At 39.6% G+C, this 929,909-nt stretch overlaps 5 protein-coding genes and 1 long non-coding RNA gene across 12 annotated transcripts; 4 read left to right on the top strand and 2 right to left on the bottom strand.

The window, feature by feature from the left end:
- Nucleotides 1–60,812: 60,812 nt before the first annotated feature.
- Nucleotides 60,813–62,248, bottom strand: LOC106482443 (uncharacterized). Its single transcript, XR_001292157.2, has 2 exons — nt 62,146–62,248; nt 60,813–61,644 (listed from the first exon to the last, which is right to left on the bottom strand). It is a non-coding gene; the product is annotated as an uncharacterized lncRNA (long non-coding RNA).
- Nucleotides 62,249–62,633: 385 nt separating this feature from the next.
- ID4 (inhibitor of DNA binding 4) lies at nt 62,634–65,743 on the top strand. Its single transcript, XM_067292385.1, has 3 exons — nt 62,634–63,277; nt 63,836–63,894; nt 64,280–65,743. The coding sequence occupies exons 1-2, from the start codon at nt 62,879–62,881 to the stop codon at nt 63,878–63,880; spliced, it is 444 nt and encodes a 147-aa protein (XP_067148486.1). The 5' UTR covers nt 62,634–62,878; the 3' UTR covers nt 63,881–63,894; nt 64,280–65,743.
- Nucleotides 65,744–180,220: 114,477 nt separating this feature from the next.
- MBOAT1 (membrane bound O-acyltransferase domain containing 1) lies at nt 180,221–238,177 on the bottom strand. The gene is made up of 13 exons (XM_067292386.1): nt 238,064–238,177; nt 214,324–214,469; nt 213,699–213,776; nt 209,928–210,023; nt 200,358–200,413; nt 198,052–198,106; nt 195,178–195,361; nt 193,347–193,539; nt 190,012–190,115; nt 187,061–187,125; nt 185,542–185,674; nt 184,162–184,313; nt 180,221–182,079 (listed from the first exon to the last, which is right to left on the bottom strand). The coding sequence occupies exons 1-13, from the start codon at nt 238,151–238,153 to the stop codon at nt 181,947–181,949; spliced, it is 1,485 nt and encodes a 494-aa protein (XP_067148487.1). The 5' UTR covers nt 238,154–238,177; the 3' UTR covers nt 180,221–181,946.
- A 30,114-nt stretch (nt 238,178–268,291) lies between these two features.
- On the top strand, nt 268,292–311,796 carry E2F3 (E2F transcription factor 3). 3 transcript variants are annotated; one of them, XM_067292387.1, is made up of 7 exons: nt 268,292–268,639; nt 300,410–300,521; nt 302,327–302,546; nt 303,138–303,296; nt 305,795–305,909; nt 308,750–308,888; nt 309,543–311,796. In XM_067292387.1, the coding sequence occupies exons 1-7, from the start codon at nt 268,292–268,294 to the stop codon at nt 309,806–309,808; spliced, it is 1,359 nt and encodes a 452-aa protein (XP_067148488.1). In that variant the 3' UTR covers nt 309,809–311,796. The 3 variants fall into 3 exon arrangements, with proteins under 3 accessions (XP_067148488.1, XP_067148489.1, XP_067148490.1); XM_067292388.1 differs by lacking the exon at nt 268,292–268,639 and adding an exon at nt 269,190–269,240; XM_067292389.1 differs by lacking the exon at nt 268,292–268,639 and adding an exon at nt 269,190–269,240 and having other exon boundaries at nt 308,753–308,888.
- A 4,764-nt stretch (nt 311,797–316,560) lies between these two features.
- Nucleotides 316,561–763,796, top strand: CDKAL1 (CDK5 regulatory subunit associated protein 1 like 1). Of its 5 annotated transcripts, XM_067290903.1 has the most exons (17): nt 316,561–316,615; nt 317,985–318,022; nt 327,759–327,925; nt 330,138–330,250; nt 401,841–401,925; nt 466,575–466,671; nt 478,017–478,065; nt 491,505–491,625; nt 521,783–521,886; nt 568,729–568,818; nt 595,930–596,096; nt 612,294–612,439; nt 650,607–650,787; nt 667,461–667,523; nt 733,835–733,918; nt 736,311–736,475; nt 763,096–763,796. In XM_067290903.1, exons 3-17 carry the CDS (start codon nt 327,759–327,761, stop codon nt 763,282–763,284), a joined length of 1,821 nt encoding a protein of 606 aa, XP_067147004.1. In that variant the 5' UTR covers nt 316,561–316,615; nt 317,985–318,022; the 3' UTR covers nt 763,285–763,796. The 5 variants fall into 5 exon arrangements, with proteins under 5 accessions (XP_067147004.1, XP_067147005.1, XP_067147006.1 ...); XM_067290904.1 differs by lacking the exon at nt 568,729–568,818; XM_067290905.1 differs by lacking the exons at nt 733,835–733,918; nt 736,311–736,475; nt 763,096–763,796 and adding an exon at nt 683,501–683,804.
- Nucleotides 763,797–904,403: 140,607 nt separating this feature from the next.
- SOX4 (SRY-box transcription factor 4) lies at nt 904,404–905,870 on the top strand. The gene has a single exon (XM_067290908.1). It carries the CDS (start codon nt 904,480–904,482, stop codon nt 905,788–905,790), a length of 1,311 nt encoding a protein of 436 aa, XP_067147009.1. The 5' UTR covers nt 904,404–904,479; the 3' UTR covers nt 905,791–905,870.
- The last annotated feature ends 24,039 nt before the right edge of the window (nt 905,871–929,909 follow it).

Raw genomic sequence — 929,909 nt, forward strand, 5'->3', positions numbered from 1 at the left:
GAAGAGACATAAAGGAGATCATTGAAACCTGCTGATGATAATAAGGAAGAGCAGGAGTAGAGATTAAAAGTAGAGAATAGAGATGTAGTATATTATCATGATATCACAGGACAAACGTTCTTGTCTGCTGGGACACCAGTTGTCTGGTGATGGCTGCCTACTTCTCCAGCAATTTCTGGGGAAGAAGAGAGAGTGAACACCACTCACCAGTCCTCACACACTGTTGAATAAACAAAAAAAGAAATGGTGAGCAGAGGCAGCTGGCCCCATCTCAAAGAAATCTGCAAGGAAATTTGGGGGAATAAAACAACATCCCAGTGGGGAGGCTCATAACCACTTCCGGTCAAAATAGCTCAGGAGAAAGATGCTGTATGCCAATACCCTTCTTACCCAATGATACAAGAGGGGAAAGTGAAGGAGAGACTGGCGCATCACAAGGTTAAAAACACCTGGAAGAGGGGAGGCAGGCCAGTGTCATGCCAGAAATCGCACAATTGCTTTTGGTGGGAGATAAGTCACTAAGACCTAACAGCAAATACACACATAATCAGACACACTGCATGGCTTATTTTATGCTATCAGGCACCAGATATGTCCAACACCAATAGACACAAGGGACAAGATAAGGCTTGGAATGGATACCCTAGACTGGAAATAGGTCACAGATAAGTATCCATCTATACAGTCTATCAATGCATAAATTCCCCTGAAGTCATTAAATTGAGATTGGATGTTTCTGAAAGATGTACTGTAGTTATTCTACAGTTGTAGGCTTTGAACTGGAATTACCAGGAGAGAGTCAATAGCCTTTATTGCAGAGGTAGTAGGACTAAGTGGTCCAAATAGTCCATTCCTACCTTAAAATCTACCATACGTTATTCCCTGTGGTCAGCCTCACCTTTTGGTCACACAAACAATATCAGAGGAAAAACACTTTTCATATTGCAGGAACAAGCCTAAATCCACTCAAGATTTTCTGAGGCCTGTTAAAAAGCACTGAGTTGGGAAGCACATATAATGCACTTGAGAAATGAGGAAGGATTTGGCAGTACTTCACATTTGGAGGAGGTAAAAGATTTGGAGGTAAAAAGTGGGGGAGGGGGAGAAAACCCAAATCTCTCCTGCGATATGGCAAATCCTCAGATTACTAGGTGTGGGGGTGGGGAAAGGTTTAAAGAGCAGGCTGACAGAACAGCCCTTCCACCCCCTCAAAAGTGCAATTCTCTGTGAGGATACTCAGCTTCAGTTTACATTTGTTATCAGGTTGGCTTTATATGCAGCCTAAACAATAAAATACAGGCAGGAGAGGGGGAGAAGGGCAGACTGAATGCATTCTAATTTATCACATAAAGCAGGGACAGACTCATTCATGTACTATTCCTACCCTCATTCACACAGGTAAGAAAGAGGAATAGGGAGGAAAAACTCCTGAGAGAAAAAAAAACCTTTTTATTTTGCTAAAGGACCCCAGGGAAGGGCCCCTGATGCAGAGGCCCTGCTTTTACAAATGCTTCCCTTTCCTTACACGGTTCCTTTAATACAAGTAAAAATTCCAAATTCCTCATTTGTTTAGCCTGAAATCCCTTGCACATTTCCCACAAACTACTTCCTTTTCTCTCTTTTTAGCTGGACTCCCTCTCTTTTTAATGAAGAGAAGTTCAGAGAGTTTTTCCCATGAATAGATGGCAGGCACCTGGGAGTTATGAATTTTAAAGTGATCATTTTCTTTCAGCCCTGCCGGACAATGGGGATCTCCTTTTGACTCACTTTCACAGCTTTGAGAGGCTCTCAGATCAGCCACATTCCAATCAGACTGGAGTCAGATCAGAGCCTGGCTGGACTGCATCAAGGTCTCTAGCACAGAAAGACAAGGAGCAGATGGCCAACACTGAGCTCTCCTCCCCTTTTCAGAGTGCAATGGAAGGCAATGTGGGAAAGCGTTCTCCCAGCATTGCCTATTGATTTCTGAATAGGACCACCACATGCCACCAGCCTGTAGGTATGAACCTCTGTTAACAGATGGTGAGATCATTATGAGCAATTAATTCCTTTAATGTATCAGTGGGAACATGTTGGAAAGGGTGATGCAAGCACAGAGTGAATAGTGAACTTCTCATTCCTCAGGGAGAGCCGCAGCTACATCACTGAAGGATGGGAACAGTCTTTCAAGTGGCTCCGTACATACTGAGAACCAGAGTTAGCCATTTGGTCCACAGAAATAAGGCATGGTTTTTATTAACTAATCATCCCTCCCTTGTTGATATGTGATTAACAACAGATTTCTTTCTAGGCCATTTTTAGAGAGACAAACAATTCAAAACAATGGGAAAAAAATTCCCAAACTATCAACATGATAGGAACACAGAGAATTGGGTCCTAAAGATGATGAGGGAATACTGCTATAAAACTTTGTTACATAAAATTTAATTTAAAGTGGCAGTAAATTAATAAGAAAACAGACTATTCTGAACACAAGTATGTGTATATAAATAAGTGAGAGGAATTCATAATAGATCTTAGCTCTGAAAATAGAAGCATGCAAAATAAGTCTTTAGCAGTCTTGTCAGAAAGTTAGTACCCATGGATTTTATACAGAAATCATAGATGGTACAATTTAAATATAGATATCATATTGAAATGCAGAGAAATCCACAGAAAAATACTGCATATTTACTGCTATTCATTGTGATTCGGGTGAATTAAAATTCAGTGTGCTAATAACCACTGTAAGACAGGGACATTCCCACATCACCTGCTTTACATGTATTTCTATGACGGTTTTTTTTTTTTTTTTTCTTTTAGAGACAGAAGGAAAAACTAAGAGCACAATATAGATGGCTAGTTAGCTCCTGGTCTTAAAGATGACAGCAGAATGTGAACAGGAAATACAGGCAACTATTCACTTATTCATATTTAAATGACACTTTTTGCTTGTAATTAAGACACTCAAGTCATGTCTCTGTTCATGAAATTTACATAACTGTACAATAGCTTGCCTAAGTGAACAGCAAATGGTAGTTAACCTTGAAGTGTATTATCTTAATTGAATAAATCTGGCTATAGTTCAATAAATTAAAACAGAAAGATATCTTTAAACTACCAAAATCATTTTTAAAAACACATTTGCTTTAGCGTGTTAAGATGGCTCACTGTTTTTCTTCTAGATTTTTATTTCTGCTGTAACACTGGTCCTTTAAAAAAGAAATCATTGCAGAACAGGGAAGACATCAATACGTTTGCTGTTTTCTCCTTATTGTTTGCAGTTTGTGTCAGCGTCACACTCTGGAAAGCCTTGATAAGAATATCAGAATATTGAATCAAAATGTATAACTTGCCTGTTTGAGATAGTCCCTTACATACTTTCTGTGTCCTTATTGGACTTCTGTCCTTCCCCTCCCCCACAGCGCACCAGCTGAGTATCCCATCACACAGTGAGAAACCTAGGTGGGACAATATAGATTTTTGCATAGGTTAAATAGGAAAGCCACATTCCACCACTCTCCCATTTAAATCAGATTTACATGGGGTGTAAATCCCCTCAGAATAGAGCCATTCACAAATGGCTCAGAATGTTCCCCTCACAACACTGATTACATTAAATCAGTAACAATCATGTTTCTTGGATTATATAGTTACAGCAAGGGAACTGTGCAGCATATTTATATTTGAGTGAAATAAGTTAATGAAAAGCCACCTGTGCTTTATATCACTTTACAAGATAAAACAGGGAACACAGGTGTTTCAGCAGTATAGCTATATATTTTTGCATGAATTTGCAAACACTAAAAATGAACATATTGTTACTAAGTCCAGCCACACACACACACACACACACACTTTGAAGGACAATACTTTGGATTTTGTTTGGGCTGTCTTCGTCTTTAAAAAAAATACAAAAGACTAGTTTCTTGGCCATCAGCAACAGCTATAATTTGGGCTTTTCTCCCTCTCACAATGTTCACCATTGTACCTTATGCAACATACACTGTACATGCTCAGTTCTAACCCACATTGCTGGGAGAGAAGCATTCACACTGTGAATTACCATTTTTCCCAGCATCTAGCGCCAGTCAAAAGACAGCACAATAATACACTAGAAGTGCCTTTGTCTGTTAAAACATTGTTCTTCATTACTACATGAAAAGCAAATTGTCTTTGTATAGAGGAAGAGTGGCACGCAGTAGTTCTGGGAGTAGGGGGAAGGAATTTGTGTCACCAGCTGACCACCTCACAGATAGACATGCCAGTTTCTCCCTCAGTAGCCATTCCATTGATGTTTTGGGTAAGATTTTGGCCATACCTTCTCTAATTTAGTTTTATTAGAACATTAGCCTGCAGGGATCATTTGCTTGTGCCCTCAGGGAAAACATCCATGCTTCTTTCATAGAGGTGTGGGGGGGGGATGGGGTGGAAAAGGGGAAAGAGATGTTACTAAGAACTTAATCTCTTGACATGATGCACATCTGAAATGAAAGCAAATCAGAAAACTTCATCCCTTCACTGGGACCAATTCAGAAAGCATTTCATCAAACGAATTATGCACATTCAAGAACAACATTTATTTTTGCAATGAGATTGAACAACTATATTCCAAATTGCTGTGTTCTATGAGGGTTTTGCAAAACACATTGCTGTGGTCTTGAAACCAAGCAAGTTATGGGAAAGATATCCTTCAGAGGCTATTCAGGATTCCCCAATGTATTTTTTTTTCTTCAATTGAAAAATAATCGGTATGTACAAAAAAAAAAAAAAGACTCTAGTCAACAGGTCTATAAACAAATACTTAAAGGATTAGAGAGGGATGTAGCCTAATACAATAGTTCCAGATGCTGATGGATTACAAGAGGAATAGGCACCAGAAAGTGGCACCAGGTTCACATGCTCTCACTAATCAGCATCCCTTTTTGTTGCTGTCAGAGATGAAATACTGGACTAGACAGACCACTGCTATGACCCATAGAAATTTGCTACATTCTCATGTTCTCCACATGAAGAAGTTTCTTCCCTTTGGAACAACCTACAAATCACACAGGTCAGAGGATCTGTGAAATCTCATGTCATCTACTACCTGGGAACTTGCTGTGTGTGACTGATTCTTTACTTCAGCCTCCTAGTCACAGCAGCCCACCACTTCCATCCACCCCTGCTCTCCAGGGCATCCCTCCACAGTGCAGAAAGCATGATTAAAAGGAGGGGCTGACGCCCCAGGCTACCTTGGCTCACCTCCTCTCCATTGAGGGACCCCAAATTCCACAGTGTTCATACAGGATAAAGAAACCTGGCCAGTAATTACTCACTCTAAGGTGAGAATCTACTGATTTCCTCTGTTCTCCAGCTCCAAAAATGCAGCTAATCTACTCATTTTGCTCCTGACAAAGATTGTAACTGTAGCTTGTAAGACAGCTGAAAACATTAGGTTTCCCCTAGCAAACTTAAGTGAATCTGCCTGTCTTTGTACAACCAAATATTTAGTATAAATAAATAATCTTTTAGAAGCCTATGAAATCTAGTTACATCTATCACATCTGCATTCTCACTGTGCTTGTTTGCCAGCAAAAGTAGAACTGCATAACAGTGGGGGAGAGACTGACTAGGAGAACCCCACTGGACATGTGCCCATTGCCTTTCCAATTAAACACAGTAGAACCTGCATTCCTCAGCCTTCAGGGATGGATTCACATCTGATCCTACAGGGTTTGGGATTTTTTCCAAAGGTTGGTGGTTTACAGTACAGTACTTACCTACATGGATGGCATTCCAAAATTAGCATGCATGTATGAGGTCCCAATAAAGTCACAGCTACACGTGCCAATGCTCAACCCAGTTTAGGCAGGAAGTTCTTGCCCATACATTTTTCATACAAAAAGTAATTTGACCATTTATGAGTCTTATTTACTTATTTTTAGGGAAGCAAAAAAATGTATCTTGGACCTCTTTAAAATATATATATTTAGTATACATTAATAGTTTCCAAAGGGTTTTAATTACCTTTCTTAATTGATTGTTTCTGTTCTCTATTAATTGGGGGTGGGGGTATTAACATGGCTGTAACAGCACTTTCCCATTACATGGACATATATATGACGTACAGTTAGAAATATGAATTACTTTTAATTAAGAAAAGTGAATCAGTTTGAATCTGGAAGCAGAGAACATTTTGGCAGCGGCAGTTGTGCAGCTGGGGAGACATTCAGCAAGTTCCAGGCTGTCTGTGCACTCGATTCTGGAGACAAACCACCTCCAGTGCCAAGAGCTGAGCTCTGATTCAGGCACAAAGCTATGCCACACCACCAGAATATGACACAAAGCCACTCTGATATGCCTCTCTGCAATTTAACTCATTCTGGAAGTGCTGGACCCTACCTAGCACAATAGAAGAAATGAAAACTGAGGTTTTCTGCTGTCCAATTAGAATAACTAACTTTAAATTACACATAGGTCCTTCTAGGAGAATAGTTACCACTTCCACCAGTAGTTTCAAATGGAAAATAAATGGGAGAGTGAAGTTATGCTTCAAGTTCACATCGCTTGCTTTCACAAAAAGCTTGCAAGATCAGGCAGCTATTCTAACCAGAATATACCAAAATACAGTCTTCAACTTGAACAGTTCCATATAAATCAAGTCATAACAGCATTCAGCACCAAAATCCCTGGCAACAGAATGAGCTGTTGCTTTCATACCACACACATTAAGTACTTGCAAGCACTTTTTAACAGCATGTAAGTGTATTCTATATAGACACTAGCAACAGCCAGTTCTCAGCAGTTCCACTTAATTGAAACTAGTCTGCAGAAGATGAGGAGGCTAAGAAATACCAGCACAAAAATATGAGCACAAATCAAATTGTTCAAGTTCTAAACACAAGATGAGAGTTTGAGGATTAAACTTTCTCTAGAAGCAGCTGAAACATGCAGACTGTAAATTCTAGGAAAGAGGAATCTCAAACCTGGGACATCCAGTGCTCAGGTTCAGGAATATTTGCACAGGTATTCTAGATAGGCCCATTCCAGAGTTCAGGGCTGGACTGTTGACACAGAATTTCTGTTTAATCTTCTCTCTCAGAAATACAGAGGTCAAAGTGGAAAGCAGCCTTTCATATCAGGTTACACAGCTAAGATTGACTTACCAAAACCCTAGTAAATTCTCCCTGTGTACCTACTGACTGAAAAATCTATCACCTATAACAGGGCCTACAAGAAGGCTCTGAAAAACTTAAAGCATTCAATCACCATTCAAGAGGCACAAAGAGGATACAACAGGCATATGTGTAAGAATGATAACCTAAAACGAATGAGGTTCTCCAAGAACCACAGGCAAAAGCCAAATCACACATACTTACGTGAGATTAAAGGGTGGGGCTTTGGGGGGGGGGGGCAGATATAAGATTTGAGGGTTTTATTCTTAAAGTTTGCTTGAGCAGGACACTGGCAAACCTGTCCCCTTAAAATTAGCTTTTTTTTTAACCAGTGTGAATGTCTACGGTCACAGACCCAGGCAAGTTCCCCAGCCAAAAATGCAAGATGCCTTCAGCAAGAACACAGGCAATTTGTAAGCTTCCCTGCATCTCAGTATGTTCCTGTCTTTGACTTCATACCAGACAGGTATGTTTCCTGGATCCAGATTCTCCTGGTCCCATAACCTTCCCAAAAGGAAACAGGACTATGGGACTCCATGACTGAACCAGTTTTACCTGGGTTATCGACTTCCAACTTTTCTATCAGCAAGGTGAATTCACAGTCTGGTTAGCAACCCATTGGGCAAAACCAGTTTAGTAACTTCCTTTGGTGCACGCATTTACCTGCAGGACTACCTGAAGGCCAAAGGGTCTTGATAGCTCTCCAATCAATCTCAGCAATTTTTCTTAACCACACACTAGTCATTTAAGTAGCTATTTGCTACCCTCACAAAGCATCCCTGCAAAGCAACTGGAGTTTTCTCACACTACTTGAACAGGTACATTCAGCACTGAAACAACCTGAAGTAGACAGGGAGAAATGGAAACCAAAAGCCAAATCACAGCATGCTGCAGCCTGCCACCACTGCCTCATCACTCAGCAAACTGAGTAGCAGTAACAATTCCAAAATAAATTTTTCTCTCTTCCAGCCTGTTCTGCCTGGATAACAAGCAGCAAGCAAAATTTGTCTTACCTTTCTCACAGAAGAAGCAGCCTGCATGCAGCACACCTGAACAAGCTTTCTTTTAAGCTACTTGCTTTCAGAGCCCCTGAAGATGTTCATTTCATTTTTATCTTGTGTCACTGTGCATATACATATTTGTGTTCAAAGGTAACAATTCTTAAAAAAAAAAAAATTGACAGCTACTAAGTTTACTAAAATTCAAAATTTACAAACATTTCTCTAAGAAATTCACTAAAGGTAAAAACAATAGTCCTGTTAGAGCTGGTGACCCAGAACACTAGTAATTAAAATATATTTGAAGTCTTAAGTTGAATTTAGGAGCTTCCAACCCCCCCCCCCCAACACACACACACACACATAAAGAAAGCATATATCTTCATGTCTTTCTGCTCTAAAATTGCCATTGCTGATACTGAGTTATGATAGAAACAGAGGTAGTTACAAAAATAGCTGTGTTACACTAGCAAAGTGCCCTGTGAGCTCAATGCCCAGGTTTCAACAGGGCATTATCTGTCATCCCCTGGAAGACAATAAAAGTTTGGATTTGCTTAGCTGCATCTTCCCCTGGCTCGCATGAAATGATGCCAAACAACTACTGATGATACTCTTAAAGAAGTGGAATCATAGCGAAAGTTTAAAACCAGGCTCTCATGCCCTGAGCCTGTTGCAACTTCATTTTTTTGTCTGACAAGTCTTGGATAAGTCACAGCTCCACCTAAATCAATAGATGTTTTAATATCAACTTGAGAGTCCAGAATGCCACCTGTAAGAAATGGCTAGTGTTTTGGGGTGGTTTTTTTTCTCTCTTTTAGAAAGCTACTGAATTCAGTTTCTGAAAAGACTGCAGGGCATCTCAATTAAAATCACAGGTGTAAAAATAACTAACATGCCCTTGGATGACTGTCTGCACATCCACATTGTCACTCCACTTTCATGCCTCATGCCTGATACAGGTGCAGCCAAAAAGAATAAACCAAATTATTCTGTGAGGATTAACCTAATAGCTTTGATATTAATAGGAGCTTGACCCAGCTAGAAAACAATGGGTGTGATGAAAGTAGTATTCCTCAAAGCCTTTCAATAAAGTGTTGGTTATTTGCCAACTCTTCTTCAGAAGCAAGTCAGTGTCATCCATTTCTTCTTCAGCAAAAGTATGGATGGTTAAAATAAAGAATGGAGATTTTGTCTGACCTCTTCCAATTGGTAGTGCTCATGCACCTTGTTTCATATTCCAGCAAAAGAAAACATTGCAAAGAAAAATCTCTACAAGTGCCTTTCACATATTGCCATGGTTTCAAACCAGCCTGCATTGCACTAGATTCCCAAGAACCCACAAGACAGTCTTGTTTTGTCACATGGATAAGGCTCAGAGTAAAGAAGCAAGAAAGTCAGGTGCAAGCCTTGCAAAGAGATTCTTGACAGAGTTACGGACACATGAATCTGAACTGCTGAAGCTACAGTCTGCTCCTCTGGAAAGTAAGATTTTCACAACATGGATGAGGATTCAAGACTGCAATCTTTTGTTTTCTTTGTATGGTAACCTTAGAATTTTAAGTGCCCACTTTTTGTAGGGATATTGGGAGCCATTCTGATTTCTAAATTCAGTGCAGACTGTCAGAAAAGACATGTCACATGTTCTCACAGGAATACAAAATTCTCTACCTCTGAAATAAAATTTTCCAACTGAGAGTGTCAGATAGCAAAGGCTTCTTTATCTCCATTAGCCATGAGTACCTTTTGCACATCTGAATTTGTGCAGTGTCAGCTGTTACCTACTTGCTTGTTATGTTTCACACCATAATTCCATAATCCATTTAATCTGTCATTGCTCAATGCTGCTGATTAAAGCGGTCAATCTCATCTTCCTCCTCCATATTCTGTCCATTCATTCCCACTATCTCTGTTGCATCAGCACTATCATTTCTGTGAGTAACTAAATCAAGAAGCTGATTAAGCTGAAAATGAAGTCACTTTTGTTTTCTGCCAGTTAGGAAATTCATCTGGCAGAAAACTATCTCAGTTTCACCCAGGACACACAAGCACAAATAACAGAGCTGGCACAAGGGAGAGGCAGAAATAAGCAAATAGGTGAGACTGGCAATGCCCCTTTCAGCAGCCACACTAAATTATGCCACATAAAACAGATCAAGGAGCTATGGCACTAGTCTGCTAAATTAATCACTGCAACACCTCACTTAAGGATGTAGAGGATTGATTGAAGACTAAATCAAGACGAGGTCTCCAAAACCATATGATTAGCTCCTCCCAAAGATATACGTTCACTGAAGAAACATCTAGGTAAAACTTTATATCTTCGGTTATACAGCAGTGATAGGATCCTAATGGTCTCTTCCGATTTTAAAGTCTGTGCTACTCACATGAGAATAGCCTTGCTCCTCTTCCAATACACTAGCGTATTAGGAATTTATCAAACAAATGATCTACATTTCTTAAGAAAGAATTCACACCTTTTATCCATTGGTGTGACCCCTGCCATGAATACCTTGAAGACAGATGTTAGCCTTCTGCATTTACCGATGGCCCATCCTCCTCCTCCTTTCCCAGAGGAAAAAAAAAATGGTATCTGCAATTATAGCATTGTTCTTACCGTCCCCAGTGCATACAACATCCTAATTGAAACCACAAATCCATGTTTTTCTGCTTTGGAACATGATGAACTTTTCACTTCTCAAAAGACTCCCTCAATACATGAGGTGTGGGGTCTGCATAAACACTGATATGCCGATGCACACTTGCATAACCAGTATATAGGTGAAAATATATGAATGGGCTGCTTCATGGCAAAATCACACAATATTTCTAGTCAAAAAGGTGCTTAAGTGTCTTTGGAAATCTAAGGATTTTTTTTAATACTGAACTTTGCTATTCTTCCTGTGCTTAGCCTTATAAAATTCTGTAACACGTTATTGTGAAAAGCCAATTAAAAGGACAAGATTTACTGACATCTTGTCCTTGAGGAGAAAAAGAGATCAACAACAATGAAGAGATGATCTACAGGTTTTCACTGCCTCCTGCTGGCCTTGAAGTCAATGTTTTTGCAAGCATATGGTGCCAGGGTATCTGTCATTAGTTTACCCAATTTGCCACCAAAACAGATTCACACAGATCAGCCCATAGAGCATGAAAGATTCACACAGTGGGCTTTCCAGCTCATGCTCTCAGCAGTGAGAAATATGCATCATGTTGCAGTGCTGTCTGTTGATCTTATTTCCTAAGCACATGACTGGATGATCAAGCAGATCTTTGATCCAGTTACTTTTGGCATGTCAGGTTTGGAAGCAGCATAAAGGCTGCAGAGCTACTCCACAGCTCAACACCAGTTATTGAGCAGTACTTCAGGTTTAAAGAACTCCTGTGCCTTCTGCTCTGGTGCAACCTACCAGCTTGGCCTCCCTTGGCAGCCACAGGCCCTCTCTCATCAGGTGACTTGAAGTGCCACTGACTGAGAAACTGGCACAACGGTGACATTATTTGAGCTGCCTATTCTTAGGCGGGCTAATCAGCCTGGGCACAACACTGTAATAATGCAGCTTTAAAGCTTCCAGTGCTCAAGCTCTCTTTTCCAAAGTTAGCTCAGACCCCTCTGCACAACGCTGCATTATTTTGGGCTGGCATAATAAATAAATAAATAAATAAATAAATTGGGAAAAACAGATTCTTAGCACTCTCTCTCTCACACACACCCATCATTTCAGCAGGTGGCTTACAGACACTGTTGCAGTACAAGAAGATTCAGGTTCCTAAATTCCATTCACAGCCCCTGTTCAGCACACATCATCACAGAGTTGGTCCTCAGTGTCTCATTTCAAAGGTCTTAAATGTCAAATGCTGCTAGAAACCATCCTCTCTGGCAAACTTCAAAAGTCATTTGACTCCTCAAAAGCATCTGGTTAGGTTGTGGGGAAAGTAGGAAGTTTTCTTCAAACCACAGAGGCCTACAAGAAAAGGAGAATCAAATAAACCCCTTAATTGATTAGCTTTGCTCCCTGTGTATAGTTCTTAAGGAGTTCAGCAGGAATCCCCTGCAGTTCCTCAAAAAACATATTCAGGATTGTAGTTCCAGACAGTTTGAAAGCTGATGATGCCAATGCCATTTGGAGGCAGGTTTTAAGTGTTTAGCTCATTTAGTTTTCGACCCTGCTACTATTAATTTGAAGCTCAAGACACTTATGAAAATCCCTAAGGAACCTGAAAGGAAGAAGATTTGTTGCTCTATTAAACATCCTAAGTCACATGATGCTCCTACAGGTCACAAAGAAAGCTGCAAAAACAAGAAGGTTCTTCCCCATTCTGCAACTTCCCACTATAATGCAGTTCTCCAACCAACTATCTTTCTCTTTCATAGAAACCAACACCTTCCGGAAGATCTCAGAAATGCAAGTTCAACCTTTAAGTTCCTGAAAAGTCAGTAAGAGCAGAGGAGGTCTGCCATTTCCCTTTTTGATGCTGTAAGATAAAAGACCTAACTCTGAGGACTTCAATGTTTCTGGCAAAAGCAGGACACCTGTGTTCCACAGCTGCAGAGTGCTAGGACTGCTCTCCCCAAGATGGCAAGCCAGGACTTCAGTGAAAAGACTATCACAGCCAGAAGACCATTGGGATGTTTTTCTCATCTTGGAAACTTTCTTTTTTTTTCAGATCCTGCTTTCTCAAGTTGCAATATAATCAAGGAATACTTGAAACAAACCCTAGAGGAATTCTCACAGGTATGGAAGAACAAGTTTTGCTATGGCAAAGTTGTTGTTTTATGTACAATTCAGAGAAATCACAAATTAGAAACTTATGAAACAAAATGTTACATTCTCATTTCTCAAACTACCACATCTGAGGCTGGTGGGAAAAAATAGGAAGGTACGCAAACATTTCACATATAAGAATACATATGCATATATTTCAATGTGTAAGTTTGTGCATTACATGATTAATTCTAGGGGTCTGAGTGGACTCCAGTTATCAAAGTGTGAGACATAGTTTAACAGGTTTCCCTGCAGTATCCCAATATGTCACAGTCATGTATTACTTGAAAACATTCAATACCTGCATGGCTTTGAATCATGGCAGTTATACTGGGAGGTACACACATAGCAAACATCAAAACATAATCAAATCTTGCAGTGCTCACACACTATTATATATACAACAAAGGGAAGATGGTAGACTGCCATTTCCACAGAGAACAAGAAACTTCAAAAGTTGTGCTTGGCAAAAGCAATCTTGCAACTGCATTTTCAGGGCTTCTAATATTTGTCGATGTTTGATCAGTGTGCATTTTATTTTTAAGCTCTGATATTCTGGATAGATAATCTGTTCTCAAAATGCTGATCAGAATTCTGCTCTAATTACACTTTTTTTCCCCCAAGGAATTAATACAGTTCTTAAATTTAAAACTTTTTTATCATGTGTGGTGAATCATAAGGCAAATCATTCCAGTTTCTAATCAAGCAAAACTCAAAGTTAGGTTTGAGACTGTAGCAAGTGTTTGTTCTTTCCAAGAACACCTAAGCAAATACGTAAGATGGAGACCACAAGAACTCTTGCACATCAGCCAGGGCATATATTCTTTCAGTGCAACTTACTTGAACTCAGTAAACTTGACTTCAGGACCAGAAGTTACATACATTGTGATTATTTGCAGATTACAGTGTTGCTCTGTTCATGCAAAGCAGGTATCTCTGAGGTATATCCCTGCTAGTTCCAAGTGTGCAAAGGCTTCTTCTAAACCATAACAAATATATCTCTCTCCTTTTTTTTAACATTTGGGAAAAAAAACTCTCAACGTGTTAGATAAAATGTGGAGACTTTGCTACAAAAGACTAAGTCAGGCAGGCTGAATACTACGCAATCTATCTGCGGTACCTCTACAACTATCCAACTGCAAGCACATGATCCCTTCCCAACACTAAGGCAAAGATTTGGAACCAAACATGGAAGCTTGCTGTAGAAGAAAGGATTACATATGCAGGATTTTTTCACCTTGATTTAGGGTTTTATCCAGAACAGCTAGACCAGTCCCTCATTTTTTATTTATCACAATCCTGCAGGAACAAGTACATCCCCTATAGTGTGCAGGTAAATGCTCTCTAAGCACAGGAAATAGGCCAGAGAATTTCATTCATCTCAATATCTTTAGCTGTGTAAAAGTCAGGCATCTAATCTAAACTAGACATCTAAACTGCCTCAACAAAGAGACAGGAATCTCCAGACAGTGATTCATCTCACCCCAAAATTACCATTTCAGATAAGGGGAGGGGGACCTACATAGGTACCTATAGAGTATGATCACTTTTCCCTGACTAGAAGAAGGGCCTGCATGATGAGCATTTACTAACTCTTAAACAGCTGAAGTCAGGGAAGAATTGCCACATCTACAGGTGACTCTACATCACAGCACAAAACAATTACATCCAAGCAAGCTTAAAACTAGATAGCTGAGGGTCTGCCAAGAACCCTATGGCAGCAGAGCACCACATACTGGAACTATAAAACCAGCCCTAAGAACTCGTATTGTCGGTGGACATGGTGCTCTACCAATAGCTGCCTTGCTCTTTCATTATAAAATAGCTTAGGATTGTCTCCTAAGAGTTTAGGATTGTCCACCACTGTCCCTGCCACATCTAATGCAGGCTTACCAGAGCCTAAGATTACAAAACCTTGTTCACAGAGCTTTGTAAAACAGCAAAGTTCTGTAGTTATTCAATTATTTGGCTTTCCCGCTGCAAAAGAACATGTACACAACAAGCTACTGGCCTGCAGCAGTAGCTGACTGATAAGCAAGCTCAACTGCTGTTTGTGGGCTGGTTTTAAGGGGAGTTGAGAACCCGCATCTACCACAGTAGTTCTGCCTGACTTCTCTTGGACTTCCTCCAAACATCTAGTTGCAAAGAGACCTCCTGTTTAAGGCACACTATTCTGGTAGGTTCATTTTGCCACACCATGTTCAGTTACTTAGAGCCTGAACTCAAGGCTTTTCTCATTTCATACAAAGAACAGGAATTTTATTTCAGGTCACAGATTGCAATTATAGGAACATCTTTTTCCTCCTACAAAGAAGTATTTGATATGCTTACCATTTAGCAAAAGGGAGAGTATCTCCAAATATCACCTTCTCAACCAAAAACCCAATTACTAAAACAGCAGCTAAGATTTGTAATTAGTAAATCCCTGTATCTGCCAAGGGACTGGTAACAGAAACTGTCACAAATCCAGACAGAAGGAGTGTTCTTAAAGAAGTTTAAATAAATCCATAATCATCAGGAAAACTGAATCTCTCAGAAGAAAAGCACTGGAATATGAAAATTTTCACCATAGGTCACGAATTCAAATTTGACACAGCTCAACAGCAACTGAAAAGCATTGCCTAAACTTAAGCTTTCAGTTTTACCTACAGAAGCACACTGACTCTCTGCAGTGCAGAATTGCCTTTTTTACCACAGAATCCAATAGCTGCTTGATAGTTCAGCAAGAGATTCAGCACCTTAAAGGCACCTTAAACACCAAGAATCCCCATCACCTAATAGGACTTGATGCAGCAAAAGCTCTGATTTCACCCAAGGAGGGAAGCCTTGGGTCTGAGGCACATCACTGGTGAAAAATGGAACTGCTTGTGCTGTTGCTATTGCTGAAAAGTCATCTTCCAACACTGTGAAGATTACATGTTTCACAAGCACAATGTTCAGATTTACAAAATGTGGAAAAAGAAACAAATAAAAATATGAATTTTTAAATATGCAGATAATGTTTCTGAGGAATCCTTGAAGATCAAAGGTAAAAGTCAGCTGGACCAGTTGTGCAGCACACTGAGTGCAGGCTTCAAAGATCAGAAAGCCAGAAGTTGCACAACTAGAAGTTAAATTTGATTTATTCAGCAGCATTGGGCTGGGAGGGGCACGGCAGCTTCTCAGTATTTCACAATGGGGACTCTTCTTTATTCATCCTGCCTAATTATACAGTGACACTGGGAAATTACATTATGAGGGCAGTAACTTCTCTAAATAATTGTCACTCAAAGACATTCTGCAATGCTTTTTGATGATTTCCAAAGCAAGCTATTCAAAGAGGGGAAACAGAATTTCATGTCAGAACAATTGTTTCATATACAATTGTCTATGGTAATTTGTTTCCTTCAGGTTTGCTTTATACGAGCAGCTGCAACACCTGTTGGCCTAAGAGATCTCATATGTGTTTCATTTATCTTTTTGGATCAGACACTGCAAACCTGGCCCTGGCACTAAAATGGAGATTATGAAAACCGGCTGGAGTTTGTATTTGGCTTGGTTGGAGTTAACAGAACCTTTTATTTGTGCAAGAAACCAGATGAAAGTTTTGTTTTAAGTCTCAAACACAATAAGCTTATGTTATGGCTCTTGAACAGGATTAATCCAGACTCAGTGTACTGCTGGGAATATTGGGGACTGGACTTAAAGAGCTGGCCACATGATGCTAGTAATTCACTCGTCAGATAGAAGAGCAGAAGGTTGAGTGGGTTTGGGCATCTGAGAAAATGCAGGATTGGGGGTGAATGGACACGGTGAGTCACTGAGGTCCCAGAGTCCATTAGCAGTACAGCAGTTAAATGATTTAACTAAGAAACTTCAAACTTTACATTTTAGAGAGATACTCTGATCTACCCAAACTTTTCAAGATTCACCTGTGTTTAGAATATTCTAATCTTTAGTATGAACAAAGGAATGAACACAAACTGAAGATCCGGAAAGCTCACCTGTATGTCTGAATACTTTGATTTTTCAAAATCAGTCTTTAATATTAGAAAGTATCAGGTGAAAATTTCAAGCAATACAAGAGTCAACCATCCACAATCTACCAAACCAGTGAAAGAAAACTTCCACAGAATTACATCAAACAGGCCTTGCAGGCCTGATTATAGTGACATGCAGAGTCATCCACTCTAACATTTCTATGATATCAAACAGTGGATTATCTAGACATGCATTAGTACATATAGCAACCACACTGTCAAGGCTGCTTTGAAACGTGCACTTCAAAATTTAGTATAGCATCACAGAATATAATTTTTTAAAACAAGAGCACCTGAAAGTTTTGTGGACAAAACATAAGCACAACTATTTAAAGACGAACAACCAACCAATTGCCCTGACTTACTTTTTTTTTTTGTGCTTGTTAGCTATTCAGTTATAAATTCTTCCAAAAGAACATTGCACATGTCAATACTGATAACCTCTTTGACAAAGACAGCAGGAGAGAAAAGGAGTACTGAGAATGAACAAATTACAGCCTCATACTGATAGGACAAGATGTCTTTAAGGCACAACCAAACAACCTATTCTGGCTGGGGTTACCACACTACAAATCTCTGTAGCTCATTCCCCCCCTCCCCCATTTTCACTTCCCTGTCATCTTGCTCTTTCAAGCTATCACGCTGAAATGCCTTAGCAGGGCTTGTGATTATATATATATATATATATATATATAAAATCAGTCTGGGCTTATTAAAAGTGTGTGTGCCTATACACAAACTTTATTTATTTATTTATATTTATATATTTATATATATATAAAAGTCCAGACTGATTTTAGAGTAACATTTCCAGGTCCTAATTATTGCCTCAAACATTAAAATAAGCAAGCGCATTAACTTGGGTAAGAATGTAATTTCTCAGTTTTTCCTCATTAAAACACTCTTCAAGTTTGCTTGTAATCAGCAGGTTAAGATTAGTTAATGAAACAAAACCATTTTACCACATCCTTCACAGCACGCATGTAAAATTCTGCTTGGTCCCTACCACACAGTGATGCTCCAGCAATGCTCTGGGGACGATATGACAATATATGGGCATATGTCATTAAAAGAAAGAAAGAAGAGAAAAGTGGGAGTAAGTGTACTTTCTTCAGTGTGAACATTCAGCCCAGCCAAAAGATGTAGTACTGAGCTACTAAAAGTGGTTTGCTCATCTTTGTAGATCAGCTGATGAAATACATAGTATTCACTATAGATTGGAACTGCTTAACACCAAACATCAACTGACAGATCATTCCAGTTTGTTGCTTGATCCCATAGGATCTCCTTCAGATTAAACTCCTAGTGACTTCAAGTAGAAGTTTACCTTCATGTAGTACTAGATTTAATTCTGGCCAATGCTTGTGCTTAAACATGACTGTAGAGCACAGCAAAAATTAAGCTGCCAAGGACAGGCTAAAGAAGAAAAAAACCTCTATCCGACTTTATTTGGTAACATTTTTTTTTTTTTGAAAAAGATGCTTCCACAGATAAGAGGGAGGGAGGGAGATCAAACCCACAGAATAAAATACTCCTGTACACATCCCATATTGAAGACAACTTACTGATAGTCATTTCATCCATTGCCTTCTCCTTGTACTATTCCCTGGTTTAATGACTGAAAATAAAAAACTTCTGAGTACTCTGCTTTTGGGGAATCACACCAAAATGCAGCTGCTTTATGGTCATTTTTCCATTTCTATCATCCCTCTGAGCATCTCTGCACAATGCTAGTGATTTCAAGTTATACTATTCATTCCCCAGCAGAAGAAACAGTGCCAGAAATTCTGCTGTTTTGCTTGGCAAAAAAATAGAAGTCCCCATAGCGGAAGTGGAAAGTGAAGAGAAAAGCAGGTACCTGAGTCTGTTATATTGTTTGCCCTTGTCCAGAACAAATTCCCATGGGCAAGCAGTTGAAAACAAGTCCTATACAGTTCTAACCTTAAGACAGGATTTAACTTTGGCCATATACTGTGTTTTGGCATAACTATACCAACTTAATACACAACATTTCTGTGTAATTTTATTTTTCCTCAATCTCTAAAAAAGTTGAATATTACAGTAGAAATCAAAGAAAATGTGGGCTTTTCTTTTAATCAGACTTAAAGGTTTTTGAAATATATGAAGATTTTTAAATATATAAAGATTAATTTTTAAATTTTTGTCAGAGAATTTCAAACAGAGAAAACATACTTGGACCAGAATGCCTAGCAATAAAACTACCTAGCAGCAGATAATGGAAATATCTTTTTTTTTGTTTGAAGTAAGGCAGCAATCATGTAACAGTTACCTAAGTTACTTCCAATTTTAACTTCAAAGATCTTTCTGTAAAAATATAAGAAATTACAGAATATTTTGTCAAAACCCAAATTTTCAAAAGATTTTGTGGAAGGAAAATTTTCCAGAGACTCTGTGCTGTCATTTGTGAGTTGACAAGTGCCCTCTACTACCTTCCTAAAGCCAATCACATTCTTTCAACTTAAACATATATTAAGATCCCTAAAGTGACATGTCACATACAGAGATAGACAGAGCTGATTTTTCCGTTATTCCATATGAAAGAATTCCCAGTGAAAATTAAAGCTCCCTGTGAATAGCTCTGGTGAAATATCCCTACCCAAGGAACCTTCTTCCAGCCAACAGCAATTTTAGATGACCTTATAGCGTATTATCCTTCTTAAATGTCCCAGACTTCTGTTTTTATGCTTCCATTCAAACACATGGTATCAATGGGAAAACAAATTCAAACCTGCACACTTCTGACAATCTGGTCTGTCCTCACGGGATCTTGCTGGTAAAAAGCTAATCCATTAAAAACTGTGTTCATCAGTGTCCTGTTGTCTACCTCTACTGCTGCACAAGGAGAATAAGGCCCCCAGGGAGTGGCCAGGCCACAGATTCCACAGGTATGAAGGTACACAGGGAACCATCGCAGCCCTGAAGCTGCTCTGACTTGTACTTGGATCCAAAGCAGCATTCATACTGGTTCAGAAAAGGGGAGCTGAAATGACAGTGTAAACACATAATTGATGTCTGGCCTCCCCACTGGAAAAAAGCTTCGACAGACTAAAGAATCGGAAGACTTCATGCTTTTTTTAATTATCTGTTTTCCTCAGTACCCTTCTAATTAATTTTAGATAGCACCTGCTAGGGAGACTGCATTGAATTCATTTTTCTTTAGGGAAGAGAGATCTTGGGGCCCAGAAAGACTGGCAACGTCCTTTTAATTTGTGTTCTCTGAGACTGGGCTCTTCACTGGCAGAATCAGGCATGACCGTGGGAGTTAATAAGAGGTTGGCCAGATGGTGCCTGTCCAAAGGTGTCGGCTTTGTAGTCAACTGGAACTTCTCTTTGGGAATAAATCAGTGGTACAGGAGAGCCAAGCTGCATTTCAATCAAGCACAAGCAGACAGACTATTAACAGAGATAATTATCTTTACTTTTTTTTTCCTTCCCATTTCTTTCTCAAAACCAGTAGATGGAGACGCAGGGAGAGAGAGAAACAAAAGGTCCCCAGGGGTGAAAAGGATATTCTTCCAAACATTATAAACAGAAAACAGAAAGCTAAGTATTATTTATTCAGATGCTATCAGCATATATAGCCTCATTGCTGATTAAACACCTAGGTAACAAAGAAACAGCATGAAATAATGAAAGCAGTTGATAGTGAAGCTTAAAGACATCCTATGGGTCCTGCATTCATGAGACCACTCTTGTGGCCTTGTGACCACTATTACGAAGTACTTCAAGAGCTAATGATTTAGTCTTGGACCATAACAGCAACCGTGTTACAACCAGCTATCTCAACTAACTTCATGTTCCAACACAGAAAACATTTCAGTGCAGGCCAGGCCTAAAGGAGGGGTCTACTGAGCACATACAAATATACCATGTAACTAATGAGTCTAATTTAACATCAGAAAAGAAAAATATCCACATAGTCACCAAAGTACATTTATTTCTGCCAACTGAATAGTAAGTAAATAGGATGAGATTGGACATTATAAGTTTAAGGAAGATCTTCTCGGACAACATGATGGTTAGGACAGTAACTAAGAGTCCAAGTCCGTTTTCCTGTTCTACCACAGACTTTGCACTACAATGAAGTAGTCACTTTTCCTTCTAGAGCCCCTAATTGCAGGTTAACTTAGAGTGGTGTCTTCAGGCTACAGACCTCAAGGATCCTCAGGAGCAATAGTAATTGGAGCCACCAAAGAACTCAAAACTACAGTGCTGATAAACAGAGCAGAGAGAGTCAAAATAAGGACTGGCATGAACTTTACTCATTCCTGCAAAAAAACTGGAACCATTTTTTTTTCCCAGAAAGTTTCCTCTGACTGCAAAGACATGCTTTCTTCAGAAAACTCCCTTTCTAGGCAACACTTCAGGATGCCCTCCAGCCATCCCAATTACACCACTCCACAAAAGGTGCTAGCACTTGAAGAGGTGATGGGTGAGTTCCAGCAGATCTATGGCCATTGAATTCCACAGTATGTAAGATCCCTTCCCACAGTCCCATAGCACGTTCATGGAAGCCTACTATACTTTTATTGTGGTTAAGAAAACAGTTCATCAAAATAGTCACAAGTGCAGCATAGTTGTTCTTCCCAAGAAGTGGGAAATGATTAACTGCTCTTAAGCATCTGAAACAACTTATGGAGTGACAGGCTCCTGTGTAAGAAAAGGTTCTTTGAAAACAGCCTGCTTTCTGAGAATATTGAAGCTTCTAGCAGATTACAGTGGCTCTGGCTCTCATGCATTCCAAATTCATATTGTTCCCTGCTGCATCATATATTTAGGCTCCCACATGCAGAACCTAACTGCAGCACACACATCTTTCCAGAAAAAAAAGAAAAAAGAAAAAACCCAGTCTCTATCTCTCCAAGTAACTTGGCAAACAGCTTCATTCCTCAGAGTCAGTGCAAGGACTGACTCCAGATTTTTTATAAGTCCTAATTTAAAACGAATCTTTTTTGCTCAGTATTGGGCTAATACAAATAGCCTTTTCAGAATCTTCACCAAGAAGTGCAAACTGAAAGCTGCTTTGTAGTTTCCACATTTATACTTCTTAAAAAGCATTTCTCTCATCTAGGAAACTAGAGTGACTATTTTCAGGTCAGCTTGCCTTTACTTGAGTTTCTCATGCAAGAAGGGGTAAACAATTTAACTAGGTAAACAATTTAATTATTACTGTTGCATTATGTCCAAAACTGTTATTAGCTGTGAGTGTTACAGAGAATGTCCTTACACTGAATGCAGAAAATGTTTCCTGTCATGTCAAGTAAATCGTCTCTGTGCGGACGACCTATGAATAGTACCATTTGTGAAAAGCACAAAACCAGAAAAACCACTAGCATACTTTTCTATGCTTTCATGCTTTGACACTTCTCTCATCACATTATCCCCTTTTCCCATCTGTGTAATGCCAATCACAGTTATAAAAATTCAAAGAGATATATAGATCCTAGGAGTCCACCTAACAGAAATTTTGCATGACTGCATTAACTCCTAAGCTGCAAAGCTGTGATTTGTCTTCTTCCTTCCCAGCTCTGACAAATGAACGTCATATGTTCATTAATGCTATTTGCACCACTTAAAATCCCATATAAATTCATCTGCTGCCTTCCTGTTTGCAAGTATACACCTAATACAGCAAGGGTCATGGCCTTTAAAAAGGAAAATTCAAGCATTAGAAAAAATTTACATGGAGAATAGTATTAAATGAAAGACCCTAAAACAAGGGTCTTTCTCTCTGTTGAGCTGTATTCCTCAGCTTTTTGTCACCTGCATTTTTCTTTTCCCAACAGCACTTGAGTAACTCCCTGACTTAAAAAGCAGTTTGGATGTAGACAATCAGGTGTACATCTTCTTGTAGTTAAAGTAATGCCTCCACTCTGTTTACTCATTCTACCAAACCATACATACAAGTAACACAGCAACAGGGTCAATTTACACACCTCTGACATCTTGCAAATTATAGAATCATCAAATCACAGAATCATTCATGTTGGAAGGGACCTCAGGAGGTCTTTAGTATGAGATCAGATCAGCCTACTCAGGGTTTTATCCAGGTGGGTCTTCCCACCTGGAACCTCCAAGGATGGAGACTGGAAAACCTCTCAGGGCAACCTATTCCACTTCCTGACTGTCCTCCTGCAGAAGAAGATTTTCCTTATATCCAGTCAGAAATTGCTATTTCAACTTATGCCCTCCATCTCTTGTCCTCCCACCATGTACCACTGTGAAGAGCCTGGCTCCGTCTTCTCAATAACCTCTCCGTAGGCACTTGGGGGCTGCCGTTAGGTCTTCTGAAGCTCTCTCTTCTCCAGGCTGAACAAGCCCTGGTCCCTCAGCCTCTCCTCACAGGGCAAGAGTGCTCCAGCCCCTAACAATCCTGATGGACCTCTGCTGAACTCACTCTGTTTTTTAATGCCTTGCCTGTATGGTGGACCCAAACCTGACGAAATGAAGATGCAGTCTAACAAGTCCCAAGAGGAAAAGGATAATCACTTCCCTTGATCTACTGACTGTGCTCCTGCTAATACAGCCCAGGATGCTGTGGCCTTCTTTGCTGAGATGGCACACTGCTGGCTCATATTCAGATTGCTGCCCACTAGGATCCCCCAGGGCCCTTCCCACAAGGCTTCTCCCCAGCTCATCAGTCCCTAGCCTGTATCACTGCAAGGGGATCTTCCTTCCCAGGTGCAGGGCTTGCATTTGCCATTGTTGAATTTTATGAGGTTCCAGCTGGTCTGCTCCTCCAGCCAGTCTAGGTTCCTCTGGATGGTAGCCCTGTTCTCAAGTGTATCGACAGGCCCCCTTCCCTCACCCCCTCCCACCCACACCCAATTTGAGGTCACCGGCAAACTTGATGAGAGTGCACTCTGCCACTTCCTTCAGGTTACTAATAAAGATGTCAAACAAGACAGGTCCCAGGATAGACCTCTGCGATATTCCGTATGTTATTTGCCTCCAGAGCATGACCATTAACCACAACCCTCTGTACTTGACCATCCAACCAATTTTTAGTCATCTAGCTGTCCACCCATCTACACTGTAACATCATAGCCTGGATACATGAATATCATGGGAGACAGTGTCAAAGTCATGCTAAACTGCAGGTAAATGATATCCACTACTCTACTCTCCTTTTGTCCACAAATCCAGACGTTTCATCACAGAAGGCACAGAATCAGGTTGGTCAGGCAGGATTTACCCTTGGTCAATCCATGCTGACTGTTCCTATTCTCCTTCATGTGCTCAGAAGTGTGTTCCAAGAGGACTCCCTCCATGATTTTCCCACAGAGCAAAGTGAGGCAGATCAGCCTACAATTACCTGGATTACCTTTTTGGTCTTTTCTGAAGATGGGTGCAACTTTTGCCTTTCTCCAGTCATTGGGGCTCTCCCCCAATCTCCATGACACTTCAAAGATGATAAAGAGTGGCCTTTTGTTCAAAAAGGAAAGATGCTCTTGCCTCACTTAGTCATCTTTTCTCAGCAGTCTTCAGTCTTCAGAGGTTTCCACGATTGCAAAAGCCAAATCCTTGTCAATGACACAAGCTGCACAACCAAGTGTTGACCAACAAGATCCATCTACTCCTCCCCAAACCTTTCCCCTTCACTGGCAGAAACACCTGGGCCTCCCACTCTTGCCCCCAGAGCCCTGTAGTCACCCTTGATATGCTCAGGGTCTCCCTGGCAAGTGGTGCCAACATGGATGAGCAGCAGGGGGTAGTACTCTCAGGGCCAGACAAGCCTCAGCAGTCTCTCCACAACATCCCAAGTCTGAGTGCCCAGTAAGCCCCAAACCTCCAGAGACTTCAGGTCAGTTCAACAGATGGGTACCTTCATCTCACACAGGAGAGTCTCCAAAAACTCTTAACTTTTTTTTTTTTCTTTGTGCAGACACTTACTTGAAGCTCACTGGGCTCTGACGTCTCCCAACAAGGGAGGTCACGTTCCTCCCATATCCAGGGCACTGTACCTGTTATAAAACTGCAGCACAAGCCAGTTTTGGGTGCATAGTTACAGGTTTTTGGGAGAGAATTCCAGAATAGTGCAGAAAACTTTATAAGCAACCAATTAAATGACAGAACTACTTCCATCAGAGTATTTTTGTTCTTTTTTTCAAAAAAAACCCACAAATTGACATACATATCTGAAGCACTTAAAGGATAAAAATATTTACTCAATTAGACGACAGAACATTTCCCACTTCCAAGATTGTGTATAAATGTCATCTGAAGAGTGACTCTGCAAGAATCATAATATGAGATTCCCAGATCTGAATTTTGGTTATTGCTGTTTGAAACATAAGCTTTGTCCCAACACCTACTTAGGGAAAACTCCCCCTCTTACAAAAAGTCATAAGAATGTAGACAAAAGCAGGCTTGTTGCACCTCTGCTGATCTATTATCTTCAAAGCATTTTCTGGGTAACACCAGTATAATCATTTTGTCTGTAATGAATTTCCATGGGTAAAACAGCCTGGGACAGAGCAACCTGTGTTCTGATGTAAACATGGAGTGAACCCCACAGCTCACTTCCCCTTGGTCACATTTAGTACTGAAGCTGCAGTGGAACAGCAGACAACACCTTACACTAACACCACTAACCAAGATCAAAAGTACATAGAAGGAGATGATCTAAACTGTGCTATTTTATATAGTCACATTTCAGACCAGAACTAATTTCCAAAAGTCTAGGAATGAAGCCTTCCACAGAACTCTATTTATACTGCCTTAGTTCAGACAATAATATTTACTACATTACCTCCCAGTGATATTCAAGTGATCCTTATGCTTTCTGACTAGTCATGGTGATCCGATAATGATCTGTGAAGACCAGGTTTCATTACAAGTTCCTCCATCGGACTGTGAAACCGTTAACAAGCTCAGCTAGATAAGCAATGCAATTTTAGTGCACTTCTTGGCTGCGTGTTATCCAAGGTACAGATGACATTTTTAGTGCAAAACGGTCATGGGCAACTGAGCCTATATACATCTATCCTTGAGATCATTTAGTAGACAACACTTAATGTAGACGGCATCACTTTCATAGTTTGCTATTCTGCTTACATGACTAAAAATTACATAGGTTCAGGGCTTTTAGAACGGTCCAGGTAAACCAGCAAAATGGTCCAAGAAGCCAAAGATCTGATCTGACACAATCATTGGCATGGCTTTTTGCAGCTAGAGCACAGAACAGAAGCATTCTGCTTATCTGTTTGTATATCAGTTTCAACCTGTACAGGAATATCAATTACTTCCCAAGGATAGCCCTCACTTCATTGTTTCAAAACTGAGGAGTGATAACAGTGTATGTTGATGTTCTTATCTTTCCCACGCACAAAAAAAAAATCACAATTTAAAATAAACATTAACCTTGCATCTCATAGAGAAAAGGGCATTTATTTACCAGAATATTTTGAAGGTGTAAAATTCAATTTAATAATAACAGGTATATTAAATAACAAGGCTTTAGAAAATACATGCAATTAGATGACAACATAGTAATTTATGCATATACTTCTATTGAATCTTTGCTAGACTCTATGCTTGTCACCAAATTAGATGTTGTCCCATGGTATGCATTATAAACTAGGTGCTTCATTTCATGAGGTTTATAACCAGTGACTGGAATTATAATCAAAATACATTAATGTCTTCTAATATTTACAACATTTTGGATCTCGTTTTGATCTCATGCTAGTTTCACATGATAGTAACTCCCCTGACTTCCACAGACTCTGGATTTATGCTGGGATAGCTTAGAACAGAGCCTCTAATTTTTCAAGAAGTATCATGGGACAAATATGTTTTTAAGGTACAAACTAATGTCAGGTTAGTTGCATACTATAAGGCAGTCTCCAAAAACAGAAGAGTCACTTTTGGACTAGTTACCATCATTACCAAATAACAGTTCTTCCACTTAGATATAGCTGCTTAACTCCCTTAGCGCCCAGAAACAGCAAACGAATGAGACTATTTCTTTTTTCTTTTTGAAGCTACATGCTGCAATGCATGCAGCAATCCTGGTTCTCTCCTGTATGTTTGTTTTATACATATACATTTCTTACGTCTACCACTGAATCCTACAAAGAAGTTTCCCCATTGCTACCAGCAGGAAATGGCTCCATCTCCAGCACCCATAACTTTAATTAAAATATATCACAGCAAACTTATCCCATATGTATCTACAGAAATTTTCTACCATACACATCAGATGCACCTTCTGTTTACTTCTCCAGGAGGCAGGAAAACTCTATCTAGAGCTCCATAAATGTAACAAGAAACAGTTTTTCCAAAGTCATATCCCTACTGAAACTTGGGGAAAAAATTCTCTCATGTGCACCACATTGTCATTGAGTTACATCTAGAGTAGCTGAAAAGCAGGGTTTCTGATTCACAGTAAATACTGGATTTCAGCCTGAGTGAGACTAAAATCTGGAAGTACTAGCCTTTCTACAGACCGGAAGTGTAAAGAAAATTTCAGTCACATTACCCAATGAACACACATTGCAATCTACAGAGTCGCAATAAAACTGTCTTGTTAATTTTCCTTTCCCTATTGAAACATTTGTTCTTGCCAGTTTTCATGATCAGATACATAAGCTCCCAAGATCTCCCCAAGGCTTTCAGTCAGTCCCACTAGGCATACTGCCCCAGAAATATAGACCTTGGGAACACGTCCCAGGTTTGCCAGATCCAAATCCTCCCTCCAGATCTTGCCTCTGAGAGCATTGGCTCCAGCCAGGCTTCTCAGGGCCTCCAGGCTCCCTTCTACAGAGACAAGGCCAAGCCCATGTGAGAACCAATCTCATTTGGTATTTAAGCAAGACACGAGAGCAGGCATTTGGTATTTAGGTAGGGCATAAGAGCAGAAAGTATGGAACTTCTACTATAGCTATCCAACCCCAGAGCTTTGCAAAGGTTTGCTATCCTTAAGGCAGTCTGCTTAGCAGGTTTGCTACGCAGTGATAAACTTTGGAGTCATAACAAGCAGACTGTTACAGGACCGACAACACAAGGCTTTCACTATCCTTAGCTCAAAAACAGAGCTGAGAGGTGGACACTTCTGGCCCTAAAAGCAGAGCAGTTCATGTAGACCTGTCTTGGATCCTGCTGAACTGAAGTCCCACTGAACTGCAAAGAAAACACTCTGGGCTTGACAAGGTAACTTTTCTGACCACATCCAGTTTCATTTGTTTATCTCTATATTTTAGGCCACACTCAGTAGTATTTCATCTCAGCCTGTGATTTTCTGCATGCTGATTTTCTATGCTGACCAGAACAGAAAAGTACATAAACCTCTGCAAACAGAAAAAAGTTTTCTTATGAAGAATCACCCAATGAGCTGAGTTACATACATGCTGTTCAACTCAGTTCTGGTCAGCACTATCAAGTACAAGACTGATTATTACACACAGCTGGGAGTCCAGGAAAACCAGCAATATTCAAATGTTATTTGGGGATTATAATAAAGCCAAGGTATGTTACCCATTAAACTAATTGATAGTGAATCATATAGTTTTAAGATTGCCAACAGAATTCAGAATTGTGGAAACTGGGGGTGGAAGGAAGCATTCTAACCTCTGAAGAGTTCTTCGACTTGATGGAATAAAAAGTAGCATCACAAGTACTGAAAAGGAAGTATAGGAGAACCATATGTACTCCAATAAACTTGAAATACATTTATACTACAACATGCAGTGAGATTTAAGCTTGTCTGGGGCACTGAAATATCATGTTGAAGCATTTAGCTAGACAAAAACATATTGGTTCCGTTTCCCTCCTTGTTCATATAAGCATAAATCTAGAGTATTTCCACTGAAGTCAGAGTTTCTGGATAGCAGTGCCAAGATAGCACAAGAAAACGGTGAGTACCACTGTCTTAACAAAATTCTTCACCTCTTCCTGACTTGAAAGCTACAACTGAAGGGGAAAAAAAACACACAAGGCAGAAATCCATAATGACATCAATGTTTTATAATCAGAACATGAAGAGCAAGAATGTGACTCAGCATGAAGACACAAAGGCGGAAAAAGCATACTTATGATTACTATAAAGGAAGAGATAACAAGACAGAAAAAGTAGAGGATGATAAGCCATAAGCCAACTCAGAACATGTGTTTCATACTTGGGGCCAGGGTGGAGAAAGTATAAGTATTTCTACTTTTAAAGAAGGCTTTGAGCAAACCCATGGCCAGTCAGCAACAGGATGAATATTAAAAAAAAAATAAAAAAAAGCATCATACTTAAAATAAATACAGAAAAAAAGGTCACTTGATCAGAAAAAAAAAAAAAAAAAAAACACAGAAGCTGTTAAGCCATAAACCAAGTAAAACACCCCCTGCTTCAAGCCAAAGATTTAGGGTGAAGAGGAAAAAAAATCATGACTTGGTGGCTAGCCATTGTAAAACTGAACAGCAACACAAAACATAAGAGGTCTTGTCTTAAAAAGAAGACTTTTACAGAAGAAGCACAGGCATTCAGCAGAGGTATAATGAAAAAGAAAGAACATTTCAAGCTGCAAAGGTAATAAACAAATTGCTGAGAGATCAACTAAGATGAAGGCCTTTTGAAGGATACGAAAGAGGCTGAAGGGTATGATATAGCCACATCAAAATAAAGATAAAATGAAAATGAATTTCTCAGAATAGGGACCAATGAATGGTAAGTGAAGCAAAGGCCATGGAGAGGTGAACTGGTACCTTTCATAGGACTTGCAAACATGGACAGGGATGCTGAAGGACTCCTTAAAGGAAAGGGAGGGTTTAATTCCTTTTTGGCCAGTATGCTTTGAAAACCATGACGTTTCCTTGTTTGTTTTCTCCTTTAACTCCCTCCCTCCCCCTCCTCTAAATTTGTATTATTTACCTTAACTCACATTGACATCTGTCAGTTGGATTCTCAGGACAAATTAAGTTAACTGGTATAACCTCAGTGGGTATTCATGCTCAGAAGGACACTACTGTTTTCCACATGCCTCAGCTATTCCCTATGCACAAACACAGCCTTTCACTTATCACACACACATGCCACTTCCACTGTGCTTGAGTCTCTGCTACAGCTTCCCAGGAAGCAATGCTACAAGTGAGCAGTCCAAAATCCCAGGGAATAGAGGGCCATGCTCTGCTCCCTTCAACAGTTAGTGACTTCTCTACAGCACTGGTGGGCCCAACCACACCTAGCAAACAAGTAAAGATGCTCTTTATATAAAATATGCATAAAGGGGACTGGACCATCACTACATGCCGCAGAAACTGACATTTTTGAAACTTAATTAAGGGTCCTTAAAAAAGGAAAAAACAGAAGAGTATTTAAAAGCAGCTGAAACAGAAAAAGAAGTGGATTTTATAAGCTATGTGGAACTCAGGGAAATGCAGAGATTTTGCGTTACACAGCATGCAGGTTGGTGTGAAAAGAGCTACAGGATTAAGTTAGTCTCAAAATGTACACTTGAAGCAAGTCTGCTGGTTTTGGTAAATGGCAGACACTATAAATGGGATTCTGCTGCAGATATCTAGAACTGAAAACGCAAGCCACCATAAGACTTACAGTCAACAAAGGATAGGAGAGAGGAGGATGTTCCTGCAGAACAAAATTACCTGATATGCAACCTCAAACATTAGTAAAGGAGTCTGAGCTATGCCACACAGTAAAATAGCATTTGGAAGCCTCCCATAAGCAAAACTGCAGAGTGAACTACCGCTGACTGCACAAGAAGTGAGCTTCATTTTAAATTGCTTAAAGAAAAAAAAAACACTTCTGAAATTTCTTTTTAAATACTCTTGCACTGGTTAAGAATCCTCCTCAAATCCCAGATGGAGAGAGTTAATATAGGAGACTTGCCCTTCAGCCACTATGATACAGTATATCAGGGTTTAGGTAACATTTTCAAGCGGCTGAAACATCTTTTGATGGAACATATCTCACTATCATTTCAATGTGATGATTCTGCAGATGTTTCTGTGAATGTCTACCTTCACCCACATGAATAGTTTCAGTGAAGTCCTGCAGAACATGAAAGTATGAATTTTTTTTAAGCATGCAAAGGAAAATAGTACAGTAACCATATTTATTTCTGAAGAGAAGACAAGGCTGAACTGATACATTGCTTTCATAATTACATTCAAAGAACTGCTACTCCAATCAAACTCTCTCCCATACAGTTTCCGCTACTTTCATACGCAAGTTTGTTGCACACCAGTGTCCTTGTGATGCATGGAAATAGCACTGCCTCCCTTTTTACACAGCAGACTCAAATGAGCTTGTCAAGGTGGCAGATCACAGAAGCATTCTTCATCAAACACTCGGTCTCTGCATAAGAGCCAAAATAGGTCTTGCTTTTGTTTTCTACAGCAGCAGTAAAGGGTTAAATACAAACGGCATTTCTTAAGGTAGTGTGTCCCATGTCTTTCCCATTTGAATCATTCAGACCTCTCTTCTCTTGTATATTGTTATAGCTCCATATTTTACTACAGTAACCAGAGTTTGGAATAACCAGAAGTAATGGAATATCTACAAAATTATTATATGCTAAATACCATGCTGACAGTTCTACAGTCTCCCTAGCATTTGGTTAACTTTCTTTGAAATATCTAGCATAACACAGAATGATACGCATTTCAAAACCAAAATAAGCCTCACATTAGTTACGAAAGGTATCTATTCTTAATGCTCATCAGCTAACATCTCTGTTATGAGGAAAGGCTGAGAGAGCTGGGCCTGTTTAGCTTGGAGAAGAGAAGACTGAGAGGGGATCTTATTAATGTATACAAACATCTTAAGGGAGGATGTCAAGAGGATGGAGCCAGACTCTTTTCAGTGGTGCCCACTGACAGGACGTGAGGCAACGGGCACAAACTGAAACACAGGCAGTTCCATCTGAACATGAGAAAAAACTTCTTCACTGTGAGGGTGACAGAGCACTGGAACAGGTTGCCCAGAGAGGTTGTGGAGTCTCCTTCTCTGGAGATATTCAAAACCTGCCTGGACGTGATCCTGTACAACGTGTTCTAGGTGACCCTGCATGAGCAGGGGGGTTGGACTAGACAATCTCCTGAGGTCCCTTCCAACCTCAATCATTCTGTGATTCTGTAATATGGAACAAATATTTGCAATACTTGTCTTTTTAAGTCCACGCATATGACTTGCAGAATTAGGAGGTGTTTCATGTATCAGATACTACCATTGGAAAAAAACAATTTTTAGAACCACAATAAAAGAAAATTTAATAGCTTCAAAACTGGAAGAACAAGAGGCCCTCCCCTTAAAAATTTTCCAGACAGCAACAGACAACATTGTAGTTCATTATTAAAAAGCAAACTCAAGTTTTACAAATCAGTATTTTGTGAAGTTTGTTGCTTAGCCCCTTTTTCATTTAATACAATGCTGGAATAATGAAGATGCTGTATTTTTCATTCTTTAAAATGCCTGTTAGCCTGCTGCTACAGTACTGCAGACTCCCATTAGTACATAAAGGTCTAAACTCCACGGTTTTTACACAGCTACCGCTCAGCTAAATCTCTTGATTGAACAGAACTTCTGCTGGGATAAGAAAAGTAAAATCTATCCCAAAAAGTAACATAAATTAAAACAGAACTCATTTAAAGAAACAAGCAGAGAGGGGAAATGACAAAGGTGCTTAAAACGTCGGTTTGTCCTTTGTTGTGTTTGGTGAACTGAGTTGCACAGATTTTTAATGAGGATTAATGACCAGCTGGGGTTAATGGCCCTCGGCTGCACCTCAGGCCATTAACTCCTCCCTAACGGTTATTAATCCCCAGGAAATACCCTTTATCTCTCTCTTTATTGCTTAATCATAAGTAGCAAGGGATGATCAACCAGTGAAGATCCTGGCATGGTGTGAATATTCTGATTCCTGCCTCTTCACACAGCATGTCTTTATGCTATCGATCAAACTATTTAGATATTGCCATGTCAAGGTCACAAAACAATTAAGAAATATATGTAAATAGAAAGAAAATAAACATTTGTCTTGTGACTGCATTTCATATTTTTCCTTTATAATAAATATGTAATATTTATAGCTTGTATACTTTGTGGAATTATACCAATGTTTGTAATCCCACTGTTATTAGACTCCTGGGGGCTCTTTTCTTTGTAGTTCTGGAACATATAATGGGGCTGGCATTCTTATTAATACTGTTTTTAACACGAGAAAGTACCAAGCAGATGTCTGAGAAGGATAAGAACCATAGTGATCCTAATACACTGTGCCCAAGTTTCAGAGGCACAGCAAATCATAGAAACACATGGCTAGAACCAACTACATGCTTTTCACTGGTAAGAGCAGAGCTCAAAGGAGAGTCAGTCCACCCCTAGCCCTCAGTTTTCCCACCTAGTGAAACAGCTGGTTCAGTCCAGTCTCAAACCCGTATGTTAGCAGGGGATGATCAGAGAGTTTGTGCATTGGGTTAACATTACAGTAAGGACACAACCTTGACGCTTAATTTTGTTGCAGTGAAAGACTGCAGCAGATCAGAACATACCTAACTACAAGTAATATTCTTTGGTTCGTATCTACTGTGAGTTCACCTGCTTTGAAACATGACATACAAGTACATTAAGCACTCTGAAGATTATCTGGCTTGGCTGTATCTTCAGCGAGAAACTCTACCTTCTCCTGCAGTGTCATTTTTTATCATGGTCTCACAGCAGTAGCAAAAAAGGATTACTTTTCTATTTCATTCTCTCTCTTTCCAGTATATTAGGAGTGCTCAGGTCATGAGGCTTGTGGGGCACTGACATTTTTTTTAAGTGCATCAATAAATTATGTCCTCATGTCCTTGTGAAAACTCTTACAGGTAAGAGAGATCCTAACTTACATCCCATGAACAATCCCATTTATTTCAGTGGAAACTTCTTTGTGAATAAATGCTAACAGAACTGCAGTCATTAGGAGACAGTACCTCACTCCCCAAAGGCTATGAGAGGTTCTCTTCAAGGAGAATGAGAGAATACTTCAAACTTCAAATACTTCAAATATAGACCCTTTCAGGTCACGTTTATCAATGATGCATGGTGACATAAATTAAATCAATTACATCTTTAATTTGTATACAAATTATAAGTTAAATGGATGTTCTCCTGTCCTACTTAAATGTAATTATCTATAAACATACACAACACTTTCTGTGCTCCTTCCTCTAACAATGTTGTATTTTTCCCAGTTATAGGCTGGATACATTTTTAACATTCAGGGGAATAACTCACCCATTTAGAAGTTTAGATTTAAAATCAACATTTGCTCAATAAAAGTTCTCCAAAGAGCTGGGTGCTGTCAAAATTATCAGAAGAATCAAGAAAAGGGTTTTAAACAGAGGTAGAATATTTAATTTCAGAACAGCTTGTTTAGGTTCTACACCATCTCAGCTGTAACAGTATTTTCATCAACTTCCAATGGGCTTTGGATCAGGCTCTGAGTCAGAATGGAAGCTGATGATAATAATAGGAGTGTACTGACTGATGCTGATAGGCTTTGAACTGGCCATTATGAAAGCTGTTTACAAAGAATGAATAAATAATCCATACTTCGCTATATACACTACCTCAATACACAGAATAATAAGGCTAGAGTGGCTTGTTGACTCACTAGACTCTGAGAAAGAAACCTGTTTTACCATTTGTGCGGCCACCCGATGTCTTGGTGAACATTTTCTAAAACAAAGTAAAACTCTTTTTAAATTTGAAAATCCACCAAAGATTTTCACGGTTTTTATTTCAAAAAAAAAATCTGGGACCACTCTTCCTCCTACGCTAGCTTCTTTTAACCTGACACCCAAGCTAATCCTGATAAAACATCTTTACATCAACTACTCATGTTTTATAGAACTTTTTTCCCTAATTAACTGAATCACATACATTATGGTTGCATTTATTAAACTTTGTTAATTATTAGGTGCATTCTCGCACATAAGATTTTAAAGATTTGTTTAATGTCACATCTATATATAGTAAACAATAAAATCATTATATTTGTTAAAGTTACTCATTTAACTCCTTTTCCTGACAGTAGGAGATGGAAGTATGAATAGATGTTTTAGTTCACTTGAATACTAAAAGCATACATTACAAGCAGCAACAAGTGTATGTTTTTAAAGATCTCTTCTGAAATACGTTGGACTTATAATGCCAGATTCTGAATCTTTCTGTTTCTACAGAAGAGATTTACAGAGTATAGGAAATTGCTGCCTGTGCTTGCCTCTTAGAATGGGGACTTTACAAGCAGTTATATCCACCATAACTTTCATATTTCATTTTTTTGTAAAACTTATGCTTCAACTGAACAGGTCATCAGAATGGCTTCTGTATAGATTGATAGCCTTCCTTGGTTTGTGTTATGTAACAGTGACTCACAATGGTCTCTTCTGTCCTTAAAAGCTATAAATGTATTACTAAATGTATTACTAAAACAGTGTTACTTAGTGAAAACTACAATATAAGCAAACTCGTTTTCATGTTATTATAATGATTATACATTGAGTGAATTGTTCATGAAGACATCTACAAAATACATAATAGATGGAAATCACAAAGCCACTGCACAGAGTCTTTCAAAAACCTTTTTGAGGGTTTTTTGATCACTAGCATACATAATTCATAAACTAGCCAACCTAAGAATTCAAGCTAGCAGCTAAGAGAGAACAAGTGCTAGGGGATCATAAGACCTTTTAGTTCACAGAAAATGATGGACATAAGGGGCAATTCAGCTCGCTGAAAATCTTTGGATGATGCTATGTTTATGGGAGAATGTTTTTTAACTCCCAGTTTCATCCCATGTTCCAGCTCCCTACTGGGTTAAAATCAGGCACGCACCATCTCTTCTTCCCTCTCTGCCCTGATTACCACAAAAAAGAAACCCAACCTTGTTGGCCAGAGGAGTCACATTATGCTCCAACTGAATCCCTAATCTGGACAAATCAATCGTATGACTCAGACACTTGCCACACAGTGTCCACACAGAGGTCAGTTATATGCAGCATTTCCCCTAAAAGGGGAGCCTATAGATAATGCATTTCTAAATTGTATCTCACATCTAAATGCTTACAATTGGCTGGGATTAAACCAGTCCTAAATAGCTACTTTATTAATATAGTTGCTTATTAATAGAAAAGGAAAAGACATATCCATCATCAATTCTCTGAAATACACAACTTTGGTATAGTCTAATGTTTTTCAGTCATTATACAGATGATAGTGACAAAACCAAACAAAATACATCAATAATATAAAGCAGCACTACAAAACTCACATGCATTTTTAACACTATAAATATGGATCTATATTCAATTCTTTAGAACCCAACTTGCATTTTGAACATAAATCTTCTTTGCCTTACTCACGGGGAGAAGGAAGAATAATCAAATTCTACTGAGTGTTTTCTCTGCTATAATTTAGTGGTAAAACTGGCAGGCTGCCTAACCACGTCAAAAAGGGATACATTTGAAATGCTATAACTATAAAATAACAAGGAAGCTTTTAGCCACATTCATGTAGTGGAGACTATGAAAATGTTTACTTGTAATGTTGTTAGCATACGAAAAGATTAATCTAACAGGAAAATACATTTTAAAGTTGTGAAATTGTCTTGCTTGATGTATAAATATTTCATGTAAATAAAGGCGGATTTGAGATTCATATAACATTTATATATTTCTAAAACTAAAGGCATAACTACTGGCTCTGCATAACATTTTTCAGTAATATTTTTACCGTGCTATCTACACCAATGCCTTTATTTGTTTATATTAGCTTTTACCCTAATGAAGATGGCGCCGGTGGTTCTGTCTGGATAAGCCGCTGACAGGACGCCATCAGCCTCGATGGAAGGCATTGCTGAGAGAGAGTAGGCGGTTTTTCAGCTCAGTGGCTCTGATTGCAGGCTACAGTAAAAGAAAATTGATGCCAATAGCTGGAATAAGGAAAGGTGACTTTCCTTGAGACTGTGACTGGGAAAGTTTGAGAAAATTGGGGTGACTTATATAGGGATGCTAAGCAGTTTGAACATCTGAGCTCATTTCCTCGAGCTGTTTTCTCTTCTGCCACTTTCTTCATTAAGTGTGTCACTGGAACATAAAAGTCTGCTTATATTCTTGAAGATTTGGAGCCTGCTTGTAAATTACATGCCAGAGAGGGGCAAAGGGGTCTTAATATAAATGAAATGTCAGAGCTTCTTTTTCAGTTCGGATCCAAGTTAATTGGAGCTTGTTTTTATTATTTTTATTATTTGGGACATCAGTCCCATTTAAGAAAAAAAAAAAAACAGAACCGCCTTGCAAAGGCCAACTAACAATACCAAGTCATTTTCTTAGAGGCAGACAGCTGCTACTACAAACATTATTTCTTCTGCAACTTGAGGGTGCTCCCCTTTGGGGTTACCTTTGTGGAAAAACTGACACTTTCTACCAAGTTTCAAAGGATTTTCAAAAGTTGTGGCAAACAATGAATGTCTTTCAGTGAAGACTCAAGGCAAAGACTAATGCATTTACTACTTCAGTGGCTCAAATTCACAAGTTCATAGGGAACTGAACTCTGTTTGTGAAAGAATCTGTAAGAGGACACCTATCTTTGAAAGCCAGATAGCACTAGAATTCAACTGAAGAACAAAATAGTTTATATCCAGGCATAAGGGAATGTGATGAGTTACTGCATAATTATAGCACTGGAAACTTTTTTCCTATGTGTTTTTAAAATGAAGGAAAACTGTAGTGATCCATATATCTGTTTGGCATACTTGTGTATTTCAAAAAGACTCACTCTAAATTAGTTTCAGAGTACAAATTATTTCTCTGTTGTTAAATAGATCTGAATAAAATTGAAAGTGATAAATACTGTGAAATCTATGGGTACATATGGATTTTGTCACCAAATTAATCAAATCAAAGGCTTTACATTCAAATCAAAATATACTTTTTTGCATGGCAACATAGCCAAGCTTACATAGTGCAAATATGTGGATCATTCTGCCATTTTTACAGCATTTTTTTTCAACTGATGCTAACACACATAAGGAACTGGATGATTCAAACACATCTATAAACCTAGCCTGTGTTTATAATTAAGGCTTGACCTCACTCCAAAGGCACAATCAGAAGCATTCTGCATCAGATACCCTATTTCTTAAAGCATATATGCAAGCCAGTACTGAACTCCGATAGGATGCCTTTGAAATTTAGGCAATGACCTGCCATATATGCCTCTGAAAATCTCTCTTAAGCAATGAGGAGAGCAATGGTTCCATCTAGGATACAAAAAGTGTACTCTGTGAAAGATTCAGCAGATGGCATCAATTAGAAAACCTAAAAAACCCTTTAAGGTTCCCACAATAGTTTTACAAAAATACGTAGTGTACACAATATACATGCTCATGGGACGGAGCATAACACTTTAAGCAGCACTTTCACCCATTATATATAATCTGAAGTGGGGAGCAAGGGGAGAAACAACCACCCAAACAAAATATCCCAGTTCTCAAGTACAGATTTGCATCAGTCAAAACAAAGATTGTTTTGTTATTAAACACAAAGTAAGAGAATCTAAAATGAAGTAGATTTCTTTTAGATATCAAAAGCAGTCATTTATTTTTATGTCATTATTTCTTTTGATACTATGCAGAATACCGCCATTTCTAAATGCCGGTTTTCTAAAAACATAACCATTAGGATAGTTGTTACATATTTAATTTCATGCTCCACGCAGCATAAAGCAGTTGAGAGGCTGCCAGCCAGAGCAAATTAAGTAACCGGTTAGATAATTTCCTGCTTAATTGAAAGCAGGTAGTTTTTAAAAGTAATAATTGATTTTATTTCTAATGAGTGTGCAGCTATTTCTTGCTTTGCCTACTCCTGTTATTAAACAAGATTGCACTAAAACTCTGTACATAGTTAATAACAGGCACAAAAGGAAAAGAACTAGAAAACATTGTTTATTTAGTATTTTAGGTTCCAGTTGCAATAAAATTCCTTTGCTATATTTCTTATAAAGATCAGGGGAATGGTATCTCAATATACATCCTCCACTTCAAGATCATTGCTTCAAGATCTCATCCAGGTCAAAAGTTCTTACCTTCATGCTCTTCAGGGACAAGAAATGAGCTGGCAATCTCAACTTAGTTCAAAGCAAAGAAACATCAATCATCCTACCAGACAATAACTGACCTCAGCAGAAAAACTGGTCCGGAACCACTACTGTCCTTTTACTTTTAGAAACGGTCACTCCACAAGAAAGCTGTAATGCCTAAGGAGAATAGATAGAAAAATCTTTGACTGACAGTTTTATATGATTGGGTAAAAAAAAGGACTTCATTCGCCAGGACTGTCAAAACAGCACCTGTCACAAGCAGTTAATTCACTTGAAAATTATATTTAAAAACAAAAGAATAATTGTTCTATTAAATTGCTAAAACAAACTATTACATTTTCTGATCTAAAGAAAAAACTGGGATGACTCTGTCCATTTTTTTTTCCACTTCTTTGAAAATTAATAAAAAAGAAAAGCACATTCTACACATTTAGAAAGTATTCTTGCAAGCTTTGTATTACAATCCAATGTTTTGACAAGTGAATATAAGAACTAGTCAAATTCCAGTCTGACTCATTTTAGACTCTATGCTCAGAACTGCTGAACACCCAAGCCTGCTTCACTTCCACAGGTGCATATATATATAAGCAGCAATTCCCTGAAGTAAGTGGTGCAAAACAACCATGAGTCCAAAATCAGTATTACCTCTTTATAAAAATCAGAAGCTATAGCATCATATATATATGGTAGATTTATAACCACAACTTGCTGAGCTAAATCTCCCACTGAAAAATCTGAAAAAAAATCATTGATGAGTTCAGGCTGGTAGGCATTTCCCATACTGCTGTTATTTACTAGTGCTCTGAGACAATTAGGGTTTGCACCAGGTAGACTAAGCGAAAGAGTTGTGCTGCCTGTCAGTAGCTTCATCTACGCATTATTGAAAGTATTATGAACAGTTCTAAGTGTTTAAATCTTGTATTTAGTATACAAATCCTTCTGAATTTGCAGTTTTGCATGCAAGGATTTGAATAAAAACCCTCTATCTTCACAAAACAGAAAAATGAGGTATGCAAAGGAATCATTAGATTTGGGGATACCTTCTTTAGTTTGTGCTAAGAAGGTACAGTCACTGGCATTTGCTGGTATGCCAGATGACAAAAGAATTTTTTGTTTATGTATTCTGACAAAGTAAATCTCTACAGCATTTGGTAACTGTAACAGAAATAGCATTTTTTTTTCTGAAAATCATGGTAGCTAACCATAATGAATTCTCCTTTTATTTAAAGGTCATCGGTACAGTCCTTAATGTTTGCCTATTCATTTACAATAACGATAAATGATGCCTGTATTCTTGACAATACTGCTCCCTTTTTCACATAAGTGTATACATGTACAAATACAGCTTAAGCTTACATACTTGTAGACACCTATGTATGTACCTCAAACTGTAATAGTGTGCTATAGAATAGTTGGGAAGCAGGAGGTTAATGTGTTTGAAAAAGGCATTTTTTTCAAAGAAGAAAAAAAAAGTGAGTAAGCCATGACATTCACCCCAAGCAAGTACCTGGAGAACACCATGTCATCATGTACTGCTTCTGTATTATAATCATTATGGGGGGGGGGGGGGAAATAGCTCTAAAACTTCTTGAGCTTTTCAACACTGTATTAGGAGTACTTCTCGTATCTCAGCATTCGTGAAGCTAGATGCTGCGGTCACTATCAGTTCAACTTTTCAGATCTCAGAGTACAAGAAATGAAATCCAAAACACAAAAATATTGCAAAACCTGGGATTAAGTAGCATCTCTCTCATGCAACAATGTCACACATTTCATGTTTACTGTACTAGTCCCTTTTAGTTTGGCAACAGGATACGGGCTGATTTGTAATTTCCCTTTCCAATATCTATAGCATGTCAAAGTTCTCCTTCTGTCTCCTCAGAAGAGAGAAATGACCATTAAAACTGGAGGCTCAAGGAGAATGACTTAAAACTGCAAATGGTGAAGCTCCCCTTCACAGATTTTAAGTTAGAGCCATTTCCAGTTCAAATCTGTACAGAGTTGTGGGAAAGAAGACATGAAAAGAGGAAAGAGTAGAAATATGATGTGGATATGTGAAAATTCTAGGGGGTGGGGGGTAGAGGGGGAGAAGTGCTTTACTTAGTGATATCCAAATGGATACTTTATGAATGGACACTCTAGTAAAAAACTGGATGTTCTGACAGACACTTGCATATGATGCTTTTTTAAGAATTACATTAAGAATCTAGATTAAGTGATTTGGGCTTGTTGGACCAGTGGACAAAAGCCAGCCGATGCTAAATAAGATCAAAAATAGATGATAAATACTTTCACACATGACTGCGCTTTTACTATTCTATACATACACATGTACACATATATATGACATGTAAATACACTCTATTTATGTTTAGACTCTGCAAACTGAAAGAATGAAAACAGAGCATAAGTGCATGCTTTACTTCTGATATCTTTACCGGTCCTTCCATTGTTGAAGACAATGGAAGCTTTGTTATTGAATTCAGTTACAGCATGAGGAAGGACTTTACTGCACTATGTTGAAGAAAGTACTACCCAGAACATCACAACCACTTCTGACCACAACAACTAGGTCAGCTGCTTTTAAAACAACCCCCAACTGACCCCACCTTACAGGTTCTCAGGAGTTTACCACTAAACTTGAGCTAAGAGTTCATAGCTAATAAATCTGTAAATGTCATCTTCTGAGAAAATTTAACTTTTGAATGACTTTTTGCCAGTGCTTAACTGCAGCTATTTTCCCCACAAGATTTAGAAAGAAAATAAGTCATTAAAGATGACAAATTTTAACTACAGATTAAGATCTAATAAATCATAATCATGCAGAGTACAAACTGGTATGCAAAACATTCATAATTACTAAGAAAAGGTCAGCTGATAAAAATTACATGGATGAGTACAACATGATCTGCTCTACGGAACAGAGACAACAGTGCATAACCAAAGAGGTAAAAAGTTTTGGGGGAAATCAGAGAGAAATAGCATAAACTGGTGTCCTTCAGAAGGATGTTTATGTATGCGCAGACACACACTAATTCTAAGTTATACCTTCTTTGCAATTTCAGACTGCAGTTAATTTGGTACTAAGAAGGCTGGACTATAACAGGAAGAGTTTCTAGAAAACAGCGTAGTTCTAAGCCTATCCTAACCCAATGACCTCAACTAGAATTTTACCACTGACTTAAGTAAGAATGTTGTTAAGTTCTTATGAAATATAAAGTCCTAGCAGCAAAGAAAGATCTCTCCTTTATCAAATACAGTGTGTGAAGAGGCAGCCTGGTCACATGGATAAAAGTCTTTAACAGACCAACATTAATTACAGGTCCTAGGCAAGAGAAGCATCTTCTGCTCTTGCTCTAGTTTTAAGGACAAACTAGTTTGGAGACGTCTGCACAAAAGCTGGAGTACAAGTTGAGATGCCACAAAGTGCTTAGTTAAAGTTTTATCTTCTTCTGGAGTTCATAGTTCTTATCCGGTGACACTAGGGGTCCTCTAGACTTACCTGTCAGTCAACCTGGAATCACAGCTCCACTTGTGAAAGGAAGATGGAGAAGGACAGTACTGCTGATTTTCTGTAGAAACTGTGGGCAAATCAAACAAACAAACCAGTTCAAAATGTTAAATACAATTTCTAGTCTAATAGCTAGAAAGTTTAAATGAGCTCAACTTTAACTTTAGAATTTAACTCTAGAAAGCTAAAAGCTTTCTGAAAACCAAAAGCAAGCTCCACATGAAGGCTCTGATCCTACAAGTTGACTGTCGCCTGAGGTCATATTTAAGGATAAATCAATTTAAAATTAAGCGCTATAAGTAGACCTAGCTGCTGAATGGTCATTAATCTCAAACCATTTGCTCTAACCTCCCTTACAAATGTATTCTCCACAGATAAAGAGAAAAGTCTCAGGGCAGGTGTCAGGGCCAGTTGAAGTGTAGATTGGAGCAGACATCAACTCCAGCACAGTATTTATCAGACAATAAGGTATCCAGCTACATAGTTTTCACTTTACTACTTTAAACCTGCACTGGAAAGGGTGATTCCCAGAAAAAAAGTGCCATATAGCTTGGTCAAACAACAAGGCTAAAAAATTCTGAATATATGATATTAGATCCCTCAGGGTTTAAAGAGAAGTACAACAGAAGTTCTTTTCTTCCCTGACAGAGTAGCAAAAATGTTTACAAAAATATGAACAAACAAAAAAATCCCTAGTGAATAAAATATACTGTGAAAAATTTATCTATTCTCCCCACCCCCTCCCAAACAGCAACACTGTCAGTCATCTTAGCATTGTGAGGGCTGAATGGCTTTGCTCCCTTCATCCTGTGTCCAAAATTGAGATCCTCATGGGTAGTTTGGTACAGGAAATCTAATGCTGTTGGTGCCTGTGCTGTCTATTTTCTATGGAACATTAAAAGTTTCTAGCACTGTTAAGATAAAACTTCTCATATACACCATTTATTCAGATACAAAGAGACATAAACAAGATGACATCTCATTACCATCTGAACAAGATAACTACAAGTTATTTATCCAGTACCAGAGACAAATAAGTTTTCCACCTCCCCATAGCAGCCAAACAGCCACAAATTGATCATGTCACACATGAGCACACATGGTACCACACATTCTGAATGGGACAGGTGGGACGTCCACCCCATAAATCCATGTATAGCAACACAAAGTCCCACTTTGACACCTTCTGCATTTTGATCTTCACATCCACTTCGCTTTCAGAAGCAGTTTTCAGATATAGATTGAAATATGATTAGGTTTAAAATAAGATTTCAGGGTTTCTGATAGAATCACATTTAAGATTCACACAAAGAAGAGCCAGTCTATAAGAGATTCAGCCTAGAACGGTAGGTCTCCTTCAAGATATCATGATCCTTTCAAGAATAAAGCTGTGTGTGAAGAATGGACCCAAATTATAGTGAAAGATTAGGACACACACTCTTATCTCATGCTCCCGAGTTCCTCCAGAATTCAGAGCCACATAATTCTAGATTTAACGTCTGCAGATTTCAACAGTCTAGCACGTAAGGCTGCATTACTGAACACTGAATTACTGCATTTTAAGTGGATTAATCTTTACCTCACAGACACACTACATTTTCACTGCAGTGCAAATAACCCAGGTGTAAAAGCCGTCCTTCCTCTCCCACAAGAAAAAACTGCACTGGCAGTGTAAGTCAACAGACTTTCCAGTGCAAGCACACAGCTGAAGCCATGAGGCAGCCAGAAGTACAGTTGAATTTACCATAGCTAACAGCCTGACTGATCGAAAACATGAACCTCCCATTTGACAATATGAGTAAGATGAATAGTGATAATTAACAAAACATGTTACAATCAATGCAAATACTTTTTTACTTTATTAATTATGAAAATATAAAGGGCAACTGTCAGGTCAAATTTGGTTAACAACTTACTTGTTCTTTTGCCTTAAACCAATAGAAACTTTTTTTTTTAATTCTCTTGGAAATAGCTTTACATAAATAGAACGTTGCCATCCAACTACTGTTAACACTGTTATGGTGGACAGTAACTTTAAGGATCTAATGCTTAGTGTCCTTTGGCTGATCATTCTGGGAATAATTACATTATTAAATAATGGGATTTTTCTACAAATTAATTCAATTTTAGCATATTATTAGTAACAATTTATATATATATATATACACATATATAGAGATATATACACACACATGCACACACGCCACAAAAAATATTTCAGCATGGAGGCATTCCTTTCCAATTATATAGTTAATATAGTTCATAAAGGTAGTGTGAACTTTCTCCTCATCACTCAGCCTGCTCATGGGGCAGTTCAAGGGCTGCAAAAACATGTAACAAAAATGTGCTGTTTTTCATTTCTTATTTCAGTCTAAAGCCAGGAATATACTTCTCAGCCCTGGGCCTCCTTTCATATCCTTACCTTTAAACAACAGTGGAAAGGGACCTAAAATCCAGCCTATTCACAGATTCTCCCCAGCATTACCTTCTCTCTACCCCTAAGATAACCTCACAAAACAGTGTTCATATAGACTATGTGGAGCCAAATACGAGAGCTGTGTGATTGTTGCAGTGTTTACAACAGTCCCAAAGTACTAAGCGCATAATTTCTTTTGCATCCTGAAAAATCTGAAATGAACACATTTTGAGTAAACAATGGTAGAAAACTCCACCAGGGTCCAGATAAGATCCTTATGGGTGAGGAATAATGTTAAACAATCTCTAGCCAAATATTCCAGAGAATGTTTCAGGCTTTACTTTTTGGAAGAACTGACAGTGGCTCTGATCCAGCAAAGCTCTAAAGAATATACTTCAAATGCTTTGCTAGATCGGAACTGTGGCATGCAATGAAAGAGAACACGAATACCTGACTTACAAACACTGAAAGAGGGAATATACAAGCATAGTTAAAGTACTATACTCAGTTTTTACCATTAGTAAATCCCGTATCCCCATGGATCTGCTCCCTTACCCATGAGGAAAATTAATGGCAAAGCGTCAGGGTACAGACCTCATCTTAAACACAATCCCTTTGTGTTGCTGGGTCTCAGAGCTATAAACTTTCCTCCTACTGCTTTTATTAATATTTTATGCCTGTTTGCCACTTTAGCTTATGCAACTACATGGACAATACTAGATAAAGTGAAACTGCAGTTATACCATGGGCGATTCATCTGAGTTGTACACCAAGAATGCAGAAGAGACAGACACACCAGGGTAAGCTCCACGCAGAGCCAGTTCAGGTCTGGCTTAGCTCATTAGCTCAGGTGCAGCTCTGCTGCATCCCAGGACACTTTCCACTCACAGCCATACAAGCTGCTTTCATGTAGCATGGAATATGAATGCATCACATAGGGCTTGCCCAGCTATCCCTATGCTGTGCTCCCAGGACAGCTGGGCAACACAGCACGGATTCATCCAAGCGGCTCTGGGATGGAGTCGGTGCCACCAAGTCCAGACTGAACTGAACCAGTCTGATCCCTGGACAACTGCTGTGCCTTTCTGTACCACCATCCCCAGCACTCCAGGCTTCAGACTGAATCACTTGGTTGCGCACAGCACAAAGCCAACCTGGACCCAGGACTGTACTATGCTCTTGCTAATAATTCTCAGAATGAGGTCAGCCTCCACTGCTGCAAGGGTGCACGGCCGACTCATGTTCAGCTCAACTTGCTGTCTGCCAGCACCCTCCCCTTTTCTGCAAAGCTACTCCCTAGCCACTCTGTACCCCACCTTGGGCTTGTGCTTTGATGATGTTACCTTGGATGATCAACTAGCTATTCTAGGCACCTTTTCCCTTCAGGGAAGCCTCCCACAGGATCCTGTTTCCTAAATCCCTGAAAAAACACAATCCTGTTCTACTCAAGTCCACCTAGACTCTTCATTCTGCTATTTGCCTTCACTTTCCTCAGCATCTTAAACTCTAACATCTCAAGGCTGTCACTGACACCCCTGACCAGTTCTTCCTCACTCATGAACAACAGGTCCAGCACAGCACTTTCTCTAGTCAGCCTGTCAAGCACTTGTGTCAAAAAGTTGTCCCCAACACCCTCCAGAAGTCTGGATTGCTTATATCCTGCCATGTTACCCTTCCAGTATGGGTTGGAGAGCCAAGGCTTGCAACTGTGATGCTTCTTCCAGCATCAGAAGGGTTTTGCCTTTGCTCCTCAAAAAGTATCCAGGGCTTAAAGAAACCAAAGCCCTACTGGTGACACCAGCCATGTGGCCAGGTGTTGATTCATGGGATGCATTTACTCCTCTCCCAGCCTTCTCCCTAGACATCAAGATTGAGGAGAACACCATTTGGGTGCCCATCCCCTTTAACTTAGCTCTCAGAGTTTTGCAGTCACCTTCAATCCTTTAAGATATAAAAGCTTTTTATTTCCTACTAAATTTCAGTTCTCAAGTCAAAACACTCAAAATATTCAGAACCAATTCCCAGTTCTATTAATACTACATGAATTTCTTTGTTTCATTTGAGAAAGTACTAAAAGGTTTCAAATGATATATCATTTTAGCAGTCCTTTAATCTAAAAACACATAATAGACCTATGGATTGATTCCTCTCCAGAAGCGTTTACCTCGTTTACTGCACACATCCAGGCAATAGACCCAATGTTATTGGTGATGGTGACCAGTATGGCTCTTGCCAGGTCTTCTTTACTCACAGACTCTCTCTTCTCTTTGTAGATCATATTCCCAAAACTGGATGCTACTGCCCATGTCTTCTCTCCCCCATCCCCCAAGAGAGGATTGACAAAGTGGAACAAGTCTAGCAGAGGGCTACCGAGAAAGGGGCCTGGAGCCCCTGACCTAACAAGCAGGCACTGAGGGATCTGGGTTAAGCCCAGACAAGAGGCTGTGGTGGTTTTCTTCAGCTGTCTAGTGGGGGTTATAGGGAAGATGGAGCCAGGCTTTTAACAGCCAGCCAGCCACAGCTGGAGAACAGGAGGCAACAAACACAATTTGCAGCAAAGGGAATTCCAACTAAGTTTAAGGAAGAAAAGTGCCTACAATGAGAGTGGTTAAGCACTGAAAGATGGGCTCAGAGAGATTATGGAGGCTAAAATTAAAAATTAGTATGACAGCCAAGAACCTGTGCAATAATAGTGTAAATTCAGTATACGTAAATTGGTGTAGAATATACCTATGGTGTCTGAGGACCAGAGACTTCCTCATTAATTTTCCATCTGAACATGAGGAAATACTTCTTCACTGTGAGGGTGACAGAGCACTGGAACAGGTTGCCCAGAGAGGTTGTGGAGTCTCCTTCTCTGGAGATATTCAAAACACACCTGGACGCAATCCTGTGCAATGTGCTCTAGGTGACCCTGCTTGAGCAGGGGGGTTGGACTAGATGATCTCCAGAGGTCCCTTCCAACCTCAGCGATTCTGTGATTCTGTGATTCTGTGTACCTGAGCTAATCTCTGTGCACTATGGAGCGCAACGTGAAGGCTCCAAATGGCCCAGCAGAAATCAGGCTGAATCAGTATCTCCAGTTCAGCACCAGCCATGCCAACTCAGGATCAGGCCTCTGTGTGGATGCTGGACTCCTCAGCACTCCTGATAACAGGGATGCAGTATAGACACACCCAAGCAGGCACAGCTCTGGTTCAGCAAGACTTAGAGCTTAGGCTCTATACTCCAAGAAAGCAGCTGGACTGCATTCAGACTCATACTCAGTGCTAGATTTTCCAGACTCACACTGGCTTCTGATGAACTAATCAGACATCATTGCAATGTATGCTTTAGCTCACACCATCAGAGTTTCCACGGGGCTCCCCTCCTCAGTATCACTTATACTATTGTTTGCTGTGTCTGCACCATAAAAGATTCAGCTCTCCCTGTTGCCCTGAGTCTAGGTGCATATACCTAAGTGAATGCATTGCAGAAATGTAAAATGTGAGCTGGTAAAAGACTGAACCTGAGATGTAAAAGCATAACAACACTGATGCAAAAGCAACATCAAAATTAACATTTAAGTTACTCCAGGTAAATCCGAATGGATATTCTGTGATTGCATTTTGCAGAGACACTTTACATCAAGATGCCAGCACACCAGCCTGAATCTTTCATATCTAAAGCATTTGATTACAATGAATTATAATTTGTTATAACAAAGTTAATAAATTAAAAGCAAAAAGGGGCAATTACAATCACATTAAAACATTCCATAATTTTGGAAAATTAATGTTTCACTAAGTCTTCATTTTCATGGATAAATTGAGTCAGAACTGTGCTGTTTCTACATTGTGCTAACTAGTATCAGTGTTAAGCTTTTTGGAACCATATGGAAAGCCATTAATTTTTTTCTTAAGTAGGATTCTCATCACTTTGTTTAATATCACTACAAATTATACAGGCTAATATTTACAGATGGTTTCATGTACGAACTATGAATCAACAAACTGCAAGGCAATAGGTAGTAACTGTTCATTCTCACAGGAGGCGGTGTGAACTACCTGCCTGAAAACTGTACCAAAAGCCTTGAAGCTCTCTGACTTCTAATCCCTTGTTTGATTCAGTGCTCCTTTAAGGCTTTGGGAAGTTACACAGGGCTAAACTGCAGCAATAGCAAACTGAAGCATGACAAGTTTCTGAATCACATACAAAAAAAAAGAATAATAATATCGGCTTCAAAAGTCCTGAGATCCTTTAGTAGTATACTGTAATTCATTTTATTTGCATACTAGTGTTTCTACCTCAAGTTTCAGTCAATTCAGACTTTTAAATTTTTCATTACAGCTGATAGAGCTAGAAATGTATCTATTTGATCAATAAAAATGGATATTCTCAAAGTCTGACATCAGCCCTTGGTCCTTCACAGAAACCTCAAGTATTATTAGATTCTTGGGGGGGGGGGTAGAAAGTCTACAGCCTTTAAGACTTTCAGAAAGTTCTGTATCATACTACTGGGGCAAAATTGGTTCCCACTTACGCAGCTAAAGAGCAAACCATTTTCAAAAGCGCACAAAAAAGTTCAAAACAGCACACGGCAGTCTCCTATGCTGTCCCCATGCAGTCCTTCTCCCACCATCTCAAAAAGGATATCACATACAGAAGTATAGAAAAGAGTGCCAGAATGATCAGATATTCAGAATGGATTCTGCATAGGAGAGGTTATATGAACATACCTTCTTCAGCATGAAAAAGGAGCGACTAGGGAGAACATGGCAGAGATCAGCAAAATCACTAATGGTGTCAAAAAGGTGAATATGGAAGTTATTCACCCTCCCATAACACATGAAATAGGAAGTGCCAGCTGTAATTATCAGCTGACAGATTTTAGAGCAATTAATAGGAATTTTTTGTTCATATAACACCTAATGAAACTGTGGAACTCATTGCCACCAGATGTCACAGATGCCAAGAATAAGAGAATTGAGGTATTTGTACAGAAAGGTCCGTGGATGGTTATTAAATACAATGGTTGCCACCTGTGAGTCAGAAAGCCCATTAATCACCTGGTCCTGCAGAGGCCGGACCAGAGGTCAGCCCCCTCCACAAACATGAAGCTCTTCTACTCTTTCTCTGGGCAGCTGCTCCTGGCAGCCCCGCAGGTGGGAACAGGGCAGGCAGAGCTGCCCAGGATTTCCTCGGGGGAGGCACTGTGGCTGAACACTGACAGAATACTCCAGACCCAGCTATTAGATGCAGACCGGCCTTCCCTCGCCCCCTCAACACCCAGTGCTTTTCAGCAAAAACAGCCACCTTTCTTTAGCCTTTGGGTTTAAAATCTGCACCCCCAGCTTTGGCTGGATGAGGCTGTCAGCAATAGACTTCTGTGGCCAGTTTTCCCCACAACCTAACAGTCACTATCCAAAATCTTTCGGTCTGGTAAATACAGGCCACGGGTGGGTTTTTTTTTTTTTTTTGCTCATACTAGGGGACTTGGGGAAGAAGCCAAAAGCCGACGGGGTTTGGCAGTGCCCCAGGACTTCCGGGCCTCCAGGGACCCCTTTCCCTCCCGCCTGCCGCTGCCGTTTTGCCCCACCGTTCAGGACAGCGCGTTGCTGAGGGTGCTGTGCGCGGGCGGGCGCCCGCGACCGTTAGCGCTATGGCGGCGCGCGGGTCAGCCCCCGCACCGGCCAACGGCCGCGGGGGCGGGGGGGGGAAGGGTGCGGTGCGCACGCGCGCGCTGTGGCGGGCAGCTGGAAGTCATTGCCCGGAGATTGGCGTCCGCGTTGCCACGGCGACCGCCCCGGCGGCGCCAGCTGGGCCGCAGTGTGAATGGGTGATGTCACGCGCCCGGCGCCGGCCAGTCTGGGCAGGCCGGGCCAATGAATCAGCTGAGAGAGGCGGAGGGGGAGGGGGGGTGCGGCGCGCGCGCCCGGGCGCGGAGCGGTTCTGTACCTGCAGGGTCCAGGGACAGCCTGGGGCAGGTCGTGCCTTCGCTGCACCCCCTCTGCGGTAGTTCTCCAAGTTTGTGGGGGTTTTTTCTCTCTCGACTTTTTCTTTTCCCCCTCCATAGGCGTCCTCTGATGCACGCTGTGAGAAGGTGGCATTTCCTCACGGGTTATGATATTGCTCGCTAAAAGGAGCGCTTCCATTTGGCCCCCATTAAATGTGGGTGTTGCTCAGCAGTTGGATGTTTTGTTGCAGCCTTGTCAGCTCTCCATTGTTTGAATGGGGATGTCTCTGTTTCCATTCTCAATTCATTTTCAGACACTTTAGAAAGTTCTTTCCTGCAGGAATGAAGGGCTTTTCACTGTGTTCCAACAAGGTTTACAATCTCTGCCAATACTCCTAAACTTTTCTCATTCATTATCGAAGTTTCCCACTGCTCTCAGAGACAAGATTCCCACACTACAGAATACCTGATTATATTTATTTAGCAAGTTTCAGCAAAACATCCTCCATGACTTGCAATGTGCAATTTACTTCACGTATAATATTCATCATTACTTTCTTATTGTAAATCGGCACTTTGCAAGAGGATAAATTCCTAATGGCGTGATTTATTCTCAGGATGGGAAAATGAAATTGTTCCTGAATATAGTTTATTATTATTTATATAGATCCACTCTCTCCATTAACTTCAGCGGGTTTAGGACAAAAACCACTCGGCAAAAGCTAGCTATCAGTTCTGTGACCCAGCAGGAGACACAGGTTGGGTTTAAACATAAACTTTTCTCACTAAAAACATTACTCTTAAACTGTTGCAGTACAGTTAGTTTGCAGTGAATTAAAGGATCTCCTCTCCATCCACCAGAAATGCTCCTCTGTATCCTTCCTCCTCTTCATCGCACGGCAGCACCTCTGGCTGTGGGCCTCAGAGCCTGTGTCCATGTCAGCTCCTCCACACTGAGTTACTCCAGCCAGGGCAGCGGCGTGCGCGATGTGTTTAAACCTAGCTACTACTAGGTATTTGCAAAGAGGAGGATGTGTAACATTAAGTTCCACTACCCGTAAAGTCTTAGAGCAACTTTGATTAATTACACTGTTTTGTGTTTTACTTCACTTGGCATTTGCTGAGTAGCTGTTTGTGGCCAGGCAGGAGAGATGCTTGCCATGGTTTTCATTATAATTTTGATTATTTTAATTCTTTTGCTAATAAATTGATTCGGTGCATAAATGCTTGGGAAAGAAAAGGGAAGAAAAGGAAGCTGAGTCCAAACCTTTAAAAATAGAGTTGCTTGCAGTTGGGTGACAGTGCCCTGCAAGCCAGGAGTGACAGGGTAGTGGCCAGGCTCTGATGCCCCATGTGGGCAAGTGGGACAAGAGAGACGCTGTGGAGCTGCAGGGGGCCATGGGAGGTGCGACAGGGGAGTCGGATGGGAGAGGCGACACCCCTGGCTTCCTCCCCTTGGTTTGGGCTTCTCTCCCACAGCACGCCGCAAGTGAATTTTTAGCCTGGCTCACCTCAGCCAGGTTTGGGAGCCTTACACGACGCTTCCCCAAAATCCTGCTTCCTGGCCCATACACGTGCAATCACCGGGTATGTGCAGCTATCTTGGTAAGGGTTTTAGGTGACTCTGCAGTGACATGAGCCAGAAAACAGGTGCACAATTAAATACAGAGTGTTCATGCAGAGGTTAACTCTACTTTAATTCAATGGATTTTTAAATCAATTAAACTGGTGCAGATTCTGACTGGAGATAAGGCCAAAGCTGCCTCCTGCAAAAGTCTGCATGCTAAAATGTCTTGCAGTCACTGTCACATATAAAGACCAATGGCGTCATTTACAGATGTACAGCTATGTGTCGGGACAGGGATATGTGCGGGACTCACCTTGCAAACACAAATTTATCTGAGGTTGGGCACTACACAAGAATGTTGCAGCATCAAACACTTGGATTCCTCTAGTTTGCTGGACACTTTGGGAACTGGAAGCTGGCAAGTAAGCTGGGTTTATGTAAATATGACTTTAATGTGAGGTTCAGGTTAAGTCTTTCCTATTTTTTTTTAACTGGTCAATATGATCTTTAAATCTAAGCGACCTGTAACCTTTAGAAGCTTATTGGGATTTTAGCAATGCATGCTTCTGAAGACTGCTTAAGGGAAATTAATCTGAACACAATCATTGACAGTCAGCCATCCCCATCAGGTAACTGCACAGTAAACGAAATAAATCCGGCCTAGTGGGGGAAGGGAGAGACCGTCCTGAGAAACTCGCTCCTCCGCGCCCATTGATCATCACCTGCGCTGGACTTCATACAGCAGTTTAATCCTATTCTCTCCCTCAAAGGTTTCAAGCCTCTGCAAGATCCTGACTGCTAGGGAACAAAGGCTGGTATGTGGTTCCCTCAAAGGTCAGTCATTAACCTGCCCCAACAACAGTTTTAGGAAGATCAAGGCAATGAAGAAAAACTAAGAAAAAGCACTTTCACTTTGGAATGAATTGTTCAAAATGCCCTTATACATTCAGTTTTATTGCCTTTCAGCTCAGCACTTTTTAGTTCCTGCACGTATTTATTTCTCATCAGGAATAATGGCAAGATTTGCTCTCCCAGAGATTTGACCTTAAGTTTATTCCAGCCAAAACACTACAGACCATTTCATCAATTATGAATGTACTCATGTGTATAGAGGAACTAGTAAGCCAGCACGGTAATGCTACCTTGTTCTGGAGACTTACCCTTATAAATAAATTAGGGAGATATCTTTGTGACATACCAGAAAGAAAGAAAGAGAGAGAGAGAAAGAAAGAGAGGGAGAAAGAAAGACAGAAAGACAGAAAAAGAAAAAGAAAAGAAGGAAAAGAAAAAAGAAAGAAAGAGCAAATTTTTTAAAAGATAAAAGGACAAGGGCTAACATCAGAAGTGCTTTCTCTGTGATTTGTATTTTATGTGTCTGTGTCTATATGTGAGACAATATACTGGATATGCAGTGAGCTGACTATCAATAAGACATTTATTTCCATAAAGTTATTGATGACCTCTTAGTTCACAAGTGACAGGGCAAAGTAGAGCCACAAGCAAGTTATGAAAGGTCATCAATAACAACTGAAAATAAATGTTGTATCCAGCGTCTGCCCTTTGTGTGTTCTGTTTATGCAATGCCAATTTAAGTTTCATCTGACATATTTTTTAATGGGCTGTAACTACCTCTGTTCCTGGCTGAGGCAACCGGGTCTTCCAGCGGCAGAGAAAGGACGGGGTGCACGCGCATCCCCCCCACTCGCTCACACACCTCATGGAGCGCTCTTTGTCAGACACAGGGATAAAAGCATCCACCTCTCCGCACATGAGGGTGAAACTATACTCTAAAGAGTGAAAGGAGAGACCGCACACCTTACTAAAACATTAAACGCCACAGAGAATCCTGATGCTGCAAGTGCAAGACCATTTGGAAGAAAGAAGATACGTAGGGGACAGGGAATAAAAACAGGAGAAGGTGAGATGCAAGGTTGTAAATAAATCATACTTCATGTTAAGATTACATATACATAATATTCTATTAATGTATTTCTGATGATAATTTATATCACCCTGCAAGGAAGATTGATGCACTGTGTGTGGTAAGGAGTTCCTGGAGGCAAAAGAAAGTTCTTTATGTCAATACACCTGCAACTCTCAGTGGAAAAAAGACTGCAACATTCAGTGGAGGCCGAAAATTTGGTTTTACCTGTCTGTTTACAGAATTTGTTTTGAATAACCATCACCACTAAACATAATCTCTTTTAATTAAAATTTTATACTTAAACTTTCTTATATTTTTTGCATTTGTATTTTCAAATTTAAAAAAATACTGTTTTGAGAAACAATTCTCGGGAGCTCTACATATACTAACTATTTCAAGAGGTTAGTCTGAAACAAGCTAATGACTTTGCATCCAGTTTTGAAACTTCTGCTCACTTGAGCAGTCCTTATACTCACATCCTTACTCAGGCAAATAAACTCATTAACTTCAAGACAAACTTCCTATATAAGGAAAGATTTGTGCTGCTTTTCAAGTCAGTTTCTCCATTAAGGTAAATTAAGAGCTTTGCTTGAATAATATATATCAGTGCTTTAAAGTGTTGAAAGAGCATGTTAGTAGAGTAAAAATTACCAAAATAAATGTCATTAACACTTCAAGGTAAGTATGTGGAAACATACTGGTACTGCAGAAAACTTGAAATAGTTATTTAGCATATGCTGTGTGATTACCAAAAATATTCTTGCTATATGCACATCATTTAACTTTAAGAAAACAAAGTCAAAACTGCAAGAAAATTTGCATACTGAAGTATTCATATCAAAGTATTTTTATCAGTAATTTCAAATGTGTCTTTAAAATACTTTTGCATAAGTTTGCCCCCTGCACAAGAAGGAAAAACATGAAAAACTGCTATACAATTACTCTAAAACTGAGAATAACATTCATTCCTATTTCATATAAGAGAAAATTACTAAGTCACAAAATATACCTAATTGTGAAGATCTGCAGTTCATGGATCATTGTCCTATATTCTCCTTACATTCATCTTTTTTTTTTTTCTTCCTCTCCACCCATTTGTATTCTGCAAAATATATCTTGGTTTTAACCCAGTGTGCTACACAGTGATTTTCATTTGACAGTACTGTGGTCCTAATTAATAGGATTCGATCATTTTAGTATATACTGTCACTGGAATTAAAACCAGTATTGAACTGGTATTAAAACCAGGTGGGTATGGCCCTATCTGCCTAGAAGAGACAATCTCTAATTTTTTTTCTTGCTGACTATACCTGACATCCTGCAAGAGCTGTATTCCGTCAGCAAAAAATGGGAGCTCTTGATTTCTTAAATGACAGCTTTCTCAGAAACTATGCAGGCTATAAAGAATGATCACAGAAATCCTACCACAAATTAATGCAAAACTCATCTTTTTAGCAGTGTTTTTTCAAACACACACAAATGCATAAGCAAGGAAAAATGAATCGTGATCCTGTAAATAATCTACTACTCTACTATTTCTTCCACAGGATGGGAGAGAAGAATGAGGAAGAGCTTGTTATTTCTATTACTAAGCACTTGGTAGATCCTCATGTACTATGGTAACAGGAACTCTTTAGTAGGTAAATAAATAGGTAATAAGGTTACACAGAATTTTGCATTTATTAGGAGTGCACAATGTGGCCCATAAACAACTCTGGTAAGCGGATTTGAAGATACATTGAAAGGCTTTTACCCCCCGCCCATGACCTGATTTTCTAGTTCTTTCTAGCCTCTCTTCCCAATGATGACATCAAAGTGACTTGAACCAAATCAACACACTGCGTTTTCCGTAGTGCTTGAAATATTGGTTAGGTTGTCACTAGCATGATGGAAAACACAGAATTGTAAATTAGTTTTTGGCAAGCAGGTGATATCTGAAAGTGTGACTGACCTATAAAAGGAGCCCAAGAACCAACTGACCAAAGTCTCAAAAAAGCTCAGTGCATTTGCATCAAAGCAGAGCAAGTGAAGGTCTCTCCGCCTACCTTGGATGTCCCTTTGCTGTAGGGAAAGGCTGTCTTCACAGTCAGGGGAAGAAAGACGATTTCTTCTTTTAATAAAAAAAAAAAATCTGAAGAATTCCTTAAAACAGTCACTGAGAACCAATAACAAACATGTTAATGTTAGCTTTCAAAATATAAAATATTATATCAGTGCAAAGTATTGCTATTGTTTCTGCAGGGTTTTATTGCAGCATGAACTTAGATTGCTTTTGGTGATGAAGCTGTTCAGGTCCCCTGAAAATAAATACCAGTATCACTGGTGTAATGCTAACATATGCAGATGAGCATGTACACATCCAGATACTTATTTAATTTAGGTCGATTTGCGCATTGTCCCTGTAGGCTGTATTATCTGTGTGATTATAGGGCTCATGCAAACTCATAACAAACATGAAAATAATACAAGGCCATAGCATACCATCAGTTTTCAGGCAGATTAGCTGAAGATTTCTGTCTATAAACAAAGGGCATGGCATTGCACATAAATCTGATCTAAATCTACACAAAATAAAATTAAAGTTAAAGTTAAGGTTCCAAATTCAATCATCTGTTACTATGTAACTCAGTTTGATATAGTGTTCTTCAGGAAGCTGCCTCAAATACTCCTTAATTACTTTCCCCTTCCACAGAATAAGCATCTTGATCACTTGTATTTGGACCACACTGCAGAAGGTTGTCAGTAAGAGTTATCTTTTTTGCCACGAGCTTGCTTAAGTCAACACACAAATCTGACATTTTCCAACAAGTACAGTGTTTTTGGTCACCTCAATAGAGCAACCTTCTGAAATGACATTAGCCTCCAGCCGACACACAACCACCAGCAAAATGCCAGGGTGTCTGAAAGCAACATACCAATGTTGTTTGCTGCTGCCGCCTCTTAAAGGGAGGTTGTGCAGTAGTGGCAAGAAATAGATGGGATTGCAGCAATTTCTACCAATTTTTGGTAGATGTGGCCAGACATTCTAAAAGACTTGCTACACTGAAAAAAAAAAAAAAGAAAATCCCTAATGGTAACAACATCCTTGTTTCCTTAAAACACATTCTCATGCTTCATACCCTAAACTTGTTTAAGGCAACGCATACAAATTACACTTCCTTAAAGAAGCCCATCAGAGCAAGCCCGGAGTTGGAGGTGAGGCTACATTAACACACTCTCCATTACAACACCTGTTGACAAAAAGAAACAGGAAAAGGCAGGAGGTGAGAAGACATTAGGAAGAAGAAAAGATATTAACCCCCATTACAATCTTTTTCCGTTCTCCCCTCCACTAATTGAAGTGAAATATTTCTTTATATGCTCATTTCCGCATCTGTATAAAAGAAAAAGCTTGTTTATAATATCAATCCATGGAGATGGCTTTTTTTTTTTTTTAACCTGTTCCTCCACTCACTGAAGTTTTTGTTGTTACATGTTTTCTTGCAGAGTATGACACTGAAGGTGGGTGGAAGTATGCTCGTGGCATAGAAGAATGATCTAAACTGGACAAGTACCTGAACATACAAAAAGAAAAAAAACCTCTTTTATCCGTGAAGAGCTGTTGTAGGCTTTCAACAAACATTTTTTTCTTTATTTTATAAAAAACTTCATGCACGGGGGCAGTGGGGAGGCAGCTACAAAGAACAGAGGTGAAGGACTTAGGTATCGTTAGTTTGTTTTCTCATTAAACAGCAAACTTTCTCATGATCACAACCTGGGAGTGAGAAAAAAAGAACACATTAAGTGAAGTTTATGAGTGTTATTTGTATTTTGAACTTGAGAAAATAGGGAAAACAGCAGTGAAGGTTACCTGGGCTATTTGGGGAGGGGTATAAAGCTGAAAATCTTGCTTAGAAAGTGTAACTCCAGGTTCTGCTGTCTCAGGGGATGGACACACACACGCACACACACACACACTTGCCCACCTGTTTTTGATCACCGGCAAAAGGTTTGCTTTAAGAAGAGTTTTGAAGAGCTCTGACGATGAATCATCCCTGGTGAGGAGTGGTGGTCCAGAAAACAGATGGATTTCAGTCCCTTGGTAGGCTATGGAGTTAAGTGACTAATGGCACTTCTCTATTTCCCCCCAATTCCTGATACCCTGGATCTTCCCGGGCCCCTCCAGAGAATCCATGTGGCAGCACTGCAAAGGAGCCCGCAGTCTCACCGCCAGCATGGCCTCCAAAGGGACATACGCGTGTAGGTGTAGACAATCCAGTGAAAGAGATACACGGTCTTTTCTCCATCTCCTTCCCCCGCCCCATTTTTCATTTCATATCATATCAGTATCCCCTGTTGCCAAGAGGAGTTTATCTGTGGTGTTTGGTGAGGGAGCACTAAACACATTATAGTGCTATTTTAAATGACATCACAACTAACTAGATATTTTAGCTGAAGGTAAATAACCAACATTATTGCCATTTGAATGATAGCAATAGTGGAGAGTAATGGCACCACTGAGGAATCAGTTGCCATTTCCCTCATAAACCATACAGAGCTTTATAATGCTTTTTTAATGATCAGCCCTTCTAGGTGTTGAGCAGCTCCTCCAAGATCCTGAGTCTTCTGGCTGCCTGCTGAAGTCAACAGGAACAGGGCAGGGGGTCTCAGTATCACATCTCTTTGCACCCCTCAGGATGAAACTTGTCGTGCCGGCTACCAGCCTCAAGCAGAAGAGTGCTTGGGATTTCACTGCGCTTTGATACGGTGTGACCGAAGCCCCAAAACAGGGTCACTTGACTCAACCACTGTTTCATAACCTGTTTAAGAATAAAAATGCATAGTGCTTGTCTGCATTTGCGTGCATTTCATGCCCTCTTAAGGTAAGTATAGCAAGTAACCTTGCTGTAAGAAACCATGCCAGTTGCTTGCTTCTTTCTACATACATAAATGTGTTCCCTCCAAATTTTGTCTGTCCTGAGACTATTTTAACTACCATGGTACTATCCAGTGCAGCAGCTGGTTCAGTGGCGTGGTATCATGCACAAAACACGTGTGGATCCAGAAGGTTGTCAGTGGAAATGTCTCCTGTGCTCCGCTCCTGGAAGGACCGTTACTGTTCCCTGACACTCCGTCAGGTCCTAAGGAGCCATGGCCCAGATACGGTGTCAATGGACAGGTTTATTTTTTCAGTTGCAGTGAATCATATATTCACATACTCAGACGTGCTGCCAAATTCAGATTCTTTCCTCACGAGAGTATCCTCATTGAGTTTAATGGGATTATCCTCATGACAAAGGGCATACAAGACCAGTAATTGTTTTCATTTTTAGCATGCTTTTCTTTGGTTCTACATCAAAAGGAGCTTTTTTAAGCTGCAGAGAGTATCTACAACCTGATCTGAACCCATCAATTCTCAGATAAACTGGTACATTCAAGCACTATCAAGGATCTTGTGACAATACTGCAAGAGCTGGTAACAAAGGGAATGAATCTCTACTCTGGGTATTGGAAGAGACGCATGAAAACCCAGCCAAGACAGATGAACTCCTCCAGCCAGCCAGGAAGGGACCACATGTTTAAAGATATCCAGAATTTATTTCAAATTCCATACTTGATCTGTTTAAAAACAGAAGCATTAATCCCTATACAATCACGTCCTGAAAAATATTGCTATTAATAGGACAAAAGCACGAATAGCAGCCACCACCCCTCTCTTTGTGTATGTCTTCAGGGATGAAGAGTTTCACTACTCCTACCTCCAGGGCTAATATAATGGGGGTTCCAACCCTTTTCTAGGCCAATTTACTTAGCATCTGGTGCCCATCCAATCTAAACTTTGAAAAAGCATTGGACCCAACCTGCTCCCACTTAAGTCAAAGACAAAACTCCCATTGACTTCAAGGAGAGCAAAAGCAGGCCAGTTGTTAACAGGAATTGGTGCCTATTGTTCATCAGAGCATGTCAGGCTAGCATGTATCAACTTCATGAGTATCAAAGGGAGTTACTAGAGGAAATCCCCTGAATATTTATGCCTTAGTTGGAGGGGTGGGCTGTTTTTCCTTTTCCCACGTCTTTCTATTGTGATACGTTAGCTGTGTGAATGCATATGATCTTCTCACAACTTCAACAATGCATACAAACCCACAGATTTCCCTCTGTATCCTCTGCTGTGCAAGCAGTCTAATGGAAAAACAGATCTGTAGCATATCATGGCATATGACAGATTTCCAGAAATACTGAGTCATCTTCAAGATTCAGTGTGGTCTCAGTGGATTTTCTATAGTGCCAGTGAAGTGTGTGTGTGTATATAGATATAACATGTTCAGACTGGCTTCAGGAGAACTAAAAGGGAACCAGTTACATATTGGGGTTTCCCACAAATTTCCAGTGAGATCAGATTAGTTCCTAGAAGGGATTCTGTACAAACCGAACAACCCAACATTACAATATATCTAGTTTCACGTAGATTTTAATTAAGATCAGATCAGCACGATTTTAGTCTGCATGCTTACCATAATTTACATTTTTTTTAAAAAAGGCATATCAACTCTGTCCATATTATCAGGAGTCTAGGAAGCAAACAAAGTGTAATGATAATGTATACTTTAGGGCCCATATAATTTCCACCTTGTGAGACTCAGGGACTGCAGGGAGTGACGTTTCACAGAATAAAAGCAATGACTGCAGCAGAATCGGGTTCATCCAGCCTGTAGCTAATGGAAATATGTCTTCCCATCGTATTGTCATGATGTAGCATACAAATCTAGACTTCAGTCGGACAAAGATTAACACACTTACTTAGTTTTTGTGCCTAGAGGAGCCCAACAGCCACTGGTGGCACTGGTAATGTGGGGCAAAATAAGCAAATTAAGAGTGTGAGTATCTGTAAGACGGAGCCTCAAAACGTATGTTTTTAAAGGGTGCGAGAGCATCAAAGTGTGCTTCATTACACTCTTCATATGATCCAGTCTCACCGCTCATTCAAGTCCTGGGCTTGACAGCTTCCCACTGTATCCTTTATATATCACCCGTTGTGACTAAGCATTGAGGGGACATACAATCATTAATCACCATTATGGATTTCTTCCCTTCTGTTGGGTTTGACTTACAAGCTTAGGGGCAGATCCTGCAGCCTTTACTCCTTCCTGCAGACCTTTGCCCATGTGAACAGTCCTACTTTGCTCACTGAGAGCTGCGAGCAGAGGGGGCGATCGCCACATCCACAGGATCGGGCACTGAGTTTCCTCCACTGGTGTCCCATTCAAATATGTACTGGCTCTCAATCCTTAAAAGGAATCAACAGAAAGTTTGAACAAGGCGTTATTAAATTAAAAGGTTGCAATCTGCCACACAATGACTTAAGCAGGACTCTGGAGTATGCGCCTGTTAATTTTAATGCTCTGTCTCAAAGTACAGAACTCCGGACATTTCCAGCATCATATTTAAAACATGGTACATCTACTAATATGTGATCTGGTGCGTTAATGGACCAAATTAAGTTACAGGTATGAATTTTACATAAAACTGATTAATATTATATGTCATGGAGGAATTTTAAATACTCCATCTCCATGCATTTTTAACAGTTATGTGCTCTAATTTAATGTTCCCAGGCACTGCTCTGCTTAAGTCCCTAAACCCTCCTCCCTCCCTCCCCCTCAAGTTTTGCTTGGGATCTTCCCTGCCTGCAAGCCGGCGTCCCGAAGTCCCTCGAAATAGGTGAAAAAGGGGTTGGATAGCAACCACCGCCGGGGGAAAAACGCATTTCGCGACCCGAGGCACTGACCCCCCTTCCCCGGGGAGGCGGGCGTCCTGCTCCCGGCGGGGACGGCGCGGGCCGCGGGGAGCGGCGGACCGCGGGCCCGGGGGCGGCGCCGGGAGCCGCTCGGCGGCGGGGGCCGCCCGCATTCCCGCAGTCTCCTTCCTCCCCGGGACCGCCTTCCTCCTCCTCCTCCTCCTCCCGGGGCGGCCGCCCGCCCCCTCCAGCGCCGCCGCCTCGGCGGGAGGGGGCGCGGCCGCCATTGGCCGGCGCCGCGTTCCAGGAGGGGGGGCGGCCGCCCTGATTGGCTGCGGCGCGCCGCCGCCGCGCCCCCCCCCCTCCGCGCTCCGCTCCGCGCCGCGCCTCGCCTCGCCTCGCCCGCCGCCGCCGCGCCCCCGCCTCCCCACCGCGGCCGCCGCCGCGCCCCGCCCGCCTCCCCCCCGCGGCCGCCGCCGCGCCCCGCCCCGCCCGCCCCGCATATATGGGGCGGCGCGGCGAGCGGCGCCGGCAGAGACGGCCGCGGCGGTAGCCGGGGGGCTGGCAGGCTTCGGCGGAGCGGCTGCCGCTGCCACGGTCGTCGTGCGGCCCTGCGAGAGCCCCCTTCTTGCAGCATCCCCGGCGGGCGGCCCCGCCGGCGAAGCGGCCCCGGCGCGTTGCGGGGGGCGGGCGGTGCGTGCGCCGCTGCCAGAGGTCGCGGGCGGCGGAGGGGGCGGTCTGCCTGCCTGTCTCCCTCCTTCGCTCCCTCCCTCCCTGCGGCACCATGAAAGCCGTGAGCCCCGTCCGGCACCCGAGCCGCAAGGCGCAGCCCGGCGGGGCGGGCGGCGGCGGGGGGCACCCGGCCCTGCGGTGCCTGGCCGAGCACAGCGGCTGCAAGGGGGGTCCGCCGTCGGACGAGGAGCCGGCGGCGCTGTGCCTGCAGTGCGATATGAATGACTGTTACAGCCGGCTGAGGAAGCTAGTGCCAACCATCCCGCCCAACAAGCGGGTCAGCAAAGTGGAGATCCTGCAGCATGTCATCGACTACATCCTCGACCTGCAGCTGGCCCTGGAGACGCACCCGGCGTTGCTCCGGCAGCAGCCGCCGCCGCCCGCGCTGCACCCGGGCACCTGCCCCGCCGGCACCCCCCGGACCCCGCTGACAGCCCTCAACACCGACCCGGTAAGAGGCGCGTGCCGCGCCAGCCCGCGGTGCGGGGCGGTGCTGGGGGGCGCCCCGGGCCGGGGGGCGGCGCAGCCCCTCCGCGCGGGCGGGCGGGCGGCCGTGTCATTGCAACGGCTCTGGGGAGCAGCGCGCATCCGCGTGTTTGCACACACGGCAGCGCGCACGGGGCTCCCGCGCCTTTAGCGGAATATAGCGAATTTGAGCGTGCTGGGGGGGGGGGGAGAGTGTGTTGGGGGGGTGGAAACAGTGCCGTCGGCGCTGTGTGCCGCGGGGGGGAGGACGGGGAGCATCCCCTTCTCCCGGGACCCCCGTCGCAGCCCGGGGGCGCCCGCATCCGAGGCGCGGGGAGCGGCGCAGCCCGGCCCGGGGAGGTGCCCCGCTCCTGGGCGGGCGCTGCCCGGCCCCGCGGCGCCCCCCTACTCAGGGGGCTCCTGCGAGCACCCCCAGGCAGGGCCGAGGCGCCACTGCGCGCTTGGTGGGGCTGGGACGTGGTGGTGGTAGATATTTTGTCTCTTTTTCCTCTGGCTAATTTGCCGCCGTCTCGTTGCTGCGCAGGCTGGCTCTGTTAACAAGCCGGGGGACAGCATCCTCTGCCGCTGACCGCCGCGCCCCAGGTGAGTGCCGGGGGCTTGGGGTCCGCGGGCGGGGGGCGGCGGGGCGCCCCGCGCCTCCGCGGCCGCGCACCCACCTCGCCGGGCAGCCTCTCCCTGCCTGGCCGTGGGGAAGGGGGGGCTGGACGCGGCGAGTTGTCTTCGCAGGAGGCTTTAAAAAATTTTTTTTTCTTAATTACCGTGTTCTTCTCACCCCTGGCGAAACGCCGCTGGTTGCGGCTCGCAGCTGTGCATCCCTCCGCCTAGCCCAGCCCGGGAGGCTGCGGTTGTTGTTTGGCCCGGTTTGTTTTGGGTTGTTGATCAAGCATGTCTTGTGTTTTGTTGGTGGCGCCAGTCGGTCTGGAGCGGAGCGGTTCACACACCCCCTCTATTCATTCCTCTCCCACAGGTGTGCGGCCGCGCCGCGCCGCCGAGAGAGGCACCGCGGGGGGCGGCCGCTCCGCGCCGCGCCGCGCTGCGCCCCCCGGCGCACAGAGCGAGCCGCCCCCAGACCTGTGCCCGTGCTTCACCCCGAGAGAGCCCGCCTGTCACCGTTTTGCACGTCCGTAGCGTGTTTTTTTCTTTTATTTTTCTTTTTTTTGTTTTTAAATCCGTCTCTTCGTTTCTATCCGCTGTGACTCGTGTGTGCCGTTGTCGGTGGGAGGAGGTTGTGAGACGCGCGCAGAAGAGTTGCCGCTCTTGCTGCGGGATAGAAGATCCAGCGTAACCCAGACTTTAGAAGTGTTAACTGTAAGGGACCGAGCAGCTGCATTTTGAAGCTTTACTAATCTACCAGAGCATTGTAGATATATTTCACATCTATTGTTTAAAATAGATGATTTTATTGGGGCCCAGGGAACTTTCTTCTCCCTGCAGGAATGTTACATATTGTATAGATAAATGAGTGACATTTCATACTGTGTATATATAGAGATGTTCTATAAGTGTGAGAAAAGTATATGCTTTAATAGACTACTGTAATTACAAAATATTTTTAATTAAATATTTTTTGTAAATATTATAAAGGTGTGTATGTTTTTTTTAATCTGTGGGGATATCTCTTTAGAAAACTACTTACAGCTCAAGTACAGAGCTGCTAATATGAAAATATCTTGAATGTTGAGGGATTTTTTTTTCTAATTTTTTTTTTTGGTCCCCAAATGTCCTTTAGACTCGGAAGTTTCAGCTATAGCTAGTGGTCCTGCATGATTGCATGAGATGTCTAATTGCAAATAAACTTGTTCTGAGTCCATACAAACGTGTTTTCTTCAATCTAGATTTAAAATGTTTGTAAATGTATTATACATTTTGAGACTACACTTTTGTCATTTAGGCACAGGGGTTTTTAGTGCATTCTATAAGAGTAGCATTAAGATGTGCTTTTTTACTGAGAATAGAAAAACAGATTCTATCTAATTTTTGCATTATGGGGCAACGCTTTAGATCTTTAATCAGCCTTTTTTTAAAATCTGCTGTTGCATCAAATCAAGGAATTTGTTCTGAACTTCATTTAGCACCAAAAGGTTTTATTGCAAACTTGCATTCCTATAGCCTATTAATTGCTTAAAAGTGAAAACAGGTCTCTGCTTGCAACCAAAGGGCAAACCATTAACAAAAACAGTTACTGTCTCCTTCTTCCAAAGAGTATTAATATGGGACTGTGGAAAAGCACATGGGCAAAGTCATTATGATCAGTGGTGTAAATCCATCTTAAAATGAACTTAAGTAGACCAAAAATCAGATGACTGCGTCAAGATTATTTTTCTAGTAGAAAATGATTTTCATTTCACTGCAGCTATGTTACAGTTAAAATCCTGTTTAATCTCTGTGATGTGTAACTACTACATGTGAACATTAAACTAGATTTACCTGGCTTTAATTGTGATTCTTCAGCTTATTTCTTCAATCCTCTGAATTTACACATTTTCTTCACTTTTTTTTATACTTACTGCTTCATGGGCGGATTCATTTTACAGTGGGCTCTTGTACAATAAAGTTTTACAGACTGTAAACTAATGTCCAAGCTAGGTGAGAGATACTCATTTTGTGGGATCAGTAGCCTGCGCGCTAGTGAGATGGGATTTTCAGAGTGGGAGAGTTAAGTAGGATTTAATTGGGTGCTTTGTAAATAGCTAGCCAACTGTGTGTGTAACATGGTCTGTTTGACTGAAAAAAGAGGATTTGTTTCAGATTATACAAGTGTCAAAAGTACTATAACCCAAGGGACTTCTATTAAGTTAAATATTTATAAGGAAATGAACTACCGGGGTCATTAGCTATTGACTACAGCGATAATGTCAACAAGATGAACATTTTCTTAATCAAAATAATTGCATAAAGATCAAATCAAAAACTAGCTAACACATCTGCAAACATGAGGCCTCCTGCCACTGCAAATCCATTGAAGTTGCTGGCATTTCAGAGGCTTAGCACTGACTCAAGGGACAAGGAGTGGGGTCCCTTACATCTTTTTCTGAACTGATGTTATAATAATGGTAGTTTAATAAGCAAAACACATGTTATTGAAAAATTGAGTCATGCACCTCTGATTCTGTGTCACCAACTAATTCAGTGAGGGAGTGTAAGTAAAAATGCTATGACTAGGTTTACATTACTGCAGTTTGGGTTTTCTTACATTGATTAAAGAAACAACAAAAGAATTGCTTTTCTAAAGGAAAGGTTTAAATTTACATCCATGTTTTCTTTGTTTTTCCTATTAATATTTCTAGTTCCCACTTACTTTAGCTTCTATAGCTTAGCATATTTTGTATACTTTTTTTTTCAGTAACATTAGTTCTTAGTACCACTGTTGGTTTCTATCTGCTGTTGCCAAATGACAGTATTCTGTTACACTGAAGAGAAAGCAAGCAAAATGTGCTGCCTTTTAACAAATTTTGTAGAGTTTCCACATGCTGAAGCTAGTGCATCCTGGGAGAACTTCTGATTAATATATAAAATACTCTTTGACTGAGAATGTACCAAATTCTGGATTGTTTCAAATTGGGGCAATTTCCTCTTGAGTTTAGCACTGTGAAAATTTGGCTGTCCTTTTCAAAAACTGTTGCAGTGCAACAAGTTAGAGACCTTAGAAAACTGAATTCTGTGAAAAATTCTTGTGTTATATAGTATCCTTGACAGATGTGAAAGCACTTATATAACATTCAATAAAGCTCTATCGGAGCGTAGTACATGCTGGTCTTGATTTATTCCTTATGCTAAATGTGAAGCTGTAAGCAAGGAATATCTAATCGCTCGCCTACTGACAGCTGGAATCAGTACTGTCCTAAATACAGCCGTACTTGTTTATCAACAGTTTTAGATTCTTTCAAAATATTTTAATCCTGTACATTGTTTAAATCATGTTCTTCATGTAGCAAAAGAAGTAAATGTATGCACAAAGGCAAATTAAAAGGACTCTTTCTTCTAAGGTCTTGGATTTTTCTCTTAGTCACAAAAGCATTCCTTAAAAGGAGCTATTTGATAGCATTATGAGAGTTGTGGCAAGGCTGCCAGATTAGGAATCAGGATACCAAATTCTGTTCCCTGCTCTGCTACTGAGTCTCTTCATGACCTTGAGCAAGTCACTAGCTGTCAAACTAACTTCCAGTTTTCCATTTGTAGTGTCCTGGTAATCACATGTACTCATCTTTATGGAAGAGAAGAGATGGAACAGATAAAATGTATTCATGTTTTTTACTTTGCTATGGGAATTATGTTTCAGGTACGAAAGGGAGCCAAGTGTAGGAAAAGCCAGGGGTGATTGTCAGGAAAGTCTTCCTAAAGAGATGCCAGGTCTGCAATACATTCCTAGCAGGGGCTGCGAAGACTCTTGCTTGGGACATTGGACATTGTAAGGGACTAGAAAACTGTCTGAAGGAGGAATAGATGAGGGAGCGAGGTCTTTTCCATCCTTAACTCGCGTGCTGTCCGCAGCGCGTCAGTGGTGAGCACTGCTCACTGGGTGCATGGCTGGGTGAGCTGCAGCGTGGGGTTTCCCGTCCGTGCAGCTGGGGAGGATCCCCTCTTCGGTTTCATAACCAAAGGAGGTGGCGATTTCATGTAACAGCCCAATTCCAGCTCTTGCGGGGATCGCTACGTTTTTCCCTGTTTCACGTGGGAATGGTATTTGTTTTTACTTCCTAAACCACGTCATGTTGCTTTTAAGCAGTCATTGCATTTTCAGCCGCAAGCGAAGTGGTCATAAGAAAGGTCATATCTGTCCTACAGGTGTGTCCTGAGAGTTAATAAATAAACTGTGTATAGGATAAACAAGTTTATGCAAACACAGAACAGTACATTACTATTATTTATATTTTTAATGCTTTTGTAGCTGTAGAAGTCCCTTTTTTTAGAAACTTTACAGTCAGAAAAAAAGAAACTGCAGTACAAACAATTCAAGTAACGGTCTTGGATGCAACACCATTTACTGGCTTCTCCGATAGTAAGGCTCACAATGCTAAATATTGGTGCTTCCAAAACAGTTTTACTCTATAATCCCAGAACATGTGTTCCAAAAACACAGGCTAAATATATTCTCCCTGTGCAACTGCTTGCTCTCTTGCATTAGAAAACCCATCCTTTATTCTTGTTCCCGTGTTAAGAGAAAACTTGCATGCTCTGCCCCCCAGGAGTGCCTGCTTCCCCCGATGCAAAAATGGGACATGACATACAGCGGCCCTCAGGGCCCATGGCAAGGCGGTGGCGCAGCTATAGCTGAGCTGGGCAGCGGGTGCCATGCTGCCCCACCGCCACCGGCTCACCACGCTGCCCAGGCCTTGCTGGCAAAGGCCTTTCTCTGCCTCCCCGCCTGCAAAAAAAATCACCCGGGCCAGGCTGCGGTGCAGACTCCTGCGTCATCGTGGCGGCGTGGACGGGCTGGGAGATTTTCTGAGCTGGCATGCCTCCTCCGCAGCAGGACACCTGCCACAAGAGAGCCATGTAACCCGCAGAGCGCGTGGGAAAGCAGCGCGAGCCCCAGCGAGTGCCGGGCTCATACCTGGGAGCCCCCTGAGGTCCTCAGCCAGAGCCTGGCAAGCGCTGGGCCCGGATGCCAGGCACGCCGGCGGTATTGCAAAGCAATGCTCCCCCCCTTTGCAGGCGTGCAGGGAAAGCAGTGCCATCCACAGCCACCTCTCGGCTGCACTGACGCCGTCGAGGACCTCAGTGGCAGAATAGCCACAAAAAGTGTCCCCTCATGCAGCTAGCCAGGACTGGCCAGGGCAAAAACTGGCCGGTGACACCGGCTTTCCTGTATCACACTCGGAGAGACCCAGGAGGGGAAGGCAAACCGCTCTCCTGGTAGCTTGTTTCAAAGTGGAGGACATGGCACTGGCTGGAACGGATTAGTCCCCGTTTGTCATTTCTTGGCCTGTAAGGAGAAGAAAGGGTTGGTGCCCAGGACTTTTGTACGCAGAAATATTCACAGTGCTTCCATGAGTGCCCCGGGCGTGCAGCCCTCCCCGGGTTAAGTGTGATGGCAGTGCTGAGCGAGGCACGGGGCAGAGCAGCTCTGACTTTTCTTCCTTTGATGGGCATGGACCACACTTCAACTTGGTATGAGGGTTGTTTTTTATTTTCTTCCTTCCCCCCCCGCCCCGATTTAACCTTCTTGTAGCCTTGGATTTGTTTGCTTTTTTTTCAGAGATAATGTGTTTATCAACTGACACGATACACTTGTTCCTGGTAAAAGAAGCACTTAGACAATTTTCACAACATGTATAATTTACCTAAGGACCATAATGGCTCCTTCTGAGCTGTGTTTCATGTAAATAAATATTCTAACCATTTTTAACATGCATATTATGTACTGCATAGATCAACGGCTCCTTTGAACCTGTTACACTTTATCCTGTAAATTCCTATTTAGATTTTTTTTAAATTATGTTTTATTTATTCAACAGGCTATTGCTTCAGTCAGAGTTGCTGCAGCCTAGCATCTTTATGTGTAGTTTAAAACATTTCAAAATTAATAGTACTCTGCCTTTTCAGTAGACTGGAAATGGGGAAACAGGAAAGAATTGTTCAAATGAATCAGATGATTGTAACAGAAGTGCTTTTTGGATCAGGTTTTTAAGACGTCTTCTTCTGCTCTCCTCTACCTCTTCCACCTGCTCCAGAAAAACCCAAGGGCAGCAATGGGGGGCCCTGGGCTGTCGTAGGCAATGAATCTGCAGGAGGGTTTGGGAAGGAAGGCAGCAGTGTCCGCTCTCCAAGGAGCAGGAGGACGGGGTGCCGTGAGCAGGAAAGCTGGTAATGTTTTTTTCAGGAGCTCAGGAAGCCCCGCGCTGGGGCAGCAAGCGAGGCCCGGGGAAGGTGCAAAAGTGTGCGAAGGTGTGGAAGCACAGGGTGCGCAGAGACGAAGGCATGTAACCTGGGGACTTGGTGCCTCTGCAGGTATCAGCCTGGGGCAAATCCTTTCCCACTGCCAGACAGTGGGGCGAGGGAGGAGGTTTCACCCCACCTGGCTGGCAGGCTGCACGGGGAGCTCAGCCCAGACCCCCGCTGGAGCAGTCCAGGTGCCAAGCCGCCTGCCACCTCCGTAGTGACAGAGGAGCACCTGAGCCAGACAAAGTTCCTATTTAAATGCAGACGTCTGCAACAATAGAGGTGAAAACATTAAAAAAAAAAAAAACTATCAAAGTAATTTGCTTGTAGCATAAAAGCTTTTGTCTCACCTTGTTTAAACAGTCCCACTCCAGTGTTTAGTTTACTTGTGTTAATATCCCCCAGAGGCTTCATCATTTGCTATTGATGAGCATTAAAAAAAAAACAAAAATGTTGCTGTCCATGCGATTAATTCTCTTTCAAAGTGCTTAAAATTCAGCATGTCCCTTCAGTTCCAAAGGTGCTAGATCTTCAAAACCAGCAAGCTGCTCAAAGTCAGCTGGGAAACCCCAAGTTGTTTTGGAGCACATAAAAACATTCAGTGCTGATAAATACCCACACTGTGTTTTGCATCTTCATAATTTGGGATTTCATTTACTTGACATATGCAATAAATAAAACAATAAATAAAATATGCTTCCTGCCTCAAGGACATTTCTCCACATAAGTTGCAGGCCAGTATATAGACTCTCCGAACCAGCTGGCACTGTGTATCTACCACACTTCCTATTGTAAATGCGGGAACACCTTCTTACATCTGAGTACAAACAACACTATTCAAACCACAGCGGAAGCAACTATGGATGAGCCTTTTAATAAGAATATAAAAAATATATAAATAGAGCACTGCTTTAGTTGGAAAATGGGCATATTGTTCTTGTTAACCTTTTTTTTTGTGAAAAATGCTACCAGCTAAACTTTGGAAACTCTGGTGACTCAGATCTTGATCAAGTGCCCACTGAAGCCCTTCCTTCGCCTTCAGTAAAATTTGGATACAGATGTCAAATGGCAAATTCACATAAATAAATGGATACATTTGGGGCTCTGTAGTGGTCTGCTCTGCCTCGTTCAGACCTCAGTTTGGATCCAAGTTTTGCCAATTTGCACGGATTTACTCCATGTCTACACTGATGCCATTGGCATCCAAATGTGGGCAGCAGCCTTCGATCAAGCAGAATTGTACTGAATAAAGATGCCAGGGCCTGCGTCTTTTAACTTCTTGTCCTTTGTTCTAAAACCACGATGGCTCACTGCATGCCAAGCGTTACACGAGATTTGATAACAGCAGCTTCTCCGACGGGAATGAATAGTGGAGGAAACAAAGTTTGAGGTGCAACCCACCTGCAGGCTGACGTTTGAGTTTCCCTGGGTTTGGGATCAGAGCATGAAAGGAGCTTTCCCGCCCCGTGCAGCGAAGCCCGGCGCCCTGGCGCCAGTGGAGAGTTGTGCAGCACGCTGCTCCACGCATGCGCAGCTCCCCGTTTGCCTTGCGTGCTCATGTTCCTGCCTTCGGTGTGTGCCGAGGCATGTTTGCGTTTTCATAGAGTCCACTTCAAAACGTAGCCAGCACAAACAGGCGGGAATTCTGAAACTCTCTTTCCCCTCGCGAGGTATGTTTTGAGTTGGGTTTTGCGCTTGGCCCTGAGTTTCCTAGGAGGGGCAGAGTCGGATACTCGCTGCAGTCGATCGCTGGGAGTGCTTTCATTGTGTTCAGCTCTAACGCTAAATATAAACAGAGATATCAGTCTCTGTTTGCTTGGATTCATTGAAATATTAAAACAAATGCTTGCATCTGTGTTGCAGGGCAAGGTCTTCTTTATTTTGCTAGGGCAATAGCTATATTGAAACACACTGTATTTTGTTTTCTTTCAGACAGGTGTGATGGCACACCTGCGGAGCTCAGCCTTGACTAGCAACTAGTAACCTTTTGTGGGCAAGGTGGGGGGTAAATCCTGCTTAACAAGGATGTCAAATTGATCTTTGTTCCCTTCTCGCTACCCAGTATCTGTGGCAACAAACTGGAGACAGGTAAACACTCTGCTTCTGCTACCACAAGCTTTCCATTTACAGTTCACCAGAAGCTCTCATTATATGAAAGGAAAGGGTGGATGTGGTGTCAACACAAGGCAATAGTAATATTATTTGAACAGGTGTGTGGGGTGTTGCTAAAGTGAGAGCCCGGGTGAACGGTAGGGAGCAGTCAGCACAGGGCTGTGCATGTAATAACCAGAGCTCACCCGCGCTGATTATCATAACAATCGCGTGCAGTGATAGCTTTCACAATGGGCTGCTCTGATTTACCTCCAGCATTAAACCAGTTCTGCTGTTTCTTGCTTTCTAACTCCCCACTGGAAAAGATCCCGAGAAAATACGCATGCGACACGTTCAGTAAGCAGCCCCACCATGCTGGCAGCCCCAGACAGACCCCCCAGGCCACAGTTACCCCCAGCCTCTGTCCCTCCACAGGCAACTGCACTGCTGATTTACTTCAGCAGAAGAGAGAAAGCAGAGTGAGTAGCTCAGGACCATATTACAAAGGAATGGCAGGTCTGTGGCTAGCGTTAAGGCACCTAGGAACATGGAGCATCAAGTATCTCAGCAGTTTTGTCTACACACCTATTCTCTATAATACAGTTAATTTTAATAATGTATTTCCAGTCTGTGATGTGTGTTCTATTGATACGTATCTATGATTCAAATGTATATATGCGTATGTGTGTGTGTATAGAGATAGATGGCTATCCTTCCAGCAAGAAAGCTATGTGCCACAATGGAGAATGAAAAGAGTAAAAAATCATCATTTGGGTTCTACTTTAAAGGGCCTACAGGAATCACATTAGAAAGGATTAATATGGTATATTTATATCTTGTTGAAACATGCATGTTTCTGTCATGAGGAACAAAGGGACAATCGTATCTTCACATGCTCTCGGAGTAGACATATATGCTATGATTCACTGAAGACAGCTGTAGAGGTTACAAAATAGGAATTAAGAGATGGTATAAATTTATACGTTATGGTATTCTAGAAAATTAGACAACTCTTCAGTCCATTTACAACACAATACTGATTGTAGCTTTATACTGAGTCTGATAAAAGAGTAGCAAATGGTAAGCAAGGATATTTTGTGCTCTCTCCTGTCCCTAAGCCCTACTTTGTTTAGTGAGGTCTTAACGCATATCCTGAGTGTTTTAATAAGAAACTATCACATGCCACTGCTTTGTGCAAACAGTAGTTGCATTATTATAGGGGATGAATTAATCTTGCAGATGTCCATTTGTGTTACTGAGATCAGGCAGGATTTATTTGCGAAGGGCTGACTCCGCTTCCTGGCAGGTTTGCTGGGAGATGCTGTGCCAGATCCCCTAGAGCAAAAGGGCTCAGCTGGCACATCCCGGGGTGCAGGACAGCCACGCGGCAGCAGCTTTCACCTGAGGGAAAGCAGGACACACTGCGACGGGGACAGTAGTCCAAAATCCTGGGTTCAACAAGACCCTTCAGAGATTCCTGAGCGACTACTTGTAGTGGGTAGGAAGCAAATATCCTCAAACTTGAGTCGGTGGCCTGCTGGTAATGCAGACAAACCCTGAGATCACAGAAGAAACCTTTATTTCAAGCACCTTGCTGCTGCTTACGCAGAACTGCCACAACTCCTACATGTCCACGTGCGCTGATTTCATTAAGTAAATGCTTAATAGGAGAGTGTCTGTCATCTTAGGACACATATTTTAGAAACCCCTTGTTAGTCACATCAGGTGTGCATCTTCAATACTGCAACATCTGTTATTTGTTAGATGCAAACAGAAAAGCAAAATGGGCATTTGCACTGTTTTGGGTTTTTCAGTGATTCAGGCAACCTGGCTGAATGCAGCAGAGACAACGTTAACAAAACGGTTATTTGAAGAGAGTAGCATTTCACTAAATGTTAAATAGGGGGTAAACTAAAAAATGTTGATTACACTTGGGTGTCCTCTGTTTCTTTATGAATGCAGCATGTACTTTAAATATATATCGTTCCATTGAAGTTCCTTGTAAAAGTCAATACTGTGCTGCTGTTTAAGCAGAGCAAACACTTGAGAGACTCTTCCCAAACGGCAGGGAAGTCATGGTCAGCTGCAGGGAGTGGTCTTGTCATCAGAAGGTCCAGGTTTCTAGTTTAAAATGAGACGTTGCATTGTGCCGCTTCAATGCATGCTTGAGTATTTCACACTAGAAGACACATCTTTTAGGGTCGTGCTGCAAAGGCTATTACTCTTCAATTTGGATGGGTTTTGCCAGGTTTTAAGTAGATGCTTAAGTAATTGAAAATAACAGTCTGCTTACATTTTAAGCACATGTTGAAGAATTTTTTTGAATCAGGGCTTTGATGAGAGAGAGGTGGATTCTTTAATTACACTAGGCACAATTCAATATTTCATTCAAATATGGTGCTTAGCTATGATGCATCAGGCTGTTATTAGTTGGCTATTGCAACGAATAGTGCAAAAGTTGGAGGCAAAGCCCTCATATGATGGGTGCATGCCAGATAATATGAAGAATTCCTTGAACATAGAAGGGGTGCATTCCTTAACATCCTTGATCAGTTAATAGCTTGTCTTTCTTTTTTTTCCTTTTTCTTTTTTTTGTAAATATAAAGTTCTAGGAACATAGCATTTCTTACATCACATTTAATCTTTCAGAACATGATGTGTGTATTTTATAACTGGTGATTTTCACTTGCTGACATTCTTCTACACACTTGGAGTCTTCCCTTTCCTTTCAAGCAGCCTAAGTAAAATGCTGCCCTCTTTTGAATTTCAGGAGGCAGTGCACCTCCCGGGAAAGGGCTGCCTGAGGAGCCTGGGGGGATTGCTTGCTGAAGGATGTTAGTGACTTCCGTGGGGCTGATTAATGACAAGAAAGGCAGCACCATATTTTATACTATTCAATAGAGTTAGGAGAGTTGTTCCAAGGAACGTAAATTCTCTAAAGTATAAAGTCTCCTCTTTATTTTGAAAAATTGGAAAACAAGCAAAGATGTTCTACTCTGTTAGGGGAAATATCTTAGCCAAGCATATTTTGTTGTCTCCAGTGTCTGAATGGAAGGAAGACCCTGTCTTGAAATTCTGTATATTACTTCACTTTAACTGGTTCTTCACTCTTATTGCAATAACTTCTTTGCCTATAGGAGTTGCGGGTTTTGCTGAACAGCTATCTAGGTCTTCCAGTCAGAGGCGAACTTTCTTCCTGAGAGGCCTTCTCTGAAGGAAAGACGATCAGACTGGACACTGCTGATCCAGAAATGAAACGCTTAGGGTTACTGTACTATATAAGAAGCCCCCGAGGTTCCCCCAGCGGCAGAGGTCCCCACTGAGATGGCTGCAGACACCCTTGCGCCTCTGCCTCGAGCACTTTAGTCCGGAGATGTTCCTCTAGGTGGAGGGATCCCTCCAGCTGTTTCTCCTCTTCACTCACAAGCGGCTGCCAGGATAGTGCATATTCTTGCCCGTCTTTCTTCAGTGAGGGAATATAAAAGAGAACTTGTGGGGAAAAACTATGTGGGAGTAGCCACCTCCTCCTTTTCTTCAACAGCGGCATTGACAAAGCCTCGCTCACTTTCTCTCCCCCCCTCCCTGCTTAACACGTCTTTCTGCTGGAGGCAATGGGTGAGAAGGTCCATTGCATCGTGTGTCACAGGGGAGAGGCCCTAAGGACTCACACAGAAAACTGGTGTACCTTGGAGGGATGGCATGCTATTTTCAGTCAGGAGTATCCCAGAAGATGCCAGTCCACATGTGGGAACCGGATCTCTGGGATATCAGACATTGCATGAGAGGAACGTGAAGGGGGTCATGCATTATGGAAGAAGGGGAGAAAAACATGCATGCACACACGAACCCACTGTCTTTTCTTCCACATTACGATGGTATTTTCTGGGTGCTGTGAAAATATATAGCTCCTCACCTCACCATTCTACAGTTCTCATAAGCTAAAAGACAAAGGTAGGCAGCAAGGAGCAATATGCAAGCAAAATGACCAGGCTAACAATAGCTGTGCATCTTGTTAGCTATATGATACATGCAAAGGGCATGCTTCTTGAAATTTATCGCATTTTTCCGCACCTACAGATTTTTGACACAATAGTGAGGGTGATTAATCCCAAATATCATCCGAAATAGGGTAAATGAAGGCATGGGGCATGCATACCTCGCTGGTAGTGTACACCATCTCACATATATTAAACACCAGATAATGTAATAAAAACAAACAATACAGTATTGTGTCAGTTGCAACTCAGACAGAAACAAGATATTGCCACATATTTTCTTACAAAGCTGCCTATGCGGTGGCTAGAAAGACCCCTAAAGCATACAAAGCTCTTATCTTCATACATTCCCCTAAAGAATAATAGATCAGTTGGTGCTCTGATGCTGTTTTAATAATGTACAATTTACAATTCATTTGGTTACCAAGCACTCACAGTATAATTAATTTCACCAGCCCTTTCTACAAATTCGCATGGTTTGCTACAGTGTGGAGAGGAGGTAGGAAAACGGTGTCCCCCGCTGCCATACCAGGACTCCTGGCTCATGTGTCACCTGGGCAGCTGCCTCGTGCTGCTGTATCAGCGAGGGAGTTTGATTTCTGCTTGCTTGTTTGCTTTCTGTCCCCCAGCTTCTGGCTGCCTTGCCCATTCCCTGTAACACCTACATATGTGCCGCTAGCCGGGGTGATTCGGCACCATGCCACCGGCAGGGCTGCGGGCATCAGGGGAAGAGCACTGCTGGCCCCGCACAATGTTCGCATCCTCCTGCAGAGCCGCAGCTGCTCAGTCCTGGCCGGGCACAGTGTGCGGGTGGCCCACCCCACTGGCCCCAGATGTGTGCGGTGAGTGCTGACATGGGCACCGGGACCAGCCAAGGCAATTCCCAGGGACAAAAGGCAGGTTAGAGGCATTCAGCGCCTCTCTGCCCCCTGTGCCCTCCCTTCATGTGCGCTGTCTGGGACAGAAGAGATTTGCAGCAATGCGCGCATTGCTTCGGTCAGGAGTGACTGACCATATGAGACAGCACACAAGCCTAAGCCTAATATCTTTTCATAAAATCAAGACATTAAAAATGGAGGGAAAGCCTCCAGGAGCCAGCAGAATACATGCTGCTGGGGTTTTCATTTCCACAGTCCAGTCACTTTTCCCTTTATAGGGATCTGTGCAGTTGTCTGAGAGACTTAAATAGTGGACTCACTCGCCAATGAATGGGACTTCTGCTCTGTGATGTCTTGCACATCGAAGTGATTTTTCAAATCTACTTTTACTTCTTTGATAAAGACAACACTGCTAGGAATTCGGCAGCTACGGAGATCCTGCAGGTCTGTGTGTCCATCCAGTGCTTGCTTTGACAGGAGGATATGAATCCCTGCTCAAGGGCTAGCTTTGTTTCCACTGTCAAGTAAACAGATTTTTCCTTTTCTGAATTTCCCAAATGTTCCTTCCTTTCTGAAATTTGCATTTCATCTATCTATATATATACACATATGCATACATCTATGTATGCTCATGTATATGTATATTTAGATGTGTGTATATATATATATGTATGCACAAACTCACTCACTGTGTGTGTGTGTGTATGTGTGTGTGTGTACATATATGCATGTCTGAGGATTCAGGTCCCAGTTCAGGAAGGTTCAGCACATGCTCCTGGGTATAAACACGTAAGTACTTTTACTGAAGTGTAGCTTAAAGCTACACATGCCTATAAACTTCCTACAAATGGAGATGCAGTTTCTTTCTTTTTCCGGATGTTAGAAAATGGTGAAAGGTACTATTTTCTCCAGGAGACTCAGGAACACTATAACTCAGAGCAGTAAGTGTTTGATTAACCCCCCCAGACGCCTGTGTGATTTTCACAAGGCATTAACTGTAAGAGGTATGTCTTCTATTGCACTGCCTCTCCAGCTGGCTATTCAATCTTCTGGCATTCAGCCTATTGATTAGGTTTCCTGATCTCTTACTTGAACAAAGCTGTGGTGGTGCAGAGGCCATGAAATACTGCTTACACATCTTGTTTCCATATAGGATTTGGCAGTCAATTTGCCAACATATTGAAGAACCTGAAGCTCTTGGTTTTTCACATCAATAGAAACTCGACTCTTCTGTTAATGAGGGCATATCTATAAACATAAGTGTAACCAGCAAATATAATTAAGGACATCATGTATGTATTTGTAACAACAACAGCAACAAATGTTATTATTATCAATTATTCTTATTCATAACATAATTATAATTAAAAGCTCCAGTGGTTCATGTACTGCAAGGTTCACTTCACAACAGGGCTCAAAATCTCCATCTTGCAGTTTGACTTGCAGGAGATTAAACTGAAGCAATCCTTGTGTTTCTCTTGAAGGCTGATCAAATCCCAGCCCTCAGGGAGAGCACTGGCCTTTATTCTACCCAAAGGAAAGCACTCAAGAAAACCTGATCTAAACTCTTTCTAAGAAGTGGGAAGTAGCAAACCTGAGCAATTTTGTTTTTAATGTTTGAATAGCAAAGGGTCAAAATTTAGCCTTCAATCCAGGCTGCATTTAACTGAGGTCAAGGAATAAATGAATGTTTGCCTAATTCTTTATTTTTACCCGTCTCACCTCTCTCCTGTACAATACTCCTCTTAGTACCATTTCTCTTTTCAGTTCAGCATTTTTTTTGCGTTAATGTTGCTCAGGAAATGAACATGACCTTGTTCATAAAATTCTCTCACCCACCAATCTGATTGCAAGACCAAACTCTCTACTTTGAATTTCCTGGTCTGTACCTATCAAAGAAAACAAAGCATAGCATTGTTAGGAAACATTGCTTGCTTTATTTCAGCATTATCTGCAACACTAAAATCAAATAAAAACTTCTCAGACGTGATAGTACAGTTGACAACGATCAAACCTACAATGACTTTTAACAGTATTTTGGAAGTGACAGTATTTATCAGAATATTTATCAGAAAGACGTAGAAAGACATTTTAAAATTTGATCACCTATTATTCTTTTCTCAGAAAAAAAATCTGTGACAGTCAAATCCAAACAACAGCTAAACCAAACCTCTTTTCGTTAGAGTTAAAAAGAGTCTCTTCATGTTTTTTGGTCCATATTGAATAAGAGGTGGAAATGAGAAGGCCTCTGCAGTGGAGAATAAGCCAGGGATACGGGCCGGTATCCACATCAACTTTAGTTAATTCTGTTAGATATCTTTCCCTCAAATTCATTCCTTGGGAACCCGCAGGGAATATCGATATTAGAAGGTTAAATGTGCTTTGACATGGAGGCCAGCTGGCACACAACATCCCACATCCATTCTCCTAATTCTCCTTTCCTCCACAAATGCCTGTTGGGAACTGGCCCTGGCCAGCGTTAACACCTGAGCGGTGTCCAGGGATGGCTTGGAAGAGCGATATTTGACCCAAGCCAAAACCATGCCAGGGACCGTTCTAACAATTTAACAGGCCAGATAATTGAGTTTCAGCACCTGGGAGCATTCCCTGGCACTGCTTCCTTTGCTATTTGCACATAGCCTTACAGAGCAAACTGATTTGATGAAATACCAATATGATAACACTTTCAGTGCAGGGTCACATGTTTAAATGCATTACAGCAGGCACTTTAAACATGCTAGCTAGAACAGTACACTGAAGTTCTATAAAATTAATAAATAATACCTGTAGAGATCATTTTAAAAAGAGAGCCTAAAATTTGCCAAAAGGAAGTCAAAACCCCAAGTCAAGAGGAAGTCAAGATAATCCTTAACCAGTTTATTCACGAAAAGCTACCACTTGACTTTCTGCAGTGAACTGGCCAACATAAGGCTTCATGGAAGGAATTTAAAACAACCAGGCAAAGTTCAAAGAAAAAGTATACCTTTGGTCAAGGACACAATTATCATGTCATCCCAAGATGTGACAGGCAAACTTACATAGCTTTGATTTTACCAGCATAACTACCTGGCGCTTTCTGTGATCAAGATGCCCGCAGCTGTAATCTAATGTGATCTGGAGCTTATTCACTGATCACAGCTGTGTAATTTCAGGTAACATGCTTCCCTTGTTTAGTTTTGTTTAACATTGTTAAATATATAGTCAGACCATCTGCACAGTATTTTTTTAAATTGGAAATTACAACCATAACTTCCTTTTTATATATCAATAAACTAAATAGCAAAATTTCAAAGGGATCCTTCTCTACCAAACACTGAAGCAGAATGTTTGTCCCACGCCACACCATTGCCTAATTGCACACTAATTGGACAAACGTGATTAAATATTTCAAGATCTTTACTAATTGCCTCTATTTTAGCTTTAAAATTTGCTTGCCACCAACAAATTTAATGACACTGGTGTCTAGTCATCAGCAAAAAGCCCAAGAGTTGCTCTTTAAAATGTACCTAGTCAGAATATTTACTGATTGTGCATTGTCGTTTCCAATGGAGCTTAATTAGAAATCCAATCAGTTCTCTGAGTCTAATTATACTTGATTTGTAGATTCAGACTATGATACATAATGAAGCTAAGCAGCTAACAGTAAACGTGCTTGAAATGTAACAATAAGAGAAATATTTTTAATGCATGCCTTGTTATCATTTTAGAAACTCCGAGTAATATATGAGATCAAACGCAAAGGGAAATACAGAGATTTATGACTCAATAGATTTAAAAAACCCATATTTTATCCTGCAGCAATATGACTGATGTAGGTTTAGTGTTTAAAAATATTCCCTTTGTTTGTTTACTTATTTGTTGGACAAAATAGTAGCATATATTCTGTGGATACTTAGATGTTTGTACTTCAATGTCTGTATCTCACAAGAATTATTTCTGCCCTGTATTTTAAATGGCATTATGCATCAGAGAATAGAAGCTGGGTTAGAGATGGTTACTAAGGCAGCAGTTCCCTTTAGCTGAGTCCTTACATCTTCAATGCACCCTTAATTTGCTCATCTCTGTGAGAAATATCCTTTAGGGGCTAAAGGGCAGATGTTTCCTTTTATTCCACACTGTGCAGGGGAACACATCTGCTCTGCTATTATTTTTTACCTCAGTCTTGCAGTCTGAACATTGCAGCTGGATCCTTACAGCCACGTGGTAGGAACAAGATAATAGCTTGTCTCTTTTTATAAACTAGAAAGTCATTTTGTTAATATTTTTGCATAGTAGCAAACATTTTGATTATGCTTAAGTAATGAGCATTATGAACATTTTCCAAAGTAAAAATCTGATACAGGCAATCTTGAGCCAAAACTTAGATCAAGCAGAGGAACAGAAAACCAGTCCATCAGCAAGTCACCCAAAGTCCCATGTTTGCTTCCTTGTTTTTCCAAGAGAGGAACCAACAGGTAGCCATGCTTTTCCATTTAGCAAGTCATAGAAGTACCCATGCACTTCTCAGAAATCAAACTTATTCATTGCTATCTCTCTAGTTCGATGGGTTTTAGCATCATCTTTGCAGACCTTTTGGGGTCCACACATTGCTTTTTCTGCTCTTTGGGAACTTCAGTTTGCTATAGAAGAGACCAGATCTCCACCAGAAAATTTTCAGGAACCCATGGACCAAAAACAGTTAAAAACTACCCAGCTTATCTCACATAAACACCTCTGAACCTGTGATGGGAAGTGTCATGATCCCACATGAGGAGAGGGAGTGCAATGAAGGTAGCAGCCACCTTAGGTAGCGTTGGGGCAGGGTCCTCTGGCGGCTGCAGCAGAAGCAGTATTGAGCACGCTGACCCTTTCCCTTTGCAACGAGACTCCTGGGGGTTTTCTGCAGCTCAGATTTTCCTCTCCCAGCCTTTTGTTTTGCTTCCAAACATTTTACCCTAAATATCTTCTTCACTCAAAATTCACTCTTTTGCTACCACACAAGAGCATAAACAACTGGTGATTCTTTGTGTGGGGCCTGCAGAAGATAAACGTCAAGGGCTCACCCTGCTAATTGCTGTGGCTCTATAAGAAACTAATTAATAAAGCAGCACATGAATAAAAGCAATTCCCCACGTTGTGGTAACACCACTGAGAATATTAAGGGTGGGGAGAGAGAGGAAGGGAAGGAAAATGAGCAAAAAGTAAGGAGGCAAACATAGAGGCTAATGTTTATTTCTATTCTGTAAGAAACGTGGTGCCTAAAGCCAGTGGCCATCGAGGACAAAAAATAAAATTGTTAGTGAAGCTGTATGGCTTAGCTATGGGCAATATGATTGTGCTACCACAGTTTTCAAGGTTTAGGGTGCCACCACATCAGGATAAACCATGCCGGGAGGGAGCACGGCAGCAGCAGGAGGGACAGCCGCCTTCCTCCCACAGCCCCTCGGCTCTGGGCGGCTGGTTCAACGGCATTTCGCTACCTTGCTGACGGTCCCTTATTGTTTTGGGGGGTCTGTATTGGGGAAAAAAATCTATGGCTTGGCCTGTCGGTAGCGTGACCTCTCAGATACAGCATGAAATAAGTATGGCAGCACGGGAGCATTAATTCTGGCTTTCCCCCTGGCCCAGGTGGTGGCGGGGGGAAGTCACGCCAAGTCTCCACACCTCCGTGTTTCTGCCTGGAAGACCACGCTCGCCAGCTTCGTCGAGCACTTGAGCTCTGTATATGAAGAGCACTAAACAGCAGCTGGCTATTGTGTTCAGGCTTCCAGCATGATATTTTGTGCCACATACAATGAGTTAAATTTTAAATTATTTAAGTAAGTACTGTGACAGTGTTCTTTAAAGAACAAAAACTGTGAAATGGACTTATTATTAAGAACTTGGCTCTGCTTTAATGGCAATGTTTGAAATATTTTTCTGTGTAATTCTACTTAATTTATTGAGTCCATGGGTTGGGTTCCCCCTCCCCTTTCTTTTCTTCTCTGCCCTTAAAATAGGCAGCAGCAAGGACAAATTTTTTAAAACACAGTGAAATAAAATATTTCAGACACATCCCCCACACTAACTAGTGTTCAATATTTTATCTTTCTTTACTTTCTTTTTTCATCTGTGTGCAATCAGCCTTGAAAATTTCCTTCGCCTTCAATTCTTTTACCTTTGATGCTATTCAGATTGCAGGCTCTGCCATGGCCCTTCATGCCACACAGTGTTCTATTTATATTATTAAAATGCAGCACTTGCTTTTTCATTTTACTGTGTTTACAGGGTATTGCTTTTATTGATTAATGTCTCAGAGTCAAGTAAAATGCTAATCACACGGGGGAAAAAAATGTAAAAAAATTCAATACGCTGATCTGTGGTGCTTGGCACTGGAAGTAGCTTACTAACTCAGTTCTGATTTAAGCTTAAAATTGGAAGCAGTTCCACTCCACTAATGTGGCAGCTGAAAACTTGGACCTTCCTGGCCAAGGTTCACGATGTGTTCCCATCTGCACCCAAATCATGGAGCTTGTGAATCCCAAAGAAGAAAAGCTAGGAAATCTGCATACTTAGTTTAATTTGCCTAGATCTGTGATGTTAAAATTCATTTATATTTATCTATTTTCTGCCCAAATGGTGGCCACTGCTTGCTCCCTCCTTAGGACACGCCTGCCATATGTGTGTACCTTCTAGAAGCCGTGATGACTAATAGCAGGCTGGCTCAAAGAAACAAATTGAAACCAGAAATACAAACCTGAAGAAACTAAAATCACTATCTGTTCATGCACCACCAGCAGGCAAGTGAATTTTCCACTTTGTTTCAGCGATACCAGCTGTTGAGTGCGTAAAGAGGAGGCCAGGGGGCTCAGGGCTTCTTGGCAGCATGGGCAGGGCTGAATTTTGTTGTGTCAAAGGTGAGACACAGACTTTTGGTTGCTGTTTCTGGGAGCTGCTCTTCCACATCCCCCTCACCCCTTCCTAAGCAGTAATACCACCAGCAAGACTGTCTTCAGCACCCAAGCAAATCACAGGCAAAATAAGTGAAAACATGAGTGAGAGCTGCTCCTTACAGCTCTCATGCTCTGCCCGTGCCTCCCACCAGCCCGGGGGAAGTGCAAGCACCAAAGCCTCCATCTCACCCAGACACGTTTCAGCGCACCCGTGGACTTGCCTTGCATGTAGCCCCCGTGGAGCTGACGGGATTCACTGGGTGCAAGGAACTGGTGTGGCCATCCACGCAGGTTTGGGACCTGCGTGACTGAGGCCCCAGTTACAGTAAGCCCTCAAATGTCTTTTAAATCCGTCCTTCACCTTAGCATGTGCATACACCAGGTGCTTAACTGGGAGTAAGTGCTTAAACTGTATTCATCTCAGCGGGATATAAGCAAGAGCTTCAGTTCAAATGTGGGTGTTAAGTCCTAACTTAAGCTGAGATGCTTTCCTGAAGCAGGATCTAAACTGTGAGCCACATAAACAGTGTGACATACTTAATCATCAAAAATTGTTCTTGCTGATGCAGTGTGATTGTGAGCGGGTTTTTTTCTCCTTGAAATCTTTATATATAATCTATAAATGTTGTAGAAACAAAGCTAAGATGACTTCAGAAAGTATTCAGACACTGGAAAAGGTTAATTAATGCTTTTATTTTTCCCAAAACCAAGAAGCCTTCTTTTTTTAAAAGCTATTTTATATTTTTCCCATTATACCCTCTTTCTTCCCCTTTTCCTCTTATTAATAAGGTCTGTCCCTCTTTAACATGCAACAAGAGCCTAATGAGCCATGCAGGCTTCTGTAATTTCTTCACTGTTGAAAATGCCTGACACTAATCTATGCCATTTATACTAATAAGAGGTGCATCAGCTGATATTTGGTGCGATGAAAACATGCTAAATATACTCTATTGAACTGCAGGTAGCAATTTCTCACAAAGTTTACTCTGTTGTGAAAATAGATGTATCACAAGTATCACAGAGCTGTATGTACTGCACAACATACACAGTTTACAAAAAAATCTGATGCCCAGTGCTATATTAGCTTTGTATTTTATGTAAACAACATGTCAAGGAGATACTGCAGGAAAATAATATCCTCCTTTTTTTTCAGTGCATAGTGTTTACAGTTTACATTATCAATGAAGTGCTGACCTAAAATATGATGTCACATTTTATACTAAGTGGACATTAATTAATGCTAAATTGCAGGAGAACTCATCAGGAGTTTATGTTTTACATATGTATACATACCCTAACAATTCAGCATGATTAATGATATTCCAGTGAATAGCCAGGATTTACATGTGGAAAAATAGAGGGAAAGGGAAATGCATTCCTTAGAATTTTTTTCCCACTCTTAATTGTATGGTTTACATGTACAATTCGCCACTATCTCATTGATAACACAACTCCAACAGAGCTCTATTAATTCAAGCTGCAGAGGTGCTGGTAGCTATGATAGACTAAGGATACAAGTGTGGCAAGGTTTGTAGGGAGGAGTAGTATCTCTTAGAACAGCTGATGCAGCTGGAAAAAACAGACAAGCTTTTGGGCGCACAATCTTTTTCTCAGGTCTGAAGCAAAGGCAGCAAACATTTTTCCATGTCAGACCTGAAGATAGATTCTGGGCCTGAAACTTTTTCCACTTAAATCAGTCAATCTAATAAAAAACACCACCTCTCCCTTCAAACCTCTCCTCATCCACATATTTTGGAAGGGTGGAAAGTATTATCATCTCTGTTGCAAAGATGCTGAAAGATAGGAATAGGGACGGACTGGGCTAAAGTCCACAAGTGTTGGCTGCCTGGGTAAGAAAAACCCAGCTTCTTTCCTCTGCTTGCTCTGCTGCCCAGTACATGAAGACACAAAATCCAAGACAGGGGACTCAGTGATTCATATTTTTTAAGATGTCCCCCATGCACATAGTTAGCTTGTGGTTTTGGAAATATAAATTCATCCTTCCAGTTTAATAGAAATCTCCTATCTGCCACATGTGAGAAACAGAGCTGGTAACCTCCCCTCAGGCTGCAAACTCACTCTTTTCAAGAACAAAGGAATAGAGGAGAGGAAAAGAGGGCCTGGGAGAATGGACACAGCACAAAAATCCTAAAACTGCCCTGCTCTGGTGTGTAGAGAGGTGAAGGGTGGCTAGTGGCACTTTGAAGTGTATGGGTCAGCTGGCACAGCTGAGGGGAATATCATGAGGTGGTCTTTGGCTAGATTTAGAAACCAAGTGGGAGATTTTCTCATCTGAGCAGGATGTGACCTGTTAATGATACTGGTGTCAAGGTGTCCTCCCGTTTCAATGGCCCCAGCCTAGATGTCACATCTCCCAGACACACTGTTGTCCTCCAAGTTTCTTTGCTTGCCAACATGTTCATCTCTGTCAAGAGCCTGTCATAAGCCACTCCTCTTGTTCTCATCTTTATCTTTGTCTCAGCCTGAGTTTTGAAGTCATACGTTGTTAAAACCATATGCATCTTGTACAGGCAAGGGGTATCCACAAGGAAGGGGCAGACATGAACGGACATCCCAACACCAATGCCAAGGACATGTCTCAAGTCATGTCTCCTGCATCGAGCCACAAGGAGGGCTTCAAAGCTGGAAACACTGGCTGGGAGGTGAAGACTGTGATGACAGGAAGAAAATGTTCACTGTATTGAATAGGACCCATGGTGTCTCCAAACCAGTATTCCCCTCCAACAGTGAACAGCACCTGCAGTCTAACTGGAAGCTGTGTGCCACACCGGAGCAGATGGCTGCAGAAGCTTCCGCTCACGGAGAAAATTTCTTTCGAAACACCAGTCAAGTAGTGTGCCCTGGAGCACAATGTCCTTTAGGAATATGTTCGCAGCTCAGCTGCTACCCTGTGGATATTCTCATGTTCCACCCATGGACTCTGACCTTCGTGAGTACTGTTAAATCCTTTCAGAGATGTCTTAGGGCAGGGAACTCTGAGAACTTGTTATACATTGAAGAGAAAAAGATTTACTTCTAGCCTTTGTAATCATATGGTCTTTTTACATAACCAAGCATATTCATGTTTGCAATTTATGGAGAAGTGGTAAACAACAGCACATATTTTATGTCACTTGTGAACATTTCTTCTGCTCATTTTCTCCCTAAGGTAAACACTCCTAATCATGGCAATCATCTTCCTGTGGAAATTTCTATAAGCACTTTTTATTTTTAATTAAACATTTTCCATAATTTTAAAAATAAAATTATATTTTAACTAGCCTCCCAGTCTGGAGAAAAGGTGACAGTATCCAGGGGAGACCAAACAAAAACACAGTTAAGTTGTAACACTTGCATTATTGTCTTTTTCTGTCCGTGATACTTCACACACTAAACACAGGTTTGCAGTGAGCCCATTCCTCAGACCCTCCCCAAAACAGTGATTAGACCTCTTCCTTAGGTTTTCAAGGCTAACTTAGAACCCAGCAACGTACATGAGTAATTCAAACAGCTCCTTTAAAGAACATTGCTTTGCATTTGTTAATATTGGATTTTGTGTGCCACTGAATTCTCTGTTTGCCTTGCCCCCTCTGATCTTTTTGCCCCTTCACGATCTTCCTTAGTCTAGATTTAGTGGATATTTTCTCACTTGCTAATTTCTCCATCACCGCTACTCTGGCCATCTGCGTGTCCTAGATAGCACCTAAGAGACCAGCCATGGTCCAAGGCCCTCCTTGCTGCAAACTTTGTGTAAATATACAGCAAGAAGACAGCCCTTGCCCTTTGTGTTCATATTGCTCGAACATATCTATATGGCCAGGGTCCACCTGTGCCCAGGCCACAGTCGAGGCAGCAGCCACGTAAAACTGCTTGTGTCATGGAGCATCACCACTGCTGTGATGGCACTGCCTCTCCTTCGCTCGGCGCAGAGCACACATGGGCTGTCGGCACCTGAGCTGCTCTCCCTGCCCATCAGGCAAAAGGATAATAACACAGAGAAGCAGCCAGCAGGCAGGAAATTCATCTCACCACTTGCTATAGAGTTCCGAATTGCTGAAATTTTCCACTCTGTACATGCCTTTAAATATTCAAAATAGGGCAAGGCAATCTGTGCTATTATGATCCCTCTCCTATCACTCATTTTTGCCTGATGTTGCTTTAGCAATTCTGCTGCTTCACAATCCCTGAGGAAACAGTTCTGTAACTCACCTGGAATCACGCTTTTAGTTGCCTTGAATAGTATTTCTCAAATTCTAGAGAAAAGTCCTTTGATTTATCCTCTCAGAGTCTGTAGCTCTGAGGGCACATGGACTAGCGGGCTCTCTAGGTCTGTAATTCATTCCCTAGATGATTATTGGACATTGCGTTCCAACAACGTTCTCCTCTTAACCTTTGCCAGCATAAGTGTGTTAACTCCCCAGAGATTATCAGTCTGTCTGAAGGTGAGATTGAAATGAGCTTGGCTTCTCTTGGGAAGCCGGTGCCCTATCCTACTAAATCACCAGCTATAATCTTGAGCGCTTAGGCAAAAACAAACAAAATAATCTTCCAGAAAACACTAATGGCACAATGTCAATACTCCTATTGTGTGTGTCAACTGTCCTATTAATTATTATCGTTACCTACCTTCATAAATTGAATGAAACTGCAGTTCTAGCACTGTAGGAAACCAGCATCAACTGGGAAAATCAAGTATGAAAGGGAGTGTATTTGTGTGTTTGCCCCTTTTTCCCCTGTAGCCATTCAATGATGCTACCTATGTACCTATGTACAAAATGTACCCATGCATCCCTGCATGTGTGTAGAGACACATGTCTATATTCATATGTACACACATACACTCTGTGCAACTTAGTAATTTAGTTGAATATGGCACAGAGAGGTATGTGCCTTATTACTGAGAAGCTTATTTTGCAAATGTTACTTTATACTCCTAGCCTGTTGTTCAAATATGTGCAAGCTTACACTCTGTGAGGATGTGTCTTATGCCCTGCATCTCGACATTTTCTGACAGATGTTAGCTAATGTGGTTGTAGAAGGTTCACTGTGAATGCAGTGAGCCCAATAAATCTTCCTCTTAAATGCAGACATTCCACCATCCCAGCATCTTATACCTATAATATATTTTAATTACTTGGCTATTCAAATTATACTAAATTAGATCTGCATGGAGCTGCATCAAGGATTTCTCAATTTACATTTAATCCATGGCAAACAAAATAAAAAAATGGCAAGTGCACTTTTTATTGGAACTTGCAGGAGCTACTGAAGTTTGATACCTTTAAAATTATTAAGTGACAAAGATTACTAGCACTAAGGTTCTACTTTGCTTCCCCATTAGCCATTTAGGTGACAGCTGCTGTATTACACATAAAGATGAACCATTCCTTGAGGGATGATAGCGGTTCCGCTGTGACACTACTGGCATAAAGCACTATCAGACCAGAGCTGTGCTTAGAGCCATTGCAGTCTCCTAGGCACCTATCAGTACCCTCATTATCTGCATCGCAGAGTGTCTAGGAAGAACACTGCCAGGCTTCACAGCTTTGCAGCTCATTTGAGAAGCGGAAATTAAATGTCCCAGGAGAAAAAACAGGCACATTGTAACAGCACCAGTGCTATACACCAATAACATGTTGACTGCTGTTGCACTGACTTCTGTCTCATTAATTTAATAGGCTCCTGGATTGGGGATGGGATGGTGGAGAGGCAGTCTTTACAAGCAGATTATTGAACAGGGCTCTCTGTGTTGACTGCAAATCCAGATCAGAGTGAGAGCTTACGCTAGGTGCTGCTGCTCTTCAGATACCCGTGTTGACTTCTACAGCTGCCAGGTGATGAAATAAATCAGAGAAAGACTCTGGGACAGGAGCAAAATTGGCTGATCTTACACATAACCTGTAGTTGTATTATGCACAACCCTTGTGTGAAGCAAGGAAAAAAGTGCAGGTGCCTTTACAGACAGCACTGGTAACTGTGTGCACATGCAGATGTTAATAAGAGCACATTAAGTGGGGACCTGCTGCACTAAGACTGAACTCTTTTAGTGGGAACAATCTCACAGCAGTGCAACATGATAGTTTGCTTTCTTTTTCTGAAGAAGCAAAATTCACTCTCGTGGCCATGTGCAGCAAAAAGCACAGTCCTCACTGAAGCTCCTGTAAGCCTTCAGCAGAGCATACATCTTCTGATGGCCCAGGGACAGCTTGCTCCCCAAATCAATACATTTAAACAGCTCTTGCTTACACTGAAGCCATTAAGTGCATGCCACAAAAGAAAAATGGGCATGGGTTTCTATTCTATTTCCTTGCCAGATGTTACATTTAAGAACATGTGAAGAAATTCGGAGATTTTTAAACTTTCCATTACATTTTAGTTACTCATTGCAGATGATTTCATGCATTTCTGTACATTTAAGCTGGTGAGGACATTCGAAGGGATGTCCATGGCAGCAGGAAGGACTGGTCTGCAAATGCATACATGTGAACGATGTTCATTAAAGTGATCTCTTTCAACAGTGTGTTTGGGTGTATGCACACATATACCTCTCCTCTTTATTTGTGTGAATGGGTGATATTATGAAAGAGAAGATATAAAAAGAGAGGAGGTGAACTCCTTTTTACAGTCTTACTCCCATGGAGCAAAGCCACTTTTCCCACCAAATAGGAGTTCCCCTGACCACACTGTTCTCTCCTCTTGGGTTTCATGGGGTTCACCCAAGTGCTCTAGGGTCCATGCTGAGCTATGGGGCAGTTTACAGAATGTATACATACTGTGCCCTTATCTTGGCATTCAGTGATGTGGAATTTTTGTGGCTCATATAGCAAAAAAGCAGAAAGTGTATTAGCTAGAGAAACATACAAACCAGTGAGAGAATTAAGAGTGGGTAGGACCCTTCCTTTGAAGGCCCTGCAGGCCATATGCCAAAGACACAAAATAGCATGGTGAGGGGCAATTAAAAAAGAAAAGGCACTTGCTACTCAGATGGTCTTAGCATCTTAAACATACCCCCACCCCTTGCAAATGTCATGGGTTTCTGGGTCTTTACACTGTTTTGAAAGTCCCACAGCCAATAAGAAGGGAATTCTTCGATGTTCCACCTAATATCTCTCAAATAAGTACAGTTAGGATTTTAGAAACTGTGGAAATGAACAAGAATAAGTACCCCAGGAAAACCTTTCCAATTTCTTTTTTTCTGACAACTGCTTTCTAGGGAGTTTTTACAAAAGAAATTGATAGGAATTACATACACTACTTTTGCACACTTAAGATTTGACGTGGTTTAAGGAAGCAATCCTGTATGGTTTTTTCTTCCCAGGTTCTTGCAGAAGTACTTACTGCAATAGGCAAAGTACCTTCTGTTGCTTCTACATGGTTCATCTGTTGGGCTAATATTTCCCAGATATTCTTATATAAGACCAAAAGTTTTAGAGGCTTGGGGCTGGGACTGGGGGTTGAAACAGTGATCCAAAACACTGGGATTATCTAATAATTAAAAACAAACTTTCAGATGCTCACCATGTATTCAAGCATCTAAACCCAATTTTTAAAGCCTCCTATGGCCTAAGCCAAGCAGCACAAAGAATAGAACAACATTTCTAGCATATATTGAAAGAATTAAGGAAATTGTGGGAAGGTTTGAAACTCATCTTCTGCCCAAGAGCGCTGAGTGCCTTCCCTCTAATTATTCAACAATGCATTGAAGAGATAGATCTATATAAAGCTTATATTTGAATGTGCAATGATTTGCTCATTCACATAAACACACATATGGTAATATCCTGGGCACCTAAAAGTTGTTGGGTTCAGTGGCATCAGAAGTAGGTGCTTAATAATAAAGCTAATTAATTGACTTACATGAGACAATTTGACCCGTTTGAATTGCATATCATACAATTCAACATGGTAGTGATTGCAGTCTTAAACTGTGAGCCTAGTCTAGTTTTAAGATCACCTCTGGGCAAGGATAAATGAAAAGCTTCCATATAGTTGCTGCAAATTCGCATGCATGGGAGTAAAAAGGTAATATGTTCCACTAAATATAAGTTCATGAATGCACCTCTCCTTTATTTAGATGCAGAATCAACATCTGCTTCTTTTTCCATATGGGTCTTTATGCAGGGGAGGGAGGGAGGAAGGCAGAAGGCCCATTTTAAAACCAAAGAAAATCGCAGAAAGCTGTGTTAACCAAGTGTGATGGCTGGGACAACAGAAAAGTAGAGACCCACATCTTCGTTGCTGTGTGGATGACTTCTGGTTCATTATACCTTTTGCAACAGAGGTCTACAGTGAGAGTCTTCTGAAATACTTCTTCACTCAGGTCTACCCAACAGAGAGAAAGATCTGGCCTCAAGAAACCTGGATAAGTCTTAATCCAGATAAGACGGTAGGAATCCTTTTCGATCAGGGGAAAGGATCTAAGCTGCTGAGGGACATGCAGGCACACAGGACTGGAAGGCATCACCTGGATCATTAAATTGATTCCCTCACAATTGTGACCAAGTTAAATCCTATAGTACTCTGGGACCCAGGAGCATTTTCCAGCTCCCCAGCCTGGGAACACGGTATCACCTCCTGCTTTCTGTGGAAAGAAAACCTCAATGTAGTGGCAGCACAGGCTCCACTGCGCTGTTTGGCCCAGCCCCAGCTCCAGGACCGTCTTCATAGACAGTATCTCTATATCCAGGATACATTCTGCCTCAGTGCCCATTCGCAGTAAGGCAGAGAAAAAAATATTTCCTTTTATTCCCATTAGGCATCTTGAAAAGCTCTTAAGTTCAGTCACAAATGTTGGACCTGTTGCATCTCTGCATTGTGCATTTCCCAGTTAAGCAGGGGAATGCAGGCCAGGGAAAGGCATATGTTTATCGAAGAATGCCCCTTTTTCCAGACACAGGGCAACAACGGTATTCTAAATTCGTAGCTATGGATGTTGGCACAATAATATGAAATTTCCAACACATGATCCTCTTTCAAGCCAAGATATGTCAAGGAACACTTGTATTAACCTATATGGCAATATCTTACATTCCTGTGTCTTTTTACTCCTCCGTAACTATCCTCCCATGAAATAGTTTGGGATAATGTGTGCTAAGACAACCATAGGTGTAATACCCTCTAGGAATCTGTGCTTGCATAGTGGAGAAAAGTTGCTGGAGCAAGTGTATAGGCTGTAGGACTCATTGCATGTATCCCTGTAGCTACCAGACCATATTGCTGTTCGGACATCTCTGTCCCCTAGCCATGCAGTGGGGGTCAGATACAAGGTACTAAGAAGCTTTGATTGATGCATGGCACTCTCAGTTTATAGCCTCCCCTCGGAATAACAGATTTATTTAAAGCAGAGGCACTGCCATTAGTTTTTTCTGTCATTACTTCAAAATCCAGGTCAGAAGGCTTAAAAATTTTGGGAGAAGGGGAGAAAGGTTTACTTATGTTTAACTTATTCCCTTTTGCCCTCAGGATATGCAAGGTGATTTTTCACTGAGTCTAGTATCTGATTTCATTTGTACAAACATTGATACAGAACAATTCCGCTGATTTAAGTGGTGTTACAGAAGATTTACAAAGGTATGCTTGAAGGACTCTTTTTTTTTATTTTGAAAATGTTCTGGGTCAAACCCTGGAAGAAAACATATAAGGATTAAATATGAACTTATCACCCCTCCATTAATTTCCAGTGACAGACACATTTCTTTCTATTCCAGCTTGCTATTGTTCCCAAGGTAGTAAGTTAAGAAAGCCAGCTCTGCCCATCTCAGAGGTAATTGAAGTCATGTCTTCTTCATTCTTGGTTCTTTATACCCCAAGGAAATGGACCCTGCCTTTATCCACATTATCCAAGAAGACCATAGCAGTTCTGATAGAAAACAAATTGAAAATAATCTAGGCAACCTGCTTATATGAACTTCACTTTGCCTGCCTAACCAACTAGAATATAACCCGCCTAACCAGCTTGTTCTGAATGCAAGATCCATTTTTAAAGGCTTGCAGTAAAAGGAGAAAATTTACTTTATCTATTTTTGCTTTTCAGTATGTCACCTGTATTCCTAGATATTCTTTTTCTGTTTCTACCCAGTGAAATAGCTCTCTCTTTGAAGAATTTCTTCTATAAGAATTAAAATCTCTGCTGGGGGAATTAACAGATTTTGTCAGTTTATAGCTAGTGTCCCTATTAAAGCTATCTAATTCACTTTATTTTAGAAAATACAGTCAGTGGTTTAGAAACACACACTAGCATATGCTTTTAAAAAAGCAAAACACAACTGTATACAACTCTATTAGGAATAGGAAGAAAATATAGAAACACAATAAACTTTGCAGTCATCCCCTGGTTGCTGGATTCTTCCAGGCTTACAGCTGCTCAAATGCTTTCTGCCAGCTGAGTGAAGAGTTTGATGTGATAACAAAAGAGCTTCCCTGGAAAAGCCAAAAATACATCTGCAGCACAGCAGCTGACCAGCTCAGCAGCACGGGTCACTGAAAGCACAAACCGCCTCTTTCCCTGCTCATTCCTCTAACTCCTGACTAAATGCTGAGTCAAGTTTAAGGGCACGGGCCATATTCAGACCATTTATCACGAGTGGCGCAGCTATTTGATTGTACAGGAACTCCTGGGCAACAGGCACTGTGGATCACCTATAGCTCTCTTGAAATTAAATGCCACAGTAGCTGCAAAATCTGAATGCTTGGAGATGCCTTAGAGGGTTTTTGAATATGGTCCCTCATCCTTTTGCATGAAGTCTTTGGCGGACCTCTCTCTCTGCAGGGACACCTTGTGGGCCGTGATCCTGCGAGCAACGGAGCCGGCAAGAGGGGACCTGGTGCGGCACACCACGCACATGGCTGCGCTAGGCAGCTGCCCTGCAGCTGCAAGACCTTTCTCCACACTCAGGTCTGAGCACCAAACCCAATCCCTCAGACTCGTTTGCCCCCACTCCCTATTGGTTAGCATTTATGAAAGACACCGGGAAAAGCGTCTTGATTGACATCCCCTTGGGGGAAGAGAGGAGAGCACGATATCAGCCATGAGTCATCCTGCTTAGGTTTTCCGTCCCTCCTAAGATGCTCAAGATACCTCAGCCCCGTCACCTTGGACGGAATAAAATTTGAGGATGGTGACAAGGATGGTTTTAAGGCTTCAAAAATGGCTGAACCCAATTTTTTTAGGCAATCAAGAGAAGCAGCTGTGGGAAGGTGGGTCCCCCTCCCTGACTATCCATATGTCAGGACCTGCATCTCCTCCTCCACGCTCCCATGCTGGGAGCAAAGGCTGCAGAGAGAGCGTGAGGCACACAAAGCTGGCCCACACGAAGGATGAGAGAGCTGCAGCGTGGACTGTAAAAGAAAATTATGCCCTAATAATAGAGAAACACACAGGCCTTTAGCTCAGTTCACAGGCTGTGATACTGTAAAATTATTAAACTGATTTATTTCAAGGAAAGGGTCACTCTGTGAAGAGACTGTGTCTAAACTTTATTCAGATAAAAGGCCATTAACAAAAGGCAGGCTTTGGGAAAACAAGCAAAACTCAGGCTGTGCACTCAGTAAGCACATTTTCTAGTTTTCAGTCAAGAAGTCATTGGCAGTGTCAGTGCTTGAAAACTGCATGGCTCAGACATTTCTAAACCCTTTTAATCCATCACAAAGGGCTCCCTTGATTGTTGCTTTGTTTTTCTTCTCCTGCCCTACAGTATGGCTGCCAGTGTATATTCCTGATAAGCAGCGAGCTATGCAGATGCTGATTGATAGGTTTTTTCCTGCCTTTGGTACTACACAACCTGCCAAGGCCTGTGTGAGGGGACAAAACAATGTATCACAAACAACCGAAAAAGGTGACACTCCATCCTCCCCTTGCAGTCCAGGAAACTTAAAAGAATACAAGATTAATTTCCGTGGGCCACTTGGTGCCACCCATAAAAGTCTCTACTGCAATAAATGGGAAGTTCTGCTTAAAAACCAATGATACAATGAAGCTCCTGCAGTATTAATGCCATCTTAATCCTCCTGGATTCAGAGTTTGGCATTACTAATGCGATTAATTACAATAAAAGAGAGAGAGCACTGGCTCCATGCATTTGAATATATACTTCCACACACAGCTGAATTCATCCTGAGATGTATGGAGAAGCCATGTCACTTGGCTGGTATGACTGAAATCCCAGCGTGGTCTGTTCCACCCGAGAAACCACCACAAAAGCCTGCAAGAGGCGTATTGAAAACCATCAGAAGAGAAGAAAAAAAAAAAAAGGCAGCACATATAGCAGGACCTTATCACGGCAGAAAGCTGCCAACCTGAGGCCATATCATGTATAAGTGCCCAGTGGACTAAACCACCAGGGAAACAAAGGAAATATCACTATTTCCAGCAAGCAGAGCATTAACTGCTTTACAGTTCTGCTTCACCTCCAGACCTTCCGTTAACTGCGGAGCATTAAGCAGCTCCCACGCAGGGGCTTTTGGAGGCTCTGGGGCTGCTGGCCAGGGTCAGCCCAGCCCTGAGGAGCACGACCTTGGGGAGGGAAGCGCCCAGGCCCTGCGGCCCCTGAGCACCACGTGGCCAGAGCCCCACCAGCAATTCTGCATGCTTAACCCCCTGAGGCATACGGCGAAACCCCAGCTGGCCACCAGCAGGCCTGCCCCCCCCAGGTCTCCTCTCGCACACCAGGAAGGGACAGGGGTCTCACGTCAGGCATGCGCAGAGCCCTCCCATCCAGAGAACGGCTGCGTTGTCCACGGTACAAACCGCAGGCAAGAGTTTGGGAAAGTCAGTTGTTTAATTCAAATGCCCCCTCCTCTTGCTGCACTCTGGCAGTGAGCATTTATCTATGCTCAAGTAGCCCAAACTCGCCTTTGCCATCAGTTGCAAAATGCTGTTTTTATCTAGAGGACAGGAGCACCAGCTGAGGTTGACCATTAGTGACTTATTCCTTTCCCCCAACCCCGAGAATAGCAAGATTACATCTCCACCTGCAAATACACATTTTTTGAATTGCAGCTGTACAAAAAGACAAATAGGACAAAAGCAGAGAGGCACCTTAGGATCCTTGTGAATGTTACCCTGAGCCCTAGGACATGGCACAGACAGAGCTGCTGGACTCAAAGACTCAGGAAAGAGGATTCAGCGGGGAGCACAGAAAGGAAGCAAACAGGGACAAATAGATGAAGGAAGAAGAACAGAAGGGGGAAAAGAAGGAGTAATGAAACCAGATCTGCTGAGCACTGAATGGCCTGGTGAAGCAGGAGTGGGCAGCGGGCTAAGGAACAGCTGTGATGGCAAGGGCTGGACAGTACTGGGAATAAATGCAGCGAAGGAGAGAAAGGGGAACGTGTGGCTTATGTTCAAAATCCGAAAGAAAAGACATTTTCATGTCACTGTTTTAATACTAGATGTTAAATGTCCAATATTGGCAAGGAGAAATAGCCACTGTATCAATTTTTAATAAATACTAATCACCTCTTAGACTTCTAAATTAAAAAATATCATCAATATCAGATATTAATGAGATACAAGAAATCTTTACAAACATGTATTAAACCTGCTCTTTGCAATACCTGTGATATCAAATTTTACATGCATTGCTTGCTTATTTGAGTCCCTACTCACATTTTCCCAGCTCAGCCCTGGCCTACCTCCCCCCTCCAGCTACTCCTCTTGTGGCACTGTTATTTCTACACAGCCTAACCTGGATTTCATTTATATTCAACCTTCTGAAAGTCTGAAGAGTGTAACACCAGATTTAGGAATAATTCCTGGTCTTTAGCTTTTAGTTACTAACAGGCAGCCTCAATCTTTACTCCCTCTTTTGTCTTGGAACAGAATTATATATTAAAGGAGATGTTATCAGTAAAAATGTTATCAGCATTACTACAAGCAGTTCATACAGAGGATGAAGAGATTCAAACCCCATATGTTTATCTTCCTTAGCCTTCAAATACACCTACCTGATTTTTCTGTTTGTCTGTTAAATGGGTTTACCCCATTTTGACTGCAAGCTCTTTGAGACAAGGACTACCTCTTCTTCTTTTTTACTTTTCTTTTAAGAGAGCCAGACTGTGGTAGGACACTTTATTCAAATGAAGTCACAATGATATGAAGCATCACATGAAAAATATTTATATAAAGAATAGAAGACTTGTCAGAGTAAACCCAGTAGAAAGAAGATGGGAGATTTTTGGCAGTTTTTTTACCTTTTTTTTTTTTTTTTTTTTTTTGAGGAAAATTCTGTACCACAATGTTTTTCCCAGCCTGACCAATGAGTATTAGCTGGAATAAAATGGTATATTAATTTCTCTTGACAATAATTGGAGCAGCCTATGATCTTAGCAGCCCTCTGGGCATATTCCTAAGGTCAAAATGAGAGTGTCAGAGTCATGTTGCTCTTTTATGACACTCCCTTCACGTCTCAAGGAAAAGCTATTAATCCACTTAAACAATTACCTTTTAGAAGAGGCTGAGGACTTTGTATGAGGATGCCTAATGAAAGACTCAGCCTCTGAAATACATGAAAAGCTTGCAAAGCTAAGAAGTGGAATACAACTATTATCTGACATGTAACACCAATGAATAAAATCGTCACCAGACTGAAACTGCTCAGTATTTTTATTCATGTCTGTGCTACAAAGTGGTTGAAGCCTAAAGCTAATGAAGGAAATAATACGCAATTCATCATGGTGTAGAGAGAGAAAGACAGACAAACATAACTCTTGACTCATGTCACATCAGTGCCTTTCAAACTTCTCTTTGCAGCAGCTTTCAGAAAAAGACCATATTCTCTGTGCCACTTCCCAGCTTTCTTTCATCCTCTGAAAGAACAATATCCTGAAATTCCCTTCGGACTGCGAACAGGAAATCCGCTGTGCTTCTTAGAACTCGCCTTACAAATATACAAAATATTGAAAGATAATCATTAATCATTCCTGATTTTAAAAGTAATGGGGCATAATATTAGTGGCAAATAGCTAAGTTACTGTTCCATGTACTGAGGACACTGCATCCTACGAGCTGCATTTTCAGTGCAGACTGCTGCGTTGCCTGCCGAGGGAAACAGCACACTGGGACGGTGTCTGGCCATATTGGGACCACTGCTAGTTATTCTGGTTTGCCTGTTTCTCCAAGAGAAATGCTTTTCTCTAGAAAAAAAAAAATCTCCCTGTTCAGTGGATTTTTCTCTCCTCTCTGCAACTGCACACAGACCTCTCATGCTTCGTTTTTGCTCCCCGTGCTGTACGCATTGTGCCACCATGGACAATTCATCTCTGCTAGTGGGTGAAAGCCCTTTCTCCTGTTTTCCCCTGTCCCGTGAGGCACAAAGCAGGTCTGCACAGAACGAGTACGAACACCGCAGGAATTGCTATTCAGGCCTGGGCTGACACCGTCTCCATACCAGGCACAAGGAAATGATCAATTGTGGGCATTGCCCACCGCCATGGCGTGATCCCATCCCTGGGGCTTTCCCACGTGAAGGCAGCAACAAGGAGGTGAAGCCGCTGAGTTGCTGTAGCCACCTTCTCAGCCCAGATAGCCCTCACTTATGTCCAGCCCAGCGGTGGCGGCTCAGCCAGGGTCTCTGTCAGCCCTCCAGCATGTTCGCTTTTGTGCTGGTGGCAACTTTTCAGCAGATGTTTTTGCTTATTTTCAGATTTTTCTGCATCTTTTAAATAGCCAGAACTGCTGCTTACCTGGGTATTTGGGGCACTGTGAGTGTGCTTACAGCTGCAGATTGTCACCTCTAAAATTTTAGTCATGATTTCAGTCAATTTTCATATTTCCAAAATGGAGTGAAACCTCATAAAGCGCAGATCTAATGCATATAATACCAATTTGCTGAATGTCAGTGTATACTGACCTTCTATTACAAACACTGGCAGATGGCCATTCCTTTAGTACTCAAGAGTTGCCTGAACAGAAAATCAAGCAATGGCTTAGCCTGTATTTCGCCTCTGCATCAGTGCCCATAGCAACACGCAGTGGTAGCCGCGTGAACGTGATGTCTCTACCACTACCACCTCCTTTCCAGCACAGCAGAGCCATTGGTGATCCCATGGCTACCATATTCGCTTCTGTCAAAACTACAAAATATCAAGGCCAGCCTGCTGGGGGGAAGACAGGAGCACACTGGCTGCTTGGCAGTAAGCCTCAGCTCAGCAGCAGCAAACTGCGCGCCAGAGCTGCGCGGTTCCTCGGAGAGCAGTACTGGTAGTTACGCTTATAGAGCAACCACAGCTTTGTGACTCCAGCAGGGGGAAGGAAAGTCAGTCAGCGTAGTATGAATGTCATGCAAAAATGGACCATAAATGGAATATAATAGCAGAGGAAAAGAGTGTTTAAGAAGCCAGGAAACGCAGACTCAGATATTTGCTCTGCAATCTGGCGTGTGCAGCCAGCCTCTGCACAAGCACCAGGTTCCACAGACTTTGTGTCCACAAAAACTTTGCAACTATTTTTTAGTCAGCTGAGACTGTCCTTATTGGGTTTTTCTTTTATTTTATTTTTTGCTGAACCATCCAATAAGGCCTTTTTCCAGGATGGATACAGCCCTTTAGAATGTAGTAGTATACAGGAACCCTCTGTGCCTTCTGATACAGGTAATGAATAATGTTCATTGCTTTGAATTTGCTGGCTCCCTTTGAGCATCCCTCAGGTGTTGCATACTAGAACACATGCAGCTTGCAAACTTTGGAAATTATGAATGCAGTGTGGCTGCTATTGGAAATTGGAAATGACGTGGCAAGTTGCCAAATGTTACAGCATCCTGTAGTCCCGACCTCTTTTCTCCTGGTGTTTGTTTTCTCCCTCAAAACTGAAGGTACTCAGAGATTTAAGGCCAAATTGGGTAAATGTCTTGAGTTGCAAGGAGTATATATCCCTGATGTGTTTCCAGATGGGCTGAATTCCCACCTTCTGGTTTGTGGGTGCAATTTGCTTGTGAAATAAACTGTAGGTCAATGAGCTGCATTTCTCCACACCTGACTGAACCCATGATTGAATTTTCAAGTCTGCTGACAGCGACACCACTGTTTTCTAAGTATTTTTAGTTGAATTGTAAAGATGTTTAGAGTCTCAAGGATATTCCCTGTCAGCTTCTAGCAGTTCTTTTAATAGGACGTGAAATTTTGGAATCAAACTATTTAAATGTTCTGACAACACAGCACATCTTCAGGTGCCTCACTCCACAATAAACACGCATTGCATGGCCTTCTCCCCATACAACGCCGATTAATTTTAACCCTAACAACAGCCTAATGGAAAGAGCGTGCTGCACTCTAAATGCCAAACACTTGCTGAAAGCTTTCCTTTGTTAGAGTCTCCCAGTTTAGTCACTACCAGCTTCTGAAAAGATTCCACAGAGTTAATGTTTCCATTTCTTTTAATTCATTAGTAATGATGACACAGCCATAACACAGCTGTGTTCCAGCTCAAAGGAGCTGAGTGCAAATGTTGCCCAGTGTTCCTTTATCTCTGTTCATTCTTTGGCTCAGAAGTGGGGCTGTACAACATGTTGCTGTTCGGAGGATATGGTGACATTTTTCCTATCTTGGGTGGAAAAGTTCTTTTAGAGGAAGCCTCTTTTTTCTTTTTTTTAATTTGACATTTTCTCTGTGAAAAGCTGACCTAATTTTCTCGGGATAATGTAAATGGTTACACACTTGAAACATTCCGCTGGAGAGTTTACAGATAAAGCTGAACTATTTTGTAGGTCGATTATTCCAAAGTGCAGGGGATCCCTGTTGCATTATTACTTCATGAAGACAGTGTAGTGGGGGCTTCCTACCTCTTTTCCGTGTAAGCAAGTTAGAATTTGTCAGTAAAACCTTCACTGCAGCTTTGTTATTGCAAAAGCCATTAGCACCGTTAGTTGCAAAAGGCACATTAAAGATATTATCCCCAACAACTATGTCTGGTATTGGTATTCATACCAATTCTCTGAACCTTTCAAGCGAAGGAATTAAACTGCTGATTCTGATGCAAAAAAAGATAAGGTGGGAAAGGGCCTGAAGTCATCCAGGGATGGGGAAGCAGCAGGGAAAGGGGAGGAAGGAGTGATAATGTTTCCAGCCAGCGAAGGCTGCAAGCCATGGCTGATTGCCAGTGGGCTACGTGGGATGATCCTGACTAGATTTTAGAGGATTTCTGCCCAGATAACAAGGCAACGCTAACAATGTGGCAGGCACAGGGTGTGCAGTCCCTTCCTGCGGCAGGACGAGGTGCCTCAATGGGAGGAGGGACAGTGTTGGCAGAGCTCTCCTTGCCGGAGCTCACGGTCTGGCTGCCTCTGCTGGGCTCCGTCAGGGCATAAACTGCTTCCAGATCCAGTTCCCATCAGCTGAGGCCATTTCAACCAGCCATACTGTTACTTACATACTTTGGGAAGGAAAGCGTCATTCAACGTGTCTCCTTCCCTGCTGAAGCTGAAGGAGCCCGCAAGGGACCTACCACCTCAAGCAACGCACAAAGCCTCCTAAAACCATGATCCCTAGCAAAGAGGCTTAAAAAGCACCCTGCCAGAAAGATGCCATATGATCTCAGAATGACTGCTCTTCCTACAGCTTGGACTATGGAAGAGATCCTAGGAGACTGCCATCATAGTCCAGCAAACATACCAATGCAACCTGCTAGATTCAGTTGTGATAATTCGCATTTTAGACTAATGGACACGAAGCTCACCCCACCGAAGGACCTAGGTAGTGTTGTTAAATGCAGAATTAATGTATTGTACAATAGACTGAAAATGTAAGACAAGAGAAAAGAGATTGTCAGGCCTAGTCTACTTATTTAGCATTTTTCTCTTCGGTGAACTGTACTGCAGAATTCACCAAAATATTGCTTAGGTACAGTTTTTCACTGATCCAAATGAGCACACATTTTAATGATAAATTTGGGGGTTAAATTGCAGACTTTCTGACATTTCTGGGGTTTTATTCCGAAAGAGAATCTTACTACATTTCTAACTTCATGTATTCTGTAGGACAATGTGTTCGACAACGTGGACTCTGTAAACAGTATGCATAGAAATAGATATACCACTATCATCTCTCTCATTGATATCTGAGCGAGCCTTCTTAAAGGTGGCTCAGATACGTCTACCAGTTCTCCAGCCACACCTGACTGCTGTAGAGATACAGCTTATATTCTTGAAGGAATTTGGTGGTGTGTGCTTTCATTTCTGCAAAAATCTAATTAGGTTCAATGCTTAGGATTGCTAATGGGCATAACAATCTCCTGGAAATATTACCTTTCAGGAAAAGAACAGCAACAAAAATATCCAGCAAAAGGGAAAGGAAAAGGGAAAAGAAAGGAAAACTACATTTTTATGCAGGATAAAATAAATAAATAAATAGCCACTATGCAAATACCTCTACCTTTCTAACAGAGATTGTTATAAAGACAAATTAGTTAATTGCTGCAGAGTGCTTTGAAAATGAAAAGAGATATATAAGAGGTGATTATTATTATTCACAACAATCTGGTAGGTGAAGGCATCTGTCTATTTTGTTTTATGTATCCCCAGAGCTTTCCCAAAGCAACATTAGAAGAAAAGGAAAAAGACCTAAACTAGGAGAATAACAATCCCAAAAGGGAGAAGACCTGTTACATTTGTGGATAATAATAATAAGCTACATATCAGATTCAAAAAATACCGTCAAGAGTACAGAGCAGAAAAGTTACCCTGAGATGCATTTGAACTGATCTTAATGGATAAGGAGATCATTAACAGTGTGCTGATATTGCTGAATTGACACTGAAAATATTAATATAAATAAAAATGTCTTACATTAAGTCTATAGCTGCATTATGAGTCAACTAAGCCAAGCTTCTGTGTGCTGTACTTTGACCCTTTTGGTACTAACCAGAATGCCTGTATTGTGTCCAAACTTCCAAAATGATAAAGGGTAAAGTTTTTATCTCATTGCAGGATCTGATGCAATTTTGGAATCTAAAATGCTCAAGAATGAGGTAATGAAGTTGATAATTTAGGACAGGACTAAACCACACATTTGTCTCCAGAATGTGTAAAATAGGATGCAAGCCTCTGAACACTTACGTTATGTGTTAGCTCCTCTCATATCAGCAGTCTCACCAAATTCAAGGGAACTAGTCGTGTGTTTATGGCTAAGGACATGCAAAAGTGCTAGCAAGGTCAGGACACTAATTTTAGCATTAGAAAGCAAACTAAGCCTATACTGAAGCAAGATTGTTGATGAGTCTGTGGACTAAAACATTTCATAGCTGTGGATTTCATAGCTCTAGAAGAATTAACTCATTTTTGCTTTTTTCTTTTTTTTTTTTTGTCAATGTAGCAGCTAAATTATTACTTGCCCTAGCTATGAATCACTTCAGAACTCATTCCTTAAAGGTACCCAAATTCCCTCAAGTGTTTTGGTATAATTCTATTACATTTTATTTCTGTTTAATATTAAATTCTTTCCTGGATGTTTAAATAAACCTGGAAACCTTTTTAGGAAACGTAGCATAATGGGGAAATAAGAACATGCGCACAGAATGTCACTATCTTACATACATTTTATTATTAATGGTAATTCATGCAGAACCAGCCACTTCACAAGGAGAGACTAAACACTTACATAAAGCTAGGTGCTTCCCTCTGACCTTAATTTGTTTCTGTACTTGAACACTGGATTCCCTTTCAAAAAATAATTATTCCAATAAAAATTATAAACCAATAACAGCCTTTTTCTGGACAACAGACAAAAGCAGATTTTTGAGGGTGAATGTTAGGAATACCTTCTTGGTGTTTATTCCAATAAACTATAGGGTAAGAGGTCTCCATCTCAGCAGGTGTGTGGTTGTTCTGCAATGAGGGAACGAGAGAATGGGCCCTCTTGGTTCCCATGTATTTCATGGCATTTTCTCCCCTGCCTGTAAAACATGTTTTCTTGCAGCTTCTGATGACTATTAATTCACTTGCAGGGACCAGACAATTCCCTGAGATTTTCTACAGTATAATGGCTTTAATTTAAGTCCCTGGTAGCAGGAATTCCAGCATTTCCTCCTGATGGCTAGTTCATTTCCCCATGTGAAATACTTGAAGACTTCAATCCAGCTCCTAGGGAAAACTCATCCTTCTTAGAGCTGGGTCTTTTATGTGAGCCTGGTATTTAGCATGCCAGAGACTAGATGGACCCAGAAACTCAAAAGAGCCTGACTGCAAGCTCATTAAAATCAATGGAAGAACTCACTCACCAGGGGGAAGGAAAGGACGTCTGGGATGGTCTTCGAGGATCAGTAGTGGGGAGCTCCTGCTATTTGGCATCTTCTGCATAAATGGGGGAGATTTGGCCGTAATCTCTCTGAGTGCTACACTTCACTTTTGATAAAATAGCACTTCCTTCTAGGTAGAGGCACATTCTAGTGTTTTTTTTCCTTCTGCCTGCCATAACCTATGAACCATAGATCCACATATACATTTGGTAGCTCAAAATCTCTGTAAAGAAGCTGTAATTTGCCCAGAGGAGCAGCAATAGAAGAGGGGGAAGTGACAGGTTAACTGAAACAAAATTTCCATCCTAACGCTATTAAAGTTGGTATTTTTAGGAGATTCCCCTCATTCTTCTGAGTGAACGATGAAAATGCTAATTGGAGTGGTATGTGATGCTTCCTGCCAACAGTAAGAAACATACATAATTTAAGACATACTGGGCTACAAGCACAGAAGAGGAAAGTTTGGGAGTAAGTCCAGAAGACTTACCTTAACTGAAGTATTTGTGTTTACCATTACCATAAAAGTTGGATATTAGTAGTTCTTAAAGTATTTCTTCCCCCTTACTTCTACTATAAAGTGAAGACAATTTCTTCTCCCAGTTGAACCAGTTTATCAGTCTTAGCCTGGAGAATCTAGGGAACTTGGGCAAGTCAGGGGCAAAGGAGGGATACCCAAATCTTAGGCCTGCACTGAGACTATTTTTACACCATTTTTTCTATCCTTTTGGAAAAGACAGATATGTGTGCTGTGGGGAACAATTGCAGATGGAAGAATATAAACTGACAAGGGTGCCAGAAAACAGCAGGAAAGATAAAACAAGGATTCTTGGATTAAAACAGCCTTTCTATAAAAAAATTAAAAATTAAAAATCAGAACAGTTCATGGTGCCTTTTGCAGTTCTTTGGTATTACATAGCTGTTGGCGTAAAAAGGAAAGCTGCCGTATAAATCTGAAACTGCTTGTCAAGACTCTGGAATATTATTCTAATAAGGCAGCTACCATGATCCTTTTCATAATCCAAAGACATCTATCAAAGCAAGAGACTGAAATGGACGGTTTTGGAGTTTATATTGCTAGGCACTGTAGAAAATACATTTGTTTTTTTTCTCTCCCAGGGATGTAAACCTGGAATTTGGTCAAGAAAGAGTCTGACACTTTCTGAATACCGGAACAAATGCTTGTAGACGTGCTTTGTATTTTCCATCTCATTTTTGACTGTGACATCATCACAGATATCTGCTTTTAGGATGTAGTAGGTATTGCTTGTCTGCATAGTACTTAATGAGCAGTACAAGCAAATAGTGTTGTACAGCACAGTGCACCAACATTTGTGTCTCCATGAGTTTTCCCTCCTAACTCCAAACTATGCACTTTGGATGATGTGTCTATTTTGTGTGTGTAAAAAAAAAAAGGAAGGGGGGGGCTAACCAACCCTGTTTTACTAACAACATTAAGAACGCTCCCTGAGAAAGCAGCATGAACAACACAGGCAAAAAAAAGTCTCGTGAGGCAAGCAAGTCCTCCTCTAAAAGCATTCGGAAACTGGGATAAGCTTGACTAATTTCCTTGCCAATCATTGAAACTGCTTTTGGCTGAGCTGGGTTGCTGAGCCCCAAAGTCCTCAGAGCCCAAGTCCTCATCATCTGGGCTCACTGGCTGTGAAGTCCAAGCAATGCACTGCTTTGTTCCTCTGTTTATCCACCTGTGAAACCCGCACAGTACCTATTTGCTTCACAATGACATTATGAGGCTAATTTAATCGCAGCTGTAAAGCTCTTTGGAGATAGCTGGAGAAAAGGTGCTGTAACAGCCATCATGTTCTTCGCTATCATTAGAGGTGGCATTTGATTACAAGCCGAATGTTGTGGGAGCTGAAGCCAGGCATCAGCTGTGGCTATCGGTGGTAATGACCCAGACGATGAGAGTGGCTGAATGGGGAACAATTTTGGTGACCTGCAAAACAGCTCCATTAAAACTGCAAACTCCTGTGCAGTCAGGGTTTCATTCAGGGTCTGGAGAAACCAAAGCCTTCTCACATCTCTTTAGGAAGAGGAAATTAATTGAGGCTCTTCCTTCAGAAGTGCTTTTGCTGAAATACAGCAAAAGGAAAGAAACCAATGATGGTTCTTGGAGGATTTCATCTGAGAGCTGGAAGGCAGCAAGGGTCACAAGCGATCTTCCCACTGCCCAACAAGGACATGGTGACTCTTCCTCTTAGTCTCTTCATCCTTCTCACACTCCTCCTGGACACCAGCATGTGGTCAGCCCCAGTCTCTTGCACAAAGTCTTTAAGGTTGCCTTGTGAAACCAGGTGGCCCGTATGCAGCCCAGTTACCCAACACGCTGCCTCCCACCCCACATTTTCCAGAATATCCTGTGGTGCTTTGTCACACTGCTGTGCGACAGCATCATTGAGAGTGGGCAAAGCTAGATCTGTGCTCGCCTGAGGAAGTGAGACAGAAAATGGACCCAAGCCTGTGACAGATCCAGCATGAAGACAACTCCTCCCTCCCCAGCTTCTTCCCTGGTATCTAACAGAAAGAGCTTTGTGAATAAATATTTATACTAAACATAGTCAGGAATGAGAATTCATGATCTAAAATTACACAAATATTTGGGAATCTAGACACTGTAACTCAAGTGGCACTTAATCTCCAAGTGCAACCAAAAATATATAACTCCTTGGTTTACTAGCAGTGTCAGCTCCCCAAGTGCGGAGCTGAATAATTTAGGGCAGAGGACAGACAGACAGAGGCCAAGTACAGAGTTTTCTGGGGAGGAAAAAAGCTCCCCTGACAGCTTTGCTGGTGACTTTTCCTGGCCAGGCAGGCAAGGGACACTCCAGCTCACCTTCAGGACCACTCCTGTGCCCATAGAAAAAAATAAACACATACAAAAAAACCCCCAAAGGCTCCTGCCTGCAAAAGCATGGTGAAAAAATGAAAATCCTCAGTGGCACAGGGTGCTGGAGATGTCCCGTGGCAGCAGGAAATGCCCAACACCTGCCACGAGCAAGGCTCAAATCTGAGAACTACAGCTGTAGCAGAAAGGCGGATTATCACCCATCCAAACCAAATTCAATTATCATATCTATGCTGCTTCTCTATTTCTGTAACTGGAAAGCTATTATTAGGATCTCTCCCTCCCTCCCTCTCGCTCCCTGTTTTTAATACATCTCCAAGTCATGCTGCTGTAAAACATTCAAAAAAGTAAACATTAGCTTTAGGCCATTTGATTATCAGTTTCCCAGAACACTCCGTTCTGCCTTGCTTTGCTCCATATTCCTTTAATACCAAAAAAAAAAAAAAAAAAAAAGGAGATGGGCTGAGATGGGTTTAGTGAATCCACACTGTAGTGATTCCCCTCTCTGTCTCCCCTGCTGGCCGTGGCTCTCACTCATGATGGCAAAAAATACCAGTTTATGCTTGGATGGAAGAGAGGTGAGGGAAAAGGTTCTCCCGGAAAATACTGATACTAGATCCCCTCCTGTCCTAACTGCTAAAAGATTTCTTTGCAGGTTTCCCATCTGCAGCCAAGTTAACACCTAGTCTAATTTCCATGCTAGATTAGCCTCTGAAGAAATGGGAGGAGATCTGGTGATGCAAGTACCTTTGAACAGGTGAGGGTAACACAGGCCAGAAGGAGGGAACCAGTCCATGGCAGCTGAATGCAGTGGGAAGCAACATCCTTGAAATCTCTTTTGTGCTGGTGTCTTTTTTGATGCCACTTGTTTACTCTATCAAGCACATTATTTTTTCCATTTCAAGGCGGTGATGTGTCATGCCTGCTTGCCTTCTGAGGAGCACTGTGCTGTCTGCAGCTGATCCAAAGGGCTGACACTTTACTATGATGAGAAACATATATATTTTGTGGGACGCTGCTATGTTTTTTTCTTGCATTAAACACACTGAAAAACTTTTGAGCAGGTATTGCACCTCAAAGACACGGTGAAATACAGTCTGAGTGCTTTTTCTGTGTATATGTGAGCTGCAGGAATACAGGAACGAAAACAGTAGTAGTAGCTTACTTAATTCTTTGGATCAAGCCATGTCTTCCTTATGGCTTTTAAAATATCCACATGTGAATAAAACACAAAAGGCCCAAATCTTTGCTCAGTTCTTGAGGAGCTACTATAATATAAGCAATGAATCATAATACTATACCCTGGCTTTTTTCTGTTGTAATGGGATGGTTTTAGCATCACGACTTCCACTTCAAACGCTGCTGGTAGACTTAAATTCCTTTCTCTCTATCCTTGGCACAAATCAGAGAATTTCACAGGTAATAAAGCATTTGGAACAAAATATAGAGATTGAAGAGATAGAGTTTCACTTTTATAGTCTTGGGAATTAGCTAGGAACAAAGAGCTGAACTCTGCCCTCAGTGCTACAAATTCAATCCTGGTAGCATCTCCCGTTCAAGAAATGCCACCACGAGGTGGCTGCAGCAGAACTGTAAGCCAAGTATGCTGAGGCCTGGGCCATTAACCCACTTACAGAAACATCCTTCCTTTAATTCTTGCACATGCATAGTTGCAGGAAGTTGGTCCACTGAATTTGCCCAGATGAGTCAATTCATTAACCCGTGCACACAGAATCCTGCCTCTTGCAGTGGCTGATACCAAACACTTCAGAGGAAGGTAAATTTGATCTTCTGCTAGCATCCTGCCTTATGTATACAAAAATGCACTTAACCTTTCACTGCAACGGGCATGATCTAAGCTGATCTCTGTGGCTGTGCAATGAAACTGCAAAGCTGAAGACTTAGTTATTCCCAGGTTCACTCTGCTCAACTGCCAATATTGTACAAACATTGCATCCAGCCTTTTCTAAAATTAATATTTACATCTTATTTTTCATCATTCTGTCAATGTAAAAGGACAGAAATGAACCGAGGTTGTTAACTAATGCCTGATGTAGCAGTGAATTCAGCATCATAAGAAGCAGCATTTCCTCTCTGTTCTGTTTTTAATATGTGCAACCACAACACCACTTAATATTAATGAGAGCTGCATGACCGCAATTCCATGCACCACAGTGAAACCCTCCCAGCATGTTAAATGGTTACTACAGAAGTTACGACTCTATTCATGTCTATAGGGTAGTATAAGGCATGGGGTTTAGCCACGCGTTGTTTGTTGAATAGTGCGAGAGTTGCTTCATTTCCTTTGTTTCACCACCGTCAATTAAAAATTTGCAGCAAGGTTTGCGCAAAAGTAGACCTACAGGCACTTTGTTTGAAAGCAACCCTTGAAACAGGAGGCACAGAAAGAGAGTGGGGAGCACGCAAGGGGAAGGGAAGGTGCAGGGACTCCTGGAAGAATGGCCGATGCCCAAGGGAGTGCACGGAAACCCGCTCTCAGAAAAGAGCAAGAGAAAGGAGGCAGGCTTTGGAAAGGAATGAAATCTACAGAGAAATACGCCCTGTGAGCTGAGATAGGGTGTCGGAAAATAATGAGGCGGAGGAAATAAGACCTAAGAGCATGGGGAAAGAGCCCAGTCCTGGACAATGTCGCCAGGCAAGCAGCTTGCCTGTCGGAAAAGAGCACGAGCAGCGATGAGCGAGGGCTCCCTCTCGCTGCACGCCTGCTCTCCCTTTCTGAAAGCGGGAATGCGCCAAGCGTGTACCCCCTGCGCAGGCTGACATGAGGAAGGACTGGGTGGAAAAGGGAGCATTTTGATACCGGTGAAAATTCAGGTGAGGCCAGAGCCAAGATGCCCAGGTCAGCGGTAGCTCCAGATTGCCCTGAGCAGCTCCTGCAGTCAGGAGCACTCAGCCTTCTCCTCCCAGCTGACTCCTCTGTCTGATAGTCATATGGGCTCCTTCTCACTGTGAAGTGCACAAGCTACCTGCTAATCCAAGAAGGAAAAAGAGAAAAGCAAATGCGCACGACGCTGCTCTGTGGCCATTGTGTTTATCATTGTCCAGTTTCCTTGCTGAGAGCTACCAGCGATCATGAAATCAATAATTCTCAGCGGTATTTTCTCAGCAGCATTTTATACAGCATGCGAGCGTCTCTTTTCTTGTAGGCAGATGGACAGAGCCTGCAGGATCACATTTACTGGAGAGAAACCAGCTTTGAAAAGTTTCGACAGCCGGCATGGTATCTGGTCCATCTCTATTGAAATGAGTTCATTATCATTCATTTTTTGCCAACTGCCAATCAGTTCTGAAATCACTCTTCAAATTGGGATGTTATAAAGAATCAAAAAAGTCTCTGCAGATATAGTTTCAACGCTTACAGGAATATTTTGGAAGTATTGTTCCAACAGCTGACACTATATAATTAATGTATAAAATAAAACAAAGAGACAACAGCCCTTTTAAGAAATGGCTTTTTTTTTCATGGTGTGGGTGCAAAAAGAAAGCAACAAAAGATCCCCGATTCTTTCACCTACTCATTTACTAATAAATTATATTTTAGAGGAGATGGCAATTTATTATTCTGAGAGATTGGTCCTCATTGTCCATGCATGTGTTTATTTCAAAGGGTGACAGAGTTTTTCTGCAGAGATTTTGGCTTTGCACTCAGAAATTTATCATCTTGCTAGCTCTGTTTCTCTTATACAAGTGTTTGTCAACATATAGTTAAGAGACAGGGATTCAGACTGTCATACCGTTCTACCAGATTAAGGTATTTGCATATTTTCCTGCAAAATAAACCCATTGTCACAGAGGATTAATAGGAAATAAAGAAGTCAGAAAAACGGCTCTTTGGGTGCAGATTTTAGCATGCAAGCCCGTTTCTTTCACCTATTATATAATCGGTCTGCATTTGCTGATTAGTGAGTATGTTGTTGGAACACAAACTTTGACACTTTTTCCCTTTTAATAGCAGCAAATACCGAGATAAAATACAGGAATGTTTGTCTCTTATAGTCTTTCCCATGAAAACAACAGTGCAGGAAAATCACAGCCCATCAGCTTTCTAAAGTGTCATGAAATCAGGAAAGAAACCAAATATGAAGTGTTATTATGAAATGATACAATTTCACCATTTACCTGAGAGAAGGGAGGGAGAAGCGAACAAAATAAAAAAAATGAGCGAAGATATTTGTGCCTTCCAGATGGACTTGAAGTCCAGTGGAAGCAGCGTGCCTATGGATATATGGTCTCTGACCTTATTCCTTACAAGTATTAATGAAGATAAAATGTTAAGGGTGCGTTTAAGGTGTGGTGTGTGTTTGTTGTTTTAGAAAAATGAGCAATGCAAAACCAGGTCTATCACTGCATGGTGCACAGGGGCCGTAATGATTTCTCTGCAGACTGCTGTCGTTGCCCCAGCATTGCAGTGCCTCGCATCGGACGCTGCCCTGTTTGCTCGGGCTGATCCATGGGCACCGTTCCTGCTGGGGACTGGACTCCAGAGTGGGCACAGGAAAGGGAGCAAACTCTCCGCTCCCCTAAGGGCAGGCTGTGGATGCTTGGGGTTACATTGCATGGGAGTCCTCTTCTACCTTGGTCTCTCTGGCAGGTTTGAGCTGCTCCATATCCCCACCTAGCACATCTAAAATACCCAGAGTCCAAGTGATATTTGCCACTTGCCGCAAATCTCCGTGCAGCACTCCTGCATGCCCTGTGGGAGGTTTTGTCCAACAAACAGAGAGCTGAAGTCTTCAGGTTGCACCTCAGGGCATGTTGCTATCCTCTTCTGAGCGTCCTAGGCATCCATTCGTGCAAGCAGGTTCAGTAGCGTCACGAATTTTTGACACATGCAGGTGTACATGCACAGAGGGGCACCAACATTTCCCTGATGGGAACGCAATTTCTCGGGTTGGCTCAGCCTGGCTCTGCACCCCACAGCAGGACCCAGGCAGGCCAAAGCCGCAGCACAGCTTTAGATAAACAACATGAACCACTTGCCAACATCGGCAAAAGCTGTGAGCACTCTCAAAGAGAAATTGATAGTATAGAGGAACAGCAACGCCTGCCTGGAGATGTAATGACATAGAGCTGAAATGACAACACCAGCTACTTTAGATGCTAGAGGTACTGCTAGTAGTTGAAATTTTTCATCCAAAAATAAAAGAGGTTAAAATGATCTTTTTCCCAAGTAAGCAACTTTGTGCATTTTGCTTTTTGTCTGCTTTCTCCTCCCCTCTTAAAGTTATTATTTTCACAGGGTTATTCCCTTCTCCCGCATTTCTTTGTTATATCTTTTGTCTTTTTCTTCTCCGCCTCTGTTTTTTTCTTCTTTTGGTCTCTAGAAAAATAGAAGGAAGTAAAAAGTTAAAAAGGAGGGAAGAGTGTAAAAACCAGGAGGAAGGGGTTGCTTATTTTTTTCTCACCAGCTCAACAGTGTTTGGAAGAAAAAAAGAAAACAAACCTTCCTTTAAAATATCTAAGAGGAAAAAAAGACAGATCACTTTTCAATCAGCTCTAACATTTCCACTGATTAACGTGAACATTTGGAGATGTGTTTAAAAGGCATAATGCAGATTCATATTGCATCTCCACGGCTGTGCTGTTTGCAAAGTTTAAATCCGAGTCAGAGTCTCCTTTCCCAGGTACATTTTGCGACAAGACAAAATGGTTTCCTCTGCCTATGTGCTTTTTCTCCAGGTGTCACACCGTTCTCCTTTGTTTCAATCCAGCGCCACCTGTGCTTGTCTCATGGCGTGCAGCCTGGGTGCCATCTATAGTGTCATCTTTATTTCCTCAGTTGTGCTAATAAGGAACATTTAGGGGCTGCTCCTACTCAGATGCTGCATTAATGAAGCACTAACATTTGTTCGAGGAGATTCAGCGATGTTGACAAGCGACTTAGCTGATCAGAGGAGCACGGCTGGGTCGGAGGGAACCTGTGTTCTTGAAATGTGGGAGGTGAATTATCTCTGCATTCAAAAAAATAAACAGAGACAAGTTTGATGAGTTTAAATTCGCAGAAGAGCTTTTTAATATTTCCTGAGGTCCTAATCAAAGAAGCGTCTTAACTGGTCCCAAAGGGAAATGAAAGATGAAAGGAGCTGACACTGATGCCCACTCCACCTTGCCTGGTTGCTACTATTTTTTTCTTCCTTTCTCACTTGTTACTAAAAATATCTTAACAGGTGAGAATTAGCACTAGGATATTAATGCAAAGTCACAAAATCAGTCACAAAGTCACAAAAAAAGTCACAAAAATCCACTGCAGAATGTATCATACCTTTAAAATTTTAACGTCTAGTAAATTAAAATCAGGGAAATTGACATAGATCAGATGAAAGAAGATACAGCACCTCTAGCTTATGCCAACTAAAAATAAGAATTATTAATGAAGCTAGGCTTTCTTCTGCTGTGCACATTAATTATTTATGATAATAATACTCCACACTGCCGTATTAAAGAATTTTCTTCACCCAGCTTCCCAGAAAACTCCATCTTCTGAAACCCTCAACATGTTAAAAACCACAAAAGAATGAATTCCTTTCAGTGTATTTATTATACTGGAAGATGAATATAGTCTTGGGTTATTAAACTGGAATGAAAAACACATCTTATTAGAACTTACATGGTGATTTTTATTCTCACTAGTTTCATATAAACTTAATGATGCAGACTGCATTTTTATGCTCATCTATTTTAAAATGGTGCCTGGAGCAAAAAAAGCTTCCATTAATGCCAGTTTGGTATTTCAAATACAATTTGATGTAATTTACTTCAAATATATGTGAACAGAGAAGGATAATGTTGAGAGCATTTTCTGGATTCAGATCTGGGTTAGCTCATGGCAGTGATTTGTTAAAACACAAGTTTTATGCAACAGAAAAAGAAAACTGAACTGTTTTTCGAAGAACAGGGTAAAATGGATATCTTTATGTGAAGGGTTTTTTTCAGTTGAATTTGCAGAATTTAAATAAGTACTCTTGAAAATAACATTATTATTATTATTTACAAATCAACAAATGAAACTCATTTAATATGAATATTGGACTACATTTATTTTGAGCTACTGTATTTGTTGTGATGAAACTACAGTAGATTGTGATTGATTTTTATACATACATACTTTTATTTATTTACAGTCCAAGTTTCATATAAGTGCATCTTCTGTAGCATTGTACTAATATTTCTATCTCTTTTGGCCCTAATCCTGCAATACTTTTACATTTTTGTTTCACATTGCTTGCTTCTTACTGCTATTGAATGGGTTTTTTTTTCCTTATTCAAACAATTCCACTGACTCAGACATTTCTACTTGAATGCTCACAGCAAAGTCTGCAGGATTGGGACCTGAGATATGACAGAGGGAGGATTCTGATAGAAGGAAAAGATTTGAACAGCAAGGGAATTCATTGTCAAAAAAGACTCCATTATAGTAAATACGTGCAGTTAAAAATGGTAGGGGTGTATGTGTATGCATGTGGGAGTGGATGTGTACTATAAATTCACACCTTTGTTATTTGCGTGCACACACAGTCGCACATTTGTGGTGTATATGAATGTCTCAAGGAACTGCATTTTGAAACAAAAATTATTACAGTGTGTGCAGTGCACCAGTTTTGCTTTCCTTCTTCAGTCCTGGCACACCTTGGCTTTAAACCATTATGTATACCATATGTAAATCTATATATACATACCTTGGCATATTACCATATATGTCCCTGTTACATTGGGCTACCTGCTACTTCCAAAAGCAAGAGAAAAGTACAGGCACTTCCTCACTGCTCTTACTGAATTTCTATCTGTTTTTCTTTTTCTGGGAGCTGGGGGAGGTGGAATCAGAGCTCAAGTAAGCGGCTTAAGGGTGAGATTTTTAAAAGCAGTGGAGAGCCTTAGGCACATAATTCTTGCACTGAGACTTTGTGCCCAATTCCCCTAGGGCATTTGTTAAAGCTTACGCCTGCTTATTAATTTCCAGGGCCTTTTTCACATTGTGTCCTCCTGAGGATGAAATAGTCCCCCCTATCACAGCTCACTGCATTACAGCCATCCCCTGGCAGTCACAGCTCTGCTTTCTTTCCATGACCTACTGTGGGAAACCCCAGAAAGCTTAGGCACACGGGTTTACCCTGTCTAGGGTGTCTGGACAGTATAACTATTGCACTTTAACAGCCAGCCCTGAGCCCTAAAGTGTCAGAGCTCTGAATGCAAGGTAAATAGATGGGCTCTGTATTGTGAGATATCCACAGACAGCAACCCACCACCTCCCCTTTACTTGTGTGCCCCTGGGGAGCCCACTTCAATAGGGCTCAATCCCAGGGGGACATGAAGCAGAAAGGAAGTAATTATAGTGGATATTTGTAAAGGAATCTAATACAAAAATGTCCCTAATCATTTTTCAAGCAAGGACTGGACAAAGGACTGTTTCTGGAGAAAATGTATCACAACACCATTTAACAAAGTGATGCTAACTTTATGAATGGGTTCATAAATTTTAGCGTGCACATCCAAATTGTTGTAAGCAAGACAAATGCCTAAAAAAAATAATGAGCCTACTTAGTGTCTAGTAATGGACTCTGTTTCCTGTGTCTATGACAATGAGGAAAGCACTGCACATGACCTTATGAGTTACACGACACTTATGGAGACTAAAAATCATCAGCATTTATTTTTAAATCCTCAGTTTAGATCTCTCAAATGAGCCAACCCTGGGACCTCAAAAGTATAGCTTTACTTGTGCCGTTCCTTATAGATGCCATATTGGGTTAGGGGCATACAAAGGCAGAGGCATAGCCTATGCAAGAGCGATGTTTGGTGGGCATTGAAAAAGAGAGAGCACGCTAAGATTCACTATGCATTTAAAAAAATACAACTTGCCTGCTGTGTTTAAATTGTCAGCTCTATAGATATTGTGTCCATTTTGGCCCAAGTGTCCCTCTCCTGTGTCTGACTGTGAAAGCGCATACAGACAAGGAGTAGGGGCTGCATCTTGTGCTAAGTCCCACCTACTGTTTGTGCGTTCAACAGAAAGGTGAAGTCCTAGAACAACAAATAGCCACTGAAACACTACACACTTTCAGCGCAGGACCATTCAGTGAATCCACAGTCTTCTGAAAGTCAAAAGGAGATTACTGCCTACATTAGAATGCTGATGGAGGCCATCTGTATTAAGAGCGATCATGCATTCGTACCTCACAATTCTTGCCGAAAATTGGGTGGTAGGTTTGAGGGATATTTTGGCCTTTTCCAGTTTTGATCTCTCTGTTTCTGATATAACAAACATGATGACGTCCTCAGCACCATCTTCTCAAGCTGATATGAGATTGATATGGCTATTGAAAGCAGGACATGTCTTCCTTCATCTTCTCTAAAATGGTCAGTTCTTAGGATTGCTCTTGGAGAAAACCTCTATGGTGCACCTAAACTCTTCACTTCTACCTCTGAGATTTAGAAAACACTCTTTCAGGCAGGGCAGACTACTGGATATGTTCAGCTACTGAGCCTTTCAGCTCTCCTTAGCTGCATTTCAGACAGCTGCATCCCAAAACATGTACAGTGCCCATAATCTGTAAAAGGACCTCTTTTTCTGAGGAATAGGAAAAAACAGAAAACCAGATAAAAGGCTGCAGCCAAGAAAACAGTCCAGCACTGTTCCACCTTAGATTAGCTATTGCTAAATTAGATTAGAAATGTAATGGGTCTATGTCTCAGCTGATGTAAATGAACTTCACTGCACTGTCTCACGCAAGCTAAGGTTCTGGTCCAATATCTATACCAACAGCACAAGTGTCTGCTAGATGTTCCGAGTACTTTTAGCAGCTAGCACCTGCTGGGCCACAGAGCGACAAAAACACTGACATTCAAATGATTACCAGGACAGTGAAGGCAATACTCTAAGGAAACCCCAAAAAGCTACATAGCATGTAAATAAATAAATAACACTAAACCTTATTTGCTAACATGAGGTAAAGTAGCCATAATTAGAGAATGGAAATGGGTATATTCCCATAGTGCCAATCACATCCTGAGCTGTCAGGATCAGGTGCGGCATAACGAATGTGGGGACTTGAGGCTCCAGGGCCTCCCGAACTTGACAGAAGTGGAGACCTATACCCACATGGGAAGACCAATGTTGCAGTTTGGACTCCTCTGCACTACTTCCATCTCCTCTCTCTGAGCTGTGATGTTTCCAAATGAACTGGAGAGCAGAGGGGAGGCAGAGGGTGGTTGCCCTTGGGTCTCAGTAGAATCTAATAGTAAAGTATGGAAAATGAACTGAAACTTGTGGAAATTCTTTCTGCCTATATGAGTAAACCCTGTGCTAGGTAAGGAATAGACTGACATTCAGCTACAGGAATACGGATAGAAATCTCTACTTACTTCCTGGAAGATAAGTGAAGAGAGAAGTAGAAATTTATCACTGGTAATTTACAGCACTTGCACATTCTGTTAAAAAAACCTAATTTGTGATTTACTCATTTAAATGAAATTTTGGTTCACCTACAATGTCCTTTCCTTCCCCATAGTAGTTATATATGACATGCATGAATAGAATGAACCTCTTGCAGATGTAGAAATGGGTTAAAAAATGGATGTTCTGTCCACCCTACTTTACTACTGCTGTGATTTAGTAAAAGACTAGTTGCTGTCAGATCCAGTAATTTGAGACTCATCTTACAACGAAGTATATATGCTGATGAAAAGCTGCTTTAGCAGCAGAGAGACTGCTAATTGTTTGATTATACAGGTCTTCACATTAATGAAGCACTATTCCATGGATTTGGAGCATGGCGTGCAACCAAATTACCACCCCAGCACTCAAGCTGTGAAATCTGATTATTCATTAGCCAGTCAGTGAGTGGTATAAACATCATTTCTTTTTTCAAACCGTCAAAGGAGAGTGACTGCTTTTTTTTCCCCACTCTTCCCTTTAAGAATAGGAGGTTTTGGACTTTTATCAACAATAGTAGCTTACTCAAGATTTTAAGGATAAGCGTGTTATATAAAGGGGGTCCCATTTTTCTCCACACTGTGCTCTTCTTCTATAATTTATCCTCCATGTTTGCTTAGTCTTGGCCTCCCCTTGAGCCTGTCACTGACTGACAATTGTGCTGCACTTAATGAATTGAGAGTAGACTATATCCTCCCTAATTGACAAGAGTTACTAAAAGGCAAGAAATCAAAGCGAGGAAAACTCACAGTGCATCTGCCTCTACCAGGCAGACCCGACCAAAGATGGATGGCTCTGAAAGTAATTTCCAAACTTCTTTTTTTTTTTAATTATTACCTTTTTATAAACGTTGATCTTTTTTGTTAAAGGGAAAATTCCCCTCTCATGTAAACAACAAGACAGAGAAAAAATTTCACTAGGTTTTATTGGCAGAAAGGAGTCTCTTTCTTTCTTTTCCTTTGAATTTCTCTGCCCACAGCAACCCTAACCTAAGGGAGATTCCAGCTACAGCCAGTCAATTTTGTACAGTGAATGTATCTGGGACCAGTTACAAAATGAGCCGAGTGGAAATCCTTCCTCACATAGTGGAGAAGTACTGACATCTCCAGCAAATGGGATTATCTGTAATGAGATTACATACAAAGAGATTAAGATGTGAACTGACACTCCTAGGAGATACAAAAGAGGCTCCTGAGACAACAGAGAAATGAGGTGTCAGAAGCAGAAGGTGGAATTGCTTCCTTGAGAAGGTTTTTCATGATAATGATAATGATCTTACCCGTATAATAGTGCCTTTCATCCAGGAAGATCCCCAAAGAGCTGTATAAATGCCGTACAACACCAGTTCTTTTCAGCCCATCATGGAAATGCATCCACCTCTGGCCGGAGTACAGCAGCTGTTTAACCACATATAACCTGACCTCATAGCAGCATTGGGCAGGAACTATTAAGATAAATGCTGATCACTGGGAAAATTTAGTACATCAAAATGTAATTGTACAAAACTGAATTCTGGACACAGAGTCATTCCACAGAACTGTAGTATGGTTTTTGCTTCTCATTTCTTTGGTTTTCTTTCCCCCCTGCTTTTCACCATTTACACCGATATGCTCAAATTAGAATATAGAATTCATTTTTAGAAAGTTCATTTAAAATCCACGATTTATCCTTTAAAAATAAAGGCAGGGGAAAAATTAAGAGGCCAAAGCAAGCAGGAAAGAACAATGCTTTAGAAAGTTTTGTTATTATGCTTTGGCACTATGCTCAGGTGCGTCTGAAAGTGCAGTGCATTGACTGCCGTTGTCAAGCAGACTGATGTACTAGACCCACACATGTCTGTTGAGGGATGCAGTTTTAAAAACTTGACATCTTGTATTTGATTGACAAGGGTGTGATGGAATTCACTATAAACCAGTGCAAATCAAGGAGAGACTTCTTATAGAGCAGTAACCTATGACTGATCCTGGGGTGGTTCATTTTCATCTCACAGAACATTACCTACTGAGCCTTTTAACTTCTCTCATTAAAGCTGCCTGGCAACAACTTCATAAGAAAAGCATTATAAGACAAGCAGTAGGTGTTGTCCAGAAAAAAAAAGCAATAAATAAAACCCTTCAATGTAGGCTGATAGCTCTTCAGAAGAAATATCTGTACTTTAGGCATGGTTTGAAAAAGTTAGAGCACTGTACAAAATCCTCAGAGCCAGTTCCTCCCTCTCTCTCTCTCTCTCTCCCTCTCTCTCTCCCTCTCTCTCTCTGAGTGCTAAATTACCATGGTTGTTCTTAGTAGGTTTTATTAGTTTTCTTGTCACTTTTATAAATGCAGCTTAAAAGGAAAACAAAATGCATTTGGACAGTATGGTCTATATGGCTTTGCAACTAAACAGGTCTCCCTGTCAGCTTCTTTCAACTTTCTGGCAATGAGGATAATGCAACATTTTGCTTGCTCCTCCACTCTCATGTTTGCTCTGCCAGGCAAACCGCTCGCCCCAATGCCCAAAGGACAATTTGCTTTCAGAGTGGGGGCTTAATGTTAACTTTGGATATTATTATTCTTGTTCCGTTGTCTGAATCTAGAAGCCTTAGGTCAAGTTTTCTATTTCACTGGTTGCAATGTACCTTTGTGGCCACTAACTGCTCACAGCAGACCCTTGCACAGTGTCCCGTTTGCTCTCTGCGCAGGAGGCCAGGGTGCTGGCCCTGGCTCTGCTAATGGCCAACAGTGACTCCAAGCAACCCCTCTGTGGTTCAGTATCCCTATCTGCAGAATGGATAATAACGTTACTTATCCTGGTAGGGGAGGCTTTTATTTTTCTGGCAGTCACAGTGCATACAAAGGAAAATACGGAGCTTTGTAGCATCCCTCAGGCACCACAGGCTGTTAAAACCAATACAAATTACAGACGTTTTACCTGCTGCTGCTGCTGCTGCTGCTGCTGCTGCCCTTTGGTAACCTACCACCAACCTCCTGAGTGCCATATGAATAGGAAATCTCTTCTCCTTTGCTCTTCCACATTCAGACTGTGTCATCTCACTCTGGATGAAAAGCTGCTTGCTTATTCATGTTAACAACGCTATCCTCATAAATGAAATCATTCTCTCTTTTTTTTTTCTTACTGAACTTTTTGGATGCTAAGATTAGGCCTCTAAAAATGCTTGCCAGCATGATAATGTAAGTTAAGGGTGTGAGCTTTTTCCTATAACTTTGTTATACTGGCAAGAGCCCTAGATTTGACTCACTTGTCCTGGAATAAAGTTGCTTCCACTGATGAGGCTGGGTTTGCATGAGGAGCACATTCATACTCCACCAGCAACAGTCCTTGTTTGCTGCTGCAGGCTGTGGCTACACAAGAAAGGTTTTGCTCACATAACTGTCCTGACATGGTCTGGAGGAGTTTCAGCATAGGTTCTCTGGTCAAACGCTCCCCCATGCTCTGGGGCTTTTCTAGAAGGAATCAGACAGGGACACCTGACTCTTGCCCTAAGCAGTTTGGTGAGGGCCCAGCAAGGGCAGCTTGCAGAGGCCAGATCTGTATCCTGCCCCGAGCTTTCAGCCAGCTCCAGTGCAATGCCAGGCTCCTGCCCAACCTCCACTCTCCTCCTGCCCTGCTCATCAGCATTCCCCGCAGGCTCCAAAGCAAGCTGGCCGCTGCCTCCAACCCACTCAGATACACCGTTTCCTGGGCTCTTTTCCATACTGAAAGAAGCGTCAAGGAAAGGAGAGAAGAGGGTCACCAAGCACTTGTGAATTAAAAAGCCACCAGGGGCTATTCACCTCAGTGGAAATGCTGCGGCTGTCAATAAGCAGCTATTCCTGGCAAATTCCACTGTGTCCAGCATGGACAGGAATCCATTACCTACTGAAGAGGGTCCTGCTTATCGCTGCTGTTCTGAAGCATTCAGTGATTTTGATCTCTGTCTGGGCTACTGACAAGTGCTTCCAGTCCAAAGCAAGAAATCCAGCAGCTTTCATCACCCGCACAGAAGCTTTCATTTTAAAAATAATGCCTTTCAATGTCAGCTTGGCCAACAGCTGCTTCTAGAAGATTAGAGCTTTTCTCTGCCTTCTCTGGCAACCCAGATGGATTTGTTTGCCTAGTTTACATTGCACAGCATTGTTCAGCTATCTGTAAGCGTGATCAGTGCTGGCTTCCAATATTTCAAAGCCTGTGGCATCATCATCATCTAATACCAATTATGGGTGAAAAAAAGCCTCTTCCAAGTAGCAGCTGTTGAGTTTGGGAGGGGCAGCAGAGTACCCTTTGTGCCTGTGCACTTAATCAGCAAGATGAGATGTGGCAATGCTCACATGACACAGCACTTTTAGGACAAGATATTACATCTAATCTATTCCCAGGATTTTCCTCGGTACCTATCCTGGTTGTATCTAGAATGGCATTTCTGTATCAGCATGATCAGGGCTTCCCAGGCATATCCAAGATGGCAAGAATAACACTTTCCAACTGACCTCATTTTTGCATCATCCCTATCATGTCAGCTATACATCGTCCTGCACCCCGTCGTGCAGAAAGTAAGTGGGCGGATGCCCAAATGTCTGAGAATTGAAAAGTTTCATTGGGGATGTCAGCAACCTTTACAAGCTTCAGCTTCACCCCCTGGCCACTCTTACACTATGACAGGCATGTATTTAGATGTCTCTTGCAACCCATTCAAGGAGGGCAAACAAGAACAGACTGCCAGTTCTCCCCCAGAATTTTCTGTTTCTGCGTCTGCAGCTCAGCAGCGAAGTCGATGTATACGCACCACCATCAGTGGTCTGGTTTTGTGGAGCTGCCAAGTGCCCACAAGCCCTGTTGACATCACATACAGATTCTCCCTGTTCAGCTTCTTTCCCCAATGTTCTCACAGCTCTGCTATTATCTTGCGACTTCCCCAGCCTGCATGAACTCACAAATGTTGACATATATACTTCACTGTAGAGCACAAAGTCCAGCCACTCTGCAGAAACAGTCCATGACAGATTAAAATGCCTGTAACAATACAGATTTCCCTTGACTTCAGCTGATGCCACAACAAAGCTCTTCATGAATCGTTTGGCAGAGACGTTGCTCAGTCAAGAAAACATTCCTTAACTTGGGGACAATAAACAGCCCTGTTACATATGCTGCCACTTCTTTTCTCTGTTTCATTTATAAGACCTTTAACATGAGAATATCAGCTTCTCTGTGATTCTTAATTTTTCTCATTATTTACAGCTATTAAAAGCAGCTCATTTCCACCTGCAAAACTCAAATATTTGCATGCACATACATGCAAGATACTATCTATTTTGCACAGACAAATGCAGGCTGTGAGGAAAACCCTTGGGAATTTGAGATATAGACCCTAAATACGTGCAGCCCACAAAAAGAAAGATTATCATTTTGGACAGGAACCAACATTTAAGCTGGGGTAACATTTGCATTGCCAGATGTCATAAAAGTTATTATTCCACATTCCTTATGCTAGAAAGTGCTACATCTGGCTCAGGAACACATCAAAGGGTATGTCTACACAGCATTTTGCAGACAGACTCAAGCTCGATCTGATCACACTCCAAGCCAGCTAGGAACCATGTGGCCATGTTAGCGTGGTGCCAAACCCCAGATATTCAGCCTAGATGAGAAAAAAAATGTATGAGAATACTCGTAGCTCAGAGCAAGTTTGTGCCTCCCTGTAAAAGTATCTTGTACACATACCAGGCTCAGATTTTCAGGAAATCTCTATGGGGTTTTAAACTTAAACTTCTCCATCTACCTGGCTGGTGGCAAAAGTAATGAAGTTTCCTTTCACACCGTAGCAGCTTTCTCCAAAATCCTTTGCTACTAAGGAAAAAGATGCTTTAATCAAAAGCCAGAAGAACTTGACAGACAGGCACCTGCTTCACAGGAGCTCATTTAGGAAGACCCATGTAAGTCTGTGACACACAACCTCAGTTTAAAGCAGTGGAAAGAATTAAGGCCTTTGAAACACTTCTTCTAGGAGCTCTCAGTTATTTGCATGCTGAAGCCTGTCACACGTTTTTAAAGCAGATGATTTTTTAGAAGTTCAGGTAGTATTTCAGGTTGGTCGTTGAAAAATTATCAACAGCTGACACATAAGAAGTTGGGCTGTGATGAGCCAGAACAAATTTCACGTGGATGATCTGATCTTCACAATAGCTAAACGGAAGAACATTATTACTAGCCTTCTAAAAAATTTTGTATTCCAAAACCCAATCCTATTAGTTTAACAAAAGGTTGAAAAATTGTGATTTATACAAATTCAGTTACCATATAATATCAGGCAGACCGTGTCTGTTTATCACCTATTTCCATGTGTTTGCAAGGCAGTTGAAGTTTTCCTTTTCTTTCCAGTTACTGCATTTGGATAAAAGTCAAAAGTTTATTTAAAACATGAGAGCAGCATTGAAGAATTACAGAAGCAAAATGGTGTCTTGTCCTTGGTTTTGTCATGCACTGAAGCAGCTGCCAGCCATGGAACAGATGGGAGAACATGGTAAACCTCTACTTCTGACATTATTTCATGGGGTCTATTCATGTCAGTAATGGGCTCCAACAGCCTGAGATCCACCCGACTCCCGATAATCCTTCTCCACCACTCCCTTCATGGAGGGATGACTGTCATCCTCCATTTCTGTGCATAGTCCAAATGTGTGATATCCACCTTATAATTTCCTTGCAGAGGAACAGTGTCCCTGACCCCAAGAGACTTTCTGTGTGAATGCAACTCATGAAACACCAACCATACAGGTTACAGTTGAAAGACTGCATCCTGGCTTTCCACAGTGATGTAACAAGGCTTTTTCTAGCTTTTGTGTAAGTAAGCTGACAATCTGATCTCCCCACCTGCGTTTAGGAGCGGACCCTTGTCCAGTAAAGTAAGCTTGGTGTGGGGGGTTGTTTATGCAGATTCAAACATAGCTTGTTTCCTTGGGTGAGAGCTGTTTGCCCAGACTTAGACAGTACAAATGCATGTGATTTACAACAAATTCAGTGGGAAGTCAGTGTGTGGACCTGCAGTATTTCAAATTATTGCTTCATACTGAGTGACGTGCCTGAGCTTTTCAAGTGTTTCATGCGAGATACCCAAAGGAAATTTAAAGACTACTGAGTTATCATTACTGAACTACTGCAAGTACAGATCATTAGATCTGTCTTAACATTTCACTGTAATGAAGTAATATGCAAGTTACCACCATGGAGCGTCTTGCAATACCTCCTTAAGTCAAAGGGTGAGTAAACATCAGAGATGGTTCCAAATTCTGCCACTCCAGGGATGAATTTTGCAAGTGGTCCTTTTCTCCTCAGGCCTAGCCCTCCCGAGACACGGGGTGATAAAACTTGCATTTCTCTCTAGTATAACCTGGCTACCAGCTGTCATAGCACTTGAGGCAACATTTTACTGATCAAACCTTTCAAAAATTTCACATTCCCAAATAAAACTTCAGCAGAACAGAGGCAGCAGAAAGGAAATAGTTCTGCAGAGGTAAAGCAGTTTCACTTCTTACTTACAGAGTTACCATCAATGTGCCTCTCACATATATTGCAAATTTAAGGCCCTTAAAAACAATGCGACTAACAATGTGTTACCATAGAGAAACACTGCTCAGATCTTTCTGAGTGACACTAAATAGTTCATGCCTATATTATAGCAATAGGAGCCTTCTTCTAGGACAGATGTACAGTAATTGCTGCCAGTCCCAATGAAATTCCAGCAAGCACCAAAGATGAAAACAGGCAAGTGAGAGGGAGCTCTTTGAAGAAACAGAGGGTACAAGCAGTGGAGTTTAGCTAAACTTTACAGTCATCTTCTGGTATTTATCTCCAAGGAGGAGAGCAAGCATATTAGTACTGCAAGACTTGAAAAATTTTTCAAAAAAATTCAAAGAAAAACTAAGATCCCATTCTCTGTAGTTATTTCTACTGACACAGAAAAGCAAGATGTGCAAGAACTGAGCTCTTGTCTTTCAGAGAGGAGAAAATCCCTTAACAGAGCTATTAGTTCTCACGGGAGAAGCAGAGAAAGGATTATACTGACTGTCAGGAACAAAAGGAAAGCAACCTCCTTGGCAAAAATAAGTCCCTCCTCCTATTTGCATCACCAGGGGAGCTAATATGCAAGTACTCGAGGGTGCGAAGGGGAGCTGTGGTGCTCCCTGCCCCTGGGCTGGGTTCTCCTGGGCAAATATCAGAGCAGCTCAAAGGCTTTTCAGACCCCTGCTGGTTGGTTACAGCTGGCTAGCTGTGCTTTACCAATATCTTACACATATTTTAGCATGCTCCCTCGCCTGAGAGGTGGGGAGGGAGTAGCAGATTAGCCAGGCTGGTGTAGCCTTACAGCTATGGGGGACTGCAGTACAGATTTGTGGCAAGGATTTCTGAAGTGACTAAGCCCTCTGGTATGTGGCTATGTGATATTAAACCCACTGGTGGACCACCAGTAAAGTACTGAACCTGAATTTCCTGAACAATAATTTTTTGTCTCAAAAGTGGTGGAGGACTGTTCTCTGCAAATAAATTATTTCCTGTTCTTTTAGGGATGACAACTCTTTTGGACAATGGGCAACTAGAAACCCTCTCATGTGGTGAGGGACCTCTTGTAGGCCAGCAAGAAAAATGGGGATTTTGCTTGAGCTTATGAGAAAAGAAAAAAAAAGACTACTTGAAAGGTATTCTTTACTTACACCTTGCATGTAAAGAGTGAGATCCTCTTGAACAGCCTTAGACCTGAACACTGCTCTAGTCATACAATACCATATTATAGGTCCATCTGCTTCACAGAAAGTTACGTTCAGTGGGTATTTACAGATCTAATTTCCTTCTTTATTTCTTTTTCATCAGGATAAATGTGGTGGACCTTAAGAAGCATGAAGTTGGGAGAGTGAGGACAAAGAAATATGGACTAATTTCAAGGTAAAAAAGTACACTCCAACCATAATTCACTTAGCTTAAGTACTTTATGAATATCTGAACAGCTGGTGATTTTGCATATTGTATTGTCTATGCTGTGGTGTGGAGGTAGAGGGATATGTATAATAATAACAGGCTTTCAGGCTTAAGTGAGGCTTGCCCAGGATTCGGTTGATATAAATCAGGTATCTTGGTGTATGGGAGGATTTTACACTGAAGTTTTCACTTTTTGCATATGAATTTTTACTACAATGTTGATTATTACAATTCCTGTAAATAAAAAGCAAATCAACTCTCCAACAGAAACAAGAACAATGCTCTTACTAGAGTTTCATGAATCCACTTCAATGTCACTTGAAAGTCTCCTGAGGAGTCGAGCTGTTTGGTTTCTATGAAACAGCCCAGGAGTCTCTCTCTGTCCAGCTCACGCAGCTAAGTTAAGCTCTTATTAAACTCAGTTGTTATTTTTCTAACAGATTCTTAATTACTGTTTTTTGAAGCAACAATCATCCCACGCTTCGCATTCGCTTTGTTTCTCCACCTCTTCGTGCGGTGCAAGCATGTGGGCAAAGCGTGGGAGGCTCCAAGAGCCCAAGCAATTGAAAATTGATGCAGCGCTTTAAAATAAAGGAATGATCCTTATTATAAAAGGGGAAAAACAAAGTAGCACACTGAGATAAACAAAGACGCACAGACAATGCAAGGAAAATAATATTAGCAGATGTTGAGCCAGCCGTTAATGATCTGTTTTATATTTAAATCTATTGCTTGAATGTTAGAGCCAGAACACGAAGGAGTGAGAAAGAAGCCTGGCAGCAGCCATGCACTTCACTTTTATTACTGCAACTCCTATTATTGATGCTAAGTTATTAATATAAATTTTTCGCATGTGAGTTTAGGGCTGATGGAAAAGCAAAGCTGATGTCCTAGGGGAGTGAAGGGCTCTCCTTGTGGACCAGGCACAGCCAAGGCAGAGCAAACCTCCAGTGTGCTCCCAGACCCGTGCAGCTCCCCCGAAGAATGGCCCTGGGGAGGCTTGTTCACTGTAGGACCTGGACTGAACTCTGCACACATTGCGAAGGAGCCATGGAGGAGGTCAGATACTGCTTATGAGAGACACGCAGGCCTTGGGAAATGAGAGGTGAAAGGCTCCACGTTTGGGTCTTAACCAGCTGCCTACATCACTCACTGTCTGCATTTTATCATCCCTTGCACAGGCACCTACACAGTATGCTTCAGGGTGATTTGGGGTGAAAATGCAGGGCCTTGGCACACTCCATGATAAGAAGTGGCTTTGTGAGCTGCTCTTAGATTGCCACCTGGTTATGGCAGTGCGGTGAGCTGCCTGCGAGCAAAACCTGCCCACTGCTCTCAGAGCCGCTGTACGGCAGAGGAATGTGTCCCCAGAAGGGACCTACTCATACCACCCACAGCAGGAACAGCTTCCCATCGCTCGTGTTGAGCAAGCACTAACTCACTGTACCACCATACCAGAACTTCTTGTCCTGATGCTTTTTGACCACCAAACCTACCTCATCACAGTCACTGCTTAACAAAGCACAACCCCTCCCCACTGCTTACCTCAGCCTGGCCTGCTAGTATGAACCTGGATATTCTCAGAGTCATAATCCAACCCAAAATGGAAGCCCCTGCCCAAGAGGCACTACCTCATGCCTGCAATGAGTGACTCCCCTGTGCTATTTTGACACTTGGTGTGGGCTGGTAGGGAGCACATGCCCCAGCTTTCAAGACCTCTATTGCTTGTGTTGAGTGGCAGGTTCTACAGGCTACATTTTATTCCAATTCCTCCCTCCCAAAGGAGTACTCAGTCTTCATCAGCAGACCACTCTGAGCATGTTCATTACAAGGCAATGTGATGGATAGAAGCTGGAGGCAGAAGAGCTCTCTCATGTGCTATCCAGGTAAGGGTCAAATATTTGCAAAACTGCAAACAGTTACACAAGAATAAAATGACAAAATATTTTCCTAAGATCAAACTTTGTAATTGGCTCCTCCCCCAGCAGTGCCAGTGTCTCGGCTTATTTGGGCAACATCAGAGGACTGGATCTCATTTCACACTGGAGCGAGACCCCAGAGCAGATCAACCCTATCCCCAGCACCACCCACACATCGGTAGGAAGGAAACCAGGTGCCCAGGTCTGCATGGAGCTACAGGAGCCTTTACTCAGCTCCTCAGCTAAGCTGTGGAGAACTGGGATCCGTCATGTACTGGAGCACCCATCAGCCAGTTCAGACTAGGCACCGCCATCTGAGAGGCTCAGCTTGGCCCTGTTATCCCAGAGTCAGGCTGCCAGGAAGTTTCTTGATTTAAGTCTCCTCTTGCCTTGCCTGAGATGGCTGCCCTCTCCTCACCCACCCTCTCCCCTGCAGTAGCTCAGAGCAGGAGCTCTTGGTTATCACTGTCTCTCCTTCTCCTTTTTATTTACATTTTCATTTGTATTCCCCAATAAATACACTGCTTCTACCTTCAGCATGGTATTTCCTGCTTATGCTATTTTCAGGACTTTGGTAAAACTTTGTAAATCACAGATCCCGAGAAACTACCCAAACAATGAGTTAGTATCACAGTTATCTGCTTGCTGTCAGCCTGACATAGACAGGGAACATGATATGTAAACACAATAGAAAAACAACCTAACTGTCGTTAGGTGTTGCGTGAACATTTTCCTTGTGCTCCACAGTACCCAGAGGAATAGCACTGGGCTGCACCCAGCTTTCGACCCAGCTCCAGGCCATGAGGATCAGAGGTTGCCTTTGTTACTGCTTTCCATCCCCTCAATGGCAGTGACATCTTCAGTAGACCCCTTTAGAAACAACTAGATGCTGATTCTCCATGAATTCCTGGATCCATCAGGCTGTTTTAATCTCCTCTGTTACTGTTATTGTAATAAAAATATCATTACTATATATTATTTATACTAATAATTCATACTAACTACTATCTAACTTACAATAATAACAGTTGTTTCTAGGTTATTTAAAATAGATAATTTTAATCCATTTTACTTGTGACTTACTGATTTTAGATCAGTGCCCCTTTCTCTGTTAAGACGGGATGGTTTCCTCAAAGACGTGCTCTTGCTCGGATAAGATTTTGTGCAAGTTCCAGGGCTCCCACTTCATAGCATGTCCAGCTGGATGGCCATGTGCCCTTGTGGTGGCATGACAGTCCTCTGAGCCAGGCACAATGAATCAAGGATTAAGTCAAGCACTTTACAGACATCTACCATGACCCCACAGGTACTTTTATTCACCATACTTGAAATCTCACCACTGGAAGCCATCATCAAGTTTGTTAAAAAAAAAAAAAAAAAAAAAGTCAGGCATTATATAGGTTTCATAAGATATTCATTTTACTATTTACTGACTCTAATAACAACCACGCTATTATTGGCCCAGAATCTTCTTCAAGCTAAAGGTAATTTCAATTACTTGCATCAGGTGAGGAGTCTCAAGAGGCTCTTTTAATACTGACTTTCTCCCACTTTACTTGAACTTCTCCATTTTTCAAAAACATGACAGGTGTGGCCTACCCATTAAAAACTCTTGAGTTCAATTATATAGAACTGCCAATTTAAAAACATTTAAGCATTGTAGATGCTTTTTAACAGCCAGTAACACTATTTTTTACCTTATATATAGTACCCAGACAGCCCAGAAAAATCAGATCCACTGTTCTTCGGTATATTATTTTCCATTGTCTCTTAGATGTTTGTGTTTGCAATTATTTCTGAGTGAACAGAGTCATGTAAAGTCAAAGGAAACAGAAAGCAGATCTGAGCTTTGAATCTTGCACTCACCACACTTCAGTAACACATTGCCTTGCAAGCCACTGCTGTGATTGCTAACATTTGGTGGTGAACAATTGGGACAACATTGCTCTATCCATTAGATATTAATAACAGATGCATGTGTATCCTATTTTTTCCTCCCTCTCTCTCCTCTCCTCCCCTTTTTGTGATAATTAACAAGGCAATAAACATGTAAAACTTAAAAATCACAGAAGTGGAAAACTGATAAAGGCCTCTGAAATGATAGCAAGAAATAAAAAAGTAATCAGTGAACCGGAAGAACATATAAAGTTATTGCTGTTGAGCTCTGTAGAGAGCACAAAAAATGAAAGAATAATAAATAAGAAGGGCAAGTCAGTTTTGCAGCAAGATCTAAATCAGAGGGAAGCTAGGCTAACTTAAACAATCTATGTTATGATGTAAACTGACTGCAAGATTCCTCATGCAGGAATAATAGATGCTGGTCAGGTTTATAGGCTGGGGGAAGGAGCTGTATTTTTAAGCAACTCAGACATCCTGGAGTCTGAATAGCTGTGCCCGGGGTGGGGGAGCAGCTGTTGCACCCCGTCAGCGAAGCTCTCACCCAGCCCTGCTCGCAAGGCCACGACCCACGTCACAAATCCTCTGGCAGATGCCGCAGGCCCCCGGGGCACATGGGGGCACATGCCCAAGCCCAAACTGGGCACATGCTCCATGCGTCTGAGACTGGAGAAACTCAGTGCATGGCAGGCCCACACAGGAATCCGTATTCTAAGCTCGGTGCTCCCTAAGCTGGCACGGGTGCTTTGAGGCTGTGCTGCACCTGATGATACAGGAGGATTTCTGACAGCGTGGGACTCTTAAATTTATATAAAAGTCAGTGGTTGAAAACTGGTGCTAGGTCAATTCAGATTAGAAGGTGATTTTTTTTAAGTGAGGATAATTTGACATTTAAATGGTTCACCAAGGAACATGGTGTGTTCTCCATGAATTGAAGGTTTTTCAGCAAAAACCTTTTTCAGCATAGCCTTTCAAAGGTGTGTTTGAGCTCAGCCAGCAGATGTGGGTTTATGCAGGAAGCGCTTGGTGAAAAGTATATTGCCTGTTTTATGAGTTCACAGTAGATGATCCTAATGATCTTCCCTGGCCTTAAAACTTGTTCCTCGATAGCACAGGTATCAGCTGCACGCTGCTGTAAATTACAACTTACACTGCTATAAATTACAAATAGTCCCATGAAATCAATGAAAATGGAACAAGGCAAAAAACAATGTGAAAATCAGGCCCAATTGTCGCATGAACATACCAGAAGTCATTTTAAAGCCTAGTATATCCCTTTTTTAATATATTTCAGCTGGTAATAAAGCTTAGTACTTAGGCTTCCCAAGTTTGAAAGTAGCACCACTCCTTCGAATGATCTGCCTTGTTATTCTAACATGAGAGGTCTTTGGCTAAATCTCACCCACCTCGGAGCATAAAGGTGGAAGAAACAGCCAAAAGGACCAACAACCAGCGGAGCATCAAACTCCAGATGATATGAAAATAACATAACTGAGACGACTCTTGCTGTACTAATCACTGCAGTGGACTGCTCCTACCATTCTGGGGCTGATAAAATACAACAGCAAATGGTGGACCAACAACAGCATTACTCTGAGAACAAGAGGTGAAATTCAGCTTACGCTGTGAAAATGGGAATGAACTAACAGAGTGGTGGGCTTTTAAAGAGCTCTGCTGTGATAAGTGCTAGCTTCAGCTATCTGGCTAGCGATTTCTCTTTCACCTTTTCCTCAAGTATACACATGCATGCACACATGCAGGCACATCTATACTTCCTGCTGGCTCAGTCCAGGAGCTCCTGGATAAAGTATATATGCTGAGGTCTTAGGATCAGTTTAATGAAGCATCACAACTAAATTTGGTAAGATTTCCTGTCTTGCTACTTTTCTGTACCTCAGACTGTTTTGATCCATTTGTGAGAAATTTAGTTTTGGCAAGTGAAAATCCTTTATCACTGCCAGTGGCTAATCTCCACTGTGACGCATCCATTCAACCAGAAAAAATCCAATATTGACATTTGCACCTTGGGGGGAAAAGAGGTTAAACACTGGATGTAAAATAAACTCCTGGACTATGCCAAGCAACTGTATAGTATCTGTATCATGTATAGGCATTTTTCCCTCCCTGAGAACTCAGATGTAGCTTGATCACATCTGGACTCCAGTATCACTGAACACAAGCAGTCAAATGGATGCTATTGCATAACATCTGTAAGTGTCTCCGACAGCTTAACTCAGCTGCTCCAGCCTTTTGGTCGTCCATTGAGAACTAGCTATTCACATGTTGCTAAATCTCTTCCTTGTTTCCACCTGCTAAATAGCATTAAAAGGCAGCTTAAAATCCATAAACACTCTTCCAACATTAATTTTCTCTCTAAGCAATTGCTGTTTGGGCCACAAGGACGTTTTGTAGTTCCTGGTAAGAAAGAGTTGATCTGTACAGCCAGACGTTCACACATGGGAAAGACAGAGCCCACAAGTCTCACTAAAATGTGTTCTCAGCATTAATCGTTTTCATTACCACTGTGCCTAAGAATCAGCCAAAAAATGACATGCTAATGTGCAAGGCACTGTACAAAAATGCAGCTGTATGAGGCCCTCACTCCAAAGAATCTACAGCCTAAGATGTCCTCATAGCTGTCTTCCCATCTATTTTTAATTCATTCATTTGATTTCCAGGGCTGGGTTTAAAAGTCCAAAAACCTGCTCCCTTTACCTATGTTGAACAATGTCTTTACCTATGAACAGTCTCACTGATTTCAGGGGCCCTATTTTTGAGATTTACCTGCATGTTTTAAGCACACATATACATACATTTGGGTATGTGTGTATATGCTGTAGTTTGTATTATACACGGATATAAATATGTTGGCCTTGAGAATATTTCCCAGAGGACGATCAGAACACACAGCATTAAACTCTATCACTCCAAAATTTAGCGTGCATTACCTTGCGTGCAGTGCTGCTGAAAATAAGCAGGACTTCTCAAAGGTTAAGAATCTGTCAACATGAATAAAGGCATCAGGATAATATTGCATGAATTACCAAAGTAGGGTAGATTTTAAAACTGTGATTAAGAGTTGTAAATGTTTTCACATAACTTCAAAACTTCTAAATGACCAAATGACTTTTTTTGCACTTCATCATCAAAAAGAACATGGTGGAAAGCTTGGAAGTGAAAGTTTAGTCTGTGGTTCAGATTTAACCAAGTTTAGACAGAAATCTGAAAACCAACCAAAGTTGGAAATGTATCACTATTTCTGATTATGTGACCACTGACAAATAGAAATTAAGAGCGTTGATATAAAGCTAACTTCTAGAATCTATAAACTACTTCTTTCCCTTATACCTAGAACTTTATCCATCAATAACGAGCAGGAACAAGATGACTGCACTATCACATAGACTGTCTTCTTACCCTGAAATTGTACTGCTTGCCTAATTCCTTACAAAAATTATTTACGCTTGCTAAGCCGAGCACTACTTCCCTTATGCCTTGTATACGCAACACAGAGAGGCTTAACATTTGATGAAGAAAATAAAGTCAGGAATAGCATCCCAAACAACTAAGTTTTCTTGAGATAGTCATTTTGGTTAGAGAGATATATTGCTGTTACCTGCAAGTACTGAGAGGTAAATACACATACAGGTGGATACTCAACCACACTGGCTACTGGGACCCTAAGGGCTGGCGAAGCGACAGCGTGAGACAGTCCTCCTAAATCACCCCAGCATGAAGCAGTGGCGAGTCAGAGCTGTCAGCCCATCACCTCATTCCCTCTGCTGGGGGCTACATTTCATATGTTTCATTCGCTTTCCCCTTATTTCCTTATTTTACATTCACGGGATCATAAAGTACTGTAACAGCTTCTGCAATGAAGACTATGTGTGTGTGTGTGTGTGTATGTGTGTATATATATATATATATATACACACACACACACACATATATATATAGTTTGTTTACTATTAGAAATCATGGATTTGGTTTTACCAGGAAGAAAGCTGTTCTAGCACTGCATAGGGCCAAATAGCCAGGAAATGGCATCTAATCCATCCTATTTATTATTGGTTCCCTTTAATCTGAAGGCTAGTCCAGGGATGGGGAAGGTGCATTACGAGCCAACAGAATGATTCTGTGATGCGAAGTACTCAAAGGCTATAAAAACTGCCGTCTCTGGGAGAAAAAGAGTAAGGTCTATTGTTATCCCAGAGCTTCTGTTAAATCAGAGGCAATCATGGCTTCCCTCCACCTTTAAGGTCCCTATTCCTGTGCAGGGAGCATCTATTACCAGCATCATCTTCATAATCTTGGGATGGAGGCTCATCTGGGCCTGGTGTCTTCCTAATCTTCATTAACTCTAATTTCATTATCACCTGTCCTGGAGTGACCCTGAGATCACTCACTACTTCTTTTTCCCTCCTCTGGGAAATGAATTTCTCTTTCTGTCCTCAGCTACTGAACTGCTTTTGTGAGCCTGAGGCAAATAATTAGTATTAGCAGTATCCCCTTCGTCTCTCACCAATCTCGGTGCCCCACTCTGTCTTAAAAGCTCTATGGCTCCTTGACTCATCTTTCTGTTTCTTATATATGTGTTTTTTAAAGCCTCTTGAATATTTGGTTTGGCTTGGGAGTCTTATTTTCTCCCTTGTGTGAAGTTTTCTCACCTTTTTTTTATTCTTCTATTAACCTTCCTATTCCTCACCTTCCTTTCATTCATTTGATGTTCAGTAGCTCTCAGATGTCTTTTGCGTGACATAAGAACCAATTTTTCCAGTTAATTTATGCAAAGTCTTCTCATGTCTCTCCTCCCCACCCCCCCCAAAACAAGAGTGTTATAAAGGTGGGCTCAGGATAACAAAGTATCACCAGATAACAAAAACGGGTTGAATTAAAGCTATTCCCACAAAATAGAGGTATCTATCAGAAAGCTGAGAGGCCCTACTGAGTACAGAGAAAAGTTAAAAAAAAAAAAAAACACAAAAAAAACCCACCCACTCCCTCCCCTGTTGGCAGTAGGGGATGTCGTCATTCGATAGCATGGCAGGGCAATAACATTTTATTTCTGTCCTGTACCTAACTAATGAGGCTGTTTGGCACTGAACAGTAACAAGCAGGGTGGTGGGGGGGAAGACTGAGACAGGAGAGAAAGGGAAAGAAACCTTTTCTTCAGCTCTGTGTCTTTGACAAACATCTGAGGTAATAAACAGGGAGTTTTATGAGCTAACTGCATTTTAATCAATTTGAGCTCTTAACTGCATTGGAAAGGCTGCTAACTTGTATTAGATTCATGTACGGTTTTACACTGAGTCCCCACCATTAACAGCTTTATTCTAACAAAGCCTCCGCTACTATCATCAGCCTGGACTATTACTCCTGAGCAGTGTGCGGGCAAGAAAAAACTCCGTCGGACAAAAACAAAGTGGAAGAGTAGAATCCTTTGCATAAATAAAAGGAAAATCGGACGATTGTGCCTCGCACCATGAGATAAGAGTGGAAGTTCAGCGGCTGGCAGCAACCCATGGCCACTGATCTTTGGAGAAAGAAATCCTGGCACAGTGTGTTTAGAAGAGTCCAATAAAAATATAGAAGTAAATGCAGAAAACTCTCTCCTCGTGGTTGTGTATGTGTGGCCACACAACCAGCATATGTTAAGCCTTTAAATGAACATTTGGCCATGAAACAGTAGCTATGGCAATGCGCAGACATAAATTTATGTACTGTATGTACATACGACATAGAAAAGCTCTCTGCCTCTGAACTGGACTGGCAGCTGCTTGAAATTTTCCCCTTCACTTTCCCTAAGGTCTCAGGTGTGGGATTCATGAGCCAGTGTCTCAGCTAGAACAGGTGTCTATCACTGTGTAAATAGCAATTAGGCCCAAATTTCAGACTTTTTTCAAATCCCTATCAGAGGAAAAGCCCAGGAATAAATAGTTGCTGTAACGGCCAGGGGTATTGTGTAGCATTATAGCCTCCAGCTGGGCTATTACATACTATAGACGGGTGAAGAATACAAGCACCTGACAGATGTGTTCTGTTAGCTTCATTAGAAAAGAAACAAAGAAACTCCTCAATTAATAGCAGTGGAGCCAAAGGGAAGGGGGGTGGTGGAGGGAGGAATCATAGCCTGTTATTTAAACAGAGTCAGGGAGCCTTTCACTGAGGGCTTAATATGATTCATTAATAAAAACAGCTTTTTGAATGCCCAGTTTAAGTCAAAAGAAATCACTGGTGGGTTTTTTTTGTTTTTTTTTCTGCCCAGCAAAGGAAGGGCAAAATGACAAACTGGAGTTGTTGCATTCATTTTGTGCAAGGCGGGTCCTTCTCAAGCCCCCCTTACGCTGCATGTTTGTCACGCTGAGTGGTGGCACAGTCCGCAGAAACCAACTGGGTCACGCTGAGACTTCAGACAAGTGATTTCCAGGGGTAACACAGAAATTTCCTAAGTCTCAGCTAGGAAGCCTTCATGATCTAGAAGTGGCCAAAGGAATCCCTTAACAACAGGGAAATCAGTTATTTCTAGAAAGCTGCACCATTTTATCATAGTACATTATTCCTGCTGTGAGGATCTGAATGACTGGTAAAGCCATGTTAAGTGAGGTTACATGTATCACTTCTTCAAAAGCGACGGGCTTCAAGTCTCTTTATTTATCACAGCTTTAACCATGATAAACACATGTGCGAGCTGTGCTGTCCTAGCCCCTTCTTACGCACAGGTCTATTAAATGGTAGAGGATTCTGCAGCGAGGTGCAGAAACCAAGTCCCTTCGGTTCTTTAAAATAAGACGAAGCCATCGCCAGCTTTTTACAGCAAACAACAAAACTCAAATGCAAGGTAATTCCTAAACACCAGTGCTTGCCGATGTCCATAAGAACTATCTTCCCAACGCATGCTTGAAACGGAGGGAGGTGTTTCAAACATTGTACGTTTAGGGAGCTATCAAAGTGAAGCCATGCGGGAGTGTTTTACAGGTGAAGAAAATGTTGCGGCACCTCCATAGTTCGGTGTAACAGAAGTGGGCAGAAGGAGTGATTCAGGATCTGAGAGCACAGGAGGAGCCATGGGAAGGAGGTGCACAGTGTTGGCACCCCAAGCTGCCACACTGCTCCATGCCAGCAGAAGGCCCTGCAAGAGCAACCAGCCTCCACTGGGAAGGGGAAGGTGATGATGTGGCTCCCATACAGCAGTCAGTGGATCCACATATTCCGAAGCGGGGTGGGGTGGGGTGGTAAAGGTGATGCACTGATGTTTGGAGAGATGTATTACAGGAAGGTTAAGGAGACAGCAAATACCTGTTCATCTCCTGGCAGTATTTCCCTGCCAGTAATTTCCCACTGTGCATTAACTAATGTTTTGTCAAAGCCTGCCTCTAAATGTACCAAATGATGGGTCTTCCATCACTTCCCAAGGGAGAGTCTTCCATGACTGAACAGATCTTGCTGTCAGGAAGATGTCTTTTATATATTCAGCCTATTTTTTCCTATTCTTAATTTCATCCCATTACTCTTAGTTAAACCCACTCCTATTGTCCTAAATAATTCACCTCCCTTAGGAATTTACCCCCTCCATGTATTTGTAGGCCATTCTTTTGTCCCACTATAGTCTTCATTTAGCTAAGCTATCTATATTTAATTCTTTTAATCTCTCTTCATAAATTAATCCCTCCAGCCACAGAGGGGAAGGGCATTTCTGAGACATTATTCAGTGGTGAGCTAGGATGCTCTGTTGCATTCTGGTGATATCTAGAGCATGGAAAATGCCTAGGGGAGGCCTAAACAGTCACGTTATTACTTTTTTTTTTTTTTTTTTTTTTTTTAAGTCTTTGGACTGCCATAGACATAAGTGACAGTTCTGAAGGAGAAAAAGAGAAGAATAAAACTGGAAATCTCTGTTTCATTCTCCCTTTTCTCCCCCACTGTTATAAATGTCAGCTTTGTCCTTAGATAATAACCTCCAGCACCAGCTGGCTAATTCTTACTCACAGACTTCACCTTCCTTTACATCCTAACCTAGGAATTCTGTATCTGGGCGAAAAGTAGGAAATTAGATAGTCAAAGCAAAAATAGGCTAAGCTATATCCTATAATACACGAACGCACTGTGACATCCTGGAGTTTTTTTCCACTAGGGTTAAAGAAGCTGTTAACTTGTAATAGTTTATATACTTGTGGTAAAGTGATAGCTTTTCTAATACAGATAAATATCGAGGGGATTAGATAGCACCACTGCCTCTTTTTCTTCATCTCCCAACAGAATCAGACAATAACTATGCTCTGGCCCTTCCCACCCATACTAATGATTTGGAGGATGCAAACTAATCAGTCAGATGCAAACTAGTGTCTTGGAAGATGCCTTCTGCGGTGCCACTTGACTGGCCATTTATGGCCTGAGTTGGCACCTGAGCTCACAGCTTAGGTTCTTAACAGAGTCTGCCTTATATAAGTTGCGTTCAAAATATGTTTTCTAATATTAAGGTTCTCCTTCTCTGGAGATATTCAAAAGCCGCCTGGATGCAATCCTGTGCAATGTGCTCTAGGTGACCCTGCTTGAGCAGGGGGGTTGGACTAGATGATCTCCAGAGGTCCCTTCCAACCTCAGTGATTCTGTGATTCTGTGATTCTGTGAAAGATTGTAGAGAACTCCTAACATAGAAAACTTAAACAAGAGCATAGAAAGGCTAGTAGAGTCCTAAAACAGAAGCCTTTCCTGAAAGAAGAGGAACAGTTAAAACTTCCTTTAGGGAAAAAAATTCAAACTTCTTTTGCATTCCTACCCTTCTCCACCCTTGCTTTACCCCCTCATTAGATGGTAAATGGCTGTAAGAGCCTGCTTTTAAAAGCTATCAGCTGGAATGTGTTGATGGGGTTAGAGGTGGGGCTTAGTCAGTTGACTCATCAATAAAAAGGTAGAATGTATATTTTGAATTGCAATTTGAATTGCTGTTTTCTTTCCTAAGGCTCCTTTGTAGGAGGAAGCTGATAACAAGGTCTTCTTTTTAGAAGAATGTTGCGTAAATCTGCGTCTTACATTTACATGGTGCAAAGCACTCTTGGTTCTATCAAGCTCTACATATGAGGAAACTGAAGTGACTTAGACTAGGAGGGGAGGATGGTAGGGTCTCTAAAACCCAAATTTAAAATATATACATTATTATTATTACTAATGCTTTTACTTTATGGCACTTTTCCTATGTAGCTTAGATAGATACGTCCTTAGCAGCAAGTGGAATTTTACACTAACGTTCGTATCCTACCACAATCTTAAGATAACTATTAGTATTTATTAAAGTGGCTGCAGTAATATTTGACTTTCTTCTTGAAAAGGGATTTTCAATTGCTTTAAATATGTTGAAAGACTTGGAAAAACTGGGCTTGTTAACTGGATTCATTTAAATATCTAAAGGAGAAATGCAGAATCCAGCACATGAACCAGTGCCCATAATTGGCTCTGATACTTCAACAATTTATTTATTTTTCTCTACAGCTGACTTAATACCTTAAAATGAATTCAGTACTTGCCAAAATGCCTATTGCAAAAAAAGTCAAACAATTCATATTTGGTCATACAAACCTGAAAAACATTAGAAACCAGTAAATGATGTCTTCTGGAGGATATGAAAATAAACAGACCCACATGTTCCTGCAAATCAATTCAGTCTTTAACCCATTTGCTATTATTGTTTCTCTTTCTATTGTGGTAACACATAGGATTCCCCTTTACAGACCTGGACGCTTTTGGTTATAAACACTGTGCAAAAATGAAACCCCAAATAATACCTACCTCAAGACTTTGTAAATTAAATACAGGTCTTGGAATGGGAGGAAGGAAGGGAGGTGTGTGCACATGCATGGGGCAGGGGGAGTTAAAACACAGTACAGAAGATGTCCTAAAAGTGCCTTCTTTCTCTGTTATCACTCCTTTTCCACCACAAAGCTTATTTGTCTGCTCCAGTGGCCAGAGTGCTGGCTTAACATCGCTGCTGGCTGCTATTTCCAGAGGTAGGAGATGCCCAGGCAGAAGGCTTGATCCAAAAATTGCGAGAGCCTCAGTTCCTTCCCTCTAATATTCCAGGATCAAGCTCCTAGTGTGGCATAACCCCACGCTTGATGGTTTTTCTCCAAAAGAAGGGAAAAAGCAACTGAGAAGAATAATTTCTGGCTCACATTTAGTTCTCTTGTTATGTTTATGGGTCAACTTTGGTGCAAAAAGAGAATATACGCAGCCTGAAAAGTCTATTTTAATCTCTGGGTTTGATATATTTTCTTCTTTCATCATACTGCATTGCAAATTATTCTAGTTCTATTTCTCCGGTGCATTAAACTAGTGCATTGCCAAGTCTCAGCTCTCCATTCAGGTTCTGGCATCAAAGCCTTAGGCCAATTTTATTTCATTTGTATTTGCTGTCAGAGCAATGTCTTTATTCTAAAATGCCCTTCTCATATCAACTTCTCAGGTGGCTTGACAGAAGTAGTAAGTGGTAGGAAGAAAACCCTCCCCCATCGTGCAGTCCACGGTATTGCTTTTATGTTTTCACCCTCTCTGACTGTGGCAAGTATATCACACTTTTATAAAATGGAGTTCAGGATGCCATTTAGGAATGAAGTTTTGTTGTTGTTGTTGTTTTTTTATCTTAGCGAGGTTAGCTAGGCACTTGACCAGTCCATGCAGCCTTTCTATTTATATATATATATATGTGTGTGTATGTATGTATGTATACACACACACACACACACACACACACACACTTACTTTTAAAAAACACTCATGCTGCTGTTGCTCAGGGCTAATTTTTTGACGGTACTTATTTTCAACTGCTAGTGGCACATTTATTCAATTGCAAACAGAATTTTAGTAAAACAGAGTGAAAATCTATCACATCAAATTACGATGACAATGCAGTGCAGTGAAATTGAGGATTAGGCTGGGACTAGCAGTGTTTTGCTTGTGGCCATCGAAGATTGTGAAAGAGCTGTGCTCCAAATTTCCTTTTTTTTTATGCATGGTTAGAAAAGTGATTTAAACTGGATGACAGGAAGCCCAAATCATTTTGTCATATTAAAGACTGTCAAGGATCCACCTCAGGATGGAAGCATTTGATGTAAAATATAACTCCAGAATTAAGCAAAGCAAGGACCGCTGAAAACAGGATGCTTTAAACAGCACAGAATGAGGGGCATTGGAGAAGTTTATAAATTGACATTGTGTGTTAAGCAGTGAGCGTGTTCGTAGTCTCCATTGTATCTTGCAATGGAAACTTAAAATGCTGACATTTCTTATCTGCCAAACAAAAATAGGCAAAAACATTTTTAATTCATGCTATATATAAAATGATATGCTTTTAAACATATAAAGCCAAACATTAAAAATCCACACGCAAACATACATATCCATAAGCAGGATCCACCTATTTGTGACAATAAGAGCAATGAAATCCCTAGTTCATGTAATATTGCAAAGATCTTTATAATCAGCAACGCAGCTTCTGGTGCAACTGTAACAATGCAGTATCACAGCCCCCCTCATACACTTTTCAGAGGTAATGACTCTCCCCCTTTTCCTTGCCTATAAAATAATGATTTGAGTTGCACAAAATACAGGCACCTTCACAAGTATGAATGTAGGTATACATGTTCTGAAGGCAACTTCCTTTTAAGTACCTCGTTTTGGATAGTTTAATCTGTATCCTTACCAGTTTAATGCAGAAAAATAGATTGCTCAACTGAGGAACATGCATGTTCAAAACCATGATTAGATGAGACTTCTATACCAAAGCAATGAGTTTCACCAGTGGATTCAAATTAAATCTAACCTACAGAAATCATTGCCACATTTAAGGTGCTACAAGATGTTGTGCCACGGGAGTGGAAGCTTTCATAAGTAATTAAACATTGCCAATATGTCAACATCTAAAGCCAGTAAGAAGAATATCAGTTCGTAAGTGAACACATAGTTGACTGTTTCTATATAAGCAGTAATGATTAATATTCCTCAAAATGTAACATTTCTGGAAGGGGGTGGGAGAAACCAACTTCCGGTAATTTCTTCTTTGACAGCTCTGGGACAACCTTTTTTGTTCATTCAATATTTTCTCTGAAAAATCACTGTAAAAATTAGAGATGAATAAAATTTACATTTATTCCTGCTTTCTTTTGCTTTTCCCCACAGCTCGCCTTTATTCCTTACCGGAAAAGCAAGTTGAGGTGAAGGAAGAAGCAACAACAACAACAACAAACAAAACTAACAAAGCAGGTCTCAGTAAAGTAAAAATGGAAAAATGTTAAAGCAAAAGCAGTGGTGATTTTCTTCCAATTTTGTCAAAGATCTATTTTTGCCACAGGCCAGGGGAAGAGCAGAGACATCTCTGAAATCTACCTAGATATTATTGTCCAGATACACATTCATATTTTAGATACTATAATGACAGATGTGAGGGGAAAGAGACTTTTAAAGCCATTGAATGATGAGAAATACAGGAGTGAATCAAATTTCTTTTCTTTGGGTGTGTAGATATGGAAATGTAGCATGCATTTATACTACTATCTCTTTATATGTTATTCATACTACAACTAATGTGTTTTGATCTGCTACAAATTGTAGAAGACTTAAAATACTAATTTTAAAAAACTTCCCCCCTGCCTGCCTGCCTGCCTGCCTCTCTCTCTCTCTCTCTCACACACACACACAAAAATATATATTTATTTTTTACATAATAATCCTTTCCAGTGATCATTACAGAGGAAGAATGGCCTCTTACAGCTTGGAAGCTTGAGACTATACATTGAAGGGCACTCCTCTTGCCACTTCTGCCAGGGTCATACAGGGGCTGAGAGTGACTTTTTTGTGCTTCAGTTCTGGCTCTTTTGCTTTTTAGCATGCTGTATTTAGAGCAGTATACTCAGAGTGAAATCTAGAAGGCACAGATTTGTCTGTGTCCGTAGAAGGAAATTACCCTGTGTAACATTACCTCACAAATACAATGTAAGAGCCAGAAACCATAATTTTAAATGAATAAAGTATTAATATTTTACTGATGTCAGATCAAAAATCTGTGAAACTACCTGGATAATGGAAGCTTATTGTTGTTATGGTACTAGTCAAAAACCATATTAAGCATAAAATCAGTTTACTGCAGTGCAAACTTTCTGTCTCCCAGGCATCCCATTACATGCAAATTAAATGTACTCAGAACTAAGGTTCTGAATGAAAACTGGGTTGTTTGGAAGTAAAACCAGGTGAAATCTGGTTTAATTAATGCAGCACTGCCACAGACTTGGCTCTGCTAACTTCCAAGTTTTAGTCAAGACTATACATGACATTTCTTTGAGTAATGTATGGGCAACAGGAGCAGTCTCCTCACCTAGTTCATCAGCAGAAAGAGTTTGGGGAGAGGAAGCAAGTATTCACGATGAGGACACAGAGTTTCACAAAGAAAGATTTTTGCCAGGTAGAACAGCAGCCAGTGTTACTGGTCTTAGAAAATGCCCAGATAATGTCTATGTGCTCTTGAGACCTACCTCCCAGAGCATTTTCTCTGCGCTATTTATGCGTGTCTGAAATCTCTTCTTACAAAGCATGTTAAGAGTTGTTACAGGACTCGGAGGAGAAACAGGATGTCCCAGGTGGTCACAAGCCATGGGGAAAGGCCATTGCAGTGAGGGTGGAGAGCGGGCAAGGGGCAGCATCTGGACACGCTGGACTCTTTGCTCCGCTCCGGCATGAGCTGAGGGGCAGGGCTGCAGTGGGGCAGGAGGAGATGCTTGGGAGACGTGCAAAGGCACCACCTCGGCTAGGAGCTGGCTTGAGATCGGGGTGGTTCAGAAATACTGGTTACGTGACCTAACTGACCATCCATAGCATTACCAAACAGCGTGACCTGCACTGTTCCCATACTGCTTCCAGAGTAAACACCAAGCTCATCGGGTTAAGAAAGGCAAAAGACTCAGATAACACCAGTTCCTTGGCCAGATCCTCCTGCCAGGAAAAGAAGAGGCAGAACAAACACTGGTGGGTTTATCAGAAACAAGAGATGAGTTATTGAGAAAGTGTCCAACAATTACTTCTTTCAAGGAAGTTGGCATCTGGCCCCTGCAACAGTGCCACTTATAATCTGCTCCAAAATTAGATAAGCGTATCCCTCCTGGCCTTTTCCCACCAGGAAGGGCGTCAGCCTGCTACACCCATGCGCCCCGAACCCGGAGTGCTTGATATAAAGTGACAATTGATAGTCAATACTATTGACAGACCCACTCAGTGAAGCTAATTGCTCAACAGGAAACATCCTGTTTTAGTTAATTATTGTGTAATTCAATGCTATATTGTTAGAGGTACGAGGAAAGTTTCCACAGGAAGAAAGATTGAGAAGAACAGGGCTTCTAGTTTAGAGAAGAAACAAAAAAAAGGGCCTGACAAGGCTATGCAACACAAAAAATATCTACTTTTGTGCTATCTACTGTTTCTCATAATGAAGGAACAAGTGATAGCTAAATAAAATTGAAAGGCATTCAATTGAAAACTGATAAAAGGATTTATTTATTTGTATACAGCATGCAAGTAACTTCTGGAGCTAACTGTCAACAGATGTGACTGAAGGGGAAAAAAAATAGTAGGATTAGGAGTTTATCTGGATAGTAAGAATATATACCATTACAAAACTAACTCACCATGCTGTGGGTTTTTCTCCTGCAATTAGTAAACATGACCAACAACTCTGTTGAAAATTCCTGGAGTATTTTGAGGCAGTCAACCTGAAGAGTTAAATGCACTCACTGGAAAATCACAATTATACCATTTGCTGTGTCATAATTCCACCTTACTGACCATCTGAGTCAAATAAGTGGCTGAGACACAAAACAGGCTGAGAAACAAAACAGGCCATCCCATCCGTTCTGGTGACAAATACTGTGCTGTTTAAACTTTGCTCTCTCAGCTTATTAGCATTACGATCCTCTGGTGCAATAAAAAATTCAAACCTCTGCCCTATTTAATTTTTTCCTTCATGAATTTTTTTTTTAAATATACTTACCTAATGGGCATATAACTCCTCACATATATCAAGTCACATCTTACTGTACAGTTGCTCTATTTATTCCAGAGAAGTACTACCTACCCTTCAGACACAAGCAATCCTGATGTCCTCTCTCATCTGGGTTTCCTGAAAGTGTGGCTGGGCAGTCTACTCCCTCTCTGAAAAGATTTTAATCTGAGTTGTCAGAGTGCAGCTCATTCTGCCGAAGCAATACTAGGGATTTCCTGCACGTAGGAAAAGTGAGTGGAGGAAGATTCGACAGAGAAGTGAGAAGATACCAGCCCACCTTGCTGACACCAGAAAGCAGAGGTGAACGCACACATGTGCAGTTTACAGGATTCTGATTGCATCTTTAGTGCCACCTTAATTTAGGGTGTCCCAGCAGAGTTTAACTTGTCTTTCAAATCAGATGTTTGGCTCACGGGTCTTACAGTTTCACCATTACAAACACGTGCCAAACCTATCTGCTAGCCTTGAACTGACTTCTTGCTAAACTCAAAGGTGAGCTACTGCATGACTAACATTTAAATTCAAAGTCAACAGGACATATCTCCTGCAATCTGCACCTTCCGGAAGGCTGATGCTTCCAAAACAAGGCAGCTTTGAGACATAGGTTAAAAAAGAACGAAGCTATTGCAAAATATGTACTGCAACTCATTTTACATGCCTAAACCTGTGAAATACCTTAGCTAATCTACCTCACACTTTCTCTCAAACAGTCCTACCAGATTTGTTAGAAAACAGATATGAAATTTTAGGTAGAAAGGAGAGTTTTTCAGGAAATTGAACATACAGGGTATCAAAATAAGACTTGATTATAAAAAGACATTAATTCAACTGCAACTGCTTCATAATTCACTGCATTAAATTAATGCTTTGTGAGCACATTATCTACAAGCAAATGTAAATGTTATAACAAACTGAAATTTGGAGATAGAGACCCTCCACATGTTTGGCTTGGACCTTGTCCACAGAGGTTTTATTAATCAGAACAGAAAGTTTAGCCTAACGTTGGTTCAATGCAGAGGAGCTTCCTGAAAGGCAACGGAAATCTCTTTCCCGCCTCCAGAAGCCCAGCAGCTCACTCTGCCCTAGCCACGAGGCCTCCCCAGGTGGCTCTAGCACTGCCGATGCAGTCATGCAGCAGGTTGATTTTGCAAAGCCGTGAACGAGGTCTTGGTGCAATGGGTTCAAAAGGAAGCACAACAGAAAAGCAGTGTTTGCCACGCTGAAAGAGTCCACGGCCGAAGCTCTGCATTGCTGGCAGTGCCCCCAAAGCACTGCAAGAGAGACACACACATGCACACCCTTAATACAGCAGTGGAGATCATTCAGTCCCTTGAGCAGCCTTGCTTGAGTCCTGGTTTGCTTTCTGGCCGAGCCATGCTTGGCAGAGCTCACCATATTCCCTCCCGACTTTCTGTTACTTTTGTATAATCCAGCGCCAGCAACAAGAACAGCTGAATTGGGAACAAGTAGAGAATTGCTTTTTAGTAACTTTATAATTTTGCCTAAATAAACAAGCAAACAAACAAAAACCCAGTAATAGTGATGAAGCCATGGCACTTTATCATAATTCTATCTAGTAAGACAAAGGAAATTTTTGTCAATATGTTTTGTGCTTGGAAAATGTACTGTTCAGCACTTTGGCACTGTTCTAGACACAGGCATTTGATTTTATGGGGAAAGGCTGTATTATTTAAAAGCACGCATTGGTTCCAGAACTGTGTCCTCCTGCCTTCGATTCCCATACAGGCTTCCAGGGTCATCTCAATGTGGACACATAGCTATGCCCACATAAATACAGTGCACAGTGAGAAAGTGCCAAGTATACAGACCTAAGACCTTGATACAATTTTCAAGGACATTTACACAACAGAACATTAGGAACCTTTTAAAGGAATTTATTTACTGAGAACTCACAGAGGTCTGGCACTGCAAAATGTAATTACTTCCCATACAGTATTAGTAGCGGAGGCTAGTATTGGGCCTCCACAAGTGGCCCAAGTATGAGAAGTTCCAGTGACAAGGAAGAGTTTCAGGTCAAGTTTACTAGTGGCAAAGGCAGGCTTGCCACACGCTATCAATTATCTTCCAGTATCTACAGGCCCTGTAAACCCGTCCAGCGATATTGTTGTATCAATTAACTATAGCCAATAATTTTAACTATAATTATTTTACTGTTCCCATTTACTGAGCTTGCAAAGTTCTTTCACTTTCAAATGTTTCAAATGAACCAAAAGGCCTTATTGTGCTGCTGTGTGGGGAGTCTCTGGGAGTGGGAGGTTTGGGCCAAAAAGTACAAAAAGCTGAGAGCACTGGGCCAGGGATCAGCCCCTCCAACCTAAGGAATTATCTATCACTCAAATCAAGTGCCTCCACACCAGAAATGCAGCTACACCAGCAGCCCTCTGACACTGAGGAATTAACTCTCCAGAAATTAGAATTAACTCTGGAGAAATCAGGCCGCTGTCACACGATGTGCTTCTGCGAGGGCTCTGTTACAGCGCTGGCGCAGGTCTGGGGTAGGCAGAGGTAGAGCCACTGGCGCCTGCGTGCCTGCTCTGCCAGCCCTCTGCACTGCCAGCAGCCTGCCACAGAAGTACTTATGTGGGATAGCTATGTCCTTTAAAATTGGATAAGAAAAAATAAAAAGGAAATTGTGTAAAATGTCACATCCAGACAAGAGAACAAAACAAAGTGTGTGTGTTTTGTTTTTTTTACAGCAGAAAAAAAATACTGAGAGGAGCGTCTTATCCCTTCCTCTGTCATGTCTTTTCCTCTCAGGTTTCTTCCCTATGCAGGGAAATAATTCTCTCGCTGTTGACACCTATGCAACCACAGAAGTGTCAGCATGAGCTGACTGGGTGGAAAAGAAAAAAATATTTACCCCCAGCATTTCTGCGATCCGCTGCATTGCCATTACTGCCATGATTTATCAGGGCCTGTGACAGATTTTAGCTTAAGCCCACAGTGCTGGTTCAAATCACAGGCAGAGGCACCACACAGCACTTTCCCCACCCGCAGAGGGGCTTATTTTCCAGTGACGTAACATGGCTCTGCCCCCATTTGCTAGGATGGCATTTTGTCCTTCCACATCAGCCAAAGACTTGCCCCTGGGTCTTTTTTGTGCTGCAGGGTGGCATTTCCTCACTGTAAAACCCTATAAAATTTTGCAGATTACATCTCCAATTCCGAGGGCTGGCCTCATGGGAGACTGCCACGTGGCCATACAGCTGTGCCGTGAGAATGAGGGATGCATGCTACATTACTAGTGCTCAGCACAGGCAATATGGGGCTCTTCGCTTCTCCCACCACCGATATAAACCACCATAGCGCCCAGGAACCCTGGTCACAGGTGAAGCTCACACTGTAGCAGGTACTGGACAAGCACAACACAAGAAAATGGTCCAAACTCCAAAGAAATGAGTCTTAGCAGGAGACAAAAGACCCCAGGCAAATGCAGGCAGACAGGAAGGAAATACAAGGCAATAACAGGGGAAGAGTGGTCAGCAGGACAGGCAGTCACTCCAGCACACCCACAAGCTGTTGCCCAGCCTTTACAGATACCATTATAAGGGATAGTTTTAAGGTGGGGTTTGGACGGCAATAATAAGCCAAGTTTGGATATGTCTGCAGGGGATGCATCTTGAGCACAAGAGGCAGCAGGGAAGAAAACACAGAGACACTTGTTTGAAAATTTAACAAATGAGCAACAGAGGCCAGCAAAGTGTCTGATTGGAGGTGAACGTAAAGATTTCAAGGGTACACAAGAGATGATGGTGACCCAATTATATGATAGGTGGGGAATCAGTCATGACAGACCTTGAAAATGAAGATGTGTAACTTATGTTCAAGGCAGAACAGGAAGACAAACAGGTGGAGGGATTCCCCCCAGATAGACTGATGTGGTCAAAGCAAGAAGCTATACAAAACTTAGATCATGGTGATCAAGTGACTGGATATGTTGTGACATGTGGGTAGGTAGGTGGTTTGGCAGAGAGCATGCTCCCAAAATTTCAGAATGTCACACAGCTCCAAAGCAGCATTTGTAAATCAAGACTACCAAGTTTATTGCGCCGACAGCTGCATTGAAACTATTGCACTGGTGTTATCGCAGGCATGGATATGATCTAGTAGATCCAAGATGCAGTTCATGTCAGGAGCAAAATTTAAGGTGATATCAAATGAAATTTGAAGTGCAAGTCTCCCCCATTGTACCAGAGAGGGTAATGTACAAGTTGCCTCCTGGAGCTCTCTCTCCATGTTATTTTCTCACAGTGATTCAAGATCAAATGTGCACAGTTCACTAGTAAAAAGACCATTATTTTAACTGTCAGCACACAGCCTAAGCCTGTATTGCCTTTCTGTCTTACACATCATTAACAACCAAGTCTATCCAGCTTGAAATTAACTGCCAGTCCTCAGGCTGTTGGATGTGTTGGGACAAAATCACACTGGGGTCACATGCTGGGTTGGTTATTCAGGGCTTGCAGGACAAAAAGAAGTATATACCCTCCATTTCAGTCAGCACAGTGAGTAAATACATCTTTAAACAAAACCTTTCACACCTGGGTGGTATAATAAGGTGGATTTGTACATTATCACTCTTGCCATATAATCATTTCCGAAAAACTCGAATCTGCTTCCCACGTGAATTTCTCTCTCTGCGTTTCCAGGGGTTGGTTGTTTTACTGATGAAAGCCTCTTTAGCTGATGGCTGCCATTAGGCTATGTTGTTGTCTAGACTCAAAGGTGTACTGATACTAACTTATTTTATCCCAAAAGTGCAATTGGTCTCTACCCCCTCAAGAAACACTAGATCCCCGGCTGCACAACTTCAGGGCAATGCATTACTCCAGAATGTCTCGGCTGAAAGAAATCATTTCAGAAGAGTTGCACTGACCTAAAACTAGAGCAATGCAGTGGCACATCAGACCCATCAGGTTTGTGATAATGCAGTTATCATCTTGTAATTAAACCAGTCTGTTTGGCCTCTCTCCCTTATATTATGCACCCACAGTACTATATACCTGGCTCCCCAGGCCCGTGCAACCCTTGGCAAACAGAAAAGCTCTAACCTTAACTTCCCACTTCAATCCACCATTTCCCTCTCAAAAATCCCCATTAGAAAGACTGTGCAATCTTCCTAGCTTCTATAGCTAGGACTTAAATGAACCCACACTCCTGAATCCTGGATGTGATAGCCGCAGCAGGCCTCAAATAGGTTTTGTTCATTGCAACAAGGAGATCAGCACCTCTGAGGCAATGTTTAGAAAGAGTCTTTCAAAATAGGGCTGATGCACCTGGGTACATACATTTTGCACCCACCTAGTTTATGCTCAGGAGGATCTGGCATGTGAATAAAAAATTGCACCTATTTACGGGTTATTAGAGGGTTATTTCATTGGTCTTTCCATACAGCTGTGATACTCACAAAGGAAGTATCACACTGCCGGAAAACAGCGCCATCAAAATGCTCGTGATGTTCAGCTCTGTGACTCCTATTTCATGGGACTTCAGGTTTTGCAGACATTTGGCCTTCTCAGGCTCAATCCAAAACCAGGGCTTGGAAGACAAGAGCAGACTGCACACGAAATCAAAACGATAATGGTGGCAGGAAATAACTGGGGGAGATGGCAAAAGTGACAGTCACCGTCTGGATGGAGGAAAGCCCTGTCCTTTGTTACCAAGCTGTAGAAGGCCTCCTGGATTTCCAGATGCTTTTGACTGTTCCAGCAGCAGCAGTAGCTATGAGTGTTTATTTCCCTTTCTCCTATCTGCTTGGTGAGGAGATTTCAACCTCTTGTCCTGTTGGACTGTACCGCCATTGTCTGTGCTTTTCTCATCTCCAGACTGGATCGCTGCCATGTGGTCTGCTCAGCTCTACGTCTGAGGACCACTCAGAAACTTCAGCTAATTGCAGTGTGCAGCTGCCTGCTTACATATCCACATTTCAGACACAAACCATAGAACGCAGATGGTACACAGACTGCGCCAATTTTCAGTTCATTTCCAGGTGCAATTGAGGCCTTGGTTTCTAAATCTCCTTGTGATTTGAACCTGCTGTCCCCCAGAGGTTACCTCTGTTTATGAACCTCAGGTCCACCACTGAGATGAGCTGAGGCATTTGAACTGACAGTCCCCAGAGCAGCACATTTGGGAATGATTTTGTCTCAGCAGAAGGCCCACAGCTCTTGCATTTACTTCCTTGTGTGGTGAGCCTTCAGGGCATGTTGCAAAACTTGTCTCTTTTGTTAAGCTTTTATTTTAATATATTGGGGCGGGCTAAGAAGGGAGGTTTTGATGAGGATACTTTTACTTTCATTGTTGTCATGACAGTATAATTCATTAGGGGATATGAGTTTTGATTTCTTTTTATTTTAACTGTAGCTAATGCAATCTAAGATTGTGCACAATACAAATGAAATCAAATAAATAATTACAATTGCTTGAGGCCAGTGCTGTTTACTCGAGAGCCTGGGAAGGAAAGACAAGAGTAGAGTATTGCTGCACTGCAGAGAATTAAATAGGTATGGCAAAACTAAAGGGAGTAAGCCAGATTACCTCCGTATGCTCATGCCACAGGATGCCACAGTCTTGTTTCCATGCTAGGGGATTCCTGGGGCCTGACATGTCCTTCAAGCTCGTATTGACAGCTCACTGCAGTGTGTGACTGCCACTGGGCTGCAGGGGAAGGAACAGAGATACCGACCAAAGCACATTGTCAAAAAAAAAAAAAAAAAAAAAAAACACACAAGAACACAGAGTACAATGCAAACCCCAACAGCATCAGATCTAAAAGACCTTTGTCAAAGAATTATCCTACTTTTTTTTCTTTTTTTCTGATTTTAGTCTCCCCTCCCATGCTCCCTTTGTGTGGTTGTCTCTACTCATTTTCTCAGGTTCTTTTCAGCTGGGTTAGTATATTGCAGATATGAACTGAGCTATCAAACTGAATAATGCTTCCGGAGAAGAAATGAAAACACCTAGAAAGAAGAGAAGCAGATTGCTGAAAATAACCAAGAGTCTCAGATGATACAGCATAAGATGATTCTCTTTAAAGGCACGTATAAGTACATATATACACACATACGTAAATAGATAGTGATGGCAAAAAGCATTTCTTTATGTGTGTCTGTGGTTTGGAAGCATACTTACTCCTTTTATGAGCAATTACATCCCTCTTAGCTAGAGATCTGCGTATATTTCTGTTTCATAAAATAGCCACAATTCATGGTCTTTTGGGGGCATGCAAGGTCAAATGTAGGCATTTAGTTTCAGTAGCCATGTGTGACAGGGAAGACTTCTTGCCTAGATGCCACAGGACAAAACCATGGGCAAGACACACCGCAGAATCCACCCAAACACCCAGGAAAGAAGAGAGACCCAGTTCCCCAAAGTGACTAACCAGGAAAGGGCATGAGATATCAGCCCTTTGAAACTGTGCGTTTGTTACCTGTAGAAAAGCTTTGCTGAGAAATTTTTACACTCCACCGATGCAAAGGGGTCTGAAAGCTGCCTCAAACAGGCAGCAGAGTTTTTTTTCTAGGATGGGGATTGGCATAGAGCTGGAAGAAGCAGTTTTATACCATCTGCTTCCCCCTCTGGTTCAGAGAAGAGGCAAAGGACAAGGATGCCATGCACCGCTCCTGGCAACATGATTTACCACAGACCAATTTAAACTCTCACCAGAAAAATCTTTATAGTACTAGATCATCATGTCTTCTTCTCTGTAGATGACAATGACTGTGTATGTGTGTGATCACATAGATGCAGTAAGGTAAAGATATACATCCATATGTTTGCATGTTTATGTTCCCAGCATTTTTAATTTTTGTGGGCTTGAGTAACACCATGTTACTATTCTGACTTGTTTGTTGTTTTTTTTTCCTTGAAAATTTCCTTGGATTTTCTTATTAGTTTTTTTTTTAAATACTGAAGAATTTCTCAGTGGCATTAATCCCACAGCTCTTGCAACATGCTCAAAGTCTTTGGTTAGCCTTCAGCCATACAGAGAAGGCTTAAAAGGACATCTAAAACCACCTGTCTGGCTCTCAATCTTAGTAAAAACTCAGTATCTTGAAACAACTGAAACTAAGTCCCCATTTCCTCTACCTGTTGACACTCCATTTTGTAGTAATCCTTCTTCCGCCCATCCCACACTAGATCTGTTCCTTCAGCCATGATACTTTCTTCACTGTGACCATAAGTGTATGGGAGATGCATACACGGCAAGTACCCCCCGCCAGCTCACCTATACTACCTGACTGATGTATGCCTATAATGCACACGTCAAGATAAGCTATGAGCACAACAAACTTACTGAGCCCAAAATCCATTTGTACACTTCCACTGTCATAAAGTAGTCACCTGTAACTTCAGTATCTTCAACAGGTTGCTGCTTAAAGACATCCTCAAAGCTGTTCTGGCTTTAAACTCCAGAAAGAGATGTCCCTTTTTTTTAATTCTCTTTTAATAGGTGCAGCACAGAGGCCTGAGGAACCAAAGCAAAGCCATTAATACAAATCCACTGAAAAGCGAGGTGACATTAAAGAGTTGGTGTCCCACATGTCCAAAACTTCATTGTCAGTTTATCCAAATAAGTTTGGAGGCAATTTCTGCCCAAGGGATGTGGCTGGGAAAGAGAGGGAAGAAGAAAGTCCCAGAAACTTCAGGTTGATGGTTTTGCAGTTGACCATGGGAAGTGCAAAAACCACTGTAAACTGGACTTCTTATGGCCACAGTGGGCAACTAGTTCCATATTTTGCAGTCAGAGCTCATTTTATCCCTACAAGCTTCTGCAAAGACTTCTAGAGCACAAACCACCAGCAGGACTGAGGCAGGAAGAGTTTCCCACACTGAGGGAATCAGCATCTACATGACATTGATGACTGCAGTAGGGAAAGGACGTGTTCCCACCTGACAAAGTTGCTTTGGGTGCTACCTGAGCCTTTGGCAAAGCTTAAGCGGAGTGGCACGTGAACACACCCAGCAGCAGAGAAAGGCTGTTGCTTAAGGGTGAGTCTCAAAGTCACATTGTGTCTCACTAGTTGCCAGGAGAGCACAAAGCAGGTTAGGAAAGAAGGCCTTCCTGCATAGAGGATGCTATTTGCGTCATAAGTAGCCTTGTGTAGCTAAATGTGTCAAAGCTGTATTCCTGCCTGACAGACCCTGACTGCCACACGAGAGCGAGAACAGAAATGAACTTCCCCCAGTGAAAATATTATAGCCTTGGCAATAGAGGACCTTGCCTGGAGGTTAATATGAGCCAATCATAAGGGGCTTTTGTGTGTGCACATACGTGCGTGTGTATGTGTGTGAGAGCGTTAGCGTTTGCATGTGTGTGCTTTCACAGAGTATTCTGTCAGGGACCGATTTTCAATGATGCGAGTCTCCTCTAACTGATAACACTCTAAATAACAGGTGAGTGACTCCTGGCAAGAAGGAGATTGTCTGACCTCATTGTTTGCCTTTTTCCCCCCCTCTTTGTTCTTCACAAATAAAGGTTTTTTAATAAACTGAAAGGTCCTCCGCTCCTGCCTGATGATAAAATGAAAGGAACCAGTGAGGTATGGTACAACGTGGCAGCAAAAAAAGAGAAGCTCATCAGAAAATAACAAAGGTGCAAGTTAAAGATAAGGCAGCTGTCAGAGATTAATCCTGCTGGCCTGATTGTTTTCTTTAATACCAAGGCCTGCAATAGCAAGCGATAAGTTTGCTGAGTAATTTGGTTTTTGGTGAGGAAATAAAATTCAGGTAGGCCTCATAATTGATTTCCCTTTCTTTAGTTTTCTAAACGTTAAACAAAAAAAAAAGGCGCTCTGCTTTGACTACACTTTCCTCTTTTCAAACATGCTCCAAGGCTGTGAGCGTCCCCCCAAGCTGGGTCTGCAGAAAGATAACTCTGAGGGCAAAAGTACCCTCTCCTTCTCCAGCGTTCTCATGGGAATACATTTGTTTGCTTCTAAATGGCAACTACAGCTCTTGAACATGGCTCATTCAGCCTGACGTTGCCTTCATCTTACTGTTCAAAAATGGGTAAAATGTGAGGTGGCGGAAAAAGCAAACTTCAAAAGAAATCCCATGCCCTCAGGTCCTGGCTTACTGGGAGACCTGCCCACATGCGTCAGGTCTCCTGTCTAGTCGGTACCCAGGTTTCTTTCCAAGGACGTGGAAGGGGAAAGAGAGGGAACAAGGAGCAAGGTCTGTGGAGCGAGGCAGGAGCCCTGCGGGGCTGTGGGAAAGCCCATGGGATGGCCTTCCCGAGGTGCTGGTGAAATCCTGCTCCCTGCTCAAAACCTACCCCCCCTCTTCCTCATTCATGGGTGTGCACAGCCAGCCAGGTGAAGGCCACAGACATGTTGCAGGCAGCAACTGTGGGAGGAAACAAGGGAGAAAAAAAGTTAAGGGAGGAAAACCTTTCCAAATAGGAGAGTCTGTAGCAATGAGGCAGAACTGCTCTCAAGTGAGAAGATGATCCTGAGAGAGAGGCAGCTTGTGTGTGTGTGTGTGTGTGTGTGTGTGTGCGTGTGTGTGTGTGTGTGTGCGGTGCATGCGCACACGAGGCAGCAGCAGAGCCTTATTTATTGTGACAAAATGAACAGCCCCCAGGATGCTCATCCAGCAGCTAATTTCTCATCTTATCTATTATGTGAATGAGATGGGAAACCAGTTTCCTGTTTTTCACAGATATCGCTAACATGAAAGATACAGAATGAATTCCCTTGAAAGCCATGCAGTCAGATCCAGCCACGCTCATTTATTTCAATAGAAGGAATTAATGCAGTCAGGGCTGTCCATTGATAGGAAACAAGTCTATAAAACTCTCTATAGAAGCAAATGTATTAATAACACCTCTAAAACTGGCAAAGAGCTTGACAGATACTTTCTCCACGTCCATCTCCATGCACATGTGTATGTGCCTGTACCTGCAGACACTTGCTTGTGCACATCACACACACACACGGGTGCAAACCTTGTCACTTCCCTTATTCAAAAATACTATTTCCAGTGTGTTATAATGCAACACCAGTGCCGCATGGAAGGGCAATCTGTACTAAGGGCTTTTCCTCCATGAAGGATTCCATTACTTCTAGAGAGCTTCTAAGGGTCTTATCAGGTGTAAAAGTAAGAGGTGACAAGCATACTGAGCCAGCAGGTCTCAGCACTCAGAGTCTAGAGGCAAGCTTTGGAAAAAGTCCTGTGTAAGGGCAGAGAGGCTGTCCAGTGCTGCAGAAGCTATGCTTTTATTAAAGAAGGCCTCACTAACATATCTTCTAAAGCATACACTCAGAGGAAAGTCCATAAAACACTGTCTTTCTATGTCCACGGGCAGGCAGTGGCCATGACCTTGCTGCAGCTACAGCTACAGCTATGCAAGTCTGTCATGGAGTAGAAAGTGAAATATCATCTTAACACTTTTCAGGCCATTTCTGCCTATTTTATGTTGTTTTTCACCTTTCTACTTTTCCCAGCAGAGGGAGTATCTGGGCTTAGATGAGAAGGGGAGGAGATAATCTTCTTATAGCAGAAATCGGTAAAAACACCAAGCTCAGCCTAGCAATAATCTTTCCGCGGTGACTCCTTCCCTGCAAACAGGTACTGCAGCGGTGGCCCCTATCCCTGCCACTGTCAGCAACCCCCAGGGGCTTTGCAGGATAACTGAACCACCGAGCCACCATCACAGACAAAACCACATTCACGTGGTGGCAACAGCAGCCTCACAAGTAAGCGTCAGAAGAGGAGAAAAAGAAAGAGGAAGGGCACTGCAGGCCCTGCAGACCTTGTAGCAAAGTAGCCACCACAGGCACATGGCTTATCACAGGCTGTTCCCTGCGGGTGAGTTATTCTAGGGGTCCTGCTCCTACTGCAGCTCTTACTTAGATCCCTGGGCCTTATTGCCAAAAAAACCCAAGTCCCCCCAACTTCCATTATCCTCAAATAAAGTGGCAGCAGCTCTGAGAGCCAGGGCCCCTTAAAAGGCCTTGTAAAAGGTTTCCTTTTGGTTCCTTTTCCTTCTCGAGGCAGGACAGTACAGAGACTGAAGGTAACGTTCAAAGCACAAATGGGAATAATGGTGGGAAGGGAGGATCCAGCCTTCTTTACAATGGGAGACCTCCTCAAAGTGTAGTCTCAGCCCAGTCCCAGTCAGAGAGGGACCAGGGTTGAACACGAAGTACTGCCCTTGACAGTATCAGGGCGGAGGTGGGTAGGATATGCACAGCCACGTTATGCTTCATGCCCAGATTCACTTTTCTCAGCTGGGATGACTATGACTCTTGCCCCTCCTGCTTTTTTATTATGGTTTCTAGAGACAACAGCATCTTGCTGCCCTCCCTCAGCTGAAAGAGAGCGCCTCTTATCCCGTATAAGGTAAGTGCATCATCTGGCCTGCTATGTGGGGGAAGCAGGCAAGGTATCTACACCCTGCAGGGAGATGGGGGGCTGACCCACATGCCTTTGAAGAAGTGATGTAGCAAGTGCAGTAGACTCCCTTACCCGATAACTTTTCACTCCTAGTAGCCAACAAATGCAGATTACCACCTGCATCAGGTTCTGTCTGATAGTGGGAAAACAATCCACGGGAAGGGAGTGAGAGCAGGAGAAGTGGGAAGGGGAAGAAGAGAAAGCTGAAGAAGCTTAAAAGAAATGAGAAGAGACAACTCTGATACCGGTAGTACACTATAAAGAGATGCTTCAGTTACATTGCAGCAAGCCACTAGTGTAGGAGAAATGAAAATAAATACAGCCTCCAGTCCTAATGAAGAAAATTCCAGAGTGGGCTGAGACCTTAACTGATATAAATGAGGATCATTATCTTCACTCTGCTCTTCCGCTCAGCACAGGGCAAGAAACGTGGAGGTGGGAGGAGACTGCTTAGGGGTGTGCCGGTGTGAAGTACAGCCCTCTCACCCAGCTATCGTCCCTTGAGAAGGAGACTCATGTGAAGGGTGAGTGGAAGTGTTTGGGGGGCTGTGGAAGTTGTGTGGACCATCTGCAGACCTCAGCTGTCCCAAGCTAATGGGGTTTGCCCCAGCCCCCGGTCTGGTCAAAAGGATTCAGGATTCCACCCTAGCAGAAGGAGTGGTTGCTCTTGGGAGGGATGGGATGCAGGTGACTTTGTGCTGTCCCCACATCCATTCTTCTAGGTCACTGGCCACCTGGACAGTGTTAGCAGCCCACCAGGGAAGCTTGTTCAGCTTCAGCGGTCTTCCTCGCCTCTTCAGAACCCACTGGGGCTGTTATAGTCAGTCTATGCCAACCTAGAGATTCAATGCAGCCCTGGAAGCTAAGAAACCCCAGGTAAACACAGAGTCCTGTGCTTGCAAAGCCAAGGCAAAGCACTTTTGACCCACCAGGGCTTGCCATGTTGCTTACCCGCAGCAACAGCATGGCATGCATGGTTTTAATGCTTCCTGCTGTTGTATAAAAATGAGGCCGTGCAGTTGATGCAAAGTACCCACATATATGCTCAGCAGGACAGGTCTCTGGGAAGAAATCTCCTCCCTTAACCTGCTCCTAAGACACAGGCTTCTCAGGAGGCCAGATAGCAGTTTAAATTGCCCATCACACCTGTGCCTGCCCAGCTTTGCTCACCTGCGAGACCACCTCTCTCTCCCATCCATCCATCTCCTCATGACAGCAAGAGTCTGCTCTTCTTCCACAGACTTGTGATCTATGTGGTGTGGGACTTGCCACCACAAAAAATTAAAATGACCTCAAAATGCGCCATATTCAACACTGAACACAGCCTCTTGCTGCCCTGTCTTCTGCTTTTCCCTCCATCAGTCCTTGCTGTGCACATCTCAGAGAGCATGATGCAAGGGATGTGGTAATGTGGCCTCTCTTGGTTCACTCCATCACCACATCTACATGTTAATATCTAATATCATATTTAATATCTACCTCATAAGTCCCGCTCAGTTTGGCTGAGGCAAGTGGGTATGACATGTAAGTAGGCAGCGACTCGCACAATCTCTGAGCATTTTCCTCTAATAAAAAGAGCTGGAGCCCGGATAGGGCAGAGGGAAAAAAAGACACAGTAAGACAAATTCACCGTGGCATTAAATCCAATTCTTAACAGAATGTTGTCTTTAACATTTCTCTAGTGCCCAGGCAAAATCCTCTCATACAGACTTGATGGAGACATACACCTTGCACAAGCAGCTCTGCTTCAGGTTAGCTGGGGGACAGGATTTTAGGGTTTATTTTTAATGAAAAACTGAAGATTTTATCCAATTTAATATTTTTCATAATGATCTCCATAGAAGTCCCATAAGAAAAAGATATGGAAATGAAATAAAACTTGGTTAGATGTTTTCATCTCAGAACACGTTGGCCTTTTGAGGTCAGATTTTGGAATTTTGCAATGAAATTTGAAAATCAGAAGTCAAAATGTATTTTTAATTGGCTCATTTCAGTTTTTACATTGTTTGTGTTACTTATCAATTACATCAGGACAATTCTGATAACTGACATCAAGGGATATCATTAAATTATTATAATTAACAACTCCCAAATTAAATAAATCACCGAGTGGAATTAGCTCTGAAATACTGCAAGGCAAATTTCCAAAAGTGAAATTTCAGAGCAAATATTTAAACAAACACCAAATAGGGTAGAAATAGCAGACCCAACGAACTGAAAACTCAGTTTCAGCCATCTGTAGCGAAGGCTGGCATCTGAGCACTACTCCCAATCAGACCGGCAATGTGTTCATTTGCCTCTGAGAGCGCAGGCTAGCACGTGCAAGGGCTAGTAAGTCTCCTGTATGGCCTCTCCCAATTTTTTCTATGTGGTGCTAGGAGAAGGGAAAAAAGGAGTGGGGAAGGGCTGAGGGAAGACAGATAAGAGCTCGAGCAATTCACTTGTTAAAAATCAGTGTTTCATCCTACCTCAGCATGAGGGACCCCAGTATACACAGTGTGGCTTCTCGCATGCCAGAAAACCAATCCAGATGCTTATTTTCACCATCATGCCACAGTAAACGACTCATCTTTAATCTCAGCCAGACCTGGGGACAAGGGTTAAGCTAGAGTTCACATCAGGTTTTGTTTACATTCAATTTTCTCAGTAAGGTCAGACCAGAGAGAGTTGGATTTGGGTGGCTTTTTTTTTTTTTAATTCACAACATTTGTATAGCTTTAACATGATTTCCTGGATTACTTGACAGATAGGTTAGCTAGATCTAGACTGGCACATTGAAATTTTACTCAGGCTATTGCATCAAATAAACTAATCGTGACCTGAAAGAACTTCTTATTTCTCCCACTCTGAGTAAAAGCGGTCCGCAATGCCACAGTGGGGGTGTAGGATCCAAAGGGATTATGATGAAGTCACCAAAACCTTCTTTACTTTAAGTATGCCTTCCTTTGGGAACACAAGTTTCCTGGATGCACTGGTCCTGCCTCCTTTTCAAAAGCAATCGAGGATGCTACTTTCGCTCTCAGTGCGCACACGTCCTTAGTGCTCAAGCAAAGCATTAGAGAGCATGTTTCTCAAGCAATTATTTGCTGTAAGTGCTTGTACAAAACATATTTACCAGCGCTTTCTGGAGCAGTTAATGGACTTTAAAGAACAGTCCTGTAAGTTCCCAGATAACTGGTATTAGACACATCTCTCTTTCCACGTCTCCAGCTTGAAAGCTCAAAGCGATTCAAAACACTACTAGGGAAAGGAGGGATATGAGCTATGTCTGCTTTGCCCAGCCTCGGGAAGGGCTGTGTCATCCCTCTGTCCTGTTACCCTCTGGTTTTCAGCTGTGTTGCCTGGCAGGGCGCCCACGGGAGGGCTGCGTTGGCATGCCTGGCGCTGTGCTCGGCACACGGGTCCGCGTGCCCTGGCGAGCAGGCTCCGCTTCACAGGCTCCTCGGCGAGGCACAAACGGAGGGGGCCTTGCAGCACTCCCATGGGGCTGTGCAGACACAGTTTTAGTGGTTTCCCAGAAAATTAAAGCCCTGCCGGCTCCCCTGAGGTGAGGGAAGTAGCCTGACTTTTCCCAGCTGAAGGTCAGGTTCCTAATACCAAATTTCAGTGCCAAGGAACTTTTGGTGCCTCAAGTGCCTAACCCACCAAAAAGGCCACAGAAACAAAAAATAAAAAATGCACATCCTGAAGAAGGTCCTCACCTCACAAGTTCTTTTTGAATATGATTTTCATTTGCTTTAAAGTATGGGAAGATGACATTTTCAACCCAACAGGTATGCACGACCAGCTCCAAAAGGAAAACGAAGAATTGGAGGTGGCTGGTTAAAACCAGTAGGTCTCAGCACTGCTATTTTATTTATTACAGTCTGCACAATTCTAGGGGGGCCATGGTAATTTATAAACATGTAAGAAGACCAGAGCTGTGCCCTGAGGAGCTTTTATAGCTTAAATTAGACAGTCCAAGCATAAACAAGCCTGAATAACAAGAACGTCTAGAATTTAAATAGTAAATATTCAAAAAAAAAAAAAAAAAAAGTGGTGCTTCGGGCCACAAGTCATCCTTTAATTGACAGCAGTTCAAAAGAAACCTTCCCAGGGGTAAGCCATTTCATAACTGCCTGCTGTGGGTTTCTCCTCTATCCCCCTGAAGCATCTGGCTCCAGCAACTGTTAGAGATAGGACCCAGAGCTAGACGAGCCGGTATCTGAGCCACCCGGGCTGTTCCTCATAAGGCTCAGGTATGACAGAGAAGAAGGAGGTACCCCAAGAGGTGATGAGAAACTTGAGGGAAGACCAGAGAAGAAGTCCACTCAACAGCAAAAGGCTGGACAAGGAAGGCATGGCAAAGGATCAGAGCGGTAAAGTCTGAGCTAGCCATGAGTCAGACACTGGCCAAGGACACTGGAAACCTGGATTTCATCCCAGCCTTGACCTTGGACAAGTGCCTTTGTCTCCATTTGCCTACTTCCACCCCCAAATGTTGTCTGCCTTCATTAGGCAGATTACAGAACTCTTCAGGTAGTAACTGGCTCTTGCTATGTGTTTGTGCAACACTTCTCACAACAGGACCCTAATCTTCATTGAAGTCTGCTGGTGTTGTTGTAATGCAGAAGAAAAAAAAAAGTGTAAATACTTCAAAATCAGGAACAATGTTCAAAGACAGACAACTGCAGGGAGTTCAAATGAATGTCAGCTAAAGATCTGATTTCCAATGTTGCTACTAATTATTATATGCAAAAAAAAAAAGCTTAAAAAAACCAAACCTGATCATTCAAAATGTCTAGGTATGTCTTTCACTAGGGAGCAATAGATAATTTTTGCATTAAATACATTCTAGTTGAAAAAAAATACACTTTTCAGTATTTTCCCTCTTTTTTGCAAAATTTGTCATGATTTTTTAACAAAATTAGCACTGGAGCTACTACTAAGCATTATTGTTCTCTGAAATATGCACTTTCAGTAAATTAAACCTCGAGAATTATTTTGCTAACAAATTTCATTAAAGGTTGCTGTGGCCTATTTCACAAGAAATGAAAAAGACCACTCTGTACCCTGCACAATGAAAATAACTTTGGAAGTTCAAAATTTGATGAAACTATTTTCCCAATTTGAGGTCTGTTCTATTTTTCATGTAGTGTTGACAAGGACTAGATGAGAAAGAAATTCAGTTTCCATCATCTATTCAGTCTCTGGCCACTCTAACGATTAATGAGAGTGTCTGTTTCAGTGGTGTTTTCTTGTTAAATAGAAGCTCGTCCCATAGAAAGAGAACTTGAAACTATCAAATTTCACAACCAACAGATGGTAACAGCTATATAAGCAGCCCTCAGCTGGTTTTAACCAGCAATGTGAAGGTAGAAACTGCTGTATCATGATCAAAATCTATATACTACATCCATCTTTTAAGATTTCCTCTCTGAAATTTCCATGGCCAATTTTCAGTAAAAGATACCAGAGAAAGACTTTTCAGAGAAGATCCTTCTCTGAAGGCAGGGACTGAAATCAACTCTCCTTCTTTACACATATTTTTCCACAACAAAAAAGCAATTTTTTTTCCACAAAAAAAACAGTATCTCAGTCTTCTATGATATTTTATCAGGACACCTGAAACTTAAGATCAGTGCATGTATGGAGGACAGATACTGCGTATACTAATCCTGTGGCTTTTCTCACTAGTTCTGTGACTTTCCTTGGCTACCAACCTTTCTCTTTCAGTGGTGGGGGGGGAGAAAAAAAAGAATATCAGCCTGGGAATACAGTGGAAATTAAATATATATATATATCAGCCTGGGAATATGCTGCAGATTACAAACAGGCACAGTCCCCCATTGCGAGGAAGGGATGCTGCAGGACTCACTCATCCCAGTGACTTCCTCTAGCGTGCTGCCACATCAGGAGCTGACAACATTGGTCTGGACAGCTATTCGAGACTCAGCATAAAAATCAGGAGGTATTCAGGAGATAAAAAAGCCAGAGTCCCATTTTTCTGTCACCTAGAAAAATCCTTTTGACATAATGAACTGTTGTTGTTCAACTGGTTGCTGCCTGCCTCTGCTTCCTAACAGTAATCCCCACCTCTTTGTGCGTAAGGCACAAAAACTGCTGAGCAAAATGTCACACAAACACACCGATAAAGCCAGCTTACACCTCCTGCTGTGCTCTGCCTTGTAATTAAGTTCTTGATTAGGAAATTTATTTTAAAAAATCTTTTTCAAGGTAAATTGAATTTTGTGTTCATGGGTCTCCCTAACTTAATTACCCAACAAACAGAAACGAGTAAGCAGCAACAGGAAAAAGTTGAAAGATTCATTATAGTTTTTGAAATGCAGATGACTCCATTCCTCAACCCCAGAAGGATTTCTCAGGAGTGTCCTGATGGTTTATAAAGTCATTCATTTCAAAGCAAACAAGCCTGGAAAGCCTGGGAGGCTGCAGGGAGCAACACAAGGTGGGAACCTGTCGTTTCTACATCCCACGTTCTGATTTCAGTCTAGCAAACGTCACTGCTCTGCAATGGCCGTTCAGTAGCCTCTTCAGAAGAAATTTACGGCCTCAGTCTACTTACTATGAGCAAAGTAGGTAGCAAATGTGAACTAACACTCATGTTGGCAATCTCAAAGGGGGGTCAGAAATCGCAAGGCAGGGAGAACTGGCAATTTGTGCCAGAGTGTGATGTCCATCCTGAAGCGAACAGTGCGCAAGGAAGTGCCCCTTGCTACTGCCCTGGCATTGTGCCTACCAAGAGGGCTCCCCACTCAAGGGCTCTCAGCCCCATATCTTTCATTATCACTAAATTCATAGGGAAGGAAAAAGAAAATGCACTAAATGGAGGAGAGCTGGTAGCATCCTCTCAGTCTTGTCCCTCAAAGATGTTTGTCATCTCCAGGAAAGTTTCTTGAGCAGACTTTACCAGGACGCTGCTCCCAAAGCACCACAGAGAAAAGGAAATATTTGCAAATGCTTCCAATTAGCATTTCTGGAAATGCAGGTACCCAGGAAATGCACACAACAGATTACAAAGTACCCGTTGCCCCATGCCACTATCTGATGCTACTGGTGCTTCACTGTCATGTGCAAAAAAGCTTTCATGTACACACAGAGCCTCAAAAAGTTTGAGTTCAGGAAGTTTTCACCTAAACTACCTTGAAAAAACAATTTCAATACACTAGCATTTTTCAGTTTCTTGTACAGCAACTCCTATATAGCTGTGGCATTCAGGCAGGGTTTGCATGCAGCACTCAGGTGCATCTTATTAGCTGGACAGTTTTTCTTGGGTGGGTTTTTTCTGCCTCATCTTACTAAAACGCTTCCACTGTACCCCTTCCTTGGTCTTAACCTTCAGTACACTAACAAACAGCAAGTCATGAAGAGCCCGTAATGTTGTGGGGGAAAATTTTTTTAAAAAAACACGTAAGCAAAAGAAAGCAAAAATCAAACAAAAAAACGACCTGAGTTTTACAAAAAGCTACATAACCTGTCTTTGTGGTTGGAGGAATTAAGAGAAACACACACATTAGCCTCAGATTAGTGAGAACTAAATCCATCTACAAGTAAACTGCAGTATTTTACTTATCAGTACTCTCTCACTGCCCCCTGTAAAATATAGAGTGGCTATTGTATATCATTACTTGTTGGCAACTCTGAAGATATTTTATATATATATATATATATATATAAAAATATGTGTGTGTGTGTGTGTATATATGTACACACACATACATATGCCTTTTGGTATCTAACCTGTTAGCGAGCTGAAGATCTATTAATTATTGCTTTTAGGCACAGAAAGGAAATCTTCACTTTTTTTTAAACACACACAAAAAAGGAAAGACGAACACTTTTTCCATTCACCTGTCTGAAAGAAGGCAAGAAGGGGGAAAGGGGTTCCCGCGTTCTGCCCTAATTTTTATTTGTTTTTGCAACTCTAGCCGCAAAGAAATCGCTGTTTTCTCGGGGGTGGTAATCGTTTCCCAAATTCTTGAGGGAGCACTGCCACCTACTGGGCCTGGTCGCCGCCGGCGCGGCGCGGGGCTGCGCGGGGCTGCGCGGAAGCAGCCGCCCCCCCCCCTTCCCCCGCATCCGCTCTGCACAGCGCTCGTAGGTAAAGGCCTGCGGTACTCACAGTACATCGGAGTATTAATTAGGGAGGAAATACTCTTCTAATGCTTATCGGTGATAGCGGAAGAAGGAGCCTTTTGATGCAAACGCAGCGCGAGTTCTTCATTAGGGAAATTAGGCCCTGTGGAGAAAAGTGGCACATTTGCAGCTGATTTTGCACGACTTTTTCATCCTTGGACTTTCTACCAAGCAGAGCCAGCAGAAGAGCTATTCCAGCCCTCCCGGGAATACAAATAGGCCATCAGGCTTCTCCACACAGGGATGTTTCTCGTCCTTCCTGTTTACAGTTACAGCTTTGCTCTTTCCTTCCTCCTATTTCCCATTTATACCCCTCTGGACTGTAAGGTGCCAGAGGCAACTGTAATGTCCTCTGCTGGTGATGCAAGAAGAGCTTGGCTCCCACGACGAGGTCAGTCTCGCGGCAGCTCTGCTTGAGCTCCTGTGACTTGCTGCATTGCAGGGATTAGAAAACGCTCATGCAAGTATGCATTTGGACCTGTCAATAGTTAGGTGGATTTATGCCTGGCACTCCAGGCTTCAATCTGACATAAGACCAAAAGAGTAGGATTTGGCAAATCAAGGAAAAATGCAGTGGAGGGACAGGGTTGGGGGGGGGGGGATTGTATTGTTCAACTTTTCAGTACATCAGTCCTATTCAGTAACTGATTCTCCACACAGCCATGTGCCATAGTGTAACTTTTTACATCTAAACACTTGGTGGGATTTTTTTTTAAGTTGCATTACACTAACCTTCCTTAGCGTTACCAGCAGATTCTTTGCATTTTACACAGGGTTGCTGCCTCTGCGCTCAACACCAAGTGCGAGTTCACCAGGCAACACGCACATTCCTGCCTTGGGACCTCGTGGAGTGCTGCTGCACTACGTTGATCTGCCCTCCAGCAGCTGCCCAAGATGGACACAGATCTCCCCATGCTCGGAGCAACCAGCGATCTCCACTGCCAGGTAGCTGAGGCCTGGACTGGGATCAATAAAAGCAAGAGTTCTGAAAAAAAACCCTGTTTTCCTCTGAGTGTTTGTGTGTGCGCGTGTGTAATTTACATAATAATTGTGTCTGTTGTCTGCAGACATGAATTCATTACAGCAGGAGGTAAGGGAACAGCCAGCATCAGTGTACATTGCAAATTCCTCGCCACCTCCTTGATTGATAAAGCACAACCTGAAACACTGACTAGCTGGTAGCCTTTCTGCAAACCGACTATAACATGAGAGCTGAGACAACTGAAAAACAAATTAATGATTTTTTTAAAAGCACTGTGTCTCGCTCTCTTTTTTAATTTTTAAGAGTTGCTAGCTGTGTTCTGGATATGCCCCCTCTCCCCCTTACTCTTTCCCCCTCCTTCTCTTGTGCATACTCCATTGGCACTTGCATTAATCCCGGCCTGAAAGTACTAAATTGATGCAGAGCAATGCAGGCACCTGGGGCAGAATATCCAAGGAACAAATGAATTAATTAATTGTCACTGAGCCTCCCTGCCAGCCCCTATAGCAGCCCACTGCACAGAGCAGCAGCCGTAGCACAAGCAGCCTGGCCCGCACACGTCTGCTGACTGCACACGTGGAGGCCCACCAAAAGCGCCGACGTCCCCACGTGCTGCGGGACAACACATGCGTGGAGGCTGCTGTGCGCACACCCACATGAGACAGCACGTGTGCTCGCACGGGTACTCACTGAAGAAATACGGTCTTTAGAAATAGGTGTCACGGGGAGAGGGAGCCTTGCAGAAAGAAAGAGGTCTGCAGTCATTATAAATGGACCTTCATGGCAACAGCAACAACAAAAAAAAGCTTTCAGGGAGAAACAGAAAATAATGTTTTGCAATTACAGTGCACAGCTGCTGCAGGTCCAGCGTGCGTGCTATACACAGGTGCAGCTATTATAACAATGAATAGCACGCACTAAAGGTGCCATCCGTATGGGTAATAATACAAGGGCTGAAAAGGTATTTTCATTTGAAGCCTGATGTTGGGAAGAAAAAAAAAAAAGAAGTAAGGTATCTCGCAGCCCCCCCCCCATCTCTGCCTGATCACGGGCTCTGGAGCATTAGGTGAGCAGGTGGGCACCAGCAGAGGAGCTCCTTTTACCATCTGATTGGGGAAAGCTTAATGATTCACTAGGTAATATCTGAGTCAAGACTACTAGGCTGTAGCTGGCAGGAAAACAGGCAGCTTTTTCTGTTTGTTTGTTGTGAGCAGATAGTTTTCAGAAGTTTCTTCCCTTTGTTTCATTTAAAGCACCTGAACTTAGGCAGGGCTTGTGGAGGTGAGGGTCTTCGCTGGTCTCTCCCACCCACCATCAATGCTCTTGACTTCAAGGGGGGGGAGCTTTCTGGTACGAACGAGGGGCAGCTAGACACAGGAGGAAGGTGGTGGGAACTGTTCATCAATGATGTTTTGCATTTTCCCCCCCTGCGCAGGCCCCGCTCTGCAGGGGGTGGGGGGGGTAAGGACCAGCCGAGCTCCAGCTGCCCCTTCCAGCCTCATTTGCTCTGGTTCTGTGCCCTTTGCACTGGTGGTAAGTCACCAAAGCTATCTGGTTCTGTTGTGGCTTATTCCAGCTCACAGCCCTTCTCCACTGACGCAGACCTGTACCTCCGGAGGCACAGACCGGTTGTCTGTCGGCAGCTTGGTTTGGTCCCTCAAATCCTGCCACCGTGGGCAGGGGGACTTCTCTTCGCAAGGAGGACAGTGTCCCTTGGAAGCAGGGGCTTTGCAACCCAGCGCTACCAAGGACAAAATCTTTCCAGGCTGTTTTACCGCACACATCCTTTCTTTTGTCAGAAACAGGAGTTGCTAAAAACATTTAGCAGAGAGCTTAGAAGCATCAATAGCGAAAAGCAGAAAAGGGGTTACCTGCTGCAATCTGGCACCTCACCCCATCGTTTTAGCTTTTATTGATTTGTGGGCTGCAAAGCATTTCTTCCACTGGCAGCAGAGATGCCTAAATAACAAACATAAGCCTTCTGATGCCAGGTTTGCCTTTTCTTCCCAGAACTTGTAGCAGCTGTCCACAGACCCACGAGCATCCACAGCCCGCAGGTCATAAACCCCCTACTCAGCACGTAATACAAGCAGTTTTCACGCTTACAAGGACATCCTCATCCCACTTCATCTCTGCCAGTGCTGCCGACCCTGGAGATGATAAAGGGGGCCGCGGGCTAAGGTGACGCAGAGTTCACGGGGGGTTGCCACGCTCGCATTTATCCAGCTTCTTGGCCACGTACTGAGCCTCCGCTGAGCTCGAGGCTGCCACAGAGCTAGCTAGTTTAAAGCTAATGTAAGTCAGTCAGTACAAGCTGCTGTCACCCTTTTGACTTGCAGTCCAGACACAGACCAAAGCTTTTCTTTTTTTTTTTGATCTTGCATGAGAAGAACAAAAATACTGTGCAACCTGTCACTTCAGCCTCAGAGCTTCCCCCGGGCTTCGCATGGGCCTTTGTGGAATAACCCCAATCCAGACAAGCCAGCTGAGCACAGGGAAGTCAGCGCGCAAGTGGGCGCAAATGCCGCTGTCCTGCTGGGACTGCCTCGTCCAGCACAACGCAGGGCAGGGGTGCTACTTCTGAAGTGCAGCCCTATCCTCTGCCTCCCATTGCACTGGGGAAGGCTCTGGGTGATTTCAGACAGTGCCGGAAACCTGCTGAAGAAACCGAGAAAACGGTTAACCACACAGCACCAGCACGAAAGCGTGCTCCGGATTCCTGAACAGGTCCCAGTTCACCAAGGTAGACAGAACCAATGACTTTTTATAGGCTCTAAAATTGAGGGAGGCATTAAAATTAATTTGAAACTTCCCAGGAAGCTGGCATAATGAAAACAAAAGTGGATTGATGCACTGGCTGGCATACCCGTGCCCTGGGAAAGAGCGCAGGCAGCAAGCTCCAGAAAAGCTGGAGCCTGCTGGAGAGCAAAACAAAACAGAATATCCTGCTCAAAGGAAGCTCACAGACTAAGTGGCGATGTGGAGGAAATTACAGTGATGATTAACACAGGGCCTGAAGTGTGCAGGGGACTGCAGAAGATTGAAAAAAGACCCAGGATTTGATTTCCCACTGCCCTTCGTCATCAGCAGTCATTTTATACCAGCATAAAGAGGGAGTGCAATCTTAATAGCACCAAACAAGTGCATTTGATGTTGCCTTTCTCTCTGTTTTTCCTGGTGCAAAGATCCCAGAGAAAGGGCGAATCAAGACAATTTGTCCCTGACCGCTGGGGCTGAGAGCCTGAGCTGGGACATAGCCCAGAAACAGCAGACAAAGAGAATGAGGGAAAGGGAAAGCACCAAGAAGAGCCACCACATTTACCCTTGGCTAGGATGAAAGAGGGCTCAAAATAAGAATAAAGTGGGGACAACATCCAGCGACCTGCCACAGTAAAAGCACAGTTATAAAAAAACGCATTTCTCCTCTTAATTTGATTGGATTTACAAGTTTTACTGTGATCAGTCAATCATCTCTTCTAATGTCAAACACATACCGGATTAGAGCCTTAGATAATAAAATTTTAAGCCTGTAGTTCAGATTCAACCACATCCCTATATCCATCATACCAGGGCACCAGCATATAAATAAATAAGTAAGTATATATTAAAAAGGCAAAAAATGCTACCTAAGCCAAACAGCAGCTTTTTACAGTTGTGCCAAAGTTTAGCAGACCAGCAGTGAACTGGCTGAGCATTTGGGATTTGTCCTGCGAGGTGCCACCACATTTCAGGCACCGTGTTTTCTCCAGAGAGAGGAGAAATTCTTGCTTTATGATCCCCAAAAAACTGTCAATTGAATTAAGAGGCTTCTCACTCTGAGATTTACAGTGAAGGGGAATATGTTTCTCTCAGATATGACTTTGGATCCTCAGTTCAGATGAATACCAACCCAAACCACTGAAGGCATTTTCATTATTGGTGCATTAAGTTACTTTAAAAAAGGTCTGGATGACTTTTGAGGTTAAAATAATGGCAGAAGGGGCATTTTAGGCATATATTTCCCTCAGTAAGTTAAAAATACAGGTATTTTTCTGTGATGCATATGCAGCATCAAGTCCAGAGCAGCTGAGGTTTGCATGTTGTACCTTGCTGTATCACACAGTCACAGCCTGCAGTTTGGCTCGATACGATACCAAATCAGAAGTGGCCAGTGCAGGGATGACAAAACCTCCAGAGGTGTGCTGGAAAAAAAGGAGTGACAGACCCTGTTCCCTGCCCACTGAGTGGGAAGCTCACACATCCCACACTGTCCTTTCAAAGGCCGAAACATGAGACTCCCTTAATGAGCAGAGTGCAGAGCCCATGATGCCTTTCACACCGGTGTAATTGCTGGCCCAATTCCACACACACACCCCCCCCCCCCCCCCCCCCCGGTCACCACATCGTAACCACTTAGCTTGTCCCCGCATAACCTCTGTTATGCAAAGGTATTCCTCTTTTCTGGTTTGCAGTCCACACAGCAACATTGTTACGCAGCGAAGTTTCTCCCAGGGGTTGTACTTACATGACAAGGAAGTATTTTCTGTCTCTCTGAAGCCTGGCTTTATAAGGCTTCATGAAGACACTAAGATGCATAGTAGTGTATCTTACTGTGTATTTATGGTGTGTTGCCATGCATTGTTTGGCCTAAGCTTCTAACAGAGGATAAAACTGGGCAGCACTTGAAGGAGTAGGATAACTTCTACCTAAAGCAAAAAGCAAACCAACAAAACCAGAACAAAGTTTTATACATAGATCTTCTAGTTTATTGTTTCTGAAGTCAAAGAGGAATATTTTATATCTGAATATCCAGAATATTCTTCCAGCTCAGACATACTTATCTCCTGGCTTACACACTCTTGCAGCAGAGGCTTTGAATTCCTTGGAGTCACTAGAGGATTTTGGCCTCAAGTCATTCCCATTAGGGGAATATTCAATTTAGAAACTTCCCTCCCCCTGCAAAGGTCACATGTGAAATCTGTGGTTCAGATCCCTCCTCACTGAGTTTCAGCTCAGTGCCCTACCCACTAAAGAGACAGAGATATTTAACAATTAAATACTCCTCTAGGCTATGTCTGTACTGTGGAGTTAAGGAGCACTCCCCAGCCCCAGGATCAGGATACGTGCCCTGACTCTCTTTCTGCTCCCCTATGGCATGGTGTCCCCCCGTCTGTCCCCACACTCCCCCTCCCATAGGGACGAAACCTGCATGCATGAACAGGGAGGGCCACGGGGGGCCGCAGAGCGCACCCCAGAGCTCCAGTCCCACCGCCCGTGGCAGCTCGGCATTGCTGCAGGGTGCAAAGAGGCCCCAGGCTCATCTCACAGTGCCTAAATACCTTTTGTAAATCTGTCGGCCACTTCAGGCTAACATTAGCACTCAAGAAAGGCAGGAGCAGGTAAGGGCATTTCTTTGCCGTTACTAGGATGACACAGTTCTGCTCAGTGACAGTAGGAAGCAAGTTATTTTTCCATTCCCAGGCTTTTGATATTAAGAATTAGCTATCCACTTTCCAGAAAACAGGGAATTAGTCTTTCCAGACTGTGTGTTTAACAGGGAAGAAATGAATCTTCATGAGCTCAAGACATATTCCCTCTTCTCCTCTTAGCCCCTCACCCCCCGCCTCATATCTCTTCTATGCAGTTTTTCAAATAGTTTAATAATATTCACAGGGACATTAGATTAATTGGATTTTAATTCCAAATGACTGTGAAAGCAGAGAAGTGAGTCACCAGTCCATGCTAATGAGAAGATCTATTAAGGACCCTTCTCTGATAGACACATAGAGTAGGGTTATAAATATTTCATATTCAATTAATTGAATTTTGCCCCCTGTTATATGATGCTGCCCTGGAATGTTAATCAACTGGGACCAAAGAGAGAGAGACAGAGGAAGAAAGAGAGAAAAAAATTAAAAGAGAAGCTTTAAACAACATCAGAGCCATTCCCATTCCAAAATCCTCCCTGTTCACACAGTGCCTGTACATCAGAGTGGAGGCTTTTATAGAGACTGCATCTGGTTCCATACAGTAGATAAATTAATGTTAATTAATCAGGCAGTCATTTTATGAAGAACAGTGTGCAAAAGGTTATTTGAGCCCTGATGCAAATAAATTTATAGGTATAATTGCCATGTTGAATGACCCTCTGTAGATAGGCTCATTAAACTGGCCATCAGTCAAGGAGTCTAATTGAAGCAGGCCAACAGCACGCCACTGGGACCACGCGGCTGCCTCCAAACAAAACCACTCCGCAGAAGCCAGCTCTCTGAAAGCCTCAGATAATGCCACTTCCTATCCTTCAGGCAGTTTCTACCACTGCTCACTGTGCCAGCCTAAACTCTGCAGGAAGGAGAAAGAAAAGAAGAGTCCCCTTGCCCATCATTTCTTTACATCATGGACAATACATTTCAGGGGACTGGACACAGCGTGGAAACAGCGTTACTGACAGTCATGATTTCCAAAAGGGTTTCTGGCCTTTGTGGCTGGGAACAGCCTGAAAACAAACTTCAAAGGCAAAGATCAGAAGGCAGATATAAAGAAACTAAAGATTCTTTATGATGTTTCATATTTAAGAAAACCTCTTGATTTTATTAGGGTGGAGGGAAGTGTGGGAGGGTCCAGCTTGTGATCTGAAATACTTGTGACTGGCAATCAGCTGTGCATATGCCAAGGAGTGGGGCAATGAATGAAGTTGCAGTTCCCTTCCTTAGTACCAGCAGGGTTGCACATGTCCTAGGGTTATGCTGTGGCAGAGGGTCTTTTATACCGTAGTGGCATCCTGCCTGCAAGCACTGGGTCCAATGGGAGCCCCTCCAAGAAAAATGTGCAAAACTTTCCAGATCAATGGCATGAGATGTGGGGAGCTGAAGCACGAGGTCAGCACTCTGGAAACTCCCATTTTCCTCCTCCTGCTGCCACAAGCTCCCCACAGACTCTCCCTTGTCCCAGCTATGCAATCACTTCTGCTGTCTGCCTCCCAAAGTGAGCTGTCTTTCTGCTCGCAATTTATGCAACGACTGTCTCTTATTTCACGTACCTAAAGGGCCTGGCACAGCGCAGCAAAGATGTGGGCATCTGTGAGCTACTTGCTACACTCATATAAACTCGCAGTGGCTGTTTATCATCATTGCTGCTGTTGAAGAAAAAGAGCAGGTATAGGGAAAGTCTTGGATGAAGAAATCTACCCCAACTTTGGGAGGGCAGGGGGGAAAAGTGAGACTTGGCAGGGTCGGGAGCAGCTCTTGTTCTGCCTGGCAAGGAGCTGCCCATGCAGCAAGTTTTGCACATTTAAGGCTGAAATTTCAAGCAGTCTCTCTCCCTCACACACGCTTGCTGAGGATCATGTGCATGCTCACAGACCAGGAGAAGAGAAAGCACGCCAGCACCCCCAGTGCCCCCACAGCACCCTGGGGAGCCACGGGCCGGCTCAGCATGCATCAGAAACCCAGCTGCATCCCCTGCACCCTGAGAAGAGTGATCACCAGCCCCGGCCTGGGGAAGGACACCTGGCTGCTGTGGGCATGCTCTTGCCCATCCGTGCCGGCTCATGGGTGGTGTTTGTGTGCCAGGCTGCTGGATAACCTGCTTGCCAGCATTTCCCGTGGCTCACCCTTCTCATGCACTCACTGACGGCTGCTTAAAACTTGCTTGAGCGTCAGGACAGCAGAGATAAGTCTATACTGTCTCTGAGTTGCTTCCTGAGACGTCTCTGAAGAGACCTAGGAGCGTGCTGCGGTTTTAAGCAGGTCAGGACCTTGCCAGGGCTGCTCCAAGCCCAGCCAAGGTCTGGTAAGGTGAGTGCTCAGAGATGAGCAGGCTGAAATTGCAAACCTGAACGTGTCAAGAGCAGCTTCTTCTTTCAGCCAGCAGATACACCATGTCAAGGTGAGGGTTGAAACTGTACTTACAAGCCCCAGCCAGTAAGCGGTTGCTTTCTACAGTGAACTTTCCCAGTACGGTCACGGAGGGGGTGAAAAGTGAGTGAACTCAGACTGCAGAAGAGTGAAAAGCAAGTTGCCCTTTGCCGTCTCATACACTGAAGTACGATGCCAAGCACTGCCAGGCTTGAATGGGCTAAAACTCTTCCACATAGTAGCTAGAAACAAAGCTATGAATTAGGTTTCCCATGGAAGGAAGCATTGAGCTGCCTCAGCTGCTCCATACACTAAAATACAGAGGTTCACTTGGCATAAGTAGGGGATACAAATACGCCAGGTTCACAATGGATGAGCCTGCTTAGTTTTGTGCCCACTGTGTTGTGTCCACGGACACACAGCCCCAAAGAAAACTTAGTAGTTCTGTGATGGATTTTATAAAGAAACCACCTCTAAACCTAAACTGCACCATCTGCTGTGCACTGGAAAGCGTCACTGAAGAGTGCTGGGGCAAAAAAAATACAGAGTCACAGAAAGGTAAATCAATTAATATACTGAGAATACAGTCAGCTAATCTATTCCTATACTCATGTTATTCACCGCATCTGTGACATACATAATTAAATGCAAACTCAAGATATCTCCCTGATCAGACATAAAATAGTCACAAAACACCAGCTTTCTCAAGCACAAACAAATGAAAAAAATTAAAGGAGCAAAAGTAAACTGCACTAATACTGGCATCACTAAGGCAAGAATAAATAGGCATCATTACAAGGAGAAAAACATGTATTTCAGAGCAGTAACCATCTTATTTCACCATCTTAAAACGTTTCTGATGAAGAGGGGTGCCAGTTTCCATCACTGGACAATTCAAGAGCTGCTCAGCACATGAGGGGACCCTGCCCGAGTTTCCCTTTGCCCTGTCCTGCAGTGCCTGGGGCCCTCTCAGTGCGCTCTCAGGCTTTTCCCGGTGCCGCCGGGCACAGTGTGCACCTGTACGGCGTCTGACAGAGACCCCAGATCTGCCGCCTCCCATCCCTGCAAGGTCCCCACAGATGAGCTGCAGGGTCCCTAACCCAGATGTGCAGGGAACTGCACTGCAATAGAAAAGCCTCTGGGCAAGCCTTGGGTCTCGCTTTCAGAGCTGCTCTATGGACAGGCAATAAATCAGGTCTTCAGGGCAGTCTCAGGGCACTTCTCACAGCCTCTCCCCCACCCTGTGGTTCCCTTTCCACAGGCCATACTTAAGTGGACTTAAGGTGAAACGCTTACGGTGTTTCACTTAAGGTGAAACAGAGTGTAACCCAAGTTTTTAAGGCAAATTAACAGCACCGTTGCTGCACATAAAGCTGCATTTCCTTCTGTAATATTATTTTTTCCCCATCTAACTAGGTCTTCAATTTCTCATTCCCTCCTGCCCCCGAACAGACACAAGTCCTTGCTATAGCACACGTGAAAACCTAGTCAGCCTGGCTGCACTGCAGCAAAACCACTCACCTTTGTCAGAGTCCCCCCACCAGAATACTCAGATCTTCGTGTGCCTTAGCCAAGGTCCACTCACCCGCAGAGGGCACTACTCGTAAACGTAACTGAACAAATGCATTTCCACTTTGTGTCACGTCAACACTCAATTAGAAGGCTGCAGTTTCCAAGAGCAAATCCACTTGCTTCCTGCATATTATTACTGTCATCGCTAAGAAGAACGGGAGCAGTGGTCTGCTGATGTACAAAAGAATGCATTTTTAAGCCACATACTGTGCATTTCTACACATGCTGAGATGTCAAGCAAGGCTTCCCACTATGTATCACAGTGCAATGCTGCTAGTCCCCATGAGCTGAAGTACATCTATTCAGAGACATAAGAAAACAGAATCATACCTAAAAGGATATTTCAATGTGTAACTCTGGACATCATTTTGTCTTGGGCAAGGATGAGAAGAGACATGTGCTCCCTCTGCCCACAACACATGGGCCATAGGCATCCCTTGTAACACCCTCTTAAATATTAAAGCCAAGTTTCCAGTCAGTCCCTTTACTCCAGCAAGTGGGCTATTTTTCTGTGGTTTCCAATTCAGGGATAGGCTTTAGATGGCAGAGATGCTGACCTCACTGATGGGAATTTTACTACTGGACTTCCTTGGGGTCAAGATTTCTCCTTGTATTTTTAAGAAAGGATCCAGATCTTGTTTGCGCATGTAAAAGTAGGCTCAGCAAACAGAGTTAAATGCAGATTTACACAAACACCTACCTTAAATAGTAAAAGATTAGAAGACTACAGCATTCTTACCCACCTACTTCATTTTAAATGATGCAAAAATCCGGGACGTGCAGTATATGCATGCAAAACAGAGACGCAAGAAAGGGAGAAAAAATATCTGCCTACCTTGTATCTCACATTTGCGTTGCCTCCATTGCTTGGCATGCTCCAAGTGGACATGTAGGAATGTACTCAAGCAGAGCGGGGGAAAAGCTTGCAGGACAGTAAAGGAAAGTACTTTTGCCTCCAAGTCCACTGAGGAAATTGCTGAGCTGTTGCTTCTTTAAATACCAGCCCCACAGGTTTTTTTTCCATGGAGCTACTGCCCCTTCATTTCCCTTGGTATATCTGAACTAAGCTGAAATGAAGCTTTACTCTCCATTCTGTGTCCCCTCCCAAGTGCGCCTCAACTTCCAGGTTAGTTTTTATGCAGCCAAACAAGCTTAAAAATAGCAGCTGGAATTTCCTCTCAGTTCAAGGAGTGGAGGGTTGTTTTTTGTTTTGGTTTTTTTTTTGTATATATAGAAACACTTTGCCAATCCACCACAATCTACCTTTTTCATGCTGTATGATGGTTCCGTATTTCTTTTTCTCTTATAAACCATCAAGATTGTTTACACCTTGAGAATCTCTCCAGGATCCCCATTTCCTCAGCTTTTTACAGCACAAAGAACCCAGAGAGTGATTAGAAACTAATAACATGTTGGTAATCACAATCATGTACTTTAATCACTGAAGTACACCCTCAAATTACAGTATTCCAATTAGAGATGAGTAATGCAAGGCCAATACTTGAGTTCCCAACATCATGTATTCATAACCTGAATTTCTACTTTGGCTCTAGAGTTATTTATACCTGTGCAAAGCAGGTGCAAGCTGCTATGAAATGAGGAATCTCTTCTGACTAGTAGTGGCTGTTTGCACTCTTCCTGTAAAGCAAAACTTTCTCCCACTGAGAAGTGGGGGCACAAAGACTCAGTACAATGAATCTAGAAAGGTAGTTCAGACCTAATGGTCTTTTTTCAAAGGAGCGTTTTAAAGAGATTTTGTGTTAGCTTTGCAATACTGCCATGGTTGTCTAGGTAAGCTGCCTAGTGTAAAGTAACGCAGTACTGCAACGATTTTAGATCATTTACTTTTTTTTTTTGCAGCTTTAAGACTAATACAGTTAGCAAGTTTCCCTGCAATGCCACATTTTGAAAGGCCATTTCAATTTTAATTCATGTAACAGATCATGTTAAACCCACAAGAACAGTTTTCATTGAAGCCCAGGGTTCGTGTTTTCAGTCAGAGTCACAGGCTGAGAACAGGGTATGACAGGGAATAAAAATTTGCTCACGAGTCCTGACTAATTCATCACATTGCAGAGGCTGAAACCTACAACAGAATTGGAAGCCACTAGAGTTAAGCAACTTTCGTGTACATGAACTGCCACCAAAAAAAAAAAAAAAAAAAGCATTGATAAAATCTGGCCTTTCTTGAGCCTTCACAGGCCCTGAAGGGGGAGACCTCAGGGCCCAGAGCACCAAACGTAAAGGTGGAGGGGGATGGAAAAACAGGGCTAAGGAGGGGAAAGAAAGGCTAACTTCTGCCCAGGGAGACCAGCCCCACCAGGCAAACACGAGGCTTGTGCAGCCCCCCTTCCCCTCCCTACCTGGGCTCTCACCCCCTGGGCGACCGACCTCAGAGGTTTGGGCAAAGCTCCTGCGACATCCACACGGGTGCGTTGCAAATTGCGCGCTCCAGCTAACAGAGGAGCCGGAGGGAATTTCGCAAAACTTCGTCTCCTTTCTCCCTCAAGGAATGGCAGCGATTTCATCCAGCCCTGGGGGATTAGCTTTCGCGAGCCACAGGGCTGTCACAGCACATCTTTAAATAAAATGTCCCTAAGATGCAACACAGGACACTACTATGAGACAAGGATAAGTAAGGAGGGGCCAAGTCGAGGACAGTTCCTGCTTCCACTAAAATAAACGGGGGTTTTCCTGTCTCCATTTCAACAGGAGCAGGATCTGAAGCATATCTAGTCTGTAAAATCTGACAGAGCTGAATAGCTCCCTTCACATGTATGAGTGATTTTCTCATGAGACACAGGCTCATTTATCCATTTTCATGTTTGACTTTCATTAATAATGCCATGCAGTGACACAAAGCAATTTGTTTATTCAGATCCATCTTTTAATACCATTTTGCCTTCAAAATAAATTACCAAATAAACTCTTCCATGAAATACACTCTGAAACATGAGGTGGTCACAGGACAAAATCTTTCCACCAGAAAATAAGAAAATCAAACATTTTTTAAAACTTGTTTTGGTTTCACTGACTTGTTTCCTTCCCAACATAGAGACTCTCCAAAATTTTAATCCAACACAGAAATCAGAATGCAATAAACAGCAGATTCTTTGCTCACTCACACTTCAGTTCAATGACCAAAAAAAAAAAAAAAAAAAAGAATACCAATACTTTACAAGGGAATTGTTTCTAAAACTCCTGAGAAAACCATTCCTGGAAAACAGTAAAGCTTTCTTTTAATGTTTTAATTGTTTTGAAGTGTCCTATTAGCCAATTTTGCAGGGTTAAATGGATTTAAAAAATAAATAAATAAAAAAACTGACACAGCATTTTGCAGCAAGTTATTTCAAAGCACTGTAAGCCCTTAGAAATTAAACCTCACAACATCCCTGTAAGCTTTAGATTTTACAAGCAGGGAAGCTTGCATCAAAAGGTTAAGTGGCTTGCCAAGATCATATATGGACTCGGTGTTGACTCCTGTTATGATCACAATGCATCACACTCCTTGTTTTGTACAGAATTATTATGACTATATTAATATTGTTCCATTTTTGTTTTAGTGTTAGATGTCTGGAAAGAAACCCCCCTACAAGACAGGATGCTTCTGTGCAGAACAGTCTGATGTACTGCTAAACTTTTTGTGTAGAACAGGCTGACCTACTATTAACCTTTTCCACATTTAACCCATAACTGTGAGTTTTAACAGTCTAAACCTGCATGGCTTCTCAGTTACTTCGATCACAAAATGGAAGTGCTACATTACTCTGAAAGTGGAAAGTAAGGCTGAAGTAGCAACGAGCACCAGCTGCATTAACAGAGAAGCCTGATTCTACAGATCACAGGCTATTCCCTTATTTTACTCTTCTGGGTTTTTCCCTTTTGTGTTGCTTTTACTTGGCTTTAGGTTTTGCCTAACAGGTTGACAGTGTTCCCAGCCACCTGTTCCCAAGGGACTTGTCTTGCCCTCATACCAGCAGGTGTCACTTTGAGGGAGGTGGAATATCCTTGCTGCCAAGCTCAGGCTGGAGTCCCTGCCAGGGGGATTGCCCGGAAAGCCCGGCTCCCTCTTCTCCCTGCCGGGGCAGAAGTCGGTGCCAGCACATTGAGCACTCCCATTTCTGTGGTTCTCTACACACACCATCTCTCTTCTTTGCCAAGATACGAAAAGCTGCCTCATCAGCTGCCCTGAGCACCAGGCTACTAGGCAGCTGATTTAACTCTTTACTAGGTACTTCCTGTCCCTTTAAGAACAATATTATTGTTTAATAATGGTATATTTCTGTAAAAGAGCAAAAACACCTCTCTGTGTGAAAAAGTTTAAATATATAAAAACACTTCATAAAAATATTTATTAAAAAAAAATCAAAATGCCCCTTGAGCCTGTAAAAGTTGCCTGTAAAGCTCTGCTACTGGAGTTATCTGAAACACAGTCTTTCTGGCTCTTTTCTGCCCTGACCAGTAAGGTTTTAAGATGAGCAATAGTAATGCCATTCATCTTGCAGCTTGTCCCTCTCCCCCTCCCTTTTTTCTTCTTCTTTGTTTGTTTCCAATATGACAGTTCATGTCCCAATGTCAACGGTTTTCTCTGGAGGTGTCATTTGTCTTTGTTTTTAACGGAGTTCTGCGTGACCTGATTTTGAGGCCTTCTTACAGAGCGAGCTTGAGGTCTGATTGGTAACACTAGCAACACCAGGATGCTTAAGATGTGCATGTGAAAATACATAGACCTAGAAAGAAAATAAGAAAGACAAAATTATGCTCCTGTTGATAATAACACAAATGTTAGGAATTGTACAACCTCAACAATCCAGTGCAGAATGCAGTGCTAAGGGGTAAATGCAGAAAGTAAGAACCTGACCTAGAAATGACCAAAATACACTCCTGAATTGCACACATCCTATAGATGTGACATGTGCTAGCATCAGTGAAAACGTTGCCATGGATGTGAATGAGGTAAGGAATTATCTGGCAAACTCCAGAATCCACCCCTCTTCTCCTGCACCCAAAATCTGGGAGCTCAGATAAACCCACAGAAATCAACACTGGACTTAGTCAGCTCATCTCTCTTTCAACATTAAAGATTATAAAATGATACATTCTGAGGAAACCTTTTTTATTTTTAGGACATAAAGCATGTACAAGTAGAAAACAAACAAATGAAAAATGACACCAAGCAACTGAATGAGAAAGAAAAAAATCCATTCCAAATATGGAGATCTGAAATAAATCAAAACATTCAACTTCTTAGTGAGGGAGGTCAGTTAATGACAATTACAAAAGGGCCTTGTTTTTAAAGGCAGCTATTCAGAGATACCTTTATCTGATATTTTATTGAATATCAAACATTTTTATTTCTAATAACTTGGTATGCACAGGATTGAAAAGAAACTAAATATACTAAGACCAGCCATATGAGCCTGGGGCAGCTTGGAGAGGACTCAGTTTGGGAGCAGTAGAATCCAGCTCCTAAACACAGAGATGCACCTTTGGACAGCCTCATCTACACTTCTCACCACAGATCTTAATAACCTTGTAAGGTGTTTAAGACCACAGTTAGGTGTGCAGTGCTCCAAAAATTCATGGGTTGGTCCAAAGGCCTACAATTTCCTTGCTTTCCTTGCTTCCTTCCCTAAATTCAGGTATTAACTATGTTCTGAGTCACTAGGGCAAAAAGTATTAAGGTATCAACCCAGCTTGAGGCAGAGATGGAAAATCACTTTCCTTGTTCAGAGCTTTGGTAAAGGCAACACTTCTCCCTTCGTGGACACTGGCATATTAATAGCAAGCTCTTTATACATACTTATTTCTGCAGTTCTGAGGTTAGCAATGTAATCTCACAGAATGACATACTAACATTTAATACAGGGAATGGCCTTTTGTAGCAAAAAGGCACCAAATTTTACTAACTGGGAAAATCCACGAAAAGAGTTTAATATTTTAGGCTTTTCTCTCCCTTTTTGTTCTGTTTGCTACTTCTGTCTTAAAAGACAGTATCTAGGAAAGCATGTTACCAAAGAAAGATTTAGGGTTGTTTTCATATGGTAAGTTTTCACTGTGTTGAAATCAAATGTTTTAAGAAAAGGTCAACATTTAAAGCCCTTCAAAGAGACTTACTCACAGCGCCTATCCTGACTACCAGTTTTGTGTCTCTTATTTTAAAGTAATGAAATGTCTCTCTTCTCAACCAAAACCTGCTATTCTACATTTGACAAAGTTTACTGTAGAATGAAAGAAAAGAAAAGCTATTTAGTCCAGCCTCCCTTTCCAAATTATTTTGTCCTTTATTCAATATACTCTGCAATACCAGTGCTTTCTTAGGGATCTATGAAAATATTCACATCCAAAAAGGAAAACGTATGGATTCCAGTAAGCAATGCTCTGTCAGGTATGCTCCTTGTCTCCTGCTGATAAATTCATATCTCCTCTTCTATGCATTCTGCAGCTGGGAATGGTTTTTTTTTTGACTGAGTTCTTTCTATTGTCAGCCAACATTATTTTTAACCTCTCCAGCCTTGGCTACTCTTAACGGTTCAGACTTGAGTGTTTTGAAAAAGGAAACTGAATATGTGAAAAATCAGATTATATGAGAATACAGAAAGACTGAGAAATAAAAGAGAAGTGTTCTGCTTTGGCACTAATAGCTCATCAAGTTACAGGAGTGCAAAAAATCACTCCTTACTTTATTAAATATCCTGTTTGAATTCCTTTCAAATTATGATGAAATGCCAATTGCCTTTTAGAGTTGTTTGGCTTATTTAACAAAAGCCTGTGCTTGTCTGAAGTATAGTAGTTAAGAAGAGAGAACTTACTTGTAAAACTTAATTGTGGGCTCAACAGCCAGCATAACAAAAGGTGCAACAGTATAGCAAACAGCCAGTTGAGTGACAACCCAGGTAACAATATCATAGGCTACCTTGAGAGGCGTTGGTGCAAGGAAGTAATGTCTGCAATTGTTTCTTATCTGCAGGTCAAGGAAAAGTAAACAGAAAATGGTACAAGTTAATTTCTTAGGTAAAGTCACGCAGGCACCCTGTGGTGTATCTATTACACCCTCCATTTATCATCAACATTGGTACTACAGAAAACTCCATACACCAGTTAGAAAGCACTGGCAGTAGGGAGGAAGACAGAAGTCTATTGATTGACATATCTAAAATCCCACAATCAATCAGTGGTAAACAGAGAAGAACGTCCCATTTTCCTCTGTCATAGTCACCAGAGCAGACTGGTGACTTTGGACAGATCTTTGGACAATATCTTTGGGAGAGGGAGGTCTTCATGATTGATCTCCCTCTGTCCCTTTTTTGGTTACTGATTCTCAATTGTGAAACAAAATTACTTTAAATAAACAAGTACGTGTTTATATGTGCAAGCATGTTCAGTTATCTATAGAGGTTGGTTTGGCTTTTTGTCTATGCAATGGACCTTCATACCTGAGAGGCAAAGCACACATTAAGGTGGCATGCTCAGCAGCCTACCCTAGCCATAGGGGCTAATGATGATCACTAGTTTAATTCGCCTTTCAAACTGACCTGGTATTTATCCATAGTTAAAGACAACAGTGGTACTTCCCAGCCCTGCATAACTGGCTGGTTCAGCCTGAAAGGTCGGCAGTGATAAATCTAACCATGGTGAAATGTGAAATCTGTTCTGTCTTTGGTAACTGTGCCCAAGATCAGGCTCATATATGCAGAGCCTGGTGGCTCAGTCAACTGCATCCACGTGAACAGAGTTCAGGATTGAGCTAATGCTCAGTCCATGACTGAGTTTTCCTCTCTTGAGAGTGACACTAGGCTCAGAGCCGATTACAAGCCAGCATACAGGCAACATGGACTAGCAGAAGTCTAGACTCAAGCATAAGCTTGAGTCCCAAGCTAATTTGGTTGCATAGACATAGCCAATAGTATTACCAAACCATACCTAACTGTATGCTCAAAACCAACATTTTCCTAGAGATCCAGGGACAGCATTGCAGCACATGCAGAATCAGTGCTGGCTGCAACTGGTGGGGGTACCTTGTAACCAGTATTAAAACAGAGCAGAGCTTCTGTGAACATCATTCCTGCAAAGGCGTGTAAGAGGACTCACAGCAGGGACAAGTCAGTCGAGTGTGTCAGAGGGGTCCCTGCAGGAGATAGTGGGATAGTATCTAATGCAGGCCTGGGAAGAGAACAATGCGAGGTACGTACTGCTCTGGCTGCAAGCGTGATAAGGATTCCAGTGAGGAATGTAAAATAATATCCAGGATAGATACCATGCCACAGGGCTGACAGGATAAACGTTAAAGCTGTAGGGTACCAGGGAGCTCTGTCATAGCAAACTCTGCAAAGAAGAAAACAAAACAAGAAAGAAGCAGCTGAATATGACTGAGCAACGGTTACTGCACTTCAAATCCTTCTCAGTTTTTAAGGCCTTATGCCGCTTTCTTAAAGGCTTCATCTTGCCTCAGTTACAGATCAGGGCGTGAGGCATCCTCTCTTCATTTACATGAGGGTCAATGGAAAGAGTAAATGTACTTTTATGCATTGAGTGTTCAAAGAGCCCCTGTACAAATGTTACCCGTGCTCATGGAATTTAAATAAACAAAAAGGCAAAGAGGCGGACAGACTTCTCATTCACCTTTGTAGTGACAATGTTTTTCTCCATCTGGAATTGTGCTCCACTCTTCAATACTCTAATAGTAAAAGACATCACCCCACCCTTCACTGGTGAATTCAGGTATTTGTTAGGCACTGCTATTTTACAGATGCTGTGCACAACAGAGAGTGCCTTTAGTATTGCAAAGTAGTGGATTCCTGCTAACTTTTAGCAGCCCAAAATTGTACTCCAAAGATGTAAAGTGAATGATACCAGTTCAAGAACACCCTGACAGGTCCACTTGACTATCTGAGTTTTAACTGAAATGCAGTGTTCCAAAGAAATGAGTCAAGATAACTCATTTCTTCCCAGGAACATTATTTGAATCATGAAGAGTAGTAGAAATTGATTTCTAAGATGTATGTATTTAACAGTAAAAATAATTCTCATAACCACAATAAACATGTGCCTGAGTTTCAAACACCACATTAACTTACTTTACGCTGAGCTTTAGTCATGCCAAGAAGTGCATTTATAAATAATAAGATACAGTGCAATCTACAAAATTTGGACTCAACAGTTATATGAGCATTAACGGACCCTCTCACTGCTTTGGGAAGTCTCTTTTCCACATCCTAAACTGGGACTCTCCAACAAGTGTCATGCGATAACCCCAACTGGACTACACTGAGGCTCTGGACAAAAATCTGAACATCCTTCCGTTTCTAACCAAGCTGGATCTCAGCGATGCGGTCAGGCTGCCCTCCAGCAGCAATACACAGGGGAAACCCAACAGAGGATGAATAGCCACTGAAACAGTACAGCAAGGATAATAGAGGCCAACAGCAGCAGCCTGAAAGATGCCATCAGAATGCTATTCCTTTTTATTTTGGAAGAGTTGAACAGTTCATTTATGGTCTTGCTGCTCATATATAAAGTGTGAAAATTGTACATTTGCAGCAATAAAACTTTATAGCACCAAATACCATTGTAGTACACCAACTGTCATAGACCCGGGGAATGAAGAAAGAACATGAGGCTATGCATGGATGACTTTCACCAGCCAGTGTTTTTCCAGGCCATCTAGAGTTTTTGGATCTCACAAGCAAACTACCATTTCATTACTCTTACCGTTTTAGCCAGGCAGCTGTCTGAATGTTCCAGTTTTCAATGTACATTTTAAAACTTGTCGCAGTCTAAGAGAGAAGAAATTCACATGAAATGTTAGCTTTGTAACCTGTAAAATAATACTCGCATTTTAAATTAGAGAGGTGACACATGCAACTTATTCACTATAGTAGCTAACTATTGTGAAAACTGTGTCAACACAGTCCATAATTACACTAATACAGTTTGGGAGGGACACTAATCAGGTTGTGCTCACCACTAACACTTGGCGCTTGCTGTAAAATCTCACTTCGCTTTGTAAAATTAAACAAAATGTTTGGTTATTTTTCACATCATGGGAAATCCAGAAAGCTTTGTTTTAAATATTTGTCCTTTCCTACAGTTCACAAACAGTTTCATTTTCGGAAGAGATACCCTGCCATCCATTACACAGTCTGGACTTCCCTAGAGTGCTGTTAAAACAAAGCGTTATAAAAACTAAAAGAAACACATTATTATTTGGAGAAGGAAGGAGGAGATCGGAAAACATGGACAAAACATGTTAGGACAAAATTTAGAATGCAATTCTCAGCTCGTTAGACACCTTGCGAAACTGAAATGGGCACTAGGGTACTGGGAGAACTAACTATCCTTCCCTGCAGCCTCAGTTCCCCTAGTCCTGGTCAACTCCACCTCTGGCCGTTCCCTGTCCACCTTCCTCCTTGTTCCTTGCTTGCTGACAGAAACCTCCAAGGACTTCTTCAGCAAGTAGGGATAAATAACTGGTGTCCACCAATTCAGCGAAAACACGATGTTTTGCCACATTTGCTGATGACAAGGGCATGCTGATGAGAAGGTGCCAAGGTGTCCAAGGGGAATATCCAGATATTTTTGCACTTCTGTGCAGAATCCTGAAGATTAGCACTATCAGCTTCTGTGGTTAAAGAGTTAAAACAATTGGCAATTCCCAGTGCAGTACTGCCACATTTTAATTGCATTACTGCACCAAAAGAAGCCAAGGAAAGCACAATTTCTCTTCCAAACAATATTGTCACTCTCTTCTGGCCTCTTTTAACTTCTCCCGTTACATTACCAAGAAAGAAGGCAGTCTTTGGCTGTCAAAATACACACGCTGCCAAGGTTTTCTTCAAGCTCTCCATATGCATTTGGCCTCCTGTCACACTTTAAGTACCTTCACAATTCCTGCCATGTGCTTATATTCACTTGACCACTATGGACTGGATCAGTTTGTGGCCACATTTAGCACTCAGCTCAAGTGCTTGGTTCTTAAGCATTTTTACACACGAAAGTGGCTATTCCTGCTTAAAAGGTACTGTATAATAGCACTTAAACTTTAACTCCCAGGATGGTGGACGGTGCATAAAGGGACAGTCAAAGGCTTACAGGAAGTAATGGTCTCTTCTTATTATTGCACATACAGAAAAATCCATGGAGAGTCTTTTTTTTCTCCTGCTCACTCAGATGCTCTCCAGGATAAGACCAGGAAATTGGGAAAACTCCAGTACAACATCACACCTGACAAGGATTTTGAGGTCAGTTTGGCCCCTCTGTTTTACGCCCCTGGAAAACAATTTCACCACCATGATCCCTGTTGCCCATATGACCAGTAAAGGAAAAAGGTTTCAACAGGGCCTACAGTTCAGTGGGCAGAGAGGAGCAAAGGATCCTGCTTTCCTCTGCTCAGCTTGAGCAAAGAGCACTGCATGCACCTGACTTTCCTCCTTGGAATAGGAATTGTCTCAGCCCATCTAGTTAGGAATTGTCTCCTGCCCAGAAACTGAATTAGGTCCTGATTCAAGATCTCAGGATGATATCTGGGGCACTGCCTTTCTCGCTGAGTATAAAGCATTTCTGTGCTGTGTACTCTGTACCACGCAAGGAGAGACATATACTGAGGATTAAAGTAGAAAACAGAAAAAGCATGTTGACAAAGAAAGAGTGTATAATGATTCTTCCAGCTTTTGCATCTTCCAACATTTTCCAACTCTGAATTACAGCAGCTCTTGCATTTTAGAGAAGAGCTATCAGAGCACATTTGTTTAGTCACAGATCATTCAGCAATACAGCAGTCAACTTGTTGTTTTCATCTGTTTTTCCTTTTAAAATCATAACTACAGAATTACAGGGGGAAGTTCCTCCTATTTCTACTGAAAAGAAGTCTTTAGAAAGATCAATCCCAGACTTGCAAATATTTTCACATCCCACTGGCATTCAGAAAATATTCTTGGGGGCAAACAAATAACTGAATTGGCCATCTTTTGCGTTAAAGAAACAAACATAAATAGTTTACAGAAGACTAATGGATGTTAAAAGCATGTTGCAGTCACAAGGAACATGTGTGACAGATGTTTTGAGAAACCATGTGGTTTGCTGGATAGAGCCCTCTATCAGCAGCCATCTAAACTCCATGTGGCTCTGCCAATTCTCATGCAGGCTGCTCAGGCACTGTTACCTCTTCCTTGCTTTTCTCCACCTAGAACAGACAGTCTAGTTGTGCGCACTCAGAAACTCAGCTCTTCCATATGTTTATGCAATTCCTACCCATGATGGCCTCTTTCCCACCCCTGCATCTCAATCAGGGTACAAAAATTAAGATCGTTAGAAGTAAATATATTGAAGACACACAGATGGTGAAGAATCATAGTTACAAGCAATTTATTGACCTACTGAACTCAGGCACAATCTACGATAATTGACTGCTCATTTATTAAACATCTGATTAATCATTTATTAGCCCTCTATAAACTATTTCAAATGCAACCTGAATATAGAGTATGACCAAGTCAGTGTGACAGATGCTATTTATCTGCCCAGTAGATAAAATACAAAATCTCTCCAAGTTAAAGAGAGGCAGCCTGGTGGCACAGACTTATCTTTCCTTCCAGCAAAGCTTCTCCTCATTATCATGCCCATTTTTCTATAATTACACCAACACTGTCATTCCTTTAACTCACCTCAATGTTCCAGATATTTAAATTGGATAACAGGTCCCAATGGAAAATGCCTCTCTCATCTACTCCACTGAATCCATAACCAGCTGCATTGTTGACCGCATCTGCTGCAATATCAAAGCAAAACTGGTCAAATCAGACTGCTGGAGGAGCCATATTTTCTTACGAGTCTGTACAGCACTAAACACACATTCAAACCACCATTATAGCAATTAACATCCTTGCTTTCAGAGGGACTTCTTGTTAGCAAAGGGGCATTGCTCTAAGGCAGTACAAGAGAGTCGTTTCCTCAAGAAAAAAAAACAGCTACTCTGTGGGCAGAAGATATAAAATAATAAAATAAAATAATAAAACAACAGTGAAAGGAAATAACTTTTCTTACCATTTTCCCATTATCATCTATTTGAGACAGATGTATAAGAGTTGTCATAAAATGAATTACTATTTTCCTCAAAAGGGTACCTGAGATGTCACAGTATTTTCCAGAATTCAGCAATACTGTAGTGTCTCAAAGACATGTTTACCATTTCTGTTAAGACTTCCAACACAGCTGTTCTAATTAAGATTTTTATTCATGCTTTCACAGACAGAGCCTTTTGCTTATCTTGTTGCTCAGTGCCTCACTAAAATACCTGGCCATCTCTGCAAATCAAATATTGAGTAGCCCCAATTACAGACTTAACTACTTTAAGTGCAAACAAAAGCTTGGGTAGTGGTAGGCATTTTCACATGCTGCGGTCCCTCTCGTGTTCTGCTGCAGTGAAGCACAGGACAACACCACCGGCTAAAGTTCTTGCTCTTTCCCAGGGTGCAAGTTGGCTATTTCCCTTCTCAGCCTTGCCTGGGAGTCATCTGATCCCTGGGTCTGGACTGTGAAGTTCCTGCTTTCAGTGTGCCCCTGCCAGAAATCCTCTCTATGTACTAAGAAAACAGGAGGGATTCATTATCTCTGGGTCATTAGATGCAGCAAACACTAAGGATACTGGAAGAAAGAGGAAAACAAAAATACAGATCAGGCTTTTCCTTCTAGATCATTTACAAAATACAAGCCTGATTAAGCTAAGCTTTAAAAAACTCAACATTTCTTTCCTGAGAATGAAAACTGACTTTGCTTTATAAGTGCTATGAATATAGGCACTGGGAAGAGAGCCTAACCTAAAAGCAATGGCAGTAACATTAGGAGAAAAAAAAAAAGAAAAGAAAAGCAGCAGCCTTCTCTAACCTAAAACTTTCCCTTTATTTTCCACTTTACTAACAAGCTAGATTTCTAGATTTTATTGAGGGAAATAAACGTTTCCAAGTTCTAATTCTCTCCCTGTTTAAAAAAAACCCTGTCTGATATTGTATTTATCTTACGGCCTACCAGTGTCTTGCTGGGGGATCCCTAATGAGCTGCTCAGCCCATGCAACCCTGCCCGGTACAGAGAATGGAACTGCTCACAGCTACAGCCGCAGAGCAGAGGGTCCCCTATGTTTGCTCCTTCTTGCTCCAAGGGTAACACCAGACTCTTTAGTGCTTTGCTGCCAAAAGCAAGAAATCAGAATTCCAGGGGCATAGGATTACAGCAGATCTGCAAGCAGCGGTTCACAAGCTGTTGCCTGAAGAACAACATGTTTTGGAGCACAGAAGAATCACAATTGTTCAGCCTTTGGCTGACTGATGAAAGCCCAACCTCCAACAAGTTCAGCAGAGGTTTCCCTGCTGACTTGAGCGGGTCTGGCATATTGCTTTCCCTCCACACGGATCCCTGGATGCAGGCATCAGTTCCAGATCTTTTTCATCAACAGTGCTGAGTTAAGTTTGCAGCTAAGTTTCCGTGATTATTGCTAATGCAGAGAGAAGCTGAATTTTCTGTCTTTCTGTGGATCTGGAAGAATTCAGCAGCGTGGCTCTCGCACAATAGTGTGCCTGTCCTCTTCTAAGAACAGGAAGCACTTATCAGCGGTTTCAGTGGGCACTTATATAATGCCCTGTGCCATGCAGCAGGGAAACTAAACTGCAAAGGGAGAAAACGCCTGCTGTTTTGATGCCTCGATCTCTAATGTGAATAACAGAGGCCTCACCCACCAGGAAGCAATGCATGCTTTTCCCAAAACCCCTTCATTTATAAGATATTTCTACAGTCTCTAAGGCTTAGTAATGCCACAAATCCAAATGCAGTTTTTCTCTTTAATAATGTGCTTTTAGTTAACTAGAAAGCCAGAAAAATTGCAAGCAACAACTCAGTATTGATTCTCACAAAAGTAAGTTTCTGAGCAAACAATTCTTTGTCCTAAAGTCGTTCCGAGCCCACACATGCCAGCCCTGGCTGTTTTCCTCAATTTGTCATTTTTATTCCCAGTAGTTTAATCACAACCTCACAACGAATCTCCCTGGATCTTTCCACCCATCTCAGTGACACTCTCTTCACTTTCAAGTGTACATATCTCTGTCTGGTACACTTTCAGGATCTCTTCCACGCACAAAATCTTGCACTACCAGCAAAAACTCAGTCCTTCTCAATTTTCAGCCTAGCCTAGAGGATTTGACTCCTCACAGACTGATGGAAAGGTGACTTTTAAAAGGAAGAAGGTAAAACGGAAAATGTTTATCAGGGCCACGAGTCTAGTTGGGCTTCCAATAATAAAGCCAAAGAAATTTGCTTCTCTCTATTATGAGCTCTTTTCTTTCTCTCCTTTTCCCAGCAGAGATTCCTGGTCCTCCCCACCGCCTCTGTTATCACCCACCTTCTCTGTTGGTCTCCAGGCCTTTCTTTCGATTGCTCAAAGCTCATTTGTGTACAGGACCACACCATGCCAAGACAAAACCTAACTTCATCTCCCACCAACCGTACAGCTTTTTAGTACAGGTGCATGGGCAAAAGTCTTCCCACAGTAAGAGAGAAGTCTGTTCACATCTGTTACATACTTGTAATCCTGAGCCGGGATTACCTCTCAATCCCACTGACAGAAGTGGCAGATTATGGAAAAAGTATAAAAATCAAGGCTTAGAGGAAGCAACCTTTTTTTTCCTGAAAAATACATGTAAAAATAATTTCAGTATAATTTCAAAAGATTAAGTAAGGGGAAATTGCTATATTGACTTTATTGACTGAGAAGCTGAGAAGCAGATTAAGTTCCAGAGACCAGGAATCTCAAACTGGGAGAAAATCTATGCAAATTTTTCAAAACCTTTGATGTCTCCCCACTTCAGTAGGCTTCACTGCCTACAGGAACATGCGTATGTCTCCCATAAGAATTATAGGTCTAGGGCCTATTTATTACTCTTTCAGACCCACATCCCTATATTTATGAACTGATTTATTACTGACAAAAATAAGTGACACAGTCAGGCTTACCTAACGTCCATGCAAAGTAATACTTTGGCTTTGCTGCCTGTGTAACAACATACAGGTAACCAAGTCTTGACAAGAAGGATGTTTTCTCAAGAAATTCATTATTAATAATATATGCCACAGGGAAGTTCTTGGTAAGTGTCAAGAACAAAATGAGAGATGCAAGTGTGATACACAGCTTGTACATCACCGCTCCCTAAAAAGCACAAAGGACAATGAAACATTCATTAGAAGTATTTGCTTAAGGGGGAAAAAAAAAGCAGTGCTCACCACATATGAAAAGAATGTGATTCAAAAGCCAATGCAATTAGCGGCAACAAAGGCCACAATAATTAATTTAGAAAAGGTGACAAAAGAAGGCCAAAGAACAAGGTTAAGTTTAATGTGGCTTACTGAACTACCTGTCCACGGGTATAAAGGAGAATTAGAAGTCGAAGCTGGCCATGAACTTCATCAGAGATTCCTACAGCAGTTGGTGGAAGTTCTTAAATGGGGGCGGGAGAGGAAACACTCCCCAACAGAAAGGAGAAAGCTTTCCTGTATGCACTGTCACCTCCTGGAACAAAAGACTGGATTTCTCCTGAAAGCCAAAAGCACTCATTTTCAGGACAATAATAGGTCTTACCATCCAGCTGTCATCCAAAAGTCTTGCTAAAAATCCCTTTTCAGAAAAGTATACATCTTACAGGTATCTGCTGTCATCCTACTTTCTGTTATTGCTCCCTAGCTTTTTGTATACTGAAATTATTGACAGAATTATGCCAATACTTAGAAGCTGGATTTCAAATATGCACCAGGAGAAAGCATTCCTTGATACAGTCATAATACAAGAAGATAAATCTGGCACTGAGGTACTATGTAAGAATTGACTTATATGTTCTCAAAAGAATAACAACTTTTGGAAGTGCAAGTATATTATTTAAACAACAATGCATTTTTTTGATCCAAGTTCTCGTTTTGAATCTACTTCATATTCAGTAAAAGTCTACTGTGTAATTAATTTTAAATTGATTACAATGAGAATTGTAATATTCTCTGCAGACTTGCATGTAACATAATATGGGCCTGGTTCTGGCCTCACTCATAAATCAGAAGACTGACCACTAAAGTTTTTGTGGAAATACAACCACGTGAGACAGGAATCAGATCTGTATAGGCACATACTCCACTTTAGAGAAGGCATTCTGCACTTGCTTAGGAAGCTACACATTCAGTGTCACCTTAAGTTAAGGCAGAGAAATCTGGTTTTCACGTTATCCTGCCATATAAGAAGGTCATTTATAAGGTGGTCTTCAGATAACATTGAAAAAAAAAAAAAATTAGTGTTACATGTATCTTTTTCTGCCTTGTAAGTAAGAAATGACCTCTGAGTCATCTTAAAGTGTGAGAGTCTCTTGAAAAGCATCTGGACAAGCTACAGTTTCTGATCAGCCATGATTCCTGTACTCCTGGTATCTCCTGCATTACAGGCAGCATTCAGCTTTTCTTCCTGATAAGATGCCCTGTTTTCCTCTTTTGTCTGGAGTTGTACTGCAATTCATAATTCATAATTATCGGAACCTGCAGAACATTCCCATTCCCCAACAGAAGACACTCATTAACAAATGACCTGTTTTGCAAGCTAAACACACTGTGGGAATTCAAGAGGAAAACACTAGTCCCTTCACCCTTGACTTCATGATAAAAATGGCAGCCACTTTACAGAAAAAAAATACAGTAACATTTAATGGGAAGATAATCCAAAAATGGCTTTTCTTCTTATAACTATGAGAATCATGTACAAAGCTGTACTCTCCTGCCCTTTGGAATAAATCTTTGTCAATTTAAAACTTACAGTTGGAGAAGGATCAGGAAGTCTGTCATAGCCCTTCTGCTTCCAGTTCACTTCTAAGAGTTTCATGTGCACATGCCTCCCTTCGATGAAGGCTATATAATCCTTGTAATTGCTGCAAGGCCCAGCTATGATGCTCATAAAATTGAGGAGATAGCTTAAGTACTCCAGTAAAGAAGGTCTGGTCCTGTGAAAAACATCCACACAGAACAGAATTAAAAAACAAGGAAAAACACAGCAAAGGCTTTCATGGGTGCTTTTGGTCATACTGTCTATTTCAGTCCTCACCTCTCTCCTCCCTCCTGCCAGCTGAAAGCTCAATCATCTTTTTTGGAGAAGATGATGCACAGCCCCTCTTATATCCCAGTAATGACTGGCAAGTGGCAGTCAGGACAAAGGTAATGCAGAAGTACTTAAATGACAGGTAAACAAAATGCTACTGATTTGAAAAGTTGCAATCTTATTATTAGAAACATTTTAGTTAAAAATACTCATAAATTTAAGTATCTACTCTCAGACAAACTGATTTGCAACATTTGAACAGGCCAGCAGAAACAGCGGTCAGGAGCTGGTAACTGGTTTTGGACACTTGTCCAATATGGCATGGACCAGTAACGGCTGGCAGACCACAAGCTGAGTAACACTAGTCTGACCAAGCTGTGCAATGCAATATTTTGCATTTTTATGCAAACTATAAGGCAGGAAGTATTTAACACAATGACTGTCAGGCCTGAGAGAAGCTCTCACCCACCTCTTCTCAAAGCAGCTGCCTGTACAGCTCCGCCTTTTGAAAAATGGGAAGTGTGATAAATGGGAACAGAATGAAAAGTCATTCTGTCCTACTGTGCAAATAAAGGAAGTAATTGCCTGTATTGCATCATGAACAGGAAAAGGTAGTAAGAGGAAAAGAAACATATAAATCAAAAGACAGCTGAAGATGAAAGTCAAAGAAAGCAATCTTGTTCATTATTTCTATTTTGCTAGTGCATATTCCACAGGTTCCTCTGGGGGTTTTACTGTTAGATGTTAAATGAAGAAGATCCACTGTCAATACTACAGGTTAGCAGGACTAAAAAAAAGACACATAGGCTTTTCACCACTAGTATAGTTTCTAAAGTGTTGGGCTTGCTTTATTTATGCGACAGAAGATGCTACCATTTGAATTCTGCATTCAAATGCACAGTGCTTTCCATGAACTTGCTGATAGTCACCAAAGTCAATGAGGACTACCCAGTTGGGAAAAAAAAATAGGGTACTGTGTTTAAAGATTCTTCTGCCCAAGATACAGATGGATATGCATAAACTAAAACCCACTTAAAATTAATTCAGACTAAACCACAGATTTTTAGCAGAAAATCTAAGCAACAGTTAAACATTTGCTGTTGCCTACTTTTATTTTGAAGCAGAATTAGTTTGAATAAACAGTTGGCTTAGCCAGGGATTTTGTGCATTCACTCTGCTGGTTATTGTAGATGTTAGTTTCTGAATGACATGTTCTCTTGTGAAACCATTTGATAGAAAGATGCAGTAGGTGGCAAGCAAATTAGGGGAAGGATCATCTTTTTGTTCTTCAAACTCAGGTCCGTGATTTGGGCTTCTGAGCTCTACAGTATGATTAAAAATAAAGTCATTAGTTTCAACTCAGATTCTGCATATGGGTGGGTGGGGAGACATGAGCAATGCATGAAGGAATGTACAGAGGATGAGTGAGAAACAAAAACAGACCAAGAACAGGAGGGAAGACAAAAGGCTGTATTACCAAAGGGGATTTAAAACCCTTTAGTTATGATTTGTCTGCCACTGACATTTGAGCTATTGGTATGTACTTTTATATTATGAGCTCATCTACTGTACAAAGAAAAAAGTCTGTTTAGTGAGAATTGGACCAGAACTAACTGTATGGTCACATGGGCCCAGTGCAGTTCAACATTATGCTGTGAGCCTTAAAAATAGACACACAGCTAAGGGCTGGAGCAAAAGTTATATAAGTCTTCCTACAGGATTTTTGCGTTTCAAGATACAACTCCCTTCTCACTTTTATAATCTCATAGGCAGATTTTCTGATAGTTCAATCTTTTGTCTTGTAAACTAAGGAAACAACTTCCCTAGGCCTAAACAAACACTTCATGGTGAAAAGCAGTTACAGCTGTAACACTAATTCTTCCCAAAAAAGAATTTACCTGCATCTTGCACTTCCACTAAAACAGGAAGAGGGGGGGGAAAAAAAAAAAAAAAAAAGACAGACACTTGAATACATAACCAATATGCAATCCCCCTCTGAAAAATGAGAAGATAGTCACATAACTTGAAAGACTAGGAGGGAGATAGGAAAAAATAAAGCTTCAGGGTCCAAGAATTACGGCAGAGAAAAACAGCATTTGAAGTGTAAGAGTCCAACCAGAATGGGTTTGTACTATGCAGTAGTGTGGTGACAGAGGAGGAATGTTCTACTGTGCAAAAATAGGGTCAACGTGGATAGAAAGAAGAAGACAGCTGAGAAGTCCATATAGTGCAGCCCTCGTCTGAGTATTAAGGAGTTGATTCAGCAAAGACCACTTTTGTTGCAGGTGGAGTATCCATTTAACTCATTGAGATGCAGCCAAGTGCTTCAGCGCTTTATTGGCCAGTGCAGGGTGATAAAAGCACAAGCCCTGTGCTTTTTTTTTTCTTTTTTTTTTAATAATTGCTCAAGAAAATAGAAAAAGCAGGTAGCTCTTTTTTTGCCATCATGGACTGGAAAAAAGTAGGGAACATTTTCATGGCTGTGCTACTAAGTTGGCATTGACATCACAAGGGAGAGAGAGAAAAAAAAAAAGAAAAACCTAAACTTCTTTAGATGAGATTAAACACAAATCAAGTGGGGAATTAAATTCTTACTTTACAGCAAGCCGATTTTGCTCAGCAGTGAGTTCCTCAGCTTGTCGCCCTATTCCTAGAAAGAAATAAAAGTCACATTAGACCTTTCCTAAAGCCAAACACAGAAAGCCATGGCCAAGGCTTATGTTTCTATCCCACAGATAATAAGTAAAGTTCCTAAAACCACGGGCTTCAGGGTTTCTTTGCGAGAGGCAGTGGTAATACAGTTCCAACTTCCTAACTTTCAGGTCAAGTCTATTCATATTCTACCTTACTTCTTTACCCCGTTCCCTACCTCACTGCCCCTTTCTCACCCTGCTGTGCTTTCAGGAGCAGTCATAGCATTCCCGCACACACAATGCACTTCGCAATGCCACCAACTGGTAGCAACACCCCAGCAGCCCCTACTAACAACTCTGTGCTGGAAAAGCCTCCGTTCCCAGAAGTTGCTGGCTCATTTTAGCACAAGCCTCCCACTGACTCTGTGCTGAGAAATGGAGCATTTCACAGCAGGATGACCGGGCAAGGGAAGAGAAACAGGCTCTCAAGAAACAGAAGCTCCACTAGCGCGAACTAGCAGCCTAGCTGTCTGCTCCTGGAGCAAGCCTAAACACACACATCAGTAATAACTGGGAACTGTACAAGGTCCAGACCGGAAGGGCAACTTCCTGTTGAGTTCATGAGACCTTTGGGGCCAGAGGTAGGGCACAGACTCGCTGCCTCAAGAAATCTATGGAAAAAATCTTGTAGGACGGCAAGCGTGTAAACACCAAATACCTTAAAGCCTTCACTTTAAAACTTTACCTGTGAGCACTATGAGGAATCCCACTGACTTCAGCAGAACAGCTCACTGCCAGATGAGTCACAACACGATGCTGAACATGCATATATACATCTTCACAAGAACAGGGCCTTGGCATCAATTAACACTGCTGTTCTCAATGTATTGGCCATAATTACTGATACGCATGCACACACACACACGTAAGTCCCGTTTCCTAAAAAGACTGCTGATAAGCTGCTCATTTCCATTCTCTCTCCTCTATTTCTGTATGTAAATACTGGAAGGGTGCAAGTTCCAGGGAAACAATTAAGCATTTAGTTACTTAAAGGACTGGGTATTTTGTTTGCCTGTTTCCATTTATGGACAGCTGCATTAAATTTTTTACAAATCGAGATTTCTCACTAGTCCTTGAACCGCAAGTTGCCTCCATTTGATCAACTGTTTCATATATGGACGTTCACAACGTAATGAGCCTTTCCCACCATCATTAATCTGTAGGATATCGACTTTGTTTGAAATGCTCCTGCCTCTGCTGTTATCTGTTCTTCTCTGTCTGTTCATTTACCTCCAATATCCTAAGTGTACATCCAGGCTGCACGCCACAATGGCATGCAGCGACACCTGAGCTGGTTAGCTTAAATAACAGAGGCAGAGAAGCCCCAGCAACACACAGGTCAGTGACAAGGTCAGGTAGCCCCCGCAGAGCTTCAAGCTGCACCTGCTATCACCAGCTCAAAGTATTGGAGACACTCGTGTAGACCTGGCCTGTGAAAAACCCCAGCCCCAACAATCTGTAGCGTGGCCACCACCTAAATCCTAGATCATAACAACTCTAGAGCAGACTATGTATTTACTCACCCAAGGCTTAACCTAATGGGCCTCAGACCATTGGAAGTCCACACTGGAACAGCAATAGAGACAAGCAGTAACAGTGCTGATGACAATTGATACTTCTAGTCTTCACACCATATTAGAGACAGGCATTTTACTGGAAAATAATAATGCTCCTTGCCACAGCACAGTGCAAGGCTGAAGGTAAGATTATTTTGCCTGTAACTGAGCCTTTTCCTGCACAGGGAAAAAGCTATTGAATTCCATCTCTCACAATTCACAAAGGGTTGTATCACTGAATATTTCAGTGATAGTATAGTCTGGCTACACTGACATTAATTCCTGGACCTATGTATCAAATAAGAGGGTTGATTTTAATCTAAGAATCCAGAATAGCTTCAGAGAGCTCAATGGAGATGCACAGTAATGTCTAAATAGCTAATACAGATACTAGCTAAAATCAGACCTGGGAAACAGAAGGAAAGGAAACAGAGCCCCCAATGGGGAAACAGTTGCCTTCATTATTGCAAGGACAGCTGATTCTAGAGAACTGATCAAAACCTGAAATAACTTGTTTTCCTCCACAGAACGTTTTTTTTCTTCACATAGAGTGACTCACTGAACTACATTCATCCACTCCATAATTCAACCAAAGAATGCATTGGAATAAAGATGCTGTCTTCAGGACACGGGAAGAGATTTCTTTTCTTACCATCATGGAGCTGGCATGCAAGTGTTGTGATCTTCTGCGTAATTATCATCAATGGACTATAACAAAGACAGAAACAACAATTATATGTCTTTTAATATAAATTACAACCTAACTTTTTTATGAATGTCTTTAAAAAGCATAACAGTATTAGCAGCCAATGGAAAACACCCAAATAAAACTGAAGGAGGAACGTGGGCAGAAAACAATTGCCTGGATTCAGAACAAACCCTCAGTAACTTGCACTGCAACTTTGAATTAGTAAGTGCACACAAGGCCTTATTTTACATCTCCCCATCCTGCAGCAGTACAAATTACAATCCAGAAGAAATCACACCACTCTAAGAAATCCCAGCTTCTGCAATCCACTGGGCTCCCTTTTATGCAAAGGCCAAACTCAAGCCTCATATGATGCAATGCAGGAAGGCAACACTGCTGTATCTGGCTTCCTTTATGGTTACTCTCCTATTCACCTCCTCACTGTCCTAAACCAATGTCAATTCTGCACATACACATCCTTATTTCCATACACGAATGGTCCTATTTGAATAGCTGTCAGCACAGCACATGGTCTCCCACCTGCCTCCTGGCCACATGACCAACTGAGATCTGCAGGCTCCAGAAAACATTAGCCAGCTCCCAGTCTGCAACAGCCTTGGGGCCAACTGAACAAGCAATGCAGGAATAGCCATTACACACAATAGCACTACTCATATTTGCAGTATCTGGCTTTTCAGCACTTCTTAGCACTACAGGCAAATCTGAACTGCCACATCAGAGGAAGAGCAGAAAAAGAGGCAAAACTCAGCTCTGTGGCAACAGTGGCTGGTGCCCAGGAGGGTGCAGGAGGCATCTGGGGCAGAGGCGTATAAGTAGAAATCAGGGGGAGAAATGGCAGGGAAAACTGGCCAGTCCCTCATAGGCAGAGGCTCTAGCGCTAATTGCTGACCACATACAATTTTTAAGGGCTGTGGAGCCCTAAACACAAAACCTGGCATTGGACACCTCTCCCCTGGAAGGATCCGTGCCAGGAAACGTGAGTGAAGAGCACCCACTAATGCTGCCTCTCCCCATCTCTCTGCCACTGCAGACACCAGCACATGGTACCCAGATCTCCGTCTAGTGACTAAGATCTTCATAATTGTAATAGCCAGGAGGTTGTAAAGGGTGATGAGGATAAATAATTATTCAAAGCATTATTTATGGTTCCACAGAAAAGATTTATCTTCATTGGGAATTAATACAATGGCATGTTTTTTGATTTGGTTTTAAATGATCAATATAAGCAGTACAGAGTTTTCAGCTTGGACATAAATGATACTTTCAACACTGAAATTAAAAACAGGATTTGTGTACATGCTATTTCCAGAGTTTGACTGGTATAGGGAACTTTTTAAAAGAGACGTAGATGATTATTCCAAACAGTACAGCTGTTCATTTTACAAGTTGTAATGTATTTTCTGGGATCCAGCAAAAGAGAAAAGATGCTGAAGTTTGGGGTTTTTTTTTTTAGTTTGAGCACTATATCTTTCCATCAGTTTTTCAAGGTAAGAAAAAAGAAAGGTATATTCAATGATATTTCTGTCTAAAATAACAGTCTAATATTAGTGTTCTGCAGGGATTTTCAAGAGATTCTGAATCATCATTCCTCAAACTGATCTACTGGCTATAATCAAATGTAAACCAAATTGCTAAGATTAACTGTTTGCATTCCAATTATCCCACTGTGAAAAATCAGACTGATTTTAAAGATAATTAATATGCTGAGCAGAGTAAACACAAGAGTACTAGATAAAGACATTCCTTCATTGAAAGAGATCTCTATTTTTTTGTATTAAATGTGGGTGACATGTTTCAAGACTCCACATGTAACTCTGTGTGGACAAATTTGCATTTTCTACCCAAAAACAGAGAATGTGCAGTAGCAACTGATTTCTTAATAGGAAACTATTTGTATGGTTTTAGCAAATTTCTCTTGAAATGTCAGTATACACACCTGTATCTAAAATCCAGAATAGGCTTAGATATACACAGATCTGGAACACAGCTGTGTCACCAAGGCTTTGCGTAGCAGCTCTCATTGGGGCATCTAGAGCTCTGATGCCAGCTAAAGAATGGGCAAATCCAATAATGATTTTTCATTGTCCAGGGAGCTCCAGGACTGTGAAACAGTCATACCGTATTTTTCCCAACTCATCTTTCAAATTTTTTCAATTGAAAATTTCCTTACAAGCTACTTTCCCCATTATCTTCAACATCCTATTTCTCCAAGTGGGTTTTCCCATTCAGACAAAATTTAGCTTTCCTTTCAAAAATACGTAAATCCCAAAGCTTTAAGCATATAAAAAAAGCAGTTTTTTTTTTTTAATCCTTAAGAGAGACAGAGGCTTTCAATGAAAGAGCAGTTCTACTGCAACAAACAGATTTTTTATTTTGTCAGTGCTTGACTCTCTAGCTTTACGGGTGAACACTAACACTAACTGGTTCAATTTGTCACATATGTTTCTTTCTAATGGCAAACACTTCATGTTAATACAGAAATGGGTAACTTTAAACCTCAGGCTCAGAGCCAAAACTGTATGCCTTTAAGTGCCTAAATTTAGACACTTGTCTTAGAAAATTGGGCCCCCCACTGTAAGCCAGAGAGAACCGAAATGCAAACAATTCTGACATGCTGATTAATCAAGGGAAGCACAAGTACAGCCTGCATTAAAGCCACACAACATATAAACACGGAGGAGAGAGGTTCTTTTTAGCTATATTAGGAATTCATAGAGTCATTCATGGTACACTGTAACCCAGCTGAACAAATAAGTTTAATCAGAAAAGAGGTACAGTCTGCCTCTCTCAAACCCGAACGTCAAAGCAGACAGGCGATGGTAGAAGTGACGCTGCTGATGCTGGGGGTGGAAGGGTGACCCACAACTTATCTGAAATACCTCCAGGTCTCTCTTCTGCTGGCACCGGAGAGGAAAAAAAGTGAACAGGACAAGTCTTCAAGACTCAGACTCAGTATAGCCTACTTGGGAAGGTGGAAACCTACTGTACATGAGCAACTGACAGCACCATCTAAACCTTTCACAGGACTGAGATCAGGTATCATTAAACCTTTCGGAAAAGGGTAAGCAAGGTTTCAGGTGAACAGGGAGCATCTTCCTCCTTCCATGCCCATCTGCTGTTCCCCAGCTGGTACCTCGCTGGTGGACGGGGGCTTGGTTGGCAGCAAAGGGCACTGCACAGCACGGCAGGAGTCACCCTGGGGCCCCCTCTCCTTCCTGCATGCCCCTGCTGCGTGGGACCCCACCTTCTGCCCCCTCCACGTCTCCCTCCAGACCCACAGGTCTCTGCTGACCACACACACACGCAGAGCAAGTCGATGATGGTTTTCATTCATTTAAAATAAAAATCCCTTCCTCCATATTTGCAGAGCAATGCATGAGAACATAAGTCTGGAATCAATATTAAAAGTTAGATAAACAAAACCAGTTTAATTTGGGGTGGGGGTGGGGTGAAAGAAATTTCATCATTTCCTGAATAAGCATGTAAATTGTGATTAAAGCTTGGTGATACTGAAGTACTAAATTGTTGTTTCTGTTCAGCCTTTCAGATAACCTCTAATTTTAAATAGCAATAAAACATTGATTAAGTTAATGCATAAAATGCAGCATCTTATCACACACGGTCAAGTGTTTCTGTCTGACGCATACTAATATTTTAAACCTTTGACTCTACTGGAAAAGTCATAAGAGCTACAAACAAGAAGGGGAGTTTAAACTCTGTACATCTCCCCAAAATCTTCTTTTTACCCCAACATTTTAGAAGAGATACACAGGTTCTTGGGGTGGCATGAAGTATTAGGTTGAAATTGAAGAGGCGGGAAGAGGCGGGAAGAGAGAAAAGGAGGACATTCTACCTACTAAACTTGCACTTAGAGATGAAGCACAAAGATCTACCCCTAGGAACAGGGCACTGGGAATATTACATGTATTTTTAGAAGCCTGGACCCTAGAGCAGGTGAACTCCAGTCACACCCGAACACCTTGCAAATGCTTTGCAGCTACATGCGAAGTTGTCTGACTCCACAGCCTCCCCTCTTCGTCTGTCACACTAGACACCACAGCTACAAACTGGGACCAAAATGTGGAATTAGATCGACCTGTGCTGTGACTTTGCCTCTTTCTGTGTTTTATATATTGGCAAAGAATTTAATCTCAGGTTGTTGCTGCACTGTACCTCCTACACACAGAATATAGGGGCCAAGTTTTAACGAAGAATCAAGAAATTGTCCCAGGGAGTCAATAATGAAATAATACATTTCAACAAATAAAAAAAAATAGTGTCTTTACCTAAATGCCTTGAATGATGCCTTGAAAAACAACAGGACAAGACAAAGATGGGAAAGTTTACAGAGGATGCTGAATACCAGTACAGGTTTTTGCCTCCCTAATTAAACCTTCCAAAGGAAAACATATCAGTTAAAATCATTTTTAACATGGCTTGTCCCAAGAAAATAAATTTTCCCAGAAGCATGGGCCTGGGGAATTAAGCATGTCAGCATCAGTTTGTAGCTCACCATGGGGATCTTCCCCATATCTCAGACAGGATCCTGTGGTAAGCCTAACTTTAACAATTACAAGAGAAAAGCCATTTTCCAAGCAGAGTCTGTCTGACCTGAGGTAATTCTGCAGAGGAGTCTGGCATGCACAAGCTAGAAATAGTGAAATCAGGTCAGTGGAAACTATGAGAGTAGGTGGAGTCAAAAGGCTAATTGCAGACAAGAGCCCAAACCAGCAAACATTTATTTCAGGTTTATCTCCACAGCTTTGAAATCCATATGGAAACCTCACCCAGGGAGCCCCCGCTACGGCAGTGATGGCAGTGCTGAGGGGGTCACTGGGCCAGGACACCATGATGCTTCGCTGGCAACAGGCTGTTAATTCCCGTTTCAACCGAAAACCGCAGATGTGCTGAAGCACGCAGGGGGGAAAATATTTCATCAAACATGCTCACGCCTCCCAAGCAATTTCCAATTTGCTTCATGTTTTGGGTTTTTTTTTTGGTGAAAGCTGATGAACAGTGCTTCTTAGACCTTCAGGAGAGAAATACTTTACTCCAAAGAACACTGATTCCTGGAGAAGCGCCCCAGGACTTACTAGATATGGAGCTTTCTAGTACTGACTCGCTAGGTGAAATTTGGCTAATTGGCAATTCCCATCTTGTGGCTCTTCCAGAACATCTGTGTAACCAATGGTAAGTGATCTCAGTGCAGTTTCAAGTGGATAAATGCTTAGCAGTGGGCATGGAAAAGGGCCCGTTTTTCCCCTTCTGGGGCAGAGTTTTATGAGCAGCGTCCTGCCCTGGGCTACGGCTGCTCACTCCGCACCCGCTCCCGCCTGCTCTGCTGTCCTGCCCCTGGAGACCTGCTGTGAACCAAAGTCATCTGGTGCTCCTGGAACAAGCACTAGGAACACTGTATGGTACTTCATGAGCTTGAAAGATAACGTCATACATATAAAAGACAACGGAGTAGAAGCAACCCACTAAACTCACTGGAAAAGTTAGTATTTCTGTGTTGTGTTTTAGCACAGCATTTTAGCAAGCAACAGAGTACATCTGTATCTGTTTCCATCAGCAAATGCATTTTCATTGTAAAAACTGGCTGTATTAACTTTGTTCCTGTCTTTTGTGGTTGACACTAAGCCACTGGGAGGGGAAAAAAAACAGTAACAAAGCATTAACCATCAGACAAGAATTCACTGCCTGAAGTGACATTTTTTACTAAAGTATCTGCTTATATGGCTTTTCTGTAGAGCTCTTTCAATGACCAGCATTTTCAAAGTGGTTTGCTAAGAATGCTGTTGTTCTTTTGCATTTGGAGTATAGCTGGTGTGAGAAGATATCTGCTAGGTCTGGAGAGAAATTTCCACAAAAAAAATAATGTAAGAGGTACAGGTTTGACATCTGCAGGGAGAAAAAATGCTTTAGTCACCCTGACAATTCAGGCTCCAGTCTCTCTTCCAAGACTAACACAAGATTGCAAGCAGTGCCAGTGTTTATGGTGATTTTCACAAACTGAATTTCTTTCTGTAAGGAATGGCACCAAGAAACTCACTGTATACACATGGTTATCACTCCCTCGCCTTCCCTGAATGCACTGCAAGTACTATGAAATTTTGCTCAGACACTGGGTGAAATTCAAAGAAGAAACCAAAAAGCTCTGTGGTCTCAATCAAGCAAAAGATTAAAGCAGACACACTTAACTTCATATGGATGAGGAGTTCCTCTGAATTCTGTCCAGATGATCACATGCACAAGGCATTTGCTTATGTAGTTTGCTAGATTGAAAATATATCTATTACTAATTTCCAAAAACCCAAATCAAGATCTTTTGATTTTATTTTAAACTAATCCCTGTCTAAAGCTATATCACTATACTCAGTCTGTGCCTGTGATGCAAAGGAAAAAAAAAGTATGTTAGTGTTACCATTTTTATAAAGTTTTAAAGAAACCAGGCAACTTACCAGCATAATCCTCTTAGCATAAAGAAGAAGAAATGAGAGAGAGAGAGAGAGAGAGAGAGAAAGAGAGAAAGAGTTAGGATTTAGTTTTCCCAGGTACAATGTATAAATGCCATGGCAAAGCAAGCAAAATAAAATATGCATGTTTCTTTCAAAGACTGATTTGAATTAAGGGGAAAGCATAGCATTAAGTTGTTTTACAATTAGTAGTCAAAAATGAACCGAGTTTTCTATGGGAAATCTGTTGAAGAAAATTCCCAAGTTATTTCACCACATTTTTGTGATAGAGTATAAATAAAAGTACTTCAAAAAATCAATATTAAAAAAAATCAAAATTCAAGTGCAACAAACTGGAATTTCTTTCAATCAAAAATCTGTCTTATAGTCTAAAAAAGTGGACATTTCACCTAGCTCCAATGTAACATGTGAAAAAAGTAATTGCTGCAACCAGCTTGAGTATAGTCCTGTTTGTGCAAGTCAGTGAACAAAACTATCCTTTGCATAACCTAGAAGAATTAACTAGTCACCATTACAGTACAAGTTTCCTTACTCCCTGACCTTGAAGTGATGAGTCACAGTTTGATCTTCCATTTCCCAGTTTACTTAATACACGACTCAAAAGTTACCTGTTCTCCTTCAATCTCTATGTGCATTTTTACAAGCCGTATTCTCAAAAAGGGGGAAAAAAGCAATCAAAAACAAATAGCACCACTGACTTATTATGGAACCAAAGAAATACAGTTGCAAACACAAGTCAAAAGGATTATGCATGCAAACTATTAAGTGCGCAAAGCAGGTCATGAGAGCAAATGAGATATCCTAGCTTTCAGCACAGAAATTGAGAAACATTCATTTAACATCTGGCTCATCACTTTAGGGAACTGACATTGGAAAGCTGGTGACACCAGAACTGCTTACACACCTACTTGATGTGGATTAGCACCTCCTCCCTGCAATCAGGTATCACCAGAAACACACAGGATAACTGAGACCTCAAATTCTCCACACAGGATAACTGAGAACGATTGCAGGCTTTTTGCTCACTTTTAATGATTCCCTTAAATTCAGTAGTTTGCACTATTAGAGTATCCTCAGTAGCATTCACCCAGCAGGCTGGGAGGCTGGAGGGAGATGGGCATTGCTCTGTGGATCCTGGCGTGGTTGTCTCTGAAGTTCTGAGATTTTTTAGGACATCCTTCTAGCCAGGAGCCTGTTTCAATGCTACCAGACTGCCACATGCAGTATCTGTGGAGCCATCAGTCATGAGACAATGCAGAAGACACAGTTCAGTTTCTGCTAATATAGGGTGACACAGTGGTGAGGGATTATATTTTATCTCTTTGGGTCATAACACCTATATCGGTGTGTGCATAAGGCCTCAGTGGGAATCTATTATTTACAGCTGAGAAAAACAGCTTGTAAGACAGATTTATGAGGCTGACCTGAGCTTGAGCACTTTGGACTTCAAGCTTTTATTAATACAGTGTTTTTATCTATTCTTAGTTTTTAAAATAAACCATGAAGATGTGGTTCACATCTGTTCTACATTTTCCGCCCATTTACTATTTGACAGTTTTTTGTTTGACTGAAGTTTAGGAATTGGTTTTTATCTTCAAGTTGCAGGACAAAAACATGTAAGAGAATAAGTTTAAGTTCTTTTGGTCCCATTATTATCCTAGAGCTCATCATTAGATAAAATTAGCTCCCTTTTCATCAAGAAAGCAGAAAATGCTTCTTAGCCTGTAAAACAGTCACCATTCCTCTTCTTCCACCCCCAGTCTCGCTGTATCCTTATTAAATGTCTTCTGAGAGAGACAGCTAATAAGCCTCACAGTGCATTTCTGAACACTCTATTCAGAAAAGCGTGCTCTCACACATTTCTGCCTCACAGCACACACAGCTATAGCATTCCAATCCCATTTATAGACTTCTTGGTATGTCATGCTCATTCAGGACACGCTTTTGTGTATTAAAAGAATAGCAGAAAAAATTATAGAACTAAATTTTCTCTAAATGTATAATTTCCCATTTTTGCCCCCTCCCCTAAAAAAAAAAAAAAAGATTCAGAAGAACAGATATCATTTTTTCTAGGAATGCATTTAAATGCTTAACCCCCCCCACCTCACACACACAGAGACATATGCACACAGCAAAAAAACTCCAGTTTCCTATTCTATGCCTGTAAGAAGACTGCGGCTTGGAAGAGGCATCTATCTACAACTTACTGTTCCAGTTCACAGAGGTTTTTCATGGTATGTTAACAATTACTCTGCATTCAGACATTCAATTAAACAGGTGGAATATGCTGATTTTAAACCATGCAGAAATGTGCTTTCTTCTCAGAAAGATGTATAACATTAGCTAGCATCTATCACTGAGACATGAGACTCCCTTTCTTTTACAAAATATCAATACTTTTTGCAAGGCATCTTCTACTGCTTCAGTGAAATCAAATACAGAGAGACTACAGTTTATATGAAGAACATTGTTCCACCAGAAATGCATGGTAATACAAAGTCGTGCTACTTAAATGACACTCACAACCTGCCCCAGTGACAGAAACACGGGCGCAGAGCATGAAAGCTGATCCCCTTCTCCCTAAGCTGGTTGTGCATGTCCCAGCTCCCCCATCCACTCACCCCCTCAAGTCCTCCTCTCCCACCGGCCCGAGTCCTGGGGGGGGGGGGGGGGAACACCTTCCCTGGTGGGCTGCAGAGATCACTGGGGTCACCCTGGGACCCCTTCCCATGCAGGGGTAAGTCAGAACGGGGGAAAGGACAACTCTGGGTCGATGGCTGCGTTTAGGAAGATGAGTAGCTAACCAACCTCTACCTTCCTGACTAGATAGTGCCCAGCAAGAAGACAGCAGAAACAATGACTCACTGTGGAATCACAGTATTTGTTCCTTTAACAACAACAGAAAAAGGTGCCAAAAAAAGTTTAAAGGCAAGCAAAATTGCAGAAGCCCCCCCAGATAACATCAGAATTATTTTTAAAATGTACTGAATTTATCTAATAACAAATGATACAGGACCCAGCTTGCAGACTCACTCACCCAGAAAAATCTGTAGTAAGAATACCATAATGAAATATGTATATTCGGCTTATGTGGCACAACGTGAGGTATCCCATAGCTACGACAAAGGAGTACCTAAAAACATAATACACAGAACAAACAGTTACCAACACATGTACCAACAAGAACTGAAATCACTCAAATTGGGTTTGTGGGGTTTATTTTTGCAAATTAGGTTAACAAGTCTGAATCTATGTTACAAGCTCTAGCAAAAATTTTCAAAGGGGGACTTATAATTTTGTGTACCCTGCTGCAACATAACAGAAAAGACTACTCATATTGGGGGGCAAGGGGAAGAAACGAGATCACTTCAACTTGAGCATTTCAATTTTATGGAGGGTTCCTCACTCCAACATATTATTTCAAAATTTTTGTCCAACTCAAGTATTTGAAATCAGATGATATTTAATGTGTGCGGCTGAAATCATCCATTACCCTTTCTATCTGTAAATGCCTTTTATTTAGATGTACAACCCCTCCTCAGGTCTACCAGAAACTCAAATATTTCAAGCTGATGCAAAATCAGAAGAGAGAAAGTATCTTAAAGGCAGATAATGACACTTAGCCTACTCTTTTCAGCCCTAAATGCTGAAGTGTGCCACCTTCCAGCAGAAACAGTCTTTAACTGGAACTTGACAAATTCACTCTCGGTTTTTACAGGATGACCACAAAAATATGATAGGCGGGATGGTAGCATGACACTTTCCATCATAAGGGTTGAATGGTCTGAGGACTGGACACATTGCAGTGTCTAAGTTATAGGAAAGGTTGCATCTGCCCCACCTACTCTCCCCATGTGACAGAGCAGGAAAGAGGATACTGGGGAGGTAAGAAGCAGATGGAAACCTGGAGAGAAGATGACGAGTAACAAACCAAGCAAGCTAGACAGTGGATGGAGAGCTGGGACACTAGAATGAAAGGCTTACGTCACCCAGATCTCAGATGGACTGGGACCAAGTCCACCAGAGCTCCCGACAGCAGGAGGAGTTAGCCCCACAGATGAGAACATATGAAGACCTACAGAGGAACCAAACTGTGCAGCCCACACACCAAGGAGCCCTAGGAAAGCCGAGGCAGTGGAAGCCAGGCAGGTTGGTAATGCACATTGCAAAATTGGACCGATCAGGAAAAGGGTCATCAGGTGACTGAAAATGGGCCAGGTCTTTGTCAGATCATGGCTAGCTATAAGAGAAATGGGCTTTGCTTTCCTGGGGACCAATAAACTGCAATGCAAGTGACAATGAGGGAAGTCAGGGATCACAATATAACCTGTAGGTCACATGGCTCACGGCTGGATGAGAGGCAGACTGAGGGGACAAGACAGCTTCTTCAGGAGGTTCAGAGCAGAATATATCTATTTTATCTCAGTCTGGCATCCAGCCCAGCCTCACCAAGGTCCTTGGGCTCCCTCTCATCAAAGACTGACAGGCATCCCTCCAATGGCAAGCCACTACAGCCTGGTGCATGTAACTGACAGTGGATGAAGCACCTAAAATGAGCCTTGATGCTTATGTCTAAAGCACCTACACTGGAAGAAGGTGGGCAAGGAGAGACATACTGAAACGCTCCTGCAGCTGAGAGCATTACTGAAGATGCTGGATTAATTCACCAACTTACAGGCCTTGAAGACCGACAGCCTCACTGCAGAGTGCCCCAGCAGAAAATAGCCAGGTAAAGGAGCATGTAGGTTAAACTATGTAGTTTACTTATTTCTTTTGCTCACCTTCACTTGCATTTTGGGGAAAAAAGTCAAGTCTCCAAACCCTGCTGTTAAGCTTCCTGTATTCTTATAGGCCCTCTATATGAACAGCTTATGCTCAAGCAGCTTGAATACACGCTTATTTTGCCAAAAGCTATGGCTAGTGGAATACAGTAGAAAAGACCTAGCCCAATCTTCCCAGTCCTCCTGAGGTTTTTCAGCATGTTCAATTGCTGTTTCACATTGATTCAAATCAAAATATGACTATCCCACAGTAGTAGCTGACAGCATTATATAAAGTGGCTTAATTTGTGTTGCAATATACAGCTATTTCTCCCGTTGTGACTAATTGGCTAAACAGTAAGAGTGAGGGAGTTTCCTGTTGAAACTGTGCCTGTTTCCCCACCACGACCTCGACTTCTCTATAAAGACTTAAGTAAGTATTGGAGACTTGGCTCCTGCAGTTCAGTTCTCTGATCCAGAATAGTTACTCCTGTATTTCCCCAAAGGATGGGTATGGACAATGACTGGGAGAGAAATAACACACACTTTTAGCTACTTTTCTTCTGGTCTCTGGCTGGCATTTCTTTCATAAACATTGTCCAACTATGGTGTGGTTTTTTTTTGAATTATTAATTACCTCTGGATTTCTGGGCTTTGCCTTTGAACTCTGTGAGGGGGTGAAAAAAAACCCAACTCCTTGATTAACACTTATCTTGCTGGTGCAAAACGCTAGTGACTGCTACAGAGAGGCCTGTCACTTACAGTTCATGTTGCTAAACAATCCTGGACACATTATAAAGTGACGGGATTCCCATTTAGGTATTAGAGAGGGGCCGCCTCAGGAAGTGATAGAAGAAGGGGAGATGATTATCGGAGCATTAGGCCCTGAAGACAAGCAAAGAAAGGGGTTCGGTTCCCGGGTTCAGTTCCTGGGTTCAGGCTGCGGTGAATGTGGGCATTCCTCGGACAGACAGAGGCAACTACAGAAACGGCCACACGGAGCGTAGAGACAGAAAGCACCTGTAACACACCCAAACCAACCCAAAGTATTAACCACATGCTCTAAGGGAGGTCAACACAAAAGTGAAGAAGTGGGAATAAGTGCCAGCTAGTCCCTCTAGACTGCTATAAAGGAGCAGTTGCACAAAAAAAAAAAAAAAAAAAAAAAAAAAAAAAAAAAAAAAAGTCCTAACTCTGCAGAAGGACCGGAATAAAACAATTCCGCCTGCACAATTTAAAAGGCTCTTGCTTGCTGAACTATAACAGAGTGTTGTACCCATCTGAGAAGGTCAAATTATGGAGTAGCGAAGTTCTTCCACATCCACTTCCTATTACCCAGTGAAAGAAGCAGGCATAATTTCCATGTAGTTTTCATTTGCATATCAAAGTGCCTTCTGCCTTTTGTCCAGTGAGGCACTCACTTGACAAAACACTTCAGATATCTTATGTGTCTTCCTCCAAGACATTTGTATAGAAAAAGAAGATCCAATGGTCTAGAACTTTTCCTGGTGATGTTGCAGTCCTCTGCTTCAAAGCAACGACATGTCCAGTACTTGTCACTTTTTCAAGCTCAAAGCCCACTGACAAATGCAAGACTTATTTCATAGATCACAAACTTAAGCTACCAGTGACCTTAACTGAAATGCCTAACTTGAGAGTAACTGGAAAATACCTAGAGGCCATACAGCAAGAGGGAAAACACATTAAAAAGGATTATCAAAAGCCATCCTCAAGGACAGAATACCAAGGGCAATATGACTTCATGAAGTTAAAGAAATCAGAGGCATGAGCGTAAATTGTTAAGCCTGCAAAAGCGTGCTTTGGGGCACAGCAATTTCATAGGGAAATGTAATATATCAATGCAAAAAAACCCACAAAGTGAGATTATAGCCAATTCTGTAACTGAATGAACAAAACTCCTGCAAGTAACTGGGCAAGAAAGGCAGGAGAGAAGAGAAGAAGGTACTAAAAAAACCCTCATGCCTCTGGATGAAAGGAGGGAAGTTGCCCAGAGGAGCAGCCCTGTACTTGCAGCCACAAAAGCTCACCTGTGGATGTTTGGAATACTCGCCATGTTCATAATGCCATAGTTCATCATCACCAGGATGAAAAGATGTATGGAATACCTTGAAGACAATAAAGTAAATATTTAAGAAACTTCTAAGTAACTGGGGGGTGGAGGCTGGCAGTACAGATTGAGGGAATATTTTTTCCACATGAATGACAGAAATGCTATGTCTTATGAGGATATCAGTAAACATGGATTATCACAATGACATTTTTACAGCATGAACATTCAACATAGATTAACACTTATTGACAAGATGCTGTCAATGTGTTTGATTCAGAGAAAGAGCAGTCTTGCTCAAAGTGCACATCCAAATTGGATGCTGCTTCTCCAACGCCAATATCTTCACAGCAGACTGGTGGCTTTAACTGCCAGAAACAAGCACATCATAGATTAAATACCTCACTTACAAATGTTTTCATGACTCATTTCACTTTATTTGAGGGTTTAGGATGGTTACATTGGTAGGAATTTTTGGCTTTTTTTTTCCAGGATTGCAATACAAAAAGCGCCTCAAGACTAAAAAGAAGTAATCCAGAAAACCTGATATGAACTTTAAAAACGTTTCCACCCAAGCCTTGTCTACTTGGTGATTAAATACTCACCATCCAAAGCAGAAGACAGCAAAGTATATTCCAAAGAGGGTGGCAAATGCATGGCGAACAGCAGAACTGACATGACTGGGACCCAAGTAAACACGAAACCAAAAAGCAGCCAAAAGGGCAAACAGTTGACAGGCTACAAAATTGATCTGTAAAAGAAAAAACAAAACAAAAAATTGTTGTGATTCTTTGGCGGGGGTAGGGGGGAAGGAGTATCTTCCTTCTCAGAACAATAAAGAGTGGAGCCAACAAAGGGGGGGAAAAAAGTAAAGGCAATTATCTTTTGTCTTCTTTCTTGCAAGTCTCACTTGTGAGTGATGCTAACTTTGTCGGCTAACAGAAGGGATTAAACAAGCATGTGGCCACCTGAGACCTGGGACAGGAGCAAAAGCTGGCCCCAGCCCCCAGAGGGGCAGGGGGGCTCTGCCCTGCAGAGAAGGCAGCATAAGGCAGGTGCACATGGAGGACAAGCAGCCTCTGGCTAGAAGTTACTTCTATCGGACACAAGGACAAGCAGAAGCTTCGGTGTCCTCAGAGCAAAACCCACACCAAATTGCCTTTTTCCAGTTACATTCTCTCTGAAAGCCTCAGCAGAAATCCCTGAATTCGGAGGAACAGCATAGCTCAGGAGCTGCCTCTAGCAGAGCGGTGCAGCACTGGGATCCCATAGCCACGAGCCCAGCCCAGGCCCTGGGCAGATGAAGTTAGACTCATTTTATTCAGCTGCAGTCTGTTTTCTTTTTTTTAAATTTGCTCTGAGGTCTCTGGCAGGAGGTCATCATAGACTGAGCAAAACTCTAAACAGAGTGAAATATTTAAGCAATCGCTTGAATTAGAGGATTATCCAAAGCTATCAGTCCAGGACAGGGTGATATATTGCACTCAGAAATCCTCTGACACGCTGGCTGCCCAGAGATTGTTGGATCCAACCAAGGTTCTTGTCAAAAACATTTACAATGGTTTTAATAAGACACCACAGCCCCAAATTGCTTTAATTTTGGTGGACTATATCCAACTTGGTGCTGTTCAGGCAAATGCTTCTATTACAGATTTCTTAGCTACATTGTTGCAGTTCCTTTATTCCTGTGATGTAGGCAATAATGCAATGCAATAACGTAATAATTTAAGCATTTAAATATGCTGAATTTTAGTTCTTTGGGTCAGGAACAATACCTTCTGTTTCTTGTTCTTGTACACTACCAGTATTTATAAAGCGAAGATATCACAGAACTATACGCAAAAGCAAATAATTAGGAATTTCCCACCATGACAGTATTTTAAGCTTTATTTGAATAACACAATCACTTTTATGAGTACAAAGACTTGAGGAAAGATTTAAAAAGGAAGAGAACAAAATTGCACTGGTCTCCTAAAACCCAGAAGCTATAGCACAAATCCCAAACTGTCACTTGGCCTGCTACAATACAGTTATTCTCAAAATAACTAACTCCTCCCTCTCCCTCTCCTTCCCATAGCCAGACTTAGTGCAAAAATGGCTGAGGAGAGTATTTCCCCTGAAAGGCTGTTCTGACTGTATCCTTTTGATGCAAGTGGCAAAGACTGACAGACACACTGAAAAGACAATTCAGTGAACCTAAATCCCACCTCAACCTGCTTCCACTTATGGCCATATTAGTACACACAATGGAGCTCTGCTTTGTGGCATGCAGAAGCCCTCGGATCCAGTATAGAGAAAGAGGGAAAGAGCAAACAGTCCAAGAAGCCCATGTGGTTGATTGTTTAAAAGACAATATCCTATTCTGTGCAGCATTATTCACAGAAGCTTTACTCCAGTAAAAAAAAAAAAAAAAAAAAAAAAAAAAAAAAAAGCAACCTTTTTCTTTTACTTTCATCCAGTTATTGTACATTCAATCTGAGATATTAAACATGCTGGGACTTCAGGAGTATATACACACAGTAAAATGAAAGTGGAAGATCCCATAGCAGACACTCAGAATAGCATTTATTTAGTTAAGACAGGTAACCATAGCAGCAGAAAGCAAGCAGCAGAGACTAGCACAGTATACAACACCACAGCAGCCTTGTGTACATACTCAGTGGCTAGCCAATACTATCATTTCCACAGGGCATTTGTTACCTGGGCTACCTGGAGTAAAGGTAGCACAAGTACACCAGCCACACTACAATCACATTTTCATTTTGTTGTGCAAAATTAGCTGAGACAATTTCTTCCCTGCGCTGCTTTTGCAGAAACTGGGGTGAATCCTTATACCAGGATAAAAAGCCCACCCTAGCCTTACATTTCATTCTGCTTTCAGTTTTTCAGGGTTGTTTCTGCAGAGAGGCCAAACATCACAGATCCGATTTATTCAGCAAGCAATAATCTCAAACTTCTAGTTTCCACTTACCCTTTTTGTACTGAATTAAGCAAGAAAGTAGCTTGCAGAGTAACAGTCACAACACACCATTAAAAGTTACAGATCTCATTCAAAAACCTAAAGACTAACCTTCCTTTTCAGGAACCGTAAGCGACAAGTGACAGTGTCAAAGAAGCACAAATGAACACCAGGATTCTTGAATGTCCTTTGACCATTACATGACCAGAATAGCATTAAGGGGAGTGAGAAGGCTGCATTCAATGTGCTGCTTGGAAGATCGACTCCGTGATGCAAAATAAATAAATAAATAAATGCAGTCTGAAATGCAGAAAGAGAAGACTTTCACTCACTGGCTGAGAAGATTCATGCCTCTGCTGGTCTTCCGAAGTGCAACAACCAAAGCTCCTCTGCAGTTCTCCAACTTCTTTTCCCCCATGTCTATGTTTGACTGCACTACCCCTAAATACAAAATGTTGTTTGTTTTATTTTGTCTATCATTAAGGCTTGTCAGTTTTTAGAACTATAGTCTTTTGGATTCTCTCCCACAAAATAACTATCATCCAAGCTTTGGCTTGTGACACCTTCTCCTTGAACAGCACACAACAGGATGCCAAATATGAATGTGCTGGCTCCAGCTCTTTAAACCTCATAAGGTGGAAGCACAACACCAAGCTCTGTTTTTTCTTCCATAATGTTACTGGAGAAAATAACATTAACAGCATGTATAGGAAGTGTATTTACAACACTAACATATATGCATTACAAACAACACGATTGGTTATAAAGGATGCATCAGCAGAGGTGTTGGGAAAGGGACACCGATGAACAAGAAAAACAGTAAATGTAACAATTACTGATAAAACCTTTCTGTCATCCACTAAGTATTTGGTACCTGTTGCAAAAAAATTGGCATAAACTTCACTACTTCTTGTATCTATCCACCGCTAAAACCACATTTAGAATCTGAGTGCACCAAGAAGACTCCTGATTTCCATGGGGTTCAGTATGGAAATCAGATTTAGCTGTACAGAGTTCAATGCAAAGTCTAGCTCATAGCTTACCATAAAACCAGCTTTCAGAGGTGTTGAGTAATCACAGAAGAATACTTACTTCAGAAGAATATAAAACAATCCCTTATGAGCCTAACTGAGCCAAGCCGAAAACTTAAATAAACCAGGCACAAATCTTTTCTTGAAACTGTCACAAACAGAGTAAGGGAAGTTGTTTCTCAGTTTCTTAGTTCCCTCTCCCCCAGCTGGGCCTCAATGCAAGTCAAATATCAGACACCAGTAAAACTGGGGGACTCCTTTCCTAGTGCTATTAAAGTTTATTCTGCCTGGAAGGCAGAATTCTGTATTTAAAACTGAGCACTAATTTTGGTACCAGACCAGAACTGGTCTGTCCTCTACAGAATAATAGAGGGATGTGATGGTTTTTCATTTGACTATCACCTCCCTTTCTTTACTCATACGCAGCATTGTAAATGTATGCATTCATTCTCTCACACACACATGCTGTTAGTTCATTTGACAGTGACTGTACTGCATTCCACTTAACAGGAATTTTACTCTTTACCTTACATATTTGAAGTACTTAAGTAAGCAGATCCCTAAAATTTCAAGAAATGTTGTGTTGAATCACAAAGTAAATTACGGTCACACTTTCCTCCCCTTCACTTTGCAAAGAGTTCATGTTATTCTCTTTTGGTTATTTCCACTGTTGCTAAAAACACTTTGTAAACAGTAAATTGAGGACTTTTGAACTTTGATGAATGGTGTCCACATAAAAATAGCATGGAAAAAGAAAATAAATGATCTGAAAATTAACCTTTTTCATTCTGATCCACCATTTAAGTCATTTATAACCCATGTTTTTGCTAGTCACATCCATCCGGTGTTGCCTTTGAACTTTTATTCCACATGAAGTTTCAACTTTGCCAGCAGAAGAGACATACCTTTACTTTTTACACAGCCATTTTCTTCTGTGCTCTAACAAGTAAGGTGTAATAAAATTAGGAATCAGAGCACATGATATGTTGCCAAAACAAAGGTTGGAAAGATCCTATCTTCCTTTCATTTTCCATGATTAAACTCTGGAGGTCAGAGAGCCAGGCTCATCACAGTGCAGATCACTGGCATCAGATACATGTCTCAACATTTCTAAAAATCTCAGCATTTGGAGGAAACGAGCCCACTGTCAATAACAGAGTGGGAACAATTATCACCTTTTGTTTTGGGGACAAACTAGCTCCAAGTTTAGGGGAAAAAAGGTAGCAATTTGTCAAACTCCTGTAACAGGAAAGCCATGGATCACACTTCTAGGAGACAGATAAATGCATTTTGTGGTAGCACTGGAAATGATTGTGAAAAAACACAAAAATCTTAAAAGGAGAAAATGGAAAATGCTTTTTTAGCTAGATGTTCTTGGAATGGGAAACAGAAAATTTAGGAGGAGGTATCCCTGGCTTTACACCCTTTCACTAAATCATTACAAATACTCTTGGTTACTGCTTTGCACAGGTCAGGGTAGGCTACTGCTCACCCACTTCAGGAAGTTTCATTCCACTCATCCACAATCCCATCATCTGCAAATCTCCCTATTTAAAGGAGTGGTAATAGGCATTTGAGGGTTACCAGATCACACCCTAAGCAGGGACAATAAGTAAGTTCAAGTAAGTAGTCTGTTATTTTAGTGCTTTTAACATTTTCCTTATAGTTAAGTATCAGGAAGAAATATCCTGCATTCTACTCTGACCACAAAAACACTTTGCTTTTCCTTTACCATTTTTTTTCTCCCTTACACTTGAAGAAAAACTGACCTCACTTTCCAAAAATCTAGGAGGATGCACCAAACTGACCACACAGTTCTCTCCGAACTCCAAATGGCAATTAAGTCTGTTATCCAAAACACAGTCCCTCTGCAAGCAAAATTTCTATTAACTCTATTAATTTGAGTTACTGCTTATTCACTATGAAAATGGATATGATAAATTCACATTGATAACTTGTCACTTATTTGATGATGAGGTACAGATGTGTCTTCCACAATATGCAGCCCTTGAACTAAAGCAGGCATGTTACATGTTCATTCATCTTGGTAGGTGGAGGTACAAGCCTGTTTCAGCACAGCCAGGGTGCCAGAATATTCCCAGTCAGCATTCAGGTCCATGCCTGCTTCAACAGGTAGCAGATGATGTGAATTGTCCTCAGATTATAGAAATCATAGAAGACACCTCTACTTTTATTTCAGGCTTTGTGCTTACCAGCCAAATCAGAGAGGAAGGCTTGAAATTTCCATTTCATCTGCCAAGCAAAGAGTGCAAACAGCAGTGCCTGCAGCGTGCCTCAGTGCTAGGCATGAAATCCTAGCACATGGTCAAGATACTCAGTGCTATCTGCTAATGAGCTACTGGTCCTTAGTTTAGGAGACTGTTACAAGGTTTTTAACCTGTAAATTGAAATAAGTACTCTATTCACTAATTAACTTAACACAGATCACCAAACAGCTGTTTTCAGCACTCAGAAAAGCATAAGGAACCATATTAACAGAAATTAGTGACAGCAACAGCAAGTCCTTCTCACGTCAAACCATTTTGAATCTGAGACCCCAGAATAAAATATTCCCCCATCCACAGATCAGCCCCATCTTACAGGATTATGTCTTTTTTTGAAAAGCAAATGCCAGAACTGCAGAAGTGTAATAACTTGTTTTCTCTATTTAAAAGAGTTATTTTGCACACATAATCATAGACACCTAACAAGCAAGCATGTTTAAGTTCATCTTGCTGGAGACATTTCTGCTTTGATGCTGAAAAATAGACCTGCTGTCCTGACAGCATTTCGCAGCATCCAGATTGTGACAGCTGAAATGGGTGTGTTAAGAATAAGAGACGGAATATTCTTTAATCAGATCATCTCAAAGATATCTGATACTTACTGGAATTTTGCAAAATATTTTGATCTCCCAGACTATTTTTATGAGCCCTAAGAACAAATATTCTCTGCAGAGATTGTTAACTCTATGCAGGGAGGTGACAAACACTCTAAAAAGTAGGGAGATCATCACAGAAATCACGTGAAGTTTCCCACTGTTAGCAGAATTTTGACTTAAGCTTTCATGAAGGAAACGAGTCGTAACATCCCCTGCGTAGCTTCCCTTATAGTCCATAGTGATATCTCTTTGCACAGAACTCACTCACCAAGAATCAGCACAAACAGATATTTGAGAAGAAATCAGAATAAACTGCAACATGCAAAATGTTGTATTTTCTGTTTACACCCAGGCACTGTGAATTGCCAACAGCATGGATCAGATAGGCGACAAATTCACTTAAATTAGGGAAATAGTGATACAATTACTGAAAAGCTAAATCTCTCCTATCATTATATTGAAACAACTCATTCCTCTGCATTGTGTTTTAGGAGTCCTGTGGAAGATTTTGAGGGGGCAAACGCAAAGGTTTGAAAACAGAACTTTGAGAAATACTCTTATGAGAGAAGAGTATACACATGATTAATTTAAGATTATTATTCTCTTAAGATTATTATTCTCAGAAACAGCACTAAGTTCTCATAGCCCTGGCTTTGTTAGTTGCTGTTGTATCCTGAATACAGAGTTGGTAAAACAGAATTTGCCAAACTGACTGTACTTCAGCCTGTTGTGTTGTTTTCATGGCTAAATTCTGCTGTTTCCCTACTTACAGGGTCAAATATCCTTCCATGATTTAGACTATAAACTTGAAACAGATGTTCTTTCTGGATTACTTCTATGAAGCCACTAGCAGAACAATCACCATCAGGACACATAAATATAGCTGTAGAACAGATTAAATCCTGAGTCATCAGAAATTTAAAAAGGAAAACATTTAAGCAAAAAGAAAGCTTGAGAAGTCAATTCTACAACATAATGCTAAGTTACACACCCATACCTTTGATGGCTGATAAATTTAACACATGGACCTGATCCAAACACAGCTTTAGCTTGCTGTCAACTCTTACACTGAACTGTAACTACTCTGTATGTTGAACAGATGTTTAAGTAGTGATCATTTATGTGCAGTGATGTTCTGCCACTACCCGTAACTCAGTAATTACTTTCTCCCAGTGAGAAAGTAATGCCAAAGCACAGCATGACGAAATTTCTTTATACCTGGGATAGCCAGTAGTAAACACTACCTATAAAAGAAGCAGCAGTAAAATCAAACAAGCTGGAGCCTTCAGTTGTTCAGGATTTTTTTTAAAGCAGAATGCCTTTCGGTTGTTATGAGAGCTGCCTCATTTCTCCAGACTGCACAGCAGTGAAGTAGCACACTAATTACAGCACCTTTCATCCAAAGAGTGCTTCAGAAAGAGTAATTTCACATACCTCTGTGCAGCTACTGCATCTCATGCTATAATATGGCAGTTGTCTGAAAACAGAACTACAGTCAACAGGTCAGGATATGGAGGATATTAATAAGAAAAGGAACAGTAGAGTGAAATGTAGTTATCCAAACAGGAATTCTGACGGCAAGAAGAACCAGGACTATTACTCCTGCTTTTACAAAAAAAAAAAAAAAAAAAAAAATCCATAGGATGTCAGAAGTCACTGGGATCTTGAACTTACTTCTCACTAGAAAGATGGCATCTTTTATCTCCTCTGCTCCTTGCTTAAGCATCAGATTCATACGGATGCCAAGGGAACACATCTACCTTATCAGCACATTTTTACATCACTCCAGCTCTTCTTGAAGGGTCCATTTGGAGACCTGATCTAAGCGTAGTTAAAGTTAGGAGAGAGACGCTGAAGAAGAAACACACAGAAACAAGGAGAACAACAACTCCAGGAAAGTAAACCACACCAAAGCAGAGAAGTCAGTGCCTGCAAAGCCTCCTCTGAAAGTCCCTGGCACCCCAGCGATCCCCCAAGGCCAGGACACCACCACAGCGCTGCTCCCCCTTGCTTCACCCGCTGCATGCCTCAGGCACCTGCCTGGAGCCTCAGTTTTCACAGCCATTACATCGTGCCGTTAAATGGACCAGTCACCCATCCTTTTCCCAGAAATGAATTCCTGGATAACAGCTATTGCTCCCAAATGTTTTTTTCGTAGCTGATAAATGCTCCCAAACCCAAACAGTTATTTTCATGGGACCTCTCCAAAGACTCTTCCAGTCCCTGCTCCTGCAGCACTACCACCTCATCTGCTACAGGCACCAGGCCACAACAGAAAGGAAGCAAGGCTCCATGTGCTGGGACAGGTTGGATCAGATATGATCTAGCTCCAGTTTCCAAGCCTCAAGTGCTACCTGCTCTGGAGGCTACACTCTGATTTCTATTTTAGTATTCTTTAGCAAATAACTTAGGAGTAACAGTGCTAAGAGTAGCATCAACACAGACCTTTTTGCAAGATTTAAAGATGTATTTTTTAAAAACTTAAAATACAGCACAGCAAGACAAGCAACTTTTCATTAAGTAATACAGACATAACTATATATTTGATTAATTAAAACATGAAGAAGGAACATAATACACATGAATGTATGTATGCCCAGCCATCCTGCTGGCATTTCTTTCTGCAGCTACAATGTAAATTATATTCCCCAAATTATATTCCCAGTGGGAGTTGCGGGCATGTAAGAATGGCAGGATCCTTAAAGCAATGTTTCTAAAGCTGCAATTCAAAAACATGCTTAACTTTCAGGCCAGATGAAATCCCTGTGACTGCAAATATCCACCAATTTAAAAATAAAATCATAAGCTCAAAGTGCAATTCTTCACTAGAATGGGAACTGGCAAGTCTAAAATAACTTGCCCCTTTATTCTTGTTGCAATGTCTGTGCAATTCTATTTTCAGTTCCTTTTCTATAGGAAAGAGTGTTAGTGGTCTTTAAAAATACACACCAATACAAACAGAGCAGTTTTGTTCACTATTATCCCTATGATAGCAGCCAGTGAAGAAACAAACATCAGTAGAGAAAAGAAAGTGCCAACTTTACAAGTTATTATAAACCAAAAGAAAGTTGCTGTCCTACACACACACACACACACACACACACACACACACACACTGTAGAAACTGTCACCACTGTGTTAAATTTAAGCACGTCAACCTTGGAATAGAGTGGCTTGATCAAAGACTAAATCTTTCAGACATGGCAATGGTAACATACAAGAATTTATTAGGTCCTTCCACATCTAAAATCTGGAACATCAGGCATTAAACACTAAAATCACGCTCTCAGTGCAAGGGCACTCTAAAGCAAGGGTACTGAAAAATTAGTTTATTAGGACATGCTTTAAAACTGTGCAAAAGGGCTTTGCTCAAAAAAGAGTTAGAATTTACCTATCCAAACAATGATGTTGATACCTGAGCTAGTTCATCTGAATTCCTTTTATCATCAATGGGGAAAAAATAGGCAATTCTAGGCTGCAGTTCATCCAGTCCTAAGAAACATGTCAAAAACAGGGTTTTCTACTGACTACAAAAGAAATCTACATGGATAAGCTTAGACGTAGAAATGTACACTGCAGACTTATGAAAATAAAAAGGATCCATACTACATGCATTAACGGAAGGAAAAAGGAAACTTCACACTATGAAGTAGGACTTTCATTCAGGTGTAAGAGGTGAAATTTTTATGGTGCTCCACTTTTTGGTTTACCATTTAAAGAGACCTAAAAATGGCATAATATTTCACAAGAAGGTATTCTGCAATAAAACAAGCCCACTTCAAGTGCTTGAAATAGAAGAGAAAAAAATGGAGTGCCAATCAGGAGGCACTTCTGAAAAAAATTACTAGTATCTATAGCGTAAGAATTTTAGGTTCCTATCTAATGCGTGTAGTCAAACACAGTCTCCTGCTTCTGCAAGCAGAAGGTATTGCAAACCTCAGTTCTTCCTGTTCTCTTCCCTGTTTAAGTAGTTTTGCATCTCCAAAACACCCAATAACAGCACTAACAGAGGAAGAGGAGAACTCTCTCAAACACCAAAGAAAATGTTTTCAGCTGAGCTTTAAAATCACTTCAAGGTCCATGGGCACAGACAGGTGAAGATCTACGTTCTCCTGCCGCATTCCCACCTAGCAAAACATGGTGTGATATGTGCTAATTTGTTACATCAACTCGGGAAGTGATTTTACCATGAAACTAGGCGCTAAGTACGGGCTATCACCACAATGACTGTACTGAGCCAGCAGAGCGGTATTGCATTGTGAAATGTATGCGCGCGACCTGAAGGGCACCACGCACAACGCAGAGGAAGACCCCTGCCTTCATCCCGACCCCCCCCCCAGCAACAGCCGGCGCAACCGCAGAAGTTACAGGAAGTGCTACGTATATCTGGAACTAGAGCCGCATATAAGGAGACTGCGAGCGGGGGAATTTCGCGCGCCGTTGGTGGAGCAGGAGACTCCCCGGCCGCCCAGCGCTGTTTTGCTTACTTGTGACTTGCTCAATTATTCTATTAAATTGGAATTTATGCAACCCGGCCCGAGTGGTTGTCAATTTGTCACGCTTACCTATAACAATGGGGCACTCACCGCAGGGTACCACCATGCCCTTTCCACCTCCAAAGGGCACATCATTTGCTAAAAGAGGTGATGCTACCTTGCAACATGAATTCTCCTTCGCAGGGAAAAGAGGATACACAATGGTTTTGGGAAGCCACCAGTAAGGGCCAGGGAACATCTGCCGTGAAACTCAGCTCTATACCCACAAGAAGGTAATGAATTTTCCACCTTCCTTCAGTGCCACTGCCTGCGGGTTCCCTTCTCCCCCACCTCCTTTAGGCCAGGCAGGTTATAGAGCTAAACTGACTGAAAACTGACCCTTTTATTTGTAGGGTTAATTTTCAGCCAGAAAAACATGTGCAGCTGCACAACTGATTTTTTCACAAGCGAGGAAACAGGAACATGATGCCACGGGAGGGAACACAAGCAGAAACCACCTTTTGCAGTAGTACCCTCTAGTTAGAGCCATTTATTTGACTGTGGAGTCATATGTCCAGTTCATATTTGGGCAATTATCTTTGCAAACATAGCAGTTAGTAACTCGTTTTCTTTGTGTCTGTAAACAATGAAAACTTTACATTCTGCAGCTGCCTGCAGCCCTTGCGTCCATAGGCAAGTAAATTTTTTCAGCTATAGTTTTTTTCCTTGATTGTTTAGCCCTTTCCAAAGGGTTACCTGAGTATGCTTTGTTATTCAAGCACAATTATCTTTGTTTCAGGCATCTGCTATAATGGTGACGGTGTAAAATTAGCAAGCCTCAGTAACTGCCACCATCAGACATTTGCTTTCACAATCATGAGATTTCACAGTCATAAAATTCTGCTCTTCCCTATTGTTCTACGGTTTAACAGTAAAATGATTGTCACGTGGTGTTTAATATAAATATGTTGGTCTAACCGTCATTCATATGGGCTGCAGACCGAGTTTTTAACCCCTGCAGTACTGCAGCAGGAAGAGAAGCCACCAAGAAAATGCGTACAGCTACCATATCCTGTTGTGGCTTTTTTCTCTCCCTACTTCTGCTTGGAAAGTGCAGCATGCTCAGACGCCACAATCATTTATTTTGGATCTCGAGCCATACAAGATGACTGGAATGTAGCCAGCTGTTCAGTCATGCCAGTATTACAAGCACCTTACACCTACAGCAAATATCTTTGGAAGCTGAACTTTGTGGCATGACTAATTTTAGGTGCTCAACTTCAGATATGGTTGAAAGCAAGCAACTTGGAGATAGCAAGTGCTCAGGACTTCCTGTAAAGCAAACATCTCCACTGACACTGAATTTAAATATCTGGAAATCACTAGTATCTTTCTGAAAAAATATGCCCTGAATGAAATCCAGAGGTTTCCACCCCCTCCCAAAAAAAAAAGGGTTTCCTAGTTCTCAAACTTAGCAACCAAAACAAAAACAAAAACTAACAGGAAAACACACAGCATGAGCAAGTGTCAGTTGGTGAATCAGCATAAAGAAAAGCAAAGTTAAGAAAAAATGAGAAACTTACATTTTACTAAATTTGAGGGAAAAAAGACTTTATTTCCTTGCTTCATTTTAAAAAGAGCTGCCTGGTTTGTATACCTCCCAGCACAATTCCATATTTCTATTTGTAGTGTGACAGACCTTTGGATACCAACACTGAAATTTTCCAAAGATAACTGCCGTATCAGGAAAGAAAACACACACACACACACACTTGTATTACTTAGCCACAGCATTTTATTTTTCTCTGGGAGTATTTTTGCCATACTACCAGTGAGCAATAGCAAAAACTTTAATTACTTTCCTTTACAAAGGACAGAAATCATTAGATAAAGAGGAAAAATTGTGGTTTATTCCTCTAACAGTTCGGAAAAAAAAAAAAGAGTGCCTTTACATTTTAGAATTATTAAAGTGATGTTTCTATTACCCAGTGAGAGACAACTTTTGGTTCAAGAAAAAAAGCACAGCAACAGAATTCCACAAACTCCAAACTAGCTTTCCTCAAAATACACTATGAACATGAACACAGCTAGGGGAAAGAAATTCAAAAACTGCTAAGTTGCATAAATAATTATAGCTTTTCCTTCAAATAAGCCCTTTACACCTAAAAGCCTAAAAAAATATGCTTTAAAAGAACTAGGACATTGCATGATTTGCACAGTTGGCTTGCCAAATTTATTTCCATCTCTATTTCTTTCTGTTGCAAGGCTTTATACTGGCAACATGTGACACCTGAGCAAGGGGGAGCACGCGCTTCAGCCTGGATGAGGGCTTGGACCGGGGACATGGGTCCCCGCCAGCTGCTGCAGGTCTCTCCGGGGTGCAAGCCAGTACTTCCAGCCTTCGGCAAAGAAACGAGGCCACAGTCTCCCTCCAGCCAGCAGGCAACGGGCACGCAGCACTTGCAAAAATAAAGTCGAACCAATTGCAAAAATCTGACTCCTGACTTAGGAAACAGAGGCACACCTGCCCTTTGGGTCGTCTCCTAAACTGGTCTGGTACCTTGCCCTCAACAGCGATTATGTTCAGAAACTTAAGTGTCAGGGAAAGAGAAAAAGAGGAGGCAGAGATGGAATCAGTTTCCTCTGAATAATTATTTAAGCCCTGAAATACATCTAATTTACAGCCTGACACCCCTCTACATGGGCCTGAAAAACAGGAAGTCCAATGGAGATAGTCAGGCAATTACTAGCACCCTTAAAACATATGATTGATATGCAGTCAGATAACAGACTAATGATCAGGATGTCAGAAACCTCTCAAAGGACTAAGGAAGACTACACCAGACACCTGCGGTATCGCTTCAAAGATAGCACGCAGATCACAAAACGCCCAAATACAGCATTAAAGATATACAGCATGAATCGAACACAGAGGAAACGCTCAGCACATGGATAAAGTAACCAGTTAAAAAAGCAGCTCAGGCACACAAGATGATAACCAAGAGGAGAATACATGACAAAGCATATAAAGGGCCAGTTATTTTATATAGAAAAATAACAATAGAAGGATTGTTGTAGCTCGGGCTCTATGCATGGGGGGCGCCGGGCAGGTGAGCCCTCTTGGAGGTTGACTGATGCCACTTCCTGCTGTATCGCCCTGTGAAAAAGCTCCAGAGATGAATCCAGTGCGGAGCTGAGCCGTGCGGAGGGGAGGCCGACACCGATGGACCCACTCGCCCATGAGGATTGCAGCCGCGTGCGGGACTGCCAGCGGCAACCCAGCTCCACATGCCCCAGGGACTCCAGGGAGGCGCGCGACCGCCAGTGGCCTCCTTGGCGGGCCCTGAAGGGAGCAGGCAAAAGAGCATGTACTTCTAAAGCCTTCCCTTTTAAGCGATTAAGTATTATATTCTGGATAGTCATGGTTTTTTGGATAAACATCCAAGTCCCTGCTGGCTCTGGCCAAGTCCTTGGCCTTCGCAGCATCCTGTTGAAATGAGATTCACAGTCCAGTTACGGACTGCATGAAAAAGATCTTCAGTTCGATCACTCTTGAATCTGCAGCCTTTCAATATTATCACGTTTCTCTTCACATGGAGAAACACTGGGGGACAGAAGGGAAGAAGTCCTAGACCCACTCACTTACATACTTTCACTGTGATCCTTCTTAACAGTCACATTTCTAAAGCAAACAGCCAATTCCCTCACTTTGCTTTTATGTGTTTAAGGAAAGAAGTCTAGCCTATACTTTTTCTATTTATCTTGTTTGCATTTTCATTCTGGTTTCATGGCAAAGAAGAACAGCTCATGGTCATCTTTCAAACAACTTGTGTGACAACAACAGGCCAGAAACATAATTATGTTCTCTTTCTCCTTCTATTCCAGACCATTCTTTGTTCTAATTCTGATTTTATTTCTTGTTTAGCATCAGTAGAACCTCTCTAAAACCTTCTTTTTCCAAACTTCTGACCACATTTTCTTCAGTTACGAGCGTGCAATCAGGAACTAGTGCCCTAGCAGAGAAGTAGCATTAAAGGTAACACTAAAATAAAGATACATTTTCCTAAATAAAAAACAAACAAATGTTTCCTCTCTTAGGAGTTTATCATATTTCACAATGTAGCAGAGCAATATGCCTACACTTTCAACATACTGGTATAAAATATACAAAAAAAACATACTCTGAGTGTAGTGTTATTGTTGCTGTGGCAACTCCAGACCACAATTTTTTGCCTCAAGAGAATTAGTGTGAACACAAACATACACACAAAGGCATAAACAACCATGGGTGCTAACAGTGCCTACAACTCACTGTGGATGTAAAACACTGCCATCAAAAACTGAATTTAATTCAAAGAATAAGTCCTTTAACTTCCAAATCACTGTATCCAAATCATTTGTCTACACTTCTTTTTCCTCATCCTCAATGCAGCATAGTTTGCAAAACTTTCTGAGAAGCTCCACAGCTTAACAAGTATAAATGTAAGGTAACTTAATAAACAGAAACAGCAGTGCTTGTGAGCGAACAAAGTAATTCTAAAAATACCTCTCTTCCAAACAGATGAATCATTGATCTACAAGCTGGAATTTGCTGGTGTAAATACTTACTGCAAACCTTAAGAGTCAGTGATTTGAAACTGCCCTCTCTGTGTGCGCACAAAAGATAAACAGAGTCAATACTGTACTATTCTTTAACACTCCCTTGAACTGATAGCAGGAAAAACCTACTTTCACCAGCTTTTAATGTCATTTAAGTCAGGTATAAGAGTTAATAATTAAATCTTTTCTACGCAACTGTACTTAAAAAAAAAAAAAAAGTTGAATCCCCTCCCATACATAGCAGCATGAAAACAAGTATGAAAGTTATTCTAGAAATGTTGGAGGCGTGGGTCCTCGAATGTCTTGTGTCAGATCATTCTGCCTTCCCCATTCCTGCCCTATCTACATACCCCTGCCAAACTGCACTCCAACAAGAAACCACAAATGATGAAATTGCTCAAGTCCAATTAGAGCTTTTGTCACAAGACCAGGGCATGCAGAAGGAGCAAATGATCATCCTATGCACAAAAGCCAGCAGCTAAAGTTTATTTCTGGGCCTGAAATAGCTTTTTTAGAAAAAGTATTTTGCATTTAATCCAAAATACTGTGATCTAGAGGAGTATTTTCCTTTCTCCCTTGTCCCTCCCAGATGTCTCCAGTCTGCCTAACTCATGGAGCTGGAAGTCTGCAGCATACAATCTGATGCTGATCATCAGTAATGCTTTTTAAAATTGCCATTTCATAGGATCGCTGTATTTTTGTCCAGGACTTTCCAGGCAGATACATGCACTCAGGTGTATCTGCCCTTGGAAAAGTCATCTAGGTAGCTTACATGTGCCCAGAAAGGATCCCACCCACCACGGTCCTGCTGCAGAGTTTATCCACATGAGGACATGCTCAGTGGACACATGCAGGATTTCTATTATCCAGCAACCCAGTCATCCAGAAACACCAGTTAAAATGTTCAGAGCCCACAGATCCCACCTGGACAAAACTTCTAGAAAGAGAGAGTTTATTTCTGTGGAGGCCAAGGATGAAGAACTGTTTAATATTTACTATTTGTTTTGTCTAGGACCAGGCAGCATAGTGACAGCCACACTACAGACAGATTGATGGACTAACTTTCCTTCCAGTTGTTGGAGAAAAGACTACCATTTCTGTTGTTAAAAAAAAAAAAAGACAAATTTTCCAATTTGCTAAAGCTCTCTAGTTAATATCTGAGTTTTGGTTTAAAAATGATATTTCATTTACATTTTTACTCAAATGGAATGCTTGAGAGCAAACGACTTGGAGATTTTTAGATGTTTCCACTTATTTGATTCAAAACCACATTTATAATTTTTGTTTACTCACATTGTTGAATTTTGGGTTTTTTTTAACCTGATTCAGGATAGAAATTTTCCTCTTGTGAGGGAAGCCTGAAACATGGCAAAAAATGTTTTCCCACCCAACTCCAGTAAGGATGCAACATATTTTAAGTATCTGGAAAAAAATGTTTTTAAAAATCATTTATGTCAGAAACTATTGTTTGTGCTTTTGTTTGTGCTTTGGTGCTCACCTACAATTCTGCAAAGCTGTTTGAAGGGCCTTAAGCCAGGAAAAAAAGAAAATGGTAAAAATGAACAAATTAAGATGGTAAAAAGGGAGGATGAGCAAATCGCACCTTGCTCTGGGTGGGAAGCAACCAAAGGTCATTTTTCTGAAAGTGCAGCTCTCCTTGTTTGCAAAGCCACAACCCACTGACCAAGTCGAACACCCGATACAGCACAGGCTGGATTCCACATCCCAAAAGTAACCAAACAAGCCTGACCAGTGCTACACTCTGAAGAAAGCACTAAATGAATGTCAGAGATTTTAGCTATGTCTACCAAGTAGCATGGCCTGGTAAAAGTAGATCTGCAGAGCAAAACAGCTCATGCTGAGGACCCCACGTGCACATTACACCTGGTCTGGAGGGTGTCACTTCAGCTCTACGCTGGTGCTGTGGCCTGGATGCCCACCAGCAGCGCAGCACTGCAGGCTCCCAGAGTGCATCCTTGGGCTTAGCATCGTTTGAAAGCCACCCCGGGCAGCCACTCTGGGGCCGCTTTGCACGTGAAGTAGACCGTGCTACATGGGGGCGAACAGGGGATTCATTCCCAAAGCGCGCTCCTGATCCAAACCACATGTTAACGTAAACACTGCCACTGACAGCAAAGGGCAAGGGCAATCCAAGCACCAGGCTGACATTTTAAGAGCAAGTCTGACCTAGAAGCCATCCTTAAATACTCTCACTAGACTACTCGAGCATCCGGGAGACTTGAAGTTTGGTACCCTCAAGGCTACCTGGAAATACTGGGTCATGTCATACAGCATCCACTGAGAGGATGGGTTTCACTCCAAAGAGAAACATGGCCTGTTGATATCAGACCTTTTAGTTGACTTTGTCCAGCTTTAGACAAGTACAGAAGGTTGGATTCACCCCTGTGCTGATGCCAAGCCCAGCACAGCAGCCTCCCCTGCCCAGGGATTACCAGCATCATCCTCAGTTGGGTGAGTCAACCATGAGAGCTGCCCATTTGTGTGAGCCATACCGGAAGGCAAGGAGCAGCCAGGCGTTACACACCGTGCCAGGCTGGCCAGCACGCAGGAAATCCTAAGCGTCAGGGTCTCCCCTGCAAGCACAGAGCCAGCAATGTGCTCACTGCCTTCACCCCTACTCTGGAGCCTGAGATTCTTCATCACAACCTTATACTGTCTCCAAATAGCTGCAAGGCACCTCTAAATCAGTCCCAGCATGATTAATGTGCAGAGAAGGTTTCAGGAAATTTTATGCAGAACTCTAAGGTTTATTTTTCCAGATCTCACTTAACACAAATGAGAAGGAAAGTGCATAAAATGGGGAAAATTGCAAGCAGCTGATTCTAGTTGCACTTTCGTCCCTTGCCAAATGAAAAACTTACTAGGACAGACTTTGTTTTCAAGGAATGAAAGGATGTGGAAATATTTACATGCATAATATCAAGACATCAGCCATGAGGTCCAAGACTGCAATGCCCAACTGAGAGAGAACACACTGAAAAAGGCAGCACATGTTTCCAAGACAGAGAAAAAAAATGTACTATTGCAATTGTTAATAATAACTGATCTGAACAGAAAGACATACTTTGAACATAGCCTTATTATTTGGAAGGTAGTACACCTCCATTTCAGGACTGTCTCAATAACACACAGGATCTTAGCCCCTGTACGAGCAGGTGAGACAAGTTGGAAGTGTTACAGCCTTTGCTATAAATGCAGAGAAGAGCTGTGCAGCCCATGAACACCATGAACTGTGCCCTGCTCACAGGGCACCCATGTAATTGGGGACCCACAACAGGATCGGTAAGAATATGCCTCAATGCATGATTCTTTGAATAAAGTGCTATGCCCCTTTGCCACTACGGTAAGAAGCTAATGCTTCCCTTTAGTGACAACACATTGACAAACTCTGGATACTCAAAATCAGAAAGCACCAAAGTTGAGTTGTTTCTGGCAATCTAAATAATACCACTTTGTAAATGTGCATTACGATGCTGATTTCAAATTCCATTTTTGCTTACTGTTTCTCAAATAACTAAGAGTTACACTGCTTTATTTTTTCCAGTTGAGGGTGTGTCAGGCAGGGAGGCAATAAACCTGAGAATGTTGCTGCAACTCAAAATAAAAGCACTGAATTTTCAATTGCAGAATGACTGGCATTAGGGAATTAAACTGTAGCACAGTTCATAGCATAAATGAACAATTGTTTCTGTTGCCTCAGAGTTGCTTTCTTCAGGTTAAAATCAGATAATAACCACGTAGGTCTTCACTGAAACTTTTATTTTCAGTTATCTTGCTTTGATCTGTAAAAAATTTTTTTTTTCTTCAGCACTACATCTTCTAATACGTCTACTTAAGCCCATTAAGGGAACCTTGAATTTCCCAGCCTAAGTCTGTTGCAATCCTAGAAAGCCAAATTTTTATTTGTCTTTTGAGAGCCCCAAAAATGGACTAGAAAAGTTATGCAAACAGGCTTGGGACTAACAAATCTGCTGACTAGCCAGAAAGAGTTGAAGCAAAACCAAAGTCAGGCAGCAAAACAGTTAACTGAAAAATATGGTGCTTAATACAAGGATTGATTGATTTGGAGACCAGAATTTGTGTTTATTTTTGTAAAAGGACAAAAGTGTATCTCTCTCTTTTTCTTCTTCTTTTTTTTTAAACCACTTCATCAGGATGCTTGTGGGAGAGCTATTCAAACTCAAGGAATGGTGGGAAGATGTCTCTAATACCTCAGCTATTCCGATACCCACATATTTGCCCTACAGTCCCCCCAAAGCGTGAGTGTTTGATTTAAACTGTTGCCAAGACATAAACACGCAGACCAACTCCAGAAAAAGGATTAAAATGAAATATAAGGTGTGCAATAAGCAGCCAGTGCATGCAAAATTAAATTTAAACGCACTTTTTTTCCCCCTTTTGGGGCAATACTGCATGCTTCATCAATAACACCACCAAAGTTGAAGCTCTCTGATATAAAGATGAGAAGATGGTCATATGACTGGTTTTTGTGAGACCGTCCTTGAAAAGATAATGTATTTCCTTGAAAGTCAGCAAGCTTGGTACTGATAGATGTAGGTCTGGGTAAGGCCTGTTAAAATGTAAGGTTTGTCACAGGGCAGTTGAAGACTTGCGTTTGGGAAGGTACTTCCAAGGCTATAGGTAACCTGGGATATCAAGTGTGCTGTGCAACAGAATAACCTTGAGAAGCAAAACTTTTTCTATCAAATGTCTTAACCCTTTGAATTCAGAAAACTTTTAGAGAAGCCTAGAGCTTAGGAAGGCATGGTAAAAACTCAAAATGGATTAATGATGCCCTTAAAAATACCTTTAACATACCTTTAAAGAGTATATTTATTTCTTCTCTGTATTTACACACACATGCATTTTCTTTACAGAAATTACACTATTACAAGCTCAATCTTTAACTTAACATTTCTCACTGATTTATTCTAGAGAACAATGTCCCAAAATCAGTGAATTGGGGCATATATAACAAAAAATATATATATTTTGCCAAATGTTATGGCAAGTGTACTGGAGGGACGATGTCCCAGAATCAGTGATTTGGGCATCCATGACAAGAACAAAAAAAACCCCCACAACCTCCGTTTCCAAATGTTGCTGGAGGTATGTCATTGACCTAGCCAGATATTTTTAGAACACAAATCAGCTAAACTTCAAAGTCTGCTTTCCTGGGATATGAGAATGAATTGAGCATAAATAGTCTTTTTCTCCTCTTTTGAGCTCATTAATCTTGTTACTGAATATAGCCCTTCTTAAAAAAAAATTTCAATGTTAAATTCAAAAATAAATCATCCATGATTTATATTTATATACATTATTTATTCAAAGAGATGCAAATTCACACTGAGACATGGTGATTATTTTAGCATGTAAAGCAGAAAACATCGCTATTTTCTCATGTTAATACACTGTCTGGTAAATAAAATGTGAACAGGCTGCCAATTACACAGTGCAGCTAGGAATTATACCCTCTGGAACTCCGCACTGTTTTTAAACCTAAGTCATAATTTTTAAAATGAAGAAAACAACCAGTGTGAAAAATGACATTTTCATATCCATCTACACTTCCTACAGTTAGTGACACACAATAGCTGCTTCTTATATGACAAACATTTTTCATCTACCATCGCTATAGCTTTTCTGCCCCTGCTGTGAAAGGGTAACGCTTACTACTTTTATTTCTCAGACCTCCAGCTCAGCTTCTTTTCCTGACCTTTCTCATAGACCTTAAAAGCCTCTCATGGCAAACTGACCATGTAAAAGAGCTGACAAGTCATCTGTGCACGCAATGCAGAGGTAGCACGCAGCATTGAGGTACAGTAGTGATTTGGAGGGTCTAAACTCTTCTGCGTGCCTTTGCCGCATGTTTTCTAGGCACTTCTAAGCCTTTCTGATACACCAGAAAACACCAGGCATACAGACAGAGGTGAGATTTAGGTGTCCAGGTTCAACAGGTCAAGCACAGCAACCCTGACATGTAGTGACAAAGCAAAGATCACATCCTCTGATCCAGCCTACCTACCACATTGGAGACGGAGAGAGCCCCTGAACGTTGTAACAACAGACCCACCTAAGACAAATCCTCACGACCTGTAGGATTTATGTCTAGCGAAAGACTTTTTCCACAGAGCTTCGCTCAGCACAGAGGATGGAGGGAACTTCTGTTCTCTCCTTTGACCAAAGCCTCCTCCCATCCTAATGAAGCAGGTGACCAACCCCACCCAGCAAACAAGCTCCTGCATAGCACAAAGGTTGGAAATGTTGCTATTTTGTTTCTGAGGGTGTTAGCACTATGGGTCAGAGTCAAAACTCATGTCGCCTGAGCGGACAGTGGTGGCACAACATTCACATGCAACTACTGTATCTAGGCATCTCCTCTTTCGAGGGAGCAGCAGTCCCGGATGCTTGGCATAGCCCAGCTCATTGCAGTGGCAAGGGGGCAACACTGTTTTAAAGAGCAGTATTAAAATCTCACAGGGGCAATTCAGCAGGATCTGGGGGGGGGGGGGGGGGGAGTGATTTTCAGACGAGGAAAACCACACTTCAAGGCAGCTTTTCTGAAATACTGTGAAGACCTCCAGCATGCCACCTCAGCTCGCCTTGTGGAGCTTCTCAGAGATAGCCCACCTGCACGGTCCAGCCATGCCACCCCCCAGCAGGGCTCCAGCGGGGCACACACACACCCTCCACCTGCACCTACCGCTCTGCGCCCAACTCACAACCCCACACGCCCACAGGCGCAAGCTGTCGGCAACTGGGAGACAAGGCCCTGGCACAAACCGTAGCATGTAACCCCACGCAGCAAAGGGCCCTCAGGCCCGGAGCAGCAAGGGGGGAATTTTTTCCCCCACAGACAACATTGTCTTTGTAACATCTTGACTGAATGGAAGGATAAACTTTTGAAAACTTGGAAAAAAATCCTTGTTTGTCAAACACAGTGACCCAGTCAACCTAGCACTGTATATATGCTATGCTGTTGCAAACAAGCTGGAACAGCAAACATTTGCTGTTCATGGTTCCTTTAGTGTTTCTGTACTCATCAATCTTAGGCACAGAATACCTCGAAAAAAAAAACTAACACCATTCATGCCCCTTCTCCTAAATTAAAATATTAATTTATAGATGATAATAAGCCCCGATTCTTTGAGGATGTGAGTGTTGAGTGAGTAAGTAAGTTCTTACTGTGTTAATTCATCTGGCAAGATAAAAAAAAAAATTCAAAATTTCACAATAAAAACTGCTTTCTGTTAAAAAAGGGAATTATCAGTTAAAACCAGCATGCTTCGTTGTGGGAGTTGAATCTTTCTATAGTTAATGACACATTTCTTACTCAACTTTAAAAACAAACAATAGTAAAAAATGACACAGTGCCAGCCGCTCTGCAAACAGCAGAAAGCACATCAGTCTCAACCTTGTGCTGATTTTTACGGTCAACGTCTCTGCTGCTGTGGTTTCTCAGAGCACAGCTCAGCTTCCTAATAGTTTTGAGGAGACTTTTCTGGTCAGCGCAAACTTCCAGACCCGACTTCCTCGTCGCTGAAAGAATGCAGAAAGGGCAGCAGGTGCACGCATGCTTCAGACACAATAAAAGGATGGGGAAAAGAAAGAAAAAAAGCAACATTTCCTCTCTCAGATTAACTAGGAGCCTCTAAAAGATTACACAACAACATCTCCAAAAATGTATTACACTGTTAAGCATTTTGTACAACCTTGCTCTCTGGTAGGACTTCTTTCTTTTAAGCGCCTGTGCTTTACATATCTCTGTACACGCGCCTTGCATTTCCAGCAGGCTCTTGTGCTATGCTGAAAGAGACTTCTGTGTCTCCCTTCCACAGACCCGTAGCCATAAGCGCAGTGCCTGAATTAAATGATTTCTCGTAAGAGAGATGCACGAGTCCTCTCGCACGCTACGTATTCCAAAACAGCTGGCCAGAAAGAGGTGAGCAGCTGAAGCCACTGAACTATCTAAGCATTGCAAACTTTCTCCCAGTTAGTGCAACGCTGTGCCTTGCAGCATCACTAGCAGTAGAGATTGCTGTTAAGAGCACAAGAACAGCCCAGAAAAATAAGGGACTTGCAGAATAACAAGCAGCAGCTTTCACGCGAAAGCTGCAGCACGCGGACCCAAACTCAATCCCAGCGCTCGCGGGCACCGCGCTTCCCCCCCTGCCGAAACCCGGGTCCACGGAGGCCCCCTCCGCGGGAGGGCCCTGCCCGCGCGCTGCCGGGCGGGGGCCTGCATCGGCGGCAGCGCCCGACCGCGCCGAGCGCTCCCTTCTGCCAGAAGACGCTGCCGGCGGCACCGCGCCCGCCTGTCACGGGAGCACGTTTCGGGGCACGCGCAGGAAGCGGCCCCGGCCCCGGCGCCCCTACCTGGTCCAGCGGGATGCCCAGCAGGGCGCTCAGCGGGTGCAGCAGGGTGGAGCCCGTGGTGCGGTGCGGGGCGCCGGGCGGCTCTGCCATGCTGCATCCCCGCCGCGCGCGCCCGCCCGCCCGCCGCGCGCCCACCTGCGCCCGCGCCCGCGCGCGCACCGCCCCCCCGCGGCGCGCGGCGCGGCGGGGGCGGGGCGCGGCGGGGGCCGGGCCGGGCCGGGGCGCGCTCAGCGCACGCGGGGCGAGCTCGGTTTGAGCGAGCCGAAAGGCGCGGGTAAAGCTTGTCGCCGTGAGGCGGCCCCCTGCCGCGTGAATGAGCTGCCTCGGCACCTGAGGCGCCTGCTCGCGGTTGTCCCAAAGCGGTGGAGCTTCGCAGCTGAAACAATTGGAGGTTTTGTTTGTGTGTGTGTGTGCGTGCGGGGGGGGGGAGGGGTTCTTTTTTTTTTAACAGTTTTTTTTTTCAAACATTGCTTTTACAAGTACTAATGTTTTTAATGGAGAATTACCAAACATTCAACCTGCAGTTCACATTTCTGGAAACCTTACCACACATGTGATTTGGGGAAATAGTGACTTTTTCTTATTAGGGGAAAAAGTGGAAAAGAGAAAGAGTGGGAGTTTTAACTGATACGTTTAGCTCGCAGGTGAAATACGGACATTAAAGAAGGCACTTCTGCCAACATCACCTATTTGCAAGGGAGTGTTCTTACACTTTCCCCAGACAGCGTAGTATTGCGTTGCGAGGAGAACTCAGACAACATCGCAAAGTTTGCTGTTCCCTTCACTCTGCTGCCATGTGTCTCCAACCTGAAATTCCCCAGAGGTTCTCTGCTGACTCAGTTTCAGGCTCTTTAACAGGCCGTCATTTTCTCGTCTTCAAATAATTGCCCCTTGTGTAGCTGCAAGTGTAGCGATGGCTTAAAAAGGTAGTGTGCCATATTCGAAGCATCATGTGTATACTGCCCAAGTGAATGCTATGCTGAGAAATCCAGGCAAAAATTGTTCTGCAGGGAAGGGTTTACAGCAACAATGTTCTCTTAATAGTATTGTTATAAGTGGTGTCAAATTATCTACATATATATATATACGTACACACACACACACTTACATACAAACACACTAAGTAGAGAGAGAAAGCAATTTGGAGGGACTGGGTAGCCATGCAGAAGATTGCCTAACATTTTCCATCAGAAGTCCCTCTTCCCAGTTGCTTAAAATTTGCCGGCTTTAAACTCCCTGGATGGAACTTTCCATGGGCCCTGTCTGCCACAGACTGATTGCTTGTTGAGCTCCAGCTAAAACCATTGACCTGCTTTGGGGAACAGAATAGAAGTAATTTGTTATGCACACACTACAAATATTTTCAGAGCTTTTTCACTGTGTAAATTTGGTACCTCTGGGATGGGGACTTCATGTTTAGATGTGGTAGTTGTGCTGATATCAAGGAGATACCTTTCACTGTCTTTGTGAAACTACTCAACAGTGACCAACCAACAGAAGTGTGAGGAAAAATGCATGCAATCCATATGGCGCCTCAGGAGTTCAGCATATAACTTCTGTAAAGACCTTAACATTCTTCAGTGCCTCACAGTTTCTCCGTGTGACTAGCAGCCATCTATTCCTGCTGCTATAGGAGCGGGATGGGATATCAGAAGGTTCAAGGCACAGGAACTGAGGAAAATAAGACTGTCTCTCTGTACTCAATATCTTTCTGTATTTGATACTCAGCCTCCCAGGCTTTGTGCAGTGTGGTCAGAAGATGAAAAGAGCTGCACTGGAAAACAGTTGGAGAAAAAGATGGATAGGAAAAGGCAGGAGCAAGAACACATGAAGGAGGATACTAAGTGGGTAGCACAAGAAGCCCAGCGAGAGGAGCTGTAGCAAAGTTGGCTAAAGATGTGAAGGAACAGAAACAGAGGTAGTTAGGGTTTGGAAGACAGGATTGGGGATGGAAGCACATCAGCAAGAAGGGGATGGGGTGGAAGTTTGGGAAGGAAGGCAAGCACTGGGAAGGGGGACAGGAGGAGCTGAAAGTAAGGAAAAGGGCAGGAAAGAGAGCTGGAATTATTATTAGACAATTTATTACTATTAAAAAACATTATTCCTGAATATCAGTGTTCCTTTTCCTGTTTAGCTAATAGGTTTGAAACACATTAGCAAAGTGTTTGTCAACTCTTCAACTCAAAATCATGGAAGGCTGGTTCAACACCATAAAAGAAAAATGTAGGTTCTGCCTCCAAACCTGAACTGCCATCAGCAGAGTTTGACTTGATGTCTCTGCAGTACAGTCTTTGGTGCATCTCCTCCTGGGGGAGCTTTATTAGCTTGGTTACAGTGTTGTACAAATGTGCGGAGCCAGCAGTGCATTCCCAGTCAGGTTGTGCAGAGCCTGTGCTATTTTACGCCCTGGAAAGGGAAGCTCTGCTGTAAGAGATGCTTGAACTGGCACCGTGTGGAGCCAGGGGACATCCAGCAGGACTGAATCCAGGTGAAAGCACAGTCCTGGACCAAAACTGGCTCAGGAAAGGTACTTTTACAGTACACTGTGCTTAGACTAGCAGAGTCTCCTACTCCCGAATGAGCTTGAATGGACCCAGCTAGAGTATCTTTGCACTGCTCTCACATTTGATTTATAAACTGAGCAATCTGCTCAAGGAAGTTGTATGTCACTATCTCATTGCCCCCTTCTCTACTGGAAGGGCCACCTAAAAGATGTAAAAGTAGCCATAATATGTCAGACCGTAAGTTTATTTAGGTATCTTGTCTCTGATGCTGACAATTGTGGATGCTTAGACAAGGTATACAAGAAACATGCCAGATACAGAGCAATCCTTTCAGTTTGTACTATCCCAGCTTCTAGCCCTCAGGACTATAGAAACTTCCCAAGCTGGAAATTGCATCTGGAATATCATGTTTAATAGCCACTGTTGGGCTTACATTACATGTCTAATATTTTTGAATTCACTTGTATTTTTGGCCTCCACAGTATCCTGTGAGTTCTGCTATTTAATTATGTGCTGTATGAAAAAGTACTTCCTTTTGTTTGTTTTAAAGCAGCTGCCTTGTAATTTCATTGGGTGCCCTCTTGTTCTTGTACTGTGAGAAATAAGTGAATAATCATTGCTTAATCACCTCCTCTATGCTATTCATAACTTCATATATTCTGAGTTGTCTCTTGTCCTCCCTGAAGAGTCTCTTTAATCTCTCATTATATGGAAGTTATTGATATCTTTGTTCTTCCTTTCCACCTTTTTCTCAATCTATTTTTGAAATGGAGAGACTATGCTGTGGTAGCATAATGTTTTGTTCTATATTCTTTCCCTACTTCCCAGGAGTTCCTAACACTTCTTTAATTTCTAGTGGAAAATCATCCCCAGTGACTTCAAGATCTCTCTTCTCAAAGGTAATAGGTAATTTAAGCCTGTCACGTCTACGTATAGTCAAGAGTTGCTTTTTCCTGTTTGCATTTATCAGTATTAAATGTTAACAGTCCTTATATTGCAATGCAATATTGTGAAATCCTTTTGGAACTCTTTATAAACAAGTTTTGACCATCCTAAGTTATTTCATATTCTCGCTAGCTTTGTCATCTGATCTCCTTTTTCCAAAAACATGTATGCTCAGCAGCACAGATCCCATCCTGTTAACTTCCAACTCGACATTTATTCCAGTCCTCTGTTTATTACCTTTTAAACAGCTATTAATCCATGAGGAGATTGCCCTTTTTATTCCGTGATTATTTAATTCCTACAGATGAGAAACCTTGCCCAAAACATCCTGGAAATACAAATGTACTTTCTTGACAGAATCACCTTTATCCCACCTCTTCAGAAATCACTAATAGATTTGCAATGTGTAACTTTTTTACAATGGCTGTATTTTCCCTCTCTATATCACAGCTATCAGGGGGTCTATTCATTCCATCTTTTGTTATACAGTTTCTACCAGTTTGCACATGGGAGTGAGGTGTGCTGGTCTGTAATTCTCTGGACCCTTCCTGGTTGATATCGTTCTATAAGGTGAGTTTTACCTTTCAGTGGAAGCTTTTGTTTTACAATTTGAACAGTAAAAGGCAATTCACTGGAGAATGTAGAGAAGTTGCAAAGACAGCCACTTAATGGTTAGAAAATGCAGGAATGAAGGTTGCCTGTGTAGAATCCAAGCACAATTTAGCTATATTGTAAGATGCCTAGGATGCTCTCATCAAGAAAAATGTTAGTCTGCCACTAAAAATCCCTCTTATGTTCTCACAGTTGTTTTAAACTCTAGCCTTGAAAGCAGCAATTTTGGAAGAGAACAAAAAAGGTTGGAAGAAGCAGCAGGGGGGGGAAAAAGCAAGAATTTCATTCTATGGTTAAGGAGATAACGTGAAATGCCCACAAGGTTTCTTACTTGCATGCATGAAACTTAACCAAAGATGACCTAAAAGTTACTACCATGTTCTTTTTTCCTTTAGCATGAAGGGGAACGTTTTTGTTTTCAAATTCTGATTCTTTTTGACACTAGAAACTCAGGTATAGGGACCATTGTGGCCTATGGTTGAACTGCAGATCTAGAAGCATTACAATATTGCAAGTAATAAAACTGAGCAACTGAGAGAGGAAGTGGTTGGGTATTTTTTTCTAGATGACATCAATATATTTGCATGGGTGTAAAGTCCTAGTATTGATGTCCTTCACCAATACCAGAAGAGAATGTTACCTGGTCATTTATTCTCCTTCAGAGCTCACAGAATAATGTTTTTGAGTGTTTTCAAATAATAGAGAATTATAATCTAATGATACAAAATTAAAGATAACAGAAGTGAGTAGAGGATTACATATGCTTTATAGCTTGTGACTCATTCTACCAGCATGAGGCCTTTTTTGCCTCGACATGAGAATTTTGCAACCTGGTTTCTTTTTCGACTGCTGAGAGGGATTTCTTGATCTTTAATAAAACCAGTAGTCAGAAGCAATGCACACATAAATACGGAAGGATATTTTTCCACCTAATGGTTAATTGAAAAGAAGATTTATATTTGATCTGTTTGTGAAGACTTTCCCTTGGTGGAGGAGGAGTGGGTTAGAGATCATTTAAGCAAACTTGACACCCACAAATCCATGGGCCCTGATGGGATGCACCCACGAGTGCTGAGGGAGCTGGCGGATGTCATTGCTAAGCCACTCTCCATCATCTTTGAAAGGTCATGGAGAACAGGAGAGGTGCCCGAGGACTGGAAGAAAGCCAATGTCACCCCAGTCTTAAAAAAGGGCAAGAAGGAGGACCCAGGGAACTACAGGCCAGTCAGCCTCACCTCCATCCCTGGAAAGGTGATGGAGCAGCTCATCCTGGAAGCCATCTCCAAGCATGTGGAGGAAAAGAAGGTGATCAGGAGTAGTCAGCATGGCTTCACCAAGGGGAAATCATGCCTAACCAATCTGATAGCCTTCTCTGATGGAATGACTGGCTGGGTAGATGAGGGGAGAGCAGTGGATGTTGTCCCCCTTGACTTCAGCAAGGCTTTTGACACTGTCTCCCATAGCATCCTCATAGACAAGCTCAGGAAGTGTGGGTTAGATGAGTGGACAGTGAGGTGGATTGAGAACTGGCTGAATGGCAGAGCTCAGAGGGTTGTGATCAGTGGCACAGAGTCTAGTTGGAGGCCTGTAGCTAGCGGTGTCCCCCAGGGGTCAGTCCTGGGTCCAGCCTTGTTCAACTTCTTCATCAGTGACCTGGATGAAGGGACAGAGTGCACCCTCAGCAAGTTTGCTGACAATACAAAACTGGGAGGAGTGGCTGATACACCAGAGGGCTGTGCTGCCATTCAGAGAGACTTGGACAGGCTGGAGAGGTGGGCGGAGAGGAACCTCATGAAGTTCAACAAAGGGAAGTGCAGGGTCCTGCACCTGGGGAGGAATAACCCCATGCACCAGTACAGGCTGGGGGTTGACCTGCTGGAAAGCAGCTCTGCCGAGAAGGACCTGGGAGTGCTGGTGGACACCAAGTTAAGCATGAGGCAGCAATGTGCCCTTGTGGCCAAGAAGGCCAATGGTGTCCTGGGCTGCATCAGGAAGAGTGTTGCCAGCAGGTCAAGGGAGGTGATCCTCCCCCTCTACTCAGCCCTGGTGAGGCCACATCTGGAGTACTGCGTCCAGTTCTGGGCCCCCCAGTACAAGAGGGATGTGGCACTACTGGAGCAAGTCCAGCGAAGGGCCACAAAGATGCTTAGGGGACTGGAGCATCTCTCTTATGAGGAAAGGCTGAGAGAGCTTGGCCTGTTTAGCTTGGAGAAGAGAAGGCTGAGAGGAGATCTTATCAACGTGTACAAGTATCTGAAGGGAGGGTGTCGAGAGGATGGGACCAGACTCTTTTCAGTGGTGCCGAGCGACAGGACGCGAGGCAACGGGCACAAACTGAAACGCAGACAGCTCCATCTGAACATGAGGAAAAACTTTTTCACTGTGAGGGTGACAGAGCACTGGAACAGGTTGCCCCGAGAGGTGGTGGAGTCTCCTTCTCTGGAGATATTCAAAACGCGCCTGGATGCAATCCTGTGCAATGTGCTCTAGGTGACCCTGCTTGAGCAGGGGGGTTGGACTAGATGATCTCCAGAGGTCCCTTCCAACCTCAGCGATTCTGTGATTCTGTGTGATTCTGTGAATGCTACAACTCTTTATTCAGGAACACTGAGATGTATCAGAGTCTGTATGTAATAGAGCTTGAAACTAAAAACCTGGAAGTGCATTTTGTGATTTGTTAAAGTGAGAAATTGCAAAAAATTGAAGTTTAGTAAGAATTACTCATAACTAATATGAAAAAGGTAAAGATGAATGGAAATAGTTAAGGATCCAGGCAATAACTATTGGATAACTGCAGATTTCAGTTCAACTACACTTAAGAAAATCAGAAGATGGATTTTGTAGAGAAAACATAAGCTGGCCAGGTGTGTTGAAATAACTTTTTACATTAAAAACAGTTTACATTTAAATGATATTTATATTCTTAAAGGATTTTCCATATGCTCTTATAATGGTGACATTCCTTTAAAATTCCAATTTTAAGATTATTAGGAACCATCAGTGTAGTTAGCACAACTATTTTTATCCATATTAAGTGAAAACAGAACGCAGAGATAATTTAATATAGCACAACTTTTCAGCTTCTTTGCACTGTACTTTCGTGGGCAATATTGGTTTTCTTCTAATATCATGCGACCCTTCACAGAGGAAGTACCTGAGAATTTGTTCTCTTCTACCATCTAGAGGGGAAACTGTACAGCACCTAGAAAGCTCATTTTAACTTTGCCAGAAAGTTAGTGAAATAGTTCCAATTCCTTATATTATTTTTAATTTAAAAAAGATATGTAATGAATAGAGAAAATTATATTTGTAGTATTTGCATGAGGGTTAGTCAATCCCAAGTGTAAATCAAGATAAGGATTTCTCTTTTTTTGGTAATATTGTTTTCCAGAGATCATTTTATCACCAAGACCAATAGGCAGAAAAAAGATGTTGAAACAATTCAAGACTTAGAGTTTGCAGAAAACTATTCTGGTGTTTTTAAAGCTGTAGATTTTATACTATAACTTTATATAAAGAAAAAATTGTATAAGCAAGCCCTTTCAATTATGTAGTTACAAATCTCATGAAAAAGGTTACATTGCAGAAATCTTTCAGTACTGGGGCATGGATTTAGAAAAACAAGATCTGTAAAGTTTTTCCCCACTAATGCTATCAGATAACACTGTTAGCCGAACCTACTGTTTTGCAATATGTATAACCTGAATAAGAAATCTAGTAACACAGTCACAGTTCAGAATTTAAGAGGTCTGATTGTTTGTACTATTATTCTAGTAGTGGATAGTCATAATGTTTTCAAATAATGTCCAAAGAAAAAAAAATAGGAATGGGTATGATTCAAAGCCGATGCATGTGATTTAAGATGAGCAGTATATTAATTATGTATCTTCAAGAAATGCTGGATTTTAAGGATTTTCTAATCCACTACTTGTTTGATAGAAATTGCCAGGTTCTATTTTAAATTGGTTCTATTTGAGTGGTTTAAGTGAACGCATACTCAGCTAAAATTCTCATCCAGGCTCTCATTGTCTCTTGTTTAATTACCAGAATGTTTTCTTCCTCTCCAGACTTGGTTAATTTAACCTTGTTCACTTAGAATGTTACTGCAAAGAATAGTTCCTGGACTCACCACTGGGACCATGTCACCCATCTCTTTGCATATTCTCTTTTTTTAGTGCTCTCTTGTATCGTTCTTCCTTTTCTAAGTTCCCCATTGTATATGCTCCCATGCTCAGACAAGCTTTAGCCCTTGTGTTAAGTTTTCAGACAAGCACTCCTAGTTATTCTTCTGAACTTGCCCTTTTATAATTAGGAGTTGACCCCAATAAACATGCAAAATTAATGTACTATCCTTGTTTTAATTCTTCCATAAAACTTGTTTTTTTCTTATTGTTTCAAGAAAAAAAAAAGGCTTTTCTACTGAAATCTTGACAACAGAGAACTGTTATGCTGAGATCAGAGCATATTCACTGATTAGTGCTGTCTTATTGTTTCCTTGGCCTCCTCTGCCAGCTGGTCTATATCCAGCTCTGAATCCTGCCTCCTACTTAGATCATTAGCCCCTTCAACCAGGGCCGTCTGCTTTGTTCTGTGCTTGTGTGACATCCAGCAAAATGGGGTCTTCCTCCACAGATAAAGCTGCTAGGCACTGTGATAATAAACATAATAAATGTATTACTGCTGTGATTATTATTGTGAGTATAGTATTTATAGGCATGGGGGACAGGACTGAATTCAATGCCCAATAAGCTCCACCACAGAGAACGTGACCCAATTAACAGTAAGACTTTTAAGTATATTTTCATCACTGGCAAAGGCAGGACCCCTGCTGGCTGATCTGTAAAACATTGATGATGTTTGTTTTAAAAGGAGCCACTTAACAGACCCTCCTGGGTGGATCAATTGATGTCACTGCCTCAAGCCAAGATCATCAAAGGAAAACTGTGGATACTACACAAAAGAGAAACTGAGTCCTTCACTTTCAAAGTCTCCTGTCAATCACATCTGTCAGAAGATATTTTATAGACTTATGGCATAAGTTGGCACAACCTCTGGCTGTCCCCTAAGACTGTGGCTGCTTCTGTAATCAAAAGGATACCTGGTTCAGGAAGAACACTTTAGATCAAGTTGAGCATTGTCTGCTTTAGCAGCTGCTCAGAGAGACAGCACCATGCCTACAATAATAAATGGCTGCATCTAAACAAATTCCAGGTTTCTCAGCAGCACAGAAAAAGAAATTGCCTGGCTGTAAGGCTATGGGCCCAAATGTTTCGTTTATTTAGTGTTCCAACTAGACTGGTCTCATAACACACAGCATGCTTTCCCCACAAGGCTGGGGCAGCGTGAGGTAACTGGAAAACTGGCCTCCGTATGCCACCGGGACAGTGCAACAGAAGAGTACACAAAGATTATTTGCACTGAGAGCCTTGGTGTTATATGAAGAATATGATCCACATATTAAAAAGATGTTTGAACATTACTCTGTCTCAGTCACACCATTTAGCTCCTCTTTCAAAAGTCAGCTCCTTCACCTCTAGCAGCAAAGCACCCTCTCCTGCCCAAGCCAACAGAAACATGATGAGCTCGTCTCCGCTGGGCATCATGCACTGCCTATTTTACAGGCTTGTCTGAGAAAGGGATGTTCAGCAGTGACATAGGCTGCTCAATTAAGTTAAACTTCAATAAGTTTCAGCAACTGTTGTCTTGTTAAAGTGATAGTTTTGTTAAATACTTTAGTGATTTTAAGTCCTATGTGAAAGAAGTGATGGAAATGGCTGATGTAGGTGAAAATTCCACTCACACATTGCTAGCACTGACGATTCACTGGCTGCAAGACCAGAAGTGATTCTGGTGGTCATGAAGTCTGAACTAGTGGGAGAGCACAACATACTAAACTTTATTTTAAAAGCTTTCAGCTTTCCTTTTGTCTTCCCACTTAAGCTTTCTTTTCACTAAGTCACCTTTGGAATTCATTCTGAGAATATGTATTTATTTTTGTTGCTTAAACTCTAACTAATCTGTAAGGTGCTTCCCTTATATTTGAGGGAAAGCTTTGCTCAGTTTTTCAGTCTGTTTTACATATTATCTATATATCCATGTCAACAAAGAAGCTGAATGAGAAGCAGTTGAGTTTCACTACAGAAACCATGTACCTGGTTTTGTACTGCAGAGATGGCCAAGGCATCACAGACATCTGAACTCTCGGGAACTTGTTCTCTACACATTGTAATGGTGCTTGTCCAAGAAGAGAAAACCAAAAAGGTTCAGAGGCTAAAGATAAATGGTCCACTCTGATTAGGTAACAAGATTTTTGTGACAATAATTTCTTGTTCAGACTAGAGCCTAACTTTGAGAAAAACAGGCACTCTAGCTTTTAAAATTGCTAGGCACAGGAAAAAGTTACAGTCCCAGTGAAGTTATTCTAATGGGTAATTGCCATGAGAGACAGAGGGAGAGGAGGAAATGAATACTTAAAGTATGAGACAGCTTGATTCTCCTCTCACAAAGATGTAAAATAGGAGTAGTTATAACTTTGTAGTTTTTGTAACCAATTATCTCTGAGATCAGAGATCAACTCTGTCATTACTTCTTAAAAAAGGAAACGCCAAATTAAAACAGCCACCCTAAAAGTTTAAAATATATTAGCACCTTCCCAGTAGCATTTTTCCACATGGACAGTAACTGGTGTTAACACAGGGATGCTAGAGCTGGTGATCAGTAGAGCTGGCTAGGAAGGCAGCAAGTCCTGGCAACTATCTCTTTAGGTAGGATGCGGTCAGATCTGTGACAGTAGCTTTCAGACCCTCTTTCCTAGTTTTCCTTCACCATCATTTCTGACGAGTGGTTAGAATTGCTCCAGAAAAAAACAAGCTGTAAACATGGCTAACAGGGGTCTGCCAGTTGCAACTGGTTCCATAGTAACACCCTTTCTTCCTCTATCCCAGTGAGAAAATCCCTAGTCAGATATAGGCTTTCTTCATATGAGGTCACGGCTTCTGTCACTGCAGGGGCAAAACAGTTTCTTCTGAAGTGGCTGACCCAATTACTAGGGTAACAGATGGATCAGTGCACTTGCCAGCTGACCACTTGCAAACATGGTTTTAAACGTATATCATCATGATTTGCTACATAGGAATTGACATTCTGCATTCTATTTGACAGAGTACAACACATCTACCATAGTTACAACCTCCTATAAAGCTCATGAAAGATCTCTTTCTTATCATGCATGGCCTAGGATTGACAATAAAGGTGATTGTCATCATATAAAGTTATTAACTCCTGCAACTTCCACTGAAGTCTGCTGCTTGCCTGAGTTCTCCCTGTAAGTAAAGCCTTCAGGCTGCTAGTTTAACCTGAATTTATTTGCCTAAGCAAGACTGCAGATATGTCTTACAGATCATTGCTTTAGCTTGCTGCTGAGTACCACTATGGGTGAGATTTATTCTAAGCTATGGGTTCCCCCCTGCCCAGATGTGGCTGCTAATTTTGGGGGCCTAGCCTGAAAGATTTTCAGAGAAAGCTAAACATTGTTCTCCCTGATGTCTTAAAACCAAGCAGTGTAATGCATCTTAGAGGATTACAGTGCATGTCTGCCATGTAAACAGAAGAATGTATCCACATGTTGCTTTTCATGAAAAACACAAAGAATTCCAATTCCACTGCTCCACTGTAGCTACCAACAGAAAGAGTCTTCTTCCCACTCAGTCTGCAAGACCAGTGAAATGCAAAGGCATTGGGACAGTATCTGAAAGAGAGCAATACTCAGTACTGAGGTCCCCAATCCCCATGTGCATAGGCAAAGCCCTCTCCCTACCCACTGCAGAAGGGCTTGGTCAGTGACCATGCTGTCATTGCCTGGCTGTCCCTGCAATGCACTCTGACACAGGTGATGCACAGAAGAATACAGTAGTGTACAATGGGGAATTAAAATTGCTAGAAGTGCATTTACTCTGAGTACCCCTGCAGTAGTCCCTACTCCCCCTTTCTATTGTATTTGCCCACTTTGTCCACATGGCCCCACACAGTAGAAATGTCACTGGAGAAGGAGAGGAAGAGCACAGTTATTTATCCTCTATACATTGTCAAACCATAGCTTGCACAGTGATTTTCCTCCTGCAACGTGTATTTTGGGGGCCATTTTGCTTTTACATTCAACCTTTAGAAGGCTAAAACCAGCCTAGGTTTTAGAGGGTCATAAAGCGTGATCTAATGTTTCCATTCTTGCTCTAGTTTGTTTAATTCAGCTGGCTGTGCCGATAAATTGAGCTGTCTGCTTGCTCAAACTGTTCCCTTGATTCCTCACACATGCTGGAATCTTGAAATAAGGACTTTTATTCCCAAGTCCAAATCATTTGCTTCAGGATCCTTGCATCCACATTCACCTCTTCATATGGCAAAGACTGCAAAACACACAGATAATACTAATATTCCTAAAGGAATATTCAAGAAAGAAAACAAAAAAATGAAAGCCACTAAACAGCCAAAAGATTTGCTGTGACATTAAATCATCACAGCATACCAAGACTTCCGAACAAGTCATGGATCTAACAACCACACTGTGCCTTAGAGCACTTAAGTTGGAGTTCTCTATTGCATAACACACCTGTCACCATGGGCAAGGGGCAATAATTTTACTGGTAAGAATATTCCTTGTAGAAGCAGTGTCCTTTACCTCTGCAGGATGTGCCTGAGGCTGCCTTGTGCATCAGTGAGGAGCTTTCAAATTCCTGATACCTTCTTTGGGATTCCTCAGCCTGGGAGGGCTGAACATAATAAAATCCCAGCTACTGTTTCATAATTACAAGGAAATTCCAGCATTTTTACTGAGTGCATGACTTAAAGATTGGAGTTTGGCTTGATTTTTTATATACTGCAAAGTTCTGTCTATTAGGTGATAGGCTAAATTGCTGAGAACTGTTAAGTGATAGTCTCTTCTTGCAAAGACAAAAAGCTGTGTCCATGGTACTTTCATTTCAAAAACTACTTGACCCACTTTGAGCATTGTGTTACTTTTCAGAGCCTACAACATACAACACAGCACTAAACATTCTCCAGAAGGAGAGAAATGTAGAAAAGATTGAGGGGGAAAGCATGGAATTTCAAATGTGGTTTTCTGCATTTAGTTAGATTTAAAAAAATGATAGTCCTTCCCCCTCCTTTTTCTTTCAGGAGATCAAGAGGGGATAGACTTCCTTCTCTGCTTTTCTAATGCAATGAACTTGGGAGAAGTGCATTATTACTGCCAAAGTGTAAAACTGAATAGCTTTTAGCACTGGAAGTCCATTTTTGGATTCAAAACTGAATGGAGAGCAAGAAACTACATACTTGAAAATACTTATTACTCCAAGCAAATACTTCAAAAGCCTATTTAACAGCTAAAGTGTAAAGAAAAAAAGTATATTATAAATAGTTATAAGTGAACATTATATGTTATACATTGTCAGGAGCATAGAAGTAGAAATTGTTCTAGAACATTAGAAAACATGCTGATAAATAGACAATTGACCAGCTGGGCAAACTAATGACAAATAGAAACAGATTATGGGTGTGTGCGTGTGTGTACATGTTTTTACAACTTCATAAACTATATATAGTCTGTAGCCCTAGGAAACCTTGAAAACTTTGAACTTCATAAAAGGCTCTGCTCTGTGATCCAAGAACAGATGAGGACAAAAGTTTTACTTCTACAGAGTAGTGGACTTTACAATCAGTCATATTCATCAACTGATATTTAGATTAAATTGCTTTCTTCCACTAATACATCTTATTTTAGAATTAGATGGACACTTTTTAAAGGATTTTGGTGAGAACGCACAAATGCTCAGGCAAAAGCATAATACCATCTGCATTTTCAAATACTGTTTTCCTTGCCAGCTAACACCACCTTGGCATTGCCCACTTTTAGTTTACAGTGAAACTAGTCCAGGATATTCCACTATTAAGACTTTCTTGAGTTTGAGAGACTGCTCCAGACTTACAGAAATCTGTCCCAAAGAATATGATCCTGCAGTCTGGATGTCAGCATTAAGCATACAATTTATAGTGGCCCCTTGAAAATAAGATGAAGAACGTTGGATTTTTTTTTTTTAAAACAAAAAAAAACCCAAAACACATAAACAACCCCCCCACATATTAACTGTAACAGGGACAGTATCAAGAAAGAAATGCTTAATAAATGGGAAATGGAGAAATAGATAGCAACCCAATGTAGAATAAAAATTCAATACATGCAAAGAGATATTAGGAAATTAAAGTCAGAGTTTCTGTTGACAAAAAGTAAGATCTTTTTCTTTTAGGTTTTGTTAGCCTGACATTTTTATTATATTATTGGTTATTGCTAAATAAAGATAGCAAAGTTGTTACTGGGCTGTTAATATAAAATTCCTTAACATAATACTTTCAGACAACACAGATTTGCCCAATAAGAGCTAATGACAAGGACAGGGCACTTGTACAGAGTGATCAGAGTCATCCAAGGACAACCTGGACCTTTTCAAACAAAATTTAGTCAAATATGCAATTGCACAAGAAATGCATCATCCCTACATCATGAGGGACTGTAAACCAGACAGTAGTGACTTCAAGAAGGATTGTTCATAGCTGAACAAAGTCTGCAAGTGCCATGCTGAGACTCTGGAGGGCTTGGAAAATAGTGTAGGGAGATGTGGTAGGAAGGAAGGTGATAAGTAGTAAGACTAACACTTGAAGGCTGCATAACTGCTTTAGCTACCCAAATTTAAAACAGTATTGAAAACTGGGGTGTTGATACAGAAGAGCAGCAGTATTTATTACAGAGCTGTAGAAAATACTTTTTGAATAGGAACCAGAAAAACATCAGTTGCACTTATAAAAATTAGAGGTGATTTGATTACTGTGCATAAGTGTCAGGGGAAAAAAAAAGTGAAATTAGAGCAATGTGCCTCAAAACAGACAGCAAGGTCAAGTACTAATGATTAAGAGGAACAAACTCTCAGAAAAGACAGGTTATGCTCTGTCACTTTATTTGAGGAGGGGAAAAAAAAAAAAAAGAGAGAAAAAAAACCAAGCTTGAATTCCTTTTGAGGAACAACAGTTTATTATTCTAATGAAACACAAGTCATTCAGTTGACTGGTAGGATATCTCAGTGAAATTTAGGAGTCCATTATATCCTTCAAACAATGAGTGGCTGTATTCAAACTACATATCAAGAATTGTCCTAGGCCCACAGCAACTTCTGAACTATATCCAGAGAAGTTTGGAGAGAAGGGTAGTTACCTGGGCCAGAACTACACCACAGACTGTTCTAATAATTTAATTATAATTAAACAAAAACCTCACTGTCCATAAACATTTCATACAAGTCTCTGGACAAGTTACCTTACTTAAGGGTTTGCTTATGGGTTTCTTCATTTATTTCTCTCTCTTTTTTTCCCCCTCTTAAAAAAGAAAAAAAAGGCACAAATAAGCCCAGGGGAACTAACATGCAATATCACACAACTCAAAACACAAGAAAATTAATCTTTTCCCCAGCAACACTATAAATTACATGGGAATCAGAGGAAAAAATTACTCAGCAGAACAACTTACAAACACAGAACACTTCATTAACCCACCACATACCTTGTCCTACCCTCTCTGAGCCTGCCACCAGCCAGCCATAGACAAAGCCACCCCACTTCCCCCCCCCCCCCCCCAACTTTTTCCAGTCCTGCCTTTTTATTTGTAGAGCAGCACTCCCTCCTAAGCTGGCTAACATTGCACACCTGCTGCCGCAGATCTCAAGGTATGCATCAGTTGAACCTGATGGCTCTTGTTGAATCAAAAGACAAGGAAACATGAAAACTCAGAAACAGAGGAAGATTTTTATTCCTTAGCCTGCATCCCATTCCCTGCCTGTTAACATCAGGCTTATTCCTACAATTTCCTTCACTTACATCCCAGTTTAAAGCATTAATGCTTGTACATTAGTTTAATGTAACCAATTAACTTTGTAGGAATGCATAACTTTTCATTTTAACATTGTAGGAGAGTGTCTTCAGACACCTGGAAGTGAGAAAGCGCAGTAACATTTTAAGTTGTTGTTCTTACAATTTCAATGAGCAAGAAGATGCCCTTGAAACAGGCCTATTTTAGACAAAGAGCCCCAGCTGCAGATGGAAGCAAGCTGTACTGCTCAGCATTTACTTTCTCAACGTACTCTGCTAGCATCACAGTGAAATCAGTGTTCGCTGAATTACTCACTGACCTGACACTTGTGCTAGCACTGCTGATTTTTTTAACCTTAAATGACAATCAGCATGAGTAGGCAACACCAAGGAAGGCTGTCTATTAAAAAAGCTTGAATGCATTTAGTTATTAGGTTTGTAAGTATTTTCCCAGTAGCAATCCTTGCTCCCCAGACATGATCATTTAAAATGATCATAGACTGGCAGTGGGTGGAAAAGGATTCTAAGTAACAGTCAAGAAGTGACAGTCAAGAAGTGTGGCTGTATCTGTTTCTTTGTTGCTATTTGTCACTTTTTATTAGGTAGGTGAGTAATGCTTTTATAAATTGAGAGAGAACAGAGTGTTAATAGTGAACTGGGGAAGAGTTTGTGGATAAGGTCATGACCAGAGTGTCTGAAAGAAAAATAAAAACTACTATTTGTTATCAGGAAGCTGATAATCAGAAAGTTGTTCTTACTGCCTACCATGACATTTCTTTCAAAAAGTCATATCTGACTTGATGTAGTCAGGCAATAGTTCTGCTTCAAGAAAGAGGTTAGCCTGCGTAACCTCCAGAGGTCCTGGCAGCCAACATTTCTATGCTTCTCTGCTGCCCTGATAGGTGAACTCCCGTATTCTCCATCAGCAGCATGTGAAGCTGCCAAGTACAGACACAAGTTCCTTAACTCTGTTCTGCAGCAGGACTCCCTTTCAGAGGCTTCTGGCAGTCCTTAGACCAAGAAAGCAATCTTCATCCTACTTCAGGCAGCTCGTTTTATACTACTCCTTGTGCTCTTTCTATATCTCAGCAGTGCTGCTCCATCAGATAAAAGAGAAATATGCAATTATCCTGTTTTCATTGCTGTCCTTTAGCCCAAAAAGAGATTTTTTGCATCTGTGATAGGTTGAATATTCACCCACAGTGTTTCCTGAAATGCAAAGAGACATAACATTTGATACAACATTGATGAAGTTGTTGACTAGTTCATGAAAGTCTCACTAATCTCAGTACAATTGTCACTGAAGCTTCCATGCTCCTAAGGCTTCCCATCTGTCTCAGAAGCTTAGAAATTGTACACTGCAAAATCAGATGAACATCTGATCTGAAGAAATTAAGAAGTTTGCTGTTTCCCATCTGATTTATTGCCATCTATTTCCCAAAAAGACAAGTTCTTCCAAGGTGAGTCAGACATAAAAGTGAATTGAGGACCAAAACAAGAACACATTTATACCCCAGCACAGCTAATTCTACTTGCATCATCCATTTTCTGAAATTTAGATGCTAAATTGTTTATGAGAAACAGGGCACAAGCCTCTATTTTTTACTCTGATATGTTTAGAGTTTAAATCTAAGATATGAATTGTCTCTGTTCTGACTATAATAAGACAGAGATATTTAAAGCAAAACTAAAAAAGAAAAAAGAATTTGATCAGAAAAACCTTTCCCTTCTGTTGACCTTGAAAAATAATAATATGCTCTGCAAGTATATGCTTCTTTCAACAGCTGCTCTCATTAGTCCAGGAATATTGATGTCTGGCTAACGAGGATTTTCATGGACTTCAGTCTCTTTGGTTTTTGTAAAAGATGCTTAACAAAACAGAACATTTTTAGAATCAAATCCTAACATCTTTATGCATGACCAGATTGTGCTCAAACCCAGGGACACACAGGGATCAGAAAACTTGACAAGAGATTTTCCATGTGGGCAAGAATTGCATCAGGACAGACATTATGCTCTAGTAGAAGTACAGTGCAATCTGCATTAGGGTCTTATCTCACAGCGATCCCTTCCACACGTTTCATCATTTTCAAAGACTCCTGCCTCCACACAATAATACCGCAGCTTCTTCATAGGGAAGCTCTGCAGAAGCAGTAAGCAAGATATGTTCATCTTTGTAATTGCACTTGGTATCCTTCCCACCTCACCACCACCACTCACAACCTCAACACTCCACTCGTAATCCTAGTCATTGTGATGGTGCCTGTGAAGTGTGGTGACTCTTGGTTGTAGAGAGATTGCTTTTATTTTAAAGAGAAAAGGAGTGGTAAGACCAAAGCAAAGTCAACTGCTATGAAGCGGTGGCAGAAAATGTCACGGTTTGATGGGAGGAAGTTCTGGGGAGTAGGTTAGGAAAGGCTAACCCTAGCAAATAACAAGGCAAGGGGGGAAAGGAGACTTAGCAAGGACAGGTGTGCACTAAAACTGAGATCAAGAGGCTCATCAACAGCTGCTCCTGTAGCTGTTCACCCCAGCTGCATCTGCAGCTTGTTCTTCCCCAGAGTTTGGGGACAGATGGTATCACCCCTGCGTGATTTTTGTGCAGGGGTTCCTGGAGAGTGGGACAGCTCCAGCTGGCCTCTATATCATCCCTTACCTCCAGCGCTGAGGAAACTCAGATCTGCGGTTGTGCTCCTACAAACCAAATGCACTCTAGGACCACAACAACAACAGAGAGCAGCAACTCTGTTTCTTTTCTACACTCAATACAACACAGAGGCTGCTATTAGGCAGCTGCATGATTAGGCAATTTCTCTAGTTGTGGTTCAGCCAAGAGGAAGCCTGTGCAGGGCTGTTGTGCAGACAGAGCAGAAGCTGTAAGGCCAAGGCTGCTCACTGAAGATCTCACAGGCCCAAGAGTTTGGACCATGTTGGCTGTAATTTTCTCTCTGGCCACCAGATTCCACTGTCCTGCCTGGGAAGCAGGCAGCCGTGACAGCATGTCTTCTTCACTTTGCTCAGTGCTCCCAGTCTCCCACCTCGGAAGGCAAGAATGGTAAAGAAGCCCAGAGGAGTGGGAAGTAATTTGGATTACTCATTATTATGCAGTGATGGAAGAGGAACATTGCAAAACATGGCAAAAATTCAAGTGACATCATTAACTGAACTGCAAGGCGCAATCAAGACAAAGGCTGGAGTTTCACAGACTCTTTGAGCTGCTGGTGCTCCCAGTTCCCTTTTCTCCAGGTACCTGCCTGCTAACCCCTGTCCTCACACTGTCCCTTCCCTTGTGCTGGCACAAAAAAATTCCTGTGCAGCCCTGCAGCAAAGCAGATCAGGGAACTGATGCAAGTTAAGACTAACCCAGCCCAAATAATAGTTGGCTTTAACTCAGATCAGTTCCCCAGCCACCAGCAAAGGGAGGGGTAGCACAGGAATGAGAACAAATGATAAGTGAAGGGCAGGACTGCTTCTTCTGGTGGCAATAACAGCTTCTGCCAGTTGTGCATGCAATTGTAGCCTAAAGACATAGGCTCTTAGGGTCAATGCTCAAGTTTGAATCAGCTATAGATGATTTTGGACTGCTCTTCCCGTACTCCGTGTTCATGTGATTCCACAAATTGGTACTTAATTTGGACAGCTCTGGACTAAACAGAAGGCTAGAAGTCAGGAAATAGGAATTCCCCAAATGTCTTCATTAGCATCATGCTCTGTTAGCACCAGGCTTTTGCCAGGTTTGGCACAGTGTAGTCCCACAGGGACCCAGTGTGGAAACCACTCTCTTGCTAACCTGGTTTCTACTATAGTCAAAAAATAAGAGGGTTCTGAAGCTGTCATGTGCTGAAAATAACATTCAAACATTATTTGAAAATATTATTATTTGTTTTAAATACTTTTGATATCTCCAAAATGCATGCCTCATAGTTACACTCCTGCAATGAGGAAATATGAGATTTGGGAGAGGCTGCCAGGTACTGGAGAAGTAAGACCACACTCCTGCAGAAGCTGTATTGGCAAAACGATTCAAACCCAGGTAAAATGCTAACTGATGTTATATTCAGACATACTAAACAGCAAAAATATTAAGATGAGGATGAAAATAACCCAATTACAGAAACTTGCTTTGAGATGAAAGTTTGCAAACCTGGATTTATTAAACAAATAAATAAAGCACAGTAAAAAAAAGGGTTTTCACAAGACAGAAAAATCTAAATATGATCTCAAAACAAGCCTTACAAGAATTCTAGATGCAGCAAGAGTTCATGAATGGTGAGGGAAGTTTGGAAGTGAAAGAGATGGAAAAAAAAGGATTTCCTTTTCCAAAAATGGTAATGGCTATACATATCAAACCACAGATAACAGGAATTATGAACAAATCCAGAACAAAACTTGTAATTTTCATAGTATAATATACCTTTGTGCAACTCTGTACCTTTCTAAAAGAAAAGGCTGTTGGTTTTGTGGTTAATAAATAATAAATCTAACCATTTTGCCAAAGCCTGTAAATAAAGAATTGGTTCCAAAAGTCAGCACATTATGAGAAACAGACTCAGTGCATAGACTCTTTAGGCAAGCATTCAAAAAAGTAAATACAGCATAAGATTTATCTGATTGGATGAATGTGGAAAAGAAACCTAACAACCTGGATCAAATTAAGACATTCCACTAATATAACTCTTCTACAACAAGCCCCTAGTTAAAGAAGGATAAAGGAGACCTTGTGTACACAGAGTTGAAAATCTTCTAGGTACGGAAGAGAAGAGAGAGCCTGAGTAAAGTAGTCTCGCTCCTATCTCCTCTAATAGGAGGTAATTGCAAACTGGATTCACGGAGGGGATGTAAACTCAACACTGTGGTGCCTGGCTCATAGGCCCTGACCCAGGGGAGGAAAGGGTCCCCCCAGCCACTCAGCCGTTGAGGCTTCCTAGCTTGCTGCTGGCTGCATAACCCACTCCCCAGCCCAGGCTCCCCCCAGCTGCACATGCAGGAGCCGTTCCTACGCTGGCTAGTGAAATCTGCAGGTCTGAATCAAACACCCAAACTCTTCCTATTCAGTGCATGGAGCAGAACAGGCATCCAAGATAAAGAACTGCCACCCCCACCCCCCCAAAAAAGAAAAAAAAAACAAAAATGAGCAGAAAGCTTGTCAGTGAGGAATGCTGAGGACAGAGGTGGGGCCTTAACCTAGCTCCTCACAGCAAATGACTTACTGAGCAGAAATTGGGATTTTCTCTCCTCATTTGCCCACAGCAGCCCGGACATTCATGTGGAGATTGGAGACCTGGGTTCAATTTTGTTTTCTGCCTGGTTTGGAAATGGGATTTGAACACATCTCTCTGGTGTTGTAGGAGAGTGCCCAGGCTGTGGGCACCGTTCCTCTGTGTATACCACATTCTGCGGCCAGGCAGACCACTGCGAGATTAGCTCCTCAGCGAGAGATTTCTAGCGTTCAGCCAAGACACTTGGATTTCGGTCCTTGCTCCAGTGGGGAGGAGAAAACTCCAGAAGATGAAATTGAAACAGATTTCCATCAGAACACACTGCGAGGGTCTCCTGGGGGATGCATATGCGTATTTCTGTTACGTATAGAGCAGGTAAGGAGTATCAATATGGGTAGCTCACAGGCCAAGTGCATGTTTTAAGCACTAGGATGTAAGAAGGTTCAAGTGCTTTTTACTTTCACTTTCTTTGCAGTGACATGTTCTCAGAGCAAGTTCAGGCACCTGCAAAAGTTTGAAAAGTTTTGTACTTGGGTTTTTCAAGCTGACAGAGCAGATGAGCAGAGGGGTTAAGGCAGAACAAAGAGATACTTTACAATCTAACTTTGCATGTAGACACCTGACTGCCCACTCTACCCACAACCTGTTTTCTGGGACTGCTAAGCATCATGTAGCGCTTTTGGATGTTTTCTTTCCATATTTGTTCACTAGCACCAAGACCGCTAGAACTGGAATCTGTGACTACCCAAAAGACCCTAAACAAAGTGCTCTTTAAAAAGAAAACCTTTAATATAAAAATACACAAAGGTGAACAAAATGTGTATCATCTACATTATGCACCTGATCTTGAAAACCTTTTGAAGCCAGTTCTTCTCCCGCAGTTAAGAGCACGTGAAGTTCAGGCCCTGCAAGACAGCTGCTCCACAGACATCTGCATTCTCCAAAGGCAGGGGCCAAGGCGAGGCAGGCCCCTCTGGATGCATGGGCTCTTTACAGATAGCTGTTTAGGCCTCATTATTAGAAGGGAACCATACAATCTTTTGGAGGCAATCAGATAAATTATATAAAGACCAAAAGCATTTAAACAAAGACTGAAGATTTGAGTAGAAGGCTTGGGAGGGTTAGAGAGACTGAAAGCAACTTCATTTTAGGTTGCTTAATGTATTTTAAATAGCACTTGATGCAGATGATCGTGATGTCAGTTGATTGTTGTGTGAGGAGACAGTGCAGGAGGCTATTACGGATGTTACATTTTTTATGTAAAATGAGAATGGATTGACAAAAGGCACCAGAACCCCCATACAGGAATGGGCCCCATGTCTCTTCTCCCTCCTAGTGAGACCCTTGCGCTAAGTCATGGTCTCAGTGACTGAGAGTTGTGAGGTTTGCTGTCATCCCGCAAGAAGAAAGCCAGAAAATTGCAACAGAAGGACCAACAGTCCAGCAAGCAGCCTATCCCCTAATTCTGCAAAACACAGATGCTTCAAGTTACCTTGTGATAACCAGCATGCATAAAGTCAAGCATATGTTTTTGTCTTTCCGTGATAGGGGCATAGCTCCCTTCCATCTCTTCAAGCAGATAGTCAGGCCGGACGCTCCTTAAATCCTCCGTAAAGCAGAACTATGCTGACATACAGAATTTATAATACATGCATGATTTTTGTTGCATTTTCTTAAGTCTTGTTTGCTGCAAATCAAAATGATGTTTTTTACCAACGTATGTAGATCACAAAGTTTAAAAATGGAAGACCAAAAAGTTTATAAATATATACAGAAGGGTTTCTTAAACGTAAATGCATGGATACATGCAATGAATTGAGATTCTTACTGAACATCAGCAGACTCTGATGAACTTACCAACTGTTAAAACATCATTAATCCTGAAAAATGAGCTCGTATGAACCAAACAATCATTCTGCATCACACAGTTCTTTGAGACCTAGGATTAACAGATGTTACACAAGCACAATGAAAAGATGCCACCAAATGGAGCTCTGACAACTTGCCCCTACTGCTCCTTCACTCTGAACTGTGTACAAGCAGTGCTTCTCTTACCTCTGAAAGAAGGTACCTTTAAATGACAAGATTTTACTATTTGCCCTCACTCTAAGTGTCCTGCTGCTTTCCCCAAAACCACTGAAATAGGAGAGATGGCTCTTTAGTAAGAGAAGTTGTGCACATGTCATTAGTTTTTACAGCAAAGTGACATTTCAAGGTTGATGTCTTTTAAAAATTCAGGGATGATAGTCCTGTAAATGTTTCCGGAAACCATTAAGTAAATACACCAAGTAACTATATCACATACTGCTCATGGGAATCGTTTCACTCCTAGTCTCAGATCACATTCTTAGCATAAATTATCAATTACAGAATAGGGAAGTTAGTTTATTTTCTTTACTCTTTTTTAAATTGGTCTCTATCCTGGGAAATGTATTATAATCCCAATAATTTTTCCAGGTGGAAACATAATTAAGGAGTTTGTCCAGTTTTTAGGCATTTACTTAACAAGAGTTCATTTTCTTCATTTTCTGGTTGGTTGGTTGGATGTTTGTTTGTTTGTTTGCTTGCTTGTTTGTTTTAACCCTCAGTTGTGTTAGAGTAAATGGTAATCCTGCTAAAAGGAAAAAAGAGACTAACTACATAGAATGTTTTCAAACGTTGCAGAATCTTAGATTATTTCTGGTAATGTCCCAAATATGTAGACCCATGCACAAAAGCAGAATCTGCTGTTACTTTACTGCAAATTTGTCATGTTTATTCTCCCATTGCTCTCCAGAAGGGATACCTACAGTCTGGGTTAGGCATGCCTATAATTAAGGTTGTCCAACATTTCCCATTCTGAAACCCAAATTTTCAATCAGCCTTCTGAAAGTTAAATCATTTGGTTTGAAATTTCACAAGGGTGATAGCCTCAGACTGACTTTTTTGGCCAGAACTATTAAGCCGCTTGAGAAACAAAGCTAAGGAACACAAATCATTTTAAAAATTCTGGCAGGCTTTTCCTTCAGGCAAAGCCCTGAAACTTGTTCAAGGATAGCCCTAATACCATTTCTCTGAAAATGCATCCAAGTGCAACACATTAAACATCACAGCCTGCAATTGCTTAGCAGACATTCACTAATTCTTAGGAGCTGCAGCTTCGGAAGACATCATTGTCAGTCAGCCATCATGAAAGAAGAGAGCAAGGCAAAAAGCAGGATCACAACCCTGGATTTCAGGAGAGCAGACTTTGGCCTGTTCAGGGATCTACTTGGAAGAATCCCATGGGATATGGTCCTGGAAAGAAGAGGAGTCTAGGAGAGCTTTTTGATTTTCAAGGATCACCTCCTCCAAGCTCAAGGATAGTCCATCCCAACATGCAGGAAGTCAGCTTCAGGAATCCCAGGTCCCTGAGACCTGTGAGAAAGTCTGGAGTAAGGAAGGCTTGCCCTCGGTGGAGGAGGATTGAGTAAGGGAACATTTAAACAAACTGGACATATAGAAGTCCATGGGCCCAGATGGGATGTCCATGAGTGCTGAGGGAGCTGGCTGGTGTCATTGTAAGACCACCCTTGATTATCTCTGAAAGGGCATGGTGATCGGGGGAAGTTCCTGAGGAATGAAAGAGAGTGAATGTCACTTCTGTCTTCAAGAAGGAGGACCCAGGGTCAGCCTCACTTCAGTCACTTGGAGGGTGGTGGAGCAAATCATCCTGGAAAACATTTCTAAACAGGCGAAGGACAAGAAGATGATTGGGGTAGTCAGCATGGCTTAGTGAAGAGGAAATTATGCCTGAGCAATCCAATAGCCTTCTATGTTGAGATGACTGGCTCAGTGGATGAAGGGAAAGCAGTGGATGCTGTTTATCTTGACTTTAATAAGGCTTTTGACACCATTTCCCATACCATCCTCACTGACAAACTCATGAAGATCAGTCTGGCTAGATAAGGGACAATGAAGTGGACTGAAAACTGGCTGAACTGCCAGGCTCAAATGGTTGCGATCAGTGGCACAAAGTCCAGGTGGAGGCTAGTCACTAGTGGTGTACCCTGGGAGTTGTTACTGGGTCCAATACTGTTTAACCTCTTCATTAATATCATGGACAATGGAACGGAGTGCACCCTCAGTAAGTTTTCAGATGATACAAAACTGGGAGGAGTGGCTGATACACCAGAGAGTAGTGCTGTCATTCAGAGGGTCCTTGACAGGCCAACAGGAACCTCATGAAGTTCAACAAAGAGAAGTGCAGAGTCCTGCCCTGGGGGAGTAATAACCCCCTGCACCAGAACCCTCCCTTCTCAACTCTTTTTTGCCCGATTGTGAAGTTGAGCTCCAAAATTTAAGAAATGGATTAAAGCTTTTTGTACCATCTCAGCTCAGCCCTTTGCATGTATGCATAATGATGCAGTCTTTAGTTATGTGAACACCATTTCTGTACATTTCTTCATTCATTATGTAGGATGAGCAGGTCTCATGTAGTAAGTAGCTATTCAATATTCTGTGTTCTCATAATTCTTCCATGTGCAGGCCTAGGCTTGTTTACTGTCTTTTACTATTCAAACCTTGCTTAAAGACAGTTTTTTAACTCAGAAACTTTTTGCAATCTTCATTTCTGCATTGTCCAAAATTTTCAAATTTTCAATTTTCAAAACACTCATCTGAGGTGAGGAGATGCAAGTAAGAAGCAAAGACATTAAGGCTATAAAAGTTAATCAGTTTGGGGTATGAAATTTGAGGTGCCAGAGATTTGATTTTTTAAATATAAAAATATTTTTCCCTTTAACTTCACTCACAAATGAGATTGATCTGTAGTTCTGCATTCAGACAGTATGGTCTCATATCAGACATTCAGAAAAGAAGGATTATACAGTTACTGACTGCTCTGCAGTAATTGGTTTAGATTACTTCTTTAGGATTGCACATGCAAGGAGAAACAAAGTCTTCATGGGAGAAGTCACATTAGAACCCAAGTCTCCAGAGCAGCTTTTAACCATTTTAGCATTGAGGCAGATTTTAATCTCTGTTGTTGTTTCCACTACCTGTGACAAACAAAGTCAGAATCCCAGAGAAAACAATCCTCATTACACAATTCTGTCCATTTTCAGGGCAAACACAGCCTTTTCTGTAAATGAGACTCTGCAGGGGAAAATGGCATGTCATCATACAGATAAAGACAGTATCATAGTACATACTGACAAGGAAAGAGATAAATTACAGCTGCACATCAATCTTAATTATAGTATCTCCTAGGCCGTTGAGTTCTGTAGGGTATTTTCACTGTAATAGGTAACTGGATGACGACATCCCAGGAGACAGCAATGAAGACATAGACTTCTTTTGTATAGACTGACGGAGGTTCTTGGGCCTACAAGTAGCTTGCTTTATAAGGATTTATGCACATTTTTATTACTCACTCTATATGTTTTACTTTCAACTTTCCTTCCATTAGATCCTCCCATTAGTTGTAGTAGGTGAACTGCATGTTTAATAGGTCCCCCAGAAAACTGAAATACTCGCCACAGAGTGTGTTTAAACAAAAGGAAACACACCTCTCCTTCTGCAGTATTTTCTGCACAGGCCTCTTTGCTGGCAGCAAAGTTGCTGTTCAGATGAACCCAATGCTTTTTTTCCAAGTTGCTCCACCAGCCCCTGCACAGTCACAGCACAACACAACACACAAAGAAACAGGCTAGGATTTGAATGTTAATAGCTTAGCTTTGCTTTTATTTAAACTGCTCAACTTGTCCCCTTACATAGGGTAATAAACTACTACAAGCTTGGATAATGAAAGAACCGATAGATGAAACTGAAGTGTGAAGTGCGCTGTGCCTTTGCCTGTGTGCTGCATTTTTTGCTTCCTCTGTTTCATTGTGTTGTATTTCTACTTCTGGGATCCTAACTATTTCTACTTTATCTAAGATGTCTCTTTTTATACTTTAGTCTTTCTCTGTTCTTTCTCCTTGATGTTTCTTCAGTCTTTTCTAAGGACTCTCATTTTTGCTGTGGTTACTTTGTTATGTTTGCACCCTATTGCTTTCCATTATGTTTCTTTCTTCCTTAATGTTTTTTTCTTTCCTTATTATGTAATGTTCTTGGCTTGGCCCATCTTTCTTCTCTTCATCTTGCAGGATCCTTGATTATTTCCTTTCTTTTTTCTTACTGTTGTCTCTATCCAAATTGTTTCTTAAGTTTCTTTTTTCCATTTCTCTCCCTTCTTTCACATTACTCTGTTCACAGCTGCCCACAGCTGCCTACTGTTCTTTCCATTCCCTTTCCTCTTGGATGTGTAAGAACAATGTAGTGTTACCATTTCCATACATGGGAAAAATCTTTGTATTTTGGACTCTAAGCAAGCCTACAGTCCTGCCCGCACAAACACATTTTTCTGTTTCTGGTCTTTTCCCTCCTCATTCACCTGCTGTCCTCACTTCTCAGCATCTGCCTTCCCTTTGGGCCCTTGGATATGCCCTGATAAACCTCTCTGCTAAGAGGCAGCGAGTCCAGTTGTAGGACTCCCTTGCATGACATTAGCTGAAGATGGCAAGGAGCATGTGAGAGGAAAACTATAAAAAGACCCCCAGAAGAAAACTGAAGACAGTACATGGCTGGAACCCGTGCTGTCTGAAATAAGGAAAACAGGACTGTGAAAGGGACTACGGATATGAAGTCCCAAGGACAAGAAGTAGTCCTTTTTTCCAGGAAGAGGCATAACTTCATGTGGAGAGAGCAGGAAGGAAGCAGCTTTTTTTTCTGCTTTGTATTGCTGCTCCAAAGGACTTCTCTATTTTCCTAGTTTTGGGTCTAATTCTTTCAGAGTTAGTGAATGAAGTGGAGTAAGGTGACTGGAATGGAGGAACTCTGCAGTATGGGGAGATTCGTGGTTCGCTCTCCAGTAGCTGATGCTCTGGTAAAACCTCACCAGGGCGGCTCGGCGCTGCTATACTTGCCATGGCCGGGACATGCTGAGCCCATCTCTCAGTGGCATCACACTGTGGATGGGGCAATGTTTGACACTGCTGGCTGACTCCTTAAGAGCGCTCCACAGAACTACAGATTTATTTAAAATTTTAAACAATGCTAAGGTTCTGCAGAATAACATGATTTTATTCAGCCCTGCTCCTGCCTGGGCTGGAAGGACTGTAACCAAGACTCCTTACACTTGGAAGGGATGTGGATGCACTGCCCAAGCTCAAGCTATCCCCAGAAGAAATCACCCTCATCTATTCAAAAAGACTCTGGTATCCCCATGTAGCCTGCTGCAGGGTGTCCTCACTTTAATATCTCATTTCCTAATTACCTAGGCTAAATCTAGTGCTGCTAAAAAAGTCTGTTACCTTCCCTTCAGAGGACGAGCAATCTCTTGGAGACCTTTTTTGTATCAGAAGATCATTGCTCCCCACACTTTTCACCCCAGCAAAACAAATGCCAACCTCTGAGGTAGGACATATTTTTCTGACACTATTTTACTATTACTGTTTTCCCTCTGGATTCTTTCCAGACTATGTCTTTCTCAATGTGCAGTGCCCCAAACTGTAGGCAGCTGTTCAATCAAGGCCCCTCCAGGGCCAAGTGGAGCAGAGTTTCCTCCTTTGTCTGGTGTAAAGCGTGCCCAGAATGAGAGAGGCCTTTTTTTTAAAAAAAAAACCAACAACAACATGCGAGAGCATCACACTGGAGGCAACTGTTTTGTTTGCGTGGGAGACTGTCAGCAGGGCTGCACTCTCTGTGGGGCACCTTGTGCACATCATGGACCTGTCAGTGATGGAATTGGGGAATGGCACCAAGGGAAAGGGTTTCAGACAAGCAGCTAGCAAATCCGCCTGACCCAGCAGCAGCATCTGGGATGTGCAGACTGCAAGACGCCTGTTGGGCACTGGCACACTGGTGGCAAAGCGGGAGAGGTGGAAAATAAAACACAGAGGAAGATTGGGTGAGGCTAGTGGGTGCTGTAGCTGTGGCCCAAGGCAGGGCAAGGGGCTTTGTATTTAATAAGTTAGAAAGTGGAAATAGCTTGTAGGCCTTGGTGTGATGTTTTACTTCTTGGGGTTAATACTGATCATAAGTAAAAGGAATATTTTTGTGGGTGTTTTCCTTTGGTGGAAAAAAGAAATGAAATGTCCCAGAAACAGGCTAGTTTTAAGATTTATGGATGCAGAAGAGCAAAGAAGACGGAAAATATTTCTTCAGCTACAGGAGCCTGAAAAACTGCTGGAAAGCATTTAAAGGCTTCACCTGAAAGCTCCATCTAGAGAAGCGGGTGAATTTCCGAGCAAAGCAGCTTCAGCGTGCAGGAGCCAAACGGCGTCAAACGGGAGCGGCGGTCCCGCCGGCGGGGCGCCCCCGCGGAGCCCGCGCCGTGCCGGGGGGGCGGCGGCGCGCGGCGCGGCGCGGCGCGGCGGGGCGGCGGGGCGGCGCGCGCGCGGTACCGCCCGTCCCGCGGGCACGTTCTAGAACGCGCCGGCCCCAGCTGTCACTGTCAGCGAGCCGGCGAACCGGGATCCCGGCTCCGCGGAGGGGGAATCCCCCAGCCTCGCCCCCGCAGCCAATCCGCGGGCCGCATGCAAATCACCGCCGCTCCGGGCGGCCGCGGGCCAGTGGGGAGGGAGAGGGGCGGGGAGGGGGGGGGCCCCGTTGGACGGCGGGGAGGGCGGCCGGGGCCAATGAGGAGGCCATGCGGGCGGGGCGTGCCCTGGGGGCGGGGATATGCAAATTTGGTTTGAAAAGAGGGCGGGAAATCCGAGTTTCGCGGGAGGCCCTTGGCGCGTAACCCGTCTCCTTTCCCTTCATTCATTGTCAGCAGCCGCCGCTTCCTGGAGCCATTTTCCAGCCGGCCCCACACAGCGGGAGCGGCCCCGCTCCATCCGCCGCATCTGCCCGCCCCGCTGCCTCCGTTCCCCCCCGGCACCCCGCATCCTGCAGCCGGGGCCCCCCCGGCACCCGCAGCCCCCAGTATTTTGCGCGGGGCCTCGGCATCGAGGAGAAAAGGAGCTGGGAAGGCCGGGGGGGAGGGAGGGACGGGGGGAGGAGGAGACGCGGCTGCGGGGACAGACCCGGAGGGAAGGATGAGAAGGGGACTCCAGCCGACGGCCCCGGCAGCGCCGACGGCCCCGGCAGCGCCGCCGCCCGCACCGTCCTCGGACTCCAGAGTGGCCCCCGCCAGCTTCCCAGCCCACTTTGCCGCCGGCACCTTCATCCAGATCCGCAGCACCGGCGCGGCGGCGGCGGGGGCGCCCTGTGTTGTCTCCTCCTCCTCCTCCTCCTCCTCCGCTTCCCAGGCTCCCGGTGCCTCTGCCCCGGCGGCGGACGGGGGCCAGCCCGCTGGCAGCTCGCTGTACTGCACCCCCCACGGACCCGCCGGCAGGACGGCGCTGCTGCAGCCCGCTCTCGGCGGAGGCGGAGGCCGCCCCCCGGTAATTTTCCTCCGTCCCAGCGGGAGGGTGAAGGGAACGGTGGGGATCAGCGCCAGGCAGGCCCTCTTCCTGCCATCGACTCCCCCGCCGCCGTGCGGGCCCGGGGGCGGGGGGCAGGAAAGGCGGAGACGGTGCTTTGTTGCAATAAACTTTCCTGGCTCCTTCCCACCCCCACCCCCGCGTCGGCCTCGCTGCTGCCGGGTTTTATTAAAAAAGAAAAGAAAGAAAGAGAGAGGAAAGAAAAAAAAGCACGACACCCCCAGCCCCGCGCTGCCGCCCCGGTGCACCGCGGCGGGAGGGCCGGCGCGGCGCGGGGGCGGGGGGCGGAGGGGCCGCGCCGCGCCGCGCCGCGCCGTGCCCCGCCGGTGTCTCCGCTTCAGCCCCGGAGCCGCCGGTGACGTCTCGCACACGTGCGCGGAGGCCGCGGCTGTGACTGGGAGCCGGGCGGGCGGGGGGGGGGGGCGCGGATCCGAGTGGGGGGAGGGGGACGCCCGCTTCCTCCTCCTGCCGCTGGCCTGGGACAGCCCGTGCCCGGCCGGCGCCGCCGCCCGCCCCGCGCCGCGCCGCGCCGCCGCCGCGCTCGGAAATGCCCCTGCAGCAGGTTAGTGCGGGACCGCGCGGCGGCCCCCCGCCCCGGGGCCTGCCCCCCGGCACGGCCCCGAAATGCGGGGTGCGCCCCCCTTCCCCCCCGCCGCGGGGCCGCCGCGGCTCCGGGCCTCCGGGCCTGGCCTGCCCCCCTTCCCCGCCCCGGGGTCGCGGCCGCCACCCCCCGCTTGCGGGGGTTTCTTTGTCCTCCGCGTTTTTGGGTGCGCGCTGGGCCCCGGCGGGGCGTCCCAAAGTTTAGGGAAGGTGGGGAAGGGGCGCCGCGGAGTTGAGGGGGGGGCTCCCCTTCACCGCCGCCCCATCGCCATTTCGCCCCCACCGCCCGGCCCCCTTTCTCGTTTAATTCACGGGGACCCCCCCGTGGGGGGGGGCGGGACACCCCCGGGGCGGGTGCCGCGCAGGCGCCGCCCCGGCGGGGCTCCCCTGCCGCCGCCGCCCGGCGGGACCCCGCGCGGGGCGGGGACGGGACCTGCCGGGCTACCTGCTGGCATCGGGGCCTGGCCGGCCGGCTGTGATGTGGGCTGCTGTCCGCTAGGGCCGGCGATGAGGTCACCCAACTCACTTTCTTGTGGCTTTGGACGGCCTGATATTAGATAACGTGCCCGAGCTCCGCCGGGTCCCGGTACGAAATAATCGCGTGCTCACCTGGCAGTTTCTCTGCCGGGCCCGCGTGGGTCCTGAAGCGTGCCTGGCGTGCCCAGCCCATGACAAAAGCTTTCATCTGCCCTCTGAGAAATCATAAATTTCCCAGGTATTGACAGCTGCTACAGTTCTGCAATACCTTTTGGAGTGCTTGGTATCGCTGTGTCTCATGTTCCTGGGAGACCACAGTGATGACACAAGCTTCCTTTTATGTAGATTTTTGCAGGTGTTTGTTGCTGAAATAGTGATGGAAGTTTCAAGACGGCTGAGTGTAGGCTCATCAAAATCCTGTCCGAAGCTAAAAAAAGCATCCTCGCTGTAACAGTTAATTGATCTTTTGCTGCTTGTGGCCTTCAGTACTTGTTAAGGGTGGTTTGTGTCCAGCAGGCTAGTTCAGGCTGCTTTGCAAATATTTGGCCGCCCTATGCAATGGGTTCGATTCCTGGATGATGTTAAGTGAATACAGAGAGAAGCCTATGTAACATGATGATTCTGGGAGAATAATTGTATAGGCTTCCCTGCTTTGTGGAAGGGACATTGATGTCATAGGTGACTTCTACAATTTCTCCTTCAACAGAGTGCTACAAGACTTCCAAATGCGAGTTGAGCATGTTTTTTTGCTGTAGTATTCACCCCTCTAATGGGAAGAGTGCCTTACCATGAAATCTCCCCCCCCCCCCCCCACCTAAAGGTTTGGAAGACAGAAGGCGTTTCTGGGCTCTGCCCACCAAAAAAATCCCATCTCAAGTGCTAAGCAAGTTTGTTAGCTGCCTTCAGACCCCACATTTGCTTTGGGCAGCGATGGGGGAGGAAGTTGAGGCACCCGCAGTCTGGCTGGCCCCCTCCCAGGGTGATAAGCAGCCCATAGCATGCGCCAGGAAAGGGTTTGTGCATCCTTCCCTGCCCTGACAGCTGTGCTCCCATGAGTGCCCCTCTTGGAGCCGCGCTGGTTTGCTGCAGACCTGTCTTTCCAAAAAAGTAAGGCTGAGGCAACCTAGTGCTCTCCCTTTCCTTTCTGCTCTGCGGACAAGGGCTGAAGCCCTTCGGTCTTTGAGCCAGAGGACAGGCTAGGAGACATCACAGCCTTTCAGCAGTTCTCTGACTCCCGCCTAATTTTCCCTAAAACGTGCAGATGATTCACTGAGTTTGGGAGATAGGAGTATTTTTCTGGTGGTTCCTAGATGAGCGGTTTTGAGAAACCGGTGAGAAGAGTGAGACTACAAAGGGTAGTTGAGGCAGGAAACTCAGGCAAGCAGCATCAATGTAAATTTAGCATTTAATTAGTTGAGTTAGGAGTAGTGCACAGAGACCCCCCCCCCCCAGCTGAAATTAAGGCCCCACTCTGTAAAACACCCTATGGGTCAGTCTAAAATTTGGCCAGCGCACCTGCACCTGTTAGGGTTATAAAAAATACTCTCTTTGCAGATGCAACTGTGCTGGCAAACCACCCCCCACTTCCAAATCTTAATTATGGTATAAGTGGGAAGGAGTCAGTATGGCAGTATAGTTTAGGCTGTTCAGGAAGGTGTTTAACTATACCAGCAAAAGAAAAAAGTTTCTTTTGCCACAATAAGCTGCTTCCTCTCTGGGAATTTGTTAGTTACTTTATTAATGATTTTGCAAGTGTAACCATACTGGAAAAGTCTTGAAAGGTAGGCTAGCCCATAACCAGTGGCTCCTGCCCCAGAGATATGAGAATTTGCATGCTCCTCCGTCTCCAAGCAGTCTTCTTGATGCTATCCAAAATCTATTCCTTGCTACGTCACTCCCTATCTGACAGCTCTTGCAACCAAGGGTTGTCAGCCAGTACCTTTGTACGCTGGTGAGCCGAGAAGAGGCTCTCGGATGTTGTGACCCAGACTGCCCAGTGAATTTGCTGGGAGCTCTGGCTGCTTTGAAAATATGGCCTGTCAAATTGATCTTTTTCATGATTCTGGTGGACTTAATAGAAGTTCTGTTACTGGTCAGAACTGAGCCCCTGTGATTGCTTAAACGCAAGCAATAATGAAGAATTAACCCTTCAAAAGCAACTGTCAGGTAGCACTTCTGCATTAGTGGGGAAAGTCCAAGCTGCTGCCTCAAAAGACAGGGCAAGCCCGTCTGACAGATCACTCCTGCTAAAAGGGGCAGCAAGTTGTGCTTCCTCCCCTTCCCTTCAGCTCCCTGCTGGGAAATCCTGCTGCTTCCTTGCTGCTGAGCCTGGTGCTCACCAGCCTTTCCAGAAACTGGTGCAGCTCAGCAGCTTGGTGGAAAGCTAACCCTGACCAAAGAAAAAAAGTTTTTCTGATGGGCTAGCAGGTTGAAACAGCTAATGGACAGTCTGATAAGTGCCAGGGATCGCCATGGGAAGAGGGCACAAGGTGGAGGGAAGGGGATAGGGGTATTGAGACCACTGCATTTTGATGCTAGCAAGCTTGTAAGTCAACTGAGCTCCTCATGAAACCATGGCCTATGTGAGAGAAATTATTTTAACGTTTGATCAGGTACATTCTCTCCGGTGTTGGCTTCTCACTTGGTGTGAGAAAGTTGCTACCATTTGCAAATCCCAGTCTTTAAAAATTAAGCTACTAAAAAAGAAAACTGCTCAAAAAATTTCTAATTCAAATAGTGGAGAATTTCTTACTGTCTTTGGGTTATAAAGATAAGCCTCTAAGAAGAGAGCCATTTTCTTAGCCATGAGAAAATACTTAAATGGAGACACCACCCACATGTTAAGTCCTTTTTAAAAGGGGCTAAATCCTCTTAACAAGAATATCTTTAGAGAACTCTTGTGGCCTTTAGATGACATGAGCTCTGGAGAGGCTGGTTCGGCATACTTCAGAAGGGGCTGGGAGAATTTACATTTCCAAACTGAATATTTAGCACCTCTTTCCTTTTCTGGTGGTTTAGAAAGCACCTCTTCCTGCCTCCTGATCAGCAAGTCACAGCTGGAATGGTAGAAAAATGGCAAAATGCTTAATCTTCCATCTAGATGCTAGGTAAAGGAGCAGGCTAAATAGGACATAAATACTAAACAATGATAGAAGGCATGGGAGAAAAGCATAGAAGTTGCATAAAGGAAGTGCCAGTTAATTAGTAGCTTTTCTTTATTTTGTAAGAATAAAAAGCTTTTTCCATGGAGATGTCATGGATGTTTTCATATTCAGTCCCATTTTCATATTCCTTTGCCTGATAGTTTCTGCTATTAGGAATGAAAGCTAGCATGAGTCTAGGGCCTTTCCTTTTTGAATAATGTCTGAAGGAGTATGTTTAGTTTAACTGCATCTTCTCCAGGGACAGACTGCTTCTGAGCCCAAGGAGGTAGCACATGGTCCTTTGGCACAGCTGTGCGAGAAGAGTGTGGAGAGGTATAAATCCTGATTGCCCTGACTGTGCCAACAAGCACCTAGCAGAAAGCAGACATCCTAGTAAGAGTGTATTGGAATAGCCTGTAGCTTGCTTTGCTTTGCTGATGGTGCATTCGCTATCCTAATGCAAAGTCCAGCTGTGTTGGTGTGCCCCTTTCTGCACCAAAGCTACTGAAGTATCGTAGGTTCATTTCCCTGCGATGATAAGGCCTTCTGGCAGGTTTCCACAAGCAGCTGAGCCACTCAAAGGCTTTACTGTTGCTGGAAGAGCTGCTTCCCCCCATCGGAAGTCTCATCTTCAGCCCCTCCTTTGCCCTGCCCTGGCTGGGCAGTGCTCTTCCCTCCCCTCTGTGCAGGGGAGCATCTGGCTGTCCTGCTGGTTTGGTTTTTCTGCTGGTTTAAGGAGATAAAATAGAAGGTTCTGATGAGCATTAGATCTGGTATGAGGTAAGTAGTGGGAATACGTGGCCCAATATGGGAGGAGTGAGATGAAGGAAGGAAATAGGAGCTTTCCCTTTCAGTGCTGTTGGGGTGTTAAATTGGCTCGCTGAGCCTCCGCTTTCAGAAATTGGCCTTTTCTGCCCTCATCATGAGGGCCTCTTCCTTGTGCCACCAGCCTGCTTGCCAAAGGCTGGATATGGTTCACCTTAGGGCCGGTTTATTTTCCTGTAGAGCCTGCTTCAATGGATTGAGCAATTAAAGGCATTCTCTTTCCGTTTGTTTTGTCCCAGGTACATTGGTGCTGCTCTGTTAATTTTTAGAGCACGCTTGTTTGCGAGTATGTATGAGCATTAAAGAAAAAAAAAACTTTAAACTTAGGAACCGCTGTATTTTGCAAGATCAAAGGTTCTCCTACTTTGGTGTCTCTGACTATGACTGTTGCAAATGTTTAAGGAAAGAACACAAGAAAGATGGCACATGCACAGAACAGTCCTTCTACTTGCTTCCAGAAACTGGCAGTTAGCGTTCCCTTCCTTAGAGGCTATAATGAGTTCAATAGCTACCAATGGTCTGTGATTTTTGTCTAATCCCTGTTTGAATCTAGTTGTTGTTCTAACTTTATGTAGCAACACCTTCTATGATTTAGTTACCTTGTGCAGAAAAAAGTTAATTTGTTTTGTTTCTGGCCTTTTTTTTTCTTTTTTGATCTTGCCGTCTGTAGTGTTACTGGGTGATCCTAGTTATTGTGACAGGGAGAAAATGATTTTCTCATACCTGCTTCTCTGTACAGCTTATGATAATACATTATCGTCTGTCCCTGGTTCTCTTCTCTGAGCTGAAGAGTTCTAGGCTACTTAATTTCTCCTGAAATGAAAGCCATTGATTTTAAAATAGAGGTGTCCTTTTACAAAAGCATCACATGGGTGTGAAAACAAACATCTGTTAGTCACGATTTTTTACTTGGGAGGCTTTTGTGGACTGGTTTTGCACAGGGACTTGACAGTTGTCAAAGAGAGGCTGCTTGAAAGGTGTTTTGAAGGCCCAGGAGAGCGGCATGGTGGGCCGGGCAGGAGCTAGAGACCCTGACAGAGCTAACTGGTTTCACAAGGTCTTAAACCTCACCCTGGGGGAAAACGAGATGTGGAGCGAGGGGGCTGATTGGGCCTAACTACTATGGTAATGGATTCATTAGAAAGCCTTAGTACTGTGCAGCAGGTTGAAAAAAGGTAGATGAAGTACACCTGGCCTCTCTGGCATCCCTTGGCTTGTGTGTCTGGATGTGTGTGGGAGGGGAATCCAGCTTTCCCTCCTGCTCAGAGCACAAACGGAGGAATTAGGTAAGAAATGAAGATGTCAGCTTTTTTTTATTATTATTTTTTTAGTAGCGGCACTTCAAATATGACTCCTCTCAAACCTCCAGATTTCACTGTTGAAGGTGTGCGCTGGAGGATGGTGACTGACGTAGCGCTCTCTGGCAGAAGTTATTTTCTAGTCAATTTTGCCAGGTAGAGGAGCCCTCTCTTACTGTGACTACACTAACAAGCTGTCGTCCTGCAGTCTGAAAACTGATGGAAGAGAGCAAAATCAGTAATATACTAAATTAAAGGGATCTGTGGATGACCTTAACTTACTCTTGCAAACTGCCAGGCCATCTCGGAGACTTGTTATCTTCCATGCTGCTGTAGTGGCGGGACTGGCAGCAGTGCTGTCTTCTCTCCACCTGTCCCAGTGAGAAGAGGGCTGGGAGGGTGCCCCAGGCTTTCAATCCATGCTGGCTCAGCCAGGGGGTTTGGAGAAGCTGCCTGCTAAGGAGGGATCGGAGACCATGAACTCGGTTCAGATAGGCTTCTTGCCACCGGTGGTGGTAACTCCCTGCCAGCCACACCCAGAGTGAGGCTTCAGCAGATGGAAAGCTCTGCTTAGTGCAACTAAATCTCCAAGTCTTACAGTCTCTGCAAATAATCTCATTTACAGCTGGCAACACCAAGTATATGGTGGCAACTATCATACTTACAAATGATTAATTTTGACTTCAGGCTTTTGTTTTGCCTGGCAGAGTTAATAACTTCGTGCATTATTTTTTCAGAGCAGGATTGTGCTTGCTACTCTGGGGAGAAGAAAAAAACCCTTCATATGTCAGGGGGCACTGGTGTGTGATATGAGGGTGACTGTGCTTTAAGGACTGGGTGCATGAGGTGCTGATGATGATTTGGACTTGGTTTTAATTTCAGTTCTGTCTTCTCTTTGAAGACAGACTTGGCAAAATTGCCCAATTTATCACATCTTTAAAAGGGAACTGTTTCACTTCTGTTTTCCTCAAGTAAGTTGGTCCAAAACCACACTTGGAAGTGCTATGCCTGGCATGGATGTGTTTTGAAGTATCATACTTTCTACTTGGATGGTGCTATTATTTGCTGGATCTCATGGCATTCATGGAGTTCTTAATGGCTTTTTGCTTCAACAAGAGCTGTAGTAAATATTTCCATTTGCAAGTCCCATAAAGAGAGAAGAAATGAGTTTGACTAGACATTGATGCAGCCAGAGCATATTCAAAATGGCCTCTCTTATATGTAGGAGTTGCTACTTCAGGCATTTATAGCCTTCCTTTTGTAGTCATATAAGTACATCCCATATGCGTTGATAATTGTTTGCAAACAGAACTTGCCTACAGGTAATGACACGTGTTTTGCTTCTCTCGTCCTACATATGAACAGGAGCAGTTGTTGCCCAGACCAGCGTGAAAGTGAAGTGTAGTGTGAAAACTAGCACAGTAATTGTATCATTCTTGCAAGTGCATGCTCTGCAGCTTTCAGACTTTTCTGCTGAACCTCTTTTGCCTACAACCATACTATTAGTTAACTTGGTTTAAGGAAGAGACCAAGTCTGACCACCTGAATCTACTTTCAAGATTTCATCCAACTTGTACATTTCTACATCTAGGCTTAGAAATGTCTATTACCTCAGGTCACCTGAATTTTCAGGAGCCCTGCTTCAAAGATCTAGGACCTGATTTTTTAGAAAGATATTGGCTGCTTATGGTTCCTGTGATGTTCAGTTACAATACTGAAAACATTGGGCCCTTGCAATCTCAGGTTGTATGTGAAGAAGCCACTATTAAAGCATAGCAGTTACTGCTTTTTGCTTTCATTTGTAAATCTTTAAAATGGGATTTTATGGTCTCATCACATACATGTTGCAAGCTGTTGGTTGTTTTGGAAAGCTCTGTGAAAACTTGCAGAAAATACCTGAACAACGATTCTTGGCAAAATAAATTGTATTGGGAAACTAGATAACAAGGTGTCTGCTTACCCGTGATTTTCGTCAGCTTTAAAGTTCCTACTCCTAAGTTGTGGTATGTGTGCATTTGTTAATAAATGCATAGATTCTAGAAGTAATTTTTGTTAATGAACTTCTTCAAATACTTTCTCTTCTTTACAATGCAATTTTTTTTTGTCATACAGCTATTGTGTCGAAGGTTGTTGTGTACTGCTTAACTTATTGCTAGAAAAGGAGGTGGAAAAAGAAATGCATTGTCAAACTTCCTTCCTAGTTAATGAAGGTGACTTAAAAACTCCCTGGTTTAGGACTAACAGTAGACATTTATCTTTTTTAGGCTCAACGATGGCTGTCACCATGCAATGCAAGAGTCCAATTTTTATAAAATATGTCAGGCCTATTGATCCACTCTACTATTTCTCTCTAAATACGTTTTTCTCTTAATTTTGGTTCTACAAGTTTGTTACAAAATTGGAGTGCGGTAGTAGATATGTCTTTTTTTTTTCCTGCAAAGCACTGAATCTGCACTGTAGGATTTTGTGACTTTCGCACATCTTAAAGTACAGATGTCACTTTTTCAGTGGAAAACTTCTCAGTACAGCAAGTGTATTATTTTCTCTATAAGACTTAAAAACTTGAAAATTTGCATTTTATGTTGTTCAGAAACAAAATGGCATATAGACTGGTTTACATCCCTCCTACCTGGACTGCCACTGAAGAAACGTTACCTGGAAAATTTCAAGCTGGGAAGTTAAAAAGTGACCAGCATTCATATTGGTACAACACATTTATTTTGACAGTAGGCTTCTGGCCTATTGGGTGCTACTATAGTGTAAGTAGATAAATAGGTAAAAAATGTATGGTGACATCCAGGCAGGAAGGGTCTAGTACCTTGGCTGGAATGGCAGTTCCTGCATATGAGGTTGTTCATTGTTAAACCTGTATATTGGAAAATATGTGTCTTAAGGAGCCAATCTTAAGCTCTTGCTGTGTTCTCTGGCTATGTCTGTAATGAAACTTGGGATCCATTTCACCCTTTGCTGAGGGTCTTTTGATGCGTCTACTGGTTTTAAAGTTATTTCACAAGCAAAGATGCTAGAAATGGAATTATATGGAATAATAATGTCTTGAGTGATGCTAGTAACCTAATATGCCCTTCACTACTTGTTTTCTTCTACTGCTAACTCTGGAATTAAATGGCAATCACCATGTATATATGCTGGTTTTATTTTGACTTGCCAGTGTAGTGTTTTAGACAGTGTTGGTCCCACACACTGACAGTCAGTTTTTTGTCCCCATACAGTAAGCTAGTTCACACTTTGTCTAACGTCTTCACATAGTGGGAATTGATGTTGGTTACCGCTCTCACAGTGGGCTTTTGTTCAGCCATGTCTGAAAGCTGTCTTGTTCGAATATGCCATTTTTATCGAGACCAGCGCAATGAGGCCATTATCCTTGCTTATGGTGAGCATAGATATCCACAGTAATTTTTATAATATTGCTTAGTAAGTGGCATTCTGGTAGAGAGTGACAATGCTTGAATGATACCGAAATAATACCCGAGATGGCAGCCACGTAGCAGCAGGCCGTTATCTCTAATTGCACACTGGGGAAGGGGGTGGGAAGGGGACCCGTTTCGGAACAGACGGACGGTGGCGATGGCGCCTATCAGAAACGGGAATAATCCTGGGCGGCAATGCAGCAGAATAAAGTTTTACTTTCCATAGTAAGACTTTTATCAAGCAGCTCCAAATAACCCAGTTACACAGTGCTGTATAATAGTTCTGTACTTTATTCTTTTTTTGGTTATGCAGTATCTTTAGCCTAAAAATGTCTCTTAAAAGTTATGTAAAGCTGCAAGTCAGATGAGAGCAAGCTGAGACTTCACAACTCTGATGTAGTACTCTTTTCAGTACAAACCTCTTGAGCCAGGAGAAAAGGCAACTTACTACTCAAGTTTGGGGGCAGGGAGGGTTTTAAAAATTATAATAGCATTTTCCCTGGCTGATTTGTCGCAACATTGGGTTATTTCTCTGGCGCTAGGATTTTATTTTCAGGAACCGGGGGTTAGTAAAAGTTCTGTTCGCAAAAATAGTATCTTGGAAGCATAAGCAAGTTGCTCGTTTTCTTTCTTTGGTTCTTAATCATGAGAGCTGCCTTGACGATTTTTCCCACCTCAAATTAGCAGTTTATTTATAACATGTTAGTGTTCTACATGCCCATCAGTATTACTGTTCTGTTGTACTGAGCTGAGAATTGTTCTCCTGAAAACTAACACCACAAAGATAAGTGAACAAGGGAAATTGCATATAATATTCCATTAAAAATTCAGGTGGCTTTTGGTCTGATTTTGGTTCACACTACATAAAATGACTTCAATTTCCTCTCTGGCTTCAATTGCTAGTTACATTTTTGTTGTTGCTTGTTTCTTTGGGCTTTTTTTTTATTTGTTACTTTATTTAAATAGAATGCACACCCTTGCCTTTTGGCATCCTAGCCATCCTTTTATTCCTGTTGGCATTTTTCTCAGTAAATGGTGACTTGCCACCAGCTGCCCTCTTAGATTGTAGGCAGGGGAGGAAGAAACTTCAGGTGATATTTTCCCCTTCTCAGGGCCCTCAAAACCACCCCTTTGCGACTGTGAAGTTTGCTAGGCTTCCGCAGGGAGCTTCTTTCAGTCCAAGGTGTTAGCAATGTCCCTTTGGATGTTCCTCCGTTTTGCATGCTCTACAGAAAGATCAGTGAGCATTAGAAGTGCAGACCATGCAAAACAGGGTGTCCTGTGTGGGGAGTAGGAAAGGGCAAAAACATGTTGCCTGAGTTGTCCCACTTGGACCCACATGTTTCAGAGGTGTTTGCAGGAAAGGTGGCAAAGGAAGGTGCAAGCTCAACTGGAGACCTCTGAGATCATTTGCTTTTGACCCCTTCTCTAAAGAAGGTCTTTATGTTGCTGGGCTATGTGCTTGAGGCACTGAAGTCCTTCCCTTTTCTTGTCTTAGTTACATCATGCTTTTGCAGAATATGTGGCAAATGAACGCAACAGTAATGAACTGGTTGCATGACGTTGTCTAGATAGTAAGATCAAGTACAGCCTTCTGTGGACAAAAATAAGTTAATACTTACAAAGCTTTTTTTCTGTGCAGAAACCCACTTTGCTGTGAAGGGGAATGAGTAAATAGGGATTCCAGAGACTGACATAATTAAAAAAAAAAAAAAAAAAAAGCTTGTAGGCAGGCAAATTCCCCATATTCAGAGAAAGCCATATGCTCAGAATACTATCCTTAGTGTGGCTTATTTGCTTCAGAGTTAGGAAAGAGGGTTGCTAGGAAAATTAAGATTCAGTCAGTTCTTTCACCTTAAAGAACTTTATAAAGGTGGTTACAATCATTCCCCCCCACACACCCCAGGTTTGGAGAATAATGAATTTAGTGATAAGTCAGATTAAGCAAAAATTTGATTGTTCTCATCTGCAATGCAGAGACTAAGACAAACTATTTCTTTAAGGCCAAAATCAAGTATTTCTGCCTCAAAGTGAACCAGGAGTTATTGAATCGCACAGTGTTTGGTAAGAAGGGAATTTCAGCCTTTTTTCCTTTCCCTTCAGATTTATCTAGCTTTTTTTCTTCACTATCTTTTTGCTCTTTTGATGGCCTCAATGAGTTCAAAATGACATTTCCCTACTTCCTCTAAGGGTAGGAAACAGCACAATTGTATCAGACAGGCATTATATCTGTTGCTAGTACTTCATTTGAAATGGAGAAATGTGGCTTTCCCAGCCATTTTAAGAGCTTGGTTGTTTCAGCATGTGAAAAGCAGCCTCCAAGCTCTGCTTGCTGTTCAACCAGCAACTGAGAATGAAGGAATCTCCTTAAGAAGTTGCAGCGAGAAGAGTCTAGGCATCTGTGAGATGTTATGCTATATCTAGCTAAAAATATCAGATACTTGAGCTTGCCTATTGAATTGTTCAGTGGCGATGCCTTGTTGAACTGGAAAAAGTGAACAGATCTCAAATAGTTTAAAACTTCTTGAACTTTCCATAAAAGTGCAATGTGAATTGTGGCATAAAGATCCAAGCAAACATTCTTGTCCATCAGCGCCACTCCAGTTTTTTCACTGGTTCTTCCAAGTGTGGTGTGCCTAGGAGATTTAGGTACACTCTGTACTCAAGGAGCTGCAACAGTCCTGCAAGGTTTATCTCTGAAGTTGCTATCAGACACTTTGTTTAGATTCAGCCCCAGACTCTTTTAATCATATTGCACAAATAATGCAAAAATATATCATTCTGGTGCTGCAAAGTAATGCTGAATATCTCCTGCAAGTATTTCAGTTCTCCCTGAACACCCAAGTTTCTGCTTTTTGTCTTTATGGCTCGGCCTCTCCATGACTGCGTGGGGCTGCAGGGCATGAGTCCTAGCATGGGACAAATGCAATAATCTTCTGAGTTGGATTCTTGAATTTAAAGTATCTTGAGTTAAGAGTGTGGGAAGCTACATAGTCTGTTCTTCAAGTAAAAATGTGGAGTGCAGCTTAGTATATGTATTGGTCTGAACTGAAGTAGGAGTGCAGATCAGGACTGATGTGGCAGCACGCTTATGTGGGGGAGATCTTTGTGTATGTGTTACAGGATCCCCCTCTTAGCAAATATGCACCTCACACATGCAAGGTGGCAAACTTTTTTGACTGTAATTACAGTCAGGGCCAAGAGTAGTTGCTTCCTTGTTCTTGCATATTACTGCACAGAGTGGAGAAACTTCAGCCTTCACTTAGTTTCCTCTTACTGTCAGAGACAGAGTTGAAAGTCTGAATTTCTTAGGTCCACTTCAACTATCATTGCATTACTGTGGTGTACTAACCTGATTTTCCCTCTTCAGAAAAATGGTCCAAAACCCAGCATGCTTCTCTCCATTCATTTTGCAATGAGCTGATCCTTTTAAAAAGATGAACTCAGGTACTGCTCTCATGAGGACCTGCAGTTACCAGCAAATGCTTGGCGTGTCTGTGACTTTGTGGAGTTTGTGCCTTGTTGAGACTCACTTTCTGACAGCCTCTGAGGGGAGAAGCTGCTAGTACTTCAAGTGGACAAGCCAGCTGCATCTAGCATCTCAGCTACAGCTGAGCTTAAGCTGTTGATCTCGGTGGTGTGGGCTTCAAATCACAAGAGCACTTGCTGAAAGCTTTTGGCTGTCCTGCAGGTTATGTTCCCCAGGCAGGCATAGGAAAAAGGCAGGGCACATGTACAACCTTGGTGCTTGTGGCCACTGAACAAGAGTCCTTCTCAGGAGCACCAAAATTAAGTGTGTGCTGTGGTTCCTGATGAGTTTGTGTTCTGTTTCTCCTGTTTAAGTGATTGTTTGCATCTCCCCTGGCACAGCAAATTCATGTCAGTCCTTTCAAAAAGCATTTTTACCCAGACTAGCAATTTCCACAGTGTGCTTATCTTTTAAAGTTCTGTATTAAGATCTTTTTCCTTTGAAGGAGATAGGCCAGCAAGATGATTCTGGTAAGTTTTACAGTTGCAGTATGGATTTCTTTTTATTATTTATTTATTTATTTATTTTTACTGTAAAGACTTAATACAGTGGTTTATATGTAAACCAGTATGCATTTCCAGAGCTGTGATATGGCTGAACCACAGTGGAAATCTGGAACCTTAACAACACTGCTTATAGGAAGTTTGACTCCTTGTATTTAACCACAAATGTGGTCAACCTTAGGAGAGGCAATAACAGAGAGGAAGAAAGGTGGTAGTATTTGATTAGCTTTGTTCTCCCTGTTTTCTTTAGCATATCTAATGGATGCAACTCTAGCTATAATAGCACAGTGAATAATATCAGTGACCAATGTCTACAATTTCTTCATTGTTGCACTTTGAATTTGGGGTAGAAATAACAAGGCTTGTTTTCAGCATATTAAATTCAATAGCTATGTGCAATTATTAAACAGCTATGCTGCTTGGTAAAACATTCAGTATTGAAAAAATTAACATATGGAAGAGGATTAATTACCATGGCAAGATTCTTCAGGTGGTCACTAGTTTCATGCTGGGACTGAAACATTAAGTAATTCAGTCATGACATAGCTGCAGTAGGTGAGTGAGTAGCAAAGGTATTCATGTTGTTGCTCACCATCTTATCCCAGACCAAGATATTAGCACTGCTCAGTTCAGCAACAGGGACATGGCTGTTTGTATTGGAAACTAAAATATCCTCCTGCTTCTTATCTTCATGTTCTAGGAAATGAAATATAATCCTCTCATAGTCAGGGTAAACTTAATTGCTCCTTGGGGTAGGAAGGAAAAGATGAATTGAAGATCGGATCTGTACTACTGGGAACGTTTCCCATGGCGGAAGGGATTTCCTGGAATGATACTGGGGTTCGTCGTAAGGATGCAGTTTCACAATCAGCTCAAAGTGAGCTGTTTGTGCTGCTGCTTCAAGGGGTCATCTCGCCCTCCCTCCCGGCTCGAGTATTCCTGCCACCTCCCACATGCCGGCACAGTGCTCATGCCGCCGCGCGGGCAGCCAGAGCGGGCACCCCATCCAGCTGAAAACTAACACGGCGCAAGCGATTAGTTTTCAGCCCTGTAAGCTCCCTGTGCCGGCTGGCTGGGGCGTCCCTGGGGAGACCAAGGCTGGCGGGGGGCTGCCCTGCTCGGTGGCGGCGCACGAGGCTGCACCCGCATTGCAGGTGCCAAGATGCAGCTCCCGTGTGCTCTGCGTCCGCCGCCAAATGCCGCAGACTAAACTGTGTGTGTGACCATAGCATCTCCCAAGAGTGGGTGGAGTTGTGCATAACTAAAGCCTGACAGATGGCTCTGCTAAGAAATAGGCAGCTTTTGTGCCAGGACTTGCTGCTTAGGTTACCGGGTGCGTGCAGCTGTCAGGGCCTAGCTGGGAATACCCAAGGACTGAAGCTGTCTCGCAGATATCCTCCATCTCCAGTGTCTATCTTTTAAGCATTTGGAGGCAATTTAGGAATTTTGTGGGCAGGTGGAGAAAATGTTGCTGAAAATGCTTTGAATTCACAGTGGAAATCCATCACTGCCTCCAGTGAAACTCCATCGTTTCCCACCTCTGCACTTGTGCTGTGTTGTCTACACTTGGCTTCCCATCCATGGCCGGGGCTCCCAGGCAACATTTAATATAATTACAGTCTGACGGTTGGTCATTGAAATAGGTGAAGCTATAAATGTAATCTGTGCCTACAGGTTAGGTATGCACGGCGAACCTGTAATACTGGAGGCCTTTTTTGAAATCTATCAGGAAATGTCTTCTGAGGAAAGAGTGGCTGTGTCACTTTGACAGGTGTAGTTACTCTAAGCAGGGCTTTACCAAGACTGACTCTTAACAGATGAAAGTAAAGGCATTGTGGTCTTTCATGAGAGGTCACAGGATGCCTGGAGATATCAATTAGGATGGCTTTTACTGCCAGTAGCTTGGGTCTCAGCTGAGGGGCTTATGTCATGTGGATTATAAACATGGGAAGGCTTCTAGAGCTGCTGGTCAGATTAGTTGCGACAAATGCCAGTCGTATGGGAAGTTCATCAAAGAAAAGTGAGTTTTGTGACTGCACGTGTAACAGGGTCTCACCTCTTCATCTCACCTGTAGAGGTGAAGCCTGCCTGCATAGAACTGAGAGCACCCACAACCCTGTTCATTCCACGTTGTTGCAGAATTTAGCCCTTATTACCAAAATATGCCCCCAAATTTAACTTCAAATTAATGGTAAAAGAAGATATATCACTATGGTTGTAAGAAAACCTCCAAATACTAAGTCAGCTAACGCAGTGTTAACTAACTAACTCTGGAGACAGTCTGTACCAATAACTATATCATTATTGATTACTTCAGCAAAACCATTGAGATGGGTTTATCCCTCAGTCCTTCCACATATTACCCAGTGCCAGAAGCCTCAGCTCTCCTCAGAGCAACTGCCAAAGTTTCCATCTTTCTCCTGATACTTTCTTTAGCACCACTGTGCATTGAAACACTTGCAGGATAATAAAATGTGAAAGCTATGTGGCATTCTTATTTATTTTGGAATCTGCTTTTTACACAAGGAATGCTGTAACTTCACCATATTTACTTTTTTATATTTAATTCAATAAAATGTATTTACCTGAAGCGGACAAAAAATTTCCAGTTTGCTGTGGAAAGCAGAGGACCGTGCTGCAGGACTTGGTTCCAAGTTAGTACAGAGTGCAGGAGGGCTTGCCAGTGCGAAGTGTAGGAGGGGAGCCATGAGTAAGAAGACTGTCTTACTGCTGTCATTGACAGACGCTTGTTGAAAGAGTAGAAGCTACGGATGTCAAGGCAAGCAGAAAATTCTTTTGAGTTTTATACTTCCAAGACAAGTTGTTGATTACTGGCAAGGCAGCGTTTTTCCAAGACTATCATTAAAGTTGTTCTGCTTCAGCTTAAGTGAGAACTTGTAACCTTGAACAGTGAAATATTGTCAAGTTTTCCTGGGTAATTTTTGCTTTACTGTTTGATATTGTTTGGTATTAAGTCTGGGAAAATAATTGCTGTAGAAAATGAGGACTTTTTTTTTTTTTTTTCCCCTGGAGAATCTACCAAACTGTAGGCTTTTTAGCGAGCTAGAAGCCTGAAGGCTTCAAATAGCTGTCCTGAGTTGTCTGTCTTCTCTTGCTGCTGCTGACAGAATAAGTCTGTCCTTCCTCTCCTTCCTAGCCACATACTGTTGAGAAAGGCCATCAAACACAGACTATTTTTGATCCTATCCCTTTCCATAATTATATGAAGCTTCCATTATATGAAGCTTCTATAAATCTCTCTGGATGGAAAGATCCCATATACTTTGGAAGGGGTCATTTAATCTAAATTTAAGAATGTCTCATGTCCAGTTGTGAAACTTGCTATTTTAGTTTGCTAAACCTACAACTTCTACTAAATTGAGAGGGAAAAAAGGATGAAATGAGGAGGAGAGACTGACGAAGGTGGAGTGGGGGGAGGAGGGAATGATGACTCATAAGAAGTGAAGCTGCATTTGAAAATGAAAAGGATCAAGGGGTACTGATTATAGGAGAGAAAGTTCTGTTTTTGTGAAAAAGGCACAATTAAATCATGTGATCATTTATTTTCTGAACTGATTAAGGTACATTTGTGAAAGAACCCATGGGCCTGAACAGAAGACTTCTAAAGAAAGAAGAAATCTTATTTAAAGAAAGGAATTTTTAGTGCAGCCTTTAATAGGTGATATTTATGTGCTAGGTTCCAATGGAAGACTTCTCCAGGCTCCTGGAAAATCCTATTCAGCTGTCCATTGCCTTAATGGCTATACAGCAAGGCAGGTAATAGAAAGGGAAAAAGGAAGGCAGTAGTGCAAGCAGCCAAATGGGTTTTCTCTGAACTTGAGGCTGCAATGGATAGAACTTCATGCTTTTCAATAAATGCTCGAGTTTCTTTCATCGTGAGCTTTGCTTCTTTCACTTCTCTGCTAATGTTGTGCTCTTCTAGACTTTCTCTGGCATCCCTGAAACTTCCTGTCATTCTTGGGATGTCCAACAGTCTTGAAATAAACCTTTTTGCAGGGTTTAAGTAGTATGCAATTAGAAGGATAGAGTTCTCCTGTGTGCAGCACTTAAGAAAGTGCTTGTTTTGTGTCTTAAAATGTTTGCCAGCAGCATCCAACAGTCGGTTCTTCCCCACCTTCACCCTTCTTTTCCAGACATTCCTCCCCACCACCAAAAGGTTAAAAGATAGCCAAGATGTAGCTGTCTGACATGGAAATGAGATTGATAGCAAGGGTCTTCAACTTTGCAATGCAAGTGTTTTGATTAAAAAAAAAAACAAAAAAACTCACTGTCAATATGGCATTGGATTGAAAATTGGCTAAGGGGCAGCTCTGGAAATAGGTCCTTTTGATTGACTTCAGTGAGTTATTTGTACTAATCCCTACACTATGGAATGCTTTTGTCACTGTCCTAAAAGTAGACAAAAAACTGTTACTGATACTAATTGCTAGCAGAATAGTAAATGATAATCATGATCTCATAATTTGCTCTGTAGGCACATTCAAACAAACAGTGTCTTTAATACAGTCAAAGGCAAAGTTATATGCCAAAGAACGGGAATGCAGGCAAGACCTTATGAAAGAAAGCCTGTATCCTGGAAAGCAATATTTCTGAAAAGTTGGTAGTTGACAAGCAACTAACATGAGCTTCCAGTGCAATGCTGAGGAGTGATGGCACTGAGGCTTGTGCCCTGGCTTGTATAAAAGAGGAAAAGGAGAGGGGAGACTTTTGCCTCTGTAAGCAGTTTTGGTGCAGCTGATACTAGAGTAACATACTCAATTCAATCCTTGTGTTTTTAAAAAGAAAATGTTGAAATGGAAGAAGATGTTAAATAGGGCAGCAAAAATTATTTGAGGTCTGAAGGAAATACCATACAGTGCAACTTATTTAAGCAATATTTTGCTTGTTTAGAATAATATTAAGGGATGACTTGACTAATATACAAGACACAGAAGTTGATACACCGGAGGTTGTGCTCTATTCAGAGGGACCTTGACAGGCTGGAGAGAGGGGCAGACAGGAACCTCCTGAAGTTTGACACGGGGAAAGGCCAAGCCCTGCCCCTGGGGAGGAATAGCCCCCTGCACCAGGACAGGCTGGGGCCGATCGGCTGGAGAGCAGCCTGGCAGAGAAGGCCCTGGGGGTCCTGGTGGACACTGAGTTGACCAGGAGCCAGCAACGGGCCCTTGCAGCAAAGGCAGCCAACAGCCTCCAGGGCCACATTAAGGCAGAGCCTTGCCAGCAGGTGGAGGGAGGTGATCCTTCCCCTCTGCTCAGCCCTGGTGAGACACACCTGGAGTGCTGGGTCCAGTACTGGGCTCCCCAGTACAGGATAGATGGGGACCTACTGGAGTGGGTCCAGTGAAAGGCTGTGAAGATGATTAAGGGACTGAAGCCTCTCTCATAGGAGGAGTGGCTGAGAGAGCTGGGATTGTTTGGGCTGGAGAAGAGAAGGCTCAGGAGGATCTTACCAGTGTGTATAAATACCGGATAGGGGGGAATAATGAAGACAGAGACAGACCCTTCTCAGTGGAGCCCAGTGACAGGATGAGAGGCAATGGGAGCAAACTGAAACACAGGAAATTCCATTTAAGCATAAGGAAAAGCATTTTAAATGTTAGGATGGTCAAACACTGGAACAGGTTGTCCAGAGAGAGTGTGGAGTCTCCATCCTTGGAGATATTTGAAACCCGACTGGATGTGGTCCTGAGCAACTTGCCCTAGTTGCCTCTGGTTTGGTGTAGATGATCTCCAGAGATCCCTGCCAACCTCAGTGATTCTGTGGAAGGATTCTGGTGCAAAAGAACTTTTTTAAATTGTTGAAGTTGGGCACATCCAGAACTCATTACTGGAAGCCGAAACAAAGCAAATTCCAACTGGAAGTCAGACTTTTTTTTAGTGAGGGGAAAATAATTGTGAGTCTTTGACTTCAAGTTTTGACAGAATAAATGTCTTGCTGAGAGCTTTGCGTTGTGGTTTCAGTGCTGAACGGACTTGAGAGGTTAGCAAGTCCATCTGCGTGCTCTGTGATGGGAGCAATGGTGTGTGCAGTACTTCCTGACAGGCGCTTGCCTGGCTGGCCCTTTAAGCTTTCTTATAACTGAGATTACAAAATCTCGCATGGTAGTGTCTTCCTATGCTTGACTAAAAGTTAAATGTTACTAATTACTTTGTAACTAGGGGAAATCTAGTGGTCTGTGATATGTAAGAGGTCATATTAGAAGGTCAGATTCTTTTCTTTGACCAAAGGGTGTGTTAGAGAGAAAATGCAACATTGCTTCATTTTAAAAATTCAAACTTAAAGGTGGTATTCATTTTTCTGGAGAAGTCATTTCAATGTGCTTAGTTTAAGGAATATATAGTAAAGAACATAAAGCAGAGTGGATAGATTGTGTCTGGGGTGGGTCAAATTTTTACAGGTCCTTGCTTGACTCTATGACTTGAGATGTCCTGCTTTACCCTTTAGTGAAAAGGGATAATTTTTCCAAATACACTTCATAATAGGAGAAAGAACAGCAACTTTCCCTTCTTTTCCCTTAAAAGTTTATTCTCTGTGATGATGCATCTGTTTTGGATGTTGTCTTGTAAATTAGGCTATCCCATCAGCTTTTTAGATTGCCCTGTCCATAGAATGACAGAATTTACCTAGATGTGAAAGAAAATGATTTAGTCTACCAATGCTAAATCACTTCTCTCATGGACTGTTGTTTGTCTTCTTGTCTTGCTCTCTTCTTCTGTCACTGGGAATAAAGTAAATCTTGCCATTTGAACCAAATCATTTATCTTCATTTTGCCAGCATTCTCAAGTTTTTCAGCTCCTTGCCATGGATGATAGAATAATAAAATACTGCTGAGGTAGAATGTGCATCACAGTGAGAGCTAGATGGATTAGTTGTTCTCTGTGACATTATAAAGAATTTAAAACATTAAGAACTCTGCTATCTTTGTGTCATTTCAGCAACATAAGCTGTCTACTGCCAAACCAATCAGTAAAACAAGGGTATGTACAACAGCTGTATACTTTGACACAAGGGGGGGAAAAAAAGAATTTTTGATGTCAGTTCTTGGAGTTTAGCAACCTAGGCTAAGTAAAAATCAAGTTAACTTGGTAAACAAAGAAATATCTTGTGAAGAAGTCTTCTGAGAGGAGCATCTACTCCTGATCCAAACTGAAGGTGGCTGTCAGCTACAACTGGGGTCTCTAGGTTCCTGCTATCTGTGATTCTCTTTCTCTCTTTTTTATATGCTTTTTATCTGTTCTTGTGACTTTCTGTTGTTTAATGGAGGCTCCTTTTTGGCTGCTTCTAGGAATGGTTTCTCTTGGCTATGTAAACCGTTTCCTGTTTCATGGGCAATTGTTATTTATTTTTGTTACTCTGAGGTTTGGTATGTGGAGGAGGTTATTGTGTTAACTTCTTCAAGGTTACTTACGGATTTTTTTTTATGTGATACTAGTCACTCCATTTTCAAAACTCTACCTAATCAAATTTGGAGGATGATATAGATCTCTCCTTGCAAACATAGCAGTATGGTTACTGTAAGTGCAAATATAACTTCTCAGGGTTAATTTGTAATGCTGGGTTTTCCTTAAAGTGAGCTGAAAAAATACCCACAGTTTACATAACATACAGAACTGTCTTGTATTATAGCAAATGCTTAGGACCATATATTTTTTCCTCCTGTCTAGCTCTATAGTTTAAGTGCAAATCATTACATATTGTCTAGGTCTGGTTGTCTCCTGAAAGTTTTTGTCAACTTTCCCAATAGATTCCCTTGGAATCTATATAATATTTTTGTTACCCTAAATGGATTCAAAATACCTTTATTACTTTTGAGGAATCTAGCTGTATTTTTTTACACTTGTATGGAACTAGGTTAAGGAAGTACTTCAAAATAAAAGGTTTTACCACTTTAGGACTGACTTCTCATAACTAATTACATTAATAGAGCAAGTAGTTAGATATAAGAACATCATGCCTCAGGCAGTGAATTAAAAATATACAGTCATGATTGGTGTCAGCTGTTTTTAAGAAAGGATTCCCCTCATTTGGGGGCATGAATACACAACACTGATGAACATCTGAGTATTTAAAACTCAGTGCATTCTAGTTTGTAGTTCTCTGCTTTAGTGTCTGAAGTGTTTGTGTATGGATCCTCTTGTAAGTTCTTTCAGAAGTTAAGAGAAAATTAGTTGGTTCCATTTAAATAATCTGTATATCTAATCTCAGTAAGGAAAGCAATGCAGTCTCTGAACACCATCTTGTTAGAACTCAGTAAGTGTCTTTTCCTTGGAGGGCAGGAAGGTTTGGTGGGTTGGTGTGTGGGAACTCTTCAACTGCATACCTGTGTGGACATGAAAAATTGTGCTCCAAGAACTTCATTGGTGTAGTCCTGTAGATACAATCCTTTCCTTTAGGTGTCCTGTACCCATGGAAAACAAAGCCCAAGAAGCTGTGGCTTTTGCTTGCAATTTAGTGAGAAAATTCAGTGATGCAAACCCAATCTTGCATCATTACAGTGCGTCTGCTCTGTGAGTTAGCCCTGCTGTTGCTATGCAAGTGCTCCTCCTTCTTCTCCCTAGGGAGTACAGAGCCTTTTCACTTTGTAAGTATTAAAAATTGTTAATTGTATCTTCGTAAAGATTTTTATGACTATATTCTTCCATCAGCCAATGTTCTGTAAGTAAAGAGTAGCTCTCTTGATTACTATTTTAATATATATGCTGAATATTTTAGAACTACTTTTGTTGTTACCTGTGATTTGATCCTTCATGGCATTTATTGGAATTTCCTCTAAGCAAATTCACCCTAGTCTCCAGTTCTCTTGATGTCCTTTCTCTCCCCTTCCAAGGATTGTTTTATTTAGTAGATAATTTGATAGACAACTGATAGTGTTTGAAAGATTTTTTTTTAAATGGTGTGCCGATTTCTACAAGTAGATTGGAAGTCACTCAATGGAACAAACTAATCCAATCACAATCTTATTTTGAAGTTAATGACTTTAAAGGAAAAAATTTCTGGAAAAAATAATTTCCAAAAGACAAAATAATATCATAAAATATATTTTGAGACCAACTGCCCTGCAATTATTGTTCTTTGGGAAAACCTTAAAATGATACATGAGATTTATTTCCCTTGTTCCAGCACCATTCTGTTTTCACCACTTGGAAGGCTCTAAGTAATGTGAAGGGTTGAAATATTGCAAGTAGCTATTCAGCCAATTGAAGATATGGTGCCCTGTCCACATACTGTGTAAATTTAAACTATTGCTTTCTGATTTGGTTTGCTTTGATCTTGATGGGTATTGTTCAAAGTGGGCTATGTCTGACAAATTGTTACATATATGTACAATCCAAAAAAAATTACACCAGGAGCTTTTTTATGATGCTGGTCTTCCCCCTTGCAAACCCACAATCGGTTTGCAAGTTCAATGGCAAGTCTGTTTTATGGCAGGCTTTTTTTTTTTTTTTTTTCCCTCTCCAAAGGATGTCTGTGGTGGCAAATTACTGACATGAACTGCAACTAAAAAGCCCTGAGCCTCAGTCTTTAGGCAGCAGTCTTGCTGAAGTGGTATCTATTGCAACAGGAGTCCACAAATTGCGGGTAGTCTTGATACCAGTTTGTAGGCTCACATTCACGTTGAAGCCTGCTGGAGACCCACAGCTTGCCTTGCCCCCATGACCTTCCTTAGCTGTGCTCCCATGGGAAGGGGAAGGAAATTCAGTCGTGCTGCATCCCAGCCCCTCCACCCCAAAAAACCTGTTGTCAGGATCCACAGCAAGATATTGGCTGACCTGTGTCTGCCTTTGTACAAGTCTTTGCTGTTTGTCAGTACTTTTCCCGGAAGTTTTATCTGGAGGGCTGCTATTTTAACCAAGCAAATACAACTTAGTTTTCAGCAGCTGTTGGGATTAAGAAATAGTTGTTGCATCAAGCCATTTTCAGGATTACTCAGAGACACATGTGCTCCCTACCTTGGGCAGCTGAGCAGTTGAGATGAAAACTGGGTGCAGTTTCCTGAAAATAACTTTTCATATTTCAACATGAAATGGTTACTGAAGCCTTCAAGCTTGGTACAGTGAAATGCCATTGCTTCCAGGAAGAAGCAATTGTTTCATATTTGGTGGAAAAAATTGCAATAGAAAAATTTCAGATGATTCATTTCCTATGCAGCATAGGTGTAATTCTGTTGGTTTGGGACCTGAAACATGGTTTGTACTTTGGTTTATTTCTTGCACAACCATATTCTGTATTGTCCTTCCCATTCTAGTGCAAAGAAAACATAAACTATTGCACCACTGCAGAACAAGATAAACTGCACATTTGAGCAAGGCTGATATACTGAACTCAAGCCTGGCAGAATGTAGGCTGATCCTATGAGCACCTAAGTAGACTGACCAGCAGAAAATGGAACAACTTCAAATGGGTTGTCTGCTTACATCAGTATTTGAGTTGTATTAATATTAGCTAATGTAAGATACTCTGACCTCCTGGCAGGTCAGCTACCCACAAGACATATGATGAAAATCAGAGGGCATGGGTACCTTTAGAATACAATACTCCTGCAGAAAATGATCAGCTGTAGGTCTAGAAAAAATGCTGTTTTTCATTGCTATGTTTTACTTCTTTCTTAGTTTAGTTCAGGTTGTTTTGTCTCTTTTAAATATGTTTGAAAACATTCTTGTGTTCAGACTACGGTGAGATGTGAGACGTGTGCGCTACCACATCAGGGTGAGATGCATGGTATCGATATACAGTGTAGTTCACGTAGGTACAGAAATATCTGTATTGTAACTGTTGACAATATCTTAAAGCTAATGTATTCATTTTAGTGGTCTTAAAATGGTATTGTATGATGTTCTACAATAATAATTGGGAGACATTAGTTATACTTCTTCATTTAACAGCAACCTTTGCATTATTCAACCTGAGAGCTGAAAGCCATTGCTAGGCTCCTCTGGCTGGTATCCCATTTTCAAACAAGAATCTGTAGCTGAAACTTAGCCACCCACATTTGAATTTTCTGAGCTAAATATAAGTCTTATGGTTAGATATTTAAGCACTTACAGTTCGTGGCTTCCTTGACACTCCCGATACTTCTGAGAGAATCATGAGAACTGAAGATCGATGGAAATAGGATGATTTAATAAGACCTTGAAAGAAACTTCGCTGGTGTACCAATATTGACCTTCAGCTCTGGGGGCCAAATGCCTAATGAGGATGGGCTGCGGATAATCAGAATGTAGTTTAATTTGATAGTTATGTGAGGTAGCTCTTATTGAATTGTAAGCCCAATTAAGACATACAAAGGGAACTTTCTCATAATATTAATTTACATTAAAAACAAACAATTTGACTGTGAAGCTGAATGAACAATTTCAATATGGGAGCTAGGAAAGTATTTATGTCAGTCAAAACTATAATATGCTGATAGCTGATAAGTTGAAAAGTAAGCTGATAGCTTGGGAAACACAACTTGGTATACTGGAAGGGAATTTTTTTTCCTTTTTGCTGCAGCTGCCATTTTCTGAGAAGAAAATTTGGGGCTTTTATGTTAGAATAGGCTGATTAGAACAATTTTTGTAACCTGTATTTTCATTTGCTTTAAAATATGTCTTTAAATGTTACTTTAAATACCAGCTGCTTGTCACTCAACTGATAATCCTGACTAATACGTAGTGGTATTACAGGCTGGTGTTCCTCCTTGTGTTGGTTTTACAATTCATTCAATTTTCAAGGCACTATTTTTGTGTATGTTTTTAACTGCTTTTACCTCAGTCTACTGAATGGGCTATGTGTAAAATTTAATTTTTAGGGAATGCTTCCATTAAAGTGCCATTCCTGGTTTTATTCCTCTGTGTAAGGTATCAGTGGAATGTATACTTTTGGCAGATAAGTAATATTTTTTGAGAAGATTTGAGAGAACATTTAGAGCCCCCTTTTCAGGATGTACTTAATTTGTGGCGTTTTTCACATGAAAGGAGTTTAGTTGCCAGTTATTTTCTGTCTTCCTACTTTTTTCTTAAACAGCCTTCTTATGGTTCTATATTATCAGCATTAACCACTGAAATTAGGGGTAATATGGTACAAGTAATTGGTAACTCTGTGGGGAGCACAGGGGTAGATATATTTCCCTGAAATCCCTCTCCCTTTCAGGTGTTTGGATTGCAAATTTATCTCACCATTGCTCAGCAGAAATGGGTACAAAATGAGTTGTCACTAGGAGTCCGAAGGCAGCGCTTGGACAGTCATGTTGCATCTTTTTGCAGGCCTCAAGCATCTCCTCACATGTGGGCTGATCTGCAGTTTTTCTGTTTTTTCTGTTGAGAGCTCTTAGCTGCTTTCCTCTTTGCCTTGTCCCCCTTTTTATCTCTTGTGGTGCTGGGCGCCTGCCTGCCGTGCCCTCGGCTCGCTGTGGCCCTCCGGCAGGTGCTCAGTTCTCCCTATCGACATTCATTTGAATGTGTCCAAAGGCACAGCCTGTATTGCCTCGCTCAGTACAGAAATCTTCCTAGCTCATGAATATTCCTGCGAATTCACCCTGAAGTGTCTTTTTTTTTTTCTTTGCTCCTTCTCTTGTGTTCCTTCCTCATCAAGCTCCAGTTTAATTTACCCTTTCGCATGAGACGTTTGCTTTCTTCTCTGCAGCTATTGACTTCCGGAGCAGCTTTCTAGGATTCGTGCCTCAGGACCTCCATTTTAACATTGTCTTATAGGTGACTGTTTATTTTTGGAAATATGAGAGAACGTTTATGCAAAGCGCATGTGGCTTGTTAATGTGCCTGTGCTATGGCTTTCTCAGAGCAGTAAAAATTTATCTGTGCTCTCTGGCTAGGCTCAGATCCCCTCCCCAGTAATATCAGCACTTTGGCACCATACAGAAAAGCTGCCATTTTATCTGGCCCTAGCAATTGTAATATCTTCTAGGGCCTACGTGAGGCTTAGTCATCTGCCCTTCCCGAACCTGCTCGACTGAGTCCTCACTCTGCGCCGCGACCAGAGACATAGCCGAGCACTGGGACACACTGCTCCGACTTGCTTCCTGCTCCAACTTGTTCCCTACTCCACTAGCAGCCATCAGGCACTATGCGCAATTTATTCCTTGCTCTGCGTGGTCGCTCCTGCCCTTCCTCTTTGCTGTGCCCGCTCAGTCCCACGCCGGAGTTGCTTTCCAGCTCCTCACTGCAGTTTCTTGGCATAAGTGATTTTATCTTCTGGCCCCATCTCAGCAGACTTTGCCCCAGTTTACTTTCACTCCTGCTCTGGGTTCAGCACCTGTCCCTTTTGTGTTTATATCACACTCTGCCGCTCCTTTAACGTGTCCCGAATGCCTGTGAGGGGAGCGCGGGAATTAGATCCACCTTGCTCTGGGCTGGAGCAGAGTCCGGCCCTCCTGGCAGATGGCATGTGCGTAGCCTGGTCAGGCCCAAGGGCTGCAGCGCTTGCAGCCTGACATGGAATTTGGCTGTTAATATTTAGATTGAAAATATACCAGCTGCCCTTTTCGGAGTGTTTTTAAATTTGTGGTTTTGAGGGACTAGCAAAGGCATATGCCTGACTCTAAGCATCCTCTTCTCAAAGTCATGTTCCTGCTCAAAAGCATAATGGGTACAGGAATATTTCAAATAAAGGGTTTTCAGAAGGTTCTATGGGTAACGCATTTTTTTCTTAGGCCTGTCTCTTGCAAACAGCAGAACTGTTTCGTGTCCAATAATAAAGCTGAGGGAGTCATCTAGCAGGAAAAAATTCAGTTTACATAGTTTGACAAAGTTATGCTCCATGGTTTTATCATTGGAAAGAACTAGAAGACATTTTACTGCTTCTTCCCTCAAATCTTCTAGAAAATGAGGCTTTCATCTGCCATGGCTCAGTCATCAGCAAACTGATGCTGCCTGTTACCTACCGCTTCATTTCCCACTTTGCTGGCTTTTCAGAAACTGATGCTGCCTGTTACCTACTACTTCCCACTTTGCTATCTTTTATGTTCTTACAAGGTAACACTCTGCTTTTTCGTGTGTGTGTGCGTGTGTGTTTTTAATTTAATTTAATTTTTTTATTTCTTAGTAAATTGGTGCCAGTTCCCTTTCCCAAGAGTAAGGCTTAGTGCAGCGAGACATGAAACCCCAAAGGCAAGCTGCCGCCCCAGGGAGGGTGGGGGGTTCCCACTGCGTCACCCGCAGGCGCTAACCCCGCAGAAAACTGCAACCTAGCAGAAAACCATGCACTTCTCTGCTGGAGGAGCATTCAGTCACTGTTGGTTGTAACTCCTTGAACCAGCTCCCTGAGGAGTCTGCTGAAGACCAGTCAGTCAGCCACTGCCAGCGTGCGGAACGGAGGAACAAAACCAAAGTTGCGGTGGCAGCTACCTGTTAGACACAGTTAACTGTGAAATCAAAATGGCCCTTTAAGCAGACTGGGCTATAATTTCTTGCTTGCACCTCTTCCATCCATTTTTTTCCTTTCTATGATAAGCTACATTTGTCCTTTTTCTAGTCTCCTGTAATCATGCCCACCTCCTACCGTTCTTAAAAGTTAAACTCTGAGACCGTCCCAGTATTGTAAAGTGGATTCCATAAGGTCCTGCCTACTTGAAAATATTTAACGTATCCAAGAAGTTTTAAAACTATTTTTCTAGAAAGACAAGTCTTTCTATGAAGACACTATCATGAGTGCAATAGCGCCTCTGACCTTAATTGTGGTGGCTGTCTGGAGGTGGCTGTTGCTGTTGTTTCTTAAGAACTGAAGTGCCACCTGTTGTTAAGGGTCCACACTGAATAGTGGATCCATAATTGATCCATATCTGCAATTGCTTGCAGTATTGGAAGAGAAAATGAAGTCCAAACAGTTGATGCCAAACTTCTTGCGTCTCCACAAATGGGTTAGATGGGTGGCTGGTTCAGATCAGTAGTGTGCTTTCCTGTGACTTTTATGTCTCTTACTAGATGTATCAGTTTGTGCCTTTACCTCTCTGACCACCCCATGTGCTTGCTCCAGCCTTTTATGATCCTCACTAATCTGTAATCTGATTTATGTTCCATCTATTGTGTCCAGGTTTCATGCCACTGAAAAGTCTGTGTTAGTTTCTATGCTTCCTATACTTCTATAGGCTTGGGATACTTTGGATTGGTGGCCTTTGGCTTGGTACATCTTATCAGGTTCCACATATTATGTCAGAAGAGTCTGTGTGCTATGATGAATCAAACAATACAAATTAATAAAAATAATACAGATTTGAACAAATAGCACAAATAGTCAATATAGTGCTCTAGCAGAGAAGTTATGCAAATTAAAATCTTTTTTAAAGGGCTACTGATTCTGTCAATTGCTCAAAGCAGATCTTGAGATTTCTCAAGAGAAGTCTGATATCAGAAAGTACTATGAACAGCTTTAGAGAGGGGAGAGAAAATGTGAGTCATCCAGAATCTCTAGCATCACAGAGAAGAAAGCGAGAGTATACTCTTTCAGTATGTAAAACAAAAACAAAAAGAAGGGGGAAAGAATCACTTGCTGAGTGACATGTAAAGTCTGGCCAGCAATTAAATATTCCAAAATGTTTGCTAAAATTGCTTCTCTCTAACTTCGCTAATCTATTTCTAAACTCTTCTGAAATATTTTGCTCTGTATCTCCCTCAGGTTTTCTGTATATTTTGTGTCCTACAAAATAATTTTCCTGTAGCAGTATCTCTATCATCTGGTATTTTTCCAGAAGTCAATAATCCTACACTGCCTGTATGTACAGTACTCTGATTAGTCCTAATGCAACCAGCAAGATCACGCTGTTCCTAACACCCCCAAACACAGCCAGAATGGCTTGCACTACTGTGTGCAGCCAGAGGACGCTGTTTATGGTCAGTAACTACCAAACCTGCTTATCTGAAGTTCACAGGGGAAAGTTGTAAGTGTATAACCACAAAAGCAGGGGCAAAATACTGTTGTTTGTGTGTTACAGACAAGTTCAGACAAAAAGTTTGGATGTGCAGTGCAAACCTTAGTTTCTCTTCTGATGAATAGAACCACTGCAAATCTCTGGATTTTTAAGTCTTTAGCATTTCCCCTCCTTCTCGCACCTGGTTTTGAGATTCACTTTTATCTTTAATTGCATCCCTTTGGCCTAGTCTGCCCATGCCCTGAATTGTTCCCTTTTCACCCCTCCTTCCTTTTCTCTTAGTTCTGAAGGTGGAAAAACACTTTTTAAATAAGCGTGAAATGTATTTCTCCCTGGGGAATAGCATTAATCTTAATTTAATCCAATTACATTGGCTAAACATATTAGCTGGGTGCTTTTGTTAACAGTTGTCCTTTTTAAAATCTATGCCCTTGGATTACAGAGCTGCTGCCTCATAGAGAGGAACAGAGAGATTTCATGCCTTCAGACCTTAGCTACTGCTGGGCCACCTGGCTGCAGGAGCAGAGTGTCCGTGCTGGTTAGCAGGATGTAGTCAGTTCAGTTTTTGCTCTACCACCGACAAATTGCACAAAATAGAGAGAAGAGTGGCTTGAGCACTTTGCAAATGTTGTTATACTGTTGGCTTATATGAATTTCATGTGCTTTAACTTGCCTGTTAATAAGTTTGAGGTTTGCAAATGGAGTCCAGCACTGAGGTGTTAGCTTTCCAAAAATAAATACATATAAACAAATGTATTTAGAGCCTTCTGTGGGTCACAGACCCAAAGTAAAACACACAAGCTAAATCCACAGTACAGAAATATCTATTTACAACTTCATAGCAGAACATATTATTTTATCTTGGTTCACTAAGGAGCAGAATAAGATGCAACTTTTTGGAGCAACTCTAAAGAACAAGCAAATAAAATACTCTGAATTATTCAACCTAATTAAGTAATCAGTGTTCTTCAGAAACAGTTATATGGATAAACTTCATTAGACACAAAACTTCTTTCTTTTCTTTTTTCTGTATCTTGCCAGGTAGTGCTCTTTCTATTGTTAGGATAACAAATATCCTCAGATTAAATTTCAGTAACTTGAGTTGCATGACACAGTATGGAATTGTTTCCAAAGTTAGTAGATTATGTTTCTGTCTAGGAACAAAATTCATATTGATGATAGTTTTCAATGCAGTTTGTCCATGTGTTACATTGTCTAACAGTTTAGTTCATTATTTTTCTTACTCAAACTGTCATACAGAGCCTTCATCTGAGCTGAATGAAGCATTTAGCCAATTTTCAGGCATCTTCTTTCTAATAGCACTTTTGCTCCAGTTCCTCCATCTTGCTTTTATGTAGGCAGCTCTAATGCAAACATTGTAGTTCATGTGAAATAAATTTAGTGGCTGTGCTTTCAACGAAGACAAATTGTTGACAAGCAGATGAGAACAGTTATCCAGTGTTGCTTTTGATACAACGTCTGGGGTTGCATTGCTGGAAAGTTTATTATGCTGGAACTTACTGATCCTTTCATAAAGCCATCTGTTCAAATGGCGAAGGAAAAATTTAACTTGCATGAATACTACCTGTGCTCAAACTTAAAGGGATATAAAGAGGTTTTCAGTAAAAACATAGCTCTGTGTGCGCATATATGTGTCCGTGTCTGAGATTGTTTTTCAGTTTTCTTAACTGAAACATTCTCAACTCATCTGAGTGTAGAAATGTTTCATACGTATTTCAGAAAGTCCTGACTTTGCTAAAGTAGGTCATACAAGTCTCACTCGGTTATCTTTTAAAATGTTTCTCCCAAATATAACCATCAACCTAGCCTTTTAGAGTGAAACATTTAAGTCACCTAAGTATTCTAGTAGATAATCAGATTTCCTGGTGATGAATATGGGGAAAGAACCTGGACGGATATAGTACATTGCTGTGAAAAATTCACTGCTGTGCATCTTTCCTACAGCCCCAAAATTCTGTTTGATAAAGTGAAATATGTTCCATAACACCCCATTGATTAAAAAAAAAATTTGCTTTTTAACAGGCAAAGCGAAGGCTGGAGCTAGGAGAAAGTGGTCACCAGTATCTTGCTGAAGGATTAAAAACTCCGAAAGGGAAAGGAAGAGCTGCGACAAGAAGTCCAGATAGTCCAAAAAGTAAGGGAACTTTTATTGTGCTCTGTGGCACAGAGTTTTCAATTTTATTAGCTGGGGTTCAGAAGGAACCACTACAACACCCTGTTGCCTAGCTAAAAGCATGGGTTTATTACTGTTCTGCTCTGGACGTGTGTGCGATCTGCTCAACCACACAGCCAGCCAGCGTGCAGCCTGGTTTCAGCCCATGTTGCTTGGTGGTGAGCAGCTGAGAGGCTGCAGAGACACTTGGCTGGTCGGTCTATGCCTCTGCATGCTGGGCAGCCTGCAAGGTCTCCAGTCCCGGATTGCTCCTTCAGCCAAGGACGTGAACCTGGGGATAATTAAGAGTAGATGCCAGGGAACTGGAATATAGGGTCAAAGGCATGGTTATTGGGCAGGGCTAATCAGGCCAGCCTCTGCCAGCCCCCTGGAGTTACAGCAGACAGTGTTCGTACCTCTGGCAAGGACTGGCAAAGCGTAGTAACTGTGCCTCCACAATGTTGCATGCTAAATGCTTTTTGTGGGCTCTGATCTGTTTTTTTCACACTGGATTATGCACTGTCACTGTTGAGTTGTTACAAGCATCAATTATTGCGCATCTGTATTGCCTTGGGAAGTGTGTTTCGTGCAACAGGAGCTGGGGGATGTAGTCTTGGCATCCTGTTTTGGGATTTCAGTAGGAGAATTAGGCCGTGGGCTTGCAGGGTGGGGGATATGCTGTAGAAGAATGGAGAAAAGGGAGGGATTGGGGAAGCAGTGGTAGTGAAGGGAGGGCAAGAGACCATAAAGGAGGTAGTTGCTTACTCCTCTCCACGAGTCTGAGTCCTTGTTTCTATGGGACAATTAAGTGTGGAACTTTAAATTTGAAAACATAAAAGTCACTGCTAGATCAGCCTGAAATCCATCCTTCATAATACTTCCCCTAACATGAAGTAAATGCAAGGTTCGAGAAGCACAGCAAAGGTTTTGCTAACAGTAATGATGTTCTTCCCACAGGGAAACTTTCAACCCAGCAGACTTCTATTAGTGGCTGGCTTATTTCCCTTGTCACAAAGGCCTCGATTGAACATTTAGAATAAAAAGTTATTCTGATCTGCATATTTAAGCTCTTAAAAGCTCATCTATTAAGTATATAGATGCTACATTTGTGCATGGAAACATTGAGATGTGTAGTAAGATCCAAGCTGTTTGCAGATTTCTGATGTAAAATAAGTGTAAAATAAGTCTTGCCCAGTTTGAGCCTGGTTTGGTTATGGAGAAATGATAATTATAAATTATATCTTATGTCAATCTCATCTAATTAACTAGAGTTTTCTGTAAATCATGGATTCTGGCACTGATGGAATCTATCATTTCAGTCACCCGCTGAAGTACACCTAAGTTCTGCTTAACTGCATGTGAAACACTTATCTTACAAGAGGGGAAAATCAAGCCCTGATGAAAGTTGGCTATCAGCCTGATGAAGGAGAGTCATAGGGAGATTTTTGGTATTGCTGCCAGGATAAATAGATACTAAAAATACTGTTAAGAATTCACATAGTGAAAGCCTAGGTAGAATATTGCTATATGTAACTGTCAGACTAATGGAAATATTTGTGTTTAAAAAAATATATGTATTTGCTCATGTACCTGTGATATTTGGAAAGTGTGTCTTGAAATCCAAATAAACATCCAGTGGTAAGTTGTGCCTTAATGCAGCGGTTTGAGAGTTTTCTTCAGTAAAAATGAAAGAAATACCTGTAATACGTATCTTTTCATTTCTGGATGCTGTTTTCAAAACCAAAATGAGAAAACTGATTTATTTGGGGATATTCTTTTTTTCCAAGCCCCAAAATCTCCTTCAGAAAAGACTCGGTATGATACATCACTTGGCCTTCTTACAAAGAAGTTCATTCAGTTGCTGAGCCAATCTCCTGATGGGGTCTTAGACTTGAACAGAGCAGCAGAGGTCCTCAAGGTGCAAAAAAGGAGGATTTATGATATCACCAATGTACTGGAAGGCATCCATCTCATTAAGAAAAAATCCAAAAACAACATTCAGTGGATGTGAGTATTTATCATCCTTTTCCATTCCTCCTGGCTGATTTCACTGTTAGAAAGTAGCCATGTTTTTCCCTTCTCAGCTTCCATGCTAACACCTTGCTCTTAGCAATCATTCAAAATGCCTTCTATCAGGACAAGCTTTTTTTAGTTAATTAAGACAGTTTTGCAGTATATAAATAGCATTTGCTATGAAAATTAGAAACCAGGATTTTTTCTGAATATTGGGTTAATTAATTTGTTTCTGTAAATGGAGTTCATTTTTATGGACACATCTCTACCTGCTTTTTTCCTCAGTTGTTTTCAGGATCTGGTGATAGGAGAGGATTTAGAATAAGATTTTGTAAGTGCTTAGAAATATCTGACTCTTCCATATTGGTGGCAGTAAGTCATAAATACAGCATATTACGTTAGTTAAGTTGCAAAATGACTTATCATAAAAAAAGCATAGTTTATGTTGATGTGCTTTGGGCAGGTTTAGGGAAAAGGGACTAAGAAATTGATTTGAACTGTTTGACTGATTCACTTCCCTTTCCCATAGCAGTTTCTAAAGTTTTACAAATGTTTAAAAGGTGTCTTCATTCTTTGGACCTGTAGGGGCTGCAGTCTGTCAGAGGATGGTGGCATGCTGGCGCAGCGTCAAGGCCTGACAAAGGAGGTGACAGAACTGACTCAGGAAGAGAAGAAACTGGATGAGCTAATCCAAAGCTGCACCCTGGACCTCAAGTTGCTAACAGAAGACTCAGAGAATCAGAGATATCCTTTTTGCCAAATTCTTAGAGATGATTTGTCTCCTTGCTATTGCTGTGACACTAGCAGAATCATAGATTCCCGTAAGGTAGCTAACTGGTTTTAATGCAGATGTATTTAAGAAGTCACTTAAGCTATTTGCACCTTGCTTCTGGAATATTAAAAAAAAAAAAAAAAAAAAAAAGTGGTATATGAAGTAGCCATGAACATCCATGTTTACACAGAGTAGAACCAAGAATTCAAGAATTCAGCTGATTAATGAGTGACAATGTCCAAGCAAAGCATGTCTTTCAAAAACTTGTGCTTTCTAGACTATTTTGAGCTTAGAGCAAACCCAATTTTTGTGTGTGCAGAAATTACAATGACATACAAAGTCTTTGCTAAGGTAACAAAGAATTCTGTATGTATTACTTAATACACATCACATTAAACTAATGTGTATATAAATTATAGGCACAGAGAGGAAAAGAAAGTTGGGCTTTATTTCAGTCTGAAACTTGCAAAAGATTTTCAGATTTCTCTGATCAGAGAAGCAATAACAAAATATCATAGATAAGTACTTTATGAACTCTCAAAATGTCTATTTTAAAATAAATCATTTAATGTAACAGCAGTGTTCAGCTGCACAAGGTTCATATGATTTCTTGGTATTTTGGTTGCTAATACCTCTTATAATTAAGCAATTCTCGTGTTTCTTACCAGATATCCCACCCATTAGCAACAAAAGAGTGTTTTATTAAATGTTGATGTGAAAACTTTTAATACTTTAAAATGTCGGTAGTTCAAAGAGCATCTAAGAAACTGGACTTATTCTGTGTTTCAAAGGATAGGAAATAACTCTGGCATATTATAAAAAGTGATGTGAACTATGTAAGTATTGTCTTTTGAGTACACTTACATTTCAAAATGACTACGAAAGCAGGAAATAGATAACCAAGTGGCAAAGGGAGTAGGGTCAGCACTGTCTTAACACTAAGAGCTAGATCCATGAGGAGATTTAAGCAATGCAAAACTGAGCATTATGGTTTTTTCCATGCACTGATTGCCATGGTAGAACTCCCTGCCCTGAATTTGCTGGTTCTCTCAGCAGTGGGCAAAGAGGGGATCACCACTAATTACTGAGGAAGGAATGCAGCAGTGCTAAACCAGGGGATGAACCTGATTGCATCCCCATACAGTCTTCTGCTTATCTCACAGAAGTCTGACAAGAGACGACCTTCTGAATATTGATGAATCTGAGAAGCCTCTTCCTTCCCTTAATCTCTGAAGACAAAGTTCTTGTTTTTGAAGACTGTTTTTTTTTTTCCTGATGATTAGCAGTGCCAAAACATCATTTGGGCCCAGGCTGAGTGGTTTCTAATCTTTCCTATAAGTGGAATCAGAAAATAACTCATCGTTACTGTCAGTGTTTTGAGATATAACTAGTATCAGCTTGGGGAGCTTTTGGCTACAGCAAAGGAAACTGAAGGTTTTACTTTGTCAGCTAGCTAAGCTGTAGAATTTCTAGGACTTTGTCAAAAATATGAAGAGAAATGAGGCAGTTTGTCTGAGGGGTAATTTGATTCAATAGTCTGATCTGACAGATTGTCTAATGGACATGGCCTGTCACCTTTATGCATCAATTTCAACCCAGATCTGTTATGAAAGAATATTATTGTTGCTTAATTTCAAAAAGATACAGTCTGTTCCCATGTTTGCACCCTGGCAGATGCTGTTACTGTAATTTGCACTCTGCCTTTGTAAATCTTAGTAAAGGACTGGTAAAGGCCTTGAATTTACATGAAAGCTGACCTGTAATTTTGCCTCCTGACCTGTCACTTTTTGCTTTTGTTCCATTTGTGTTTTGAGCTCGGGTAGTTTGTTTTGCTGTAGTGTAAAGAAACAGTATACGTTTACCAAAATAGTTCACAGTGCCCTGTCCCCTTCCCCCACCCCTGCCAAAAGTCAAACCACAAATTACCGAGTGATATAAAAAATAGTTGGACTTCCTTGATAGATGGTTAGTAAAGTAAAATCTCAAAATGAAAACTGAAGTTATAGTTTTATTGATAGCTTCAGAAATGTAATGTGTTTATGCATCTAAAACATGTGTTTGTACGTTCCTTTACATTTCTCCCGCATCTTGTTTGCAAGTGTGTAAAAATTTTTCTGCATGCCATTTGAGTAAGCACAGGTTGGTGTTTTTTAGTTTATGTACTTTTACACATATAAAAGAAAAGAGATAAAAGTATTCAGAAGAGAAAATTCCTCTTGTCACTCAATAGTGGCCCCAGCTGATATTTCAAAGAAGTTCTCACACACTCTGATTACAATCACAACCAGTCTTTTGTCAGAGTAGTGCTATAAAGCATGACTTTGAGTGCAGAGAATAGGAAACTTATAACAGGGCTGAGAAAGACTGATGTAGCCATGAGAAAATGGAAAAATAATTCAAAGAATTCTGTCTTTTCTAATAGCATGAATATATTGTAACATGGGTTGGAAAATTCCTTAACGCTGATTACATTAGCTTATGTGACATATCAAGACATTCGAAAAATTAGTGGCCTTAAAGACCAAACTGTTATAGTTGTGAAAGCTCCTCCAGAAACAAGACTTGAAGTGCCTGACCCAGTGGAGGTAAGAAGAGACTGGCTTTTCCTGCCATATATATCACTTTTCTATAGACAGAGCAAGTGTGCTGCAAGTTTTACTGTGGTAACCGATGTCCAAGTTGGATTATATTGGCATACAATTCTATATTCATCCTTCTTAAAAACTTCAGAGATTTTTTTTTTAAGAGGAAGGGGAATCTCAAAAAAAAAAAAAAATTTTACATAAGGCACTCATTATTCTCCTCTCTGTGCTACCTCTATGCTGCTATGAAATGCTACCATTTCATTCCTTTTCTCTGGATTCCAGCTTTCTCTTCAAAGTAATCCACACAGTTTACAAATTATTCTCCTTTTCCATACTTTACATAAAGAACTCTTCCTTCACAGTTGAAAGTTCCCATTTATAAGACTGTAGAATATTTCTCTTAAGAGATTCAGCTCTTATTCCTCTAGCTTTTATATAGTTTTTAATCAAAATTTTCCCTTAAATATCTTGATGACTCACATTACTGATACTCTAACTTATTGAGATATTTGTTTTCATGTGGGATTTTCTTTCAAGTATTGAAGTCATTGTAGCAACTTGTTTTTATTCCTAGAATCTGTTCTGACCCTTCTTTCTTCCTTCATCTTCTTTGCTTCACTGACGCTGATTTTACACCTCTGCGTAAAACTTCATATTACACTCCCTTTGTGCACTTTTTTGTTTGCCATTGTGATGTGTATATATGGGATGGAGATTTCCTTTCCTACTTTCTTTTATTATAAGTACTTCTTCTATTTCTGAAGCTCTCTGTGTTCATCCATGTCCCTTTTCCATCACTCTTTGCTACTCAAGCCACAGTCTCTGAGCGCCAGCTTTTGTATAGAGATGTCTGACCCTCATTCTTTTGTCCTAGTTTTGTTTCTTTTCCTTATCTCAGGTAGATGTCTAGGGTAAATTAGCTGCTTCTCACTTCCTCTACCTGCTGTGACAATTACAAAGAAAAAGGCTTCAGATGACTTTTCTTTGAAGATACTCTCAGGGAGTAGCTTTATTTCTCCCAAGATTTTGAACCACGTGGGTCAGCTACTGCTGTGATTTTATCTCTTGGTGGCAAAACGTTCTGCTTTACAATTCCCAGTTAATATGACAGGCCTAAGTACGTTGGACAAATGTAAACCCTTTGCAGATCTGTGAATAGCCACTGCTTTAGAGATTCTAAAACTGTACTTTATTTCTTCACTCAAAGAACAATTAAAGATAAGGCCAAAAAATAAAATTCTACATGCTGTGTTCATACCTCTGTATTATTCCTTCATTATTAATGTTGGGTTGGTTCCACTGAGCCGAGCTCTACCTATGCCAGAGTGGGCAGTAACAGATTCTCTCTGCCTTCCTTTACTAAGATTCTTCTTTATTTGCTTAGGCCCATTGAATTCTCCTTCTTTCTTCTGCCTTTGTCCTTAATTTCCCCTTTGAGCCTAGGTGCAGGTTTTGGAAGAATAAATCATTTTGCTGCAGTGAGGAAGGGGTATCTTCTATCAGTATCCATAAATATATATTGTTATCATTGTTTTCTTTCCCCTAGGTATTATGCTCTGATTTTTAATTCAGTGAATTCAGGCGGGTAGATAGAGATGCACGCAATCATTTAAAATAGTGCCTGCAACTTTCTTATCCTTTATACACAACTTACTCATTTGGTTTTCAGCTTCAGGCAGTGGAAGAACAATTTCTTTCTCTCATTCACAGTTACATGTCCATGTGTATTTTGCATGTATCAGCCATTCAGCAGGATCTTCTTCATCTCCGGCTTTCTCTAGCTCCTCTTTTCTAATTTCCTACAGCATTGTTTCCTGAGCCTCTCCCCAAGTCCCCTTAACTTCTTCTGTGCCCATCCCTGTTCGGTGGTTGTTCTCTGTATTTGTAAAACAGTGAGTACTATGTTCTGCTGTGTAATTGTCAGAATAGAAACAATGGGAGCAACTTTTTGTCAAAGGGCACAATTGAAAGTGTTTGAAACAAGTCTGTCAAGAGGTATATAATGTCTGTATTCATGCTTTTTTAAACTATTAATGTAATACAGCTGTAACAGGTTTATTTTTAACTGGAGTCATTTATAGTTTTCCGTCATAACCCTAAGAGCAACTTTGCTGATTTTGTATCTGTCTATATATGTCATCTAGTTTTATTGCACCAATATATGAAAGCTAAGAAAACTAACTTCTTGAGACAAATTCAGAATTCCTATCATTCAGGAATGACACCTTCAGAATTAGAGTTGCTTCTTTGGGGGGGGGTGAAGGACTTGTATGAACAAGTTTGGGTGAAAAATGGACATGTCTTTTTTTGTCTGTCTGTCTATTTGGAAAAATTTCATGTTGAATGGGTGAATTTATATACAGCTTTTTGAGTTCAGTGTGAACCAGAATACTGAAGAAGTTTTTGTGGGGGGTGGGAAGGATGCTTTTGGCTTCCTTTTGCAGAAGAAACATTTACACAAATATATCTAATATTATTGTTATGAATAAAACCTATGACTTGCATGCCACAGTTGCATTCCATCGGAATACTCCAGGCTATTACACCCATAAGGAAATGTTAGGGTTTTGATCCTTTATATCTCTCTGGTTATGATACAACATATAAATGGTGGGCTTCTCAGATTTTTGCACTACAACCAATGGGAAAAGCTTTTATGTTCTCTTCAAGTCTGTATCAGCCAAGGCTTTCACATCTTCAGAAAAATGTACAGGAGATTTTTAATTCTGTTGATTAGTAAAGAATTTTTTTGAACATTACTCGTGCAAGAACTTGCTAGCTCTTGTCAATATTCTGTCATGTTCATTACTATAAAACCCTGCTGACATTTGTTTTCTCAGCAGAGTGCATTGATACATTTATCTAGTACTCAAGGACCTATTGAAGTTTATCTATGCCCAGAGGAAAACGATGCCCTCAGTCCAATGAAAACCTATAGTCAGGACCACAATGGAAATATTTCCAAGACCATTTCCAAAGGTAAGGTTGTTTCTTTGTAATACTAATGGCCTTCCTTTCTGCTTTCAGATCCCATTTTGAATTTCAGATACCCAGCTCTTGTTTTTTGTCTGTCTTTTTCTATGAAGTGAAAAGCTAAGGTATCCAATTTTCCACAATGTAGTTCTGTTGCATATTGGGGAAAAAACATATTTTCCTTTGCACCAGTTGTTTAAAATAACTTTCAATAGGTAAATTTCAATAATAAAGCAAAGACTTGTCTTGACACAAAGGCACAGAAATCTGTGTATATTGATATATGGAGCTATTCAGTGTCTCTGAGGACATCTATTACTTATAAAGTTTTCACTTTGAAGTATTTAGGACTGTGAGTTCCAATGAAGAAAGGGTATCTTTCACTGCACTTAATTTGTTTTTTTTTTCAATAGTTGTTTAAACCTTATAAAATAATTGTTTATTGAAAAGCCAGTGGTGACAGCAACATGAGTGTTTTTGAGAAGCCATTTGTAACATATCAAAAACTGTCTAGAAATTATCTGAACTAGATTTTCATTTAAATGATCCTTTGAGAAAGGTCCCTTATGCATTAGGGTTTTTTTTTTTTGCCTCCATGTCTAACATTTCTAATGGGATTAAATGCATCTTCTGTGTTTCCCTCCCCTCCCCTCCTTACAGAAGTGGCTTCTGGTAACTCAGGACAAGGTGACTGCTCAGTGAATATGGCAACACTTTCTCCATTGGCTTCTCCAGCCAACCTTCTACAGCAGACCGAGGACCAAATTCCCTCAAACTTTGAAGGACCATTTGTGAATTTGCTGCCTCCTCTGCTTCAGGAAGATTATTTGCTGAGCCTTGGGGATGAAGAAGGCATCAGTGATCTCTTTGATGCTTATGATTTAGAGAAGCTTCCTTCATTGGTAGACGAATTTATATACAGCTGATTCTCTTAAATGATGTCCGTATTTAAATCATGTTTTTATTAGAAATGGAACACCTGCCATCATTCAGTAGTCTCCTACTTACTATAAAATAGCATTATTAAATAATCCAGGCTCCTGAACAGTGCTGATATTTTAATTAAATACTCCCTAAAATACCATAATACAACAACTGAAGGCTTTTGCAACAAAGCCTTCTCTTTGACCCTAAGCTCCAGCGCCTTGTGAGTCAGCAAGTGCAAGCAGGTGACCATAAATATTTTGTTTTCACACTATCCCAGTCTCTGCTTACCCTGACAAGTGGGCTTATGGAGGAGGGCTCAATGAACTGGTTTAGTCATAAATAACAATTTTATAATAGTATTTCAGGTCGTGCCTTCTGCAGAGAATGCATGTCTTTTGAGTCTCACAACATGGATTGTACCTACAGTAAACGTAAATATGAAGTAGAGCGAAAGTGTGAAATGGGATTCTTCAGCTATTTGTGGGAATGTTTAAATTGCTGTCATAATGCTCATTTTGAGCTGTGTATATGTCTCACTATGAGGTCAAATACTTATGTCCTAAAAGCTTTTAATAAAAATACACTGTAAATGTAGTGTATATTGCAAATATTGAAAAGTATAAAGTTCTGCCACTTCTCGTAGTAATCAGATTTTTAAAATGCTTGTGTAAGTGTGTGTGAAAGCAGTTTTTTTTTTTTTTTTTTTAAACTAGGACGAAGATGCACAGTTCAATTTTACTGCCCCCAGCGTGCATTAGAACTGGTACATAAATTTTTGTGGTACTAAGTGGGGCTTTGTATTAAGTGCCTACTAGAGATGCACTGTGGGTTTTTCCCTCTATGGAAAACACTTACGCCAAGCTTTGTATGTTCAATATATCATATTTATCTCAGTGGGTTAGCTTCTTCTGCTTACAGCTTTTTATAATTCTCCTTGCCAGCGAAATAGAACTAATTTTTTTCCAAAGTACATAACTGTAAGTACCACATCAACTGAACTGCATTTATTTTTTGAAAATCTTTGGTAGTATAGTATAGTACCAATATTTATTTTTTGAAAGTGAGAGGAATTCTAAGAAGTCTTAAATATTTTTTTTTGTTTTGAGTGTAAAATATGTTGCCATGTTCTGGGCTAAATTAATGTATGTTGATTAGATGATGCCCATATAATTATTTTGTTTGCATTACTGTTGTGCTTATCTGACATATTCAGAAAATTAGTACTATTTGTACTGTAGTAGAATATTATGTATGCAGGTTTTCTGGTACCATTGAGTTGCTGCTATAAAAGCTCACACATGAAATGGCAAGAAGTCACAGTACTAATAAGAAAACTGTATGACTGTGTGAGTTTTGGAATATAACAAATGTATAAAGGGCAACACATTAAGAACTGTTAAACAGTGTTAAGTGTGTGTTTATATGTACAAATGTGTGCATAGATCATTCAGCGGTTGTATTTAAGTTGATATATGTTCTCAGTTCACACTTTAGTTATCTAGCAGTTTTGTACAATAGAATTTGTAAACACTGCCAGAATATTTTCTAGCTGGTTTGTAATTTTTTAAGAGTTTTTTTAGATGTGGATCTGTAAATAAAATTGTAGTATTTAAAGTTTTAGTCTGTGGAAGGGGAAAGTAAAAGTTGTGTGAGCATGAAGATTTGTGAGACAAAGGGGCGCTTTTGTGGGGAAAGAGAAAATGAAGACTAATGGAAATCATCTTTTTTGTACAAACTAAACACTTGTCCCAATGTGCGTGGGCAAAATACTAATCTAATTTAGCTTTGCATTGTATGCTAGTTGAAAAAAAACTCTGTAAAATACTGTAAAAAAAAAAAACAACAAAAAAAGCTTTTATGGTGAGTTTTGTAAATAGATTTATTAAAGGATGACCTGTTCTCTAGCTGTGATCTTACCACTTCAAATGGATGTAATTTGAATAAATTTTGTATGGTAATGAATCAATAAAAACAATTTTTTAAAGAGTTTAGATCTGTATATGACTTTTAAAATTCTCGTTACTCTTGGTGCCTCTTCTTGGAACCTCACTGTTAACGTTTTCATCGTTAGTGCTGCTCACTCATTTCACATCATCTATGCTTCATTTCAATTTTTTTAGTTTGATGACAATACTTTCAGTGGTTTTAAAGCCAGAGTGAAATCAGTACAAAAACCACGCATGTAAAGAGACACAGTAGGAAATCCAGAGGTGGGGATAGCAATGGTCTATTTTCATCGATTTCCCATATGAATTATGAACTGACTTCTTGAAAAATTCATACAAATTTGGTTATTCTAGGATTAAATGATGTAAAAGAAATGGGTGAGGATTGGTTTAATGTTCCTACTGAGAACTCTCCAGAAGTGTGTCTCAACAGTAGCATTGAAAACGAGTTCTATTTACTTGTAAGCATCTCCAACAGTCTCCTGTACTAGACATGCACTTATGAACCTGTTCTCCCTTTCTGGTCTTGGTGCTGCACCTTCTCAAATGTATGGCCAATAAACTACTAAAAGAAAAAAAAAGAGCATTGGGATGATAAAATCACAGTAACATGGTTGTTTGTTTAACTGTTATACTTCTGAGCAAGTTGTTTGCGTCTTTTCTTCTTCCCTGCACACAGGGAGAAAGCAAATGTTTTTTCTCTTTATGCACCTGACCGTACTCTAACTTGAGCACATAGCAGTACTGAAAGGAAGATTACAGAGAAGATCTTCTGTTCTTCTATATTCCTGATAAATAATAAAAGAGGGCTAGAGGACTGCTCTCTCCGATCTCACTGTGAAGCAGAGATGACAATCAATGTCCTCTTTCTGTCCTATTTGTCATTGTTCCCTGGCCTGTTACCCGTTTCTCTGTTCTATGACTGCCATAAGCACTTTCTACTCACCTCTAAAGTCTGCTGCTGATTGATGCTTTCCCTGTCATTTTCTCTCCTCTTCCCTCTCTTTCTGTATCTGCTTTGTGAACTTGAGACATGTTGAGTTGCAGGAAGAAAAACAGCCAGTTAAAATATTTAATTTAGTAACTGGAGTACAAGCTGTTGATCATTCTGCTTCCCTGAGCTAGCACAGTGTGCCTGGACTTTACCTAGCATACTAATATTAATTTCAGGTAGACTTTATCATGGCCTATGTGTGCTTCATTTCTTAGGTGCCAGCAGATGGAAAAAGGGTTCTGAGAAATCTGTCAAAGCAGGGCTGATTGATAGGCAACTACACATTCCTTTACACATAGGAGATGAGTTAATTCCTAGGAACTACATTTCTCAAAAAAGGGGGTTCCTGGCCTTGAACCGACAGTGAGAACGGGTCCGTCTACATCTACAGTATCACCTTCTATTGTTTGTGACTTATACCTGAAAGGATAAATCCCACCATTGTCTTTTTACGGGCATAGACACTTCTTTTGTAAGAAAGAAAGTACAAAGTACAAGAATTCATCTCCCAGTTTTGTTTTTTTCATGCTGAAGCAAGATCTGCCTGCATATTACTCTGTATCTAAACAAAGATCAGCATAATTCTTTGCCTTTATGAAGTCTGGGGTTTTCTTCATCTGCCTTTTCCTAAGATGTGATAGGTAAAAACTGTCATATCTAATGGACAAAAAGGGATTGCCATCAATTCTGGGTAGTGCTCAATGTTGCTGACAGGTGAGCAGGTGGACTCTCCTAAATTGCAGGAACAGAGGAAGAAATCTTGTGTCTAACTTCAAGTCACCATTTTGTTCCTGCTTGCCCTCTCACTTACTCTTCTACCCAGAACTGCATGTTAGTTATCAGAGACTAAGGTTATCAGATAAAAATTGGGCACTCGCTTCCCTAGCTGTTTCCTTTCCATGAGGATGTTAGATGAGATATTCTAAAACAACTAAGGATGCACTTTCAACTAACCATGAACTAAAGTTGAGTTATTTTATTTTATTTTCCTAGTAGCTTATGTACTTCCAAACAATGTACCTACTCCTGCAAAACCTCATGACTTCAGATGGTAACCCAGTTTGAGGCTGGGGTCTTTGAGTTTACCATCCCAGAAGTAGTGACTGAACAGTAAGAAGTAAGGTATGCAGGCAGTTTGGAAGGGATGTAATCTAAAGCTGTTCTTAGGGAGTTCAAGGACTGGAGCATGTATATTTCCAATCTACAGAAGACCAATATTGGGACTTATACTGCCAGCTGCTGTCTCTTAAAAGCAGTTTTCCCAGGCGAGTATAGACAAGCTCTCTTCCTGCAATCATTCACCTCCCTTGCTACCTGCTGGGGCACTACCAGCAGTCTGTGTGCAGCTTGGCTTGTTTCTATGAATAAACTACAAAATAGTTTAGATTTGTGAGCCTCAAAAGCAGTTAAAGAGTGCTTCCATGTTGTGGCTACATCCTAGGACTGAACAGGATTGTGCTGGCAGAAGGGCTGCTTGATATTACAAATTCCTGGCAGTGGGACAAAGTAGGGCCATTGCCGGATCATGCTGAAACTGATCAGCATGCCCTATTTATTTATGTCACTAGGTATGGGACACAGGGAGCGCTGCTGTTATTCCTGCCTGGGAGCTGCTCCCAGAGCTCACTGCCTCCCCTCAGTAGGTAGTGTCTTGTGAATCTTGGCCACACAGAGATTTTGAATACGTCTTGCAGGCTATCTGTGCTCTGCTCTTTAGTCAACCATAAAACAGCATTGATGTCTGCCCAGTTTTGTTTAACCGGAGAGGAACATTTGACTAGTTAGGATACTTCTGCAGTGCTCTTAGAATAGGCAAGTTTAATTCAAGGACTGCAAGTGAAATACTCAGGAAACTGAACATGGGAGACTGAAAAGAATAAGGAAAGGATCACCAGCCTGATAAGGTAGCAGTTAGAGTACTAAGATTAGTAATACATGTATTCCTGTTCACTGACATACTAAGGACTACTTACACAGTATTATGAAGGTGAATGTCTAAAATTGATTAATGCAAGTACTGATTTTTTAAGATGTTTCCTTCCAGTCTCTTCTGGGCTAGAAATGCTGTAAAAGTAATAAATTGCACATCACATTGTGTCTCACTGAGTGACTCTGAAAAGTATTTGTGTGTTTAAATAAAGACCAATCACAAATGCAAATCTATCTTAAGCTGTAACAATGATTCTATCATGAGGCCAGGGTAATATTAATAGTGCTCAGTCCTGCGTAGAATGATTTGTTCCTAATGACTGACTTAACTGAAGTGCTTGTTTCTTTCTGTCCCAATTTTCCTTTTCAAATCTCTTCCATTACTTTGTTCTCATAGTTATCCTTTCTTTTGCCTGTGAACACTGTCAGATAAGCGTGACATAAAATAAGCATCATTTTTTAAGAAAAAGGAGAGGAAGGGGAAGTGATATTCAAAGGTAGAAGTTGCCAAGTTTTATCTGCTTGTAGACCAACATTATGTACTATGGAATATACTCTGGGCTTTCATTCACTTTCCCTCCTGCTCAAGGAAGACTATAATCTGCTATCTAGAAAATAAAATAATGATTCCAAAACTCATTATAAAGAGACTAACTTAATGTTCAAAATTTAATTACAAGAAATGGTGATTTTTATAATCTGAAGCAGGCTACCCCAAAATAAAATAAATATGTTAAAGATGCAATATGAATTATCTTTTGAGGTAAACTGCATATATTAAAAACAAAATAATATTATGCTCACTCTTTGTATCACTTTGATCTACAAGGAAACTATACACTTAACAATATGGCTACTTAGAACCCTAACGTTAGCCAACCAAATTTAAACACTCAGACCAATGACATCCAAAATAATTAACCAGAAAAGTTGTTATTAGCTCTACTTTTGACAAAAACAATGCTAGAAACGTTAGTCATCCAAGATTAATATTTTGAACAATGTCCTCCAAAACAATTAATCAGAAAAGTTGCTACTAGCTCTGTATTTTAAGGAAAGCACTGAAAAAAAAATGTTGTGGCCACAATAGGAATAAATAGTTTGTCATTAATTTGGGTCAGATCAGAATCCATCTGATATAACTGGATACCTATTGTTATACCTAGTTTCCAGTTAAAAGAGATGGGTCTCCAAGGATTTGGAGAAACAAAACATGACTGAAGGACAGGTTTAAATCTTAGTGCTCAGCAGATGCCAAGGCACAGAAGGTTATCTGCGTTTCAGAGACGTCCATGCATACTCCTGGATGAAATTCTGTTGTTTTTCACTCTATGATTTCACCTTCAGTCTTGTAATATTTATATTTCCAGTGCAACAAAAGCAATTTGATCACCTGTGTGAGAATCCCAGCCTTCATGTTCTTAAAACATTTTTACGGTTTTAGAGAACAGCTTTAAAACATGACTACTGCACTGCTATTAAATTAGTGGGAATTCGACCATTGACGCTGATAAATCTACTAGGCATGTTCGTATTTTTAAATACGTAGTGGAGGGAGAACCGCATTTCTTTTAAAAAACCGGCTTCCAACGAGAGGACACCGGCGCGACCTCAGCCTGCCGCGGCTCCTGCGCCGCCCGCACGGCTTCAGGGCTGCGAATCACGGTTTTGAGCCGGGGCAGCGCTGAGGCGGCCCCCGGCCGGCACCTTACGGTGGAGGCGGCCCTGAGAGGTGCCGCGTCCGGCGCGGGGACGCACGGCCCTAACGGCTCTAACGGCTGCGCGCCCCTACGGGCCGGCGGCGCTCCGCCAACCTCACGCGCTCCGTCACCTGTTTTGTCCGCTCCGCGGCCCCGTTGTGACGAGCCGGCGTGCGCGAGGGGGCGGGGCGGCCATGATGGCGGAACCCGTGTGAGGCCGCGGTGCGGCGGGCTGAGGTGAGCGCTGGAGTCCGGCTTCGGGCCCTCTGCTCCCCGCGCCCGGTCCTGGCGCCGTCCCTCTCCCGGCCGGGCCCGGGGCGTGCGGCGAGCGCCGGGCAGCGCGCGCTGACCGTTGGGGCGACGGTAACGGCCCGAGCCCCCCCCCCCCCCCCCCGGCCTCGGCCCTGGCCCCGCGGGGCGCCTGGCCCCTCGTTACAGCGGGGAGGGAGGGAGCTCGGGTGCCGGGGAAGGGCTTTGCGGGCCGGGCTGCTCCGCGGGCTGGGAGCCCGGGGGCTCGGCCGGGGCCGGCTGCGGCCTCGCCGTGCTCCTGCGCCTCCTGCCGCGGGCCGCGTCGGGGCTGCGCATCCAGCCGCCCCTCGCGCGCGGGTGCGAAACAGCCGCCGCGGGGCTTCTGCGCAGCCCGCGGGCGTGTCCGCGGTGGTCTCAGCGCGGCGTTGCGGTGGATTGGGTTCGCTTTAGCCCTGCGGTTTTCTTACACTCTTCTGTAAGCCTAGAGCTAGCAGCCCAGGGCTTCACCTGAGACACCTGTTGCTAAACAGAGGAAAGAGCAGCCCTCTTCCATCTGGATGGAAGTTTTCTCTGCGGAAAGAAGTACTTTGCTAGTCAGTGTTAGGAGCTCAAGGAGAGATGAGTGGCATAGCTTGGGGCAAGGAAAGTTTTCTTTGTATAAGACTCCGTTAGTGCTTTTTGTTTATTAAAACACTGTTTTTCTAGAGAGGAGCATAAAGTTCTGTGGGTAAAAGCTTGACAGTATAAGAACAATAAATTAGTTAATTTTCCATTTTATTATTGCTTCTCCAATTTCAGTCTTAAAGTCCAAGAACTTCAGTCAGAGTATATGCTGGAATCTGTATGCATCTGCTTGTGAAGAAGAGATCTCATATGTAACTTCTTATCCACAATATTTCTGTATGTTATCTGTTCTAAGAAGACTTTACGGTATTTGTAGAAAATGTTGTGAATGTTTAGGTAATCTTTACTGTTAATCAGCCTTTTGAAGAAAACGAAGCTTATGCAACTGCATACTTTTAGTCATTCTCTTTCTCTTCTTTCATTACAAATTATAAAGTCCTGGTGAAAGATTTTGAAATCTGGAAGAGGAGAAGTCTGAAATAATTTAAATACATCAAATTTTCACAAAAAAAATGTGACTCTGTTAAAGAAGGAGACTCAGATTAGTGCATCTGCTCAGGAATGGATAGGGAAAATTTGACTAGTGTTCTGCCTTGTCAGCAGAGGTTTTCATTGAAAGGAGGTTTTATGCAGGTCAAAGTAGGAAACTGAGATTTCTGCAAAAGAATGAAGAATACTTGTAGGACAATCTGTCTGTTAGTTCTGTTTGTTCATGTCATATCTTTTTTTCCAGAATCATTGTCTGAGAGGATTTAGACCAGCCTTGAAAAGGTATGACTTCTAGTTTGTGTTCTTTCTTTTATGGACCACTGCAATAAATTAAGCTTACTTGTTTTGCTAGCTGTTTCATTATATCAGATGTGTTTCTGAAAAAAAAAAAAAAGCTGTTTTTTTCCTTCCTTATCTTGATTTGGTAACTTTATGTATTTGTACACACTGTCAGCAGTATAAAGTAGTGTAAGGTGATGTCACTATTTTTCTCTGTGATGTTAGGGTTCTGGAGCATTGTGATCTTGAGCAGGCATAGCGCTTAAATGGACTTTGCTTGGGGAAAGCATTTCAGTGTTGGGACGAGACTACATCTGAACAGTTAAGCCATGCTGTTTTGCTGTGCTGTACCATATGGACTGAGCTCGTGTTGGTATTTCTAGGTAATCCTTTGCTGATAAATGAAAATATCCCCTTGGCCTTGGTTTTAAACCAGAGCAGCAGGTTTGTATTGAAAGCCTAGGAGTAATTTTTTATTTTATTTTTTATTTTTTTTGGAAACCCCACCCCTCTCACAGTCCCTCTAAGACTATGTAAAAAGCCTTTAAGTGACTTTTCTTTATGATATCTATATGACATAACTGTTTAAAGCATGTTTGGTTTTGTAGACGAAAAAAATGTTTTTCTGTTTTTGGACAGCTTCCAGAACAAGCTAGTGTATGACATCTACTAAAAGTCCTATTTGCATTAAATTTACCATGTTTGACATTGAAGCAGTGAACTTTGACTTATTTTGAAATATATATTATTATTATTATTCATTTGCTCAGAGATGCAGTCGGAGTGCACCTAGGTGAGAAGTTGGAAGACTTAAGTCGGAAAGCCAGTTCATATGTCTTTTCTCACACTATGAACCAGTAAGAAGAAAATGAGATCCCAATTCAGAAATTTTTCCAGATTCTTTAGTTAGTGAGGGACATCCCTGTTCATCTTTCCTTTCTTTCTTTCCCTCTCCCTCTCCCCCCCTTTTTTTTTGCTTGCATCTACTGCAGTATAGTCTTTTTATTCTTCATGGTATTAAAGTGATAGTGCCAGTTATGTTATGTGATGGATTGTTTTGCTGCTGTGTGGGTCAGCTACCCAACAAAATAATTCACTGATTTATTTAGGGAGTGCTACCTTGGAAATAATTTGGTTAAATAAGCCTAATTTGAGGACTGGCAGTGTGTATGTCTGACTCAAAATGAAGAATGAATCTCAGTAGGCCTGGAAATGAAAATTACTGTGAATTTCCAGATGTAAAAAAGACTGTATCTTAGAGTAAATAGTCTTGAAACAGAAATGTTCATCTCAAGTCCTTCTTAAGACAATTTTGCTTGTTTTAGAAGTCAAATGCTTAAATATGAAAAGCCTAGAAATTCAAGGCTGAAGCTGGTATCTGTCAAAATTAAATTGTCCTACTCCTCCATGTATGTTATATATCAAGTACACCCCTTTATTAGATTAAGTATACCACTCGAATTCTTACTCTGATATTCTGGTTTTACCAAAGCTGAAGCTTTTATAGTCATTCCCCCCCCCCCCATTTTTTTTTGTTGTTATTTAAACTTCTGTCCTGGAAAATATTTCTTACTTATAGCTCAAAATAATAGCTTATTTCTTCAGCTAAATACCTGTAACTTAATGACAACACTAACCCAGTAGACTCAATAACATGAAGCCATTAAATTTCTGCACTGTTGTAGTTGTTCTGTGTGGGATTTTTTGTGTGTGAGCTTCTGCAGTAAGTGCTTGTTCCAGTATTCCAGCATTCTTTATGGCTAGACTTTTCACTTTCTTTTTTGTTCATTCTTAGCTGCATTTTTTAAAGATCCTGAGTTTTTTGATCTAGAAGAAAACTAGATACTTAAATATCTCAATGTCAAATACACCTGCTTTGTTACATCATTATACAGTGCTTATAGATATATATACATATATAAATATAATATATATAATGTATATATAAAAATATAATCAAGTTGTCTGAAGTCTTACGTTGAAGTATATTTTGCAAAATGAATGGAGGCATTCATACTGGAAGAATGTATGGGTGTTTAACTTCTTACATTTTTGAATATCTCAAGTGCAGCATCTGAACATATCTTGTAGGCCAGAGCATCTGAACATATCTTGTAGGCCAGTAGCATGAATTATCTGTTCCTGAAGTCTGATACTTACAGAAATTAAGATCTTGTTTGTTTTGTAAGCTAGGATAGTAATGCATTTTCCCTGTAAACTTAGTGAAATGCCTTTGTATGATTTCCTTAGTAAACTGTGTTTATGCTGAGATATATTCTAAACCAAGTTTAGAGTGTGAGCGCGACTGTGTGCACGCGTGCCTCAGCACATGTGAGTGCGTGTGTGGGGTGTGTGTGCATGTGCGTGCTTGCCTATGTGCACATGAGTGGGCGCGAGCGTGTGTGGGCGGTGTGTGCGTGCACAAGTGTGCGTGAGTGTGTGTGTGCGTGTGTACGCATGTGTGCACAAGTGCGTGCGCGCATGTGTGCATGAGTGCATGTGTGTGTGCGTGAGTGTGGGTGCCTGCATGTGCGTGTGTGCGCAGGTGTCTGCGCGCACAGGTGTCTGTGGGCGTGTCTGTGCACGTGTCTGTGGGTAGATGTGCATGCATGCGAGTGAGCGTGTGTCTGCGTGGGTGTGTGCATGTGTGTGTGCAAGTGTGCATGTGCACGTGTGCACACGAGTGCATGTGTGCATGTGTGTGCGTGAGTACAAGTGCATGTGTGCACGTGTGTGCTCGGGTGCATGCGCACGTGCATGGGTGTGTGCAAGTGCACATGTACACGAGTGCATGCATGTGTGTGTGGGTGTGGGCGCATGTGTGTGCGTGAGTGCGTGTGTGGGTGGGTGCGAGTGTGTATGTGTGCGAGAATGCGCGCGAGTGTGGGTGAGTGTGTGCATGTGGACACGTGTGCGTGCGGGTGTGGGGGTGTGTGTGCGCGGGTGTGGGGGTGTCTGGGTGCATGCATGTGAGTGAGCAGGTGTGTGCGTGGGTGTGTGCATGGGTGCACGTGTGTGTGCACATTCATGTGTGCATTTGCGTGCAAGTGTGCACGAGCGCGTGTGTGCATGTGCATGCACGTGTGTGCATGAGTGCATGTGTGTGAACGTGCAGGTGTGTGCACAAGTGTGCACGCAGGTGCATGTGCATGTGTGCGCGCGTGTGGGAGGGGCGAGACAATGCACATGAGGGCGTGTGTGTGTGCATGCACCTGTGTGTGTGTGAGCATGTTTGTGCGCGAGTGTGTGCACAAGTGCATGCGTGGATGTGTGTGCACGCGTGTCTGTGGGCGCGTGCAGGTGTGTGAGTGGGTGTGTGCACGGGTGCGTTTGCGCGAGTGTTTGAGCACAAGTGTGTGTGTGTTTGCGTTTGTGCATGTGTGCACGAGTGCGGGTCTGTGCACACGAGTGCATGTGTGCACATGTGTGTGCATGTGTGTACGCGCATGTGCATATGGGCATGGGTGTGCACATGTGTGCACGTGCATGCGTGTGTGTGCAGCTGTGCACAAGTATGTGTGTACAAGTGTGTGCGCGTGTTGCATGCATGTGCGTGTGCATGTGTGCGCAAGCGCTTGTGTGTGCATGTGCATGCATGAGTGTGCATGAGTGAGTGCAGGTGCGAGTGCGTGTGTATGTGTGCACGTGCGTGCACGTGCGGTGTGGGCATCCGTGAGCCTGTGCGCCTACGTGCACGCATGTGTGCGTGAGTGTGCATACACGAGTGTGTGTGTAAGTGTGCATGTGTGCACAAGTGCATTTGTGTGTGCAGGAGTGCACGTGTGTGCAAGTGTGCACGTGTGCACAAGTGCATGCATGTGTGTGTGCACAAGTGCATGTGCGTGCAAGTGTGCACATGTGAACAAGTGCATGCATGTGTGTGCACGAGTGTGCGTGTGTGCCTGTGCATGTGTGAATCTGGGCAAGCGTGGACTTGTGCACATGCGTGCGGTTGTGCACGGGGGCATGTGAATGCACGTGTGCGCATGTGTGCACAGGTGCGTGCAAGTGTGCATGTGCTCACGTGCATGCGCGTGTGGGCAGGGGCGCACGAATGTGGGGGCATGTGTCCACGAGTGCACGTGTGCGTGTCTGCGTGGGTGCACTAGTGCACATGTGCGTGTGTGTGCATGCCTGCATGTGTGCGCGTGTGTGAGCATGTGCGTGTGGGTGCGTGTATGTGCATATGCATGGGGTGAGTGTGTGCATGTGCATGTTTGTGCGTGTGCATGCACCTGTGTGCACGAGTGCACAGGCGTGAATGCAGGTGTACGTGTGCGTGCACGCGGTGTGCACTGGTGCATGTGTGTGCGTGTGTGTGTGCATAAGAGCGTGTGTGTGTGCATGAGTGCATGCGTGTTTGCGCAGATGTGCGTGAGTGTGTGCACGTGTGTGTTTGCATGAATGTGCACAAGTGCGTGAGCATGTGTGCACGAGTGCATGGGTGTGTGCATGAGTGCACGGGTGCACATGTGTGCACGAGTGCACAAGTGTGTGTGTGCACGAGTGTGCACTTGTGTGCAAGTGTGTGTGCATCTGCATGTGTGCACGTGTGTGCACGTGTGTGCATGCACAAGTGCTTGTGCGTGTGCAAGGGTTCATGCACGCGTGTGTGCGAGTGTGCATGTGAGTGCGTGCAAGCTTCTGAGTGTGTGTGCACGTGTGAGTGTGCGTGCAAGTGTTGTGTGCGCCTGTGTGTGTGCGTGGGCATGCATGCACGTGTGCATGTGTATGCACAAGTGTGTGTGCATGTTTTTGTGCACATCTGTTCACATGTGTGCATGTGTGTTTGCACAAGTGCGTGCATGTGTGTGCACGAGTGCACATGAGTGCACAAGCGCATTCATGTGTGCAAGTGCACATGTGGGTGCATGTGTGAGTGTGCACAAAGTGTGCGCGCCAGTGTGTGCGTGTGCTCCCGTGAGGGTTTTGGCGAGTGTGTGTGCGTCTGTGCACGCAAGTGTGGGTGAGTGGGCGTGTGCTTGCGTGTGCACAAGTGTGTGTGTGTGTGTGCACGTTTGTCGGTGTGTCTGTGGGTGCGGGTGCACATGTGTGTGTGCGTGAGTGCGTGGGTGTGTGCACAAGTGCGTGCGTGAGTATGCATGTGTGTGTGCATGTGTGTGTGCACACACTGGTGCACGCATGTGTGTGTGCGCATGAGTGTATGAGAGTGTGTACAAGTGTGTGTGCGTGTTTTGGCATGTGCACACGCGTGTGCATGTCTGCAGGGGTGCGCAAGTACGCACATGTGTGTGTGCATGTGTGCACTTGTGTGTGCATGTGCCTGTGTGTGCACATGTGTGCACACAGGTGTGTGCATGGGCGTGTGTGTGCCTGTGCACATGCGAGTTTGGGCAAGTGTGTGTGTGCTCATGTGCTCGCACATGTATGGAGGGAGTGTGTGCATGCAGGTGCATGTATGCGGGGAGTGTGCACGTGTGTGTGCGAGGGGAGTGTGTGTAGAGGGAGTGTGCATGTTTATGCGGGGGGGAGTGCGTGTGCATGTGTGTATGCAGGCGGAGTGTGTGCGCGCACGTGTGTGTGGGGAGCATGCATGCGTGTGAGGAGTGTGTGTCCACGCTTGTATGGGTGTGCATGTGTGCGCACACGTGTGTGTGTATGGGGGAGTTTGCGTGTGCAGGTGTTTGTATGCAGGGGAATGCAGGTGTGTGCGGGGGGAGTGCATGCAGGGGGGTTGTGTATGTGTGTGCATGGGTATGTGGGGGGAGTGTGCACGCATGCATGCATGGGGGTGTGTGTGGGGAGTGTGCATGTGGGGGGAGTGCGTGTATGGGGGATTGTGTGTATGCGGGGAGAATGTGTAGTTGCGCGCGTGTGTGTAGGGAGAGTGTGTGGGGAGTGTGTGCATGTGTGGGGGGAGTGCACGCGTGTGTATGTGGGGGGAGTGTGTGTGCGTGCATGTGTATGGGGGAGTGCGCGTGTGTGGCAGGAGTGTGCGCATAAGGGGGTGAGTGCGCACGTGTGTATGGGGGAGTATGCGTGTGCTGGAGTGTGTATGCGGGGGGAGTGTGTGGATGCGCATGTGTAGGGGGAGTGTGCATGTGTGTATGGGGGAGTGTATGTGTGCATGAGTGTGTGTGCGCGTGTGAGTTTGGGGGGAGCGCATGTGTGCACGTGTGGGGGGAGGGTGTGTCTGTGCATTGGCGAGAGTTGTGTGTGCGTGTGTGTTTTGAGGGGGAGTGTGTGTGCGCAAGTGCGGGGGGAGTGTGCACGTGTGTATGTGGGGGGCATGTATGGGGGGAGTGTGTGTATGCAGGGAGAGTGTGTGAACAGGTGTGTATGGGGGGCAGTGGGGGAGTGCGCATGTGCATGCACGTGTGTGGGCAGTGTGTGCGCACGTGTGTGTGTGGGGGGAGTGTGTGCATGCGTATGCGTGGGGGGAGTATGTGCATGCGTAGGGGTGTGTGTGTGCATGTGTGTGTGTCTATGTGGGGGGAGTGTGTGTGCGTGTGTGTATGGGGGGAGTGTGTATATGCAGGGGGAGTGTGTGTGGGAGTATGCGTGTAGGAGTGTGCATATGTGGGGGGAGTGTGTGGGTGTGGGGGGAGTGTGTGCGTATGTAGGGGGAGTGTGTGCGCACGTGTGTGTGTGTATGCATGCAGGGGAAGTATGTGTGCGCTCACACGCGTGGGGTGTGTGTGCCCATGTGTGCATGGGGGGAGTGTATGCACGTGTGCATTGGCGAGGGTTGTGTGTGTGCGTGCGCGTGGGGGTGTGTGTGCATGTGAGGGGGAGTGTGGGCACGTGTGCGTGTGTGTGGGGGCCTGTGTATGGGAGGGAGAGTGCATGTGGAGGTGTGCATATGGGGCTGTGTGTGTATGGGGGGCTGTGTGTGTGTGGGGGGGTGCATGGGGCTGCGTGCATTTGGGGAGGTGTGTATTGGAGTGGGGGGGTGCACGTGCATGGGGGTGCACATGTGTGGAAGTGTGTGCGCGTGTGTATGGGTGTTGTGTGTGTGTATATGGGTGTGTGTGTGTGTGTATGGGTGGTCAGTGAGTATGGGGTGGGTGTGTGCATGCATGGGGGTGTGTGTGTGTGCGGGGTGTGTATGGGGGGGTGCGTGTGTGTATGAGAGTGTGTGCATGTGTAGGCGGTGTTAATGGGGGGGTGCGTGCATGGGGCTTGCATGCCTGGTGGGGTGTGTAGCTGTGTGGGTTCGTGTGTGGAGGGGTGCGCGCGTGTGTAGGGGGGGGGCATGTGTGTATGGGCCATTGTGGGGGGGCTGTGTGTGTGGGGGGTGCGTGCATGCCTATGGGGGTGTGTGGGGCAGGGCACGTACATGGGGCGGTGCGTGTGTGTGCGTGTGTGTGTGTGTGTATGGGTGTTTGTGTGTATGGGGGGTCGGTGAGTATGGGGTGGATGCGCGCATGCATGGGGGTGTGTGTGCAGGGATTGTGTGTGCATATGGGGTGTCCATGGGTGTGTGTGTGTGTTTTTGTGTGGGGGTGTGTGCATGTGTATGGGCTGTGCATGGGGGATGTGTGTGTGCGTGGGGGATGCGTGTGTATGGGGTGTGCATGGGGGTTTGTGTATGGGGTGTGGGTGTGTGTATGGGGGGTGGGTGGGTGTGGGAGTGTGTATGTATGGGTGTGTGTGTGCATGTGTGGTAGGGGCTGTGTGTGCATGCGCCTGAGGTGTGTGGCTAAAGGTATGGGGGGATGTGTGTATGGGTGTGTGTGGATGTGTATATGTATGGGGTGCACATGGGTGTGTGTGTGCGTGTATGGGGGGATCTGTGTGTGTATGGGGTGTGTGTGTTTGGAGAGGTGTATAGGGGGCGAGTGTGTGGAGTGAGTGTGCACGTGTGTCTGGGTGGCGGTGTCTGGGTGTGTATATGTGTATCTGGATGTGTAGGGGTGTGTGTGTAGGGGGATGTCTGAGTGTGCATGTGTGTGTGGGTGTTTGGGTGAGGGTGTGTGTAGGTGTGCCTGTGCATGTAAAGGTGAGGTGAGTGGGTGTATGCGGGGTGTGGATGTGTGTGGGAGGTGTGTATAGGGGGGCAGGTGGGGGTATGGGCAGGTGGGTTGGTGTGTGTGGGATTTTGGGTGTGGGGGGAGTGTGTGTGTGTGTGTAATGAGAGTTTGCGAGAGTGTGCACATGCTTGGGTCCCTGTGGGAGTGTGTCAGTGGTGGGTGGATGGGTGTATATGTGTGTCCGTGTGTATGTATTTGTCCATGTCTGTGTCTGGGTGGGGGTGTGTACATATGTGTGTGTGCATGTGTGCGGATGTGTGGGTGCATGTGCATGTGTCTGGGTGGGAGTAGGGGTGTGTGTGTGTGTGTGAGTGTCTATGTATATATGTGTGTGGGTGTGTTGGTGGGGGTGTCCAGGTGGGTGGGTGTCTAGGGGAGGGATTGGGGGTGTGGGTGTGCAGGTGTGTTTGTGTGTGCCTGGGTGCATGGGAGTGTGGATGCGTGAGGGATGCAAGTGTGTGTGTCTGTGTGTTTGTGCAGATATGGGGATGTCTGTATATAACTGTGTGTGTGCATATGGGTGCATGTGTGCATATGGGGATGTCTCTATATCTGCGCGTCGGCGGGCACGTGGGGGTGCATGTGTGTGGGTGCAGGTCAGGGTGTGTATGTGTTTCTGGGTGTACGGGGTGTATGCATGAGGGAAGTGTGTGTGGGGGTGAGTGCTTCGGGGGCACATCTGTGCATGTATATGTGTGTTTGTATTAATGTACATGTGGGTCTGGGGGGGTCTGGGTGCAGGGCTGGGGGTGGTGTGTGTGTGTGCACATGCGTGTGTGCATATGTGCCTGTGGGTATATATACATGTGTGTGGGTGTGAGTGTATTAACATGTGAGTGTGTGTCTGGGTGTGGAGGGTGTGAATACGTGTTCCTGTGTGTACATGTGTCTTTATGTATATGTGTCTGGGGGTGCATCTGTGCATATGTGTGTGTGTGTCTGCATGTGTGGTTGGGAGTGTGTCTGGGTACGGGGGTGTATACATGTTGGGGTGTGTGTATATGTGTGCGTGTATAAAAAAAATCTTTTCACAGATGAGGAAAAATATATCAAAGTTCCTACCTACTTACTCTCTTTAGGAAAGCAGAATTAGGTTTTAATGTTCTTCTTGTATGTTATATTAGCTAGGTATAGTCATTTAACATTTTGTACCCGAGTACAGAAATTCTGATTTTGCTGTCCTGGTGGATGAAACGACACAAATGAAAGTCCTGTGGGGTCAGGAATTCTAGGAATAGTTTATTTTGTTTTCATATGCACTTTGGCGCAGTGAACTGCTGTGCATCTGTTTCAAGCACACAGATCAAAGGGCCATGCAGCCTCCAGGGTAGGCTCTTGAATGCTGTATTTCCCATTCTTCTCCTGTAACGTAAGCGGAAGTATATCCATCATATAACATAAATGCATTATTTCACTATGATGCCTAATATGATAAAGAACACTTGTATCTTGGGTATGTGGTGTCAGAGAAGCTGCAGGGTTTTTCAGTCGGAAGATGGCCTGGGCAGACGATCTGAAAAATCTGCATGGTTTGTAGCTCTCTCCCTGTCCCTGTTTGAGGGATCTTAGGGGAAGAGAGCATTAGGAAATATTTCTAGACAGTTGTTTGTCCTTATATGCTGGATATTCCTCCTGTGTATGATATACTGCAGGTATATGTAGAAACATATCTGATTCCTGATTTTGAATTACATCTGACTATTCCAATGCTTGCTAACATCAGTCTTTTCTAATACTTCTTCAAGATGCCTGCTGCCTGTGATTCAGTGCTTGAAGATATTGAGGATATTGTGTCAGCACAAGATTTGAAACCACATGAGCGACAGTCTGTGAGAAAGAATGTTTTTCCAAAAGTGCGGAAACGCAGTTCACACAAAAATATCCAGACAGATGATGATCCCCCAAGTGACAGGTAAATTCTTCAATCAACCTATTCTTGCTTCTTCTCTCAAATCTCATGTGTGCTATCAACTTCTAAAAATAAGGTGGAACTTCTTATTACCTCATAATGTAAAATCTGAATAGAAGTTAAAAATTGATAAAATAGTGTCTATAAAATATAGTGATGACTGAGTAATAATAAAAAAACGTTACTTATTCTAGACAAACTTTGTGTAGAGATCAGTTATGATTTAAGATACTGATTAATGAAGTAATCAGACTGGAAAAATAGCTCCTGTTACTTTTTAGAGAAAGCTTGTAGTGTAAAGCACTTCTGAAAAACTGTGCGCTTCATCTTTAGTACATAAGTGGAAGCTGAGCTCTTCAAAGTGCAGTCCTGGAGTGCCTTTTTGGAGGTGTGGGATGAGAAATAAAAACAAAATTCTGAGAGTGACGATATTGATGCCTGTTTCGCAATACATATTTGAGCCAATTTTGTCTTTGAAAAGTACATTTTTCTCTCTGGGAAGAGAGGGGATCTGGGGAAGAAATTAAGTCTGTTAGTATTAAAATTGAACCTGAAATTGGAAACTTGAATGTGGTCAGAATAGATGCTTTGTATCGCTTAGAAAGAACCCTGTACCCATTCTAAGACTTAACTGTTTAATCAAGCCCAAATTTAAGAAAGTGTCTGAAATGTTTTTTGGTCGTCTTGGAGAAGGCGGATACTATGCAAGTAGTAAACTTCAGCTTCAGCCTTTTAGCAAAGGTCTGGAGTAATTCAGAATAATCACCACATATAAGAGGTGAAATAAAACAACCCCCCTCTTGGTATCTTTAAAATTGAAAAGCACTTTTCTGTTTAAAAACAAAAAAAGCCCCCAAACTTGTAATAACTGGAAACAATTGGAGAGAGAGTTGCTAAGAAGTTGACAATCCTAATGGAACTGTACTTTTTGTTTGTACATGCTGCAAGTGGTATAGTGAAACTTCTTTTGAAAGCATTGTTTTTCTTCAGTGGAAATAGTATGCAATAACTAGGGAACATGTCTTTCCATTTTTTTTTTTGTTTGTTTGTTTTTGTGACAAACATAACACTCGACTTTCTGCTGCAGTGGAATTGATTAAGTATAGCTGAACTCAGTTATTGATTCTGGTTTCTACTGAGGTTCAGAGATCTAGGTTTTTGTTCCCTATTAATTTCAAGTTGGTATATAAAATTTTCTCTCATTAGAAAAATAAAAAGAAAGTATGTCTGGAATGCACAGAAAAAATCAATTTTGGAGTTTGTGTTGTTTAAAAGAAATTTTATATGTAACAAAAGACTTTATTATAAAGAGGTCTTTGTAGTATTAGTTTCATTGGAAGTGTGATTCCCCATAAAAATGCCCCAAATACATTGGCTATATTTTAGCAGTTTTGCTCCAACAAAAAGCATTGAATGCGTGTCATTTAGGCAATAGGAGACCTAAACACTGCATGTTTACGCACATCTGCTTAACAATCTTTAGTCTTCTGTCAACAGATTCTTATTTCTAGCTAGGGGAAATATCCTTTAAAACAAAAAAAGTGTGGACAGGGCAAAAGAAATTGCCCGATTTGGCATTCTTGTACTGGCATCTTTAGCTCATTGGCACAGTTATTCTGGAAGTTTCAATGGGAGCTTCTTGTAGAATATTTTTCTTGTTGGTTTTTAAACTGTTGCGCTCTCTAGCTCAGCAGTACAAATCTGTTGTGCTGCCTCTGTAGCTGTGAAAGGTTGGAGTGTGAGCTCTCAGACGTTACTGCAGTTGGTGGCTGGCTTTAGTTAAGGATTCAAAAAGGAGACTCATAAGGAGGGAGCTACACTGCATGGGTGCAATAATATCAAAAGGTTTCGATTTAGCTCTAACAGTTTGTTTGCAGATGGCCTGGTTTCATTGCAGTCACTTGGAGGTCGTTTGTTAATGATATAATAATTTTCAGAAAGCTAGAGTTTTAGTAATTTTTTTTTACATAACTACAGTGTACTGAATCTTCTCTTATCCTGCTGCCCTTGTACCTTCCCCTTCTAAAGCTCTTTTCTTACCACTGTACTAAAATCACATAATCACAACTTTCTTCCCTATCTGTTTTGGGGTTATTACTGTTTGTATTGCTTATTATGTATTTGAAGAATTACAATTAATTGGGTCTCTCCAGGGGGCTGAAAGATGAAGCTTGTTTGTCTTTCATTTGCCTTCTTAATTCATTTTACTTAACAGCATTATTCCCGGTGCTCAGAAAATCTGGATTCGTACATGGGGATGTTCTCACAATAATTCGGATGGTGAATATATGGCTGGACAGCTAGCTGCCTATGGATACAAAATTACAGGTAAAAATATAAGCCAAGTCGCGTAATTCAGTTCTGCTGGGTGAATGTTCAGAACTTTCAAGCTTTCATCAATTTTTTTTTAATCTGAAATACATTTTGTTAAATCCCCATTTGATCTCTTTCTCTGCATGTTAGTTTAGTGTAAGTAGAAAATGTTATTCACAAGTTACTTAGTGTTGTGAAATGAGTGTATGGACAAAAACCACGATGCACTTCTGATCTAAGACATCAGGTTGACACCTATGGATAAACTTAATCAGTTCTAGTACGACTTCTTAAATTAAAGTGAATTCTAATGCAGTTCTAAAAGCTAAGTTAAACTTGTGTGTTATTTGGGTCTTTAACATCCTTTGACTACAATTTCAATCATTAGGAAATTCTTGGCTTATTTTTATTTTTACAAACACTAGAGAAAACACATTCCCTCTGGAATCTTGAATGGCAAGTTTTAAAATAAATGTTTGCATGTGTTTCTGTTGTAAAATCCATCTTCAGGAAACTTCTTCCAGGCACTACCATCTATAGTATTAAAAAATTTGCTTGCAGCAAATCATCATGTTGGGGGGGATGATATAGTTGATCAACTTTGGGAATATTACCTGTCTCCCTCTTTGTTTTCTTACTGAGTGGACAGTTTCTCTGTGATATGTAAACAGGGAACTCTTCTTCAGTGACAAAAAGACAACCTCGTTTCTTATCGAATTGTGCTGCTGCTTTGGCAACTTAAGACCCAAGAGGGAAGTACTGTTTCCATCTTCACTGGAGAAGAATGGTATCCTGTCACCATCCTGTATTATGATGCTTCTGATTTGAGGTTGAGGAAGTGAAGTGTTTTCCTGGGACTAAGTAGAATGATAGTTTAGAAGATGAGTGGTTTCAGAACAGTTATGTTCTTCTGGCAGGGCAGCCACCTAATAGACCTCATGTAGAATGCAGTGCTTTTTGTGGGGGTTCTGCTTGTTGAACCTAATTGAAAAGTCTGAAAGAGAGTGAAGGGAAGAGATTTCAATTCCCAGGCGGAATCTAACTGGTGATCTGATTGTGTCAGTGGAACCCAAGTGGGATAGAGAGGGAGTATTTTGTCATTTAATGAGGTGTTTGCTGCTGGAGCGGAGTTGAATTACTCCACTTGAATAACTCCTTTGTTTTTGAAGGGATGGTGAATATGATGGAGGTGGAATGGTATGGGATTGTATCCTGTAGATTCAAAAGAACTGAAAATAGTATTTCTCCTTTTCTGTGAAGAGTTTAAAACACTCCTCTTCCTCCAACCTTCTTCCTACCTCCTCAAAGAAAAAAAGACTTGGGGTTATGCTGGCCACATTATTTCTCCTTAATACAAAAAAGTGTTGAAAGAAAAGCTGTAGAAAGCTGCAAACACAGATTCATGTCATATTTCAACAGGGAATTATTATCTGAGTACTTTTGTATGGCTTATGACTAGTCAAAAATCTAAATGTAAATCTGATTTTATTTATTGATTCAAGGTTTTGTGTTGTGCTTTTAAATTTGCTGCCTGCTTTTAATGAAAGAATGTGAAGTTGTCTTTTCTGACACTCTTTTCACTAGAAATGTTTTATTCTTGAATTTATAATTTTTTTTTCTTGAAGAACTTGTGTCATCCTTCAGCAGCAACATCACATTTTCCTTTTCTTGCAGTTGATCTTTCTGTATTTTTCTAAAAACTATTTCATCTAGAAATGAGATGCTGAATTTTTCGAGCATTGAACTATTTTAGGGGAGCAAGGCAATTCTTTAGTCACTGGTTTAAGTCTGAAGTAGGTATGCTGTCTTTGCAGACAAGTAGAGTGGTAGTCCAGAAATACTTATTTACGGTAGCTATTTCTGTAAGACTACAAATGAGTTACTACTTTGCCTTGTTATGGCTGTCTTAGATTAAGCTTCTTTTTACCTTAAGGTTTAGAGTATTTTATTTCTCCAGTGCATAGCGTACTAGAAGCTACTTGTATTTCTGTATGCGTGTCAGGATTTAAATGCCTGTCCTGCACTGTTAGAATTCTACTGGGAGTAATGCAGGAAAGATGGGGGGGAAGGAACTCCCTGAAATTTTTTCTACTTTCTCTTATTTCAAAATTGTTTACAGCTTTGAAACAGAAATAGATCTATATGTAGGATCTCAGTATGAGAACTAAAAACTTAATAAAAGTTGCAGTAGTTGGGACAGGAATACTTATAGAGTAATTCTGGTAATAGTATATGAAGACTGACTGCTAGTTTCTGGTCATTACTAAACTGATCTCAGATTTAGTCTCTATGTATTTATATATGTGTGTGTGTGTATTATTTTATATATTTATCATATATAATATGTGTAGGACAGTGCTAAAGTGGTAAGCCAAAAATTACTCAGTGTAGTTTTTCCTTTATTAAATTAGGAAGCTCTTTGTTAAGCTGACCTATTTAAGGATCTCTGAAAATTGCGCTTTTGTCCAAAAGAACAAAAAAAATGGCTACAAATTCTGACTGAAGTATATTTTTAAGAATCCTTTTTCTTAATGTTCTTTTTCATCTTCATAGGCTATTTATGAAGCCAGAACTGATTACAAGTGTTGCAAGTATAATAGCTGTATGTGAGAATGTGAGGCAGTGAAGAAAGCAATTGCCTTTCTGCTGAACATAGTGATGCTTCTGGTGACAAATGTGTATGAAACAGTGTCTGCTCCATTACTCTTTGGATTACTGGTAATGTCCCTCAGGGTTTTATTCTAAGACTGATGCTGTTTAATCTCTTTAATATACCTGGGTGACAGGATGTAATGTTCCTTCAGCAAGTTTTCAGATTATGCTAAACTGGAGAAAGTGATTGATAGGCTGGAAACTTAGTGCTGCTATTCTGAGGGACCTCGACAGCCTGGACAGCAGGGCTAACAGACCCCATGATGTTCAACAAAGGTGAATGCAGAATGCTGCATCTGGGATGGAATAACCCTAGGCAGTGATAAAGGGGGGGGCCGGCACACTGGCTGGAAAGCAGTTTTCCAGAAAAAGACTTTCAGGTCCAGGTAAACAAGAAGTTGAACATGAGTCAGCAATGTGCCCTTGCAGCAAAGAAGGCTCTGTTAGCGAGATTTTTTCCAGCAGGTGCAGGGGAGTGATTCCCTTGATTTGGTCCTTGTGAGACCACATCTGGAGTGCTGCATCCAGCACTTCAGCCTGTGTCTGGTTTTGGTTTTCCCAGGAAAGAAAGAGATTTATATACTGAAGTGAGCCCAGTGGAGGACCACCAGGATGATTAGGGAGGTGGAGCACACGATGTATGAGGAGAGACAGAAAGGATTGGGTTTGCTCATCTTTAAGAAGAGAAGCCTAATGGCATATCCTAGTTGTAGACAGCAATACCTAATGGGAGGGTGTAGAGAAAATGGAGTTAATCTCTTTTCAAAGATGTGCAGTGAGACAAGAGACAACGGACTTTTGTTCTTGACGAAGTGGCAGTTAGGATCGCGGCATTTGGTGCATAACATATACCTTGAGCTATCCTTCCTTCAGTAGAGGAGATTCCAATATAGCACATTTCCCAGCATTTCTCTGTTCAGTCCTTTTTTAATGGAGCGTGTTAGTTTTTTGGGTTTTTTTAATAGTTTTCTGGGAAGTTCAGCTAGAATGTCAAGATGAAGGGACTTAGTCTGTTACTGTCTTGTACAGTGAAGAAATTATTCAGTAATAGTAATAATGAATATTGCTTAACATAATCCAAATATGCAAACATTTCTTTAGTATTCCCTTGTTCTTGATAATGTAGTATACAACTCTTTACCTCTAAGAAAGAAAAACATTTTCTTACCTTTGTGTCTTGCTGATGTTTTTTAGTTTGGAAGGTCTTTGATACATAATTTTCATAATAGGCCTTGTATATACATAAGTATGTGTAGCTCATTATAGGCTTTTGATTGAGATCAGCTATGAAATTATTAACCATGGGAGGGAAACAATCGGACTGAGGTGGTTAATCTGGACACCTTTCCCTGTGTGTACTCTTAACAGCTGAATTTTTAAGCAGTCCTTGAAAACAGAACTTGTAGCTGCTTTATGGTAGGTCATGTCTTAGAGGACAAGTCTTGAAATTGAGCTTCCTTATGTTAAACTACAGAAAAGATATGCAAATAAGAAATTCTTGTCTTGTAAGAGTTGATTTCTAAGAGCTGATGCCTCAGTTTACTGATAGAATTTATGTTAGTTTAGTGTAAAAGTGCTAGAAACTTCAGGAAAATATTCAGTAAGGAGCCAGAGATATCATCTGATGTCAGTGTCTTGGAGAGCCATTATTTAAAATAAAAAAGTGCATTTTGATTAGCATATGTTCCCTCTCTGTCCCTGAGCTTTTGAGTTAACAATGTTTGTTGAATAAAGTTGCTGGAATAAAGTTCTGTCTTCTAGGAAATAAAATGCGACCTTTACTTACAGTTTTTGCTCCTTTGTAAGGGAAATGGTCAAGCACTGTCTCTAGTGTCTTCTAATTGCAAGAGTGAAAGAATTAGGAAGAAAAGCAGTATCAAATAGACTTGTATTGCTAACTAGAAGTTGTACTAGCATAAGTTGCCTTATAAGTTGACTTAGTCAAAACTGAACATTGATTTAATGATGTTTTCTGATTATAGAAACAATAAATTTCTATGATTTGTTGCAAAAATCTTGTTCCAGTACTGTTCCTTTCCCCTCTTTGTTGCATGGATTCTGCCCTGTTCTTGATCTGAACTTTGTTCAGGGGATGCAGAAGGTCTTTCATCTTTCATTCGTTTTGAAAATGTTCTTGTTTTACAAGCACCCTGCTGTTGCAGTAGGGAGTGGCTCTATTGACAAGTGAAAACTAAGGGTTTGGCTACAATTTTTTCACAGCAAAACAAAATCACAAACTCTCACAGAGAGAAAGTGCAGTGTAAATCTACCATGTACTGACAGCAATGCTGATTAGTATCAGGAACTGCGTCAGCCTTACAAAAGGCAAAAGGAAACCAGAAGAAGAGCTGAACCTATTTCTATATTTGCTTTTTACAATGTGAGGGTAGGTAGCTGGACAGATTATATGTACCATCCTGTGAGAATACACAGCTCCTTTATGTTAGTCTGAGCTATAAAGAACTATGTAGATGTACCGGATAGTGTCAGCATACGGCAGTATCATGGTACTTGCTCATGTTCAAGAAATAAAGCCGATGGTGTTTTTATGGGTTCTGCAGCTGGTTTTGGTTTCTTGGCAGCATGACCTATATCATATCTATCATGACCTAGAGCATATCTATAGTTTAGATATGCCTGCAGACCTATCCGTGTGCTGCCTGTGAGATAGACCCTGGAGGAAGAAACCTTTGTGGTACAGACAACTAACGCCTGTTGTGAGAAAGGGGAACTGGGAGAGCTGGGAGATTTGCAAGACTTGGAGCCAGATGTTTGTGAAGGAAGGGAATTCGGTAGGTGTGTCACTTCACGGTACTTCTCTGAAAACTGCAACTGAGCGTGTACAAGCAGACATGGAAGAAATTGCCTTCTGAGGCAGGCGGTCTTATCAGCATTTGTTGGCATCAGTAGGTTGCTGGCTTTGTGGAATGGGTTTTTGGCCTAACCTTCTTGAATGCATTTTGATGGGTCAGGCAGTTTGGCATGCTTGTTATCTTGTGATCATTGCTTTTGGCTTGAGGCAGTTCAGCACCAAAGCATTCCCTCCCAGTCACTGAAAAACATACCAATAAAAGAATTACAAATATTGGAACAATTATGAAGAGGAGGCAACAGCTAGTATTAATATACATTCAGAAAAACTAAGAGTAGCTGCTTATCCAAACTACATTGTTTTTTTCCAAATAGAAATATAATTAAATATTAGCATGGAACTTCTTGCTTCTGGGATTCCAGAAGCAAAAAGGGGTGGATTTGTTTGGTTGCTAATTCAGTGGGCTTGGCTTTGATTTAACAAGTAGAAACTAGGTTATTATAGCTCCTTAGCTCTACTTGCACAATTTCAGACTGATCTTTGTTCAGGCATCCTTTTTCCTATCTTGCACAATTTGTCTGAAAGTTTGTTGGATGGAAAGGCAGTCTGTCTATTTTCCATGCATTCCTTCCTGTGCCTCTTAAGTGCCTTGAAGAATTCACTCCACTACTGTGATTAAGCTACTTGTTGGCAGGACTCGTATCAGTGACACTTGCCAATTTCTTCTGAAGTTTAATATTTACAGTTCATCTTATATGCCTTACAGCTCTGAAATTCACTGTGTAGAGAATTTCTGTATGTCCCAAAAGCAAGTCTGAAATAATATTTAGAAATACTGTTAAATAAAAAAGTGTCTGATTTTTTTTCCTGCTTGTTAATTTTTGAATTAGTTGTCAGTTTTGTTTACTAGTTCATATAGCTGGGCTGTCCTTAAGAATAGCCCTCCATCTGCTGCAACACCGAACTTGAGTGGAAGAAAGAAGGAAAAAGACAAGGAAGAGCAAATTTTCTCACCTGCCTAAGAACTTATGTTGAAAAGAAGAGAGATGTAAAAGGAAGTAGAGAGTCACATCTGTGAAATGGCAAATGAGATGCTACTAACTAGTATAGAATTTAGCATTCAGAAGCATTGCCTAATGTCCATTGTGTTGTGTGAACCATACTTTCTTGGACTTTGGCTGTTCTCCTACAGATATGGTAAACATGCTACAGTATCTATTTTATTCATTTTGAGTGGAAAATGGCTAAGACTATACACACATTGATCCATGATTCATGGAATGGAATTCAGAACCTGGTGCTTTGTTTTAATTTTAAGTGTTGTTTTAAAAGTACTTTCTTACTGCACAGCAAGTTTTTTTAAATCTTTTTAGATTTTGATTTTTTTCCATTGTCCTAAGGTAGAGATATGTAATCCCTTCTTGAAGAGGATGCTGTATTCTGTTCTTTTGTTAATTTAAAATAAGCTCTCTGTGGCCTGTATACTCATTCATGAAGTTGCATTTTGACTGTGGCTTCTGCTGGTTCCTGGTGTACGCATCCAGTTGTTCAGAATCAGCAGGTGGTCTTTGCATTTTTCTCTCTCCACCCTGCTGATAACAGTTCTCTGTTGCTTCACAAGAATTACGTAAAAAAAAAAACCCTGTAGCAACTGCTGTGGAGTTTTGGTGTTGTGTGAGACATCCTCACCATGAGGCATTTCTAGTATTCTTTTCTTAAGCTGAGAGAGAAATCTTTGTTAGCTGCTCATTAAGTGCTTGATATGTAGCTTTATCATTCAGAGAATTCAGGTTTAGTCTTTGATTTTAGATTCATATTTTTCTCAGATGATTGCAGTTGCAGTCCCGATTTGGAAAAAATGTGTAATTTTTCCCCCCCAAAGTTGCAAAGAGTCTGAATAACCCCAATTACATTCTTGGAGATGAGAACCACTTCTATCATCTTTGACAACACTGCAGTTATGAAACTGTCGCTCTCTGTGAACCAGCTAAGCAGTGGAGAAAAGCTGAGCTAAGATGTAAATCCTGTATTGTTTCATCTCTCTGCTGTAGAATTCTCCCACTGTCTGTAATTTGTAGAGTCATAGTCCTGCATGACTTTGCATTGCTTACACACCTGTCTCACCACTTCTGTAAAAGATACCTTTTGCAGATTCGAACTGACTGAAAATGTGGAGTTTAAAGCTTTTGATTTTTGATGCTGAAAGAGGTAGTAAAATAACTTATTTTGGTATCTGCATTGTTGAAGTAAGATAACATTCTCTTCCAGTTTCAGCAATATGATCTCCTGCTTTCAGAAGTTCTAAGCTGCTGCTTCTTGTCACAGGTTTACTTTGTGTTTTGGTTCTTTGCGCTTGGGCCTGAAAATCCTGCTGTCATGTGCAGTTGCTCTGTGAATACCTGGGCTGCTCTTTTTTTGGGGTGTGTGGGGGGAGTGGTGGGGGAAGAGGTCCTGTTTTCATTTCTCAGTTCTTTCATTGCTGCTGAAATAATTGTTAGAGTTGGATAAATCAAGCACCCTCTTTCAAGGAGAAGAATGAACTCTGGTCATGTGTTCAGAATCTGAAATTTTCATAGTGAGATGGTGAGGAGATTGAGGAGAGATGATGGAATGGAACATAGAGAAGAGAAATAAAAGATGATGGTCATGGGATGGGACAGAGGGATTGCAGAAATGTAGGCATTCAGGATTCTACCGTTCCTTGGGAGGAATGCAGGTATTCCTCAGTGCAGTGGAAAGTGTTCTGTAAGGCAGTGGGTGGGATGGTGGGTCTGGAGTTGTTAAAGTGCTTTTTTGCAGTGTGAAATATCTTTTGTTAATGCAGCATCATACTGTGATTCTGTTCTGCAGCAGAGTATGTTCCCTGAGTCTCTATAAGCTAATGTATAATTGTTTTGGCAGCTGTGTATTATCGATCCTGTATTCCCTGTAAAACTTCCTAGAATGTGTGTGGCTAGAGTTCTGTTACTGATCATCTCTGACATCAACCGCAGCGCAAGATATATGATCTCTTTGCAGTGAGTTTTTCTTACTCCAGCCTCCTCACCATCAGCTTCTTATTCCCATTAAGCAAGTTTGTAGCTTTGAGGATGTTGTCCCTGTTATAGGATAGAACTCCTCCTCTGGTTCTCAAGCTGGGAAATTTTTCTGTTTGTGGGGGAAGTAGAAATAACTGGACTTTTTTCCTCATAACAGCTTCCTGTATCACTGCCCTTGGAGCTCAATCACTGGATAAGCGTATGCTGTTTTCTTTATCCCACTCAAAATTAAAATGGTGTGCCTGTTTTACACTCCATTGAAATTGAACTGATTTCTTTTTTTACTTTAGTGTTTGTTTCTTTCGCAGTCACAAAGAGCTGGAATCTGAAAGTTGGGAGCAGGCCTGAGAGCCTAAAATACTTATGTGCACAGTGTGACTAATGACAGTATTGTCAGTGCTTGACATATTGACAGTGCTTATATAGGTAAATTTTAGCATGCATACATGTTTAGGGTTAATTCTCTTAGTGGCAAAGCAATTGCCTGCAGACTCTAATCGTTGTGCAATAGGATTTAGTTCTAGCAGTGCTGAACTTCTTATAATACGGAAGAATGAATTTGAAAAGGATTAAACCATGAAAAGTAAATTTCAACTTCTGGTAACTTGAATCCTTGTAACTGGAAAGTGTCCTTGTTGTACTTGGGTAAGCAATCGGTAAATGAAACATAAGTAGCACTGATTAAGTGAGTTCAGTATAGTTGTACAGGTGATGTAGAGCTTGGTAGAGCGTTCTACTCATGTTAGTTTCACGTATCTCATGGTTCTCCATATGTAAGTTTTAATTTATAAAAGACAAAAAAAAAAGCTAGTGTGAGAAGAGGCCAAATTTTTATAACTTGAAGATGTTCTTAATATTCTCAGAGGTGGGAGCAAGATCATATTTTGATAATAGTATTTGTAGGAGCACCTGAAAAAGTTTTGCTTTTTTTATTATAGGTGACTCAGGAATAATGGAGGAGAGTTAATGTTTACTGTAGGTTCTTGCTATAGTTGGGTTACAGTTTAATTTGCTAGTGAAGATGAAGTTTTAGCTGCAAGTTCCTTATTTTTAAGAAATTGCTGATTAGTGCAAAGCTCTCTAAATTTACTGTGATCAGATAATGCTGGGCAACTGTTGAATGAAGATGCCTTCAGTATATTTTGGGATCACGTTCCCTGATAATTACAGTGCTAGACTCTGGGTGTGAGTTGCTGTTGCTTTCCATTACTTTGTGGAGGCAAGGTAGCCTATTGAGGTAGTTTCTGGCTTGTTGCTGGTAAGAATTCCAAACGGAGCACAACTTATCTTTGGGGGATATTGTTCTGCTGAATAATATGCTTGACAGAACAGTGTTTGTTAGGTTCTGATTAAGATAAGAGAGGTAAAGAATAAAGTGAAAATCAGGAAAGCTTTTTTTTTTTTTTTTTTTGAACTGGACTCTATCTCCAAATATGGACCATGAACCTATATTGTGCTTTTTCTGCCAGGCCTAAGACTGTATTAATAGACAAGACAGCTCTGTGATTATGGACACTGGAGGATAACAAGACTGACTGGAAAAAGTAAAAATTGACTAATTAGATCTGAGAGACAAACTGTTTTTTTTTTTGTTTTTTGTTTTGTTCCTCACTGGTAGGAGCAAATAAAGTACTTCTTTTTTCTTTTTCTTTTCCTCTCCCTGCCAAACAGAGGTGAATATAATTTCTGTTCCCCTAGTGGTTTTTCATGGCCAACTGCGGATATGTTTATGTGATCCTGGATAATTTCTGATGCTCCCAGGTCTACAAAAAGGGTATAGTCACTGAGCAAAACAGCAAAAAGGCATGTAGATGTTTTTTTTTCTCTCTCAAAATCCCATCCTTGAAGAGCATTTTCTGTTATCTTAGACAGATTCTCTTTTGCTCTTCATGTATACTTTTTCCCATTTCTTATCACAGAATGGTTGAGGTTGGAAGGGACCTCTGGAGATCAGCTAGTCCAACCCCCCTGCTCAAGCAGGGTCATCCTGAGCATGTTGCCCAGGACTGTGTCCAGATGGCTTTTGAATATCTCCAAGGAAGGAGACTCCACAACCTCTCTGGGCAACCTGTGCCAGTGCTCTGTCACCCTCATAGTAAAAAAATAAATAAATCAAAAATAAATAAAAAAGGTTTTTCCTCATGTTCAGACAGACCTTCCTGTGTTTCAGTTTGGGCCTGTTGCCTCGCGTCCTGTCACCAGGCACCACTGAGAAGAGTCTAGCTCCATCCTCTCTACACCCTCCCTTAAGATACTTATACACATGTTGATAAGATCCCCCCTCAGCCTTCTCTTCTCCAGGCTGGACAGGCCCAGCTCTCTCAGCCTTTCCTCATAAGAGAGATGCTCCAGTCCCCTAAGCATCTTTGTAGCCCTTCGCTGGACTTGCTCCAGTAGTGCCACATCCCTCTTGTACTGGGGAGCCCAGAACTGGACGCAGTACTCCAGATGTGGCCTCAGCAGGGCTGAGTAGAGGGGGAGGATCACCTCCCTCCACCTGCTGGCAACACTCTTCCTGATGCAGCCCAGGACACCATTGGCCTTCTTGGCCACAAGGGCACATTGCTGGCTCATGCTTAACTTGGTGTCCACCAGGACTACCAGGTCCTTCTTGGCAGAGCTGCTTTCCAGCAGGTCAACCCCCAACCTGTACTGGTGCAGGGGGTTACTCTTCCGTAGGTGCAGGACCCTGCACTTGCCTTTGCTGAACTTCATGAGGTTCCCCTCTGCCCACCTCTCCAGCCTGTTGAGGTCTCTCTGAATGGCAGCACAGCCCTCTGGGGTACTGGTCACTCCTCCCAGTTTTGTATCATCAGCAAACTTGCTGAGGGTGCACTCTGTCCCTTCATCCAGGTCATTGATGAATTGTGATGCATTATGATGCAGTGTAGCATCCTAAACTCTTTCTCAAGGCCTGCTTGGCATGGCATAACCTCAGACATATCCTGCAACTTTTTCAGCTGAAGTCAGTTCAAAATTCATGGGTGTTCGATATTAAAGTTACAAGCCTTTTGAGGTAAGGGTTAATGCTATATTACTCGGAGCCAACAGATGGCAGCATTGGATAAATAATGCAGTCCTGGGTGGCGTGACAATACCATAAGTTCTGTATCTTGGTAGCTATTTTTTTTTTAATCAGTCAGTCAGACAGTTAACCTTTTGATTACTGTTGACCTGTACGCCTGATTTAATTTAGGGCTACATTATTATTATTATTAAATTTAAAATACAGTCATTTGCATTCAATAAAATTTGCTCTAATTTAAGATATTTGCTATCTTACTATTCTGATCTTTATGTATAAACATTTAGCTGGTAACTTTGCTATTGAGTGTTGGCGAGGCCTCTCTATTTGTCACGCTGTCATTTTATCTCAGAGATACCACTTAGTTAGATTTTTGTGTTGGATCTCATTAGTTTTAGTTCCTATAACGAGTGGTTATTATGGGTTTGGGATTCATAAAACACTAACTTGCTAAATTCACTTTTTTTAAGGAACTATTCCATTTAGAAAGCCCTTTCTGCTTGATGTTTGTTGGTTTAAGGGGATTAGTTTAATTTATATATAAGGTCTCTTATTTGAAACATTCATGGAGGATTTTGCGTATAATGAGCAATATGACCCCATGCTTATTAAGGAGTAAGCAGGAAGGATGTATGTTGAGGAATGATTTTAATTTATTTTAATGACCTCATGTTAACTTTATGATAGTGTTTATCACACTAAGACACTGAAAATTGTAGAGACTACTGAATGAGTGCTATCGTTGAAATGGAAGGGTAAAGTATAGCTAAAACCCTGAATTCAGCCAATAGTGCAAAGGCGGATCATATTCAGGTTGGAGATTAGTAATTAATTATGTTACAGTTTAATGGTAGCATTTCAGGTGGATTGTTACTGTGGTCATAAGTGCAATCCTATACTAAGTTTCCCAGACTTGGTCTTCCATTCGTTCATGTAAATTCTAAATAATGTGTAGGCTCTGATTTAATGCTGATTTAGAAGGGAGAGTGCCACTTGCTAAATTAACATCCTAAGATGAAGGTGGGTGAGGCCTATTTAATTGTGAATTTTGTATAATTAATTTGGGCTATGTGCGAATATATTTTTATTTGACATAGGTGAGCATATGACTTTGCTTGAGTTTATATAAGCCAGAATTTCCTGAAGATAAATTTTCTTTCTTCCTCTGCAAAATAAATTGTTTACATTTAGTTTCATAGAATCTTTTATTGTGAATGGTGTTTGAAATAGTGGAGAAGAGCAAACTGGCCAAAAGCAATCTTTCCTTGGTACATGCTGGGAGCAGTAGAGCTATGCACTGAAAAGCCTCTGAGTCTGTAGGGAAGGAACTTTGTGCTAGTGCAATGACATTGTGCCACAATCCAAAGCAAAACTGGAGCAGCTTCCCATGTTATTTGTATCCTCCTTAGGTGAAATGGAATAACTGTTGAATTTTCAGTCTTTCTGTGCTTCCTTGTTGCATCGCTACACACAAAAGCCTATTTTGAAATTAATTAGGTGATGCACAGGGTCTTAATCTTTCACAGAAACTCAGGAATTCTGTGGTCTCTGCAACACTGGAGATAGAGGCACCCTTCACCCCAAGAGATGCGATAAACATCTTCAGTCATACAGTATGATAAAGCTGTATTTGAGAATGTATTTAATCTTCTCATAACCCATTGTATTTCTGTTGTCTTGGGAAATTTCATACTTCTCATCCTTTCCAGTTTCTGTGACTTTTTTTGTTTGCGCTCATTTCAAACATCAGTGGAAAGTAGGATAGATGCTGTGACCAGCCTAGCAACCACGGAGAACTTAAGTGGCTTATCTGTCTTTAGAATAGCCTTCCTTAGCAGTGATAGGACGCGTCTGCAGAAGCACAGGTCTGTGAATCTTTTTAACATCTGTACGCTACCGGTTGGAGTTATTGTTAAGTGTTGGGGCTGAGGAAGAGGCTTCATCTATTTAAATAGAAGACACTAAAATTTGTCTTGTGCCAAGTCCCTGGCTTTGGAATTTGCTTACAGAAAGAAGCTGAGCAGAAACTTTGTTTTGGATGACTATAAATAGGCTTCGACTTGATCGAGCCCAAACTGAATTGCTGTTGATTGGTACAAAACACTGGTGTATAGAGCAGTGAGCTTTTTTGGCTTGCAATTTAATAGAAGACAGATCAGTTGGCTGCTGAATTTATTATACATTCTGGACCCTCAGTTTTTGTTGGCCAGACTGTAAGGGTAAAAGTGTGCTTGTTTATAATTGATTCCCTAAGTGATAGTTGACTTTTGAAATACTGTTGCTTGTTAATGGGTTGGGATTTTTCTATTTGTGGTCTTTGTCCTACTTTGAAAAATTCACTTACCATTGGTAAATGTTAATCTTTCATTATAAATGTAAAGCTGCAGATCATCAGATAATAGAAAATTTGAGCATCCAACCTCTTAAAAGGTTTGAATCTTATGAGTGTCAGTGATGAAAGCAGCATATCAGCTTGATATTCTTTAGAAGTTTTCTAATTAGAAAATAGAAAGTTTGTGTGCGAGAGTCACCTTGATATATCCTGAGTACTTCCAAATATTTTTTGGTGTCATAATGGCAGAATATAAAAACTTGTTAAAACTTTTAATTAAAGGAAAAAAATGTTGTTGTCAAATACATGTTTTTTTAAAAAAAATTCTGGACTGGAAACTTAAGAGAGAAAGGGGTTTCTTCACAGACTGTTTTCCTTTAACTTTTGTGTTCTTTGTCCAAAAATGGCTTGCTGGAAAACTAACGTGTTTTACAAATTATCTTTGGGTCTGTTCATGATCTTCCAAATACAAACTCAGCACAGCAAAAGCAGCAGTCTCCTGCACATGGCTGACAGCTTTGCTTCCAGCTCTAGCTTTTTAGTGCTGCTCGTGATTCTTATCTTTATCAAGCCAGAAGCATATTTAAATGGAGGTGACTCTGCTAAGTTTCACTTCTGCTGTTCAGAGAGTTCGGGAGAAATTCAGTCAGTTTAGAAGCACCTTAGCTTGATGTTGCTCCTCTATTTGGGGACAATCCAAATAGCGGATACAGGAAGTGGAGTTATTTCTGGGGAGGGAACATGTGCAGAGGAGGGTTGGGAGAGGAATTTTAATTAAGATTGTTTTCCCTGGCCACCTGTAGGGAGGAGGCTGTAAGCTCTGTGTTGAGGACTTGACAAGCCTCCTCTAAGATTGCTGCGGTCTTTCCTAGATCATAGGCCAAAAGGCACCTGCATGGTTGAGCTTTCCATCCCAACGCTGGGCAATTGACTGACATTTGTTTAACTGGTTGTCAGAAACCTGATAGAGAATTCATAACCTCCTTTGTGTGATTAACTGCCTTTCTGGTTAGAAAGCGTTTCCAAATGTGTAACCTAATTTTAGCACAGTTCAGGCCCACTGCTGCCTGTGTTTTCTTTCGTAGACATGGAGGACATCTGATTCTTTTCTTCTTTGTAGCAACCTTTCACATATTTGAGCTCTGTTATAATTTCTCCGCATAGGATTCTTTTGTGTAGGCTAAATAAATGTAATTCCTAAAAGCTTTTCTCATAGGTCATGTTCTCTAGACCTCTGACCTTTCTTGTTCCTTTTCTCTAGCTATCCTCCTGTTATTTACGTCTCTCTTGAAATACATTAGTCTATCTAGTGCAGTTCTGATATATGGGTAGTGTTGTGCGTGTGTGTGTGTTTTAATGCGTTATTCAAAATGTGGTTTATGAAACCTTCAAATTTAGATCCCAGGACAGCTGAAATCTAGATCAAAGTGTACTAGAGAATAATTTTCATAATTGACATTAAAATGCTTAAAGTAGAATTGGAAATACTTACTGAAGTATATTGATGGAAAAAAAATTATGGGAGATGATTTAGAATAAAACTATTCAAAATGGGTACGTCCAGGTCCCCTTTCTGGCTTGTATACTATTCCTGAACAGAGTACCTTGTTTCTCTGCATGCATCTTTTTTTCCTATGTGTGAGCTGAATGGCACTAATTTATAGGGCTTCACATTCTCTTTAAGAATTTGATTTTTCTAACTCATTTGAAGATAGTGCTGTTGTTCATGATGGCAGTTGTTTTGTCTCCTCCTCCCCACCCCCCAAATATAATCTCTAAATTTGTAAGCCAAGGGACGTCATCACGTTTTTGTTGTTGCTTTTCTCTGCCATGATTTCAGAAATGCTTTCAGTTGGCACCATTTGTTTTATTTTTTGGCCACGTTAGATTTGAGCCAAATCAGTTCCATGGCTGGATTTGCTGCGGGGTTGCACAAATGTTTGGAAGTATCTGTGTGTATGTGTTAAGAACATTGAGAAAGGAAGATGACAGAGCATGAATAGGACTGAGCGGGTAAGAGATGACTCAACTTTCATTTAGTACTAGGGCTTGCTTTTACTGAGTTAAAGTGTACGCTTGTGGAACTAGAGCTTTAGACGTGGAACACTTCTAGTGTTTTGTGCAGCGACTGATTTCTGCAGGTATTTTGTGTAATTTGATCTGGTAAAGACTCCATCCTAATGTCAGTCTTTTGAACCTTAAAGTATCTCTTTTTTTGTCAGCAAACTTGTATTTACTGATGTAACTGCCTGAACAGTTTTAGAGTAATGGCAAGCAGGGAAACAAGTATTAGTCCCCTAAATTCAATGAAGAAAGGAATTTAGAGAAATGTCAAATCAAAATTTAATTTTGGTATTAAACCTGAGATAATAACTATGCAGGGCCTCTGTGGACATTGACAGAGCTTTTAGTGTTACTTATCTCCTCCAGAACATTTTTAGAAAGCTTTTTACTGATGATCTAACATCAGTGCATATGATAGCAAAAGAAATAAGGTACAAGAGAAAGGTGATTTAAACCCCTTTCCCCACAGCCTTTTTCATGAGGCTGGAGCTTCGGTCAAGGGGAAGAGAATTGTAGCAGTCAGTATACATTCAGTCTGTAAAGTTTCAGCTTTAGAGTTTGCTTGCAGCAACTACATGGGTTGTCTTACGGTTTCTTTGAGTTTACTCAATGAGTAAGGGCTGTACAAACAATTTATGTTTAATGTGTTAAATTTAGTGACATAGTAATTTCAGTACTATAAGTCACCGCTAGATGGCAATGTGTGACTGTGCTTTCACTATAATTATTGAACTCTATCTTTGAGAACAGTTTAAATTAACATTTGGGTTAAAAATGGCATTTTATTAAATTTTATTTTCAATTTAGTCACTTAATAGATCGCACTACAACCGATCTCTTGGCTCAGGGACTTATTTTTCATTGTTTGAAAGGACTCAAAAGTTCAGAAGCAGCAAGTGAGGTAAAAGTATTTTTGAGTTTCCCACACAAGTATGCAATGCTTCTGCATTACTAATAAATTAGGCTTGCATAAATATCATAGAAGATTATTTAAAAAATAAATATATTGTCAGTTCAAATATGGTCACAAAGGCAATGAACTGGTGATCAGCACGAATATCTTTTGAGAGTAGAGGGATTTATATGATTTTTATTAATAACCATGTACACTCATGCTGGTTACATGAGTGCTTTATTTTGAGAATGTTAGCTAGTAAAGCTTAAAGTTGTGGTAACTTTTTCTTTCTTTATATAAAATTGGACTTCTGGCTTCAGAGTGGCTGTGCCATGTTATTCTAAGTGCAGTAATTGTTCATTCATGGAAAAGATCATATCCAAATAAAGCTGCTGGGTGTGGTAGTAAGACGTTAGCGATGTGATGCAGCCAGGGTTTTCTGTGTCCAATCGGATTGGGGTACGATTTTTTTCATAATGATCAGCATTAGCAAGTGGTTTTCGCTGATGTGCTGGAAGCACAATATACTAAGCAGTCTGTTTCACTTATTGTAATGGTTAAAAACATTTTAGAATTTTTGTCAAGGCAGATTTTCATGGTTCTCAGGTATGTACATCGGGGAAAGTTTGCATCTCTTAAAGGTATAGATTCTTCCAACAAAAGAAGAAAAATAGCTGCAGCTTGTGCTCCGTATCATTAAAAAAAATCTCCAAAGGGTCTGTGTGACGCAAAAACGGCATTTATGTTACCAGACTGCATGTTTTCTTTGTGCATGTATGAATTTTTTTTGGCATCATGAGGTGCATTTTACTTGTTTGCAGGAAGAGGGAACATTTATGCAGTTACCAAACGATGTAGTTTTCTCTTAGTCTAATGGTTGCCTGGATTTATTTATTTAAGGTAGCATATATTCTTCATTTATTTACTCATATCGTGCTTGCTACTGTCTTTGTTCTTACCTGTACTAGTGTATTGGTGATTATTTGCATTGTATGTATACGATACATTTTTAATTTGGCTCACCTGCCTGGCACTAATTGAAATCACTTGAGGGTAGTTAAATGCTGTCTATTGAAAGATAACCTTTCTTAAAAAAAAGAGAAAAGAGTCGGACTTGGAGTTCCAACTAGCACACACAAAACAGAAGAGATTAGCATAGCATTTGATTCTTTTCATAAATTTATTAGCAGATATTGACATAAGGACTTTTCAAATGGAAAGTTTCTGAAGAAATATTGGACAATTACTTTTGCTTTTTATAGCTGCAAAATTTTATGCAAAAACCTCAGTGAAAACAGCATGTTTTTGAAGACTTCATTTGTATTGAAGAACTGTACTTATAGAGATTGTAAACCAGAAAGAACAGGAAATGGTTTATAGCAATATATAATATCCAAGACATGAAGTTGCACTGAGCTGGATTCATTTGTTATGTGAGGCTGGATGGCAGAAGCAAGATGTTTAAATCTGTCAATAATGGAAAAGCTAAGAAGATCTGTTGTTTCAGGTGCAAGTTTCCTCAATTTAGAAAAAATGCATAACTATAGTCTAACCAGAGCCGCTCATCTCTGAACATGATCTAGTGATTCTAAAGTGGTTATGCTCAGTTTAAAATGTTAAAGAACTAATTTGTTTATATATATATATATATATATATGTAATACATATTTTTTTTTAAGTTTTGCAGGTTTTCACAGCCTTTGGTTTGAAGCAGTAAGACAGCTTCTAGGATGAATTAGTAACCTGTAGTTGGTTCATGTTAATATATTTTTTTCCCCCTACCATGTCTGGATTAATATGATCCTGCAAGAACATGGTTCAATATTGAAAACAATGCTTTTGGTTTGAACTGATATATGGGTTCCCATTTCTTCAGGAGAAGAACCTGGACCTTTTTTTTTCTAGAGACCAGTGCCTAAATTGTGATTTAAGAACATATTTGTAATTTAAGAGATCTGCCTCTCTCTTCAGAACTCATCCTTGTTGTTAGTGGATGCTCGAAGAAGGAAAATTAATATTTACTGGAAATATTTTTCTAAGTTTTAGTAAGAAAAATGTTAAAAATGCAACTTGTGCAAACTGAGGTTGGGTTTGCTGTTTTTAGAGATCCAAGACACTGAGAACTGTATGCTAATTGGCAGCTTTTTTTCCTTGAGCCTTTGTTTTAAACCTTCATAGAAACATTTTTTCTCTTTTCATTAAGATAGTTCTTTTTTTTTTTCATTTAAAAAAAGGAAAAAAAAACAATTCTGTTTCCATTAATACCTACTTTAGGTACCAGGAACTAAATCAAGAATACACTTTGGTGTATTAAAAATGTGGAACTAGTTAATGTGTCACTAACATCTGAGTGTGTCACTTAAGAAACAAACTTCCTGTGGCATTTGATACCAAGTTGTACCCAGTTGCTTTAGAGACATTTCAGTATTCAAAACACACATGCCATTTATATTGCAAACTGTATTCCCAATAAACTGTTTCCCAAAATGAAAGTTTTAAAGCCTGATGAATGCAGTGGATTTAAATGGAAGTCCTCACACATTTTTTTTCCTGTATGCTAAGGCATAGTTTTCAGCCTCTACAGAGTATACTGATTTTGGCACCTATTGCTTTCTCTAGCGTTGTTTCACAAATATTTTTGTAGTTATCTCTCCAAAATAGAATAGTGTCTTTTAAAGTGAGATTTGAAAATAAACAGTAAAGAGCTGGCTTTGGTGAAACTCTGTTAAAATTGAACTTTCCCTCCTCGTTTAAAGATACATTTAGCTGCTATACCAAAATGGTAAAGGGCAGTAAGGAAAGAACTACCTAGGGAATGTTGAATGTATCTACCAAAGTAGGTGTTTAGAAATTGTTTTTGCTCTGCATCTGTAGATATAGAATTTAGGTTCCTGTGTTAAATCTAATTAGCTGAGTGAAATGATGCTTGCTTTCCTGATGCAGCTTCTGGAGGTAAGGAGTTCAGCATTGTTGGCATTTTTCCTTTAGGTAGGGAGCTTTGCTCCTAACTCAGGCACCTAACAGAGGTGCATACACTCATTGATACGAATACCTTTTTCCTTCCCACCGTCGTCATTAACACAGTAAGACCTCTCTTTTTCTACTTCGTCTTCCCTCAGATTGCATAAATCCCTTCAGTGTTTGGTTAGCGTTACAGTTCTTGGGTTTCTCCTGTGTATAGGTGAGCATGTGAAGTACATTAATAAGTTACAATGGAAAGTCATGTGGTCAGGCTAACAATATAATTTTAAGTTCCACTGAACTTGCAAGTTTTATATTTCTTATTAGCTGAGATTGTATTTGTTGGAAAGGCTTCAGATTTTGTTTTGAGTTCAGTGAAAATACTATTATATACTTAGCCAACCATGAATTAGTTAATTAAATGATCCTTGTTTCAGTTCTGTTGTAACAAGTGTAACTGCTGTGCCTTTCTGACATTTTTTGTATGATAATTTTATTGTTAGATCCGTAGATCACCATTAAAGCAGATATACAGTACTGTTCTTTGATATTTCTTCTTAAATTTGTTGCTGCAAAGTTGTCCATGCTTCTGATAATAGGTGGTAACTACGTATTTGACTCTCTTGCCAGCTGCTATTGAAGTACTCTGTCCAGAAAGAGAGAGAATCAATACAGTTCTGTAATACTATCTACAGACTGAGCAGTGTCCCTTCTTTTCTGAAAGGAAACAAAACAAAAGTTTTCAGGAACCCTTGGTGGAGTGACACTGGTCCCATATCCTGTACGACCATGCTATGCGATGGAGGTCTGAATGTGTTTAGCAAACAAGCACTCTGTTTATCACCGATTTCAATGCAGGGTGTCAAACTTCACATCTGCTTGCTTTTTGTATCTTGTAAAAAGAATATTTCTATTAAAATTTTCCCTAATATGACAAACTAAATATTCTTAATGATGACCCTGTATATTAGGAGGTATTTTGACAGGTTATTTTAGTAGGATAAGTGGCTAGGCAACGATAAATGTGCTGTTTTGTAACAAAAATTCAATGCAATGTTTATTAATATGTTACATTTAGATTTTCTTACTGTTTTGCCGTGGATATTTCTAAACAGGAACTAAAATGATTTAAAATAGGAGTGCATGGTAAGATTATATGTTACTAGGAAAAAGGTACAAAGTAAATATACTTGGATACGTTTTTAGCTTTGCAGCAGATAAATTAAAGTTCTAGGTATCTGGCCTAGTTTGCTTACAATGAAGAGAAATTACATCAGTATAATGGTGTAGTGCCACACATGAGAAAAGCCAGATACTGCATCCAAGGAAGCAAAATGCTTATTTGCTTCTGATTACACTTGCACCCACTTCTGTGGGTGCTGAAAACTTGACAGACATCTGAAGATGAGCAGCTGTTTCAAGAGGAGCTTAATGACAGGTGTTGTTATTTATTTAATTTAGAATTCTAAAGCAGCACCTTTTATCAAGATGCCATCCTATATTGTCTGGCTATTGTGTGCCAAACTTGTACCAAATTTTAACTTATACCAAATGTACATTTGATGTTCATTAAATATAATAAATTTTATGTGCAATGTAACATTCTCTACATTTTATGCTTGGGAAGAGTGTGTATCAATTTGACTAATCTTATTGCATGGTAATGGGATGAAAGAGGTCTAAGGATGTTTCCTATGGGTGGTTTTCAAATGAGAGAAGGGGTTAGGCAGCACTTCAAAACTCTGTTCAGAGAGCCTCAGTGAGTGCAGAGGAACAGGAGGTCTCTGAAACAAGGAGAAAGAATCTTTTGAAGACGGCATCCTCTTCATGCTCTCTGTGGGAGAGTTTAGTGCATGCAAGGGAATGAATAAATAAAATCAATGGTTCTGTTCTTGCTATCAGAAATAGAAGAGTTCCTCACCATATCCCTATTCTCTTCTGAGTTGGAAGAAGAAAAGGGACTATGTGCCTTTGTATTACAAATTGAGACTCGTATCCTTATTTTCTTTATGAATATGTTTAATGCAGTTATAAGTTGCATTTGAGGGACAAAATGTGCTCATTGTTGAGAAGTGCAGTTTAAGTATACTGTTTTGGGGTTCTTGAGTATTTCCCTGCCCAGTTCCTTTTTGCTCCAATTGCCATAAAGTGCAAGCTTTTCCATGCAGTCAGCCTGGCTACAGAACATGATCTTGTTCTGCGGTAGGTCTGACGTACCATGGCTAGTAAACGGCATGTGCATGCTGTGCAGTATGAGCTAGTTCTGTCCAGTGTTTTGTAAGAAACATTATTCCTTTAGCCAAAGCATTTTCTAGACTATAAAATGTCCGGTTATTACTGGGCTTCAATTTAGTAGATATTGCCTACAAATAAAAAATCCGACTTTCCCTCAAAAGTGTGATGTAAAGTGTTAATTAACAAAATATACATAATTTCATGTTTACCCTAGGACTATGACTAAAGCAGTATCTTATCAGGTAATCTAGGCTGAGGCTACTATGACTTTGCTTACGCCGTTTCCAGGAGTACCACTTATGAGATGCACTCAGTTTCTGAAGTGACCAAAGAGGCAAATATCTAGTAGGGAATGAGCTTGGATTAGCTTTTTGATGACTTTAACAACTAAGTGTTGGATTGTTTGAAGAAGTGTTTTGGTGCATTTCTTAGTGTCTAATTCTAAGTAGTGAAACCTTTGGTGGGCTGCCTTGCAAACATGTTGGTAGGAGTGAAAAGTAAAAGTTTTTCAGAAATGGATATAATAACTGATGGCTAACTGGAAGGGAAGTTTGGTTTTCTTCAGACTTATAGGTGGTCTAGAATATAACTAGTACTCAGGTTGCAGTGATATTTCTGTATGGGAGCAGTTCTTAGTAGATAACCCTTTGTGAACCCTTTTTATATACACATTTTAATTAGTACATTACTTTTACCACCTGCTGAAATAGATTTGGAATGTCTGCTGACCTGAAATGAATGCACTTTTTCAGTATTAATACTGCGTGTCTGGATCCAGACAGCAATCTTTCATTTTGAGGTGCACGTAGTCAAAGTAAATTAATGTTTAAAACGTGAATGCTTGAAGTTCAGCCAGAGTGTGCATCTGTAATTATCTTCAGACTAGTTTAAATAGAAATGCTTAGTGCTTTTTTTATTCTTTATTTACTGTAGGTACAGGTAAAACTTGCAATATTAGTGGATAAATTAATTGTATTACGTTGTTTTCCTCCTACTTGTGAACAGTATTTGTTGAAAGGCTTTAAAACGGTTCAATTACTGGGCTCAGATTTTGCATGGTTCAACATGCATGGTGTGTTTTCATGCATCCTGAACAATTGATTTCAGTTTCATATTTTCTAATTTTGTAAACATATGTAATCATCCTTACAAATTAATTTGTTACAGGAAGGCCTAAGTCACTGTGGGTTTCATGGTCAGCCAGAAAACTGCTACTGTATCTTAGAAGAAATGTTTCTAAATCATCAACACTGTGCATGACCTTTCAGAGATCTGATTCCAACCACAATCCCCCCCCCCTTAATTTAACCTATGTATTCTTAAAACCCCCAGCAGAAAATAGCTAGTCAAAATACTGCTACTCAACTCACCCTGTCCACACTAGAGCAGAACAATTTTAACTCACATATATATATAATAGCACCAACAGTCTTACAGGCAGCTGCTGTTATACCAGCGCAAACATTTTAATACTAATTTTTGCTTGATTGCAAATCAAGTAAAGTTGAAATACTGCTGAACTACAGCTTAGTTCAGGACAGAGAACTGTAAAATGCTGTAATAGTGAGGTTCATACATATGTCTCCAATAATGACAATTATTGGCAAAAAAGCTCAGTGGCAAATATTTTTGATATACTGCTATGTCAATGAATTTTTGCAGCAGCATGGTAAAAGAAAATCTTCTTCGTGTTTCTTTTCTTTTTGTTTGTTAAAGACTATTAAATAATCATGATGCTGAACTGAGGTCATGTATTCACTGATTATAAATTAAGAAGTCTAATGATGCATCGTCTGTCTTGTTTCTCATGATGAGGCTAAAATGAACCTAGGCCCAATGCTGTTATCTGTATGCAAACTATGTTCAGGTGTAAGTAGTTAAGATAAGAGGATACTTTTTTTTTTAAAGCCTAAAATTTTTCCAGGGCATGTTTTTGTAAAATTTATTTCTATATAGAATTATACATGAATATAAAAATGTTTGCGCTGTTATGACTGCAGCTGCCTGTGGTGTGTTTGGATCTGAAGGAGTTTCCACCCTATTACTGTTTTTTGTTGGTAAGTATCTGGTACATACACAGCAAAAGCTGTAAACTCTGCTAGCCTGTAATAACTTTGAGTTCTCAACGTGGCATTTTGCAGCTGACCAATGAAAAATCTTTTTTGTCTTCTTTTGAATTAGTAACTGATGACAGCTGGATAAACAGAGAGGAGGCCAATAGAATTCCTGTACTCCTTAATAATTTCTTCATTAGATAACTTTCAAGTTTTCTTCAAGTTTTACTGCCTAACAGTAAAATTTCTTAAATGAGGAGGTTTAGTAGTAAGTTATATGTCCCTGTCTTTGTGTTGTGTCCTATTGGTAGTGTTTGTGGGTTTGTTTGATATCTTCCTTCCAGGAAGATTCAGCTAAGGGGAATCTTACAGCACTTTTTCTTGTTTCATGTTTACTGTGACTCTATTTTTAAGCTATCTGCAGGATAAAAAGAAGTTCCTTGCTTTTGTTTTCTTTCGATTTACCTGCATTTAGAAAAATCATAATGCTTTGTCTCCACTAGGATTTTACAGCAGGAGATGCGAACATGAGAATGCAGAGCCAATATTTTTGAACAATGTCTTTTTCATTGTATTATGCTTTAAAATATTTATTTTCAAACTATATAATTTTTAGGTCTTCAGGTGAAATGCTAACTGCCTTTCTAATCTGCTGACCCTCCTGTTCATGAGAAGCTTCTGTTGCTCTGTTACTTGTATATGTAAAACAAGACCCACCAAACCATCAAAGCAAAACCAGGGAACCCTCTTCTCAACCCCCCTGCCCCCATATTAGGCTCTTGGTTTGAGTACTTCCATTATGCTCTCTCATGTTCTTCTGTCTATCTGTATCAAGCTTTACCCTATTAGATAGTCTTTTTCTATGAGTTTTTTTGCTCTAACAGGAAAAAAAAAATCAGAATTACAAACTGAAAAGGTGAAGCCAGAAAATAGAGCTCTGCTGATGATCTGGAGTGACAGCACACAAGGTTTTAACTGTTTCTCATCTCAGCAACTAGGTAATTGAAGTCATCAGTTTAATCTGATGTGATTCAGCAGAAATTACTGTTTCAAAACCAAACCTTCTGTGTCCATTTCTTTTTTTCCCTTGGTGTAAAACAAGCATCATATTTAAACAGAAATTTTTCTTCTGTAAGGAAAAGCATGTAAGGTGTGATTAGTGTTGAAGAAATGTGTTAGGATTCTCAAATTTAGTACAGCTATTTTCTGTACAAATTTTCCTTCCTGTTCCTCTTAAGCTTCAGATAATTACAAATAAGTAATTATTACTGTCTGCCTACAGAGTAAATTTTTATGCACAATAATAACTTGGGGTTCTTTTCAGCAAATGTTACTGTGCCTTTTGCCATGGTCTGACAGGCATGACCTACATTTAAAAGAACCCTCTGGGTCTGTCTGGTTCATTACTGTCTGCTTGCAGATGCCTCTTTGTAGATGTTTAGTTGAGATGCTTTTGCCAACCTCTAGGGTTTTTGGAGTGTTTTGGTATAGTGATTTGAAAATTCATGGTCACCAGAAGTAAGAGGATTTGTGGAGCCTGACTTGCTCATGACAAATCATCTATGGTGTAGTTTTAAGCATCTTTATTTTTTCTAAAAGCAGTATTGGGAGCCTTTTGATTTTTATTTCACCAGGTTCAGGTTCCTCTGGATTGTTAGACCAAAAAACACGTAAATGTACATTTACGTAAGAAATGTCCAGTCTTTATTCTGAATTCTATTTAAGAATCTGTTGTCAGTAAACTGTTAGAAATGGTTTTGATTGTAATTTAAAGGCATTTCTGAAACCAAGGGAGTACTTCATATTTTCTTCTTCAGCAGTAGCAGGCTGGTTGCTGTGACTGGGATAACTGTTAAAGGTAGTAATGATCTTTAAATTAACCAGTATGCTTGTATTTAGTATGCTGCTCAAACAGACTGCATGATTTGTCCTACAGCCTTACGTTTATTGTTAGTACTCTTTGTCTAACTTGCTTAGTAGTTAAAAGGTTAAGCAGTTCACAGGAGGGGAAAGAACCCCAAACTGTTTACATTTTGTCAATTTTCAACTTCAGATATCAGTAAATCATTGCAGCAGCCTTCGTTATCAGTTGTTTGCACAAAAAAAAAGATGAAATGGGGAGGTGGAGAAAACCTGTTAGAATTATGTCTGAAGGGACCATCTGCTGTGGTTCCCAGTGCTGTCAGTGTGATAAGGGATAAGCTGTGTAAACAGTGGTACCACAAAAAAGGCAGGCCCCATTCAGGGGGTAAAAGTACGATTTGAATTTGGGTTGATAACAGCCTTAGAAAGTTGGGGGACTTTAAGTAAAAGTCTGTCAGGCAGAGGAGTGCTGTATTTAATCTGAAGCTCCAGATGTAGCTTATTAGCATGAGTTTGCCTTTGGACTAAGTTCTGTAGCTTGCTTCTGATTTGTTGGAGCTCCTACAAACAGAAAATATGCATGAATTCCGATAGATTTGTGTAATACTGACCTTTTTTTCATATTGTAGAAACCCTCACTAGCTGTTTTAATTAGTGCTTAATCAGCAAAAATAGATAACGATTTTAACCATGTGTGACATGTAGATATTAGATATTTGATCTTAGGGGAAAAAATAAGTGGTTGCTTGGCATGATAAGCAGGCCTATATGAATAGTAACTGTCGAAATTTTGACTCTTCACCTGACCACAGGTGTACATAACCAATCTTAATTTGACACAAATATCTCAGATTTCTGGAAAAGATGTGAGATAGAAACAAATAGGCTGCTTCCTGAAGTGGGTAGGGGGGTTCCTAAGCCTCTTGTTATAGTTGCACATTGGATGCTAATTATGGCAGGGTGGGATGCAGATGTGTCTCTGTGGCTACAAGTCCATCTGCAGTATTGCTTCTGTTGAGCATGTTGCATGTATGAACTAAACTTAGATCTGTTTGCCTGGATTAAGACAGGCATTTGTTACTAAGACCTCTATAAGTAGTCTATTCAAGTTTAGATTTCTGTTCTGGGATCACTGATGTGTCTGCTTTTGTGATGACTAGAGGACTAGAGGAAGACTATGAGGAAGTTAGCATTGAAAATAAAACTTTTCACCAGTCAGTTTCTGGCTACTTATGATAGTGATTTTTGGGAAATCCGTGTACAACTTGAAATTTTTTGGTTAATGCTATGAGGTTCTTGCTATGAAGATTCTGGTAGCTATCTGTAACAGCAACTGGAGACCAGCTCCTTGGAAAAATGGAATAATGTTCTGGGTGAAAGAGAGTATGGCAAGCCTCCTGAAAATCCCTTCTAGTCTCCTGTCCCTTGTTCAGGATCGTCTTCCTTTCTGTCATATAAACTCTCCTCTCTAGTAGCTATATCAAGACGATAATGATTTCTTTCAGTCAGTGATGATGTGAGGAACCTGAAGGCTACCTCCTTCTGCTGGAATATTGATATGGTACCTTTGGGGAGAGTTAGTTTGGGTGGGTGTTGGCCAATGGGTATGTGATATTGTTCCTTTGGCAAGGAATAGCTACTATGAACTATTATTATGCTCCATGAGGGGATTTAGAGTCTGGAGTTTGAGGTGCAGAGGTCTGGAACAGACTGGGGTTTGGTATGTGGGAAGGAAAATTGGGAGTAGGGACTTTCAAACAATTACAGAAAAGAGTAATGTCAAATTCAAAAAAGTTTGAGAATGCCTGACCTACAGGTCAGATTGATTCTAGTGACTATATGAGATGTGAGTATTTATGTTGCTTATTAGTGAGCCGCTAACCGCGTGTCATAATATTTTCCTGACTTTGGGATCTTGCAGCAGGGTTATGATAACCTATGGAGCTGCGAGTGTTTAGAATATATATACTGCTTTCTCTGATGCATGTTCATAGACCTTTCTGTGCTGGGCATGACTGATGTCCCTATTGCACATGCAAGTAAATATTGTCAGTGTGTGATAGGATTTGTGTGCAACTCTTCTCAGGAGCATCCAGTGACAGGACAAGAGGCAATGGGCACAAATTGAAATAGAAGAAATTCTATTTAAACATAAGTATTTTTGTTTTTGTTTACTGTAAGGGTGGTTGAAAACTGGAACAGGTTGCCTAGAGAGGTTGTGGAGTCTCCATTCTTGGAGATACTCAGAACTTGACTGGACACAGCCCTGAGCAATGTGCTCTGGTTGACCCTGCTGTGAGCAAGGGGTTGGAATAGATGATTTCCAGAGGTCCCTGCCATCCTCGGCCGTTCTGAGATTCACTGATACATGATTTCATACAAAACTGTAAGCTTCAGAGGCTATTCTTAATAAGAGAGAGGAGGATGAGGAGGAAAGAAAAAGATTTTTCTTTGTTATTTGAAGTCAGCTGAGTCTGACTCTTTCTTCAGGATAGCTTGTTGCTAAAGTAGTGTGTTTCTGCCTTCATTGTTTTTCTGCCTGGCTTTGCATTTAGATTGCTAGGGTTTGACAGGGCATCTTGACCCCTTTTGTGGAAGGGAAAGTAAGCGAGATTTGCTTGCTTTAATGGGAAGTGGGAGAATGCAGAGGAGAACCTCATATTTCTTCTGTCCCATGAAAAGTGTTTTCTAACTCCTTATTAGATAATTCTGAAGAAGATGAGTCCTACACTAAACTGGCTTCTACTATCTGTCACAGTGTGTGGTGGGTTGTTTTTGGTGGTGTTTTTGTTTTTTTGTTTACTAAACTGTTTTGTCTCAGTCATGGTACTGTTTCTTATAATGGAAACTACGATCAAAAGTTTGGAAATGAGATGCCTGTTGGAAGAGTTGCTTCACGTTTTTTTCCTCTTCCAGTTCAGGCTGAAATATTGATTATGTATAATATATTACTGAGGGCCAAGAACAAATTCAAAGTGTACATGAAGTACTCCTTAAAAATAAACTTTCAACATTCTGAATGCAATGCTTTCTCTTTATTAAACCAAATGATGACTCTTTTATAACATTTTCACTCTGTGAAGATTTTCCTCTTTTCCTGAAAGCCTTTTTTCTTCCCTCCCTAGGGACCTTCATTATGTTTTGTTAGGGCTTTGTTATATGTTAATGTTCCACCAAGCTGAGAATTGATAATACTTTGCAGAAAGGGTTTCATATGTAAAGTTCTCCACACAGGACTGATATAAATTAATGGGGCTCTTGCTAGGTTTAGAAATTGCTGGTCTTTCTTGGATGTGGCAAGCAGGAGATAACAAACAGTCTGTCTTTCCTATACTATGCCTACAGTAAATGCTAACAAATATCCCTTTGAAAAGTGTAAAGTTGGATAAGCTGTGGAAAATGCGATACAGAATTTAAATGTATACCTTTGTGTCATCTGAACAAGATGAATTATGTGGCTGTATTTCTACATTTTGCTTAAAATCCTGATTCAGCATAATTTTTTCCTTATCAGCAAACATCTGGTGTGATACAAAAAACACCATAGGATATCAAAAATATAAATGCTTTAAATTCTTTAGATTCTGCATTAACTACATATAAATATTTATGGATGTATTGCTGTTTTAATTAATGATGATGTTTTAATCTGAAGCAATTTGGTTGAGTGATATAAAGCATTTGCAAGCTGAATTATCAATAGAAGTATTTTACAGATTGTGCCTGCTTTATCTACTGCATATATTTTCTAACATTTTCTTTCACTGTAATTTCATTTTCACTTACTATTTCCTTATATTTAATTGAAATTGCATACAAACATTGTGACTCAGTGGATTCTGTTTCTTGTAAATACGGGGGGGGAAATATCATAAATCTGTGCTTTACCCTGGTCTGCTGCTTTAAAACGTTAAGTACTAGAGGAAAATATTGTGGGTCAGATAGAGATTTTTAATGTGCTGTGGTATCTTAAGCTTATTGGTGAGTTTGAAAGTCTGTTTACCTGCAACAGCATGTGTTAGACACTTGTTTAAGTTTAAACACATCTATCCTAATTATGTTGTGTTCTTTTCATGTTTTGAAACAAAATATTTGATAATTAACATATTAGCCAAAATCTGCACTCAAGCTTCTGTCTGTTTTTTTGCGCTCAAAGCAATAAAGTTAACCTTTCTAGGCATGGTTTGATCTGTTTGAGACCTTTAAACAGTTCAAACATTAAGCTGAGTTCAGCTTTCTCTTTGCTCTTTTGTACAGCGCACAAAATGTTTCTGCAGTTGTTCTGAGATTGGTTGCTCCAAGTAATAAAACTCTAATCAAAATGTGAAAAGTTGAGGTTTTTTGTTTTTACAGCTGATTAATTTAGTTTCCATTGAAAATCACTTCCAAATAAGTGGAAAGCTTTCCTTACAGCCACTTCTGTTTATCTGGGATGATATGATAGTATAAGTTGTCTTAAAAATGAACTGAGTGGAGGGTAACCACATGCCCCTGTCTGACTTGCCTGGTGGAGAGGTCTACAAATAGAGGGGAATGCAAGTGGATGGAGAAATAATTTTTAGGACTGCCGCTTGTTTCATATTCTTTCCCTTTCTGAGTCATCTTTTATTTGTGCTGGCTTACAAAGCTGGTATCTGAAAAACATCACAAAATGTAATTCCTTGACTTTTTTAATGAAGTAGACAGAATAAAGTAGCTTTTATGCGTGGAAAGAACAGTCTTAAAGGAGTAATGATTATCAAACTGAAAAGTCCTCTTCATTTGGAAGCAAACTGAAATTCAAGATGTTTTTGGTAAGTCAGTTGCTGTGTCCTGACATAAGTAGCATATTGAGGGCTGTGACAATAGAGGAACAAAAATTATCAGGCAATGAAAATATGCAGTTGTAGCTTTCCTTTAGTGATGTTCCAAATTACGGCCTTTCTATTTATACTGGAATTTAAAGGAGGTGATGACTGGCACAGTGATACTTATTTCATGGTAGGACAACTTGAGTTTTTAGCACAAACTTAAAGAATTTTGTGGATTGCTGAAGTGAGAGTACCAGAATTAAATAGACTAACTCTGTCTTGTTTGCAGTGTGTTAGTGCAGTAGCAGTGTAGGTCGATATGGTTGCTCACAGCACCAGCAGGATTGGGTCTGTCTGGATCTGCACCAGCTACGGGAAGGTAGCTTTAGTGTCACCTGGTGTTTGCGCTTCATTTCTTCCCCCTGCCCATCCCCCCCCCCCCCAACCTTGTGGGCACCCCAGTTCTGTGTAGCAGCCCCAAGAAAGCTACGAAGTGTATATTTTTAAACATTGACACTGTATTTTCAGCCTTTTTAGAATACAAAGAAAATATCTTATCTTGGAATCTTCTTCTTTTTTTTTTTCGGTCTGGTATATAGGTCTCTACTTCCATGTTACTGAGACAGAAAAATCAACAGGGCAAGTAAGTTCCCATGACCTTGATTAAAACACATGGAAACAGTCTTGCCGTTCTTTCTAAGGCCTGAAGCAACTTTTCCTCCTCGCTTGTCTTCAATTTACAAAATATAGAAGTGCTTTGAAATGCAGTGCTGGGGTGTCTGGAAAGCCATCTCTCTGATTTTTGTCTTAAATGGCAGTGTAGAGAGAACGTCTTTCATTCACTGTCTACCATAGTGGGCAGTTTCCTAAAAGAAAATTTATTGATCTTTCACTGAAGATTTTAGTATACTGTTTAAAAATAGGGAAGAAAGAGCTTGTTCTTTTTTAAATACATCTGACCAGATGAATAGGTAACTCATTGGAAGAGTGTTAGTGAGCAGGTAGTAGTAATACAGGTAGCTATAAAATGCTGGTCCCTTCTGAACATAGGATTTGTTATGTAGTTTTACAGTCTAAAACAGATCTTTATAGTGGAGGAGGTTTGAGGTTAATCAGAATATTTTCTTGTTATTTTTTTCTCTGAAACTTCTGTAGCAGTTCACTTTCAAAGTTTCAAGTCTGAGTTAGCAATATGTAGGTTTAAGACAAATTTTCCAGTTATCTTAAAGGTGCTGTATTGAAGTGTATTGAAGTGTATGTGTATTCAAGGATTTCGGGAAGAAATGTGTTTTCACTGGAAGAAAAGTACTCAGTTGTTTTGCAATGGTCATTGAGAGATACGTTATATAGTTTATGGAGTGGATTTGTTTAGTTTATGGTTCATAAAAACTGGTATTATCACAGTTGTCACAGTTTGAGCTGAGCAAATGTGTGGTCTTTTTTTTTTTTTTTTTTGCTTTTGTCTTTGTCTTTGTTTTTGTTTTTCGCCTTGCTTGAGGAAGGGGAAGGTGGGTCAGGATGGTGTAGGGAGGGTGTGGGCAGCCGTGGCTGGTGGAATGATGATTCCTCTAAGCAGCTGTTGCTTCCTCCCTCTCCTCATCACTCCATCCTGCTTGCGAAGGGCAGCAGCCTGCCTCCTCCTCTGCCTTGTACTCCCTACCTCCTAGGAGCCCTGTCCTGTTTCTGCAGGAATGGGAGGGTGATTTTGGTAGCAGATGTTCATGGCTGAAAATAGAGGGCAGCTCTGTGCAGCTGGTCAGTGTGTGAGGAGATTATCATGGGGGCCTTGAGAGGAGAAGCAGCTACCTCCATGTGGAGGAAGGGAAGCAGGCACCATACATGGGGAGTAACATACCTCTGAATTGAGGGTAGGGGAGAAGTAGTTGGTGGAGGGAGAAGTTGCCTGTGAACAGAGAGTGGAAGAGCTCTTTCTTTAAAGCTGTGAGTAAGGGCTGCTTTAATGTGGCAGAAGCTACCGGAAGGGAGGAAGAAGGAAAAACACCACACTTGGGGTAGGAGGGGGTTCTTGGAGATGATTCCGCAACATAGATCTTATCCTTTTGGCTGCCACAGTTGGACCACTTCTTTTGAGTACATGCGATTTGTCGGAAAGATAAATAAATGTTGTTAAATGAATACATTTACCTATTTGAAGCCAAAAGAAAATACTTTCAATTTTTGTAGACTGTTGTGTTTCTGCTGTTGTATAGTTGGCGATATGTATTGAACAGCTATAGGTTTGTCAATTCTGGGGAGAGGGCTAGTGCCAGAATAGGTATTTCAGGTAATTGCACATCTAAACTCCCTTTGAACACATCTAATTCTCATCAAGACCACTTTTTTATGGGCAGTCTATTTTATCACATTACAAGTGAACTAAACTAGAAGGCATTCTTAGTATCATATACGCATCTGCAAAGGAAGTTAGTAAAGAATAGGCATCTCATACTATGTTTAAGATTCTCATTTCAGAATCAGTTACCTATGAGTTCCTCATATCGATGAATCATGAACCCTTGGTTTAATAGCTTTAGTCTAGACTATGAAGCTAGTGCAAAACAGAAATCAGGATGTACAGTGGTGTCCACTGTTTCCGAACCCTACAAACCATGGGTACAAATCTTTACGTAACTAGGAGAGGAGACATGTGCTTGGAGTTCCCAAGCTGGAGACAGTGACTGTGCCCTGCTGTATTGCTCTGTTATGGAATAGGATCTGGTCTCTGTTGTATCTTGCAGTGCTGCAGCGATGTGAGCCTCACCAGCTCTTGCACCAATGCAGTTCTGCTGCCAGCACACAAGAACTTCACTTAAACTGTTTGTGAGCTGCATGATGTCAAAAGCCATAGCTATGGATACTCCTATTTCAGAATGTACCACTTTTAGGAAGCAGAAACTATTATATAATATTGTGGTGTAATTAATGTATTCAGATTTTGAATGATACTTTTTTTTACGGTAATGACAGGCCTGTGGTCTGGATCCTTCATTTCATGCTATATGTCACATTTGTAATTTAATTCTGAACAGTGCTTGCATAATGATTTAAAAGTGCTTTAAATATTTGACACCAAATCCTCAGTGGGGGAGAAGTCAGTTACTTGCTGTGTGAATTCCCTTCTGGCCCTTTTAAATAGATTATTCAGCACCTTGTTCTAAAGATAGATGACATAGTTGTATATTCTGAAATTCAATTTTATAGCTTGAAATTAGAGAGAAAGTAATATATAAGTATTAACAATAGTATCAGACATAACATTGTGAGATGTGATAAATTATATGAAAGACTTGTACCTTCTGCATGTTTACCCTGCTACAGGACCATGACAGTGTCACAAAGTCAGGACTCCATGCTTATAATGGTGAGATTAGATATGTCTGATGGATATGTAAGCTCTATAGCCTCACGTGAGCTCCTAAGGCCAGGATGCAAAAAGCTCGATGAATTTTGGAGTATTCATTTGGATTCTTCCAAACCTATGGGCCATGTTGGAAGGGGGCAGGTTGTGACAGCTGTATTTAAGTGGTGATCCTCTTTTCTTTGTCTTCTGGATGCTAACTAAAAGGCCGGAAAAAAAAAGTCTCATTCAGTGCTCTAATAGTGGGGTTTCTTTCAATCATGAAACCATAGATTGCCTAGAACTAAACTTGCTAGAACCTATCTAAGCATTTTTTTTGAAAGATAAGATATATGCACATCTTAACTTTTATTGCTAACTCTTAATGACATCTGTCTCAAGTTTTATTCTGTCTAGTATCAGTTCTGATTTAAAAATCAAAACAAACGCTACCCAACCCCACCCTTATTGGAATCTGCCACTAAAAAAAAAAACCCAAAAAACTGGTACTGGTAGATTTTGTTGAGATTTGGGATCTTGCTGAGGCCTGACAGTTATTGCAGGAGCTGAGTACTGTTGTTTAGGAGGAGAGACTTCAGTTTTGGAGCTTGCACTCGTGTCTTCAAAAGACACTTGTCATGTATTATATATGAAATTGCATAGTTTTTATCAGTTATGTGCCAAACCCTAGATTATGCCACAGGATTTGCTTCTTTCCAGTTAATGCCTTAGGCAGCTTAGTGGGGAGTCTCTCTGTAGCAATTCCATGCAAAGGATTAAATATGGTTTTCATAAATGTATAATAAATTAACCTCCTTATTTGAAAAATACCATTACTTAACTAACAAAGCAGCATTTGGGGAACTTATTATTTTGGAAAGTTAATTTTTGGAGCATGTTGTCTGAACTTTGTTTTTGGATAGCTAAATAACTAATGGCTCTAAAATCAGATGGCAACTGTTCTGTTATGAAAATTTCTGTCCTGTATTTTCCAGTTTTAAAGCTTTTGCTGCTTGAATTGTGTGAATCTTGAGCACATTTTCTTAAGGCTTAATCAAATAAAGTTCAATCTGGTTGAAAATCTGTTTGGCTGATTTTTTTCTAAATTGTTAGTGCATTATATTTCTAATTTTTCAGTAGTGTTAAACTACTGAAGTTAGTCATGACTGAATAAATTCTGCCTATTCCATGAGTTTTTGAAGTGTTTAGTGTTTTTGGAGATGTGCAGATCTTGGGTTTTTCTGGCTGGATGGGTTTCCTCTGTTTATGTCAAGTAAAAGGACAAATGTTTTCATTGCTAAATAGCCAATATCCTCTGTAATTCCAAATGTGTTAAGTGTTTACGTTGCAAATTTTAGTGTGAGATGCTTGCTTTCAGGAGGTTGGCACAAAACGGTTTTATGTTGCTGTATTGAGTCAATTGAATTCTAAAGTAGTTCATTTTTTGCACCTTTTTTAAAAACACATTTCCACCATTTATTCCATTGTAAGTGGATGATCTTTGTTATTTGCTATTATTCACCAAATTCTTTGTTATTAGACAAAACTGTAGTTCATCTGCATGGTTTTTCCTGCAAGGTATTCTGAGCACGAGAGAGAGTTTTGCTTGATTTATTTTCTTCTGGATTAATAAGTCCTGAGGTAACATGATAAAATAAGTGTCTTCTCTTCATAGTTAAAGCATCCAAATACAAAGTAGTAATAACAAGAGAATTGTTGGCCCCCCTGCTTGCCATCTGTGATAGCCAGCTGCTAGATTGCGTTGCTGTATATTGTGGGGAAGACATGCTTCTGATTTGTTTTGCTATGGAAAGCCGGCACTTGGAATGCTGATCTCCAGTAACATGCCGTGTGACTTGGCATACCACTGTGGTGCACCTATATGGTAACCTAACACACACACTGTGAGGAGTTTAATATACGTTGTGTTTATATTGCTATTCTGAGCAGAGGTAGACTGACCAAGGGAGGGACAATATAAGGAGATGGCACTTTTCATTTATATCGGTTTAGCTCTAGCATTCAGAAGCAAGCAAGTGTTTGTCACCAATGGGTGTATAAAGGCCTTTCCAAGTGTGTGTTTGTGGCGGTATCGAACTTGAGGATGATATGCTGAGACCAAGACTTTAATTATTGCTTCTTAGGGCAAGGTGGTCCAATCAGTGGCCTTCAGAACCGTCCACCTAATCTGCCACTTTGTCTGGGCAGAGCTGTTGGGTCCGTGCAAGAGCTCTTTCTGCTGTGTCTGCATGTGCCTGGGGAGTAAGAGCACTGACATGGTCATCCACTGAAGGTAGTTTAAATCTCATTGTTTTCCTTCTCCCTGGTGTAGATTAAAAAAAGGGGAGGGGGTGAGGGGAATCTCATATGGTTCATTAACTTTCTGTGAGGATGGGGTTCTTCAGCTGAGAGGCAGTAAGGAATAGCTGGAGGCAGTAGTATTTTCATTTGCTGTAGCTAAAATCTCAAGAAAATATCTCTGAAGTTCGAAGTTCTAGGCATTTTTTTTAAACGAGCTATTGCTGAGGAGGGTTTCCCCAGTGTATTCGGACAGCAGTTGCACAGGAACATGTCAGGGCTTGCTTCGGAGACAGTTATATGAGTGTTTGAGGCGGGGTGTAGAGGGGGGAGAGACAGGCGGAGGGCTCAAGCTTCTGGAAATGCTTGGTTTTTTGAAACTTGTCCTTTCGAAAGCTGGTGAAACAAAAAGCACAAAGCCTTCCTGAAAGTTGCATTTCTTTGCCTAATAGTATCACAAGTACCAGGATTACCAAAGCTAAAAAAATTCTAGTTTTTCCTTTTCTGTTTTTTTAAAAAAAAAGCTTTATCAGTATGTCAATTTGTGTGTAGTTATTTGCATTTATAGTTTGCTTGCATTTCCTTATCCTGTTTCAGTTTAGTATATGTGGCTCGTTTTTGGTGAGAGATAATTTAGTCTTTTGTGGCCGTTAGAAGGTCCGATTTATTATTATTATTTTTTTTTTGTGTGTGTGTGTGTGTGTGTGTGTCACATTACTGGATAGTTACTAGATAGACAGATAATTAAGGGAGCTGTGAAAATGAGGTGATTTGCTGTGGAGACTGCTCAGTGAGAAAATGCTCAAAAGTGAGGTTTTCACCTCATACTACTGCAGAAACATTGAAAGAAATATTATTACATGTTATGGCATATAACTAAGATTGAAAGATGAAAAGCTAACATGTAAAATACAACATTTTTGTATGTTCTGTAAACTTAGCTCATGAAATTCATTGCTTCAGGTGTCTTGGAGGCTAAAGACTCGGGAATGAATTCTAGGTTCATAAATAACAGAAGTATCTGGAGTATTGGATGCTAAAATGAAGTTTTGAAGAGGGATAAAGTCTTCACATCTCATGAATTAGGCAAAGTGTTACCTGTAGAGTCTAGAAGCAGCTTGTTCTGCAACTTGTTGCTATGTTTCTCACACCTCTTTCTAAAAATGCCAATGTGCTGCTCAGCCATACTACTAGACAAGAAAGATGAGTTGTGACCAGCATGTCAATGATAAATTATTGAATAAAACAGCTTGTCCTACTGCCATTTGTATCAGTTAATTGTTCAAGTGATGTGTGGAGAAAGCTGTAAACATTGACTGTTATTCAGATAATATTTGTGTAATTTTTGCAGATTTCAGTGTTAGAGAGCAAGGAAATGCCTATTTTATCAAATCATTGGGTTGTAACAAGCAGAAATAATATTAAGTATCATAACACCATGTTTTATTGTGTGAAAACTTGTTGGAAAATTGCTGCATTTTCTTCATGGAGTGTAAGTTCTTGTTGGACAGTTTCAGAATAATTTATATAACTTCTGTAAATGTAACACACGACTGTTGAGAAGATAAAGGCCTTAGTGATGTTTAATAATTGCAAACAGTGTGCAAGCCTGTGTTCTACACCGTATTGCTTTTTCTTCTTTCAGGATCAGTGGTAGTTTTCAACAGCTAGGCACTGGACTAAAAATAATAACTATTTTGGCATTTATTTTCCTAACACACACATCCCTGTGTGAAACCTAGTAGACCTGTATTGCCACTTACATGACCCCAAAGCCCACCAGAATAAGAGATTCTCAGTACTGTTTAACTGCATTCTTTGTAGAGGTACCTATACCTGTTTGAGTGATGATGCTATTAACTAAAATTTAAGGTAATGAATCTTGTTAATGTAGTCTGTGTCACTAGTGGTATAGAAGACCTTTCAAACTGATACATAGTCTAGTGTAGCTATCTGATGCACAAACTCTGAAGTAACAGGTAGTTTCTAAACTTAGGGGTTTTGGGCACCAACTAGTTAATTAAAAAAAAAAAAAAGTTGATACTATTTGAAGAAATCGGGCCATCTTAGGTAATGAAATATGGTGACAACACACAGGTTCTCTTCCTAGAATTGCTGAGGTGGACGAGTAAGGAGAGGTGGTCTCAAGTTTACATCTGGGTGACTTCCTTTGTTTGGTTTTCATCCAAAATGCAGATTGACATAAACCACAAGTAAAATGTTAACTATTACCTGGTAACTAAAAGCAGTTAATGAGGATTCTTAATGCATACAAACGTGAAAGTCAAGAGTCAGAAAAGGTATATATGAAGTTGCACAACTATTCAGATGTCTATGGAAGTATATTGTTTTGGTATAGAGGTTATAACTTTTAAGACTGACGTTTTGAAGCAGTGTACTATTTTAATACGTGTCAGAAGTTTCATGATTCTAAGTACTTTTCCACTACTGCAAAATACAAAGCAAGTATCTTTACGTAATTACTTTGTGCTTAACCTTGCTTGCATCCTTGCTGTCTTACTTTTTAAACCAAGATGATTTTCAAAGCTGTTTCAAAGTATCAGCGTTACCCTAGAGACAGCATTAAAAGTTTGCGAGTGTTGAAGTGGTAACATATTTTGTGGCTAGTGTTGTTGAAATACTGTAATGGTTAACTTTTTGCTACTATTTCTGTGGTGTCGTATACTTGAGCATGTGACATTATTCTGTCAGAAGCTACTGTTCACAGTTAAAGTTGGCTAAAGGAAAACTGATTTCATTTTTAGTCTTTTTTGTTTTGATTCTGAAATGTTCAGTTGCATCAAATGTTGGACTTTTTTTGGAAGAGAAATACAAATATGAAAGAAGGAAAATATCTCAACTTGTTTAAATAAGAGTTGATTGAAATTTTTAATGAGTTTTGGGCCAATTTTAAGATAAATCTAGCTTCTAGTCACAAATTAATAGTACATTAAAACTGGAATTGGAGATAGCCGCATTCATCATTCCAGCTGAGAACAATGTAGAAAAATTAAATTTTTCTTCAAAATGAAATAGTAAATTGAAACACTTCCACTGACATTTGATGAAGATATCTTAAACATTTTATACTGCCTATAACATAAAAGGGGAGAAAATGCTTCATTTAGAAAGTGGGGAGAAAAGGAGCATTTCTGAGACTGTAAGGATCCTTTTTGCTTTTTTTATGAAGTGAAATTTCAATGAAATAAAAATTAAGTGTTTCAGTAGTTTTCTTTTTTCAAATGGAAGATGGCTTTTTGGTTGAGCTTCAATTTTGTCATACTTGAAATATGCTAACACTGAATTGGAAATGAAGCATATTAAGATTTTTTAATAAGAGGGGAATTATAAGCTAATAGTGCCATGTTGCAAACTCGGTAGAAATTAATTTGGAATGCTTATTCTGCCGTCTGATCTACTGGGTAGTTCTTGTCCTAAAATGTCTGCTAGGATTGCTTTGGTTTAATGACTTAACAGTGGAAGCTGAGCTACAGTAATATGTGGCCTTTGCCGGCCACAGATGTTTTTAAAGCACCCTGGCTTAAACTGTAATGGTGCACTGGCTAAGCATGTGCCGCTGCTGACTGTTGACATGTGGCTTAATTGCCAATAATCCAGTTTTGTGTGCCAGCTCTTCTTTGCGGATGGCCCTGAAGGTGAGATGACACCTTCAGTAATTCAACAATTAGGAGCAAGGCTGTGTAGTAAGTTTGAAGGGCAGGCTTAAGACTGCCTTGCTGGTGTTAAGTTAGAATGGACATTGGATTTACTCCAGTTCCTTAATGAGTGATAGGGTTATAGTTTCCACTTGGTGAGTTACCAGACTAAAGAAACAGGCTTCTATTCATACTGTTATAATGGAAACTATTCTTTTTACCTTAGTTTTCCACAAGTGTATCTCATTTAGTGGACAAATATATCTCCTAATATTTATGGATTTCAGTCTCCTGGTTATTTATAGCAAGATGGATTCATTGCAGCTTCAGAAATGTTAGGAAATGCAGGCAGATTTATACAACAATGATAAAGACTCCTTTGAGGGAATGATACCTTCTTGTGAAGTAAAAGAAGCTGAAGTGAACAGAAATCTGTTAGTGGCTTAGCAGTGAGTCGTTAGTCCTCTAAACAGGAATGTAAAGTTAACTTGCATTGTCGCCTGTGGTACTTGGTTAACTAGGGCAATTATAGGATGGCAGTTTTCCTGACTCTTTTCTGACTTGTAGGCTGCTGAGTTTGTGCATTGAGTCCAGATTGCGGGAATATTAAGAAAAATAAGACACACCATTCTTTCTGGCAACTTTATTGGCAACAGTTTTTTTTTTTAATTCTGTATCCTAATTTTTGTAAATTTATTCATTACTCATAGGGAAAGCTCTCTGAGGGCTAAACTAGGCTTTCTTAGTACTTCTAGGATTTTTGTGAGAATATTGTTGCCTTTTCAATAGGTGATTTAGCAATGGCTGAGAGATGCAGGTTTTTTTGTTTTTCTTTGTTTTTTGTTTTGATATTTGTATGAAACTGCATAGCAGGCAGTTTATTCAGGAGTGTTTTCTTTTATGCATGTCATGTCTTATATCAGGGAAGTATCCAGATACAGGTGGGGCGTGGATGGCTGTGAAAGTATATTGAAAATTTTGTTTGTTTTTGATGGGACTATTTAGACTTTTCTTGTTGAGACATGACCAAATTTTGTGTGCACAGTGTGAAGCTCAACAGGGTATTGATTCCTGGGTCTATTGGCTATCAAATAAGAAGAATGAAAAAAAGTTCAAAACTTCATTAATTAATGGTTTAAATTTTTCTGATGGGGAGGTCAGGACTGGAAGCTATTTAGAAAAAAAAAAGAAACAAAAACAAACAATTATGCAAGCATCAAGTGTATTTACAATAAAATAAGAAAAGCTATATGGGTATTCATAGTCAGTTGGTAGTAAGTAATAGATATGTAAACAAACACAAGTGTATGCATATGGCATCCTGAAAACAAACTAATTTTACTTACTTTATTTTGTGATGGCATGCATTAGCAACAAGATCATTAAAGATGAGATGGTATAGTTCTGAATTACAGGTGTCTAACAATAGGTCAAAAATGCAGTAAAGAATGACACAGGAGGAAGAGGCTCTTTGAGTCATAGGTTATAGAACAGTTAAGTATTAGTTTTATTTAGAAACTTTACAGTCCAGTGCATTTTTCCAGAGGCCGATATTTGCCTCTGCACTGAAACTTCACCATACTATCCTTTATATTAGCTTTCATGATCTTTACACCGGTGACTAAAAGTAGGTCATCATTTAAAAGCAGCAATACACTTGCCGCCTACATTATTTATAACTTAATAGCATTGCCTGCATAACTCATTTTGGCAAAAAAAAAAAAAAAAGAAAGAAAGAAAAAAAATCAGTAATAACAGAAACCTCATGTTATCGAAGCAAACAAACATAAAGTGAATTTGAAATGTGTAAGAAACCCTGAACAGAAAATGCATGACTTCTTAAGTTTTAATCTGTCTAAACTTTTCTAGATGATTTATATACAAACCTTTTTGAATTTTAAGATTTTACAGCTTCACAAATTGTAAGCTTTATTTAATACATTTTCTTTCTTCTCTTAGAGGTTAAACTTATATGCTGTCACTTTTTGGCATTTAATTTAATAACAGTGGCAGGCAACTGTATTATACCTGTGAAGCAGAAGATAAGAATGGGGAGTGGTAAGGAAGAATTAGTAATCAAGATCTGTAATTCTAAAGCAAACTTTCTTGATACAGAAAGCTAATTAAATTAAATCCACCGTTTTGCTAATCATAGGGCAGCTACTCTCTCCTTTTTTGATGGGGAGAATGTCTGTATATGTTGAGTCTTGTTAAACACTTCTGTTTCATCAGTTTCATCCTTCCATTTTTGAGTGTTTAGTAAGAAAAATCTCAGTTTTGTGAATTGTTAATCTCAGAACAGAAATAATGTTTTTTCTTACTCATTAATATATAAGCACTCTGATACTAAATGCATAATAAAAAAGATTGGTGCCTGAAACAATTTTTATAAATAGTTTTAATTTATCTAAAAAGTTATACAGCTTTAGAAAGCGATTCATTCTCTGGTATTTTGACAACTCTACAATGCTACTTGTGCCACATTAAGCCTCTTAATTTGAGGCTTGCACAGAATTTTGGAAATACGTTTTTTTTATGCTGTCTTCTACTGTTATTTCTTTGTTTTGCGTACCGAAGTTGCCTAGCTTACAAGGACATCAGGAGGTGATACTACATTTATTTCATTTTAGAAAAACATCTGTTTATTAAAAACAGTCTAACAAACCTATCTCTTGATGTCAGCATAAATACATTCTCATGGAATAACCATCCTTTCTGATTGTTTCCTTTTGACTCAGCCCATGCAAACTTATGTTCATATGCAAACAGTGTGTTATATAAATATAACCTCCTTTATTTTTATTTGATATTTTTCAAAGGATTTTTAATAATTTGCCTAATGGCTTGACTCGAGTAGTATTTTGTATTGTCAGGAGTGCAGATGTAATGGGTATGAAAAATATCACAATGTGCACAAAATAAAGGTGCTGTGATAGGCAGTGTTCCCAAGTTAAAATCTTTCATAGATATCTGCATGCATTTTGCATATTGAATGGTCCAAGGTTAAAACCTTTCACAGGTATTTGCATGGGTTTTGCATAGTGAAGCATTCTTGTGCTTATTAACCTAACACCATACTTGCTGTTATGAAATTTGCATGTGATTTACCTTCTGTTTATTGAAATAAGTGCTACACAAAGTTCAACGTATCAACTCCTTTTTATGTGTGATCGATTACTGGGTGGAAGGCACTTTAAAAAGAAATCTTGCACTTCTTAGCATGCTATAACAGACACAAGTTTTAAAAGGTGAACTGTAGTCAGCATGACCTTTCAATAACACATGTATATGCTGGATGGCATGTTTCCAAATGTAATATAACATCTTTACCCTATGAAAGACTTATATTTGAAACTTATTCTTCATAGCAGAAGCAAAAAAAGAGCTATAGGGGATATATTGCTTTTTTCCTGTCAGTTCTTTTACTTTATCATGTCACTGTGGAAGAAGCATATTTTTACACTTTGTACATTTACACAAAAATATTACATATTTTTGGTGTGATGATTTGTTGCCATTTTCATGATTGATAGCATGAGCTGTTGGATTTTTTTTGTGTTCCTGACAGTACCTTGCGATTTGTGTTCACTATGTTTCCTAGTATCTTAATTTTGGTTTCCTTTTGAAGCATAATGGATATTCAGGTCTACAGGCTTGAATTTAGATTACTGAAATTTTTGAAAACTTAGAATTTTAAGTTTTAAAACAAAACAAAAAAAACCCTAAGAGAGAATACTTGTATTCAAAGCTTAACTGTTGGTGGCCCCTAACAAAACTTACTATGAGAGCACCCTGTAGTTCCACAGCATGCATGTAAAATCTCACCCCCACACCTAAAAGTAATATGAACATGTGTATATAACTAGTTATGTTTTGAATTGGAATTGCTTTTAGTACATTGTAAACTGCAAGTTGTAGTAACTTCCTTACTTTGGTAATTCCAAATACATTTGTTAAACAGTAGTTAGTTTACCAATTGTCATATTCATATATGACAGTTGACTGACTTTTTTTACTATTTTCATAGGCCATACTGCCTTTTCCTGCATGTTACTATCTTCTGGCATTGGAAAAAATTTCCACTGCCTTGGCTGCTTACGTTACCATGATCAGAGAGGGTCAATGCCATGGTGCTCTGAAAAGATAAAATTACTGGTAATTTCTGAGAGCAGAAATTAGAATACCCTTTCCCCACACCTGCATTGATTATTTGCAAAAGAAAATTAGCACCCTGCTAGCTTACTAATTCATTGAGGTCATCTGTGAGAGGTCTTTTGGCCTAGGGTCCAATTTGAACAGTGAAGAAACAGCCAGCCTTCTTACCCTATTGCCAGCCTTGAGATCCAGAATCACAAATCAGTCTACCAGAAATCATGAATGATTCCAAATTGGGATGAACTGTATTTTTCTATTCTTTTTGGTTTTTGAACTCTACTCGTCCTCTGTGCTTGTGTTTACATGAAGAAGAAAGGTGAGTGTTGCCTGCTCTCTAATTTGAAGGTTGCATTCATTCTGATGGTGATGCATGTGCTCTCATCCCTCACAGGGCCTGCCTGGTTCTGCCCACGAGTTAGTTTCCCTTCGTTCTCTATCCTTCTGCAACTCAAAATCAGTTCTGTTCTCAAGTCACTGTAGATTGCTGTGAACAGTGGTGCATCAGTTTGGTATTCAAAATGGGCGTGCTGAAGTTGGTGAAGATGACTGGAGCTTCTTGTACCAAATTAAGACCATCTGTTTGACCCTTTTCTTTCTTTTTCTTTTTTTTTTCTTTTTTCTTTTCTTTGAAGATAGCCACTTACCTGTTGGGATCCCAGTCTTATGAGAAGAGTGAGTTTAGAAAGAAGATAAATCTGCATATAATGCTGTGTTAGAAAGTTTCATGTCAGAATTTTCTGAAGTGCTGCTTGAAAGCAAAGCTAGATATTAAGGGATTCAGTTACAATTTTAACAATTTGAGTTTTTTCTCCAAAAATTTAATTCTGTGGGCAGTCTAAATACTGTACTGTAACAAATTGATTGAATCTTGACTTTGCATGGAAACAGTAATTCAGATTTAGGCTGTGTTTAAATGATACTGCAAATAGCCAAGACAGTTCAAGTCTGTGGTTGCCACCCCTTGTGACACTTCATTATTTTGGGCCATCAGTAGAAGACCTTCTATGTAGCCATTGGTGGGGGAGTTTATAAATTTTGTTTGCATTGGTAAAATATGTTTTAAGTTCAGTTGCATATAATGAAAACTAAACTGAATTCATTAAAAAATTGGCAAATAAAATGTCTATTTGTAATGTGAGGTTTTCTTTAAAAAAAAGTTAAAACTTCATTTCAAGAACACTTCATTTGGAGGCAGTATCTGCTGAAGCAGCCTCTATTGTGTTTCCACTCTCATGCCTCAGTTGGGCCAGTACAAACAGTTGCCTGGTTGTTTTCTTTTACTGCATGGATTAGTTCTGTACCAAAGCAGATTATCTTTTTTTTAATTAATCTCAGGTTAGTTCCATTATCTGGCTAATCAAGCAGCCAAATAAACAGTTGTATCATTCCAGTGAGAGGATGGTAGTGGGGGAGAAGAAAGCTGCTCAATTTTGTACTGTTGCTAAAAGGAAGTTTTGTAAAGCCGTTCTGTAAACGTGTTACCCGGTTAATTAGCTATGACTTGTATCTGGTTGTCAGCACTGGCCTACTACTAGGCTACTAGAATGGGACTGGAAAACTTCTGTAATTAATGAAATACTTGTTTTTCAAAATGATTTACTGCTATTGGTTAGGGCTTCATATTTCTTTAGCATAACACACTGTATTAGAGAGAACAATAAGCAGTGTTTGTAACCCTGAGTTTTGCCTACTGTCTGCGTATTTTGCCTTTAAAAATATAGCTGGAGTTTATAAAACCAAGTTCAAAGAAAGTAACTTCTATTATTTTCACATGCAGATCTTTAAATATTATGGATTTATCTTACTGTTTTATATGATTAACAGGGAAAAATAAGAACTTTCATCACATTGGTTGATGTCACCACTGTGTCAACATCAGACTGTTTCATAATCAGCTCTGATTACGTAGATCCAACAAGAAAACTTATTACAAACACTAACAGGATCCACTAACAAAACTTATTACAAAGCAGATATATATGCATTTTCTCTAAGAAATGTGCTCTAACTTTTGCTCCGTTTTTCCTCAGCTGACTCCTTTTGGTAACCTTCAGACAAAAACCAAACACAACCAGCTATATCACTTCTATTGTTTGAGCTGAGCAGAAAACTAATGGTTATTTTTTTTCCAGTGAGAAGACAAACTCCTTGAAGTAGGCAGTATGAATAAAATAAAATATTTAATTGTCTACGTGTTAAATTGCCTTTCTGTTGTGTTTATAAATAATAATAATAAAAAGTGACTGAGTAAAGATGTGCTTTTGTGCTTCTATTGACTAAGCTTCTTTGCTTTCTGTTCTGTTAGCATGAGAGAACTAACATACCTGGAAGAGCTGCATTTTATTCATTTGGCAGAAGTATTTGCTTAGTTTGGGACAGTGGCATTTACACAATCCTTTTAAATAGAGTCAGATTGAATAATGTAATTGAAGACAAAATTTGAGGACAGTAGATTATCATAAGCACAAAATCTTGTCATGTGCAGTGAGGGCATTCTTTGGGGTAGTCCTTTGTTTAAATGCCTGTTCCTCAGATGCCTGCATTATATCCATAGGCTTTAAATGCAAAATACACCTTTAGGACAAGGTCTGGAATCAGGTAATGTCTTGGGTGCTTGTTCGTGCTTCCTTATATATGCTGTCATCTTGGCATTCATGAATCTTGAATTCTTTCTTCTACAGTAGCAATATCAACAGAAGACAATAGAGAAAGGCTCTGTAAATCTAACCCTGAAACTTCCTTGTCTGAATACTGTCCTAGAAATTAAGAATTGTGAGTCTGAGCTTTTAGAAAATGTGGAAGGCCTAGTACCTAGTCTCTGGATCCATGATTTGGCTCTCTTTTATCCTGTTGCACTGGGTAACATTTTAAGTCTGCTGAAAGAGAAACTGAGCAGAGATTCTAAGTTAATCATGTAGGTGACTTCACCTTCCCTGCATAGGCCAAATATGTATTAAATATTTTAGCATCATAGCTCATTTCTGTTGTATAGTGAAGAAGATACAAAGTCATCTCCTGTTTTCTGTTATGGCTGAATGCTGCTTTGTGAGCATTATAAGCACCTCAGTCTACTTCAGAGTATCTAGGTTTTGGCTGATGATTCTAATATGAGAGCAAGGACAAACTAGTTTTGGCTTCCTTTAAAATATTGGGCTGTCCAGGAGCTGTTTTACAAACAACTTGGGCATCCACACGGTGGGAGCAGGGTAACAGTACTCTTGAAAGCTGTCTCAGTATAAGTTATTCTGTATGAGTCAGACTGTGACTGGGCTTACTTTTTTGTGTGATGTTTAGCATCTGTTACTTGAGACTAAATAGTTGTTTAATTTTTTCATTATAGGTATATGATTGCAACTATGTTTTAACCAGTGTTATCACATTTAAGGCTTATTTTTCATTGTCACAATGACTGAAAGCATTATTTAAGTATTGCTCTAACCAGTTATGCTTATAACCCTATGATTTATAGATAGTGATCTTTATTTTAAACTGCCTAACTTTTCATGTGGATTTTAAAGTATAGTTTAAGGTAGCATGACTTCATCTACTGATCAGATTAGTTTCTGCAACTTGAGTGTTTTACCGTTGGCTGACCCTGTAGCTGCTCATTGCTGGTAGCAGGCTTAAGTACTTACGTCTCCTCATCCTTTTCTGCTAGAGGTAATCATCTCCTTGATTGTGCCACCTCATCTGTTTCTACTTCTGCTTTCTAGCTGGGATCTGTGACATGGTCTACATGGAAGGCTCATTTTCTGTAGTCATCTAAGCCAAGTTTAACTGGTAGTTGTTCCGCATTCCCCCAGGTGAAAGCTATCTGCCTTCACTACTGCACTGATCACTGAGCCTGCTCAGGGTACCAAGCAGGCAGAAAACTGGTCTTACAAAGAAAAGCAAATAGCTCTCTGCTGGCTTAGCATCCCAGCGGGGGGACAGACCCAACAAAATGCCAGCATAAGAGAAATTGGCCTGTGCAGTTAGGCATGAATGAAAGCATTTTAACTGTTTATTTTAGCAAAATTTCTCACTTTGGCTTTTCCTTCTAAATCTTATCACTGATAGTATTTTTATTAGGTTCCCCTCTTATTGTAAACTTTTAAGTTTTTGATCCTATTCTGTAGTAAAGTTTTAAATATGTTTTAAAAACCTACATTTTTTCATGAACTTGGTTAAAATGTGCATTTTGCAGTTTCTGTGCTATTTTGGAGCGGTTTGTGCTGGAGCAGGACTTACCAGCCAGTCAGTGGCAGTTTTTCAGTTTCTTGTATTAATCAAATTTTCCCTGCTGCAGTTGTTGGTTCCTTAACCCCTTAGATGTTCTCATTGTAGTGGAATGCAGTGATGTCTGAGTAACATGGCAATTCTGATAGGATGCATGTGGAAGCACATTTTGTCTTTTCCCACAAAAATCTTAATCGGTAGGGAGACTCTTAACTAACTACTAGTGGTTTTTGCTGCATTTTTAGTTTGCTAAGCCTATCCTGGAGTCTTTGATAAGTATATAAAATAGGAATGTAATATCTGAATGCTGCTACAGAAAAGAAAGAAATAAGATTGTCTGGTGAAGAATATTCATCTAGCAAAAGGAAATTGGAATTTTAGCATTTGCTATAGTTTGGTCTGCATCTAGCAATTTACTTTTTTGCGGTTTGGTTTAGAGTTGATATGCGTTTATGTGATACAAACTCTGTGTGTATGACTTAGAAATCCTTTCATTTAAATCGAGGGCTGTGTTTATTGTCTCATCTCCATTGTTTTTCCTATTTGTTGGGGCAGAAATGCAAATACTTGTTCTAGGATTCAAGAACCTATTTGTGTTGTCAGAAGCAATATCCAGTTGTATCGTGATGTGCTATGCAGCTTGTAGGTTCTTGACTTGTGTAACACAATATTACATGATATATTATGACCTGATGTAGCATCAGATATTTGCGGGATAGAGAAAGGATTATCTAGAGCAAATGCATGAGCTGGTTCATTGATCAGCCAAGCTGCATACTCTATAGCTCAGCAACTCTGTAGCATCTTAAATACCAATTTCAAATGACAGAATAGCAATGAAGTGCTAACAGTGGATTTGGAAAATATAGCCCAGAACAGTCTTTCTAATCTGTACAACATTTATAGGTAAGGGTAATATCATTTTGTTAGAGCACCAAGTGTAACTGAAAAAGTAGATGTGCTTTTGGATATGCAGACTTAAGCTCTGAAATGGAAACATTTGACTTTAAAGGTAAATTCAAATTGAGAACTGTTGCTCAGGGTTTTATTAGGTATATATCTATCAGACATCTTTGAAGAAAAAGAAAGCTGGTACTTGTGGTGTGGATAGTGATAAGAATGATAAAATGATCATCTTTGGGAAAGGAGAGAGACTAGCCTGTTTCTCCTAGATGATGATTTTAGGTTCTTGTCTTTCCTTGAGAGAAAGTTGCAGTGGCATGGGGGCTTATTTTTTTGTGCTGTGGATGATATCTGTTCTGGCTTCGAAAGCTGATGATCTGTCGTGTGGGTAATGGCAAGGCTTAGTGGGGTGGCTGGTTTGGCTTTTTTGATGTGTGCAAGAATACTTTGTTAGGTGAGCATCATCCGTCGATAGCTCTGCTTTAAATGTCTGGAAATATTGCTGGGCACTAGGTAGCTCAGTGTGCAAAACAAATAAAGTTTTAAGGACTTTTGGAAGAGCCTGCTAGTCTTTGTAGTTGCTTGCTTTCATAAAAGATTGTCAGAGACTTGTTTGCCTTCTAAGGGAATTCTTGCAAATTTTTTTTTTCTTTGACATCCTATGCTATTTTGAATATGTTTTTGTAATCTATATTTTGTCATTCCTCCATATAATATTCCCCCTAATAAAATAGTACTTTATTTGGGAAACGCATACATTTTGTATTAGTTTGTCTGTGTTTCTTCTATTTGTTGAGAGTTCTGATGAGCAAAGCAAGACTAGCTTTTTGTTTGCTTACAGATCATTCTGTGTTTCTTAGTCTGTCCTCGACAGCGATACCACTTTTGCAAATACACATCTGTTTATTCCTTAAGTCAAATTCACTGCCAGTCTTATGGAGTTTCGCATCATTAGTTCTTAACCACACAGAGAAAGCATTCCTTCTGCAAGGCTCTAGTTGCCTGTGCATTTGTAGTGTTGAGCTCTGTGAAGCATTTATGCTAGTGCTTTGTATTATGAGGCTGGGAACAGTAAACTTGATACTACATGTTTAGATACGCTCACCTTCAGTAAAAACAGTGTACCATAAAAACATAGGACGCACATATTTTCAATAATCTTTTTACTTTTTTTTTAATGCATCAAAAATAACATAAAACAAAAAAACTGAAGACAATACTCAGACTAATGACTGTCTGTTTTGGCAATATGTGCATTACAAAAACAAAGACTTTAAGGACTTCCTATGGAATTTTTCTTTTAAATGTAGTGTCATTTTCTGTGGGGATGAGTTAAAAAAACCCAAAAAACTCACATGGTAATTGAACATTGTGGTGTTCAGTTTCAGACTGGTATGTGTTTACTACTTGAACTCAAATCATTTAATTTTTCTATAGATGGGTAATACTTAACAATTGCTGAGTAGAATTACTTTTGCTAGTAGAATTGCCTTTAATATTTTTGTGCATGACAAAAAGACATTGGATATTTAATTACCAAACAGGGAAACAAAAGCAAATGGAAAATTTAAATACCATTTTATTTGCAGTGCATCATTAAAATGAGATAGTTCATGGGTAGTGACCTTTTTTAATGAACAATATACATTTTGTTCTTCAAAAGTGTTAGTGTTAAATATACAACTGCTCGAAAGAGTTGTGGTAAGTATTTCCTATTTGAGGTAGTTTTCATAATAGTATATCTCACATTTGCTTTTGCAGTGTGACAGAAACCACTTAAATAGACGTGTTGAAACTCGAATCTTTCTGTGAACCTGAGGTGTGATGTAAAAAATATTGGCAGTTGACAGTGATTTTATGGGTTTCGGTTTACTAACAAATATTCAGCTCTTCATGCTTCAAACTCCTGTGTGACAGTGAAGAAGGAATGTTATGCTTAGCTTTTACATGCTGTAGTAAATGGATTTAACCCATTACATTTTACCATTTAATTATCCCTTTCAGCAATCATTATTTGTTTCAAATGGGTAGGTCAGTAAACATGCCCATTTGAGCTATATATTCTAGCAGCACGTTTGCCTAATCCTAGTTTTGTACAGATTTTATTGGGGATAGTAATATTATGTTGAAAGAAGTGTAGCCTTCTGTGTTTTTTTTTTTTTTTTTTGCTTTTTTGAGTTTTTTTTTTTGTGTGTGTGTTTGTGTGTGTGCTTAGCTTCCCAAACATGGTGTTAAACTTGGTCTCCTTCATCTTAAAGACTGAGAAATTTCAGAAGCCATTTAGTGTTGTTGTCTTTGCTGATGAACTTTTATGATACACACAGTTACTGTCCACTTGAATTTGAATCTTCAGTCTGAGTGTGACTATGAAAGGTCTGTAACTTTTAGGGTATGCCTTCGCTTTTTGAGTCGCTTAAAACTGTGATCATTTCCTGAAGATATGGCCTGCCTCTAAGAACAGAAGCCTCCAATAAGCTTTCTTAAAACAGCTAAATCTTTTGATTAGCCATTAAGCCTCTAGAAATAACGTTTAAAAATACCAAAGAGGCACTTCTTTAATAATTACTGTGTAACAGTGCAAAAAATTCTGTGTATCAGAAAGTAAAAGAATAAGTGAATTAGCTGTTCAATTTACAACACCAAATAAAGTTCTGCCTTCTAATACTCATGTTTTATTTTTAAGGGAAAAAAGCTAAGTATTTATTATACTTTAAAAAGAGAGTGAGGGGCAGAAGGATAGGAAGTTACCCAAGACTTTGAAAAAAGTCTAATTTACTTGTAAGTGGTGAACACATGTTTTGAAAATAAATATAATCTATATCTCAAGTTGCTCAGCAAAAACTGAGATGCAAAAGCATATTCCATCATATATGAAAATCTTAACTCTGTTAGGAGCTAAGAACATTTGATTTTTTTAAATAGTTTTTTACACAGTATTCAGAGAATCTTTTTTTTAAATCTATCTGCTATAAAATGATTATGTTTCTATTAAAAAACGTTGGACAATTTGTGAATAATTTATATGCTTTGGGGCAGGATATTTTTCAAGAATATTATGCCTGTCATCTTGAGTGTTTGTTTCGGTCCAAGGATTTAATTGTGCTTGATGTGTGTAAGTAATCACATTTATTGGGGAGTTTGGACTGTGTGTGCAGTTTAAAATCAGATACAGGAACTGTAGTATTTATTTTGATGATGTTGTGCCTGTCTGGAATTTAAGACTATGATGATACAGAATGTGACAAAGGTATGTGGCTCAGAACCAGGAATGCAAATAAAATTCAGTTCATTTTAAATCAAAACATAGTAATTCACCAAAATGAGCATTTGTAGTGCTGGGCTAGCTTGACAGTAGACCTGATATCGATCATTTTCTGTTTGTAAGAAATATAAAAGAAAAAAATGTGTTTGGTTTGGACCGACTGGGGCAAACGCTGCGTTTTCAATTTTTTTCCTGCAAGTAATGCGGAAGCTGAGGCAGCATCTTTGTTTAGGAAACAGCACTGTGGGATGACTGAAATAAGGGGTTAACCTGGGACTTGAAGCTTCAATTACTGAAATCAGTAATTGCTTTTACTGTCTGGTTAGAGTTATTGCAGGCTCCCTTCAAGCAGCCTGGCTGCGTGGACGGCCCGGGGTTATGCAGGGCTTCTGGACTGCAGGCCAGCTGGCTGCTTTACCTGCCCCCTTGGGATGTAGGCAGGCCAGAGGGCCAGCAGGGTGGAAGAATTGAACCCACCACCTCTGGAACAGTCTCAGAGCTGCAAACTTTTGGGACTTATCTTGGGGCTCCCGAGATCCCAGACCAAGCTCTGTGTTAGAGTCCTGAAGTCCATGGAAGTCTGCTAGGAGCCCTAGCGCTCTCCAAGCTCAAAGCAGTGTTTCTTAGCAGAGATGCTGGAAGCTCTGGCATGGTGGAGTTGCTGTGGGGTCATGGACCCTGAAAGCGCCTGGATTTCAGGTGGTGCACCTGATAAAGCAGCCTTAGAGTGCTGATTATGAGAACCTCTGCAGTGAAATAGATGCTTTTTTGATTTTACAGCTAGTAATAGTTCTGGCAAAATATATCTGTTTAAAGCTACTTCCAACAGTGTGTAAGTGCCAGCTGATTAATGGAAAATATTGTGCATGTGTTTGTAAGGCCTGCTGATGCAGAAATAACTATTGAAAGGCATAACAAATGTCAAGTGCAGTGGTATGTCTGTTTTGAGGGTATAGTGTCAGTGTAAGTTTAAATGCAGATTCAAAATTTTTGTGCTGCAAATTAAGGATTTTCAAGCACTTTACAGTAAATTTTTTTCCAAGGTGAAATACATTATCAAAACTGACTCTAAATAAGTATCAATGCAAGACTCTTCACTGTGTTTTTAATTATTTTAAAATACCTTCTGACACTTCTTTCTACGTTAGTATTAGCGAATTGTCCATGCGCTGTACCTAGCTCTCTCAGACCTCTGAGGTTCATGGACCAGGGGAGGAAGCACTGGAGGAGCATTACCTTAACTGTATTGACCTGAAAACATTATAATGTTCCCCAGACTCTGCTCTCATATGAAATGCTATTATATAGGTTGGTCACATTACAGAACTTTTATCAATCTGAGTTAAATCAAAATAAAGATATGATTTATGTAACTAGATGTGAGGTTTCTCAAGTCTTGCATTTGGAAGAAATTTAATTTTAAATTCTCTTTATATTTAGCATGTACCTTTTTTATTCTCTGCACTTAACTTTAAGAGAAAGTAAGGCTGCAGGCAGTTTTTTCACAGTCAGTGGAAGAGTGGCTACTAGATCTTTGAAGGGCCTGTGTTTTTATAGTAATCACTTATTTTTAATAACAGCAGATAAATTGGAGCAGTAGGCAGGATGCCTTATCTTATAAATTTTAACGGAATACTTATACTAAGAATAGGCTGGAGTGCTTTTCTGTTGGGGGAAAAAGCTTGGCTAATTTAGTATAATTTATTTTGCCATATATACTAAACATTAAAAAGGATCATAGTTATGTAGAGCTTACATGTATAGACCTTAACTTCAGTCCAAATTGCCACCATTGATGGCTATTATAAATATAGGTTGACAGAGCTCTAGAGACATGCTAGTGCAAGACTGGTTTGAATCAGAAAGAAGACAAGGTGAAAATGTGACCTTAACATTCAGTTATTTATTCTTGTCATTCTCAGTGACTTTGTTCTCCTTTTCTTATAACTAGACAGTAGTAACACTTTTGTCCAAGTTTCATTATAGTTGGAAGAGCTTAGAGCAGGATATTTAGTTAAATGCAAAGGCTTAAATACTTCACTGTGGCAGTTAACCTTTTGTGCTTTATACAACAAGTTGAATTGGTTGATGATGAACCTGAAAATGGCAGATAGGGTGCTTTGAAGAGAGAAGGTCCTCTGCTTGTAGGAGAACTCGGTGGTTCTGTTTGCTGTGTTTATGGCATTCCTGTATGTGATGCATGCTTTCAAGTTGCTAGGCTTTCCTCGTGCAATTAGCATTAGCTCTGCCATCCGAATTACCGACCATATTTGAATTCAGAAAGATCCTGGCTGCTTAGCTGTGGTATTGGCCCTAAAGCTGTGAAGATACCTGTATTTCTGTACCCTGCTGGACACATCCTGACATTGTGTCACTCACAGATGACTTTTTTTTTTTCTTCTTCCTTATCTACAGAACTCTCTTAATGCACTTGTAGGAAGAGCTATTTTCTTTGGGTTACTAAGGCTAGTCAAAAGAGATAAGACTATTTACAAACTAACATCTTGCAATTTTGTGAACTTAAGGTAGGTTTGTAATGTAGTCATGGAGTCCAGTGTTGCCACTGTGCCACTTACCTTTATCACTGACAATGTTTTATTGCTTTCTATTAGGCTTCACTCTTCTGTCTTCTGAAATGTTGAGAAGACTAAGGGTATGTTAGCAGGGACAGCTTATATCTTCTCCTGCTGGAAGTAATGATTACTCTTTAGTGAAGGCTTATTTTGACTAAAATCATTATTACCTTTCTATAACAGAACTCTAAAACCATGTTGATGTGGGGGATGAAGGGGGGTTGGTTCTTTTTGGTTGGATATTTACCAGTAGAATTCACCAAAACTTTCGAACAAAGAATTTTAGTACAGTGCAGTTACAAGTGGAAAATATGCAGGTGAGGTGCTGGAGTGGCTGTGTAACTTGCAGGAACTTGATATACTATTTTAAAATTTATCCTTGAAAGCAAAGAAAAGGTAAATCACAAAATGTGCTAAGTGAAAACAGCTGTGAAGACAGTGAGGTCATAAGATATAAATAATACAAAGTGAGATAGTGATCATGGGAGATACTAGATTAAACTTCAGCTATCAACATGAAAAGAGGGATTTGCATTATCATTCTCAATAGAGGATGTAAAATAAACTGTAGATAACTACAGGCCTTAAGGTCTAAAAGTAAAACATTGAAGTATCTTCTATCTATTGAAAGTAGTAAGGTGAAAATTGCTTCTGAAATATCTTGACAGTTCAGAAAATGCAATATTAATTTGGTTGCTGTGCTAACATACAGAATAGAAAAATGAGTTAAGTAAATTTGAGATGTGTAGTTCAGTTATGTTTCATCATAATGAAGCTGAAGAAAGCAGCCTTGTGTTAACTATCGATGAGAGCTTGGTTAAGTGTTACTTGAAGGGTTTTATGTACATGGACATGTACTGTCTTTTGGGAGCTCTGTGTTCACATAGAGATTCATTCAAACCAGTTATATTGCATACAGAGCTGCTTCTGGGATCTGTTCTATAATTATTTATTGCTGTTTATTTGTTGCTGATTATTATCTGAAATTGCAGATCTGTTGTCAGTGTAAAATTTGTAAAATTTATTCTTAAGATCGTTGGAAATAGGAGCCTATAGTCCCTGGGTCCGCGAGTTCTAACCCTTCTCCCCAGCATCTGCAAATGGGGTAGAATGAGGAGCTCTGCATTTTCTCTGGGAAATTAGATCCTTTCCCAGTGCAACCTTGATGTGTACACACACACAATGTATAGCAGATGGTTATGTAGATTCTTGTTGAACTGGCATTGTCCTTTCACAGAATCAAAGAATCGCTGAGGTTGGAAGGGACCTCTGGAGATCATCTAGTCCAACCCCCCTGCTCAAGCAGGGTCACCTAGAGCACATTGCACAGGATTGCATCCAGGCGCGTTTTGAATATCTCCAGAGAAGGAGACTCCACCACCTCTCTGGGCAACCTGTTCCAGTGCTCTGTCACCCTCACAGTGAAAAAGTTTTTCCTCATGTTCAGATGGAAGCGTCTGTGTTTCAGTTTGTGCCCATTGCCTCGCGTCCTGTCGCTGGGCACCACTGAAAAGAGTCTGGTCCCATCCTCTCGACACCCTCCCTTCAGATACTTGTACACGTTGATAAGATCTCCTCTCAGCCTTCTCTTCTCTGGGCTAAACAGGCCCAGCTCTCTCAGTCTTTCCTCATAAGAGAGATGCTTCAGTCGCCTAACCATCTCCGTAGCCCTCCTCTGGACTCTCTTCAGTAGTGCCACATCCCTCTTGTACTGGGGAGCCCCGAACTGGACGCAGTACTCCAGATGTGGCCTCAGCAGGGCTGAGTAGAGGGGGAGGATCACCTCCCTTGACCTGCTGGCAACACTCTTCCTGATGCAGCCCAGGAGACCATTGGCCTTCTTGGCCACAAGGGCACACTGCTGGCTCATGCTTAACTTGGTGTCCACCAGCACTCCCAGGTCCTTCTCGGCAGAGCTGCTTTCCAGCAGGTCAACCCCCAACCTGTACTGGTGCATGGGGTTATTCCTCCCCAGGTGCAGGACCCTGCACTTCCCTTTGTTGAACTTCATGAGGTTCCCCTCTGCTCAGCTCTCCAGCCTGTTGAGGTCTCTCTGAATGGCAGCACAGCCCTCTGGCGTATCAGCCACTCCTCCCAGTTTTGTATCGTCAGCAAACTTGCTGAGGGTGCACTCTGTGCCTTCATCCAGGTCACTGATGAAGAAGTTGAACAATAATGGACCCAGTACTGACCCTTGGGGGACACCGCTAGCTACAGGCCTCCAACTAGACTCTGTGCCACTGATCACAACTCTCTGAGCTCTGCCATTCAGCCAGTTCTCAATCCACCTCACTGTCCACTCATCTACCCACACTTCCTGAGCTTGTCTATGAGGATGCCATGGGAGACAGTGTCAAAAGCCTTGCTAAAGTCAAGGGAGACAACATCCATTGCTCTCCCCTCATCCACCCAGCCAGTCATTCCATCAGAGAAGGCTATCAGATTGGTTAGGCATGATTTCCCCTTGGTGAAGCCATGCTGACTACTCCTGATCACCTTCTTGTCCTCCACATGCTTGGAGATGGCCTCCAGGATGAGCTGCTCCATCACCTTTCCAGGGATGGAGGTGAGGCTGACTGGCCTGTAGTTCCCTGGGTCCTCCTTCTTGCCCTTTTTGAAGACTGGGGTGACATTGGCTTTCTTCCAGTCCTCAGGCACCTCTCCTGTCCTCCATGACCTTTCAAAGATGATGGAGAGTGGCTTAGCAATGACATCCGCCAGCTCCCTCAGCACTCGTGGGTGCATCCCATCAGGGGCCATGGATTTGTGGGTGTCAAGTTTGCTTAAATGATCTCTAACCCGATCCTCCTTGACCAAGGGAAAGTCTTCCTTTCTCCAGACTTTCTCTCTTGCCTCCAGGATCTGGGGTTCCTGAGGGCTGGCCTGAGCAGTAAAGACTGAAGCAAAGAAGGCATTCAGTAACTCTGCCTTCTCTGCATCCTTCGTCACCAGGGCACCCACCCCATTCAGCAGCAGGCCCACATTTTCCCTAGTCTTCCTCTTGCTACTGATGTATTTGAAGAAGCCCTTCTTGCTGTCCTTGACATCCCTTGCCAGATTTAATTCCAGATGGGCCTTAGCCTTCCTCGTCGCATTCCTGCATACTCTGACACTGTTCCTGTATTCCTCCCAAGTGGCCTGTCCCCCTTTCCACTTTCTGTATACTTCCTTCTTCTGGTTGAGTTTTGCCAGGAGCTCCTTGCCCATCCATGCAGGTTTCCTGCCCCCTTTGCTTGACTTCTTACTCATAGGGATGCACCGCTCTTGAGCCTGGAGGAAGTGATGTTTGAATATTAAGCAGCTCTCTTGAATGCCCCTTCCTTCTAGGGCCCTAACCCATGGGATTCCTCCAAGTAGGTCCCTGAAGAGGCCCAAGTTTGCTCTCCTGAAGTCCAGGGTTGCGATCCTACTTAGTGCCCTGCCTCCTCCTCGCAGGATACTGAACTCTACGATCTCATGGTCACTGCAGCCAAGGCTGCCCCCAACCTTCACATCTTCCACCAGTCCTTCTTTGTTTGTTAGTACGAGGTCCAGCAGCACACCTCTCCTTGTTGGCTCCTCCACCACCTGGGTCAAGAAGTTGTCACCAATGCTCTGCAGGAACCTCCAGGACTGTTTGTGCCTAGCTGTGTTGTCTTTCCAGCAGATATCGGGGTGGTTGAAGTCCCTCATGAGAACCAGGGCCTGGGATCATGAGGCTACTTCCAGCTGTCTGTAGAAGGCCTCATCGACTTCCTGTTGCTGATCAGGTGGTCTGTAGTAAACACCCACAACAGTGTCACCCATGCTAGCCTGCCCTTTAATCCTTACCCATAGGCTCTCAACTCGCTCTTCATCCACCCCTAGGCACAGCTCAATACATTCCAGTTGCTCTCTCACATAAAGAGCAACTCCACCACCTTGCTTTCCTGGCCTGTCTTTCCTAAAAAGCACGTAGCCATCCATGACGGCACTCCAGTCATGCGAGCTATCCCACCATGTCTCTGTAATGGCAGTGAGATCATGGCCCTGCGACTGCACACAGATCTCTAGTTCTTCCTGTTTGTTCCCCATGCCGCGTGCATTGGTGTACAGGCATTTCAGAGAGGTGACTGAGCATGCAGGTTTCCCAGGAGGGGTAAAAGAGGATCCTCCCTAGCCACATCCCATGCGCACTTCCCTGGCTGCATTCACCTGCTGGAGGCATCCTGACTTGAGCTGTCTTTTGCTAACTACCCTGGCACTATAACTCTCCCCTTCCCCCATCTTTCCTAGTTTAAAGCCCTCCTTACCAGGTTGGCCAACCTGTTGGCAAACACACGCATGCCCCGCTTAGTGAGGTGGATCCCATCTCTCCCAATCCATAGTCAATCTTCAAACAGGGTCCCATGGTTGTAGAAACCAAAACCCTGTTGCCAACACCAGCGGCGCAGCCAGTCGTTAACTTGGAAAGTCCGTCTCCTCCTCCTCTCATCCATCCCCCTCACTGGCAGGATTGAGGAGAAGATGACCTGGGCTCCCAGACCCTTGACCACCATCCCCAGAGCTCTGAAATCCTGCTTGATGGTCTCCAGTTTGCCCTTGGTGTCATTGGCGCCCACATGGAAGAGCAGCAGTGGGTAATAGTCCGAAGAATGGACAAGCCTAGGCAGTCTTTGCATGACATCTCTCACGTGAGCCCCTGGCAGGCCACAAACCTCTCTAGACAAGAGGTCAGGTCAGCGGATAGATGCCTCCCTCCCCTGCAGCGGGGAGTCTCCCGCAACAATCACCCGCCGCTTTCCGGGCATTCCAGCACGGCACAGGGTCTGTTGTCCCAGGTACTCCCCTTGCAGCCATGCCCATGTCCTCCTCATCCTGGAGGGCACTAAACCTGTTCTTCAGCTTCAGGTCTTCGGGAGGAGTAGGAGCCTTTCTCCTCCCATGAGCAGTGACCGGTTTCCAGCCTTCTTCTATGATGTTATGATGTACCGTTTCACACGGCACAGAGCCCTCTGGCAACTCCACTGCTGTGGGGGGTTGGGACTCCCGAAGCTGCACAGTCTCCGAAAATACCCTGTCTATCACTTGCTCCGCTTCCCGGATGCTGCGCAGCCTACTGACCTCCTCCCGTAACTCCCTTACCTGACGACACAGCTCATCAACAGCAGCACACCTCCTGCAGGAGAGCTGGCTGCCAGCCCAGGCCTCCCGGAGAGGCCCCAAGCACTCCCTGCAGCCTTTCTTGTGTTAACTTATTTAGGCCCATTTCCAGGTCATTTTGACTTCCCTGGGACTGCATATCTGAAGTGAAATGGAGGCCTGTTCCTTACCTGGAGTTCAAGAGTGGGAAAGACGAAGGTAAATCCTGCCAAGGAAGGTCACTCCAGTGTGGAGCCAAAGGGGAGAGGAGGAAAAAAACCAACACTCAAAACTCTGACTTCTTATGTCTTTGACCCATAGGACGCTTCCATTGGACACTTTGAGCCTTTTCTTTGAAGGAGATAGATAGAGAACAGCTAAACAGAGCTGGGCGCTCAAAGCGCAGCTTACTCTTCAATAACATGCGATGATCGTTTCCTGTGATTTTGCATAGTGACAGTGCTTGAAATTTTGAATCATTGCTTCTAGATAAGATGAGAAGGTGGATCCTAACACACACCTCTTGTTTGTGTACATGACCTTGTTTTTATTTTTGGGAGCTGCTGCTCCATTCAGATGTGTGGTGTCTCGAACTGGTATTCCCCCTGTTTGGGCTTGATTGAATTGGACTACCCTGGGACCATAAAGCCGCAATTCTCTGCACAAAGCTGGCATACTGAACATTTTGGCAATTGCAGATGCTGTCACAAGTTTCAAAATAGGTTTGTCTTATTGTATGCAACATTAGTTTTCACATCTGCCTGCCCGGTCTTCACTCTTCTTTCCTAGTGCACCTTTGCTTTTCCCTTCTCCCTTGAACAGACTTCCTTTCTATTCTGGACAAATGGACGCAGAGATAGAAATGTTATTTTGCCTTAAAGGTTTGTAGGCAAAGTGTAATCAAAACGTATTGGTGGGATTTGGTGGAGAAGCTTGCACTGCTGCTTCCTGTGCTATATACATCTATTATATGTATAAACAGTAAACTTTAATTTCCGGTGTGCTCAGTCTGGGGCTTTCGCAAGCACTAAGTTCTGCTGATAATACAGACTGGGGATGAGGGGTGGGAATTAACCACAGCAAAGGTTTAGCTGGCTGCCGGATATGGTACCTTAAGTTCTTATCTCTGCCATTTCAGAAAACTGATAAAGTAACAAATAGATGAGGTGTGAAGGTAGCTCTGAGAAAGTCAATAAATAGCTTGAAGCTACAATTTAATAAGTGTTTGGACATATCTAGCTCAAATAGCTTATATATTTTAACTCTCTCTTAAGTGATAGGTGGAACTTAAATCCATATTCCCTGTGGTATTAGATATCAGGAGAAATAAGTGGAAGCAAGGCATTTGAAATCAATAAATTGCTTCTAGGTACAAATTAATGCTGACAGAATTTAGAGGGGAGAAAAGATTGTGAAACAGATAGAGAAATAAAATTTAGCTTTAACTTATAGACTACAGCACAGACCAGATCCTGGCTCTTGAGAAAAAGAATATATGGAAATTATGCTGAGGAAGTTATGCTTTGTAAGCCAGCTTGTACAGAATAGTTGTATTGAAAAGACATGAAATCTGTGGAGTAAAGCCACTTCATTTCAAGTATATTATAAAATAGATCTCAGGTATTTAAATGCTTTTAAAATTATGTATTTGTGGTGTAATTTCTCTGGAGAACAATGATTTTTTTTTTTTCTGATTTCCTTGGGAATTTTACTGTACTGGGGCATCTTCCAGTTCACTGCTTTAATTCCCTTTTGTTGGATATTATTGTTTGCATGGACTAGAAGTGAGCAGGTAATTAGAAGTGATGCCTTTATATGCAGAAAAGGCCTTTGGTTTCTGTCTGGTGTGGTTAGGCCAGCAGGCTGTTGCATGGATACGTGGTAGAACTGGAGCAACCCTCCTCTCTTTATGTTCTCTTCCGGGTGGAACAGACACAATGGGGGAGAGCCATTAACATTTCATTAACTGTGAAGGCAGAAACACTTGTTGAAGTGAGGCTTGTCAACATATGTTACACGGGAGGGAGATTAAAATGATCTTCCTGGAGTCCAGATCACAGTCAATCTTTCTTGATTCTGAAATACTTATTACTGTTTACAGCAAATTGGCTGCTTGTGCTTGGATATAGGGTTTTTTAACACTTTAAAATACATCAAAGGATGTGAGATTTCCAAATAAATATGTTTAAAAAACATTTTTGATTTACATTTTGCGTCTTGTAGGTCTCAGCATCATCTGTTTAAGGTAAATTTTACCAATTGTTTAGAAATTCTGATCTGTTAAACAGTAAAAGTGAGTAAGAAGATTTTATTAAGAAAGCTTTCTTCTGAAACTGTAGATAATGCAGGCAGAGAATTCTAACTTGTTACCAAAAACTAGTAAACAGATGCTTTTCAGTTAGCACTGTTAAAACTAGAGTTTCTTCTGGAGTTAACACATTAACTGTTGTTGTTCTAAAGGAGGCAGGTGTTTAACCTGGTAAAACTTCAGTAAATGTTCTAAGACACTTTGTAATGCATCTCTAAGTGTTATATTTCAGCACTGACAAGGAGTTAGTAGAATGATAACTTTTTTAAAAACATTTTTCTATAGAAAATTTTTAAATTAATCTGCTGCTCACTGTTTTCTTTTGAGTTACTATGCTACCTAAAGGGCTAGGTTTCAGGGATGCCTTTAAACTTGTTAAAAAAAATTATTGAATGTCACTGATCTGGCCTCTGAATGACATAGACTGAAATAGCTTGTGCATATGGATCTAGGGAATGCATTTGTGTTTAAGGAACAGGCCTGAAATTAGGGAGAACAAGGCTAACACCTCATCTTATTTACACAGACATCCTCTGTGCCTTGATCAGATTATATAAACTCTTTAACTATTTCTGCATTTATAAGATGAAAAGGGAAGGAGTGTAAGGGTGATTCCATACTTACTCTATGGGTGTCGAAGGTAAATTTCTTAATATTTGTAATGTGTTTTGAAGCTTTTTAGTTGCACAGTATTGTACATTGTGCAAGACTTTTTTTTCTTGATGTTTGACTTCAGTCTGTTAGTGACTGAGATAGAAGCAATCAGTCTGTATTTGCTAATTTGAATAACTGTGTTTTGTGTATGAAGCTCCATGTAGGGAACACACAGAGACAAAAAAAAGCACTGAATCATACTGCAGGTGCTATTTTTGGAAGATCAAGTAGGCTTAAGAGTGGAGGAGGAGGAGGAGTTGCGGGGATTTTTCCAAATTCTGTCTACAAAACAAATTCTACCCACGTTAATCATCCAAATGAGTTGCTGGAGTTATTTGCATGTCATTGTATTGTAGCTTGGCTAGAATAGATTGCTTGAGTTGTTTCTAATGTAGTAGGACTTCCCTGAGAGATTGATAAATCACTCATATTAGTAGTGTTCTCATTTAAATTATTTACACTGATCACAAGTTCTCAGTGAAGAAGCAGTTGACTCTTAGTATGTACTGAAATTACACTTGTACTCAAAAGCAGGATAAAATGCCCACTTTTGAGCTCGGTGCTCTAGGTGTGACACCTAACATCTGCTGCTGCCCAAGGCAGTCTGGATGCCTCTACAGTACATTGCACTGCACTAAACAGACTGATCATATTTAGGCTTTCTGCCAACTCACCTCTTCATTTGCTGTTTTTTGGCTCCTTCATTGGCTGCTTTTTTGTTTTAAGGTCACCTTTTTGTTTAAGGAATAGTTTTATGATCCATTTTGTAAAAAGTAGCGAAGTCTTTATTTTGGAGGAATCGATTGAAATTCAGGCCTTCTTTTCACTTTTGGCGTATAACACCATGTGTGGAGAAACCGTTGCCTATTTGATACTGACTGAAGAGTTGTGGGAAAAAGGTCTTTCTCAAGCCTATAAGCTTATATGTTGGAAAAAGTTTAGTCTAGAATGTGGTCATGTATCTATACTGATAAATGGGGTCGTTTTCCGTTAAAATAAATATCTAGTAGTAGCTTGGAAGACAAATGAAACTGTGGAACGCAAAGAAAAATCCAACGCACATTTAAAGATGTTTATGGCACTGTACCCAGAGCTGGAGAAGTCCGTAACTGGACTATTGTATTTTATTCTGATCAACAAGGAGAGCAAGCAGCTAAGGTGCAGAAAAGATCAGTCTCTTTCTGGATTGGTAGAAGTATGAGATGTTAAATGACTGCAGATGTGGTAACTGTGGGCTTAAGAAAGTTAACATTGAAATGAAAAAAAGAAATGAAATTATTAATATACACTACGGATAATGCATTTTTTAAATTTAATTACCTGCTTTTCAAAAAGAAATATTTATCATTTTTAAAGATAGCTCTCTTTTTATAACCTTAAATATGCATAGGTGCCTTGATACATGGAAAATTTAATGAGCTGGAGAAGAAAAACCAAAGAGCAAAGTAATTGTTAATCCCTGTTGTCTAACCTGGGTAAAGAGCCAGAAAAATCAGCTGAAAATGAGGGGAGGAGTCAAAATGAAAATTATGATCTAATTGGACCCTTGTCACTGTTGCCAAGGTAAATCTTTAAAGTATATTGAATTCTTTGGTTCAAGATTCAATTGGCAAGATTGGCTCTTGTGCAGCCTAGGGCTTCCTCCGAGCGGATGGACTGCAGCCTTCCTAGCTGGCTCTGTGTGGTGCAGGGCAGTGCTGTGTCTGTGCGGCGCGATGCAGATCCTGGTTTGTTCCCAGTAGGGAATATAGCTGTGTTAGCCTTTAAGTCTTGCTTAAGTGTGTAGTAAAGAATCACCTAGGACCCAGGCTGCAGCCTATAGTGTATCTAGAACAAGGATTAAAGGTATTTAAAGAATGAATAGCATACTTCAAAATCCTCAGGTAAATAAGATGATATAGTACTGATGGTCACACAGTAGAAAGGGAATGTAAGGTTTATCGTAGTCACTTGATGGTTTAAAATAAAGTTTGTTCTTTCACATGCCTTTTCCTTTGTTTTGTGTCCTATGTTCAGTACACCTGTGCCAGGCTGGAAGGCTTCTGTTAATGTGCACATTCTGAAATACAGATTATTTTGTCAGCGCTTTTTTTTATATATAAAAATGTTAGTTCAAGTGTTCAGCTAGTACATTTTTTGAACCCTGTTTAAAACATGTCTTCTGGGTAACCTCAAAGTTGCTCTTAGTTTTACAGATAGCAACAGACTTTCATTAGCTGTTTAGCTGACCCTAGCTCTCTTCAGCTGCAAACTTTATGTGTTGTGAAGCATTCTGTTTGGCTAGGGTGATGTGGCAGGGTTCCTGGTCACGTATAGATTACGAGTGGGACACCAGGTATTGGGTTCAGTGCTGGACAGAAAAAAAAAGTCTTTTTTTGGTACAGAAAACAGCATCCTGGTCTGGAAGTCTTTGTAAAACTTATCAGTAGTCCAGCAGTAGTTAGTTGTGCCTCAGCTGTCTAGCCACTTGAGAATGTATTTATTGAAAATACTCAATTTCTTAAAAACAGAAGAAAACAGAAAAGCTTACCCATTCAATTAATTCGGTAATGGAAAGTGCTAATGGAGAATAAAAAGAGCAGCTTGGCATATTTGCAGTTTACATTAGGGGAAGAAGCATGATAGGAGAAATATTTCTTTACTGAACAGGTGTGCTGTATTACCTGGTTTGATAAACAACCAGCCTTTCTCTGTGGAGCTAGGAGGTCAGTTCTTTAAAGAACTTTTGCAGGGTGAACCAGGTTGTAGTATTTTCATTAAATATGTACAAAGTAATTTGTTACAAACAGAGTACCTCAGAAAATCAATGAGAAAAAAAGCCGTGTTGAAATAAAGTCGACCCTCTACATTTTGCATCTTAATACTGCTGATAAGAGACCAGTGGGACTGTTCTGAAAGACATTTGCAATCGGAAAAGTTAATACTTCCAGCATGCGCTTATCTGTGTGTTATGTATACTTGGTAAATGTGTGGAAGGTCTTCTGAGGTGGGAACTGCAACTGTGGCTTTAAGATTTCAAACAAATGCCATCTGGAAATTCTGGAAGATCTGGAAGATAACTTTTGGGTTTGATTTTTAGTTGTGGTTGGGGGAGCAGGCAAGAGGAAAGTGCTTGCTTGGAATCTTAAGTAAGACATGTGACAGAAAAGTTCGTGGTTACTATATATGATATGAAATTTGGAGAACTGGCAAATGATAACTGAAGAATATTTTGTGTGCTGACGAAAGGGCTAGAAAGAAAAAAGAGAAAGAAAGATTCTCCTTCTCCGTTTTTTTTCATCTGTGTGGGTTCCCCCCTGCCCTCCATCAAACAAAGCCTATTATCTAGAAACAAACAGCTGAACTTAATGTCCCCAGAGGAAGAGGTACCTTCCTTCTGCACTGATGTCTCAGGGCATTTCTGAGCTCATATTTATGAAAGGGATTCTTTCCCAATATTTGCTGAGGTCCCTTCATGCCCAGTGACTCAAGAGATCATTAAAGTAACAAAGGCTTAATTTCAGTAACCAAGGGCATAAGAATGGGTTTCTATGACATAGGGCTGTGAAAGAAAATAAGAATAGAAATTTGCTGACTTTTTTCCAGTCAAGGTGCTGGATGACTTTTGTAATTGGCTGTGAGAGAGATCCTTATTGCCTAGATTGGTCTTATATTTTTGGGGAAGGTTATTCATATGTATTGCAATTTTGAGTGTGTGCTCCAGATTTACAACTTGGATGCTATCAGATCTTGCTCTAGAATATAAAGTGGGAAGTGGGGGATCAAGTGAAGGAGGCAGAGCTGTTTTGGAAATAATGCACAGGGCAAAGCATTAGTGGGGAAATCTGTAGATGGGCACAGAGGCTAGAGTACAGCAGATGGAAATAGAGAAATTTGAAGTATGTCAAATGTGCAAGAGTTACAAATAAAGGAAAATTGGAGACAGTGAGAAGAAAGACTCCCAGAGAACTTGAGAACAGAACAAGAAGTGGAGAAAAATGCCGCAGGAGAAACTTATATAATTACAGGGAAATATCTTCTTGTGGACTGAGTTACACAGATTGATGTAGAAGATTTAAAAGGATGTCATACAAATTATGCTTTGTGCTTTTTCACCAAGCAATGCTGAGTGAATCTGGTAGTAGTTTCAGTGCAAAGAGGAAGAATGTGCTGAAGAAGGCAACGAAGGGTTGTTATTTTAGGGCTTCACTGTCCATGTTTCTTCTACTTCAGTGCTCTGTGTGTGTTTTGATTTTTAAGTAGATGTGGTTGCAGAGGAGGAGAGTTGGAAGAAAACAAAGTTTTGGGAAAAAAAATGAAAGAAAAAAATTAAAACACTGAGTTAAAACCAAATCGGTTGTTTAATTTTCAACTGATAGTGTTACTACAGTCGTCTTAACAAGAAGTTCTCCTGACTTATGTTTTCTTCTGTAGGTATATTGATGATTCAGATTTTTGCCTTTTTACACTCTTAGTATTGCATAATGCAGTCAATTCATGTTTTCCAGAGCTTTCCAATTAAGTGTTCAGAAGTTTCCATGACCTTTAGGTTTCTTTATAGTCTATGTTGTTTTGCAGAGAGTATGATAGACTTTGTGGTTTACTTCCAGTGTAGCTTTTCTTTCATGGAAAAGATGTCACAATGCAAAAAGGCCGTGGTTTTGAGTTGTGTTTTTGAGCAGTTAGTATAAGGCTGATTTGACATAACTTTTTTTTAAATGTTCTAACATATAGGAAACTGAGCAAGTGTGGCTCATTATCAAAAAATGGTGAGCAGCAGCATATTGTCATTTAAAAAGTGTCATTAGACTGAATATATAGGAAAAAACAAGTTGTAAAAAGATGATCTACTTAGAGAAAATAAGTCTGTTGCAGAGTATAGAAAAGGGCACCCATACTTCATATTCACTACCATAATTGATGTTATGGTTCTTACTTCAATGTTGGGCGTCACAATATGTGCAACATACTAGAAGAACCTTCTGTAAAGGTCAGATTGCCCTCTTCGGTAAGGTCTGTCAGGGTTCCCAAAAGGCAAGCCTCCTCTGTCCTTGGCTGAAATTTTAACTAATGGAGTTTTCTGAGGAAGATGGGTATCAAACTGCTGAATGAATTAACCGCAGCTTCACTGTGATCTTAGAGGGTGGTGGCTGGAATCCAAGAGGTGGAGACCTTCCTAGAAGAATTGCACAGGCAATGTATTGAGAAGCATCGGCTATGTGTCAGAGCTATTTTATTCTTTGTTTGGGCAAACTCTGAATAGCTACCCTTGTCATATCAGAACTCTGCTTAAAATATATATGGCCAAGCCCTCCAAAAAACCCCCAAAACTAAATAAATAAACCCTGCCTGCACTGTTGCTTTATCTTTAGTAACTATGGCTCCTTGAGGTGCCTTGTGTATACATCCAAGGCTGATCTGATGTTTTGTTCCATGTTCATTTCGGCATGTCCATCAAGGCCTTGCATTTAGCATAAGTGGCATCAGATGTTCAGAAAGCAAAAGCTGATCCCTAACTAGTCCCTCCCTCCCCAGTCTTTTGAACTAATGTATTTTCCTGCGGCCTGCTACAAACATATTCTGCTCATAAGTTCAATTTTTTAAACTGAAATTTATGTGAAAAGATGCAATGGATCATAGTAAATCAATGCCAGTGCATGTAATACCTTTCACAGGTATGTACAGTGCAGTGGAGAACTAAGAAAATCTTTTTGAAGAGATATGATGTGAAGTGTCTTATGAATAAATAGGTGCAGTTCATAAATGAATATTAAATATAAAAGTAAATCAAAGCTAGTATATAAATACAACCATATAAGAGAGATTAAGAGTTAAGGAGAAAAGAGAGAGATTAAATACAGGAACAGAGCAACTAAGAGTGACTTCACTGTAAAGAGAGGGCAACCCACTGTAACAATTTTATTTTGCTTATATTATTTTTAGATATGTAGATTAATGAGACTTTTTACCTAAACTGCTCAGAAGATGTTATTCTGCATTAATGGAGTCTGAAACCTATGAAAGAGTAGAGTTGGATGTATTTGGAAATTTTTTTGTTTGCGTAAAATGTGTGCAGGTGTTGCAATTGTCCCTTAGGCTCCAAAACAAGGAGTTAAAAGGTTAATAGCCCCAAATCCAAATGACCTGAAATGGTTCCTATTGTGTTAGTGTGTAAGGTCTTTCTAAACCTAAAAGTGTACCTTCTTCCAATACGGTTTTGAAGGGTTCTTACTCCAGCTTGAGGGGAAAAGTACTGACATAGTGAGGCTGTCACTTCCTTTTTAACATAGGCTTCACACATGAAGACTATGGTAAGGAGAGGAATAGAAACCAAGTCCAAAATTAGTATTCTACCCATTAAGAAATCTTTCCTCAGAATAAAGAGATCTCCATGCCTTGAAAACTGTCACGGTATCTGTGATGTATTACTTCTACTGAACACTTCTGTTTTCTCTTAAGTACAGTCACAGCCTCCTGGCAGTATACTTACCATGTCACCCTCTTGTTGCAAAGTACCCCGGTGATTCTCAAGTGGGTGTATTATGGATGTGGAGCTGAGTTTATAAATGTTTTATATGTTTATGAAAATAATATGAAATACAAAGTTTTGGCAGTATTATTAGAAAACTGTGTTTTGAAAATGTATTTGATTTCAAACTTGGTGGTTTTGATTAGGGCCAAGAGTTCATCCTTTTTCTGATTTCGAAACTGTATCTTCCCTTGCCTTTCAATACGTCATTCCTAGTCAGATTTTCACTGATGTTTACCTTTCTAACAGTGATAGCATGTTCATTAGCCTGAACATACCTAATTGTTTTCCTGCAGTCTGGGTTTGAGGAGAAATTCTTTGGCTTGTTCCATTTTTGTTTTGACCTCAGTACAGAGTAAAACTGAACTTGTTCCTCTCTTTCAGCTTGTCAAGAGGCAGAGTCAGATCTTGGAACATTCTCTATAGGCTTAAAAACAACTGAAGGCCCAAATGTTGTTACTGACAATTCCTTTATCTGTAACCTTTGTCTGTCATAGAAGGGACCAGTGCTTGATCCAACAAGCTAGTGGTGGAATTTTGATCAACAAAGATTAGAAAACTTACAAACATTTTCTTTTAACATAAATGTCCTTCAGTTCCTATTTCACGTGTTATTTGCATTTTTGCTGCTTCCTTGGTTAAGTGATTGGTAGTTAGCTGAAAAACATAGTTTCTTTGGAGACAATAATGGTGGAGACAAAAGGACAGATTTTTCATTTTTAGTGTTTAGAATTGTAAGTATTTGTGTGGGGGAAAAGGATATTTATTCATGAATATGTGGCTAAATTCATGATGAGTGCATATGTAAACTTGCTTAAGCCTTTGCAAGCTTTTTTCTGCTTTAGCAGGATGTCAGTTCAAATAAGGCATCCTAAAAATGATGTTTTCACTTTATTCATTGTTCCCTGGTTTATATTATTTCAAATACCTCATTCAATGCTTTAATACTCAGGATGTCCTGAATAGTACCAATAACAACACAAGCTTTCTTATCCAACTGATATAAGCTCTTCTGATGAATGCTAGAGCACTTGAGTATGAGATGGATTGTCTTCATTCTGCTAAATTCTTACTTCACAAGAAAAACAGTGATCTTGCTTATTCTCTACCATAGTCATGTTTTATAGGATTAGAGTTTATAGGAGTGCTTCTGCAGATAATTTGGGGACCTGTATCTGTTAATATATTCAGATATGACAAGATTTTGAATCTACAGAAAGGCTTGGTTCTAGATGCAAATTATATGCTTATCTGAGTAGAGGCAGATATTCACTGTGAATATCTTTTTTCTGAAAGTTGCTCTGATTATAACGTAATTAAGATATAATTAGAATGAAAATGGGCATAATTCTTTCCAAATGTGCTACTTTGACTTCTCTCTTTAGTAGATATTCATGCTTTATAAATTCTGGTTTGCTGCTTTTGTGGTAATATTTTGTGGTAGTAGGGCTGAGGCATTGATTCCATTTTGTTAGTGAAGTCAGCTTTTTTGACCACCTGTTTAATTTTTTAAAAAACACCTTTATGCATTTTTTGTGATCCTTCTGCCTTTGTGTAGGCCAGATCTTTCCAGGGAGTATGCATTTTTGGGAGTGGCGACCATTTTTCTGAAGTTTGCTTCTGTGAGATGTAACCTAGTGGATTCTCAGCCCATAAATGGGATACCAGTTCATTCCTCCTTTGCAAAAAATAGGTACTAATGGAAGTGTGCTCTTTTTTCTTCTTCTTCTTTTTTTTTTAATAAGTATACAACTTCCAAGAATGTAATTGTTTTATATGTTGAGTATAAAGTCATTCTTGTGAATAATCAGCTGGTTGATAAAGGCTAGGTTTGGTCTTTTTTATACGGTATAAACTATGAGTTCACAGTTTGAATAGTTCTTTAATATGGCTTGCTGTCTTTGTCTCCTAGAGAACTCTGCTGAAGCAGATCTATGGTTGCTGAACAGTTGTACAGTAAAAAATCCGGCTGAAGACCACTTCAGAAACTCAATTAAGTAAGTTGAAACATTTTTTTTTTACTAAAGAAAGACTTATTTATCAATGAATTTTGTTTTTTTCAGTGTAAATATATACTGTGGTACATTAGTTGTAGATTTTACCTTTAGTAAACAAACGTGGATATTTCTGCAATCATTTCTGTGGTGTGGTATACTCTGGTGAGAAAAGCATAGTTCTTATTAAGCAGTTGGCGTGCCCGGCAAGTTATTGAGGAGGGAGAAGCCAGGTATATAACCTCGCTGCTTGTAGTGCTGAAGTTACTAACAGCATCTGAGGGCTGTAACCTGGGGCAGAAACAATTTGCCCACAGTAGGTAGAACAATTTAAGTTTCCTTCTCCACTCTGCAGAGGGCTTCAGTTCCTGACTGCTAGAATTGCACTTTGATGAGACTAGCTTTTGGTTTTTTTTCTACTGTTCCACCACCCAAAAAACCTCTTTTTTCTCAGAACATTTCCAGTTAGTGTGTGTTGGCCAACAGATCTGATGACAAGATCTTTTCCATTTCAGTTGTGGCTATCTTTCTCCTTTACTAATATGCCAAAATTCATGTGGTATGGTGTGTGTCCTTTAACCAGCAGAGTGAAGTTGGTTAAGAAAGAGGGTCTAACTAAAAGCAAATGACCAAAAATATTTCCTTGAACTTTCATGTTTCTGTTGTTACTCCATTAATGAGCCTGATGTTATTTGTAGCCTTAGTTTTCTTTTTCTCCCTTTTTTTTTTCCTTGCTTTTCCTTATACTCTTTCTTTTCTGACAGACTGATGCTCTGATCGTTCTCCTTTTCTTTTCTTTGCTGAGAGTTACTCTTTTCCTATAGCATGCATTGTTTGTTCTCTACTCTGTTTTTGGTATTTCCCTATTATGGAGAAGGACAACTTGTGTTTTTGTTTCTGACTATTCTTCATTATGTTCATTAAATGCAGATGAGAGAATCATATCTGGATGCTCTTTCATGGAACTTGGCTGTTTAATTTTTCAGTTCCATCTCAGAAAAGAGCAACTACTTCTGTATTTGGTTTTTGCAATAAAGGGATGATGAAGTTATGAATTTATGTTGTTAAAAAACAAAACTTTTCCTAAACACCCCTTAATTTATTAAAGCAGGAAACCGAAAGTGTGAAGTTTGGATGATACAAAGCTAATTGCCATTGTGTCCTATCACAATAGTTTGTTTGTAGCCATGGAGATTTTGTTTTTCCCAGTTGAGTAACAAATTGAACAACACTTAGCCTGTGGACTGTCAAAGCAAACATAGTTTAAGTGGAAAAATTAATACGCAGCCCAATAAGATTCTTTCAAATGAAAAATTCTTCAGGCTGAAAGTGTTGCATAGCATTATGAATATCATAATAACATGTGGGAGAATTATTTCAGTTTTGCGTATTCTTTAACCTCTGCAACAGATTCTCCTCCCTGATGTTCTTTTTGCATATGTTACTTTGACTGTAAAACCTACTAATTCAAACTAGTGGTAGTGAGTTCACACCAGTGGTTAAAGAATGACCGTCTCAGAAGCTGATTGCTCACTAATACTGCATGCCAAATAATATAGTAGAACTTAACAAGTCCTGTAGTTTCAATCTTTTTTGATTTGAGGTTCTTAAAAATACACACCCACACCCACACAAACCCTTTTCATTGGTGGTTCAGATGTTTATATAGCTAACACAAACCTATTGACAACATTATATTTGTGACTTTTTGTGTACTTTTTAGAGGTAGTCTGCTCCTCTCCAGCATTGACAAAATTAAAGTGGCTGAGCTGGGGTAAAGATATGGATGGCAAAGAGTTACATAAAGATCATTAGCTTTTGGATGTGAATTGAGAGCTTTTCTTGGGCAGATTTTATTCTCTGGTTAAACTTAAGGTTAGATTACAGATGGAGGTAGGCAATAGTAATAAATAATTCACAGTATAATTGAGTGAGTTGGTTCAGTGCATAGAGTTTAAAAAAAATAATATCCTTCAAAAAATGAAAGTTGATTCAAGAAAAGTGGAAAGTAAAGAATATAAAGTAAATCAGGTAGATATGAGTTGCATGATGGAAGTTACGAAGATTGAAATGACTGTGAAAAGCAAATAGTTGGACACAAAAAGAATCTCCTCTAACAAGTAAAAAGAAGTAAGGTAGAAGGAAGAAACTATCTTTAATAAAAGAGGGAGAAATGATGCAAAGAACACCATAGTGAAACACAGTTCCCATAGTGGGACTCAGTTATATTGCAATAACTCTGTTCCTCTGTTTTAATACTTTGCTAAATCATCACAGAATATCTGTTATTCCCAATTCTAGCTTACCTGAGTTTGCAAGTGCTTGTAACCTTATGGCTCAAGCTGAAAATACTTGTGATGAAAGATTTGCTTTTACCTATTTTAGGCAGAATCCTGAATTAGGATAGGAGAAGGAGGTGTTTGTCTGTTGTTTAAATGGCTGCAGTTTGTAGTTGTTATGAAATTAGAACATATGCTTCTTGGAAGCAAGTGTGTGGAGCGGCAAGGAGAGGGAGGGAGGCAAGGGAGCTAGTATGGATGTGTGATACTTGCTAGAATATTTATGCTGTTTATAAGCAATTGCTTATCTTACCACATGCTGTATATAGAAGTGATTATGTCCCTTCATACATCCTTATGATGTAACAGGATAATATATATAGTGTTACATGCACAGAATCATAGAATAGTTGAGGATGGCAGGGACCTCTGCTGATCGTCTAGTCCAAGCCCCCCGGCTCTAAGCACAGTCGACTAGAGCAGGTTGCTCAGGGCTGTGTCCAGTCAGGTTTCGAATATCTCCAAAGATGAGACTCCATAGCTTCTTTGGGCAACCTGTTACAGTGTGTGACCACCCTTGCAATAAAAAAAAAAGTGTTTTCTTATGGAATTTCCTGTCTTTCAGTTTGTGTCCGTTGTCTCTTTTCCTGTTACTGGGCACCACTGAAAAGAGTGCTAAAGTAGATGATTTCCTTAGCAGGGAAGGCATGCTATGAAAAATACTGCTCTACCCTTGCCTGCTCTTACAGTTTTTTCTTAAGTATCTGTGAATAGCTGCTGTTCCAGATAGGGTATCAGCTTATTGGTCTTAGGCCTTAGGCATTTTAATTGGCTTGCCTAAATTCAGTTAAGGCAAAAAACAGATTTTCTAGAGTCCCAAACATAAGAAAAGTTTGATGATTTCAGTAACAGTCTGAGATATACATATGATTTTCAAGATTAGGTGTGCACAATTTTTTTGTTCGTGAATTAAGCGATTCTCACGAAACAATCTGTTACACATTGTCTGGCAGTTTGCATTTTTGTGTTGTGTTATTTTTAAAATGAAGATGGACAACAGTTCTGTCCTAAGTGTAATATATGGGGAAAGAATGTTATCTTTTTGGTAAAGCTTTGATTTGTCTCACAGGGTGTCCATGCTAGCAGAAGAATACTAGAATTTTAAGTTGCAGTTCAAAAAAAGTTGTACAAATTGTCAACTAATCTTATGTGTTAGTATATTTCCTATACTATTTATATATAAAGTGTCCCTGAAAGTGCATAATTCAAGGTGTCATGTTGATCAGAATGAGTATGAGGTTTTTAAAGCCTGCAGTGACATTGTACCTTAAAGACAGCATGTGCTTTGTATGTTTTAAGTGCATTCAGGTAGGTTTGATTAACTTCACCTTACTTGCTGTCAGGCAGCACTGGAAAGGCTGTGGTAGGAGAATGAATGCCAAAAGTCTTTGTAACAGCTGTCAAAGACTTGCACTTATTTTTAAGTTTTCTGGAGGAAAAAAAAGTGACTTTTTTTTTTTCATTCTGTTTATCCTGGAGATATGACTAGACATTACGCTCTGAATAAATCTTTACGTGCCATTCTAAAAGCTGTCAAACATCTCAGAAAATATATGCAGAATTTCTGCCTGCTACCACAACTGGTGCTGTTGTTTTTATCCTGTAGCTCAGTTAATCAGAAATGAAAGATATTTTATGGAATGGGATATGTTTTCTCTTTCACATTATTACTTTTAATGGTGGCACATACTTTCTTCCATCAGTTGCTGGTCAGATACAATACAGCATGATTCCTGCCTGGATTAGTTTACTGAATAAACATAAGATAGATGATCGTGTTCCTTGTAAAAAAAGAAATCTGTAATAAAGCTTGGCTGCATATGTTTTGGATGATTGCATTCCTGGAATAAAGGCAGCAAAGAGTTTGGGATACTTTCACTAGTTGAGAGAGTTCATCCTTGTAGGATAGCCTTGCCTTGAAAATGCCTTATCCTGTTTAGACTGTTTTATGTTCTGAATTAGCTTTATGGTTGAGATAGACATGTCTAGGATATTACTCTGTTTTGAAGTACTATAGGACAGCACGCAATAACACTGAATTGACTTTAAAAATGTCTTAAATATTTGCTTTTAACATTTTATGAAGTAAACTTAATTTGCCTTAGAATTTAGAGTTAAATAAATACTTAAAGGTAGCCTACAAACTATATTTAAAAAGTAATCATCCTTTTTTTGCTATTAATGTTTGGGTTTGATATCTTTACTCATGACCTGATCTCCTGTCGGTATAACAGACTTATATGAGCAAAGTGCATATGTATATAGGTGTTTTGTAAGTAAACAGTATAAGTAAATACTAAAGAACTATAAGTAAAATTTCATTAATATAATTTCTAGATAGTCTTTACTGTATTTCTTTTCTTTGGGCCATTGGGCAGTTCTGTGATGACTTGGATGCCCAAAGCATTCTTACAAATGTTTTGTCTGTTGAATTAGTCTTGGAAAATTCAGAGCTTAACTTCAGTGTTGGCCTCACTAAAGTAATAAAAAGGGTTGGTCCACCACTGATTTGCAGGCTGTGTCTCTCCTTAGTCCATTTTTTTCTAAGGGCAAAAGGTTGTCAAGTAACATTTTCAGCTATAATTTATTGTAGTCAAGAGCAGCTTTCTTAAAATTTGGCTGTTAGCATCAGCAAGAGTAAACACTCAGGAAGTAAGTTATTAACTTTTATAAACCACAGTAAATCTGTTAAGGCTGTTTGAAGAGAATTAAGCAGTGTTCATTACTTCACTGAGAGCATGTTCTGAAGGAGTTCGCTTCCTTTAAAATAAATAAGTAAATAAAGTTACTTTGTTCTTTGGTCCCAGAAGTTCCTCTTGCTTCATGGATCTGTTGGGGATCTTGCACTTTTTCTTGAATGTTGGTCTTAGACATCTAACCCACTTCTCCTAACAGCCTCTGAAAAAAATTTCAAACAGTTTGCTCTATGTTTCTGACTAGGCACCTTGCTTGATTCTTTTCTTTGTATTGTTATAAGTTACTGGTGCGTTTAGAGACTTTGGCTTTTCCTAAGGAGTTTTCATACTGATTAAAGTATTATGCATAGGAATGCACGATCTGTCTTAGTCAAATAGCTAAAATTATGTCACTCGAAGTATGGTGTGCTTATGCTGTTGAGGAGGTGTTCACGGCTTGTCTCTTACAGAAATAAGTTTGTCCAGTATAGCTGTCATTGTGTTACTGTATATAACAGCTATAATTAATACGTAACATATTCTGTTACATGTATGTTATTGCACTCACTTTAAGGCATGCTGCAGTCTGTATTCAACCCTTTTCTTTCTAATAGGTATGAGTTGTGACAGAAATTTAAAGGCTTTTAGGAGTGAAATAGCCCTGTGATGCTTCCAGTTCTGTGTTTGCTTCAGTTTTCACAAATTCATGAGTAGATGCTATGGAGAGTCTCACTTTTATGCTAGAAGGAGCATCAAATACTGCAGAATTTATTGAAGTGGCAACTTAGCAGGGTTTTGGTCTTAAACCTCATCCCAGATGGGATTACAGAGCTCTGGGAATGGTGGTCAGAGGTTTGGGGGTCTGGGCTGTTTTCTCCTCGATCCTGCCAGTGAGGGGGAAAGATGTGAGGAGGAGTAGACAGATACTGCAAGTAAACAACTGGCTGTGCAGCTGGTGTCGGCAACAGGGTTTTGGTTTCTATGACCATGGGACCCTGTTTGAAGATTGACAACTGATTGGGAGAGATGGGATCCACCTCACTAAATGGGGCATGTGCGTCTTTATCAACAGGCTGGCCAACCTGGTAAGGAGGGCTTTAAACTAGGAAAGACGGGGGAGGGGGAGAGTTGTAGAGACCATGCAGTCAGCAAAACAGGGCTCAAGTGGGGATATCTCCAGCAGTTGCATGCAGCTAAGAAGGTACCTACAAGACAAGACTGTGGGGAAATCTCTTGCACCCCTCCTGGGAAATCAGCATGCTGGGATACCTCTCTGAAGTGCTTGTACACAAATGCACGCAGCATGGGGAAGAAGAAGGAAGAATTAGAGATCTGGGTGCAGTTGCAGGGCCGTGATCTCATTGTGATTACAGAGACATGGTGGGATAGCTCGCATGACTGTAATGCTGCCATGGATGGCTACATGTTCTTTAGGAAGAACAGGCCAGGAAGGTGAGGTGGGGGAGCTGCCCTTTATGTGAGAGAGCAACTGGAATGTATCAAGCGCTGCCTAGAGGTGGCTGATAAGTGGGTCAAGAGCTTATGGGTAAGGATTAAATGGTACACTAACATGGCTGACACTGTTGTGGGCGTTTGCAACAGGCCACCTAATCAGCAAGAGGAAGTAGATGAGGCCTTCTACAGACAGCTGGAAGTAGCCTTACAATCACAGGCCCTGGTTCTCATGGAGGACTTGAACTACCCTGATGTCTGCTGGAGGAAGGCACAACAAGGCACAAACAATCCAGGAAGCTCCTGGAGAGCATTGATGATAACTTCCTGACTCAGGTGATAGAGGAGCCAACGAGGAGAGGTGTGCTGCTGGACCTTGTACTAACAAGCAAGGAAGGCCTGGTTGGGGATGCGAAGGTTGGGGGCAGCCTTGGCTGCAGTGACCATGAGATGGTGGCGTTCAGGATCCTGTGAGGAGGGAACAGAGCAAAAAGCAGGATTGCAACCCTGGACTTCACGAAAGCAAACTTTGGCTTCTTGAGCCATATATTCAAGGATCACCTCCTCCAAGCTCAAGAGTGGTGCATCCCAATGAGCAAGAAGTTGAGCAAAGGGGGCAGGAGACTTGCATGGATGAACAAGGAGCTCCTGGCAAAACTCAAACAGAAGGAGGAGGTGTACAGAAGGTGGAAGCAGGGACAGGCCACTTGGGAGGAATATACAGACATCGTCCGAGTATGCAGGGATGCGATGAGGAAGTCCAAGGCCCATTTGGAGTCTAATCCGGCAAGGGATGTCAAGGACAGCAAGAAGGGCTTCTCTCAATACATCAGCAACAAAAGGAAGACTAGGGAAGATGTCTGCTACTCAATGGGCGGGCACCCTGATGCTGAAGGATACAGAGAAGGCAGAGATACTGAATGCCTTCAGTCTTTACTGCTAAGACCAGCCCTCAGGAATCCCAGACCCTGGAGGCCAGGGAGAAAGTCTGCAGGAAGGAAGTTTATCCCTTGGTCGAGAAGGGTTAGAGATCATTAGGCAAACTTGACATCCCCAAGTCCGTGGGCCCTGATGGGATGCACCCACGAGTGCTGAGGGAGCTGGCAGACGTCATTGCTAGGCCACTCTCAATTATCTTTGAAAGGACATGGTGATCAGGAGAGGTGCCTGAGGACTGGAATAAAGCTGATGTCACTCCAGTCTTCAAAAAGGGCAAGAAGGAGGACCCAGGAAACTACAGGCTAGGCAGCCTCACCTTGATCCCCACCTGGAAAGGTGATGGAGCAGCTCATCCTGGAGGCCATCTCCATGCATGTGAAGGATAAGGAGATGATCAGTAGTCAGCATGGCTTCACCAAGGGGAAATCATGCCTAACCAATCTGATAGCCTTCTCTGATGGAATGACTGGCTGGGTAGCTGAGGGGAGAGCAATGGATGTTGTCTCCCTTGACTTCAGCAAGGCTTTTGACACTGTTTCCCATAGCATCCTCATAGACAAGCTCAGGAAGTGTGGGTTAGATGAGTGGACAGTGAGGTGGATTGAGAACTGGCTGAATGGCAGAGCTCAGAGGGTTGTGATCAGCAGTGCAGAGTCTAGTTGGAGGCCTGTAGCTAACAGTGTCCCCCCAGGATCAATACTGGGTCCATTATTGTTCAACTTCTTCATCAGTGACCTGGATGAAGGAACAGAGGGCACCCTCAGCAAGTTTGCTGACGATACAAAACTGGGAGGAGTGGCTGATACGCCAGAGGGCTGTGCTGCCATTCAGAGAGACCTGGACAGGCTGGAGAGGTGCAGAGGGGAACCTCATGAAGTTCAACAAAGGGAAGTGCAGGGTCCTGCACCTACGGAAGAATAACCCCCTGCACCAGTACAGGTTGGGGGTTGACCTGCTGAAACGCAGCTCTGCTGAGAAGGACCTGGGAGTCCTGGTGGACACCCAAGTTGACCATGAGGCAGCAGTGTGCCCTTGTGGCCAAGAAGGCCAATGGTCTCCTGGGCTGCATCAGGAAGAGTGTTGCCAGCAGGTGGAGGGAGGTGATCCTCCCCCTCTCCTCAGCCCTGGTGAGGCCACATCTGGAGTACTGTGTCCAGTTCTGGGCTCCCCAGTACAAGAGGGATGTGGCACTACTGGAGCAAGTCCAGCGAAGGGCTACGGAGATGGTTAGGCGACTGGAGCATCTCTCTTATGAGGAAAGGCTGAGAGAGCTTGGCCTGTTCAGCCTGGAGAAGAGAAGGCTGAGGGGGGGATCTTATCAACATGTGTATAAGTATCTGAAGGGAGGGTGTCGAGAGGATGGGACCAGACTCTTTTCAGTGGTGCCGAGAGACAGGACGCGAGGCAACAGGCCCAAACTGAAACACAGGAAGGTCTGTCTGAACATGAGGAAAAACCTTTTTTATTTATTTTTGATTTATTTATTTTTTTTACTATGAGGGTGACAGAGCGCTGGCACAGGTTGCCCAGAGAGGTTGTGGAGTCTCCTTCCTTGGAGATATTCAAAAGCCATCTGGACACAGTCCTGGGCAACATGCTCAAGATGACCCTGCTTGAGCAGGGGGGTTGGACTAGCTGATCTCCAGAGATCCCTTCCAACCTCAGCCTTCTGTGATTCAGTGAAATATTTGTATTTTGTCCTTTCATGGTTGTTGCTTAATATGTTTTCATTTTGGAACATAGGTTTTTGTTAGTGGCTTTTTTTAAAAAAATCATCCCTTTAAGTTTTCCTAACAGTACATGGAGAAACCAGACTTAAAAGATTAGGAAAGGTGATTCTTGCTAGTTTTTATGTATTTCAGTCTCTCACAGAAATATAGCCCTGGAAAGAAGTTCTTGGACTTATAGCAAGTTTCAGAGCATATTTTTTTCTAAGATTTCTGAGTTTTGTTTTTAAAGTAGATGAATACTTTGTCTTTATCAGAAAGCTACTTTTGAACTTATTTGCCTTACTGCCTAAGAACCCTTGGTTTGGTCCTGTTGATGAGGACTGCTACATTACATTTATTTATTTATTTATTTATTTATTTTTTAATTTATTTTTGTGTCAGCACCATCTCTTAGCTTAATCAATATCATTCTTGGGATTACAGTCTTTTCCCTTTCTTCCCCTTTCTAACCATTTGGCTTTCATTTTGCTGACTTCTCCTGTAAACTAGATTCCTCTTTTTTTTTGTTTGTTTGTTTTTGTTTTTATGTGGTTTTTTTTTTCCTCTCTTGTATGGTGGCATTGATTCGTGCATCTTTAAAGGTGTTTGACGCACCCTGGGAATGTTTCTGCCCTTCTGGGTATGAGGGGGTGCTGCACCATACTGACAGCCAGCATTCATTCTGGAACTGAAGACATAAGGTGCTGCTTTTCTTCTTTAGTCATATCCACTAATGAGTTTCCAGCTTAGATCACTTTAAAAAGTTCAGTGATTTATTCATTGCTTTTAGTCATCATATGCATGTCCTTGCATTTTTTTGGTTGAATTCTGACATGATTAATAAATGGTATTGACAAAAGTAGGTGTTTCAGGCTAAGGTTTCTAATATGCAGAAATTTTATTGGCATACTGTTTACCCCTCAGCCTCATTTTGCTTCCTGATCAAAATCATGGAACAAGTCCTCTTGAAAAATACTTCTGAGTGCATGAAGGAGAAGGTGACTGGGAACAGTCAGCATGGGTTGACCAAGGGTAAATCATGCCTGACATCTTGATTTTTAGACAAGGGGAGAGCAGCAGATGTCATTTATGTAAACTTTTGCAAGGCTTTGATACTGTCTCCCACAATAATTTTGTGTCCAAGTTAGGATGTTAGGGGCTGTTGGGAGGATGTCCAGATAAGTATAAAAACTGGGTGGATGACTGAGCTCAGAGGGTTATAGTTCATGGCAGGTACACTATCTGCAGGCTGGTAAGTGGGAGTACCACAGGGGTCTATCCGGAGACCTGTCCTGTTTAAAATCTTTATCAATGAGGCCATTGATAACAAGTGGGAACTGGAAGAGGCAATGCTCATAGAGTTTGCAGATGACACCAAACTGGGGAAAGCAACTGATGTGCTTGAAGGCAGAGCTGCTGTTTAGAGGGGTCTAGACAGTCTGGAGGAATGGGCCAAAAGGAACTATATGAAATTCAGTAAGGACAAATGCAAAGCCCTGTACCTGGGAAGGAGGAGCCCCTTGCAGTGATACAGGCTGGGACTGAGGGGCTGGGGAGCAGCTTTGCAAAAAAGGCCCTGGGGGATCCTGGTGGGCGGTGGGCTGAGCGTGAGCCAGCAGTGTGCCCTGGCAGTAAGAAAAGAGCCACAGCTTCCTGGGCTGTACAAACAAGAGCACATCCAGTAGATTGGGAGAAGTAATTATTCCCCTTTACTCAAGACTCATTAGACGACATCTAGATTACTGCATCCAGTTTTGAGCTCTCAGTACAAGAAACATATCAGTAACCTGGAGTGAATTCAATGTAGGGCCACAAGATGGTTGGGACTGGAGCACTTGACCTGTGAGGAGAGACTGAAGACCAGGGCTTATTCAGTCTGGAGAAGAGACAGCTTTGGGGGACCTAACAGCAGCCCCCCAGTGCCTATGGGGAGGTTATCGAGAAGACTGATCCAGGCTCTTTACAGTGGTCCATAGTTGGAGGACAAGCGACAACAGGCACAAATTTAAACAAGAGACATTCAGACTGGCTATAAGGAGAATCCTTTTCTTCATGAGCACAGTCAAACAGTGAAATGGGTTGCCTCCATCCTTGGCGGTTTTCAAGACCCGGCTGGACCTGGATCCTGGGCGACCTGGTCTGATCCCATAGTTGACCCTGCTTTTTTGAGCAGGATGTTGGACTAGAGATCTCCTGAGGTTTCTTCAAACTGGAATTATTTTATTATGCAGTGAACTCTCATGGGCTTTCTGAAGCATGTCTTACAATATTGCTCTTTCTTTCCTCTCTATGGAGTTAACATTACTTTAAATATGTACTGCCCTTTGGTCTCTTAGGCACCAGCTTCAGCAAAGCATGACTTAAAATTTTGGGGGGGATGCAGCACAGCTACTAAGAAGAATATCTTTCTTTACTCTTTGGCTTTCAAGTGTGTGCTAATGCCTTTTTGTGGGGATTGTTGCTTTCTTGATGATAGTCTCCACTGAGAAACACATTAAAGAATTCCATTAATTAAGTTTTAGAATAGATCTTGGTATTGAGATTGTATGCTGTATCTGTAGCTGGTATTTGTCTGCTTCAAGGTGAAAAACATTTTTTCTTTGTAAATTCTTAAACTGGGTTTTGATTTTTTTTTTTTTTTTTTGAGTCTCAATTTTTTTAAGGCTCTCTGAATCCAACGGTTTAAGTGGAAGAGTAAAAGGCTTCAGTATGTGTGGATGTTACAGAATTTCTGTTCTTTTAGTGTAATTGTTGATGCTAAGTGTGGAAGGAGGTTAGTCTTTAAGAAATACAAATGCTTGAGAAGGGATAACAGATGCAAATAACTTTCTGTTGCCTGTCATATTTACAAGTGAAAATAACCCTCGAAGAAGGCTTTTTTTTGTTTATTTGTTGACATTTGGAGATGTAATTTATATGATACACCTAGGCAAATCTAACTATTACTTCTGTGATCAAAAAAACAGAATTCCCCACTAAATGAGAATGGTTTTGCCACTTTCTTTAAAGAAACTTTAAGCCTTTTGCATTTGCTAATGCATTTCCAGCATAAAAGTAGATTGTGATTTACACTTGTTTATACTGTGTATACAGTGAATCTTAAACAGCAAAGTACCTCTGGAAGAGGAAACATAAGTATTTCAAAGATATTTATTTTATAGATCCTGTTAACATAAGAAGATCATTTCCACTGCATTTCTGAGATGTGTGATAGTCTTGCTGTTTATTACATTTTATAGAGATAGTTTGCTGCCAAGAAATGTCTGTGACTGTGAAGAATACTTAACAGGGCAGCTCTAAGAATTGTAATTAGGAGTACTGCCATTTTCTGTTTTTTTTTTTTTTTTTTTTCCCTCCCCCTCTGTGTATTTGAAGAAATCTGGAGAAGAGTTGGATTTTCTGAAGTAAAAATACTTGTGAAACAAGCTTTATTGGGCAGGAGGAAACTTCACATTTGAGTGTCTTTTTTTTTTTTTTTTTTTTTTTTAAGAGAAGTTGCCAATAATATTCTTTATAGCTTAGGCCACCTAAATTAGTCCAGAAAACATTGAAAAATCTATTGTTTTCATAAGAGATTCATATGTTTACGCATTGAGGAAAAGCTTATATTCAAGATGTATGCTGTATTCTCTGTGTGAGGAAAAACTTCTTCCCCAGCTAATAGGAGTTACTTAGTTTTGAGGGGAGTTTATAAATCTGTTCACTAGATTTTTTTTTATTTTTTTTTTCTGCCCCAAGAACAGCTGGAGGGTGATTACTGCACTGTGACTTCATGAGAGCCTTGCCTGGGATATGTTTATGCACAAGGCTTACATTCTTACAGCTGTGAGACCTGTAAAGATGTCAACAGTCCCACGTAATTAGCCAAAAATAGTTTTGAAATTAGTTTCATAGTGTAACATAGCTCATAATTCCCTTCTTTAAAAAACAAACAAAACAAAAACACAAAACAAAACCCCTCTGTAATCTTTGGTATAATACGTGTATGAATTAGCTAGTCAAAAACATTGAGTACTTGCCTTGAGTTTAATGGATGGATTATTTTGAGGTTCAGATTTTTCCTCTTACAAAAACTTCTAGAAAGAAGAGTTTTCTACTTCAGCATTTGAGACTTCTTTCTGTGGATAGCTATGCTCATCCATATTGCAAAACACTTCAATTGATTTTATTTTTATGTTCATTTTACTAGTTACATTTATTAACTTAATACCAATTTCACCATCGTATAGTTGGTTAAGCTTTACTATGAAGCATAAAATAGGTGTCACGCTTTCTAGCTTACGAATGCTGCAGAAGGTATTTTTATGCTTAGAACAAAAATTTCATTTAACTGGAAGACTTCATTAAGAACTTATTGATCTGGAACCTTTAAAATATACTATAGGGAAATTTGCAGTTGAGGTGTTTTGGAGAGTGTTCATGTGAAAGACAAATAAGAGCAGGGTACTTCTCAGGCCAGGTGAAACAAGGCACTGAGAGATTGCAGTAAACGGTGTCTCTGATTGTAGTTACAAGGTGTATAATTATTTCTCACTTTAAATTTTCTCACATGATCTTAATGAAGAGCAAAATATTTAGAACATGAATTCTATGAAGAGTGTATAGCTAAATTTGTAGTACCTGCTATATATTTAAGGTCTTATACAGAGATTATTGCAGCTCAAAAGCAAACTGATTCAAAACAAGGCTGCTCCGCAGTGCCTAGAATCACTAAAATGATTTTACAAGTAAATAAGAACTGTCCACTGATGAACAGGAGACTGGAGCCATATGTTAGAATGTATCTAAAGAAAGTAACTCTGGAGGACAGACTTTTTAATGTATTTTTTAACTTTGAGAATGTTGTCATCTGAGCTTTTTTCATCTTTGTTAGGTGGAAGACAGTTTTGGGTGAAGGATTCTGTGAATTTAAAACTATTTGTTTTAGTGATATTTTTCCATCTCATTTTAGAGTTTTCCTTTTTTTTTTCTTACACCCGTCTCTACTGAAAAAGAGAATGTAAAAAACTGCTTGAGGTAATGTTATAAAATGTAGAGAATACCTTAAAAGCAGACTATATTGAACCAAGTGTTTTCCCATTGTGTGGTGTTTAGAAGATAAAAGGGTTGTGGACTGTTTCTGGCTGAATGACTGTATTTTGCAAAGGAGATCTGCAGAAGCCTGGGTTCTACACTTATGTGAACTTTAGTTTAATATTTAACAAGGTAAAAAACAGAGTACAAGAACAGGACCCGTTATAATCAAATTTTAAACAGTATTCTGGAAATCTTTTGGACTTTAACGTGAACACTTTGGGGATGATTTTAAATACTGAGTGTTGTTGATGAGGTAATGAGCTTTGAGAGCTTGAATAGCACAGGGGCCTTAGTTCTACACTGTATATTAAGCCTTGAATGCTTTAGGAGGCTACATTAGCTTTTAGATATTCTTTAGGCCTCCAGACAGATTGTTAGGGACCAATGTATTTTTGTTTGATATTTTAAAAAAGAAAATACTACTAGGACATGAGAGGACAACCCTGTTTCATGACCTCATGTATCTTTATTTGAACTTTTGAATTGAGCTGCTGGTATAGGTTCTTAGCTATGTAGGCTCTTGGAGCACTAGTGTGTTACAAACATTGTTTACAGACATTGAAAATCAGAGAAGTTTATTACTGTGCATATAAGATAAACTTCTCTTTGCAGAGAAATGCAAATCTGTTACATTTCAGTGCTATGGGTAAACAAGGCAGTACAGGCCTCTGGGTGGTTTATGCAGTAGCACTTCTACCTGTCCCCTCATCAGCTAAAATGAGGACAGAACTATATTCATTCTTTTCTTTAATGTTTTGGAACAGGAACTTACATGAATACATAGCCATTTGAAGGCTGTTTTAAGAGCAGCATTTTAAGAAAATGATCAACACTAAAAAAGTAAAATAATTCTCCTGTAGGCTGAATGCTGTTATTTTTTCAAATCAAAAGATGAGACTTTTCTTCCTTTCCCTTTTCCCATAGTTGGTAGAATAGCATAATTTTAGGAATCTTCTCCAACCAAACAGATTTAACATTCATCAAAAGTAAGTTGGAGGCTTTCTCCCTGTTTCTCATGTTTCCATATGGTTACTTCTAGGATATGAAGTTCTTGTTGGTCTTTTAGTGCTGGCTGCTCCTGATTTCCTAGACCAGGGTTAGATTTAATAGAAACAATCAAGAAGATTGAAGCACCATTTTGGGCTATAAGTTTCAGGTTTGTTTTGTTACTTAATCAAAGAAGACTTCCAAGAAGAGGCTTTTTAAGGGAGGGAGAAGGTTGGGCAAAACTGTGCTTGTCCTCACATTATTGGCATTTACACACAATGCATGTTAAAACCTGTTAGGAAGTGTCTCATCTGTTTGAGCAGGATGAAGTGATCTGTCTTTACCAAAAAGACCTTGATCTCAGTGTGCTAGTGCTAAATTTCTGATGCTTTTGTTAGAGGTTCCCCCACCCCCCAATTAAACTCTCACTCCAGATTAGCAGATTAACCTCTGATTTGCCTTCACTGATCAGAATGTTTTCTGTTCGTGGTTCAAAAACAGGCTACTAAATGGAAAAAAACAAATCTTGTTTGTCTGGGACATGGTCTAGAAAAGAATAAAATCTGCCTTTGCATGTGTTAATGCAAGTAATGTAAATGATGGAATAGAATTAGCATATTAATAATTTGCAATTCAGTATAGTCACAGATAGAAAATGCTCATGCTGATTTTGCTTAAGCAAAGAGAACTGTTAATAATTCTTTAAGAACTTTTGGTTTATACATTAAGATAATGGAGGATTACTGAAAAAGGAAGCAGTTTGAGATGTAGCTTGCTCCTTTTTACTTCAAACAGTAGGATAGACGTACTTTCTTTTCCTCTGAAAAATATCTGAGATTTGTCCAAGCAGAATGAGGCCAGTAATAGATTACTCTAACCAGCGTTTCTAGATTGCAGTTCATTTGGCAATGTGCGGTTCGGTGTTCTTCCTGCCTCTTCCACCTGACATTCATTACCATTCAGTTGTGGGCTTTTTCTATTTTTCTTCTCTCATGGGGGCTACCTGAATCAATTGGTGCTATCACTGAACACTGCATAAGAGATTAAGACATTTTAGATTTATCTCAAACATAAAAGCATTGCTGAAAAAGGGCATAATACTGCCTGAGATCCGTGGAAGTGATATGGGACAGAATTGGGATTGAGCTTTATTGGTTTGGTTTGCTTGCATACAGGAACTACAATTAAAAGAGGTTAAAAAGGCTTTGGCACTGCTCGCTTTCTTGGTTTTCTGCATGTGTATCTAGTAGATAAGAATATTTTCAACAAGCTGCTGAAGAAGAGAACGGCAATTTGATTTTGTTTCCCCCTTAAAAAGGATTTTTGGTTCCAGCAAGGCTAACGTTTTACTTTTCAATGGGACAAGTGTTGTACTAAGTTTAAAATAAAAATTTCTGCACTACATGACCACCATTTTAAAAGTTTCTCCACTTGCTACTAGGACTTTTACACTGAAAGTACGCTACTGAGAGTTGTCATTAAGTTGTGGAAAAATCATTTTTTTGCCTGTATGAATATAAAAAAAGTATATAGTGGAATAGGTTTAGAATATTAAAATTTGTGGTTCAGTAATTTGAAGATCAAGAAAGTTGTTGTTAGGTGGGGTTGTTTTTTGTTTCTTTGTTTGTTTGTCTGTTTTTTTTTTTCTTTCCAGGAGCTATTCCTTGCTAGTTTTAAGATATGTTATATGAGCTTTCTAAAAATCAGTGTTTTGCATATTATGTGACACTTTTTCAATGCTAACAGGTGTTTTGTTTTACTGTTTCAAGCCAGATGAGTTGAGCAGAAAAGGTTAATGTCTTGAGTGCTTGAAGCAGGTGGTTGATAGCTTTGAATATTTATCTAATTGAATGCATGCTGGCTGTTGTCCTAGCAGGCCTGAGCTTTAGTAGGCACAGAGCACAGGAAAGCATGCAGAGACTTGCTGTAGCAGGATTAATGCAGAAGTCAACATGATCTAAACTTGTCCTTACTGACAAGTGTGTTTTTTGTTTGTTTTTGTTTCAGAAGACCATCTACTAATACTCAATGAGTGTTTGTCCTAAAACAGAAAATGCTTGCTTGGGTGTGCTTAAGTAGGAAAAGCATCCTCTTTCATACTTCCACAAGTGTCATGGGGCTGTGTTAGAAGCTAACCTGGGAAGGGCAAAAATATATTGGGGAGTTTTATTTTGTCTTTTACTCAACAAAATCCTTGATGCTTACACTGTATTTTATTGTAATTTGCGAGTCATTGTCTGCTGCACATCTTTAATAAATGCTATGGTATAATGAGATTTATTTTGGCATATTTAGTCAAGGAATGTTGGGATATTGTCAGTGAAATACTGCAGTAGGTGTTGGGCATTGAATACCTCAGCCTCTGTCTTGACCCTCCCTTGGTGCACACTTCTCACATAAGGGACATGAACATCCTCTAATGATGATAGAAGTTATGATGGAAAACATTAATACTTCTTTTGAATTTTAACTTTTCATCCAACATTTCATCTAGTAAACTTTAATTAACTTTTCTGAAGAAAAAAATAAAAGCACAGGCTAACAGTAAGAAAGAACTGATCATGGAATTGTTTCACTCCAAATATGGGTTTGCATTTGAACTCTTTTCTAAAAGATAATGTCTGATAACTACTTTTAGCAGGATGAACAATAAACTTTTTTCATGTATTGTTCTTACAGCTCACAGCACGATGGAAACGGACCCTCGTTAGTGCCCCTAGCTACCAGCTATCATACAAATTCTAAATAACAAACTGTATACACATTTACCCAAAATAGAAAAAGGCTATTGTCTTTCTTCTCTGTATTGTAGTTTTTTAGTATGATCTCAAGGGAAATTTAGTATTGAAGATGCAGAAGCTCATTCTTTTTAAAAAAAAAACAGTGTTAAAACTGTTGAAAAGGCAGCAGAATTAACTGTAGAAGCAGTTTGTGATTACTACTTCTCATAACGGATAGCAATGGATTTTTTTCATAAAAAAAAATTAACATGCCCCCAGTTTTTATTTCGTCTTTCCTGTGTGTTTTTTTTTCATAAGAACAATAGCCTTAATGTAGCCTGTTTCTGTAACAGACTTTTAATTTGCTTGCACTTGTGTTATACCACGTCTCAAACAAGAAAATTTTGTCTGTCTGTGGAGCTGTTGACTGTGATACCTATAATTAAAAAAAAAAAAAAAAAGTCACATTTTATTGAGTCAAAAAAGGTGCAACCATATTTGTATCCTAACTACAATTAAAACTTCTCTTTCAGGTTATTCTAGAAAATATATGTGTCATGCTTAACTTGAAGCCTGAATCCAGGTGTGTAACTTCTTTATTCAAGGAAAGCAGCAGAAAATGAAAGCTTGACTTCAGGTTGTTCTTAATTTCAGGCCCTGTCACGTAGAGCTTTATAATCTGGACTTCTTGAAGCTACTGTTCCTAAGACTTCCTCTTTGTGTACTTTATCGCTTGTTATTAGTAGAAGGTCTCCTGTTTAGCTGGTATTGGGCGCATTTGCTAGCTTAGTTAAGTGAACTGTGTTGGAGGTAACCAGCACAGACATTTGATACAGGGAGCTCTGAGGGTAAAGGCCATAAAATTTAAGGATTTGTGAAATGTAAATTATGATAGCTGAGTTTTTACATGGGAAATGGAAACTATCATTATTTTTATTTATATGCATGTGAAAGTCAAGTGGCCTCTTACGGTCCTTTTGCACTTAATTGCATTTGTGGTCAGTTAATTAGATTGTATATGCATGTAATATACCTTTACTCAAACATTCTAGAGAACAGGTTAAATATGTGATTTTTCATAAGGATTATTTTGATTTTCCTTCTACTATTCAGCAGAATTGCTTCTGACTTAGTCTTAAACTAATATAAATCCAATATTTAGTAAAACTTAGGTTTCAGAATGTAATAACTTAATAGGATTCACCATTTATTGTCAGTCAGCATGCTGAAATATATCTTTTGAAATATGGATAAATGCAGTCTCAATATGGATGTTATAAAAAAGAATGTGGGTTGAGGTGCTAATCGATAGTTCGCAAACACAGCCAGTTATTCAAGAAAGGGCCTAATTCACCTTGCTGTCAGTTCTGTAGCATGTCTGATTTTACTAAGGTGTTCTGCCAGTTCATAAGCTACAATTGAAACGGAGCATGGAGGGAAGGCATGAGGGGAAAAAGTCAACGTTGTCTCTAAATGTTATTTTCATGGAAGCTAAAAAGATTCCTAGGATTTATTATGGAAATACTATGCAGTCATGAAGGTAGGCGCTTCTTGTCATAAATTAAATTCTGATCTCTAAAGATCCAGAAGACAAGAAGACCATACTGTAGGCATTAAGGAAAAACCCCAAATCTGTCAGTCTCATGTCTAATGTTGTGAACATTTTTATTATTATTATTATTATTATTATTTTTTAATAACGTAGTATTTGAATTGACAGCTTAATTTTTACTGGCTTTATTTCTTTGTTCCACTAACTGATGTGCTCGTGAGGTAGGGGATTATTTGCTTCAGATTTGAAATATATTGGTTTTCAGTGTTTATGGCATAATATGAATTAAATACAGTGTTAAAATCTCTTAGGCAACGTGTTTTCTAAGTCAACAGTTCTTAGTTTTATAACAACCAGTACATGTTCTTCAGCTTGTGGTTTCCATTTCTGTTTCAAAAAAGATATCAGTTAAACATGTTTGTTGCAAAATTTTTAAGTTAAGCTGTTGTGAAATGCTACTGAACTTTTTACAGTTACTGGAGGAAGAACGTTTAATTGAAATAAGCCAGGTATTGCATACTCTGTGGCTGTCATCCTTCACTGATGTAGTGGTGAAGATGCAGAGTGCCTTGATTGAATTTCTTGTGACTATTGCTCAGAAACCACATGCTAAGATGACATTGTCATGTTCTAAGAAAATTGTGAGCGTGTTTTTATTGAATAGATGAGCTGTAACTGACTTCCTTTAATATCTGAAATTATATTACTTACATAATGAGGTTTCCAGCTGGAGTCCATTGCTTGGTGCAACATTTCCATGTGAGGAGAGGAAAAAACAGATCAAGTTGCCCCATTTCTCTTCTCTTCCCCCAGCCTGTGCTGTAAATGCTCTGGCAGGGCAGCTGTGCGCTCGCCTTCGCTGTCTGCCCAGGATTCTGCATTGCTCTCTGACTGCAGGAGCAGATGACAGGTGGCAGGTTAGAGAGTGCAGCTTTATTTTATCTTTGCAAAATGTCTTTCGAGTAGCTTTAGTTTTGAATGATGTAACATCTTCCTTTCCTGCCCTTATCTTCCCCAATAGGGACAAGCCATGGGAGTCGCACAGCTTTTGTGCTCTTTTGTTAACCTTTGCTGACTCTGAGGAGGATCTGGGGTATCTGGTCCAGATGCTTGAAACAGAATTAGGAAATGATTACAGCAATGTGTATGGGTCTTGTTTACTTCTTCAGTGCTGATTTGTTGCACTTTTCTCTGTATTTTTTCCTGGTTTCTAGTTTTAATATGTTTACAGTAGGGAGAGACAAACCTTCTCAATATGATGATTTTTTTTTTCCTACTTTGCCATACTTGACTTATAATGAGAACCTTCTAGTATGTTTTAAGGTTATCTTTTTGCAGTATCGAGATCTGAAGTTGCACAACAAGATGTTATGTTACTGGCCCATAGTAAATTTGTTATTTGTGTGTGTGTTTTTTTTTTTTTTTTTTCTTTTTTTTATTAAGGAATCACAGCTTATCTCTTGCAATCACTTGGACACACTGAGACATTGATGCAACTGATAAAATCAGTGAAGGCTGTTGGCCATCTTTATTCAGCTACATGTAGATTCAGTTTCTATTTCTCTGCAGGAATAGGCAGTGTAGAGTTTGTTTTCCTTTTAGAGACTGTGTTCATTTACTTTGCACTGTTGGCATATGGATGCTGCCTGCCCTTACATTGAGTACTTTTTATAGTTAAGGACAGACCGTGTGCCCTGCATGTCTTTGTGCTTGCCATAATGCCGCCAAAACATTTTTGTTCTTCATTTTGAGTTGTCTGTGGCAATTGTATACTAGTTAGGTGGTATTAGAGTTGTGTTGAGCTCTCTTACTATCTCCAGTGCTTGGTAGTCACTGTAACTTCCATCCCAGGGCAAAAGATATGAAAGGGAGTAAAACAGTGGTGCATCCCTTCATTTCTTGCCTGTGTACAGGGAATATGTTCTTGCCAAGAGATATCACAGATTCTCCAGCTTGACTTTACAGACTGTCTTTGCTTACATGTATAAGACTACCTGTATGTGCACAGTATGTCCCTTAAAAGCCTAGGTGCTGTATAGACAAAGAGCTTTATTTTTTCTTAAGAAGCTGTGCAGTGATATTGTACTTTGGACAGGCTAGTTTTAGGTTACTAATACAGCTCTGGTAACAAATCTTGAGAGAGGAATTAGGTGTGGCAGCATACGTGAAAGCTTAGTTTCTATTCTATTCCCTTAGTCTGTTCCTGAAGTTTTACTACTTCTTCTCTCGCTGTACACACCCAGGTATAAACAAGTGAGCTCTGGAAGGTACCTTATCAGGGAAAAAGAAGTTATAGTTTTGTGATTAGTACTGCCAATGACTTGTTCTGAAATTCCTATGAAATTAAAATGTCAGTTACTTTGTTTGCCCTGTTCCATACCAATGACTAGTCAGATGGTACTGCCATAGATTTGTACGTTTCCCAAGAAACGTCATTCACTTTGTGCTTTAAATTGCAAAGATTTGGATAAGTTTAGAGTAGTTAGATCTTAAAACTCTTAACTTATCCATGGGCTGGAGCCTGTATGTATAAGAATTGTAGACTTGGTCTGTAAAAAGAAAAATATATTTTGATATGTGAATGCATACAGAACAGGGACATGACAAGTCAGGATTGCAAGCTGATCTTTCAGACTCTTAGCATATTCCTCTCAGTGTTTGCTTTTAAGAGATGGGAGCGATTGGTTTTGAATTGAATGAACTTGAAAAAGAAGTTCAGAGTATTTGCAGAACCTCTCTTTAGATATATAATTCCACTTTATTTTTGAATAATACACCTGAGCTGCTCTAAGAAACAATGCAGTACTGTAGCAATAGTGCAGCAAAGCTTAATGACAGATCTTATAAGAGAAAGTGATTTTATTTTAAAACAAAACATTCCACTCAAACAGTTTCATACTTGCAAGCAAAATGACACCTGTCCAAGTGTTGTGTCCAACATTCAGGTGCCATGATGTGTGTTTTGCAATGGTCTGGTTAGAATTCATGGGATGATATGAAGAACATCTCCTTGGTTCTTAGGTTGCTGACCATCTGCTCGTTTTCAATGTGCCCTTTGCATCCTGTAGAGTAGCTCACAGATTAAGACCTTTTTTTTTTTTTTCTTTCCTGTGCCATCTCTCCAAGCATTAGGATCAACTCAGTCTTTTGTCTTCTTATCCATCTGGTGTGTCTTAAAGCTTCAACTGTGTTCTCCATCTTTCCGCCATCATCTCTTAGTGACTTGAGTTTTTGTTTTAGTGTGGGTGTAGACTGTGCTTTATCATAGGCTGTCCCTTGTTTTCCCAGCCTGGTATCCTGAGAAGCTGCATATAGTTGTGCTGTGATCCTGATAACCTGCTAATTTGTGTGCCTGCCCCTTCTGAAGCTTCAACACCTATGCAATCCCATGCATACACTATTCATACTAGTCTTAACATTTTTATTGCAAATTTCAACAACAGATTGTAGTAAGTAGATACTTGACTAAGAATTGGTATGTTTTAATTTTAATATTATAAATGTTTTTTTCATAACTATTTAAAACCTGTGTATTATTTTAAATATGTGTTTTGTGAATTAAATAGTCATTTTCTATAATGTAGGCTACTTCTGAGGCAGAAAGTAGAGATCAATTAATTCACTGCAGTTACCCAGCCAAGACCATTGTTGGTGTTTGTGGAATATCTTCATTTTTGAATTTTACTGTAACTGATCCTCCAACTTCCTAGAATTTAGGTAAAATAAGAGAGAACTTTCTATTTTGTCAGTTGAGTTAGTACTGGCTGAAGGCACTTATCTTGCAAGTTAAATTCTTCAGAGCTGTGTTTTAGAAGAGAAACTGTTATCGGGAAGTTGTACAGAGTCCGTGGCCTTTGCACATTAGTTATTACTTTTGAAGAGTCAGTAAGTCAGTGGAAGCTTACTTTCAGCCTTCCCTATCATCCTGTTTACCTTTAATGATAAACTACTGCTACTGCTGTGAGATTAATTTCAGAATAACATTCTGGTATTTTCTCATTCTTTTCCAAAAATGTCAATAAGCTTGTTATTTTTGGTCAGGAGTAATGAGTAATGCCTTCAATCAAATCCCATTGGGTTTGCCTTTGAGGCATGTATTATTAAGCTTTGCTTTCTGTCTTCTCCATCTAACACTTAGAAATCCAAGGAAAAAAAAGTAAATTTTAGACTTATTTGTATTTACTTGAAATTTTGTGTCTGCTGATGAGTGTCATAGTTTTGAAATTAAAGGTACCTCTGGGACTTCTTTCATGATATCCCATGTAGGTCTCAGGTCACTAGCTGCTATCTCTTCTTCTGCTTAGGCAGGCTTTTAAGCTTCCATCCTGTATGTTTCCCCTGCTGTGGTTCAAATCAACATCAGTAAGGCTATTTTTCAGCATGTCTTTGCAGGTGGAAAGAATAGTGTGTTATTACCCGGGATTACCAAACTTGAGCATGGTAGCAGTGAAGATGAGCATGCTCGTGTGCCTAGGTCACAGTAACAGTTCAAAAATTGTAGGAGACAGATACTGAAATTAAGCAGCTATCTTCAATTAAAACAGCTCTCCACATCTGCAGATGAACAGCTCCACATCTGCTTTTAAATCTCTTGCTGAGCTGTTTCACAAGGCCATGCTCTCTTTCCTGTATAACCTGTCCTTATGATTGAACAGAGGCCTGAGAATGTGTGAAGTTAAATGGCAACCATATGTAGATGTTATTAAATATCCTAATGTGGTTTCTAATATTTTGTTTCTCAGTGTTCACAAGGTTTTAGCAAGATACTGTGCAGTGGGTAGTGGGGAGGCTTGGTTAAATCTGGTTTGTAGAGAATGGATATCATGGATGATAAACAAGAGAATTCTTAAATACCTTAGGGCCATAGCTTTCTCTGTTGTTTAAACAAATTGCTTTGCTTTGCTTTACTTTACGTTCCTGAAACTATTCAACTGTTTCTTTAAAATGTATTGTGAACAAACTTCTATTTATTTATCCTTTTGATAGTTGACATACTTACGTTAAATTATTTTGTTCATAGATATGAGCCTCCATGCAGATTGCTAAGTTAAATACATGCAACTTGAATGTACAAGTCAAGTTATTTATCAGTCATTTCTATGATCTTTTGTCCATTTTGCTTATTTGGGCTAGTTAAGTCCTAAGGAGCCCACCTCCTGCTCCATTTTGTGCGTTGTGCAATGGCTAGCAAGAGTAGTCTCTCTTCATCATGATTTAAATCAGCCAGCTATACCACAATTCTAGGTAGTGCTGGACATTGTGACTATCCAAATTCCCCATTGTTATTATAGGTGCGTAAAATAGTAGTTCTTCATGTAGTTGGTTAAGTAGCCTCATTTATTCAGTACTTTACTCTGCGCATAAGCACAGACTGATTGTGATGATCTGTGCATTCATGATATCCATAGTTATCTACTGAGAAATACTGTGTTTAGCAATAAAAGTGGAAACTTAAACAAAAGAACATACTCTTCTGGACCATAATATGGCAATCAAAATAATTAACATTACATAAAGTGCTGGAATTCCATGTATTTATTTATTTATTTATTTTTAACAAACAAACATAAAAAGAAAAACAAGGGTCCTGATTATTGAAAATCTTTACAGGCTAACTTTATGCTACTCCGGAGAGTGTTGTTAGGCCTCTCTTTGAGATCAATTTTTTTTTTATATTTATCAAAAGTGATATCGCTAAGAACTAAGGAATTATGTTCTTAAACAGGTGGTATTCTCCTCCCCCCCCCCCCACCTCTTGCAGCTGTGGAACCTTATTCCATGGGAGTTGCATGATCATAATTCTGACTGTAATCAGTATGAAATGTAAAGTTTTATTTTGAACATGGCCTTCCCCTTCAATAATGAATCATTATTGAGGAGAGAATTAAAGTAATTGCCCATTGTGCCTTGAGGATTTATCTGACTGCCTTACAAAACTATGTTTTGAGGTGATAGGAGTCACTGCAGTAAAAAACAACCCCCCCCCCCCAAAAACAAACAAACAAACAAACACAGATATGTCAGCGGTTATGATTATCATTTTGTTATGCCAATTTCCAGAGGAAGTCATGTATGAATCATAAATTACGGGTTAGTTGAATACTCAAAATGTTTTTCCATAAACATATGCACAGTTTCTGTTGTTCAGGGGTTACCAAATTGGAAGATATTATAAAATTAATATCCTTGCTCAGTTCTCAAAATTGAAAAAAAAAATCTTCTTACTCAAAAAGGGGGGTAGGGGAATATTGGTAAAGGTATATAAAATTCACTAGAAAGTACTAAAACCATGTCCTGCAGCTGAATCAAAGTTGTTAATGTTTGTTCATCTGAACTTTGATATTATTAATGTTTGAAAGCCACTAATGAGATTTCTTGCCATTTAACTGCCTCCGTCCTATTTGTTCATTTATCAAAAAAAACCAAAAAAAACCAAGTAATGTATAGATGTTTTGCAATAAAGACGTGAAAAATTACAGAATTCTTAGCTTTTATGAAAGACTTTAAAAAAATCCTGATTCAGTCACCTATTAGGAGGCCTGCTAAGTTTGATAGGAGATCAGTTCCTGATTTAAGTGGTCTCAAGGGCTAAATCTCTGATTTATGTAACAACTTTATTTCCAGAGCTTAGAACTCAACTCCAATCTCAAGATAAAATTTCTCAAAAGACATAATCTTAAAAGTTTCAGCACAGACATTTTATGTTCTTATGGCTGTTATTAATTCAGAAACATTAGCCAAAGCAGTCTAAACTGTCTTGTCAGATTAAAAGCAGAAATTATTCCTGGTTTGTGGAAGGTGAAATAAGCACCCTTGTTAATCAACATTTAGCTCATGCCAACATGTTATATGTCAGGTGATCACAGGGAACAGATTAATGTAGGAGATGTCAGATCCCTATTGCTTGCAGAGTTCTTTACTGACATTGAGTTATTTTAATTAAAAAAGCAGTTTTGAAACATGGATTTTAAAAGAAATATTAAGCAGATTGCAGTAATGTCTTCTGTTGGCACTAATTATTTTGAAAAGTATCACATTTTATTTTAAAGCTCATGTCCTTCACTTCCTTCTGTTATTTGCCAAAAAAGTGCAATTTCCAAGTTTTTCACACATGGTAATCTTAGAGGAGGATAGACTTTCTTCTGCTTCATCCAGAATGCAGTAAATTTATAAACATCTGTGGAGTTCCTTGAGGGTCGGTCTCTACATTCAAACAGATGATGGATATCGGAATGAAAGCCCCTTCCTACCCCAATGGATTGGTGAAAGATATATTTTGTATCAGTGAAGTTTCCAAATATGACATGCTCTAAGTATCACAGATGCATCTAATTGGGAGCAGGTAATTTTCTTGCAACTGTTCCCATAAGTTGTGTTTCAGATGCAAGTTTTACCAGTAAATGAACTCTAGCTAAATATTTAACAGATTTATTAAAAAAAATAAAATGTGGACAAACATTTTAATAAAATGTTTATTTTATATGCATATTTCATGTCTTTTATGTCATAAGAAAGTTATTTAAGCCATTTGAAAGCTGGCACATAAAAATATTACCTAAAAATAGGGTAGCAAATTCAAAATAGGAGTGTTAATGGCTGCTTTGTTAGTACAGAATGACTGAGGGGGAGAGAAAAAACAAATGAAAATAATTTTGTTTTATTCTTGAAGTGTTTTATTGTAGCACAAGTATTTCATCTGCACTCCATTGAACTAATGGCTTCATTTAAATTATGTGAGCCCCTAGCCCATCAAAAATATCTCTGATGGTTTCGGATGTTGCTGCTTGTGTACTGGACATTATTGCTTCTACAGCAGAAGTAGTAGAACAAAAAGTGTCCGCCCCCCAGACGCTTCGCTGTGACGTTAGGTGTTTTAGCTTAAACTCCCCTGTAAGCTATGATGCTGGGAGATGGTCTCTGGATAGAGGGAATTAAGGTGTATGCACGTTACGTTGTGCCGACTTGGCTGGGAAGATGGTGCCTTCCAATGGGGGGAGCAGTGGTAACGTGCAACCCTCCTTCAGCTCAATCTGCTCAACTGTGCTCATGCCCTCAGGCTGCATGCTTTGGTGTCAGGATGTGAAAACATTACACTATTTAGACTGGACTGAGTGATATGCCTGGATAATGTGAACTGTTTTGTGATGAACTACTGGGTAGCGTGCTAAGAATATAACTAAAATAAATGTGATGATTTGCATATCATTTTCATCCAAATATAAGGTAACATATTCTGCATTTTCAATCTAAATTGTCAGATCTGGTCCATGTTGTGAACAGCAGAGGAATTCCTGTTGTCAGAAAAAAGCTGAAATGATCCTGTGTTGGATAATGCAGCAACCTCTGCAATGTGTGGCCCTGATGCAGTGTATAATTAAAGGAAAGTTGGAGTGTGTCTGGGTTCATGCTAAGACCCAGCAATCTTTAATGTCCTTATTAAATTTTATTAAGGTTTTCCTCAATTCTTTTGAACAGTTCTTTAGTCCTCCATAAAACCCAACAGAATAAATTGAAGGGGAAAAAAATATTTGTAGAGTGAAGGGCTAAGTTCACCTTGTGAGGCTTCAGATCTCAAGTTCTAGGTAGTCTAATAATCTCAAACCTAAAGCTTTGATCAGTAACTATCTCTGCAGAGGTTTGACTTTGTGTCAGTGCCAGTTACTTTCTTGTGTGTGTGTAAATATACAGTATTACTGAATTTGCAAAATCAAGCACTCAGAAGAGAGGCATTAAGGTGAAGAATGCCTATGCAGCCTTTTCTTTTCTTATCTTATCTTATCTTATCTTATCTTATCTTATCTTATCTTTTGGTTGTTTTTAATAAATTATTACATACTGTTTTTTTCCAGAAGGTGACTGCTTCATTCAGTATACAGCACAGTGATGAACAGCGCTTTGATACAGTTTTCATTGTATGTTCTGGGGTACTGTTAATTAACACTTCTTAAAACTTGCAAACCCTGCTCCAAGGGCAGATTTATTAATTTCCTTATGGCTTTTCTGTGCTTCTCATCACTAAAATATGCAAACATTTTACACAGATTAATTTATTTTCACAGAATTCTGTGTGGTCAGAGCTTCATGGTCTTCCATTTTTCTTAATTACAGTTGAGACTTAGAAAGTGGGAACGGAGTCAAAAGTATCCGCAGGCTGGGGCACCTGTTACGTGTCTCAGAAGGGTTTGATCCTTCTGGAAACTTAGCTATGGCTGTAAATTTCCATGTTCAGTGCCTGCTGGAGTTTGCTACTTCTGCAAATCAGATACACAATATGAGGGTATTCCCAAAGAAAGAAAGATGCAATTAAATCTGATTAAATAACTTCACTAGAACTACAGAGGAATTCTGGAGCAGAAACATCCTTCAAAAGAGTGTGTGGGTTTGGGAGTTTGGTTTGTTTGGTCTCTTTTTTTTTTTTTCTTCTTCTTCTTTTTTCTTTTTTTAGTATAGTCAGCTATCTTCACTAGGAGACCATTTTCTCTTTCTGTAGTCACCTGCAACATATAATATCGAGCTCTTGTTGTGACTGAGTCAAAAGATCATAGAGATTACAGTTTCCTTCATTAGACAAACAGGGCAGGTACATCCTGTGTGCTGACTGAGAGTGGAGTCCTGTGAAAATGTGAGAGTCTGTAATTGTGTAGATGTGCATTGTGAACAGACTTTAAGAAGGAAATATTAATGTGTAGGAACAACCTCACCTTTGGCATTTTTACATTTTAAATGCTTGACTTTGCAATTTTTACATGTGCTTTAACCACACTTTAGTGTGCACAATTTTCTAGGTTAGAAAACTAGGCAAGAGCACTTAGTTACGTGTACCATGCTGGTGCTGTTGTGCATCATTGGAACCTCCTTCCCAGGCTCCTAAGCCAGTTGCAATTTTTCTTATTTTCAGGACTTCCCTATTCTCTGGTTCACCTCCATGCTGCATTCAGATTGTACAAATTCATCTGTTGCTTGAATAGTGAGATTCATTGCAAGCAGGGGAGGCAGAGGCTCTCCTCTCTCTATTTTGGGTACTTGGGATGCAGTTTGCTGCACCCTGGAGTTGCACTTACAGGGAAACTTGTCCTCTCTGGACATGCTCAGTGCGGTCAGAATTTCTGAAAATCATAGTAAAATCAATGTCTTCAGCTGAGCTAAATCAACTGCAGTTGTTAGATGCCCGTAACTTGGCCAAATTTGAGCCTTTTTTCACTGGGTTGGCAGAACACCCTTTTCTGACGTGATAATCTGTTCCATTGCCTGTCTTGGAAATTTGGCTATTAAAAAAAAAAAAGGTCTTCATAACTTCTTGAAAATCTTTGGCAAACACTGTATTATCTTATTCTTGGAAGAGAGTTATGCTTTCTGGAGAGTTATGATTTCTTGTTGAAGTTTCCGAAATTGATTAGATACTTTGGCAATTTCAACCTAAGTGTGTGGGTGTGCGTGTTGGGGGGTGGGGGTGGTGAGGTGAAAAATAAGTTGTTGGCCCACTGTTAGAATAAGCTTGTCTAACTACCAATAACCAGGACTTTTTGTAAGCAGATGAAAAATTCAGCAGTTGAATAGTACCTGACTTTAGTTTGGCATTTATAAAATCTTTTAAAATGGTGGCTGAAAACCCAGGTATTTCTACAAGGAAAAATGTTGAAGTGCATAGTAATGTCTGTCCAGTGGTTTTGATACAGGGAAACAAACAAAGAAAAAAAATCTCTTCTTAAATGATTCAGGCTCAATAAAATAAACTGAAAGGCAAATTACAGAAAAGAGTAAATTTCCTGTGAATGCTTTGCTAACGGTTGGCTTAGGCTTATCGTATTTGGTGAGCTTCAAGCTTATTTAGGCAAATTGCAGAAGGTGTCTCTGAGCAAAAAGCAGTTAGATATGAAGGATGTGTCATTCTAGGCAGTACCTACTTAGCAGATGTAACGCTGAGTAGTGCAGGGACTTGAAACATTCCCTCAAGCCTCCTTTCTTGCCTTCCACCTCCGCCCCAGGTGAATTCTGAACCAAACTGCTTGACAGGTGGTGTAGGACCATAATCATAGTGTTATATTTTCCTGCAGATGGAGATGTAGTTATCAGATACACTTTATTTACCAAATGTTAATGGTTTCTTAAGGAAATCATTCTGTGCCTTCTGGCCTGGAGTTTCATAACTGAGTCAACTTGTTAAAGCTCAGCAAATTGGATTTTTAAACACTGGCTTGGTTATGACTAATTAATAGGCTGACTAATTCATGTTGCTCAGTAACAACCATAACCACAGTGACTGTAAGTATGCATGCAGAGCTAATTGTTGTGGGTCCTCATGGTTTACAAAATGGTTAAGAAAGCCTTGATAGTTTTTCTTTTCTCCCTGAGCTTTTTAAACCATTGCATTATTTTAAGAATGACATAGATAAAAACTCAAAATGATATTGCTGCAACTTTTTAAACTGAACTGACAATTCTGGCTCAGTTTTAATCAGAAAGATTGCCTACTTCTTTATGCACTTATTCCATTAGTTATAAGTACAACATTTAATGCATTTTTGTCTTTTTCTGCTTCATTTACATGTATGTGTAGAAGGCTCACTGAACTCAAACAATGAAAGAAAATCTATCTCATCTTTCAGAAGTTAAACTTTAAACAGAGAAGGTTAACTATTTACAGACTGGGAGAAACAAAGGAGGTTTTCTTAGCTTTGCACCTGTCAAATGCTGCAAATAATTACTATTCTAAAGCAAAACCCAAAACGTTAGCTGTACAGCAGCTGCCAAGCTTGGCGTGTCAGATATATTCAGATACCTGGGCCAGGCAGTTGGAGGAACATGGAGTTTTTGGTGTGCAAAGTTGAGATTTGTTTTATCAGATGGAAACCATGGGATGCAGGTGTGTGGTTTTTGCTGTAGAGTGGAGCCAAACACGTTACAAGAAGGATTTGCACTCAAAAGTGGGGTAGTGAAGGAGGTTCTGTCCTCACTGTAATTTGAATTGTACGTTGCTCAAAGCATTTTTCCAGCTGTCTCGGCTGGTCTAATAAAAGACACTCTCCCCTCACAGACCCCTCCTTGTTTTTGACTTTAGGTCAAAGGTGTAGTCTCCCACCACAGTAATGAAGTGAACAGGGCAGCCTTCTCTGTGTACTGAATGCTCTTACTGCACCGTCCCACAATTTTGGTTATACGTGTAATAAATACTAGCCAAAAATTAGTAATTTTGATTTTATGGTTTTGAGCACTTCACGTCTGGCTGTTTGATACTTGAGTTTAAATATAAAATTTAACATAATAATCAGCTAGTCTTAATCATTCATACTTGTAACAGTATAGGACCTTCCAACTGTGTGCATTTAGGCAAATATATATGTGCTATATACTGTAAATGCTACCTGCTTTGCTAGTCTGTTAATTAATAGTGACAGTCTGGTCACTCCTCTGTAGCTAAATTGTTCTTTAATAAAGGCACATGGTTCTAATGCGTGTATCCATTTACCTAGGTCAGTGGGGTTCCCTGGGGTTGCGGCTGGGGCTGATACCATTTAACATCTTTATCACTGACAATGGATGATGGGGTGGAGAGCATCCTTACCAGGTCTTCAAATGACACCACACTGGGGGACTGTTTGGTAAGTCAGCAGGCTGTGATTCAAGGGGACCTCAGCAAGCTGGAGGAATGGCTCAACAGAACCTCGTGGAATTCAGTGAAGACAAGCGCACCTTGGACAGAATAACCCCATGCAACAGTTTGGGCTGGGAACTGACTGTCTGTGGAGCAGCTTTGTGGAAAAACAAACAAACAAACAAACTGGGAGTCAGCAGTGGGCCCTTGCGACAGTAAAGGCCAACTGCATGTGAGGCTGCATTAGCAGACATGTTGCCAGCAAGCTGATGGAAGTGATTATTCCCTTCATTGCCATTTGTGAGACTGCAGCTGGAAAATTTTACCCAGTTTTGGACTCCTGAAGACAAAACAGATCTCAACGAAGTGGAGGGAGTTGAGCAATGGCCACCAAGATAATTAGAAGGCTGGAGATGATGTTGTAGAAGGAGAAGATGGGAGATTTGAGTTTGTTCAGCCTGGAGAAGGCTAAGGGAAGATCTTTGCTGTCTTCACTGCCTCATGAGTAGCTATAGAGAAAATGAACCAGAATTTTCTCAGAGGAGCACAGTGATAGGACAAGAGATGGTAATCTTGAAGCAAGATCTTGTTGCTGCAGTGTGGACAGTGGAAACAATGAAACAGGTTACCCAGAGAGGCTGCAAAATCTCCATCCTTGGAGATACTCAAAACTCAGCTGGGCAACTTTAAGTATCTAACTTCGAAGTTAGCCTCACTTTAAGCAGGGATTTGAACAAAATGGCCCCTAGAGACCCCTTCCAACCTAAATTTTTGTATGATTCTCTATAGTTTGCTTGTTAATGGAGAATTCTTTAAGACCTCCTTTATAGGACTGTATTAACATTTCCTGTGCTATTGAACATAAAAACTTGGTTTCTGAGGCCAGGAGAATATGTGCCAATCTAGCTTTGGAGTATGTGCATTTGATGTGTCCTTTCAGGCTATTTGGGGGGGAATAACATAGTTGACTGTGAACAGGAGAGGGGATTTTGTCTTGTTTTAGCTTTTCTAGTGTTAAAAAGCGGAGACAAGAAGAACTGGTTTGGAAAACAATGCTCTTATGAGCAGAAATACTCTCTATGGCAAACTGATTGTTTGCTCACACTTCTTGTCTAAAGTACTGCTGTGCCCTTGTTTATTTTTGTTTAAAAGTCCAGGTGTTTGTAAATATTGCCCTTTTCTTAGGAAGGGAGGGTGGCAGGTAGAGGCATATCCCCTTTCAAAATGCCAGTGCTGTAATTACAGAATAGGGCCAGGGTGCAGTGTTGGTAGTGCTGGCTAGGAGGCACTCCTAGTGAAAGAAGTTAAGCAAAAAGCAAGGAGTAGGATCAGTAAACAATATAATTGTTAGCTGTTCTGAGACATTTTCTTCCTAGAAGTATAATTTCTAAAATGGAATTATGTAATCCTTTCTAAATAACCAGGAATTTCAAAGAACAATTTGTCAACTAACTACTGCTTTTTGAGGTTTTTGTATCTTAAATGTTTAAGTGCTTTCCATCCCTATTTCAGGAAGAGACAGTAGTAGCTCTACGGGTGGCCAAATGAAGTATACAATACGTCTCTAACCTTTTCTAGCTTATTTCTGCCTACAGGGCAGAGAGTTTTTTCTAAAATGTTCCCTCTTCTGCAGGAATCATTGTGCCATCCTGTCTTTCAAGGATTTTGGTCTGGAGTTGCCAACAGGCTGCCCAGTAATTAAAAAAAAAAAAAGAAAAAGAAAAAAGAGAGAGAAGGTTTAGCCTCTAGAGATATTTCTGGTTTGCCTGGTATTCCTTTGAATACTCTCTTGTTCCTTTTGAGTTTGTCTACTCCTGTTATCCTTTATTCCTGCAGATTACTCCTGTAATCTTTCTGGAAAAAAGGAAATTTCCTCTGAACAGGAACATGATGCTTGTCTGCATCAACTGTCTGAAATCCCGTCTCAGTAGGACTTGAGGCTATCCAGTTAGTCTCTTTTTCTTCCCACTCTCTGTGGGGATGATGCTTGACAGAAATTATGAAAAATGATGAACTATTTTTCATTTAAGTTCCTTTTTATAGGATGGTAATCTTCTAATGCGTGTATTGTTCTAATAGATCCTTAACCTCACTTGAGAATCTGCTTTTTCTTCCTGGTGCTGCCAAACTGTTTGTAGTTAGGATTCAGATCTGAAAGACAGAGGGAAAAGGTTAGCAGACAGAGTGAGAGCCTAGTGTTAGCCCATTAAGTGAGAGAGGTGAATGCTGTTGAGCTGCAATTAACCAAGTCTTAGTAAATGAGAGATTGAAATTCCTTTTTTTTCTTTTCTTTTTTGAAAGTCAGTTATTCCAACACTTCAAATTTTCCAGCAACTTTTCAGATAAGGGGCTGTAGTGTTACATTTAATCCTTGTATATCTCAAAAGCCATTCAATATTGTCTCAAGTTAATGTCTAGAATAAAGTCTAATGTCTAGAATATAGTCAACTATTAGTATTGAATCCTCTGTTATGGATTGATGTTAAGGTAGGGGTTTACCCAAGAACAGCTTTCATCTCTATATCTGTTAATTCTCAATTTTTGGTATTAAAAATAAGACTTAAAAGGAAGAAAGTTGGTGTGTACTGGTGTATTCAGCCCTCAAGGACAGGCAGCTGATCTGATCTGACATGCACTTAATGATTTAAATGCAGCGAGCGACTGACAAGCTTGACCTGAGGCTGAAAAATGAAAGCTGGCCTCCCACCTCCGTTGCCTTGTAACCACCATGCACCTACAGCTGGGCTCTGTGCTGCGCTGGGGAGGGAGCACATCCAGGCTCCGCTCTGCGGGCTCCCCCCCGCAGCGCAGCAGGGATGCCAGGCGCTTGGGCCGAGGAATGTCCGGCGAGGCCGCAAACTGTGCTAGCTGCACTGTCCCTTTCTTTTTCCCCGTCCTGACTAAATATTGGTAAAGGCACTATTAAATTTCTCACTTTTTTTCCCCTTTATCTTTGTGCATGAAAATACTTTTCTATAACATTTCTGGGCATTTGTTCAATTTCTTAAAGCATATTTCCAAAATACAGCTTAAAACCCTTTTTTCCTCAGAATCTAATAAAGATGAAGTTCATACGCACCTCAAGCTACAATCCAGGCAACCATTTTAAACTCCATATTTTGTAAGCTAGTGGCCTCCCATTTGTGTCAAATTAGCATGTTTCTAGACTTACAACTCCAAAGGGTAAAAGACAATATTTAGTTGAATCTGCACAGGTGTGCAAACATGAGATTTGCTTTCTCTGTTTGCTGCAATCTGAATCCGTCACTCCCTGAGGTATTTATTTTCACTGGAAAACTACATTGTAGTATAACATGTATAATGCTACTTTAAATATCACATAATAAGTAGGCTGTCTTATTGCTGCAAGAAAAAGAGATTTTTTTTTCACCATAGGGGCTAACTTTTGCTAACAAACTGAAAGACCCTTCCCACCCCATGCAGGAATACAGGGCTGATAAAAAGCTATATTTAATAAACAGTAGTGCACACCTCCTTGCAATGGGAATTTTGTTTTACTATCACTACCCAGATTAGTGATCTTGGGGAAAGTTTATCCTTGTTACAGCTTAAGAAATAAAAGAATTGCGTAGTTCACTTGTGCGGCTAACCTGTGTTAGTTGCTACACACTGGCTATGCTGAGTGTATAACTACATTGTTGGTAAGTGTTGCTATTAGCTTCACGGAGGTTTAACCATTCTACTTTTCTACATTCAATTGGCAAAACTGAGATGAATGTAAGAAAAACCCTGGGCACATTCATGCTAGTGGCTGCTGGCAGGCCTGCCTGTGCCTTGCCTCCTGGTAGCTCAGCCTGCGAAGCAGCGGCCCCACAGGCTCGCGGCGGCAGGCTCCCTTCACCAGCGCTTCTTGCCCCTCTGTTTAGGTGCTCTGTGTCTGTCTGACTCCCAGACTGAACCTTGTGGAGGAGAGCACTAGGTCTTTTGCCCATGTGCTTAGTTTGGATTGCTGAAATATGGCCCTTTTGTTCCCACATGTCCCTTGCAATCCTATTTTTAAAGACTCTCCTATACAATTTCTCCCAATTGTCAGAAATTATTGTGTAGATAACAGTCATAGATGTACCGTGCAATATGGAGGTATTAATACTGAATTTCTTGACAAGAAAAAAATGGGCATTGAGTAATCTGTCTCTTCTTTTCTTGAAGAAAGATAAAATGTGCTGTTTGAGTTGAAATAAGAATGGTCTTTTCTTGGACTTGGCTTGTGTGTCCAGTCAGATGAGTGTTATATGTCTTAATGCAGCAAACACTTTATACTGTTCAGTTTTGTTACATTACACTGTTAAAAATGCATGTGTCTGAATAGTGTGTGTCTGAATGCCAAAACTGGGATACAAATTTCTTACTGACTAATATAACATTTGAAATTTATATAAATATTTTATCTGGAACAGGTGAGGAATTGAAGAACATAATCTGGCACAGCACAGTGATTCATTATTTCAGTAGTACTTATGCATTGTGTATTACTATTCATTAAATATGAAATAGATTATTTAACTTTTTAATTATCTTTCTGATTTGATGCCTTTTCTACTGTGATAAGTAGCTGCTACAGTAAGTGGAATGAGAATTACTATTAATATTTTAATAGTGAAGCAACAGGTTGAAGACACCAGAAATGATACAGAATGCTGGTAACATGCAGATGCGCTAAGAATATCTAAAATCACATGGTTTCAGAAAGAGAACATGTGATTTTACATATTCTTTGTGCATCTGCATGTGAAGTGAGTTTGTCTGCTCTCAGATTACTAGAATTATTTTAGGAAAAAATATATGAATGTATTTTCAGGGATGTAAAAAGAGTTCAAATTTCTGCCTCTGGTTTTCCATCCTTTAGCCCTTTCTTCTAAGCAGTAAACTTTTTCGTTCATGTTCATAATTTTGCAGATAGTGAAGACAGTGGTGCTGCTTTAAAAAAAAATAAAAATCTAGAAAGCAAAACCTAAAACCAGACAGTACCTTGCATAAATAGGGATTGCGATTATTTTTAAGCATTAGTGTTTGTATATCCGATTTTTGTCGCATCAATTCAACCGTGTGATATCAGTTAAAAAAAAAAAATTACAGAGAAAATACTAGCCATAACAAAGTGAATTCAAAATGGTATTTCAAATTTGAAAGAAAAACCAGCCTGAAGCTGGACGATGCTTCCTGAGTCGTTGTTTGAGAACTCCCCAGAATGTCTGGCTAATACCAATCCTGTAATGCAGAGGGCAGAGTGGACGAGTAAGCTGCCACTATCTCCCTTTAACTACCAGGCTGTCGCATGTGTATTTTAGGTGCAAGTGTGTTAGAATTGGATTGCCAGTGAACAACGCATTGAAATAATGGAGCATTAACTTTTTTTTTTGTGGTTCTCTCTGTTTGGTGAGACTAGCATAATTGTAGCCAATGAATGCTTTTTGTCACTTCAGGTGAACCAACTAGCAAAAAACCAAATGATGTATAGCAAAGAATGCAAGCCATAAAATTCCTTTCCTATTTAAGATTAAATGTAGTTGCTTTGACTTCTCAGACAGATAAGGCAATAAACATGTAAAACTAGTTAAAAAATACTGTATTTTACCATGCGAGGCATATGTTGTGCTTTGTAGCTTAACTATAAATTCAAGTAACTTGCTTTTCTCTGCAATTAGTGTTTCTTGAGTTTCTCGTCTGAAACGGCAAGCACTGGATTTTCTCCCAGTCGCTGTTATCAGCTCCTGCTTTAAAGTTTGCATGAAAAGAGGAAAACAAACCGCTGTCCAAGAATGCCGCAGCTGCCCGGCTGGCTGCTTTGCGCGCCGGGCTCAGGTGAGGCGCTGGGGCAGGCCTCACAGAATTAGTTGATGCTGTTATATAAAGAAGCAACTGAAAGATGGTCTTACTAGCAATAGTCCTATGTCCGTTTGTCATAAAAGTTTGAGCCATCTGTTGCTAGCAAAATTACCCCAATCTACCACCTGGTGTTTCATTGAGCCTAAGGATTTATTCCAGATAAGCACTGGTTTACTTAATAAATATTGAAAGGAAAAATGGAGTACAGGGGAGAAAAAGAGGCAAGGGTTTTCCTCTCGGTTTTACTGAGTGCTGAATAATACCATTTGGATCATTGTTGTCTCCTTGTGTGGTTCATGTCATTAAAAACAATTTTCTTTTCATTTTGAAAATTGAATATGAAGCGTAACATTAAACAAATAGAACATTATACTACAATTGGTGTAAAGTTCTGAGCAGTGTATGATTTAATTTGGAGTTGCAGATGGCCACCTGCTGCACTTTTGTTCTTATGGCAATCTGGCAAGTGGCTATGCTGTTTTGGTGCTTTTATTTGTCGGGTATATTTGGAACCATCTGAGAGAGCTACCAACTGTCAAACTCAGCACAGACTGATGGAGTATTTGGCTACTAGCTGCCTGAAAGCAAAAAAACACCCTTTAAAAAAGTTTTTTTTTTTTTTTTTTAAGTAATCACAATATGCTTTACTGTGCTAATACCACTGACAGATAAACTGTAACTTCATTAGAGGCTTATTTCCTTTTGCAAATCTTTAAAATGAAAAGGACTATACTACTCTTGGGACACAGGATTCCTAATGCTGTGCCAGCACCTGCTTCTTATACTTGCTGTAATACTTTTGTATTGGTTATAGGGAGATACAGAAATAGCCACTTCCAATTTATAGGTGTCAGAGGTAGCCAAGCTGTGGGCAAGACATGGCTCATGATAGTGGTTTCCCCCCCCCCCCCCCAATCAGAATATTTTGGATATGTTCTTCAGAGAAAGCGAGTGGCACTGAGTTCTCCGTGAAGTCATTTGGATTTTGCTGAGGACTGAAACAGTCAATCTAGAGCTTGAGTTAAGGTTCTGTTAGATGGCAGCTGGGGTCTGCTGGTGCAGACCCTCAGGTTCCTGGCAGTTTATTCTTTCACAGGCAAGTTTTGGTGCTCCCAGTTATATGCTCAAGTAAAATGAGCATGGGAATTATCTTGAAGTTAATAGATCTGTAATTTATTTACTATTACATTTTGTTTATTTTTCTGCATCTAATCAGTATGCTTTTTGGGTTGAGGACTTGTTAGAAAGTCAATGGGTGGGAAGGAACAACTGATTGTGTGATTTGCTGTAAACTTTATCAGAAACCACTAGATGTAGAGTAGTCTTTTGTAGTATGTTTTATTTAAATTTATTATAAGAATGGGAAAGAACATTTATTGCAAAATAAGCACTGGAAGAAAAATACAAACACTTGAAATCTTCACGTTGCAATAACTATCACCATTAGTAGGCACCTAATGTTCTGGTTTAGAAATAAGTTCGCAGTATTTTGTAGCCCGTATTCAAATCCTGATAATTTGAAATGCATCTTCTTCATTTAGGCTTCTTTTTAGTTACAAAAGCAATGTGATTTTTACTTTAGAGGTTTATATCCTTTTCCAGGGAAGTGCAGTCAGAAAGGAGGAGGGCAGTACAGTACACACCACTATTGCAATTTAAGAATTTTTATGCACTTGCCTGTTGTGTTTTTAAAAAGTTCATTATTGACTGATTCCTGTAATTTTAAAACCAGTAGCAAAACTAGTGTTTTTTTGTGGTAGTTCTTGCTTATAGGGTCCAAAATAAGGTACTTAAGAACAATCATGTGCTGAGCAGATGTCAAAAATGCATTCTTGTATCAGCTTGTTAAATGACAAATACTTGGCCCTTTGTATTCCTGTTTTCAAATTTATTTGGCACATCCTGGAATCTGCTTAATTTGAGTCAGTTCTGTCTGCATTGAGCTGGTAGACATTTAAATAGCCTTCAGCTCTGATATGTGTATGTATTCCATAAAGAAATAATATTTTAGGCTTATATGTGATATCAAAGTATTTTATAAGTCATGGTTTAAAAGTTTGGATGTACTGCATTTGTTAGTTTAAGCTTTAGGTCAGATTTTATCCCTTGCCTGTCCCCCAGCTGCGTCCCCAATTCTCTGGCTTGATGAAAGCAGTGAGTGAAGTGGTGAAAATTCTTTGCTTTTGGAAAATACTGACATCTTGTAAGCACTTGTGTTAGGTTAAATCCACTTAGACTCAAAATCAATAGTGCTTTTGTCTTGGCAAATTCTTAGGAATAAAATGATTTTCACTGGAGTGGTGTATATATATGAACACTGTATATATGATATGTGCTCAGCACTTTTCAGGCAAGTTACCCTTAGAATCTGCGGTCCTTGGTTGAGTAAATTTATCTAAAAACACTTTGGGGAGCATTCATAGTAATCTAAGAAGAGAGTTAAGCAACACAGCTAGTCTCAGCTAAACTTCTTTTGGTGTGTAAACATTGTAATAAGTTTCATGGAGCTTCTGCCATGTGTGGAATTGGGAAGGACCCTGTGCCGTTGTGCTTTGTGAGCACTGCCCCGAGTTTTACCCCAGGTAGTTGCTAGTTCTTCCATCTCAAATCCCTTGAACTTGAGGTCTGATCTTGGGGATATGAGTTTGCCAGCTTGACTGGAGCCAGACGAGTAGATATTTTCCAATTAATGACTCCTCCATTGTTCCCTTATGAATTTTTGGTGTTTTCTGTGGAAGAGAAAATATCTCTTGCCACTGTGTTCTTTCCTAGAAGATTCATTTGATTTAACCCTGCATAGTTAAATCAGTCATGTCAGGTAAACTGAAATCCAGGTTAGTTAGAAAACAAACTCACTCTTAAATGCAGAGCTTCATTTGCTCTTCACACTGTATCAGAAACTGCGTATTAAGGAAAATTGCTTTACTCATCACTTTGGATGTTTGCCAGTACTCTTTCCAAGATTGAGGGTTTGTGCAGCACTTAGGTAGTGAAAGTCTGAATGTGGTTCGTCTTATGTTTGGCAGTTTTTTGGCTCTGGTGGCTTCGGTGTTGTAACATACTTAAAGGGAATGCTTTACCCACTGAACTGGAAAACTTGTAGCCAGTCTGTCTTGTTTCCCACCATGCAAGGCCCGCAAAACATTGACAATAGAGCATGGATAATGGTCTGGATTTTGGAACTCAGCTTTGGTTTTATTGTATAAGTGACTTTGAGCAAGTCACTTCTTACTGTTTTGGTTTGTAAAATCATGATTAAGAGGGTGGTGCACCTTTTGGATATGAGCTTAGAAAAATGGTTCTTAGACAAAATAAAGGTTTTCTGATCCTTGGATGAAAAGTGATATATAAAATGCTAAGTAGCATTATTCTGAGTCTTTTTTTTTTTTTAATAAGGAGCAGGATTCTGTGATTATTCTGGTATGCAACGGGATAGTCAGCTTTAGCATACCATGACATACTAAAACATCTGTCTGCTATATATGGTTACCAAACTCAGTTCCATGGAAGGATTCTGATATGGAAATAGAGCCTTCTGGTAAGGGTCTTACTGAGCCCAAAGAGTAACGGGTTATTCCTAGATAACATGACATGACAAGGGATGTTTCAAGAGGTGGCAGGTTTTGGGGGGGGTTTGCTTTATTGTTGTTGTTCATTTAGAAAGGATGTATTAACTGTTATTTAAAGTATAGCAGTTAACTCTTTTACAGACTTTGAAATTCATTAAACTTAACAGCATGCTGTAGGTAGTTGAGAAGATAATTATAGTCGTTTGTTTGGGAACGGAGAAAATAGCCTTCAGAACATGGGCCTTTCAGGCACTGGCTTGATTATATTTCCACTTCCCTCTGGCATGGTTTCTAGCACATTTATCTTTTTTATTATCATGCTAGAAACCAGCCTTTGAAATATGCAATTTTATATTAACGTAGCAGTTTGCCCATCTGTCCCACCAACATTCAAATTTAAATTTGTTAACTCCTCCAAAATAAAAAGTTCATACCTTCCATTAATATAACTCTGTGCTCTAATGCCGAACTATCAAACTGGGCAGAGAAAGCCAAGATTAAGTGACCTCTATATCAAGATTATGTATGTGCATTCTCTTTATGTGTGGAATAGATTTGGTGAAAGTTCGGGCTGCAGTGATGGCTTTGCATAAAAACTTTTACTCTGAACAACTGTATGTATTTTAAATTGTCACAGTTAGTGTGCTTTTTTGGCTCACTAATAACATTTACTAGATTGCAGAGTTTTAGCTAGAATTTCAGACAAACTTACGGATAATAAGGAGGCCAAATCCCTTTTGAACTGACTTTTGAATTCCAGCTTGGCTGTTACTGCAACATGTAAATGTATCCTGAAGATGATCCACACACATATAACCAGATTTATGAGCTGACCACTGTTCTGTTAGTTCCTTTACATTTTGCAAGCCAGAATTACTTATGGGCAAGAAAGGGATTCTTCTGTATTTCACGCATATCCTTCCACTGTCTTTTGTATGTGTGTGTATTGGTTTTTGTTCTCCTGTTTGTTTGGTCAGCTGACCTCCTGGAAATGAAGATCTGACTTTATGGAAGAAGTTTTACAAACCTCTTTTTCTGTCATGTACTTTCTCCTTAATGATGAACAACAAGTTCACGAAATTTAGAACTCTGAAGGGCAGCTTTTCAAATCTGCAAGATAAAATTTAAGCACTTAAAAATTGATGATTAGGCACAGATTTCTGGAGTGGGATGACTAATTAGCTTCTTCACCTTAATTCTTTTTTTATGTGTTTGTTTTCAACTAACACAAATAACTAACAAGATCTATTTGAAAATTGTCATTGCTGGGTATGACTTGCAGCAGTTGGCTCTACTGGAAACTTCAGTTTTGCACAAGCTCCAGTGGTGCATTGACTTACTACAACTGGGTTCCAGCTTCTCTCATTTCTAATTCCTTAAAACAAATTGCAGTTAATAATTTCGGCCACTTTGGAGTGAGAGGGAGGAAAAAGTAGGATGCAAATATATGACAGAGAGAGGTTAGTAATTAGAGAAATGCAGATTTTTTTAATCCAAGTTTAAAACAAAACAAAACAAAAAACCTTTGGCTTCCACAGGTGCACTCTCTGCCATTGGCGTCAAAAGCAAACATTTCCAGCCACTCTTTCTTTGGGTTTTAACAACTTGGTGTTCTCCCTTTGGTAGCATTCCTTGTTAGGTGTCTGCTTATAGTCTCTACTTGTTTATAGTTCGCTCTGAGCTGCATCGTTTTGTTGCTGAACTGGAGTGCTGACAGCTACAGCTCTAGGGTTGGGCAAAGACGGCTCCTGTACCAAAAGGCACCCTCCGGCCCAAAATGCAGCAAGCGGTTCTTGTCTCTTTGTGGTCAGGCACAAGAGTAAATTATGTTTCTGTTCAGCAGCAGAAAACACTTGCACTGCGCTGTTCTTTCAGTTGGCAAAATACATCACAGGTAGAAAATGTCAAAAAGCTGGAGTGAAGGAAAGGAAGTGATATGGTGGTGTTGTGGGAGCAGCTGGGCAGTGTGCTTTATGGGGAATAAAAATGAATTAAAGGAATGAAGTGCACACTGCTTTTCGTTGCCTTCCTGTACCTGCAACATTAGAACAGGAATACCATTGTGCAGTCCCTTTATTATATTTATTCAGTAGTTATGGAAAACCCCCATTTTGAGAAGTTGATAACTTGCAGTGTCCTTACACTTTGAGATAAACACGTGTAGTAATTTTAATTGCTTTAAAAAATATTGTTTGCAATCCTTAGCACTTAAAATTCTTTCTAGCAGTTCTGCTTTTATGTAGCAAATAGTTTCACTAAAATATTAGTGTCTTACTCAATGCATAAATGAAGTCCTGCTATGTTATCTAGTTCATGCAAGTTGTCTCTTATCACAAGCTTTTGTTTTCTTAATTTGACATGTCACTTGGAAAAAACACTATCTTAAATTGAAGTTACTTGCAGTATTTAAATAGTAATAAGTAATTGCTGAAAGATTTGTGGCCAGATAACCACTTCATCAGAACTCAAACATCCTGAATGAAATTTTTTTTTTAAATAAAGCTGAGAGCATGTGACATGTGATTCTGAATTAACATGGACACAGTCTTAAAATATTTGTGATGATAATTTTAATCTGCCTGTATAATTAAAAAAAAAAAGTCAAATCTTTTATTGACCTCTGAATTTTAAACCACTTGTCATTGCATGAGTTGCATGCATGTATTCCAAGAGCTATCTCCAATTTTGAGGCTTATTTACATAGTTATTACATGCCAGTCTAAATGAATGTATTTGTGTAGATGACTTTATGTACAATTGTCAAAATATGTTAAAAGTTGTCCTCAAATTGTTGCTTCAGATAGAAAAGGCTTGTGATCTTTCTGTCTGTGTAATTTTAAAGCAGTATAGCAACTGTTTGTTCTTCTGGCTTTTGGCATTAGGCTTAAAGCTCATGATGATAATCTGTAAGGGTGAAAAACAACTTAAAGTTCTTTTGGGGAGGCATTTAGGAAATCTGTGTATACAGCATTGTAATTTACAGTCAACTTGAACCATCCCAGATTTGTGAGCCTGGGGAGAATGGGTTCTAGTAGCAGCTGTCAAACTTCAAGGCAGGATGACAGATCTCATATGCATGGGCAAATCACTAAACATTTCAGTTTACCACGACTGTATGTGTATCTACCACTTTCCATGTATCTTCCCATCTACCGTGATTTCTCTCCTGTAATCCACTTACCCGTCATATCTTCCCTTCCTTCTCTCCTTCTCTTATACCCCTTCTGCCCTACTCATTCCCATGTCATCTCCTGCTTCCTCCTTATACCAGCTCACCCCAGGGCCCACTCTTTTCCCTTTCTTGGTCTGTTCCAAGTGAGCGCTAGTACTGGCTGCCATGCCAGCCTCTTGTCTACATGCCCCGTGACTGGGTTGTCAGGCCAGGCACTGGCCAAATTGGGGGCGGAGAAGCCTATGGGAAAAATATAATTTTCCAAGCTTAGTCTGAACAGACAGCACTCTAACATATAGAAACTTTGTGTGGAGATCCCTTGTTAAGCATCTTCCTCTTTGTATGTGGGGCACTAACAGTGAGGTTAAGATTAATTTGTCTCCTGACTTTGTAAAGCCATTTGAAAAAGTGTAAAATGTTGAAATTGCAGCAAAAGTGTCTGATATATTCTTTGAAGTATTTCTTAGAAATGCACTTACAATCTCTGCTGCTGGGAAAGGGGAACAAAGAGAAAAGGCCACCAAGATGAGTGACTTCAAGTGCTCAGGACTTTTAAATACAGATTTTTCATGGAAAATGGTTGAATAGGAAGTCCCCTTTGAGTTTAAGCTTTTTTTTAATATGTTAAGTAGACTTCTACTCTTTGCTTAATAGTTGCATCATCTTTATTGAAGTCAGAGCAGCAAACACCTGTGTTAGTATAAATGATTCAAGTAGTCTTTCATCCAACTATCAGTAGGTACTTTTCTGTGCTACAATGATGTCATGGTTTATATCAGTATTTCTTGATTAATTTTGAGCAACACCTTCTTTGGTTGGAAGATTATCATCATTTTTTCCCTTCCCTCTTTTCTTCCTTCAGTGAATGAAATATTTTAAGTGGATTTTTTCAGTGGACAAAATATTTTAAGGGTTGTGATGGAGATCAGATGTGTTTAAGAGAAAACACTGTTAACTAAGTAGATGAAAAGATTTACAGTATATTAATTCTTCTTGTCCTGTCCCTTCAGCCAGCTTCAATCTCTGTCTAGATATATGCAGCTGTAAAAGGTTGATAATAACTAACAAGGTAGGTATGATGAGATTTATTGTTTAAAAAGCACTAGAAATCTTAAGTGAAAGGCATTATGTATTACCTAAACATACTCAACTGCTCCTGGAAAAGGAATGTTTTAATGGGTATTTTTTTGTTTTTGTTTCTTCCCAAATTTAGGATGATGGTAGTATAAAATACACCATTAGGGGTGATATTTGGTGGCTACACTAGCTATATATCTGAAGATGCATATTGTACACAGAATTACAAAAGCCTGCCCACCCATTGAGAGTTTATTTTGTTTGTTTATCAGTCCTTCCTCAAGCTACTGAGGAGTACTTCAGATGTTTTTTTAAGAGAAAGGAGAAGACATGGGGAAAAAACAGGTGCCCTTAATTAGTACAAGAGTTCAAGGTTTCTTAAATTTGACTAATAAGGTAATAAATCAGATCACAGTGTGTTCAACGTAGGAACATAATAAACATGCAAATGCTTACTGAAGGAGCCTCTTACTTTGTTTTCCCAGAACTTTTTCCTGAGGCTAACTGATGTATGCAGTATAGTTACGAGAGACCTTATCTGTTCCATTTTAGTACAACATTTTACCGAGTACTCTTTTACTCCTAGATAGTAAGTATAGCCTTAGTTTATCTATAGTCTGATAAAAGGGTCCCCAGTTCACAGTCTCTCTTACATGTAAACATTGTGCTATACTGTCCTGTGCTTGCAAGTAGCATTCCAGAAACTGCCCGCCCTGAGGCCAAGGGCAGTTCCATATTCCTGTCATAAATGGCCAAACTGTTTAGCACTCGCAGATCCACTGTATTGTGAAGTAGGGTGGCTTGTAGGAATTGCTCCTCCAGCACCCCGTCAGTTAAACCCCTCCATCATGCTTAACCTTTGAGGGCTCCGTTCTAAAGCATGTTCATATAAAGTAGTTTCTTCAACAGTAAAATATTAATGTACTGCAAATCTGGGGGGGGGAGCATGAATAATGAAAATGTGTATTCAGAATAATAAAATAATATAGTTATCAGAGGTTGGTTGTTTAAAAGAGATTTTTCTGGTAAACTAGAAATTCTTCCTTCAGTTTCTGCTGTATTTCTTGCAATATTAATCAGAGATCCAGCATAATATATTTTTTCAAATTTAGACTGTGTAAAGAAGTAAATTTTTCCTCACTTTTTCCACTGTTTACACTAGAGGAAAAAATCTGTGCACATAATAGGTGTTGTGAAAAGAAGATGTTGCAGCATCTGGTATTTTTCATAACCAAAACTTTAAAAAACAATTCATAGCCTATGTAATGTTTTAGGTAGTCCAGTGTCTTTATGCTACACCGGATTTCTAAGAGTAAATTTAATTTTTATTCAGTGAGCATTACCCATTAGTGAATCTCTGTTGTTTTGGTACTTATGAGCTTTTGTTTTGATAATGATGTTTCCTAATAGCAGAGTTCAAGATCAAATGTTGAAGGTAACCATAATTCAAAATCGTTTTGTGCCTGTCATTAGTCATCAGGCTATTCAGCATATTGAATTTATTGTAAACAGTGCTGTAGCAGAGGCATGGCTGAGTTTCCCACAAGCTGCTGCGTGCAGGAGGTTCACACTTGCAGTAAGTTTGTTCTAATAGAAACATGCGTGGAAGTAATGGAGTGCAAGGTCCTGCATAAATAATCTGCACTTTCTGCGAAGAAGAGAATGACGTTGGTTTGGTTGATAGGGTTTGTAATTTGCCTTATCTTGAGGAGGCTGTTGGTCCTGTAGAACATTGAAGTAACATGTGGCTTGTTGGCTGTGCAAGTATATTAAATGATTGATCTAAAATCTAGTCTGGGGTAACAGAAGTGACCAAAACTTAAGATGAACTTTCCCAGTTGGGACTTACTACCTGTGATCATTCTTTTTTTTTTTTTTTTTTTTAAATGCAGATAAGTAGAAATTTTGTTGCTCTGCTTTTTCTAGTTACTTCAGGTAGTGTAAAAATATTTGCAACTTAAACTGGTGTTTGTATTTTTCATAAAATGATAGTGGGTCTGTGTAATACTTTGTAAAGAGTGATGTTGCTTGTCAGACAAAACCTCTGCATACACTTGCATTGGAAGCAGTTGGGAATATTTAGACAGTTTGCTTCCACTCGCAAATGTGTAAGGCAAGAAAAATCAGATTTTCATGTGATTGCCCTAACAAGCAGTGGTGTTTGTCAGTAGTGTTGGGAAGCACTCCTGCCCTCCCCTCCTTCGCTCCCACCCTCCCTGGAGAGGAGCCACTGTTGATAGCAACTTCTCCTTTACTCTTCCAGGAAGGCGCCTTATAAACAGAGAGGTAGCTTGTCCTCCCCCTTCTCTCCCCGCCATTTGATTAGCTTTTACAAGGAATGTAAACAAGCTGGTTTTGCTATTTTTATACACAACAGATGGGCAACTTCTGCCGTAGTGAGATTTGCTTGACAAATGGAAGTTTGGTATAACAAGGTGCCTTCCTACACCACAGATCGTCCCTGTGACCCATTTGGGTTGACCTATTTGGTCGTCTGGTGTCCTAACTGAACAGGGTTTTTCAGGAAACTTTAAACATCGCATTTACCACAAACATCTTTCCACCCCAAATGAGATGGTCTTTATTTTTGAAGTGACTATATTAGGTAAAGATGAATTAAGTGGATTTGAAACATATTTTGTTAAGGATCAGTGATGATGAAGCTGATTCTCTTCAGTGTGGACTATCTCAGCAAACTGTGTGTTTGATGTTTTAAAAGAACCAAAGCTAAGAAAATTGTGGGTAAAATGATCTGGGAAGAAAAGTTTAGGCATAAAGTTGGGACTTCTGTAAGAACAATTCTTTAGGTAGCCTGCTAGTGTATAATCTAATGCTGGGGCAGGCTTTTTTTTTTTTTTTTTTTGGCTGCACATAAATGGGGAAAAAGCAAAAGAGTAGTACAAAATGAAGGTTGTGTAACAGATAGATATTTGGCAAAGGGAAACTAATGTTATTAAGAGAATGTCTATGACCAGAAGTACTGGGTAGTAAGGCGGTAGTTATGTACAGGAGAACTACAAGACAGATCCTAGCAATTTTGCAGTGGCACCGAAAACAATGTATAAATCTGCTAGCTTTTTAAACTCCATGGACAGTGATAATAATTCACTGATACTAACTTTAATAAATCTTGGAATGCTGATAAAATTTCTTACATGAGAAAAATGCTAATACTGGGTTAATATGAAAAGAAACAACAGCAAAGGATGATGATTGAATCTGTTAATTTAGTAAGAGGCTTTCTTTTTCCCCAAGAGAACAGTATATGAGACAAAAGTCAAGGGAACATAATTTATAGACCATATTGGAAAATGTTGTTGAAAGTCATGGAAAAAAGTATCTAGTGTTACTTGGGACTGAACATAATTTTCAGTCCAGTATTTATGCTCTTTCAGAATTACTGGCTGGTAATCATGCGGTGGATGAGACATTGTGTTTAGACAAGGAAGAATAAGTATAGCTGTGCAGTCTGAGAGCAATGGGAAATGGAATATATGCTTGCAAAGCCCCAAAGCACTTTCTGTGGTTCGGATTAGGAAGTGAAGTGTGTGTTGTTTGAGCTGGAGAAATTTTGGAAGAATGAGGCTTAATACATGTAGTCCATAGCCTGAATGTTAATTTCTCTAAATTACTGCTATATGAGGGTTTGGGGGGGGGGGTTGTTTCTTTTTTTTGGTAGTAACAGCAAATACTGTTCTGGGAAAACTGGTGGAGTCTTGTACAGTTTCTTTTAAGGTTATGCATTTCTTAGTGGAAAGAAAATTCATAATAAAATGAAAACATTTTGGGGTTTATTGGTCAGCGTTAAATATAATAAAAAAAATTCTCTGAAACAGCGTGAAGTACAAATAGAATGGGATTACTGTTTGTAACTTGTTGAAGTTTTATAGTAAGGTGGCAGGCTGCTTAAAGCTAAAAATATGAAGAGTTTGTTGCCCACTTGGACATCAAGTTCGAATGTTTAGAATACAACAAATGAAGTGAAGGAGTTGACTTTTTAAAATGTTATATGCAAACTTTAAAAAAAATTATTCCTGTACTTTTATAACTTGAGTGGTCTTACTGAATATTATAATTTACAGTAAAGACCACTCAAATGTCTCCTTTTTAAAATGTTTTTGTGCTTTAAAATTGGTAAAGTTAATATGAGAATATATGAATAGTAAAAGATTGATCTGCTTACCTTTTTCTTCTAGGTTAATTTGTAATGCAGAAGTTATCAGAAGCTCAGTTTGTGGAAAAAAGTCAAGTTTGCTGTAGTAAATAATTTTTTAAAAATTTTTTGTGGTTTTTAATTTTCTAATTTGGTATCTGTGTTATGGTCATTGTGATTTTATTATACTGAAGACATTACAAACTGGGTGGAAACACAGTTTATCCATCTCAGTGTTATTTTGGAAGAAACTATATCCATAGTGAGGGAAATCGTTTAGAAAATGAGTATAATAGTACAAAATCTCTTTAAGCTAACCTTGCTTTACATGATTTGGATCTTGTCTCAGCCTGCCTAATTCCTGTTGTGGGAAAGGCACTCTTACAAGACAACATTTGACAGCATTTTTGGAATGTTGTATAGAGTGTCAGAAATCATGCAGTTAGTGTGTATTCAGTAAACAGATATATTGTGAACAGAGGCGGAAAGTAAGAGTAATTTTCTGTACACTTATGGGAGTAGGAAGGGAGAATGTAGCTATAACAATTTTTTTTAAGGAAAGTGCATCAAGAATGAAGACTCAGGAGTATTCTGAAAATCATCAGAGTAGGTAGAAATGGCCTTCAGTTGACCCATGATCAGGGCACAGAATGGGGTGAAACTTAATAAATAAATAAATAAATAAATAAATCTTTTTTAAGTCATGTGTGCACTGCCAGCACTATGTAGCTCTGTGGGAAGGGGTTAAAACCAGGCAATCAACCTAAATGTGATCTCCTTAGTGTTTTATATCTTTATAGCCAAGATGCCTTAAAATTTCATCAAGTTAAGGTCCTAATAATAACAATGCAGGACTTTTCTATAATTCTGTAGCATGTTTTGAAATTAAGTGTACATGTAATACACTTAAATATATGTTTATTGTCCCTTATGCAAGAACTTTCAACAGCCTTTTGCTGATATAGGTAGATCTACACCCTATAGATATATGGTTTTGCATTGTCTTAAATAAGGTTAATACTTCCCTCACCCCACCCCAGTTACTAGAGAAATCTGGGCTGTGGTGTTCGATAGCAGGAGAAATGCTTAAGGTTGATCCATGGAGCTCAGATTTTAAAATGAACTTCAAGGAGCGAGGTGCTGAATTCCCCAATTCGAGTTTTATTAAAATTTGAGCTCTAACTCCCTCCAGCACCTGTGAAAAATGCAGTGGCAGTCCACAAGCATACTTCTACTTGATTCCAATAGAAGATCTTCCTGTACATAGACTGTTCAGAATCATGGCTAAATCACCGTGAGGATTAGCTGTTGGATGCTTTGAGTCTCTGTATGTAGGCTATAGTAGGAAAGAAGTCATGTTTGTTATGAAATAGTACTTCAAAGAAATTGTATTATGCATGTAGTGTCACCAGAGTCTGAAAAGAATACTTGAGTGTATGGAAATCTGAAAGAAAAATATGAAAGCAAATCTTTTGGAGCAAAATTCAGAGGTATAAATAGTGCAGTTAGCAATTCTTCCATCTTCTCAAATCCTTTGATGTTTTAGAATTGTACAACATAGTTTGTCTGAGACTCCTTGTAGGAGCAAGTGGATTTCTTATCTAAAGCTTCATAAAAGGATGATAATTTACAATAAAATGCAGTAGAATTCTGAGGTGCATAAAGTGGACTTAATACAGAGGATTGTATTATTTAATATAGTTTCCTTGTGTAAGTTGCATTGAAGTCTGCAGAGATGTATATTGAATTAAAAATAGAAATGAATTATCATCTCAAAAATATGAAGCTGTTACATATGGAATGTTCTTTGAGCAATTAATATTGCTTAGAGGTATTTGAATGTTGATTTGGGGGCTGTTTGTATGTTGCAGAGAAACCTGAATGTTGTAACTGTTGTGTGAATTTAGTATGTGTCTAAAGTCTAGGGAGACAGTTTTAACACCCCAAGGCCTTTTTCATTAGAACATTAATAGAGGCACAAATCTGTTTTATAAAGAATGTTTTGGATCTGCCTGGAATGTCCAGCTGGAGTTGTCTCCATTTTCTGTACAGAGCTGTAAATGATCGCTCATCAGAAACTGGATTGAGACTGAGCTTGTGTCACACGTCCATGGACAGGTTACAGATAGTAATGATGTCCAGGATTTTTAAGAAAGTTCTTTAAGCATGTATTGAGCAATATCATCTCTATTTTGTGGATGTCTTCTCTCAAAATCTAGAGGAGTGAGCATATAATAAACGCACATTATTATTGGACTAACAGTAGTTTAGGGGCAATCAGAGAAGAGAATTATAAAATGTAGAGATTTTCTGTTGCGAGACCTGTCAGGAAGAGTTGAAATTTCCCCATGAGCTTTTAGAAATGCAGGCAACAATGGCAGAACTGTAGATAATGTTTTTCAAAGTTAGAGTTCCTTTGTTATAGACATTTTGTCTATAAAGCACCTAGTTCATTTTGCATGAGAGCCACAAAATAACCTTTACAAATAATTCATTAGTCTCATGTTAAATTACAGTCTTAGAAGAGGCCTTTCTCCTGGCATGCCTGATGATGGGAGATGAGATACAACTGTGTAATCTTAGTGGAACATTATATGGGCTTACTGTGCTCACAGTAACTAGACATCGTTACTGTTGCTAATTTTTTGTTGCAAACTTTCTTGCCCTGAGACTTGAGTATATTGCTTATTCTTCAAAAGCAGAATATTTCTTAGATTACTTCTACATGTATGTATAGCTAAAGAGATATAAAGATGGTAGTATTAGTCTGTGAGAACTGTGGTTTGTGAGAAAATTTGAAAAAAAATTAGGAAATAGAACAACTTAGGAGTACATTGGAAATTGTCATATTTATATTTAAATTCAAGCTACATTGGATTGCTGTTTATTAGAAATGTTTCGTGTTAACACATAGGAGCTAATATTTATTGCATGAATCATTTAAATTGTACTGACTCTTCAGAGCACATGGCCTAAAACTTGCAAGAGCCTGAGCATTTATTATTACATCCCTCTGAAATGCCTGATAGTAGATTAAACTTGTAGAACATTACCTATTGCAAAAACTAATGGAATTATGCCATTGTTACTTTAGCAGACATTCTTAGGAAGGCTAATATGTTTAGAGAAATATTTCTTTTACTCCAGTAAAAGTTTCGATTTTTAGGTCTATAAATAATACATTTTGTACAAGATTTGGATGACTAAACTGATGCTAATTTCTCAAAGCTACTTGTAGGGTCTTCCTCTCACAGTTAATGTTTTCCCCAATCATACACATCCAAAAGTCTAAAATAGAAAGGAAGCAAGAGTACTGCATGAATTGTTAGTGATTTGAGCAGATGCAGCCACTCTGATCAGAATCCCAATTCACAGTGTGAGTGCACTTAAAGCCATCTTACACTGCTTCATGTACTTTTAAGCTTCATGGTTTCTAATGGCATCTTCTCCCATTTCATGCTTAAGCATCAGTGACAGCAACTGAGTTGAGAATTTTTCAAGCTGTGTATAGGCAAAAGCAAAGTGCAATCTTCATGCAGATCAACTGGGAATTTCATTTGTGTTTTATTTTTGATAATGAAATTAAAAATGCTTGAGTTGAAAAAGAGAAAATTGTGTTACTTCTCTTTATAAGTAGAATTGACTTCTTAAATAACTATACATTTTCAAATCCGTAAATGTAACCACAGACTCAAGCTTCAGTCTCCCAAGAAAATAAAATGGTAATATCTCTTCAGTTTGTGTGATAGTGTGATGCAAGGCCCTCCTAAAATAGCCAGTTAAAGCAGTGTAGAAATCTATTGCTTCCAGGAACTATGATGAGTTTGAGGGAGTTTAGAAACAGATATTCTACCAATATAGAAACCACATTTTCTATACAATGAATGTATACTTCACATACTTCTCATGTATAGATCATGGAGAATTGTTTGGATCTTTGCCATTATATTAAGTGCAGTATAAAATAACTAGAAATTAAAGATTTTAATGAAGAGTTAATTAATGTTGCTTCATAATCTGTGGAGATGAGTCTGTTGGTTAAGTAGCTGCCTGCTTAAGAGAACCTGGAATGGATGGTGGACACCATGAAACATAAGCCAGTGGTACACACTCGTTTGTGAACAAGGCAAACCATCTACTGGGCTTCAGGAGGTAGCACGTGACCATTAGGAGGAACATGACCAAGAGACTGAGGGAAGACATTGTTCCTCTTTTCTTGGTGCTGATGAGGCTGCACCTGGATTACCATGCCTGGTTTTGGGGGAGTGGGAACAGTTGGGAGAGATGCAGGGAGACTGGAGCAGGCCTATCAGAGGGCTGCTAAGATCAAGGCTGGCATGAGTCTGGCAAAGAGGAGGCTAATAGATAATCTAATAGTAGCCTGCAATTACTTGAAAGGTAATTGCAGGGAGTATGGAACCAAGCTGCTCTTGATGGAGTGGAAAAAACAAGAAGTGACAGTAGCCACAGTTTGTGGCTTGGGAGGTTTTTATTGGACATAGCATGAGGAAAAAAATCACTGGGTGGATAGTGCAGCACTACAGCAAGTTACACAGAGAGATTTTTGGAATCTCCATCCTTGAAAGTTTTCCAGCCTTGGCTAGGAAAAGCCATGGCTGACTTTATTTGATGTTGTCAGTAGTCTACCTCTGAGCAGGAAGTTAAGCAAGGTGGCCTGTAAAAGTCCCTTCCAACCTACGTTTCCCTGATTCTATAGAAAGAATGTTAAACACAAGGTGTGAGGTGCAGCTGACTGTATAGTTTGTTACTTCTATCACTGCTCAGTTACTCTGATGAATAGGAATTAAATAAATCCGTCCTAACCTCCTTAGATTAGAAGTTCACCAGGTTTTACTGGAAGAGTTTAAAGAATTATAACAAAACAAAAAAGAGGTAAAAGATTGATGAAAATGTGGTACAGTGAAATTTGGACTGAGACCGAGTGAAGGAACCCCATATTAGGAGTCAAACCTGCTTTTTCATTTCTGCTACCTTCTTTGTCGTTTGCTTCTCTGTTTTGGAACCACTTACTATATTTCTTACACGCTGCAGAATTCCAGACAAAAACTAGACACATTGTGTTTCCACACATCGAATTTCCATAAAGTAAAAAGTTCATGCAGCTTCCTGTATTGAAAAATTACTTAATTGAATTCTGCTCCCTTCCATTAGATAGATAACTTCTGATAGCTTTTATGCACATGTTATGAAAATTGTATTTAGTGGCTCTTGAACAGTTTTGTCTTTTCTTTTGTGTAGTAGTCACAGCTGCCTGTCTCTGGGTAACTAAACTCTTTGGTCAGAATTTTTTTTCCTGTTTGAGTCTGTTAATTTTCTTCCTTTGCTGCCCTGAAGATATCCAAGAGAAAATAAGTTGATGGGAAGAAGTCCTTGGTATTTTTATACTTGCAATCGATTTGCGTACTAAAAGCTATTATGAGTACACTTGTCTTTGTAAGTAATATAAAATACATTCAAACTCTTTTCTTGATAATCCTTTCTTAATTTTCTAGGTAGTCTGTTACTGAGAAGGAAACAATACCTCTGAAAAAAAAATTCAGGTCATTTCATTTTTAGTCAACACTAATTTCATTTTTTAGCCATTATATCAATACAATTTTATATTCCAGCCATTGGCCGTGCATGTACGTAACTTGAAGCCTTCCTGGACTTTGAACCTGAGGGACAGTATAGTATTTCACAGCTAAATTAATTAGAATAATAATGTGTGCTGTGCTGCGTTTCTTTTGTGTTGAAAGAGATGAAGAGTGGGAGGATTGGTAAAGTAGAATAAATGGATAGTTGACAAAACCTAAGGGAGAGAAATGTCACAAATACTGGAACAGAATATTATAGTTCCTACAGGAATATGTGTAGAAAGAACAAAGAAATAGAATAAGATCTAAGTGAGTTATGTGAGAGTTAATTGTAATGATTTTGATTTCCATTTCTTTAATCTGTGAATCAGAAGTTTAATGTACTTTTCCAAGTGAATTTACAGGAGCTTTCCTTCTACCAATTTTGAGACAAGTATATCTGATTAAACAGCCCAACATATATGCAAAAATAAACACAGTTTAGGAGTTAAACTCTCAAGTTTGAAGGGGGAAAATGAAGACTTGCTGTTTTAAAGTAGTGGAAAGAGTTAAAATGCTTTAATTTGGAAAGAGGAAAATAGTCGTAAAAGGTAAAGAGAAGTGACAATGTTGCTACTGTAGGTTTGGACTGTTTCTGCTTTTGAAAACAATCTCAATACCGATTTCTTTAGATCCTTGCTGAAGGAAGACTAACATGAAACTGGAGATACAGAGAGAGAGTGAAATATTTTTTTTATTACTGATATGCTGAAGAGCATGTGGCTTCAAGGATAGGCTGAAACTGGTAATTTTCCTTTTAAGGCTAACTCCAGGTTTTACCACCTGCAGCATTTCACTGATGGCGTGGTTACCGTTAGCTTTCTGCTTTTAGCAAGGCTGAATCAGCAGAACTTTGATATGTCTAGTACTCTGTGCCTGAAGGGAATTCAAAGTTAAAGTTACTCATGCTGTCAGCAGAGAACCAAAGATTGATGGGGGGGAGACACATCCAGTGTGGGGGATGTCTGAAGTTTTGCAGGGTCTGCTGGTATAGATTTCTAGAGACTTGTGTATGTAGTTTTAGATAAAGTAATAGAAAAATGAAGCATTTCTCCTTTCTCTAATCTCATTTATAAACAAGACACATTAATTATATAAAGCATTACCTTCCCACACGTTATTTTTGTGATACATTTAAACTTGCAGGTATTATCAAGAGACCCAACCAACATACTAAACTCGGTCATAAATCTGCATTGGTCACAAATGGAGATACAGTCTAGTCTAGTGTATCTGTTTAGAAGTGCCTTGATTGATGTTAAATGTCTAGTATTTGCCTTAAGGTGAGTTCAAGGAATGAAATAGTGTTTTTTTTCTGCAGATTTTTTTGAAGGATATTAAAGATTTTGAGTGGACAATCATTAATTTAGCCCTACTGTAGGAAGACAACCTTATCTAAGTCAGTAATTAGACGTGTGCCTGAGTACTGTCTTGAATCTTGATCTTAAGTAATTTAATGTCAATGTGTAGGTGAGGATCTGAAGAATTATGAATATTTTACTTGGAGAATGGAGTATGTTTACTTCTAATCATTGTCTAAATGCATTGATCAAGCTAGCCTAGAAAATTTTCAGTGATACTTTTTGTTTCATTGGAATAAAATAGTGAAGGATCTCAGGAGCATACAGTGCATCCTACCAATAATGTGTTTAAAGAAAAAGTTCATAAAAAATAATATTTGCAGAGCAGCAAACCCATTGCTATTCCATCTGAGGAAGAACAGGTGAAAGCCCAAAGTGCTGCAAAATGTTGCTGAAATAATTTATTTTTTTAACTTTTCAAGCAAATATTTTTTACAAGCTGCACATGTCACTTGTGAATGAAGTATCTGCTTAACTTGTGAAAATTTGATGGTGTAGGACAAGTCTTGTGGTACTGCACTATTCACTTGATAAGCAATGGAGATTTGCTTGAACAAGAGAGTGGGCATATTTGACTCCATTCTGATATATGCTTTGCAGATTGTCAGGTCCAGGTTGTCTAATAATCTAAAAGGCTGTAGCTAGCACAGAGGGATGTAGCAACATCTATGTACCTTACTGTGTGTTTATATCACAGATGCTACTTGTGTGGGAGTATCCCTAACTTCTAGCTTGATGTACTGGAAACTAGTCTTCCTGTGCTCCTTTATACTCAGTGGAGAAAAACTCTTCAGCTGAAGAGCTGAAACACCTGGGTTGTGCTGCTGTTTAGAATTGCTCTCCAGAGGAATGTTTTTCTCTTGACTACAGAGGTAATTATTTTTCTCTCCCCGTGCATCTTAACTTTACCTGCCACTTCTAGAAGTAACTTCAGTTACAGTTAGTGTACTGCTTCAGCTGCAAAGTCAGGGGCATTCTCTTGTTAGTTTTTTTTGTACGCTGAAGGGAGATAAAAAGATGCTAGAAACAGGGACGTATTTTGGAGCTAGGACCTAAAAACAAAGCTTCCCAGATGAAATTTCCTAAGCCTGGCTTCCTCTTAAAGCAGTGCCTCCCCAGCCCCTCTTCAGAAGATCAGGATTTTCTGTCTTGATTAAGAATATAGGGTGTGGAGGTAGACATAATCCTTATGGTTCCATATTTGTTACTGCTTTTCTGGTGTTTTCTGTTGTGCTGCAAGGTCCCTCAAACTTTTAAACAAACAGAAAAAAATTAATCTTGACTACTTAGCAATAATGGAAAAATTTTAAAGTAAAAATATATATGCTTTTTAGCTAGCAACATAAGTCTGTTCACCACCAGCCAAGGTGAATTTAGTAAATAGATTGTCAGTAATTGCTCATTCCTCTTTAAATCATTAAGTAGTAGTAGTAGTGGTGGTGGTGGTGGTGGTGGTAAGGCTGACAAATTTCCATGATGCTTTTGCACATTTGCTTTTAAGGCACGACTGATTTAAATTGTTTTTCTTAATTCAAGTCAAGTCTGGAAGGACAGCAGCTGGCCTAGATCCGTTCTAGTCTAGCCTGCCCAAAGGCCATCTTGATAGATCTCTGTCCTTGTGGAAAGAACTTCCCACTGTGATGTTGGTTAATTCAGTCTTTCTTGGGGCTACAAAAACTATCAGAAGAGGCAAGATTAGATTTAGGATTTATTCCCTGCTCCCATCCTGTTCCTGAAAACATCCTGGTCTGACTTTTCAGTTTGACAAAATCTGTGCACTGTTACTTTTAAAGCCTTGCAGGAAGAAAAGACACTGTAAAGGCCTTCATCTACTACTAAAATGCAGTATTTGTGTGAATAACGCCTGCACAAGAATAACTGTTGCACCATTTATTGCTGCTCCTAAAGTTACACTTACAGAAACTCTGAGTAAAACTCAAGCATGGATCTGACTTGGTCTAAAGTTTAAAATGAGATTACTTCCCAGTCTTTTGCAGACAGCCCTGCAGTCATTTCACTTGCAGGCCAAGTGGCTGTATGAAAACAAGCTTCAGTTCAAAGCAAGGTATTAGAGGTAATACAATAAGCTGGGTTGAGAAGCCTCCCTGTAGTTTAGAAATAGCTGCTGTGACCCATCATTGAAGACTGCGATAGAAGCAAAGGTCTGCCTGAAAAGGTTGGAGGGGATCTGTTTTACTTTTCTAAAATAGAAGCTTGAATAATGTGTTCAAATGCATTTCCCTTGGGAGTCGGAAAGATGGAAGAAGTGTAAAGCTTATTCACAGACAGGTAGTGGGTAGAGTAGGAAGAGTACATTTTTCTTTCTCTAGTATGTCTTCTCAGCAACTTAGAGAATATTTTGGTACATAGCATGCAAGTCTTAGAGTCAAACTTGGCATTATTCTCAGAACTGACATTTCATCTCTTCTAAAAAGCTCCAGGGTTGATGGATATTTTTTATGCTTCTTTTTTTGCTTGGAGCACATCTTTAGAACCTCAGTTTTGAGTTTGAAGCAAGCATTTAAGTGTATTTTGGAAATATTTTGGAAAAAAAAGACATGCTTGCTCCTATCAGGAGGATAATATGTAACTTATTTTTCCCTAGAGGATTTACATGTAAGCTGATGGTTTTTGCCAGGGGAGACAAGTTCAGAGGAAGCAGCATGGTAATTTGAGGGCTGCTTTGCTCGAGATTGGTTCTTAAAGAGCAATTTCATAAACTCCAATAATTAGTGTCAGCCTTCTCAAACGAATTTTACATCTTCACATGCCTCACAAGCAAAACATAGTAATCTTTTGGGGGCTAGGGAAGGCTAAAAGGAAGCTGACAGACCTAAGTAGATTAAAATAGTTCTGCCAAGAAATGATAACATTTCTCTAATTTATGATATTGACAAATATTCCTCAGGTTTTCCAAATGCCTTTGATTACGGGGCTGCCCCTAACTTAGAGAGCGTAACAAGTATGAGAGTTTCTTAGACCCTGTTTACTACTTGCTCAGCTGTGCTGCTCAGGATATTGCGACCTGACTCAAAGGTTTCATGAGACGTGTGTCACAAATTCACCGTAGATGAAATGAGGAGTTCCCATGTCTCCTCTTTTTCTGCTTCCTCCCCAACAGCTTTCCTTTTGCCATTGTTTTGGCTCTAATGCTGCCCCTCTCCTGTGAGCTAATTTGACTCAATAAAATTGCAAAACCCCCCAAACTCAGCTGAACAGCTTTCTACTATGTCAGTGAGTTAAACAGGGCAGTGGTCCCATGGGACCATGGGTCCAGTGAGCTGCAGAGCTTGGAGCAAAGGAGGAGTGACACCAGATGGCCAGAAATGAGGAAGAAGAGGCTTGGAGATGGAGAAATGTAGGAGCAGTGATAGTAGCAGACAGGGACCATGGGAAGTAAGCCTTTGGGTGTATAATGAGACATCGGAATGGCTCCAAGTCCATGAAACCACAAACTAAGTCACCGTTTGTAATTTTTTAAATAGAAGATATCTCTGTGATCTTATGGATTTGGAGGAATTTATTGGAGATGCTGTACAGGCACCATCTTTTCATTCCAGGGTTGTTGCACTTTCTTGAAAACTTGTGAATTCCTACTGATTAATTCAGCAGATGAGGCAGTCTGATAATCTTTCACACATTTGAACCTTTAGCCAAGTAGCATTTGTTCTTCTACAGAGACATCACAACAACATTTCTACAGCCTGGGAAGTAGTATTCCCCACAGTTTTACTTTTCATAGCCTTTGGCAGACTGATCTCATTATATACCCAGATCATACTGCAGACATGCAGAACTGCCTTAGCAAAACTTTTTCATGTATACTAATGGTTCTTAGGGGGTTTCTAGACACAAACTTCCTGTTAATTTATGGCCTCACAGCTTTCTAAAATGCTTGGTAAGAGGTGTTCTGTTTTTTTGTGTAATAGCAGGTCATGAGAATGACATGAGTAAACTATATGGTGCATTGCACAATTTTATTTAACAACATGCATGTTAACTTGAAAGTAGCCATGTTTGTGCAGGTACAGTAATGAGTGTGTGTGTGTGACTGTGTTTTATAGAAATAGTTCATTGACACAAAAATGTCTTTGGTAGAGTCAGTTGCCATCTCCCTAGGTAGGATTTAGTTTGAATTACTTCCTTTCCAGTTTCTTTTCAGATAACAAAGATACTTCCTGTTGTCTTTTATCACTGGAAATTGTTTCTCCTATTATTATTTGATGAATATTTTATAACTACCATCAGTGAAAAAACTTAATGGGTTCACTGCAAAGCACTTTTTTCCCTAATCTATTCCTTTTGCTGAAATTTCCCCTCTCACTTCTGCTCTTACTTGTATTTGACTGGTACTTCGTACTATTGCAGCAAGCTGCCATCTACTCGTTATTCATCATCTTCATTATTTAATTTTACCAGCAATGGATTTTGAGGGAGAAAAGGTGGAGTTTGGTTTTTATTTGATTCTGTATTCATGACGTTTCTAGTTTGTGTTGTGTAGAAGTAAGTTCTGTAACTTTATTAGTGGCCCAGAGATGATGGCATTAGCGCTTTCATTCATAAGGTACAAGGAAGCGTAGTACTTGGTTTCACATATCTGGTATTAGAGCAACAGTTTGGAGATGACTTGTTTCATGCTGAACAGTACGTAGTTTGCCAATTTTGCTCCCTGCAGAACAGGCTGCCTTTAATTTCAGATATCTGCCGTGCATTCCTGTGTGTCTAGGATATGTTGATAAGTACCAATGATGGCTCTCTGAAAGCTAAGAATCACTTGCTTAGGAGTTCATGGCCTGTAAAATTGCAGTAGACAACCCTGCTTAAGGGGAGGGAGCAGGGAAGCAGTAATGATTTGGCTTCTCTTATCTGTTCTCTCTGCAAAGAGGAAGTTAGCAATTACTTCTGATGTCACAGTTCTGCCATCCATTGAACTTAGCTCATCCTCTCTGCTCTTCTCTTTCTTTTTTTTTTTTTGTTGCTTTACCTATGTTTGAACCTCAAGGAGAAGTCCCCAATTCTTCTTCTTTTTTTTTTTTTTTTTTTTTTTTGGTGGTGATTCTACCTGAACCCGAGCTACCATGAATCATATCCAGCAGGGCTGTTGCGTCTACAGTAATGATATAACAACCAGTTGTGGGGAGCTTTTGGCAGGCATGGGGAACACTTCTTTATTCTTATCACCTTATTGAACAGATCTTTTTGGAGGTTGGTTTTTTTTTATATTTTAATAAGTGCTACATATGCAGTGTATATGATCTTGCTACTGATTTTTGTACAAAGTCCTTCTGTATGGAGTACTTCTTTTTTTTCTTTTTTCCCTCCCTGCCCATTATTTAGGAAGGAAGTAGCTTGAAGAATTCTTTTCTTTAAAAGAGAATTGCTCTAATTAAATTTCTTTTCAGATGTATATCTTGCAAGTCATTTTAGAAAGGAGTATATTTTGAGAAAAGGTGTTCTGATACAATTAAAGAGAAAGTTCAAGGTAAGGTTCATGCAATTGAAAAATATAAAGGAGGATGTATTTATTCACAGCACTGTTAGCTTACATGAGGTGGTATTCTCATTACTATTTGTATTTTGAAGGATAAAAGCTTTTCTAATACAGTTGCTGTGCTAACTAGGTTTCTGAAGAATAATTTTTATAGGCTTTTGTTAATTTGAGCAGGGCTCATTAAACAATATTAAAAGGAGGTAACAATATAATACTGTAGTGCATATTTTCAGAAGCGGTTTCTTGAAAAATGAGGCAAAAAAAAATTTTTCCTTACAACAGTTTTTCATTTATGGTGGGTTTCATGGACTGTACACTGTATTATGGATGCTAATAAAAATTAACTATGATTGAATATTTAGATCCGACATTTCTGCTTAGTTACTCTTTAAAGCAAAAAATCTCAGTGTACAAAATTCTTTATTCTGTAGAGACCCGTACAACATTAAAAAAGTTAAATGAAGCCAATACTTATTATGAAGAATATTCAGTTTAACTTTTTTTCCCGTAGCTCCAGTTATAGTCCCAGAAGATCTGACAAAATGTTAAAGCTATGAAATACCATTAAAATGCCATTTAATGTGTCAAGGGAAACTTTGTTTATTTTTTTCTCAGATAAAAAGACTTTAATAAAAGCTTTTTCCTCTGTAGTTTTTGCAGGTTTTCAAGTAGATGGAGAAGGCTGTTGCTTGCAGCAGATTATACCAGATGCACAGTTGCCTAGGGATGTGTGCTTTGTTTGCTGGAGACAGGTCTTACCGTCTTACCTTGAGGCATTAAGCTGAGTCTGTTAGACAATGTAGGTAGTGATTTTTATGCTTTGAGTTAGTGGAGTGTCACATGGCAGTGTGATAATTTTAGTAGATACATAAAATAGATTTTCTAACTTGGGTATGGAGAAATAGGTGACCTCTACTGTAATTTTGCAAAAACCTTAAGTATTTACCACTGAAAGAAAAGAAGGATTGCTGATTTTACAAATGTGTTGCTGGTTTCATTCCTTGTTTAAGAAATATGCTAAATTAGCATTTCATCATAGTTCTTTATTCATAGCAATTTTATTAAGGAAGAGATTAAAGGATTTGCCTGTATATTGTATACCTTAGCCTGCAATAGAGGACCAGTGAGGCTCTGTAGGATAAACGCCTGAAGACTTCCTGAAATTCCCACCAGAAGACGACTGAAAATTTTATGGAGATACTTAGTGCATTTATGTTAGATAGGATGTAATGAGCATAATGCATTTTCCTGTTACTTCGTACTTGCCTGTGTATAGGATATTTAATCTGTTCCTTCGAAATACCTCATGCTTAGAGCAGTAGCCAGCACAAGATATTTGGGAAGATGGCCTGTGATCTCCTTTAATGTTACGATTCCTGTGTTATTTGAAAGACAAATCAGATTGTCCTTTAATTTCAGCTGTAATTTATAAACGAATTTCTCCATTTCATCATTACAAAGTGAAAATTCTGAGTGAATAGGGGAACCACTTGTGGTACTCAACAGGTTTTACAAATTTTCCTTCATTAAATTTGCATCTGCTGGAGACTTCTGTATTATTCGGTGCAGCATCCTTGTTGTGCATGTTGAACATCACTTTCTCTAATGCATTCAGCTTGGAGGCAGCTCAAGCAAACCAAAGAGTGTACAATTGTATAAACAATTGTGTGTTTTAGATAAGAGAACCTTTCTGAAGATACCCTGTGACTATCCTACTCTAACATAACAGCGAACACTTCAGGAAGCTATGTATTGCGGGGAAAAAAAGAGATTTACAAGGTTCCAGTTTGACAGAAGTCTGCCAGGAGGTTGTGATTTAGCGGGCAACTATGAAAGGCAGTTCTTAGAGCAATCCATATCATGTGAGACCGATCAAATCTACTAAAATTGTTCAGTCCTTTTCTTTATTATTCTGCATGTTTAGTGTAGTAATTGATTGGTTTAATATGTTAATGGTTGATCTTCAAAATTAAATGAACATTAACAGGTTTTGCATCCCTTTTTTGATTATTTTTAGTACCATTTTGTACGCAGGTGATAACTTTTGTTCAGTACTTCCTGTAGTTTCAGGATTCAGGGATGGCTTAATATTCAGTATTAAATTTAAAGTGAGTCAAAGTATTGCTAAGGAAATGAACGGTATTAACTATTTAATCTTAATGTTAGTGTTATAGTATCAAAGCTAAGGAATTAGGTAAGTTAGGTAAGTTAATATTCACATAAATATTTATCTACTAAAGGCAAACAGTTCAAGCTTATTAATAAAATAATAAATATTAACACAGTCTTTTTTTTTTTTTTTTAGGAAAGCCCAAGAAGGTAACAAGAAGGTGGTTCTAGCAGGCTGCGTTCCGCAAGCCCAACCTCGTCAGGACTATCTGAAAGGCCTTAGTATTATAGGGGTATGTATCTTGATCAATTGGAAAGCTCTGTAATGTTTGGAAACAGGATCTTGGGTTCAGGGAAAAATACCGTGCTCAGAAATCAGAAGTTTTCATAAAGTTTTCAATGTCAATAGGTAGGCTTTGCTGCCTTTCTCTTGGAAGAAGCAGTGGATAGTTTGATACTTTTGTTAGTCTTGTGTTACACTGCACTTAAAGCCTTCTTGTGTCCATGGAGATTTGCTTTGGCTGTGGGGTGAGGGGGAAGGAATGGGATACTGGGACAGATCTGAGTTTCAGTGCTCTGTGTAGCCTGAAGGGGAGGGGGCGAAGATATCCATTACCACACTCTTTAATATATCACAGTTAATTTACATTAAGACAAAGGAATACATGCTTTGTTAAATTTGGTGAAAAAAATATAAAAGACTGGAGCATATAAATTACACAGATACAACTGAGGGCTTATTTTTTACTTCACGCTATTAAGCAGAATGGCAAATGAGGATGATTATTTTGTTGAAATTTGAGGCAGCCTGAAGAGTTAATTTGTCTGAAAGTGAACTGTTAAACAGTTACCAAGCTTCACCTTGAGTGTAACCAGAGAGCTTTTGGCATAATTCAGCTAGTAAAGTGCTTTCAGGATCCTTTGGGATGAAATAATACTGTATAACTGAATCAGCTTGGTAAAATTGAAACGAAAATCTGGGACACATTGTCCCAGCATAAGCTAACAAGGATTCTTCATCGTTTAAGCTTTTACGTTGAAACCAGATGAATTTGTAAAAGGCATGTTTTTGTTGAAACACTTGCTGGATTCGGTGTGTGAATCACAGGGTGAAGTTGTCCTGTATTATGCAAATCGGAGCAGGTGACCGTACAGCATCTTTCTGGCATTAAAAACGTAGAAAAGTCAACATGTTTTTACTGCAGTGTGATGAATTAAGATCAAAACTAAGATTTTAAAGGCACAACAACAAAAAAACTCTGAAGCTTTTATTGTGTTTAGAAGAATTGCATACATGATGCAGTTGAACAAAGTAATTTAGAAGTGAAGTCATACTTTGTTTGGAATTAGGTAGAAGATGGCTTCATTAGCTGATGTATTCAAATTCTTTGTAAAGATAGGCTCTGTGCTATTTAGTAGCCTGTCTAATTACTGCTGACACTCAGAATGTTTTGTCTTCCCCCAAAACTCTTTTTTCCTCAATTGTGATTCTCAGCTACATGTTAATGCTATAAGTTAACTCAGTGCTCATAAATGATGTTCAGGGGCTGTAAAATGCCACATTATTCTGTGTAGACAACAATGCATTGTAAGCTACAATTTGGTGGAAGAAACAAACTTTCCATTACATTACATAGTCTTATTTTACACAAATATATGAGAGGGAATTTTGCTGCTCTGTAATCTCTAAGACTCCAACTAACTAAGTGCAACTTAATTGACATGGCAGGATAGGAAAAAAAAGAAATAAATGGTGAATGAATTTCCTCGTGGCTCAGAAGAACATAGGTATGTGAGCTGTAATTGTTCAATATAATGAGTATAAAGATATCTTAGACATATGAAGACAGAGGTAGAAAGTATATTACATGGTTATCCTTTGACTATGACTGTGATTTGATGTTTCATTCTTGGAGAGTCCAACTTCAGAAACTTGGGGAACCCAAAGTTTGTTTGTTCCCCCACCCCGCCACATTCTCCTTTTAGGTAATACATGCTTATGTGAAAATTAACCTCTTTTCTTCATCTTAATTTTGGTACCTGGAATCAGTGATTAATGAAAATATTGCAGTTTTGAGTTTTTAACTGCCAGATTTCTGTTTAGCATTTAATAAGACCATTAATGCAGTGTTCCAAGTACTGAGATTTGGACTTGAAAACATTGAAACATTTATCTTCCTGATAAACATACTGTCTGCTAACTGTCATTTTTATGATTATAAAATTTACTGTGCTTTAGGTAAAGGATGTTTAGGCTCAAAAAGGTCTTGATCTTTAGGCGTAACCATTAACAAAAGCAAAGCTAGGAGCAAATATTGCCTGCATTTCCAGTTTGTGTATATAAGATTTTCTTCTTGTTTTACAAAGAGTGTGTGTGAGGGGATTGACTATTTTTAAAGAAGAGTTAATATCTTACTGCTCTTAAAATATTTTTGAAAAGCAGTTTTGACAGAGCTGGGAAAGAGGAAATGTTCTGTTGGCAGCTGGATACTGATTAAGCTCTAAAATTTTAAACATTAAGACAACAGTTGTGGAAATCTTGCTTTACTGCCAGGTTGGTCTCATTTTTTGTTTCAGCTAACAGATGGTTGATTTATTGTTGATTATGTAAGCTGTGCTTTTTTGCTTTTTTTTTTTTTTTTTTTTTTGAACAGTGTTGTCTGAGAATGTGGTTATTTACTATTGCTAACGATTATAACTCCTTTGGGATGGCTTTATAAAGACAAACTGTGTCAGAGTGCTCTTGCTCATCTGGATATGACAAAGGAGGAAGTTGCAATGTAACCACCAGTGAAATTCTAGTAACTGAGGGCTTGTTTTGATCTGTATTTGGAAAAGGCAATACTGAACTTGCATTGTTGGATTTGGGAGAAGGGAAAGAAGGGCAACTTCATATCTCTGAAATAGAGACTTGTCATTTGTGATCCTGCTGTGCTTTTCTGTTTCTTTAAAGCTATTACCACCTTTTTAAAAACAATATAGGTTGGGAAAAGGAAACACGCTGTGTATGAAGTAAGCCATAACACCACACAGCAAAGATAAAGGAACTGTTTCCAGGGAAGGGGGAAGTTCTTGGCAGGAGTAAACTCGGAGCATGTGGAATTTAGCTACTGCTTAGCTGGGAGGTTAGAGCTGCTAGTTCCAGAAGGGGAAGCTAACCAAGGAGGGCCAAGGGATGTACCTGATGGTGAAATCCAGGTTCTGCTGCTTCTGTTCTCATCCTTCCTCCTTCTCCTCCTTCCACATAACAAACCCTGCCAACCCTCATCACACTAGTGCTTGCTAGCAGTCCTACAGGGTAATGAGCGGGAGCTAGAATACATGAGATGGGAGCCTGTCCTTGCAGGGTTTGAAACAGAATATTTTGAAGATCTGTATAGTTTCAGAAACATTTTAGGTGTATTATAAAGCTGCATATTTTCTTTTTCTGGGCTTCAGTTTAATTTGTGGTAAAGAAGGCCCCTTGTTATACAGGTGGAAAGATGCAAGCAGTAGTTAGAATTTTTCTGCATGTGTCAGTCAAACACTACAGTTTTGATAGAATATGAAGTGTACACAAAACATGTCGTGGTGCATAATACAGATTCACAGCCATTTACACCCAGGTGGTTTCCATAGCTTACTCCTTTTCGTTTTTGAGCAGAGCACCCATTTCAAACTCAAGTGCACATGGTATTGCAAAGAGAAATATCAACATCCATAGTTAGAGCTGTCCCTCACTTTTCATTTTAAGTTGCTGAAAAGAAGGCTATATATCTTTGTCTAGACTGATTGTTTTGGGGGGGGGGGCAGGGGATGGAGAGGCAGGAGAAAGGAAGGGAGGGAAAAAAGGGAATGAAAGGTTTAATAAATAGGTTAAATTCAGGGATTCCTCAACGGGTGTAGGTAGCTATAGTATTTTCTAATTCTGAGTTGCATACAGAGGGCAACCAGACCTGGTCCCAGTGATATGTTGAGTGGTTGCAGTGGGATGAGGTGTTTTGTTTCTTTGACAGTTGTCTAGGGTTTTAAGATATTTGGTGTCTGAGTGTTGCTACATGTGGGAGCCCTGACCCATTTGCTAAGGGTCCACAGATCCTATATGCCTCACAGTCAGGTGCACCTGTACATTGAAGTCCTCAGACCTACTGGACACAAGTGTAATATATCACTATGCGTACTAGAAGCAGGGGGACTAATGCACTTACGTATCCTGTTAAAGACATACAATAGCTCTGCAGATGCATGAATCCCCTAGCTTCCTGAATAAGAATGTCAACTCTAAATCCTGCTTCCTTCCCCATCTTTCCCAAAGACCTGGCATCATAGCCCAGTTGTCTTCTTCCTTCTGCCATAGGCCCATTCATTTTCAAAGGCAAGGGTTTCACCCCATTCTCTTGTCTACACAAAGTGTATCCAGTTTCACCAATCCCTTAATCCCATTTCTGTTGCCACACACACATTCAGAATGTGCAGCTCTGATTTGCTGCAGGCTCTTTGAACCTGAAGCGGCTGCTTCCTGGAGAAACATACTACAGTCACGTAAATTTCTGTGCAGGGGCTCCTTGTATTCCCTGTAGCTCCTAATAACGCTTTTCTGTACCTGGTCTACTCTAAGACAAGCTTAGATACTTTTTATTTTTAAATATCTACTTTGAAATTCTGGAATGTGATTTGTGGAAGCGTTGAACACTCCCAATAGCAACGCACTTCACTACCAGCACTGCTATAAGATGGATAGCTTGGTATAAAATGCTAAGTACATTTTAAAAAAAGGATTAGGCACTTGGCTTCTCAAGTTGCACAAAAACTGGTATAGACTTTAAATTTAATGTGCCTCAGTTCTCTATTTGTAAAGCTCTACTCAGTGAATTGTTTTAACAGACCTATTGTGAATGAAAATCAGAGTAATCCTACCAAAAGGCCAAATTCATGTACATTCCTACTGTAACAGTGTCCTAAATCAGGATAATATGTTGTATTATGTTTTTGATGTCATTTAAAGCTGTTCAGGTCATAGAATTTCAATGACATTTATAAAACAGAAATAATGATACTTACCTACCTTGAAGTGTTTGTAAGGCTAAACTACATCAATGATTGCAAACCTCTCTGTTGCCCTTAAAAACTAGAGTGTTGTATAAATACTAATGTCCAATGTATATTTCATGGAGGACAAAGTTGATGGAATTTTGTATTGAATGGTTTGAAATGGCAGGACTTCTCAGAGGGCTTGCTGAAAGCCTAGGGAGCAGATGCAGACTGTCCTTTTGTAACTTATGGCCAAGAAATTGGTCAGTTCTAGCTCAGTTCTAGTTCAATCAGTGCTATGCAACTGGTTGGCTTTGGCTTTTACCTTGCTGTTATTATTTATTCAGGTGTGATACTTGAGCCTGGGAGGTCAGGAAGGGATTGCATTTAAGCACCAGTTTTCAAACTGGAAATTTGGTGTGTAAATAGAAACTGTTCCTTTCTACAGCAGTTACATCTTGTCCTATGAATCAAAAGGGATAAGAATTACCTTGGATTAATATTGTATTTAAACTGTGTCAAAGTGGTAATAATAACCAACTTTTCACATGTTTTTCTGGGGTAGTCTCCTTCCCTTTAACGTCTCTGTGCAGTCTTCTCTCAAGACACCTTCTTAAATCAGGATTTTGTCCATTACCATGGTCAATATTATTCTAATTCAGCAAAGGTTTTAAACACAGATGTTATCCCACTGAAGTAAAAGCATCTGGTCACATGCCTTTGAAAAGTTGCATGTAAAGGCCTGGATTTATGCTGCTGAACTAAGGTGTTGTAATTCAAGAGCCTGTGTTGCTCGACTCCCTTTATGGTCAATGAAGATAGTTATCTCAAAGATAATTCAGATTTTAGAAGGTTTGATCTGGCTTTAGAAGTTGTGTATCTCCCTTTTACTGACTTTAGAGGGAGGAGAGGTTGAGCAGGCTTTTAACATCTGACATCCAACTGAGATGCCTAAACGAGGTGGGATGAAACAGAATTGGTGAACTGGATTTGAAATCTTTACCTAAGATTGTTTTATCTATGTAGCAACTGATTTATTTCTTATGTCCATGAATGAAAATTAAAGATAGGTAGTTTTTTTCCCTAGATGAGGAAAAAAGATTGTTTTACTTCAAGTAGTTACATATATGTACCTTCGCAGTTGAGGTATTCGCAAGCAGCTAAGTCCACACAGCTTTTGTTTCAATAGCAGCCTCCAGCTGTGCAGGCAAACTATTGCCCCTTTGCTATATTCCAGGTGCCTTGCCCTCAAGTTCTCTCAGCTAGGAGTCTCCCTGGCTTGGATTTTTTGTTTTGCAGGTTTTTTCATTCTCAGACTTCTAAATCTTCAATACTTCTAGTCTTTTCTCTCTTCTAATGCCATTGAGTCCATCACTGGCTTCAAGAACTTTTGCTGATAGTCACTTGCCAGTGTTTGAGCTTTCTCATTGCTTATGTCATCCCAGAGAAATTTGTATCTCTAGGACATTCAGTAGCAGTGCCAGAGGAAGGGTCATTGGTGCAAATTCCAGGTGTATTTTCTAGTGAGAGTTGTAAGCTGTCCTATCAAAATCAGGAAAAGCTTTAATGAATTCTGTCTTCAGATCTTCCATGGTAGAAAAAAATTTTCTTTCCATGCAGAAGGGAAGCAGGCTCTGATGACAAACTGCATTTGCTTCAGGGGAAGACCCTGAGAAGATCATTTGTAAAGAGGTCATAGCTGCCATTTCTAACTAGCTGTGGTAACTTTATCAATACTTGTGAGAGTTGAGACTCATCAGAGCATGAAACCACAAATTTGTTGACCAAAAGGCAGTTGCTGATGGCAAATGTCAGAAATCTCATACTTTGTCTCTGATTCTGATTGTTGCTGATTCTGCTGGGTTAATCCCCGTGCCTATGGGAAAAGCAAGATTCTTCAGCCTGGTGATGTGCAACCTTTGCAACCGTTTTCAAGAAATGACACATCAGACTCAGTAATTATTCTTTAACCTTGTGATTTGGAGGCATCAAATAGTGTAATGTAAATGTGCATTCCATACTCACAGGTTGATGTATAGCTACGCTGAGAATATAAAGCTAATTTGAGACAAACTGCTTATTTGAACATCAAGATGCTTTCCAGCTCCTACAGTAGTTGTTTCTTTTATCACCTGATAGGCACTCTCTTCTGAAATAGAGAAACTTCAAGTTACAACACAAGGAGATATTTTTCTAATGGAATTGAAATGCTCACTTTGTAGGATTTAATCCCCTTCAAATGGGATGGGAATAGAGTCATTGTGTAACAGGCAGTGGCATAATTCCAAAAAGCAGGAGCACCTCAACAACTGGCAAAGGACAAGATGCCTCTGGTGTAAATATGCTTCCTGCAGCTGACTCCATCTAAAATTATCTCTGGGCTGTGTTAAGAGGAGAGAAAACTCATACCTTTTCTTTCATCATGTGGGCTGCCAGGAAGCCTTATGCATTCCCACCTCTTGCAATACATAGTTGAGCCAGCCCTTTAATGCCTTCAATGGTTCAGTTTGAGCCAAACAGCCTTTCTGTGATGCCTTAGATGCCCCCTTAGCAGACTCCATTAAAAGATAGTGTGTTTCTTCAGAAAATATTGGACGTTCATGAATTGCTTGTTTCACAGCCTCCCTCTGTTTTCTTAGCCACCTTCTATTTTCTTATCATGGCTGCAACCACAGAGAGAAGCATGAGAAGCACAGGCTTCTCCTTCAGAAAAGACCATTAGGGCATTGTATATCTTCACTAAAAAGAGTTAATTACTAGCTTTTTCTGAAGTATAGCGCTTCTCGTTGTCCATCTTTGGTTGCATGGGACGTCTGCTCCTATTGCTTCAGAAGGAGATTGGCTCAAATCTCTTGACCCACAAAAAACACTTCTGTCCATACTTCAATGGATACATAGAACTATTATACCATTATTTCACTGTGAATCAGGACTAAGTCTACTACAAGTTTCTACCATTTTGTCTTCCCATAAGTCAACAGAATTTTCACAGAGGTCTTGGCACTTCCCCAAAGAGACACTTGGAAAGAACTTACTCTTACCTTTATGCTAAGTTCATACATATGCTTTCCTAGATAGTTTCTGAAGTGTTCTGAGGCTCTCTGAGTCCCATGGAGTGCAAAAATCTCAGAGTAAATATGCAGCTTCTTACTTAACTACCCTAAAACATTCAGAGTTTACAGGAACTCTGTTAGAGGTTTTCTTTCTTCCAGAGTTTCGTATGTGCAAAAGAGTTTCAGGATGCTAGTTTTGCTTCTGAGACAGCTCAGGTCATGTCTGAGCACTGGGAAGAACTTGCGTGACCATCCTCACATGCATGCCTGTCTGCACTCACCAATCACCTAGTGTGAGACTGCAGACATAACACATTACAAGCATGTCTATGGGCTGTTTACATCTAGCAGTCATCTGTTGAATGTGATAATGACACTACAAAGGGAACTGGGGGGCTTTCTCTGTTGATGACAAATGACAGTGCGTGTATCTGTATACTCTTCCTGCTCCTGTGGCTTTTGTAACTGGGGCTCAGGCAGAGATCTCAGTGCTCGTGTCTCCCAGGGGGATGCTGGGCTGCCCTGGGGGTCCAGTGGGGCAAAATGCAAGTGACTTGCACTTGCATGTGCAGGGGTGACGTATGGCTTCAGCCCTAGCACAGATCACCTAATGCCTCCCTTGTGCTTATATGAGAGGGATCTCTGAGTAGTACTTATGCCTAGCAGTGATCCCAGCAAGAAGGTTTGTAAAGTTTTTTCCTGGTCTTTGCTTCAACTTTGCTGTAACTCTGTCCTTGTCCCTTGCTTCTCCAGCCATTTTCTGCTTTGGTTATCTGCTTCAGCCCTACCTCAGCACCTTGGGCCCTGCTTCTGCTTCTGTCCTGTATCAGTCTCAGTCCAGATTTCTGCATCAGCCCTGATTAGATTCTTTTTTTTTTTTTTTTTTTTTCTGCTCAGCTTCCTGCTTCAGTCTGCCCTTGGCTTTTGTTCTACCCAAGACCTGGTGGAGAACCATTTGTAGTGGACAGCAAGTCCACCATATCTATGTTTATACTAGCAAACAAGATCACATAAAATCAATGAAGTTAAGTATAGTGCGTCAAGTATGTCTAGTAGTAATGCACATGCTGTCAGTCCTGAAGATTCAGGTTATTTCAGACTGATTGCAAAGAAATGATGAGGAATGGTGTCTTTTCCCTTCATACACCAATAAGAACTTTAAGCCCATGCTTCATGGACTTCTGGGTGTTTGTTGTTGATATTACTGAGTCTCTGCTCAAAAAGGTTTGTGGATGTCTTTGACACCACTCCTAAACAGAATTGTCCATAAGGGGAAATGTGGTGAAAGGAGTCCTGCAAGGCTCAGTAAAGCCAAGAAAATGTCGATACTAGGACTTTGTGATTTTTCCTTTTTTTTGCTTACTGTTTTCCTTTTCTTCTGAATAAGAATCCCAATAATCCTTCCCTCCTCTCATTTCCAGATTCAGCTCAGTTTTACTTATATATTTTTACCTTCATAATTGAAAATTGGAAGCATTCAGTATTTTCTTCAACACTTGGGACTTTAGCCAAACAATTTCCATTAATTTCAAATAAAAAATACTTAATATGGTTAATAACATAAAAGGTAGAATAAATATCCATTTTTAGCCTCTGTTCTAGTTGCAGTTCTCATCCTCTCTGGGCAGTTCAATTTTAATTACTTACATCAAGCATCTTCTTGACAGATAGATTCAGAAATATTTATCCAGTAACATGAAAATATAATATACTGTTTGGTTTTTTGCATGTCTTTATTTAATAGGGGATTCAGAGCTATGCAAAAATTCCCTAGATTTCAAATACAGGAAATAATCGTAGTTGGTTCAGGTTACAAAGCAAACAGTTTTCTTTTTTAAATGCTTATGAACTTAAGTTTAGTACTGAGATATGTAGCAACAGTATTTTAGGCAATGTATTTGGCACAGACTGTGTTTCATGTCTGTATTTATAGTTATAAATGCCTACACTTCTGCTTTTAAGTTGCATTTTTTTAATTAGAAAATTTTTAATTAAATAGAAGGGCATTGGTAAGTATCTTAGGTGATAATATGTAAAAGGGATATATATAATATATGCATGTGTTCCATACAAATGTGTGTGCTTTATTTACATGAATAGGTTGCTATACAGACATATATCTAAAATATGCACTTGCTTTTATCCCAGAAAAGGATTTAAATATATTTCTCTTCTTTTATAAAATTATTAAAATGCCAGTCTTAGTGATACTTCAAATAACTGAATTTCTAGAATTTGTAGTTAATAGTCTATATGCAGAGATGTGAAGTGGCAGAGATTTGTGTTTGGAAAGATTGTATTAATTTTTATTTTTTTTAATGCGGAGGTTAGCATGGACTTGATCCAGCACCCAGACAAGATGATGAACAGACTGCAGTTGACTTTAATGAGGAGCTCTAGATCAGACACCAACTACAGATGAACTTTTTTTTATCTGTTATTAGACTGATTGGAAAATGAATATGAAATACAGATGATTGTGCAGACATTTGTTTACAGGAAATGACAAACCCAGTGGTTTAAGGGCACAGAGACTTAATAGCTTTGATGCAAGTTATCCAAGTTGCAAGCTACTTTGTTGTAGACCAGGTTCTGCTGGTGCGGCCTGTACAACTTGTGCTTTTGTGTTTGCTTTTGAAACAAAACAGAGAAACAATTGCCAAGGAATTGGCTGCAAAAATAATATACAGCTTAGACAGTAGGTGTTTAAAAGTCAAATTGTGGAAAAATTGTAAACTAATTTAAATATTCAATATAGGTTTTCTGTATTTTGTTTTCCTGCATTATATGTGGACATATGTGTGCAGATATAGCAGACAGTACATAGAATATGCCATTTGGATGAGAGTTGTAGGAAGAACATCAGCTTTAAGAATTTGTTTTGAATTTGTTGAGTGACACCAAACCAGCAATTTCTTTTCATCGTTAGAGATGCTGTGTCATGGTTGTCCAATATTATTCTATCTTATGTGGAAAAACATCAGGGATTTTCCTTCCATTTGCAAAAACTGCCTGCAGGGCAGTGTCTTATCCCCCTAAGCTTGACCTTGACTGCAGTATCTCTCCCTTCCTCTCTGTATCCTGCTCCTCTATCATCGACCCTCACAACACTCTCAGCTCCTTCTTGCACCCTCGGCTCCTGGGGCCTGTAGGCTGTGGGGAGGAGGAGGAGGAAGAGGAGGCCCATGCTGTGACCTTTGAGCCACACATGTGGCCTGGCCAGGTGACCACTGTCCCTCAGCTACCGAGCAGCCCACATGCAGCAGCTGCGGCCTCCACTCGCTCTGCTTTTTGCTCACCGACAGCCCTAATAGGCTCTCTAGTTGGTGATTTTTGCCAAACTTATGAGAACTCACTATTTTTGAGGACAAAATTTTGTTGAAGTTAGATGGTGAGTTTTAAAGTTACTACAGGGCCTCTGACAGATAAACCAAGATGCACAGAAAACAGGCTAAAAATAGAGCCCCAAACCCCTTACTTCCCTTAATCCTGCAGGACACGCTTTTGAAGGAAGAGTTGTATAAAATAGGTCCAGTTATTGACTGCTTAGTTATTGACCTTCTGACTTTTTTTAGGTTCAGCAAATAGATCGTGTAGTAGAAGTTGTGGAGGAAACTATTAAAGGTAAGCATTGCACTTGAAATATTTGCAGCTGGCTTGAAAGATTTTAGCATTTTCTAACAGAAGTACTGTTATGTTTTTGATCAACCTAATCCATGTTTACTCCTATAGCTATATGTTTAAGCAATGCCATAATTTGCCATGTGTGCTCGGTGTAAGGAATGATTCCAAAGATCTTCTCTGACAGGAGCTCTGTGAACTGTTGGTTTCATAGGTAAAAGATCTTGAGGAGACTTTCAGAAACCACTTAAGCTACATCAGTGTTACATGTATTGGTTAAAGTTCTGCTTATCTTTACTCAGTGCTCTGGCTCCATTTTCTTATGTTTAGCACTCCTGTTCTCTTGTTTTCAGATGTTTTGGCTCACTTCCCTGAGCTTTCCTCAACATGACAGATAAATTATCCACTGGTTTAATGTTCTCTTGTAACTATGTTCCTTGTTCTCCCTCGCTGTGTTCATATGTGCATACGCTCACAGTACTTTCCAGTGTAGTGGGGCAAAGACAGGATTGTTTCTTCAGTCCGACCAGTAAACATTTGCTGTTAAATAAATATATTTGTCTGATTCTTTCTGGGTTACCTAAGTTTGTCTCCATTACTTATCAGGCCATAAAAATTACTGTTCCGTGAAGCTTCAGATTACAAGGTTTAGTTTAATTGGCTGCACTTTCAATATAAACAAGTGTCTGGTCCACAAGATCCTGCCTCTAACTTTAATGCTGGAGTATGATGTTTTTGAAGTACAGCATGAAAATGTAGAAACAGTGCTAGGTGGAGAAAAGCTCTTACCAAACTGTGTAGTATGGTGTAAGGCTTCTACAGATTGCAGTTGGACTGCCTTTTTAAGACTTTGTATTACTTTGAGTGCTATGATTTTTTTTTGGTACAAGAAGGTGATATTTATAAAAAGAAACTGCTGATTTCTTTAAAAAAAAAAAGGGGGAAAAAGAGAGAAGAGGAAAAAAAGCAGAACTTGCTCCCACTATTTATTCTGATTTGCGTCTTCATTCATGGCTTAATCCTACTGAAGTCAACATACTTATTTGAGCACTAGAGTATTTCTGAGATTATTAGAACAATCCCATGAAGGAAACTACTGTCTGATGGGAATCAGTAAGGTGGAATTGGGTCTGAAGAGATGAAAATTTTAATGGCAACTTTATTCTTGTGGGGTTTTTTTCTTCCTACAACCTACTGAACTATAAGAACAAGAAAGCAACATTCATCTTCGTTATTGAATGAGCCAAACTATTGTCCCAGAAACATCACAGTGTTTGTGGCAATGTGTTGGAGATGGGATGCATCAAGATTTTTACAACAGTGCAGTATTTCAAATCCCTGTCTCATTTTTATGTATTTTAGTTATTTTTAAGAGAGTAAGATGATAACCTGGATCAGCATGCCCTCCCTTTACAGAAATGGGCTTTGTAATAGTTACACTGACTCAGGGCATTACTGTTTTTTGATAACACAGTTATTCTGGGTATTGCTGTTGAATATTGTGTGACTAGAAAGAAGACAAACAATTTAGTACCAATTGTTGAAATGATGTTTTTCACCTAATTGATTTTTAAGGTTGTATTTTACATACCGATTGCATACTGGAAAATGATGTGGTATAAAATTTTTCATGCACATTCAAACTTTTTAAAAACCATGAATTTGGGGAGAGATTTTAGTTCCTTTCTAGTGACTGTAAGTGATTTGAATAAAAAGGAGTAAGTGGACTTCTGAATTCCATACACAGTGCCAGTTTCTTCAGGACTTCCCCAGAAGGTAATGGAACACAGAATTTCTGAAGTTTTATTGGAGAAAATGAATAAAAATAAAATTTTAAATCAAAATAAAATCAACAAATTGATAGCTGTCATAGGTGTTGATAAAAGCTTGCGTTTGCAAAGGCCAACCATAGAAATAGGAGTTTTTATTTAAATGACAAAATTGTTTTTAATTATGTATTTTTTAAAAGGATAATGAATTAATTTACATATTTGGGAATCACCTTCCACTAATGGAGAAAGAAGAATGTGATGCTCTTTAGAATCTTTCATGAAGCATAGTGAGAACAGGGAACTTTCATTTTCCAACTTAAGTGAAATGCTAATATATAACAGTGCTGTTGGTTAAAAATATACTATAGAATATGTATATGGTAGAAGCTTTAAGTCTTGTGTGTAAAACCAAATGAAATGCAAGCCTTCTGTCATCTTAATTCTATGTCATTTGCTATGACTTTTGGAGCCTAGAATGGATTAGAGGACAGAGGTGACATGGGGCAGGGGATTAAATCCGGATTCTGAATTGAGTGCCAGCTTGTATTAGTAAGTTTTCAGTTCAACCACATAGCATCCGCACTCTGCAGGACAGCTGTCTCTGGGGATCTGGCTACCTGACAGAGTTGTCTGGATTTTCTGTCCAGATTCCAGCGTTACTGTCCTGGTTGCCAGTTTTCAGGTCAGAGTTCCCTAAACACTGAAACTAGCTTTCCTCATGTTCTCCTTTCTTAAGGGATATCTTAGATTTTTCTTTGACACTTGAATTTCATAGTGCACAACTTAAGAAAAGGTTAACCTGGAAGACTTAAGCTACCTCAACCATTTTTTCTAATTGTTTTCCTTCTGGTTTTTCAAGAAGCAGGTTACCCGTATTGGATTTGGTTGAAACCTTACTCCCAAAGAAAATTACTTTCTTGGAATTATTTAGATCTCTTTCTGTGAAATATAATAGTTTTTTTCTAGCTTTATTTCTCAGTTTTCAAGTCATTGTCAGCAGATCCCTCTTCAGAACAGTGTCATTCTGCTGATTCAAGAAGTAGATCTTTCCAGTGATCTTTACCTCATGAGTCTGAAACAGCATAATTGCCTATTTCAAACTTTCTGCTTCAATTTTCTCAATTCCACAATAAACACTTTTTATGTGGCTTTACCTTTGCATCCATCTTCCATCAAAAAATGGAAAAGAGAGATGTTCATGCTTATCACACTACAGTCTAAAGAAATATAGAGTATTTAAGAGACACTGTGATGCATTGTTTTTATATCACCATGTCTTTTATCATGAGTCTAAAGGAACTTTGAAATTTTGTAATTATTGGGTAAATTCTGAAACTGTATGGATTCCAGAAGTGATCTTTAATAACAGTGTGCCTAAGTGCATGCAGGTCATGTCTGGTTAATACTTACAGATACTATGTCCCAAGATTTATTTTAACTAGAGATATCTTCAAGCACTTTGATTATGATGTTATAACTTTTATTGACAAAATCTAAAACCAGTATACTACCTCATGAGGAAGGTCCTAAATTTCAAGGAGCTAGACATATAAATTTTCTCTCAGACCCCAAATTAGGTTTCTCAAAGTCACGATCACAAAGATGTAGCCAGAGTGTGCAAGTCTTCCTGACAAATGGAATAGTTTCAACACGCAAGGCTCTAATTCAGCAATGTAGTAATACGTGCTTCATCTGCACATTGCCCAGATTTATAAACCTGGAAGCGTTCTGTTGATTACAGCAGTTGACCACAAAACTTATTACATCATTGGGGCACCCCATTTCCACTCATACGTTTAGTCTCCTGGTAACTCGTAACGATGACACAATGTGTTAGGAAAGTACTGCTGAGGAGTTGCAGTATCTGTAAGCTAGGAGAGAGCATGGTTATACTTAACAAATGCTCTATTATTAAGCAAACTGCCTGTACAGAATTTGAAAGCTATTTGGGCTGATCAGTCCCTAGCACCTACCAATAAGATGAAAGTTTCTCTTTGATGGGAACCACAGGTTGTCTGTGTGGTGATTACTCAGGTCAGAAGTTTTCTGAACCATTCTAAAAACTGTCTTAAAATATAGTATGTGTGTACAAGCTGGGATGGAAACAGTCTACATAATAGTGGGCAAGATAATGTATTTACTCTGTAATTTAGAGAAGGAATTTTAACTGCTTAATGTTGAAATTCTTTTTTGGGTTTAGGGCTGTAGAGATTTAGGACTTTTTTTGCCTTCTAGACATGCTAGCTCTCAAATCTCTTTGTTGTTAAAGCTTTCCGGGGAAGGGGGGATGGAGCCGGGAGTATTTGTATACAAGCTGTTTTTAGCGCAGGCCTTAGGGAGATGAGGGGCACAGGTTGAATTGAGTTTAGTCTGTATTGTCTGTCTAACTTTTTCACAAAACATAGTTTTACAATGGGTCATTAGACTTGGTTGTAAAAAACAACCAAAGGAAATTACTCCAGGGTTCAGCCTTCATACTTCACATAACTTTTCTAGTTTTCAGTCACGTTGACCTGTCTGGCGAAGTTGCCCATCCATTCCCAGTTTAAACTTTAACCAGTATTAAAATTGTCCTCATGTGGATAGTAATTATGGATCGTTGATACTAGTGGTAGTTCATGTGCAAGTGAGCAGATACCTGGTACCTATATTATATAGGCTCAAGTGTAGAATTCAGACCCTATTGACTACCTTAGGGTGTGCACGTTAGCCCCAGCATAATAAACAGAATTTATATGTGCTGTTTGATTTCATTACAATCTGCTGATGACAGGGGATAAAATGCTCTTTTCAGTTTCTGTGGTTGTGAGAAGAGTAACTTTGGCTTAAGCTGGTGAGGAGCAAAAGGAAAAAGAAAAAATGTAGGAGTCAAGCTTAAGGAAAAGTATTATTTGGCTCACTGTCAGGAAACTATTTGTGGCTGACGTGCAGCTTGAGTAGGGTCAGATGGAGGGTCGTGGCCTCACTGAGTCCATGTTTCTGTATCCTTTGAAAGTCAAGGGGGAGGGGAGGGGAGGCACTTCTGAATGGATGGGTTTATACGTTTCGCTATTACATCTGTATTTCTAGCTAGTACAGTTGCCTTTTTAAACTGAGATTATTAAAAAGTAATGGTACTACCTGCAGAATTTCTGCAAGGGGTTATCTGTATTTGATAGAATAAAAAAGGTGGGGGGATCAAAGCCAGGTTTTCAATAGACCAAATAATAGAATTATAGCTTGAAGATGAATTATTGAAATGACAAATGAATGTTTAAAAGATTCAGAATCACCCATTTGTGTGTATTAATAGCTGAGGTTAAGAGCATAGTACTGTAAATTTCACTCCCTTACCCCTTTCTTGTTGGCCCTAAATAATTACACATTTTTTTGTTGTTCTTGTTATCCAAGAAATCAGCTTTCTGTGTGGGTAGAGTGTCATTACATGAACAAGTAGCATTTTAGTCTTCTGTTAATTTGAGAACTCCTTTGATAATGAACATTGACTTAGGAAAGATCTGATTTGTATCTGTTCTGTCTCACGGTTTTTAAACGAAGGTGAGTACACTCAGCTGAACACTGTAAGGAGAACACTGGTTTGAGTTTTGATTTCATGTTTCTAGCTGCTTAGGAAAGCTATGACATACTGAAGGATGAGTATTAAAGAACACAGAGTGGTTCTACCACTGGAAGATGAGTTTAAAACGGTAATTTGATTGTCTGCATCAATGTCAGTTCAGGTAGTTTAGTTTTATAGAGTGTAATTTAAAGAAAACAGTAGAGCATGATCAGGAATATGCAGAAATTATGGAGAAACTACTTCTGCAAAGACACATTTGTATTGCTTTGTAAACCATAGGTTAATGATGCACCTTAAAATAAAAGTTTTGCCTGATGGGGCAAGAGAGTCATCCCAAGCAATTCATTTCTGTTCTTACACCGAAGTCTAATGTCCTCTTTGCAATGCCTCTTCAAATGTTTTGGGGTATACACTGACTATTAGGTATGTGAGATGATCCAAAATTTTAAGTGGATTTTTTCTCGATGTAGTTATTGCATTGATTTGGTTTACGAAACTGTTAGAACAATTGCTGTTAACAACCATTGCTGTTACAACGATCACTTTATTTTGTAAATAGTTTACAAAAACTGAATGGGAGATAAACTGTGGTGCAGAAAAAGAAAACAAGCAATGGCGGGGGGCGGGGTACAAACTGAAAACCTTAGTAGCAAAACTCATTGCTTAGTAGCATTGCTCATCACTAAGTGAACCTGTAATGTGCATGGAAAAGATATCTTGTCTTTCAGACCTGTATGTCCACTTTTCCGTGCTTTGATCGTATCACCATTTTGCAGCATCCCCTTCTTTCTAGCCGGTTTACATTGGTTGGTTTCAGCTGGGTTTCATCCTGTTACGGAAATCCTCTCGGCATGTAAATGCAAGGAGCAGCTTGCTCAGACCAATGCAATTTATTTGTCTGTACAAAGAGCACGAATAGACAGCAAAGGAGCAGAGATTAAAGTAAAAACTTGCTTGTGCATACTGTGGTAGGTTCAGCTCAGCTTTTCACTGTAAGGCTAAATCTGTTCTGTTCAAGCTGCACACCCCAGAAATGTTAGGTAAGTTACATGTACTGCTGAAACTGCCTCTGACGTCCAGCCCTTCAGTATTTTTCTTCCTGAGGACACAGTCTGTTTCATCCAACTCAAAATTTTGTTTCCTTGAAAGCTGTTTTCACTTCAAAATCCCCTGAAGTTTTGAGCAACACCCTTGATCCTATCACAGAGAGCCGGGGAGGAGGGTCAGGGGAAGTCTTCCTGTAGTTGATTCTTAGTATTGTCCATTTGATCTGTTGAATTCTGTAGCCAGCATTTTGAGCTCATAGCAGATAAAACTTTTAGTTGCTTTTTTCAGAAAGACAATAACATCACGTGATAAAGATTTTTACAATACTTTTCTTCTCAAAGTAGAGCTATGAAGCTTTTGAATCCTGAAAAAAAGCCACTGCCTTAATTGTGCATTTCAAACTCTGTTTTGCTGTGAGAGAGAAAAGAAGTAATGCAGATATGTTGGAAATATTTTTCTGTATATGTATCTGTATTTCATTCTAGGAAGTCTTTATATGAATGTTAATTCCTTGTTAGTATGTAGCTCCTTTGCTGTCTTACTTGTTCTTATATGTTCCTGTTTTAGTCCTCACAGGAATTATGATTGTTGAATGATACGTTGCAGGAATCCTAAGAATAAAGACTTATTTTATGTTTAATGGAGAGAAAGTGATGTATGAATTTTAGCAATCTGGGCTACCTGCAGAGCTTTTTAGTAGTTTGCAAACTGCCTCACTATATTTAATGTCTTATTTTTGAAATCATTTAGAACAAATTTTATAAAGCCTTTGTCTTCACTCATGTGATGCTCATATTCTGGATTCTTCTGAAACAGAATTGTTGGATGCTAATCTGTTCCAAGTGCAAAGCTTAGTAAATATATTACTTCAAGCTAATATTAAATGGGCCTGATGCTTATTAATATCTGTGGCTTTCTCTGAAGCTTTGTGTGAACGAGTATAGCATGGAATATAATCTTTTTATGAGAGAGATTTGAATAGTGGAGACCGGGCTAAACATGCGACTCAACATCTGTCAGCAGCCTGATGAGACCATTCGCATGTCCCAGAACATGCTTTTTCCTTGGGGAGGCTCTGATATACAGACGGGGAATAGACCAGATAAGTGATTCTGACAGCATTGCTGGCTTTTTCCCTATCTTATAATCGAACTAATTCCTGCTAGCACTGGTTGAAGAAAGAGTTTGACTGTTACACAACACTCCCACCTTTGCTGTTCTAGGGGAGGAAAAATTTTAAATTAGCTGCTCAGCAAGAGCAGGGCATATATCAGCCAATCTGGGCTTGATTTTCTTTAGGAGTCTGCTTCCTGTATTTACTGGAGACAGTAAATCCCACAGATGACACTCAGGGATGTCTTCACTACACAGCTAATGCATCGTTGGCTGGTTTGGATTGGTCTGGGTGAGAGCGTTCACACACCAAAGCCCTCAGCGGATGAGTATCCTTGTTGTTTCTGTGCTTGTGTACGTCTGGCAGCACACGGTGGCTCTGAGGAGCTCTGGGATTCCTTTGTAATCAGTCATGTCTGTTGTGGGATAGCTTGTTTGTCCTTTAGGCAGAGCGCAGAGACGGGAGAGGAACTTGTGATCTGTCCTTGCTACAAGTGGGCTGATTCCATCTGGAGGTAAACCAAGGGTTGGGGTCCAGGCCTGGCTATTCGCGGCTAGCCCCACAAGCCTGGGTTTGAAGCACCTCCAAATCTGATTTAGAGGTTTGGGTTAAAAATGAGTAACAGTCCAGATTAGTTGTACAATGTGTTAGGCAGCTTGTTACATCTTTGCATCCTAGATGCTACTTTTTTGTGAGAAGATACAAAATAACTTGTGTAGAAGGATGTTTATAGCCAGTAGTTACAGAGTTAGAACATCACTCTGTAAATAAAAACTTACTTATTCCAAAATTACGGTTTTGTAACACCTCCTGGTTTCCTTTACGTTTATATTTTAAATCTGTTCTTATGTATTCTTCTCTATAATATGTCTGTGTTACTTTCACTAAGTTTTCTCATTGCTTTCACCAATTTACTTGATCTTCCCATCTTTCAGTCTTTTATCACTGCTTTTGTTTGCTTCCTTACACTTCTTCCTTTAGTTTTTCTGTGGACAAATTTACTCCTTTGTCTTCTGTTCATATGGCTTTGCCTTCCTTAGCTGCACTCCTTGTGTGTGCCCTTTTTTTCCCAGTGTTAGCATAAAGGAAAGGAAGTTCTCTATTTATTAAGAAGGAATAATGGTGGAAGGAAATGTGTGCAAGAGTACATGAAATAATGCTTAATTCATGTTCCTTGAAGATGCAGGAGAAGATCAAGCAGGTTGGTGAGAGACAGCTGGGATGTATAGAATAGTACATCGGCAGCCTTGTTGTGGAGAAAAGTGTCTTTTAGGAAATGGTGAATAACCTCTAAGTATAAGTGATGTAACTGGTGAAGGAAAAGAATGGGTAATAGAACAAGCTGAAAACAATGGAAGTTATTGTTGCCAAGGCTGGGGTTTCCTGCATCTTTGAGGATTCCTCTTCAAACTAACGTTTCTAAGCTGCTTCAGACAGCTACATTGAACTTTAAAGCTACCACTAGGTAAGAAATACTGCTGTGACGTGACTGGGAGGTGTGTTTCAGCAGCACCTTCTGTAGTTCTGGTGGAATCCGCAGTGGTGGAGGATACACAGTCAGGGGATCCCCTGTTCCAGCTCTCAAGCAGGCGTCATTTTTCCAGCAGCTACTGAGTGGCTCCCAGCTTGCGGACTGAATGAAGCTAGCTATTTTAGAGATACATGAGGTGTATTAGTGTCTGATACCTATTCGCAACACTGATAGACATCTGTTGAATTTAACTAAAGTTCACTAAGCAAACCCCTTCTCCCCAACTTATGCTTGTATCAAACTGGCAGAATACCAGTCAACATTTGAATCTCTTTACTGTAGTATGTGTAACTTACTTCTGTGGGTCTAGCTGATAGGGTCTGAAGATAGTCTGAGGTTCACAGCCCGTTTAATATTATTTCAGTCTTAAAGCAAAGAAACACTATTACCAGTTTCCTTTACATATCTGTATTTCAAATATTCTTTGTCAGACTCCTGAAGCGCATCCGTCTACAAATAAAGGTATATATGCTTACCATTTAATATTATGGTAATTTTTTGTATCGTTTTTAACAAAAGAAAATGAATGCCTTGAAAATATTTTCATTTTGCACACTGATCAAACTGGCACATTTAAAAGCCCTTATTTAGGTTAACAATAGGATTTAATATCCTGGTAAGTTCATTCCAGCCTCATCCTCTGTGTGAACAATGCCAAAGTAATATGAATAGTGTCTACTGACTTGTATGTAAAGGTGGGGTTCATCTTAAACAGCTCTGAAATTTAGAGAGCTCTGATTCATTTTGAATTGTTTCTAACCTGATTCCATTTACCCTTGCTGTGAGTGCTTGTGCTCTATGAGCTTCCTCACTGCACTTGGTTAATACTGTTTTTGTATTGTAATCTGCATTAATTATCTAATACTTAATGAATGGCTTCTCTGAAGCATGGCATAAACCTTTCATTAAACTTTTCAAAATTTTTTTGAATAGAATTTTATCTGCTGGTAAACTATATGCAAGTAGAAGATCTTCATTGCAGAAGAAACTTATAGGACTAGAAGGTGTTTAGGCTCTCAGATATAACCTGTTATCTGTTTGTTGCTAAGCTATATTTCAGAGCTCACATCTTTGGTGAATCTTGTCATCTTATTCACAGTTGTAAGCCATCAAAAACAAATGATTTTTATTTGATAACTAGAGTAGAACACTTGTTAGTTATGGAAGTTGAACTTCCATTAACTCAGTTTTCAAAAATGTTTTTGTACCAAGAATTAAAAAAGGAGGATTACTTTTAGGTTTAGAACACCTGATTTGTATATTTACAGTTGTTAGCCAACCAGTAAAGTCAGCGAGAATGTAACTTATTCAGATATAATCCTTTAGAATGAAAGCTGATCAGAATGTTTTGCCCTATTCTAATTCTGAGCATTGAAAAGAGATCATAAATGACATTTAAAATTACTGCTTTATCTATTATACTTCATGTTAGTGTGAGATTAATGCTGGTTAGCCAGTTTTGAAAAAATGTTAGGCCTAGCTTTTTCCTTACTGAAGATGACAAAATATTTATTTTCAAGTTTTCTTGAAATAAGTATGGGGAAAGAAAGATCTACAGCATGTGAAAAAGTATGATTCAGTGTTTATCAACTTATGTTTTATTAATAGCAACAACACTGTAAACAGATGCTTTAGTGATTACTATAAATGAAACAAAATAATCCCTGTACTGAGTAGGAGAAAAAGTATTTAAGGTCAAGAATACTGTAACTAAATTTTTAAAAATATGTATTTTTAAATTTATTGTGCCTGTAATACAGAATACTGTAGTTGAATATATAATACTGCTTGCATTCTGGAAGCACTAAATTTTCTTTGAAAACTCATCTCCCAGTACTGTTCTTTCATCCTCTGGTGTTTGGAGTCAAAAGTACAGGGATATAATTTTTGAGGGCTACACAGATTTTTCAGGCACCTTTGTCATACCTTTGTATTAACTTGCCTTTTAGTGTTAATCAGTAGCAATGTGGAAAAAATCTAGCCATATTTCATGTGAAAATAAGCTGCCAAATTTGATTCCCTGATCTTGCAACGATGCGTGTGCTAGCTCAGGTGGGGATATCTGCACCCCAAGAGTAGGAGGAGAGTCTCTGCCAGTTTAAAGGTGGCGAGGGCGGCTGACATGGTGATGTGCAGGATGGAGCTGGGAACTTTACAGTGGATCATGTGGGAGATAACAAGAGAAATGGGCTTTCTTTCCTGAATGAAGAAACTCTCCAAAGTTAAGAGAGGTTAGGTCTTAGGCTCTCTAGTGAGTTATATTTTACATGCAAGTGTACTGGGTTATTTTTTCCAATGTTTGTGGTAACCTGCGTAGCATCTGAAAGACATTGCAAAGAGTTCTAAGAGGTTTGAAGAAATGCTCCCAGTTAACAAGATTTTCCAGACTCCTGTAGTGGTTTTTTGTTGTTTTTGTTTTTTCCCCTCTGTTTTCCTAAGAAAACATGGATTATGAAGTTGTGCTTACTGCATGGGTTTGTTGTGATCTCCATGTCCCTCTGCCTTTACTAGTTTTTAGTCCTTTGACAAATTTCAAACAGAATTGAGACAAGTAGTGAAGTCTAAAGCATACTTGTTTTCCAGCAGTTCCATGAAGATATTTGCCTCTTCGATTAATGCTTCCAGTATGGGAAAGGCAGAAGTATGAGCTAAATTCTTATTAGTCAACAATAATTCACTTGGCTGTTCGCTGTCATGATATAAATTCAAAAGAGATCAAGCTTCACTGATTCTGCTCTGTGAGATATTACTTGCTGTTTTTTTACACTTCAGAATGGTGGTTTGACCCTAATTCTAAATGTTTGAGTTTTAAAAGTTGGGTGGTTTGTTGTTATATTTTTAAACCTTATTGTTTTAAGAATGCTGTTAATTGTTTCACTGTATTTTCAGCCATAAATCCAAATGCTGGTTTAGTTTGGTAAGGCAATTGAATATTTAAAAAATGGAGAAACTGTTTTCTTCCAAATAAACCATAGTGTGAGGAAATACAAAAAGGAATGTTCTCTGCTTCTAGTTTAATTTTTATGCCTACCATAATGCAATTACTTTTGTTATAAAAATAAAATAAAATGGTGTCATGCCTGTGACTCCTCAATGAACCATTAGATTGGAAAATAACTGGTTGTATCATGAGACTAAGATACTGCTGTTATTGTCTTGAAAAGGTAGAAATGAATAATTTAGCAAATGTTAATAGCAGAAAGCAGCATATTGCTAAATTAATAGTAGGATGGAATGAAACTTTTGTCAAATGCAAATGCAAAAATAATATGTCTTTCAATTACTGTTGAACTTACAACATCTGTTTCAAGTAGTAACCATTATGATATCAGGCCAGTCTTGCCTACTTCTTCAGGCGATGAAATTTTTGATTGACAAGTTTTATGTACCCTAAAAAAACCTGAGGAATATGGTATGCCAAATGTAGTCGCTTATCTCTGAGCTGTTGTTGCCATATAACAGAAAGAATTCAGAATATGAATTAAATTTAGTTTTATTTTTAAATTAATTAGTGTCTCATTAAAACAAAGAAGAAAGACTTTGACTGATGGATGAATTAGTTTTGTAAATAGTTGCTGGTGTAGTGTAGGTTAGCAGATTTGGTTGACCATTGATTTTAGTCGCTGCGAGTTTGAAATCCAGTTTGCTGTGCTAGATGTAGTTTCACTGCTTCATGCTCCCCTCCTGCCCATTCCTTTATAGGGTAATTTTTCTCTTGTTTTAAATATTTTAGGAAATATTTGATGGATCGCAGCTGTAAAATTGCAGGTAATCATAGAATAGAGGTCAAATGAACAAACCATCTCTGCTCCCAAACCTCTCTGCTCCCCAAACAAAAAACCTTAATGGTTCTTGCCAATGGGACTTAGTAGAATTGGGCTGGGGAAGCCAGTCCTGACCATAAATTTGTTTAGCCATGAGCATGTTATTGGGATATGCTCTACAGCACTTTTCCTCAGACTGAATGCAGTTAGGTAAATTTGACTCAAATATGTTGGTTCTCCATGCAATTACTTTAAAAATATTTAGGAGCAGTTTATTACCTCTTAATTTAAGATTGAGTAAAAATCGGAAAAAAACCCCCAAACTTTTCATCCTACCGTAGTGGTCATTTAAATATTGCCATGTTGATCTTTGCTTGAAAATCTGAAAATGAAACTGTTTAGATCGTTTTAATTTAATAGACCAGAAAATGCAAGTATGAAAAGCTAATTGGATGAAATAATTTGTTTATTTTAACATGACTTATCCTACCTGTCAGGGTCTTTTTTTTAAATGCTCCAACTGGTAGGAATAAAGTATTACATCTTTTTCTCATTTTTAATCTTTAGGTGTAAATGCTACTTGCGAAGAAAAAAAAAAGCAAATGTGATGGGACTTGTGTTTGGTATTGACTGTGTTTTTGTGCTTCATTTGAAGGTCATTCTGTGAGACTACTGGGTCAGAAAAAGGATAATGGAAAACGTTTGGGGGGAGCACGACTGGATTTGCCAAAAATTAGAAAGAATCCACTGATAGAAATCATTTCTATCAATACAGGGTAAGAAACTTCCAAACTTTTAAAATATTCATTACTGCTGAGGAATTCAATTTATTACTTTCTGTAGGCCTGGTCTATAACTCCTAAGTTATACAGAAAGATGAAGGTTGACCACTTTAAATGATAAATGTTTTTCTGGCATTCTTTCTGGAAAATAAATTCCTGCTTATTTGGGTGCAAGACTTCTACTGCTCCTGGGCCGTGTAGAGTCATGCAGCCCTTTTTGTAAGTTTATCTAACTCTTTCTGGAAAAAAAAAGGGGGGGGGGATGGGAAGGGGATTTTTTTGTCTCCTGGGCTCTTTTGAATTTTTTGGAGGACAGTTCTTGAATATCATTCTTACTGTTACGATCTCTAAATGCCTGATTATCAGCCTAGGTGTGTTAATGGCTGAATTAGATGTGTTCATTCTTTTTTGCTGTTTACCCCTCTGATACGTTTATAAAGAGCTATTCTGTTCAAATTTCAGCCTTTGCTTTTTTTGAATAAACTCGCCTCTGCCTATCAAGATTGCCATTTCTCATCTACAAGACTTTGAGCATTTTTCTGTTCTGTGTTCCTGTTTTGAGGGATTGCCTTTGTAATCTCCCTTCAGTTGATGCCTTCCTTTTCCGGACTCCACTCAGTCATCTCCCATTGGGTCTATTTCCGCCAAACCACCCAAGTCCTCTTCTGATATATCCTCTTCCAATTTATGTAGTAATTTCCCAAGTGGTGAAATATAAAATGCTTTGCTCCATGCACTCCAGCTAGATGAGAACTTACTAGAAGAAAAAATGCAGTAAATCTTAGCTTTCTTCGTTTTCAGTTTAGTCTAGCACTTTTGTAAACATTTCATAAACCAGTTTTGCTACTGTTGTCTTCCGCATTTACTTGCATATCTGTAGGTATGCTTTTGTTCATATTTTGCTGTAATAGCTGGTGTACTATTTAGGTCAGCGTGCTAGTTCAAGATTTAGTATGGTTATTTTTTCTTTCTCTAACATAAATATGTGGGTGACATTTTGTCATATTGCTGAGTTGTAATACTTTTTAAACTGCAGCTTCATGTAACAGTTGATTTTTAAACTCTGAATATGAATTCTTTTGGTGCACTTATTTTAAGTGAGCTAAACTTTCTTTCCCTATTGTCTTTCCCATAGACATCTTGTCTGTGCCCATGTGATCAAAATCCTTTTTGTGATTCAAAATAAGCAAAGTTTTCTTCTTAATTTGGTTATGTCTAGGTTTCAGATGGTATAAAATTTTCTTTTCTATCAATATTAGTCACAAACTTTTGTAATAATGTCATTCTATCTGTAAATGTTGTCAGGAATGTAAACTGATTTAGACAGATTTATTATTTACATGTCTTCTAATTTGTAATAGCATTTAAGATAGTAAAATATATTGTTATTTCCAGTACTCGATTATTACTAGCCTAATGATAGGAGTATCAGAAACAGGCTACTACAGGGTGTATACACTTACCACTAGACAGCTGATCAGAGTGACAGCCTTTCTTTACAGATTTTTTTATTCTGAAAATATGTATTTTCCTATTGAGTTTTAAAAAATATTTTCCAAACTGATCAAATTGCAGACAATTAACATCTTCCTAAGATGTTACCTCAGGAAAATCTTTTTATTTAGGACCTGACAGTTGATTAAAAACTTGTTACTTTGATTAGTAGTTATTGCTAGTCTTAGGTAAATACAATATGTATTTTGCACCTTAGGAAAATTTAAAAATACCAGAAGCTACAACAATGTATTTGTTTCCTAGAGAATAGAATAGAGAATACCAAAGTATTTTGAAAACCTCAAACAAGCTGGTGGTATAAGACAGCTAAATTAACTAGTGTCATACTCTGTGTTACGTAGCACACTCAAGGAATCCTGCCTCTCTTGCAGTCCAGGTTATTGCTTTTTCCTGTCCTTTCCTCCCAGCCCCCACCTGCCTTTCCACCCGGGTACTGCCGATGCCTCTTTTGGTCACTGCCATGGGTTTAAAGGTTAAAAAGTGCTGCCCACAAAGGCACTCCACAGTTTTCTCAAAATGTAAACATGTAGTCAATGAAGAGCAAGCCACAGTATGCGTCACTCAATTTTGACAGTGTTCGTTTTAACATCTTTGCCTAAGTAGTCTGGTTGAGGGGATTTTTGGTGTTAATATCACATTTGATCTGACCTGTTTTGTATGTGTAAAAATTGGAAAACCTTTGAAGATTGGTATTTGATACAGTGTTCTTTATTGAAAGAAGAATTTGGGTCAGACTAGAAGGCTTTAAAATAGTAAGATATAGTTAAAAATAGCAATTTCCTTTTTGGAAGTATATTTTTCCCTCACTGTTGAGGGGTAGCATCAGGGAGCAGCAAGAGCAGAGCTGCTGCCCATGAGGGGATGTGAAGGGAGCTGGGGTGCCCCCTGCGCAGGCCATGCCCTTGCCGGCAGGGCGCAGTCCCGCTGGGCCCGCGCGCAGCGGGCAGAGCTGGCCGCTGGTAGTAGCGGGGTCCTCCGGCAGGCCCACCGCACATGGTGGGCGATGAACCAAGTCCCAGGGCTCCAGGCAGGAGCACGAGGAGACAGGGCCGGGGCTGGGCTGGAGAAAGGGGTACCTACAGCACAGGTCTGGGGTCCGCCCAGGCGACAGAGAGAGGCCTGGGGACAGGCACACCAGGGGAACTCAGGCCAGGACTGGGGGCCCATGCTAAGCTTGCATATGGATCCTGGCCCAGAGGGGTGTGTGGAGGCCCCAGCTGAGCCTGGTAAAGGCAATTAAGGCCCTGATAGGCAATGGTGTATTACCTTTTAGAAATGGGGTCTTAATGAACTCTTGGCTTCTTCTGTAATTCTGCAGAGGAAAAACGGACTTGCTTGAACATGTGTGTCCCACAGGCCCAAAACATTAGAATCTGTGATGGCTCATGTTAACCCCTTTCCCTCTCCAGTAATATGAATATCTTATGCATTGTGCAAGGTTAAAATTCTGTTCTTTCATCATTTTTCCATCTTAAGCAGTTTTTCCATTTTATGGTATGTTAGGGAGTATGGAGATTGAGTTTTTCCAAGAATTGTATTTTAATTTTATATGAGGTCATAGAATATTCTCTCTATATATTGCATTTCAGCATTTGTTTAAAATCAAGTCTGTAAAATGCAATGGAGTTTTATGGCCAAGAAAGTGTAGGTAATCCTGTTTTTTAAAAGTGTACCAAGAAGAGGACATAAACTTAAAAGAAATACTTTCAACTCTGTGATTTTTTAATGTGGGCACTTGAAGGAAATGTATTTGATTTTATTAACTTCTGTCACGTTCTAAAACTTTGCAATGCTAAATGTTTTTTCTCCTTATTTACTTTTGATGGTTAATGACTAGATACCTGTGAGGTATTAGATAACATAATGGGTTAAATAATGCTTGAAGAGGTCTGGAAATTCTTTAGTGGTATGCATAGATTCATTTTGCTGCAGGTCCTTTTCGTTGAATTAATACCCATTCTTGACTATCTTTTCAGTATCAAAAGTAGATCATACACCTCTTTAGTGCAGCTGATTTAGATGTCTGATGAACAAGAAATATCAGAGGCTTTCCACATAAGATGGCACACAGGGGCAGAAATCAGGAGTTTACAAACAAAAGGATATCAGGAAGGGAAGCACATGACCCTATTTACCTTCTCTTATAGGGGAATAATTATTGCTTTGGAATTGTTTGATGCCAGTACACTGCACTGGTTTTGTATAATAGCTATTATGAGTTTGACAGTAATGTAGATTCCAGTTAGAACAGTATTTATTCCTTTGTCAGCATAAGCTATTTCAGTGAGAGGCAGTGAAGTCCTTGGGAGCACTTGAAGATGTTGCAATTTTTATCAGTTAGGCATGCATCTAGTTATTAATCTGAGTATACTGTAATGGGGCCAAGTTGCTGGCCCAGGGTTAACCAGGCTCAGATGCAGAATCAGAACCCTGGGGACACGTGGCGTAGGATCGAACTGTGCTGGACACAGAGTTAGGAGACTGGTCTGCTGAATCTGGCCACCTTCCCCCAAAGTCAAGGTGTGTCTTTTTTTGCGGGCTGGGACTACGGCTCAGGATCCACAGCCTTCTTTGCAGTATTGGCAGGCAGAGGAAGTGTCTGGCCGTTGCTGAGGTTCTCCTCCTCCCCCCCCTCCCCCCCACCATGTTAATTTTGTAAGGGTTGTTTTACCTGGTTGGCTCTTGTTCAGTTGTACTACCAGGATGCTGAGTGGTTGCCCTACAGTGGTCTGGACTTGTAATTCTAGTCCCACAATACTCTGCTCCTGCCCTACCATTTCAGAGTGTATGTCTTCTCTAGAAGCAGGGTCAGCTCTTCCCTTCCTTTTATAATACAACTGTCATATGAGCCCAGCGTACCACAGGGACCAAAGTGACTGCTGATCCACACTATTACTTGACACTGTGTAGCTCTCGTAAGAAAAGGAACATGGTCATAAACAAGGTAGACATGGATTATAAAGCAGGTGGTCACTATGTGCTGATCAACTGCATATTTGCCATGGCTTAGCCTGTCTGAAGAGTGAACGTCTCTAATTTAAAATGAGTATGTGCCAAAATAATTTAGGTATCAACTAGTAAGCACTAGAATTTTTCTAAGCAGAGAACCAAATTAGAAGTTGGTAATAGCCATGAAAAGAGACCCTGCTTCTGATGGTTACATCCCTGAGTTTTTGCAGTGGGTCGTGCTGCCTCTCCAGATTTTTGGCTAATTGAACTGGCTGAGCTAGATTTCTACTTTTTTGTGGTATTTAGCAAATGTCATCTACACCTATGGGGTTACCTGTTAAATTGCTTTCTGCATTCACATTACCTCTGACTTCTTTACAGCCTTTGGGATGAGTTTTCTGAAGGCACCATCTTGAAACCATATCAAAATATCTTTGGTGCCATTATTCATTCTTGTGTTATGCACTGCTAAAAAAACAATGTAATGGCATAAGTCTGAGAGCCTGTGAAGCCTTTGCCCTCCTGTGTTGAAGGTAGTGAGATATTTCAGTAATAATCTCATCAGCTCAACGAAACAACCACTATTGCTTTGGCTTTCTGTATTTTCTGATGTGAACTCAAATCTCTTCCCTAGCACAATATTATCTCTAGGTAAAAATATAGAGAAATGGAAAAAAATCCTTCTGCTGTGTGAAAAAATGAATTACTGTTTGACAGTGATAGACTTGTTTTTTGGCAAGCTTTTAGATACTTGTATCTATCCAACTATCCCACAATGTTTTCAACGTTTCCATCTTCTCCTAAAATATTGCTGCCCCCATCTTGAATGAATAGTTAGTCTGAACTACAGATCACTTCATATTTTGTAAAAAAAAAAAAAAATCATTGACTAAATACTTGCAGGTTGAATTCCCTGTCATCAATTGATTCAAGCTAGTTTATTCATGAATAGCATACAGATTTTCTGTGTTTTAATGCTTAACTTTTCAAGATACTCTGTGCAAGTGACTTACTGCAGTGAACAGAGGATTTTGATTTTAGAATAAAAGATCCGTACATGTTTTGACTGGCATTCATCTTTACGCATAGAGAGGTAAAATAGTTATTTCTTCTCATTATAATAGTATTATAGTTACTATATAATACCATAAATATATTTATGTATACTTTAAATTTAAGGTTAATGCTTAGAGCAAACTCCCAAGAAAATATAAAATGAAGTAATTACTTTGGCACTATCTGAGCTTATCATGTTAAAACAGACACTTATAATTCAGTATTGAGCTTAAACATGTATGCTATGCCAGAGCATATAATGCAATTTAGCCTCAGAAAACACAGGGGGTAGTAATCCTGGAAAGATAACATATATTCTTTTGAAAGGACAGCTCTCCACTACAACTGTTTTTTTTGTATTTTTATCAGTATTTTGCATGTACATAATTTTAATTTCCAACTATACTATACACTAGGCATGTGTTTAACCATGTACAGAATATCAATCTGTTTTGCTTTGGTACAGCAATTCACAGAATAATATATATAATGAAAATGTGTGAAATGTTTGAAATACATAATGAAAATGCACAACTGTTTGTATTTATGGAAGGCATTTTAATTTTTGTCATACCATCTGAAAAGCTAGTATTCCAAAACTTGCAGAAACCACACTGCTGTAACAGAGGGAAGAGGAAAAAGCGTTGTTTACAACAGAAAGTTTTAACAGTCTACTTTTTTGCCTAAGGTCTCTTTCCACTGCAACTTACTGTAACTCACATCCAAGGTCATTATTTCCTAATTAGTCTTATTATAAATAGGGTATTGATGACGGTCTGTGAAAGATTGCTCTTTTTCAGTTATTACTAATTTCTTGCAATTTTAATATTTCACATTTAAAGAAGGGGATATAAAAGTATTACAGTATTTTATTTATTTAAAGCAGTCTGCTAGATTATCTGTAAGTGCTACATAGTAACAACATCATCGAGAACATACAGAAGAGAAAAAAATTGAATTCCCAGAAATCATCAGGAAGAAGTGATATATGGGTGTGGGTCACGTTCTCTTGCTTTTAGTCACTTCTGCATTTCAAAGGGCATTAGCTTTCTGTTCTCTCTGTTCTGCGTCCCTGTCACCGAGGATGTGTCCTGTTCACCTATGCTTCCTGAAGAGTGGAAAGTATTGTGTTCTGCTAGTTAGTTTACCTTATCAGTCTGTGTAAAAGAGTTAATTCAGAAAGAACAGTTAGTTGGGTTGGGGGCAGGAATGATTTGTTTCCTCTTTCTTGTTATGTAGCTTGACTTCTCTCTTCCTCCAAACATCAGAGATCAGTCACAGGTGATTCGGTAGGGTAGGTCTGTGCTTCTTTCAGTACCAAAACCAATACCTCTGGTGTCTGTTTAATGGGAATTGCTCATACACTGAAATCAACAGCTGAGGGCAGGTGGAGTTACCCCTTTGGTCATACTGGTGGAGACTGCTAAAGTCCTCTGCGTTCCTCTGAGTATCAGGCATGGTTGATTTTGTTGGAATATATGAAGTTTTGTGTAATAAATTCTCTTCTCCTGTAGGGAATGTGGAAGCTGATGTCTTTGATTTCTCTTACTGTTGCACATGGCAGTTTTGCCATTTGTACTGCTCTGTGTTACGGAAGGTTGCATTGAAAGGTAATGAATATGAATAAATGTTCTGCAGATTCTTCTGGAGTAAATGTCTATGGTAGCATGCTAACCTAAAAGGAGGATGACCTTGAATTTCAGATGACTCCTCAAAAAGAGAAAGATCGTTATACACAAAAAGTTTGTTAAATACCTGTCTTCATTTTATAATAAGGGTATAAACTTTTTTCACTAAGGATTTGCCTCAAATGAGCTATTTTTTTCTCTTATGCTTTATTACTTTTGTCTTTCTGCTTTTATACTGCACATCTCTTAATTTATGGCATTGTTACCCTACTATCTTACTTCTTCCTCATTTTTAGTGTCTTCACCACTTGAAGTCCACTCACTTCTTTGAACTCAAATCATGCTCAGTTCCATCCACGGACTTTTAAGTACAGAACTTATTAAACCCTTTTGCTATGACATTTGAATTTGTCTGAACCCATGCTGTCTCTATTCAATGACAAAGTAATCCTGAATTGGGCTTCTTTACTTCCCATGTATAGGCAAGAGCATGATCCCCTGCCAAGAGCTGTTTTGAGTAAAAAGATTTCAAATGGTCTTAAAGGATGTGTTCATCAGTACATCAGATACCTGCAGTTGTGACGTTATTTGTGGTATGACTTCAGGATTAGTATTCATTTCTTTGATTGTATTCCTTGTCGCTGGTGTCAGATGCTGTTTGAATGTGTCTAAGACGGGTATTTGTTTTTATGAACAGCATGCATTGTCTCCTATTCCAAACCATGTTCAGCCAGTCCTTCATTAAGTCTGCTGACGTATGACATGTAAGAATGATTCCAGCAAATAGTGGTTCCTTTGGCATTATTCTACTATTCAAGATGATGTCCAATGACGATTTCATAATATCTGCTAACACTGCCAGCTTTACTGTAATAATTTTTTTTTGTTCTCCTGTTTTTATAATGAGGGATTTTGTGTCTGGTTCTTCAGTGGTGTAATTGGATGACATATCAACATAAATTGATGTCTAATTTACATTATCCATTTGGCTCTTTACATAATCCAGTCATATGCTGTTTACATACAGTGAGTTTTTTTGGTGTTGTCAGAAGGTATGTGTTGGTAAAGTGAAGTTCTTTGCCATAGGCAAAAACCATTACGACACATCGTTTGTACACAACAAACATTACTGACATTGAATTCTTGCTGTGAAGTATTTTGTGCTCATGTAATTTCTTGAGCTATCAACTTAATGATTTCCTGTGTTACTGGGAATTCTTATTAAAGTACGCATAAATTCTACAACTGTTTGGGTCTCTTGGGTCTACTGAAAAATTTCTCCATTGAGTTGGAATGAAATAGTTTGTTTTGATTGTTTCCATTTTTGCACATTTGCCTCCCTTATATAAGTTCTCCCCAGCCTCACAAATCTTTTTCTGCATATAGTACCATCATGATTAAAATTTGCATCATACCTTCTCCTTATGCATTCTGTTACGTTTTCTTTTGCTCTTGTATGTCTCATCTTCAGGAAACTTTGCTATTTCACAGTTCTCTTACAAGATTCACGGAGACTTATAAAAGTTGCCAAAAATCGCTGTGGAATTCTCTGAACTACAGTACACCACACAACTTTGCAAGTCAGTGAGAAAAACAGCAGTAATCACATGCTCTTACTGCGTCATCTCATTAAAACTTCGGGCTGCTTCAGGCATATTTGTGCTACTTTGTCACTAGGTGTCTTCCCACACTCCACAGTTGTATTACTTTGTTAACCCAAAAGGAAGATGACCAGAATTTAAGGCGATGCACAATTTTTAAGTTAAACTACTGGGGTAGGGTGGGAGGAGGGGGAACAACCTTGATTTCCTTTTGTGTAACTATGCTATAAAGTTTTCTGCAGTTTCAAATGATTCCTTTCAGTACTGTACTCCTGATTATTTCAAACTGTGATTCAGAAAATAGACAGCTTCAGCGTATTTGGAATCTGTTTGCAGCTTAGCACAGAATATTTTAAAGGGGCTTCCTGCCTTTCTTTTTTTGACAGATGCTTACATACAGAAGTATGTTTGGATCACAGAATGAGCTACATGTCCCACTCTGCTTGAATGAGAACAGATGATTTTGAAGTTCCTTGCAATATCGTATGTCCTTAATTCTGACCCAAGTATTCTTTCTGAGGTTGGAGATAAATTCCTCCATGTTGAGAAAAGCATTCGTTTGCTTCCCCCCTTTTAATGCCCACATACATATTTTCTAAGGGACGTCTAGGCAGAATCCCAAGAAACATTTTTTTCGTGTCTCAAATTACAGTAAATACTGAGAAATAACCTCATATTTCACACTTTTGATTGATACTGTGTTGCCTTTACTCCCAGCTTTTCACATTAAAATCAAAACTAAAAAGCAAGACAAGCACTAGAGAAGACATTCTTTTGAAAAAATGCTGTTTTTCTGAATGTACGTTAGTGCAAGAAATGTCTATGCTCATCACTTGGGGTTTTCTTTCCTTTTCTTTTCTTTGGCCTATTTTAAACAGTGTTATACGGCTTGAGTGTTTAAAGTTAAGTGACTATGTCTTTACTGCTCATCAGCTGAGTCAGATAGCTTTAGTTGCCTAATTCTGGCAACCTCTTTTGTTAGCATTGGTAAAACTTCTTACATGTCAGCTAAAATGAAAATGATATACAACAGAATTGTCCTAGCTCTAACTGACCAGGAACATTGCTCCACATATTGTGAGTTGGTGGATACAGCATCACAAATGAGCTTTAGTCATGTACGTTGAGCAAGTACAGTTATTTCAGTACTGTGTCTCTGCACAGTTAGGGTCACTCAGTTTTGATCTGACCTCTCTATTCCTGTCAAAACAGTCTACTTGAAATATCCATTGTGTCTTGTTAGGTCAAGATGGAATTCTTTTTGAGACCTGAAAGGGGAATGTCATAAGGGTTGTGTACAAAGAGGAATCAGAATTGAGTGACTCTATATCTGAAACATACTGTGCTTGGACATAATTTTAATGGAAAAATTTTCCCCTAAGTAGAATGGACTCCAAAAAATTTAGATTTTGCATTGTCTGCTGAAATAACTGAATGTATGTTTTATGAGATTCTCACTGACTTTTATAATTTCTTAAGCTTCAGAAAAATAGGGAGGATAAAAGCATTTTAGCTGTAAACAGTGACTTAAGAGCAAAATCACTCAAGTAAATATACTTTTAAAAATAAAACAAATAATAACTGTAAAGTTTAATATTAAGACTGTATTTGGCAGAAAATACTAGTGGCACAAAATCCGATGTTTCAAGATTATTAACCTTAACATTAGACATAGTGTTTTGTATGTGCCTAATATCTTTCTTTAATGGGGGGGGGGGGGGAACAAGACTTGAAACTTAAATAGCACTCTTTATTTTTATTCTGATATTTATCATAAAATTCAGATAAGCTGTTTTCTAAAGTGATTTTTTTAACTTCTCAGCTTACCTAAGTCATTACTTTTAAGACAATTTATGGGATGTCTATGCTAATTGCACTGTATTCTCCTGGATCTGTTCTTATAGCAAATGCATTTCAAAATTTGGATTTTTATGGTGGGATGAAATTTTCCTGTTATTGAAAAAAGCCTTACAATTTGCATATTTTTTACATTATTATTCTTGACTTTCATACTTGCAATGAGAGATAGTTTAAAAATTTTTCAGATTCCTATACGTGAAAGCAAGTTATTCACAACCATACTGAATTGAGTAATGGTTTTATTTGTGCTTCTAATAGTCTAATAAAAAATAAAATGCCTAGAGCAAATTTCTGCACTCCTCCTCCTTTTGCTTTTACTCTAAGATGTACATAAGAAGAAGTAGTATTTATATCATGGATAAGTTTCAAAGAAGCAGTTTAAGTCCCCAGTTCCATCCTGTTCCTCTCTACCCCCCATTTTGGAATTTAGGCAATAAAACTGTAAATTTTGCCTGGAAACATAACTTTTTCTCCCGCAGCATGGCTTACTAAAAAACTATTGAAATATTTGCTTTAACTTTTCTTTTGCATATTTGCTTTAACCTTTCTGTTGCACCAGGACAAACCTTCTCCAGTGGAGAAATATGTGTTTTAGTAAATACCTGCACAGATGAGACGAAACTCCTGCATTTCTGGTCCCTTGAGGGCTCAAGTATGTCTCTGCAAGTTGTGGCTTGAGGAACTACTCAGTAGGTAGATGCTGAGAGGTGCCTGCACTCTTATACTGGAGAGCACAGTGCAGTACTTCTTCACCAAATGGAAAAAAAAAACCAAACTGACAGACTGTGAAACAAAAGGTAACTCCTTCCTTCACCAAATGGATACTGCTTGTGTGATGGCACGGGAGGTCCATGTCTGTATGTGGCTTTTTATTTATAAGATAGTTTCTTCTCGAGTAGCATGGTCCAATAAAGAGGTGAACATTTGAAAAGTGTCTGGAGATGTTTCTCCTCTGACAGATTCGTAGTTGTATTTGGGATCCCTCAATGAACTAGATTAATTCACTGTACCAGACACACTAGCAAAAATATTTCACACATTCCCTCTCTCTTTGCAGAGAGTAACCATTAATATTCTTACCCAAGTGGTTGATATCCCTGCTTGTCATAAGTCCAGGTTTGATTGAGATTTAAAAATTAAGTTCAGGTATTTCTCTGTGTCTGTATGTAGCTTGATGATAGTCTTCTATAAAACTCATGAAAGTAAAAGCTGATTGCCTGTCATATTTCAAGGACTGTCCCTGAAGTTCTTTTTCCTAAGTCTGATAAAGAGCTTCTGACTCCTGTCATTAAATAAAACATTTTCACAAACTTGAAAGGTCTATATGTATTGAATCTAAATAGGACAGTTATAGTTGACAATGTAGTATTGGCTCCTGTATATCATCATGTCAAGAAGGCAGTTCTTTAGACCTCTGCTTAATCTGTTCCTTTCTCCTTTGGCTTTATTTCCTTCTTCAGGGACTCGCCTTGTTGTCCTACCTAACAAAAACATGAATTAAGATGAGATACGCCCCAAAGCCCAAATGTGCATTTCTGTGAGGAAAAGTGAAATTTACTCTGTGTGGGTGCTGGGGCGGGAGGAATTCCTCCTTATTTGTTGGTTTCCCTTCTAGCAAACTCAGTGAGAAGTCTGCAAAGGCTGCCTTCTTTCCCCTTTGCACAGCATTGCCAAGGAGTCTAGAAACCAGATTGTTCTCTTGGTGGGATTTTGTCAGTATTAGTTAAAATAGAATTTATCCTTATATATGGAATTTAGTTATATGACTTTTGTTGAGGGAGAGAGGAACTTTTTTATTTGCTGTATTTGCTCTTGGCTTCAGGAAAAAGAATAGAGGTTTGTGGTAGAGTGGAGGGATTCTCGTTAAGAAATGAGAATTGAATTTCACTTTAACCTCTTCTGGTCATAACTAGTTACACTGATCCATTATGGTTTTGAGAATTAGAGTTGCCTTCTCCTTTTTGTAGGGATTTTTCAAATCTGTAATTCAGGAATGGCTTGGGGACTTCTGTGATTCTGTGATGTTTAAATAAATATAAACAACAAGGGAAAAACCCACCCAGAATTCTCTGGGAAAGACAAACGCTATGGATGACAGTGCAGTTGCTTAATACTGGGGGAGGCGATCAACCAGAGGTAACTGTTACGATATGACACCTTAGAAAGAATTATTCTGAACTATGGGTTCCCCATTCCATGCAGAATGTATCCGCGTTTCCTGACTTAAAAGCATTTCCTTTTCAATGCTGTAAGCCTATTCAGTCTCAGGAAAGAGGAACTCTATTTCCAAATTCCCTGCCTGCTAGGCAGAGTGAAATATTCCCATTGGAAATACCCAGCCCCAAGCTTCTGTCTCTGTAACTTAACATGTTGAATTTCATAAGCTTGATTTACAGCAAGACTTTAATGCTTTTCTCTCCCCCCCCCCCAATTCCTGCTGTAAAACATATGTTTTCTATTTTTCCTAAAGTAACCATGCCTAACTTTTGTTTTTGGAGTTTATCTCTTGGAAGAGAAATAGTGTTCTAGCATTTTTTAGGAATTTTGTTGATGTGTGTGGACTTTATGAAAAGGAGCTATTTAAGCAAAGGTCAAGTACAAAATTGTCACTCATAACATGCTTATCTAACTATCACATGGTCTTTCTTGCATTGCAGACTGGTGCCAGACTTGGTGTCTTTTATTTTTGTTTTTAAGAGATAAATGTCTAGTGGTGTTTGTTTTTAGTGAGTGTGTTTGTAAGTCCTGTATATCGTGTGATGTTGCTTTCCTTTAAAGTTGAATCATTTTGCAGAAGGTAGCATAAGGCTCCACATTTTAAGTTGGTATTAGGCTTAAAACTGCAGCTGGGGAAATGTTTACTGAAGGATTTGTTTAGTCATCCATGTTCCTGTGTTCCAACAGTCTATGTTTTACATCTTTGTTAAAGAGCTTAAAAAAAACCCCCTCACTTTACTATTGGTTTGCAGTTTTTTCCTGTCAATTAGTTTTGGGGTTTTTTTTGCTTAAAAGCATTTCTTTTCCAAAACTACAGATCATTTACCCATACCTGTTATTTAGAAAAGTAAAATAATATACTGATTTAATATAACTGCTCAAACACATACTGAAATTTTGTCTTTTTGTTTTAGAAATATTTATTTTATTAAAATGTAATAACTTTGAGATATTGTTTGTAATTATACCACTTAAATGAGGAATAGTCTAGAGGAAAGTTTTAAGTAAGAGAGGGGAACATGTCATTACAGGTTAATAATCTATTTATGTAGATATCAACATCTTTAGGGAATTTCAGGTTTATAGTTCAGCATTACTGAGTGAATCAACTTACATTTCTATAATTCACGATAATAGAATTGAAATCTGTTCACCAAGCACACTATAACCATGTAAATAACCTTTGAATTCAGACTAAAGTCATGATGTCTCCATTAGGCTAATCCATTTCGCTTGAACAGCAGGCACAAGTTAGTGCTGTGGTTATGCTTACTGTACTAGTTTGTGTCTGTAGTTTGCAGGGAAATGCTAGGTTTGCAGGGAATTCTGCTGTATCTGTATTTGATCTTCAGAAGTGTTTCACAGAATCACAGAATCTTGAGGCTGGAAGGGACCTCAGGAGATCAGCTAGTCCAACCCCCCTGCTCAAGCAGGGTCACCTAGAGCACATTGTACAGGATCGCGTCCAGGCGAGTTTTGAATATCTCCAGAGAAGGAGACTCTACAACCTCTCTGGGCAACCTGTTCCAGTGCTCTGTCACCCTCACAGTGAAGAAGTTTTTCCTCATGTTCAGATGGAAGCGTCTGTGTTTCAGTTTGTGCCCGTTGCCTTGTGTCCTGTCACTGGGCACCACTGAAAAGAGTCTGGCTCCATCCTCTTGACACTCTCCCTTAAGATATTTGTACACATTAATAAGATCTCCTCTCAGCCTTCTCTTCTCCAGGCTGAACAGGCCAAGCTCTCTTAGCCTTTCCTCATAAGAGAGATGCTCCAGTCCCCTAAGCATCTTTGTAGCCCTTCGCTGGACTTGCTCCAGTAGTGCCACATCCCTCCTGTACTGGGGAGCCCAGAACTGGATGCAGTACTCCAGATGTGGCCTCAGCAGGGCTGAGTAGAGGGGGAGGATCACCTCCCTCGACCTGCTGGCAACACTCTTCCTGATGCAGCCCAGGAGACCATTGGCCTTCTTGGCCACAAGGGCACACTGCTGGCTCATGCTTAACTTGGTGTCCACCAGCACTCCCAGGTCCTTCTCCGCAGAGCTGCTTTCCAGCCAGTCAGCTCCCAGCCTGTACTGGTGCATGGGGTTATTCCTCCCCAGGTGCAGGACCCTGCACTTGCCTTTGCTGAACTTCATGAGGTTCCCCTCTGCTCAGCTCTCCAGCCTGTTGAGGCCCCTCTGAATGGCAGCACAGCGCTCTGGTGTATCAGCCACTCCTCCCAGTTTGGTATCATCATTGTTTCTTGGGCATACTTAAGTGCTAGCACTTTTGTGTGGAACAGGCCACATATCCCAAGTTAGTTAGAAATATATGTATGTAAAAATCACAGAAATGGTATAAAACTTGTACTCAGTTCTTTATCATTCCTTTTGTGGTTTATATACATTCCCTTTTCCTCTCTTTATGCACTAAGTATGTGTCCCTTGAACCCCTACTGAAAGCTGGGTTTGTGCAAATTGCATTTTCCAGACACTTTATAAGCAGCTAATATCTAACATATGCATTCTTTTGCAATTCAAACAGCTGCAGAACTTATCTCAGAGACTACCATGGGAATTTTAATCATTAAATTTAAATTAGGCCCTACTTCTGTATTGCCAATGTGTTCTAGCAGCTTATTTGCTTTACAGCTGTTGGTTTTTTTGAGTGGAAATATAGTGAGATGTCATAGTTTGTAGACTTAAAATCAGATGTGGGAGTAACCATACATTTTAATAAAATCGTAACAGTTAACTAAAATAACCCAATGTTTTTGAGATGTGCTATAAAATGATTTTGAAAAATAAAAGGTGGCGTGAAGTAACAGTATTTACTATATTTTTTAAGATAAGAAGTTCCTGTGATAGCAGAAGGGACAGTCTGAAGGATTGTGATTTATTATGATTTTTCTATTCTTCTTTCCTAGTGTCTCCTATTTTGAACATGATAGTTGTGGATTAGAGTTCATCTTCTTGTCCCTCATTGTCCAAATACAATTAGTTTAACCACAACAACTTTTTGCATCTGTCTTAATATAAAAAATGCCATTTATTTTGGGGGGAGGATGGATTAGATAAGCGTATGAGTATACAATTAAGACAGATAAAATAAGTATATTCTAACTAGGATTTTGTAATACTTGTAGCTGCAAACATTTGTTTGAACATACATTGTTCAAAAAATTGTTCCAAAAATATCTGTGGTTGGAAAAATGCCCTCAACCTGCCAAGTGAATTTAAAATTGTTCAAAAATAAGGATGTTCTTGCTGAGAAACGGTGTGTAGGCTGCAGCTCTCTCTGGTACATTGTATGAAAACAGTGCTGAAATACAAACAACCAAAGTAGATCTGCGTGTTTGCTCTATTTTTGGTGGGGGGAAAATTACATTGTTACAAGAGCATAGGACTTGCTCTGTCAACTATTAAAATACTGGGAATGAGTTTTTCATTGCTAACTAGTTTTGTTTCTTTTGCTATATTTCAGACATCCTGGATGTTTGTGTGTATAACAATGACATTTTCCTTTTAGGGTATTTTGCTGCATAGGTTGGTCCAGTTTATGAACCTTCAGCAAAAACAAAATAAGACTTGGTATTCTTTATGATTTTAATAAAATGAATTTAATGTAAAAAGAAGGTTACAAGTCTCTTAGATGTGAAAAAATTCTTGGCAAAATGCTGATTACTTGCTTTATGTATATTCTTTTAAGTAGCACTTATTGTTAATGTCTCATAAAGGTAATATTGCTATTGTTCACTTAGTCCTCTGGTATCTGCTGTCTTCCTACCCTTTTTTCCTTAGGAGTTGTCTAGGGTTTATCTTGGCTATATTTGAATAATATATACCTTGTTTTGTTTTGAATAATTTTCTTATGGAATTAATATGTGGATAAAGGTAATGGTCCTTTTTGAAATGAAATTATGCAAGTAGTACCATAAATACTCAGTAAATACAGTGGCTTTTTTGTGTGTGTCTAAATCAGCTGAAATGGCTATATTTTTTCAACTAGAGTAATGCTCTTCTGAAAAGCGAAGCATAATGAGACAGACCTATCTCTGTCAATTGTACTGAGACTAAAAGCACAGACTCTATAGACTGTATAAACTGCCTCAGACATGAACAGATGCACAATACACTGTCCTATATGCTTGTTGAGAGACTTCTTTTCTTTGGTGTTTGTACAGTACATTCACTTTTTCTTTTTCCCATCAATTTCTTTTACACTTGTGATGTAGATTTGTTTGCAGCAGGTTAGAAGAGAGTTTAGGATTCTTAAGTGAATTCAAGTTAAGTGCATTTACAAGTTTAAATGTAACCAGATATAACTCATAACAAAGCTGACAAAGTTTGCCCATTTTTTATAAGACTTGTTTACAGTTTGGGTTGGCTTGAACATTTTCAAAGGATTGTGGAGATGTGCAGATATACTATTTTAGGGAACTAAATTATGGGCTTTACATAGTTGCTATATGTATGATTACATTAAGCTTAGAGAAATATTGATTAATGTTACACAAAAGTAAAGGAAGGCAAAAAGCAAAGTGGGATTTAAATGGCAGATCATAACTGCATAGACAGGAAAGAATGCATATCCACGTGCACTCACTTTCTCCATGTCCAGTGTATGGATACAGCGCCCCTATAGTGCCCAGTATTCTTTGTTCCTGTGGAGGAATATGAAGATAGTGCTGACCTAGTTTGCACAGAATTGGATGTCTCTGTTGTCACCTCTACAATCACAAAGTTCTCATACTTTCTCCTGTGGACTCTTATCTGACCAAAGCACCAATACCATGCTTGGGAATATTTTACTGATGTCAGGTTATTGGATATCTGCCGTAACAAACCTACCAGGTGAGATCCTTACTGTTTCTGTGTTAATGATGTGAGCCATCAAATTGTCATGGCATACTTATGGACAGTATATGACCATCAGGTTAGTGTCACATTCTAAACGTACATGATAACAAACTGTACCAAAGTTATTAGATGTTGATACTGTTTGTGGTATATTTTGTCTCATGCTTTTCTCTAGTTTTCATTGTGCAACCCAGACTTGGTCTTTCTCTGCTTTGGTTTCTCATCATCTGGCTTTTCTTATCTCCACAGTTGAAGCGATGCTTCTTGGGGTGTTGGAAGCATGCTGTGCTTCCCCTGTGTGTGTGTGTGTGTGTCTGTCTGTCTGTCTCTCACATGCACGTGCGTGCATGCACACATACATGCAGGCACAAATGATGCTGGAGTAGAGCAAGTTTGAGGGTTCCAAGAATGGATAGCATTGGTGCTGGGTTCCAGCAACTCAAAGAGGTTATATCAGCTTTGGTGCAACCTGTTCCAGTATTTGACCACTGTCACAAAAAAATATTTTTCCTTGTGTCTAACTGGAATTTCCTGTGTTCCAACTTGTGTCTGTTGCTTCTCATGATATTGCTTTGCACTTCCAAGAGCAGTCCATCTTCTCTATACCCTCCTATTTGGCAATAAGATCACTTCCTCCTAAGGCTATACAAACCCAGTTCTCTTGGCCACTCCTCATGTGTCATGCACTCAAGCTCCATAATCATCTTGGTGGCCCTCCACTTGACTTGCTCAAGTATGTCAATGTCTATCTTGTCCCAGGCAGCCCAAAACTGAACACGGCACTACAGATGCAGTCTTAAAAGTTCCAGATAGAGGACACTTAGCATCTCTTGCAAATACAGTCCACGATGCAGTTGATCACCTTCACTGTAAGGGCACACTGCTGACATGTGTCCAATTTGTTGCCTTCCTGGGCCCAAAGTCCTTATCTGCAAAGCTGTTTTCTAGCCAGTCAACCCCCCAACCTGCACTTTTGTGCAGGACTTCTTACTTGCCCTTGTTAAACCTCATGAGTTTCCTTCCTGTTAGGTTGTTTCTCCAGACTGTTGAGGTCCCTCTGACTAGCAGCCCCGAACTCCCCCCGCCATTGGTGTTGTTCGTGATTTGTCTTCACCCACATTGTTAATAAAGACATGAAACAACACTGGTCCCCGTATCAATCCCTGAGGAACGCCATGACTAACTGGCCACCAGTTAGACTTTGTACTGCTGACCACAACCCTTTGAGCCTGGCAGTTTTTCACCCACCTTATTGTCCATGTATCCATTCATATCACAGCAATTTGGCTTTAAGGATACCATGGGATACTGTGTTGAAGGCCTAGCTAAATCAAGGTGTGTGACATCCACTGCCCTCCTGTTACCCACAGAGCCAGTCATCTCAATGTAGAAGGCAAGGTCTGATCTCCTCTGTTGCTTCAGCCAATCCAGCCTCACAAGGAAAATTTACTTTTGACTCATGTTTATAAAGGCAAAGAAATATCCTGTAGTAGGATGTCATCAGTGTTGTAAAGATGTGTGTGCGTAGAGTAACTGTTTTGTGCTGTGGACCTGTAAAAACAACTGTTCCAGATTAATATAGGTTCATAAGGTCTCCCTGTGCCCCCACCCTTTTTGTGTAGTTGGCTTCCTCCCTGCCTAAAACCAAGCTGCTGAGGCAGCAGTGGTGGCTGACCTGGGGATGGCTGCAGTGTCTATCCTGCCCCAAAGCTCTGCCAGATCCGACATGTGAACATAGTGTGGTAACCCTGCTTATTGGTGAAAGCATTCCTGTAGCTCTGTGAAGTTGTGCTGCCGGGCTTACCAAACAAACCGGTAACGTTCTTTGTTACGATGGCTTGTGCAGGCTGTTCAGCAGCTGAGGAGCTGCTGTTTCTGAAGCAGTTGATGCAGAGCTCCCATTGTCCAAAAGGTTGGGCCTTTTTAAGAAGCAGTTTAATGTCAGGCGCTGCAAAGATAATGTTGTTGTAGCCAAATGTAGCTATGGATATATTTAAAAGAAAAAAAAGAAAGACCTTCCATTTATTTAAGTGTTGACTAAGGCCTGTAAACAACTGAATTGCTGAGCTACTTTGTGTTTTGTCTGTCCTCTCTTCTTGCATTTGATGACTAAAGCTGCCTCTTCTGTATTTTCCAGACTGTAATGTCTAGAAGGCTATTTAGATCCTGAATCCCCAAGGGCCCCTCTGGTCTCTTTTTGTGCTCTGATTTGTGCATTAAGTGCTTTATTCATGGTCTTTCTGAATTTCTTTTAAACGACTGACCCTATGTAACTCACTGAGTTGTAATGAAGGTGACCTAAAAAAAACAGAACAGTTTTCTTTAAGTCTAAACAGATAAAAAACTAGATGTCCTTGTTTGTGTTTTAAAAGACAAGAAAGCTAGCAAGTTATGGTTTCTGTCAGAGTTGGCAGCTGTTGAACTGGAAAAGTTTCAGACTCACCACAGACTTGAGTGGTTAAAGAGGAAATCAAAGCATACAAACACCGGCCAACAGCTTGGAATAAAGTCAGACCATTCCAGTCACTGGGATGTGAGGACACCACAGGAGAGTTACAGGCACAATGGTCACTGAATGTAAGACAACAGGAAAAAATTAAGAGGAAAATGGAAGGAAAAAAAAAAAGAGTGAGGTAGAAGAAAAGACAGCTGAGGAATCATTAGAAGAAGAGAACTTAAGTAAAGCAGATGAAGAAGTTGAGGATCATTAGTTATTTACTGACTAAAGGCTACTGTTCCCTCATTTTCTGCATTGTCATTATGCCTTTAGTTTCTGTAAACCCATTTAAATAGACTTTAAAGAGTAATACTATAAAATAATGAAAAAAATTAAAAATCATTGTTTGAGACTTTATGCTTATTTCAGTAGTTTGCCTAATTATTCAAAAGTAAGTACCTTAACTAGAATTTTCCTGTCTGTAAGGGGTAGTTGGGCACTGGACAAGATATGTCCATGAAGATAATCAGACTGGTTTAGATGTATAACTGTGCAAAGGGGATTAATTTCCTTTTGAAAATCCATTTGCAGATTCTTAAATGCAGACATAAGATCCCTGGTTTAAATTTTTATTTTTAAAGAAGTCAGTAATTGGATTCTTGCAGGGATATCAGTGTAAATTAGACCATTAAACTGCTTAGAAATTCTCATACAGCTGAGTTCAGATCGGGCCATTATGTTGAATGTGTGGTCTTCTTTCATTTTAAGTTGACAAAGTGATACATAATGAAGAGTGCGTACTTGAAGCATGTATAGCTGTCTTTACTGCTGCACAAGCACATTTTGTTTTTTTTCTCAGTCAAGATGAACCAGCTTATCACAAGATACAGACATGACATTTAAGAGTAACAATGTAGTGTTAATTGTAAATACTGCTTAGATGCTTGTCCACACTGGAGCTTCTGTCATTTCTACTGTTGCCACAGCTGGAAGGACATTTTTGGGCAAAAAGCTTTCTGTAGACACAGCCATTGGGAGGGCTTCTTTCTTGATTATAGATGGTGAGTTTATTTTTATTACGCACTTATTTCTGCCATTATATTACCTGGACAATTCAGATCCACTTTCCCACAGACATGTTACAAATACTTTTTTGGAAATTGCTCTGGTGGTGATTAAAGATAAATTCTAAATTAAGCCTTCTAGTTTCAGCGCTGCTGAAATATAACTTTCTTCCCCACAGGATGTTTTGACCAGTACAAAAACAATACCTTTTATCCCAAGAATCTGTGTGATACCTGCTGCATGTTACGGAATTAACTGCAGGCTAATGTTTCCTGTGAGATTTCAACCCTCTGAAAGGTTCTGTCCCAAAAGCCATTCAGGAAGTAAAAACAATAGCTCTTATCACAGACGGGGGTCTACTTTTCAACCATGTTTTCTGTGTGGGTGATTCAGGAGCTGCTAATCTGGTGAAGATGCATGGCAAATGAACTGGATTACTTATAGAAAGCCACTTGCCTCCCCCTGCCCCTTCTCCTCCCCTTTCTCCTTCCATTTGGGGAGATCAGCTGAGACTCTCTGTTTTTGAAGCAGAGCTTAAAACGTACTCGTTGCCTTCCCCCCCTTATTGAGAAATCACAGTTTATTTCTTTTGATGCTTACTCTTCTTTTAGAATATTAATCAAATGAAGCAAACTTTGAAAGCTGAATTTTAAAGCGTATGAAACTTCATTGTTAGGCCACTCTAGGTGTTGCAGCACATTCTGTAGGTGTTACGCTAAGTCCTCTGACCTCAGTAGAATCTGTTTCTTTAATAGGATCATACTGTTTGATGATATAAATACTAAGGCAACTCTGAAATCACAGTTCTCTAAAACTTTGCAAATTAAAGCAAGCCTCCAAGACTCCTGTCTTTAGAGGTCATTTTCCAATTACTGCTGTTCGTTAGGAGGGACCTGAGAGGAATAGTTGCTCTTCATGCTGAAGTAATGATCTTAGGGTATTCTGCCACTGCATCTCTGAGATTAGCCGTGAGCAGATTTCTAAGAAAAGATACCTTCTGTTTAAGGTTTTTCTGTCATAACTCTTTATTTCTACCACCTTCATTACTGCTATTTGTCTGAGACCAGGAGTCATGCTCCTCTAAATACTGGTGCTCTGTATAAACTGTGGAAATAACTAAGTACTTATAATTCCATAGCATCTTCTGCTCTTTGTAACCACAGAGTCCAATTTATCCAGCTGTGCTCTTCCAGATGAGTCATTTTCTTGATATTAATGACTGTCATGATTTGCCCCCAAAGTTGTGGTCAGCATAGCCCAGCACCTATTTGGAAATGCTTCTAGCATAATTTATGTCTCTCTGAACCATAAAGCTTTAGTTTGAATTGCAGAGACAAAATCACTGCAGTTTCCAGTAAACATCTAGCAAAGCACCATTGTGGGGCGGGACGTATACAGCTTAGCGATGGAATGTTTTACCTTTTAATATTAATTTACAGTGCCTCATGATTTAATTCAAGCAATTGCACAATGCGTGAACAAAACAATTAACCAAGGAAGTTCTTTAGATGAGCCTTAAAAAGTGACATTGTGCTTAATTTTGCTAATGTTAAATCATTGGCCTTAAAATGAGCAAACTGAATGTATGATATCCCCATGTAGATGTGACCTTTGAATCACCTGCACTTGACTGGGGAAATTCAGTTTCACAAAATGCAAGTATTTGAAGTGCAAAATTAAATCATACATATCAAAGTAGCTGAGCTGCCTTCTCTATCTCCATTCAATTAATAACTGTTGAGATATTATAAAATAAAGGTACTGACTTCAAAATTCTTTGGAAGAATAAAGTTGTAATGCACCTTGATACCATTTTGTTGGGCATAGAAAGGGTTATAGGATTCAAAAATAGAATCCAACAGTTGCATTGTATTTTGAGAAAAATGTGTGCAGTCCTATACACTGTATAATGTATCTTGAAAGTTTATCCTTTTTTCTACTAAAATTTTCAAGAGGCTTTTTTTTTTTCTTTTTAAGGAGGTATTGGCATTACAGAGTGGTTTCTAAAATATTTGACTACAAAGATAATTTGAGGGAAGCCCTGCTTTTATCACATATCTTTTTCTCAGTAAGAAAGTATTGTTGTAACACTGTGTAGCCTGTGTAGCACAGCAACTAGAAATGTCCAAGCTCACTCTGAACAAGCCTGGATACTAGAAACAGCATTTCTGCAATAATGTGGTTTGCTGGTTAGACTAATTAGCCTTACTGAGAATTAGTTTGCCACTGTTTCAAAAGTACTTTAAATCCTGAATCTTTTTAACTTGAAAACAAAAAACCTCCCAAAATCTGTAAGGGAAAACATCTTTCCTGTCATAGTGGATTGAAAAGCTTTATTGTAAAATAAACTTCAAGAATAAGAAGAGATTCCTGAAAAGAAGTCAGACATATTAGGCATGTTTTTTCTTCCATAAACTACTAACTTTTTTCCCCCATTCAATGCTATTAAGTTTGATAAGAATTAGAAGTTCTGGAAGTGCAAAATAGCATTTATGGAGGTAAAATACTAGGTAATACTCATCATATTTAACCCTATAAATATAGTATAAATGGTAAGGTTATGCTATTGTTATGAATGCAGAACTATGCGTGTATCCTAAGGTGAAAAATCACTGCATGAAAAATGGTTAATTAATGAGGCCTTCTAAGGAGACCTTAGAGTAGATGCAAAAAGCTGGTGCTGGGGATTGTTACAAGCAGGCTTCAGTCTGTCTATATTTGTAGTGAAGTGATGGCCCAGTGTAATGTTAGTGGCACTGCGCTACTGGCAGAATTTTTTTACAGGGCAAACTTCATAAAACCTTGGATTTGCATAACCAGTCAGATCTCTTAAAGGCAGATATTAGAACTGTTTTGACTAAATTGTGATTAATGCTGTTTTACTGTATTCTTGCAGCATGTAATTTGGGGAAAAAAAGTCTTAGATCTGGGTTTCTTTTTAGGTTGGTACCAAGAAAGAATTTACTGGATTGTTCACGAAATGAAGGGGGCAATACGTGCTCTCCCCCCCCCCCCCCCAATTAATCACGTGCGGAGCAGCAGGGATGTTGTGTCATATGACAGTGTTGCAGCTATGCAGCTCTCCCATCTTGCTCACAGATGTCTGACCTTGGTCAATCACATTAAATCACATTAAATGTGAGTCAGTGGCACCCTAATTACACATCAGAGTCTGTAATTGAGCTATTTTCTGATCCTTGAAAGAAAGATGTATTATACTTTTAATATCTGAGGGTGAAATCCTGTCTTTGCTGAAGTTAGAGGCACAACTCTCATTAATTTAAGAGCAACCAAGATTTTGCTCCTAATGTCTGTGCTCTTTCTCATCTGCTGCTGAAATCCACTGATTAGTTCCACTGAAGGAAAGTATTTATTTGTCTGCGATGCCATAAGTATTCTTATTCATAATTAGATGCATCTGTAAGGGTTGGCCTTTCATGTTAAGTGTGTGTTTTATGAGGAATATTACTGTTTTGAAAATGAAGAGTCTCCTTTATCTAATGCACTGCTTGAGGACATACTCATTGATCAGTGTGAAGACTGCTGTTTTCTGTCTCTACAACAAAATTTCAGGCACCTGACCAAAATGTTGATGGTGTTCAGTTTGGTAACATGTTCAAAAATATTTTAATGATCCACATAGTAGTATCTTATCTACGGATAATATTTTATCTTGCTGTGAAGTAGTTCTGGATACTGGGCACATAGCTGATTAGAGGTTAATAATTCAAAGTAAAAATTTAATACATCAAACTGCCTTAATAAATTTAGTATGCTGGAAAAAACAGGATTTACTGTTTTGTGTTCTAGAATCACTAAAAAATTATCCAAAACATGTTGGTGGTTACAACGATAATGACTGTTTCCGTTAATGCCTGTGCTATCTTTGTGCAATAACACTCTGACTTGTATTAAGACAAATCAACATTTACAAACTAGCTTTAAATATGTGAAAGCCTACAGTTTAACACAAAGTAAAAAACCGTTTTGCAGGTATTGCCATGCTGGCTTTTTGGTTGCATATATGTTTGATCTTCAGATGCGATGAAGGCTGATTTTTAAGGAGAAATTCACACACTGGGCTGATTTTAGAAGATCCACTTGCTGGTGAATTCCCCTTCGTCAGAGCGAATGCTCGTTTTCTCCAAGTTCCCAACGACCATTTTCCGCTTGATTGACTGTGGTCTGAGTGTGCGGCAGCATGGGCATGCGTAACTTCTTATACTGGAAAAGTGGAATTGAGGTCAGCTTACTAAGGGGAAAAGAAAACTACAGATACTTTATTGTATTTGTGGTTTGGTTTAAATGTGTGTTTTCAAGGATAGATAGTTCCCGAATCTGTGAAAAGTGGTTAGTTCAGCATTTTTACAACAAGTATTTAAAATCTGAATCTTTGTTAGTCAGCTGTAGCTTGAAAGATTATTTTTTATTTTTTTTCCAGATTAGAATTAACAAATGTGCTACAAATAAGATTTTGGATAGGATCTTTCTAAGTATTTGCCCAGGAAGCAACCCTGAAGATATAGGGGAGACTAATTTTATATTCTTTCCTATAAATACAGCTAGATACTAGGTTTTTTTCTTCTGCTTCTAGATACCAGGCAGTAGAGAGAAGAGACAGTGAGAAATGAATCAGAAGCTGGTAGGTCTTGTAGAGAACATTATTTGAAGACATCAAAGTGATCTTCAATCTTCAGAGATTAATAACTTCAGTACTCTAGTATTCCCCTGCTATAAAATTTCTTAGTACCTAAATTAAGAGCAAAATACATACCCTGAGAAATATTTAGTAAATATGCTATATTATATCATATGATATATATTATCATAATGATATCATAATGATATACCATGAAAATATAATTAACAGATATCATTCAACCTAGATGAATTTTTTTATTTTTGTGGCTGTTGCTTTGTTTGCTTTCTTAAGGGATAAAGGTGATCATATTTTCTTAATACTATATTCAGAGCAAAAATGCATGTTAACACATTCACATGCATATATGCGCAAACACACTTTGTAAAGAAGTTTAAAAACAAAACACCTAAAATGCTGCTAAGTAGAGAGATTTAATCTTTTATTAGCACAGTGGGAGCAGTTTGGCAAGGGCCGTGTTGACAGCCTACAGAAAGATTGTCAGCTCACACCTGCCTCAGACAATGTTACACATATAATAAAGTTAACATACATTTTTCCATTTTTCTCACTTTTTTAGGTTTAGGCTTTAAAGGTTCAGCTATAAAGAGATAATTTTCTTTCTAAATATAATGATGAAATGGGCAAAGATACCTTTTATTTTTTTAAATTATTTTATTATTTTAAAATGATTCAGTTCTTCGTCTAAATATTCACTGAGACTTCTTATATTTTATGGGATGCTAAAATAACCTGTCACTAAATCATACCACAGCATGGTTTCTGATGAGGTGAACATCAACTTGATGTCCTTATGTCTGGTATGTGATTTGTACTTTCTGATATCAGGCGGTGGGTCAGATGTTTTTACGTAGACTTGAGTATATTTTGGGAGAGCATTTAGATTCCATTTCCTGAGCCATTTAGGTCTATCACACAGAAATAAAATTAGAAGTTAATTTTAAAATAGAATTGCTCAAGTTCTAGTTTTTGTTTAAGAAGGTTTTAAAAAAAGTATCATTTTCATATGGGGTTACAGTTCAAGATGACAAAAAATTGCTAATAAACTTTCTGTTGAAAAATATAAAGATTTCCTTCAAATTTATAATTAGTCAGACTTTGCAAATTATGGTAGATAACAAAAGTTGGTGTTACTATTTTTTCTTCCCAAATCCTTGGCTTAAGGATGAAGAAATTTAAAAATTAAACTTTATATTTAAAAAATTTACTTCATCCCAAGGAATAAATAAAATCTTAATATATCCCTTTATTACAGCTGGCTGAAAAAATTATGCTTTGTGGATAAAAGGGCCTGTGTTAATATAAGCTTTTTTTTATGGTAGTGGGGGAAAAATGGTGAGTTATGGGGAATATGAAATTTCTTTTAAGCTTCAGCGAAAGGGGAAAAAGCAAAGTCTGGTTAGTGCACCAGTTGTCTTTGTGATACCTGATGCAGAATGTTAAATGGGACTTTTCAGATATTCTTAGGACCATGACTAAAAATCAAAAGCAGAAGAGGGGACACTGGGGTCATGGGACAGAATTGTTTCAAGTTAAATCTGCTCTTGAAGACCTGTTAAAAAATGACAAGATAACTGGTAAAGTCATTTTCTTTGAGTAAAGCAAAGATTAGTACAGATATCACTAACGTACACCAAACTTCTGAATGTTGGTTGTAGAAGAGCAGATACCTCTACCATGCATTTTATTTTATATTCCCTTTAAATGAAAGCAGAACTGAAAAAACAACTAGACAACTAGAAAAAGCCAACTGTGGGTGAGCCTATATGAGACAGCTACTTTTTTTTTTTAACTTTTTAATGAATGTGGGTATCTAAATGCTAGAGGATTTCTGACTGTGCCGCCAAAATTATTATAGCGAATGCAGAACTTTAACATTTGCTTCTGCTGCTTCCTTCAGCTGCTGCAATGCAGCAACAAACCTCTTGCTTTAGCGGTTTTACGGGTTGGCATATAAATATAACATGGGCTTTAATCGGATTGCTTATAAAGTGCCCTTGTGAAGATGTAGGAGTTTGCCTATGATGTTTTGCCATACCAGCATTTTCTTTTAGCACTTTGGGAACCAGGCTATTTACGGCAAGTTCAGTATTGCTCTTTAGGACGTGACAATGTGCATCACTGATCCCTAATGCTTCTCTTGAGTAGCTGTGTGGAAGCAAGCTGGCTTGACTTACTGAATGATGTGGAGGGAAGGGGTGTGACGGTAAGATGTTTATATGGGAGCCTTTTTAGAAAAGAAGTGTTGCGTTGGGTGGAGAGTTGCCCTTAAATCAATAAATAAATAAAATAAAAAGACATGCTTTGGAAGCCTGGAAGAATTGAAGGAGTGTGAAAGAGAATCGTGGATGAGAGTAAGGGAGAGAAATGAGTGCCTTGTGGGGCTGGGAGGGAAAGCCCTTCGTGGCATGCTTCAGCTGACCAGGAACACAGCAGAGAACACTTTAGCAGTTTGTTAAATAGGTTACACAGATCAAGTATAAACCAATTATCAGCTTATGTTCTCTTTATTCAAATCCTACTCTATTGAACATGCTTTAAATGTTGCTTAATGAAAGGCTTTTGATTTGTAAAAGAATGGTAAGATATGTAAAACGATTTGACAAGTGATGAATAACTTGTCTTTGAGTGGGTAGTCACTTCCTTGAAGCAGGTTAAGAAGGTTCAGATTCGGTGAGGGGTGTCTTTGTTTTTTGGGTTTTTTTTAACCTTTTTAACCATTTTTAATTCTGAATAGAATAATCTCATTGCTACCATCAAGCAATATCTCTTCAGTTTTCTGATCTAAAACAGGTTCTTCTGGTGCAAGAAAAGGTTCTTCTGACAAGCAAGAAAAGTATTTTACATAAATAAGACAATACATAATTTGTGACATCCAGTCTAGCAGGGAGAATCAGGAACTTTCTTGGTGTCCTCTGACAAAAAATAAGATCTGGTTGGTGGAGACGGTTTCAGGGCAAAGTTGATGTATAGGGGCAGGAGGGCAAACCAGAGACCTGCCCCATGTTCTGCCCTTCTTGAGCTACTAGTTGTGCAAAAAAGATATAAGTAACTTGTGAGGGGAATCTTTGTGAAGGAAAACCTTTAGAGTTTTTAAAACAGTAATTATGTTGTCATGGAGCTGCCAGACACAGTAATAGAAGACAAGACAGTATATTCAACTGGTAAAGACAGTCTCGTAGCTGGTGACTTCTCCTTCAGAAGCCATAGGGCATTACACCTTTTCATTGTTGTTTTAAAAGTTCTGTGATAATACTCCTGTAGTCTGAGCTTTAGCCTTTTCTGGCACCCAGCTGCTTTATCGTATTGAAGCTGTGCCTTTTTGATTGTGAAAATGAACATAATTTAAGATCTTTTAACAAGCATGAAGAAGAGAAATATGATTGCTTTTTTAAAAAGGGTTTAAATGCCTTAACAATAAAAAGATCATAGGGCAATATCAGCTTTAAAAAGGGGGAAGGGAGGGGGAAAAAAGGTACAATGAACTCTTTAAAATTCTGCTTATTGCATTCATGGCACTGCCACGATCCGAAGACTAGTCCAAGAAAAGCTTGCCATGAGTGGTGTGTGGGTTTTTTCTTCCTTCTTTCTTCTTTTTTTTTTTTACTCCTTCCATCCTCTTACATTGAACTAATCTGTCTTTACTACACTGTCAGGTAAATTGAAAGTGTTCACATTGTTCCGTTTTTTCATGGGAATTTTTCCTAAGCTCCCCAGTCTCTTGTGCTAAGCTGTCTTCCCAGTTGGTGATTCTGTCTTCATTATGTTATTTGTTTATTTTGTTTATACAAGCCAAATGAGGGAAGGAAAAATTAACTCAAATGTGTTTTCAAGAATACCAAATATTTTTAAAGTCTATAGTGGTCATTCATGTCTTTTTTTTCCCCCCTCTTGTTCAGGTTGGTTAGATATGAAAAAAAATGTTGGTTTTGTGCATGGAATTTTTCAGTAATAGGGGAGTTAGAAGTTTGGAGATTTGTCTTTAATAGTGAACCCTATTTAATTAATAATTAACACTATAATAATTAACTCCATTATAGCTTTCTGAAAATATGTAAATTCCCACTTGTGGAGTTTGAACACAGTTTTCACTCATTGTTTTTTCAATATCTGTATAGATGTGAAGGATACTTTAAGAAAGTAGGAGGGCAGAATGCACTTCAGAGCAGTTTTAGTTAGTTTATTGATTTTAAAATGGAATAGTTCTGTGTTTCTGTCATAAGTATAAAAGTTCATTTTTTTCCAAATGTACTTAATGAGTATAGCTGTGCATGTAAAGGTTTTCTTGGCTAGAAACTGAAATATGTTCATTTTCTAAACAGGTGTCTCAATGCGTGTACCTACTGCAAAACCAAGCATGCCAGAGGAGATCTAGCAAGTTATCCCATTGAAGAACTGGTGGATAGAGCCAAACAGTCTTTTCAAGGTGAGCATTTTTATCACTACAATAGAAAAAAGCCTCTGAAGTATATACCATCTTCTTTTCACATGTCATCATCTTGACGCACTATGGCTCTATACAGTAGTGTTCTTGGTGTTCTTAACATGTCATGACTGTGTCTGGTTTTGCCTCCACGGTAGAAAAGCGTGCTTTGATTAGGTCATGTGCCACTATTTACAAAAGGCAATCTACCACAGTAAGTATTTCGTTTTCATTTTAATCTTGCTCAAATGAAGTTCCACGGAAACATTTGTCATAATGATGGGAATACTGTAATATTCAGTCATTTTCCTCTATCTCTGCTTTCTTAAAAAGGAAAGCAGTAACTTTTCTCACTCAAATGAGGTTCACAGTTTCCTTTATAACAGGTAGTATGTAGCTTATCTGCTTTAACTTCAATAGAATATTGGTAATGGTGTTGCATGGATCCAAACAAACATCAGAAGCTTTTCATGTACTCTGTGCTTGTATATGCCTAAAACTCCTGTGCGTGTGTGGGAGTTATGACAGCTTTATTTAATGTTAATATTTGTTCCTTGCACCTAAATTTTGCGTTTCTTTGAAAGATACAATTTTCAGATATTGCCTGTGTTCATTTCTGATGCAGTCTCCATAAAGAAACAGGCATAGATTCATGTGTTTGTCTACCATGTTGAAAGATTATACATGTATTTAAAAAAAAAAGAAAAAAAGACGTAATTCAGGTATAGCATCTCCTTCCATCTTTGAACCAAATATTTTGAATTAAAATTGTAACAATAAATACAATACATGATGTCGCACCCTCTGTGGCTTGTACAGACAGCTCATGCATTGTCTCACTTACGGATCTGAGAATGTTGCAACTGTTCTAGCAAAAGGTAGGTCTCCAGCACTTCAGCATGTTTTAAAATCCGTATGTAGGCACCCAAGATGAACCCTATTCAAGCCCATGATGAACTTCAAACTGTTCCTTTCAGTAGTATATAAAAAAGAATTCTTTTCCAAATCAAAGCTCACATTCACAAGTTCTGTTCTGTGTTATCCACCCAGAAACTTCTCCCTTAAGATTGTAAATACTTTTTTCTTTTATGTTTGTTAGAACCTTGTCTTGTAAGCCACACTCCTCTCTTCCCTCTGTGAAACTTACCAATAATCGACACAAATTTTCTTCCACTGCTTAGATTTGTAGAGTTAACACAGTTGTTCTTGTGAATTAGATTGTCTGTTATGATGGGCAGAAATCCTGTCATGTCTCGGAATTCCTTTTTTTAATAGGACAGGCTTCTAACACCTGTATGTCTATAATGATATGTTCAGTAACTGAAATACAAGATGTATAAATACACTTAATACTTTGGTGGGGAGCAGCTGGAGAAACATCTTTTTGAAGGTTACAAGTTTTCAGTAGTATAAGATAGTTGATTTTGAAATCGATAAGTAATCAATATGCAGAATAAAAGCTGCCATTTGATTATGATTATCAGGCAGCAATCATTCCTGATGATAGGGAGATACATAGGTAAAAGAGGAACACTACATTGTTGTCCTTTCATCCAGTTGTAACTCTAAAGTACTTTTATATTATTAGTAGCAAAAGATGGTATCAATCTGATTGTATTAGTATGTACCTGTAGAAACATTATAAACATACTTAGAACAATTCAGCAGAGGAATATGACAGAAAAAGGGAAGAGAAAATATGGCTAATATAGTCAAGATCATGGCCTTACAGAGGTTAACTATTTAAATTTTATTTGAATTTATTGTCTGGAATGAAAAAAAAAATCGGACTTGTCTTACTTGTTACAGTTGTATTTACGTGCCATAAAATCCACATTAAATTAACATAAAGATGTATTTGCGTGGTACAGCAAGAAAGAAAACTCTGACTTTCTTTTGTTTTTACAGACAATAAACGTGAAATTTTGGTAGGCATTTTGAACTTCAAGTATTGTACTTTTTGTTTGAAAGTTCAGTAATTCAATTCATCTGTTGTACTGTGGCACTTATTATAAATATTGACTCTCTTAAAATGACTTGATTTCTAATGGAAAAACTTGCCCTTAAGCTATTGTTTTTAAATTTTTTTCACGAAATACTGTGACACGTCTCACAGCAGGCATCTCCAGGGAGTTCTGTTCGTATTTGGCCTTACACTAGTACCTTTGTTAGAGGAAATAAGGAAAGAAGCAAGTATTGAGCTGTAAAATTACAGGCTTTGCCTCCAGCTTTCACATATTTAGTAACAATCATGAAATAGTCAGATACTGAGTTTGCAGTGTATGGAGAATTTATTACTGTCAACTTGCTGCAGCTGGGCTTCAGAAACTCTTCATCAATCCAGTGAAAGACTAAGCAATTCAAATTCATTATTAAAGTTGTTGCTGAGTTACTGAACAACAATCTCTTCAACAATCACTTCTGTTTCCTCAGAAGATGTGTTGCTGAGGCTCTATTAAAAAATAGAGGTGCAGATGTGTGATGAAAAGTGTTTCCACTTTGGAATTATTCATGGGAGAACTAAACTGTCTTAGAAGAACAACAGCTAAACAACAAATGGTGATTTTTGCATAACTGCATGATCAAGTCATGTAAGAAAAGGGAAATTAGTATCATTTGCAGTGCTTTGTACATGTGTAGCCTTACAGCACACAACCTGATAGGCACCAAAGGTGAGATGTTCCAATTGCAGAACACACTGAAAATGATTAGAAGAACTGTGTTTAAGAGTGTTTTGTTAAAGGTCCTTTTTGTCGCTCAGCACAAAAAAAAGAAACCCTCTAAAACACTTTATGCAAGTGATCCTACTTTGACAGGATTGCAATTGGCTTCTGAAAACAATCTTCTAACAGTATGTTGGCAGTACAGGCTTCAGTATGTTCAAATACTCCAATTTTTCTTCAGTCATTTCTGTACTGCTGCATCTAGGTGGGCTGTCTCTACGTAGCAGAGCTTTCCAAGCTGTTGGATATGTAGCATTATTTGTCTGCAAGCCACTTCAAGTGGTCAGTGGTCCAGCCTAGGCCAGCTAATACTATGTTAGCAGAATATTATTGCTAATAATGATACACATGTGACAGAAGCTGCTGATGGTGGTACTTTGCAGTCATCATTTTTGTTGATGCTTGATGCCAAGATCACTTCTGAAGATTTTTGAAACTCTAGAGCTTTTTTGGTCAATATTTAGTTCTGTGGCTTCATTTAGATGCTTGTCTTTGAAAGTTTTACATAGTTTGCATAGTTAAGCAGATATTTGTTTAAATGTATTTTAGGGTCCAAACCTTTATTTTTTGGGTCTATGTTACAGTTTTGTAAAAACAGTATTTAATACTCTGCTGAGAGTGATAACTAGATGACAAGAGATGAGAAAGCTGTTGAGAAAACCAAAGCTGTTGCAATTTACATGCAGGCTCAAATTATGTTTACAAGCCTAAACTTGATTTAAATCAATTGATTAAAAAGAGAGAGTTGAAAACATCATGACTGAATATATATCAGCCTATATCTTGTACTTTTTCAACCTTTGAAATCAGGTTAATTTCTGTATTTTGTTCCTGTATTTTAAGTTCGGTATAATCACAGAATCACAGAATGGTTGAGGTTGGAAGGGACCTCTGGAGATCATCTAGTCCAACCCCCCTGCTCAAGCAGGGTCACCTAGAGCATGTTGTACAGGATCGCGTCCAGGCAGGTTTTGAAGATCTCCAGAGAAGGAGACTCCACCACCTCTCTGGGCAACCTGTTCCAGTGCTCTGTCACCCTCACAGTGAAGAAGTTTTTCCTCATGTTCAGGTGGAATTGTCTGTGTTTCATTTTGTGCCTGTTGCCTTGTGTCCTGTCACTGGGCACCACTGAAAAGAGTCTGGCTCCATCCTCTTGACACTCTCCCTTAAGATATTTGTACACATTAAGATCTCCTCTCAGCCTTCTCTTCTCCAGGCTGAACAGGCCCAGCTCTCTCAGCCTTTCCTCATAAGAGAGATGCTCCAGTCCCCTAATCATCTTTGTAGCCCTTCACTGGACTTGCTCCAGTAGTGCCATGTCTGTCTTGTACTGGGAAGCCCCGAACTGGACGCAGTACTCCAGATGTGGCCTCAGCAGGGCTGAGTAGAGGGGGAGGATCACCTCCCTCGACCTGCTGGCAACACTCTTCCTGATGCACCCCAGGACACCATTGGCCGTCTTGGCCGCAAGGGCACATTGCTGGCTCATGCTTAACTTGATGTCCACCAGCACTCCCAGGTCCTTCTTGGCAGAGCTGCTTTCCAGCAGGTCAACCCCCAACCTGTACTGGTGCAGGGGGTTATTCTTCCGTAGGTGCAGGACCCTGCACTTGCCTTTGTTGAACTTCATGAGGTTCCCCTCTGCTCAGCTGTCCAGCCTGTTGAGGTCTCTCTGAATGGCATTAATTGCACCCAAGAAATGTGTTACAGGTTTCTAGTATGTGCTACATACTTTCATAATGCCTTGAACTAAGTTTCTATTAATTATTTTATGTATGTTAAGGTTTACTGAAATTGAGTTTGTGTGCATACTTTGAATAGGTTTATGTCTCCTGACTGCTATAACAGTTTTGAAGTTAATTGACAACAACTTTAATGATTCACAAAATTTCACAAAATAATCTATCTGAAGTGGAAAGTAGCATATGGAATTTTTAGCTTTTTTAACTTTAATGTTAGTTTTTGTGTCAATTTCAACTTTTAATAGTTATTTCATTTTTTACGTGGGCAGCCTTGTCAAATCAAATTGTATAGCAGATTTCTGTAAGAGAGCTAGTAAAGGAAAACGTATTTCTAAAAAGAGTAAAGTGATCTGTAAGTAAAGAACAAATGTCTTTTGTAAGAGTGCTTATGCAAAGAGGTTTGTTACAGTTGATAGTACAGCACTTTCTTTGTGTCATCAATTTAGTGCTGTATTTTTTCAAAATTTGCTGTATCATGTTCAGTGCTGTATTTTAGGAAATCATGCTTGCAATTATGAGAGCGCTCCTTCTTTCCTTCCAAAATCTGCGGGCATACATTATGTATGACAGTGTGTTTTTACTTAGTACATGAAGTGGCAGGCTGGAGTGGCAGCCAGTGGCGAACACAGTTCCAAGGAGACACACAGGTTAAACGAAGTTTGTGCTTTAAATGCTGTGCTGAGTGGTGTCCTGGGAGAGCTTTGGCTAAATTGCAAGACTTTAAATTGATTTTTTACATTTTTTTTTAATGGAATTTTATTGACCATGAAAAGTTGTATAGCTGATATTGCTACCTAGTGGTTTGTAAACCCAACCTTTTGCGAGAGACTTTCTGGGCAAAGATAGTACTTTATATTACCAATATATTTTGCTGGTTCAGCAAACTAACTTAAAAATAGAAATAGTTTTATGGAATTAGCTGTCTTTTCATCCTAGCTTAGAATGAAAATCTTCTGCTTGTATCAGTACAAAATTATACTTCTTTAGCATTGCCTTCCTGTCCCAAATGGCAGAGAATATACTGCTATTAAAATATATGTTGTATAATTACTACAGTGTTAGCTTATTTTATGGTAGCAACCAGGGAGCTCAAATGAAAGTCAGGTCCTGTTGCGAAACATCATATTCATATCCTCAAGCTATGTGGAGCAGTTGCTTTTAGATGAATAATTGCAGTGGTAAAATATCATTTATTTTTGTTCCATTATTTACATGAGGGTTCCCTGGCATGCATGGTGTTGAATTCTGAGTAATGCTTCTGTTCATGAAATCTTAGGAGAAAATGCAGCAGTACAAAGTAGAGAAGCTATCTATAGGAAGATGCTGAGTTTCAACTTTCTTTCATCAGTAGTCTTCAGCAATTACCTTTATCTTGTAGATTTTGAAGTGTTGAGAGTTTAAAGGAGACTAATGTTAAATATTTCTTTCTCTACAATTATCACTATAAATAGATGCTTCTGCATAATGATAAGGTTTAAATTTATATAATGTGACTGGTTTCCAAAGCTTTTCAGACTGCTGCGAGCCTAGCTAAGCCTATCTGCCTGTAGCAGTTCTGATGAGGGGCTGCCAAGACCTTCTTTATTAATTCCTAACTGTTTGCCTGCCTGCGCCACTAGCACCAAGTTCTCTATGCATATGATTTTCGGAGCAGCTTCCGTTCATGTCAGGGCAAATATTAAATCTTGGCTGTGTTTTGTGTTTCCTCTTCATTGTCAGAAGTGGTGCCAAATGAGGACGGTGAGGCTATGTCCTCGAAGCAGTGTATTCAGTCTTTTAGCATGCTCCGAGGGACCGGACGCCCGGTCGGCGGGACTGAGAGCAGGCTCGCATGCTGGGGTTGCTTTCCGGGGGTGGCCGAGGCTGCGGAGGGGGGAGCTGTGGCGTACACTGGGCTCCCCTGGTGCGAGGGCAAGACTTGCGTGGAGAATGGACTCAGATCCAGGGACTAACAGCCAGTCTTAGCAGCTTAAACGTGGCCTTGTTAATGATCCTGAGTGTGCTCCAGGAAAGCTGTCATACGGAACTAGGTTTAATTCCTTGTTCACTGATGTTTTGGCCTTCTAATGTCAAGTTTTCTGTCTAGTAAGTATATGTATGCATCATACCCATACCTGTATTTTTTATTCTGTGGCCTAACAGCATTATCTTAGTGTTTTCTTATGGTGCTTTGTCCTAAATTTTATTCAGCAATTTCTGCAACACTCCTAGAAGAGGAAGCTAACTCTTCTCTCATACTAGTTATATGATGAAGAGACTTTGCTGAAAACCTGTTGGATAGCAAATTCAATACAAAAAAGCACACTGGTGTTACATATTAATATCCAAGAGACCTTAGTTTCTGTTATTCAAATAAACTTAGATCTTTACAATGTGCAAATCAATACTTAATGTTGATTTGGTGGCTGTTCATTACTTCTTATCAGAGTTATGCTTGAAAATGCTTGGAAATTCCCTGAAATTGAGCCTGGACTGTGTAGTTCAAACACCATAGTTGAAGACTTTCAGTCTGGATAGATTGGGGTGTTCTATGTGGAAAAGAAAGGGAAAGAGAAACAAACTCTTGTTTATATGTATATTGTTATATATGTAGAATAGCTAACTATATTGTATTAATGCCAGACAACTAATCAGTTAGATGAGTTAGGTGTTTGGTTTTTATGTTTAGAAGGTTTTTTTGAAATTCACTTGTCAATTGGAAAGATTGGGAAATCTGCTTTGCATAGAACCGAAATACGCTTGTTCGTTTGCTTTCCCCCCAGAGTGAAAGATTAGGTTTCATTTTGGATTTGATTAAGTATTTAGATCAATTTGAAATTAGTGTTTTCTTTCATTCTTAGAGTACCCAGTCTTGGTCATCCATTCTTAGAGTACCATTCTTAGAGTATTCAAAATACAGGTCATCCTGGAAACAAAACACAACATTTGTGATTTTTTTTTTTTAATGGAATGGTTTAATGTAGCAAATGTTGACACTGAAACATTTCACTTTTATTCCATGTAAAACACTTGACCATTTTGAAATTTTGTTAAATTTTAAATTTTATTTCCTTTTAAAAGTTTGCTGATTTCAGTACGGAAATAATCTTCATTCCCCCAAAGTGATAGACTATGTTTTGGCAAGTGTCTGTTTCTGTTAAAAAAAAAAAACAGCTTTAGAAAAGCTTATTAGTAGTATTTACCAGTCATTGCCCAAGGCAGCATAACAAAGAGTCGCATATAAAAGTAAGAAATTTTGGCTCGGGGCACTTTTTGATGTTGTGTCCATTATTACAGAAAGGAAGCAAAGGTAAAGGCACGTTTTACCTGTAATTGCAGACCATATTTTGCTCTTTAGATTTTTAGCCACACTTAAGAAGTCATGAGAGTGTAAAGGCAAATGTTAATACATTTAAATAACTCCAGAAGGGTGGAAAAAGCCGAACAAAATTTTCTTATAAGGGGAATGTAATGAAGAAACATGAAACTTTAGTGCTGGTTGGTTGATTCTGGAGTTCTCCCATAATTAAGTCGCACAGTATTTACCCCATAAAAGCTTCAGCAGAAAAACCACTTAATATCCAAATATATTTGCTTCTACTAATTGATAGTTACAGCCTTTTAGCAGCAAGAGTGACCTTACAGAAGAAAGTCCATGCCTGTGTTTTAGAATTATAATTGGTTGAAAACTTTCTTTTAGGACACCTTTCTGTCAGACTAGATAAATTCTCTAAATGCAGATTTTTTGACAGAAACATTCATTTCAACAATAAAACCATTTTGTTGAAAACTGAAAGTGTTCCGTTTAGCACTGTATAATGTAATGCTTGAATCTTCATTTTCAAAATGCTTTTGCCTCTGTATTTTCTGATTCATTGAATATAACATTTATAAAAAAAAGGAAAATTGTATATAGAAATCTTTTCCAACAAACATTCTTTTCCCTTTAAAAAAATCCATTTCCTTTTTTGAATCCTTTTCTCCCACACTTCTGTGATAGCAGAATTTTCCATATCACAGATAAATCTGGGTCCTAACCAGCTCTGCTAGGCATAGTGTTTCCCAATCATTTGCTTATTTTGGGGGGAGGGAGGAGAATGGGGACAATTTTTTCTAAGGTAAACCTTCACTTCTGTCAGCCTTTTTAAGACTTCTGGGCAGAGTAGGCCTTCTTCTAATACTGCTCTTAAAGTCTAATTTGACTTTTTTGACTCTAATTTGACGTTGCATTCCAGTGAGCTTGAGTTGCTGCATTTGAGGCACTTTGGTAAACAACTTGTCTGTCTTCTTTTGTGCTTTTTGACTAGAAGAGCTAGGGTTTTTTTGTTGTTGTTGTAAATTTAATTAAAATTCTTTCTGTATTGTCTTCTGTGTCTTATGAATGTTTAAGTTTTGGCTGCTGACTTTGCTAATGCACAGAATATTTGGACCAAGACAAATATTTTGGTACCAGCTTGTCATTTCTTGGAGTTATGTAGGGTAGCATAATGAATTAGTTTTTCATGGCCACATATAATGTTTTTTAATGAACCTGGAAGAAAAAGGTTTTACATTCCTTCAGTAGCGATTAGAAGCAATGACTTCAGGTAAGCAAAATGCTGAAAAATTACTCTGTAACAGAAAGTTGAACACAAAATCACCATCCTATAGCAAAGAGACATTTAAAGGAATAAAAATATGTCTTTCAGTAGCATATTACAGTGCTGCAGTTACTTTCAAGCTTCATTTGAGTAACAAGATTGGAAGTTTAGAGAGCTTTTCTGTTGAATGAGGGGGAAAAAAGATCCCTGTCTTGTTTTCAGTATGTGTTTCTTTCACACAGTCAAGTTTTCTAAATGTATTATACTAGTTTCTGTCTTCTTCAATGTCTCTTGCTCCGAAAAAGATTCCTTTGAGTAATTTTTTTTGGTTTTAATTTTACTTTAAAAAGTGCGGTGGTCATTACATTAGGATATTGATATCTAGTCCATTTAACTTGCTGCATTACGAACTTATGCATTAGAATAGGTGAGCAGAATTCTGTGCCAGTGCATTTTACATGTGGGAGAACATTCATCTTGCTGCATAGTAATAGTAATTTTTAGGAGAGTTGGGTTCAAGACAGAAGATCATATATAGTCCAGAGGATAATTGAGCTGAGGTGCTTCTTCTGGTCTGACGGAAGGCGTTGCTCCTCTCCTCCCCTCCCCTCTGTAATTTCTCAAAAACTGTATTAAAGCAGTGAGTTTCCTCTTATTTCAGGCATATTTCACAGTAACACTTTTTAGTTATACATTTTAAAAAGTTTCTCTTTCACATTTGCTTATTAGTCCTGAAAGACAACAGTATATTTACAATTGTTTGCTATACAATGACCAGATTTCCGCTTAGCTATATTCCTGCACTTAGCATTAGTGAAGAAATAACTTCCTCTATTAATTTCATTTTGATTAATGTTCAAACATATTTAGGGGATTCTTATGCTGCTTCTTTATTTTATTGAACAACAGTTGCATAAAAAAATTCATTACTTCTCCACATGTTTTTGCTTGGTCTTTTGCAGTTAGACTTAAAGTCACACTCTAAAATGGCCAGATGTGAACTGGCTTTGATCTAAATCTCATGTAGACATTCTAACACATCACTTTTTTCTTTTTTTGACTGGATTTAGCTTTTCAGATGGCATATCAGCTCATGCACAGTGCTATCAAAAGTATCGTCTAACGTTGGGAATAAAATGGGGTTACGTTTGGGAGCTTTAAAACCTGGCTGTAGGGAACTTGGGTCTTTCTGTATGCCAGTTTCTTGAGTTACGTTCCTTAATAATGATATTCTAAAAATAGAGGGATTCATTGGATTTCAGGATTAAAGCTATATATTCTTTGGTAGTTACTAGCACCCCAGAAGGAAGGAAATACTAAGCTAAAGGAAAATAAACATATTCTTTTTTTGTTTTCACAAACCCAAGGTTTTTTTGATGTTACAGATATAGGTAAGGGTTTGTGAAACATAAATCTTGAACAGTGTGTCAGGCAGTCTCATGAAATAACTGCAGCCCTCTTTATTCCTGCAGTTTTCTGCCTCTTGATTGTGTCACCGGAAGTGTTCTCGGGGTTGCCTGTATCGGTGCAGTAGTATGCTTTACAGTCCAACTGGGCAAGCAGTTGAATCAGCAGAGCTGAGAGATAGGAGTTCAAATTTTGTACAGAAGTTTTTATCTCCCAAATCAGGGTATCATGAAATTTACTGTCTGTGAGGGACCAGCAGTCCGCTGGCCAAACAGTTCTTCGAGCTGTCAGCAGAAGCGTCCCATTACTTCATTTGTTACATGTTGCCCTTCAGATGTGCAGGCTTTGGCGATGTGGTAACGCATATGCTGCTTAACAGGCACATGTCATACAAGGAGAAATGCACTAAAAGAACTGAACGTTTATTTAGCTCCTGGCTAATCATAGTTTTACTTTTCCCAGGGAAAGCTGATCTGAAAGTGATGGTAAAAGTACTAACATAAAAGCATTCCCTTTAAAATCATTGTCAGTAGTTTGGCGAAAATGTGCGTTTTGTTTAAGTTAGAGGTATAGTGCTTGCTCTTACTGCAGCAATGAAAGATTTGAAGCTATATTCATTTATATCTGCAACAACATGACCTAGAGGGAAATTTTGCTCTTGTTGATTTTGAATTATATGTAAAACTGATTCTTATTTTCTTTTTCATTTTTGATCAAATGGTATGTAAAGTCATGTTACTTTTATTAGCACTATGTAAAATACACTTTCCAAGCTATCTGCTAGTTCTTTATTTTCTACTACAGCAAGCTGGTGAAAACGTTGGCATAACCTTGTTTCTGTCATCTTTTTACACAATTGTTTATGAACCACTTTCCAAGGGAAAATTAAGTACCTCTACAATAAAGACTTTGTACTGCAGGCCTATTAGCTAGAACTGTCTTATTTCTGCCCAGGTTGTCCTAGATTTTTCGTGTATTTGCAGTATATTATATATACACTCAGTCCACTGCTTTCAGAAAGCCTCAAACTTACTGCACATGCTGTATAGTTGATCTACACATGCAGAAGAAATGTGATGCTATCAGGATATGTTGTCAAAGACTGATCACTTTGTACTGCACTTGCAGTATATCTGATACTGCCATGAAAATATTAAACCTGCTGCTCATGTGCCCTCTGGCCACAAAGGACTTTTCTGAGACTTACAGCATGCCATTGTTTTTCACAGAGGTGTTAGGAATCAGTACAAGTCTCCAAATTAGTTTGTTCAAAATTTTGTTAATATTTTCATTATGGGCGTAGGTCATAGCATCTTCTAATTTTATAGTGCCAAGTATTTTCCCCTAATATGATCTTGCTTCCAGTTGCTTATGACTATGTCAAACTTCAACTGTCTAACTGATACTTTTAGTTAAAATCATTTGTGAGTTAAGTTAGGGAAAAGATGTTGTTTTATCCAAGTTTAAAGACAAAAAATATTTTTATTTATAAGATCTGGAGGCCTTCATGCCTGTTTTGCCTTCAGGACAGAAATACCTTTGCTTTGCTTTGTTTTGTTTGCAGTAGATTTTGGCTGCTAGATATTGTAGACATTGAACATGCTCCATACTTTAGGCTCATTTCTTTTTCTTTTTTTGTTTTTTTTCTCCTTATTGCCAGGTCTGCTGTGCTACTAGGCATGAGAAATGAGGAAGGGGAACCTCTTCCTCTTTTGCTCCACGTTTTATTGTCTTCTTCTGACTTTGACTGAAGTTCTAGTCTAGTCAATCTGTTTAATCTTCCGTGTTGCAGTCTCATCTAACAAATGTGTGATAAGTTGGTTAATTTCCCCCCCAAACTTATCCATGCCACATTTAAGATACAAATGAATCAGACTAGATTTTGCAAGTATGCAGTATAACATGCAAAACTGTAACTAGGAGCCCTTGCCCTGCAAGGAAAGACACTTAGGCCGTTTGCTGTTTGTATAATTAGAATTCCACTGTTGAAGTGCTGTGTACCTTAAAAGGAATGGCTGGATGTGGCCCCAAAGAGCTTATAATGTAAACATTTGAAGAGAAGTACAGTAGAATAGTATATATAATTGCATTCAGGATAATAAGCAGTTGGTCAGTGTATTTACTACCTAAACACTGTCCACAGTCTTATATGGCATGATAGAGGAAAGACTTATTTAGAAAGGGCTGGAAGAAAGACAAAGGATGGCCATTCATTTTGGGAATAGCTATGCCCCCAAGAAACTGTAAAATTCATGTTCCTCTATAGACTTTCACCATGAGTCAAAGTCTGTATGTGCTGGGTTGTGTTTCTTAAAATACTAATCTCTTCTGTAAGGGGATGATTCTAGCAAGTTTGAATAGCTTTAAAAGGATTCCTTGGATGCTTTGGAATGGTGTTCATGTCACGGTTGTCTGTTCCAACATATAAATTTCATTAATGCAAGTTTTTTGGATTTTCAGAATATTCTCAATTTAGGATGCTATATTTTGACTAAGTTGTTGTCAGAAGCAAATAGTCATTGTTCAGAAGAGAACTTGACAGATGTGTTGGTGCTGTTGCCAAAATATTTCTTAGCATGAGCAGATTACATTTTGTCTCCATCAAACCTCTCTAGCAGTGGTGCTTTTTTATATAAAGCGTCTCTAACTGTGTATGGGTTGCTCTAGCATACAGTGTTGGAAAGAGGAATATAAGATGTATATGAATGCTTATGTTGCATGCCTGACTAAGACTCCTGCAGACAACAAGACTCCACTAATCTCTTAGCTTTGGCAGTTTAAAGAACCTGAGAAGTATGTTAACAAAGGTTGTCTTTTTTGTTTCTTTCAAGGCAAAAAGATTAAGTGTTGGTCACATTTTCTATTTGTAATTCAACATTTTAGTCTTCCCATTCCTTTTCATGTTCTTACCCCAATATTTGCATGTGTACTGTTTAACTCCTTCAGTGGCAATAAATCCTTTTAATTTTACATTTTAATGAAAAAGTTGCATTTTATTTTTGTTCAATATAAAAGTTTAAAATAAAAGATCCAAAGCAGAGAGATATGCAATTAAAAATGCTGCTTCACCTTCAGCCTTAAGCTATACGTTCAGCTGTACTTTAAGCAAACATTGCAACTAAAAGAAGCATTTTGTTTCTTTGCCATCTTGGCCCCTTGTCTCCCTCCTTTGCCTCGGGCCATCTGTTTTCTTTTTCTCAATCAGTTCCTTGTATGAAGCAGGCTGGGGAACTGGTTGGGGGTAAAACTGAGTGTCCCACACACCCCGTAATCCCCCAAACAAATAACCTCTCCCGAACCCTGCTTGTTTTAACCTGGATTAGTTCTCTAGTCTGGTTTAACTTCATGACCACACCGACTCTTGGGTTAGCACAGTGGAAGAAAAAATAGTGTATATAAGATAGGGAATAAGCAATTGAGGACACAGGAAGACAGGATTGCTCCTTTCGTCAGCAGTGTTGGCTTCTGCTGGTTGAAAAGTGTGAGTGAAACTGGCTTGAGAGAATGATTAGATCTTGCTTCTGGAAAAGGTGCAAAGTTGTGCACGCTTCCTCTTGTAAGACACGTATTCCTTGCACATACCTTTGTGATTAGAGATGGCAGAATCTGGCATTCTAGTTTGAATGAAATTTACTTTTTTTCAGAATATAGTTTTGTTATGGCTTAAAGTGAAATGTCCTGCAAAATAGAAAGCTGGAAGGAGACTGAGTATATTTATGCTTGTTATTTATGTATTTTCAGAAACAACGAAAGTGTAGAATATGTTTCTCAAAGTATGATAGTAATAAGTGGTACAATTTGAATCTTTCAGGTTACTGACATGGTAGCAGTACCACAGTTCTGCAGTGCCCAGTGCCATTGGGCCTTTTGAGCAAGGGATTGGAAGGGTGTCAGGAAAAGAAGGCATGAGGGTCTGTCCAACCTCTCCTCTCCCATTACTGAGCCACTGTTTCCTACTCAAGCTTATCTTGTCTGTCCCTACAGGTCTTCGCCCAATATTGGACACGTTGAGGTACCTTCTCTCCTCTCTCATTTCCCAAGGGCATGAGATACCTGTTCCAGCTTTGCTCTTTCCTTCAGCAGCTCTCTTTCTGGAATCCAGAAATTTCCACAAGCCTTAGGTGCACAGCAACACTACAGTCTCCTGGCACTTTAATGGAGAGAAGAGAGAAGGGGTGCTAACCGAGGAAAAGGAAGCATAGCTCGCCTGCATCCCCTCCAAACACTGGAGCAGAGATTTTCAGATACTGTGGCAAGGGGGGAAGAAAGGCACAGCACGCTTGGACTGGTTTATACTGCTAAGGGCAGAGAAAGACAGGGCACAAGACTACTGTTTTAGGGTAACTTAATAATTTGGGTATCATTTGGTATTGTGTATATTAGAGTTGGACTGATAGTTGGACTATAATAGCAGTTCATTGTTGATACCTGCTTGGTGTCTCTGAGGAAAATTTACATGATTCTTATTTGTAATTTTACAGTCCTTGCTAAAGATTCAATGCTTTATACTCCCAAACTGTGTACAGGGCTGGGATATGGGAAGTTCCAGATTCCAGCATGGTAACGCTTTGAAGTTCCCCAGCTGGTTTCAAAAGCTGGACCTTCTTGAGGCAAATGCCTCCTCATAGATGCAGAAGTTCGGCAAGCTGAAGAACTGCTTTAGCGTAGGAGACTTGATGGGAGAAAACCCTTCATGTCAAGCTGTCTCAAAATAGCAGGTCTGGAATCCTTGTTTAAATTTTTCAGCTATTTGGCTATAGAAAGAAGAAGCAAACCCCATTTATAGGCTGGTATTGCAGACTGCAGGCTCTTCAGCGGACACCCACCTGGCAGTGGGACTACTCAAAGCTGCCATTCTGAAAGCCTGGATTTCCAAGCATCTCGAGAATCAACTGTAAGAAACTGACTGACTGGTGGCTTTGGGCTATTTTTACTCGATCTATGGTAATCATAGTTCACAAACTCTCTAAAACTATTTAATTCTTTTCTGTGCTTGCTTAATATTACAAAAATACATACATTTTAAAAGCCTAAATAATTTATGGACTTTTAAAAATAATTTATTGTTTTCTTCATCAATTACTGAATCAAATGTCATTCTACTATGGAATAAAGCAATATGATCATGTAAGCCATTGAAAATTGTATTCAGTGCTTTTCAAATAACAAAATAATTTGCATATATCCATACATTTCGTGAATCCTTCTCAAAACAGACTTGCTCAAAAAGATGAACTTTCTTAATTTCAGTCTGTATTTTCACTAAATTGTTAGAAAGACTTTTAAAATCACTGTTTCAGTGTTTTCACCCAACAAGGAATTATTAGAGTTGCCGCTAAAATTGTAAGGAAAAGCACTGTTGAACTCCCTTTAAAAATAAAATAAATTTAAAAAGTGTTGTAAGGTGACCTCTCACTTCCTGGTTGGTGCCTGTAAATGCTGTAGTGGTAGAATAGCAGAAACAAAACTGAAGTTCGAATGCAAGTCATGTGTGCTCTTTGAAAAACTTAATTAAAGCCACCATGCCTAAATCCTCTGCTCAAAGCAAAGCCCATATACCTCATACATAGAATAACAGGAAAGTAATGACCAGTAGTAGTGGTCGTCTTGCTGTTTAATATTGTTAGTTATTTTAAGATTATGAACAGTACCTTCAATTTACTTTCAAATCATGTTAATGAATGCTGGTATTGAATGCAAATTCTTAGAGGAAAGGTGACAGTTACTATTCATAGTTACATTTTTGTAGAAGAAAAGGCACCCACTGAGGTTGGTGTTGTGTTAAAAATTTCACAAATGCAAATTAGCAGGTGGTTATCATGGTTTTATTTAAAACCACCCTATTGCCAATATGAGCATTTGCCTTGTAGTTTTTGCCTAACTTATACATATTAGAGTTGTTATATTTCTTTTTAAGTGTTCTTGGCCAGTTTTGTGTCACTTTGACTTTTGCTCTGAATTGCAAGGCCTTGAAAATATAATTTACTATGTTTAGTAGACTTATTAAGAAAAGGAAGAAAAAAATTAAAGCTACATAAGTTTGGCAACAAAACAGATGAGGATTCTTAATACTTTCTCATAGATTGTTTGGCTACCTTAGAGCGCCCTTGGAAGATGATGTTTGCTTGAAAATGTTTTTTGAAAAACTTGCTTGTTTTATGACAAAGTAGTGTATATTATATTCCTTCCAAGCATATTCAGTTCAACACCAGGAGAGAAAAGTTGGATGACATATAGCTTGTCTGTTAATTTTATTTATAAGTTTGCATTATTTTAACTGGACTGTAAAACATGAGGTTTTTCACTGCCACTGGCCACAGCCAGCAGTTGAAGTCTTTACCAGAGAGATTAAGCTGCTTTTTTGTGTTGAGTATTGAAAGTACAAGCAGTTCAAATTAAAGCATAGTGTATCTTCTTAATTGAGCTTTCTTTCAGGAAAAAATTCTTATCTTTAATTTTGTTTGAAAATAAAAGTTTGGTTTTATGTGGTTTCTTAGCCACAGGGGTATTGGAGTTTTTCCACTATTCTTAATCTACTTGTAAATATTTGTTCAGTTATTGGAACTTGTTCTGTTTCTTTGTTGATAATACTTGTTTTGCTCTGTCCTTTGCTTCTGTTTCTGTAAAACCTTGAATAGAAGTATTTCCAAAACATTATAGGACTGTTATCACAACCAACCTTGCATATTATACTGCACTCAGCTACTCAGAGCTCTCCAATGCCCCTGTGAAAACGCTACCACCAATTCCTACTATAAAAAAAAGAGATATGCTGACCAGAGTCTAAATTGTTATTAACAAATTAGATGCACTCTGCACCAGTCACTACCGAGTACAGTATAGGTCATCATTATCATGTCCAAAGCTAATTCATCAGAATATCGCAATGATTTATTTTATCTATTGGTAAGTAGTCTCCTCATGGAGAGTTTGGCCTTCTGGAGAAACAAATGTTAGCTACTCTGTACAAATGAAACATCCAGCTCAAAAGTCTACTGAAGCTAGTGTCTTCTGCTAACTTTTCTTTCTTTGCTGTGGAAATGTGCATACCAGAACTAGAATCTCTCAGCATAAAGTTTACACACTGCCTTTCTGCATTTCTATTTGTTGGCTTTTTAAATGATTCATGTCATTTACAAGAATGATGACTAATGTTGGGTATCTTATTCCATAAAAGGATTCAAGGCATTAAATGAAACTAGCAAGGCTAGGTTCACAACAAATTAAAAGGGGATACTTAATCTCATAATGCGGTTAAACCTGAGAAGCTCCTTTGCACAGGACATGGTTGATGTTGAAAGTTTGCATCTGTTCAGAAGAGATGGGACAAATGCGTAGGAGAAGAATCCATTTTCCTTAAATACTAGCAGGCCTCCTCGTGGAGTGCTGCAGTTTGCTGAATACTTGGCAAGTATTCAGGGGAAATATCACTTTATGATGCCTATATTTATACTCTTCATTAGGCATCCATTATAGATAACCTTTGGAGAGAGGCTAAACTGACCTTCAGTCTTGCTTCCTATGCCTGTTCCTAAGCCTGTTTTTCAGTGAATGTCTAATTCTCCCCCATTTTACTTATCTAATGTGTGCATGAGCCTTTTAATATTGTTCTCTACCACTTTTTATAATGAAAGCTCACCCGCAATGCGTAGGTTGGTTTTTGCAATGTTGATACTCCTGTTGTTATGTTTTAATATGATTTGCAGTAGTGCTATATTTTGCATGTTCATATTGTGCAGTATCCTCCTGGCTCAAGTACATGTCCTCTCCATATCCAATGCTAGTATAAAATGGAAGCTTTCTAAATTCCTTTAATAGGAAACTAAGAGCTCATCTGATCAGGTATGAGTTAACTTTATTCCAAAGTGCTTTAAAGTGCTAGGTGATTAAGTGAAAAAGGTGTAATTTAAAGAAGCAAGACACTTCATCAAACAACTCAACTCACAGCAAATGCCAAGTGTAAACAATCCCTAAGTTATAAAAAGAAATTGTCTCATCTTGCATGCACTATTCACTGAAGTCATAAGTGAGAGCAAAACCTGTGTGGTGACAAGCCCAGTTGCGATAGTGAGAAGATGCTGAAATTATACTAAATATATCTTATGAAAAAATAAATTTACATGTTTGGTCCTAGGGATTTGATTGATACATGTCATAGTTAGCTATTGTCCCTTCTTTTTTTTTTTTTTTTTTTTTTTTTACCTTCCCTCAAGTGTTTCCTATTAGGGTAAGACCAAAAAAAGTCAATACAAGTTAAAATCTTTTGTAGTCAGTTTTAGGCATAATGCTACAGTGGTTGTGACTGCTCATGAAATAACACTTCAGAAACAGGTTGAAGGAAACATCAGATAATCTACTTTCATGCTACTCTGGCATTATTGATCACATTTAATACAAAGTTAGACTGGTCAGTCAACACTTTTTTTTTTTTTTTTAAATGTACAATGTAGCCTCTAGTAGCCTTCTGTGGGAAACTAGTCGTATTGTATGGACCCGTTACTAGCTCTTTTTATTGGACAAGACATGGCTGCAGTTTTGTTTGTCTTAAAACTATTTCACATGAACAAGTATCCGATCGTTCAAAAATTTAATCTTCTCCTTAAAGTATTATAGAACTTTTAATTTAGGTATAATTTACACATGCACATGTTAGGGAGCTCTGTGGCCTCTCTATTCTGAAATCCAAACAAATATTCCTTAAAAAGAATGTACTCTGATTTGAAAAACACATGTAAGCGTTTTGTACAACTCGGTAAGTTCAGACTTTAGACAGAGGTGTTTTTATTCAAGGTGCAGTTATATTTGGAAATAGATAAGTAGTAATCATGTTGAGTGATACAGAAAAATTAGTTCTGCTACATCAGCCCATGAAAATAAGACCTATGATTTGTACAGATGTGTGGGACTCCTGATGTGCACACCAGGTTGTCCTGATTGCTTAAATTTACACCTTTTTAATGCTGTATACATTGTATTAAAAGTACTGAAATCTGAAATTCAAATATTGCATGCAAACTAGATCTAAAAGATGTCAGTGAGGGTTCCTGATACTCCAGGATCTTTAGGAAGAGGTCTGGTTTACCTCTGAAGACAGGTTGTGCCTGCTTTAGTTTAAGCTAATGGTATTTGTGACCTTACTCAAGGTTTGCTTTCAGGTAGGGATGCAATGCCCCAAAGGAAAAAAAAAAAAAAAAAAAAGAAACACGACACTTTTGTTCATAGTTTATTTGTATACCAGGTCAAACACCCTTGATTAGGTCTCAGCTGGAGTGTAATTTGAATCTTGACAGATTGAACTTAAACAGCAGGCTTTTTCCACATCAGCCAAAAGATAGGGAGAGAAAAATAAAAGCTATTTCCAGTTCACAAGCAGTACAACGGTGCTGAATAAATGTGTAACTGTTAATGAATAGCTATTTCAAATATTTACAGGAGACAAAAGAAAAGAATATTGGCATCCAAGGCAGCTGTGCCAAGGGAGAGCTATTAAAACTAAACATGATAAATGATGTTCAAGTGCTCATATAGCTGTCAAATATCAGAGGTACTCAAAAGTGGAAAGTGTTGGAAGTGGAATGTACTGTACGGCCATGCTGCTAGGCATTGTGGATAAGAATTTTTTTTTTCCTCAAATTTTTCACAAAACTAAGATTTGGTAGATCAAAAGGTGAAAGCATCTAATGTAGAATATGCAAGAACCTTGAATTTTTTTTGTACTTTACATTAAAATATGCAAATGGCTTATTTGTCTTGTAGGTGAAAATTAAATTGTTTCATACATTCACATATTTCAAGACTGATTTCTTTAGTCTTGACTGTTTTAATAAAAATATATGACAGTTTATGCTAATAAAAATAATGGATTTTGTTATAGCTCTTGCAGACTTCTGTATTGAAGGATGATAGTGATAAAAGTGTAGGTAGATTGTTGCTTTGGTTTTGAAGGAATTTTGAAAAATTGTGCATAGATAGTAAGCTAGCAAATTTATGTGCCTCTGTAGTCACACAGATTTTTCGGGTTATCTGGAAAGTATTATTTTTCAGATCCATTTTCATTTCTGAGTTTAACTGCAGTTGACTGCAAACTTTTTAGCAGAGACATTGTATTTTTGTACTAGACTGTGAAGCTAGTTTTACAGAAACTATCATGCTGTTGACTCCTGTAAAAATAAGTAATGTCTTATCTATCAAAGATGTACAGAAATACAAAGGCTACAGAAAAGATGTCCTTATAAGAGACCTTAGTAGATATTGTCTGTCTCTGTGGTGCCTGGATATTACTTTTGTCCTCTTTCTGAAATTGTTTTCAAAATGAAAAATGATGCTAAAAAAGTACTAATTCAGCTGGGCTTAAACATGAGTTCAGCTCTTGTGTATGACGGGTAAGCAAAAGTGGAGTACATGTACCTAGAGGCACGTTTTTACTGAAGCGTTGCAGGAGCCCAATATGGTACATTACATCAGTTGCCATCTTGCATGCGTGTACATCAACTTCTGCCCTTTAGCACTGAAATTCAGTGTAAAATGGACATGAGCTTAGCTCTCTGGACGTCTCTTGAGAGCAGCCTAAGTAATATGTCAGTTTTTTGTTTGGTGTCTTGAACTTCTAAAGCGGTTCTTAAATGAAATACAGGCTGACGTCAGAGTAAAGAGGAAGAAACATGAAAGCACATCTTTGCTTAACCTGTATACACATCTTTATTGATATGAAAATGGTTTAGTGGTTTCCTCAAAAAGTAGGTTTTGGGAAAGTCTGCCAGATCCACCGCCTGTCAAATTGTGGTGGAGTGAGAAGTGCAGTGATGAAGGAGGAAGTGGGAAAAGAGGGGACCTCCCCCAACCTGAAGATACTCCAACCCTGAAAGCTTGCCTATTTTTTCCAGCTAAGTCTTTTCATCTAATGACAGATGTTACCTTTCAGTATACGATTGCATGGTAACAGTTATAGTTTCCTGAAATGATCAAAGGAGATAGCAAATTCCATATTGGTTTCCTTAATATGGAGACTTTGAATGTCACTGGACATTGATTTGAAAGTTAACATCATGTTAGATCTTGAGATGATCATAGCTGCCATGGCCCAATATGCTTGCTTTCCTTTTTAGTGAAGCATGGCTGTTGCTTTCTTTCCTAAACGGATCTTACGGTAGTTAATTTACTTTTGTTGTTTCAAGATTGTAATGCTGTGCTGTATAAGGGGTCGTACCTGAGTCACTTTAGGAGACTGATAGCTACTGTTGTATCTTTCTTAAGTGGAATTTTATAATTGTGCCAGGTAAACCAAAGCTCAGAAATCTGCTAGGCATTTTTGTAAATTTTAAAGGTGAAATGTGATATGTCTGTGTTACCCTTGAAAGGTCCGTATGGTTGGGGACCTAGATCTTGGAGTAGGCACTTCTCTTCTGCCTAAATAAGCTGGGAGTGGGGAAGGCATTTGGTCTGTATTTTCCTTCTTCGAGGAGCAAAACAAAGCATTCTCTCTTGACTAAAATTTTCTGGGCATTGCTCTTCAGTTAGTTCACCAGAATTTAGACTGGCTAACCTTATGTGTGTGTTTTTTAAAAAGCAAAAAACAAAAAAAACCCAACCCTCCACAGTTTTTCCAAGTTATTTAAGGAAAGAAAGCTGTTTGGAAAGCCTCATGGATATGTATATATAAACATTTATTTAAGACCAAATAAAATACCCCACTGTATCAAACCATTTTGGCTGTAGCGGTCCTGTCTCTTGACAGGGTAAAGGACACATTATATAGGGTGGGCACACAAGCTTAGCCACTTTTTGTGCTTATTTCCCTTGTGTTTCTCCAACAACCAGAGCCGTTGTACTAGGTAGGGATAGCAGAGACTGTGTCCCTGCCTAGTCATTTTAGAATCCGTTTATAGAACTGTTGTCCATAAATTTGTCTAACACCTTTTGAACCTCCTGAAAATGCTTGTCTCCATAAGTTCTCCAGTGGTAGTTTCAAGCAGTTAGCTACCTCCATATAAAGTCTTTTTTGTTTGCCCCCTCCCCCTTTTTTTTTTTTTTCAATCTATTCCAAAACTCTCCTATTAGTTGCGCCTTGTGCCCCTGGTTCTTTATTGTCAGGTGTGGTGAACAACAATTTCACATTAAGCTTATCTAACAACTGTGTGATTTTTGTAAACCTCAGGCTTATTTTCCTCTCGGCCTTAACCTTATCCAAACTAAACAAACAGACTTTTCTGTCTCTCCTTGAAAGGTAGCTGCTCCATCCCCTTGACCATTTCTCCCCATTCTCTAATTGCATATCCTCCTTGAGACATGAAGTACACTAATGCACACAGCACTCAGGATGGGAGCACAACAAAGCTTTATGTGTTGGCAAAATGATGCCTTCTGTCTTGTTCTTGATAGCCTTCCTGATGATGCCCAGCATTTTGTTGACTTTTCCTGGACTGCTGCTACATGCTGTCTGTGATTTCCAAGAGCTGTCACTGACAACTCTGAGATCTTTCCTGACTTGGAACTGTCAGTTCTGCACTGAGCATCATGTAGGCATGACTAGTTACAGTATCTTCAGTTTATCTACGTTATCATGCGTTTTTCTATGCTGAAGCTCGCTTGCCAGCTTTTTGCCCACTCATTCAGTTTGGAGAGATCTTTCTGGATATCATTGCCGTAAGCATGGCATTTGACAATACTTTATAAATTAGTATCGTCACCAAACTTGGAGACTGTGATGCACACTCCCACTGCCTCATCATTGATGAAGATGTTGAGTAAAACTAGTTCTGACATGGGTCACTTGGGGGGCCCACTGCTGACTCCATCTTGAAAAGTAACGGTTAAATCCCCTACCCATTGCTTCCTATCCTTTAACCTGCTTTCAGCCCAGGAAAGAACCTTACTTCCAACACTGTGGCAACTCAGTTCCTCTAATAACCTTTTATATAGAACTTTGTCAAAGGCTTTCTGAAAAGCCAACTACATTGTTCCCTTTATTTATGTACCTATTGACTTGCTGATAAAACTCCAGTAAGTCAGTTGGTCTTTATATTACAATTTGTGTTATGCATTTTAATTCATGGAATGGATAACTACAGAGTATTAGATGGTTCAGGTTAGTTGAGTTGATTTCTGTCAATGTAATTTAGCTTAACACACATTTCTTGCTGCTGCCTCAGCTGTTTTCAGTAAGACTTAGTGAATCACTTGGTGCATCACAGTATCAAACCATCCTTGGCCTTGTTGGTGAAAGGCATTTTGTTTGGCCTTACCTTTTCTGTGCAGTGTCAGGATAATGTTTGTGTACAACTTCGGCATGATATGAAAAGCAGCTGAGTGAGACTGCAGTAAGCATTCCAGATTTTGTTTTGCATTGTAGGATCATCTCTTCCTATTTTCTCATGGTGTGTTTGTTTTCAGGGTAACAGTTAGTAGAAGAGATTCATTAAACAGTTATGAGTAGGAAACAAGTATGCCAGACTGGGTGCATGGTTCTCCTTACATCAAGGCAAGGACATCATGCAGTATCAACATTCAGGGTTTCTGAATGCTTTCTCTCAATGCAAGAGAAGGGGCTAGGTGAATTGATATTAATGTCACTTTAACATCCTGTGTCATTCTGCTGCTATTTTTTTTTTTTTTTTTTTTTTTTTTTTTTTTACAGTTATACCACAGTCTCACATGGGGTTTGTTTTTTGCATCTGTAGATAGTGGTCTTTTGGAAGGTTAAATTTCAAAGTGCTTGGTAGTTTCAAAATAAAACTAGGTGTATATATTGTCAAAACAGATTACTGTTAAAAATATATATGTATGATTTTTAATCTGTACAAATACTCTGCAGAACAGGAAAATCTGTTTTTTCCAGCTTTCATTTTTTTCAAAACCCTTTTCAGTTACATAGTAGGAACCCTATTGATTACAGAGTAAGCCTTTTTATTGTTTGGGGGCAAACAATAAGCTTGACATACTTCCAACCAAGAATTGAACATTAGCAATAACACTTTTGTACAATTGTAATTTTTAACCTGAAGAATCTCACTGGAAGAAATAAGATGCTTGTAGTGTTGATTTAATGGGAATCTATATAATGCAAGTAATATGTAATGCTCTTCAAATAGACAGTGCTTAGGATGAAAAACCTGTGGTATGAATTACCTTAGTATGAATTACCTGTATGTCTTTAGACTAAAATTTGTCTGGACTGGATTATTCACACAAGTTAATATTTTATCATGATGCAATTCTACTGTAACTGCACTATTGAAATACTGGTGGCATTAACAGAATTTTGTGTATACCACATTTTATTAAAGTAAAACTTAATGAGCAGAGCTTCTAGTGGGAGGATATGAAAGAGAAAAGGCTAATGAAGATTTCAAGGAAGTTCAATGTGCAGTGCCAGCAGAGAAGTTCAGATGTTCCCATTGTACCTGACTGAAGAAAAAAATTCACTCAAACTCTGTGATTTTAATAGAACTTTTAAGTAATCTATTGGGATCTATTTCCTGTGTTGTGGAGACACGTGTACTTGCAGACTTTTTTTCAGTTAATTACTGAAAATAAATACATCTTCTGCTAAACCCTACAAAGTGCACTCAGCTACTGGAAAAGGTGCAGCAGATTTATCTTTTCCTCCTCCTTCAATGCTTTCTGGTTTTGCAAGTAGAGTAGTTTTTTTTTTTTTTCTGCCTTCCATACAAGAAGAAAGTTTTTACCACTCTTTGGTGTATAAAGCAGAGAGATTCAAATGATAAATCCAGACAAAGCTTACTCACAACCTCATAGGAATGATTTCTGTAGTTATGTGGGCTGCAGCATGCCATCACACATACCAGACTGAAGGCAGCATGCAGCACCTAGGCTAGTCTACCACATCTGCAGTTGGCACACTGCTTTCTTCTAAGTTGACTTGAGTAAAATTACCAAGAGGACCTCTGTAAAAGTAATGTAGTTCAGCCCCAGGTCTTCTACGGCTGTGAAGAGAGGAAGGATATTCTCCATTATTTTATTGTTCCCCAGGACCATTTCTTTTTCCTTCTTTGTAAATATGTTAGTACTTGCATTTGCTCATTTTTCCCAGACTGCAGCAATGAGAAAGAGTAATGTTTTTTTCAAAATCTTGCATTATTCTGAATAGGAGCAGAGAAACTTAAAAAAACAAACAGCAGCAACAACAACAAAACACCCAACCCCCCACCAACATTTGTTTTTCTGCTGCTCTTTCCAAATTCTGGGAGCAGAGGTAGCTAGATGAACTTGTAGATTCAGGAAGATGAAACTACTCAACTTCCACTGTTAAGTGGCAGGTTCTTTGCAATCAGAGGGATAGAAATTTCCTTTGAGGTATAATCAACCAAATGCCAGTATTTGCTTATCCATGAGATTTGGAATAAGGAGCAGCAGGCAAATCTTTTTTTTTTTTTTTTAATGCTTTGTTGGTGCACAGTGTTAAGTTCTTTTTTGAAGACAGATAAATAGAACATAATTTGTATCTTATATATTAAGTTCAGTGTCTGGTCCTTTAAATGTTCCAAGAAATAATGCTATAATAAATGAAATAACATGTTTATGTTTCTAGTATTCTGTTACAAAAAAACATCCCCACAGCAAATAATAAAACAGAAGTTCTGTAAGGTTTTAGTCTTTCATGCTTGGTTATCATAATGTGCAAGATCCTCCATCGTAATTTAATTTTGCAAGCATCTAAGCATGAAGTATGTGTTTTTGTATTAAAGTTTCTTTGACATGGATAATTTTACAGATTACAAGAATTTTATTTAGACATAATAAAGCTAGAGCTGTGAAGCTATCTTTTTATTTTTCTCGGTCCCCCTCTCCCCCCGTAGGGAACTCTTGCTTTATAAAGGTTTTTGCTCGATTTTTAAATGTATTTTAATGTATTTTTTGATATTTAATTATTTGAATTTGCATATTGGGCTTGTATAGTCTCTTTAAGTTAATGATTTTATTTCTCCAGCTGTTCCTAAATAGCCGTTGTGCTGAACAAGCACTTACTTCAGTATGTCCTTGATAAAATTAATGAAAGCATCTGTAGAAGCAGCAACAGCAGCTGCAGTGCCTTGTGGAAGCCAACTTCTGCTTAACATTATGATAAAAGAAATAGTTTTGTACTTGGGCTGGAAGCTAATGCTGGCTTACTTCTAGCATAAAAAAGCGTTGCACCTGCCACAGCTAGACCCAAGCTCTGGGGCTTGCTGATTACATGTTCTTGTTCGTGTCATTGTTATTGGTAAAATGGGAGTGATGTCATCCTTATCAACCCCCCCAACCCCCACCCCCCCGGCACCCTGCAGGGTGACAAATAATTTGCCCACTGCTGTTTATCTGCATGGGCCTTGTTTTATAAGTGAAGAGAGTGCTGAATTTTCACAGTTGAATGCCATACAACTGCAGAGGTGTATGAAAATGAAAGGGATTGATACTTGTAATCAGTGTGCATCGTAATGGCTAAGGTGTAATGAAACATAAGTGCACATTTAGGGTAATTATATTGCTACCAGGTGGGGTCCGGGGGCTTTGCATGTATAGAAACTGCTTGAGGTGGCGGATATGCAGCAAGAAGTACTGCAGCACCATCTGCTACTTTCTCATTTTCTCATTAATTCTTCTCTCCCCTAAGCCTGGACTGCACTGACTTTGAACAGCATTTCGTCTGTTCATTAGCTTCTCTCCTTTTACTTTGGTATAGACCCAAACAGTGGAGTTGGGGTGATGCAATACAGCAGCTATTGTAAGTAGAATTTATTAGTAAACCCCCCCCCTTTTTTTTTTAGAGCTCCAAGATGTATGTTGCATACTTCTTCCATTTAATCTTCCCTCAAATGGCTCGTAGAAAAATCTGTTCTCAATGTATTTTAAGGCAATAATTAATATTTTAAGTTTTCCTTTGCATTTATTGGTTGAATATATTTAGTCTTAAATGGGTAATGAAATGCAATAGGAATTCCCCCAGAGAAGCCCAATCTGGAAATCTGTAAGCCTTAAAATACTAACATTTCTTCTAAATATGTAATGGGAATACATAGTTGGTAATTGAAAACACTGCAAGTACCTTTTGCTCCTTGGAATCATTGTGTAAGCTAAAAAAAAAAAAACCCTGCATATTGAGTCATTCAGTTATGATAATTAGTATGGAAAACTGGCATGCGTATTTTCATATGTCAAAAGGAAGAGGAGCCTGGTGCCTCCAGTGACCCTCTTTGTTTTTGAAATTTTTATTAATCTCTACTTTTCCCCACAGAATGCATTTCAGTGTATGATTTGCATTGTTATCTATTTAAAAAAAGAAGATTGCTGAATTTGACTTTTGTGGGGGAAGGAGGAAAGGTAGTGTTTGTCAGGGGTGACATCTCATACTTGGGGTGACTGCATTGAACTCAGTGGAGTAATACCTGCGATAATTTGTGCTGAAGTTTACTAAAGCAGACAAGTTTTAATTCAGGCATGTCATGCTATAGTAGTTTAAAATTTTTTCATGTGAGGTTTGTCTTGGTGTAAAAAGAGTGATTTATGTCTGAAGTGTCTCCTGGTAACTTTTTAGAATCAATTACCTGACAAACCCACATCCTGGAAGTTAATGCTGATTTACAGAGGTAAACACACAAAACTTATTAAATTTTAAACTGGCTATTTTAGTGAGAGAAATGATGGAAGTTTTAAAAATGGATGTGTGTATGAGTGGGATGATAACTTGTGCTGCATATACTGAGAACATAAAAGCTTAAGCACTATAAACTTGGAATGAAAAATTATTTATGGGTGGCAAAACCATTCAACTTTATCAGCTCAACCAAAGCCAGTCAATTCTGAAGATTATTAAGACCTTTATGTCACTTTTGGGAACCCTTGCTGAATGAAAGCATGAATGATCCATTTTTTAGAGTGAAATTGGTGACAATCCTTTATCAGAGGAATGTGATTATTTCCCAGCCAATGGATGAGTTACCCCTGCAGCCTTGGAGGCTGTGCAACACTTGGACGTACTTCTCTTGATATACTTGAAATAGTTCTTTTGGTAGAATACTGATATCTTTTGATACTGGAGTATCACGTTTGTCCCATTGATCTTACTAAGGTGGAGAATTTCATAACATTGAAAGAAAAGAATGGACTTTTGGTGCTGTTTTTGTTGTTATTTCCACCAGCTGTGTTCCTTTCTGTGTCTCTGAGTATGTTGTCCAAGGTGATTCAAAAGACATTCCCAAGATCGTGTTTCTTTCTCTGAGAGCAGCCAAGACACAGATACCCTGGTTCTACGGATTGGTCTTTTAGGTGAGTTTTAGAGCTGGCGATACTGTAATGTGCAAGTGCACACCGGATAGTATCATAAAAACTCTGGAGTCCATTTACCACCGTAGCTTGTGTATATTGTTACTCTAACCCCATATGCTACCCTTGAAGTAGTAAATTTTAATGTCTGGAGTGGACTCAGTGTTCACTTAGCTTTTCCTCCTCTTTTCTGGCTGTTATACAGCCAGTGAGAAAGACAAAGTGCATTCTGTTTAGGAATTGCAACTTAGAAATTGTATCTTTATGGAGCCCAGGAGCAATGCTTCTGGTATTGTTCCTGTATTTTGCTGAACAAAGCAAAAGGGATATTGTCTTTGTTGTCTCTGATATATTTTGTTCTTAGGAAAGACTAAAGAGAGCAGATCTTAAATCCTGTAGAGGTCATTCATCTGTGCTGGATTCTTTTCTGTCAGCGTATGTTCCAGTAAGTGTTCCACTTTATGATATTTACGTAGTACATATCAACATCTCTAGGCTCTCCCTGATGTAAAATGCTCTCCCTGATCATGCTAAAATGCATTAAGCCATTCTTGATAACAACTTGATAACTCTTGATACAGAATCTTCTGGCTAAAATGAAGCTGTCATATGTGCAGTGTGCAATTCTAAGAGCATTATCTTATCCTGCCCATGTTCCTATGGAGACCTAACTATCACATTAGGTCCATCAAGTATAGCTTGAGATGTTGGGGGGTGGTGGTGTTTTTTTTGCTTTTTTTTTTAATCTAAGCAGATAAAATGTAAAAAATAAATAAATATATAAAAAATAAAAAAGGTTTTGTAGTGAAGTGCTTATTAGTAGGTCAAAAAAATCGTGTTTCTGACCCAAATCATAGGATGTTCAGTTTTATTCTACAAATTTGGACAGAGGGGGGAAAAAAGCAGCACATTTGTCTCAAACAAGACCCTAGCTTGCAAGATTTCAATATTTGCTTTGTTTGCTTTTTAAACGCAATTTCTACCTCTGTCTCAGTCCTCTCTGACATATTGGCCTAGATAGGCATGTGCCCCTGTCTTGGGGGATGGACCTTGTTTTGTCCTTGCAGGCATAAGCTTCTGGTAGCGTTCCTGTTGGCCTTTTCTTTGCTTGTGGTAGGAGGTGCAACTGCCAGTAGCAGTGGAGTTTCCAAGTCAGTTGAAAGCAGCAGCTCTCAGATCCCAGGGATCTCTCTTCCCCTTCTCCATCCTCCAAAATATACATGCTGTATTCTTAACCATCAAGATGAATCCTTTAATTCTATAACAGCTGATGAAAGAGCAAAAAAAACCAACAAGAAAACAAAAGACTCGGCCAATTCTAGGCAAACTTGTAGTTTGAACCATGGTGGCTTCCACTGATATTATTTGTATGCTTAGGACAAAACCAGCAGCTATGTTGAAAGCTTTGAATATTAAAAATTAACATGCATACAGCAAAAGAAACAGAGATATATTTTTACATGGAATCTATAGGTTATCACAAGTGAAATAGACCTTTCTGTGCAATTTTCTTGTGTGAATAATGGCTTGATTGCTATAAATACATGGTAATATTAGGAAAAAGTTAGAAAAATTTTGTTTTTCTGATGATACATTTACATTTTGCTTTTATTAATAGAATAATTACATAAACAGTACTCACCACAACTCATGAAATGATCTGACAATAACAAATAAAACCTTTGTCATCCATTTTAGAGGAGGGAGAGATATACTTACAAAAGTGACATTAATTCTAAAGTGTAGGACTCTCTTGAGTTTGGAACTAGATACAAAATGAACAGGATGAACTGTTGTGATGTGTTCTTCTTTAAGTCTGCTGTCGAGAGCAATAGTCTTCATCAATAAAGGGTGAGAGGTTATGATGTGCTTGCCAAATTAGTGGGAGGCAAGATGGGAGTGGGAGCAGGGGAGGGAATGGTCAATGCTAAGTGCATCGTGAAGACGGAACGTGCTGAATTGCTCAAGCCCTTGAACAGTACATGAACTTCTATTCAGTGTTTTTGTTTTGGAATTCAGTACTGAAATGTTTGGTATTTTGGCAAGAGAGGAAGGGTAGATGTTATGCCTGCCTGTTTTACTGGGTCTTGGCTGTGTAAAAAGTGTGTTTTCTTAATTCACAATAACACAGTGCTCTTTTAATTGTGAATTGTTGTGTCTATATTGAATTGCTTTTACTGCTCTTGTTGAATATATTTTATAACAGGAGAGGCAAAAACTCTGTGCCAGAATAATTATAAAACTTGGTTCCATCTTCTCCCCACACTTTTTTTGGATGAGCATTGTCAAATTCTTTTATTACTGTTCTAACTTTTTTTCTTAATATCCTTAACTTGACACTTGTCATGACATCAAACCTGCCTCCTGTACTTTAGATCAATAGGACATTTTTAAAAATGATACTAGCAATCAATTTTAATAGTAGATTTTAATCCACAGCTCTCAAATTATAACACTTAAAGGTATATGGGACTCTCAACATGCTAGAATTGCTTGTAGATTAGACTAAATTAATTTATATATTCTGAACATATTTGGTGTGAATATAATGTAATTAGTTGAGATGAATTAGTTAATATATGAAGTATTGAGGATTAGAGATTTTAAACCAGAAGAGGGCAGCAATGCTATAAAAAATAGTTTTGGCTCGATTATCTTCCCTTTTTTATTTTGCCAGTAAGTCACATGTATGTGCTCTGCTAATTTCTTGGACAGACTTTAAGATAAGTAGCTTGAAAAAAGCCTGGTAATACCATTGCACTGGTTATTATTTCAGTAATATTTCTTTGAACAGCTTCTTCCTGCCAGAAGTTATTAACTTGAAGAAGCACATGTAGAGGACCTGCATATTTTTTTCTTTAAGGTGTATTTCTAAAATGAAAATTAATTTTATGATGTTATGGTGATTTCTGTTTTTACTGTGTCTGTCCTTAAGTGATTCCTCATAAAATCTTTTGTTTCTTAGTTGTCTCCTTCATATAAATTTTAGAGAGTATCTAGCTGGATACTCTTTGATTTACATGTTGTAAGCAATAAATTATGTTGGACAAATATATGGTGTTGTATTTTATCAACCATACTGTCATCAGTATATGACTTTAGAAACACTATGTTGTACAAATGTACCAGAGGATATAAATTAGTATTAAATACATGCATATAAACTGTAGTGGGGACCATATGAAATCTGAGGTAGTCCTTAAATAGGAAGGACTGAAATTTAGTTGATACTTTTTGATGGTGCATCAGTTGTAGGAAAAAATGGCGCGTCTTCTCTTTGGAGTGTGTTCTAACAGGTAGCGTAAGGGGAGAAGGATGGTTTTGCTGTATTTTCCATAACACAGGAAAGTAGGTCTGTTGAAGAAGGTAATGCTCTGCATATTCTTATTATAGAACAGAGCTGCTCCTTGGCACTCAAAAGTGCTGATGCAATTCTGTAAGTGAGGGAGAGAGGAGACAGACAAACAAGTTTGCACTGCTTATTTTGGTGCTGAGGGAACATCTGAAGAATAACTGGAGCTATTTTTATGGCGTTAGTAGTGTGTGGGCCTTGAGAGTTCTCTTATGGGAATGTAAGGTTTGAACCTTCTTTTTTCACAGTGCTCATTCAGACAGGAAAGAAATAGCAAAAATTTGCTGGGGTCCATGCTGTTCTGTAGTCTGAGAGAAAAAAAACCCAAATGTTCACATGCTACAAAAGATTTGAAATACAGAGAGGGTGTTGCTTCACCATCTGAGAAAGAATTAGCATTTCATTTATATTAGCTGCTTCTGCTCTGGTTTTAGAAGCTGACTCACTGTCTGAACGCACTAGAGGGCTTCTCCTAATACATTGATTTAAAACTAGTCTGTATCCTGATTAGTATGCTTAATGGTTTCCTGAATATGGTGCACAATGCCTATTAACATGACACTGTTAAATGTCATGATACATCCTGGTCGCTATTGGGCATGCCCACTGGAAAAGGAAGTAAAAACCTTTACTTGTGAAGTAAAGCCTTCTCTCCTTTGGATACGTGTAATTGTCTGTGCTGCTTGCTGGCTAGACGGGCCATGAGAAGTTTTGTCAGCCTTGACTAAGACATGACTAAGGTGAAGTTTACAAATCAAGAAATCTTTAAATATATTAAGATGTCAGTGTTGTTTAAGAGTACCTGAGGTATGTTAGTTACATTACAGTCATTCTCATGATTACTTACGGGGAATTTCTAGTCCTAATTTTCCAGTGTGAACAAGGCTTTAGAATGCAGAAATATGTGCTAGTATCACACAAAAGCTCCTCCCAGGGGGTGGTTCTCTCATCCAACCCAGCTACCCACTAAAAATGAAATTACTTAGTATTAACCATAATGTATGCAGAGTAAGACAAACTGGGCACTAATACAAGGAAGTATTGAGTGCCTGAAGTCTCATATATTACCACATGCCACAGGCATGAATTCTTTTAGAAAGACATATCCATAAGTGTATCTTACAGCTTTTAATTAAATCCTACAAAATCCCAGCAAGACTCAAATAAATGTTTCTCCTGTTCTCTGAATGTTGCTTTTCCACTGAAAATATAGTGTTTTTTATTCTGAACCAAAGGTGCAGGTTAGCATTCTTGTCAGTAAACTATCCCAAATGGTTCTGGGAATGGAAGATAATGTAAATAGGCTTCATCTGATTCCATAGACTTCAGTTTTAAAGTTATATGTATTTGACTTTAGGTGCGGAATTGAACAGCTTTTACTTGATGTTCGTAAGTCCATATCTTTCAGAGTTTTCCATAGTCTCATTTAAAAAAAAAAAAAAAAAAAAAGCTTGTTGTTCCAGGAAAGATGTGTACGCTTCTTGGCTTCATTTGGTATACTCTACACTCAGGTTAACTAGCCAGAATATGCAGGACTTAAGAGCTGAAGTCCAGCCTCCACTGACTATTTAGAAATGTAATTTCCTTATTTAGACACCTAAATTAGATGCTTAAAATCATTGTGAGTACATCTTCTTCCCCAAAGTAGTCAGAACATTCTCTAGCTTAATTTACAGATGAAAATACATATAATGCTTTTCGTAGCATCCAGCCAAAATTCAAATAACACCTGAGCTGATGTTATGTTTTCTTATGTGGAAGCTAGAAGGATTTTCTTTGTGCTGTCTCTCTGTGCTGGGATTTTTTATCTTCCCTTGGTCTAACAGGTGTCTTAGCTTTTTACCTTCAGTGCAGGTTGCAGAGCCTGCTAGGATTTTCAGTCATGAGAGGTATCTTGTAGGACACAAAAAGAAGGAAAAAAAAAAAAAACTGAAAAAAACCCTATAGCCAGAAATATATAAATTACACTCAATTTGATATCATTAAGTGGGAGAAGAGGTTTAGTGAGGGGCTATGTTTCTCCAAACTGTAGTATGCTATGGTGTTAAGCAAAGCCTAGATGTTACTACTCATGAAATAAGTCCATGTTGGATACATAAACACAAACCTAATTTACATAACCCTGTTTCTAGAAACCTCCTGCTTCTAGTTGGTTACTGAATGAAATATTCAGGTTTAATTGTAAGATGACTTCTGATTTTCTTTTCAAATATTAAATTTTCTGTATTCTCTTGCATTTCATAGTTTTGGTATCAAATATTGCTGGACATTTTGATCATCTTTTCTTGTTCCCACTACAGGCATGGATAAATTTCATTTTATTATTTAAAGCACTCTGTGGCAAAAATAATTTGAGCTTAGTTTGATTAGAATGTGCCATATCAGCTGATCTTGGTTACTTAGTCATTAACAATTGTTAGTGCAATTATATCTGTGCTGCATCTATTATATATTATATAAATGCTGAGTCTTGTATGTGATACTTAAAGTAGCTGGCTTGCTAATTTTGTATTATTACTGATTGCACTGATTGGACTAAGCTATATTCTTGAAATATGTAGGTGTCGTATTTTTAATATCATGCTGTAAAAAACGTCTCTGCTTGTGTTCTGAGTGTGTTTATATAGGACCTGATTAATAGCCTATTAACAGCAGAAGTCTTTTTGTGTGCTTAAGTGAGGCTTATTTACCATTTAGTTTTTCCACAGTGGTCTTTTGCTTCCATGTGCTTTTCTCTTGTTTCTTTTTGCATTTTTTCCAAATATGAATTTTGTAATGACATACTTTTGTCTTTTAGGTCAAGGGAATAACTGAAATTAATCCAGTTTATAATTAAGATAACTGAGAATTTGGCCACATGCACTTCAGGGTGGGCTGGGTTTACAATCTGTCTTAACCACTTTTCCCCAATGTCTTTCAGGTGATGTGCACTACATGACCTCCAGATGTAAACAGTTATTGCTCCACATCCCTTCTTAAAACTCATAGATAGTTGTGGTGGTGTAGGGGGCTTGGGGGATTTTTGTTTTGTTTTTAGTTTTTTAGCTTTTTTACTTAAAGGCAGCAGCATCTTGTTTGACTGCTCAGACGATGGAAGTGTGTGATACTAGATCAAAGGATCTTGGGTTCTGTTTCTTAATGTGGAGAAACTTGCTCTGTGGTTCCCCTGTAGAAAAACAGAGGGCTTTGTTCAATTATTTGCACAAGAAATAAGCTCATGTACTTTAAAACAAACAAAAAAAACAGTGCTCAGAGTTAGATTTGAAATTAGTTCATTAAATGACATACATAAAAATGTCATCCATGGAGCCGTATAAAAAGAGCTGTGGCCATTATCTCTCTCTCTGCCTCTCTCTCTCCCCCCACCCCACCCCACCGGGTCTGTGTAGTGTTTAGGCTTGGTCATTCGTTTGCCTGTTTTCCTCCTCCTGACTCCTTTCTTCCTGCACTTGTGAAAGGACAAAAAGATTGTGAGCTGTGTGCATCAAGGACTTTTTATCATGTCTGTCTCGAAAATGTGGCTCTGAAGCAGTATTGCCAGTAGTATTCAATATGAGAATAAATATTTGGGGCACCCGTGCATCAAAGGGGCACCAAAGCGAGCACAGCCTAATGGTGGTGATGATGGACCCATTTGGCTCTGAATGAGGAATGGGTAGCATCTCCAACCTCCTGATTGCTGTCACCTAAATTATTTTTTTCTTTGAGGATGTCTTCCCAAAATGGTGCACTTTGGGTGTGGTAAAGCCAAAAGCCTTCTGTGCTTTTTACTTCGGAGCCAAAGGAAATTTCTGTGCACCAGCAGTTGGCTGTTTTTAGCAGGACGAGTCCACGTGAGCACGTTGCCAAGAGGGCTGCTGCGGGGCCTCGGCAGGCTGAGCGGGAGGGCCCTGCCGACGCCAGGGCAAAGTGCCAGCAGCAACGCCAGGTGAGGCAGGGCTCCCAAAACCCTTGGGTTGAAGGCGCCTCCCTCCCCACCCAAAATCCTGTGGCAGGGGTCAGCAGAGCTGACTACCTCCTTCGGCTGCGCTTTGCAGCCATCTTTCCGAGCTGGTCTGCTCTACCTGACCCGCACATCACCTTCTGCTTGCTGCTCCTCAGCGCTGCTGGGGCTCATTGCTTTAATGGCATTGGCAGAGCGAGGCAGGGAGCAAGGCCCCGGGCAGGTGGGCGCCATCCCCGAGCACCTGCGGCAGTGCGGCCCGGCTACCTGAGCAGGGCTCAGGGCGGCAGGTGCACGGCTGCTGCAGCCTTTTGTCCCGCACCTGCTGCACCTCAGGTAAGTATAAACAGCTGTTGCACGTAAACTGGGATTATCTGGTAGGTGGGCCTGGACTGGGCCCAAGTACGCACTTTTTATTTTTGTTTCTTCTTTTTTTTTTTCCTTTTTTTTTTGCGTGCAGCTTGGCTTGAATAGCTGTTTTAAAGCACAGTTCGCAGAGCAGGCAGGCGGAACAGGGGAGGGGTGCTGGGGGAGCAGCACTGGCAACGCAGACTCCAGCTGGCAATTTTGACGCTGATATATGCACTACACCTTAAACCTGGAGTCCTCACATTTTGAAGTGTTGCTAGGCATTTTGCTTGCTCTAGGGTAGCTGGAAGTTGCACCAGGTTTAAGTTTTCAGATAAGCAGAGAGCACGTTGTTTAACTTAGAAAACATTAACTTCTTTGTGTAGCATGCAGCAGTGTAGGAATAAGCTGAAGGATAAAGAGAATAGAATTGAAATTAATACTGCTTTACTGTTTTAATAAAGGACTGTGATCACTGTGTTATCAATACTGAATTATGGAAAGAGGCTTCTTTGCTGTTACCTTCCTTTATGAAACACAAGTATATTAATGATAAATATTTACAGCGGAAAGTTTAAGATATAAATACATCATTGCAGTATTTGTACTAACTATAGGAAATACCACTGTAGGTCAGTACCATGGCATAGTAAATGTTTGCTTTTAAAGGGCGCCCTCTTTCTATAACTTTTTTCTAAGGCATAGTTGTGTACAAAATGTTTATATATAAATAGTAGTGTTTAGGGAAGAGTTAAGTGGAGAGAGCAGATACACCACAGAAGAACTCATTACGCCTCAGCTTTCTGATTTTCTTTCTTTTTTTAATCATTGTGACTCTAGTTTTTTATGCGTCACTAATATGATAAAGAAGGTATAACTGTAGTTAGCTATAGCAACCACAAATGAAAGTCAAAATATTGTCTCTTTCTTCTGTAAATTAAGAATTTTAAAGCGACCAACAGTGAGTGGCCTGGAGTCTTAAATCTGTGGAGTGTTTTTGTTAGGCACCTCTCGAATATGAGCAAAATCAGTAGTACTGGTACTATATAGTATGTACTAGCAACAGATGCAAGTAAAAACCTAGACACATCAGAGCAGTAATCTGGAAAACCAAAGTACTACCCTGAAATTTGAAATGGAAGTCCTTGAAATTAGAGTACAGACATATCAAAATGTTATCACTATTGAAATATGGTTGGAACTTGCTGAAAATTGGATTGGATCCCACAATATCCATTGAATAGCCTAACAGGCTGGAAAAGAGAATGAAGTTATTGCTCTCAAAGTTGACAGTCTTATTTGTAGGCATATTGGAAATGGATCTGAACAATCAGTGTAGTAAAAATGTTTTAGGATCTTGGAGAGATTCAAATAGATGAAAGAAACAGCCGCTTTTACACTGAATTTTTTTGCTCTAGGAAGCAGCCATGATGGAGAGGGAGTCCCAAGAGAACCTGAAAAAAAGTGAAAGGGAAGAATAAGGAAGTTAAACTTTCCATTTGGGGTTATTTAGTCAGTCTGAGTAGAAAAGGAAGGAGGAACTGGTTGAAGTTAAAATTGGTTTTTATGAGTATAAAGGCAGGTGCATAGAGTACATGCCCAGACTAGACTTGGTGTCTGAGGAAAAAAAGAAAAATTTTTTTTTGATGCAAAGAAGCTACATATATGCAGGCACAGAAAATATTTCATTTACAAAGAGTAAAATATTTATAACTTTTTTAAAGATAGTTAATAACTGCTTAAGAAATTCATTCTACAGTTTGTTTTTTTAAGAAAAAAAAAAGTATATTTCTGAGATGTATCAGAATGGTAGTTGGAGACTGGCATCTCTTCTTAAGTGTGGATTCAGGATGACAAGAGGGAGTAACACGGACTTGTCCTGGTGCTCTCATATCCTTCGCTCTCCCTGGAAAGGCCATATTGGAAAGGACAGAGGATAGTTCAGCCTCCTGTCCTATTCAGTTCTTAGTGTATCTGCTGAAAATGCTGTCTCAGTGTCAGATCATTAGCTTGTATAAATCAACAGAGCTATGCTGTCTTTTACACTAGCTGAGGATCTGGTTAGAGAGTCTCAATTAATGCCTTATTCAGAAGCCTTCGAGTTCTAGTATTCAGAAGAATATGAAATACTATTAGAAGTAGTGGTCACTTATTGTCCTCTCCTTTAAACTTTCACTCCTGTCTACAAATAAAAGAAAAAAGTACTGAAGTTAATAAAATTCAGTCACTTCAGTTATGATTTTCTTTCACATTTGCTGCTTAAGGGATATCTTTTTTACTCAGCCCAGGCTGTTGTTTTCACTGGGCTTCCATTTTCAATGGAAAATGTTCATTTTCCTTAGACTTGTTCGCAAGGGAATAGACTTTGGCTCTGTCTAGGTTGGTTTGTTCTTCATGACAAACTGAAATAAGAAGTTCTGTAATAATGGATGTTTTGCATATGCAGAATATAGTAACAAGAAAACATTGGCAGTGTATGGTGGCAGAAACATCTCAAATGAGGGTAATCACAGTTCATTGCATGCCATTTTATATGTATTAATGGCTTTAAAGACTAAAATAAATTTTAGGCAACTCCCTGTGGCAAATGAAGTTTCCAGGTTTAATGTGATCTGGGTTGTGGTTTGCTCATCATTGCCTTGTCATCTGTTGTGTCCTGTGGCTTTAAAAAAATGTAAAAAAAAAAAAAAAAAAAAAAAGCCATAGAAGTGTAATACATTCAAGCACTTGCAGGTGCAATAAATACATGTGATGCCAAAACCAAGTAACTTGTATATTTGAGAGGAAGACGGTTGCTTTCAAATACAGTAGTAAGACTGATTATGGTGCCATGTGCTTACTTGAATCGTTTCTTTTCAAGCATCTGCTCCCTTAGTGAAAATGTATTTTTGAACACCTGCAGAGCGCAATTATTTCCCACTTCCTTCCCATATAATGGAGTTGTATTTGCTAATGGTTCAGAATCAGGCACACCCCTAGGGAGAAGGGGAAGGCACATTTTGTTTTTTATCACTGTGAGCAGTGCTGCGTCGAGGAGCGTACTGTGATAATCTCCCTGTGCAAATGCTAAAACTCCTTGTGAGGTGTTTGTTGGGGGTAGCTACAGGGCTTAGCATCTAAAACAATCCATTTGTAGGTGTAAATTTATTTTATCCAAACTTTAAAATGTACGAAACTACCCAAGGATCATGCACACTGTCTAGTATGAGACAGGGAATTACTGAATCCATACTGCATTTCATTGTATTGAATGGCATATGTATCCTAAAAAATGAAGAAATAAATAATAAGCCCTGTGGTAGGAGGAAAAGGAAGTACCTACAGTCGAATACTGTAACTACTGGAAAGGATATAGGTAGTCAATTCTTGTCATTTTTGTCTTAGACTGCAGCCATTGAAACAGTTTTTTGCTGCTCGTAAGTTGTGAATAACTCACTGACTGGTGTAGACTGGTGTAGGTCAGGTGGCTTCTGATAGTTTTTTTTGTTGTTGCTTCCCCCCCCCCCCCCCCCGGCTGCTGAATTCAGAGAATGTTTCCTTTTTGTTGTCTTTAGACCTTGGGTTTAAGATTTTTTTATTGTCACAAGTTGTGTGGGTTTTTTTCAGTGTTGGCAGACTCTTTCTGATAGTATATAATTTGCTACTATTGTAGGTGATCTAATACAGGCCTTGTTATTGTAGTGACATGTATATGCCAATGGAAAGATTCTTTACCATGTAATTTTTCATCATGACTGATGAATGTTGTGAAAGCATCTGCAGTTTGCAGAAACAATTTTTAGTGTTTCTTTACCAAAAGACATCACTGTTTACCTTGCTTAAAAAGTCCTAGCAACAAAACTGAGATATTTTGATTTTACATAGCAGGCTTCATACTTCATCTTAAAGCTATTTAAAAGGCATTTATATCTAAAGTAATGTTTATCCAACCGTTTTTTCCAAGTTTCATATTGGAAGGTATTTATTAAAAATATTTACTTGCAACTGATGTTTTCGGACAAGAGAGTCAAGAAACTGTAGAAGAAAATAGACTATAGGGCTTATGTTTATCATCTGTTTTCTATCATAGGATAGTCTTTGTAGTGGCTAATAGTTTTTCAGTGTACTATTCTGAATCTCCAGAGTTAGTCTTTTTTTACCTGCCTTTTAAAGATTTTATTGTGTCCTTTGGACTGATGTTGTAGTGCTTCTTAATCCAATGTTCACCCCATTAAAAAAAAAAAAAAAAAAAAAAGAGTTCACATATTTGGGTGCACCAAACAGATAAGAAAGATGGTAAGCTTATAGAAAGACATAATATTTAGAAAGTTTGAAAAAGTTAACTGGCTTATTAAATTCTAATGATTTCAGTGTTTTAAAAAATAACTGTTGATTTAAAAATACACAAACATAATTTTGATAAAACAGGAGAAACAGCAGGAAAAATTTTCAACTTCAGAAGAGCAAAAATATAAATCACAAATTATTGTTGAAGACTTCAATCCTGGGTGATCCTCCTAGGTGTTTCTGACACTACTGCAGTTATTGGAATAAATCAGAATTTTATGATGATTACCCTGAAATATCAGGATGACTGCAGTTAATATAAGACCAAGCATTAGGCAAATGCAATGTAAATAAAATGTAGTCTTTCCATTTTGTCCATATTATAAATTATATATTTTGTCCATATTATAAATATAATTCATGTTAGCTTTAATATTAAATATATTGATTTTATGTTTCTTTCTCCATAATGGGTTTTTACAGCTCTAAGCTGTTAACGTACATATAGCAATTTTCTTGGTTATTCTTTGTAAAAATATTAGCTTTACAACTATGAGTAGGCTAGAACCCCATATGCTATAGCATAGACAGAGGCCTCAGATACAGGTTTCAGACTGTCCCATCGATGACGAAGCTGAATCGAATCATCTTGCATTTGCCTTGGACTGAGTTCTCACAAATGAACGTTACAGCTCATATGGTAACTCAGCCGTGTGTCTGAGGCATGGCAGGGTACCACAGGCTAGCTGGAGGGCTAAATTGCAGGTTAGAGCGCAGGAGCTTGATTCCCCTTAATCTGAGCTTTAAGTTAGCCGTTTGCGACTTCAGGAGACTTCCTTGCGCCTTCAAGAGAGAACGTGCAGCCAGCTGCGTAACTAACCTAGTGGTCCGGCCTCCACTACTTGCTAATGCCATGTTGTGCACCTTCAGTGTAAAGAAACCAGCCCCGCTGTGTCTAGTAAAGCACAAGTAGCTAAGGACAAGGCCTGCAAAGGCATTTAGGGGCCTGTTTATGTGCAACTGCTCATTAGTTTCACTGACGTTCAGGTGATTGAATACCATTATGGATCAGTTATTCTACAGGGTCTTTTTTTTTTGCTTGATGGAGTCTTTTAACAGTTCTACAATAAAAATTTGTCGCACAGAAAAAGAAGAAAAAAGTTTTTCTAAGATTTAATCATTGTTAAAATATGATTTCCAAAAACATTTAACACTAGCATAGTATTGAGACCTCTAATGGCCATTTTTTTAAATAGGGAAATTTAATTCGTTACTGAGTAATTAACTATGCCTTTTAACTTATTTCACTTGGATTTTTTTCTGCTAAAGCTTAAAACAAGGAGAACACACTTGTGATATAAACATTTCATTTGCCCATTTGCCTTTTTTTTTTTTTTTTTTAAGTATGCATTTCTAGCTGTGTTCTAGTATTAGGAAAATGAATCTTTGCAAATTCAAGAGTTAATTGCTCAGTTTGTTTTTTTTTGGGGGGGGGGGTATGAGAGGGAAGCATTTTGTGAGGTGCTGTAAATCCTTAACAGGCAATAGTAGAGTTAATCTACAGATTTTTGAAAAGTGGCTTCTATTTGATCATTTTTACTCTCCTAATCCATTACCCACTTATTTCAATGTCTTCATTAAAATACAGCTGTCAAAACAGCAATTGGATTTCTAGCTACTTCTTCGCATGCAAAGTTGTACAGACTTCCACATTGTGAGATTTGTTCTCCCAGCTCACTGTAGGCCTGTAAGAATTGAGGAACGTTTTTTTTCTATGTCCAGAGTTGATGCCTGGCTGAAAAGTAGGCTCTCGAGTTCTGGGGATCATCTAATTTGGCTAAAACCCCTATGGGGAAGTCTTGACTTTTAATGAAAGATTAGAACTTTGAAAGAGTCGCACATAAGCATATGCACTTTGTTGAAAATGTGCAATCTGACTTGTATTTCCAATCAGTTTGGTTTGTTTTTTGTTTTTTAAATATAGCTGTGTTTTCTAGAAGTTACTGCTCACATTCCAGATTTCTGTTCAGCAGTGTGTTGTCTTTTGAGAAAACTGTGACCAACTTCTTATTCAAAAAATAATATTTGTATTCACATGCTTTTAAGAAATTTCTGGGACTTTTTCTGCTTTTCAACTTAAAAATTAACTTTGAGCAGAAATTTGTTTTCTACATAGAATATATAAACTTACTTAAAAAAAATCTCACAGTTGTTTGCTAAACAATATGGACAATTAATCCCAAAAGATGATTTTTCCTGGAAAGTAATTAATTACTGAAGGCAAACTACTACAGTTGAAGTTATTTTGAAACCTTAATTATAGTGTTGATTACGTTCAATTTACAGGCTTCTGGACATGACAAAACAAAATCTTGTAGTTTTTTTAGACACTGAAAATTACACATATAATTAATCTCATGTCATTAAGTGTCATTATTAAAATAATATTTCCTTTTCCTTGCCGATCAATGCTAAGAGCAGAAATTTCTGCTTCCAAATGTAATTATGTTTGCAACATTTATGATCCAGCATTTTTAATCTTAGGTTGTTACTCGGTGCCCCTGGAAATGAACATTTTTCACTGGAGATTATTTTGTGGACTGGAAGGTTGTGTGGCTTTGTGCTTTATTATTTTTATAGGGTGGAGGAGTTTTCCTGGTCCGTTTCTGTTCTGTGTGGTTTTTTTGTTTTGTTTTGTTTTTTTTGAGGATCAAAGTAAAATGATCTGACATTTTTCCTGAGAGAAAGACCACCCTACAGTGTGATAGGTTTTATGTTTTTCTGCTGTTTAATGATAGATGCTTCTCTGGCACACTGACGTGTGTCTCAGGAGTAACCAAGCAAGGGGAGGATGCTGCTAACGTTATGTAACATTTGGAAGGAGGTTGTCTCATTTCAATCAGAGTTTTATTTTTGTGTCTGGTGTTTACCGTATTTTTCTAAACCTTGGAATGCTCTAATATTCCACTGTCTAATATTTTCTAGCTGAGTTGAAGCAACCTGTCTAGTTGGTTCATTTCTCACTCTAACGTATTTCTTTTTGCCACAGCAGTGCTTTCTACTCCATGCTGCCATGTAGGCCTCTGAGGGATCATTTAACGTATATGAAGTGAATCTCAATGCTAGAAGCTATTTGTATGTGTTAGGAAAAGGTAATAATTTTAGTATAATAAAGTTAAGGAAAATGACATATTGGAAAAGGTTTTTGTATACATCTGTAATGGTGTAAGTTGCTACGCCATTAATAATTAAAAGTGTGTAAGTAGTAGAGAGGCTCTCGAAACTTTGCTCTGTGTCCTTTGCAACTTTGGCATTGTTCCTCCAAGGTGCAAAAAGCATCAGAACTTGTTTGAGCTCTGTACGCATAAAAAATAATGGCAGGAAAGTGACCCCTATAAGGACAAAGCATATACACAGTAGAGACAGAGAAACATGACATGTAGCAAATTTGATAGTCATATGCACGATTCAGTAGTTTTATTTGTTATGGGAATGAGATTTTGATGCTAGTACAGGTTTCCATGCTGTATTACAGGAATGCGCGTGGCTGTATATTAGATGAGTAAACATGTTGACATCCTTTGGATATCTGAGAACTGCTACTGGCTCATTCAGTCTTTTGCCAGCTGTTCCCTCCAGCACCTTTTCTTAGTAACAGTTGTAGTAAAAACTGCACATTTCGTTGCAGATCTTTGGGTTTTTTCCTTCTATGTAAGTGTAAGTCTTCATGCCCTGTGACTGCTTGAGTACCCGCAATTTAGACTTTTGTTATTCCCACTAACAAAAATTCATGGGAGAGCAACCAAAGTAACAGATATTTGAAGAAATACAGTGTGTTAGAGTGTGAATGTTTGCGATATGTAAATCTGAAGAGAGTTTCTCTGCTTCTACAGTTAATTCCCTATCTTACTAAGCTGATGGATTTTCATGGTTATAGCTGAAGGCCAGAGAAAAGAGGCAGGGAGATGGGAGAAAAGGGGAAAAAGAGAGTTGTGTCAGACAGTTTTAGTTATGAGAAGCTGAGTGAAAGAAGGATGAGATGAAAATAATGGAAATCCCAGACACTATTTTGCTTTAAAAGAAGGGAATAATCTGGTTACTACAATTGCTTCTGATTAAACAGAAATTTATACCACCAGAGGGAGATGCTGAGTAATAATAGGGTCACTTTTCCAAAAGAGTGGTAAATTGAAAACAAATTAAAAAGGAGAGGGGATGGGGAGACTATTTACTCAGGTATAGTCTAGAATTTATCAGAGAGAAACCAACAAGTTATTCAGTGGCAACTTTATTAATAAAGAATTTTATTATTTTTTCTGAAGTCAATGTGTTTTAATTGCATTTATCATCAGTTATTCCCAAGTATCTTGGGAATTTGATTTTTTTAGCATCATTTTTACTTACAGAATATATCATTTCAGAATACTGGGAAGTTAGAGGTCTGTTGAGGAACTCCACTACTCCACAAATCAGATAAAGGATGTCTAAAGGATTTGTCTACTGGATATGGATCTGAAGGGGAAAGATAGATTTTGATTCATAAGTCAGTAAAACTTAATAGATACTTTTATTCAGGGCAGAAATGGTTTCTGAATAAGTATTTTTCCAATTGTTCTGAGTTTTGGATGATCATAATACTGCCAAACACCTTTACCTTTGGTGTTGTTGGGATTTTACTTTCTTGTTCTTCAGCAGCATATTTAGTTTTATTCAGTACTGGTCATTTTCAGAAATTTCCATTTATCTGAGGTTTACTGGCATATTTTTTGCTTCTGGAGCTTCTTGGAAGCCAGGTGCAGCATCTTCAGAATAGCCCTGAACACCTACATGCACTCTAACCCCAGCTTCACTGTTGAATCTGTTTTCTCTGACTTCTGATGAAAGGGAGAATTCGCATTTTATGGCCCAGAAGATAGTTTTTCAAATTCTCTAGATTGGCAGAATTACATAAGTGCGAAGTCATGGTATGTTACTCAGTTATGATGGCAACGTCCTACTAGGAAAGATAATGCTCCGTTATTTTTCTCTAACTCAGAATAAAATTGACACACATTTGGAGGTTAAGCATTCCTCTTTCTGTAAATCGCATGTTTGAGCACTACTGCGTTAAAGCGGTGATTACTGAGCACCACTTCTGTGACCGGCCTGCCCTGTGAGCAGGGAGGGCGTACGCAGCTTTGCTCCGTTGCTCTCCATCTCTTTCAAAGTGGATAACTTCTGCCAGCAAGAGAACCAAGTTACTTCCCAGTTTAGGACAAGCCAGTTGTTTGGGAGCTTTGTTCGGGTCATCTGTTAATCTTGTAAAGATTATAATTGCTTAATTCTCCAAGGTGAGGTTTAAATATGTCACTTGCAAGGAATGAAAAGTAAATAAGTATTTTGCCAGTGTAACATAGTTTGACCTTTTCTGGCACTTAAAACGATTAGCTTTTTACAAACGTCTTGAAAAGGAAGTAAGGTATAAGTAATATTCTTTGATATTAAAACTTGCATATTTTTTGAGCACCAGTATGCTGGTGATTGTAGCTAGCCATTTATTCATTGTGGACTTACAGGAGCCTCATCCCAAATGAATGTAGCTAGATAGTTTTGCTGGGCCAGATCATTTGCTTCTTATAATAGAAAAGCAAGGCTCCTTTTCCAGAATGAAGGTATTAAGCAGGAAACATGTTAGCAAGGTAATGAAATAAGGAGTTGTAGATGATTCTGTTGTAAAATTAATGAGTTTTCAAGATTTTCTTGTCTGCAATGCAAATTAAGCCACTGCTATCTAATATTGTAATCTTTTCTTGAAAGCAGTAATTTCCTAGTTCATGGACTTCTTTAAGTATTTTGAATTAATTGCAGTGAAAGATGATAAAGAGCAGTTGCCCCTCTAAGTAGGGGCATCTCTATAGATCTTAATTTTTATGATCTGCTTGATGAGTCTGAGCAACTGGAGAATGTTTTTACTCTCCAGGGTCAACAGTAAAATCAGATTTAGTACTCTGAGCCACTGTGAAACACCAGAATCATAACCTTTGTTATTTAACTGTGTCTTCTGCATTCCTTCTGCGCTGTCTCCTCTCAAGTTTTCTGCCTGCTCTCAGTTATTCTTTCTTACTCTCCCTCTTTGAAATACTGATATGATTTCTTCCCTTTCTCCCCATCCCCTTTTTTTGACCAACAATCATCAATATGTTCCTGTAATTAAAACTGCGAGGAACAGACTTTCACAAACCTGTCTTTCAACTCCATATTGTATTAGGATCTACTGCTGCTTTTGGTTGGACTGAAAACTGGAGGAGCACTTACAGTGCTGTTTTGATTATCATCTTGGACCCTCTAACACATTCAGGTCCGTCCCAGAAACCACTATCTATTAAAGTTATATCATGTCATATGTCTGTGTACTTGCATGTATGTTGTATATATGAATGTACGCATAAAAGAACAAGGGATCATTTTCAAAGTATGTTTATTGCATATTCATTTGTTAGTTACTGATAAACCAACACTGTTTTATATTGGAGTGAAGGATGTGGTACAGATATCTGAATATCTGAATCTTAAAATAAAAAATCTTAAATTCTGCAGTTTTTTGAAAAATAAACAATGTAATATTTGTCCTTTTATATTTAGCTGTTTCAGATATTATAAGCAGTTGAAATAGTGCATGTGCTGGCATAAACATATATATTTACCTGTTTAGGTGTGTGTGTGCGTGTGTGTGTGCATATATCTGTATATTAATGTCAAACAGGCACCCAGAGAGGGAAGCATACCTTACTAAGCTCAATTGCAAAGATATAAATTTGGGAATTGCCTATATTACAGATGACTGCTTTTCCAGAAAGCCACAGCTGTATCTAGTGCAGATGTGTGAAAAAAATGTCGGGGTGTGCTATGTTGACAGATTTGTTCTGCGGCTGACGCGATGCGTACTGGTTCAGGCTGTGTGCCGGGCAGCCTGCAAAAAGCACTTGCCATGGTTTTAGTCTTATGCGATGCCTAGTGTTTTTCAAAATCAGATCATTTAATTAGGCACCACTTTAAGTCTCAACTTCTTAAAACCTTGGGCAGAGCTTTGTCTTTGTGGCTTTCTCATTGCAGCTCTTTGAAGAGTGTGGGGAGGGAGCCCGTACTGTGCTGTTAAGAAGCAATTCAGAAAAAGAAAAGATTCTGGATACGTTGTCTCTACAACCGACACATTTGCGCATCGGACAAGTGTCTGTTGTGTGTCCATGCACATAGGAGATTTGGAACACGTTCTGTTTTAAGGCCGCATAAGCTTGCTATATCTTTAACAGAGTATCATGAAATTTGCCTTCACACTCCTTTCAGATTCATTTAGCTGAAGAGCAGAAGAAAAGTGTGTGGCTCTGCCTATGGTTTCTCTACCATTGTTTACTATGTATTATACCATGTAATCCATCAGCCAACTTTAATTTCGTAAGCTATTCATTGTGTTTAAACAGTGCCTTTCTTATATTAAATATTTATGGAAGTCTTTGGGAAGAATACATTAAAATGGCAGATGGAGGTCGTTTCAAGCATTTTCTTGACTGAAGGCTGGGGACCCCTGTGAATTTGAAGTCTGCTTTCAAGGAAAGTTCACAATGTCTGATTATAACCCAAGCAGGCACAAATTCCACCAATTCCCTGCCCTGTGATTTCAAAAAGCAATGGCTGCCTACAATCTTCATGCTTCAGCACCTTTCATTTTGAAATCATTTGCAAGTGCAGTGAAGAATGGTGAACAAAAACATACAGTTGTATTGCTTATTAATAATTCAACAGACCTGCAACTTTTGCACATTAAGATTACTTTGCTCATTGATTTTTAACTACTAAAGCAAAGTGGAAAATCTGGCTTTTGATGACAGTCCAATTGAGACATGTACGTTCAGGCTCACATCAGGAGCTGGGGATTTTTGCTAGGGAGGTGTAAAAGAGCCAGGCCGAAGGGCGTTGTGATGGCAGGCAAGCATGGCGGACTAGACCTTCCAAGGAGAAGGCAGATGATGGTGGCTCCTGCCTTTCTTCTGCCTAGCTGACCTTACCGGTCAATATTGCTGTGTCTGTGAAAGATGTCGTGGGCACCGCTGCCGATGCGTAGAGACTGGTTGTGAACGCATTTCATTTTTAATACTTGTTTCGGATTTCACTCGTTTATCGAGTACGGTAGCTCATGATTTTATTTCAAACGAATTGATGTCAAAATAACACTTGCAGAATGTTATATGTTAAATGTTTATTTGTCAATTGATGTCAAAATAACATTTGTGTATTTTTTCCTTGTTTTGCATTGCCTTTGATCAGGAGCTGCTTTCAATGATGACTGCAAAACCGGAACCTAGGTTTTATTCTTTCTGGAAGCTTGTACTCAGCCCTCTTTCCCTTTACTATCATAGAGATATTTTCGATACCTCTATTTAAGAGGAAATAAATCTAAACTGCTGTGTTATTTTAGAAATGCAAAAGATACACAATATGAGAGAGACTTTTTTTTTTTTACAGAAATTTGAATTCATAGGACTAAGGGTGTATTTGGCATTGTCTTTTTTTGACAACATTAAAATTTTTCAAAAAATATGCAAACTGTTAAAATGATAGAGAAACATTTAGGAAAGTACACAGTAAGATAGTATCTGTGGACCAATATTTAACCTTTTCATTCTGTTCATTTATTCATAAACATGCAAAAATAATATAAAAATTATGCTATCTGAAATAATAAGGTAGAAGAGAAATAATAAAAGTACTGGTATACTGAGAAACATAAAGTCCACTAGGGTATACTCATCACACAAAAAAACCCTTCATTATAGAAAGTATTGTTTTAATCAAGCTTCATGACTGTAGCATGTCATTTAGGAAACTGGACAATTTTGGGGGGGAAAAAATATGGTAACTAAATGTGTTACCGTCTCCTAAAGGAACCTGGGTTTTGCTTTTGTTCTTTGCTAGAATAAGTCTTGTGTTTTCCCAATTTTCCCATTGCAAAATATATTTATTTTTATAATTTTCACATTTTCTGTTTAAACCATATGTACACTTCTGGTATTCATAAATTTTGAAAAGTTTAAATATGATAAAAATGAGTTTTGTCACAATAAGCTTTTTTTTTTTTAATTTCTACACTGTGCGATAGTTATTTAATATATATTGGGAGCAGTGTAGCCAGCATTTCATGGGTAGGTAAAAAGATAAAGTTCTTGCTGCAGAGAATCTGCTGTCAGGGCAGGATGCATGAAACCTCAGCAAAGATACCTATACCAAAAAACCCTCAAAATATAAACAAATGAATCAACCCTTCAGTGCTTCAAATAGAAAAATTGAATGTAATTATTAGTTCTGCAACTATTGCTTTGGATTCAGTTTTTTTAATTATTCTGTTGTTCTCTGTCCATGTGAATTGTAACAGCTGCCTGCTCTTTGCAGGTTAGGTGGCTTAATTATCTCTTTTGACCTTAACTAATGCTGGTGCCAAAGAGTAGGCTGTTATTGGTAATAGAGGCAGAAAATTGTTCCTGATAACTTAGTCTACCCTAATTCAGCTTTTTTTTTTTTTTTTTTTTAGTAGAAGGATGTTTTGCTGCTTGATTTGTATGTAAACGGTGAACATAAATCTCTTCTGGCATCTATTTTACTCACTGAGAAGTTCTTATTTCTTAGGATTTGATACAAATTTAGAAATCTCATATGTTTCACTGAGAAGTCTGTGCCCATAAACTAGGTTTACAGTTTTACGATGAATCATTTTTTATGTGAATTTTGTTTTTGTTTAAGCTGTGAGTTTGCTTTGGATTTCTTTTAAGCGACATATGAGGTATTTTAAACTTTCTGAGCACACTTACATAGAAAATAAAGTTAGGGCTGAGTTCAAACCTAAGAAAATTTTTCCCAAAGAAAATCGAGGAGAAATTCCTTACAAATGATATTTCAACTGTAATTCTAGCATTATTTGACCATGTTGCTATAGTGTATTCCCTGTAAAATCTAGAAGCTGTGTAACTAAGTGAGTGGCAGTTGCCTCAGGCAGAAATTTTTACTGATGCAATGAGATAAAAGTAATTAAGAAACATGTAGACTGATGGGTAATTAAATCCATGGGAAGCATTTTGTAACTAATTACTATGTTCTAATCACAGATTGCTTTCTATTTGTCAAGGTAAGTGTATATAATTACACAGTTCCTATTTTCTTTCATCTAAAATCATCCCAGTTGGATGAGAATTTTTCCAGCAAGCCCAAACCTCTTAGTTTTTGGCAGCTCTTTTTACTTGAAATAAAATAAACAAAGTGGCGGTCATCTTATTTCATGAATCCAGGTGGCACAGCTGTCTGCACTCACTGTTCATGTTCTTTCCCATGCTTGTATCATTTAATGCTTTGCGGCACGTTATTCTCATTGTTTTTGCATGTCCATACTCTGCTTAGATGCCAAACCGTATTCCGATACGCATCACCAGACTGAATTCAAACACCAACATTTAAGCATCCTAATTGCATGTCTTTGTATGCCTCAGTTTTTCAAATGCAATTATTTTAATACCTGAAAAAGAAAGATTTCCTTTCTTTAGGAAAAGTGGTATAGTTTAGATAAGGCTTAATTAATATGTGCTTAGGTAGACCTTGCTTACTTCTTCAATTTTTCCTAATGTGACGCTTCAGTTTGACTTTAAGTTGGTTTGTATTTTGAGGTTGACAAGGCATTTGAGACAAACCTAACTCCATACAAATACTTGAATTTATATTAGAAGAAAGGATTCCCTGGCTTGTCTTATCTAAGCTGAAAATTTTCTTGAATCAAGACAGAAACATGGAATAACTTGGATATGAAAATTGTAGCTATCTTTGAAATTTCTATTCAGTAGACTGTCTTTTATTATAAAATCAAGGATTCAAAATCATAAAAACATCTGTAATCAGTTAACTTTGTATTTTCTTCTGCCTTGTTTACATCTGAAGTATGTAAAGTGAATAAGAATTGCTGTATCAAGTCAAACAACTGCCATGGTTATGCGAGTGAAGGTAAGAGGTAAGAAAACTCAAGGTGAAGGCACCCCCTTGCATAGCCTCCCAGCTTCTAGCACCCTTCCACATCAGCAGTTGCAACACAAATATATAAATATAAATTTACCTACTGACTCTTACTGTTCTAGTCTCTGCAGCAACCTATAGCAATGAGCTTCTTATTTGAATCATATATTGTGTGAAAACTTTTCTTTTTATTTACGCCTACTGACTGTGAAATTCATTGGTTAAATTGTATTTCTGGTTTCAGAACAGTGAAACTAACTGCATGATCATTTTCCTTTTTCTCTTTTCTGCGCGTTTGTGATTTTGTACAACTTTGTTGTGTTCTCCTTCACCCCTGTCTTGTTCAAGCTGAAGAGTTCTCCCTCTACTACTTAGTCTCGTCTCCTATGTCAACTTTATCATAATTTTCTTTATGGTGTTTTTTATGAAAGAATGATGGAATAGAATTCTAGGCAGTAATACATCATTTAGAGCCTATTGTTTATGAGGTTACTTATTTTTTGGTGTGTCATTTTGTGTTTATCTGCATAGCATTTCGCTGGCCATATTATCACCTGTTCCTTCTATATAATTTCTGCAACTCTTCACAGTGAATTTAGCTTTGACTTACCATGGATAATTTTGTATCATTAGAAAATTTTCTTGTGTTGCTTTTCTTCCACGCTTTTTTTCAGATCATTTAACTGTTGAATACACTAATCCTGGTACAAATCTAGTAGCTTCTCTCTATTGTGAAAAATGACACATTATTTCTAACATTTGCTTCCTATCTGTAGCAAAATAATCCACAAGAGGCATCAATTTATCTATCCTAGAGTTACTTCTTTCTCTAACAGTTTTTGGTGAAGGATATTTGAAAACTTTTCAAAAGTCTATGTGCACCGTTTTGCCTAAATTGCCCTTATCCATGTGCTGATTGAAGTTTTCAAAGAACTGTAGTGAATGTGCGAGTTCACATGGGTCTAAGGAAATGTAATTAACATTGAGAAAATCTCAAATACAAGTTTACATAAACACTGAAGGGAATTTCATTAAGAATATAGATAGAATGGTTTCAGAATAAAATCTAAAATTCACCTACATATAACACTTTCAATTTGGTCTCAAATGTATTTAATCTCTCATATTTTAAATCCTTCATAGTATATTTAAATACTTAAAATTAAGTACTTTAAATACTTAACAGATACATCCTTTATGCAGAATGTTTTTTGCAGCAAATCAATTATTAAAACAAACCACACTGAAATTTGGTAGGCTTATGGTTTTATACCAGAAATGGAAAAGTTAAGTGATTCATGTCTTTTGCTATAGTACCCACCTGATTTGATTTGCACCATTCTATGTTTGAACTTGGCATTGCAGTTACTACAGAACTTTTCCTAGATCCTTTTTTTCCATTCATATGTATAATTAAAAATAATCTAAAAATGCTGTGACAGCTGAAATTTTTGAGCCTTTAAATGCAACACAATAGCTATTTTTGTCAAACAAATAATGATCTAATCTAGGATGGTTTGTAGTTGATTTAAGGGGAAAAGAAACTTTAAAAAGAACAGGCAAAACTAAGGCTTTACTTTCACATCTAACAGCAGCCAGCACTCTGCTCAAAGCAGTTTCAGTCTTCTCCTGCTTCTGGCCATTTATACTGGTCCTATACTGCCCTGTCCCCTAAGATGACATACTGTCTGGCTGCTCTGTGAACATCTAGCTAATCCAGATTAAAAGTAACCTTTTTATGAGGATGGAGAGTGTAGGCTTAGAGGGGAGAAGGATTAATCAATGTGTTTCTTTATTTCACTGCATAGCAGTGTAAGGGAAGAGAAATAGTGTTTGGCAAAGTGTTACAACTGTTTTAGATGCAATCTTTTTTTTTTCTTTTTCTTTTTTTTCTGGAGGCATCTCTTACTTCTTTCTAAGGGTGCTTATCTCCAGCAGTTCACACTGAGCACTGTCAGGGCTGGCCACTGCCACGTGCTTTTCCTTCCAGCTGCCTTTTCTGATGGCATTTCTTGTTGTGCAGCCAAACAGAAGACCATTTCAGAGTGCTGATTCTCAACAGAAAGCTAATAATAATAACAAAATAAATGCTCAACTGAATCAGCTTGCTGTTTAGTTTAGTGCCAGCATAAGATAGATATGCAGCAGGTAGACAGGAGAGCAGGACCTTTGTAGACCCGTTTTAGATAACTTTAAGCTGCTGTAGGGCAGCACCCTTAGAAGCAAAACAAGGGATTGAAGAAACAAAGGACTTGGCCTTGGCCTGTGAAAGTAGGCTTAGTTATTAGGCTCTGTCTGCAAAGGAGAATTGGGGGTGGATAAAGAGGTATCTGTCAGCTGTCTGCTGAGTCCTGTCTCTAGAGTGAAGCAGTACTGAGAATTGTGTGTCAAAATTTCAGTTTAGAAAAATGTCTCTGAAGGAAAAGGTGAAGGAGAAATCTCCTATAGAATAACTAGTCCAGAGTAATGTGCCCATCAAAAGCTAACATTTATATGCTTTTCATTTCCAATGTCCAAAATGATGGTTTGAGTGTGAGATTTTAAGGAAAGATGCTTTGGGTGGATATTTATAAAGAGTAGGTTGCACTAGGTAGACTGATCAAATGCATTCCTAACGTCAGAAGCAATTAGGCTAAGAAGAAGACTTATCTACTGACTTTTTAGTTATAGAAACAGAAACAAGATGAAGTGCACTCTTTTAAAAACACTTTATTTTCTTGTTTCTAAAATACATTCATTATTTGAAATAGGAAGCATATCTCCAATGGATGACATAGCCATGGAGTGTTCGCAATTTGGAGGAGAGCTAATTAAGTGCTCTTCGCAGTGTAAGAGCCATGTTATTTACTGAGATCATTCATCAACAAATAATGTTGTGTGTGTGATGTGACTCTTTTTAAAGAGCGATTTTTAAAGAAAATTAAATATGACCGCGCTACAGTCACAGCTGTGCTTGCAGCTCATGTAGGTGTACACAATCTAGCTTGAAATAAGTCGTCCTTTTTACTACTACTACCAGAACTTCAGGTCACCAGAATATTTGTCCAGGTTTTCTGATTTCTACTGAGTTCCTGCTATTAGTATTGTTCTCCTATGGATGTGTGGGATCACTGCCTCAAGCCAGCTTGCGTGGACATGTCTGAGCTAAAGCAGTTATGCAGTAAGGTTTTATTGCTTCTCTAAACTAGTACTTTGTTTAGAACTTGATCCAGATGGCAAGTTGGCAATGTTTAAGCCATCAAAAATCTTTTAGCTTTTTACAGTCACCTCTAAATTGGACTGAATTCAAACTGTTGACTCTGAGATGAAATGCATTATTGCCATTACCTGGAGCCACCCAATCCCCCATGCTCCATAAATTTGACTGCAAGAAATTCATCCTATAGTTGCAACTAGAGAAAAATTGTTTATATTTTCTCCCATTGATTTAATCAATGCTAAGATCTTCATCCTGACATTGTAAAATTATGTAGAAATAATATATTGCTTTAATATATTTTATAAAATCAGGACATACATTTTAATAATGACATTGGAATGCTTTGGATTAGACTCCAGAGACCTTTGCGCTTCTGAAGATCAGATGCTTAAGTAAAGTACCATTTTCCTATTAAATACATGGGAATCCTCCAGGGATTAACTCTTGGGGATAGAATCTACAGGCTCCACAGAATATCAGGAGAGCTTCTTTTATGTGTAGAAATAACCTTAAACATTCTTTTTATATATATATATATATATACATATATATATATATACACACACAAAATATATATTTTATATATATATATATAAAACTAATGCGACAGTCAAATATTCAATCTTTATAATTTCTTTAAAATTACTGCTTTGTTATAAGAGTCTTCTGGAAACTCTGTAATTCAGTTTATTTTTACGATATCTGTCTCTTGTAATGCAAGTCAACTTGTATTTGTTAGGTGTTTACCTTTATTGGGAAATACAACTTCTGAAAAAAATGTGTATTATTTTGCTTTCTTTTCGATGAAGTTTGTGGTGGGCTAAATAACAAGATGCCTGTGTTACTTGGGTTTTTTTCTGACAGACATTTAGGTGGTCCTATATGTTCCTGTTGTTCCTATAAAATAGTACAAACTGCGAAAAATTCTTTACTGGCAGTCAGCACCTTGGCTGATTGGTGCTGAGGTTGGCACAAGTCAGGTCTGAGCAACCTCCTGCTGCTGGTTTCCCAAGTTACAAATCAGAATTAGCTGCTGACAGCCAGCCAAATAACTTTAGCAAATACTGAGGACAATGGGCACTGAAAGGCACCAAGCCTGTGAAATAAGTCAGTGGTTTGTAGACACTGAAGCATTTTTGAGGATTTCTTAAGCTGAGCCACATGGTGCTCAGCTAGGAAGTTGACTGATGATTTTACAAAGAAAAAAATATTTATAAAAGAATGCTTTTTTTTTTACAGATTAGCCTACATTAATATATATCTGATGTGCCTGGCAGTGTTTCAGCAACTGGATGCTTGCCAAGACTTGACACTCCTGCAAGACACACTACAGTTTGTGTCTAGCAGCCCAGAGCTTTTTGTTTTATATGCCTTTTTTTATTGAGGCAGACACTTTTGTATGAATTCTCCTTCTCTAAATCAATAGCAGTTTTACATTGCATTAGTTACATGTTAAATTGTTTATCCAGATTAAAATGGAGTCCATTTTTGCTTGTTTTTGCTTCTCATCCAGAATTTCAGTCTATCATATAGTTCTGTTTCAGGCATTAGAATGAACACAAAAGATACCAGAATCTCTCATGTGAAATTAAAGAAGAATTGCAGACTCAAAATAAAACGTACTAACCAGGTTCCCTGTTCATATATCTGGAAAATAAGTTCTTGGGTTTCTAAAGACCATTGTAAACTGAAGATTAATGATTTAGGAAATCAGCAGGAGCTGGGAATCTGAATCCATTTGTGGATCTGTCTTTGATCAGGTAAAAAGTACTTAAGCATCCTTATTGGAGTTCTTTACAGGTAAATTCCATGCATTGTTTTGTGAAAGTTGTGCTGTTAAATTCATGTACTGTGTGTGCCATTCTATAGAGGCTGCAAGGAGAAAAGGCAGTGATGTCAAGTGGGGATGATTATTAAATCCTTCCTCTCTGTCTTGGAGAGCAACATAACTTAGTCATTCTCAAAATGCAGCATAGAAATTGCTCAGGTTATGGTTCTCCTATGTTAAATTTATAATTAAGGGCTGGATGTCAAATCAAATACATGATTTTACTTCCAGTTTTGGCTTACATCCAGCATCCCTAAGGTCACTGCTGAATGATTTTTGAAATCCAGAAGTTCTCATATGGTTCAAAACAATTCGAAAATGTCTGTGATTTATTTTATAAGAGAGGCTTTAACAAACCATCATTGAGGCAGAATTATTTCTGATTACTGGCAGGGGATGGTTCATTGAAATTGGGTTTGAGGTCATTGACAGGGCAGGGTGAAGGGGAGGTAAGAGAGGAGATATGCCTTGTGGTTAAATGTGTTGGAACAGACCTGTAAAATAAAATGGAGACTGTCAGATAGTCTCAATATTTGTTCTTTCATGCATAGAAATGTACACAGAGAGAAATATGCAGAAAAACTATTGCTCCAGTGGCATGCAGTGAAGCATATGGTATGATGAATTGCTTGGAGGCCTAGTGATAAAGAATATTAACAACCTGAAGAAGGAGAATCATTTAACTGTCCAGTACTATTGATTATTGTCACATACTATTCCTTATATATCAGAAGAGCCAGACTCAATTTGGACAAGTAATTGTAGGTCCAAGCTGCAAATTCTTGTGGGTCTGTAGTTTTACTTGTGCAATGCTTGCAATATTTATTTTAAGACCAGCCATTTCATGACATAGTAGTAGGCTACCTGTGAAGTCCCCACGGAGGAAGAGTTGCTGTTAATCCACTTACGTACGAACTTGCTGGCCAGCCACGTGGCTTCGGCCAAATAAACTGAATAGTGGCTGAGTCTTGCCTGCCTTCCCTTAAGTGAGGCACCAGTTTGGGCTATTCTTCCCCAGTTGGTTACTACTGTTCATGAAATTTGTGGAACTTAATAATATTGTGAAGATTTCTAGCTTACTGTCAGATTTTATAAAAGTGGCCGGTGGGGTCGAAAGTTTTAAGGGTAGAATGATATGTGCACAGCATGATCATGTAAGGCTTGTTTCTGTAGGCATTCTGTTTAAAAATTTATTTCTTAAATAAATAAGCTTAAGGAATCTGATTCTACATCGGAGCCTTAAATAGGAGGACTCAGTTAACAGTATTGGGATCTAGTAACCTGATTCTTAGTAAATGCAAAGCATACACTGTTTTAAAAAAAATTAACTCACAATTTGTCCGTTCTTCTCTATTCCTACCTAACAGTGAGATTGATTAAAGTTAATACTTTATAAGTAAGACTGTCATCAAAATCCTTTTTCGAGTAATACCTCTAAATCTAAATAAATGAGGGGGAACTTCATTGTAATCCCAAGATAACTTTTGATATTTTGTTCAGCGGTAGAAAAGGAATATATTTCTTTTGAAAGATTTCTTTTAAAAGGGTTCAGTTTATTTTTCCTGTGCCAATCCATAGTTAATACTGTGTGGTGTTATTTAACACAGTCAGTTTTGCTCATTTTTCCGATTTCTGTTTGTATTCACATGTTTAAGTACATTCTTAAAAGGCTTCTTTCCCGTGGCCGAGCCTCAAACACTCAGTATATGAATTGAGATTCTGCAGGTGTGTCTAGAGACCTGTAGGTTTCAGGGAAGTTTTTTTCATCCTGTATTCTTTTCCTTTTTAAAATTACATTTTTCACAGCATTCTATGATCCTTTTTCAGAATTCTCTGCATCCTTTTAATTTTCCTTTGAGGCAAAATGTTGAATTAGATAGTTGCTTTTTGTATTTTACTAGAGGGTAGAGATGCAAGAGAAGAAATACTAGGAAGAAATCTTACTGAAGATATGGTGAACTCAAAAATCTACTTTAATCCTATCTTATGAATGAACTATTTCACTTCCTTAAAAAATGAAAAGATATATTCTAAGTTGCAGCCAAATTGTTGTTATTGTTGTGTAGGGACAAAAAGGCATGTTATGCTGTGACTTACGGGTCACAGTAAGCCTTTATCAGTTTATTTTTAAATTACAGCACATGGCCCTGGTCTAAAACTCCTATTGTTAAAAGGGGATTACTAGCAGTCAAAGCATGCTATGTAAGAAATGACATTTCTCCCACTCCTAATGTACTGGGAAACAGACCTTCCATTCGATTTCTTGTTGATTCTAACCTTGTTAAAGCTTATTTCAATACATAAAAATGACAAATGGCATGTGTACATGGAGCATGTTTCCTCTGCAGCAGTGAACATATTGTGTAAATTTTTTTTAAGTCATGCTTTGTGTTAGATATTTGACTTTGTGCTCCATTATATGCACTTCTTTTTCTTTCTCTAACTTAGTGTGTGACATCAGAAGTGTGAATATTGGATATGCATGTTGGGATTTTTATTAAAACTGCTATACATAATTTCCCATCTAACAATGTATCATTATCAAAAAATACATACATATGCAAAAATATACTCCTTTAACCATTGGATTATATTACCTTCAGAAAAATGAAGACTATTTTTGAATGGCATTTGTATTTGATTTGTGATTCCTCTATAAAGTTTAGATTGGAATTAATTTTCATGGCTTATAGTGTCCTGAGAGTAACTGATTCTTTAAGTTCCTCTAAAGATAGTTTATGGGGTTCTGAAGCTACGTATCAATGATAAATTTCTGACTTGATTGCAATGCTAATATTAAGTGGATTAGTCAGTGAAATGCTGTGCTAATGTTTCTATAAGTGTTGAAAGGCTGAATATTTTAAATTTTAATATCGTTTCTTAAGCATAAACATAATCATGATAACAAAAGAAAAACCTCACTCAGTACTTCCAACTCTTCAGCCTGCAACTTATTTCCAATGAACTGTTTTTCTAGTATCACTGCTACCAGCAACTTCTATAATCAAATTGAACAAAATCATACAATATGCATAACAATTATTAGTAACAAAATTCACAACATATTCATGCCCATTCAGAACAGCCATACCTGGCTGGGGGTTATTCAAATGATTTTTCTGAGATTTATATGCTTGATTTGTGGGGATTTTATGTAAGATTGACTAAATGACTGGTGCCTGGAAGGATTTTTCTTCGGACTGATTTTCCTGTGTCCCTTGAAACATCTGGTAAGCAAAGGTCACGGACAAGAGTACCAGCCCAGACAGATTGCACCATGAGCCCTATCTGCTATGGTATTTCATGTGCTCCTGTCACAGCTATATGTTCCTGCACCATATGTATATCTCTGTCCGAATGTGGAGCCCAGCCTTCCCTTAACTCTCCTCTCCTTTTTAAGCACAAATAGACAATCTCTCTTTAGGCACCTATAAACTGGTGATTTGACATGACCATTACAGATTGGATGAGTCTCCTAAAACCAAATTCTTTGTGAAATGATGAAAGGTGCTCCTGACTGAAAAGCCATCTCCGGAAGCAAAAGCACAAGTAATAATAATGCTAATCCTCCACTATTAAAACTGCTGTGCAGGGAAGGAGTATTTGAAGTGCAATTGCATGGTTCAAAGGTAAATGGGACCTCTTAGTGTTAGGGATAACTCTTTAAGGGAAGTTTTTAAGGCAAGCATGTTACTTTTTTTCATGTTTTCCTTAATGATGCCTTTCTAGCAGTTGCAATACAGATGAGCAGCTGTAAGAAAATTTGTAAAGTTCAATACCTTTATCTGTTTTTTTCTCAAATGATATGAATGAGAATATAAAAAAAAATCATGTTTGCTGAACCAAGATTTTATCTTTCAGAGCTAATTGCTTGATATAGAGCTTTTGGTAATAGGCATAAGGAAGACATTGCAGAAATTTTTTAATGAAGACAGAGGTAAACTTGTATAATACTTGCAGACTTGTATTAAGTGTTTGAAGAAACAATATTTAGCAAATAGAGATATTATGGAATTATTTCAATAAACTTTTAAGATCTGTTCTTTCTAGTATCAGTATATGCTTAGTGTTTCTTTATGAATAGAATAGTGAAGCATTTTTTTGGGTGACTAGAGTGTTGTTTGAATTCTCGTCTTGAAAAGATCACGTAATTGCACTTGGCATATTCTTTTGATGAAGATTCCTGAACAGAAGCTCATCTCTTTTAATTTTGAGTTATTTCATGTTCCTATATTGACAAATAATTAGTTCATCAAAAGGTAAATTATTACTTAGAATGAGACCTTAATGGGCATTAATTTGTAAGAGAAAAATACATTAATATGCTCTAAAAGCCTTAACTGATTTCACTTGGACCTCCCTGTGGACATCTCCAATAGATCTTAATTGCATTTTGATTATGGTGTATTTTGGTGGTGTATCAGTAAATACCCTAAATAAATTTAGGGGAAGATGCTGTGTACTGAGTGAGAATTCAATAGATGTACTTAAAAAATTGCAGTATCAAGAATTAGGGAAACCGCATTAGTAAAACTATGCAAGTGTTTTTTCAAGTTAATGCATTTAGAGTTGCAAAGTTTATACCATCCATTTTAGAATATTTTTAAAGTAATACTGAATATTAGAGGTGTTTTCTTCCTGAAATCAGGAAGATTTGTAATGTACATTTTCCTTGCTTGCTACTGAGCCATTTTAGCTTATAGTCAGATGCAGCAGCAAAGTAACACTCATACTTACAGATACAGGTCAGGTTATCCTTAATGAGTTAATGCTGTTATCTACACTATTGTGGGGAGGTAACTTTAGATAAGACTTTCAGGGATTATCATCCTCGGAAACTGTGTTTGCACATTACTGCTCTGCTCGTGGAACTGTGGTCCTGCGAATGCATTCCCTTTCTAGCCGATTGCCTTGCAGATGCCGATTCTCTTTTCCCTTCTTTCTTTTAGTCTGTTGGTTTCGCCATATATCAGTTTGCTAGATTCTCAAACTATTCTCTCACTCTGTACAGAGAATAATCATAATTGAAATTCATTATTGTCCTTACAATTCAATACTTCAAGGTAAAATAGGAAGACTGTGATATAGGTGATACAGAGAATTGTTAAGAAACTTTTTAAATTAAAATATTTGTTATATATTGCTGCTTGAAGTTTACGCTATTATATCTTGCCTCATAACTTAGTGTGGTACACAACATTTAACACTTTTATATTTGTCACTTGTGATTGTACTTTCTTCTTGTTTATGCTCTTGTGTGATCAGAACATATAACAGATTCTGAAAGACTTTTTCCTCCCCTAATCTAGGTATATGTAACAGATCAGAGATTATTTATGCCTTCTTGTTATCTTTTCCAGTCAAAATAAGACAAAAAACACTTTCTTCTTTTTTTGATCACATTGTATTCAAGCTTCTATAGTGGAGTCTGTAGTTTTTCTCTTTCTAAACCCAGATCCTGATAATTATTTAGCTTGGCTACGAATATTTTTAATGGTTGAAACTTGATATGCAATATTACTTTACAGGAATTAATCAGTTTCCGTAAAAACATGTTGTTTAAATTAATCCAAACTCATTAGCACTACAGAGATGGATATTCAGTAAAAAGCCTCCATTAATTAGCACTGCATCCTGTAATATGCCTACAGCTCATGACCATTTCCTTGAATTCGTGCCGTGTGTGACCCTTTGCATCTGATACTTCATCTACAACAGACCGATAGCCTATGTTTTGGTTTTGAAACAGAGAGCATATGTTATGATCAGTGACATATTACCCTTTTTTTCCCAATGAATTCCTAAGTCATAAACAAGATTTCTCATATCCATCAGTTTGTATGCAGTGCTTAAAGCAGATCTCTCTTTTGATGTTTCGAAAACAGGCATAAAAATAATGTATTTTAGTTTTTTTATTTTTACATTTGTGGAAAGCTTGTTTTTAACTTTCAGTAAAGTTGCTGGGCTACTGTCTTTTATTTAGGGCTCTGGAACGAATATTAAATGTTACAAGGCTATAAGGTTTCCTCCCCTTCCATTTTACTTTTTCTGGAAGCTGCCATTAGCTACTGGTAAAATTAGTGTCAAATCACCAAAAATAAATAGTTTCCTGAGATTATATGATTGTTATGAATCATTAAGGGATACTGGGCTTAAAATTTAACAATAATTCAGGGATAAGACATCCAAACTAAAGCCTAGCTATGAATATTTACATTTTTGGAAGGCAAGAGCTACGAAATTTTGAAAATTTGTGTCCAGACCAGACATGAACTTTGTAAAAGGGCTCCCTAAAATTTCCAGGTGTTAGTCCAGGCTCATGACTATAAATACTAATTTGGGAATATTCATTTGTGCATACTTTTATGAAGATGAAGTTTTGCTCTGGTAATATTCATCATACTGTTATTAGCCTATGCTTTTAATAATTAAAAAATGGTTTCTATAAGAAAATATTTCATTATCTAATCTTCTTGCCATTCTTTTATTAGTTTTGCGTGTTGAGTGGCGAAAGCATTCCAGTTATATAACATATGCGATATTCTTTAATATTAGCTGTTAATAAACTAGATCCACTTCAGAGCCTAGGAAAAGCTTGTTTAATTTTATTAACATATACTTTTTCACCTAAGTTTTTCACTAGAACTTCCTATACTTCTCAAACAGAGAATATTGCAATATGCAATAAACCAGAGATTGGGCTCTTGCCTTACCTAGGTACAAACCATAATTGTGGCAATGTAGAATAAATAGTATAGGAGAAATTGTGAGAAATGTACTTCTGAGGTTTTTGAAATTAACTTACTACAGAAATAATTATTAACTTACTACAGCTAAAAGTATACATGAAATTTTGTCTGTTTACTCTTTCTCTTTTCAACAGCTAAACTGTATTTGTGCAGGGTACCGGACTGACCCTTCTGGAGGGTCAAGTACTCCCTTTGCTTACAGAACAAGACCAATGTAACCAGAGCATACCACTGGTTCCCAAAGTGGTCCTTGTGAGGCACACAGCTGAGAACAGTAACTCCATGCTGCAGGGCCCTGCAGAGCTGTATGCTGCATGTAGGACTGCAAAATAACTCTAAACTAATGTCTGTCTGTGTTTTCTGAAATAGTTTTCCTTCTGTGTTTAAATCCCTGTTTGCAAAATCAATGAGCTGTGGTTACCCAGTCCTTTATGCTTTTTCTTTTGCATATACTATTGCTTATCATTAAACTTACTTCTTGAATAATGTTCTTGCTTCAGCAAAGAACTTGGCATAACTGCCATCAGCTAATTCTGGCCCTGAGCAGTAATGCACATATGGCTGCTCTTGTATTAACTGAGGCACTAGTAGATGGCCACCATCTCTGAAAACTAACTTAGTTTTGGTAAGGTGTCTATATATGGAGCTACAGACGTCACTTTGATCTTTTTTCCACTGGTAAGTTTGATGATGGAGAGGAATCATTTTTTCATATGCACAAGGGCTAACATTCAAAACAGGCCATTGTATATGTGACCTCAAAAATAGAATGGCCGTAGGCAGGTGGCCAAAGGAACAAGCAAAGACTTTTCTCTTAAAGGACAACTCCTTCCTCCCTCAACCTGAGAATTAGGACCAGCTCATGAAATTCAACTACATTTTCCTCTCCAATTTTCTTGAAATCTTTTCCTTCCCTTTCCCTTCAAACTGCCTACAAAACCCAATTTATCATCATGATGTATGTTGTCATTAATCGTCCTTGAAAGCAAGATGCATAACACTGTAGTGCTGGCACTGAGCAAACTTACGTGGCCTGTCTGGATGCCCTTTTGAGTCTCTCTTGTTCTAGGAGAATGGAACTGGACTCAAAGTAAGTTTAGGTATCGTGCTGTTTGCAGCAGGAAGTGACCCATTTTACTATTCCCTTTCCTTCCCCCTTACACCCACCCCCCCCTTCCTAAAACACTATAGCTAGGCAAGACAGGGCTGCTACTTTACGCTTTAGTAGAAGGCTATTAGGAGCAGAGATCCCTATAGGAGTAGAACGACATCTTTTATAAGAAAGTACCAGGTATGCTTTGCGGGAGAGAGCAACTTCTCATGCTCCATTTGGTATTTAATGATCAATTGGCCCTGTCTGCTGCACGCTTTTTACTGGGAACCCTCTATTTCTGATTTTTTTTTATTAATATAGGAGAAATAATTTTAACTAAACGTTTACTGCTTTCACAGGCACTCTTATTCCTTGTTTGATTGCACATGAAATTGAATTGCTTTTTTGTTAAATGGTAACTATTTCAGGTATTAAGATACTTGTATCAAAATTATTTTGTTTTGCTCATCACTATAGCCACAGAAATGAGCAAGCAGAAGAAAGGGTATTTGTAAAAGGGTCAACTTCAACTTTTGTGCTAAATCCTACAATAATCACAGATGTTAAGCTTGTTTTATAAATGCCTTGATGGCGAAGCATTTGTTGCAAAGGAGGAGTTGTTTTTAATATTAGTCCTCAAACTCTTAGTACCCTCTTACAACTATAATACTTTGACAAGAGAATTGTGGCTGTTCCAAATGTGATGAGTTTAGATAAACTGGAAATTCAGTGAACCTGTGTTCTAAATAACTTCATCTTTCAGATGTATGAATTTTGGAAAGCAAAAGCCTAAATAAATTTGTCTCTCTTTAGCTTGCGTTTCTGCAGCTACAGAAGATAAAATGGAAAGCCACCATTAGGCAGATGGCTATTAGATTCTTCTATCAGACTGCACATCTGTCTAAATATAAAGAGGTGGTAGAGCATCCTTACCATTTAATTTGGACAGCTTGATATTAAGAATGAGCAAATAGGCAGCTAGGCCAGAACTCTTAATTTCAACGTGTGGTTGTTTTGCTAAAAAACACAAAGTAACCCTAAAAATTAATGCAATAAGTGGTGGTAGAAGTGTGTGCATTTATTTTGGTTTGTATGTGGAGGCATGGGCTAGGGGGTTTTTTTGGTTTGCCTTTTTTTTTTTTTATAACTTTTCTGCAAAATCAGAATGTATGCATTCTTGTGAATTTAAACTGATTAAGAAAAGTTGTTACAGATCAGTCCTAATACTTGGTATTTTTTTTACTTCAGTCCAGCTCTGATTTGACTTTATAAGTTACATAAAGTTACACAGCAAGTCTAAATGCGCTGAAGAAATGTATGAGCATAAGTTCTTAAAAGACTTTTAACACATTTTCATTGAAATGTCTTTTGGGGAGGATGACTTAAACAGCTCTGACTTTGGTTACGTTTTATACTTTTGAAAAAGCAATTGCCAGAAGAGTTAAGGGGGTCCAAGTCATGATTAATTTTTCGTTTTTTTAATTGGCATTTCTCAATTCTCTAAAGACAAAAATGTGAAATTTGTCACTTTGGTGTCTTTAATTGAGCAAGAATGATCACTGAATCACTGATATGAATGTTTAATCAAATCAAAACCCTGAGTGATAGATAATTCATTACACATCCATTGTCATAAGCAGATTTCAGACCTCCCTAGTAAACATGCAGCTACAGGTGCAGGTGATGATTCAGATAAAATCAGTGGGGGCAGGAGGTTCCTCCAAACCCATCAGTCTTTTATTAGAAACACTTACTGTTGTAAAGCATAGCAGAAATGAATTAATGAAAAGAAAAAGAAACATACCAAAACAAAAATGGAATTTTAGAATAAAACAAAGCATCTAAATGAAATTAAAAAATCAACACCTGTTGTCAGAAGATTACTTCTCAGAAAATACAAATGTGATTACAGCTTATGTATCTATCCTTTGTATGTGTAAATTTTTCCATTTTAATATGAGATAGATTTGTATTGATTTCTAATACTTTGTCATTTGTAGCACTTAGGACATATGGCCATTGAGGAATGCAAATTTAATGAAATATCTTTATATTGGTATTTACACACAAGATATAATCCTCAGTCTAATATCTGAAATCATTAAGCTATATATATTCATCTTCTATGCTAGATTGGTTTCACACAATTAGTTCTTGCCAACTGGAGGAACTTTGCAATATAATCCAAACTTCTTTTCCAGAAGTTTGTAGAATCAGAAATTTGTTGCAAGTACCTAAGTCACGTCTGTGGTAAACGATCTTTAAATCAAATTCCTGTTATGTCTTCAAATTGTTTGATAACTTCATACCATGAATATATATTAATGTATAGCAAGCATATAAATATGTAATTTCTATTTAAATGAATCATATGTGCAGACATTTACATAAATTAAATATCTTGGCAAGGAAAAAATAAATTATTTCTTGAATTTTTTTAGTAACTTTAGTAGAATATATTCTTGCAAGATATCAGACTGCACAGAGAAATAGAATCTTCCGAAGTTATATTGTTGAGTCTTCTACTTTTAAAATAATACGTTATCCTACCTAAGTGGAATAATCTGAGCCAGTGTAACTTAGTCTGTATTTAGCAGAATGAATGATAGCCTTCCTTCTGTAACATGTTAGCTTCACTTCATACTACTTCCCCAAAACAGTTGTTCTAAAAAATTCATACACTATGAAAGTTAGTGTTTTCATTTCCTAAATTCTCTAATGTGTGTGTCATTCTGTGGGTAGCAGAAACCACAACTGCTTTGAAGACTTGTACTGGACTAAGCACTTGCGAAACATAGCTGCAGTTTTTGTAATTGCAGACAGACATCCAGAGGTAATGGAAATTATCCTGCAGTGGGATTCATCCAGATGTTCTGAGATAGCTGGTTGGTGTCGTTTTGAGGCTGCTCTCTCTGATCTTCAAAAGGCCTGGGGATGTTCCTGGTGACTGGAAAAAGGGAAATGTCACACTGCCCTTCAAGAAGGGCAGGGAGAAGGATCTGGGGAACTACAAGCTTGACCTCAGTCCCTGAGAGGATTATGGCGCAAAATTAATGTGCAGCTTTAGGGCACATTAAGGACAAGAAGGTGATTGAGAACAGTCAGCATGGATTTACCAAGGGCAAATTGTGCCCAACCAGCATGACTGCCTTCTGTGACGAGATGTCTGGCTGTATGGATGAGAAGGTGGCTGTGGAATTTTTTTTTTTTACCTTGAATTTAGCAAGGCCTTCAACATACTCTCCTATAGTATTCTTACAGATAGATAAGATAGGAACTGGATGAGTGGATGATAAGGTGGCTGAAAGAATTAGCTGGACTGCTGGGCTTAAAGGGTGGTGATCCATGGTGTGAAGTTTAACTGGTAGCTAGTTAGTAACAGCACTTCCAGGGATTGATACTGGGGCCAGCATTATTTCATATCTTTATTAACAATGTGGACAATGAGATAGAGTACGTGCTTAGCAAGTCTGGGGATGACAGCAAACTGGGGGGAGCAGTTGATATGCTGGAGGGGAGGGCTAGTATTCAAAAGGACCTTGACAGTCTGGAGAAACAAACTGATGGTAACTTCGTGAAGTTCAACACAAACAAGTAAAAAGTCCTGAGTCCTGCACAAAATAAACCCGTGCAACAGTACACGTGTGGAGAGCTGTCTGGCTGGAAAGCAGCTTTGCATACTTCGGGGGTTTTGTGGACAAGCTGAACATGAGTTAGCAGTGGATCCTTGCAATGATCAGCTGCATTCTGGACAGTATTAGTAAGAGTGCGGCCAGCAGGTCCAGCAGAGTGATTTGTGCCCTCTGTTTTGTGCTTGTGAGACTGTATCTGGAGTGCTGTGTCCAGTTTTGGGCTCCTCAGGACAAGACAGACATACTGGAGCAAGTCCAGTGGAGGGCTATGAGGATGATTAGGGAGCTGAAGCACCTGACATACAAGGAGAGGCTGAGAACTGGATTTGTTCAGACTTAGGAAGAAAAAGCTAACAGGAGATCTGTCTACAACTACCTAATGGGAGGGTATAGTGAAGACAGAGAGAGATAGACTGTTCTTGGAAGTTCACAGAGATACGATGAGAGGTAACAGGACAACCAGGAACGCAAGGAATCTCATCTATTTGGACCTGCTTTGAGCAGGAGATTTGATTAGATGACCTCCAGGTGTCTCTTGCAACCTAAATTATTTTGTGATCCTATGAAAAGAAATTTTAGCCACAGGTATGGAAATGTCTATCTTTTGGCTTCCCCGATGACTAAATAAAAAGGAATTTGTTCAGACTTTTAGATAAATTCACTGTCTGTAGTAGGTCTTTATGTAATACTAGCCAACTCTTCCAAGAAATTCATGTTATTAAAGAGATATTAGAAAACTATTGATTAAGATTCTGAGAGTGAAATTTCAGAGAAATATTTTCAGTTGCTTGTTTTGAAATGTGTTAACACTGAACAGACTTTCCTGGCCACTCGATCAGCCATTGCTCTCTTCTGTGTTGTGGAGTGAGGGGTAAGCCCTCAACTGCTAGGCTTAATCTTTAATAGGAGTTTCAGGGATCTAGTAATTTCTCCCAGCATTGTATTTCCAATAGATCAGCCAATTTTCATGGTGCCATCCAGATCTTGTTCTGCTATATGTGGTAAGCATTAAGGAAATAGGAGTGGACAGTCACCTTCCACTTCCTTAAGAGTGCCCAGAAGGGTGAAAAACACTGATCTTTTTGAAAAGAGGAAATATATCTGGGTGTAATAAGTATCCGTAGAAAGTTAGGCTATGAGATATTATCCTAGAGCTTTGTCCCTCCAAGTAAAAATGAGACTGTGAATGAGACTAGTTGTGTGTAATGTCTCACGAGCAGAGCTCTAGTACTGTATTGGCCTAAATATGAGATATCACTGAATCATAAGCTGACCCACACTTTCCAAAGTACGGAAAAAATATTAATGCACTGGGTTGCAGCTTAACAGCTGGCTTCTTTCACCAGCTCTGTACCCAGACCTGTCTTTTTGCTTCAGTCTCCTTCTTTTGTTATCTGCTTGCCGGATATTCTGCAGTTTCTCAGGGTAACAATTAGGTGCGAGTTCCTTTTTGAGCCTGGGACAGTGTGCATTTGGACAGGATTTGCGTGTGTGTGTGTAACTGCATTCTCTCCTGTAAAATTCCCTCTTATCCATTTCAAATATGAATTTCTTGGTGATCTTAAAGAAGCGAACCCTTCAAGACCTCCATTAGCATCAGCGAATTGCTTCCAGGTTGACTTAATCTTTTAGGACTTCCCAGTGATGGGATCTTTCAGCAGGGATCCATGTGGTGGGACTGGCTGTCTGGGAAGAGGCCTGGACTCTTATATGGACTGCACAGTAAACCAGTGTGTGCAGAGCAGTTCACAAGTATAGGAGGAAATTGATTCCTCCAGATCTCAGTTTCTGTTATCACTGTGTCAACCTGAATATAATGCTAGTTTTAAGGTATGTATTCAGACATCTTCAGCTTCTGAATTAAGGCACAAAGTATTCTAACACATGCTCCACATCACTTGCATAGATAGTCCCTGTAAAACCCATGCTGTGTAACTAATGGGAAACTCTGATAATTGAAGAGAAAAGGAATTTATGTAGGGTAAGCTCATGCTGAAAAATGAGCAGATTTAAAGTGAATTTGATTTTTTCTTTCTCCTTATCTTTGGCTATAAATTTTCTAATTCTAAACGTGTGGTGAGGAATGGCAGCTTTAGGTTGATTGGCCTCGAGTCTGCAGGCAGTTTTTGACAAACATTTAAGTCAGACCTCCTCTTGGCAGATGGTCTTTCAGGTTTCTGCAGTACAGTGGGAGAGGTATTTCTTTGGTCTGTACGGCACTGCAGGCTGCCATAAGAATTTGCTGTTGGAGAAGGCATAGCAGGGAGGTCAGGCAGTTGTTGATAAGCGTATGTGGGATACTGAGAAGGTCAGAATTGGGAGTCTCCCACTGTGGCAGCCTGCAGGGAATTGCACTGTGGGAGAAACCCCTCCTGTTCACATTAGAAAATCTCACAGGAAAGAGAAAAAAGAAGGGAAGAAGAAAAATTAGAGAGTTACTGTACTTTTTGAATCTTTTCTTCCAGGACAACAATGTTTTTAAGTTTACTGAAAAATTAACATGGAGAAATTATTTTGGAGACCTCATTTTAATAGTTATTTTCATTTCAGCCTCACTGGATTTTGTTGTTCTGTTTTACTTTAACAAAGATATCCAATTAGATGCAATTCAATGTCATTTGTACAAAGTACATCAGGCTAATAAAAAGAGGAATTTCAGGAGAATTAGTGGCTGATATTTTAACAGTTTCAGATGGAGTTGTAGAAGTGGAGTAGATTCCCCTTCAAATTAATAAGATTTGTGTTTACAACAGTGGCATGAAACAAAGCAAAATACTAAGTTCTAGAAAACTGTTATTAAAGAAATGAATCATTTTGAGTGGCTCTAAAACAGAAATGTCCATATCTCATAAAAGTGGCAGCTGTAAGATTTCTTCTTTTCTTTATGACAAGAATTGTTTAGACTGCTCCAGAAAAACGAAGTTAAAACTCATATCAGATCACTGGCAGTGAGTATTCTTTATAATGAGATGTTCTGTTAGGTACAAAACCTCTGCCATTTACTTGGAACCTTTTTCTTTCCAACATCTTCCATTCTCAGTCATCTCCAGTTGCAGCAGAGCAGAGATCAGAATTCAGCTGTCGAGGTTACTCTTTCTGTGGGGTGGTGATGGCAGGGCGAGAAGTAAACTATGAGCTGTGACCAAAGGCTGATTTGTAATTACTTACAGTATTAAGCTCCATTATCATTAGACGCAACACAAGCACTGAGTTTGCACAGCCAAACTTTTGCAGTTTGGATCATTTTTTTTGTTTACAAAATCAGCTTGTTTTTGATAGCACCAGAATTATCCAGTAGCAGCATGCTGAGTGATCTAGTGAGGAGCATGTTCACTGCAAAAGAAATGGAAAAGTTATTGTACATGATTAGACAGTGGGTTTAAATAAAGTCCTGCATAAGGCTGGAGTTTGGAGGGGCAGAGGGTTGAGTGAAAAAAGGAAGTGTAAAACTTAAGCGATAATATTTCTTACTTTGCTTGGTTCACTCTATTAAGATGACTGTTGGAAGTATGTTGTTTTCTCCTCTTACTGAGTTTAAGTATAGACTACTAAATTTGGGATGCAAAGGGCTAGAAAAAACAGCCTAGCAACTTGCATTTGAATTGTCGCCAGACCTGCATCACCAGAGATGTGCACATGGTTGGTTTACCCTGTTTGTGAAGAGTGAGCACTCATAGCAGCTTTCAGGATTTGAAGGTCCATTTTGTCAGCCTGAAATTGGGAAGTGGACATTCTCCTAAAATACAGATTTTTTTTTCCTCCCTATATTATGAATTCTTGCCTCTCTGAGCATGAATTATTCCCATTGCTTGTTGTGCAACACCCTGATCGGAGAGCAGATGAGACAGTTATTCCTGTTGTTGCTGATTTACTGTTACAGCTGCTTCCTCTTCATGTGATTTAATTTGAAGTTTCAGCCCACCAGGGGGCTAATGGTCTCCTCCTATGGAGTTTTAAAAGCTCACTGTTGTTTTCCACAGGAATGTTATTTCCATTCCTAGTCAGTGATTTATTTATTTTTTTCCTTCACATTCATCTGGTAACTCTGAGGCAGTGTTCCACCAGCCATTTCCATGCAGAAAAAAGCATGGAACTGTTGAGACTGAAAACTTAAAAAAAAAAAAAAAAAAAAAAAAAAAAAAAAATTACTCTGTTTCGATAGAAACGGAGTAAGTGAATTAATTGTGCAGTGTTCTGATGACTACTGGAAACTGGAACTGAAGCAAAAAACCCAAGACATTAGCCATTATTTATATCATTTATGTTTTTCTTACTTTTAGAATGCAACTATTACATGGTTCACTTTTTTCATATCTCAGAAAACATAAGACAGGCAGGAAACCTTAGAATAAGTTTTATAGCATACTACTGTGTGCCGTGAGATGCAGTTCTAAAAACATTAGCAACTGCTATGGAAGCTAAAGTGTCATTATATCCTGCAAACAAATTCTGCATACCTGATCATGTAGCAGGGAGCTCTGTTTGAATGTGACTGCAAAGTTATGACTGGAAGTTTGATAACTAGAGAGCACTATTTCAAGAATGCTTTTCTCAAGGCCTTTTATGAGAACAGAATATACATCTCACTAAACTATTCTTGAAGCAAAATTTAAGTAGTAAGATGCTTTTTGGTTAGCCTTTAATTTTAAAATATTTTTAATTCTAAATAATATGACCTTGAAATAACCTTGGAAACCTTTCTAAACAAATAGAATTGACTTTGACATTCCCCATAGTCTGCTGTTCTCCGTTATTGTTATAGTGTGAGTTTAAGAGCGGCAGTCTTGAGTTTACATTGCTTTTGTTTTTCTGGTTTTATCACTTCAGGTGATTTAATGTACTTTGTTTGTGTTTTCCTAATCTCATACATGTCTAAACGTTTATGTTTTTGTGATACATCCTTCCTCTGCTGGTCTGAAGAGTGCTTTGAAACTTCAGTTATGCACCTTCTATTTGTTGGATGTTTTCCTACTGATTCGTCATCTGTAGTAGAAATTTAGCTCTTCATTGAGTTGATGGTAGCCAGTAATCACAGGAGTCTTCCTCCCAGCTACCCTGTTTTCTGTGGCTTGTTTCTTGCTTTGGGGTGGCAGCTGGAGGAGACTGACTGCATTATGGAAAGGATGGAAACTGGGCAGGCTGATAGAAGTGGCTGTGTGGAACCTCATTGCTTTCAACTATTATGAAAGGGTGGTGCAATCTTTCCCTTCTTTGAGCAGGGGGACATTTTTACCAAATTTCAGTGTTCAAGGTCAATGCTCTTTACACAACAAATCAAATACACTATTTTCTAAGGCCTGATTGATGGAAAATAAAGTATTAACTGCCAGGAAACAGGTTTTCCAACACTATCACTTAGTCATGCAGTGGTGACTAAACTTTTCAGTACAACCTTAATATTGCATTGCTAATTGTATCATTTAAAGAACACAAGTTTTTAATAGTTATTCCAGGAGGAATGTTAATCACTATACTTTAGAACTATTTTTGCTTATTGGAAGCTTACCAGTTAATAAGTTAACTACTAGTAATGACCATTAATGCAAACTCTTTGCTTGGGTAATGTTGCTTGCAGTGTTTAATGAATTAGGTTTAAAAAATAGAGCAGAGTACTAGACTTGACTGACTTGCTGTAGAGGCAGCACAGAATTAGTCATTGGCTGTGAATGTTAATCACTCCACAGCAATGATAATTTACAGCGTTGTTGTAGCACTCTTGTACTCATAAAATGAACTTAATAACCCACTGCTACCCATGGGATAAGCCTTCCCCCCCCCCCCTTCCTCCCCCTTGCAATTGAATACCCAGTCTGGCTGCATAATAGCCTTGTGAAATACTGCATTAAAAAGAGTGAGCAGCTGTATGATAAAATAAACAGCTCTAAAACAGATTTGTTAATTATCTCTTTCTTTTATTCACAGAGGGTGTTTGTGAGATATGGCTGACCAGTGAAGACACGGGGGCTTATGGCAGAGACATTGGCACAGACCTCCCAACGCTCCTGTGGAAGCTGGTTGAAGCTATTCCTGAGGGAGCTATGCTGAGGCTTGGCATGACAAACCCTCCCTATATTTTAGAGCATCTGGAGGTAAGGAAAAAAAAGAGAATCATTTATATGGTGGGGTAGACCTTCATCGATTGAGTCAGCATGGAACCCTGTGTATAGTGCATTTCATTTAAAACAGTAGCTTAAAAAAATAGACTGCACATGAATTTATAGAATTAGACTAATAGTGTTCAGCCATTTGCCTGACACAGCAAGTTATCCAATTAATAAGATAGTCAAATCATTTTGGAATGATTATTGGGGTATCTGACCTGTAGATCTTGACTGTAGTGATGTTGGGGTTCTGTCCACATGTCCAGTGTTTTCAAGAACTAAAGAAAATGCCGTTAGCAGGCAGTGGACTATGGGATTGAAATCTTCCTATTCGTTCCTCAGATGAGTATTTCCAGAAACACTTTATGCTGGTCTCACTCAACATTGTATTCATATTCGGATGTCAAATGCTGTTCTGAGAGTGCATAGAGCTTCCATGACAAGAAATGGGAATTTTAACTGTGTGTCTGTGTAAGAAAACTTTGTAACCAAGTAGTCCAATGGAATTAGAAGCAGCTATGTGTACTGTGAAATTTTAAGGAATATCATGTATATAAGAAGCAGGATATGAGGGCTTTGTTTCAAACATCAGTTGTTTTGGTTGGATTCTGTCACCAAATGAATTTACTGAAATTCATGGGAGCTGTTCATGGAAAGATTGTAAATTTAAAGAGAATAAAACAGCAGGGAATGTTACAGCTTTAGATAAATTTTGTAGCCATGTGTATCCATGCTTTCCCTAAGATGATATAGAATTAATAGTTTCACTTGTTCCTCAAGATGCTGAGGGCAGTGTTTTCTGAGCAGAGTCCTCTTCTGCTATGATAACAATACTGCATCTTTCCCTATTGAAGCATATGGGGAAGAGGAGTTTTCTTTGCTAAGAATGAGCAGTTTTTCACTTTACCAGCTAAAGGATACAAGCTGCAGAAAATTTCAAGAAACTTCCCAGGCTGCTCTTTTATTCTTTGGTTTCATGAACACTTAGCCAAGAGGGAGTTGTAACAGCATACTGAATGGAAAACTTTAGGGGAACAGTTTGGTTGTGTTTCTTAGAGCTTTGCGTTCTATCTTAAACTCTCATATCTGTCACTAATTTTTCCTCTTTTTTTCCATTTTAACATTTTTGGCATCTTATAGAACAGTAAATCAGGCTTCTAGCAATTTTGGCAGTCATTGTCTTTGCTTTCATTTTTAACTCCTAGTATAAAAAGTGTTTTGGCATACACTGCTGCTTTTATCACTGCTGCTCACCTTATGAGTATTCCCAAAGGGATTTTTTGTTAATCAGTTTGTGGAAATAAGCACATGCCAGCTAAACGACACTGTAGTCTTCTCAGTCTGATATAACCTGAGGAAGGTGAGAGGTAGTTTTGCTTTCCTTCAGTCAGTAGCAATCTGAGTGAGTGTGAGCATGTCAGCTCTGCAATCTGTGCATAGTTTTGATTTACGGTCTCTAATCTTTCTGTTTTCAAATTTTCTACAAAGTGCGGGAAGTAGGATTCTCCTTGAAGTGCTGTCTATACCTGACTCATATTCAGGAATGTACACTAGTCTCTTTAAAAATGGATCTTTAAGTGTGATGGCAGAGCCAGAGGAATTCATGAAGGCCTGTTGAAAATGTGTGTCCTGAGTGTTGCCATGAGGAGCATGGATCATGTGTATGCCAGTCTTTTTTACAAATAGCTACATTTGCTGTTGCTCGCCTTCTTCAGTGTTTCATGCAGTTTCCAGTTTATATGGTGTTTTTTTGTGAATGATTTAATCATATTTATGTGTGAGTGAGAATTTCTGAGTTTATAATTTGATGAAACAATTCTGATGATTTGTCAGACTAAATTTATAAATTATTATTATTATTATTTTTAATCTTTTGCTTTTCTGTCTACTCCCCTCTTCCAAACTTACCAGACTTGTATCTGTGAAAGATCATTGGGGAATGTTGGCAGTCTCCTGTATACATTTTCACCAGAAAAAATAAACTTTTTATGGGGAATGTGCTTTTAACTTTCCAGTTGAGGAAAGCATAACACTGCGATTTGTTTAAAAAACAAAAGAAACAAAATGAGAAGTTGATTAACCTTCATGTCAGCTGATTAGGATAAAATCCAGATATAGCTCTGTTATCTCCTAGGAAAACTATGAAGTGTATTATTGGTTGCAAACATCTCTCATTAACTGTCTTAAAAGGTGATGCATTTGATTAATTTATTTGGTTAGATGTCCCATTGCTAACTGGGTAGACATTTGGCTTTCCGTGAAGAAGTATACATGGGAAAATATACTAAACATGTCATTTTGTATATCAAACTTAAAAAAGTTGTTCCAGTCTTGCGTATCTCTCTTAAAATCAGAAAATTCCATACACACAATTGTACATATGCCACTGCAAGACAAGGAGGTTTTATTCACCTTACTGAAGAACATGTCTGATAAGTGGCATAGAGCAGCAGTAGTCGTCATGTAAAAGCATGAATTAATTTTAAGACCTGGACAGAGCCTCCCTAGGGACTCAGCCTAAAAGCAACGATTTTGCTTCATTTGCAGTTTTTGCCATATTTATTGGAGCTCAGCTGCAGGTAAAAGGTTTTGCTAGTTTTATGTCTGTTTTATTCTTGTTACCTTCCAAAAGTAATAACAAAACTTCTATGAATTCATTTGTTTTTTCCAATAACACTGAATTTTGTTTTATGTTTTAAAACTTATGTCGAAGTTAAATGCTTTAAAAATAACAGTTTTGAACGATCTTATTTAAATTTTCAAATCTTAACTTGGCATATTGCATAAACTGCATCATTATAACTATTTTTGTACATAAATATAAATTTTGAAACATTTTACAAATATGCCTCTCTTCCTTCAAATAGTCACGGTTTTTAATCTCTGCTAATTAAAAGTATTGGCTCACTGCCTAAATTGTGTGCTTGGAATTCATAGGTTTCTTCTACTCCTTGCTGGAATTTTTGTGCCTTTCAATTGTTAGAACAGGAGGAGATTAAAACTAAAAAGAATAGGGATGTGTAGGTTAATATCATTTTTTGAGTTGTAGGTGGCACAGCTGCAGCAGAAGGAAAGAATTCCCCATACCTCAGTGGCAATGCTGATGTCTTCAATGAATAAGAAAGTTGTGTCTGAATAATATGACTGATGACTGAGTAAAGAACTAAAATTTTAAAATGTGACACTCTATAAGCAATTGAACTATAAATTGAGCATACTTTCCAGCACCTTAAATAGAGAGGGGTGAGGAGTTACCTTGAGTGTTGGTTTTTGCTCCCCTTTCCCCCACCACTCATTCCTTTAAAAGATGCCCAGCTGACATTGTTTATGTTGCTCTGATGGGTCATTAAAATTTACTTAGACATGAAGCACTTTAACTGCATCTTAATGAGTGTCTTGATGATTCTAAAGAAAATAGATCCTGTCCACTGACTAAAATAATATGAGGACTTCCTTCGTATATACAGCTAGAATAGCTTGCTCCTTCATTAGAAGATATTTAGCCCACTTTTTGAAAAGCTGTTGGATAATCTACTGACAGATTGAAATTGATTTGCACCTGCCAAAAAATGCTTACAGGTTCTTCATTTTCACAAAAAAAAGTTATTTCATAAATGAACTCGAAGACACTGTTCTCTCCAGAACTGTACAGTGGGTGGGATTATGGTTAGAGATTTGCTGAGGCACTGCTGAGATAATCCTGAGATTCCTCTTTGCTCCAAAGAAAATGACAACTTTCCCATTGTATTTTAAGCCCAGGTTTGAGGCTGGGCTTAGGCTCTGTGAGTCTTTTGACTCATTAATATTGTGCACACACTCACTCATATGTTCCTTAAGAACAAAAATGTAGGAAAAGAAAATGCCACTCATCCCAGGAGTGTTTCCTCTGGCTCTGCATCTGGGGTACAGTCCCTTAGTGGCTGCTAAGAAGCAACAGGCAGCAGCTCCACTCCTCCTGCTGATGCTGGAAGCCAGCGCAGGTGGAGAAGGAACTGTGGGAATAGCGCAGAGGAGGGGGGAATTGTCTTTGCAGTATAAATAGGGAGTGAGTTGAAGTTTTTATAATTTAAAATACTGAGCATACCCAGTGCCTTCAGATGTTATTGTAACGTAAATGCAACTCTATCCTTGAAGATGTTTCTCATTACAAGGAAGGCTGTTAATCTCATGAAACGCATGGTTATACTTGTGTGGTTCATTTTGACATAGTTCAGTACTCTTGGTTTTTCATTCAGTAAGTGCGATGGTGATAGTGCCTTATGTACTTATGCATGCATTAACAATTTTGGGATGAGAAGCAACCACAAGTTTTCAAATAATAAATTCTGCATTCATTTGGGCCTGCTTGTTATTTTGAAGAAAGAATTATTGGAAACCATTCAGTGTTTTATAATGTTTCAAAATATGAAATGTTTTTTGATACGCTGCATACAGATCTAAGTCATTGGAAAAAGAGCCTTTATCATGTTAATCACTGCAGAATCTAAAACACTATATTTTTTCGTCTGCTGTTTTCTTCAGCTGACGATGATGTCTATGTTTACATTAGTAAGTAGTTTGGAGCAATAGGAGCAGATGAGGAAACTGGAGCAGTTGGTACTGAAGTCATTATATCTACATTATGTGCATTTTGGAGTTTTTACTTCAAACTAAATTTAATCCCCTCAGCCAAACTTTTGTGCCACACGTTTCAAAGCTGTTTCAATAACTGATCATTGGGTTGAATCTCTCTGTTCCCACTAAGGGTTGGAGCATATTCAGTGTTAGCCTGAGTATAGCCACTGCTCTGGTCTCCTTTGAAATGAATCTAGTTTACACACATCAAAATCACTCTGCAGATGGCTGAGAAGGAATTGTTGGAGATTTCGCTTCAGAATTTCACTGCTGCTTTGAACCAAAACACGGTCAATGATGCTAGGATTTTTGCCTCGAGAGGTTTATCAATATCATAGAGAGGGTTATTTGCTGTGTTTAAAAAACAAAACAAAACAAAACTGAAAGAACTGAGGATGCTCCAAAATTATGGGTTTTTTCATTGTAATTTGTAGTAAGACACTGAAGAAGTTGGTGGAGTTTGCAGTTTAGCTGTAGAAGACACTCAGTTTTCCTCTCAGAGAAAATCTGGCCAGACAATGGATATAGTATTACGTTTTCCAAAGTTCCTTCTGACAGTCTTAGCAGTCTGTCTGAACATATACATTATGAAGTATGTATATATATGTTATGAAGTATATAGCTGTATTTTTTTAAGCTTGATCTCAAACCAAAATTTTGAGATTTGTGTCTTATTCCAATGTCTGCCCTCTCTTAATATGTTGATGACCATTGAGGAAAAACTTGTGTTTTTATCTGCATGGCAGAAAATTTATTAAAGTAAACAGACATGAGCTTTGGGCAGGGCAAAATGTTTTAGCTCAGAAGTTTTTACATTTCATAAAAGGTTAAGGGTGAAGGAAAAGGATAATTTTGGGCTCCATTTTATAGTCCTAGCAATACCTGTAATGAATGCACATGTGTACAGTTGCCCATATGTAACTGCACAGAGCTACAGTTCAAATTACACAGTCTCCCAGATGACAAAGATACTGTCGTCCTATAGCATCAACATATACCAAAACTGGCATAAGGTATACCTCCTGCTTTAGAAGTAACCTTCAGTATTTTAATCTACAGTCATATTACAGAGTTATTGGCTAGTGCTCTAGTGAGATTGCATTTTACATCCACTTGCAGTGACTAATGGAGAGGGAGGGATGGGAAAAATCCATTCAAACAGTTGTAGTAGATAAAAGGTGAATGGGAGTTAGAGAAGTCAAAAACAGGGCCAAATTTGTAGCTGGCCGAAACAAATTAATGTTAGTGGAGTAGTGTTAGAGATTGATTTTTGCCTTGAATATATTTCACTTTCCCTTAGGTTTTTAACTTTATTTTCTTGCTCAGTATCTGGGGCCTGGCCAAATCAGGAGGGAATGCAGATCGTTCCGGGTGCAAGAGGGCAGGGGCTTGCATTTCAGCCTGTGCTTATCTCCCTGGCAAGTATAACACTAGCTCTGCTTCCAGATTTGTCTGGGAGTTTAGTGCAGCACTTTGGGTGAGTGACGGGGTGCTTCCAAATCCGTATAAAGAAGGCAGTTCACACCTGCCATTCCCGTAAGTGCTTAATTTCACATGACTAGATGAGTGGTCTTCCTTGTCACCTGTCAAAATGAGTCTATCTCAAACCATACCATATGCCATCTGTGGGCTTCATCTCCATTATTAATTCAGGACATTTTAGTGATACACCAGCCATTGAGATGGAGTCTGCGTAGCAGCGGTGTCTTTAAATGCATGAGGCATACCAAGTGTACTGAGAATCTCAATAGTATTTCTTTTCTCTTACACTTTGATTTTTCATGTCAGCTCAGTGTTTATGTTCTTTACCCTCATCGAAGCTGATATCCTACAGATGGCTTCCCCAGACATGCCCTGACACAGCACATAGTTATGTTTCACAGTGAAATTACTAATTCACTTTTCTTTTTTTCCGTATTCTTCTTTCGTCTTCTAAGAGTGCACTGAACATTTTTGAGCATTGTCCATAAGCTGAAGTTTTCGGTAAGCTAGAGTTTAAGCTGATTTGAAATGCATTTAAAAAGGAACATACACACGTTCTTCAACAGCAAATAAGAAGGCAGAGTGATTTCAAGAATTGAAAGGCCTTTAGGGCATGTTTGCTTTGTTTCTAGTATTCTTTTCATCATTTTCATAGACTGCTGCATTTGAAAGCACCAATTAAAATCTGTTGATTTGACCAGAAAAAATGAAAACTGTGGCGTAGAATAGTTAAGCCTCTGACCTCTTATTACCATAAGTTTTGTAGTGTTTTGTAGTTGGCGGACCATGCAACTTTCCCTTGCTGTAATTACATAGTTGTCTGTGTTTTCAAACTGTGTTTTTGTTGCTAGCAGTAAAATTGAAAGAAATTTCAGGTGTTGGGGAAGGGGGAGATTAGAGACTACGATAATAAATGATTGCAACTGGGCTTGTGAAAAAGAAAAAAGCATGCTTATTTTTGCCTTTGGTATTATGTTAAATGCTTATATGTACTATGGAGGCCATACATATATCTTTGCTTACTGTGTTTATTTATTTATTTATTTTTAATACTAATAAATAGCTCTGTTTCTTCATACCTTCCTCTTAACATATTCTTACTCTTTTGGGTTTCCAAATATAGCACATTTCCTTGAAATTGCTCCTTAAAGCACAGGATCATGGGGACTTTTTCAGGGGTGAATCCGCCTCAGAATGAATACATATTTGAGTATTATAGGTATAGGAAAGGGATGAATCTCAGCTGTGTTTTGAGACAGGTCACAGTCTTTTTGTCTGATCTAGAATTTTAAGTTCTCAAACTCAGCCAGTCCTAATGCCCATAATGATTGGTGATAGATACGTTTGCTGCAAGTTGGTGGAACGTGACTGGGTTTAATAAATGTCAAAATAAGAATCTGCCTTATTCCTGTTAAAGGTTGTATGTTTCATTTGTGAATCTTGGATGTCCCTAAAAACTTTAGAAATGTCATTGTATTGAGAACTTTGATAAACAATAAAAGCTTGCCTCCAGATGATGTAGAAAGTAATGTTTGCAATGGTGGCAATGAAGCTCATGCTTTGCTTTACAGCAGTACTGGGAAACATTCTTAGTTGAGAAACACTGCAGAGAAAGAACTGCTTTTATGTGAGATTCATTTCTCCTTGAAAAGAAAATATTTTTTGCATATATCTAGTGTTCTGCAGTATTTAATAATCTGTGCATAAAAATTAAGTAACACTTTGCTTGACCAGTAAAAGCTGTAGATGTTAACTGTAGCTTAACTATGATTTGCACATATGAGTGTTCCTCTTGCTTCTTAGGTATCATAAGAATGAAGAGAATTTAAATGCAGACAGATCTACTCTCAATTTTGTGTTTAGTGTCGGGTTGTCTGTCAATCATTTGTAATACTGTCTGCTCACAGCAGACCTTTGGAGCTGAGATGTATTTCATTGGTGGATGACTAGCAGAAAATAAAAATCACCATTATCTGAACATTTTGTTCAAAAAACAGGTATTATGTGTATGGGAAACTGCATGTTTGCCAAGTAAAGTGAATATTTTAGCAGTTGTCATGGTCTTTGGGACAGGGGGACAGAAGTTAATGTCAGATATGTATCTTACATAACAAACTGTGCCATCTTGTTTTAATATTTGTGCTTACATTAAAAACCAAATGAGATCTCACTTTCCTAGTTATTTATATTATAATAAGTAAAGTTCTACCAGCTACTCTCTCCATGCTCTTCCAAAAGTTCTATTTAGTTTAGATGCATAAAATCCTTTGTTTTCTTTGATAGATGAGCTGTCACATTCACTGTGCTTTGCATCATCATCTGCATAATCTTCAGCAAGACTGCTTGCTTCATTAGGCTTTGGCATTTGTTTAAAAAAGTATGATTTTAGGTGATTATCCTTTGATTTAAAAATGAGAGAAAGGAAATTAATGTATTCTAGAAATTTGAATAAAACTGCACAAGAATATTGGTTGTGGGCATCTGTAAAATTGTAAATTGAGGAAAAGACGTTATAAAATCTCTTCTGTTCAACCTTTGAATTCAATTAATTTAGTTATGTTAAATGTAGACGAGCCACTGAAGAACCTAAATTCTGTCATATAAATCTTGTCATTATAGTTTTGAATATTTTTATTCTGTTTTGCTGCAAAATTTAGCTGAGGTCAGTGAATTGGGTGTCTACAAAAGATAGAAGCTGATAGCACTTGGCTAAAGGTTCAGATATAGATTATAATGTTCCACTATTTTCATTCCACTGTAACCTGCTAAAGCAGGTGCTTTTCTAGGTATTGTACATGCTCATTTGAAATCGAGAGGGAAAGAGGAGGAGAGCTTCCTGCTACTGACCTGTCTCAGTGCTGCCGAGTTACAGTGCAGTGTGCCACCCCTTCTGTGATTTCCTTCTGAGCCGAAACCATCAGCTTTTTTATATCATATGAGATTCTCGCGTCTTAAGGTGGTGAACAAATGCACAGTATGGATAAGACTAGCAAGTCTGTTTCACCCTTCTGGGCTTCTGAAGGCAAAAAGTTAGTGTGTTGGGGCATGTTATAGGTAAAGTATTTTTGTGTAGGGATTGTGTGACAGTCCTACTTCTCATCTTTCTTTACATTTTAATTAATTTTCAAGGTTTTATTAGGCAACGTAAAATAAGATTGAGACACAAACTTTTTTAAAGTAGCGCTCCACTGTCACAATAAATAGCCTTTTAGGGAACTTCCCAATATATGTGTTTCTAATACATATTGCAAAGAGGAGCATTAATTTACTTACAGAAAAAATATTTAGGGCAGAGTTTTGTGATGAGAAATTAGAAGTGGGGGGAAAAAAAGGTGTGTATTTTCTTGCACATCAGAATTGATCATTTCACAAGGAATTACCTATTTGGTTGGCTAACTATAACTTCTTAAGCCATTATTCTAGCTGTTAATTTAAATATACATTTTACCTTAGTGGTTCCAATTACTGAAACTGGACAAACAGTACTCCAGAATTGCATAAAGTCTCTTTACAATTGTAGTGATGACTGCAGTACCAACAATAAGAGTTTCATCTTTGAAAGCACTGAACCTTTTGCTGCATGTTTCCAACCACACAACTTGCACCAGTTCAGATGGGAATTGAAGGTCTCAAAACCTTGAGGTAATCAATTTGATACTATAAATGCTGAATGTCTCACTGAATCGGCTGTATTTTGGTGACACAGTTGTGGAGGCTGGGATGTTTTACCTGCGCTCGCAATTGCAGACAGGCTGAGTGATAAGCAGTCAGCACCTACCCAATGCAAAAAAAAAGACTGACTTAGTAAGTCAGTCTTACTGCCATGTTGGAAGCAGGATGTGGAAGGGATACCAATTTTTCCATCATGAAGGACTTCAGGAACCCAGGGCATGATATCTGTACTGAGAATTACTATTTTTCTCCTGGATAAATATAAAAATCATACTCTGCGAAGAGTTTCTTTCTATTCTTAATATATATACCAAATATAACTAGGATAAAAGCAATATTTTGGAGAGAAACATATGTACTTGTTACCTAAATAGGAGAGTTCTTGATTTTTCTGTACTTAAAAGTCAAAAGTCAGATAGCTACTATTTGCTACTGTGTGTTTTCTCGTTTTTGTAATAACTCATAGGAAGAGATGCAACAAAACTCAGCTGAAGCTTTGGACTATGAAATATAGTATTGTTTTTTGTAAGAACTGTTGTTAGCTATCCTCATTTTTAATAAAAGTAGATGCAGCAAGATTTGGAAGGCTTATAGTTTGTTTTTTGTTTGGGGCTTGTTTTAAGAGATTAGGTATAGTATGTAGTCTTCTCTGCCACCCTCCCCCAATTACTTAACTAGCTTCTTTTATGAAGTTGGAAAAAACAGAGAGAATCCACAGCTAGGAGAACAACTGGGAATAGATAGGGCTGAGCATATGGCATTTACTGCTGGTTGCCCTACCAGCAAATCATGCCTTGCAATCTGGTTTCTATCCCTTTCCAAAGGTGGCCTGAACTAATATCAGCTTTTTGTTTGGTAATCTAGAAGGCATTTTTCCCATATGACAAAAACAGATTTTTGCCTTCCATCTGGCAACCCAAAGATCTGATGTTAAGGTTCAAATTACATTGGTCAGAATTGTGAGGGCTTCTGACCGTTCTAGTGTGACAACCCTTCTCTTAATGGGCTGCTTAGACCTGGCATAAGTCGTATCATTACATGGGGTAGAGTTTGCGGCTGCGCTTGTGCAGCGTATGGCTTTGTTACTTCTATCCTGCTCCTCGTATAGACGAGGGTGAGGCGTTGCCTTCCAACGCGTGTCCTTTGGGAGGTCTGTTTGTCCTATACGGTTGTTGATTTTTAGAACCTCATTGCTCATGTAGGGGTTGGGGGAGAGGGGGTCCCCTCTTCGTTAATTTTAACAAAACCGTTAAGGTCTTTCCAGACGTAATTGTCCCGTCTTCTCGCTGCCGTGCTTGCGTCAGTAGATCACATCTGTTCCTGAAGAGCGCGGCAGCAGCAGTATTTATGAAGTGGACCGCAGCCACTTGACTTTTATCCAGGTTGTGCTGGTGGTGCCACCATGGTGCCTCCAAAAGGCAGCTGTCAGCAGAGCCCCCTGGTTACATAACCCAGGCTAGCACCTGCCAGAAGGGGAAGAAATTTGGAGGGAAAGCCGTTTTGTCATGTTTCCATATGCATGAGCATTTCCTTGGGTTTCACTGTTGGCAGAGAACAAAACCCTTTTACTAGGAAGCAAGTTATTCAGATCATCATGGCTCAAATATGAGGCAGAATTTAAATACTGGATTTTTGCCTATTTGAGGTTAAGGGGGAAAAAAATCACTGCCTGAAAAGCTTGCTGATACTGACAAAGATGCTCAAATATTGATTTTTGTTATCTTGGTGATTCCCTGTAGTTGTTCATGATGTCATTACAAATAGAAGGATTGATTTTTTTTTCCGGTTAGGTGGTTAAATCTGTGTGTTGTAATTGTTGTGATAAATTATACTGACTAGATAAAAATCTTTCTGGCAATGTTCCTTGCGTTCTGATGTGTTGCAGCTGCTAAGAACTGAAAAAAATCATTTCCTTTATGATGAGTATCATGAAGGATAGACCACATATATTGCTAGATTCCAAATTTAAGACAACTTTTCATTTTGTAAATTCAGTTTAAAACAAATTGAGCTGCTCTTTGACCTTTTTGTTCTTACGTGAATCTCTTCTTCATGTAGCACTACTATTCGTTCGTATAGTTATTAGTAGATTCCACGGCACAAGGGGAAAGAGGCCATCAGCTGTTTCAGTCATGATTAAAGACAGAAGTTTTCTTTCGCAGTCTTGTAATTTCAAAATGTGGTTCCTTTATTACTTCCAGATGGAAATAAAATAAATTCTATATTACATTTTTTCCTACTAGCTGAAATATGTAATTATATCTAGTAATGCAAAGCACTTTTTTTTTTTTTTAAGCCTATAAACAGGAAACAGATGTTAGGCTTAGAACGTTAAGATACTGTAAAGTACAGTTATATGTTAGCCCATGATGTCCTTCAAGTTCTCTCTGGGATATTAACTAATAGCTTTATTAAGGGATGAAATCGAGTATTCTTTATACAATCTGTGGTGTGGGAAAAACTGTCAGAATTAACTAAGTATGACTGTTCAGTGCATAGCTGTATTTCAATTAAACCTATGTCATAAAGTACTTCGTTGGAGTTTTAGGTGTAGGGGGTGGATAAGTGGTAAGACTGGAGACATCTTACCTTAAAGTTTGGGGATGGAACACTGTATTTCTATCTGAACATTTAAAAATTTTGGAAGACTGTTTTCTTCAGATTTCTTGAGTAATGAAGCAAAGCATTCATTTAGTTCATTATTCTGTTTCCTTGTGAACTGCACATTCAGAGTTTCTCGTTGTAAAAGGTAAGTCAAAGAAAGAATACTTTTGGTACTTAAAAGTGAATGGCAAGAGACAATGGCTCATAGGGTATTTCTGTCTCATATTTGTTTCACTTATGTTAAAAATTTGTGTTATATTAAATCCACCAAGTTAATAGTTATGATTCCAAAGTAGTTGGTGGGAAATCACCTTATCAGTGGCACCTTGAGTACAGGTCTAGACCTGAAAATACATGAATGTGCTCAACAGAACTTCCTGCTTAAAGTGCATGCAGTATATTTTGTATAGCTTTAGAAATAGAAAGCACACAAAGAAAGGACTTCACAGTAGAGTTGTCTGCAGCTTCCTCTTCTCCCGAAGGAGTTGTGAGGGTCCAGAACACACATGAAACCTGTGACCACCATGCCTAGGCTGTGTTAGGATTCCTGTGTATGTAATGTGTGCTCTCTGTGGATCTGTGATACAGGTGACAAGCGCTTTATTTTCTAAAGCAGGCGTTGTCTTTGATATTGAGGGGCTGTTGTGCATCCTTCTAGTACAAAATGGTGTAGTGGAATTGCCAATATTTTTCAGTGCAAAAGCGACCGTCTGATGAGTTCCCTCAGGATTTTTAAGTTTTTGAGCTTATGTTCGTGGTTCTTACTGCATACAGAGACCTGTAGTGACAGGTGAAATGCTCACTTAATTAGTGCTAGGCAGCTTGTGACATATTAGTAGAGAACGGAGTGGAATGACTTTAAATGGAAACAGTCATGTTCTTAATCTTGAAAGATATCCACAGCTGTGATTGCAGGACTTGTAGAAGCCATATGTTTTTTGTTTTTTTTTTTAATGGGAGGTAACTAGAAGAAGCAGTATTTTCTGGTGTCTTGTTTAAATATGGCTATTGAATGCCTATCATTTTAATTCTTCTTAGAGTAAGTGCATCTGAAAGTTCCCTCTTGGCACATTCTGCTGAAGTAGATTAAATGCAATTCCATCAGTTTTCTGCAAGTTGCTGTGAGGTAAGCAGTTAATGGGTTTAGGGTTTTTTTGAGATGCTCTGCATCAATAAGCACTTTCTAGTTTTTAAGATTCATTTTTTCACTTTTCACACTTTGTAGCAAAATTCTTATTTTTTAAGAAAAAGGAAGAAAAATGAAACCAATACTTTCACATAATTACAGAATGTCATCACCTCTAATTTAAAAAAAAAAAAACAAACCTGTGATAAAGCAAGGAGTTTCTCATTCTTTACTGTATATGGTGTGTTTAACACAGGTAAAGACTATTTCCTAGTTATTTATGCTCTTTTATTTATTTTCTGCTGGCCTGCAATGTGTAGCTAATTTTGTATAAAATTTAAAAGCAGAGAAAGAATGAAACTCTATTTTAAGGTAGAAAAGAAATTAGTTAAAAACATGTTTTTAGTGTGTATGCAAAGTGGAAAGGACAAAATCTGCTTAAATTTTTAAACACAATATTGCCTGATTTTGTAGCAAGTTATTGCTTTCGTATGAGATGGTACTTAGCCTTACAAAAGCTCGGTTAAAATAACACTTATATTTGAAAGTGAGAACATTTAAAAATAGATTATGACCTTTAAAAAGAATTCACAAAGTGATCAGACAGAGAAGAGACTGTTATTCAAAGGATGCTAAATTTGAGAAGAGTGAAAAAGAACTAATTCTTTTCTGTTTTGTAAAGTGAGTTATTTTTAAGAACTTGGCAGATTCAGAAATATTTTGTGAAACTTGACTTTCATTGATTTCTTATACCATAAATCTGTTTTTGAATGAGCTAAGAGATAAGCTGAGTAATAGGGTTGTGGTGCATAGCTTGGGTTCCAGCACTTTTGCCATTTCTGATATTTTAGAAACAAGAACATACTTTATTACTGATAAGCAAGAAATCATAGGTGACTGCTGGAAAGCTTCCTATAAACTACATTTCCATTATTTTCTAAAACTTAAGAGAGAAACACGGAAACCTTTCCTCATTTTCTTCATTTTACAGAACTTGTCGGATAGTGTTTCATTTTGAAAACATATCTTATTCTAGCTGAACATCTAAAATCGATAAGAACATAGGCAGCTGGTTCTGTTTCAAACGGCAGCATTTCGAGAAGGTAAAGTTTGTAGGAGGCGTCATGGCATTTTCTTCAGTCGTTCATGAATGCTGTCGACCTGCCTCCGGCTTGCACTGAGAACCAGGTTCAGCTGCCCACACCTCACTGTGCATCGAATTGTGCACCTCCCCTTGTCAGTATAGGTATTAGGGGAATATTTAGTTCACATATCTGAGATAGAGTAGATATTGCAGTGAATAACGTTACTGCTTCTCTCAGTCCTTTATGTAATAGGATCCGAGGCAGAGATTTTCAAAACTGCTTTCAGAAGTGATTTGAGAGTTTTGAGGGTTTGCGCGCACATCTTTGTGAGATGAAAAGTGTCTGCTGAGAGAGTCATCGTTCTAAAACTCAGTCCCTCTAACAGGCAGGTCCCTGAAAGGTAAAAGGCACAAAGATGCTTGCCTTCTCTCTGAACAGTCTAGGCCAACCTCCTATAAATACTGAGAGAAAATACAGGTGCATGACTAATATATTGCTGATTAATGATATGGAAAGAATTTGTAAATAATGACAACATAACAGCTAAAGCTGGCAGCAGTGCGTGCTGTTGAAGTCAGGATACCTGTGCTGGCAAAGAGGAAAGAAGCGCTGCTCCAAGGAAGCCTGCCTGGAGTGTGCCGAGCGTGCGGGGCAGCGGCGCTGCGCTCGCTGCTGAGCCCTGTGCCCTGTGCTCCCTGCGCTGGAAGAAAGTGAAAACCTGGCTGTGTGTGTAATGTGGGTCCTTTTCCAAGTTCACTTATTTTTGCTGGGTAAAGTCTAACAGGCCATATTGTACCATTTTACTCATGATCTAGATGTCATTCTGTCTCTATTTTTAAAACATCTTTTAAACTTTCTTGCCAGACTACGTGTCCTTACTTTTGTAAATAATAAAAATGAAAGAAACGTGCCCGCCTTATTCTGTTCCCCATCTCATGTTGCATCATCCTGCTAAGCATCACTCTGGGGTTTGGTTTGGTTCGTTTTTTTGGTTAAGTTTGTATTTATGCTTTCTTTTGGTACTTCTGTATTTGTACATAATGTATAACATCCTCCGCCTCTTTTCAAGCCTTCACGGTGCTCTTAGCTGCCCACTAATTAGTCCTACCTATTATATCAACCAAAAGCACTTTTAATTTCTAGATAATTTCTGGAATAACACAGGTAACATTTCAGACTAGTACAGGGGCAGGGTTGCAAATGATCAGATATATCTTAATTAGCAAATGGCCTACCTTAAGGATACTCACATCAGAGGCCTCATACATAGGTAGCTGAGAACTTATTTGACTCTGGCAAGAAAACCGCTGACCCCTGCCATCTTCTGAAATTTAAAACAGCCAGTGTCTGAAAGCACTGCTCAAGGTTTTAATGATATGGGAGTGAGTTTCACAGTACTTTGCTTCTGAAGTTTTCCCTTCAATTGATAACTGATACTATTTAGGGAATGTCATCCTTATCTCAAACAAAATGTAATCCCATAGCTTCTTTTTTATTTTTATTTTTTAAAAACAAAATTTCTTGCAAGTATTTTCACATGCCTGTACTCTTTCAAGAATGAGCCACTGAAAATGAGTATTTTTTCTTTTGAAAAACTCTTAGGAAATGGCAAAGATTCTCAATCATCCAAGAGTATATGCTTTTCTTCACATACCGGTCCAGTCTGCATCTGACAGCGTACTCATGGACATGAAAAGAGAATACTGCGTGGCAGACTTCAAACGAGTAGTGGATTTCCTTAAAGAAAAGTAAGTCTATTAATATTCAAGAAAATAGCATTTTTTTCTCAATGTTAAGAACATGTGGCTGAAAACAATTACTTGTAACTTCATAATTAAGGTATGAAAAAGAATGAGCTTCTTTAAGCTTTCAAAGTCTCTGAGTTTTCTGTAAGCCCCTTGATGTGGTTTGCCCCTTTGCTTGAGCTTTTATGAGTATCTTAAATCTCTGCATGACATGCTTTTAATTTGTCAATATATTCTTAATCTTTTTCAAATAATATGTTCATAGATTATTTTTATGTTTAAACTACTATATATAGACTGCTTGAAGTTCAAATTACTGAAGTCTTCTTTAATGTGGCTTTTCAGCATTGTGTACTTTGTGTACTGGAGATGATCCAGCTCCAGCTAACATAAATGGGTATTTTTTTAAGTACGTATTTTATGTCCTATAGACGGTGTACATTTACATCATTGTAATAATATTTTAAGCTTGCTTATGGGACTGGTGATTTACAGGATAATTTCAAAATTATTTTCCTTAAGAATAGAGTTCATTTTGAGAAATAGTATGTATGATATCATGTTGTATTTATGCAAATCTGAGGACAAATGTTAAATTCATCTGAAAATCTCTTGTAACTACAAGTAATATTTTAATACTTAGTGAAATCTTTTCTTAACATTTAAATTTTACCACTAAAATATTTTGATGGAGTTTGGAATTAATCTAGAGGGTTTTCCTTTTCCTTTTTGTACTCTTGCCTCTAAAATTTCATCAAAATACTAGCTCATAGAAGAACCAATTTTTCATGATCCAGATCACTGAAAAATCCATCAGTTTAACGATGTAAAATATGTGATACAAGAGCTGCCTGGAGATTGTGATGTGTAAAAAGAAAAGCAAGTTGCAAAACAACAGAATCTATTTTGCAAACATTATATGTAGTTTATAGGATATTCTGATACATTTAGAACAACTGATTGAAATGGAGCTGCTTGTGAAAATATAAGTTCACTATTTATCATCTTCATTATTTTTACATGTTATTTGGGCATTAATTTTCCACCCTAAACAATGCACATAAATTTTTGGTACTTAATTTTCATGTGGCTTTGGGCTATTTTTTCTTTTTAATTAACAGATATATTGACACGTATCTTAAGTGGGAACTATGTCAGTTTATATCTTAGTTGACTTGAAGCTGATTCATTATTCTCTTCAGTAGTTTTTAACATTGGCAGCTATTATCATAACAGCAGCTGGATTTCAGATAACCTAGTACAGCTGGCACATGTTAGGGCATATGGGAATTTATTAAATCATTCAGCTCTTGCACACAGAAAAGCGTGAATTACTTAATATCCAAATTTAAAACAGCTGGTCATTGAATATACAGTAATCTATGACATACGTCATTTTCCACGGACTTTTTTCTAGTTAATGAGTAAAAAATAATGGTTTAGACTCTTTTTTTTTTTTTAATAAACGTCCTACTTTATTAAAAAACTACCAAATTATCTGGTAGTTCCAATTAGAAAATAGCCTTCAAATACTAAGATGGAAAATTCTTTGTAACATATGGCAGCCGGATGAGGAAGCTATGCGAAGACAGAGAAAATGTTTTGGGTATTTGAACATGTGCACATCTGTAAAACTCATTTTTTTTCTTTTGCACTTAAGAGCATGGCATCTTCATTTGTAGTCGCTCCTCTTATGGCAGCAGCCAGCTATTACGTTCCCATATAGATATTCCCATAAAGATCTCTCAGCACGAAGATTGCCAGGATGTAACATTACTGCAGACAGCTCCAGGGCTTAGAGCCAGAACAGCTAAAATTAAATATGTGTTTGAACTACTTTAATAGCCAAAAGGGGTTATTTCCATCTTCCATTTAACAAAAAGGAAAAATAAAATAAAGCAAAAGTACAACCCCCTATATCTTCTTTCTCTATTCTTAGGGCCATGAAGTCATGTAGAAACTTCCTATACATCACATACAGGATCTTATCAGTAGATTCCAAATGGTACCTTCATCTCTAAAATGTGACATCTACTGTGGCAATACCTTCACTTAAAACTCCATTAACCAATAATTCTATAGGCTGATGTACTGAAGAAGTAAAGCCACACATACAGGAGTTACATGGTTATCAGTTAAGTGTTTGATAACTTGATTTCAGAAATCTAAGCAAATACAATTGAAGTATGGCAAGTAAAAGGTGAAGAAAAAAAAGAATGAACTGTATTATATATAATCTTTTTGGTTTTGGAACCCCAAAGACATCAGTGGCTCCTGGATCTTTTCCTCAGTTTGGGGCTTTCTTCTTCCAAAAGAAGTAGCAAAGCCCTTTCCTTCCTCTGGAGAGCCAAGAGTGATTGTGGAGGTACCTACTTCTGCGCATGCAAATTTATCCATATGCTGCTTAGCACAGAATGCTTTACATGGAAGCTCTAGATAGAGTTCTCAATAGCCAATTACTTTTTGTGTTCAACCCCTTTTTTAAAGGAATGGAGAATTCTAGGCCCTCCAAGACTGTGATATTAGATATATGCCACTAATGCTTTTTTGTTTTCTTTTGAAGATTTTTTTCCCACAAACAGGAACTCTAGAAATGCACTTAAAATAAGAAGGTTGATATTGTAGTGCAGTCAGTTGATATGCAGTACGCTGTATTTTAGGGCCACTCTCCTCAGCTGGATGACAATGTCTTTGGTTGAGTGTGAAGGCCAGTTGCAAAATAAATAGAATGTAATGCCAGAAACACAAATACATCAAACTGAGAAACTGTGTTAAAGGAGCCTTATTTTATACTTTTTCAGAAATTTCTTCTTTGATACTTTGCACTGTTTTTTGCACTTAAATTTCAGCAAATTATAGTATTCAGAAAAATGCTGTTGTGTAGTTCAGGCCCTGGTTCTCATGGGGGACTTCAACCACCCCGATATCTGCTAGAAAGACAACACAGCTAGGCACAAACAGTCCTGGAGGTTCCTGCAGAGCATTGGTGACAGCTTCTTGACACAGGTGGTGGAGAAGCCAACAAGGAGAGGTGTGCTGCTGGACCTCATACTAACAAACAAAGAAGGACTGGTGGAAGATGTGAAGGTCGGGGGCAGCCTTGGCTGCAGTGACCATGAGATGGTGGAGTTCAGGATCCTGCGAGGAGGCAGCAGGGCACTAAGTAGGATCGCAACCCTGGACTTCAGGAGAGCAAACTTTGTCCTCTTCAGGGACCTACTTGGAGGAATCCCATGGGTGAGGGCCCTAGAAGGAAGGGGCATTCAAGAGAGCTGCTTAATATTCAAACATCATTTCCTCCAGGCTCAAGAGCGGTGCATCCCTATGAGTAGGAAGTCAAGCAAAGGAGGCAGGAGACCTGCATGGATGAGCAAGGAGCTCCTGGCAAAACTCAACCAGAAGAAGGAAGTCTACAGAAAGTGGAAAGGGGGACAGGCCACTTGGGAGGATTATAGAAACATTGTCAGAGTATGCAGGGATGTGACGAGGAAGGCTAAGGCCCGTTTGGAATTAAATCTGGCAAGAGATGTCAAGGACAGCAAGAAGAGCTTCTTCAAATACATCAGCAGTAAGAGGAAGACTAGGGAAAATGTGGGTCCTTTGCTGAATGGGGTGGGTGCCCTGGTGACGAAGGATGCAGAGAAGGCAGAGTTACTGAATGCCTTCTTTGCTTCAGTCTTTACTGCTCAGGCCAGCCCTCAGGAACCCCAGACCCTGGAGGCAAGAGAGAAAGTCTGGAGAAAGGAATTCTTTCCCTTGGTCGAGGAGGATCGGGTTAGAGATCATTTAAGCAAACTTGACACCCACAAATCCATGGGACCTGATGGGATGCACGCACGAGGGCTGAAGGAGCTGGCGGACATTATTGCTAAGCCACTCTCCATCATCTTTGAAAGGTCATGGAGGACAGGAGAGGTGCCTGAAGACTGGAAGAAAGCCAGTGTCACCCCAGTCTTCAAAAAGGGCAAGAAGGAGGACCCAGGGAACTACAGGCCAGTCAGCCTCACCTCCATCCCTGGAAAGGTGATGGAGCAGCTCATCCTGGAGGCCATCTCCAAGCATGTGGAGGACAAGAAGGTGATCAGGAGTAGTCAGCATGGCTTCACCAAGGGGAAATCATGCCTAAACAATCTGATAGCCTTCTATGATGGAATGACTGGCTGGGTGGATGAGGGGAGAGCAGTGGATGTTGTCTACCTAGACTTCAGCAAGGCTTTTGACACTCTCTCCCATGGCATCCTCATAGACAAGCTCAGGAAGTGTGGGCTGGATGAGTGGACAGTGAGGTGGATTGAGAACTGGCTGAATGGCAGAGCTCAGAGAGTTGTGATCAGCGGCGCAGAGTCCAGTTGTAGCTAGCGGTGTCCCCCAGGGGTCAACACTGGGTCATCAGTGACCTGGATGAAGGCACAGAGTGCACCCTCAGCAAGTTTGCTGACGATACAAAACTGGGAGGAGTGGCTGATACACCAGAGGGCTGTGCTGCCATTCAGAGAGACCTGGACAGGCTGGAGAGGTGGGCAGAGAGGAACCTCATGAAGTTCAACAAAGGCAAGTGCAGGGTCCTGCACCTGGGGAGGAATAACCCCCTGCACCAGTACAGGCTGGGGGTTGACTTGCTGGAAAGCAGCTCTGCCGAGAAGGACCTGGGAGTGCTGGTGGACACCAAGTTAAGCATGAGGCAGCAATGTGCCCTTGTGGCCAAGAAGGCCAATGGTATCGTGGGGTGCATCAGGAAGAGTGTTGCCAGCAGGTCAAGGGAGGTGATTCTCCCCCTCTACTCAGCCCTGCTGAGGCCACATCTGGAGTACTGCGTCCAGTTCTGGGCTCCCCAGTACAAGAGGGATGTGGCACTACTGGAGCAAGTCCAGCGAAGGGCCACAAAGATGATTAGGGGACTGGAGCATCTCTCTTATGAGGAAAGGCTGAGAGAGCTGGGCCTGTTCAGCCTGGAGAAGAGAAGGCTGAGAGGAGATCTTATCAATGTGTACAAGTATCTGAAGGGAGGGTGTCGAGAGGATGGAGCCAGACTCTTTTCAGTGGTGCCCAGCGACAGGACATGAGGCAACGGGCACAAACTGAAACACAGGCAGTTCCATCTGAACATGAGGAAATACTTTTTTTATTTTTTTATTTTTTTATATTTTTTTTTTTTTACTATGAGGCTGACAGAGCACTGGAACAGGTTTCCCAGAGAGGTTGTGGAGTCTCCATTCTTAGAGATGTTCAAAAGCCTTCTGGACATGATCCTGGACAATGTGCTCTAGGCAACCCTGCTTGAGCAGGGGGGTTGGACTAGATGATCTCCAGAGGTCCCTTCCAACCTCAACTATTCTGTGATTCTGAATTGTGTGAAAAGAATTGGGTGAAAATTGGAGGTTGTTCTATAGAGTTTTCCCCTGTTGCACAGAAAAATAACACACATCTAAGATACAAAAGGATTATCTTCTGTAAGGAAATAATGTAGTTTAAGGAAAAAAAGGCAGGTATATTAATTTTTCTAAAATGAACCATAGTTGGAAATCAGCTGGGAAAAGGACTTTGGAAATGCAACACATCTCGCTTATCCTTTCAGCTAAGGAATAAGCTATTTTCATGGACAAGCATGGCAGTGAACTCCAAAATATACTGAAGGGTGACAAACCCATTCAATTTGTAGATAGGTGGATAGAAAGGTGCAAATTTTTCACCAGAATCATTGATAATAATTCCGAAACAAACTTCTTTGGAGGAAAGACTGAAATTTCCACTATCTATGGCAGACTGTAGTGTCCAACAAAGGGATCTTAGTATAGTCATGGGCTAGAAGAATCTTAAAACTTGCTAAGATACCATTTCTCATTGCTAAAACACTTCTTTGGGTCTTCAAGTTTCAGAAATCTGATAGAAAGCTGTATAAGGACAACACAAACTCTTGTGCCTTGGGGCTGCTCCTCAGCAAAGCCCTCAAGTTTGGCATCCTGTGGAGCCAATGCAAGTGCAAGTGCAATACCTGAGAACTTTGTGAATGATACCATTGACAGAAAAATGAAGTGAATGTGAAGTAAGTTTTTGTGACACTATTAACACAAATGAAAGCAAGAAGCTCTAATGCAACCAGAAGTTAAGAGAAATTGAAAGAAAAATTAATTTCTGTTCAAACTCTATGCAAGAGATAAAAAGCTTAGAGCACATCCCATATAGATGCCATAGTAAAAATGAATTCTCCAGCTAACCCTGTTGCATATCCATAATCATAATTTGAACACACATTTAGCTAATCAATGAAACAATTTTCTGTTCTAAAGTATTAGCTGAACATTCTCCATGGGGAAAATGTTTATTTGCATTATTAATGAAAACATGAAAAGATTATCTCACTTAATGTGATAATTATTATACTTCACTTTAATTCTGTCAAATAAAAGCAGTATTTTGTGAAAACATATGTTGAAAGATAGACTTAAGCTTCTGCTATTCCCAAAATGATGAAAGCCCTCAACATACCTCAAATAATTTTGCATTCTATTAAAAGTATGGCTAAGCAATCTTAGATAGCCAATAGCATAAAATCATGATATGACTTATTAATGTGCAACTCCACAGCATACTTAAGACATCAGGAATCAGGAATGTGAATCTTAATACAATAATCAGCCTAGCCTTATAACAAATTAAAACATTTTGGAAGACATAAAAACCAGACACTCAGACATTCTCTTCGTACAGCACTATGAAATATTCTGGCAAGGCATTAACTATTCACGGAAGTGCAAAGTTGTTATGATGAATGGCAATAAGGACATTTTTGCTGCAGAAAGGACATATGCTATGTCATAAATTCAGAGTGATCAGGAAAAGAAACTGTACAACAATTCAGTTACTAAGGGCAAAATTACATCATCTGTTATAACTTGTCTTTGTTTGTCTACTACGTCCACTGGATTTTGAATTAGACCACATAATGTTCTATTCACTACAGATAACATTTTCCATACATCTGTATTTCTTATTTTTATGGTGAATGCACTGTTTGGGAACTGCTTCAAATTGAATTATTTTTATGCTTGTAACTCCCATTTTTTTCTTATTGATGTATAGTCACCCCACCTCAAGTTACAAACTAAATCTAATATACAGAAAAGTTGATGCAACACTAATTAACTGGTAGGTATGACAACATTACCCTTTTTTGAGCAGATGGGCTGAATCAGATTGGTATTGAATGGAATCACAATCCTGTTACTGAATCAGCTTGTATTCAGATTTAGGTCTGTCCAGCTTTTTAGAACAGAGAAAAGACAGGGAAAATTAAACAGTACAGTTTAAAATATATTCTTTTTAGATGGTATGTGCTGAGAATGTCTATTATAAAGTCATCTGTAAAAGATAAATAAATAGTTACATTTCAGCAAAATGTTTCAAAGTAACTGGCATAATAACATTAAAAAAGTACCAACAAAATCTCATACTAATTTTATGTAGGAGTTTAACATGGATTTGATGATCATTTACCATCATAAGGAGGTAAAGGAAATAATGCAAACAAGTGGCAGTAACAGAGCTTCCAGTTTTCTTTCATCTTAAATCTGTGCTAAAATTATCCTCCAGGGGAAGCAATTGCTACCTGCTAATTTCTAATTAATGTAAAGTGTCCAGGGATCACAGGCATACACCCATGGGAGAATACAAGGTTAAAAATACCTTCTGCTTTGTGAGATAGAGAGGTTCTCTCAGTAACAACAGTCTCCCAGGTTTTTACTCTATATGTACACACAACTATGCAGACCCTGAGATAAAAGCTAAGGGTAGATGGTATCAGCATGCACTGGTATGCATTAAAACACATAAAGAAAGTATGCAAAAAAAAAAAAAAAAAAAAAAAAAAGAAAAGAAAATTAAACCTTGTTTCCTTGTTCCATGTCATGTAGGATGACTGAGGGGGGATGACTCATGAAGATATTTGCCTCCAATTACACTGGGTAGTCAATGCTGAAATAATGCTCTGCTCTACAAAATAGTGCAGTGCAAATTAAGGCTAGAACATGTCTGCTCTTGTTTGAAAGGTGCAGAAAATCACTTTGGGTAGCAGATCTATTTCAGCAATTTAATAATATATTAACAATTCAACTAGCTTTTAAAGTTCTGTTACAGGAGCTTGTGCATTGAACATTTAAGACCAGATATCCAAAACATGTTCCCCTTCTTCTAGTCTTAGAAGAACTTCGAGCATAGTTAATATGACTGCAATGCTTAAATTCATGGGTTTTGGCCACAGTCAAATGTTTAAATAACATTAAGTGAATCCATAATATTGCATGCACATAAGTTTAGGCTGAAGAAAATCTCAAAATCACATCCATAATTGAGATTAGTTCCTTAGCCTACAGTGCTTTATTTACGAATCAAATGAAACCTATTTCTACCAATATCTTTCATGGGCTAAAGAAAACTTCTCTCTCACAATATTTAAATTATAATTCACTGCTGCAACCAAAATGTAATGTTCATTTTATACACTATGACATACAAAAACATTAAGGTATATTGATTATGTTAAATTCAGCTACAAACAATTTGCATTTTCCACTTTGATTTCATATACTTAAATTCCAATTTTCCTTTGTCTGTGTCCTCTCACCTATTCTAATTATCACATATGAACATAATAAACTACTGCAAAAGTAAGCTTCAGACTCAGATTCATATGGAGAACTCAGAAGCTAATGCAATGCTGTGGCAGAACTCCCAAGCCATGGTTCTTAATTGACTGTAAAACACATTACACTACACAGCGGTTACAGCCTAGTAACACAAGAAATATTTTAAGGAAGATAATAAATAGGTAAGGAAGTGAGAAGAAAGCAAAGATCAAAAGGAGACTTCATAGAAGCTGTATTTGCTTGCTCTGGTTTTGAAACAATAAACATTTTAAAACATCATACCATTAAAAAGAGCCATTTCCACTGTTTCTGTTTTTTAAAACAAGTGTTATGATTTTAGAGATACAGCTTTAAGAAATAAAGACAAAATAAACCAAGAAACTCCAGTAGGTACATTCTTCCACAAGCAACATCAACAGTTAAACACTTACAAACTGTAATTAACAAAAGTAAGGAAAGTACAGATTTTATTTTCCTTGAAACTATTACACATTCCCTCCATCCCAAAGTATGTGGTTAGATAATAAATGACAGACAAGGGTGAAATGAAATAGAAGCCTGGTTGTTTAGGTGTACAGCGTTATAACCCACTGTTTCTAGCTATATGATCCAACAGAGATGGGGGCAGTCCAAGAGAATATGCTACATGGAAAATAGGTTGCTGGCCATAGTTCAGAGTTCAACTGGCTGCCTTAGCAATTTTTAGGATTAAGCAGGTGAGTTAAGTACTCCTGAAAACTTCAGTCAACAGCATGGGAGCAGCCATCCCACCGCTGCACAGAAATCCTGCTGGTCTTTTGTTCAGAGCTGAACGGATAGTCTCCCTCTCCAGGCTCTCGCAAACAGTCGGTCGCTAACACACTCTAAAGACAGTTAATCTCCCCTCTCTTCACCAAGCGCTAGTGCTAAAAAATAATTGAGGCTAGTTATTGTGTGGCATACACTTGCAGATCCAGCACTAGAGCCACAAATGCCTAAACAATCCATTTTTCAGCTGTGGTGTTTAGTCCTTCCTTCTGTAAATAAGCTGAAGGTTGTCAAATGCTTGTACTGAAATTTTACTCCGCGCAAGTCCTGCAAAGGAGAATAAATAGTGCAGAGAATCAGTACTGCTTGCTATACAAAGCTTTTCATAGGCCACTCATTCAAATCTGCCAAAGGTTAGCGATGTGCCAAAGTGCTTACCCAAGAGGGGACCGCGAGGCTGCATGGCATCACTTTGGTGATTGCCAAAGTGGTCCCTCCTGCTAAGGGTCACAGCTCATTCAAAGGCCAAGTGGGAGGCATCTGACACAGCAACTCAGAAGACAATTTCTATGACCCCTGGGTTTTGCTGATAGATATTTTCTCCAGATTTTAGAAGAAATAGAGACACTTTGGCTTCATATTCTCCTGTGTCTAGTGTTTGGACTCAGTAACTTATTTTCCAGCTTGAAATGCATCTGAATTACAATTTTCTGTTCAATGGATTAACAAGAGTTTACGTTGCTCCTTGTGTCTTTACATATTGCCACATTTGCAACATCTTCTTGTTATAACGTCATTTAGTGGCTGTATTTTGGCAATTTCTCTTCCCAAACAAAATGAGGGTTCTATGCCGTGAAGAGAAGCAATATATAAAGACAAATGAAAGAACTTAGAAATGAAAGAAGTGATAACTGATTCAGTTGTGGATCATATATCTTCAGCTGATGCAGCCACTGCTCCTTTGCCCAAGCCTTTTAAAATGTGGGTTTTGTTATTATTGTGTGATGTAATAAACAAGTTCATAACCATAAATTTCATTCTCATTATAAAGAGGGAAATCATCAACTCACAAGTAGCAGACGCAATTTACAGACCAATATAAGATGCATATGAGTACAAAACTGAGCTTTCCCTAGTTAATCTGTATTATAGTCCCCAACTTAATGTATGCAGAAAATTTGTTTAGCAGAAAAATCATTGTCTCACAAGCAGTACTGTTTTAATTGTATAGTTACATTTTGAATGAGGTTTAACAACTTTTGCACATTTACACTTTCTAGTTTTTAGTTTTCTTGATTTTAGCATTTTAGGGTTAAAGAAAATAACCTTTAAAGGTTCAGCTCTAGAAGTATTGTATTTTAAAATATTTTAATCATTCTTTCTAACATATTTTCCCTGAAAGCTTGACAAATGCAATTTCAAACAGTACTTGGCAGTTTGCCAACTATCACTTCAGTCAAAAGGTGAAATTTTTGTGAAATATTGTTCTATATGCTCAGAATAACATGGCTTACGAAATTCATTCATTACCTAATACTATATCCAACAACAGAAAAATATACACATGTAAGTGAACAAATATATAACATTTCTTTGTGTGTCTAAAGCAAAAATTTAATACCGACATCAGAATTTTCATGCCTGAACTCTATAAGGTGTATGTATACACAATGCCTACTGGAATTTTGTATGTACTAATAGGCTAACACAATAAATACTTAAGTATGTCAACATATATTTGGATACACTTAAACTCAAGAGCAATTTAGAACCAAAATTACATATAAATTACAGTACCCCCCCCATAATTCCATTTTAATATGGACTTGAAGTTCTGACCCTGACATTGAAACACAATGACAATACTTTTACAGAGAAGCTGAGAAATGATTTCAGTGATCTTATTTTAAAATACTAGAGAATGTCAATTAAAAGCAGGCATTTCAAAATCACAAATATTAAATAGATGTTTTAAGAGTAAGTTTTTCTGAGACTGCAATGCTTACACTTCCTTCCTTTTAACTTTACAACAGATGTTAGATCACTACTTCCAAAAAAGCACATTCACATGCCCTCAAGGGAGGAGGAAAAAAGAAAAAAAGAAATCATCTTGTTACACTACAGAAACTAGGAATTGGATGCATATTACTTACTCCTATCTATCACCTAGCACTAATCCCATTAGAGTTTTGCAGAAGAAAACTACAGATAAGATTGCCCAGAAAAAGGAAAGCTTAACCATAACTAGATACAGAAACTACCTCTCCAAACAACTTTACCAATTATGTTTAGTAAAAAGTAAGCCAGTTTCTATGACAAGTATAAGACTAAATATTTCTTATATTTAAAACAGGGAATATCTCCTTTCTCCAGCAATCATTCCAATAAATTCTTCTTCCAAACTTTGGCCACAGCAGAACATTACGACCTGTTTAGGTCCCTGCTGTGACCTAAAAGAGTGTGAAACGGGAAGGCAGGAAGCCCCCAGGCCACGAGGACGCCTCATCTGGGGCATCCCTATCCTCAGGTGTCTGAGCAGTTCCCACATGTAGCTACCAGAGTGCAATGTTAGCAGGAGAGACAGAAAAAAGTTTTCATAATGTTTCTGAATCTCCAGAAAAATCTAATGTCTATCATCCAGAAGAAAACTCTGTGAAACAGGAGCAGCACACACACCCTGCTTAAGAAAGGCAGCATGCAGAACTACACTGCTATAGCAGCTGAAGAGACTTCAAAACAAAAACCACGCATCATATAGAAAGTTTAAAATCACAGTTTTCTAAACCGTACCTTTCCAAACAATAAGTAGCTCCAAGATACACTTAGTGCCATCTGATCTTCAAAGTAGTCTCAAACTTTACAATTACTTTACATCACATTGCATCACTCAGTTTGGACTTAAGTATTTGCATACGTGTATTCTCCGGCACAGGGTGATTAGACAGACAGAGCAGTAACAAAGTAAGGCACTGGAAAATGGGGATTGCAGACAATACTCTTACTGTGAATGTGGGTACCATACTGTAGCTGTAGTATATGTATATATGGAAAACATACAGTTTTATTGTAAAGTGGACTGTTACCCAGTCATGCATAAAAACTCCGAGTCTCCTGCTCAAACAAGCTATAATCCTCTTTAAGACAGACAGCTTCTCAAAAATGAGCACTGTGAACTGTCAAGGAGATACCCCCATGAGCTTCTTTCATTGTTTTACTGTAACAAGAAGATTCTTTTAACTCTGTTCTCTGTTTCTTATTTTTGTACATTATTTGCACTACTTTTTGTACTATTTTGTCCTACCACATGTCCTAAAGTCCTTTTAGTTGACACGTAATCCCACTCTTTATGGAACAGCCCTGCTTCCATGCAGTTTACAATCTCATTTAAAACATAATGCAGTTGGCTCTAAGAAATAATTGGAAGGAGCAGGTAAACCAGGATGAGCATAACAGTGATAATATCAATTATTCATAAAAATAATTTGCGGAAATAAAAAGTTTGTCTTTTTTTTTTTTTAATTGAGCACAGTTAAGTACAGAATTTACTGTAAAAATCCTACACAGACTTTACTCCCAACTCTTTGTGGGTACATAACTAAGTGAAAATGTAAGTAAGGGTAGTTTTAGGAAAACATCCTCCAAATACTAGAGAATCCATTATACCATATTTGTACACTCTGTAGAGTGAAAACTCCTTGTGTAGTACGACACAAAATGGTGCTCCCACTAGGAAAAAGCCAGACTATTTCAAGGTAAATGTTTTTTGTTGCTCTACAGAGTTCTAAGAAAAGAAAAACTGAACTTCTGGAGATCCCTGTCATTAAAACTTTTGTTGTGTTCTGTATGTTTTCAGAAGACTTCTGTCTAGCTGTAATTAACATAGATGAGGCTGGGCTTTTTTAGTCACATAGCCAGAGACTGTAATAGTTTTCTTATCTATACACACACACCCCCCAAAGTGAAGGCTACAAAGTGAACATGATGAATGTTCATGTTGTTCAATACAGATGAACTACAGCCAACCCACTTTTAAGAGTTTTTTTCTGAAGTGCCTATAATAAAGTTCAACAAGTAACAGCCACAAGTGTAGTGCAAATGCCACATTACCCCAACTTCAGTTGCAGCTTTCAGTTCACCTTCCATTAACCAATGTTTTCCCCCTACAAGGTTACGCAAAGAGTTTTAACAGTCACACCTTACAAGGCCACCAAAGGCAGAAGAAAGGACGTACTTCTGATAGCTGCCACTCTGACATACAAACAACAGAGTAACCAAGAGCTACACATGGATAACTAATATCCTCTGTGCATCTGGCTGACTAGTGATTTATAAAGTGGCAGCAGATCTGATAGTTTGAATTGTGGCAATAAGAGGTCTTGCCTATCTATTTTCAGTCTCTCTCCACGTAGTAACTGAAATCTGATTAAACAATCTGAAGAACAGTGAAGATAAGTGAGTAACAAAAAGTACAGATATTGGTAAGCAACTTTCCTTCCCTCCTTCCAACCTTCCTCCTTGAAATCTCCTCAATATACTTCCTTGCTAGGAAGTGAAGAAGTAGTAGCATCTGCTGAGAAATGGGCAAAGGAATACAGTACACAAGTTAAAACCAAAAGATTGCCCATCTGAAATGACATTCATCCTCGTTGTAATAATATTACAGGAAAAGTATCCTAGAATGCCTAATATTTCTCTCTCCCAAATTAGTACCGATGAAAACATACTTTTTAAATTTAGGTAGCTGAACACTACATATTTAAAATATCTTCATGAAATAAATGGATCTGAAAGTATTTAGCACCTTTGAAATCTCACCTACTTAGATCTCTTTGTATGACTTTATGAATAAAATTTAAGACAGGAAGACTTATAAATTTAGCAACTGCTTTATGCGAGCCCAAATCTAACTTTCAAGGGACCTGAAGACCTAAATCCTGTGGTAAAAAGAGCTTGTAGTCCATCCAAGACTACACCACCGATCACTAGGCTCAAGTCTGGATATGAAGTTGAACCTATTTCTGTGCTGTTCAGTGAAAAAAACAACAAAAAAGAGTTTTTAGTGCTAATTCAATACTTTTTACAAACACTCAATCCATTTAAAGCGATAAAAAGAGAGACATTTGGTAAAGTGATTAGTTCAAACTCAAAACTGTAGACAAAAGACAGATTAAAGAGAAGAGTCTAGAGACTGAGGTATAAAATTACAGTTAAGTAACAAATACACTCAGCAATTTCTTAGCTGAAAACGTCATAAGGATTTTAAACAGATGACATTTGCATTTGCAGCAGTTAGAATGACAGAACAGATGTACTAAAATGCATTAAAAAAAGCCTAAATCTGAAAGACCTGTCACGGTTTGTTGGGTTCACAATCTGCAAATCTGCAAAATGAGCTCTACAATGTCTTTCTCAGAGAATCGAAAGTACATTTTCAGAAAGAAAATGAAACACATTCATGTTGTAAAAAGTGAGGGAGCTGTTACAGTCTAGTGTATAATTAACTGCATTTTGAAAGTAAGTGAATATACCAGAAACATTTATATAAAAAAGGTAAATGGATATTTATGTCTTTTTAAATGCCTTGAGTGTTTGTCTCCAAATTCTAGTTTCAGCAGGATAATAAGATAAAAACAATACTACTACTGCCACAAGGACTGGGATATTTTCAAAATAGCAGAATGTCTGGAATAGCTGCAAATTTGATGAGGACTGAGTTGGCCGCTTTATCTTTTCAATGTAGACTTAATAATATCTAGGAGTTTGCTGTATGGTCATCTGTCAAAAGAAAATTATTTACACAGATATAAATTATTTACAGTGTTCAGAATTTACTTGCTCATCCAAGTAATAGCTGCAGTATTTCAAAACAAGCTTTTGGGAAGATTTTTTTCCCCCATTCCAGCTACTGTAGTCTAAAATTAACTACTAGAAAATACAAAAAAAAATTCAAGCAGAAGACTTCTAGACAACAAGATACATGTGCGCAACAGAAACCCATAGAGAAAGAGACTGTGTGATCAAAGGATCAATCGCCCACAGAAGGTTTTATGATATGTGTTACTGTGCTCAGACCCGGGAAACAAACTACTGCTTGTGAAATTGCTCAGCAAGGCAAGAAGAGCCCTACTGCAACATACTGGGTATATAGTATATTGAGAAAGTAGACTACAAAAAGTTTCATTCAGACAGATTCCCAAATATTGCCAGAAAAACTCATATCAACATAGATATACAGCATGACCAGTAGGAGACAGTCGCTGAGACCAACTCCCTCCCAGTCCCACTATCTCACCTTGAAGCAGACCCTCTACACACCCAGGCAGCCTGGCTGCCCTGCAACAACACCAACAGAAGTTAGGGCCGATCAGCAGAAACAAGTGATGGCCACTCCTTAACCCCTAGCTGTTGAATACCCTAAAAAGCAAAAAACAGGAGCAAGAGATGACCTAGAAAATTGCTGAAGCTGCCATTACTTGGCATACCTTCTTGGCAAGAAAGAGAAGAGGAAGGAGCCTGCCTGAGGCCAGTGATCCCAGAGGACTTATGTAATAGCTTCTCTCAAAGCTGGGCAGTATCTTCAGTTTCTTCAGACTTACAGCAATAGTCTCTAATGGGCCAGCAGATTCTAGTTTACACCTAAGTGATTAATCTCCTTCTCAGCTTTCAATTTACTTTCCACGACACTCATTTACCTTCTCTCCATTACTTTCTTTTTCCAACTGCATATAAATATATGTCTATATATGCTGAAAAATCAATTCTTGACTTCTATTAAAAGTGAGGTTAGGACAGGCTTTCTAGCCGTTCTCTGATTTCCATGGTGAATACAGGAACAGGGCAGGAGAGGACAGGACTCTGCCTGATGGAGCCTTGACTCTCCCCTCCGGCAGCCCAAGTTTGCTGACTTTCAGTTTATGCTGCAAAGCTTCAGTATTTCCACTATGAACTGCGAGATGATCTTGAGTGAATGGCAGCAGCCACACACGTTAACATTATGCTAGGACCTCAAAAACACAACAAACAAACTGGGAAGCACATGCAGCTTTTCCCCAGTGTTTCGCTATTTCCTAAAATACAAGGGTACAACGTTTTAGCTTTGCTCTGTATTTCCCTACTTTTTTTTTTTAATTTGTCTAGGTTTTGGTTTTACAATTGTCTTATCTTATGAAGGGGCAGTAACAGGAAAGATTAGTATAACCTTTGATTAACACTCTAATCTCCTCATACATCAGACAGGTAAGAGAGTGCAGTACAGTAAATAGTGGCAGACAAGAAATTTGAAAGAACATTACCAGCCTATGGATTCCTTCATCAGTAAATATTCACACTGCTGATTATTCAAGTAATTACATAATATGACATTCAGTCTCGGATTATTCTTTAACTAAAATGTATTCCGAATGTTTGCTTTTATCAGCAAAAGTAAATTTCAGTGGATTAAGTTGCAGAACTTTGAGATAATGAAAGCAGTTTTTTTGTAACCACAAACAACATCCTTCAGAAATACAGTTATGCTGAATCTTGGAAGCTGAGATTGCTTAAAAACAGAAAAACCTCACATTTTGACACAATGAAATCCCAATTAACAGAATTTCTGATATAAAACTAAATGTGGCCCTGGATTAAATTTATGAACCAGCAATTTGTAAAGATCCCGTATGTTGTTGCGAACACTTTGAAATTAATATCTCATCCATGAATCAATCTTGAGAATACTCTCACCAGATCCACAGACACCAGTCAGTATACACATAGTAATACTGCAAAGACCCTTATCAAAGGCTAAATTGTACATGACTACCTTCTAAGTTAGATCAGCACATCCTCATTTCCTCTATGCTGTTGCTCTCTAGAACAGCTCACATATAAATCTTCAGTAAAAGAAAAAGTATCTGTAGATCAGCTACTGACATATCACAGAATCACAGAATTGCTGAGGTTGGAAGGGACCTCTGGAGATCATCTAGTCCAACCTCCCTGATCAAGCAGGGTCACCTAGAGCACGTTGACCAGGATCACGTCCAGGCGTGTTTTGAATATCTCCAGAGAAGGAGACTCCACAACCTCTCTGGGAAACCTGTTCCAGTGCTCTGTCACCCTCACAGTGAAGAAGTTTTTCCTCATGTTCAGATGGAGCTGTCTGCGTTTCAGTTTGTGCCCGTTGCCTCGCGTCCTGTCACTCGGCACCACTGAAAAGAGTCTGGCTCCATCCTCTTGACACCCTCCCTTCAGATACTTGTACACGTTGATAAGATCTCCTCTCAGCCTTCTCTTCTCCAAGCTAAACAGGCCAAGCTCTCTCAGCCTTTCCTCATAAGAGAGATGCTCCAGTCCCCTAATCATCTTTGTAGCCCTTCGCTGGACTTGCTCCAGTAGTGCCACATCCCTCTTGTACTGGGGAGCCCAGAACTGGACGCAGTACTCCAGATGTGGCCTCAGCAGGGCTGAGTAGAGGGGGAGAATCACCTCCCTCGACCTGCTGGCAACACTCTTCCTGATGCAGCCCAGGACACCATTGGCCTTCTTGGCCACAAGGGCACATTGCTGCCTCATGCTTAACTTGGTGTCCACCAGCACTCCCAGGTCCTTCTCCGCAGAGCTGCTTTCCAGCAGGTCAACCCCCAGCCTGTACTGCTGCATGGGGTTATTCCTCCCTAGGTGCAGGACCCTGCACTTGCCTTTGTTGAACTTCATGAGGTTCCTCTCTGCCCACCTCTCCAGCCTGTCCAGGTCTCTCTGAATGGCAGCACAGCCCTCTGGTGTATCAGCCACTCCTCCCAGTTTTGTATCGTCAGCAAACTTGCTGAGGGTGCACTCTGTGCCTTCATCCAGGTCACTGATGACCCAATGTTGACCCCTGGGGGACACCGCTAGCTACAACTGGACTCTGCGCCGCTGATCACAACTCTCTGAGCTCTGCCATTCAGCCAGTTCTCAATCCACCTCACTGTCCACTCATCCAGCCCACACTTCCTGAGCTTGTCTATGAGGATGCCATGGGAGAGAGTGTCAAAAGCCTTGCTGAAGTCTAGGTAGACAACATCCACTGCTCTCCCCTCATCCACCCAGCCAGTCATTCCATCATAGAAGGCTATCAGATTGTTTAGGCATGATTTCCCCTTGGTGAAGCCATGCTGACTACTCCTGATCACCTTCTTGTCCTCCACATGCTTGGAGATGGCCTCCAGGATGAGCTGCTCCATCACCTTTCCAGGGATGGAGGTGAGGCTGACTGGCCTGTAGTTCCCTGGGTCCTCCTTCTTGCCCTTTTTGAAGACTGGGGTGACACTGGCTTTCTTCCAGTCTTCAGGCACCTCTCCTGTCCTCCATGACCTTTCAAAGATGATGGAGAGTGGCTTAGCAATGACATCCGCCAGCTCCTTCAGCACTCGTGGGTGCATCCCATCAGGGGCCATGGATTTGTGGGTGTCAAGTTTGCTTAAATGATCTCTAACCCGATCCTCCTCGACCAAGGGAAAGAATTCCTTTCTCCAGACTTTCTCTCTTGTCTCCAGGGTCTGGGATTCCTGAGCGCTTACCGGTAAAGACTGAGTAAAGAAGGCATTCAGTATCTGCTTTTGCTGTATCCTTCAGCACCAGGGCCCCCACCCCATTCAGTAGCAGGCCCACATTTCCCTAGTCTTCCTTTTGTTACTGATGTATTTAAAGAAGCCTTGCTTTTCACCCAGTCTTTAATTTTCTCCTTCACCAGTTGTTTTTCATAAGTAATTAATTTTCAGAGTTACTTAAACTGTCTAGAGATTGATATCTGTCACTATAGACTGAGACAAAATATGTGACAAAATATGTGACAAAATATGTAAAGGTATAGCTTGTGTCATCCTCCTTGGTCCTCATTTGCTGCTTCTGTCCAACCCCCTTTTATATCGTATCTTCTGTTTTTCTTAAGTAGGAAGCCCACTTTCATGTTAGGCCACCAAAGTTAGACTCAGACACTTAATTTGATTTCAACTTGAGAATTTACAGTGTTACATCATATATATACATTATATTTGTAGCCATGTTATTTATATGCTGTATAGTCCATCTTTATGGCTAAGAATTCTTAATATCTCATGTTGGTATTGCATAGCTGAAAAGATACAATTGTGCTGTCTAGACTTCTTCCAGGTTCTTTAACTGATGCCCATGGGCCATCTTGGAACATGTAACCTGTTTTAATAAAATCAATTTCAGTAATATGGTCAGAATACATACACACCTGTTTCCCCTGAATGGTTGAATTGACTTGATTTTCGTGATTCCATTTTCATACTCTGCGCTCTCTGCCTTCTAGTAGGCATATTTTATAAAATTATTAATTATATTCTATTAGGCTGTAATGAGAAGGGAAAGAGCATAGTAACTCTTACATTCCACCTTGTCCTCATCTTGCAAAACTGAGTATATAATCACCTCCTTCCATTCATTTGGAATTTTTCGCAGATCTCTCTGTATTCACATAGTTTAAGTCTGCAGCTTAAATCTTCTCCGGTATTAACAAGTGAGCAAAAATTTTATCAGCACCTGGGTTTTTTTGTTTGTTTGTTTCTTCCTTCATTTTTCCTGAAAATTCCGATATGATTCTGTGACTAAATGTTGGGAACCTCAAAAATGTCATTTGTTTTTCATGTCTGTCAGACTATCAAGGTACTTTCTCCCTGTTTCTATAATTGTCTCTTTGGTAATAAAAGATTTCCGTTTTTTCCTTTATCAGAACAGTTACATTTGGTACCCTTGTCTGTACCCACTGATGTCCTTCTATTATATTAGAGTTTTTTTTAATTCTGCTCCATCTTCTGTGTAAAATTTCATAAGTATTGTTCTTCCTATTAACTTTTGGAGGATTTCCTAAACTTTATCATTTTCCTTAATATAAGACTGATGTCAGTTCTTGAGCAGTTGCCTTGCTACATGCTGATTCTCATTTCTTTTTCAATAGTAATCATGCCTAATGTTCTAATTCTAAGAGCCTCAGAGATTCTGTTCCTGGTCTATGACTTCATGTGCCAGGTCTTTCTTTCTTACCATCAATTCTTCTAGATGCAGGAGAGTCTGTTTTCCTCAATCTTCTGATATTACTCCTGTGCTTTGAATCAAGATGGTAACTCAAATGGGTAGCTATCCTATCTCTTACCTGATTATCTATATTCTTACGAGAAAATATTTTTCTTCTCAACTGTCTCTTTAGAAGCGATTAAATTCATCTCCTTCCATTGCTATTAAATTTACCTTTGAAGACTTATTCGCTAAATATAACGTTCACACATCATCTATTCCAGTTTTAACATTTTAGTCATGCCAAAGAGTTTTAGTACCAGAACTGGAATGCTGTCATATCTTTGAATTCTCTATAAAACATATTTTTAAGTTTATCTTCCATTTTCTTCGGTGATAACAGTATATTGTAAATTTTGTGCTAGCTCTCTTTTAGTCTTTGATTATAAATTTGTTCACTGATAGGTCAAAGCAGTAATTGCTCGCAACATAAAATTTCATACCTGGAAACCCTTACTGGCATCATGCCTAATAATCATTGCTCCACAGTGTGATTTGCTAGCTTTAAAGAATTCATTTTCCAGCTATATTACTTCTGAAAAATGTAGGTTACACATTTAAACCGTGTCTGTTCCACTGCATAGTGGAGGACATCTGACACACACAAGCCCAAAATACTTCAAGTGACCACTTTCCAATCTTCTGTTTGAATAACTGAGGTGGTTTGATTTATCTTTTCCAAACATCTAACATTTATTTACAGTTTAAGAATAGCTTTGCTTATCATGGGTTAAAAGATAGTTATCTGATACCTCTCCTCAGGTTGAGGTGCAGTATTCTTCTTAAGTTTTTCTGAAGTATTTTGGTTTGTCCGGTTTAGGAGACCACCTTTAGGCAGTAAAACTACTGCTTGAATGGCTTTCAGAGTTGTAGCTACATACAACCTATCAAAATAATAGAGTCCCTTTAAAAAAAGAAAAAAACACAGAACCTATAAATTTTAACAGTCCTGTATTTTATTTAAAGCTTTCGATCAGGACAAAATCTACTGTTGTCCTGGTAACTACATTTTAAACCATATTAACTGTAATTTTTAAGATATCTGCAACTCAGTGAAGCATTTAAAGTGAAGCAGTTCATTGAACTGAACAACAGAGAGAAATTGGTAGAAGCATGCCTGAAGCAACTGCTTCGATTAAGTTTATATTGTTTTAACTTTCCATTCATCTAGTACAAGTAGTTACTGACAAACTAACCCTCTACATTTCCACTATCATCTTTTTTCCTCTTCCTGATATTTTAAAGTGTGGTTGATGATCAATATCCTGTATGTATATTTTTGTGTGTATGTTTTTGTTTGAATGCTCTTCTTCAAAATTTATCAAAGAATTAGTGTATTACTTGCATTGACCCCAGAAGCATTGAAATGACTTTGCCTCTGCAAAGATGTGTTTTTAAGTTACTTTAAGGGTGAATGTCTTTCCAGATCTTTTCCTTGGTCTAGACAGAAAGAAAATGTGAAAGACAAGGCCATTCTGAGATCCTTCTGCATTTTTGAAAAATGAAGATCATGGCAGTAATGCTTAAAAAATGTTTTTTCTCTGGCATAAAACTAAAGGATAGCAGATCTATCCTTTATTGGTAGAAACTGGCTTAATAACATCTGGTATAGAAAGGGGAGCCAGCTCCCCTTCTGAATGGCGGTGGGGCTCAGGGAGTTGGCCTTGAGGCTTCCCTTGATATCTATATATATGAAGTCAAAAATGTGTTGTCAGGACACTACTGTAAAATCATGATATTTTTTCCTCCAGCTGAGGAAAGATGAAGTTATCCCAAACAATGTGACTGCAGTTATAGCTTTTTGTTTTAATCTCAGAAAAGGCCCTCAGTGACTCTGTGGCAAATACCTGGTTGAATATTCATCTCTGCTTGAATATACCTCACCACATCTTGTGAAAGAAAATTACAGAGGCTGTAATACAGTGTTAACAAGCTCACATATATATGACTTGATTTTTCTTAGAGTAGTAGGAAAAAGCAGGGAAGAAAAACACCTGTATTCCAGTTTCTTGTGCAAATTCCAGGCAAAGGAAACTGTTACCAGAGCATTAAGAAGAAAAAGTGCTCGAGAACCTGGTTAGTTCAAGCCATCTTTCTAAAGGAGGAATTAGGAGATTTTAAAACTGTTTCACTTGTGATTTTGCTTTTTCTGCCTAATGTCCTCAGCTCTATAGCAGATTAAGCCCATCCCTTCATTTGGACAATGAGACCAAAATATTTTGTTCTGAATTATATTTTATTAACTAATAAATAACTTAATAATTAATTTTCATGAACTAATCCTGTGTTTTTAAAGAAATCTTTTATATTCCGAATTCATCTGCTGTTTGGGTGGACCTGATGACAAAACAGATGTTTCTCATAGCAATTCGGCTACCTTTTCTAGTCTCAGCAGACTTTGTTTTCTAGATCCCAGATGCTTATTTTTCAGTTTCTCTCTGATATGTTTGCCATGTTCTGTTCACAAAAAAACAAAAAAAACCCCGCAGCCCTTTCAGATGAGCACGGATTAGTGTTCAGCCATCCAGTTGACCTGTGTTACTGCAGATCAGTTGAGAGCCATCAGCTGTAAGAACTTCCTCTTCTCTCTGGTTAGGGAGGTATACTATAGTTTCAACAGCAACCATTGGATAAGATGTATGCTGTAGCATCTGTTGATTTAAAAAACAACAAAGAAAAAACACCAAACATTTAGCAAGATGATTCAGATTAAAAAACTGTAGGTGGAACCTTCAATGCATTGTGCATGCTTCATTTTCTATACTTTTTTTGGTTTTACTTACTGTTTTTCAAAATTCATCAATTTGCAACAACTGTTACTGTGGTGTCACAATGTTTTATTGTGAATAGATGTGGAAAGCAATACCAAAAAGGCTACTGTTTGGGGACTGGACTTCTAATTCTAACTGTCAATTTCCTAGTCTAGCTCCCTCTCTCCATTCTTCTTTTGCTTTTCTTCCCTCATTCCTTTCCATCCCTTTCTCCATTTTGTTCATATGAATGGCTGCTTCTGAAGACTGGTAACATACTGTTATGTAGATGTATTCTGTTCACAGTACTCCTGAAAATCTTGCACAAAAATGTAAATCAAGCAGATCTCAAAAGCTTGTGAACTTGATCTGTTTTTATCCTGCAACAAACTTGTAATCTAGACACCCATTAAAAAATTAAACTAGTTTTTCACTAATTTCAGCTTGACGCCAATCATTTTCACTCAAGTTGTCAGCAAACAGAATGCCTCAGTTTCTATTAAACTGCATAAGTGAGGAACAACCTTCAGTGACGTTTTTACAATTTGTAAACTTTAATAGCATTGCACTTGTGTTTTGGGCAATGAGGAAGATGTAGTGTGATGCCAAATCAAATGTGTTCAGCTTATTTGTGTTTGAGGACAACTGACCTGAAGATATATTATATCTCATTGAGTAATATTCTACACCTGCAACAAGAACAGAATTCACAAGTAGCAGGAGACTTGGAAGCTGAAAGCACTGGTAACTGAAATGTTTTATTTTGTTTCTGTGTAAAGAATGAAATTAAACAATGGTTTCCTAGCTTAAGGACATTTTGATCAAAACTAGTAAGGTATGTTCAGACTGGAATTTGGCAAACCTGGGTTAGCCAACAGCCTTGAGGAATTGTGACGATGAGATAATTTGTTTTTTTTCTGCATTTGGCAGCTACAGTCTAAACTCTAGAGGCTTCCCTAGAAGCTTCAAACTCCAGCTTATGACTTGAGGTAAAATCTGAGATAGTTCACATTAGCCAGTCTTGATTTGGGGTTCACCCTTTCTTCAGCGTGCATACCATAACATACATAGTATGGATACCAAAGCCTCACATACTACATTGGCAAAACAGTTCTCAGAAACAGAAGGGTTGTTTTAATCTCTTCCTCTTTTCTGCTCTTTCTTCCCATTCTTTTCCATCTTTCTTTTCCCTCCCCTCATTTTTCCCCTTTGGAGAAGTGTTTTAGCCTTTCCTGCAGATACTAATCTAATGTTTCTGAAACTGCTCAGCTGTCATTTGTTTCAAGGGATTCTCTAAAGGCAAAGTTCATCAAGAAAACTGTAATATCAACAACCTCAAGATCTGTTTTGACCTTTACAGCTAATTTACAACAACCATTTTCAGAAGAATAAGTATTACTTCATATAGTGAATATCAATGTGTTGAATCCTCTAGAATTTGCGTATAAAAACATTTTTGTTTTTCTGTGTAGCCCAGCAAACAAAAGTGACATAACTGAGGAAGAAATGAGCCATACCAAGGAGGAGTTAGAAATGAGTGGTGGGAGATCAGAGAATGTCTTAAATTGGCTCTAACAGAAGAAAATCTTTGTGCCTAAGTTTTTATTCATCCTAAGCACAATTTTAAGAAGCACTCTCTGGCTTTCCTGCTCCATCTAAATGGACATCACTGAACCTTTCTAAAAATCTCTACCATTTGTCATATTTAATGAAAATTCTTTTTATTACATATATATTGTTTTCTTATCATTCCAATTAGCTGAGTGAACCATGCTTGCTAATTAAGTTTGATGTTGTCCCTGTTGTGATTTTTTTAATTCAGGTTCCTCTCAGAACATATTCATGAATGAAATGAGACAGAGTGGTCTACAGACAGTGTTTGTTGTGTGCTATACCAGCTTGATGATACAACATTGCTTCAGTGGTGCCCATTAACGTAACCATCATGCCCAGCTCTTTCAGTATATCATTCCACCTACTGTTTACATGAATGAATAATTCTTTACACACACTTACTTTGGAAAATTTGCCTCATAATTTCTTTAAACTAATTGTTTCGAGGTAAATTCTCTGTTTCCTAGTGATCAAGTTTTATTGCATTGTGTTGGTTGGGGACATAATTTACATTATCTTACCACACTTTCATTAGTAAAGCACATCATATTTCTTTCAAGTTAAGCTCGTGGGTTTTGACTTAATGAGGAAATGGTGTTGTTTCTGAGTCTGAAATATTATCTCTGAAAATTTAATTCCAAACCTAAATACAGTTGTGCTTCGAGCACATCATGATGTTCTTGAGTTACACTTTGCTCTAAAGATTAAAGACTGCATTGCCACCTTTGCCTGGGTAGCATGGAGTAATGCTGAAAACTATGCTACACAGTTGGAGCTTTGAATCTTTATGGGGGAGGGGTGGGTTTGTGTGTGCGGTTTTGGGCAAAGTATTGCACTTACTTTTAGAACTGACAAATTTATTATTCAGATTTGCTTTTCTTGCTGCCCAGAGAAGCAGTGATTCCCTATACAACCTTTCTCCCTATGGTTCTTTAAGAAACTGTTAGAGCAACAATAGTAAAAGTTTTTTGATCCGTCAGATCTTCCTTGTATAAGGCCATAAATCTCAAGTCTATGCAGAAACATTGCCCAATCCCCTGCCTCCTGTATGCAGCTGTTAGTCCTGAAAGTTAACTGGGGCACAGGTGTTGTTAAGTCTGCAGTTATGTATATCTCTGTAGAAAAATGCAGAATTGTAGCTGTCATAATGTCAGTATCCAAAATGCTGTTCTGTTTTGAAATGTTTCTATTCTGTTCTTAATTTCAAAGGCCATCCTCTCAAATTCGAAGTTAACTGTGTGCTACATTAGGCTTTGTTCCAATATTCAGACATTCAAGGCCTGTTGTTTTCAGAGGTAGTAATATCCGATACTTCTAAGTGGAAAGCGTCTCTGAAAGTTAGACTGTTAGCATTTCATGTGGAATACTGTATGTGAAAATTCACATTTAAGAATGTATAGCAATGTACAGCAGCAACTGGCTGGTGTAAAACTAAAGTACTTTTTAGTTACTGTGCTAATACATGAATTGTGTTTTAAGTTTCTCTGGCTAACATTCAGGAAAACTACTAATTGCTATTAAAAAGCTTATCTAAGCATTATATTTTAGTCTATCTGTCTCAAAGATGTGGTTCTGATATTTAATTTTAGCAACTTATTTTGTAATATATAAACATGCAGGATGTAAGCTGATGTGTTTTGGATGATTGACTGTTGTGATATAAGTTGTATTTCATTGTGTACTTCAAAAATGGAGTGGAGATTATGTTAAATTTAGTGTGTATTATGCATGTGTTGTGAAGTACTATTCCCTTCACAACCTTGATCTTTCCCATGTAGATTTTTGCAAATGGAAAGCATTTTGTGTTATGATTTCATACAAAGCAACAGAAAAAAAAATCCAGCCAAATTGTTTGTTTAGCTTGTGATGTGAAAGAGCTATGTCTCTTTAAATCTGCCAGCTGTTTTGGGTAACTCTTTTGAGCTGAGTGTGTTTCCCTTAAAATCTGCTTTGCTTTGATGCCTGTTTTGCCAGGAGCCATTCTTCTCTCTTTCCCTGTGCTGCAGAAGTTCTTAATATAAATGGGCTTGAGCCAAAATCTTGGAATAAAATATTTGACCCAATGGCAACTACAGTTCTTAACTTTCTTCCTTTATCCATTCTCTGTTCTGCTTCAGCTGAAGGTCTTAAATTCTCTGTAAAACTCTTCCAACTTGTCATACTACTTCTTCTTTGGCTTCTTTATCTGTTCCCTACCCCCACCCTCCATTTCTGATTTTGGCCACTCTTTGAAACCTGCTTAACCTTCTTTTTGTTGCCAGTTTTAGCTTATTTATGATATAAACCTTCACCCAGCCAATGCCTTTCGGCAAAAAGTTATTCACTTACATCAGCTTCCTAGCTTAAGGGGAAATAAATAATTTAATAAGGACAGGGCTATTGCTCCCCAACTTTTGATATCCAGCTGAAGTCAGCTGCACAGTCTGTTTTTCACACAGAGTCTCTGCTCAGCTTTATATTTGTGATGACATGTTCCTCAATCATTCTTTCTTAATGGTAGTTATGTTTTTCTGAATTTCTATTAAAAATACTGCCGAAAGAGGTGAATGCTGATATCAGTTTGAAGAAGATGTAGATATACTGATAACCCCACACTTCTCTCATGAAACAGGTAGAGTGAGCCTCGCTGTGGCATTTGTATCTCAATGGAGCAGAAAATATTATAATATATTCTATTTAGCAATTTCTGGGTTGTTTTTCTGTTGTATCTAGCAGTAGTATGAGTTCTCTTTTCCTGAATTCTAATGCTGATCATACTGGTAAGCAATTTTTGCCAGTCTGTTGTCTCTGTTGTAAGCCTGCTCTCAAAGTAAATTTCAGAACATGGCTATTTTAAAAGTAGCGCATCTTAATGACATTTGGGGTGTAGCATTTCTGTAGTTATGGAATGTTTATCAGTTATGTCTTTGCATTTTGCTTACAAATAACCAACTGTCAGAGACGTTTCTGTCTTGTCCCTTACCTTGTGTAAAGGTCCATTACCTTTTGCCACCTGCTTCCTAGGACCCCCCCCCAAAAAAAAAAAAAAAGAAAAGAAAAGAAAAGAAAAAGCAGAACATTAATCTTAATTCTGGAAATAATTTCAGAGATTGCTATCTTGTTCTGCCAGCATTTTGAATGCTGTCAACACCCGCATCAACAAGGAGATATTGCAATTGGAAATGTTACCTCCGATAATGTCTATCAGTCCTCTCAGTATGTGGGCTCTGGCACACAAAGGAAATTAAGGACTCTCCAGTCTGGAAAAGAGATAACCGAAGGACTAGAGTAGAGGTCCATAAAATCCTGAGTAGCACTGAGAAGGTGAATAGAGTTGTTTGTTACCTGTCTTCCCCAGTGTAAGAATTAGGGGGCCTCGACTGGAACTAGCAAGTGGCAGGCTCAGAACACACAGAGATGTGTTTTTTACAACAAGTAGTTAAGGTACGGAAGGTTTGGGATTCAAGGGGAGACTGGACAAGTTTATAGAAGAGAAATCCATCACGGGCTGCTGGTTACAAAAATGCCCTCTCTCTGACAAAAGCCTGGAGCACTGGGCCTAGCTGGACCTTTGGTCTCATCTGGTTTGTCTTCAAAGTCCCTGAAACATTATAGCATTATAGACTATAACAAAAAAAAAGAAAAAAGAAAAAAAAATCTCAAAGTCAGAAAGACTGGCGTTTTCTTACTAGTATTTGTTAATGGAGAACTGCTTGCAGTTTTTTCAGTTGATTTCATCATGCCAAAAAGACATAATAATCATTCTGTTTTATATGCCTGATTTCTGTGTCAGAGTGAAGAGCTAAATGACTGTCACTGCAGCAGACATGGATGGGTCCTTAGAGCCCAAGACAGTTAGTGTTGGTGATAAGCATTGTGTCAGAGTTGAGAAAAAGTATATAATGCGCTCAGCTACTCATGACTGAGATCCTATTATTTCTGACCATGCCTGACAGCTCTAATGTTAAACAGGAAAGGGTCATAGAAAATTAGTGCAATTTCAAAGGCTGCTTTAATGCAGCAATCATTAAGTCAGTTCCCATGAACAGTTCCCTGGTGCAACCCTTAATAAATTCAAACTTTATTTTTAGTAATGACCTTTAGTAATGTGAGCCTTGATCCGCTGAGATGCTGTTCACTTTTGATGCATCTCCAAATCCCTTTTTTATGCATTTTAAATCAACACACGCTTATTCTGAATTTATGCGTGTGGATAGATGGAGATGTAATTTAAACACATCTGTTCAAATATGCATTTCAGATCAACTTGGTGCCGGTTCTCATAATAAGGCTAAGTTTTTGACGGATATTATATCCCTAAAGTACACAGCAGATGGTATTTATTAGAGATTGAATGAAAATGAAGTTTAAGGATGTTGAGCTTTTTGTCTTAAGTTGCTCATTTTTAAATCATAAAACAATAATGATCTGAAGTTATAAATCTGTAATGAGGTTCTGTAAAATGTTTCATTTGTATGGGAAGAGTAGAGCACCTTATTGATGAATAAAGTTGGTCCAAGCCTTAACTGTTCCTTTAAGAAATGAAGTGTTATAATGTTTCTTTTGAAACATTTGAATTGTGTCTAATAGGAACTCTAGCAACCCTCACTATAATTGTGAGAGTAGACAGGAGTAATGAGAGTAAAACTGCGTGTGCTGTTTTGTCCTTAGGCAGTGAGCTGTGTTAATTACGAAATACACGTTTTTTCCAGGTCGCTATTGCCCAGCAACATGGACAGTCCCAGTCCCTATGTGCATGGACTCCTCCTTACCTATTCCCTCATCAGGTTTAGCTCTGGAAATCAGGCTTTCCAGATGCTTCCAAATGTCAGCCCAGTTTTTAAAAGAGCTTTTTTGGGGGCAGGAGGTAGGCTTGGAAAAGAACAGTCACAGAAAATATCCATTGTCCCTCTAAATTAAGCTCTGAAAGAGGCTAGACCGTGCATTTGTGGAGAGTTGCACAGCTGCTATTCTAAGGTGACTATTTTAACCTTTCTAAGGTGATTGCATCAAAACCATTAATGATTCCAAAATTCAAAAATAGCCTCTTAAGCTGCGCTTGCAAATCAGTTTGAAGTTGCTGCAGATCACAAAGCTCAAGTGTGATGTGTTCCCAGTGAGAATCACCATCATAAGCGGCTGGTAGCCTTCAGCACTGTGTAAAATGTAGAATGCAAAGAATAGGCTACATGTAGTGATTCTGTAGCTGTAAGGCTATCTGAAATCTGAAGTGTGTGACTGTGAATCACCTCCAAATTAAATGGTAGGATTTAAGGTCTTGCCAATTATTCTCCCATGTATATATGTGCATATACCTTGCTTCAGGGGAAACTGCAAGGTTATTTGGAAGAACTACATTGGAGATTGTTCTGTGGTCATGCCTTTATATATATATATATATTTTTTTTTTGGAATTTTTGTTTCCTTGTCTGGTTTGTCCTGTCTTAGGCATCAGTTTCGGAGAGATAGGATCCAAGCTGTGGCAACAATAAAAAAAAAAAAAAAAATCCATGTCTTAAAAATATGCATTTTCTTTACATATAAAAACATGATTTACTTAAAAGTCTGGTAGTGTTCAATGTTTCAGTAGTCAGGTGAAGCTAAACAAGTGAGTGTACTTGAAAATGAAATCATTATAGACTTTTATAACAACGACAACATAAAGTTATCTTCATTTTGATGCAGGTGGGCTGTGAGGTGAAGGAAAACTGATTTGTGAGGCAGCCTGGAGTTGTGTTAGGCAGTAAGAGAAAACATTTTAAAATATTTGAAATAATATAATTGCTTTGCAGTGGGAACACGTACATGAATATAAGATGTTAGCAGGTGTCCTGCTAGGGTAGAATCTTATGCTAGTGCATTTAATTGAAATATGTGCACCATAAACAAATTTAAATTTGCTAAAAGTAATCAAAACAGAAGGTCTGAATAACTAATATGTAACAGAGTTTAAAACAATGACGTTTAAGTGTCATAGTTTATTAAACGAATTTCTAACTTTTATCTTGCCACTGAATATTAATCGCTTTCTTTTTTAGAGGAGGAGGCAACAACTTTCAGTTGTTTCTCCCTGTATGTCACTGTATCTGAAGCTATTGGGTGTAGCCTACATTTCATTTTTTTCCAGTACAGTTTGTTACAGACTTAATAGAAATTCAGTCAAAGTGCAGTGAATTCATCTCTTCAGTTGGCTAGGTCTGATGGACAGTTTTGATAGAAGCAAAATATGAGGTCCCTCAGACTTGTGTGATGCTTGAGGATATTAATACTAAATATAAGAGATCTGAAACGGGTGCTACTTTTGCATTATTTATTTTTATTCTGTAGAGTTCTTACTCCCTGGTCGTGTTCCCCCCAACCCAAGTCGCTCCTGGAAGGCTTGCCTTGTCAATTCAAGCATTGCAAATCAAAAGTAATAAAAAAGCTCATGTTCTTGCCATCTCTCAGTACTCTTAAATTATATTGCAGTCTGAGGAACGTCAGTCTTGTCCTGCCATTTATACTTTTATTGTCAAATTTTATGTTAGTATTTTAAAAATCTTTTATGAGAAGTCTTGTTCTGATCATCCCTACTTGCCCTACACTCAGTTTCCACTATTGGTCCTGGTAATTTCTGTGCTGTCATTATGTGTCTAGAGCAACTGGGCGAGGGAAAAGGAAATGGCAGCACTAAATAGAATATCATACAAGAGTTAATGAGACAACATGTGTGGTGTGCTGTCCTTGATAATGCTGCTTGCTTTCTTACAACAGTTTCTTAATTAATGATGTTTATTATGTATATAGTTGCTTTGGATAATCAGTCTTATCAAATGATAGTTTATATCTAGCCATAAGGCTCAGTCAGTCATTTAGAAGGCTTCATACAGAAATGTTAATAAAATTTCTATTGTCATTGAACTGAAGTGCTTTCCAGTTCACTGTAAATTCATTGAGCAGCTGATGTGGGAGTTTAAAAGAGCTCTTCATCCTACCACAAGCTTTTTCAGTTTGTCCATCCTGGACTACTTTTAAAAGCATCTGTAGAGGATTACTAAGAAAAATATTTTCAGTGGGTATCCATGTGGTAGAAGTCTGTACATCCATTGCAAAGTTTAGGGTAAATCATAAACTGGAAAAGATGGAAACCCCCCTGCTTTTGAAAATATGCTCAGGTTTACTCCCCTAACTTCAGTGCTTAAATTATGAGTGTAGTGTGCTGTGCTCCATTCAAAGTTGAGAGGGAAGTGCTGAAGGGTTTCAGATGAGAAGTAAACTAAATCCTTTTCTGTACTGTCCTTCTATGGTTTAATTCTCAGGTTAATCTCCATATGGTCAACAGAGAGAGAGGCAGGGCGATGTTTCATGTTGTACCTGGCCCTTGACAGAGGCAGTTCTTCCGGCTGCGCAGTCTGTGTTTCCCTTGTGCCAGCTCCAGCTCCTATGACCCCTCAGTGAGCAATGCAAGGAGTTTAAGCCAGCAATCCCACAAGACTTTCAAAGCAAAAAGAAAAACAAAACAAAATCAAAAACCCCCTCAAAAACAGAAATAGAAAAAAGGCTTCTGCAGAACAGTAGTCATAGGGGATATGCAACCATTTCTTTTAGTTGTGACACAAACTGGCACATTGACATGCATGTTAGGTTCTGTAAATGTGCTTCAAAGACCAGCTCTCAGATACCTTCCAATTATTTCATCCGTTATCTCATTTTCATTTGCTTGTTCCCTTAAGTAATAACATAATAAAATGTTCCCTAAAGGGACATACCCTGCATATGGCTCCAAAATATAAAATCATGTCTGAAATTGTAACCTTTCAGAGAAAACTGTGTTTATTTTCATAAGGATTTAGCATTTTCTTTTCCAACATTTTTTCAGTGTGAATTTCTAATTTATGAATCAAGAAGTTGCTAGGTCATCACATTTTTGGTTTTCACCTTAGTTACTCTGTTTTTCCCGGGCCATTCTTGTACCCTGTAAGAATGTGTAATGTTTTATATTTATTCATATAGCTATTTATTCTCATCCAATGTGTTTGTTACACTGGGGTGGGAGGGAAGACGGAGGGATCTTGTTTAAGAACCAGTTGGTGGCTTTAAGTCAGTAGTCGATTTAAGTACTAATTGCTGAAAAGAAAGTGGGAAAAATATGCGGTCATGCAAAGAAATTTCGGGAGGGGTCACAGGAGAAGATGAAGGTGCTAATGAATTGCATTTTACCTCCTTTCTCTTTACTTAATTTCTTGCCTGAGCATAGATTTGATTTGTAATGGTTATTATTAAAGGAAAAGTTTTCTGTGACTAAAGCTATGTGAAATGTAACACCTGAATCCTAGCAAGTTTCACACTTCTGCTGGTTTTCTTAGACATATTGCTATGTGAAAATAGTTGGGTTTTTTAAATTATTTTCTATTTGGCAGCTTGACATTTTCATCTCTTTCCTAAATCAAGCCACCAGGGTTTTAATTTTGCATTTTACTCCCAACTTACATTCCCTCAAGATTTCTTTCCTTTCAACCATCCCCACAGTATCTGCTATACTTTTCTATTACTGCTAGTCTAGTGTCTGTTTTCTCTGACATCAGTAACTAGGTCCCCTGGGCATAAAGGAGCAGGGAACTCATCCCTGTGGGGATATGTCTGCACTGCTTGCTTCAGGGTAATGCGCAACTGAGATACCCGAGCAACCAGTGGTTCAGGAGCTACCCGGTTGTAGTAGCACAGAGCTAGCCTCAGACTGCTTTATGCTTCTGGACTTCTTCAGAGCTAGCTCAGATACCTGTAAGCCCTCAGGAGTCAATTCTCATTGCAGCAGTTACCCACATCATGTTCCTAGACTTTACCTCCAGATCTCATTTACTCCTTTTTGGAGATAGGGCACATTTCTTTCTTGGACTTGTCTTATCTTCACATAAAGGGTGGGATGTTGTATTTCTTATGTGCCATTTCCAGCACGTTTGTTCCTCCTTTCTCTGAGTCTTTGGATAGCTCTCCTCTGAGCACGTGTGTGTGATCATTTCTGGGGTGTTGGTCTGTACAATGTCACACTAAGAATGATTCTGCTGTACTGGAAAGTGATGTAGTTGCTTTTTTTTGGGTAGTCAGAACTGTCCCAGGGGATGGTGGTCTCGTTCAGGGTGATAGAGCACAGGTCTGCTGGAGTAAATGAAAGGGATTTATCTGTATGGAGGAAAAAAGACAGAGAGGATCTGTTGGAGGAACCCTAACTGTTAGGATTGTGTTATCTTATAGATGGCATTGATTATTCCTTACGTTTGTCTTTTTCTGAAATTTCACAATTTTATTTTAAAATGTTCCAATGGAGAGCCTTTGCTGGACTTTTTTTTTTTTCTTTGTTTCTAAAGTTGAATGAATAGAAACAACAGTACGTGTTCATCGACAAAATCTTGCAAGGTTTATGATTGCCAGATAAAATGATCATGCACAATCTTTCTAGGTGTTTGTCAGGATTAAGAGGGTTTAAAATGGCTGGCAAAGTTTAGGTCATTTTACGCTTAGAAGTATTGAAATATACCTACCACCTCCATTAGCTAGGCTATAAGGGGCATCCAGGCTTCTGTAGGTTTGAAATGACTTTCTGCTTTTTTAATATCATTTTATCTTTCATAAGGACCACTCTGTACTCTTGGTTCCCTGGGCAATGTGTTCTGGAGCTTCTCGACTGCCCCTAGAAAACATTTACTGCCAATGAATTTTCAGAAACTTACTGGAAACACATTTCTGTACTTAATGTTACAAAATGCTTACTGGGATTGTTCAGCAGTTTTTTTCTTAATTTACTTCAGAATAGATGAACTGTGCATTTCATTTTTAAAAGCAATTTAATTTTGGCTGATGCACCAGAAATTGGTTCTTGTTGTGTAATTTTGCAGCATATTTTGTAGTTAGGACCATTTTTCAAACATTGAGTCTACACAGTAAAGAACTTAGTTCTGCTTTGTTTTAGAGTGTCAGGGCCAAGGTTACCTTAATTTTCAAATGTGTATGTGTTTTATGTTTTTCCACAATGGTATCTTTTTTTTCTCCTTCTTCATTAAGAAATGATTTTGTGTGCGCGGAACTAATTCTACTTATTTTTGCTTGTGCATGTTTTGAGAAAGACTGAGAGCTTGATTTTTTCAGTAACTGGATTTGATCCTGAGTTAAATCTCATATACTTTTATCCCTTTTAAAACTACTTTTTTAATGATATAATCAACAGTGGTATAAAAATGCACAATGCAATGTCATATTTTGGGCAGGCTGGATTGAACCTGTAATTAATTGCTGTTTCTGAATAGACTGGTGTCCTTACTCTCTTTCCACAGCTTAGTTTTTCTTTGTGTGTAATAATCCCATCCAGAAAGCAATCTAATTACTAAGATAATTAACACCTTATCACCAAATGGAGTTCAGACGTTTGTACAGTTTATGATTTTTAAAAATATGTAATTTCCTTTTAACTGAATGACAAGTGGTGTTATGGAGAAAAAGAGCATATTTTAGTGCACCTAGCTTGATTGGACCTTATAATTCATGTTGCTATAGAAACAGCCAAACCTTTATAAAGGATGGTATTACTATTACCATTGGTAATAAATGCCTCGACTGTTGCCAATAGTGTCATTAAAATGGCTAAAATAACTTCATCATAACGTTTTTATCAGACTTAATGAATGTTCTGTTAATGTTCTGAGAAATGGCAGCCGATGTTATGTGATACTGATTTATAAAGTAATATATTTTGTCTCCGGTAAGCTTACCATTACTCCACAAAAATATTGGCAATGTGAACAAAATCATGTTGCAGCGTTTCTATTCTTGGTCCTTAAATGCAAAGAATTTTATTGTTACTTGATTTCAGGTAGAACTTTATGTCTTGCAGTTTTTCAGGCTTAAGAAACCAATGGAAATTGAGGCTTTTTAGCCAACAGTATTGGGGATTTTTGCTGTTCTGTGTAATGTTCAGCTTGTGTTTTCCCAGCTATACTTATTGGACCAACTCCTTCTTGAAAATGTCTGCTTTTATACCATTTTTAGTTTGGCATTCAAATTACATGTTTTAACTTCAATCTCAAACGTTAGAGTCTGAATTCATAAACTCAAAAAAGAGTTGAAAGAATTTAGATGGTTTCTTTTGTGTTTTTTTTCTTAAGGAAAAGGAGAGAGAAGATTCTAATACAGTGTCTAATAGATTCCTGTACAGCTAGCTGTATATGCAGGTACATATAAAAAGGAGTCCAAGGAATTTGGTTTAATATAATCTCATTGCCCATATTTAAATAAAAATTCCATTTCTTTTAGGTTAAAAAAGAAATAATCATGAAATATATTTATCGCCATGTACTCTTTATATCAAGGCCACTGTCCTGGGAGTAATTTTCTCTTTATTGTTTTTTGGGGGAGGGGATTGTGGGTTTTTTGTTGTTTTTTGTTGTTTTTTTGTTTTTAAGTTTCTGACTTCTCCATAGTTTTCATCATCATTCTAATATTATGTCACAAGTAAATATTAATAAATGAATTTGCTGAAATGTGCCTAAGATAGGAGCATCCCTTTTTAAAGAAAGTCTGCAAAGGCCTAGAAATCACTGGATTCAGGACTGTCTCAGGACTGAGAAAAGCAAGCTTTCCTCCTGAGTCCCAGTTCAAGTCCTCAGCATGGAAAGGTCAGACCACCCTTCTTGTCTTGAACCAGACCTAATTGCTGTGACACGGTAATATAGATACACATTTTAAGCAACAGGTATTTCTGATACGTGTGTAAAATGTCAAGTATGGTGGAGGAGAATCCAAAAACAAAGTTTTATGAAAGACTAAGCAGACTAATGAGCTCTAGTATATCACCTAATCCAATCGTTAAAAGCAATGTTGTATGCTTTCCCTTTCCTGGGTCTTTTGCCAGCTGATTTCCCTCTTCCAGTGGACCTCACTGTTGCAAGAAGTGTTTCTTTTGCCTCTTCAAACTTCAGTTTCTTTGACCACTATAATCACAGCAGTATTTTTCCTATGATGTTGTACTGTCTAATACGAAATGATGGTTCTCTTTGGCCATTCAAATACTTTATAAATTCAATTTTTTACATGCATTTGTATTTACAGTTGTGCTGTCCCTTGCCCTGATGAGGGGGAAGAGAAGCTTTCAAGCCATTTTTTGTTTGTTTGTTTGAAAAAAGGCTTGGAGACCCCTTCTTAAGCTCGGTCATGAGCTTTGTTTGTGGCAGTGGTCTTTATGCTATTCATCCCTAAGAGAATTTGTATCAACTGTTTTATTGTTATAGGCTACTTAAAGACAACTGTAGAGTAATTTAAGTTGGAAGGGGCCTCTGGAAGTCATCTTGTCTATTCCCCCCACTTGAAGCAGGACCAACTTTTCTCCAGCCTATTGTTACCTTTTTACTGGATAGTCAGGAAATCAGCTCTGTGTTGTAGAAGCAGTCTCATCTGGGTCAGTAGGGAGCACTTCTGAGCTATACATTTCCACCTCATTACAGAAGAGGTTTGTCATGATTGCCCCTTTACAAACGAGCAGACTGAGGTACAAAACGGTGCTGTAGTTTCTCGGCTTCTTACAGAGCAGTGGTCATCCAGCTGGCTAGTGGCAGATCTGGAAAGCTGAACTGATACCTCCTGGGTCTCATCCAGTGCTCTCTAAATACCATGCAGTAATCTCTTGGTTGAAGGACTCATTTTTCTGGGCCATGCACTTAAGGATTCTGCATATTCAGTCCAAAGGGAACAGTTAGGAAATGCTGACCTTACTAAATAAAAAGGGAGCTTGGTGCCTATGCATTTCTAAACTTAAGTTTTAGGGGGGGGTTAATTATTATTTTAAAGCAAGGAATAGTCCAATTTTATGGCGTGCTGAGTTAGAAATTAAATTGTGACTAAAAGTTGCCTTCTTGGCTCCAAAGCCAATTTTGTCTGAGATTGCTAGGCTCCATGGGACATCAGTCTCCTCTTTTGGATATCCCATTCTACTTTGATAGCAGTGGTATAATACATCAAATATCTTACAAACTCCGGTGGTTAAGTCTCAGAGGTTATAAACTGTGTAGATTAAGTAGTCAGAATTCAAGAAATTTACCAGTTCTGCTGATAACCTATAATGTTAAATGAAGGGGGAGTTGGTCCAGGACATTTTCCTCTTCTGTTGCAATTCTAATCCAATATTTACTGCAGTATCTCTTTCTTCTATTCCTTGTGCTCTCAGCTGAATACCAAATGCATTTTTAGTTACCAAACAATAGTGCTGAAATCTCTTTTTTTTCCCCCCACAGATTATTGTATATCTCAATTTCTGTAGATAAAGTTGAAGAGTTATATGTCTGTGTACCCTAACTTTTAAAGGAGCAAGACTTTTATATGTACTAAGTTCAGTATTCCTTTCTATTTGCCTTACAGAGTGCCTGGAATAACGATTGCTACAGACATCATCTGTGGTTTTCCAGGGGAGATGGATGAAGATTTTCAAGAAACAATGAAACTTGTAGAACAGTACAGGTTTCCCAGCTTATTCATTAATCAATTTTACCCACGCCCAGGAACCCCTGCTGCAAAAATGCATCAAGTTCCAGCTGCAGTGGTAAGATGTGTTTCGTTGTAGCACAATACACAGTGTACTCTGATGATTTTAAATATAAAAAGCACATACATGAAAATACAGCATTTCCTGCAGAATCATGCTACAACTCAATTTGAGTTTTATAGAACTCCAGTAAGTGCAATGACTGAGTTGCCTTTAGAGATTTGCTAGATCGCTGGGTGCATTGCCACATGTAAATTACTGTTCAGGTTGTTAGGAAAGGCAAAACAGTGGTTATACTGAGGTCATGTGTTCTTTCTATCAAGTTTTGGCTGAATGATTGCCAAGAATGGTAGCTGATTGATTGCACTTCCCCCTGCCCCCCCCATTTGAAGTCTTATGTGATTCCAGCAGTCTCCAGCAAATCACAGAATCACAGAATCGCTGAGGTTGGAAGGGACCTCTGGAGATCATCTAGTCCAACCCCCCTGCTCAAGCAGGGTCACCTAGAGCACATTGCACAGGATTGCATCCAGGCGCCTTTTGAATGTCTCCAGAGAAGGAGACTCCACCACCTCTCTGGGAAACCTGTTCCAGTGCTCTGTCACCCTCACAGTGAAAAAGTTTTTCCTCATGTTCAGATGGAATTGTCTGTGTTTCAGTTTGTGCCCGTTGCCTCGCGTCCTGTCACTCGGCACCACTGAAAAGAGTCTGGTCCCATCCTCTTGACACCCTCAGATACTTGTACACATTGATAAGATCCCCTCTCAGCCTTCTCTTCTCCAGGTTAAACAGGCCCAGCTCTCTCAGTCTTTCCTCATAAGAGAGATGCTCCAGTCCCCTCATCATCTTTGTAGCCCTTCGCTGGACTTGCTCCAGTAGTGCCATGTCTCTCTTGTACTGGGGAGCCCAGAACTGGACGCAGTACTCCAGATGTGGCCTCAGCAGGGCTGAGTAGAGGGGGAGGATCACCTCCCTCGACCTGCTGGCAACACTCTTCCTGATGCAGCCCAGGACACCATTGGCCTTCTTGGCCACAAGGGCACATTGCTGCCTCATGCTTAACTTGGTGTCCACCAGCACTCCCAGGTCCTTCTCCGCAGAGCTGCTTTCCAGCAGGTCAACCCCCAGCCTGTACTGGTGCATGGGGTTATTCCTCCCCAGGTGCAGGACCCTGCACTTGCCTTTGTTGAACTTCATGAGGTTCCTCTCTGCCCACCTCTCCAGCCTGTCCAATGATCATGAATAATTATGCAAGTATTAATAACAGAGCAATAGTAATCTTCACTTTATTTGTAAAACATCAAATTTGCATGTAACTACTTCCATGTGACCTCCTTATACACTGCTTATAAACTCTGTTTTCCTTCAACCTGCATGCTAAAGTTTATTGAAGAAATTTGCATTTAATCTTCTGGTTTTCAGGTGTTCTCTTACTTTCTGTTTTTGGCCGAGTAGTACCACCCTTCCCAATACCAACATTCTTACTTCAAATTCCCATGAGGACAAAGACATCTTTTAGTATAGAAAGCAGATGGCTATTGACTGTATTTTGATTGATATAGTTTAAATTCCTTTTTTATAAGTGATAATAATAGCAATCACATCTGAAGGTATGGTTTGATTTATTAACAAAAAATGTTTTTTGAATTTGTAACTGTGCAAACTTGTCTAATCTGAATTTTGAAATGAGAAAATATACAACACTGATGCCTGTACAACAATTTAACTTATTACCTATACCAGCATAAATATTTTTATTTCCTGTCAGTGTAAGAATGGAAGTCAGCCAACAATGTAAATCACTTTAAATAAAAAATGTTTATTGGGATTTATGTATCCTGATACACTTAACATGAAGCCAAATCAGTACTTGTATCTCTTCACTTATATATCCAAAAGCTAGAGTCCCTGCTTACTGTCAGTATATACCATGAATTCTCTGAGAAGGTGTCAGCTGCTGAAGGCATAAAATGAGATTATATTTGGCATCTTCAGTTTCTTGTTTAGAGAAGTACAGCTTGAACAGTGATTGCTCATTTATCATAGGCCATTTCATAATAGAAAATACTGAATTTTCAGATATAAATAGTTGCTGTTAAAATAGTGTGTTTAGTGTAACCTCATTCTGATAGTTATGAGTTAGAATGCTTTTTACAAACTCATCAATGAAAAAAATGTAGAAACATAATTTTTATCAGGAAGGTTAAAAATGAAAACATTGATTTATCTTTCTGTTCTTGCAGTCTTCCATTCACAAGTTTATAAGCCCATTATTTTCATGGGAGGTACAAAGAACTAGGTTAATTGGCCCTCTTCTATTTAACTATGTACCATAGGGAAGATAGTATATGAAGAGCTATATTATTAAAAGAACAACATTAGCTGTTTTGTGGTTGGGGAGGGACGGGGGATCTGGGAAAATGGGAATGTCGTTTTAACAAGTTTAAAATTCTTTCTTTGTTCTTATTTCTAGCACTTATTGCTTTCAGTGAATTAGAACCTTCAAAGAAAATCAGGCCTCTAATCCAGGGCTGATGAAAATCTGTAATTAATAGAATTTTGTTTCTCTCTTTTTTTTTTTTTTCTCTGTAGTCCTTGAAAAAAACTAAGTTGTAAGATCCTTCATTCTTTCATTTCTTTCTAGAAACACAGAGTAACCAAACAAATGGAACAGGAGGAGCTTGTGCTGATCTCTTGCATTTTTTATTCATATTGCCTCTAGATAGAAGCTAATGATCTTCCCTGCATTATCAAGAATGTATAGGCACTTCAGTATGCATTCCTTGTCTAGAGTTACTTATAATTATGTAAGTTTCTCAGCTAGGTTAAGAAAGTAGCACATAACCATCCACATTATGCACTCCTTCATCTTTAAAAAAAAAAATTATTCATGTCATCTTACTGTTAATGAACTGACATTATTGCATTTGCATAGGGAAAAATAGCATGTAAAATGATATCAGAATGTTATGTGCATGTGTCTGGGTGTACATGCGGTACATTGTATTGCCAGTCTAATCTCATGAGCTAGTTCTTTTTTCCTAACATATTCTCTGCTGTGGATGCAGGTTTCTCTTGGTAGAATCTCTTTCTATGAAAAGAATTTTGGCTATATTATTTAAGTACAGGTGCTGAACTAGTGATTAAGTTATTTGACAGTTGTAATTCTTGTCTTTTTCCTCAAGACTGGATGTATTTGCTATGTTATTTCAACTTTGCAGAATTTTTGCAGTAGAGAGATACTGCTATTTGCACACTGCTCCCCCTTAGTTAAGACCCAATTCTCCAAGTCATGTTCAAGACAGCTTCAGTGATTCTGCCCAAGTATCACAGCTGTAATAACATATTTGCCTTGTCAGCTCCTTTTAAGTTAGCTTTTTACAAGATGACGTTATGTCTTTTAGGGACAGTCTAAGAAGTACTAAGTATTTAGTGCTTTCTTATTTTTAGGGGATAATTTTGATGAAAGTGGTAAATGTAATTGCTTTTTTGGAGGAAATTTTCATTTGGGTTTATCTTAATAGAAAATATTCAGTAGGTCAACATGGTATCTTTTGTTCACATAGATAATTTATCTTTGAAAGCCTTAGAGGCGCTGATCTTTTTCTAAAAGGGCAGATGACACTAATCCAGATGGACAGATCTGCCACCATAAATTCAGAAAAGGCAGTTAAGGCTGCAGGCCTTTCTCGTTTCTCCTAGAGAAAAAAAACATCCATGGAGGATCAGACATCTGTCTAAATGGTCATCATTTCATAACCGTCAATTGGGTCATGCTTACCATAAATACTGTTTCCAGTTTAGAGAAAAGCTAGAGCACAGTTAAGCAAAACTAGGCATGACCATGTCTGAATGCTTTTTATAAGCAATTGCTGTGATTCACAGAGTCATATACATGGCAAATGAATCACAGTGTGGTTCAAAATCTTTACTACCGAAAATTCTGGAGGGTTTTTGCCCTTCCCCACACACACACTTTATCCACCTACCTCTAAATACATTGTTTCAGAGATGAGTTTGGATGCTCTTTATCTCCAGTGGGCTGGCAGTTGAAAATTCTCACTATGAAGTGTGCTAACTGTGAAATGTTAGTTTGTAGGTGGTTATCATTATTTTGGATCTGGCTTTCTCCCTTCCCCTATTGAATTCAACAGTAAAAGTGATAGTGCTGATAGCATTATAATGCAAATTATATGTTCTAGTCAGGTATGTATTTTAGTGAGCAAAGTAAGAAATCAGGATTTAGAGGTATCTGATGGGGATTTTGTATTTAGCTGCATCACAAAGGCTCAGAATGTTTTAAGTGTAAATCCAAAAATTCCTATTTTTCTCCAAAATCAAGGAATCCGTGTCATTTTATATTTGTGATAATTTTAATTTCTCTGTCCTTCACCTTTTTCAATGTAGCTGTTACTTGTCTGGAAGCTTGGGGAGGAGTGGGGAGAGGATTCCCTCTCTGTCTTTGAGATTTGGTCCCTGACAAATCTTGAAAGCATTAGGGGACATTGTTGTCTTAGGCTCAGCTCGGTTTCTATCACATGGAATCAAAGTGAGGAGATCACCATTTTGAAAATAAGTATCATAGTAAGGCATGATTAGTTTCCTGTCTAGTGAGAATATGAGATGGCGGCTGTTTTGAGATAAATGGTGTGATTGCAGCTTCATGATTTCACTGCCCTCAACTGCAGTGTGGCTGGATTCCAACCTTTCTACATGTAGTATTTTCAATAGATTAAGCCATCTGTGTTTCAAAGCAGCTTGTATGATTACTAGATTTTTCAAAAAAGCATTGTGACCTGTCTAGATGAAAGACTGTATGTTCACTTTGTCTCTCAGTCTCTTTCTCTCTCACTTTATGTACATATTCATCAAATAATTATCCTGCTCCCAGCTAGAAACTTTAATGTCAGTCTGGGCCTTTCCTTTAATTCCTCTGGAGAGTCTCCTTGATTTTCTCTCTGCATCAGCTGTATTAAACATTGTGCTTAGTGTGCTGAGATGAATAACTAAATTACAAATCTCATACCTGAACTGGTATTTAATCTCAAAAATCATTTGCCTCAGAAAGAGAGGTAGGTATAGGGCATTTTCTTGTACAGAATCTAGCAGGCAGGGGGGTACTAAAGTCTTTCAATACGTGAAGTGTCCACAGTAGGCAAAAATAAGAGACCTTGTTAACTTGTTCTGAAAGTTTCTCTCCACTTTCCCAAAGCTCAGTCTCTTCCAGCCTTCGTCTCGAACAGTCCCTCCTCTAGGCAAGCACTTGTTTGCAGTTTGAGAACTGCAAGCCCTAATTGTGTTTTTCCTTTGTAGGGACTGGCCATGTCCATCCAGTCACGGTGCAGGGGATTTGCATGCAGACTGTGCTGTTCCCAGATGTTGTGTCCAGGCAAAACTCCTCCTGAATCTCAATCTTCATCTATTTGGATACTGGACACTTTTTCTGTTGAATATTCCCATCATTGCTAGAAAAAGAACCGTGGTCAATGTATATTATCACACCATCATTTAGAGCTGTTACTATTTATACCACCTCCAGGAGCAGTACTTAATGTGCTGAGAGATTATCCTCTATCTAGATGGCATAGTGCCACGTGCACCTTCTCAATGTTACCTGCCAGACAAATAGTTTGAGAGCGCTATAAATGATCTGGCTATGCAGTTGCTGAGAATTCTGTTCACAGCTGAATTTGTGGAATGAGTTAAATTCCCCCGTCAGGACTTTGCAGAGTCAGACCCCTGGGAAGGGACAAGAATATTTTGACTGTAGCGCCTGGAGCCATGTCTCTTAAATCCTGCCTTGGTGTAGTTCAGGCACCCGGTAGAATAGGAGGATTAGACTTTTAAGGAGTGACTGTCCTGCTTGAAAAAGCAAGTCAAAATTCAAAGCTAGCCCAGAAAAACACCTGGGAAACCCAAGTTGGTATTCCACTCCTTTGAATTTAGCTTTGTTTTTACAGCAGGAACAGATTAGAATGAAAATTGCCAACAACATCCTCATAACCTTTATACAAATTCAGTTTGCAATCTGAGCATCTGAAAGTAAATGTGCGGCTATAGATTCAGACTAAGCCATTTTCTTAAGAAAAAGAAATAATAGGACACTGGAAAATAAAACGTGGAGAATATATACATGGAGGAGGAGGCAGAGTTCTTTTTAAATTTCACTGTCAAGCCAGAAATACTTGCAGATTCTGCAAGAATTCTGAAACCACCACGAATGTGGTATAATTGTGCAGGTTGCTACTTGCAGCCATGTACAGCACACATGTTGATTGCTTTTATGAAAGCGTAGTCCTATGAGATTTGTCATCCCCCCACGAGCATTCATTTCCCATCGTCGTGAACATTCGTTTTCCATCCTCCTTCACCTTTTGTGGAATGCTGGTGGGATTATGAGATTTCTTAGTTGCAAGGAAGCTGAAATAGCATCAGGAGTTCCGTATACCGCATACTCCCGTACTGCATAGAAGAGAGGGATGGTACTCTGTAAAGGTGAAATTCAATAAAGTCTTTGATTGTGAAGGAGAAAGCAATTTTAATCTGCAACATAACTATAGATGTGGTCAGCATCTCAGGTAAATTTCTCCTTTCAGTATAATTCTTTTTCTCACAAGAATTAAGAATTCAAAAATAGAAATGTAGTTTTTTGAAACAGGAGTCTAGTGGTCTCTGTGGATGTTTTCTTTTTTGTATGCTTTTTATGGTTTATCACCCATTCTCCACCATTTTTGTTTATTAAAGAAGGCAGAAAAGTATATCATTTTTCTGTATTTCCCACCTAAATTATAACTTTGTTCTTCAAAAGATAATTGTATGATTTTTAAATAAAGTGGCATTCAGGATAAACCAAATACATACTTTTTTTTTTAAACTTCTTTTACATTTTACTCACACTGCAAACTGCATGAATATGCACATGCCTGGAGTATATTGGAAGCCTCTGCTGTTAATTACAAGGATTGAAGCTGTAAGATAAATGTCATGAGGACAGTAGAAGCTGAAGATTGTACATTTTTTTCCCTTGCCAGTGATTATGAACATGTGCACTGATCTGGGTCTTCAGGTCAGAGTATTACAGAAAGTACAAGGACTGTTTTGTAGATTCTCTCTCCTCTGAGAGAGGATTTGAGGTAAGGGGGGAGATACAACCAAAATTTCTTTGGACACCTTTTATTCATTAAGCTGCTGTTATTAATGAAATCAAGCCATTATTGTTAAAAGCAGGTAACTTTTCGCATAACACATTCATTTATTCACTCACATAGTTCACTCACACAGTTACTGGTTACCTGCTTGAGCAGCAGCTAGAAGACCGACCCCAGCTGCATGCTCAGATGCAGAGGGTCATAGTGGCACACCAGGGGCTTCGAGGTAGGTGTTTGGAAAGTCCCTTAGAGGGATCTTTGTTCAAATAGGTGTATATACAGTCCTGCAGTCTTCATCCACATATAGCAGTTATCACCGTCTTGGATGTGATCCGAGTCGCACAGTCTGACGTTGATCCTAACAGCCTTGGGCAGATTCAACAGACTCTTGGTGTCCTGAGTTTGTCAGTTCTTACAGATTCAGCAGGACTGCGAGTCTCCAGAGCTTATCAATCCTTTCACATGCTACCTTTTCAGCATGCAATTTGGCCTGTTGTTTGCTGTTACTTCTCAATCCAAACCCATAGATACCTACAGAACCCAGTCACACAAGCTCACGCAGAAAGGGGCCTTTATTACAACTGGATGTTAACATTATGGATTCTCTTTCCTTTCCCTTTTTCCCTCTTCATTTCCTCACAATTAAGTGGAAGAACCACAGGAGTTTTAACTATGTCTTTCTGTAGCTTTTACTTGAATTAGTTAGGTGACTACTGTAGTATAAGGAATGTTTCATCTCTGTTAATTCATATTTTAAAACATTTTATGAACCAGTCTGGTCAGAGCTGGAAACAGCACAAGTCATTACAGAGGCGAGGGAGTACTTCCCATAACTTAATCCCTGAAACTGGATGTATGCATCAGAACAGTAAAATCTATTTGCTTCAGAAAAACCTCTTTGCTTTGGCAGTTCTGGACTTTCTTGAGTGAGAGCATAGTTTAGATTTAGTAGTTTGTGACTTAAAACAGGTAGCAAATTAAGAATCTGTCCAGGTCTGATATTAATAACATTACTGAAATGGGTTAAGCTTTACTACTTAAATACCTTTGTTGTCTGGCATAAACAGATTTTGGTTGAGTGTTTTAGTTTTGTGTCTATCCATAACTGTTGCTTTAGACTAAGAATAGAATTTGCCATTATTTTAAGTCCAGTTTAAAATGTATTTTTAAAAAAATACAGACTTCTCAATATAATTCTCTTATTTTTTTTAAATCTGCAGTCCACCTTTAAAGTGTAGAAGCTTTTTATTGTGAATTTGGTTATATTTGTTCCATGTCATGGAGGTGACTAAATTTGTCCATCATTTGCAAATCATGTTGCATTTATGATGGTCCGCAAAGTCTGCTTTGAAAGAAAAGGATGACACTGAAATATCCTGAGGTAGCTTCTCAGTGACCCTTTCCTGAACTTCATCTGTCTCTGATAATCCAAACACACTCCTTCAAAGCCATCACAGTCAATCAGATCACCGAATGCTTTGGAACTTTTGTATCTTCTGCTGTTTTGGTTGTTGCACATGCACCTCAAGTCAGCCTGTTAAAAATCCATGTGGGATTTGGAACTGCTGGAAAACTGGAAGTAGAGAGGAGGACTGAGTAATAGCCAGCTCAGTCCTGGGCTTAGATGACATGTAGACCAGTAACACTTCAGTAATAAAATGTAGTTTGCAATTCATTCTGTTTTGTTTTTATTGCAAATCTGGGTGCAATAGCTATATATATTCAAAACCAGCCTATCCCTCATGACCAATGACTTCATTTCTGATTCAGCGTCTGTCTAATTTGAAGTATGGACAATATTCATTAATATCCAAAACCCTGTTACTGTCAGACACCTTTAGTCTGCAAGATCTTTTTGAGCGGAAATAGAAAGTCTTCCTATTCAGTTACAGTGGCATCCTTTGAAAGTAACCACTTCATATAGGCTAAGGTATGTAATTAAAATTTGAGTATGAATTTGAGGCATAAAAATCTACAAGAGGTGAGACAGAGCATATACAAACCACACTCACTGAAGGCAGCTAAAATTTAAGGTCCGTCAAGAGCAAAGAAGATTTAAGGCCTTTTCTGAAACAAAGAATTTCTTTATGAAAATCTTCATAGTAACTTTTACTTAGTTTATCCTCTGCTAAGAGGAAGATTTCATTAAGAAGAATGATGGTAATATCAAACATTAATCCTAAACTAAATTAAAAAAACCAAATATGCCAGAAGCAGCAGGATTCAGTAAGATTTGTAAAATATGTGAGTTTGAAAAGTCTGCATTAAATAGCTGAGATTCTATGCAAAGTAAGAAGGAGGAAATTCCATTGCCCATAGTTTAATTGAAAATGGATTCTTCCAGAAATTGTTTTCAATTAGATTGACAGATACTCTTATGAAGATCCTATACTGTTTTTTGAGAACAATTGTGTTTTCCATAAATAAGAATCTCTACTTAAAATACAAATGAGACTTAACCATAACTATTTGTGTTGCCATAATCGTGAAGGCATTTTAATGTTTGTGATCATTTGCTAGATTGATCTGATTTGTAAAGGTATCTAAAGTTTTCATGTATTTTTCCCTTTTGGAAAAAAAAAAATCATGGCCTCATGAAAAGCTCTGTTTTAAATTTTTTTGAAAGAATCATGGAGTATATAAAGTATCAAGACTGTAGAGTATACAAAATATAAATGATGAATGTATAATTATGAATTATGGTGTTAATCTGAGCTGCAAAAACGTTCACCATCCTGGAGAATTAAGGTATACTGCTGCGTATAGCATACTGAACACTAAGTGGCCTTCTCCATGTTTACAGCAGAAAAATTTAAAAAGTATTTTTGTCACACCAAGATAAATAATGAAATACATGTATGTCAATAGGTAAACCAGAACTATAAGTTTATTTTTGACATAGTAATTCAGATGAGTTAGGTCCAAAAAACTAGGTAGCCCCAAAATGATTTTGTCTGCTTCATTATAGGTGTGATCAGAAAGACAGGAATAATACCAGTAGAAGTAAATTAGCTGTCAAGAGTAGGAAACTTGCCAAGCCGTCATTGTCACTTCTGCCCTTTCAGACCTCTCAAGGCACAGACACAAGAGCATAACAGCCACAAGAACATGATAAACAGCAGCTACAATTTTATCAAGAAATCTGACTGGGGCACAACATTTTTTTTCAGGTTCATTTCTAAGGGGGTGATGCACTGAGTAACTCAGGGTCAAAGAGAATGGTTCACTGATTTCTGATCATATTTTAAAAATTGTTTTGCAGAACAAAAGGCAATCTATAAGCTTTGATAACTTGGCTATTTCAGTGGCTTGGCTCATATCTGTAGTGTGGTTATAGGTGTATAGATTTAAGGCATTATGACGTGAATCTCCAAGCAAGGGTTTAAAATGTATCTTGGTTAGAGTATTTTCTACATCTTTCTATGTTATTTTGCCAAATAAATCTTTGGTGATTTAAGTTAGGCCGGTCAGTGTCTTTTGACAGAGCATCCCAAGTGGCTTCAAACTTCATTCTGTACTATAAAAATTTGGTTTGGAACTGCCTAAGGGCTTTGTAAGTGTGAGATCACAGAATTAACTTGAAAAAAAAAGATACAGCTTTATTGTGGCTCAGAAAAAGCCACAGTTACCTAAGTTGGAGAATGCTGTAACACAAAATGCGTTGAACCTATTTTTTCAGAACAGAGAGTTCCTACATTCTTGTTTGCTCTTGCAAGAGAGGTGTCTATTGCACGAGGACCTCCCCGCTTTCATTAATACTGGGGAAGAAAGCCATGAAAATACTTGCAAAGCTACTTCATTCTTCTCCCGACATCATCTGTTACAAGCCCTTTTTGCCTTGGTGTCTAGGAAACGTTAGTCAACATTGTATTTGCATGATCAAGATGGCTACCTGTATACATGTAATACTCTTCTGCTATAATATCCCAGCATAGCTGTGTTCTTTCCACTAATATTTGGTGAACTGGATCCTGCTTTTTGTTATTTATTTTTCCATCGCTATTTCCGTTGGGTCTCAGGCTATAAATTAGGATTCTAGAAATAATAAATTAGAAGAAATATTTATACATAGCTTCTCGTGGGTATTTAATTCATATTGTGGTTAACTTCTACCCTGGCCCACAAAGTTTAATTTGGTTATAACTATGAATTATCTAATCCATTATATACTGCACAAGCAGATAGTCTGTTTTCCCAAACTTGTTTGAAAGAAAAACAAATGCTGGTTTTGCTTGTTAGTATGCTTGTGTGTTAGGTGTTTTATAACCTCTAAATTAAATCAAGTTCCTGAGGCAAAATAACAGTTTATTTTAATTCTGATCAGTACTATGTAAAAGAGAGAAACTGGGAGAAGATAGAAGGTGAGGGAAGAGAACTGAAATAAAGACATTTATCTGGTTGCCTTGACACATGTTAGTATTCACTGTGACCATGAGGGAAAAGAAGAATATTTGTATGGAAACGTACTAGAGGGATTGTAAGTGATGGAAGCAGAAAGACAAAAGCAGGAGAACTTTGCTGAGGATATATCGAGGCTGACATCTTCAATAGCATTGGTGGAATCTGCAGATCTGTAGTGCTATTTGATTGGAATTACTAAGAACTGTGAAGGTGGAAAAAATCAGTATTAAAACTGAAGGTTAAATCTAAAGCAAACCTAGTGATAACTTAATATCAGGGATTAATCTTTGCTCATTTATTCCTTGAGAAAAACTGAGAATATTGCATTTCTGTTATATACTTCTAAGTAATCTATGATAAAAACATGGCAAGAATATTGTAATTTTCACAGCAAATATTGTGGACCTGGTATATCATGCTTAAAAGGAATCCCAACAAATTAGGCTGCAATAATATCATCTGAAAAACAGGTAGTTACCCCTGTGTAAGAAGGGAGGAATCATGAGAAAAGCACAATATAGTTGTGAGAGTCTATGATGTTTAGTATTCAGTGGACTTATTTCATTTCCAGGCTTATTTTTATAAAGTACTTTTTGGTTATAAAAATGTGGTATTAGGACATCCTACCTTTGCCCTGTTTTCACACCATTACATGCAACAGTCATTAATGATAATTTAAGTACAGCTTTATTTTTCTAAAGTAGTCAACACAAAATTATATGCAGTTACCTGCTGTGTCCAGAATATTTAAAATAGTTTTGGAGACTCATCCTATACATCTTTAATATTCTGCCTATTTGTTCTTTAAGTGATATTTCCTGATCAAAAATAAGATAACAAAATATAAAATTTTTGACTATTGTTAAAAATCAGTGTACATGAAAAAAAGTAAAAACCCCAAGAAGGTCACTAACTCTTTGTTTTATTGATTTATAACTGTGAATGGGATTAGAAGGATCTTTCCTTTGTTGTTATTATATTTTAAGCATATAATATGCATTTCAGATGACCAGTAACCCTTTAAAATCTCAATAGTTGAAAATAAGACCTCCAAAAATCTGAGTCTCCAGATAACACGTAGCAATACTATATTTAGAACAAAGTATGTATTAATCACACATACGCTTATAGGAAAAAACCCTGAAATTAGTGACATTGCCTATATATGTTGTCATATGAAAGATTATTATTTCACATTGACTTGTGGTTCTTGTTAGTTTTATAACTGCATGTTTAGCACTACCTGTCTTTTGAGAAGTGTTTGATTACATCAGTGTAATAACTTCATTGTACTTCAGCATAGTAACAAGCTTGAAATAATAAATTCATTTACAATAGCTTTTCTTTACGTAGGGAAGCCCTTCCATCTTGGCATACTTCTGCATAACATACATGATTTTACAGTATTTAACTCAGTCCTGCAGCAGCACTTTCATCCATTCTTCACCAGGGTTTTACATATTTTTCCAGTTAAGGACAGCAATAAAATATATTTCCAATGCAACTGCTGTATATAATGTGACATTTTAAAAACTTATTGAAACAGAAAAGTGAAGAATTGCTTGCATAGACACATGCATTTGCTCTTAAATGGCCTTCATTAGCATAGTGTCTGAATATCTCTGTGTGTCTAATGTTGAAAAGGCAAATTGAGTTTGCCTCATCTCCCTACACTTGTTTCTTTAAGTACTTAGAATTTAAATCAGTCCATGACTGAGTCATCAGAATCGCATAACCTAAGAAAATCTGTGCTCCTGCAACACACTTATCTCAAGTGGTACCTGACTCTTGGGAAGCTGATACTGGAAAAGTTTTTGGAGGAAAAGTGTGTGGGGAGGAAAAGTCTGTGGGTTGCCACATGTCAAATGCTTTTGCACCAAAAATGCAGCCAGACTGGGTATTGCCAGTAACCCTCTGCCAAGAGTAAGGAAATATTGATCAAACAAAGGTTTAAGGAAATGTTCTGTGGTCACTGAACATGCACTGTATCAATATATGGCAAGGCTGAGAGAACTACTGAAATGAACTGCTGTGAGTCTGTTGCTGGTATTGGACTTTAAGTGGTCTTCTGCTTTTTGGAAATATCCTGTGCTAATTTGTATGGTAACTTTGGAAAGTCTCTAAATTTTTTTCTGAAAGATAAAAAATTCAAAGATGTCCTATGCAGTTCTGTGAGAATGTTCAAGAGCAATACTGCGCTGCTTGTGTACCTGGACCATTACAACAGCACAGTACATTTGCCTAAGTTCAGAAGATCTTATTGAGTGGCTTCTTGCCATGAGATTTTGACAGCATTATTGGTACAGAGTAAAGGAATGGGGAATCAGAATACTAAAGGGAAAGAGCAGGAAGACAGGTGTAAGAGCAGTATTTTGATATTGGTCAAGAGAGGGAATGAAAGGGATATTGGACTAATAGTTGAGGAAGGAGAAATAGGAGTCTGAAGCTACCTCAAGGAAAACAGGACTGGGGAGATGCATGTAAACGGTCAGCAATTCAGAGCTCAGGCTAAAAGGAGGAGAGAAGGTTTAAGGGTTGGAATAGTCCACTGGAGGCAATGAAGGAGAGAGAGCTTGTTGGCTCCTTATTTTCCCTGTTGTGTCTAGAGGTGGAGAAACCTACTTCCCTGCAACTGTTGTGTTTCACTTTTGAGGTGAGCAGGGAACCGTGCCTGTTTTTCACTTAAAAGAATTCTTATTAATACTAAAGGTCTAATGCCTGTTCTAGGAATTGAAGGGGTTACTGTTTGCCAGCATAAATTCCGTGTTCTGTTTGAAATATTTTTTATTTCTGTTTTTTAGAGATTTAAGTTAAGCTGGATTCAGTGTTCTAGAAAGACATGGCAACCATGACTGTGTTTAAAACATTTTTGTCTTGGTGTATTCAGACTTCCCACAAAGTAGTCACATGCTGTTTAGATTTAGATCAGCTGAGCATACAGGCATCCTGGGAATTTTTCCAGGAGCATTTCTTTGTATGCATCTCCAGCAGTTGCATTGCATGTTCCTCTCTTTCACATATTCCCAGCATTTCCCAAGTCAAAAGCATTTGCAAAAGCAAAACTTCTACCTTTTATGAATGAGGAAAGAAACTGTAATTTCCTATAATGAAAGTGGAAAACTACATGAATGTAGTACGTAAGAGAGGACATCTTCATTCTTCATTTTGCCTGAGTGTACAAATGGCAGTTTGACCAGACTTTAAGGGTGAAGGACAGGGAATTCTCTGTCATATAATTGATTTTCATCAAAGCTATTGCAATAAAATAACCAAAAGTATTTTGTGAGCAATCAAAATGTATAAGAGAGGGAAATAATCTTCACTAAGAACAAACAAAAATTATACTTTTTCTGGGTACTGTATTTTTTCCTGGAAAGTTTGGTGGAGGTATCCAGAGTCCAAACTAAAATATTTTTGTCTACTTCTTGCATACTTATACATGAAATTGATTTTTTTCAAGTAATCTTTTTAATAATCGTTTTGATATCTTTTTCAATTTATCATGGCATTTCTCCAAATACCTTTTATAGTATTTTAAGTACTTTCAATGTGCATTAACTACCAGCAAAGAAGCCACTATAGTGTGACAGAATTTGAGTTAAGCTACCTGATGCTTTCACTTGAATGTTTTTTCCATTGGAAATAAAATAGGTATTAATGGGTTAGAAGGCCAAGGTTCCTCTACTAAAGGAGATCTTTTCTTGGCAAAGGTGTGTTGTATTGCTGAGGAAGTCTGTAATAATGGAAATGTCATTTTAAATATCAGTTCTGTTAGTGTTAGAAAAGACCATTAGTAAACTCAGAGAAAGAACTCATTTTAGGTATTGCTTACTGTAATTGAATAGAATTGTCTATCTATTAAACAAATCTCTCTCTCATACTGAAAACAAAATTCACCATTCTTATTTGAAGAGGGTCAGCAAGTAAAAAATTATTTCCTTGACTCTTTAGTGGTCATAACTAAAACACAGTTACTGACCTCAGGGAAGTAGTAATATTACCTGATACCTCTACTGACCCAGAAAAAACTAGCTGTCGTAAATTCATAAAAGTAGCTAGAGTTATAGCTTGTATGACTAAGTTGCTGCATCTGAACATTTCATTGAAAATAAAAACTGTGCAAAGAAGGGAAATACGTAGTTCTTTTTGCATAATCAAAAATTACTAAATTGTCCTATCCTTTCTAGAAGTTAAAATAAATACTGCAGTCATGCAGCTGCCAGCTTTAACCATTTAGTTCCCAGCATGCTGGAAACGTGGACAGATCCTATCAATTAGTTGGAAAACTTCTTTCACAGAAATGATGGCTAAAATAAGACTACAGTACAAAGTACCAGTAAAGAATTCTTGTAGCTGTCTCCTCCTTATGCAGTTTCTAGGCTGGAATGCTCTGCCTTTCTGAGCTTTCAGATAAGTCAACATCAATTTTGACATAATGAAGCTTTAAACTTGTTTGTGACTCATCCCTGTATTAAAGATGAAGGGTGTTTTTTCTCCTGTCCACCCTGTGCCCCTGCCATAGGATGCAGCTGAGAGATTCTGTTTAGCACCTATTGAAATCACTGAAGTTTTTCAATGATTTCAGTAAAAGCAGGATTAAGGAGTTTTTGTCTCTGAACTTTGTTCTTAACAGAAGGAGGTTTTTCTTCCCCTTTGTCTTGGCATTAAATGGCATACCACCTATTCATTTTCCACAATCAAGGCAATGAGAGTATTAGCATCAAAAGCAATAGAAAAATAATAAGGCTTCTTTAAACTGACTTCCTTTAAACCTAATCTGCTATAAAGCAAGACTGCAAGTAGATACTAGAATAGTGAACAAGTCTTTGCAAGATCGAAGCCTAATTTTCAAGTGTTGTTATCTATATTCCAAGACATTATTTATGATTTACTGTGCAGAAATTAAAATAAATCTGAGCTGTTTTCACATTCCATTGATGTTATAGTTTGCTATTTATTTTTATTAAGGATGTGTTCTTAACATTGTTAATATATATGTTAATTATTTCCTGTGATATTTAATATCCTTAATCTGCATACACTACTCTTTGTACCTACCGTTCCATTAACAAAGTGAGGAGAGAATGTGTTTGTACCTGCACATAGCTGTTTAAACCTTTAGTCTCTTTCCTTTTCTTTTAACTTTTCTAATAAATTTTATTTATTAATATTACTTTTCAGAAAAAACAAAGGACAAAGGATCTGTCACAGCTGTTTCATTCATACAATCCATATGATCATAAGGTAAGAAAAAATATGCTACCTGCATTTTTGTTAAGTAATTCCAAACATTTGTGATAACTATATTTTATGTTTAATGCAAAAATGAAAGGAAATGATGAAAATATTTGAGGGTGCTAGGGTTTATTCATGTTACTTTAATTAGACTATTATATAAAACGTATTTTTATTTCTTCAAGCCAAGCTTGAAGAGCTGCATTTTCTGATTTGTGAAATCAATGACTTGCATTAACCTCCTAGAAATATAATTTATGGATTGACACCAACTCCTGTGAAGTAGCCATATGGGGTATCTGATTCCCCCTTTTTTTCTTCTCTATTTAGAAAATATGTTACCCTTGAGTATGTTGCTTAGCCTGTTGTGTCAATTAGGCCCTGAAATACATGATACTAATGAATTATCTATTGATTCTGGAAGCATCATTGGAAGAGACCACTTTATTAACAGCTTGCCAGTTGTTTGGGGGAAGAAGAAGAAACACAAATCATCATTATTACTTGACTCTTATTTGTAAAGTCTGGGAACCCTGGTCAAAACCCTTATAGGTTTAAGAGAAAAAGAAAACCACTTCCCCAAAGACCTTGCAATGCAAGATAAAAAATTAAAGCTGTTACAAGAATATTTGGGTGTACCAAGAGACAGAGAGACAATAAAATGGGGTCAAAGGCAGTGATCACAGCATTTCTGTGGTATAAGTATTTGTCATGTTTTTTTTTCATAGACATTATGCAAAAGAGTGCATTAAGCAGCAAATTGAAGGAGAATTAAACAGATTTGTAAATGTTTTCAGGGACTTCCTCCAATCTTGGATGCATCAGTGGGCATGTTTTTTTATTTTTTTAAGTAAGTGCACCAGATCCTTTAACAATTTGTCAGCAGTGTGAGATCATCTTCTCTGCTGCTTCTGTTTTGAAAAAAAAAAAAGAAAAAAAAGTGTGTATGATTTTGCAAGTATACATTTTAAAAAAGAAAGATTTGAAACATATTTTTGTTTAGACATTTCAACAGAAAAAATCTGAACCCTATTGCTTCTTTTCTGATCCATGTACCAAATAACTATATATTGGAAAAAAGAATTAGCTTTTATGTTTGTGGGAAGAAGGGCTCGAAGTGTACACAATACCTTATGTGCAAAGTGTGCATGTGTAAATATACATATGTGTATGAGAGAGAAATACAATGTTTGTGAATATTAATGGATTGAAAATCCTCTCTTTTGGTCCTTCCAAAAACACTCTACATACACGTCTGAGAGCAAAGGGGGGAAAAAAAGGCCAAATAAGTTTATAAAATAGTTGGAATCAGGTAGGTTGGTTGCTATGAGAGTTCCATAGTTACCAGCTACTTGAGCTACTTGAAGCTACTACAGCTTAGAAAATCATTAACAAACAGTAGGTATATTCTGTAATTTTAATAATTATATATCATTTCAAGTTAAATCCATCACTTTGAAGTATTTTTTTATAGACAGACTTGCATTATCTATAAAGTCTGGTAAAGCAGATATTAAGGGCCTGTGAAAATTGGTAAACATTAAGAATAAAGGAAATTAATGTGACAAGATGTCTAACTGGAATATTGCTTTTTTAAATTGAAGCAGTTTAAGGTAAACGTCGTAGTAAATCAATTAAGATCTAATAAGGAGAAGCAACTGAGAAACCAGAAGCTTTGATATTCTTCTCTGTGTCTAAATTCTCCTGTGCCAAACACTTTTTATTCATAGTACAAGGAAGTTCCATTATTCTTTTATTAGCACTCTTAATAGAGCTTGGCCATTTGTAACTCCTGCTGCCTTCCTGTTCATATCCTTTGTGGCATTATATCAAAGTATCCTCAAATGATTTTGGCTTCAGTTGTGAAGACTTATGCACTCTTTACAAATTAGTCATCAGGCACTGTGGAATTGAATATAAATGCTTAGATATAATCCCTTTTGAACTTTGTTTTAGGACCTTTAATAAATTATTAAAAGTAGCACAATTGTTTGATGATTTTTGAAGCTCCATTCTTTTGGTGCTTCCAAGCACACTCTATATATATGTATGAGAGCAAAAGGGAAAAAAAGGGCCAAATAAGTTCATAAAAAAAGGTGTTCTTTCCTTATTTCACTTTGGACAGTGAAGGTTTTCTTTCTGCTAACCACTTCCTATTTGCAGTGGTCATAATGAGTTCATTGCAGATTTCTAGCTTTGTGCTGTTATTTTCCACCTTAGCTGCCAGTGTTTCACAATCGTTACAGTCCAGGGAAGGGTTTTTAATTAATTTTTATTGTAAATCTAACAGTAACGAACATTAGTTGACAATACAGTTATTTCAGGTGGATGTCTGTATTAGTTCTGTTTTGTCTCATTTACATGTAAGAAAGGTTGGGGTTTGGATTTTTTTTGTTTGCTTTTGTAGATTATTTTCAATAAGTGTAAAAAGAAGATAAAGAGCTTTTATGATGGCTTTGTGAAAGTGATGGTGATGCAGGATCATGACATGAATGGCTTGAATCACTGGCTTTCAGGATTATTCATTGATTAAAAGGGGTTTTTTGAGAACCTTTCTGAAGTAGAAAAGGAATAGCCTTAAAGAATAGGTCGGAGCTCGGTGGTAGTAGTGAAACAGTGGTTAAAACAGATATAGGAAAGAAGCTCATTAGTGACAATGGCTGGAACAGGACTGTCTGCTGAAGCAGTTTGGCTGTATTTCATTCTTTGGTAATGTGTTATCCCATAGAAAAGAGAAAAATTCATCTAAAAAAATTCATTCTTCAAAGCTGGTGCTTCACTTGCTAAACCAGAAATAGATGTTTTGGTGGAGTGCCTACACTAACTTTGCTAACATTACTATTGCTTATACTTGATCAGGAGACCAATAGCTATTAAAGAAAGTAGCTATTCCTGGAAGTTTTACCTCAAATATATATGCCTATCTGCAGATGATATGCCAGAATATGCAGGCAAATTACTGCACCCTGAAAGACATTTTAAATGTCTATGGTTTCTGATTGTCAAGTGAAAAGCTAGTTTTGTTACTGAGGGGAAAAGCAAAAATTTCCTTTTCCTTCCACTTTCAAGTGTGAAGTCTTTATCTTGCATTTCTCTATCTTGTATCCAGTGTATCTAAGGAAGCCTTAATTAAGCAGCAGAGCAGGCAGAGCCTTTAAATTGTCCTATACAAGAGGGATGGAAAAGTGGGAGATGTTCTGCCTCTGCTGATAGCAGAGGAAGCATAGTTAAGCTCCTCTATTATTTAATGTCTAAGATACATCATTTACCATCTAGCTGCCCTTTTCGTTGTTCAGATGAAGCCATATGATAGCAAATCTCAACACATGTGCGCCTCAGTTGTATGCTTACCCAGTGGGATTTGTTCCTGCTCTGTTCCGCTTATGGCCACCATAGCGCTCACAGTGCCTGCAGCTACAGAGCCTGGGGAGCTTTCAAATATTGCACTACCAACAAAACAGGTTGTAACATCAGTCTTGAACGCCTGGGAAATATATTGAATTCTTGAAGTAAGGCATGCACATAAAGCTCATTTTTCCCAGATTTTTTTGTTGAAATAAATAAATAATAGCTTCTAAAACATGTATTTTACAAGACCAAACAATTATTTGATACGTATATTGAGTATTAAAAGCTGCTCCAGGTGACTGGTTGCCATGTGTTCAAACTTATTTCAGTTTGTATGTGCAAAAATACATAGAGTTCTATTTGCAGACAAAGCCATTCCTTGTTCTGAAAATATTTGCTTTTTCCTGTGTGTATTTAGAGTAGGTGTATGTAGAGACCAGCTTTCTTGAGAATCATCTTCTGACTTTTGTGTAATTTTTCTCCAGTTAGCAGTAGAACAGCTCTTCTAATTATGTGTACAGTTTATCTTTTCATAACACCATCAGAAAAATATTTTTAAAAAAGTCCTCATAGAACTGTACGGGGGGACAATGGTTTTAGCAAATTAAAATTAAATAGAATATAGTTGAGCGGGGTGCTATTTTTACCTTTAGCTATACTCAGGCCATTTTTCTAATAGCTCATTAAATCAAAGGTTATGTCTGCGCACAGGTAATTTCTACTGAACCTTTTTTTGTGTGTGTGCCGTGAGGTTCCACATTGCACAGAGCAGGAATTTCATTCTGTCTGTAAAAGATGTTTAACTTTCTTAGTATCTTTCTTCCAAATGATGTTGCCCTTTAAAACTAGTGACCCATTTTATTTAAAAAATGGTGAAAGCAATTGCGATAATAGGTTAGTTGGGCAAAACAACTTAAATCTGAGGAGCTTAGTGTGAGCTTCAGGATCCAATATGCTTAAAGTGTCTGAATTTAGCACCACAGAACGTAGTTCCTTTCTTCTAGTTGCTTGCTGGATGAGTAAGTATTCAGTCTAGTCCTAGAGCAGTTGTTTCGAGATATACTCCTCAATTTCTGCTGTGCAAAGAAATGTTTTTTTACTTATAATAAACACAGTATAGCAGAACTGTTCATTTGGCTGCTCTGGCCTCCTTAGTGTCCTAGGGCAAGTCTGTATGTGCCTCTACCAGCATCCTGCTCTTCCAGTGAGAAATCTGCCATGAGCTGGGCTGAAAACTCAGCTCTCAATTTATTTCTTTCTTTTGCAACCTGCAGCTGTTGCTCAGGAATAAGGTATGATCTATAAAGAAATAAGATCATGTATTATAGCATTAGTGATTTATTTTAGTGTATGCTGGATCCAAACAAATAAGAAATAAAATCAATGTTCACATGGTTTCCAAGGGTTTCTACTGAGATTTTTTTTTCCCCATTTCAAAGTGCTTTGGATTTAAAAAATAGCTGTTTCAGGAAATGAGCTCTAACTGATGCAATGCAAATCAAATAATTATAGAAGTTTTATATTCTTCATGCTTAAAAATGTTACTTACCAGTATATCATACGGATGTTAAAAAAAAATGCTGAGAAAACAAAATACCCATCTGACAATGCCTATGTGTTTGGCAAGTTAGATGGACCATTGTATTAAGCCACACAATTAAGTCACACAGAGCATTCTCTCTTTTTTTTTTTTTCCTCCCAACACTCAACTTGGAATGAAGTCTTCTGAAAAAACAAAAATCCCCTGATTCCTTTTGCTTTGATAAAGGTAGATATATGCATAATTGCATTAAGAAACGTGTCTAATATCAAAATCATATATGGCTAGCCATAAAAAGTGCTACTGGCTGCCATGATTTATAGACTTACCATGAGAATTTTTTTCAACTAATGTTTCAATAATCCACGGAGTCTTCCTTCAATTTTTAAATGAAAATAAGAAATCTAATGTCAACGACCTTAAATTTGTGATTCTAGACCACCTCTTTCCTCCGCAGATCCTCTGGAAAGTTCAAAATTGATAATACTACACATTGCAAGAGGCTATAAGTAAGCAAGGGAGTGAATCTGTATTTGTGATACAGAAGCAGACAGAAGCCAGTACTCATGGTAGGATCTTGTTTGGCACTGCCTCTGGAGGCTTATCCATATGGTCCAAGGGGTTTTCATTGACAAAAGATTAATAATACCCATGCCCAAAGTGGTGCCGTTGCCTGAAGATCGACCTGGGCACCTGTGTGAGATGTGAAGTAGCCAAGAGCAGCAGGTGAGTCCCAGGTGAGGGGAAGGGAATGGAGGCTATGGGCTTCTGGTAGCAAAGCCGGCAAAGCTGTGTGCTCCTTCTGGCCCCAGTGCCACTGCCGGCTGCCACTGGGGACGGCAAACTATGGCAAGGCGAAGGAGGGAGGGGGCACGTGGTGGTGGCAGCAGAACTTCTGGACCAGTTTGCCCCTGGTGACAAGTGCCGAACTAAACAGCCCGAAAAGGGACACAGGAAGTTAAGGGCTTCTGTCAGGCAGAGTTTTCCTACAGGTGAACCTGTCTCCTTTTGGTTTTCTCCTGTGTTCAGGGAAACTGGGTTCTCCATGTGTTCTTCACAAATAAGCAAAATTGAACAGAAGAATTTCTGATCTCTACTGAAAGGAAGAACTCTAAAATGCCTCATTGTTGGGTAACTTCTAACTAGAGGCATCACTACAACACTCTGTTCACTAGATCCTGAAAATTTTGTTTTTGAAGATGTTTCATCAGGATGTCTGCACTGTGGTATGACTTGATTACATGAGAGAACATGTAAATTGAAATGTTGTACAGTTTGTATAGTTGGAGTGTTACTATGAGAGATTTTTGAAAGCAAGTAGTGAAAGATTTAAATGTAGTTGCAGCATTAAACGTATCTGGCAGATGCGATTTACATCTTTCAGTAATCAATGCTCCTACCTTTTTAGGAGGTCCAGCCTTCCGAGGTTTCTCTGTCTTCTACTTCTGTGTTGATTGCTCGCCATAGCTGGCATTTGGTAGCCACTGGCATTAGAAAGTGGCTTAATTTGTGTATGAAGAAAAGCAGCTAACATGTCTAAGCAAACCAGATTTGGATGCTTTTTAGAATATGGAGGCAAGCAATTTCAGAAGAGCTGAAAAACACAGGAAATTCTTGTTTTTCCTGAGGACGTTAATGTTTCTCAGGTATTAATTGTGTGGCTTTTAAGATGTGTGTGCGCAATGACAGTGCCGTGAATGTGTAGGTTGCATTTTTGAGCCAGAAGAAAAGAAAGTCATTTTGAGATACTTTCCCATCCTTCCTATTTCTCAGTTAATGGCTTGAGTATATGATTCTGGAAAATAACAAAAATCCTTTCTCTCTGATTTCCATTTATTCCAGAAACAGCATTGTACTAAATCATAAGACTACTGTGCTGTTGTCATGCTTATGATATAAGCCATAGTTTGAATTTTCTAAAGCAGGGGCTTTGAATTGTTCATCTGTAAGATGAAAAAGGTTTCTGGGTTATTGCTGAAAAGAGAAAGAGCCTTTTGCTATCTCCTGCCTCAAAATAGATTTCAGGTTTAACTTAATAGCTCAGATGTCAGATATGACCACATTTTATGGAAATATTCTTATTGTAACCTACATCCGTTCTTTTCTTTTTCCTTCCCTCATGCTCAGAACTGCTTTTTGGAGGAGGTTACATAAAGCTGTTTTGTGCTCTTGATATGATGTAAGGCTTCAAAGAAGACTACTGAAAGAGAAAAGTAATTTCTGTTTGGAAGAGCAGTGCAATGGCCTTGTGCTAATGGCACACTTGAACGTTACTTGATAATAGTGAAGAAAATCTAATAGTCTAAAAAAACCGCTGCTTCTTCTTGATTTAACTGTTAGCTGTATTAAAGTTTATACCATCTGTAACACAAAGAGAACTAATGTATAGACAGTTTAGAAATAGCTGTTCAAATACCAGGAGTTGTTTCAGGGTTTTGTACAGAATGGGAGAAGAAACAAGAAAAACACAGCAATGAAGGGGCTTACTTGCATGTTGAATACTTTGCTTAGAAAAAAGAAGTATCAGCTCTGTCTTTAATTCCATAGCTGAGATGCAATAAAAGACTTGCGATCTTGTTTGAAGTATGTTTTGCATCATAAAATTAAAAAAAAATTTGCTGTAAAACCAGTGATTTGTTTGCTTGTTTCTTGTTTTAAAACGCTGGTGAACACAAATATATGCAAACAGCTAATGTATATCTGCTTAATGTTGTGGTTAAAACCTTATTCAGTGTTAGTAACTTTTGCTGAAATGGAATATTTAAAACAACAAGCCCTATCTGATGCTCATTGAATTGCTTGGGATTGTTGCCTCAGTTATCACTCAGAGGGGAAGCTTTTCCTTTTTTAGGATAAACAGATACTTTTATAGAAAAAAAAAAACTTTCTAAAAACTCTGATTAACAATTGGCTATTAAATCACCTTTACATCTGTAAGCAAACGTAGTTCTATATGATGAAGCATGGACTTAGATGATTAATGAGATATCACAGATACTGATGTCTTATTAAAATATCTTCATTAATGAGGCTGAGAACAGTTTAAGCGATATGCTAATGAAATGCACACATCCCCACCCCCCCAGTAGAAACTTTCTTGAAGGTTAGAAAAGGATCAAGATACAAAGGTAAAAATAATCACAGAAACAGAATGTTAGATGTGATGAAAAATATGTGGCAAAAGTAACTTAAGACATTGAATTGAAGAAATTTTGAACGTAATGTTGGAAAAGTTTCTGTGGTAATAATGAAAAACTGGTTATTAGACATGACTTGCAGTTTGATAGGGCAACTAAATAGGTGAAAACAACTTCTGCACACCTCATTTCACTTAGCGTAGAAGTAACAGTCTTTCTCCATATGGCTGTGCTCTAGTTACTTCCAAAATACTGTCTTACTTTTTGGACATTATATCAAAGTGACATTGACAAGCATGAGGCAGTTCAGAGAATAGCAACAGAACTGTAGGATTTTGTTACCTTGTGAGAAAATAAATACAACTCTGGTATGTTACAGTTACATGAGATATACAACATCTATACTTTTTTCAATTAAATAATCATTAAAACAGTGGTCATTTACTTCACAATTTTTCTCACTGATACAACTTGCAAAAGCTACTTGATATAGCAGATTGCCTCCAATAAGTATTTTCTAGCTCCAAAAAAATACTGAATTATAAAATGAAATATAAGCTTTGTAGTGACATTAAATATCTGATATATTGACTCATACTTAAGTAAAACATACCATTTTGGACACATTAATGCTCTTGCTGTTTTCCAAAGAAAGACATTATTTCTCTGCAAATCTTGCATCACCTATGTACCTTGTCCACCATAACTGTAGCATTGTCATAACAGTATGAAAAAGAAAGGTATTTCAGATTTCCTAAAATTATTTTCTGGAAAACCTAGACATCACAAAAAGTAACTGGACCTGGCCCTGTTAAAATTTCTTTTAAGCTCTTTTTAATCTTTCTTTGGTAATATGATGGACTAGATATCTAATTGTTCTATGGCCATTTCAAGTTCAGATCAAGTTCAAGTTTCTTTTTCTTCTCCCATTTCCTAATATTTGATTTGGCTTTCAAAGAATTGGGCTGTTTCTCTCTGTGGCTAGGCAGTTTGTAGCAGAATAAATTTCCTGATTATCTTTTACCTTCTCTCATTGTTTTTCTCCTCCCTCTTCTTTATTCTATTGCCATTTCTTCCAAAGAGAATTATTTCTCCTCTGTCTGGCTTACCTTCTTTTTTCTGTTTATTTCAACCTATCACTCTTTGTTTAATTTCTTCTTGTGATGTTACAGTTGTGTTCTCTCTCCATCAACTTTAATTCACCTGTCCTTCAGCTTTTATTGTTCTTTTCATATATATCTTTTTGCAACCCTGTAATCCTACAGATGTACTTTGGCATGGCATTAAAGTGGTTGTGAGAAACAATGTCACTATGAGAGGTGAAGGAACCAGTGCAGCAGAGGAAGCAGTGCATGTGTGTTGTGTGGTGGAAACCAGCCCACAGAGACATGGGAGTAATGTTGGTAGTAGAGTTCTTCACTGTTCAAGAGTTTAAACCTTGCTACTAACTTAAATGTACCAATGACCATGCTCTTGAGCTTGTTTGTTTTTAATTATTACATATCCAGAGAGCCAGGTTTTGGGAACTTCATTAGTGGGTATGATAAATAGCTTTATCTTCTGTCCACCATCCTTTCACTGGAGATCAAAAGTTGATTTTGCTCACTGTTGTCTTTCTGTGTACTTTAATGAACTTGACGTGTTACTTAAAGTTCTAAATATTACCCAGGTTGGCATCAGTGCTTTTATTCCAAAAGATTTTGAATAGTAAATGGACTTCTTGCACAGAGTGAGCATATTCTATTTACTTTTCTTCTTCCGTATTCCTATGTAAATGCTTGTTTTAATAACCCTTTGCTATAGAGTTGTGAAGCAGGTGTGCATTCTCTGGCTTTGTGTCTGATAATAAAGGTACAAAAATGTTGATCTTTTTATCCTCACTGAATATTCCTCTGCATAGCCTTACACTATATAGCATTTTGTATGGATAGCATACAAAAACTGCTAGCACAAAATCTTTGAGTTGAGACTGATTTCAAGTATGCTGTGACAGGATTTCATCCAGAAAAAATCTGATCTGTTTCAGGTAAATCAGTAACGGATGGGATCACATTTTTCCCAATAAATAACAAGTCATCATTGGCTGTGTTTACACCTTCTACTGCTGTCATTTAAATTCTTGGCCCTAGAGGCACTCTTTTTATTCTTACTTTGTCATAACTTCCTCTCTGTACTGTATTCCACTTAAGAAAGAGAGAAGAAAGGTTAATTATCATACAGTGAAAAAGATAAATTCTGCTGAAGTGACCATGATAAACTATAGATTGAGATTGGATTTTAGATTGTTCTGCACAGGAAATTTGTTCTTCCTTTCTTCCTCTCTTCCTTTCTACCAGCACACTTCACTTAGTGCAATATGAGCTCAAGTGCTCCTGCTTTCAAAGACAGCTGAAGGAAGAATACCAAAATATGCTTGCAAGACATGTGGATTCTGCATAGTTAATCTAGGTGATTGGCACCTGAAATGAAGCATCTGTATTAGCTGTATGTGAAATGTAGGGTGCTTACAACGTGCTCTCACTGTTCTTATACCCAGTCTAACTGTCTGAGTGTTCAGCTCATGGACTTGGGGGAAAGAGGGTGTTTGTATTCAGATGTAACTAGAAAAACGTCCTACAGTTTTTATCAATTGCTCATCCTTCCTGAGTATTGAGAGTTGTACACTGAAAGACTATCACTGCTCTGGTGATTTAGTGTGCAGCCTTACAATAAAACTGGCATGTTTCAGTCTGAGTTAGTACCCTGATGCTAAAATATACTCTAGGTAAATTAGAGTAGGCTTGAAAGACCTCCAAACCTAGTTCAAGGGTTAAGGCTCAGGGTTAGTAGACTTTGCATTAACTCTGCAGTGTGAAAATGCCACTGAGGTTTAGGTCCCAGTTGAGGGCAGAAGAAAACATCTGAAACGTATGCTTCAATTTCTAGCCGTACTTGAGCTTTAAAGTGTCATGAGGAAGGATCAATGCTGTCAGTAGCAAGAGAGGTGTAAACCTAGATTTTGTTATAAAAACAAGCTAACAACCCATTTTTCATTCCTTTGTAATGGCATGTTATTTGTATTATTTTTTCTCATATTCTATTATTTTATGAACATGAAACACCTCTCGTCCAAAGAATGTTAAATTATCCATCCTTCCGTTCATTTCTGGTTCCAGCTTGAGAGGAGCATGTGGCAGCCATCTTCTTTAGAATTTATTCTAACATTTCAGATTTTGGAGAGGTTCCAACTTCAAAAAATCATCCTTCCAAGAATATATAGCTTCTTCCTGAAATTCTGAGAGACAGCTTCTCTTTGAATTATCTGAAGCCTAAAACAGGTATGTGGGGCCAATGGCAAGTTTAAGGTTCACTATCTCATGATCCATCAGGACAATAATGGTAGCTTTGTATTTCCTTTAAGGAACAGGAGTTGTACCCATAGCATCCTCATAGACAAGCTCAGGAAGTGTGGGTTAGATGAGTGGACAGTGAGGTGGATTGAGAACTGGCTGAATGGCAGAGCTCAGAGAGTTGTGATCAGTGGCACAGAGTCTAGTTGGAGGCCTGTAGCTAGCGGTGTCCCCCAGGGGTCAGTCCTAGGTCCAGTCTTGTTCAGCTTCTTCATCAATGACCTGGATGAAGGGACAGAGTGCACCCTCAGCAAGTTTGCTGACGATACAAAACTGGGAGGAGTGGCTGATACGCCAGAGGGCTGTGCTGCCATTCAAAGAGACTTGGACAGGCTGGAGAGGTGGGCAGAGAGGAACCTCATGAAGTTCAACAAAGGCAAGTGCAGGGTCGTGTACCTGGGGAGGAATAACCCCATGCACCAGTACAGGTTGGGGGTTGACCTGCTGGAAAGCAGCTCTGCGGAGAAGGACCTGGGAGTGCTGGTGGACACCAAGTTAAGCATGAGGCAGCAATGTGCCCTTGTGGCCAAGAAGGCCAATGGTGTCCTGGGCTGCATCAGGAAGAGTGTTGCCAGCAGGTCAAGGGAGGTGATCCTCCCCCTCTCCTCAGCCCTGGTGAGGCCACATCTGGAGTACTGTGTCCAGTTCTGGGCTCCCCAGTACAAGAGGGATGTGGCACTACTGGAGCAAGTCCAGCGAAGGGCTACAAAGATGATGAGGGGACTGGAGCATCTCTCTTATGAGGAAAGACTGAGAGAGCTGGGCCTGTTCAGCCTGGAGAAGAGAAGGCTGAGAGGAGATCTTATCAACGTGTACAAGTATCTGAAGGGAGGGTGTAAAGAGGATGGGACCAGACTCTTTTCAGTGGTGCCGAGTGACAGGACGTGAGGCAACGGGCACAAACTGAAACACAGACAATTCCATCTTAACATGAGGAAAAACTTTTTCACTGTGAGGGTGACAGAGCACTGGAACAGGTTTCCCAGAGAGGTGGTGGAGTCTCCTTCTCTGGAGACATTCAAAAGGCGCCTGGATGCAATCCTGTGCAATGTGCTCTAGGTGACCCTGCTTGAGCAGGGGGGTTGGACTAGATGATCTCCAGAGGTCCCTTCCAACCTCAGCGATTCTGTGATTCTGTATAATTTCCTCATGATAAATGTGGCATTTTCCAATATCACTGAAAGTGAATAAGATGTTGATCTTTAAAGATGACATTTGAACTCATGGAATGCTGTTTTTGAAGTATTTAAATGCATTAGGTTTAATTTTTTTTTTTCACCCTTTCCTTATACAATCATGATAGTCAATCATGACCTAGTCATCTAGCTTTAAAGGAAGAAGATGAATATGCAAGTAGTTGAAAAAGGTCTTTAAAACACTCCACAGTATTTTTTTTCTAAAATACACTTCTGTAAAATTTGATATATTCAGCGCACATAAGAGAGGTGGTGTAATAAAAAAAAAAATTAGGTTGCAGATGCAAGCAGTCATGCTAACAAATCCTTTAATTCTTTATTTCATATTGTCATGCTTTTTCCAGGAGAGAATACCTATATGTTCTTACTGCTGTTTGTTTTCACATCTTCTTTAATGATCTTAGCATCATTTATGAGGCTCATGCATGGCAAATTATACTCTTTAATGCCTTTATTTTTACAAGATTTTTTTTTTTATATATACAAAAGCCCTGCTTGGTGCAAATCCTTACAAAATGTAAGGCATCATTATTTTACATTGCAGACCGCAACCTTATTTTCCATAGAACATTTGTAGTAAATGCATAATATAAAGCTAAAAATGTGAACCATTTGTGAGTCCTGTGCAGGAGCAGGCATTAAATACCAATTCACGTGTCAGACAGACAGTGGCAGCTGCTTTGTTAATGTATGGCACTATCCCATATTAAATCAAATGGCAAGTGGACAGTTTGACAGATACTGTCATCAGTGCAAAGATTATTAAAATTGTTAAAGAGCTTGCTTTTAATTTTTTATCTAAAGTACATATGTTTGCCCTGCTGAGTCTTTATCAATCAGAGCCTACAGCAGTGAGTGCTACTTCTCCAGGTTTTTGCCTAACAAAGCAGGATCTGTTTATGCCAGTTCCTTGGGGGCAATGCAGCTATGTTTATGGCTTCCTCTGCAGATTATGTGTGAGGGTCTGTGAACACAAATTCCATTTGTGAGCACATCATTGTGGATAGCACTCAGTGGTCTTTTCATTTTGATTGATGGTTCTGGTTTTGCACCATCTGGCTTCTGATAGGCTGCATTAATCATATCCTGAACTAAGAAAGTTTAAACATGATTGTTTAATAAGTACATGTGTGTGTAAAAGAACAAAACCTGTGTATATATGTTTTTTTGTATTTAATTCCTATAGATTCAAGTCATACAAAAGAGAGTAATAATCCTGCCACGTAGTTTGTGTTGAGACAAATAGATCTCTACTTATGAATACATGCATTTCATTTTTACTCCTACTGCTTTAATTTTAGTTTATTTTGCTTTCTACCAACCGTTTATAGTTGCTGCCTTCACAGAATCACAGAATGGTTGAGGTTGGAAGGGACCTCGGGAGATCATCTAGTCCAACCCCCCTGCTCAAGCAGGGTCACCTAGAGCACGTTGCACAGGATCGCGTCCAGGCGGGTTTTGAAGATCTCCAGAGAAGGAGACTCCACAACCTCTCTGGGCAACCTGTGCCAGTGCTCTGTCACCCTCACAGTGAAAAAGTTTTTCCTCATGGTCAGATAGAACTGTCTGCGTTTCAGTTTGTGCCCATTGCCTCGCCTTATGACGACATTGTTTTCCATCGGGAACAGTGGTCTCGACTAAAGTATGCTTGCATCTCAACTGTTTTAAGCATATCTTAGAATTTCTCTTTCTGCTACTTTGGTGATAAGCTGAAGTTTCTTGCTTCTTTTGTAAACATAGCTTGAGATAATAGTTCCTAAAAGATTGTTCCACTGACAGAATGTCATCAGTTTTGTTCTTAAATTTTACATGTGTAGAATATTTTTAAATTGTCATATTTAAATTCACATCCTGGGAAGTCTGAATTATACATACGATGTACAGAAGTCAGTAATTTGCCATATTGAGGACTTCTAATTGAATCCAACAATAGTATATTAAAGGTATTACACCTTTTGGATTAGCGAAAATAATAGAGTGTCTCTGTAGTCTCCCAATACATAGAAAGGAATCAATCAGCCAACATGCAGTTGTTGAATATGCAAATTTTTATTAGGATTTCTCATTTACAAATAAACAGCTATCCATACTCCTTCTCATTAGGTTGCTTCCTTGTTGTGGCCCTTTACAGTGTGACTTAAGAGAAAAAGTTGTCCTATGCCATACCCTGAGTCAGATGTGAGGTTTCAGATACTACTTAATCTTCACCGTTTCATTTCAAAGACCAAAGAATTCTTTATCTGTCAGGAATTAAAATGATTGAGAAGCTGCCATGTATTTCTGTCCACCTGTCCTGCTATGGATATAGTGCTCCATAAAATGGTAGAATGGACAGCACTTAAAACTCTCTATATGAAATCCAGTAAAGCCCATTTACTTTTTTTTGCCCCATTTTTCACACTTTCCTTCAATATTTTCATTAATAGAGACTGTAGATATATTGAATTTTTTTTTTAATTATCTCCTCTGCTTTGCCTGTGAAAAAACCTTAAGAATGAGATGCAGAAGAATTCTGTGTAAAACTTAGCAAGAAGGTAGAGTGGAAGGAGAAGCAATGTTCATGTATAATCCCACCAACTAAAACAAAATTCCCGTTCTATTTTTATTTCTGCCAGGCTTGCTGATGTCTCTTTAGAGTGAATATTTGAGATGTTTTGTGTGAGTTCTTTATAATTAAATACTGTACTTGGGGTTTAGAATTAGTGGCATGTTACAAAGTTGTTTGGTATACTACAGGAAGACCCAGTTCTTGAGGAAGATTTTAGAAAATTCAATAATTGTAGTAAATAAAGAAATAAAGTTTCTTAAAGTCTAGCACTGTGCTGGTACTGAGACCTTTTCCTGCCTTGCATTTTTTGTTTCTGCATTCTTCTGCAAAACTCTGCTTTTCCTATTGTCTTTATTTAACACATTGAAGTTTTCTTATACACTTACATTGGAGACAAGGCTTGTTTGTATGTTTACAGTTCCACAACTTTTGAAAACAGATACTTGTGGTTGAGAGAATCATGATTCTCTTAATAATCTATGTTAAATTAATTATAGATGCTGAAAATCAGGGTAAACAAAACCTGCTTAATCACTGTTACAAAAGCACTAACTTCATTTGTGTTCCTAGGGAGAAAAAAAATCTTCATGGCCACATTATCTGCCAGACTGGGCCCAGGATTGAACATAGGGCTTAATAAATTAGTGACTGATCTTGAGTAATTTTGCATTACTCTTCCTAGATGTAGAACTCCCACCCTCTTTTGCCTAAATCATTATAAAAACATTTTGCCTCAGAGACGATATGGAAGTTAAAAAGTTATAGTCTGACCAACAGGCATAATCAGTAGCTTCTTCTAAACTCCCTGTTCGTTATTCATAAAAACAGGGTTCCTCAAGCTCTGAAGAAGCCTTCAGGAAGCATGTTCTCATTATCAAGCTTTGAACTTCAAATAGCAGCGTCACTGTACAGACCTCTGGAAGCTGGAGCAGTCAGATACCTTGGTGGTAGTGTAAGTCTGCAGTGAAAATGAAATTCGGTTTATAGTAACGTGCTGCAAAGAATCCTCTGAACTTTGTAAGCTATGAACGTGATGTATTCGGTTCTGTGTTACATTTTAAACATGGAGCAGAAAGTAAAACACATTTGGGAGCATTTTCCTGAGAACTTAAAAATCACTGGTAATTGTGATTTAAACACTGGGACGCAGTGTGAAAGGGTGAGTTCAGTGCAAGGAGGATGGATAATAGAAAACCCTAAAAAATGAAATGTTTGTACTGCGGACCTTCTTTCATCTCTTCCCAAAGTAAAACTTGTCTGCTCAGAAAGTTGCCCACAACAGCTTATCATCAGTAGATAGGCTAGTGATGTTTTCATAAGACTGTTTTCAGTAAGCAGCTCGATGTGAAGAAACTGTGTATCACCCTATTTTCTGAAATCCAAGGTCTACCCATGCTTTTCAACTGAAGTACTCTAATCAACCTTATCTTAGTCTATGCAGGCTTAATGACTTAGCTTCTTGAAGTCAATGTCAGTCAATTAATTCTGTAGAAATATGTATCCTGCTTTACTGTTAGGATGCTACATATTATCTCGTCATCATGTATTTTTTGTTTCTATTTTGTTTTGGAGAAGAGAGGGAGTTGAATTTTGGGTAGTGTTTTTTCTTACTCTCCTTTTTGATTTTGCTGTCACTACCTTGAAGGAAAAGTAAGGAGTAAATACTTTAAAATTTATTAAAGCTTACCTGCTTCTCTGTGCCTGTTCCATTCTTTATGAAACTTTCCAATAATGAAGCTAATAAAACCTGTAGAGGCGCTGATTAAACCTTTTAATGGACTCCTTTCCAGCACAATTTAATATACTAGTATCTGGTTTTGCTGTTATACTGAGTATTAGTAACATTGTACCAAAACATAATGTAGATTTATTGTTAAGTTTTTTGAAAACAGATATAATTGGTACTTTAAAAAAAAAAAACGCTCATTTGTATTTAAAAATGCACAGAATTTGATATGAATAATAATCTAGAAAAGTAAAAATGTGAAGATTTTTATAATTCTGTAAAAGAAGTTATATTTCATTGAGACAATATACAAGTTTTGGGTGCTTTTTAAACTCCCTTATAAATACTGTAAATTTCTTTTTGTGTGAGCTGCATAGTATTAAAAGGGCAGCAGGTGGAAGCCTTAACGGTGTGGTGAATTATTTGTAGGTAGAACTTTATCAACTGTATTCTCTGAAAATATAGCATACATATTTCTCTGTTACTGATTGGCAGCTGTGTACATTATGCAAGCTTTGCATGTCTGGTAATTAACTGAAGGTACCTCAAAACATTTAGTAGAAGTACGGGAAGGGAAAGTAGTCACTGTGAAATCATTGTAATTCTTCATATCTTAATTACAGCAATATAATTATTCATATTTGAAAATAGAATGTTATTTCCAAAAAAGCTATTATGTCTTTCATGGAAGATGATATGCCATTATATCACATGCTTATGCATCATTTCTGTTAAGAATGCTATCAAAGTTATCTTTTGAAAGAGATCTGCTGTGCCTTGGTGTATTTTTTTTCCTTCCGTACAGCCTACTGTAGTCCTGAAAGCATACTTTCATAAAAAGAAAAAAACAGAAACAGTGAGGAGAGAATGTTAATGCCAGTGAATGTGTGCTGGTGGTTGTTTTTGAGGAACAATCTCCTCTTTAAGAATCTTGCAGAAATATTTAAGATATCAGCGAGTTTTCTTAAAAGTAAGATCGTTTTTGACTTCTAAGTCAAAGCCTCTAAATTATCCAGAAAGAAAAATCGCTAGCAGTTTTTTCTGGTGAAGAAAGAATTTGCACTCCATAGAGGATAAATATGGCATGCAAATTTGTAAGAATGTTTGGATAAGTCAGTTGACATGGATTTGTGCGTGTAAGTCAAATATCAGTCAGAAGTCATTGTTCTACTGTATTTCCTCAGCAGTGAACAACAAAGTAACAACTGCTGTGGTACTCATGCACCATCTGTCTTGTGAACTCTGTCATTCTGTTCTTGCCTGAATTTGATAAATTTTTACCTTATTTCTCTAAGAAAAAAAATAGTACTTAATATACAGTTCAAAAGCTGGATGAATTCCAAGTCAGGCTCTGTTAGTAGTGATATCCCTTGTCTCTGGGGGTGTAAATTTAGGCTTACACCTAAGCATGTGTATATAAATATTACAGATTTATTGCTATGTATGCTGTGCCATGCCATAAATACAAATCTGTATGCAAACATACTATACAACAAAAAAATCTTTTTAACAATCACAGTAAGTTGTATTCAAAATAAAGTGATTATTCTTACTTTAAATGCATGCAGTTGAGGACTTTAAGATACTCTATTGATGGGATTTCTTTGGATCAACGTGGACATTCATTTATTTCAGTATTTATGATTTTGAACTCCTCTTTCTTGGTATTATTTTGTGGACTGTGACTTTGGGTACTTTTCATTTTAATTTCAGAATTAAATGGCCAGGTTTGAAATTACTAGATATTTTCTCAAATGCAACCTTCTTTTTTTCTTCCATATAAACAAAATTCTTTTAGGGAAGATTTATTTTTCCTAGAATGCTCAGTGAAGTAGTTGTTTTTCTGACTGTCTAACTGGTGCTTTCTCCACTGTCAAATATTTTCCCTATCTTCAGTTTTGTTAGTGCTTAACAGTACTCATGGTCTCAAGCCCTGGAATAGCCTTACACTACTTTCACATTTTAATACATTGGACAGCAGCAAAAGTACCTGAATGCCAGCTGGCTCTGCTCAGTGCTTTCTCTTATGAAGATTCTAATGAACAGGCCCTTAAAAATTGTAACCAAAACATATATCCCTTCAGAAACTTGAAGCACCTGCTTCACTAATAATTTTAGCATTTTTATAAAGCCTACGTATTCATAGTCTCTGGGTCAGAGATACAGGATCTCCAGCATTATTAAAGAGCACATTGTATCTTGAAAGAAGGTGGCCTCCCAAGAAAGATTTAATTATTTTTAAGCACTTTATTTTAAGAAAGTGATATCCAGACTGAAACTGTTCATAGTAAAAATGCATAAGGAAAGCACATTATGTGAAGCCATGAATCCCAATTATATGGTGCTTGGTTTTATGTACCAAATGACAGCAAACTAGCTAAGAACTGAAAACAAGCTATCATATGAAATTAGATTCCTATATAACCATGGCAAGGAGAGCTTTTGTAGTGCCACAGATAGACAAGGTGGGGCATCATTACCTTTTTCAGATGTTTGGAATTTTGGTCAAATCTTCGTGCACAAATTTTTTCTTTTTGAAAATGTCTATCTGTTTAGCATAATTATGTACTTTTATTACACAAGTGAAAGTAGTTCTTCATTGTTTTTGAAATTTTTGAAATAGGTAAGTAGAATTTCTTACAGTAGTTGCTAAAGGAGCAGATTGTTTCAGAGGACAGAAAATGTGCTTTGAGGAATAATTGATATGCTCTGCACATTCCGTTATGTGTAGCTACGATAGGTAGGTAAATGATAAGAATTGTAGATATATGGCTCCTTTAATACACTTAGATTTCCTGTTTAAAAACACACAAAAAGGTCTTGCCACCGTTTCTGCTGCTTTTCCTCTAAAGCGTTCTACAACGTGTGCCTATGTACGTAAGATGCTGTGTCTGCTCTCAATGAAATATTCCACATATGGGAAGCCTAGAAAAAGTACTAGTGATGAAGGGAACAGTGTTCCATTTTACAACGTAGTCAGATTTGAAAAGAATAGTTGTAGTCAATAAGAAACATATGACTTTTTTAATGCTTGGTCCATCTCCTCAAAAAGTGGTGTGAATGGAGAATAATAGCAGGTGTAATGCCCATGCCAAGTAACTGATGTGGCCCGTATAAACATTGTTTGTGAATATCAAGGTGAAGGTGTCTGCAGATATAATTCAAGAGATTTATGTAGGAGAAAACCAGTGTGTGAAGAAAAAATACTTTGAATGGTGTTTGAAAAGGTGTCTCTGCTTGTTATTTAGTTTAGGTACTTATATAGGCATATTTCAGTTGTTCTGAATTATCTCCTCCCATGTTTGCATGCACCTAACCCCTGCAGAACAGTAGAAAACAGTTAACACTGTTCTGATGTGCTGCATTAAGATAGTTAAAGGGGAACATCCTGCTGCACATGCTTTTTTGTTGATTTAAAGCCATAACAGTGAGTTTCCAGAAGCGTATAGTACTTTTGTCACACCCTTCAACTTTCTCTGTACATTTGTTTTTGTAGATGAATTCCCATGTTAATTTTATTTTTGTTTTTAATTCCTGTTTGATCAGAGAGTTAAGCCATTATAATTTGTTCCTTCTGAAATAAAATTTAGTTCCAGTTAACTACAGTATGTGAGGTAAACTCATTTCTTATAAGAATATTAGAATAGAAAAATAAGAATATATTTGCAAGGTGAAGTCAAATATAAAGTCTTTTCTTGGATGCACAGAGGTTTTATTTTTGTATGCCAGAATGAGATAAAAATTGCATTAGGACTAATACAATATGCAATCTTGTTTAAACTGGAAAGACTCCTGAACAAGAAAATCTTTAAAGATGTAACTTGATTTTTTTGTCTTTTTATATAAAACTTCCATAAAAGCCCATTTTTCTGATCTGCAGCATCTTGTCCAAGTTTAACTGTTCCATACTTAAATGAATAGTCAAAACTCTAATGCATCAGAAATGCCAAGGGTAGTTCACTGGCCTTCCATACAGTTAGTATAGAGAACATATGAATGTAACATAGCCCTGATTGTTTTCACAAATGCAATATCATGGTAGAGTAAGTTCATTGAAGTCATGTTCAGATGGAACTGCCTGTGTTTCAGTTTGTGCCTGTTGCCTCGTGTCCTGTCGCAGGGCACCACTGAAAAGAGTCTGGTCCCATCCTCTCGACACCCTCCCTTCAGATACTTGTACATGTTAATAAGATCCCCCCTCAGCCTTCTCTTCTCCAGGCTGAACAGGCCCAGCTCTCTCAGTCTTTCCTCATAAGAGAGATGCTCCAGTCCCCTAATCATCTTTGTGGCCCTTCGCTGGACTTGCTCCAGTAGTGCCACATCCCTCCTGTACTGGGGAGCCCAGAACTGGACACAGTACTCCAGATGTGGCCTCAGCAGGGCTGAGCAGAGGGGGAGGATCACCTCCCTCGACCTGCTGGCAACACTCTTCCTGATGCAGCCCAGGACACCATTGGCCTTCTTGGCCACAAGGGCACATTGCTGCCTCATGCTTAACTTGGTGTCCACCAGCACTCCCAGGTCCTTCTCGGCAGAGCTGCTTTCCAGCAGGTCAGCCCCCAGCCTGTACTGGTGCAGGGGGTTATTCCTCCCCAGGTGCAGGACCCTGCACTTGCCTTTGTTGAACTTCATGAGGTTCCTCTCTGCCCACCTCTCCAGCCTGTCCAGGTCTCTCTGAATGGCAGCACAGCCCTCTGGCGTATCAGCCACTCCTCCCAGTTTTGTATCGTCAGCAAACTTGCTGAGGGTGCACTCTGTCCCTTCATCCAGGTCACTGATGAAGAAGTTGAACAAGACTGGACCCAGTACTGACCCCTGGGAGACACCACTAGCTTCATGTGTCAAATGTTGAATATACAGGTCAAAGCAATAGTTCTGACTTAAGTCACAGTTGTCTGAAAACCCCACATAAATGCCATGATGCAGTTGCTGATCACTGTGGAGCACACATGCAGTAGTCACACAATTTCCTGGGCACAGTGGACTTGCCACGCACATCTTAGGAATAAAATTTTAAGTGGAGAATGTGGGAAAGTCTGTCAAAGATGGTGAAGTTCATATTTTTAGAATCAGTATTAAATCAACCTCATTCTGATCATATCATGTGATTTATACTGTTCTGGAAAGCTCTCCATATATGAACTGGCTTTAAAGTACCTTGAGATGAAGTTTGAATGGAGAAGTAGTGTCTTTTATTAGACAAAGTGCTACTGTTAGTAAAAACAGGCAAACTCTCAAGCCATTGAAAGCTTGTCTGTTTTTTTCAGCTGTATCAGCTGATCTCGTAAAACACAATACTTCATCCTACAATCTTTGCTTCTCTTGTATTCTTAGACCCCTGTGGCTACAACCACAACACCTTTTTTAAATTAAGAGAGGGTTAGGGTATTGCTAGTCAATGCAATTGCTTTGATTTTCTAAGCCACCTTGGATTTCCTGAGGTATGCTGTATCGTAAGGTTGACCAAACTGTTTTAGAGGAAAGAGAAGAATGCTCTGATTGCTACCTTGCTGCTTTCTTGAAAGTACCACTTTCATGAAGTACCATGGTACTGCTTATACAGTCAACTTCAGAGTGATTTTTGAGTTTTTTGGTAGTGAAAGGATGAACTACTACATTTGTGGCTGACTGGGAGGAAGACAGGAGTGCATAAATTGTGGAAGGCTGAGATTGGACAGAGGGTCAGTTAATTAAGAAAAAGGTGACATAATTGGAGCAAAACATTAGAAGCAAATGGAGACAAACACTAGTAAAACAAATGTTAATTTAGCATTTTATCAGATGGATATTTGGATGATATTTATTTGATGAGTACTTTGTTTTGTACATGTAGCTGACACTTTTTTCTGAATAGGAGGAACTTTAGCTCTCACCATACATAGCATCTCCTGCAGTCAAGTACAATAAAACTGGTCTCAAATTTACATATTACAAAGTTGTGTGAGCTTATTCAAGTAGACAAAAGGGGTCTCTCTTGCTGGGCTAGAGCATTATTTGAACTAATCTGCCTCCATGAGTACATTAATGTTTTGCATACAGTTCTATGAGATATATGCAGCTGGGTAGCATAGTCCTGAATTATCAGAATGATTCATGGCATTGGTTTCCATGGAGTCACATTTTCCATCTTTAATAAATGAATACAGCCTTAACTCAGTAGAAATCCAGGTTTTCTTTGCATTGCAGCACAAGTATCGTTTGTTCTTTGTAACAAAGATCAAAGGACATATAATTTTTTTAAATAGCAACAGGAACCACAGATCATAACTCATTGAAATGACTTCCCCCTTTTTTAATCTTAAAACTATACTATTGTGGAATATTTATTGTTTTATTGTAGAATATAGATGTCACTGACTGCAGTTATGTTGATTCAATATGGCCTTTGTATATGTTTTTCAGAACTGCAAATGATTGCATTTAATTAAAACCCACGCATTAGACCAGATACCCCTCTACATGAAAAAAAATCATATATGAGCAAGGAAGCCTCCCCATGTTTTTGTGTAGGGACTTTTCCTCCCAGGAAAATACATGGAATAAGGAGCGGTGGTATAAATATACAGGTGGTATTCTGAAAGCTAAGAGGCTCCTAAAAACCTTGCTTAGGTTTTAGCAGGGTCCTTCCAGACTTGTGGCAAAGTGTCTACTTCTGCCATGAAGCAGCATTTTGCTGTGCCAAGGAAAAATCCTGACCACTGTGCCAACACTGGGGTACTTTTAATGTCTGTTGAAGAAATATGTGCAGGTAGCAAGACTATAAGATGGTAGATATACACAGGTGGTGAACCACAGGACTTGGTGACCGTGCATTGCATGAGAACAAGGTCGGCATTCTGCTTCCATACTTCCTTATTCTTTTTTATCACCATTTTCTGCCCCTGTTCGGTCCATTTTCAGGCTTTAGTGGAAGGAAATATGAAAGACTGAAGAACAAAATTAAGAACTTCTGGCTGTACCGCAGCTCATCTTTTATCAGCAGGTGGAATTTGAGGGACTGTCTTTTCACTGAGCTTTTGTTACCAAGCTTGTGGGACTGCTTGCCTGTGAGCGCATATGTGTGCTTGCATGCACAGAGTGCCTGGGCTGAAGTGCATTTTCCAGGCAGCGCGAGTGTCCTGCCTTATTGTTCTTTGCTCTAGTCTCTTTTTTGTCCTCCATTTCCATGACCCCAGTCACTCACTGCAGCCAGCCATCTCTCTCCACATTTTGAAAATCCCCATGGGCCATCTGTTTCATGTGTTACAGGTAAAGAAGGAAGAAAAACCCTCTCCTTTATTTAAATATAGTATAAAATTCCTGTTTCCAAGTGTTCATTTGTAGACTTTTTATTTCTCCCATACTTTCTTAATTCTCATCTGACCTCTTCTGCCTTTTCTGCTAAAAGATAAGTTTCTTTGGACTCAAGTCTTCTATTTTATTTTCAGAAGTTCTGTTTAAGGAAGGAATAAGAAAAACATTTTTCCTCCCTCAGGTTATTCCCATGCTTTAGTGCCAATAATAACCTCCTACACTCCTGTTTTATGTGAAATTATCATGTTGGCTTTGGGTCAAAGAAGGTAGAAACCCTGAAAGGAGGGATGGGTGGTAGGGAATGGAGTTTCTAAACTGTCTCCCCTGCCCCAACCCCTTAGCTTAGAAATGATACTACCATGTGCATTTGAGGATATGTCCAAGGCTGGAAACTGGGTCTGTTATTTAAATTATATTGAAAAATATGGAAACAATTTGGCTTGATTTACCTTTTCTTTTTCTTGGAGTAGAATCCATATATTTTAGCTTTCTCCTACATGCCAACATCTGAAGCTGTAAAGGTGAACATTTAGGGTGAATATTTAGAATATATTTCCAGTGCTTTAGTTTGGATTTGAAAGAGACTTTTAGGAAGATCAGATGAGAAATGTTAAACAGGTGGAGGAGGGACTTGTCGTTGAATATGTATAATGGATATATTCTCTTTTCCAAAAATTATCACATTTCTCCCAAGTATTCTACTAACATAGCTCAAATGTTTGTGTCCTGCGCTCCTGTCAAGAGAGAAATGTGGGACAGAGTCCCATGATTCTGTCTGCTAGAGGCTGGATTCTTCCCTTAAGATTCCCATGTCTTTCATCTACTTCTCAAAAACTTCTCATGATATCCTCTTAGAGTGAAGAGGAGGAAAAAAGGAGTAGGATGAACACACTGAGAAAGTGAAAAGAAAGAGCCAGAATCCTAAAGAAAATTAACCATCAGAAAATTTCTTAAAAGAAAGTACTGCTGAGCTTAAAGTTAGCAGATCCTCTCTGGACTGAAACTCAGGAGACTGCAATCCTGTTTTTGTCCCCAGGACTGATCTGTTTAGAGATCTGAGTGAATTTTTTGGCATTCTTGCACCTTTGCTTCCCATATCAACAGTCTGTATTTGTTGCTGTTGGTATCTCTCTAAAAAGAAAAGGAGACATTGTGTCCAGCCAGTTCTTGCAAGACACAAGAAAGAAGTAAATTTGACCTCAGCCACTCATCCCTGTTTCCTTGATCAGTTATTTCCACCAGCAGTAAAGAATGAGGTAAATTCCGTAGAACTGCTGGGATTTGTAAGCACCTTAGAATCCAGATGTTTTCAGGTTATTGTGTGTTCATTTAAAATAATAATAACAGCACCAATAATAACACCCCTTATAGTTTAATTTTGAATGGAAGTGGTTATTAACAGTATGGTCATATTAATGGTGTGGTGGAAGGTGTAGAAGAGTATTACCCTCCTTCAAATCATATTTTTAAAAAGTTATGTATATTGGCTTATAGCTCAGATGATTAACATTGGTTGCCCAGCAATGTTTTGCCGCCCAAGACAGTGTGAACCCTTGGAGTTGAGGCAGATTTATACATTTTGTCTCTTAAGGTCTTTTCCTGACTACAGAAAGTTATCTTCTTAAGGTTTTAACTCAGTTCAACCCCATTCTCTGTGAAGAGATGTCAACATGCAGAACATCATCCTAGTTGGCTATGTCAAATGCAAAAGACTGGAACAATCATATCATCATTTTTTCCAAGTAAAAAGGGCTGAGTTGGTAAGAGGGGTGGTACTGGAACAGTCAAAGTCAGACTTCCCACGCTGAGGTTAGGTTCATAAAAATAAAGGGATTTCAATAAGACAGCTAAATATGACCTCATTTTTATCATATGCATTCAGGAATTGCTTTGATAATCAACAGTGCTGGACTGCTGTAAAATGAGTCTAAGAACTGTTGAAGCAAATGCAATATGAATCTGTAATGCCTAGCATAGTTGCATTTGCAGCTGCACGATATGGTGATTTCTTCTGAGGTGAACAACGCTATTGCTTTTTTATTTGCAGCATCAGCAGGGGCACTTGTTTAATATATGAAACTCATAAGTCTACATTACATGCCTTTTTTGTTGTCTTTTCCTTGTTACTTTTGTTTCTGTAATAATATGGGGCTGACAGTACAGGAGACTGGAGCTCTCAGTTAGCCTTGAGGTCAGGCATCCACAGTAAAAATCTTGACACACTCCTTTATCGTTTCACCTCAATCTTAAAAGGGCAGTTCATTTCTCATCTGTATTTAATACCTTGTTTCTTTTGGGGGACATGTAAAGATAATCTTATTTTACAGCATGATCAAGTTGGGTTTATGATCCAAGTTGTTGCAAGTGCTAGCTCTCCGAAAAGGCCTATTTCTTTTGAGTGTGAAGTACCATTTTATTCAGCTGTGTGCTTGAAAGTTAATTTTGTTGCTCTATTAAACCATTGTTAACTAGCCTTTCTACTGCTGTATGATGGACAAAACTTCATTCTGAGCAAATTTAAAATGCCGCTTTCAGCAGAGGTAAAGGTGTTTACTTGTGGTTGGTTAATGGACAGCTGAAGGCCTGTATTTAATCTGCAAAATAGGTACCAATTAGATGGAAATATCGTTAGTTTTTTCAGACCTCCTGTCTGGGATGTCTCAGCCTTTTTGAGCCATCCTAGTAAAGTTTCTCCTTGCCCACTTGTTGGGTAAAGTACCTTTGGGTTTTGTTTAGGTTGTCAGTACTTTTTTCTCCCATTACCACCATCCTCATAGCATAGGTGGGAGTATGATTCTATGCTTACAATAATGTGTTTTCATGATTTTTGGCAAAGCTAGAATATAGCAACATGTGTATGTGCATGTGTAAAGTTCTGATGTCTGAGAAAAAATTCTTTCTCTTTAACTTAAAAATGATTGCCATTTTTTGCAATTTAAGATTAAAGCATAAGCAGCATATTTCAACTGCTAATCAAGTGAATTAATTCTGGAGAAAATGAGGCTGGCACAGTAGATCTGCTGTCATGATTGGTCTGTCCTTTGAAAAAGGAAGTAGTTCTAAAATATATCATAAAGCAGCATATATCTGTAAACACCACTGCAGAGCTTTGTATCTGTGTGGTTATTATTTTTACACATGGAGAAAGTGCTGCCCAGGGATTTGAAAAGACTTCCTAAATGGGTCAGTCCTAAAGGGACTACTCTGACACATGAAGACTTTGGTGGCAAAACCCATCCCAACCCAGGGGACTCAAAGGAGGTACACTGAGGGGATGAGTCCTTTTTTTTGTCTATAGGAGTATGTTCTAACCAAGTCTTCCGGAGTTTTTTCCTATTGTGTTAATTATTTGCAATCCAGTGTTAATGACTTAAATACTGCATTTTTCAGGCTCCATATGCTTTCTTATTTTTTAGGAATTGTCACTTGTTTTCATATTTTTCTGAAGGGTGAAAAGAATGAATACATCCTCTGGAAGTATGGGAATAAACATTACATTCCAAAATACTCATTTTATGAGAGTGAAACTATATTATAGGTAGCATTTGAAAATGTCATATATGGAATAGGCTTAATATGAGTCTACAAAGATTAGGACATTGCTAATACCATTCTTTTAATAAAATCGTTCTAATATTTTTTTTTAAGAATACTGTTCAACTAATTTATTCTTTTATATAAGGTCAACTAGACAGCTCTATTAAATTTAATGGCTGTTTCATGATTAAGTGGGAGTAAGAAGTTCTTCTTAGCTGAGGAACAAATAAAAAGCAAGCTAATTAACTCCAAATACATCTCTTTAGCAGCATCCAAACAGCCATTTCGAAGATGAACTTGGGTTTCTCAGCTTTTGAGCTTTTAATCATATTTTTAGATTGCATTTTTACACCATCTGTACTACAGAAATGACTGTAATTTCTGTCACAGTTGGAAGCATCAGTTAATAAATGTTTTCTGTTTTGATCTAGGGAGATGTATGAATTGGGAAAAATATTCTTAAACGAATTGAGTTAATTTACAGTAGCTTGAGGAAAAGTGCAATGGGAATGGTTTACTCCTATCTCTGTCTGCTTTTCTTCCAACTACCACCTTATTCTTTTTTTTTTTATTTAAATACTGTCCCAAATGAAGGCTTTACCCCGCCCTCTGATCTTCTGTAAATTGCTGCATCTATTGGGAAACCACTGGCTGTGCATCCATGCTCTGTAGCTCAATTTACAAGACATTTAGCAAGTCAGACCATCTATTAGAGCCTAGAATCAAGTAGGATCAGAGTGAATATGCAGTAGCATTAGGCACTGATGTACTAAGAGTTTAGTGTCAGCTGTTGCCTGTGGGTTCTACATTAACAACTTACTGGGGTAGGGAATGAAAATGATAAAGTAAGGAACTGTATTATGGCCAAATGGTAACCTTCTGCAAAAGATGCTCTCAGTAAGGAAACACTTTTAATATACAAATGTTTAGACTGAAATAAAAATACAAGTGCAGAGTATATGCAAAGAATGTACAGTGGATAGATATTTTTACATGCGTAAGTGTATGTATAATCAGTATTATAGATTATATTAAACACTAGTAATAATAACAAGTAAAGCATTCTTCTGGTGTGTTCCATGATTTTTACTTAATTTCCATGACAGAAATGGAAAAATGGATTCCCAACAGGTAAGTAATTTTAAGATCCTTTAAACATATTAATAGTTTGCTATTCTAGTTTTTTTTATTCATTTAGGCTGCTATAATGTTCTGTATATAATCTTTTCATTTTATTTGCTTGTATGTATTTAATATTTCTACACTTTTGTGCAACTTTTTTCTGCAGAATTTAATCAGAGCTATGTGTTTGAGTGAAATCATACTGTTATCCTGAGGAACTCAGATTTTTCATGTGTTGTCGGAATATCTTGCAGTGGAGACAGGGGAGTTTGTTTAGTAAGAGGTTCACGCTTTTGTGTGCTGCTTTTTTGTTGGTGTTTTTTTGCTTTGTCCAACTTCCTAGCATGTTCACAGTTCATCAGCAGGTTAGCTAGGGAATACTTGCAAATTACCACGATACCCTGCCAGACCTTTCTTGGTATCTGATAGAGCAGTGAATCTAGTGATGTTAAAATACAAAATGAGACTTAAACAAAAGCAAAAATAATATGCTGGCATCTCCCAGTAGCTTTTACAGTAGGTAGTAAGCTCTGTAGACAAAAAGGAGAAGAGAAACATCATTACAAGTTGTTTGCTATTGTAAATGTTAACTGTGTTTTGTATTGCTGGTCAAAGGAGTCTTTCATGTAACAGAGTACTTGTCTAAAATATAGATAATTTTGAAAATAACCAGAGAGACCTATGACATACTTAAACATATTTATATGTATTTTACTCTTGCTTGAATGACATGGACTATGCTATTCTTTGGAGCAAAAGTGGTAAGATTTTAATAATGAGCGAAATGAGGGAGTAATGAGGGAAAAGAGAAAAGGGCCCAAGGTCATCTACTGATGCCTATTTATTGTCTTCAAAAATAAAATTAGCTGGTGACCATTAGGTAGCTCAGCTGCTGTGAGACTGTTCAATATTTCAAAATTAGAATTCTAGTCATATGTGTTGCTCAGAACAATGATTCTCTTTTCACTTAGTTTTGACCCTGCAGATCATTTAAGCATCATCTAAGCCTGTCCAAGACAGGAAGGATTCTTCCTGATACCAGTCAGACCTTTAGCAAAAAGTATTCTTTCATATTTGGATCTTCCTCTGTACCACCTGCTTAGAGACTTGACTCTTAAATACCTCTATCAGATCATTGGTGGTTGGAAAACACTCTGCTAGACAAAGCTCAGTGGAAAATGGAAGACTTGCAGCATCTGTAATGTGGATTTTAAGGTCCTCAAAAATATTTATGTTCCTTCATCCTCTTCAAATTCTAGTGAAGATGAGGCATTTTAGTAGCAGTAAGTGTGTAAATATCTTCATGAATCCATTCCTGAGTGTATGTTTTGGCATTATTGCTGAAGCTTTAGTTGATGTTGGTATTTAACAAAGAAAAGATACCTAAATAACTTAAGCCACATACTTGCATCCCTTTTCTGTAGCAACTCTTAATTTTCAAGAATACTTCTTGATCCTTTTAGGTAATCACAGTGCTGACTGTCTCCTTCAGCTGTCAAGCTGAGCTCCCTAGTTCTGTCTGAAAAAGCTGTAGATGCCAGGAATACAGCATCTCCCCTGTGGCTACATCTACAGCCTCAATTTTCCTGTTGCTTCTAAAATCACAATTAACAAGTTTCCATACACTGAATTTTGTCATTAAAGTTGCTTTGGTTTAATAGCGGTGGTGTATTTGATTTCCTCAGATGTAGGCATGCTTTTATGGACTGTTTCCTACTGTTCTGTTGTAGGATAGTGTCAAGTCAGAGCATAGAAATGAAATCTCGAGTATTTACCAGTGAATTTCCACACTGCTTTGCATAGCTGCTGTGCAACAGAAGAAGCTAGGGACTTAATAGCCTTGTTTTAATTGCATAAGTGCAAAAGGTGTTAATTAATGCAGTATTAATGCTGAGAAAACAGGTCTGCAAAAGAAGAAATTCCAGAACTACAGATTTTTTTTTGCCATATTAAGAAGGCAGTGTTGTGCCTCTTCTAATGCACATGATATAAATCACATAATAAACAAGAATGTCGAAAGGTTTGAAATTAAGAAGAATAGTAACCAGTAGTTTTTTCCTGTGATAGATCTGTGTGCGTACACCCTGAGCATCAAAACTTCATAGAGAGCAATAACCACAGCAATATTTTTCCAGATATACAAGCTTGACAAAATACAGGACTATTATTCCAGTCTCTGAAGCTTCTCAGTCTTGTCAAATGGTGGTTTGGAGTCTTTATCTATAGTCTTTTCATTTTTCTTTCACCTGTTGTGTGAATTGCAAACCTGAACTTCAATTGTGTGAAGCTGGTTTGAAAAATGGTCCTCGCTTTGAGTTGCATTTACTTTTATTAACATGTTAAACTTGTACAATAAAACAGCAAAGCAGAATCTGTACAGTGCCAATCAGTGTAAAAACTATGATTTTGTTAGGCATACATAGAGGTAACTCTGTGTTTCCTGAGCTCCTTATTGCATCTGTAGGTACATCATTCCCCACAACTACTTAAGAGTGAGTATGCTTCTCTAACAATGAAAAAATGAAGTAGGTTATACTGGCCAGTTCATGCATTCAAAAGTAGTTCATAAATCATCAACGTTTTCAGAGTGCTTTTCTATCCCACCAGATGTATGTGTATTTTGAGAGATGCAGATTAATTTTTTCCAATGTGTTTTTAAAAGTCATATTTAGAAATAAAACTGCAACTTTTGAATACATACAATGAAGTTTAATCTTTTCAGGACCGCCATAGATACTACACTGGGATGTTAATCACAAGCTAACAGATCAGTCACAGCAGTTCTGTACTTGTTAACTTGTTTTCCTGAAGATTAAAAAAGAAGAAAACCTTTAAACTCTGCAGTTGACAGAATAAATTTCTATTGAAGGAATGCAGTAACATTTGTTAGAAGTGTCACATTCTCCTCCTTCATAATCCTAAAAAAATGCTGTAATTCCATATCCTCACATCTCATAGTTGTTGATTTGTCAGTGACACAGTAAGCAGTGATGTCTTATCACCTTTTCTCCTCACCATTTTGTATAAGTGGTTTTAAAAATTATTTTTATATAATATTTAATATCTTGTACAGTATGGGTTTAAGGGAAAAACTTATACATTTTACTGCTGATAGCTTTTTGTTTGTTTGTTTTGGAGCGAATTTTTTTTTCCCCAAGCATGTTTCAGGCCAGTGCTTCTGTCGCTTAAAGAAGGAGCATGTGACTGACAGTATACTATTTGGGAAGTGATGTGAAGTCTCAGCGTAATATGACATTTTATGAGCAGCTTGACTGTTTTCATTACTTGGATTTATACTTTTATTTCTGTGTGCTGAAGAATAAGCAAGGCAGCTGTGGGAGATAGAAAAGCTGTCAGGATGAAGTTGATAGGACAGCCTTGAAATTATGCCATTGTGTCTATAAGACATTATGACTGTTATCTTTAAACCCATTAAATACTAAATCTGATAGAGCAGCTTGGTTCATTGTTTCAAGCTAAGTGATTTTGTAGATTGAGATATTCAGGAAAACTTGGAGCAAAATTTTAAGAATCTTGTAACTAAGTTGCCCATTCTGGCCTTTTTGTTATTTCATGATTAGAGCTATTTTATTAATAATGGCAGTGGGAAATAGGACAAATATGTTTTTTTTTTTTCTTTTTTGCCTGTTGTTTTACCTCAGCAGCAATTTAATGGAAAATCAAGATTTTAATGTAAATATTTCAAGGCAGTCCTTTGGGCTTCCAATTATGAACTGTGCTCCTTTTCACTTGTAGGCTAGAATTTTCTGTTTCTGTTGCTTCACTGTTAAAAGCTTGATTTGTCCTGGCAGCGCAGTAGTTCTCATTCTTGCATGTCTAAGAATTGCATGTCTAAGTAATGTCTAAGGGCTTGTATGCCTTTCAGTCATTCCTGATTAAGATTGCCTTCCCTAGTTCTGGGAGGGAGCCTCTGTGTAAAAAGTTCAAAGGCTCAAATGGTAAATGTTAGCAATCTCGGTTCCTCTAGCAAACTGACAGCCTGTAGTAGTGTGACAGTCATTTAGCAGTTTTCATAACCTGTCAAGTGAAACTATGAATGATGATAAATGTCCAGATTTCTTACTATAAATGCATTATGATGGAATAAGGAAATTTTCCTCCAAAGTCTAAGCTGCCTGTGAAGGCTTGGCTTTGCTTTGCTTTGCTCAGTTTGGTAAAACTGAGTGAAAACTGAGCTGAGTGAAAACAGATAGGAACAGGCCTTGGCGCTCAGCCAAAGGCCTTGCTTCAAACATGTATCCATGTGGCTGATTCTAGGCTCTATAATTACACCTCTGAAGAACTCAGCACAGGTTTCAAAATGGTTTTATGACAGATGGGCAAAAATCAGATTATAATAGGTGACTACAATTTCAAAAGATTCTTGTATGATTTCAGCAAGGAGGTAAATGGTGATATAAAATAAATTTACGGCATAAATAAGCAATTAAATCATAATAAGCAGTTCATGATGATTTACCTTAGAGTATATGGGGCCAAAATGCACTGACATAGCATTAAGGAGTTGGGGCAAGAAAAATTACATTAGTAGGAGAAATATAATGTTTCAGAGACCTTTTTTATTTGTGTTATAAACTACTATATATTTAATTGGCACAAATTGTAGTGCTTCATCAGTTGGAAATATCTTCTGACTAGTAAGAACTGAGCTTGAAATATATATTATCATTTCAATTGCAGCATGACTGATCAATGAATTGTAGCCTGGTGGTAGGCTAAATTTGGTGTTCTTACTAACATATGTGGTGTATGAATCTCTTCCTGTGTTTTCAAAGTTGTGAAGACATTTTTGGTAAAAGCATGCACAAACAGACATTTTAGCAGTATACAGTGGAGTATACTTAACAAAAATAAAAAAGCGGTTTTGTACTTAACATAAAAGTACAGTTTTCTGTACTTTTAACAAAAAAAGTATAGATTTACAACAGAAAAAGTTAACAAAAATTCAGCTAAAAATACAGTTTTCTATGGTGCAAGTGAACCTGATTTGTTTGTAACTTAGGGAGAAAGCCATCTTGTGAAGGAAATTTTTTCTCCATCTTCCTTGTCCATCAAGACAAACATCAGAGTAATTGGGTAGTACTCTCCTCCCCTAAAATTTACAGCACTAGTAAGTGGGTCCCAAAAAATCTTTAAGAACTGTCATGGCCAGGCTCACATGAAACATTTTCCTTTCCAAAAGCCCTATGGGTTGGTGGGACGAGGACTGCTAAAACTTATTTTCCCAGGTACAGTACTGCAGAACTTTGTTAGCAATAAGGGGAGCTAGCTGCTAAGGTGAAACTCCCATGATAAAGCAGTCTCAGTTTGTAGTCCTTAGATAGTTCACAGTATGATCGCCTCCATCCTCTCACCAGCTTTTGCTAATGTATCACCCAGTTTTCTTAAAGCTTATTTACTCTTTAGCAGATTTGTTCTCTGCTTTTTTATAGCATAGCTGAACAGAATATTCAAGCCAAAGATACAAGACCCAGCAGGCAAGGTTAACAGAGTTGTTGCTGTCAGGCAAAGACAGACAAAAATTGTGTTATGATGGCTAAAACAGATCTTGCAGGCAACTGTAGGAGGATATTTTTGTTTGCTTTGCTATGATTAACTCTCCCTTCTTATCATACAGCTGTACCAGGTGCTCATAGTACAAAACAGGGTGAATACTCCCTCTGAGTGTAGTATGAAATTTTAATTGCTCACCAACTGTATTTATCATGGAGTTACAGACATTCCAGATTTATTCAAAGAGATCAGAGAGTAGGGTGAACCTCTTAGCAAGATATATCTTCCATTCCCATCTAAGTCTACTGTGGGACAGTTCAGGTGCCAGCATAGCTAATGTCTCCTTGAATGTGAACAAAGAATCATGATCCTAGGACATGTGATTTATGTAAAGCTGGCAGGTTAATCAAAGGAGGCCCACAAGTAATTACAATATTAGTAGTTAAAAATCTAGTAAAAGACAAATGGTTAAAGTAAGGGTCATGCCAGCAATAGTGTGTGAAGTTGATATAGGTCATAACTGGCCAAGCATTTGTATCTCGTATGTGTAATGTGATGACATTTCTCTGTTCAGACTCTTGGGTATAACAAACAAGAACTTACAATGTGCTATTTGTTCATCTCCCAGATTTTAAGCGACTTCTTAGGCTTCAGAGGACAGAACGCTATTATTTCAGTCAAAATTGGATGGGAAAAGATGGAACATATTGAATTACTGATATCTAATTAACAGATAAACATCTCACCTCTATAGTTGTCTATAGAGGAAAGACCTGATTGATAGCAGTTATTAACACCTTCATGACTTGAAGAAGTGTGCTTAGAAAGCTTCCCCCCATCCCCCACCCCCCAACACATCATTTGTCCACTGAAACCTTCACCTTTCCTGGACTATGCCTTATTAACATCTTGTAGTAGAGTAACTCCCTCAGCTCAGCTCCATTCATTATTTCAGAATGTTTTGTAATGATGGTTCCCTGGAAGAGAAACAAACAAAAGAATGACTTTGGGACACAGAAGAAAATAAAATAATGTGGATAGGGGTGTACAAAACTTTGTGGCATAGCAGAGCTGAATGAAAAGTGTTGAGTATATGAAAGTAAAAGCAGATTACATGTCATTTCTGGTAAAAAGGAATAACAGAAGTAAGTTCCTAAATTGCAGACCTGAGAATGGTACTGAGAGAACTTGTAGGAAAAATAGCAAATACTGAGTTCTTCTCACATGTACGATGAATTTGGCCAAGAGAAACATATGCATTTTCTCTCTCTTTCCCTCAAAAAATATATATGTTTATAAAACGTATATAACTATAAACATATATTTGTTATTAGAAATACATGTCACCAACCTTTTGTCATGCCGTAAAATCAATTGCTCAGAAATGCTATGTTGCACAGCTGTGTGGCCACTTGTTAAAATTTGTTTCTTCAAGGCTGAATGATATTTGAATCTAACAAGTATGTGGACATTGTAAAGGTTCCAAGTGCTGGACACTTTATTTTTGCTGGTACAAGTAATATGCAAGCCTAGACAAAATAATACATGGCTGCAGGCATTTCACTGCTTCATTTTCTTCACAGCAATTGGGTGAAGAATCCCATTATTGAACCCCGAGTCTCTTGTCCCACATGTTCATTGTCCTTCCTCTCATGAAGGATGTTGTTATCTCCTCCAAATTCAACCAGTGGCTTTCTTCTTTATTTGATCCTGCAGTTAGATTAGATGCCTCTGCTGAGAAGGTATGACCCTTTCTTTCTCTCCTTTGCCCAAACTTCATTTCTTTCTTCTAGTTCACATGCATTCTTTTTAAGTCTCTTGGGCCCCTTGAGGTATGGGATTCAGCATGTAGGCTTTTTTCTGCTTTTAAGTGTAGTCCAATACCCCAAGGCTTCCACTTGAAATGGGAAGCCTTCACAGGGCTTAGCGAGCTCCATTTGAGGGAGATGCGTAAAACAGTCCCAAGAGCATATGCCTGGCTCAGGTGTTCACTGATGCAGCAGTTATCATATCCTCTGCTGGATTCTGTATGTCATACGTAGGTGGATGCCCTGAATCTGCAGGACCAAGTTCATGGTTGCCTGAGAAGCTTTAATTCCATTTCCTTGTACATTTGCAATATGATACTGTGTTTTGGTTACGTGACCACATACTATCCCATTTACTGCACGGGATGCACACTACTTGTTGAACAAGGAAGTGATTCATTACTCTTGTATCATCCTTATTCAATATATGGTCTCCTGCTTAATTTTAATGAACACAATCCAAATCTGACACTGACTACAGAATTCCTCTGAGACTTCTGTATGCTCCTTAGTACACTGTATTTGGTGCAAACACTAATGAGTTTATCTTCATGATTTGCTTGTGAAACAGTAAAATAGTTTCACTTTCCATATAAAAACAGGGATCTGAGGTACAGGGAACTAATGACCAACCTGGCAGAACAGTCTTAACTCATTGCCTCAGAGCAGGAATACTCTCTTTCAGATGGCCAGAGTCTGCTTTTCCAGATTTTATTTATATATGCAATAGCACTTTATACACTCAAAGATAATGTAAAGACTTTAATCCCAAACAAGTTCTTAAAAAATGAGTGCATAGGTGGTATTATTTCCTCACGGAAATGAAAATGACCCAGAAAGGCACTTGGCAGTGAATCAGTTACAGAAAGGTGAAAACTTTTGACTGCTGACTCTCCCTTCTCAGGCTAAGCAGAAAATGAGATGGCTGTTAGTCATCTGGTAAACTTCGGTGATATCTAAATGTCTTTAATACTTCCTAAATAAAAAACTAAAATGGCATTTAGCACCATTTCCCTCTGCTGCTCACCTTCATTCTTTGAATACTTTCCTTACCTTGGGAAGGAAAAGCTGTGCAGAAAATACTAAGTCACTCTGTCATTTTGATTCAATCCCAAAGTATGGTTCATGATGTGGACTAGGTAACTTGAATATTTGACTCTGTCTCCCTAGTGAAATTAAAAGATGTCAGGTAACCGAGCAGTCTCTTTCAATGCTGCATTTTACAGAGGGAGGGTGTGTAAGGTGTGCTGTGTGTTTTGAGATGGAAGGTCATAAAAAATTGACATTTCCTTGAGCTTGTTTATATTTAGCTTCTTTTTGTATACAAAAGAATTAATGAAGCTTTTGGCATTTATTAAGAATATTTTTTTTGCTTAAGAAATCTCTAAAATGTTTCTCAACTCCTAAGTTTGAGTCCACTAAGTTTTGCAGGTTGCCACTGGACCACTGAAGTAGAATATTAAATCTCTGTTGCAAGGAGGTAGTTATGTTGTTTATATCATAATATGCTAAATCTATACTGCTTTTGAAGTATCTATGAAGGTTTTGCTTTGTTTATTTTTTTTTAACCGTATCAAAAAGATACAGGAGGGATATAAAAAGGGTTGGCAATTCTGCAAAATGACATTAGAACTTCCTAGCAGTTACAGGGAGGGAGATGTAGGAATGTGCACGTCCCATATAGAAAGGAGAACTTGTTCTCTCCCTCAGTAATTTGTATTCAAGGATGTAGCCTTAGTTAGAATATTCATCTTACGAGTAATTTTTCCATCCATGGAATTTTAAACTAAGGTGATGAAAGAAACAGCTCTAGAAAATTATTCCTCTTGTGTTGACAAAATCTCAAGATTTTCCTGACAAATAAAGTGTAAAATTTATTGTCAAGTACTGGTCTGCTCAGAGTGCTCTGAACCTAAATATTTTATCTCCCTGGCTATCTTTGCTTTGACCTTAAATCAGGTGCTGCAATATGAAAATTCTGGCAAGCTTCTTCTGCAAAGACTGGATAACATGGTTTTTGGGGGGGAGGAGCTGGAACTAGCAGTTGTGGGGAATTAGTCATTATTAATAGATTTTAGAAAACATATTGTCAATGAATTCATTATATTGTGCCAATGCCAGTGAAGTAGTTTAATGTTTATGCTTCATTGCTGGCATGCTTTGCAGTCAGAAAATGAGGAGTCCATCCATTCAGACACCATTCAAAATACAATTCTTGAGTTTTGAATTCACTGATTTCCATCTTTCTGGATGTAGTTGGGTATTTATCTGGTACGATCCCTGATGAAGGCTAACATATGAACGATGATGTACTGCAGACAGAGCTGGCTTTTGTGATTGTGGGGTCATATTCACTTGGTCCTGTGATACTTCCTACAAGGATTTGATGCATTCCAAATGTGGCAGCTTAGGCAGCAACTGGCATCAGTTCTATTGCCCTAAATTCATTAAAGTAAATATGGTATGGCTTGTTTCTTGTTCTAAAATTTTTCTGCAGTATGGCAATATAGGGTTAAACATTTGATATGCTTCTTGCTACGGATAGCTGTATTTTTAGAGAGGGATAGCACTGTTTTGTGCAACATGTATTTCATTCTCTTGTAAAATATTTGCCTTCTTGTAAAAGGCATTTGGAGAGCCTTTGCAATGAAACTCACAATAGGAAATAAATATTATTAAAATTAATATGTTAAACTAGAAGGAAATAATCTTTTAAAATACATATCACAAGAGAAAATTTAAACTAACATCAGCAAGCATTTTAGATATCAACTGCTCTATGCAAGGATCACACTGCAGGTATTTGACAAGATGATCCTTGCCATTTGGCTATTTATTTGCGGGAGCATTGAGAATCCTGTCAGAGTTGTGGAAATCATTTACTTCATCTCTGAAATTAGCCACAATGCTCTTTGTGCTCTCAAACGTGCTGTAAATCTGAGGCTCCCAAATTTTCTCTCATTGAGATCATGGAGGAATAGCTACAGCATGTTGACCCCAGCTTCCCTACATGTGGAGTATCATTTAATAACCACTTAGAAAGGATGGCCTGGACCCAACATGCCTCGGTAAGCAAGTTATGTTATTTATGGAAAGTAGTCCAGCAGCATAGTCATCTTCTGAATCTGTCTATATGCCAATAAAAGGGACCAATTTCCAGAGGAATCAAAGTCTGCTCATGTATTTGTGAATATACAGATGCTGAACTGGCACAGTGATGAATGCAGTTGGGGTTTTATGCAGTTTTGAAACCACATACAGAAGCTAAAAAGCTACTTTTGTAAATCTGATTACTGGAAGACAGAAAAAGGAGAAGACATATTTTCATGTGTTTGGTGTTTTTGATTTGGTTTGAAAATTTCATTTTGTTTTGTAATGGGACTGCAACAATGTAACATAAAATGGTTAAAAAGTGATTGGAAACATTGATTATTTCAGTCTGCAGAGCATGAGACCTGCATGAGAATTGTCTTAAGTGCTGATGACTGGGAAAAGTTGGGTTTTTGGGGTTTTTTTGGTTTTTTTGGTTTTTTTAAGAGCAGGTAGATTATTTCTTCTGCTAAATTCACAGAGAGGTTCCTTTTTCTTGGCTTCACACAACCACACTCTATTCAATGAAGTAATTGCTGTCCCCTTATCTCGCATCCCAAGGTGAGTTCAGCATCTGGAGAAGCTTAAGAACTCAATGCATCAAATTATCCTGCTCAAACTGTTGTTTATTGCAGGCCATTTTGTCCTGTCATCTCCATGACAGAATGTCAAAGCTTTCCTTTCTGTTGCCTTCAGCTTCCAGCATCTGCAGGGATCTGATATGCTACCTCTGCATTACACAGGGGAAAAACATCAAACTGTCGTGATTAGGGCAGCGAGCCAGGCAACTGCAGGCATTGGTAATTTCTGATGCTGCATTGCAGTGCTGCCTTCTGTTAGAAATAAGATTTCGCCCTTTGCTGTAGCTCAGCCATTTTGGTGGGTTTCCTAAACCGTCTGATTTCTCACGTGACTGACTTTTTTTGCACATCTATTCTTTTTTACAAAAATGTTCCAACATGTGAAAGCATTAAACTTTATGGTTTTGCTAGGGGTATAACAATATTATTTCTTTTCTGTGCTTACAGGTTTACCTAGTGCTTTCACCTAGATAACATTAGCTTTTTTGTAGGTGATAACAGACCTGTAGAGAACCTTTGGGGAAGCAATCTGAAAACAGGATTCTCCATTTGGTTTCTGAAGTGTTTATTAAATTTTATTCTATTTCCCTCTTCTACCTTTTTAATTTTTAAAAAATGAAATGAATTGAAATGTCTATCCTTAAAGCCGATACCCAGCAGTGGGAATTCACAGTATTGCAGTTTCTCTATTGTTGTAGCTTTTAACCTAAAGAAAAATATTATGGGTGTAGGTATTTTAAAAATACCTTAATTTACATATGCACAGTATTTGTATATATGCATTTGTCCAGTTTTACCTATATAGCTCTCTCTGTATATGGCTCTTGAGTTATAAAAATGTCCCGAAATCTAAAGACATTAATGCCTTCAAGCATCTTCTAAAATCATAGGCTTGTCACTGAATCATCTACTTCAGGCACTCAGCTTGGATCCTCTGCCTCAGCCTCCCTCCACTGGCCGTATGGGGAGCTTACACCCTACGTGTTGGCACTGCAAAGTACCTCTTAGCTGCTGCCTAAAGTAAGGGTTAAACCATGCCGCAGCCCTATCCAACAACTTGTCTATGTTTATTGCTTGTCAAATACTGTAAGATGCTGGGTCTTAGAGACGCTCATAACTGGTGACTTGTTTACCTTCTCTAGATGTCAATAATTTGTGGCTCTGGGGATTTATCGAGCTGTTCTGGGTTCTGCAAATGGGGACAGCGTGGCTGAATTTGAAGTTTCCATATATTACTAAGACTCACATGGACCATGTTGTACCTGGATAAGTGTAACCAGAATTTGAATGGGACCTCTGCTTATTAGTCTTTCAGACAATTCCTTTGCATAAAAACAACTAAGAACTGATAATAATATTGGTTTATTCCTTGGGCATAGATTAGTTAGAAGGGTGCCACGTAGTACTTACAAAGGCTGTTAAAAGGACTCTTTCTAAGGGTGATATCTGTAAGACAGCATACTCTACTGTAATTATCTACTCAGAATAGTAAAGTAAAATCACATTAGGAAACTAGAATGTAAAGGATTACCTTAAAATTGCTCTGACAGTGTACAATATGTCTGCAGGGCCTGATTTGCAAAGATATTACGCTTATGTGATCAGCACTTTTAAAAGAAAGAAAAGAAGTTTCTGTTTTTTTATAGATGATGATTTACTGTACAACTGCAAGTTAGTTTGGAGATCCAAGTTCAGGGTTTAAGATTAGAGGTTCTCTTATGAATGTATGAGAGGCTATTGCATTAGCACAGCAGTTTTGGAAGTGGCAAAGATACCTTTCTTACTGTGTGCTCCATTTGCATAACGCCTTAGACCCCATCAATATGGGAAATGCGTTATAGCAAACAATGCAACAAACGTAATGTTTTGTACAGTAGAAGTATGTTAATTCTGGGGCTCCAGAAAGCTAAATAATTGGATGTGAGAACACAGAGGAAGATTACATTTCACAGTTAAATGTGATTTGGGGCTCCAAAAAGTAGCTAAGTAAATTCGGCATATAATAGTAATTCTTTTTTTCTTTCTACATTTATTAAAATTAAGCTTTTCTTTTACTGTGAAAATTTGGGGGCTATCAGATGACACCAGGCAAAAAAGCATGATTAGCATATTACCTTTTGATATGCAGAAATATTTTATATTCTGAATAAGGATTGCACTGTTTGTTTCTCTCCGAGTAGAGAATGCTGAGCTAGAAATGTTTCCTGCCAAAACTTATATGGTAGAATTTGCTTTTGCTGCTTTTTATCTATTCAGGATCTCTAGCCAGGAAATCCATTCCATAACTAAGTCAAAACATGGAACACTAGTAAAACAAAATTACATTAAAAATTACAACCACGTGAGAATAAACAATGAAAATTAACCACATATCACATAAAGAAACCAGGATGTTAGGTGTCACATGACATGAGCTCTCCATCTTTGATTGAAGGAATCAATGATAATTTGGTTAATACAAGGAATAAAAGTTTGACCCAAAGTCAAATTTGCCACTGATCATTGCCTGATGTGTCTACAGAGCACTCAACACATAGGCACTCACTCTGCTTATAAATAATAGATTTTCTTGCAGATGCTAAATTTGCTGTGTCTAACTTACTAGTCATGTTAAAATTGTTGCAAGGAGAAGAAATATTTAGAGAGGAGGAGTCCACTAACCCACGAACCTACGTATGCAGTGTTGTGCTTTGTTTTTTTTTTTAAATCCACTGTGTGTAGGAAGAGGGAACTGGCAGTAGCACATCTACTCCATTCTTGTGTTGAGGTGACTGAATCCTCATAGTGTGCAGGAAAGGGAGAAGGTCCCTAGGTAATTTTCAACATGCAAAAACCTGATCCACCTGTTTTCTTCTTTTGTGGCTTTCTACTACAAGTGGATCCTTAAACAACAATGTGCTTTTCGTGGCTTTTTTGTTTGTTTGTGTTGTTTCTGTTTTGCTCACCAGAGATTGCATAGGGTATGTGAATTAGCTGGGGGAGAAGTTGGTCTTCCAGGACCATATCATAAATAAATGGAGATCATGAAGAGTTATACATTTGAGTGGGATTTAGAGTGTGTGTGTGCAAAATTAAATTATGACTGGTCAGTTATATATATATGCATGTGTTTTAACTTGGAGAAAAGATAGTCACTGAAGACAGAAAGACCTTAGTAAAGGAGTCATTTATAAATTTGGCATTTAAAAAATGCAAGTCTGATATTGCCTTTTATGCTTCCTAATTAGATAATGTAATATATCACTTAGAAGAATTTATTGGATTTTATTAAGGCTTGATGATTTGATTTTCACATTTTAAATCTCAAAGGACTGCTATTTGTTGTCATCATATAGTGAAAGCTGCATATATAGAGAGAAAAAGGCTTAATTGTACAGTTAAAGGAAGGAGTCTTTCGATTTAAAAGCAAGTATGAAACACCTTTTTCACTAATTGAGCACATGAAGATGAAAATGTCTGTTTTGCCTACCACAAAGCTTCTAATAAGTGAGATGAGAATTGTTTGCACAGATTAATTTACGGTGTGTTTTTTTCCTCAAAGTTCTCTAATGGTGGGAAGGGACTGGTTCACACACTATTTTAATAGACAGTCCTGACAGTCATGCTTTTGGCTAGTTAGGTTACAATCAAAATAGGTAGTAGGTGTTTCCTATTGAATGATGAAGGGCAACCCGGTGATTATTAAGAAAACCTTGTCATATATTGAGCACTGCTGAAAGATAGCATGGCAAATAGCATCTGGCTCCAACTGAGTCTAAGATTATATTTGTTGCAGGAAAGCTTGGGGGAGGAACAAGAGAAAACCTCCAATTATTGTATTTGGTTTATGCCAGTTTGTGAGTTTTCCACATACTGAGTGATCATTTAGAAGGGCAAACAACTGTTCACAAATATATGTGCAATCTGAATCTAATCCAGGATATCGCTCTCCGGAGCTACATGCTAGGTATGTATACCATAAGTAGTAAGTAATTTCCAGCAATATAATCTGTGAAGAATCCAGTAGCCTTGTGGACCCTGACAAATTGAATTGTTGCCAGGATGACTGTCTGCCTTTGTCAGCTGGTGGAACCATCTATTCGCTTTAATTGCAAATGCCTGATCTAGCCTTCCAGGCTTGGGATGGTTTTCTGACGAACAAATTTGTGTTGGTTTCAGTTGCTACACTTCTGAAATCTGAACTTAAGGAGTTACATTCTTCACAGATTTTGATTCTTTGGGAGAATGACAGAGGTTCATCAAACTTTGATCTCCAATGTTTCAAGTAGTTTGATACCAGCTGCTTCTGGGTACTATTAAAGGCAGAGGTCAGATCAATCTGACAAAAGAGATGTTGACTTGCAAGAAAGGCTATCCAACCCTGTTAAGATTTTTAAGGTTAAAGATGAGGATGAAATATGAACATAAACTGACAGGGGCATTTCTTGATTAGGCATAAACTAAATTGAAATGTGTGGGTGTGGATCACTCAAGAGGTTTAATAATATTTCTTTAGGTTGGGCTTACTGATTTTATTATAGCTAAATGATCGTCATTCAAATAGTCTCCCTAAAGCTATCTGTAGCATTATCATTAAGAAACCCATTTGAGAGAGAAATCGAGCACATTAAAGTGATTTCTTATTACTGTATTCCTCTTCTAGTTTAAGTTTTTTTCCAGTGCCTTCAAAGTAAATCGATTGTTTACTACAATTTCAGTCACATACCAGATACTCTAAAAATGTGACCCTTTTTAGTCATTCTACTTTGGGATTAAATAAACTAAAGGGATTGGTATTAAAAGATAGGAAAGGACTTCTATATTTATCTCTAAGAGGCTTGTATGGGACACAGATTTTGGGCAGTTAGACTCAGAAATGGTTCAGTATTTCAGGGTGGCAAACTGCTATATGATTTTATAAGGTACAATCATGACACAGCAAAAGAGCAAATGTCCTTGAATGCAGAGGAGAGACCACCCTGCTTAACACACTTTTGATGTCAAAAACTTGAAGGAGGCTATATCTGGGCTTTCTTTCTTAATCTTAGATATTTGTTCTCAACCTGTGGGTCTCAGTTTTCCATCTGTAAAATGAGAAAAATGGCAACTCAATACTGATATTTGCTCATGCTAACACCTAGTTTTAAACATTTGAATTGCAAGTAGGCAGAAGTTCCCAAATATTTATTTATTTATTTTTAATCTGGGCTAGTGGTCACTTTGTGAATGCAGAGTTGGTGAGTGCCAAAGCCAATTGTGTCTTAAATAATTTTTCAGGAACCATTGCTTTTTTTTTGCTTTTTTTTTTGCCAGATAAAGTTTACTGTTAGCTACTCTCCAAAATATAAAAAATTAATGTATCCTGGGGATACAGTTATGTTTATCAGTTGGGACAGAATACTTTGATTTGAATGAATACAAAGTGCAATTCTAGCTACTAGAGAACTTAAATCTTTCACTGTCTGAATGCTGGCTAATGATAGGTAGGAAAATAGTATTAGACTAGATTTTTCCTTTACCCCCAAAATCCAGAAAGGTAAGTTCTGCAGCTGCAAATTAGCGTTAGAAATGCCAGAACATGTATTTCTTCCACTACTAAATTTTTATTCTCTTAGTATAATCTAAGCAACTGAATGAATATATGATCTAAAAGTTGGAACCGTTTGGTTGATTGACATCTTAAAAAGCTCCAGTCATCCAGTAGTATATTCATAGCACATCAGAGAATGTGAATCAGTACTACCTGAAAAACTGAATGTCTAATGCAAACTCAGAACAAGATTAGTCTATGATTATTCTTTTGGAAGTTCTGGTTAAAAGGGAGAGAAGCATTGCTATTAAAGGATTGGTCATTAAAAATCAGTGCACACCACTTTGACTTTCCATCTTATTGCTGCTTTATGCTCGCAAAACTTCCTCCTTTATTTGAGCTGAAAAAAAATACTGCTCTTTATTTTTATGTAATAGCGTATGTTTTTGATATTTTCCGCTCCACACAAATTGTGAATCTAAACAAGATGGAACAAATTCTTTTGGGGCTGAGCATCCATTTCTCACCAAAATGAACTTCTGAGAAATGAGCCAAGTGCATTTTAGTCTTTTCACATAAACTCTTAAAGTCAAGTTAAGCCTTATAAAAATTAGTGCTATGTAAAACGGTCTTTGGCCAAATTTTCCTTTGGATAGAATTCCAAGGCCTTTCCCTGATCACTTGCATTTAAGTAAATGGACCAGACACCATGCAGATTAGACAACATACTGGTATTTTCTGCAGCACTCAGTTCGTTATTACACATACTCAAAATTGATTGAAGACTATTGCATCTAGCATTCCTTAAGTGTGAGAAAAAGTTACTTTGATTTAAAAAAAAAAATTGAAAACAAGACAAGCAGACTGCTGATGCAGGTGGAAAGAATGATAGGCAGGTTTCAGATACGGAGCAGCATAGCTGAGAACTGAAGAGAGGCACTGAAGAGAGAAAGAAAAAAGGGTTTTCCTTTAAAGTGAGACTTAATCCAATTTTGTAACTTTAAAGTTGAAAGTGGCCATTCATTCTCATGGGTATCATTAGCCAAAAGAGTAGTAATTTTAAGAAAATTTTAAAATATATGCTTTGAAGGGCTTTTATTTTTAAAATGCCATTCCTTTTCAAATTAAACAGTCCTAAAATGAAGCTGCAGATGGAAAAGAGTTATTTTCATTTGGAGCATCTTGCAATAATGAAGGCTCATGCTTCACAGATTTTTTTTCTAATATTTTGATTAGTCTAGTTTGAACTGATCCATTTACTGAGATTCTTTGACAGATGGTTTCACCCTAACGTATCTTCTTAAGAAAATATGCAGCTTATTTAATTCTTATTACATTTCTTTCTCCATATCAGTGTTGTGGTCTTTTTTCTTTGGCTGTCAACTTCAGATTTCTGATGTTAATTATTTGTCTCAGAATTCAAAATCTTTCTTTAATTATATGTCTAGAATGGAAAGCATTAGCCCAGGTCTAGAGAAAACAAAGTGGAACGTTGTGCACAACTGATTGTGCATTTTTCTTTGCATTTTGTTCTTTTTAATATAGGCTTTTGGGGGGTAAAATAAGCCTTGAAGTTTAGTGGAGGTTTAATTTAATAAAACTTTTAAAAGGGAAGTGAAGGGCAAAATAGCATTAGTAATTTTGGTTTGGAGAGTTAAGAAGATACAAATAACATTTTTCCAGGGCCCAGAAGGAATGTTTAGGCTTAAGGTCTCAGAGCCATATTCATGATATAAATGCTATGCATATTTCTACTGAAATAATGTAGGCCTCTGTTTTTTCTGCTGCTGTATCATGTTACAAATTCATATCCAGTATTCTGTTCTCCCAGCAATCTTTTTCAGCATTGCTGCTTTCCAAGTTTCACAGAGAGCATCTGTATTTCAGATTACATCTTACCAAATATATTAGTTGATGTTTTCAGAATGGGAGTCGTTTTTGTTATTTTCTGCACATAGTTCAATCTGTTTTGTTTTCCTAGTGTTTGTATCTCTTCCCTATTTTAATTTTCTCCATGAATTTCAATACTATATTATTTATTCTCTTTTCCAGATCATGCATGAATATGTTAAAGATGGACTGGTAACTGATAGCTGAGGTTTTCCACCTGACACTTCCAACCAACCTGAGATATTGCAGCTTGTCTCTTGTAAACAATTCTCAGCACATGCCAATATTCCTGTCCCAGTCTGTATCTTATTCCAGAGATCTTATTCAAGGATACTTTAGGCAGTACTGTATGAAGTGCTTTACCAACACCTCTCTAGTGTCCTGTGAGTTTTCTCTTAGACCCTGGTTTTTGAAAGCTAAACAACCAAATCTTTCCCTCCCGCATCCCACCCCCTAGTCAAAAGAAACAAATTTGGCTGATAAGCTCTCTTTTTCTAATTGAACATGTTCATTATTGTAGGGCATGAGTTCTGACAGTCTAAATTGCAGCAAGTCCTTGTGGCCAGTGTTTTCTGTTAACTAGCCCCTTCTGATGATCTACTTCTAACCATCTGAAGGTCTGCATTAATGGCAAGGGATAGACAATATGCAGGACAGCTGAAGTGGTTTTTTAATGACCTTTGGATCTTTTTTCAGTTATTTTAAAAGTTTGGTTTAGAGAAAGCTAATTGGTAGCAGCAGCTTTCTTTTCTTTTGAAAATTACTATTAATTTTTCTCCTCTCTTCCTAGATGTTTCAGGATCTCATACTTTTTTTTTTTAGTGCATTGTTAGGTAGAAAACTAAATAATAAATTCATTTTCTAAGATGCTAAGCACTCCATGATTGTGACTGGATGTTTTAATTGTGAGATTTTTGCATATTCTTGCAGAACAGTTGTCTATATAAAATATCCATTATTTCTAGCTGTCCAGTCCGGTTTATATTTTTCTTAGTTGTTTTTAAATGTCTAATTAAGGTGGATTTCTGTAACACCTGAACATTGAGATGCTAACAAATTATTTGATTGTTTTTGATTCCTGTATTCCAGAGGCAATCTGTTCATCATAAGCCATGGATACAGTACTTAAAATGAATTTATTCTTCTGTCATTTAAACAAAAGAGAACTTCTACGCAATTATCTCCTAAGTTCATTCATGTCACACATGTTGTGATTTTTTTAGTAGAGAAGGTTTTTTCAGTATTTTCCAGCAATTATATATCCAATTTGAGTCTGAAGGAGGGAGGGGCGCTGGGGTTCGCCAAGGCAAGTACATTTATATTTTGTTATCTGTAGAGAGCGTAATCTCTCTGTATGTTCAGCAGTCTCATTATTTTCAAACACATGCTTCAAGAAGACTGCCTTCTCTAATACTGGTACATTCTCAGCAAAGCCAGTGATGTATCAGGTAAAGTAAGGCTAATTGTGTGCAGCTATCAAGAGTATCTGAAACAGCATGTTTCTGTTTGCAATTGGATGAATTTGATTTTGCCTACCCAATTAACCTAGCAAGTTTCTTAATACTGTTTCCAGGGTATAAATAGCAAATATCAGATTATAGGAAACTCACTAAGTGATGCTTTACCGTAGTTCTCTCCAGGAAAAGCTAAGGATAATTCAGAAGTCCTAAATTGAGCCCTTGGCCAATGACTCATTTCTGTTCTATTACACTGAAGAGTCAAATTAACGTCTCAAATGAGTACACCTAAAAATTTTATACTGTTTAAAAATCCGTAAAAGGCTAGCTGACTACAGCTTAAGTCTCTTAATAGTGAATAGTTACGCCTAATATTTTTAAATCACCAAAATTATTAATTACTTTGAAAGATTTCTTCTAGCAAAGTACAGATAGCTTCTATGCCATATGACTGTACTTGCAATAATCAGCTCCCACAGGTCAATTAAATGCTTCAAGGTTTACTCAGCAAGCAGACACCCATCACTGCTTCATGTACTTAGATGGAATTGAAGTTATCGCTTAATTATTCCATTTAAGACTGGATGGAAAAGGGGTCATTACAGGTTTAAAGCTTTACTCTCGATTTATATGGCTTGGAAGTATACTTAAAAAGACAAGAGCTTTTCTCTTTGCATAAATTAATTTAAAATCATAGACTTTTGAGTGCTCTTCAGAAACTAAATGGGATTCTGATTAATTTTAGTTCTGCAATTGCAGGACTTAGTAATGAGCTAAATGTAGACTGAAATCATCAACTTGAAGAGAACTATCTTTTGAAATATGTGTGAAAATGTCAGATGGATCTGCTGAACATGTGTTTCTTTCATAAGATGCAATCAAATGTTTAGGTTTCCAGTCTATATAATGAATTGTATGCAGTGCCTCCCTCTGCCTTCTGTGGCATGTGTTCAAGGTGTGAAAACCATTATTTTAAAAGCTTTAAGTTGTCAATGAAATTCTAGGAAAGGAGGGAAATATGTGGCATTACATTTTGTAAAGAAGCAATCTGTCTATTTAAGAATGTCACATTTCTGTGTCTGATTTATTGCCATTACATCCATATGTAAAGCTTATGTGAAGTTCCAGGACACTTATATTGAGAAATCTTACATTCTTCAAATCAAATAACTACCTAGATTCTCTGTCTATCTTCAAATAGATTACTCTTCAGTAAGTTCATAAAGTCAAAATTTAGATCATGAATATTTGTTGTAAAATCAGAAAGTCAGATGTATGGAATGTGAAATACTGAAAGACACAACAGTTTTCCTACCCTAATCTTAGTATTTTCTAGTGAAAATTTTGTATATCCTATCCATTTTTCCTTGTGTATCATATACCTTTTTTGGAAAATATATGATCTTTAAAGAAAATAATTCTCAGGAAGGTGGATAATTTTTCATCAGTCTCTCATGAAGTTAAACTTCTTTTTTTCTGTTTACTATATATTTACTTAAATTCCTTTAGGAAGATACTGAAGTCCTGAATTTTGAGTCTGTCTTTCTATCTATTTTTCTCTTCAAATGGTTTATTTAAACTGATCATTTATTTTTAACAGCCTCAGACAAATGCACAAGAAATAGAAATCAGTTTCCAACAATGAGAGGAGGGAAAACAAGTAGCTCTGCTTTGATCTGGATTCAGACTGGGTTTGTGAAAACATTGACTGCTGTTACTTGCGATATCTTATCCCAAAAGACAAACATGTTATTGAAACTTAAATAGCTAAAGTGAACTCAGTTTTACTGTGTATTCTGTTATTTCAGTAACACTCACAAGAACAATAATAACATGCTTTAAGGTTTGCATTTAGCAGTAAACTCAGAGCTAGCTGGTGACTCTCAGCGTGGGTGTCAGAGCAGAGATGGTTCCCGTCGTGCAGTCGGAAATGCTCTAAGGTGCTACTGTAACCAGGAGCAGTTGAGGGTTGCTTAATGTCACCTGGTCGACTGCCTATTTACAACCGCCAGATTACGCTCCAGAGAAGCTTTGTTTGTCTATAATTTATACAGCTCTTGTAAATAAAACTACCCTAGGCAGATCTGCTGTGATGGCATTTTGGAACTGAGGCCCCGGGTTGACTCACAGCAGTGCATGAAAAGATCAACCTGTGGAAGAAGGCCTACCGTCGAGGAGGCTATATCAGCTAAATGGAGGTCTGCAGAGGCCAGAGACCTATTATTTCTCTTTTAAAATATGTCATCATGGGATTAAAAATGGAAAGTAGCTCATATGCAACAAAACTAAAGGGATTATCTGTGTAAGGACAAAAAAGAAAAAGAAAAAAAAGACGACTCCATGATAAATGGCTAGATTTGTTTTGCTTAAATCAGACCACCCAACAGTAATGTTGTACCTGGTATACAGAAAGTATATATGTCCTATTAGCCTCTTGGTGACTTTAGATAACATTTCTGGACACATACATGGCATATTGGAGCCCCATTGCCATTGTGAACTCTTAAAGATATTTTCCCCAAGAATATCATTGTGGACACCCAGTGGGCAGCCAACTCTTATCTGTAAAGCCAGTTTGAAGAGCAGTGGCAGCTCTGTTGTAGATATTAGCTGACACCTTCAAACTAAATCTTTTGCTTCACTGATCATCAGTCTCTGTGTTAAACAAGCCACAAAGAAGCAGATAAAGGAGAGATTTGAGATCACTGTAAAAACTGCAACGATAAAAGGATTTGCCAGTTCGGAGTCATCTGCCATTTGCCGAGGATTCAAGACAACCAGAAACTGATGTTTGCTTTACCATCATTTCTCTTTATTTTCAGCCAATATCCTGTGCACCATTCCACGCATGGCAGAATAATCATTTTCCTTCTAATGCCCAAAGCAGCTGGTGAGTCCTGAGTAAGAAGATTACACTTGCAATGGCAAGACAAGTATCTAAACACATTAAATTAATCTCCCAGTCCTCCCATAATTGAAGAATTTTGCTGCCTGCTGAAGAATATTTAAAACGTGGAAGGACTGGGATCAGACGCTGTGCTGGCCTAGCAGTTATATCATTATTCTTCTTGCAAGTCACAGTGTAAGTGAGGGCTCAGGTGGCAGGGACAGAAAAAATCCTTATTACTGTATCTGCCAATCTCATTCTCACTAGCCTCCTCTTAAGAAGACAGTGCAGCATTTGATGCTGAAACAGAAATTGTGTTTTAAAAATTTTGTTAGCTATTTACATGCTGTTTTACAAGTCAAATGTATTGTTTCCTAATACAGGCAAAAGGCAAACCTCCTAATACAGGCAAAAAGATTGCATAAATGTAAGCCCTCCTGACAGACTCCTAAATGATTAGATCTTTGCGTTCCTGAACTACTTCACTTTTTTTTCATCCTTTACCCCATTTTAAAGCAGTATGTTGTACTATAAAGAGGCAAGCCACTGTTTTGTGCATATTACCAGACAAGCTGTGCATTTTAAGTCTTATCCATATTAACAGGGAGAGGGGTGCCACTGCCCCCACGGAAATACTTCTCCTTTGCTGTGAATAAACCTCAGCAAGGGGTTTGCTTGCCGGTTCCGGCTAACTTGTACATTTCCTGCTCTGTGGAAACTGCAGAATAAACAGAGAAAATCCATGAAACAAGTAGCCCAAGTACAGCTGTGTTTTCTCCCCATGGTGTCTTGGAGGATTAGGTTGTATTATGGCAAATTATTTTTTTTTTCTAAACAGTTTTCTTAAATAGTCATTAGATGTTGAAATGCTAAAATATAGCAAAATTGTTGAACAATTTAATCTGAAAAAAACTAGCAATTTTGCAAAGCTCCCTAACTTCATTATCTTTGACTTTTCTATCTCTGCCTAAAATGAATTTCCTTAATAGCTTTTTCAAGGATCTGTGTTTTAGTGAAAATATGTACTCTCTTCACATTGTATGCCATATTTTCAATGCTCTCTGCTAAAAATACAGTACTATGAAGTTATTTAAAATCAAAACAGTTAAAATTAATCAAGAAATGGTGTATCCTGATGCCAAAATAAAATTTTATTCACATAAGACTGACTTGTAATCACTTTTGCTAGTGTAGAAGCAAAATAATGAACACCCAAACACACAAGAAAGGCTGTAAAATGGAAAAGCACTCTGCCCGAATAACAGATTGCCCCTATTTTACAGATGGGAAAACTGGGGCGCATAGAGAACTTAATTGATTTCCCTAGTGTCACCCTATAAATCATTGATGTGACAAGGCCTAAAGCTGATTCCATCTGAGTGCTGTGCAGCTCCCTGTTTTCCCAACGCTCTTCAATAAACAGAGTCAGAAAGGATATTCTCTTCCATGTAATAACGTATAGTTGATGCACTGAGAAACTGGAGGTATGAGCAGAAAATGCTATTTGATCTGTATTTTGCAAGGAAAACTTCCAGATATTCTGTTCTACTGAATCCTTTTCCTGAACAGATTTTTTGTTGCCTCTTTCTGTCCTTGTTCAATCCCCTTTCTCCTCATATGAATGAAAGGGCATATCCTCTCTCCCAGGTTCTGCATTTATTTCATGCTCTCTTGAGTTTGGATCACAAAGCTCATCTCAGCCTCTCGGAGAGGCTAACCTCTTCTTCACTGAAGCTGGGTCATGAATAATTTCCTAGAAAGTGAGGCATTACCTCTTCTTCAACCTTGGAGCAGGGGGAGTATCAACTATGAGCAATTATTACCAGTACCATCCATCCAAAAAGGTATACCTCTGATGCCTAAAAGGCCTCTTCTTAGCAATGGCATGTGTGGCGTGTGTTTATGTGACACAGAAATTGCTACATGATTTAGCAGGTCCCCTCACCACCTTTGCCTCTGTTTTGAATCCTTTTTTTTTTTTTTATCATTAGATTAATCCGTTTGTGTAGTGCCATTTGTAAATACTGGACTTCAATTAGGAATGGGCTCCTATAGCAAGATGATGAAATGACTGCTATGAGCTAGCAGTCACGACCCTTTATATCTCTTTCCTTCCCATCTGGGCTTGATAAGAGGAAATAGTTCTCACTAGGGCGAACCAAGATGGACTTCTTTAGGAGCATTTTTGGTGCCTCTAGGAGGAGCTTTGTCACTAGTGGTTCATACTCCGGCTTATTTCACTGCACTGTAGCTTAAAGGCATATGGAGAAATGTTGACATCATTTTACAAAATGGTCAGAATTTTTATAACAAAGCTTGAAAAATTATTTTAGAGGTGCTTCAAATAAAAACATGACCTTGTTTTTCATGCACCAGTTATCTCATAATACCTGAAGAAATTCTGTCCTTGAGTATGTGTAAAAAGTAAAAGGACAGATAGTTCCTTTACTGGACGCGTTCTTTAGAGATTAAGTTTAACAAAATCCCTCTAGAAAATATGGCAAAAACTGAATATGCTCTCTCTATTGGCATTCAAGCATAATGGAATATATCAGAGTCCACTGAAATGGGTTTTTTTTGACAAATATGTTTGTAAAGATTACACCCTGTAAAAAAAAAAAAGGAATATAAGAATATGCCCAGCTTCTTGTTGAATTAATGCTGCTGCTGATGATAATCAAAGTTAAACTGAAATATTGGTTTGAAAGTTGGGTGGGGTTTCTGTTTGCTCAAAGATTTTGATTCCATGACTTCTTTTAGGTAAGGAGACTCTTTTCATTTCATAATAGCTTTTGAACCAAGAATGTTAGGAGCTGTTATATTATTTACACTGAACTAGAATTACAGGGATGTGCTAGAAATAGCACAAATAGCTAAAAATGTGCAAGCCGTAATCTATTTTCTAACTGTATTCTCTAACACTTGTGATAGGCACGTTTGTTGATAATAACATATGTATGAGGACTAAATATTCCTGTGTACATGCCTGCATAGTTTGAGTAAGGATGCAAGAAAGAGGAGAACTAGGGAGAAAGATGAGCCTGCCCTAATTGCATAAAATGGATCAAAGTTGCAAAAAGTCATACTGTAGCATATGGTAGTAGCCAACATCTGCTGAGTTCAAGGGGTTGTTACAACGGCCTCTAAAGTATGGCATGGTTTCTGCTCACTGCCTTTCAGCCGAAATCCTACCCCCCTCCAGGACAGCCTCTCGCCGTCAGGTCCCGGGCTGCCTCCCTGCCTCTCCCCTCGTGTGGGGAGCGTCGCTGAGCCTCCCCAGCAAGTAGAAACACTGCAGAAATGCACCTGGCTGATGACATTGCCTATACTGAAATTTAAGATTTGATCTTTGGTAGCCAAAGCAATGGATTTACCATATGTGAATAACAGGGAAGGTGTTACTGCTGCATCTGAGGCTGGCAGTGTTATATGGACTTGCTGATGCAGGAGCAGTGGAACTGACTTATTAATGAAGGGGGGCAATAATATTTCCCTTTAATTCCACAAACTGATGCGGAGACTTGATGTTGCTGAATTCTGTTATTGTCATCATCTGGCTCCAACCACTAATCAAGTCTCTAGTGTATTGTGTTTACATGAAATCCAAATAGCGTTATTCTTTTCTCCTGTCTTGCATGCCTGTTTTGGCGTGTTCACCTTACAGAAATTAGGTTTTGCTCTTTCTGTAGCTTTTCACATGAATAGATAAAACACAAGTGATGCCTGGCTGATTCTGATACAGAACTTCAGAAATTTCATAGTTAGTTGCTAAAAGTGTGAGAGTGACTAAAAAGTCTTAGGACGGGCCCATTTTGTGCCCCATCTCGATTGTTTAAAAGGCAATTTACAGTTACTTACTAGCATTGTGCCTTTGAAAACGAGCTGCTTATCGTCCTATTGCCTTTACCAGCATGCAGCAGGGAGGTGTGAAAAGGGAAAAGGGCATTGATTTTGAAAGTTAAAATGGAAAACGGTAAGCTTTATTTCTTTGATAGTTAACATCGCTTGAAACATCTCAATATGGATGAAACTAAGACAGCGGTTTGTGCTTCCCCTTGCACCTGTGCAGCATATTAGCAGTGTCCCTTCAGGAGCAGAGCAATTTTCACAGAAAATAAAAAGAGCAATTGTCTTAGCCCAGGTGTGGTGGAGGAGTAACATAAAGTTAGGAGTTGGGCAATTCATTGAGATGTAGGTGGGAGGAGAAAACCTCACCTGCTTCTTGAGATTGTTAATCTAAAGTTGCTAAAGAGTTCTTCTTGGGAGTAGAGGTGGGTGGAGGGAATATTACTCAGATTTTTTTTATTCTTATCAGGTATGGGGAAAATAGTACTCCGAAAAAGGGAAAAGCAGAAGAGAAAAAAAGGGTAGGGTAGGAAAATAAAATACTGCATACCACTGACCTCCTGATATGATTCAAGATCGAATGAATGCAAACAGCAGAAACAAATGCATGCATCGAGTATTTCCACATATTTTTGGAACATTTATATGTCAGGTATTGAGAACATTAGAATACAATATTGACGGCAGCTATGGAAATATAACAATGATTTCTGCCTGGTGTGGCCCAGCATTAGTAAATTTCTTTTAATGAAAGTGATTTGTTTCCTGTGACTCTGATTTTATATTGCACTTTAACTGTGATTAACTACGGATTACTTACAAAAGGGAATGACCATAAATAGAACTTGATTTTATAATATTTTTTCTTTGCAGAATTGTGTTTTCATGCCCTCGGTCACATTATGTTTGTATGTGCATGCTTTTGTCATAGAGGCGTAAGAAAATCTTTTATTCTTGAGGCCCTTTTCACAGCTAGTGCACTTCTTGAGGAAGTTGGGAAAGACTTCAAAGCCAGACAGATCCACTCCCTTCCTGACTATTGAACACTCTTGAGCAATGTGTAAAAAGTCCTCAGAATTCCTATTTTCATGTACACTGAAGACACTTTAATATCTAATGGTTTCTCTTACCCACACAGAGAGCTAAAAAGGTCTGTTCCTCACATAATTTCTGAAGAAACATTTTTTTCTGTTATTTTTCTGTTTACAAATACTTCACACCATAAGAAGTTACAGGCCTGTGTAGCTATGGTATTGTGTAGTGTACTAACCACTCTATTTGTTTCATTGGTCGTGGATCCAATGTACTGGGTTTGGAATTTGAAACCTGCTAGGTGAGAATGTAATAACCATCTAGTCTGATTAGTGATGTGATGGACCTGTAGAACTGCAGCCAAAATGTTGTCATCTTCTGTAATTTTTTGATACAACTAGCTATTCAGAAAGACTTACAGTTTTAAAACCTGCATTACAGATTACAGCATGTCCCTTGTTGAATCCATTACATCTTCTTGCACTTTTTGCCATGTTAAAATTCAAACTGCAATATAGGATGTTGCATTTTGGTTTGAGAGAAACCCCTAGTACCTTCCAATTTTTAGTATATCTTTTATTGGCTTTGTTGACTAAGGACACTTTTAAAGAGAAGATTGTATGCAATGCTGTTGAAGTGAACTTATTTACAAAGTAGTGACACCTTTAGTTTGGCATATTTGTTTCTATGTCAATAGAACAGTCCTGTGTTTTTTTTCTTTTAACAACTTTGCAAAATGTAATGTGCTGAGGCATTTACAAGAGCACACAATTGAAATTTCTATGATAACTATATAGATAGGCTTGAGAGTTAAGTAAATATAAACAAGAAGATGTTATGAACCTTAGTCCATAATCAATTTTTTTCTTTCTTCCTTCCAGAATAGGAGTGATACATTTTATGATATTAATGAACTGTTCTCTGTTAACTTCCTTCAATGGATAATAAAAGAATTGGTCAAAATTATTATTCTAGTAAGTAATGAAGACATGCTTCTCTTTGTTAACTATTTTATATGCAAATTGCTATTTGACATACTTTTAAAGGATATTAAAATGCATAGCAGCTAGTTTGATGGTAGTGAATATTAAATTCTAAACAACATATTAAGTCATATCACATTTATCACTCTTTAATGAATCGTTCACTTTGCACTGTAAGCCCTTGATGATATTTCTGCCATTCAGCGTAGTGCAACTAGAGGTTTCAGTCTTTCTAAGGCCTTACCTTACCTTAAATAGAAGAAAAAACCTGAAGTGTGTAATTTCTAATCATATATTGGCTATCTTCAAAATAAAAGAAAATAATGTCATTGTCGTATCCTCATTAACTTTATCAGCCTCTGACCATGTTCAGATGCTTGTGTTAGCAGCCTGTGATTCATGTATGCAAAAGGAATTTTATTATTCTTTTGAAAAGAAAGCTGATACATATTCATGCTTTTTTAACTCTTTCAGGTAGTGCTGTCATTTTGTATTTTTAAGTTACTAAAATAATTTCCAGCGAAGTTATCTGCTATTTATTGTATGTGTTGTTAAATATATTGATAGAGCTTTTAGTGGATTGTTTTGGGCAGGAGTTGCATTTTGGGGATTTGGGGAGAGGAGTCATTTTGGACCTTTATTTTTTCCTATTTTATCCCATTTGCTCTTCCTTTGTTCTCAAGTAACACGAATGGGGAATATTGGCTTCAGTTGCAGGAAGAGCAGAAAAATTATATTGAAGTTTTGGAAAGAAGCCCAACTTCTTGGAGGAGTCTTTTTGATGCATTTAATTCAAAAATATCAGGCTAGAGATTACAGTTCTTCTAAAGGCATCCAGTGTTACTGTAGGGACTCCAGTATTGTGTCAGTGGAGACAGTATTGGCTGTTGAGTCGCGCCAATGGTTCTTTCATACAGAGATCTGTTTTCTTGTACCCAGTGTTCTCACCTGCTCCCAACTCTTTCCGGCTTTCTGCTGCCTGTGAGGTCGCAAGCTGCCGTTCTGCCTGTGATGCCCTGAAGCGATGTCCATGTTAGGACATTTTATTATTACTGGTAATTCTTTCCAGCTTTTGATAATGCTGAATCTGTGCTGAAAACTGTATTACATTATTCTGTCCTACACCAGCACTGTTTCAAAAGAGTCACTGGTGAAGATTTTTGTTATCAGTTATTTCTTTACATAGGGTAGGCAAGACTTTAGTCTGAGAAAACAGCAGTTTTCTATTGTAAGTAAGTTCTGGACAAGTTATTTGATAGGGTATTTACTAAGATGAAGATTTGTAAATTCTCCTCTAACTACTACTTGTCTGGGCTTATGCAGCTGTTAAAAGAAATCACTAAAGCAGGAATTGCATCTTGTTGCCTTAGCAACTGCCACTTCATATTGTGCTCACAGCACTTTGAAATATGCCCTGCATCTTAAGGAATTGCTTCCAACAATAACAGCCAATCTGAAGTAATTTTAAATAATTTCACAGAGGAAGTTGAAAGGATATCATTTTCTAAAAAAGACCACACCATATTTTTAAACTTGGTAGCCTCACTTCACCACAGAGTTAGCTAATAAAAAAACAAAACAAAATAAAAAAGCCCAAATGCCTGTTTACACAGTGCCACCAGAATCTGTGTGTTTTGGATTCCTTTAAACTCCATCCTCCATTCTAGAAGATCAGCATTAATGGTTAGTTTCCTATACTTATATTTTGTTTTAAATGTCAAGTTTTCTTTAGGCCGGGCTTTTTGCCTAATTTTTTGTTTGGTTTGTGAATTATTATGGGTATGCAAGGAAGATGGGGACTTAAAAATATTTTAGCTATTCAAATATTCCCCTTTTCTATTTTGAACAGATCATTTCATTCAGACTTTGTCTATAGAGTGTTGCACATAGTTTTATGGAATTTGTTAGATAACTTGAAATAAGTGGCTTTTGCCAGTGTTATGTTAAGACACTTGCTCAAGTGTTCATGCGACATGATAGTTCCAAATACCAATTCTGCATTTAATATTTTATATTGCTATAGCAACTTCCCCAATTTTCTTGTCACTACTCTGTAAGTCATGTAAGTATTAGAATTAGATTTTGCACATGTGGAAACTGAGTCTGAGAGAGCATAGAGTAATATCCAGAGTCCCTTAGCAAGGCTGTGCCAGATCCAGAATAGAAGCCTATTCCGCTACCTGACCTTGGGCTTTTGCTACTCAAGGCCAGGTTTACAACAGAAAGAGCTGAACATGAGAGGGACTGCTTTAAGAGGCAATATATAGCTCCCATTTCTGAAAACTGATTTTCCTTTTATGATATTGTACACAGTTAATAAAATTCAGAAAGGTAGTATGACAGAGTTGTCAACACTGTACTTTTATTACCCCTTTTCTAGATAAGTGGAGCAATGAAAAGGAGAGAGAGAGAGAAAAGCAAAACATAAACTTACAGAATTTAAAAGGAATCAGACATTTTGAGGACCAGTTCTCGTTTTTAGGTCACCGCTCACATCTCTGAATATAATTTTCCTCTGAGCTGCATGGCACGGCTTGTATGTGCTTGAAGAAGCTACATTTTCACAGTGGGGGACAAAATCAGACCGAAGCAGTGAAATGCAGGTGCACAGTAATAGAAAGGATCTATTTACCCTGAAGCGTGAGCAATGGGCCAAGAAAGCAGAAGCAGTCTTCCTCCGTCCCTCGCTTCCTTCTCCCCTTGCTTTTCCCCTCCTCCATTGATGTGCCAACAAATTCGTAAGGGGACCAAATAGTTGCTGTTTTAATGAGATGCATTGCCCACTTGCTGAAGGATGGAGGCACCTTTTTTTTGTTACAATGATTATTTACTATTAGAGCTGGCTGTCTTTAATTTTTACCTAATCCTTCCAACTAGCACAGTCCCAAGCCAGGCTGGCAAAGGGTTGAAAGAGTTTATCTTGTGGGCATCTGTTGCCTGTGTCCATTCTGAATTTTTGAATGATGCTGTGGAAAGAGCAGTATGTCTGAAGCTTGTGTTAAAAAAATAATAATAACAAAAAAGCCAATTTGTTTAGATACTATAAATCATACATTTCATGTAATTCTTTTAAAATAAAATTCCTGCAGCTTTGCTCAAAGATGGACAGTTTAATAATGGTGATTTGAAAGAGTCAGCTGTATTGGTTAACAGTGAAGTGAGATACCTTGACAAATACTGGGTGCTTTTTGCTTGGGATTCTGGAGTTCCCTAATAAAAGCTAAGTACTTTTGTACTGAAGATTGTCCATCGCTGTTTCCAGGATTGCAAAAAATCTGAACGATTTAAGTAAGGGAAAATCATTGATTCATAGCAAGTGTGAAATAACAAAATATAGCCACATTGGACTTAAGTGCACAAAGGTCTGGTTCGTATGGTGAGACCAGTAAAATTCACTATCTTTTAACAGTTTCATTTGTAATTCATACCTAGCTCTGTGATCTGTGTAAGAGATGTAGAACTTTGTTTTCCTCACTAATTAGCGTCACTTTAGTACTGAGGCAGCATTGCCTAGAAGTCAGGATTTGGGAAGGGGAAGCAGGAATATATGAAATCCATGTGGCAAATTCCACCACTTACCCTGCACTACTGAAAGGTTCAGGCTCTCTGTTTCTTTCCTCCAGTGTAAAATGCACCAGACTCATGTTGTAAAGATTAATCTGATAGATGCTTGCATGATGTAAAAGCTGCAGGACCCTAAATATTAATATTCTGTTATTGCACTTCTTTACAGGACTATATACAAAATATGACATAGAAAGCAATAAAAGGAGAAACCTACCTATTCAGAATTGGGCAGCCATAGTAGCATAAGCCCTAGTAAAATACAAGTCATCTATGCTGTATTGTACAAAAGTATTTTTATTGTGGCATAAAAATTGCCATGCTAAGTTGTTGAAAAGTTTAAAATTTATTGCTTTCAAATCTCCACATTTAAAACACTAACCAGTCTGTAGAGAAAATCTGAGACAGGTTCATTCAGAGCCTCTAGTACTACCTTCAAAAAGGGGAGGTGTACACCCTAAATGTTGGAGGAGCGGTGTTGAATAGCAAAAAAAAAAGCAGTACCAAAGACAGTTTGGAAAGAGTGGAAATTGATGTTTCTGGCCTCATCAACTTGAGACTATGTGATAAGTTTCTGCAAACTGCCTTTTTTACAGAGGGGTTGCGGCACACCCAGCCTTCTCTATTAGATGGAGAAATGTCTAAATAGAAGGCTTAAAGAATGCTTAATTATGATTTTGATAAATTTGGTCTCTAACTGCTTAAGAATTATTGCGAATTTCATAAAAAGTAGGTCCAGCAATTGTTCTCAACAAGGCTATAAGGAAGGGTACATCACCTGCATGATTAATAAAAATTTGTATTACTTATAACACCACTGAAAAAACAGAAGAAAAGCATATTAGAATTGCTGTAGAATGAGGGCTTTTTAAATTACTTTTGCTTAAACTTTGTTATACTTAGTAAAGGCTAAAGTATGCATGTTTATCAGAAATATTCTGTATATCAGAATAATCTGCTAAAACATACACACACAAATTGTGGCAATATGTATTTTCTATTACCTGCTTTATGATGTATTTAAATAACAAAGAAAGGAAACTAGTTTTCCATGTGGCTTCAAAGCCACATGTAGCTACTAAATATGCTCCATAATCTTTGGGGTCAGAATCCAAGCCACCCTCCATCAATACTGATCACTCATTGATTCAGCCTGAAAGGAGACTTTGGCTACAGTTTCTAAATCAGTGAAGATGGCTTTGTATGCGTTATGCCTTTTTTTATGAGAGAAGTATAGAAATACAGCAGTTATTAAAAAAAAAAATTTAACCAAAGAAAGAGTCTTTTAAAAACAAAACTAAAAAAAATTAGAGACAAGAATAATATATAAACAGTGAGAAAAATCATGTATAACATGCTTTGGCTGTAATAAGTGATGAGTCAAGCTTGAACAGTTATAATTCTCATTAACTAAAAAAAGATTATGAGTATATGTTATCTGAATATAATTACAGTAGGCCACTGTTGACATTACATAGCTGTATTCAGTCAAAACATGCAAATAGGGGTCAGTCTTTTGCACCTGTAGTACTGTAGAATTTAAAATCAACCTGGTGTTATACATGATTCAGTCAGCTTTGGTTTTAAAAAAAAAAAGGAAGAAAAGCTAAAAAAGCAAACCTAATTTGACTGAAGTCCAGAAAGATGTTTGACATTTCTTAGTATTTATTAATTTTAGAAATCTAGCCAGCTGGAAAAAATTGCATTTTATGATGCTCAGTTAAGGAAAATCTGAGTTATAGAATTATCATATCAGAATTTCCTGTAGGATAAACAAAAATGAAACACAAGTTCGTAAATGATTTGGTTACAAATTAGGAGATTTACAAGCTACCTGGCAAGTGCTGCAGTGTAGGAGGTGATAGGACTAGCAGTGCTTGTTGTGTTATTTTCAGTGAAAACAAATTCTTTTTGTGTAAACAATGCAACCAGTTTGTCTTGGGGTGGGAAAGGTTGCCAGGCAAGTCTTTCACTGCCGTTCGTTATTATTTTCATGCCGTCCTCCAGAAAGAAGGAAATGCTGCTTCTAAAGGAGCTTTTCTAAAGCGAAGATGTCAGCACTTTGTTCCGTTCTAAATGCTTTGTTGGAATTGCCATTCCCTGAGCTTCAGAACTCATGCATACCTGTGGAAGCAGATGAAAGAATAGGAATAAAAATAAGATACTGAATTACTTCTGCTGGTACATGCCTGAAAAAAATCATCGAAGGTTATTATAATTATGACTGTTATTAGATATTGTGTCTAATTTCTGCATATTTAAATTCTTTCTGAGAGAGGTGAAACTTAGGCACTTACAGATCCCAGGGGAATAATTGCAGGAATGATGACATATATTCCACTTCTTGAACAAATTTCAATACCAAAGCTGCATTCTGCGTACTTACATTTCTTCTTAATTATACTCAGATGCAGGATAGATAGTCATTTTCTGTCTTACAAATGTATGTAGCCAATTAGTGTTGTAGATCATGAATACCCAGTGGCCTCACTCATTAGTTAGAACTTTCCTTTTCTGTCGTTATGGTAAAAGAGTCCGCAAATATCTGAATACTGTCTTTCTCCGTGAGGTCAGCCTTGGCCAATGTTACAAACCCAGTAACTTGAGCAAATGAACAACGTCAGGTTACCTGCGTTCATCATAGTAGGCAGTATTGTTTTCTTGTGAGTGGGTGTGAGTGTGTATGTGTTGTAAACGGGAATAGGCTGTTCTGCTCCTTCGTACTTCTTGCACTTGATCTTAGTGCCCCAAGCTTGCTGCTATGTGGTGAATTCATTCCTCCTGATTTCTGCCAGTTCCCAAGAAATTCTGAGCACAAAAGTTCTCTGTGGAGCCTGTTGGGACATAGAGACCCATCTATGCTCCTGGCACTCATGGAAGCAGAGATCAGAAAAATTGGCAATGTGCATCTGAAGAGACCACTGCATGTATCAAATGATCAAACACAGGTATTCTTTTCTTCTTCCCTTTGAATTTTTTTCTTTTTTTTTTGCATAACATACTTGCCACTGTCATCTGAAAGTATGAAGATAACACGTGTAGCTTGGAATATCTCACAGGTGGGATTCATAGAGAGGATGGAGGCAGAAGGGAGAATATTATGACCAGAGAGAACCAGGGAACCGCAAGACAACTGTGGACAACTTACAGACCTAGTATTGCTTTCCACTGGTTTTGTTAAGTTACGATATCGATAAATAATGTGAGACATGACTGGCTGGTTGGTTTTGGTGGTTTTCAATACTAGACAGTGGTAGTGTGTTTCCCCAAGGCTGAGTATTGCTGAACTAACATTTCCTCCTCCTCTTTTTCACAACATTGCACGACATCTCAGACTTCCTGTTGTAGCACTATAATGCCATACTGGGTTGTGATTTTAAAAGCTATGGCCTGAAATATCACAGAAAAAACAAAGCCTCTCCATTCAGGGGAAATGTTCCCTGTAATCTTATTACCGGCGTAGTTATTTCCAGTACCCTCTTGACATGCATTTGCAAAACTCCTCTGGGGATTTGAACTGAATACCTGTTTCTTGAAAGAAAAAATTACCTTAGCATTTAGGAGAATGGTAAATGGTTACACTGGATTTAGATTACTAAAACCTGAATATATGGTATGTGTTATTTGTAATTACAGACTTCCCAGAGAAACATTGATATATATTTTAAATATGCTATAAACAGCTCTTAAACACCTTTTAGAAGTGCACAAAAATATATATATCTTTTCTGCTGTGAGGATTCTGTCACTAGGTCTGTGACTCAGGGCTTGTGCCCCTTCTGCTGTGTACCCCACAGTTGTGGTCCCAGGGAATATACTGTAACTGCAGTTTGGGAGAGAACCTGGGTGCTCACCATGCCCCCCATTCTCCAGGGTTTTCTTTGGGAAGATCCCAGGTGTGTGGATAGGGAGGGGAGGTATGAGGTGTTCCACATGATATCACTGTCTTAATTTCTACCTGTTTTTCCTTTTGTCATTAATTGTCAGAGAAAATCGTAAAAAACTTATATGTTACTTTTACTGCTTGTTCGTTGAAGACTCAAGACATCATTATCTAATCTGCATCTTCTTGCTAGCTCACAAGGACTTTATGATAGAGGCCTCAAATCTTCTGCATAACAGCCACCACTAGGATGTGGAGGAAGTCTTTCCATGAGGGGCCTTGACTTCAATTTTTGCTCATGGATATCGAAAGTTTAGAGTAAAATATGAAAACATGTTGTTGATTCTTGAAATAGTGACAGTAATAAAAGCAGGAAGTCAATTTAGCTTGCTAGACAGTTGTAATTTGAAGAATACATTTTCAAATAGCTTGGAAAAAATCCAGGGTACGTTTAGATGAAGCAACTGGAGATGAGCTCAGAGTGAAAATATGAGCTAAATATCCCTTCAAGCTTTACAGAAATCCAGAGCTAAGCTTCATTATACAGCTCAGTAATGGATGAAATAAAAGGTGTTGTGCAGATGATTTTGAACTTTGCAGAGAGCCAGATCCTGATTTATACCTACATGGCAACTAACTGGAACTGGTTTTCCATGTGATCTTTCATTTGACAGAATTGTAAAATACAATTGATGCCTTCTTTGAACTGTGTTACTGTATGTAGAAGTTGGGACATATAAATAATATACTGTAGCTTAATATTATTGTGTCTGTGAGCTGTTAAAAAGTTACTTCTTCACTGAGTCTTTTTAATATACAATGGAAATTTCTGTGTTGATTGTGCTATCATGGATATTAATGTGATGTCATGAGTACATACAGCCTAGTGATATCGCTAAGACGGGATAAAAAGATGCCCTATCATAGTACATAGTAATTGTGTCTTTAGGAAAAAAAAGCTCAAGTGGATTAGCTTGGTGGTGTCTAGGAGTTCTGCAGTGTTACAGTGACCTGCTTCGTGTTGTTTTATTTGTCATGTGTGTGGGATTTTTTTTTTAAACCTATACTATGACTTGTTGCAGAATTTGATGCTGAAGGGGATATTTTTGATTAACTAGATGAAGCAGTGATGGATCACATGCACATCTAACATTTTTATTTCTGTTATTGTGTTAATAAAAATCAGTTTACAGGTCTGAACTGGCTTTCCATGTTAAGCCAATACAGTACTGCAGTTCTAACCCTTAATCGTGATCTCTCATCCTGTCAATTTTAGACAGAATTAAGGCTTTCTCCACCCCGCTTCCTTGCTGACACTGAATTTCCTAAGAGAATTTGTTTACTTCTGCTAAGTGTGTTTGTTTACGGTTGCAGTTCTCTTAAGAATGTGATTTGTGGGTTTTGTTTTCTCAGTCATCTCTCTTATCTTGTATTTTCCAGATTGGTGAGAGGCAGAGGGTTCTCGTAACAGAAGAATCCTTTGATTCCAATTACTATGTCGCTCACAATCGGTTCTATGAGCAGGTACTGTAAAATAAACAAAATAACATCTTTTTGCTCTATCTTTGCTTTCTGATAATCTCAGCAACACAGCGTGCCACAGTGCAAAGACAAGTAGAGAGAAAAAAGCACCCTTTCCAGGAAAGGTGTGACCATCTGGACTTATTTGTGAGAAATTTTGTGCCTTTCTGGGTTGTAAATTTCAAAATATTGAGTTGTAAATATAATTTACCTGAAACATGTTAAGAAGTATGCAGTAACTCTTTGGATATATAGCATGTGGAGGATACATGTGGCTTTTAGTTCAAATGCAAAATCTCACAAATGAGAACATTATTCAGATGGTTTAAAAAGCTGTTCATTATTGCAGAAATTTTAATTTGTGAAGTCTCAGAAACATTGTTTTCTTAATAGTTTAATCTTGATAATTTCCATACATCTTTCAGAAAATCCTTTCAGGCAATGCAATTTGCCAAAAATTTAATTTCAAACAATGGGAAAGGTCAGAAAAGATCTTGGTGGAAAAGAAAGGCTTCTCTTGTTTAGATTAATGCTTCAGTCCGATATGTTGTATTTCCTCCTAAGTACTTTCTATAAATGATTCTTTTCACGCAGAAACATAATCTTTATGAGCTAGGATGGAAGTACAGGATCTATTTCACAAAACCATTATTTTTACTCAAAAGCAGATGATTTGCTGAAAGCCAATAAAACTAGCTTCTCTGAATCATCTGTATTTCATTCTGGTTTTGCAATTGGCTTGTTCTTCATTTTCTTGCCCTGAGCTGCCTACAGTTGACTCTGGTTTTGCTATGTTTAGTTATTCAGTTGTCCCATCATGATAGGCTGCTGATAATGACTCTGCTTGTATAGTCAAAAAACAGTACTTTATTTTACTCCCATATTATGTTAAAGCGTTTATTTAATTTTTTTTGCTTAGTGTTAAGTAATATTACTGCTTTTGAAATACCTGTTTCTTTTGGAAATCTAGTTCACTAATTACTTGTTTCCTCTGTTTAAGTCTTGTATATCACTGTTTCTTGCTTTTGTAGTTTATCGTTCAGATTTGAAGAACATGGTTTACCATATAGCAATTAAAAAGAATTTGCTTGGGGCTTTTTGGTGTTAATGGTTGTTTCATGAAACTCTCTTTCATTAAACAAAAGGCAGTATGTGATAAAGTGTTGATATTTCATGATGTATTTCTGTAGCACCTAATACAGCTCCTGACTGGGACTGGTAAAGACTACACTAGATACAAATAACAACTTTGGTGGGAATTTTAGATTTTGTGATGGAAAAAATACTTTCCACTATCAAAATGCTTATCTTTTCCATAAATCCTATAAGTGACATGTTTGACAAGGGTAATATCCTACTGCTCACCCAGGTAAGCACAAGACTGGGTGCTAAGTGACTGACTTTAATATTAGTAAATGTAATGACAGTAGATTTAAAACCACTCTTGAGTGACTAAATATTGTATTATACTTTAGAAACTGAAGTTCGAAGTCCTGATGTCATGTTCTGTTAACTCAATATTCTCTCTTCACTGAAGCTTTTCTGTATTTAAAAGGTTTTCCAGTAAAGCCATACCAGTAGAGCTACATTGGCAGACTTCCTGGCAGAAATGCAACTTAAATTTGTCAGAGGTTTTGGTGATATAGTTTAAACTAGTTCATTGAACAGAGCAGTCTACACTGACCAAAGAATACTTTGTCAGATCAACAGTCGAGATTGGGGGTTTTCTTGACAAAACTTAATTTCTTAGTAGTATGGCTTTTTTTTTCCCCCCTAACAAATGCTTATATCACAAAAATGTTTGAATGTGGGCTGAACCTGGCTGCTTGGTTGTTTACAGTACCTCCCAGATATTTTCACTTAATTTCTGTCTTCTTCTGAAGTAGTAATCATTTATCTGCATCTGTGTCCCTGGGGATTTATATTTAATACTGTTACTGACATTTCAAATATGGGGATACCAAGATTTACAGAGATCGCAGGCCTAGTGATAGTTAATTACCTAATTTCCCTAATTTAAATTTGCCCAAAGAGATCTATATGGAAAGAACTGTGATCTAGTTGCACTGTAATCCTAACTCAGCATTAGGATCATGGCTTTATGTTTGCCACTTAGTTCCAGTTAGCCTCAGATTTCTCATCTCTAAAAGCCCAAGATGTCTCCTTGTCTTAAAAGATTGTTAGGAAGCTCAGCAGAAGCCTAGAATCTGGAAACTCCTACAGTTATGACCACCTTGAGACTTCAGGAAAAAACTGTTGAAGTTCTTCGTGATGATTTCCTCCAAGTGGGACACCTAACGCCTGCTATAGGTGAAACTGGAGAGCCACTGGTTTGCTGGAGACACTGATGTCTTCTATGATATTCAGTAACTATGTCTTTGTCTTTATTTGAAAGGTTCTCGTGCCAAAGGATCCTCTGTTAATGGGTAAGATGGTAGAAGTGAATATTTATGAAGCTGGTAAACATTTTATGAAGGGGCAACCAGTGTCAGATGCCAGAGTTTACACTGCGTCCATCACCAGACCATTAGCAAAAGGAGAAGTTTCTGGTTTAACAGAGGTGAGTAAAAGACATTTTCTGCTTTAATACACTAGTAGAAGAGCAGCTGTTCAAGCATAATGATTCCAGGCTATGTATCTGTTATCATTTTATAGTTTTCCTTTCATGTGTGCATGAAACTTTAATCTTTTCTGACAGACTGAAATCTGAATTTAAAGGGGGTTTTTTTTGTTTGTTTTTTGTTTGGGGGGGGGCTTTTTTTTTTTTTTTTTTTTTTTTTTGCTGATGCCTGTAGCTTTACTTTGCTGACTGTAAAGGCAATAATTAGCTTGTTTCTTGTTCCAGGTGTGAGATCCGGAAAGAACTTATTAGAAGGGAAAAGATTTAAAAGATTTAACACCAGAAATCATATCATTCAATGTATTTCAGCCCTAGTTTAGTGTAAGGATGAATCTGTTTGCTTGTTTTCTTTTACAAAGCTGTTTTAAAAAATATTCATTGATTGCATGTCTGTTAAGACAGTTCAAAATTGGGTCCAGAGGTTCAAAATTCATTGATGGGTAGATGTATTGAATATTTTCAGTATATTTTGATAGAAGATCAACATCTGATTTAGTCATGTAAAGAAAAAGAAACTCCTTTTAAAAGGTATCTGATCCTTATTTTACACCTCAGTAGATATGGCTGTTAGCCAAGTATTCTCATACATTTCATGGAGCTCTAGTTGTAAAAACTGATGGAGTGTGTAATGAAAATGCATATCACATTTCTAAGCATCATTTGATGTCCTTTCTCCAGTACTGTTGTTAGGAGCTCCAAAAATACATAGCAATAATTTAGCACATAGAAGAAAGATAACTGACAGTTTATAAGTCACCTTGCTTTTTTTACAGCAAATTGTTGACAAGTATTAAAAAAAAATCTTTGTTAAAGTTATAGGTGGTCATATTGAAAATAAATAATTAATGTGTAACTTATGGGACTAGTGTTAAAGTTAAGCTATTTGGTATCTTGAATAAGACTGGCTATGGAAACACAGAGCAACAATAATGCACCTACAGTAATGTGTCTGGCAGATCATGAAACGTAAGCAACAACACATTGCTAAACTCGGCTTTGAAGAGTGTCTGTGTGTATGTGTATATTTGCCTGATAAGGGACTGTAAGAGGAAAAAACAGCCAAAAACCTTAAATTGCCTGATTGGACTTTGTAGCTATTTAAACACAGCTGCTTTTTTCATCAGAACATTTTTTTTAATAATCCACTGGAACAGAACCAAGTCTGTCATTGAACGGAGTACGTGCTGCCAGAAGCTTGTAGCATGGGAACGAGCAAGCAGAAAGCTGACTGAAATTTTGCATGTTAAAAATGAGAGATAAAATGATGACCAAGATGACTGATTATTTCCATAAGAAAATACAGAGATGCATGTAAGCTGTAGAATTCTGCTCCTGCCCTTTGACTAGATGTAACCAACCATCGGGAATGCCCAAATAAAAGGGTATAGCAAGGGAATGATATGGCAAATTGCTTTTCAGAATTTCAGGGGCTGCCGATACTCCTTCTAGGGAGTATCTTATTTATGTTTTGTCCACTGGACATGTTAGGAACTTTCATTTTCTGGAAAAAAACTACAGTCTCAACAGTTCAGTAAATGGAACGTCTTCTATATTATGAAGCTACAACTAAATGCTTTTAATCATGGTCAGTCACTGTACAATGCATGTAACATGAACTGCAGTTGTTAGTGGGAGGTTCCTCCTGACAAATGATATGTAGGTGGCAAATCGGGAACTTAAAGGTATTTATGTGCCTGGGAAAAAACTGTGGCATTTTGTCACAAAAGTCACTATTGATTTTACCTGAGTGAAAGATGCTCTTTCTGTTGTTTTTTATGATTGGAGCTCTGGGAGATGTTTCCTGCTAGATGAGCTTGAGACATCTAATTCCCAGCTAAAATGTTTGTGCACAAGTTTCATGTTAAAACCATGGTGGGTGAATCCATTTCAAGTAAAGATAGGGACAGGGACGACACATCATATGCCCCTTTATATAGCTTGTTATGTGCACACTTGGCGGGTTGCAGGGGAAGAAGAATGAAACAACTTAGAGCATGTGAATTTAGATACTGCCACCAAAGTCCCAAAGATCTTGGATCTTCAACAAGATCTCAGGGCGCTCCAAGTGTTTTTTAAAAGGGCAGCATACAGAACTAAAACCTTTGATTAGCTTTTCTGTTGAGTCAAGCTATCTAACTATAGAGTGCAGAGGAGGAAGAGTTACCTAAAACAGCATACAAAAGCAAGAAATGAAAGCACGTGGCCTTCACTCTCTCCTTCCCACTTTACACACAAATGAGCAAGAATCAGGGCCTAATTTACATTCCAAGTATTAAAATAGTGGGTAGCCGACTGCCAGCTGGTTCTTCTAAGACGAGACACATTTCTGTTGTGCAGCATGGCTGTCCTCTCAGCAGAAACTCTTTTAGGCACCAACCAGCACCTGCAGCGGACATGCTATCCATTGCACCCAGGGAGTGCTGGACCGCTGGTCTCACCCTGCATGCTACAAATTCCTCTTAACTTCTTTGTATTTGGTGTTCCCTGATGAGAGCTAGTTCAAAGAAGCATGTGAATTTAAACTGAGACTGAGGTAATCTAGAGCAAAGCATGTGATAATGGGCTGCACTGCAGTAAAACATTTCTGTGCTTCAGTCCACTCCCAGTCAACAAGGCACATAGCTCTTTCCTAATGACTATGTACATTGCTGGGGCTGTAGCACGCACCTTACAGTTCAGCATATACATAAGTGCTATGAGGAAAAGAGATAGAGTGCTGAATTAGGGCTGTAATGTGGTTTTAGACAGTCTGCAGCAGTTAAAAAGATGCTATGTCTGTGTATCCTAGGCATCACTTGCTATTATTATCAGTACTTTCATTAACTTGCCCAGGAGTCATTAAAAGATGTGTTTCAAAACAAGTCACAAGTGTACTTCTCTCTGAGGAATTTTCATGGGAAGAATGAAATCTTCCAAAACTTTACAGTTTTAAATGAAATTAATCATATGATTAAAAAAATAAAGTTTTAAAAACTGAAAACACCATAATATGAAGCTGTCAAAGCAAGTCACAAAACCACTCTAAGAAAGAAAGAAACTTATATAAATGTTGTGATGAGGAACACCTCAGAAGGATCAGAGTTTATCTGACTTTCTGAAATTGTGTATTTTCCCTCCCACCTGCTACATGTCCCTTGGTAACTTTTTCTAACCAGTTCTTTGAAAGCACCAAAGTCATACGGTGTGTCTGAAGGGAAAATTGTAGTTTTTCTTATCCTTTTTTGACTCTGTGGCTGGGGTAGCAAATTGGCCCCAAGAAATAGGATAAATTGGTCACCAGCTGGAATCAACACATTGGATTGGAAAAAAAAAGAATGCAGAATGTCACACAAAGAATCATTAAATATTTTACAAATTCCATAAAACATTCATGCATTCTATATCTGTGCCAAAGCAGAAGCAAATATTGATAAAATTATTTCAAAAATTTTTCTACCTTGTCCTTTTATCATACTTTTTCAATATATGAAGACCACACCTAATGTACATACATTAATGCCTATTAATTTCCTTGTAGTTACTATATTATCCAAGAAAAAGAGCATAAGTAAGTAGACAGGCTTAGAAAAAGGTCCTGGAATGCTATAAAATCAGGCTCTGTGGCAGAATCCAAAAACTGCAACAGGAAGGGAGGAGGAATGTTTGAATCAGTGGCTCAGCTTAAAAAGCAGGCAAAATGATCAGACTTACTGATTGCAGTGGACATACTATGTATTAAAATGCTAAGCACAGCTGTTTACCAGGATTAACTTTTTACTTCAACATGAATTTTTGATAGAAGCCACTCAAAAGTGAACCATGTCTTACATTGCACAATTTTCCAGGAGGATTAGTTTTTTGGGCAAATACATTTAGAAGTTTCAGTCAACTCAGAAATTTCAATCTGCTGTATTTAGATTTCTTTGGGTTTAAAATGTGCAGTTGCTGATTCAGCAATAGAACAATGTTTAGAGGGTGTAAAGCAAGATTGGACATTTACACTTTGTCATGTCAGGTTTAGGTGAAAACTGAAATCAATAAAACATGAGCCCATGCGTAAGGGTGTTTCTGTATTTAGTTCTAGTGAATCTAACAGAATTTGGGCTGGGCGTTATTGACAGTGTTGACAGACATTAAGTGTTGACAGACATTAAGTGTTGACAGACATTAAAAATGGTCATTCCGACAAAACAAATGCATCGTGAATTAGTACCTGCAATTAAAAATAACAGTAAATAAATATCTCAAGCCTTTGATTAAGAGTTAGTTCTACTAAGATGCTCAGAAAACAAAGATACAATGTCAATGCTGCAGATATAATATCCTTTCATGGAGATAGGCTAGGATTTGACAAAGCATTAAGGAGCTACTTAAGCATTTTAAGATTCAGTAAAGCATTTTAGCATGTCTGCTATGTCCTGAAATGCTTAGGTAAACTAGTTCTTGAAATTTTGGAGGTGGGTGTGCAATGCACAGAGTACTGAATTCATTATAACTGCATAATAAATATTTTTGAAAATATCAACACTATATGTCAGTGGTCTGAATGTAATTTAATTTTAAAATAACATTTTGTTTATTTTTATTAGTTTTATTTGGCCTTATGTAGGGATCTTTAGAATTTCTCAGCAGCAAAATGTAAAATACCTAATAAATATGTCCTCTCACAGAAGTGATTACCCAAACCTAATCATTCAAAGAAAGTAGCATGATCTGTTGTTAGAAACTGAAATAGAGTAAAATAAGAAGTAAAATAATTATATTGCAAGATGAGAAATGTATAAAGAAGAGACTAAGGACTGAGGGAAAAAAATAAAAGGCTGGCTAGCTGCCAAAATTGTAATGCATTGCCAAAATCAAAGCTCTATAAGCCTGGGAGCCTTTGGTGGGAAATTTTAATCAGATAGAAAACTCAGGCAACAAAAAATCATTTTAACTGGTTATTTAATTATATGTTCATGCTTATTTTATGTTTATAATTCCTATTTCCTTAATACATCTATGACTGGCTTTCTTTTGAAACAAATATAGGCACATCTTTCTCTCAATTACCTCTTTTCAACTGTTTTCTGTGGTATACTCCATGTTAACATTTTCTGCCTGAACTAGTACTGCTGGCAGTCCCCATTTGCAGTATCTCTCCTCTTGTGATTCTGGGATCTTGGTCCACATATAGACTCCCTGGCCATAGGAATATGCATAGTTAGCCCATTAGGGTGGTTCACATTGTTGGGATCCTAAGAGGAAATGAAGAGTGAGCCACTGATTTTCAGGTAGCAAGCATTATTGTTGCTTTTTCTCTCCATTCTTCCTTCTTTTTTTTTTTTCCTCCAGTAGGTTCTTGTAGCATTGTACTTCTGGATACTCCTGAAGACTCTTGATATTCCCAGTCTCCCAGTTAGCTGCAAGTATTTTCTAGTTACATGAACAAAAGATGACCTCTAAACTTTACCCAGCCTTTTTTCTGATGTTAGGAAACAGGAAAGCTACATACATCAAACACTTCTTTATAGGCTGCTGGAAAGAAGAATCAACAAAGCATAGCTTAAAGGGAACTCTCTGATCTTAGGAAGAAAGAATGCTTCACTTGCAGGCAAAGTAAAATGGAGAAGGGAGAAGAACATATCTTCTGTTGGAACAGAAATGAAAGAAATCATAGCAGAATTAAGATCTCTGTATTGGAAACTTCCTTCAAGGACTTGGAAAGATATATGGAAGGTGTGTGTAGAACTGAAATAATTATTAAGCACAAACTTTAAATAAGCCAGTGTTTCAAAGTGGTTGAAGACTTGGATCCTGAACAAGAACTAGAGATTAATGATTTAGGAAAAAAAGATAATGAAGAAGCAAATTATGGATCAAAAATGTCATAGAGGTGCAAGGACAGGAATCTGTCATAATATTCTGGAAATGGGATTACAGAAGGTATGAGAAATGCTAATGAAAGATAGGAATTTACAAAGTAGAAAAAGGAAATAAAGTAAAATAAAACACACCATTTACCCCTGTTAGAATGCTACTTTGCCAAGCTTTTACATCACAATGTCCAAGAAGGGGCAGTTTGAGAAATACGTGGGGAATTTTCTATTTAAGTTAGTATGAAATAACATTTTCTATGTAAAATGGTAGTTTTTGAGGTGATACCGTATTTCATGAAAATATGGTGCAATATTTAGTGCTTTTGCATTATTTGATGTAGAAGCACATTTTTTGTTGGCTCAGTTGTTCTCTCTCCGTCTTTCTCCAAAGCAACTGATTGTAGTACAAGGCATGCAACTGGTTACTGCTTTTACGTGTATTAATCAGCTTTGTTCAAGGTGTTACTCTTGTTCCCTGCTGGTTGTAAATAGAGGTCATATAAGATGGTGTTAAATTCTTATTAATGAATCATTTTTCTCATGTTTTCTTCAGTTATTTCACTGAGGTCACTATAAAGTTAATGTAAGAAAAGGGAAATTTCCTTCTTAATGGTGGAGCCCAAAGCCATTTATGGTTGCTTTTAAAAAGGACCTTTAAAAGTGTTGCTTTTCCCTGAAAAAAATGACAAAAATTTGTAATGTGCTGTTCCTTATATATTGATTTTCATGTTCTACACATTGTCTGTGTTATAAGTTGGCTCTATGTATTTGAGAATTTGAGTTGATTTGAGATTTTGTTCTACTTGAAAGCCCAGGATTACTCAGTCTAGGATCTGAAATTCAGGCAACATTCTTTCTTACTGGCAGAATGGAGTTTTCTTGCTGAGTTTAGGTAAGCGCTGGATTACATTGCCTGTGGTGGTTGTGGAACTGTTATCAATGCTGTTCTTTAAGAAAGTGCTTGGCAAATATCTGTGAGAAAAGCTTTAGATATAGGTTATCTGCTTTGAGCCTTGGGTATGGGCTAGGTGACCTCTCAAGTTTGTTTCCAGCCCTATTTTCTGTAGTTCTATGGATCTGATAATTTAGCCAGCAATTACCTGGATGACAAGCAAACTGAAATGGAGTACAGCTCACCAATCCAGAACAATTCCCTGCAGTGCATAGAGGGGTAAAATAAATACAGATGATTTAAGGCAGCAAAATAAGATGAATGCATCCAGTCCCAGCACAAGATGCCTTTACCAAGTAGTTTTGTTCTGCGGTCTTTGATTTATACGGGATGTAGTCTTTCTGCCCCTTCCCTTTGGTAGCGCTGAATTTCAGCTACAGTGATCAAATCTCAGCTGATTTTACAGGTTTTACGTAGTCATTTTTCAAACAATTGTGCTCTTAAGTCCATTTCAGGTAGAAAGATATGAACTCTAGTTTATTTACTTTCCATTTCCTCAAAGGACGTTATTTGGCTGAATGTCAGTGTCTAATCACTTTAAATTACATAATTATGCTAATCCTGTGCAGTGTTTGCAATAAATAGAAATAATAATGACTGTGATGATTCAACTGTAAATCATTTTCTGGAGACTGAGAGATTAAACAGAACAGTGTTCCACCCCTCCTGCCTCCAGAAGTAGAACTCCAAGTGCTAAACAGTTTTGCCATTTTTCTGTGTTATTTCTAATGCTTGACCTGCTCCTGCTACACTGTGACCTTACAGATGAAAACACAGGATCTGCTCTCCCTTAATACAGAGAAAAATTGGAAGTGCGTCTCCATGGTGATTTTAACAACTACCTGACACTCCCTGTAATATTCAGGAATTCTTTCTAAAATAGTTTTTTCTTTGTAATCTGAGTTTTAACCAGCAGATTCTTTGGAGAGGATCAAAAGGCATTTGTTTTTTACTAACACTTTACTGTTCAATATGGCATTTTATAAATTCACTAAGTGTCAATTGCTCTTCAGAAAGAAAAATAAAAATATAACAGCCACTAATTTTCTAAATCTCTCCTTTTGAAGGTCATTTATTTCCAACTGATCACGCCAGCAAGTCAGTGTAGATTTGACTTCTATACCTCTCCAGTGGGGATTAATGCCAGGGTGAGACAAAGATAGATAGCTTGTATTGTTTAGTGATCCCTTTTCTTTTCATTACTACTCTTTAATCACCAGGGAAAGCTCATGTAGACAGTGTTGCTCTCTCCTATCCCTCCCTTTCTCTCCCTTCCCTTCCCTTCCCTGCAAGCAAACATACAATCAGAAGCACAGGACATTTATGTGTCTTCATTGCCTTAAGAAGGGGAATTATGGGATGCATGATTTTTCTACCTGGTTCTCCTCTATCAAAGCTGTAACCCTGGTTGTCGTTCTACATGAATACTTAAGTAGGGCAGCATGAAAAAGGCACATGGAGCTGTTGAGATGGAGCGGGTTTGGAAGGGTTATACAGCTTTCTCCATCACCAAACAAAAGATTAGAAGTAGATTCAAGTAAATTTGGTTGTATTCATACAAGTTATTGGAATGTTGAACTTCTGCCTTTTGAAACTGCATTTGTTGCCAGAACCGTTGAGTGAGCGCATTTTTTAACTTAAAGCTGTTGGAAAAAGTGTATCTAACTTCAAAGAACTCAGCAAATCATGTTAAAGCAAGTTAGGATGTTCTTTAGTACTATTATGCCTTCAAAAAGTTTTATTAGATTCTCAGTTGATTCTTTTTATGATAAGCAGCATTTACTATGATATATATGAATGTATTTTGCCACTGACATTTTTCACTGTTACAAAGCTATTAAAATACTGTTGATCTGATCCTGTAATATTAGGATTAATTGTGAGTTGTAGTAGAATACTGAGATCCATTCATAATCATAGATTCTCCCACTCAGACTTTGATAGTATTTGTATATAGTGATTTATATTTATGTTTTGAATATTGTTGCCTGTAACATCAGAGTTGAGATTTTTTCGGGTGTCAATGGTAATAAGATAAAGAAAAAGGAAAAGTAGCCTTTTCAGTAGAAAAAAAAATGGATTTTTAAGCTGTAGCAGTTTTAGATAAAATTATTTTAAAATATGAATACAGTAATCCTCGGCATTTTGTTCACATTTATGTCTGCATATAAAAATTCAAAGGCAAATTTACAATGGCTGTATCTTTGATAACTAAAATCAAATTACAGTCGAATCACAGAATCACAGAATGGCTGAGGTTGGAAGGGATCTCTGGAGATCATCTAGTCCAACCCCCCTGCTCAAGCAGGGTCACCTAGAGCACATTGCACAGAATCACGTCCAGGCAGGTTTTGAATATCTCCAGAGAAGGAGACTCCACAGCCTCTCTGGGCAACCTGTGCCAGTGCTCTGTCACCCTCACAGTGAAAAAGTTTTTCCTCATGTTCAGATGGAAGTGTCTGTGTTTCAGTTTGTGCCCGTTGCCTCGCGTCCTGTCACTGGGCACCACTGAAAAGAGTCTGGTCCCATCCTCTCGACACCCTCCCTTCAGATACTTGTACATGTTGATAAGATCCCCTCTCAGCCTTCTCTTCTCTAGGCTGAACAGGCCCAGCTCTCTCAGTCTTTCCTCATAAGAGAGATGCTCCAGTCCCCTAATCATCTTTGTGGCCCTTCGCTGGACTTGCTCCAGTAGTGCCACATCCCTCTTGTACTGGGGAGCCCAGAACTGGACACAGTACTCCAGATGTGGCCTCAGCAGGGCTGAGTAGAGGGGGAGGATCACCTCCCTCGACCTGCTGGCAACACTCTTCCTGATGCAGCCCAGGACACCATTGGCCTTCTTGGCCACAAGGGCACATTGCTGCCTCATGCTTAACTTGGTGTCCACCAGCACTCCCAGGTCCTTCTCGGCAGAGCTGCTTTCCAGCAAGTCAACCCCCAGCCTGTACTGGTGCAGGGGGTTATTCCTCCCCAGGTGCAGGACCCTGCACTTGCCTTTGTTGAACTTCATGAGGTTCCTCTCCGCCCACCTCTCCAGCCTGTCCAGGTCTCTCTGAATGGCAGCACAGCCCTCTGGCGTATCGGCCACTCCTCCCAGTTTTGTATCGTCAGCAAACTTGCTGAGGGTGCACTCTGTCCCTTCATCCAGGTCACTGATGAAGAAGCTGAACAAGACTGGGCCTAGGACTGACCCCTGGGGGACACCGCTAGCTACAGGCCTCCAACTAGACTTTGCGCCGCTGATCACAACTCTCTGAGCTCTGCCATTCAGCCAGTTCTCAGTCCACCTCACTGTCCACTCATCTAACCCACACTTCCTGAGCTTGTCTATGAGGATGCTATGGGAGACAGTGTCAAAAGCCTTGCTGAAGTCAAGGGAGACAACATCCACTGCTCTCCCCTCATCTACCCAGCCAGTCATTCCATCAGAGAAGGCTATCAGATTGGTTAGGCATGATTTCCCCTTGGTGAAGCCATGCTGACTACTCCTGATCACCTTCTTGTCCTCCACATGCTTGGAGATGGCCTCCAGGATGAGCTGCTCCATCACCTTTCCAGGGATGGAGGTGAGGCTGACTGGCCTGTAGTTCCCTGGGTCCTCCTTCTTGCCCTTTTTGAAGACTGGGGTGACACTGGCTTTCTTCCAGTCCTCGGGCACCTCTCCTGTTCTCCATGACCTTTCAAAGATGATGGAGAGTGGCTTAGCAATGACATCCGCCAGCTCCTTCAGCACTCGTGGGTGCATCCCATCAGGGGCCATGGATTTGTGGGTGTCAAGTTTGCTTAAATGATCTCTAACCCGATCCTCCTCGACCAAGGGAAAGAATTCCTTTCTCCAGACTTTCTCTCTTGTCTCCAGGGTCTGGGGTTCCTGAGGGCTGGCCTGAGCAGTAAAGACTGAAGCAAAGAAGGCATTCAGTAACTCTGCCTTCTCTGCATCCTTCGTCACCAGGGCACCCACCCCATTCAGCAAAGGGCCCACATTTTCCCTAGTCTTCCTCTTGCTACTGATGTATTTGAAGAAGCCCTTCTTGCTGTCCTTGACATCCCTTGCCAGATTTAATTCCAAACGGGCCTTAGCCTTCCTCGTCACATCCCTGCATACTCTGACACTGTTCCTGTATTCCTCCCAAGTGGCCTGTCCCTCTTTCCACTTTCTGTATACTTCCTTCTTCTGGTTGAGTTTTGCCAGGAGCTCCTTGCTCATCCATGCAGGTCTCCTGCCTCCTTTGCTTGACTTCCTACTCATAGGGATGCACCGCTCTTGAGCCTGGAGGAAGTGATGTTTGAATATTAAGCAGCTCTCTTGAACGCCCCTTCCTTCTAGGGCCCTAACCCATGGGATTCCTCCAAGTAGGTCCCTGAAGAGGACAAAGTTTGCTCTCCTGAAGTCCAGGGTTGCGATCCTACTTAGTGCCCTGCCTCCTCCTCGCAGGATCCTGAACTCCACCATCTCATGGTCACTGCAGCCAAGGCTGCCCTTGGCTAATAAGGATGAGTTGTTGTTTCATGGTTACACCAGAGAAGTGTATCTTAAAAATATCAGGACCATCAAAATGCCATAGTTCAGTGTAGTGGCAGTGAAATTTAGATCCTTAAATCTAGTCCAGCAAAAATATACTGCTATTTGTGCTAGAATATCCAAAGAGCTTAATGTGACCCTGTTGAATATAATAGAATAACCATATGCTTCAATACAGTCCACAGGAAGATGTCATATCTAAGCAAACTTAGTAAACCAGTGCTTCGTGAAAGGTTACGTACAGTAATTTTGTATTTATACATGCTGTGTACCATATCAAGTTTAACATTCACTCTAGATACTTTGTCGTGTAATCAGATCAGTTCTGATCATGCCATCAGGCATTAAAGCATGTTGTTGCAGGTTTACTGGACAGCAGAAATAAATCCTTGCCCTTTTAGTACAATCGTTCCCTGAATCAAAGATATTTTCAAAGAATCCTTCTCAAACTTCAAGTGGGGATAATTGCTTCAAAAGTTTATGTTCTACCTCTAAGAAGCTTGGCTCATTGCCTATTGTATTGGAGGTTTTCATGAGACCTGACACTTAGATTTATTTAACTTCAGGTTCAGTTCTTGTTCGTAATAAGTTCCAAAGTAAGCTGTTCTGTGGGTTTTATCAAAGACTGTTAAAGAAACATTTAGAAAAGTAACTAATTATTTAAGCACTTCATTAGAGAGAACAGCTTTACTTGTGGTTAGTGTACAGTGCACCAATCTTGATAACCTTCCTCTGACTACCTCTCATTATGTATTTAAATGACTTGAAATTTTCCCCCCATAACTCTAATTTATTCTCTCAGATGTTGGAACCCTGCTTAAAGATGCAGAAAGATTTTTCCTGACTTATTCTGATGACAGGCTAGGTAACTCCTATTAGTTAAAATCCAGAAAGTATAACTGGATTTGATATAATTATCTGATGAGGGGTTGGGAGGGAAGAATCTTGAACTGAAAGTTCTAGTCAGTCTAGTATGAAAGGTTGTGATGGTGGCGTGACATGATGATTAGTATATATAGCCCAACTCTAGTATACATTCCCACTAAAGTAAAATTAGCATTCTATCTGTTTGCATGGTCCTTTAGATATTATGCCTTTCTTTTTCACCAAAGCTTTTTTGTAATTATTGCACATTTTGATTGGGAGTTTGTTCTAAGCAGCTTCTCAGAGGTACAGCAGAAATGGTGCATCTTTTGAGGTTCCGGAAGAGTCAGAGGGCGTCAAACATAGTTTTCCCATGTTTGAAACTTAAGCCCACAGCATGTTAAGACTTCAGCCTGTTTACTTCTCTTTCATTTCTTTTACTGGAGAGAGGAACTACAGCTCAGGTTTAATGTAACAATAAAATTATGATCTTGAGAAAACCTTTTTTCTTTCTTCCCAGGTTCAGTCAAAAACCTGAGACTTTGGAATTACAGGGAACGACATTTATGTACCTCAGTGGTGCTTCAGCTTTTTATTGTTGAGTTCGCAAGCACTGGCATGAAATAATTTTTAATTAAGATACACTAGTGTAAAGTCAAAATCAAAGTTGAACTACATGGCCATCTGAGCCATCAAGACACGCAAGAGATGATATGGGCTTTCCTCATGTAATCTTTATTGTGGAGAAGGGCTGACAAGTCATTTGTAAAATAAGAACATGAAGTTGAGAAAATTTCAGTAATAAACATTTCTTAAAAAGGAATGCACACTTATAGTTATTTTGGGTGATGATAACCACACAGAACGATTAAGGGCCGGAAGGGCGTATTTGACCTCCCTAGCTCATCATTCCATAAGCAATAGTTATTTCCCAGCTTCCCGCTCTACTTACATAAACCTCCAAGTGCCATAATGAATGTTGATGTTACTGTGTCATCAACTTCTTCCCATGTTCAACACTCTTCTTTTTGCCTTTTTACCTGGGCTTACCAGTAGAAACACTGTTTTTTGGAACTTGGCCTGTAAAGAAGTCCTCTCCGTAGATGCATGAGCATGTTGTCATTACATTAGGTGAACCAGAACAGTTCATCGGCCTCACTAGACATTGTCCAATGCCTTCTTTTCCAAGGGCTACCTGGACAGGGTCATACATGTGAGAGCATATACAATGTGTGGAGAAGGAGAGCTTTTAACTGTTGATCACATGATGAATTTATGTCTGGTTATGTGATTGGCAAGGCACAGAAATATAAGGCCTATAGTAGACTAATGTGGTCTGTCAGAAAGGGTTGTCCACCCATGTACTACAACATGAGGTGGATGTGTGATTGATAAATATTGAAACAAATGGAAAATGAATGGCCCCATGGAAATTAATATTCTTTTCCTTTAGTCTTGGGTTCCTTGAAAGAGTATTATATATGACAATTATTAATTAAATTACTTAGTTTTCAAACTGATGGAATCCTCTTAATAGCTTCATATATGCTGTGGTAGATTGCTTGCAGATTTGTGGAACAAAAATATGTAGGAACAAAAATATGTAGGCAGTACTTTTCATCTCTTCTTTTTGTCAAAAGATTAGAGATACAGCTAGGAAAAAATACCTAAGTATAATATCGATCAGATGGATTTCTGGTCCTGAAGAAAGGGGCTTATCAAGACTAGAGAGGTTTTTTTAGCCTCATCCTTGTTTTGACATGATTTCATATGTGATTGTAAGTCATTTTTAGTCACTCTGACTCTGTATGGAAACTGTTTTGCAATCCTCACATACATACAAAATCTTTAATAAATGCCGATAGTATAATTATCCTACATAAAGGATGTCTGTGAAAAAGGATGTCTGTGAAAGTCTGTCCCTGAGACTGATAGTTTTTTTAAATATACTAACTTTAATTTGGTAAAGGAATGGAAGTAGTATTTACAATGACAGGGATTCTTCTCCTCTTTGAACTATTCAACATGTATCTTTATCCAAATAAACATCAGTTCATTTTTTTTTTCAGTGAGGAGCGCTTAAGATTCCATAGCATAATCCGATTTTGTCTTAGGACCACAGGGGAAAGCCAGGTGTGTAGCTCTTAATCACTGGAAAGGAATGAATTATACAGTTATGCTTGGGAGGGTACCTTGTGTGATAAAAAGAGGCTGTTTTAGTGCTGCTAAGCTTTAGTATGGAGACATCAAGCATTCTAAAATCCAAACCCATCAATATCCTAAAGCTTAAATCAAGTCTCACAGTTATCAGTCTGTGGGCTTGTGTTTCCCCCTTGTAGGCATCTTTTATATGTTTGCCATTTTCAGGTTGTCTTCTGTTTTATTTGTGTTTATCTCAGATACTCTTCATTTCTTTTCCTGAAAGCAATGTGTTTCAGTGTTACCTAATCTTGGGAAAGATCTTGTGAGTTTCAGAAAAGTAGGTGAAATGATTTAGAGGTGAATGAAGTTCTTTTCAAAGGTTATGAATCCGTCAGAAGAACCTCACCTTTTCCTCATTTATAAAGAAGTGGCCTAGGACGAATGACATTGTGATTGGTAGAAACTCATACCATTTTAACTTAGGCCTAACATGGCAAATCTGAAAAGTAGAAGAAATAACTCTGCAACTGTTTCCTATATGTAAAATCACTCTCATATCCTACATTGCTATAAAATGGTAGACTGCAATCAGATCCCTCTGCACTGGAATACCTGGGGAAAAAAAAGGTTAAGGTGTCTGTTCATATTTCATATTTTCCCTCAGTGGGATCAGTGATTTATGTCTCTTTCTTCTACCAGCCTTTGACTTTTATGAAACTTATCAGATTGCTCTTCCCGTTGTTGAAAAGGGTGAGTAGGCTCAAAAGTTATTAGGAGGGCAGAGATAAAGAAATAGAATCCAGGACACCAGTAGTTTTAGAGTCAATTCTAGTTAATATTTGTATTCACCTAGAGCTTAACGTGACAACCAAACACCAAAATGGAAAAGAAAGCTGTATTAAAATATTATGGGTTGTGTTCTACAGACCAGAATTCTTTTCTGTATGGAGAAAAGTTTGACACTGCAATGACGCTGAAGACCTGTTGTATGTGATAACAAGGAGAAACTAAGAATGGTATTTCTCACATACATAAGTGTACAAATTATTTGGAGTGTAAAGTGGAGTACTCTGAAATAAGGAAATTCAAGAATTTCAGTTCTTTTTTTCTACATAGATGCCAATCATATTATGTTTCACCCTTTAATTATGTGCTTATGCACTATTTTCAAACACACGCTTGCACACACACACACTTATGCATGGGCGCGTGCACACACATGGAGAAAAATTTGTTTCCTTCTATACACAGAACTGGGACTATTCATTTAATGAGAAGCTGTCATAGCAGGCTTTATTTGCTACACAGTGTTCAAAGCTCACTTTCAAGGAGTTATTCATTTCTTTCTAACCTTTCCTGTGACTCCCATTACTGGATTTTTGAGTGCTTCAGCAATGGTAGTAAGTTTATTTTCACAATATCCTCCTGAAATGCAACTTTGTCTTCCCATTTCACAGATGGAGGTGAGACAGAGAGAGAAGATAGTCCAAAGTGTCCCCTAGAAGGTCAATGTAATGGACTAATATGATAGTGGTCAGTTTAAAATGCTTGGGACTAGATGTTTATAAATTACTGAACATTTTGTAGCATGTGTTCAAGCAAACTGTGACTGTTCATCACTGAAGAGAAACTAACTGCAGAGAATCAGGTCTAGAAGAAAAAAATTGAATTAATGCTTGTTACTTCATGGTTAAATCTAGAGAAACTGTTTTGCTCATGAATTAATAATACTAGGGGCTATCAGTTATAACCTGACTGAGCACCCCATGTAAAACCTGTGTGAGAAAAGACTGAGATCTAGTGCATCCACTGGAGGCTCTCAGCTGAGATACATATTGCCAGTATTTGAGCACGACAGAGTGCAAGTTCATGCTTATGCACTTCAATCCTTTACAGATACAGAAGTAAGTTGGTCAGACCACCCTCTGAAAGATGGAAATACTCTCCTGAGGGTAGATATTCGTTACAGCCTATAGATTGGATACTTACTGTTCTTTGATGTCTTAGGCAAGGAAGATAGCGCCAAGGTGCTATCATGATTATCTAGCATAAAATACACAGCAAGCCAAGAAGGGTTTTTCTCATGCAGTCTTTATTGTGGAGAAGGGCTGACGAATCATTTGTAGAAACTTGGGATACAGAGATTGTCTTAGAGCGGTTAGGCTTGCTAGTCCCAGAAAGTAACCATTGTTCGATGTTTCCATGAGAGGGCCTCCATTAACTGCAGTTGAACTTGGCTGAGTGTGAAATTAAAAAAGGAGACTCAGATTTCAAGACACTCGCTCAGGTGCTCCAAAGTATGCTAACTGGCACTGTGGGAGACCTCCTAAAACAAGTAAGTATACTTAAAGGAAAGAGGCCATGACAATGTGAAAAGAAAACCTTTGTACTATCACTGAACCCACAAAGTTTGTCAAGATCAGTCACACTTTGTTAACTGTTAAATGTCAGACTTTCATGAAATACTCCTTTTTCCTGAAGACTGATTCCAGCTGCACTTGGTGAGACCTACAGTACCAGGACCTGGAACTGTTTATATGTGGGCAGAAAAGTCTGTGAAAATCAATGTAAGAGGAATTGTCAGGATACTAAATATTAGGGCATTGCTTAGCTTTAAGAAAATATATTTAAAACTTAAACTTGGCAGAGGTGTAAAGGTTTAGAGACTTTGTTGGCTTCTGGTGACAGCTGGATCTGAGACATGAATTATAGAAACTTAAATTGCTGACTTGCTTTATGGCACTGCAGACATTTTAATCTTCTGTGTTTGTTTCTCTTCCTATAAAATGAGGGAGGCATGGAGATTCCCACAGCTACGTATTTGTACATAATTTAAAACTTTAGAAACTAATATGATTTGTAAATATTAATACCGCTCATTTTATACTATGTTTATGGTGAGACTGGAATGTAAGAAGGGCTGGTCCTTTGTCTCCATGATTGTTTTTTAATACAATCTTGAGGTCTGCTTGGAATCTTCAGTTTGTAATGCACAGTTCTGTAGGAATAAATGAAAAAGTTGTAAATTCAGGATTGTGATTCTAGGATTAAGTGGAAGGTTTTAGTCAAGAATATGTACGTATATCTGCTTATTCTACTTTGCTTCATGTGAAAGATCTTAAAAGCTCTTCCTGATTTTGAGAGAGAATGTCCCTTGAGATATTTCGTGAATATTTGTCACAATATTCTTTGCAAATAACAATAGTTAGAAAGACTTTCAGTATTTTATGTTTTCTAATGTTTGGGAGTATAAAATTATTCTAAAATTTGGTGTTTTAATATACGCTCAGAGAGTTCACTTTCAAGTAAAATCAATATTACTCATTTCACTGTTTTGATATGTGAATATCATTCAGTTATATTTACGGTTCTTATGATAAGAATGTGTATTTTCAAATCTAGAAATTCTTTTTACAGGGGTATTCTTTCTAATAGAAATGTTTTGGATCTTTGCCTCTAGCTACAGTTGACCTCCATGTAATTGTCATTGTAACCTCAAGATTTAAAAAGAAACTTAAAAGGTGATGGTGTCTCAAAGCTTGTGCTATAAAAAAAGAGTAGAATATATTTCATTTCATAATCTCATCCGTAGAAGAGTCTTTGAACTTTCACATGCTGCCAGTTCTTTGCCATTCAGTTGTTATTCCACAAAATATACCAGCAAAATTGTTATTTTGTAATATGCAGCCTTAAAATATTAAATCAACACACACAATCTGCAATGATGTAATGTGGAGCTTTAAAGAAGTGGTAAGTTGGAATCATGTGGAAGGATATTTACTAAGACAGGCCATGATACGCTCACTGACACCCAAAAGGCTTTTGGAAAAATGGCATTCAGTGCTTTTACAAGTTAATATATATCTTGTAATTCACTCTAATGTATTTTCAAAGCCATGAAGCCTGTACTGGTGATCTCTAGGAAGGAGATTTGTCTGTTAGGCAGCTAATTACCAGATAAGTGCCCAGAGCAAGCACCTGCTGTCTCCTTTATAAAATTGTGCTACACACAGGGAAATCAATGGTGACAGATCTCCATCCTGAATTTGTCCACATTGTGCTCCTGGGTTCATTCTTCATTTCAGGTGATTATTTGGATGACCATGATTTTTGAATCACGAACTTTTTGCACTTAAAAGCTCTCTCAGTTCTTTTCTGGTTGAAATTGCTAACTGCAACCCTAGCTCGCATGTCACTTGTTTCCTGTGATGTGAGGTCCTCATCATTGTGACACTTCCACACCCCATTAAAAAAGCTCAGGATACAGACATCACACTGAGAATTTTTCAGAATGCAGCTTCTGATTTTGAATGCCAGGTTATCTTGAAAATGCATTATTTGGATAGTAGGAGGATACTGAGTCACTAAGTTTAACGGTAGCATAGAATACAATTATGTAGAAGAGATTCAACTTCTGGCTGGAAGAATTTACAGTTAAATATAAGGAAACAAGCTAAAACAAGTGAGTATAATGGAAAGCGGCACACGAGTGTGTTTTAAACATTTTGGAGGTGTTTTTGGCTGGGTTTTTGGTTGTTGATTGTTCTTGTTTCTTTTGTTAATTCATCTATTTGGTTGTTTTCCGTCTTCCTCAAAGTGTAGATCACAAAGTCATTTAATAAGCCCAGTCCTTTAGCCTTCTGTCTAGCTTTTAATGGCATTATGAATTTTATGGGCTCATTAAGGGAATAATAATCCTTAAAGACTATTTGGGGGAGGAAAAAGAAGTATGTATGCAAGGATTTTTTTAGGTAAGAACATCATGGAAGAGAGCAGAGGGATATCTACCAAAAAATACAAATGGAGCCTTATGGTAATGGAGAGAGATTCAGCTGCAGCTACTTTAGACAGAGAGAGAGAATTCATTTTTTCTAGACTTTTATATAGGACTGTTAAAGTTTGAATTTAATGTTAACATAAGAGGAAGAAGAGGAAGTTCCAGAGATGGGTCTGTGTGACACAGACAGTAAGTCGTGGTATGGAGTGTTATTCCACATTTGTATTCCTATTGGCATCTCTATTTTTGTTTATTAGAAGAGGTTGTATGGTCAGGTGATGCTGGAGGCAAATGGGGAAAAGACAAACAGGACAGACAGGAGGAGACTGTAGCAGTAGTCAAGGTGAGAGGTAGTTGACTGTTTGGAAAGGTATTTTTTGCTATGTTGACCAAAGTAGCCATGGTAGATCATGGAAGTGTTATAGAGAAAGAAACATCAAGATTTTGTTGACTTGCTGTGTAGGTCAGGGTAGGCCATAGTTAAAGATGATCTCCATAAGGGATGATAAATCTGGAAGAAACTGTCAGATTGGATGCAACTGAGCTTAAAGTCAATCTCTGCATGGCTTCCAATTATCAAATACATTTTATGTTTGTATTTGACTGTGGTCAAGCTGCTAGGAGTATTGCTGACCTGACTTAATTGGGTCATGTGTAGTGATCTAGGTGTGAATTATGGACTGATAAACTGGAGTGAGTTCAGCAGAATGCCACCAGGAAGGTCGGGGCTGGAGCATTTGCCTTGTGAGGAGAGACTAAGGAACTAGGGCTTGTTCAGCCTGTAAAAGAGATGGCCTTCGGGGACCTAATAGCAGCCCCAGTGCCTATGAGGAGGCTATCGAGAAGACGGAGCTGGGCTCTTCACAGAGGTGTGTGTTAGGAGGACAAGAGACAATGGGCATTATTTGGAACAAGAGAAGTCCAGGCTGGATATAAAAAACTGTTTCCCCATGAGGACAGCCAAGCAGTGGAGCAGGGGCCCAAGAGAGGCTGTGCAGTCTCCATCTTTAGAGGTTTTCAAGACCCAATTGGTTAAAGCTCTGGGCAACCTGGTCTGATCTCATAGCTGGCCCTGCTTTGAGCAGGAGGTTGGACTAGAGATCTCCAGCCTGAATTATCCTGTGATCCTATGACAGACAGTAAGACAGTTTTAGCGATTGCACTGTTTGCAAGATGCTTTTGTTTATTTATTTCCTTTCTATAACTTCAGTGATAATGATTCAGGGATAACAGATTAAAAATCCTAATTATTGCTAAGATTCCTGATTGACTTTTTACTGAGAAATTAATATTAAATGTTCATTTATCCTTAGTTCAGTTCTGTTTCTCCCCTCTCTTATATATGAAAGCATAAACACATACATGTCCTATATGCACACACAAAAAGAAGAAACAACGTGAAATTCCCTTTGCAAAAGCGCCTGGCTGTTTTAATTATTTTTCAGTTTCCCGTTTCATTAAATGAATAAGTAAACTCCATGTGTATTCAGAATTCAGTGAGTTCCTAGGAATGGCATACAGTTGGCAATATCTGATACAAGCATGCTTGTAGACAGCATTTTTTTAATGACATAGCACTGTGCATTCATTGGGATGTATGATGGCAAGGATGCTTCCTGTGGGAATTATTGTGTAATTTTATTAGAAAAAAATATTTTATGTGCTGTTTATTTTCTATTTTAAGATCAGCATTCCAAATTTGCAGAAGACTGATAGAATTTAGTAAGTAATAAAATGAAGGAGCTCTCTTAATACCTATAGAACTTAATATGCCTTCTGGAACTATTCAATAAAATTTCATTTACATATTTTTCTGATGTGTAATCTATGTGACCTTCAGCTACTGTTTGTTTTTTAAATCTGAAAAACGCCTCCGAAGTGTAACAGCCTAGAGTTTCAAATAGCACAGTAGGATATGTAATGCATATTTTAACATATTTTCTTTTAATTTGTCACACACACTTGTTGTGCATGATTATATAAAAGTCTGTATTTTTAGACCCAGTAATACAAGTGCGTAAGGTGTACTTCATTGGGCTAAAAGATTCAGGAGTCTAATTTATCTTGAGATATGCTCAGTTAAGTAGTTTTTCACAGCTGTTAGCTAACACTTCTAGCTCTAACAGTGCCCCTGAGCCATAAAAGAAATTTGCATGTAAGAAATGTTTTGAATCTATTAAAACCTCAGCTCAGAGCTAAAGAGTTACTATCATGTCTTTGTTGACTAACATGAAGTGAGATCTTACAAAAAGCTAGGCTGTGATCGACAGCTGCCAAAGCTTAGGTTTTGGTATGATTATATATTTCTTTCATGCACAGCAGTTTCAGTCTGGGACTGGAGCTTCAGAAAGACAGCAATCAATGGGTCTGTGCAAAGGTACACAAAATATATTACTCCTGGCAGTTGTCAAGGCAGAATTATTCAAAAAATTATCTGAAATGCATTTGATCATACACTGGATGGTTTAATAATTTATCTTATACCTTATTAGCAAAGTCTTGTGTTTACTTTGCAAGTGCCAAAACAAGATGAAAGGCTGCCTCCATGGAAATACAAGATGCTTAGCTCAAAGTGGCTGTTTTTGCATTTCAGTTTGGTAATTTCCCTCCCCCCCCTCATTTTGATTAATAGTATATAAGTTTAAATCTTAGAGTACCTTTTCCTTCATCATGGTCATTTTTAATGAGAGCAATGCACTTTATTAATAACAAGTCTACCAAGCGTTTCTGAGCTATCATGGCTCGAATTAGTATAAATATGTATTTCTGGAAACTTCTTCAGAAAAATATTTGGAGCAATTATTTTTCAGGTGAAAAAAAGATTTTGGATTTAGTTTTCAATTCCACTGAACTGAAACGTTATGCTAATCTTCCCAGGTCTTGAAGCTACAAAAGTGTAATTTCTGAGCTCAGCTTAAGAAACTGTTGGAGTCTGACTAGTGAGTAAAGTATGGTAAATATCACCAGCTGAGAAAATTTCATCTCAGAATATTACAGAAATGCTTGAGGATTTTCTTGAAGAGTAAATATAATACAACTATTTTATCTATAGATACAGATAAGGGCCTTTTCAGAATTAATACTTCCATAAAATGAGAGCACAAGGAGTGGATCAGTCTAATTGGCTCTCAGCAAATGAGGTCTTTGCCTCCATGCAGCTTTTTTATGCCAGAGTTGCATAAAAAAAACTAATAAACTTGTTTTTCTGTGGAGAACTCCCCTTAAAGCAGGAAATGAGAAAGGTGTTCTGCAGTTGTCTAGGACAGTCGTTCAGGGTGCAGTGTGTGGAAGGCTTTAGAGAAGAGAGTGGCAGCGGCTCAGAATGCAGCAGTGCAATATTGCAAACTCTGAAGCTCATATGACAGCCCACACAAGCAGCCGTAATCTAAATCTTGTCTACTCTACAATGCAGAATTTTAGTTTTAGCTGCTATAACTTCTTCCTCTCCCTGACTTGTGTGCATGCAATATATACTACAGTGTTTACTATATACTTTGCTGATACACCTTAAAACCAGTTTCTCAAACAGAACAGCCTACAACAAGGCTTTTTGCCCATATGCAAACATTTGTAATATGTTTTTCACTAGCACAGCTGGTACTATGCTAGTTACATGACATAAAGAACTGATTATATTTTAGATAGGCCCTTCACTTTCTTCAGTTTGCTCTGAGGGCCACGCCAGGCCTTAGCTCAGGCTTAAGAGAGCACAAGAATGTATTCAGTTAAACGTAGCTCTTCCTCTTTCCATTGGGAGTTTTGTCCTGCGTCTTACAGAGCTGCAGAACAGACTCTAAGGAAGAAACATCTACCTGCAGGTGTCTCTGACAGATTATAATGTTTTTAAAAGCTGTTGTACAGATTTCAGGGCAGACAAATGATTGCCGTTTTCTAAAGAACATCTCAGATGTACTGTTTTTATGAGTGCATATTCTGTGGGAATAATGACTAAAATTTTCAAGAAAGTGTCTGATATTGCCCATGCGATACCACAGACCAGTGCCCATGCCCATGTGTTGCAAGACAGAATCTGGCGGCAAACTAGGGAGTGGTTTCTAGTGGTTCCTTTATGGATCAGATGAAAATATTCATTGATGACTTTCTTTGGAACAAACTGTACGGCAGGCTTGTTTGAAGAGATTTACATTATCAAACAGAAATGCAGTATTGTTTTTAGTGATAAACTGTGAAATACATCTTAAAAGAATCATTTTGGTCTGCAAATAGTGATATTTTTGTCTATGTAAGAACATTTTAATCTGGTATGCATTCATAAAGAATTCACATTTGCAAGGTAATAGTGTTTCATATCAAAACCACAGTATGCATCTATTGGAATAATAACTTCTGGTTTAAAGGGTTTTACAATTTCTTATAGGATCTGAGAGCTTTGTGCAAACATTTCAGAAAATGTGACTGTCAGTATAAACACATGCGTCAGAGTTCAAAATATAACATGGAAGGAAAACAAAAACAGTGCAGTTGTCAGAATTGTATCTCCAACCCAGTTAAGTTTCCACATTAGAAAATATTATAAGAGAAAAATCTCATCTACAGAAAGAAATAAAAAATGGGTTTAGTGTTTCAGTATGATCATCCAATTTATGGCAAAAATCATGGTAAAATAAAGAAGAAAATGATGTTCACAACTTTACAGAGGATGCAGTAAGCCATATGCATTGTAATACAGAGACTGCTGAATGAACATTGACTGAGCTGATATATCCACCTTGTGCAGTTTAGCACCACACAGAGGTACCAGTTTAGATACTATGTGGAGTCTAAATAAATTTATCTGATGCTTAGTCTCCTGAAGGTTGGCTGACTTAACTCAGATGCAACGCCACCGGGGGCAGCTCTGACCATGGGGCTAATGAAGTCCGATCACCACCAGAACTTTACAAACGCTGCTAAAATTTCTTTTGGCATTCTGTCTTACTAGGAGTATGCAGTGCTGCATAATGCATAATGCAGTGCATAATGCAATGGCAGTTTAAGAAAACAGTATCATACAAAATGGAAACAGTAAAGGCTATACATGGTCAAGATAATACTAACAAGATAACATTGTTACATGTGGGAAAACTGAAAAATGGAAAACGGAAATGAAGGGCCAGTGAAATTACTGTCGAAGACTACTGCACAGGGACATGAATGAATGCGTGAGAACACTAATGTGTTTAATTGTTTGTACAGAAAATAATTCTCTCTCAGAAATTCTCACAAGCTGTGACTTCTGTTTGGGAGATTTTGCTGGTTATCCCTGGTTTTGCAGGGACAGGCATGTAGGAACTCAGGCCAAGAAGAGGACCATGTAGGAGAAAGTGACAAGGCCCTTTGTAAGGTACTGGCCTTTTTTCTCTGTTTTCTAATGAATTACAACTAAATATTCAGGACTTCCCAGTTTTGCTGATTATTGAACTGTGTAGAAACATTTAATGAGCAGTGTAGTCAGCCAAATTTAAAAAGTCATGAATCAGTGAAAATTAAATATCAATAAATCAATCTTAGGTGGTATTGATATCTTTACAGCCTTATCCATTCTTTTAAATCATCTTAGCCTTTAGCGTTAACATACAAAAAAAATGTAAAAATTGCTCATGACCATAAATTATGTGCCTTAGATTGACAGAGTTTTGTGAGACCTGCAAACGAAAGGATGGCTTTATAAATCTCAAAAAATAATATGTCGCAGATGAGTTTTGGTTCATATATATAAAATCCTTAATAGTTGATACTCTGTGTTTTCAGTTTATTCTGCATTTAAAGGGTAATCATCTTTGATATTTTTGGAATAAAATAGCTGTGGCCAGTTATTACTATTTCAGATGCCTTAGGAATTGATTGTAATTAATTACTTAACATGAACCAGTTTGTCTATGTCTTTGGTGCAGCTAACATACTCTGCATGATGTAGGCTGTAGTCCTGGAATCCTTTCATTGTCGTGCCTTTCACTGCAGGGAACTACACCCCAATTTGCTTACCTGTTTATTTTTCAACTCTTTACCCAGTTGATATCTTTTAGGTGCAGTACATATAAGAAGTCATCCTCCTTTCATACGTCATAATCCTCTCCACCTGTATAATTTGCAATCTAAATCAACAATACCTCAGATGTTAGAACAGTACTTATGTCAGGCTGTCATTTGCCCCTTTGACGCTTACTTACCTAATCGGTGGTAATCATTATTTTCCTTCTGCAATTACTGTAATGGAAGGGATTCCTGAAATGGAAAACGGAAGACAGCTATGGACAGTTTGGAGTGCGTTGTCACGCTTTCACAGGGGCAGGCACATTTCATGGAACATTTATGTTTCTCAGAATTTGCCCAGAAATGCGTTTGGTGAAGGAGTAAAGCAGGCATCTGGTCTGTATTTTCACATGACCCTGTTTCAGCTGCGTGGAAATACAAGATTTTCCAAACAGGTACTTCTCGGGTGGCCTGCTTTGCCCCGCTTGTTTTCTACAAAGCATGAAAGGAGAAAAAAAGAATGGGTGCATCAAAATCCCTTTTTACATGGAAGATTTCAAACCAATTAAAAACCCAGTTGTGTTCATTTGAATTCCTAAGGGAGTATTGAAATAGAGGGGGAAAAAAAAAGAAATAAAGAATTGAAATATTGAATTTTATGATGCAAGATCATTAAATCATTGTTTATAATTTCTTTACCGCATATGCCTCTTGCAAATGTCATTAGATTATAGTTTAACTAGATGTTCTTAAATATCTACAATGCTAGTGTGCAAACAAGGTTGCAAGAGAAAACTGTTTCTTATTCTTTCCACTTGGATTTTAAGCTGAAATAGTGGCTCAACATCTGTAACTGTGCTGCAGTTAAAAGTCCTCATGTTCTGGGGGATCTTGGTGCTCACAATCAGGTTGAGCATGGTAACAGCAGGCGACTCGGATTAAATATGCTGAACGAGAAGGTGCGTGTTTTAGCACAGCTGCCTCCTGAGGGTCAGGGGAAAAGCCCAGTGGGAGGATTTTAAAGCACCACTGAGCTGGCACACCCAGAGACGATGATTGACTGTGGAAGAACCCTGCTGTGCAAAGGATGGTTGTGTTGTGGTTCCCTTTATCACTAACTAGACATTTCTTTTGAAGAAAGGAAAAGTGGGAGAGTAGTGAGATAGCAGCAAAACAAACAAATAAATAAATAATGTTGAAACAACTCTCTCTGATGGCATTGAGGTCTGGGATTTGTTTCTGTTCCTAACAGCATCATTGATTTGACAGTTAATTTCATTAGAAAGATTGACTCTGTATGGCATCAGTAGGAATTCTGTATGAAAATCAGATGGCCTGATGATGATGCAGTGTAGGCTGAATTGTTGTTTGTCTAAAAAAGGGATATTATTTTGAACTACAATACTAAGGGGAGATTTCATTTGTATTTGGTAGATGCAATCAAAAATACATAGCACAGTTTCAGTCTTAATGTCTGCATTTCTTCACAGGAGTTCAGACATGCACCACAGAACGGCTCAAACTGGAAAGCACACCCTTCTGCTGAGATCCCAGTGAAAACACTGTTCAGCTCCAGGATGGCTTTGCAACTCCTCTGGCCACAAGAAGGACTGAAGATATTGTCTATCAGCCTGGCTTTACTGGCAGTTCTTGTTACGTTTTACTATGGAGGGATGTAAACAGAACCATGAACTGAAAGAAGCTTTTATGAAAACAATAAAATTGCCGTTTAAAGTCTTCAAAGGAAACACTTTTACCAAAAACTCTCTTTTTTTAAAAAAAAGCTGTTATAAATTGGGCAATAATTTGTACTCATCCTATGCCTTTCCTGTCATTCACAGCTCTAGGGGTACCTTTCTGCCAACATTTGAAAACTTTGGTTGGTTTATCAAAAAAAAAAGTTAATTGCATTTCTCCTCTTCCTTCTTTTTCTGAAATGATGCAATGTTTGCATTATTTATTCTTTTCATATCTGCTGTTGCAGGTAAAATTGCATGTAAGAAACTCATGAAGTTATTAAGGAATCTTTCCATTGAGTACTGCTGGTAATTTTTTATAGGCAGAACATTTAAAGCTTCCTTAAAGATTTTGCTTAATACAGTGTGATGGTTTGATATGTGTCTTTTTACATTAGAATCAAATATTAAATACAAGGATTGGGCCATTAAAGTCTGTTATTTGTTGCTATTGATTTTGCTGTCATGTCTGAAAGAATTTTTGGCCTGCCATCTTGCCTCTGTCAACTCCAGAATGAGTTATTAGGCTTTATTAATGCAACAAAAAATAATTTTTACATAAAAATAGTTTGAAAGGTATTGTTTTTTATCACTGTATGGGAAGATGGAAGTCTGGTGGTGGAATTCTGCTGAAAGGTGGATTTAATACTTTCTCTTTGGACCTGGTATAATGCCCAGAGAGCCAAATATGAGTCTTGTATTAGCTGTGCATTAGATCAGACTGTGTGTAAGAAAATACTGCTCTGTTAGTGGGAAGGTTACATTTTACACACTGCATATTTTGACTTACCTTCTGCAGCCATTTATGTCATGGCAGGATCTCCACACCTCTCGAGATTGTGCTGGTCAGTCAGGAACTGGAGTCCATGCCCGGTTGTGCTGCAGCTGACCCCACGACGTTGTTCACCTGCTCATTCCCTGTCACCTTTCTGGATCTTTATCCAAACTTCCACTTGAAAAGTCAGCTTAAAATCTTAAGGGCAGGGACTGTCTTTTTTAGTACAGTTTTTGTGGAGTACCCAGCACAGACTCAGTTCAGCTCCCTACATGGCTCTGTAATGCAGACAAGTATTCACCTGGGAAGGATTCTTTGTACTTTACAAGGTGAGGATTCATAATAGTTACAGACAATTAATCCAGAAGTTCCACCACGATGCTTTTAGTACAGGCTGTAGATTATAAAAGCAAATGTAACCTTCTTCAGGAAATTAGGTATGTAATGACTTAAGTATTATATTTCTTATTTCATCCACTGAAGGTCATGAACCAAGACTCAGAATGCATGAGATTTTTAAAAAACCCTGTGCTCTTGATTTGCTTTTGTTTGTATTTTCAGGCTTTTCTCTACAACCAGGAATATGTAAGAACCAGTAACTTAGATTTTTAACAGATTGGAAATTCTCAAAAAAAAAAACCTTTTGACTCCAGGAGCTGAAGTTTTCAGGAAAGCACTGCATATTTCTCAGGAAAACTGTGAGCTGACAAAGTTATTAAATCTCAGCCAAATTTTTACATTTGATGGGAATAAACTATGCAAATATGTTCTATGCCTCTAGCAGTCTTGCTGTCAGTCTCTCTAGCTTATCTTATCGTAAAAATTACAGACTCATTGCATCAACTGTTACAGAGATTTACGAAGCTTGTGATTTAGATTCTGTGCATCATTGGCTTTAATGGGACCAACTTATTTTCTCAGAAATAATGCAATATATAGAAAGAAGGTGAAGATTTGTCTGTAGATGAAATTATCCACATATATTCTTAAACTGAACTTTCTACCAATATGTAGAAAGTGTTTGTTATCAAGTGTTTTATCATCTTCCTTTAGATTTTGAGAAGGCTTTTTAACACTTTGTATCATACAGAAATAGAGCATTCTTCATTTGTTTCCATTTACCTACAGCTGAAGCTTTAAAAGCCACTGCGCTGAACAAATTAATTCTGATCAAACACCTCACCTGAAACTTCAGGCAAAACGCCAACTGTGTGCTGCTTGAGAATACTGTTGAAGGCCACCTGGAAACTTCAGTGAGCAAAGAATGAAGTAGCTCTATCTACTGTATGGAGCAGGTTGACTTGAACACATTTGATATGTGATTTTTTGCTCCCATTTGGCTCTGTAAATGTGTCAGGTGGTATTCTTAATTTTTACAACAGTGTTGTGTTTGAGACTTACCTCCACAAAGTGCTGTCTCTCTACAAGCCCTCAGACTGGTAGACAAATTCAGTATACTCTAATTTAATGAGGACATTGCAAGAGAAGTTTCCCCACAGTCAACACATCACTCTTACACATGCATAAACACACCACAGAATGTGTCTAGCTAATAAGCAATTTATATTCAATGCCTTTTCTTTCTTTCTTTCTTTTTTTAAAGCAGAGGAGAACCTAATTTCCTTGTGATACCAAAGAAGTCTCAATTATTTTTCTTAAATATCTGTGTTAGCTCTGAGTCCTCTTTAGATGTTTTCAGTGAGGAATCTTGCAAACCACAAAACTTGAATAGCAAAGACATCATGAATCTCTTCTGAACAACATTAAGCATACATTTTTTGTCTTGTGTGTGCATGGTTTTAGATGCTGGAGGGGTTTGTTATTTAATCTTTTCATTAACAGTATTAATAGTATCCTTGTTTAGAAAAAGAGTATAAATTAAAAATTGTCTTTGTATGTAAGGCTTGTTCTGTAAAGAAAGAGAGGGAAAGGAGGAGAAAGTACCTTCTGAGGAGAGTTCGTCCACCTCTGTCACATCATTGCCTGCACATTTTTGAACATCTGACAGCTTCTGTTAATTTAGTTTCACTCCCCAGTTCAACTTCCCATATGGAAAGCTGGAGTGATTTTTGAATAACAGCAAGTAATAGCTGAAGTGGCGGCAACTGGCAACTCTGACAATGAGCTTGGCTGTGGCCATTACCCAGAATCCTTCCACTCTCCTTGAGAAGCAATTACAATTTCACAGGTTGGAATTAAAATTCCCTGCGGTATGCAATAGAGTAACTGAAACTGTCAAAGTGATTTCAAGCTGCTAATCTCTCGCTGCTCTGAGTGAAAATAGAGCCCCTCTTACCCATGCACAGGTCTGACAACTTAAAAACTCCAGACTTCCAGTACTTTTAAATACATATGGAGAGTGGCTTGATCTGCTCACACAGAGGATATCTATAAAGATGTTATGTTTATGAACATTTGTTAATAACAAGCCTATCTTTTTTAACTTGATGATGTGTGTAACTTCAGGGACTAAGACAAGGATAAAAGAAGTCTCATTCAAGAGTTCTGAGAATTCGGAGGGATGAAGAGGCATGTACCTGTTTGTGTGAGGTTCCTGTAAAATCTTTATTTAGGTAGTCTTGAACATACAGTATTTTTTGCCAGAAAAATGGCTTGCAAGTTTCCTGAATCTTATTTTTAAATATTATTTGCATCCAAGTTTTATTATGAGTGCACTTTGGTTTACTGTATAGATAAAAATGGAGCACATTTAGAAATCTCTGAATTGAATGAAATACCAACAGGAAAGCAGCAAAGCAGATTTGAAGTAGAAGACAGAGCCCACAGAGTTAGAGATCAGCTGCAAAACACCATTTGACTTGTTCAGAGACAGGGTTCACCCACTAGAGATAATTAAAATTAGAATGATTGCTGGAAAGTGTGTTTGTACAAATATCACTTAATGTCTTCTTTTAGTTACATATTTCATTTATGCAGGCTTGTACTTAACATTGAAGTGAATCCTTTTTTCTTAAAAGTAAATGAAGACACTTTGCTAGCTGGTGAAATGAAGAAGAATTATGAATAGTTCTATTTTAATTTTAGATAAGCCTAATAGAAAATAAGAAACTTAACATATAGTCATGTCCCTGCACCTGCTTGCATTGCAGTGTCTGTCACCTAGCTCCCACCTGGGAAGCTGTGGTTTTGGTTTTGGACCATTAATGCTGTAGATCTCATAGCACTATGTTCTGACAAGTTGGATGTTTGAAAAGTCATGAAAATGCCTATGTTCCAGTCAAAAACCTAATCAAACTGATGGCAGAAAAGATCCTCAAATCTCTTCATTTCTCTTTTCTGAACCTCTCTCTTGTGCCTTTTTACCATGTGCACATCGAATTCTCTCACTCGGATTCTTTTCTCTTTCAGAATCTCCCAAGATCTCCTTTATCAATGTCAGGAACTATAAAAACAGTTCTATAATGTGTTTAGTTAAGCTCCATGTGATCCTCTTAGGAAAGGAAGGTAAGAAGTAGGAAGGTAAGGATATGTGGTCCAGTCATTAAGATGTTTTGATGATCAAAGAGCATGAGATACTCTTGTGCAACAGTATAAGAGCTATATTAGCACCTAAAAGAGATCATTAAGGTCTGTCTTGTGCATCCTCCTCTTTCTCCACCAGCAATCATTAATTGCTCCCCCTGTATTATAACTCAGAGTAAACTCCACTTTGTATATACCACATGAAGAATCCAGAATGATTGTTACATGCACCAGAGCAGACTGAAGTGCAGTAATAATGTAGACTGAAATGTGCAGGTAGAGGTAGTCCCCAAAAACCAGCAGCAAATGCAGCTTCATACACCTCTTTTTGTCATATGGCTTACTGTTGTATTCACAGCTGAACTTTTTCAGGGAGTTTTAGTTATTAACATGCTAATTCCAGGTGTCAAAATCCCCCCTGTGCAGAGTGCTAATATAAAAAAAAAAAAAAAAAACTAAAAAAAACCCTTGACTGTTTGTGTTTAAATACAAGCAGGTATTATTTAGTAGCTGCATCACCAGACAAATACATCAGCAACACAGAAGGGAACTAAAGGTTGCCAACTGACAAGTAGAAGCTCTTCTTTGTAGCTTCTACTTCTTTTTTCTCAATACTTAATCTACGTTCCTAGGGTGTCTTTCTCCCCTGGCAAAACCTAACCAGATCAAGAAGGGGAAAATCTGTGTTTTTTAGTGGTGGTGGTTTTGTTTTTTTTCCCCAGGGTGGAGGAGAAGCAGTATGTGTGAATCATGCCCCACAAATGGAGAAAGGATAACATCTGGGTATCTACTTCACAGTCTCTATTTTCTTGGAAACTATTTAGCAACGATAGCTATTCCTCTTGAAAAGTAGTGTTAGCGCAGTATTTTGTAGAGTATGATCTTGGATGTTTTGCTGAATGCCGGTTGTAGGTAACGGAATAAAATCCCATGCTGGTGACCAGAGAGGGATTCAAACTGGTGCCTACAACTTGCGTGCTTCAAATGTTCCATCTGTCGCTGAGTGTGAGAACAGGCTGGTTGCACTCAACCGAGCATAAAATAATGTGTCTACTCCCTTCCTGGGTGGTGGTGGGGGAGACTGGTGTACGAATGTTTGTTGGCAATGAGATACAGATTAGAGGAAAAGCTTGGGGATGATACAACACACAAAGAAAGGGGCCATAATTTTTTGGTGCACAGTGTGAGTTGGGGCTGAGGGAAATGCATGTGATGAAATCCTGACATCATGGGAAATTTAATTTTGCATAGTTAGGATCTCATTATAGTAAAATCTGAAGAATAAAACTGTTTTATGGTGCTTGGAATACTTTGCTGCACAGACACCCTTTCCAGCTGCTCATAACTCTGGGGGTTACTGTGGTACATTAGACCAGTTCATTTCACCATGCTAGCTACTTCGCTCTAGTATCCCAAAGGGAAAAAAAAAAACAGTCCATCTCATCTGGACTCTACCTGTGATCTGGGCACATGCAGGGTTTCATGAAGGAAGGCACTTCAGCTAATTACTGCCTATCACCCTGTTTGGTCAAACCATTATATTTGTTATTGCAGGGTTGGTAGGCAAAATTAGTAAACTGTGGCCAGCCAAGGAACTTGCTCAGTCCAGTAGCATTCAGTCAATAATACATACTATTTAATGACTACAGAATTGGGCTATTTGTTGGGGGGAGGTGGGGTTCTGAGCACCTCCATTCTGTTTCATCCCTGTGAGCCTGCCTTCTCTCTTATCCTTTCTTCCAGTGTAAGCTGCTTCGCCCAAGCTATTGGCACCTCATTTGATTTTATGGACCGTGATGTGTCTTCAAAAGATACATATTAGTCTGAGCAAGGTGTCTACTTCCCTGAAACCAAGAACCCTGAAACAAGCAGGAATCCTGCTTCTCCCGTGGAGCTGATTTGCCAGAGGTATCAGTGCTTGGAAGCTCTTGTGTTGCAGTGTCTCTACTCTAGCTGTGTGGTGTCTGGTTGCCATAGCCTTTGGGTTATATCAGAAACTCTTGTTTGCTAATAAGCAGTTTTCAAAGGCCTCTTCTGTGGTGCTGTGTTCTTTTTAATACTGCAAACTCCAGAATTAAGTAATTCAAAGCCAGAGATAAAATACATCATTGATGTCAGTTGATCATATTAAATTTGATATCTGCTAGTGGCTTTATGAGCCATAAAAGTCAACATCTAACAATCATTAACTACAACATCTCTGTACAAGAAATTATAAAGGGCCGTGCATGACATGGTCTGCAGAGTATTAGTATGAGACAGCAGAAGGAAACAAGTGAGCAAGTTACCGAGTCAACCACGCAGACAACTAGTGACAAGGAGAAGAATGTTCTTTCTCAAGGGACAGCTTAATCTCCAAGTATTACAGTAATATTAGGGAAATAAAAAAGACAGATAGCAGTTTGGTTATGCTGCAGCAGCCTTAATTTGCTTCTGTCCTGCTTGGATTATTTCGTAGGCAGAGAGGGCAATCTGAATGATAGTCTCCAGGAGAAAGATAAAACAGAACCTAACAGTGGTTAGCAGCTTTAGCTCTGTGAGAAATAAATTACTTGGTACAGGGTTGAACCTCCTGCAGTTCCCTATCTCCTCCCTGTTCAGCTCTAAAAAGACAGACCTCCTAGTCATTTATTTATTTTTTCTGCAAACATATGTTCATGTTCCTGAAAACTTTCTACTTTACCTGACTCTGAAATAATACCAAACAAAATCATTTACTCATCATTTTTTTATTTTTAAGGTCAAGTTTTTCTGTGTTTTGTTGCATGCCCTTTGAACGTGAATCAAACAGCATCCTACTTGTAGGGGGAGGGGATAGATTTTTATATTGCTTAAAACTTAAACCAGAAGTGTTAAGTGGGCCTGTGGGATAGTACTAAAAGGATCAAGAAAATCAAGCCTAGCTGTCAGTCAATTTGCTATATTTACTATCTGTGGCTACAGATTCAGGGGTTTGCATACTGCAAATTTTTGAAGATAACTAATCTAAATCCGTTGAGAACATTTCCAGTTACTATCAGTTTGTAGTGGCACATTAAAATCAGACACACAGATGTTTTCATAGCCTGCCGCAGTGTTAGTCTGTGGGGAAAACCAGAATCAGTGTAGATTTACCACTGCAGGAGTATTATAAATTGCTTTCACCATCAAGGAACCTCTTCCACGAAACTACTGCTACACAAGAAGAAAAAGAAACAATAAGCACCAAAGGAGAGGAAGTTCTTAAACTTTGTAAAAAAGCTGGTATCTTGTGCCTTTATACAAATATTTATGAAAAAATTTATTAAATTGGTTTTTCTCAGTTCAGTATAATTTGTTCTAGAACAGCTATTAGTTGTATTCCAACACAAACTGTGCATTTGGGTTAACTGGTTTAAATCAAGAAACAAAATCATTATCAAGCATAACTTTATAGGTTTTGTTCCATTAGAGTAGAATGGAAGAGGTCCTCTCTTTCCCTGCTTAGTAGGACAGCAGTCCACAACTCTAGAAGTGAATAAGCCTTAGACTATGTGTATGCCAAATCGCAGCAGAATTTCCATGGCCAGGCTCTTGTCAGCCACATTTCTTTCCATATTTTTTGAAAGACATTTACTTTTGTATTCTACAGAAGCATTGTATGCTAGGATATTCTTTAATGAGGTTGGAAGCTATTGTGAGTACGTTCTGTAGAAATCCAGGATTACCTTTACAGCTTTCTGAGTTGCAGCAGGGAGAACAGTCTACTTCAGCCTTTCACATCAGTCATTGTCATAAGAGGGTTCAGTAGTACACTTCCTGTTCTTGTTGCATACACTGTTGCAAAAATTGAGTCATCAGCATATAAATACTTTCTTGGCCTCAGTATGTTTGATTTTTCTGTGTTGATTAGCTGCCCATTTCATTTCTTCTTCCACACTTATTGACTCATTTAACTAAGAATAATTGAGTTGGATAGCTGCCAGTCATATTTCATATTTGTGCAAATGTAGGAAAGCTCAGGCTACTCATAAATACTATCTCATCTGTCAGACAATCCATAAGACTTTGAAATTTTAATGATTTGCATTCATAGCAGTAGCTCAAGCGAAAGACCTGGAATAGTTTCAGTCCGGTCATAGGACACATTCTAGTACCTTGGCCAGTCTTGTTCTGTGGTTCTGTACAATTGACATACCACAACAGTGTGCTTGGGAGCAAGGAAAGTAGGAGCTAAAAGTCTGCTCCTTTGGGAGAAAATTTCTGTGGAGGGAACATGTTTTTCTCTGCTGTCTTGAAATGTTCAACAGTCTGGTCCAAACTCAATTGACAGGTAGAATTGACAAGGTCTCCAAGTTTAAAAAAAAAGACAGTGTACAGATTGAACTGAATTTCCAATTGTTGAAATTCAATTATCTAGACATGTTAGTCATGCTTCAGGCAGTAAAAGCAAGCTGTTGTGATGGTGAAAGACAAGCACAACACTTTCCTCCTCTTTTCTTAGGCACTTCAGAGTTAGATGGTAAGTAAAAGTTTTGTCCTTTGGAGAAGAAATGTTATAGATGGATCTTTCCATACGTTGTATTTGTCAATATGAAACAAACTTTAAATAATACAAAGACCCAAGGAAAGAAAGAATTTTAAATAAACAACCTTGTTCTGTCTTCCAATATGATCTTAAAGTAAGCTACGTTTTAAGAGAATGAAAATACCAATTATACTGTCTTCTGCTCACTTTTTTTTTTTAACAATTTTTTTTTCCCCCTCAATTCTTGGCAGATGAAACAAATTTCAAAATGCAATAGCTGCTGCTCATCTGGTCCTCTTGGGAAGACAAATTTTGGGCCACAATAGTTTCTATAGACTGAAGCTAATTTCCCAGAAACTAGAATGAAAGTGGCAGCCTCCAGGAGTAGCTATAGCAGCCCAAACTGATTTAAACTGAGGCTGCTGCCTTGCTGCTCCCTCCTTATATCCACAGCTCTTGCTTGCACCAGCAGTAATTCTGTGTGACTGCCTAGACAGGCAGTTCAGGGAGCTCATATTGTTGAATACAGTTTTTTTGAGGGAGTTCATTTTGAGCTGGGCTAGGTTGCTGAACTGGCGCACTATGCTGTTGCATGAGCATTATTGGAAGGAAAGGGCTGATGGACATTGGCTTAAGCTACCAGAGAACCACACCTTCGGCAAAAGGCAAGGACAGCATGAGTCTTACAAGCTGAACTGCCTCTCCTTGGTCGGACTTTGGAAAGGTCCCTGCTCTACTCCTTTACTTCAGTTAGAGAGCTTCAGTAGTGTGCTCTGGCCATAGAGAGTCAAATATATGACTGAAAACAGCACTGTGGTGCAAGCGCTGTAGAGCAGAGCCATAAGGTCGTTGGAAGACCTCAGCACAGCTTCTGATGTAAAGTATGTTCAGGAACTGCAGAGCTGTGGGTCACCCCCACAGTGCAGCCAGCATATTGCTGAACTAGAGGGTTTCACAGTATGCCAGTTGACTGTCCTGATCAGCTCAGGGTTAGTAGATCATAAAGGAAATTTAAAGCTACCATCACCCTGTCTCTCTACTAGGTTAGAAATTCTGTTTTGATTCTCTAGAGATACAGTTCATAATGAGACTTTTTTTTTTTCAAAAGCAGGCTTGAAGCAGAACTTGCTGTTGCCTCCCAGGAAGTCCTGTTTATGTGGGTAGAGCAGACTTCATATTTCAGGACTCCCAATCTGTCTCTTTTGTTAGCTGTAGAATCCACTTGAAAAAACAACTGGCATGTGAGTGGGTGGTTTTCATGGGTTGTGGTTTTGGGGGATTCTTTTCTTTTGTTGCATTACTTTCCTTATGCACATGCTGCTAAATTTCTATTTGTTAAGGAAGTACAAAGGAGGAAAAAGTAAGTTCTGTGTCATTTCAGTTTGCCTTTGTGCACAGATCTGGTCAGAGCCAGCTAAATTCTGGGCGCTCAGCAATGTCAGCAAACATAAAGCAGATATCTAGAAAAGGACTTGGAACTTTATAGTTGCATTAAGACTTTGTTATAAACTCCTGCTTTGAAGACTTGCAGTATGACACATGCAAAAAATGTTAACTTCCATTAAAGGCCCTCAAGAAGTTTGTTACCAAAAACTCAGTGGGACATTTCAAGGGGTACATTCCAAAAGTTTCTATCATGTATTTGATGAAAGCATCTTTAAAAAAAACAAATTAGTGTAAAGGAGGAAATGCTGTACTTGCATTGGGTTGATATTAAATGCAAATTAGGGTTCTGGGATCAATTTAGGATAACAATGACATTTAGTGAGAGCTTAACAGAAATGTATGGGAATAGAAATGGTCTTAGCTAGGCCTTGTGTCCACTGTTCCCAGAGTCTTGTAGAAAGCAAGTGACTATACATTTAACTTGTGAATTATAAGATAAAAGCAGTTTATCAACATTATTCTTGACCATGTATTGTGGGCATCCTGCTATATTTCTAATGCTATGTTTTTCTAAGTATTACCCAAGGATTAGCTTACAATTATTTTAGAGTGTGCCTGTGTGAGAATATACATTGTTTGTATATGTATTACAGTACATTTTTGTTTTCATCTCTTCATTATAGAAGGCTTGCATGAGTTTAGGAGAATGAAAATAAGGTTTAAGAAGCAAGATTATATCTTGTTTTGAGGTTCTGAAATTAAGGCATTTTGATTTCTTGAAACAGATGTTGAGGGACTGAGACAGCTGCCTCCCCTGTGCCCAGGCCTACTCGTGAGACAAATGGGTCCATTGTTTCCCTGGGGTGTAAATACCATGGGTCCTGGGTGGTTGGGATTGCACACAATGAGGTGGTTGCTTAAAGAGCTTGAGTCAGATATGTGTAGAAGATTTTGAAGATAAGGAGTCAGTAATGATAGGACTTGTGCACTCTCTGACCATGTTTTGGTGGCGAAGTAATAACACAAGGCACTGACCTTCTATAAACTTACTCACTCTGAGTTCAAAATACGCTGAGGGGTTACGTTTCTGCCAATAGGCTTTATGCCAGATAAGGTATTGTTTTTTCCTCCATGGCCAACCTAAAATCCTAACAATGCCATAAGCTTTCTATCATTTGCTTTAGCAAATTGTACCGAAAAGCAATTATGTAACTCCGCCTGATGCAATACATGTGTGTTGTAAGTGATCCAGTAGTGCATAGGTGCAGGATTAGCGAGCGTGGAAGTGCAGCCAGAGGAGGCTCAGCTTTGGAGTAAGCAGGCAGATGTGCACTGAGCCACCTGGAGTCTCTGGGAGGTCAACATTTTGATTTGCAGATGTGGTAACAGAAACGGAAAATCATAAAAATTTAACTTGAAGCACGGTCAAACGTAAACCAAAATGATTTGCTCCTTACATCAGGAAGAGAAAGGACCTCCAGCAGTATCTAGAACCAGGAGTTCAGGAGTTCAGCGTATGGGAAAGCTTACTCATTGGAAGGCAGGTACTGTCAGCAGTGGGTATTGTTATGGAGCTGGCTTTCAAAGCTGTCTTGCAGGGCTTTGGCTGAGATGGACTGTGTGGAGTTTAGACATTGCCCAGGTTTGGGGCAATGGTCTTCTGGCTGTAGTAATGTGTGTGGAGCTGGGCTGTGAGACTATATAAGACAGGGGTGGATGGAGCATGTGTTTGGAGTCTGTGGATGGGATTGTATGAAGCTGGGCTGTGAGAGCTTTACAGGGAACTTCGCAGCTCTTCAAAAGTTTAGGAGAAGCTGAGCCTAACATGAGGGCAAAGGCAAGCTGTGGAGTGGCATACAGATTTGTATTTTTCAGTGCTATAAAAATGTCAGTTTTGATTTCCCTTTTAAAAACAAGAGTTGCTTTAGGTGTAAGGGCTAATACAGTAGCCGGCAGGCTGATCAGATATTACAGGAAAGCACAACAGTGCCAGTGAGCTGGTGGTATTTGCTTTGGCTGTTGTTGGCGTTGTTAATGCATTAAGCTGAAACAGTCCTTCATAGAAGATCAGTGGTCATGAACTTTTGGCAAACTCTCAAATTACTCATGTTCCTAATAAAAAAGAAGTCTACCTGATGTATGTTATACCAGTGCCTGTTGTTCTGATCACATACAGGAAATCAAGAACCTTGTGCTTTTCTTGAGTTACCCATATGGCTTTCACTGAGTCTGGAATAACTAGCTATCATGGAATTGGAGCAGAACCATGCTAAAGAGTTTGATGTCTTAAGAGATCTTGTAAGGTGTGGGTAGGACATTTTTCCCTAGCCACCCTTAGACTGGAAAAAGAGCACTTCCCTTGTCTTCCCTGCATCCTGGGCAGTGTGAATTCCCCCTCCAGTTCTATTTGCTATAACTGGCATTTTACCAATACCTGGGACCATTATTGGCTTTTATATTGCAGACTATGAAAGACAGGCCAGGAAAGCGAGGTGGTGGAGTTGCTCTTTATGTGAGAGAGCAACTGGAATGTATTGAGCTGTGCCTAGGGGTGGATGAAGAGCGAGTCGAGAGCTTATGGGTAAGGATCAAAGGGCAGGCTAATAGAGGTGACACTGTTGTGGGTGTTTACTACAGGCCACCTGATCAGGATGAGGAAGTTGATGAGGCCTTCTACAGACAGCTGGAAGTAGCCTCACGATCCCAGGCCCTGGTTCTCATGGGGGACTTCAACCACCCCGATATCTGCTGGAAAGACAACACAGCTAGGCACAAACAGTCCTGGAGATTCCTGCAGAGCATTGGTGACAACTTCTTGACCCAGGTGGTGGAGGAGCCAACAAGGAGAGGTGTGCTGCTGGACCTCGTACTAACAAACAAAGAAGGACTGGTGGAAGATGTGAAGGTTGGGGGCTGCCTTGGCTGCAGTGACCATGAGATGGTGGAGTTCAGGATCCTGCGAGGAGGCAGCAGGGCACCAAGTAGGATCGCAACCCTGGACTTCAGGAGAGCAAACTTTGTCCTCTTCAGGGACCTACTTGGAGGAATCCCATGGGTGAGGGCCCTGGAAGGAAGGAGTGTTCAAGAGAGTTGGTTAATATTCAAACATCACTTCCTCCAGGCTCAAGAGCGGTGCATCCCTATGAGTAGGAAGTCAAGCAAAGGAGATAGGAGACCTGCATGGATGAGCAAGGAGCTCCTGGCAAAACTCAACCAGAAGAAGGAAGTCTACAGAAAGTGGAAAGGGGGACAGGCCACTTGGGAGGAATATAGGAATGTTGTCAGAGTATGCAGGGATGCGACGAGGAAGGCTAAGGCCCGTTTGGAATTAAATCTGGCTAGAGATGTCAAGGACAACAAGAAGGGCTTCTTCAAATACATCAGCAGCAAGAGGAAGACTAGGGAAAATGTGGGCCCTTTGCTGAATGGGGTGGGTGCCCTGGTGACGAAGGATGCAGAGAAGGCAGAGTTACTGAATGCCTTCTTTGCTTCAGTCTTTACTGGTCAGGCCAGCCCTCAGGAACCCCAGACCCTGGAGGCAAGAGAGAAAGTCTGGAGAGAGGAAGACTTTCCCTTGGTGGAGGAGGAGTGGGTTAGAGATCATTTAAGCAAACTTGACACCCACAAATCCATGGGCCCTGATGGGATGCACCCACGAGTGCTGAGGGAGCTGGCGGACATTATTGCTAAGCCACTCTCCATCATCTTTGAAAGGTCATGGAGAACAGGAGAGGTGCCCGAGGACTGGAAGAAAGCCAATGTCACCCCAGTCTTTAAAAAGGGCAAGAAGGAGGACCCAGGGAACTACAGGCCAGTCAGCCTCAGCTGCATCCCTGGAAAGGTGATGGAGCAGTTCATCCTGGAAGCCATCTCCACGCATGTGGAGGAAAAGAAGGTGATCAGGAGTAGTCAGCATGGCTTCACCAAGGGGAAATCATGCCTAACCAATCTGATAGCCTTCTCTGATGGAATGACTGTCTGGGTAGATGAGGGGAGAGCAGTGGATGTTGTCTCCCTTGACTTCAGCAAGGCTTTTGACACTGTCTCCCATAGCATCCTCATAGACAAGCTCAGGAAGTGTGGGTTAGATGAGTGGACAGTGAGGTGGATTGAGAACTGGCTGAATGGCAGAGCTCAGAGAGTTGTGCTCAGTGGCACAGAGTCTAGTTGGAGGCCTGTAGCTAGCGGTGTCCCCCAGGGGTCAGTCCTGGGTCCAGTCTTGTTCAACTTCTTCATCAATGACCTGGATGAAGGCACAGAGTGCACCCTCAGCAAGTTTGCTGACGATACAAAACTGGGAGGAGTGGCCGATACGCCAGAGGGCTGTGCTGCCATTCAAAGAGACCTGGACAGGCTGGAGAGGTGGGCAGAGAGGAACCTCATGAAGTTCAACAAAGGGAAGTGCAGGGTCCTGCACCTGGGGAGGAATAACCCCATGCAGCAGTACAGGTTGGGGGTTGACCTGCTGGAAAGCAGCTCTGCGGAGAAGGACCTGGGAGTGCTGGTGGACACCAAGTTAAGCATGAGGCAGCAATGTGCCCTTGTGGCCAAGAAGGCCAATGGTATCGTGGGGTGCATCAGGAAGAGTGTTGCCAGCAGGTCGAGGGAGGTGATTCTCCCCCTCTACTCAGCCCTGGTGAGGCCACATCTGGAGTACTGCGTCCAGTTCTGGGCTCCCCAGTACAAGAGGGATGTGGCACTACTGGAGCAAGTCCAGCGAAGGGCCACAAAGATGATTAGGGGACTGGAGCATCTCTCTTATGAGGAAAGACTGAGAGAGCTGGGCCTGTTCAGCCTGGAGAAGAGAAGGCTGAGGGGGGATCTTATTAACATGTACAAGTATCTGAAGGGAGGGTGTCGAGAGGATGGGACCAGACTCTTTTCAGTGGTGCCGAGCGACAGGACGCGAGGCAATGGGCACAAACTGAAACACAGACACTTCCATCTTAACATGAGGAAAAACTTTTTCACTGTGAGGGTGACAGAGCACTGGAACAGGTTGCCCCGAGAGGTGGTGGAGTCTCCTTCTCTGGAGATATTCAAAATGCGCCTGGATGCAATCCTGTGCAATGTGCTCTAGGTGACCCTGCTTGAGCAGGGGGGTTGGACTAGATGATCTCCAGAGGTCCCTTCCAACCTCAGTGATTCTGTGATTCTGTGATCACTTACAAACAAACTTCTTGTTATGTCAATTGTCTGGTGTCTATGTAAAAAAAAAGTTGGACAGATTTTAGTGAATTGTCAGTCTGCACTTAGCATGGGACTCTCTAGACAGCAGTTGCTCCTAGAGATCAGTGTTAGAATGCGACTATCTTAAAGGCAGATCGAAGTAGGCTTGTTTAATTCTAATGTTGCAAAGGGATTTAAGGGCCTTCTTCCCTCTTATTTTGAAGTTGGATTTATCTGACACAAGATTCTTACAGTGATAACATTCCTGTGGTACTGAGGCATCACTAGAACTGCATGCAAAGTTAATTTTTTTGAAATATTAATTTATTCATATATATTTTTGATACATCTACTGATTTCATATTGCTTCTTCCCACCAGAAAATGAGTGTATGTTATGGTCATTTTTCTTTGCATATACTCATTGGAGTGTGGGATTCTTTCTAAGGCATATTCAAAACCTTGCATGTCCCTGCCCTTTTTTTAAAAATGAAAGGCAAAATCCTGCTCTACCCTATTATTTTAACACTTTTTTGTTGTTGTTTCAATTTATAAGCTCACTTCTGCCAAATTTTTTTAAAAGGTGGGTTTTTTTTAGCTTTTTCTTTTTTAAGGCTTTGGAGGTAGGAGAAAAACAATTATGTAAGAGAATGATTTTCATTCCACTAATGTTGATTCACCTGGCTCATAAGAACAGCTTATTGCATTGTTTACTTGGAAAGAATGAATATCAACACATAATCAGCTGAGAACTAGATTTCCAGAAGGAAGAATTTTTCCTACTCAGTTTACTGCTAATTCAAAGCAGTATCTTTTTAAATTGGTGTACCTCACAGCCTTATGATGGTCACATTACTTTCCCTTAGGAGTAAACACAGACAAAAGTGTCTGCTTAGTTTCCAAACTAGGGAGCAGTTGTGGCCTCAGGTACTCAACTTTCTATAGAAAAAAGCCTTCCATAGCTCTTATAGCTGTAGATACCGAATGTATTGGTGTACCTGGGGACTTCCATGCTAACTTTTAAGAAATACTAGGAACTCTTCTTCAGAAAGACACGGAAAAGCAATTTACTGAACAAGCCTCCTGAAAGTGCTTTTTCAGACAGTCTTTCACCTAGCTAAAGTACTCAGACCTGAAACACTTTAGCTGGAAGTATCTAACCATACCATGTAATCTCTTAACTCATTTTTCCCTTCCTTTCACTCTTACAAAGATATGTAACCTAACAGTACAACAGGGTCAACCCTTTCTTCTGATCCCATTGCACCACAACACTCAGACCTCCTTTTGGAAAATCCTCTCTGGATAATATATTGCAATGCCATTTTGCAGGGTTTGCAAAACCTAATGTATTTAGCTTTTTAACAGCATCCCACAGAAACTCAGTTCCCGGGGACAATTCATGTCCTTCACAGCTCATGGGATTTCATAATACTCAACAGCAGTAAGAGGTTTGCCTGAGACGAAGGCCCCTGCCTCTAGCGTGACCTGGTTCCACATATCATCCGCACCATTGTCAGTGTCAGCAATGTGGCTTGATTTTAAAGTTTATAATGGGAAGTGTGTTACTTTCTTCGTGCATAAGTCATCAGATGTTTTTATCAGGCACTTAAGCTACTCCAGATTTCAAGCATATTTATGGGCCACGTGCGTTTATTTCTATATGATAGTTTCATAACACTGAAAATAGATGAAGAAGAAGCAGACTTATTTTCCTCAAACTGCTGATGTGAGGAAATCAAGCTCAAAGTTCATGCCATTATAAAAGGCTGCTGTGACCTGGAGATGTACCACTTACCTTTCCAAGATTAAAAGAATTAGCTGTCCACAACAGAAACTTTCTTTTTCCGCTTGCCTGTACAGCATCTGGCAGAATGTGAGGCTGATCCCTGTCAAGAGACTTTGGATGCTACACGGTAGCAATTTTCAGTAAATACAAGTAACCAGTCATTATAATGACTTCCAGGTAATTACAGCAGTGATGCCTAAATCCGCCCTTCAGACATTGAACTTCTATGCCTGTAATGAGACAGGAGGTGCAAGAATGAAGTAACTGAAAGGGTAAGAAATCAGAGATAGAAACTGTGAGGGAGGCAAGGTTTAAAAACAGTTCCAACCAACTAAATGCTTTGTATGCACTTAGGGAGGTTGGGGGTGAGGTGGAGTTGTTGGCTGTATAAAATACCTGAATTGAATTGCTCGTTTTTGAATCACCAGAGCTTTACCAGCTTTACAGTTACGGACTGTTTCCTACCTAGACTGAGTCAAATACAAGAACAACTTTAATTTTGTAATAAGGATTGCATGTGATTATTAAAAAATGGAGATCCTGTTCAGTTGTTTTTGCATAATGGGAAAATATTGGTCCTGTCTGCTGTTTTGGTAGTTGTTATTGGCCAGAATCACTTGTTCAGCTGTTTTTTGGATGTAGCTCAGGACAGACTTCCTTGGGGATGACTGAACTGGACAGAGATTTTGTAGGTGGAGAGTTGTCTGAGATACCGGTAAACCAATTGTTTAATGCTAAAATGAAATCACACCACCAGCATTGTGCTGGAACTCTCTGTGGGTATATTTTTAGTTTATAATTTAATTATAATTTTAGAAAAATATGGCTGTAGCCTTCAGCTTCCTCTGTGGGACGACAGAGGCTGAGATACACACAGTCGGTATTATATTTTTTTCATGTGTCTTAAGCTTCGTGTTCATTTACATCTGACCTTAAAAAGCTGAATGTAAAACACACCAGGTCATGAATATAACAAATCTGCACCTACCTGCCCTTTTGCAAGTAAAGCGGTCAATAATCAGGCTCTGGCATACTTAATCCCTGAGGATTGTCAACAGTCTGGCAAAATACAAGTGCGCACCCTTATTCCAGAATAATATAGAGCCTCATTCATATTTAGCTTAATCTACTTTGGAAAAGGAAATACCTTGTGACATTCTTCAGTGGCCTCGATAGACAAATAAATAAAAGATTTAATGGAGCCTTCACAGTGGGACACTGGCAACAGAGAAGGACCCTGAGGACTAGGTTATATAAATTAGGCTGAAGTTGGGATATTTTCAGAACTCCATAAGAGATGAGGAAGAGGTCTTTCATCCACCCAAGTTCCTGGGGCTCTGAGGAGAAAAAAACTGCACCGCAGAGCATTTAGCACAGGGAACAACTGTTTCTCATGAGTGTTTTGGGGCTCTTTGTGTGCTTCATATAGTTTGGCCTCATTCCACGAAATACATTGCTCTGAACTGGACACTAGATGGTAACGATTTTTAGTATGTCAGCCGGTAATGAACTATGATAAATGTGCAAATTTTGTATTGTCTCAATAGGCTGTGCAGAGCCAGCAGGCTGCACGTGGCTAAAAATATACTGATTAAAGGTCTCCAATAGTAATGAGCACTGATGCAATATACCACAGTGAGTCACTGAGAGCTGTGCTGTCAATTACCTGTGGATTAAGAACCGATGCGATTTTAAACAGATCCCTTATGACCTTGATGGAAAGCCCTTGGCAGTGGCAGTGCCTCTTACAAAGTCTCTGTGACAGATCTGTTTTTGACTTTTGTTCTCTCTCTCTTTTTCTCTTTTTCTTTTTTGTTTTTAAAGAAAATCAAACTTCAAAGTAACAGCCTAACTTATGATGAATATACCTTACAGTTTGTAGCCCAGGACTTTTCTCCATGTCCCATCCACTAACCTATCTTCCGCATCTGGATGCTGAAGGGAAGAGGGGGGGGATCAGACAGTGTGTGCCAAAAGAATAAGTGATTGTGGTGATAAGGAGTTTCAAGGACTTGGAAAAAGAATCCTTTTCCTCACAATTTTCAAACCATTTCTGGCTTTTGTGCTAGCCTGACATTATTATTTGTGTGTGTATACACATATATGTGCGCATGTGTGTATTAAGCGCAGTGTTGTATGTGAAGAGGATAGTTCTTCATGTCAACACAGCCAGAAGAGCTTAGAAACACTTTGTCAACATACATAAACCATTAGACTATCCACAGCTGATGTCTTTGAGGTCATCTTGTGTAGCCAGACTGAATTTCTCTTTAGCAGTTCAGATGGATACTAGGAAACATAGCAGATGCATTGTAGCTAATCAGACAGAGGCTCAGCAGGGTAACTAAAATCTCTGCTAGAATTCATATCCCTTCATGGAGTTTAATTAAAGAGCTTTCTGTGCATCCTTTTGCTTTATCTGTTGCCAGTGTTTTGTCTCCTATTGTGGCAGTTCCTTCAAATAACCATCAATTTGCTGTGATAATCTAATGAGGAGAATGAGCAGCACTGTTTAATTATATAAAACTGATAATGAGCTTTGGCTGACGAAGAGTTAAGGAGCTGCTGCCGGCCACTGGAATACAAAAGAGCCGGTGCCAAAGGGGCCCCAGGAACTCTGTGGCACTTCAGACTTCATTGCTGAGCAGCAGTAACTGGCTTGAGCAAGTAGTAGGCCAGCTGAGCTTCCTTCAGGGAGAGAGAACTGAATTACTGAGCAGCCTCTTGACAGCAGGAAGCAGAACAGGCATAGGCAGATTTCTGTTTCACACCCCAGCAAAAAAATACAAGGCAATCAAAAGAAAGATCTCTTGTCCTACAGAAGCACACCGCCTCTGGCGCAGGACTCCATTCCTGAACCTCACGGAAGAAGTTGCAGTTTGGGCAAAACCAGGTGTCATCTGGTGCCATTTTGCTGGAGGAGGCAGCAGGAGACCTTGGGGGGTGGGGTTCTGGCTGCTGGAGAAACATGAGCCAATGTACAGATAAGAAGTCAGGTATTCATGTGCTCTATCCAAGAGCAGTGTGGATTCAGGTTAATCAAGAGATAACCCTTCTAAAAGGTAAAAACTTTCAATTTTGAGACCTTTGGGGGGGCAGTTTTTTGTTTTTGTTTTTAACCAAGAGGTAAAATCTTGTGCAACCTCTTTATTTTGCATCCTAACTATTTAGTCATTGAAGTTGTTGTTGTTTTCCCTTTTCTGTTTTCTCTAGCTATGATCACGCTGAAGTAAGCACTGGGCAGGGAACTTTGCAAACAGGAACAGCAGTGAAGCAGCAGAGGAGAAATTGCTGGAAGCCCTGTTTCTTAAAGCAGAGAACCAAGTCCCCAGCATTCAGCTTTGTGTTGATGTAACTGGCTTCCATGTACATAGTGTCCTAATTAATCATAGCCCTGGCGAACTCCCAGGGCGTATAGTGCCTACAGGGACCTACAAGCCTCGTCTCCCTCTGGAGCCACTTGCCTGGAAAGTATGTGATGAAGCTACATTATATTTGGCAATAACGCACCTAGGAGCAAGGATGTCTGCTAGGGCAATGAGCCGTGGCAGGGCCTGCTTTTCCGTTCTCAGCCTGGCCACAGCGCTGTGGGGGAAGAGGCCGTGAGAAGAGGGCCAGTGCAGTAGAGATAAGCCAGAGTGAAACCTGTGACAGGGCTGTGCTGACAGAGGTCTGGCATGCACAGATCTGTGAAGGATACAACCTCTGACACTACTGTACCACAAAAGCCCGGGGAGTGGACACAACTGTATGAGGAGCACTCTGTTTTTACCACAATATGGGTGGTTTGTGTGTAGGAAAGACTGGAATGGGAAGGGGCAGTACTGGGTTGATATAAATTACAATGTTGCCTGTATTGCTACATTCATCCCACAGTACAGGATGCTGTATATTAGTGTAGGACTATGGTTACCTTATTCAGGCAGAGCTTTTTCTTTGCCTTACTCAGTCTTTTAAACCCAGCCCCCTTTGGCCAGCTCCTCTATTTGCATGTGATATGGTGCGGTCTTCCTCCCTTCCTTTGCTTATCCTCTGCACCTCCCTTCTGCAACTCCCTTCTCCTTCCTCTGCCCAAGAGTGGGTTACTGACCTGCTTTGCTTCGTGGCTCCTCGATGTGTCACTGTGTCTCTACTCTTGTATTTCATGATATTCCCTGCCCTTATCTTTCTCCTTGACTCTTACTTTTCTTTGGTTCTTTCTAGTCACAAGAAAAAGTACGAGTCTCTCACCCCTTAAAAGTAAGCACTTCTGAATAAACTATTCAAGCTACTATCCGCTTTTCTTTCTCTTCTTTAAATTTTAAATTAAAATATAAACTGACTGAAAATGCTTCTTAAAATTTCTGAATAGAATTTCTCCTCTCCATTTTCATTCTGGACAATGTTCAGTCCATCTTTTTCTTTGGATCTGTGATTCGTAGCCCCATCTCAGAGGAACGTTTGGTCCTCACGGGTGCCGAAGCTAGCCAGTGCTGTTCAGCAGGATGGCCCATGTGCCACAGAGTTCCTGTGGCATGGGCTCTTCTGTATGCCAGTGGCCAGCAACAGCAACTTCTTATCTCCTCCACAGCAAAAGCTCATTATAATTTTTATGTAAAGAGCGCCATGCCCCTTCCTTATTAGGAAAGATGTGAATCTGAATTATCTCCTCTTCTTTTAGCCTCACTCTTTTTGACATTGCTTTCCAGTTATAACCCAGTCTTATAGTTTCATTCTGCATACCGTCTATATAAATACATGCTTTTCTCTCTACCCAGACTACTGTAACTTTGCTGTTATAACTTCAACTCTTGTTATCTTATGGATCAATTACTTTACCCATCCTGTCGTAAGTCTGACAGATATAGCCTACCCAGCCCCAGTGCTCCTGCAAAGATAACTTTCCCAGCATGTCGATTTAACCATGTCAGCCTGTGTTCTTTGTGCTTTCCCTTTGCCTTTCTCCTGAAACTTAAGTTACTTGTCTTTACTTTAAGGCTTTTTGTGGCCTGTCGTCTCCCTACCCATCATCGCCTCCTCAGTATTAAAGAGCTAGTTTCCATGTGTAGTAATCCACAGTGCTGGCCTCCTCTGAATACTTGTGCCATTTTTAAATATTCTTCGTCCGTGGAAGGAATGTCCTGGGAAGATCTGTAAAGCAGCTTGTTTTGCTTCTTAGCATTCCGTCATAAATCTCGCCCTTTCCACACTGTCTCTTCGAAAACTTTGTGCGTGGCTGATGTACTAGTTGTCACCATCTCATTTTGCCGCCTTACCTGTCCATACTGCCCCGGTATTGTATGCTCAGGTCATGAATGCTTTGGGGCTGGGGATGTCATTCTGTTCCGTCTTTGTGCAGCACAAGGGCAATGGGGTCAGGGAAAAGGGCTCCTACCTGCTTTAATAATAATTGCTTACGCAGTATGAGTGCAGCTCTACAGGCAAAAAGGTATGTGGTACTAATATGGTAAAATTGTCACCCTCCCCCCAGTGAAATAAGCAATCCAGAAAAAAGCAGAATTGCTGGTATCTTTACACCCACACTCATATCACCCACACTCAGCAAGATCACATCTCTTTGTGCTCCTACCTGCCACAGCTGATGCTGACATTTGAGGATGCAAGTTGGAATAACAGCACCTTAGGGACACCTCTGGCTGGGCTGTGTGTTGGGAGAGATGGCTGTGAGCACACGGCACTTCCGGATGTAGCTAGCAGGGTTGATGGCTCAGCAGCAGACCCCTCAGCTATGCTGATGGAAAGGATAGCGTGAGCACGCCTTCAGCTATTTCAGTGCAGATTCCTCCGGTTGTCCCAAATGGCTTTTTTGGTGGCTGAACCCCACGGGCCTGGGTTTGTGCCGAAGCAGCCTGGGGGCGCCCAGAGAGCTGCTGAGGCTGCTTTGGGGGCAGCAGCTCCTGCCAATGGGGTGGTGGCAAGCGGCTGCAGGACAGGAGAGGAGGAGCGGCTGCGCTTGCCGTCAGCCCTCACAGCTGGTTATGGTGCGAACACGTAGCCACAGCGTCGCTGTACTGACCAGCACCCGGGAAAATGTTGGCCTTGCCTTTTGCAGAGACTCAAGAAAATACTGCCTTCTTGCTGTCTGGACTAAAATCCTCTGTTATCCGTGGAGTTTTGACTAGTGTCACACTGAAATGAACTTCAAAGCAGATTTGCATTGAAACTGCTAGAGACTGTTAGTTTTTGCTTGGTTTTGATACAAAACATAAAAATCACCTCAGGCTAGGTGACAATGCTTGTGACAAGCGAATCTTTTGGTTAAGCAAGAGAGGGTTTCCAGTTTCTAATGAAATCCCAAGTCCAGTGGGCTTTTACATGGTTTTCTTGCGAACATTTCATGCAGCTTTGAAAATCAAAAGCTTCCTTACAGGAAATGCTTTTTCTCTGTTGCCCATCTTTTCTGTCCCACTGCCAAGAGATCCTGATCTGACACCCAACTGTGCTTCTGTGGCCAGCTTTTGTGACCATGGAAAATCATTATTTACTTCTGCCTCCTCAGTTTCCTTCTCTGTGAAATATGTGTAAGCATCTGTGAAATATGTACAAGCAAGTTAGAAACCAGAGTCTGTATAACTTCTGCAGCCATCCTGGGCAGAAGTGGAATAGCAAAAGTTTAGGTTTCTTAATATCTTAAAAATCCTATGAGAAACAGATAGATAAACATAAAAAAACCCCCACCTATTTTAGCTCTGTACTGTTAAAAAATTATGTTTTGTTCTCAAGGTAAAAGACCCATGCAATATTTCACTATAGGTTAGAAAAGTGACTAAATGCTTAGCATGTATTACATTTGCTAAGTGGCGGAGGACATAAAGCTCTTGCAGAGAATACGCAAGATGACCTCCTTTTCTGGAAAACACGTTTTACCGGTATGCATCCTTTTATACAGTCTGAAGGCATTCTGAAGGTTGCAAAAGCAATCTCTTTTCACTGCGTTTTGACTCAGACAATGAGGTAATTACTAATGTGGTAATTTCTTGTGGGCAGATGCGTGAAAACCCAGAAAGACACCCTGCTTTACACTTATGCAACTGTAATTGAGTGTTGCGGTTATAAATATCAAAAACCTGGGGGCGGGGGGAGGGGGGGGTGAACCAGCAGCAGGCTTGCCAAAAGAGCTAGGCTTTATACAGCAAAAGCCCTTCATTTACACTCTGAAAGCAGGCCAAATCAAATTAACAAATAGAAGGGTGTGAAGTAGTAATATCTAAGAGGAACACTTCATGGATTTGTTTGTAAAACTGACTATAGCATGTGTCCTTGGCAAATGACATGTACACCTGCCATCCTTACGCTGCACTTTGCTGCACAGAGGCCACCGGGATCAGGGGAGGCATTTGGGGAATGTTTAGGTTGATTCCAAAGGGAATGCATTTGGTGCCTTTTTTGTGTGTGTGCTTTACAAATTAAGGATTCAGCTTGTGTAGAGAATAAATGGCCATTTTGATCTAGCAAATAGATGCAGTCTTGAATATAAGGAGAAACAACACAACATGCTGTCATATGGTGACTTTACTTTTGTTCCTTCCTTATTATTTTTTAAATCAACATTGTGGCCATTGCTCTGTGTTCAGAAATAAATTGCTTGGATACATCGGTATCTTTTTTAGGTTAATCACAAGAAAATAGCATTAAAATGAAACATTTTTTCCTTTTGATTCACCTTTATTTGGGTTTTGAGTATTTAAGATTTGTACTTTCAAGTTTTTTCTCCTCATCTTTGGCACTAGACATGATGTATGTTTCTTTTCTTCATAGTGAAAGCTGAGGCTTTCTCTGACGTGAAACTGGGTTAAGTATTTCCTGCTTTCCCCATCTATCCCTCCAGTCCATCAGCTGACCTGAAGCAGTGGTTCGTGGTTCAATACTGTAAACCAGATCTCTGAAAATAATCATTCTTTTCCTTTCTTCTTTTCCTTAAGATTTACTTTTGTATGTTTTTTACAATCGTTCATATACCTTGGTCAGAAAAAAGTTATTGAATGGCATTTTGACAATGACTTCCCTATGCTATAAAGCTTTTCTGATTGTCATCACCACATTTCATTCACTCCCTTGTGAAATAAAGGCCTCAGGTTGGTGATGCTGAGGTTCCCTGCAGAACACTGTTTTTCACCTATTTACTTCAGCAGGACAGCACTGAGGAAGTGCTGACCTTACATATATGCTGGTGATGGATCGTTTTTCCCTGTGAGAACTCCACCGACAGTAGATTTAATGAAGGTGTATTTGCTCCTCCAGAGATTCCCTGTTCCTCTGACATCTGAAAGGTATGACTTTCTGTTGCAAGAAAGGTGACTCGATGTTGTAGTCCTCCTCTCAAGAAAGCGGGATAGACCATGAGTTGTTCCTCCGAAAATCTCGTGATGGTGTTGTCCAAATTCTTCCATTATAGGAGGAAGAAAGAGTAGCCTTACCTCCTCCCGTTTTCATTTGCTAATAATTCAGGGAAAATAAAAAATAGTTCTTAGCAGACAGGAGCAATTACAGAGTCCAGTAACTCTTCAGAATGAATTTGCACACCCTGCCTCCTCGTCCCCCTAGGATGGGAGCAGAAGTCCTGCTTGCGAGCGCAGTGTCTTCCAGAGACATTGGAAAAGTCTGCACCAGCCATCATTTACTTTTTATGGTTTGTGGGACCACCCTGTGAAGGGGGAATTCCCTTCTGCACTGTGAGGTTTTCTGAAAGAAAATGTGCAGTATCAACTTGAAAACAGTCTGTTTGCTGACCTCTTCCAGGCTCACAAAGTAACCTACCAACCCATGACAATAAAAAATACCCCTAAATTGTAGTCTGTAATTGCTCCTATCTGTTAGGAGTTATTTTTTCTTCCTATCCTGTCTTTTCAGCTACTGAAACATGGTTAAAATAAATAGAAGTTGAAAAAGCCAAAGTATTTCAGGAAGGTCTCTTTGGAAAATTCAGTAAGTCTATCTAGAAAAAGGGAGATGCTCCCTGTGTGTGAATATGCTGCACTTCACATTTGGGAAGGCTGCTATGACATCCTGAATAAGCAGTTCTCAGGTGTCATTGATTATTCGTGTGCTAAGTGGCCATTTTTTACGTACTATGTTGTCTTGTGTGATGGGCCATTGGAGCCCATCAGCTGCAAGACTGACCAGCCCTTCACTTGCTCTGTCCAGTCTCAGGGGTTGTTCTAGCATACCTGCATTTGCAGCTCGGGTACTTTGCTAGTCTTTCTAGCAAAGACTTTTCAGAGTGATTTGAGAAGCTTAGGCTGAGTTTGGTTTTATACACTCAGGTTTTTATTCCTAATTCCCAGAAATCATTATAAAACTTGTTTTAAAATGGTGCATGAACTTTCTGAACAGCAAATCAGGGACATCTCCATTTACTTGAATCTCAGCGCTGTGGGTGTTTGGGCACAGAAGTTTCAAAACCAGTGGGGTGAGTTTGGGGTTTGCTAAGCCAGGATAAGAAAAAAGAAAAACTAATTGCTTGCTAGACAAGTGGTGTTAGAAGAGCTGAATGGTGTGGTTATATTCTGTAACTGCATCATATTTCCTTACAGGCTTGCATGACTTCAGAAACTTTTTCATCAAGTCACAGTATATGTCATTTTAATGTACGCAGATCTTAGTTCTGTTATTCTTTAAGCAGATTTCTTTGCCTTGTGGTTGCCAGGAAATACTTGGAAACACTGCCTAAGTATCTACATAAGATTTCTTTCCTTTCCTTTAAAGTAAATTAACAGAAAATTAAACAAAACCACAATATAATTACCTTTTACATTTAATAAAATCTTATGATTTTAGAGAGAGACTCACTCCTGATATTTGAATACCAGGAGCTGGCAATACTGCTAAATGGAGTGTTAAATAACTTTAAGATCTGCCCTGATAATCAGCTTTATTTCACAAAGAGTAGTGATGAGACAACAGATGTAATCAAAAAGTAAAGCTAATGCAAACGTGTTATTATAAAGATTCTCAAAGCGGTATATCTTGTCCATGAAATAATTTTGACCTGTGAGTGAATTTATTAATAGCTACTCATATGTTAACTTCCAAGATTCAGGGTAAAATATGTTAGGGCATCTCTTTCAAGATGATACTATACTAAAGGAATGTCTTCCATTACCTTGTGCTGCAGCAGACTACTTGAAAGAATAACAGCTTTTAAATAGCATTGTTCAAATAACATGACCCATGCTCATCTGCTTTGGATATTGTTTCCCACTTCTAAAAATCCAAAGGAAAGGCAGAAATATTTTAAACTAATTATTGGCCCCTGTGCAGGCCTTATCACTTCCCCTTTTTTCCCCTTCCCCCAAGCACAAAAATCTTTTATATTTGTGGTTTATGTATGGTCTTGTGGTATTTTCTCTTGCTATTTTACTGGTTTTACCTTTATGTGGTATGCTTATGCTTCTGGGGCAGAGCGCAGTGGAAAAGGATGTTTAAAATTAGGTGCAAAATTATAAATCTTTGAAAAAAATGCTGATAAAACTTTGGCTAATGTATTTAATATCACTCAAAATCAAGAAATCATGATGACAAATCACAAGCCAGCAGTACTGTTTCATGTCACCAGAGCCATGTGAGAAGCTTTGGGTCTTCAATCAAAGTCTTCCTCAGTATTTCTAGATCCCCAAACCCTCTGAACATAACATAAAATAACTGTTCTAATTTTAAGGTAAAATAAATACTATTAGAGGCTATTGGAACATTTTCAGCTAGGTCTGTTTTGTATTTTTAGAAAGCATGTGACACAAAAGTTAGAATGTGTAGGGCATTTACATGTGTGATATGCAGATGGTTTCCTGTTATGGAAGCTGTTTTGTGCCTAGAGGCATGTACAATGCCCTCAGCTAATAAACTGATGGATGCTTCTTCTAAATAAGCTTTAGTTAGCATAAATGGGTGCTAAAGGTGTAAATCACTCATATATTTCAGTTTATATTAATAAAAAATTAAGCAGTTTAGAAGCTGGGTCATTGGTTAATCAAAAATGCCATGGAAACAGCATCAGCTTTAGTAGCAATGATGAGATCATAGTTGAGGGCTTTAAAAACAACACTGATTGATTCTGTGAATTTCTTGCCTGCTGTGTTTAATATTTTTACTCTAAAATTACTAATAAAAATATCTGTTGCTCTCACAGATGTCATACACAGGTTCCAAGCACAAAAGGTAAAGCAAATGTCCTACTTTCAGCTGCAAAGGCAGAGCTGTGCCATATTTTTTCACAAGTATTTAAGGCCAAGAGGGACCATTACAGCCATCTAGTTTGACCTTCTACATAACACAGACTGGAGAATTTAACTCAGCGATTCCTGCCCTTGGGCAGGATTTCAAACGTGGAGAGAGATTTATTCCTTTTTCTTCTCCTTTTCTTTTTCCTTTTGATTCCTCAGTGTGTTCAATTGCCTGAATCTAGCTCTTTGTTACAATGAAGAGGCTATACATTTTTCTTTTCACACTATGTGTATGATGTATTTATTCTGAAAACAAAAAAGTATATATATATTTTTATGTATGTATACACACACACACACACACACACACATATATATGTGTGTATGTGTGTATGTAGGTATGTGTACAGACACACATTTAAAATGGCTTGTATTTGAAATAGTAGTTGGCACTGCCATAGAGATGACCTAAGATTTAAAAGGATGTATAGGCTCATAGGAAAATTGGGAGAGGGAAAGGATGGCAAAAGGTAGCATGATCCTCACATGCAACTCATCACAGGCCTCTCTGGTAAAGTGTTTATACTTCACATTAAGTCAGTATAGGGAGGGATTAGCAGCCTGCAGAGAGAAACAACTTGCCTCACCCTGAAGAAATTGCCAAAAATGTAGTGTAGGACAGACTTTTCTCACTTGAGGCTTATTTTAAAACAGCAGAAACAGGTCAGTCAGTGAGGCCTTTGTAGAGAATGTGAAAACTCTTTCTTTTTGCCTACTGTTGGTAAAGGCTGGGTGTGGAAACATGCAGCTGAGGAACAAGTGTGGAGCTGCTGGCTTTGCTACCCTTTGCATCGGTGCTAGATTGAAGCTGTGAGGTTTTTATCTTCTACTTTGAGAAGTTCTTAGTGAAAGCTCCATTGAGATTATTTTACTTTGCCTTACCTGGGTTAAAAAAAAAAAAAAATCAACCCTCTCCCCTCCAGCCTGTAATCACTTTACGTTTTCAAAGGATTATGGTAAACCTGGTAGGACTCTGTGCAGACCTTCAACAATTTTGTGTTTATCCCCAGTAAAGACCTCTGGCAACTCTCAGAGAAACACTTTCTGTTAAGTGATCCATTAAGTGCTCTAGTCTGATTTATGAAGCAGATTTATTTATTGTCATTGGAAGTTGACCTGGAAGCTTATTTTAAAGGGAAACTGCAATGAAAATTTATCACACCTTAGATAGATAGATAAATACTTATGAAGTAAGACTATATCAAAATGTGTTTTTGGTAGGAGAGCTACCCTCTGTTTCACAATTCCCATAAGAACTGTGACCAGTCTGAATGACCTCCCAGTGGGCCTTTTTATTGATACTTCCCAGCAGGAGTTTCAGGCTGGTAAGTAGGTCAGGATTCAGTTGATATGATTCCCATTTGAGTGCATGACAAAACAGGAGAATTTCAGCATTGCTGTCAAGAAGCTTCTTTCCTTCCATGTTTGGGTTATCTAATATCTAGAGGACAGGTGCAGGGGTAAAAAAAGTCACAGTAGGGAGAAGGGTAGTAAGGAAAAGAAAGTATTAAGATTTAATCTTTTGTCTGAGTGATAACATGACTAATCACTCCATAAACTTTACATGTCATTTCCCTTCCTACAACAGAATTGTCCTGCTGCAAATAGTACTTATGTCCCAAAATAGCCACCTTTAATTTGTGAAGTGATCTCCCACTTACCATCATAGAACTATCTTTTTGGAGTGGAAGAGAGGGTGTGTTGATACATTCTGCCCTCCTCCACAAAAATGCAGAAGGTCCAGGGGGCAAAACTGAACTTGCTCTGACAATTCCTGCTTCTCCCTTTTTTCCCTGCGCTGTGTCCTGGGAAGGGAGTTCATGCAAATTTCCCAGTGCCCCTCTGGCACTGGGAAAGGAAACTTAATCTAATTTACTAATTCACCCATAGGCTTTTGATGAATGGAAAACGAAGAGGTGTGTTATCTTGTCTGGTGAAGTTGGGGGTGATGAGCTGAAACCACCGAATATATTACAGAAAAGATAGCAAGCTGGACTAAAACCAAGTTCACATTGGTGAATTATTAGTCCACTGTTCATTATGATGTCTAGTTTCAATCCTAATGAGATGGAACTTCATGAGATAATTACTTTGAAGTATAGGATTCTGTTTGCCCACAACAAAAGCTTATAGTATGGTATCATCTCATCTAGCCCTTCCCTTTTTCTCAGAATTTATTAGTTTTCTTTTAAATGGGATGTTTCTCTTTTCTCATTTAATTAAAATGGCACGGTGACTGGAGATATCTAGTACCTATCAGGATTTATCTAAATGTAACTGCCACTTGCAGATAGTTCCTACTCAGTCTGGTAGAGAAGAATCTCAAAAAGGAATGTCGAGGTGATATTTGTGGCAAATCTGATACGAAAGCTGGTGGCATGTGTACTGCCTAGTATGAAAAGATGAACTGAACTGATATCATTGGAACATTTTCTGCATCACAAGTGTTTCTAAGGGCACAGAGATAAATGATATAATTTCCAAAAGATGGGTTGCAGTGGATGGAGGTTGCAGTGCCAGCTAACTGTGGCTCACGTTTTCACTGGTGTGTAGTAAAGACTCCACTGGTCTCTGTGTTGCATCCAGCCTTTGCTAAGCACTTTCTTAACCTAGAATGCAGGGGCATTTGGGAGTGTCTGTATGAAAGAGCTGCTGGATTTTATTGCTCTGACCAATGGTGTTAGAATGTGTATAATATTTCTCTAAGCAGTTGCTCAAAATTACAGGGTTTTATTTCCCCTTTTTTCCAAAAGGGATGCAATGTGCTGGTTGAACAAACCAGCCTTTTGACTTTATTCAGGAACCTAGAGTTGCCAAAAGGGTGCCTTCATTGAGTGAGGAAAAGGGATGAAGGAAGCTGCCTTCAGACTAAAAAGAACAGGATTCTTCTATGGACTCCAGCTTGAAGGATGCAGCAACATGTTAGACCATAGGACTAGCAGTTTGGATCCCTTTTTTTTCCCCCGCAGATATCATAAACTTTGGATGAGGCACTTATTTTTCTCTGGTGAAACTTATTTATAAAATTGGTTGAAGCAATACAAATCTCATTGGCATGTCAAGGGGCTCAATATATTTATATTTTAATCCAAGGAGATTCTAAGCTTGAAGGAACTACAGAAGAGCTGTTTTTTTAATAATCAAGAGAGATTCTTTGTGGGAATGGGTGGGTGGGCTGCAATGTCACAGAACTAAGGGGAAAATAAGGAAAAGAAGTAAAATAGACTGGAAATTAGGACAAGAACAAGAATTGGCAGCTCAATGAAACAACAACAAGTAAAATACAAACCTGCACAATTAAAAATGTAGAAAAAATGAAGATACATATTTCTTTCTCTTACTCATATCTCACACTGCTAAAGATTTTAATGTAGAATGTTTGCTTGTTTGTGTTCTGGAGTCCTCACTTTACTTCACAGAGAAACACTATTTTGATGTCTGTTGTGAATGGGACGGACTAGCTCTGGGATAAGAACATAACCTCCATGCTGGGTCAGACGGGCTTGCTAGCATATGTCTGAATCCCTTCTCCCCAAAATCAACTGTAGTATTCATTCTTATCAACTTAATACCAGATACATCTTCAATTTGAGGACTTTATATTAAATGGATGTGGGGAGTGGGAGGTGGAGCTTGCTCTGTGTCTTGTGCAGTGCCTCCAGGAATGGGGCTGGGGAATGGAGGAGAGTGGTCAGCAGTGGATGCAGAGAGAAAAGCTAGGCAAATATGTAGCAGTATTTCATCATATTTTCCCAGCCTCCAATGACTGGTGGTTCAAGGACTTTCTGAGCCACAGTGGGTGTCTGTGTAAACTCTCTTCTGTGAATTTTCTTAGTTTTTCTAAGCCAGGTAAATTTTAACATTCTGCAGCAAGGAGAATGCAGCAACCCTCTTAAGACATTGCATGAGGAAGCACCTTCTTTTGTTTGTTTGAAACTTCTACCTGCCTTTTCCATTGATGCTCCTCTGGTTCTTTTTTTGGAAGAGAGAGAGTAATCCTCTTTCATTCACCTTCTTTCTGGGCCACTCAATTTTAAAGATCTGTGTCATGTCTCTTTAATAAGTTGTAAGTTATGGTTACAATATGAATACAGTTAATTTAGTTTAATGGCTGGCTGTGTAAGAAAAAAGCTAGCAGGAAGTTAAAACAATGATATATCCTTCAACAGACATTTCAGTGTGATTAAGAGACAATGCAGGAGCTATTAACTGTTGTGCTGCAATGAAGTTAAACAGCTTGTTTTGTTTTTATTGGAAAGCAGAAGGACTATAAAGAATTTTAAATGTCTTTCAGATCAGGGCAAAGGAGCTGCTATGAAGCTATTTCCCCATGTGAAAACCTTACTGAAAAGTCCAAGGAGCTTGGGTGTGCTAAACTCTTTTCATAAGGAAGATGGAGAGTTGTGTATAGAGACCATTTATGGCTCTAAAACCCTTGCTTTGAAGTTTTGTTCTGTTCTTACAATTCAGGCAGACAATGCTTTGGTGTTTGGTCTTTGATAGAAGGACAGAGGGAAGAAACAAAAGTACTGAACCCTGTCAGACCTATGTGGATAAACACTGTTGGACATTGTAACCCATGCCAAAGTCTAAGCAGAGAAGAACTTGGAAGTTCCCAGGAGGACTGGTGAAGTTGAGAAGATGCAATGAGGAGCCTATGAAAGAGAGCATGGGTGTTTGGGAAGCCCTCCAGGCATTGGTTTTCTTTTTTTCATATATTTTTAATGGTTTCAGGGGTTTGCCTCTAGGATAGATATGGCTTAGGGAATCTCTAGAAGCATGCAGTGTCTTTCAGAAATCCCAGCCTATACTTCTTTAGAATTTAATATTTTGTTGATATTGATTTTTTTATTAAACACATTTTGATTTTTTTTCCTTGTCTACATCCTCTGGCATTGGTCACACTGAAAAACTTCTGTTTCTAAAATCCTGACTTCTTTGTGTGTAAATGCTGTTTTCTGTTTTAGCCAGAGGTTTTAAGGCAAGATGTGGTTGAATAGCTGCAGGCACTTTTCAGGGCTAGTGTCTCCTAACTAATCTTCCGTCCAGTATGAGTATCATATTTGCAGATGTTTAACCATGGGTCCCAACATTTTGTTGCTGGCTATAGAAATGTCCTGTATCTATTAGAATGCAGGATTGTGAGCAGAGCTTTTAAGCTCCAGTACCAACATCTCTCACTGAATTGCTTTGTGTCATTGTTCTGAGGATACCTGAGGTGTTTTTAGCCCCCATGAAATAGGTACATTTGTTGCTTAGAGAAGTGCGGCCCTGATGTGTTTTGGAAATTCAGTAAGATTCATAAATGAAAGAAATTTCTGAATGACACCTTCAATAGTATTGTTGGTGCTTAAAAATTTCTCAGGAGTGGCTATACCAAGTGCTGTTATAGTTCTCATTTTATCTAGATCCTCCCCAACCAAAGGAACTCAGCTGAAGCCATGTTTCTCCACATGCAACAAAATATTACTTCTGTGGAATAGTCATCGTCTGTGGGGTGTCCAGCTTTTGCTGAGCTCTGAAGAGCAATACCCAAGCTTTCTGTACCCCCTCTCCCTGCCTCCTCTTTGAGCCATATGAAGACATTGCTCAGCAAATTGGTGAAACATCTGCCTTTGAAAGTTCACTCCATGAGTTCCCAAACTTAGTTTCTTCAATCACTGCCACCAGCAGTGGCTAAATGCACCCATAGGCTCCATAGATGGCAGCAGCCATGGGTACCACTTGTGGGGGTGACTTCCCACGGACTCCTGCTTTTATTCCATGTGCATGAGGAGGTGTCTGCTTCTATCACATACCCTCACCCCCTCAAATTTAGACCCCAACCAACATATTTGCCCCACACAACTGAGGGGACCTTAACCTCATATTTCCATCTACCTCTCCCATCGCTACAAACTGGGTTGCAATCAGATCGCTTCACTAATACCTGTTTTTGTAGAAAAAACAGATTAAGCCTGTGTTCAGTTAGTATCAAAATATATTTGCAGATCCTTAATAAAAGTCCATAGGCATGATACAGTTCTCTCTGTTTTGAAACAATTTACCTGTAAGATGTCTGTGTGCAAGTGTTGCTAAACATCTGAATTAGAGATTATGGGGACTTTTAGCCACTGGTTCTGGCAGTAATTGAGGAAGCCAGGCTTGGGAGCCCCTGTTATAAACCTTCACTTCCTGCCTCACCTGGCTTCCCCCATATATGTTGGGAGGGGTGCTGATCTGGGCAATGATTGAATTACTACACTAGTTATTGTTTCAAATATATGCCTTTTAGTCTTGATTGAAGCTTTGAGTGTTTCCAAGCTGTGGTATGCTGGCTGCTGGTGGCACACAAGCATGTCCAAAATGCTGCCTGGCTGGTGAAGACGCTCCCTTCTTAATGCTGGTCCATGATGCCTCTGGCATTGCTGCCACTACTGCTGCACTGGTGGTGGTAATCATTGAAGGAAAAAAATGCACAAGTCTGTGGGTTTCGTCCATGGTCTCTTGCAGGCAGAGCAGTCTCTTCTAAAGCCTTGCTTTGGCCATTTTCCAAATGGGAAGGTTGGGAAACAGCTCGGTAACAGCTTCCACAATGTCTCCATGTCCAACAGAACAGGCCGGGTGGACTGTTTTCTCCAGAGTTCATATGTTTTGCCAGCCAGCTTCTCTTCTGTGCTTAATGACTTTTGCAGCACATTCTAGGCAGGTCCAGTTAATCTCACCCTTTCATCCTCTTATGATTTCTCTCAGTTTATGGAAGAATGAAGTGTGAAGGTGCAGTTCGCCTCTTCTGTACTTCCAAACCTCAGGTTCCCAACACTGGAAAGGGGAGCACGTTGTAACACTACAGCTTACGTCTAGATTCTTCTTGAGTGACTCCATAACTGGAGAGGTATCTGTCCTCAGACAGCTCAGTTCTCTCCATTGGAGAAACCCTAAGAGCACTGATATTTCAATACAGTTTTTAAAAATATAAACCCTGGCCTCAGGGCACTCATCCAGTTACATGCTGAATTTATACAAGCCTTTTTACAAAAAAAATGTGAAAAATCATGCAAATATTCCTAGAGAATAAGCAGGCAATTACTGTATTTGCTCATGTAAATAGGATACAGAACATACGGATGGCCATTTTTAGTGTCTGCCTCTGTATTGGCATATGCAAATAGCTGCTTTGTGTGCATATGTGTGACAGTAACTGAATATTGAAATTGAACAGTCACATTGCATTCTGTATGCTTCCCTTCATTTAAAAAATCTGATCCGACTGTTTTAGTTGGACAATATCTTATCATTCTTTTTTGGAGAGCACTATATAATATTTTCTGAATCAATAAGTCTAAATATCAATTCAGTTTTCCCAAGTTAAAGCACTTATTGTGGCTATGGTATCATTTTGTTTGCATTTGATAGAAACAAAATTAAAAAGTTTAATATTAAAGTTTTGAGAGAGAAAAGCATTTAGCAAAATAAGTCTGTAAAGATTTCTTACACAGAAAGAATACATCAAATGGAAAAGTCCTCAATATGCTAGAATAATTCCAAACTCTTTTTAATAAAATTTATTAATGGGACTTTTCAGATGTGGTTTAGGATACTCTCACAAAGCATTCAATGAGCTAAATTCTATAAACAATTCATCTAGGGACTGTAATAATTATTCCTACCATCTTTAAAAGTTCTGACATTTATTGAATAGTCTAAAATGGGCCTTAAGAGCTGTAAGAGTTCATTATGCAAATATCTATTTATGATTTGTAGGGGACACAATTAAAAATGTAGCTAGAGAAAATGCTTTGGTGTTTTACATGCTCAGTAGACAGGCCCCAAAGTGAAGTATCTCCCCTGCTTCAAATTATTTTAGTACCAAACTTACTTATGAAAATTACATTTTCACTGTGAATACCTGTGTTGCAATTTTTGCTTTTGATATTTTATTTCTAAGCCCAACAGATAAGGTCTACCATTGAATCAGAATGGAGAATGAGCCATGCTTTCATTACTGAATGTCATTTTTAGGGGGCACATTGCTTCTGAGACTTTTTTTTACTAGCATCTTCAATAGGATTCTATCTTTAAAGGTACCTAACCGTATGCACTTAAAATGGTCAAACTTGGTGAGAGAATTTAAAAAGAGTTACTTGGCATATTTGGGGTGTCACAAATTATCTTGATCTTAAATCTTATGGCGAGACTGAACTTATGGCAAAGGTTAACTCTGCAAGTGCCAACAAAGGCAGTAGCAAATACTTGCATTCATTCTTGCCTTTGTCCACAAATGCAGCATTTCATTTGTCTGGAGTATGATATGATCAAAGGAGGAGTACAAAAGAGCACTGTCCTCTTCCACTGCTGTTTATGGGAACTGAGGGTGCTGAGTCTCCTCTGACATTGTCTGTAAAAGACTTAAGGCTTTCCCTGCCTTGCATTTGCCATCAGTGAGGGAGACATTTTCTGGTACATGAGGTGCAAATAAAGGCTGTAAGAGTTGCTTCAGGACACTAACATATAAAATCTTCACCCCACAGAGTTACCCTTCTGGGGTTAAGTTGCAAATGAAGTGGAAAATCTTCTGTGACAACAAGATGTAACAGTGAAGCAACGGGATTGAGGGTTTTGTGCCTTATTTTTTGTGCCTTACCAGAAATCATTACTTGTATGAAATGCAGAGTATTTTCTTCTCTTTCATGCCAGTGATATGAATTTTATTTTATAGAGATTATGGTTATTGCATTAAGCTTGTTCATGTCCTTCTCCAAAGACATTAGCAGTAATATTACAGGTGATGTGTTGTTCTGTACTCTTTATGTATAGATTGCACAACAATATAAGAGGAAATTACCCTCCTGCTGGAAACTAATAGCATATTCTACATCTCCTCCCTAATGTTGCCAGATTACATTAATCATAAATGTCAATGAAATCGCCAGATGAGTTCCTGACTTTTGACAAAAGCCTTCATCTCAGCGTCTTAAATTCCAAAGTCAAGGGGAGTGTAACATTCAGAATAATTATTAGCATTATTTTACCTTGACATTTCAGCCCTGCTTTCAGTTTAACATTCCAACCAGGCAGTGAAGACGAATATCATCTTTCGATTCACTGGAGGGAATTGCCCCAATTAAACCTGACTTTAAGGATATCTAAAGCACTGTATTAATGTGCTGTCCTCTTTTTTAGCAAGAAATACTTCATGAAGGAGAGAAACTTTCATTAAAAGCATTCAAGATTTACTGTGACAAGAACAAGCAATTTTTGAATTGCAATTTTCCCCCTAGGCTAGGATAATAATCAGCGCTTCTCATTTTCAGAGAAGTCAGTGGTTGCACTGCCCTAAAGATTCTTTCCCCTTTTGTTTCAGCTAAAAGGTCAGAGTTATAATTTTGTCACTGCATGAACTATTCATGGTACCTTGTCAAAACCTTGTCACATTCATGTCCCAGATCTTGCAACCATCTTTTACCTATATTTACTTAATTTTTTCTAACATCGTGCCAGATAGGAAGGACAGAATACATATGTGTGGTTTTTTTTCCAGCAAAGGAAAAATGCAAAACATTTTCACCAAAGGATAGATGAAAAGAAGTAAAGACACAACCACCACACCACACGCAATCCAGCAGCTGTTTGATGTTGACTGGGTGGAGAGCTGGTGGTCAGCTTCAGTCAAACAATTATATTTGCTCACTTCCTGCAAACTTTTGATGACCCTTGAGGCTCTGAAAGTCTGTTTTGATAGTGAGGTAAATAATAATATAAATGCCGTACAGGGTAAATTGGTCCAAAAGCAGGTGCATACAGACAAATGATAGACACCAGTTAGTCTTCAGAAGGTGGGATTCTTTGGTTCAGTACAGAGGATAAATCAAGTTCCTGTGATGAGCATCATTCACTTCAACAGTGGTGTTCCCATTCAGTCCATGGCAAACCTTTGATGTAGAGGGAAAAATGGAGCAGCCTTTTTTAAGATGTATATACACGACTGTATAACGGTAGCTTCCCTGTTGTTGTTAGCTGCCTTTCCTGCTGTGCTATGTCTTTCAGAGAAACCTTGAAGACAGAATTGTTTTGAATGTTTTGGACTCTAAGTCATGGCTACTCGCCAGCTGATAGCAAATTGCTATTTGCATCTGTTATGGTTGTATGCTCAGTGTGTGATTTTACACAACTGCTGTGGCCCGTACTGTTTTGATAGAAGTAAAATTTTTTTACTTCTAGTTAAATTTGACTTTGGGACTTCATCTAACTGGAAGGTAAATTGATTGATGCTGACTCTCCTTTCCTACCAACACCTAACCTTTTGCTCCATGCAGAATCATACTTGAAATGCTTTGGTCTCCAACACAAACATGCTCTTTCTTTTATTCTTTCTTTTTTTTTTTTTAACTAGAAATCTGACATGAATATCACACAAACACATATTTAGCTGCATACACCTGTAACTATCTGCAATGTTTTCCCATCAGAATTTTCAAGCAAATTCTTACTTAACTTCTACATAAATGCTGTAAATTTTGACATGGATTATAGCTAAAAGTCTAAATGTAAAAAAAAAAAAAAAAAAAAGTCCCTTTTCAATTTCCATTTCCTTCCCTGCTTCTTCCTGTTAGATATTTACTAAGGATAGCAGACTGATCTTTAGCGAGTTTATGGCCAATGTTATTCCTGACCCATTTTTATTTAGCTTTCATTGACTTAAACAGGGTGCTGCTTAATTGTGCTGATGAGATGAGTGGAAGCTTCTTTCCTCCAGCCTGTCAAGCTTAACTAAAACAGTGATTCTGAAGAGCATGGTAAAGGTAGAGAATCGATATTGAAGCCTGTGAGAATGAGCCCGTGCTGTTACAACTATGGATCTGGCCCATTCTGTGAAGCAGAATTAAATTCTTTCACTTATTACTTCATTGTGTAGGTACAACAGTAAAGGAGAAATGTCATATGCATACCTATATGTAAGGGTATAGAAAAAGCTGTTGTTCAGTCTGTTATGTTGTAATTTTTGATGAGCAGTAGCCAGAGCTGAAAGAGGATGTAGAAAGCATTCTATTGAAAACTTGCCTTTCCTTTTTTTCCTCATTGAAAATGTACTTTTAAATTTGGTAACAATGTATTCCCAGCTATCTGAATGTCTCCTTAGCGCTAATCTACCAAATGGGACCCTGGAGGGTGTGAAAGACAAATTCAGAAGAGCTAGCTGTAGCCTAGCAAAGCAAAGCAAAGCTTTCTGCGGTACTCCCTGTGGTCTAGCTGCTCTGTATAACCTTTCAGGGAGGGCCATCTCCCTGGGTTTCCTCTGTATTCCTTGAGGATTACCTGACCCCATAAAATTAGGCTTTCTCATACTAAAAGTTCCGCTCTTTGTCTCCAGTGGGTATGTTTCTGAGCTTGGTGGTTTTCAGGGTTGAGCCCATGAATCTATCACCTTCTAGTGATCTCTTTCATTTTTGCACAAGCAGCGCCTGTTCCTTCCTAGCAAGGCATTACAGCCCACTAGGTCACCTTTTCAGCAGACCATGCTCTGGTGCTGTTTCTAATTTAATTAGTTCTTTCTACAGTCCCACTTCTAAGCCCTTGGTACCTAGAGCTTGGGACATAATTATTTCCATCCCTGAACAGGGGTCTTTCAGAATCCCTTTACATCTTCAGGGTTAAGTGTTTAATGTTTTAGCTGGAGATTGGTAAGCATGAGAGCAGAAACTGGAGGGAGTATGTTGCAGTCAGTGCCCATCCGTTTTAAATAATGCCTTAAAGGTCCTTTCTTATATGAAGAATATCTTTGGAGTTTCCGGTGAAGAGGAACTGGAGATTATTTTTCCCACTCTCAACTGCAATAAATACAAAAGGAGTGTCTGGCTGATAATGCATCTACAGCAACACAGATCCAAGGCCCTGTTTTCTGTGTTTTTCATTAACTGACGTGTGTCTTCACAGTAATGTAGAAATACTAACAAAAGAGTGCTGTTAAGAATGGATGAGCAGCCAAATAGATTTTCTTGAAATGTAAAAAAAAAAAAAAAAAAAAAAAGACTCCATGCTGACAGGAAGTCCTGAAAAAAATCAGTCTATCAAGGTAATTTATGTGTTTGTACCACAGGTATTCTGGCCTGGGTTTTTAGTCTGAGACTTATAAAAGTGATTGAAAACAAAGGGGGTTGTTTGGGAGCACTGGTTCAGTGAATCAAAACTATTAGGAATTTACTGTTGTGAAAGCAGAGTTTATTTAATAGGCCTCTCCAAAGTTTTTTTTTTTCTCTGCCTTCAAGCCAGAGTGGACACTGGCATGTGAGATGATTGCCGGCTGTGAATTTTCAAAGAGGTTTAAAGTAACAAGACCACCCCAGTTGCTCAGCTAACGCTGCTGGTGCCGCTAGAGAGAATTCTGTGTTTGAATTGCAGAGGCAGAAAAGTAATTGAGGAGACTTGTTCAGGAAGCAACTTATGAACATTTCCTTACCCGAGAGCTCTTTGGTCAAGAACATGAAAGAAAAAGGAGCTGAAAGGAACCTATTAAAAAAAAAAACCAAAACCCTTAATGCAATAACATTGATTTTCTGATCGTGTTTTTATATTATTTTTTCCTCTTCTGCTGCTTTAATACATCATTTGTGCCTTTTCTGACAAATTACAGTATTCCACCCATTGCCTAAGAAGCTTTTTTAAAAAACAATTGAGCAATTAAACAGGTTTCCAGCAGCTTTCGTTACCAAACCATCAGGCTGCAGGGAGAATATGCTAGCCACAAACAGCTGATATAATTTAATGAGGTGTAACTGAGTAATTTGGGGCATCCAGCAGATTTTTGCTATAAGAGACTACATCAGAAGGCTGCTTTAATAACTGTCCTGTGGTTGGTTTTCAGAGTTGTCCTCTCAGTGCAGTTAGGCAATGCATTGTGCCGATGCTGGTACGTAGGCCCTGAACTCCTCCTTGTTTTTCACTCATTTAGTTAATTAGACAAAAAACAGAGCCAGAGGATAAGTGACTCTAACGTCTTACACTTTCCTTTCACTTTGTGTTCCTGACAGAGAGCTTGAATAGGGAGAAGGTGACGTTGCTTGTAATTGCAGTATTCCTTATTTTTGATTGAATATGAACAACAATCTTTTGTCCTTTCTCTTCACATACTCCTGGAGTGCTGGGTGGTGAGTTGCCTGAGATTTGGATCCTTCCATAAGGAAGACTGCGTTCATCTTATATTACAGAAATGATCACCAGTTTCCTGAACTCATGGTTCACTACAGTGATAGTGCTATTTTGAGAAAAAATAGTGTTTCATGGATTAACTGACACTATATATGTATTCTGTCTATGGGTCTGAAAACATCTGTGATGTGATTATTAAAAAGACAATAATGACCACTAAAATGAAAACTGCAAAAGAAGGACATTTTTGTCCTTTTATTTTTCAAAGACTAAATTGAAGTACATCAATACATATATAACCATTTCTCTAGTGCGTACTGCCATGAGGTCCATGAGGAAGCTTTTTTAAATGTCAGTGGTAAGCAAGTCCATAATGCTCTGGCTCTGAGCAAGGCTTCCCTGCTTTTGGAGGGCTGGATGTTTGGGACAGTCCTTCCAGAAAAAGTCATCTCTACCAAACCTGCTCAGCCCTCAACCAGAATGCTAAGCTATGAATGCGCCCAGTAAAATGGCACTGCAGAAAAAGTGATAAGTTAACCAGTGTAATTAAAAAAAAAAATTGCATTTAACAATTGCTTGCTGGAAGCATAAACCCTGGGTGAGTTTTTAGGTGTTCTTTTTTTCCTCTTTAGCAGCTTGGAACAACCTTGCCTTAGTTGGCAAAACAACAGAGAAGCTGCGGAGAAGATATGGCAAGTGCAGCTGTGCTGGGTGAGAAAGGGGCAGCCACTCGGGAGCGGGACCTGGGATGCCAGGGGCCCTTCGGAGCCCTCCTGGTAAGTGGCCTGCAGGCCAGCACCCATGTCCGCTGCTGCCTGGTGAGCTCCTGCACCCCACTGCTCTCCCCAGCAGGTGAGGACGAGGGAGGCGGCAGCATGGGCATTTCTGCCTTAGGGCCGAGTGAAATACAAATTTAAATGTATGGTGGGTGTTACTGGATGTTGTTACACAGTGTGTGCGTGTGTGTGAGGATAGGGCTGGGGTATGCTGGAAGCTTTCTGTATCCTTCGTTTTGAACCCCTGCCAGAGGGCGCCCATCATGAAAAAGGTGCTCCTCCTCCCATGAAATCTTAAACTGGATAGGAGAGAAGAGGGGAGACTGGGCCTCTTACAACTGAAATGGCTGCAGTGAGCAAAGATGGCCCTTCCAAAGTATCAGAAGCTGTTGAAACACACGTCACTCTGATCAGCATGTAACTAATGGGACGACTCTCAAAAAAATGTTAATTTTTGGTATGGGTAATACAACATCAGTTTGATCAGTTTGTTAAGAAAACGTGTTCCATTTCCAAAATGTGCTCAGTAGTTTGAATCACTGATACCTTTGACTTCTTCATCAGGTTACTAATATTTAAAGTATTTTATTTTTAAACTTCCCACTTTTACACCTCTGGCTTTTGACAAATATTTTATTGCTGTGTTGCAACCTGATAGCCTTCCAAGCCCTGAATGGCTTGTAAATCGTTTTTACCGTTACTTTAAAGAGATTCTCCATAGGTAGTTTTCCATCACATTCATGAAGTTCATTGCAAGACAAGAAGAAATTTATTTCCTTAACTTAACCTTAATGGTTGAACCTCAAAAAAGCATGCTAATCAATACCCAGTTGCTTCAATATTTATGCTGAAAAAATGTCTTGTAACTGGAATTCCTTCTGGATAATTCTTTCCTTTTAGATAAAAATGATTAATAATTCATTAGCTTAAAGTGTTAGAGCATGAAAGCAGATTTGGTACTTTTGACAGGGTGCTCATAAGCACCAGCTAATATAAACAAAGACTGAATGTGAGCTTAGGTGGCTATGTCTCTTTACCTGTGAGCAATCATTTCTGTTTTTAAAAAGGCATTGTATTTTAATCAGATAATTAAACAATAAAGATCTACATCTGCTTGCATACACAGGCCATTATGGAAACTGTGCTGGAAAACTGTTGGGAGTTTAGTCTGATGTTAGCTTTAGCTTGTTTGGTTTTAATAAAGAATTTTTTCAGGTTATGTGCACATTCAAATGCATTTAAAAGGACTGTAGTCAGGCAGCCAAAATGATACACACAGAATAGCTAGGGAAATATGTTTTGCATGGGCAGTTACTTGAAATGTTTTGCAAGTACTTTTTAGGTACCTATGGAAAAAAAAATATCTAACAGAAAAACAAAAGTCGGGCATTGCTCACTCCAAGAATTGAAAGCCTAGCGTTGAAGCCAAGGGTCTAAAATAGAAACAGGCAACATAACAGTCTTTTTGGTGATTCATATGAAGCCTCTGTTAGCATTCATAACTCAGATAAATCCTAAATGTAATCAGGTGGGCTAGGGAACAGTAGAGAAAAGCTTGTAAGAGAAAGAGCAAGTGAACTATATTTTTCTTAGCTCTATCATAGAACTGACTCACTGACTGAAACTGGTTAAACCAGGATGCTCAGGCCTTCAGGAGTTAGATGCCTTTACAGGCATCTGTTTAAGGAAAACCCACACCTTTAATTTAAAAAAAATGCCATTCTGCATTAATGTGCCAAACTGCCTTATCCAGAAAACTTTGATCAAACACTCTGGTGGTTCTTCAAAGCTGATTCTAACCACTGTGGGTAGAAAGCCAAAGTGAAAAGTATGTGAGATTTTTCATACCTCCTGGTTTTGTTTGAGTTGGAAATGCCACAAGAGGGGCTTTTTTATTTCCCATGTGGTTGTTTCCCCTGGTGTTTCTCATCATAGTTAGAGTCCTTGTTGAAAAGGGAATTGTGGTTCATGATTGTGAAATCTCTGTTGTTCAGAGAGCAATGCTACATGAGCAAAAGGGTGATCCATGCTAAGAAGTAGGTGATATTGTTATTCCTTGCGTGTTCCTCCATCAGCAGCTAAATTTGGACTTAGTAGTGAGAAGTGCTGAGCCTGTGGTCTTAAGTATAAGCGCCTTCCTCTCATCTATGCTTAAGGGAAGTTAATGATGCTCAGCATCTCACAGGACTTGCCTTCATCCCCTGGTTTAAAAGGTAGATAAGAGTGCTTTCTGCTGCCTTTTTATGTACCCTCCATCTCCTGTCTCAGAGACTAATGAATCTGGGAGGAGTGCCTAAGTGGTAATAAAGAGAAGCAGAACTGTACCCAGTCAAGCCCCCATCTGCAAAGTCAAGGAAAGTACTGTTGGCACACAAAGTCAGTCAGTTCAAGGGGGAGTTTAAGTGCTCTCCACTCATCCGAAACTGTCTCAGGAAGTTTTATGAAACTCCACAAAGGTAGTTGTAAGATTGTGGTGGGTGGGAAGACCCAAGAAACTGGGTGGAGCGGTGAGAAAGTGTTAAGAATAGCTGGCAATTAATCTTAGCTCCTGGGACTTAGGGATTTTCCAATGCTGGCAGGTCTCAGTATGTGTGTTGTTATTCAGGCTATGTGCCAAGAATATTTAATGCTGACTGCTGAGTGTGTTGGAGAAAAGTCATTGTGCAGGCTCTGTCATTCAAAGGAAATACGCCACACCATAATCATTGGTTCAACAGTCATTTTGCAGACAATGAACACTGACATTTGGATAGCAAATGGAACAAACAGTAAAAAAGGGTGGTTGTGTGGGGGAACCTTTGTCTTTTTGGTAGTTTAGACCATTAAATCTGTTAGTATACATTGTATGCACACGGGACCTGAGACGCTGCTGCTGCTGTGATAATGATAGTGCTGTTACGGCACACAAGGCAAAACTGATTATTGAAATAGCAATGGCACTTTGCAGTGAAAAAACATTGTCTCTGTCTGGAAAAATGTACTTTAATATAGACTGTAAAGCACCAAAACCAGAGAAGGATGAATAAAGGGTGGCAGAGAAGGGAAAAGCTAACCTTGGATAAAATATGAATGTGTGAGTGATCCTGCAGATTTCAACTGAGTCTGGACTTCAGTCCTTACATTCTGTCCAGTGTATTTCCTGTCAGTTGTGACTGGCTGAGATGTGCCTTTCCCATTGCAATACCACAGTGAAGTCTTTTTTAGAATAAGTGTGCTTAGAGAGTTGAGCTGAATGGAGAGACTGGCTGAGCAGATGAAGAGACACGGGGTCTTTTCCTGAACCGTGCTGAGTGGAGAGGCACGGCCGCTGGAGGTGTGCGGGTCTGTGCTGCCCCATCCAGTCATGCCATGCTGGTTACTCCAAGCTTGTTGCCGCCTGTATGGCTGTGGAGGAGCTGCCGAGGCACCTGTGCAGCACCCGTGGCCACCCGCACTGTGCCCCGTGTGGGGTGCTCCTGGCTATGCCCCTCTGGCCACGGGCAGCCAGGCTCGCACTCTGTCAGCTCGCCTGCACCTCATGCATGCTGCATCCAGCACATCATGCCTGTCACCCATCAGCAGCCACGCTCGCTTGGCTGTCCCGGCATGCTGGGGCAAGCTCTGGGTGAAGGAGAGAAGCAGGAGGCAAGCAGAAATGCAAAGGCACTGCAGCACGTGGCAGCCTCACAGTGGCTGCTGCAGGGCCAGTTGACTGCCTTATCTTTGGAACTTGACTTGATAACACTGGCACCAGCACCAGTCTCTTGCAGATTAGCAGCTAGTCACTGCCTTAGATGTGCAGGACAGGATCGCTGCCACACTTCATCACAGTTCTTGAGGGAATACACACAGTGCTCCAGGGCACTTTGAGAATGACCTCAATTTTTAATAACCATTAGGATTTTTTTTTCTATCATCAGACCCTAAATTCTTGCTGATAAACATGAATTATTTATACACCATAGTGCTGATTGCACCAGCTCAGTATGATCAGAAGTCCAGCCTTTCAGGCTGGCATCCTTTTCCCATGCAATACCCACTATTATGGTGTCAGGGTAGTGATCTGTCTGATCAGCAAATGTATTCCCTCCTCCTTACCCATTGCAGATGCAGCCTTAGTCTAGTGACTGCAGAAAGTTCAACCATGTCCTCAGTTTATGCAAGGCTACAGGTAAAGGAGGTAAAGGATGTATCAGGCTCAACTTTGGGTGGCTCAAGGGTGTAGCCCATGGTAGCAGAGGTCCTTTCAGGGGTGGTATTAATGGGATGTTTCACCCCATTCTTGCTGGTGCTCCCGTCATCCCACTAGTGATGAGGTTCTCTCCCCTACTTTTCAGTGATAGCATGATGCATATCCATCAGCATGATGGCTTTCTTCCCCAAAACACCATGAGATATTTTGTACTGAAGGCAGGATTGCCTCCAGCTTGGAGAATTACCATTCCAGGTCTTGTGAATCATATCTTCTTTTTATCCAGCATTAGAATCCAGTTTGCATATATTCTTTTGACAGCTTTTCCCTTCCAAAGAGAACCTATTTCTGCCTGAAAAATATCTCCAAACTAGGACTGGTAGGGATTTTTTCAGACACATACACAGATGTTGCCATTGCAAGTGGCCTATCTGAAACTGCAGTCCTACTTGTACTGAATGCTTATGTTAACACAAGCCATGCATCATTTCTGATGGTGGCCACACAAAGCTGACTCACAGCATACTATGTGGGAGGCAGTCTCAAATGCAAGTTGTCTGGAATGCCAGTTACGTGTAATCTTCATGGAGGTCCCACAGGGGACAGGATGCTCCTGAGGTTTAGTGTATTGATGTAGCAGCAGAGGCCTCTGCACGTCCTTTTCACTGTGGGCAGACGGGGATGTGTCTCCTGGGTGACACCAAAGTGCTCTGCTGAAGCAGCTGAGGAAACCAGTCCTACAGAAAGGAATGGCAAGGGAGAAGCCTAGGTTAAAGAAATGGAGCAAACCATGGATTAGGAAGAAGTTGGAGCAAATGTGCAGAACCTCCAAAACAAGACCTAGATACTCAGCTTAGTGGATGAAGTGAATGAGCAAATAGGGAAAGGTCACAGGTACTGAGAATGGTAAGCATCTGTCTAAATAAGTGTGTGGTCCATTGGTATAAAAAAAAAAAAAAAAGCCTTCCTTCTATTAATTGTCTTTTCTTCTGCCTGGACATGAAGAATAAATAGATTTCCTGTTTCAAAACCTAGAATTACACTGCAGGGAGAAACAAACACAACCCCCCTGCTGAGCTAGCACGGCTCCACCTATGAGTAGCTGTCTTTTCTAGTGCAAGGCTGGACCTGGTAGAGGGCTCCTGGGCCAGGGACCTGGTCTGGAGGAAAAGAAATCCACAAAAGGTTGAGGGTTCACTTTGTGGCTAATTGCCTTCAAAAGAGGCAATTACCTTGCCACCACTTCCTTTGCTTCCACAATGAACCAGTGCTGGGAGTTAAACTTGCAGAAAATTACTCTCTTTTTGAAGGCCTACATCTCTAAGAAGCTCACTCAGTGCCAGGAGCAGGAGGTTGGAGTGGGAAGTGGGACCCCTGCTTTTGGTGGCAGTCTGTTTCAGTAACAGCTGAACATCAGACTGTGCTGTGCAGGAGAGAGCTGCCACTTCGATACTGCTAAATCTTTCAAAGCAGGTTCCCATAGGAACGGTGAAGGAACAGTCACCCCAGGATACCCATTACTCTCAGCGTTTGAGGTTTTTCTCCCAAATGATTGGAGGTTTGGTTTCAAAACCAAGGCCCAAAGCAGGGCACATAACTTGGAGACCAGGAGGGCTCCACAGGAAGGCTGAATGCCAAAAGTTAAATGTGGTAATAGGAACTTTCTTAATGCCAAAGTCCTTTTGTAGGCTTTGCTTTGTTTATACGTGGCTGTGGTTTTTGCTTGTGAGATGAAAATAGCTTCAAAACAGTCATAAAAACAGGTAAAGTAATTTATAGAGAATTTATATATATATATATATAACATAAAGAAAAAATAATCTAAGAATGTCATGGTATATAAAACCTTAACTGAATGCTTGCATAAAGCTGGCTTCCGGTATCATCTGTGAGACAAGACTATAGACAGTGATGAGACAGCAATGTTACTAATGCTATTGACATGCAGAAATAAGAAGCAGAATTTCTTCTCTTTTGTGACATCAGAATCTAAGCACATGGTTAAAGCTGGTGGAGAATATGTGTGGCAGGGAAGAGCACAAGAGAATGGTGATTTTATGTAATATTTTCTGTATTGAGTTTTTCCATTTTACTTTCCTAAAAAGAGGTTTGTTTGTTTAGTCTGAAATTGGCTATAATTTCCACAGGCAGCAATTTTGCTTCTGTGGAACAGTCAGTAATATTTTCTCAAAAAATACACTTGCCAGGCTTGTGGATATGAAAATTCAGAGGTGCTAACTTCTGCTATTTGTGGTGATAGGTTAGTGGAATTGGGGCTCAAAAATCAATCATCAGTGTAAATATGGCATCACCCTCCAGTCCTTTTGAGAAAATCCCTGCATTTCCTGTTATGTGTATATATAGTATAACTTCTCAGAAGAGATTCCTCAAGTAAGTGCATGCAGTAGGTGGTACTCAACCGAAGCTTAGGGTATCTTTTAAATGAACTGGTTTTTTGAGCCATAGTGAGTCAGTCGCAGGACATCTTCAGCTTTCCTAAGTGCCTTGCTTTGTAATAACAGAGGAAGAGGGAGTAGTACTGCTAAGGACAGAAGGTTAAGAAGCAACCCTTTCCTCATTGAAGAAGAAACCAGCCCAAACAAAGGTTTAGACCTATAGCTGAAAATAGTGTAACTTACTATTTTCCTCTGCCAGTGGCTGACACAGCACATTTTAAAACCACAGCAAACCATTCCCAAAAGTGGAAGTATAACCTCTGTTTTGTACACTTCTGTCCTTCCCCTCAGCTGGGGAAAACCTTTCAAGAAATTACATTTCTTGCTACATTTCTGGTGACACATTTGACTAGAGGGTTTCTTTGCAGCATTTCTTCTGGGGGCTGTTTGTTTTATCTTGCATTTTACAGTAGATAAGAGACCTGTGTGCTGCATAGATTAGGCAAGGCAAATTTTGCCACTGATTTCTTTAGGCACAGATAAAATGCCTTAGTCTCTCCCTACTGTCTGTACTTACAGCAAAATTTTTAAAAGCTGTCATGTTAATGCAAATTCGGAATGATTTCTATGTTTCTGTTGGTTCTCAGCTGGTGATGTGTGCACACTAACAAGACACACTAATATTAGAGGTGGAATTTCAAGCAGAGCAGAGGCCAGCCCAATAAATCTGCTGCCAGTTTAGGCTCTGCCATGATGTTGCTGCACCCTGGGGGGAAGAAGGGGAGAAGCTGGGCATTGGGCCTGAGGGACAGAGAAGGAAGTCAGACGTGGGCAGGCAGAGAGGTGGGATCTTGGTTGCTGAGGGTTGGAGGAAAAAGCAGCTTCTGAGTGTGTCGGAGGCGGGAGGATGTGCCAAAAAAAAAAAGAAAAAAGACTGTGGCACTTTTATTTCAGAAGGTGGCTGTATCATAGTGAGTGAGCAAGTGATTTCGGGGGAAAGGATCTTTATACATACAGAAGATAATGGATAGTGTATTAATAAATAGGTTAGGAAGAGACAGGAAGGGGTTACTACTTCAGGTTTTTGTCCAGGGTTTCCTTTAAAGGGTTGACTTAATTTATAAGCCTCTTCCAGGAGAAAAAGCCTCTTGTAACCCATTTTTTTTCTTCTTTTAGTTCAGCAGAGATTTTATGTTGACTTCAAAGCTGGTCCTTCAGAGCAAGGCGCTGGACCAGTTGACCTTGGGCAGTGCCCCCTAACCTGGACTGTTCTGAATTCGGTGATTTTGAATACTGAGGGTGAAATCTCTGCTCCACAGCAGCGAGAAATTTCACATCTAATATCAGCAAAGCTGGGATCTTACCCCGAAAGAGTGCTGATCTTAGTCAATCCTGGCCAAGAGAGGAAAAGCAATTTAGATGTGAAAGGATCTGTATGTTCCAGGTTTGGATTTGATGGGTGTCAGCTATGGTAGCTTGTTGGCCGTGTTAGAGTTGTTTGACTTCTGTGAAGTAGGCTGATGATATATGTACTTGCTTCCCACTGAACAGAAATCCTTACCCAAACAGCACTCATTTGGAAATTGGTTGATAACTTACCTGCAAAGCCAAGGAGCTGAGTTGTCATAGTGACATGGTGGCCTCACCACTTGGTTGAGATTTCTTCCTACTAAGTGAAAGTGTAAAGAGTTCTTTAAAGAGCTAAGTTATGGCTGTTATGCATTTCACTCGCCTCCAGGCCAAGCAGGCAGGCAGGCTGGAGCTAGCTATGCCTGCTTAGTGCATAAACAGAGCAGCTTCCTCAGTATTTCATTAGCAGTCCTAACAACAGTGGGATTATCTATGCCATAAATTAGTGTGAGTGAAAGTATTACAGTCTAAATCTATGTTTGGATGTTATATCTCCATTTCTTGTCCATTTAGACTCTGAGCTCCCTGGAAAAGAATGACATCTTCATATGTACAAAGTACAGTGGTTGTGATCCCCCCGAATCGTAAGTTATTTATACTGAAATCTGAAAAGGAAACATTTTGACCTTTATAAGAATATTCCTTTTTTATATAATTTTTTCTGAATTTAGACAAAATACATATAATCCCATGAAATACATTAATTTTGTCCCATCACTATTTTCCATTTGTCCAGCTTTACTCTAAAGATTAGGTTTCAGGTTATACTTAGTGGTGAACACAAAGTCACTGGCATGAACAAAATTGTGGGTGTGATGTTTTCTTGCTGACTTTTCTATCTTAAACTAAAAGTTATTCCATGTTATGTCAGTTGGAGTTCTGCATATTATTCACTTTAAGGAAGAGTAAATTGCAGTAACATAGGCATAGGGGATGTACATGTGGATCCTTGTCCAAAGACAAGAAAGGAAGTAGCGTAGGTCTGTGACAAGTGCAATTTTAAAAGTAGTGAGGGATGGTGGGGGAGGATGCTATGATAAATATCTGTTTAGCTGAGGTTGCAGTGAGCTTGCGCAGGGTTTTGAGGGAATTTCTATGCTCCGAATTGCTTTAAGTGATCAACCTCAAGTAGTGCGAGCAGGCTCACTTCAGCTTCCTGGTTGGGTGGACAGACATACCTGGAGCTCCAGGGAGCTAAGCCTGCACCACTGGCAGTGCTGCGCTGGCTTGAGTATCTCCGTTCTCAGCTATGGCTCACAAGCGCTGCTGGGGACCTCCTGGAGGAAGTGCAGACCATCTCAGGGAGGTCCCCACTGCCTTGCTGGAAGTAGCCTTTAAGGAGGTGGCAAGGGCAGCCCCGGCCCAACCGGCTGAGGGGCTGAGTGCTGCCAGGGCTGCAGCGCTATTGGCTTTCCCCGATGAGTCTTGGCTAAAAAAGGCTGGGAACCTTTGCTTTCCACAGCATTAACATGCTGTGAGAATTAACACTACTTACACAAAGGGTTATGTCTTTAATGGGGCTAGCGAGGCAACCTAGATATTATTCATTTTGGAAAACATATGCAAATTTTTAAATTGTCACTGTTTTCTTAGACTGCTGGAAGGGCAAAAAGTCAGACCAGTTATTTAATCAAGAGCTTTATTGTTGTGAGCAGGCCAATGTTCATTTATTCTGGTAAAAGCAATAGTCTGTAATAAATGAGTTCCTAGCTGGGTTTGAATATATTTTTGTGTTGTTATATACATGTCACTTTACAGTACAGTTCTTTGCTGCTGAACAGAATTTCCTGAAGCATTTATTTGCTACCACTTTTCCCTTGCTGCTGCATTCCTCCTAGAAGAGCGATGGATCCATTTGCTGAAAACCAAGAATTTTTTTGTCTCATTGAATTGCAGTACCTACAGCTATTCCTATCTTTCTTGTACTTGCCCGTTTCCTCCATAAGACATGTGTGCTTGAGTGATGATCACCTAGCTGCATGCCAGCTATTGCGAAGCTGCTGTTGATTGATTCTCCAAGAAGTGCTATTAAATGGATCTCTCCTGATGTAACGTTTCATTTTTAAAAGCAAATGGGGAAAAGGAAAGCAAAGTTTATGTTTTTTACTATTCAAACTTGATCACATTGCTTGGGAACAATGCATGTCGGTTCCAGGCCTCAAGTACTAAATAACATTGTTTCATAAACACACAGCTATTTTGTCCAAACAAACTGCTTCATCAAAATGTTGAAAAATGTATTGTACCACTGGGACAGTTCTGCCATAGACAGTTTTATTCCTCTTTCTTCTCTTACTCATACTTCAGGAAAGAAAAACAACATAATCACTTTTATTTTTATTACTCAAACATTTGTGCTGGAGCCTGGAGAGGAGAAATTATTATTATACATTATGTAAATGATATCTTTTAAAAAAACAGCCTTACAAACAGCACTACAATAACCCCTCAGCAACACCTAGCATCTCATTCTTCTTTGGCTGTTGATAAACAATGCAAATTAACATAATCAAGATAATTAACTACAGCTCCAGGTAGTATTCTTATCCATCTATTACAGTTTGGAGGCTGTCTTTTCTCTTACCTCCTTACAGCTTGGAGGTGCTAAAATTAACACCTACAAAATGTGGAGTTTGAATTTAGATGAGAAGAGAGACAGACTGCTTTTTTCTTATTATTAAAACATTAGATGCATAATTATTATAATAGTGAAGTGGCTTCAGCCTTCTGCTCAGTTCCCCCCCCCCCCCCAATTCACATGTACATTTCAGACTGGCTTTTTATTCTTTATCTTCCATATGGCAAGTTATTGTCTTTGACTGTCTTGTACTTTGAGTAGGAACGCTTTGAGGATGGACTGAACTGGTGGTCCAAAAGCAGGGTAATTATGTGTGTTGCCAGGGAAAGCAGAATATTATTCCTGGTGACACAGCAGGCATTTTATTAAACGATTGTACCAGCTGGAAACAAATTGTTGCCTTTATTTTAAACTACCGCTTAGCAGTCAAATGCTTTTATTTCAGTGGGAAACAAATATTTAGGAAGATTATGGCTCATGTGTTTTTGTGATTTTTACTGGGGTATCCTAGGTTCATATTATTACCCATGGTAGTGTTATTTGCCTTGTTTTTGATGAGGCTGTTACTACCTGTAAGTCAAAAGTTGATTCTACTGTTATTTCCCTTCTGTCTGATACCAGCACTAATTGTGGAGTGAGCAAGAGCATATGTACCAGGTGGGCTGTGCTTCTAATAATTAGTTTTCTTAAACATGTTATAAAGAACCTTGCCAAAAAAATATCACTGTATCATTTTGAGCCCAGCTGGCTTTTTATAGGAGCCTGGAGAGGGAAGGAGAGAACAGCAAAGACTGAGCCATGTTCATCTGTGGTGTCACTCTGCCAAATTTACCTGCAGGTTGATTTGGCTTCCCTGTGTGCCTCAGAAGTGTTTTAGCCTGAGATTGTGGGGAAGGAAACAAAGTAGTTTGTGTGCACGACTTGCATTGTGAATGTGTGCATGCATTTTTCCATCTAAATGAAGTCCTTTTGACGCTATCAAATACATTTACAGTTGCACAAGGAGCTGCTGAGATGAGAGGAACTGCATAGCTCAGTTCTCTGGCTTATTTGCATGTCCAACACGCTGGTGGACAGCGATGTCTGAAGAAATGTCTAAGCCTTCCTGTCCCGCCTTTCCAAGCCAGAAAATAAGAGATGGTTAAGAGCAACAGTAGTAGGGGTGCAATATGGGTCTGTGCTTTGACAGTAAGTCTGGTTTTAAGGTCTCCAGATCAAAAATGCCTCAACCACATAATGCAGAGTGTGACATGGTATGAAGTTACACCAGCAGTTCAAATCTGTTCCAAACCATTGAAGGCTTAGTATTTTGACGGCTTGCCTTATTGTCAGATCAAGTCATTGTCTATCCTTCTGCAGCAAGTCCACGTCCTCTGGCTAACTGAACAGAAATGTGACCGTGGGCCTGTTCCTAAGCTGAATCATATTTGGATTGGTGCATGGTCAGGCCATGCATGAAGCCAGTATTGCTGGCTGTGTGGTACCAGTCTGAGTGCTCCTCTCCCTTGGGAAAGTAGTGAGGCTGGTATATTTTTCCTTGGCACCTTTCCAAAAATTGCTGGACTGTTTTGGCTGGAACTTTCAAATACATTCAGCTATATGAAACATGGAAAATTTCAGTAAAGTTACATGCCACTGAAAAGCGTCAAATAACCTTGCCAACCCTGTGTCTCACAGAGCCAGTCACTCCCACAATGCAGTTCAGGTAGCCACGGGTGATATAGCACCTGGCTTATTTTAAAACTTTTTCAAACAAGTGGCCTTCATTTCTCCAATTTAAATATAACTATTTTGTGAAAGAAACTAATCTGTTTTTCAAGGCTTTTAGATCTTTTTTTTGAACTTTGTTGAAAAAATCAAATTAAAGATATCTTCTACCTCTGCATGACATTGCTTTGATGGGAACTCAATATGGAAAATGCTAATGTCCCCAGTAAAAGCATCTCTTTTAAATCTGATGTGCCATGTATCTAGATATATGTAATATCTGTGGAATAGTGCTATATTCTCCTGACATCCTCCAAAAGAGAGTGGATGTGCCCCTTTCCTACCCAGTAGGGTAATGCTGAAAATACTGCCAGGATGCAGCCACCTACCTCAAACTATTGCTTGAGGCACTTTAGCAGCAAGGCCTATTTGTGCAGTAAAAATTCTGCGAGGAAAATGATGATGAATTTAATAGACATCAAGCACTGACTCCCCTAGGGAAAATAGAAATAGGATCAGAGAAGATAATCAGGGAGTCTGAAGGCTTGAGGAGAACAAACAGGTGTTGTCTCTGCCATGTTGCCTCCCACTTTGCATCTTAGCATGGAGAATAGGCAGTTTTCTTCTTTGACATTCAGGATTTTTACTTCAGGAAGATTTTTTTTTTCTTTTTAGTGAAGTCTGGGTCCTGATGCATGAGCTAAAAGCCATCTGTGTGTTTTGGGGGGTTTTTTTTGTGTGTGTGTGGGGAGGGTGTTCCAGCTGACTCTCTGCAGTTCATGGTTATCAAAAAGCTGAACAAGAAAAAAAAAACCTTTTGTGGGGGAGGAACATGCAGTCAGTCACCTCAAGGTCATATAAAGTACAATAGGCTTATGCACTGGTGCAGGTTAAACTGATTCATTTCATTAATCAAAACTCATTCTGTGTTCACAAAGAATAATTGACATTAGCAGAGCTACGTTACTTGGGAAGCCAATATTAACCTCTCTGTTTAATTACGTTAGGATTTAAAGTCAGAAAATAAGCCTTTGCTTATTCAATAGCAACAATGTCTCTTTTATTAAACAGAGCAAACTTTTTGCTATATTATATAAGGCAAATTTGATATTTTTAGCTATGAAATAAATAAGTTATTGCGACTGTGATCTGGTAGGGAATAATGTCGGATCCTGAAATGGAGCCACTCTGAGGAGGTCCCTATGCATGCTAGTGGGGGGAACCAGAAAAAACATTTCAAACATTATCACAGTATTTTCCCAATAAAAGGTATGTTTTTGTTGGGAGGAGGTGAGGAGGAAAAGAGAGGATTCAGGCTAGGGAGGACCTTGTAGGGTAAAGAAATGCATTAAATATTGAGTTGAAAATGGAAAGTAATTGAAGGCAACAGAAAAGAATTATAGAGATATGCATTTAAAGGAAATTAGGAATTATTAACATTTTTCTCTATTAAGATAAAAGCAAAAATTTACCAATGTTTCTGCAAATGTGCAAGTAGCAAGCTCACTGGGCTAGCTTTGTGGTGTGTTTGCTCGGTGCCTAGTATAATGTGGCTTTGATCTGTGATGTGTCCAAAAATATTACTGCAACCTGCATGGCTATGATATCCTAATTCACTCTTTCCATCTTCCTGATGCTAAGTATTACCTGTCCTCTAGGGAAATCCCAGTGAAATCTATGGCTTTACTAATACTCAATAGAGTATGGATCAGAGTAAGATGGCAAAAGCATCATTTCCTAAGTTTCATTCTTAACTGAAGGCATCTTCTACAGCAGGAGCGTCCAGTTTATGTCCTGTGTGATCACTGCAGCCTCCTAGTGTAATTCATGCCTCCTTCCTGATGACCTCCTTTCCATAGCATCTGATTAAATGCAGTGTTTCAGTGAAAGCAGGCACCTGTCTCCAACCACCATCAGCTTCCTGGAGACTCCTTCCCTCAGTGTTTGAGGGACGTGCAGCCAGTCATGCTGGGGTCAAATGAGCTTGGGAAAGATGCTGGCTGAGAGGAGGTGATTAATATTCCCCGTGTAGGTCTCAGGAGCAACTGCAAAGGTGGTGGCTAAGGGAAGGAGCATGAATTGCTCTTTTGCTTACAACAGCTGAGTCCTTCTCCTTGTTCTTGGGCAACTTCTGGGTATGGAGCTGGCTGCCCCACTGCTTCTGTGCACATGCATGTGGTCTGGCTTTCCCAGGGAAGACCAGTGACCTGGTGGACATTCAGAAAAGCCACGTACACAGGTGCCAGGGGTTCCATCATGTGGTAGGGAAAGGGTTGTGGCATTGTCCCTCTTCATGTTCTCAGTGAAGGTAAGCCGCCTGCCTAGTCTTAAAGGCTTGGTACTACTGTCCTACGGGACCAGGTTTTTTGACATGAGAGTTGGCCTCAAAGAATGGTTTCTGGGAGGATCTTCCATCAAGAGAATCGACTCCAAATGAATAGGACAGCAGTATCCCATCTGTAGGCTCTGTAAAAATGGAGTGGCACACAACTGTGCTCTGACGCACCTTTCTGTCTACTTAGTCAAGGTATCCTACAATAAAGGAAGGATTTTTCTTCCTGCTCTAATTCTGTTCATTTCTTTTGTCTCCATTTCCCCTTTTCAACTAGCCATCTTGCTCTGGTCCTCCAGTTTTTAATTTTCCTAAATAAATGCACCCTTTCAAATGGGGTTTGCTTACTGCTCTTTGGTCCAGATGGTTTTCAGTATGTTTTGTAGCTAAAAATTCCTTAACAGCTCAGTATTTCTTGTTTCTCCCCTTTGGAGATCATATCAACCAGGAAAAGCATTGCCCTTTCTTTCTATCTGTAGCAGTTGTATTGCCCTGACAGAATCTATTCTGACTGAAAGTACTAATAATATCTTGCTTTTCCTGCTACTGCAGTGCATTTTTCCAGTACTGCAGATGTCTTTACTGAGAGCATAACCAACATCTCCTGCTCTGTTTGCTGTGTCAGGTCAGGGTGCCACCAATAATGTCAGTGTAGCTTTGGCATTTTTCCAGTATTAGCTGCCTTTTCACTTCAGGATTCAGTCTCAGCACTTCTATATTGTTGACCTCTGAAGCTATTGATTTCTGTAGCTGGAATACATTCAAGTCACTGAAGGAAAAAGCTGTTTTCCCTTATCAGCAAAAAAATGCTTGGTCCTACTGTAAGCTGCAGGGAAAAGTAACGTTCATTAAAAGTATATGTTCATCAAAAGTATATGTTCATTAATAACCTCTTGTTCATTATTTGATATCCAGATGCTTAATAGAAAGTAAACATCATGGGAGTTTTTTTTTTTTTTTTTTTTTTTTAAACAGATGATAAACTAAGGCACAACCTTCTGTTCATCCGGTGGCAGAATTCAGTGAGTTTTTTCAGAACCTCTTGGTTTTCATCCATCTCCATATCAGATAGATACACTCCTCACATCTGGGGGGACAGATCAAGGGCATCTGGAAAAGCTTGTGGAAAAGAGCAGTGTATTCATCTCCCCCCCAGCCTTACCCTAAATGGAAGAGGACATACTTCTAGGCAGTACTGATTAGGAGGAAATCTGCGTTTCTCTTTTGGTATGCAGAAGTTCTTTCTTACTAAACTTCAGTTGTTCTGGTGTTCTAGCCTTTTCTTTTCTTATTTATTTTTAATGGTATCTAGCCAGTGACTGCTGTTTCTCATGCTTGGAAAATATAATTAAAGACATGTGTACATCATACAAGGTATAGAACCACTTCCACCATTCTCCACATATTGCACATTGTTGATGAATTCTCAGCAGTGATTTGGCTCAGAAATAGCGAAGTGTGTCTGATTTCACTGGCCTTCTCATTTGCACCAAGTCCACCTCACACTGTTCTCCTATAAGGGGTCTTAAATTAAGAGCAGAATTTGATTATTGTCACTGCCACCTCCTGTCATAGCCTAAAAAAGTCTTAGCATCAATATATTGGGTCATTGTGTTTAAACAGGGTGGGTTCGTGAGATTTTATCCACCTTGGCAAATATAGAAAGTGGAAAAGATTGCAGTTAGTGCCCTTATCTTTCTTTGGGGCAGTTTTGTTTTTCTTGGCTTTGGGGGAATTTTTTGAGAAGTTCCTTAATTATGTGGTTTTGTGGGGCAGCTTCGATGGCTATAGTTTCAGAAGTCTGAGAAAAATGGGCAGCTGCTGACTGTGCAGTTGTATGTTTGTCTGTGTACCTGTAGGATGAAGGGCAATATTGTTGCTTGGAGTATTCCCATCAGATGGAAGAAGGAATTTGCTTGTATGAAAACTGCAAATGTGAAGACTAAGTGTGTATTTTATTCTTTAAAAAAATACTTATTGCTGCCAAACAAAGCTATAAATTTCATTTTGTCTAAACCAAATGAAAGGCTCAATCTTCCCAACATGATACCTTATGTTTTTTTAATTCTCTTCTGAGACTTGAAGACTCTCACAACTAGTTTAATTCCTCCCTGTGGAAGTTGTTATCCATCAGTTAAATAGATTGATACAAACTCCTATTTCCTGATCTTCACTAGTTCTCTTTTTTAATTAACTAGGTTTTTTTCTTTTTTTTCTCTTTTTCTTCATTTTTCATATTCCACCTGTTCTCCCCATTGAAGTGGCCCTTCTTTGATCAAGAAATAATCTTAATTTTATGATATAGAGACTAACTACTTATTTTCATAATTATTAACCAAACTGGGGAAGGAGGAGAGTCTTTTTTTTCCTGTCAAGTGCTGCATGTGTTTTATTTGTGGATTTACACACTGTTTTTTCTACATACTCAACAGGCGCCTTTTGCGGGTTCAAATGGAAAGGCTGTCTCTACTGTAGTAGTGCCAGATTCCCTGCGCAATGTTTGGCAGAGAAAGGCGTAAAACCCTATTCATGATGAGTGAAAATCAAGACCAAAGAGCAAATTCCCCTGGTGACCGAATTTTACATTTCCTTCCCATCCTAGTGCTTTTCTCTCATCCATGAAGTCCGAATTGCTAAGGGAAATTCATTTTGCTGAAGAAAAAAAAGATTTTCATCATAGGAAAAATGATATTTTTTAAAGATTTCTTACCTTAGGAGGGGCTTGTTTCATAAGGATTTTTTTCTAAGTTGATCTTATTGAGCACTGAGTAGGTAACATGGAAATTAGAAAACTAAATTAGACATTAGCCTCCACACAGTTGCCTCAGGTTTATGTGTCCGCCCTGGTTGGTGCAGCTCTATTCTTCCAGGTCTCCAGTTCACTGCCATAGAGACAGAGCACAAGCTCTGTCTGCTAAAAGTTGATTATTATTTTTTTCCAGCTGAGATCACAGTATTTTTTGTGACATCCACACAGGCACACAAAACCTACTTTTTTCTGCAAAAGTTCTTTGCTGCTCTTTTCCCCACTTTTAATTCACATTTGAACGTCCAACTTGCAGGTGTCAGTCCTCTCCTTGTCACTGACAATGCAGGTTTACTTTTGGAACTGCTACTAATAAAAGACCAACCTGAAGACTTCTGTTTCAGCAGTGTAAAACCTCCTCCCATCCTAGTTGAAAATTGCATTGCCTTTTCAAGAGCTTCACATGGATCAGAGTGAAAGGGAGAAGCCTGGATATACAGCGTGCCTCTCAAATTCAACCAAACAAATCATTAAAATCAATCCCAACACCCTGAATTTCAAAAAATGATTTGCTGCAGAGCTGACTGGGGGACTGCACAGAACAGCTCTGCTCACACATCCCTAGGATGAAATCCTAGGATTTCAGATAGACTAAAGAAGGTCTCCCTGAGCAATGTGCCACTCTTCACAGCTAGTTCAACAGAGCAGGGAATGCTGTTGACACCGCAAAAATAAACCATTTTCTGTGCTCAGGTATTTTACAGAATAGGGTTCAGCTCCGTACGACTTTTAATGTATTTATTTTCACCCTGAGCTTTGCTCTTCTCTATATTGTGTGCAAGGTGGATCATGTTGAAGCTGCCAGACTAGCAATGATGAGCCATTGCCATCAGTGCCAGGTTTGGCACTGCTGGAGGCTGGGAACTGACACCTGTGAGTAACAGCACTTTCTCAAATAAATTTGTCACTTGATGCCAAAAGTAATCACTAGCACTGCTTCAAACTTCAGGTTCCAGTTCTTTCAAATGTATTTTTACAGTGGGGACACTGGTTTGTTTTACTTAGTTTGGGTTTAAAATAAGCCTTTTTTTTTTAGTATTTGGAAATAGAATATAATATGTGTTCAATCTCTTTGGCCAAGATCAGCTGGAATTCCTTTGTGTTGCTTATGACCACCCCAAAAACAAGATGAACAAGGACATATATGTAAACAAAAAAGAATGCAAAAAGTTTAGCAGTTGGGTTGGACTCTGTGTGTCACGATGAATAAACACTTATAAAGGTAGTGCTCTTAAAAACTAGTCAGCTTATTTTATATAAAATCTAACTAGCTAATAAATCTCAGCTGTGTAGCTATAAAAAACTACTCCAAATGAGAATTTTTCCCCCTGCTCCTGAATTCAAATTTATATGAGAGTTGCTACTTCTAAGTTTAATTTTAAAAATAAGAATTGTTTCTCTTTAAGAAATATATTTCATCTGTTAAGTTGGTGTCATTCTCTAATTTTTGTGAACTGCCTATGATACAAGCCAACTATATGAAATACAAGTATGCAATAATCTCTCCAGGTATAGATCAACCCTGGAAAGAAACAGTATGGCCAAAATCTAACAAAAATGTGTTTGGGCCAGTCGCCTCACACTGTCTATTACTGGGATGAAAGACTTCTGGATCCCTGATACCCAAAAGGATTATTCACTCTTGGCTTCCCCATGTACTATACAAGAATAAGGGAACTATAAATCATACCTTGCAAAACTCAGTCAGGCTTTGATGCCTCAGACATGCCAAGTTTGTCTTACTGTGAAGCAGCTGTTTCATACACTGAAGTAAATAACAAAAAGTAAGTTTTTGAAACTCAAGGGGGGAGGAGAGGGGGGAAAAAGGGGACTGACAGCTGAAGTTATTCTAGCACATGTAAATCTGAAGGCATAGTTAGTTCCCCCGTATGTTGTGAGAATAATGACCTGTTCTTTTCAAAGACCAAATGTGATCAATATTAGAATTAAACCACTTCGATAAATAGAAGTAAATGGGCAAGACTTTCCTGTTTTCTGATGACTGTGGTATACTGGTAATCTGCAAAACTCATTGTCATTGGCTGGTATGGTTACAGGGCAGCAGGGTGCACTAACTTGTATTTATTTGCTTTGGAGCTAAGTATATTTTAGGAAGTCGCAGAGAAATAAGTGGTGGATCCAGATATAGTAAAGGTCTTGTGTCTGCCAGCGCGTCTCTCTGTAATCTGTATCTGTTGGGCCCAGTGCCAGATTTTTTATTCTGCCACCTCATTCCATGGGGACCCATCCGGGCACAACACACCCGCCAGCAGTAACAGGCAGGATGAGCGGGTGACAGCACTGAGCACTGGCACGGCACCCCAGGGACCCCCACCTCGGGCTGCAGAAACCAGCCCACCAGCTTCCTCGCGGGGTCTGCAGATGGCACCAGGCACTTCTCAACACCTTTGCCCTGTCCTACTCTGAAAATTTTGGGGTGCTGTGCTGGTCACCCCAGTGATATTTAGAGACCCACAGGAGATGCCACCTGGCACCGCAGGTTGTGGGAAGGGGAGGTTTTAACCGCTCCTTGCAGCCAAGCCCTTGATCACTCATAGCTTGGTGCTCGTATCCGCGTAGGAGATGGCCTCAAACTCTGAGGGAGCTTCTCCCCACAGACTCTTTTGTGGGAGAGGGGACATGTAACCAAGAGCAAACCTTGTGTGCTTCAATGGCAACGGGAGATTGGTGGGCTCGCTGCTGAAAGCCTGGACAGACCGAATTCACTCCTGGAAGGGGTTGAGGATCTTTGCTCCCCAGGGGGAAGGCTGACAGCAGAAGCAGTATTCTCATGTGTTGTGATAGCTCGTGTCTTATTTTAGCTGTTTAACTATCCAGACTGCTGGTTTTGTAAGTGACTGGAAGCAATATAGACATTTCAGAGTCATGGTCCTGAAAATAAGATGTTTTTACTGTTTTAAAGTCATCTCTATTTGAATCTGGTATTTTCTTCCTGCAGTTGTTCACTCCCAAAGATATTGCTAGCAAGACATGTAAACTGGAGGGAATTACATTAGCAAAATGGGAAATCCATATAGTTAGCAGTGCCATGGTTGACTGGTTTGTCTTCCTGGCTTACAGCATAGTGATATTCTGTCAGCCACATCTAAGTTGGATTTAAATGAATGTGAGTCCAAACTGGCATGTAAAATTCAATTAAATCACCATGTCAGCTCCTCTATTTGCACTCTGAGAATTGTGGCTTAAATATGTGTTAATGCTATATATTATTACAGAATAATGAAATTTCTGGAGTCAGTGTCTTGGTAGAAGATAATCAACCAAGATACAGATGTAATGAAGTCTCATTTTAAAATGCAAAGCTGGTGCAATATCTAGCAGAAAATTAAGTTGATCAGTAATCTAATTTGATATTTTAACTTCTGAGTACAGGCTATGCATTGGGCAGATTTAACATAGTTTGAAAGATAATGTAAATTATTAATAATGTACCTAGGCTGAATATCTCTACCCATCCATTCATCCTGAAAGTGGGGGATTTACTCCTAAATACTCAACAAAAGGTATAACAGCAAACTTATTTTCTTCTTTTCCAGCCTGTGGGAGAAATAACTTCATTTTTTTGTGGAATTTTTGTTCGCATATAGAAATGTATTCAAGGGAATCTAAGCTGGAAAAATACATGTGAGTTAGTTCTGTAGAGGAAGAGATTGCAGCTTGGGGTTGGTTGCAGCACTGATGGGTACCATAAGCCAAGCTGAGATTCTGCATAGGCTCTGTGTCCTGCATGTCCTAAGTTTGGAATTTTTTTTTTTTTTTATGCTGGAACATGAAGGTTATGGGAGACCATGGCCGCATGGGTCTATCTACATGACAGTCTGTCATATAGATAGACCCAGCACAAAGTGTCAGTGCACAGACACTGAGTCAGACTCCGTTGTGCCAGTGGAGAGCAGAAGGAAGGCAGCTCACAAGATAAGTGAATGTAGTTCCTCAAGATATATGGCTTCATATAATAAGTCAGATCCTAAGTAGAGAAGAGCACGGATAAAACTGCCTTTCTACCACTTTTGGCATGCCCAGTCCTGCTTGCAACTGGCACTGATTCAGCTCTCCAGATTCACTGGAGCATCCTCAGAAGCCTATAAAACAGTTTGGTAGCCCAAGATTGCCAGAGTTATGGTATTCTTCTTATGGGGAGACAGAAATCAGGGACAGTTAAAAAGCCTCTTGTGCTTTCTGAACTTCAGAGATGGAGCAGGGTGAATGTTGCTGGGACCACTAAGTTGCAGCAATGAAACTTGAACTCACAGGTGAGTGGAAGTGGCTGGCATGTGACTGGCCGGCTGAGGCCTTCTGGACCCATGTCTTAGAGTGGTCAAGAAACTCTTAGACTGAAGAGAGAATGTGGTCCCATTTTCTTTCTTCTTTTATTTTTTCCTTGCTTTGCTCTTCTGATTAGTTGGTATTATCTACTTAGGTAGTCGGTTACTTGGCAAATAACTTTGGGTATTTACTGTTCTGCAGGAAATTATTCTTTTGGGGTGATCCTCATACTTGCCTCTCCTTTTTTTGCAGTAGTAGGTTTGTCATGCATCTTCTATCCTCCACCTTTGAGTCTGAAGGTCTTGATCTCTCCTCTTCCCCACCTTTCATGTGAGTATTTCATTCTTTATAAACTATTCCCAGAAGAAACTATTTTGACTGCTGTGATATATTGGAGTTTCTAATATCTCAGAAATATACCCAGATGGAGGGTAGAAAAAAGAATTAAGTGAACAGGTCAAGAAACCTACTAAGTTAAGACAAGGTGAGAGAAAGATCAACTGAAAAGAGATCCTACTGATTCAGCCTAAGTGTGTTAAAGCACTGAATCTTTGCTGTCATGTCCAAATGCAATTGAATCTCTCTCCCCCATCACTAATTTTTATATAGTCCTCCATTCTTCTACTCTCATACTATATGAACAGGATCTTCAGAATTTATGGACTTCAAGCAAAAATACATGCTGTTTTAGCAGTCTTAGCTTTCTTACATCATTGTATGGAAAGCTGCATTTGTCATAGGGTACCAGGACTCTGTAAAGCTAATGTCATTGTGTTTCATCACAGTATCATGAAAGACAGATTACTCTTGTTGGCTATTGTCAGATAAATACTGTACAGAGCTCTGCTTTGACTGTCATAGTGTTTTTAACCAGTCAGTTATGATATTCCTTTCTTTCCATGAATAAAATAGTTTGTGCCTCTTTAGGTGCAGAGGTCATTTTGCACACTGGGTGTAGCTCCTAAAATGAGCCAGAGAGGAGGGGATATGGGCATGGAGGAACAGCTTCAGGAACTGTTAGGGAACCACTCCCAGCTAGTTAAAAAATTATTTCCATGTGAGCTAATACTATTCCTAAAGCTCTTAGTGGAAACAGAGTTCAGTATTATCTAGCTACATCTGGAAAGGCTCTTTTACTCAAAGTATATTTTTTATAACAGGGCTATTCTAGAAGCAAAGTGGAAGCTCTGGTTAGCTTTCTGTCTAGTTCCCAGAATGCTTCTACAGCTCTCAGTTTTTTCCCAGCTGTTAGCATCTGGATTGTAGGAACAATCAAAAAGTTTAGATGCAGTTGTACACTCCTTGTAATTTTTAATGAGTTTTCTGAATAACCATAGTGAATATGTTTTCCGCATGGACAATTCATGTGTGTGTGTTATGCTAAATGTGTTTTATGGAAAGCATTAGAGTACTGAATGCATGTACACTTTATATAAAGCTCTTTCTCAGGTTGCTTTTGTCTTCACAGCAATATAGCTTGACCTAGCACTGAAGATTTTTATACCTGATGGATAGGAGAGAGGCCTTTGGTAAAATGAAGAATCAGCCTAGGCACTAATTTTGTAAGGAGCTGAGCTCAATCAGCTTTCAGTGAAATCATTGACCACCACTTAAAATTGTTAAAAAGCATCTAACTTTTTCTTTTTAAAACTTGTTATATAAGAATGTCTGAAAGGAGGTAAATGTTAGGTGGAGAAACTTGTGGGGTTTTGGATTGTTGGCAATATCCAGAATTTTAGAAATAGCAGGCAAATTAAAACCTGTCTTCCCTGATTTTTCTGGAGGATCTTTTGAACGTCTGAGTGAGTTTTACTGTGAGCATTATCCTTAATGAATCTGATTAAAACATGCACCTTTTTCCCCAAGTCCCTTCTTTCAGTCTCTTGCGACGTGACCAGTTCTCTCTCTGTAGGTCTCCACTTACTATGGAATTTTCTAGTGCAGACAGGGCTGTTGTTTTGAATGTAAAATATTCTGGGAAAATACACACCCCATTTTCAGTGGCCTTTCTCCATGATGAAGAAATCTATAAAAGGGCACAGACTTGTGCTTTTCCTTTCCTTACTTTTCAGATTTCATACTGAAAGGGAGCTGCTGCTCTGCTTTCCCGTGTTGGGCATTCTCAGCTCTGCTGTGCAACAGCAGAGGTGAGTCAATGCTCCCCTCTCAGTTCAACATCTGGAGCATTAAATACAACCTTCAGGCAAACAGCCAAAAGCACTGCATTCTGGAAAAGTGGAATGTTTAGAAAACAGTTTTTAGAAGTGACGCTTTCGGAGAGATCTCCCACCATTTTTGTTGTCTAAATATCAGCTATTTTTTATGGCTCTTGTAGTTTTAGTCAGTGGGTCTTCCTGAGAACAGTTTATGTGGTAAACAGCTCATTTACATATATACATACTGTTAGAATAGACAGCCACCAAACTCGATGCCTTGAGAAATTTGTAAGTGGCTCTGTGTAGAAATGTTAGAGCAAATATAATCTGAAGCACATGCGAGACATATCATTTTGTTTAGGTGTTAGACTGAAGTACTGAAAGAGTGACCTATAATATGAGGCAAAGCCAGTATTTCATCTCAAGTTGTGCCCTTGTGCACTTGTGCCTGAAGTCAGTTCAGACCTTCAGATAAAATAATTGACCTACTGGCTATAAAACACAGAGGAGAATTCATTTTGTGACAGGTTTATAATTTCTGAACACCTCAGTATATCCTCCATTGTTAGTAAACTGGTTTTAGTTGAATGCTTGGTTAGAAAGAGTGAAAGAACTGCATTTGGAAAGCACAGGGAAGAAAGAAACATGTTGCAAATATTTATTTATATTATTTTCCTTGCTATGCATAATTCATTGGAATTTGTAGGAAAATTACAGCAGCATATTGTCTGTTCCTTCCTATCTTCCCCCCAAAATTGGAGTAGGAGTGAATATGGGGACAAGATCACTCTGCTAGCATTTTCTGGTATTTTTGCTAGGTTTCTGAATTGGGTTAGTCTGGTTGGAGTCTTTCTTTTTTTTAAAAAAAAAAAAGGCAAGTATTTTGAGCGAAAGAAGTCCATATGTGGTGGTAAGTACTAGAGTTAAGATACTGTCATAGGGAAATCTACAATCAGATTTTCTGATGAAAGTTGAAAGACAGTAGGCAGGGGCTTGAGAAGTGGGAGAGGCCAGGGGAGGGTAGTACCGAAAGAAGTGCCTAACTTTAAAACTAAATTTAATCAAGTCTAAATATTTGGAAACAAAAGATTTAATAACTCTCATTGGTGAGCATGTGTGTTTATGTTGTGATCTCAGGCCAGCACTCGCTTATGCTAAACAGCCCATTGCTCACAGGTGTCTTTCTGTGCATGAAGAGGGACCATTTCAGTATGTGCAAATGTGACTTTTGAGGCAAATCTTTGATAAATGTCTTTTGAAGATGGGCCTTGTTTCTATGATAACCTTAAGAAAACAGAGAAGGAAAACTTAGTTTAGCTTCCAGATATGGACTTCAAAAATAGTATTTCTCCCCTAGTTGTTTAAGGCCTTTAACAGTGCCCTGTCACTGAGGTTCATTGCTAGAATCTGAACACTGCAAGCAGAAAATCAAATTACACCTTCCATCCTATTCTCCTCTCTCTTAAGCACCTTTAATTTTTTATGATCCTGATACACACAGTATAAAACATCTCTGGTGGTTGGCATGAATAGGATTTCCTTTACCATGTTCTCATCAGTGTCAGGAACATAGTGTTTTGTTTTGTTTTTTTTTAAGTATGTTCAGATACAATGTCAATAAAGTATGAAGGCTTACATTTTTAAAGCCTCTATTTTGAAAATAGAGTTGATTTCTTAGACCTCAAAAAATATATAGTTTTGCTCTCCTTTCCATCATTGCTTTGTGCCATTTAAATGTCTTTAAAATTTAAAGAAAAATCCATATGAGAAAAATACTGAGTTAGTTAGATTTTCTTTCAGTACTCTCTGGTTATGCAGCTGTTTAAACTGCTCTGAAGAAGCCATGGTTTCAAAGGTGGAATGTACCCCAGGAGACTGGAAGTAGGGAAAACTATGTAGATTAATTACTTCCATTTCATTACAGGGAAACATTTTGGAAATGAGGTCCGGACAGAAGACATTAGTGCATAAAGCTCAAGCAGTAATACAGTATAGCCTATGCAAACTTTTTTTTTCCAGTTAAAATCTCCCAGTGGTACAAGTTGTGGTTGGACCCAGATTTAACGCTCAAATCCAGATCTTGGGCCACCAAGGTTTGCTATGGGTTTCTATGCCTAATATTCAGATAAGGCTCAACTAACTGCTGTAGAGAACCTGCTACTCCACTGTGATTTAGTGTCCAATATTGTTTCTTACTCTGGCATATTTGAAAGAGAAAAATCTTCACTCTCTAACTAATTAGTATAAAGGATATTTCTTTACAACCGGGATCAGGATTTTGGAACAGGAGAGGGAACAACAAGGAAGCATTTAGTTTTCCGTTAAGACATTTTGTACTGAAGCTCGGATGGGAAGGCTCAGATGGGAAGGCACTACCGATTCGGTAAGTGATGAAAATAAGTCCCTTTAAAAAAACAAAAACTTTGTCATGTATGTACCAAGACACATTTTGTCACAGCTCTGTCAATGACACTTTTGTTATGATTAGAGAGGCCTAATTTGCATATGCAAATAGGGTAGCCATGCAAACATGCCTCTACATTATTACTACTCATTATGGATCTTTTACCTAGAATGACTATAGAGCAGAGGTTCTGCAGACTTGTAGGCTGTTCTTTGGTGTAACTGAATTGCACGGATTTTAAAGGGCGGAGGTGAGATCAAGGAAGAAGCATGTGAAAAATAGAAATGTTTGGGGAAAATGACAAAGTATGAATCCCTGTGATGGCAGACTTCTTAATGGAACTGGGTTAGCCCCATTTGTGAGAGCAGGCCATTCACTAGAGTATTTGAGAAATAGTGAGGACAGACATTTTGCAGGCTGATGACTATAGGTTCAACACATCTGGTGGTCCTGCTGATGTCAGTATTTTTCAACCCAAGGGAAAATGCCACCTAACACAAACTGCATTAGGGTTGAGGCACTCAGATGGAAAGCGTTTTTATAATCAGTCTATTTCGTGGAATGAAAGGAGAAGACCCACTGTGACATGCTAGGATATAGGTTGTTAATTGCTCGTCATAATAATTCTATTTCATCAGTGAGATCTCTCTTTTCCCTTACCTCCTCTCCCTATGAAATGATCTTGTCAATATGGAGAGAGCAACCCTGAAGAATCTCTAATTTAATGAAAAATTGCTGTTGCCATGGCATAGAGTTCTGATTTTATACTGAAAGAATTTCTTAGTCTTCATTTGCATTCCCTGACCCCCTCTAAACAGTTACATCGGCTGTTAAGATTCAGACAATTAAAATGCTTTATTATTAATAAGAATTTAAAAGAAGTAATCTGCTTACCACAATTCTAGCTCAAAAAACCCTTCTCTGGCAGCTTGCATGGAAAGCGTATTTGTATGCAGCTAATGTCCCAAATTGGCTTAAGTTAAAATATACTGGGGCAAGATTAAACTGAAGGCAAGACAGTGAAAAAGAACTGATGTTTTCCTTTCACTGTGAACAATGTGAATTTTCATCAGTATTTGTTGCTAATATGTCATAGAAAAGTACTACTCTGAATTCTGCTATGCAGGCTATTACAGTCTCCTAAGTGAGACTTTTTCATAGAAATTTCTTGGCATCTATTTAATTTTCCTGTATTATTTGACTGAAATGTTTGTTACCAGGCTTGTTCTTGTTTCATCTTCAGTGTGTGAACAAAACATAAGTTTTTCCCTTCCTTTTTTAAAATTCCTTGGTTTTGTGTGTGGGTATACTAAAGTTTTCTAATCCTGATGAACTGATAGTAACTAGCGTGAACTTAACACCAGAAGAGGCAGATGGTATCTAAACCTCCATTGTTAGTTCTCTCAGGACACCTACTGCCACCATTCAGCAGCCTATGCTATTCTGATCTTGGATGTCTGCAGGACAGAGGCTGCAAACTGCATTACAGCTAACCAGACAGTTCTGTGGGACATGATGTGGTGCACTCTGGCGTACGACCTCACCAAGCACATTGGCCAGTCTTCATGCCCCAAGTTAAAAAACTTTAAAATTATGAAAGTTTAGTTCTTGACTCCATCTGCCCCTTTAAATATCCTGAGCCAAACTTCAGGGAAGTACAGATCAGGAGTGAGAGGCTGGGTTTCCACTTTATTTCTGTTGTTAGAGATTGTAGCTCAGATTACCAGGGACAGACGAGAGATCCAGGCCTTCCTGGGATGCTCAACCTGGCTTGAAGCCATGGAGACTTTCTGCCTACCTTGTGCGCTTTCCCTAGTGCCCTCTCTCCCTGCTCTCCAGTACACTAGTAATATTTTTGCCTTCTCTTCCCTCTTCCCTTTCCAGCATATTCGTTCCACTGCATGTTTGACCCTAGATCATTTTCACATCTGTGGTTAAAATTTATCTCTAGAAGAAAATCCAAACACCAGCTTGGGCACCAAACGCTCCCAGGCACTCCTAAACTTTAAGAGATGCCAATCATGCTGGCAGTCTGTGATCTGGGCCTGTCTTGAATCACATCTCCAAACCTGGTTTGATGATTTTACTCCTGCGTGGGTGAACTTCCAAACCCTTATTTTGATAGTGAAGGTCCATTTGCTCAGAAGGAAGCTTTTCACCCTCAGCACATGGCATACCATACAGAGTTCATAATCCAGTGTTAACATGAAAGCCCTAACAGTTTTTCTACCTGGGTATGTAGGCACTTATGTGCCTCTGATTCTTTTTAGTTACACTAGAGAAAGTAGAGACCAAGCAGCTTTTAGGAAAAAAATGCTATTGTTATAGTTCTCTCATGGATATGCAAGATGTTGTCACCGTTTATCCCCATCTGCACTGGAATTAACAGTGAACTAACTCCATTACAGTGTGATTACAGTTTGTAAAGCGGGTGGGTGATAACCACATCTCCAAACATTATCAAACACTTGCATTGGAGTGTAGTGGGCTAAAAAGGTTCAAAGGCCAAGTGTCCTTACTTACAAGGCAATGTTGGTCAAAGAATAGTTTCTTTTTCCTGACTTCCCTTTCAGATTTCCCAGTTTGCTTCCCAGGATGATAGGCCAGCTGACATACAGACTTTTTATCGTCGGCTACTCAAGAGATGGTTTCATGGTACAAGGTATGATCTCTTTCTCAGTGCAGGCTGTCTCCTCAGGAAGGCCAGTATGCATACTTGGCATAATATTATTTTTCTAGCCCACAGCAGTCTTGAAGGCTGAAGTTGTTCACCTGACGTTTGGGTTATTATTTGCTTTTTTCTAGCTTGCTGTACCTCATGTGGAGCAAAGGAGGAGGGAGAAGAAGCGGGTGAAAGTCTTTTAATCTCTAATGTTTGATGTACGCTTTTATTATTCTAACCTCCTGCATCCATCTTAGGGGTGGCAAAAGAATGGAAATAACTGCAGAGAAGTAGTTTAATAAACTTCTCTGCTATACACAGTTCATCTCTGAACTTCAAGATGCATATGTGAGTTCATCTAGTCTCCAAAAATATATTGCTGCTTCTACTTTGTATTCTTTAGTGATTCAGCCACTAAAGATTGATGCTTGAGTTGCTAGTGATTGATGTGGTCTAAACAAAACAAAAGAAAAAACTCCCACCACCTACTCAGAGATATTAAGTTGCATTTCTGTAGGGATCATATCCCAAACTTTTAACTCACTTTGTAAATCCAATTGTAGCTTCTTGAGTACCCCACTACACAATGGAAGTTGATGTTTGTGCTATTTTGGTGTGCTGGGCATCATGCTATGACCAAAATGGGTTCATCATCATGCATTTAAGAAAAATATTTTTACTGCTTGCAGCTTCAAAGCAGTGATAGTTAAATAGAAGATTTTACATGAGTCTGGTAAATTGAGTTACCGTCAGAATATTTGACCAACTCTCAGGACATGGCTAATGCTTAATAAAGAATCTTATCCTTAATTTTTTGCTCTTATAAGAAATTTCTTCCCTGAACATGCTCATGTTTAAGAGCCAAAGTATACATAATGTCCTAGGCAGGGTCCAGAGGCTGCCCAGTAGTGGTTGTACAATCTGGATTCCACTTAGCATCAATCAATTTCCTGGCTGGTCCAGTGGAGACATAAATTATTCCTCGATTGGCAAATACGGACAGTTACAACCAGTAAGTGCACACATGCATAAATCAGATATCTATCTTTTATGGACACTTATCAGAGAAAAGCATGAGCTTGGATTTTTGGTGCTGGTTAGATAAATGAGATTTCCCCAGGGAATCAGTGCCTTGTTGAAAGTAGTCATTTTGTGGAAGGCATTTTAAGTGGGATTACTGCTTTTCTTTGTTATGCTGATGAAATCCTCCCAGGAATTAGGTGACAATGTTTGTCTGTAAGAACACCCAAGTTGTATCCAAGAGCTAAATTGACCTTTGATATCTCTGAATTATCTTCTGAGAACTCTTCTTGATTACCTCTGCAAAGCCAGATTTAACTTTGTGTCCTTCCTCCAAAGTCCTTCCTACCTCCTGCCATATGAGTAAATAAAATGATTTTAGCTAGGTAAATATCACCCTTTGGTAAGAACAAAACAGCAAACTGCTTTGGGTTTGTAACCTTCCTTTTAGTCTTTTTTCCCTTTCTCAGTGAAGCAAACAAACCCATGTGAATCTCAAACACTCATGGGAGGGCAGAAGGAGGGAAAAGCTGTTGCTTCTTTTTCTAATCAGGGAGCAGTGCCCAGAGACGCTGAACAGAGAGAGGCTCCCATTGTGCTACAAACTGCGCAGACATGTGCAAGAAGCAGTCTGTAGTTTTAATGTTGCTCTAAGCAATATGTGTATATATTTGGTAAGCGTATGCTGCCACAAAACTGTTGCTTCTCCCCCAGTAGCCCTCCAGGGAAAGTATTAGTACATTTGCATCTCCTGTGCACATCCTTCAAGCTGAGAGCTGTTGTCTTATTGAGTAGAGGAACAAGAGAGTGAGTTTAGGTTTGTTTGGGAAACTGACTCCAATGTCTCTTTGTCTTGTTTACCTGGTATCAGTTCTTGCTGGTGGTGTTTTGCAAGGAAATTTCCCTTAGGAACTAAGGCTTTTATTGAACTGCTGCTTCTCTGAAATAAGTATAGTGAAAAATAACCCTGGTAACATCAGGTAGGGAAAAACAACTCCTTAAGAACTCCAGCATGCCTCCCTAAATATTATCACATGTTGTGTGTTACAGGGAATAATAAAAATAAGTAGGAATATTATTTGTATGGAAACACATTCTCAATATATTTTGTTACTCACAAAGACAGTATTATATTTGAGAAAAAGGCCCTCAAATACAATGTCAATTTTATACCTGTACCTTTTATATGAGAACTGAATTTCATAGCTCTATAATGCAGAAATATAGCAATCAGCTGTTTAAATATTTAAATAATAAAAAGCTGTTAGTAACATAGCAAGCAATGTTAAAACACTATGTGAAAAGCAGCAGAATATCTGCTGAAAATGTATAATTACATAATTTGTTAAATCTTTGTATTTTGCATTGATGAGACATCATCTTGTGTATATATGTGTTTGCAAATGAAGTCAGATGTTCATCATTTGATGCTACATTTGCTAATTATAATGTGGGATCCAGTGCAGCAATAAGCCTCTGCAGTGAATACAGGCTCACTGTAGCTCAAGAGTAAGCTGCTTCTGTGTTTGAATCGCACTCCTGTGTGGACATGGGCCTATTTTTCTTTATTCACTCCCCCAAATTTTTGACTCCTTGTTTCAGTTCCAGCTTTTGGCCCAGTATTCATTCTTAACTCATGTAACATAGGTTTGAAACTCACCATCTTAGGAGTGTCAGGCTCTACTATAGCTGTTAAGTCACAGTCTATTTTAGGAAGATGTTGAAGGTCGCTATTGGAAAGGTACATCAAATCTCCTTCAGATTTTGACTGATAGGGATAGGCAATGAAGAAATCTCCCACTCATCACCTTCTGTCTCTGCTCATAGATTAGCTGTTCGAAGCCTTTGGACTCCACCTGCTTCACTGGACTGTCAGTGCCTTTTTGCCTGTGCTTCCACTGAGAGGCTATTCTCTCTGCCATCCATAATGATCTATTTCAGAACCTGAATTTAGAAAGTTCAGCTACCAAGACTGTGCTTTATCCTGTATAAAAGAAAACACCCATTCTTTTCATTCTCTTAACCCCTCAAAAGTCTGTTTTAAATGATGTTGGTAATGCAGGAGTACTGCACTTTTTTTCCTCTTTTCCTCAGGTTGCTTGTCTTATCTTTGGCTAACCTTTTAACATAACAAACGTGAAAATTTTTCTTGTTGTTGTTTTCAATGGGGAGGCTCCAACCCTCATGGAAATGAAGGAACCCATGTTAATCGGAATGTGGCTTTGAACAATTATTAGCACATCCAGATTACTGAGCTGCTGTGAAGGATTTGGTCTGATTTGTGCCTTAGTAAGCAAAAGCATAGTTACTTTAAGTGGACAAACCAATGCAGGGAGACTAAAGTAAACTTTCTGTTATTTTATTAACCTACACTCTGTTCAGGTCCTCAGGAAACCTCTGACCAGTATTTATTTGAAGATGACTATGTCTAAGATAATATTATAATTAGAATCAAAGGAAGCAGAAAATATCTGGTTTTTCTTCTGAAACAAAGTGAAAGACACTCTTTATATCCCCAGCCTAAAAAATCTCTGGAAGAGTAACCAAAGATAGGACCTGGGAAGTACTTGTTATGCCCTCTGCCAAATAACAGCTAGAGATCTAGCAAATCTAGTTATTAAATGAGCTGAGCAGGAGCAGCCTGTTTGAAACTGTTTAAAATAGTTGCGATATGCTCAGCAGAGGAAGAAAGAAGTGGAGATTATGAACTGCAGTCACTGAGGCATCACGTCAACTAAGTAAAATCAGAACCAGCAGTGGATGGAGCACTGCAGGAGAACCAAGAGTGGGAAGATGAGTGTTGTCGAGACTCGTATGCTGTTCTTGGCACTCGACCTACTCTCATTATTGCTTTTGCTTTGCTTTTATCTGATAAATAAGCTCTGGAGTACTGTCTAGAAAGACAGATGAAAGAGAGTTCAACTACCCGCATAACTGCTATGCAGTGCAGCTATCATGTAAGAGTTATCTTTTTAGAATTAAAATAAAGTACAGCTAGTGGAAACTGGTACTATTTGATGGACTGGGACTCATAGTAATGCCTACAGTAACAGTCCATGAATATGGGTGTTGAGAGAAGTGTCAGGGCTGGGTTCCCAGGCAGATTCAAGGCATGTCATTTAGACAGTCCAGAGAGTCTAGTCTATAGCTGAACTGAACTGTCACCAGTTGCTGAGGCAGATGATTGCATAAGTGACCCAAGAGGGATAACAGAGAATAGCTTTCCAACTCCCAAGAGCAGAGGGATCCTATTCAGGGAAGCTGTCTCAGCTGTCAGGGCAGTTCTTTCTTCCATGTCAGTGGACTGAAAAATATCTTTATTTTTCCCTTTGCAATCAAAAGCAAAAGCTGGCTTTTGAAGGATTATTTTAAAAGTGGAAGAGCTTCAGGCTTCTGAAGGTTTAATCTTCCAAAAATGTAGTGATGGCCCCTGAAACGTAATATTCTGCAAAGAGACACCCTACAATTTCTCTCTTGCATCCTTCTAAGAGGTGAATGCTGACTTGAGATGGAGGAGAATTCACTTGCTGTTTTAAAGCAGGGAAAGATGCAACTTGATTTATTTAATTCTGTAACCATATGATCTGTCTGTCTGTCTTAGTACTGAGGAAGAAGTGCTGCTTCTTCACACCAAAATCCTGTATAGGCACAATGAGCTTCTCACCAGGGTGGAAAGCTTTCCAAGGGCTGGGTGATTAGGCTCCTTCAGGCAGGTGTTCACTGGCTTCTGCACTGGGTCTTTCCAGAAGGAAGCTAATTTTGAGACACAGTGCTCTGTGAAGGGGGTGAGCCTTGACTGAGCTGTGCTGTGGCTTTAAGAAAACAGCATCTTATATTCTTTAGGGTTTCTGGGGCAGTAGACCAGAATATGTCTCCAGTATCTTTCCATAGTCTATCTTGGCTGCCGTTGCTTGCCTGGTGAAGGAAGACCTACGTTTGCTTGAGGTTTGACTCTGAGCTCAAACACTGGGTATGTGAATGGCTTTTAAACAGTAGCAAAAACTGTAGTTTGTGCATGTGTACAAGAAGGTGTGGGGGAGGGAGCATTGCTCCCTTGTGCAGTCACACAGAACAAGCCACAATCTGGCATGCTTTTGGTTATTAATAGCCAGAATATGGAAGTAGGGCAAATATCCATCTCGATTTATCCTGACCTGAATAATCCATATAGTCTCCAGGCCATAATATAGTGATTCTGTCTCTAGCTGTCACATTCCTGAATTTTAGGAAGTGATATCTGTGACCATTTTGTGTCATGATGATCAATGTCACGTTAAAGAGAGAAGCCTGCAGGCAGCTGAGCGAGCAGTGTGAGCGCTGCTTGATTAGGGAAGCACTGGGGTAGCGATCCTGCTCCCTGTCATTCTGCGCTGTCAGAGAAAACTAGACAAAAGATCCTGAGGGAGAGGTCACCCTGGCCTGGAGCCGCTCTGCGGAGGAGAAGAAGCCAGAGAAGCTCTAGGAGGCAGGAGGCATGAGGAGGAGAGGAGTCAAGCACCATGAAACAACAGGGAAGGAGGCAGCAGACATTTGATTTGGGGTTGGGGTAGGGGAGAGAAAGAGGGAGAGATGTGCAAAACCCCACATCCGTGTGGTTAACCGTTCCTAGGTAGGATCAGAGTATTCTGCAGGAGCGCGAGCTGATGAAGGGTATCGGGCTGTTGTGATTCCAGGAATGAAAATTAAAGAGTGATGAGACTCAGGAAAGGCTCTATGGTGACACTGGAAATGAAACTTTTTTTTTCCTTTTGTTTCTGAAAGTCATCAATACACTGAATTCCATGTTTTTATTCAACTCCCAGCTTGCAGTGTGGAGTTTTTCACACATGATTTTTGAAATCCCAGCAACTTTTTTGACCAAATGTGCAGATGCACCATTTTGGCCTACTTACATTCCTAGCATGTGAAAAGAGGCAAAATAGAAGTGAATTAACTGTGATAAATCCAGCAAAAAGATCTCTGGGACACAAATCAGACGTCCTCATTTGGTCAGATTTCCTACTGCCTTCCACAAGAACTGGCATGATACTAGAGTGAGATGTGTGAGTTTGAAGAATAGGGTGCATATTTTCATCCTGTTATTGTGCTGAGTGTTATTCTGGTAGCAGTTTTCTTTTCCTAGCTAGGCACACAAGAAAACAATAAATATGATTGCTGATTGTATTTTAGAAACTACAGGCATTAGTTGAAACGGAGGCCTACTTACTAGGGGTAAAATGAGTATATAGGGAAACAAATCCATTCCCAGAAGTATTTAAAGCCTAATATCAAATCAAGACACAATATAAGAAACAATAGTAGCATGAAATGAAGATGACAGCTCTAACAGAATGCTGTTCTTTAAGCCAGCTAATGAATAATTTGATAGCTTCAAGTCATGCGGCATTTCATCTGCACCGTGGTATGCTCCTGTCTTGCTTTAATGCAAATAAGTAAATAAAAGGATGGCTTCTACCAAGCTAATTTCTGGAGTTGCAGCATTTGAGTAATACTCACAGTAGTCCATTTGTAAATACTGTGTTTTTAGCATGTCAGTGCTTTGTTTGGACCTCGAGCACCGAAGCTTGGCTGGTGAGGCTGCTGGCGGGCAGGGCTCCAGCCTGCTTTCCAGCACCCAGCCTTGCCTTGGAGTGGATGGCAGTTATTCCCGCGCTCCCTCGCCTTTCACAGCTGGCGAAACCACAGGGCCCCAGGTCCTGACCCAGCCAGAGAGGCCACAATTCCCACAAATGAAGAAGAGAGAGCCTGTCGAGCTTTTCCTGTTTGCTTTCAAAATGCTGATGCCAGCTACCCAAGTGTTTCCATGTGCAGCTGATGGGAAGAGTGCGCCCACGCTCGGGATCTGTGGCTTTGGCCCATGGCCTCTGTATGCCTCATTTGTCAGTGGTGAGTTATTCTAGTAGGATCTTCAAATAAACAGGAGGCAGAGGCTTATCCCTTTGAGCTATTTCAGTTTGCCAAAAAAACTATGTCTGAACTTTGAAAAATTCATCTTTTATTTTCTACCTTTCTGACCCTGCCTCTGCCAAAAGCAGGTCCCTTGTGTCAGAGGAGTGTCCTCCAGACACAACATGTGGAAAAGGAGATGGGCAGTTTTCACATCCAGAAATGCCATTTGGTGAGACAAAGATGTCTGGGTTTGTGTGACAGACTGCAGTAGGCAGCTCTGCGTGACGAGGGCTCGTTTATGAGACTCACTGAGATTTAAGAAGATTGTCCCTCTGGAGAAAGGGGGCAGGGTAGGAGCACGCACACAGTAACATCAGCTCAGTTGATGGGTGATAGCTCATTAAGCTGTCACAGCTCTATGGTAACAGAGTGTGTGGCATCAACATCTAAAGCAAATACACCAGCTTTGATCAGTTTTGCTCTTATTACAATACTAGTGGAATTGAGCCCAGCCAGGGCTCCTCTGGAGCGAAGCACTTGGCACCTTGTAGAATAAGCCCCAGCTTCTTCAGGGATGCTTTCATCAGGCTTCTTGTTGCTGTGCCCAACCCTAATCACGGGCTAACATGTTGGCCGTCCTCTGAAGTGATGTGCAGGCTGCAGGTCCAGGCTTTAGGTTGCCTTCTGTGTCAAGACCTGCTTCCTGAAGTTCTCAGAGGCCCTACTCCAAGGTTGATGTGCACCTGAATATGCAGTAAGACCTCTGTGTTACATTGCAGAAGAAACAGAGTTTGAACAACTTTTGATGAGGTGTTTTTGCATGATCCGCATGTGTCTTAGGTTTTCATGGAGTCAATTTATGACTGGAATAAAACATAAAAAATGCTAAAGGATCTGGGACGTCTGCTAGTTTTCATCTTGATATTTAGAGTGGCATAAAATAAATTGAATAAAGCTATGAGTCTAAATTTTGGAATAAAGAGCATTAGCCACATTCCAGAACATATCATGATTTTGCTTTGTAAAATGAACAACAACACTAAAAAAGCTGTTTGAAGACAGTTTTGTATAATATGCTTGAGATGCTGCAAGCACAATATTATATTAATTACAAAATATAGTTATTCAGTTTTGCTCTTTGGAAGGGGAGGGGGATTCTGTCCTTTAGACATTTGAGTTCCTTGCAGGAGGACGATCCAGCTCTATCGAATCAATGGGATTTCTTCTATTTACTTTATACATTTTGGATAGTGTCCAATCTGACCTCCCTCAGCTTCTGTCTGAGTGTTTGAACAGTTAGATCATCTTTGGCAGCTAGTAATATATTTTTGGTTTTTTTTAATACAAAGTGAATAGCAGTGTTCAGCAGGTTATCAAAACACAAGTTTACATTACTGCAAAGAAAGAGTTTTTGATTACTTTTCAGAGCAGTCTTGAATTTCTTCTCATCTTGGGGAAGTGCACAGCAAATGATGCAGGGAAACAGTGGCATGGTTCGAGCACATCCTGACAGTGAGCAGGTCTATAAATAAAGATGCTTGAGTACAGGATCCTTGTGAAGGATCAGTTTCACATAGGCTTACCAAATGTTGCAAGGAGATGTATCTTTTGCATGTCCTTAATAAAAGTGCAGTTTTTCTTCTACTTTGTGAATATCATCTCCCTCAACCAGACTCTTTCCCTTCTTCCAACAACTACCTTTGTCCAGGTTTGCAAGGTCCCCATGCCACAGAGGGCTTTTGCTCCTGGAGCAGTTCTTACTGGCTCCAAGTTAGACTTCAGTTTTGGTGTTGTCCATCTCCTGCCATGCATGGTCTTTCTCCTTACAAGGTAAGCATTTGGGGAAGTCAGTCAACAGTGAGCTTTGCAAGTGAAGATCTGCAAACAGCTGTTAAGAGAGCTGCAGTCATAGGCCCTAGCATGATTCACTGATATGAGACTTGACCAGCCTAAGGGGTGTGCTGAGCTGATCACATCCCAGTCCTCTGACATAACATGTCGACAATCATTCGTTTTTAGCATAAGTAATCACTGATATGTTCTCTTAAGTGAGATTCATAGATGCTGATTACATTTACTGCACAAATTACTTCATTATTAAAATCAGGTCATTTGAGCCCCAAAACCATTAACATGCAAACTATTAGCATAATTTCATAAGCTAATAAATCAAGCACAGGAAAAGAATTAAGCGGTTCTTAGTGATAAGTGTTTCTTCAGAGGTTAAGAAACACAATTTTCTTATGCATATATTAAAATTTTAAAAGTGAATTCATGCAAAAGCAATTTTTCTGCATATATAAAACTTATGTTTAATAATCTTTATGCTCAGCCTCCAGAGCTGTTTCAGAATTCATGTTTTTCTCAAATCACTGTACAGTAATTTGATGTTGAACCAGTTAGCCTCTTCTGATATACTCTACCTGTAAAATTCTTAATGCCTTTATTAAACAGTCAAAGTTAGTTAGGAAATAAACCAAGCCAAGATATGATTTAGAAGAAAAATAACTTGGTTTCATCTTAGATAATGAAATGTTCATCTGAGGTAAATTTTGTATTCTTAATCTTAAGCAGTACCAGTGAAATTGTAATTATCTCCATAATTGCAATCTAGAACTGTGGTTGTTGTTTTATTAAAATGGTGCATTAAAATTGATTTAATTCCCATTTCTTATGTAATAGACTGTAATATTGGCCAGAATAATGCAGAGATAGGCTCTTCTATTTACTTTACTGACTAGATTTAAAATAATACAGTAATACAACTGTAATTATCTGGATACACTAGAGTTGCATGGAAACAAAGCAAATTCCAATGTAAATGAGACCATAATAAGCAACAGATGACAATGCCCAGAAATTTTACTGTGTTACCAGATGTCCATGATTTATTTATGCTGAGTTGGTTTTGTTTTCCCATTCCTAACCTACTGTTTGAGTTTGTTTAGTATATTTCTTTTGCAATATGAGGCATCCAGTGATTTGCTCCAAGGAATAAGAGATTGTCATGACTGCAGAATAGTGCTCACAACACTGGGTATTTGGGGTCTCTTGGTTCCTACAGCAATACCACAGCCCATTTCTTTTCCAGCCCACACGTGAAAAAATGTTCAGATAGCTTTTAGTAATTGCTTGTGCATGCTGCTATTTAATGACCGACTTGGCTAAGACGATACCAGACTGAGATGGCTGCCTCTTTGGGTAGGGTTCATTTGTTGCTGTATAGCTCCCTGAACCAGCTCACCGTGGGGCCAGGCAAGTATCCAGACTGCTGCAAGGGAGGCGGTGACAACATGCATGAGAGGAAATGTGGGGCTGCCCCTATTAACAGCAGCTGGTTGTTATACCAACTTAGCTGCAATTTGAAGCCACAGAGGAACCAGAGCGTTGTCCTGAGCGCAGTGGGAATGGTCCCACTCCACAGTGGTAGCAGGGCAGTTGGTGGACAGCTGATGTGTAAGAGGAGGCACAAAAGGAACATCTTGTGGTTATGGTTGTTAAATCTCTTTAGCTCATGTGGTGGGTGAGGTGGACCTGTGACTCAGAAGATCAAGTCTAAATTACATAAGTAAGGCAACTGCAGAGCACTGTTGCTGTGCAACTTTCCACAGTTGTTGTCCAGACTGTTCTTGTTCTGCACTCCTTCCTCACCTTGCACACATCAGCAAGTACAATGATGTTGCAAATCCCCCGAATTATTAGTGTTCTCCTTACCTTTCCCCAGCTGGAGGATTCACTGTCTCGTTCCTCAGTTACAGTCTCTTTTAGATTCTTCCTTTTAAAACAGATACTGACTTACCGCTGCTCCTGACAAGTCTTTAGCTTGTCTGGAGGCTTTACATGCTACTGTATACATAAATCATCTGTATCTGCTGAAGGTTCTTCTGGACTATATTTCAGATATGTCTTCAGAAGGGTTTACCAAAACTCCATTCCATATCATAAACTCATTTTTCAATGTTTGTGTAACTAATTGCACAGAAGAGGTTATTTATCTAGCACAGGGCAGGTGACAACACCCATATGAAATGGTATTTATGAGAATTTTTTAATCAAAATGTGAGTAATTGCAGTAGAATGGTTATGGAGCATTTGGCAGTGTTGCTTTCTGTATTGCTAAAACTGAATATTAATAAGGAGATTTTAAATCTCATCTGGACAAATTGGCATGATTTGGGAGTTTTTAACAACAAAGCAGTCCCACTTGAAGTCGAACAGAGGCTACTGTGCAAATGCAAAACCTGACTTGATGACTTTGTTCGTGGATAGTAGAATCCCATTGAAGTCAAAGGAAGATTACTCATTTGAATAAAATTACTGGGTCAGGTTTTGCATTTGCGTGAATGAATATGTGTAAAAAAAAAAAAAGAGAGAGATGAATTTCCAGTATTCTGCAGTTATTATTCTGTGACAAACACTGATATCTTGCCTTTTAAAATACGAACTAACCTTTTTAATGTGGAATACCCAACATGAGGTACCTGACATAGCCAGGCAATATCCTAATCTTCAGTAGTCCATGAGGAGAAAGGTTTCTCTGGGTGTCATTCTGTGCACCTAACCCAGGCTTCTGCTCTGATTGCGTCTTGGAGGAGTCTATTTCTCTCTGCTCGCTATGGAGGAAAACTGAGGAGGCTTTTAGCAGGCAAAACTAAGACACCTCTGCCTGAGCTTGCTGACTGCTCCCCAAGAGCAAACAAAGAAACACATGTGAATCTCAATTTGTGTCTGACTGGTCTTTTTCACTGTTGTTGTTCATACTGCCATCTTTTCTCTTTCAACATATGTATCTGCTTTCTCTGTAAACTGTGACCCCCTGATGAAGGTAAAGGCAACTTGGAAGTAATTTCTGGTATACCTGTTTCTCAGGGCTCATTAAACAGTGGAAAATGATATTTAAAAAAAGTCTTTGAATGGTGGCTCATTCACTACATGAAATAGATTATTCATTACTAATTTAACCACTTCTCAATTACTACTAGCACATTATACACACTTTACTGCTCACACAGGATGAAAATAGATACAAGTGAACTGTGTTGTCTGTGCTGGCAATTACAGTGCACAACCGTGGCAGTAGGACAAACAAAAGTTCAGATATATGCAAAGTTCAGATAGTATGAAAAACTGCTTCATATGAAAGCTCACATAGGGCTGCACTTTACATACTTAGTTCAAAGGCAGGAAGGCCAGGAAGAGTGGTGCTGAGGCATTCAACCATAGATGTCCTCAAATTCTTCCCACATGAGTGCTGCTGCACTTACCACCTACCTCTGTAAATGCTCCCAGGAAACACGCCTGTCCTCGGTGGCCACTTTGCAAACTCTGCTAGCAGAAGGGGGAAAGACTGTCATCTGGCTCCTTACTCCCTAGCTTCCCTGCAAGCTCATGGGAAGGAATATTCTCTTGCATGTGGGGAAGAGTGCTAGGAAATCATCGTTCCTGCTCTGGGGTACTTTCAACCCTAGCCAGACCACCATCACCCTTCGTCCTTCCTCCCCAAAAATCTAAAATACTTACGGAAATCCTGAGCTAGTGCAAATTTCCTTCCAGGACAATGATATTGTCACCAGGATCTTTCTGTTGAGAAGAGTAGCTGCAGGCTTCTTTCCTCCCCCCCCCCCAAAGATTTCTGTCTACAACACAAAATTAAAGCTACTTCATTTTCCTCCAGCACAGAAAATTCTGAGGAGTAGGGAACACTGTGATAAGTAGCAATGCTATACTGCTCCCCTAGAAATGTTCAAAAGTAGACCCATTTTTCAGAATTAAAATTGCAATTTGCCTGTTTTTAAGATTATTATTCTCCTGGTTACCTACTGCATGTAGCACTTTAGTTAGAAGTAAATAACTATAGAGGGTTAAGATAGAAACTGGACCATGCATCAGAGGTTCTTCTAGTAGAGAAGGCACTTCCAAAGGCCTTTGGGACCTCCATGGAAACCTCTGTGGCCACTAGAATAACTTGTTTTGTTACTAAATCCACTTTTTATTAAATTCGAGCCACCCAGCTCAACTGTTGCTTCATTTCTGAATTGTCAAGTTTCCTGAAGAACAGAACAGGTCTATAATACCTTTTGCTTTAGTAAAACAACTACAAACACCAATATCTATGAAAGTGTCTGACTGTTGAGGAGCAGAGCTTTTGTGCCAGAGAAAAGTTTAAGAAAAATAGGATTAATGCAGTACTCTTGCTTTGTCATAGATCCTGTGCTGCAAATTTGAAATTGCAATGCTGAAGTTGATTTTGTAGTTCAGGTAAGTAATTGTTTCTCTGATGAAGATCTCTAATGTGAAGTAAATGGTCTTGGATTATCAAAAACTGTTCCTAATGCATTATGTTGATCCCATTTTCATTACTGGCAGTTTATGCACTTCTACACCAAGCTGCTCAAAAAGTGTTATATGCACACTGTTGAAGAGTAAGAACCAGTTTACACAAATGGTTCTCCCGTAGTTACACATCAAGACTTGAGCATCTTCTCCATTTTCTTATGCAACCTTAAACAGGCTGGTAAACTTTCAGTTATTATGAATGCATTTGAACTTTTCATTGGAGTGGGGGAAGATCTTAAATCTCAAGATATCTGAAAAATCATGAGACTAAGAACATGAATTTTTAATTTAATTTAAATGGAATTCAGAAGCTGCCTCAGGACGTTGAAAAATTCCATAATTTCATTCCATAAATTTGTGCAAGCAATGAGATTAAATGTTTTAAATGTATCATAATAATCTGTCTGTGCTTTATTTGCTGTTCTGTGAACCACTCACTGTGATGGGTAGAAAATCTTGTGACTTTTCACTGCAGATGATCTATGGTTCCATGTTCTTCCTCAAGAAAATTTCTAATAGGATATTAATAAAATTAAAAGACTTTAAGGTAAGCTGCAGAGGACAGACAGAAGTGCTACACAAAGGCCAGAAATTGAGCCCACAGGAATTAGCTCAATGGCTGTAATGTATCTCCCATAGAAGACTGGCGGTATTGGCTGTTCATCAGGGACTGCCAAAGATGGTGCAAAGATGAAGGTGGGACCATGGTACCTGCAGCGAGGAGGGCAGCTGCATTGTCAACTGGCAGGTAAACCCCTGCAGGGTGACGTGGAACCGCAGCCTTGTATGCGTAGCTACCTCATGGTTTTCCATATCCAGCTTAGGTATGTACTGCTGAAAATATGAACTTTGTGCTGTCTGTAGAGAAACCTGTTTGTCTGCATGGGATATAAGCTTTGAATGATTTAATGCATAAACGAAAATGTAAGATCTCAAGTGCGTGTATTGTCATGACAGAGAAAGTCTTATCTCATACTGCAGACAAGTATTACTGCAACACAGAACTAAACTTCAGGAAATCTGAAGATACAGTGACAGGCTTATTATAACTGATGTGTATGTGCTTTTATGCTTTTGATCACATAGATTTTGTTAAAGTGGGCCAAATATAAGCCAAATTCATAAGACATTAACCACTATGACATGTCTTTTCTTTTTTCTTTAAGTCTTGCACGTGGAGAACTGCAGCACTGAACTGAACTTAAAACCAGCCAGGAAAGGTAAGGCAAATCTAGTTAGGCATGTGAATTCAGCTTCCATAAATTTGAGTGCATTAAACCACCTTTGTGTGGTTTAATTCTTTCAGGGGTAGAGCAGCTGTAGACTTGCTCAGGGACTGAGTTCACTTCTTGTCATTGATTGCTCTTAAATTTCATGAATTTTAGACAAACTCCGAGATGAGATAACAAAGGTTCAAATGTGTGTCTATTCTAATTTGACACACTCAAGGGAAGAGGAGAAATTCTTGCCAAATGACTGGCCTAGGTATGGTTTAAAAGTATATAACAAGTATACCTTCAGTACACTGAAGTAAGGCCTCCTGCTGTAATACATGAAACTTCTAGCAGCAATGACGCTTGCCTGAAGTACATCCCTCCATCCTGGGACTTGTATTCGATGTGGAAACATGGACAAATCAGGGAAGATGCTGAAGTGCTTCCAAAGTAAGTAAATGTATTTATTAATATTTTATTAATATTTAGCTATATATTAGCCTTGCGAAGAGAAGGCTTGGGGGGACCTTATCAATGTGTATAAATACTTGATAGGAGGGAATAAAGAAGCCAGACTCTTCTCAGTGGTGCCCAATGACAGGCCAAGAAGCAATGGGCACAGGCTGAAACACAGGAAATGCCGTTCAAACATAAGATGAAACTGTGTTTCTGTGAGAGTGGCCAACCACTGGAACAAGTTGCCCAGAGAGGTTGTGAAGTCTCCATCCTTGGAGATATTCAAAATCCAACTGGACACAGCCCTGAGCAACCTGCTGTGGATGACTCTACTGTGAGCAGGAGGTTGGACTAGGCAATCTCCAGAGGTCCTTGCCAACCTCAGTGATTCTGTGATTCTGTGTAAGAGAATGTTGTTAGTAATCCGTTAATGAAGAAATATGAGCAAAATTTCAATCTATAAAATTTCCTCTCCTGTCATCTTATTTACAGAACTAAATTCATTAAGATGGTCTTTGTCATTGAATTATCCTTTCTGTAATACAGTGAAAGGGATGGTTCAAATGCAAGTAGCCCTTTTGAATAGCAATGGGAAATTCAAATGTTATGCCTGAAAATTCTTTCAAGAATTCAGGTACTGAAAGAGTTGTCAGTGATCTAGAAACTGATTTTATCTTTGGTCAACAAGAAACTTTCTCTCCATATCTTTGCTAATTTTTCATTTTGGATGATTCATGATATACTCCTTTTAACAATACTTTCTGTCATCTTTTTTTCCCCTTGCTGATTCCAGTATGCTGGAATATGTTAAAAAGTGAATTTAACTATAAATGACTTCAGCATTTCCAGTAACCTTAGCATTTTACCCACACTGACTTGTTTGACATCTCTGTTCCAATGTGCTGAATTTGCTTTCTTGCTAAATAATCCAGAGGTTCAACAGCAGTTTAAGAAGAGCTGTATCCACTTAATGGAAGCATGCAAAGATCCAGAACACTGTAAACCAGCAGAACTTCTCCTAATTTTATCTACTGTCCATATTTATTGCTGTTCATTAGTGTATATGCCTTCCCTCCCACCCCAGCTGCCACCATGCAGATGACATTCCCAGCAAAACAGTTCAGATTCACTGCATTATTTGTTGTCTGGAAGTGTTAACAGATGACTGGGAAAGGGGAGGAAGAGGAGGACTAGCATTACATTTTTTCAGGTAAAGTCCTGCCCTGAATTCTACCCGGTCAATTCTAAGAGGTTCTGGGGATTACTGGGGGGGGGGGGAGGGGGGGGGGAGTGAGGGCAAAAGCATTTGATACTGTGCATATAATCACCTTTAATACATTCTGAGGCTTAATGAGCTTAAATTTCCATAGTATGAAGTTATTTAGTTCTAACCCTGTAACAGCTTTAATTTATTAAATGTCTGAAAATTTTGGTTTTGTTTGCGTTAGAAACCAAGTGAAAACAATGAGGATAAAGCAGGCATCGCTGCAAAGTTGTTACTGTTAAACACAGACACAAAAGGGAATGTTTGTGGTGTCTACAAACAGATGTCTAATGACAAGGAAACAAAACAATTATTCTTAAGTAAAGATTTACTTCTGGTTTATTTTTAAATGTCTTTCATTCAGGCTTTTTATATTCGTTGTTTCTATATGCTTTTATCTCTGTATGTTGAACACAGCATTTACTGACAAAAATATGTCGGTCTGGGATTTGATACAAGAAAAGAGGAAAGTAGAGACATGATAACTTTTTCTACTAAAGGATAATGCAGTTGCAGGTGCCCCACATCTGCCTTTACAAATTCAGTTTTCGGCTATCTGTAACTTTGCTAAACTTTCATTTTGGGGGCTGAAAGCTCCCAAGCTAGTGTGTACCTCAGACTGAAAAATATCTTTTGAAGTTTCAGCTAAAATGATTTTGCTGCACAAGGCCAAGAGGGGAAAAAAAGGTTGCTGGTTTGGGCATCTTACATGCATTTCTGCAACTGTTTTGTCGGGAAGCTGTAATACTTCCGTGTGTTGCAACAAGGACTTGATATTTGGTACATCTGACAGCAGGGGTTTTTTTGGCTGTCTTGTGAAAATTAATTCAAAAGACCACTCAGGACACAAGCTTCTGAAAATATCAGCTCATAAACACACTGCAGAGCTTTTGCTTCCCAGCTGTAGTTAGGGGGTCATTGAAGCACTGGATCCAAGAGCAGAGGCAGATGTCCTTTTCAGTGACTCTAGCTAGAGCGCTTTAAGCAGGTATTGCCTCATCTGCTTGTTTCCGCTCCCATGTCTCAGATATTGTCACTGGTTGTCTGAACGCTCTAACTCTGTTTCAGCAAAAATTCAGGGAGGCAGTGCCGTTCAGTGCCAATGCCAGCTTAACAGCCCCCAGCTACTTGTTCCCAGCCTATACCCTCCTTCAGCTGTCCTTGCACAATTTTTATGGGGCTATGTGATGAACTGGATCAGAAAAAAAAAGCACCAAAATTCTGTTTTTCTTCACCTGAACTGACTCCCACAACCAGCTCAATGCAGGGATGACCACAGCTCGATTCACTATAGGGCAATTGTCTGTTCCCTGAGATTGGGGAGACTGTCTTTTCCATGCACTGATTTTTTCCTCTTGTTTTTTGTGTGCAGGTATCATAAGGAAACCAAAGTAAGTTTGCACACACCCTCCAGTTAAGATAGCTACCAGCAATGGGGGCAGCTGAGGGCTGGCAATCCCTCCGGCAGGCGGGAACCATTCCCTGAGCTGCCACTGCGAAGTTTCATAAAGCTCCTCTTCATGTTTTACACCTGCTTTCCTGCTGCCTTCAAAGCTAACTAAGTGCTAATAATTCTAATGTGTAACGTCAAATCTCTGCTAGTGCCATTAACGCTTTTTTATGTGCAAAAATGTAGTTAACGTTTCTATCTAGTACCGCAACCAAAACTCTTTACTGATCAGGTGGGAAATTCTCTCAAACTGTACAATGAAGGTTGGATAAAATCCCCCAAATCAGAACCAGAAAACACAGGACTATTAGACTATATAATCAATCAGCTTTCAAATTAGAGTCCATAGATTTGCCATTTACAGCTGAACAAATCACTTACGAACACACGAGGATGAAGCAATTTCTTAATTACAAAGTGGAAAATTTGAAACCACTTATTCAAGTATAATATATACAATATAATTCATAGGTCTAGAACCTGAAAGAGATATGTTTTTGAAAGTGGCTCAAGGTACTTCACAGTCTTTGTGCACTATAAAGGGTTTCTGTGGTGGGAACAAGTTTGGACCACTAGCATGGTCGTTGTTTTCCTCCTGATTCCAGAGAGCCCTGGAGGTCTGTGAGCTTTTTCGAAGAGATCTGTGCAAACTTACCTATGAAAAGTCAGAGAGCTTTGATTTGCTACATGAAACTCTGCACTGGGGAAAAAAACAAAAAAACTAGGAGCCTGTAAACTGGTATAGACTGAAAGACACTGATTTGGTAGTATACATTTGTGCCATCAATTACAGCATGCTAATTTCCCATGGTTTTACTCATCTCCCAGATTCTCAAGAACTGAATTCTTAGGATGCCAATAAAACAAAATTCTAAGTGAATTTATGTAGTACATGACAAAACCTGTGAGCAGATGTGAATGTAAGAAAGGTGCAATCTGTGGATTAGATGAAAATATGGCGTCTAAATACATACGTAAGGTGAAAAAATAGAATGATAATAATTTTTTAAAAAGCAAGTTCTCTTTCTTTTTCCTGTCTCATTAAATTTTATGACCTTCTCATTTAAACAGCATGAGACACAGATTTCCTTATCATCTGAGGACCAGTTAGATGCATATCTGCGTATTATTCAAGTTTCAGCTGATTATGCCATTGCATATACCAGAAGTTTCCTGTCATATTTGTATCTTTGACTACCATGGACAGCAAAGCTAGGTTTTGACAAAATGATTTTTCACCAAAAAAAATCTCTATTTGTCTAAGTCAAAATTGTGCAGGAAATGGGTCAAATCAGATTTTAAAACACTGAAAATTTAAATTTGATGAAGCATGAGCTTGACACTTCAAAATTAAAGATTTGGTTTTCTTTTTCAATTAGGAAATATAAACAAATTCTAATGAAATCCAAATGTTTTAAAATCACCTAAATGAAATCTTCCCATGGAAATTTTTGAAATTATTATTTTCAGTTTCTAAGCTTTGTTAAGTTTTTGGTTTTGGTCACAGATCAGGAATGGGAGATTTTTGCAAGATAGGAAACAGTCCAAATCTAGTCCTAACTCAGTCCAATATTCTGTACAGAACTGAAAGCAAAGCTCAGTAGAGGGAATAAAGGAGAACCACATAAGCATCCCCAGAAAAAAAACAAATGAGGTATTCTAATTTCCCATTACATCTGTTCACTAACCTTTAATCATTCATTGGTAGCTATAGTTCTAGTAAGATTCTTATCAGTTATCTATTCCAAGAAGTGAGGTATAATGGTAATGAATACTCTGGATCCTCTATTTTAGCAAATGTTCCTGATTCTGTTTCATGACTACCTGAATACAAAATGTTTTCTTTTGCTTCTAGAAGGGCTAATTTATTTCGGATATACTATAGGTAAATGCTTACAATAGTCATGTTTTAAAACTCCTAACAACAGGAAACATTTAAATGTTTATACCTCTCTTTCATACAATAATGAAAATATAATAGTAATAAAAATTATTAAATTAAAAAAATAAAATATATAAAATTATAAAAATTTATTGCATTTCATTTCAAAGCAGAACTTTTCCTTATTATACAGTTTAAATTTTTAAATTTAGTTATTTGGCCTAGAAATTAAAATGAATGGAAATTTAGGTGGACAATTGGAAGAGAGGTGTTTAAGTCTCAGGGATTTCACTGGGAAGGAATGTAAAAGCAGGTATGGTCAGGGATATTTTCCTGAGGCTGTGGAAAGGGAACAGAAGGTTTCCATCCTTTTGGGGAAAGAGCACCGTGAGAATTTTTGCCAGTGTAAAATGGAAGAAACAGAAATATGGGGCATGAGATTAACAAGATTACTAAATTTGGCCAAGGAATTCGTACAGGAGTTGGAATTTCTTGAACAAACTGAGAAAGACAATTAGAGGCCCTACCTCTTAGAAGGCTCTAAAATTTTGACGGATTTGAGGTCTGGTTATTTCGAAGCAAATGATGAACCTCACAAGAGCATACTGTCACTGGAGGTGGAAGTTCCTCTGAAGGTACTTGAGAGGGAGAACCACTGGGCAGCAACTCGATCATCTCTTTGCTCTCAGTTGAGATAATTTTATGATGATAGTTGATTTAGAAAATGTCTGGGTTTAACTGTAAGTACATGTTCCAGCATTTCGCTGAGGAAAGGGTTGACAGCTGGACTTTACAATGTTCATGGTACTGGGAGGACTCCTCCATTCCCAGTCTAGCTTCAGAAAAGCTTTGGACTATTTCAATCAGTCCAAGACAGCAGTAGGGAGTATGCTGCTATCCATGAGGAGGAAAGCTGCAGGTCCCACCACTGTACTGACTTGCAACCACAGCTTTATTGCGCTGGGCATAGAAGGCCCCCTTTGAGCAAACGGCTGCAGCAAACAGGAGCCACAGCCTCTCTGTACCATTGCTTCTCCCTTCTCCTCCTCCTCAGTCTGTAGATCATGGCGTATGAGAATCTCAGTAAACCTCCAGTTACTAATCTTATGTGCAGTGAGCTCATTGAAAACTGCTATTTCCTCAAGGCTGAATTTACTACTTTGCTATGTCAAGCCAACATGGTGCACAAGTAGGGCAGATTCTCAGCTGCTGTAACTTGTCAGAGTTTGGTGAAAGTCGGTGGGGCTGGAGCAATTCATACCATGTGAGGATCTCATTTATATGAGTATGAGAAGAATGCTTTATATACAGTCATTTTTCGTAACAGGGGATTGGCATGAGCAAGACCCTTATATTTAGGTATTATGTAGCTATGGAATTAAGCCAGATAGTTAAAAAAAAAAAAAAGATAATAGACAGTTTCTATTATTTTTATACTTTCATGTATTTCCCATTTTCTGTGCATACTTATTCATCCACTTACAGAGCTCTTTTTTTGGTTGTGTTGGTATAAGTTTGATGTGAGAATTAAGCTACTTTTGGTTGAAGGACAAGTTGCAATTCTTCTGTCAATTCTGCCTCTGAGAGGAAAGGAATATTGTTTTCTGTTACAGGGATGAAGAATTATTTTCTGTTATCTCATGTGTGTGGTTCCACTTTTTACTTTAAGAGTTGCAGACCATATGCAAGTTTAATCCTGATTTACTGTCTCTTTACATTACTTGCTCACCTTACTCTCTTTATAATAGTACTCTTCCTAGTATTTTCAGTCTTAATTCAGTTTGGAGTCCTTAATCTGGCTCTTGTTACTTAGGTTGATCCAAATGAATTCACAGAAGGCTCTGCGCAAGATGCACTTAAAAACAGATGTAAGAAGGACTGTCCCAGCTGAGACTAGAAAAGATCGATCTAGCCCAGTATCCTGACTCCAGACGTGATGAAAAAGTGGATGACTACATAAGGGTACTACAAAATGACAGCTGTTCAGTGATAGCTATTTGCCTTACTTTCCCAGCTTCCAGTGACATGACTTCCTATATCAGAGGCAGAAGTTTTGTATTTTAATAGCTCCTAATGGATGATTTTGTTCAAGAGCTTTTTTAACTCATGTAAAATTCTGGGAACCACAACACTGTGTGTCAAGGAAATCCAAAATTACCTATGTACTATGTGAAAAAATGCTTCCATTTTTATGTCTTGAATTGACCACAGCTTTGATGCCTTCTTGTTCACTGCCTTTCAAGATACAAAAACTTCCATTCTTTATTTCACCTGTCTTTGCTACTCATGATTTTAAGGAGCTCTCTTCTTTATCTTCCCTTTTCCAAGCTGAGAAATCCCAGTTCTAGTTGTTCTTAGTCCTGAAAAATTGTTACCGTTCAGTGTCTCTGTTTCTTAGAAAACTATTTACATGTAATTTTCAGCATTCTCTTCTATTTATCCTATATAAAGAAGGATTCCAGCATGGGATCCTTCCTGAGTTTCTCCAGGGCAAACAGGGATGTAAAAAATTCATGTAGCTTTACTGCCATGGCCACCTCTCTTCTGTGTGCTCCCTTTATACTTTAGTAATCTACTGGCCCTACTGACTCTCAGACAGGTGTCCTGCTTCCTATGAAAAAGGACTTAATGTAGGTTTTTAATGGCCTGCAACATCTCTTCAGGTATATGATGTGTTTATGGTTTATGTTCTATTTTCATCTTCAACTTATTGAAGGATGTGATCTTTTTTAATAAACCTCTTTACCCTCTGTTTAACTGTAGCAGCTTTTGCTAAAACTTTGGATCTGAGATTTTGTGCTGCTGGGAAATACCTTCCTCTTGGGGCTGTCACTTTTGGTACATTTCTTTTCAAGCTACCTCTTTCCTTTTCTTAAACTTGATCACTAGTGGATTTCTTGTTTGCTCATGTAAGGATAAAAGTCTAATTTCATTACAGTTACTGTTAGTGTAGCTGTTTGATACAGAAGAACTGAAATGACAGATCAGATGACTTTCCTGGCCAGCTTCAAATAGTGTGAGTGTGGATGTCTTTTTGCCTAATTACTTTTCATTTCATTTAAAATGATGTGATTGTCTACAATATTTCAAGTTATTCTGAACAAAGTTAAAACATGGAAGGTGCTACTCTTTCTCTTATTACCTTTTTTTTCCACAATATTTGTCTTTTCTAAGATAAAGATGCAGGTGTTCACGTTCTTCCACACAACCAGCAGCTCACAAGCGTCAGTAACTTAACCTACAGGGTAGACACTAGTGCATCACCTGGCAGTGCCCCAGCGGCCGTTGTGTTGTGTGCTGCCTGGGTCGCCGTTTCGCCGTTGCGCAGGGCTATCAGACACCTACTGCAATATTTTGGAGCTGGAACTTAAAATCGCCGTCGTTTCAGGGAGGCTGGAATTTACAGTTTCCCTCCAACAGAACTCTTTGGAACAAGAACCCTCTGGAGCTCCTCTGTGAAACTCTAGTACACATTAACAGCAACCTAGAGGTACAATGGTAATTGGGAGGGCTGTTGTATGAGGCATGCTAATTGCAATAAGCCAGATCCAGGGAACTAACTTTTAATAGTGCTACCAAAGTCTATTTGTCATTTTAAAACATATTTTCCAGTGCTTTGTGCTTGGTTAGTGGGCTTACCTGCTGAAACATACCCTGAAATGCTCTGGCAGTTCAGCAAGCAAGAAAACTCCAGCTAAAACATCCCAACTTGCAGCTGTATCTGTGGTGATGAGAGCTAACCTGAAGGAGAGGAAAAGGCAGTGAATTATTATATGCCTCTGGAGAAATTAAAACCTGAAAAAATATTTTCTTCTGAATTCACATATTGGGGAGGTCGGGGAAAACGTATTCAAAAGTGAACTTTCATCCCTGGTATAATTGCAGTATCATTAGTGTGGTTGCTGGGCTGAGCCCTGCTAACAAAAGTGCACAATCTATTTTATTATCAGTTTTAACATCAAGCTGTTCCAACAGTAGTGAATAGGCAAATCATAGGAAGTATTCCCATTTTCCTTGGAATGTGCCCTACACTATTAGGTACAAATCAGGGGCTATAAAGGAGCCATTGTAGGGTTCTCTGAATTGCCTAAGACAACTTTAATAGATGGAAGGGCCCAGTTCTGTTTCAGCACAGCAGAAGGTTATACTATCCCCCTATGAAACATAGTGGAAAGGTCACAAACATTATCCACTGTGGAGCATTTAATTACAATAATGCACAAATGAATGAAATTCTTATTTTAAAAGAATTCTCTGTCTTCCCCCATGCTCCTTTTCAGTGAGAGAGGTTTTATGTCTAGACAAGCAAAGACTTGAAACTTCGCTTTATCCGATCAATTTGCCTGTCCTGCCCCTTGAGGATTTTAAGCAATTCTTGAAAACTTCAAGGGATCAAAAAAAATTGTTGCAGAATCAAGACTTTTCTTTTCCTTATAAGACTTTAGTGCTGAATTCTCCTGGAAAATATGCAGAAATAATTCTCTGCCAAGGTGTGGAATCCAGTGTGCCTGAAACCACTCAGGCTTCAGTTTACCTGCTGCGTGTCGTCTCTCAGAGATGCCAATGTCCCTGCCTTGGCACTCCCAGGCCATCCCTCATCTTCCATGCAGCAGTACAGGTTGGGGGTTGACCTGCTGGAAAGCAGCTCTGCCGAGAAGGACCTGGGAGTGCTGGTGGACACCAAGTTAAGCATGAGGCAGCAATGTGCCCTTGTGGCCAAGAAGGCCAATGGTGTCCTGGGCTGCATCAGGAAGAGTGTTGCCAGCAGGTCGAGGGAGGTGATCCTCCCCCTCTCCTCAGCCCTGGTGAGGCCACATCTGGAGTACTGCGTCCAGTTCTGGGCTCCCCAGTACAGGAGGGATGTGGCACTACTGGAGCAAGTCCAGCGAAGGGCTACAAAGATGATTAGGGGACTGGAGCATCTCTCTTATGAGGAAAGGCTGAGAGAGCTGGGCCTGTTCAGCCCAGAGAAGAGAAGGCTGAGGGGGGATCTTATCAACATGTACAAGTATCTGAAGGGAGGGTGTCGAGAGGATGGGACCAGACTCTTTTCAGTGGTGCCCAGTGACAGGACGCGAGGCAACGGGCACAAACTGAAACACAGACACTTCCATCTGAACATGAGGAAAAACTTCTTCACAGTGAGGGTGACAGAGCACTGGAACAGGTTGCCCAGGGAGGTTGTGGAGTCTCCTTCTCTGGAGATCTTCAAAACCCACCTGGACATGATTCCGTGCAACATGCTCTAGGTGACCCTGCTTGAGCAGGGAGGTTGGACTAGATGATCTCCCGAGGTCCCTTCCAACCTCAACCATTCTGTGATTCTGTGATTCCTCTAAGGGCTGGGCCTGAGCTGCTGTTTGCTGATGCTTTCCAGCCCACCTCAGGAGATGTGGCCAAAAGGCATGTGACTGAGAGCCCAATCTTTTGAGGTATTATTGAGCATCTTTGGCTCCCAGTGGCATTAAACTAAAATGCACCTGTATATTGCTTTACTGTCTTCTTTAGGACTTTGAGAGCAGTTCTCCAGCAGCATAGTCCAGGGTACCTGCAATATTTCATAGTCAGTAAGTAACTTAAGTTCTATTTAATATTCTAAAACAGCTTTATTGCAACATCATAGTGATAGCATCCAAACCCAAGTTTTTATAAAGTGCTGTATTGTTTGCCAGACTGTTGTTAACATGCATGATTTAAATGATGACACAAGCACAACTTCTGCTCTGAAATGGAGAAATTAAAGATACCAAAATATTATGTTTCCTCTTGCCAATGAGAACAGCTGGCAAAATGAGTTTACTGAACAAAACCTTAGCCAGCAGACAAAGGTTATCATTTTCACAGGCTTTCCCCCTGAAATACAGGATTAACAAAACATGCTATTTTTTTATTTCAAAATTGGAGGGTTTGTGTCTTTCATCTAGTGAAATTTAGCGTAAAAGTGAAAATAATATCAAAGTTACAGGCACCAGAGGGAGGCTGTTAATGTGGGAACAAAGGGCATTTGGCCAGTTAAAATAATAAAAGACTATACAACTTTCCCAGTGATGGCTGAAGCCCAATTAGTACTTTCCAAGTAGAGCCACAATATTCCTTTCCAGATTATGTGGTTTGGCATGATTCAGAATGAGTAAACTTACTTTCCTACAAGGGAAAAATATAATTAACAGAAAAAACAAGGTCACGCAGTATTATGCTTTAAGTAAGCAATAATACACCACAGGGTGTACATTAAACAGTCAATACTCATACACCTTGAACAGGCTGAGGCAGAGGCAAAGCAATGGCTCAGCATACAAAAAGATACATATATTATCTCAATAAACCTATGTGCAAGGGTAAAATGCAAATGGTTATTTTATTTCCTTAGTAGATGGTTTTAAGGGAATGCGTGTTCAGTGTCCATGTATATAGTACTTAAACACATTACTTATGCAGTACCTTTTCTATTAATGTTATATGCATTTAAGTAATAAGTGTTTTTGTTATTTTCCTTTTGTTTGAGCACCTGGGGGTTTTTTGTGCTGCTACTAAAGGCAGAATGATTGGGAAGATTCTTTTTTCTTAGTTAAACCAATTAAATCTGTTAAAGGGACCTTCAACCTGGATATTCACAGAGAAAGCCTCTAAGAACCTGTTCTTGTTTATCCTAATCCACTTTCCACCGCTCTAGAAGAGCCTGCAGAGGCTCAACCAAGCTGGAAATAGACTGGCAAGACTGCAAAAAAGGAACAGCAGCTTCCAAGCTGGAGGTGAACTTAGGAGTGATTTGTAAGGGTGGGTTTTTTCTTCTGTCTTGTTTTTGATAGTGTTTTTTGCAGTGGGCCAGTGCATTCAGCTGAAGCTCACATAGAGGGGAAAACACGTAACGCACAAGAAAGCATGGTGACCCAGGGTAAGTATATACTCTGGTAGCAAAATGGAAACAGTCCTGCTGAGACATCTGGTTACTGCTCTGCTAATGGCACCATTCATGAGAAAGCAGAGCGATATGCCAGCAGGAAGATGAAAAAAGAAGAAAAAGAAAAACTTCAAAACCTGTGGAACCGCTCCCATCACCCGGAGCTTAGACCACACACCTGAAAGGGAGTCAGCCGCAGCCAGCTTCAGTGCAGAGTATGGACGCCCTTATCTCCTTCCCAGTGCTGCCATTTTGCAGCTGCCTTATATGAAGTGTACTTAAGGGAGGAACTGCTTGCTTGTTTCCTGTTTTTTTAGTAATTACAGTAACCTCTGCTATTCTAAACCGTCATGAGCTGCAGCGTCTCCATGTAGCTCCGGCGTTACCGCAGTTTCTCTCTTGGCTGGCGCGATGTTTCCTTTGCTTCCCAGTTGCAGGTGGGATGCTCCCACACGGCCCCCTGAAACAGCCGCCCCACCACAGCTGTGCGGGCAGTGGATCTGGGAGCGTGTCTGCGACCTACTGCGTCGTCTCAGCAGTCACGTACACGTACCGTGCGCAATATTTGCACTGCCTTATCTTTAGCTGATCCGCAAGTCAATAGCTAATTGCATACAATGCTCCACTGTCCTCTGCACAGGTTGAGATATGCCCCAAAACCCCTGGTTTTAAGGAGTTACTAGAAAGACAAGAAAATCTTCCCAAATTATAGAATTGCTGTAAATATTAAACAACTAACTCAGAACAGGAGCAAACCGCCAACAGCCCTGTATTGTAAGCGCTATCATTTTAAGCCACTTCCATCTTGCACTGAACCAACAGAGGAGCAGCAGCAGCCAGTGCCAGGGCAGGGGCAGTGGGGCCGAAGGCTGCAACGAAGGTGACGCAGGACCCTCCATGCCCTGGCACGGCCATCCATCCCGTAGCGGCTGCTCTTGTCCTTGAATTGCTACGACTCCCTTTGTAAGGAGAAATTACAATTTAGAATACCCTTCTGTTGTACACACAGTGCAACCTATATTTTTTTTCTCTTCCATGCTTTATCATATGTTCCGCCATCACCCCTTTGCCTAAAAAAAACCCTTTAACCCTCTTCACTTCTTAAAACAGATTAATCTCCCTGATGTTAAGGAATGGAGATATTTAATTAGGGGCTCTAAAGGATTTATGTAACTTGAGCATGTAAAGAAATGGAAATAGTAACAAAATATGGAGAAGACCAAAGACTTTTTGTGTATTCCCATACTAACAAACCTTCTTTGATGCAACAACAGATCTGTTTTACCTTGAGCCAGAGCTTCAAGAAAACTAATGGAAAGGAACACAACACAGTAAACTGAGAGAAAATGTCGGAAAAATATCTCTCTCCATTTTACCTGGAAAATATTTTCTGAGTACTTCTTCATATAAATGCTAAACTGATTTTTATTTTAGATTAACTTGTTAGCAAGGAGGCAAGATTCTCATAGATACATACATTTTCTTACCTTGGAAAATTTTTATTGGTTTTCATTTTAAAATGGCACCAGAATGTATGGCATAAGAAGAAAAAATATATTAAGAGAATAATGCAAGAATTTCCTGTATAAATAACTGTTGAAGGTGACTCTCTGCTCTTCACTGAAGCTCCTCAAGCTATTTTAAATAGTTTAACAACTGTTTTCTATATAGGAACTGTATTAATAACAAAATTATCCTATTTGAAAGAACATCTTGTCAAACAAGAATACCATATTTACGATTTACCTTGAATACCTACTGTCCTTGCATGCAGCAGTTGTATTTTATTTCTCTTCTGTATACGTTCTTGCAATGCTTTCATCAGCCCTGTGGTTCTGTGTATCCTCCAGCAGTATATTAAGCAATGTGACTGATATCTGTCATGGGCAGTTTAATGCCTTCTTAATTAGCCTAACACCTCTATCAGATTAAAATCAGTAGTACAATGTTACCATCAACTGTATGTTTTAATTTCTGTGACACATTTCTCTTTGTAAGGTACTTTGCAAATCCCTTTCCTTTAGCAACACAGTACGTCTATCATTGTCCAAGGAGAAGAGACTAATGAGACTAATGACAAAGATTTGTTGCAGTTTGACAGATACTGCTACTAACTACAACCAGCAAAATAGAAAGAGGGTAAAGAATCACTTTAAAATCAACCCTGTCAACTCAGAATGATCAGTTGGTTTCACCCTGCTGCAGTGAAGGCCTGCAGGTTTCCTGTGTCTGAACTTGTCTCAAATATTTCTCAAAAGGTAATGAATTATGGTCAAGGGAAATAATCTCTCCTGACAGGAATATCAACTCATTTACTTTTCTAAGCCACTATTCGCATATGTTGCATTTATTTAAGTCGGAGATCTCAGGATTATTTGTAAAATCAAAGCCTTCCAAACTCAGCTTAAAAAAATAAAAAATGTCAAGGCTTCTTCCTCCTTTGATGAAAGTTGTTATGTTAATATTGAAAAGCATGCAGAGCTTACCTGCTTAGTATACTAGTTGTTAGACCACAGCTATCAAATCCACAGGGACTCCCTAAACAGAATATAACAAATTAAAATATTATTAATAATGCACCAAAAAGTTAATATGCTCATCTTAACCATGTCAACATCAAAGAAGGTATTACAGCAACAATCAAGGAGGGCACACTAAGTAAAACTACCTTTTAATAACTTAATAAATCTTGAATATAAGCAGATTGCCATCAAAGTTAAAATTGACAAATAGACATATTTTTCAAGAATTCTATAATGCTGCAGACCCTAACAGATTACACTTTTTTGGAATAAATTTTCTAATCCCAGCACTCATCTTTTATACAAAATAAGTAACTATCATCAAAAAAAAAAACAAACAAATTCTATCATGTGAGTTTTAAAAGATTAGTTTTTCTCCCTCCAAAATATCCCTCAAAAACCTAGTTCATCTTTCTGATGAATGTTGATGCTCCTGCTAGTAAGGTTAACAATGCAGAAGCCTTCTGCTCTCTATAGTTATGCAACTAAAAGCATTTTATAAATTTCTGGCATCCATGACAAAATCAGGAAATTTAAACACTAATATTTTTCTTAAGGATTTAAAGTTTCCAAATTCCTAGTTAACCTGAAATCCAAAATTGCTAAGATGCTTCTGAAAGTCTCAATGTCTTTTAAAACTTAATAGGTATGTATTCCTCATTTTAAAATGTATTGCCCTTAAAATGGAATCTTTACAACCAGGTAGTATCAAAAGGTGGTTGTTTTTTTTTATTATGAACAACTCTAGAAGTATTGATGTAATAATCCTAATTACTTTGAAACAGTTATGTAAAGAAGATATCCAATGCTACTTTAAAAATACATGCTCGATAAAATTCTCAAGCCTTTAGTTGTTATGTCAACTTTAAAAATTAGTAAAAATAATTAAAAAGGCAGATCTGCCATGGGATGATTTCTGGGAGATAACTTGTGAACAATACTGCCATTACACAGTAGACTAATACAGAGATTCCCAAAATTAATTTTACTTTAGGTATCACCATCATTTTCTTTTGCATTAAAGTGGCAGAAGCAGTGGCTGCCAGCTATGTGCCAAGCTTCAGATATACACGGGAAAAAACATTCAGCTGCTTGGGCAGCAAGTGCAGTCCTGAAGCCATTTCCCCAGCTTCTCTGGGGAAGAGGTGGTGATGGGCTGCATGTTTCCCCACACTCCTTTCATGCTGCTTTCAAAGATTTTGTAGGTGAGTTTGGGAGCTCCTGTTCAAATTGCAGCCAAGAAAAAATTTCCCGAAGTCAAACAGCCATGAGTACACAAGCCAAAAAGAAAAGTTCCTAAGGTCCTGTGCACACTGTACTACACTTAAAGCATTATGTTCCATCATATTGCACTAAAGCATTTCTGAAAATTTCTTATTCCTTAATAAATTGCGCCCAGTGCTTTTAATGTGCTAAGTATCTACCTTTGTCTCTCAACACTATTCCTTTTTTTAATTTTTCTATTATCTTTGGCATCGCTGTATTCAAAACATGTGTTACCCTTGGAAAAAGCACATTAAAAACACATTATTAAGCTATCTATCTCTTAAACATGTCATGTTGGCAGTGGAGAGACATCATACACTCAGGGACTAATCAAAATCTGCTATAAACTAGGAGCTTATCAGTTGCAAACAACAGAGGAGAGGGATCTAGGTATGCATATTAGCTGACTGCGCAATTATTAAGTTGCCAGTGGGATACAATGATGAAAAAACCCCTGCGATCCAAGGATGAACCATTTAAGGTGTTTCTACCAGAGAACAGGAAACTACCTGTCTTGCTGTTTAAGGCACCTGAGATATCTCACACAGGTTTTTTTTTTCACCGTGTTCATGGAAGATGAAACAGTTAAAGAAAAGAGCTGCTGAGATTATCAGAGAAAAGTCATTTTAAGTGCAAGGCTGCAAAATTTTTACTTGTTTAGTCTAGCAAAAACAAAAGCTGATACAGGAAACAATTATTTTCTAAAAACACAATAGGGTGATAAACAGTAGGCAGGGAAAGGAGCTATTTACTCTAACGGACAATGTTGGCACAGGAACAAATGGGTATAATTTGGCCATGAATAAATTTTAGGCTGGAAATGAGAAGGTTTCTGGCCACAAAGGCAGTGAGGTTCTAAAGTAGTTTTCTAATACAAATAGTGGGAACAAAAAAACAACTTAAGCTATTTAATGATGATTGTTAAGTGGAAAATGCTACAGGCATAGTTGCCTGTATAAGAAAAGAATTGCATTTTGATGATCCAGGAGATAGTTTCCAGCATTATGTTTCACTATTTTCTGAAAGCAGAGGTAAAAAAATTTGAAATTAAATCATATTTATGCATACAGTGTTAGAAATATTGCTCAGGCAAATACCATCCATATGTAAATGATCTCTATAATTAAGTTTGTGCTTTGCAACAAGAAAACAATTTAACTTGATAAATAGGTATCACATTGTTCTTCAGTGGTTAGAAGCTAATTCCTTTTAAGGGTAAGAGACAATTTGTCACATGCTAATGTCCTTGCTTCTTTACAGTGTACCTTTCTACTATTTTTATTTTGCCTCATCTTCTTTCAGTCTCTTAAGTTCTCGAAAACTGTTTCATCAGCTATGTGGACAGCAATGGGAGACAGCTGGAAAATAATGCCTGCCTATTTATTTATACCAGTCGGGCCAAATTTGGCTACTCAGTTCTTCAGATGAGAATTTGCTGTTAGTCTAAAACAGTATTAGGGAAAAGAAACACTATCATGATCACTATGGAAAGATGGAATCTGAATATCAGAAAGAAAGAAGCAAGCACAAAACAATATCTGAGTTAGAAAAATAACTTAAAATTCTGGAAGAGTGTCCAAAAAAAAAAAAAAAGGAAAAATGTTGAGAAACTATTTCCACAAACACAGAAAGAATTTGCTGACATTGCAATTATGGGTTTAGCCTAGAGACCTAATATTAAAGCAGTGCTTAAGGTTTTCTTGTGCAGCCTCTGATGCCATAATTAATAGTCTCACTGTTAATAGCTAAAAAATATGGCTCACCCAACACTGTAATGGCCCTTGAAATTCAAAACTGTGCTATATCACTATGCCACTTGAGGAATTTCAGTTGCTTTAAAACTAGGCTACATTCTCTCATCAGGAAAGCCAAGGAGCAGAAAGAAAAATAAAACATTGCAAAAGCAAAATAAAGGTGTTCCCCTATCAGTATCAAAATATAAACAGGTGACAAAATCCTTTTGAAAACAAAATTAAATGATTGTATATGCGTATTTCAAAGTCATGGTAACTATTCTTATTTGCAAGTGTATGTGTACATGTATGTATATAATTATAAATGTATTTTCATCACAAATTAGTTATGATTTATATTCTTTTTGTAAGTCCACTTATGAAAGATTTATTATGGAAGAAACTGCATTGAATAATTGTTAACAAAAACTGTATTATCAACTGCAGTATGCATAACTATTAGCTTATAGTTGATACTTGCTCATCAAATATTATGAAAATATGTCAAAATCTACTGTGATAATATGTCAAAATGCACATTGATAAGTGTACTTGAATAGATACTGGAGGAATTTGGCTGCACCATTTAGAGGAAAAGCGCATGTACAAACTCATGACCCTGCTAAGCAAGGAGAAGCACAGCTATGTGAGCTGGTTGTAACAGACCTCACTCCATTTGTTGAAAAAATAGTAACAGTCCTAATGGTCACAGAACCAAATTAGAGAAATATAGATACACAAGCAAAAAAATATGTGAATGCATATACACACAATCACTTTTTAATGAAAATTTGATTAATGATACAAGTTCTTTCGGAAAAATTTCTGTAATGGTTTATTTTTTGCATATCTATTCATTGAAATGGCCTACTACTTTGCCAAAGAAGATTTGAGTGTGTGTCTTTTCTCCATCAATCAAGGACAAAAGTATATATTTGGAAAAGAATGGGCTTTACTGAGAGCTAGCTATAGAGTAGATTTCAGTATGACCTGTCTGAAATAAAGCAATAATAGCAATTTCCATATTTTCATTTTTACTTTTGACCAAAGCCAAACTATGCAAAGGTGCAGTAAAAATAATGCAAAATAACCGAAAGTATGAAACTCAATTTTCTGTTCACTGTAATTGAACTTTGTATGAAAGTGCTTTTCTCATCTTCCTTTTTAACCCCTTCTTACCCATAGTTACCAGCTATAGTCAATAGCTGAGTCAATCGCTTTTGCAACTAACTGCAACTACAGGCCTGAAGGCCTCAATATGCTTTTAAGAATAAAATGAGTTCAAACGATTAACACAGCAACTTCAAACTCTTTGTGTCTAAGGTTGCCACTCAGATTCTAGCCATGACTAATCTGTAAAGATGGGGAAAAACAGTAATGTATGACATTATTTAGATGCTTAGTGACAGGCACTTCTAGAATGCCTAGCTAGGTGTCCATCATCAATGAAATTTACATTTCTAATTGTGCAAAACCCATATTCCTTCATCTCACTTTAGTTTCAGATCACTCATTTAAACTGTTTTCTAACACGGACATGGCAATACTGACTGAACACTGGATTATGAAGGAATTTAAATGAGCTCATGACCCTGATGGAGTTCATAATCACATCTTTAAAGAAATCTTTTTATGGTTACAGTTCCAATAACTTAAAAAACCCAAACACATATAATAGGAATAGCCATGAATTCTCATGGTATAAATTGTATGTTTGTCTAAACCAACAAGTCTCTCTGGTTACGATATTTTAGGATATACTAGTTGGTTATCTAAAATTCTTATCTGAAGATCTGTGCTTTGAAAAGCTGTCTCTGTTAAAAATTGCAGTGTTCTTTCTGCAGGTAATGAAAATGAGTAATTTATTTACTGTGAAGTCTTTAAGCTAACATCTAGAAACATCTCTGTCTAGATGATAGATTATTACATGAGCGTTAAACAGCTGTTTGCATTATACTCAAGTGACAACTAGTAAATATACAGAATTTTGGCTACCTCATTTGTAGGAGTCACTTCAACCTGAGCTGGAGAAACGCTTAAATTTTTATAGCCCATGCAAGAATTTTAAAAACTAGCACTGGCAGATGGGATTCTGTTCATGACTCATATGCAACTTAAATTACATTCTAATAGATATACATGTAGCAGAATGCTCAAAGAATGTTTTTTTTTAAAAGTCCTTAGGTTTTATAACACCTAATAAGAGTTTGTCCTGAAACCACAATTATTCTTCTGGGAGGGTGGGGGATTCACACTTTATTAGCATTATTATTTTTTAAATGCAATCGTCAATTCATCACTTTAACCACATTTGCATTTTTTTATGAAAATAGATGAGAATTGTAACGAGGTCATTCAAAACCTGCATATATAATATGAATCTTTATGCTTATAGTTTATAGCTTTATTTTACCTGTGTTTTCTTAAAATGATCTCTGAATATCTCAAAATGGCACATTGCTCTCTCAAAAATGGTTCATGACTGTTCTTTAGCCAGAAAAAAATCAGCTCCAAACTGTAGATCTGTTGTTTTCCCTTCATACAGTGCCTTTCAAAATGACAGCCATTTCTTGTTAGGTATTGTGACTAAATAAATAATAATGGGAATATTTTCCAGACTATTGTTATGAATACACAGAAATTGCAGAAGAAACCAGAATACCTGCTAATCTACAAATTAGATAAACTATCTGTTCAGAGGTATAGACCTGCCTAGAGTCCCTGGGCCAATGCTCTAGTGGAAGATGAAAGGCCCTCTCCAAAACCAAGACAGGAGGAAGGATGGAAATTTTCCTGTACCAAATTGTGATGACATTATAATGCTTTATAGATAAACAGATTGTTTATCTTTATAGATTGTTGTGGTTGGACATCCAGTCTTTTTCACACATTTATGATACCCCTGACAACTATATATTATTTTTTGCCTCTGTCATCGCTGCAGTACCACTGAAACTAAAAATTCTTTGTAGTAGTCAGTTTTATAACCTATGTGTATTGGATGCTGATCAAAATCCCCCCAGATTATATGTATTCCCCAAACACAGAATTGGTATGTTCTTACTGCCCTACAGAAAAGATATGCATAAAGTCACTCTTTTCCCATTTGCATGCAGGTGTACACATACAAATGTGTATGTGGCATAGACATAGGAAGTATATGCAGGTAACTCTGACTGTTTTAAAGTTTCCCAATGCTTCTCATTTATAGGACCCTGTTTTCTGCTGCTTACAATACTGCCAGACTTTATCTGTTCAGCTGGAGTTTTCCATGCAGGCATTTGCATGAGGCTGTTTTTTTCCTGTTTGTTTCTGTTGTTGTTGTTGTTGTTGCTGTTGTTGCCATTGTTGCCGTTATTATTCCATTGTTTTTAAGCCCTTGGCCTTTCCTATGGTGAAAAATAAGTGAAATGCTCATGTGCTTCTGCTTCTTGGAGTACTTTTAGAGCTGGGGAAGGAAGAGGGAGGCTTCCTGCCTGAGAGACATGCCATGAAAGCATATGCCATTAAAAAGTCTGTTTTAAGTGATTTGCCTAGCATCACATTCTGTGGCAGAGGAAAATATACACTCCAACCACTAAATATAATGAAACAAACATAGAGTGCTACCCAAAAAGCTGAAATGGTAAGCAATTCTTAACCAGACAGTTTTTGAATGAACGTAGGAGGCAGAAGAAACAGAAGTGGGTAAGTAAGTACAAGAAAAGGCTTTCCTATCGAAGGTTTTACTCAGTATAACTGAGTATAGTTTAATTGTAGGATCACTACTGCAAAATCTCTGCAAAATGCTGAAAACAAGTGAACAGTACACTCACAGTCCTGCAGGCTTTCAAATTGCTTTTTTCCTTTTAACAGCATTACCAATTTTGCATTTTCCATAAATGCTAAATGTATTCATTGTGTATATTTTGGCTATGTATGTCTAGCTACAGATGTATTCAAATGCTTGCAAAATAATATTTAGTTATACATGATTAATTTGCTGATTGCTGAAACATCTGAAAGTTTTGAGATAGTAGAACAGATGATTTAGACTCATTAAAACATGAGAAGTTACTGTAGGCCATTCTATTAATGAATCAAACTGAAACTATTGACATAACTGACACAGAGTTAATATAAGTTAGTATTAAAATATTTCTTTCTGGAGGAGTAATTTATCCATTATCTGCTATATATATCTATATATCTATATATCTATATATCTATATATATCATATGCATGGATTCAACACAAGAGCTGACGTCATGAAGAATTTAGGGAACGTGTCAGCGGTCAGGGAACACACTGACCCTCCAGGACCTGTTGATTTATAGCCTGCATTTAAAAGTGATGCTATAAAACTTCTCAGGAATCATTTCTTCTCCTGTGAATGCAGCTACTGTAATTTGAATATTTTTGTAAATAATGCAAGCAGATGCATTGCTTCTATTTTTGTAAAGAATATGGATGATTCAAATACAGTGTCTGAAAAACATCATTCCACTTTTGAAAAACTTTTATGAAGCCTTGCTAGGATAGTAATTCTTTCCTTGTTCTGTTAAAATACCACTCACCTTTGTAAATTTTTTTAAGCTTTGAGACTATTATAAATTAGGTAAAGCATATTGTGCTGCTGTTGCCACACTGATATATTTAAGGCAGTGTTGAAATAATATCTGACGGGGATTTTTCTTCTCTTTTGGACAGCGGTCTACAAAAATCTAGCATTGAAGAACTTGATTTGAGGAACTGAATAATTCTTGATTGTTCACAACTGAACACACTAAACAACATTTGCCTTCTATTACTTCGCCATAACTTCCCCATGGAAGGAGTAATTCAGGTAAAGAAAAGGTTTTATTTCTTCTGATGTTATGTAGTCTAAATACAATAAAAGCACTGTCTTTCAATTTGTATCGGAACTGGGGAACCCATTACCTTCACTGCAGCTCCCATTTTTGAATTCATTTTGCCCTCTCTGTTGGACAGAAAAAAAAATCAAGTTTTGGAACTTTTGGTTACATCATAGTTATGCAGATAAAAGCCACAGAGCAGGTGTACATATGTAGTCCATAAACAAACTGAAATGATACTGTAAAATGCAATGCAAACACTTCTAAAGCCAAAGGTGTCTTTTAAAGTATCTGTATAATATAAACTGAAAGGAAAAGGTTGTTGACCTCTATTACATCCTATGGCTATTAAATGGCATCAAAAAGGGGGTAAGCTGTTTAGGTATTTTGATTGTATTTATAAACTCATTTCAATTATTTTTCTGTTTAACTGTGAATTTTCTTCATTGAACTGATTTGTTTGAGAATGTTGTTGTTATGATTTTAAGTTACATCAGTCTTACTTTGGTCCTAACGATTTTTTTTTTCTGGGAATAATGGAATGAGTTTCATATCCACCAAAGTGCAGAGGAATCTAGAGATACTGTATATATACTCATCAGTAATGCACTTTTCTACGTTCTTAAGAGATCATACTCCCATAGGCAGTTACAATTAATTCAAAGCAACTGTAAAGTTAAACACACACACACACACACACACACACACACAAAACCCTCTGTTTTCAGGGCTCTTGTCAAAATAGGTATGACCATTACAAATCAGAACTTGTGTATTTTATAGTAGTTAATAAGAATGCAGAACTGGCAAGTGAGCGAGCACATTTATTTACTATCAGGAAAAACCGCAATCAGGAAGTTCCCTTTAATTTGCTGATAGACTTATCTTGAGTTACTGGTTTAAGCTTATGTTTAGCTCAGGTCATGTGTCCTGGTGAACAGAAAACATCTTCTATTTAACATTATGTTGACTATACTGACTCTTAGAGTCAAGGAAAAACAGGAACAACTTTCACAAAACGTCTGTAATGGAAGCAAATGCATCCATACATTTTTTCTGTTGACGTCGCAGGCAGTTTTGCCATTAACTTCAATGGTGGTGGAACAGGTTTCAATGCATATTTCACATGTGCGACTGAATCATGATCAATGTCTAAATGTAGCTGAGGGTTTGGTTCCACCCGAACACATATAGGAATTTTACTCAAGTGAATAATTCCATTTAATTGGGACCTCACATAAAGAAGCATTTTGGCCCTTATTTTGCCACTACAGATTCATTTATGCACAAGTATAATACAACAAAAGTATAAGTACAAAAGCAAATACTAATACATCTTGGAATATAATGTGGATTAACTGTTAAATTGCCATTGCTAAAATTAGTGGCTTTATGTTAAAAGTTGAATGTTGTACAGTCTACCATTTATTTCAACCCATGCAATTATGCAGCTTAAATTCTTCAGCCGTAACTGTATACCTGATTAGCTACAACCATGTCAGGAAATACATTAGTGATACAGCTGACTATATTTTGATGTTCTTTATGAAATAATACCTGTAATATTCACTTCATGATTCTGTGTTTGAAAATGTTTTAATGCTTTTTCACAATTCACATGAGCAATATAGCTGCAGTCCTGCAGTCTTTGAAGCACACACCAACCCAAAATGCAGAGTTTGCTTTCTGTGGTTTGCAAAGTTTTTGAGGGTACTTTATAATAGAGCAAGACTCACAGATAACCTCACCTCCTGAGGGTACTCTTATAACATCCCCTGGCAACTATTGTAGTGACTTAAATGGAGAAACATTATTAGGCCTGAGCAACATTGCATATTTTGAAGCATGAGGCCAGTATGGAGCAGTGGAAGAAAGCCAGTGATGCATTAAGAATTCAGTAATTCAAATGCAAAGGAAATTGGAAGTCTTCAGAGTGAGTCGCAGGAGTATTTGGTTCAGACCCTAAGATGACAACGTGAAGAGCATATAAGCTCTGTGGTAGTACTGCTACCTTTGCAGTTTGTAATCTAGCATCCCATGACCATCCACTCTCTACAGACTATCACTGCAGAGAAGACTGATTAAAAAAAACTGAATGCAAACACTCTATAGAATCAAAATTGTTAACAGACCGTGATTTCAAAGCAGGATATCATACTAGAAGATTATGGTAGTAATAATAATAATATAAATGCTAACAGATATTGTATTTTTCAAAGCACTCAAATTCCTGTTTGCATGACCATTGCAATATAATAATTTTATCAGTATATGCTGTATTTATGCATACAGAAGCATAAAATACTCATCTTAAAGCAATCAAACCAAAACACTCATCTTCAGAAAAGTTTGATTTGAATCTTTCGGTTTTATTACCACTGTACTATAGTGTAGGTTTTGCACTTTCACTAGCTTCAGTTTTTGCTTTGTACAAAGGTTTTTCTTTGTTAAACTTTGAATACCATGTGAAAATGAAGTACATGAAATAAATTTAGCCCTGAGTGGACTAATTAATTCCAGATAGTGCAGTAACTTGAGAGTATGTTTTCTAAGAAAAACAGTTTGTTAAATCACAATTACAGATATTTTAAAATTCAAGATTTTTGTGTAACCATATTTTGTGCCCCTTTCAAATTCCTTTGTTATCACAGCTCAAGCTGTAAAACTGTCTGCTTCTTCCACCTTTAGTATGACAACAGTCTCCACTCATATACAGGAAATTTAGAAATCCAATAAATCATGTTTTAAGAAGACAAATTATTGAAAATCTAAAGGTTTCGAGATATAGTAGGCTCTTATTTAATAATGTTAAAGAGTCAAAGCTGAATACAAAACCAATCTTTAATTCTGTTTGCGCAGCAATTCTACAAGTGTATTTTGAATAAAGCAAGCCATTTTTTAAATATACTTTCTTATGCAGTTTTAACATGAACAAATGCTAAAACACCTAATTAAATGTTATGAGATCAAACTGTATTATATAAAGCAACATGATATAAACCTGCATTTTTCCCAAAAGAAAGAAAACAATCATATAAATAAGAAGAAATACTGTTTACCTTCCTTAGAAAATATTCCCTGAAGGCAGAGTAGATCTGGTTATAAAATGAAAAACAAAATTGAAGTGTACAACTCATACACATACAGGCAGCAGATACAGTTGTCTCCATGAAGAATGCCTATTTCTAGCCTTCTGTGCATATTTCTCACTTCTCCCCATTGTGATTATAATAGAAGGACTCAAACTATGCTTAAAATGCTATTCTGTAGCCTAGCTATCAGCACCAACATATTTCATAAATGCTACTTACTGTTCCAGAAGTCCGGCATCGTCCTATAGAGAATTTATGCCTCCAATCCAGGGATCTGTTACAACTGAGCAGATTGTGGCAAAGCACTGTGCCTGGCTTGTCAGCAAAAGTTGTTACTTTCAAAGATCAGCACATATTCACAAAGCATAATATCTTTACATTTGCATATGTGTAGGTATATACACATATATGTATATATACATACACACACTTACATAGAGAGTCACACTCTGTCTCTCACAATCACATACTAATTGCTGAACAAGGGAAAAATCTTGTTAGTGTCACACATCATCGTTTTTCTTGACCGTGGCTTTGCGTACCTTTGTCGTGTAGTACAACCAAGATCAGTGGTGCTAGAAAGCATTTCTACCTCAAACCCGAGTAATTATTCACATGAGGCGCAGAACTCGTATTGGCTTCCTCTGTGCGAGCGCTGCTACTGCTGTAGCAGTGCAGATTTCTCTATGCTGTTACTCATTTGCTGCAGCCTTTGTGCATGAGTATACGTTATAAACAAAACCATAATGACATCCAATACCCAGGAACTAAAGAAAAACATGGAGAATCAATCACATCCTACAGCAGGCACATAGATTGTCTCATTGCAAAAATGTTTAAACAGGAGATGGATTTTTCTGTGCTGTCAAAGTTAAAGGTACCAAAAGGAAGCATGTACTAAGGCATTTTTGTTCCACTGTGATATTGATCCAATGCCAGACGTTGTGAAACACAATGGGCACACAGTCAGCCTTGGTAAATTAGAGATCATTTGATGGTATTCTATTGTTGCTATTGTAATCACAGTAATTTTCACTGGTAATGGTGCTTCGTGATGAAGTGCGGTTCTCACAGGATAATTGTGAAAGGTATCGAAAGATTCAGGGTGTAGCATCTGGTTTTAAAAGCTCTTCAGATTCAGACTGGCATTTTACTTTATCTTGAAAATTTATTAGAGATTCAGATCATGCCGGTTTAAATGGAAAGGTGAAAGCAGGGTAATTTCAATCTATGAATTATTCAGATTCAGACTGGTGAAATTGCCATCCATGAACTGATTCTCTGACAGTCTCTTTTGCAGAACCTCCATTACGCTTGTCATTTTTATTTCTTTATCTACAATCTCTTTCTCAGTTACTGAGCTTGTCCCTTAGGGCTGTGCTTCACAAACCAAGTATTTCAAATTGGCAATAACCTAAATGTGTTGCTGTCTCAAATCACAGTCTCCACAGGCTGTCTTTTCCAAGTCATTAAAAACCACATCCACGATGGTGTCTGTTAGGCTCTTCGAAAAGATGAATAGAAAAAAATAGAAAAGAAAAGAGAAGAGAGCGTCATCTCAAAGAAGAGCTATGTTCCCATAACAGTACAGAAAATAAAGTGATGCTTTATGCTTGTTCCTTTGTTGTCGGTGTAACCTGTTCTAGTTGCATAGCATCACGCAGAAAGAAACAACTGGTAAAGCAGGCTGACTTTGTGCCCTGATTTCCAGCAAGAGCAGATAAGGACTGCATTATAGGCAGGCTAATCCACACAGATATACACTCAGAGACCAAGCACAATTCATAGCTTCTTACAGGCAAGAAAAAAAGTAGTAGCAGTAGTAGCAGTAGTAGTAGTAGTAGTAGTTGTTGTAGTAATTGTAGTATTAGAAGAAGGAGAAGCAACTGGATAACAGAGTGTTTCATTCTCACAGGCTCCAACAGAAACAAATTGCAATCCCAGAGACTCTCCACTTGATGGCTGGTTGTGTCATTGCTAGTCGACTGCTGCCCTGTATCCAGAAGGACTAGGATTGATTTAGGTCAGAGAGTCTGGTTTCTTGTTTGAGCTTTGCTCTAACTGATGTAGGAAATTGCGGCAATCATCTGTTTTACCGATATATATGACCCTGGGACGCTGACCCAGCTTCAGCAGTGGAGCGCCTGCAAAGGCCCCAGTCAAACACACAGTGGCAGGTACCATCTCCTTTGTCCTATTCCTGCAGGTTTATCATCGTGGCGTAAAAAAAACTCTTAGTACACAAAGTGGGAAACCAGCCGTTCTTCCTCAGAGGCAATTTGGGTACAGAGCTCCGAGCAGTCCCTGCTCAGCTGAAAATGCTGCCAGGCTGAAGCCAACACATCCAGGCTGTGTGTCTGTTCCTACACTAACACCAGCAAAATTTCCCTCATATAAAAAAGACGAGAATAAAAAATCTATGCTGCTTTGTGCCTGGTTCTTTGCGTCTGCTTTGCCGCACTGCGACTAGAAAACTGCAGCACTAAGAGCTCTGGCAGTTGCGATAATGTAGAAAGCAGCAGCTCTGTGACACAGCAGTCAGCTGACTTGCAGTGTTATCATTCAATGTCCTCTATAGAATAAGGCCAGTTTCTAAGGTAGCACCAGAAGGATGACCTTGCATACAAAAATTCAGCTAGAAAAAGTAGCATTGCTTATATACACCTGCAAGCGATTTTGGGGTGATATGTACCATTTACATCTTTTTCATCAGGAGCATGCAGGTCTGTAGCGGTGTCTTTTCCCTTCCTCCTTTCCTTCTTCTTTACAAAACAGAACTTGTCTTTTAGTGGGCAGGTTTCCTTCTATCATGCAATAATCAATGTGGTAATGTACAGTTAATGACAAAAGTTACTATTAATGACAGTAGTTAGGTAAATGAGTTAGAAAGTATTAGTCGCAAACCACATTTCTACAAGAGTTTTTCGGTTAAAAAAGTCCCCATGACTATGGACTTGCTCCAGGAGAGAGAAAATATTCAGGTGAAACACCTTTGAAAAGCAAGCCTCCATCGGCAAGAACACATTTCTGAGTTCACATCTTGGCATCTAACTACCTGGGCTGATTTTCATGGCGCTCAGTGGCTCCCAGCTAAATTCACTGAGAACATTTGGTTGCTCACGCCTCTGAAAGATCAGGCCACCTACTGAGGAGGAGAACCTATAAGTTACTGCTGGCAAATATGGGAACTGATTGCAGGTCAGAGTCAGGGGGAGTCCAGTGCCTCACTGCCGCTTTGAGATTCCCTCGTGGCACTTCACACACTCTCTTGAAAAACTTCACCATGTGCCTATGTACTTAAATGATACCTAAGGCTAGTGCAGTTTCATCTGAAATTGCTACAAATCAGCTTGCCTGAAAGTTGATTTATACTACATGATCTGAAAGGATTTATACTACATGATCTAACATTACTCTTGGCCTAGGGCAGATCAGCTCCCACTGATCTCAGTGGAAGTGCCACGCTTGCTCAGGCCAGAGCTAAATTGGTCCTCACAGTTACTATGGTAGAAGGTGCATTTCAATGAGATATTCTGTAACTTCCTTATAAAGTACTAAACACACATAAAGCGTTAGCCTAAAAATTAGCAACGCTCAAGTCATCAAGCAATCATTTTACACTAAGCTCATATTCCTTGTAATAAGCATAATCACACTAAATTGCATCAGCATTAAAGTGGACATAATATAGAATTCTGTTATAAATTAGTGCTTTGCACCAAAATCCAAACAAACTATAAGAAAACTATAAAAATGGTAAAGGCTACATTGTATTTTTAAGCTGCAATACTGTTAGACGGTACAAAGAGTAGAGCACCCATGTGGGAACTGCATGCCCATTGCTATATTGCTTCAGGGAGAGAAATGTCTTTCTCATGTGTATCCAGTTAATGGACAGGTAATGTAGCTACAGTCTTGTCTCTTCCTTAATCATTTTTTATTAAATGCCCCAAAGGCTGCTATTCCTGTAATCAGCAAAATGAGCACAGAGGTCTAAAGGGGAGATTTCTGTGCTCTCTCCTTCCCTTTACAAACAAACAACCACACTCCTCAATTACCTGCTGTGCCTCCATAGTGCCATACACTTGTTATTCAAGAATATTTTTTCATTTGTTATTCTGAGAACTTTGATAGAAGCAAGGAAGGAGCGTGAAGTCTAGGCAGACTGAAGAAAGCCAAGGATGCTGTTTTTCCTGCTGTTATGGATTTGCTGGAGGACTAGTGGTTTCTTAATGGGTGCTAATGAACCTCCTGCAGTCTGTATTGGTTCTTTTCAGAAGCTTGCACCAGAAAATGAGGGTTTGCTTAGAGGCCCCAGATAAAAAAAAGTGATGGGGAGGGATGCTTTTTATATCTGGTCATGGTTCTCCTTTTTGGCTGAGCTACTGGGCTGAAATGACTCTCCTTTGTCTCCCTTTTGGCCCTCAGGAAAAGTTGGATGGCTGTTCTTCCAACAGGGGTCTTTAAATAACAGCTCTTCCCAAGCAAAAGCTGGGCTGTAGATGGCAGAAGATGCATTTCTGCCAACCGTTACAGGCTAGGAGGGAAGAGGGAAGGAAGGAGCATTTCCCTCTTCTTGCAGAACCACCACCACCTCTCTGGGGCCAGCTGCAGATATAGCAATCACAGACTGAAAAATTCTCCCAAGTTTTTTTCCTGTAATCCTGTTGTCTCTTTTGGGATAGGCAGATGTATTTTATTCCCCAAAAGCTCTTCGAGAGTGGAGTATATATCTTGCAATCTTTGCTGATGAAAGGGTGAAGGAAGCCAGCTGGCTCCAGCAGCAGTGCAAGGAGGGGGCAGGCCTGGGGGGGCGGGGGGGTCAGTGACGTATGAAGTGCAGGACTAGGCATATCCACTGACAAAAGTTCAATAACTTTCCTAAAACCTACTTTGGATTTTGGTTCTGATAGTGACTTTTCACTTTAGCTTTCTGGTGTTGACGAAGGATAATGCAATCTCCTCTAATGTGTAAAGAGCTTCTTTTCCACTCAGTAAACCCCCACCCCAGCCACCATGAACAAAATCCTAATTTGGTTTTCTCAGAGTATGCTGCGAAAGGTTCAAAGTTCAATGTTTTGATTAGTTCTTGGCTATGTATGCATATGCATATACTATATTACATTACATTATATTTAGGGTAGGAAAATAGACTTGGAAAATTTGGGGGAAAATAACTGAAATATTGAAAGTTTTACCTTGTTTACCACCCAATAACCCAGGGAACAGCAAAGATTAAAATTTTGCCTCTTTTCTCCCCCTCCCTTTTTTTTTTCTAAAATGAAAATTGCATCCAAGTCCATAAATATTATGCCAAGTTTTCACTGAACACAATTAGAAACAGCTTAAATATTAAACTAACAATTTAAGGGCCAATGATACCGAAGTGAAGTTCTCGCACAGACCCTTAACCACAGCACTGCCAACAGATACTGTATTGTAGCTGAATTTTAAGACATCACCAAATATATCCATGTAGTATGTGAAATTATGAACTCAAAACACTTTAGAAGTCCTTTGGATGTTGCATTCCTCCTTCCTAAGCGTGTTCAACTCCACATTCATTCAGCTGCTATTTTAAAATCTCTGTAGCACTGTGAATTTATAAGGCTGTTTTATGTTCTAGGCATTCTTTGTTATTTTCTGTTGGTTATGGTTTTTAGTCAATCTGTATACTTACATGCTAAATTTTTACTCTAGTAGTATCTATTTAAAATGGACCTTTTCAGTTTTTCTTTTTACTTCTCAGATCTTAAGTGAATCCAATTGCTTTTATCTTACTGATGGTATTCTGTAACCAAGTAACAGGGGAAATTTTTTTCCTGTCCCTTATTAGCTATCTTTTTATTCTTTCCCAATGGTAAACCTTGGATCTTCAGGTATTAAAAATAATATACACATATTATATAACATCTTCCCAACAGCTGGTTCTCTTAAGATTTCAGTGAAGTAGCATATTCACCTCCACCTCCTGCTCCCTGTATCTTCAATAATTTTTTTGTAAGTCAAGTCTAATGGGAGTAAAAAATCTAAAACTGTTATTCAACAGAATTTTCTAATGAACTGACTTTTCTAAAAATGTGAAAATGGTCTCATAATTAGTCCCTAAATACCCATAAAAATGGCATTATCAAGTGGGAATCAAACTTGAGATACAGAATCAAACTTCTACACGCTGTCCTTGGAAGACTAACAAGGGCTAATTAAAAATATAGCTCTTCTCACAGAAGTGAAAGAGAATCCTGTGTATTTCCCAATCCTGCTTCTGCAAATCCTTCCTGCCGAAACAGCTGAATCAGAACAAATTGCTGGTGTGCAAGTTACTTCAGCCATATGGTGAAAGAAAAAAAAAAAAAGCTGTGTGCCTCCTCAGATATGTAGCAAATAAGAACTACCTCCATGTGGTATGTGGTTTTACACATTTATAGCTAATGTGGAGACCTAGATGTGAAATCAGGGGCATGATGTGAATTTGTGACTCTCCCTCTGGGACTTTGGGTTCATAAACTAATGAAAAGATTATATTAATCCAATTATACCTATATATATGCACATATATATATATATATATATATATGCATGTGTGTGCGTGTGTGCGCATGCTGATTATTATGCTATGAATAAATTTTTCCATTCAAGTAATTAAAATATAAGCAAAACAAACTGTGAAAAATAAAACAAAATGCTGATGTACATAAACCACTAACAATACCAGAGAAATTTTTGATCCAAAGCATGAGAGGATCATGGTGTGAGTTTGGTGAATAGAAAGTGACAGGAATGTCAGTAAAGGACAGGCAGAAAAGAGACATCTTTTTGTCCATGCCATGTCACTGATGTCAGTCACTAATGATCTCCTTGACATGTTGAGTACACAGCTCAGAATGTATCAACATTGACTCCTTTTTTATCATTGTTAATGGAAGTCAGCTTAAACTTTCTGTAATAGAAATCAGGGCTTGTGCAAAAAGATGGATGTGTGTCCTGAGGAACATTACATTTACATGTTTGACCTTATTTGGATGTGGCATTTGATAAATCTGGGATAATTAATCATGGAATAATCTATGAGATTATCCATTTGGGGCCTCTGTTTTTTCAGCTTTTGTTTGTGCTTCAGCTGGTATTTCTGTTTGCTAAGAAAGACTGCAGTGGTGCCAGGGATGTATGAAGAAACAATCCTGGAGAGAAATAAAAAGCAAAAAAAAAAGGCATAAAGTAGGGGAACCTCTATAAAAGGACAAAACTGAGTGAGTACCCTGAATGTATTGGCCAAATGCAGCTGTCTGCAGATGAAAAGCCATCAGTCTGCTACAGCCCACCCAGAAACCTGAAATTCTCCCCAAACTTGCAGGACTCTAATCCTCTAATAAAAAATTCACACCTATATCCAGAACCTCAAGCTCAATGTTTACATGGCTGTACATTTTTGTGTGTGCTTGATATATAATGATTTTATTTAAAAATGCCTTGCTCCTAATAGATACAGTTTCAACTATCAGTATTGCTTACAATTAGAATATAGGTCCAATTTATTCATTTAAACCATTAAAATACACCCAGCTAAAAATAAAAATTGGAATTAAAATCACAAATAGAAACAAGCATGCAGGGAAGTGCCAAAGTGAATGCAATCAGTTTCAGATTTAAAACAGCTCAGTTCCCTTGCAGTCTCCACTACTGGGTGGTCATGGACTCATGGCTGTTACTAGTGGTTTTCTTCAGAGTCATTCCAGACTTCTGTTTTCACTCATTTAAGAATGGGAAGAAACAGAGGTATTAACTTAATTTTCTACACACTCTGCAATAAATTTCAAAATATATCTCTATGAAGCAGACTCCTGAAATCGTGGTGGAGCGTTCCTAGTCAGTGGAGCAGTGAGAGCCTGGAGGAGTCTTGCAGTCAAGAGAGTTAGGGCTAAAAACCCTATTATCCTTTAAGGTGGAACTTGCTAACTTTCTGGAATATTTTCTTTATATATGCTATAAAGGCTGTGATGGAAGAACACTATGCCAAGGAAGTGATGCAGCTGAGTCACAGAGCAACCAGTCTGATGCCAAGGACCCAGTATGGACACTACATGAGTTTCTGGGGCTTTCCTCCATACTAGCGCTGGTCTGGCCCCATGGAAGTGGATGGATGTTAGGTGCACATCTCCCAGTTTGGTTTAATCCAAAAGGGATCTGGTCTGCATGCTTCCAACGGGCTCTGCAACGGGAACATAAGCAGTGTGAATGGGGACAACTGAAAGACTGGCTTCAAAAGTACCCTCTGCATCCAAGCTGAAATGCTAGTAGAGCCACAGACAAAAACTCCCTTCTAACCTTACTCAGGCAGTAAACAGTCGCTGAGGATCTGCTGTTCTGACTAATGCTCCCATGACAGCCCTCCCTGAAGTAAGCATTCATCAGTGGTGCTTCCACAACCAGCCCCTGTCTGATACAGTACTGCTTAATGCTGTACCCAAGAATGACAGCATCTGGGATTTTGTGTAAAATTAAAAAAAAAATCCTGTGTAGAAATACTCTGATAATGCTACATAACTAAATCATCAATTAGCATAATTATTTCCTTTTTTTTTTCCTGTTCCCATTAAGTTACTAAATAAGCACTTAAAAATCTGCTTTAGTTCCCCTCATTTTTAACTTGTGTGTTTCTTGCCTTTCCCTTCCTCCCATGGCAATGCTAGTGGCCACACTGGCCTGCTTCGCTTCCCAGTTCTCAGGCATGACTGCGCCTGGGTCTAACCTTCCTTAGCTAGAGGGGCCAGAGCTCGGCTCTGTGTGCCACCCAGCCAGGTGCGCTGATTTGGCAAGTCTCGGCTTGAAGCACCGCCGCCTTCTCCCCCGTGCACACAACGCATGGTTCAGGGGCTGAACGCTCTGTCTGGTACAGGATCAAAAGCATCATCTTGCTGCAGGGCAGCAAGGAGCTAATCCACATCTCCTCCGAGGAAAAGACCAAAGTGGGGAAAGGGAGGCATCCGGCAGGTCAGGCTGGGCTGCTGGCAAACTGGCCAGAGCCTCCGCTGCACACTCGGGGCTTCCTCCACCAGGGATAGCAGCTTGGCTTTCTTGACACTAAAATATGTATTTTAATGAGATTTAGCAGCCTTTTTCTGCAATAATCTTTCTGACATTCTAGAACAAGTAGAGCAATAAATCACAGCGTAAGGCAGGTTTCATGTTTAGTCTGCTGGGATCATGTGAAACTGTGGCAACATAGTCACTTAGCTAGAATTAACCAAATCACTAGTTCATTTGCTCGCTTAATGGCATTTTACATGCAGAGTTATAATTTGTTTTACTATCGAACCATAAGAGTACTCACAGTTGTATACCACTCCTACTACATACAGACAGCATAGTTCACTCTATAGAATAAAGTCCTATTACTCAAAATGAATAAGGTCATTAAAACTCATCCCAGTGTATCTGCTGGAGGTAACTACTTTCATTTAATTTTTAAATCTCATATGCTTAAAGAGTAAGGAATGAGAAGGTGGTGTGCATAAGCTTCAGTATAAAAAGAATAAACATTTTCACAGCACTCAAGCAAACCTACTTTAAACAGAGGTCAAACAATTACCAATATAAATATTTACTGGGGTGTAGTGCCATGCAGAGCTGAAAGACAGCTTTAATGCACTGAATACTCAAGGGAAGTCATGCAGGTCTTGCACCCATGTGAAAAGAGAGTGTGCAAAAATTGGATGTTTTGCCAGCTCAGGGAAGCATTTTGCTTTACAGGTCACAATTACGCCTTAATAAGTACGTGGCAGTTATCGTGTATACAGAACAAATACATGCCTAGCAAACTACATTCTAATTGCACTTGAGACAACCATGTAACTTCAAATGTAACTGTCATGTTTTGTGCAATTTTCATATCTATTGATACAGTAACTTAGAAGAAATGCACAACTAAACTATTATAATCCTTAAAGGCAAATTATTTTGGCGTAAGTGTACCAGAAGGTAATTTCTAGGGGATCATTTTCCATATCTGTACATGGCTTTTTGATATGCCCATCACACACATTTCATAGGTAACAGTGCACAAACGCAAACAAGTGCAAGCAGGAGCGCGCAGAGCGCTGGAGCCTGCTGTGCAGATAAGGACCATGTACCCCATGACCCCCACTCTCTATTCATCCTTAATCCAGGAACTTTCCACCTTTTCTTTTCAGGGAAAAAAAAAAAAAACACATTTGCATTTCATACCGAGACACAACTGCAAGCAGGCAAACACGCCACTCTACGTGCAGGACAAACTGCTGCCTGCTAGGACTAGGAGCATGCACACGTGAAAATACCACTCCAGGCTTACCCAGTTTCTCATGCTTTGTTTTTCATAGGCATCTGCTGTTGGGAAACAGGAAATTGTGCTCGATGGACTCTCACCCACTCGGAGGAACTCTAACGCAATCAAATTAAGTACGTAGCAAGCACACATCAGTTAGCAGATGTACATTTAAATCCACAGCTCTCTCACAAGCCATATTAAAGTGCTTCACAGTCACACATAGCTTATGGCCACCGTTGCTCTCAACTTCCAGCATTGTTCTGTTTAATGGCTTCTGTAGTTTTCTGCGCCCCTTCCAAATTAATTGTTTCTCCTTCTAGCTATGTAAAATATAGCTAATCCAAAAAGAAAAAAAAAAGAAAAAGAAGAAGAAAGGTCAGATCTCTTTTTGAGAGAAATAAAAATGTACTATTCTCTTCTGAGACCTGAAATGAATGCTAGTGGTGGTCTTTTTCCTTTGATTTAACCAGACCGGCATTTTATGTGCAGTATTTCTGCTCCACAGTCTGAGGATGGGAACAGTGTTCCTGTGTATCTTTAACATCATAGAAAATACAGGGTATCTCTGATCTTATCAGAAACTATAAGGTGCTGTTATGCTAAACAGCAATATAATGAATGATTTTTTTAAAAAAATCCGTAAATGAAGCTCAACCAGTTCTTCTGGTTGAGCTCTTAGATGCAGTTAATGTTCATTTTGAATTTATCCCCTTTTTCTTTCTGGAATAGTTTAAGGACTGAATTAAATTGCCTCAAAACTAACAGAAGCCCTAATTTATGAATTTTTAAAAAATCAAGAGAAGTGTGTTCTTCTTTATATTCATGTTTCATTTTAAACATGTTTAAACACATACTTAAAATGATATGTGTTAAAACATTCTGAGCTGAAGTTTTTCTGATTTATGTTAACCATTTTCCAGAAAGTTCATTCCCTTTTCTCCATCTCATTATTCATAAACCACGTGATCTTGTTTCTGGTATCAATGGATTAATTTCATTTCATAATGTCTGAAATAGAACAGTCACAGCTGAGGCCCCAATTCTGCATAGGCTAGCACATGTGCATAAATCAAATATCCTCTGAGGTGCAGGGGTTGCTGTGTACGGAATTCTCATAAATGTAAAATTTTGAGCATTTGAAAACTGAGTGGATTTTTGTTTTTCCAGTTTGATCTTCCTAGCACTATGGGTCTCAGCTGCTTGGTCAGTGAGTTTGCTGCAGGGTTATTATTTATTTAATAATAAGCCTAAGAAATTGACTGTGTCATATTTGTAGATCAAAGTTCTAGATTTGCAATACAATGTAATATAATATGCATCAGTGAAAGTATAAACAAAATCATGTATATTTACTGTATTATGAAATGAATCTTAATCTGTATAAAAAATAAGTGATACCAATACTTATGAATGAACAACTCTTTTCCTACTGTGAGATACTGCTTTGGTTAATTTTAATTTTGCAAAACTTAAAACTGTGTAGGCTGAAATTTTCCATGGCACACATCTAGCTAAGGCTTGGAATTTATTGAAAAGTTTTGGCTGACCCTATTTTGATATTGTGACCAAGGAAAACCATGTCTTGTCCACATTAACACCACAACCACATCTTATAGTTCTTCTGGGAAGCTGCTTTGTTGAAGCAAGGGTTGGAAATCTGATAACCCAAAGAAGTGCTGCTTGGCATCTTCATGAAAATTTGCCATAATGTGACTGAGTTATGAATTTCTGAAATACTCAAGTTCATGTATGCTGGGGGTTTAAGGTCTGCCTGTCAAAGTTTTGGAAGATTAGGATCTGCCAACCAGCCTTTGCTTGTTCCACCTCCAGAGTGACTGATGGTGTTTCATCCCCTTGCAGCTTGTGGTATGTGGCTGGACAATGCACACGACTTGCCTAGGACACACGCTCCAGCCCGGGGCTACAGCGTTTCCCTGTACTTGCACTTTCTGACTGTCAAAGGCTGCTGCAAAGCCAAGCGTAGAGGCTCGCTGTCTGACAAGAGAAAATCTTTTTTTCTTATGTAATAAAAATACATATTTTAGGTAAATACGAGCAAGAAGTATTTTTACAGAGTGCCAAGATTAATGCTAAAATATATGAAATGCTCTACTAATATAATCTAAAGACTGCTGGGCAGATATTTTAAATTATATTTTAAATAATCTTGCTTTCTCCACATAATTTCACTGTATACAACTTTGGATTTAATACTGACTTCTGATTTTGCTCATGGTTATTTTATATCCATTTATTCTCGTGATAAACCTATTCTTTAGCTTAACTGTTTTAAAGCTGTTTTCCCTATTTGCTGTTTATTGTAATCAGGCAGAAATCAAATACCCTCTCAACCTTTAGTCTTCTGAACTAAAGAATGTTTTTTAGCCTCTTTACATTCATTAGGTTTTTTCCCCTCCCTCTTCTCTACACCTATACTAGTTTGAATTCATCTTTCCTGAAAATGAATGACTAGTATCCCAGGGTCACTAGTATCTTAGCAGAGCCTTGTATAATGGTATTAACAGGTTCCACAACCTTTACTGAAAAAATCTAAATTGATCTTAGAATCATTATGACTTTATGAAATTATGAAATTTATGATGTGCTGTGGCTGCATCACCTTGATGGTTTATCATCTTCCTGTGACAGACTTGTATGTCCAGACTGTTCACTCTGCCTGTGCCATTTCTAACCAATGAACCCTTATCCCACAGTAAAATTATTATCATAGCCTGTAAAAGCTTGGACTTGCACTCTGTACTTCCTTATCCCATTTCTCCTGCTGCATTCACAAGGCAATACAGTTCTTCCTGGGTGTAATCCCAATCCTCCTCTGCATTAGCAGTGCCTCAGCAGTGTTGTGTTATCAACAGATTTCCTCAATACTCTTCCAAATCATCAATGAAAGTACTAAATAAAAACGTCAAGACCAATCCTTGCACAACTTCACTTCTTGCTTCACTCCAGCCCAAACCTTCCCTTTTCAGCACAGCCCGTAGCTGATCTCTCTGATCCCGTTCCTCCCCAACCTCACGAGCATTATGCCAATTTCCATCTTCTCCAGTTTAATTAGTAATTTCCCATGTGGCACCATATCAAATACTTAACTGACCTCTCAATACTTCTCTTTTCTAGAGAATCATTATCTTATCTAATACAGCTGTTGAGTTAGTCAGCCACAATACACCTTTTGTAAACTAAGAGTGCTTTTGCCCCATTTACCATTGATTTCCATCTGTATATGACACTGCCCGAACTGATGCAGCCTGAAGTAATTTCCTTTTAATGTTCTGATCTAATTTAGTTTGGAAAACTTTTTGTTATTATGAACAGTACCAAAAATACCAGTGATAATAACTGTCCCTTCAGAATATCAAAAGTTCAGCCCTGTAAGTGGAAAATAGAAGGTCCTTTCCTGGCTTCGTTGACTTGTCTTACCTTCTCCCTGCAGGAGCCTATTTCCAGCAGAGGACTCCTGCTGACAACATGAAGTCCGAAGTGCAGAGCCCAAACAGAAGAGTCCATACGATGAGATACCTGTGACATCTGCTACATTTTGCAGAGCAGTAAGAGCCACATTTTATTTTACACATTATCTTGGGCCCAGATGGTGCAGAGTGTGGGGGGGAATGGTCTCTCTCAAACTCTTTTGCCCTGAATGGAAAGTGAAGTTGCTGCATCCTTCAAACGGCAAGGCTGACTTCTCTCCTCAGGCCCACAGTTAACGCTAATGTTTAATTTCATGCTCATTCACCTCTGACTGGCACCTGAGACTTGTAACATTCTTGTTAAGGTTCAAAATCTAGGTACCTCTTAATAGAGTAGGAAGTGTTTTGTTACCACTCCCCGTAAACCAGACCCCAAAACAAGGGAGTAAATAAAAGCCTCAGAAGTTTACCTCTCAAATTTAAATGCTGTACTTCAGCAAAATGGTCCTTAATGGAAAATAAAATTCTGTGCAAGTAAAAAAGTCAGTTCATGTTTACTTGCTACTAAAGTCTGCCAGAACATGCATTTAGTAATCTGTTCTGGGCTGGGTACTTTCACCTGTAGACTTTCAGGGACAGTTCTTACCAGGATGTCTGAATGGCCAATATTAAAATATTAAAATAATGGTGCGATTAGTCGTCAAAAAACAAAATCAGTCTGATTCCATTTAAAGTTTTAAACTAAAGAATTTGTAGAAAGCCTGCAAAGTGACTGGAGAAGATTACTGAATCCAGGTCCCAGAAATCCTGGGCAAGAAAAAAGATACTTCTGAACTGATGAACTCCCAGGGCTAAAACATCCCCAGGTTCCTGCAGTAAAGAAACAAAAGCCAAAACGCACATGGCACAGGAAGAGCCAGGCGAGCTCAAGGTCACTGCTACAGTAGAGCAGAGTGCCTGTTGCATGGATTGACCAGATGATACTAGGCGTTGGACCTTGCTCTGTACTACAGAAGGCAAAAGCAAAACAAAACACTCCCTAGAGAATACCTCAGATTATGTAGTCTTATAAAGTATAGGCTCACATTAGAAAGTTGCCCAGATTCAAGTAGTAAAAGAACATGGATGATATCTAATTTAGTACCTAAGTGTTTGTATTGCATGCAGAACCCACGTGGGGAGGAGGAGAGCAGCACTTCTCTCCAAAGCTACACCCATTTCCAATCTTCTCTTGACTGTATTTCTAAAGAGAATTTTATAATTTCTGCTATGCCTAAGACTAAATCTTTCTTCAATAGATTTTTTTGTGCCTAAATCCTCAGACTCTGCAATCAAAAACAAAGATATAATAAGCATGTGCATAGGATCCTAATGCCCAGAGACCTGTGAGGGCATCTGAATCTCAGCATTTGCCTAGCAAACAACCAAAAGGTTCTTGCTCTCCATGTTCTGGGAGAAAAAGGAAAAAGTGAAACTATGAACCGAGTGTAAAAGATGCTGGGATGCGTGCCTGAGTCAGTAAGCGGAAGTCATGAAAATCAGGAGACCCTAAAAATCTCATCATGACTCCACCAGATAAGAACTGGCTCCCCAGGGGGGAATTAACTGGTTGGGTGTCATAGCTCTCCTTTACTCTTGTGGTTGGTTTCCCTTTGGTTAATGAACCTCTGGTGACCTGCCTTTTTTCCTCAGGCATACAGCTTCGCAGCATCACCTGGGCAGGGACCGGCAATATCTCCTAAACGTCCTCCTGCCATGGCCCCAAAACAGGACGCTGCTCATATGCTTCCTTCTTCTCTGCTTTGATCAGCAGTAAAAGTGTTAACAGTATCAACAGTGAAATCACACCAACATGCAGCAAAGATAGATAGCGCTGGAGATAAAAAAGGTGTGTTCTAGCCCTCACTACTGATAAAAGTAGACTTCACTGAAAAGAAGTTTCAGACTTTTTCACCCAGCCTTTTAGAGCTTCTTTTAAAATCCTGAGGATTATAACCTGTTTGGGGGTTGATTTTTTTTTTCTTTTTTATGGATAAAAATTCAGGGTCTTAAAACCAGGATGAAAGCTGCAAAAAGCACACAGTTCAGGCCCAGAGGCCAGTACTGTCCAGAATGATCAGCTGGGCCTCCGTAGGTTACTGTGGCCACAATACAAATGTGCATAATGAAAAAATGGCCCTGTTAAAAAATTATTATTGGCAGTAATTGCAGTTTAAAGTTTATTTTAAGTGTTTCTTTTATTCTACAGGTCATCGGAAAAAAAAACTTTAAAACTCCACGAGCCAGACGGCCATTCACAAGGAGCAGAACTACTGGCATCTCTCCAGCCTGTCCGCCCGCCGCCCAGTGGGATAGGCAATGGCAGCGCCAGCCCTCCGATGCTTGCACCGCCGCCACCACCAGCCCTGGGGGGCTGGGGGCGATGGGCTGGGATGCTGATATGTCCGGATTTAAGGTTAGTTACCTTGCAAACTGAAGGCCTGGTTCTGCTGTATTGACCAAACACAGCAGACACTGTGGAAGTCAGTAAGCGTGTGCTGACTGCATCGTTCTCAGAGCAAAGTAGAGGTATAGGTGAGAGTTTGCTATACTGAAGCCACGAATGCGGTTATCATTTTTGCGGACACAGCCTAGCTATCGTCTAGCTAGCTCTGGTGTCAGTAATGGTACCGGTGTAACTGACTCAGCCTAACCACACAAGGGTTTCGGAATAGCCATTGCAGGCTTGCACTGAAGCCTGTGCAGACTGCTTATGAATCAAGACCCGAGCTCGTAATGCTAGCTCAAGTGCATCCCCAGCCCCATGTTGCAATGCAGACAATGACTGAATGCACTCAGTATGAAGTATAAAACACTACAGCAGGTAGGCAAGCATACATGCATTAGTATCTTCTGCATTAAAGTGGGATTAGCATGTTTAACCACGCATAAGTAGTGAACTATTCAGATATTCAACCTCTGAAAGTAAAGTTCAGACTTAGCAAGTAAACCAGGTAATGCAGTAGCTTCACCTCCCAAGAACAAAAGCTTCTTAAGCTGGAAGCTTAAAAATGACTATTATTGTCTTATTTGCCTAATTATATGTGCATACATTTTGCAATGTATTAATCAGTTCAGATAATCCTGTCTCCAGCCTCAGTGACAGAGTAGAGTGACTGGTGTAGAAAGATCCTGGCTGAAAAGATTTTAGCATTATGTCCACCAATCAGTGTGAGGCCCTGGAGGAGTCTTCCCATCTACTACGATATGGTGAGGAATAAGAGGAAGCATGAGCACCAGACCCTTCAAAGGCAGGCCAGATCAGAAAGGAGGATTACGCTTTTGTGCAAAATATTGGCATGCCTCCACTCATTATTTATATTAAATTACAAAATATTTTAAAGCCTTCAGCTTAGATGTTCAGTCTAAGAACAACTACTAATAGGCTTTTCAAACAAAGATCTTATTTGTAAATGTTTTATACAGCAATGCAAACATAGTGTTAGGATTAAGTACCAGAGATCAACAAAAATGCTTTAAAAAATGAGAATGTAATTTGGAATAGAAACTCAGAGGGAATTCCAATCTATTTGAATAAAGTGCGTGCAGAGAAAGATGCTAATCTGAACAGGCAAATCATTGCCTGCAATATTTGCTCAGCTCCATTAAATTTATACATTTAACAGTTGGGAATTATTAGACATACATTCTGCTCCATGTCAATGATAAGACATTGCACTTTTAAGACCATAATCAGCATCAGAGCCTGTGAGATTCTTTTCTCTTTATTTCTCTTTTTGTCAATCACTTATACAGACAACTGCATTATTTCTGAGAACTTGTTTATAACTTGCTTATAAACATATTAACATGTGAAAATTGCTGCACTCTTTATTATTAAAAGTGCTTTGGTTAGAAAGAGCAGATTTAGAGATTAGGTATAAGCAAAACACGTAAGATGCATAAGCACGTAAGTTATGCAGAGATCATAACTGTATTACTCTTTATCTAACAGTAAAGTGGCCTTATTAAGTGAACACAAAAAAATGACACAACTGGGACTATCATTCCATATCAAAAAAATGGAAAATACATTTATTTTAAATGGGCTGTTAAATTTTATACCAGAGCAATACTGGAGACCTTTGGAGGTTATTTTGTTAATTTGCTGCTGTATATATACCTATACATCCCACTGTCTACAGTGTGAGCTATAAAGCTAAGAACAGAATTCAGTCCTTATTTTTTTAAGACTACTGTTTGAAGTTCAGTTTATACAGATTGTGATTGTTTATTTGGAAGGATTGATAGGCAAATCCACTACATGACTTGATGGATACTAAATAGGCAAAACTGAGCCCTCATCAATAATAGATCATACTTAAATAAATATATATATATACTTGACAACTAACTCGTATTCTACTTCAGAATATTAGAAACCCAGAGAGCAAATATTTTAAAGATTTCAAATCCATAGGGGGAAGAAATAGATCAAATGAAAAACCTTTACAAAAATGGATTCTCAGTCTTCTCATTTTCTTCCTCAGTGGCACAAATTAATAACAAAAAATCCACACACAAAAATTAAATGTAATTTCAACAGCTAGGACAGTTTACAAATCACTTCTGTAGCCCTGAAGCAGGATAAAAGGAAATAAATATACTTCATGGTTAGTAACCTATTAACTGACTCCAACTGTTGCAGCTGCGAATAAAACAAATGCATGATAAGATTAGATATGTTGATTGCACCTGGCCATCTGTAGATTGCTACTTAACATAAGAATCACATGCTTTATACTAGACACTGTGATAAATGCAGAGTAACTGGTTTTTTTCTCCTTTAGTAAATAACAGAGGAATTAATAAAGAAAAACTTGCATGCAGCTGATTTGTTTTTTCTAGTTCGCACAAAGTTTGCCCTGGTATTTCCCTGCTTTACAGGAGGGAAGGACTAAGTTGAATAAACACGACTATGTCTCACCAGTACAGACTGAACAACTCATCTGAATATGTTCGTTTCAGATAAAGAGAGAGACAATAAGCACCTCATAATGAAATTGCCTTCAGGACTCTGAAGCCCTTGCCAGCCTTTCTACAATTTTAAATAAAAACACGTTAGAAATATAAGTTGCCAATCAACAGTTACAGTGGTCACTTTTTTTTTCTCTCAAGGGAATCATTAACAGTTCCTGAGTAACAGCCCCCTTTATTTTTACACTGGGAAAACCACAGAATCAGGCGACTCTTCAAAACCAGAAGCGACATGGCACCTGCTCCCTGTTCGCGTGCTGCCTGGGCTACCTGCGAGCGGGCGCAGCATTGTCAAAAAACGTTGGAGATGGAGGGTCGCCCTGAAGAGCAGCACAGTCCCACATGGGCTCAGGCCAACACGTGCAAAACTTCCAGCAGCGCCTTCGCAGGGGCTTTCCACTTACTGGCTTGCAAGGGTTTGGGAGAGGGCAGGGAGCAAATCCCCCCAAAAAGCAGCAGCAGCTTCCTCCGCTGAAGTCTCCCTCTTGCAGAGGTGGCATCTCGGTCAAAAAAGACGCATGAAGCCGGTGAGGGTCGGGAAGGTCCCAGCAGCAGGTCTGTGGAGGAGGTGACCTCCACCAGAGGGGATGAGCAGGAGGTGACTGACTGCTTGGGCTTGCTCGCCACAGCCTAGGTATCCTCGCTGCAGCTGGAAGGAAGGTTTGTTTCCCTTCTTTATCAGGGGAAGATGTAACTCAGCCCTTCTGCCCGAGAGCCATCTGAAGGATGACCAGATCTAGGCAGACCTTCCAAATCTGTAACCTGGCTGCACGCTCACAGGTGGATTTGAACAATTGAAAACCAGAATGGTAAATAAGAAACCTTCTGAATATAGTCATTGGATTTTTTTTTTATTTCAACTAGATACTATACAGTACTGTATTAAATAAATTTGAAAAACTGCTGTACCATCTTGCTGAAAATATAGCTGTGTGTTATAATCCATCATTGTTACAAAATGACAGTAGCATTCAGTTATGCAAGTCTCTCATTTAAGTATTTGCATTTCACATGCAGCCACCGTTTAAATATGCATGCAATATTACAGTCCTCATTAAATAATGAATTTCACTACTGATGTCAATATATGCTTAATATAGTGCTATTGCCCTATGTTCCAAAACAAGAACAATAACAGGCAAAAAAAAATGTAAATTTAAACAAATGTCTGAGCTGAACACTCACCATGTCTGGGAGATAGTTGGCTGTCGTAAGTACTTTCATGGCTATATTTGCTTAGAAATTTGTGAACAGTCCAAACAACAATTAGACATCAGTTCTGCTCTCCTAATTTGCAATAATTTTGGCATCACATATATAGTTTTTCCAAGAAGCAGCATTAAGCCCTTGTCATTCTACCATTGACCTCAGGATGTACAGCAGGACACATTTTGAAAAATCAGTTACTGAACATACATATGAAGTGTATAAGTTTACAAAATATATCAGCATATATCTGCATATGAACAACACAGCTTCTTCCATTTATAGCAGTAAAGATGGTATTTTATTTTGGGGATAAGAAAATGGAAAAAAAAACAGAAATAGATTACTTGGCAAAGTTGAAGTGTTGAATGTTTTTTATCTTCATGAGTAGGTGGGCAATTTACCCGTTCACTTGCTACATGTGATTCTGTAGATGAAATCAATGAACTTCCCATATGTAAATTTTTGCAAGATTGGACTGAGAGCGAATTATCTGCTTAGTGAATTTTATTTCAACTTCCTTTGTCTAATTAAAAAGAAACTAGTGCAGAAGTTATATTAGAGCAACACGGAGACTGTGAGCAGAGAAGCAGAAAATTCAAGACATTAAAAGTTCTGGGCTGGTGAAGCTATGCAAAGGAGCCGAGCATCTCCTGCTGCCTGCCTTGCTGAGAGCTCCTCCAAAGAGGGGAGCTGCAAGCAGAGGGTCCGCAACTGAGAGGTGGGCTGCAAGGTTGGGAATAGGACAGCACATATCCGCACTGCAATCCATTCCCAGCTGCTACAAAAATACCTTGGAGAACTGGAACCATCCTGGAGTCAGAGCCGATGGGACACATAAATCAAGGACTAAAACCGAGACACCTGCTATTGCTTCTGGTACCTAAGCTAGCTCATTTGCAGCTAGCTCAGGTGTTTCTACACTGTATCACCATCTGCAGTGTGAATCTACGCCATAAAGCAAGTGTCTCCTCTGTGTATTTATATAGGAATTTGACATTTTTCCATCTTTTAGCTCTATAATCTAAATATTGTTATTTTCCCCAGTGGTCTCACCACTTGTGTTTGCCAATGAAAATCTTTTTTTCCTTGCATAAATACAGGAGGGGGAAATCATACACAAAATTTTGCTGTACAGTGTTTGTGTTATATGCTTATGCTTGTATTAGTGATATGCTGTGGTACCTCAGAGCTGTTTCCTGACAAAGTCTTACAAACCAAGGATGAGCATGTCTTACACTCTAAGGGTAAATCACAAGATTTAAAAGATACATTCAGTGTTGTATCTCGCTTACTTCCACCTCATGCAAAACGTTTACCCTGGGAACCACATCACTCCCGCAGCAGGTGTGGGCAAGGTGCGAGGAGGTGCTCTGTGTCCCCGGCAGACAGCTCACGCTGTACTTCCCCCGACTGTTGGAGCCCGCCTGTTGGCATTACTGCCAAAACGTGGAGTGGTTGCACCCCGTGTCTCCTGTCCCTCTTCCTCCCTCTTGTCCTTCCACATCAGTGTTTGCATAACCATGCAGCAAAGCAAATCAGGAAACTCATAGAGGTTAAAGAAAAAAAGAAAGTTATTTGCCTGTTTGGTGTCCATTTGGTGACCGTTTCCCCAGTGCAGTCTACTACGCAGCTGCACAAATACTGACTTACGCACAGAGGCGAGGGTGGCAGGAGGGCAGCCGTAACCAAAGTTGGGCAGGAGAAGAGCAGGTCTCAGCCTCCAGTACGTGTATTCAGCTTTGAGTAATGAAGCACAGAGAATAAGAGTGTGAGGAAAACTGTAAGATCTGCTTTTAGAAGAGAACAAGTGCCTCCAAACCCCTATGCCGGGGCAGATGTGGGCAGAAGCTGGTCACTGCAGCCCCGAGGTGAAAACAGCCGGAGCATGGGTATGTTACAGCAACACCCACCCATCAGCGCTGCTACCTTCCACCTCTCCTCTTAGCAGTCCCCGCAGAGACCAGTTTCCCAGGATGAGCGCGTGAAGAAGTCTCAGTCTCATGGTGGAAACAGCTGCAACAAAGTCCGAGCAAAGTTGGTCTAAATGCAAACCTTTTGTATTATCCGGGTGACACTTTGGTTGTTAAGCCATTTTAGAGCATCTTGTTTGGTACCTAATTGCATAACTCCTTCACAGGGCTGGGAAGACGACTAGCTGAGTGAGCTATCCCACAGCCAGGCATTAAAATACTTTCCCCCCCCCCCTTTTGAATGGAAGGGAGATAAGAACAGGCTAACTGTGTGTGCATAGTCTTTCCTGAACACAAGAATATTCTCTAATATAGCAATAAGGCATGTACCTTAAATTTCAAACACAGCCCGGATAAACCAAACTAAATAGTAGTAGTTTAGTAGCTGTAGCAGTTTAAAAGATAATGTGAGTGCTTTGATTGTCAGGAGCACAACACTTCTCACATTTTCCAACTACTATTTTTATAATCCACAAAATGTATTATACATTGGCATCCTGTTACATAAATCAATAATTTTATAAAGCAGAATCAACTGTTCAGTGTTTTTAATTCATTGCTGATACCTAGTTAAGACACCAAGCTACTTTTATTGGTGAAAGGCAATATACAAACATTGGTGAACTGAGATTCTAAATTTTGCAATAATACATGGAAAATGCCTGATTTTTGTAATACTAAACAATGTAGAGCATTCTAGCTTCCTGATGTTCCATCCAGATAATTTGTTATTTCTGATAGCAATTAATCAAACTTAAATATAGACTCTATAAAGCAATGCAAATTCAGACATCCTGCCTCACTTAAGCACACCTGCACATTAAGATTAATCATATATACACTTCTTGAATGTGACAGCTAGATCAATATTTTATAGAAAGAGCAGGGTAGAATGCTACCATTTTTTTCTGATATTCTGTTCAAAAAACCACAATTCTAAGAGAAAAAGCTTTTGCAAATATATTTATTTTTTGAAATAAATATACATATTTAATATTAAACCAGTCATTCTGCACAAGTAGCAGAGTATTCTGCACAGTAGCATAAGCAAGGTAGATTACCAAGATTATAGAATAAACAAACCCTGGCAAATACATAACGGTATCATTTAAACAATCTATTCAGAAAAGATACAAAAAAATCTACTTACTAACTGTACCACCACCACCATCATTAAGAGCAGTTATATGGAAAGAAACCATGAAGAAAGCCAGACTGTTGTATTTGTCCTGAGCACAAAGGGAAAAAAATGGTAAGAAAACTACTTTTCTCTCTCATTCATTTTACACTACAATGTATTTTGCCTCTTCCCACCACAACCTGCAGTTGCTCTTTTTAACTGCATCAGAAACACCAAATCAGAACAGTTAAGGGAAGAAAAATTTGTTTCACAGAAATTAATCCATTACTTCTGAAGACCATAGGGCTGAATAATGCTGCTTGAGTTTCTGACCACAGAAGTAATTTTATGACATCGGTTACTAAAAGCTGTATAAAGTAGATATGTCAGAAAATGCTAGGCCAATCTTAAGATCAATCTTAATGCCACGACATGGCTATTTTTATTCACAGCTATTTCCATGCTTCAGGAGCTACTAAAGTTCAAGACATTTAAAATAATCACAGTTATTAACTATACCATTTTGTTTTGACCAGAAAACGGTGTCTCTTCGGCGACAGGCTCTTCTGCTGGAGGCTCTGGGAAACACCTCCAGCAAGCCAATGTGGTAACACCGCCTCTGGCTTGGTGGCACTTTTCTTCTTCTGGTGAGTCAAAAGCCGGGTGTATCTTCCAAAGTGTCTGTGCCTCTGTCTATCCTGCCTTAGAGTACACAGACATCCCAAGCTGTCTGGAGGTTGGTGAAGGAATTTTGTTTGCACAGGATTGGATCCTGTGTATCGTCATCCATGAATAACCTGAAGCATTTACCAGAAAAGAAAATCATCCCAACTAAATCCTATGCAAGATGGGTTTTTTTAATGTAGTTACCTTGAATATATCCCTCAAGAAATGGTCTTGCAAGAAACAGGTTAACAAATACTAAGATGCTTAAATTTTAGAAAAACTTTTTTTCTATGTGCACAGCAGCTACTGTATGCTTCGTTTCGAGGCATACTAAGTATAAACAATCTTTTGTTTAACATAAGAAGCAGTTCATGCACTGAATTAAATGGCCACCAACACCCCACTAAATGATCTTAAAAAAAAAACCCAAATTTGATTCAATGCACAGTGGTTTTGTAGCTCCATCTTATCGATGATGCTCGAGTCTGGGTGACATCATTATATTGTGCAAGTGGGTGGAAATATTACTTCATTCTTGCTACTATGTGGGCTTTTTCTGAACTGTCTTCTTGCAGCTGTTCACTCGCCTGTCGAGACGACAGGAAAAGATGAGCTGAATGTTAAGAGAACAGGAGTGATGAGCATGTAGCAGAAGACAGGGGAAGGTGAGGGTGCGCAGGGAAGAAGAGCGCAAACGCATGGGAGGGAGCAGAAGGGACAGACCAGGGGAGCGTGTTCAAAAAGCCCAGCACCTCAAAGCAGCCCAGCATGTCTTCCCTAATCTCGCTGTAGGGAGAAAGTTGCCCGTCTCTCAGCGGGCTGGCAGGAGGCAACGATCAGCCACTGTTACCCTCCGCTGGCTCTCATCTACCTCTTCATGGCATAGCCTTAATAGCAGCCTTGTCTCATGAATATGCAATCTGCTAATACATATGCAACAGGCCAGTAATTCTTCTTCAACCTTATGGTTATGTTGCATTTTGCTTTGCAGAAAAAAAATCTGCCAAAAGGGCTTTAAAAATAAAGTAGAACCCTTTCTACTACGAAGCTGTTTTTAAAAATATTTAAGACACCTTATATGATTGGGAAGGTGTTGTGATTCTCCCCTCTATAAATACAATGCGTCTTCCAAGTTTCTCTTTTTTAACAGAGCTCTGGAACTCATGTTATTCTTAGAGAACAAGTTTAAACTTAGAAAGTCACCAAAGTAGATAAAGGATAGAAGGTATTACCATATTTCCATATTAAAAATCTCTGGAGAGGTGTTTCTGCCTTCCCAAACCAAACATTTCCATATAAGTGATTAATATCTGAATTAATATAAATATGTATATGCAAATGGCTTCTTACCTACTTATTGTATTAAATGACCTAGAAACATCTCATCATTCTCATAACGAGTACTGGGTATCTATATGAAAGCGTGTATTTAAGTAAAAAGTAAGTGAATATACATCTTTGAAGCAAATTGTACTGTACCGTTTTAGGCCAAAGACTTTCACTCTTAAGCATAGGTAAATAATGTCTTGTATAAAATACTTCCCAGTAATAAAAGTTCTTCTTAAGAAAGAAATCAGAGAGAGTTCAAAGTGTTTATGAATCATTTTGAATAAAGGCACTTTGTGAATTGGCGTGATGCAACCCTACAGTGGAATTTTCTTCTTGCGGACAGGATAAGGAGGGCCCACTTCAATGGCTCCGTTTACACCTCTGATCCTTAAGCACGCTCTTCTTTAATCATGAATGTACCCTATGAGCATGTTATTTTAAAAGGGGGGGGGGGAAATCCCCTTCATCATACGTACCTCACGAACAGCGTTTTCTTTGTATCAAAATAGGCAAGGGCAAGATGGCGGGAAAGGTGTTCTTTAACAAGGTACCTTTGGTCGAAAACTTGTTTCTGTCGTTTCTAGTTCATTTACAATTCAAGGAGGCTAAAAAAACACGTGGACACGCCTATTTAAAATCCAGCATAGAAGGTTATGGCAAAATCTATGTTACAGAGGTGAATCGCAGTGGCAGGCAGAAATACACTCAGAAGCAATAAAGGTGTTTTAAGGAAAATAAACAAACAAACAAATAAATATATATATAATATTCTTTTTTTTTTAAGCGCCGCACGGCAGTGCTGCAACCTGCCTGCCTCCCTCCGCCCCGCGCGGGCACCGCCCCCGCCGCACTGCGCTGCGCCCGCCACGTCGGGCAGCGCCGCCGCCGCGCTTTCCGTGGGCGGCGGGGTCGCGCCCGCGCGCGTCCCCCCCGCGCGGGGCGCAGCGCAGCGCAGCGCTGCGCTACCTCCAAGCCGCGCCACTGGCGGTGCGCGGCCGCGGAGCGCCACGGGGGGCAGGAGCCGCGCTACCCACCTGGCGCCTCTGCTGCGGCTCCGCGCCCGCGCAGCGCCCGGCGCGGCTGGGTTTCCGTGTGATGCCTCCAAGAGGGAGAAGTGCCGGTGTAGCAGCGTGGTTGGTGTGGGGGGAGGCTGCTCTCCCCAGAGCTCGCGATGGGTCGCTCCCAAATCACTGCTCGCAGCCAGCAGGGCTGGGGGTGTGGAAGGAGGTCGGCTGCAACGGTTGCAGTTAAATAAGCCCGGCCACTGATAATCCTCTCCTTAAGAAGGAGGAGAAATCTTCTGCACTGCTAAATCAGCGTGATCTTAAAAGACATTTTAACTGGTGGAGACTACAGTCCGGTTCTCTCTCTCTCTCTCTCTCTCTCTCACACACACACACACACACACCCCTTGAATCAATGCTTGTAGTTCCCAGTACTGCAAAAAATGTATCTAGGCTCCTTGTCTCTGAAAAACGCCTTGAAAACACTCTTGCTTTAAGTGCAAGGCAAACTGTAGACTCCAGTTCTCGGCTATACACATCATAATTGCATTATTATTAGTGATGGCCTTAATTTCCCCTGTCAGTTTAATGAGATTTTTGGTCAGTTGCCAAGTGTTTAAGCAACGTACAGGTGAAAGTGCAGGTATTGACACTCTGAGAGCTCTTTTGTGGAAACCCACTGGCTTTCAGTTAGAAACGTGCAGCTGGGTGCTGCTGAGTAAAAGCACGGAAAAATAAAATCCCGGATTGGTTAGCGCCACGTTTTCCCACGTCTAGAAGAAGAGGCTCAGCGCTGCCACCTCGCGTCCCTTTCCTCACCTCCAGACTTAAAAAGCCTGCAGGAAATAGGATGAAGTTTCTATTCTTTTTAGTTGTAAAACATGGAGATGTCTTGCCAATGCTCTTAAAACTGTCTTTCCGATGCAAGCTGAATGCTCACACTTTACACCTATGCTTTAAAAATGCACTTTCAATCCAGCTTTGGAGGCTTAGGGGTGGAAGCAATTAACTTCAGGGAAACAGCCAAGAAATTGTAATAAAATGCTTTTACAGAGTTTCACATCATATTCTTACAATTGCTTTATTAAACAGTTTTAAGTGGTGCTTTTGTAAATTTTGGAATTTTTCATTTGGGAAATAATATTCCTTTTCCATCCCATGTACACACTTTTTGAACCAGGATTAAATGACATGATCATTAAGGTAAAAATAAACTTGCATTGAGATAACCTTTATTCATGGTGGTCAAGACCTTGCACACTGTAACACAATTGAGTGAAAAATTTTCTCTAAGCAGTGTTTTCTATGTCTCTGTATATTGGTTTATTGGTTTTATTTGTGTATATTGGTTTAGTTTTTATTTGTTCTGCTTTAACCTGTCTTTAGAAACATGAGAATATTTTACTTGCCTTGCAGTTTAATCAAATTCATATACATATGTAAAATATGGTAGCTGGTCATTGAAATCCTTTTAGATACCCCTGCTAAAAGGTGGAGCAGCACAATTTGTTACTGACTTCTTTTGGTCACAGTCTTTGAGAATGCTACACATAAATGCCAGTAGTGTAAATAAAACCAGTAGTACTTATGGATCCAAAACCACTCTGAGTCTTGATTTCTATAGAAATGGGTGGTATATGAAGTAACAGATTTCACATTAGCTTTGGGAGGGGAAAAAAGAGTGCTGGAAGATTTACTATTTGCATAGTGTAAAGGGGTGAAATGCCACTGATGACACTGGATGTTGCCATTGTAAGAGAAAGCAGTATTTTATCCAATACTTAGAAAAGTTGAAAGAGGAAACACAATATACTAATTTTGCAAGGTAGTTTAGATTGTATTTTTGTAAATGCTCTCAGTAAAGCGAGTTACCTAGTGAGTGAGGTATTAGGAGTTCAGGATTTTTCTCAGCATTTCATGACTGTAATAGTTTGAGTCCAGTGTAGGACCTTAATATTGAAAGCTTGTACTCAAAGCAGCTGGAATCCCTGTTACAGGACCTACCACAGATTTTCTTGCAAAAATATGTAACTCATTTTTAGGCCACTCTCAGAAATTTCAGGTGTTCCCAACCAGAATTGGTTTAAAAAGCATTTTTAACTGATGGGCTGTGGAAGCAAAATTTCACAGCTGCTTCACCTAATCACCTTTTTGGTGGTCAATGATGGAAGCGATATTTATTTGGGGAGCAGCACTGCTATATATTTCACGGCCTTACTACCCTTTTTCACTTGAGTGGTGTTTTTTTTTTTTGATGCTGCAGGGCCTTAAGGAGTGTTTCCCAACCCCTATCACTGCCGCGCTGTTTTTTTTTTGTTTTGTTTTTTTTTTTCACTCAGCATTTATCACCGCGGCCGGAAAACGAGGTTAAAAAGCGATCTTCTGCAACGCCCCCTGCGCCGGGTCACCGCGAGGGGCCCGGCGGGAGCGGCACCCGCGGGACGGCCCCCGCCGCCTGCTCGGTTCAAACTCTGCGGAGCGATGGTGCAGCTGCCGTGCTTGACGGGCAAGCGTGGAGGAGTGGTTTCCCTTCGGTGTTAGTGAGAGTGTGTGGGGGGGGGAGTGACCTCGGGAATCATTTCTGAGTAATTCCTTGCAATGCAAGTTTTGCACAATAATGCAAAAATATACATATATTATATATATTGCTGCCTGCAGTGCAGACATGGGCACACTTTTTTCCGCGGTGGCAGGTGCCGCCGGTCGTTCCCCGTCCCCGTGACCGACTTCCCACCCGCCGTCCCGCTTTTTCCGCCGGCCCTTTGGCCGGAACGGCCCCCTCCGCCGCGGGGGTCCCCTTCCCACCCGTCCCTCCGCTCGCCCCAAACCCCCCCACACGCGCGCGGAGGCTGCAGCTCCCGCCGGGCGCGCGCGCGCCCCCCGGGGGGGGCGGGGAGGCCCCGCCCAGGAGGGGGCGGGGCGGGCGGGGCGGGGCGGGGCGACCGGGCGCCCTCTTGGCCCTTTTAAAAAGTTCGCCCCGCCGCTGGGAATGAGGTCAGCGCTGGCGCTTCTCATTGCTTCGCGGCGGCCGCCAATCGGCGGGCGGCGGGCGGCGCTTGGCACGCGGACGCGTTGGATACAGCGCCCCATTGGCCGCGGCGCGGGCTGCGAAAGGATAAAGCGGCGCGGGGCGGGCGCGGGGTCCGCTCTAAGCTGCAGCCGGAGGAGCCGGGCGCGCGGGGCATCGCCCGGCGTGTGCGTGCGTCCCTCCCTCCTTCCCTCCCTCCCTGCGCGCCTCCGTGCGCGCGTGGGTGCCTGCCCGTGCCCGTGCTGGTGCCGTTGGCGGCGCGGCTCCGTGGGGCTCCGCGCGCGGCGGCGGCGGCCGCGGAGGACGGGGCTCGGCGCCGGGCTCGCCTGAGCGGCCGCTCTTCCAGCCGCGGAGATACACACTCATTAATGCACGAGCGGTTTTTCTTTTTGGGGGCTCTTTTTCTTTTTTTTCCCCTCCTTTTTCTTTTGGGCTTGCTTTTTTTTTTTTTTTTTTTTTTTTTGCTCAGTACCTCGCCACCGCCAAATAATACCTGCACAAACCCCTGGGCGCTGACTCCGCCGCTGCCACTACGAGTCCTGGAGTCAGGGTTTTCGGGGCTGCGGGGGGCTCTCCTCCTCCCCCCGCCCCTGCGGCGGCGCACGCTGGCCGTGCCCGGCACTGAGAGACTTTCCGCGGCGGGCGCGCTGCTCTCCTGAAACGTCGGGGGCAAGCGGAAAGCACTTGTGAACTGGACCGGCTGCTTCGGGGAGGGGGGGAGCCCCGAGGGGGAAAGGAGGAAAAAAAAGAGCGAGCCGACCCCCCTCCAAAAAAAAGAAAGGAGAGGAGAAAAAGAGACCCCAGCCACAAAGCAGACTCGGACGGGCGGCTCGCGGCGCTGCCTTCGCAGAAACTCTCGCGGAGCGCGGGCGGGCGGCCCCGACGCCGCCGCCGCGCGGGGGAACGGACCGCGCCGCCGGGGACGAGGCGCCGGTGTGGACGCAGGAGCGGTGCGGGGAGCGGGGGCGCGGCCGCGGGGCACTGCGCGGCCGGCTGCGCCGCCCCGGTGCCGCGGTGAGAAGTTGCGCGCCCTGCCCCGCGCCGAAGCGGCGCTGAGCCCCGGCGAGCCCGCCGCCGCCGCCGCGATGGTGCAGCAGACCAACACGGCGGAGAACACGGAGGCGCTGCTGGCCGCCGAGACCTCCGACTCCGGGGCCGGCATCGAGCTGGGCATCGCCTCCTCGCCCACGCCGGGCTCCACCGCCTCCACGGGCGGCAAGGCGGACGACCCGAGCTGGTGCAAGACGCCCAGCGGGCACATCAAGCGGCCCATGAACGCCTTCATGGTGTGGTCGCAGATCGAGCGGCGGAAGATCATGGAGCAGTCGCCCGACATGCACAACGCCGAGATCTCCAAGCGCCTGGGCAAGCGCTGGAAGCTGCTCAAGGACAGCGACAAGATCCCCTTCATCCGGGAGGCGGAGCGGCTGCGCCTCAAGCACATGGCGGACTACCCCGACTACAAGTACCGGCCCAGGAAGAAGGTGAAGTCGGGCAACAGCTCCGCCAAGCCCGGCGACAAGGCGGACAAGGCCGGCGGGGGCGGCGCCGGCGCGGGCGCCGGCGCGGGCGGCGGCGCGGCGCCCTCCAAGCCCGCCCCGAAGAAGGGCGGTGGCGGCGGCGGCCCCAAGCCCTCCCCCGCGGGCGCGGGCGGCGGCGCGGGCGGCCCCAAGCCCCACGGCAAGGCGGCGGCGGGCGGCAAGGCCGCCCCTTTCCCCGGCGAGCCGCCGGCCGCCCTGCTGCCCCCCGACCACCACGGGCTCTACAAGCCCCGCGGCGCGGCGGGCGGCGCGGCTGCGCCGTCGGGCCCCGGCAAGACGCTGGCGGAGAAGAAGCTGAAGCGGGTGTACATCTTCGGCAGCGGCCAGGCGGCCGCCGCCTCGGCTTCGGCCTCCCCCGGCGGCGCCGTGCCGGGCAGCACCACGCTGAGCAGCTCGGCGGAGGCCGGCGACCCGCTGAGCCTCTACGAGGAGGGCGGCGGCGCGGGGTGCCGGCCCGACGGGGACTGCAGCGGCGCCGCCTGCCCCTCGCCGCCCGGCTCCGGCTCGCCCTCGGACCACCGCAGCTACACCAGCCTGCGGGCCGCCTCGCCGGCCCCCTCGACGGCTCATTCCTCCTCCGCGTCCTCCCACTCCTCCTCCTCCTCCTCCGGCTCCTCTTCGTCGGACGACGAGTTTGAAGACGACCTCTTGGACCTGAACCCCAGCCCCGGGTTTGAGAGCATGTCCCTGGGCAGCTTCAGCTCCTCGGTGCTGGACCGGGACCTGGATTTTAACTTTGAGCCCGGCTCGGGCTCGCACTTTGAGTTCCCGGACTACTGCACGCCGGAGGTAAGTGAGATGATCTCGGGGGACTGGCTGGAGTCCAGCATTTCCAACCTGGTCTTCACCTACTGAGGCGAGCGTCGGGCCGAGCTCGAGGAGGCACAGCCGCGTTGTTGGGAGGACTCGCCCACCCCACCGGGGCTTTTTCGTTTCTTTTTCTGGGAAGGGGCCGGTGAGACTGCTTCCTGCGTTTGGGAGAGCGGCGGCGGCGAAGGGATCGCCCTCTCCGTGCAGAATAAACACGAGTCCCCATCCTCCGGCCGAAGACAGACCCGCACACACCCCCTTCCGAGAGACGAACCTCATGTTGTTGCTTTTTCAGAGACTGGCGGGAGTGAAACGCTATCTTTTCTCTCTTTTTTTTTCTTATTATTTTTTTCTCTTCCTGAAAAAAGAGACGGGGGGGGGGAACCACATACACCTCTGGGTTCTTTGTTATTGCCCACTTTATACGAAAGAGGAGGGGGAGTGATGCATTGTGCTGAGCGTACTGGATATCTTGAGTGTTTTACGCTTTCCTGGGAAAGAGAGATCAGAACTGCTTTAAAAATGAGGAAAGAAAAGAAAAAAAAAAACACCATCCAAGCCTTTGCAAGGTTCACGTTTCGGGGGAGAAATCCTGCCGCGGTTTCTTCCTGCAGGGAGAGAAGGCGAAGATGATGGGAGGAGGAGAGGGTGGATGGAGCTAGAAGCTGAACTGAGATCCTAGTTAAGCGGAGAAGAGCCAGACTTAATCATGAGAGCTGTCTTGGAAATACGATGGGGGAAGATAATAATAAACTGAAATGGATTTGCACGTACAGATGAGGTGGCGGCAGCGCTTTTCTCAGTCACCTTATGTTATATGTAGAGAGAAAAACAAAACCGAACTTCAAGAACACTGAAAACTTCTTTTGAAACAGAGACAGAATCAGAACAGTTTCTGTAACGATGTGGTACAGGGGAAATGGAGGGCGATTGCTTTTGCAAAAAACGAAAAGACAAAAAAAAGTCGTTTTTTTTCCTTCTTACTCAGAATCGTGATGGTGTTGGATTATTTCACTGGTGGGGTTTAATATAGCATGTTATCCTGTCTATCTTTTTAAGATTTCTGTAAGACTGTTGAACAGTTTAAAAAAATAGTGTTAGGATAATATAAAAGCAGATAGATGGCGCTATGTTTGATTCCTACAAAAATATCACCAGCTTTTTTTCATTCTTAACTCTTTAAAGGATTCAAACGCAACTCAAATCTGTGCTGGACTTTAAAAAAAATTCAGGACCAAATTTTTTCTCAGAGTATGTATGTGTTTGTTCCTTATAGCTGTAAATGAAAAGACTGTTTTTTCTCACCGATGCTCCATCCTCGTATTGCTTTTTTTCCTTGTAGATGTAATCGGATGCCATTTTATAAGTGGACGTATTTATACTGGCCAAACATTTTTGACTTGTATTTCTTTGTCCTTTTTTGGTAGTTCTCGTTGTTACCCGCACCATTTTTATGTCTCCTTCACTGAAGGGCTAGAGTTTTAACTTTTAATTTTTTATATTTAAATGTAGACTTTTGACACTTTTAAAAACAAAAAGAGAAGAGAGATGAAAACGTTTGATTATTTTCTCAGTGTATTTTTGTAAAAAATATATAAAGGGGGTGTAAATCGGTGTAAATCGCTGTTTGGATTTCCTGATTATAACAACAGGGCCGCTGGTTAGTATCTCACACACGTGTGCGCGCACACACACTCACACACAAATCAGCCCCTATTTTGTCCATGTTTACACTCCAATCTGCAGGCATCTTAAAGTGACAGCATCCCTCAGCCGCCGCCAGTGCCCGCTGTGCAGCCCCACTCGTTGCTGGGGGTGGGGGGCGGTCAGGGGAGGGGAGGGGGAAGGGAAAGACTAAAGCGTATATACACTGTATGCTACCGTTTCGGGGAGAAACGTATCCCGAAGTGAAGTAAAGCAACTGGTGCATTTACATAGAAGGGATCCTGTACCTTTAACTTGTAAACCACATCTTTTGCACTTTTTTTATAAGCAAAAACGTGCCGTTTAAACCACTGGATCTATCTAAATGCCGGTTTGAGTTCGCGACACTATGTACTGCGTTTTTCATTCTTGTATTTGACTATTTAATCCTTTCTACTTGTCGCTAAATATAATTGTTTTAGTCTCTTATGGCATGATGATAGCATATGTATTCAGGTTTATAGCTGTTGTGTTTAAGATGAAGAAAGTGAAAACATCTTTGTACATTTAAGTCTGTATTATAATAAGCAAAAAGAAGATTGTGTGTTTATGTATGTTAATATAACATGACAGGCACTAGGACGTCTGCCTAATGAGGTGGTTCCGTTAAGGGTTTAACTTTTTTTTTGTTCTTTTTGTTATTTTTTGGTCATCCATCCTGTGCAATATGCTGTGTAGATTTTTTTTTTTTTTTTTTTGTCTAACGATCACCCCACAACGCAACGTTGGGAAAGAAGAAGAAAAAAATCATGCCAGCTAACCATGTCTCAAGTTCACTGCCTGTCAGATTGTTGATATACCTTCTGTAAATAACCTTTTTTTTTTTTTCTTCGGGAAGGAAATAAAATCAGCTGGAACTGAACCCTAAAACTTGACTGCTCTTGCCTTCATTGCCGCCAGGCTCCCTCTGCGCGGGTGCTCCCGCACGGCCGCGGCTCCGACGGGCGGGCGGCTGCGCGCCTTGGCCGCCGCGCTCGGGAAAGTTTCTCCTTCGGAAAAGCGCTTGGGGGGGGGGGGCGGTGCCTGCGCGCTCTGGGCGCGGGTGCGGAGCGACCCCCGGCTCCCGGGGTTTGGCCTGTAATGCTGCCGGCGGCGCCGGGAAGAGCGCAGGAAGCGGCGATGTTGTGCAAGTCTGCGCAGGGGCGGGAGTCGTCTCGGGGCTCCCGGGGCCGCTGCAGCCGGAGGGCAGCGGGCCGAGCCTCTCCGCCCGGCGCAGCTCGCCGTGGGGGGGTGACTGGCGTTATTTTCCCCTTTCCGAGATTTTTTCTTTTCTTTCTTCCTTTGCGTTTTGCGTAAGACCCGCCAGAGCAAGGGAGCCTCGGACGTGGGGGACAGCCGCGGGGCCGCACAGCCCCCACCCCGGGTTCGCCGGGGCACCTTTAATTGCGCCTTTCTGATGCAAAACCTTCGCAAGTAGGCGGCGATGGGCGCCGCCAGCGGTGTGAGCGGGCGGGGGCGGCGGCCCGGGGGGTCCCTGCCCCGGTCTCACCGCGGGGCTCCTCGGCCGAGAGCCTGACCCAGAGCCACGGCTGCGGTTTCAGCCTCTGCCTCGTCGTTACCTGCCGGTATTTACCCTTCCCCTCCTACCTAAGGATATGTATTGTACCTTGAATAATGTTTTGTAAACCGATTAAAAAATCCCACTGACATACTAGTTTCACTTAGCTGCTAATTCAGAGCTGGCTTTGAGCCATAGGCTGCCTTTTCCATGTAAAAGGCACAACAAACTGAAAAGAAAAGTTGTATCGGCTGTTTTGCAAAGCTACCGGCATAAGAGGTTAATGTTTGCCCCGTATTATCCTGATGAATTCCTGTGTTGTATTTGCGATTCAAAATCTGCCATCTACAGATCTACACAATCCCTTGCATTGGAGGTTTCCTGATTAGCCGCTTTGCATATAACTCCTTTCACGGCAAGGCCATTTGCAAATCAAATGTATGCCTTCAGCCTCCGAGTTTCTCCGGGATTTGCCACCCCCATGGCACCCGGGGGTGAAGCAAAAAGGACCACAGCGCAGCCCGGGAAGCGCACGGAGAGGGCTGACACGTGCAATGCTGGAAGCGTGCGCACGGTTTCCCCATTTTGAGCACGTTGTTGTGCTCATCTCTGGTAATTATTGATATATTTGCTCTGGGGGCTGAGCATAGATCAAAATCGGAGGAAAAAAGGACGGGGGTGGTGAGAAGATCGCACTGCAGACACTTCCTAGTGACCAGCGTGGAAAGCAGGCCGGCAATGAGCCTGTTTCGCCTGTACTGCTCTAGGCCTATTATATCTTAACGAGATTTACCGTTGACTACAGTTAACTTGAGGGGTTTTATGGTTTCCTGCATACGTTGTTTTTGTTCTCAGTTATAATAAAGGTCAGTATTGCCAAATGTATTGTTTCTCTGGGGACTCTTTGGTGACACAAGTTGATGCCTCTGCACAGCTAAGTGGATGTCAGGCTAAAATATATATATACACACACCACTACATACATGCATATATATATATACATACATATGTGTCTACATACATTTGAAATAGGCATCTGTTCCTTGCTCTCTGCAGTATGGAGCACAGCAAGTCTCTGACTAGAGGAAGTACATCAGACTAAGCCACACAAGAATATATAACCAAATATATTTCTGTTTTTTGTATAGACCATAGTTTTAATTAAAGGGGCATATGATTGATTTTTGGAAGAAAAAGTAGCAGCCAATTAATAAATGTGAAATCTAGTAAATTTATAGCAGGTTTTTTTAAATGAAAAATCTATGTAGAGCACAATTAGGTTTTAGAAATCACTGCTGATGTCAGACTGTAGGTTCACCTAACACAGGTTCGTGTCTTGGACATGGGCCAGAGTGACAGGTGCCTATATAAAGGTGCATTTCCACAACATCATGAAGTATCTGAGCTGAGATTGCTATAGATGTGTTTTCCTCACGCTGCCCTGCCTCCCGGCTTTGTGCAGCCCCGGCTGCTGGTGCCTCTGCCCCACTTGGGGCAGAGTGTGGGTGGCCCGAGCTGCGCTCCTGCAAACTGCAGGGGAACCTTGCCCCAGCATAAAAAGCAGAATGAAATCGCGCCTACCCTGGTGAGTCTTTACCTGGCCTCTGGTAATCAGCATTTCCGAGACTTTCTCAGCCAGGCTGACATGTTATCACTGTCCAGCTCCCTTGATTTATTCTGTCCTTCTTGGGCCTCTCTGCTTACTTGTGGCCTCCACAGCATCTTGTGGTAAAGCTGAGTGCATTCATTTGTGTGCTGAGTGAAAAATGGAGTTTCTGTTTTCAATTTCAACCTCTGTACACTTAACTTCATCTGTTCTTATACTGTGACAACCCTGTCACCTCTTCATCTTTTGCTATACCACCCATTCTTATAACCCTTCACCATTTTTCCATCAGCAATCCTCGTAATTCATAGAGTTAGGGAAAAGAATTCAACCAGAAGATTTAAATTAAAAATCACCATAATATGCTGTGTATATCTCTGTCTCTAAAATTTGTTTTAACAGACAATGCTTGTTCATAAAAAAGTTTATGAAGGCTGTTCACCTCAAGATTGTGTATATAATTTTATATAATGAGGACTGCCTGTCCTGTGTCATTTCATTAGCTTCCCTGTGAAGCAGCACGCGATGTGACTGCACGCATAGACCATATTGTGTTTTCTCTCTTTTCCAAACCCAAAGTAGGTAACCCTGGCAGTTCAGTGCTGCTGAACACACTTGCAAGCTTTGCACTTTTGTGTTACACTTCCAGCAGCTATGGCCTTATGAGCAGAAAGGAAACTACTGGGACTTTAGTCCTCCCTGCCTCCCCTGTTAGCTGCTGTGATATACATTTCCATGATATATGCCACACGTATACAGTTATGTGACTACACAGCCTTCCCATGGCCCTGCTCACTCTCTCTCCCTCACTGGCCACCTCTGTTTCTGCTTCCACAATACAGTGGAAAAAATAGCAGGCCAGAGCTTGACTCACTTCTCAAGTGCCCTTTATTCTGTGTGTTGAAGCTTGTTTTTGAGCATGCATATTATGATTAATTTTTCATGTGGAATAACTCTGTAAAGGTCTCTGAAAAGTTTTGCAGACATTAACAAGGTATTACAATGTGACATCCCCCCCACTCCCCCAGATCTACACATGTAGTGATTGTTTTGGTATTCCAGAGCTCAGAAATTATTGACACCCCCCCCCCCATTTCAGCATTTTCTCTCCAGGGTCCTCAAATAATCTCTAAATTTTAGTTATGATTTCTGTCACCAACATGCAGAAAATAAATGTGATTGTCTTAGAGATGGGCATATTGCGGCACAAAGGGAAAGTGACTTATTCAGGACTCACTCCTGGACATGAATACCTGGTGAGCGATTGCTTACCTCAAGTTTTGCACATTTTAAAAAAACTTGTGAATGTAAGGAGTAGCGTTTCCTGAAACTATTTAACTACCACCAGAATTAAATCATCAGAAGTGCAATGACTCACAGGCACACGTAAGCAACATTTCCTAATACATCTTCCACCAGATTATGCTCTTCTGACTTGTTTCTGATGTCTTTTTTCTTTATCTTTATTAAACTATCCGTCTCTTTCCAAACAAAGCTTATTTCTCCTGTCATGTGGCAGGAAGAGTATCTCCAAACTCCAGTGGCTCCAGTTACATCTTCCTTTCCAGTGAGCTAAAGAGAAGGCTGATACCAGAGCAGCGACCGATGGAGTGACAGTCGCAGTTTTGTGACGGGAGGTTACCTTCTGTCACCCAGCCTGATGCCGTTTGTCGACAACTAGGAAATACTAACCAGACTATTAATGCACTCCCTTATGTCCCGTCCTTATCACTGGCAGTTGGATGAGGATCCGACGCTCTCGAGCAGTAGGGAGCATCAAGGAAAGAATCACTCACTGTAAGAGGTGGGAAAAGAAGATGATACCTGATAATGGGAACTAGTAAAATGGTGAATGAAGTCATTAGCTTGGCTTGAGTGGGAGGAGGAAAAGGACTTGCAAGAAACAGGAGCAAGACTGGCAGGCCAGTTGCAAAGGGCATGGGGTCTTTCAAAATGATGGAAATTAGATGGAAGTAGCAACTCAGACCAGACATGCGTCAGGGGAGCCATGGACTTTGAAGCCTGACTGGTACCATTATGCCAGCAAAATCCCAGACTAAATGCATATTATACTGGCAATACTATGCTTTGTTGTATTGGCAGTGTCCATCTCGTGTAAACCTGGAAGAAAAAGGAGAACATTGGACTTTTATCTTTTCTCTCTAGCTTTCTCAGTGATTCACTAGAATCCTTCCTGGGCTTCTATCTTTTTGCTTTTTAATCCCCAGTTCACATTCCTTTCTCTGACCCTTTTCCTTACTCTCCCTGGATGGCTTCCTCTCCTTGAAGAGCAGTTTTCCTTGAAGAGCAGGTTGCTGATGTTCTGGTAGAGATGTAAATTGCCACCCATGGGACCCAGAACACAATGTCTTTCTTGCCTCGTAGATCCCTGTTTTTTTTCTATTTCAGCATTCAACTCCTTTCCTTGCAAAAGGCACATTGCCTAATGCATGGCAGTAGAATAAAAAGAAATCTAATTTAAGATGTATCCAAGATGTACCCATACCACATTATCATCCTGATCTCAGTCCAAGGCTCTCAGATGAGGGTATCTCTGTACATTGTCTGTCTTAAAAATAGCACCAAGCTGGGTACAAACTGTGACTGCTTTTCTGAAAGCTAAACGAAAACAGCTGGTATCTAACTGAATAATTTAAAAGACTGTTGCTCAGGTCGACTGTTTTGAGCAAGTGGGATTGCTATGAAACCAGACAAGATCTGACTGTATCACAGCTCACTGAAACCTATATATTCAGGTAAAAGTCCAACCACACCTTTAAAATGGACCAATTCTTGATGAAAACATAATAACATGACTTTCTATTTTAGCAGCCTATCTGAAGTTTGCAGCTGCGTGTTGGTAACACTCTGTCCATCTCAAGGAAGGGAAACAAACATCTGAGTCTTTTCAGGACCCCAGAACTGCTTTAGTTATAATTACTGTCTTAGTTGCTGTATTGCTTATGATAGTACATTGAATGGACATAAAGTGACTCGTAAGCTGACAAGGGCAGTGGGTTACACAGGCCAGTGAGGCCTCGTGCATGGCAAATGGAGTGACAATTAAAGGAGAATCTGGGCATTTCTCCAGACGTGAACATCTGAACCAAGATTGCGTCACTTCCGTAAAAACAAATTTACATGTCTTTAGACAAGACAGAAGTTATGTTAGGGAATGGTATGATTCAGAGATGTGGCACTTGACACACAACTCCTCACATGAAGTCATCCATTCAGATTTACTCAGGGCATTAGAAAGGCAAAGCAATCTGAGATTTTATGTGAGATAGCCTCTGTTTAGATATAAGTACTTATGTTCTCTAATTGTATATAACCTTAGTGCTTAATTTCCAGAGAAGGACATATTTTCTGTAAATATTCAGTTGTTCCAAAAATCAATTTATTTCTATAATAAGAAAGCAACATGATTATTTTCTAATGAAAGAATATGCATAGTTTATGCATTACTGAATTTTCTAGCTTTAGCTCTAGGGAAATTAGTGGTACAGTGGATAAAACAGGATATTGAAAACAGGCATCTTTGGATTGATTTCTAGTCTTCCTGCATATTTTGTCCAAGACTTGAGACAATTTGGAAAATTTTGTTATGCTGCTTTCCTTTGGATGGGCTTCTCCTATTGTGAAATACAAACTATACATAATAGCGGATATGTGGAAACTTAACTGTTTCACCAGGTGTGAGAGTTTTTTAATTAATATAAATTGATTGCAAAATGCATTGAGATGTCAGGATGAAAGGTGTGTTACTGTTTTGCAGAGGATTGTTTTTTATATTTCTAGAAAACAGGGTAATGGAACAGAATAGGAATGAACTTACGCATTCTTATTCAAAAAAGGAGAAATTCTGTGTATTTGAAAGATCTTTAATTGCTTTTGTTCTCTGGGCTCAGTTTTGGGAAAAAGTGTAAAAATGTTCTTCAAAGTCCCTCCTCGCTTTTAAGAAATCAAGCATGAGACTTGTAATGACTCATGGAGTCCTTCACTTCCCTATCCTGAGCTGAAAATGCACACTAACTACAAGTATGCTTTCTCTGGAGCTGGTTGCAACTGGAAGGTCATAAATTTTAGCTCAGCTTATCTAAATGGTGTATTTCACGTAACTCTAAAATATCATAATGTCACAGTGAAAGATAAACATTATTAGTTAGGTTTTAACTGACCTAGTCAGTGATAAGTATATAAAGGAGGTTCCCTATTTTCATTAAGAAATTGTTCCAGATTTAGAAAGAGAAGAAGACATAGTATCTTCTATTCTTTTGTATTGCATCATTATTGTTGTTAAATCATTCTTGGTGCCCTTAATTGTAGACCAGCATCCATGTGCCAGGTGCATTACAAACAGGACAAAAAGAGAAGATGCATTTCAGACTGTTTATGATTTAAATGTGGGATAGAAACCCAGCAGTGGTTATGAGCAGAAAACAAGGTAATATTGCTAATCAGTATGGCAGCATTCATCTCACTACATCAGCAGCCTGAGCTAGTTGTTTGTTCTTTTTTTGCAGGCATCACAGCAAAGACAAGTTTTAACAAGGGGTTTGAAAGAGAACACACATAAATTTGCACCTGTGAACAGGAACCACTTCTAAAGTATCCGTCATGATGAGGGACAGTACAAAACCAGAGCAAGCAAACAGTAAGAAGCTGAGATCATGAACTGATCACAGCCGACTCAGTGCTGCTGCATAGGAACGGCCTGATAATTGGTATGGTGCATGGTGGTCGTGGTGGAAGGTGGGAGAGACTCTGAAGCAAGCTGACATGTGAAAAAGACTATGGGAGAAGAGCACAGCTCAGATTATCATCATCAAACCCATGGACAAGGAAAACAGTCACTGGATCAGAAATTTTGGATGGATGGGGGGAACTGGGAATAGATTATGTTTGCCAAGGCCTGGGGAAAAGCTATTGCAGTAGCTGAGACGCAGTATGCGAACTTCAAGAAAGGAAGTTTAGAAGAATTCAGTACAATTAAACTGTAGCCTGGATATTAAAGCAGAATTGATGGTTATTTATTAATGACAATAGTGTTGTCTTATGGCAGTAATTGAGAAAGAGATAGGAAGAACACTGGTAAGAGCATAGTGGAGATGGAAAATTGTATCTCTGTTTTATCCCTGCAAAGCATAGGAATTGGGTGGCTGGTTTATCCACAGGAGATGCTAAACATGAAGGCTGAGGTTTTAATTTCTTCAGAGGTAAGGGTGTCAGCAAATCACCATGTAGGCCAGTGAAGCCTGGTTTCCACAGAGCTATCTCTTGGAAGAGTACAGTTGAGCAGATTCTCTGATGTCTAATTCATGGGTTACCTTATGCTGCAGGCTATTTATCAGGCCCTGAGTGCACTAATAGTCCTTAATTCCCCTGAGCAGCCCCACCTGGGCCCTCCACTCCTAGCTCAGGAGCTCCATTTAAGCTCAGGCCAGGACATTCACTCCTGGTTTGAGCTATGTTGTTGGAGTGTCTGTTTCCCAGTCTGTTTCCTCCTGTTCTGAGTTGCTAGTTGGATTTCCTGGGTGTCCTTAGATCTGACATGTTGCTGTGCCTTGGTCCAACAATTGCTGGACTGTGGGAGGGACCTGCTGCCAACTGGCCCAACTGAGGTGCTGTGGGCTAGTGGCTGGCAGGTGAGCCCCATTCTGGCTGCTCCCTGCCATTAGCACTCTCCAGGAGTATCAAAGGTGCTTCCCTCTTCTTTTGGGCACCTCCCTGCAGAAAAGTAGTATCTCTGGAACCTCAGATCCTTCTGTAAATGTTATGGTTGGGTGGGGAGTGATGGATGGGCATGTGTGTGTGTAACTGATTTCCTTAGGAAGCTGGAAGAGGTATCCCAGAGGTATCTAACACTACTCACAGTGGCCCTAGTATTCAGTGTAGGACATAGCACACAGTGGCGTTAGAGGTAAAGGTGCTTCACAGATGTTTTTGTGGTCTCTTCTGAAGGATGCTGGGTGCCAAAAGGAAAGACCCAAGGCTTTTTTAGCTATGTCTATCACTGTTGGTGACATAAAACTTGGTTAATTCTCAATGGTCCAGCAACAGCAATACTATTATGAAAGAATGGAAAATCATACCATGTACACAAAAAAATTCCTGTTTAATAATATTTCTTCATAAATGGAGTTGCATATAGCTACATTAAGGTGTGGTTAATGCTCTGATTGTCACAAATGAATGGCAAACACATAGACAAGAGTGTATTCAAAAAGAAATATCTGCATGTGCACATCCATAAATCTTTTGTTCGCCAGGGGTGCACTCAGAACAATAATGACAACAAACAAAATGGGCTGGTTTCACATCAGGGCGATTGATCTAAATCAAAGTCTTTTAAATCACCAATTTTAATCATGATTTAAATTGTCAGCTTGGAAACCTTGATTTAAATAATTGATTTTCGTCTTGTTTTGCCTTTGTACTTCCTAGATATTTTTCTAAATAGAAGTTGATTCTCATTGCCTGGTGTAATTCAGCATTTCTTTTTGCTATCCATGAGAGCTATGTACATACTATGTCTGTATACATTTAAGTAGTTTAAAATATTTATCCAGATTCTTAATTTATACACTTCTATCATGCTAGAAAATAAGTAATGAGTATTTTCTTATTTTCTAAATGGTGTTTATTTTTTGCTCATGAGTTACTTCAAACTGTGTTTGGATGAGAATTAGATTGCCGTTAAAAATGCATAAAATCTTGGTGGGAGGGGAACGTTAATTAAAAATGCTAGGTACCTAAAAAAACAATTTCATTAAAAAGTCTTCCTTTTAAAAATGGAAGTCCATATCTGCAATGGATTTCTAAAGCTATAACAGAAATCAATTATTTAAGTGGAGCATTAACTGCCTGTACTCCCTACCTAGGTAGGGCTATGTTGCTAAAACTGTTATTGTCCTGTTTCAGAGCTGGGGCCAAGGACTGTGCAGTTAAACCGAGGTCTGGGCAAAAAGAAAGCTGGCGAAGCCATCAGGGACCGGAGCCTCTGCAAGGTGAGTGGTGGCTTTGCAAGGTGAGCTGGGGTAAACAGAGAGTGTGGGAAAGAGGAATAGACACCAGCGGTGTTGCATGCCCCCAGACAGGGACAAGGTGTGTGGATTTGAGCTTGCTGGAGGCAGCTTTTTTCCAGCTGTTTTGACCAAAGTGGGTGTTTCTGCCCCAGCACTGTCTTGGAGTTTGGTGCTGAAGTGCTTCTGCAGAGTGAGTCCTAAGTGATAAATTGGCTGGGTTAGCTGGAGCTGGTGAGCAGAACTGTTGCCTTTCAATATTTTTAGAAGTAGATTTCAGTGTCTCAATAACACATTTTAGCCTAATTGAACAGGGAAAACAGACGTTTCTACTTTTAACTCCTGTTGTTCATATCATGTGTTTTGGAAATACAGGGGTGCACATAGGAAGGAGTGAGGTTCCTGAAAGGCCTAGCAGATGGAGAAGGTTCCTGATTAGATGTACTGAGAAATAGAAATTATTTGTTTGTTTTTTGACACTGAAGAAGGCATTTAAATTACTAATCAGCTAAAATGCAGCAAATCATTGTGATACTTTCTTTTTTAGACTTAAATACGCATAGAGGGTCTTTAAAGATCTTTTGGTTATGGAGTAACAAGGAAGACTTGGTTCTTGCTTTGCTAACTGGGACATACACAGTGTCTTGAGCATACTGGTTTAAGCAATTGAGTATACTACCATGTGCTTATTTAGCCTTTTTTTAATCTTTCATCTTATTGACAAAAAATCATTTGTGAGCTTAGGCTGTTTCACCACCAAGTGTTCTTTTAGTTAGTAAAGATACTGCAGTTCTAAGGAATTTTGACAAAATACATGGAAGGTCAGTGTGACCCTCACTGTTACACACGTATCTCTGTATGTGATAAAATAAATGTCAACAGATTTATGTTCAGCCAGTCAACTCAGGTGCCCTAAATATATTCTGAAACACATGTAAATCATATGCAAAGTAGATGGTGTGAATTATAAAAGGACATGCTTAAATAATGGTTGTTTGAAGTTTTCCCTAAAATGATCCCTTAAAGTTTCTTGGTCATCTTATTCTGGTTGGTCAAGGTAGCTTTAAGTATGAAAAAGATAAATTGCCAGAAAAGTCGTTTTTCTTTTTCTAGTGGTAAAAACTGTTAACTCTGCCTCTTGATTTCTGCTTAAGTAAGTCTGATTTCTTTGGTAATAATTCTACTGTAGTAGTCGAACCTAGGAAAAGTGACAAAGTACTAATTAAGTTTTATCTAATCTCAGTCTTATCTGGCCATCCACGCTCATAATTAGTTTCTCGGGTTTAAAGGAACTAATCATTTAACAAAGCCAACTGTGTAAATTGAAATTAAGGAACTATTAATTCAGTCCTTGCAGAACAAGCTACTAATTTCACATACTTGTGTTAGCGTTTCTGTCCCTATGGTTCCAAGTGTCTGGCAGTGCCTTATCTCTGTAAAGGCAGGGACATTTAAATCCTGACCCTTCAACCTCCAGCATCAAGTAATATGCAAATATAGGAAGAGGCACACAGAAAACAATCAAACAAAACAAGGCAAACAAAATTCCACCTTATTTATATGGTGATAAAAATGACATTAATGAGACTATCTCTTTGTGTCATAGCCATGACTAGGGGTCTCAAATTTGAGGGTGGTGATTCTGTAGTTTGAATATTTGGTGGTCCTAATACCAGGTTTAAACTGGTTAATTTTAAAAAGAAGATTTATTTTTAATCTGTTATTTTTTTAATAAAGACATTGCTCTATTGTATTCATGTGACTTACAAAGCTGGAGAATAACCTCCCTTCCTCCAGCAAAGATCATTATTTTTATACTTTATAGAGGAATAAACATGGATTTCTCTTTACTTCAAAACATCCCTTTTCTCTGCTCTTCAAATAGCTACTCTTACAGAATTTCTAGTCTTTTTTGCTCAAGAACTTGATTTTATCTCCAGCCCTGCCTATCTTTATGAGCAATACCTCAAGGCTCTCACACTGAGTGTTTCTTTTTCTCTCACCCTTTATTTAGTTCAAAGTAGCCCCAAGTATTTTTCCACAACAAATTAACACACCCAATGCGTACAAGTCGTAAAGATAGGATTTCATTAGATCTTCGGCACAGATAGAATTTAAATTCATTTAAGATGTAGAGAAATAGAAAATAGGAAATGTTTAAAATTCTGAAAGAGCTCTGCTTGTGGAATGAATTCTGATTAATGGATGATAAACAGTATTCTAAGGTTTCTTGCCATATGTAATATTAGAAGGGATGAAAGAGGGTATAAGTTGCTTTTGGCCTTTTCTGTTTTACTGAATGTCATGTCAGTGATTAGATTTAATTTGATTTCTTTGTGCAAATATTTTTTTAATAACGTAAATATAGTAGCTGTTCAGATTAAAGGATAAATTAATGTACTATTTTGTAATAATGTGTTAAATGGGAATATGGTGTTCCCTCTGATAGCATCACACAGAAATTACCTATGGTGATAAAATGCTGCTTGTCATAGTCCAGTGAAGTATTAGTATGTCATAGAAACCGCATCCCCAAAATAGAGGTTTTTGAGCTATTCAAATTACTTATCAAGGCAAGTAAGCAAAATTGTACTTCCCTTAATTAAGAAGGAAAGGAGACTACTGTTGGTTCTATCACAGAAATATTATTGGATAAGTGAGACAGAACACAAATTTCTCCAAAAGCGTGCACGCATCCTCTTAAAAACAAAATAAAACCTCTTTGATTCAAAAGTAAAAGAAGCAGCTAGGAGAAAGACAATGAAGCCTTTCAAGACAGAACTTCTGTATCCTAGCCCTGCTGTCTTACGTTGGTTTGAAACCAGGTTTTAGTTGACAGTAGTTATTCTAACTACATAATTTATGAATAAAAAAAAATTGTAAGTAGGGCTGCGTGTATCCACAGCTAGCAGGAAGTATGCTCACTCCATCAAAGTGTGTTCAGGGGGCTTGTAGAAGGAGGACTTTCTTACGCAGGTGACTTTTCTTTTAGTAGGGCAACAAGAAGCCTTGCCATATAAATTTAGCTTTCTTATGTCTCCAGGATTGATCATCTGACCTCCCTAAGAAACTAGCAGAAAAATCTCTTTTAACTGAGCAACCTCTACTTCTGGCGTGGCAGTAGCAGGCAGATGCCGACTTCAGCTCTCTTTGCCCGCCTTGTAGGCGAGGGGTGATTCCTGGCTCCTGCTGTGCCACAGGTCTTATTGGCTCTGTCTGTTCTATTCTGCGCTTAAGCTGAGGCATCGTGAAACCCAGAAATCACTTAAATAGTGACACCAGAGATGGGGAAATTGAGATTGGCTCATGTTAATTAACCAGGTTCACCTTATTATCCACAATGCACCCTGAGAATTGCACTGTAAAAATATGCCCTGGTATTTCTGGCTGGTTTTTCTCTTTCATCCCTTTCTAATGAGAACACCAGAAGTGATATTTTTTGACGATTTGGTGCCAAGTGCACTGAAACCAAGTGGAAAGGACACCAGTGATTTAAACTGGCTTTGGAACATGGCTTTAGTGGCAGCCTAAGTTACTTTTTCTACTCGGATGTTTTACTTCTGAAATAATTCTCTCCCATTTCTGAATGTGACAACTTCATTCAATAAGCCATGTTTATACATGCACATCCTAATTTTAAAGGTACTTTTTTGTTAGGAAAAGCTGGGATAATTCTTTTCACAAGTAATTATAAAACAGAGGAATAATTTAACATGAAAAGAGCCTCCTGGAAGAGTTGCAAAATGTAGTATAAGACATCTGATGATTCCAGCTAATGTGGCATGAATCAGTAGGAGAGCGGGTGACTTGCACGCTGAAGCTAGGAAGTGCAGGAGTGTTCAAAATGAGAAAACCTTTTTTTAATAGAGCCTATTGTATAATTAAGTCTGTACTACAGATTGCTGTCCTCTGCCTGACAGAAGCAGGGCACTATCCCATGACTCCAAGAACTGAGGAATTGTAGTCATTCCCTCTTTAAATCAAATACAATAAAGCATTACAGCAAGCCGAAATAACAACCACAGCCTCCAGCTGATGAGAACTGTGCACCCCTGCCCAGTACTATCATGAATGGAGACCACCACGAGAGACAGTGGTGTAGGACCAACCTGCAGGCTGGGTGAAAATCCTGTAGCATCAGCTGCGGACCCTGACTGGCCAGCCTGGTTCCCCCTCCAATGCCATCTGCCCTCCCCACGAGCAGCAGGGCCATGTGGACTGGGGGAGCCTGTGCCCGGTGCAAGGGAGGGAGCAGGTGCTGAGCCGGGAGCGCTGCATTGCCCGGGCTTGGACATCGCTGCTGAGGAGACCTGGAAAGACGTCACACCGTGCACCATGGCGGGGAATGGAGAGAGCAGAGTGCAAGTTCTCCCTAACGCAGAAAGGCAGTAAGTGGTCTTGAGTGCCTAAAAGGATGGGCACGGCTGTTTTCAGATGTCCATCAATAAATCTGCATTTCTTGATAGTTGTCCTCAGAACGCTCCTGTCAGCCAGGGCCCCCCTTCAGGGTAACAGCTTTTCAGAGTGGAAAAAAAATGTAGCTAAGGCAAATGAAGCACAACATCACCTCAAGCTACTTGTTTGTCCCCCTTTAATGGTTCTGTTTCTGAATTCGACAATAACTGATAATTTGAGTAGTTTGGGGTGTGTTTGAGTTGCAGTTGATGCCTAAAGGCTTGTATGCCTTCTAAGTTCTGGTAACTCTTTATATAAAATTATCTCTGTGTTTCACTACTATCTGGTGTGTATATAATGTTTTATCTAGGGACATCAGCACAGGCCTGGCTAAGGATCTACTTAGTCCAGACTTTATTCATTACTCAGCATCCATCTGGTGTTTACTCGTATGGGGATCTGGCTAGTGTAAAATATACCCTAAGTCTGTGGTATCCAGAAAGCCATTTTGGCTGTGGTCACTTCAAAGGATATTGTCTTCTTCAGATGTATTTATTACTAGCTTAAATCAGGAATATTTTTTCCTTTTGAATATTTAAATATATTATGACATTAGCACACTTGTATACTATTTACCTGATGATAAAGCAAGGAAAGTATCTCTTTTCACACAGTTTTTAACTTCTTGGATTTTTTATTTTTCTTGTAATTCCTTATTAGGATGATAATTTGATTTATACTATAGGATAGCTAATAGAAGTTGTCTATGCAATTTGTAGAAAGAAATGTAGAAGGCAAATAATAAAACTAGCCAAATATTAATTGAAGTAGGTATAAAGTAAAAATAAATGTACATAAATAAACCTACAATGGCTAGAAGAGCAGCAACAGTAGGTTAATGATTGCTTTGCAGCTTCTGACTTCGGTTTAGCTATTGGCATGATTTCCCAGAATTTCACAGCTATTTGTTCATCATGTATGATTAAATATAATACTGATCTAAACTTTTCATGTGCTGTGTTCTGTGAGCATTTTTGAAACATTGCCTCAGTTTCTCCGCAATTCATATTCTGAATTAGGGGAGACTGCTCTGGAGTGGAGCTTTCAATTTCTGTTTTTTCATTGAAGATGGCAGAAACTGGGTTATGTATTGATTTTTAGGTATCTGTAACAATGGAAGTGCAAACCTCATGGACTGTACTATTGATGTAACAGTAGATGATTTAGGGTGGTAGAGGACAAAGAATTTTCCATAAGTCCTTCCAGTGCTTTTAAACTGGCCTTTTTGATGCAGTATGTCTTCCTGAAACAAACCGCCATGAAAGATTTTCTAGGTATTTTTGATATCTGTATCTAGGCGTTTCTGATATGTGTATCCAAAAATATACAAATCTGCATATTCAGACATCACTAAAGCTCATAAATTGCTGAAACAGCTCTGACATGCGTATCGTATACATAGGTGGATTATTGAATGAATAATGCAAAAGTAGAGGCTTCAGGAATATTCACTGAAAGAAGAAAGGGATTAGGCTTCCTATCAAGATTTAGAGCCTGGCTCTTCATCGACTTGGCTCTTCTGTGATCATTTATATCTGTGCAAAGTAAGCTTAAGAAGAATTAAAAAAAAAAAAAAAGCTCCATTGGAATTTAGATGGCTCAGGAGGCTTGTAAAAGGATGAGTGTCTTTACTTCAGGTCACTGATTTAAATCCCAGTTAGAAATAGTCAGAAGTCATTACAATCTGATGGTGGGTTGGTGACCTATGAAATAAACTGGCACCTGGGGGCAGGCGGCCTCGTGGGCTCCCTGACAAGCCTGGCCGCTTGCCTGGGGTGGCTGGCTTGCTCGGGGACGAGCCTACCAGGGACGCATCCTCGAGCAAAACCCCCTGTGCCTCTCCCCTCTCCTGCTGCGTGCCTGTGAGATGGGCAGAATACAGCCTTTGGGGGGTTTCAGGCTGCCGCGACTGATGGCCAAAAGTATGCAGTTCTGGATCACACCAACGTGTAATACTAAAGCAAATGAAGCAAATTGTTTAGTGGCCTCCACTTAGAGAAACTGCAGACTTTGTTTTTCTTAAGAAATATCGTCTCTCTCACTGCCCAGCCTGCACTGAGCAGCGTACAGTTCAGTTTTATCCATTAATAAGAGATTTTCTTCGAATTACGCTCTGGGTAGCTGATCCTTTAAATCTGCAGAGACAACCAGCTGCAACCTTTAGGTAGTAATTTTTCCTCTGTCTGGCTGTTATCTAGTAAATATTTACCTCTCTTTATGCATGTGGTGATTTCTCCAGGCTTTTTCTGTCCTCACCAAGGAAGCAGCATTATCTTTACACTCTCCCACACTTTATTTCACTGATTAAAAAAAAAAATTGATGTCCTGCGGATGTATTATTGAAGATATTTACATATGTATAGTTGGAGTCTAATATAAAACACCTACTGACTGATGGACCCCATAAATTACTCAGAATCTACTGAGGCAGAATCTGGAAACATGGTGTATTTATGTATAATAAATACAGAATTTGTAATCTGACTTTACAGGCAGAGGTTACTGACAGATTATAGGTCTCTCTAATCAGATTCCAAACAGTCACATACGATGGATAGCATTTTTCTGTCATGACACCTCTGACATTGTCTAGAGCACCAAATTTGAAGAAAACAGGTTTACTGAAGTTCTCTTATTTTTAACTCAGCATATTTTCTTAAAAATAGCACCAGACAGAGAAAAGATTAAAAAAAAAAAAAAAAGGAGGGCTAAATTTCAGTGTTTTAAGCTGTTGCCTATGGTCCTCGCCTTTGGAATATATCATTTGAGTGACCAGGGCTCTCAAAACATTGCTTGCATTCAATAGTCACACATAGATGCATTAAGTCACTTGCATAGGAGTTTATGTGAGTGGGGCTGGAGAAAGCAAACTTTTATTTATATCACAATTACATACTATGGTTTGTGTTTGCTTGGTGATGGGCCATATCAATATTGGTGTCAACAGAAATTTTTCAGTCACTGCAGTGGAAGCTGGATTGAGTCCCTACTACAAACTCATGGGTTTAAGGAAAATCAGCTAACCTCCTGTTTTACCACTACAGACTAATGTAGTGCCTCAACTTCCCCGAGGGAGTGTAAGCAGTATCTCATTGAGACTCTATATATCCTGTCTACTAAATCACTAAATACAGGAATAAAGTCAACTTTTAGCAGACTGACAATGTTGTTATATGTATTTCTGTGATGCCAAGGAACCTCACTCAGGACTGGTACTCCTCCAGAGGCTGGTTTTGTACAACACTTCTTAAAACAACTGTATGCTTTGAAAAATGTTAGCAGGGTAAACTATCGTGTTGTATAAACACAACAAAAGGACAACAAATTATTAAGACTCTGAGCTATACTTTCATTAATATGGATCTATCACTGAGAGCAAGTATTTTTTATTAGTCAAAGCCACAATCTTTTGAAGAAATAATGAACAGAATAAGGTTGCAACTTTCAAAATCAGGTCTTATTTGCCAAATTTGAGAGCAGTGGCAGTGCTGAGACTGGTAATCATATTGACCCAAAGGACTGAAAAGATGGTAATAGAGGTCATAGGCAAAGGACCAAGGAAGAGTAATAGAGGTCAAAGGCAAATGGAAAGCCAGACAGTTAGCTTATCTCATGTCTATATTTACTACGCTGTTTTTACCAGACCTGGTACAGTATTTCTGTGCTTGGGGTGACCTTGATATTTCTTGCAGAAACACATCATATTCCACCGTCCTTCGCAATGGCAAGTATATGTCCCTATTTTTGTTGGAAGGTTTAGCTGTTATATGTATTTCCATATGAAAAGGCTCAAAACTTCTAAGACTTGAAGATACGGAAGTTCAGTACTCACAGAGGTCAAAACCAAAGCTCTGTGGCTGGGAGCATGCATTTTGCAGAGCGCAAGGGCTGCTTCGTGCAGGTCTGTCCAGGCTCTGCAGAGCAGCCCTGTGGTCAGCTGGGCAGCCCAGTGCCCCGAGAAGCCCTTGCCCGCTCTTTGGGGTACCCAGAGAGTCAGGAAAAGCTTTGTAGTCTCTCGGTCAATTCTTTCTTCTACCCCTTCATGCGTACAGCACAGAGTACCGTATTGGTTTTTTTTTGTTTTGAGGGCTGCAGACTGTAACCACACCCAAGCCACATAAAGCAGAAGTACCTGGTTTTGGAAGACTGCCAGTGCCTGGGGAGAAGGGGACGTCCCATATGAGATTTTGGGCCAACCTCTAAAACCCTGCCTATGAACTGTCCATCTATCTACCTCTTCATACTGTTAAGACGCAAAGACAGTTTAAGCTACAACAGGGTGTTTGGTACAATAACAAGGCATACAAAGCACTCTTAAACCAGACCAAGATCACAGTTGTGAGCAGGGCTCAGGTCCTTTTCTTGGCACTGTCCTTTGTGTTCTCTATATGCGGGAATGAAAGACAAGGATTTTACAATCTCTGTGCTTCAAAAATATTTAGCTAACTGTTTGAACAGATTTATGAACCAAAGAGCTCATATTGACTAAGATTCTAGCCTGATATATTTGTCAATACTTCTTAAAAGAAGCTATTGGATACAAAGGCTGGCTTTTTCAATGGAAAACAGGATAATTAAATTAGTTGAGAAGCAACTAGAATTTGTAAGAAAAATAGCTTTAGCATTGTCTGAAGGTGAGAATAATAGATAGTATGAAACAACACATTCAGAGTGTTATTCTTATGCTCAAAACAAAGGAAGATTGCATTTTTTTTCTGAGAATTTTGAAAAGTATATGTATATTACAGTCTGCAATATCTCATTTCTGTAGCTATTACTTAATCCTACTGTGTCTCAAATAGATCAAAAATTTCAGCAAGAACTCCAAGTTAATGTTTTAAAACTTTCCGAGAGAAGAAAGTAAGGCTGAAATCAGAACTCCCAAGATTTAGTCTTATTTTGACTATAATAGAGGACTATTGTAGTAATAATCATAATTGTGTCTAGACAGAGAGGATAATTAAATTAGTTGAAAAGCAACATGGTAACATGGAAACATGGGATGGGAACGTGAATATGAAAAAAATAATCTTTTTTTTCCCTGTCTAGGAAAAATAAAATAGACCTGCTTAACTCTTTCATTCTTCCTAATGAATATCTTCATTGATAGCAGAGTAGCAACTGAATTCCATCTTACTGCTATGTAAGAATATGCTACTGAATCAAACCCTTATTTGAATTTGTTTGGGAATTATCTATTTCTTGAGAAAATCTCATTTTCTACAAGAACTATCAGAAGATCCTTAGGATACTGGGGAAGAAGTAGCAGGAAGAGTTAAAATGGAGCTGGGTATATGCCCTGTTACTGGTCTGCAAATAAGGGTGGGGAAAATGGGACAAAAAAGAACAAGAAGCAATAAAGGGGGGTGACAAAGAGCGTCTAGTGTATGTACCTAAAGAAGAAGTTATGTTAATGGAGAATTTGAACAAAGAATTTCCTTGGCTTGATTGAGATGGACACTGGAAAAGAAGATTAGAGAAGATTTTGCTACCCTTTCTTTGGTTTAGGGGAAAACATAAGGAAAATGTAGGTGATTGAGAATCAAATGCAAATGATATTTTCCCCTAGAGTATGGATGCTGTGAACAACCTTTAGGTGACTTAAAGGAATGCAAGGCTGGAAAGCTCATGTTTTTTCTACTCTCTTGGAATAATACTGCTTTTTTTTTTATGTGAATATTTCCACTTTTTGCATTTCCAAAATAAACATCCTATGAATTTGCTGAGTATGTGTCTCCAGACAAGAACATGTCCATGCCAAAACAATTCTTCCATTTTCAGGCTTGTCTGTCCTCATCTTTACATTTACAGGAGTGGATTGACCTAATGATTTGACTCATACTCCTAAAAAAGAAACTAACTGTAAAACCAGTGCCTGTGTGAGGAAAAAGTGCTGCTATAAAAATGGAAGGGGAAGCACAAAATTGCTAGGACAGCAAAAACAGAAGGTGCTCTGAATGGCTTGCTGAAAGACCACCTTTTGTCTCTCTTCCACTGTATTGCCTGCCTTCTTACATACTGCAACATCCAAAAGCAAGTCCAAATGTGCAGATGCTCTTGCAAGGTGATGTGCAGTTTACTCTTCTGGGGTGCTCTGTAGTACTGGTTGAATAGTGTTGTATCATTTGGATTTCTTCTACACAGCTAGGAACAAAGATCAGAAAGCATTACGTGGGTCTTCATATCCAGCCTCCTGAAAAGCAGGCAACTGGTGTAGAAAAAGTCATGTACTTTTGGACCCCTTGCTTTTCCAACCCAGCAAATCTTGTGTTAGAAGTCCAAAAGCCACATGTAGGAAATGTAACGGGAAGAAAGCGTGAGACATGAACAGCACTGTCAGTGCTGCAGGCTCTCTTACAGGTAGGGCTGTCTTTTGCATTTATCTGTATAGCATCCATATGAAATTTTGGTTTGTGGGGGGCTGGTCTTCACATCACCATTATGGCACCCACATATGTTTAAAGTGACCATTGCCACACCTGGGGCAAACAAATGCTAAATAGCATAGCTGCCATAGCAGCCTGAAAAAAAAAAATCAGCAGGTGAGATTCAAGCAATTGCATGTTTTCTTGGTAAATGCAATAGAACCTAAACAAGTTAATGTACGTAATCCCTCAAAGAGATTAAAACAACCCTCTAAATGTATTATCACTGCAGGAAGGTTTTCTGTCCTGTGCAGCCAGTCTTGCTTTCAAGCCCCCATTTATAAAATTAGCTCTGCACTAATTTAATGTGGTGGCAAGACATAAAAAAAAAAAAAAAAGGCAACTAGAAGTCAAAGCCAAACAAATTTTGATTCAAAGTGAAGCATAGCTTTTCTTGTTGTCCTTTTTAATGGTAAGGATTATTGTTGACTTAGTTTCTCAGGGAAGTGATTGACTCAATATCACTCAATGTCTTAGCAAAATGGAATTCCCTTTCGGAAGTTAGGCTTTAGAAGAATATAGCCCACTAAGGAGAATCCAGGAGAAACTGGATTAAATTCTCTGTCAAGTTATATAAAAGGCCAAACTAAATGATTTAATAATCTTTTCTGGTCTTAAAAATCTTGAACTTGTCTAGAGTAAATTTCACTGAAGCTTCTCCTCAAGGAGGCTTGGGAAGCAGAATATAAAGTTATAGCATCTCTGAGACTGAAAGAATTAAAAAGAATGTGGTTGTGCAGGGGTGGGGATCAAGAATGTGAAAACTAAAACATAGGCAGTTTAAGCCAGCTGTCTCCAAAATTTGGAAGCCAGGAGAGACTAGATTCCTATCATTTGGAAATGTTTAAATGTTTGTGTGCTATGAGCAATTTCTTCACCACTGTGACTTTCTTCAAGCCAGACGTTAGCATGTGGAGCTGTCAGTAGATCTGCACTTGGATCCCTCCTGCAGCTGCAGCGGCACCTGTGCACAAAGGCAAATGGAAGAAATAAAGATGAACAGGCACTGCGTTAGAAGTATTATTCCTACGCTCAGTTCTCTTTGAGTTTAATCTTGTGTCAGGCTTTCCGTTATTGTACAAGGGGCTGATGTTGGGCAAAACAGAATATTGTTATCTGGGTCATTCTGCTTGCCCTTTTTTTCCTATTGGCACAATGTTAGCAATAGACTCCCATAATTTCTGTGACATTCCAAGATTTATTAAACTGAACATTGGAGTGACATAGGCCTCCTCACCCAAGTCTTTTCTGACACTAGGGTGCAAGATAGCTGGGGCTAAGAATTTAATACTCATCAGAACTAGGTGCTGTCCAAAAGCCTTTTCAACTACTAACAGACCAAAGAGTGGGTCATCATCCACCTGCAGGATTTGTCTTTCCACTTACAGAACACAGCTATCATTATTAGTACACTTTGTACCATAATTAACAGTGTTACTATCTCTACTGAC

The sequence above is a fragment of the Apteryx mantelli genome, chromosome 2, assembly GCF_036417845.1.
Source record: "Apteryx mantelli isolate bAptMan1 chromosome 2, bAptMan1.hap1, whole genome shotgun sequence".
Lineage (NCBI taxonomy): Eukaryota > Metazoa > Chordata > Aves > Apterygiformes > Apterygidae > Apteryx > Apteryx mantelli.

Bases quoted from the DNA above. Each gene is read 5' to 3' on its own strand.
- ID4 (XM_067292385.1), top strand. From the start codon at position 62,879: ATGAAAGCCGTGAGCCCCGTCCGGCACCCGAGCCGCAAGGCGCAGCCC. The intron at 63,278-63,835 runs GTAAGAGGCGCG...GTTGCTGCGCAG, and splicing joins CAGCCCTCAACACCGACCCG to GCTGGCTCTGTTAACAAGCC.
- MBOAT1 (XM_067292386.1), bottom strand. From the start codon at position 238,153: ATGGCAGAGCCGCCCGGCGCCCCGCACCGCACCACGGGCTCCACCCTG. The intron at 190,116-193,346 runs GTAAGCCTGACT...TTGATATTGCAG, and splicing joins TTACTTTGCATGGACGTTAG to CAGATGCGGTCAACAATGCA. The intron at 184,314-185,541 runs GTACGTACCTCG...CTTGACCTGCAG, and splicing joins TCACGCTTGCAGCCAGAGCA to ATAAGAAACAATTGCAGACA.
- E2F3 (XM_067292387.1), top strand. From the start codon at position 268,292: ATGAGAAGGGGACTCCAGCCGACGGCCCCGGCAGCGCCGACGGCCCCG. The intron at 300,522-302,326 runs GTAAGGGAACTT...TTTTTTTCCAAG, and splicing joins AAGTCCAGATAGTCCAAAAA to CCCCAAAATCTCCTTCAGAA. The intron at 308,889-309,542 runs GTAAGGTTGTTT...CCCTCCTTACAG, and splicing joins TTCCAAGACCATTTCCAAAG to AAGTGGCTTCTGGTAACTCA.
- CDKAL1 (XM_067290903.1), top strand. From the start codon at position 327,759: ATGCCTGCTGCCTGTGATTCAGTGCTTGAAGATATTGAGGATATTGTG. The intron at 327,926-330,137 runs GTAAATTCTTCA...TTTACTTAACAG, and splicing joins GATGATCCCCCAAGTGACAG to CATTATTCCCGGTGCTCAGA. The intron at 521,887-568,728 runs GTGAGCATTTTT...ATATTGTATTAG, and splicing joins AGCCAAACAGTCTTTTCAAG to GATCTACTGCTGCTTTTGGT.
- SOX4 (XM_067290908.1), top strand. From the start codon at position 904,480: ATGGTGCAGCAGACCAACACGGCGGAGAACACGGAGGCGCTGCTGGCC.